Here is a 915,268-nt window from a genome sequence, read left to right on the forward strand (position 1 = left end):
ACTAATGGCTGCATTTGTTGCTATAGGTACACTTTTCTTCATAAGTTAGAGAGATTCTTCGATGAATTTTGCACAGCATACATACCCTACTCACAGGTGTATGAAACTCTAGAATTTATTTAATTTATGAAAAAACGAATGAACTGTTATATTTTAAACTTCATGTTTGGAAAAACACAAATTTTATAGTTAATTACCTCAATTTTTACCACAGTTTTTAATAGATTTGGAAAATTCTAGAGTTTCATACCCCTCTAAGTATGGTTTGTATGCTGTGCAAAATTTATGAAGAAAAGTGTACCTATAGCAACAAATACTGCCATTAGTAAGTGAAAAAAAAGATGAAATTTCACGTGTAAAAAAATCATTTCGTTACGTTTTCGAACTTCCACTCCTATGAGTGTGAATTCTGAATCCTTTCTGGTCATGCTGACAAAGTTTTATGAATTTATTTGTGAAAGTATAGGCAGTGGAAATTAAAATCTCCTGTGGTGCCTCTCCTGCTCCAAGTCGGCCCGTTTGACGTCCAGCCCCCCTTAAGTCCCATAGTGCGTAAAGCCATTTGAACGAGGCCTCAACCATGAACAATACGAGCTGTATGAAGTTCGGCAATACAGCAATGCAGTGGATAATCCTTTGATAGAAGTGAACGTGGGGCTCAAAATCCGTTGGTACAATGCTTGTCCACGTTCTTAATTATAAGGGTGTAATACCTGACCCACCAGTACCCTCCACACTGCAGCCTTCAAAGTGTGCGTTTCACGGGCAAGTTGAAGAAGGCTGCCTATCGCTGGGTGGTCGGTCACACGATCCAACACCATCTTCTCAAAGTATGGTGTTCGGACATGTTTTTGGCGGGAACCTTGGGCGGCTCTCTGTGGCGTGAACGACCCCGTCTCTCGAAAGTTGTTATCCTGTTATCCACGGAGGCAAACTTCTTCCAATTAGAATGACGCCATTTGGGAAAGCGTTATCTGTACAAAATGGTTCAAATGGCTCTGAGCACTATGGGACTTAACTTCTAACCACTTAAACCTAACTAACCTAAGGACATCACACACATCCATGCCCTAGGCAGGATTCGAACCTGCGACCGCAGCGGTAGCGCGGTTCCAGACTATAGCGCCTAGAACCGCGCGGCCACTACGGCAGGCTGTTCTCTGTACGTACGTGCTGCTTTAGCAGTACTACATCCTGCTGCACCGTACATTACATGCATGTCTGCCAACTCTCGTGACGTCTAACGTTCCATCTTTGACTACGCGTCATGCACTGTACACAATAACACCCTCACGACGGACACATCACAAGCTGTCTGATGCAATGGACAAATGACACAATGGATTGTGGTGCGGGTGCGACACAGGTTAATTCGCCGGTGCAGTGAATACGGTCGTCACATGACACACGTGGTATAAGCTAAGCTGTTTACAGTGGTAAGGGGTGTACGCTGTTTATTAGCTGCTACCCATTCCAGTGTACAACAGACACCCAGGATCTTTGCAAGTGTGGGGCGGGACTGCACGTATCGTTGCAATTCATGCGCTGAGACTGACTGTCGTCGCTTTGAATAGTTACTAAGAGCTACGTTGTTGTTATGCGGTGTACGCTGTGTATCTCCATAACACAGTAAATATGCGTTTCCGATCACTGGTTCCCTACCTCATTATAATCGGTTGTGGAGCCACTATCTCATGTTTCGGTTTGACCCAAAAAGTCTGAAACAATCTGTATATTTCCTTTTACTATCACTAGTAGAGTGTTCCGAAGTAGTATTCGGTTGTTCCGTAGCAGCTGGCAGTTGTTCCTTAGCTAGTGCCAGCTGTTCCTTAGGAGCAGTCAGGCAGTGTATGTGCAAAGCGAATAAGGTTTAAAATAAGCTTGAACATGAGATAGCAATGTAAGGTGGCTTGAATAAGAATATAAGAAAGTAAATATTGGCATAAAGATAGAATTAACGATCGACGGCTCTCAGTATCGGAGTCGGCGAAGCAGTCGATGTGACGCCAGTACTCGATTGCTCTCAGGCTGGCCATAGGCAAGAGTAGCGACGGCACAAGCAGTGTGTCGGCTACGTTGACAAACAGCGAGCGCCGAGTTTGCTATCGGCAAAAAGCACAGTTCTCACAATAAACGTAGAGCCAATTACGATGAGCTATCGTGCGCCTAGAAGACATCCAGAAGTGCTTTGTTACAGAAGATCTCTAACGATGTCGATCGTGTGGCACTGATGGCCGGGAGGCCCCACTTGGGAAAGTTCGGCCGCCGGGTTGCAGGTCTTATTTCAGGTGACGCCACATAGATCGACTTACGCGTCAGGACACAACACCCAATCCACTAGCAGGGAAAATCTCCAACCCGGCCGGGAATCTAACCCGAGCCTGCTGCATGGTAGACAAAAACGTTACCACTCAGCTTTTTTTTTTCTAACCGCAAAAAATTATTTTCGCCTAGGGAGTATAAAAGGGATTCAAAAGTAAGGAAGGAAAATTTCCGCCGCCACTTTTGCCCTAAATAAAAAAAACACTAATTGATTTGATCCATTATAAATGGTTTTTGAAAGCCTGCGACTGTGAAAACAACAGGTTTGTTTATAAATTAATCTTATGCTACCAGTCACGATTTTTCTTTGTTTACTTTTCGCATGACGCGTTTCGAGAAATGATTCCCACTTTCAAGTGCGTTTTTTTGTGTGTATTAAGCCATTTCTATTTATTTTGTCAAAGTGTGAGAGTCTGCTTCACTTAGTTGACTTTTACTGCAATATATAGGAAACACGCTAATTTTTAGTTGGTTATCATTTCTTTTGGTGAAGTTAGTGGCGAAATTTAGAAGAATTTGTACTTACAGTTTTCTAATGGGCCATTTATGCAGAGTCTCACACACACTAAACGTCACACACAACTTGTTGTACACTTTACACATCGAAAATATCTTAAATAAAAAAAACAGTTACAAAGATCTTCTTACAAGTAGTCCACAGAGATAACACTATAAGTCTTCCACAGATTATGACATGCTTTTGTACAGAGGTTATTTATCTTCACAATTTGAGTCATAAATTAATTATAACGATTTTACAATTGTGCTTATTTCCATGAAACTATTTCTATTTAAGTATACTACCGAAACATCTGAGGAAATTCACTGATTCACTTTCAAGTTTTTTCTTCAATATTTTATCTTCATATTTTCTGCAATGTGAATATATCTCCAGTTCTTCTAGCGAATTCATTTTATTTTCTATATTTAGTCGGTGGAATACTTTGACATATTGCTCTATTTTTCCAAATGGGTGCCCTGTATTATCTATGCTGACGTAGTATACTTGTTATGTGTGTGGGCTTTAATGTGGTCTGTGTACCTGGTGTTGAAATTGCAGGAATTGTGGTGTCAGTCATTGTGTTTTTCTTATAAATATCTTATAAAAGACATCACAGGCATTCTAAATTATTTCAGTAATCTACATGAGAAAATCAAATTTACAGTGGAACATGAACAAAATAAAAGCATCAACTTTCTGGACCTAAATATTACAAGACACAACAACTCAAGCACATTAAAAATTTATAGGAAAAATACAATGACTGAAACCACAATCGCCAGCCGTAGTGGCCCAGCGGTTCTGCGTACTTCAGTCTGGAACCGCGCGACCGCTACGGTCGCAGGTTCGAATCCTACCTCGAGCATGGATGTGTGTGATGTCCTTAGGTTAGTTAGGTTTAAGTAGTTCAAAGTTCTAGGGGACTGATGACCACAGATGTTAAGTCCCATAGGGCTCAGAGCCATTTGAAACCACGATCCCTGCAACCACATGTCACCCAAATATCCATAAACAGGCAGCATACAGGTCAATGCTAGATAGGGCAACAAAAATACCATTGAACCAAGAAAACATGCAACAAGAAATAAACACAGTGAAAAAGATTGCAGTTGCCAATGGTTACAATGTTTGCATGGTTGACACAATCCTAGACAAAGTGAAGAAAGACCCAGGTGCAAACTGCACCACGAAAGAAAAAGAGAAAAACAAATGTATATATATTATCTCATGCATAGGCAATATATCACAGAAGATTGCAAATATTTTCAAAAATCACAAAGTAAAAATCGGATTTTCTACATCTAATAAACTACAACAAAAACAAATACATAACATAAAGTGTAATCATGATCCATATTCAGACTCCGGAATATACAAAGTAATATGCCAGGAATGTTCCATGTTCAACCTAGCACAAACAGGACGAAATTTCAACACCAGGTACCCAAAATGGATTCGCTAGAAGAACTGGAGATATATTCACATTACAGATAATATGAAGATAAAATATTAAACGAAAAGCTTGAAAGTGGATCAGTGAATTTCTTCAGATGTTTCGGTAGTATACTTAAACAGAAATAGTAAAACATAGAAATAAGCACAATTGTAAAATCGTTATAATTAATTTATGAGCCAAATTGTGAAGATAAATAACCTCTGTACAAAAGCATATCATAATCTGTGGAAGACTTATAGTGTTATCTCTGTGGACTACTTGTAAGAAGATCTTTGTAACTGTCTTGTTTATTTAAGATATTTGCGATGTGTAAAGTGTACAACAAGTTGTGTGTGACGTTTAGTGTGTGTGAGACTCTGCATAAATGGCCCATTAGAAAACTGTAAGTACAAATTCTTCTAAATTTCGCCACTAACTTCACCAAAAGAAATGATAACCAACTAAAAATTAGCGTGTTTCCTATATATTGCAGTAAAAGTCAACTAAATGAAGCAAACTCTCACACTTTGACAAAATAAATAGAAATGGCGTAATATACACAAAAAACGTACTTGAAAATGGGAATCATTTCATGAAACGTGTCGTGTGAAAAGTAAATAAAGAAAAATCGTGACTGGTAGCAGAAGATTTATTTATAAACAAACCTAAACAAACCACCGCTTCAGGATTTGGCCCCTACCTAATCCTACTCCCAGTACGACTAACCTAGAGCTATGAGGGAGGCGAAAAAGGATAAAGGAAAGGAAACCACGCGGGAGGCATGAAACTTTAACAAATTGTTTTTGTCTTTATTAATTTATTTATTTTTTCCATTATCTATGAGCGTCTTGAGTAGCGGATCCTGCGTCAGCCAGCAAGTCCAAACGTGTCTTCTCGTTGAATCGGTTCTGTTCGGTTCTGGTTGGTTCAGATCAGTTCAGATCAGTTTTCAGCCTCTCATGTATTGGACGTTCCAGCTGCGAGGCACGTGATTAAAGGTGCTTCCTAAGAAATTGGAGGAGTATTGCTGATAGCGTGGGTTGCATGTTAGGACGCAGTATCGTTCGTTGAGGCCGGCCGCTGTGGCCGAGCAGTTCTAAGCACTTCAATCCGGAACCCCGCGACCGCTGCGGTCGCAAGTTCGAATCCTGCCTCGGGCATGGATGTGTGTGATGTCCTTAGGTTAGTTAGGTTTAAGTAGTTCTCAGTTCTAGGGGACTGATGACCTCAGATGTTAAGTCCCATAGTGCTCAGAGCCATTTCAACTATTTTGTAGTTCGTTGAGGTAACTCCAATATCCTAGTACTGACTTCTGGCCAGAATGAAAAAGCTAACTGATTGTGTGGCCACAGATCTAGTTCACAGAGTGAGCTTTGGTGGTGGTGTAAAAAGTCCCCTTCGGGAATAAAAGTGTGTGGATGTCGATCTAAGCGGGTGTTTGGCGTGTAAGAAACGCCAAAATACGCCGCACAAGTGTCCAGGCATCGGACGCTGGACCACAGTGGAACCGGTGGTCGCCTGTGTCGTCCACTCCACAGCGGATGCAGAGGGGCAAGTCGGCTAGATGCATGCGACGCAGTCGATATCGGTTAAACTGTTTGCCATTCACCGTGATATACCACACTGATTGGACGTCGGATGCGACAAAGCGGGCGTGGACCGCTTTCCGTATGCGGCGCCACACATACTGGGGACACTTAATTTCGATGGGGTTGGGCGGGCGGTACAGTTGTAAAACTTGGTAAACTGTTTTCGTCTGAAGCAGCCGTGTAAGTGGTGAAGACCTGCAGACATAACTGAAGTCCAGGAAAAAGTGCTGGATATGATAAAAGGGCGATGGGACGGTCGAGACCAAAACTGTGGCGGACAAAGATACCGGCGCAAGGTCTTGGAATAGGGGTCCAGTGAGTCTCTGTGGGCAATGGTGCCAGAGTTGAGATGAGATCTGATGTACAGCGCCGTGACTCTGGTCGGCACATGTATTAGTTCCACCCCACCACGGTCCCGTGCGAGTACAAGAAAGCATACTGTACTTTGAATAACATCCCTGAGCTAACGAAGGAGCCCAATGCCATCAACAGACGTCGGGCCAGGAGAGTTGGGACCGGTAGTATCTGAGCCACATGTGGCATGCGGGAGGCATGATAGATGTTCACATGTTGGGCGCATTGTATAATGTCGAGGGCTCATACCCAGTGATCCGCAAGGCTAGCTCTGATGGTCTGTAGCAAACGCCTACCGTTAATAGCTGCTGATCGACAGAGATCGGCTGTGAACTCAGTACCAACACATCGAACCATGGCGGCATGCTTCTCTCCGGTAGGCCCTCACCAATGAGCAAGACCATTGATTCAAAATGGTTCAAATGGCTCGGAGCACTATGGGACTCAACTGCTGTGGTCATAAGTCCCCTAGAACTTAGAACTACTTAAACCTAACTAACCTAAGGACATCACACACATCCATGCCCGAGGCAGGATTCGAACCTGCGACCGTAGCGGTCGTGCGGTTCCAGACTGTAGCGCCTTTAACCGCTCGGCCACTCCGGCCGGCAAGACCATGGACACGTTGAGGGAGCTGCCCGATGCTTCGCCGTAAGTCGCCACCCATGTCAGGGCTGCTCGAACTTCATCCTCACTGCGCAGACAAAGAACGAGATCATCTGTATAGCCCATGCAACAGAAACGGTGCCCCATGCAACGTCCGACCTTCTAAACATTGGCGCAGTCCCTGGAGCAGAGGTGCCAAAAGCGAAAGCATATAAAATCGTGGAAAGGGAGCAGCCTTGCCGGACAGATCGTGTTATGACCAGGGGGGCCGTGAGACGGCTGTTGTACATGATTCTGGAATTTGCGCTGCTCAAAAGGCACAAAATTACCGTGATAAAAACGCCAGGGAAACCCACATGTTGAACTGCCCGCAAATAAGAGTGATCTACGTGGTTGAAAGCCTGGCTAAAGTCCAGCGATGCCAAGGCACCAGGGAGACGTTGGTGACGAGCGAATTCTTTCATGTCGCGGTAACGGCAAAGGGCCATACGGATATTGTTGTCACCTGCTAGGGAAGTCTAGTCCCTGGAGAGGACGTAACGTGCGACCTTCTTGAGTCGCGATTCCAGCAGTCGTGTAAATATTTTCATATCGCTGTTTAGCAACGTGATCGATAATCATGGACGCTCGATCGCCCATGCGGTTTGTGAATGGGTATAATGATGCCCTCGAGAAAGGTGTTAAGGACCACTGTCACTGGGAACATCAGCTCTTGCACGATGGTCGGCCATGTAAAAACAAACAAAGAGTTAAAACTTTTGTAAAATTTGATGGGGATACCACTGGGCCCTGGGGATATGTTATCAGATCCCGCCTTGATAGCATCGAGTACCTGATCTGTGGTTCCGTCTTCTTGGAGTTCACGTGCCACCTCCACCGGGAGAGGGCTCGTAGTAAGCCGTGCGACCTCTGTGATCAGTTCCATGGAGTGCGGTACAGTTGCATACAATCTGGCGAAGTGATTGTGGAGTGCATGGCCGATGGTTTGTTGGGTCTCATGCCAGTGGCCTTCTCCATCAGTGAGGACGTGGATCAGAGCCCTGCGTCGTCGTTGTCTTTCCTGGAGGAGGTGGTACATCGGCGGATGTTCTTGAGGTATACGATTAGAGGTCCGAGATCGGACTACATTGCCTTCCAGGTGACGGGGCATGATCAAGAAGATCTGCGCCTTTGTTCGGTGTACCGCCGTCTGCCTGGCTGGCGAAAAAGGCATCGTTGCACAGTCCCAAAGAATTGAATAATAAAAGAGCAAGGTATTAGTACGACACGCCTTGGCTTCCAATGTTTTACGGAGGGTCAGAATTGCACAGGAGAGCCACCAGCATAAGGTAGACCCATTGGCGTCACGACGACGCCAGCATCGTACCCATGCTTCCTCGACAGTCTGGGGAGGTCAGATGGGTGACACTGAATTTCCATTTATCACAACTATGCCAACAACGCTGTCAGACGAGAGTGACGTCGCAGATGTATGCTTCATGGTCTGAGAAGGCCATAGGTCAGACTTCTGCTTGGCAGGTGCCATCAGCAAGCGGTCGAGTGAGGTAGATGCAGTCTGTGCAGCTTGATGAGTGATAGGTGTAAAATGTGTAACCCGGTTGGGTTCCGTGGAGAATTGCCCAGGTGTCAATGAGTCGCAGATGATCGATGACCATAGAGAGGGCCGCACAGGGTGAATGCCGTGGGAATTGTTCAGCGTGATCTTGTGTCGATCTGAAGCCCCCACCGATCACCAAATCGTCTTGTGAGCCTGTGACCTCCTCGGCGCAGAATGTATGTCGGCCATGACGGCGACTAGAGCCAGACGGTGCGTAGATGTTAATGATACGCAGGCCAAATAGAGCGAGGGCCATGCCCTGTGCAGTGGGGAGTTATGCGACAGCCTCTGCAGGGAGAGTGTCGCGTAGGAGGGTAGCGACGGAACTACCAGCGTCGTAAGAGTGAGAAACGTAGGCGGTGTACCTGGTCGGCACTTAAGTCAGCGACGAACACCTCCTGTAGAAGCGCAATATCAGCATCCGCAGAGTAGATGGTGCCTCGGAACATGGCCAGTTTGTGAGGGGCTCGGATGGTGGTAAGATTCATTGTGGCTACACGATATTGCCGTGTACGATCCCTCGCAGTCGATGCAGAATGCGTGATGGAAGCATCCTGCGGTTGTAGACCCACCGGGTCTGCCGCACTGGTCATGAATATTAGCAGGGCGCCGGCTCCGGCGCCTCCCTCGAATGCTCTCACTCCGATACGCTGGTGATCTGATCCACTCCTTCTTCAACATCATCGGTCCAGGACGCTGACGCCGAAGACATGTAACAGTCGTTTGCTGTCGGAGTGGGGGAAGCAGGAACTGCGACAATAGCTGCAGGGGACCTGTCGTCTTCATGTACTAGCAAGACTGAGTTCGTGTTCTGGATTGAGAGAAGATTCGTCACAGAAGTGGCGTCAGATGTGGTGGTATCGTGTGACTGGACGCAGTATGCAAGGTCACTATCAGACAAAAAAGTGGTTCAAATGACTCTGAGCACTATGAGACTTAACAGCTGTGGTCATCAGTTCCCTAGAACTTAGAACTACTTAAATCTAAGGACATCACACACATCCATGCCCGAGGCAGGATTCGAACCTGCGACCGTAGCAGTCGCGCGGTTCCGGACTGCGCGCCTAGAACCGCGAGACCACCGCGGCCGGCCACTATCAGACATCTGATCGTCATCTCGCGAGGCCATTTGAAGGAGATCGTCATCGGAGGGTGTTCGTCGGCGTTTCTTGCGTTTCCTGGGCGACCGCTGTATCCTAATGTGTTGTTCCGAATCAGAATGTGGTCGCACAGTCGTGTTGTGGTGTGGTGGATGGCGTTCACGAGGCTTCAGGCGTATCCTAACTGGCAGGGTTCCGTGCTACCGTCGCGTAGGGGTCAGGTAGGGACGTGAACGTCGATACCGGGGTCACTTCACCCAACGCTGTCTGTATCAAACGTCGGAGTAAACATTGGGACCGGACATGTCCTTCGTGGCCACATCCCGAGCACGTTCGTAGCTGCTCATCGTCCATGACGACGGCCCGCATACCACCAATCATCAGGTACGATGGCACGTGTTTCGTCAGCTCAATTTTGACCTGCCGGGCGCCATTTAACATTGGGTAGGTCGTAAATGTTTGCCACTTCTCCACGACGTAGCCCAAGACGTTTTTAAATGGCTGGAAAACGGCAAAGACCACTTCTCGAGGCACCTCGAAAGGGAGCTCAAACACCCGCAAAGCTCGGTGACCGAATCCCTCATGGTCCACTGTCACTGCACCTCCGTGTCCATCAGAGTGTTTAAATTTGATTCCGGCTGCGCGTCGGTGGGCAACTTCAGCGCATAGCGTCTATGTCGACGTCTTGATGTATACAACACTTTTTGTGATGGGAAAATGTATTCCAATCACGTCCAGAGTGTTCAAACGTAGGTCCTCTCGTATGAACTGTTCAGCTTCAAAAGCTCTTGGTCGTGGATGCTCGGCCTGAAACGTTACTTTGATCGTAGCACGGCGGCAAGTGTGCGCCATGAGGTACGGTAGTAGTGGACTATAAACACGAGTATCGCGACGCGGAAGTAAACAACGAGAGTGGAGCACTGGCCGGCGCGCTGGGCAGTTCCGCATGCCACCACAGCTGAGAGCCGACTCCTACAGCTAAGAAGGTGGACGTCGAACAGAATGCTGTGGCGGAACTCGTATTATTCGTTTCGGAAATTCGCATAGATATTTTTTCAGTTGGTATATATTTCGATTTCTTCTAATATGTTAAGGAGAGCACGTTTTCGTTCTCGATGCAGAACTTTTAAATCGAATTGGATGTCGTTCATAGCGTGGCCAACAAAGAACTAGCACTTCTAAAAATGTCAACGCAGCATGTCTTGCTTTCTAGCCATTGTTGTTCCTAGAGGTGACAGTATTTCGTAGATTTTTCCGCATGATGCCTTTTTTTAACTTTCTTGTATGGTGATTCATCTATATTATCAGGATTATTGTTATTAATCGCGACTTGATTTAGAACTTCTAGTGCTTTACTGGTCACACTACGAACGGTATCCAAGCTGGTTAAAAAGTTCTGCATCAAGAACAAAACACTGGTCTACTCAACGTGTTGTATGAATTGAAATATGTGCCAACTGAAAAAAATAGCCACACGAACTCCCTAAACGAACAATGCGAGTTCGCCACAGCATCCATTTCGCCATCGTTAGATTTGCGGCGACAGAGCATTTCCGGATAACGTCTAGGCGCTTGAGAGCACATTGTACAATGAAGAGCCAAAGAAAATCGTACACCTGCACCTGCCTAATATCATATAGGGCCCCGTGAGCACACAAAAGTGCCGCAACACGACGCGGCATGGATTCGATTAATGTCTGAAGTAGTGCTGGAGGCAATTGACACCATGAATCCTGCAGGGCTGTACGTAAATCCGTAAGAGTACGAGGTGGTGGAGATCTCTTCTGAAAAGCATGTTGCAAGGCATCGCAGATATGCTCAACAATGTTCACGTCTGTTTAGTTTGGTGGCTAGCGGAAGGGTTTAATCTCAGAAAAGTGTTCATGGAGCCACTCCGTAGCGGGTGTCGCATTGTTCTGCTGGAATCGCCCAAGTCCGTCGGAATACAAAATGGACACGAATGGATGCAGGTGAACAGACAAGATGCTTACGTACGTGTCACCTGTCAGAGTCGTACCTAGCCATATCAGGGGTCCCATATTATTCCAACTGCACACGCCCCATACCATTACAGAACGTCCACCAGCTTGAACAATCCCCTGCTGAAATACAGGATCCATGGATTCATGAGGTTGTCTCCATACCCGTACACGTCCATTCGCTCGATACAATTTGAAACGAGACCTGTCCGACCAGGTAACATGTTTCCAGTCATCAGCAATCCAGTGTCGGTGTTGACGGGCCCAGGTGAGGCGTAAAGCTTTGTGTCATGCAGTCATCAATGGTACACGAGTGGGCCTTCGGCTCCTAAAGTCCATATTGATGATGTTACCTTGAATGGGTCACACGCTGACACTTGTTGATGGCCCAGCATTGAAATCTGCAACGATTTCCTGAAGGGTTGCACTCCTGTCACGTTGAACGATTCTCTTCAGTTGTCGTTGGTCCTGTTCTTGCAGGCTCTTTGACCGGTCGCAGCGATGTCGGAGGTCTGATGTTATGCCGGATTCCTTATAACCACGGTACACTCGTGAAATGGTCGTACGGGAAAATTCCCACTTCATCGCTACCTCCGAGATGCTGTGTCCCATCGCTCGTGCGCCGACTATAACACCACGTCCAGACTCACTTAAATCTTGATAACCTGTCATTGTAGCAGCAGACACTTGTTGTTTTATATCGACGTTGCCGATCGCAGCGTTATATTCTGCCTGTTTACATATATCTGTATTTGAATGCGCGTCATGTACTGTGCGGCTGGTCCCGGCGGAGGTTCGAGTCCTCCCTCGGGCATGGGTGTGTGTGTGTTTGTCCTTACGATAATTTAGGTTAAGTAGTGTGTCAGCTTAGGGACTGATGACCTTAGCAGTTAAGTCCCATAAGATTCCACACACATTTGAACATTTTTTGAATGCGCATGCTTATATCAGTTTCTTTGGCACTTCAGTGTTATTGCTGCCACGTTTATTATGAGAACTGTGCATCATGGCCGGCGGCGGTGGCCGAGCGGCTCTAGGAGCTACAGTCTGCAACCGCACGACCGCTACGGTCGCAGGTTCGAATCCTGCCTCGGGCATGGATGTGTATGATGTACTTAGGTTAGTTAGGTTTCAGTAGTTCTAAGTTCTAGGGGACTGATGACCTCAGAAGTTAAGTATCATAGTGCTCAGAGCCATTTGAAGCGTTTTTTGTGCATCACGCCGAAAAACTAGCGGCCCACTGATGTCAACACAGCGGACAGACCGCCCGCTACTTTCACAGATAGCCTCAGCTCATTCACCTAATGATGGCACATAGACTGCTTCGCCTACCCATACATTTAGTGCAGTCGATTTTTAATAATATCTGTGTACCAGTAGTTACTTTCTTGCATTCTTATTCAGGTCACCCTACATTCATATCTCATGCTCAAGCTTATTTTAACCGTCATAACTTCCCGTAAAATGCCCTACACTACGTGGTATCATGTATAAAGTTCTGTGGCATCTGCGGTGCGGTGTACCGCATTTTACGCTATACCTTTGTAATCCAACTGCATCGGTAGAGCCTTTAAAAGCATTTTAAATTATCTTCATATTTATAACTTTTATCTCATATAATTTATTACTGTCTTTCATCACGCATGTAATGACCTGATTGATAGCTATTACACACGGTAAATTTAGTAACTGTTTCTGTACCGATGATGCCACTTTTTACAAAAATCAAAAGGTTGGATAAATGGAGGTAAAAGTACGAGCGGGGCAAGAGTACACCTCAGTTCTGAGGTCCCTCAAGCAGAAATTCACCATTTTCCCACCAAGTGGCGCACACCACATCATCTCCTCTGGTCTACTATGGAACTTTGCGCCAGTCAGACGCTTTCAGCTGGAAAAAATGTGGTAAGTCACTTTTGTACGTTTCCAATGTAAAATTTGTGTAGTATTGACTGAGAATTAGGTGAACCTAAATCTATTTAGAAAATTAGATAGACTCGATACCGGAACTGGCGGCTAAAAGTTTCCAATATCCTCCCCCAACTCCACGACTTTAGTTAGTTATGTGTGTTTCTTGTAGACTGGAAAAAAATAAAAATAGCAAAATGAGTTTCATGCGGTAGAAGTTTGCAGGGCGTATCTTTACCCCATTAGGAAACGATTAGCAAACTTTTGTCCTATAACCTGTGCTTTGAGTTGTATAGTCTCTTCTAGCTTATTCAAGCATCTTTCTTGGTGTTTATTTATCTTATAGCCTCATTATTCACCTTAGAGAAATTGTATTAATTTTTCCCTCCTATAGTTTTCTTTCGTTGAATAGTGGTTTTTTTCATACATACCTACCTCTCAAACACACTTCGAATATAATCACGTCTTTCATGGAATTTTTGTGCATTTTTTTTTTGCCAGAAACTGACCGAAAACATCAACTTAACGGCCATTAATACAGCCGCTCTACCACCAAGCTCTTGGCCTTATTAAACGTAGGAGCTCAGTATGGCAAGCATCCAAAGCTACCGTGCTTTCAGAGGTTGCTTTAAGAAAACGTCTTAAAACCGGCAAAAGTAGTGCGCGCCTCAACCGAGTCACTTTTTCATTAGAGGAAGAGCAAGCAATACTGCAGCGCTGCATTTTCCTCGGTAAAGGTTTTTTCGGCTTTACTCTCAGGTCATTACGACATTTACTTTTACATTTCGCCGAAAAATAAAGATGATAAAAGAAATATCCGCCATTTAGCTGCAGTGGGACATTGAGCTAAATCAACGACGACAGATGAAAATTTGTTCCGGACTGGGAATCGAACCCGAATTTCCTACTTTAGGCGAACGGTCGCCTTAACAACCTTGGCAATCCGAGCACGTCCCCCGTCCGACCAAAAGTTCCATATGGTTGCCCGAAAGAATAGACATCACCAGGCATAGGGATAATAATAATAATCGGATGACCTTCAAAGCTTAACATAATGTTACCAAGATGTCGAAACAGATGTTTCACGCGTAATTGGCTCTGAGCACTATGGGACTTAACATCTGCCGTCATCAGTCCCCTAGAACTTAGAACTACTTAAACCTAACTAACCTAAGGACATCACACACATCCATGCCCGAGGCAGGATTCGAACCTGCGACCGTAGCGGTCGCGCGGTTCCAGACTGAAGCGCCTAGAACCGCTCGGCCAAACCGACCGGCTCACGCGTAATTGATACAGTATTTCTTGCAAGTTTTTTAAAAATATTTAGTAAAACCAAAAATGTGTTCTTTTACTCCCACTTACCCTATTCAATTCTACATTTTATAATATACACTACGTTTGTTTATGTTCTGTATTATATTTATGTACTTTCAATCATCAGTAACTAATATTTTACTAGCTCCATTATCGGCGATGATTGTAAATTTTACTTAATCTATAAACATGCGCTCGATGCTCTTGTTCTTTTATGTGCAGACTACATTCCCAAGTGTCGTTGCTGTAAGTTTTAGGCAACTTGTTCATTTCATTAGCATATTTAACGTACATTTCCTTGTTTTATAAATCTGTTGATAGGTATTTATTTATATTTTCTCATTTTTCAGATCTGATGATAGCTGTAAAGCCGAAATAGGTTATCGATTTTATTAAAATATCTTTTGATAACTACTTACACTATTATGATCTAACCGTAAACCCACGATCCTTGCCGGCCGAAGTGGCTGTGCGGTTAAAGGCGCTGCAGTCTGGAACCGCAAGACCGCTACGGTCGCAGATTCGAATCCTGCCTCGGGCATGGATGTTTGTGATGTCCTTAGGTTAGTTAGGTTTAACTAGTTCTAAGTTCTAGGGGACTAATGACCTCAGCAGTTGAGTCCCATAGTGCTCAGAGCCATTTGAACCATTTTTGAACCCACGATACTTTAAAGAATGGTACTGCCATGTATAAAACAACTTCAAACGTCTGATTGCTTTAAATATGAGCTAATGTGTTATGTACGTGACTTTCAGTGTGTAAGCAAGCAAAAGTTTAGAAATTATGCTTAAAATTTGTTGGAAATCGCTAAGTGTTATCATTATGAAGCACTGGATGTATATATTCTGGGTGATTTGCACTCCATTTTAAACAAAACCTAGTTTTCCACGCATCTCAATGTTTATAACGTCATATCTTTCTGAACTATGACGTATGTCGATACTGTCTCCAAAGTATGTTGCAAATAGAGTTAGAAGTAAAGAAGTAATAAATTAAAACGTCATGCCTGAAAGTGAAGTTGTGCTGTGAGCTAGTTTAAGCAGAAGCTAGTTATTGCGCATATAAATGTCTATGACGTCATATTTCCTGAACTATCTGTCATGTTATGATACAATTTTCCAGGTAAATACAATGGTAGTGTAGGGAAGCAGCCTACTCACGCTGTATAAAATTCACATCAGTCTTTCCATTGTGTGCCAGCCTAGTCCGCTGTAACTGGCTCAAAAAATGGTTCAAATGGCTCTGAGCACTATGGGACTTAACTACTGAGATCATCAGTCCCCTAGAACTTAGAACTACTTAAACCTAACTAACCTAAGGACATAACACACATCCATGCCCGAGGCAGGATTCGAACCTGCGACCGTAGCGGTCACGCGGTTCCAAACTGACGCGCTTAGAACCGGACGGCCACACCGGCCGGCGTAACTAGCTCTGACGTCATAAATGTTGCGCAATACTTTAAAAATCAAGTAAATAACCTGAAACGTTTCTAGCATGTCAGGAGTAATACTAAATTAACATGTGTTGAATGTCAGTTCAATAACTTTAACCATTTTCGAAATTTGGACGTTTTTCTGTAAAAATCATTGGTGCAACAGAAAAGAGCTAGAGACTTAAAATTTATATTTAGATTCCTTTTTCATAATAATTTAATAGAAACAGTACTTTGGATCTCACAAATTAAGATTTTAGTTGAAATTCATGATTTTCTGGTTTTTGTCTTAAAAATTAAGGAAGCAAGATAGATTAAGTAGGCTAATAAATAAGGCTATGATGTTTATATTTAAGTAGAATGGAGATCCGCTATAACCGTAAAGATGTGAGAAGTTTCATTTGAATAACTATAATACTACTGCGATAGCGTATCTCCAAAGGGCAAGTTCAGAGCTCGCCTACTGCGTGCAGTGTAATTAAATTAATTCTCTCGCCCAAAATATTTTACTTAGTCACGTCGGACTTTTATTATGATTACTTGCCTGTGTGTTGAATGCACATTTAAATTGAGAGCTTCATCGGCCATCAGCAAAGGAAGCGATGATTTATTCAATAACTTAATGTGGTGCATTACTAGCCCAGCGGCTAGTCGGGAGAGCCGATTTGATCAGGCGTTCCCTTAGCCGTCCGCACCGCGGCTTTATATACAAGAACGCTGCGCGAGGAAGCAAGGCCCCAGTTCTCTCCAGACGCTGAATAGCACACCATCTGTGTCGGGAATCGCGTAGCGTCGGTATCATTGCTATAAACAGCCTCGGATGCCGTATTAAGTTACTCGGGTTACGCGTAACCATGAAATCATTTTCGAGTGAAGTTTGCGTATGTCGTGTTTTCACGTGCCGTCGCGGGACAAACATTCTACCATTATTTAGCGTGGCTTTTGATGAACATTATCATCAAATTATGGCGAGCATTCACTTAAACATTTAATTTGGACAGTTATAGTTGCATCAGCGCATTAGACTCTGAACTGCTCTGTTAGTCAGATTGTGTGGATTCTTTTTTTTCATCTGTGACTTTCAAAATATAGCGAACGTTTTTTCACGATCGTTTTTGATTATGAATCCCAGACAATCTCCTAATTCCTCAGAGCTATAAGCTGTAGCTATAAGTGTATTTCTCAGATGAAGTGGGCACTAGGAATTCTAATTAAGGGCTTCACGTTTTGCTAATCACTTTCTGGTTGCCAAAATTGTAGTTAGAGAGCCAGTGTTGAGAACGGCAAAAGACAGCATAATTAATAGGAACATTTATATAACAATTAATTCCAACCAGCCGCCCCACATATGGTTAAACGGCAGGGAAATGCATTCTTTTCTACATTACATTACAAACCAAACATTATATAACAGCAACCTAAATTTCCACCAGCCTACCCACAGTAGGTGCGGATACTGCCTGCAAGCTGTGTGGCAAATAGAGGCTGTGCTAAAGAAGTAATAAATTAAAATGCAATATCTGATGCTGAAGTCTTACTTGATGAACAGCGAAATTTTAGTACGCGATATACTATTTTACTTTCATCGTTTGGTGCTGGGTGTCAGTGACAGAAAAGTTCACAAATATTGAAATTATGTATAATGTTTGATGAGAAGTCGCTAAGCGCTCTCATTCTCAAATACTGGATCCATATAATCCGGGTATTTGCGCGCCGTCACTTACATTGCCTCAAGGCAAACACACAGTTTATAAGCGAAATACTTGTGTTATTGTGTTAAACTTTTACCATATTGTTATACTTCTTAATAAATAGATTATGAAAGCGTTTTAATTTTTTTAATTCGGTCAATAATATATGAAGATAGTAACTGTTCTCGAAAGAAGAAATACCATTGATGACCGTGCAGCTTCTCTAGAATAAATGAATTACTTGAAACCCTCAGCTGCCGACAGGTGTTGTTGATATACCTCGATGGGGACAGTTGAAAATGTGTGCCCCGACCGGGACTCGAACCCGGGATCACCTGTTTACATGGCAGACGCTCTATCCATCTTTTTTTTTTTCATTTTGTTCGATATAGTTTGTTGCGTTTGGTCTGGGTGGACGTCACAAGACATCCGTTCAAGTTGCTCTTTGATTCCTTGACTCAGTTTTTTCACAAAGAGCACGCAGCCGTCTGACCGAACACGCTGAGCTACCGTGCCGGCGCCACTCAGGTATCGAGGTGGACGTCCATCTGAGCCACCGAGGACGCAGATGAATAGCGCGATTGCAGGAACCTATCCCTTGCACGCTCCCTCTGAGACCCACCTTCCCAACTAAAAATGTTCAAATGTGTGTGAAATGTTATGAGACTTAACTGCTAAGGTCATCAGTCCCTAAGCTTACACACTACTTAACCTAAATTATCCTAAGGACTACCACATACAACCATGCCCGAGGGAGGACTCGAAACTCCGCCGGGAACAGCCGCACAGTCCATGGCTGCAGCGCCTGAGACCGCTCGGCTAATCCCGCGCGGCACTTCCCAACTGTCCATAATCTATCTATTAGGTACATTACGCATGTAGATTGTGAACAGCTGGGAATGTGGGTCTCACGGGGAGCGTGAAGGGGTAAGTCCCTGCAGTCGCACTATTCATCTGTGTCCTCGTTGGCTCAGATGGATGCCAGCATAGTAGCTCAGCGTGTTCGGTCAGAGGGTTTAGCTAGCCTTTGTAATAAAAAAAACTGAGTAATCGGATCAACGAAAAACCTGAACGAGTGTCATCGGACGTCCACCACGAACAAATTCAACGAACAATATAGAACAAAATGAGATAAAAAAAGGATGGATAGAGCGTCTGCCATGTAAGCAGGAGAGCCCGGGTTCGAGTCTCTGTCGGGGCACACATTTTCAACTGTTCTCATCGAGGTATACCAACAACACCTGTCGGCAGCGGAGGGTTTCAATTAATTATCATCGGTCAATAATTACGTGAAATATTGAAAATTAAGTTTTTGCCACCCCTGGAGGCCGTTAGATAGGTAACTCGCAACTGGAACCGTGTACTGGGATAGTGGTTTAGTAATACAGATTATTACGTCACTTTGGCTTTAAAATCTGACGGTGACCCGACAAGAAGACCGTGAATCATTAGGCAGCGACAATCTCTGAAATCACTGTATGAACAAGAATCTTACATCGTCAAGCAATTGTGTATTTTGAACCTGGAAAGAGTTCCGAAATTGTTTCAGCGCATATATTCAAGAGTTGTATACATCAGAAAAGTCTTCTTGTTCTTGTTTCATTTATTTCTCTATTTTGAGATTGGCTTGGCACACATTTAGGAAAGTGCTGAATGTTCACACCGTCGAGTCTTCTTCAGAGTACTCCGAGAACTCTTGCCTTGCTGAGAAAATCTGACCGACCGATGTAGCAGCCAGTCAGCTTCCTGTAACCGGAGAAGGCCTCTCTTCCGTGAAGAACCCTCCAGTTGTCTATGAACAGTACCAGTCCAGGAGACAGCTTGATCCACATTTCGCCTTCAGGCTTGCTTATTTCCGATGCCAGTATACGAATATCTTCGTAGAACTGTTTCACTTCTGCTGTCGGAACACTGCTGAAAGGTGCACGATCCAAAAGATTGAATCTGAAATGAAAAAAGTGCAGTGATTTTAAAAATAAAATTTACATTTAGCCCAAATCACAGGTAAAAAAAGTCTTTTGCGTACAGAAATGTTTCATTGAACTGTTGTCAATCTATCAAAACATTATAAGCGTCCGCGATGGGAGATTCAGCAACAACACTTTTAAAACCACTTCAATCCCAACTACAGGGGCTATGTTTTTTGAGAAAGGAAGAGATCTTCACAACATATGTTTACAAATTTTCAGCTATCACATTTTTATAGGTCTAGGGTGTGGTACAACCATCTGAAATTAAACTGTTCATGGATACTCCGTAATATCGAATAAAAAACTTATGTATACACGAGATGGATTCGCAGGTGTGAATATGGACAACCATCAGTTGTACACTACTGGCCATTAAAATTGCTACACAACGAAGATGACGTGCTACAGACGCGACAGGAAGAAGATGCTGTGATATGCAAATGATTAGCTTTTCAGAGCATTCACAAAAGGTTGGCGCCGGTTGCGACACCTACAACGTGCTGACATGAGGAAAGTTTCCAACCGATTTCTCGTACACAAACAGCAGTTGACCGGCGTTGCCTGGTGAAACGTTGTGATGCTTCGCGTAAGGAGGAGAAATGCGTACCATCACGTTTCCGACTTTGGTAAAGGTCGGACTGTAGCCTATCGCGATTGCTGTTTATCGTATCGCGACATTGCTGCTCGCATTGGTCGAGATCCAATGACTGTTAGCTGAATATGGAATCGGTGGGTTCAGGAGGGTAATACGGAACGCCGTGCTGGATCCCAACGGCCTCGTATCACTAGTAGTCGAGATGATAGCCATCTTATCCGCATGGCTGTAACGGATCGTGCAGCCACGTCCCGATCCCTGAGTCAACAGATGGGGACGTTTGCAAGACAACAACCATCTGCACGAACAGTTCGACGACGTCTGCAGCAGCATGGACTATCAGCTCGGAGACCATGACTGCGGTTACCCTTGACGCTGCATCGCAGACAGGAGCGCCTGCGATGGTGTACCAACGACGAACCTGGGTGCACGAATGGCAAAACGTCATTTTTTCGGGTGAATCCAGGTTCTGTTTGCAGCATCATGATGGTTGCATCCGTGTTTGGCGACATCGCGATGAACGCAAATTGGAAGCGTGTATTCGTCATCGCCATACTGGCGTATAACCCAGCGTGATGGTATGGGGTGGCATTGGTTACACGTCTCGGTCACCTCTTGTTCGCATTGACGGCGGCGGCCGGGTTGGCGGAGTGGTTCTAGGCGCTACAGTCTGGAACCGCGTGACCGCTACGGTCGCAGGTTCGAATGCTGCCTCGGGCATGGATGTGTGTGATGTCCTTAGGTTAGTTAGGTTTAAGTAGTTCTAAGTTCTAGGGGACTGATGACCTTAGAAGTTTAGTCCCACAGTGCTCAGAGCCATTTGAACAATTTTTCGCATTGACGGCACTTCGAACAGTGGACGTTACGTTTCAGATGTGTTACGAGCCGTGGCTCTACCCTTCATTCGATCCCTGCGAAACCCTACCTCTCATCAGGATAATGCACGACCGCAAGTTGCAAGTCCTGTACGGGCCTTCCTGGATACAGAAAATGTTCGACTGCTGCCCTGGCCAGCACATTCTCCAGATCTCTCACCAACTGCAAACGTCTGGTCAATGGTGGCCGAGCAACTGGCTCATCATAATACGCCAGTCACTACTCTTGATGACCTGTGGTATCGTGTTGAAGCTGCATGGGCAGCTGTACCTGTACATGCCATCCAAGCTCTGTTTGACTCAATGTCCAGGCGTATCAAGGCCGTTATTACGGCCAGAGATGGTTGTTCTGGGTATTGATTTCTCAGGATCTATGCACCCAAATTGCGTGAAAATGTAATCACATGTCAGTTGTAGTATAATATATTTGTCCAATGAATACCCGTTGATCATCTGCATTTCTTCTTGGCGTAGCAATTTTAATGGCCAGTAGTGTATAATGGATTGACGGCAATGGAAATTTGTGCCGGACCACAGTCGAACCCGGATTTCCCGCTTATCGCGAGCGGTCGCCTTACAATTAAGCTATCCGAGCACTACTCGCAGCCAGACCCATTAACTTTGCATCGTACTTCTGAATAACACAGCCACTGCAAAATCGTATTTACCCGCCGACACCGGGCAAGTAACTTCCAATTTAAATGTCTGCCCCGTACGGAAATATATGTAATGAATGTATGAGTACAGGTTGTATGTAGACACATGGTTGATGACATATATAAGTTTGCGTCCAGCCGTAGGTTGTGCTCGGATAGCCATTTGTGCTCGGATAGCCAGTCGTGGTCGGGCACTCGGCCAGTGCACATCGCGCGGTGACGGGCCGTTGCGCGGGCCATTGTTTACATCGCGAGCGGTGCCGAGGTGGGGAGCCGAGCAGCGTGTGGGAACGCTGCTTACGTCTGTTTTCAAATCAAATGTGTGTGAAACCTTATGGGACTTAACTGCTAAGGTCATCAGTCCCTAAACTTACACACTACTTAACCTAAATTATCCTAAGGACAAACACACGCACCCATGCCCGAAGGAGGACTCGAACCTCCACCGGGACGTCTGTTTTGCTTATAACTGTTGTAAGTACGTTTCAACAATTACCAGAGGCAACAGTATTCAGTGTGTTTTCGACAGCGATGCACTGCGGTCGATGGCGTTTGAAATTCACGAGTGGATTTTTGTAGATTTGAAATTGCCTGAAGATATAGTCGACACGTGTCAGTTGGACTTTGTGCAATGCTCGTTATTTGTCAAATTTATTTCGAGTGACGCTTACGAGAAATTCGTTGAGGAGCATACTGGCATGAGACAATTTCGTTAAACTTAACTTTGTGCTCTGCTTTACGGCAGGTCTTGTCGTGGGGGAAACCTCGTCACAGTGGTCCACCGCATAAGCGTCTAGGGAAATGATTCCAGTGGTGGTTTCCCGTTGCCTTCCACTGATGATGGTGAAATGATAATGAGGACAACACAACTCCCAGTCCCTGAGCGGAGAAAATCTCCGACCCAGCCGGGAATCGAACCCGGGTCTCTTGGCGTTTCGTCAAACAGACTGTAGTATTAGTAATGTCCAGATCGTGCCTTCGGGATACGGAGTGAGAACCGACGGGGTGTTTAGTGTGCCACCTGAGTGTTCTAATGAGCTCACTGCACGTTCTCTGTCTCTGTACGGCGCTGTTTTGTCTGTTACCAATGAAAAATGGTCAAGTGCATATCGTTACCAAGTTAACACAGGTGTGAGAAGTATACGTAAAGACTTAAAAAAGCATATACCTTCGTATGTTGTCATTCGTGGCTGTCGCGTGCAGATAACTTACATGGGTCAACCTCCTACCTGTTCGATCTGCCATTCAACAGAACATCTGCAGATGAACTGCACACGTCGACGTCCGGTTCACCTTCCGCGGGAACGTCTTGCAGACGGTAGTGAAAGTCTTGTTCCATTATTGAGTGAGGTAATCGCGGGGACTGTACCACAACCCTGGCAGCCGGAACATGTTAACGAAGCGGCAATGCCAGTACAGGTGGAAAGCAGTGACAAAGGCATTCCCGATGGGATGGACAGCACTTCGGCCCCTCCATCCACGCCAGGACACTTACCGCTGGATACCGACACACAACAACTTATGTCGGCAGAAACTCTTCTACAAGCATTCACGTCTCTTTCAGGAGCAATATTAAATAGAAATAAAACCTCAGTTTTGCCCATCAGAGGCGGTATCGGAGATATATCCCGTATTACCTGGTGCAATGTGAAAGATTGTCACAAAACTTCCGGTGTAACCTTTGAGGCCATCCCAGGCAAACTCCTGACGAAGAACTGGCCACAAATGCTTAATAAATTACCTACTGCTTTGATACTCCACTCCGACCGTGATTTTAACATACTACAGAAAGTTAAGACCATAGGGTTCGCCATTACAAGAAAGATGAATTATTTGGCGCAAATTATCCCTATATCCGACCATCTAGCAAAGATTATACAAAAAGCGCTATGCTTGTTTCTTTTTAGAGGCACATTTTCAAAGTTCAATTTGACACATTAACTTTAACTACGTTCAAAGTTGGCCGTAAACACTTTAAGGTACACCAAAAATGTGTCACCCTGCCCGTAAATCCTATCAGGAAGAAAGTTCGTACCCGGAGGATCAGTATCATCACAAACCTCATCCAGCGGTGGAAGCCTCATAGCCTTCACCCACCCGTTGATATCACCGGCATTCCGTTTTATTACTTACATGTGCGACTTTACTACTTGGAACTGAGTCACATCCGACACAACATCGTCGATACCGGCAGTCTGACCAAAAGAAAACTTTATAACCTTCCCATGACAACAAACCACAGGAATCGTCTCGAAGACAAATATCAACATAAAAAAATGGTTCAAATGGCTCTGAGCACTATGGGACTTAACATCTGTGGTCATCAGTCCCCTAGAACTTAGAACTAATTAAACCTATCTAACCTAAGGACAGCACACACATCCATGCCCAAGGCAGGATTCGAACCTGCGACCGTAGCGGTCTAGACTGAAGCGTCTAGAACTGCACGGCCACACCGGCCGGCTATCAACATATAACATGGAGTATACGAGTATGGTAGTATGGTGGAATTTGCATAGCGACATGTTACCGTCACGCATCATAGCCGACTGGTATTTCACAGTCAACGATAAAGTAGCAACGAATGACAAGCTACATAAGATAGGCCTTCATCCGACGCCCAACTGTGACGCATGCGGGAGAGTCGATACACTAATTCATAGGCTCACGTGCAGACATGCAGAAGAAATTACAACGTTTCTTCTTCAAAGAATGTCGGTGATAGACCGCACGATTCCCAATAGTGTAGGCCTTTTAGAGATTATTCAGCCACACAAACTGAGGTATCCACGAGCAAAAAACAACGCTGCAACGTGGATCATGGGGCACACGGCATCATTTGTTACGCAGAATAGGCAAGCTACTTTCCTAGGTTATTACTCTTACATCGAAATTGAACACCTTAAAATAAACCAACATCGTGACTATAGGAGATTATTTGGAAATTTGTTGCACATCATAATCAACGGTTAAATACTTCAAATTCAGTATTTCGGATAGTAGAGGTTGACACTGTTCTATATATAAGAATCCTAGTTGCTTCCTGAGACTTTAGTTATTGTTGAAATTTTAGAATATTATACTAGGCGCTTGCCATTGCAGAAGGCAGTTTTATTTCCCATCTAATGTTCTTACATTTCCTGTCTCTCGCAGAACAGGAGAGCAAATTGGTTCAAATGGCTCTGAGCACTATGGGACTCAACTGCTGAGGTCATTAGTCCCCTAGAACTCAGAACTAGTTAAACCTAACTAACCTAAGGACATCACAAACATCCATGCCCGAGGCAGGATTCGAACCTGCGACCGTAGCGGTCTTGCGGTTCCAGACTGCAGCGCCTTTAACCGCACGGCCACTTCGGCCGGCTAGAGAATGAAGGAGAAAAGCTGCAGGTGAAGGACACCAGATATAACAGAAGATTAATGATGAAAAGTATTCCACAAATGACGAGGTAGAACGTACAGACACCAGATATAACAGAAGATTAATGATGAAAAGTATTCCACAAATGACGAGGTAGAACGTACAGACGAAAATGACATAAGAACATGGTAAAGGAAGAAAAAAATGGAGAACAAGAAGAAGGGAGAGGAAGACTGGATGATTCTGGTTTGCCAACTTCAGAAATAAGAGAAAATAAATTATGATTAGTGACAGAGCAACTTAAGACAGGAGAGAAAGTAAATTATTCGTTGATGTAAAGAGTGAAAAAGAATGAACGGAAATGATAAGCAAACATTTAAAATCAATGGTGAAGTAAAATCGCAAAATAGATCTGCTGGGGGGTAGATGCGAAAATAAATGCAGAAAATATACAAAAGAGGAAAGTGAAAGATATGATTGTCGAACAACAGTTTTCAGACATGTGTATGCAAAAGTAAGTATTATGAAGCCACTTCGAACATCTAACGATACTTTCGTAGATCTGGAGGTAAAACAAGTAAACAATAATATCAGTTTCAGGCCAGAATTTTTTTCTGGATGAAGGAAAATTTTTCTTTATGTGGTTAATGCTCTTAGGTGATTTTTTAATGATTTTAGGTGCAAGATTTATACAAAAATATGTACCCATTTTCAAAACTTGCTTTGTACACTTGGCTTCATTTTATGGATTAAAATAACTAATGACGAAATAATATCTAATATAATAAACGGTGAAATGATCATTCGATAACTATCTTGCTAAACAACAACAATATTCAATTATACAGTGGAATACAGCGAACGAATCACATCCGTATAGTCAGGTGGTTACGAGCTGCTGCGCATTGCAACACTGACTTGCTGATATTTTCACAGTGACGCCCAACAGTTGGCAAGACTTGCGCATTGTGAGTTAACCAGCACTGCGCTCTCATTTAAATATATGGTCGAAAGAGTCAGCCTACACGAAATGTGAAACGAACCCTATCGTCCAGGACTGCGTACCACAGAGGACGCAGATTCGCCACTAGATGGGGAAACTCACAGGCGTCTATTGAGGCCTAAGCGCTGTGGTGTGTGAGTGAGACAGACGAGAACTTACGTCATAGGGAAACCCAGTAGAAGCCGTTTGTGGGCGAGGAGACATAGCAGTGTTAAATATGGCTGACCTAAGATCGGCCATAAGGAGAAACATTTATAGAAACTATTTAATTCCGTAGTAATGCAGAGAATGAAGCCACAGTAATTTCAATCTACCATCCTTCATAAATTCTCATAGTGATTCCAACAAAACTTGAATATTGATCGTATCTGTCATAGTTTAGGATTTACTATTAAAGTGAAATGCACAAGTTTTGTAACAAAGACCTGAATACTAAAATCTGAACGCTTTGGTAGATCTTAACGATCGATATTTCATGTAGAAGCGCATCATTAAATTGACAGACCTTGTAAATATCAACTCTGTAACTTTATTTGTTTAAAAGATATAGTAAATTTAAATTATCAGTCATTACAGTCAAGCATCAGATCATCATTTACCCTACTCAAAACATATGAATGATGACAGCATGACACCTTCTTGAATCATTAGGTAACAGACTATTTGTTGTAAAGCTAAGTGCATAATAGTTACTTTCGTTCTTTGTTTATCAGAAAGCACATTGATGGAAGGCTACTGGCCATGGCATTCAAAGCTAAGAAGGAAACTGTATTGGTTTTATGTAAAAGAATTTAACGTTTATTATGTAATGGATATTATTGTTACTTTATTTAGAACGTGAAAGTGGTCAACCTTTGATTGTTTAAACATGTTAAAATGAAAAATAATGTAGAATAAGCTATAGCCAATCAGATGGACGGCTTCAGGAAAGGGAACTGCCCTAGTCAGTTGAGCGAAGATATTCGGCGCGCGGGAAACGCGGCCGGGGACGGACAGTGCTGGTACAGACGCGGAAGCGGACAGTTTGGCTGGAGACGCCAAAGCGGACGTTCGGTCTTTAGGCAGCTAGCAAGTGAAACCACTTAGAAAATTTCGCATTATGTGGTATCGCGGGACTTGGTCTCTGAGCGGTGAGCAGCCGGGCGCCTGGTGTGAACTTTAACTTTTCGCATAGTCAACAAGGTGGAGTATCGGAATTGTAATTCGCGACGAGATTGTGAATGGTCGAACTGTGTCAAATGGATATGCGCTCGAGTGTACAACAACTCTAAATACGACCACTTTCGCTATTAGTTTTCTTTCTGAATAAACATTACTCTAACCAAATCGCAACTGTGTGGCCTACATCATTTATGGGTCGTTAATTTAGTTCCTTTAGTTCCCGATATTATTATTACTGTTATTATATGTTACGTTAATTTTGTATTCCATAAACTTGCCATAAGCCAGACAATTTAGCCAAAGGCTCACAAGTGTCTAATTTAGGGCGTGTAATGCGACATGGGCGGTTCAATCCCTAGACGAGTTTGAGCCAAGACATTTGGACGAAGAGAAACCGCATATGAGACCGAACAATTTGGGATGTTAGTTCGCAGCATGATGAAAAAGTTAAATATTCACAAATGTGTACTTCAGGTTTCCAGTGGGAAAAAATCCTCCTATTTCAGCTAAGACACAGTAAAAGTTAATGTACACAATTGTAGCCAGAGGATCTGAAAGGGATGTAATTATCACATGAGAGAAAAGAAAGCATATAAATTGCATATGTGCATGGGCTTGATTTTCAGAGAATATCATATCGAAATTATTTATCGCGCAGACATAGAAATTGTTGAGGATGACTCGTTAACTCGTCCATACTGTGGCGGTCGACTGAGGAAACTTTGATTACCAGGAATGCGAGTTCCCCTTGGTTACCATGAAGAAGGCAACGCATAACAAAAGGAAATTAAGGGCGACCAATGAGCAAACACAAAGCTAATAACGATAAAGAAAAAGTAGAAAAGAGAATGAGAAGGTGGTCTATAAAGGGGAGAGATAATGCCGAGCTAAGTCGTTCAAAGGAGTTATCGATGGTAGAAATAATCTTTGTGAGGGGCATAGTCATTATGGACTCATTCCTTCTATGTGATCGGACGGCCTCAGAATTACTTGAGGAACAGCTAAGGTTTCTCTGTTAGCTGCAGTCTTTCACAGCCTCCGGCAGCCCGTCCAATTACTGAGAAGCCGCTCCCTCAGGTAGCAGCAGGAAAACACCGGCATTATCTGGCGCCAAGTGAGCCAGCAAAACCTACCACTCTCTGATAAAGTATTAGCAGCTAGTGTCTCCCTACGTCTTGTGTGTTTTTGGTGAAGGAGCTGGGATATTATGACAGTTGCAACTGTCTGTATGCCACTAACAATATACAGTGGTTTAAGCTGCTTCCGTCTACCGACAGAGCTTGGAGCAGGACATCCTCCTCTAGCATTACTTCTCCTCATCAGTAGTTGTCCATACCAGCATTATTTTTCGAATTTCTGGCAGGTCGGTATTATCTCAATTGTTTTTCTGAAAACTTTTATGTAATTTTATAAACAGTACGTTATACTTCAAGCTGAAATTTATGAAAATGAATTACTTTACAAAATGTTTTACTCTCAATGTTATAATCGATAAATACTAGTTCTGAATGTACAGTTAATCTTTTTTAGAAACATTTGAAATTACAAACTACTGGCATACTTAAATTTTCTATTATTAATTACGCAATACTGTACTGGTTACTATGTTTATTTCTGGATTCATTTATGAAATAATAATCGAAAGGAAAAATGTAATAGAAACTAGTAGAGATTCATTTGTTAAGAAAAAGTGTAAACCCTTTGGAACATGGTTATTTCTGCAGAGTGGGAGAGTCGTAAGCATGCCTCTGATGTGATAGGACGTATTTTTGTATTTTGTGCGAACAATGTAATTTCTGCTTTGTTAATGTGAAAAATCAAAAGCTTGCATGATACACTAAAATGTGAAAAAATTATATTTATGTAAAAACAGAAATTCTGGAACAACAATCTTCAAATTTATTTAGATCAATTCAACCGTGAGGACCTAAAATGTGACATTTTCAGCTTCAATAGTCAGACCCTAGACATGACAACAACGTTTCACCAGGCAACGCCGGTCAACTGCTATTTGTGTATGAGAAATCGGTTGGAAACTTTCCTCGTGTCAGCACGTTGTAGGTGTTGCCACCGGCGCCAATCTTGTGTGAATGCTCTGAAAATCTAAATTTGCATATCACAGCACGTTCTTCCTGTCGGTTAAATTTCGCGTCTGTAGCACGTCATCTTCGTGGTGTAGCAATTTTAATGGCCAGTGGTCTAATTTACATTGCCGGACGCTGTGGCCGAGCGTTTCTAGGCACTTCATTCCGGAGCCGCGCTGCTGCTACGGTCGCAGGTTCGAATCCTGGCTCGGACATGGATGTGTCGGATGTCCTTAGGTTGGTTAGGTTTAAGTAGTTCTAAGTCTACGGGACTGATGACCTCAGATGTTAAGTCCCATAGTTCTTAGAGCCATTTGAACCATTTTGTAACTTACATTAATTAGCTGTAGTCCAAAACAGGACATCCTGTGAAAATAAAATTTATTTTTCTGTACACTACGTACCTATTCCTTTTACTTAGAATAATGAGCGATCAAAAAGTTTTCGTTCTAAGACCGTAAAGTCCAGAATGAATCCATCAAGAAAAACCGTCGTGAGCATTGAGGCAGTTATCTCACCTACGCAACGGGTTGAAGATACACGTTTGATAAAACACCCTATCGTGCTGCGTGAAGAAGTCCGTAACTGCCTACTGCACATCCTCGTCCGACAGGAATCGTCTACCCTTCAATGACTTTTTTAAGGAACCGAACGAGCGATAATCGCATGGGGAGAGATCAGAACTATAGGGCGGGCGCTCGAGCGTCTCCCTTTTGAGTTGGCGTAACTTCTGCTATAGGGGGACGTGCGTTGTCATGAAGCAGCCGCACCTCTTGCAGTTTTCGACAGCAGTGATTTTCGACAGACATGCTGTCATATACACATTCCTCATTCTCCGATGGATGTATACCGGTGTTTGTCCTTCGGCATCCAAAAAAAGAATAAAAACACGTTGGTCATGTTGGACGCATTTGGAAATAATGTCGCCATAGTTCACGTTCCCGCATTTGCCTCACGCATGTCGGAAAGACAAAAAAGCCGTACTAATTCATTGGCTACATGTCGGTGCTTACTGCATCATGGTCGCACTACTTTGCATATACGCTGGAGCAACGCCTTCAAACGGAAACTTTTTCATCTTCCCTTGAATTTATTGGAATTTACTCACTGAAGTGCAGTTCAAAATCCATCACTACAGATATAATAACCAGTATGAGGCTTAACAAAAGAAAGAAGAAAGATTAAGAGCTAAACGTCCTGTCGACAACGAGGTCATTGAAGTCGGACCACAAGCTCGGATTAGAAAAGGATGAGAAAGATCAGCCGCGAAATTCCCAGTATTTGCCGCGAGTGGTTTAGGAAAATCACAAAAATCTAAATTTCGATGGGAGATTTGAATCGCGGTCCTCCTAGTTACAGTTCCATTATGCTGACCACTGCGCCACCTAGCTCGGTTTTAATAAAATTATTCGTCACAAAGTTTCGTTTCATTGTTTCTGTACTACGTGATCATTAAGAATTTTTTTTTTTTCGCTGTCATGGTTTGCTTGACTCCTTCCATTGTTTATTTAATTTTTTTTTATTTTGCCGCGCGGGGTAGTCGCGCTGTCTGGGACGTCTTGTCACTGTCCGAGTGGCTTCCCCCATCCGAGGTTCGAGTCCTCCCTCGGCCATGGATGTGTATGTTATCCTTACCGTAAGTTAATTTAAGGTAGATGAAGTTGTGGGTAAACTTAGGGACCGATGACCTCAGCAGTTTGGTCCCATAAGACCTTGCCACAAATTTTCAATTTTTTTATTTTATTTTGCCTCTCTCTCGTGTTTGGAGCTTTTAGTCCATTTAACAAAGGAAAATTAGGGACAAAAATTGTGTAGTCACAAATTTTCGCACATGCTGTCCTGAACAACGTAATAGAAATCCTGACAGGTGGGATGTGGCTGGGTCTGAAAGTCACTTTTTTCTCTTTTTCTTGAATAACTCGAAAACCGCAGATTTTACATTAAATTTCCCACGAAAGAGGTAATATTCATTTTTTCTCTTCTAGGACTAATAGCTTCCTCATTCAGAATATGGAAAAATCGCAGATCATTAAAAACATTGTTCTAAAGGTATAAAACTTGTGCTTATCTTTAAATCAGATGCGTTAAAAACAAATTGTAAATATGTATACCACTTCTAAGTGGTTGGTTGGTTGATTTGGGCATTTGCCTGAAGCGACTTAGGGAAATCACGTAATACCTAAATCAGGATGGCCGGACGCGTGTTTGAACAGTCGTCATCTCGAATGCGAGTCCAGTGTCCTAACCACTGCGCCAACTCGCTCGGTGATGTAAGAGGAGTATAGCCCTATTGCGCTGATCGTACCAGAGCTTATTGGATTTCATGTTTTTTTTTAGAAACTGACAGAGACCAGACATTAGCCTGTAGCTGAATACGGAATTTTCTCACTTACTGATTGGCAGGAAAACGTTTGAATTCTGTTTTGCACAAACTGGTAGCCTTCTAGCAGTTTCACGTCTATGAGACGATGGCTATAAGAATACAGTTTGGCTTCTTTTGCAAGCGTGTCTGGCGGTAACCACCTACCGCTATCAGCCAACGAATACGGAAGTGAATGTTGACCTCATCTCGCTGTTGACTCTGAGAGCACATGTCAAACCAACGTTGGGGGTGGACAGGGAGAAAAGGGCGATAACTGAGCGTCTCGTTAGCAGTCAAACTTTAGAGCGTGGTAGCTGTAGAAGGCAGTGTCAGAGCGAAGATAATCGTGAAGCGGTGCCAAAGGGAGGCGCACGCAGAAAGAATTTGGAGAAAGAACTTATGTAAGTCTGGTGTCCGTTGAGAAGAAATAGAAGAGCTGTAAGTGTGAGTAAAATGATTAGACAAGTGCAATGTTAGTGATCATCAAAGGGTAAAACTAGCATACTACCATAAATCTAATTCAAAACTGAAGGTACTATGTGTGGTTGCGTTATCTGAGAGCGATCTAGAGCAAAGAAACTTTTTTCCTTCAAAGGATTGTATTAAGGCCACCTTTGTTTCGAACCCATATAAATAATCAGCTGCTACCGGAAGGAACCAGAAGTTGCAATCACTTTTATAAATATTTTGTCCTGAGTAAGCTATCTCGCACTATGTAGATGAGGGTGCAAAGAGTAGCGCTAGCTTTTTAACCCTCTCCTGTTCCATTCACGAATATCGCTTAGGAAGAAGGACTGTCGGCAAGCGGTTAGATACACTACTGGCCATTAAAATTACTACACCACGAAGATGACGTGCTACAGTCGCGAAATTTAACCGACAGGAAGAAGATGCTGTGATATGCAAATGATTAGCATTTAAGAGGATTCACCCAAGGTTGGCGCCGATGGCGACACCTACAACGTGCTGACATGAGGAAAGTTTCCAACCGATTTCTCATACACAAACAGCAGTTGACCGGCGTCACCTGGTGAAACGTTGTTGTGATGCCTCGTGTAAGGAGGAGAAATGCGTACCATCACGTTTCCGACTTTGATAAAGGCCGGATTGTAGCCTATCGCGATTGTGGTTTATCGTATCGCAACATTGCTGCTCGCGTTGATCGAGACCCAATGACTGTTAGCGGAATATGGAATCGGTGGATTCAGAAGGGTAATACGAAACGCCGTGTTGGATCCCAACAGCCTCGTATCACTAGAAGTCGAGATGACAGGCATCTTATCAGCATGGCTGTAACGGATCGAGCAGCCACGTCTGGATCCCTGAGTCAACAGATGGGGACGTTTGCAAGACAACAACCATCTGCACGAACACTTCGACGACGTTTGCAGCAGCATGGACTACCAGCTCGGAGACCATGGCTGCGGTTACCCTTGACGCTGCATCACATACAGGAGCGCCTGCGATAGTGTACACAACGACGAACCTGGTTGCACGAATGGCAAAACGTCATTTTTTCGGATATTTCCAGGTTTTGTTTACAGAATCATGATGGTCGCATCCGTGATTGGCGACATCACGGTGAACGCACATTGGAAGCGTGTATTCGTCATCGCCATACTGTCGTATCACCCGGGGTGATGGTATGGGGTGCCATTGGTTACACGTCTCGGTCACCTCTTGTTCGCATTGACGGCACTTTGAACAGTGGGCGTGATGTGTTACGACCCGTGGCTCTACCCTTCTTTCGATCCCTGCGAAACCCTACACTTCAGCAGGATAATGCACGACCGCAAGTTGCAGGCCCTGTACGGGCTTTTCTGGATACAGAAAATGTTCTACTGCTGCCCTGGCCAGCACATTCTCCAGATCTCTCACCAATGGAAAACGTCTTGTCAGTGGTGGCCGAGCAACTGGCTCGTCACAATACGCCAGTCACTACTCTTGATGAACTGTGGTATCGTGTTGAAGCTGCATGGGCAGCGGTACCTGTACACGCCATCCAAGCTCCGTTTGACTCAATGCCCAGGCGTATCAAGGCCGTTATTACGGCCAGAGGTGGTTGTTCTGGGTACTGATTTTTCAGGATCTATGCACCCAAATTGCAGCAATTTTAATGGACAGTAGTGTACGAAGGGTCTTCAAAAAGTAAGTTACACGTTATTATGGCAAGCGAAGTAGCTTTTATTGAATGATGCATTAAACTTCATTGTGTCACAGATACGTGCCACTGTTTTTTAACATACTCGCCAAGTCTTTGGAAACAACGATCGGAATGTTCAAACAGTCGTTCAGTTACTGGACGGTAGAAATCCACTCATTGTTCACGGTGCCATTCGAGAACCTCTGTGTGAATGTTCTTATCGTTGGAAAACCTCTTTGCCCACACATGATCTCTCTGCTTTCCGAAAAGAATAAATTCGCATGATGCAAGATCTGGACATGTCGAACAGCATGACGCGCGTCTGCCCGTCCATGGTTGGCAGCTTTTCACTACGGCTAGATTCCACATTGGACTTGGTCCACATACCGCCATAATTTGACGAAGACACTGTGTGAAACGCAGACGGTTTACTACCACGTACTCCATCTTTGGAGTACGTTTCCAGCTGACACCCCATTTCAACTGCACAACTGTGGCGTATCATTTATCAGCCTCACTGCAGAGCTGTGTCCGAAGGAAGCCCGGAACACGTACTCACTTCTGACAATGCTCCACTCTTGTTGCGTAGTGATCTTAGCGTGGGACGAGAGGTGTAGCTTATTTTCTGAATTCCTTAAATGAGCCCAAATTTCTCTGACGTAACTGTCATAGTCATCTTTTAAGATGCACAGGGAAGAAACTTACACTACTGGCTATTAAAATTGCTACACCAGGAAGAAATGCAGATGATAAACGGGTGTTCATTGGACAAATATATTATACTAGAACTGACATATGATTACATTTTCACGCAATTTGGGTGCATAGGTCCGGGGAATTGAGTACCCAGAAGAATCACCTCTGGCCGTAATAATGGCCTTGATACGCCTGGGCATTGAGACTAGAAGAACTTGGATGGCGTGTACAGGTACAGCTGCCTATGCAGCTTCAACACGATACCACAGTTCATCAAGAGTAGTGACTGGCGTATTGTGACTAGCCAGTTGCTCGGCCACCATTGACCAGACGTTTTCAATTGGTGAGAGATCTGGAGAATGTACTGGCCAGGGCAGCAGTCGAACATTTTCTGTATCCAGAAAAGCCCGTACAGGACCTGCAACATGCGGTCGTGCATTATCCTGCTGAAATGTAGGGTTGCGCAGGGATCGAATCAAGCGTAGAGCTAAGGGTCGTAACACATCTGAAATGTAACGTCCACTGTTCAAAGTGCCGTCAATGCGAACAAGAGGTGACCGAGACGTGTAACCAATGGCACCCCATACCATCACCCCGGGTGATACGACAGTATGGCGATGACGAATACACGCTTCCAATGTGCGTTCACCGCGATGTCGCCAATCACGGATGCGACCATCATGATTCTGTAAACAGGACCTGGATTCATCCGAAAAAATGACGTTTTGCCATTCGTGCACACAGGTTCGTCGTTGAGTACACCATCGCAGGCGCTCCTGTCTGTGATGCAGCGTCAATGGTAACCAAAGCCATGGTTTCCGAGCTGATAGTCCATGCTGCTGCAAACGTCGTCGAACTGTCCGTGCAGATGGTTGTTGTCTTGCAAACGTCCCCATCTGTTGACTCAGGAATCGGGACGTGGCTGCACGATCCGTTACAGCCATGCGGATAAGATGCCTGTCATCTCGACTGCTGGTGATACGAGGCCGTTGGGATCCAGCACGGCGTTCCGTGTTACCCTCCTGAACCCACCGATTCCATGTACTGCTAACAATCATTGGATCTCGACCAACGCGAGTAGCAATGTCGCGATACGATAAACCGCAATCGCGATAGGCTACAAAGTCGGAAACGTGATAGCACGCATTCTCCCCCTTACACGAGGCATCACAACAACGTTTCACCAGGCAACGCCGGTCAACTGCTGTTTGTGTATGATAAATCGGTTGGAAACTTTCCTCATGTCAGCACGTTGTAAGGGTCGCCACCGGTGCCAACCTTGTGTGAATGCTCTGAAAAGCTAATCATTTGCATATCACAGCATCTTCTTCCTGTCGGTTAAATTTCGCGTCTATAGCACGTCATCTTCGTGGTGTAGCAATTTTAATGGCCAGTAGTGTACATATTATTTGATTCATCTTAAAACGTGCGCTCTCATAATTTTAACACTGGGGCTCTGAGTGAGTCACATTCCTGCATACTGACGGCGATATGAACAAGGATTGTTTTCGTCGCCCGCTAATGGCTGTGACAAGGGCAATCCACCGCCATTACTAGAAGCGCAACAGTAAACACACCGCTAGTCCCAGCAAACTTCGACACCAGATACGAAGGCGCCCTGGAGCTGCTGAACAGCAAGGCACACTTAGTTCCATACATAAAATGTATTAGCAGTTGCAAATATCTACATCTACATCTTCATAATAGTTTGAAAATCACACTTAAGTGCCTGGTTGAGGTTTCATCGAACTACCTTCACAATACTTGTCTATCATTCCACTCCCGAACAGCGAGCGGAAAAAACGAACACCTATATCTTACCGTGCGAGCTCTGATTTCCCTTATTCTATTATGGTTATCGTTTCTCCCTGTAGATCGGCATTAACGAAATATTTCCGCATTAGGAGGGGAAAGTTAGTGATTGACATTTCGTAAGAAGATCGCACTGAACGAGGAACGCCTTTGTCTTATTGATGTGCACCCCAAATCCTGTATCATGTCCGTGACACTTTATCCCCTATTTCTCGATAATACAAAACGTGCTGCTCTTCTTTGAACTTTCTCGATGGTCCCTGTTAATCCTATCTGGTAAAGATCCCACACCACACAGTGTTACTCCAAAAGAGGATGGACAAGCGTAGTGTAAACAGTTTCTTTAGTTGATCTGTTGTATCTTCTAAGTGTTCTGGCAATATGTTGCAGTTCTTGGTTCGCCTTTCCCACAACATTTTTTTTTCCAATTAAAGTTGTTTGTAATTGTAATTCCAACAGATATAGTTGAATTTGCGGCCTTAAGATTTGATTGATTTATCGTGTAACAGAAGTTTAACGGTTTCCTTTTAGCACTCATGTGGATGTCCCCACACTTTTCATTATTTAGGGTCAATTGCCTATTTCCGCACCATACAGATATCTTTTCTAAATCGTTTTGCAATTTGTTTTGATCTTATAATGACTACAAGACTATAAACGACAGTATCATCTGCAAACAACCTAGGATGGCTGCTCAGATTGTCTGCTAAATCGTTTATATAGATACGAAACAGCAGATGGCCTATAACACTACCTTGGGGGGGGCGTAATAAATCACTTCTGTTTTACGCAATGACTTGCTTTCAGTTATTACGAACTGTGACCTCTCTGATCACGAATGCAGCATAACTGAGACAATATTCCGTAAGTATGCACTTTCATTACTAGCTGATTGTGAGGTATAGTGTCAAAAGATTTATGGAAACCTAGAAACACGGAATAAATTTGAAATCCCTTGTCGATAGCACTCTGCACTTCGTGTGAGTACAGGGTATCAACTGTTTAATGGAATGGCGACAGTGAAAACTTGCGCCGGACCGGAACTCGAACCCGTATTCCCCGCTATAAGCGAGTGGTCGCCTTAACGTCTTTGGCTATTCGTGCATGGGTCACGGAGAGACGCAAACTTCTACACTACTGGCCATTAAAATTGCTACACCACGAAGATGACGTGCTACAGACGCGAAATTTAACCGCCAGGAAGAAGATGCTGTGATATGCAAATGATTAGCTTTTCAGAGCATTCACACAAGGTTGGCGCCGGTGGCGACACCTACAACGTGCTGACATGAGGAAAGTTTCCAACCGATTTCTCGTACACAAACAGCGGTTGACAGGCGTTGCCTGGTGAAACGTTGTTGTGATGTCTCGTGTAAGGAGGAGAAATGCGTACCAACACGTTACCGACTTTGATAAAGGTCGGATTGTAGCCTATCGCGATTGCGGTTTATCGTATCGCGACATTGCTGCTCGCGTTGGTCGAGAACCAATGACTGTTAGCAGAACATGGAGTCGGTGGATTCAGGAGGGTAATACGGAACGCCGTGCTGGATCCCAACGGCCGCGTACCACTGGCAGTAGAGATGACAGGCATCTTATCCGCATGGCTGTAACGGATCGTGCAGCCACGTCTCGATTCCTGAGTCAACAGATGGGGACGTTTGCAAGACAACAGCCATCTGCACGAACAGTTCCACGACGTTTGCAGCAGCATGGACGATCCGCTCGGAGACCATGGCTGCGGTTACCCTTGACGCTGCATCAGAGACAGGAGCGCCGGAGATGTTGTACTCAACGACGAACCTGGGTGCATGAATGGAAAAATGTCATTTGTTCACATGAATCCAGGTCCTGTTTACAGCATCATGATGGTCGCATCCGTGTTTGGCGACATCACGGTGAACGCACATTGGAAGCGTGTATTCGTCATCGCCATACTGGTGTATCACCCGGCGTGATGGTATGGGGTGCCATTGGTTACACGTCTCGGTCACCTCTTGTTCGCATTGACGGCACTTTGAACAGTGGGCGTGATGTGTTACGACCCGTGGCTCTACCCTTCTTTCGATCCCTGCGAAACCCTACACTTCAGCAGGATAATGCACGACCGCAAGTTGCAGGTCCTGTACGGGCTTTTCTGGATACAGAAAATGTTCTACTGGTGCTCTGGCCAGCACATTCTCCAGATCTCTCACCAATTGAAAACGTCTGGTCAATGGTGGTCGAGCAACTGGCTCATCACAATACGCCAGTCACTACTCTTGATGAACTGTGGTATCGTGTTGAAGCTGCATGGGCAGCTGTACCTGTACAAGCCATCCAAGCTCTGTTTGACTCAATGCCCAGGCGTATCAAGGCCGTTACTACGGCCAGAGATGGTTGTTCTGGATACTGATTTCTCAGGATCCATGCACCAAAATTGCGTGAAAATGTAATCACATGTCAGTTCTAGTATAATATATTTGTCCAATGAATACCCGTTTATCATCTGCATTTCTTCTTGGTGTAGCAATTTTAGTGGCCAGTAATGTATATGTCGTCGTTTCTGTGTCTAAAGCTATACTCATTCACAGTTCCTATAATTCACTGCCTAGTATCGGCAGATTAATACAACATTACCGTGGCTGTGATGAGTCGCGTGTGGGAGCTCCTATCATCGAGCGAGATTTAAGGTATTGACCGCTCTCGTCCTAACTACTCCATCGACGACCACTTCCTCTGTATTACCCATCTTATCTTCTATCAACTAAATAGACTAAAATCCGTCATATTTGTCTCCTCTTTAAGCAAGTAATTTCTGACTGGGTATGATATTCTGGATTGCTCTTCAATAGGTATCACACCATGATAACAATGTCCACCGTAAAGCATCTTTCCTTAATCACCATTCTACATACGTCACAATAAACCACACCTGCTCCCACATCATTCATCCAACTGTAGGTGTGCGTCAAAGTTCTGTTCTGTTCCATCTCCTTTACATCCTGTACTCTGCAGACAAAACCTCCAGCCCCCCCACACTTACCTCCCTCAACAAGCTGACGTCATCGTCTTATGAGTTCTCCACCAAACCCTCCAACTTTTCCGTGCCTCCCTCCAACGTCACTTTTATCCCATGGTCGAGTGCTGAATTACATGGAAACCTGAAGTAAAACCACAGAAAAGCCAAGTCACCATCTTTGGCTGCACAACTCGATGATCCCCTCGTCCTGATATCCATCTTTCCATCCACAAGCAACCCATTCCTCTCACTTACACAGTGAAGTATTTAGGATCAATTCTTTACAGAAAACTAACATGTAATATACCCGTAATTACCCTTCAACATTAAGCCAAAAACTGACCACAACTAGTAACAGTTCGCACATGGTGTCTGCATCATTCTACCACTATTCTTATCTACAAATCTCTTATTTTCCCTAGCTTGACTTATATCAATGTTGACTGGATTTACGCCTCTGCTAAATTCTAAAAATCCCTTTAAATCCTAGAAAGACATGCACCCTGCCTCATTCACCTACCTTGCAAACTCGCATTCTACACCAACTCATCCATTTCCCACACTTTTTACCTTCTTTGAGCACGTTTAGACGCGGGAAGTCAGTCGGAAGACGTAGTCCCAGAACTCAGTAACCTATCCACTGATCGTCAATCCAGGAACCCTACTGTGTCACTACACCCATACACCAACTTTCATACACATTTATGTCTTATCCATCCTGTCCCTCTTCTCAACAGTGAAACCTGTCCAAAGATATAATACTCTTCCTTCAAGCACTAGTCAACAACTCTCGACCTCGTCCTACTCATTCGTTTCATTCCTCTTCCATTCTCCCCCTCAGTAACCATTAGTTGCTTCTCGCACTTCCACGAGGTTTCCTCGTAGTACTCATCATTTCATCTGTATCATGAACATAATTATTTTCATGCATCACCAGCACTACCTTTATATCATAGCAGTATCAGTAGTTTCTTACATTTTAACTGTTCTGCAAAAAAATAAAAAATAAAAATCAAACTTTTTCAGCAATGTATACCTTAAAATCAATGTTTGTTTCATCTGTTCTAATAATTAAAACTCTTCGTTTAAAACGTAAAACGTGTGACTGGGAACTGAAATAACATTGTAGAGAAAAAGCTTGTCTCAACTACGCTCGCTACAGTTCAGCAGCTCGTTTCGATCGCTACAAAGACCGGAACAGACTAAGAATCTGCAACTCTTGTGGATTCTACGGACGTGGCATTTCGAGGTATTCCTGGAGTCTTGTTGGCTGCGTCCCTTGGACTCGCAAATAATGTGCTACTCTCTGTACCGGTATTGCGATCACATTTGTACCTTGTGTCCAGAATGTCAATAACTTTCATTGTTGCTTTAAAAAACAGAAATTCTGTCTTGCGGCGTCTGGTGCTGGGGTATTGTGGACATCTTCATGACTCTCTCACGCTAAGTGAACGCGCGACGTAGAAGCGTTCTTGAAATTTTCTCTGTGTTAATCTTGCCTAGAAATGGTTCCAGAATGATGATAAATTCTGAAAAATTGGTTATCACTGTTAGCATTCAACCGCGATTCTTATACATATATTTTAACAACGCGTTTCAAGAGACAATGCTCTCATCATCAGGTTGTAAAGTCTATGTCATGAAATTAAACTGACTGAAAAGACAAAATACCATCACAAACAGTTGGGAAGTCCATATAGTAAAACAGAATTAAAAGTATATTGGACTGTGGGTCCTCGTCTTACATTGTTGACACAAGTCGATGGCCGTCCCATTGCTACCAAGTATGCTGTCGCACTGTGTCGGCTCGGGAGCTGTTGTGGACTGACGTGCCTAGGTGTTGTGGCGTGGTTACAGCCGTGTGCTTGACAGTAACGCTATGCTATTGGGCGCCTTATTTCCTTATTGCATTGGTCTGCCATCGTTAGCCTCTAGCAACTCCGTCAGTGACATGCTACCAACTTAAAGTCGCATACCTACCCTAAAATAATTCTAAAAACCCGCTAAAAAATCTCATTTCTTTAAAATTATCTTGTGCATTTAGAATATTGCTTTGTTTCTTTTCATGGATAGCTATCTCGAATTCCTCTAGTAAATCAAGTTTCCTCCCTTTCTTTTCTACATGCAATATTTCCACGTTATCTTCTATGTCATTAAGGGGATGGCTTGTTTCATATACATGGTTCGCAACAGCTGATTTGTCATAATTTCCTAACCTGAACGCATCTTTATGTTCTTTATACCGGATCGTGAATGATCTTCCTGTCTGCCCTATATATTTTGCATCACAAGTTCTGCACTGAATCTTATAAACTCCCGATCTTTCAAACTTATTTCTCTTCTCGCCAATATCGTGCTTAAGGCTATACCTCACTAGGTTATTAGTCTGAAAAGCTATTTTAACATCGTATGGCTTAAAAATATTTGCTATCTTTTGTGAGACTGTTCCGTAGTATGTCATCGTGATAATTTTCTCTTTCTCTCAATCAGATTTTTTCTTTTTGCGCTTATTACTTTTCCGTAACAGTTTTTTAACCATATCTATACTGTAAACGTTGTTCATCGCTATTCTCTTAACGGTATTAATTTCAGTCTCCCTATCTTTTTCGCTCATAGGTATATTGACTGCCCTATGCACGAGGCTACGGAAAGCATTCTTTATAAGCCTGCGGATGGCATGAATCATTCGGGATCACGGCATCAGTCGTAGTTTGTTTTCTATAAACGGAGAACGCATGTTTGTTGCCCTGCTTTTTTATATTCAGGTCCAGGAACTGTAAACAATTGTCAGTTTCATACTCCACGGTAAATTCTATTTTATTTTGTGCGTCGTTGAACTTTTTTACTATTTCCTCAATGTGCTCACGGGAACCATCGACAAGTAACAGAGTGTCGTCAACATAACGTTTGTAATAAACAATTTTATCCATAATGTTATCGTCAGAATTTAGAACTTTATCTTCAAGGTCGTTGATAAAAATGTCCGCCATTGTTCCTGAAATACTGGACCCCATGGCTAACCCATCGTCCTGAATATAAAATTTGTTATTAAACGTAAAATAATTAAAACTTGTAATGAGCTATAGGAGTTCAATAAATTCAGTTATCTCTTGAGTTGAAATTTTACCGTATTTAAGGAAATTTCTCTTAATGATTTCTATAGTTTCGTTAACCGTAACACTGGAGTATAAGTTCTTAACATCCAACGAAACCAAACGGGAAGTGTCAGTGACTGGCGTATCTTTAATTTCACCTATCATGGTCATACTACCACGCACCGAATAGTTATTTTTATACACGTAAGTCTTTTTCAGAATTTGGTTCAACAATTTCGTTATTTTATATGCTGGACTATTTCGACCGTTAACAATCGGACGAACCGGATGCAGATATTTATGTATCTTCACCTGTGATCTTAATTTGGGGGCCGTTGGATTCATGACAACACATCTTCCTTTTTCGGCTTCTGTCAGCAGGAAGTGTGTGCGTTTAAGAACATTTTTTAGTTTAATTTGGTAATTGGCTGTTATGTCTTTCGGAATTTCCGTAATGCCATTTGCGACAAAAAACGCTAAGGTTGTCCGATTGTTAACGGTCGAAATAGTCCAGCATATAAAATAACGAAATTGTTGAACCAAATTCTGAAAAAGACTTACGTGTATAAAAATAACTATTCGGTGCGTGGTAGTTTGGTTTCGTTGCATGTTCTCCCGTTCTCCGATTATAGAAAACAAACTACGACTGATGCCGTGATCCCGAATGATTCATGCCATCCGCAGGCTTATAAAGAACCTGCTTTCCGTAGCCTCGTGCATAGGGCAGTCAATATACCTATGAGCGAAAAAGATAGGGAGACTGAAATTAATACCGTTAAGAGAATAGCGATGAATAACGGTTACAGTATAGATATGGTTAAAAAACTGTTACGGAAAAGTAATAAGCGCAAAAAGAAAAAATCTGATTGAGAGAAAGAGAAAATTATCACGATGACATACTACGGAACAGTCTCACAAAAGATAGCAAATATTTTTAAGCCATACGATGTTAAAATAGCTTTTCAGACTAATAACCTAGTGAGGTATAGCCTTAAGCACGATATTGGCGAGAAGAGAAATAAGTTTGAAAGATCGGGAGTTTATAAGATTCAGTGCAGAACTTGTGATGCAAAATATATAGGACAGACAGGAAGATCATTCGCGATCCGGTATGAAGAACATAAAGATGCGTTCAGGTTAGGAAATTATGACAAATCAGCTGTTGCGAACCATATATATGAAACAGGCCATCCCCTTAATGACATAGAAGATAACGTGGAAATATTGCATGTAGAAAAGAAAGGGAGGAAACTTGATTTACTAGAGGAATTCGAGATAGCTATCCATGAAAAGAAACAAAGCAATATTCTAAATGCACAAGATAATTTTAAAGAAATGAGATTTTTTAGCGGGTTTTTAGAATTATTTTAGGGTAGGTATGCGACTTTAAGTTGGTAGCATGTCACTGACGGAGTTGCTAGAGGCTAACGATGGCAGACCAATGCAATAAGGAAATAAGGCGCCCAATAGCATAGCGTTACTGTCAAGCACACGGCTGTAACCACGCCACAACACCTAGGCACGTCAGTCCACAACAGCTCCCGAGCCGACACAGTGCGACAGCATACTTGGTAGCAATGGGACGGCCATCGACTTATGTCAACAATGTAAGACGAGGACCCACAGTCCAATATACTTTTAATTCTGTTTTACTATATGGACTTCCCAACTGTTCGTGATGGTATTTTGTCTTTTCAGTCCGTTTAATTTCATGACATAGACTTTACAACCTGATGATGACAGCATTGTCTCTTGAAACGCGTTGTTAAAATATATGTATAAGAATCGCGGTTGAATGCTAACAGTGATAATCAGTATAACGACAACTGCTACCTCGATTCAATAATGGATTATATTAAATCTGAAAAATTGCTTTAACTAGTACCTATACTACATCCTTTCGGCACGAATTAGATTTCTCTAGAACTCTTCCAATGTATCTCAATCTGTCATCTGGCCTTTACTAGGTTTATGTGATCGGTCTGGACGCATACTCGTGTCTATTTCGCAGTAGTGACTTTTCTATAACTGATCCCGAATAGTGTAAACAGACAATGTCTCTTTTCGCGCTTATGCAAGATTTGTTGCAGTTGTTTTATGGTGCGGGTAAGTCGCCAGTCCTTGTATCAAGCATCAATCTTATGCAGGTCTTACTGTGTTTTGCTGTTTTCTTGCGTTACGACTTCACTACACACGGCAGCATCTCCTGTGAACAGTCTCGTGGAGTTTCCGACGTTACCCACCTATATATCTTCCTTTAACAGCCTTGTAGTATTCCCCAGGATACTTTCACATCTCATGAATCCTCCTCTCGATAAAAAGGATATACTGAGTTTTATTGGTTAGTAATACGCCGCTCACTAAGTAACAGTACACAACCGAATATAATACCTTCCAGATGTCTTGGAACGCCGGCCATTGTGGCCGAGCGGTTCTAGGCGCTTCAGGCTGGAACCGCGCGCCCCCTACGGTCGCAGGTTCGAATCCTGCCTCGGGCATGGCTGTGTGTGATGTCCTTAGGTTAGTTAGGTTTAAGTAGTTCTAACTTCTATTCTATTCTATTCTATTCTATTCTATTCTAGGCGTTTCAGTCTGGAACCGCGCGACCCCTACGGTCGCAGGTTCAAATCCTGCCTCAGGCATGGCTGTGTGTGATTTCCTTAGGTTAGTTAGGTTTAAGTAGTTTTAACTTCTAGGGGACTTATGGCTGTCTCTTAGCACTATGGGACTTAACAGCTGTGGTCATCAGTCCCCTAGAACTTAGAACTACTTAAACCTAACTAACCTAAGGACATCACACACATCCATGCCTGAGGCAGGATTCGAACCTGCGACCGTAGCAGTCGCGCGGTTCCGGACTGCGCGCCTAGAACCGCGAGACCAGCGCGTCCGGAAGGGGACTGATGACCCCAGATGTTAAGTCCCATAGGGCTTAGAGCCATTTTTTTGTCTTGGAACATGCATCAGACTGGGCGCCACTGTCTAATGCCTTCTGAAACTTTGTGATTAAATTAGCAAGCTAGCTTTCATAAATCGACATTTGAGTATCCGTTGAATTTCACAAAGATAATTTTCGATCTACACAAACCAGTAATAATCTATACCGAAACGTATTCCATTATTCCAGAAGGAATTTACGTCAGTGATGGACCTATTGTTACTCACATCTGTGTAACTAGTTTTATTGAAAACAGAAGTGACCTGCGCCTTTTTGCAATCGCTTGAATGTGTCGGCACTTCAGCTACCTACTCTAAACATCTGCTAGACGTGATGCAAGTTCTTTTGTATAATCTGTATACAGTCGAACATACATTCCACATGATCCAGTTATGTTCCCTCTCTTGAGAGATTTGAACTAATTCACCACTAAGCTTCACATTTGTAATTTTATCTTCGTGAGACTATTGGAGGGAGGAAAGACAGTAACCAATATTTCAGCGTTCTCTCTATCATTTTCCATTCAGTTGCCAATACAATTAACGAGAGAATGGATGAGTGACTGATCTATTGATTGATCTTAGATAAAACTATAACCTCATGGTTTTTCGCCAACATTACTGAAGATTTCCCTTTCCAGCTCACTTCTCTCTTATCTACTGTTTGTAAAAAAACGCTTTGGCTTCGTTTAAATCTCAGATGATCTCAGATGATCTCTACTTGATTTCGCAGTTACTTTGTAGTACAGTCGTTGAACTGTCGTGATTCATTTCCATACCACACTCCTGTACTCGTCATTTACGTTTTAGGAGCTTTTTGCTGGCATTGGTACACCACATTTTCAGCCCCATAGATCAATTTTTGATGTTGGGTGCTCAGGTAATCAGCAATCTTTTCCTTAATGCACATACAAAGCAGAAATATTTCACCATATTTAATGAGACACCTTTCAACATCTGTAATCGTTGAAACTAAAACAGCTTTCTCGTCACTGATACTGTCCTATAGAGTAAGTGAGTCGAAATCTTCGTGGTTGTTGATCACCATGAGATCTAAGCTGTTACCCTTACCAAAAGTTTATCTAACTGCTTGAGGTAATTTTCGGATAAAGCGTACAGTACAACGTCACACGATTAGCTATGTGGTATTCCTTCCTCTCTCTGTTTTTATTTTGCTACCTTACGCCTTTCTTATGAACAGTTCGTATATTTTTAGGGTTCAGTACCTCAGTCGGCAAAAAAATTAAAAAAACGGATCCCTTACAGGAGCACTTCGTTGTCCTTGTCTGTCTCTCTGTTAAGATCCCTTTTTCCTCAGAAACGGGCAGGGATGTCAGATTCAAATTTATATCAAATGCTAAGGTCTACGGTCCCTTGCGGTGTACAAAATCTGAGCATCTAAGTCAATGCAGTCAAAAGGTACGGACATGTATCCCACACACTTTGATACTCGCATAGTTACACATCAGAAACTATAGATGAACTATCTATATACACTATTTTATCACAAGTACCCGGACACACTCAATAACATATGTTTTTCATGTTAGGTGCATTGTGCCGCCACCTACTACCAGGTACTCCATATCAGCGACCTCAGTAGTCATTAGACATCGTGAGAGAGTAGAATGGGACGCTCAGCGGAACTCACGGACTTCGAACGTGGTCAGGTGATTGGGCGTCCCTTGTGTCATACGTCTGTACGCAAGATTTCCACACTCCTAAACATCCCTAGGTCCACTGTTTCCAATGTTATAGTGGAGTGAAAACGTGAAGGGACACGTACAATACAAAAGCGTACAGGCGGACCTCCTCTGTTCACTGACAGACCGCCGACAGTTAAAGAGGGTTGTAATGCCTAATAGGCAGACATCTGTCGAGACTATCACACAGGAATTCCAAACTGCATCAGGATGCACTGCAAGTACTATGACAGTTAAGTGGGAGATGAGAAAACTTGGATTTCATGCTCGAGCGGCTGTTCATAAGCCACACATCACGCCCGTAAATGCCAAACGACGGCTTGCTTGATGTAAGGAGCGTAAATATTGCATGACTGAACAGTGGAAAAACCTTGTGCGACGAATCACGGCACACAATGTGGCGATCCGATGGCAGGGTGTGGGTATGGTGAACGCCCTGTGAACGTAATCGGCCAGCGTGTGTAGAGCCAACAGTAAAATTCGGAGGCGGTGGTGTCATGGTGTGGTCGTGTTTTTCATGGAGGGGGCTTGCACCCCTTGTTGCTTTGCATGGCACTATCACAGAACAGGCCTACATTGATGTTTTAAGCTCCTTCTTGCTTCCCACTGTTGAGCAATTCGGGGATAGCGATTACATCTTTCAACACGATCGAACACCTGTTCATAATGCACGGCCTCTGACGGAGTGCTCACAAGACAATAACACCCCTATAATGGACTGGCCTGCACAGAGTCCTGACCTGAATCCTATAGAACACCTTTGGGATGTTTTGGAAAGCCGACTTCGTGCCAAGCCTCACCGACCGACATCGATACCTCTCCTCAGTGCAGCACGCCGTGAAGAATATGCTGCCATTCCCCAAGAATCCTTCCAGCACCTGATTGAACGTATGCCTGCGAGAGTGGAAGCTGTCATCAAGGCTAAGGGTGGGCCAACACCATATTGAATTCCAGCATTACCTATGTCATTTTCAGCCAGAAGTCCGGATACTTTTTATCACAGAGTGAATATAATTAAGTTTTACGGTACTCTTGAGGTAACATATAAATTAAATAGTTTTTTACTGTGTCGCCTCTGACTTGGGACTTGGCTAACTGTAACAATAATATAATTTCTTTCGTCTTTTGTGAACATAGTTCTGGGAACATGTAATTCTTTTTTGACAATAACACAGAAGAGACACAGAATAACTTTCCAAATTACCTTAATGTTTTAATTACTTTGGTTCATAACGTTATTCCGAGTATGCACTTCGAATTAAATGAGTTTGAAGAGTGGAAATGGGAAAGTTTATAAGTGTTATTTGTTTCTTCGTCAACAGTAGTCGGAGTTCTGAAGGAAACTTTGCAGCATCGAGTCCCAAGAATTGAGTTGCGTAAGAAACAGGAGTCAATACTGAGAGATATTTTTCAATTTTGTTATTCTCTTGCAAGGAAAGTTTTAAAGAAAAGAGAAATAGCCTTTGTTGATTACTGTTCAACAAGTTTAAATATTTTTGCTGTGTTCCTGTACTTGTATTATCATAAATAAAACGTAGCGCCTCAGTGTTAATAGGTCTGAGAGCAAAAACTTTATTAGCTCTTAGAACCAGTCGGTTTCCTGGAATGACAGTTAGAACGTTCCTAAGGGTGTAGACCAGGGCAGAAATTGTTTTAGCCCAACTTTTTATGGGCTTAAACTGTTTCTTACAGAGTCCGTTTTCTAAGATTCGTTGGTATAATGTGTGCTATCAATGTTAAAATATGTAATACAATAATAATTACCGACGGAATAGGAGTCCTATTAGTTTCAGATAGTATCACATAAGGCATTAGTAGCAACTAAAATACTATTCTTAACAGGTTTCTGTTCGAAACACAATTCGTTAGGGTAAACAATCAGAAAGCACGTGCTTGTCTCACGTCGACTTAACTTGTCACTTCGCTTGTTTCTTACACGAAGTAAAACGTGGGTGCTTAAAAATGAAAAACAAATATAATTATACCGATAGGAAATGTTCTAAAAGTAACCTCAGTCGTGTAAAAAATGTTTCGATTGGTAAACGCAAGCCAGTTGATCGATATAATTTCGTCAAAATGAATCTGTTTCGACCTCGGCGAAAATTACCAATAGCACGGTGCTGGCATTCCTAAGTAAACATTTGTACAGTTTCAGTATTGAAAAATTTAACTTTAAAGCAGAAAACGTTTGTAAAAAAACAGATGTATAAGATTGGCAGGAGCTATAACTCGTGAAATGTACATGCCATTACATTACACCTTTTTGTAAGTTGCGGGTGGGCCTTTTTTCCAACTGTAGTACTTACGATTTTTGCGATATATTTTAATTTAGATCTTTGGTATACCTTTTTGTAACGACTTTTTTTGACGAAAAACTTTACTTTCATTTCAGACTGCCACCATTTTGTTAAGAACGACTTTTAAAACAGTTGCATCAACGAATGGCTTTTGTCGATGTCGTGTAGTGTCCTCCGAGTACACGCTCTTTCACTAAAAAAAATATGCAGTACAATCTTAAGGGTGTTCAATAAAGGACTCAAGTCACTTTTGTAATTTTTTATTGTATTGGAAAAAATAATGAATATCAGCTCAAAAATCGAGGTCATACTGGTCAACCGCTTTTATAAATTCGGTATCAGAATAACTTCTGAATTTTTTCAATATAAATACGTTAAATACGTTATGTACAAAAAGAGAGACAGTGTTCTTCTATTGTCCTGGCCACTGCGAAATTCGGCACTTAGAACGTTTTGCACTTTCACTCTTCATTCCTTCTCTTATAGTAATGTTCAAAAATGGTTCAAATGGCTCTGACCGCTATGGGACTTAACATCTGAGGTCATCAGTCCCCTAGAACTTAGAACTACTTAAACCTAACTAACCTAAGGACAACACACATCGATGCCCGAGGCAGGATTCGAATCTGCGATCGTAGCAGTCACGCGGTTCCAGACCGAAGCGCCTAGAACCGCTCGGCCACAACGGCCGGCTATAGTAATGTTAAGTACCCCGCTGCTTTAATATGCATTCTTGTGATTGCGGATATCTGATAACAGCTGACCAGATAGCAAAAAGGGTCTTATTGCTTTCAATTGCAAAGTAGAACTAACTTCTGTGGCAACGTCTCCGTCGTCGAAAAGCGGCAGACAAAAGAATGCATAGATAATAATATGAACCTTTTCTCTCCTTTACTGTAGCTAGTAAAATCTATTTAATATTTAAGTATCAATATAAATTCTACCTTCTTTGGGGGCAACGTAGTATCTCTAGTTTATTGCCTCTGACGTAGCAATAAATCATATTGATACTAAATATTAAATAGATTTTATCACCTACGATGAAACAGGGCAGCGGTTCACATTATTTTCTGTATATTCTATTGTCCCTCTCTTTTCGAAGACTGAGACAATGCCAGAAAAGTTTAATCTAGTTCGTCACTGAAAGCAGTAAGTCATTTTTAGTTAATTGGTCCTCCATTATCAGATATCCGCAGTTACAAGAATGGATATGAAAGCGGCGACTTACTGAACCCTACTGTAAAAGAAGGAGTGTATTTAAATGCTGCATAATATTGCGAATCAAACAAAAACAAACTCTAAGATAATCTCAAAAGTTATCCTGTGTCTTATGTATGTTATTGATACAAAAAATTTAATGTTCACAGAACTATATTGACAGATGGTGAATGGTATTCCAAGTCCTAAATAAGAGGCGACACAGTGCATCATGTAGTTTATGTAGGGCAAACAAAGTAAAAAACATTACTAACTGCTCCTACGAAATTCATAAAGCAGCAAAAGAAAAATTCCTGTACGCGCATTTCAAGTTCGCGCCGCAGATCTTTTGTAAAAACGTCGGGATAAAATAATATCAAGTTTTTCCTATTAGTAAATAATTTGATTATCAATCTCTTTAATACAGCGGTTTCACGGAGTAGTATATTGGTTACAGAATAGATACATCAAAAATATGGGCTGTCGCTGGCCTCTGTATGCCCGACGGGCCCGCTTTGTTGATGCTTTGTGGCGTTTTTCATTTCCTTTTCGACGCTGCCGTAGTTCTCGCATTTGCTGGGCACTGGATTTTTTAGACTCTTTTGAACTCCCTTCCAGTCGAGTTTTCGTCTGAATTGCGTTTTCTGTAATTCCGAGTATATTTACGAGTCATACGAAATGATAATTTAAGGGGAGTCGGAGGTGTCTATGCTGCCCATGTTAAAATCACTAAGTTTGAGGAACATTTATGAATAAACTACCAAATAGAAAAATTTGAATTTTTTTTACATATAGAGTAGTTTGGTATTGCAGTTATGACAGAGGGATTTCGGAGTATCTTTTCTAGTTTCCTTCCAACTATTTTTTTTATTAATGACCCAAATTTTTTTACAAATAATTGCTTTATAATTAAACTGAAATGAAACTACTGAACATATTGCCAAATGGCTGTGTTACAATGTAAGTTTGACCACTAGGAGTGCTGTATAAAAATTTCATCTCTCTAGCTTGAGTGGATTTTGAGAAAATGTTCCTTGTATTCGAAAAATTCTAATATACGGGAAATGGCTATCAAAGTTTCTCAATACATTCCTGCACTATAGGATGGATTATCAGGGTCTTCTTCTTCATCCTCCAAAATCTTCCTCTTCTGTCTTCTTTTCTGGCCTGTTGTTCCATCATACTTCATATGCCTTTCTCTTCTTTCTGCTCCTCTTATCCTTTATCTGTCAATATTTCTTAGTGCTCATACAATGTTCACCCCAGCTGTAAATCCTAATGCCTTCAGAACTTCACACTTCACACTGTTCCCTTGGTTGTAGGTTGCTATTGCATCATAAATGCCAAAGTGCAGTGTTTTTATGCTTACAAACACCCTTTTAGGAATCACTTTCCAAATCAAATTCTTTACGCTCTCATTAGGATTCTGCGTCTTTCCGTGTAGACATTTGTGTAACAATTCTGGCTGTGCTAAGTCATGAGAAATTGGTTTTATTGCATGTATCACAGCTGGTGGCAAACGATGTTTGTGATCATAGTCCTTTTTTGCATTATTTTTGCACCAGGAATCTTTTGGGCACAGGCTGTGTTGAGGGTATTCATTGGAAGAGGCAGTATGAAGGAACAATGCCCACACTGCTTTTCGCATGTCACTAGCATTACTAGTATTTTGCCTTATAGCATATCCATAGTATCTCTGTAGACGTTCAATCACCTCATCAGTAAGCCTGCCTCTCCCTCCTATTGTCTTTCCATCACTGAGCTTACTCGAACCCAAAGTTTGTTTGAGCCTCTGAAGCCGTGCACCCATACGCTTTTGCACATGTCCAATGCATCCCAACTTTTCAACTACAAATTCATTTCCATGTGGTTTCAGTTCCTCTATAGTCTTGAAACCTTTGGAGTCACCATCCCCAAGGTAGTATTTGTACCTAACGTTGTATCTGGGAACTGAACGTTCAAAAATTTGTTTCACTCCATCCATTTCCATTGCTCCACTTGATCCACTAAAATTTGCCTCACAGGTTCCACTGTGTTCTCCTTTGATTTTATTTTTGCACCTACAATGTTTTGATAATATTGCAACATCTGTCACTTTTGCACTATCACCACAAGTAGCAGTTACAACCCCATTCTGGGATTTATGACCGCTCTTTTGCCAGGAACCATCTAATGCCATTACCAAATCCATAGAACCACCGTTCATTTCTACAGATTCCTCCACTGCTTCCTTCATGGTTTTCAAAGCCACATCTTCAACAGAGGATCCTACCAGTTCACAGTAGTACCCAAATTTGCTTGGAGGCGATGGCAAGTTCATAATACCACAAAACTGTTTACCAGCAGCAGACCCTTTTCCAATGGATCGAAGACCATACACAAGTCGAACATTCACATCAAACACTCTAGATCGTCCATTTTCAACAAAGAGACTGGCATGTGAATTGTAGAAAGTCACTTGATACTTGCAACATGCACAGATTATCTTCATCTCACAAGCTAAACCAAAGTGCTTTGTTATCTCTAGTCCCACTCCTACATTTGAACACATTTTGCACAGAACACTTTCTTTCAGCACAGAAGATAATAATCCAATATTCAGTACTTCGTTAATATCATCACTGTCACTAACATATTCACGAAATCTGTCACTTCCACCAGTCAGCTTCTTGCTAGAAGATGTCACAGGGCTATGGCCGGCCATGTGTTGCTTAGCAGAAGAACGCACTGTTTCAGTAATTGTAGTATCGCAACTTGGTATTAGTGTTAATTTTCATTTCCCTACGTTCTTCCTCTTCTTATATACACAGTTAATAAAACGTGGCATCGTAACCAGAACAACGCTTTACACAAGAAGTATAATACTACCAACAACAGGCGCAACACTGAACTAATTCGAAACGGTAAACAGCAAAGAGACGATGTTCCGCGCTCTTAGCGCCTCATTTGTCACAGAAAACAATGTAGCCAACCCTTGCACACTCGCTGTATGCGTAACATAAGGTGCTGTATACGTAACAGGCCGAGAAAATCCCAAGCAGTTCGCCAGGAAGTCAGGAGAGGGTGTTAGATGCATTCAGCGGCCGCCCATTTCCTCTGCAGGCGTGGGGGAAAATGGTAATAACTCCACTTCTAGGGCGAGTAGAACAATAATTCAAAGTTTACATTAAAGAGGAATGTTCCAATTAATTTTCGGTAGCAAAAAAAAAAATCGTAATTTTTTGGATTTGACCACCTCCGGCTCCCCTTAAAAAGTACGCAAAAGAAGAGGAATTTGATTTACAACTATACAAGCGATTCGCAGTCACACATGCACGTTTGGCGTTTGATCAAACAAAATTATGGCCGCATTGTTGCTTTTATACATGTCACCCATCATTCAGTAGTTACGCATAGCACAGCTGAATACAGTGCATAGTGTGACGGTGCTACTTGAATTACAGAGGCTCTCGGAAGAACAGAAATTCTATGTAATCTGTGTGCAAGAACCGTACTCAGTATAAGAAGGAATCTGTTAACACGCTTAAAACACCATAAGTCGCATCGGAAGGGACATGCCAAATGGCGGAAGTAACAGTACACTAAAGGAGATTAAAAGAATCTGTATGACAGAATTTTATCTGATGCAACTACACTGCGCATCAGAATTAAACGATTTTTCGAAACCCCGTAACTGCCTCCCACTACGATTTATAAATTTGAAATTTGGCTCAAAGGTGCCTATAACCTTCTTCTGCAATGGCGCAAAAGCGTGGCGCCCTGCCAAGTCACCTTCTGGCTCGACGACGCTTCAGACAGCGATGTATCGATACATGCGAGAAAATGGTCCCAGCTCGGAAGTTCACGTTGTCACATTGGCACCAAATTTCACCACAATTCTGCCAACGCCACCGTGGACGTGTCACAGGATGAGAAGGTCGTTACAGCCCCTCTTACCCACATTTCACCCTTTCCTTTGACGTCTCTGCGATGGAGGTCAGTACAACTTGACACCTAGCGTTGAAATCACGTGGTCTCCTTACTGGTGGCCGAGGAAAAGATATCAGTCACACCGCAGCTCAGAAGTGACAGGAAAAGGCCTCACGAGTGGCAATAAGAGCGTCAGTGAAACCACCCCTTCCCTTGGGGCGTTGATTCCCACACATTTCAGCCCTTCCCTTGGATCGTTGATTCCCACACATTTCACGGTCGAAAAAGAGAGTTCGCAGTGTGACGAGTAACAGGAACCGGCCGCTGTGGCAGAGCGGCTCTAGGCGCTTAACTCCCGAACCGCACTGCTGCTACGGTCGCAAGTTCGAATCCTGCCTCGGACATGGATGTGTGTGATGTCCTTAGGTTAGTAAGGTTTAAGTAGTTCTAAGTTCTAGGGGACTGATGACCTCAAATGTTAAGTCCAATAGTGCTTAGAGCCATTTGAACCATTTTTTGAGTAACAAGATGTTCTCGACAACTTTGGACACGGTTGACATCCTCGGACGTGTCAGCCCTTCTCTTAGAGCACGGTGGGGCTGCATCCCCATTGAAAGTGATTCCACCACTCTTGAGTGTAACGCGACTGCCATATTTGCACTCGTGTACAGTTTGGAACCACTAGGGACCGTTCAAAACCATTCGACGAAATTTGAACGTGATCCAAAGCATCAAATGACACTTCTGCTTATTCAGATTTCCCGTTTTCCACCCTCCTACTGCGTGATCACGCTGCAGCGCAACATTAACATGTGCGCGAATGAGACGGCGAAGGTTCCCACTAAGAAACTCGAGTTCGGCAACACCCTCGGTGCCATCCACGCAACTTTGCTGAGAACCTCGAGAAAGTTCGACACAAAATCAGCCTGGTGTCTGCTCTATCGTCGGAGGCAACGCGTTCGAGGCACCTTTGGTGCAATTTGCTTACTTTCAGGCATACGGTAGACGCCTAGCTCACTTGGCGTCGAATTTCCTGACAGGTACATATGCAATGAGCTCAGCCAAGTTGCGTGGGTGGCACCGAAGGTTTTGCTGAAATCGACCGTCTTAGTGGAACTTTGCAGTTTCATTCACGCACATGTGAATGTTGCAATCCCGCGTGATCACGCTACAGGACGGCGGAGAACAGGACGGTTGAAAAATCAGAAGAAACTTTTAATGCTTTGGATCACGTTCAAATTTCGTCGAATGGTTTTGAACGGTCAGTAGTGGTTCCAACGTGTACACAAGACAAAAACTGCAGTCGCTCTGCAATCCCAAGTGGTGCGACAGTTTCAATGGCGATAGAGCCCAACAGTGTCCGGGGGTATCAGCAGTATCAAAGGTTGTCAAGAACATATTTCTGTTACTCATCGCACTGTGAATAGTCATTTTCGACCGCGAGACGAGTGGGAATCAACGCCCCAAAGGACGGGGTGGTTTCACTGACGCCACCCCCTGGGGCCTTTTCCTGTCGATTCAGAGCGGCGGTGTGTCTGAAATGTTTTCCTCGGCCATAGATAAAGAAACCGTGTGATTTCAACGCTGGGTGTCGCGGTACTGACTTCCATCGCAGAGACGGCGAAGGTTCCTACTAAGAAACTCGAGTTCGGCAACACCCTCGGTGCCATCCACGCAACTTTGCTGAGCACCTTGAGAAAGTTCGACATAAAATCAGCCCCCCTTTTAACAGCCGTGTACCGCAAGTCTCTAGAGGAACGGAAGGTTCCAAATGATTGGAAAAGAGCACAGGTAGTCCCAGTCTTCAAGAAGGGTTGTCGAGTAGATGCGCAAAACTATAGACCTATATCTCTGACGTCGATCTGTTGCAGAATTTCAGAACATGTTTTTTGCTCGCGTATCATGTCGTTTCTGGAAACCCAGAATCTACTCTGTAGGAATCAACATGGATTTCGGAAACAGCGATCGTGTGAGACCCAACTCGCTTTATTTGTTCATGAGACTCAGAAAATATTAGATACAGGCTCCCAGGTTGATGCCATTTTCCTTGACTTCCGGAAGGCGTTCGATACAGTTCCGCACTGTCGCCTGATAAACAAAGTAAGAGCCTACGGAATATCAGACCAGCTGTGTGGCTGGATTGAAGAGTTTTTAGCAAACAGAACACAGCATGTTGTTCTCAATGGAGAGACGTTAACAGACGTTAAAGTAACCTCTGGCGTGCCACAGGGGAGTGTTATGGGACCATTGCTTTTCACAATATATATAAATGACCTAGTAGATAGTGTCGGAAGTTCCATGTGGCTTTTCGCGGATGATACTGTAGTAAACAGTGAAGTTGCAGCATTGGAAAACTGCAGCGAAATGCAGGAATATCTGCAGCGGATAGGCACTTGATGCAGGGAGTGGCAACTGACCCTTAACATAGACAAATGTAATGTATTGCGAATACATAGAAAGAAGGATCCTTTATTCTATGATTATATGATAGCAAACAAACACTGGTAGCAGTTACCCCTGTAAAATATCTGGGAGTATGCGTACGGAACGATTTGAAGTGGAATGATCATATAAAATTAATTGTTGGTAAGGCGGGTGACAGGTTGAGATTCATTGGGAGAGTCCTTAGAAAATGTAGTCCATCAACAAAGGAGGTGGCTTACAAAACACTCGTTCGACCTATGCTTGAGTATTGCTCATCAGTGTGGGATCCGTACCAGGTCGGGTTGACAGAGGAGATAGAGAAGAGCCGAAGAATAGCGGCACGTTTCGTCACAGGGTTATTTGGTAAGCGTGATAGCGTTACGGAGATGTTTAGCAAACTCAAGTGGCAGACTCTTCAAGAGAGGTGCTCAGCATCGCGGTGTAGCTTGCTGTCCAGGTTCCGAGAGGGTGCGTTTCTGGATGAGGTATCGAATATATTGCTTCCCCCTACTTATACCTCCCGAGGAGATCACGAATGTAAAATTAGAGAGATTCGAGCGCGCACGGAGGCTTTCCGGCAGTCGTTCTTCCCGCGAACCATACGCGACTGGAACAGGAAAAGGAGGTAATGACAGTGGCACGTAAAGTGACCTCCGCCACACCGTTGGGTGGCTTGCGGAGTATAAATGTAGATGTAAACGTCAAAATAACAGGTGACATGTGAATAGGAGGGTTGGTGACGACTTTCTCAGCGTGTGGCACGTCCATGGTGACATTAGGCAGAATTATGGTGACATTTGGTGCTAACGTGACGTCATTAGCCCACCTTACAGTTCACATTAACTTCTGAGTTGTGGCTTCTTTTTTTTTTTTTTGTCAACACCTTGCTGTCTGAAGCTTCGCCGAGCCCGAGGTGACGTCGCAGTGCGCCACGATTTTGCACCTTTACGGAGGAAGGTTGTAGACACCTTTGTGCCAAATTTGAAACTCTTGCGTCGCAATGGGAGGCATTTACCGGGTTTCGAAAGAGTGATGCTGTAATTCTGTTCCGCAGTGTAAAAAAGAGGTATAAACCCGAGATAAGGTCTGTCAGGCGAGCTAGCTGGGAGAGGTTCGTTCTTGAAAACCTGTCAGTAGATCCGTGGGGCACGCCCTATAAAATTATAACTGAGAAAATAATATTTCCATCCCTCCTGTTCTATGCACAGTCCAGACTGAAGTACGGGTGACAACAAACTGGAGGGAGTCCGTGGAATTTCTTGAAGCTCTTTTTCCAGATGACGACGAAAAAGTGGACACCGAATATCACAAAAGACTCAGAGAGAATTTCAATGAGCCTTATGACAATACAGCTGCTGTATATCCGTATACTGATACAGACGTTGCTGAAATCATGTGCGATATGAAAGTAAAAGCAACACCTGGTCCCGATGGCAAACCAGGTGAGGTAATACAATCAAGTCCCTTATATGATCAGATTAATTGTGTCTGAAACCCTAAGGGACCAAACTGCTGAGGTTATCGATCCCTAGACTTACACACTACTTAAAACTAACTTACACTAACTTATGCTAAGAACTACACACACACACACACCCATGCCCAAGGGATAAATCGAACCTCCGGCGGGAGGGGTCGCGCAATCCATGGTATGGCGCCTCTAACCGCGCGGTCACCCCGTGCGGCTCAGATTACTTAATGAACGTATTGTCTAGGAGCGCTTTCCAGAATGTTTGAAAATGGCACAAGGGAGAAGATTAAGGCCTCAACTTCCCAAATCGCACTAATCCATTTGCCAAATAAATATACTGGGTAAGATTGTGGAGAAAGTGCTATCAACAGATTAAAATACCACAGGATTCTAACTGGGTTAAATAACGCTCTGCATGGTTTTAAGAAGGGTAAATGTACTGAGGATGCAATTAATGAGGCGAAAAAGTTGGTATACGAGGCAGACAAAAAATATGTAACAGGTATATTGATGGAAATATCTAGGGCCTATGATAACTTATGATATCGCTCATTCTTTAAATGAATGAGGGAAGCAAGCTGCCCAAACATCTTATACTACTGCCTACTGGATTACCGCAAAGATCGATATGTGATGCTATCAAGTCCCATTTCAACAGTCACCAAACACATTACGAAATTATGCTTCTAGGCTCTGTTTGCAGTCCCAAATTCTGGGACGTTAACTTAGAATCACTTCTCGACAGATTACAAAAGTCAGGAATTGTTAGGAGTTGTTGCATATAACGATGATTCGATAGTTTTAGAGCACGCCAACAGTCGAGATTCGCGAGAAAATAAATGTGGCAGACTCCTTGGAATCTTGCATGACTGGTGCCCGCAGGTGCTACTCAAGGTAACTTCACAAAAATCGACAAACATGTTACTTAAATCAAGTGTTATTAGCGATCCATCGATTAAAATAAATCAAGAGATAAATCGAAGGTATACCGTCAACCGGTATTTAGGCGTACAACTGAACGAACGGTGAACATTCAATGCCCACATTCGTAGACGTTGTAGCAGGGCGAGGGAACAGGATATTGAAAAAAAATATTAATGTAGGACAAAGAAAGTTTCCATTCCAACTGAATATAATTATACTGAATGATAAATCTACACTCCTGGAAATGGAAAAAAGAACACATTGACACCGGTGTGTCAGACCCACCATACTTGCTCCGGACACTGCGAGAGGGCTGTACAAGCAATGATCACACGCATGGCACAGCGGACACACCAGGAACCGCGGTGTTGGCCGTCGAATGGCGCTAGCTGCGCAGCATTTGTGCACCGATGCCGTCAGTGTCAGCCAGTTTGCCGTGGCATACGGAGCTCCATCGCAGTCTTTAACACTGGTAGCATGCCGCGACAGCGTGGACGTGAACCGTATGTGCAGTTGACGGACTTTGAGCGAGGGCGTATAGTGGGCATGCGGGAGGCCGGGTGGACGTACCGCCGAATTGCTCAACACGTGGGGTGTGAGGTCTCCACAGTACATCGATGTTGTCGCCAGTGGTCGGCGGAAGGTGCCCGTCGACCTGGGACCGGACCGCAGCGACGCACGGATGCACACCAAGACCGTAGGATCCTACGCAGTGCCGTAGGGGACCGCACCGCCACTTCCCAGCAAATTAGGGACACTGTTGCTCCTGGGGTATCGGCGAGGACCATTCGCAACCGTCTCCATGAAGCTGGGCTACGGTCCCGCACACCGTTAGGCCGTCTTCCGCTCACGCCCCAACATCGTGCAGCCCGCCTCCAGTGGTGTCGCGACAGGCGTGAATGGAGGGACGAATGGAGACGTGTCGTCTTCAGCGATGAGAGTCGCTTCTGCCTTGGTGCCAATGATGGTCGTATGCGTGTTTGGCGCCGTGCAGGTGAGCGCCACGATCAGGACTGCATACGACCGAGGCACACAGGGCCAACACCCGGCATCATGGTGTGGGGAGCGATCTCCTACATTGGCCGTACACCACTGGTGATCGTCGAGGGGACACTGAATAGTGCACGGTACATCCAAACCGTCATCGAACCCATCGTTCTACCATTCCTAGACCGGCAAGGGAACTTGCTGTTCCAACAGGACAATGCACGTCCGCATGTATCCCGTGCCACCCAACGTGCTCTAGAAGGTGTAAGTCAACTACCCTGGCCAGCAAGATCTCCGGATCTGTCCCCCATTGAGCATGTTTGGGACTGGATGAAGCGTCGTCTCACGCGGTCTGCACGTCCAGCACGAACGCTGGTCCAACTGAGGCGCCAGGTGGAAATGGCATGGCAAGCCGTTCCACAGGACTACATCCAGCATCTCTACGATCGTCTCCATGGGAGAATAGCAGCCTGCATTGCTGCGAAAGGTGGATATACACTGTAGTAGTGCCGACATTGTGCATGCTCTGTTGCCTGTGTCTATGTGCCTGTGGTTCTGTCAGTGTGATCATGTGATGTATCTGACTCCAGGAATGTGTCAATAAAGTTTCCCCTTCCTGGGACAATGAATTCACGGTGTTCTTATTTCAATTTCCAGGAGTGTATATTAGCTGCGATTGTGGGCTATGGTCCCAGTGTTTGGGCGCACAGATTACGACTAGTCAAACCTGTCGCTATAGTAAGAATACTACAGCAAGGAATTCCGTTTCGATGCCGCGGAGCATTCAGAACCGCATTTACAGACGTCCTAGCTACGGTGAAGAGCGAAAGAAACTGGTTCACCTGCCTAATATCGTGTAGGGCCCCCCGAGAACGCAGAAGTGCCACAACACGACGTGACATGGACTCGACCAATGTCTGAAGTAGAGCTGGAGGACATTGACACCATGAATCCTGCAGGGCTGTCCATAAATCTGTAAGAGTACGAGGCGCTGGAGGTCTCTTCTGAACAGCACGTTGCAAGGCATCTCAGACATGTCTGGGGAGTTTGCTGGCCAGCGGAAGTGTTTAAACTCAGAAGAGTGTTCCTGGAGCCACTCTGTAGCAATTCTGGACGTGTGGGGTGTCGTATTGTCCTGCTGGAATTGCCCAAGACTGTTGGGATGCACAATGGACACGTATGGATGCAAGTGATCATACAGGACGTGTTCACTTACGTGTCACCTGTCAGTCGTATGTAGACGTATCAGGGGTCCCATATCACTAAAAATGCACACGCCCCACATCATTACATAGCCTCCACGAGCTTAAACAGAACCCTGCTGACTCGCAGGGTCCATGGATTCATGAGGTTGTGTCCATACCCGTACACGCCCATCAGCTCGATACAATTTGAAAGAAGTCTCGTCCGACCAGGCAAAGTTTCCGGTCATCAACAGTCCAATGTCGGCGTTGACGGGTACAGACGAGGCGTAAAGCTTTGTGTCATGCAGTCATCAAGGGTACACGAGTGAGCCTTCGACTCCGGAAGCTCATATCGATGATGTTTCGTTGAATGGTTACCATGCTGACACTTTCTGATGGCCCAGCATTAAAATCTACAGCAATTTGTTGAAGGGTTGCACTTCTGTCACTTTGAACGATTCTCTTCAGTCGTCGTTGGTCCCGTTCTTTCAGGATTTTTTTCCGGCCGCCGCGATGTCGGAGATATGATGTTTTACTGGATTCCTGATATTCACAGTACGCTCGTGAAATGGTCGCACGGGAAAATCCCCACTTCATTGCTACCTCGAAGATGCTGTGTCCCATCGCTCATGCGCCGACTATAACACCACGTTCAAACTCACCTGAATCTTGATAACCTGCCATTGTAGCAGCAGTAACCGATCTAACAACTGCGCCAGATACGTCTTTTCATATAGGCGTTGCCGACCGCAGCGCCGTATTCTGCCTGATCCCGTATCTCTGTACTTAAGTGCGCATGCCTATACCAGTTTCTTTGACGCTTCAGTGTATATTAATGCGCGTATGTCCGTTGGACCTACAAATAATAGAAAAGGTGGCCATCTATTGGTAGAAGAAGAAAGAATATGCAAAATACACGTAATTCTCGGAGGACCGGCAAACATTTCCAATAGCAATGAAGGAGTTAATGTTTGCAACATGGCTGCAGAGATGGATGTCGTCAGTCACAGGTAGCTGAACATTTCAGTTTCTTACTGTCGTAATTGAAAGTCTTCGTAGACCCATTTTGAGCCAAGTAGGGGACTGGTCCACTACCTTTCCGGACATGGGCCATATCTTACACATCTGAATAGAATTAGCATAAGGGCAATGATCAACTGTGACCGTGGTGAAATCGGCATACGAGAGCAGTAATCCCCTAATTAAAGACAAAGCAAGGACGGCTGGGTAGGCTTTAAGAGGTACAGCTGTTTATGACGTAATTAGAGTAAAAGAGGATTTTGATATCCAACATATTGTACCTGATGCTGTCTCAGAAAAATAAAGGCGTAACTACAGCCAATAGACATCATAGCAGCGTTCAGCAAGGCCTGTGTACGATTCTACGGAACGTGAACGAAGCCCGACAGCTCTACGATCACATGGACCTGTAACGGAATGAGTGAAGGGAGTTGGTCACAAGCGTACGCAAGAAGACTGAGAAGAATCAGCGAAGTATAAGCGATATGTTCTGATCCGTCGCCATGCAGTCTGGCGGTCTGGGGACAGCGAAATACTGATGAAACCTCAGGGTTTCATTGATTGAAACTAGATATGACTTGATAGTACTAAATTTGGTGTGTGTATCTGTGTCCATCTCAGACAAATAATGATCACATGTAATCATAACAGAAATATTGAAATATTAGTATTAGGTTTAGCAATGAGTGAGCAGACAGTAAATGAAATAAAAGAAATAAAAACTCAGAGATTGCCGATGACGTTGTAATTCTGTCAGAGACAGCAAAGGACTTGGAAGAGTAGCTGAACGGAATTGAAAGTGTCTTGAAAGGAGGGTATAAGATGAACATCAACAAAAGCAAAACGAGGATAATTGAATGTAGCCGAATTAAATCAGGTGATGCTGTGGGGATTAGATTTGGAAATGAGACACTTCAAGTATTGGATGAGTTTTGCTATTTGGGGAGCAAAATAACTAATGATGGTCGAAGTAGAGAGGGTATTAGATGTAGAATGGCAATGGTAAAAAAACCTTTTATGAAAAAGAGAAATTTGTTAACATCGAGTATAGATTTAAGTGTCAGGAAGTCGTTTCTGAAAGTATTTATATGGAGTGTATGGAAGTGAAACATGGACGATAAATAGTTTGGACAAGAAGAGAATAGAAGCTTTGGAAATGTGGTGCTAGAGAAAAATGGTGAAGATTAGATGAGTAGATCACGTAACTAATGAGGAGGTACTGAATAGAATTGGGGAGAAGAGAAATTTGTGACACAATCTGACTAGAAGAAGTGATCGGTTGGTAGGCCACATTCTGAAACATCAAGGGATCACCAATCAATTTAGTACTGGAGGGAAGCGTGGGGGTTGGGAGGGTGGGGGGGGAGGGGTAAAAATCTTAGAGTGAGACCAATAGATGAATACATTAAGCGGACTAAGAAGGATGTGGATTGCAGCAGTTAACTCGGAGGTGAAGAGGTAGCACAGGTTAGAGTAGCATGGAGCCAGGAAGCATCAAACCAGTCTTTGGACTGAAGACCACAACAACGACGACAGTAGTAACATAATTTTCAATAGCAGCATTTTCTGAAATAAATAATTCAAACTAAATTTTTAAAAAAATTTGATGATGGTAGTGGTGTTATTGACTTATTTCATGTGTAAATTGTTTCAGTTATGGTGTTCGTTATTATAGCAGCAGTATATGGCATTGTAACAGTAGTAATAGCAGTACGTACAATGATAATTGGAAATTAATCAGGACAGTTTGACACAACCCGAACTTAAGGCTTTCTTTCTGTCATAGGAAGACCCGACTAGAGGTGGACAGAGACGCCACATGAAAACGACAGGTAGGCATCTAAATGTTAGAGTGATAGTAGTGGAAAAAATGAAAGATAATAAAAATAGTATTATACATAATGTAAATGTATCTCTTGCTGTGAACAGAAAAAAGTGTAGGATAATAAGTAGATTATCATAACAATTCACGCACACGTAATTGTGTGTGTAACGGTCCATTGATGTAATGAAGAAACTGGACTGTAATAAATATGCTATACGAGGCGACATTTTTTATTGTTGAATTTCTTAATTTTCAAATTAATAATGATTTTCGCTAATATTCCGGCCAATATTTTTATTGTCTCACTCTGGGTATTGTAGTGCTCCTCAAGCTCTTCACAAGGACAGCCGAATCAGTGTCCTAGCTAAATGCCTTTCCACACTGCACTAGTTTATAACTTCACACAAAGCTAAGTCTTAACGTTCACGATAACGTCACAATTAAAATAAATACTGAGCGACATATACGTACAGTCATGGTCTATCCGTTGCGGACTCAACTACTTTTTACTGTTATTAGCGGTTCAAATCCAACGGTGTTCTTTCACACAAAAGTTCAAGTAAAAAGCGAATAGACCTTTTCATGTCAAACAGAAAGAAAGTATGGAATACCATAACCAACTGTATCTGCCGGATACTCTAATTTTATGTCTCTCGGAGCCGGCTGATGTGGCCGGGTGGTTCTAGGTGCTTCAGTCTGGAACCGCGCGACCGCTACGGCACAGGTTCGAATACTGCCTCGGGCATGGATGTGTGTGATGTCCTTAGGTTAGGTAGGTTTAAGTAGTTCTAAGTTCTAAGGGACTGATGATCTCAGATGTTATATCCCATTGTGCTCAGAGCCATTTGAACCATTTATGTCTCTCGGAATAAAAAGTGGGTAAGTTGAAATCTCGCTCTATTACGTAGAATTATAGATATATTTAAGCACGATACTTTACATATTTTCCCTAAAACGATCCGTCATTGCAGTAGTTGATGCAAGAGACTATAGAAGCAACCAATTATAACGTTACAACCAACTTTCACTTTTATCTCCTCCGAAAGTATCACCTATTTGCAGTCGGTAATAAATTCACTAGATACTACCGAGTCATTTATGGCAATAAATTGGTCTGAAACGAATGCCGAGACCTTACCGTTGATGCTCTGGCCATTACCTAACACCATATTAACAATTCTTCGTTCCTCTCTCCAGGTGACATAGTTTACGTCCCGGATTCAGTAAATAGCTGAGCATCAGCCTATGGAGTAGTCTCCGATCTAAATAGCTCACGTGTGTACTCCACACATACTGCGCTGCCCATGTGTTTGCCTCCTGCAAATGACCTGTAACTGCTGTGTTGCGTCACGGCTCTGCGTGACGTAGTGGGCGACTTGGCAGAAAATATCACAGCAGGGCGAGGCAGAGAACGTCGGTGGCGGTGGCCAATTAGGTGTTCTTGTGCAAGAAGCCATATTAAGACTATTATGACATCTCGGAAGTCGTTACCCAGGTCTCCTGAAAGGTAAAGCTGCTTCTCCGTCACGGTTCAACAAGGGCTGTGATATCGCTGGGTCACAGAGGCGGTGATGTAATGATTACCCAACGACCACGCCTCAAGCCTCGATTTCTTTGTGACTTAGAGGAGAGAGAGCACTGCCGTTTCAGAAAGAGTGGCGAACTGAGCTCGCATAAATGCTGCCCATATTAGACGGACAGCATTATTCATCGCTCGGAGCCAGCAACAGTAGGAAGTCATCAGCCTGAAATACACTCCTGGAAATTGAAATAAGAACACCGTGAATTCATTGTCCCAGGAAGGGGAAACTTTATTGACACATTCCTGGGGTCAGATACATCACATGATCACACTGACAGAACCACAGGCACATAGACACAGACAACAGATCATGCACAATGTCGGCACTAGTACAGTGTATATCCACCTTTCGCAGCAATGCAGGCTGCTATTCTCCCATGGAGACGATCGTAGAGATGCTGGATGTAGTCCTGTGGAACGGCTTGCCATGCCATTTCCACCTGGCGCCTCAGTTGGACCAGCGTTCGTGCTGGACGTGCAGACCGCGTGAGACGACGCTTCATCCAGTCCCAAACATGCTCAATGGGGGACAGATCCGGAGATCTTGCTGGCCAGGGTAGTTGACTTACACCTTCTAGAGCACGTTGGGTGGCACGGGATACATGCGGACGTGCATTGTCCTGTTGGAACAGCAAGTTCCCTTGCCGGTCTAGGAATGGTAGAACGATGGGTTCGATGACGGTTTGGATGTACCGTGCACTATTCAGTGTCCCCTCGACGATCACCAGTGGTGTACGGCCAGTGTAGGAGATCGCTCCCCACACCATGATGCCGGGTGTTGGCCCTGTGTGCCTCGGTCGTATGCAGTCCTGATTGTGGCGCTCACCTGCACGGCGCCAAACACGCATACGACCATCATTGGCACCAAGGCAGAAGCGACTCTCATCGCTGAAGACGACACGTCTCCATTCGTCCCTCCATTCACGCCTGTCGCGACACCACTGGAGGCGGGCTGCACGATGTTGGGGCGTGAGCGGAAGACGGCCTAACGGTGTGCGGGACCGTAGCCCAGCTTCATGGAGACGGTTGCGAATGGTCCTCGCCGATACCCCAGGAGCAACAGTGTCCCTAATTTGCTGTGAAGTGGCGGTGCGGTCCCCTACGGCACTGCGTAGGATCCTACGGTCTTGGCGTGCATCCGTGCGTCGCTGCGGTCCGGTCCCTGGTCGACGGGCACGTGCACCTTCCGCCGACCACTGGCGACAACATCGATGTACTGTGGAGACCTCACGCCCCACGTGTTGAGCAATTCGGGGGTACGTTCACCCGGCCTCCCGCATGCCCACTATACGCCCTCGCTCAAAGTCCGTCAACTGCACATACGGTTCACGTCCACGCTGTCGCGGCATGCTACCAGTGTTAAAGACTGCGATGGAGCTCCGTATGCCACGGCAAACTGGCTGACACTGACGGCGGCGGTGCACAAATGCTGCGCAGCTAGCGCCATTCGACGGCCAACACCGCGGTTCCTGGTGTGTCCGCTGTGCCGTGCGTGTGATCATTGCTTGTACAGCCCTCTCGCAGTGTCCGGAGCAAGTATGGTGGGTCTGACACACTGGTGTCAATGTGTTCTTTTTTCCATTTCCAGGAGTGTAGGTCCTGTCGCCACTAGACGCGGTCTTTGCTTGCTACGAGTCGAGCAGCCGCGCCTAATTCCAAATGCCGCTGACTTGGTCCTTTCCAGCTGGAGGGCCAACTGTCAACAGCCTTGCATCCACTGTAGGTCCGCGGTTCGGACCTGGGCCACCTATCTGTCGAGCATCATCGCACTGTGCGGGCAAACTCTGCTGCTGCTCATTGCCCTATGCAGGCACATCTCTCGGCTGCCAGTACTGATGTTGCTGCCCGCACTGGGGTCCACGGTTCGACTCTGCACACCTTGGCGCTCCCCGCACTGACATGTGAGCTTACGCCAGCAAGCGTGGCCGCCACAGCTGTAGGCCAGCGACGCCTGAGCCCTGGCATGGCAGTTCTTCACTCCACACTGCTACATACACCAGGCACCGTCCGTGCCTTCGAATCTGCTCGCTAAGATCAGCATTCTCGACGCTCACCAGGGCTGATGCCCGATAGTGCTCGCAGGCTACGACTTCATTATTGCAGGGAACTTGCTAATAAATTTATGCCAACCTTACGCTCTTTATTTATCGGAAGGCACCCACTTGGTGCTTATCCACCGCATTGCTGCAGCCAGACCCAGGGTAGAGAGTTGAACACCTTCCTGACCTCTAGAACGCAGGTCAGCAAACGTTTTTCACAGCGGGCGCTATAACTGACAAAGTGATGACCGCAGTCTGGATCATCATAAAGTGCAGTACCTAGATACAATATCTAGATACCATAATTTAAAATTGAACGTAGTAAATTCCAGGCACATAGCAGCTAAGTGGTCTCCACAAGTGTGAAGATCTCCTTGCATTCTAAACACAATATTTAAATTGTATCACAACGTCTCGTGTTCCATACTTTGTGTGAGGCAAATGCAAGTCCCGTCGGCTGGCCGGATATACTGACATCGCGGGCTGGATCTGTCCCGCAGGCCGTAGTTTGGCGACCTCTGCTCTAGAAGGACGGCTGCACCACCCACCGTAGTGGTCATTCAGCCCCGACCCCTCCATTTGGCGTCAGAAGTGTTCCGGCCATGGACAGCTGCATCGAGGATGAGTTTAGCAGCTGCAACTTGCAGCATCGAGAACGCAGTGTGGTGAATGCAGTAACTGGTCTTCTCGTGTTGCATGTGCGAGTGTAATGACGCTGTGGCGAAAGTGCCATAAAAACGTGAGGGTGGAATTTGTTACGAATGAGGAAGCCGTACACCTTTCACAGATTCTGGGTAGTTCTAGCGAAGTCTACGCTGGCATCGGTCTGGTGAGGTGCACAGAGAGCAGACCTTTAAGGCACCTTGTGCCATGTATACGGTCAGCAGGAGTTACACTTGCCGAAGGTCTGGCCGTTACGCGAAGCACTGTGGTTAGTCTAGATGGCTCAATTATTCGACTTAAAGATTAAAAGTAGTGTGTAATGTCAGTATTGCCATGTTCCTATCGTTTTTGTTTTATTTTCCCTATCTGAGTCAAGGACACAGGGGGTCAACACGCAAAGAAAGAGCAATCTTTGTTAGAACAGATAACTCAGGCCAGAACTGATAATAGGGAACTACATAGACAACTGAATGCTGTGACGGAGGACGGGGACTTGTCCAGTTTGACCGCTGACTCAATAGATTCAGCTGCCGCTTGGTTAGTCCTTGGGGCAGACCAACGGACGGTGTGTTAGCATTTGTAGATGACCTATTGTCAGCTGCAAAGCTGGATTCCTGGAAAAATGAGCGGTTGTTTCAGATTACCAAGTTTCGCTCGATGGGGGAAGAAAAGGTATATGTTGTTTATCTAGAAGATTTAAGAAATACTCTGTCATTCGAGCAACTTAATGAGGGTTTGGTGCAGCATTATAAGATGCAGAATAGCTCCAAATTCTTTCGCAAACAGATAAATAGGATATCGCGAAGGCACAATGAGTAATAGAAAGTTTTGTGGATGGAATACGAAAAATTAATGCCATTACCTATGAACTGATAAGGAATGGCGAAGCGAACGAAGTTATTTTGCAGGAAGCAGAACATTGGGCGCTAGATGCGTTTCTAAGAGGACTTCCTCCTGCATGTCCAAAGAAATTTCGCACCGTAATTCAGAGTAACACACGCTTTACCAGCCTATTGCAAAAAAGTTCAAATGTGTGTGAAATCTTATGGGACTTAACTGATAAGGTCATCAGTCCCTAAACTTACACACTGCTTAACCTAAATTATCCTAAGGACAAACACACACACCCATGCCCGAGGAGGAGTCGAACCTCCGCCGGGACCAGCAGCACAGCCTATTGCTTGAGGCCCTTTCACCATACTCGCTCTCACCACCTATCCAGCTTTCGGACGTCCCATCGCCATTCTTTTACTTCCGCCACTTTTTCCTCGAACTGAGCTACGTCCACACTGCGATACTGCCAACGCTCTTGACATGCAAGAAGGCGATCTATGGCTTTCTGCAGCAGCACAGGTCACCGAATATGGTTGTGGCGAAGCATCCACATGTCGAGTGGGTTGCCGTTTAGCAGTCAGTGTGCACTCATTACCTTGACACTGATGTCCAATCTGCATGGTACTTTACCGTCAATGGGAAGCAAGTACGCCGGCCACGCCTTCACGGGATTCGCAGACACCTCGTTGTGTGTCGCCTGTTACGTTTATGGATACGGAGGAGCATCGCCTGGTGTGCGGATGTGTCTGGTTCTTGGTGTGACACATGCTGACCCAAATTACTCTTACGGCTACTCATCAGATACCTACTCACCTGCTCCTCTTTCCGGACGCATGATACTCCCCCCAAGCGAAGGCGAACTCCATGAAGTGGATTTGTGGACACGCAGTCATTACTTGTATGCTGATGCTTTTGGCACTTCCTTAAAGAAGGCCATTGTGCAGTTGTCCGCAATCCCAAATACAGATATTTCTTCTCCAATTTCCTTTGTATTGTCTTTCTTAACACACATCAAGAGTTGGGCTCTTGCTGCAGTGAGTTGATCTACGCCATTACCACTCTTAGAACCGGTTATTCTCTGTTCACCGAAATGTTCTTCTCCACAAAACTATGCTTCTATAGATTTAAAAGAGAAAACGGTAAGGCGACCACTCGTGATAAGCGGGAAATTCGGGTTCGAGTCGCGATCCGGCACGAATTTTCATTGCCATCATTCCAGTCTACAGCTGATGGTTGTCCATAATCGCAGTTGCGAATGCATTTAATATACTCCTCCATATAGGTTACTTTTTCTTTCCCAGTATCCGAGAGTGGATGAATTTCAGATACATAAACCCAACACCCCCCCTCCCCCCCCCCCTCCAATGGACATTGCCGTTGGTGGGAAGGCTTGCGTGCCTCAGCGATACAGGTAACCGTACTGTAGGTGCAACCACAACGGAAGGGTATCTGTTGAGAGACCAGACAAACGTGTGGTTCCTGATGAGGGCAGCAGCCTTTTCAGTAGTTGGAGGGGCAACAGTCTGGATGATTGACTGATCTGGCCTTGTAACACTAACCAAAACGGCCTTGCTGTGCTAGTACTGCTAACGGCTGAAAGCAAGGCGAAACTACAGCCGCAATTTTTCCTGAGCTTTACTTTATGGTTAAATAATGATGGCGTCCTCTTGGGTAAAATATTCGAGGTAAAATAGTCCCCCATTCAGATCTCCCGGTGGGGACTACTCAAGAGGACGTCGTTATCGCCGGCCGCTGTGACCGAGCGATTCTAGGCGCTTCAGACTGCAACCGCGCGACCTCTACGGTCGCAGGTTCGAATCCTGCCTCGGGCATGGATGTGTGTGATGTCTTTAGGTTAGTTAGGTTTAAGTAGTTCTGAGTTCTAGGGGACTGATGACCTCAGATGTTAAGTCCCATAGTGCTCGGAGCCATTTGACGTCGTTATCAGGAGAAACTGGTGTTCTACGGATTGGAGCGTGAAATGTCAGATCCCTTAATCGGGCAGGTAGGTTAGAAAATTTAAAAGGGAAATGGATAGGTTAAAGTTAGATATAGTGGAAATTACTGAAGTTCGGTGACAGGAGAAACAAGACTTCTGGTCAGGTAAATACAGGGTTGTAAATACAAAATCAAATAGGGATAATGCAGGAGTAGGTTTAATAATAAATAAAAACGATAGGACGGGGAAGCTACTACTAACAGCATAGTGAACGCATTATTATAGCCAAGATAGACAATAAGCCCACGCCTACCATAGTAGTACGAATTTATATGCAAACTAGCTCCGCAGATGACGAAGAGATTGATGTATGATGAGATAAAAGAAATTATTGAGATAGTGAAGGAAACGAAAATTTAATAGTCACGTATGACTGGAATTCGATGGTAGGAAAAGGAAGAGAAGGAAAGCTAGTAGGTGAATATGGAATAGGGGTAAAGAATGAAAGAGGAAGCCGCCTGGTAGAACTTAACACAGAGCATAACTTAATCATAGCAAACACTTGGTTCAAGAATCACGAAAGAAGGTTGTATACCTGGAAGAGGTCTGGCGACACTGAAAGGTTTCAGATAGATTATATAATGGTAAGACAGAGATTTAGGAACCAGGTTTTAATTGTAAGATATTTCCAGGGGCATATGTGGACTCTGACCACGATTTATTGGTTATGAACTGCAGACTAAAACTGAAGAAACTGCAAAAAGGTTGGGATTTAAGAAGATGGGGCCTGGATAAACTGAAAGAACCTGAAGCTTTAGAGAGTTTTAGAGAGAGAGCAATAGGGAACGATTGACAAGAATGGGGGAAAGAAATACAGTAGTAGAAGAATTGGTAGCTTTGAGGGATGAAATAGTGAAGGCAGCAGAGGATCAAGTAGTAAACTGACGAGGCTAGTAGAAATCCTTGGGAAACACAAGAGATATTGATTTTAATTGATGAGAGGAGAAAATATAAAAACGCAGTAAATGAAGCAGGTAAAAAGGAATACTAACGTCTAAAAAAGAAAAGGTAAAATGGCTAAGCAGGGATGGCTAGAGGACAAATGTAAGGATGTAGAGGTATATATCACTTTTGATAAGATAGATACTGCCTACAGGAAAATTAAAGAGACCTTTGGAGAAAAGAGAACCACTTGTATGAATATCAAGAGCTCAGATGGAAAAACAGTTCTAAACGAAGAAGGGAAAGCAGAAGAGTGGAACGAGTACATAGAGGGTCTATACAAGGGCGATGTACTTCAGGGCAATATTATGGAAATGAAAGAGGACGTAGATGGTCATGACATGGGAGACATGATAGTGCGTGAAGAGTTTGACAGATCACTGAAGGACTTAAGTCGAAACGAAGCCCCGGGAGTGGACAACATTGCACTGGAATACTGATACCCTTGGGAGAGTCAGCTATGACAAAACTCTACCATCTGGTGAGCAAGGTGTATGAGACAGGCTAAATACCCAAAGACTTCAAGAAAAATATAATAATTACAATCCCAAAGGAAGCGGGTGCTGACAGATGTAAAAATTACCAAACTATCAGTTTAATAAGTCACGGCTACAAAGTAATAACACGAATTCTTTACAGACGAATGGAAAAACTGGTTGAAGAGACTAAGTGCTGATTTCGAGACTGTCGCCAGTCACTGGCAAACCGGATGTGTGATGAATAGCTTCTTTCCCACCCTCTCCCTTTCGTTATGACTATTGTATTACATCCTAGAGCCAATAAAGTTTCACAAATACGACATATTGATACCGGTCATGTGCAATATGTAGAGGCACCTTCCATTCGCTAAAATCAGTCTTGCCCTCAGGAACGCCATTGCAACATGGTCAATACGTTGGTATTACAGCTTACAATTAAAGTATTTTATACAATGATGCAGTATAACATCCAGAAGAATTTTAAAAGGACACACACACTGCCACAAAATAATTAGTACACCTGTGAAGACAAGAGCGATTTTGATTTATTGACGGCACGTGCCACCTGGGGGTAGCAGATGTAGATAATTGTCTCAACATCGTCCGCCAACAGGTAGTGAAGTGGCACAGCTTCCACAGCGCCATCTCTGTCTACCCTTTAATAGGCAAAGCTCACAGCCAGAAGGCTCAGTGTGTTGCAAATGTGCGAGGCAAGCAGGCAACCATGCTACGGAGACGCATTTGTGCTTCCTGCAGTCACCTGAGCAAGTTTGAAAGGGGATAGATTGTGCCCTTCCGAGTGGTAGGAGAATTACCACCCAAGTTGAACGTGCTGCGTTAGTTGTGCAACGATGCTGCTATCAGCGGTCACGTGAACATCCTCACATCCGAAGACGAGCTACTAGACGTCCACCAGCACTTATGTCTACCAGGATCGTCTATAGTAAGGGCAGCAGTGGTTCATAATGGTTCAAATGGCTCTGAGCACCATGGGACTTAACTTCTGAGGTCATCAGTCCCCTAGAACGTAGAACTACTTAAACCTAACTAACCTAAGGTTATCACACACATCCATGCCCGAGGCAGGATTCGAACCTGCGACCGTAGTGGTCGCGCGGTTCCAGACTGTAGCGCCTAGAACCGCTCGGCCACTCCGGCAGGCCCATACACTACTGCAACAATAAATCTTGAGTGAACTGGAAACCTCTAAAAGGGTGTACTAATTGTTTTTCCAGCAATGTATATACCCACCCAATACAATCACCTACTATCTGCAAGTACGCATACTACAGAACTCTCGCGTACGTGCAAGGAAAGGTGTCAGTGTGCGCGGGGGAAGAACACACTTTCCAACAGGCTACTGAATCTACCCCGCCAACAGTGTCATGCGACAAATTTGTGATTTTATAAGGAACACATGCTTATTTTTGTGAATTAATATACACTCCTGGAAATTGAAATACACTCCTGGAAATGGAAATAAGAACATCGTGAATTCATTGTCCCAGGAAGGGGAAACTTTATTGACACATTCCTGGGGTCAGATACATCACATGATCACACTGACAGAACCACAGGCACATAGACACAGGCAACAGAGCATGCACAATGTCGGCACTACTACAGTGTATATCCACCTTTCGCAGCAATGCAGGCTGCTATTCTCCCATGGAGACGATCGTAGAGATGCTGGATGTAGTCCTGTGGAACGGCTTGCCATGCCATTTCCACCTGGCGCCTCAGTTGGACCAGCGTTCGTGCTGGACGTGCAGACCGCGTGAGACGACGCTTCATCCAGTCCCAAACATGCTCAATGGAGGACAGATCCGGAGATCTTGCTGGCCAGGGTAGTTGACTTACCCCTTCTAGAGCACGTTGGGTGGCACGGGATACATGCGGACGTGCATTGTCCTGTTGGAACAGCAAGTTCCCTTGCCGGTCTAGGAATGGTAGAACGATGGGTTCGATGACGGTTTGGATGTACCGTGCACTATTCAGTGTCCCCTCGACGATCACCAGTGGTGTACGGCCAGTGTAGGAGATCGCTCCCCACACCATGATGCCGGGTGTTGACCCTGTGTGCCTCGGTCGTATGCAGTCCTGATTGTGGCGCTCACCTGCACGGCGCCAAACACGCATACGACCATCATTGGCACCAAGGCAGAAGCGACTCTCATCGCTGAAGACGACACGTCTCCATTCGTCCCTCCATTCACGCCTGTCGCGACACCACTGGAGGCGGGCTGCACGATGTTGGGGCGTGAGCGGAAGACGGCCTAACGGTGTGCGGGACCGTAGCCCAGCTTCATGGAGACGGTTGCGAATGGTCCTCGCCGATACCCCAGGAGCAACAGTGTCCCTAATTTGCTGGGAAGTGGCGGTGCGGTCCCCTACGGCACTGCGTGGGATCCTACGGTCTTGGCGTGCATCCGTGAGTCGCTGCGGTCCGGTCCCAGGTCGACGGGCACGTGCACCTTCCGCCGACCACTGGCGACAACATCGATGTACTGTGGAGACCTCACGCCCCACGTGTTGAGCAATTCGGCGGTACGTCCACCCGGCCTCCCGCATGCCCACTATACGCCCTCGCTCAAAGTCCGTCAACTGCACATACGGTTCACGTCCACGCTGTCGCGGCATGCTACCAGTGTTAAAGACTGCGATGGAGCTCCGTATGCCACGGCAAACTGGCTGACACTGACGGCGGCGGTGCACAAATGCTGTGCAGCTAGCGCCATTCGACGGCCAACACCGCGGTTCCTGGTGTGTCCGCTGTGCCGTGCGTGTGATCATTGCTTGTACAGCCCTCTCGCAGTGTCCGGAGCAAGTATGGTGGGTCTGACACACCGGTGTCAATGTGTTCTTTTTTCCATTTCCAGGAGTGTATGTAACTGATATGTGACATGCTTCCAGTTTCCTGAAGATGAGTAATAATCGAAATAAATAAAATGAAAATTAATGTTTGGCAATTGTAAGCGGAAACTCACGTCTTACAATTACATGAAGGCTATGAGCCATTTCACATCAATCTACTTTGCATTTGTTGTTACGACAATGGTGTTTGTAACTGAGGATACTGCAAAGATATTTCCATATGTATTCTTTAGTTTAGCAGTGTATCAGAGCTATTTCGCAAGAGAGGTTTAATGTTTTCTCAGCCTTTCTATTTCTCAGATGTAAAAATCAGGTTTAAGTTTTTATTAAGTTCTGTTGATTTCGTTCGTAGTATGTAGAGATGGTTTCTAAAGCGAAAATTGTCCTCAGCGATACAGTCTCACATTTGTTGTCTTGGTCAATAACAAAGTCGTAAGTGTAGATAAGCAACATGTCAAGAGCACAAACTCTGAGTTCTTCTGTTTTCGTATTTCGCTGTTTCTATTTCAGCAACGTAACTTTGCGCTACGCATATGCCTGCAGTAACGTATTTTGGACATAAAAGGAAACCCCGAGATCAAGCCCTACAGACCACGTGACAGTCGGTCGACGGCCGTGTCGTCCTGTCACCCTCAGTCACTCATCATCGAATGCAGGATGGAGTGGCATGCTATCAGCACACTGCGCTCCTGGCTGTCGGCGGCGTTTCGACCTTGGAGCCGCAACCTCTGTCTGGTAGCCCCTGAAGTGGCGTCACGTGGCTTAGTGGACTCCGGTCCAGTCTTTCCACCAAGGAAAAATCCCTGGCAGGAATCGAATCCAGATCCGTCGCTTGAGGGTCTGTCGCACTGACCATTCGGCTTCGGAGGCAGACGTATTTTGAAAGTAGTAGGGTTAACTTTTAGAGTTACTGTTGTAGTTTACTGACTGTATTTCTTCACCAGATCTCCGTTTGCTTCGTTTAGGGATTCCTTTCATGTACTTCCAGAAGCGCATGTAGTGAAAGGAGGACAGGGACTGTGTTTGTTGTAGGTGGAAATGGCCACTGTCCGGAGTTAACTAGAAATCTCACAGGCTAATATTGAGTGCCTTTTGTGTAACGTGTTCTCTTCGTGCTCTTTCGCATGCTTAAACTGGTAAGTTAATTCTCGCCCGAGCGTTAATGGCGGATAGTCCAGAGATCATCCTTCTCTGGGCGGATGGTTAACATAGGTACTGGCTATACGACTGTCCACATACGCTTTCACAACATTCATCATGACATATTGCCCCTTGCCGAATGTGCTACAGAACCAGGTAGATATGCCTCGTCTGTTGGATCCAGCATTCTGAACGGTCCACATACGTGCATGTATGCTAGTCACTTCGAGCTCCAAGTGAAGGCGGGAAATATAGTCCCTCAGGTTTATAGGCAATCAGGCCATGTGTACTCGATGCATTTGACAGGCCTCTCGTCTAACGAGGAAGCTGTTCAATCGGACGTATCGAAACCTGCCCTGAATTGTTTTATACAGGAAGAATACACCGAAAGAAACACGATGTCAATATTTTAGGAGCTAAGAGACACCGCAAGCATTTTTTAAAACAGTTGAAACTTGCCGAATTCGTAGCTTGCCAGTCAACTGTAGAAATGTGTACCCCTGCAGTAGCTGTAGCATACAGTGACTGCGCCATACGGCTGGCCCGTCGGTTGATGGCACATCGGTAAACAGATAACGCGGCACAAAGCGATCGTAATTTGCAAAGTGAACTCCAGTTTTCATTGATAGTTTCTCTGACACAACTGTTCACAGTTACTATTCGCTCGAATTTGCTACTCATTTAATATCTCCAAAAATTAGCAGTAGATATTGCGGTATCGCTAAGTGTTAACGATGGAGATGAAACAGAACTGATTTTCTGTTTAATGTCTTTGTATAAACTCGCTAGTAGTATCTGCATTCGTGCAGGTTCCAGAGACTCGCAGTAATGTGGAATCCAGTTAATATTTTCAATCTTGCAAAGATGAAATATGAAGAATGTGGTATGCGATCGAAATCCCCTACTTCTCCTGAAGACCTGCCTACTCGTATATGTTATTTATTAGTTAATGTGATTGATATTCATTCCGTGATGTCGACATTTCGTTGAAAATTGTGGCTACATCAGAAGAAACAGGAAATAACTCTAATATTTCCACGATGAATATTGTGCTAAACAAAGACCACAACAGGAATAGAGTTCCTTCCACGCCCAAAGAAAACACGTACAGCAATATCTTTCAGTGAGAAAGAAAAGCCTGTAAATCTATTGCTTAAACGAAGGCGGGAGAAAACGGTTAAAATTAAGTAGTGTGCAACGGCGGTTTCGTTTCGTAAAATCTAAACACGAATTGTATAACTGGTCGGAAGATTTACATGAAGTACCAAATATGCACACAAATGAAAATTAAAGATGTGTGAAAGAGAAACTATTCTAAAGATTTAGGACTGCTCGTGAAAGTCAGTGCACCGTTATCGAGGGAGATCTCAGAGATTTGGCCCTCTCAATTGGAATTGAGATGAATATTACTGTTATCCAGGCTGTTTCTACCTGGTTAAATAGATTCAGGACAATATACGGAGACAGAAGTCGCAAAATGTCGAAGCTTATCTCAAGTAAACCTGTAGAGGAGATTCTCTCAATAGGCGAAGACGAAGCTTCTTGTTATCCCCTAAAAGCTGCATATAAAGCCAACCAGTCAGGTTTCGTGGAAATCGCGCTTTATCATTTAGAGCGAAAAGAAGACAGATTCGCTAATGCAGGCGATGAAAGCTATGACAATTCGTTTACAACAATGCTAATGATAAGTATCAATGGACTACAGTTTCCGCAGCTTTGTGTTTGTCTTCAAGAACTTCAAGGCAAATTAAGATCAAAAAGTAAAATAAAAAGACTGTTTGCTTGTAAAAGTTCTGTAATCACATAGCAAAATCTGGATAAATGGAGGAAGATGATTTTCAGTGTTTCATCTGAAAAGTCGTCTTACCAGTTGCAGAAAATATTCATTGCTTTTGATGGCCTCTTGGCCTGGACATAACGACACCTCTGTCTTTAAAAGGACGAGGAGAAGACTGTTAATAGGAGTATTATTTGGATTGCACCCAGAACTAATATTGTGATTGAGTCTGTCGATAAAAATGCATTTTTCAGAAAATTGTCAGACAATATAATTACCGATAGCTCTTTGTTATTTCAGTGTCAGCGGACCAGTATTGTTAAAATTCAGTCATTTCTGCACTGTCAGTTTTCATCACCATATTTTACGCATTTGATCAAGTACGCCTAGTACGCAGCACAATATGCAGAAGAATGGCCCCGACTATTTCTTACTTCGTTGCAGTTCTATCTAAATAAAACTAGTAACTACTGTAAAGTGCCTGAATGAATTGATTTTTCTTTTATCAGGTGTGCCTGGTGTAAGAAAAATGCTTGTTTTCATTGTCCGATAGACGCTTCGTATTGTTATGACGACCATAGGGAATAAATAAGAAACTGTTTCATTGTTAGCAAAGTACACATTATCCAAAAATTGTCATAAGAACTGTGCTATATCAACAAATTAATGTCCCCTTGATGGAAGCCGTCTGTAATGCAACATCATACACTACCTTGGTTTTCTTTCCTCTGCTAGTTAATTATGTAACTACATCTGCAACAGTTTAGCTGTTGATATGAACTGGAAGTCATTCAAAATAATTATGGTTGGAGACCTTTTTGGTTTAGTTCAAGTGTTTAAAACTCAAGTGTGTGTCGGGTTATGTCCTCTTGTCACGACAGTGTCTGCTTATTCGTCGACTCGCGCGTTGGGCAGGAAGGGCTGCGCAAACCTCTGTTATAAGTAGTTCTTTGCGAGGCAAAAATGAGTAACTTTAACGTTTCTTACAAAAATATTTGTAGTGCGCCGTAGAAGCTAAAATTTTGACAATACATTTCTTTCGTTGTATTCTTCCTGTGTTAGAACACTGTTGCAGAAACAACGAAACAAACATGCCAAATTGAAACAGACGCACAATCCCCAAGATTGGCGATCCTTTACAGAAGCTCGAAATTTAGCGCGGAGTTCAATGTGCGACGCCTAGATTGGTTTCCACAACGAAACTTTGTCTCGAAACCTGGCGGAAAATCCAAAGAGATTCTGGTCGTATGTGAAGTATGTTAGCGGCAAGAAACAATCAATGCCTTCTCTGCGCGATAACAATCAAGATACTATCGAAGACAGTGCTGCCACAGCCTTCCGAAATGCCTTCACAAAAGAAGACGAAGTAAATATTCCAGAATTCGATACGTAACATGAGTAACGTAGAAGTAAATATCCTCGGAGAAGTGAAGCAACTCAAATCTCTTAATAAAAGCAAGTCTTCTGGTCCAGGTTGTTTACCAATTAGGTTCCTTTCCGAGTATGCTGATGCATTAGCTCCATACTTAACAATCATATACAACCGTTCGCTCGACGGAAGATCCGTACCTAAAGACGGTAAAGTTGCACAGGTCACACCAATATTCAAGAAAGGTAGTAGGAGTAATCCACTAAATTACAGGCCCATATCGTTAACGTCGATATGCAGCAGGATTTTAGAAAATATATTGTGTTCGAACATTATGAATTACCTTGAAGGAAACGGTCTATTGACACTAAGTCAACATGGGTTTAGAAACCATCGTTCCTGTGAAACACAACTAGATCTTTATTCACATGAAGTGTTGAGTGCTATTGACAAGGGATTTCACATCGATTCCGTATTCCTGGATTTCCGGAAGGCTTTTGACACTGTACCATACAAGCGGCTCGTAGTGAAATTGCGTGCTTATGGAATAACGTCTCATTTATGTGACTGGATTTGCGATTACCTGTCAGAGGTCAGAGCTCGTCGTAATTGACGGAAAGTCATCGAGTAAAACAGAAGTGATTTCAGGCGTTCTACAAGGTAGTGTTATAGGCCCTTTGCTGTTCCTTATCTATATAAACGATTTGGGAGACAATCTGAGCAGCCGTCTTCGGTTGTTTGCAGTTGACGCTGTCGTTTATCGACTAATAAAGTCATCAGAAGATCAAAACTAACTGCAAAACGATTTAGAAAAATATCTGAATTGTGCGAAAATTGGCAGTTGACTCTAAATAACGAAAAGTGTGTGGTCATCCACATGAGCGCTAAAAGGAACTCGTTAAACTTCGGTTACACGATAAATCAGTCTAATCTAAAACCCGTAAATTCAACTAAATACCTAGGTATTACAATTACGAACAACTTAAATTGGAAAGATCACATAGAAAATGTTGTAGAGAATGCCACCAAAAGGCTGCGTTTTATTGGCAGGACACTTGGAAAATGTAACAGACCCACTAAGGAGACTGCCTACACTACGCTTGTCCGTGTCCGTCCTCTTTTAGAATACTGCTGCGCGGTGTCGGATTCTTACCAGATAGGACTGACGGAGTACATCGAAAAAGTTCAAAGAAAGGCAGCACGTTTTGTATTATCGCGAAATATGGGAGAGTGTGTCACAAAAATGATACAGGATTTGGGCTGGTAATCATTAAAAGATAGGCGTTTTTCGTTGCGACGGATTCTTCTCACGAAATTCCAGTCACCAACTTTCTCCTCCGAATGCGAAAACATTTTGTTGACACCGACCTACATAGGGAGGAACGATCACCATGATAAAATAAGGAAAATCAGAGTTCGTACGGAAAGATATAGGTGTTCATTCTTCCTCGGCGCTGTACGAGATTGGAATAATAGATAATTGTGAAGGTGGTTCGATGAACCCTCTGCCAGGCACTTAAATGTGATTTGCAGAGTATCCATGTAAATGTAGATGTAGATGACACGTCGGATTGGACAATTCCCTTGTAAGAAGTGAAGACGATTCCTCAGCGCCTAATGAGCATACAGGGTGTAACCAACTCAACTCATGGGTTATATGACAACAATGACGATTGCGAGATACTTTATTTCTGACATGTGGCAATAAACCTCAATATCAATGAAAATGGCGCAAATGTCAAATTTGGAATAATGAATAAAGGGAGTAGTCCACCCAAAGGTAGATTTCTAAAATGTTTGTTTCGTATTTATTTCATTAAACAAAGATTCGGTAAGACTGAGAATCGAAAACAATAAAAGTTATTAAAAAGAGTCTTCGACAAATTTTAATGTGCAACTTATAACACTTCTGACAAACGTATGTCATTGGTACCGAAATTATCAACACTGATGGGTACAAATCGCTCGCCATCTACGTTCTGTACAACACTCCTGAGTGCAATACAGCTAAGCATGGAAGATAACCACTATGTGTGCAGGTGCGCCATTCTCACCACAGGAACGAATGTGAGCTGTTCTAGGCCAAACCTGTGGAGATCCACAGGATACGGGCCGTGGTCCGTGATAATGGACGCCATGCCGCGTGTTGGGTTTGTTGTTGTTGTGGTCTTCAGTCTAGAGAGTGGTCTGATGCAGCTCTCCATGCTACTCTACCCTGTGCAAGTTTCTTCATCTCCAAGTACCTACTGCAGCCTACATCATTCTGAATCTGCTTAGTGTAAACATCTCTTGGTCTCCCTCTACGAGTTTTACCCTCCACGCTGCCCTTCTATACTAAACTGGTGATCCCCTCAGAACATATCCTACCAACCGATCCCTTCTTATAGTCAAGTTGTGGCACAAATTCCTCTTCGCCTCAATCCTATTCAGTACCTCCTCATTAGTTACGTGATCTACCCATCTAATCTTCAGCATACTTCTGTAGCACCACATTTCGAAAGCTTCTATTCTCTTCTTGTCTAAACTATTTATTGTCCACGTTTTACTTCCATACATGGCCACACTCCATACAAATACTTTCAGAAACGACTTCCTAACGCTTAAATCTATACTCGAGGTTAACAAATTTCTCTTCTTCAGAAACGCTTTCCTTGCCATTGCCTCTCTACATTTTATAGCCGGCCGCTGTCGCAGAGCGGTTCTAGGCGCTTCAGTCCGGAACCGCACTGCTGCTACGGTCGCAGGTTCGACTCCTGCCTCGGACATGGATGTTTATGTCCTTAGGTTAGTTAGGTTTAAGTAGTTCTAAGTTCTAGGGGACTGATGACCTCAGATGTTAAGTCCCATAGTGCTTAGAGCCATTTGAACCATTTTCTCTACATTTTGTGGGGCGGCAGGTGGAATAATAGAATAAATGTTTTGTATTTATGCTGTTTGCCGTTCTCAACACTGACTCTCTAACTACAATATTGGCAACCAGGAAGTGATTAGCAAAATGTGAAGCCTGTAATTAGAATTCCTAGTGCCTACTTCATCCGAGAAATATATTTATAGCTACAGCCTACAGCTCTGAGGAATTAGGAGATTGTCTGGGATTCATAATCAAAAACCATTCTCTCTAAAATGTTCACTATATTCTGAAAGTCACAGACCAAAAAGAATTCACACAATCCAACTACCAGAGCAGTTCAGAGTCTAATGCGCTGATGCCATTATAACTGTTCAAATTAAATGTTTAAGTGAATGCTCGCCATAATTTGATGATAATGTTCATCAAACGCCACGCTAATAATGGTAGAATTTCTGTCCTGCGGCGGCACGTGAAAATACGACATACGCAAACTAAAGATAGATCATTAACGTCATCACAAAATTAACACTTCACTCGAAAACGATTTCATGGTTACGCGTATTCCGAGTAACTTATTACTACATCCGAGGCTGTTTATATCAACGATACCGACGCGACGCGACTCCGGGCACAGGTGGTGCGCTAATCAGCATCTGGAGAGAACTGGGGCCTTCTTCCTTCTCGCGCAGTGTTCTTACATATAAAGCCGCGGTGCGGACGGCTAAGGGAACGCCTGATCAAATCTGCTCTCCCGACTAGCCGCTGGGCTAGTAATGCACCACTTTAAGTTATCGAATAAATCATTGCTTCCTTTGCTGATGGCCGACGAAGCTTTCAATTTAATTGTGCAATCAGCACACAAGTAAGTAATCATAATAAAAGTCTGACGTGGCTAAGTCAAATATTTTGGGCGAGAGAGTTAATTTAATTACACTACATGCAGTAGACCAGCTCTGAACTTGCTCTTTTGAGATACGCTATAGCTATAGTTTTATAGTTATTCTGTTGAAACTTCTCACATTTTTATGATTATAGCGGATCTCCCTTCTACTTAAATTTAAACATCCTAGCTTTATTTATTCGCCTGCTTAATCTATCTTGCTTCCTTAATTTCTGAGACAAAAACCAGAAAATCATGAATTTCAACTAAAATTTTAATTTGTGAGATCCAGAATACTGTTTCTACTAAATTATTATGCAAAAGGAATCTAAATATAATTTTTTAAGTTTCTAGCTCTTTTCTGTTGCGCCATTGGTTTTTGCAGAAAAATATCCAAATTTCGAAAATGGTTAAAGTTATTGAACTGATATCCAACACATATTGATTTTGTATTACTCCTGACATGCTAGAAACGTTTCAGGTTATTTCCTTCATTTTAAAGTATTGCGCAATATTTATGACATCAGAGCTAGCTACAGCGGACTAGGCTGGCACACAATGAAAAGACTCATGTGAATTTTATAAGGCGTGAGTATGCTGCTTCCCTACAATTTCATATCCTATCTACTTCGAACATCATCAGTTATTTTTCTTGAAAAATAGCAAAACTCATTTACTACTTTAAGTGTCTCATTTCCTAATCTAATTCCATCAGCATCACCTGATTTAATTCGACTACATTCCATTATCCTCGTTTTGCTTTATTTGATGTTCATCTTATATCCTCCTTTCAAGACACTGTCCGTTCCGTTCAACTGCTTTTCCAGGTCCTTTGCTGTCTCTGAGAGTGTTACAATATCATCGGCAATCTTCAAAGTTTTTTTTTCTTCTCCACGGATTTTAATTCCTACTCCAAATTTTTCTTTTGTTTCCTTTACTGCTTGCTCAGTATACAGATTGAATAACATCGGAGATAGGCTACAACCCTGTCTCACTCCCTTCCCAACCACTGTTCCCCTTTCATGCCCCTCGACTCTAATAACTGCAATCTGGTTTCTGTACAAATTGCAAGCAGCCTTTCTCTCCCTGTATTTTACCCCTGCCACCTTCAGAATTTGAAAGAGAGTATTCCAGTCAACATTGTCAAAAGCTTACTCTACGTCTACAAATGCTAGAACGTAGGATTGCCTTTCCTTAACCTATCTTCTAAGATACGTCGTAGGGTCAGTATTGCGATGTGCGCGGAAGTACACTAACAATCAATCTAGAGCTGTTTTTTAGGCTGTCGCGTCCGTGCTCTGTGGGGCTTCTGCCCCGCGAGCGCTCGGGGCCCTGTAGGAAAGGGATAGCTGGCAGTCAATACGGCGGAAATTGTAGCCATCGTCTCTATTGATGATGTCAGGCTGCTTTATGATTTCAATCGCTTCTTGAATTTTACGGTGGTGTGTCCACGACTCGTTTGCCAGCACACGGGTTTCCTGGGACAAGGTAGGCCGTGAACAGCCTCGGCGGAGTTCCGCTATGGCCGATTTATTATGCTGTCTTAAACGTACATATCGTCCATGTTCTGCTGCTCATGCGCTGACTGCTGGTCTCACTCTCTCAGCTATATAGGCAGCTCCACCAAGAATGCAGTCCAAAAACTAAATCCTATGGCTTCTGTGGAAAATTTGTTTGGAAACTCCTCGTTGGTGGAGTACTTTACCTACCCGTACATAGACGCATTTCTCATACAATAAATGCACTAGCGGAAGCTTATTTCCTTGCCTTCTTCACTTGTTTTGTTTCGGTTAGCCTTGGCTACCTTTGTTATAATATTGTTGTCACAACTATTGGCGCGAAACGTGTGGTGTAGTTCCTTCAATTCTTCTTTGATGTTGTTAGCGTCACTTACCCACTGGGCACGGGAAGTCAGCGTGTGCAGAACTGAATATTTCTGAGCTGAGTGACGTTGACTCTCCGCGTGCAGGCACCAATTTGTGTCGTTTAGCTTCCGGTACACTTCGTATCCCAGTGTCCCATCGGCAGTTCTACATACCTGCATGTTCAAAACTGGTAATGCTACATAGTTTTCGGTTTCATGAGTCAGCAGTATATTTTTACTCAGGCTGTTTAAATGCTGAAGGAAGCGTCCCAATCTCGCCTCCACGTGTGGGCAGATACATACCGTAGCCAGCAACGGGAGCGTAATTGTACAGAAGCTACAACCGTTTGCTCGAAAGCTTCCATGAAGACGTCCGCAGCTGCCACTCCATCTAATTGCTCGTAAAATTTTCTCTGCCAGGCGAAGTAAATTGATGACCTGCATTAGCGCATCAATTCACAAATATCAGGTGGGATCTGCTCCTGTAGGATGCGAATGGTCTCCTCTATAGGTACATTGGTCAAGAGAGATTTGATACCAAAACTAACCATGATGTCAGTTGACTATCTGCTGCTCCCTAATCAGTTGTACAAAGTGGAAAGAATCCTTCATGTACGATTGTATTTGTCCCACAAGAAGACGTATTTTAGACCCCTGTAACACATGGTGTGGGGTGCCATGGGATGATTTTCCGGATGTCCTGCTTCCTCAGGTGTTACCTATCCTGTGACAGTAACGTGATGTCACAATGCTTGTACAAACATAGCACCTGTCTCTATGATCCGTCTGACTGGTGATAAGGTACTCCCATGGCTATAAAGGTCACCAGGCGCATCCCCGATAGCACATAAATGAAGCGCCAAAGAAACTGGTACAGACATGCATATTCAAATACAGAGATATGTAAACAGGCATAACGCGGCACTGCGGTTGACAACGTCTATATAAGACAAGTGTCTGGCGCAACTGTTAGCTCAGTTACTGCTGTTACAATGGCAGGTTATCAAGATTTAAGTGAGTTTGAATGTGGTGTTAAAGGCGGCAACGAGAGATGGGACACAGCATCTCCGAGGTAGCGATGAAGTGGGGATTTTCCCGTACGATCATTTCATGAGTGTACCGTGAATATCAGGAGTCCAGTAAAACATCAAATCTCTGAAATCGCTGAAGCTGGGAAAAGATCCTGCAAGAACGGGACCAACGACGACTGAAGAGAACCGTTCAAAGTGACAGAAGTGCAACCCTTCAACAAATTGCCGTAGATTTTAATGCTGGGCCATCAATAAGTGTCAGCATGCGAACCATTCAACGAAATTTCATCGATATGGGCTTTCGGAGCCGAATTCCCATTCGTGTACTCTTGATGATTGCACGCCACAAAGCTTTACGCCTCGCCTTGGCCCGTCAACACCGAAATTTGACTGTTGATGATTGGAAACATGATGTCTGGTCGGACGAGTCTCGTTTCAAATTGTAACAACCGAATGGACGTATACGGGTATGGACACAACCTCATGAATCCATGTACCCTGCATGTCAGCAGGAGAGTGTTCAAGCTGGTGGAGGCTCTGTAATGTTATGGGGTGTGTGCAACTGGAGTGATATGGGACCCCTGACAGGTTTAGATACGACTCTGAAAGTTGACACGTACGTAAGCATCCCGTCTGATCACTTGCACCCATTCATGTCCGTTGTGCATTCTGGCGAACATAGGAAATTCCAGTAGTACAATGTGACACCCCACACGTCCAGAATTGTTACAGAGTGGCTCCAGGAACACTCTTCCGAGTTTAAACAACACTATGGAGCATATCTGGGATGCCTTGTAACGTAATGTTCAGAAGAGATCTCCACACCCCCTCTTACTCTTAGGGTTTATGGACATCCCTGCAGGATTCATGATGTTAGTTCACCCCAGCACTACTTTAGATATTAGTAGAGCCCCTGCCACGTCTTCTTGTGGCACTTCCGCGTGGTCGCAGGTGCCCTGCGCGATGTAAGGCAGGTTTACCAGTTTCTTTGGCTCTTCAGTGTACGTCGGACCAGCTCGGAAGTCAACTCTGTCCCAGTGCCAGTACCCAGTATGTCAAGGACCTGTTACAACAGTTGTGGGCCAACTTGTCTCGGGATATGGTAGAACGAGTTTATAACACCCTTTCCAACCGCATCAGTACATGCATCCAGTTCACAGAGGCAGCGACGTGATACTGATAGTGGGCTCATACTGCCAAGTTCCACGTAAATTTGACAGGATTTTGTAATCACATACCCTCTCAACCCGTGAAGTTTCTGTAGGTTTCCTCCTCCACTTCTTGGTGCTTCACTCTGTTGTCATGCAGTGTGTATAGAACAAATGCTTATTTTTGGGAAGAACTTTACATTACTGATAGTGTGATACGCTTCCAATTGCCTGAATACGTGTAACTGAAATAGCAAGAAATAAAAAGTGAAATTGAAACTTCTTGGCAGATTAAAACTGTGTAGTGGACCGAGACTCTAACTAGGGACCTTTGTCTTCCGAGGGCAAGTGTTGTACCTACTTTTTATCTCATTTTATTCGTTATTGTTCGTTGTATTTTTCGGGGCGGACGTCCCATGACACCTATTCAAGTCAGCGTTGATCAAATCACTTTCTTTTTTTTTTTTTTTTTTTATTATTACTGAGAGTAGCTAACCCTGTGACCGAACACGCTGAGCAACCGTGCCGGTTACCGATTGAGCTGCCGAAGCACAACTCACGACTTGTCCTCACAGCTTTAATTCTGCCAGTACCTCGTCTCCTGTCTTCCAAACTCCTGGAGGAGTGCTAGTTCAAAAATGTTCAAATGTGTGTGAAATCTTATGGGACTTAACTGCTGAGGTCATCAGTCCCTAAGCTTACACACTACTTAACCTAAATTATCCTAAGGACAAACACACACACCCATCCCCGAGGGAGGACTTGAGCCTCCGCCGGGACCAGCCGCACAGTCCATGACTGCAGCGCCTCAGACCGCTCGGCTAATCCTGCGCGGCAGTGCTGGTTCTGCAAGATTCACAGGAGAGCTTCTATGAAGTTTGGAAGATAGGAGGCGAGGTACTGGCAGAATTAAGGCTGTGAGGACGGATCTTCAGTTGTGCTTCGGTAGCTTAGACGTAGAGCACTTGCCCGAGAAAGGCAAAGGTTCGAGTTTCGGTCCGGCACACAGTTTCAATCTGCCACGAAGTTTCATGTCAGCGCACACTCCGCTGCAGAGTAAAAATTTCATTCTAAAAATTAAAATTATTTTTGTGAGACGTAAGCGGAAATGTCCATTTTTAAGAAACAGTAGCTATTACGACCAATATTTTGCGTAAATTAATGGGAGCATCGAAAAGAGTTTAACAAGAGGCTATGAAGCACCTAGCAGACACGCTGCATCATTGCAGATTGTCCATGAGTCACCCTTCTTTAGAAGTTATATTAACTCGCTGTTGTATCTATCTGAAGCTTTAACGCCGAGAAGCAGCCAGAATATAATTGATTAAAGGAATAGCGTTGAAGCTCATGCTCTGTTTGGACTCTATCAAATGTACACACGACTGCAGTTGAGAAATATAGTGATGTTAAAATAACTGAGGCATTAACATGACCATCATAACAAGAGCAAATACGATACTAGAGTACAACCTCTTAAAATGTGGATGACAACAAGCGAAGGTTTCCCTTGCTGCATTGAAGAAATAGTCCACCTGTAAATCACTCAAACGCTCTATTCAGGCGTCACCAGAAGTAAGAATTATCTTCAGACACAAGACTTCAGCAAGGGATCTGTGGAGAGATTGGGGGGATGAGCAGACCTTAATGTTGATTACACGCAACCTCGTGTTCCATTAAGACCTTGACAAAAATGGTCTTGCGCTTTTTGTTCTTCGTTACGTTTCGTATATTTGTGTTTTATACTATGTGCGTCTGGCATGGCAGATATATAAGTACATTTGTCAATTATAATAATGATGCATCCAAATAGCAGCCATGCGGTTTGAGACGCCATGTCACGGATTGCGCTGCCCCTCCCGCCGGAGGTTCGAGGCCTCCCTCGGGCATGGCCGTGTGTGTGTGTGTGTGTGTGTGTGTGTGTGTGTGTGTTGCTCTTAGCATAAGTTAGTTTAAGTAGTGTGTAAGTCTAGGGACCGATGACCTCGGTAGTTTGGTCCCTTAGGAGTTCGCACACATATGGGCATTTGAACATGCATCCAAATGTAAATATGAAGGTTTTCCGCTCCCTGCTTAATGCACCAGAAGCACAGTTTTAAAAGTTCGCTGGAAATAGTTGCTCTGAAAGAATCTCTGAAGTTACTTATTGTAGGTACGCGTTGACATACTTGGAAGTTGAAATGCGTTAGGCTGTACCCAGCCTCGTATTTCGCTTTTATTGTGCACAGTTGCTTAATTCATAGTACTATAGGGCGCTCACACTTATAAAAGCAGGAGTATATGCAAAATTGAGAATAGAAGTGAGTGATGATTGCTGAGTTTAACCTTTCTTCACGTCAGTTTTAAAGTATATGGCAATTTTAATTCCTGAACAGCTAGCTGGGATTGCAGTGTCGTTGTGGCCCAGAAGTTCCTCTTAGCCACCGAGACAGTTGAGGTGAGCTCCGAGGGTGCCGTGGGGCGTGGGGAGGGGGGGGGGCAAGAGAGGCGCTTGGGGCGAGGGGGGGGGGGGGGGGGGTCAGCCGGTCTTTAGCCCCGTACGCATGGAGACACCGTGGACATTCAGCCGATTGGAGCACGGCGTTTGAACGGCTTAGTAGCTATGTGGGAGGACGTTTGCCGACGTCTGATCTCGCGGTAGTCGCGAATGTGAATATAGTGTTTTCCATAAGAACGCCTGGCACCCGCGTGGTGTGTGGATACGTTCGGTGGACGTCATGAGAGCGTTTATCGTTCCCAGCGCCTAGGACAAATAAGATCTCATCGTAGCGTGGGATGAATATCATGCGTTAGACTCTGTTTTGTGGCGTGCCAGTCCCTCGCCGGCGACGTCATGAAAACATTACTTACGGAAAATTTAGGAAGAAAATGTAGGAGTGCATTTGGCTTGTCTTCATTCGCAAACATGGAGAAAGATGACTCGATACAGCTAGGCACTAGCAATCTCTCTAACTTGAAATTGCACAGAACATTCTGGAATATGAGAGCGGTAATCTTGTAACAACATTTCCTATTGAGAGGATTAGTGAGGCAGCCGCAGGGTGGCTCAAAATGCAGTTTTTGGCACGCCTGAGCCACGAAGGAGTGGAGAGCACGTGCTCTCTAACATTCGGGCCAAGACCTTCATACGAGTCAGATGTATATTCTGGTTAGAGACTCCTTGTGAGCCGATTGACGCAGCAGAGCAGATGCAACGCAGCACACCAGAGTCCAACAGCACCTGCAATTTAGTCTCAACTAGGCTCACCAGTTACATTTAAGTGTCTCAGTGATGTGGCGAATGAAACTCGTTCAAGATGATAGACGCGTTTTTACAGAACAGCTAATTATTCTCTTTCGAGGTGACGTCTTAGCCATGACGTTGCTATTTTCTACTAACTTACCGATGCAATCTTCACAATTAACTTTACACTGCGTTTAAATTCTATTAGACAGATCGGCACATTCATTACCAACTCAATGATTATACTTCTAGATAAACTGCGCTCGTTCATTTTCTCATGAGCTTCTACAATTTTATTTAGGGTTTTAGTATCCGCACTCATTTCCTCTAATTAAGATATTTATTTAATTCTTCATTCTTGGATATTATTCACGATCCCGATCAATTCAGAATGCTTGTCTCATTCCAGTAGTCAAAAACCCCTTTACTACTCGCTGACTGATTAATGTTTATCAGGGCATATAGGGACGGTTCGCATGTCAGGGACATTCTTCCTTCCGTTTCCTTGCGCATACAACATTTTCATATATCTAGACCATAGCGCTCGGAAAGTGACATACGGCCGGGAGAGGGGTGTGCTAACCACATGCCCCTCCATATCCGCACCGAGAGACGCCTTTGGGCTGAGGATGACACGGCGGCCGGTCGGTACCGTTGGGCCTTCATGCCCTGTTCGGGAGGAGTTGAGACCTTAGCGGGTTGGCAACGGCCATGCCGCAGTGGATACACCGGTTCCAAAAAAAATGGTTCAAATGGTGAAACGTCCCCTTAGAAAAATTACATATGACTGTCCTTAAACTGACACACAATATTTTTAGCGCAACGCAATCTGACTTTCAGAAATCCCTACAAAAGAATGGCCCTGACTAACATTAACCTATACCTTTCACAAATCACTTACCTCACCAAAAATCTTCGTTACTCGAACTACTGTAAAACAGCGAACGCCACTACTGCCAGCTAAATAAAAGATTCAAACTACGGAAGGCACTAACTACTGATAGGGATAGTTAGCAAATGAAAGATATTAATAGAGAACAAACAATGTATTTACCTTAATAGTCATAATATATGTAGCAGTTCATGACAAATTACAAAACTCCGCCATCTCTCTCCCCACATCCACCACTGCTGGCGGCTCACCTCCAACTGCGCAACGCTACGCGCTGTTCACATCCAGCTGCCTAACACTACAATGGCGAGTGTTACAACAATGCAAAGCAGCCACAGACTGCACACAGCACAGCCAGTGATTTTCATACAGAGGTGGCGTTACCAATAAAAAAACCTAAACAGCCTACTTACATAGCCCCCATGCTCCCCACAAAAAAATTTTACAAATTGTTTTGGGCAGTGGCCAATAATGATTTGATAAAATTTTTCATAATTACAATAACAAAGATATCAAATGCACACGCTTATTGATACATCGTTGGTCAAAAGCTAAAATTTTCTCACAGTCCATAAAGACAGTCCTAATCGTTCGTCACAGTAAAATAGCAGTGTTTTTCTCAAAGTCTGAGCAGTAAAAGAAAATGCACACGGAAGTTGTGGATTTCCATGCAGTCTTGAAGAAGTAGTGTTGTCCTTCCAACGGAAAGACAGTGCTGACTCTCGACATGCAGACAGGTAATGGGCCACAACAGAGCAAACCCACAGCAGAGTCATTCGAAGTTTTGAAGAATATTGGTAGGTAGGTCATCACAGAGCAGACCCACTGTAGTCCTGGTAGAGATTATGGTATTGGTGGGCCACCAGAGGTGCAGACCCACTGCAGTCCTTGTAGAAATTGGTGGGCCATCAAACATGCAGACCCACTGTAGTCCTGGTAGAGATAATGGTACTGGTGGATCATCAAAGATGCAGACCCACTGTAGTCCTTGTAGAGATGGTCAGCAGCCATCTGTTGTGACTGTGCAGGTGCACAATCACCATTGAAGAGTCTTGCGGATAATATAGCAAGTCCATAACCACCACTTGTGCACTCACAAAGTTTTTGGAATTGTCCTTAGAACCAGCAATGCTGTTATCCAGTCCCTTGCTGAATTATTAACACACGTGCAAACACTAACAGTCCCTACCTCTCACATATTGTCCATATACTATGACCAACAGAAACGTGTGCAGTGAAATGTAACTTACAAGCTAATAATATGATGACCTGGTGTCAATTACAATTTTATAACATAAGAATACAATAACAAAGGTGCAAAATACATCATTAAAGAACATAACAATACAGATAACATTTGTAGTACAGGCTTTACAAAAAAATCGAAATAACATATACATCAGTGTTACAGAAATTATGACATGAGTACATACATAAAGATCAGAATAACTTTTGAAAAATCACCTTCACATATGAACAACAAAACAGAATAAATAATGTCTCAACATCTTTACAAAGTAAATAACATAGTATTAGAAAAATTTTACAACATAGCTCTCATCAGCTAAACACATAAAGACAGGAAAAACACAAATACACAAGGGTACACAAACATATAGAGGGATGACACAAAAGGAAAGGACAGGGTTTGTTTTACTGCAGTATTTTGCAAACATAACTTCCTTTAATTCTTGGAGATCTCCCTTCATTCATCATTATTCCCAAAAAGTCCTATCTATACCTGCTTTCTGTATTCTATTCATATTTCTTTCAATATAATTATTTCTCAGTGTACAATACTCATTTAGGCCCAAATCTTTTTCATATAACTTCGCAACGCAATCTGACTTTCAGAAATCCCTACAAAAGAATGGCCCTGACTAACATTAACCTATACCTTTCACAAATCACTTACCTCACCAAAAATCTTCGTTACTCGAACTACTATAAAACAGCGAGCGCCACTACTGCCAGCTAAATAAAAGATTCAAACTACGGAAGGCACTAACTACTGATAGGGATAGTTAGCAAATGAAAGATATTAATAGAGAACAAACAATGTATTTACCTTAATAGTCATAATATATATAGCAGTTCATGACAAATTACAAAACTCCGCCATCTCTCTCCCCACATCCACCACTGCTGGCGGCTCACCTCCAACTGCGCAACGCTACGCGCTGTTCACATCCAGCTGCCTAACACTACAATGGCGAGTATTACAACAATGCAAAGCAGCCACAGACTGCACACAGCACAGCCAGTGATTTTCATACAGAGATGGCGTTACCAATAAAAAACCTAAACAGCCTACTTACAATGGCTCTGAAAAGGGAACCTCCCCATCGCACCCCCCTCAGATTTAGTTATAAGTTGGCACAGTGGATAAGCCATGAAAAACTGAACACAGATCAATCGAGAAAACAGCAAGAAGTTGTGTGGAACTATGAAAAAATAAGCAAAATATACAAACTGAGCAGTCCATGCACAAGATAGGCAACATCAAGGATAGAGTGAGCTCAGGATCGCCGTGGTCCCGTGGTTAGCGTGAGCAGCTGCGGAGTGAGAGGTCCTTGGTTGAAGTATTCCCTCGAGTGAAAAGTTTAATTTTTTATTTTCAGTTTATGTGACAAATTCTTACGTTTTCATCACTTTTTTGGGAGTGATCATCATATCCACAAGAAAACCTAAATCGGGCAAGGTAGAAGAATCTTTTTACCCATTCGCCAAGTGTACAAGTTAGGTGGGTCGACAACATATTCCAGTCATGTGACGCACATGCCGTCACCAGTGTCGTATAGAACATATCAGACGTGTTTTCCTGTGGAGGAATCGGTTGACCTATGACCTTGCGATCAAGTGTTTTCGGTTCCCATCGGAGAGGCACGTCCTTTCGTCTACTAATCGCACGGTTTTGGGGTGCGGTCGCAGAACACAGACACTAAACTTATTACAGTGAACAGAGAGGTCAATGAACGAATGGACAGATCATAACTACGCGAAAATAAAGGAAATAAACTTTTCACTCGACGGAAGACTTGAACCAAGGACCTCTCGTTCCGCAACTGCTCGCGCTAACGACGGGACCACGGCGCTCCTGAGCTCACTCGATCCTTGATGTTGCCTATCTTGCGCATGGACTACTCAGTTTGCATGTTTTGCTTATTTTTTTCATAGTTCCACACAACTTCTTCCTGCTTTCTCGATTGATCCGTGTTCAGTTTTTCAAGGCCTACCCACTGTGCCAACTTATAACCAAATCTGAGGGGGGTGGGATGGGGAGGTTCCCTTGTGAGCACTATGGGACTTAACATCTACGGTCATCAGTCCCCTAGAACTTAGAACTACTTAAACCTAACTAACCTAAGGACATCACACAACAACCAGTCATCACGAGGCAGAGGAAATCCCTGACCCAGCCGGGAATCGAACCCGGGAACCCGGGCGCGGGATGCGAGATGGCTACCGCACGACCACGAGCTGCGGACTACACCGGTTCCCGTCAGATCACCGAAGTTAAGCGCTGTCGGGCGTGGCCGGCACTTGGATGGGTGACCATCAGGGCCGCCTTGCACTGTTGCGATTTTTCGGGGTGCACTCAACCTCGTGATGCCAAATGAGGAGCTACTCGACCGAACAGTAGTGGCTCCGGTCAAAGAACACCATCGTAACGACCGGGAGAGCGGTGTGCTGACCACACGCCCCTCCTATCCGCATCCTTAGCTGAGGATGACACGGCGGTCGATGGTCCCGATGGGCCACTTGTGGCCTGAAGACGGAGTACTTTGCTTATAGCGGGGTGATTTGCATTTCGAGAGGAGATACTCGGTGCATATCAGAGGAATATGTGTTAGAATATAGCCAATCCCAGTGGCGCCTTGCAACGTATAAAAAAAAAAAATTTAAAAAATCGGCGTTCAAGCTGCGCTATTGCTGAGTTACATTTCATGCTTTAAAAGCTATTTCTTGTATCTTTGCCGACGGTAGACGTAGACTTTTCTTTTTTTAGTTTAATCGTATGGCTAGGGCCCCCCGTCAGGCAGACTGTTTGCCGGGTGCCGGTCTTTCAATTTGACGCCATTTCGGCGACCTGCAGTCGATGAAGATGATAGGATGATGATGAGGACAGCACAACACACAGCCCCTGGGCGGAGAAAATTCCCCGACCTATCCGGGAATCGAACCCGGGCCCAGAGGATTGAAAATCCGTCACGCTGACCATTCAGCTATCGGGGGCGGACAAGGTAGACGTAGATGTATCGATGACAGACACCATGGACGTTCCAAATTTCGCGGCTCCGCCCAAAGCGCCGATAAGAAAGCCACGTTACCGCTGGCTACATGGTGAACTACGTTTATCTTAATACAACCGACCACAGTGAAGGCGGAAGTCAGTTATCCTCGGGTAACCACCTCAAGCAGATCGTCGCCAGCTACGCTACGTCACTGGCGCTGGATGCTGTTGACGACAGCAATTTGACCTTTGGGCTCTACCGAATTCGTCGTCCCGCCCCGCTGTACTAAAGCGGAATTCTGACACCGTCAGCAATGCTCGACAACGGATGATGGACTCAGAAATATTTCCTCGGGATATCTGTACTAGCGAGGCCTACGTCACGTGGAAAGTTCTGAACATCGTCTCGTACCAAATATCGCCGACTGCGTCTTTCAGTATAAGCTGAAATACTGGGACTTAAAGTGTCAGGTCCTCCTAATTCACTTTTCCTCCTACGTTACTTATTTTCTTCTGAATGTTAATTTTTGTTAGATACCAGGAACCGGCGATTCAGGTTGTATAGATTTTTGATGCGCCGGCCGGAGTGGCCGAGCGGTTAAAGGCGCTACAGGCTGGAACCGCACGACCGCTACGGTCACAGGTTCGTATCCTGCCTCGGGCATGGATGTGTGTGATGTCCTTAGGTTAGTTAGGTTTAAGTAGTTCTAAGTTCTAGGGGACTTATGACCACAGCAGTTGAGTCCCATAGTGCTCAGAGCCAGCCATTTTTGATGTCCAGTAAATACTGTAATCGTGAAGGTGTTTATTCGTTTGGTGTACAGTAATATTCACCATTTTCATCATCTGGAGCCCAGAGACTATTGAGGCCGATACGTTTCTGTTACATACGCTGTCAATTCACTTTGTTGGGGTTGGGTTGGGTTGTTGGGGGGGGAGGAGACCAGACAGTGACGTCATTGGTCTTAACGGATTAGGGAAGGACAGGGAAGGAAGTCGGCCGTGCCGTTTCAAAGGAACCATCCCGGCATTTGCCTGGAGCGATTTAGGGAAATCACGGAAAACCTAAATCAGGATGGCCAGACGCGGGATTGAACCGTCGTCCTCCCGAATACGAGTCCAGTGTGCTATCCACTGCGCCACCTCGCTCGGTGGTCACAAAGTGCGCCTGAACAGCAACCTTTTGCAGCGCAGACAGCTGCGAGACGTGCAGGAAGAATGTCCGTGAGGTTCTGAAGGGTACCAACAGGGAAGTGGAGTCATGCAGACCCCAGTTCCGAGGTCAGCTGCGCTATGTCTCTCGGTTGAGGATCCATGGCGCGAGCAGCCCGATAGAGGTGGCCCCACAGACTCTCGGTTGGGTTTAAATCTGGAGAGTCTGGTGGTCAGAAGATTGTGGCGAATTCATCCTGGTGCTCTTCGAACCATGCACATACACTGTGAGCTGTGTGACATGTTGCTTTCTACTGCTTGTAGATGCCATTCTGCTAAGGAGATACAAACTGCATGTAGGGGTGAACATGGTCCCCTAGGATAGATACAAACTTGTGTTTATCCGTTGTGCCTTTCGGAATGACGAGACCATCCACTGAATACCCAGACCATAGCGCTCCGCCTTCGGCCTGACCCTTCCGACGACTGTTGCAGGCTGTTTGCTTTCAGACGTTTCATGCCGCATACGCCAAAGATCATCTGTCCGATGGAGCGTATGATGTGGTTCCTCTCAAAAGGCAACCTGTCGCCATTGGGTGGACATCCAGTTGCGGTTCTGGCTTCCAAATTCCAGCCATCGTCACCGGTGAACAGCAGTCAGCAAGGGTGCATGAATCAGTCTCCTGTTGCAGAGGCGCATAGGCAGCAACATTCGCTAAACGGTCGTTGAGTGAACGTTGTTAGTAGCCCATTGGTTTATCTGGACGGTCAGTTTCTCAAAAGTTGCACGTCTGCTCATATTCGCCCGTACATATCTCCGCAACCGTCGTTCAACTCTGTCAACTATGGCCGATGGTGCAGCACAGTTGCCTCGACGCCGGTTTTGGATAGCACCATTTTGCCATGCACGGTATACTGTAACCATGACGGCACGTCAACAGTTTACAAACCTAAAATGATTCCACCCTTAGCTCGAAAGCCAAGGATCATGCCATCTTCGACGTCAGATTAATCGCTACGTTTCCGCATTACGACGACTGAACTTTTTTTCGCGCTCCCCGACACGTTTTATATACCCTACACTGCTAGAGCTGCGGCTTGCTGTCTGTGAGTGGTTATTGCACGTTGACGTCGAATGTAGGTGGTAGTCACATTAATGTGACAGGACAGTGTAGTAGTGGCCTGACTTGGTATTGCTGGAATGACGTCTTGGTTGCTGCTGCGAAAAGTCCGAGGCCATATACACGATAACGAGGTCGTAAGTAACTTCTGTGAATATCAATTGACGAAAGCTATGAATTCAGTACTGTCCTTAAATGAGTAAACCTTATAAAGCAGTATTAAAAGGACTCAGACGTCTCCTAGACATAGATTCGCGATGAAACACTTGCAGATAACTGCGTAAGCATTGAAATATCGGTAGCAGGATAACAGTCCACTCATTTAAAAGCTTCACATGAGATTTATGACTTTATACGAAATACGTTACATACTGCACTGAAATCCTTACTGTATTACTTGAATAATTTTAACCCATCATTATATTACTTCACTAAATAATGACGCACGTATCATGTCATCGAAGTGAACTATCAATCCAGGTGGCGTAGCGGCACGACACTGGATAAGTATTCAGAATTATGTATGAATGGGATGAAAGAAAGGAAGAGAAGGAAAAGTAGTAGGCGAATTGGGACTGGGGGAAAGGAAAGAAAGAGAAAGCCGCCTGGTAGAATTTTGCACACAGCATAATTTAATCATAGCTAACACGTGGTCTAAGAATCGTGAGAGAAGGAGCTAGAAACACCGCAAGGTTTCAGATTGATTATATAAAATGACTGATATATAAAATGAGACACTTGAAGCAGTAAATGAGTTTTGCTACTTGGGTAGCAAAATAACTGATGATGGTCGAAGTAGGGAGAATATAAAATGTAGACTGGCAATGGCATGAAAAGCGTTTCTGAAGAAGAAAAAATTGTCAACATCGAGTATACATGTAAGTGTCACGAAGTCCTTTCTGAAAGTATGTGTATGGAGTATAGCGATTTATGGAAGTGAAACATGGACGATAAACATTTTAGACAAGAAGAGATAAGCTTTTGAAATGTGGTGCTACAGAGGAATGCTGAAGATTAGATGGGTAGATCACGTAACTAATGAGGAAGTACTGAACGGAACTGGGGAGACGAGAAATTAGTGGTACAACCTGTTTAAAAGAAGGGATCGGTTGGTAGAACACATTCTGAGCCATCAAGGATCACCAGTTTAGTATTGGAGGGAAGCTTGGGGGTAAAAATCTTAGAGGGAGACCAAGAGATGAATACAGTATGCAGATTCAGAAGGATGTAGGTTGCAGCAGTCACTCGTAGATGAAGAGGCTTGCACAGGGAAGTGTAGCATGGAGAGCTGCATGAAATCAGTCTTTGGACTGAAAACCACAACAACAAAAATAATACTTCGTCGCTCGTCACCACTGATTCCGCTTAAAATCCCGATGCAGCTGATATCAGTAATACCTTTCCTTTCCTTTCCTTTCTCCCCAACTCCACCTTTAATTTGCATGTAAGTATTCAAGACTTCGGCGATATTTAGATTTTCGCAGATTTCCCTAAATCGCTTAAGGCAAATGGCAAGATGATTCATTTGGAAGGGCACGGCCGGTTTTCTTCCCGAATCTGTCCCCGTCCGAAGTTGTGCTTCGTCTCTGATGATTTCGTTGTCGAAGGGAAGCTAAACTCTACTCCTATTTCTCCCATTCCTTTGTGAATGTAGTTGTCCTTATCACAAAAGCAGCAGTTGTTAAGAGACGAACCACCACTGTAATCACTTCAGGAAAACGAGGGATCTTTTGTGACTAGGTTAAATCGCCATTAAACTTATTTTAATTGGTTTTGTGACCTCTAAAAACTGCATGGATTTTTTTGTGTTGAGAAAAAAATTTGTAGGCGGCAGGAAAAGCGTCAACATGCAATATACATATCGTAACGACAGACAACGATCGTTTTTCTGTACAACGGGTAACAGTGTGACCCGAAATATCAAAAATTGTTGTCGCTTAGGTAGAAGTATTTTGCTAAATACAACACTGCAAGTATATTGCAGCTCTTGCGTCTTTCTAGAAGCTCTCGGATATTAATAACTGCAAGTACCTTTGTGATATGTGACAATAAGACCTATAGTTGAATACGTTTAGTTTTTGTAGTAATAAAAATGGAATATGGCCAGTATGTTTTTGGAGAAATTACATATTCAAAAACTATTCCATAGTGAAGGCTGGTGTAGTGATATTCTAAGCTGTGATACAGATTTTTGTCATGTAACTTAGCACTTTATCCGACGAGGTTTTCCACACAATCAGAAAAAAGTTTATGACATTTAGTTTCATTGAAAGACATAGAAACTAGCATCCTCACCCCGTCGCGGGTCTAAGAAACATGAGTTGGTGCCACCGAAGCTAGATTCGGCAATAAATTTTAGATGTGAAGCGTAATGTAGAACATACCAGAGAATGATCGGTCCTTGGAGACCTCTAGCGTTGTCCAAGTTTCCAGAAGCTCGTAGTAAATGCGTCTTCAGAGACCGGCAAAGCGGCGCAGAAGTTTTGCTTCCCGTACCGATGCATCTAGGATGTCGGCTCGCGAAAGAAAGTGTTGGAGAACGACAGAGCCGTCGATATCTCATGTAGCGTCTAACAAGTGACGTGTCGGATCGAAGAGAAGCCTACTGGATTGGTTCAAACAGATTTAGGTACTTATATCGATAAGACGCGAAGTTTTTCATACACTACTGGCCATTAAAATTGCTACACCACGAAGATGACGTGATACAGACGCGAAATTTAACCGACAGGAAAAAGATGCTGTGATATGCAAATGATTAGCTTTTCAGAGCATTCACACTAGGTTGCGCCGGTGGCGACACCTACAACGTGGTGACATGAGGAAAGTTTCCAACCGAGTTCTCATACACAAACAGCAGTTGACCTGCGTTGATTGGTGAAACGTTGTTGTGATGCCTCGTGTAAGGAGGAGAAATGCGTACCATCACGTTTCCGACTTTGATAAAGGTCGGATTGTAGCCTATCGCGATTGCGATTTATCGCATTGCGACATTGCTGCTCGCGTTGGTCGAGATCCAATGACTGTTAGCAAAATATGGAATCGGTGAGTTCAGAAGGGTAATACGGAACGCCGTGCTGGATCCCAACGGCCTCGTATCACTAGCAGTCGAGATGGCGGATCGTGCAGCCACGTGTCGATCCCTGAGTCAACAGATTGGGACGTTTGCAAGACAACAACCATCTGCACGAACAGTTAGACGACGTTTGCAGCAGCATGGACTATCAGCTCGGAGACCATGGCTGCGGTTACCATTGACGCTGCATCACAGACAGGAGCGTCTGCGATGGTGTACTCAACGACGAGCCTGGATGCACCAATGGCAAAACGTCATTTTTTCGGATGATTCCAGGTTCTGTTTACAGCATCATGATGGTCGCATCCATGTTTGGCGACATCGCGGTGAACGCACAATGGAAGCGTCATCGCCATACTGGTGTATCACCGGGCGTGATGGTATGGGGTGCCATTGGTTACACGCCTCGGTCACCTCTTCTTCACACTGACGGCACTTTGAACGGTGGACGTTACAATTCAGATGTGTTACGACCCGTGGCTCTACCCTTCATTCGATCCCTGCGAAACCCTAATTTTCAGCAGGATCATGCACGACCGCATGTTGCAGTTCCTGTACGGGCCTTTCTGGATACAGAAAATGTTCGACTGCTGCCCTGGCCAGCACATTCTCCAGATCTCTCAACAACTGAAAATTTCTGGTCAAAGGTGACCGAGGAGCTGGCTCGTCACAATACGCCAGCCACTACTCTTGATGAACTGTGGTATCGTGTTGAAGATGTATGGGTAACTGTACCTGTACACGCCATTAAGGCTCTGTTCGACTCAATGCCAAGGCGTATCGAGGCCGTTATTACGGCCAGAGGTGGTTGTTCTGGATACTGGTTTCTTATGATCTATGCACCCAAACTGCGGGAAAATGTAATCACATGTCAGTTCTAGTATAACATATTTTTCCAATGAATACCCATTTATCATCTGCATTTCTTCTTGGTGCAGCAATTTTAATGGCCAGTAGTGTACAAGTCCGCACTGTCGACTAGCAAAAGTATACAAGGCTACGGAATATTGCCCTAAGGGTGTGGCTATCCTAACAAAGACAATGTGAAACTAGCTCTGAGTGTACTCTATTATACGTTATACGGCCGACTCTTTAGTGATAATATAAATTAGGCAGCCGATAACGTCGGAAGATCCATTGGGCTGTTCGTTGACGACGCTGTTCAGACGCGGAAGCGCCGGAAAATTGGAGCTTAATGCGAGGGAACCTGCAAAAGTTCGATACTTGTCCAAAAGTTAGACAGCTAGCTACCAATGTACATAAATTTGACTACTAAGCATAAATCGGTGGAGAGCCTCGTTATTCTTTGAGTGCACGATTGGTGATCAACCACTGGAACAAAGTCAAAAGTGTTAGATATCCAGAAGTAAATACAGAGGACAGATTCACTGGAAGAATCCTACGGCAGTGTGACCCACCCACGTAGGAGGTAGTTTACAGTACTCTCGTCCGATCGATTCATGGAAGTGCTCGGCAGTCTGGGACTCCTACCATGTGGAATTAATAGAGAAAATAGAGGACATCCCATGAAGAGCAGCAGATTTCGTCATAGGTTCGTATAGAAAATGCGAAAGTGTCGCTGATTTGCTCTTCCACAACCGGTGGCAGGCGCTACACGAAGTGCATGGTGCATCACTGAGTGGTTTCAAAAATGTGTTCAAATGTGTGTGAAATCTTATGGGACTTAACTGCTGAGGTCATCAGTCACTAAGCTTACACACTAATTAACCTAAATTATCCTAAGGACAAACACACACACCCATGCCCGAGGGAGGACTCGAACCTCCGCCGGGATCAGCCGCAGAGTCCATGACTGCAGCGCCTCAGACCGCTCGGCTAATCCCGAGCGGCCACCGATTGGTTTACTGTTGAAATTACGAATATGTATGTTGTGAGAATAGTCTCCCAAATACACTACCTGACAAAAAATGAGAAGTACCCAGAAGACAAGGCCAGATGTCAATGTAGCTTCGTAGCTGTACACACCATTGGCGGGCATGTAAATGTTTAGAGTTGTGAATCTCTGTGAATAATAAAACGACCACCCGATCACACTAATATTGCTCGTATTTAGTGTTTTTACCAGGCCTAGTAGAGCATATAAGGAGCGTGAACAGCGTCAGATGTTGAGTGATCACTGTGAACGACACGGAGATGTCGCATACTCGTGTGAGACAGAATCATCGGTACATTACCGAGTTTGAAAGTGCCCTCATTGTGGGTCTTCATCTGACCGGCTCGTCGAATCGTGCAATATCCGGGTTTGTGTCCCGTTGCTATACTGCATGGGAACGTGAGAATAGGGAAACACATCGTCAAAGTTCCGGACGACAGCATCTGACAACACGAAGGGACGATCGCTATATTGTGAACCAAGCATACCGTAACCCCCTCACATCTGCGTCTGTAGAATTACCTTCATATCTACATCTACATCTACATTTATACTCCGCAAGCCACCCAACGGTGTATGGCGGAGGGCACTTTACGTGCCACTGTCATTACCTCCCTTTCCTGCTCCAGTCGCGTATGGTTCGCGGGAAGAACGACTGCCGGAAAGCCTCCGTGCGCTCTCGTATCTCTCTAATTTTACATTCGTGATCTCCTCGGGAGGTATAAGTAGTGGAAAGCAATATATTCGATACCTCATCCAGAAACGCACCCTCTCGAAACCTGGACAGCAAGCTACACCGCGATGCATAGTGCCTCTCTTGCAGAGTCTGCCACTTGAGTTTGCTAAACATCTCCGTAACGCTATCACGCTTACCAAATAACCCTGTGACGAAACGCGCCGCTTTTCTTTGGATCTTCCCTATCTCCTCTGTCAACCCGACCTGGTACGGATCCCACACTGATGAGCAATACTCAAGCATAGGTCGAACGAGTGTTTTTTAAGCCACCTCCTTTGTTGATGGACTACATTTTCTAAGGACTCTCCCAATGAATCTCAACCTGGTACCCGCCTTACCAACAATTAATTTTATATGATCATTCCACTTCAAATCGTTCCGTACGCATACTCCCAGATATTTTACAGAAGTAACTGCTATCAGTGTTTGTTCCGCTGTCATATAATCATACAATAAAGGATCCTTCTTTCTATGTATTCGCAATACATTACATTTGTCTATGTTAAGGGTCAGTTGCCACTCCCTGCACCAAGTGCCTATCCGCTGCAGATCTTCCTGCATTTCGCTACAATTTTCTAATGCTGCAACTTCTCTGTATACTACACTATCATTCGCGAAAATCCGCATGGAACTTCCGACACTATGTACTAGGTCATTTATATATATATTGTGAAAGGCAATGGTCCCATAACACTCCCCTGTGGCACGCCAGAGGTTACTTTCACGTCTGTAGACGTCTCTCCATTGAGAACAAAATGCTGTGTTCTGTTTGCTAAAAACTCTTCAATCCAGCCACACAGCTGGTCTGATATTCCGTAGGCTCTTACTCTATCAGGCGAAAGTGCGGAACTGTATGAAACGCCTTCCGGAAATCAAGGAAAATGGCATCTACCTGGGAGCCTGTATCTAATATTTTCTGAGTCTCATGAACAAATAAAGCGAGTTGGGTCTCACACGATCGGTTCATATCCGTAGGCTGCCGTTAACACCACAACAAATACGACTGTGTCTGGAGTGGTGCCGTGATTGGGAAGTATGAACTGCTGATGTGTGGCGTCGCTGTGTGTTCAGCGATGAATCGCGGTTTTCCGCTATCCCGGATGATCATCGTTGACGAGTATGGTGGCTACCTATTCTTCCTATGTTTTGAAGAAGCATAGTGATCTTCCTTCTGACATCATGGTGTGAGGAGCGGGTATGAATTCAGATAACGGCTGGTAGTGATTTAAGGATCTCTGAACAACGGTGCATCGCGAAAATCCTGCCTCCTCGCGTGTTACTCTTCATGCGACAGTAAAGTGATGCCATTTTCCAACAGGACAATGCTCATTCACACATGGCACGTGTTTCTATGAACTGTCTGCGTGATGTTTAGGTACTCCAATCGCCAGGAAGATCCCCAGATCTGTCCTAGATAGAATATGTGTGGCACAAGCTTTGAAGTCGGCTGTGTCCCAGTCTCGGTATTCAGGATATCAAGGAACAGTTACAACAACTGTGGGCCAGCTTCCCTCAGGAGAGGATGCAACGGCTTTATAACAACATCCCAACCGAATAAATGCACGTATGTATCCTGACCACAGAGAAACGTAATATTGATAGTGGGTCACTCTGCCATGTTCTTTGTAAATTTGACTCGATTTTATAATCACTGAAATAACATCACATATCCTCTCAACTTGTGAAGTTTCATTTCCTTTCCTCCTCCCCTCTAGGCACTTCACTTTCGTTCTCAGGCAGTGTACATTATTTCCTCCTAAATATTTCTCACGAAATGATCGTAATGGAAAAAATTTAGGGACGTTCCAGCTCACCTGCAGGCTGTTCTACTCGCGCACCATTCGTAGTTGGAACAGTATGGGCAGAATGAGGAAGGGAGTAAGGGATATGGTACCGTGTGAATTATTGTGGAGCGGTTATGTTCCCCCCCGCCACACAAAGTAATGTGTCTATCGGAATATAGATGTAACTGTATACAAAAGCTGAGTAAAATTGTTGTTGTTGAATGAAACAATGTGCTGCACCGCAACTGCAGACCCTTGTCTTTCATGGGGCTGTGTTATTACCGACTGTCTTCCCGAGATATTTCTCTCAGCATGGCTTAAAATCACCAATCCTCTAGCGCTAGCGTCCAGCTGTCAAATTCCACGTGGGTTCTCCTGCGCGACTTACTGAACAGGAGAAATTATGTGGCAGTGTAGTTTAGCCGCGGGCCTTGTACATTTTCACAATAAATCTTTCTCTCTGCCATGTAGTTTATATTTAGTGGTCCCGCAAGGTATGCACGATAGCCTCCCACGCGTCTGAGAATAGAAGAGAGGTATTGACAGACTGATGGCTATGACACGTTCCTGGTAAGCACATAGCCCATGTAAGTGAAGAACTCGTTCGAATCCCTACCGGGTCAGTGGCTTTACTCTGTTAGGAAGTTTTAATGAAGTGTATAGAACACTTTAAAGTGAAAGATGAAGTTGAGTACTATCGAATTGGACTTTAAGACGTCAGTGCAGATTTTAAGCAGACTCGGCCATTTTGTGAAGAAAAATAAAGCCCCATTTTATTATATGATTCGACGTAAGAATAAAGTCCACTGTATAGGAGTTAACCCCGATTCCACTACGGGAGTTGTTCAGTAACTTAGAGCACTGACCATTAGAACCAATTTCCCAACAGTAAGACCCAGGCAAGAAGAAATTTCTAATGATGTGTTCTACATCTACATCCATACTCCGCAAGCCACCTGGTGGTGTGTGGCGGAGGGTACTTTGAGTACCTCTGTAGTGATTACGGGTTCCGAAAACCAACAAAATAGAACCGAGGTCCTATTCCATTATGGCAGCAGATGACCGACGCGAGTGCCTTTGCTAAAAGCACGACATCGCCTGCAATGCCTCTGCTGGATTCGTGACCATATCGGTTGGACCCTAGACGACTGGATATCTATGGCCTCGTCAGCTGAGTCCCGATTTCAGTTGGTAAAAGCTGATGGTAGGGTCCGAGGGTGGCGCATACCCCACGAAGCCGTGGGCCCAAGTTATCGACAAGGCACTGTGCAACCTGATCGAGGCTTCATAATGGTGAAGATTGTGTTTACATGCAATATACCGGGTCCTCTGGTCCAAATGAACCGATCATTGTCTGTAAATGGTTATGTTCGGATCCCTGGAGACCATTTGCAGGCCGGCCAGTGTGGCCGAGCTGTTCTAGGTGCTTCAGTCTGGAACCGTGCGACCGCTACGGTCGCAGGTTCGAATCCTGCCTCGGGCATAGATGTGTGTGATGTCCTTACGTTAGTTAGGTGTAAGTAGTGCTAAGTTCTAGGGGACTGATGACCTCAGATGTTAGGTCCCATAGTGCTCAGAGCCATTTGAACCATTTGCAGCCAGTCGTGGATGTCATGTTCCCAAATAACGATTGAGCCATTATGGATGACAAAGCGCCATGAAACCGGGCCACAATTTTTTGCAATTGGTTTGAAGAATATTCTCGACAGTTCGAATGAATGATTTGGCCACCCAGATCGCCCGACATGAATCCAATCGAACACTTATGGGACATTTTCGGGAGGTCACTTCGTACACAAAATCCTGCACCAGCAACACTAGCGCTATTATTGATGGCTAGAGAGGCAACAGGGACTTCCAACGACTTGTTGAGTCTATGCCATGTAGAGTTACTGCACTACGCCGGACAGAAAGAGGTCCGACAAGGCATGAGAAGATATTCCATTAAATTTGTCACCTCAGTTTATACACCGATCAATCAGAACATTATGACCCCCTATCTAATAAACGGTATGTGCATCTTTGGCACGGATAACAGCGGCGCTTCGACGTGGCGTGGTAGCAATGATGCCTCGGTAGGTCCTCGAGGGAGTTGTCACAACGTTTGCACATACAAGTCACCTAACTACGGTAAATTCCGGGAGTGGGTGAATATCTTGCAAGATAGGGTGACAGCATAACTATAACTCGCCACTGTGTGCCTCTAACCACTGCATCACACTTCTGGCCTTGTGACATGGCGCATTATCTTCTTGAAAAATACCACTGCCATCGGAAAACATGATCGTCATGAAGAGGTGTATGTAGTCTGCAGCCAGTGTACGATACTCCTAGAACGAACTCCACTGGACCTATGGATGCCCACGTGAACATTCCCCAGAGGATAATGGATCCGCTGCGAGCAACTCTCCACCGCACACTAGAGGCGCCAAGAAGCTGTTCCCCTAGAATACGACGAATTCGCGCCCTCCCAACGGCATAATAAAGAAGGTATCGGGATTCACCAGACCATGCAACGCACTGCAACTGCGCCAACGTCTAGAGTCAATGTTCAATTGCCCACTTCAGTCGTAGTTGCCGATGTCGTGGTGTTGACAGGCCGAGCGGTTCTAGGCGCTACGGTCTTGAACCGCGCGACCGCTACGGTCGCAGGTTCGAATCCTGCCTCGGGCATGGATGTGTGTGTTGTCCTTAGATTAGTTAGGTTTAAGTAGTTCTAAGTTCTAAGGGACTGATGACCTCAGAAGTTAAGTCCCATAGTGCTCAGAGCCATTTGAACGACTTTTCGTGGTGTTGACATTGGCACATGCATCGGTCATCGGCTGCGGAGGCCCATCGTTAGGAGCGTTCGGTGCACTGTGCGTTCACACACACATGTACTCTGCCCAGCATTAAAGTTTGTTGTTAGTTCCACCAAAGTTCGTCACCTGTCCTGCCTTAGCAGTCTGCCCAGCCAACGATGTCTGGCATATATTACGAGGGGTGGCCGCCCAAGCACACGACGTCTGAACGTGGTTTCACCTTCGTTTCGCCACGTGCTGAAGACACTCACCACAGCACTCCTCGAACATCCGACAAGTTCTGCATTTTCCGAAATGCTCGTGCCGATCCTCCGTGCCATGAGAATCTGCCCTAGGGCAGACTCAGATAGGTCGCGCGTCTTCCCCATTCTACACGCGGACAGCACGCTCATTGTCACTACACTACTGGCCATTAAAATTGCTACACCAAGAAGAAATGCAGATGATAAACGGGTATTCATTGGACAAATATATTATACTAGAACTGACATTTGACTAAATTTTCACGCAATTTGGGTGCATAGATCCTGAGAAATCAGTACCCAGAACAACCACCTCTGGCCGTAACAACGGCCTTGATGCGCCTGGATACTGAGTCAAACAGAGATTGGATGGCGTGTACAGGTGCAGCTGCCCATGCAGGTTCAACACGATACCACAGTTCATCAAGAGTAGTGACTGGCGTATTGTGACGAGCCAGTTGCTCGGCCACCATTGACCAGACGTTTTCAATTGGTGATAGATCTGGAGAATGTGCTGGCCAGGGCAGCAGTCGAACATTTTCTGTATTCAGGAAAGCCCGTACAGAACCTGCAACATGCGGTCGTGCATTATCCTGCTGAAATGTAGAGTTTCGCAGGGATCGAATGAGGGGTAGAGCCAAGGGTCGTAATACATCTGAAATGTAACGTCCACTGTACAAAGTGCCGTCAATGCGAACAAGAGGTGACCGAGACGTGTAACCAATGGCACCCCATACCATCACGCCGGGTGATACGCCAGTATGGCGATGACGAATACACGCTTCCAATGTGCGTTCACCGCGATGTCGCCAAACACGGATGCAACCATCATGATGTTGTAAAGAGAACCTGGATTCATCAGAAAAAATGACGTTTTGCCATTCGTGCACCCAGCTTCGTCGTTGAGTACACCATCGCAGGCGCTCCTGTCTGTGATGCAGCGTCAATGGTAACCAAAGCCATGGTCCCCGAGCTGATAGTCCATGCTGCTGCAAAGGTCGTCAAACTGTTCGTACAGATGGTTGTCGTCTTACAAACGTTCCCGTATGCTGACTCATGGTGCGATGATTGGTAGTTGACCCTAAGTAATGGAAAGTGTGATGTCATCCCCATGAGTGCTAAAAGGAATCCGTAAAACTTCGGCTACACGATAAATCAATCAAATCTAAAGGTCATCAAATCAGCTAAATGCCTAGGAATTACAATTGCAGACAACCTAAATTAGAAAGAACACATAGAAAATTTTTTGGGAAAGGTAAACCAAAGACTGCGGTTTATTGGCAGATCTACTAAAGAGACTGCCTGCACTACGCATGTCCGTTCTCTCTTGGAGTACAGCTACGCGGTCTGCGATCCATACCAGATAGCATTAGCGGAGTACATCCAGAAAGTTCAAAGAAGAGCAGTACGTTTTGTATTAAGTCGAAATAGGGGAGTGAGTGTCACTGATATGATACAAGATTTGAAGTGGATATCATTAAAACAAAGGCGTTTTTCGTTGCGGCGGAATCTTCTAAAGAAATTTCAATCTGCAACTTTCTCCTCCGAATGCGAAAATATTTACTGACGCCGACCTACATCGGGAGAAACGATCATCATAATAAAATAAGGGAAATCAGAGCTCGCATGGAAAGATATAGGTGTCCGTTTTTTCCGTTCGCTGTTCGAGATTGGAATAATACGGAATTATTGTGACGGTAGTTCGATGAACACACTGCCAGGCACTTTAGAGTGATTTGTAGAGTATCCATGTAGATGTTGAAATGATGCTGTATGACGTAGAATGTTACAAGGAGTCCACTACTTGTTCTCGGGTGGCAGGCGCAAGTTTGAAGGGGTTACCATTCGCGTGGTGTACAATACAGCGATCCAACCTTGTGGTCGTCAGACGAGCTGGCGGATTCTTGACGAAGAGTACGCCCGCCCTCGCGTTCTCATGCGCTCCAACTCAGGTTACTACCACACACGAATGTCCCACAAACATGGATATTGCACGATTCGATCAGCCGTCAAAATGGAGACCCACAGCGAGGCATTCTTCCTACTTCAACCAGCTGCTCCTTGCGCTGTTTCACAGGAGAACGTGGCATCTCCTTGTCCTTCACAGTGATCACACTGTTGATGCCTCATATACCCTACCAGACCTGGTAACAACAGTAAACACAAACAACACTAACAGACTCTTGAGGCAGTTGTACCTGTCACAGAGATTCACAACTCTAGTCAAATACATACACGCCGATATGTTCCAACATGCTACTCCAGGCGGGTGTAAAATGAATGTGCGCAACGGAAAATAATAAACGCTAAAATGATGATTTGGCCCTGTCTGACTACCCCCTGAAGCAGATCTTAGGATCTCTTAATGCTCTTTTTAACATATAAATTACAATCTAAACATAAATGAATTATGAAGGCAACTAATACTACTAAATGATAAACGTTGTTGTTCAATATATATTTATTACAGATTAAAATCAACCATTTAAGTACAATTGTCTAATTTTCCTAACTAAAATTACTAATCAACTGCCCAACTCTGCCCCTTATTATGACTGTGCGGTCTAATATCACAACGCGAAATGACTGACATCATCTACGTACCAAACACTAGAAGATCAAAGATGATCTACGGTGGTGTGGAACCTCAGTGGAAATAAACTAACGTGATCGCAGCTCTTTAGCTTCATAGCCCTAATAAGCTGAAGCAATTTGCGATATCACCATATTTACTGCATCCGGTATGTCGAATTGATGGTTCTCGTACTCGTCTGCGACATTGGAAGAACTCCAGCCACTCTTTCAAACACTAGGACGGCAGAAAACGGTCTTCTGACTAATATACTCTAATACTGTATTCTCCTCTCTGTGTTCTACAGACGAGAAATGCGAAATCCCAGCCACAAGGATGGAGTTAAGATAATGTCTCAACGTAAGTATAGGCAGAAGAAGTGCTCTCAATTACTGAATGCTACGTAATCAACGACGACTTCCAGCACGGAGGTGAAGTCCAGAATCGTATAGGTACACAACAGTACAGTGCGTAACTGTTCTAACTATAAACTCTCGTGAGAGAAAAGACAGCACGTCCATCTGTACCAACAAAGCCGATACCGAGCGACCGTCACACACGGGCGTTCACAACGGAAGACCTCGTCTCTCCACCGCTGGCTTCCCAGCAAGGCTCGGCTCCCCACCCTCGTAATTCTGAAAACGAATCATATTCCCGAAACCACGGAATATTCTCCCTCTCTACTGTTTCTACCGAACGCCGACCAACCATATTTTAGTCTTTTGTTGTCCAGTGCGGAAAGTTTGCGAGGAAAAACCTATACTCGAACAATGGTACGCTTCTGAGTAAAAATCTTTGGAAATAACCCAGTCTACGTGGTTTCCGAGGTGCCGCTTCTTCGTTCCTCTCACCTGCGTCCAATATTTGCAGATATCCCGATTATCCTTCCTGTCCTGCTACAATAGCGGCCGGCCGTCACCCTATTGTGCTCCAGAGCTCAGGTGCCACGACGTCCATCTAGCTACTTCCTCTTTTTAAGCAGGACCAACACCTGTGCGGGCCTTCCACCCAGAGCTTGAGTTCTGCTTGCCGTTTCATCTCCACTGGCGTTCCAATCTCTACTAGCATAGGCAATCATTCATTACGTCGTTCTGTTAATAAAGACACTCTGTCACCTTTCATGCAATAAGCGTTATTAATTATTTACAAGGCCCACGTGACAACGTCAGTCTCCTTTAAATATTCATATATACGATGTACAACCTATCAAATGATACCTAATTGTGGTTGTAGTTCACGGCAAAGTATGTGGATGAGTGCTTGTAAGGTGCGAAATTATAGCCACCTTACAATGTGTACGAAGTTACATTGACACCCAACCATGTCTTCCAGATCCTTCAATTTTTTTCCTCAGGCAGTAGATTCTTACATGTAGCTCACAATATCCAACAGACAGTGTTAGTGGCGATACTCATTTATATAATATTAGAATTATTATCATGAAAAACACATAAATACGTAGACCACATAATTTATTTTAGTTACGACCTAGCACAGTGGTTCAGCAGTTACAATACGGGACTAGCGTCCTACTGGCTCACACTTGTCCATTCCGAGCTAGTGCGCCGCGTCTACAGTACAGCGTGTCTCTGTTATGATGATGCGAAGTTTCGGGGTGAATGATGCATGGAAAATCCATTAATTTGAGAATGAAACGCTGTTCTGGAAGCGACCGAGTCGAAAGGTAAAATCTAAAATTACAAAATTTCTTGTGTAATATTTATCTGCTGGAGATGACAAAAATCCATCTACACAGCTTGATACTGCTAAAGAACAGACACTGTTGGACAGGACTAATCAAAGGTAATGATGGACGACATGAAACAGTACATACATAACAGAGGTAGAGTGGTATATTTAAAACGAAAAATGGAACAGATTTCACCACATGGAAAATTACAATGACAGACATAAGTAACATTCATGTTTGAAAAAGGTTAGATTCCCAATAAAAAGGTCAGTAAGCAATACGCCCGCCTCGGGTTGTAGTAAGAAAGGAGGAAAGAAGATTAGGGTTTAATTTCCGTCGAGGACGATGTAATTATAAATGGTTCAAATGGCTCTGAGCACTATGGGACTTAACATCTGAGATCATCAGTCCCGTAAACCTAACTAACCTAAGAACATCACACACATCCATGCCGGAAGCAGGATTGGAACCTGCGACCGTAGCTGTCGCGCGGTTCCAGACTGAAGCGCCTAGAACCGCTCGGCCACACCCGCCAACTATAAATGGACCACAAGCTACCATTGGTGAATAATGGGAAAGAAAGTGGCCGTGTCATTTAGAAAGAAACCATGCCGGCATTTGCCTTTAGTGATTTAGGGAACTTATGTAAAATGTAAATCTGGATGGCCGGATGGGGTTTGTACCGTCGTCCTCCCGAATACGAGTCCAGTCTCTAACCACTGCACCACCTCAAAGCTACTCTCTCTTATTTTACGATTATGATTACACTATGGCAACCAACGTGTGTTCTGCTACTCCCACCTGAACTGTGTATAATAATACATGATCTTCTTATTGGGATGGATGTGCAAGGGCCGGGTGCGGTTTGTGTGGCCAGCATAAGTAAGTTGATATCCACTATCAGTTTAGCATCCTCGCCGAAATCTAACGTCGAGATACAGATGGTTGCACCAGCGTTGACCATCAAGAACTGTTTTGTTTCGTGTCCGTACTCGTGGGTGGAGTGGAGTTCGTGGCAGTTGACGGGATCCTCTGACGATGTAAGTTATGAGGACAGTGTGCCCGCTTTCGTCGTCCAGTTGCGTTAACATTTCCGAAGCTTTCCGATCGCCAACGCTGGTTTCACACACGGTTACTTGATTGGTCGTGTTTTTTCGCTCGGTTTGGTATTGTGGCCTTGTTTTTATGCTGCTGACAAATCAAGTTTTGGATTACTCCCGATTTGAGCTTCCGGATTTGTGTAGGACATTCGCCGTCGAGCACTCTGTCCCTTTAGCCACTCGCCGTTTTCTCAGAAACCAACTCGTGGCACTCTGACACCTGGGTACCTTATTACTAAAAGCAGCCTGCTGGAAGCGGCAGATAAAAAGTTCAGTGGTTCCATTCCGGCAACACGATTAGCTACGTACGAATGATACACCTTTACAGAGTCTCATTTGAGAGTTTTTATGTAGAATTTTGTATTATCCTAACGATTCGTGTTGTTACAGCAATATCATCGCATCTACATCTACATCCATACTCCGCAAGCCACCTGACGGTGTGTGGCGGAGGGTTGATCGACGTTAGAGATATAGGTCTATAGTTCTGCACATCTGCTCGACGTCCCTTCTTGAAAACGGGGATGACCTGTGCCCTTTTCCAATCCTTTGGAACGCTACGCTCTTCTAGAGACCTACGGTACACCGCTGCAAGAAGGGGGGCAAGTTCCTTCGCGTACTCTGTGTAAAATTGAACTGGTATCCCATTAGGTCCAGAGGCCTTTCCTCTTTTGAGCGATTTTAATTGTTTCTCTATCCCTCTGTCGTCTATTTCGATATCTACCATTTTGTCATCTGTGCGACAATCTAGAGAAGGAACTACAGTGCAATCTTCCTCTGTGAAACAACTTTGGAAAAAGACATTTAGTATTTCGGCCTTTAGTCTGTCATCCTCTGTTTCAGTACCATTTTGGTCACAGAGTGTCTGGACATTTTGTTTTGATCCACCTACCGCTTTGACATAAGACCAAAATTTCTTAGGATTTTCTGCCAAGTCAGTACATAGAACTTTACTTTCGAATTCATTGAACGCTTCTCGCATAGCCCTCCTCACACTACATTTCGCTTCGCGTAATTTTTGTTTGTCTGCAAGGCTTTGGCTATGTTTATGTTTGCTGTGAAGTTCCCTTTGCTTCCGCAGCAGTTTTCTAACTCGGTTGTTGTACCACGGTGGCTCTTTTCCATCTCTTACGATCTTGCTTGGCACATACTCATCTAACGCATTATGTACGACGGTTTTGAACTTTGTCCACTGTGTCACAAAATGTCCCACAGCAGCGCTTCACAAGGATCGCTGAAACGGGCACAGAGAACTGACGGGGCTCACGAATTCCCAAGACCAGAAACCTTAAGCTGGTTAAGCCTAGCCCCAACAAGCGAAGGCTAAGCTCCTCGAGCTGCTCGCTATTTGACAAGACCGATGGGGCACGTGTGCCTTACATTAGACCATAGAGAACTAAAGTTCTTACACAGATGAAAGCCCAGTCAGAGAAACAGTAAGCGCGGAGCTGAATGGAATGCCACGAAAATTAATACCATCAACTAGCTCGCGCAGCGTAGCTCCATTGAGGAAACCCGAAGTATGAATACGCAGACAGACTTGTCTCATTTGTACAGTGAACTCACTAAGCAGACACAGAGGCGTAAATTAATGCCGACATGTAACAATTACATATGCTTGCAATAGTCGTTGTTAACAAAATATCGGCCTCTACCAAAGTGCTTAACTTCCAGTGTTAATTATGTCCGCGCTGGCGACCTCGATGCAGCTGTGTTACAGGGCATCTCGGCCCCTAAGGTAGCCAATATATCTGAATACGTAGCCATTATCAGCGACGTCCTGTAATGCGCTACAGCGCTACTTTCTTCTGGGCGTGGAAATGCCCTCAAGTTTATACGAATACAAATTATGAGACTATATGAGCCGTCTGGAAGTAAGATGAAGAAAGCGAGAAGGGAGTGTTATGCGAAAGCAATGTAAGTGTTACTCATGGATCTATAGATATCAGCTCTGCTAGCCAGTGATTTTAGCGGTCTGTCTCAGGATCAAACACCGAATATGAGTTACTACAACGAGTCGCACAGCTTCATCTGTGAGCTTCGCTTAAGGAACACTTGGTTGCCCAAACTGCTAGCTACCGTGGCTTACTCATACGCGATTGCTACAACAGTAATCCGTTCAACCGATTACATGACCAGCAATCACTTATTGACAATATTTTGACGGCGTAATTCTAGGTATTTGTCTTCTCAGACTAGAACTTACTCTTTGTCCATACACCGCAGAATGTGTTCGGGGGTCCGAGCAAGAACCCTGTTACAGCAGCAGTTCTTGGAAGACAACATGGAACAAGCACAGAACTGATTGAAAGTGATGCAAACACAATTTGCTATGTGTTTTTTTTTGTTTTTTTTTTTTGTTTTTGGACAAGACGTACAAACTCTAAGATCATAGCGTGGCTCTAATCATATGTTAAAGAAAGAGCGAGCTGGTAATGACACTCTTTAGGATCTATTTTTGAGCGTTGCCTCAATGGACAGTGCTCAGTGGACATTTTATCCACGAGGCATGAAGACAAAAATCTCAAGCCTTTCTAGAAGACGCACAGCAGGACATAGCGTACGTACGCTGTATTTTGCAAGCATGAGGCATCAGATCACAACACCATCTTCATACTCTCAGTTCTGGAGTTACTCACAGAGCGTATGCACTTTACAAAGCTTCTACAGACAAATGACGGTACGCGCCCCAAGCCGAAATAAAGAAAACTGTAAAAGAATATTTGAATAATAATACACTGGTAAACATAAAGACAAAACCGTAAAAAATACGGACGGTATGAGATTATCTCAGGACAACAAAATCGAGATTAATTGCCTATTTACTAACGAAGAATTGTGCGGTACACTCAAATCCGCACAGCGAAATAGGCATCCACTCCTGACAGACTGCTCAAAAACGTCTTACAAACGTTCCCGTATGCTGACTCATGGTGCGATGATTGGTAGTTGACCCTAAGTAATGGAAAGTGTGATGTCATCCCCATGAGTGCTAAAAGGAATCCGTAAAACTTCGGCTACACGATAAATCAATCAAATCTAAAGGTCATCAAATCAGCTAAATGCCTAGGAATTACAATTGCAGACAACCTAAATTAGAAAGAACACATAGAAAATTTTTTGGGAAAGGTAAACCAAAGACTGCGGTTTATTGGCAGATCTACTAAAGAGACTGCCTGCACTACGCATGTCCGTTCTCTCTTGGAGTACAGCTACGCGGTCTGCGATCCATACCAGATAGCATTAGCGGAGTACATCCAGAAAGTTCAAAGAAGAGCAGTACGTTTTGTATTAAGTCGAAATAGGGGAGTGAGTGTCACTGATATGATACAAGATTTGAAGTGGATATCATTAAAACAAAGGCGTTTTTCGTTGCGGCGGAATCTTCTAAAGAAATTTCAATCTGCAACTTTCTCCTCCGAATGCGAAAATATTTACTGACGCCGACCTACATCGGGAGAAACGATCATCATAATAAAATAAGGGAAATCAGAGCTCGCATGGAAAGATATAGGTGTCCGTTTTTTCCGTTCGCTGTTCGAGATTGGAATAATACGGAATTATTGTGACGGTAGTTCGATGAACACACTGCCAGGCACTTTAGAGTGATTTGTAGAGTATCCATGTAGATGTTGAAATGATGCTGTATGACGTAGAATGTTACAAGGAGTCCACTACTTGTTCTCGGGTGGCAGGCGCAAGTTTGAAGGGGTTACCATTCGCGTGGTGTACAATACAGCGATCCAACCTTGTGGTCGTCAGACGAGCTGGCGGATTCTTGACGAAGAGTACGCCCGCCCTCGCGTTCTCATGCGCTCCAACTCAGGTTACTACCACACACGAATGTCCCACAAACATGGATATTGCACGATTCGATCAGCCGTCAAAATGGAGACCCACAGCGAGGCATTCTTCCTACTTCAACCAGCTGCTCCTTGCGCTGTTTCACAGGAGAACGTGGCATCTCCTTGTCCTTCACAGTGATCACACTGTTGATGCCTCATATACCCTACCAGACCTGGTAACAACAGTAAACACAAACAACACTAACAGACTCTTGAGGCAGTTGTACCTGTCACAGAGATTCACAACTCTAGTCAAATACATACACGCCGATATGTTCCAACATGCTACTCCAGGCGGGTGTAAAATGAATGTGCGCAACGGAAAATAATAAACGCTAAAATGATGATTTGGCCCTGTCTGACTACCCCCTGAAGCAGATCTTAGGATCTCTTAATGCTCTTTTTAACATATAAATTACAATCTAAACATAAATGAATTATGAAGGCAACTAATACTACTAAATGATAAACGTTGTTGTTCAATATATATTTATTACAGATTAAAATCAACCATTTAAGTACAATTGTCTAATTTTCCTAACTAAAATTACTAATCAACTGCCCAACTCTGCCCCTTATTATGACTGTGCGGTCTAATATCACAACGCGAAATGACTGACATCATCTACGTACCAAACACTAGAAGATCAAAGATGATCTACGGTGGTGTGGAACCTCAGTGGAAATAAACTAACGTGATCGCAGCTCTTTAGCTTCATAGCCCTAATAAGCTGAAGCAATTTGCGATATCACCATATTTACTGCATCCGGTATGTCGAATTGATGGTTCTCGTACTCGTCTGCGACATTGGAAGAACTCCAGCCACTCTTTCAAACACTAGGACGGCAGAAAACGGTCTTCTGACTAATATACTCTAATACTGTATTCTCCTCTCTGTGTTCTACAGACGAGAAATGCGAAATCCCAGCCACAAGGATGGAGTTAAGATAATGTCTCAACGTAAGTATAGGCAGAAGAAGTGCTCTCAATTACTGAATGCTACGTAATCAACGACGACTTCCAGCACGGAGGTGAAGTCCAGAATCGTATAGGTACACAACAGTACAGTGCGTAACTGTTCTAACTATAAACTCTCGTGAGAGAAAAGACAGCACGTCCATCTGTACCAACAAAGCCGATACCGAGCGACCGTCACACACGGGCGTTCACAACGGAAGACCTCGTCTCTCCACCGCTGGCTTCCCAGCAAGGCTCGGCTCCCCACCCTCGTAATTCTGAAAACGAATCATATTCCCGAAACCACGGAATATTCTCCCTCTCTACTGTTTCTACCGAACGCCGACCAACCATATTTTAGTCTTTTGTTGTCCAGTGCGGAAAGTTTGCGAGGAAAAACCTATACTCGAACAATGGTACGCTTCTGAGTAAAAATCTTTGGAAATAACCCAGTCTACGTGGTTTCCGAGGTGCCGCTTCTTCGTTCCTCTCACCTGCGTCCAATATTTGCAGATATCCCGATTATCCTTCCTGTCCTGCTACAATAGCGGCCGGCCGTCACCCTATTGTGCTCCAGAGCTCAGGTGCCACGACGTCCATCTAGCTACTTCCTCTTTTTAAGCAGGACCAACACCTGTGCGGGCCTTCCACCCAGAGCTTGAGTTCTGCTTGCCGTTTCATCTCCACTGGCGTTCCAATCTCTACTAGCATAGGCAATCATTCATTACGTCGTTCTGTTAATAAAGACACTCTGTCACCTTTCATGCAATAAGCGTTATTAATTATTTACAAGGCCCACGTGACAACGTCAGTCTCCTTTAAATATTCATATATACGATGTACAACCTATCAAATGATACCTAATTGTGGTTGTAGTTCACGGCAAAGTATGTGGATGAGTGCTTGTAAGGTGCGAAATTATAGCCACCTTACAATGTGTACGAAGTTACATTGACACCCAACCATGTCTTCCAGATCCTTCAATTTTTTTCCTCAGGCAGTAGATTCTTACATGTAGCTCACAATATCCAACAGACAGTGTTAGTGGCGATACTCATTTATATAATATTAGAATTATTATCATGAAAAACACATAAATACGTAGACCACACAATTTATTTTAGTTACGACCTAGCACAGTGGTTCAGCAGTTACAATACGGGACTAGCGTCCTACTGGCTCACACTTGTCCATTCCGAGCTAGTGCGCCGCGTCTACAGTACAGCGTGTCTCTGTTATGATGATGCGAAGTTTCGGGGTGAATGATGCATGGAAAATCCATTAATTTGAGAATGAAACGCTGTTCTGGAAGCGACCGAGTCGAAAGGTAAAATCTAAAATTACAAAATTTCTTGTGTAATATTTATCTGCTGGAGATGACAAAAATCCATCTACACAGCTTGATACTGCTAAAGAACAGACACTGTTGGACAGGACTAATCAAAGGTAATGATGGACGACATGAAACAGTACATACATAACAGAGGTAGAGTGGTATATTTAAAACGAAAAATGGAACAGATTTCACCACATGGAAAATTACAATGACAGACATAAGTAACATTCATGTTTGAAAAAGGTTAGATTCCCAATAAAAAGGTCAGTAAGCAATACGCCCGCCTCGGGTTGTAGTAAGAAAGGAGGAAAGAAGATTAGGGTTTAATTTCCGTCGAGGACGATGTAATTATAAATGGTTCAAATGGCTCTGAGCACTATGGGACTTAACATCTGAGATCATCAGTCCCGTAAACCTAACTAACCTAAGAACATCACACACATCCATGCCGGAAGCAGGATTGGAACCTGCGACCGTAGCTGTCGCGCGGTTCCAGACTGAAGCGCCTAGAACCGCTCGGCCACACCCGCCAACTATAAATGGACCACAAGCTACCATTGGTGAATAATGGGAAAGAAAGTGGCCGTGTCATTTAGAAAGAAACCATGCCGGCATTTGCCTTTAGTGATTTAGGGAACTTATGTAAAATGTAAATCTGGATGGCCGGATGGGGTTTGTACCGTCGTCCTCCCGAATACGAGTCCAGTCTCTAACCACTGCACCACCTCAAAGCTACTCTCTCTTATTTTACGATTATGATTACACTATGGCAACCAACGTGTGTTCTGCTACTCCCACCTGAACTGTGTATAATAATACATGATCTTCTTATTGGGATGGATGTGCAAGGGCCGGGTGCGGTTTGTGTGGCCAGCATAAGTAAGTTGATATCCACTATCAGTTTAGCATCCTCGCCGAAATCTAACGTCGAGATACAGATGGTTGCACCAGCGTTGACCATCAAGAACTGTTTTGTTTCGTGTCCGTACTCGTGGGTGGAGTGGAGTTCGTGGCAGTTGACGGGATCCTCTGACGATGTAAGTTATGAGGACAGTGTGCCCGCTTTCGTCGTCCAGTTGCGTTAACATTTCCGAAGCTTTCCGATCGCCAACGCTGGTTTCACACACGGTTACTTGATTGGTCGTGTTTTTTCGCTCGGTTTGGTATTGTGGCCTTGTTTTTATGCTGCTGACAAATCAAGTTTTGGATTACTCCCGATTTGAGCTTCCGGATTTGTGTAGGACATTCGCCGTCGAGCACTCTGTCCCTTTAGCCACTCGCCGTTTTCTCAGAAACCAACTCGTGGCACTCTGACACCTGGGTACCTTATTACTAAAAGCAGCCTGCTGGAAGCGGCAGATAAAAAGTTCAGTGGTTCCATTCCGGCAACACGATTAGCTACGTACGAATGATACACCTTTACAGAGTCTCATTTGAGAGTTTTTATGTAGAATTTTGTATTATCCTAACGATTCGTGTTGTTACAGCAATATCATCGCATCTACATCTACATCCATACTCCGCAAGCCACCTGACGGTGTGTGGCGGAGGGTTGATCGACGTTAGAGATATAGGTCTATAGTTCTGCACATCTGCTCGACGTCCCTTCTTGAAAACGGGGATGACCTGTGCCCTTTTCCAATCCTTTGGAACGCTACGCTCTTCTAGAGACCTACGGTACACCGCTGCAAGAAGGGGGGCAAGTTCCTTCGCGTACTCTGTGTAAAATTGAACTGGTATCCCATTAGGTCCAGAGGCCTTTCCTCTTTTGAGCGATTTTAATTGTTTCTCTATCCCTCTGTCGTCTATTTCGATATCTACCATTTTGTCATCTGTGCGACAATCTAGAGAAGGAACTACAGTGCAATCTTCCTCTGTGAAACAACTTTGGAAAAAGACATTTAGTATTTCGGCCTTTAGTCTGTCATCCTCTGTTTCAGTACCATTTTGGTCACAGAGTGTCTGGACATTTTGTTTTGATCCACCTACCGCTTTGACATAAGACCAAAATTTCTTAGGATTTTCTGCCAAGTCAGTACATAGAACTTTACTTTCGAATTCATTGAACGCTTCTCGCATAGCCCTCCTCACACTACATTTCGCTTCGCGTAATTTTTGTTTGTCTGCAAGGCTTTGGCTATGTTTATGTTTGCTGTGAAGTTCCCTTTGCTTCCGCAGCAGTTTTCTAACTCGGTTGTTGTACCACGGTGGCTCTTTTCCATCTCTTACGATCTTGCTTGGCACATACTCATCTAACGCATTATGTACGACGGTTTTGAACTTTGTCCACTGTGTCACAAAATGTCCCACAGCAGCGCTTCACAAGGATCGCTGAAACGGGCACAGAGAACTGACGGGGCTCACGAATTCCCAAGACCAGAAACCTTAAGCTGGTTAAGCCTAGCCCCAACAAGCGAAGGCTAAGCTCCTCGAGCTGCTCGCTATTTGACAAGACCGATGGGGCACGTGTGCCTTACATTAGACCATAGAGAACTAAAGTTCTTACACAGATGAAAGCCCAGTCAGAGAAACAGTAAGCGCGGAGCTGAATGGAATGCCACGAAAATTAATACCATCAACTAGCTCGCGCAGCGTAGCTCCATTGAGGAAACCCGAAGTATGAATACGCAGACAGACTTGTCTCATTTGTACAGTGAACTCACTAAGCAGACACAGAGGCGTAAATTAATGCCGACATGTAACAATTACATATGCTTGCAATAGTCGTTGTTAACAAAATATCGGCCTCTACCAAAGTGCTTAACTTCCAGTGTTAATTATGTCCGCGCTGGCGACCTCGATGCAGCTGTGTTACAGGGCATCTCGGCCCCTAAGGTAGCCAATATATCTGAATACGTAGCCATTATCAGCGACGTCCTGTAATGCGCTACAGCGCTACTTTCTTCTGGGCGTGGAAATGCCCTCAAGTTTATACGAATACAAATTATGAGACTATATGAGCCGTCTGGAAGTAAGATGAAGAAAGCGAGAAGGGAGTGTTATGCGAAAGCAATGTAAGTGTTACTCATGGATCTATAGATATCAGCTCTGCTAGCCAGTGATTTTAGCGGTCTGTCTCAGGATCAAACACCGAATATGAGTTACTACAACGAGTCGCACAGCTTCATCTGTGAGCTTCGCTTAAGGAACACTTGGTTGCCCAAACTGCTAGCTACCGTGGCTTACTCATACGCGATTGCTACAACAGTAATCCGTTCAACCGATTACATGACCAGCAATCACTTATTGACAATATTTTGACGGCGTAATTCTAGGTATTTGTCTTCTCAGACTAGAACTTACTCTTTGTCCATACACCGCAGAATGTGTTCGGGGGTCCGAGCAAGAACCCTGTTACAGCAGCAGTTCTTGGAAGACAACATGGAACAAGCACAGAACTGATTGAAAGTGATGCAAACACAATTTGCTATGTGTTTTTTTTTGTTTTTTTTTTTTGTTTTTGGACAAGACGTACAAACTCTAAGATCATAGCGTGGCTCTAATCATATGTTAAAGAAAGAGCGAGCTGGTAATGACACTCTTTAGGATCTATTTTTGAGCGTTGCCTCAATGGACAGTGCTCAGTGGACATTTTATCCACGAGGCATGAAGACAAAAATCTCAAGCCTTTCTAGAAGACGCACAGCAGGACATAGCGTACGTACGCTGTATTTTGCAAGCATGAGGCATCAGATCACAACACCATCTTCATACTCTCAGTTCTGGAGTTACTCACAGAGCGTATGCACTTTACAAAGCTTCTACAGACAAATGACGGTACGCGCCCCAAGCCGAAATAAAGAAAACTGTAAAAGAATATTTGAATAATAATACACTGGTAAACATAAAGACAAAACCGTAAAAAATACGGACGGTATGAGATTATCTCAGGACAACAAAATCGAGATTAATTGCCTATTTACTAACGAAGAATTGTGCGGTACACTCAAATCCGCACAGCGAAATAGGCATCCACTCCTGACAGACTGCTCAAAAACGTCTTACAAACGTTCCCGTATGCTGACTCATGGTGCGATGATTGGTAGTTGACCCTAAGTAATGGAAAGTGTGATGTCATCCCCATGAGTGCTAAAAGGAATCCGTAAAACTTCGGCTACACGATAAATCAATCAAATCTAAAGGTCATCAAATCAGCTAAATGCCTAGGAATTACAATTGCAGACAACCTAAATTAGAAAGAACACATAGAAAATTTTTTGGGAAAGGTAAACCAAAGACTGCGGTTTATTGGCAGATCTACTAAAGAGACTGCCTGCACTACGCATGTCCGTTCTCTCTTGGAGTACAGCTACGCGGTCTGCGATCCATACCAGATAGCATTAGCGGAGTACATCCAGAAAGTTCAAAGAAGAGCAGTACGTTTTGTATTAAGTCGAAATAGGGGAGTGAGTGTCACTGATATGATACAAGATTTGAAGTGGATATCATTAAAACAAAGGCGTTTTTCGTTGCGGCGGAATCTTCTAAAGAAATTTCAATCTGCAACTTTCTCCTCCGAATGCGAAAATATTTACTGACGCCGACCTACATCGGGAGAAACGATCATCATAATAAAATAAGGGAAATCAGAGCTCGCATGGAAAGATATAGGTGTCCGTTTTTTCCGTTCGCTGTTCGAGATTGGAATAATACGGAATTATTGTGACGGTAGTTCGATGAACACACTGCCAGGCACTTTAGAGTGATTTGTAGAGTATCCATGTAGATGTTGAAATGATGCTGTATGACGTAGAATGTTACAAGGAGTCCACTACTTGTTCTCGGGTGGCAGGCGCAAGTTTGAAGGGGTTACCATTCGCGTGGTGTACAATACAGCGATCCAACCTTGTGGTCGTCAGACGAGCTGGCGGATTCTTGACGAAGAGTACGCCCGCCCTCGCGTTCTCATGCGCTCCAACTCAGGTTACTACCACACACGAATGTCCCACAAACATGGATATTGCACGATTCGATCAGCCGTCAAAATGGAGACCCACAGCGAGGCATTCTTCCTACTTCAACCAGCTGCTCCTTGCGCTGTTTCACAGGAGAACGTGGCATCTCCTTGTCCTTCACAGTGATCACACTGTTGATGCCTCATATACCCTACCAGACCTGGTAACAACAGTAAACACAAACAACACTAACAGACTCTTGAGGCAGTTGTACCTGTCACAGAGATTCACAACTCTAGTCAAATACATACACGCCGATATGTTCCAACATGCTACTCCAGGCGGGTGTAAAATGAATGTGCGCAACGGAAAATAATAAACGCTAAAATGATGATTTGGCCCTGTCTGACTACCCCCTGAAGCAGATCTTAGGATCTCTTAATGCTCTTTTTAACATATAAATTACAATCTAAACATAAATGAATTATGAAGGCAACTAATACTACTAAATGATAAACGTTGTTGTTCAATATATATTTATTACAGATTAAAATCAACCATTTAAGTACAATTGTCTAATTTTCCTAACTAAAATTACTAATCAACTGCCCAACTCTGCCCCTTATTATGACTGTGCGGTCTAATATCACAACGCGAAATGACTGACATCATCTACGTACCAAACACTAGAAGATCAAAGATGATCTACGGTGGTGTGGAACCTCAGTGGAAATAAACTAACGTGATCGCAGCTCTTTAGCTTCATAGCCCTAATAAGCTGAAGCAATTTGCGATATCACCATATTTACTGCATCCGGTATGTCGAATTGATGGTTCTCGTACTCGTCTGCGACATTGGAAGAACTCCAGCCACTCTTTCAAACACTAGGACGGCAGAAAACGGTCTTCTGACTAATATACTCTAATACTGTATTCTCCTCTCTGTGTTCTACAGACGAGAAATGCGAAATCCCAGCCACAAGGATGGAGTTAAGATAATGTCTCAACGTAAGTATAGGCAGAAGAAGTGCTCTCAATTACTGAATGCTACGTAATCAACGACGACTTCCAGCACGGAGGTGAAGTCCAGAATCGTATAGGTACACAACAGTACAGTGCGTAACTGTTCTAACTATAAACTCTCGTGAGAGAAAAGACAGCACGTCCATCTGTACCAACAAAGCCGATACCGAGCGACCGTCACACACGGGCGTTCACAACGGAAGACCTCGTCTCTCCACCGCTGGCTTCCCAGCAAGGCTCGGCTCCCCACCCTCGTAATTCTGAAAACGAATCATATTCCCGAAACCACGGAATATTCTCCCTCTCTACTGTTTCTACCGAACGCCGACCAACCATATTTTAGTCTTTTGTTGTCCAGTGCGGAAAGTTTGCGAGGAAAAACCTATACTCGAACAATGGTACGCTTCTGAGTAAAAATCTTTGGAAATAACCCAGTCTACGTGGTTTCCGAGGTGCCGCTTCTTCGTTCCTCTCACCTGCGTCCAATATTTGCAGATATCCCGATTATCCTTCCTGTCCTGCTACAATAGCGGCCGGCCGTCACCCTATTGTGCTCCAGAGCTCAGGTGCCACGACGTCCATCTAGCTACTTCCTCTTTTTAAGCAGGACCAACACCTGTGCGGGCCTTCCACCCAGAGCTTGAGTTCTGCTTGCCGTTTCATCTCCACTGGCGTTCCAATCTCTACTAGCATAGGCAATCATTCATTACGTCGTTCTGTTAATAAAGACACTCTGTCACCTTTCATGCAATAAGCGTTATTAATTATTTACAAGGCCCACGTGACAACGTCAGTCTCCTTTAAATATTCATATATACGATGTACAACCTATCAAATGATACCTAATTGTGGTTGTAGTTCACGGCAAAGTATGTGGATGAGTGCTTGTAAGGTGCGAAATTATAGCCACCTTACAATGTGTACGAAGTTACATTGACACCCAACCATGTCTTCCAGATCCTTCAATTTTTTTCCTCAGGCAGTAGATTCTTACATGTAGCTCACAATATCCAACAGACAGTGTTAGTGGCGATACTCATTTATATAATATTAGAATTATTATCATGAAAAACACATAAATACGTAGACCACACAATTTATTTTAGTTACGACCTAGCACAGTGGTTCAGCAGTTACAATACGGGACTAGCGTCCTACTGGCTCACACTTGTCCATTCCGAGCTAGTGCGCCGCGTCTACAGTACAGCGTGTCTCTGTTATGATGATGCGAAGTTTCGGGGTGAATGATGCATGGAAAATCCATTAATTTGAGAATGAAACGCTGTTCTGGAAGCGACCGAGTCGAAAGGTAAAATCTAAAATTACAAAATTTCTTGTGTAATATTTATCTGCTGGAGATGACAAAAATCCATCTACACAGCTTGATACTGCTAAAGAACAGACACTGTTGGACAGGACTAATCAAAGGTAATGATGGACGACATGAAACAGTACATACATAACAGAGGTAGAGTGGTATATTTAAAACGAAAAATGGAACAGATTTCACCACATGGAAAATTACAATGACAGACATAAGTAACATTCATGTTTGAAAAAGGTTAGATTCCCAATAAAAAGGTCAGTAAGCAATACGCCCGCCTCGGGTTGTAGTAAGAAAGGAGGAAAGAAGATTAGGGTTTAATTTCCGTCGAGGACGATGTAATTATAAATGGTTCAAATGGCTCTGAGCACTATGGGACTTAACATCTGAGATCATCAGTCCCGTAAACCTAACTAACCTAAGAACATCACACACATCCATGCCGGAAGCAGGATTGGAACCTGCGACCGTAGCTGTCGCGCGGTTCCAGACTGAAGCGCCTAGAACCGCTCGGCCACACCCGCCAACTATAAATGGACCACAAGCTACCATTGGTGAATAATGGGAAAGAAAGTGGCCGTGTCATTTAGAAAGAAACCATGCCGGCATTTGCCTTTAGTGATTTAGGGAACTTATGTAAAATGTAAATCTGGATGGCCGGATGGGGTTTGTACCGTCGTCCTCCCGAATACGAGTCCAGTCTCTAACCACTGCACCACCTCAAAGCTACTCTCTCTTATTTTACGATTATGATTACACTATGGCAACCAACGTGTGTTCTGCTACTCCCACCTGAACTGTGTATAATAATACATGATCTTCTTATTGGGATGGATGTGCAAGGGCCGGGTGCGGTTTGTGTGGCCAGCATAAGTAAGTTGATATCCACTATCAGTTTAGCATCCTCGCCGAAATCTAACGTCGAGATACAGATGGTTGCACCAGCGTTGACCATCAAGAACTGTTTTGTTTCGTGTCCGTACTCGTGGGTGGAGTGGAGTTCGTGGCAGTTGACGGGATCCTCTGACGATGTAAGTTATGAGGACAGTGTGCCCGCTTTCGTCGTCCAGTTGCGTTAACATTTCCGAAGCTTTCCGATCGCCAACGCTGGTTTCACACACGGTTACTTGATTGGTCGTGTTTTTTCGCTCGGTTTGGTATTGTGGCCTTGTTTTTATGCTGCTGACAAATCAAGTTTTGGATTACTCCCGATTTGAGCTTCCGGATTTGTGTAGGACATTCGCCGTCGAGCACTCTGTCCCTTTAGCCACTCGCCGTTTTCTCAGAAACCAACTCGTGGCACTCTGACACCTGGGTACCTTATTACTAAAAGCAGCCTGCTGGAAGCGGCAGATAAAAAGTTCAGTGGTTCCATTCCGGCAACACGATTAGCTACGTACGAATGATACACCTTTACAGAGTCTCATTTGAGAGTTTTTATGTAGAATTTTGTATTATCCTAACGATTCGTGTTGTTACAGCAATATCATCGCATCTACATCTACATCCATACTCCGCAAGCCACCTGACGGTGTGTGGCGGAGGGTTGATCGACGTTAGAGATATAGGTCTATAGTTCTGCACATCTGCTCGACGTCCCTTCTTGAAAACGGGGATGACCTGTGCCCTTTTCCAATCCTTTGGAACGCTACGCTCTTCTAGAGACCTACGGTACACCGCTGCAAGAAGGGGGGCAAGTTCCTTCGCGTACTCTGTGTAAAATTGAACTGGTATCCCATTAGGTCCAGAGGCCTTTCCTCTTTTGAGCGATTTTAATTGTTTCTCTATCCCTCTGTCGTCTATTTCGATATCTACCATTTTGTCATCTGTGCGACAATCTAGAGAAGGAACTACAGTGCAATCTTCCTCTGTGAAACAACTTTGGAAAAAGACATTTAGTATTTCGGCCTTTAGTCTGTCATCCTCTGTTTCAGTACCATTTTGGTCACAGAGTGTCTGGACATTTTGTTTTGATCCACCTACCGCTTTGACATAAGACCAAAATTTCTTAGGATTTTCTGCCAAGTCAGTACATAGAACTTTACTTTCGAATTCATTGAACGCTTCTCGCATAGCCCTCCTCACACTACATTTCGCTTCGCGTAATTTTTGTTTGTCTGCAAGGCTTTGGCTATGTTTATGTTTGCTGTGAAGTTCCCTTTGCTTCCGCAGCAGTTTTCTAACTCGGTTGTTGTACCACGGTGGCTCTTTTCCATCTCTTACGATCTTGCTTGGCACATACTCATCTAACGCATTATGTACGACGGTTTTGAACTTTGTCCACTGTGTCACAAAATGTCCCACAGCAGCGCTTCACAAGGATCGCTGAAACGGGCACAGAGAACTGACGGGGCTCACGAATTCCCAAGACCAGAAACCTTAAGCTGGTTAAGCCTAGCCCCAACAAGCGAAGGCTAAGCTCCTCGAGCTGCTCGCTATTTGACAAGACCGATGGGGCACGTGTGCCTTACATTAGACCATAGAGAACTAAAGTTCTTACACAGATGAAAGCCCAGTCAGAGAAACAGTAAGCGCGGAGCTGAATGGAATGCCACGAAAATTAATACCATCAACTAGCTCGCGCAGCGTAGCTCCATTGAGGAAACCCGAAGTATGAATACGCAGACAGACTTGTCTCATTTGTACAGTGAACTCACTAAGCAGACACAGAGGCGTAAATTAATGCCGACATGTAACAATTACATATGCTTGCAATAGTCGTTGTTAACAAAATATCGGCCTCTACCAAAGTGCTTAACTTCCAGTGTTAATTATGTCCGCGCTGGCGACCTCGATGCAGCTGTGTTACAGGGCATCTCGGCCCCTAAGGTAGCCAATATATCTGAATACGTAGCCATTATCAGCGACGTCCTGTAATGCGCTACAGCGCTACTTTCTTCTGGGCGTGGAAATGCCCTCAAGTTTATACGAATACAAATTATGAGACTATATGAGCCGTCTGGAAGTAAGATGAAGAAAGCGAGAAGGGAGTGTTATGCGAAAGCAATGTAAGTGTTACTCATGGATCTATAGATATCAGCTCTGCTAGCCAGTGATTTTAGCGGTCTGTCTCAGGATCAAACACCGAATATGAGTTACTACAACGAGTCGCACAGCTTCATCTGTGAGCTTCGCTTAAGGAACACTTGGTTGCCCAAACTGCTAGCTACCGTGGCTTACTCATACGCGATTGCTACAACAGTAATCCGTTCAACCGATTACATGACCAGCAATCACTTATTGACAATATTTTGACGGCGTAATTCTAGGTATTTGTCTTCTCAGACTAGAACTTACTCTTTGTCCATACACCGCAGAATGTGTTCGGGGGTCCGAGCAAGAACCCTGTTACAGCAGCAGTTCTTGGAAGACAACATGGAACAAGCACAGAACTGATTGAAAGTGATGCAAACACAATTTGCTATGTGTTTTTTTTTGTTTTTTTTTTTTTTGTTTTTGGACAAGACGTACAAACTCTAAGATCATAGCGTGGCTCTAATCATATGTTAAAGAAAGAGCGAGCTGGTAATGACACTCTTTAGGATCTATTTTTGAGCGTTGCCTCAATGGACAGTGCTCAGTGGACATTTTATCCACGAGGCATGAAGACAAAAATCTCAAGCCTTTCTAGAAGACGCACAGCAGGACATAGCGTACGTACGCTGTATTTTGCAAGCATGAGGCATCAGATCACAACACCATCTTCATACTCTCAGTTCTGGAGTTACTCACAGAGCGTATGCACTTTACAAAGCTTCTACAGACAAATGACGGTACGCGCCCCAAGCCGAAATAAAGAAAACTGTAAAAGAATATTTGAATAATAATACACTGGTAAACATAAAGACAAAACCGTAAAAAATACGGACGGTATGAGATTATCTCAGGACAACAAAATCGAGATTAATTGCCTATTTACTAACGAAGAATTGTGCGGTACACTCAAATCCGCACAGCGAAATAGGCATCCACTCCTGACAGACTGCTCAAAAATGGTTCAAATGGCTCTGAGCACTATGGGACGTAACATCTGTGGTCATCAGTCCCCTAGAACTTAGAACTACTTAAACCTAACTAACCTAAGGACATCACACACATCCATGCCCGAGGCAGGATTCGAACCTGCGACCGTAGCAGTCGCGCGGTTCCGGACTGAGCGCCTAGAACCGCTAGACCACCGCGGCCTGACGGACTGCCAACCGAATTCGGAACACTTAATAGATGAGCACCTTATCACGACTTGCAGAATGGGCGAAGTAAAACTAGCTCGGAAAATATCTGCGATAAGACTGACACGGGATTAACCCTTGTTAATGAACATAATAGAGGATTCTGGAAATGACCAACGTTGACGTCGAAATGGTTCAAATGGCACTGAGCACTATGGGACTTATCATCTATGGTCATCAGTGCCCCTAGAACTTAGAATTACTTAAACCTAACTAACCTAAGGACAGCACACAACACCCAGTCATCACGAGGCAGCGAAAAGAAAGCGATGACGTCGATGTAGTGCTGTGCTCGATTTAGGAACTGTGATACACGTGTAGCAGCTGTGCCTGAAGAACAACAGAAATTACGTTTTCAATGTTCTGCTATAGCTCGTTCAGTGCGTGTGGACTATTTGAGTACACATGACCCTTCGATTTGCCCCACAGATAATGACAACAGGGAGAGAGATCATGTGATGGACGTGGCCAGGAGATTGCATGGCCTCGGCTTATTGTCTGCGCCTCACCGACAATCTCACGCAGCAGTGTCAAGGTGGTGGGTGCTATTGCTGAGTCAAGCAGAAAATATCCATACAGTCGTTTATATTATGTAAGTTGATGCATATATGGATTAAACAGTTTCTGGACCTACCGGTAAGCATTGACAATTTCGTGAAAGTACCGTGTTACTATGCAGACAAAAGACACTGTGCACAAAACGTGTGTAATGGCGCATGGTATGAGTTAATATATCCTGACAGGTTGAACTAGGCCTCATCTGAAGAAATGAAAAACTGAGGGTCCTAAAGTCCCGATTCCACGTCACTCGGAAACCACCGGCAGAACCAAACGCGTGGAAGCTCGTCTGAATGCTTAAACTCATGCACAAGAGTAAATTTGTGAAGATATTGATGCAGCTCCATTTTGATAATGTTTCGACGCGATGGTCTCTTAAGTTCCACTTGCACAGATAAATAGTGCTGAGGTTTCGCCGGACTTTGTCCCCGGCATTCCTTCACTCGAGCAACGTTTTCTGGTGTTCACACTCTTTTCAGATAGTTACATTTTCTATTCACTGCAAAGAACTTTTCGCGACACATTGTCACTAATTTTTGCATTGAAAAGTTTTCTGGGGGTTTTGCCAAAATATTTCCAGTCTTAGCCGCTTCCGCAAACATTTCTGCATACGTTTTGCTGTCGAAATGAATGCACGCTGTTTATTGTGAGCACCATTTTGGATTGCATTCAAATGATCAGTAAACACGTCTATTCCTCTGTCACTTAGACTTAACCATACAGCAAAGTATTCGGTACAGAGCATGCGTGAGATGTGCATGGACAATCGTGTGACAGCGACCCACTGGTCCATCAAATGACGGATTCCAGCATTTTCTGCGATGGGCAGTTCTCCTGTTCATTAAAAAGAGTTATGTCTGCATCAGCCTTAAAAATATTTCCTTGGCCTGTTTTGTTTTGGGCAGGCTGTACAATTAAATCCTTCAGGGTGTACCACTGCCGCCAGAATTCCTTGAGACGATAACTGCACTTATTCCTTAGAGCACTAAAATCATTTACGTCGGCAACATGAGATTAGTATCTCAGGTCAGCAGGGATTTATGATCTTAACAAGCACTACGAGTACTCGTACTGAGATAGTCTTGCCATACATAATAGGTTGGTACCCATATATCTCATCAGGATTATGAGAACACTTTCACGAATGTTTTAAGGAACTGCCTCCAAGGTCGGTGAACTAAAATAAAAGTAAACAACAACACCGCAGGGTAAATCAAAATGCACCGACCTCTAAAACAAGATTATTCACTCTATGAAAATGCAGTGTAATAGTTCCTGAAATAAATTCATGAGCAACTACAAAGTATCAGCCAGTTCAGTATTAAAAACGTAATAGGCTGATGACATGAGCAAATTTTTAAATCTGGAGGGAGTCGTGGCCTGCACGCAGAAGACCGTCAACATAAATCACAATCATTGCGGTACGAATTTAAATTTAAATAAATCAGCTATATTTGCCTTTGGGTGGTAGACCAAAGTTGACCAAAGCATACGTAAATATCGGTTAGCAGTAGAAGATTCAGGTCACCAACAAGGGATTACCATTACGGTGGAGCCTCAGGGAATGGCACCCCACAATTCGAACGCAGAGGCGCAATTCATAAAGCCACATCATAGGTGGAATTTTGACGGATTCCAGAGAATCCATCGTATCAACACATACATCCTGCGCAAGATAATCGTCTTGCTGTGGTCCATACAAATCGCTGAACAGAATCTGGCAACTGTAGCATGGTTCATGCGAATTCTTAATATCGTCAATACGCCCTTTAACGTAACAACTACTGTTATTAGATGGAGATACTAGCTCTGGGGAAACCTCCCAAACGTATTGTCGCAATATACCTGAAAATAGACTACCAGGGTCTTCGGAGCAGGCGTGGACATTAATAGTAAGAAGTTTTTCCACTTCACTCAGCGTTAGATACCTTAGTGCCACTAATGTCAGTCCGTAGAGGGCAGTACCCAATTACATCGAGCTACTCTATTTAGAATCTACTTACACTATGTGATCAAAAGTATCCGGATACCTGGCTGAAAATGACTTAAAAATTCGTGGAACCCGCCGTCGGTAATACTGGAAATCAGTTTGGTGCTGGCCCGCCCTCAGCCTTGATGACAGCTTCCATTCTCGCAGACATACGTTCAGTGCTGCACTGAGGAGAGGTATCGATGTCGGTGTGTGAGGCATGGCACGAAGTCGGTGCTCCAAAACATCCCAAAGGCGTTCTATAACGACCCTCTTCAACTGTCGGCGATCTCTGTCAGTCAACAGACGAGGTCGGCCTGTACGCTTTTGTGCTGTACGTGTCACTTCACGTTTCCACTTCACTATCACATCGGAAACAGTGGATCTAGGGACCTTTAGTAGTGTGGAAATCTCGCGTACAGACGTATGACACAAGTGGCACCCAATCACTTGACCACGTTCGAAGTCCGTGAGTTCTGTGGAGCGCCCCATTCTGCTCTCTCACTATGTTTGATGACTACTGTGGTTGCTGATATGGAGTACCTATCAGTAGGTGGCAGCACATTGCACCTAATATGAAAAACGTATGTTTTTGGGGGCATCCGGATACTTTTCATCACATAGTGTATATTGGAGATGTTTTTAATGACATCAGTGAGCAGAGAAACCTCATATAAAACTAGCCAAAAAAGTAAATCCAAGCTTTTCAGACATATAGCTAGTTATAATATGTTTTTGACAAAAAAACAAGAAGGAAAAATTTTCGAAACGAGAAGCAAGGGGGGCCACGAAAGAAAATACTAGATCAGTTGGAGGAAACAAAGGGTCAAAATTATCAAAAAATAAATAAATTAAGAGGAGATTCGTTGCAGATACAAGGCTCAGCATTAGGTAATGATGATGGTTATGATGAGTATTACCTCAGAGGAAATCTTTCAAAGCTAACATCGCCGCAGATTTACTAAATCCTAATTCAGAGTACGCCGCGACACCCAGTGCATATTAAGTACCCACGAAAAGATTGGCTTCACGTTTGGCAATTCAATGTTCAATCTCCGTCCCTCCCCACTAATGTCAGAGCGCCGGCCGGTGTGGCCGTGCGGTTAAAGGCGCTTCAGTCTGGAACCACGTGACCGCTACGGTCGCAGGTTCGAATTCTGCCTCGGGCATGGATGTGTGTGATGTCCTTAGGTTAGTTAGGTTTAAGTAGTTCTAAGTTCTAGGGGACTGATGACCACATGTGTTAAGTCCCATAGTGCTCAGAGCCATCTGAACCATTTGAAATGTCAGAGCCATGGGGTAGGAGGCGATAAAAGAGACGTTTCTCACCATGGTCCATGAGTACAGCGCTCATTTGATTCCCACCTCAGTCTGTAGTGCATATAATTAGAAGCTACTTTAGGCCACGTCTCTCTATACCAAGAACCTATACTTTCTTGGAATCCAAGCAATCCTTGATAACCAAGACGATGTCTCAAGTAACTGGAAACACGGATATCCTGCGGCCCGGCTGGTAGCTTTTTCCTAACTCAACATATAATAGCTACAATAAGATCTCTGGGCACTTTGCACACGACGCAAATCGGACAGAGTCCAAACCAGCAAGAGTCTCTAGGTTACATTCATCCGTTGCGTTGTATTTTAAAGAATCAGATGGTAGATAATCCAGAAACAAATTCAAGAAATATGTACGCGTAGTTTACACACCAGAAAAAGGATAATAACCGATTAGATTTCAAGAAGGCTGTTAGGTTTCAAGAATAATTTCGGTTTACAAGATGGCTTTTATCTTTGATAAGATTGTTATATCAACAAAAGATTTTTTGTTTTCTAGAGTAATTCAATGCGTTTTTGTTTGCAAGTGGAGTTTTAGCTTTCAAGGAGACTCCCTGAGCTTTTCGAAGCAGCATTTTTCCTAAATGGATTTAATTTTACTGAGGAAAATATTTTAAAAAGAAAATTACAGCCATGGAAGTTCATCAAAAATGGTATTAATGACAAGCGCAAGGCTGGGTTCTAAGAAGTGAACAGAGGCCAAAAAAATAAAAAGTCATCTCAGCCGACATGAGGCATCGCCGTAAAAGGCAAGGCCCCTAGTTCGAGACCCAGCCTGGAAAACAGTTCTAATTTGCCAGGCAGTTTCAAATCGGGCTCACGAGTGTTTGATAGTCTTATTAACTTATTATTGCGTAATGTTTGATTAAACATAAAATAACTGATCTATCGATCACTAGACTTTTTGCAAACCACACTACCATTCCACACACTTTCTTCGAATTTCATCACTGTGAGGAATATCATTAACTATTTCCAACGTCAAATAAATGTGATGGTGACTTTTTACGGCGAAAATCAGTTACTAAAGTTAGTAAATATGGTCCAATATCCACTTTTTGTGATTTCATTAAAAATAGTATTATATATGTAATATCATCAAGCCGTTTTTGTAAACATAATCTGCATCTACATCTACATGGATACTCTGCAAATCACATTTAAGTGCTTAGCAAAGGGTTCATCGAACCACCTTCACAATTCTCTATTATTCCAATCTCGTATAGCGCGCGTAAAGAACGAATACCTATATCTTTCCGTGAGAGCCCGATTTCCCTTATTTTATCGCAGTGATCGTTTCTTCCTATGTATGTCGGTGTCAACATAATATTTTCGCATTCGGAGGAGAAAGGTGGTGATTGGAATTTCGTGAGAAGACTCCGTCGCAACGAAAAACGCCTTTCTTTTAATGATGTCCAGCCTAAATTCTGTATCATTCCTGTGACATTCTCTCCCATATTTCGCGATACTACAAAACGTACTGCCCTTCTTTGAACTTTTTAGATGCACTCGTTCAGTCTAATCTGGTAAGTATCCCACACCGCGCGGCAGTATTCTAAAGAGGCAGTCACCTTAGTAGATCTGTTACATTTTCTGTGCCCTGCCAATAAAACGCAGTCTATGGTTAGCCTTCCCCACAACATTTTCTGTGTGTTCCTTCCAATTTAAGTTGTTCGTAATTGTAATACCTAGGTATTTAGTTGAATTTACGGCTTTTAGATTAGACTGATTTATCGTGTAACCGAGTTTAACGAATTCCTTTTAGCACTCATGTGGATGACCTCACACTTTTCGTTATTTAGGATCAACTGCCAATTTTCGCACCATTCAGATATCTTTCCTAAATCGTTTTGCAATTTTTTTTATCTTCTGACGACTTTATTAGTCGGTAAACGACAGTGTCATCTGCAGACAACCTAAGACGGCTACTCAGATTGTCTCCCAAATCGTTTATATAGATAAGGAACAGCAAAGGGCCTATAACACTACCTTGGGGAACGCCAGAAATCACTTCTGTTTTACTCAGTTACTACGAACTGTGACCACTCCGCCAGGAAATCGCAAACCCAGTTACATAACTGAAACGATATCCCACAAGCACGCAATTTCACTACAAGCCGCTTATGTGGTACAGTGTAAAAAGCCTTCCGGAAATACGGAATCGATGTGAAGTCCCTTCTCAGTAGCACTCAACACTTCATGCGAATAAAGAGCTAGTTGTGTTTCACAAGAATAGTGTTTTCTAAACCCATGTTGATTGTGTGTCAATAGACCGTTTTCTTCGACGTAATTCATAATGTTCGAACACAATATATGTTCCAAAACCTTGCTTCATATCGATGTTAACGATATGGGCCTATAATTAAGCGGATTACTCCTAGTACCTCTCTTGAATAATGGTGTGACCTGTGGAACTTTCCAGTCCACGGATCTTTCGTCGAGCGAACGGTTGTATATGGTTGTTAAGTATGGAGCTAATGCATCAACGTACACCGAAAGGAACCTAACTGGTAAACAGTCTGGACCAGAAGACTTGCTTTTATTAAGTGATTTAAGTTGCTTCACTACTCCGAGGATATTTACTTCACGTTACACATGTTGGCAGCTGTTCTCGATTCGAATTCTGGAATATTTACTTCGTCCTCTTTTGTGAAGGCATTTCGGAAGGCTCTGTTTAGTAACTCTGATTTGGCAGCACTGTCTTCGATAGTATCTCCATTGCTATCGGGCAGAGAAGGCATTGATTGTTTCACATACGACCAGAATCTCTTTGGATTTTCTGCCAGGTTACGAGACAAAGTTTCGTTGTGGAAGCTGTTATAGGAATCTCGCATTGAACTCCGCGCTATATTTCTAGCTTCTGTAATAAGATCGCCAATCTTCGGGATTTTGCGTCTGTTTGAATTTGGCATGTTTTCTTTTGTTATTTCTGCAACAGTGTTATAACCCGTTTTGTGTACCAAGGAGGTTCAGCTACGTCGTTTGTTAATTTATTTGGTATAAATCGCTCAATTCCTGCCGATAGCCGGCCGTGGTGGCCATGCGGTTCTAGGCGCTGTAGTCCGGAACCGCGCGACTGCTACGGTCGCAGGGTCGAATCCTGCCTCGGGCATGGATGTGTGTGATGTCCTTAGGTTAGTTACGTTTAAGTAGTTCTAAGTTCTAGGGGACTGATGACCTCAGATGTTAAGTCCCATAGTGCTCAGAGCCATTTAAAAGCCTACCGATACTATTACTTTGAATTCGAGCCACATCTGGTCTACACTTATATTATTAATTTGGAATGAGTGGATATTGTCTCGCAGGAAAGCGTCAAGTGAATTTTTATCTACTTCTTTGAACAGATATATTTTTCGCTTATTTTTGGAGGGTTTGGGGATTACAATATTCAGTCGCGCTACGACAACCCTATGTTCACTAATTCCTGCATCGGTTTTGATGCTCGTTATTAACTCAGGATTATTTGTTGCTAAGAAGTCAAGTGTGTTTTCACAACCGTTTACTATTCGTGCGGGCTCAGGGACTAACTGCTCGAAATAATTTTCATAGAAGGCCTTTAGCACTGTTTCGGATGATATTTTTGCGCACTTCCGGAATTAAACACGTATTTTCACCAACATATCGAGGGTAAATTAAAGTCACCACCAACTATTATCGTACGAGTCGGGTACGTGTTTGAAATCAAACTCAAGTTTTCTTTGAACCTTTCAGCAACTGTATCATCTGAATTGGGAGGTCGATAAAACGATCCAATCATTATTTTATTCCGGTTGCCAACAATGACCTCTGCCCATACTAACTCACAGGAAGTATCTACTTCAATTTCGCGACAAGTTAAATTATTTCTAACAGCAACAAAGACGCCACTGCCAACCGTGTTTAGCCTATCCTTTCGGAACACCGTTAGGTTCTTCGAAAAAATTTCGGCTGAGCTTATATCCGGCTTTAGCCAGCTTTCAGTGCCTATAACGATTTGATCATCAGTGCTTTCTATTAGCTCTTGGAGATCTGGTACTTTCCCAACACAGCTACGACAATTTACAACTGTTATACCGATGGTTCCTGTATATACGTTTTTGCTGTGTTCGGCCTGCACCCTTTGTGACTGAAGCCCTTCTTGTGTTTTCCCGAGACCTTGTAACCTAAAAAACCACCCAGTCCACGCCACACAGCCCCTGCTACCCGTGTAGCCGCCTGTTGCGTATAGTGGACACCTGGCCTATTCAGCGGAACCCGAAACCCAACCACCCTTTGGCGCAAGTCGAGGAGTCTGCAGCCTACACGGTCGCAGAATCGTCTGGGCCTCTGATTCGGACCCTCCACTCGGCTCTCTACCAGAGGTCTGCAATCGGTCCTGTCGACTATGCTGCAAATGGTCAACTCTACTTTCATCTTGCAAGCAAGACGGGCAGCCTTTACCACTTCTGCTAGCCGCTCGAAAGCAGAGAGAATCTCTTCTGATCTAAAGTGACACACATCATTGGCACCGACGTGAGCAACCACCTACAGTTGGCTGCACCTTGTGCTCTTAATGGCATCCGGGAGGACCCTTTCCACATCTGGAATGACTCTACACTGACTGCACATTGGTTTTCTTTCCCTTCTTGTCAGCCAAGTCCCTAAGGGGCCCCATAACGCACCTGATGATGTTGGAGCTCCCCACTGCCAATAATCCCACCCTCTGTGATTGCCCGGATCTTGCAGGGTGAGAGGTTTCCTGTGAAACATGACAGGCGACAGTATCTGGCTCAGCGAGAGTGTCAGCCACAGACAGCTTCTGGAACCTGTTTGTCAGACAAATCGGGGAGGCCTTACGTGCGTCCGCCTGGGGAGTCTTTCGCCAGCTACTTCGCTCCGGGGTAATCTCCCACTCGACCACAAGTGAGGGGGTCAACCTCAGTGCGAGCAGTAACTGGGTTGGCCACTGGTGAGGGCCGATCGGAGGATTCGGACGTGATGGACGTTCGTTGGGTCTCCACGGCCGGCCCTCAACAAAAAAATGGTTCAAATGGCTCTGAGCACCATGGGACTTAACATCTACGGTCATCAGTCCCCTAGAACTTAGAACTACTTAAACCTAACGAACCTAAGGACATCACACAACACCCAGTCATCACGAGGCAGAGAAAATACCTGACTCCGCCGGGAATCGAACCCAGGAACCCGGTCGTGGGAAGCGAGAACGCTACTGCACGACCACGAGCTGCGGACGGGCCCACAACAGTGGTGCCCATCCACTGCAGCTTCAATCTGTGTAACCGAAGCCATCACAGCCTGGAGCTGAGAGCGAAGTGTCACCAACTCGGCTCACATCCACACACAACAGCCGCAGTCCCTGTCCATACTAAAGACAGTGGAAAACTAAGCTATGCAGATAAACGGACTATCGACACGTGCTGCGCAATTCTACTGTAGACCCTGAAGAAAACGCAAGAACTGTGTATAATAATACGCAGATATTCAAAAACCTAACTATCGAAGCACTCAGGTGAAATTAAATAATTCGCCCCTGATTAGGAACTTGTAATATGTCACAAAATCGGTTTACTTTCCGACGTAAACGAAAACGCAAGAACTGTGGCTATTAGATATTACATTTACACGCAGAAAATCAAGAAACTAAACTATTAAAGCACACAGATGATATAATAAAATTCGCTCCTGGTTAGGAACTCGTAAATGTCACAAAAGGGGTTACTTCCCTGTTGCTGCGTCTGTTTCGGTCGGCTACCACTGCCTGCCTGCCTGACTGACTGTACGATAAAAGCATCATTGACATTGATATGGAATAACATAGGCGCATTACAGTCCGACTGGCTTTATCTAATGAAGGTAGAAACATTAACCGTGACGATCAGAACAATGACGATCGTTCTCCTGGTTGCCCTACATCACTTGACTGTTCTGCCAGTTGTTCATTACATTTTGTGCCATTACGACAGAGACAATAAAGTCGTTTGCTCCGAACAATGTGCCATCACCCAAGTGATATGGCATTACTGCTCTGCAGCGTTCCTCTTGTGGCGAAACCGCCGGTTTAATAAGACTCACAGCGTGAGAAATGGCGGCTTCCCCTTTAATCGCATTACTCGCGCTGCGGTAAAGTGCTCGCCATATCGCGGCAAACAGATGCAATTATGCAGTGGTAAATAGCATCTGTAAGGGAGATTACTAACGCCAAGCAAACAAAACACTAAGCGCAGGAAAATCTGTCAAATTCTTTGACAGATATTATTAACACTATACGTCATGGAGGGATAGGAGTTGCTAGTGCAATAGACTGACTGACTCTGGACTGCACGGTTCCCGCTTCAGCTCCAAAACGGGCCGTTTATTTTTTCCTTTTTCCTCTCTTATCTCGTTCTCGTCAGGCGCTTCCCAGATCGACGATGCCTGCGTTTCGCACGAGTGTCAGACCACGTCTGCTCACCACTTTCGCAAAATACTACCTTCTTCTTTTACCTGGCCTTAGCTCGTGTCTGCATGAGGTGGACATGTTCACACAAATTTGGCAATGTTATATAGTAGTAAACCGTGATCGGATGCCTTTCCTGTCGCCACCCCTTTCCCTGGGAAAATGTTCAAATGTGTGTGAATTCCTAAGGGACAAAACTGTTGAGGACATCGGTCCCTAGAATTACACACTAATTACACTAACTTAAACTAAATTATCCTAAGAACAACACACACAGCCATGACAGAGAAGGATCGAATCTCTGCAGGGAGGGGCCGCGCAATCCGTTACATGGCGCCTCAAACCGCGCGGCCACCCCGCGCGGTCTTCCCCCGAGACAGAATGTGAGTACCCCATCTGTCTGTGACTAGCGCTATCCCATGTGAAAGTGTGAGAACGTTTTCGAAATATTTGTGAGTGTTCTAAATGAGGTGGGACGTGGAGACAAGGCCGGTATGCTTATAATCGAATGTGAGAAACCGTCTAAAGACCACATCTAGGCTGACCGACATACCGGCTCTGTCGCGGTTAATCCTCCGGGCGGTTTCGATCCGTGGCTGGCGCGTCTCCCCGATTTCGGGAAACGGCGTGTTAACGTGCACAAGACTATCCACGGGACTTAGTGTACACAACTATCAACACCCAGCAATCCGCTACAAGTACACTACTGGCCATTAAAATTGCTTCACCAAGAAGAAATGTAGAAGATAAACAGGTATTAACTGGACAAATATATTATACTAGAACTGACATGTGATTACTTTTTCATGCAGTTTGGGTGCATAGATTCTGAGAAATCAGTACCCGGAACAACCACCTCTGGCTGTAATAACGGCCTTGATACGCCTGGGCATTGAGTCAAACAGGGCTTGGAGGGAGTGTACAGGTACAGCTGCCCATGCAGCTTCAACACGATACCACAGTTCAACAAGAGTAGTGACTGGCGTATTGTGACGAGCCACTTTCTCGGCCACCATTGACCAGACGTTTTCAATTGGTGAGAGATCTGGAGAATGTTCTGGCCAGGGCAGCAGTCGAACATTTTCTGCATCCAGAAAGGCCCGTACAGGACCTGCAACATGCGGTCGTGCATTATCCTGCTGTAATGTAGGGTTTCGCAGGGATCGAATGAAGGGTAGAGCCACGGGTCGTAATACATCTGAAATGTAACGTTCACTGTTCAAAGTGCCGTCAATGCGAACAAGAGGTGACAGAGACGTGTAACCAATGGCACACCATACCATCACGCCGGGTGATACGCCAGTATGGCGATGACGAATACACGCTTCCAATGTGCATTCACCACGATGTCGCCAAACACGGATGCGACCATAATGGTGCTGTAAACAGAACCTGGATTCATTCCAAAAAATGACATTTTGCCATTCGTGCACCCAGCTTCGTCGTTGAGTACACCATCGCAGGCGCTCCTGTCTGTGAAGCAGCGTCAAGGGTAACCGTAGCCATGGTCTCCGAGCTGATTGTCCATGCTGCTGCAAACGTCGTCGAACTGTTCGTGCAGATGGTTGTTGTCTTGCAAACGTTCCCATCTGTTGACTCAGAGATCGAGACGCGGCTGCACGATCCGTTACAGCTATTCGGATAAAATGCTTGTCATCTCGACTCCCAGTGACACGAGGCCGTTGGGATCCAGCACGGCGTTTCGTATTACCCTCCTGAACCCACCGATTCCATATTCTGCTAACAGTCATTGTATCTCGACCAACGCGAGCAGCAATGTTGCGATACGGTAAACCGCAATCGCGATAGGCTACAATCCGACCTTTATCAAAGTCGGAAAGTGATGGTACGCATTTCTCCTCCTTACACGAGGCATCACAACAACGTTTCAGCATGCAACGCCGGTCAACTGCTGCTTGTGTATGAGAAATCGGTTGGGAACTTTCCTCATGTCAACACGTTATAGGTGTCGCCACCGGCGCAAACCTTGTGTGAATGCTTTGAAAAGCTAATCATTTGCATATCACATCATCATCTTCCTCTCGGCTAAATTTCGCGTCTGTATCACGTCATCTTCGTGGTGTAGCAATTTTAATGGCCAGTAGTGTAAGTGGCAGCGGTTTTCCACTTTCGTTTGCCACGTTAATTCTTTTTTACATACTCATATTAACAATAGCTGGGCACTAAAGTTCCACAGAACTAATTATTAACTTCATAGTGCAATAAAATAATTATTGTAGAAACCCCGTGATCGAGACTCCTCACAGTTCCAAACTGCAGCTGTAAATGTGTCTATAAGTTCTTCAGCCTCTCGGCAGTGAACAATGCTATCAGAAACTTGTGCTGAAACTGAAGAAAATGCTGGGAACTAATACTGAAATATATGATCCAGTCACAATGTGACCTTCACCTTGAGCCGTACATGGCTTGTGTTCGCGCCATCTCGTATTTTACATCTTGTTTCTTTTTTATTATTATTATTACCATATTGCCACCTCGTTATGTTGTTCTGTTGACACTGAGTTGCTGCTTTGCCTCCATGTGAGCGACAGCAGCGGCGCTTATCGTTATAAGCCCTGGCGTATTATCTTTGCTGACTACTATTACTTTCCGGTTGTCGTGTATTCGGAGCAGAGTTCGGATCTGCCATTAAGTGGGAACGCGCCCGTTGTGCAGTTTGGTACCTGGCAGTCGTAGAGTTGCGACGCGGAGGAAGTCGGGCGGGTTGGAGCAGTAGTGAGGCTAAGATAGCCATGACTCGCCCGACCGTTGCCGGCACACATGACTTGAACTGTGGACAGTCTTTGTTGATCGGCGGTTGGTCGTCTTACTGGACGACGTGTATTTGCTCGCCGGTTCACCGATTTTAGCATTGGTTGCGTTCTTCGTCCTAGTGTTTGTGAAATTCTGTGTAGCTTGTGATGTCGACTGCTCAGTTATTTTAGAGCTGGTTCCATGCTGGTGTGCGAGCAGTCGGTCGGTTGGCGTGGAGCAGCTAGGAAATCTCCGCGGGGCGTAGTTTGGCCCGGCCCGCTGGTGGTCTGGTTCAAATGGCCTTGAGCACTGAGACTTAACATCTGAGGTCATCAGTCCCATAGATTTAGAACTACTTAAACCCAATTAACCTAAGGACATCACACACATCCATGCCCGAGGCAAGATACGAACCTGCGACCGTAGCGGTCACGCGGGTCCAGACTGAAGCGCCTAGAACCGCTCGGCCACCGCGGCCGACACTGGCGGTCTCTACGCAGTATTGGAGTGTGTGCGGCTGTTCCCATTGCTACGAGGTCTGTGGCTCACCGACCCTGGACATGAAAGATGAGTTTGGATTTAATTTATCAGCAAGTCAAGACTGTTCACATTGTGCCGTCTGGTTCTCGTTGTTGGCTGTTAGGACATTCCCGCGAGCAACAAAGTGTGTGTTCGAGTTGGTGAAGGTTTCGCCAGCGTCCGGTGGAGTCTAACTGTATTTGGTTATTTGCAATTGAAGTGCACCAGCGGAAATTTCTGCCTTGTGGCCGTTAACGTTCCGGTTACCTGTCCTGGCCGTTGACATAAATTTAGGCAGTGTCCTTTCCTCACCGTGTTGTCGCTGTCCAGCACGGTGCGTAGTTAGACACCTGAACGTATGCTTGGTTGTGGGCGTCCATGCCTTTTACGTTTGCATTGAATTCCCGCTTATGTGCTGGTAGAGTGGAGCGCAAGTTACCTTGTCGGTGGGTCCGTTGACTGTCTGTTGATTGGGTTGTCATCGGATCGAGAATGGTTGGGCCGACTGCCTGTCTCACCTAAGTGATCGTTAGTATTTCAAGTTCTGGCCGACCCCCGAAACTTCTGAGCTCCGTTAGCTGCACTGCCTTTTCTTATTTTCTGTTGCGTGTATTTGTATGGCTCATAGCCGATGATTTTGAAGTAAAGTTGAATTGTTTTTAGTGGTCATTTAAGTCATGGGCTTTCAGCTGCTTTAAAATTAAAATTCCTTGCTTGTCAAGTATTAGATTGTTTGGGGCCTTCAGCCTAATTTAAAATTAGTCTTTGTTGTTTAAATTTATTTTACCTTGAGTTTTAAGTCATGGGGCCGTCAGCCGTTTTTAAATTAAGGATCTTTGTCTTTAGAGCATCAGACTGTTTGGGGCCGTCAGCCTAATTGAAGATAAGGCCTTCTGCCCTGTGTTTTTTTTCTTTATTTAATTTTACCTTGAGTCTTAGATCATTTGCCTTCAGCCGTCTTTAAATTAAGGTTGTTGCTTTTCAAGTGTTAGATTTTGGGTCTTCAGCCAAATTATAGAACTTACTTAACGTGAGGCCTTATGCCCTCTAAATATTCTCTTTAGCGTCTGAATTTTGAGTTAATGGCTTTTAGCCTTTTTTAAAATTAAAGTGGTTGTGCCCTTAAGGCATAAGATAGTGTGGCGTATTCAGCCGATAACTAAGTTCAAGAATTTGTACTGTAATGTTTGGTCAAATAAAAAAAGTTATATGTGTTCGAGTGTAACTGACAGCGGTTCATTTTGGCCCCTTTCCACAATTCCAACTACCCGTCCTGTCCTACGGGTTTAGCAAGGCGTCTCACGCGTATGCTCGGTGTCAATCTGCAATAGCTTCTTGCAGAGGACAGGTGGCAGCACTAGCAATGCAATGCAGGGTGTGTAAAACGTTTCGCGGGGACGCGGAAATCAATGCAGTCATTGTAATGCGGAAACGGAACGAATTTCCAGTCATCCAAGAGGACGCGATCATTGGCTTTCGGACCAAGGGTGGAAGCATTTCCGAAACGGTTAAGTCTGTAAACTATTCGCGAACTGCCGCAGTTAAAGTATACCATACATGGCAAAACTGCGCTATCCAAAACCGCCGCCGAGGTAACTGTGATGCGCCACGAGCCATAAGTGACAGGGTGAACGACGGCTACGGCGACATGAGCAGGCGGATAGACGTGAAACTGTTAAGCACTTTCCTGTTTATATATGTACGCCTCCAAGCACCCTGTATTTCTTCTATCAGGATCACATAACTTTGTACGAGATGGGCCTTGGTTGTTTTATGTTTTTAATGACGTGTTAATTTTGCCTTATGAGGACTGTTGGCACAACTCGCGCTTCAGCTTCACTGGTAATGCATTTTGTTTTTCCTATATTTTTCAAATCTTAAGGTTACAATTAAACATTTTCTATCTCTTAACTCTCAACATGAGTTTACCAAGCCTTTTTTATTTTTACTGTTCTGTCAGTTTTGAAACACTCGGTCATATTATAGCTACACTTGTTTAAATTGTTACCTCGTCTGGTTGCATTGATAACAAATCATGTACCGATTTTGTTCACTGAGCGGTAGGGTCGCACTAGGTTTGAAATTGTTATCACCTGTGAAACGGGACTTTATGAACATAATAAATATAAAACTGTCGTGGTTTCTAGCCGGTTGTTCGATTAGTCATGCACCTTAGGACTTTTGATTCCGTTTTTACCATCTGCTACGTAGACCACAGAAAATGCCTAAAACAATTAGTGAAAGAATTAGTTAGCCGGCCGAAGTGGCCGTGCGGTTAAAGACGCTGCAGTCTGGAACCGCAAGACCGCTACGGTCGCAGGTTCGAATCCTGCCTCGGGCATGGATGTTTGTGATGTCCTTAGGTTAGTTAGGTTTAACTAGTTCTAAGTTCTAGGGGACTAATGACCTCAGCAGTTGAGTCCCGCAGTGCTCAGAGCCAGAGCCAAAGAATTAGTTAAGATACGAAACAAAATTCAGTTTCAAAAACCCGGTACTTTTTATTCTTATCTACAAAATAAATAGTAACATACTATGATTATAAATTGCTATGTGAACAATTATTGCTGCGCTGAAGTGACAAAAGTAAATTCAGTGTAACATACTATGTTAGGCCATATGTGCAAGCAAGTGGTGAAGTTTCCATCCTCTGTGACAGTTCCAATGTAAAGTTAAACCTCTCTCTACATTCTGGAAAATGGGAGATAAAGTCTATCATAGCAGTTCTTCCAGAAATATCTACGATACTTTATATAGGAAAATTATATTGTACGAAAGTTTATCTTATTTCCTCAATATATACTTTTCCCTTTGCACATGAAGTGGTTCGTTGCACTGCAAGATTATATTAGAACTATCCCTTGATGACTTCGATCCTAAACATTTGATGTCCACTGCAAGTGTGTATCCTCTCCTTTATCCGCTGTTCTCCTGTGGCAGGTACTCTGATCATTTTGCATATATTCCCCTCATTTTAAAATGACTAATATTTTTCCTCATTTTTGAGCTTTAATTGTATGTATCAATGAGTGGAAGAGAAGAAGACAATCGGATTCTCTTTCTACAACTTCACAGATTTTTCCAGCATTATTTTAGTGTTTTACAACGTGTCACCAGGTTCACACACATTACTTCTTAATTTTGTGTAAGTATATATACGAAGCTGAAATTGCGCGTGTATCATCCATTATAGGTATTATAACAGGGTATTTAAAATTATAAAGATATTAAGCAGCAAAATTTCTAAACTGATATAGTCTTACAGCAAAACAAGGAAATCCATAAAAATCAGTATTCTGCATTGTTCTATATTTTACACTCCTGAAAACGAGTCTTATATTCTTACGTATTGTAAGATAGCTCTGCCAATAAACAACAAAATATAGTAAAACAACTAAATAGAATAAAATACGAAACTTGTATAAAAGGTAATGCAGTTTTGAGTACTTTGATGGCTTTAAGAACACACTGTTCATTATAATTACTTAATATATATGACACTGCCAGAATAGCAAAAAGAGACTGTAAGCAGATAACCAAAATAAAATTTTAAACATTTTAAAAACTTTCTATAAAACTTTTACTTTCACAAATTTTGTACTCATTGTCTCAATTGCAATAAACATTATTTTTTTGTTTTTTTCTTTTTTTTACAAGGTAGTGACATGTTTCGACAGCTTACCTACCATCTTCAGATGACCTGAAGATGGTAGTTAACCTACCGAAGCTACTACCATCACTCAGTAAAAAATAAATAAATTAATGTGAATTCCGATTGAGGCAATATATAGAAATTTCTGAAAATTTTTATAAGTTTTTTTTGGGAGTTTTTAAAATGTTTATACTTTTATATTTGGTTATTTCACTATAATTATGTTGTAACAGTTGGACAGATAAGCGAAGAAAAACAGCACCAACTCCCACGCGGAAAGCAATAATAAAGGGAAGAACAAAATAACCTGAAAGGTAATACGTACACCGACAGCAGCAAACATTCTGCAAACGTTCTTGTCGTCTTCAAACCAAAATTCTAGGAATTACTTGTGCTCTCACCCCCCCCCCCCTCTCTCTCTCTCTCTCTCTCTCTCTCTCTCTCTCTCTCTCTCTCTCTGTTATCTGATTTTTTTCCTCATATCTGCTCTGCAATATATTTTTTAGTATCCACGCCAAAGGACATCGAGATAGATGCAGAAGAGCTGGCATAGGTATCGCAGCTGACAGTACAGAACGCTGCCACGGAGGACGCGTGCGAAGCGTGGCATGAGCAGAGCCACTGACCAGGTCTTTACCTGCCAACGGCAATATGCTTGGCTCGGAAATTGTAACACTAATTTCATTGCTCCCAGACCAAGCCTTAACTCGCGCAGTGCTCCGTTCCGTGGGCTCCGTTGTCAGTTTCTCGCACTGGTTGCGTGTTTTCTCCCCTGTGAGCGTTCTCTCTGCGACGTCCGCACTCTCCGCTCTACCGCAGATTAACTCGCATGTCGAGGTTCGTTCCCTCTTGCTTGTGGTCGAGGCACCGTAGTGTCGCTAACCTAGTTAACAGTCCTACAGACAGTGACGATTCCTCTGCGTTCTCACGCCCGTGCCGACACCAGATTTGATCTTGGTGGATGCCTGCTACAGTGAGGGAAGTGAGACATGCTCTTCGTACGTTCTCGTATCTTCATCTTTCTTCATAAATATGTACTGTGCTTAGTACGTCATAATCTATGTTCGTGCTGATGAATTTCAAATAGTTGTTATATCTCCGTGGTTTAATATATCAGCCAACATCTGGAAACCTAAAATTTTTGAGAACATTATCAGCGATCTTATATTAATATGATAATTAAGAACAGTCTTGGCCGCAAATTTCTTTCAATCGGAGTGACCGGTTTCAATCCTTAAGGATCATCTTCAGACTCTGAAATAACATACGTACAGATAGAGGTTCAAAAATGGCTCTGAGCACTGTGGGACTTAACAGCGGATGTCATCAGTCCCCTAGAACATAGAACTACTTAAACCTAACTAACCTAAGGACATCACACACATCCATGCCCGAGGCAGGATTCGAACCTGCGACCGTAGCGGTCTCTCGGTTCCAGACTGTGACGCCCAGAACCGCACGACCACTCCAGCCGGCCGCTAATAGCAAAGATAATTTATATAGACGTTGAAGGTTGCCGTAGAAACGGCGTCCTCTATCGATGCGACATTCTGAAAAGTTGGCACAGAGTGCTGTAACGACAGCTAAGACGATCTATGTAGACGTTAAGGATTGTCGTAAAGACGGCGTCCTCTATCAATGTGACGCGTCAAAAATAAATAGAAAATATAGTAGTGAATATAATAATCATTAAAGATTATTCATAGTAATATGAATGGCAAAAAAGCGAAACATGGGCCATTAGTTAACAAGCAATCTTGCGTAATGTGTAGGAAGGAAACACAGATACAAAGGGCAGCATAAGGTTTTAGATACACAGCTCCGTTACATCTCGTGTTAAACACGAAATGGTTATAAATTCATATAATAGATAATATTATGTAAAGTAATGGTGATGAGAAGTAACCCATGCAATATTAAAGGATACAATATCCGTTAAAAGGAGACTGTTAGTGAAAAAACAGTTTGTGAAGAACAAAAGGGGGCGTGGGGGTCGGGAACAAAACATTAAGATTACTAACATAACAGTAGTGTTAAATATGAAGACACTATAACGTCATTAATCATATAAAAATGCTAATGATAAAATCACGAGTCAGCATTATTTGTATAAAAAGAAGGTAAACTAAAACATAGACATCTTGCTCCATCTGCCTTTCTGGGTATATGTAGTTTGTAATTGAATTTCACTGTGTGTACGATACTGTAAGGATCCCTCTATCTGTACGTATGTTATTTCACAGTCTGAAGATGATCCTTAAGGATTGAAATCGGTCACTCTGATTAAAAGGAATTTGCGATCAAGACTGTTTTTAATTGCCATCTGGAAACCTACTTGAAACACGTGAATTGACTAAGTTATTATGTTGCGAGCAGTGCGCCCACTATGCAGTTGTATTCAAATGCCAGAATGTTCTGTTGTGCGACATCACGTGGCTGGCAAGTTGCCGTGTAGTGGCCGGGGCAGATAGGTGAGCGGGCACTGAGCAGAATTCCGAGGCATTGCAGAGAGCTGTGGAAGGACGTGAGGTAGGTGTTTGGCTGGCCAAAGTGCGCTCGCCACTTCGAAATTACGCGCGGCGGTTGCGGTAAACTTTGCCGCCACACGCTTATGGACGCAAAGTAAAATCGCCATGTTCAGACTGCGCTAAAACTGAAGCTTAGAATATTCACTAAAAACCCAAGAAGCAGCTCCAAACATGCTACAGAAAATCTGAAGACAGTATTCAAATCGCAATAATGAGACGAACACTCTAAAATTATTGGCATGTGCACAAAGTAATAATTAACAAAGTTATTAACATTTATACTGAAAATTGTTTATAAAATTAATAACAGAGTATAGACCACACAAAAAGGATATGGTTTGATGGCAGCTAAAAGAGGATCATGGTTTTATTATTGTTGAACAAATACACGAATTGTTAAAAATAATTTACTTATTAATTTTTGAAATAGCGCCAAAGCCAAGATTTCTCCGCGTTACACTGAAGATTAGTAACAACATGCGTCATCTGTCACTAATGGTTCCGTTTATTTAATGAGAATTTAGTACTTCACTATCTTTAAATGACCATATGAACAACGTAGTACTGGAGCAGCAAGCTGAATAAAGATATGAACGCTATCAAATGGTTCAAATGGCTCTGAGCACTATGCGACTTAACTTCTGAGGTCATCAGTCGCCTAGAACTTAGAACTAATTAAACTTAACTAACCTAAGGACATCACACACATCCATGCCCGAGGCAGGATTCGAACCTGCGACCGTAGCGGTCGTTCGGTTCCAGACTGTAGCGCCTAGAACCGCACGGCCACTCCGGCCGGCTGAACGCTATCAGCTTCTCGCCGTTGCATTTGACGTATAAAGTTTAAATAAAAGTTGATCATTCAGCAATGTTTAGCATTCAATAATGTAGTACCAGACTGAAAATTAACTAAAAGAATGTGCAGTATATATCTGAAACATGTAAAAGTTGTAATACGTATAATCGTAAGAATTGTGGGCTAGTTGTAAATTGCTAAACGGAATCTAGTAGGTTACATGACCAAATTTTTAAAAGGCTGAATGATGGGCTACCACCATACTTTTTAATTTTTATATTGGCAATAAGCCCAACGCTAATGTTAAAATGATACAACTTGCTGTTGACCTAGCACTAGCTTATCAAGCAGAAAATCTGAAAGAGTTTGCAAGATCTTTGACCACAGATTTAGACGCAGTGGATGATTATTTCAATAACTGGAGACGGAGGTAAGTGCTTACTATCTTAATAAACGTGAGGCGAACCGCAAATTAAATTTGGTCTTTGGCAATTTTCCTCTTAAACGTAACCCGTGTCCTAAACACTTGGCAGTCATTTTGGACTAGGCCCTTACCTTTAATAAGACCCACTTTGAAAACATGTAAAAAATGTGAATATCAAAATTCATATTACTAGGAAATCAGATGGGACAGAATGGGATTCAATTTCAGACACTTTTCGTATGCACCACCATCAATTAGACGAGAAGCGTGAGGTGTAAGAGTTCCGAAAGTGTACCACTCATCAGAACTAACTTCTATATAACCAGTTACAGAATATACCTGTCAGCAGGCTTACATTTAGAATACAACCGTGGCCAACACAAGATGCGCTTCTTGTATATGATGTGTGCCAAGAATGGCTAGAGGTTTGCCGGAAGTTTCCTCCAGCAGATTCTCACCTTATTACTGATCCTACCGAACGTGTGAACTGATTTGGTCTGCACAACTAGGAACAACTATGAATCGATTTCTTAGAGGGCACGAAAAGTATGAAGCCTGTTTGTATTAGCGGGATTCAAGAATGCCGCGACATGCGGCTGTAGGGTCGCAGTGGAAACTGCACAGCCTCTAATTGAAGAATGTCTATTACGAAAATTCCTTGGTGGATTCAAAGAATTGAATTTGACGACACTAAGATCTGTGGTCTGGTTGAGACAGGTAGATGTTATAATGGTCGCCTAGTCGTAGATATTGCTATAATCGCACTATTTCACCCCCATTTAGGGAGCTTGTTAGCACTTTGTTAGGTTGGCGCCATTGAAATGCATTGTGGTAATCGCTGCTGCTTCCTGGATCGCTGCTGTCTCGATGCTAATGCTGGCTCTAAATCTGGTTGTCTAGGTGTAAAAAGATGAGGTCCCGTGTTTTTGATGATAAATAATGAGCGAAACCAACAAATATTTAAACTTCAAATATTTATTACTCTGGTGGCCATCTTAATTCCACTGTCCACCGAAGACAATGTCAACACAAAGTAGCACTTCTTTTACATTTTCTTTGCAATGTTTATCCACCTCGAACAATAACACACATACACTTTACCAAAGTGACATTCAGACTCCGCTCCGACACTTCTTGCTGCTTGTATTTATAACCTTATCAAAGAACTACCAAAAAGAGATATAGCTTATAAGTCACATGTACATCTGTTATCGTAATTTGTGCAGAAAAGTTATTAATTTATATCGAGTGACATAATTAAACAGGTTATTAAAATGACAGACAGATTTGTTGACTTGACAGAATAATTATTTGTTAGAAAAAGGCCGTTTTTTAGAAGTTTGTCAATTGGCTTCTCTAATTTGCATAAATAAGTAAACAACATGAATTATTAAGAATTACATTGGTTTTCGTCTAAAATAGGAGTATTTACGTGAATACTGAGTGAAAACGGTCCTAGTGAACAAATAGGTTTCACTGGGTGATTTTTATTTAAGGAGATCCAAAATACGTAAGTTGGCCACTATTGTTCGTATTTCATATTAATTATTTAAGATGACCTTAGTGTTTTTACATGATGACATTTGCTGTATCAGTGATCAAGTGATATTAACTTTTGTGTGGGTCAATTATTCAGCATAATTTAATGGGTTGACTGTTCTATGGAGACATGTTATGCAATCATTGTTAACATACACAAGAACTTTTCTATAATCATAAATACTCGTTAAACTGGTTGAATTTGGAAGGTATCGCATACTTCGGTAAAGTTAAGCCTTTAATAGGTTCCGTTACAATGTTCAGTTATAAAATTTTTGGTTGTTTGTTTTTATATTATTTATTTTATGTACATTTAACCATTTGCAGAAGAATGAAAAATGACAACGTAAACTATACGAATAATAATAATAATCCAGTCTTGTTTTCCCACGTACAGGTCACTCTCTTGTGTAGTCTCCGGCAAGAAGACATTTTACCACAGACTCCGTCTTTTCCTAGCCGTTAACTATCATAAAATGCACCATGCGTACAGTCTTCTCCAAATGCATTATAAGCACAATGTACGTCGGGTCACAGTGGTAGGAGGGATGAAGAACATCCGCTGCTGCTGCTGCTGCTGCTGCAAACACTTACTGAGAGAGGCTAATGGATTCGGCTGCAGACCGGGAAATGGATTTGCATAAAGTGCTCCCTGACGTAAACGGGCGAGGACAACCCACACAGAATCTGCATGCGACACAGATACCCCTGGAAAGAGCACTACTCAGGCAAAAACCAATCTTTGAAAAAGGTCACATCTCTATTCCGCAAACCACCTTAGGTTATATGGTAGTTAGCACTTTAGATGTACCATTATCAAAAAAATCCCTTCTCCCCTCTGTCCCCGAATGGCGCAGGACGAGCTTCTGTTGGCAAGTCTTCAAATTTCGCTGATTTAAACGTCATAAAATGGAAGATATTAGAATTTTTGTCCGTCGACGTTGATATCATTGGAGGGGGGAGGGGGTAATAGCTTGAATTGTGGAAGTATATGGAACGAAACAGCTGTTCCGGCGATAGAGTTAACTCTATCTTGGCAGTACTGTGAGGAGAGTTAATACAAAACTTGCGAGGGCACTGGTGACTTCTGAGAAGACATACGTATCGGTGATACGAATTGAGAGTACACACAAATTGAATTTTAGTAGGGGCGTCACTAATCTGAATAGGATTGGGAAGGAATAGTTGTATAAGCTTATAAGTGCCAGTATATAGCGGCCGAACCCCACTCATTAGAGGCTAAATTCCTGTGATGACGCACAATAGGATGAAGTCTTTACACCTCGTTCGAAGTTCGTTTGGAAAGAGCACTGAGCTGCCCACTCGGAAAACATCTTACCCTTTCACGAGAATATTCATCATAACACGGCCAATTATTTACAGTATGTTGCATTCACCTCTAAAATTTGAACGTTTCTAGCTCCATAACTGAAACCGGTAGAATTCTGATTTGAACACAGTTGGTTTAAGTACATAAGCTCCATTTTAGAATAAAACTGTTCTATAAAAAAATATAACTCGTCACTTTAACTCTCTCGAAAGTAACTGAATGAACTATGTTCATAACTATGCACAAAGAGTAACGTTTATCTAAATGAATATTCCTTTCACTTATTGTTTTGTAAGTTACAGAGTACAACACCTTGTCTTAAACACACATCCAAAGAAGAGCGGAGCGTTTCGTCACAGGGTTATTTGGTAAGCATGATAGCGTTACGGAGACGTTTAGCAAACTCAAGTGGCATACTCTGCAAGAGAGGCGCTCTGCATCGCGGTGTAGCTTGCTGTCCAGGTTTCGAGAGGGTGCGTTTCTGGATGAGGTATCGAATATATTGCTTTCCACTACTTATACCTCCCGAGGAGATCACGAATGTAAAATCAGAGAGATACGAGAGCGCACGGAGGCTTTCCGGCAGTCGTTCTTCCCGCGAACCATACGCGACTGGAACAGGAAAGGGAGGTAATGACAGAGGCACGTAAAGTGCCCTCCGCTACACACCGTTGAGTGGCTTGCGGAGTATAAATGTAGATGTAGATGTAGTAGATGTATATGCAGGGTGATTCAGGCTAAGCTGTTAACCTCAAATATTTCTGGAACAGTTTAAGACACCACAGTGCTGTTCCCACTCAGATGAATTGTGAGAAAGTCTTTACTAAACGACGTATAGTCTCGTTTCACAGCTGTATTAGCTACAAAGATATCTGTTTCAGCTTCAGTTTTTCAAATGGCACTGTAGTAATTTCTGCTGAAAGTATCGTAGTTTTAAAAAGAGATGAACTGAACGGCGTTTCACTCTTAAAAATACGGTTACTAGTTTCGAAGCTTAGAACTTAGGATTTATCTGTTATGGATACGAAAACAATAGCTTTGGGCTGGCTCTGAGCACTATGGGACTCAACTTCTGAGGTCATTAGTCCCCTAGAACTTAGAACTAGTTAAACCTAACTAACCTAAGGACATCACAAACACCCATGCCCGAGGCAGGATTCGAACCTGCGACCGTAGCAGTCTTGCGGTTCCAGACTGCAGCGCCTTTAACCGCACGGCCACTTCGGCCGGCACAGTAGCTTTCTTATGCAGAAGTTTATGATTTCGTACTTAAGTAAGGAAATACGTCACGTCAGACAAGAATGAAAGTGTGTGTTGCACCACTGCGAGACCAGTATAAAATGGGCACAGAGGAAACGCAGCATTCACGCTGCCTGTGCAGTTGAAGGTTGTCGAGTTCTGGCTAGTCTAAAAAACAAATTTTCAAAAAACAAGAAAAAGTACAGGACGGGGAGGAGGGGTTGGGGTCAATGATATGAAAAGAGCAAAAACACATTACCGTGCCTATTACTGTGCAGGAAAACCGTTGGCATTCAATACAGTTTCCACTGATCACGGAATGAATAAATACAGTTCCTGTATGGTTTTCTTCGAGGGGCATGAAAGGGAAGCAGTGGTTGGGAAAGGAGTGAGACAGGGTTGTAGCCTCTCCCCGATGTTATTCAATCTGTATATTGAGCAAGCAGTAAAGGAAACAAAAGAAAAATTCGGAGTAGGTATTAAAATTCATGGAGAAGAAGTAAAAACTTTGAGGTTCGCCGATGACATTGTAATTCTGTCAGAGACAGCAAAGGACTTGGAAGAGCAGTTGAACGGAATGGACAGTGTCTTGAAAGGAGGATATAAGATGAACATCAACAAAAGCAAAACGAGGATAATGGAATGTAGTCAAATTAAATCGGGTGATGCTGAGGGAATTAGATTAGGAAATGAGACACTTAAAGTAGTAAAGGAGTTTTGCTATTTAGGGAGTAAAATAACTGATGATGGTCGAAGTAGAGAGGATATAAAATGTAGACTGGCAATGGCAAGGAAATCGTTTCTGAAGAAGAGAAATTTGTTAACATCGAATATAGATTTAAGTGTCAGGAAGTCGTTTCTGAAAGTATTTGTATGGAGTGTAGCCATGTATGGAAGTGAAACATGGACGATAAGTAGTTTGGACAAGAAGAGAATAGAAGCTTTCGAAATGTGGTGCTACAGAAGAATGCTGAAGATAAGGTGGGTAGATCACCTAACTAATGAGGAGGTATTGAATAGGATTGGGGAGAAGAGAAGTTTGTGGCACAGCTTGACTAGAAGAAGGGATCGGTTGGTAGAACATGTTTTGAGGTATCAAGGGATCACAAATTTAGCATTGGAGGGCAGCATGGAGGATAAAAATCGTAGAGGGAGACCAAGAGATGAATACACTAAGCAGATTCAGAAGGATGCAGGTTGCAGTGGGTACTGGGAGATGAAGAAGCTTGCACAGGATAGAGTAGCATGGAGAGCTGCATCAAACCAGTCTCAGGACTGAAGACCACAACAACAAATGGTTTTCATCTTATACCATTCTTCCTGCAAAATAATGGCAAGTTCAAGTAACAGCGATGACGCAGCCTTCTCTCTAAAGTAGATCACAAAGTATAGGTGGCAAAACCGACGGGCTAAAACCGATACCAGTATTTTAATTCGTACAGCCGGTATTTTTCGATATTTGTTTGGTCTCAGTTATAACAGGTTTTTTTTCATTTTTTACTAACAACCGGGTAAAATCCGGCATATTTGTTTGCCATAGCAGCAGTGCTAAAATTTTTTGTTTTTAAATAAACATTTTTTAAGTTAGTAATGTTTATTTGCAAAATTTCCGTTGCTCTGAAATATTGGATTAATATAGAAACTGGGAAAAGCGATCCGCTCTATTTGAATAACAACGCCTAATGTTTAAATTAGCAACAAACACTTGACATAAAAACTGATACAGTATTACAGAGGCAATGCTTTATCACCGTGTGCCGTAGCCACTTAGATGGTGTGCATGTTCGTGCAGTGAGCAAGACTTGCCCTTGCCTGGTCTACATTGTACTTTCTCGCTGTTGTCCTGGGACATCCATTGTGTTGCAGAATGGAATTATTTTACGGATTGCGGTAGCAATGGAGTACAATGCTCAATTTACTTTAAGTGATTAAAAACGGGAGCAGGTACAACAGTCTTGCGATATCACACACAGAGAAAACATCAACAATGTTCTTTGGAAGAGAAGGTAATTTTGGCTGATACACATATAATTGTATTAAAGTGCTATGAACTTGGGATAATAACTGAACCCTTAATTTCTTGGTTGCTTCAGGGTAAGAAAGTGATATACTATCCAGAAGTGACGAACGAGGAAACTCATCAGCTTCTCACCTTTCGCTTTCGCTGTCGTCACGCCCATTTCCTTAATCTTCGAAAACTATGCTGGAGGCAATGAGACAAGATTTCTGCAGCAGCGTCAACCCCATAACGGTCGCCATCTGCTATTCCTTCGCCTTCATTAGAGCTTTTCAATCTTTATGCGAAGTCTATGTTTATTACTAGAAACAACAGCAATAAAAAAACCGAATATCGGTCATTCCAGAAAACGGTTCTTTGAGCGGTTTTAACTGACAGGTAAAATTGGAGATGAAAAGAACCGGCGTAACCCAAATACGGTTGTTTCAGTGATAACGGCCATCTCTACCACAAATGCTCATAATACTGAGATCTACTGACTGTGATGACCAGGTGAGATCTGGAAATTCATCCTTGCGCTCAGGAAACCAGTCCTGAACGACGTAAACTGTGTGAACAGAGGCATCAGACTACTGCGCTCCATCAGTCAGACGCGACGGTTCCATTCAACAACACCAACTTCTGCAAAACACATCAATCGGTTTCATGTTTAAAACAGATAAATCACAAGTTCTAAATCTCGTAGTTTATCCGAAATTTCTATTACGATTTTTAAGAGAGAAAAGCCGTTGAACTCGTCTCTTTTACAACTGCGGTACTTTGTGTTCTGCCTTACGGCAGGTCTTGTCATGGGGGAAGCCTCGTCAGAGAGGTCCACCGCATGAGCATCTACTAGGGAAGTGATTCCAGTCGTGGTTTCCCATCGCCTTCCACTGGTGATGATGAAATGATCATGAGGAAAACACAACATCCAGTCCCTGAGCGGATAAAGTCTCCGACCCAACCATGAATCGAAACCGGACCTCTTGGCGTGACAGATCGCCACGCTGATCACTTTTTTTTGTTTTTAATCTCATTTTGTCCGTTTTCGTTCGTTGTATCTGCTCTGGGCGGACGTCGGAAGACACCCGTTTCAGTTCGTTGTTGACCCATTAACTCAGGTTTTTTTTTTTTTTTATTTTTTTTATTTTTTTTATTACAGAGGGCAGTTAGCCCTCTGACCGAACACGCTGAGCTACCGTGCCGGCACCACTCGGCTATCGGGGCGGACACTGCTGTGCTAGTAGCAGAAATTACTACCGTTCCATACGAAAAAGCGAAATTGCTCTCGAAATCTCTAAATAATATAGTGACGAAAAGAAACTATACGACATTTAGTGAGGACGTTTCACAATTAATTTCGATGAAAGCAGAATTACGTTATCTTAAAGGGCTCACGAAAGATCTGGAGTGGACAATGTAGCTGAGACATATCAATGATCTGCCGCGAAACATGACAGATGATTCAATATTTTTTCCTCTTTGTAGATGAAAAGACGTGGAATGTAATTTACACTGAGGTGACAAAAGTTGTGGAACAGCGGTACGCACATATACCTAAGACGGTCGTATCTCGTACATAAGGTATAACACTGGAATGGCGGAACTGTCGTTTGTACTCATGTTATTCACGTGAAGAGATTTCCGACTTTACTGTGTCCGTACGACGGGAACTATCAGACTTTGAGGGCAGAAACGTAGCTGGAGCTAGACGCATGCGACATTTCATTTCCGAAATCGTTAGGGAATTCAATATTTCGAGATCTGCAGTGTCAAGAATGTGCCGAGCATACCAAATTTCAGGTATTACCTCTTACCACGGACAACGCAGTGGTCGACGGCCTTCACTTAACGACCGACAACGGTGGCGTTTGCGTTGAGTTATCAGTGCTAACAGACAAGCCAGATAAACAACACTGCGTGAAATAACCGCAGGAGTCAATGTGGGGCGTACGACGAACATATCCGTTAGGACAGTGCGGTGAAATTTTGCGTTAATGGGCTATGGCAGCAGACGACCAACTCGAGTGCCTTTGCTAACAGCTTGTGGCGCCTCTCCATGGCTTATGACCATATCGGACTATAGACGACTGAAAAACCGTGGTTTAGTCAGGTGAATCCAGATTCATTTGGTAAGAGCTGATGGTAGGGTTTGAGTGTGGCGCAGACCCCACGAAGCCACGGACATATGGTGTCAACAAGACACTGTGCAAGCTACGAGGTGCATTCAAGTTCTAAGGCCTCCGATTTTTTTTTCTAATTAACTACTCACCCGAAATCGATGAAACTGGCGTTACTTCTCGACGTTATCGCTCTGCAGACGTACACATTTTCAATAACGCTGACGCCATGATTCCATGGCAGCGGCGAAGGCTTCTTTAGGAGTCTGTTTTGACCACTGGAAAATCGCTGAGGCAATAGCAGCACGGCTGGTGAATGTGCGGCCACGGAGAGTGTCTTTCATTGTTGGAAAAAGCCAAAAGTCACTAGGAGCCAGGTCAGGTGAGTAGGGAGCATGAGGAATCACTTCAAAGTTGTTATCACGAAGAAACTGTTGCGTAACGTTAGCTCGATGTGCGGGTGCGTTGTCTTGGTGAAACAGCACACGCGCAGCCCTTCCCGGACGTTTTTGTTGCAGTACAGGAAGGAATTTGTTCTTCAAAACATTTTCGTAGGATGCACCTGTTACCGTAGTGCCCTTTGTAACGCAGTTGGTAAGGATTACGCCCTCGCTGTCCCAGAACATGGACACCATTATTTCTTCAGCACTGGCGGTTACCCGAAATTTTTTTGGTGGCGGTGAATCTGTGTGCTTCCATTGAGCTGACTGGCGCTTTGTTTCTGGATTTAAAAATGGCATCCACGTCTCATCCATTGTCGCAACCGACGAAAAGAAAGTCCCATTCATGCTGCCGTTGCGCGTCAACATTGCTTGGCAACATGCCACACGGGCAGCCATGTGGTCGTCCGTCAGCATTCGTGGCACCCACCTGGATGACACTTGTCGCATTTTCAGGTCATCATGCAGGATTGTGTGCACAGAACCCACAGAAATGCCATCTCTAGAGGCGGTCTGTTCAACAGTAATTCGGCGATCCCCCAAAACAATTCTCTCCACTTTCTCGATCATGTCGTCAGACCGGCTTGTGCGAGCCCGAGGTTGTTTCGGTTTGTTGTCACACGATGTTCTGCCTTCATTAAACTGTCGCACCCACGAACGTACTTTCGACACTTCCATAACTCCATCACCACATGTCTCCTTCAACTGTCGATGAATTTCAATTGATTTCACACCACGCAAATTCAGAAAACGAATGATTGCACACTGTTCAAGTAAGGAAAACGTCGCCATTTTAAGTATTTAAAACAGTTCTCATTCTCAACGCTGGCGGTAAAATTGCATCTGCCGTACGGTGCTGGCACCTCTGGGACGTATTGACAATGAATGCGGCCTCATTTTGAATTAATGCGTATGTTTCTATCTCTTTCCAGTCCGGAGAAAAAAAATCGGAGGCCTTAGAACTTGAATGCACCTCGTAGCAGTGGCTCCCCAATGATATGGGCTGTGTTTACATGGAATGGACTGGATCATCTGGTCCACATGAACCAATCATTGGCTGAAAATGCTTATGTTCGGTTACCTAGAGACCATTTGCAGTCATTCATGGATTTCAAGCTCCCAAACAACGTTGGAATTGTCACTGGGCCACAACTGTTCGCGATTGGTTTGAATAACATTCTGAAAAATTCGAGCGAATGATTTGCCACCCTGATCGTTCGACGTGAATGACATCGAACAGTTATGGGACGTAATCCAGAGGTCAGATCGTGCGCAAAACGCTCCACCGCCAACACTTTCGCAGCTGAGAACGGCTATAGGGGCAACATGGCTCAATATTTCCGCAGAGGATTTCAAACAACTTGTTGAGTCCATATCATGTCGAGTTGCTACACTACACCAGGCAAAAGGAGTTTCATCACGATATTAGGAGGTATCCCATGACTTTTGCCACATCAGTTTAAGTGATCTATCTTTCTGGGTAGTAGATACTATCAGAACTTGGAAGTACCATGTTCAGGATCTTGTGCAGAAACTGAATGCTTCTGTCTGCACTGCAAGAGTTATCTCCACCCTCTGATGATGAAACATGAAGGCTTGTTTACTTTGCTTACATACGCTCTATTATCTCCAATGGTGTCATACTTCGAGGTAGCTCTGTGCTTTCGACAAAAGCATTATTAACCCAGAAAAGGGGGCCAGATAAATCTGCATTGTAAGTTCGCGAACTATGTGTCGTTTGTTGTTCAGATATCTCAGAATTGTAACTTTGTCATCGCTGCACATATACTCTAATAGGAATTGTTGACAGCCGACCGGGGTGGCCGAGCGGCTCTAGGCGCTACAGTCTGGAACCACGCGACCGCTACGATCGCAGGTTCGAATCCTGCCTCGGGCATGGATGTATGTGATGTCCTTAGGTTAGTTAGGTTTAAGTAGTTCTAAGTTCTAGGGGACTGATGACCTCAGATGTTAAGTCCCATAGTGCTCAGTGCTGTTGTTGACAACAGTGTCTCATTCAGAAGAAACTGCAACAGAAAATCAGCGTACACTAGTCGGAAAAACAATTTTCACTTGGATAACATGGTCCTTAAGGGGATAGTTCTCTTTGAAAACTTCAGGAAATCAACTTATTTTTGGGGCGCAAACAGACTTAAAATGTCTACTTACTGTAGTGTTCATGCCAAGTTCTCTAGGAACTCCTTATCGAGTTACAAGGCGATTTGTATAAAAGCGTCCCTAGACGCTGAGCAGGCGTCGAACTCGACGGATAAGTCAGTTACGGATGAACTGACAATCCTTTTAAGATAAGACCGCACTGAGCGGAACTGCACCGCAGCACAGCAACCCGGCACGAGGCAGCTCTATTCAATACACTGGATTTGACCTGCAGTGGCGCGACAATACGTAGCAAATTTTCTGTGCAAGTCATTTGGCAATCTTCGAGCAAAATGGTCGAAAGCGTCATGGATGTGATAATAGTTTCTTTGTTACGTGATGAAGAAGAATATATACACTATGTGATCAAAAGTATCCGGACACCCTCAAAAACATACGTTTTTCATATTAGGTGCATTGTGCTGCCACCTATTGCCAGGTACTCCGTATCAGCGACCTCAGAAGTCATTAGACATCGTAAGAGAGCAGAATGGGACGCTCTGCGAAACTCGTGGACTTTGAACATGGTAAGGCGATTCGGTGTCACATGTGTCATACGTCCATACAAGATTTCCACTCTCCTAAACATCCCTAGGTCCACTGTTTCCGATGTGATAGTGAAGCGGAAACATGAAGCACAAAAGTGTACAGGCCGACCTTGTCTGTTGACTGACCGAGACTGCTGATCCGTTGAAGAGGGAGAGAGAAGACAAGTTATTCTCTCACCTATTTTTCGCATACAGAAAATTAATAAAGGTTTCATTACAACATGACGCACCTTGAGCAAGACTCAAGAAAGTTAACAGCCTGAGCAGATGTCGATGGACCCTGGTAGGGAGCTAAAAGCATGAGGTATTTTTATGATTCTTATCTCGTAGAAACGGCATGTTGGGAGTTGAAAGCAATTGGCAGAGAGCCCATCCCTTAGTAAATCTTGCTGGGCAGGTCCACAGTCATACAGGGCAGACAGGGCAGCCCCTCATCGAGACAGGTCTCCAACAGAACAATGTCGCGATACCTGCCGTGGCGCCAGCGGAAGCCTAGGCTGGGGCAATAGTCTGAAGGAACACATCTACACAGTGGAGTCATAAACTGTCCATTGTGGGCAGAGCCACACATAGTAAAAGTTCACCTGTTTTGAAGTTCGCTGAAAGTGCAAGTAGGCCAGTGGACCACTTCCCCCGGCCGCCTCGGTTGTATAAGAAAAATCCGGCGTCTGAGAAACGTTTAGAGATAGACATCATAGCTACGACTAACAAGCTCCAAGGCACAGGCGATTCAGATAAAGATCGTTAAGATTGTATCCGTTCGCCAGTTTCCGTGGGAAGCGACACAACTTTGGAGAAAATCCTCTTTTCACCCTCTGCGAAAACTTAAAAATGCCAGTAACTGGCGTTTTCCTTTTTTTCTGAGATGCAGGTTTCTTAACTCTTGCCCTGGTTCGACATGAGTTTGTGCTGTCATGTGGGATGGGAGTCTTAGCGTCTCTAGAGCCCTGTGATAGGCTCAAGATGGGGTGAGGGCAGTGTCGTTCGTGCACTTTGCAGAAAAGTGGATTTTTTTCTTGAGAGGTGCGAAGCACTCGGGTGAGGAACTTTGGTCTGGTAAGGACTTCTGGTCGTAGCTACGGCATGTGTGGTTGGTACTTGGGACCTGTCCTGAGATTGACTTCACTTGCGAGTAGTTTAGACTGGGGAGCCTGTGGTGAAGGTCTTCCAGTACCGACAGTATAACTCCAAAAGACTCTGACTACTTGTTTGCCGAGGGCACATTTATTCATTTTTGGTCTGCGTCTTGGCGTTTGGTATCCTTGTGCGCTCTATTATAAAGTGAGCCAAACTGGTCCTTGGTACGACCAGCGAAGGGGTGGGTCACACACTGAAATCTACCGCGATTTCAGGGCTCTAGCAAAGAGTAAATTGCGATACGCCTGCCAGATCGCTAGACTGTGAGATTTTTACATTTCTTTCGTGGCCGCGATCGATTCACAGGTGCCGCCTCCATTTCTCACCTCCGCCGCAAACATCTCGCCAGCTGCAAGTTACACAGCCGCGCGAAGCAAACAGGGTAACGTACTGCCACTCCGGCATTATCAGGTCATCCAGATCTCAGTCCCCACTTGCTCTCAGCTGCACCTATGTAGAGAAACTTTAGAATATTTGATCAATCAAAGGCTGCTCAGCGTCATATCAATTCACATTGCGTTATCCACATTTTTAGGGCCAGAGTACTTGACCGACTCCACTAGTAAAACTGTCTCTGCCACCGAGTATCCTTGTCAAGTGTAGTCTTAAATCACCCTTTAGTTGTTTACAATATTCAATCAATAACTTGTTTAGCATAATTTATGTCTTTTTTTAAAAAAATAAATGTTATTAGGACACTAAAATTATGTCAACTTTCTCAATCATTTAAACAGTCCCCACTAGGGTTACCCTTTCAAGGGTCATTACGTGTAATAGGCAGACATCTGCCCAGACCACCACACAAGAATTCCAAACTGCATCGGGGTCCACTGAAAGTCCTATGACAGTTAGGCGGGAGGTGAGAAAACTTGGATTTCATGGTCGAGCGGCTGCTCATAAGTCACACACATCACTCCTCTAAATGCCAAATAACGCCTCGCTTGGTGTAAGGAGCGTAAACACTGGACGACTGAACAGTGGGGGTGTGGGTATGGCAAATGCCCGGTGAACGTCATCTGCCAGCGTGAGTAGTGCCAGCAGTAAAATTCGGAGGCGGTGTTGTTAGGGTGTGGTCGTGCTTCTCATAGAGGGGGGTTTGCACCTCTTGTTGTTTTGCGTGAGGGTTCGAGTCCTCCCTCGGGCATGGGCGTGTGTGTTTGTCCGTAGGATAATTTGGGTTAAGTAGTATGTAAGCTTAGGGGCTGATGACCTTAGCAGTTAAGTCCCATAAGATTTCACAGACATTTGAACATTTTTTGTTTTGCGTAGCATTGGCTAAAAAAAAAAATGGCTCTGAGCACTATGGGACTTACCTGCTGAGGTCATTAGTCCCCGAGAACTTACAACTACTTAAACCTAACTAACCTAAGGACATCACATACATCCATGCCCGAGGCAGGATTCGAACCTGCGACCGTAGCGGTTGTGCGGTTCCAGACTGTAGCGCCTAAAACCGCTCGGCCACTCCGGCCGGCTGCGTGGCATTATCACAGCACATGCTTACATTGATGATTTAAGTACTTTCTTGCTTCCCACTGTTGAAGAGCAATTCGGGGATGGCGATTGCATCTTTCAACACGATCGAGCAACTGTTCATAATGCACGGCCTGTGGCAGAGTGGTTACAAGACAATAATACCCGTTTAATGGGCTGGCCTGAACAGAGTCCTGACCTGAATCCTATAGAATACCTTTGGGATGTTTTGGAACGCTGACTTCGTGCCAGGCCTCACCGACTGACATCGATACCTCTCCTCAGTGCAGCACTCCGTGCAGAATGGGTTGCCATTCCCCAAGGAACCTTCCACCACCTGACTGAACATATGCCTGCGAGAGTTGAAGCTGTCATCAAGGCTAAGGGTGAGCCAATACCAAATTGAATTCCAGCATTACCGATGGAGGGTGCCACGAACTTGTAAGTCATTTTCAGTCCGGATACTTTTGATCACATACGCTACTGGCCATTAAAATTACTACACCAAGAAGAAATGCAGATGATAAACGGGTGTTCATTGGACAAATATATTATACTAGACCTGACATGTAATTTGCAATTTGGATACATAGATCCTGAGAAATCAATACCCAGAACAACCACCTCTCGCCGTAATAACGGCCTTGATACGCCTGGGCATTGAGTCAAACAGAGCTTGAATGTCGTCTACAGGTACAGCTGCCCATGCAGCTTCAGCTCGATACCACAGTTCATCAAGAGTAGTGACTGGCGTATTGTGACGTGCCGGTTGCTCGGCCACCATTGACCAGACGTTTTCAGTTGGTGAGAGATCTGGAGAACGTGCTGACCAGGGCAGCAGTCGAACATTTTCTGTATCCAGAAAGGCCCGTACAGGACCTGCAACATGCGGTCGTGCATTATCGTGCTGAAATGTAGGGTTTCGCTGGGATCGAATGAAGGGTAGAGCCACGGATCGTAACACATCTGAAATGTAACGTCCACTGTTCAAAGTGCCGTCAGTACGAACAAGAGGTGACCGAGACGTGTAACCAGTGGCACACCATACCATCACGCTGGGTGATACACCAGTATGGCGATGACGAATACACGCTTCCAATGTGCGTTCACCGCGATGTCGCCAAACACGGATGAGACCATCATGATGCTGTAAACAGAACCTGGATTCATTCCAAAAAATGACGTTTTGCCATTCGTGCACCCAGATTCGTCGTTGAGTACACCATCGCTGGCGTTCCTGCCTGTGATGGAGCGTCAGGGGAACCGCAGTCATGGTATCAGAGCTGATAGTCCATGCTGCTGCAAACGTCGTCGAAGTGTTCGTGGAGATGGTTGTTGTCTTGCAAACGTCCCCATCTGTTGGATCAGGGAACGAGACGTGGCTGCACGATCCGTTACAGTCATGCAGATAAGATGCCTGTCATCTCGACTGCTAGTGATACGAGACCGTTAGGATCCAGCACGGCGTTTCGTATTACCCTCCTGAACCCACCGATTCCATATTCTGCTACCAGTCACTGGATCTCGACCAACGCGAGCAGCAATGTCGCGATACGATAAACCGCAATCGCGATAGGCTTATCAAAGTCGGAAACATGATGGCACGCATTTCTCCTCCTTACACGAGGCCTCACAACAACGTTTCACCAGGCAACGCCGGTCAACTGCTGTTTGTGTATGAGAAATCGGTTGGAAACTTTCCTCGTGTCAGCACGTTGTAGGTGTCGCCAGCGGCGCCAACCTTGTGTGAATGCTCTGAAAAGCTAATCATTTGCGTATCACAGCATCTTCTTCCTGTCGGGTAAATTTCGCGTCTGTAGCACGTCATCTCCGTGGTGTAGTATGTGTGAACGTTAGTGAACTTTGAAAGAATAGTGATGAAGGAAAATTTTCACGGCCAGATTTAGCATCAGAACTGGAAACAAATAAGATGAATATACCAGGTCCAAAAGAATTACTAGACACTATTGTTTGCCTGCCTCACCTAATTGTTGGAGACGAAGCGTTTCCATTAACTAACTATTTGACCTGGTACACAACTATATGACCAATCGAAAATAGTATACGGTTAAGACATAACAGAGCCTGAAGAGTTTAAGAAAACGCTTTTGGAATATAGTGCCAAAATTTAGAATTTACTTTTGCAATATCTGTCTCAGTCCAGAACATGTAAAGAACGGGATTCTTGATACTTCCATCTTGCATAATTTTCTCAGACACGAAACAGTGTTGTTTGACAATGAAGAGACTGAAGAGGTACAATTACCAGACCTCCTTCATATACGAGGCAATTTCGTAAATAATACTACCCAGAGACGGGATAGACTCAAAAATTAATCCAGTTCCTCGTAAGGCAGTTTGGTTTCGCAAAACGAAAAGGTAAAAGCGGATGTCGTCAAACTGAAATTATGTAGTAAAAATTTAATAATAAGGCTGTGGTCATAAAAATAAAAACCTAATCATCCGTCACACTAAATAAAAAATATTTAAGTTCAGGTGTTATGTTTACTCATATGTCCTAGGCAAGTACTTCCCAAACGTTGCTTTGTCGGTTACTATTCATATAATCTTCATATTGAAGGTCATATAACTCTTGATATTCAGTTGCTTACTTACAGTTGACGTACGTACAGCATTTTGGTGAACAAACTTTCGTTTGGCACGTCAGAACCGCTATGATTTGAATGACGTAGCGTCGCGACACTCGCTATACCGCACTACCGACAACGGAAGTACGCGACGACGCACGGTGCTTCATAATTGGCTAATTAGTCAACTTTGCCTTTCAGTGCTGAACCGCGCAGTTGCGCTGCGTTCTGTCTGATACGATTTCATACAAACAGTATTTAGTCACGTTGTGTCGCGTCCCTCTGCTGCAGTCCAGTTCGTTTAGTTCGACATTTTATCGCATGACGTCCTGGTATGATGTCAAAGAAAGTTTTAACTCTTTCATCTGGTCGATGTTTTCGAGAACCGTTCACAACGGGCAAAAATAGTCGACATCGTGACCAGTGTGCCAGCAAGTAAATTCAACAATGACGACCTAACAGCCGCGCGGAATTGGCCGAGCGGTCTCAGGCGCTGCAGTCATGGACTGTGCGGCTGGTCCCGGCGGAGGTTCGAGTCCTCCCTCGGGCATGGGTGTGTGTGTTTGCCCTTAGGATAATTTAGGTTAAGTAGTGTGTAAGCTTAGGGACTGATGACCTTAGCAGTTTAGTCCCATAAGATTTCACACACATTTTTTGAACGACTTAACAGTAATGATAAAAATTATGCTAAGTGCTCGAACTTGAATGGGACCAGCCTGTTACAACTTCTGCACCGAAGCGAACTTCAAGGGTATCGAACGAAAAAATTAGCGCCTGACAGAAGCTGCCATAGAGGCCTGCAGGACCACCATGATCATCTACATCTACATACATACTCCGCAACCCACCATACGGTGCGTGGCGGAGGGTACCTCGTACCACAACTAGCATCTTCTCTCCCTGTTCCACTCCCAAACAGAACGAGGGCAAAATGACCGCCTATATGCCTCTGTACGAGCGCTAATCTATCTTATCTTATCTTGGTGGTCTTTCCGCGAAATGTAAGTTGGCGGCAGTAAAACTGTACTGCAGTCAGCCTCAAATGCCGGTTCTCAAAATTTCCTCAGTAGCGATCCACGAAAAGAACGCCTCCTTTCCTCTAGAGGCTCCCACCCGAGTTCCTGAAGCATTTCCGTAACACTCCCGTGATGATCAAACCTACCAGTAACAAATCGAGCAGCCCGCCTCTGAATTGCTTCTATGTCCTCCCTCAATCTGACCTGATAGGGATCCCAAACGCTGGAGCAGTACTCAAGAATAGGTCGTATTAGTGTTTTATAAGCGGTCTCCTTTACAGAGGAATATAGAGGACTTCCTTTTGGATCTAGAAATATTGCTGTATGGTCCAGGGATAGCTGACTAGAGGTATGTTTAACGTAACAACAACGAATGAAACCCAACACTTTGAACGCGGTTTTCCTCAAAATCGATTTTTTTTTTTCAAATCGATGGAAAACATAATTTGAGAAAGATACATAAAAATTTGGTCGGAATTTTAATGCCAGCATACTAAATTCAACTCTCTATCAGCGTATCTAGCCGTTCTACGATATCTTCAAAAGTTTACTTTCAGTGTACACTTTTGCCTCGATTTTGTGAGCAAAGAAAATGACATTTGTTTCAATACGTCATCGTTCTGTTAGGACTTAATATATGTCAATTATTCTTTGTATGCTGATAGAAAATGTATTGAAAATAACTTGAATAATATTATTTCGTTACAGGTTCAATAGGACGGCTAGGGTAGTCCCGCTGATGACTAACGTTCCAACTGCAAGGGGTCCTTCCACCTGGTTCTGCGGTCATAGGGAGCGTCTGATGTGGGCACAAGAAATAATTTCTTAAAGACAAAAGTGTAAAGAATAAAACTATATGATAATATTTAGCAGTATTTTTTTTTTACTTGAAAAATCACCTATTTTTCATACGTTCAAAGAGACCTATCCCCTTCACCATTGTACAGAAAGGTGTGCACTGTTCAGGTTTTATTTTCCATAGGTTTCCAGCAGAAATAAAAAAACTGAGTGATAAATCCCAATTCCTCTACATTAAGTTGGAAGGTTTTCTTGTCTCACATTCCTCATCTGATTTCTCGCGGTGGTTGAGAACTTTTCTCTGTAACGTGTTACTTATCCGTATAATCACTAACAATTTGTTGAGTTTCATTAATTCTTTGGTTCTGTTTGTTTATAAATTTTCTAATCAGTATGTAGTAAAGAATACACAGACTCGTTCCATAACCAAGAAGCTTTGGCTTGCTGGGTCAAACTGAATCTGATCCAAAATCAACAAACAAGCTTGCGCTACGAGCGTATGGAGAAGAATATCAGCCTCACCCTTTCAAAGGAACCGTCCCTACATTCGCCTTAAACTATCTAGGGAAAATATAGTAAACCTAAATATCGATGTCTGGACGGGGACTTGAACTGCCGTCATCCCGAATGTGAGTCTATTGTCTTACCAGCGCGGCACTTCGCTCGGTAAATTTAACGTCATGATCATTTCCGGAGGTATATGTAAGAGTAAGTACAATTTGCACATACAGGGTGGCGCACGAAATGTGTTACCAATTGTTTATTTCACAATTTACGACGCACATTAGATATCCTGCTGGGATCTCTACAGCACATACCAGCAGACCTTAGCCGGCCGCGGTGGTCTAGCGGTTCTAGGCGCTCAGACCGGAACCGCGCGACTGCTACGGTCGCAGGTTCGCATCCTGCCTCGGGCATGGATGTGTGTGCTGTCCTTAGGTTAGTTAGGTTTAAGTAGTTCTAAATTCTAGGGGACTGATGACCACAGATGTTAAGTCCCATAGTGCTCAGAGCCATTTGAACCATTTTTTTGAACCAGCAGACCTTAGAAAAACAAATGCGTTACGAAATGACGTATAATTCACGATACTGCCGCTAGGAGACTAGTAAGCAGCAATGACTGACAATGGAAGACTGACGACACATCAACGATCGGCAATTGTGTTACTTTTTCATGAAACGAAAAGCCTTGTTGTGACTCAGGGGAGTTTTCGACAACAGTTTAACACACGATGGGTCCCTTGCAAGAATACCATCCTCAGGTTGTAAGATAAATTTGTACAGGAAGGAACAGTATTGGAAGCGAAGCGACCTCGGCCTAAGCCTGTTTGTTCGCTGGAGAATATTGAAGCTGTACGAGCTGCTGTACAGAGAAGTTCCGGGAAATCGTGTAGAAAGGCAGCAGTGCAACTGGGAATATCCGGACGCTTCGTTCAACGCATTCTTAAAAGTGACCTCCATATGTACCCATACAAGATGACCTGTGCACAGAAGCTCACTGAAGAACACAAGCAGCAGACACTACTGTTTGCTCAGTGGGCGGAGGATAGGGAAGAAACTCTCAACAACGTTTGTTTTTCAGACGAGACTCATTTTCATCTAGACGGTGTGGTTAACAAACAAAATGTACGCTATTGGGCCACTGAAAACCCACTTCATGAACGACAACATTATGCGCCGAGGATTACAGCGTGGGCAGAAATTTCCAGTCACGGACTTATTAGACCCTTTTTCTTTGAAGAAACTGTGAACAGCGAGCGTTATTTGAGCATGCTTCGCAATAGCTTCATTCCACATCATCTTGCTACTGCCTTGCCTTTCAACACGCAGTGGTTCATGCAAGATGGAGCAAGGCCACATATTGCAAACACTGTGTTAGAGTTTTTACACGAGCATTTCGACATGCGGATCATTTCACTCAGGTTTCCAGGTCGCTTCAATGACAGACAAAATTGGCCCGCCAATAGTCCAGACCTCAATCCATGTGACTTTTTTCTTTAGGGGTACCTAAAGGAAAAAAATTTTCCCGAAACGTCTACGTGATTTAATGGAGATCAGAAGAATTATTCTTCAAGCTTGCAGTGAAATTACGGAAGACATGTGCCTAACTTCAGTGTTCGTTTCGAGCAAGTTAGGAAACGAAATGGTGGACATATTGAGCATGTGCTGAGTTAGAACAAATCTCCATGGACGCCTCTTCATTGTAGTATATGTTCCTTTCAGATCGTATTGACAATAAAGTTGATATTCAAAAACAAAATGGTAACACATTTCGTGCGCCACCCTGTACAATATGGGGGGGGGGGGGGGGGGGGTTAGGTTGTTTGGGGGAGGAGACCAGACAGCGAGATCATCGGTCTCATCGCATTAGGGAAGGATGGGGAAGGAAGTCGCCCGTGCCCTTTCAAAGGAACCATTCCGGAGCGATTTACGGAAATCATGGAAAACCTAAATCAGGATGGCTGGACGCGGGATTGAACCGTCGTCCTCCCGAATGCGAGTCCAGTGTGCTGGCCACTGCGCCACCTCGCTCGGTGCAATATGGGAACGTACAATTTGGAAACATTAATAGTAAACCTGTTCGAAATGCAGCACATATCTCTCGTATCATCTACCACTGGGGTTTGATAAGCGTCCCCGTGAAATATGATGGTTACAAAAAAAAAGAACCTGTGACAAACCTCTTCCTTGGAGCCTCTATGTCTTCTCCATCAATCCTCTACATCTAAAGCTACATAAATAACCTGCAAGCCACCATACGGTGCATGGTGGTGGGTCCCATATACACTACTGGCCATTAAAATTGCAACACCACGAAGATGACGCGGAATTTAAAGGACAGGAAGAAAATGCTGTGATATGCAAATGATTAGCTTTTCAGTGCATTCACACAAGGTTGGCGCCGGTGGCGACACCTACAACGTGCTGACATGAGGAAAGTTTCCAACCGATTTCATATGCACAAACAGCAAATGACCAGCTTTGCCTGGTGAAACGTTGTAGTGATGCCTCTTGTAAGGAGGAGAAATGCGTACCATCACGTTTCCGACTTTGGTAAAGGTCGGATTGTAGCCTACCGCGATTGCGGTTTATCGTATCGCAACATTGCTGCTCGCGTAGGTCGAGATCCAATGACTGTTAGCAGAATATGGAATCGGTGGGTTCAGGAGGGTAATACGGAACGCCGTGCTGGATCCCAATGCCCTCGTATCACTAGCAGTCGAGATGACAGGCATCTTATCCGCAAGGACTGTAACGGATCGTGCAGCCACGTCTCGATCACTGAGTCAACAGGTGGGGACGTTTGCAAGACAACAATCATCTGCACGAACAGTTCGACGACGTTTGCAGCAGCATGGACTATCAGCTCGGAGACCATAGCTGCGGTTACCCTTGACGCTGTATCACAGACAGGAGCGCCTGCGATGGTGTACTCAACGACGAACCTGAGTGCACGAATGGCAAAACATCATTTTTTAAGATGAATCCAGGTTCTGTTTACAGCATCATGATGGTCGCATCCGTGTTTGGCAACATCGCGGCGTGATGGTATGGGGTGCCATTGGTTACACGTCTCGGTCACCTCTTGTTCGCATTGACGGCACTTTGAACAGTGGACGTTGCACTTCAGATATGTTACGACCTGTGGCTCTACCCTTCATTCGATCCCAGCTAAACCTTATATTTCAGCAGGATAATGCACGACCGCATGTTGCAGGTCCTGTACGGGCCTTTCTGGATGCAGAAAATGTTCGACTGCACAATACGCCAGTCACTACTCTTGATGAACTGTGGTATCGAGCTGAAGCTGCATGGGCAGCTGTTCCTGTAGTCGACATCCAAGCTCTGTTTGACTCGATGCCCAGACCTATCAACGCCGTTATTACGGCCAGAGGTGGTTGTTCTGGGTACTGATTTCTCAGGATCTGTGCACCCAAACTGCGTGAAAATGTAATCACATGTCAGTTCTAGTATAATATATTTGTCCATTGAATACCCGTGTATCATCTGCATTTCTTCTTGGTGCAGCAGTTTTAATGGCCAGTAGTGTGCTACGATTAGTCATTTCCTTTCATGTTTCACTCGCAGATGGACCGTCGGGAAAACAATTTTCTATATGCTTCCGTACGAGCCTTGATTTTCTTGTTTTGCCTTCGCGCTCCCTACGTAAGATGTAGATTGGTGGCAGGATAATCATCCTGCAGCCTGTCGAAACTGCAGGTTCTCTAAACTTCCTCAGCAGTGTTTCCTGTAAAGAACGTCTTCTTCCCTCTAGGGATACCTATATGAGTTCACGGAGTACTTCAGTGATACTCGTGTGTTGACCGACCCTAACGATAACAAGTACATGGTGGGGCAAATCAGTGTATCGCACGAGGTGTACGACCACCACGAGATCCACTCTGGTCCATAGCGTATTGCGGGCTCTGTCAGTGTGAGTTGGAGCATTGCAAAGGGGACGATGGTACTCACAGTGGAGCAGCTGGTGTTCGTAGTGGTAAGTTGGAAAGTTACGTAACAACCAAGTCGTGGAATCAGCGTGGTCAGTTGTCTGCTGAGAAGGTTAATGGTCTATGGTGTATGGCAACAACCCTCATAGTCTTCAAGAACTGCGGTAGAACATTTCGGATGAGACTGCGGCAATTCCAGCAGTCCAGCTTCGATCCGCCTTCACCAAAAGTGCCAAGAGATGAATGGTGGTCTGATCACTTTCAACATCTGCTGTAGTCAGGTTAGTACTGTTATTCCTTTCCTCTAAATGGTTCAAATGGCTCTGAGCACTATGGGACTTAACTTCTGAGGTCATCAGTCCCCTAGAACTTAGAACTACTTAAACCTAACTAACCTATGGACATCACACACATCCATGCCCGAGGCAGTATGCGAACCTGCGACCGTAGCGGTCGCGTGGTTCCAGGCTGAAGCGCCTAGAACCGCTCGGCCACACCGGCCGGCATTTCTTTCCTCTCCTGTGTTTATTTTTACCCCGTAATTCTGTTTTCCGGGCAGCTTTTATTTGCCTCACCTTGTATAGCAACACGAGTATGAATTGCTTTGATTTCTCGCTTTAATTCGGCCTGGCAGAGGTCCAAACAACTTGAGCAGAACTCAAAAATAAGTCGCGTTAGCGTTCTATTAATGGTGTCCTCTATAGATGAGCTACACTTTCCAAGAATTCTTCTAAGAAACCGTAGACGACCATTCGTTTCCCTATTAGAGACCTTATGTACTCGTTCCATTTCAAATTGCTTTACAATGTCACGCCCAGATATTTAATCGTCGTGTCCGTGTCAGGCAGCACACTACTAATAGTATATTCCAATATCACAGGACTGTTTTTCGTACTCATCTACATTAACTTACACTTTTCTACATTTAGAGCAAGCTGCCATTCGTCACATCAAACAAAAATTCTGTCTGTCATCCTGTATCAGATGTGACTTTTCAGGCTTTTCCGTCGGAACTGTTGCAAATACATTTCTAGGGTTTGCCACCGGATTGTACTGTGTAAATCGCACAATAATTCATCGATGCAACTGCTCGACATTTTTAGGTGGTGGTAATTGCAGCTTTCACTGCTGCACGGCGCGACTGATGATAATCGCGCGGCGGCGTCGAAATTTGTCAAGCCAGGAGCAGGCAATACGCGTGCGCGGGAAGACGCTCGCAGATGGAGGAAGCGGCGCTTCTAGTGCCCCCTGCTGGGAGCTGCAAAACGCCTTCTGCGCTTGCACTGTGAGCAATAACTGTGCTGCTAGACGCTCATGTGGTTAAAAGCTAAATTAAATCTCAGCACTGCTTTGCGTCGCGCCATGAATCGGAAAGTCTTATTTTCCCTGTTTTGATTTAATGGCAGCCAGTGCTGGACTCCAGGCGGCGCTTAGTTGGAAACCTGCATCCTTGTTGAAACGATTGTCCGCCGAATGGATATGTATGGCCACCTTAACAACACAGTCCCAGAAAGATGACACTGGGGATAAAATTTCAGTCTTTTCGTAAAACATACGATGCCTCGTGTTTAAGCAATGCTCCGCTACTGCTGATTTATCAGGTTGCCCCAGGCCTGAATGACGATGGTGTTCGAAGCAACGTTCTTGCACGATTCAGCGTGTCTGCCCAATATAAGATTTCCCACATTGACATGGGATCTTATATACGCCACGGTTCCTAAGGTCAAGGTCGTCTTAGACAGAACACAACAGATTCCTCAATTTTGCTGGTGGCCGAAAAACACGCTTGATGTCGAACCTTTTGAGGACTCTTTCTGTTCTCGAAGACATACCGCAAAAATAGAGCAAAAACGCCGTTCTAGTGGGTGCCTCTGCATCTACATTTACATCCCTGTTTTGAATTTCCACAGAACATAATGCAAGGCGTATCTGTCTATCGAAATAGCCACTCTGTTAGAATACCGCTCACCAGGTAGACTGTCGACATCTCCCCTATGCACCAAAGAGCGTAAGACACTGCCGCGTTGCGCGGGGTGATAACAACCTATGGCCTACAAATACAGCTCTGTATGAGTTGATGTGTGATAGTATGTCACAGTGTAAAATCGGCTTTTCTTCTGACTATGACATCCAGGAATGTTAAAATTCCATACTATTCCACTTCCATTGTGAATTGTATATTGAGATGGAGCGAGTTCAGATGCCGGAGAAACACAGGTGGTCTATTCCGTGGTGCCACACCACAAATGTATCGTCTACGTACCGCCAGAAGCAGGAAGGCTTGAAACTTGACGACTGCAATGCTTTTCCCTCAAAGTCTTCCATAAAATAATTGGTCATCATAGGAGACAGAGGACTTCCCGTGCCGACACCGTCCACTTGTTCAAAATCCTGGTCGTTGAATAAGAAGTAAGCACATGTTTAAACAACGCCACAATATCCTTCTAAAACTGGCTGCTGGTAAGCAGTAGTTCTGCGGAGGTACTTTCGTAAATAAAGATACAACGTTAAAGCGAACAAAAACATTCGACAGCTGTAGCTTAAATGTCTTCAGGCGTCCTATGAAGTCCTCTGAATTCCGGATATGATGGTCACACTTACCTATGAGAGGTCCCAACAGTGTAGTAAGATGTTTGGCCAGAAAATAGGTTTAAAATGGTTTAAATGGCTCTGAGCACTATGGGACTTAACATCTATGGTCATCAGTCCCCTAGAACTTAGAACTACTTAAACCTAACTAACCTAAGGACAGCACACAACACCCAGCCATCACGAGGCAGAGAAAATCCCTGACCCCGCCGGGAATCGAACCCGGGAACCCGGGCGTGGGAAGCGAGAACGCTACCGCACGACCACGAGATGCGGGCAGAAAATAGGTAAGAGCTCCAATGTTGCTCACTATTGGGAGAAAAGGAGTCCCATCCTTACGTTTCTTGGGTAGGCCGTACAGTCTTGGGGTAACTGCAGCCTGTCGTCGTAGGCTCTTAATCACTTCACACGGAATAGAACTCTGCTCGAGAAGATCTAATGTTTTTCTCTGGATCTAGCCAGTCGGGTCCTCTCTTAGACTGCGATAGGCAGGATTGTCGAGCAGCGCCTCCATCTTGCTTTTGTATTCAACTCGTTAGAGAAAGACTGTGGCGTTCCCCTTGTCGGCACGTAATAACAAAGTCTTCGTCTGCTCTCAAGTCTCGCAGAGGCTTTCTTTCTGCTGAGCTGATGATAAACTTTCTTGATGAGGATCATGTTAAAATTCTGTAGATGTACCTCCCAATCCCTTCTGTAATGTCACTGGGAAACTTCAACATTGCCTGTTCTATGCCAGCTATGGTATCTCGGATTGGAGATGTCTATGGTGTTGGTGCATAGAGCAAACCTTTCTCCAGCACTGCAACAGCTGTGTCGTCCAGGATTCTGTCTGTTAGATTAAACACATTGTGTCGACGTGGTGCATTCCCTTCTTGCGGTTGGGTCTCGAGACGAGTAGATTTTGACATTTGGCGAACCTTGGGTTGTTTTCACCAGTCAGCTAGCGCGCAGGTGGCACTCTCTATCCAATTCCAGGATACAGCTGAGAGTTTCGAAGAGATCTTCAGATGCAGTGACAGTAATTTTGTGGAGCCATGTGCACCTCCCATCATCCTGTATTCTTCTACAGTCACTCAACGGCGACACTTTCCCATACACTGCAGCGTTATCAGCAGAGTCACCGATTGCTGCTGCCCCATTCACCAGATCGTGTACGTACATGAAGAACAAGAATAATGCTGTCACACTTCCCTAGGCGCTCCTGATGATATCTTTGTCTCTGATTAACACTCGCCGTCCAGGACACAGTACTAGATTCTATTACTTAAGAAGAAGGTATCAGATAGATTATATAATGGTAAGACACAGATTTAGGAACCAGGTTTTAAACTGTAAGACATTTACAGGTGCAGATGTGGACTCTGACCACCATCTATTGGTTATGAGCTGTAGATTAAAACTGAAGAAACTGCAAAAAGGTGGGAATTTAAGGAGATGGGACCTGGATAAACTAACTAAACCACAGGTTATACAGGGTTTTAGGGAGAACATAAGGGAACAATTGAAAGGAATGGGGGAAATAAATACAGTAGAAGAACAATGGGTAGCTTTGAGGAATGAAGTTGTGAAGGCAGAAGAGAAGCAAGAAGGTAAAAAGACGATGGCTGATAGAAATCCTTGGGTAACAGAAGAAATATTGAATTTAATTGATGAAAGGAGCAAATATAAAAATGCAGTAAATGAAGCAGGCAAAAAGGAATACAAACGTCTCAAAAATGAGATCGACAGGAAGTGCAAAATGGCTAAGCAGGGATGGCTAGAGGACAAATGTAAGGATGTAGAGGCTTATCACACTAGGGGTAAGATAGATACTGCCTGCAGGTAAATTAAAGAGACCTTTGGAGAAAAGAGAACCACTTGTATGAATATCAAGAGCTCAGATGGAAACCCAATTCTAAGCAAAGAAGGGAAAGCAGAAAGGTAGAAGGAGTATATGGAGGGTCTATACAAGGGCGATGTAGTTGAGGACAATATTACGGAAATGGAAGAGGATGTAGATGAAGATGAAATGGGAGAGACGATACTGCGTGAAGAGTTTGACAGAGCACTGAAAGACCTGAGTCGAAACAAGGCCCCGAGAGTAGACAACATTCCATTAGAACTACTGACAGCCTTGGGAGAGCCAGTCCTGACAAAAGTCTACCATCTGGTGAGCAAGATGTATGAGACAGGCGAAATACCCTCAGACTTCAAGAAGAATATAATAATTCCAATCCCAAAGAAAGCAGGTGTTGACAGATGTAAAAATTACCGAACTGTCAGTTTAATAAGTCACGGCTGCAAAATACTAACAAGAATTCTTTACAGACTAATTGAAAATCTGGTAGAAGCCGAGTTCGGGGAAGATCAGTTTGGTTGGATACCGCAGAAATATTGGAACACGTGAGGCAATACTGATCCTACGACTTATCTTAGAAAATAGATTAAGGAAAGGCAAACCGACGTTTCTAGCATTTGTAGACTTAGAGAAAGCTGTTGACAATGTTGACTGGAATACTCTCTTTCAAATTCTGAAAGTGGCAGGGGTAAAATGCAGGTAGCGAAAGGCTATTTACAATTTGTACAGAAACCAGATGGCAGTTATAAGAGTCGAGGGACATGAAAGGGAAGCAGGAGGCAGTGGTTGGGAAGGGAGTGAGACAGGGTTGCAGCCTCTCCCCGATGTTATTCAATCTGTATATTGAGCAAGCAGTGAAGGAAACAAAAGAAAAATTCGGAGTAGGAATTAAAATCAATGGAGAAGAAATAAAAACTAAGAGGTTCGCCGATGACATTCTAATTCTGTCAGAGACAGCAAAGGACTTGGAAGAGCAGTTAAACGGAATGGATAGTGTCTTGAAGGGAGGATATAAGATGAACATCAACAAAAGCAAAACGAGGATAATGGATTGTAGTCGAATTAAGTCGGGTGATGCTGAGGGAATTAGATTAGGAAATGAGACACTTAAAGTAGTAAAGGAGTTTTGCTATTTGGGGAGCAAAATAACTGATTATGGTCGAAGTAGAGGGGATATAAAATGTAGACTGGCAATGTGAAGGAAAGCGTTTCTGAAGAAGAGAAATTTGTTAACATCGAGTATAGATTTAAGCGTCAGGAAGTCGTTTCTTTCAGTATTTGTATGGAGTGTAGCCATGTGTGGAAGTGAAATATGGACAATAAATAGCTTGCACAAGAAGAAAATAGAAGCTTTCGAAATGTGGTGCTACAGAAGAATTCTGAAGATTAGATGGGTAGATCACATAACTAATGAGGAGGTATTGAACAGAATTGGGGAGAAGAGTAGTTTGTGGCACAACTTGACTAGAAGAAGGGATCGGTTGGTAGGACATGTTCTAAGACATCAAGGGATCACCAATTCAGTACTGGAGGGCAGCGTGGAGGGTAAAAATCGTAGAGACCAAAAGATCAATACACTAAGCAGATTCAGAAGGATGTATGTTGCACTAGGTACTGGGAGATGAAGCTTGCACAGGATAGAGTAGCATGGAGAGCTGCATCAAACCAGTCTCACAAGGGAACCTCCCCATCGCACCCCCCTCAGATTTAGTTATAAGTTGGCACAGTGGATAGGCCTTGATAAACTGAACACAGATCAATTGAGAAAACAGGAAGAAGTTGTGTGGAACTGTGAAAAAATAAGCAAAATATACAAACTGAGTAGTCCATGGGCCGCATAGGCAACATCATGCAGAATGTGAGCTCCGGAACGCCGTGGTCCCGTGGTAGCGTGAGCAGCTGCAGAGCGAGAGGTCCTTGGTTCAAGTCTTCCCTGGAGTGAAAATTTTACTTTATTTATTTTTGCATAGTTATTATCTGTCCGTTCGTTCATTGACGTCTCTGTTCACTGTAATAAGTTTAGTGTCTGTGTTTTGCGACCGCATCGCAAAACCGTGCGATTAGTAGACGAAAGGACGTGCCTCTCCAATGGGAACCGAAAACATTTGATCGCAAGGTCATAGGTCAACCGATTCCTCCACAGGAAAACACATCTGATATATTCTATACGACACTGGTGACGGCATGTGCACCACATGACAGGAATATGTTGTCGACCCACCTAACTTGTACACTTGGCGATTCTTCTACCTTGCCCGATTTAGGTTTTCTTGTGGATGTGATAATCACTCCCAAAAAAGTGATGAAAACATAAGAGTTTGTCACATAAACTGAAAATAAAAATTTTCACTCAATGGAAGATTTGAACCAAGGACCTTTCGTTCCGCAGCTGCTCACGTTACCACGAGACCATGGCGCTCCTGCGATCCTATTCTCCTTGATGTTGCATATGTTCCCATGAACTACTCAGTTTGTATATTTTGCTTATTTTTTCACAGTTCCACACAACTTCTTCCTGTTTTCTCAATTGATCTGTGTTCAGTTTTTCAAGGCCTATCCACTGTGCCAACTTATAACTAAATCTGAGGGGGGTGCGATGGGGAGGCTCCCTTGTCAGGACTGAAGACCACACAACATGACGTTTCCGAGCCAACCACATAACTGACAATTAATTCCATATACTCGGAGCTTACTTCAGTCTGTATTGGGGCACGGTGTCAAATGCTTTCCTGAAATCTAGGAATATGGAATCTACCCGTTGACCTTCATCCGTGGTCCCGTGGTTCATCCATGGTGTCAGAAAAGGACAAGTTGTGGTTCCGCACGAGCGATGCTTTGTAAATCTATTAGAATTTGCGGATGTAACTTTTCTTCTTCAAGGAGACTGAGGAATGAAACCCAAGAATCGGTCGAACCAGAATTTTACACGCTAGCTCCTTCGTGGATAATTCACATTTCCTGAAAAATCGTCCAGCCTGCTAGCCACCCTTCGTACTATGTTTTATGTGTTCAGTCCACTTTAAAAAGCTCCAAGTACGTACTCGTAAAAGTTTAACAATTGTAACTGTTTCTAGTGATTGGATGACAATCTTAGACTACAACAAAAATTGACTCTGTTGTCGGTTTAGGCGCAATATTTTATTCTTCTTTTTTTTTTTTTAATGGGTCAAGTGGCAGTGCTTACTGCAAGCGCATATCCTCTGCACGTTGTCCAGTATTTCATTACAGTTTTCTGGTACTTATACTCCTCATCTGTGAACTACCTCATCTGTCTTCTAACGCTACCGTTCAGGACCTTCATATATGCCGTCACACGTTCAGACATCCTTCGCACGCTGTACACAAAACAAGGAATGGCCTGACAAAGTGCCACTTCTGTGTCCAGTGTTGGTGGTGAGCGTATCTTGTTGCTCCTCCACATCAAAGCAAGCCTCAATAATGGTCACCATCCTGACAGTCAGTAGTATTCCAAATGTTGTCGCCTTGTCCGCAGCTCGTGGTTGTGCGGTAGCGTTCTCGCTTCCCACGCCCGGGTTCCCGGGTTCGATTCCCGGCGGGGTCAGGGATTTTCTCTGCCTCGTGATGACTGGGTGTTGTGTGCTGTCCTTAGGTTAGTTAGGTTTAAGTAGTTCTAAGTTCTAGGGGACTGATGACCATAGATGTTAAGTCCCATGGTGCTCAGAGTCATTTGAACCAATTTTTGTTGTCGCCTTGTCCACCTGGACACTTTCCTTGCTGCTTAAAGCCCCATTTCCTGACACTAGCTACGTTCTGTGGCTGTATGATCCTTCAAAGGACGAGCGGAAATTATGTCCTCTCGGACGCTAGTCGCACGAGAGCGCTGAGTATTGTTCTCCTGAACGCAAGCTAGGCGTTTGATTCCGGGCAACGCGAACAGCGATATCGTGGAACGACAAGCTGCAGTTGTAATCAGCCACGAATCCCGACATGGGCTGGTGGATGTTTATCCTTCTTACATGAGAATTAACACAATATTTATACATGCATCTAGCTTTCACATACGATTTTTGAATGAAAAATCTGGTATACAGAATGTAGGTAAGTTATTCCTACCTGCTGTGCGTGGTTGCACTGAAATGTTAATAATGTAAATACACTAGACGCCATTTCGCCATTTGTCACATGCCGCCTTCATGGTGATGCACCTTTAATGGCCACCAGCATAGAATCGTAAAGTCGCTCTTAGTCTGTTGATCGATTTTAATTGATTGCCTATTCCGTGATGTAATCTGTAATTCGATCGTTCATGCGGCAATTGAAAGAAAGAATATTAGTAGAGATTCGTAGGTAAAGTGATTTAGAAAGACAATATTCGGCTTTTTCTGTGGCACCCTCCGGTTAGGTGCGTGTATGATCGAGTCCCTAAGGCGCCTGATGGAGAGCTGCATCAAACAGTCTTCAGACGAGGCTCAACAACAATAACAACAACAACAACAAGATCTTTGAGATGGATGACAGGTAAATGGCTTTCATCCGTTTACCGACTTCACGTGAGATCAAAAGTCTTAGGATTTTTCAGTAGATCTGTATACAGAATTTTATCTCACGAATTCATTGTACGACCTTCTCACTACCTTGCCAAAGCCCATTTAGTCTTCTCCCAGCTCTTGTTTGTCAACAAAATTCTGGCTTGGTTCAAACTTTTGATGTAGCTTTCTTTGCTTTCACAGTAACCTTTTAACACAGCTATAGTACTACGGCGAATCGTTCCAACAGCCTTCAACATTGCTCGGTACCTACTAGGTCTAAAACTTTGCTTCCGCTGTTTTTTTCTGGAAGTTCGGGGCTTTATTGTGAAAAAATTATGATTCATAGTATTGCCAATTACATTGTCCCATCTTTCGGATAGATAACGAATCCCGTTGTGGAAGCACTGGGTGTCTTTTGTGGGTATCCATGAATCGACTCAATTTTGCACTGGTTCATAGGATCGGGAGTGCTGGTCAGCCAGACTGTATGCCACTGATCGAAAAAGGAGGTAGTCAGAGAGAACAACGTATGGTTAATACGGCGGGAGGGATAGGAATCCTCAATTCAACGTTTCCATGCATATTTTGACGGGTTTTGCGACATGGGGTCGAGCACTGACCTGCTACAGAATTACCTTTACGTGTCTATCGCTGTATTGTGGCCGTTTGTGTTTCAGTGCTGGGCTCGAACGCATCGATTGCTTTCGATAATGGTGTCCTGTGACTGTCTTCATCTGTTTCAGTAGCTACGAAAACGTTCTGTCTTCCCCCGCCATGCCGGTCTTCGACATCAAAATCACAGTTCTTAAGGCGTTGAAAACATTCCCTGCAGGTTCTACCATTAATAGTTCCCTCACCATTGGTCTTACCCAGCATTATAAGAGCCACAGCCGCAAATTTTTTTCATGTTAAAGCAGAAAATTAAAACTTCGCGTAAATGGCGAGAAATGGGTACGTACGTTGACGTACTTCGTCGAGAATAACCTTATGATGCAATCACAAATTGACTAATATTTTTATGGCATTATGTTTACAGATGCCTAAGCTTATTGTATTACACTTATGACGAACCACCTGAAACCCACTTTCCGCTACTGTCGTCTATTGTAAAACGGCGGAAGCAAAGTTGTAGACCTAATACATGTCTAAAATATCTTTTACAATGTAATGATGTTTTAACCAATTATTCTCTACATTTTCGACCCTTGAAATGCATGTATGATGTTGACTTCTCACGCAATCTGCATTCTGTTACTTGTTGCACTTGCTACACAGAAAGCAGTTTTCCGCCTTTCTCAGTGTCATGGTGCTAAAACAGGTTTACGATCACCGATCAGCTCCCTCTACACTAACTGAATGGAGAAGTTCCTGTCTGTTTGTCACCAGAGTATCTAAGAAGGAATCATACCTGACTGCCCAGGGTCATTTTCGTATCAGACGCTTAGTGCAATATCAGAAGGGATCAAACGAAGGGTAGAGCCACGGGTCGTAACACATCTGAAATGTAACGTCCACTGTTCAAAGTGGCCTCAATGCGAACAAGAGGTGACAGAGACGTGTAACCAATGGCACCCCCATACCATCACGCCGGGTGATACGCCAGTATGGCGATGACGAATACACTCTTCCAATGTGCGTTCACCGCGATGTCGCCAAACACGGATTCGACCATCATGATGCTGTAGACAGAACCTGGATTCATCTAAAAAGTGACTTTTGCCATTCGTGCACTCAGGTTCGTCGTTGAGTACACCATCGCAGGTGCTCCTGTCTGGTTGTTGTCTTGCAGACGTCCCCATCTGTTGACTCAGGGATCGAGACGTGGCTACACGATCCGTTACAGCCATGCGGATAAGATGCCTGTCATCTCGACTGCTAGTGATACGAGGCCGTTGGGATCCAGCACAGTCATTCGATCTCGACCAACGCGAGTAGCAATGTCGCGATACAAAATCTGCAATCGTGATAGGCTACAATCCGACCTTTATCAAAGTCGGAAACGTGATGGTACGCATTTCTCCTCCTTACACGAGGCATCACAACAACGTTTCACCAGGCAACGCCGGTCAACTGCTGTTTGTGTATAAGATATTGGTTGAAACTTTCCTCATGTCAGCTCGTTGTAGGTGTCGCCACCGGCGCCAACCTTGTGTGAATGCTCTGAAAAGCTAATCATTTGCATATCATAGCATCTTCTTCCTGTCGGTTAAATTTCGCGTCTGTAGCACGTCATCTTCGTGGTGTAGCAATTTTAATGGCTAGCAGTGTGTATATTCCTTTCTGGCCTGAAGTTGCAAAATATGCCACGTAGTGACATGATTGCGATGAAGATATACTGGTTACAGTGCTCTCTATATAATATTCATTGGATGAATCAAAATGTGCTCATTTCAGTATACTGTCATCGTCAGGTGTTCTGTAAGTACAGTAATAGGTTGTAGTCTTGATTGAACCTACAACAACCCAAAATGAACTTCTTCTTAGACCACGAAATTAATAAAACAATTAACTTTCACTACTTAACTATCAAAAACACGAACAACAAACATTGTTTCGAAATTTATGAACAGCCTACCACAACGGACTGTATTATCAGTGCTCACTTATGTCATCCCAAAGCCCGCAGATTCGCATTCTTTCAAACAATACTTAACAGATTCATAAATATACCACTTGAAGACAAAGCAATTCAGAAAGAAATAAAAATCTTAGAGTACGTACCCAGTAGAATTGTTATTACTCCAAAATTATACGACTATACTACGGTAAAACGCAACCAAAAAAAGATGAATATACATAAAGGAATAACACTAAATACACATACAACGAAAAACAAGTAAGCAACATACGCAACCACAACTTATCCAGGAAACATCTCAAACAAAATTTAAAAAAATATTCAACAAAACCAACACCGCCTTTGTATATCAAAAGAAACCCGGCCTCAAACACAAAATCTAATAAAGGTAACTCGACAGTTGCTACACGTAACAACCATAGCTTTTACAAAATTTCATGTAACGCATGCCACAAATTCTACATAGCACAAACCGTCACAAATTTCAATATCAAACACAAAGAGCACACTAAGGACACTGAAAACAACCCACCCACGTTTTCTTAACATCTACAAACAGAAAAACACGACGTAAAATCCATAAACGAAGTACTGGAAATCCTCCAAACTACGCAAATGGGCGCAATCATGAACACCCTTGAAGAAATTGAGATATCTTTACACCCAAACAAATAACTTTCTAAATCTAATGAATGAACAAACCGACCTCTAGTACAAAAAGTGTATTGAAAACTTTCATGATATTATAAAACAGGAAAATGAGTAAAAATCAGAGATACTAAGGAACACAAATCCATAGTAACAGCGTACAACAAAGACATAAAACCGAGAAAACATGAGAAATCATAGAACATGACGAAATTATTACGCAAAAAATAAAAAATAAAAATAAAGCATAAAAATCTCACAGAAAACCAAACGAAATTTTATGTAGAAAACGTAATTAGAACTAAACCTGAGAAAATAATCAAAACAACCGAATGTAAACATGCAATATCGCTGATCCACTCTTAACAAAATTGTTAAGCGGAGAAAAACTGGCTAATCTATATCTAAAAGGCAGATATAACATTACATCAACAACGAACATCCAAGTAACGTCTAAAGACAAATTCCAACATAGACACCGTATTGCAGTATCGATGTTACTAGTAAGGTAAAAATACCAATCGAATGCATAATATATTTCCAATCATAGTTATAGTTTATCATATCAAGACTATAACATATTGATGGATTTACAGACCACCTGGAGATGGCAGTATATATTTATACTAGTTATTCAAATATTAATACTTATTTAACTTTACATAGAGATTACGTTGGTGTGGGTAATAGATAACAGATGTTGTTAGCTGAATCGATCATTGCCTCAAGACATTCTTCTAGTTGAGTGAGCATTATTTTTTTTCTCATACTGCACCAATACCACAACAGTCAGCACCGCACTTTACACGTGACAGCTGCAGCCCTTCTGATTGTTGCTGGTAATAGTGCTTCGACGTCGGGGTGCATGCGTTATTAGCACGTTCCAAGCTGACATTGGGCGCAGTAACTGAGGTGAGCGACCGTGATGGAATTCCCCATTTACAGTCGCTCCCATCAGTCACAGCACCGAGCGCGCGCGAATAGTAATTTGAGCTTCAACTGGTGGCTTTATCTAAGCGCGGTATAAGCTGGTTTCCTGCACCGAGAATAGCTGCTTTTTCACAACACGTTCAAAAACAATGTCACACTTTGTCTTTAACTCATCGCTATACCTTACACATAATTTTAACCTGTCTCAGACCATGAACCTACGGCCAGTGTTAATATTTAAGTTTACTACACATTAATGTGAATACCTGTGAACAGCATGAGTAACCATCTTTCGCTGCGCAGACCTCTGCGAGACGTGCAGGGAGAGATTCAGTGAGGTTCTCAAACGTACCGACGGGGATGTGGAGCTATTCCGACTCTAGCGCCGTGGCCAGGTGCGCTAGGTTTCACGGTTGAGGATACATAACGCTTACAGTCCAACAGAGGGGGTCCCACAGATTCTCGACTGGGTTTTAATCCGGGGAGTTTGGTGGCCAGGAGAGTACTCTAAACTCATCCTGGTGCACTTAGAACTACGCTCGTTCAGTGCGAGGTGTGTGACATGTTGCGTTGTCCTGCTGGTAGATGCCATCGTGTCGAGAAAAAACAAACTGCATGTAGCGGTAGGCTTGGTTCCCAAAGATAGATGCGCATCTGTGTTGATCCACTTTGCCTTCCAGAATGACATCATCAACCAGGGAATGCCACAAAAACATTCACGCAATCAATACCTCCACTGCGCGATAACAACGGTGAAGTCACTGATGACAGTGCCACTAAAGCAGAGTTATTGAACACGGTTTTCCGAAACTCCTTCACCAAAGAAGACGAAGTAAATATTCCTGAATTCCTATCAAGAACAACTGCCAAGATCAGAAACATAGTGGTAGATATCCTCGGTGTAACAAAGCAGCTTAAATCACTTAATAAAGGCAAGGCCTCCGGTCCAGATTGTATACCAGTCAGGATCCTCTTAGAGTATCCTGATAAAATAGCTCCATATTTAGCAGTTATATACAATCACTCGCTCACAGAAAGATCCGTACCTAAAGACTGGAAAGTTGCTCAAGTCACACCAATACCCAAAAAGGGAAGTAGGAGTAATCCGCTGAATTATAGGCCTATATCACTAACGTCGATTTTCGGTAGGGTTTTAGAACATATACTGTATTCGAACATTATGAAGTACCTCGAAGAACACGATTTATTGACATATGGTCAGCACGGATTCAGAAAATATCGTTCTTCTGAAACACAACTAGCTCTTTATACTCATGAAGTAATAAGTGCTATCGACAGGGGATGTCAAATTGATTCCATATTTTTAGATTTCCAGAAGGCTTTCAACACCGTTCCTCAAAGGCGTCTTCTAACAGAACTGCTTGCCTACGGAGTATCGCCTCAGTCGCGCGACTGGATTCGCGATTTCCTGTCAGAAAGATCACATTTCGTAGTAATAGACGGAAAGTCATCGAGTAAAACAGAAGTAATATCCGGCGTTCCCCAAGGAAGTGTTACAGGCCCTCTATTGTTCCTGATCTCTATTAACGACATAGGAGACAATCTCAGTAGCCGTCTTAGATTGTTTGCAGATGATGCTGTCATTTACCGTCTTGTAAAGTCATCAGATGATCAAAGCGACTTGCAAAATGATTTAGATAAGATATCTGTATGGTTCGAAAAGTGGCAATTGACCCTGAATAAAGAAAGGTGCGAAGTTATTCACATGAGTACTAAAAGAAATCAGCTAAACTTCGATTACGCGATAAGTCACACATATCTGAAGGCAGTAAATTCAACTAAATACTTAGGGATTACAATTACAAATAACCTAAATTGGAACGATCACATAGATAGTATTGTGAGTAGAGCATACCAAAGACTGCGATTCATTGGCAGAACACTTAGAGGGTGCAACAGGTCTACCAAAGAGACTGCTTACACTACGCTCGTCCGCCCTATTCTGGAGTATTGCTGTGCGGTGTGGGATCCACATCGGGTGGAACTGACGGATGACATCGAAAAAGTACAAAGAAGGGCAGCTCGTTTTGTATTATCGCGAAATACGGGAGATAGTGCCACAGACATGATACGTGAATTGGAGTGGCAATCATTAAAACAAAGACGTTTTTCGTTGCGACGGGATCTTCTCATGAAATTTCAATCACCAGTTTTCTCCTCCGATTGCGAAAACATTCTGTTGGCACCCACCTACATAGGGTGAAATGATCATCACGATAAAATAAGAGAAATCAGGGCTCGCACAGAAAAATTTAAGTGTTCGTTTTTCCCGCGTGCTGTTCGAGAGTGGAACGGTAGACAGACAGCTTGAAGGTGGTTCATTGAAACCTCTGCCAGGCACTTTATTGTGAATAACAGAGTAATCATGCAGATAATGCTCCCTCCTGGTAGCAGGGTGTTTGCTTTCAGACGTTTCACGCCATACAGGCCAACGGTCATCTTTCCGATGGAGCACAAGGCATGATTCATGTGGAAAGGCCACCTGTCGCCACCCAGCGGCGTCCAGTTTCAGTATTTTTGTGCAAAGTCCAGCCTTCGTTGCCGAAGAAACAGCAGTCAGCATCGGTGCATGAACCAGGCGCCTAATGCGGAGGCCCATACGCAGCAACGTTCGCTGAACGGTCGTTGAGGAGACAGTATTGGTGGCCCCTTGGTTCATCTGAGCGGTCAATTGCTCATCATTGCAATTCTGCTCGCCCGTACACAACTCTGCAGTTGTCGTTCACCCCTGTCATATATGGCTCATAGTGTACCACAGTTGCCTCGGCGCCGGGACAGCACCATAATGTCATGCACGGTATACATTAGCCACGGCGGCAGAGGAACAGTTTACAAACTTACCCGTTCCGGAAATGCTTCCACCCATGGCCCAAAAGCCAATGTTCATGCCCTTTTGGACGTCAGATAAATCACTCCGTTTCCACATTATGACGACAACTACACTATTTTCCGCTAGCCCCCCCCCCCCCCCCCCCCCCTACCCTCAACTGCTAGTGCTCCCACCTGCCGCCTGTGTGTGTTAACTGCACGTTAACGTGGAACATAGGCGGTGGTCACATTAATGTGACTGAACCGTGTATTTACAAATGAATTAAAGTAACTGATGCTATTCAAAATATTCAGGTTCTAATGTCTGTCTGTCCTTAAGTAAGGTAGAGTGGTAAATAGCAAAATTTTAATCAGGTACTAGCATTATGTTAAATTACACTACTGGCCATTAAAATTACTACACCAAGAAGAAATCCAGATGATAAACGGGTATTCATTGGAAAAATATATTATACTAGAACTGACATATGATTACATTTTCACGCAATTTGGGTGCATAGATCCTGAGAAATCAGTACCCAGAACAACCACCACTGACCGTAATAACGGCCTTGATACGCCTGGGAATTGAGTCAAATACAGCTTGGATGGCGTGTACAGGTACAGCTGCCCATGCAGCTTCAACACGATACCACAGTTCATCAGGAGGAGTGACTGGCGTATTATGACGAGCCAATTACTCTCTCACCATTGATCAGACATTCTCAATTGGTGAGAGATCTGGAGAATGTGCTGGCCAGGGCAGCAGTCGAACATTTTGTGTATCCAGAAAGGCCAGTACAGGAACTGCAACATGCGGTCGTGCATTATCCCTCTGAAATGTAGGGTTTCGCAGGGATCGAATGAAGGGTAGAGCTACGGGTCGTAACACATCTGAAATGTAACGTCCACTGTTCAGAGTGCCGTCAATGCGAACAAGAGGTGACCGAGACGTGTAACCAATGGCACCCCATACCATCATGACGGGTGATACACTAGTATGGCGATGACGAATACACGCTTCCAATGTGCGTTTCCGCGATGTCACCAAATACGGATTCGACCAACATAATCCGTAAACAGAACCTGGATTCATCCGAAAAAATGCCGTTTTGCCATTCGTGCACCCAGGTTCGTCGTTGAGTACACCATCGCAGGCGCCCCTGTCTGTGATGCAGCGTCGAGGATAACCGCAGCCATGGCCTCCGAGCTGATAGTCCATGCTGCTGCAAACGTCGTCGAACTGTTCGTGCAGATGGTTGTTGTCTTGCAAACGTCCCCATCTGTTGATTCAGGGATCGAGACGTGGCTTCACGATCCGTTACAGCCATGCGGATAAGATGCCTGTCATCTCGACTGCTAGTGATACGAGGCCGTTGGGATCCAGCACGTACGATAAACCGCAATCGCGTTAGGCTACAATCCGATCTTTATCATGGTCGTAAACGTGATGGTACGCATTTCTCCTCGTTCCACGAGGCATCACAACAACGTTTCATCAGGCAACGCCGGTCAACTGCTGTTTGTGTATGAGAAATCGGTTGGAAACTCCCCTCATGTCAGCATGTTGTATGTGTCGCCACCGGCGCAAACCTTGTGTGAATGCTCTGAAAAGCTAATCATCTGCATATCACAGCATCTTCTTCCTGTCGGTTAAATTTCGCGTCTGTAGCACGTCATCTTCGTGGCGTAGCAATTCAATGGCCAGTAGTGTATTATACACTAAATTACTGAAAATGAACACTGCAGCATGTGAAAAACTATTTGATACCCGGAAAGTTAACTTGCTGCTGCTCATCAGCAGTCTCGCGGTCGGCAGTGTATTTATAAAAACAACCTAACGGCCTAATGACCTTCTGGCAATCTCCCAACAGCAGTGCGAGTCGCCACACGTGGCACATAACCACGCTTTGGCTATCCCTGTGAACGTTTGACTGGTCTTTCTACCTCCATTCACTTAAGTTTGTGTTCATTGTTTTGCCCTGGTTCGTTGCCTTCGTCAATAACGTACTTCGTTCGCATACGCGTACACACCATCAGAATGAAATTGAAATATACTGTACACAACAGGACATTTCTGCCAACGTTCGCAGAAACTGCCCTCTCACTTTTTTAGCATGGCTTCCTTATCTCCCCACTGTTTTTGACGTAAGTAAAAACATTATACACAACATATTACACAAGCGTTGTGCGTTTTTCATTCACGTTCAACCACGAACCAACGGAACAGTCAGTTAACGCGAAAATATTACTCTTACTAATACGAATAAACACTAAGCGGGCGATGAAATTAACTGCAGCGGAAATTATTCGGTATTTCCTCTTAAATGCTATGCTAACGTAAATACGACGAGAAAATTCGTGAAATTAGAGCTAATGCAGAGGCTTATCGACGTTATTCTTCCCACGCGCTATTCACGTGTGGAACAGGGAAGAGGGATCAGTTAGTGGTACCAGAAGTACCCTCCACCACACACCGTCAGGTTGCTCCTGAATTTTCTCTATAGACGTAGATTCTCGTTTTTGAAATATTTGAGCAATTTAAACTTCCTGGCAGATTAAAACTGTGTCCCGGACCGAGACTCGAACTCGGGACCTTCGCCTTTCGCGGGCAAGTGCTCTGCGACGAAGTTTCGTATCAGCGCACACTCCGCTGCAGAGTGAAAATCTCATTCTGGAAACATCCCCCAGGCTGTGGCTAAGCCATGTCTCCTTTCTTTCAGGAGTGCTACTTCTGCAAGGTTCGCAGGAGAGCTTGTTTAAAGTTTGGAAGGTAGGAGACGAGGTACTGGCAGAAGTAAAGCTGTGAGGACGGGTCGTGAATCGCCGGCACGGTAGCTCATTGAGGCGGTGTTTCGCGTCCATACACTACCAAAATTTTTTTCCCTAACAAAAAAAAACAAAAAAACAAAAACAAGAAAAAAGCGTGTTCGGTCAGAGGGTTACGTGCCCTCTGTAATAAAAAAACTGAGTTAATCGATCGTCAACGAACTTAAACGGATGTCTTACGACGTCCGCCCATAACAGACGCAACGAACAAAAGCGAACAAAATGAGATTTTTTTAAAAAAAAAAAAAAAAGAAAGTTGGTGGAGCACTGCCCGCGAAATGCAAAGGTCCCGAATTCGAATCTCGGTCCGGCACACAGTTTTAATCTGCCAGGAAGTTTCATATCAGCGCACACTCCGCTGCAGAGTGAAAATCTCATTCTGCATTTGAGCAATTGTTCACAAAATATTATTACACGCTAAATACCCTTACAAATTATGCTTGTAAAGTAGATCATTCAATCCATTATCTTTGCACCAGCGTGACTCTCCGATTTAATAGCTATACTCTATATAAATATTGTCTCTCGGCTTCTTTCTCCGCTTTAATAACAATGTACTTTGCTTCAATCCTGCTACGTGTTTCATTCATGCTAATAAAATAGTTGCCGTCATTCGCAGTACACAATGACGATGTTTCCTACTGCACAGCACTTCACACAAACTTGACAGATTCAGACAATCACGGTCGTCTGTCTACATTATTTAATTACATCGAACACTTACTTCTTTCATTTAAGTTTACCTTGCTCAGTACTACTTGTATGTGATTGTTGCGAACATATACCTAGTACTTTGCGTTAATACTTAAATATAACAACATATTTGCGATTTGACAATGAAATAGTGTTTGTTGCCTCTCATTTATCATTATCCCTTAGTACATTCTTATGCATATCATCGTCACAATTAATTACATCCATCGCAACACCTATATAAGAATTTCTCTGATAACATTCATCTACTTTATCATTTGTTTCACATTTCCACATAAACAATTCATTGTTGAAACATTTCCTTCCACGCAACATTTCGAGATACATTTTAGCATTACTCTCGGTACTATCAATATTGAAATTGAACAATTCGTGTTGCCTTCAGTATTTACTTCCTTAGTTTCGTGAAAAATTGGAACTTTCAATGCGATATGAATTTTTTGCAAGGCTCGCTCCCCAATCTAATCTGTAGCAGATATTGTTACAGATAATCTGATTTCTTCCTCTTCAACTTGCGATTGTACCCTATCAAACTTTTCTGAAGTATCGACTTTTGCACTTGAGCTTTCTTCGATTTTTCGGTTAGGTCTTTCGACGTTTTCACTCGCACCCTTTCAGTCTTTGCCGTCAATCTTTATTAGTTCCACATATATTCCTTCGTCAGTCCTTGTAAGGCTGTTTATAAGGGGCGATCAAAAAGTTTCAGTTTGAGAGCTTCGCTGCAGCGTATATACATCGTATCGCGAGTTCGATGCGGATATACATGCACCAACATGTGGCCAAGGGATTAATTTGGCATTCGTCTATTACCGACGTGGGTGCGGCAAATGCACAAACGTGAATTATGGCAGCGTTATTATCAAAAGCGTCCAAACAGAACCAACGTGCTGTTATTCTTTTGTTGGCTACCGAAGGACAAACACCGGTAGACATCCATCGGAGAATAAAGAATAGATATGGGAAAGCATGTCTGTCGAAAACCGCCTTTGTGGAATGGTGCACCAAGTTCATGATACCGCACGTCCCTGTATTGCAAATGCTGTAACGCAGTAGGTACGGCAGGGCCGAAGATTCCTTTCGGGCGAGGATGTGCAGAAGGCAGGCTACGATTTTCGGGCTGAAACGACGGTTTCAGTTTTTCGCTGATGTTGCTGAGGGATGTCGCCACTGTGTTGACTGTCTTTTCCTTTCAGGGGCGGCGTGGGCCACTCACGTTTCGCCGCCAGTCACAAAAGAGTCAATTAACTGTTCACCTTCCAGTTCGAAGTGCTCGAGAAATTCCCATGTAGATGCGATTCTGTTGACTTTTTGTTGATCTATGAGCTGTCCTATTATCTATTTCATACACAATTTTCGGTAACGAAGTTTTCAGTAATGATTTCTTGCAGAAGATACCTGCAGATGATTGTGGTCAGCTCGTCGAAAGACAGTCGACGATCGCCACGAATAATTTCTTCCATTTGGTTCACTACTTCACCAATCACGATTGAGGGACGCCCATTCTTTTGTTCAACATGAACATTCATTCTGGCAACTTTAAGCTCTCGACACAATTTGTACACATTAGTTCGTAACAGAGACACTCATTTCAACACGGCTATACAAAAGAGCTTTCGGCCAACTGAGACAAGGCAAAATATCGGCGAACCAGCTTGTTACGCAGTGCTAAGTACCATCCAAGAACACCTGCAAGAGGCGCGTAGGGTCACTCTGGAAGCACAACTCACGATCGATGACACTGAGGAAGCAACATTCTGCACAGCTAAGGTTCAAGTGGCTCCGAGCACTATGGGACTAAACATCTGTGGTCATCAGTCCCCTAGAACCTAGAACTAATTAAACCTAACTAACCTAAGGACATCACACACATCCATGCCCGAGGCAGGATGCGAACCTGCGACCGTAGCAGTCGCGCGGTTCCGGACTGAGCGCCTAGAACCGCTAGACCACCGCGGCCGGCGCACGGCTAAGGGAAAGTCGCCAGGGCTTAATGTCTTCGGAGCAGAATTCGCAGAATTCTACCAATGCTATTGGGACATCCTCGAAGACACTCTTCAAGTTGTTGCTAATGACGTGTGGTGTGGTGCAACAGTGTACCTAACACTCTGAAAGAGGGCATATTACCACTTCTCCCGAAAACTGGTCGGACCACGCATGTATGCAACCAGCGTCTTTTCACACTGCTTAATGCAGATTTCAGAATCATTACGCACATGATCAAGATTCGTATGGAATCATTCTTGGGAAAGACTTTAGGCAGGTACCAACATTGTACCGTCCCTCGTAGAAGTATGCGTACTGCACCATGTGGGCTAAGGGACGTGATATGCTGAAAGAGAAAAGCAGTTGTATTTTTAGGCTTTTTTTTAAGCTTTTGACCGTGAGAACTACGAGTCTGTAATAGAAGCGTTGAAGAGGATGGCATATGGCGATCGTATTACGACAATCCTCCATGGAATGTTATCAAATGTTTCTTCTTGAATTTCATTCAGTGATCACCTCACAAAATCTCTCCGTAATGGTCGGTCTGTCTACTAAGGATCCCCGCTGTCCATAGCTCTGTACGCTATTGCCATTGAACCACTACAACGTCTCATTTAAAACAGAATTAGAGGATTGGTAGTGCACAACACGGGGATCCGCTGCACAGTACATGCAGACGATGTATCCGTTGTTGTGTCTTCCCAACAAGACGTGGCCTCCCTGGAAGACATACGTAAAATCTATATGAAGGCATCTGGCGCTCAGATCAACAGCACAAAGGCGACCTTACTTCCCCTAAGTAGGAGCTTTGTTGAAACTTCTGAAGTGACACGGGCTGAGCAACAGACCTCGCACCCTTCTCTGGGCGTCTGCTAGGTGGTTGCTCGAGGTCACGTGATAACTAAGAACTGGTCTGACCACCTGAACCGCATCAGTCCAAATCTCAGTCCGACGGTTACCTGAACCTCCTGTGAAAAGTGCAAACAACTCGTGTATCCGTCGCAAGAAAAATGTACTTCATGTCCCAAGTATTTCCGCTCCCTGAAGCTTTGGTGGCGAATATGCAGCGAGTATTCAACTGGTTTCCCCTCCTTGGTAATATTTTTAAAATTTCACGGCAGTCATTCTGGCTCCCTCACGGGACGGCCTTGAGCTCATCAGCGTCCGACAAATGCGCAACGCTCCTTGTCAATCGAAATGAGAAAAGAAACACAGCGATAGGGCGCATACCTTCTTCACAGTCTCTTAACCAACATGAGGCAAAGGAGCCGATCGCCACTGGTACACCTCACGCCAATTCCTCCCGAATATCAGGACACCCAGAAATATTTTCTTGAATTTAGTCATGTTCGCTCCAGTATATCAATCACGTCATTGCTGCTTAACAAGGCTTTAAACACAGTCATGACAAAGGCCGCACGGGGAAACTCCATTGAAGAAAGGGAATCACATGTGAAGTAGACAGTACTGTGGTGAAATATTCACCAGACTTTCCTGCCTTCACGTATTCGCTCACGACGGTATCTAATTGTCAATGACAAAATCCCTACAGACTACAAGCTGCACAGAAAACACCTCAGCGCAACAGCCACCTGCCATAAATGCGGAAACTGACTCGCTCGCGCATAGATTTGTTTGTGGACCAGAGCAGGACATGTGGAATTTTCTTAGCCACCGAGTAGCCTTCGCGCTATCTGAACGTTCGAGAACTGATGCGACCTGACAGTACGCGATACCGTTACGAAACAAAATGCAGCACTATGAATGATCACCTACATTATTGCGAAACGAGATGCTACATTATAGGAATATTTGCCCAATGATGAAGGGAAATATTTTCGTATTGCACGGGATGGGGATGATAATCACAAGAAAACATTTGGCAACATGCTGCATATCGTCATCAAAGTATCCACCGAAGTATGGTCTATAATGACAGTTCGTAGATAATCGACACAAAGAGAAAGCAGGAACCACAGAAGAATCTCTTAAATTCCTATAGCTATTTCGTGTAAGTGAGAGAGGTGTGTGAAAAGCATTAGAAGTCACCAAACAAAGAATAAATATAAAAATAATTATAAAGCTTATAAATTTCCTCAAAAATACAATTGACACACTCATTTGGAAAATGAACTTTGTATTATTTCATGATAATCAACTACAGAAGATTGCTTTTATTTAATTAGAAAAAATAATTTTATTTTATTTTATTGAAATGAAAAGCATTTCGCTGGCGAGCAGAGAACTTGTGTTCGATTCCTAAGCACATTCATTTTTTTTATTTTTTTCCGTTTTGCAATTGATATGAATAGTAGGGTTAATATGGAAAGTAAATCGATGTGAAATAATAAAGTAAATAAATAAATTTTTCAAACGACTTGGATTAGCAAAAAAATTAAAAATTTAATCCTGGCTCTTTCACTCGCACTGTTACATGTCCTCCATTTTTTCGAACGACTAGATGGATGGTACTTGTTATATGAATATTGGAAGCAAATATACTGGTGAGACCAACAACATCCATTGAGTATAGTCTTCGCGCAATTACATCGTTCCTTTCGAAGATTCAACAGAAAACAGACGTGGTTTACATTTTAAAATATTTATTTTTAGGGAATTATTTTTGATGCATACCAGAAATACGATAATATAACTTGAAAATTTGGTGCTAAAAGTTGAGCATGAAATATGCTGTGAATCGTTATTGTACCCGCGCGATTGTGCAATTCCCGCTGCGTTTCCAGAAGCAGGCTACAATTGTCAACTAATTATAAGATCCGGTCTAAGTGCCAAAGACAAAAAATTCGTTTTATTGTCAAAATATGGGCTATGGGCCTAACCTTCATCAGTAAAAACCGGGCTTTCTATTAATCAGTATGGAAGTGGTTTAAAACATTGCCACCAGAATGCGCCATGTGCTAAGTGCCACCTGTTCTGAAACAAAACCCAGGCTATGTGCCTGTGTTGATGTTTTTAGTTTGAGATTCGATTGTGTTCAAGCTGCAGTGATTAGTCCTGTCTTTGTGTTTACTATTGTGGTTTATGTGATGGATGAAACAAGAAAATGTCGGAAAAGGGGTGAAGATAGTGTTTCCCAAATAAATAAGAAGCTAAAAACCGAGAGAAAACTATATGAGAACAATAAGAAAGTTACTGTACCTCAAAAGCGACCTACACCTGATGAGGTAAGTGTATATGATAAATTTAACGCCTTAGGACTAAGGCTTTTTTGAAGAACTTCGCTTGATTATGATTTTTCTGTGGCGTTTTAAGCTAACCTACGTTTAGATTATGCAGGCCACGTTAGGTTATGTTGGACTTTGTTCCTGGACTACAGTAGACCTACTAACTGTGCAGAGTGGCAAACAAACAAGTTATTCGTGGCAGTCACAAATTACTTAATGCCTCTAATTCCCATAGTTGTTTATTGTAAATTTCATGCCAGCGCCACTATCAATGTAGAGACATTGCATTGGAATACAAATCAAACATATTCAATCAGTTTTACAAACTAGGCGAACTAGGTGATAATGTTAAACAAAACTCTTATTTGATGGGAAACTTAAGTGTATGCAATGTTAGAAGAAGGTGTCATGGTTCTTACAAAGAACCCGAGGAGAGTCGTGGACAGGATAGTGTTTTTTATACAGTTCCTGATGACAAAGGCGGACATTTTGAAGTCTGCAAAAAAACCTTTCTGGAAATACACAAAATTACGAGGTGAAGAGTGGAAACCTTGGTAAAAGCAAAAAAGAGTGACGATGTTACATACATTGAACATAAGGGAAATAAAAACAAAAAAAAAACAAATATACAGCTGCTGATGTGAAACGCATTGTTCAACACATCAAAAGCTTCCCAAGGATGAAAGCCATTGCACAAGGGCTAAAAGCTCCCTTCTGTTTTTAAACTAAGATTTAAATTACAGCAGAATGTATGAGGCTTTTGTTATGCATTATCCAAACACAAAAATTAGATATTTGTACTACAAAAAACTGAGATTTCACCGCCCAGGGAAAAATACGTGTAACACATGTGATCTGCTTAAAAGTAAAATGCTGAATGACTCAACCAATAGAGCTGTGCATTGTACTTAACCAGAATTTCATCATAGACGTGCCGAAAAAGCTAGAGTAGAGATGAAACGTGATCATGTATATAGAATGAGATTTTCACTCTGCAGCGGAGTGTGCGCTGATATGAAACCTCCTGGCAGATTAAAACTGTGTGCCGGACCGAGACTCGAACTCGAGACCTTTGCCTTTCGCGGGCAAGTGCTCTACCAACTGAGGTACCCAAGCACGACTCATGCCCCGTCCTCACAGCTTTACTTCTGCCCGCGAAAGGCAAAGGTCCCGAGTTCCAGTCTCGGTCCGGCACACAGTTTTAATCTGCCAGGAAGTTTCGTGATCATGTATATTCTACCACTCCTACAAGTGATACATGCACAGTATCCATAGATTTACAATAGGTTTTCTGTTTGCCAACACTGTCACACTGCCAAATGTATTATTTTCTCAACTTCCTTGTTAAAATTTGGGATTGCATATAGCAGATAATAATAAAGGTTGTATATTTCTTTGGCATGACGGCATGAGTGGCAGGGGAGGCAAAGAAATTGCGAGCTGTGTGTTAAGGAAGATTAAAAGTAAAATTACCCAGGAAAAAAGTTAATAGTGTGGTCTGACAACAGCTGCGGCCAAAACAAAAACCAAATGGTATTTTCCTATGGATATACTTGGTCTGTAATGATTTCTTTGACGAAGTTCACCCCAAGTATGTCGTCTCTGGACACTCATACTTAACATGTGACTGAGACTTTGCTCTAATTGAAAAAAGAAAAAGAGTAGAAAAATGTGAATTTTCTTTGGATCTTGTGAGAGTTTTGTGTAATGCCAATAGCAAAACTCCTTTTCTAACCACTATGATGAACGATGATGATTTTTATGATTTCTCCAAAGCAGCTAAAGAACACATCACAAAAACGTTAGAAATTTCCAAGGCCGTTTGGCTCAAAGTTTCCAAAACCTACCCAGGAAAGTGTTTACAACAAAAAAATTCAATGAAGTTGAAACGTGGATGCAAACGAATATGTTCAAAAAGGTGTGAAGATGGAAACCATAAAAGACTTAGATCTACCCCAGCTTGAACTAACAGCCAGGTTGGAAACTGAGAAGCAGGAGGACTTAAAAAAGATGATACCTAATCTCAAACAAGAAAACAAACTGTTTTACCAAAATCTGACTGAGTAAACACAGCAGCTGTTTATAGACTGTAACACTGCAATATTTTGTTTATAAAATAGTGTCAAATTAATACAAAATGTAACTTTTTAAACTTTTTTAAAAGGCATTTATTTTGAAATAAAACTTGTAAGAACACAGCAACGTGCTTGATTTTGTCTTTGTTCTTTAACTAGTTTGTTTGCTAACACAGCAGTCCTGCAGGCCTAACTGAACTGACTTTTCATAACAATATAATTATATAAAAACTGTAAAGAGTAGTTTCCAGGTTTTTGTAATAATAAAGTTATTTTATTATCCTTCCCACACCCCTTTAATACAGATATAAGTGTTAAACTTAGCCCAGTTTTTATGTTAGAGAGGTTGGCACATAGCCTTGTTCTTGTTTTGTTCCATCAACAATTTTGTTGTTGTTGTTAAGTGTTTTACGGTAACTTTACTCTAAAAATGTTTGTAGATTAACTGTCTTCATTTCTTTAGGCTATAAAAAAAACAAGTATATCAAAAAGGAATGCTTTCTGAAAGTTTTTTGCGATTTCCTCAAAATACCAGTTGTGGCACTTACAACGGATTTTATTGTTAGTCGACAATTTTGAAGCCTCGAAATAAAGTTTTTAAATAGGCGATAAAAATAAATTCACGATGTTGGCAATCAGGTGGGCAGTTTAGCGGTATTACTTCTACCGCGCAAGTCGGTTGACATTCGCTATCTATAAACTGCTATCATACATGAATGTAATTTAAAAGATTCTCAAGATACGTTTTGTAAATTTAACTTGTCGGTTTACTGCATTTGGTCTGAGTAATGGAAAAAAGATTTTTAGCGAGTCGGATAAACGATTGTCTTCATCTATACCCCGAGGACTAAATTAATCATTTATTCGTTATAAACGCAGAAGAACTTTAGGCAACAGACGCTGTTATGGAATATTGCGCCATGTAGAATGCGCTATTTTATATATACTACCAACTGCAACAATGATTTTCCTCCCTTATGCGATAAATAAAGTCCAATACCCGTCTCCAAAGCACTCTTACTAGGAGTTATTTTCTTGTAACAAATCTGAAAATTTTAATTCTTTACTAATCCAAATGGCTTGAGAAATTTATTTGCTTACTTCGCTATTATTTCTTATTTATTTACTTAGCTTATTAACCCTCCCATTCCTGCCACTTTTGAAACGGATAAAATACAAATGAAAAAAATTAATATACTTGGGAATCGGAGGCAGGTTCTCTGCCCCTAAGCCAAATGCTTTTGGTTGCTGCGTCAGCGACGGTTTCATAAAACAGCTTCTAGCTAATGTATACATAAGCGGTAGTCGTAAAGGTTATTTCCTTGACTTTTAGGAAAATGTGTTTGCATATCCCATATATTATGATGAAAAGTACTCAGTTTTCAATTATCTACTGGTTTTGTCAATTTTGGGCCGTTTGCGCGTCATGAACATAGGGGTGATTTTTTCATAAACGGGGATGGAATGGAGCGACAGGGCCGTTGAGCCAAAATATCTTAAAGTTTTCATTTCAGGTTGTCCTGCCAAATATGGGCCGTGTGTCTAAGCCCCCCCCCCCCCCCTTGTAAGATCTATACAGGGTGAACACGAGCATCATTCTTTCTTCTTTCACAGTATTCAAAAGAAGTCATTCTAACGTAGGCCTGTTTCAGACTGCAAGGCGAGAGCTACCGGAGTTTGAACTCGAAATGATAATTTCGACAAGACAAACTGGAAATTCTATTTCGATAGCTGTTCAAGTTCGAAAATTTCTCTACCCACATTGTAAGTAGTAAACTGGAAGTAGGTTTCTGGAGGCATCAGACACTCGTAGAAAACGCATTTAGTGTCATTTGAGCAGAATCATCCTGGCAGGTTTACAATCATCACTGAATGAAATAATTTCCCCTTCTTTTAGTGAGATATGTGTCGACTAGGTGGGGATAGCAACAGCTGCCATTTATATAAGACATCAAAAGATGTAAGAACTAGAGATACTACGCGCGTGCAGACACGTTAATTGGACTTCAGATCATGAGAAAAATGCATTTTGGTATGGTGAATGAAGTTATCTAGTAACTGAAGCTGGTTCTCGTGTGGCATCACCAACAGGAAAGCATTAACTTCAGTTTCAACAAGGTACTGAAGAACAGGTCGGGTACGTAATGGCGTATCGGATATTGACATTGATTTCTCTTGTGAAGTTGACTCAGTCAGGACTTCAGAATCACCATTTCCAGTTACTAGGTGATTAATTCATCACTTACTATACTTCATGTTCCCTATAAACATTTTCTATGTCACCAATGTAGCGTCTACCAGGTCACAGGACGATTATCGTTTGAACTGGGTTTGAAGAGCATTCTGAACCATTTCATTCCTTGCTTTGGCCAACGTACTACTTCACCCGGCACAAAGTGAGCCTAAAATTTTGCTGGCATTGTCAACGTTCTCAGTTGTAATCAAACTCTTACATCCGCAGTTACGAGCAACCATCGAATGAGCATGGTCAAAAACATCTGTTGGGAACTATCAGCTTTGCTTTGAAAGACATCAGCGGGCTAAAGGATATCCTGCACAACATTAGGTAACTATCCAATGACTTTTGACATTCATTACAAATAAATACCAGTATTCAGTTTGTTGAAACAAGTAAATTTAGTGTATGTAACCGGTAATAACTGCGACCATAGGAACGTCACGTCAGCTACAGAGAGTATTTATAATAGATCTATCATTAACTATCGATTTCGCGGAGAGGAGACTCTAGGATATGGAAGAAAGTGAATGGTGTACGTTTGAGATCAGTACAGTATAATTTATGCTTTAACTGTTGACAGCCTTACCTTAAGTAATAATAGATAACAGTGTTTTTATGCAACAAACCTGTTACCTATGAGCAAGTCTATGAGTATTTCTTCTGAAAGAATGATCCTTTGTTCAACGAAAGGATTATACAGATCACCACAAAAATATACTTAGTAACTATATGCTGCACATATTTACAGGATATCAGCTGATGTCTTATTGTCTTACACTTACATATTGTGATTGCGAATGTTATTTGCCAACTTAACGAGGAAGATGGGCGAATCATCCGCATTTTATCAAGAACAGGTTTTGACGTACGGTGTTCTCTATGATGAAAGTATTTAAATATTTTGACGAAACTCACCTGATGTGCTCGATATCCTTAGTGACTGCATTTAGGCTCAGTATTGGTCCGGTAAATGAATAGTGCCTTCCTTTCTCCAGATAACGGAATTCCACAGGTGTCGTGCATAATCTCCTGTAAGACTCTGGATGCGTCTTTTTCACATCTTCTGCAGCTCTAAACCCATCCACTAACAGCGTTCTGCCTCCTTCACCGTCGTGGTGTAGACAGTGGAATACCTGTAAACTGAAAGTCACGTCTGTCAGATCACAGAAAATGGTTGAAGATCCATCACGACAGTTCGCTGGGTACCTGTAACTTCCACAAGAAATGAGTGAAATAAAAACCGACTCCGAGACATGCCGCATGAGACCAGTCATGATGAAAATGTTGCTGATTTACGGTGTCCATCAGTATAGCTATTATTGCTCTTACTTAAAAAATTCGAAGACAAATGTGATGAAAATTTTTAAATACAGAAATTAGTATCCTATCAAAAAACCTTCGTTAAGAGCATACTCATTACGTACTTGCAATTCAGTCTCACATTTACGCCTACATTCACCGTCTTCTAAACAAATCACAAAACTGTGAATATGTAATTGTCTTAAAACATATTTTTAAAATACAAATTCTTAAACAGAAGAGGCTGCAACAGTAATACAGGATATTTAGCTGGATGATCACTTACATAAAAAAAATTATGTTGATTATCCTGCCACACTGGGAATGAACTAAAATCTCCCTTCTGGCCTTCTAAGTAGAAGGCTTGACACAATACAAATCCTTAAAATCCATAACACATTTGCTTTATCGTTAGATGATGAAACGAATGTGCTACAGGAGACTGTCCTGTTCAAAGCTTGTCAGAGCTACTTCGTCTCTTCTTAGTGACTGGAGAGAAGGAAAATATAGCTGTATTTTGGTTTATGGCAACATCTTGTCATCTCTCAACCCAGTCTTCTCTTCTTCCATTGACGCATCCTGACGTTCAGCAGAAACGAGAAAGGAATCATGAGGAGTCTATACTTTTTTGTCAAGTACAAATGCCGTATAGGTTCAAGAGCATCTATGCAGTCAAAACAGACGAGGAATTTCATAGTTCGATAACGTCTCATCACCTCTAGTATCCTGAAAATAATATGAACATCAACACTACACACTTTAAATTCAATTGGTAAACGAACCTTGAGGACATATTCAGGAAATATAATAGAGCAACCGATACTCTCCCTTTTTAGACGCATCCATGTGTACAACGTTACAGCGGTGCTTGGCTAAAGTGTCATTTAAAAATGTTGTTTTTTCCAGAGCTTTTCTTCTACGTCAATAGTTTTAAACTTACCCTAGTGCTCTTCCGAAATCAAACCGTTACTGCCCCTGCCCTCAGTTTAGGACAGTGATTTCAGTCACACCGAATGTCACTACTTATTGCATAGTACGATTCCCGAATGGTCTATCTGCTCACTGCAGGACGAGAAATGGTGTAGGAGGTTGGTGACAGATGGTCTGTGGGTTGTAGACTAGGTGCATGATGTGCAGCTATCACCAGACGGCAAGATGCGTCTCGCCAGCCTCAGCATAGAAGCTGGATACTATAGGAGTAGTCTTAAAGGCGCCTGTCGCAAGCCTAAATCCGTCATGGTTAACAGTGTCATTCGCTGTACATATACCTTCGTGACCCATAAATTTTGCACTCACAATCAAGTTGGCATCAAATAAAAGTTTTGCTGCTCTTAAGTAACTGGACTCTTTCTGAAGTACTTTAAAACATGTAATTTTTTTATGCTTTTGTAACTGTGTATCGATCTTCTAACGTGCAACTGAACTGCAGCTGCTGTATTTATGTGCAATAATGATAATACCTTCACTTGTATGTGTTAGTTTTATTTATGTGCGACCGGTTTCGCTGATGATGATGACCATCATCATCATCATCATCGGTTTGTGGGGCGCCCAACTGCGCGGTCCAAACTCGCCACTTTCATGAATGATGATGAAAAATGATGAGGACAACACAAACACCAAGTCATCTTGAGGCAGGTGAAAATGCCTGATCCCGCCGGCGCCGGGTTCGGTGATACAATTCACCATCTTCAGGCCCCTCTACAGTTCATGGTGATTACGTTTTCAACAGGAAAAACTATTATAATTCCTATAAAGATCCAGAAACATCGGTGTCCGCGAAGCTTTCGTCTGTGGTGTATATGGCTGTTTCGCATCAACTTAAATGTTAGTAGAAAGTAAGGCTTTTTGATATCGGAATGAGAGATTCATGTATTACATTGCTTGTATCTCTGATAACATAGTCGTAAGCCCATGTTTTATCATCTGTTGCGAAACGTTTCAGCAGTTCTCCACCGTCGTCAACTTTATCTATCGACTGCTGAGTAGCTTGCATACGTCGCTGTGTTTTTACGCAATTCGCCAATTTTTGCACATATTTTGTCACACGTTTCATAAAAATTCGCCTGACACCTTCCTAAGAGACTGTCTCCACTCCCTCAAATTTAACTATGTAAGTATAGACCAGATGTGGGTTAAATTCAAAGAAATCGTATCAGCGCTAATTGAGAGATTTAAACGGAATAAATTTCAGCGAAGCGCCAAAGAAACTGGTATAGGCATGCGTATTCAAATACAGAGATATGTAAACAGGCAGAATACAGCGCTGCGGTAGGCAACGCCTATACAGGGTGTTACAAAAAGGTACGGCCAAACTTTCAGGAAACATTCCTTACACACAAAGAAAGAAAATATGTTATGTGGACATGTGTCCGGAAACGCTTACTTTCTATGTTACAGCTCATTTTATTACTTCTCTTCAAATCACATTAATCATGGAGTGGAAACACACAGCAACAGAACGTACCAGCGTGACTTCAAACACTTTGTTACAGGAAATGTTCAAAATGTCCTCCGTTAGCGAGGATACATGCATCCACCCTCCGTTGCATGGAATCCCTGATGCGCTGATGCAGCCCTGGAGAATGGCGTATTGTATTACAGCCGTCCGCAATACGAACACAAAGAGTCTCTACATTTGGTACCGGGGTTGCGTAGACAAGAGCTTTCAAATGCCCCCATACATGAAAGTCAAGAGGGTTGAGGTCAGGAGAGCGTGGAGGCCATGGAATTGGTCCGCCTCTACCAGTCCATCGGTCACCGAATCTGTTGTTGAGAAGCGTACGAACACTTCGACTGAAATGTGCAGGAGCTCCATCGTGCATGAACCACATGTTGTGTCGTACTTGTAAAGGCACATGTTCTAGCAGCACAGGTAGAGTATCCCCTATGAAATCATGATAACGTGCTCCATTGAGCGTAGGTGGAAGAACATGGGGCCCAATCAAGACATCACCAACAATGCCTTCCCAAACGTTCACAGAAAATCTGTGTTGATGACGTGATTGCACAATTGCGTGCGGATTCTCGTCAGCCCACACATGTTGATTGTGAAAATTTACAATTTGATCACGTTCTAATGAAGCCTCATCCGTAAAGAGAACATTTGCACTGAAATGAGGATTGACACATTGTTGGATGAACCATTCGCAGAAGTGTACCCGTGGAGGCCAATCAGCTGCTGATAGTGCCTGCACACGCTATAAATGGTACGGAAACAACCGGTTCTCCCGTAGCACTCTCCATACAGTGACGTGGTCAAGGTTACCTGGTACAGCAGCAACTTCTCTGACGCTGACATTAGGGTTATCGTCAACTGCACGAAGAATTGCCTCGTCCATTACAGGTGTCCTCGTCGTTCTAGGTCTTCCTCAGTCGCGAGTCATAGGCTGGAATGTTCCGTCCTTCCTAAGACGCCGATCAATTGCTTCGAACGTCTTCCCGTCGGGACACCTTCGTTCTGGAAATCTGTCTCCATACAAACGTACCGCGCCACGGCTATTGCCCCGTGCTAATCCATACATCAAATGGGCATCAGCCAACTCCGCATTTGTAAACATTGCACTGACTGCAAAACCACGTTCGTGATGAACACTAACCTGTTGAGCCGGCCGAAGTGGCCGTGCGGTTAAAGGCGCTGCAGTCTGGAACCGCAAGACCGCTACGGTCGCAGGTTCGAATCCTGCCTCGGGCATGGATGTTTGTGATGTCCTTAGGTTAGTTAGGTTTAACTAGTTCTAAGTTCTAGGGGACTAATGACCTCAGCAGTTGAGTCCCATAGTGCTCAGAGCCATTTTTGAACTAACCTGTTGATGCTACGTACTGATGTGCTTGATGCTAGTACTGTAGAGCAATTAGTCGCATGTCAACACAAGCACCGAAGTCAACATTACCTTCCTTCAATTGGGCCAAATGGCGGTGAATCGAGGAAGTACAGTACATACTGACGAAACTAAAATGAGCTCTAACATGAAATTAAGCGTTTCCGGACACATGTCCACATAACACCTTTTCTTTATTTGTGTGTGAGGAATGTTTCCTGAAAATTTGACAGTACCCTTTTGTAACACCTTGTATAAGACAACAAGTGTCTGGCGAAGGTGTTAGACCGGTTGCTGCTGTTACAACGGCAGTTTGTCAAGATTCAAGTGAGTTTGAATGTGGTGTTATAGTCGGCGCACGAGCGGTGGGAAACAGCATCTCCGAGGTAGCGGTGAAGTGGGGATTTTCCCGTATGACCATTTCACGAGTATACCGTGAATATCAGGAATCCGCTAAAACACCAAATCTGCGACATCGCTGGGGCCGGAAAAAGATCCTGCAAGAACGGGACCAACGACAACTGTAGAGAATCGTTCAACGTGACAGAAGTGCAACCCCTCCGTAAATTGCTGCAGATTTCAATGCTGAGCCATCAATAAGTGTCAGCGTGCGAACCATTCAACTAAACATCATCGATATGGGCTTTCAGAGCCGAAGTCCCACTCGCGTACCCTTGATGACTGGTCCGTCAGCATTAGACTGTTGACGACTGGAAACATGTTGCCTGTTCGGACGACTCTCGTTTCAAATTGTGTAGAGCGGATGGACGTGTGAGGGTGTGGAGACAACCTCATTATTCCATGGACCTTGCATGTTAGCAGGAGACTGGTGCAGGCTCTGTAATAGTGTGGAGCGTGTGCAGTTGGAGTGATATGGGAACCCTCATACCTCTAGATATGACTCTGGCAGGTGACACATATGTAAGCATCCTATCTGATCAGCTGCATCCATTCGTGTCCATTGTGCATTCCGACGGACTTGGGCAATTCCACCCGGACACGACCAGAATACTCTTCTGTGTTTAAACACTTCCGCTGGCCACCAAACTCCCTAGACGTGAACATTACTGAGCATATATGGGCTGCCTTGCAAAGTGCTGTGAGAAGAGATCTCCATCCCGTCGTACTCGTACGGATTTATGGACAGCTGTGCAGGATTCATGGTGTCAGTTCCCTCCAGCACTACTTCAGACATTAGTCGAGTCCTTGCCACGTAATGTTGCGGCACTTCTGCGTGCTCGCGGGGGCTCTACACTACATTATGCGTGTGTACCAGTTTATCTAGCTTGTCAGTGTAATTAAAGATAGTACTAATCCCCCGGGGAACACGAAACAGGCAAAATCACTGATGCATGAGGCAACGAATAAGACATGCCAAATTAAAAAGAATTCAATATCGCCAAGATTGGCGATGTTGTTTGTAGTGATGTTTACTGAGGTTCGAAACGTAGCGCTGACTTCAGTACGAGATGCTTTTAAGAGCTTCCACAACGAATCTCTGTGCTGTGGCGCGCCTATCACGGAACGCCAGCGGCTGAATGTCTGCTGGCCGCAATATTGAAACGCCCACGGCTCCGCTCGTACAGCGGAGGGGAGAGGAAGTCAGTAGGGAAGGCAGCAGAGGGCGATTCCGGCGGTCGCGCCGATACCGCAATCGTCACACACAGCTAGAATCTACATGCGCAGATCGGCACTACGTTTTGCTACAGCGACCCAGCTCTGCAGCCAGACAAAGCGAAGTAATCCTCCGTGAAGCGAAGATATAAGCTCTCGCTGAAGCAGCAAGAAGGAGTGACATCGCCTGCCCGGAACTGACGATCATCACCAGAGCCGCCGCCACTCCAGCTGTCGTCTCCAGTCCACCGTTCACCGCCGCTCTTCTGATCAAGACGTCAGATTGTCGGGGACCGGACACTGCAAGCCAGGGGGGTATGGATTAGGACATCCTTTCGGGCATTGAAGTAAGGTGGTAAAAGAACTTAGCATTCAAGACGAGTGGACTTGTAGCGTTTCGGAACTTAACTTCTATATCCACTATCTAGCCTAGCAAATGACTTTATTCTTGAAACTTCCTGGCAGATTAAAACTGTGTGCCGGACCGAGACTCGAACTCGGGACCTTTGCCTTTCGCGGGCAAGTGCTCTACCAACTGAGCTACCCAAGCACGACTCACGCCCCGTCTTCACAGCCTTACTTCTGTCAGTATCTCGTCTCCTACCTTCCAAATTTTACAGTAGCTCTCCTGAGAACCCAGAAGAACTAGTACTCCTGAAAGAAAGGATATTGCGGAGGCATGGCTTAGCCACAGCGTGGGGGATGTTTCCAGAATGAGATTTTTCACTCTGCAGCGGAGTGTGCGCTGATATGAAACTTCCTGGCAGATTGCCGCGAAAGACAAAGGTCCCGAGTTCGAGTCTCGGTCCGGCACACAGTTTTAATCTGCCAGGAAGTTTCATATCAGCGCACACTCCGTTGCAGAGTGAAAATCTCATTCCGGAGACTTTATTCTTGGCAGTAGCAAGAATAGCCTTTTATGCCGTCTAAGAATTACGGAAGAAGTGTTCGTTTATTTGGTGCTTAATCTGGAAGACCCTTCTAGTATACCTACATTTAAGTTGTTTGTCCAAGTATCACAATCGTGTGAATAAACAATTAGACGTCTCAGTCGAGCGGGTGTGTCTTGTGTTGGACATAAAACTCTGTTATCTAGCTGAAGATCCAAAGAGATTCTGGTAATATGTAAACCACAACATCGGCAAGACACAATCAATATCTTCACTGCGCGATACCGATGGTAATACACTGAAGAGCCAAAGAAAGTGGTAAACCTGCTTAACGTCGTGTAGGGCCCCCGGAAGCACGCAGAGGTGCCGCAAAGCGACGTGCCATGGATTCGAAGTAATGCTGGAGGGAACTGACACCATGAATCCTGCAGGGCTGTCCATAAATCCATAAGAGTACGAGAGGGTGGAGATCTCGAAACAATTTGAAACGATACTTGTCCAACCAGACAACATGTTTCCAGTCATCCACAGCCCAATGTCGGTGTTGACGGGCCCAGGCGAGGCGTAAAGATTTGTGTCGCGCAGCCGTCAAGTGTACACGAGGGGGCCTTCGGCTCCGAAAGCCCATATCGGTGTTGTTTCGTTGAATGATTCCCACGCTGACACTTGTTGATGGCCCAGCATTGAAATCTGCAGCAATTTGCGGAACGTTTGCACTTCTGTCACGTTGAACGATTCTCTTCAATCGTCGTTGGTCCCGTTCTTGCAGGTTCTTTTTCCGGCCGCAACGCTGTATTCTGCCTGTTTACATATCTCTGTATTTGAATACGATGCCTATACCAGTATCTTTGGCGTTTCAGTGTATTACCAATAACAGTGCCACTAAAGCGGAGTTACTAAACATGGTTTTCCAAAATTCCTTCACGGAAAAGACGAAGTAAATATTCGAGAATTCGAACCAGTTACAGCTGTCAACGTGAGTAACTTAGAAGTGGATATCCTCGGTGTAGTAAAGAACCTCAAATCGTCTAATAAAGGCGAGTATTCCGGTAAAGACAGTGCACCTGTTAGGTCCCTTTCAGAGAATGCTGATACAATAGCTCCATACTTAGCAACTATATACAACAGTTCGCTCGACGTAAGATCGATACGTGAACACTGGGAAGTTGCACAGATCACACCAATACTCAAAAATGGTAATGGGAGTATTCCCGTGAATTACAGGCCCGTAACACTGACGTCGATTTTCAGTATTATTTTGGAACGTATACTGTGTTCGAACATTATTAATTACATCTAAGGAAACAGTCTACGTACTATAGACAGAGGATCTCAAATTGACTCCATGTTTCTAGATTTCTATAAGGCTTTAGACACCGTTCCTAACAAGAGACCTCTAATCACACTGGGTACCTATAAAGTTTCGTTTCAGTTGTACAAATGGATTCGTGATTTCCTCTCAAAAATGTAACAGTACGTTGCAATCGACGGAAATTCATCGATTAAACCGGAAATGATATTTGGTGTTCCCCAAGGAATCTATATAAATGGTTTAGGAGACAATCTGAGCAGACCTCTGAGATTGTTTGCAGATGATGCAATCATTTACCGTCTAGTAAAGTCATTATTAGGTTATAATCAACTGAAAAATGAGTTAGACAAGATGTTTTTATGGTGCTGAATTGGGAAGTTGACTCTAAATAATAAAAAAGTGTGAGGTCATCGACATATGATTGAAAAGAAGTCCGTTAAATTTCGGTTACACGGTAAATCACACAAATCTAAAGGCTGTCGGTTAAACTGATAACCTAAGAATAACATTTACGAACAACTTAAATTGGAACTATCAGACAGATGACGTTGTGGAGAAGGGAAACCAAAGATTGCGTTTCGTTGGCAGAACACTCACAAGATGAAACAAATCCACCAGACAGAATGCCCCTTGTCCGTCCTCTGCTAGAGTATTGCCATGCGGTATGGAATCATTACCAGACAAGGAGAAAAAGAGAACCACTTGTATGAATATTAAGAGCTCAGATGGAAACCCAGTTCTAAGCAAAGAAGGGAAAGCAGAAAGGTGGAAGGAGTATATAGAGGGTCTATACAAGGGCGATGTACTTGAGGGCAAAGTTGTAGAAATGGAAGAGGATGTAGATGAAGATGAAATGGGAAATATGATACTGCGCGAAGAGTTTGATAGAGCACTGAAAGACCTAAGTCGAAACAAGGCCCCGGGAGTAGACAACATTCCATTAGAACTACTGACACCCTTGGGAGAGCCAGTCCTGACAAAACTCTACCATCTCGTGAACAAAATGTATGAGACAGGCGAAATACCCTCAGACTTCAAGAAGAATATAATTATTCCAATCCCAAAGAAAGCAGTCGTTGACAGATGTGAAAATTACCGACCTATTAGTTCAATAAGTCACAGCTGAAAAATACTAACTCGAATTCTTTACAGACGAATGGAAAAATTGGTAGAAGCGGACCTCGGGGAAGATCAGTTTGGATTCCGTCGAAATACGGGAACACGTGAGGCAATACTGACCCTACGACTTATTTTAGAAGCTAGATTAAGAAAAGGCAAACCTACGTTTCTAGCATTTGTAGACTTAGAGAAAGCTTTTGACAATGTTGACTGGAATACTCTCTTTTCAAATTCTGAAGGTGGCAGGGGTAAAATGCAGGGAGCGAAAGGCTATTTACAATCTGTACAGAAACCAGATGGCAGTTATAAGAGTTGAAGGGCATGAAAGGGAAGCAGTGGCTGGGAAGGGAGTGAGACAGGGTTGTAACCTCTCCCCGATGTTATTCAATCTGTATATTGAGCAAGCAGTAAAGGAAACAAAAGAAAAATTCGGAGTAGGTATTAAAATTCATGGAGAAGAAGTAAACACTTTGAGGTTCGCCGATGACATTGTAATTCTGTCAGAGATAGCAAAGGACTTGAAAGAGCAGTTGAACGGAATGGACAGTGTCTTGAAAGGATGATATAAGATGAACATCAACAAAAGCAAAACGAGGATAATGGAATGTAGTCGAATTAAGTTGGGTGATGCTGAGGGAATTAGATTAGGAAATGAGACACTTAAAATAGTAAAGGAGTTTTGCTATTTGGGGAGCAAAATAACTGATGGTCGAAGTAAAGAGGATATAAAATGTAGACTGGCAATGGGAAGGAAAGCGTTTCTGAAGAAGAGAAATTTGTTAACATCAGGTATAGATTTAAGTGTCAGGAAGTCGTTTCTGAAAGTATTTGTATGGAGTGTGGCCATGTATGGAAGTGAAACATGGACGATAAATAGTTTGGACAAGAAGAGAATAGAAGGTTTCGAAATGTGATGCTACAGAAGAATGTTGAAGATTAGATGGGTAGATCACATAACTAATGAGGAGGTACTGAATAGGATTGGGGAGAAGAGGAGTTTGTGGCACAACTTGACTAGAAGAAGGGATCGGTTGGTAAGACATGTTCTGAGGCATCAAGGGACCACTAATTTAGTATTGGAGGGTGGCGTGGAGGGTAAAAATCGTAGAGGGAGACCAAGAGATGAATACACTAAGCAGGTTCAGAAGGATGTAGGCTGCAGTACGTTCTGGGAGATGAAGAAGCTTGCACAGGATAGAGTAGCATGGAGAGCTGCATCAAACCAGTCTCAGGACTGAAGACCACAACAACAACAACAACAACAACCAGACAAGATTGATGGAAGACATCGAAAAAGTCCAGAGAAGGGCAGCTTGTTTCGCATTACAGTAGAACCCTCCTAATCCGACCTTGGATGGTCCGTCACTGAGGTTAGTCCGATCATGCTCAGGCTCGCGAGTCTGTGCCGACTTGTCACTGACTGGACGTCTGTCGGGCCATTGTTGAGGTGTCTATCGCTGTGCATATTGTTATACTGTACGTTATTGTGCAGCTTTATCTTTTGTTGGGATTAAAAAACGCCGTTGTTTGCTTTATTCCGTGTTCTCTACAGTACTTATTACGGTAGATTCATTGTGTGTACATTTGTCTGTTTTTCAACATGTCTGGATTCAAACGTAAACACGTAACTCTTTCACTAAATGAAAATTAGCAGTCCTACAAAGACTGGACGAAGGAGAATCGCTCCAAAAAATTGAAAAGGAACTGAATGTAGGTGTTACGACAATTAAGGATTAGAGGAAGACCCGAAAAGACATTGAATCCTGTACAGTTACGATTGATGGTGAAAGCGCTCTGAAGAATCGCAAAACATTAAAAGAGCCTAAACTTGAACTGCTCGATAACGCATTGTGGATGCGGTTTTGTCAAGAAATAAGAAAAAAGAACTCCAATATTCGGGCCAATTCTCAAAGAAAAAGCGATAGTATTGCACAAAAAACTGGAAGCCGAAAGTAAATTTGCTGCCAGTGAAGGCTGGATTGATCGTCGTGAGGCGTAGCGCCATATAACGATCCTGCCTTGGAGGCGGTTAAGTGGGAGATGTGTCTCAGAGCTGGAGAGTGACAGATGGTGACGCGAGACTGGATGCGCACGTAGTTGATTATCAGCCGATAGAGGACAGTATTGGATAGGGGACTGATTTAGTTTCGATTGTGCCCAGTAGAGTGCACTAACGTAATAGAATGTTTTTCATAAACTGTTCTAGTATTTTCATGAAGTATTATTATGTCTTTTTGTCTATGTAAAATGTTATACATGTGTTTTAGCAGTATGAATGATGCGTGAGTATGGATTAATGTTAATATGAAGATAATTGTTTAACAAGTTATGTAGTAGGATTTAGTGTGGGAACATTTCGAAGAAGTATGGATATGAACAAAGGGGATTTTTGTAGAATAGATTTGTAAAGTAAGTTTATGGTAAAGGGAAAGTTAATTCATGTATAAATAACATAAGTAAATAACTTTATGTATAAGCAAAACTTCAGCATATTAGATAATTACGTCGGTAAAAAGTGCAATAGTTAGGTTTACTATTTTGCGATTGGTTATTGAGGAAAAGTGCGGACTGACGCGGGAGAATGTTGTTTTGCTATTGGCTGGTGAGTAAACTGACCAATGGTAAAGCAATATTCTTCGCGCGCCTTTCTCTGCTGGTAGAGAAGACAGAGTATAAAATAGAAAAGTCGAAGCCTAGCCATGAAAAAGATCGGACGTGTGCAGTAGTAGTTCCGATGGAAATGATAAGTTGCCGGATCTAACAGTGTTTCATACATCAAAAGTGTTTGAAAGTGACGACATAATTATTCCGATGTGTGTGTAGAAATTTCGGAATTTTTAAGCGAATTTTGTGACGAGATACGACATATATTCCGCGTGGCGTATTGAGCAGGTCGGTGGGTAAAAACTGTGACTGAATTTGGTACCGACAGACTTAATATTTGGCGAGCATTATCGATCTAAAACAATCAGTATATTGTAGCTATTACGTTTACGGGAAATGCAACACCATAAACTTGCTAACGTGAGTGAAAGGGATTGTGAGTGACTGTGTTAAGACTAGCACGGGCTTGGCAGTGATACTTGTTCACCTAAGTTTCAGAATATATTAATTGAGGACAAAATTTCCTTTCATTTCATATGAAAACTTTCTCCCGAAACGTAGATTAGTGGCTTTAATTGCAGCCTGGTTCACGTCGAAGTACAGTAGGTTTCACTCGGCTTTCCTACTGACGATCTGCTGAGACAATGTTCACAGGTTCGTCGTAAAGCGACGGAAAGAACCGCGCCGCCGCAGTTGGAAAACTCGTCATGGTGTCCGATTTGTTTCTATTTCCGCTGCCGCAGCTGCTAAGGATTTTTCTGTTAAGTTTCAAGAAATTGTAGAAGAAAATTAACTGTTACCCTGCCAAGTGTATAACACCGACGAGACGGGGCTGAACTTTAAAATGTTGCCAACAAAAACGCTCGCAGCTTCAAATGAATCCGTGGTAGGAACGAAACTTATAAAAGATAGAATAACAATCATTCCTTGTAGCATCGCAGATGATACCCACAAGCTCCCCTTGTTCGTCATTGGCAAATCTAAGAAGCCAAGGGCATTCAAAAATATAAACTAATCTTCCTTGCCGGTTTATTACCGCAATCAAAAATCTGCTTGGATGGACTGCTACCTTTTTAAATCCTGCATTGTCGACGAGTTTGTGCCATCGGTCAAAAAAGACTTGAAGCAAAAACATCTGCCTGTTCGTGCTCTACTGCTGTTGGATAACGCACCATCACATCCATCTGAGGAAGATTTGGTGAAAGGGGACATAAAAGCTCTCTCTTTCTGCCTTCTAATGTGACCTCACTCATCCAACCAATGGATCAGGGCGTTATCGAATGGTTAAAAAGGCGATATCGCAGAAAGTATATCAGCTCAATCTTGGAAAAATTTGAAGGAGGTCATAACTTATTTGAGTCAATGAAATCCCTGAGCATCAAAGATCCTATCTACACAATCACTGCAGCATGGGATGAACTGAAATCTGACACACTGCGGAAATCGTGGCGTAAACTTTGGCCGCAAGCTATGACTGAAAATGAGCATACCGAAGATGAGCAAAACAACGACGCACTGGGAATCGTTAAAGATCTACAAACTCTGGAGCCGAATGTCCCTGCCAATGAAGTAGAAGAGTGGATCAACGAATGTGACAAAGACTGTGACCCTTTTGAAGAGCTCAATGAGACCAGATTGTTGCCGCTGTTAGCCAGGAAACTGTGAATGAGGACTCTAACGGCAAAGACGAACCCCCCTCCCGGATTTCACACAACGATGCAAAAAAAGCTTTTGACATCGCCCTTTAATACATAGAGCAGAATCCAACTTTAGCTCCAATGAACGTTTTGTAGATAAAAAAATGCAGGGACACTGCAGCTAAATCTAGAATAACATCTGCTAAACAAAAATTTTTCTCTGACTTTTTTTCCAAGTAATTTGTTTTCGTTTTTATTGTAAAAACAATGCATACAGTATAATCATTTCTTAGTTTATACATACAGTAGTTTATTTCTTTGTAAAAAAATTCTTTTTTATATACAGTGCTATAAACATTTTTTAGTTTACAGTATATGTCGTTTATACGTTATTAATTACAGTACAGTTCTGTAATTTGTTTGTCGTTTTTCCTTTTAAAACCAATGCATATTATAGTGTGTGTAGACGTTTTTTAGTTAATATATTGTTTAACACTGTGTAAAAAACATCTTTTTAGATTACTGTAGACGTCTTTTAGTTCTTAAATCGTTTAATTTTTTTGTACTAAATGTCTTTTTCATTTTTTGCAATAAATATTACATTTTTCGGATAATCCGACCTTTTTTTCGTTCCGACCATGGTCCTGGTCCCGAAGGTGTCGGATTAGAGGGGTATTGCGAAACAGAGGAGAGAGCGTCACCGATACGATATGCGAGTTTAGGTGGCAATCATTAAAACAAAGACTTTTTCGTTCCGACGAAATCCTTTAATGAAATTTCAATCACCAACTTTCTCCTCTGAATGCGAAAATATTTTATTGATGCCAACCTACATAGGGAGAAAGGACCACAATAATAAAATAAGACAAAGCAGACCTCGCACGGAAAGATTTAATTGTTCATATTTCCCACATGCTGTTCGAGAGTGGAACGGTAGAGTAGTAAGCTGAAGTTGGTTCGTTGAACCCTCTGCCAGGCACTTAAGTGCGAGTCGCAGAGTAGTCATGTAGCTGTAGATACCCAAAATACCCGAAAAAATTCAGGACATGACACAAGAGACATACCAAAACTATTTGCAACTTCTCTTATTGTGATTCGGTGAGCCGGACTGTGGCGGAGCGGTTCTAGGCGCTTCAGTCTGGAACCGCGCGACCTCTACGGTCGCAGGTTCGAATCCTGCCTCGGGCATGGATGTGTGTGATGTCCTTAGGTTAGTTCGGTTTAAGTAGTTCTAAGTTCTAGGGGACTGATGACCCCAGATGTTAAGTCCCATAGTGCTCAGAGCCATTTGAACCATTTTTTGTGATTCGGTGATCTTTGATAACCATTTCTTTCACTTTCAGCACAATTTCATCGGCTGAAAATGTGCTGGGGCAGCCAGGGCGCTCGTCATTTTCAACGTCTCCACGATCAGCTTCGAAACGCTAATACCATTCGTAAACCCTTGTTTTACTCGTAGCGGATTCACATTTCTAGATCCCCGATACACTTTATTCAGCTCTTGTAGGGGAGTTTAATACAAAATCTCTTGTGCACTTGTATATAAAAAAAAAAATCACTGATTTTACTAAGATACCTGCAACCTTTATAACGTTTGACAACAGACTCTATGTGTGATATGGATATCACGGGACAGAAACTTTTCAGACGGGTCTACCAACACAACAACGAAAAAATCGCGCGAATCGGACTAATACAACACGCTAAATTACGAAATCTCTGTTACTCTTCGAATTTTTTGAATATACGTCGCTAGACAAAGCCAAATGTAGACTCGGCCATTCCAAGAACTATATTTGATCACCACTATGTCATCAAATGAAGAAAAGCGATCAGTGTATATGTCGTTCTGAAGTATTCAGAATTGTTCAATCTTAACAGCAATTGTTTCATATACTCATCACAACGTTATCCGTTTCGGTACAAGACTCAGACATTGGCGTACTCAGAGCAGTGAGAGAGGTGGATGGAGGAAGGGTGGGGTGGGGGGGGGGGGAGTGGGGAAGGTTAGCAGCTGCCTCCTTCCTCTCTCCTCCCCTCCCACTGGCAAAAGAATGGTCTACACAAATCGAACTCCACTCTTGCCTCACAGCGCAGACGGATGTATCGGTTTAGTATCATTGTGAAGCAAGTCGTGTAAATGATACTGTCCAGTAGCAAATGTAGCCAGAATTATTTGAAATGAAATCTCAAAACAAAACGATTTCACGACTGACCGTGAAACTAATGAGCTGCCTACCCCTCCCCCCTGTCCCACCGTCCCAACGCTCAGATCGTGGATACGCATTTGTAATCAGAATGTGTTAAAACAAAATGAAAAAAAAAAACCAATAACGAATGAAATCCGTGGGACGTGATATAATAATACACAAAAGACTCATATCACATTAACATGGCATAATCGACAGATACAAATTATTATCTCAGTGTTATCGTGGACAAGTACTGACGGTAGACACAGTGTCGCATCATTTGACATGGTAATACGTACAAGGGCACACTGAAAAGTAATGGTTCCGATTCTCTTATGTGAAAACTCTTGAAACTTTTGAAATAAAACAAACGTTATTAACAGTCTGCTTCTTTATTCTTCACGTCTAAATACTTATTTCTCAACATAGTCACCCTGGCGACGAACATATGCAGGGTGTTACAAAAGGGTACGGCCAAACTTTCAGGAAACATTCCTCACACACAAACAAAGACAATATGTTATGTGGACATGTGTCCGGAAACGCTTACTTTCCATGTTAGAGCTCATTTTATTACTTCTGTTCAAATCACATTGATCGTGGAATGGAAACACACAGCAACAGAACGTACCAGCGTGACTTCAAACACTTTGTTACAGGAAATGTTCAAAATGTCCTCCGTTAGCGAGGATACATGCATCCACCCTCCGTCGCATGAAATCCCTGATGCGCTGATGCACCCCTGAAGAATGGCGTATTCTATCACAACCGTCCACAATACGAGCACGAAGTGTCTCTACATTTGGTACCGGGGTGCATAGACAAGAGCTTTCAAATGCCCCCATAAATGAAAGTCAAGAGGGTTATGGTCAGAAGAGCGTAGAGGCCATAGAATTGGTCCGCCTCTACCAATCCATCGGTCACCGAATCTGTTGTTGAGAAGCGTACGAACACTTCGACTGAAATGTGCAGGAGCTCCATGAACCACATGTTGTGTCGTACTTGTAAAGGCACATGTTCTAGCAGCACAGGTAGAGTATCCTGTATGAAATCATGATAATATGCTCCATTGAGCGTAGGTGGAAGAACATGGGGCCCAATCAAGACATCATCAACAATGCCTGCCCAAACGTTCACAGAAAATCTGTGTTGATGACGTGATTGCACAATTGCGTGCGGATTCTCGTCAGCCCACACATGTTGATTGTGAAAATTTACAATTTGATCACGTTGGAATGAAACCTCATCAGTAAAGAGAACATTTACACTGAAATGAGGATTGACACATTGTTGGATGAACCATTCGCAGAAGTGTACCCGTGGAGGCCAATCAGCTGCTGATAGTGCCTGCACACGCTGTACACGGTAGGGAAACAACTGGTTCTCCCGTAGCACACTCCATACATTGACGTGGTCAACGTTACCTAGTATACCATGTACAGCAGCAACTTCTCTGACGCTGTCATTAGGGTTATCGTCAACTGCACGAAGAATTGGCTCGTCCATTGCAGGTGTCCTCGTCGTTCTAGGTCTTCCCCAGTCGCGAGTCATAGGCTGGAATGTTCCGTGCTCCCTAAGACGCCAATCAATTGCTTCGAACGTCTTCCTGTCGGGACACCTTCGTTCAGGAAATCTGTCTTGATACAAACGTACCGCGCCACGGCTATTGCCCCGTGCTAATCCATACATCAAATGGGCATCTGCCAACTCCGCATTTGTAAACATTGCACTGACTGAAAAACCACGTTCGTGATGAACACTAACCTGTTGATACTACGTACTGATGTGCTTGATGCTAGTACTGTAGAGCAATGAGTCGCATGTCAACACAAGCACCGAAGTCAACATTACCTTCCTTCAATTGGGCCAACTGGCGGTGAATCGAGGAAGTACAGTACATACTGACGAAACTAAAATGAGCTCTAACATGGAAAGTAAGCGTTTCCGGACACATGTCCACATAACATATTGTCTTTCTTTGTGTGTGAGGAATGTTTCCTGAAAGTTTGGCCGTACCTTTTTGTAACACCCTGTATATCTCAACGAGAGACCAGTTTGTTGATACCGTAATTTCCGAATGTCCGACGTCATTGGTGGAGCCACAATCTCACTCCTATTTGCACTGCTTCATCACTATCAAAGTGAAGTCCTCCAATGGGTTCTTTAAGTCTTGGCCAAAGATGACAATCGAGTCGGGACTGTATGGAGGGTGATCGATGACAGTGACGCAAGGTGTCGGATTGTTGCAGATGTCGCTCGTGTGTGGTCTGACATTGTGATGCTGAAGGAGAGGATGCTCCATGTGTGTATGAACTCCTTGAATTCAAAACTCGATTACAGCATGCTGTTTCTCATGGATTTAAATTGTTATGTTACACACCTGCATGTTACGCGCTACAATTCGGAGCCCCCTAGCGGCTCAGAGCTGCAAATATGTAGACATGAAAAATAAGGATTTAATTTTAATAAAGGTTGTTTTATTTAAAAGGCAATGAGAGTTTTCACAAAAACAGTTCGGAAGCATTACTTTTTAGCTTGGCCTCGTAATTATAAGAAGTAATCCCAAATAACTATTTTATCTGACCAGTACCTAAACTAACAGTAGGTATTATTGATGTTACTGTTACACGGTTTAAGAAAGAGGCTTAGCCCTCTCAAGAGGAAATACATCATGATATCACAAATTCCTTCTTAAGGCCCAATTCTAATTACACTATGGTGTATACCTAACACTGAGTCGTAACCAAGACCGTATAAGCCGAAACAGTAATAACATAAATAATGTGGTAATACAGCTGAATGTCTGAAACAATAAAAGAAATATATTACATTTTCAGGGGATACAAGACATCTCATGTTACTTACATGAAAATTTTGTGTAACAAAACCTTTAATCGTTTAACCAAAATCTCAGCTGTTAACAATGTTAAGATGCTCAAGCGGAAGACATCTTAAGGCCATCCTTAGAACTCTTCCTTTTGGCGCTCTCTGTGGCATAAGATCCACTTGAGATGTCGCAGGCAGTCATTGCATACAACCATATGCTTAAACCTGTTCAATACATTACAGCAGATCGCAGTCCCACGTGCAATAAATCAGGTTTGGAAGTGAATATTTATCAAAAAGTGATCACGGGGCAGTGAATTATATTTTGAGGTCGGCTTCAGGTGGGTACACAATGTCATTTTTGGGCGAGCTTAGAGTTCAGTCTTTGTGCCATGTCTTTAGCTTTGTTTATACACATTAGTATCTTAGTTCACCCCGTGGACACAGTGAAGTCAATAGCAAGCGGAAGAGGGCATCATCAAATACCCAGCGACACTTGGAGCTGGGGGGCCCAGACTGGGAAACTGTCTGTCACGTGTCCTGCCAACAGCTGAGCCTCAGACAAAGATTTCAGATTTTCTCCCAAACAGTGAAGATATTATTCACACAATAACTGAAGGCTTCCTACAAGAAAAGAACGTTCCCTCTTCCTGGAAGTGCGTCACAACAGCTGAGAGGGAGGTATCGAATGCTTGATGACGATTCTTACATTCATGATCAGCTCAGAACAATACAGCCTAGCTTTGTTACTAAGCTTAGAGGCTGTTGTTGACATTTCTCCGTATTTGCAAACAAAATTCGCCATTTTTTGAAAACTCGTTCTACAATCAAAAACGTTTTGCGTTTCCTAATTATTAATGTTTCGAAAACTACGTATCATTTTCTGTGGGTCTCGAATTTATTTCTGTATTATATCACACACCTTTAGTTGGTTTTTCTATCATAAGCCTAAAACTCTAACACGTGCGCCCATTCTGTTGTGATTGCTCATCTGAAGCTGCATTAATTTAGAGGTTGAGTTTTACTGTTTGACTCTGTGTTATGCAATTCATGGCTTCACAGCATGTCTCCTACAAAGTAGTGGGAAAATGTATGTTTCTTTGAACAAAAAAGTTATTGTTTTGTACAATTTTTTTATAGAGTAACAGTTGTAGATGTTCTGTACTTACGTATTTTGTCATACTGTGCATACTTCTCATTTTTCTGCAGAATATAGCCATACATAGTGTGTTCTACGACTTTTGCCACTTAGTGGTATCACAAGTTTTCATTAATAAACGAATTTAGAAAGCTTTATGGTGCCAGATTTGTCAAGAAATACAAAATGAATTAGTTTTTGAGAAAATAAACAAGTTTTTCAACTTCTTTACGCATAAAACGTATTGATAAAATCACGAAAATGGGGTTTTTCTAAAATTTTCGCATTTTAAACCACAGTAACTGGTATTTGTATGTTCCATACGAAACAGAAATCACAACTCTGAATATTTTAGCATCGTGTCCTACCGTACTCAGAAGTATCCAAACGACCTGAATTGCGTTTCACGTTATTTCTATGAAGCCCACACAACGGAAGTGTCTTGCAGGTCCTCTAACCTCTTTGCAGTACAGTCATTTGACTATTCAAAGTGGGTATCCCAAGAGATCGCTAGAGAATACTGTCCTTAACGTAATCAGTCAAGATGTAAATCAAAATCACAATGTTGCAAATACTATGAAATGCATCATCGCAGATAAGACAGTCCTTAACACTATTTAACGCAATTACATTACAGTAAATGACATTCAAGGATCACTACCACACTCATCAGAATTTAACTACCTCTATCACGTAAGTCATTCCAGCAATCTTTAGGCGTAATTAAATACCTTTGTGAATAAGGTATTTTGAGACAATTTCTGGACTCCTAAGGTTCTATGAAATTTCGAAGTATTTTTGTTCTTTAAAAGGTTTTCCCCACACATGTGAAATGTCATTTCTATAACAGGTGGTTTGCCATAAACTGGATGTTGACTTAACCAGTTAAAAGCAACGTGATTAAAAGTGGCAAGTGCTCTATGGAAACCTCAAAACTAACATTGTATCACCAGTAATTTCTCTATACTCATGATTGAGCAATTATTTGTCCACATTCTGGACTTTAAACAACAGGATGAGTAGTGGGACAGAGAAAGAATCAGGGTAATTTGTTAGTCCAGGTAGCCTACATTCAGGGGCTAGTGTACATTCAGAGGTAAACCTCTTTTGATTGACAACTCCTTAACCTATTGTTCTGCTAAGAGGATGACAACCCCCTGGGGGTAGTCCTTCCTTTTTCTTGACAGGTTCTTAACTTATTGTTCCCCAACCTATCCCCCTCCTCCTCCTCCTCCTCCTCCTCCTCCTCCTCCTACATCCCTCTGTGAACTCCCATCATGGATACAGGCTCACTTTTGACATCAATTTGATTGACTAATTAATTAAATCGATCAATTAATTTACCCCTCCCCATCTGGGAAACCGCCAGCCCTCCCCCTACCCTCCCCCGCCTGGATGTTAGTGAAAAAGATTCAATCGATTGGTGATTTGGTGGGAACCCGATTACAGTGTATGATATATTGTTTATTAGAACAGTTAATGGGATAAAAGGTGTGTTTGGGATATAGTTTATTCATTTAGTTTAAGAAATTGTCAGGAAATCGATTGCAGTATGGTATATCTAAACAACTGCAGCGCTCTTTCATTCTGATGGGTCATGGAAACGCTTAGTTGGCTTAGTTTATATTTGCTGCCAGAGTCAGGAATATTAAAGCTCTTCCTATTTATTTTCCTCACTCTTAGAAGCATACTGGTGTCTAAGCACAGATGGGAAAATAAACACAACTACATACCTAAAACCTTATCACGTATTTCGAAACCGAATGGCACTTTCTGCAGACAGACAAATTATTAGAATCTCAGCTACAAATTATTTTGTAGAGATCGAGAAACATACAGCAGTCATATTTCACGGACAGTTAAACGTAAAACCCCGCAAAAGGGGTCGACAAATCACAAATGGAATTCAATGCGGTAGAGTGGCCACTATTTGTTGTCTCCCGTGTGTGGGTATATCAGAACACCGCCAAAAAGCTCAAAACCTAATTAAGGATCATGTTATTAAATACCACTAACTACGGACCACATATCCGCCTCCATTGATCTCGTGGCCGCCAAACAAAACATCAACTGGTGACATTCTGTTCATAGGGAAATTCCAGAGTAGCTTCCAGTATCTGTCCTTCTCAAGAGTCTGTCTGTGTGAACCAACGCCCTGAAACATGCAGCCAGAGGCTTTCATCTCTCCTCAGAATACATGGTTCCTATTGGCTAATGCTGGAGACAGAGTGAGAGCTGATGCAATTTTGATATCAAAAATAGAGTGAAATAAGCTATTTGCACTACCTTATCAAATTAATTGTTTTACATTTTACAGGAGCCAAATAGATCACTTAAAACACTAACCTCCACCTTATGATGATCCTTCTTCATAATAAAACATATTTTCAACGTTTGAGTATCACACGCAAACATTATGCACATCAGGTAATGAAATTCCCACCACAAATAAATCGTAGCACGAAATATATCTGAGGCCTTGTACGTACCAATGTTTGAGAGCACAAACACATTCCTCCACCACAACGTTTCCACTAAACTTATCTGGTGAAAAAAATTCTCCCGTTACACAACCAATCAATTGTGTGATGATTTGGAACACTACCCACCTTCGACCATTAACAGTAAACCTCTCCATACCACAGTCATCAGAGGACTTCCAACTCATGTATTATGAAACCTGTCCATCGAAGGAAAACCTGTTTTGGTACCATCCTCTAGACGAATGAAGATTATTTGAAGTAGCCCATTTCTCTGCCACATCTTGGGAGCAAATCGAGTCTTCAGTTTAATATACATACTTATCATGTTCGTGCTGTCCTAAATGCATGCATGGAAGTGGATTATTGGGGTGGGTGTAAGTCTTAGAATTTTTTTAGTAGACTGGTGTACAAGATGCGCATATTTCCTCTTAGAAAATCAAACAGCACAAGGGTATGTCAGGAATGTGACCATATACATATGGAGAACTATGGGAAAAATTTGGAAGATGACATAAAATCGGTAAAATTTGAGGATAACAAATTATCATCAAGGACAACTGATTAGAGATACGTAAAAATTGACGTATATACTATAAAATATGTAAATTAGTGAAAACATTTTAAAATTACGCAAATTCACTGAGAATACATAAAATTAGAGACAAATACCATGAAAAGAGTCCTGTGGAAAATCAATAAAAATGCGTGTTCTGGATAAGGAGAGTAGACATGCTACTGATACGCACCTTAATAGTGGAGAGAGGAGGCATTCTAGAGACATGATGACAAGGCAAAACAGCACATGAACAATACTGCCTAACATCGGGCCATGACTTCTATGTGCGGAAAGAAGATTACCAAGGGTGGTGGTAAACTGGTAAGGCTGTTACATCACCTCTGGCTACTGATCGTGGAGTGCATTTCCTTGTAAGGTGTCACTGTTCCTTTATATGCATTTTCGACTGTCGACGATCATTTTATAGGGCTGTTGTGAACACATCGTAATTTCTGAACTGTAATCGGTCTTGCGCTTAATAACAGCAGGTGTCAGACACGTCTGGAAACTTATGTAGAGTTTGTGTTACAAAGAATCGATGTTTTCTATGGTGTACAAGCGAGTAGTTTTATTACTTTACAGTTCGTCATGATTGTTCATCCTAGAGAAACTTCCATGGAGAATGTGTGTCATACACAGGGAACATATTTCTTACACTGGAATATTAAAAGCGTTGCATTCTGCATGACTAATAGGTCGGAAACCGCACTGCTCTAGCAATAGCGTGTTTTACGTGCAGAACCGTGTAGCCTTAGGAATGCATGTGTTTATGTTTCATGATCATATCTCTCTTACAATACTTTCTTCGTACTGACCCCAGATACTTAGAACTGTACTTCTCAACTGATGGTGAAGCTGATTTACAAAAAATGTTTCAAACTACGTCCATCTGGAGCACCCCACAAGCTGCTTCTTCATAACTGTCTCTTATATCATCACAACATTTTCATATCTACACTACTGGCCATTAAAATTGCTACACCAAGAAGAAATGCAGATGATAAACGGGTATTCACTGGACAAATATATTATACTAGAACTGACATGTCATTACATTTTCACGCAATTTGGGTGAACAGATCCTGAGAAATCAGTACCCAGAACAACCACCTCTGGCCGTAATAACGGCCTTGATACGCCTGGGTATTGAGTCAAACAGAGCTTGGATTGCGTGTACAGGTACAGATGCCCATGCAGCTTCAACACGATACCACAGTTCATCAAGAGTAGTGACTGGCGTATTGTGACGAGCCAGTTGCACGGCCACCATTGACCAGACGTTTTCAATTGGTGAGAGATCTGAAGAATGTGCTGGCCAGGGCAGCAGTTGAACATTTTGTGTATCCGGAAAGGCCCGTACAGGACCTGCAACATGCGGTCGTGCATTATCCAGCTGAAATGTAGGGTTTCGCAGGGATCGAATGAAGGGTAGAGCCACGGGTCGTAACACATCTGAAATGTAACGTCCTCTGTTCAAAGTGCCGTCAATGCGAACAAGAGGTGACCGAGACGTGTAACCAATGGCACCCCATACCATCACGCCGGGTGATACGCCAGTCTGACGATGACGAATACACGCTTCCAATGTGCGTTCACGACGATGTCGCCAAACACGGATACGACCATCATGATGCTGTAAACAGAACCTGGATTCATCCGAAAAAATTACGTTTTGCCATGCGTGCACCCAGGTTCGTCGTTGAGTACACCATCGCAGGCGCTCCTGTCTGTGATGCAGCGTCAAGGGTAACTGCAGCCATGGTCTCCGAGCTGATAGTCCATGCTGCTGCAAACGTCGTCGAACTGTTCGTGCAGATGATTGTTGTCTTGCAAACGTCCCCATCTGCTGACTCGGAGATCGAGACGTAGCTACACGATCCGTTACAGCCATGCGGATAAGATGCCTGTCATCTCGACTGCTAGTGATGCGAGGCCGTTGGGATCCAGCACGGCGTTCCGTATTACCCTCCTGATTCCATATTCTGCTAACAGTCATTGGATCTCGACCAACGCGAGCAGTAATGTCGCGAGTCGATAAACCGCAATCGCGATAGGCTACAATCCGACCTTTATCAAGCTCGGAGACCTGATGGTACGCATTTCTCCTCCTTTCACGAGGCATCACAACAACGTTTAACCAGGAAACGCCGTTTAACTGCTGTTTGTATAAGAGAAATCGGTTGGAAACTTTCCTCGTGTCAGCACGTTTTAGGTGTCGCCACCGGCGCCAACTTTGTGTGAATGCTCTGAAAAGCTAATCATTTGCATATCACAGCATCTTCTTCCTGTCGGTTAAATTTCGCGTCTGTAGCACGTCATCTTCGTGGTGCAGCAATTTTAATGGCCAGTAGTGTACTATACACCGATAAGGGGCGCTAACCTCATCGACGTAAGGACATCTGGAGAGATGAACAGCAGTTACAGACTCAGTTTGCTCTGCTCCTTCATAAGACGTGGAATGTAGTGGTCTACTTCTGGCCAGCTGCGAATTAAATCTGTGACAGTGTTGCAGGGAAGGTTGGCGAAGCACAATGTGAGGAGGTCTTGCAATTTCTAACTGTATCCTAAGAATGCGAGAAAGCTCTGTGACTCCCATCCACGTAGGGAAAGATTGGCAATCGTAATAGTAAATTACGTGCTATGATCAAAGTGCTAGAAATACGTAGATTGGTATAGGATGCTGCCTGGTATACTTTGGTCTGTGTGTGTGTGTGTGTGTGTGTGTGTGTGTGTGTGTGTGTGTGTGTGTGTGTTTGAGATGGACTATTGCACAGTTATCTTTCTACATTTGCAATTTAGTATATGGTACTCACAAAGTAGTGGAGGGATAATTTAGTGATGATACAGAAATTGGCAAGCATGCTGCCACATCATTGGTCAGTGTTGAAATTACGGAAAAACTGGTAAAATGGCTAACATTGATTGCACTGTCAACTTTGAAGCTTATTACAGGACATCAATGGTGTCTTTTCCATGCCATCCATCCACTGGTATGCTGTTGTTACTACATAATGATTGACTGACATCATTCGTTTGAGGTGAAGAGAGAGTCTTTGTGGGAGCAACATCCTCTGGGGATGGCCTGCGCAGAAACAGTGATCGTGTATATGACTGCAGTATGAGGGATCAATTAAAACGGGACACCTAACATCTGCTACCACATCACTGTGAAAGATGAAGGTAGAGGTCATCAATCCCCCTCAGACAGCTGTTTGGAAACGCTCCACAATGCCACAAAACTCTTCCAGTTTCCTTATGTCGTGGTGTCTTCTGCATTTTTATTGTCAATAAGAAACACTGCCTGTGTCATTTATTTCAGTCGTCCTGTATGTGTTGTGGAAGCAGCAGCAGCATATTTACAATGTGCAATGTCCGGTTTTCTGCAAGAGCCAATGAATCAAGACGTGTTAGTATTACGTTAGAACCTGGCGCAGACCTTGAAGTCATCATGGAAAGAATAAAATGAATGGCGGTGTATGTAGCTGTAGTCATACACTGTTTGAATGTACTACAGCAGAAAAAAACAATGTATCAAACAACAACGCATGGACCCTCTCTTGCGACTAATAGTCTGTGGGACATAGGCATCCTACAGCACAGGTCACAAAACTTTGCATTGGCCTATGGAAGCCACTTCGATGATGAGCCACGTGCTCCAGTGAACCAATACCTGTATATTTAATAGAATCGCCACATATGCTCGATGCCGACATGTAGACGGAATTTGTTTTTGATATATCGGAAGATGGGGCATGGTAATATCTTACTGAATTCTCTACTGGGTGACATAAGAGGAGTTTTTATACTAGCTCATAGGTCTTCTATATTGTATGGTACAAAACAACAATAAGGGAGAGAATGTTTGGGCGACAGACAAGAATGCACCATGAGAGACGCAGATCTCGTTCGGACTGCATTACCTATATGTAGTTTGGGGCCACACCGCAATGCAGTAGCAAAATCCTCATCCCTCTTCCACTTCCCGTGACTGCTCGTACTGTCTTTCCTACAACTTCATGTTTCAGGAGAGAGAAAGCTTCGTTTAGTACTGGCCTTACACATTGTAAACAGCTGTTGGAGCTACGACAACATGTTCCCATTTCCACCAAGCGGTCAAAACACTGTCCTGTCGCATTAACTCAGCTCACCCTGTCTCTCCACGGGATGCAGAAGATCTTAGATATAGCGCTCTCCGACTTCCGTTCAGTTCTGACTTAAATTGGGATGATCACATGGATGAAGGTGCAGGGAGGGCGGGGCAGATGCTGAGAAACAGTTACAAAATGCAGAGGGACTGTCTAAAAAACCGCGCTAGAGTTTTTGCTGTAGCAGATAGGTTCGAAAAAGGTGTCTCATTTGAGATATGAAAGTGGCACAAATACGATTCACCAGTGGCTGTAATCATTAAATGATGTTTCCATAGGATCCAAAACAAGCATGTGGTTGAATGGATAGACATGATTCCAAATTTCAGACAGCATTTCTACCAGAAAGCATAATGTTATTAAGACTCTTGTGCGTGCCTGTGCGACCAAGGCCACTATTTTGCTGGGTGATGGTAACATACTCATTGTGATCGTGCTTTTAATATTGCGGTCCTTGTGCGAAATTCTGTGGTCAGCTTCTAATGTAGGTTTTCAATTGTGTTCCTCGAAAAGAACATCGTCTTCCCTCTTCAGATTCCCATTAGAACTACCTGGTGAGTGTAATCTGACCGCTGAAAAAGAAACACTATTGGCCATGCAAAGTGACTCTCATGATCAAATTAATTAATTAGCCTATCAATCTGACATCAATGACATGTCGCTTAGTGAGTGGAAGCATTGGCTGGGGCAACATGGAAATGATTCTTGACTTGGAATGGTAGTCGGGCGTTTCTATCGATGCAGCGATATCTTTTACCGATATTTCTCTCTGCACAGGGAGAAACGACCGTCGTAATGAACTCAGACGTATTACCAAATTTATAAAGTGTACATAGTGCAAACATTATATTTACTACTACTCTATGCTTTTACCTTGAGAGACTTTGCACGTCATGAGAAATCTAGTTACCTTAAGAGAGAGTGCGAAAGTGAGGAGGCGCCCTATGACAGTGGTCGATCGTAGCACTCTGTCACGAGCCAAAATGAGTTTAATATTCTAGTCCTGTGATGCCTGACGTAACAGATAAGAAAAGGTTTTTCCTACCTGATGAGAAAATACTTAGAGGAAATATAGCCTATGCCATACGGTTACGGGATTTTCACAACAAGTAACCTTACTTCAGCGATGTGAAAAAGCGAGTATGCTTCGATTTCTTCTGTCTTCGAAAATTACTTGAATAAAAGGGGGAAAATCTACGTTTCACATCAGAAATTCGAGGTGTATGATCAACAAAATCGCTCCTCAGATTGGGTAAAGTGGATTTTTTAAACTGGTGGGTCTATGTCAGGGTGGAATTGTTTAGAGCTACCTGTATACGTCCAAGCTGCAGCTGCTCGTTTCACAGTGCACCGCAGCTTGCTGCAATTGCAATCATAAGGCTTCGGCGACCAGAAGTTGCGGAGTAGCTCAGCCTGTGAGGGGTACAAAGAATGCGCCGACGTGTCTGATCTTCGCCACGACAACGAGGGCTGGCGAAGTGACCCGTATGCTGTGTGAGTGCGACAGAAGCGGATGTGTGCGTGTTGCATGAGAGAAGATAAAAAATCATGGGTGTTTGCACTGAACGTATTAATAACATCCGAATGCCTACCACTCCAATCATCCCCGGACGACCTTTATGGCCGAGGGTGGTGGACTCTGGCGTACATGCATGTCCACAACTGCAGCTGCAGTCACAATGGTAGATTTCACCGACCTCTGACCGTTGGCGCCGGCAGTGTACAAGGGGACAGGCATGCTGCACGTGGACATCTGGTAGGTGAATGCACGGAATGTGCGAGTGTTCAGTCGCCGGCATATAGCCATGACAACTACTACTACGGACTGGATCATGTTTTAAGGGGCTCCGGAAAGGTTCAAAATCATGAAAAGTTCAATTTTTACTTTTTTGCGTTTTCTGAATCTGCAGACTATTACCTTTTAATAGATATATAATTTATTCAATTCCGAAGACTACAACTATTTTTAAATTTTTTTTGAAATGTGTTCTACATGGGCGTGACCCACTGTGGCGCTGTTAAACTGCTGTCAAATGGTGTTTGGGCGCTGATGACCCCGCTGTTTAGCGCCCGTAAATCTCAAACACACACACACACACCTCAAATGGTGTTATTATTAACGTCCGTGTTCATCAGGTACATTTTAGTGATGTGAGATAAAGTATGTGTTGTGGCTAACCTGTGATGGTTCAATATATATCGCTGGTGTGATTGTCGATTGTTTCATGTTTATTTACTCTGTCGTTATCTCGAAAATATTCGTAATTACTTCTGTTTCTTGAGTCTCTGTTTTGTTGAAGTATAATAATGAGTAAAAGTAAAGTTATTAGAAATCCTCTGAAGGCTTTTAAGAAAAGGAGAAATGTTGGAAAGCCAAAGGTATGTGTTATTACTGTAAACAATAAAGACGATAACCAAGTGAGTGAACCTAACCTCTCAAGTACACCTGCCCATAGCAGTCAAAGTGGGAAAGAAAATACTTCACAGAAGAAGCTTGGTTCAATGAGTGAAAACTATGAATGTTTTATGGGCGAATCGGATGTGAATGAAATATTTGATATGTCGGTTCTCAAAGGAATTTTTTCAAACTGTGTAAGATGTATTCATTGTAGTGAAGTTGATCTGGAACTCTCCATAATAAAGCACGTAGGACTTGCTAGTGAAATACAACTGAAATGTGATAAGTGTTCATACATGACCACCTTTTGGAACAGTGTTGCAGTAACTGCAACTGAAGAAAATGGTAGCAAAATCTACGAACACAACAACGAGCGATGCTTGCTTTAGACAAGGAACGCCTTCGGGCTGCAGACAGGGCTGTAAAGAGTCTTAGAAATACAAGCAAGAGTAAACAGGAGGAGGAACAAGAGGAAGCTGGAGGAGGAGTTTGCAGAGGATGAAGATAATCCATCCTATGGACCTGGAATGCACTAAAAAGTTAATCCAATCTTTGTCGCTCGATTCCCAAAACTTTTATTTTCTCATACTAATTACATGTTTTCTAAGGATCTTCCAAACATATTCCTTTCAAACCTTCAGTAAATGTTACACAGTACCTTCTGCATAATTTAACACAGCCTTTTTCCAAGAAACTGTATATTTTTGAATATATAAATAAAAAATTGCAAAAAAATGTTGTGAATTTTCATTACAATTGAAAAAAAATCATCTTTAATAACTGAACTAAAATTTTGTAAAATCCCTGTGTTAAGTTGTAGCCCATATTCCAATAAATAATCTGTAAAAAGTTCAACTTCCTACCTCAAATACTTTGTGAGGAAAGATGTAATTTATAAGCGTTATTTTAACATTGCAAGTATAGGGCGTTCCGGAGCCCCTTAAGCGTGTCGTGTTTAGTGCTTTTCAATTCATCACAGTGGACTCTGTCTTGTAGTGGTATTTGCTGTCATCTCTATCCTGCCATACCGTATGCCTTCCAAATGTAGCGGAGAGAACCAATTTAGAAATCTTATAGTGCTTGAAAAACCCATTTGCGACATCAGATTCCTGATTGATAGCAATCTCTGTATGTAGCCATGGCAACGACTACTACTACAGATTGAGTTGTGGTTGATGTGTGTTGTGTTTAGTGCTCTTGAATACTTCACAGCATTCATGCATTTGGCACAGGCAGGCATGGCCTGTGTGGGTGCTGGTCCCTCCCCAGCCGGTGCACACGGAGCTGCCCTGTAGTCGGTGGCTGGCATGCATATCGGGATTGCTAGTTTGTGTGATCAGTACGATTTTTTTTTTCACCAGATGTGTTTAGTGGAAACGTTGTGCTGGAGGAAGGTGTTTATGCTTTCAAATATCGGTGCATACAAGATATCTTGTATATTTAGCACTACGATGTGTTTGTGGGGAAAATTTCATTACTTGATTTGCATAATGTCTGCGTGTGATAATCAAACGTTGAAAATATGTTTTATTACGAGGAAGAATCATCATAAGGTGGAGGTGAGTGTTTTAAGTGATCTATTTGACCCCTGTAAATTGTGAAACAATTAATTTGATAGGATAGTGCAAATAGTTTATTTCACTCTATTTTTGATATCGAAATTGCAGCAGCTCTCACTTTGTCTCCAGCATTATCCAATAGTAACACTGTATTCTGAGGAGAGATGAAAACCTCTGTCTGCATGTTTCAGGACGTTGGTTCACACAGACAAACAAGGAGTGGCCTCTTGAGAAGGACAGAGACAGGAAGCTAGTCTGGAATTTCCCTATCAACAGAATGCCACCACTTGATGCTTTGTTTGGCGGCAGCGAGAGCAAAGTCCGTGGCCGGTGGGTTTTTAGTAATGTGATCTGTAATTAGGACATTTGGCGGTTTTCAGCTTTTGGGCGGTGCCATGACGATAGATTCACGCATGAAAGATCCAAAATAGTGGCTCTACACCGCATTCGTTCCACTTGTGTTTTGTAGACGCCTTTGGCAGGGTTTAACTGTCAGTACAAAATGACTGCTATTTGTTTCTCGATCTCTACAAAATAGTTTGCCACTGAGAATCTAGTAATTTGCCCAACTGCAGAAAGTGGTAGAGGGTTCCGAAATATGTCATGAACTGATTTTCCCATCTGTGCTTAGACACTACTATCCTTCGAAAAGTGAGGAAAATAAAAAATAAGAGCCTTAACACACCTGACTCTGGTAGCAAATATAAACCAAGCCTACCCAGCATTTCCATTTGTGATCAGAACAAAAAAGCGCCGCTATTGTTTAAATATTCCATACTGCAATCGATTTTCTGACAAATTCTTGAAATAAACTATATTCCATACTCCACCTTGTATCCCATAAATTGTTTCAATAAACAGTACTCCATACACTACAGCCAATTTCATAACAAATTCCTTAACTAAATGAATAAACTATATTCCAAATCCGCCTCATATCCCATTAACTATTTAAATAAACAATGTTTCATGCACTGCAAACGCTTTCCCGCCAAATCATCAATCAACTGAATCTTTTTCCCACCAATTCCCAGGTGGGAGAGGGTAGGAGAGGGGCTGGGGGGTTTCCCAGAGGTGGTTAATTAATTGATCGAGTTAATTAATTAGTCGATTAAATTGATATCAAAAGCGTGCTTGTATCCATGAGGAGAGTTCCCAGAGGGATGGGGGAGGAGGAAGGGGAGGGAGATGGGTGGGAGAACAGTACATTAAGGACCTGTCAATCAAACGGGAGGATTATCCGTAAGAGGTCATAATCCTCTTAGCAGAATCTTAGGTCAAGGAGTTGTCAATCAAAAGAGAATAATACGTTTGCCAGTGAATGCATACTTGTCCCCAAATGAGGGCAACCCACATTAACAAATTGTTCTGATTCTCTGTTTGTCCTACTATATCATGAGCTTTTTTGTTCTAGATCCACATTGCAACCAAGCACTTTTAGCGATTGTAACTAAGCAAAGTGTTCATGCCTGACTAATACTCGATCACAGCAACATTCGTCACTGGCGATTAGGCATAAAGAGTCGTGAAATATCGAAGTTTTCACCAGTATCAGGTAGCAAATCTTAACTTGCAAATTTTTGTGCTCTGCCTGGAATCCTGTCAAGACACTTATCTCCCTGTTAACTAACCACAAAAAACGTTTAATGTAATTTCAAGTAACAAAGTTTGTACTTCTTTAATACGAAGTACCATGTTGTGAAGTGTTGTGACTGGAAATCGAAACCAGCACATATTGAGACTGTAAATTAAGTAAAATCATATGTTAGATATCGAATTTTGTCACCAGCAGCGAGATATTCGAATCTGAAGTGGGTATATCAGTTTTTTGCCTGACCGAGAATCGAACTTGGCGCCTACCGCCATTGTTTTTTATCCATGAATTGTTTGCCCACCAATAGTGAGCTGCGTGCGTGTTTAAACAGAAATAATGGCACCTGTCGTTGACAACAGAGGAAGAGACATTAATAAAGAAAGTCATTTATCACTAGTTGTTCGGTGTGAATATCCTGGGGCTTGAAGTGAAACCATGAATGCTTTTGTGCTGAACCAAGATTCGAACCCACATACGTGCCTTTCGTGCAGACCTATAAGAGTTAGCAGTCTTGAGGAACTCGACGAAATGATCGAACTATATCGTTCCGTGTGGGTCAGATACAACGAAAGAGGAGATCCGAATTCGAATGAGAGTCCTCGTCCAGCATCAAATTTTTCAACTTTTCAAACTCAAATAAAATATCAGCCCTGTTATCTAAAGCAGGGCTTCCTAACCTTTTCACACCGAGCGAGGTGGCGCAGTGGTTAGACACTGGAGTCGCATTCGGGAGGACGACGGTTCAATCCCGCGTCCGGCCATCCTGATTCCGGTTTCCGTGATTTCCCTAAATCGCTCCAGGCAAACGGCGGGATGGTTCCTTTCAAAGGGCACGGCCGACTTCTTTCCCCGTCCTTCCCTAATCCGATGAGACCGATGACCTCGCTGTCTGGTCTCCTTCCCCAAAACAACAACGCAACCTTTTCAGCTGGTGGACCCCTTCTTTAGTCGAAAATCCATGTATTTAATGCTTCTTGGTCATTTTTAGAAGTAATTGCCGAAAAATAGGTAAATATTTTGTCCACAGTAAATGGTTGCGGTATTCTATGGCAAGTGGGCCGTAATATTTCTGGGGAATACTTTTCAAAGTAATATCAGACATCTCCAGCCATTCGTAGATTACATTAAAGCTAAATTAACTAATGAAGACATTAATTCGAAACGGAAATTGCGTTGCACTATTTCATTTACTTTCACTTAGCAACGACGCTTGTAAAATGCTAAAACTGGCAGTAAACACCTTCTGGCCGGCCGGAGTGGCCCAGCGGTTCTAGGCGCTACAGTCTGGAACCGCGCGACCGCTACGGTCGCAGGTTCGAATCCTGCCTCGGGCATGGATGTGTGTGATGTCCTTAGGTTAGTTAGGTTTAAGTAGTTCTAAGTTCTAGGGGACTGATGACCTCAGAAGTTAAGTCCCATAGTGCTCAGAGCCATTTGAGCCAAACACCTTCTCAAGGCTCTGTTAAATGTTATGATCATTCTCTCCAGATGATATGATCAACGTTACCTTTTAAATAGGAAAAATACTTCGAATTTTTAGAGAACTTTAGGAGTCCAGATTTGTCTTAAAATATTTAATTTTCCCTAAATGTTGCTGGAATAACTTACGTGACACAGTTATTTAAAATCTGATGAGTGCGGCCGTGATTTTGAAATGTCACTTACTGTAACAAAATTGAGTTTCCAAGCGTTAAGGACTGTCTCATCTCTAATGGCACGTGTCCTTGTATTTGAAACACTGTGATTTTGGTTCAAAAATGGCTCTGAGCACTATGGGACTTAACTTCTGAGGTCATCAGTCCCCTAGAACTTAGAACTACTTAAACCTAACTAACCTAAGGACATCACACACATCCATGCCCGAGGCAGGATTCGAACCTGCGACCGTAGCGGTCGCGCGGTTCCAGACTGTAGCGCCTAGAACCGCTCGGCCACCCAAGCCGGCGTGATTTTGGTTACATTTGGACCGATTACCTAAATAACAGTGTAATCTAGTGATCTCTTGTGGTATCCACTTGGTATAGTCATACGACTATACTGTAAAGAATTAGAGGAGCAAGACAGCTACATTGTGTGGGCTGCATGCAAATCAGGCGAAACACTATTCAGATCGCTCGGATACTTTTGGGTATCACAGTGCATTACAACTTTGAACAGTTAAATAAAAAATGGTTCAAATGGCTCTGAGCACTATGGGACTTAACATCTGAGGTCATCAGTCCACTAGACTTAGAACTACTTAAACCTAACCAACCTAAGGACATCACACACATCCATGCCCGAGGCAGGATTCGAACCTGCGACCATAGCAGTCGCGCGGTTCCGGACTGAAGCGCTTAGAACCGCTCGTCCACCGCGGCCGGCCAACAGTTAAATAATTTTTGTTATTCACCAATTCACAAAGGTTGTAACCTGCGGCCCCCACGCTAGTTAATTTAAAGACAAAGCTAGTGGAAAGACAGAATGAGTGCCAAAAGTGACTACATAACGTTTGTGGCGAAACAAGTGCTCTGTCATTGAGAGAGATCCAGAGGCGGGCGAGTGTACCGGGACATACCCCAGTTCACTACTACTAGCGCCACATCATCATATATTCCTCCTGCACAGGCAATGAAAGCCGAAAGGTACCGACCGACCGCCGTGTCATCCTCAGCCCACAGGCGTCACTGGATGCGGATATGGATGGGCAAGTGGTCAGCACACTGCTCTGCCGGCCGTATGTCAGTTTCCGACTCCGGAGCCGCCACTTGTCAATCAATTAGCTCCTCAGTTTGCCTCACAAGGGCTGAGTGCACCCCGCTTGACAACAGTGCTCGGCAGACCGGATGGTCACCCATCCAAGTGCTAGCCCAGCCGACAGCACTTAACTTCGGTGATCCGACGGGAACCGGTGTTATCACAGCGTCAAGGGCGTTGGCTCCACATCATCATAAAGCTCTATAACTTAAGAATGAACTTAAAAATTAAAATAACTTTTCTAAACTTTGTCAATGTATGCTTTAGCACATTAACGTTAACATTGTTATATCTCAGAATGATCAAGTAAGTATTGCTAAACACATTATTTTAAGAAAAAACTAAGTGGCGCTAAGTAATGAAGTTATAAAACCAAAACATGTTCAGAATGTGCAAATGTATGTCGCAACCGAAAGTTACAAGTCTCAACTTAATCGGAACAATATTTTGGACAAAATCGGCGTTTTTACGAAACCTTGAAGGCACTAAATATTAGACTCAGAAAGATGAAAATTCGTATGGAGCCTCTGTTTGATATAACATCTACTATTTCACCCTATTAAGATACCTCAATAGTTTTCAAGTAATTTACTAAAAACTGAATATGGAACACAAACGTCTTTATTCATAATAGATTAACTACCGTTTGTATTTATGATAGAACGTTCTAATTTTAGCACTTTATTACCTTCATAAATAATATAGCTGTACCAAGTTTCAAGACATAATCTAAAAACAATCAATACAAGGACTCTTGAAGAGGTAGTCCGTTTTAAAAATTCTAACATGCAAAGTTTAAATGCAGTCGAGCTAACACTTTTTCACTAACTGAAACTAACTTATCTCCATTCATATAAAAATTATGAAGACTGTAAATTGTTCCACGGCAGAGTTATTAAATAATGTGTGTCCGAGAAATGCGGCCGTTTAGATGCTGCTACTTGTGCCTAGGACTCTTGATAGCAGATGTTCCGTTCCTTGGTCTGCTACGCCCATATATAAATAAGGCCAGACGGGCAATAAGAGAGACGCTTTGCACCCAGCTATCAATCCGTCCACGTCAGGTAATCGCCGGAACACGCTGTGCTTCGGATGACGTCACAGCTAGGCAACTACCAAAAGTGTTTTGGTAAAAGCAGAGAGTGAACTCGCGAGGTCTGTACACCGCCCTGGATCGCTTGCATTTCACGAAAGTAACTGTGTGTGCCGCTCGTAATGTTAACAAAACTGCGTGACAAATGATGAGATTATTTCTCACTTCTGTGGTGAGCCATTAACTTTGATGATTAAAAGTCAGGGCGATAGACCATTTACTTGGAACTTACCGCAGAGGTCGCCTCTGATATGCTAATAGTGCTCTTTCTGATAAGAACATTATTATTACCAGGAATATTATTAAGCTGGTACGTGCGAACCTTTACTGAATATGTTAATCAGTTACAACTCGATTCTTTTATTTATTATCTTAGTTCCTGATCCCGCTGTGTAAATAGCAAGTAGGAGTGAGCACAAGAATAATGTGGACATGCAGGGTGGATATTATGGGCACTACGTTCGCCATCGTTTTCTGGATGACCGCGAAAGTAGTTTTCAAGCTCTTACAAAAACGGCGACGATTAATCCACCCGCCGCCCACATATGGTGCAGCGGCCGGGAAACTGAACAGTTAAAGTGATCGGTACAAAAAAGTGAACTTGGTGAGCACTAGCAGGATACTGAAGTGAAATACGCAGAAACCAGTGCGAGAACGGTGCTAAAATCTGCTCGTGAGTGTGGAAATTAAATTCTGAATGTTAGCCACAATAACCCTGATTGTGACAGGAGTTCAAAAATGGTACAAATGGCTCTGAGCACTATGGGACTTAACTTCTGAGGTCATTAGTTCCCTAGAACTTAGAACTACTTAAACCTAACTAACCTAAGGCCATCACACACATCAATGCCCGAGGCAGGATTCGAACCTGCGACCGTAGCGGTAGCGCGGTTCCAGAGTGTAGCGCCTAGAACCGCTCGGCCACACTGGCCGGCGTGAACGGAGTGAAATGTGGAAGAAGACAACAGTAGATCGCGCCGACCAACGGCGCTGAGGCTACCATTACACTATCATATTTCTTTGACAAAGAACTATGATCAAATATTCGTCAAATTTCTTTGACAAAGGTCTCTGACGTGGCGCTAAAAAGGGGTATTACACTGTCGTGATATTTTACGCCAAATTTCAAGATGGTGGATAACAACTTGTTATGCGCCAAAGTTTCTAGTACCACAATTTCATTGTGTATGTATTGTACAAAAGCGGTGGAAAAAAAGGAAACATAATTGGATGAAGCCATAAGTATTACGTCGATATCATAAAAGCATTCAGCAAAATTTGATACGCGAGCTGCAAATGGAGGACGTCAACTTTTATACAGGGTGGTCCATTGATCGTGGCCGGGCCAAATATCTCATGAAATAAGCGTCAAACGAAAAGACTACGAAGAACTAAACTTGTCTAGCTTGAAGGGGGAAAGCAGATGGCGCTATGGTTGGCCCGCTAGTTGGCGCTGCCATAGATCAAACGGATATCAACTGCGTTTTTTTAAATAGGAACCCCCATTTTTTATTACACATTCGTGTAGTATGTAAAGAAATATGAATGTTTTAGTTGGACCACTTTTTTCGCTTTGTGATAGATGGCGCTGTAATAGTCACAAACATATGGCTCACAATTTTAGACGAACTGTTGGTAACAGGTAGGTTTTTTAAATTAAAATACAGAACGTACGTTCCAATGTGATACATGTACCTTTGTGAACTTATCATTTCTGAGAACGCATGCTGTTACAGCGTGATTACCTGTAAATACCACATTAATGCAATAAATGCTCAAAATTATGTCCGTCAACCTCAATGCATTTGGCAATACGTGTAACGACATTCCTCTCAACAGCGAGTACTTCGCCTTCCGTAATGTTCGTGCATGCAATGACAATGCGCTGACGCATGTTGTCAGGCGTTGTCGGTGGATCACGATAGCAAATATCCTTCAACTTTCCCCACAGAAAGAAATCCGGGGACGTCAGATCCGGTGAACGTGCTTCGATGACCAATCCACCTGTCATGAAATATGCTATTCAGTACCGCTTCAACCGCACGCGAGCTATGTGCCGGACATCCATCATGTTGGAAGTACATCGCCATTCTGTCATGCAGCGAAATATCTTGTAGTAACATGGGTAGAACATTACGTACGAAATCAGCATACATTGGACCATATAGATTGCCATCGATAAAATGGGAGCCAATTATCCTTCCTCCCATACTGCCGCACCACACATTAACCCGCCAAGGTCTATGATGTTCCACTTGTCGCAGCCATCGTGGATTTTTCGTTGCCCAATAATGCATATTATGCCGGTTTACGTTACCGCTGTTGGTGAATGACGCTTCGTCGCTAAATAGAACGCGTGCAAAAAATCTGTCATCGTCCCGTAATTTCTCTTGTGCCCAGTGGCAGAACTGTACACGACGTTCAAAGTCGTCACCATGCAATTCCTGGTGCATAGAAATATGATACGGGTGCAATCGATGTTGATGTAACACTCTCAACACCGACGTTTTTCAGATTCCCGATTCTCACGCAGTTTATGCGCGGATTAGCCGCGACAGCAGCCAAAACACCTACTTGGGCATCATCATTTGTTGCAGGTCGTGGTTGGCGTTTCACATGTGGCTGAACACTTGCTGCTTCCTTAAATAACGTAACTATCCGGCGAACGGTCCGGACACTTGGATTATGTCGTCCAGGATACCTAGCAGCATACGTAGCACACTCCCGTTGGGCATTTTGATCACAATAGCCATACATCAATACGATATCGACCTTTTCCGCAATTGGTAAACGGTCCATTTTAACACGGGTAATGTATCACGACGCAAATACCGTCCGCACTGGTAAAATGTTACGTAATACCATATACTAATACGTTTGTGACTATTACAGCGCCATCTATCACAAAGCGAAAAAAGTGGTCCAACTAAAACATTCATATTTCTTTACGTACTACACGAATATGTAATAAAAAATTCGGGTTCCTATTAAAAAAAACGCAGTTGATATCCATTTGACCTATGGCAGCGCCATCTAGCGGGCCAACCATAGCGCCGTCTGGTTTCCCCCTTCAAGCTAGACGAGTTCCGTTCTTCGTAGTTTTTTCGTTTGATGCGTATTTCGTGAGATATTTGGCCCAGTCACTATCAATGGACCACCCTGTATATAAATTGCTTACGAATGGATGAGAAAGTATTTCAGTATTTGCTCAGTAAACTGGCTTCTCATATTACAGAACAGAATATTCTCTTCAGAAACGTTGTACCTGCAGAAGACAGGCAACTGTGACACTGGAATTTCTTGATACAGGAGAGAGCTACTCTAGTTTACAACACCGTACTCGAGTATCACATTGCACATTAACCAAAATAATTCCAGAAACGTGTGAAGCAATTTATAAAGCACTGAAGGGGGAATGTGTAAAGGTAAATAAATGTTTAGTACACTGTATCGGCAATAAGAACTATTTTTATTTTGGAATAATTTAATTAATAGGATTAGTGTTGCAACAACTACAAAATTAATAAAAAGTACGAAATAGGTGAAGCGCTTTTTAACTTGTAGCTTCCAGAGTTCAAAAGAATTTTTTTTATTAGTATGACCACAACCTCCGGCTTGCTGAAAAGCTGACTGCATGTTTCCAGATGTAGAGGTGGATGGCTGTAGCTGTGATTGTGGACATACGTCGCCTGTAGCACATTCCACATGCCCATCAATACACAGTTAGTAGCATGCACTGTGCCCCTTGCTCACCCCCTTCACCCTAGTAGAAGCACGTTTGAGTCGAAGAAACACATCAACTTCGAAGCCATGTTTACAAACACACTACGGAGATGTCAAATAGCTGAAGCAACGCCAACGCTCCAAGCGGTTACATTTCACATTGCAGTGAACAGAAGACGAACGACTTTTATGATCAAATCTACGGCGAGGCCCTGGATTGGATAATATTTATTTGATGACAGGCGACATTTGACAAAGTTCCCTATTACACCATCAAATTTCTTTGACATATACAGGGTGGTCGGATATTACAGTTACAAACTTCTAGGACATGTAGAGGGTAGTGAGTACATAAAATTTTGAATAGGAACTCATGTCCGGAATCTTATCGCTTCCGTTCTACGACAGTTTCAGTTCAGATGTGTACCTCGTCAACGTCTGCGTAGGCAAGAGAAACGTCTCAGAGTTCCCTGCTATGGTATGCAACAGGGTAGAAACGTGTGCTACGTCAAACGATCTCCAGACGTCACTTATTGTCTGCTTTGCTGTGAGACCGAGTCAATACCTATGCATCGCCGATAGAGGAAACATGGTGCAGTACACGTTTGCGAAATACACGGACATGCTCCTTGTGTATGGCGAAGCTGGAGGTAACGGAAGAGCTGCTAGTCGGCTGTATCACGAACGTTTTCCACACCGTCACACTCCATCGCACAAACTGTTTGCTACGAGAAACGGGAACCTTTACCATGAGGAGGCAGTACTGTGGTTCTCCACGGCGACGTCGCACTCCCAAATTTGAAGGTGTACTGAGTCGCATTGAAGATAGCCCGTCAACGAGTCCTCGAACAATTGCGCGTGCAATGGCTGTTAGTCACAGTACCATCTTGGACGTCCTGCATGAGCAACAATTACATCCGTACCACTTGCAAAGGGTACACACTAAGGGTCCAGCAGACTTTCCACAACGCGTCGCCTTCTGCACATGGTTCCTGCACCGTTGCATAAACGCGCTCCTGTTTCCACGTCGAGTTCTCTTCTACATCTACATCTACATCCACTCCGCAAGCCACCTGACGGTGTGTGGCGGAGGGTACCTTGAGTACCTCTATAGGTTCTCCCCTCTATTCCAGTCTTGTATCGTTCGTGGAAAGAAGGATTGCCGGTAGGCTTCTGTGTGGGTTCTAATCTCTTTGATTTTATCGTCATGGTCTCTTCGCGAGATATACGTAGGAGGGAGCAATATACTGCTTGACTCTTCGGTGAAGGTATGTTCTCGAAACTTCAACAAAAGCCCGTACCGAGCTACTGAGCGTCTCTCCTGCAGAGTCTCCACTGGAGTTTATCATCTCCGTAACGCTTTCGCGATTACTAAATGATCCTGTAACGAAGCGCGCTGCTCTCCGTTGGATATTCTCTATCTCTTCTATCAACCCTATCTGGTACGGATCCCACACTGCTGAGCAGTATTCAAGCAGTAGGCTAACAAGCGTACTGTAACCTACTTCCTTTGTTTTCGGAATGCATTTCCTTAGGATTCTTCCAATGAATCTCAGTCTGGCATCTGCTTTACCGACGATCAACTTTGTATGATCATTCCATTTTAAATCAGTCCTAATGCGTTCTCCCAGGTAATTTATGGAATAACTGCTTCCAGTTGCTGACCTGCTATATTGTAGCTAAATGATATGGGATCTTTCTTTCTATGTATTCGCAGCACATTACACTTGTCTACATTGAGATTCAATTCCATTTTCTGCACCATCCGTCAATTCGCTGCAGATCCTCCTGCATTTCAGTACAATTTTCCATTGTTACAACCTCTCGATACACCACAGCATCATCCGCAAAAAGCCTCAGTGAACCTCCGATGTTATCCACAAGGTCATTTATGTATATTGTGAAAAGCAACTGTCCTACGACACTTCCCTGCGGCACACCTGAAATCACTCTTACTTCGGAAGACTTCTCTCCATTGAGAATGACATGCTGCGTTCTGTTATCTAGGAACTCTTCAATCCAATCACACAATTGGTCTGATAGTCCAAATGCTCTTACTTTGTTCATTAAACAACTGTGGGGAACTGTATCGAACGCCTTGCGGAAGTCAAGAAGCACGGCATCTACCTGTGAACCCGTGTCTATGGCCCTCTGAGTCTCGTGGACGAATAGCGCGAGCTGGGTTTCACACGACCGTCTTTTTCAAAACCCGTGCTGATTCCTACAGAGTAGATTTCTAGACTCCAGAAAAGTCATTATACTCGAACATAATACGTGTTCCAAAATTCTACAACTGATCGACGTCAGAGATATAGGTCTATAGTTCTGCACATCTGTTCGACGTCCCTTCTTGAAAACGGGGATGACCTGTGCCGTTTTCCAATCCTTTGGAACGCTTCGCTCTTCTAGAGACCTACGGTATACCGCTGCACAGATGAATGTAGGTTCACAAGGGATTGTGTTCTGAATCCTCGAAATAGCCATGTCTGGACGGACGAAAACCCTCGTGCCGCGCATGTTCAGGGATTTCAAGACAAGTTTGGAATTAACGTGTGGGCAGGTATTCTGGACTGTAATGTGATTGGACAGCACCTCCTTCCATCCAAGCTCACGCGTATCGCATACTTAGTCTTCCTATGACACGTAATGGACCCGTTCTTAGAAGCTGTGCCACTGAATGTCCGTCAGGAAATGTGGTTTCAGCATGATGGAGCACCACCTCACTTTTCACTGGCTGTCCAGAGACATCTCAACAGACGGTACGGTGAAAGATGGATAGGCCGTGGTGGTCCAACCGCGTGGACACCACGATCGCCCGATTTGACCCCTATGGACTACTTCTTGTGGGGTTGTATGAAGAGCCTAATTTATGGGACACCTGTAGAGACAGAGGAAGACTTGCTGGCACCAGTTCTGGTCACTGCACAAGACATTGAAGAGACACCAGGTGGGATGGAGAGAGTGTACCAGAACATGCTTCGGAGGTACAATGTGTGTAACAACTTTGGTGGTCGCCACATCGAGCCGCTGCTGTAATGCATCGCTACGTTGCGGCTGGTGCCTTAGATGCTGGTTTCTTGTTGTTGTCGACTGATGTAAACCATAAGGTGTACGTTGTAATGCAAATGCGTAAGTAATAACGGAACGAGTCAGTATTCTTTTCAAATCGACTGCAACAATTGTACATTCCTCACGTGGGTGTGGATGACATAATCACCTGCATTGAAACTGTCGTAGAACGGAAACGATACGTTTCCGGACATGGGTTCCTATTCAAAATTTTATCTACTCACTACCCTCTATATATCCTAGAAGTTTGTAACTGGAATTTCCGACCACTTTGTATATTTGACATATCAACTTTGACAAAGAAGTATGACAGCTTAATATCGGCCTCAGGTTAGAAGAAGACGGTACCCTTCGCCCTGGAGGCACTCCAGTAGGCGATAACCGCCACCATCTTCACAGCCACAGCTGCTGCTGCTGCTGCCAGCATTACGCCGCCACACGTCGCATCACGTTTGCTAGTACACCATGTTCGTCGAGGTCAAGCAATTACGTTAAATCAAGAATATTTAAAGTATTTGTTAACTGCTTCTACAGGCTGCTGAGAATGGCATCTAACGATAAGGATAATGTGAAATTTAAGATGGAACTAGTCTCTGGCGATGAATCCTCAGAATTTGAAATTGAAATTAACAAGGATGGCTCCGTCAACCAAATAAATCCAGAATCTGAAGGTAATTTGTCAAAAGTAGAATCGAAGGTAAATTTCAATGTTAGGCTACAGCGAAGTTAGTACCAGTGTCTGATGACGATGTAATTGAATTATCAGATAATTAAACTGGTTTCAATACTTCTGAAATTCAGCTAAGTCCAGGATTGCTAGAAAGTCCTTTAAAAACTGTGGAAATGCCAAGTTGCAAATTAGAGGCATCAAATTGGATACAATTATTGTTTTCTAAACTTGAATCGTATCATAAAGAGCAAGAGGATAGTAATAAAGAACTGAACAGTAAGACTGAGTCTAGTAATAAAGAACTAAAGGATACTAACAAAGAATTAAACAATAAGATTAAATCTATTAATAAAAAACTAAAGAACAGTAGCAAAATACTAAGGGATGAAATGACCTCAGAGTAAATAGTTTAAATTATAAGATTGATTTTAACTACCATGATCTGCAAATCAAAGTAGGGCAACAGCTCAATAAATTGAATATTATTTTTAAACCGAAATTAGCGAAATTCGCAAAGATTTCAAAGACGCAGATGAACTTATGGAATGCAGGCTGTCACAAAGAATAGGTAATGAATCCAAACTTTAATCGAGTTGAAGAAGTAACTACTACACTACATGCTTGTCAAAAATATATTAAGAAAATAAAATCTGACTGTGTTATATGAGGATGCTGATAAAAACTTTTCTGACCGAGTGACAGGAGTAGAACGACTAGTAGAGGAACAAATACTAGTACGTATTACTAACATAGAAAATAGAGTACTCTCTGGTAGCTCTTGTAATACTACTGTATAGCATGTTGCTTCAGTTGACGCCGCTTTCATCGTATGTTGTCATTTTTTACGTTTTGATACAAACAAATTCACCCATAAATGTTCTAGAATAATTTTGAGGATATTTTGCCAAACTCATGGTCAGAACGAGAGAAGATTTCTTTCATAAGAAGTCATTTGTCAGGAGATGCTTTGCGATGGTCAGCTGACGTAATGAATAGATACAAAACTCTTTCTGATTTTAAAACTGCATTTCTTAATGATAACTGGTCACAAAACAAACAAAACGATGTTTCGAAAGTGTTCTCAAGTCGTAAAAAGTTTAGTCCAGGTCGTGAATCAGTGAAAGAGTTCTACAGAAAATGGGTTTCATGGCTGTCATGTCTGACAGAAAAGATGAAACCGGAAATGATTATCATGGGACTCGATGGTAAGCTGCCTAGGTATTGGCAAAAAAGAATCATTTCCCCACGTAGAGATAACGTGGATAGGTTGACTGAGTATCTGGAGCGAGTAGAAAGAGTAGCTGCCGTTGAGGTACTGGTACAACATAATAGTAGGCCTTCTAACAACCATGTAATCAACCGAAGTAATGACAATGGGAACGTGAATGTTAGAAATACGGAGGTTCAGAATACAAGATCTACTTATCGTGGTCGAGGAAGACGAGGTAGGCAATAACCATGCTTTCGCAGTAATTATTATGACGAAGGCAGAAATGTAAATAATGTACCGTTGAGACAAGACAAAGATCATACTGCTACCCTATCTCATTCTGTGTCGAATGAACACAACAGGCCGTGTGTGGGGAAACTTAAGTCCCGTCTATGACAAAAGTGGCTCTCAGCAGGCGGAAAGAATAACACAGCCAGTAACAAAAACACAAACCATAGTCAATCAACACGGGTAGACCGATAACATGGATGATGAAATAGGAACAGAGAGAACCACAGATGTGCAGCGCTACTCGCATTATATAGTTGGCAACATTTTGGACACACAACAAAAATAGGTCAAGAAGGAAAAGGAAAAGGAAAAGGAAAATGCTACTGATAATAAGGAGGAACAAATTAATGGGTCTGAATCAGAAAGATAAAGTCTTGCATCTTCAACAATAATGGCAATCTGAAGGCTGAAGTTTCGATAGAGGAAGGAGAGTCAGTTCTGCAAGGTTTTGAAGAAGAAGAGTAGATGGATGGATGAAAGGGCAGGCAATAATAATGAGGTCAAGGAACGTATTACCTGTATTGATTTGCCGCAAACTGTAAAAGCCGACTACAGTATTATAGATAGCAATGTTGCGGAGGGACGCAGTTACTCGGGGATTGAGAGCAGTTTACCTGATGTGCAGCAAACGAAAGTAGAGCAAGTCGTCAAGTGCTGTGATTTAAAACTGGTGGACAGGTTGGAAAATGCAGATGAGAATGTAGAGATTGATGACCCCGTGAAGCTGAGTGTAAATGTACTTGCAACTGATCAAAATTACTGCATCTGGAAACAGATGGAAAAGGATTTATTAGAAGACTTTTATGAGGAACCTGTTCAAACTAGAATAACTCACCCTATTACAAAAACTAATATCTCGGGAGTAACAGTGAGCTGTCTTCTTGATAGTGGCACTGAACCAAGTACTTTGTCCCAAGCATTCTTTGATTCTATTCGTAATAAGTAAGTGTTAACGGTCATGAACGTAAGTGGTTTGAGAATAATAGGTGCTACTGAAAAAGTTTCTAGCCAGTAGAGCACGAAGCTTAGATACCAACGATACCACCTTTTTTTATGCATCCTGGTGGTTTTCGGACGATTTAGTGCTTCCTGGAGACTTTTGTGTGTGTTTTGGACGCATTATTCAGTTCAATTTGTCAAAATACAGTTCTTTATTCTGGAACGGCATATATTATCGTAATTGTCCATGGATTGTTGTCATTAACAAAATTTTGTACAGGTTCCAAATCAGAAACCTAGTTGAGAAGTTGAAGTAAGAGATATTTAGTAACAAATGTTACGAGTGGCTGGCGCCTCTAATTGCCTTAATTGCTGTTGATTGGTGGGTTGACACAGAGAACCTCATTATCTTGGGAAACCACGTAAAAGTTATTACCAAGTGATATATTTTCATTTGTTATCTATTTTTATGTCCTCCTCTGTAATTAATATCCTTTGTAATTACATTTCTAATTAACTCTCCAATTGTTTACATCACAAAACCTTACAATTTTCAGAATTTGAGGCCTTATTTGTAACTTTCTCGTATGCAGTCGGATAAAACACAAGATTTGTACTGTCATTGAATGTTAGTAGCCAAATACAAACTGTAGTTAATTATGTAACTAAAGTAATAGAAGAGACATTTTTGTAATTACAGTTCAGATCGATTTCCATATTGAAAACTAGTGACGATTCTATAAAAATTTATGTAATATGATATTGTATTTTATACCATATTTGGCTGTAACATTAGTTTCTTTACGTTTCATAAATTTTAATTGTAGCATCAGAATTGTAGAAAATTAATAATGGGTTATTTTGAAATTTATTGCTACAATTCTATATAAAGCGATGCAGCGAGGCTGCAAGTTAATTGTTGAGTTGTTGTTTTATCAGTCAGTCAAAGAGATCTGTGAAGTATGTCAGTCAGTGTTTTATTAACGTGACGAGAATGCAGTTCAGTTGTCAATAAATTTTGAGAAGTTGGAAACTCTTATATTCTTTCATCAAATGAGCTCCAGGCCAAGTTAAGTTAATTTAAGTAACGTTCAAGAATATAGCATCGTCACAAGGTGACATAATAATAGATCAACCTTGTTTAATCGTGTTGTGTTGAGCACTGAGATCTTAATTGGCACAGATATTTTAACGAAATATTAAGGAAAGACTGGCTTTTATCAGAGCCACTTATTAACTTTACCAGATTCTCGAGTGATTACAGAGCTTTTCATAGGAAATTATATGGGCAGTAATAATGAAGCATGGGAACTGCCTATTAGAGTAGGAACAGGTGATACTTGCAGGAAGATGCTGAATTCAGTAATATAATAATCCTCTTATTGTTGCGCTTAAGCGTGACGGAAGTGTTAGGTTAGTACTGGACGCACGCTAACTAAATGAAATTGTAATAAGAGAGGGAGGGGGGGGGGGGGGGGGGGAATATATCTTACATCATTGGACAGAGCTTGTGGATACTGGATTTTGCCCCTGACGAAAGTATCACGTAAAGGATTCAGCTCTTTGTAAAAAGGAGTGTGCTACCAATGTAAACTAGTACCATTTGGATTAAATATTTCTCTGTGTGCCTTTTTAAGAGTGATGGCTCATGTGTTTGGGCAGGAATTATTAGATCAGGTAACTATTTGTGTAGATGATATACTGTTGGCAACTTCCACATGGGAAGAACACACCAGTCTAGTAGATGGGGTGCTAGATAATATAGAAAAGGAAGTACGAAATAAAAGTTAGGAAACACAGTGTGTAAGAGACAAAATAAAATTTTTGGGCCATGAAATTAGCAGGGAAGGTATATTGCCTGATCCTTTCAAAATATCAGTCATTGTAAAATTTGAAGCGCCCAGAAATAAAAAGCAGCTCAGATCAATGTTCAGTTTGTTCGGATTCTACCGCCGTTTTGCTGAAGGTCGCTTGTTTAATGTACCTTGTCTACTCCACTTGTTGAAGAAAAATACTTCCTGGGTTTGGCCTGAAGAGTTCCAGTAAGCTTTTGAAGAATTAAAAAACTGTCTGATGAGTAGTCCGCGTTTACATCACCCAAATTTTTCGAATCCCTTTTGCATGTTATTTTACGCAAGTGGTTATGGGATTGCAGTACAGGTTTTTCAGATGGAAACAGAAGGCGACCAAGAGATACACAAACCAATCGCGTTTGCGAGTCGTTCACTACAACATGCTGAGCGAAATTATGGACTTCCGTAATTAGAGGCACTGGCTATCGTGTTTGGTATGCAAAAATTTGACCATTATTTGTTAGGGTAGAATGTGATAATCTGTGTTGATCACAAGGCAATTTACGTTTTTAAAAACTTGCAGACTGAGACATCCAAGACTAATCAGATGAGCCATGTACCTCCAGCAGTTCGACCTTGAGGTTAAACACATACAAGGGAAGAACAATCTGGTAGCAGACGGGCTATCAAGAGGTGCTGCGTTATGCAGATAAACAGAAATTCCGTTAGTACATAGGAATGAAGTGAGCATGCTGGCCATACATGAACTAGAGGAGGAAAGTACCTTGAAGAAAGTATGTAAAAATTTAATAAGGGAGGAAAATAATAATGATTAATTAGGCTTGGTCAAAAGCCATTTAGGGGTCTATAATTATCCAAAAGTAGCGCAGTATTGTTACATACATAACGGAATTTTATTCCGAAGAATGAAGTTAGATTCAGCAGAATGGAAAAAAAGTTTTCCATCACAACATGTGTATCTGCTATAGATTACGTGTATATTACGTGAATCTACGATATGGCCATTATGAGGCCAAGTGTTCTGAATTAAATCAGAAAGTCGTTATCGACAATGAGCATCGTATCGTAGCTAGAAGACTAGCATCCTGTGCTGTTTGTCAGAAAGTATGTCCATTAAATAGTATTGTGCAGGGAGATATGCACAATGTAAACCAAGTGAACACCTGGAATTACGTGCAGCCGATCTTTTTGGCACCCTCCCGACATCTAAAGAAGGATGGACCCATGTTTTTGTGCCCATTTGACGGTTTTAACAAGTATGTCAAACTATATCCAATAAAGAGAGCTAACGCCAAAACGCTGGTAGACAGGCTAGAAAAGGACAATTTTGTAAGGACTGGTAAGCCTAAGAGTCCTCAATTTGTGTCTGGGATAAGCTTGTCTAAAAAGGCCGGAATTCGCCATATGAGAATCTCGACGTATTTTCCACTGGTAAATATGAGCGATATGGCCATGTGTGAGCTAACCAGATTGTGTAATACTTACTGTCCCAGAAAGCATTCGACTTGGGCCGATCATATCAAAAACTTCGAAGATATCATCAACAATCTTAAACATGATGCAACAGGGTTTGCTCCTTGTCAACTAACGTTTAATCAGAAACTCTTTAACATCCTTTCAAACAGGGTTGATTTTTCAGTCATATTTTAGAAGTCTACGGATGAGAAGAAGGCACAGGCTAGGGCAAACATATGTAAAAGAGCGTTAGACAGAAAAAGAAAGCATGACGAAAAAGCTTCCCCCACTAGTTTTAACATTGGTGAACTAGTTTTAGTCAAAATTGAAGAGAAATCTGAGCAAACTGCAGCGAAAACAAAGAAGTTTAAGCATGTTTATCAAGGACCATTCAGGGTAATAAGTAAGCCTCATGCAAACGCAAAGCACTAGGTCTACGAAGTGTTGTAGACTTGAAGTCTTTCAGTAATTAAATTCTTTAGGGAGTCTGGCACCCAATGGGGATACACAGTTTGGCTTACTGTGCAGTCCCAGCTGGATGAAGCTTTATTTTCCTTTCACGTTTCATTCTCTTCTTCTTTACTGTCTGTAGTAAGCAAGGAATATATGTCTTCATGTTGTAGATATGCTATTAATTTATAAAAGCTTCCTAGTGAATAACAATAATTCCCGAAAATGACTACACCTGAATGACTACTTACAAGACAATATGAGAGATAGTTTGCAGTAGTAAATTCTAAATATTAAAATTACACTGGGTAACTTTTGAGCACCAATGAGGGAAAAATAATGGCTAAAGTAAACAAACAATAAATAAGATCCACAAAAAGTATTAGTAACAGAAAAAGACAGATACTTTGCGGCAACAGAAGTAATTGAAGCTGAAAATTTCTAAAAATCTAAAACAATAGACTCTGCGTGAATTAACAATTTTCAGTTGGAAGTAAGTTTGTCTGTAGGTAAAAAAGGGAAATAAAATGATACCACTAGAACTAAGCCAAAGCGTTTTGGTACTAACTAAATGAGATGTGTGGAGGTGGAGTGAGGATCACACGAAAAATATGTGAATATTGAGGTCAGTAGGCTGACAAGCATAAAAGGGAGAAACAAGCTTCGAAATATGTAGAAAAGTGGAAGATATGGATAAATGAAAATAGGGAGAAAGAGGAGAAATGAAGTTGGTAGGCTGGCACATATGGTAAAATGGTAGAAAATTGATGAGTAATTCCCTCAGATCTCGTAAAAAGGTTGAGAAACGTGTAATCTTGCTTAAGACAGATGATGAGTTAACAGATAAATATTGACACATACAGACAACAACACAGGTAAACGAATGTGTTAAAAAATGCAAACTGTAGAGTATTGGTATATAGTTAAAAAAACTTTTTGATTATGTGTGTGACAAAGCAAAGTAACTGCTGTCGAACAAATGACTTCTTTAGTATACTAATCCGTACGATAATTGAACTATACAAAGATAGAACATACAAAGGTTACTCAATTTTCTAAGTAAAGCAACATCTAAGGTAATGAAGAAACTTGCAAACTGGGCCAAGACGTAATTATTTTAAAAGTCTATGATGACTTTCAGATCATAATAGCTATGGTTAGAAAGGAATTGCAAAGTTTGTGATTCAAGCTTAATAATGAAGTAAAATGTCACGACTTTCTGAAGTAACGTATTGCCAGTAATCATTTTGAAAAAGTTAATGACAGTTTTCCAACTAATAAATTTTAAGAAAAAAATCCTTTCTGGTAATTTCTCAATTGTTTATTTAAATTGTAGAAGGAAAACAGAATATAGAACGTGTTTTGTCCTCCCTCAGACGAGAGGCTGAGAACAAAAGCTTAGACTATGCTATCTGTTTCTCAGGGACATAGAAGCTTCATGAAAGGTAGCCACAACCTGTATTGGAGAAGTAAGCGAGAAGGACGCACACTACAGCAACTTTTCCCCTTTGCTTTTTGGAATAGAATATCGTGAAGAACGCCACACTTAGGGACTTCCCTCTCTCTATCTTAAATGTTTTAGTGGAAGTGGTTCATACAGACACAAACATCGTTGCCTACAATTGTGATTAACTGAGTGAATACTGCAAAGCGAAATATTTTTGTGTGCTTCTCTTTCAGGTAAAGACTGAAAAATCTAAACCACAAAGGTAATCACCTTCAAGTGGAGTCATGTATCCAAGTAGTGAAGGAATTAGCATATTTTACCAAAATGTAAGAGCTATGAGAGATAAAGTTAATGAACTGCTTACAGATGTTGACTCTGACATTATTCGTATATCAGAGCACCACTTAAATCATTTGACATTTCAGAGGCTTCCTTTACTAGGATACAGATTAGCTGGCTGTTTTTCAAGGAGTTATTTGCCGAGTGGCGGAGTGACCATGAACCTAAAAAAATGGTATCCCATTTGAGTCCGTAGACATATCACAGCACTGCACTGAACAGGTATCTGAATGTTGTGCAGGGGCAGTTGAATTTCGTGAAACTAAATTTCTCATTGTTGTTGTTTATAGATCTCATAACTCTGACTTCAGACCATTCCTGCTCAAGCTAGAGAGGGTTCTTGGTTCACCTTATAGGAAGTACCAAAAATTAGTTACATGTGGTGACTTCAGTATTAATTTTGTATGTGAATATGCAAGAAAAATGATGTCCTAAATTCATATGAACTGATGCAGACTGTATTTTTTCCAACCAGGGTGCATGGGAACAGTAGCACAGCCATAGATAGTATTTTTATTCATTCTCCATTACTAGATGTGTATTCTGTTAGTAAAAGGACGAATGGCCTTTCAGACCATGATTCACAAATGGTAACACAAAAAGGTTTTTGTGCTAAAAAAAATGTTATATACTCCAACAAACTATGTAGAAAAGCTATTCCAATGGCAATACAGTTTTTTTAATATCTTTAAGGAACAAGAATGGCAGGATGTTCATAGTGGTGATAACATAGATCACAAATATAATACTTTCCTTAACACATTTCTCACGCTCTTTGAAAGTTACTTTCCAGCAAAAAATTCTAAACAGGCTACTAGCAGTAAAAGGCAGCGTGGGTGGCTGACTAATGAGATAAGGATATCACGTAGAACAAAGTCGGAATTAGATAGTAGTGCCAAAGAAACTCGTACAGGTATGCGTATTCAAACACAGAGATACGTAAACAGGCAGAATACGGTGCTGCAGTCAGCAACGCCAATATAAGACAACAAGGGTCTGGCGCAGTTGTTCGATCGGTTACTTCTGCTACAATGGCAGGTTATCAAGATTTAAGTGAGTTTGAACTTGATGTTATAGTTGGCACACGAGCGATGGGACACAGCATCGCCGAGCTAGCGATGAAGTGAGGATTTTCCCTTACGACCATTTCACGAGTGTACCGTCAATATTCCGAATCCGGTAAAACATAAAATCTCTGACATTGCTGTGGCTGAAAAAAAATCTTACAAGAACAGGACCAATGATGACTGAAGAGAATCATTCAATGTTACAGAAGTGCAACCCCTCCACAAATTGCTGCAGATTTCAATGCTGGGCCATCAGCAACTGTCAGTGTGCGAACCATTCAACGAAACATAATCAATATGGGCTTTCAGAGCTGAAGGCCCACTCTTGTACCCTTGATCACTGCATGACACAAAGCCTTAAGCCTCACTTGGGCCTGTCAACACCGACATTCGGCTGTTGATGACTGGAAACATTTTTCCTGAGGCCCTGTTCTGTAAGCCGGCCGGAGTGGCCGTGCGGTTCTAGGCGCTACAGTCTGGAGCCGCGTGACCGCTACGGTCGCAGGTTCGAATCCTGCCTCGGGCATGGATGTGTGTGGTGTCCATAGGTTAGTTAGGTTTAAGTAGTTCTAAGTTCTAGGGGACTGATGACCACAGCAGTTAAGTCCCATAGTGCTCAGAGCCATTTTTGAACCCTATTCTGTATATTTCCGCCGTTCGGTATGCGACCGCACTGAACGGTCTTGTTTTCGAAGGAGGGCCCCAACATTATTCTGTAAGCATTTCGGAAGCGATACCGAACAGTCCTACAGAACCGAAACGCTGTTGTCAGTTCTCCTCGCGCCAACAAATCAAAAGCAATCTGCCTCATACCGGCGCATGCACACTGCAGCGCCACAGCGGAAGAACCCAAAGCGGCTAGCAGCCAACACCGGCATGCTATTCTTCACAGTACCGAACAGCGTGGTTTGAGTACATAGTAATGTTCAAATTTCGCTGACCACGTGCTTCCATGAATGCATCATAACGATAGAATATTGACTATGTTCTGGAAACTGTCATAAAATTCACATTATGTCATTTTATTCTCGTTCACATCGACGTCTTGTTTCGGATTTTTCGTTTCAGAATATGAGTGAGGAACGGAGTGTAGTAGCACATTGTACAATTACGCGTATAGACACACGCGAAAAATTCGTCTTTTTTCTGTTTTTCGTCGTTACTTAGTTGCTTCAAAATTCATGGTGGTATGTTCCGTCTATGCAACTAATTGAAAGCAGTTTGTTTATTGCCGTACACGTTTCGCTTTTTTTATTCGTGTAGACGCTTCACAAATAAAAGAAGTGAAACGCGAACAGCAATAAACAAACTGGTTTCAATTAGTTGCATTCCATCTATAGACAGAACACATCTCCACGGACTCGAAAAATTGTTTAAGAGAGTGTCAAAGAATAAGAAAATACATAGAATGTGGTTGTACTTGCTCCTAGAGATCCAAATGATGAAGCAGCCTACATCCTTAAATGATAAATTAACGATTTGGTTCATAAAAGCAAAATTTAGAAAAAGAAATACACCTGTTCGAGAGTGTGTGGCGTGTGCAGCAATAGAAGTTCCTTGTAGTTCGTAACATGCATCTGATGAATCAAAATGTTTCATATGTGATGGTATAGTTTAAAAATATTGGGGTGGGAATCTTTCATCTCTGTCTACTGTTGTAAAGGATTCGATCGCAGATAAATAATTGTGACAAGGTAAAATATAATGACAATTGCTGCTAGTTTCATTTGCAAATAATTTAAGTTGTGCTCTTAGGTTCCTGTCTGACCACACACTCGGAAATCGCTACGTATTCAGAAAAAATGGTGAATTATTAGTGACAAGAAAAAATATAAATGTCGCTGTGAGTTGTTTCACACAGCAATTTCATCTTTCATTTCTTACACATATGGAAGTCACGAAATCGAAGATACTCATTACTGAGAAAGCAGGCTCTTACGCGTAAATAACAACGGACATATTAGAAAAATGCTTAACTTTGACGATTAACGAAGTCTCAGAATGTGTTACAACAACGAAGAGGAAAAAATGTGTTTTAGTATGCAGCAGTAGGCGATCCTAGTGCCTTTGACACTGTGGTTCGTTGCCTTACCCACTGCACTACCACAACTCGCTTGCCTGCAGTGCTTTATTCCACATAATTCAAATCGAGAGAGACGCAGGCTGACTTCTCAATTGGTTCACCTTTTACTTTAACAACAGACAGCAAGACGTCATTACCCACAGTGCTGAGAATGGGTATGATGTGTGGTCTGAGCGGACAAGGTCAAATGGGCCGGAAATGGGGGGGGGGGGAGGGGGGGGGGGGAGGCCCCAGGGATCAGTGTTGGGGCCACTCCTGTTCCTTATTTATATAAATGATGTGCCCTCTAGTATTAAAGGTGATTCTAAAATATTTCTGTTTGCTGATAACAATAACTTGGAGTAAAGGATATTGTGCATAACATTAGCACTGTTTCAAATAGTGCAGTTCATTGCTTGTAGAAAATAGACTAATGCTAAATCACAGTAAGACTCTTACAGTTCCTAATACACAATTCAACAAAACCCGAAGTTTTAATTTCACAGAATGAGCATATGATCAGTGAAACTGAATAGTTCAAATTTCTAGGTGTTCAGATAGATAGTAAATTGTCATGGAAAGCCCATGTTCAGTATCTTGTTTAAAGACTTATTGCTGCCATTTTTACTATTCGAACGGTATCTGAAGTAAGTACAAAGATATGAATAGCGGTATGACTTTTTTAAATGGCACCCTGTATTTTTATTCGGTAATTCATTTCCTCTCCCAAACGCCTATTCAAAAATGTATCACAGTGTACCATTCACTGAAACACAACGTTATTAATTACCTAACACAACACTGACGTTGACGCTCACAGCGCTTAGTGCAGGTACTGATAATGGAACACTTCCAGTGCCGACGTTGACAGAGGACAAATGTAAACATAAGTAGGATGCACACCCATCATTCCGTCAACCATAGTCAGTTGAAGAAACTCATCTATAGGGAATGTAAGTTAGCAGAACAGTAATTGCAATAGTGTTTTCTTATGTACGGGTACATTTAGTACAGTAGTTTAGTCTCTTAAATACTGTTGTGTAGAGTAGGCATACAGTAAAGGCTGTCCTTCCAACAAACTGCATCGACATAACGTTTCTTTTATTGTTGATGATGATGATGATGATGATGGTAGGCGAAATGCTACGCAGGCAGCGGAACTGTATAGAGAGCGATATCCTGACAAGAATCCACATTCCCGACTGATGTTCTCTCGTCTTGTTGCGACGCTTCAGGAAACGGGAAGTTTCAACGCACGACAATGCAATCGTCGTAGCATTCGCACAGACAAAGCTGCCGAAGTTACTGTTCTCGCTTCCGTTGCTATGAATCCACACGTGAGCACATGACAACTTGAACACGATACTGGCATTCCTAAAACCAGTGTACATCGTATTCTTACACGTCACCGGTTCTTACCATGTACATCTACATCAAGAATTGTATGAGGATGATTTCCAGTATCGTGTACAGTTATGTCAGTGGATACAGCAACAAATCCTCGCCAACCCGAACTACTTCTCCAATGTTCTATTTACCGACGGATGATCCTTCTCAAACGAAGGACAGGTAAATACAAGGAACATGCATTATTGGTCCAGTGACAACCCACGATGGCTTAAACAGGTGGAACATCAGCGTCAGTGGAGAGTTAACGTCTAGTGTGGGATGCTTGGTACTACAATTATCGGCCCTTATTTCATCAATGGTAGTCTAAACGACACAGCGTATGCCAACTTCCTCAGACGAATTCTTCCTCCTCTCCTGGATGAAGTGCCGCTAAGAACCAGAATGCTAAAGTTGTATCAAGACGATGGATGTCCAGCACATAATGCCTTGCGTGCACGTCGTGTTCTGAACCGAAGGTATCCTGCCAGATGGATTGGTCGAGGAGGAACGGTTGGTTGGCCTGCTAGGTCTCCTGATTTAAATCCTATGAACTTTTTTCTTTGGGGATGCATTAAACACATTGTCTATAGCGATATTCCAACAACTCCAGAGGGCATGCAGGAACGATCGTGCTTGCTTGTAATTCCCTTGAGCAGGCAACACTGAAAGCAGTAAATAGTTCTTTCATTCAACGAGTGCACCAGTGTATCGGTGTCCAGGGTCACCCCTTCGAGCACCTCTGAATGTTCTACTCCTGGGCAATGGTACAGGAGAGTCAAAGCCAATTTTGTGTTATATTTTTACTTGGTTTCCATTTGTTTTCCGACAACTCCAGCAAATGGACGAGTTTGTGATCCCGAACTCAAAGTCAACGTTGTGTCATGTAATTAATAACGTTGTGTTTCAGTCAAAAGTACACTATGATACATTTTTGAGTAGGTCTTTAGGTGAGGAAATGAATTACCGAATAAAATATACAGGGTGCCATTTAAAAAAAGTCATACCGCTGTTCATATCCTTGTAAAAAACAAAGCTACAACGAAGGCAATCATGATGATTGATGTGCCTTGACGGCTAAAGAACATTTGCTTGAAACATTTTGTAATTTGCATCTGGACAAACAGTTATTTTGCGCCTGGTCCCAGCGGAGGTTCAAGTTTGGTGTGAATGACGCTGCGAGTGTGTGGGCCATTAGTTCTACTTTCTCTTCCTCTGAGTATGCAGGTCCATCAGGTCCTTGAAGCATTGGGGTGTACATTTTCTCCCTGGTGAAGTGACGGGCTAGTTGCCACATGCCAGGTCGCGCGGTGTCCAGCCCTTCCAGTTTTTGGTTCCACTGTTGTGTTCTATGTGTTTTGTATTTTGTCATGTATGATGCCCTGTAGCATGTTAATGTGCCGTTTGAAGTACTGACGCCTGATGCCCTGCCATTGTCGCCTGAGGCGATTCCTCATTGAGATTAGGCCCAGGATTTACTAGGGCAGGGTCGCACTGTGTTGTTGTGAGGTACGATCAGATATGGTGCCCGCCATTGCGTCCTGGACGGCGTTAGTGAGAGTTTCTACTGCCTCGTCAATTTGTGCTGTTTCGTTAATTTCGTGTATGGGTGGGATGTGGCTATCGAGCGTTTCCTTGAACAATGTCCAATTCCACGCCCGTAGTCCAACATCCTGCGTTGTTCCATATGCTGCAGTGTTTCCTCAATGTATAGTATTACAGTTTGGTGGTTTGAGGGTAGATAGTTTTCAACGGCAACGTTGAGTGTCGATGGTATGTCCTTGATGAGGGCCATGTCTAACACGTCTGGCCTGTGTCCCCTCTAATAGGGAATGTGCGTCGGTTCAGCCGGCGCTAGTATAATGTAGTTTCTGCCTAGTGAATGTTCATACAGTTTTTTGCCGTTGGGATTTCGTATGTGTGAATTCCATTCTGGGTATTTTGTGTTCAGATCTCCAGCGACTATTACTCGCGGTGAGATGTTGAGTAGTGTGCTGATATCGCGTGTTGAGATGCCTGCAGGACTGTTGTATACCGATATCAGTGTGGTGTAAGCTCCGTTGAACTTGACTCTGACGGCCATAGCCTCCATTTTTTCCAGTTCAGGGAGCTCTATGTTTGTGTGCTCAATGTCTTTGTGCACAACGATTGCAGTTCCACCTGCCACGGCGCCGCCCGGTCGGTCGGTACGATAGACGCAGTACCCAGGAAAGTTTAAAGGCCGGTTCCCACTAGGGCTGCCGCGCGTCAAAACCGCGCGTCAGCGGCGTGGTTGCCATGGAAATGGCGTCAGCGGCAAGGCGCGGCGGGCTCTGCGTCGCGGTTTGACCATGTCGAACCGCTTCCGCTGCCGCGTGACGCGCTCCAGGTGCGCGCCGCCAATCACAGAACGCGCTGAGCGTGACGTCAGGTACGGAACCCCGGGGCAACACGAACTTTCGCCGAACCGCTGGCGCGGCCGCGGCGGCAGCTATGAAATACTTATCATCCGATTCCGAGGAAACTATTGGGTAGAAAAATTTGATTCTTGGTCATGTTACAGCCTGATATCTTCTCTCGATAAAGGACCGAATTTCTTTTCGTTATTCGTCGTGGTTACTTGCTGTATCGCATTTACGCAAACCTTTACACGAAATTTGAATGAGTGTGCAGAGGTAAAAACGCATTGCGTGGACTTTGCGTACAGTTCATTTTAGGTAATACATTATTGCGTATGAAATTTAGTCAACATATCGAAATTGTTTTTAAAGGTGAGATCAGATCGATAGCTATCACCGTTCTCGAGATATTGAATGATATGTCGGCGGATGGACTGTGCCGTGTCCGCGCGCAGGTTGCTCGCGGCGCGACCGGTACTTCGTCCTGCTCATCGTAAACCGTGTGGTTGTATCAACCGCAAATTTCGTAAACGGTTCAAGAAATCGAAACGTGTTTTTTTTGCAAACGATAACTTGTGAAAAGTCATGTATTTCATCGCATGATAAATATCCTAAATCTGTTTATCTACCGAGATATGAAAGTAACTACAGTTTTTCAGAAGGGATAGATGAATTGTTTTAAACAGCATTTAATAGCATGTGGAATGAGAAGTTAAACCGAAACTAATTTGCTGGTATGTCATAAAATGTAATTTACTAAATATCTACAGCTATTGATTATTTCCTTTGGTAAGTAACAAACCTTTTTTTCTTTATCCAGTGAACTTTACTGATTCAACGCGCGTTTCGCCTTTTACTTTAAGGCATCTTCGGTGGAATCTAGAATGATTCAGTTTTGTTTTGATATGTGATACTTGCAGATTATAAAACAGTTCACATCTTTTTTTACGTGAATGACTGATTACTTACAGTGAATCGAGTTTTTGGCGGACATATACGTTTCGCCTCACCTGGTCACATGCTGGAGGTTGAACTAAAACTTAGATTATGGAACATAAGCACATTTTCATGTTCGCTCTTTTTTCTTCTGTCACTAGCTGTAGACGTTTTACCGAAAACTCTGATTTGAAGTCGTAACTACAGTGTGTTCACCTCATGTCCCTTCCTGTCTGGTTTGTTTATGTACATGTTGCCAATCTGCAGAATTATATGCTGAAAACTAATGTTTGTTTATTTTTGTTCTCTTTATATCTGTATGTATGTGTGGCTAGCCAGTGATAATTATAGAAAGTTGAAAGTAAATCCAGTAGTTGTCAGACAGTGGTTGAAAGATTTGGTGTTCAGTTGATTTCAGTTTTGGTTTAAATGTTTTGTGGAGGAGTGCATGGAAGAGTAAATTCACTGCTTACAGTAATAGATAAAATAGTACAATAGCATTTCAACAGATGATTATTATCAGAATACTATCACCCAATCCCTTTGTCCTCACTCTTTGACGCCCCATAATACATCCTGTCAACTAAACCCTATTGTTGTCAAGGTTGTGCCGTAATTTCCTCTTCTTCCTCTATTTAATTCCGTACTTCTTCTTTAGTCACACGATCCTCGTATCTAATCATCAGCATTCTTATTGATCACCACGTTTTGAAAGCGTCCATTGTCTTCTTGACAGAACTGTTTATCGTCCACATTTCACTTGCATACAAGGCTGCACTCCACACAAATACCTTTGTAAAATAGTATCCAACCATTAGAATTTATATTCGATGTGAAAAAATTTTCTTTTTCAGAACGCTTTTTTTGCTATTGACAGTCTTCAGTCAGGTTTGCGTCTGCACCAGGAAATACCTTACAATTTAAAATCTGGTTTCGAAAACTCTGTTCCAAATTTATATTATTCTTTCGTGATTCTTACGCAAGGTGCTGGCGATGATTACATTATGCTCTGTGGAAAATTCTATCAGGTGGCTTCCACTTTCATCCCTTCCACCTAGCCTTTGTGTTCTTACTGTTTTCGTGTACCTGCTACCGTATCACATTTTAAATTTTTGTCTTGCTTAACTATCTGAATAATCTCTTTTATCGTACATTGTTTCAATATGTTAGGGGATAGTGAACAATCATGAACGGTAGTCATGACATCTGTTTATGTTGAAATGAGAAAACATGAATAATGAAATATGTGAAAGAGTACATTGTACAGAAAATGAAAAATTGGTATGTCTTCATCCAACTTCGTCTTTCCTTCATGTAGGTGTAAGATATCGTTGTTCAAACACACCGGTCGTTTCGGTGGGTCCCAGCCCGTACCTCAGTGGCTGTCCGTCATTGGCTACCGCTAGCGTCTGCCGCTTCCAGGTGGGAACGCCAATTCCGCGAGCCGCTGCGTCAACGCGGAAAACGCTTGCCGCTGCCGTTGCCACATGCCGCGCTGCCGCGCTCTAGTGGGAACCGGCCTTAAAGGCCAGTTCCCACTAGGGCTGCCGCGCATCAAAACCGCGCATCAGCGGCGTGGTTGCCATGGAAATGGCGTCAGCGGCAAGGTGCGGCGGGCTCTGCGTCGCGGTTTGACCATGTCGAACCGCTTCCGCTGCCGCATGCCGCGCTCCAGGTGCGCGCCGCCAATCACAGAACGCGCTGAGCGTGACGTCAGGTACGGACCCCCGGGCCACACGAACTTTCGCCGAACCGCTGGCGCGGACGCGGCGGCAGCTATGAAATACTTATCATCCGATTCCAAGGAAACTATTGGGTAGAAAAATTTGATTCTTGGGCATGTTACAGCCTGATATCTTCTCTCGATAAAGGACCGAATTTCTTTTCGTTATTCGTCGTGGTTACTTGCTGTATCGCATTTACGTAAACCGTTACACGAAATTTGAATGAGTGTGCAGAGGTAAAAACGCATTGCGTGGACTTTGCGTACAGTTCATTTTAGGTAATACATTATTGCGTATGAAATTTAGTCAACATATCGAAATTGTTTTTAAAGCTGAGAGCAGAACGATAGCTATCACCGTTCTCGAGATATTGAATGATATGTCGGCGGACGGGCTGTGCGGTGACCACGCGCGGGTCGCTCGCGACGCGACCGATACTTTCGTCCTGCTCGTCATAAACCATGTGGTTGTATCAACTGCAAATTTCGTAAACGGTTCAAGAAATCGAAACGTGTTTTTTTGCAAACAATAACTTGTAAAAACTCGTGTATTTCGTCGCATGATAAATATCCAAAATCTGTTTAACTACCAAGATATGAAAGAAACTACAGTTTTTTCGGAAGGGATAGATGAATTTTTTTAAACAGCATTTAATAGCATGTGGAATGAGAAGTTAAACCGAAACTAATTTGCTGGTATGTCATAAAATGTAATTTACTAAATATCTACAGCTATTGATTATTTCCTTTGGTAAGTAACAAACTTTTTTTTCTTTATCCAGTGTACTTTATTGGTTCAAGATGCGTTTCGCCTTTTACTTTAAGGCATCTTCGGTGGAATCTAGAATGATTCAGTTTTGTTTTGATATGTGATACATGCAGATTATAAAACAGTTCACATCTTTTTTTACGTGAATAACTGATTACTCTGAATGGAATGGACAGTGTCTTGAAAGGAGGATATAAGATGAACATCAACAAAAGCAAATCGAGGATAATGGAATGTAGTCGAATTAAGTCGGGTGATGCTGATGGAATTAGATTAGGAAATGAGACACTTAAGGTAGTAAAGGAGTTTTGCTATTTGGGGAGCAAAATAACTGACGATGGTCGAAGTAGAGAGGATATAAAAGTAGACTGGCAATGGCAAGGAAAGCGTTTCTGAAGAAGAAAAATTTGTTAACATCGAATATAGATTTAAATGTCAGGAAGTCGTTTCTGAAAGTACTTGCATGGAGTGTAGCCATGTATGGAAGTGAAACGTGGACGATACATAGTTTAGACAAGAAGAGAATAGAAGCTTTCGAAATGTGGTGCTACAGAAGAATGCTGAAGATTAGATGGGTAGATCACATAACTAATGAGGAGATATTGAATAGAATTGGGGAGAAGAGAAGTTTGTGAGACAACTTGACTAGAAGAAGGGATCGGTTGGTAGGACATGTTCTGAGACATCGAGGGATCACCAATTTAGTATTGGAGGGCAGCGTGGAGGGTAAAACTCGTAGAGGGAGACCAAGAGATAAATACACTAAGCAGATTCAGAAGGATGTAGGCTGCAGTAGGTACTGGGAGATGAAGAAGCTTGCACAGGATAGAGTAGCATGGAGAGCTGCATCAAACCAGTCTCAGGACTGAAGACCACAACAACAACAACTGATTACTTACAGTGAATCGAGTTTTTGACGGACATCTGCGTTTCCCCTCACCTGGTCACATGCTGGAGGTTGAACTAAAACTTAGATTATGGAACATAAGCACATTTTCATGTTCGCTCTTTTTTCTTCTGTCACTAGCTGTAGACATTTTACCGAAAACACTGATTTGAAGTCATAACTACAGTGTGTTCACCTCATGTCCCTTCCTGTTTGGTTTGTTTATGTGCATGTTGCCAATCTAAAGAATTATATGCTGAAAACTAATGTTTTTTTATTTCTGTCCTCCTTATATCTTTATGTGTGTGTGGCTAGCCAGTGATAGTTATAGAAAGTTGAAAGAGAATGCAGTAGTTGTCAGACAGTGGTTGAAAGATTTGGTGTTCAGCTGATTTCAGTTCTGGTTTAAATGTTTCGTGGAGAAGTGCATGGAATAGTAAATTCACTGCTTACATTAATCGATAAAATAGCAGAATAGCATTTCAACAGATGATTATTATCAGAATACTATCACCCAACCCCTTTGTCCTCACTCTTTGACGCCTCATAATATGTCCTATCAACTTACCCCTCTTGTAGTCAAAGTTGTGCCGTAATTTCCTCTTCCTCTTCCTGCTCTAATTCCGTTCCTCTTCTTGAGTTAACGATCCTCATATCTAATCTTCAGCATTCTTATTGATCACCACGTTTTGAAAGCGCCCATTGTCTTCTTGACAGAACTGTTCATAGCCCACGTTTCACTTACGTACAAGGCTGCACTCCACACAAATACCTTTGTAAATTTGTACCCAATCATTAGAATTTATATTCGATGTGAACAAAGTTTCTTTTTCAGAACGCTTTTGTTGCTATTCACAGTCTTCATTTTATATCCTCTCTACTTCTGCCTTCTCAATTACTGCTTCCCTTGCAAGTCATTAAAGTCTTGGAAATGCAGTTTGGTTTCTGTACAAGTTGTAGATAATCTTGTGGCCCTATGTTTTAGAGCTTCAAAGAATGTTTTAATTAAGATTGCCAATATCTTTCTATAAACATGCAAATGCTATAAACACAGTTTCGCAGTTCTTCAGTGTGTCTACTTAACTAAGTGGTAGGATCAGTATTGCCTTGCGTGTTCAGACATTTCACAGGAATCTAACATTGTGCTTATGTTAGTTTGTACAACCCCTCCCCCTCTCCTCTCTACATATTCCTTCCACTTTCTAGCCTTCTCTTGTTTGCTTAGTTCTGGCTTGCCAGATGAGTCCTTGGCAGTTGCTTCTCCTTTGAGCAAAGTTTTCTTTGTTCTTTCTCATTTTCATTCCCCTGTTTTCCAAGTGCAAAATCGCGTTGCAATTTTGGACTTTCTGTCAACGTCATGTTTAGACATTTCTATTTCCCATGGCCTACTTTATTTGCTGCATTTTTATATATTTCCCTTGTGTCAAATTTAATATATAACGTTTTATCTAACGATTTCTACTGTACCTTCTTCCCGTTCACATACTCTGCTGCACTCACCACTATTTCTCTCAAAGATATCCATTCGTATTCTAGCGGATTCCTTTCTCTGTTTCAGTCAGTTGTTGCATTACGGTAACTTTAAGATTATCGAAAAACTGTGGGTCTTGACTTATTCAAGTTCAATTTCCTTAATTTGCTACCGTTTACTGTCTCTTTAGTTGTAAACCGCAGCTCGTAGCCAATAAATTATTGTAGGTTTGCGTCTGCACCAGGAAATATCTTATAATTTAAAATCTGGTTTCGAAAACTTTGTTCCAAGTATGTATTATTCTTTCATGATTCTTAAGCAAGGTGCTGGCAATGATTAAATTGTGCTCTGTGCTAAATTCTATCAGGTGGCTTCCACTTTCATCCCTTCCCCCAAGCCTTTGTGTTTTTAGTGTTTTCCTGTACCTGCTACCGTATCACACTTTAAATTTTTGTCTCGCTTAACTATCTGAATAATCTCTTTTATCGTACATTGTTTCAATGTGTAAGGAGATAGTGAACAATCATGAACGGTAGTCATGAAATCTGTTTATGTTGAAATGAGAAAACATGAATAATGAAATATGTAAAAGAGTACATTGTACAGAAAATGAAAAATTTGTATCTCTTCACCCAACTTTGTCTTTCCTTCATGTAGGTATAAGATATAGTTATTCAAACACACCGGTCGTTTCGGTGGGTCCCACCCCGTACCTCAGTGGCTGTTCGTCATTGGCTACCGCTAGCGTCTGCCGCTTCCAGATGGGAACGCCAATTCCGCGTCAAAGCGGAAAACGCTTGCCGCTGCCGTTGCCGCATGACGCGCTGCCGCGCTCTAGTGGGAACCGCCCTTAATGGTTTGTGCGGTTTAAGCTTCGTCTCGCTCAGTAGCTCGACAAGGATTCCCTTGCGTTCCATGAACGCGGCAAATTCTGCCCTTTTGTTGTGGATCGAGTCTGCATTCCAGAACAGGATCTGTGATAGTGTGTGTGGGTTTGCGTTACGGGCCTGGTGTGGTATGTTATTAATGTAAGAGTGTGAAAGAGTGTTTTGGTGGCAGTGTGTATGACATCCCAGTATTGCCCAGGTTCGGCGCTCATGAGCTGGGTGACGAGTGTAGTGACGGCCGTTAGCACCTTGGTAAGGATTTGAACGGTCGTATGGCGTGGAGCCGAGCTCGCGGCCGCAGACTATATGTAACTGGCGCGCCAACGTGCGAGGGCTTCGCCGCGGTCATTTCCGGTGCGGTTCTCCTCTTGCTACCTGCGACGGTCGTTCGCTGCAGTACGGGAAGCCAGAATCCGTTTGCCGTAAGTCTGCGGCCGCGTTCTCGGCTCCAATTCACCACCGGCAATGAAGGGTGAAGCTTCGACAATGCCAGCCACTTGTGCTGGCGAAACGTCAGTAAAAACATCAGATGAACGTCGGCCGAAGAACCTGAGACAGAGGCCAATAGACAGTCTGTCAACAAGTGGCCACGAAAGCCTTAACAATTTCGCATTTAGCTGCTGCTACTTGTGCCTAGGGCTGTTGATAGCATATGTTCAGTTCGTCTGTCCGCTGCGCCAGAGAGGTAGTCAGAGAGACACTTCGCACGCAGCTATCAATCTGTCCACGTCAGTCAAACGCCGGCATACGCTGTGCCTCGAATGACGTCACAGCCAGGCAGCTACCAAAAGTGTTTCGGTAAAAGTACGAAGTAATCTCGCGAGGGCAGCACACCTCCCTGGATCGCTTAGGATTCACGGCACTAACTCATCGTGTGGCGCCCGGAATATTGATAAAACTGCGTAGCAAGTGGTGATATTATTTTCCACTTTTGTGGCGAGCAATTAACTTTGATGCTTAGAAGTCATGGCAATAGACCATTTTACTTGGAACATACCACAGGGGTCGCCCCTGAACTGATAATGGTGCTGTTTCTGATAGGAACATTATTATTATTATCATCTTCTTTTCTTTCTCAGACCTTAGGTCTGGTTAAATATGGAAAGTGACGCGGACCTTCATCAAGCGTGACTTGCTTTTAACTGTACAGTATATGTTACATTGCATTTAGGAACTTTCGGGTCATTGAACATGTATCAATAATTACAGATTTTTGTAGTTGTATATATATGTTTGGATGTAGCTGTATTGCGTTGATGTACTGGTGGATATTGTGTGGTATGACTCCTAAAGTTGATAGTATAATTGGTATAATGTCAACTTTAACCTGATGCCACATGTCCTTGGCTTCCTCAGCCAGTTGGATGTATTTTTCAATTTTTTCTCCTGTTTTCTTCTGTATATTTGTTGTATTGGGTATGGATATTTCGATTAGTTGTGTTAATTTCTTCTTTTTATTGGTTAGTATGATGTCAGGTTTGTTATGTGATGTTGTTTTATCTGTTATAATGGTTCTGTTCCAGTATAATTTGTATTCATCATTCTCCAGTATATTTTGTGGTACATACTTGTATGTGGTAACGTGTTGTTTTATTAGTTTATATTGTATGGCAAACTGTTGATGTATTATTTTTGCTACATTGTCATGTCTAATGGGGTATTCGGTATTTGCTAGTATTATATATCCACTTGTGATGTGATCTACTGTTTCTACTTGTTGTTTGCAAAGTCTGCATTTATCTGTTGCGGTATTGGGATATTTAATAATGTGCTTGCTGTAATATCTGGTGTTTATTGTTTGATCCTGTACTGCAATCATGAATCCTTCCGTCTCACTGTATATATTGCCTTTTCTTAGCCATGTGTTGGATGCGTCTTGATCTATGTGTGGCTATGTTAGATGATACGGGTGCTTGCCATGTAGTGTTTTCTTTTTCCAATTTACTTTCTTCATATCTGTTGATGTTATGTGATCTAAAGGGTTGTAGAAGTGGTTATGAAATTGCAGTGGTGTAGCCGACGTATTTATATGAGTGATTGCTTTGTGTATTTTGCTAGTTTCTGCTCATTCTATAAAGAATTTTCTTAAATTGTCTACCTGTCCATAATGTAGGTTTTTTATGTCGATGAATCCCCTTCCTCCTTCCTTTCTGCTTAATGTGAATCTTTGTGTTGCTGAATGTATGTGATGTATTCTATATTTGTGGCATTGTGATCGTGTAAGTGTATTGAGTGCTTCCTATTTTTTGTCTGTATCCTAGATATTTATAGGCATCTGTTTTTCCATCGCTTCTATGCAGTCGCTGTGGTTATCCAATACGTAATCATCTTGTTTAGTGTGTTTTCCCTTGACTATGCTAGTTTTCTTACATTTGTCTGTTCCAAAAGCCATATTTATATCATTGCTGAATACTTCTGTTATCTTTAGTAATTGGTTGAGTTGTTGATGCCAGTAGTTTTAGATCATCCATGTATAGCAGATGTGTGATTTTGTGTGGGTATGTTCCAGTAATATTGTATCCATAATTTGTATTATTTAGCATGTTGGATAGTGGGTTCAGAGCAAGGCAGAACCAGAAAGGACTTAATGAGTCTCCTTGGTATATTCCACGCTTAATCTGTATTGGCTGTGATGTGATATTATTTGAATTTGTTTGGATATTAAGTGTGGTTTTCCAATTTTTCATTACTATGTTTAGGAACTGTATCAATTTAGGATCTACTTTGTATATTTCCAATATTTGTAGTAACCATGAGTGGGGTACACTATCAAAAGCTTTTTGGTAATCAACGTATGCATAGTGTAGTGACCTTTGTTTAGTTTTAGCTTGATATGTCACCTCTGCATCTATTATCAGTTGCTCTTTACATCCTTGTGCTCCTTTGCAACAGCCTTTTTGTTCTTCATTTATAATTTTGTTCTGTGTTGTATGTGTCATTAATTTCTGTGTAATGACTGAAGTTAATATTTTGTATATTGTTGGTAGGCATGTTATGGGGCAATATTTAGCTGGGTTTGCTGTGTCTGCTTGATCTTTAGGTTTCAGATAAGTTATTCCATGTGTAAGTGTATCAGGGAATGTGTATGGGTCTGCAATGTAACTGTTAAATAATTTAGTTAGATGTGAATGTGTTGAGGTGAATTTCTTTAGCCAGAAATTTGCTATTTTATCTTTTCCAGGTGCTTTCAAATGGTTCAAATGGCTCTGAGCACTATGGGACTCAACTGCTGAGGTCATTAGTCCCCTAGAACTTAGAACTAGTTAAACCTAACTAACCTAAGGACATCACACACATCCATGCCCGAGGCAGGATTCGAACCTGCGACCGTAGCGGTCTTGCGGTTCCAGACTGCAGCGCCTTTAACTGCACGGCCACTTCGGCCGGCCCAGGTGCTTTCCAATTGTGAGTAGAATTAATTGCTTGGGTGACTTCATGTTGCAAAATTATCACTTCAGGCATTTGTGGTATCATCTTGTACGTATCTGTTTCTGCTTTTATCCACCGTGCATGCCTGTTATGTTGTACCAGGTTTGATCATATGTTGCTCCAAAAGTGTTCCATGTCTGTTACGTTTGGTGGATTGTCTATTTTAATGTATGGGTTATCTATTGTCTGGTAAAATTTCTTTTGGTTTGTGTTGAATGTTTGGTTTTGTTTCCTTCTATTTTCACTTTTTTTGTATCTTCTAAGTCGTTCGGCCAATGCTTGTAATTTCTGCTTCTTTTCATCTAATTGCTCTATCACTTCTTGTTGTGAGATTTTACCTAACCTTTTTCATTTTTTTTCTGAAATTTCATTTCTTATAAATTGTGTTAGCTGTCCGATGTCTTTTCTCAGTTTTTCTATTCTGATCTGTAGCCTGTGTTGCCATGCTGGTTTTGTGGGTTTCTTCTGTGTGTTGGTTGGTTCTGATCTCTGCCTAGTGTGTATATTTAGTGTAGTGAGTGCTCCTATATAAACCAGTAGTTTTAACTCTTCCATAGTTGTGTTTTCATTTATTTTGTTGTGTATGACTGTGTTGATAGTTTTTATTGTTGTTTCAACTTGTGGGTTATTTGGCGGTCTATGCAAGAATGGTCTAATGCCTGTATTTGCGTCTTTGTATTCTATATATGTCAACTGAAATTTTTCTTCTATATCTAACATGTGTGTCACTTCGTGTTCTATTTGTGCTTGTTCTGGTGGCTGTCTTAAGATTTCGTTTTCCTCTGATTGCTTAATTGATGTGTGTTGTTCTTTGTTTGTTTGCTCTGGGATGTTTGAGTCCATTACTGTACTTTCTTCTTCTTCTGATTGCACATTATTTTGTTCCAGTATTTGTTGTACTTGTTGTTTGATGTTTTCTAATTCTGACTGGGGTATCCTGTTATTTTTGATTATTACACGGATCTGATCAGCTAGTCGTTGTTCTGTTAAAAATTTTAATTCTGGGTATCTGGTAATAAATGTTGTGTATACTTGTGATCTGTATCCAGTTGTGTTGGTTCCTAGGTTTGTTGCTTGGTAATAACAGAACATGAGGTGTCGATTAACTTCATATGACCATCTCATCCTCTGTCTGTTTTCCTTCTAGGGTGGTTGCAGGAAGCATATCCTGCAAAACACCTCTATTTGGATTTGAATCATTTTCCAGTTGGCTAGCAGTGTCGTTACCATTGTGGGCAGGCATAGGGTTCAAGCGTCGTCCCCGACCATGACGGCGCTTGTCCGAGGCTTCTTTAGTTCTGTCCTGAACCAACTAATCACACTAAAAGGGGGGTTAGCCCTATTAGTGGTTTGTTCTTTTCGTCGCCTTTTACGACTGGCAGAACATACCGGAGGCCGATTCTTTTCCCGGGCCTCCACGGGAATTATTATTATTATTATTATTATTATTATTATCAGGAATATTATTAAGTTTGTGAATCTTAACTTTTAATGAACATATCACTCAGCTAGAACTCAATACTTTTTAATTTATAACCATACTTCCTGATCCCGCTGGATAAACAGCAAGCGGGAACATTTTCTTTCAGAGAGCACAAAAATAACGTCGACTTGCAGACTGGAAATTATGTTCAGTATGATCGCCATCGCTTTCTGGCTGACCACAAAAATAGTTTTCAGGCTCTTGTAAGTACTGCGACGATTTATCCACCCGTCGCCCCACACAATCACATTATTTCCTTACTTGTGTACTGGCTCTGAGCACTATGGGACGTAACTTCTGAGGTCATCAGTCCACTAGAACATAGAGCTACTTAAACCTAACTAACCTAAGGACATCACACACATCCATACCCGAGGCTGGATTCGAACCTGCGACCGTAGCGGTCGCTCGGCTCCAGACTGTAGCGCCTAGAACCGCACGGCCACTCCGGCCGGCACTTGTGTATTAATGGGTAACATGTATAAATATTAATCACGCACGTAGAACTTTTTAATGACAATTTTGATGTCCAAAGATCATTATTAATCTTATTACCAAGTATTGTGCTACTTTAGTCTACATGAAAACGTTTCACATGCTAAACAAACTAACGGAAATGACCTTCAAATTCTTAAGGTGTGAATGCTTGTTACACAACCGACTGAGTAAGGTTATGCTACTTACCCAGCTGGTTCTGTAAAATAGGTATTATCGGTATGAGCACACAGTGACTGCTTTGTGTAGGCTGTATCACTGTGGACCATCCGGTCATCAAGCACCCACATATCTCCAAACATAGTTCGCTGAACATGCGAAATTCGCGTCACGACTTTCTCTGTTGCATCCACCGTTGCCGGTACCTGTCAAACGTTTGCTAGTTAATATTGATTATACAAAAAAGACACAATTTCCCAAAATTCAAAAAACCAAGAATTTTTTACACATATTTTATGGCATTGTGCTTAGTTTGTGATTAACTGAGAACAACGATATTACTCAAATGTTGGCACACTCAACTCTATTGGTACATTCTCACTCCTCCAGTAAAATTTTAAACAACTACACTACTACTTTAGCAATTACATCTTGAAACTTTACTTTAATCTCAGGAATTTATTGTGGTTTATTGGTACGTACATCATCTGATAATAACTTGCTAAGAAGTCGAAACTATTATTAATATTTCTGTGACTGGAATTTCAATTATATATAATTCGATTAAAAAACTGTCAGTGTGTCAATTAAGACAGTATGCGTAGCCTGTGTCAAGTTCAGAAATCCTTTAAGAAAGAAGTCATTCAGTATCAAATTATCATATATGATCCATGTGACTAATTCACAACTTCAGTAGCTATGAAACCTCTCTTTCCAGACTGGCAACTGACCGAATCCTATCGAAACTCTGCTGGAGGCGACTAGATTAAAGACTTTCCTTTCCTGTGTAGAGCCACCAAATACATATCTTTTTTGACTTTGAGAAGGGCTACGACACCACTTATCTGCAGAAATTCACAACAACATCATGTGAAATTAGTAGCTATGAAATCTCTCTTTCGAGAATGGTAATTGGTGCAGTCCTATTGAAGTAAGTAACTTCTCATTGTGCAGCAAAAGTATAAAATATATTCACTATCGCAGTCATCTGTACTCCCTACCATAGCCCGTCCACACAAGGAGCAACGTTTTAAAAACCGTCTAAGAGCAAATAAGCCGTTTGGGATTCGTGCTAAGGGCTACTTCCTAGAGATAGGTGTGGAAAATATCAATATTTTACGCCAAAGCTGGAACAAATCGTGCGTCACTGCATCTTATGATACACAATACCCTACCAGTCTGTCTTAAATCGAGGATGAGTGGTGGGCAGTTCCGGGTTCGCTCCTATCTGGTTGGAATGCAATAGTGGGAACTGGCCACACAACTGCCCCCTTACGTCTTATAGCCCAGTCAACGAAGTAAAATGAGGAAAATAGCTCGTGTAGTCGCAAATTTCGGCGCAGTGATAGGAGAGAGTGCCATGAACAACATACTAAAAATCCTGACCGGTGACGTGTAAGTGTGGGTGTAGGGAAAAGTTCAAACGGTATTTTTTGTGTATTTTTCTTGAATGACTCAAAAACCGCGGCCTCTACCAAAACTGAGTCCCAGTACCAAATTAATGCTGTTTTAATGGCATAAAATTATGTTTATTGTTAAATGAAGTGGGTTAACACCAAATATTAGATGTCTGAACCACATCTAGGGGCAGTAGAGGCACAATAAATAATAAACTGTGTCCTAGGGCTGTGTCAGGTGGTAAGGGGATGCTGGAGGGTGGGTCTTGAGGCAAGGTAGGTAGTTCGAAAGTGGTCGAGCACTTCTCTCCTTTGAACGTCAGCTTACTGAAGAGCTACAGATGGAGTCATACTCTCTCTATCCTGCTACGTCACAGGAAACAACTGAACGCCGTTTTACTGTTCTGCTGGTCCTTTCTCACTGCGCCTTGTAAATCAGTGGTGTCGCACTGTGCTGGCATGCCGGGGAGTGCATTCTTCACAAAATGTGTTAACATTACATGGAACACTGATATAAATTATTAATAATAAGATATGAACAGAACCTACATAAATCTCCGCACACTGTTCTGGACTAGTAGATAGGAAAATAATTGTCAATTATCCTGTACAACAGATTAACAAGAAACACGTGTCCCAGAACATCTCTACTAAAAATATATCCAGTGGCACCTTGTAAACTGAATTTGCAGCATAACTTAGGCTTAACGTTTCTATCAGCCCAGACCTTCCCATCGTATGACCAATGCACCCCATGAAGCACATGAGTGCATTAAATGCTTCCAATTTCACGGTAATTATCCCAAACTGGACTTCACGAGCCTTTAAGAACAACGGTTGTTGGAAGTAATAGAAGAAATCGTTACATCTTCCTGCTGGCTATCCTTGGCAGCTTATTGTAAACACACGTACAATGTATTGTAATCACTTGGGGGCGAATTCATGAACTGCAGGGAAGTTATTTCCTTCCTTTCACCATTAATTGTATTACTGGCAGCCTGCATAAATCCCTCCGGTTAAGGAATTTGCCGGAATTCCTAGCATCGACTGAATGGAGCCACTTAACACACACGACAGTGGCGAAGATTTCCCGGGGTATCAACCCAGTCAAGCTGTCGTTCTGTGACAACGTTTCGACAGGTTTCCTTCTCGTCACCTTCTGGCAAAGTGTCGAATTCAAGTATGGATGGTATATTTATAGACGCTGGACCATAGGCTCCTCTGCCTCGTCTACAAATGGTTCAAATGGCTGAGCACTATGGGACTTAACTTCTGAGGTCATCAGTCCCCTAGAACTTAGAACTACTTAAACCCAACTAACCTAAGGACATCACACACATCCATGCCCGAGGCAGGATTCGAACCTGTGACCGCAGTGGTCGCGCGGTTCCAGACTGTAGCGCCTAGAACCTCTCGGCCACTACGGCCGGCGCCTCGTCTACAACGGCTGGGCCAACCACACGCCTCCGGAAGGGGTGTCATGGACGATGGTTGGTGCGGGGGAAGGCAGGGGGGCGGAGGGGGGGGGGGGGGGGACGTTGAGCAGTTGAGAGCGGTGGTGATGGGTAATTCCCAGCGCGTTGGAAGGACCTGGTGCTGCCTGTCTATTCCATCCGCTGCCTTCACCACTTTCACATCAGACCACTCTTGACCTATTCTTGCTAGCGCTGCATCCTATACAGAGCTCAGCTTGAAACCATCCCTGTTGACAAAAATCAGTAGTACCTCTTAGATGAGTGAGTCCCAGAACCTGCTCGTCGGGCACAACACCTCTGTCTGTTCAACATCAAACATATGACCTTTGTTGAGGCTGTACTCTGCCACTGCAGATTTGTCCGTTTGGCCGGGGTGCACGCTTCTCTCGTGTTCTGAGCGGCGCTACGAAAGACACCGTTGCGTCTGGCCAAGTCGCAGCATCTGAGGGAAACCTTTCTCAAGAACGGCTACTCAGAGACACAGATAAGACGCGCTCTCCATCCGAGCAAAAACAAGAAAGAAGGTGATCCGGAAGAAAACAGGATGTCTGGTGTTCCTTCCGTATTCGAAGCCACCCACGGCCATGACTGCCAGGATACTGGAGAACAACAACATCAAAAATACTTTCCGCTGATCAGCTAAAATAAAAAACACGCTTGGCTCAATGAAAAACAAACTAGGACTACAAACACTTTGCCGGACGCTGTGGACGAGCGGTTCTACTCGCTTCAGTCCGGAATCGCACTGCTGCTACGGTCGCAGGTTCGAACCCTGCCTCGGGCATGGATGTGTGTGGTATGCTTAGGTTAGTTAGGTTTAAGTCTAGGGGACTGATGATCTCTGGTGCTGTCCCATAGTGCTGAGAGCCATTTGAACCATTTTGAACAAGGAACACTTTGAATCTACAGCATCACCTGCGAATGTTGCAAGTAATATATTGGTCAGACGCAACAGTGTGTTCAGCAGCGCCGCTCAGAGCATGTGAGAAACGTTCACTTCGGCCAAACGGACAAATCTGCAGGGGCAGGGCACAGCCTCAACCGTCATACACTGACTGAAAAAATCGCAATACCAAGAAGGAGTGGAGCGACATAAACGAAACTTGGTAAGCGTGTTACTACACTACTGGCCATTAAAATTGCTACACCAAGAAGAAATACAGATGATAAACGGGTATTCATTGGACAACTATATTATACTAGAACTGACATTTGATTACATTTTCACGCCATTTGGGTGCATAGATCCTGAGAAATCAGTACCCAGAACAACCACCTCTCGCCGTAATGACGGCCTCGATACGTCTGGGCATTGAGTCAGACAGAGCCTGGATGGCGTGTACAGGTACAGTTGCCCATGCAGCTTCAACACGATACCACAGTTCATCAAGAGTAGTGACTGGCGTATTGTGACGAGCCAGTTACTCGGCCACCATTGACCAGACGTTTTCAAATGGTGAGAGATCTGGAAAATGTGCTGGCCAGGGCAGCAGTCGAACATTTTCTGTATCCAGAAAGGCCCCTACAGGACATGCAACATGCGGTCGTGCATTATCCTGCTGAAATGTAGGGTTTCGCAGAGATCGAATGAAGGGTAGAGCTGCGGGTCGTAACACATCTGAAATGTAACGTCCACTGTTCAAAGTGCCGTCAATGCGAACAAGAGGTGACCGAGACGTGTAACCAATGGCACCCCATACCATCACGCCGGGTGATACGCCAGTATGGCGATGACGAATACACGCTTCCAATGTGCGTTCACCGCGATGTCGCCAAACACGGATGAGACCATCATGATGCCGTAAACAGAACCTGGATTCAACCGAAAAAATGACGTTTTGCCCTTCGTGCACCCAGCTTCGTCGTCGAGTGCACCATCGCAGGCGCTCCTGTCTGTGATGTAGCGTCAAGGGTAACCGCAGCCATGGTCTCTGAGCTGATAGTCCATGTTTCTGCGAAGGTCGTCGAACTGTTCGTGCAGATGGCTGTTGTCTTGCAAACGTCCCCATATGTTGACTCAGGGATCGAGACGTGGCTGCACTATCCGTTACAGCCATGCAGATAAGATGCCTGTCATCTCGACTGCTAGTGATACGAGGCCGTTGGGATCCAGCACGGCGTTCCGTATTACCCTCCCGAACCCACCGATTCCATATTCTGCTAACAGTCATTGGATCTCGACCAACGCGAGCAGCAATGTCGCGATACGATAAACCGCAATCGCGATAGGCTACAATCCGACCTTTATCAAGCTCGGAGACGTGATGGTACGCATTTCTCCTCCTTTCACAAGGCATCACAACAACGTTTCACAAGGCAAAGACGGTCAACTGCTGTTTGTGTATGAGAAATCGGTTGAAAACTTTCCTCATGTCAGCACGTTATAGGTGTCGCCACCGGCGCCAATCTTGTGTGAATGCTCTGAAAAGCTAATCATTTGCATATCACAACATCTTCTTCCTGTCTGTTAAATTTCGCGTCTGTAGCACGTCATCTTCGTGGTGCAGCAATTTTAATGGCCAGTAGTGTACATATGAGAGATGATGCCTATTCAAATTTAGCGCCAGTCGCATAAGAGTGGCGCTAGTAGCGCCACTATGAGGATGGAAATCAGCTTTGCTTTAACGCAAACACTGTAACGGTCGAGCGCGCTTGTTACCTTTGAGATTCGACGTGGTGGGTTGATATTAGTCAAGAATGCCGCTGAGACGGCAAAGAAGCCGTTATCAACACCTCACTGAATTTGAGCGAGGTCGTGTAATAGGGTTACGAGAAGCTGGATATTCCTTCCGCGATACTGCAGAAAGACTTGGCAGGAATGTAGCCACTGTACGTGATTTCTGGTAGCGGTGGTCAGGAGAAGGTACGGTCGCAAGAAGACCAGGCTCCGGATGGCCACGTGGCACTATCGAGAGGGACAGCCTTCGTGTTTCGCGTATGGTTCTGACGCATCGTACTTCATCTGCAGCAGCAAGCCGAGTAGCAGTTGACACCACAGTGACACAACGAACTGTAACAAATCGGATACTTCAAGGGCAACTCCAAGCCAGACGCGCTGTAGCGTCTTTCCACGGACTCCAAATCACCGCCATCTGCGGATTCAGTGGTGTCTAGCAAGAGCAAACAAATGGTTCAAATGGCTCTGAGCACTATGGGACTTAACTTCTGAGGACATCAGTCCCCTAGAACTTAGAACTACTTAAACCTAACTAACCTAAGGACACAACACACATCCATGCCCGAGGCAGGATTCGAACCTGCGACCGTAGTGGTCGCGCGGCTCCAGATTGTAGCGCCTAGAACCGCTCGGCCAGTCCGACCGGCCTGAGCAAACAGGAGGGCATGGTGGAGAGCTGTTGTGTTTACTGATGGAAGCCGTTTCTGCCAATTATGGCCGTGTGTTGGTTAGGAGGTGGCCTGTACAGGTTCTGTAACCAATCTGTCTGTGTGCTAGACACACTTGAGCCACGACTGCAGTCCTGATCTGGGGAGCGATTTCTTATGACAACGGACGCAGCCCCTAATCCTCCCGAATCCAGGTAAGTAAGCAGGTAATAGGACCGAATCCTCCCAAACTGACACATTGTATGTTGTATTATAGACAATAATATAATTATCTCTGCCATGTTCCTTATCTCCTTCCCCTACCCCTCCCATGTTTTAAACAAAAAATATTGATTCACTCACGCACGCTTTGAGCGTGTTCTTGAGCGGGACTCAGTCGCTGGCGCTATGCCGGCTGGACTTTATCTCAATAACATAAAAGATAAAACTTTTAAACATACAATACACGCGAAAATTTGTTACATCTTCTACTGTAACTTCATACGCTTTCATTGGCCTTCTTGGAGTATTAGTAACGTTTAGAACTGCTACCTGCTTCAAACGGGAGGTTTCGGTCCCATCGTTTTTCAGACCCTTGCGGGCTTGGGAGGATTCGATACCATTTTTCTGACCGCGGGAGGGTTCGGGGCTGCGCTCATCTACATCTACATCCACACTTCGCAAGCCACCTGACGGTGAGTGGCGGAGGGTACTTTGAGTGACTCTGTCGGTTCTGCCTTCTGTTCCAGTCTCGTATTGTTCGTGGAAAGAAAGTTTGTCGGTATGCCTCTGTGTGGGCTCTAATGTCGGCGATTTTATCCTCATGGTCTCTTCGCGAGATATACGTAGGAGGGGACAATATACTGCTTGTCTCCTCGCCGAAGGTATGTTCTCGAAACTTCAACAAAAGTCCGTAGCGAGCTACTGAGCGTCTGTCCTGCAAAGTCTTCCACTGGAGTTTATCATCTCCGTAACGCTTTCGCGATTACTAAATGATCCTGTAACGAAGCGCGCTGCTCTCCGTTGGATCCTCTCTATCTCTTCTATCAACCCTATCTGGTACGGATCCCACACTGGTGAGCAATATTCAAGCAGTGGGCGAACAAGTGTACTGTAACCTACTTCCTTTGTTTTCGGATTGCATTTCCTTAGGAATCTTCCAATGAATCTCAGTCTGGCATCTGCTTTACCGACGATCAACTTTATATGATCATTCCATTTTAAATCACTCCTAATGCCTACTCCTAGATAATTTATGGAATTAACTGCTTCCAGTTGCTGACCTGATATATTGTAGCTAAATGATAAAGGATCTTTCTTTCTATGTAATCGCAGCACATTACACTTGTCTACATTTAGATTCAGTTGCCATTCTCTGCACCATGAGTCAATTCGTTGCAGATCCTCCTGCATTTCAGTACAATTTTCCATTGTTACAACCTCTCGATATACCACAGCATCATCCGCAAAAAGCCTCAGTGAACTTCCGATGTTATCCACAAGGTCGTTTATGTATATTGTGAATAGCAACGGTCCTACGACACTCCCCTGCGGCACACCTGAATCACTCTATGACAGCAGGAGCACTCTGGTTGTTATCCCACGCATCCTGACTGCAAATGTGTACGTCAGTCTGATGATTCGACCTGCTCTGCTGCCGTTCATGAATAAGAGTCTAGGGAGGTTTTGAAACAGGATAACACTGGCCCACATACCGCTGTTGAAACCCACGATGTTCTACAAAGTGTCGACATAAGGGACGTCATCGGATGAAAACTCCAGCGTTATACATAAACAGCATTAACCGTCCCTGTATTGATCTACCAGGTGCAACAGGCAAAGAACTGCATCCGACAAACTGACATCTGTCACATATGCAACACAACTCATGCACGTATGCATGCTTACATTCAACATTTTGCGGTTACGTTGGTTACTAACGTAGCACATTTCAGATTTGCAATGGCTTATCTCGCACTTACATTAACCTGTGATCTTTCAGTGTTAAATATGTCACCTAGATAAACGTATTACCGAAACTTCATTACTCCACACTAATTTTTTGGTGCTGCGATTTTTTGCCGTCAGTGTATGTTTGATTTTTTAATAGAAGGGGTTACGGTACTCGATCATCAAAGAAGCAGTGGTGATATGAGTCCATGATGATCTTGTCAACCGGGATAGCAATTTCCAACTGAGTTGTGTATGTGGGGACAGAAATAACATGTCAAAGGCGTTCTGATGTGAAATCGGCGAGCACAGTGGATCAAATAAACAGGCAGCACAAGGACGCGACGCCAGGACCCTCCAATACGTAGGAAGGCCCTCACACCACCGTTCACGATTCCTCCACCACCACCACCACCACCACCCCCACCACCACCACCACCACCGTCCGTGAAACCCCTTCTGGAGATGCAAGATTGGTCCAGGCGTTGCAGAGGTGCAGAGGAGCCTGCAGTCGAGTGTCTGTAAAGCGCAAACTGAACTTGAACCCGACACTTCGTCTGAAGATGAAGAGTAGGAAACTTGACGAAACGTTGCCACAGAACGACGTCTAGACTCTGCTTATATCCCGAGAAGACTTCATCATTGAAATTCTCCGAGAAAGCCTGCATTCCCATATAACACACCACAATGTATATTGAAAGGGAGTTTCAATATGACAGATGGAATTCAACTTGTCCCATGTTAAATATCTTAAGTTCCCTGTCACCAAGGTGGCCTACTTCTGTTGCGGAGGGACCAACTTAAGTCACTGGACCTCTTGAGATGGAGGGAGAGCTGAGACTTGGGTGGTGCTTTGTATACCCCCATATGCTGTGAAAAGTATTCCAGCCATCGGTAGCGAAAACACTGAATTCAATATTGTTAAATACACATTGACAGAGCGTTTCACTTGGAGCAGGCTCTTCAGTGTCGCACACAGTTGATAGCTCTAGCTGTTGAGCCACGTAATATGTTCCGCTGAATCCCGAGCCAGCAAGTAGATTGATCGAATTATTTGATCTAAACTTCCTGTGGATGAAAAGAACAGCAGCATGTAGTATTAGGTGATATGAATGATTGAGGGAGAATGGCAGCAACGAGGGCATCAGATAAAGACATTAATCTCTTTTCAATTTTCTATGTTGCCTCTTTCAGCAAAATCCTCAGCCCCAGTGCAGAATTTCTCATAAGGTGGAAAAAGAGAATTGTCATACACAATTGGCTCATTATTTTATAAGCTCATTGTCGTAGCTGCTTTTACGACTATTTCCCATTCTGCTTGTTCGTATCTGCACTTTGAAGAATATCAAACACCTTTCACACATTTTTCACCTGAACTACCAAAGTACACAAAGGTTTTTCTGGTGCGGATTGTGCTGAAAGCAATGTTGTCCACATACTTTTCTTTCGTCTGGCCTTGACTGGCTATATGTGAAGGAAACTCGCTGCAACAACTCATCTGAGGTGAACTGGCAGTCGTCGTGTCCCTCTATGTAACCGAACATCTCCTCCATTGATACAGAAATTCCTTCACCTTCAGGGCGCCCTCTTTTTCTATATGTAGGTGCTGAGTCTATAAAGATCTTTTTTAAATCAATCCACTTGATACCTTGCCTCTACAACGTAAAGATCCGCAACAGAGGAGGTACGTCCTCGGATGGTGTCTGCCCATTCATCCTTCCTTTCCTATACACGAACTGTAATTGTATTCCAGAATTCATTTTCCCTCTGCAGCGTAGTGTGCGCCGATTTAAAAATTCAGATTAAAACTGTGTGTCGGACCGGGCCTCGGGCCTGTGACCTTTGCCATTCCTAGGCAATTGTTCTGCGGACTGAGCTACGCAGGCACGACTCACGACCCGCCCTCAAAGCTTTACTTCCGCCAGCGCCTCATCTCCTATCTAAACTTTATATTATCGCAACTGAAGAAGCGTAAATTGTAAACCTTTCACCGAATTTGTTGAGTTTTTTGCTTCTGTTATCAAGAAATTCATTGTGAACAACATTCACATAAAACACGCTGTTTTAGAATTAAATTTCGCTTCACTTGAACACAAGTTTTGGACCCCATGTTATGTTGAAGGCTGTATCTCTGAAAGACCAATACATTTTCTAAAGCATCTTTTAACTAAGTCGCCTCTGGTGAATTACTTTCTGCAAGATGCATGGACAGTACTGTGTTGTTCGTTCCTGAAACATAGAACTTTCCCTTCTTTTCTGCCGGCCGGCGTGACCGAGCTGTTCTAGGCGTTACAGTCTGGAACCGCGCGACCGCTACGGTCGCAGTTTCGAACCCTGCCTCGGACATGGGTGTGTGTGATGTCCTTAGGTTAGTTACGTTTAAGTAGTTCTAAGTTCTACGGCACTGATGACCTCAGAAGTTAAGTATCATAGTGCTCAGAGCCATTTGAACCAACCCTTCTTTTCTCAAATAATTTACCTATACCAATTCACGTATCACTTCCCCCACCAGTACTACACAGATTATTGAAAACATCACACTCACAAATTAAACACCTCTAAACCATTGTTTATAGGAGCTTATTTCACATACGCACTCTCTTACTAACTGGAATTAAGCACTCAATGAAGTGACAGTAACTCCCCTATGTTACCATGAACATGATGAAGATACTTTGTGTACTAACAAAAGAGAGCAAGACAGTAAATGCTACATAGTGTATAGTCTGTGTACAAACCGAAGAACGATCAGTGCTCGAGGTGATGGAAGTGGCCTTCCCCAGAAGAGCGGGATAACTGTTGCACAGGTTGATTAAGAATCAATTTCCCATTTAGCATTGCAGAGCTGTGTGCAGAGATTACGCATAATCTGTTCATCAGATTTCTGACTTGATTCAAGGCTTCCTTGCAGACAGAATTCAGTACGTCGCCCTTAACGGAACAAAATCGACACACGTAAAGGCAATTTCTGGCGTGACCCCGGAAAGCGTGACAGAACCGTTACTGTTACCAATGTACAGGATGTTACTCCTAAGAGGTGTTAGGCGCATTTTCTCTTGTGTTTCAGCAGATATTCGCAATTTCTTTTTTTTTTTTTTTTTTTTCAGTGTGTAGCTGGAGCGAGCCCAAACAAATACTTCTCATCAAGCCTTTCATGCGACGCCCAGCGCCGACCAAGAGTGCCGGTTTGTTGCCCATTACAGGCAAAACGATTTTTAAAACAGAATTTTACGTTCCCATTCGTTTGAGCGGTCACGAATTAGTCTAGTCCCATATTTGTTTTATCGGTATGCATTAACAGGGCCAGTAAAACAGGAAGCAAAACCGGTACTGCAGCAGCAGTTACTGGGCAGCGCTGCTGCGTGGTGAGAGCAGTCAGTGGGGCCGGGGCAGTTCTGTCGCTGCTGAACTACTGGCTATTCTTCGTGATTTGCTGTCGCGGATAGCACTAATCGATAAAATCAGTATCGCACTCAATCGAATGAGCACGTAAACTTCCGCTTTAAAGTTAGTTTTGCTCGTAACGGGAAATAAACTGACGCTTCCTGTCGATAGTGGGCGTCACATGAAAGACTACATGTTTTTATTTGGACTGATTCCAGCTACACACTGTAAAAATGAAATTGCAAATATCTGTCGAAACAGGAGAGAAAATGCTCCTGACGACCCATACAATAGACACCTTGTTTACAAATAATATGGTGGATAACGTCGGAAGCTCCCTGAGGTTGTTTGCAGATGATGTCGTAGCAACTCCAAAAGACTGAAGCGAACTCTAGGCAGAAAAAAATGTTCAAATGTGTGTGAAATCTTATAGGACTTAACTGCTTAGGTCATCAGTCCCTAAGCTTACACACTACTTAACCTAAATTATCCTAAGGACAAACACACACACACACACACACACACACACACACACACACACCCATGCCCGAGGGAGGACTCAAACCTCCGCCGGAACCAGCCTCACAGTCCATGACTGCAGCGCCTAAGACCGTTCGGCTAATCCCGCACGGCTCTAGGCAGACCGGCAAAGGAATGATGAATGGGGACTCGCAGTTGACACTAAATGCAAGTGTTTCTTTTTCTTTCTTTTTTAGCGGGAAGTCAAGAGCGCAAACGTCGTGAAACTTAGAGATTGTTTGGAAGATCGGAAACGGCGAAAAGACGTAAATCAGGGCAATAGTGAGTTATTAACGACCTGGGTAGGATTGAGCTCAACACATGGAAAATAATTAGCGTCAATGTCACGTGAAGAGACAGGCATAGTTATACGACAATTGCACCTGGTTGCAGATGACGAACATGGGGAAGGGGTTTTGAGTGAGGTAGATATGGATTCAGATGGTGTTTAGTTAGAGAATATAGAATCGAACATAGTCGTACTGAACCAACCGGCACAATTTAGGCCCGAAAGAACGAGTATTAGTGCACCAGCACTCTGTTCCGAGCTCAATGAATAGCCACCGGAAAGACAGAATTGAGAAAGGCTGTATCAAACGGCTACAGGGAAAAGCACGAGCGTACCATATAATACCTTTCCAACGTTTTAATACTTGACTCAGACTGTGCAAATTCAAAAGGAGCTGCAGGAAACCCTGAAACAAACGAATATGGGGATACGAAACCTTGAGAAGGAGCAGAAAAAATGCGCAAGGATATCGGTCACGAAATCCAGCACACGCGAATAGATCTAAATAAGTAATTAGACCAAATTCGAAAGGACTCGAAAGAATCACGACACATGATTGAAACGCTCATTGCTGGTCACAAACAAATGCGAATGACTGTAGATAAGGTACTAAGTGACATGAACACGTTCGGTGACGATACTCAACAGACTGTCAAAAAAGTTAACCAACAGGTCGAAGTACTTGCAACGAGGGCATTTTGTAAAGCGCAATATGTAATCGAGGAGACAACAGTACAGAGAAGGGTTACGATGGCAGTTTCAAAGTGATTTGATAGCCTAATTCTAAAAATGGAATCGGAAAACAATTCCAACGGCTCAGATTGGAACTGTTGCAGAGTATTAAAGCTCGGAGGGATAGTGGTAGCGTGTGTTCAGAGTCTATTGTAACGTTAGAGTCAACAGTAGGTCCGAACAATAGCGCTGATAAGAACGCAGTAAAATCACCCGCATGTGGTAATGATCGAGAAGCAATTAACAGGCGCGAATGTGGGAGTACGTCTGGATGCACGAATCTACAAAGGGAAAATGAATACTAACAATCAGTACGTGTAACCACCACTTGCGCAGGGACAAACGATTCCTCAGATAGGAACGGAACTACTTGCAGCGCACCATAGTCCGACATGTCAGGCGCCAAAAGGAACTTAATGCTCACAGGTGTCAAACAAATCAATACACAGCTTCACAAGTGTCGAATCACGTAGCACCAGGTCACTATACACGACAGTACATAAGGTGCAATAGTCCAGTACCACTGGCGAGTCAGGATACAGACGGTGCAACGAACAGTATGTACCATGGTCGCGAAGCATTACCCGTGACAGACAGTCCAGTACGTATGGCGCAATTTGAGGCGCGTAACTGCGTACAGTTGCTGCGATGTAACACACGTCTCGATGGCAGTGGGAGTCTGCAATACCCTATGGCGGTACAACGTACAGACGAGAGTAATGTAGATATGACAGGCAGGAGGAGTGGTGCATTAGATAAAACACCCTTTGGTGCCACGACGGAGTTTAACAGTCCCTCACTCTAAGAAAATTTCAACATTACAAACAGGATGGAAACACTTCCATCACCGAACATTTATATATCTGTGTCAAATGGGTTTACCAGAACATTCGACCTTAGCTCATAAATTAGACTTTATGTGTGCTCATATGGAGTATGCAATTGCCGAAACAATGCAAAGAGTAGCATTAACCTCCAAGTCATATGATGAGTTTAGATCTTTCTTTCTCTCACGTTGCTGTTCAACTGAAGCACAGAATATGAACTGCTTCACAAGACATTATACTAAAATTCGGGAGAGAAAAGCCTAATAAAATTCTTAGAGAACATGGCGAAGATCAGTGTCTGGATAATTTGTAAAGTGATGGAGAATTGATCCGTCTCTGTAACAAGATGCTCCCATTACGGTACCGACAATCATTGGTAGGAAGAGGAGATAACGTACAAGCCTTTAAAGGAATCCTTCGTGAATTAGATTTCATACTCAGTGAAGATGATCCACGTAAACGTAGAAATCAACGCGAAAGTAAGTGACAGTTCGAGAAATGGAAACGGGTACAACAGGAACAATGATAGTATTGAAAGACAGAGTAAAGGGTTGAATTATGATCGAAATGGAGTAAATTGTAACCCAGTGGGTATAATAATGGTTCGTACAGAAGTAATAATAATAGCAAAAACGATAACTGGAAGGAAATGGCAATAGACCAAGGAGTTCCCAGCAATATAATCAGAATAATCTGAACACTAGTAACGCTACGAGCGTTGCAAGAGAGCAACCGAATCCGAACTCATGAGGTGAAACGAACCACAACCTGAAATCGAGATTAGACAACCCAACCCAGGAAAACGGCAAGGCTGACAAGTGGTGGAAGTGGGAAACCAGGAGGATAGTGCACGATCCACTAAAAATTGCGAAGTTGCCAGTAAACAGATTAATAGACTCATTAATGATATAGGAAACGAGGAAACAGTACCAAAGGTGGAACAGATAGGTCGAAAGTCACAATTAGCATGTTGGGATACTATTGATTGGGATTCAACCGATGATGAGGGAGAATTCCCACCACTAAATGTAACACAACTTGAAGATAGTTATGGGTTCAATTGTTTGCAAATGTTTGACACAGAGGCTAATGAGAGCAAAATTCAGGACGATAACGCGTGACCAGCTGACACACAAGCCTGTGTGCATTTGGAAACAGAAACAAAATGTTTATAATTCAGGGCATTACGACGACATAGTAGTAGCATACGATAATCAAAGTTAAAACCGGGAAAATTGTCGTTAACGTAGTGCTTGATAGTTGCAGTGAAATTATGGCCATTTCCAAACAATAGTTCTATTGGCGTAATACTGAAAGTAAACTGCTAGTGTTAAAAACCAGAAAAATGAAAGTGAAGAGACCCATTGTTGGTCATTCCACTGACGTCACCAAGCAGATGAGAATTGCATTTACATGTCAGGGGAAGACAATAAAAACAACTTTTTTAATCATACCAAAATTATCAGTTGATAGATTATTGGAGCTGACTTTCTAAACCAACGACAGGCCATACTAGACATGGGCAAAGGAGGGGTGACTTTGTGCAGTATTACCCTTCTCTTTGAGGACAAACTAAAACATGAAGAGATTCTGGAGGTGTATACACAATTACATATGCAAATCGACGATGAAGGGCCACAGAAAAACATCTGCGGTATGTTTGGACAGACAAACCAGTTCCCATAGATGATGAACTTATACATGAGAGTCATGAGGAGATAAAAAAGTAAAGCAGTTAAGTGACATCTCTGATCATGGGAGAGCCGGCCGGTGTGGCCGCGCGGTTCTAGGCGCTTCAGTCTGGAATCGCGAGACCGCTACGGTCGCAGGTTCGAATCCTGCCTCGGGCATGGATGTATGTGATGTCCTTAGATTAGTTAGGTTTAAGTAGTTCTAAGTTCTAGGGGACTGACGACCTCAGATGTTAAGTCCCATAGTGCTCAGAGCCATTTGAACCTTTTCTTTTATCATGGGAAAGGGGAATGAGAAAGGATACTACATGGTAATGTGGAAGTATTTCTGCCAAAACCGGGGGCCATTAAGTATTTCCAGTATAAATTTCAGGTGGAATACAATTCGTTCAGAGTCCCGCCACACACTATACGGCTTTGCTTTACGTGAAAGGTATTTCTTGAGTTACACAAATTGATGAAAGGTGGGACTGTAGAGCCAACGTCATCAACATAGAAATAGTTCCTTGCAAGTTGTAGACAAAAAAGACGGTACCATTCAACCTGTGTTAGATGCTAGGCAAATCAACACAATAATAGTCACAGACACGGATCAGCCAAAGAAGTTGGAAGAATTGATTCAAAAAATTGATGGTGTAAAGATTTTTTTCATCTCTAGATCGGATGTCCAGCTTTTGATAAATATAGTAAGCGCCAGAATGCAGCAATTGCACAGCCTTTAGAGCATTTGGCTGATGGTATCAGTTTACCATTCAGACTCATCAGCAGCAGCATTTATAACGAGTTTAAGGATTATATTAAATAAAGAGCTACAACAGAAGCTAACATACTATGTGGATGACACATTAATAGCTGAATCATCACGAAAATAGCATAACGAGGTTTTAGATAAACTCCTCCAAACTCTAAAAGATTATGACGTCACAGTGAATATTGCAAAATCCACATTGGGAACAAAGGAAGTACAATTTTTGGACCACATTATTTCGGGAAAGGGGATAGAGCCAAATCCAGACAAAATTGAAGCTATTAGGAATTTTGAAATGCCATACAATAGGAAAACACTTAATGGGTTTTGAGGAATTATAAATTTTTACATAAAATTTATTTGTATTGACATCTTGGCAACACCACACTTATTTGTTCTTACCAGCAAAAACATGCCATGGGTGGGAGACCAGCAAGTAGTAGAAGAATTCTGCTAATTAAAAAAAACTTGTTAGAAGCACCCATATTAGCACACCTAGATCTGACACAGGAGTTCTGTATGGGAGCCGATAGTGCCAAAACTGGACTGGGAGTGGTGTTGTTTCAACAGTATGAACACGCAGGCCAAATGACTCAAAAAATCATTGCGTTTGCAAGTTGGGTCCTAACTAAGAGTGGAAAAAAATACTCCATCACATAGTTGGAGGCTTTAGCTGTTGTATGGCGCTTTCAGAGATTACAGTATTTTGATTTTGGGAGAAAGACCAAAATATTTACAGATAATAAGGCCTTGGAGTTCCAATTAACTGCTAAATTTGCCCACGATAGACTTGCTTGGTGGATATTACTCCTGCAGGAATACGATTCCACAATAACTTATGTACCAGGACCACCACACATATTGGCTGATGCTCTCTTGAAATCTCCGCAAGGTGCTGCTAACAACAGTAGAATAAATAATGAGGACGAGCAGTTCGTAATTTATACGGTAATACGAAAAAGGTTCCGTTTGAGAATTATATCACCTCAGCATTTAAACAAACAGCGAAGGAGCAAAATAAGGATCCTGAAATTTTGAGGATCAAACGTAAGTGGAAGGATAAAGATTCCACTGAAGTTCGGCAGCATTATCTGCTGAGGGATGACATCTTATTTAATAGATGCAATGTAAATACCACTTCATGCGTGGTGTGCATTCCAGATGAACTGATAAATAAATACATTTGGTATACACACCTCAGTAATGGTAATTTTGGGACAAGAATTTACTTTTTAATGTTGAAGCGGTCAGGTCACTTTCCAAACACGGAAAGCCGAATTAGAAAAGTTTTACCCAAACGTAAAGATTGTCAGCGGGCTCAACATATGACAATTCAGACTAGACCACCCATGTTCCGGATAGTTCCAGAGAAACTAAGACTCATCACAGCAACTGATTTGATGGGTTCTTTGCCACATACAAGGAAAGGTCATGTATTGATTTTTGTGGTGACAGAACTAACTTAAGTACATCACCCTCACACCTCTGAAAAAGGCAACATGGTTCAGTGTCAGTAATACCCTCAAACAAGATTTCTTGGTTCAAACTGGACAGGTCGAAAATATACTCTCGGATAACGGGACTCAGTTCAGATCAAAACAATGGCACGCCACACTTAAAAGACACAAGATGAAGCCTATATACATTTCCAAATATAAATCAGGTGCACATCCAGCAGCACGTACAATGAAAAATCTAACGACATTATGTCGTTTATACTGTAGCAAGAGACATAACATGTGGGATGTATATTTACAAAAATTTCAAGCTGTAATAAACGAGATATCCCACAGTATTACTTTACTACCACCAATTACAGTGTTAAAGAAGAAACCAGCTCCAAATAAGATTAAGGAACTCATAAAATTTCCTACAGTTCTAAGATAACACCGGCATATAGTCTCAGTAGCACTAAATAGCATTCGTTGCGCAGTCAGTAAGAGCGGAGCTGACGAAAATACCACCAATCGAGTGTTCACCGTAGGACAGAAGCTCCTCTCGGACAAACTATCAGTCTAACAAACAAAGGCAACAATGCCACAAATTCTTTGCGGCACCTAGGGAACCAATGGAAATCAGCAGAATTTTCCATGCAAATGCAGTGGAATTGATAAACTCAAAGACATGGAAATGACTAGGTATGCACCACTCAAGCCACTTGAAGGCTTACGAAGGATAAAGTCGAAGGGTAAGATAAAATCCATGGAATAAGTTAATGAATAAATAAGAGGTCAAAAATCAATGTAGGCTGGTTATTTACTTACAGAAGGTCAAAACAAAAGAGGTGGTTTGATTTAAAACTGAATGGAACAAAATAAAAGAAATATAGTAGTTCTTACTAGGATGGATCTCTGAGCTGCATAGAAAGAGAACAAGGATATATTAATTTGCTTAAACATAGCATTAAACATGATTGTACTGAACAACTGTTTTATCCTTTGTATATGAAACAAAGGACGAAGTAGGTAATGCAAAAAATGGTGAAGAAAGTGAGTACAGGCATGTATGTTTAAATCAAGGCTTAGAGTGAACTGTAGAAATAAGATGTTGCTATATGATGGCATTGTGAATTGATTAAAAGTTGAGTAAACATAACATCAAAGATAGACTATGAAGCTGAAGCTGATATCTCTCCTATCGAAGGACGGGACGTGTTGTTGTGATGGTTGGTTGACTTAAGATCTGCAAAGTTTAAATTGAGGAAGGTGTAAGATGAGGTTCCATACGCAGAATGCGATCGAATCATTAAAGATATTTGGGCTCATAGCAAAGGAGCGTGAGATCCTGTCATTTTTTGTAGGATTCGGCAAAGATATGAGGACCTTTCATTACGATTAATAGGTTTGACAGGAAGGGCCATAAGCAGTATTTTTGGATTGGTGTCTAGGAACGCACATCGTACAATTCGCGACAGATAACTTGTTATATGATGGAGAGAGGTTAACTAAGGAGGAGTAAGCCAGTGACGTTGTAACTATCATGTGGCATTAATAAGTATTTGTTCCGCAGGTGAAAAAAAATGGGTATTGCAGTTTTACACATAATGAAGGAGAAGTGGAGTAACTACCTGGACACTGGTACATATATCGCCCAGAAAAAATTACTACACAAAAGATAAAAAGGCAAGGAAGAGTTAACAAAGGTTCAGTTAATCAACCACAGGTATTCGAATTATAATAACATAATAATTCTGAGATACTTATAGAGTGAAAGAAAAAATCAAATTGATAGGATGAAACACCTACGCTTCGAAGATCTATGTTTCAGGGACCAACAGGAAAGATAGAATACTGACCGGAAATTACAATGCTGTTACAGAGGGAAAGTTCAACCAGTAAAAAAGTGATATTACTAGGCATGACCGTAGTAACCTTTTCGTAGATTTAGATTATAAGATGAAGAAAATAAATTATGGGGAACTAACCGTATGATATGACTAATCTTCCACATCGTGCATCACCATTATTTCGTGCTTGTACTTTGTCTATGCAGCCGAGGAAACTAATTAGATCCTCCCCAGTTTTTCAGAATTGTAAGAGGTAAGGAAAGTTTTCGATTTTATAATTTATTGTAATATAATCTACATACAAGTATCAACACTGAAATTATTTCAAGGTAGCACCAAAAAAGATATTTTGGATGAGAGTTAAAATTTCATTATGATATTACCGTAAGTCTAAGTTTGAAGTGGCTGATAATACAGGGTAGAGTTCAATTACCAAACTGAGTTTTGTAGTTTTCCGCTGAGTTAATCAATACCTCAACCATCAATTATACGCAGTCCCAAAAAAATGGTTCAAATGGCTCTGAGCACTATGGGACTCAACTTCTGAGGTCATTAGTCCCCTAGAACTTAGAACTAGTTAAACCTAACTAACCTAAGGACATCACAAACATCCATGCCCGAGGCAGGATTCGAACCTGCGACCGTAGCGGTCTTGCGGTTCCAGACTGCAGCGCCTTTAACCGCACGGCCACTTCGGCCGGCTTACGCAGTCCCAAATTAACTCAGAAGGGGGAAGACACGTAAGGTGGCTGGGTATTTTACCACCTCACATGTGATTCTCCAGGACACGCGGATTCGATTGATAAGGCACATGCCATACTTTGGACGTAGCTTGCTTTTCATAACGAGGAGTGCAATGAACAGTGGGCATATGCGTGGCTTTCGTGTGCATGGTATTATTAGTCCCTTCCTAATTTGCATGCAGATAAATGCGTATTTATTGTAGCAAAGTAGAACTGAAGTGAAAGGGGCCAGTTGCTCACGTTAGGACACAGAAGTGCGGGATGGAAATAGACTTTAGGAAACATAAGCGAGGCACAACAAACCGATCCTCACCAAAGGGAGCCAGTCTAAGACGACTATGGTCGGGGCCCTTGCCTCTTGCATTTCTAATGCAGATGAAAAAAATCCCCTGCGTCGCAGTTTTAGTAAACAGTTGGATCACATGATCCTGTCATGAAGAGCACATGGTCTTCACATGTAACATGGCGAAACTTAAATATAATAACCAAAAATTGGACACTGACTGAAAAAAAGGAAGACAAGGTGGGAGAAGGCGAGGCTATTGTGATGCAGAAGTTTACTAGGAAAATTCTGATTGTCTTGAAAAAGCAAGTACGGAGAATACGGAGGCTCCCATTGACCGATTCGGATCTCCGGGCGGGGACTACTCAGGAGGACGTTGTTATCAGGAGGAAGAAAACTGGCGTCCTACGGATCGGAGTGTGGAATGTCAAAGCCCTTAATCGGGCAGATAGGTTAGAAAATTTAAAAAGGGAAGTGGATAGGTTAAAGTTAGATATAGTGGGAATTAGGGAAGTTTGGTGACAGGAGGAACAAGACTTCTGGTCAGGGTTATAAATACAAAATCAAATAGGGGTAATGCAGGAGTAGGTTTAATAATGAATAAAAAAGTAGGAATGCAGGTCAGCTACTTCAAACAGCATAGTGAACGCGTTATTGTAGCCAGATACGAAGTCCACGCCTATCACAGTAGTACAAGTTAATATGCCAAGTAGCTCCACAGATGACGAAGAGATTGATGAAATGTATGATGAGATAAAAGAAATTATTCAGACAGTGAAGGGAGACGAAAATTTAATATCATGGGTGACTGGAATTCGGTGGTAGGAAAAGGAAGAGAAGGAAACGTAGTAGGTGAATATGGAATGGTGGTAAGGAATGAAAGAGGAAGCCACCTGGTAGAATTTTGCACAGAGCATAACTTAATCACAGCTAACACTTGGTTCAAGAATAATGAAAGAAGATTGTATACATGGAAGAAGCCTGGAGATACTGGAAGGTATCAGATAGATTGTATAATGGTAGGACAGAGATTTAGGAACCAGCTTATAAATTGTAAGACATTTCCAGGGGCACATGTGGGCTCTGACCACAATCTATTGGTTATGAACTGTAGATTAAAACTGGAGAGACTGCAAAAAGGTGGGAATTTGAGGAGGTCGGACCTGGATAAACTAAAAGAACCAGAGGTTGTAGAGAGCTTCAGGGAGAGCATTAGGGAACGATTGACAAGAATGGGGGAAAGAAATACAGTAGAAAAAGAAGGGTAGCTTTGAGAGATGAAGTAGTGAAGGTAGCAGAGGATCAAGTAGGTAAAGAGACGAGGGCTAATAGAAAACCTTGGGTAACAGAAGAGATATTGAATTTAATTTATGAAAAGAGAAAATATAAAAATTCAGTAAATGAAGCAGGCAAAAAGGAATGCAAAAGTTTCAAAAATGAGATCGACAGGAAGTGCAAAATGGCTAATAGATACTGCCTATAGGAAAATTAAAGAGACCTTTGAAGAAAAGAGAACCACTTGCATGAATATCAAGAGCTCAGATGGGAACCCAGTTCTAAACAAAGAAGGGAAAGCAGAAAGGTGGAAGGAGTATATAGAGGGTCTATACAAGGGTGATGTTCTTGAGGACAATATTATAGAAATGGAAGAGGATGTAGATGAAGATGAAATGGGAGATATGGTACTGCGTGAAGAGTTTGACAGAGCACTGAAAGACCTAAGTCGAAACAAGGCTCCGCGAGTAGACAACATGCCATTAGAAGTACTGATAGCCTTGGGAGAGCCTGCCCTGACAAAAGTCTACCATCTGGTGAGCAAGATGTATGAGACAGGAGAAATACCTTAAGACTTCAAGAATAATATGATAATTCCAATCCCAAAGAAATCAGGTGTTGGCAGATGTGAAAATAACCGAACCATCAGTTTAATAAGCCACGTCTACAAAACACTGACTCGAATTCTTTACAGAAAAATGGAAAAGCTCGTAGAAGTTGACCTCGGGGAAGATCAGTTTGCTTTCCTTAGAAATGTTGGAACACGTGAGACGATACTGACCCTACGACTTATCTTAGAAAATAGATTAAGGAAAGGCAAACCTACGTTTCTAGCATTTGTAGACTTAGAGAAAGCTTTTGACAATGTTGACTGGACTACTATCTTTCAAATTCTGAAGGTGGCAGGGTTAAAATATAGGGAGCGAAAGGCTATTTCAAATTTGTACAGAACCCAGACAGCAGTTATAAGAGTTGAGGGGCATGAAAGCGAAGCAGTGGTTGGGAAGGGAGTGACACAGGGTTGTAGCCTCTCCCCGATGTTTTTCAATCTGTATATTGAGCAAGTAGTAATGGAAACAAAAGAAAAATTCGGAGTAGGAATTAAAATCCATGGAGAAAAAATAAATCTCTGAGGTTCACCGATGACATTGCAATTCTGTCAGAGACAGCACGGGACCTGGAAGAGCTGCTGAACAGAAGGACAGTGTCTTGAAACAGGGGTGTAAGATGAACATCAACAAAAGCAAAACGAGGATAATGGAATGTAGTCGAATTAAATCAGGCGATGCTGAGGGAATTAGATTAGGAAACGAGATGCCTAAAGTAGTAAACAAGTTTTGCTATTTAGGGAGCAAAATAACTAATGATGGCCAAAGTAGAGAGGATATAATATGTAGACTGACAATGGCAAGGAAAGCGTTCTGAAGAAGAGAAATTTGTTAACATCGAGTATAGATTTAAGTGTCAGGAAGTCATTTCTGAAAGTATTTGTATGGAGTGTAGCCATGTATGGAAGTAAAATGTGGAAAACTTGGAACCCACTAGCAACAGACAGCGGCAGACTGTTGAACATGTTTCTAAAATTTTAAACTAGCTGTATCTTTGCCTAATAGAAGTTAATTAAAGAATAAAACAGCATATTTATTTAGTTGTCTCTTGTTCTGTCCCCTAATCACCAGACATACACTATGTGAGTATTTCATGAAAGTAAAAATATTAAGTTGAATTACTTCTTTAACAGAAAACAAATAGCCTGACGTTATTCACATTATTATTACTTACATTTTTTACAAATCCAACACCAAATCTTGCAAGAGACTGAAGAACCTTTTTCACATAATTTTCGTCTTCTAAGTAAGCTGTTGCATCAACTGCATCATCTAAAAGGTTCACCGTATTATTCCACAAAACTGGCTTCTGATCTTTTAGTTTCTGATAGTGGGTGTTGTAATTATTTTTGTAGAGCCATTCAAGGGAGAATTTAGAAAGATGTTTATCTGCCCCTAAAATGAGAAGGAAATATGAAATAAAATATTGTAATTGTAAATATGTCATATTATTAATTAATTATTCAACAAAAGCTGCTTTGTGGCAGTATTTTATTTCACTGGACTAGTTTCAGGAATTGCCCATCATCAGTGGTGCATCTATTAGACAAAATACACATATTTGTTATAATAGGTTAATACTATAACACTACTTCTAATTTGTAACACCTCTGTTAGCAGAACTGAGACATGTGCTTTTATCAAAGTATACTAGTGAAATTTTTGATTTTTTTTTTTTTAGCTAAGTCTGTTTCTTTAATATAATGTCAGGATGTTCTGTTATACATTTCAAAAATTTTATTTCTCCCAAACTGTTTAGTAACAATATTATGGAAAGGATATTAAGCTGCACTTTTCGGGCATTGTCGCGTCTCTGTCTGTGAGGTTTTGTTCAAGTTTACAAATATACTAAATGAAGACAGGCTCATGCAAGTTATGTTCAGATGTTCTTTAAATACTGTGCTGAAATTTCCTTCAGTTTGTCCTATGTAAGTTTTCCTCACAGTTATCACATTTTAACTTATGAACACCTGAACATGCAGATTTACAGGATTGTTCTATGTTACGACAAATTTGTGATCACTGTGTGTCCTGTGTTGCCAAACCTAGGTTTATGTTGCTTCTCTTGAGTGCAAATCTGATGTTATCTGAAATTTTTCGCTAATATGGTATGAAAATGAACCGTGTGTGTTTGCTGTAATTTATCCCTGTTAAGATAATTCTGTCTTTTATTTTATTTTCGTTTGTGTGTAGTTTCTGGTATAAATTTTGTTGACTATGGTGGGGTTGTATTTCTTTGTGTCTTTAATTCAGATGTTATTTTTTGTTTAGTCAGTGGATAACTTATTAGTATCCCTAGACAAGTTCCAAAATATGCTTCTTTGTGTGCTTTTGGATGATGAGCTATTATGTATTATACATCCTGTGGTTGTCATTTTCAGTAGATTTTGAATTTGTTCAATGTTCCATTTCTTGTGATTTCAAGATCAAGGAAATTTATTTTATGATATTGTTCACAGTTGATTGTTAACATGATATTTTTATGTAGAGTATTCCATTGTGTGTGGAAGATATGTATTTCATTTTGTGTTCCTCTAAATAACATTAATGTATCAGCTGCAGTAGTATTGAATTTTATTAGTCCATTCTGGAATTTTCTTAACTTCTTAGTATGGAGAAGAAAACTATTAGCATGTCCACCAGCAAGGCAATGACCCATTGCTAAATTGTGTTCTTGTATATACAGCTGGTCATTGAACTTAAAATAGTTATGCGACAGTGTCAATTTCAATAAAATAATAAATTCTTCTATTTCAACTGCACACATTTTACCACATGTGTGTAAAGCACATTCAATAATTTCAATAGTTTCACTAACAGGTATGTTAGCACACATGTTGGATATATCTAAGGAAATAAGTTTTGCATTCTCTACAATGTGAACATCTTTAATTTGTTGTATGCAGCTGCTTGAATTCTTTACCGCATATTGATTAACGTACACATACACCGCTTGTCAGTTGCTAAGGAACAGTGAAATTATTGGACAGGAATAATCACAGGCAATGTTTGATAACAGGAAACATAATACTTACATAGTAGAGGTGGAGTGGTATATTTATAATGAAAAATGGTACCAATTTCACTACATGGGAAAGCAGGATGACAGACATAGATAACGTTCATGTTTGACACAGGTCGGACTATCAATAAAAAGGTCAATCGAACTGTCAGTAAGGAATATGGCCTCCTTGGGAACTAATGTACATTTTGCGCTTGTGATTCATACTGTCTACCAAACTGTTGAGGCGTCCTTGGGTGATATTCAAAAATGGCTCTGAGCACTATGGGACTTAACATCTGTGGTCATCAGTCCCCTAGAACTTGGAACTACTTAAACCTAACTAACCTAAGGACAGCACACACATCCATGCCCGAGGCAGGATTCGAACCTGCAACCGGAGCGGTCACGCAGTTCCAGACTGAAGTGCCTAGAACCGCACGGCCACACAGGCTGGCTCTTGGGTGATATTGTCTCACGCCTCTCTCAAGGGAGTTTTCAGTTATTGTGCAATTTGGGGAGGGGCGTTCATTGGGAAACATATCTGCCAAGAGCATCCCAGGCATGCTTGAGAGGGTTTAGGTGCAGGGAGTATGCAGGCCATTCCATATGTTCAATATTTTCACTTTTCAGCATGTCAGATACCTCAGCAGTACTGTCTGGGTGGGCACTGTCAACCATAAATGGAAAGTCGGAACCTACCTCACCCCAAAACAGATGAGTATGATCCAGAATAATCTCCCTGCAATACTGCTGTGTTGTTATGGTACCTCACACAAAGATATGCAGTAGTGTTTGGCCATTGTGCATAATGTCTGACCACCCCATAGTGCTCAGCCCATACTGATGTTGTTCATGACCATCCTATAGTGTATAACATGTTCCACTCTCTCTCCCCACTAACTGGTGGCCAGAATAACTTGCCACAGTGAAACAGGATTTGTCAAAGGACATCACTCTGTACCACTGTTGCTGACCCCAATCAACATGCTCCCTACACCAACAAACTCCTTTGAGTGATAGTGTGGTTGAGGTAGGATGTATTTAACATGTTTCCAAGTATACAAGGCAGCCTGATTTAATTGTCAGGAAATGGTACTGGCATAGACACATGTAGTGATAGCAGTTGCAAGGTCAGCAGTGATCTGGCTAGTGAGAGATGTCTGTTCCTTTTCACCACTAGGGCTATGTATCAATCCTCTTGCAGGATGGCAGTCCATCTATGACCACCGGCAGGCTTTCAGATAAAATTTCCACATTCAGCAGCCTTTTTTAATCATGAGAGGACACTTGTGGACACAACCATTACTGTAGGCACAATAGTGACTCTTGGACCAACTTCAAGCCATCCAGCTGCTCGTCCATGATTGTAAGCACTCAAATGATGTCTTTTAGAGATGTTGCCATACCACAAGCAATGTTGCACTAATCAGTTTCATATCAACCTTCATCAAATACAGTACTGCACGAACTGTCAAATGCACATAGAGCATTCATGAACAGGCTTTGCTGGAGTAAACACATCCTGCCCTCTGTATTTTCTTTTACTGTCATTGGGTGGGTGTTCCATAGCAAATGTAAGTTGGCCTGTAGGAACTGGCAGTTGTAGCTTTCCAACTGTTAGTTGTTCTTTAGCAATTGTCAAGCAATCTAGTCTTAAGTCAGAATAAAATTTTAACTTTTTCTAAGTTGGTATGCTGGACTGCTTATACAAATAACTGTTGGTTGGCATCATAATTTGGGTGTAGATGGGTTTTTCAAGGAGCAGTATGCTTTTTCTCTTTTATCAACCAAAAATTGAGCTTTATTTGCTTTTTTTTAAATTAGGGCTTAGAATCGTTTGTTTGGGTTTTTTCTACACCACTGATATTGTTTTTGCTGAAAAATTCTAAGCTTTTATTTATATAGTCTGACCAAAACATGATCTCTACTGCATTTCTCTTGCCTGCTTTGAAAACTACAGCATTGTATGTTTCTATTTATTTACAAACTGCACATATATTTTTGTTTTCTTTTTTGTAGAATTTATTATTTTTACTTTTATAATTGTGTTTGCTAATCACTTTGGATATCTTTTCAGTAATGTAGTTTTGATCTGTAACTCAAAGCTTAGCAGTATCAATTGCTATTTTAATATATGGAATAATGTTTGCTGTATTAGACTGAGCTGATCTATGTGATAAATTATATGCTAGGCTTTTTTGTAATAAATATGCTTCATTATTATTAAATTCTGTTTCTGTCAAATTTTTTGTTCTATTGAAAACTTTAAATTTTTTGTCACATTCTACTTCTGCTATATTTTAATTACAATTATGGATTAATGCCTAATGTTTTTTTCTAATGCATAAGTTTAATTTTTTATTTTCGTTTTTTTCATATTTGTTAATCAATTTCTTAATTATGTCAAATACAGAAATCTGTAGTAGCTTCACTATTGCCTGATGTACTTATTGTAGTTCTGTTTATAATAAGCTGCTGTTTTGATATTTGTCTCGGATCTCTTCTTTTATCCACACCACTTCACTTTTTTTGTTTTATGCACATGGCTACCTTTGTCTTTTTTTATATTCACATGTGCATATTTCAGTAACTTGATTGGACAGACATTTTCCATTGAAACATACACCTTCAATGTTTCTTGTTAACTTTGATTGTGTCTTCTGGTATGAGAAAACAGCACCACTCATCCTGTCTGGGAGTAATAAGAATGGCTCACAAGTTTTGTGCTCTGTGGTTTGTTGTTATTGTAAATATGTGAGGTTATTTATTAATTGTTTGACAGTTAAACAAAGAGCCGAGTGGATTGTTTCTGACTGAAACAAAGTCTCATATCTGTGCCATTCCTGTTACTGCAGTTGGGAGATGGGATGAACAAATGATAGCCTTCACCTGTGTGGGAGAGGGAAGGACAAATTAGCTGAGCATCTTGCAGAAAGTGAACGGGGGCACACAGGATAAAGTCCATGTGATTACTAGAGTCAGAGGGGCCCATTTTTTGATGGTTACAAACAGACAGCATTGGGAAAAAATTAGAGCAGAAGAAGACCACAATATATGTAATAGTTTCCAGAAAAATAAAATTAATTTGTTTTACCAGAATAATAGGGAGTTGAAAAACAAGACAGATAAGCTTCTGGTACGCTTAAAGATAAGGAAAATTCTGAAGTGGTAAGTGTCCTGTGCTTCTCTGAACACCATGTAATGGGGCAGTTATATACAAAAGATTATAGAATAGCATCATTTTTGTGGAGAGTTAACAAGGAAAAAATGAGGAGCTGCAACAAATGTAAAAGCTGGACACAAAGTCAAAAATATTGAAACAAATAGTTTTTGTATAGATCGGATCATACAAGCATGAACTTATAAGCTGTTACTGCAGAATACTTCTCTGGTTTTTGCAACAGTCTACAGATCCCCTCTATGAAACTTTCAGATATTCATGAGAAATCTAGATTCACTGTTGATCTACTTGCCAGGCAAGAAGAAACGGTTAGTGGTTTGTGGAGATTTCAATACAGTTTCTTATGAGAGACAGATAGGGAGAAAGAGCATCATTATTTTAATGTTTCAATCTAATTTCAGTTGTCAGTTATCCATGTCACGTGCAGCAAGATAGTAGGAAACTGATTGATAACATCTCTATTGACAGTGCTCAGGCCAAAAGAACTAATGTGTACCCAGTTGTTAATGGACTGTCTGATCATGATAAACAAGTACTGGAAGTAAATGATATAGTACTTACAGCCCTGAGGCAGGTTCCTGCAAAGCAGTGAGGCTTGTTAATGAGAACAGGAGTCCTTGGTTTAAGAGTAAGTTAAAGGAGGTGGTATGGGATGAGGTGTGTATAGAAAGAGATGCTAATATCAAATTCAATTTATTCCTTAGCAAATTTGTATCAACATTTGAAAGTTGCTTTCCTAAAAAGTTATCCAGAGAATCCATTAGAAAATAGATAATCCACAGATAACTAAGGAAAGGAATTAATGGATAGTAGCACTGCTGATAGAGAAACTTTAGATATGTTTATGCAGGTGGGACTGTTAACCCACCAAGGGCAGTGCTTCACATTGTTGATGTGTGGTCATGTCCATATGGGCCACATTCAGTTACATGGGCATCTCGAGTAACAGCACACTGCAAATAAAAGTGTCTACAGCTGAGCTCATGGCCACTTGTGGTCAACACCTTCTAACAAGATGTTCACTTCCAGTACTCAATGGATGGATTCTTCTACCACAACTGTTGTGCTGCATGGGCTTGCAATTCTTAGTGACTGTGTTGCTGAAAAACTGTGGCTTCAGTTTACTTTCTGAGTGAGGAGTGAACATTACAAACTAGTATCTAGCCGCTGATGTATGTACTGTGCCTTGCGAAACAATAATTTCATATTGTATGGGATCTCAAACTGTTTACCTTGGTTGGTATTAGCACAGACCACATATCAGATCATGTACCTCACTGTGTGTTTCTAGTGCATGACTGATATCAGTATTTTGCAATCTACAGAATATAAATGTACTAACTTACTAAACTATGTGCCCAGCTCCACTCCTCAGCCAGATGAGTACACTGGAGATTCATTCAGGGTGAGAGGTATTTCCATCACAGTCTGTTCATCCAGACTTAGGTTTTCTACTGTTCCCCTAAATCAATTAGATGAATGCCAGAAGAGTGGTTTTATCTACTGTTTCCCTAAATCAATTAGATGAATGTCAGAAGAGTGGTTCCTTTGAAAAGTAAATGTCTGATATCCTCCCCAAACTTTATAAAATTCAAGTTGGTGCTTCATTCTTAATGACCTTGTTCTTCATGCAATATTAAGTCCTGATCTAAATTTTCTTTTATTTTTCAACTTTAATCAAATGTTCAAATGTGTGTGAAATCTTATGGGACTTAACTGCTAAGGTCATCAATCCCTAAGCTTACACACTAATTAACGTAAATTAGCCTAAGGACAAACACACATGCCCGGGGGAGGACTCGAACCTCCACCGGGACCAGCCACGCAGTCCACAAATGCAGCTCCTTAAACCGCAACTTTAATCATTTTTAACAAACTCATATCTGATTTTTGTGATTTTCAGGTGCATTCTTGAAATGATAAACAATATGATTCTTTTGATTGTTCTCCTTTTACTCTTTGCCAGTCTATGTGGACAGTACAAAAGTATTTAACGAATCAATATCTTGACAACCATGGGCCCATCCATTTTCTGACTACTTTACTTTCAGCCTTATGAAGGCTTCAGATGGAGATACTCTTTTGCTCTTACCACATATGTAGGTACCACTGGCCTTTATATCACCTTTTATGCTGTTCTTCATCTGGTTAAGTCTCATGTCATTCAGTGAGTTATGTGAAATGTTACACAACTCTAATCACATCTGAGAAAAGTTATCAATTCTATGAAAAATATTCCATGCTTCCTACATGAACCACCATAGAAACTGGTATAGGCATGGTTATTCTATTACAGAGATATGTAAACAAACAGAATAAGACGCTATGAACAGCAATGCCTGTATAAGATGACAAGTGTCTGGCACAGTTGTTAGATCGGTTAATGCTGCTACAACGGCATGTTATCAAGATTTAAGAGAGTGTGAACATGGTGTTATAGTCAGCACATGAGCGATAAGGTAGTGATTAAGTGGGGAGATTCCCTATGACCATTTCACAAGTGTACCGTGATTATCAGGAATCGGGTAAAACATCAGATCTCCGCACTGCTGCAGCCAGAAAAAGACCCTGTAAGAACAGTACCAATGATGACTGAAGAGAATCATTCAATGTGACAGAAGTGCAACCCTTCCACAAATTGCTGCAGATTTCAATGCTGGGCCATCAACAAGTGTCAGCATGCAAATCATTCAATGAAACATCATCGATATGCACTTTTGGAGCTGAAGGCCCACTTGTGTACCATTTATGACTGCACAACACAATGCCTTACACCTTGCCTTGACCTGTCAACACCAACATTGGACTGTTGATGACTGGAAACATGTTGCCTGGTCGGATGAGTCTTGTTTGAAATTGTATCAAGTAGATGGACATGTATGGGTATGGAGAGTCCATGGACCTTGCATGTCAGCAGTGGATTCTTCAAACTGGTGGAGGCTCTGTAATGGTGCGGGGCGGGTGCAGTTGGAGTGATATGGGACCCCTGATATGTTTCGATACAACTCTGACAGGTGACATGTACGTAAGCATCCTGTCTCATCACCTGCATCCATGTGCATTGTGCATTCCGACGGACTTGGGCAATGCCAGCAGGACAATGCGACACCCCGCATGTCCAGGATTGCTACAGAGTGGCTCCAGGAACACTCGTCTGAGTTTAAACACTTCCACTGGCCACGAAACTCCACAAACATGAACATTATTGAGCATATCTGGGATGCCTTGCAACATGCTGTTCAGAAGAGCTCTCCACCCCCCCCCCCCCTTTCCTGTACTCTTATGGATTTGTGGACAGCCCTGAAGGATTCTTGGTGTCAATTCCCTCCAGCACTACTTCAGAGATTAGTCTGAGTCCATGCCATGTCATGTTGCGGCACTTCTGAGTGCTCCTGGGGGCCCTACACAATATTAGGCAGGTGTACCAGTCTCTTTGGCTCTTCAGTGTATTTTCAATTTTAATATTGATTGCTTTACTATTATGCCTTACAGTACCATGTATGTTCTGGCAAGTGAAAACAAAGTTCTGTATTGGCATTCAAACAATTCACACAAAAAATATAATGACTCGCTATATAACTGTGCCACTGAGTGGCAGAAATCTATTTAAAGGCGACTGAATTTGTAGTTAATGTTTCTGACAATGCCTTCTTCAGAGCTAATAACACCTACACATTCAGCTACATTGTCTTGAAACTGAAACCTGTCATCTTTTGAATATGTGTGAGTCATTTGTATGAACTACTGACTAAGGTCTCATATTTTCTTTAAAATCCAGTGGCACATGCTATTAAATCACTGATCATGTGAAAGTTCTGCAATAAATATTACTAAAAGAAAACAAATAATCCTTTCAAATGTATCTCAATTATGTGATGATGGCACAAACATAAATGTTAAATGCAAAACTAAAATATCCTACAGGAAATATATGACTATAGACATACTCTAATAATAAGCCTAAAAGTGAAAATTCTGAAAGATAAAACTATTATCACCTTAATGCACATTGTAGTCCAATAATTTTCAGTTGCATTAAGTAATTAAAATATCTATCTAACATTCAATTTAGAATAAGAAATTGAAAATAATGGTAGTTGAGGTGTGAATGGTCAATAAGATATGCATACAAGACACAAAATATTGCTAAGCTTTCTGAACAATGTTCTACTACTGAGGTAATCACATAACACTCATCCACACACATACTTACAGACACATACACTTGCACTGTTATGTTATCCAAGTCAACTGCACTGCACCAGCACTGCAGCTCAACTATGGTGAGGGGTTGTATCCGATGGTGTAGGCCACAGGAGAAGGGGGGTGGGGAAGGACAGAAAGGGCTGAGGAGTAGGGTGGTTGATAGGTGCAAAGGAGAGGTAGCAAGCACATTGATGGATAAGAATGTTACACCAGTGGCCTTTATGTGACACAGGCAGGAGGAGCTGTGTGTGCACAGTGGTGTGGAGTAGAATGAGAAGGAGAGATAGAACAGAGGTAGAGAGAGATTGCAGAGTGGATGATATGAGTACAGACTGAGTGACGTAGTGGCCACAGTGACAGCGATTGAGGTGGGTGTGGGACAGAGGCAAGTGGAGATTGAGGTCAGGACAATTTATGGATCAAAGGACAACACCCAATTATGTAATTCAAAGATGTTGTTATTTAGAAGAGGACGGGTGTTTCAAGATTGTGTGGGCTCTGTAGCAATCACTGAAAACAAGCATGCTGCACTCAGGAGAATTCTCTGCCACAAGGTAGTCAACTTTGCTCTCACTGACCACTTAGTGTTGGCTGTTGATATTAGTAAACAGATAACTGGCATGCATGCCCACATAAAAGGATGTGCAAAATTTACAGCAGAATTGCTTTACGATATGGCTGCTATTACAGGTGCCTGTGCTTCTGACAGGATAGGATATGGCTATGACTCGAGTGAAACAGAATGTGCTAGGCTGGTGTTTAGAACAACTCCTGCTCTTTAGTCTTCCACAGAGATATAGCCCATGTGACAAGGAGTTTCGAATAGGAGCGGTGTGAGGCTGGATCAGGGTATGTTATAGATTGATTTAATGGTGGAACACCATTTTGGAATGGGTGGGAAGGAATGTGGGTAGGATATTCCTCATTTCTGGGCATGGCAAGTAGTCAAAACCGTGTTGAAGCACATGAAATATGATTAAGTGGTTACGATATGGAGTTATTTGGATAATGGCAGGGTTGACCCTATGCAGCTAGTTCATAGTGCTGATTGGAGAATTTAGGGTCATGTGTCCATATGGCATGTGCACAACATGCTTGATTACAATAGCTGCTTCACAACCCCTGTCATCTGAATCCTCCCAATCCATACCAGCATCACTTAACTATGTAGATGTGAATCATTTGTACAACACATCCTATTAGCCTACAATCTATCTAACTTCAATTTTCACTAGCCCCTGTCTCACATCAGACTCCACCCCTGTGCCCTATTTCCCCCTCCCAATCCTCTCTACTACGTCAAGATCTTCTACACGCAACCCCTCATCTGCACCAGAGAGAGCTCACCAGTGCCACATTACTATCCTATGTGTTTGCTACCTCTCCCTCCCTGTTATCAACTCCCCATCCCTCCTGCCCTCCCTCCCCTTCCTGCTTCCTGTCCCCCTCACATATTTCACCTAATAAAATCCCTCACCCCAGTAATGACTTAACATAGTTGACTAAAACAATGTCACATAAATATGTATGTTCATATGTATGTGTTTTTATGTCTGTTCTGTAGCTAGCTATGAAGGAGTAAATCATCTGAAAGCTTAGCATTGATTTTAATCTTGTTTATGTACCTATTGATCACTTAATGCCTCACTTAAATAATCAGTTGTTACCTTCATTCCTTCCATTATTTATTTTACACCAAGGACTTTCAGTTGCCATATTTAAAGAAGAAATTGTGTAGTAAGATAAACCATTTACTTTTGCCTTAGATTATTAAGGCAGTATTACAGCACATATTCAACTCCAGCAAAATCCCTTCTTGTTCTGAGTATCAGTCTCCAAACTGCATGATACTGATATTTCAGTAAACAAATGACTTAGAGAACTTTCACCAGTACACATCTGAAAATCGTCAGAAGACTCTGGACCTAAATACTGAGTCAATAGGTTATGGAAATACAGAAATTTTCATAAAATTCTGTTTATGTACATTATATTTTATGCGCTCAGCAACCATGTAAGCAATTATATAAAATTTAAGTCAGCCGACCAGTTGCACACCATTTTTTTAAAAAATACATAAAACAGGTTCTGATAGCTGTAAGACTATCTTCATCAGAATGGTAAAACTTTTACTATTCTGATGAAGGCAGTCTTAGAGCTATCGAAACCTGGTTATTGTGTTTTTTAAAAGATTGTGTGTAACCAGTTGGCTGACTGTTAAATTTTGTACATGCTATTATCTGTAAGAAATTTCAGATGCTCTTGTATTTCATTCATAAATAACATTAGTTTCCCTTTGACTTTTTATTCAGAACAAGACTGTTGCAAAATTATTGTTGAGATACTTTTATATTCTTAATCATCATCTCATGGTCAGTCACAGTGTTGATTTTGTTCACAGATACACACAGAGTAACAGAATCAACAGTACTTATTTACTGCAGTTATAATTCATATGCAGCAGAAGATGACTGATTACTTATTCACTTATCTTCATTTAAAATTTCTTATTCAAAAGTTGTTACAGCAAGCATTTTTCACTGTATGTTATTAACCTGCTGCTATACAGTCTATGAAATTAACTCCTATGTGGGCTATACATTCTATGAAATTAACTCATATGTAGGTTCTTTTGAAAATGCAGTATTCCCTTTCTTTGTACCATTTTAGTTATTGATCTCAATAAGCATTTTAGATTACCTTTTAGACACATTAACACTTTTCTGTTATTGTCATGCAGTTAGTATAACACAGATAAATCCTTTTCTTTACATTTCAGTAAAGTGTGCATATAAGGACAGATCACTTTTGCCAGTAAATTGTGTCTGGTAACTTATTTGGTAATTCGTAAGATATTTCTGCAATATGGAACTAATTACTTTTAAAGAAAAAATTACAGAAAATACTTTAGTATGTGTCAGTGCAAGTGCATAAGCTCCCATGGGTGTAATGTCTTCCTCCTGCCAACATATTTACTTGATTATTTGGCCAACTGTTTATCTACATGGCTTTCTCACAGACCTTTCTGGTATTTTCTCATCTATGAAAAATTTTGTTTTTATGAGAAACAGTAACTTTAATTTAAGAAGAGAGATTCTATCCAATTAAGAGAAATATCCTCAACGATTTTTAAATGTGGTTAATTAATTTTCACAATTTGCTCTAAGTGCAAAATAAAACACAATATAATAAACATTACTGAATATATGTTGTTGTTGTTGTCTTCAGTCCAAAGACTGGTTTGATGCAGCTCTTCATACTGCTCTATCCTGTGCAAGCCTCTTCATCTCAGAGCAACTACTCTAACTTAAACCCTTGTGAATCTACTTACTGTATTCATCTCTTGGTCTCCCTCTACAATTTTAACTACCCACACTTCCCTCTAACACTAAATTGGTGATCACTTGGTGTCTCAGAATTTTTCCTATCAACTGATTTCTTCTTTTAGTCAAGTTGTGCCATAAATTTCTTGTCTCCACAAGTCAATTCTGTACTTACCCATTAGTTACATGATCTACACATCTAACCTTCAGCATTCTTGTGTAACACCACATTTCAAAAGTCTCTATCCTCTTCTTGCCTAAACTGTTTGTCGTTCACATTTCACTTCCATGGTTACCCTCCAGACAAATGCCCTCAGAAAACGCTTCCTAATGCTTAAATGTAAATTCAGTGTTAACAAAATTCTCTTCTTCAGAAACTATTTTCTTATCATTGCCAGTCTACATTTTATGTTCTCTCTACTTCAGCCATCATCAGTTGGTATGCTGTCTAAATAAAAAACCTCTATTACTTTAATTGTTTCATTCCATAATCCAATTTCCTCAGCATCATCTGATTTAATTGGACTACATTCTATTATCCTTGTTTTGCTTTTGTTGACGACCATCTTATATCCTCCTTTCAACATGCTGCCCATCCGTTCAGCTGCTCTTCCAAGTCCTTTGCTGTCTCCCTGACAGAGTCTGCCTGCCTACCTGGGTGGTAATGTGCTCGCCTCCCATGCAAGCGGGCCTGGGTTCAATTCTCAGTTGGGTTGGAGATTTTCTCCTCTTGGGGACTGGGTGTTGTGTTGTCCTCATCATCATTATATCCCCATCACCGGCATGCAAGTTGCCCAATGTGGCACCGACTGAAATCAGATTTGCATTTGGTGGCTGAACCTCCCCAGATGGGGCCTCCCGGGCAACAATGCCATACGCTTATTTCCATTTTTCACTGACAGAATTACAATGTCACTGGCAAACCTCAAAGTTTTTATTTCTTCTCTTTGAACTTTAATTCCAACTCCAAATTTTTCTTTGGTTTCCTTTACTGCTTGCTCAATGTACTGATTGAATAACAAGGGGATAGGGTACAAACCTGTCTCCCTCCCTTCTAAACCACTGCTTCCCTTTCTTGCTCCTTGATTCTTACAACTGCCATCTAGTTTCTTTAGAAGTTGTAAATAGCCTATAGATTCCTATATTTTACACCTGCTACATTCAGAACTTCAAAGAGAGTATTCAAGTCAACATTGTCGAAAACTTTCTGTAAATCTACAAATGCTATAAGTGTAGGTTTGCCTTTCCTTGACCTCAGTCAGTACTGCCTTGTGTGTTCCTGCATTTCTCTGGAATCCGGAGTCATCTTTCCCAAGGTTGGAATTCATGTTAATATTTTGCAACTGACAGTTAAGTAACACTCATACATGTCAGCACCTGCTTTCTTTGGAATTTCAATTATAATATTTTTCTTGAATCTTGTCTCAAACATCTTGCACACCAGATGCACTAGTTTTGACATGGCTGGCTCTTTCAAGGCTATCAGAAATTCTGACACAATGTCTTCTACTGCAGTTGACTTGTTTTGACTTAGGTCTTTCTGTGCTCTGTTGAATTCTTCTCGCAGTAGGATATTTCCCATCTCATCTTCATCTACATCCTCTCCCCTTTCTATAATACTGCCTTCAACTTCATCTTCCTTGTATAAACCCTCTATATACTCCTTCCACCTTTCATCTTTCCTTCTGGTTTTCCATCTGAGCTGTTGATATTCATACAGCTGCTTCTCTTTTCTGCAAAGGCCTCCTTAATTTTCATTCAATATAAGGAGAAACAAAATACAAGAATTACTTAAGAGTGCTTGTTTGAAAGATACAATACAGATTTTTCATACAATAATGCCATCATGAGATACTGTGGGCATTATAGGTAAACAAACTAACTGAATACTTACATTCCACAAGAAGTTGGTCATTTGATATCCAGCAGTTCTGAGGTTTAATGTCACTGGGAACTGTAAGTATATTTAAGTTTCTTTGGTGAGTAGTATGGTTATAGCACAGGTCACATCTGAAATTCAATTTTTTTATGTAATTTCCAAAAGCATGTAAAACAACATACATGTTTTATATAGCATTTTAAAGCATTTGCAAAAGATGATGTCTCTCATCTGGACAAAATAATTATTTATTAGTTTACTTCAACTGGTTAATAATATCATACCATGACAAAATCAAATGAGTCATCAAAAATTATTACATAAAAGCAATTTGCTTGACTGTCATTGGCCCACTATGAGACAAGATATCCAGTCTGCTTTCAATAGGAGTATTATGTGATATATATTCTTGCATATACCTGGATATACATATGCTTATCCATACAACAGTACCACATCCAAGAATATCAGTTGTTTTATACCAAAAATCTAAGTAATAGGCTATAAGTTCTCTGCTTCAGGGCATATACTGAAGTTGAAACATCTTTAGATACTGATGAAGCCATTGTCTCTCCTAATAATAAAATCCACCTACATATTTCATATTTATGTCATTATACCATCTAAAAGAAACAATAACATGTACAGCTGGCTCAAATTCTAATTCTATTAGTGTCCTGAAAATATCTGTGGAACACAGTTTGACTACATAGCCTCCTGGTAAGATAAAAGTGTTGAGTTACCTAGTTAATTAGTTTTCATGGATAATTTTGCATGATAAATCATAATGCATGATAAATCATAATTAACCAGTTGAAGTAAACTAATAAATAATTATTTTGTCCAGATGAGAAACTTCATCTTTTGCAAATGCTTTAAAATGCTATATAAAACATGTATGCTGTGCCATTATATATTAACATTAAAAATTAATAATTAATTTGTAAATACGGCTACATACTGAACATTTTATTTAATATGCAGATGTACATCTACATCTACATACATACTCTGCAATCCACCATACGGTGCGTGGCGGAGGGTACCTCATACCACAACTAGCATCTTCTCTCCCTGTTCTACTCCCAAACAGAACGAGGGAAAAATGACTGCCTATATGCCTTTACGAGCACTAATCTCTCTTATCTTATCTTTGTGGTCTTTCCATGAAATGTAAGTTGGCGGCAGTAAAATTGTACTGCAGTCAGCCTCAAATGCTGGTTCTCTAAATTTCCTCAGTAGCGATTCATGAAAGAACGCCTCCTTTCCTCTAGGGACTCCCACCTGAGTTCCTGAAGCATTTCTGTAATACTCGCGTGATGATCAAACCTACCAGTAACAAATCTAGCAGCCCGCCTCTGAATTTGCTTCTATTTCCTCCCTCAATCCAAACTGATAGGGATCCCAAACGCTCGAGCAGTACTCAAGAATAGGTCATATTAGTGTTTTATAAGCAGTCTCCTTTACAGATGAACCACATCTTCCCAAAATTCTACCAATGAACCGAAGACGACTATCCGCCTTCCCCACAACTGCCATTACATGCTTGTCCCACTTCATATCGCTTTGCCATGTTACGCCCAAATATTTAATCTATGTGATTGTGTCAAGTGCTGCACTACTAATGGAGTATTCAGACATTACAGGATTCTTTTTCCTATTCAACTGCATTAATTTACATTTATCTATATTTAGAGTTAGCTGCCATTCTTTACACCAATCACAAATCCTGTCCAAGTCATCTTGTATCCTCCTACAGTCACTCAACGACGACACCTTCCCGTACACCACAGCATCATCAGCAAACAGCCGCACATTGCTATCCACCCTATTCAAAACACCATTTATGTAGATAGAAAACAACAGCGGACCTACCACACTTCCCTGGGGCACTCCAGATGATACCCTCACCTCCGATGAACACTCACCACCGAGGACAACGTACTGGGTTCTATTACTTAAGAAGTCTTCGAGCGACTCACATATACTTGGGAACCAATCCCTTATCCTCGTACCTTAGTTAGGAGTCTGCAGTGGGGCACCAAGTCAAACGCTTTCCGGAAGTCAAGGAATATGGCATCCGTCTGATACCCTTCATCCATGGTTCGCAAGATATCACGTAAAAAAAGGGTGAGTTGCATTTCGCAGGAGCGATGCTTTCTAAAGCCGTGCTGATGCATGGACAGCAACTTCCCTGTCTCAGGGAAATTCATTATATTCAAACAGTGAATATGTTCGAGAATCCTGCAACAAACCAATGTTTAGGATATTGGTCTGTAATTTTGAGGATCCATCCTTCTAACCTTCTTATATACAGGCATCACCTGCACTTTTTTCCAGTCACTCGGGACTTTATGTTGGGCAAGAGATTCACGATAAATGCAAGCTAAGTACAGAGCCAATGCAGTAGAGTATTCTCTGTAAAACCTAATTGGAATCCCATCAGGACCTGGCGATTTATTTATTTTCAACCCATTCAGCTGCTTCACAGCCCCAGGGATGTCTATCACTACATCCTCCATACGGGAATCTGTACAAGACTCAAAAAGTGGTATGTTTGTACGATCCTCCTGCGTGAAAGATTTCTCAAATGCTAAATTTAAAATTTCAGCTTTTGTTTTGCTGTCTTCCGTTGCCAGGCCAGACTGATCAGTGAGTGACTGGATGGAAGCCTTCGACCCGCTTACCAATTTTACGTAAGACCAGAATTTCCTTGGGTTTTCAGCAATATCCTACCCACCACCTTTCATAGATTACAATAACAAAATTTCTTTTATGGCATAGAATGTGTTGTCAAGCAGTAACATTATCAGTTTGTTTTCAAATTTTACTTAGTTGTCTGTCAGACATTTTATATGACAGGATAAGTAAATTTTTGTTGCTGCATTGTGCACCCCTTTTGTGCTAAGTACAACATTAATGTGGACTAATTAATATCATTTTTCCTCCTGATATTGTAATTATGTACTGTGAACTATTTGTATATGTTTTTGTTGCCTGTACTGTGTCCACTGAAGATAACTACTGGGCAGGGTTCTAGTCCCTCTGAGTTTAACAATTTCCTCATTTGAATTTTCTCTTTCTATCCTACCTCCCTTTAGTAAACTACAGTTTCTTTCATGGAGGTGGAATCGCTTGTTCTGGAAGTAAGGAGTGTGTTAATCTACTTTTATGTGTTTCTGTCATCAGTGTACTTAATATTTGTACATAAATAAAAACTACATTCCATTTTGTGAATATTCCAGTTTTAATTACAGCTATTATAATTAACAGCTAATCAATATTACATTAATGAAGGATTACCATATTTACTAATACAATGCCACTTACAAAGGAATGAATATTTACGCATAGACTCATTGAAGCTGGTTTCTGGCAGCTAGTCTCCAATTTACTCAATGGGATGTGTAGGACTGCCTAGTGCTCATCGTAACATAGACCTTGTGAGTGTAGGAAAGAAATACTATAGGTTTTTAGATTGCGAGGGAGTCACTTAGTAGTCCACTTAAAAGAATGAGATGTACAACAACATATTATGTTGCACATCATTGTCACATTTTTTCAACTATAATGAAATATGCAACAATGACATGCAATATAATATGTTGTTGTACATCTCATTCTTTTAAGTTGACTACTGAGTGACTCCCACTCATTCTAAAAGCCTATCGTGTGTCTTTCCTACACGTGTCCTTCTTATGATTAGCACTAGGCAGTCCTACTACACACACCATTGAGTAAATTATATACTTGTTGCCAGAAGTTAGCTGCACTGAGTCTATGCAACAATATTCATTGCGTTTTTAAATGGCATTGTATTAGTGAACACAATAATCCTTCATTAATAAAGATTGATTATTGCCTTGCAAATTATTTACGTTAATGTTAATTGTAATAATTGCAAATAAAAGAGAAATATTCATAGAAGAGAAGGCTGTTGTTATTTATCTACAAATATTAAGTTTATTACAGACAGAAATACATAGAAGTACATTATACTACCACACTTATTACTTTCAGGACAAGAGATTCCACCTTGTGGGAAGAAACTGCAATTTATTAGGGGAGCTTAGACAGAAAGAGAAAATTCAAAATTCAACTAAGAGAGACTGAAAGCCTAGTCAGTACTTATCTTCAACAGACACAATACAACTGATAAAAACACATACAAATAGCTCACAATAACGTTCAGATTAATACTCTATGGGATTCGTGAGTTATGAAGGTAAATACAGATCAGTCTTTATGTTCCATTTGATTTGAATATTCTGCTGAATTGAATTTTATTTTTATACAAAAGGTAAGTGTGCACAACACTTGAATCTAAGCACATAGAAGTGAGATATGGCAAAAGTTCAATTTAGATGGAACATTGTAAATGTATTGTCACAGCCAAAGCTGAGTAGCATGGTGGTATGGTGGATATAATACTAAACTGTTGCATGGAGGGTTCTGAGTTCAAAACTCACAAGAAGTGAAAAATTTTAATTTCTATATGCGGTTAGAGTACATTCTAAACGTATCCACAAATGTCAGGAATCATTGTACTGGAATGTTCCCTGTATACAGGGTGTTACAAAAAGGTGCGGCCAAACTTTCAGGAAACATTCCTCACACACAAATAAAGAAAAGATATTATGTGGACATGTGTCCGGAAACGCTTAATTTCCATGTTAGAGCTCAGTTTAGTTTCATCAGTATGTACTGTACTTCCTCGATTCACCGCCATTTGGCCCAATTGAAGGAAGGTAATGTTGACTTCGGTGCTTGTGTTGACATGCGACTCATTGCTCTACAGTACTAGCATCAAGCACATCAGTTCGTAGCATCAACAGGCTAGTGTTCATCACGAACGTGGTTTTGCAGTCAGTGCAATGTTTACAAATGCGGAGTTGGCAGATGCCCATTTGATGTATGGATTAGCACGGGGCAATAGCCGTGGCGCGGTACGTTTGTATCGAGACAGATCTCCAGAACGAAGGTGTCCAGACAGGAAGACGTTCGAAGCAATTGATCGGCGTCTTAGGGAGCACGGAACATTCCAGCCTATGACTCGCGACTGGGGAAGACCTAGAACGACGAGGACACCTGCAATGGACGAGGCAATTCTTCGTGCAGCTGACGATAACCCTAGTGACAGCGTCAGAGAAGTTGCTGCTGTGCAAGGTAACGTTGACCACGTCACTGTATGGAGAGTGCTACGAGAGAACCAGTTCTTTCCGTACCATGTATAGCGTGTGCAGGCACTATCAGCAGGTGATTGGCCTCCACGGGTACACTTCTGTGAATGGTTCATCCAACAATGTGTCAATCCTCATTTCAGTGCAAATGTTCTCTTTACGGATAAGGCTTCATTCCAACGTGATCAAATTGTAAATTTTCACAATCAACATGTGTGGGCTGACGAGAATCCGCACGCAATTGTGCAATCACGTCATCAACACAGATTTTCTGTGAACGTTTGGGAAGGCATTGTTGGTGATGTCTTGATTTGGCCCAATGTTCTTCCACCTACGCTCAATGGAGCACGTTATCATGATTTCATACAGGATACTCTACCTGTGCTGCTAGAACATGTGCCTTTACAAGTACGACACAACATGTGGTTCATGCACGATGGAGCTCCTGCACATTTCAGTCGAAGTGTTCGTACGCTTCTCAACAACAGATTCGGTGACCGATGGATTGGTAGAGGCGGACCAATTCCATGGCCTGCACGCTCTCCTGACCTCAACCCTCTTGACTTTCATTTATGGGGCCATTTGAAAGCTCTTGTCTACGCAACCCTGGTAACAAACGTTGAGATTCTTCGTGTTCGTATTGTGGACGGCTGTGATACAACACGCCATTCTCCAGGGCTGCATCAGTGCATCAGGGATTCCATGCGACGGAGGGTGGATGCGTGTATCCTCGCTAACGGAGGACATTTTGAACATTTCCTGTAACAAAGTGTTTGAAGTCACGCTGGTACGTTCTGTTGCTGTGTGTTTCCATTCCATGATTAATGTTATTTGAAGAGAAGTCTTAAAATGAGCTCTAACATGGAAAGTAAGCGTTTCTGGACACATGTCCACATAACGTATTTTCTTTCTTTGTGTGTGAGGAATGTTTCCTGAAAGTTTGGCCGTACCTTTTTGTAGCACCCTGTACATACAGTATGTCTTCTGGCTGGAAGCACTCTTGTATGTGCAAGTGCTGAATAAACCTTTGGTAAGTGAAGTTATTGTTCGTCATTCATCTAATTACACCTTCTTCTACGTGACACTATTCTGTTGGAGTGGCCGGGTATTGGAACTTGTGATAGTGCACATTATCGACGACACAGTGGCTCCCATTAGGCCACGATACAGTCGCTGTTTACGTGGCAAGAAACCCGAGTTGGAGCCATATTCAACAGATCGCAATCTATCAGGGACAGAAGAAGAAGAGGATATTACGATGACAGCAACTGTGTGCCATCACATCAGACATCCTTCCGGGTTCTCTGGTGACGATAGCCAAGATCCAAACAAGTGGCTAAGGTATATGAGCGCATAGCCAAATTTAATAAATGGGATGACACCGTCCGTTTGGCTAACGTATTTTTCTACTTGGAGGGCACTGCCAAGCAATGGTATGAGAACAATGAGGAGAAGTTCAAAAGCTGGGAAGTATTTTCGGTGGAACTGCACAAGTATTTCGGAGACACACAATGACACAAGTACAAGGCTGAATATTAAGTGCAGGGCACAGCGTCCAAAAGAAACTACAGCATCTAACATTCAAGACGCCTTGGAGCTGTGGAAAATAGTGGATTCTAGAATGAAGGAGGAAGATAAGGTTGCACATCTCATGAAGGGTGTTGCTGAGGATATGTATCGAGCCTAACTCCTGAAGGAGGTTTCAACAGCAGACGACTTCATAAAATGGTGCCAGTATATCGAGACAATGCATCAAAAAAGAATTACACGCAACAAGTTCGAACGGCTTCCAAACGTCGTATTAATGTCTGTGATGGAGGAAGCAACTGATTTCACAAGTGTTCTTAGTCAGATAGTGAGAGAGGAAGTTCAGAAGGCACTTGGATTGCATGGCGAGCAAAATAACCGAAACGCTTCAAGAGGTCATAAGGGAGGGAGTGGAACACACATTGAACCCAATCTCTCGTCCTTCATTTACTTATATTTTGACTAAAGTTCAGTCTTGATCACATCATGTATGTTTTAATTAAAACAAATTTATATTTTGACTAAAGTTCAGTCTTGATCACATCATGTATGTTTTTAATTAAAACATACATGATGTGATCAAGACTGAACTTTAGTCAAAATATAACAATTAATTGATCACTGCTTTCCAAAAATGTTTACCAAAATTGTGCTTCATTTATTTAATTATTTATTTATTCCTTTAAAATGGTGAAAAATTCGAGACCCAGGTGGAGTTATGTTCCTACAATGCCGCATGAGGAACCTGTTTGGGCACCAAGGAAGACTGACGTCTGGAGGACCCAGGATAACCAACCAGTACGTTTCTACTGTGGGCGACTGGGACAAGTGGTGCGCTATTGTCAAGAAAGGCGGCGGATATTTGCTGACGTCCGCGCCAGAAGACGGCAGACCGATCTTAGCTGACGCCAACTTCGGGACGACGAAGATGAACAAGAAGATGTGGGTGCAGCACGACGTAGGTCACCATCGTCGCAAGCTAGCCGCTGGAGACGATGCCCCCCAACACGCCGATCAAGGTCTCTATCGCCGTTTAGAAGCTCCAGCCGATTACCTAGCCGCCGCAACTTAGGAAAACTAAAGAGTGCGACCTTCCTTGGAGGTGAGGTCGCCGAAGAGAAAAATCCTCCGCCATCGATCACTACAAAAATGATAGGAAACTATGTCGTAATTATCACGGATGACCGACCAGCCCAAGCTCTTGTGGACTCTGGAGCATCATATTCAGTCATTTCGGAGAAGTACCGTCGCCAGTTGCAGAAAAACGTATTCGTCGACAACAAAACATCTCTGCTGAAGGTGGCTAATGGGAAAGATGTAAAAGCTACTGTAAGACGTGTCATTCGTGTGGGTATAAGTGGCCATACACAGCCCTTAGAATTAATCGTCTTATAAGAATGTAGTCATGACGTCATTCTCGAATGGGGCTTTTTGAAAGCGTCTCAGGCAATTATAGATTGTGGTCGCTCGAAGATTGTGCTACACGAGATGAGATACTGTGGACAGAAAGATGCGCATCCGAGTGTGTGGAGACTATGTGTGCTGGATGAAGTGATCATTCCTGCAGTCAGCGCTAGAGAGGTAACTGTCATGTGTCAAGCCCTGCAGTTGCCTAGAGAGGTAACTGTCATGTGTCAAGCCATGCATCAACCCCTTGGATCTTGTAGTGGAACGTAAGAGAAGCATATCACTGAAGACTAACTTGGTCATCCCAGCCTCTGTCGTCTTGTTTGAAAACGGATTCGGTGACTTGTGGATAGTTAACTGTCGCCAAGAACCGCAGATCCTTCCAAGATGCATGTGCGTAGCAACCGCTGAGCCGTTAATTGAAGAACAGCTGAGCGTCACAGAAACATCCCGGGAACAACAGAAGCAGCTACTTGCCCTTCTTCAAGAGTTCTCTGAATGCTTCAATCCACAGGTGAAGAGCAAATTAGACAAACCAACGGTGAAGCACCGGATTAGCACTGGAGACCATCAACCAATAAGTCAGAGAGCATACCGTGTGTCAGCAACGGAACGTCGAATAATTAGCGACGAGGTAAAGAAAATTATGAAGAATGACATCATTCAGCCTTCGCAGAGCCCATGATCGTCACCAGTGGTCCTCGTCAGGAAGAAGGATGGCAGTTGGCGCTATTGTGTTGCTTACAGGAAGCTTAATAAGATAACTAAAAAGGACGTTTACCCTCTTCCACGAATTGACGATACACTAGATTGTCTGAAGGGGGATAAGTTTTTCTCAACCATGGACATGTACTCAGGATACTGGCAAATCGAAGCAGATGAGGCTGATCGTGAGAAAACTGCACACGATACCCCAGAGGGCCTGTATGAGTTTAAGGTAATGCCGTTTGGTTTGTGTAAAGCACCAGCAACCTTTGAACGGATGATGGATAATCTTCTTAGTCACCTGAAGCGGACGATGTGTCCTTGTTATTTAGATGACGTTATAGTGTTCTCCGAAACAATTTATGAACACGTAAAACGACTGAGGGCTGTTCTTAAGTGTCTCCAACAAGGCAGACTGAAACTTAATCCAAGAAAGTGTCTCTTTGGAGCAAAAGAAATCAAAATACTTGGACACCTTGTGTCAAACGAGGTATGCGGCCAGACCCAGAAAAGGTGAGATCTATAACGGAATTTCCTATTCCTGAAAGTATTAGAGATGTGAGAAGCTTCCTCGGATTGTGTTCTTATTACCCTCGTTTTATCAAAGACTTTTGTATCGAAGCCAGGCCACTCCAAGAGTTGTTGAAAGCTGATGCTAAATTTATCTGGGGTGGTGCTGAACAAGATTCTTTCGATGTGCTGCAAAAAGCTCTGACGACTGACCCTGTACTTGGTCTGTATGATGAGAGAGCACCTGCAGAACTAACGCAGATGCCAGTGGGTATGGGATCGGTGCTGTTCTGGTGCAGATTTCGGATGGAGAAAATAAGGTTATAGTCTATGCTTCTAGGACACTTACAAAAGCCGAAAGAAACTACTCAACTACAGAAAGAGAATGTCTTGCCGTGATCTGCGCCATGTGGAAATTTCGACAGTATCTCTGTGGAAGGCCATTCACAGTTGTTACAGACCATCATTCACTTTGTTGGTTGACAGGTCTTAAGGATCCAACATAACAACTCGCCAGGTGGGCACTACGTTTTCAAGACTACGACATTACCATAGTGTACAAAAGTGGAAGAAAACACCAAGATTCCGACTGTCTCTCAAGAAACCCTGTGCAAGACCATCAAGACTGATGAAGGAAGCCGGCCGGTGTGACCGAGCGGTTCTAGGCGCTACAGTCTGGAACCGCGCGACCGCTACGGTCGCAGGTTCGAATCCTGCCTCGGGCATGGATGTGTGTGATGTCCTTAGGTTAGTCAGGTTTAAGTAGTTCTAAGTTCTAGGGGACTGATGACCTCAGAAGTTAAGTCCCATAGTGCTCAGAGCCATTTGAACCATTTTTTGATGAAGGTAGTGACCGTCTCGCTGCACTTCACGTTCTCTCTGCTGAGCAGAAGAAGGACGCCACGATATCTCAAATTATGCTTGCCTTTAATCGGTCAGAGGATGTGAAAGGACAATTAAGGTAGTTAATGGATTACTTTGAAAGAAAAACTTTGATCCGTTTGAAAAGAGATGGCTACCAGTGATTCCTAAACACATGCGATTAAATGTTCTACAGAAATTCCTTGACACACCTGAGGCCGGACATTTAGGATTTATTAAGACAAACGATAGAATCCACAAGAGATTATTCTGGCCAGGTTTATTTAGGAGTGTCCATCATTATGTGTCGCACTGTCGAGAGTGCCAGAGGAGAAAGGCAGATCCTCAGAAACGACCTGGCCAACTCATACCAATTCCACCAGCTGAAACGCCTATCCAGAGTGTTGGGATTGACCTCCTCGGACGATTTCCAACGTCTGCTAGTGGCAATGGATGGATTATTGTTTGCACTGATAATCTAACACGCTATGCCATTACAAAAGCCGTGACAACAGCCGAACCATCCAAGGTAGCCAAATTCATCGTGGTAGACATTGAATTAAAACATGGTGTCCCAAGGTCGTTAATTACGGATCGAGGGGAAGTTTTTCAATCGAATCTTGTGAAAGAGATAAACCGTTAGTGCAGCATACTCATCACATGACGATTGCCTACCATCCGCAAACTAACGGGCTTACTGAACGCCTTAATAAGACCTTGGCCGACATGCTATCCATGTTCGTCAATGTTGAGCAGAGCAACTGGGATGAGGAGCTACCTTTCGTGACGTTTGCCTACAACACCGCCAAACAAGAAACCACAGGATTTACGAAGTTTTTCCTGGTGCATGGGCGTGAGGTGACTACGGCGATGGACACTGTGTTTCCGTTACATCCTGATGACGTGGACGACGGCTGAATCGGCCAGGTACTAACCAGAGCTGAGGAAGCTCGACAGTTGCTCGACTCTGCACGCTGCAGGCTCAAGAAAACGATCGCCGAAGGTATGACGGGAGCCACCGCCCTTTTGTCTACCAGCCTGGTGACCTCGTCTGGACCTTCACTCCTGTACAGAAGGTTGGTCTCTCTGAGAAGCTCCTCTGGCGCTACTTTGGACCTTATAAGGTTGTAAGACAGTTGTCTGATATTACTTATGAAGTTGAAGATTTCGACCCCGACACAAGACGACGAAAGATCAGAGATACGGTCCACGTCCATCGAATAAAGCCCTATCTGGATCCTGCAGCTGCAACCCAGGGTAAATTCGAAGCTCCAGCGACAGGCAACAAGCGGAAAGGTGACGAAGAGGGCAGCGACAAAACAAGTTCTAGGGAGATCACCGCCAGGGTGAGCATCAGTTATCAGGAGCCGGAGTACGCAGGACCGATTACTCGGCCCCGGACTAGGACGACGTAACACCGAGACGCTGTTCGCTTAAGGAAGGATGTCCCAGCAGAAGTTGAGTAGCATCGTGGATATGATACTAGACTGTGGAATGGAGGCTCGTGTGTTCAAAACTTTTAATTTCTATATTCGGTTAGAGTACATGCTAGAGGTATCCACAAATGTAACAAATCATTGTACTAGAATATTCTGTATATATATATATATATATATATATATATATATATATATATACTGTTTGTGTTCTGGCCGGAGGCAGTTCGCTCCACGCTCTTGTATGTGCAAGTGCTGAATAAACCTTCGTTAATTGAAGTTAGTGTTCGTCATTCATCTAATTACACCTTCTTCTACGTGACAGCGTTTGTTGAATTAATATTGCATTACTATCAACTGCTGCATTCTTACATTACGAGGCAAGTAGTAAAAAGAAGTGATTTACTTACTGACAGTGATCCCTCAACCATATATGCCAAAACTGAACTGGCTCTGGGAAATAATCATTAAGTTCCAGATGACTCTCTTGTAATTTCAGCTGCCCTGTAATTAATACATAACTGTCATATTTTGTAGTTAATGATTGACACTGTTGTGCCTGTTCATCAGTATTACGTTAAAAAACTTAAGATCAGAAAGCAAGCCCACGAGTGCTTTCCTTACAGCAGTCAAGCTCAAAACAATATTTCCTAAACTGTGTTCACAGATATTTCCTTTGTTCTCTTGTGTTTTACAATGAGAACTTAGTAATCCTAATATGGTAAATTAAATACTATTGGCTTCTGATGTACGTTTCACAGCTACTGTAAACTTATCATTGGTGCTTGATATATATTAAAATAAGCAAAAAACGTGGGGAGTAGGAAGAAAAAAATAAATACAAACACCAAACACGTTCTGTGAATGTGTTATCCTTGATATTTATGTAAGTTTTCCCACCATATCTTTATGTCTCTTACGATCAGGAACATGTTAACTGTAATTCCGTGAAGAGCATGATAGGATCAAGATTCCTGTGAAGCCATTTTATTACCTCAAGAGTCCGCCCCCGGTAGCTGAGTGGTCAACGCGATAGAATGTCAATCCTAAGGGCCCGGGTTCGATTCCCGGCTGGGTCGGAGATTTTCTCGGCTCAGGGAGTGGGTGATGTGTTGTCCTAATCATCATCATTTCATCCCCATCCACGCGCTAGTCGCCGAAGTGGCTTCAAATCGAAAGACTTGCACACGGCGAATGGTCTACCCGACGGGAGGCCCTAGTCACACGACATTACCATTAATTACTTCTACGATTTTTAACTTTTCATTTATTTCACCTCTGGCAGTGTTTATGTGCAAAATGCTGAGTTACGCCATGGTTCAGAATCCGTGTACGTCCCCTTAAAAAAAGTAAGTCACTTCAAAGGTCGGAGGAAGGAGACATCATCACCAATTCTAACAGAACATTGCCTAGTAAAGTACTTTGGTGTTCAAACCATCCTTAGATTGGTGACAGCATTACCTTTTATTGTTCAGTAAAATCAATAAGTGGTTGACACACCTCAAATTACTTGTGGGAATAAATTTGGGTATAAGTAAGTTATAGCAAAGAGTGTACCACCTTAAAACTAAGTACATTGTAAGTAACTTAAAAACAAAATACATAACATATGTTACAGAGCAGAAACCATTTCATGAGTTCAGGTTAATGAAAATAAATGTTCAGTTGGGTATGTGCTGGACTGGACAAAGAAATGACTCTGATGGTAGAAATGTTGTGTACCGTACAAAGGAGGCAGCAGGAAATTAACAGTAGAGACTGCTCCTTGCTGGTTTGTTTCTCTGTTGGTTGCAAATGAGTTGCTTCAGGATAATTTCTTATGAAACCATAATCTGGTATCTGACTGCAGTTATTCAAATGAAGTGCAGATAATTAAATGTAGCGTAGTATTATCAGCTGTTGCACACTGCTAATAATGTAAAGTTAAATCAATAGTTGGAAATATCATCATGAAACCATCATGGCATGAAGGACTATGCATCACCTTCTCTTGCTCACTAAGGTATTACGAGTGTAACACTAGAAAACAGAAAATACTGATTTACAGGCATGCTGAAATGCGCTTTCAAATTAAGCAGTTCATTTATAAAGTATATTATATCAAATCAAAACTTTACTCAAGGTTGCATCAATGTGAAGGTTGCATCAGTATTTTGACACTCAAATAAAAATAAAGGTGTTAAAATTTACTGGGCAGAGAAATAATGCTCATGGAAGCTGATATTATATCAACAGGCACATGCATTCTATTTTTAAGAAAATTACCATTAGGATGCAATGGATGTCTATGAGCCCCTTGCCCCATACAAATTGAAACACAAAACTGTTTCACTAAGATTAAAAATTAAAACCATTAAATACAGTTTCTGTGAGGAAAACAAGGTCACTGGAATTTGAAATAGAGGTAAAAATACATATTAAATGAGCAGCTGCCTGTCACATAGAATTAGCATGGATCATACCCTGAGGAAAGCAAGGGACAAAAACGTACTTACGGATATGAATGACTTCACCGATCAGTGCATGATTTGTCAAATGTCTGACGATTGTTTCAGAAGATTGTGAGGTGATCAGGTACCAATGAATGTCTCATACACGCAATCCTGCAGGTTCAGTATGGAGTGTCAAGTCATGGTTTCAGCCAGTATCATATGGAAATTGGACAGCTCTCAGCATTATCGAGGACAGTTTGAGCACTGTGCAGCATTGGGACATGACTGTCAAACCTACCGTGCAACCCTGAAACTGATCGTGCGTCGCAGTAACCATCCATACATAATGAATAATCTCTGGAGAACTTCTTCTGAAAAGTGGCCCAGCTGTAATAACATCACAAACATTTTGAGGACAAGCAAGCTTAAGAGAAGTAGAGCATGTTACAACACATATGGTAGAATGTTATCCAGTAGCAGATTTTGATTTCTCATAGTTAGTTTCATGTTCCATGGATCATTTGTGAGATTAATGGTAATACTGTGGAATGAGTCATTTTACATTCAAATTACACATTCACATGTAAATATGGTTACACGCTGATGATCTACATTTTTTAATTATTGTTCCGAGTCAATAATTCCTACACATCACATTCTACACATTACAAAATTATAAATTATTCTGTGGAATAGAAGGAGCTGTTAAGGACAAATTTTTTCACTTTGTTTTCAAACTTAACTTTACTGTCTGTCAGACATTTTGTATCATTGATCATGTGAACAAAAATTCTATCCTTGTGTGTATACTTGGATCAATTAGAATACTGGAGTCATCTGCAGAAAGAACTAATTCTGCTTGTTGTATATAACACTGCAGGCCTTTTACATTTATGTGAAACAATAGTGCATCTAAGATTGAGCTTTTTCATACCCCATAAGTGACTTCTCACCAGTCAGAAGAATCTCCCCTGCTTACATTGGTTGAATTATTAAGTATAACTTTTTGCATTCTTTTAGTTAGATATGACATTATCCATTAATTTTCTATACTGATACCATAAGTTCCATAAAATCTCAGTTTCTCCAAGAGAATACTGTGACGCAGACAGTCAAAGTCCTTAGATATGTCACAGAAAATAACAAATGGCACATTTTTATTAGTTAGTGCTCGTAAAATTCGCTGAGTGAATGTCTAAATGGAATTCTCAGTTGATCAATTCTCTTGAGATCCAATAGTGATTTACTGAAGATATTATTGTTGCTCATGCGGCATAATATGTAGGATATGACCACATTGAAAATTTTGTAAAATGGTGTCAGTAATGAAGCAGGTCAATAGTTATTGATATTCTTCTGTCATATTTCTTATAGAGGGGTTTGAAAATGGCATATTTCAATCTCTTTGGAAAAACGCCCTAAGTTAGTGGTGCATTTCATATTTCAGTAAACATATTTCATGTAACAAAGATGTTTTGTTTAGGTTATCGTTTTGTTTTCATTTCACAGTAAACTTATATTTTATTAGTTTTATGAGTCTAATTTTATTATTCAGCGCTCTACTAGAATTTAAGCCTACACAAATTTGTAAGTATTTACGGGGCGCAAAATGTGTTTTGATCAGTTGAGTATGACACCAGGGACGACTCATTCCTGGTGTGCATCCGTTCACACAATGATTACTGTTATGTTCAAAATGGTTCAAATGGCTCTGAGCACTATGGGACTCAACTTCTGAGGTCATTAGTCCCCTAGAACTTAGAACTAGTTAAACCTAACTAACCTAAGGACATTACACACATCCATGCCCGAGGCAGGATTCGAACCTGCGACTGTAGTGGTCTCGCAGTTCCAGACTGCAGCGCCTAGAACCGCACGGCCACTCCGGCCGGCGATTACTGTTATGTATCGTATGTATGACACACAGGTTCTATTCATGCAATGTAACTATTTGATAGTCCCTTCAACAAATTTATTCTGTAAATTTAAACGACATCAATTCATGAAAAGACAATCTTCTTTTTCTCAAGATTCCTATTCAAGTGTGTATGCTTGTACAGAATGGATCAGAAAATTATTGACAGTCTCTTAGCATGAGACATATTCGTAATTGAAGATATGGACAACCATCAGCTGTATATTGGAATGACAACAGAGAAAATTTGTGCCGGACCAGAACTTCAACCCGGGTTTCCCAATCATCGAGAGATGTTGCCTTTGCATTAGGCAACCCGACCACAATATACGCCCTGACTCAAATTTCCACATGTTGTCAAACATGAGTCTACAACCTGTACTTATACATCCATTATGTACACTACGTGATCAAAAGTAGCTAGATACCCCCAGAAACATATGTTTTTCATATTAGGTGCATTGTGCTGCCATCTACTGTCAGATACTCCGTATCATCGACCTCAGCAGTATTTACACATCGTGAGAGTGCACAATAGGGTGCTCTGCGGAACTCATGGACTTCGAATGTGGTCAGGTGATTGGGTGTCACTTGCGTCATACGTTTCTATGCGAGATTTCCACACTCCTAAACATCTCTAGGTCCACTATTTCCGATGTGATAGTGAAGTGGAAACGTGAAGGGACACGTACAGCACAAAAGTGTACAGGCCGACCTCGTCTGTTGACTGACAGAGACCACCGACAGTTTAAGAGGGTCGTAATGTGTAATCGGCAGACATCGATCCAGACCGTCGCGCAGGAATTCCAGACTGCATCAGGATCCACTGCAAGTTCTATGACAGTTAGGCAGGAGGTGAGAAAACTTGGATTTCATGGTTGGGCTGCTGCTCATAAGCCACAAAATGGTTCAAATGGCTCTGAGCACTATGGGACTTAACATCTATGGTCATCAGTCCCCTAGAACTTAGAACTACTTAAAGCTAACTAACCTAAGGACAGCACACAACACCCAGCCATCACGAGGCAGAGAAAATCCCTGACCCCGCCGGGAACATAAGCCACACATCACGCCAGTAAATGCCAAATGACGCCTCGCTTGATGTAAGGAGCGTAAACATTGCACGATTGAACAGTGGAAAAACGTTGTGTGGAGTGACGAATCACGGTATACAATGTGGCGGTCCGATTGTAGGGTGTGGGTATGGCGAATGCCTGGTGAACGTCATCTGCTAGCGTGTGTAGTGCCAACAGTAAAATTCGGAGGCGGTGGTGTTATGGTGTGGTCGTGTTTTTCATGGAGGGGGCTTGCGCCCCTTGTTGTTTTGCGTGGCACTATCACAGCAAAGGCCTACATTGATACTTTAAACACCTTCTTGCTTCCCACTGTTGGAGAGCAATTCGGGAATGGCGATTGCATCTTTCAACACGATCGAGCATAATTCACGCCATGTGGCGGAGTGTTTACATGACAATAACATACCTGCAATGGACTGGCCTGCACAGAGTCCTGACCTAAATCCTATAGAACACCTTTGCGATGTTTTGGACCGCGACTTCGTGCCAGGCCTCACCGGCCGACATCGATACCCCTCCTCAGTGCAGTACTCCATGCAGAATGGGCTGCCATTCCCCAAAAAACCTTCCAGCACCTGATTGAACGTATGCCTGCGAGAGTGGAAGATGTCAACACGTCTAAGGGTGGGCCAACAACATACTGAATTCTAGCATTAGCGATGGAGGGCGCCACGAACTTGTAAGTAATTTTCAGCCAGGTGTCTGGACACTTTTGATCACATAGTGTATATTACCGTATAGGCGAGACATTTTATTTTGAATGTCGCTTGCCGTGCGTCGTCAATAAATACGATATTGAAACCTAATTCGGAATAACACAGGCACTGTAATATTGTATCTCTTAGCAATACGTCTCTGAATTGCTTTGGTCTTTTTTCTTCAGGCAAAATTAATTAGGATCTCAAATAATCGAGTAGGACTCCCGAATGAATTTCACGCGGGACTTAATATGATCTCCTTCACAAATAAATTTGTACTTTTCTCTAGAACAGTTGCAACATTTTCAGTCCTTCCTTTGTCCTACCAATAAATGATATCGCAATTTATTTCCCATACATAATGGTTCATAGCGTTACTCCCTGACGTTACACTGAACTATCAAAGTCAGTTTACTCCGTTACCGAATATTAAGGCTTTTTATACCTGACGTCGTACAATTAGTGGTAAAGTGCGGGCCTGGAAACTGAAAATTTACGGAATCAAATTCCGATCTGACCATGGAATAATTCAGTCTGCCTTTGTCCTGGCCTTCACCTATCAATGATGTGAAGTATCGACAGGAACGGCACGTGCTTGTGAATACACGTTAAATTATAGCCTAGGTGCCCCTTCCCCTGCAGTATTACTGGGATATGGTAAATTAGCGACACTCAAGCCGCAGAAGTGGTTTCCTATTGAAATTTCTGCACCAGGGGGTTGAGCCACACGGAATTATTAAGGTTTCAGTCCCATGTGTTATTGCTTCTCGTCTCTTATTCATACAAGCCATCGTCTATTGCGCCAAGTGGAATTCCTGCATAAGAAAGACTGTCTTCTTACTGTTGTCCGTATTATGATGCTTTCCTACAGACAATGGCATTGTCAGTGCACTATCTCAACATCTGTTACCAACAACCTTTTCTTCACAAAGTGTGAGGAAGGCGGCTGAAACTACCTCTCGGATTCTCCCAGCCAACCACGCTATACGACTTTTTTTATCAATCGATAGCATAATATTTGTTGAATGCCTTTCGGAAATGTGGGAAACACAATCAGTCTTTTCACCTGTGTGCGTTATTAGCAATGCAACATGTGAATGGGAGCTTATTGTATATGACAAGATGGTTACTTTTGGAGGATAGAAACAGTACCAATTGTAGAGAGAAGATGGTTGAATATCCTTACAAGGGAACCTCCCCATGCCCCCCCCCCCCCCCCAGATTTAGTTATAAGTTGGCACAGTGGATAGGCCTTGAAAAACTGAACACAGATCAAATAGATCAATCGAGAAAACAGGAAGAAGTTGTGTGGAACTACGAAAAAAATAAGCAAAATATACAAACTGAGTAGTTCAATGCGCAAGATAGGCAACATCATGGATAATCTGAACTCAGGAGCGATGTGGTCCCGCGCTTAGCACGAGCAGCTGCTGAACAAAAGGTCCTTGGTTCAAGTCTTCCCTCGAGTGAAAAGTTTAATTTTTTTTTTAATTTCAGACAATTATTATCTGTCCTTCCGTCCGTCCGATGCGAGGTAACTGCGCCGTAGTGTGGGGACGCTACACCTAAACAAACATCGAAACACACGACGTCAGTCGACTACAGCGCACGGAAGAGAGAGTATTTCTGGCTGGCAGTTGACTGATCGCTACTTTGGACGAGAGTGCATCAAATACGTGAGATGTATTTCGTGGGCAATACGAATCCAGCAAATATAGCTCGCGACTTCAATAAACACAGACAATAAACTTATTACAGTGAACAGAGACGTCAATGAATGAACGGACGGATCATAACTTTGCGAAAATAAAGAAAGCAAACCTGTCACTCGAGGAAAGTCTTGAACCAAGGACCTCTCATTCCGCAGCTGCTCACGCTAACCACGGGACCACGGCGCTCCTTTTTTTCTTTTATTTTTCATTTCGTTCCCTTTTGATCGTTGTATCTGCTCGGGGCGGACGTCGTAAGACATCCGTTTAAGTTCGTTGTTGATCCATTAACTCAGTTTTTTTATTACAGAGGGCAGCTAACCCTCTGACGGAACACGGTGAGCTACCGTGCCGGCGAGCTCACATTATCCTTGAGTTGCGTATCTTTCGCATGGACTACTCAGTTTGTATATTTTGCTTATTTTTTTCATAGTTCAACCCTAATTCTTCCTGTTTTCTCGATTGGTCTGTGTTTAGTTTTTCTAGGCCTATCCACTGTGCCAACTTATAACTAAATCAGAGGGGGGTGCGATAGGGAGGTTCCCTTGTTAGTATTGCTTTTCACTCAAGTTTGGTACTGGGCAATATTAATTTCCCGAAGGTCTGTACAAGAGTAGAGGGGTAACATCTTTCTTCCGACTGTAGTAGGCAGTGGTTTGCTGGACACAAGAACTGTGATTACATTGTTTCACAAAAAAATCTCACCAAGGGCTGGTTATAACACTCATAATATTATGGCACAATGCTGAAACTGCCTGATACGTGAACTGAAGAGCCTGAAGAAACATCCAAAGCCCAGCAGCAGTACAAACGCAACCCCAGCAATCTCCTAGTATACGGATGGTCTGCATGAGAGAAACCAACAAGAAATACCTCGACAACGACAAATGTCAGTACTGTGAATGGAGTGAAGCTGCTTCTACGGGCTTATGTTTCCCGTATTGAGGTGGAATTCAAGCCTTACAGATGAGTTTCCAGGTCTAGGTAAGGTGATGGTGTTGGCCTTATTTTGGAGTGGCATTTCGTTTTCCTCATTTCCTCTTTATTCCTCTTTGTTGACAGGCGGAGCAACTGCCAACAGGTCAGACCAGCCTGTGGTCTGCAGCCGATGCACCTTCTGTCCCAGGATTCAGATGCAATGTGGCGGCAGCATGGCATCTTGTATGCTAATGGCGTGGTCCATATTCTCGCTGGATCTGCAAGACGGGCAGTTGTGGCGTATAGCCTGTCGTACTACCCACCGTACTCGAACTGCTTCGAATTTTCATAGAGTATAATATTGAATTGTTATATACTGTAACGGAGAATGAGCACACAAATCTGGAAAATAATGAACCGTAATTTTGTGGGTTTGGGGGTCTCCAATCTGTGTGGGTTATTTAGATTACTCTTTCTTTGGTAAAATACTAATAAACTGCATTGAGCTTAGAACAGGATCGGTCATCATCTCTGGTAGAGCGTCACTGAGGCCACAGAACGTGCTATGCATTGTATTCAATTTTATTTTCACTTTATTAATTCAAAATCACATCCTGACCGCCTCAAATAGGACATTAGCTTATCGTACTAGTTGAGAACACTCGTTCCCTTGGAGTACTAACTTACGTCATCAGCAAGCGGCAGAATGCTGAAAAGTAGGCATTCAAAACAGAGTATCTATTCAGTCTTTGTGCAAAATCGGTGGACGAAGCACCGATACTGATGACTTCATTGCTTGCATTAATATTGATGAAAAGGAAAGCGAAGGGCCATCCGCTATAGTCTTAAGGGGTTATTCAAACTAACTAAACTCACGTCAAGATCAGATCCTGACGATGGCATGACACTAACGGCCGCCTAAACATCCTTTGCCGATGGATTCAGTAGAATGCACCTGGTGGGAAACGTGGTCAGCCCTTTGAACGCTGAGGCCGATACTTCTTATTCAAACAGCGCCTCATTTAGCCTCACGAGGCTGGCTGCTCGCCGTTCCTCCTATGAACGAAAAATTCCTGGTTGTACCGGGAATCTAAACTAGTTTCTCCACATGGGCGTCAGACACAGTGACCACTCAGCTAAGTACGTATACAAAAACAAGATTCAAAGAATTTAATTCTTATAATTTGTCCATGAATGATATGAGCTGGAAAAAGTATAAATGGATGTGAACTCTGTTCAGCGTTAGCAACTATTGTAATAGAAGTACGACAACTTACCGCTCCCCACGAGAGACTGACCTCAACCTTAATATATTCAACCACAGAGACAAGCGACAAGGAACATGAGTTCACAGTTACAACCTGTAGACAATCAACTGGTAGCTTCTTACGAGAAACATGTGGAATGATATAAACTGTTAAAAAAATGTTACACCACCGTTATGACTTGCATAGTTCGTGTGCGTATTTTTCTTTTTTTCCCTTTTTTTCGGAACCTCTTTCTCAACACCCTTTTGACGACAGGGAATAGCTATGTACAACCACCTATGTAATCGAGTCACAAGGTAACCTGATTCTCAGTGCACCCCAGTGGAGTACACTCTTTCCCTCCAATAGAGAAAGCGTGAATCGGGTTTATGTAGAACTTCAGTCTTGTCACCTTGTGCGGCTGAAGTGGGCGAGCGGTTCTAGGTGCAAGAGTCTGGAACTGCCCGACCGCTACGGTCGCAGGCTCGAATCCTGCCTCGGGCATGGATGTGTGTGGTGTCCTTAGGTTAGTTAGGTTTAAGTATTTCTAAGTCTAGGGGACTGATGACCTCAGAAATTAAGTCCCATAGTGCTTAGAGCCATTTGAACAATTTTTGTCACCGTGTCTCTTAAGAGCCATTTCAAGATTAAAATGTATGCACTTTATCGCCCTACAACAAGAAGAGTTGTCAGAAGGAGAAGTTGCTCATCGAATTGGCGAACGTCACAGCGACGTCATGCATCCATAGATAACCTCGATAGGCGAGATGGTTTAGCACGCCTTTGTGCTGGCGCTGACTCGGAGGTAAGGTCGGTCGAATCGCGGGATGGATGAAATTTTCACTACCAGTATTTTGCCGGCAAGGGGAGGGGAAGTGGTACCATAAATTTTCTGATCCCCAGTCTTTGCACTAATGTCCTCGGTTTAATTGCCAAACTCTCCGCAGTGTCTTACGACCGTCAGATGGGGATGTTAAACACGGCAGGGCCCTTGATGCAATTCGAGAGGATTAGGCTATGTGCCGGAATCAAGGTTCGCCGTCTCCCTTCTCTCCATATCATCATCATCATCATCATCATCATCATCATTCATCATCATCATCATCATCATCATATAACTTAAACAGAACACAAGCCGGCCGAAGTGGCCGTGCGGTTAAAGGCACTGCAGTCTGGAACCGCAAGACCGCTACGGTCGCAGGTTCGAATCCTGCCTTGGGCATGGATGTTTGTGATGTCCTTAGGTTAGTTAGGTTTAACTAGTTCTAAGTTCTAGGGGACTAATGACCTCAGCAGTTGAGTCCCATAGTGCTCAGAGCCATTTGAACCAAACAGAACACAATAACTACTCTACAAAGATAACTATGACGCAACTCTCCTATACGAACAAGGAGAGGGGCCTGAGTGGGCGAGGGAAGAACACCCCTGTGGGACATCCCAACCAACAATGCCATACGACATATACGAGGGTTGCCCAGAAAGTAATGCACCGCATTTTTTTTCAACAATTCTTTATTGAACATAATGAGAATCGCAAACATGAAAGAATGGTGTTTCATCCACACACCCTATTTTTCCACGTAATCTCCATCCCGTTCTATGGCCTCCCTAAAGCGCGAAACAAGGGCGTGTATGCCCTGTCGGTTCCAATATTTGTCCTGGGGGCGGAGCCAGTACTTCACTGTGTGAATCACCTCCTCACCGTCCTCCAAATATGCTCCACGATTGTCTGTCCTCGCGAATGATATCAGCACGTTGCAACATGTCAGATGTGACAGCCGTGGATGGTCTCCCCGATCATTGCAAATCGTAGAGCTCCGCCAAACCGCCTTCTGATGACCTCAGCCTCCGTGCCCAGCGACTAACTGTACTCCTATCGACAGCAGATGCTCCATAGACTTTGCACAAGCGTTTGTGAATATTCCCCACAGTTTTTTTCTCTGCAGCGAGAAATTCACTGACGGTACGTTGCTTGTAACATACGTCACCTACAGACGCTATTTGAAACTGTCCTGCAGCTACGCTATCTGTTGGAACTAACAGAAACTTGGTGTGTTCCCTCAGGAAACTTCAATTAATACATACGTAACGTTTCACTTTCGTAGCATTGTTTTGTAACACAAGTGTGCACTGTCGTTTTGGATGCAATTGCGAGGGGTGTGCCAAACAACTGGGCCACTATAGACAAAATGACAGAAATTTAGACAATTTCGCAATAGCAGCAGAAAATCTGGTACAGGACGTGACGTCAGATAGAAAAGTCAGTCACCGTTACAGCAAACGTGAGATATCCAAAGTTCACTCTGTAATTGCCTGTGCCCCGTGTGTAAGGATTGCTTACTGCTCTATCTAGAAGACGACGACCCAGAACGCTTGGTGGCAGATTATGGATCTGAGCAAATGTTCGAATAGCGCGGACAGAAACCGAATACCAATAATTATGAGGAACGAACGCTATAATACTTTTAAGAATCTTTTTATAATGAATCAGTATCTACTACTCAGGCTCTATTGATTAACTGGAAATAACTAAAAATAACAGTCTCAGTATACCTACATGTTCTTTGCTAAAAGCGCTAATCTTCGTCTTTTGCAAACTGAAATAATTACAATTTTTCACGTTTCGTAATGTGGATTAATGCCAAAAAATTACTTGCTACGAGTGTATGGACTCTTGTGGTAATGAGAAAACTCTCTCGTGCCTGTTTTCCCCCGGAGTAATGGTTTGAGCAGTGGGGTAATGTAAAAATGCATAGTATCATTCAAACGAACGAATTCACTAGAAAGAAAGCGACTGTGAAATCAAGGAGAATGTATACCCAAACTGTGAAACTCACTGTGGGAGTAACAAAGAGTAAATCCATATCGGCCGGCCGGCGTGGTCGAATGGTTCTAGGCGCTACAGTCTGGAACCACGCGACCGCTACGGTCGCAGATTCGAATCCTGCCTCGGGCATGGATTTGTGTGATGTCCTTAGGTTAGTTAGGTTTAACTAGTTCTAAGTTCTAGGAGACTGATGACCTCAGCAGTTAAGTCTCACAGTGCACAGAGCCATTTTAACCAGCCATATCCATATCAGCAGCACTACAATTCAAATATTGTTCTTTAGAGAGTAACATATGGTGTCTTATGACAAAGTATCCAGCCACTATAAGATTTTTTCAGTGTGTGATTCTAACAATAAAAAAAAGCTTGTGCTATCTCCATCTCTCTCTCTCTCTCTCTTTCTCTCTCTCTCATTCTCTCTTTCGTATACTGTCTCCTCTTTTTCTCTTTTTATTTCACCCTTCCAAAAATAATGAAAAAGTCATTTTATTTCCTTTAAATTTACTTTTAATTTCCCTCTCTCTCTCAAACATAGAAACTCTTTTACTTTCCTCCTCTGTCATTCCTCCTAAACCTATCAAATAGCTCTATTTTAAATTACCTCTTTCATTACCTATTGTTTGTTCTCCTAACATGCTTTCGTTGTAGTCTTTTTTCTCTTCCCTAACTTACTTACTTACTCCTCTTTTAGATCTACTTTTCTTGATTTTTAATCTTTTATTTTGAACTGACATCCTCTTCCCCATTCCTTGCTCTCTGATGTGTAACCCCCCCCCCCCCCCAAATGCATGCCAATATTACCCATACAACTCTCTTGTCACGTGTGGCAGCCTATATGTTAGGGGTTGAAACACTTTTTCACCTGATCTTTGCTCCTATGCGAGCTGACCCTATGATACTGAGTCCCAGGAGGCAAGTGGTATGTGTACCACGTTTGGTTGAATCGATTAAGTGATTTAATAGAATTCTGGACATAAATGCATACACATTCAGCTTCATATGCATTCAACACATACACTGCACGTATCTCCTGATCCTCTGTCTCTTTGTCCAGCTCATTCTCCCTCCTCTGTCTATCTATTTCCTCTTTTCCACTCTCTGTGCCTCTTCATCCCATCCTCCCTACACTCATTGTCCATCCCCTCTGCCCCCTTTTTCTGAACATATCTTCCTGTCCTGTCATTCTGTCCATCTCCTTTCCCCATTTCTCTGATGATGATGATGATGATGATGATGATGATGATGATGATTGGTTTGTGAGGCGTTCAACTGCATGGTCCTCAGCATCTGTACAAAGCCCCAATTTTTACACAGCCCAGTCTTGCCACTGTCACGAATGATGATGATGAAATGATGAGGACAACACAAACGCCCAGTTCCCAACAGAGTAAATCTCCAACCCAGCCAAGAATCGAACGCAGGACAGCATGATCCACAGGCAGCAACGCTAGCCACTAGACCACGAGCTGCGGACCCCTTTCTCTGACCATCTGATCCTCCCCCTTTCACACTCCATTTCCTCCTCCCCCTCTCTCTGCTCAGCTGTACACATCCACACACGTAGTCCCTCCAACATATGCCAATTCTACCTGTGCCACTCTTGTTGTGCAAAGCAGTCTACATGTCAGGGGTTGAGAACACTATTTTTTGGTCTATACCCTCGCTTCTATGTTAACTATAAGATTCTAGCCTCACAGTACTTATTCTCATGTAGCAAGAAATATGTGTACCAAATTTGTTTCAAATTGTTCCATTGGTTTAGAAGGAGATGCTTGACATACACATATAAATGCACACATATATACAAGGCCTGTTCAAAAAATTCCAGAACTTTGTCCACAAAACTTTTCTACGCTTACCTTTTACTTATTGTGCATGATGATCTCTGAAATTCTGTCCTCCACAATTTATACACCGCTCCCAATGCAGTTTCCACTCCCAGAAGCAGTCTTTGTATTCCTCTTGCTGGATTTGCGTGAAATGCTGTCTGCAAATTTTTTTACCTCGTCTATCGGTGCTAATCTTCGTCCTTTCTATGGTTTTCAACTTTGGAAATAAAAAGGCAAGATCTGGAGAGTACGGAGGATGAGGCAGCACAGTGATTTCGTTTTTAGTGCAATAGTCACGCACCAATCGCGCTGAAAATTCAGGTGCATTATCGTGATGCAAGAGCCAGGAATTACTTCGCCATTTTCAGGCCATTTTATTCTCACATGTTCTCACAGGCGTCGCAAAATGTACCGATAGTACCATCGTTTAACAGTCTGTCCCTGTAGCAAGAATTCATGATGAACTAATCCTTCAAAGTCAAATAAAACTATCAGCATGGCTTTGACATTTGATCTGACCTGACGAGATTTTTTTGGTCGTGGAGAATCTTTGAATCTTTCTTGACCCTTTGTGAAGATTGAACCTTGATATCAACATCATAATCATAGACTCACGTCTTATCACCAGTTATGATTCTCTGAAGGAACATCTCGTTCTCATTTACACAATCCAAAAGCTCTCCACAGATTGCGGGGCGAAGGTCTTTCTGGTTTTGACTCATGAGCCATGGGGTGAAGTCTACGGCAACACGATGCATTCTAAGATGCTGTATCAGGATTTCATGACACGAGCAAATTCAAATGTTACATTCTTCTGCAATCTGACAATCTGCAATCTGACAATCTGCAATCTGACAATCAGTCTTCGATTGCCAGCACAATTTCGTTGATGTTCCTGACATGGGCATTGTCGGTAGAGGTCGTAGGTCGTCCTGAACGATGGTCGTCTTTAACTTCCGTTTGGCCATTTTTAAACTGTTTGAACCATTCTTAACACAACATATGGCTCATGCACTCATCATCATAGGATTATTGCATCATTTGGCGTTTCTCTGTAAAATAATTTTATACAGACGCATTGCTCCTCTAATTCTGCCACCTCGAAATTCGCAAAGCGACACAACGTTCTTCTCAATACAGCACTGAACAATAACTGACAGACATACAAAAATGAAACTTCCGGCAGTTACAAATTAAACACAGGCGTGTGCAGGGGTACCAGCTGCATTTCGCTCCAACAGACCTATTAGCGCAAAATTACGATTGTTCCGGAAATTTTTGAACAGACCTCATTCATCTTATATAAGGACACTATATATACTATCCTTTTATCCACAGTTTTACCCACAAATGTGTGAGGCACATATATTGCACTCATCTCCTTCTTCCTCTGTCTCTGTCCATCTCTTCCTACCCCTCTCACAGTCCATTCTGTCCTGCCCCCTCTCTCTTTCCATCTCCCCATTTCCCCTCTTTGATCATCTTCTCCTCCTCCGCCTCTTTCTGTTCTTCTCCTTCCAACCTCCCCCTCCCCCTTTCTGTCACGGATCATTACGGGCGATGAAAGATGGGTGCACCACTTTTCGCTGGAAACAAAAAGGTAGCATTATCCTCATTTACCACAAAAGAAGAAATTCAAGACAACTCCCTCTGCTGGAAAAGTTGTGGTGACAGTCTTCTGGGATTGTGATGGCGTCATTATCGTGGATTTGATGCCAAGAGGGTCAACCATCAATTCAGGGTCTGAGTACCCGGGAACAGATCGCCAAATTGGGTTGGACATCATTGCCTCATCCACCCTACAGTCCAGACCTGGCACACTCGAACTGGCTCTGAGCACTATGGGACTTAACATCTGAGGTCATCAGTCCCCTAGAACTTAGAACTATTTAAACCTAACAAACCTAAGGACATCACACACATCCATGCCCGAGGCAGGATTCGAACCTGCGACCGTAGCAGTCGCGCGGTTCCGGACTGAAGCGCCTAAAACCGCTTGGACACCGGGCACACTCGGACTTCCATCCCTTTGGGCCGCTTAAAGATTCTCCGCGGGGAACACACTTTGAAGATGACGAGAGTGTCAGTCATGCAGTGAAAACATGGCCACGCCTACAGGACAAGAGCTTTTACCATTCTCCCTCTGTCTCTCCACGTCCTCCAACCTTTCTCCATCTTCAGATCCCCTCTCCAAACTGTCATTCCATCTCTTCATCCCCATTTCTCTTTCAGTCTTGTCATCCTCCTCCCACAATCGATCACCTCCTCTCCGTTCTCTCTGCTCAGTCATGCCCATTCACAAGTGTAGCCACTACAATGCATGCCAATACTAACTGCTCAGCTCTCCTGTCATGTAGGGCAACCTAGATGTTAGGGTTGAAAACCCTTTTCACCTGTATCTCCACTTACATGAGAGGTAGGAGGTTCTAACTATACAGTGCTGATTCCCCAGTAGCAAGTAGTAGGTGCACCAGATTTGACTGAAATAGATCCAGGTGTTTAGTAAGAGATGCTGGACATTAACAAAGATAAATACACATACATCCTCATACATGTTCAACACATATGCTGCACACATGTCCTCCTCTGTCTCTGTCCACCTCATCCTCTCACCTCTATCTGTCGATCTCCCCTCCCCATACACTCTGTCTCTCTATCTCCTCCTCCCCACTCTCTTTGTCCATCCTCTCCATGGCTTCTACCAATCAAATCTACCTGCTCCATCCCTCTGTCAATCTCCTAGTCCCCATTTCTCTGTCCATCTCCTCCTCTGCCTTCCTCTGTCCATCTCATTTTCCCCCTCTATCACCCCCACACGCATTTGACATGTATGTTGAACACACCTTTTCCTCCCCTTCTCTGTTGCCACCTTTTCCTCCCCTTCTCTGTTGCTATCTCATTCTCCCACCTCTATCTGACTCTCTCAGTCTCCCCATCTTTCTATCTCTTCATCTCCTATAATGAGCAAGGGCTTTACATTGCTAGTGTGTCGACAAGTTGAGAATTTGTGTCAGACAAGAGGAATGGTAGCGCAGTCTGTGCATTTCTGATCACCGATGGGTCCAGGCTGGCACGGTAGCTGAGCGTGTTCGGTCAGAGGGTTAGCCGCCCTCTGTAATAAAAAAAAAAACCTGAGTGAATGGATCAATTACGAACTTCAACAGGTGTCAGGGGACGTCCGCCATGAACAATTACAACGAACTATAATTAACAAAATGAGGTTAATAATTTTTAAAAAAAAGATGGCTCAGTGGTCAGCACATTTGCCTAGTAAGCAGGAGACTCGGGTTCGAACCCCTGTCCAGCAAAAATTTTCACCTTTCCCCATTTGTTTAAGTCAATGCCCACTGGAGCCTAATGTCTTTAATTCTCTTATGTCCTGATTCATAGTGGTTGCAGGATCATATATATTTATTCTTTTATGAATAATGTCATTCGCCTTCGTGGGGCATCTAAATATGGTGATCTGAAGACGTCCCAGGAAGGCGAAACTCGTTAATAGAAGACTAAACTGCAAGCAAGACTCTTTTTATCTTATAGATGCGATTCACTTGTTTGGAGCATGTGCAGTGATAACAGAGTGAACATTCGTCGTAGTTGACTTTTTCTATCATTCTAGACTAAAAAAGGGTTTTTCTTAAGAATGCTGTCTGAATACTATCTTCAAAACAGAGGAAGCTTACGGAATTGTTCACTTACCGGGCTTTGGCTCCTGGGTTCATACGCAAACGTTCTGAGTGTATAGTTTGAGAATTCATTACCCTGCCAATATCTCCACTCAAATAAGTTACAGGTACACAAATTAACTGATATAAAAAGTCATTATTGTGTTTATTCTCGTAAGTGGGTTACAAGTTGAACAAGCCTGCTCACTGCACCGCCAAGCTGGCTGAGAGACACCTCCCCTACCGCCCGCCTCTCCAACCTATGTTCTTCGCCTGGAGAAAGGGCCAGATGGTTCTGGTACATGCATCCAATGCAATTACAACAAAAATATGGTTCAAATGGCTCTGAGTACTATGGGACTTAACTTCTGAGGTCACCAGTCCCCTAGAACTTAGAACTACTTAAACCTAACTAACCTAAGGATATCACAAACATTCATGCCCAAGGTAGGATTCGAACCTGCGACAGTAGCGGTCGCGCTGTTCCAGACTGTAGCGCCTAGAACCACTCGGGCAATTCGGCCGGCCCAATTACAACAGTTCTGGGCAGGGAACAGATCACACTGAACAGATTGGACTGCCCAGTTTTACAAAAAGCAGCAATAAATGCCACCAGGAATGGCAAAAGTGAGTGGTAGAACCCAACTCTAAAATGAGTCTTCCCATTTTACGAACTTAGCATAAACTTAACAAAGGAAAAAAACTAAAAATGTAAATTCCAAATCATCTAAAACAATAAAAATAGATATTATTACGCACAATATAAAGACGTATAAAATGTGAAGGTCATTAACATTTAAAACACACAAGACAATTAAGAAATTCATAACAACAACAGTTAGTCCACTAGAAAACAGCTAACAGCTTCTGAAACTAAGGTAGTTTGTCATAAACAGTAGTTTGACGATGGGCTTTCATTGTGTACCATAACACAAATGGGAGAGAATACATAACTGTTTCACTGCTTGGGAGAGGACAGAATTTTACTACAGACTTCTTAATCCGCTCACTGGCGGTGTTCTCAATTACCACACCAACTTGTTCATAACGACCAGGAGAAAGCTACTCATTAAGACCCATCCTTCACACAATAACAGGCCGACTGAGGCTAACACGCTCCTTCCGATATCCATTTACTGCATTGCTGTAGTTATTGCAGGTGCTCAGTGGATCGCCTCTTACAATAGGACTGACTCGGTTTTTGTACAGGTTGCCACCTATGCAGTCTGTTGGCGTGAATCGCATGGACAGAGGGTTTAGGATAAGCACAAATAGGGTTTCCCATTAAATCTCCTATGTTTCTGTCACCAAAAGGCTTGCCGTTATCTCCAAATCGACCTACAAATCTCCAGTTTCCATCGTGACCTGTATGTCGCTGAATGTGTGACAGACGATTTATCTAGTTTCCACACAGCCTTGCGTGGTATTCAAGGAATCCTATCCGACGAAACCCAACCAAACTTTGTGTCAATTATTGTGGAGCTAGTTGACTTTCCCCGTCTTTCTTAGCCTAATATTTCTAAGAAAATGTCTGCCACCATAACCACATCCGTTCTAGTAGGCTTGTAGAAGTGGGGATCAGCAACTGGCAGACAAGACGGAATGTTCCAACCTCTTGGACCTGTATGCCTAAATGGTAACTCACTGATCACATTAACAACAATAGCACAAGCGGTTTTATTTTGAGAATCATGAAGCTTGAAAGACTCATCAACGTTACAAGTTTTTGACACCGGGGTTGCAAAGCTATTATTTAGTTTATTTGTTGGGACTGACGGTTTGCTGGGCTTCAGATTCAGTTTCTTGGCCATACCATTAGATATAAAAGATAACTGGCTTGCGCTAGTAACAATATGCAAGATTCCTGACTTAAATGTCAACAACAGCTGTCATCCGATTTTCCTATGGTATGGAGAGGACAAGAAGTAGCTTCTACAGTTATCTGACTGACTATACCTTGTGTCAGCCGATTTGTGAACTAATGTATTGTGCTTTTTGCTACATGCCTTGCAATTAGAAGCCTTGAATTTGCCAGCAAAATTACCTGCGCAGATGCACAAAAAGCACAGCATATTTTTTTGTGACAAATGGCCATCGATAGTCAATAGCTAGTGTTACATGTCGTGACAGCATGAGGTCCTTTACAAAATTTTCATGTCTCCTCAGATCAGCATTAGCCTGATGAGCTCTTCTCGCATGTCTCGTGTGATTTAACTTACTGGCATCTCCTTGTGGATCCTTTGAGGTGATGCCCCTGATTCCGATCAATTCAAAGGCCTGACATTTTCTCTCCAAAACGTTAATCAACTGATGCTGCGGGTTGCAAGATAATCAAAATGGCTTCTGAAAGAAATACTTCGTGAAATGGTACTTTAGGATAAATTACTGCAGACATTGATTAAGTGAGTATAATCGCTAACCATGCCATGAACGACTATACGGAAGTCCAATGCCTGGCTACGATTACTTTAGGATTATCATTCGTGATTAGATTCAGAAAGGCATTCCCGTACAACGATCACGTAAGGTAGCCCCTTCAAAATTTGACAAAATAATAGAGGATACTTGCACTGTAATGACATTTCCTGACAAATTCCATGCTTCCACAGGCTGTGACATATGAACATGTCTCTTCATTAAACGGTTCATAGTGGAATCATTGATGTCCCAGGAATCCTCGAATTCCGCCTTGTCCTTACTATGATACGCGGTTCCTTCTTGAATTTGTAGCCATCCTGAAGATGACTCAAAATTATTCTGAATCCATCTCAATGTATTTAAATCTTGCTTCCAGTTTTTCAGTGCTAGTACTACATGCAGCTTGCACAAAATTATGCATACGTGTGAAAGTAGCCCTTGCAACACATCTCTGTTTAACCGATCTTGTCCTCTCACAAGAATCCTTTCTGCAAATGGGCAGATGGTAACAGGAGGCCAAAATCTGCATTTATCAGCACTATGGCGGGAGCACGTTACATCACAGATGATGCTTTGCACTTTCTTTGTTCCTATTCTTTGTGTTTGGGGTTCAGTAAAACACGTTAACCATAGGCGAACAAATATCTTCGAAAACTGGTGTTAAGACTGTTGTTTCCGAAGTTCTTGACAGGCCTTAGAACACACAGAAACACTTAAAAATGGAGCCGAGAACATGTTCCACTCACAAATGCTTAGTTTCTTGAGGTTTTGTACATGCCTCCCCCCCCCCCCCCCCCCACACACACACACAAACACACACATGCTGGAACGAATAAACACAAACAAACAAACAAACAAACAAACAAACACACACACACACACACACACACACACACACAATATCGAGACTGGAAGACCAGTCAATGTTTGCAGTGGTCGCAGATGGATATGTTTCGATGATTGTGACGATAGCATACCACCCCAATGATGGAGCTGGCTACTGATTCATCTTTAATTAATCAAATCACCGCTCCTAAAGCATGGGGGTGTCTGGGTAAGTATCAGTCCCTTGTGTGTGTGTGTGTGTGTGTGTGTGTGTGTGTGTGTGTGTGTGTGTGTGTGTGTGTTTGTGTGTATGTGGTGTGTGTGTATTTTTCAAATGATGATTATAGACTGTTGTGCTTTTTTTTTTTTTCAGAAGTGTCATCTGATTTCGACCTGCCATCCTTACCACACCACTGCAGTCATCACCACATGCACATCCAATCTGTAGCACTGCCACTGGCGTTGTCACCGACACCTGAATTTGTCGCAGGCAGCTGCACCTCCACCAACATTTTTGTTTACAACAGGACCACTCCAAGCATTGCCTCACCAACATCTGGATCCTCAACCTAAAGATACGCACCAGCACCATCGGCATCTGGATAGGGACTTCGTTAGATTCTGTGATAATCATCTGTCCGCCAGCAGCAGACTCTCAGCCCATTCTGATAGTGATAGCGAAGATTAATGTTTTCCGGTATGCCATGCAGAATTACCACGCTCAGTGATTAGAGGTGCACCTGGGGATATAATATTGCTTGCTCACATCTATAATATGGTAGCGTTTCGAGAGCTGATACTCTTCCTAAATACATGTCTACCAATTCTGAAAAGGAAATTTTCCTAGATCTTAAACGATCCATGATATACCATCATTAAGTGTAGCACAACAGTAGGCACCTAATTCGCTATTCTGTCTGAGGAAGACGTCTCCAAAAACGTAGTTATACATAAGAAAGGTGATAATGGCATGGTATCAGGGGCACATTAATCTCTGAGTGATTTGAGACCTACACCCTGGAGCCATTACAGGATCGGATCTCTCAATTCCAAGCAAGAGATTCGGGGAAGGTTCTTACTAGAATCTAGTATCAGGATTTTCACAGCCGGACGTGGTCGCCGAGCGGTTCTAGGCGCTTTAGTCCGGAATCGCACGACTGCTACGTTCTCAGGTTCGAATCCTGCCTCGGGCATGGATGTGTGTGATGTCCTTAGGTTAGTTAGGTTTAAGTAGTTCTAAGTTCTAGGGGACTGATGACCTCAGATGTTAAGTCCCATAGTGCTCAGAGCCATTTGAACCATTTTTTGGGCATTCACATGCTTTTGTTCGATTTAATATCTGGAGTGTCTTCCTATTTCCCTTTTCCAGATGATATAGCTAGAAATCAGAGTGTTATTAATGTCTAAGACTGCGATGATGACTACTGCTTTGAGTGGTCACTCCTGGCTTGCGACAGAAGTTAGAAGGAACATGCAAGACATACAAGTAAATACCGAGTGGGTGATAACATTCGTGGGCATTATAACTTTGATGGGATTTCATGAAACAGCAGGACATACAAAAATTTAAGGTGCAGAATTCCGATACGTCGGTTCATATACACAGCCTGAGGGAATGCAAGTCAAACGATGGTGTTGTTACACACAAAGTCGTTGTACCTCTCCAGTTTTCCAGACTCGCTGGTCAGCTTGCAACATATGTAGATTCGTTGTAAATCTCCCAAGGTGAGGAACATCACCACTACTGAATCAAAAAAAGTCCCGCCTTCTTTCCTTACAATTGTCAATACATAAACGTGCGCACCCTTAGTGTTTGAATCCGTTTACTAAAAGTGAGTGATTCAAACACCATCTGCTGCATTGTTCTGCCCACGACCCAATTTGTGCAGAAATGCCCTCTAAGACAAACAAGTTCTCAGAATTTCAGAATTTTCACCACCAAGAGTGTGTCCCCTTTACTGTCCATGGCAATTTTGAATGTCTTCTCGTTCCCGTGTTGGGTTGTGAGGGTGATCTTATTGCCTCACATACTGCTCTCACAGAACGTCACATGCCTTTTGTGACAGCATATCAAGTTGTATGCGCATATAATTCCCATCTTAATCATTTTGATCCATACATTGGCGGTTACACTGTGAGATGGTTACCCTTTGAGTTGAAGTACAGGCAATTGATGTGATTTATAGCACCAACCCGCCTATAGCCAAAATCTGGGAAGATAAATGACTGTACAAGAACGGAGTTGAATGTTATCTTTGAGGGTAGCCATTAGATAAAAAAAAGCTGAAAAACAGCGTGGCGATCATTGTCACATAACCGGTAAATTCCGCAGTCCTGAACATACTTCATGCAACTTGAATTATTGACTCCCACAACACATACCCATAGTCATTCGCAAGTTAAGAAGGTATGATGTCGCTTTGTGGTTGAGCCATTGGCTTATTTCAGTCTGCGCAAAGATCAGATTAGTGTCCTGCCTGGTAGCACAGAAAAATATCTCATTTTCCAAGCAAATCATCCCAATATTATGCTGCACTTCCCTGACTCGGAGCGATTTATACATGTATCACTACAGAAACTTGCTGAAACCATGCAGCAGGATGATTTATATCTCATTTGAGCTGCATGTCCTGATTGTGCTAAGTTTCATCTCATAACAAAATGGTTCAAATGGCTCTGAGCCCTATGGGACTTAACATCTGAGGTCATCAGTCCCCTAGAACTTAGAACTACTTAAACCTAACTAACCTAAGGACATCACACACATCCACGCCAGAGGCAGGATTCGAACCTTCGACCATAGCGGTCGCGCGGTTCCAGACTGTAGCGCCTAGAAGCGCTCGGCCACTCCGGCCGGCCCTCATAACAAAGAAAGGGGTTTTCCTCATACGAATGTCTGGATTCAGGGGAGAAACTCAATGAAACTATATTGTCCGACATAACCACATTCTCGAGCAAACTCACTGGCACTGCAATGTTGGATGTGGAATGTGGACGCATAGTGACTGTACGTCAGGAGTTCAACATCTCTAATTTAGGGGAGTATGGAAAGCTTTATATGGACACAGATGTACGCTTTCTTGCAGAAATTTTCGAATGGTTCTTGAGTATATGCCTGGAAACATACTCTCTGGATCCTGCCTTCTACTAAACCATTCCACGGCTTTCGCGGAATGCCATCCTCTAACTTACCCACGTCTACATCGAAGTCTTGGCTGAGATCCGGCCGGAGTGGCCGTGTGGTTCTAGGCGCTCCAGTCTGGAGCCGAGCGACCGATACGGTTGCAGGTTCGAATACTGCCTCAGGCATGGATGTGTGTGATGTCCTTAGGTTACTTAGGTTTAATTAGTTCTCAGTTCTAGGCGACTGATGACCTCAGAAGTTAAGTCGCATAGTGCTCAGAGCCATTTGAACCATTTTTTGAACTGATAATGGCATGTTATTTTTCGAGTGCGGGATTTGCGGGGTGATTTGCTAATGTGTTCATAGGCACAACCGAAGAAAATAAGCCATGCACGGATGAAAAGTTCAACAAAGCATCAGCAAATTTTAAGTGACACCGTGCACTTATATGTAAACAACTTCACAACTTCTAGGGGCATGCCATGAATAATCTCGAAGTATTGGATGGTTTGATGACTGCCTGATAAGGAAATCGCCAGATTGTGTAAATTCTGTGGCGGCAGATTCTGGATATGTTTTAGAGGTAGATGAACGTATCCTGATAACTGATTTGCCAATATGTTCAGAGCACCTAGTTCTGCGCAGCAGTTTCCACCTCAAGCTGTCAACAATGCTGGAGGGAAAAAGAATATACATAATACGTTATTGTAAGCTCCTGCAATTTTTCAAGTTTGGGGCTGAAACTGGATAGTCACCTGCACTAATTCCCTCAACCAGCATACCTGGTTGAAGGAACAGATTAATTTAAATACCGAAAAGAGGGCTTCAGTGTTCGTTTATGAATGATTTTTTAGGAACCTATGAATAATGTAATTTTCAGCAAAATTATGGAAAATGTTATAGACTACCGTGAAATTCACTTATTTACCCTTTTGGAGGGGTTTTATATGGCAAGGGATTGCATCAGCAGGCTGAATTTTAAACTGTCCATAATCTTCAATAAAGAATCCGTCACTCTAGAGATGGCTAAGGTTTTAATAGAGATTACGAAACCTGTCTATGTCAGTATGTGTATATTTGACCCTTCCAAGCCCCACATGTACCATTCTCATTACGAGATTGCCAAAACTCATTTTACAGATCCAAAGTTACTTTATATGAATCTGGACAACAGTTGTGGAGGCTAAAGTAATGAGTAACCAACAGCGTGAGTGGGGGTGGGGGGGGGGCGGTCATTTAAAGTACTTTTTTGTGTTCTTCTTGATTATATCGAAAACCGCGGCTTCTACCGAAATACTTCCCAAACCAAAATTAAACTACACTCCTGGAAATGGAAAAAAGAACACATTGACACCGCTGTGTCAGACCCACCATACTTGCTCCGGACACTGCGAGAGGGCTGTACAAGCAATGATCACACGCACGGCACAGCGGACGCACCAGGAACCGCGGTGTTGGCCGTCGAATGGCGCTAGCTGCGCAGCATTTGTGCACCGCCGCCGTCAGTGTCAGCCAGTTTGCCGTGGCATACGGAGCTCCATCGCAGTCTTTAACACTGGTAGCATGCCGCGACAGCGTGGACGTGAACCGTATGTGCAGTTGACGGACTTTGAGCGAGGGCGTATAGTGGGCATGCGGGAGGCCGGGTGGACGTACCGCCGAATTGCTCAACACGTGGGGCGTGAGGTCTACACAGTACATCGATGTTGTCGCCAGTGGTCGGCGGAAGGTGCACGTGCCCGTCGACCTGGGACCGGACCGCAGCGACGCACGGATGCACGCCAAGACCGTAGGATCCTACGCAGTGCCGTAGGGGACCGCACCGCCACTTCCCAGCAAATTTGGGACACTGTTGCTCCTGGGGTATCGGCGAGGACCATTCGCAACCGTCTCCATGAAGCTGGGCTACGGTCCCGCACACCGTTCGGCCGTCTTCCGCTCACGCCCCAACATCGTGCAGCCCGCCTCCAGTGGTGTCGCGACAGGCGTGAATGGAGGGACGAATGGAGACGTGTCGTCTTCAGCGATGAGAGTCGCTTCTGCCTTGGTGCCAATGATGGTCGTATGCGTGTTTGGCGCCGTGCAGGTGAGCGCCACAATCAGGACTGTATACGACCGAGGCACACAGGGCCAACACCCGGCATAATGGTGTGGGGAGCGATCTCCTACACTGGCCGTACACCACTGGTGATCGTCGAGGGGACACTGAATAGTGCACGGTACATCCAAACCGTCATCGAACCCATCGTTCTACCATTCCTAGACCGGCAAGGGAACTTGCTGTTCCAACAGGACAATGCACGTCCGCATGTATCCCGTGCCACCCAGCGTGCTCTAGAAGGTGTAAGTCAACTACCCTGGCCAGCAAGATCTCCGGATCTGTCCCCCATTGAGCATGTTTGGGACTGGATGAAGCGTCGTCTCACGCGGTCTGCACGTCCAGCACGAACGCTGGTCCAACTGAGGCGCCAGGTGGAAATGGCATGACAAGCTGTTCCACAGGACTACATCCAGCATCTCTACGATCGTCTCCATGGGAGAATAGCAGCCTGCATTGCTGCGAAAGGTGGATATACACTGTACTAGTGCCGACATTGTGCATGCTCTGTTGCCTGTGTCTATGTGCCTGTGGTTCTGTCAGTGTGATCATGTGATGTATCTGACCCCAGGAATGTGTCAATAAAGTTTCCCCTTCCTGGGACAATGAATTCACGGTGTTCTTATTTCAATTTCCAGGAGTGTATATTAAATTTCCTGCAAAACGTGTCCTATTCATTATTCTTTAGGGCTATTATAGTTCGCACGTTGCAGAGGATGGAAAAATTGTACATTATTAAAAATAGTGTTTTAGTGATCTAAAACTGATGTATATTGTTAAATTACAAGGGTTGCCAACAAGTACACTACTGGCCGTTAAAAGTGCTACACCAAGAAGAAATGCAGATGATAAACGGTTATTCATTGGACAAATATATTATACTAGAACTGACATGTGATTACATTTTCACGCAGTCTAGGTGCATAGATCCTGAGAAATCAGTACCCAGAACAACCACCTCTAGCCGTAATAACGGCCTTGATACACCTAGGGATTGAGTCAAACAGAGCTTGGATGGCGTGTACGGGTACAGCTGTCCATGCAGCTTCAACACAATACCACAGTTCATCAGGAGTAGTGACTGGCGTATTGTGACGAGCCAGTTGCTCGGCCACCATTGACCAGACGTTTTCAAGTGGTGAGAAATCTGGAGAATGTGCTGGTGAGGGCAGCAGTCGAACATTTTCTGCGTCCAGAAAGGCCCATACAGGACCTGCAACATGCGGTCGTGCATTATCCTGCTGAAATGTAGGGTTTCGCAGGGATCGAATGAAGGGTAGCGCCACGGGTCGTAACACATCTGAAATGTAACGTCCACTGTTCAAAGTGCTGTCAGTGCGAACAAGAGTTGACCGAGACGTGTAACTAATGGCACCCCATACGATCACGCCGGGTGATACGCCAGTATGGCGATGACGAACACACGCTTCCAATGTGCGTTCACCGCGATGTCGCCAAACACGGATGCGACCATCATGATGCTGTAAACAGAACCTGGATTCATCCGAACAAAATGACGTTTTGCCATTCGTGCACCCAGGTTCGTCGTTGAGTACACCATCGCAGGCGCTCCTGTCTGTGATGCAGCATCAAGGGTAACCGCAGTCATGGTCTCCGAGCTGATAGTCCATGCTGCTGCAAACGTCGTCGAACTGTTCGTGCAGATAGTTGTTTTCTTGCAAACGTCCCCATCTGTTGACTCAGGGATCGAGACGTGGCTGCACGATCCGTTACAGATATGCGGATAAGATGCCTGTCATCTCGACTGTTAATGATACGAGGCCGCTGAGATCCAGCACGGCGTTCCGTATTACCCTTCTGAACCCACCGATTCCATATTCTGCTAACAGTCATTGGATCTCGACCAATGCGAGCAGCAATGACGCGATACGATAAACCGCAACTGCGATAGGCTACAATCCGACCTTTATCAAAGTCAGAAACGTGATGGTACGCATTTCTCCTCGTTGCACGAGACATCACAACGTTTCACAAGGCAACGCCGGTCAACTGCTGTTGGTGTATGAAAAATCGGTTGGAAACTTTCCTCATGTCAGCACGTTGTAGGTGTCGCCACCGGCGCCAACCTTGTGTGAATGCTCTGAAAAGCTTATCATTTGCATATCACAGCATTTTCTTCCTGTCGGTTAATTTTCGCGTCTGTAGCACGTCATCTTCGTGGTGTAGCAATTTTAATGGCTAGTAGTGTATTAAATGTTTATACTATATCTAAGTGCAGTAGAACTGTATTATGGTAAGAATTTTGTTCTGGGGATGTAAGTGGGTGGAAAGGCGTGGGTGAAGGTTAGAAGCGTGAGGGAAGACAGGTCGCCGGATTTTAGCCACGCACTTGCCTCCTTCATATGTCTGCAAAATAAAGGGAACATAGATGTGAATTAGTACTAATGCAAACGCAAGAAACGCATATGGACAGAATCTACATAAATCTCCGCACATAGTTCTACAATGCAAGAGCGAAATTTATTCTTGGCCATCCTTTACGACACTGTAGCGTTCTTCCACGAAACGCAACTCCCCCCCCCCCCCCCCCCACCCGCCCCCCACGAATGCTGCTAGTTTTTCAATTTATAGACAGACTATACCTCCCCAGAGTTTCGTGTGCAAATCTCTCATGTGAGCAGACAAAATAACTTCGCTGAGCTCATGCTTATATAGTGGAGATGTCATCAGTTTATTAAGTGAGTATTTATTTGCAGTTGTTAAATAATCTATTGCGTAAAACGCTTAACTGCTGGAACTGTCAACTGTCTTCCACACTGAAGAGCCTGTCTTAAGTGTAACATGCTGTCAATATGTATTCGACAGTGTCGATTTCATTGTCTCCACTATCAATGGCAGTAATACCTTTCGTAGTTTGAGGGTATCAAATACATCAGGCCATTCTCAGTTCTCGAAATATCAGAAGAGGCCCAGAGGCTTACATTTGTTCCCACTGTAACAGAAGTAGGTCACTTAGGTATCATGGAACTTCAGATATTTCAAGATACGTCAAGCAATGCATTACAACAAATTACTCTTCTAGATTTAAACAAAATCAGTATTCCATTTCATACACTGACACCCCTCTTGCACGATATATTGTGGATGTGTGGTAAGTGTCCCCACTTGATATTTATGCAGTCTTTCAGTAGCACAGTTAATGATGAGAGAAGTTTAGTACCTTTCTGGTCATATATTAATTCATCACCAAGTGACTACAACATGGTTACATGTCTATCTACATCTACATGTACATCTACATGGATACTCTGATAATCACATTTAAGTGACTGGCAGAGGGTTTATCGAACTACCTTCACAATACTCTATTATTCCAAACTCGTACAGCGCGCGGAAAGAACGAATACCTATATATTTCCGTGCGAGCTCTGATTTCCCTTATTTTATCGTGGTGATCGTTTCTCCCTATGTAGGTCGGTGTCAACAAAATATGTTCGCATTCGGAGGGGAAAGTTGTGACTGGAATTTCGTGAGAAGATTCCGTCGCAACGAAAAACGCCTTTCTTTTAATGATGCCTTCCTCACAACATTTTCTATGTGATCCTTCCAATTTAAGTTGTTCGCAATTGTAATTCCTAGGTATTTAGTTGAATTTGCGGTCTCTGGATTAGACTGATTTATCGTGCAACCGAAGTTTAACGAATACCTTTTAGCGCTCATGTGGATGACCTCACACCTTTCGTTATTTAGGGTCAAATGCCAATATTCGCACCATTCAGATGTCTTCTCTAAATCGCTTTGCAGTTTGTTTTGATCTTCTGATGTCTTTATTAGTCGTTAAACGACAGCGTCATCTGCAAACAACCAAAGACGTCTGCTCAGATTGCCTCCCAAATCGTTTATATAGATAAGTAACAGCAAAGGGCCTACAACACTACCTTGGGGAACGCCAGAAATCACTTCTGTTTGCCGCGCGGGGTAGCCGTGCCGTTTGAGGCGCCTTGTCACGGCCCGCGCGGCTCCCCCCCTCGGAGGTTCGAGTCCTCCCTCGGGCATGGGTGTGTGTGTTGTTAGTTTAAGTTGGGTTAAGTAGTGCGTAAGCTTAGGGACCGATGACCTCAGCAGTTCGGTCCCATGAGACCTCACCACAAATTTCTAATTTTTTCCACTTTTGTTTTACTCGATGACTTTCCGTCAATTACTACGAACTGTGACCTCTCTGACAGGAAATCACAAATCTAGTCACATAACTGAAACGATATCCCACAAGCACCCAATTTACTACAAGCCGCTTGTGTGGTACAGTGTCAAAAGTCTTCCGGAAGTCCGGAAATACGTAATCGATCTGAAATCCCTTGTTAACATCACTCAACACTTCACGCGAATAAAGAGCTAGTTGTGTTTCATAAGAACGATGTTTTCTAAACTCATATTGACTGTGTGTCAATAGACCGATCTCTTCGAGGTAATTCATAATCTTTTAACACAATATATGCTCCAAAATCCTGCTACATATCAACGTTAATGATATGGGGCTGTAATTTAGTGGATTACTCCTAATACCTTTCTTGAATATTGGTGTGACCTGTGCAACTTTCCAGTCTTTGGATACGGATCTTTCGTCGAGCGAACGGTTGTATATGATTGAGTATGGAGCTAATGCATCAGCATACTCTGATAGGAACCTAATTGGTATACAGTTTGGACCAGAATACTTGCTTTTATTAAGTGATTTAAGTTGCTTCACTACTTCGAGGATATTTACTTCTATATTACTCATGTTGGCAGCTGTTCTTGATTCGAATTTTGTAATATTTACCTCGCCTTCTTTTGTGAAGGCATTTCGGTAGGTTGTGTTCAGTAACTCTGCTTTGTCAGCACTGTCTTCGATAGTATCTTCACTGCTGTCGCGCAGAGAAGGCATTGATTGTTTCTTGCCGCTAACATACTTCACATACGACCAGAATCTCTTTGGATTTTCTGCCAGGTTTCGAGATAACGTTTCGTTGTGGAAACTGTTATAATCATGTCGCATTGAAGTCCGCCTTAAATTTCGAGCTTCTGTAAAACACCGCCAATCTTGGGGATTTCCGTCTGTTTAAATTTGGCATGTTTGTGTCGTTATTTCTGCAACAGTGTTCTAACCCATTTTGTGTACCAAAGAGGATCAGCTCCGTCCATTGTTAATTTATTTGGCAAAAATTGATGCCGATACTATTTCTTTGAATTCAAGCCACATCTAGTCTATACTTATATTATTAATTTGGAAGGGGTGGAGATTGTCTCTCTGGAAGGCGTCAAGTGAATCTTTATCTGCTTTTTTTAATATGTGTATTTTTCGTTTATTTTTAGAGGATTTGGGGGTTACAATATTCAATCTCTACGACAACCCTTTGTTCACTAATGCCTGTATCAGTTTTGGTTCAAATGGTTCAGATGGCTCTGAGCACTATGGGACTTAACAATTGAGATCATCAGTCCCCTAGAACTTAGAACTACTTAAACCTAACTAACCTAAGGACACCACACACATCCATACCCGAGGCAGGATTCGAACCTGCGACCGTAGCGGTCGCGCGGTTCCAGACTGAAACGCCTAGAACCGCTAGGCCACACCGGCCGGCGCATCGGATTTGATGTTCGTTATTAACTAAGGATTGTTTATTGCTCAGAGGTCAAGTGTCTTTTCACAACAGTTTATTATTAGCATGGGCTCGTGAACTAACTGCTCGAAATAATTTCCAGAGCATGCGTTTAGCACAATTTCGGATGATGTTTTATGTGTACCTCCGGAATTAAACATGTATTTTCGCCAACATATCGAGGGTAAATTAAAGGCAATACCAACTATAATCGTATTAGTCGGGGTACGTGTTTGAAATCAAACTCAAGTTTTCTTTGAACCTTTCAGCAACTGTATCATCTGAATTGGGAGGTCGGTAAAAGGTTCCAATTATTATTTTATTCCGGTTGCCAACAATGACCTCTGCCCATCCTAACTCACAGGTCGTATCTACTTCAATTTCGCGACAAAATAAACCACTTCTAACAGCAACAAACACGCCACCGTCAACCGTGTTTAGCTTATCCTTTCGGAAAACCTATAGGTTCTTCGCAAAAATTTCGGCTGAGCTTATACCCCGCTTTAGCCAGCTTTCAGTGCCTGCAACGATTTAAGCATCAGTGCTTTCTATAAGGGTTTGGAGCACTGGTACTTTCCCAACACAGCTACAACAGTTTACAACTCTTATACCAACGGTTCCTGTATCCTTGTTCTTTCTGTGTTCAGCCTGCACCCTTTGTGACTGAAGCCCATCTTGTGTTTTCCCGAGACCCTCTAACCTAAAAAAACCGCCCAGTCCACACCACACAGCCCCTGCTACCCGTGTAGCCGCCTCCTGCGTATAGTGGACACCTGACCTGTTCAGCGGAACCCGAAACCCAAACACCCTCTGGCGCAAGTCGAGGAATCTGCAGCCTACACGGTCGCAGAACCGTCTGAGCCTCTGATTCAGACACTCAACTCGGCTCTTTACCAGAGGTCTGCAATCGGTCCTGTCGAGTATGCTGCAAATGGCCAGCTCTGGTTTGATCTTGCAAGCAAGGCTGGCAGCCTTTACCACTTCAGTTAGCCGCTCGAAACCAGAGAGAATCTCTTCTGATCCAAAGTGACACACATCATTGGTACCGACGTGAGCAACCATCTGCAGTTGGCTGCACCCTGTGATCTTCATAACATCTGGGAGGACCCGTTCCACATCTGGAATGACTCCACCCGGTATGCACACAGAGTGCACATTGGTTTTCTTTCCCTTCTTGGCAGCCATGACCCTAAGGGGCCCCATAAAGCGCCTAACGTTGGAGCTTCCAACTATCAACAATCCCACCCTCTGTGATTGTCCATATCTTGCAGGGTGAGAGGTTTCCTCTGAAACAGGTCAGGCGACAGCATCAGCCACAGACAGCACCTGAAACCTGTTTGTCGGACAAACTGGAGAGGCCTTACGTGAGGCCGCCTGGGAAGTCTTTCGCCACCTCCTACGCCCTGGGGCGACCTCACTCGACCACAGGTGAGGGGTCAACCTCAGTGTGAGCAGTAACTGGGCTGGCCACCAGTGAGGACCGATTGGAGGACTCGGACGTGCTGAACGTCCGTTGGATCCCCACGGCCGGCCCACAACAGTGATGCCCATCCACTGCAGCCTCAAGCTGTGTTACCGAAGCCATCACAGCCTGAAGCTGAGAGCGAAGTGTCACCAACCATCGTTAACAACAGTAGACAGAGATGAAAGATTCATCTCACAATATTTTCAGACTACACCACCATATACGTAACATTCTGATTCATCAGATGCATATTATAAACTGCAACGAACTTCTTTAGCTGCACACGCGACCTGCTCTTGGAAAAGAATTTTTAAATTTATTTTTATGAGCCAAATCATTGATGTATCAATAGGGAAGTAGGCTACTTCATCATCTGAATCTCTGGAAGCGAGCTACAACCACATTCCATGCATCTTCTTAGTCTTTGACACTCTCTTAAACAATTTCTTGGTCTCTTATAGATGTGTTCCGGGTATGCAATTAATAGAAGGCAGTTTAATCCCATACGGGTTTCGCTTCTTTTATTTGCGAAGCACCATCACGAATAAAGGAAGCGAAACGCCAATGGCAATAAACAAACTGCCTTCAATTAGTTGCATAGACAGGATGTATCTCCACGAATTTTAAAGCAACTAAAGAACGACGGAAAACAGAAAAAATGACGATTTTTTCGGGTGTTTCTATAGATGTATTTGTACACTGTGGTACTACACTCCATTCCTAACTCATATTCCGAAATGTCAAATCCAATACAAGATGTCAATGTGAATGAGAATAAAATGACATAATGTAACATTTACGACAGTTTCCAAAACACAATCAATACTCTATCGTTATCATGCATTCATGGAAGCCCATGGTCAGCGAAATTCGAACAGAATTACATACTCTAATCATACTTTTCGGTACTGTGTCGGCTGCTAGCCTCTTCGAGTTCGTGCCGCTGTGGCGCTGCAGTGCGCATGGGCGGATCTGAGGCTGATTGCTTTTCATTGGCTGGCGCGCGGAGAACTGACAACAGCGTTACGGTTCGCTAGGACCGTTCGGCATCACTTTCGAAATACGTAATGAATAATGTTCGGGTTCTGTTTCGAAAACAAGACCGTTCGGTGCGCTAGCGTACCGAATCGATCGGCAATATGGCGGAAAGATACAGCATAGGGCCGCAGGCAACATGTTTCCAGTCATCAACAATCTAATGTTGGTGTTGACAGTTCCAGGTGATGCGTAAAGCTTTGTGTCCTGCAGTCCTCAAGGGTACACGAATGGGCGTTCGGCTCCAAAAGCCCATATCAAATGGTTCAAATGGCTCTGAGCACTATGGGACTCAACTGCTGTGGTTATCAGTCCCCTAGAACTTAGAACTACTTAAACCTAACTAACCTAAGGACATCACACACATCCATGCCCGAGGCAGGATTCGAACCTGCGACCGTAGCAGTCGCACGGTTCCGGACTGCGCGCCTAGAACCGCGAGACCACCGCGGCCGGCCAAAAAGCCCATATCGATAATGTTCTGTTGAATGATTCACATGCTGACACTTGCTGATGACACAGCACTGAAATCTGCAGCAATTCGCTGAAGGGTTGCACTTGAACGATTCTCTTCAGTCGTTGTTGGTCCTGTTCTTGCAGGATCTTTTTCCGGGCGGAGCGAGGTTGGAGATTTGATGTTTTACCGGATTCCTGATACTCAAGGTACACTCTTGAAATGGTCGTTCAAACTGACTTAAATCTTTATAACCTGCCATTTTAGCAGCAGGAACCGATCTAAAAACTGTTCCCGACGCTTGTTGTCTTATATAGGCCTTCCCGACTGCCTGTTTACATATCTCTGTATTTGAATATGCATGCCTATATCAGTTTCTTTGGCGCTTCGGTGTGTACAAGTTGGCTCCTTTAGATATGGTTTAATTGAATGCTGATTGGTGTACTATTCTTCCTCAGTACCAGTGAGCTGTGAGTTATACGTATTTATAATTGTAAAATACTGGAAGTAATCATCCTGAGGGAGCTAATGTGGAATGACTACATATAGTTATAGAAACATATGCCTGACTCAAATTCATTGAAGGAATCCTGAAGGTATGTCATTCATCCACGAAAGGAGGAGCCTACAAAACACTTGCCCAACAGATTTTTTGAATATTGCTAGACAGCCTGGAACCCTTATCAGGTCATATTAACAGAAGGGAGAGACAAGGTCCAACGAAAAGCTACATGCAGACGATGATTTAGTTAGCGTGACTCTTGTGCTAGATGCTGTAAGAGGGATGCATTGTGCACCATGGACAGGACTTCTGTTGAAAGATCGAGAGAGTAGTTTCTGGGCAGTTTATTTCTTCCTGCCACATGCGTCTCACGAAACGGCCGCCATGAGAAGTTAGATCTAGTGCGAAGGTTTACCAACAATCATTCTTCCCACGGAAACGGTAGGGGCATGGGCTAGTGTACTCTCAGTCACACATCATAGGGTGTTACGCATCTCATTTTTCAGTATAGACAATAGCTCCACCTTAAAAAAAAGCTTACAATGTTGTCTGTTGTAATACAGTAAAGAGGGAGGTAACTCGGTCGTGTCCTTCACTAAGGAATTATCAATCCTATCTGCTAGGTATTCCATACCACACAGCAATACCACAAAAAGATTGACAGGTGTAGTGTCGCCAATCTCTTTTAGTACAGATTTACCATATCTTCTTCCATGTGGTTAGCAGTCTTTGGTTCACTCTTCCACCCAATCTAAGTACCGTTGTACGTAAAGATAACCGTATTTCGTTGTATCTGTGGCTACATATGGGGTTGATTCAGCTGCCCCAACCTAGGGGTTTTCTGCAACCCACACCGCCGTCAAATACCGTGCACATGATTTTCATATTATCTCGCTCGCTACACGCAAACTATTAGTCATACAGAAAAAATGAGAACGATATTTTGTAGGAAATTTAATGTGGTTAAATTTTGTACTGAGATACGTTTTCGCTCGAGGCTTTAGTTTAGGAATTATGCAAGAAAAATGTACAAAAGTGACCTTCAAACGCGTTTTTCATGAATAACCGGAAACCATGGCCTCCAGCGAAAACGTATCCCAGTGCAAAATTTAACTAAAATTTCTTACAAAAACGTCCTGTTCATTTTTTGTATGGGACTAATAATTTACGTGTTAGAGAATATTAAAATCTCATGCACGGTTTTTGAAGGTGTTGTGGTGTGCATAGAATCCATTGGTAGGGTCAGCTAAATCACCCTGTATATACTATTTAGAAATGTATGATAGTTCCCCCCCCCCATGAACCATGGACCTTGCCGTTGGTGGGGAGGCTTGCGTGCCTCAGCGATACAGATAGCCGTACCATAGGTGCAACCACAACGGAGGGGTATCTGTTGAGAGGCCAGACAAACGTGTGGTTCCTGAAGAGGGGCAGCAGCCTTTTCAGTAGTTGCAAGGGCAACAGTCTGGATGATTGACTGATCTGGCCTTGTAACAATAACCAAAACGGCCTTGCTGTGCTGGTACTGCAAACGGCTGAAACCAAGGGGAAACTACAGCCGTAATTTTTCCCGAGGGCATGCAGCTTTACTGTATGATTACATGATGATGGCGTCCTCTTGGGTAAAATATTCCGGAGGTAAAATAGTCCCCCATTCGGATCTCCGGGCGGGGACTACTCAAGAGGATGTCGTTATCAGGAGAAAGAAAACTGGCGTTCTACGGATCGGAACGTGGAATGTCAGATCCCTTAATCGGGCAGGTAGGTTAGAAAATTTAAAAAGGGAAATGGATAGGTTGAAGTTAGATATAGAGGGAATTAGTGAAGTTCGGTGGCAGGAGGAACAAGACTTCTGGTCAGGTGACTACAGGGTTATAAACACAAAATCAAATAGGGGTAATGCAGGAGTAGGTTTAATAATGAATAGGAAAATAGGAATGCGGGTAAGCTACTACAAACAGCATAGTGAACGCATTATTGTGGCCAAGATAGATACGAAGCCCACACCTACTACAGTAGTACAAGTTTATATGCCAACTAGCTCTGCAGATGACGAAGAAATTGAAGAAATGTATGATGAAATAAAAGAAATTATTCAGATTGTGAAGGGAGACGAAAATTTAATAGTCATGGGTGACTGGAATTCGAGTGTAGGAAAAGGGAGAGAAGGAAACACAGTAGGTGAATATGGATTGGGGGACAGAAATGAAAGAGGAAGCCGCCTGGTAGAATTTTGCACAGAGCACAACATAATCATAACTAACACTTGGTTTAAGAATCATGAAAGAAGGTTGTATACATGGAAGAACCCTGGAGATACTAAAAGGTATCAGATAGATTATATAATGGTAAGACAGAGATTTAGGAACCAGGTTTTAAATTGTAAGACATTTCCAGGGGCAGATGTGGACTCTGACCACAATCTATTGGTTATGACCTGCAGATTAAAACTGAAGAAACTGCAAAAAGGTGGGAATTTAAGGAGATGGGACCTGGATAAACTAAAAGAACCAGAGGTTGTACAGAGATTCAGGGAGAGCATAAGGGAGCAATTGACAGGAATGGGGGAAATAAATACAGTAGAAGAAGAATGGGTAGCATTGAGGGATGAAGTAGTGAAGGCAGCAGAGGATCAAGTAGGTAAAAAGACGAGGGCTAGTAGAAATCCTTGGGTAACAGAAGAAATATTGAATTTAATTGATGAAAGGAGAAAATATAAAAATGCAGTAAGAGAAACAGGCAAAAATGAATACAAATGTCTCAAAAATGAGATCGACAGGAAGTGCAAAATGGCTAAGCAGGGATGGCTAGAGGACAAATGTAAGGATGTAGAGGCCTATCTCACTAGGGGTAAGATAGATACCGCCTACAGGAAAATTAAAGAGACCTTTGGAGATAAGAGAACGACTTGTATGAATATCAAGAGCTCAGATGGAAACCCAGTTCTAAGCAAAGAAGGGAAAGCAGAAAGGTGGAAGGAGTATATAGAGGGTCTATACAAGGGCGATGTACTTGAGAACAATATTATGGAAATAGAAGAGGATGTAGATGAAGATTAAATGGGAGATACGATACTGCGTGAAGAATTTGACAGAGCACTGAAAGACCTGAGTCGAAACAAGGCCCCCGGAGTAGGCAATATTCCATTGGAACTACTGACGGCCGTGGGAGAGCCAGTCCTGACAAAACTCTACCATCTGGTGAGCAAGATGTATGAAACTGGCGAAATAGCCTCAGACTTCAAGAAGAATATAATAATTCCAATCCCAAAGAAAGCAGGTGTTGACAGATGTGAAAATTACCGAACTATCAGCTTCATAAGTCACAGCTGCAAAATACTAACACGAATTCTTTACAGACGAATGGAAAAACTAGTAGAAGCCAACCTCGCGGAAGATCAGTTTGGATTCCGTAGAAACACTGGAACACGTGAGGCAATACTGACCTTACGACTTATCTTAGAAGAAAGATTAAGGAAAGGCAAACCTACGTTTCTAGCATTTGTAGACTTAGAGAAAGCTTTTGACAATGTTGACTGGAATACTCTCTTTCAAATTCTGAAGGTGGCAGGGGTAAAATACAGGGAGCGAAAGGCTATTTACAATTTGTACAGAAACCAGATGGCAGTTATAAGAGTCGAGGGACATGAAAGGGAAGCAGTGGTTGGGAAGGGAGTAAGACAGGGTTGTAGCCTCTCCCCGATGTTGTTCAATCTGTATATTGAGCAAGCAATAAAGGAAACAAAAGAAAAATTCGGGGTAGGTATTAAAATTCATGGAGAAGAAATAAAAACTTTGAGGTTCGCCGATGACATTGTAATTCTGTCAGAGACAGCAAAGGACTTGAAAGAGCAGTTGAATGGAATGGACAGTGTCTTGAAAGGAGGATATAAGATGAACATCAACAAAAGCAAAACGAGGATAATGGAATGTAGTCTAATTAAGTCGGGTGATGCTGAGGGAATTAGATTAGGAAATGAGACACTTAAAGTAGTAAAAGAGTTTTGCTATTTGGGGAGCAAAATAACTGATGATGGTCGAAGTAGAGAGGATATAAAATGTAGGCTGGCAATGGCAAGGAAAGCGTTTCTGAAGAGAGAAATTTGTTAAAATCCAGTATTGATTTAAGTGTCAGGAAGTCATTTCTGAAAGTATTCGTATGGAGTGTAGCCATGTATGGAAGTGAAACATGGACGATAAATAGTTTAGACAAGAAGAGAATAGAAGCTTTCGAAATGTGGTGCTACAGAAAAATGCTGAAGATTAGATGGGTAGATCACATAACTAATGAGGAAGTATTGAATAGGATTGGGGAGAAGGGACGTTTGTGGCACAACTTGACCAGAAGAAGGGATCGGTTGGTAGGACATGTTCTGAGGCATCAAGGGATCACCAATTTAGTATTGGAGGGCAGCGTAGAGGGTAAAAATCGTAGAGGGAGACCAAGAGATGAATACACTAAGCAGATTCAGAAGGATGTAGGTTGCAGTAGGTACTGGGAGATGAAAAAGCTTGCACAGGATAGAGTAGCATGGAGAGCTGCATCAAACCAGTCTCAGGACTGAAGACCACAACAACAACAACAACATGATAGTTTCCATACGGACCACAAATGAGTAGAGGATATACTCTTATTGGACAGGATGGCGGCTGTATTACACATCCGATTTTATTTGGTAATTAGTTGACAGGGATCCATCAGTGGGTGTAGGGTGTTAATATCTATGGAAAAATTTGTGGAAAGGTCTTATGGGACCAAACTGCTGAGGCCATCGGTCCCTAAACTTACACACTACTTAATGTAACTTAAACTAACTTACGCTAAGGACAATACACACACCCATGCCCGAAGGAGGACTCGAACCTCCGACGGGGTGTTAATATCTACGCTTGCGTGGCGATCGTAATGGAGTGTGCTGTGCTTTGCTCTGATGGAGTACTGAGTTTCTTCCTGTTTTAATGTCCATGTTAACACATTTCGATTAAAAGAATATCACATTTCACTAAGCAGAGACAGCTCTATCAAATGGGTACGTAAAATCCATTTATTATGGACGACTCCAGATACGAACTTCAAAAACGTAACTGCAGATATCTAGCAAAACGAAGAGAAAATGCACCTGACGACTCTCTCTGATCGCTGCAGTAGTGATAGCATTATGGAACTTAAACGAGGAAAGCCATCTGCTGTAATTGGAGCGTCAGTTCTTGAAGTCCAGTGCAGTAGGTTGACTAGGGCAGCTGAGTTGGATATCTAAAATGGTCTCTACAAAACATGGCGTCAGGGTAAAAATACCATTTCTTACGCATGACGAGGACAATGTGATGGCAAGCAGAATGCTTGAAAACACAAGAAAGCAGTTCGATTAGATAGAAAAGTCCTGTCAAAGTGTATGAGCAGCCATTATTTGACGGTGACATCATTTTTGGGTCACAACTCATAGTAATTAAGATAAAAACAATGTATATGTAGACACAGCCATGTTGTGATCGTGGGTAATTAATTGTAACCATTAAGATGGGGCTAAATATACATTTGACAGTTGGTGGCTATTTTGAGTCATAAATTATTGCAGTTAAGATAAGGTACCTGTGTTATGATAGTGGGTCATAAATTATGATAATCAAGAAATCTGGCACCCATGAGGGCTGTGGCAGTTCCCTCTGCTAATAACATAACAGCCTTTTGAACTTCTTGTCGTTTATACCTCACTTGCCCTAGAGAAGTGAGGGGAGGAGAGGCTGGAGTAACATTTATTTATTTATTTATTTATTTATTCATTCATTCATTTACTGGCTATTTTGTTTTAGTCTATTATCCACGCCCGCATCTCGTGGTCGTGCGGTAGCGTTCTCGCTTCCCACGCCCGGGTTCCCGGGTTCGATTCCCGGCGGGGTCAGGGATTTTCTCTGCCTCGTGATGGCTGGGTGTTGTGTGCTGTCCTTAGGTTAGTTAGGTTTAAGTAGTTCTAAGTTCTAGGGGACTTATGACCACAGCAGTTGAGTCCCATAGTGCTCAGAGCCATTTGAACCATCTATTATCCACATAAAAACAGACCGAATGTTGCACATGAATGGGCATGAATAAAGCACATAATATTTTAACATATGTATTAGTAATAACCAAGCATTGTGATGTTTAAGGGGGAGAAATCTACATAGAATAACTACATTAAAACAAAAAACAATAATAATAACAAAAAAGAAGTTTTCATATTACCATTTGACCATCTGGCCATTTGGCGCACAGATATCTGTTCATTCGGAATCCAGAAGGAACACACTACTTATCTATTACACTACTGGTAGATCACAAATTTTGTAATTTATGATTCTGGACTACACTACTACTACTACTACTACACTATACTACACAGCACTACACTACACAACTCTACATTACACTGCTGTACTTGGTACTAGAATCAAGCTGGATCTCTCACTTGTCTGGATGGTTAGGCCTTGCCCCGCTGAGGCGCAATTCAGGATTCACAGTGGCTATGCTGCTGTGCCATCCAAAGTGTAGAGATTGGGAGAGGGGTTTCAGGGTCTCATTAAGTCCTTACTCCCTGACGCCCATTGCCTCACTGCTTGCAGAAGATTGTTGAAGGTGGGTGTTCTGCCGTGGTGCCCCTTCCTGGTTGTCTCTCAGCCATGTAGGCCTGCAGTTCATAATTAACTGTGAGTGAGTTCAGCGTATGCCACAGTTCCTCATTCCTTGTTGTAGTACAGACTGTTGCATTTCCAAAAAAGATACTGTCCTGCACTGTAATATCTTGTCCCAGACGATGTGATCCGGGCTACAAATTGCTCCACACTGACAAGTGCCTGTGGTGAGTTGTATTTTTGGTAAGTAGTTGGGATACGGACCATGTCCCGGCAGGTAGCGTATAGCTCCCTTGGTCGGAAGGAAGTACACTCCTGGAAATTGAAATAAGAACACCATGAATTCATTGTCCCAGGAAGGGGAAACTTTATTGACACATTCCTGGGGTCAGATACATCACATGATCACACTGACAGAACCACAGGCACATAGACACAGGCAACAGAGCATGCACAATGTCGGCACTAGTACAGTGTATATCCACCTTTCGCAGCAATGCAGGCTGCTATTCTCCCATGGAGACGATCATAGAGATGCTGGATGTAGTCCTGTGGAACGGCTTGCCATGCCATTTCCACCTGGCGCCTCAGTTGGACCAGCGTTCGTGCTGGACGTGCAGACCGCGTGAGACGACGCTTCATCCAGTCCCAAACATGCTCAATGGGGGACAGATCCGGAGATCTTGCTGGCCAGGGTAGTTGACTTACACCTTCTAGAGCACGTTGGGTGGCACGGGATACATGCGGACGTGCATTGTCCTGTTGGAACAGCAAGTTCCCTTGCCGGTCTAGGAATGGTAGAACGATGGGTTCGATAACGGTTTGGATGTACCGTGCACTATTCAGTGTCCCCTCGACGATCACCAGTGGTGTACGCCCAGTGTAGGAGATCGCTCCCCACACCATGATGCCGGGTGTTGGCCCTGTGTGCCTCGGTCGTATGCAGTCCTGATTGTGGCGCTCACCTGCACGGCGCCAAACACGCGTACGACCATCATTGGCACCAAGGCAGAAGCGACTCTCATCGCTGAAGACGACACGTCTCCATTCGCCCCTCCATTCACGCCTGTCGCGACACCACTGGAGGCGGGCTGCACGATGTTGGGGCGTGAGCGGAAGACGGCCTAACGGTGTGCGGGACCGTAGCCCAGCTTCATGGAGACGGTTGCGAATGGTCCTCGCCGATACCCCAGGAGCAACAGTGTCCCTAATTTGCTGGGAAGTGGCGGTGCGGTCCCCTACGGCACTGCGTAGGATCCTACGGTCTTGGCGTGCATCCGTGCGTCGCTGCGGTCCGGTCCCAGGTCGACGGGCACGTGCACCTTCCGCCGACCACTGGCGACAACATAGATGTACTGTGGAGACCTCACGCCCCACGTGTTGAGCAATTCGGCGGTATGTCCACCCGGCCTCCCGCATGCCCACTATACGCCCTCGCTCAAAGTCTGTCAACTGCACACACGGTTCACGTCCACGCTGTCGCGGCATGCTACCAGTGTTAAAGACTGCGATGGAGCTCCGTATGCCACGGCAAACTGGCTGACACTGACGGCGGCGGTGCACAAATGCTGCGCAGCTAGCGCCATTCGACGGCCAACACCGCGGTTCCTGGTGTGTCCGCTGTGCCGTGCGTGTGATCATTGCTTGTACAGCCCTCTCGCAGTGTCCGGAGCAAGTATGGTGGATCTGACACACCGGTGTCAATGTGTTCTTTTTTCCATTTCCAGGAGTGTATGTCATTCTTGTTCTTTCTTTTATGTCAGGAAGGAACTGATAGGTTATCCCCCCCCCCCCCACCCCCCTGTTTCTGCCCTTCCTCAAATTTCTTGTCATTCCCTATCAATGCATGCATTTATTTCCTTATTCGATACGGCTCTTGTGCCCAGTATCTCCTTTAGCTTATAATATTTGCGCTTTTTTTCTTACCTCTCTGGCTCTATGAGCCCAAACGCTCGACTCGTAGCCCACAATAGCGAGTAAGATAGCGTTGTGGTACGTTCTTATTGCACTTAGTGGCATCTGAAATCTTCTTTGGACAATTCTTGCTATTTCATTTAGTATTTTAAAGGCTCTCTGGCAGATGATTTCTACATGTGCATGAAGGTTTCGTCGATGTTAATTCCAAGTTACCTGTATAATCCTTTTATTTTCACAAGTTGGTAATTCATTCTGCTTGTGGAACATCTTGTTCTTGATAATATCCCTTTTAGTAACATATAGATTGTTTTGTGCACTGCTATCTTTAGTGTCTTCCCTGCACGCCACCTGCTTAGTCTTTCAAAAACTACGCTACTGTTTTCCTCTAATCTAGCCCTTGTGTTAGCAGATACTATAATAAGCCGATCCTCTGCGTAGGCGATGCAGCCTCTACTGTTTGTTATACTCTAAAGCTGGTTCAATAATGGCTCTACGCCTACATCCCAGCGCTCCGGACCACAAACAGCGCCTTTGGTGATGTCTTTCACAGTTTTCTTTCTAGGACATTGTAATTACACCTTCCTGCCTGTGCAATAATCTCATATAGAGACGCGTTGGACAGTCCACCTGTTTCAGTCCTTTGAACAGGACAGGCCACCACAAATTACCAAACGCCCCAGCAATATCAATCACTATGCCTAAACATACCGGGTGATCAAAAAGTCAGTATAAATTTGAAAACTTAATGAACCACGGAATAATGTAGATAGAGAGGTAAGAGTTGACACACATGCTTGGAATAACATGGGGTTTTATTAGAACAAAAAAAAAGCAAAGTTCACAAAATGTCCGACAGATGACGCTGGACATCAAAACGTCAGTGACTGCGCATGACAATCATGTATAAAAGGAGCTGTAATGAGAGAGAGTATCAGATGCACCAGCAGTCGCAGCATGTTGACGTTACCTGAAAAGGCGCTTATAGTGAAGCTGTATTATCAGAATGGGGAATGTGCTAGTTCAGCGTTACGGTCTTATCGCCATAGGAAGGGGATTCGAACGGGTAAAGGCCCGTTGACAAATACAGCTGTGGCGAGAATGATTTCGAAGTTCGAAGCCACGGGTTGTTTAGACGATAGACCCCGTAGTGGCCGACCGAGCACAAGTCGTAATGCTGCTAATTATTGCTATTCTGATCAGATGAAGCGCCATCTGTTGGAAATTTTTTGAACTTTTGTATTTTTTTGGTTCTAAAAAACCCTATGTCATTCCAAGCATGTGTGTCAATTTGTACTTCTCTATCTACATTATTCCGTGATTTATTCAGTTTTCAAATTTATACTGACTTTCTGATCATCCAGTACTTGTCGTCTGAGGTGTTCACAATATTCATGGCGTGATTTATCGCATCCTCGGTGGATTTCCCTTTCCTGAAATCGTACTGCATGGGGCTCATGCCTACTAGCTGTCTTTGGTCCCTCAGTCCGCGGCACAGAAGTATTTCCTGTACCAAGAATGTTGTTCTGGAAGATTTCGGTTCTCTTGAGTCTTTGTCTTCCCCTTTTTTTCAGTATAACGATATTCAAGATTTTCCATATTCTGGGCACCCGACCCTGCAAAAGACATGAATTGAATAACACTATTATATATGGCACAATTTGGTCCACTAGCTGATGAAACATTGCTGCCCGTATTCTATAAGGTCCTGGTGATTTCTTCTCCCTGAACTTCGTTATTGCCAATCTCACTTTCACCCTGGCACATGTAATTACAACAGTTATTCACATGCTGCTCTAGTAATTCAGAGTGAAGATGATGGAATTCTGTCTTCCATCGTTGTATCATCCGACAACAAAGTTCTGAGTAGGTACTGCATTGATGTTTCCCAGTCTGTCGTCATCGGGGTTGATAATACAGTGGATGATCTAACCGTATTTGTTGGAAGTTAGCATGGAAAACCCCAAACATCTTTACCATTTGGTTCTTAATGTACGGGTCCCGTTTTTCTACTCCCGTTTGGTGTAGAAGTTCTTTATATTGTTGTTTGACTGTTCGGTTTTGGATAGTAGGTGTACTGAGTGACGTGTTGATGACATGAAGGTCAAGTTCTTGTATAATGTCCTGAAGGCAGAGTCCTCTTTCTTCGCCGCCCCTGTGGCCGAATGGTTCTAGGCGCTTCAGTCGGGAGCAGCGATGCTGCTACTGTCGCAGGTTCGAATCCTGCCTCGGGTATGGATGTGTGTAATGGGTTGTTACGTTGTTTTTTGGGGAGGAGACCAGACAGCGAGGCCACCGGTCTCATCGGATTAGGGAAGGAAGAGGAAGGAAGTCGGCCGTGCCCTTGCAAAGGAACCATCCCGGCATTTGCCTGGAGCGATTTAGGTAAATCACGGAAAACCTAAATCAGGATGGCCGGACGTGGGATTGGACCGTCGTCCTCCCGAACTCGGGTCCAGTGTGCCAGCCAGATGTGTGTGATGTCCTTAGGTTAGTTAGGTTTCAGTAGTTCTAAGTCTAGGGGACTGATGACCGCAGATGTTAAGTCCCATAACGCTTAGAGCAATTTGAACTATTTTTCCTCTTTCTTCTGTTACTCTACTATGCCACAATGTTGATTTCGCGTTTTCATCCATTACGAAAATGTGTCTGTCGTGTCGGTTCAATATTGCTGCTGTTTTTAAGATTTCTATGTGTGGCTGTATCAACTGACCGTACTGAAAATATTGGTTAATTATGTAAAATTTTACTAAGACAGTCATTATTTCTATTGTCACCCCCTGTTTGTCTCAGAGTTGATGCACCTTTGTCACTGTTATGTCTTTATCTGGCACCATAATCGCGGCCATTGGATGCTGACTTGATGTTATGATCTGTATTGTAATTGCCATGTGGGGTAGTGCCCCGTTTCTGGCATATGGCTCGTGTATACATAGTATGTGTAGGTCCAACTCCTCCAATACGTTTCCGAGTTCCTGCACCACAATGGCACTGCGCATCGCATTTATCTATCTGGCTGATTTCAATCATTTGTATCTCTTCCATTGCCATTGTTGGGCTATTTGATTGTAAGTGAACGCAACGGGCACATCGCTATGGGGCCTGTGTAATTTGGAATCACATCCAATTCAGCTGTGTCATCACTAATTGCCTGTACAGATGCTCAGTATCAATTGTCTTCCGTCTCATGTTAAAGACGACATCAAGTAGAGTCTGCAGTTCCTTCGTATTTGTAAGCAAGCTGTTGACACTGAACTGAATAAGATCAACTTTCTCCATGACAGGAAAATTTATGGTACAGTCTTTTGGATGACTGGGCCTAACCAGGTGCTCTATTGCTATGGTTAACACATTCATATCTTCTGATTTAGCCAGTCTCATTGCATTTTCACACATTTCGTGAACAGGCCGCCGGTCTGGCCATAAACTACTCCCATTTTTCATGTCATGTCCATCACTATTTGTATCCTTTTCATAGTTCCCATCGCCATCTGTAGGTTCTATGATCTTCTCTTGGCTGTTACGTGCTATCACGCTCCGCTAATACGAGTTGCGTGCTATCACACCTTGCATTTACTGCACTTTCAACTTTTTCTGAATTTGATATTACGCCGTTATTTACGTCATCCTTGTCTAGAGGTAGGCATGCTACTCGTTTTCCTCTCTTCTGAACCACTTCCAAAAACTCCACACTTTCTCTCCCATTATGCTTACTATTGGCGTTTTTACTGTCCATCTTGCTTTCGTGCTTGTCTATATTATCAGCTACGTTTTCGATTTGTGTCGTTATATCTGTTCTCATTCTGCCCTTCACATTGGACCAGAATATTTTGGCTTTCTGCATCTCGATTGCTTTTCTGTAGAGGTTTCCGTTTCTTACAAAGAAGACAAGTAATTTTGTAATCCATTTGAACAGCGTGTAACATAGCAAATTAGTACGAGTTGTCTCCTTGCATTGAAAGCGTAGCTTGCTGTGGAGCCGGGAGGTTAGCGGGTGTTCGTTCTCACGCCCAGTGGGCGGTGTATTTGCTTAACGCTGCATGCAATACGTTACACATACCCTCTATGAATCTGAACAAATACTATTAAATATTAATCGATCTTTTTCATACTTGGCGTACAAAATTCTATTGATAACAGGACCATACTGCTAAAATTTCAAATCAATAACTTCAGTACTTTCGGAGATATAAATTTTTACCTAAAACACATGACAACTAGGCTGGCATTGTGAAACAGTGTTAGGGACTGTAACGTATTCATCTAAAGTATCAATTGAAACTACAACCAAGAGTATAGGTTCATATAATCTAATTTTCTGGAATTTTCTTTAGTTCCGTTGCCACAGATTTCTGACGTAATTAACAGTACATTGGAAAATTATTATTTCATTTTGTTTGTGAGAGACAGAGCGTGAATGGAGGATATACGCAAAGTGAGAATGTAATAGTTTATTAAAACTATGTAAATGTAAGTGTGAGAAAGTAGTTGTGTAATAGGAGAACTTGTGCCCAAGTAAGCTTGATTTTGTAAAAGGCAGCCAGAAGGGGCATGGAATATTAAATTTATTAGTAATTTATTTTGTAGAAAGGAGTCGTATTTTGTTTTCATTAAATTTTGTTCAGTTTCGGAATTACGAAATTTCTAGCCGAAATTACGTGTGGTAATCTGATTGGCTGATGTTAAAAATACCGCGAGTATAGAAGTGCTCGAGTTATCTGAATTGCTGCTTAACGTACTAGCCAATAGGAATTCAGCATTTCCCGCGCGTTTGGGTACGGCTTTGTGCCTCAGCTCTATAAATCGATATAGTCGCTCGGGAGCCGTCTTCTGGTAAATACCAACGGTAATTCGCGCTGATGAAATTTGTACCAAAACGAATAAATCTGCTCGTTTGATCTTTTCTCATGTAGATGATGAATAGTAAGTACAGTGTTGAGTATTTTGAGAAAGTTTGAGCAATGTGAGTGATTTATTTTAGGAGATTTCGCGTGTGAACATTTTAAGTCGCACATAAACTCCACGTCGCGTGCTTCGTGCAAATTACAAGACATTATGGGGAGCACTTCTTCATGGGAAGACTACTGAACGACTGAATGTGTTAACTCGGAAGTAGTCGTGGGTCAGTGAACGTTCAGGACGTTTGCAATATCGGGTCGAACTAAATATCTTCTGGCTGCTTTTGGGTGTGAACTAGGTACAGAGACAGTCAGTAACATTGCATAATTAGTGTCGGGATATTAAATACGAACTTGATAGCTATTTTCCTTGTTTTAGAGACAATAAACCAACTTTAAAGAAATTTTAGACTTTTTTTTTTTTTTTTTCAAACAAGTCATGCAAGATTCCCGAACGGTCGGTAGTTTAACTTACTTTTAGCTACTGCCCTTGGTCGGCCGTGGTGGCCGAGCGGTTCTAGGCGCTTCAGTCCGGAACCATGCGGCTGCTACGGTCGCAGGTTCGAATCCTGCCCCGGACATGGATGTGTGTGATGTTATTTAGCATTTAAATGTCGTTTGGTGAATAGGAGCTTAATGTTACAAAATCTTCTTCACGTATCACCCAAGTTATAACGATTATGTTTCTTCCAGCCCCTGTATTTGAAGCTGCCACTCCCAAGTAAAGAGAAATCGAACAAGCGTGCGTTAATATCATGAGGAACAGCGGTCTATAGCTCAGTATCATCTAGTGATAAGCCTGTGGCATGTCGAAACATGCAAATAAGAAATAATGAAACATAACTGAGCGTTTTAGAACAACACACTGCATATCATTTATGAAATCAGTGGGAAGAAGTGACCGACTATTTTCGAAGTTGTTTAAACACTTGTTGATAGTCTTGTTCGAAAACAGTATTCCCGATAGCCGATATTCTTAAAGGTCGTCAGATTCCGTTCAGTTCAAACAACATATCGAACTCGTCGTCCCCAAGCATATTATTGTCCGATCACGTTGCTTGGATCACACAGCAGTGTCAATAAATCGTTGCCAGGCCGCCAGCAAGGGCAGCGTTGTCGCATTGGACACAACAGCAGGCCTGCGGTTGCTTTGATCGCGGCTGTGGTTATGCTGTGCGGCGGCGGCGGCGGCGGCGGCGGCGGCGGCTGCTCGCAGTATTTTCTCGCCCGGCGATGTGGTTGCTATCAGATTAATTTCAAAAAATTATTTGACACCCACCAATAAATAGTAATTGCCTTCGAGGACAATATATCAGTATAAAGGGGGCAAAACAAGCAATGCCTATTGTTTTGTTTATGGCCTATTTCTCTTTTACAGGGCAAAACACACCCCAAAAGGTAATTTGGCATTGTAGATTTAGAGGGAATATCTTCGAAATAATGGTATATAAAAGATGTCTTTCAAATAAAAACTGATAGGTAATTAATGTTATTGAAAACTGTATAATGAACTCTTGTAATAATTTGAAATTTTGCAATACATACAATTGTTAATTAATTTTGAAAAATGAAAACTTTTGTTACAACGTAAGTTAAAGAAGCCTTCAAGCTACGTACATCTCTGTGTAATAAAGTTGGTTTCTGTAATACAATTTTTGGAAAATATGCTGTACACATTGTGCTGTCTGGGTATTTTCAACATACCTAATTAAAATATCTAAATATTCGTTACTATTCTAATTATTTATTTTTTTATATTTGATTCATGTTCCAAATTGTTCATTTACCTTTTATATTCATGTTTTTTTTTGTTTTTTTAGTTTACAGTTTCACATATGTGTATTTTGTTAATCGAAAATAATAAGTAACTCATTAATATGATAGAAAATAGTTTCAATAATTATAATCTGTGAGGGAGTGCTTAAATATGTCTTTTACACTACGCACATAAAATGAACGAAATTTCTTCATATAATATACAGCACAGAGAAGACATATAAAACAAAACTCAGCAGGATTTCAAATTGTCACTAGATATGGAAGTCTTATGACAAAGCTCTTCCAACATCGAAAGCTGTGTGCAGGCGAATTTTTAAATTTATTTAAAAACTGTTTTATTATACATCTGATTTCCAAATTTTTTTGTCTTGTTGGTACACATGTTCCTGGTGTATGTTTGCATTTTAGGCTGATTTGAAAATTTAGTTTACTGTTGACAGTCGGAAAGGTTTAATAGGTTTTCAAGTGGTCGGCGAATTTTCCTTTCGAAAAAGGGAGTCAAAGAATTTGCATTAAAGCTTTCTTGAAAAAAGAAATAAAGTGCAGCAGCGGATTCGAAATGTTGACTGTGGCTTTTGGCGCAACTACTATGTGTAAGATAAGAGTTTATGAGTGGTATAAACGTTTCAAAGAGGGTCGAGGAGATCTTGAAGACGATGACTGCCCTGGACGTCTGTCACATGTTGGTCCTTACTATGAAATCACCTGTTTTCTGGAGGTCCTCGTTCGTGAACCTAAGATCATATGCATGTTTATGAAATTCTGTTTCGTCTTCGATAATGGAATACTGAAATAACTTATTTCTACAATCATAAACAATACATAAGATATTAACTGATAAACAATCAGAATCTCTTTTTAATGACAGCAGTGCGAAATTATCTGATTGGGAAGATGGCGAATTCTCGTTTTTGACTGAAAATTCTCCTACTGAGTTTGATGAAACTAACTGGTAAACAATAAGAACGTTAAGATGTCGTGCCAGTAGCTAGGAGAAGAGGATGTCCTTGTACAGTGAATTCCTCTGACAGTGAAGATTTAGCTGCTGCAGAAAATGTGAATACAAAGCCAAGAAGATCTGTGTTGTACTCAGTTTCAGAAGTTACGTTTTATAATGTTGGACAACTGCCAAAATTTGTTGAGGCAAGGAATGCCTCAAAATGCAGGAAACTTGGCTGTAGTTTCAAGATAAGAGACATCTGCGTCGATTATGGACTGTACATTGATCAGCGAGGACATTATAACCACCGACCTGCTATCGTTATAAGCCCGTCCATGTGATAGCAGCGTCACCTGGTGAGGAATGTCTGCTATTAAGATACATGTACAGTGCATGTAGTATCAGTGACTTTGCTGTCCATGGATAGAATGGTGAAGGTGTGTGATCTATCTGAGTTTGACCGAGGACAGATTGTGATGGCCTTGAGGCTCGGCACGAGCATTTCTAAAACTGCACGACTTGTCGGGTGTTCGAGGAGTGCTGTGGTGAGTGTCTTCAACACATGGCGAAACAAAGGTGAAAACACATCCTGACGTCGTGGGGTTCGGTGACCACCCCTCATTACAGATGACGGACGTTGCAGGATGGGCAGACTGGTAAAACAGGACAGGCGGCGGATTGTGGCGGAACTATCATCAGACTTAAATGCTGGGCAGATACAAGTGTTTGTGAACACACAGTGCACCGAACACTCGTAACGATGGGCCTCCGCAGCTGACGACCTACGCATGTACCAATGTTAAAACCACGACATCGACAACTGCGACTGAAATGGACATGTGTCCATCAGCACTGGACGTTGGCGCAATGGCATAGCGTTGCATTGTCTGATGAATCCCTACACCTTCTTCATCATGGCGGTGGGAGCGCGCGAATCCTCGTCTCCCAGGGGAACAGCTCCTTAATACCTGTACTGCAGGACAGAGACAAGCTGGTGGCGGCTCCATTATGCTCTGAGGAACATTCACGTGGGCATCCATGGGTCCAATGAAGCTCGTTCAAGGCACCATGACAGCCAAGGAGTGTCGTACACTGACTGCAGACCACGCACACACCTTCAATGATGATTACGTACCCCGACGGCAGTGGCATATTTCAGCAAGATAACGCGCCATGTCACAAGGCCAGGATTGTGGTGGAGTGGTTCGAGGAACACAGTGGCTAGTTCCAATTCATGTGCTGGACCCACAATTCACCAGATTTGAACCCGATCGAACATATCTGGGATGTGATTGAACGTATCGTCAGGGCTCATCGGCCCCCTCCGCAGAATTTACGGGAATTAGATGGCGTGTGTGCAGATGTGGCGCCAACTCCCTCCAGTGACCTACCAAAGCCTCATTGGTTCCATTCCACGACGCGCCGCCACTGTTATACGTTCCAGATGAGGACATACTAGCTACTAGGTAGGTGGTCATAATGTTTTGGCTGATTAATGTATCATCACCTGCGAACAGTCTTAAAGAGCTTCCGACGTTGTGCATTGTGTTATAAGGGATCCGTGGCCACCGGTGGCTCGTTACAGGGTAATAATGTACACTCCTGGAAATTGAAATAAGAACACCGTGAATTCATTGTCCCAGGAAGGGGAAACTTTATTGACACATTCCTGGGGTCAGATACATCACATGATCACACTGACAGAACCACAGGCACATAGACACAGGCAACAGAGCATGCACAATGTCGGCACTAGTACAGTGTATATCCACCTTTCGCAGCAATGCAGGCTGCTATTCTCCCATGGAGACGATCGTAGAGATGCTGGATGTAGTCCTGTGGAACGGCTTGCCATGCCATTTCCACCTGGCGCCTCAGTTGGACCAGCGTTCGTGCTGGACGTGCAGACCGCGTGAGACGACGCTTCATCCAGTCCCAAACATGCTCAATGGGGGACAGATCCGGAGATCTTGCTGGCCAGGGTAGTTGACTTACACCTTCTAGAGCACGTTGGGTGGCACGGGATACATGCGGACGTGCATTGTCCTGTTGGAACAGCAAGTTCCCTTGCCGGTCTAGGAATGGTAGAACGATGGGTTCGATGACGGTTTGGATGTACCGTGCACTATTCAGTGTCCCCTCGACGATCACCAGTGGTGTACGGCCAGTGTAGGAGATCGCTCCCACACCATGATGCCGGGTGGTGGCCCTGTGTGCCTCGGTAGTATGCAGTCCTGATTGTGGCGCTCACCTGCACGGCGCCAAACACGCATACGACCATCATTGGCACCAAGGCAGAAGCGACTCTCATCGCTGAAAACGACACGTCTCCATTCGTCCCTCCATTCACGCCTGTCGCGACACCACTGGAGGCGGGCTGCACGATGTTGGGGCGTGAGCGGAAGACGGCCTAACGGTGTGCGGGACCGTTGCCCAGCTGCATGGAGACGGTTGCGAATGGTCCTCGCCGATACCCCAGGAGCAACAGTGTCCCTAATTTGCTGGGAAGTGGCGGTGCGGTCCCCTACGGCACTGCGTAGGATCCTACGGTCTTGGCGTGCATCCGTGCGTCGCTGCGGTCCGGTCCCAGGTCGACGGGCACGTGCACCTTCCGCCGACCACTGGCGACAACATCGATGTACTGTGGAGACCTCACGCCCCACGTGTTGAGCAATTCGGCGGTACGTCCACCCGGCCTCCCGCATGCCCACTATACGCCCTCGCTCAAAGTCCGTCAACTGCACATACGGTTCACGTCCACGCTGTCGCGGCATGCTACCAGTGTTAAAGACTGCGATGGAGCTCCGTATGCCACGGCAAACTGGCTGACACTGACGGCGGCGGTGCACAAATGCTGCGCAGCTAGCGCCATTCGACGGCCAACACCGCGGTTCCTGGTGTGTCCGCTGTGCCGTGCGTGTGATCATTGCTTGTACAGCCCTCTCGCAGTGTCCGGAGCAAGTATGGTGGGTCTGACACACCGGTGTCAATGTGTTCTTTTTTCCATTTCCAGGAGTGTATATACGACTTATTTGATTTCCTACTCAATTACCTTTTTATATGGGATAATACTATCTCAACATTGTAACGGCCTGGAATATGCCATAACCAAGCTGTACAACACAAACACAAAGCAACGCAACAGTCTTCAGATGCAGAGGCGGCTAGTGCAAAATTTTATTAGTGTGCTACAATATTACAAAAATGAAAAGAAAATATATTAGCATAAAAAGTGGCACACTAGATTCTTGTTAATCAGGCCATTCCTTCCACATATCTGTGCCGGATTAGCGGAAGTGCTGCATTTCTGAGAGCGTCTGAAATTTAGATTTAACACATAGGGACTATACTTTATTAAATCCAAAGAAACATTCATTTTCATGGAAAACTTAATCCTTGAGTGTGTACATATACAGTAATATAACTCACAATGAAACATGACCAGAATTTTTAGTTGCCGTAATAATGATACCGGGACGGCGGCACGCTTTATCACGCAACCTCTTTACAATCATTAACATCGGTGCTGCGTGTACATGGTTCTTGCACAATGTACTCTACGAAAATGTCTGCTGCTTAATCACCAGCAGTGTGAGAAATCTTTGTGCTCCTCTTGTGTCCTCTTCATCACCATTTTGATCATTACTTTCCGCCCGCAGCTCGTGGTCGTGCGATAGCGTTCTCGGTTCCCACGCCCGGGTTCCCGGGTTCGATTTCCGGCGGGGTCAGGGATTTTCTCTGGCTCGAGATGACTGGGTGTTGTGTGATGTCCTTAGGTTAGTTAGGTTTAAATTGTTCTAAGTTCTAGGGGACTGATGACCATAGATGTTAAGTCCCATAGTGCTCAGAGCCATTTGAACCATTACTTTCCTGCAAGCTTTTCATTATTTCTTCATTTGTTAAAGTTTGGTCTAGCTCCAAGTTCTCCTCATTCAGCCGCTTAGCAACATGGTCTTCAGAATTTCTTCTCATCCTGGAAGCGTATGGAAAATGTCAATTTGCAAAGCGTCATCAACTGATGATTCCGAATTGACCGACTCATTGCTGTGCTCAGCGTTGCCTCCGACTTTGCTTCAACGGATGGAAAAGTGTTGACTTTTCTCCAGCTCTTCATTAAAGTAGTTCCTTCACTTTATCCCATGCGTCTGCTATTTGGAAATCAACATCATGTAAGTTGATTTCTTTCCACACCCTCAACATGGCCTTGGCAGACTCGTTATTACAGTCGTTCATTAAGAAACAAGAAATGCTTCTGAATGTAAGTATTCAAAGAACTGTGACTGACGCCCGAACAACAGGCACTTACATTCACTGAGAATAGAAAGCAGTGCATTGAAAATGGGTAGCTACTAGCCGAAATCTGGATTTGTGTAATAATATCTAAGAAAGGACGACTGGTTGCTGCACTCTATAAGTCACATGACAATCACTGAGTTCACACACTTCCCAAATGGAAGGTAACATGAAAAAGAAATGCATGCCAAAAGTGACATTTAATGGAGTCCAAAAATCCTGGTCCGTGGACTGAATCAGGGCTGTCACATTGGGTGGAAGAAAGAGTGCTTGCATACCACCGGATTTTAGAGTCACATTAGGATGACTGTGAGCATTGTCAGTGATAAGCATAGTTTTCAGTGGAAGCTGTTTTTCTTCTTCAGCTCTTTCGTTGCAGCTGGTACAAATGTTTCGGGGAATCGCCGAGACAATATTTCTCCCTGCATTTCACAAGCTGCGACATCGTCGCGAAAAAACACAGTGACCCGTATATGTAATAAGTTTCTTTAATTTACGTCTATGGTCACAGTCTATTTTGTTTAACAGATTACCGGTTTCGGTTTTTATGAAACAGATCTGATAATGGTCATTAAAGACCAAAACTTGTAATCTGTTAAACAAAAAATAATTGTGACCATAGACGTAGATTAAAGAAACATTTCTCTCTGCATCCACGCTTTCTTCAGAACACAATATTGCGCTGTTGGCGTAGTTCTGTTCCTCTGTGGGGGTCAACGTAGATGTTGGGATTTTCTGTCACCATGACAGGCAATTTATGAGTCCTATTTGCGTCACAACACGCCATTAATGGTACGCGCTTCTTCTGTTTTTTGTTTACAGGAACTTCCTTCTCGTTCTTGGCATCTAACATTTTAGAGCAAAGCATCTTACAAAACAGGCCCATTTCATCAGCATTGTGCAAAGCATGAACAGTTACGTCTTCTTCCTCTATTATCTTCCGTACCTTGTTTGCAAACTCGTCTGTGTCTTTTGTCGTTAGCTGAGCGACTTTCTCCGGTGACTGGTACACTATGTGATCAAAAGTATCCGGACACCTGGCTGAAAATGACTTACAAGTTCGTGGCGCCCTCCATCGGTAATGCTGGAATTCAATATGGTGTTGGCCCACCCTTAGCCTTGATGACAGCTTCCAATCTCGCAGGCATACGTTCAGTCAGGTGCTGGTAGGTTTCTTGGGGAATGGAAGTCCATTCTTCACGGAGTGCTGCACTGAGGAGAGATATCGATGTGAGAAGCAAGAAGGTGCTTAAAACATCAATGTAGGCCTGTGCTGTGATAGTGCCACGCAAAACAACAAGGGGGCGCAAGCTCCCTCCATGAAAAACACTATCACACCCTAACACCACGGCCTCCGAATTTTACTGTTGCCACTACACACGCTGGCAGATGACGTTCACCGGACATTCGCCTTACCCACACCCTGCCATCGGATCGCCACATTGTGTACCGTGATTCGTCACTCCACATAACGGTTTTCCACTGTTCAATCGTCCAATGTTTACGCTCCTTACGCTAAGCGAGGCGTCGTGTGGGATTTGCCGGCGTGATGTGTGGCTTATGAGCAGGCGCTCGACCATGAAATCCAAGTTTTCTCACCTGCCACCTAACTGTCATAGTACTTGCAGTGGATCCTGGTGCAGTTTGGAATTCGTTTGTGATGGGCTGGATAGGTGTCTGCCTTTTCCACATTACGACCCTCTCCAACTGTCGACGGTCTCTGTCAGTCAACAGACGAGGTCGGCCTTTACTCTTCTGTGCTGTACGTGTTCCTTCACGTTTCCACTTCACTATCACATCGGAAACAGTGGACCTAGGGATGTTTAGGAGTGTGGAAATCCCACGTATATACGTATGACGCAAGTGACACCTAGTCACCTGACCACGTTCGAAGCCCGTGAGTTCCGCAGAGCGCCCCATTCTGCTCTCTCACGATGTCTAATGACTACTGAGGTCACTGATATGGAGTACCTGGCAGTAGGTGGCAGCACAGTGCACCTAATATGAAAAACGTATGTTTCTGGGAGTGTCCGGATACATTTGATCACGATGCCGAACGCTATGTCGATTTTTCCAGATTGATAATCAACTTTCGCTTGCTGCGAACAAGTTACTACCGCCGAGTTGTCTGTTAACTGCAACTGCTGTTTCCTTTCTTATCGGGCCACTGACGGGAATTCCTTTACTGTGCTGTTGTATGAGCCATCTACAAACAGCTACGTCCAGTTCTTCATTCGCACTCATTCATAGAACCTTCCGTTTTTCCACCTAGCTCTCCATTTGAGTAGAGTACTGTCGAATAACAACATTTTTTCTAGATCTCATAAGCACTTGTTCGTCCAACGTTGTATTCAGCAGGAATGGCTTTCTGCAAAGAACCTCGGCTCAACTTATTTACAATGTCGAGTTTCTCATTGTAGTCTATCATATCGCGTTTCCTCTTAGAAGCCCTGCTACTAAGCTGCAAAGAAAGACACAGTTTCAGATATATGTATATATAACATTGTTTAAAATTGTTGCGCTCGATAATTAATTGTTGTGCACGTCATTTCTGCTTGACCGACTAGAGGCCAGGTTACTGGCAGTGAGAGGCCGGACTACTGACGGCCGGATTACTGATAGTTTAATGTACTTAATCAGCAACGAAAAATTAAGTCCATTCGTCGCTGTTTTCTGCTGCAGAATTTATCTGTAACTCTAAAGATGAAACCCTCGACGTTGGTTACCATATTCTTCTCAGTTGAGAGCCTTGTGAGAGCATTAAGTCGTTCCTCTGACATGGTATTCTGAAGAAAGGTCTTGGTCCCCGTCACAGATGAAAAACATCTTTTAGGTTCAGCAGTTGTCATCTGTGTTGTCACTAATGTTTTCCGAAGTTTTGTTACCTGAGAGAAGCTATCTTGCAGAATTGGAGATACTGCTCCAACAATATTCCCGAAGGCTGGTCATTGGTACAATACCGAGAGCTCTGTCTTGGTTTCTTTAACGTGGTGGAAGCCTGGACAACAACATTAAGTTCTGTCTCTGGGAAACGTCTTGAGTATTCGTCCAACTTTGAGGAATCCAGCAGCATTGCTGCGTCTACATGATATAGGACTTAGAAACGTCACGGGCTTCTCTGTTAATCCTACTGCAGACTCTTTTTCATCAGAACATCGACAAAAACTTGTCTTCTGGCGCTTGCTCTGAGAAGTGGCTGTTGCTGTGACTGTGGTATCAGTGTAGTCGATGGAGGCTCTTATATTATTTGAGCCGTACCGTGTCGACAGGTCTTCTGCATGCCATCTTTGCCTCTAGCGGAGGGTGTGCCGTTCTGACGTAAACAAGTGGCAGTGTGAGGAGTGAGTCGAGCGGTGGCAGGCGGCGGAGCAGGAAGTGCTCGTCACGCACGGCGTGTTGTGACCTGAGCCGTGCGAGTTCTCATTCGGACGACTGGACTTCAATATTCCGCTTGGGGTCGCGTATCCGAAAATAAATTTTCATCCTGGCGGCTACGGATGACACGAGCCGGCCGAAGCTAGTCCTGCTGCGGAAGGTTGTGGCTGCGTCGCCTTGATTAAGAGGGAAGCTTGACGTCTTAGAACTATTAGAATTATATCAATACCTTAAGCTGCTGACGGGCGTTCATATGTATCAACGGGGACAGGTGAAAATGTGTGCCCTGACCGGGACTCGAACCCGGGCTCTCCTGCTTACATGGCAGACGCTCTATCCATCTGAGCCAGCGAGGGCAAAGAGGATAGCGCGATTGCAGGGACTATCTCGCGCACGCCTCCCGCGACACCCACATTCTCACGTTGTATGTCCACATACTACATTCGTAGTGTTCCACCCCAACACACTCATACTCGTGGAAGACATGCTTACCAAGGCCCGTAAGAGTTCGGGGAATATGTGTGCATCTGCACAGAAGAAGGAGGTCATGGCCGGTGTTGCCAGAACTATATACTTATATGGATATGGTGTCTGTTCTTTCGGACATGTCCGAAAGAACAGATACCATATCCATATAAGTATATCTTAGAACTATGGTGAGGTATCTTCCTTCTGTTGAGTGAATTTGGGGGCAGTGTGAGGTTTGCAAAATGTTCCTTTCTATTGTCGCCGTCTGCTTATGAGCCTTACTCGCCTTCACGACTATCAGAACTCTGAATATACCGACCTGTTAGTGGTTACGTTGAGTGCGAGTTCAAGAGGCCTGTACATGTTTGTACAATTTTACCTGGTATAATAAAAATTGTTTGTACCAATTTCATTATAAATAAATAAGTAAATAAATAAAATATAATAAAAATTGGTAGAAATAATTTTTATCATACCAGCGTAAAATTTTGACTTTCTGTAATTAAGACACGTTGTGTTTTTACCTTTTTATAAATGATAGCTTTGTGGACTTTGATTTAAGTTACCTCATTTATTGCTGTGAGTGGCTTTGATGCTTTCTAGTTAACATGTTAATTCTGGGTGCAAGGATTCGTGCCAACACAGGAGCGTTTTTTCAAAACTCGATAAATGCAACAGATACAGTCTCTCATAAAATGAATTTTTGTGTTTTCACCTAGATAGATATGTTAGAGCCTTTGAATTTTTACATGACTTCTACATCTCAGTGACGTTAATCCAGCGTTGTAATGAAATATATTAATATTTAATTTTGATAACAGTATATTAAGGTGTGATTTTCCAGTTTTTTTTTAAGTCGGTAAATGCTTACAATTATTGCTGGTATCAGTTATGCTGCCTTCTTTAATTCCGTGTAGTTTTTCACACAACAGAATTATTTATGCGCTGTAGTGTTCATTAAATGCCTGCCTTGTTGTAAAATGCATATTTTTGCTTATCTTATATGTCTTTTTTTTAATTTATGGTTTTTGACTTTATAGAGAATACAAACAATAATAAAAATGCAGTGGCATAACACAATAATAGCAGTGATAATTATTATAGCATAATTGTGTAGCTTACATCATTAACATCACTACTACATCAAGTAAGAAATGAATAATACTAGAAGTGTTGTGTGTCAGTCACATTTTTGTTAAGTTTTCCCTCTTACATCCATGCATTATTCGCCTACGACATCTTTGTAAAACTCCTTTACATCACCTGGAATTTCAAAATACTTTAGGAAGGCAGACACATCTTTCTTCTTTTCTTTACGTATCACACTTTGTTTTGATAAAAGTGTACATGTTAGTACTGTTGGATAGCACAGTTGCTTTCGTCTCAGGATGTCAGCTTGTACTGGAACTCCAGAGTTTGTATCACTTACTGACACATGGTGGCTCTCAGTGCATTTATATTTTATATTTCATTGTTAATGGCAATGGTTACTTCCTTATGAACCCTTCCTGTTGTGTCGCCTCGTCTCCTTTCCTTTGGCAACTTGCTTCCTTGATGGAACCTGCTTGCTAGGTAGGATACTATCCTTTGACATGCCAGATACTCAAAGGAAAGTGGCAGCACAAAAAAAAATGGTTCAAATGGCTCTGAGCACTATGGGACTTAACTGCTGTGGTCATCAGTCCCCTAGAACTTAGAACTACTTAAACCTAACTAACCTAACTGCGACCGTAGCGGTTCCAGACTGAAGCGCCTTTAACCGCACGGCCACACCGGCCGGCTGGCAGCACAAACAGGCACTATTTCATCATCCCTTTTTCTAATGATATACTTAACTGTCACTGTTTTCTTCCTTTTTGCATTCTGGGTGTGCATTACTCTCCGCTGAGGTGAAGAAATATTAAGAAATTTGAACAGAATCTTATCTTGATCCATTTTATTTAATAATGTCACGTGATGATGAAAGTAGAAGAGATCATTTTTTCATTCCTTTAGCTTTTGAAGGCGAAACCTGAAGGCCATGGTTGCATTTAATGATATTTCTTGCTTTGCGTTTCAGGTCGATGTAAGCTCTTCTTGAATCGGGATTTTCTCCCATCGGAACAATCTTTGATCTGTATGCTGTTTTCAGGATCACAAGAGTGATCATCCATTCCGCTTGCACTTGCAAAACTTCTTTGTAGACGTACACGTGACTGTCAAGTGAATATTTGTCTAAAAGTAAACTGCAGGTGTTACGACGACAAAGAAGTCTGGTTGCAACCCTCTTCCCACCAGTAAACATCGTTACAACAATGTGTAACAGCGCTTAAAGCAACCAGTATACTCTATTATCGTTAACTGCTTGCTGCAGAAAGAGAGCGGAGACACTAGAGAGTAATTATATTACATTTGTCAACTTTTGCAATAACTGTAAGAATGCATATATCGCGTTTGGTTAAAACCTTGTGATTTGGAGTGTTCATACACGCAGCAGTAGCCGACGTTTGGTAAATCTTGGTTGAGGGGTTGATGTAAAAGGCCAACATTATGCCATTACCATGCATAACTCAATTTTGATTTTTTTTTGCATTTTAATGTACTGTCTGCTAATGTAACCCATGTTCGTCTGCCAACGGTGTGCATCCATCCAAATCTTGTTGACTCTCCGTCCCACGTGGTGGCCCACTGCTACCATTACGCCATTGGGCGTTGTTTTGAAAATGAATTGCTGTTGGCGGGCAAATCATCTTGTCTCTTCATTGAGATTTTGGTGTGTGTGTTCAATAATAAAGCCCCGATTCTCTTCCTTATTAATGCTGGAGGGCTTGGTTTCTGCCACTTTATTGGTATGCGGGTGTGTAACTACACTGTAGCCATATTGTGTTCAGTTCCATGACTGAGGTGTTAAAGATAATTTACGATCTGATTATTTCTTGAACATAAAGATCCTTTTTCATGTCAGGTGATACTGGCAGTTACTAGCGCCATACGTAGAATTGTCGATTATCCGGGAGGTATCTACGTCTGATTTACGATGGATAACTACGTGGGTGCAGCCGGTTGGATTCGGAGGTCGCGGGTTGAGCTGCCTCTTGATCAACAGTACTCGCGTGGGTAAAAAAAAATACTTGACGCACCATTTTACCTGTCTTGTATTTTTCGAAATTATGTATTTTTTAAATTTTGTGTTTTTGGGGAACTGAATGTAAATTTTAAGGTCATTGTTTTTGTATGTTTTCAATCCTTTGGTCAGTAGTGCAGTGGAACATTCTGTGATACCATGCAACAGTAAATCAGTGAACAGCCTGTCGGAAAATACGATAAGGTGAATTGCTAAGTTGTTTGTGGCACACAAATATTTCTTTTCGTTGCTGTCGTTTCGAAGCATAGATACTGTATTAAATTATTGCGGCCTTCTACTGTCACATAAGCTTGTCCAAAAAGAGTTTTCTGTCTTAATAATTCTATGGTATCTCATTATAGGAATTGAAACTAAGAGATAGTGATTAATTTTCATGGAAATGTGACAAATTTCTTTGCCTCTGTGATGTGAATTGTTGAAAGTATTTGCTTCCATAACTGTGATAGTTAAGAGCAGAGCTCATTTGTTGTCTTTGAACACACATTTTCATAACCATGCAAAACATTTTGGGTTTCCTATATTTTTAACAGTACAATGTCGGCCAGTGTGACTGTGTATTAAAGTCATACTTGAATCCAAAGCAAACACTGTAGCATATGTTCGTGGGTGTGCACATTTACGAAACTTAATAACTTTTGAGACTTCTTATTCTCCTTAACTTGTTTTTTAATTAATTGTTGAAAGCTTACAAGTAAATTTTTCTTAATTGGTTTAATTGACCTTTTAAGCATACATTGTTCACTAAATCTTTTGGTCACGGATGACGTTCAACCCTTACTTAGGGCCAGTCCTCTCCCTCCTAGACGACCCAATGCAGTAGCTGTGTACCATTATTAATAACCTGTATGAGACGAGATACCGAACTTTTTACTTTTACAACATCGACCAATCTTGCTTGAAACTGACTGTACATGGTATACACGTGAGGCATTACTTTTTGAAAGAATACTAGCCAAAATAAAAATTCATCTTGTACAATGCAACGGAGTTAAACTGCTTGACAGCCCGTTTGGTCGGATGGCGATTTTTCTAGCGACGATGAACATTCCATTAGTAAGGATTTATTCCCGTAATCACATTTGTGGTGCGTTATTTGAAATTCTATCTAATCCACTAGGAATCCTTCGGTATATGCCTCTACTGCGGAAAGTCGCTCCGACGATCTTGAAAAGAACGCTGAAAAACATGACATATTTTAAAAGAACACCGTTGTCGACAGCTTTTGGGAAGCAGCTTGTTCCATTGTTAAATTTAACTGCGCACATTACAATGCACACAATTAGCATTAGGATTCACCATTTCAATTTTTGTCTGCACGTCACCTATGCAACCCTCATTACAGCTGCACCATTGTTTGTTTATGCGATAATTTTGTGTGGCATATCTTTGAACAAAAGATCTATAGCATTCAAAATACATGTCAGAGTATCAGCATTACGCCCTTGAAAAATCCCCAGAACCTTTCATCTAGCGCACTGTTCTTTTCATAGTGCAACACTAATGTTGTAACTGTGTCTTTTCGGAAACATCTATTGTTTCATTTGTCGTTGTTTCAGCACACTCAATCTGTTTTATTTCTTTCCAGATAACTTCAAGGCATTTTTCCAACATACAGTCCAGCAGCTGATTTTGGATGGATTTTGAAAGCCCCTTAGAAACTTTATCACCATCTACGTGTTCTCTCGCTGCACTGTCTCTCATAAATTAAGTCTTCAAATCCAAAAAGACACCTGGATTTTCCAGTGTTTGTCTCGTCGTGCCTCTCAAAGCTAGTTAGAAAATATCACAGAATTTTATACACTCAATGATTCTAGAGAGCACATATCTGCTCTTTTCTACCTGCTGATTGTGTTTCACTATGTCATCATATAGGTGCGACTTAATATCGTCATTTTATTATCTTTAGCTAATGTACTACCATCAAGTATGTTGCTTACGTGTTTATGATTTCAGCTATGTTTTTAATGCATTAATACGTCATAGATTTTTCACTCCCACTCTACCTCACACATTACTGTCCCCAAATAACAAAGAAAGCAAAAAAGTGCATCGTGAACGTCACACATGCAGATACAACTGTTTCCAGACACTTTCACACTAAATTTCCTCATACACACTCTTGTTCACCACCATCTATATCCTTTTGATATTGATTTAAATTTGGAGTTGGTCCACCTTACTGTTTAACTCTCACTTTCTCCTCCAAAGGTTTACTGGAAAAGCATATCATCTACGAAACTCGCCATGTTGCTTGCACAATACTTTACGCGTACTTTCAAAGACAAAATACACTGTAACACACTTCGTCGACGAACCAACAGCACTCCACAATAGTGGTCTACTCAGGCGGTGCAATGAGGTGTGTAGCACTGTTAGTGCTAGCAGGGACGACGTCACACCAGAGCATGCACGGTCTAACACAAACAGCTGCGTCCCTTCTCTGAGCGGACTGTAGCATGACTCAAATCAAAAATGTGTGTGAAATCTTATGGGACTTAACTGCTAAGGTCATTAGTCCCTAAGTTTACACACTACTTAACCTAAATTATCCTAAGGAAGAACACACACACCCATGCCCGAGGGAGGACTCGAACATCCGCCGGGACCAGCCGCACAGTCCATGACTGCAGCGCCTTAGACCGCTCGGCCATGACTCAAATCATTACAGCACTCGACACTGTGGTTTCTAGATATCTCGGAGAGAACACTGCAAGACATGGTTTCGTCCGTTTTGTTTGCATACAAGCACGTATACCAAGGAAAATTGCGTAATTTTAGTGCAAATTCTGGTTTGCACTCTAAGAAATTCGAAATTTGCGGTAAGGTCTTATGGGACCAAACTGCTGAGGTCATCGGTCCCTAAGCTTACGCACTGCTTAATCTAACTTATAGTAACTTACTCTAAGAACACCACACACACCCATGCTTGAGGGCATGCCGGCGGCCAGTGCTCAAATGCAAAAGTACTTTGATGTGGTTACTGTAGTGTAGGAACAGCACAGTGCCGCCCTTCCATTGCATTCGCTGAACCCGTACACGACGTGCATTAATTCCTATCTGTACGGCTGTAAATCACTGTTAACGTACAACTAACGTTACCAGAAAAATAAACCTGAGGAAGAACTGAGCAGTACTGAACGAAGCTTGAGAGTTAAGAGTTAATTGGGCATTACTGTTATCAACAGCAAGTACCGTTAGTTAAAGTAATAAGACTGTTTCCAAACTAGACAGCGCATACCACGGACATGTGCTCATTTGCGGAAGTATTTTCACTGCAATACACATAGGAAGTTATTGCGGCATAATAAATCAAACGAAATCTAATTTCTCTGTAACCAGTCACCAGCGACCATGAGTGGATTACACCAAAATACTTGTAAAATATCCCTGAGCTACCTTCGAAATTTTATCGGTTAAGTTACGGTTCACATCATTTTTTTTTTTCAGCAACTGAGAGTTTGCTGTTATTGCACCTCAACTGTACTACACTACTACCACCATTGGCAACAACAACCACCGACACGTCATCCGTAATAGGTATGACAACCCATTCGGTTGTCTCATAATACATACTTTACACATCGAGGAGGATTCAATACCAAATAGTTTAATGTCGTTCTCCAGAGTTTGGTAAGAAACAATGCTGTCAAAATGTGGTGCTTTTTTTCAGCAAGTTGTGTGTGTGTGTGTGTGTGTGTGTGTGTGTGTGTGTGTGTGTGTGTGTGTGTGAGGCGGGAGAGGGGGGGGGGGGAGGGTGCCATTAATTCACTACAGCAACTTGAAGTGTAGCCAGTTCTTACGGTTACTCTGTCTTACCCAGTTATATATAAATTTTGTTTGCATTTGCTAAGCAACATGAATGATTATTTTTGGCGATGTTAGCTAGGTAATGAACAATGGAATTAGATATTTGCTGTGTATGGATAGAGAATGCAGCTTACACATAAAACATATTCATTTTTGGAAAATTATTTGCATACGATTTGTGATGGCTAATATTGATCTTTTTCCATCTCCAAGAGCTCAACATCTCATTCCCTTAGGATTTATATTGAACTATACTACAAACAAATGGGAAAGCGCAAATGACGTAACAGACAGGCAGCAGTATCGTTGTAACTTTGCTGAGACATGAATAAATACTGTAACGTTAACTCTGATAATTTAGCCAGATGTACACTCCTGGAAATTGAAATAAGAACACCGTGAATTCATTGTCCCAGGAAGGGGAAACTTTATTGACACATTCCTGGGGTCAGATACATCAGATGACCACACTGACAGAACCACAGGCACATAGACACAGGCACATAGACACAGGCAACAGAGCATGCACAATGTCGGCACTAGTACAGTGTATATCCACCTTTCGCAGCAATGCAGGCTGCTATTCTCCCATTGAGACGATCGTAGAGATGCTGGATGTAGTCCTGTGGAACAGCTTGTCATGCCATTTCCATCTGGCGCCTCAGTTGGACCAGCGTTCGTGCTGGACGTGCAGACCGCGTGAGACGACGCTTCATCCAGTCCCAAACATGCTCAATGGGGGACAGATCCGGAGATCTTGCTGGCCAGGGTAGTTGACTTACGCCTTCTAGAGCACGTTGGGTGGCACGGGATACATGCGGACGTGCATTGTCCTGTTGGAACAGCAAGTTCCCTTGCCGGTCTAGGAATGGTAGAACGATGGGTTCGATGACGGTTTGGATGTACCGTGCACTATTCAGTGTCCCCTCGACGATCACCAGTGGTGTACGGCCAGTGTACGAGATCGCTCCCCACACCATGATGCTGGGTGTTGGCCCTGTGTGCCTCGGTCGTATGCAGTCCTGATTGTGGCGCTCACCTGCACGGCGCCAAACACGCATACGACCATCATTGGCACCAAGGCAGAAGCGACTCTCATCGCTGAAGACGACACGTCTCCATTCGTCCCTCCATTCACGCCTGTCGCGACGCCACTGGAGGCGGGCTGCACGATGTTGGGGCGTGAGCGGAAGACGGCCTAACGGTGTGCGGGACCATAGCCCAGCTTCATGGAGACGGTTGCGAATGGTCCTCGCCGATACCCCAGGAGCAACAGTGTCCCTAATTTGCTGGGAAGTGGCGGTGCGGTCCCCTACGCCACTGCGTAGGATCCTACGGTCTTGGCGTGCATCCGTGCGTCGCTGCGGTCCGGTCTCAGGTCGACGGGCACGTGTACCTTCCGCCGACCACTGGCGACAACATCGATGTACTGTGGAGACCTCACGCCCCACGTGTTGAGCAATTCGGCGGTACGTCCACCCGGCCTCCCGCATGCCCACTATACGCCCTCGCTCAAAGTCCGTCAACTGCACATACGGTTCACGTCCACGCTGTCGCGGCATGCTACCAGTGTTAAAGACTGCGATGGAGCTCCGTATGCCACGGCAAACTGGCTGACACTGACGGCGGCGGTGCACAAATGCTGCGCAGCTAGCGCCATTCGACGGCCAACACCGCGGTTCCTGGTGTGTCCGCTGTGCCGTGCGTGTGATCATTGCTTGTACAGCCCTCTCGCAGTGTCCGGAGCAAGTATGGTGGGTCTGACACACCGGTGTCAATGTGTTCTTTTTTCCATTTCCAGGAGTGTATATACAAAAGAGAATTATACAAAACGCGCAAATTCTTCTCAAACTAAATCTGTATCTAACTACATGGCTGGATGTATGTATAATAAACTTTTATTTCTCTGTCTTTGCTTTTAGCTAGTACGTTTACTATAATTGTTAATAAGATTTTTTGGTGAATACGCAACAAATCCACTCACCTTTTTTGATATGCGTGCCACTCTGCTGGCGTAATGCAGATCCACTATGGAAATGAAGCCTTGGGACAAACGCTAAGCGACTTGTCTTTGAGAGATTATTTGATGGTTTCTGCAGGTGCTGGAGGAAGACTGCTGCCAAGCGCATCTTCAAAACTTTCTGAAAAGAAAGAGAAGTGAAAATACATATAAATTCGTGGTAGAGATGACGTGACATCCAATTCAAGGTTCTCGAATCTCCATGCTTTTCGCAACGCTTTGCCACAATTTATTCCAAATTCACGGAATTACACACACCAAAAAAAGTTTTGCATCACCCCGGTTCCCAGAACTCCTGAAGATAGACGTTGACTGTAGATACTGTATCACAGATACAGTCGCTTTGACTGTTCAGTGATGTCACTGAAACCACCCAAAGATGTAAACAACCATGCATGGGGTTGGGCTGTTTGGGGAAGGAGACCAGACAGCGAGGTCATCGGTCTCATCGGATTAGGGAAGGAAGTCGGCTGCGCCCTTTCAAAGGAACCATCCCGGCATTTGCCTGGAGCGATTTAGGGAAATCACGGAAAACCTAAATCGGGATGGCCGGACGCGGGAACCATGCATGAGCAGCGCCTATTAGACGGAGGGGCTCCGACAGCTGATCACTTCCAGTCATTCCACCAGGAAGGAGGTACATGGCTCGTGTTGTCTGTAGTTCAACTAGACGGTCAATATCGCGGTTCGATCGCTTCCGCATTGTTACTTTGTTCCAGGAAGGGCTCTCAATAAGGGAAGTGTCCAGGCATTTCGGAGTGAACCAAAGCGATGTTGTTCAGAAATGGAGGGGATACAGAGAGGCAGGAACTGTCGATGACATGCCTCGCTCAGGCCGCCCTAGGGCTACTATTGCAGTGGATGACAGCTACCTACGGATTATGGCTCTGAGAAACACTGACAGCAACGCCATAATGTTAAATAATGCTTTTCGCGCAGCCACGGGACGTCGTGTTGCGACTCAAAATGTGTGCAATAGGCTGCATGATGCGCAACTTCACTCCCCATGTCCATGGCGAGGTCCGTCTTTGCAGCCACGACACCAAGCAGCGCGGTACAGATGGGCGCAATAACATGCCGAATGGACCGCTCAGGATTGGCATCATGTTCTCTTCCCCGATGAGTGTCGCATATCCCTTCAAGCAGCCAATCGTCGGAGACGTGTTAGGAGGCAGCTCGGTCAGGCTGAACGCCTTAGACACACTGTCCAGTGAGTGCAGCAAGGTGGAGGTTCCCTGATGTGTTGGGGTGGCATTTCGTGGTGCCGACGTACGCAGCCGTAACGGCTGTAAGATACGCGAATGCCATCCACCGACCGATAGTGCAGCCATGTGTCAGATACACGAATGCAATCCACCGACCAATAGTGCAGCCATAAAAAGGCAGCATATTGGCGTGGCATTCGTCTTCATGGATGACAATTCGCTTCCCAGGGTGCACATCTTGTGAATGACTTCCTTCAGGATAACGACACCGCTCGACTAGAGTGGCCAGCATGTTCTTCAGAAATGAACCCTATCGAACATGCCTGGGATAGATTGAAAAGGGCTGTTTATGGACGACGTGACCCACCAACCACTCTGAGGGATTTACGCCGAATCGCCGTTGAGGAGTGGGCAATCTGGACCATCAGTGCCTTGATGAACTTGTGGATAGTACGACACGACGAATACAGGCATGCGTCAATGCAAGAGGACATGCTACTGGAAATTAGAGGTACCAGTGTGTACAGCAATCTGGACACTACCTCTGAAGGTCTCACTTTATGGTGGTACAACATGCAAAGTGTTGTTTTCATGGGCAACAAAAATGGCGGAAATAATATTTCTTGATCTCTATTGCAAAATTCTGTATAGGTTCAGAGACTCTTGGAACCGAGGTAATGCAAAACTTTTTTGATGTGTGTATTTTTAGATGGTATAATAATCCAGGCGTGGCTGTGGTTGTCCAGTGGACAGAGCACCAGATTCTGACAATGGAGGAGCTCCTGGGCTCAATCCCGGTTAGGGTTCAGAATGGTTCAAATGTATCAAAGCACTATGGGACTTAACATCTGAGGTCATCAGTCCCCTACACTTAGAACTACTTAATCCTAACTAACCTAAGGACAACACACTCATCCATGCCCGAGGCAGGATTCGAACCTGCGACCGTAGCAGTCGCGCGGTGCCGGACTGAGCGCCTAGAACCGCTAGACCACCGCGGCCGGCTCTACTTATTTTACATTCATATGTTTTAGTAGACATGTTAAATTACATCTAGTACAAAAAGTGAAATAAACAATTACAAAGGCACACCTGGAAAAATACATACATATAGAGTTCATATTCGTAGATCATAAGTACTGTTATAATTAGACATTATTGAAGAGACAGATTTTAGTCAGGAGTGCTAGCAGCAGGGAGTATGGGGGAGACTGATGGTGAATGGAGGTGAAGAATAGAGACGTGATGAAACATAATTAAGGAAATATAAAGGAAAAGAAGATTGCGTGGCTAATAAAGATAGATGAAGAGGAAGGCATCTCAGGAGCAAGATAGGAGACGCTAGCTTTTCTATTTGACAGATGAGAGGATTGGCCTTGTACATTAATTTTGTGGAGAACGTTATGAGGATGATAGTAGGAAATGCTTCAACTTCTTCTTAAAAGCAGCAGGGGATTGAATTTTGCGCAAGGTAATGGGCAGTTTGTTCCAGAGGCGGACAGCGGCAACTGAGAAGGAGTTTGCAAAAGTTTTTGTTTTGTGAGTGGGCACTGTTAGGATACCAAATAAGAGTGACCTCGTGTTTCGATTATGATGGCATGACATGTTTTTAATCTCTGAAGCAAGGTACTGGGGTGCTTGCGCGACGAGGAGTCGGTGAAGTAGACAGAGTGTGGTAGTCACGCAATTTGTCCGGCCGCAGCCACCCTAGCTCGGAGTATGAAGCACTAACATGATCATATCGGCGAATGTTGCAGGTGTAACGCACACAGGCATTCATGGTTAGTTCTAGCCGTCTTTTGTTTTCACTACTCATGCCTTGTTGAATTACATCACAATAGTGGAGGTTCGGTAGAACGAGTGCTTGCACGAGCTGGCGTTTCAAGTCCTGTGGAAATATGTTCCGAAACTTTTTGAGAGCATAGAGACAAGCAGACGTCTTCCGGCACACTGCGACTGTATTCTCCGCCCAGTTGAGATGCTCATCCAAAGTTACACCCAAGTTCTTAACTGTTTTCTGATATGGTATTGGAGTACCGTCGAGCAGAATAGGAGGTAGCCGTTCGTGGAAATCTGAACTTATTAATTTCTGATGGGCTATTAAGATTACTTGCGTCTTTTTTGCATTTAGTTTAAGCCCCAGGTTTTTCGCCCATGTCACTACTGAAGACAGATCATCATTCATCTGAGCGATTGCAGTGTTTACATCTTCAGGTCTGACGCTTAGGTAGAGCTGGAGGTCGTCGGCATAGAAATGATATTTACAGGAGGACACAACCGACGAAATATCATTGACATATAAAGAAAACAAGTGGTCCTAAGACTGATCCTTGTGGCACTCCCGAGGAAACATGTTTCCAGGAAGATTTTTCATTTACGCAGACAACACATTGCTGTCTGTCTTTTAAGTAGCTTTCAAACCATCTCATTGCACTATCTGAGAAATTGAGCTGTTGCATTTTTATGAGCAATATGTCAAAGTTAACATTGTCAAAAGCTTTGCTGAAGTCCAGTAGCGTCAATATTGTTGCCTTTCGGTTGTCGATGGCATATTTCAGGTCACAGTTACTTTAATTAGAGCAGTGTTTGTGCTGTGATGTTTAGGGAAACCGGATTGAAATTCGTCATATAGGCTGAATTCATGCAGGTGTTCAGTGATTTGATCACGAACAATATATTCAAGTGCTTTGGAAACAGCAGGCAGTATGCTAATTGGTCGGTAATCACTAGGCAGTTGCGGGTTTTCGATCTTAGGGATGGGTCGAATTATGCTTCTTTTCCATGCAGTGGGGTATATTCTGTTCACGAGGGAAAAATTAAATATGTCAGTTAAGACAGGTACTAAGATATCGGCAACATTCTTAATCATGGTTATACCGATACTGTCATCGCCTATTGCATAAGAAGAGATTCTCATTATTGCTTTTCTTGCCGTATTTATTGTTACATGTTTTAGATGGAGGGTATCGTTGTTAGTTATCCTGTTTGGGGATTCTTGTGGACAGTAATTATCAGCCGATTGGGTATTCAGAAGTGCAGAGAAGAATTCATTTAATTCTTTAGCTGACACATGGAAAGTAGTTTCCGATTTTGCCTTTCCGACCCCCAAGCTACGGAGATTCTTCCATAGAGTCGTGGGCGTCAGATCGCTACATACAAGGGAGCGAGCGTGCCTGATCTTAGCATTGCGAGTGCATTGTTTCACTGTGTTCCGTAGCTTTCTATTCTTCGAAACGCTCGGGTTTAGGATCTGCCTTGAAATGCCTATGGGCAGCATCCCTATCAGTCATCATTTGACGTAATTCAGCTGTCAGCCATGGAGCAGATTTTCTTACACGGATTGTGCGTATAGGTGCATGTTTGTCATAGAGGGCAGTGAGTTTATCACCAATTTCATTAATTTTGCAATCGATTGTAGGTTCTCTGATATTTGATCCCATGAGATTTCTGAGCAATCGGCTGTTAGAGAGTCAAGGTCAATACGTTTCATGTTTCTACAAGATATGTAACGCGATTTGATGCTTGGGGGCTGCACAGAGTAGGCCAGGAATATTACATCATGTGCTGAGAGGCTAGGGGCCGATGTTTGACCAATATCTCTTACTTTGTCAGTCTGTTTCGTTGCGATTACGTCTATAAGAGTATGACTGTGCGCCGTATGGTGTGTAGGTTGTAATGGAAGAATGTTCATGCTATTGCAACTAAACAATCTTCTTAGGTTTATTGGAACGATCACATAGATACACTACTGTTATAGACCCTGTATTGTTCCTGATCTATATTAACGACATAGGAGACAATCTGAGTAGCCGTCTTAGATTGTTTGCAGATGATGCCGTCATTTACTGTCTTGTAAAGTCATCAGATGATCAAAACGAATTGCAAAATGATTTAGATAAGCTATCTGTATGGTGCGAAAAATGGCAACTGACCCTGAATAAAGAAAAGTGTGAAGTCATTCACATGAGTACTAAAAGAAACCAGCTAAATTTCGATTACGCGACAAGTCACACAAATCTGAGGGCTGTAAATTCAGCTAAATACTTAAGGATTACAATTACAAATAATCTAAATTGGAACGATCACGTAGATACACTACTGGCCATTAAAATTGCTACACCAAGAAGGAATGCAGATGATAAACGGGTATTCATTGCACAAATATATTATACTAGAACTGACATGTGATTACATTTTCACGCAATTTGGGTGCATAGGTCCTGAGAAATCAGTACCCAGAACAACCACCTCTGGCCGTAATAACGGCCTTGATACGCCTGGGCATTGAGTCAAATAGAGCTTGGATGGCGTGTACAGGTACAGCTTCCCATGCAGCTTAAACACGATACCACAGTTCATCAAGAGTAGTGACTGGCGTATTGTGACGAGCCAGTTGCTCGGCCACCATTGACCAGACGTTTTCAGTTGGTGAGAGATCTGGAGAATGTGCTGGCCAGGGCAGCAGTCGAACATTTTCTGTATCCACGAAGGCCCGTACAGGACCTGCAACATGCGGTCGCACATTGTCCTGCTGAAATGAAGGATTTCGAAGGAATCGAATGAAGGGTAGAGCTACGGGTCGTAACACTTCTGAAATGTAACGTCCACTGTTAAGTGCCATCAATGCAAACAAGATGTGACCGAGACGTGTAACCAATGGCACACCATACCATCACACCGGGTGATACGCCAGTATGGCGATGACAAATACACGCATCGAATGGGCGTTCACCGCGATGTCGCCAAACACGGATGCGACCATCATGATGCTGTAAACAGAACCTGGATTCATCTGAAAAAATGACGTTTTGCCATTCGTGCAGCCAGGTTCGTCGTTGAGTACACTATCGCAGGCGCTACTGTCTGTGATGCAGCGTCAAGGGTAACCGCAGCCATGGTCTCAGAGCTGATAGTCCATGCTGCTGCAAACGTCGTCGAACTGTTCGTGCAGATGGTGGTTGTCTTGCAAACGTCCCCATCTGTTGACTCAGTGAACGATACGTGGCTGCACGATCCGTTACAGCCATGTGGATAAGATGCCTGTCATCTCGACTGCTAGTGATACGAGGCCGTTGGGATCCACCACGGCGTTCCGTATTACCCTCCTGAACCTACCAATTCCATATTCTGCTAACAGTCGTTGGATCTCGACCAATGCGAGCAGCAATGTCGCGATACGATAAACCGCAATCGAGATACGCTACAATCCGACCTTTATCAAAGTCGGAAACGTGATGGTACGCATCTCTCCTCCTTACACGAGGCATCACAACAACGTTTCACCAGGCAACGCCGGTCAAGTGCTGTTTGTGTATGAGAAATTGGTTGGAAACTTTCCTCATGTCAGCACGTCGTAGCTGTCGCCACCGGCGCCAACCTTGTGTGAATGCTCTGAAAAGCTAATCATTTGCATACCACAGCATCTTCTTCCTGTCGGTTAAATTTCGCGTCTGTAGCACGTCATCTTCGTGGTGTAGTAATTTTAATGACCAGTGGTGTAATATTGTGTGTAGAGCAAACCAAAGACTGCGATACATTGGCAGAACACTTAGAAGGTGCAACTGGTCTACTAAAGAGACTGCTTGCACCACACTTGTCCGCCGACCGCTACGGTCGCAGGTTCGAATCCTACCTCGGGCATGGATGTGTGTGTTGTCCTTAGGTTAGTTAGGTTTAAGTAGTTCTAAGTTCTAGGGGACTGATGACCTCAGATGTTAAGTCCCATAGTGCTCAGAGCCATTGGAACCATTTTTGAACTTGTCCGCCCTATTCTGGAGTATTGCTGTGCGGTGTGGAATCCGCATCAGGTGGGACTGACGGTTGACATCGAAAAAGTTCAAAGAAGGGCCGCTCGTTTTGCATTATCGCGAAATAGGGGAGATAGTGCCACAGACGTCTTACGTGAATTGGAGGGGCAATCATTAAAACAAAGGCGTTTTTCGTTGCGACGGGGTCTACTCATGTAATTGTAATCACCAGTTTTCTCCTCCGATTGCGAAAACATTCTGTTGCCACCCACCTACATAGGGAGAAATTATCATCAAGATAAGATAAGAGAAATCAGGGCTCGCACAGAAAAATTTAAGTGCTCGTTTTTCCCGCGTGCCGTTAGAGATTGGAACAGTAAGAGACAGCTTGAAGGTGGTTCACTGAACCCTCTGCCAGGCACTTCATTGTGAATAGCAGAGTAATCACGTAGATGTAGAACAACGTTGCTAAATATTGCTGAAAGATATCTAGGTGTGTTACTGTGATGAATAGAAAATAGGAGATCAGAGACGTCCAGAATAGTGGCTATTCCAATTACAAGACGTTTCAGTAACAGTATAAAGAGGCCTAAAATCGAACCAGCACGTAGGTCTGAGGCAGATGGGGATCCCTCAAAAAAATGGCTCTGAGCACTATGGGACTCAACTGCTGTGGTCATAAGTCCCCTAGAACTCAGAACTACTTAAACCTAACTAACCTAAGGACAGCACACAACACCCAGCCATCACGAGGTAGAGAAAATCCCTGACCCCGCCGGGAATCGAACCCGGGAACCCGGGCGTGGGAAGGGGGATCCCTCAGGACTCATCTGCAGCGAGAGGCACTCATTCCCACTCCTGACACCCAGAAACCGTGAGGTGTGCATAAATCAACGAACTAACAAATAACACCTTTCTAAAACGATGAAGGCGTAATGGGAGAAGACATGGGAACACTGAAAATGCGGAGAGTTCAATGTAATTACAGAAAAGACAAAAAGGCTAGATATACAGCTGGCGAGTAGATCTGAGGCACATGGAGACCACTTGCAGCTCATTGTAGTAAGAGGCAATCCCTGATTAACCTGCCACAATCCAGTCGAAGCGAAACGTGAATAAAACAATGACCTGATCAGAATAAGACGTGGTCAATGTACGAGACCTCTCCAGCTTGTGTAAATATCGACGTTGCCAACAGCATTCGGAGTACCCAGACGGTGACTTGTCAAAGTAATAGCCAAACCTGACAGTGCTTAGCTTCGGTGATCTGATGGGAACAGGTGCTACCACTGCAGCAAAGCTATTGACGTTAGGATGTCAAAAGGGTTTAAAATTTCCCAGAGTCCCACCCTACAAAGCAAGGCAGGCGAGGAGATACTACCAAAGATCTTTAGGGGAAACAGTATGACAAAGAGGGCTGATTTTCTGTCGGCCAGTCAAAAAACAGTATAAAGAACTACTATACCAAATGAGAGTAGAAAAATGGGAGACGTACATTAAGGACCACATAGTAACAAATCTTTTATTTATGAGGATCACTGCGACTGTGATGAATAAAGGTTGTTGAAATTACTGCAACTAGTCGCCTTTCGTTTTGTTCTTCAATTTGTATTATCCCATTACTGGTTTCAGACCGCTTAGATATCCATCAGATAGTATACCACGGTAACCCCAAAAGTAAGGTCTCCTATTTTTTTTTAATAACTGCATAGACCTGTTTATTTCTACAATGGTTTACATCAGTTTACAGCTTTAACATTTAGCTATTTTTCGACATAATCACCATTTCTGTCGATGCAGTTTTGTAGACGCTGGGGCAGTTTTTGTATGCCCTTGTCATACCAGCCCGCCGCCATGCTGTTCAGAAAGTTATGAACCACTTCTTTCACCTCGTCGTCGGAGCTGAATCGCTGGGACCACAATTAACGTTGACAGGTACTGTGAGACTCTGAAAAAACTCAAACGGGCAATTCAGAACCGGAGAAGAGGAATGTTGAGCAAGGGCGTATACATTCTCCATGACAACGCTCGCCCACACATCGCTCGGCAAACCGTTTTTCTCCTGCAACAGTTTCAGTAGAACATAATCGCCCACCCACCCTATAGTCCTGACTTGGCGCCATGGACTATCACCTATTCCCTAGGTTAAAAGAACATTTGACCGGAAAGCGATTCAGCTCCGACTACGAGGTGAAAGAAGAGGTTCATAACTTTCTGAACAGCATGGCGGCGAGCTGGTATGACATGGGCATACAAAAACTGCCCCAGCGTCTACAAAAATGCATCGACAGAAATGGTGATTTATGTCGAAAAATAGCTAAATGTTCAAGCTGTAAACTGATGTAAACCATTGTAGAAATAAACAGGTCTATGTACTTATAAAAAAATAGGAAACCTTACTTTTGGGATTACCCTCGTATATTTATTGATGGTCTGCAGCAGTGTGGGGGTCGTGTAGGTTATTAGTATCCGTTGATTGGTTGTTGGTGCACACAGTATTGTGGAAAATATAATGAATGTTTTCCAGTGATGTTAACTTTATTGATTTTCACACACTTTGCCACAGGTAACATGTTCGACATGCTTTACAAAAGGAGGCTAAGTGTGTGAAGCGCAGTAAAATTAACGTCACTGGGAAACATCCATTACGTTTTCCGGAATACTGTTTGCACCAACAACCAACTAACAGATACTAATAACTCTACATGACTCCCACACTGCTGCAAACAATCAATAAATATATACCATCTGATGATGAATCGCTAGGGGGTCCGAAACCGGTAATGGGATAATAAAAATTGAAGAACAAAACAAAAGGCGACTGGTTCCAGTGATTTCAAGAAACGAAATGGTAACCGGGCAATGGCCTTGCCGCAGTGGTAACACTGGTTCCCGTCAAATCACCGAAGTTAAGCGCTGTCGGGCTGGGCGAGCACTTGGATGGGTGAGCATCCAGTCTGTCGAGCAATGTTGGCTTACGGGGTGCACTCAGCCCTTGTGAGAAGTAGCGGCTCTGGCCTCGTAAACTGACATAGGGCTAGGAGAGCGGTTGCTGACCACATGCCCCTTCACATCCGCATCCAGTGACGTCTGTGGGCTGAGGATGACACGGCGGCCGATCGATACCGTTGGGTCTTCCAAGGCCTGTTCAGACGGATTTTAGTGTAGCTTAAATTGTAACTGACGTTTCGGGTTTTTCACGCAAACTTGCAACAAATAAGGCTCGATCACACACGGTATTACAGCCCTGAAAGATCCGACAGTGCGATGACGACAGACTGGGAAATATCAATTCAGTACCTACTAACAACTTTGTTGCTGGTCAATACAACGATGGAAGACAGAGATCCAACAGCATCTTTGCTCTGAATTACTAGAGCAACATGTGAATAAGTGTTATGATTCCATTTGCTCAGGAGGAAGTGAGATTGGCAATAATGAAATTTAAAGTAGAAGACAACACCAGAACACGAAAGAATACTTGCAGAGGTGTTGCACCAGCTAGTGGACCAAATTGTGCGATATATAACAATGTTATTAAACAAATGTCTTTTTGTAGGGCCGGTTGTCCATAATTCGGAAAATCTCGAATATCATTATACTCAAAAAAGGAAAGGCCAAAAACCCGAGAACCAAAATTCCTTGGTAAATGCTGTAGCCAAAGTACAGGGAAAGCTTCTGTGCCGCAGCCTGAGGGACCACAGACAGTTAGTAGGCATGAGCCGCCTACAGTACAGTTTCAGGAAAGGGGAATCCACCGAGGATGCGATAAATCAGGCAATGAACATTTGTAAACATCTCAGACAAGTAGGTTTTAGGCATAATGATCGATATCGCTGTGGCGTTTGATAATTTTTGGTGGCCTGCCCTGTTCAGATTGAAACAGGTGGACTGTCTAAGGTGTCTCTTTAACAGACTACAAGATAGTTGTCGCACAGGTATGTCCTGGAAAGAGAATTGTGAAAGATATCTCCAAAGGCTGTCCACAGGGCTCTGTTTGTGGTGCAGAGTCCTGGGATGTTTGCATAGAGCCATTACCGAACCAGCCCCAGACTATAACAAACAGTAGAGGCTGAATCGCCTACACAGACGATCTGTTCATTATATTATCTGCTAACACAAAGGCTAAATTAGAGGAAAACAGCGGAGTAGTTATTGAAAGACTAATTAACTTGTGTGTAGAAAACAAACTAATGGAAGCAGCGCACAAAACAGTCTATATGCTACTGAAAGGAACATTATCAAGAACGAGAAATTCCATAATAATAAATGACCAACCAGGTTTCTGGCTACATATCACGTAACACCAGTCAACAGGCACAGTCTGGGGAAATGTTTGCGTGGGCACCAGCCGCGGAGTGTCCAGGATTTGTTGCACCCTGGATCGCATGCCACGGACCACTGTAGCCAGCCGTATTTCCTCCGGAGGCCGCTGTTTGGACCTGGTCCTTCGACCACCGTCTGGTGTGGCTACCTAGTGTCGTGACGGGCCACAAAAGTTTGCAGCTGTTTATGGGGGATGTTGGTGGTATGAGGTGACTCGTCATGTCCATCAGTTGCACCCACGACCCGTTGGGGCGTCGCCACTGCCGCCTTCCAGTCAGCTGAGCGTCAGGGTTGATAGCGGCGTTGTTCCTGGAGTGCGCTCCCACTGGCAGCAGCATGCCTCACTGTTGCTATTCCCTCCATGACCTCCACCATCCTCCTGTCGCCAGCAGCCTTAGATCCCCGTATGGCTCGCCCTCTGCCTGCCATGGTGGAGCACATGGTTTTCGACCTACCTCCTTCCATTCTGCCACCTCTCCTCCATTGTCGATTTAAGTGGCCTCGCACCCACTGCCACCAGTCGATTCATTGTTGCCTCTGCGTCCCACCCTTCCGATGGAGCCAGTGGCATTGGCGTTGCCTCTTTCGGTGGTCAGTTTCACCAGCGCTCTCTTCAGTATTGCGCCGGAGGTTGCGGCCCAAGCCTACCCATTTTCAGCCCTACATGGGCTTTTTAGTGTGTGGGGGGGGATTAAATCCCACCAGAGGGTGCCCCAATGGAGGCAGATGAGCTCATGTGGGTAGAAGGGTAGAACAGTGGGCATGTCACAGATTGCGCGGCCTCTCCCGCCGGAGGTTCGAGTCCTCAAAAATGGTTCAAATGGCTCTGAGCACTATGGGACTTAACATCTATGGTCATCAGTCCCCTAGAACTTAGAACTACGTAAACCTAACTAACCTAAGGACATCACACAACACCCAGTCATCACGAGGCAGAGAAAATCCCTGACCCCGCCGGGAATCGAACCCGGGAACCCGGGCGTGGGAAGCGAGAACGCTACCGCACGACCACGAGCTGCGAACTTCGAGTCCTCCCTTGGACCTATGTGTGTGTATGTTGTCTTTAGCATAAATTAGTTTAAGTTGTGTGTAAGTCTAGCGACCGATGACCTCAGCAGTTTGGTCCCTTACGTATTCACACACATTTGAACATTTTGGTAGAACAGTGGGGTAGTTCAGAAACCTGGCATGGGGGCACATGCATCATGTCATTTCAGCCCAAATGCAGATGGAGGTGTTTACTTGCGGCCGACAGTGAGTGGAGCAGACCAGTGCTCCTGCGATGTTTAAACACCATGGACGTAGCTTCGCACATTTATTGAGAGATGTCATCTGCTCATTCGATAGCTGCCTGTGCTGAGTATATTATTGTGTATGTATCTATGTGTGTTCAGATGCTCCACTTCCTGCCATAGTTGAATTAGCATGATGAGTTCTTTTCACTCATGGGGTTCTGTTCCCAAGTTGTTCCTGAATCACTGTCTGCCAGGTAGACCTGTGCCGACTGTGTCGAGTAGTGGCGTTGTCACGCCTACTGCTGATCTTTCACGGCCTTTAGAATGTGCAGAAGTAATATCCGTCTTTTCTGGATCATTAGAGCCATTAGTATAAATTATTTTAGCGCCTTGAAATCCTACATACCTAAGAATAAGTTTTGGTGAAAAAGGATGGGAGTGACAGAGAATTTTGGCCTTTGGAATAAACTTCCCCTGGGAGGTTCGCATACGGACACCCAGTCAATACTTTCAGAAGAATGAAGCTGTTTTCATTTGCTTGACAGCCATTGTAATCCCGCGTGAGTAACTTGGTGTCAATGATGTTCAGGTATGTTGGTAGGTTAACCATTCAGACATTGTCAGGGAAAGCGATGGAACAGGCAGTTGAGTCTCTTTGCTTTGAACAGCTTGTGTGAATCACCGCTTCATTACAGTGCTAGTTTAAAATACAAAAGTTTGGTATCATCCAAAGATCGTGGCACTACATCAATGTCAGCAACACATATCGCTACCACAGACATTAGCAATGTCTCGCTGCAGTCCGCAATGGGGAATGGGAGGTGCTCCAGAAGACACACCCTCTCTCTTAACATTGCAGTGCCCTCGCACAGAGGTTAGTAAAGAGACAAGCATGGAAGAGCTCTTCTTAGTTTGTGACCTCAGCTGGAGCACATAACTTCGCAGAGTAAGACTAAAGAGTTATTCAAGTCTCAGAAGGAAATGCGCTTTTGTAAATTTTGAACCTTATACTTCAAGAGAACAGTTTGTTAATTAGTGCATCAAGTGATGCTTTAATAGTCAATGGCAGTTTTAAATTATCAAGCACTTCGCCAAACGATTGTATCAAGTTAAGTAAGTCTTTTTATTTAGGCAAGTAATAAAGTGAACTAAGCTTTCATATGTTGTACTTCTAGTGAATCATCTCACAGAGCAATCATAGGATCCACAGCTATGGCCAGACGATTGTAGTTTCGTCTAGTCACAACAAAAGGAATGTACGCTAACAGATAAAATTTGCGGTATTGACTTTATGTGCAGGTGATTATCCACAATTTATCCAGGGTCTCTTTACCACTTGGGTAGCTACTTTCTCGAACACTCTTCCAGAACCTTGATATCTGGTGTGTTTGAACGACATGTGCTTTCGCCCAGTTCCCTAATGGTTTTATGGTTCGTGAGCAGTTTAGGAATAGTCACTCTGCTGGAAGGTGAGTAATTATAATGATGGATGCCGCAGATTGCTAGGTGTACTTAGCTTTAAAGGTATATTTCATAGTCATCATCTTGAGACATTTTTTATTTTCATAATGTTCTATACCAATGGTGCACACCTTATCCGCTGTACGTTATGGGAAGACTGCGATGGCCTCATTCTTTTAAGTTAAATCCTAATTAAAAATGACTGCTCCAATGACGATGTTTGGCTATCGGACTAAGAAACAGGAAACAGTTGAGAGCAGTAGCTGCTCAGCATTAAAGCTACTGATCGCTCTCCATCTTAGACAGAGACTGCGCACTACCATACCATCAGTTATACGTAAATAAATAGTTATTCCTAACTCAAAGTAAGGGAAACCTGACTAACTTTATATGAAATGGCTTTAAGCTGACGAGGGAGGGAAATGGTTATCTAACATGAACAATATGTGTGCATCAGTGCCTAACAGGCATTTCTATACACACACACACACACACACACACACACACACACACACACACACACACACACACAAATAACTACTCTGAATGGAAGACACTTTACGAACACTGATTATAGAAATATTACATTAACTAACCCGCAAAGCATGGAAGAGGCTTAGCTGACTGTGGTGGAAGATTTTGTAACTGTATAGTTATGAACATTTGTTTCATACCAAAGCTGAAATTATTTACCTCATTTCTCATCATCTGAAAAGAAATTACACTTTGTTTCAGCTATCACCCTAGCTTAACTTCGAATAGGCAGAGTATTTTTTCGTCACACAAGCGCTAATTGGGAATTTCCGTAACATACAGTCACCACAGCATTTTTAATCCTTTCGCCGGGGCATGTTTTTGTAGCAACTTTTGCTGGCTATTAGAATTGCAGTCAACTGAATATATTTTCTGATTATTTTTTGTGATTTTGGATCAAAACTGTGGTGGTACAGTCTTAGACATAAAAACTGACCGCCGGCCGGCCGCCACAGAGACTAAGTCCGAGTCGTTCACTTAAGGTGGCCAATAAAACTGACCGCCCCTGACAACTGTAAGTCCGGTCATCTGCACAATCTAGCAACACTGTAAGATGCGGAAGTGTTAGGAGGAAGTGTTGTCTACTTCCGAGCTGATATGGATGGAGTGAGCCCGTGGTCTTGCGGTAATCATCGTACATTCTAAACTTGTTCGCGTGCAACTGCATTTTTTTACCACATTTCGGTCTAAAGTTATGAGTCTGATTGAACATCGAAGAATTTTCGCTTAACACTCTACCCACCCGCAATAACAAGTATTCCAGAAACAATTCCGCAGTACAGCTCGTGGCTGCATCGGGATCATAACGGCTTACGCTCGAGCGTTTCCTCGCGCTGCAGCGGTTACCGGCCACCGGCCAGACGCCACCCACCGCCTGAAATCCGGCGCCGCCCGTGTGAAGTTCTAGTTATCATCTTGCAGTTAAGCATTGGATTTTACATACTTGAAAATCATGAACTACAGTTAAGCATTGTAAATTTGAGTCGCAAGTGGAAAAAGGTGTAACATCTGCAACACAACATTCAATTTTGGTATAACAGAGCAGTGAATGTAGAGGAGGCAGCTAGAAAGATTTGAACTGTGTGTGGAGCGAGTGCTTTTGGGAAAAATACGCCAGAAAAAGATATTCTTGTTACAACAAAGATCGTTCTGGCATGAATGATTTTCCACATTAATGAAGTCTCGACTACTGATATATGTGACTACCATTTTACCATCGTGCGTCATTTGCATTCAACAGGCAATGTTCAGAAGTCTGGTGTAGGAGTACTGCATGCTCTAATTCGAAACAACAAAAATCAACGGAGTGACTATTATTGAATGTCATCAGGTCGCTCATTGAGCATTCCTATGAAGTACTGTTACTGGTGACGTGTTATGATGCCTTTATCGTTAACTTCCTAAGAAGAAATGAAAGGCTGAGCCCCACCAAAAGACGTAGACTAGAGCAAAGAGTAGTGTGAACATAATGTTTTACATCTGATAGCTCCAAAAGTGTGTTTTGGACTACGAATTCTGCCTAAGGGGTGTGTGCAACACAGCTGGAATTTGTTGTCAACAACTGAGACACCTTTCGGTCGCAGTGTAAGAAAATCTAGCAACAAAACTTCATCACCTATGCTACTGCATGATAAATCACTCTGTTGATTTGAGAAACAAAACTATCCAGGAGATTGATAGGAAAGTCTTCTCTCAGGCACTTGTATTGATAGGGAAGTCCTCTCTCAAGCACTTGTCCCTCTCGTCATATATTCGTAAAATTTTACCTTTCCCGTTCTTGATCGATCAACCGTCAAGGCAATTCATTTCTAGACGAAAATACTCTTAAAACTACACTGGTTTAATGAAATCGTTAGAACCAGTGGGTTTCTACAGGGGTAGAATTTGTAAACAACTTTAGGATTGTCAGATTGTTTCAGATACCGTGAAAGAAAATTCAGCTGCTGATTATTTTCTCTTTGATGATTACTGTTGCGATTAGTAAAGCAATGGAAAATGCAATTAAAATATTCACTGTACTAATACAAATTAAATTCAGGTTACTACAGAAACATCATGACGGCAGTCTATCTTAATAAAGCATTAAGTGTCTGTAAGGCGGTTGACCCTATTTTAACACGAACTAGTACGATATTACCGACTTTTGACTTCGAAAAGATCTGTATTTACGTCCTTTCCTGTATCATTCGCAAGTATTATGAAAATGTAGCATTTCAACGATGAAATTATGTATTCACAACAACAAAAAATATCTCGGCAGAAAACAAAAGTGGCATTATGAAATTGGCAGTACCGTAAGGTTTTCGCTCTGACACTAAGGGTTACTGTAAGCAGCAAGACGAATTTTGCTCGAGGGTTATCTTAAGATTCCCTTATTGAGTTTGTATCTGCCTGCTTGTAGCTCTACTACGAAAGAAGTAAAAATCTGGCTTTCAGCGAGTCTCGAAGGGCGAACGAAAGCAGCTGGCATCTGGTAGTCAAGCATGTTACCTAGGAACTGGATTTTTCCTAAAGTGGGAAGACATCCTTTTGTGGTTGAATTGTTGGCAAATGTCAGTCAGACGTGTGCCGTTGGTCTAAGCGTTTCGGTATGTTGAATTTGTACCAATGATTTTTCTACAGGTTTTTTCTGCTCCAAATAGAGAGTTGAAGTCTCCCATTAGTATTTTCACGTCATCTTGGTGAATTTTGCTCGTAGTATTTTCGAGTGTGTTCCATAATTTTTCGACATTTTTGGTGTTTTTCTTATTTTCGATGTTGGTGGGGGCATGTGCATTGATGAGTGTATATTTTTTACTGGGGCTCCGAATGAGCATTGTCATAAGTCGATTGTTGATGGGGGTGATTTCTTTGACAGAGATAATGATAGATCTGTGTTCGAGAAAAGCAATGCCAAAGATTGGTACGCCTTTCGATACCTTTTGTTGTATTTTGCTCCTGAAGATGCAATGGTTTCCGTAATGCAAGGTTTCACTGTCACTTAGTCGTGGTTCGTGAAGAGCAAGGATGAGAATGTTTTGTTGGTCGATTTCTTTTGTGAGATTACTTAGTATTCGTGCTTGGATCAATGTATCGATGTTTAGTTTTCAAATGCATGTTTTCTGCTTGTAGGGAAATTTACCAGAGATCTTCGATATTCTCTGCCGTGCTAACCTGGACTCACCAGATTTCGAAAATCCAACTGCCGCCTGTCGACAGCCGGGTTGTGTACCACCTGGGGTAAAGCTGACTTTGCTTGCACAGTTCATGTTTGATTGTGTTTCGTTGGTTTGGCTTGGGTGATACCAGGACCGGACAGGACCAGAGGGTGTTGAAGCCTTTGGAAGCAAATATTTTCAGCCGAGCTCATTGATCTAACAGACGGTGACCAGAGTAGCGGTGATTTTCATTCAGACGTGTCTGGATTTTGGGTTCAGCGGATTGAGTAGCCGTTCAGGATTGTGTTAGTATTTGGTTCACCCCAAGTATTTGACTTCCTCGGTACCACCCATATGGGAGAGGGTTTCCCCTATCGGCCCCACGGGATTTTATTATTATTATTATTATTATTATTTTTATTATTTTTATTATTATTATTATTATTATTATTATTGTCATTATGTCATCAGCAAATCCGATATGGTGCATCTTCCCACCACTGAAATAGAAGTGCATTGCTCGATTCAGTATTTCCATCACATAAATATGGGTTATAATTACGTTACATTGCTGCTAGTAGACATATTTCTCACTTTTTCTTAGGCAGTTGATACCTGTTATTCCATCATAGGAATTTATGTGCGCAGCATTGTTGCAATACAGACGTTCAAATTATCCGATTTCTGTAATTTCATTTCGATATCAGATCGTTCTAATTGGATTCAGCCAGTCAGGCTTAATGTGGATGTCCGAATACGACTCTCATCATTTGATAGACTGGGTAAACCACATTCTTAATCGGACGGTTGAATCTAAATCACTTATTTATGACAGGGCCTGAATTCTTCATCTCTGTGGAAAATAATAATACAATGTGCTTATTACTAATATGTTATTTAAATATAAATTTATGAACGATGAGATAACAGTTTATTTACAGGAGCAGAGCCCCATCCATCATAGCAGAGCAGTGCGAGATTGGTTTCAGGGCCAAGAGAGGATAAAGCTGTTGCCGTTTGTTCCACGATCACCGAACATCAACCAGACAGAGAATATGTGGGCAGAGGTAACAAGGTCATTGCCATGTGGACCTGCAAATGCAAGCGATCTTTGGACGAATATAGAAAACGTATGGTGGAAAGTAAACCATCACGCTACACTGTCGACGACTTAATGAAATCAATGCCCCTACGCCTTCGAGAAATCTTACATAATGATCGTGGGTGGGTTGGTTACTAAAAGTATACTCGTCCACAAAACCCATGTGGACAATTATCTGATAGTCGGTCAAGCTTCGCTTTGTCGCAGCTCTTTAGAGACAAGTCCATTTACTTTCAGTCTCCTTCTTACCATTCTTGCAATGCAAGGTAATTGAAAAATCTCATCCACTCGACGCCAACTGAGGAATTGACTGGTGGATGTGTTGTTCAACACACAGTAGTTGTCACCCTCACTGGAATCAATGACTGTGTGTGTGTGTGTGTGTGTGTGTGTGTGTGTGTGTGTGTGTGTGCGTGTGTGTTTCGTGTTCACGCACAATCTGAATCAATACTATTAACATTAGAGAGACAACCAACAATATATATTGCTTCAAATATGACTGTAAAGTATTTTAATGCGATGGGAAGCTACAAACTGAATTTTTACCCAACCCACGACCTGCCTATTACGTTAAGTAAGATGTATTAACTCCATAGTGTCAATAGCAGAGACAGTGCGCTCTTGTTGTCGAGGCTCGCGACAAGTGCAGCGATTAGCAGTGGCCAATGCTGCATCGATTTGTTTATGTTAGCTGAGCGTGGACACTGCAGCAGACGCTTCGCCATAAACAGAAATAAATCACCTTGGCTCTGACTGCAGTGAGCGGATATCACCGCCTGCGTGTTCTTATAGTAACCAAAGTGAGACTCTACTCACAGGTGCCATGGAGTAATTGCAACGGGTATCATGTCAATAGTCATCAGAATATTAACCAGTGATGAAATGTTCACTCTGTTTGAATCCCAAGAAAATAGGAACCTTCTCACATAGGAATGTGAGGTGATATCAAAACTTATCCAACATACAAAAATTAACTGCAGGGCTTTCATGTATGCCGTAGTAGCACACAAGGAAATATTATGTTTTGGAAGCATATATTTCATTTCCTCTTCTCATATTAACGCCCTTGTTTTAGTATGAAGTGAGAAAATAAACACGAAAGATCTAAAGTTCCTGAGAAGCATATCAGTCATCTCTCCTCTTCTCGTATCATAACTTGTTTTAGTATGAAGTAAAAAAAAATAAACAGGTTAAGGCTGTGAAGCATAATATGACACCAGATTCTTATCGTAGGCGCTATTGGAAACGCAAAAAGCAGGGAGCTGTCCGTTCTTTTGTCCAACAGTCTGTCTCCTTCCATGCATAACTCCCGCTAGGAGATTCTTATTTAAGGACTTGTGGCATCAAGTTCTTCAGCAGAACAAGCCTTATGTTATAGTGCTAATTACGGTATGGAAAAAAATGCAACAAAGACGATTTCCCCTACAGCAGTGGGGATATTTGCAAATGTCTGTATGCAGCAATGACTGCCAGCTGCCAGAACACTGCGGCAGGCTACACAACTGTGCGTGCACTTCAGACTTCATTCAGTAAGAGTTCAGGAGATGGATGGAAACGTCGAATTATTGTCGCTTTCCGAGTCGTATTCAATCCAGAATGAGGTGTTATTAAGGTAGTTGAGCGTTCTAGCAATTACACTTTTATAATTCCCGTATGAGTATTCCGATAGCCAAAAGAACCCGTTAGTGTGAAACTATCGGGAACTGCATTAATATCAAACTGCAAGAACTTGAGACAATACGTGGACTCTCCTCTTCGCTGGGTGACCTAGCCGGCCGAAGTGGCCGTGCGGTTAAAGGCGCTGCAGTCTGGAACCGCAAGACCGCTACGGTCGCAGGTTCGAATCCTGCCTCGGGAATGGATGTGTGTGATGTCCTTAGGTTAGTTAAGTTTAAGTAGTTCTAAGTTCTAGGGGACTAATGACCACAGAAGTTGAGGCCCATAGTGTTCAGAGCCATTTGAACCATTTGGGTGACCTATTACTGTTGTTTAGGATTCTTTCCGTCCTAGGCGTAATGCAAATGGAACTTCAGCGGCGCTTTCAGTTATACTTGACAAACATCAGCAACTTGTAATCACTGCGAGTTACAACTGAGTGATGATATGGCTCAGGTTGTCAGTAGTTGTGGTAGTGTTATGCTCTCAAACTGCTTATAGTAACGTTAATGGTGGCACACATAATTTACTGCTGACTACCTATTTAAGTAAAGACAGTGTTGTGGCGTCGTCGCTTCTCTTTATTTGGCCTCAGCTTGAGTAATCCGATTTAATGAACATAGTACTCCATTCGTGGGCTACTAATGATACAGTATGACTACAGAGATCATCTTGCGGGTATTACATTAATTGTGCAATGAACTGCTTAACAAATATCACCCTCAGCTATGTAGCTGGAATGACTCATTACACAGGAACTCTATGTTGCACTTGGTTAAGGGATCAGTTCGCTGCAATCTTGCTTCTACTGTTCCTAAATACTTATATACTTCATAAATGGTTCAAATGGCTCTGAGCACTATGTGACTTAACTTCTGAGGTCATCAGTCCACTAGAACTTAGAACTACTTAAACCTGACCAACCTAATGACATCAGACACATCCATGCCCGAGACAGGATTCGAACCTGCGACCGTAGCGGTCGCGCGGTTCCAGACTATAGCGCCTAGAACCGCTCGGCCACCCCGGCCGGCATACTTGTATACTGACCATTCGTTATTTGACTAAATATGAACTACAATCTGATTCGCATGTATATGACATGGGTTAGCGCCGGCACAAAGCATAACTAACGGTTGGATGCCGTTGAAGTCCCGTTACACTGATGGCAAGAAAAATGTTCGCAAATCACCTCTATTGCCTCAAAAAACAATTGCATCTTAAATATCGAAGGACCGACGTCCACACTGTCACAGCGCGTTGAAATACAGCTAAGACGGCAGATGAATATTTGTGACCGACTGGGCTTCGAAACTGGACCTCCTGCTTACTAGACAGACATGCTGATCACTGCGCTATTTTTTTTTTTTTAACAAGTTTGAGACGACTTTCAGCACCAGGTAGGCGGAGGCAAAGAGGGCAGGGGTCGAAGATCCGAGGCCTGGCCTCAATGCCTCCCCTATACCTGTCACTGAGCAGCTGCATTATTCCCATGTATTCCATGTTTGCCTTTAAATTGTGGAACAAAACTGAAGTAGTAATTAAGGTGAAATAAATTACAGATTTCCGCCTCCAATGGCGTGCGTTCCTTGTAGAACATAACTTATAACAGCGAAAAGGGTGACGGAAAAATACATAACAAACATTCATTCAGAAATATAATCACAATTTAAGTTATTATGCCCTTAACCACAATCCGAGTTTGAGTCTCTCTTCAGTTACAGCTAACCAGTGCGCACCTATTGCACTATTGTAAGAACCGAGATGCAGTATTTTGGATTTAAAATTTTGTAAATTCGTTGTAAGAACTTATGAGACCAAGCTGCTTAGGTCATCCTTCCCTAAGCTTACACATTGCTTACTCTAACTTAAACTAACTTACGCTATGGATAACACACACACCCAGGCCGGAGGGAGGACTCGAACCTCCGACGGTTGGCACTGTCGGGACACAGCAGCCAACCTCTCTGCAGCACCTATCTACACACGCTCCTCGTCAGACAAGAATTCCCATCTTTGCCGCATACCACATGCTCGGTACCCCCCCCCCCCCCCAACCACCCGCGGCCATTAGTCCACTCGCTCGCGGCCACACTGTATTCCCGTTAGGGTTCGGACGATGATGTGCGTCTAGCACTGAAAACTTTCGATGACCCGTCGATACCCAAATAATTAAACAGGATGTTTGAGGAGGAATAGTAAATATTGTAGGGGGTGGTGGTACAGAAAATTGCAGAAAAAATGCCGTATAACACCCTGTATATGAGTGGTGTCTGTTCTTTCGTGAATGTCCGAAAGAAAAAAACACTACGAAAAGTGAGAAATATGTCTACTAGCAGCAATGTAACGTAATTATAACCCATATTTATGTGATGGAAATACTGAATCGAGCAATGCACTTCTGTTTCAGTGGCGGGAAGATGCACCATATCGGATTTGCTGATGACATAATGACAATAATAATAATAATAACATATTGCAGGATACCAGCCACCCAATCTTTGCTTCAAGAAACCGGATGGTTCACTAGAAACTAACACGAAGAATAACTGCCAAATCCTCGCAAACTACTTCAACAAACTTCTCAACTGCGAAAGACCTACAGAGGACATTCACTACGAGACGTCTACACCAAATCCTGACGCTAAACCACCAACCATCAACGAAATAGTAGAAATTATCAAGACACTGAAAAACAATAGAGCCCCAGGAGAAGATGGAATTATTGCAGAACTATGGAAACTAAATGATGAAAGATTAACTGGAAAAATTCACAAAATCATATTAAACATTTGGGAAACAGAACAGATCCCATCTGAATGGAAATGCGCACTCATCCATCCACTCCACAAATAAGGTGACAAAACAGAACCAAATAATTACAGGGGTATCTCACTCGTACTGGTCACATATACAATCCTATCAAAAGTTCTCATGAATAGATTAGAAGAACAAGCTGACCCACAAATAGAAGAATACCAGGCTGGTTTTCGCAAGGGACGATCATGCATAGAGCAGATCTGGAATCTGAAAATGATTCTCCAGATGAGAAACACCCGAAACACAGTGGTTACTTTTGTAGATTTTAAAAAGGCCTACGACTCAATAGACAGAGTAGTGCTCTGCAAGACGCTGGAAGAATTCAGCATTGACAGAAAGACAAGAGCAATCATTCAGGAAACATTAACTGACACAGTCTCCAAGTTTAAATTTATGGGGGATATCTCGGAACCATTTGTAATCCAAACTGGAGTGCGACAGGGTGACTGACTTTCACCATTACTCTTTAATATCATTCTTGAAAAAATCATCAGGACATGGGAAAAAGAAGACAAAGGAATCCAAATTGGCATTAGAAAAGATAATAGATTCAATGTGAAGTGTTTAGCTTTTGCAGATGACCTTGCAATCCTCACAAATAATAGAAAAGAAGCCACTAACGCCATAGAGAAGTTACACGAAATTGCACAAAGAACTGGCCTGCAAATCTCATATGAGAAAACCCAGTACATAGAAAGAGTGCCACAAGACAAATTGCTTATTGTGACAACCCATGGGAAAATCGTACAAGTACCACATTTTAAGTACCTGGGAGAAATCATCCAGCCATCAGGGATCAACCTAAAGGCCAATGAGGAAAGAATAAAAAAACTACAGAAAGCATATAAACTCACGTGGAACTATTATAACAAAAAGTCCAAATCCATTAACGCAAAATTGAGGCACTACAACACTGTCGTACTTCCGGAGGCACTGTATGCATCTGAAACAACACAAATAGGTGGGCAAACTAAAATCAAAGAAATAGAGAAACAAGAAAGGAAAATTCTCAGGAAAATTTTCGGCCCGATACAAGAGCAAGGAATCTGGAAGAAGAGACCAACATCAGAATTATATAAATATACAGACAAGATTACGGATACAATAAGGAAAAGAAGAATGCAGTTCTACGGACATATCCACAGGATGAATGAAAACAGAATTTCAAAGCGAATTCTTAAAGTCATCAACTCAGGCAGGGGAAAAACAAAATGGATAAAAGAAGTTGAAGAGGACCTCAGACAAGCACACATAACAGTAAACGATGCAGAAAATAGAACTGAATTCAGGAACATCATCAAAAAACATAACTTTGACACCACAACACAGAAGAGACCAGGATGCAAATGGACAGCGGAGCGAAAGAAACAACACAGTGAACACATGAAGAAAATTTGGGCTCAGAAAAAACATAAACAATCATCATAAAGGAATTCAAGTTCAAACGCTCTCTTAAATGGGAATTATCGAAAATAATAATAATAATAATAATAATAATAATAATAATAAAAATCCCGTGGGGCCGATAGGGGAAACCCTCTCCCGTATGGGTGGTACCGAGGAAATCAAATACTTGGGGTGAACCAAATACTAACACATCCTGAACGACTACTCAATCCGTTGAACCCAAAATCCACGCACGTCTGAGTGAAAACCACCGCTACTCTGGTCACCGTCTGTTAGATCAATGAGCTCGGCTGAAAATATTTGCTTCCAAAGGCTTCAACACCCTCTGGTCCTGTCCGGTCCTGGTATCACCCAAGCCAAACCAACGAAACACAATCAAACATGAACTGTGCAAGGAAAGTCAGCTTTACCCCAGGTGGTACACAACCCGGCTGTCGACAGGCGGCAGTTGGATTTTCGGAATCTGGTGAGTCCAGGTTAGCACGGCAGAGAGTATCGAAGATCTCTGGTAAATTTCCCTACAAGCAGAAAACATGCATTTGAAAACTAAACATCGATACATTGATCCAAGCACGAATACTAAATAATCTCACAAACGAAATCGACCAACAAAAAATTCTCCTCCTTGCTAATCACGAACCACGACGAAGTGACAGTGAAACCTTGCATTACGGAAACCATTGCATCTTCAGGAGCAAAATACAACAAAAGGTAGCGAAAGCGTACCAATCTTTGGCATTGCTTTTCTCGAACACAGATCTATCATCATCTCTGTCAAAGAAACCACACCCATCAACAATCGCCTTATGACTATGCTCATTCAGAGCCCCAGTAAAAAATATACACTCATCAAAGCACATGCCCCCACCAACATCGAAAATAAGAAAAACACCAAAAATGTCGAAAAATTCTGGAACACACTCGAAAATACTATGAGCAAAATTCACCAAGATGACGTGAAAATACTAATGGGAGACTTCAACTCTCTATTTGGAACAGAAAAAACCTGTAGAAAAATCATTGGTACAAATTCAACATACCGAAACGCTTAGACAACGGCACACGTCTGACTGACATTTGCCAACAATTCAACCACAAACGGATGTCTTCCCACTTCAGGAAAAATCCAGTTCCTAGGTAACATGCTTGACTACCAGGTGCCAGCTGCTTTCGTTCGCCTTTCGAGACTCTCTGAAAGCCAGATTTTTAATTCTTTCGTAGTAGAGCTACAAGCAGGCAGATACAAACTCAATAAGGGAATCGTAAGATAACGCTCGAGCAAAATTCGTCTTGCTACTTACAGTAACCCTTAGTGTCAGAGCGAAAACCTTACGGTACTGCCAATTTCATAATGCCACTTTTGTTTTCTGCCGAGATATTTTTTGTTGTTGTGAATACATAATTTCATCGTTGAAATGCTACATTTTCATAATACTTGCGAATGATACGGGAAAGGAAGTAAATACAGATCTTTTCGAAGTCAAAAGTCGGTAATATCCTACTAATTCGTGTTAAAATAGGGTCAATCGCCTTACAGACACTTAATGCTTTATTAAGATAGACTGCCGTCATGATGTTTCTGTAGTAACCTGAATTTAATTTGTATTAGTACAGTGAATATTTTAATTGCATTTTCCATTACTTTACCAATCGCAACAGTAATCATTAAAGAGAAAATAATCAGCAGCTGAATTTTCTTTCACGGTATCTAAAACAATCTGACAATCCTAAAGTTGTTTACAAATTCTACCCCTGTAGAAACCCACTGCTTCTAACAATTTCATTAAACCAGTGTAGTTTTAAGAGTATTTTCGTCTAGAAATGAATTGCGTTGACGGTTGATCGATCAAAAACGGGAAAGGTAAAATTTTACGAATATATGACGAGAGGGACAAGTGCTTGAGAGAGGACTTCCCTATCGATGCAAGTGCCTGAGAGAAGACTTTCCTATCAATCTCCTGGATAGTTTTGTTTCTCAAATCAACAGAGTGATTTATCATGCAGTAGCATAGGTGATGAAGTTTTGTTGCTAGATTTTCTTACACTGCGACCGAAAGGTGTCTCAGTTGTTGACAACAAATTCCAGCTGTGTTGCACACACCTCTTTGTGCAGAATTCGTAGTCCAAAACACACTTTTGGAGCTATCAGATGTAAAACATTACGAGCCGTACTGCGGAATTGTTTCTGGAATAGTTGTTATTGCGGGTGGGTAGAATGTTAAGAGAATTGTCTTCGATGTTCAATCAGACTCATAACTTTAGACCGAAATGTGGTAAAAAAATACAGTTGCACGCGAACATGGGACTCTAAGTTTAGAATGTACGACGATTACCGCAAGACCACGGGCTCACTCCATCCATATCAGCTCGGAAGTAGACAACACTTCCTCCTAACACTTCCGCATCTTACAGTGTTGCCAGATTGTGCAGATGGCCGGACTTACAGTTGTCAGGGGCTGTCAGTTTTATTGGCCACCTTAAGTGAACGACTCGGACTTAGTCTCTGTGGCGGCCGGCCGGCGGTCAGTTTTTATGTCTAAGACTGTACATATATCACCATGGCACCTTTATGAGGTATTAAAACTGTGGTGGTAAATGGATTTCCCATATCCCTTTTGCGAGCTGTGGTGTGTTGCCTTTACACGTAAAAAATAATGAATAGTGTTTTCTGTTTTTATTTTATGGTTTCTTTTACTTTATTTAAAAAATATTTGTTACCACAATGTGAAAAAATCCTTGAAACCTTACCACACAGTAAATGTATGAGCTGATTCAGGTCACAACAATGTACATTGCAGAAACGATGATGATGATGATGATGGTGATGATTGGTTTGTGGGGCGCTCAACTGCGAGGTTATTAGCGCCCTTGCAAATTCCGAACCTTTGTTTAGCCCAATCTCGCCACTTTCATGATGATGATGAAATGATGAGGACAACACACACACCCAGTCATCTCGAGGCAGGTGAAAATACCTGACCCCGCCGGGAATCTAACCCGGGCCACATTCTCGGGAAGCGAGAACGCGACCGCGAGACCACGAGCTGCAGACTTGCAGAAGCGAAGCAACGTGCTCCGACAACAGTAGTACTCCCACGTCAAACGGAAACTGATTGTTGTAGCAATTTTCAGACACCTGCCACGCATAGACAGAGGTGGTAAAACGTATTCCCGAAAGCTTTAGGATACCCTAAGTTGGTGGGTAAGTATGCTTCCTAAAGACCACAAATGACAAATTAATTTTGTGGTAAGTATACTACCCGAAACTACTTTCGTGGTAACCATACTTCCCTATACCACTAAAACACCACTGGTTGGTGGGATATATACTTCCCACAGTCCTGAAGGCTGTAATTTACAACAAACAGAAAATACAGCTATTGCAGACGACTGCCACTGTGGTAACACACATTACTTTTAACCGCTGTTCAGATATACATGAGTGGGAATTATATCTCCTATGGCCCGCGATAGGGTTAACAAGAACAATAAAAGTTTTGCAGTGCAGTCTTCTGAAGTTCAGCATCAGCAACACATATCACTGACACGAGGATTTAGCTGGCTCATAATTTATATATTAGCTTAATTTAAGTATTTGGTAAATATTTATTCTCAGATTCTGCCAGCTTTTATCACTGCAAAAGGCAATCAATTTGACACTCACTCTCAAAGGAGAAAAGGATCATTTCCTATCTACATAAATAGTAACATTGTAAAAGTGTTTGCTTTTAGGCTCACTAAAATAATAATTACGTGACCTGAAAATCAGAATAGTGCTTGGCTTTCACAACTGAAATATAGCTTTCCTGTATGAAGTCGAAATTACACAAAAGCACACACGAAAATAAACTGAAGTCTTCCATCTGTGGGGTGAGCTACGTCTAAGCCTCTTTAAAATGCTACTATAAAATGGACTTCACAGCTTACACTTTTGTACCTCTGAATAACATTTCTTCGTGCTTTGTGCTAATAGCCAGTACCATGTATCTTCAAGTTTCGCAGAAGCCACGACTCCACAACCTACCTGGCATAGATTTTGTAATAAATCAGAGCCCGTTATATGTTTGTTTTCCTGCTCTTCTTGTAGAAATGCAGCATTCTACCATTGTCTTAGAAGGCTTTCACTGATAATTACACTACTGGCCATTAAAATTACTACATCACGAAGATGACGTGCTACAGACGCGAAATTTAACCGACAGGAAGAAGATGCCGTGATATGCAAATGATAAGCTTTTCAGAACATTCAGACAAGGTTGGCGCCGGTGGCGACACCTACAATGTGCTGACATGAGGAAACTTTCCAACCCGGTTCTAGGCGGTTCTGGGCGCTACAGTCTGGAACCGCGCGACGCTACGGTCGCAGGTTCGAATCCTGCCTCGGGCATGGATGTCTGTGATGTCCTTAGGTTAGTTAGGTTTAAGTAGTTCTAAGTTCTAGGGGATTGATGACCTCAGATGTAAAGTCCCTTAGTGCTCAGAGCCATTTGAACCAAAGTTTCCAACCGATTTCTCAAACACAACAGTTGACCGGCGTTGGCTGGTGAAACGTTGTTGTGATGCCTCGTGTAAGGAGGAGAAATGCGTACCATCACGTTTCAGACTTTGATAAAGGTCGGATTGTAGCCTATTGCGATTGCCGTTTATCGTATCGCGACATTGCTGCTCGCGTTGGTCGAGATCCAATGACTGTTAGCAGAATATGGCATCGGTGGGTTCAGTAGGGTAATAGGGGACGCCGTGCTGGATCCCAACGGCCTCGTATCACTAGCAATCGAGATGACAGGCATCTTATCCGCATGGCTGTAACGGATCGTGCAGCCACGTCTCGATCCCTGAGTCAACAGATGGGGACGTTTGCAAGACAACAACCATCTGCACGAACAGTTCGACGACATTTTCAGCGGCATGGACTATCAGCTCGGAGACCATTGCTGCGGTTACCCATGACGCTGCATCACAGACAGGAGCACCTGCGATGGTGTACTCGACGACGAGCCTGGGTGCACAAATGGCAAAACGTCATTTTTTCGGATGAATCCAGGTTCTGTTTACGGCATCATGATGGTCGCATACGTGTTTGGCGACATGGCGGTGAACGCACATTCGAAGCGCGTATTCGTCATTGCCATACTGGCGCATCACCCGGCGTGATCGTATTGGGTGCCATTAGTTACACGTCTCGGCCACTCTTGTTCGCACTGACAGCACTTGGAACAGTGGACGTTACATTTCAGATGTGTTACGACCCGTGGCTCTACCCTTCATTCGATCCCTGCGAAACCCTACATTTCAGCAGGAAATGCACGACCGTATGTTGCAGGTCCTGTATAGGTCTTTCTGGATACAGAAAATGTTCGACTGCTGCCCTGGCCAGCACATTCTCCAGATCTCTCACCAATTGAAAACGTCTGGTCAATGGTGGCCGAGCAACTGGCTCGTCACAATTCGCCAGTCACTACTCTTGATGAACTGTGGTATCGTGTTGAAGCTGCATGGGCACTTGTACCTGTACACGTCATCCAAGCTCTGTTTGACTCAATGCCCATGCGTGTCAAGGCCGTTATTACGACCAGAGGTGGTTGTTCTGGGTACTGATTTCTCAGGATCTATGCACCCAAATTGCGTGAAAATGTAATCACATGTCAGTTCTAGTATAATATATTTGTGCGATGAATACCCGTTTATCATCTGCATTTCTTCTTGGTGTAGCAATTTTACTGGCCAGTAGTGTACTAGTACCACACACACCTTACGTCTCCATGTAACTAGGTCTGAACTAAGAGTCTTTTATTGCATTGTTCTGGAACTGCAGTTACTGAAAATGGCGGGAAGTAGCTGGGCCAATACATCTCTGGGGATATCCCTACAGAATATTCTTTACTACTAAAGCTACGTCTCCGTACAATGAGAAATACATAACTTTACAATTCACTTTAAGAGGCAGCACAAGTTAACACTCCTCCCCCACCCCCCACCCCTTTTTGCCTTCTGTCAACTTCTTGAACTTCAAAAACCTAATTTGCTAATTTGTGAAAATATTTCGTGCTCACAGTTGGCTGCCCTGTTCGTGCGCTACATTCACTTGTTCCTTGTCATTCCAGAACTCTAATCATTTAAGAGTGCCATATGATCTAATATTCCTAAAATAGTATTTGTAGGTAAAGATATATTTATTTTAGGTGTTTATGATGCAGTTCTTTTATTTAATGATGCCAATGTGGGGAGAGTTAGGCTGCTTCAAAATTAGTCATATAACCTGGGGAAAATATGGTGATGGCATGTTCTGAACTGGATGTTGTCTGTGTGAAGAAAGCAGATTATGAAGTGACTGTGATAGCTAGGAAGGCAAGAATGCACTCAAGGAATGCTAAGAGAGCCAGGGAGGATGAAGAAAATGCAGATGATCAAGGATATGGTGCAGGGATGTTCTAAGGTCAGTAACAAACTATGTTCAGCTTTAAAGCCAGATTCCTGAGATTTTATTTTTTAATGATTAGGTACATTTTTTCAGAATCTTACCATCATGAAACTTACACAACTTACAGAAACTGGGCTGAAAATCAATGACGCATTTTTAAGAGAAGTTCAGTTTAATATTTTAGAAATTATGAATTAATAAATCTTAAATATGTGGGACAAATTTTACAACTTGTAAAAAATTCCCTCAAAAATAAATTATGCAGGCGACTTAGCTACAAAAATAGGTCAATGGAGGAAGACATTTCCACCACCAGCCATTAAAATTATATAACATTATCATGAACCATTCGAGAGATAAATGTACCTAAAGTTGACAAATTTAACATTGTTAGTATATAAGGTACAATCTTCCTTTAAACGCTGCCTGCTGTTACAATGCAATATTATTATCAAAACAGTTTATATGGGGGGGAAGTTTACTGTTTACGGTCGTAAAGATACTTATATCGTTGTAAGGCCTATCACATACCAACTGTGCACTACTTGCAGCGGTAATTACGACTACGACACAAACCATCCAAATAAGACGAGAAAATATTCTAAACGGCTAATAATTTAAATAATTAAATTCTGTGTAACAAATGTAATTGCTTATAGCATTTTCAGTACAGCCCGTATTTCAGTATAGTTGCTGAATTCTACCCATCCACTATGGACAAACTGTAATTACAACAGTGTGATTCCACCAGGCGAAATTTAAAAGCATTTCCTTTACTCGTTTATACTTTGTCTAAAATTACTGTATAACCACACACTGGCCTTTCAAAAGAAACCACTGATATTTTTAAACGGGCGGTTCGATTGTCATTACGTCAGCGGTTAATTTCACTGTAGGCGAAGTTTTTATGAGAGGTTTCATTATTTCATATCATGTTTTTTTTCTTTTACTTCAAAAATATTTGTTCAGTTCTGGACTTCGCAGAAGCATGGATCTGTCAACTCCACTTCATGCAGCGCAATACTCTGACTACAAATCACCGATATCACAGAGTTTTACAGAGAAATCTCTCAACTCCTTCGAGTTCTAATTGCATCATCGTAAACAGATGTACAGTGTTGAGCAATTAGGTATCTTACAGGCAGGTTGCTTCTGGTGCGCAAGGGCAACTCGAGTACAAATAAATAGCTTCGAATGTCAAGAGGTCTGGCTCTGAGCCATGGAAACAGAATCTCCGCGCAGCCACCCAGCCACCTTTAAATGAACCAAGCAGTCACTAATTGTGTTCAGAGTACAGTATGCAGATCAGTCATTTTTTGCGCTGCCTACTAAAAATTCTATAATCTGACCACTTGCTGATCCTCCATGCCACCATGACAAATATTCCCAGTGTTCAGTGTGATTCAATCCAAACTTAATCCATAACCTTCGCAGATATATATCGCTTCAAAAATTAAAGTAAACAAACATAAAAGCTGCATAAACTTTTCTTACACAAATCTGAAGATGAATTTAGTAACCATTTTAAAGAATATTCAAAAAACGCTAAAGTAGCATTACTAATAATAGTCTACAATCGATTTTAAATTTTTATCTACGCACAGGGGACGTACCATTTAAAAAAATACCAGTTAGCCATCGAAATTTCGGTTTTACGTGAATACCCTAAATCGTTTGAAATTACTCCTAGGATACTTCCCTCAAGAGCCCTGACGGATTCGCCGTATTATCTTTACAAAACCACAGCTCGTACTCCATCTCTAAAGGCTCGACACAGATGGGACGTGAAATCCTAATCTTCTTCCAATCAAAGTGGTGCAATGATTAAGATCTTAGACTCGCATTCGGTAGGGCAGCACTTCAAACCCACGATCGACCATGCAGATCGCAGCCTCAGTTTGTCCAGGTGTGAAGAGCAAAAGCTCAGCAGAGGGATGTTTGGGACAGGCACAGTAAAAAGATGAGAAACTTTTACTCCTATACTCCGAAAACCAAGTTGCGGTGTGTGACGGAGGGTACTTTGTGCAGCGCTGTCACTTCTCTCATCTCCTCTCCCCTCCCCTTCCTCCCGCCCTTCCTTTTGCTGTTCCAGACGCGAATAGTTGCCGGCAAACATCCGTGATGGTTCGAATCTCCCTAACCTTATCCTCATGGTCTTTTAGCGATATTTGTGTGTGACGAAGAAGTTAATTTGCTGACTCTTCTAGCAACGTACACTCTTGGAACTTTAGCAACAGATGACACAGTGATTCATAACGGCTTTCTTCAGCGTCTGCCACTGGAATTGGTTGATCATCTCTGTGATGCTTTCTTGTTCCTAACATGTAAGGCATGCCTTAGTTGCTCATTTTTGACAGTTATATACTTAGCTGATAACGATCTCTCTGAAGAACAAAGAAACATTTTGAGTAAATGATTGCACTGTAATCGACAGCTAAACTTGATCTAGAAAGATGAAATACACTGACGGCAAAAATCGCAGCACCAAGGAGGAGTTGTGCGGCGTCAACGAAAGTTCGTAGGCGTGTTTTTACATCAAAAAGATGTCTCCTCGAATTTCATGTCACTCGCGTGAGAGTGACGCTAGTAGAAAAGGATGCAAATCAGGTTTGCTTTTTAATTACACACTGTAACTGTCGTGAACGTTAGTTACCTTTGAGATTGGACGTAGTGAGCTGATATTAGTCAAGACTGCCTTTAAGGCGACAAAGACGCCATAATCACCACCTCACAGAGTTTGAACGAGGTCGTGTAATATAGCTAGAGATTCTGGATGTTCCATCTGTGATACTGCAGAAAGACTTGGCAGCAATGTTGCCACTATACGTGACTGCTGACAGTGTTGGTCACGGGAATGTGGTTTGCAAGCATAAGTTAAATCATATTTTCAAAATATATTATCAAAAGTGAAATCACCTATTGAAGACCTTAAAGAAAGTGGTAGAGATAAGTTAGAAATACAGGAAACTAGCTCGCTCTAGTTGCACTTCTTGTTCCCAGTCTGATGTGGTCGTTTCAGAACATAGGCAGAACTGTGTTAAAGCTTCTCCATTTCAAACAGCATCTGTAAAAAATGACATTTCTTCGTTTATTGACGAAAGTAACTTAAGCAGTATTGTCAGATTTGAAATACTATGACTGATTATATACATATATATATATATATATATATATAGGGTGGACCATCTGACCATCTGAAGTTTCTGATGAGATCCTCTCGAAAGCTATACATCGGGTAAAAATAGTGGGTAAGAAAGTACGTAAGCTCAAAGGGAGACATCAAATGATACTACACATGACCTCCAGCCCCCACCCTCCTTGGGTGGGGCAGGGTGCAACTTGTAAATCTTAAATGGAAACACCTATTTTTATTGCAGATTCTGATTCTCAATAAAAAAAGTAATGAAGTTTTGTCTGAAACATTTTTTAAACCATTGACAGATGGCACTGAAATCGAGAAAAATTAAAATTGCGGAAGGACTCCGATTTATCTAGAAAGATCCGAAAACGTCCCATCAAATCCAAACAAAATGTGCACCAATTCTTTCATTACGCCAAATCAAGCTAATTTTTTTACAAAATGTATCCTACCCGTCACAGTTTTTGATGGATGGAGGCGGAATGGTATTAAAATCTCTTAGGGAACTCTTCACAATTGCATTACTCACCCACCTGTGGCGCTTCCGTGGCCAAACTGCGAACTATGGCTCAGTATAAAGGTCGGTGCAATGCGATCAGACGTTACTTCACTTTCAGATTGTGAACCGTAAACATCACCCGACGAAGGTAAATTATTCTTCAGCGAAACATGGTTCACTATCCTCTTACAGAGATTGTTGATATGATGTTGATTTTAGGTGAATGCCATAGCAATTACGCTGCAGTTGCGCAATTGTATGCAGATCGTTTCCCAAACAGACGACATCCAAGCGAAAACATTATTCGAAATTGCACTCAAAAAGCTCGAAATGGATACATGCACCGTTCACCTCGTCATCGCGAATACAATGGAAATGACGCTCATACCCTTACCCTTCTCGCCTGTGTTAAACTGGATCCCTAAATAATTAGTCGTGCGATTCAGAGACAAACGGGAATACCGAAATAAACTGTTTTGAGGATTTTGAAGGCACATAAAAATGGTTCAAATGGCCCTGAGCACTGTGGCACTTAACATCTGAGGTCATCAGTCCCCTAGAACTAAGAACTAATTAAACCTAACTAACCTAAGGACATCACGCATTCGAAGAGCGAGCACAGCCATACCATGGGATGTGTTGCTCAAAACTGTGGTCAACTTTCGCAGACGATTGACTTTATGCATTGAAGTAAATGGGGATAATTTTAAACAATTTCTTCGTGGCTAATTTCATGAATTAAGCACCCCAAATTGTGAGAGGCAAGGAGACTCAAACTAATGAAGCACCCCATGGGAACATTATCCTATTACGCCCATATCGTTGTTCCTGGGTAACGCTAAATGTAGGATATAATACATTTTGTACAACAATAGCTTAATTTGGCGTAAAGAAAGAATTGGTACACGTTTTTTTATCGATCAGATGCGTCTGTATCTTTCTCGCATCATTCTAAATAAATCGGAGTTCTTCCCCAATTTCACTTTTTTCTCGATTTCAGCGTCATCTCTCAATGGTTTAAAAATGTTTCAGACAAAACTTCATCACTTTTTTGTTGAGAATCGGAATCTGCAATAAAAATAGGTGTTTCCATTTAAGATTTACAAGTTGCACCGTGCCCTACCCAAGGGGGGTTGGGGGCTGGAGGTCACGTGTTGTATCATTTGATGTCTCCATGTCTCCCTTTGAGCTTACGTACTTTCTTACCCACTATATATATATGGCTCAAATGGCTCTGAGCACCATGGGACTTAACATCTATGGTCACCAGTCCCCTAAAACTTAGAACTACTTAAACCTAACTAACCTAAGGACATCACACAACACCCAGCCATCACGAGGCAGAGAAAATCCCTGACCCCGCCGGGAATCGAACCCGGGAACCCGGGCGTGGGAAGCGAGAACGCTACCTCACGACCACGAGATGCGGGCACTATATATATATATATATATATATAGTATTTCAAATCTAGTCTGACAATACTGCTTAAGTTACTTTCGTCAATAAACGAAGAAATGTCATTTTTTACAGATGCTGTTTGAAATGGAGAAGCTTTAACACAGTTCTGCCTATCTTCTGAAACGACTACATTAGACTGGGAACAAGAAGTGCAACTAGAGCTAGCTAGTTTCCTGTATTTCTAACTTATCTCTACCACTTTCTTCATTAGATGATTTCACGTTTGATAATTTATTTTGAAAATATGATTTAACTGATGCTCGCAAAGCACATTCCCGTGACCAACATTGTCAGCAGTCACGTATAGTGGCAACATTGCTGCCAAGTCTTTCTGCAGTATCACAGAAGGAACATCCAGAATCTCTAGCTATATTACACGACCTCGTTCAAACTCTGTGAGGTGGTGATAATGATGTAGATGGACCACCTTATATATATATATATATATATATATATATATATTGCGGGGCTTATCGATTATGAGGTAAATCGCTCGTTAAATCGTGATTATTTGGCGCCTGTAAACTGCATGTTTTGCGACGGTCCACTTCAAATAAATTCTTTTTTGGGTAACTATGCCGAGAAGAAAGAATTTGAAGTGGACCGTCGCAAAACATGCAGTTTACAGGCGCCAAATACTCTCGATTTAAGGAGCGATTTACTTCATAATCGATAAGCCCAGCAATTTTTCCGCTTAAGTGTTTCCTAGTGAATCAGTCGATCTATTAGTGAAAAACGTATCAAAATCCCTACAGTATACCTGAAATTAGCCATACATACAGATAGAAAAACGTCGTGGGGGACTAAAATTTAGTAATATGCGTAGATGAGAAAGCATAAGTACTAATAGTACTCGTACGTTAAAAATATGGCAGACACCATTTGGAAAAAGGTGGATTGCTTTCCCTGGACGCGCAACACGAATGATCTCGAATACACTGATCGAGCTGGTTTTTATCTGTTCTCTGGGCGAGAAAACCAAGACGAACTGATTCACTGAGGTCAAGCTGGATCTTCAAGAAATGAAGATCATAATTAAGACGTCCAGTTCCGTAACCTACTCACAAAGGAACTTTGAACACCCCAGGGTTTCCAAGAAAACCCAAAGTTGAAAACTGTTGAGACATGAACTGAAGAAAGAAATAAGGCTCACTGAAAATGAAAGAGAGTAGTGGCTGCAAATTAGAGCCAGAAAAGAAACGCCACTGAAATAATGAGGTCGACAGCTGTGCAAAATGAAACAAGTTAAATAATGAAAAAAATTAATTGCGGTTAGCGTGTCGCGGAAAAAAGTTATATTATCGTATGTCGAACCTGTTTCCCAAAAAGTTACGACGTGCTTACCAACAACTAAAGCAATTGCATTTAGGGCGGAAGGCCGTATTAAGCAACGGCTAAGACATAGAGTAAGCAATACAAGAAGAAAATGCGCAATTTCTGGTGCTTGGAAGATTCATTGTGGAGTCTGTGGCCAGTTTTATACAGGACAAATATAAATGCAAATTAGAGTAGTAAAACAGCGTAAAATGTGCATTACAACTTCTAAGGGCACGAATTACAGGAAATTAGCGGAAACAAGGAGGTAGTGCCTAGTTCACCGAAATCTCTCTGTCAGAATGTTTTGGAGCAGCTCGAAATACAAACTCCCCATCGAAAGTAACCGGACAGGTTATTAAATAAGGTGAGTTTCAGCAAAATAGATACTCCGATATATTTAGGGCTGTTCTGTGTTGGTGGTTGCATTTACCTGATATGAACATCGCCACACATGGAGACGCGGGCGGTACGCGACGTGTTTACGACGAAACAAAGTGGAAGTTGGGTGCATACCGACAGCTCTTGCCGTGTTAACTGCAGAAAGAATACTGGACACAGCGCAAGTAGGCACAGCGACCTCTATGCGGGCAACATAAGGATGCTGACTCTCAGTTTCAGAGGTTAATTCAATGCACTAAGATGAAATGAATGGGGATGAAATTCACCAAGATGCAATGACGTAGCGGAGCAAATCGTTTAGATATGCTGAATCTGCTCATGTCATTTCATTCATTTTGTATCTACCCCTTGGGGCAGGATAATTCATGGCCCGTTCCTCCAATGGCGCCATTCTCACACACACTGCGGAGGAATCTCTGGTAAGGGTTTTCAGGAAACTTCAGGTGGAAACGTCAATGGCAATGAAAGTTTAAGTGATGTCTGAAGGCTCAGATAGCCTAATGGTTAAACCGACTGATAGTGATAAACAGCCGGCCGGTGTGGCCGAGCGGTTCTAAGCGCTTCAATCTGGAACCGTGCGACCGCTACGGTCGCAGCTTCGAATCCTGCCTCGGGCATGGATGTGTGTTATGTCCTTAGGTAAGTTAGGTTTAAGTAGTTCTAAGTTCTAGAGCAGGGGTTCCCAACAAAATTTTCTCGAGGACCCCCTCATCGAGTATGATTGAGACCTTGTCATATCTCAGTATCAAGTACCTAAAAAAACCAAATGAAGATTCTTTTTATACCTTTTCTCTTTTTGGTACTTAGAAAAAACATTGACATATTGATTATTGAAAAAATATTGAGCTTAAAAGTTTTTCAATTTAGCCATCATTGTTATTAACTATTTGCCTCTATCTAATTCTAGTTTTGCGCCAGAGTGTGCTAGTGTCATTTGGCTCTAGGTAGACGCTAGCAGCTGAAGTTAGCGTTCGTTAAAGCTCTGCTCATGCAGGAAGCGGCCAAAACAAAAAAATATGTTATCATACGAAATATATTTAATGTATTTTTTATTCTAATAGCATCTTGCGGACCTCTCTGGCATAGCTCGCGGATCCCTGGGGTTCCGCGGACCACCTGTTGAGAACCACTGTTCTAGAGGACTGATGACCTCAGATTTTGAGTCCCATAGTGCTCAGAGCCATTTGAACCATTTTTCGGTTGTCAATACATGTTATTTGCTCTCAGTTTAGTAGCTAAGACCTACTAATGATTTTTATGTAATTTTATAACTAGCACCTGCGTAAAATTTTTAAAAAGTATTATTTTATGCGTAACTGGATGTAAACATAGGATGTAATGCTCTGTGTAGAGGAGAAATCGTTCTCGACCATCCCACAGCTTTCTTGCTATTTTTAAACGATTTTAGGTAGATTTTCCTCACTCAATTATAGTAAACCACTATATAACTCGTTGAGTTAGGTGCTACCATCATTACCTTGGATATATGTAGGCTGTTTAGCTTCTAAATTGACAAGTTTTTGTGTGACATGAAGAGGTTTGTATTACTTTGTAAGTAGTATATCAAGTCAACTTAATTGCCTTTTTATATACAGACCTGAAGATGGCAGAATGGATGTTCACTGTGCAACGGCGTGTGAGCTGATTTGAAACTTCCTAATAGATTAAAACTATGTACCTGATGGGAACTCGAAGCCGGGTCCTATTTTTTGCGTTGTTGTTCCATATCTGTGTCTGAATGGTAAATCCGTCATCTCAACGGATAGCTTTCTACCAGTGTTGACGGGAGCCTTTGTCAAGATGATTTAAGATTATACGATATTGCAGTGCCTATGGTATTCTGATTACACTGGAAAGTTGCTTTGGACACGCACTGCAGCTATCCGTACATGCATCCCGGATCAAACAAAACATCCACATGTCACGTTATTTTCATCCCTGTACCATAGTCCCCAACATTCATCACTTAATACTCGCAGCGTTACTCCGTATTCCCGCAGTAGTGATAACGAAACTATGAAGAATTGAGGCCCATGATATTACTATTTTATGCCCCCCTCAAAAAGTAATACTTACTTGCAAGTCTGGATGAACGGTGTTAGGTACAGATGCACTACCTATTAGCCACTTATAAAAAATTGTGCTATTTCCAAGATACTCGCATTTACCGAATTTGTTTCGAATTAATTTAGGACAGCTGTCAATCTTTCATTCAGACATGGCAATAAATATTACATGCCGAGGCAAGTACAAGACGATAATGTCATGGACCTGGATTCATCATAATCTCGTTCTCACTGGTGCAGGAGTACAGAGTAAAGCTGCGAGCATTAAGTGATTACTATAGGGACGATGGTGTAGGGATGCAGACAGTGTGACATATGAAAGTTTGCGTCAGTCCAACAGGCGTGTGTGGAAATCGGGGTTCGAGTCCCGGTCCGGCAAAAAATGTTCGTATGTCACTAATAGATAGTACATTTGAACGTAACACAGCTGATTCCAAGATATTCGTATTTAGAAAATTTAATTCGTATCTATTTTGTTCCTTGGTGATATTTGTGAACTGATGAGGTATATCTGGACAGGACTCGATGTGAGTGGGTTCTCTGATTTCCTTATAATATAAAGCAATGTAGTGCTCTGCAATGAAAGCTTTTATATCAGCCTGCCTACTGTGTTGGATGCCCATGTTATCGTCTGTAGTGGCGATTAAATGAGTGCGGGCCCGCCGCGACTCTTGAACCACATGGTGAATGGATGATGTGGTGTACAAGCGTCCAGCATTGTCCCAGGCGCTAACCTTGAAACCGGCGGAAGACTGACGTACTGTAGTCTGGATCTTTGCCTTAATCCGTTTGATTGAGGCTATATTTTGGATAGAATGTACGGGTTCCAAACACCCTTGCCGCAGCACCAGAAAATAATACTCTTTAGTTGTCTTATTCCATCTGCCTCGATTAAGTGCGTAGGTTTGTAAGCAGTTTCTCAGTTTCACCTTAGTGTGTTTGGTCCACCAAAGTATGCCTGACTGAAATTTTGGTCGTGCAGCCATGGCTGATCGCCAAGTTTCCTCAACTTAGGCTTCCATGTCTGTGTGCTCTAGAAGACTGCAATTGAGATGCCAGAGCCCTCGGTCCCTATACACTTCCTGAGCCAGGTGGTGTACCGATATGTGGAAAGCAGTATGAGCTGAAAAACTGACAGGAGCCGAGAGGCTATGCCTCTCCCAGAAATGAATGGGGTCTGCTGGATACATATGGGATCCCTTGAGTGAACATGATCATAGTACCTGCATCGGATCCAATATTGATAAAAATTTGGTCGTGGCCTGTCGTGACTGCTAGTTTGTTATTGGCGGTTCTTGAAGAAAGGTGAAATATACTTCAGCAGCATACAAATATTTATGGTACAAGGGTCGTTCAGTAAGTAATGCCCCATATTTTTTTTAAAAAAGCCATTAATATACGTAACCAAACGTTCTTGTTGCTGCTTCACATTTGATGTTTGTTCTATGCACCGTTCTGGCAGATGGCAGAGCCGTAGTACAGCGTCAAAGTGGCGTCTACATACGACTCACGTTACAAGCAGCGTGTTGTTATTGAATTCTTGTGTGCAGAAAAAGAAGCCGTGGTGAACATCCATAAACATTTGTGTGCAGTGAATGTATGGTGACGCTGCAGTTGATAGGAGTACAGCTAGGCGGTGGGTAAAGAAAGTTACAGCCTCAGGAAATGCAGAAGCAGAGCTCCATGATCAGCCAATCTCGGGACTTCCTGTGACAGCCACTGCTCCAGACATGCTGAATTGTACTGATGCCATTATTCGTGCCGACCGGCGCATCACAACTCGACAATTGTCTCTACAGTCGTCGGTCAGCATTGGAAGGGCGTCTGCAATGATCTAGACTCTCGGATATTCAAAGAGGTGCTCACGATGGGTTCCACTAATACTCACAACGGACCACAAGATTCAAAGAAAGGCCATTTCATCTGAATTGTTAGAGCATTTTGAGACCGACAGAGAGGCCTTTCTCTCACGGATCATTACGGGCGACGAAAGATGGGTCCACCACTTTTCGCCGGAAACAAAAAGGCAGTCCATGGAGTATCATCATCCTCATTTATCACAAAAGAAGAAATTCAAGACAACCCCCTCTGCTGGAAAAGTCATGATGATAGTCTTCTGGGATTGTGATGGTGTCATTCTCGTGGATTTGATGCCAAGAGGGTCAACCATCACTTCAGAGTCTGAGTACCCAGGAATAGATCGCCAAATTGGGTTGGACATCATTGTCTCATCTACTCTACAGTCCACACCTGGCACACTCGGACTTCCATCCCTTTGGAACACACTTTGAAGGTGACGAGAGTGTCAGTCATGCAGTGAAAACATGGCCACATCTACAGGACAAGAAAATGGCTCTGAGCACTATGGGACTTAACATCTGTGGTCATCAGTCCCCTAGAACTTAGAACTACTTAAACTTAACTAACCTAAGGACATCACACACATCCATGCCCGAGGCAGGATTCGAACCTGCGACCGTAGCAGTCGCGCGGTTCCGGACTGAGCGCCTAGAACCGCTAGACCACCGCGGCCGGCTACAGGACAAGAGCTTTTACCAGCAGCGAGTACATTCTCTTCCGCAACGTTCGCGTACGGCCATAGAACGTGATGGAGACTACGTAGAAAAATAGGACATGAACAAGACATTTTGATGTATATTGTCACCAAATTCAGACTCTTAACAATAAATATGTTCTGAGAAAAAATGTAGGGCATTACTTATTGAACGAAACCTCGTAATTCAAAATGTTGATATCAGACGCTATCCGATTGAGATTTAAGGTGGCAAATTTGTAGGCACGCATGTGGATATTCAGTTAGCCCTCGGTGTCTTCAGCCAAAGAAATGTTGTGGCCTAACCGTCGAGTCTGATCTTGATCGATTCCGTGCTCTGCTTCTGACGGACGTTATCGTGTGTCACTTGCATCGGACCTGGGGACACTGCAATGCGCGCCGGCCGGAGTGGCCGTGCGGTTCTAGGCGCTACAGTCTGGAACCGAACGACCGCTACGGTCATAGGTTCGAATCCTGCCTGGGGCATGGATGTGTGATGTCCTACGGTCAGTTAGGTTTAATTACTTCTGAGTTCTAGGTGACTGATGACCTCAGAAGTTAAGTCGCATAGTGCTCAGAGACATTTGAACCATTGGAACCACTGCAATGCGTTCCTAATCATCTGTGACCATTTTGTTAGAATTTTTCCTAGTTTTGCATGCACGTCTGTTGCGTTGGCCAAAAGTGGAATCCAAGAACTCCTGCGGGCGCTCAGGCCGATTTGCTCGGGTATTTCCACATCAGCTGCCTCGTTTGGGAGATACAAGGAATGAGGACGAGCCCTTCTTGGTGCTGAGGGTCACGTTTGTGAGAGAGACTAATTTGGCTTCTCGGTTGGCGCTGAGTCACGTGCCGCCTCTAAAGAGGTCGATGTTTCGGATGAATGTCTATTTTGGCCCTCTCTCTCTCTCTCTCTGTCTCTCTCTCTCTCTTCTCCTGCAAGGTGCATGTATCTAGAGGCTTCGCGATTGACTTCGAACTACTGGAGGACGAACCGGTTCTTGTAGCTCGTGTAAGCTCACCTCTTGACTCGGCAGTGGGTTCGAGTCCTCATGTCGTAGGTGCATTCTGCCTCTGCGAGTCAACCGCCTCCGATGACAGGGCACCCCTTAATTTAGCGACCTTTGCAGGATTCTGCCTGTGAAGTTTAATTTCGTTGGTTCTCGCGAGAGTTGACAACATGTCTGGCAGCAGTGGTAGTTGGGCACTGGACGCATAGATGGTCTAAACTACTGCATGCCACACCGATTCAAGGCTATGCCTCGTACATCATCAGAGCTTTTCATCAAGTAAGAGGGTATATGCTTCTTCAAATCTATTTGTACCGCCCGCACACCATTATACACATTAAAATGTTTGTTCGGGGACCTTTTCTCCTGCTGAATTTGTAGAGCAGTTCCGAAAAGATCTTTCTTTCTCTCTCTCCCTTTCTTTGGGTCATCAGTCTTCTGACTGGTTCGGTGTGGCCCGCCAAGAATTCCTCTCCAGTACTAAAGCCCTCAGTTATTTGCTGGATGCATCCCAGTTTCTCTCTTCCTCTACAGTTTTACCTATTGCAGCTCCCTCTAGCACCATGGAAGGTATTCCCTGATGTCTTAACAGATGTCGCTTCTTTTTATCAGTATTTTCCATGTATTCCTTTCCTCTCCTGTTCTGCACAGCACTTCCTCATTCCTTACCTTATCAGTCCACCTACGTTTCAACATTCGTCTGTAGCATCATATCTAAAATGCTTCTATTCCGGATTTGTCACACTCCATGTTTCACTAGCATACAATGCTGTGCTCCAAACGTATGTTCTCAGAAATTTCTTCCTTAAATTAAGGAAATCATCTAGCGTTCGTTTGACAGCCTCACTGGATGTCTCAAAGCGCAAGTTGTGCACCTGTATGTGCGCAGACCTATATTGGTATAAGTCACAGGTACTTTCTAACATCTCTCCTGTGAAAGTAGGCAAATAGTGGTGTTATCGAAGCGGCTTATCACTCGAGCACATACGTCACCGTTAATTGCTTTGACGTAAATCGAGCTGGCAAGAAACTCGAACTGACAGCTGTACATTTTGTGTTCAGGAAGACCGATTGTTTCCACTAACCACCTGTCAACAGTATCGATGCGGTACTAACAAGGGAAGCTCTTGCCCATGTGGGAATCCGAATCTAACCATGAATTTTCTGGTGTATGTCTGCACATTGTCGTTGGCGTTATTCTAAGTCTGTATACTCCTTATTGTCGGTTCTTGTTACCAATATTAGTTTATTTCCAAGAATAAGCAGCTTTCACTCGGTTACTATTCGGCAGAAATCAAACCTCCATTTGGATCGTACTTCCTTAACTCTTGTGCAAAGAGGTGTGCAGTATACTGCTGCATCCATTTTCAATAAGCTGCCACTCGAATTCAAAAATCTTAGCAGTAATCCACGAGCGTTCAAATCGACACTGAAGAGTTTCCTCATGGGTCACTCCTTCTATTCTGTCGAGGAGTTCCTTGAAAAATTAAGCTGATTCTTATTGTATTGCTGATAGCGTTTACTTAAACTTATGGACAGACTTTTTTTCAGGTTCATGAACATTTATTTTTATGTGTTATTACTTTTATGTTGTAAGTTCATGTACTGACACGTTCCATGACCTTGGAGATTTGCTCCTCAATTTGGTCCTACGGAACGTGTGAGATTTTATTGAAATAAATTTAAACTTCAGAGCGTGAGTGTCAAGCACCCTAACTAATCGCGTTGGAGATGTTAGTGGAACAAATCCAAACAGGGTGCGAAGACACCCTAACTAATCGCGTTGGAGATTTTAGTGGAATAAATCCAAGCAGGGTGCTGCGCTGACTCAGTTTTGGCGTTATTTACTCCGACACGACGTCATTTGGTCACACGTCCTTTCCTGGAAGTGGCCAGTATTAGACTACGCTATCCGAGCACGACTCACATTCCGCCCTCACAATTTGACTTCCATCAATGCCTCATCTCCTATCTTTCATACTTCACAGGAGGTCTCTGGCATACCTTGCAGGACTAGCACTCATGGAAGAGAGGAAGGTAGGAGATGATGAGGTACTGGCGGAAGTAAATTTGTGAGGGGAGGGGGGGGGGGTCATTAGTCGTGCTTGGCTAACTCGGTCGGTAGAGCACTCGCCCGCGTAAAACAGAGGTCCCAGTATCGAGTCCCGAGCCGGCACGCAGTTTTAATCCGCCAGGAAGTTTCAGATCTGAAGATGGGTTGTTTGTAATATTTTAATAGACTTTGCCACACCAGACTGAAAAATAAAACCCTGTTATTGACACAGATGTCTTGGTTCTCTATACGACGTAAAAATATCCAACTCTCGAATAATTTTAGGACTTCGATAAGGATAGCAGTTGAAGTAATGAATTAAAATTTGTGTCACGGCCGGGACTCGAACACAGGTCTCCTGCTTGCCATGACACAAATTTTAATGCATTGCTTCTCCTTCTATCCTTATGGAAGGTAAAGTTGACACTCATACGTCTCCAGGAAAATGTAATACCATCAGGTCAATTTTTAGGGCTGTCCAGTATTCCAGTTTATCCATTTGAACTGAACACGCATGCACAACCACTTTAAAGTACCATACAAGCAAAACCTTTCCGCAGATCAAGTTGACTCTTGATTTCCATACAAGCAAAACATTTCTGAAGATCAAGTTGACTCTTGACAGAAGTTATTGCGTATTACGTATCATCATAAAACAATTATTTCAATAAAAATAAATTTTTAATATAACTCATTTTAAAATCAGGCAACAAAGTATACAGTAATTTCTTCTAGGCCCATACAGATTCCTGGCTCCATATGAATATTACTCAAAATTTGTGATTGTAGGATTTCAACAGTTGTGAAAATACTTATAATATTTACAACGAAAAACGTGGAATGCATGCAGTACATAATCGATGAAAAGACAGATTATATCAAAACTACTGTACTGCTTGTGCCCCACGTTTTTCGCTATAAATCTTACAAGTATTTTCGTAGGCTATTAAAAATTTACAATCACATATTTTCAGAACTATCTACATGGGATTATGAATCTGTATGGTGCTTGGAGAAATTATTTTACACTTTTTATCTTGATTTTAAAATGTGTTGTATTAAAAATTCATTTTATTTTATTAATTTGTTTTCTCCTTTTAAGTTTCGTGTCATTGTTTGCAAACTGTTTTTACCGGAATGTGACAAGGCGAATAATAAAGTTCAAAATGAGTAATCCAAGAGCGAAAAACTAAGGCACAACGAAATCCGAGACTAAACCAATGGTGGTAATGAGTATGGTACAAGAACTCAGCGAATTCACAACCGAAGGCCGAGCCGCAGCGCAACTAGATTTATAGTGTGGCTGGGACAGCTAATTGGCTGGTAAGGTTAGGTTACTCTGCGGCCTCGTAACGCCAGGGCTATAAAGGCGATACTAGCGCTTGTAGATGTAGAAGTGCCATCTAGCGCCCATCATGGCATTCCATGCATACCGTCTAGAATGCATTGCAATACCACCCACGCAAGAAGCCAGTCCTGCAGGCAGCCAAGATGTCAGACATTACCAACCCTTTTCACCACCCCCCTCCCCCATGGGACATAGATCAGACACTGAGTTAATATTTTATTGTCATTCAGTTCTGGGCTATGTTTAAAATTTCAGGTCTTTAGCTCACTGGGATGTTAGTTTAAAATCAACTGTAAAATTTCTACTCAGCAGAGAGGCAGACGAGAAAGAAACCTCATAAACATGTGTAAAAAAACTCTCACTGTAATCACTGTACCTATTGCTGGAACATCTACTTCATGTACCGGATTTCCCAGCGTCTCACCGACACTTGTTCTTGACAATGTTAATCACAGGTGCACTCTGCGTGAGTATTATTACGTCAAAAATGTAAAGATATTATCCCACACAGCCAAAGCTCACCATAACGCCTACAATTGGAAAATTAAAAAATTAGGACGCACACTTAACTTACAAACTACCTTATAATATATATTAGAAGCAATCTTTGATTGTCATACAGTTTGATTTACAAAGAAACATCGAACTTTCAATCTGCATCGGAAAATGCTATTATCTAGAAGTTTTTATACTTTTCCCAAAACGTCTGATTTCATACATGTATTTTTTCTCAACATTACAACGCCTTTTTTCGGTGTCATCCACGAGAATCCGTTTACTGTTCGTGTAACGGCCACCAATTGATGAAACAATGGTGTAAATTCACACTGTTCCTGTTCGAACTGCTGAACTTCTGTCACTGGGAACTGGTACGGAATCTGCGCCCCGTAACAGTAGACAAGAATGATACATATGTGGGCTTTCTGTGTGAGCTGTATTATACGAATAAAACTGCCACAACGAATCTCAATCACAATCTGCTTGCCGAGTATTTCCTTCAACTTCCATATCATACACTGCATCTAAAAGCCAGTCAGCGCTGTCTGTCATATAGGCTATCAAAAATGCCTGCAGTTCCTCATAATTGGCTTTCGCTGAGCCATTTTCCGCAATCTCATACCTTCCACGATACAAGGCCGCTAAGGATTGCGGCAGAGCGGCTATGGATCTTGTACGAGAGAGTACTGGCAGATTGAAACTCGAGCCGTGTTGTGACTCGTGCATTAATAGCTGTTTGTTAAGAGCACTGCACACAGGAAACGCTGCAGTTCCGGTCTCTGTCCGCTGCTGAGATTTAATCCGTCAGGATGATTATCTATGGACGCCGCAATAATTATCAGATCACAGGTCGTGATGGTAAGCAACTGCTACGTGTTACGTTCAAATGGTTCAGATGGCTCTGAGCACTATGGGACTTAACATCTATGGTCATCAGTCCCCTAGAACTTAGAACTACTTAAACCTAACTAACCTAAGGACAGCACACAACACCCAGTCATCACGAGGCAGAGAAAATCCCTGACCCCGCCGGGAATCGAGTCCGTGAACCCGGGCGTGGGAAGCGAGAACGCTACCGCACGACCACGAGCTGCGGACTACGTGTTACGTACATAGGCTTACACAGCCAGTGTCAGTTTCATTAAACAAGCTAAATGCCACAGTGGTAAAATACCGGACTCTCCCAGGATGAAATTTTCACTCTGCAGCGGAGTGTGTGCTGATATGAAACTTCCTGGCAAGTTAAAACTGTGTGCCGGACCGAGACTCGAATTCTGCCTTTCACTGGGCTCTTATTTGGGAAGATGGCATTTCTAACACCCGCCTCTCACTCTAGATTCAGGTTTTCAGTGATTTTCTAAAGTTACTCAGAGGAATGCCAGGATAGTTCTTCTGAAAGGGCACGGCGATTTTCTTCTCAGTATTTCCCAAATACAAACTTGGGCTCGGTCTCTAATGACCTCGTCGTCGACGGGATATTAAACCCTAACATCTCTTTCTTTTTTAATTTCATTCAGATCCTTCTAAATGTACCTTCGCATCATCATAAAAGACTACCAGAATAATTCTTATGAAATTGTGTCGTAGTCGAATGGACATTGTGCTACAAATTAAGTCGATCCCATAACATACTTGCCAAAAAAAACCCTCGATGTCACGTGCATTTTTTACGTTCTTCTCTCGTCTTCAAGTAACTTCTTGCCGTATTCCATGTAGTGTCGTATTCTGAAGGTTGTTCCTTATCAACACTGTTTGCCAGCAACTGATAGTGTGACTTTGTAACTGATATCTGCATAACCGTTTTTTAATCCTTTTACAATTATCAAATGTAAATACAGAAAATGAAAAACACTACCTCTGTGCAGTAAAGCGCTCGTTCACTGACACTGAGCTGATTGAACTAGACGAAATACGTTACGTCTTAGCCGGCCGCTGTGACCGAGCGGTTCTAGCCACTTCCGTCCGGAACCGCGCTGCTGCTACGGTCGCAGTTCTTATCCTGCCTCGGGAATGGATGTGTGTGATGTCCTTAATCTAGTTAGGTTTAAGTAGTTCTAAGTCTAGGGGACTGATGACCTCAGATGTTAAGTGCCATAGTGGTAAGAGCCATTTGAACCATTTGTTACTTCTTAAGGCCCATTTACAGTTCAGAGAAAATTTGAGTCTCGTAATAAATAAATACCCTACTCATACGATTATAGTTGGTGGGGACTTCAACCTTCCCTCGATATGTTGGCAAAAATACTTGTTCAAAACCGGTGGTAGGCAGAAAACATCTTCCGAGATTGTCCTAAATGCTTTCTCCGAAAATTATTTCGAGCAGTTAGTCCACGAACCCACGCGAATTGTAAATGGTTGCGAAAACACACTTGACCTCTTAGACACAAACAATCCAGAGCTAATAGAGAGCATCATGACTGATACAGGGATTAGTGATCACAAGGTCGTTGTAGCTAGGCTCAATACCGTTTCTTCGAAATCCACCAGAAACAAACGCAAAATAATTTTATTTAAAAAAGCGGATAAAGTGTCACTAGAAGCCTTCCTAAGAGACAATCTCCATTCCTTCCGAACTGACTATGCAAATGTAAGACGAGATGTGGCTCAAATTCAAAGATATAGTATCAACAGCAATTGAGAGATTCATACCTCATAAATTGTTAAGAGATGGAACTGATCCCCCATGGTACACAAAACAGGTCCGAACGCTGTTGCAGAGGCAACGGAAAAAGCATGCGAAGTTCAGAAGAACGCGAACTCCCGAAGATTGGCTAAAATTTACAGACGCGCGAAATTTGGCACGGACTTCAATGCAAGATGTCTTTAATAGGTTCCACAACGAAACATTGTCTCGAAATTTGGTAGAAAATCCGAAGAAATTCTGGTCGTATGTAAAGTACACAAGCGGCAAGACGCAGTCAATACCTTCGCTCCGCACAGCCGATGGTACAGTTACCGACAACTGTGCCGCTAAAGCGGAGTTATTGAACGCAGTTTTCCGAAATTCCTTCACCAGGGAAGACGAATGGAATATTCCAGAATTTTAAACACGAACAGCTGCTAGCATGAGTTTCTTAGAAGTAGATAACTTAGGGGTTGCGAAGCAACTCAAATCGCTTGATAGGGGCAAGTCTTCACGTCCAGATTGTATACCGATTAGGATCCTTTCAGATTACGCTGATTCAATAGCTCCCTACTTAGCAATCATATACAACCACTCGCTCACCGATAGATCTGTACCTACAGATTGGAAAATTGGGCAGGTCGCACCAGTGTTTAAGAAGGGTAGTAGGAGTAATCCATCGAACTACAGACCTATATCATTGACGTCAGTTTGCAGTGGAGTTTTGGAGCATATACTGTATTCAAACATTATGAATCACATCGAAGGGAACGATCTATTGATACGTAATCAACATGGTTTCAGAAAACATCGTTCTTGTGCAACGCAGCTAGCTCTTTATTCGCACGAAGTAGTGGCTGCTACCGACAGGGGATCTCAAGTTGATTCCGTATTTCTAGATTTCCGGAAAGCTTTTGACACCGTTCCTCACAAGCGACTTCTAATCAAGCTGCGGGCCTATGGGGTATCGTCTAAGTTGTGCGACTGGATTCGTGATTTCCTGTCAGGAAGGTCGCAGTTCGTAGTAATAGACGGAAAATCATCGAGTAAAACTGAAATGATATCAGGTGTTCCCCAGGGAAGCGTCCTGGGACCTCTGCTGTTCCTGATCTATATAAATGACCTGGGTGACAATCTGACCAGTTCTCTTAGGTTGTTCGCAGATGATGCTGTAATTTACCGTCTAGTAAGGTCATCCGAAGACCAGTATCAGTTGCAAAGCGATTTAGAAAAGATTGCTGTATGGTGTGGCAGGTGGCAGTTGACGTTAAATAACGAAAAGTGTGAGGTGATCCACATGAGTTCCAAAAGAAATCCGTTGGAATTCGATTACTCGATAAATAGTACAATTCTCAAGGCTGTCAATTCAACTAAGTACCTGGGTGTTAAAATTACGAACAAATTCAGTTGGAAAGACCACATAGATAATAATGTGGGGAAGGCGAGCCAAAGGTTGCGTTTCATTGGCAGGACACTTAGAAGATTCAACAAGTCCACTAAAAAGACAGCTTACACTACACTCGTTCGTCCTCTGTTAGAATATTGCTGCGCGGTGTGGGATCCTTACCAGGTGGGATTGACGGAGGACATCGAAAGGGTGTAAAAAAGGGCAGCTCGTTTTGTATTATCACGTAATAGGGGGGTGAGTGTGGCAGATATGATGCGCGAGTTGGGATGGAAGTCATTAAAGCAAAGACGTTTTTCGTCGCGGCGGGATCTATTTACGAAATTTCAGTCACCAGCTTTCTCTTCCGAATGCGAAAATATTTTGTTGAGCCCAACCTACATAGGTAGGAATGATCATCAAAATAAAATAAGATAAATCAGAGCTCGAACAGAAAGGTTTAGGTGTTCGTTTTTCCCGCGCGCTGTTCGGGAGTGGAATGGTAGAGAGACAGTATGATTGTGGTTCGATGAACCCTGTGCCAAGCACTTCAATGTGAATTGCGGAGTAATTATGTAGATGTAGATGTAACAGAATAGGAATAATGCACCACCACAAACACTTCCTTATTAATGCGAGCTGTCAGTTATTTATATAATCATTATTATTTCGAGGAATTTTTTTTTTATTTTTTTTTTATTTTTTTTACGTAACATCAATGGTAATGGAGGCGAGATCAGCTCCCGAGTCAGTGAAACTCATGAACCCCTTCAGCCCTATTGCCGCTGCCGTTATTTGCTAATCGTACTAATGTTAATAACTTATTGATATCGCTTCCGTCTATATGTACCTCTTTCGCTCGTGGCATTCGGTAGGACCAGGGCTCAAATCCCAGAGCATATACTCAGATTTTGGCTATCTGTGTTTTCCGTAAATCGATTAAGGCGAACTTGTGATGTGATGATGTGCCGTGACTCGCGTTTGGAAGGACGACGGTTCAAGTACCCGTCCGGCAATCCAGATTTAGGCTTTACGTAACTTCCCAAAATCACTTAAGATAAATGCCAGAATGGTTTCTTTGAAAAGAATACGGCCGATTTCCTTTCCGAACCGTAGCTTATTACCCGCCTCTAGAGTCGTCACCAACGGGACGTTAAATTCTGATCTACCTTCCTTCTCCCGACATTGTACTTCCTCTCCAATGATCTTGTCATCGACGGGACGTTAAATCTTAACTATCCTTTGCCTTAACAACAAGTAAGTTATAACAGCGCGGAATGTAAATTACAGTGGGCGATACTCGTATGTTTTTGGAAAGCTGGTCAACTCATTCGTTACTCCTTATTCCAGTGTGATTTGGTACTCACTGAAAACAGTTTCGTTGTAAGCAGCGCAATATGAAAAACATGTCTCTGACTATTAAGCCTTCTGGAAATCCGTTACAGCTGTACTCCATTGGAGCTACATCCTTACATGCTTAAGACTAGCTGTTACCTGTTTGAAACACATCACTCGATATCAATAGTTGTATAAACGTTGACTGTTGTTGTTTAAATGTGTTGAAATTATTCAAAATGCTTCCTGTCACGCTTTTCGAATGCTATGCCGAACTTATATTGTTAACGTACTGTTTATTATCACAAAGTGGAAACGCCAAGGTACAAACGGTTGCAGCTTGCAAAGTTATAACACTGATCATTCGTGAGCTATGCCTGTCTTTGTTATTGCAAGGAAAGTAAGATCTTAACGTTTCGTCGATGCAGAAGGAAATACAGATGGAGTACTAGCTCAGTTGAACAAAGATATTGGAGGAAACCCACCAATAGACTCGTTAAAGGAATAATCTGAGCATCCGCCACAGGTACTTCCGGAACCCAAGGTAAATCTACGGGGGTTATTCGGAAACAAAGGAAAGATCCGTCGCGAAATGGAGACCACAGTGAAAATCCGACGAAGTTATGCACAGGTGTGTTGGGCAATGTCTCTTGTATGCCCGTCGATCGCGTTACGTCGTTCTTTTTAGTTCACAACATTTTGGCACAGACAACGAGCTGTAGGCCAGCGTAGAGAATTGGCAGAAAGCACTGGCGGCTGCCTTCTATAACGAGTGTACTGGAAAGCTGGTACAACGCTACGACAAACATCTAAGTCGGATCGGCGACTATGGAGATAAGTAGCTGGAAGTTTGTAGCGAACTGTTGCAAATAAAACAGTTTTGATTTTCACTGTGGTTTCCATTTCGCGACCTATAGTTCCTTACTTTCCGAATAGCCCTCTTAAATATGGATAGCCAGACGGGGTATGAACCTCTCCTCTGCCGACTGCACTTCCAGTTACTGGACTGCAATTCCTCAGCAATGAGCGAGGCGGTGTACTACGATTTCATTCGAGCAGTTGGCTAGACTTGAGGGAGATAAAACGGGAGAGCACTCTGTTCCCCCAAGAAAGCATATTACTGGAGCGAAGTTACCTGGAGCAAATGTATCGAAGACTGCCAGTGTCTTAAGTTGAAAGAGTTCCTTCACTGGTCCTCTGTTATGCAGTGCCGTCGCGATAAGTTTCACGCCCGTTCCTAGCAGTAACGCACGCGCTTGTAGTGATGTGCCAAATTACACGACGCTTTACACAAGTAGTTATAAAAAGAAATGTTTATCGGCCGGAACGAATTAATCCGCGACACTGTTACACTTGTAAAACAGTGTTAATGTGGGTTGCCAGCCTCGCTTTGAATTGCGAGGAAAGTTTTAGGAAAGTTACTATTCCAACATTAATGATAAATAGTAGTATCGGTATGTATGTTCTGGCACACTTTGTTTATATCACGTAGCCCATGTTACTGACATCCCCGTGACGTCATGAGCCACACCATCAAGCCCTGCCCTCTTTCCTCTAAAAATGGTTCAAATGGCTCCGAGCCCTATGGGACTTAACATCTGAAGTCATTAGTCCCGTAGAACTTAGAACTACTTAAACCTAACTAACCTAAGGACAGCACACACATCCATGCCCGAGGCAGGATTCGACCTGAGACCGAAGCGGTCGGCCGGTTCCGGTCTGAAGGGCCCTTTCCTCTCCCCTCCCCCTTCCCCTTCCCATCCCCATATCCTCCCCCTTCTGCTAATCTTAGCATATTATTAAAATGAGGCAGCCATTCGGAACGTAATTTCAATAATTAAATAAATAAAATAATTTTCAAAAAAACAGCGGAATTAATCGAGTAAGCCACAGGTTATCACAAGCATTAAAATGAAGCAGCCCAGTCAGAACGTAAGACTAACTTTCATCCAACAGCAGTGAGAGACATTTGACAACCAACTATGGAAGTTGTAATACCGCCTTACGAAGCGCTACTGTTGGACGAAACATTACTCTTAAAAGTCAGGTGTTGGAATCTCGGCGAAGAATCCGCAGGACACTAAAGTTGTTGCAAAAATGGCAAGCTGAAGTCCACTCTGTACTGAAAAAATTGTTTAAATCCATTTCTCTACCGCTACACAGTTTGAGACAATTATTCTGAAAGGAGGGAAAGGAGAAGACAGACAAAGAAGATGAAGACAAATAAAACAACATCTTCAAGAAAGCAGAATGAAGAGGAGAAGAAGAAGATGAACATGGAAATAACAATGATGATGATGATGATGATGATGATGATGAAACACGAAAGAAAGTGACAAAAGAGACAGGGGGTAAATTAGCAGCATCATTTTTTAGTAAATCACCAGAGAGAATTTGGGATAATGTGTACAACATCGGATTTGAACTGACTGCAAGAGTGCTTATGATTGCTGGTTCACACGTAACTGTCAAAGGAGATGATTTAATAATTCGTGGTGCGAGATACCAAGGAACACAAGGATTACTTAAGCTATTGTTTAAAATTAGACCCCCCCTAGTTAGAGGTACACAATATGAGATCCTCAAAACTTTCATGTAATTCTCAGGACTATAAATCCTTATAAAGAGAACTATCTCTCCTACAGACCAGCAAATCCCAACAGGATCTATAAATATAAGCTTACCCTTAAGCCTACATCAGAAAAAAACTGGTGGATCGTTATTGAGAGATGATGGTATACACCAGCAAAAATTCTGTCAGTATAAGAAGCCAGACAAGACCAGCCGGTGAACATCCTGGCTTATATTTTCTACTGGAGAGCTTGGACAATCTTGTTACTGATATTGGTAACATATCGAAAATGATATGCACCTTAGCAAGAAGAATTTAAATCTGCTTACGCCTATTACAGAACCGTCTTGTGACAATATTATTGTGGTTAAAATCTGTGATCTAGTGGACTTCCAAGAAAAGTCAGAGCAAGGACGGTCTGTAATGCTAAAAAAAGAAATGCTTCCTGCATTTAATAGTTATCCACGTAGTGAATTCTCAAAGTTGATCTCTGCAAGACACAACGTCAAGGCGAAACTACCATTGCTCCTACACAGGTACAAAAATGTAAAAGCGAGGAGAATATTGAAAAAAATCCGCATGGGAGCACAGGAAACCATGTCCAGGAAATATACACATATCAAAAAAGTTTTGCATCACCTCCGTTCCAAGAGTTCCAGAACCTGTACAGAAAATTGGAATAGAGATCAACATAAACATCATTTCCGCCCTTTTTATTGCTCATGAAAACCACCCAGTGCATATTGTATCATACAGCGAGACCTTCACAGGTGGTGGTCCAGACTGCTGTACACACCAGTACCTCTAATACCCAGTAACACGTCCCCTTCCATTGATGCATGCCTGTATTCCTCGAGGCATACCATCCACAAGTTCATCAAGGCACTGTTGGTACAGGTTGGCCCACTCCTCAACGGCGATTCGACGTAGATTCCTCACAGTGGTTGGTAGGTCACGTCGTCCATAAACAGCCCTTTTCACTCTATCCCAGGCATTGTCGATAGGGTTTATGTCTGGAGAACATGCTGGCCACTCTAGTCGAGCGATATCGTTATCCTAAAGGAAGTCATTCAGAAGATGTGCACGATGGAGGCGCGAATTATCGTCAGGGAAGACGAATGCCTCGCCAATATGCCTCCGTTATGGCTGCACTGTCGGTCGGAGGATGGCATTCGCGTATCGTACAGCCGTTACGGCGCCTTCCGTGACCACCAGCGGCGTACGTCGGACCCAGGAAATGCCACCCCAAAACAGCAGGACACCTCCACCTCGCTGCACTCGCTGGACAGTGTGTCTAAGGCGTTCAGCCTGACCGAGTTGCCTCCAAACACGTCTCCGACGATTGTCTGGTTGAAGGCATATGCGACACTCATCGGTGAAGAGAGCGTAATGCCAACCCTGAGCGGTCCATTCGGCATGTTGTAGGGCCTATCTGTACCGTGCTGCATGGTGACGTGGTTGCAAAGATGGACCTCGCCATGGACGTCGGGAGTAAAGTTGCGCATTATGCAGCCTATTGCGCACAGTTTGAGTCGTAACACGTCGTCCTGTGGCTGCACGAAAAGCATTATTCAACACAGTGGCGTTGCTGTCATGGTTCCTCCGAGCCATAATCCGTAGGTAGCGGACATCCACTGCGGTAGTAGCCCTTGGGTGGCCTGAGCGAGGCATGTCATCGACAGTTCCTGTCTCTCTGTATCTCCTCTATGTCCGAACAACATCGCTTTGGTTCACCCCGAGACGCCTGGACACTTCCATTGTTGCGAGCCCATCCTGGCCAAAGTAACAATGCCGACGCGATCGAACCACGGTATTGACCGTCTAGCCATGGTTGAACTACAGACAACACTTGCCGTGTACCTCCTTCCTGGTGGAATGACTGGAACTGATCGGCTGTCGAACTCCCTCCATCTAATAGGCGCTGCTCACGCAGGGTTGTTTACATCTTTGGGTAGGTTTATTGACATCTCTGAACAGTCAAAGGGACTGTGTCTGTGATACAATATCCACATTCAACGTCTGTCTTCAGGAGTTCTGGGAACTCGGGTGATGCAAAATTTTTTTTATGTGTGTAAAAATCCTGAGGCTACACCACATAAAGTGGAACTATCTGGAGTTAAAATGGTTGTTCTGCGGGGCACCTGCTCTATAGAGGCGACTATTAGCTTATGGACCTGGATATAATGCAAGAGTTTGTTGGAATTTTTAGCAAAATGGAGGTATACAACTTCATAAAATCAAACCACGACTTTTGTGTGGAAGGAGACTATCAGGAAAATAGCAACGTAATTGTAAACAACGGCAAGACAGCCAAATTGACTGTTTGAAATGGATTTCCTCCAATTGTAAAGCAAAGGTATATAGCAAACTTGTGTGTCAAATCACAAGCCCAGGGTGAACAAAGCTATCGATAACAGTCTTGTGGATTTTATAAAATACCCTGATATATGTGTAGAATAAACTTTTACATCTTCCCTGGATAAAGTACATAGTATTACCAGACTGGATACTACAACATACAGATACAGAATGGATGGTTTGTTTGAACCTGTGGAAGGTGTATTAAATGCCAACAAACTGTATTTACAATATGTTCCTCTTTAGTCTGCTCCAATTTCTTCTGTATGGTGTAAATTATTGGATGGCTTGTAGAACACCTGTGTTGCGTTTAGCAGTGTTCTGTAATTTGTCTACTGGAGCAGTAAGAATACACAAAAGTTGACTGTTATACAAGTAAACCTTCCAGACAATCAAGACTGAGGAAGATTATGAAATATGTTCTGTCTACCTGTAGTTTTAATCATTGCTCTGTAAAGTATATGGAGTTTTTAACAGACTCCAACAAAGGTGACATTAGTAGTATACATAAGTGTTATATGAAATCTGGAGAAACGTCTTTCTCTCAATCCTGGAAAGCTTTCTCCCCACTACTGCCAAATATAGATATTACCGGTTAGGACTGGTTTCAACCAATAATGTTATTCCACAGATCTCAAGAAGAAGAGTAAATATACTGCACAAACTTCAACTATTCCCTACTAAAGACATGATTTCTTTATGCACAATTTATGCGTTATGCATTGTAAAAGAAAACTAGAAACAGAAGAGGTTGAATTAAAAAAAACTGAAATAGGAAAAAACGTCAAAAACAATTGCCATAACATGCGAATATAAACTGCAGTGGGAAAAAGAAGAAGCCATTGCAGACATGCAAGCAAGACTTACATATTGCTTTAGACACAGTGTAAGGAACAAAATCTGGTTATTGCTTGTGAATACAAGATATCAGCACTTACTGTCTATACCAAGGGAAAGTGGTCAAGTGTCGAAGTACTCACGGAAAACAATGCATTCAAGGAGCTTACTGCAATAAAGGAAAGACGAAAAATCTGTTTATAAACATCAAGTTCAATTTGAATCTACTTAGAAGGATGGTTACGTTGTATCTAAATGTGGTGGAATAAACCTAGCAATAGAAAAGCTGTTTGCGGGGTTTAAAACTGATGGGATAACGACATTTAATGAGCATTCCACTACAAAGATTGTAACTTTCGAGTTTTATATGAAAATTCTGCAGAATGTGGTAGAGCAGAGTTGATAACGTATACCCAAGAAGATGTGGAGAGCTATAACAATAATATAATGTATGAAATAAAAGGCAAAATTAAAATCCATGATTGCTCTGGGCTAGAAAGAATTGCAAGAAGGGACAGAGCTAATTTTTAAAACCGTAAAAAGATAACTTGTGGAGATCTGTTACATATCTTTAGGAATTAGAGAATTTACCTTCTTAGTATTTGTCAAATTACTGGTTGGAAAAATACGAGGGTTGTCCAGAAAGTAAGTTCCGATCGGTCGCGAAATGGACACCACAGTGAAACCCCAATGAAGCTTCACACAGATATGTTGGGTAGTGTCTCTAGTATGACCGTCGATCGCATCAAGACGCTCTTTTCAACTGTGAGCGAGTAAAGGTGCCTAGAACAACGATATCTCCTGCCAAGTAGGTGGACCCACTGAGAGGCTTCGCCTTAATGAATGCAGCCCACCTAACACAACTGCCACGCACTTTCTTCTTCACGGCAATTATCAGCCGCTCTCTGCAGGGGCAGTGAAGACGCTCCTGCAGCCTTTTCGATGGGAAGTGTTCGATCACCCACAACACAGCCGTAATTGGCTCGTCCTGATTATCATCCCTGTTCACATGAAACGCTGGATACGAAGACAACACTTGGGCACAGGCTACGCACTATAGACCAGCGTAGAGAATTATCGGAAAGCATAGGCGGCTGCCTTCTATGCCGATGGTGTTGGAAATTTGGTATAACACCCCGACAAATGTCTAAGCCGGAGCGGCGACTATTTAGAGCAGTATCTGGAAAGTGTAGCTAACTCTTGCAAATAAAATGTTTCCGATTTTCACAGTGGTTTCCATTTAGCTACTGATCGGAACTTACTTTCTGGACAACCCTCGTAATTAGATGATTCAGGTGTAGATTTAAATTATAAGTTAAAGTTAAGCTGGATGCCATGACAAACATTAAGAAAGAGTGTAAATGTTAAAATTAATAAATATTTTGTACAGAAATATTTTAACCTTTGGATGGTGATCTTCCAAAGTAGCCAGAAGTGGGTAGTTGGGTGGCCTTGAAAAGTAGTCTACACTAGGTAGGCAAAAGCGTGGCAACCCTCGTTTCATACGTATATGAATTCTACCACCTAGAGCTTAAAGTACCAGTTGATTCTAGTTCGCATTTTCGGAGTTTTGTTGAATAGTATTTAAAGTGAATCTCATCCTTGACAACTACATATTACTAATTCTTTAATTATATTGCATAATAAAATGCTGGCTTTTTATCTATTTATGTAGAGAACGTTTTATACTCATTCTCATATTCCATAAGAAGATTACCTGTCTCTTTAGCTGGCCACATGTGAATAGGTATGGCAATAGGATTGGGTTACTAACTTTAGAGGTCGCCATCATGTAATTTGACGTAAACGTTACACTGTTTTGCGTTGTTGACGTATTTTTGCAGATTTTTAGATATGGAAATAACATTGTGATACATGCCAAGCATCTTAGATGTGGAAATTAATTTATTTGAGAGGGTCACTACACACGATTACTTTGTAAGAGAGATATCATGTGTAAGGATTACTTTTCTAATTTATTTTATTTAGTTACTGAAACTACATTCTGAATGGGTTGCCTCATTTTAATCTTCACTGTGACAGGCTGGAGAGGTGAAAATGGGGAGGGGGCCTTGGGATACAAAGCATGATGGGACTCGTTCCACTGATTTTGAAACTTTATTTTATTTATCTAGTTATTGAAACTACATTCTGATTGGCTGTCCCATTTTAGTACTATGCTGAGATTGGCTGGAGATGTTGAGGGGAAGGAGAGTGCGATATGAGGGAGGGTAAAGGAGGTGGGGCTTGATGATATCATAGATAAGGGGATTTTGCTAGTGGAATCATGGAGAGGTCAATGATCTGGGTCATGTGTTGTAAAGAGAGTGGGTCAGATTGTGTATCAGGACATATATTCCTATATTACTATGAATGCCCTGTATTTATCTAACCGCACTTTTAAAAAATGGTTCAAATGGCTCTGAGCACTATGGGACTTAACACGGAGGTCATCAGCCCCTAGAACTTAGAACTACTTAAACCTAGCTAACCTAAGGACATCATACACATCCATGCCCGAGGCAGGATTCGAACCTGCTACCGTAGCGGTCGCGCAGTTCCAGAGTGAAGCACCTAGAACCGCTCGACCACACCGGCCGGCGCACTTAAAATAATTCAAAGATCCGACAACTGGAGTGTAAAAAGTACACTGTTAACAGTCAAACTCGCCACCTCCAAATGATTTATAACAATTTAAGCAAAAATCTCAAAGACAAAATATGGAAACAGCATAACCGCCAGGAAAGCCAGTTTAAGGCCCAAATGATGCAAGCGGTCGCTTGGGGCTGACACTAGTGAAAGTTTACGATAATAGAAGCAAGAACGCTCAGGTGAACATAGCTCAACAAATGAGCCGTTTGCGAAATATTTGCGAATGTGTGGTTACGAACTGTCACCGACTTCAGTACGAAGGACTGCCCTGGTTAATATAGATGTATTCGAAATGTAAACATTTGTATCAAGTCCCCATCTAATTGGTTTCAAATTTCACGATGTCAGCACGTTACACATTGCAAATTACGGTATACTAGCCACTGTTAAAGGAGTTGTTCCACGTGTCGTCCTCGCATTTAGATGAATTACTGCAACAATCTCTGCAGCGAGGTGCGAATTTTGTCAAACGTCCTCCTATCATCTCGTAAATAATAACAAGACTGTACAATTCGCTGCTACATTTCTTCGGCCTATCAACGGGAGTCCCCTAGACTTCCATTATTAGACGACCCCATGCAGAAAAATCCGGAGCATTGAGTGGTCATATACTTAAAAGAAAATAATAAACCTTGTGTGGCTCAGTACTTGATGCAAATATTTGCATCTGACGCCACTTCATTGAGAGGTGTGTCAGTTTAAACTGGTGCTGTCACCAGTAATCGTACCTAGCTCCATAGCACGAAAAGCGTGAACGCTACCTTTCTTAGACGGAAAATAATAATTGTGGAGAAAGTTCGCTAGCTGGCACTGCTCAGCACGGAAACTAATACTACTTATATACTTTAATTATTCCTTACGAAATCCGTCTCTCCTGTCAGCACCACTTCCAGTCAGCTAATACCTCCTCTATCTAATACGAGGCCTCCGACTAGCAATCCTGTGCGCACGCAATAAGCCTCAACACACTCCTAGAAAACGCGGAAAACAGATCAAAATTCCGTTTTTATCGTCTTTCAGTACCGAAAGAATAAATTTGTCGGTCACTGAGGATGACTAACTTCAGATTTCAGAAATACCAGGTGATCAAAAAGTCAGTATAAATGTTGAAAACTGAATAAATCACGGAATAATGTAGATACAGAGGTACAAATTGACACACATGCTTGGGATGACATGGGGTTTTATTAGAACCAAAAAAAGACAAAAGTTCAAAAAATGTCCGACAGAGGGTGCTTCATCTGATCAGAATAGCAATAATTAGCATAACAAAGTAAGACAAAGCAAAGATGATGTTCTTTACATGAAATGCTCAATATCATCATTCCTCAACAATAGCTGTAGTCGAGGAATAATGTTGTAAACAGCACTGTAAAGCATGTCCGGAGTTATGGTGAGGCATTGGCGTCGGATGTTGTCTTTCAGCATCCCTAAGATGTCGGTCGATCACGATACACTTGCGACTTCAGGTAACCCCAAAGTCATTAATCGCACGGACTGAGGTCTGGGGACCTGGGAGGCCAAGCATGACAAAAGCGGCGGCTGAGCACACGATCATCACCAAACGACGCGCGCAAGAGATCTTTCACGCGTCTAGCAATATGGGTTTTTTTTCGTTCTAATAAAACCCCATGTCATTCCAAACATGTGTGTCAATTTTTACCTCTCTATCTACATTATTCCGTAGTTTATTAAGTTTTCAAATTTATACTGACCTTTTGATCACCCGGTATATGTGAACAGCATGGAACATCACTTCCACCCCTGAGGGTCCATGCTTTGCCCCCTGCTCTGCCGGCGGATTCCCAGATTTCGCGAGCCCCGAACAACCCCACCGAAGTTGTTTTTAACTCTACAGCATTCCAGCCAGTTAGGTCTGAGGTGCGCAATTACTGGAGTTTGACTCTAATGCGGGCATTCATATTTGTCATCTTATTTCTCCTGCTAAGGGCCCGTCGCTGTTTAATGCTGTCTCCTGACAGAAATCCTCATAATATCATTATTACGCACTTAATGATGATGAGCAATATCTAAAGTTTCTATCACTTAAAAAGGCCGAGTAGGCCTTAAGTAATTCGGAACGGAACAATATGTTTTCCATTCTTAGGCACTGAGGTATCAGTTACATGGATAGAAGTGTAATCCAGTCTCTTTAACTAAAAGGCTGAAGTAGTTACCATTGACGAAATGAGCGACTGAGTCGCGTGCTTAATGAAGTGGAACGGTGCTGGATGACAGCTATAATATGAACATAAACTAAAATAAAACTCGGATAATGGTATGCGCAGCAGTTGGAGATCCTGGGTGGTTACATGTTAAACTAGGACAAGGGATTTTTGAACCGATGGGCCGGTAAAAAAGGAAGTTGCAAGAAAGACAGAGTAGCAAAGATCGCACAAGGCAGCAACATTTCCTATAAAACAAAAAAGTCACTAACATCCGAAAATATCAACCTTCAGACTAGAAAAAGGCTCATGAAGAGCTCTGTTTGGGCTAGCTCTGTACGGGTGCGAAACGTGGACACTAGAAAAGTCAGAAATGAAACTATTAGAAGCCTTTGAAATGATACACTACGAGAGATTACTGAAGATCATTTGGATTGATCAAGCGAAGAAAGAAGATTCTCTGCAACGAGCCAACGAGAAAAAGTACCTAACAAAGAATATAATTTTTGTATCCCGCCTGGAAGGCGGCGCGTGGGTCTGCTGCTGTAAACTGAAGGGTAGGCCGAATGTAGGAAGTGAATAGGAGCAGCAAAAGGTGAAATGCTTCGGTACTGCGTATGGATTATAACTCTTTTACTTAACTTTGCGTACAGATGAGCACTTAGGTGCGAAGCCGTTCATCAATCAAACATCGGCTAGAAGATACAAAGGCAAAATCTGTAGTGGCTCGCCCACTGTGAAATAGAAACAATGTTGGTCGGCTGCTTGACATCAAATGGGTAGAATCCGGAGCTGTACAGCGCCGGCTAGAGGGCGCTGTCGTCGGTGTCAGTGTCGTAGTGCCAACCTACGAACTTGCTCCTATGCCGTGGAGTCGTAGTTATCGACATCACAAAAATGAAACGAAGAAATGTAATGGTTGGACAGATGTTGCGACATGAGTCGTTCCTGAAAACTGCAGCTGAAGCGAAAGTAGAAGGAAACAATCCCAGAGACAGGCCTAAATATTAGTACGCAAGGCGCATCGTCAGTGATGTGAGATACAGAATGAAGAGAATAGCTGCAAGCGATAGGAATGGAGAGCTGCATCATAGCAACCTTAGAGTTGCTGATAGAATGATATGCTACAAAGGGTATGGAATACAACGGTGCAGCTGATGACAGCAGCTGAAAGTGATGAACAGGCGACGACGCAATTAGTATCCCAAAGCACGTCGCCACCGCAAATACAGTTCGAGCAAATATCTAAAAGATGAGCATCTTCGGACGGGTGGAAATCCTCAAACTTATTATCGTCACCAAGAACAAACCTGTATGGTAAAAATGTGCCGAGATCCTGCAACATGTACTGACGTTGTTAGGAACAGAGCAACATTTTTCTATGAGTCATTCTCCACCTAGTTCTCAACAATATGTCGCACTGATAGAGGACAGAAACGTACACGGACTGTTTTCTTCCTAATGTTACCTCTGGAGTGGTTCTCTAGTGATGTGGGTGGAACTTCCGTGGCATTATTTTGGAGCTGCTGTTGCTCTCAAAGGAATAATTACAACAAAGATTTATGTGGTGTTTTAGCTGACTGTCCTATTAGTCCAAAAATTTTCGAGACTGAATTAATAAAAAAATAGAATTCAGTTAGGATAGTGGTTTTAATGCTTCACATATTCCATATACTACATGAATGCAATGCACAGAACGTTCATACAACCATGTGAAACTAACAGAGAAGTCCTTTTTTGAGATGTTGTTCCACCTGCATGTCACATTGGCTTCAATGTCGGTTACGTCGTCAGAGCGTTGACCCTTCATGTGAATTTCAGCAATTTGTCTCTTAGTGGCAGGTTCGCATTGATGACATCAGTTCTCGTCACCCATGATAATTTTTTCCAGGAATGCGTTGTCTGCACTTTGCATTTCAGTCAAGTTGCGGCAGGGGTGCACACGCCATTGTTTTTGTTCCGGACTCTAGGTGTGCGGGGTAAACCTTACACATACTTTTCTGTGCTAAAAATATTCTGGAGAATGTGTTGAACACATTAGAAATGTTGCTCCATTGCGATTTGTTACAAATTGACGTTGACACACTACGGCCGCACGTACATCAATTAACACCTCCTGCTCACAACTGATTAGTTGCATTAGTGTTTCCGCTTACGACTTTGGTTTTTCTTAGTTTCTCTCGGAATTATCCTTTAAATATCCTAAGAAATATTAAAAATCCATAAATTTAGGTCTATAATTATAATAAATTATGTGTGTTTCACGTATTTAATAACATAAAATAGCTATAGTACACTGCATAAAACACTCATAGACTTACAGGATCAAAAGCTGAAGCGTTACGTCTACGGTTTTTCGCTGCATTTAGCATGGAACTCTTGTGTTCTGAAATACAGCAATTGTTTGCTAGCATTCCCAGTTCTGTATGAAGTCGTTGTTAAATCTATTTATTTTCTGTGTTTTTACATTTTTGAGAGCACTGAATAATCTTTCTACCTCAGTATTTGTCGACAGAACTGCTATTAAAAGTTAAATGAGCAATTCTATTGTGGCTTTTGTCTTTAAATCTTCCGATACTGCATGTGCTTCCAGTCCATCGTAAATATGGTCGTTATTTGAGTGAATTTCTGTTTCGGTGACGTCCAGTTTCATGATGCTGTTTAAATGCTCTTCTTTTGACAAAGCTACACAGAAAAGTTTCCAATATCTTCCAAACCACCTAAGGCAGTGTGTACAACTCTAGTGATTTTCGCTGAAAGAAGGTACTAAAAATCATTGGTTACAGAGAGGCAGTAACCCTTGAAGTGTAATAATGCATTATTTAACAGCTTATTAAGACTGTTCAAGAGAGAATCATTAATATTAGAGGGCTCCTCAGAAACTTTCGTGAAAAATAATTTCAAGGCATCGTACTGCTCTAGTATCCCGTCGATACAAGCTTGAACTGATAGCCATCCCGTACTGGCTGCACGAAGTAATTTACGTTGATCGGTCTTCAGAAAATCTTGAAACTGCTATAATGATTCTGTTTACTTCGGGGTCATAGGAAAGTATGCAGGTATATTACGACATGAAATTCTAAAATTCTAGAAGTTTGAGAGAGGGGTGTGATGTCACCAGGTGAATCAAATGGCAGGAGCACTCTATAACGACCACATGTGGAATTTCCTTTTTTAGCAAGGCCTTTAGAAAGCCCTGAACCCATGAAATGCAATGAAACGTCGTGTGGCTAGGGCCTCCCGTCGGGTAGACCGATCGCCTGGTGCAAGTCTTTTTTCAGTTGACCCCACTTCGGCGACTTGCGTGTCGATGGGGATGAGATTATGATGATGAAGACAACACCCAGTCCCTGAGCGGAGAAAATCTCCGACCCAGCTGCGAATCGAGCCCGAATCCCTTAGCATTGCATTCTGTCGCGCTGACCACTCAGCTATCGAAGCGGACTGCTTTCCCCTCATAACGTACGTTGAATCCCATGTATATCTTGAGACATGAAGGAGTAGTATTTCTTGTTTTGCAAATTCATCCTTTATCGTTTGGAAGATGCCTTTTACCGTCCCATCAATGATATCGAACATACGATCCTAGTATTCCACGACCAGTGTCATTTGTAATAAAATAGTTTCGAGTATTAGATCGCGTTATTATAAAAACGGTAATCTGACTGCTTGAGTGTTTTATAATGACGCGGTCTCATACCCAAAATTTTTTAGTTGAAAATATCGATTATATCGAAAAATCTGAATTCCATTGTTAAAGCAAAAACAGATCTGCTGTTTCATATATTATAGTATTAAAATACGTAGTTGTTCTCCATGATATCAGTAACTTCTTGTCTGTAGGTCGATCCTGTGAGAGGACATAAAATATTTGTTGCTTTTTGCTTTCCTAGATGCACTTCTTCTAAACATGTCAACTCTGGAATTAAGTTTCGTGTTAGTGCTACAAATTCATCTACTAATGAAATAGGTAAGTCACGTTTTACAAGAAATAAGCACATTTTAATTCAGTTTTTAACTCCTTAGAGCTATAAGTCTGATGTTCCTTACAGTATAATGTTAATGTGTTTCCACATGTTGATATAACAGCCATATGTTAGAGAGTGTTTGGTACTTTTTCGTGTTTCAATAGTTCAGACATTCCACACACAGAAACACAGATGTTACAGTAATCTTTTGTCTCACCTTTGCCAGATCTCTTCAGCCAAGCTTTAAAAGCGGTATGCCCCAACCAATAAGTTTTAATTTTTTTTTCCCCTTTTTTATCTCCTTTTGAATCAAAGAAGGTGCCTGGTCATCATTTACTTCCAGTTGTAATTATAATACCAAACAAACGAATAATAATAAAATATTTTGCCGCTATTTTTCCCCGAAACAGAATGAAAAACAAACAATTTCTACAATACCCACACGAGAGGTTGGTCGTGATCGCCAAGAAATTGAGTGTTACCTGTGGAAAAACTTCGAGTCGACTACTCTCTTGTCCCATGCCAGCCAACTCAGCAACCTAACAGTTGAGGCACTAATAATTGCGTGGTATTACAACAGCTTTATTTGAATTTGATATTTCTTCCTTCAAATAAGTACCACATTTGAAGATGAGAGTCTGCATAATCCACAGTCACGAATACGTCTCACTTACGAGCGTTATTTTTCCCATACCAGCTGATGGGTACGAGCACGCACAGCCGCAAGTTGTCAGTCAGGAAGACAATAACGAAAACGTTTCCTTTCTCGCATCCCGACACCAAACAGCGGAATATCTGCTTTTTCTATATACTTCACAAGCCCAGGTGCAATCAGACAACTTTTCGTCTGATTACTGTGGTATAATACGACTATGCTCCGATTGTCGCCCTGAACAACGGTAATAGCACAATTAATGTACTAAGCTAAAATTAGACGGATTACATTCAATAAGCGTTTAAGGAAATCCCCTTAAATAAGTCATGAGGCCATAGAGTAAAGTAATAAACTGAGTGCTACCTACTATTTATAATAAGGTTACCACCTGAAATTCAATTTTACCCCAATTTTCCTAAATCCCTGTTAAAATAAAATAACCCTAAACCACACTAATATGTTTCGCCCTAAAACAGGGCGAAATCCCTTAAAGTGAAAACACTGGGTCGAATCCACATCTGTTGTTTACAGTTGTTAGCTCAAGCTGCCACTGTAGTTACACCACTGACGTTGCTTATGCGCCAGGAATAAAATTAGTCTCGGAACTTTTTGGACAGATGGTTTATGTGCGGCCTATGACGTAGATGGTGTTCCGTAGCTCGTGTGCCCTCTTCTAACATGACAGTTCCTGATTTGATACGAATAGCTGTGTTAAAAGTTTGACAGACAGTCACATACACTTCACCACCTCCTCTTTTATACCTACTAACATGAAAACAGCAGTATAGAAAATAAATGGTACAACTTCCTTCCCCTTCATTGGTGCATGAAGGAAGGCACAGAATATCTCTGTAAATAACTGTCAAACTGTTCGCACAGAACGTCAAGTTTGTACAAGAAACTGTTGTGACCAGGCGAACTACTTTCGTCCAGCCACAACTCTGGGTTCTTGGACTGGTTGGTGAGATGGCACATCAAACTAGAACACATGAAATAATAGTTCATTGTATTACATAAATGAATAAAAGATGTTCTTAACTGTGACACATTTGTTTGCCATAGGAGTACTGGATAATTAACGACTGTCATCGACTAGCAAATAATCACTTGATGCACTAGTTAACCATCTGTTCTCTTCAGATACAATGTTCAACATTAAAATCACTACAAGTTCAACTGAACTGTCACTGTCCTACACTATGATGTTAACTGCTGTAGCTGAGGCCTGAATCTGGGGAGAACTCTGGCTATCTCGACACTATATTGACCTCAGTGTGAGGACGCTGCTATGCTGAGTGGAGAGGCGTGGTTTTCATGAGCGCCTCCCATACGTCGTTACAGATTGCAGCGAGCCCTTGCTAATGTATATGTTATTGATTAGCGTTTCAAAATTTGGTGTGGCAACACGACCTCTGTAGAATACAGTAGAAACTACGGGTGGTTAAAGCTGTAATCGCCTTCTTTCTAGTGTTGGTATTATTCTGAGAGCTATTTGTTGATGACAATTAGATGCACCCACCGGCAAGTTTAAGATAAATTGGCAAACTCTTTATGGGCTGATTACTTCGTAACCAAAATCGGTGTCCATCATTGGAACCATTATAACCCAGGACGGGCAAAGTAAAACTGCCCCGGAAACTATTTATAAGACTAGTGCCGAATGGACCCTTGTCGATGAATAGAACTGTCCATCACAGAAAATGTTGGATACCATGATTTCAATACAGCAATCGGTTGCTGTCACATGTCTGCCTATGCTCCTCTCCCACATGCTCTGTCCCGAGTACTTCGCTGCTTCGTTGTGTCTTAGAGAGTCAGAGGAGCAAACATGTTTAGTGGCCAGTTGAATGTAACAGAAAACGGTGCTCACGATAGAACAACGGTTGTTCATTTTCGAGTGTAATGCAAAGCACAATTCGTGAAACGTGTGCGGAACTATTTACTCAAGAGTTTGACTTGAAGTGTTTTGGCAAAACCTCCAGTGAAGGCTGCAACACAAAACTTTGTGGCAAAATGATGCGAAACGGATTCTGTAGCGAATAAAAACCGTAAAGATGTTCGAACATCACAAAACATTGCTCAAGAGAAGGGAAGCCTGGAACAAAGTCCGACGAAATCTCAAAGCCATTCAAAAATGGTTCAAGCACTATGGGACTTAGCTTCTAAGGTCATCAGTCCCCTAGAACTTAGAACTAAACCTAACTAACCTAAGGACATAACACACATCCATGACCGAAGCAGGATTCGAACCTGCGACCGGAGCGGTCGCGCCGTTCCAGACTGTAGCGCCTAGAACCGCTCGGCCACCCTGGCCGGCTCTCAAAGCCATTATCCGTGCAAATGGGAATTACGTGGTCGTCGTGTCGAAACTTTATCAAAAAGGGCCTGCATCTGCATCCTTACAAATTTCCTGCTGCATATGAGTTAAAACTTCCGGACGAACTTTCGCCTGCTGAGTTCGGCTGCTCATTTACAAGCGAAGTGGAATCTGGGCATTCGGATCCTCAGTTTTTCATTTCTTCAGCTGAGGCCTTATTCAGCCTATCACAGTATTTCAGCACATAGAACATGCGCCATTATGCAAAAGAAAATCCCCATCTTATTGTAAATAAGAGCCAGTGTTATTTTACCTACCATTTATTTGCAGCAGATGAAATCAGACGTGCACTATTGGTCTGTTTCTCCGTTTTTGCTAGTTGTCACTGAAGGGGAAATGTTCAGAGGTAATTTTGGCTAAATATCGTAATGACCTCTACAGTGTAAACTTTGTCACCTGTGTTTTAACTTTTTTAAATATTTTCTGTCCATTTTGTAAAGGAATACGACACGCTTCTTAAGAACTATTTTGAGCGAGAGGGGAACTTCAAAGACTACAAAGCAGAATTCGAATTCTGGAGTACCTAGCTAGTATTAATTGTAATTTCCGTTCTTGCTGACGGCAAAGTTGTTAGAATCATTACTGAGACAGACAAAGAGTGTGTAGAAATTAGTCGTGATATGAGTAAGGAAAACTGACTGTAATTTAACCGGAATCACTCAGAGCAACCGCGGAGAACAAAAGTAAGGCAACAGAATTAAAATTCAAACCACAGCCTTCACCAGAATTTTCTGTAGAGACTCGTCATCCTACTTTAGCGAATCTAAAACTTCTAAAATAACAAGGGATGATAAACACCGCCGTGTATCCTCAGGATGTCCTAGATGACTATTTACCTTCTCTAAATGGCGAAAACACTAACAATAGAAACGGCAATCTGATAAGAATAATAATGTACGACATTATGACCTCAGCGATGGTGGTATGCAAGTAGGTGTATTTCTCTCGTTTTTAGTTCAGTTTCAACTCACTGGGTTCAACACTAAAATATTATCAGTTTGGCTACGGAGAATAACTTTCTATATCTACATCTACATAAGTACATCGCATACCACCTGAACGTGCGTCGCTTCCCTGTTCCACTTGCAAATGGTGCGTGGGAAGAATGATTGTCGGTAAGCCTCTGTAATAGCTCTCATTTCTCGAATTTTCTCGTCGTGGTCATTTCACGAGATTTATATGGGATAAGGTAATATGTTGTCCAACTCTTTCCGGAGAGTGCTGTCTCGAAATTTCGCTAGTAAACCCCTCCTTGATGCACAATGCCTCTCTTATAACGCCTGCCACTGAGTTTGTTGAGCATCTCTGTAACGGTTTCGCGCCGACTAAACGATCCCGCGACGAAACGTGACGCTCTTCGTCGGATCTTCTCTCTCTCTCCTGTCAGTCCTACTGTAAGCCCCTTCCTTCTAGGATGTAGTACATTTCCTTAAGATTCTTCCTACGAACCTCAGTCTGGCATCTACTTTTCTATAACTGGTACTTACTTTATGTGCTCATTCCACTTAAGGTCGCTCTGGATAGTTGCTACTACATATTTCAAGGCAAATACTGTTGCCAGTAATTTTTCATCATTCGTGTAGTTGTAGCGTAGTGGATTCCTTTTCCTATTTATGCGCAGTATGTTACAGCTATTTACGTTCACAGTCAACTGCCACAGCCAGCAACATTCATCAAACCTCTGCAGGTTATTTTGCAAATCAGTATTACGCTAATGGCCATTAAAACTGCTACACTAAGAAGAAATGCAGATGATAAACGGGTATTCATTGGACAATTATATTATACTAAAACTGACTTGTGATTACATTTTCACGCAATTTGGGTCATACATCCTGAGTAATCAGTATTCATAACAACCACCTCTGGCCGTAATAACGGCCTTAATACGCCTGGGCATTGAGCCAAACAGAGCTTTGATGGCGTGTACAGGTACAGCTGCCCATGCACCATCAACACGATACCACAGTTCATCAAGAATAGTGAGTGGCGAATTGTGACGAGCCAGTTGCTCGGTGCTCGGCCACCATTGACCAGACGTTTTCAATTGGTGAGAGATCTGGAGAATGTGCTGGCCAGGGCAGCAGTCGAACATTTTCTGTATCCAGAAAGGCCCGTACAGGACATGCAACATGCGGTCGTGCGTTATCCTGTTGAAATGTAGGGTTTCGCCGGGATCGAATGAAGGGTAGAGCCACGGGTCGTAACACATCTGAAATGTAACGTCCACTGTTCAAAGTGGCGTCAATGCGAACAAGAGATGACCGAGACGTGTAACCAATGGCACCCCATACCATCAAGCCGGCTGATACGCCAGTGTGGCAATGACGAATACACGCTTCCAATGTGCGTTCACCGCGATGTCGCCAAACACGGATGCGACCATCATGATGCTGTAAACAGAACCTGGATTCATCCGAAAAAATGGCGTTTTGCCATTCGTGCGGGGTCGGGGATTTTCTCTGCCTCGTGATGACTGGGTGTTGTGTGGTGTCCTTAGGTTAGTTAGGTTTAGGTAGTTCTAAGTTCTAGGGGACTGATGACCATAGATGTTAAGTCCCATAGTGCTCAGAGCCATTTGAACCATTTTTTTGCCATTCGTGCACCTATTTTCGTCGCTGAGTACACCATCGCAGGCGCTCCTCTCTGTGATGCAGCGTCAAGGGTAACAGCAGCAATGGTCTCCGAGCTTATAGTCCATGCTGCTGCAAACGTTGTCGAACTGTTCGTGCAGATGGTTGTTGCCTTGCAAACGTCCCCATCTGTTGACTCAGGAATCGAGACGTGGCTGCACGATCCGCTACAACCATGCGGATAAGATACCTGTCATCTCTACTGTTAGTAATACGAGGCCGTTGGGATCCAGCACGGCGTCCCCTATTACCCTACTGAACCCACCGACTTCGCCGGCCGAAGTGGCCGTGCGGTTCTAGGCGCTGCAGTCTGGAACCGCGAGACCGCTACGGTCGCAGGTTCGAATCCTGCCTCGGGCATGGATGTGTGTGATGTCCTTAGGTTAGTTAGGTTTAACTAGTTCTAAGTTCTAGGGGACTAATGACCTCAGCAGTTGAGTCCCATAGTGCTCAGAGCCATTTGAACCATTTTGAACCCACCGATTCCATATTCTGCTAACAGTCATTGAATCTCGACCAACGCGAGCAGCAATGTCGCGATACGATAAACCGCAATCGTGATAGGCTACAATCCGACCTTTATCAAAGTCGGAAACGTGATGGTACGCATTTCTCTTCCTTACACGAGGCATCACAACAACGTTTCACTAGGCAACGCCGGTCAGCTGCTGTTTGTGTATGAGAAATCGGTTGGAAACTTTCCTCATGTCAGCACGTTGTGGGTGTCGCCACCGGCGCCAATCTTGTGTGAATGCTCTGAAAAGCTAATCATTGACATATCACAGCATCTTCTTCCTGTCGGTTAAATTTCGCGTCTGTAACACGTTATCTTCGTGGTGTAGCAATTTGAATGGCCATTAGTGTATTCTCTGGTATTGCTACTTTCTTACAGACAACCGCATCATCTGCGGACAGTCTTAAAAAGCTTCCGACCCTATGTACCAGATAATTTACATACATTGTAAGCAGTAACAGTCCTATGAGTTCCATCTGCAATGAAATCTTAAATCCAATCACAAATCTGGTCCGGTACTCGGTAAGCTTCCATTTTTTTTCACTTAACGATAGAGCGGGACGGTGTCAAATGCCTCCCTGAAGTCAAGGAACACGGTACAATCTGAGCCACGTTGTCTACGGTGCTATGGATCTCATGGAGGAACAGAGCGGACTTGACGTTCAAATAAAGAATATTTTGCGAATGTAATTGGAAATGCTACAATATGACTGAAATGCAGTGACAATGGAAGTAGATATCTGATAATGGGCAACTTTAATGGGAAACATTAACAACAAAATGGTTCAAATGGCTCTGAGCACTATTGGACTTAACATCTTAGGTCATCAGTTCCCTAGACTTAGAACTACTTAAACCTAAGGACATCACACACATCCATGCCGGTGGCAGGATTCGAACCTGCGACCGTAGCAGCAGCGCGGTTCCGGACTGAAGCGCCTAGAACCGCTAGTACACACCGGCCGGCCATTAAAAACGTAACATGGTAAGTGTGAAAGGATTCGTTAAGTAAGACAGGCTATGTTGCAGTCTTTCACATATTTCTCTGCATGATTTAAATCCCTATGGCAAGCTCCAGATAAATCAGACGTGCATAAAAGAAATGATCGAAGCATTTAAAGATGAAGAGGAGCTATTACTTCCGAATGTTCCTCCGTGATCTAAATAAAGAATACCATGATAATTGTGTAAGAATTTTTAGTTTTGGTAATGAACAAGTGTAACGGCGACGGACGTTTTACTGATTTGACTGTTATTTGAATATTTGCCCCTGGGAAGCGACTTTGATGTTAAAATGAACACTCTTGAATGGCACAGATGCTGGATCCTACTGAATATCGGCCAACCCTTCCCCATGGATTCGTAGCTATCACATGTCACAATGGTTTATGACGTGACAGACGGTGTACTCCTGCTAATGAAGGTCAATATAAACATTTGTAGCTGTAATATTTTCTGGAACGGTTATTGGCTGTGGCATTTTGGATTGTAATTGAGAATGGTCAGAGAGTGTAAATATTGATTTTGAGCATTTGGTATTAGTACAAAGACTCGGAAATGCGAGAACAGTTGCGCTGCTGCGTAAATTAATGAAATGAGATCATTATACCGTGAATATAATCAGCTATGGTAACGCAGCGGGCACAGAAATTCCAGTAACAATTTTCGGCATTCCACTATAGAGTTCCGGTCTAATGATGGATAACTTTTATGTCAAACACCTATTTAAAGTGACGCTTGCGGACCATAAAATAATACGTGGAGTTGGAGCATAATTCTGCAATTTTTACATTTTTTCCCTACGAAGTACATCGCTAATTACTGTGCTTTTTTATATACTATAGTATTAAAATTCGTAAGTAGACAGTCGGCGCTTGGAGTAGGTGCGGCTAACTAAATGGTTGGTACTAGCATTCCTGCTATATACATGGAGATATGTGGGAATCTGAATCTAACACTCTTCGTCTCGTGGTCTTCTGTGTTCCCTTTTGGTGACGTGAACATATAAGACCACAGACATGAATGTCATATTTAAAGTAATATCTCTGACCTATTAACCGTGTAATTCCAGGAATAGCGGTATGGCATGGCCTCGCTTGGTTAGAAATCATTCACGAAAGAGAGCAAAGCTGTACACGAATAAAATTTATTTATTTACTTTTACTAACACATTTGATGTTATGTTAAAACATTACGAGCTATGTTCACGACAATTCATTTCCAACAATGTTCTGTTCTTATATCTCGATAACAGATTAGAGGGCGACCGCTACGGCCGCAGGTTCGAATCCTGCCTCGGGCATGGATGTGTGTGATGTCCTTAGGTTAGTTAGGTTTAAGTTGTTCTAAGTTCTAGGGGACTGATGACCTCAGCAGTTAAGTCCCATAGTGCTCAAAGCCATTTGAACCATTTTGAACAGATTAAATGAAAATAGCAAATAAATAAATAGCGAGAAAATAATGTCAGTGAAGAACGCGCGACAACACACTAGTCCAAAAGAATTGAAGTACACAGTTACTAACCTTCTTATCGATCAGGACTTCGAGCTGGAACTGGCTAATTTAGAAGAACGTATTTCTGTTCATTTTTATGTTTTAACTTATATATTATTGTATATTATCTCTTTTCACATGAAATATGTTATTAATTTTACGTGACATACGAGTTTACATGTTACTACATACAGATTCTGAGAAGAAAAATCCAAATAAGTTCCACAATAAAAAATATGTATTCATATTATGTGGTGGGTAGTTAAGTCATTATTTTTCTGCGTTATTTTTAGTATTGTGTTTCATCTTACACGTGTCGCACCCCGGCAAGAAAATGAGGTAAGTCAAAAAACGGTAATTTTTCGTTTATGTCACTGAAAATACGTGTGAAGTGTCCCATGGAGCACGAAAAACTCCACTTCTCTGTTTCGTAATTTGTCCACTTCAGGGCAGTTATGAAAGTTTTGTTCTAGGCTAATTCATGATTCGCCACAGCATGAATAGTGTCGCTTCGGCTTTGCTATTGGCAACACTCAAGAAGAGCGGCACATTCTGAGTTGTGACACTTTTCATTTACGAGGTAATTCGAACGCTATTTTTAAGATCATTGATTATTACAACGTCAGTGTTTTTAAACAGTATCTGTATCTTACATTACAACGTCCTTCATTCATGCATAGATGTCTGAGGGAACAGACACTGATTTTACGATTACAGCGAAAGAAATGACAATTTCTACTATAAAGAAAGTTCATACAGTATCTCTTTTCTACTAGAAAAGTAATCCTACGTTAGAGAAATCCATTTAAGTTTCTATATTTTCGTGCATTTGTTCCTTAAATTGTACCTAATTGATGTTTCTTATTAAACTGTATTAATTTTTATACATTATAATTTTGCGTTTTGTATTTTTCTAATAAAACAATTTCAACTTGTTTTTCATTTTTTGGTCTAACTTAAGTACTAATTTTCCATGACTGAGGTTCTAATTACATTACAATAAGTAAAAAAACATAAATTATTTGGGCGAAAAAGTGGCAAAAGTATTACGTGAAAGGTCACATCAAAAACAAGATTTTTAGGAAAGCAATAAAAGTGACACAAATCAAAGAATTAATTAAGAATCACCTGATAAGACTTCACATTCAACGATAACAGAACTACTGCTCCGTATTACTATTTCATAGAATATAATGGAATTTATTGCCAACAATATTTAACTTTAAAGAAACTTATACAATTCCAACATAAGCTTTATAGAATTCTTTAAGTCGATTTTCCTCAAGTATTGCTTTTTTGAGTTGTGTCACTATTCTTGCCGTGGTGTGACATGTCAGTACACCATTGCGCTATCAATTGTAACAATAATTTTTATTATTTCACTCCGTTATAAATCGACAGCTTACAATGAGAATAAAATTAATTGATCATCTCAGTGAAGGTATTCTTACACACTGGTAACCAAAACATTGTGACCACTGCCCACAGTGACATTCAATGCTGCCTGGTGTCGTTTTAGGCGTGTGGCGGGGTAGGACAAGTACAGGGGTTGAAAAAAAATACGTAAACACTAAGAGAAATGCTCACCACCAGAAACTTACGTTTTTTTTCATATTAGGTGCACTGTGCTACCACCTACTGCCAGATACTCCATATCAGCGACCTCAGTAGTCATTAGACTTCGTGAGAGAGCAGACAGAATGAGGAGCTTTGCGGGAACTAACGGACTTCGAATGTGGTCAGGTGATTGGGTTTCACTTGTATCATACGTCTGTACGCGAGATTTCCACACTCATAAACATCCCTAGATCCACTGTTTCCGATGTGATAGTGAAGTGGAAACGTGAAGGACGCGTACAGCACAAAAGCGTACAGGCCGACCTCGCCTGTCGACTGACAAGAGACCGCCAACAGTTGAAGAGGGTTGTAATGCGTAATCGCCAGACATGTATCCAAACCATCACACTGGAATTCCAAACTGCAACAGGATCCACTGCAAGTACTATGACAGTTAGGCTAGAGGTGAGAAAGCTTGGATTTCATGGTCGAGCGGCTGCTCGTAAGCCACATATCACGCCGGTAAATGTCAAACGACGCCTCTCTTGGTGTAAGGAGCGTAAACAGTGGACGATTAAACAGTGGAAAAACGTTGTGTGGAGTGACGAATCACGGTACACAAAGTGGTGATCCGATTGCAGGCCGTGGGTATGGCGAATGCCCGGTGAACGTCGTCTGCCAGCGTGTGTAGTGCCAACAGCAAAATTCGGAGGCGGTTGTCTTATGGTGTGGTCGTGTTTTTCACGGAGGTGGCTTGCACCCCTTGTTGTTTTGCATGGTATTATCACAGCACAGGCCTACATTGATGTTTTAAGCACCTTCTTGTTTCCCACTGTTGAAGAGCAATTCGGGGACGGCGATTGCATCTTTCAACACGATCGAGCACCTGTTCATAATGCACGGCCTGTGGCGGAGTGGTCACACGACAATAACATCGCTGTAATGGACTGGCCTGCACAGACTCCTGACCTGAATCCTATATAATACCTTTGGGATGTTTTGGAACGCCGACTCCGTGCCAGGTCTCTCCGACCGACATTGATACGTCTCTTCGGTGCAGCACTCCGTGAAGAATGGGCTGTCATTCCCCAAGAAACTTTCCAGCACCTGACTGAACGTATGCCTGTGAGAGTGGAAGCTGTCATCAAGGCTAAGGGTGGGCCAACACCATATTGAATTCCAGCATTACCAATGGAGGGTGCCACGAACTTGTACGTCATTTTCAAGCAGGTGTCGGGATACTTTTGATCACTTAGTGTAAATTTAGATGCTTGCCAAGCCACCAGGTTACGCTGTCGTATCTGACCACGAACGTCAACTGTGCGATGTCCTCAATACGTTCCAAGTGTCATTCGTGCTCAGAACAGCGTTCTGTGTAGTCGTGGGTGGATTAGGTCACAGCTAATGGAAGTGGCAAGTGGGAAAATGTTGGTGTTGGCATAGCGCATGCTTCCGTAACCAAGGTAGCCGAAGTGTTTCGTATTTCAAAAGGCACCGTATCGAAAATTTATACTGCAGAGAAGGAAATCAGAAAAACATTATCCCCTAAGTCACAACGAGGAAAGGGTGTGTTGAGTGATCGTGGCAGAGGAGAGTATTGTGACACAAAATAAAAGGACGACAGCTACAAAAGCCATTACAAAACTGTATGTCACATTCGCGAACCCTGTCAGCACCAAAACAACACAAAGGGAGTTCCATAAGCAGTGAATTGCAGGGCGAATTGGAATTCCAAAACCACTCATCAGCAATGCAAACGCTCGTAAACTAGACTATGGAGCATTGGAAGAATGTTATTTGATCGGATGAGTCTCGGTTCGCACTGTTTTCAACTCCTAGCCGAATTTACGTCCCAAGAGTGAAATATGGTGGGGGTGCGGAGATGATTTGGCCAACCATAACGTGGTATTCCATGAGCCCCATGGGTACTCTGTAAGCTCGCATTACTACCAAGGATTGTGTAACCATTTTTGCTGATCAGTTCCATCTCATGGTACGATGTTAGTTCCTCAATGTTGACGCTGTGTTCCAAGACGAGAAGTCCCCTGTTCACAAAACTCGCATCGTCCAGCACTGGTTTTGCGAGCACGAGAATGAACTGTCGCATCTCCCCTTGGCCACCTTGCTCACTAGATGTCAATATCATTGAGTCTTTGTAGTCTACTTTGGAGATAAGGGTGCGTTATCGCTATCCATCTTCATCATCGTTACCTGAATTTGCCACTGTTTTTCAGAAATAATGGTATAAGATTCGCTTCAAAACTATACAGGATCTGTATTTACCCGCCCGCATCTCGTGGTCGTGCGGTAGCGTTCCCATAGTGCTCAGAGCCATTTGAACCAATTGTGTTACCACTCGTTTGGCAACAACAAACATTAGGGTGCATACATTCATATATACAGCCCTCAAGGAATGAGGAGTATCCATAAAATCAGCCAAGTCTAAACCTAGATCCTACGAGTACGGCAGCGAGGAGACCGGCAACACGAGACCATAGGAGAGGGCGGCCAATCCGAGGGGGCAGAGCAGAAACGAAGAACTGCATTGCCTGGAGGACATAAATTGAAGTATGTTTTTACACAGTTAATTAGTGAAAATAATACACTACTGGCCATTAAAATTGCTACACCACGAAGACGACGTGCTACAGACGCGAAATTTAACCGACAGGAAGAAGATGCTGTGATACGCAAATGATTAGCTTTTCAGGGCACACACACAAGGTTGAAGCCGGTGGCGACACCTACAACGTGCTGACATGAGGAACGTTTCCAACCGATTTCTCATACACAAACAGCAGTTGACCGGCGTTGCCTGGTGAAACGTTGTTGTGATGCCCCGTGTAAGGAGAAGAAATGCGTACCATCACGTTTCCGACTTTGATAAAGGTCGGATTGTAGCCTATCGCGATTGCGGTTTATCGTATAGCGACATTGCTGCTGGTGTTGGTCGAGATCCAATGACTGTTAGGAGAGTATGGAATCGGTGGATTCAGGAGGGTAATACGGAACGCCGTGCTGGATCCCAACGGCCTCATATCACTAGCAGTCGAGATGACAGGCATATTATTCGCAAGGGCTGTAACGGATCGTGCATCCACGTCTCGATCCCTGAGTCAACAGATGGGGGCGTTTGCAAGACAACAACCATCTCCACGAACAGTTCGACGACATTTGCAGCAGCATGGACTATCAGCTCGGAGACCATGGCTGCGGTTACCCTTGGCCCTGCATCACAGACAGGAGCGCCTGAGATAGTGTACTCAACGACGAACCTGGGTGCACGAATGGCAAAACGTCATTTTTTCGGATGAATCCAGGTTCTGTTTACGGCATCATGATGGTCGCATCCGTGTTTGGCGACATCGCGGTGAACGCACATTGGAAGCGTGTATTCGTCATCGCCATACTGGCGTATCACCCGGCGTGATCGTATGGGGTGCCATTACTTACACGTCTCGGTCAACTCTTGTTCGCACTGACAGCACTTTGAACAGTGGACGTTACATTTCAGATGTGTTACGACCCGTGGCTCTACCCTTCATTCGATCCCTGCGAAACCCTACATTTCAGTAAGATAATGCACGACTGCATGTTGCAGGTCCTGTACTTGCCTTTCTGGATACAGAAAATGTTCGACTGCTCCCCTGGCCAGCACATTCTCCAGATCTCTCACCAATTGAAAACGTCTGGTCACTGGTGACCGAGCAACTGGCTCGTCACAATACGCCAGTCACTACTCCTGATGAACTGTGGTATCGTGTTGAAGCTGCATGGGGAGCTCTACCTGTACATGCCATCCAAGCTCTGATTGACTCAATGCCGAGGCGTATCAAGGCCGTTAATACGGCCAGAGATGATTGTTCTGGGTAGTGATTTCTCAGGATCTATGTACCTAAACTGCGTGAAAATGTAATCACATGTCAGTTCTAGTATAACATATTTGTCCAATGAATACCCGTTTATCATTTGCATTTCTTCTTGGTGTAGCAACTTTAATGACCAGTAGTGTACATATTTGTTATAACTGACATTAAATTAAATTTTGCATATAGGTAAGTGTCGTGTATGCATACCAATTTTATAAAATTTATACTTATTTTGCTACACTGCACTGAAATTTTTACGTAGATAATAATCAAAACCGACGGTTTTTACTGATCTGTTCAAACAATGATTGGTTGTATGGTCATGAAAACCAAAAACCAGAGTAAATAATTTTAGAAAATATATCGGCCTCCTTTATACTTTTGTCGCTTCCCATCCCTTTCAGCCGGCCGAAGTGGCCGTGCGGTTAAAGGCTCTGCAGTCTGGAACCGCAAGACCACTACGGTCGCAGGTTCGAATCCTGCCTCGGGCATGGATGTTTGTGATGTCCTTAGGTTAGTTAGGTTTAACTAGTTCTAAGTTCTAGGGGACTAATGACCTCAGCAGTTGAGTCCCATAGTGCTCAGAGCCATTTGAACCATTTGAACCATCCCTTTCCTCACTCACGGGTCGTACGTCGCTTCGGGCGGACTGGTAGGGGAACGCGATCGCCGAATGCTGGGCTCCAACTGTTGTCCCTCGGTGCTTCAGCCGCTCTTGATGGGCTTTCTTCGTCCGATATGGATCAATGGACGTAGCACGCCTTTACGCCTACCAAAGGGAGCTCAGCCACCTTAACACGTATTCAAGAGGAACGTGTACGACAAGAGAAAAATCCGACATCCTTTGAGGCGGAAGGTACCGGCCAAACAAACAGAACGCGACTAGGAGGATAAGACAATGACAAATCAACCGTACGCCGGGAAAGTATTGAACAAAGTCGGCAGAATCGTGGCTTGACATACCATTAAATGAGTTTTCCGCCCACCTACGAAAACGCGTTTACTCTGAGGTACTGTGAAAGATGACTTGGAGCTCCGGACACCGGGTGTCTACCGTATTCCACGCAAATGCTATAAGCCATCCATTGGGCAGACTCTGAGGAAAGTAGAAGAAAGGTGGAAGAAGCACAGGAGACACAAATTGAGCATCCAACAAAATCTGCGGTTGCAGAAGAGTGCACGACTACAAGGGACTCAATGAAACAAGAACAGACAAAAGATTTGCGACCTTGTTCTAAAGGAGACTACTGAAATACGAGTGGCCGAAGGCCTGACCAACAGAGACAGTGGCTTCACTCTCAGTAAAGCGTGAGACCGAGCGCTCAGCCAACTGAGGTCACAACGGCGGCCGGGATCGACTTTGGCGACCGATGGGAAAAAGTGTAAAGGAGGCGCGATGTAGTAAAGACGCTCATTGTGCAGGTATCACCTTAATATGACGACAAGGCACGCTGTCCAAATATCATGTTGCGTAAATGAATGCACCCGGCTCGCCATCCCAGATCTATACAAACAGTTGATTCGTCGGGAAAGCTTAAGATCACACAGTCATTAATATGTCTGTCTGTCTCCAAGTACCGACGTAACATTCCATTAAATTTTATTTACATGATTACATAGTAAACATTCAGACAATAAATAATTTTAATGTAACCACTTCTGGGACCTACTAGGCACATTTTGATGATACCACATATCTGTCTGTGCATAAAGGGAAAGGCAGTTCTGTAGGCGTTAGTAAGCTCGAAAACCGCTTAACCATTGCTTACTTTGTTCCTCAGTCAAGATATTAAACAAAATTAGATACAAACAAAAAATTAGCATTTTTATGAATAACTTAACAAGTGAAGTTATGTTAACAGGTTGCAGTTAAGAATTTTCGGGAAGGAGGGAGGCTATAAAGTCAGTAATATTACCTAGCACATTTTCTTTTTTTTCTATTTATTGTTTGTTTGAGTGCTGTGCATAAATATGTACATAATGTGCCACACTATGTAAAATGTAATTAGCTCACCTGATTGATTTTATGCTCTAAATGGTCAGGAAGATTGAATAAACTCAGTTCACTGTCACTTTCCAGCAGCTTTGTTTCAGCTCCTAGTCGTAGCGCATATCTGTCACTTGCAAAATGATCGCTACGAATGACACTGTTTCGATGGTGGCCAGTATTCCTAGCGTGCAGACGTTTTCTTAGAAATTCTGAGGCGAGTGAGGAAACCTGAAAATATTTTACTTTTCTTTCCGACATCATTGCTGTTTGTGGAACATCATTGTCATTCAGTCAGATTGCATAAGACGTAAGTAACTTAACTGTAGTGCGCATCGATTACTGCATCGCATGCAACACAACTACTAAGCATTTTGGTTTCAACAATAAGAGAAAGTCTTCTTTGTAGTGGGAATCACAACCATAAATTTACTATACGAAGCTGGCGTTTCTCCATTAATGCTGTATTTATTTAGAGCTCTTGTTCGTTTCACAAGTACAAGTAGGTTCGGCTTCTTAAGCCATTATCGCGTATTTAACTGTATACAAAGCTAATAACCGGGAACACATTTACCTAGAATAAGGTGCCATACGTATGAGAACACTTAAGAGAATGCGCATCATGTACTTCTTTGTCTGACTGTTCCACATAAAGGCGGGAAAAAGTACAAGAACCATACGTCCCGAATCATTAACGATAAGCTCCAAATCATTTATTATGGAAAGAAAGGGAAGAAATGAATATTGTGTTGTTTTAAAAAAATTAATTTATATTTTGATTAAATTATTATTCTCTTGTGAAGATTCAGAAATCTGTTGTGAGTTTTGCACCACTTCTTGGTGGGAACAGCAAAAACTTTTCAAAAGCTTAGGTACTGTATGTGATAGTTTATGTGTCACCTGAAATCGTTTGCAGAAGGCGTAGCGTTCTCAAGATTAAGAACATTGTGTCGTGATCATGTTCGATCACGATCGGATATGAAACATAGCAACTTTGAACAGAGAAACCTAAGGGATCAGACAGAGCTGGAAATTTTCTTTGCTATACTACACCACACGTTAAAAGAAATTGGATATAAATCACAAACAAGGTAAATGGCAATGCGCCTTCTACCTTAAACGACGTTTGCCGACATGCAGTCGCTCCCTGGTAGCTGTATGAAAACTATAAAAACACCGTTATTTCTGTTGCCATTAATAGGAGATGGATAGCATGGAAATGCTTTAAGTAATAAGCAGGCACTACAACATTTGAGAGCACAATAACCAATTTAATTACCTGTGTCAGTATTGCTAACAATAGGCTCCGTACAATTTCAATTTTCTATCTTGCTGGCTGTTCCTTTAAATAAAGTCCCTTAACATCTTCGATATTTCATCTTAGATGCACACATAAATTCTTACATAGCACTGAACAATAGTAATATTTTATAATAACTAATTAGTGACTGCGGGCCACGCCACATACGCGTCCGTCGTCTTTAAAAAATATATCAGGACTACGGTAACAGAAGAGGACTACAATTCTTCAGCTGTCAAAAAATAAGAAACACAAAATATCGTTATCGATACAATTTATGAACAATGCTTATTCTGCGCCGTGGCGCGTAAGATATTGTTTGAAATATCAGGTGGTCGCTGCTCAGCGACGATCTAACAAGGGAATCTCCCCATCGCACCCCCGCAGATTTAGTTATAAGTTGGCACAGTGGATAGGCCTTGAAAAACTGAACACAGATCAATCGAGAAAACAGGAAGAAGTTGTGTGGAACTACGAAAAAAATAAGCAAAATGTACAAACTGAGTAGTCCATGCCCATGATAGGCAGCATCAAGGGTACTGTGAGCGTAGGAGCGCCGTGGTCCCGTGGTTAGCGTGAGCAGCTGCGGAACGAGAGATCATTGGTTCAAGTCTTCCCTCGAGTGAAGAGTTTCATTTCTTTATTTTCGCAAAGTTATGATCTGTCTGTTCGTTCATTGACGTCTCTGTTCACTGTAATAAGTTTAATGTCTGTGTTTTGCGACCACACCGCAAAACCGTGCGATTAGTAGACGAAAGGACGTGCTTCTCCAATGGGAACCGAAAACATTTGATCGCAAGGTTATAGGTCAACCGATTCCTCCACAGGAAAACACGTCTAATATATTCTATACGACACTGGTGACGGGATGTGCGTCACATGACAGGGATATGTTGTCGACCCACCTAACTTGTACACTTGGCGAATGGGTAAAAAGATTCTTCTACGTTGCCCGATTTAGGTTTTCTTGTGGATGTGATAATCACTCCCAAAAAAGTGATGAAAACACAAGAGTTTGTCACATAAACTGCAACAAATGAACGCAACAGTTTCACAATCGCACAGTTTTCCCTGTGCTCTGTCAAAACATATGTTTTTAACGTTTTCAAATTTTTCCGTGTGTAGACCGTCAAATGCTGCATATGTCCAAGCAAATCTGAACATGTCCTGGAATTTTGGAGAGCGAAGTTGATTATGTGTGAGTGCCTGAACTTTGATAATTGACACACGATCACGTAAACAATACTGCTCTGTGTACCTGTGCAGCTTCGCAAAATCATAGAATCTTTTCACAAAGTATTTCATTTGCCGAAAACCAAACACATCTAACGGTTGCACAGTAGGTGTACAAACTGGAGGAATGGTAATCGCGTCTAGTCCCATACTAAAATTGTCTGCAAATAAAAAATAGTAGTTACACCCCAAGGAAGACTTGAACCAACGTCCTCTGGTTCCGCAGCTGTTCACTCTAACCACGGGACTACTGCGCTCCTGAGTTCATGATCTCCTTGATGTTGCATATCTTGCGCATGGACTACTCAGTTTGTATATTTTGCTTATTTTTTCATAGTTCGACACAACTTCTTCCCGTTTTCTCGATTGATCTGTGTTCAGTTTTTCAAGGCCTATCCACTGTGCCAACTTATAACTAAATCTGAGGGGGTTGCGATGGGGAGGTTCCCTTGTAAGAAGTTTTTACACAAATTGTATGGCTTTTATGAGCCTGCATAGTTAGATTACCGAATGTAAGTTTATTTAAGCTATCGAAACAGATACTAATATTACAATATTCTAGAAGAGACCAAAATTCTTCGTCATTTTAATAATCAGTTTAATGAACAAACCGATCTACAAAACTAAATTCTTCCCAATAATTTTAGTTACATTAGTCTTACGGATAATCAGAATTCAAATTAGTAATTCCATTCGTAATCTGCACGCCGACAATTAAGATTATTTATATTGTCTGTACACTAAGTGAATTTTTTTAATTTTCTAATATTTTCATTTTGTCACGCAACTCGATCTTGCATGGATTCAACAAGTCTAGCACGTCGCCTGCAGAAATATTGAGCCATAGTGCCTCTATAGCCGCCCATAATTGCGACAGTGTTACCGGTGCAGGACCTCTCGCATGTCCCATGTCGGGCGGTCTGAGTGGCCAAATCATTCGCTCTAATTGTCCAGAAGGTTCTTCCAACCAAACGGGAACAATTATGGCCCCGCGAGATGGCGCATTGTCATCCACAAAAATTCCATCGTTGTTTGGGAACATGCTGTTCATGAATTGCTGCAAATGGCCTCCAAGTATCCGAACATAACCATTTCCAGTCACTAATGAGTTCAGCTATACCAGAGAACCCAGTCCATTCCATGTAAACACAGCCCACACAATTATGGAGCCTCTATCAGCTTACACAGTGCCTTGTTGACATCTTGGATCCATGGCATCGTGGGTTCTGCGCTACACTCGGACCGTACCTCCAACTCTTACCAATTGAAATTGGGACTTATCTGACCAGGTCACGGTTTCCTAGTCATCTAGGGCCCATGTATGGTCATGAGCCCAGGAGATGCGCTGCAGGCAATGTCATGCCTTTAGCAAAGGCACTCGCATCAGTCGTCTGCTGCCATAGCCCATTAATTGTTGGTAAGGCGGGTGCCAGGTTGAGATTCCTTGGGAGAGTCCTTAGAAAATGTAGTCCATCAACAAAGGAGGTGGCTTACAAAACAGTCGTTCGACCTATACTTGAGTATTGCTCATCAGTGTGGGATCCGTACCAGATCGGGATGACGGAGGAGATAGAGAAGATCCAAAGAAGAGCGGCGCGTTTCGTCACAGGGTTATTTGGTAACCGTGATAGCGTTACGGAGTTGTTTAGCAAACTCAAGTGGCAGACTCTGCAAGAGAGGCGCTCTGCATCGCGGTGTAGCTTGCTCGCCAGGTTTCGAGAGGGTGCGTTTCTGGATGAGGTATCGAATATATTGCTTCCCCCTACTTATACCTCCCGAGGAGATCACGAATGTAAAATTAGAGAGATTCGAGCGCGTACGGAGGCTTTCAGACAGTCGTTCTTCCCGCGAACCATACGCGACTGGAACAGGAAAGGGAGGTAATGACAGTGGCACGTAAAGTGCCCTCCGCCACACACCGTTGGGTGGCTTGCGGAGTATAAATGTAGATGTAGATGTAGATGAACGCCAAATTTCGCCGTACAGTCGTAACAGATACGTTCATCATACGCCCTCTCCGCCCCCGGTAGCTGAGTGGTCAGCGCGACAGAATGTCAATCCTAAGAGCACAGGTTCGATTCCCGGCTGGGTCCCAGATTTTCTCCGCTGAGGGACTGGGTGTTGTGTTGTCCTAATCATCATTTCATCCCCATCGACGCGCAAGTCGCCGAAGTGGCGTCAAATCGAAAGACTTGCACCTGGCGAACAGTCTACCCGACGGGAGGCCCTAGTCACACGACATTTATTTTTATCGTACGCCCAGCATTGATCTCTGGGATTGTTTTAAGCAGTGTTGCTTGTCTGTTAACACTGGCAACTCTACTCAAACACCGCTGCTCTCGTTCATTAAGTGAAGACCGATTGTTGCACGTAGCGTTGCTTGTCTGTTAGCACTGACAGATCTACTGAAACGCCGCTGCTCTCGATCATTAAGTGAAGACCGTCGGCCACTACGTTGTCCGTGGTGAGAGGTAATGGCTGAAATTTGGTATTATCGGCACACTCTTGACACTGGGATCTCGGAGTATCGGAACTCACTAATGATTTCGAAATGGAATGTCCTATGCGTCAAGCTCCAACTACAATTAGGCGTTCTGAAGTCTGTTAATTCCTGTCGTGCGGTCATAACCATGCGCGTCGAAAACCGTCTCACATGAATCACCTGAATACAAATGACAGTTCCGCCAATGAACTACTCTTTTATACCTTGTGTACGCGATACTACCGCCCCTGTATACGTGCACATCGTTGTCCCACGAGTTTTCGTCACTTTGGTGTACGTGCATAGGTCTCAGGAAGTCTTAGTCTATCCTCAGCATTACTCTCTGGTCAGCGATATATCTTGTACATTTCCCGTCCCCTAAATGCACAGACTGCCTGTCAGATCATCAAGAATATTAAAAGTTACAAATAAAAACGAATGGAAGCACATCCTATGAATACGCTGTCATTTTCATAAGATTGGAACCTTAATCTAGGTAACTGTTTGCCCATTAAGTTTGGATCCCACCACTGTGCTTCAGTTACGTGACGGTAATGTGGTGTGCTTTTTATACAGCTAAACACTCGATAATGGTTTAAAAAAACGGAAACTAATTGTAGAACGAAGAAGAAATATAAATAAATTCCGCCTAATTGAGAAAATGTCGCCGGCCGTGGTGGCAGAGCGGTTCTAGGCGCTACAGTCTGGAACCGCGCGACCGCTACGGTCGCAGGTTCGAATCCTGCCTCGGGCATGGATGTGTGTGATGTCCTCAGGTTACTTAGGTTTAAGTAGCTCTAACTTCTAGGGAACTGATGACCTCAGAAGTTAAGTCCCATAGTGCTCAGAGCCATTTGAACCATTTTTTGAGAAAATGTCGCCTTGATTTAGTAAGAGAAAGTGTCGCTCGAATGTTACAAGCACAAATCAAACTGCCCCTCGTTAATATAACAGATCTACTTAAGATCGCCATGGGTTTCCATCCAAAGACGCCTTTACGTAGTCGCTCTAGTTTCATATTGAGTTCGCTGGGTCCATCCGTTGAGACACTGTGATGATCCTTGAGTCTTATAATATTACTTCCGGCTGCAGCTCGCTCTGCAAACGGAAAGCAATTACCTCTGCCAAACAACGTGCATGTGGGCGGTAACGCACCAAGAATGTGCCTGATTCTGTGAGGGGCCGGAGGCTGACTCGGTGAGTCTTGGTCGGAGAGGGATTGATCTACTAGAATTGGCGCCGTAGAAATCCCAACCTCAACGTCGCCGTGTAATGCCGTTGGTGGTGCTGGACGGTGTCGGTGAGGAGGGGGAGGGGGGGGGGGAGGAGGAGGGAAAATGGGGGAGGATGGTCGGCGTCCGCGGCAGTGAGAAACGACGGTTGCGAGTCCACTTCCAAGAGCATCGGTGTTGGCCGAGATTGCGTCTGCCGACACATGTTGGCAAGGTGCCAGAGAGCTTATGAAGGCTGGGGCGACGGCGATGTCAGCTCCGGATATTCCGTGACGAATCTCGGTAAAAGCTACTGCTTCGGCTAGCGGGTCTGGATAAGACTGCTGGCGCCCAACTCGCGTACGCAGCTGTTTTGGGGCTGCGGTGGCAGCTGCTGGCTATAGCGAACGCCCGTCCGGAGTTGAGAACACAGATCGGTGCATCGGAGGTATCGTGCGTGTGCCTGATATCCCAAAGATCTCAAAGTAAAATGTAACAGGTGCAAGAGAAGGCTATGGCCGCCCGAGAAGAATTTTTCTGGGTGTCGTCTTTCCTTTTGGCAGTGGCTGATAAGTGTTTTATTAAAAAATCCGTGTATTTCGGATTTTAACTGAAGAGAGGAAGAAAATAGTCATATGGCAATTTGGCTGCGATACTGTGAGGTGTAGGTTTCTGTTCCTCTGAGCACAATGGCTACATTCCAGGGGACGTGCGGAGGCGAGTTTTTAACCCAGTACTACACAGCCTTCCACAAAATTGAGAAAGGTGTTACTTGTGTTCCAAAGTCTCAATTGTTATAGTCACTTTGCTAGGTGCTCTGGTGCCCCAAGGCGCAGCTAATTTGCGAATCCTGCTTCAACTCTATATCCTTTTGTTTTCTTTTGCAGATTTTTTTCTCGAAGTAATCAGAATTTTATTGTTAAAAACAGCTTTATTCGTTCGACAGTCAGCTAGATACTACGGGTAAATACTGAAACAGAAGATGAGTCACAATGAGCCATAGGCCTATATAAACAGACTCGGTCACTACAGAAAGGAGATATGTCGAGGAATGTAACTTTTGAGATAGTGAAAGAAAACGTGATTTCTCTTCCAATAATTAAGAGATATTTATTGTCTTTTTCCGAGACTTAGTTTAGCGCTGAAGATGCTTAACTGTTCATGTTTGAAGCCTAACATGCTTCCAAAATATTCTTTAATCGAACCTTGACTTAGCCCCTTTCTGCAATGAAGTGTCGGATATACAATAAGAGTACACTGAAACACATGTGCTGTCAGTAATTAGTATTGAAAAACCCTAAATTACAATAATAGAAAGTATGAAAACGATATACCCTAAATTTCACACTGTTTACGATTTATAAATCTTATTTCTCCTTAAAAAAAAGTGTAAGGCACCGCATTTCAATCGGTTATTTCAGATCGATTATTTCAGAAAGAACACATGAACCATTTTTCTCATTTTGAGAAAACTAAAAAGATTGTTTGAGTGCTTGACATTGTTTTTAGCTGATATGTACATAACATATGCATGCCATATTTTACCATCGTACTGACTTGCTGCTTTTTCCCTTATTCCATTCTTGATTTTGTGTTTTTAAAACTTTTTTACATGTGTTGTTTCTGTAATAAATGACCTTTACGAACTTTAACTACTACTTTTCTTTCCGAAACCAGTGTCTTGAGCACACTAAATTAAAGTACCAAAAGACCTACGATCATACCATATAAATTGGCGTTGGCTGGCAAAATTGATTTTCTGATGGAACAGCTTTCTGGAATATCACAGTAGCTCTCGGTTCTTTGTCGACGTACATGATTAACTGTAGGTTAGTAGGACCGTAGCTTTGTCTTGCCCCTTGAGAATCCAACCAACTCACTCTTGAACTTAAAAAAATGGCTCTGAGAACTATGGGACTTAACTGTTGTGGTTATCAGTCCCCTAGAACTTAGATCTACTTAAACCTAACTAACCTAAGGACATCACACACATCCATTCCCGAGGCAGGATTCGAACCTGCGACCGCAGCGGCAACGCGGTTCCAGACTGTAGCGCCTAGAACCGCTCGGCCACCCTGGCCGGCACTCTTGAACTTACATTCTAATTGGTTCTTCTACATGTTGTTCATTACAGTACTTCCCCCATAGCCTATGCTTATTTTTTCTTAGAATTTCAATCTCATTTTCGCTGCCTTATCGAAAATCAACCTTCTTGACAGTCGAATGTGTCATAGATTCTTCCTGCCACAGCAACGATGTGGTCATAAGTTGGAAGAAACTGCGAGTAGCTGTACCAGAACATCTAACTCTTAGACCTTTCACTTCATGGCAATACATATACCGTGGGGATTTCGGGCTTTATTTATCAAAATATTTTACTACTTGTCCTATAACATTATCAAGCGCACATGGGGTTACTACTGAGCTAATTTACAGGATAAAGTGCACTTGTCGGTGACTGACTTATGCTCTCATTACAGTGGAAAGTGTAAGACAAATCGACGAAACAAGTCTGCGCAGTTTAGTACCTGAAGCGTAACGTCATATAAATACCGTCATCCTACTAGGTGTTACATTCCAGGTGAGTGAATAATGTTTTTGTAGACGTGAAATAATATTGCGGTGGAAGTAGGACAGCTATAAACAGCTGGTGGAATGTGCTTCTGGTTTAGACATGCGCATGTTGCATAGCACCTGTAGGGTACGATATAGGGGAAAGCAGACTAGAAATAGCATGCTTCGTCTAAGTAGTTTACTCTGTTGGAATGTCACATGTGAATAATACGGTAGAAATTCATAGCAAAAACTTCTTTTAAAGGGTGAGCTGCGTGGTATTCTACTCGCCGATGCATATTTCACTGTTCTTAGGTAGTTCTCACACATTTCAGTTACTTCTGCCAAATTCTGCCGTCATTGATATCAACCATTTAATCTGACAGGACTATATTCATGCTAGAAAATCGGGGATTTTCAAAAACTAACACTGCATTGAACTCTTAATCTGACGACAGTCCTATAACAACACATTTAACGTTGAAGAGAGTAACACCACATTCATCTGTCCACCATGCAATGCTAGAGGCATACATGATGGAGGTAGTGCAAACTCTGTTTGTGTCCTGCTCCAATGTATCATCGAGCATGTCTGAAACCAGTTCTGTGTGCCGCTCTAATGTATCATATGCTGCAACTGCTATGTTGATTTCTGATTTTTATTTATTCTTCCCATATTATGAGCCCCAGGAACTACGTATGGCCGGCCGTTGTGACCGAGCGGTTCTAGGCGCTTCAGTCTGGAACCGCGCGACCGCTACAGTCACAGGTTCGAATCCTGCCTCGGGCATGAATGTGTGTGATGTCCTTAGGTTAGTTGGGTTTAAGTAGTTTTAAGTTCTAGGGGATTGATGACCTCAGATGTTAAGTCCCATAGTGCTCAGAGGCATTTGGACCATTTTGAACTACGTACGTTGCAGTAACACTAGACACAGCATCTCTATACACTGAGGTGACAAAAGTCATGGGATATCTCCTAATATCCTGTCGGACCTCCTTTTGCCCGACGTAGTGCAGCAGCTCGACATGGCATGGACTCAACGAGTTGTTGGAAGTCCCCTGCACAAATATTGAGCCATGCTGCCTCTATAGCCGTCAATAACTGCGAAAGTGTTGCTGGTGCAGGATTTTGTGCACGAACTGACTTCTCGATTATGTCTAACATTATAAATGTTGGATGGTATTCGTGTCAGGCGGTTTGGGTGGCTAAATCATTCGCTCCAACTGTCCAGAATGTTCTTCAGACCAATCAGAAAAATTGTGGAGCGGTGGCATGGCTCGTTGTCAATGGATGTATACGGTAGTAGCCGAACATAACCATTTCCAGTCAATGATCTGTTCAATTAGACGAGGGGACCCAGTCCATTCCACGTAAACACAGTTCACATCATTATGGAGCGATCATCAGCTCGTACAGTGCCTTGTTGACAGCTTGGGTCCATGGGTCCCTGGGGTCTGCGCCACACTCGAACCATACTATCAGCTCTTATCAACTGAAATCGGGATTCATCTGACCAGGCTACAGTTTTACAGTCGTCTATGGTCCAATTGCTATGGTACGAGCTCAGGAAAGGCGCTGCAGGCGATATCGTGCTGTTAGCAAAGGCACTTGCGTCGGTCGTCTGCTGCCATAGCCCATTAGCGCCAAATTTGGCCGCAATGTCCTAACGGATCCGTTCATCGTGCGTCCTAAATTGATTTCTGCTGTTATTTCATGCAGTGATGCTTGTCTTTTATCACTCATGGTTCTGCGTAAACGCCACTGCTCTCGGTCGTTAATTGAAGGCCGTGGTTAGATGCAATGCTTTAAACTTGATATTCTCGGCACACTCTTGACACTGTGGATCTCAAAACATTGAATTCCCAAATGATTTCCAAAACGGATTGCCCCATCTGTCTAGCTCAAACTACCATTCTGCGTTCAAATCCTGCTAATTCCCACCGTGGGTTCATGATCGCGTCGGAAACCTTTTCATATGAATCACCTGAATACAAATGACGCCTCTGCTAATGCACTTCCATTTTTTACCTTGTGTACGCTATACTACCGCCATCTGTATATGTACATATCGCTAGCCCATGACTTTTGTCACCTTAATGTATGCTACTAGCAGATTTGTGACGATTGGCACGTATTTTAGCCTAGTTCTAGTCTGTCCGTTCTGCTATTACGGATTGTTAACTGCAACAGACGTACCGACAGTTTCAGGTCAAGTGTGCACCTAATGATAAGAAATTACACTCCAGAGAAGAGGTCAATTAAAATCAACTGTTGTAACACACTGTTTTCTATTAGTTAAATGCTCCTCAACTAAAGACTCAGTATGTTGTGAAAATGGTGGTCTATAAGGTCTCAAACTCTATCAGATGTACGATTTACCCACTCAATATTCAGCTCTACTGACCTGTATAACAACTGTTCGCATGTCTGTAAAGTGAATATGAGAGAGGACAAGTTACTCTCTCACCTATTTTTCATATACGGAAAACTATTAAAGATTTCGTTACAACTTGATGCACCTTGAGCGTGACTCTAGAAAGTTAACAGCCTGAGCAGACATTGATGTAGCCTCATAGGTCGCTAAAAGCATAAGGTATTTTTATGGTTCATAGCTCATAGAAACGGCATGTTGGGAGTTGAAAGCAATTGGCGGCGAGCCTATCCCTCAGTAAATCTTGCCAGGCAGGTCCACAGCTGTATAGGGCAGACAGGGCAGCCCCTTATCGAGACAGGTCTCTAGCAGAACAATGCTGCGCTACCTGCTGCGGCGCCAGCAGAAGCCTGGGCTGGGGGTGACGGTCTGAAGGAACACGTCTACACAGTGGAGTCGTAAACAGGGCGTTGTGTGCAGAACCATGCGTAATAAAGATTCACCTGTTTTCGTGTTTGCCGATACTGCAAATTGACCAGTGAACCACTTCCATTGGCCGCCTCGGTTGTATAAGAAAACTCCGGCATCTGAGAAACGTTTAGAGATAGAATCTTTATTACACCTCATAGCTAGGACTAACAAGCTCCAAGGCACAGGCGATTTAGATAAAGGTCCTTAAGATTGAATCTGTTCGCTTGTTGCAATGGGAAGCAACACAACTTCGGAGAAAATCGTCCCTTCCCCCTCTGCGAAAACTTAAAAAAGCCAGTAATTGGCGGTTTCCTTTTTTTTCCAGGGACGCAGGTTTCTTAATTCTTGCCCTGGTTCGACATGAGTTTGTGCTGTCATGTGGGGGGGAGGGGGAGATTTGGCGCCTCTAGAGCCCTGTGATTGGCTCAAGATGGGGTGAAGGCGGCGTCGTTCGTGCGCTTTGCGGGAAAACGAAATTTTTTCTGGTTAGGTGGAAAGCACTCAGGTGCAGGACTTTGGTCTGGTAAGCACTTCTGGTCGTAGCTCTGGCATGTGTGGTTGGTACTTGGGACCTGTCCTGAGATTGACTTCACTTGCGAGTAGTTTAGACTGGGCAGCCTGTGGTGAAGTTCTTACTGTACTGACAGTGTGACTTCAAAAGACTCGGACTACTTGTTTGCCGAGGGCACACTTATTCGTGTTTCGTTTACCAGTCTTGACGTTTGGTATCCTTGTGCGCTCTGTCATATAAGTGAGGCAAATTGGTCCTTGGTACGACCAGCGAACGGTTGTATCACACACTGAAATCTACCGTGATTTCAGGGCTCTGGTAGAGAGTAAATTGCGATCCTTCTGCCTGATCGCTAGACCGTGAGATTTTTGTATTTATTTCGTGGCCGCGATGGATTCATAGGTGCCGCCTCCGCGTCTCATCTCCGCTGCAAACATCTCGTCAGCTGCAAGTTACATCGCCGCACGAAGCAAACAGGGTAACGTACTGCAGCTCCGGCATTGTCATGGCGTACAGATCTCAATCGCCACTTTCTCTCAGCTGCACCTATGCAGGGAAACTACAGTTGATTTGATCAAAGTCTGCTCAGCGTCAGATCAATTCAGATTGTGTTATCGACATTTTTAGGGGCAGAGTACTTGACTCACTCCACTAGTTATACTGCCTCTGCCACCTACGATCCTTGTCCAGTGTAGTCCTGAGTCACCTGTTAGTTGTTTACGGTATTCAATCAATCACTTATTTAGCATAATTTATATTCGTTTTAAAGAAAAATAAATGTTGTTAGAACACTAAAATTATACCAAAACAATCAATCATTTAAACAGTCCCCACTAGGGTTACCTTCCTAATACGTCCACTCAAGAGACACATACATCTCGATGGATGTATGCCTCCGATCTGCATGTTTTCTTCGATTGCAAAACTATGACACTTCTTTATTCATCTAGTATGCAGCTAGGCACGAATGTCACCATTAGTAAAGGCTGCTCTGTCACGTCCAGAACTATTTACTACACCTACGGATGAGGCCTTCACGCTTCTTCTAAGCTATACGGACTTTGTTTGCTTTAGGTGGGATACAAACAGCTGTAAAACCGTTTTCAGCGTTAAATTTCGTTATTTTCAACACAAAATTGAAAAATCAAGTTGCATTCTCTATTACAATCAGAATATGCCAAATGAAGAAAAGAATTGGGGGGTGTGTGGTGTGGAGGGGGGGGGGGGGGGGGAGAGGTGTGAACCATACCGTTTCTCTACCGCATCTGGCATACTTCCTTCCACAACATTGAAAGAATTTCTCCAAGTCACACGCGATCGTTTCACAGACATCTCCTGACACTCGCTATCGTGGCCATCAAAAAAACATCCCGCAAAAGCGTCTTGTTGAAGGAGTCATACCAGCATTCCTCAGAAAATGATTCAGAAATCCTGTAGATGAGTGGAAGCTTGCAGATACACTGACGGAAAAAAATCACAGCACCAAAAAATAATTGACGTAGAGGAATGAAATTTTGGGAATCCAGTTGCCTAGGTAACATGTTTAAGTGTTCAACATTACAAGATCGCAGTTTAATAGAAGCGTGAGATAAATCATTGCAAAAGTGTAATACTGGTACATTAATAACCGGTGTATAGAATGTTGAATGTAAGAACGAAAACGTGCATGCATTGTGTTGTACAGGTGCCGGATGTCAGTTTGTGAGATAGAGTTCCATGCCTGTTGCACTTGGTGGGTCGGTACAAATATGGTTATTGCTGTTTGTGGATGACGCTGGACTTGTCGTCCGATGATGTCTAATATGTGCTCAATTTTAGACAGATATGATGATCTAACAGGCCAAAGCAACATGTCGGTACTCTGCAGAGCATGTTGGGTTACAACAGCGATATGTGGGGAGCGGTATCTGGTTGGAAAACACCCTCTGGAATGCTTTTCATGAGTGGCAGCTCAGCAGGTCGAATCACCAAACTGACGTACAAACTTTGCAGTCAGAGTACGTAGTATAACCACTAGAATGCTCCTGCTGTCATACGAAATCGCACCCCAGATCATAACTCCAGGTGTAGGTCCAATGTGTCTAGCACACAGACAGGTTCATCTACATCTACATGCATACTCCGCAAGCCACCGTAAAGGTGCGTGGCAGGCCCTAAACTGGCCTCCTTCTAACCAACTTATGGGCATCACTGGCACCGAGGCAGCACCAGCTTTCACCAGAAAATGCAACAGACCTCCACCCTGCCCTCCAATGACCTCTCCCTCGACACCACTGAAGTCGAAAGTGGCGGTGGTTTGGGGTCAGTGGAATGCACGCTACAGGGCGTCTGGCTCGGAGCTGTCCTTGAAGTAACATGTTTGAAACAGTTCACTATGTAACTGTAGTGCCAACTACTGCTGAAATTGCTGCTCCAGATGCAATATGATGAGCCAGAGCCATACGCCAAACATGATGGTCTTTCCCTCGGTAGTGACACGTGCTGTCCGGAGATGGTCTTCTTGCGACCGTACTTTCTCGTGACCGCCACTGCCAGCAATCATGTACAGTGGCTACATTCCTGCCAAGTCTTCCTACAGTACCACAGAAGGGACGTTCAGCTTCTCTTAGCCTTATAACACAACCTAGTTCATACTTACCTGGGGACTGACAATGGCCTATTTGTCCCCTTAAAGGCATTCGTAATTAACATCAACTCACCACGTCCGGCCTCAAAGGTAACTCACGCTCGCGGCGTTACAGCGTGTGTTTAAAGTAAACTTGATCTGCAGCGTCATAGTCACGCTACTGGTGCCATTCTTATTCGACTGGCACGAAACTGGAATAGACATCATCTTTCAGATGCAGAAACACTCCTACCAGCTTTCGTTCATGTCGCACAACTTCTTCTTGGTGCTGCGATTTTTTTTCTGTCAGTGTAGATGCACCTCTACCCCGCCAGTCGATTACAAACATATTTCACATATCACTCAGATCTTCAGCTTCCTCAACTATCATTCGTTAGAAATCCCCTGGAAATGCTGGGTGTGAATATTTACAATTTTATGTGTGGAATCACTTAAAAATTGCCGGCCGCGGTGGTCTCGCGGTTCTAGGCGCTCAGTCCGGAACCGCGCGATTGCTACGATCGCAGCTCGGGCATGGATGTGTGTGATGTCCTTCGGTTAGTTAGGTTGAAGCAGTTCGAAGTTCTGGGGGACTGATGACCACAGATGTTAAGTGCCATAGTGCTCAGAGCCAACTTAAAAATTACCTTAAAATGCAGTGCTTACCATGTAATCGGAAATTACGCTCTGGAGCCTGGCTATAACTATCTGTTCTATGAAACTGTGGGAATCTGTATAAGAAAGTCTGTTTCCTTACACCATTCATTTGATGACTATGCATATACATACTGATAACAGTGTTGAGAGGTCCCTGCGTAATACTATAATACGCTGACATTGAGCTCAGAGGCTCAACTGGTGCAACTGATGTTAAATCCCAGAACACTGTACCGTAAGAAATTCGCGGGAGAAAATTTTCTGTAGAAACACATTTGTAACTGACTACGGTATAAGACTCAGTCGTGTTACTGTGGACCAATCCAACTAACACCGGTGTTCACCACAAATGATTTAGAAATCTCTTGAAACAATTGTCTGTCGTTTATGTATATTGAGATGTGGGATATTCGCAGTTCAGTATAACGAACTGTATTCTGTGTTCCAGTAGGATGAGATTCTGTGATAGGAAGTTTGAATTATGCTACTTTCGTTTGAGTGCATTACAACAGTCAGATTATACATAGTCATTCTACTTCTCCTAAATTAACTAAGTGCAGTTGTCTGCAGGGTGGCGCAGTTATGTATAAACTAATTGCAGGCAATGCCGTAATGTGAAAGGCTGTATCAGACTTTTAAAAGTCACATCTGATACACTTCGCGACCTTGACCAGCAAAAAAAGTCCAATGCAAGCGTGTTGTTGAAGGGATTACACAAGCATTCATCAGAAAATATTTAGAAACTCTGTGGAAATATGCGACATTATGTTCGACAATTAACTCACTGCACATCTTCTGCGACACTTCCGAACGGATGCACTGTGCTACCATCTGTCTTCGATCGCAAACCTGTGGCACTTCAAACTTTGATCTTAGAAATATTGAGTGGCCGAAATCACAAACAATACATCTCCGTCTCAATGCTTTCACTGTCATAAGCAAGATAATACCACAGACCTACTCTCAAGAGATCTATTCATAAAATATCTGTGTTCATCTTCCATACGATGACATTGAGCTCAATGACTCACACGTCCACATGATGTTAAACCCCAGAAGAAAGTACCATGAGAAATGCACTAGAGATGTCGGATGTCTTATGTACAACATAAAACAATTATAATTTATTTGAGGAACCGTTTAAATCGCCTGAATACTAGATCGCTTTCTGTTTGTAGGAGGGATGACTGAAATTTTATGTGCCCTACAGACCAATGCAGTACTGTTGTACTGATTTTACTGTAACATACAGACCTACAGGCTGTTGGACGGTGTTAAATCATCATCGACACGTTCCCATTGTCTGCTCTGCACTCTCACCTTGAGTACGTACGTCGGATTAAGCAGGGAACGTTATCATCTGAATATCAAACATATTAACAAGGGGTTATATCACTACACCGCTTTCAGATTTTACCTTTGACTTTGTAAAATATAAGAAAAGTAGAGGGAAGACTTCGATTTGCTGAGATGGTTCTCGGGAAATGATATGTACTGTAGAGGAGAAATGGTATAGATGACACTGGTATGGTCAGTTATAGGGTGCATGACTACAGATATCGAACGAAATTAGAGGCTAATACGTTTGTTTGCCATGGACTGTGCGGCTGGTCCCGGCGGAGGTTCGAGTTCTCCCTCGGGCATGGGTGTGTGTGTTTGTCCTTAGGATAATTTAGGTTAAGTAGTGTGTAAGCTTCGGGACTGATGACCTTAGCAGTTGAGTCCCATAAGATTTCACACACATTTTTGAACTTTGTTTGCGTGGCTATCTTTCGCAGCAGCTGTTAACATCTGTTACTATAAGTTCTCTGTTTTGAGCTGCCTTCAATCTGATTAAAAAGAATTACACCAGATGCGTTTTGCTTGTATTTACAAAGCATCTTGGTGCAATTCTTTTTAATCAGATTGCAGTCAGCCTAAGACAGATAACCTATAGTAACAGACATTAGAGACACTTTACTAGGATGTTAACAATTACCTACCTTATATGTACGAATGCATGCTTTCACGGCGATATCAGTTAATGAAATATTCTCGGGTTTCAAGCCGCGTCAAGTGGATACTGCCCACGAGCTTTACGCAGAGATCTCCTCTGCCATTGTCAAGTGGATGACTGTCGTGTGGTTGTCACTGCCGTGCTTGTATAGCCGCGCCGTCGCTCGTGACGTCGCTGGTGCTCGGTCCCGCACCATATATGGTAATGTTTTGGCCGCGCGACTGCCGGGCCCGCTTCAACTCCCTCAACACCGGATGCCCCGCTATACTCAGCTGCAGTCCACCGTCTCTACTGAAGGTGTTGCAGAAATTCTAATCTCTATGGCCTCGTTTATCACGCTATCCCAGAAGCCATTAGTCCGTTTAATAATAGATGTCTCATCGCATGCAATTCGGTCTCCGTTTTCCAGAGCATGTTCTGCTACAGCTGACTTTTCGGGATAGCGCAGACCGTAACTCTTTTCATGTTCTATGCGGCGCTGTTCAATAGTGCGAACAGTCTGGCCGACATAAAACTGCCCACATCCACACGGTATCTTGTAAATTCCTGGCGTTCTGAGGCCTACATCGTCTTTCATAGATTTCATTAGTTGCCGGATCTTTGCCGGAGGCCTGAAGATTGTGTCTATTTTATGCCTCTTTAGGAGCCGACTAATCTTCCCTGTTGTCGAAGCACAAAACGGTAAGAATGCAACCTGCTTGGTGTCTTCTTCACAGGTCTTCTTACGCTGAGGCTTGGATGACACTGCTTGTGAGATCTGTTTGTTGTTGTAACCGTTTTCCTTAAGAACTTTGCGTAAGTGGCTCAATTCTCTCGGCAAGTTTTCAGCGTCTGAGACGCTTTCAGCTCGATGTACTAAGGTCTTCAGAACTGACTGTTTCTGTGCTGGGTGATGGAAGCTGGTGGCGTGAAGATACCGACCCGTGTGGTCGGGCTTGCGGTAAACGCTATGACCTAGAGACCCATTGGGTTTAAGACGGACAAGCACGTCCAAGAACGTGCCTGAAGAGGCATAAAATATACACAATCTTCAGGCCTCCGGCAAAGATCCGGCAACTAATGAAATCTGTGAAAGACGATGTAGGCCTCAGAACGCCAGGAATTTACAAGATACCGTGTGGATGTGGGCAGTTTTATGTCGGCCAGACTGTTCGCACTATTGAACAGCGCCGCATAGAACATGAAGGGTGTTACCGTCTGCGCTATACCGAAAAGTCAGCTGTAGCAGAACATGCTCTGGAAAACGGACACCAAATTGCATTCGATGAGACGTCTATTATCAAATGGACTAATGGATCCTGGGATAGCGTGATAAACGAGGCCATAGAGATCAGAATTTCTAACAACACCTTCAATAGAGACGGTGGATTGCAGCTGAGTAGAGCGTGAGATCCGGTGTTGAGGGAGATGAAGCGGTCCCGGCAGTCGCGCGCCCAAAACATTACCATACAGGGTGTTACAAAAAGGTACGGCCAAACTTTCAGAAAACATTCCTCATGCACAAGAAAGATAATATGTTATGTGGACATGTGTCCGGAAACGCTTACTTTCCATGTTAGAGCTCATTTTATTACTTCTCTTCAAATCACATTAATCATGGAATGGAAACACACAGCAACAGAACGTACCAGCGTGACTTCAAACACTTTGTTACAGGAAATGTTCAAAATGTCCTCCGTTAGCGAGGATACATGCATCCACCCTCCGTCGCATGGAATCCCTGACGCGCTGATGCAGCCCTGGAGAATGGCCTATTGTATCACAGCCGCCCACAATACGAGCACGAAGAGTCTCTACATTTGGTACCGGGGTTGCGTAGACAAGAGCTTTCAAATGCCCCCAAAAATGAAAGTCAAGACGGTTGAGGTCAGGAGAGCGTGGAGGCCATGGAATTTGTCCGCCTCTACCAATCCATCGGTCACCGAATCTGTTGTTGAGAAGCGTACGAACACTTCGACTGAAATGTGCAGGAGCTCCATCGTGCATGAACCACATGTTCTGTCGTACTTGTAAAGGCACATGTTCTAGCAGCACAGGCAGAGTATCCCGTATGAAATCATGATAACGTGCTCCATTGAGCGTAGGTGGACGACACTAAAATGAGCTCTAACATGGAAATTAAGCGTTTCCGGACACATGTCCACATAACATCTTTTCTTCATTTGTGTGTGAGGAATGTTTCCTGAAAGTTTGGCCGTACCTTTTTGTAACACCCTGTATATGGTGCGGGACCGAGCACCAGTGACGTCACGAGCGACGGCGCGGCTATATAAGCACGGCAGTGACAACCACACGACAGTTATCTACTTGACAATGGCAGAGGAGATCTCTGCCGAAAGCTCGTGGGCAGTAAACCACTTGACGCGACTTGAAACCCGAGAATGTTTTATTAACCTTCCTTATAGCTTTCGCAGAACGATAGTCACAGCATTGGAATATAAATACGGTGCGCGTTGGATAGATAGAAGTACCTGATGCATTGAATGAGGCCTGCTGGTATCGCGTGCACTAGCGGAGGGGGTATAGACTGCGGCGTCCATCCTCCAAAGTCTGCTCTGCTACAACATGCGCTTGGTACACAACCGTGGAGGCCGCGTGTCAGCACATCGACGGATGTTGGGATCTGCTGACGTCTCCTACAGTTATTCAAATAAATTGAAAAAACATTTCTACCTTACTACACACATGACGCAGCAGTTGTGGCTGTGATGCGAGACTTTGCGGCGGTCAGCGTGGACTGTGCAGCCATCTTCGTACACAGCTCGCCATGCGGTGCTTGCATTGATAAATAAACGTTCCTGTCATAATCTATCCTACAACATACTGACCGATGGTCTTAGCTCTCATACCTCCTCCTAGTACATTCGCTAACATCGTTGTGTCGTTACACTTGTGTGAAAACATATCAAACCATCAATTAACGGTACTTTGGCGACGGGAAAACGAGTGTGTGCTTCTGCAAAAATCCTGATTTCTTCTGTCTTCGAGCTTTTTACGTGAGATGTAACTCATTATGCTTCCCGTCACAGCTGAATGTTGTTTAAGCCCTCGCATTAATGTTTCACAATGGAAACGTGGTACATCTCACTGGAGTGACGTACCACTTACCGCTGTTTGCCTGCATGGTTGTGGAGGGCGCTGGCCGCCAATACTTTGGGCCAAACTGTGTGATTCATTGCTTCACTATTCTGACAGTTTTAGAAAACATCGTTCTTGTGAAACACAACTAGCTCTTTTCACACACGAAGTGTTGACTGCTATTGGCAAGGTATTTCAAATTGATTCTTTATTTCTCGATCCTCAAAAGGCTTTTGACACTGTACCATACAAACGGCTTGTAGTGAAATTACGTGCTTATGGAAAACAGTCTCAGTTATGTGATTGGATTCTGTGATGCCCTGTCAGAGAGATCGCAGTTCATAGTAATTGACGGAAAGTCATCGAGTAAAAGAGAAGAGATTTCTGGCGTTCCCCCAAGATCGTGTTGTAGACCCTTTACTGTTCCTTATCTATATAAACGATTTGGGAGGCAATCTGAGTAGCCGTCTGAAGTTGTTTGGAGATGACGCTGTCGTTTATCGACTAGTAGTCATAGAAGATTGAAACAAATTGCAAAACGATTTAGAAAAGATATCTGTATGATGCTAAAATTGACAGTTGACCCTAAGTAACGAAAAGTGTAAGGTTATCCACATGAGTGCTAATAGGAATCCGTTAAACTTCGGTTACATGATAAATAAGTGAAATCTAAAGGCCGTAAATTGAACTAAATACCTAGGAATTACAATTACGAACAGCTTAAATTGGAAAGAACACATAGGAAAGGTTGTGGGGAAGGCAAACCAAAGACTGCGTTTTATTGGCAGGACACTTAGAAAACGTAACGGATCTACTAAAGAGACTGCCTACACTACGTATGTCCGTCCTCTGTAAAAGTACTGCTGCGCGGTGTGGGATCCTTACCAGATGGGATTAAATAAGTATACCGAGAAAGTTCAAAGAATAACGGCACGTTTTGTACTATCGCGAAATAGGGGAGAGAGTGCCACTGACATGATACACGGGCTTGAGGTGGACAAAGGCGTTTTTTGATGCGGCGGAATCTTTTCACGAAATTTCAATCACCAACATTCTCCTCCAAATGTGAAAATATTTTGTTGACATCGATCTACATAGGGAGAAACGATCACCATAAAAAAATAAGGGAAATCAAAGCTCAGACTTAAAGATCTAGGTGTTCATTTTCTCCATGCGCTGTTCGAGATTGGGATAATGGAGAATTATTGTGAGCATGGTTTGATGAACCCTCTGCCAGGCACTTAAATGTGATTTGCAGACTACCTATGTAGATGTAAATGTAGATGTAGATGACAGAGTCATACCCCATTAGACGGATGCTATGGAACCCTATTCGCCTGCAGTCGCCAGATCATGGTGACAGGATACGCTGTGGTCTATCATCTGACACTGGTGACGGTTTCTTCATGTTGAAATGCCGTGGGTAAGAAGGGAACGGGCCATATTCTTGTAAGATGTTGGTGTTTCGTCACATACCTTTACAGTCGCTAAGGGAATGACGTAAAATACCACAATTTCTGTACCGTAATTGGATGTGAATTTCGTAAGCAGCTGACGATCTGTGCCTGAGGAAAACGATAAATGATTTGTGTCATACGGAAACGATGTTCCATTTGGCGTAAAAGGTAGCAGTCTCACCTTCTCAAAATTAGCAACCACTGTGTATGGGACTTCCTAGCTGAATGTATTTCAGGCGCTGGAAATAGATTTCCAACAATGAAATGTTAACAGCGTCGTATTCTAGACGACTAAGAGGTTAGAAATCGAGCAGTTCTAAATTTAGAGTGTGTTTAAGTGCAAAATCGTGTAGCCTTAGGAATGTGTCTGTCAACTGTGTCGCCTTATAAAGTGCGTCAGTTATGGTGGGGCACACAGCCTGTATGGGACAAAAGGCGAGGGATGTCCACTTGCATTCAAACTGTATGACACGACACAGGATGCTTCAGACCTTGCTCGTGCCAGAGAGAGCTGGAGATGCATCGCACATCATGTCAGGTGCTTGCAGCTTGCAGTTCAACACTACCCAGCCTTTGGAGTCATAGTGTGATGTGATTAACACGTGTGTTGCCTACCGTACAGACATCCCTCTCCACGCAGTGTGGTGTGGCAGCTGTTCGTTACCATACCCAGCCTTCCTGATGCAGCCAGAGCACGCAGACAGCTCTCAGCGGCAGTAGAATGGGGGAGGGGGAGCGATGGAAGGTTCTTCCCCCTTTCCTTTCCTATTCCTATTAAACATGTTAGTGATAACCGTATAGTATCCATCCACGTCCATTCAGCTTTAAAGTTAGGCCAAGTGCTCTATTTGTGACAACCAGCAGACTTCCTATCATTGTGAACTTGGGATAAGTGACTTTTCTCAAAATATTAAACTTATGGTTAGGGGTGTGGAAGGAAACTGTGTAAACTGTAACGTCATAGGGGTGGGGAAATTGTTTAAGCATAGCACATGTGGACTTAGGGAAAAGTGGGCTTGCAGTTTTTGAATTTAAATAACACTATGCTGTATGGTACATGTGTTGATCATTTTGAATTTCCCACCAGACTAATACTCAGGGTTGCAAATGTTTACATGGTGACAACAGAGCTCAACTGTTTAGCTTAGAACAGGCAGTATGGAATTCCACACCTACAACCACTGACCTGACTGACAGAAATAGCAAAACATGTCTCTACAGGACTGTCCAGCAGGCAATTTACTTCATTTTGTCCTAGCATCTTGGATTCTGACGTCATAGAGCTGCGCCAGTGTTACAGGTCAGCCAACTTGGATTCTGACGTCTTAGTAAGGCTGCACCAGTATCCCTGGTCCATCATCTCGGTTTCTGAGGTCATAGGGCTGTGGCAGTATGCCCTGCCGCCATGCTGGATCGCCATCTTGGATTCTGACGTTATAGAAGGGCTGCATCAGAATTCCAGGTCAGCCATATTGGATTACCATTTTGATTTCTATATTTAGCACAAGTGCCCTATTTCCACCAGCATGACAGTGTTCGATCTTGGATTTTTTGATTTCCCGACAGTTTATACTTAGGACAACAGCCCACATCCACAGTAACATCAAAGGTGTGGGACAAAGCACAGACTATTTTTGAATTTATCACCAAAATTTTCATTTTCCGCTGTTTTATATATAGGGCAATTGACCTATATCGGAGTCGTGCAGGACGGAGGGTTGGGGAGATAAGATGACTCATCCGTGCACAGTCCATCCCTACATCCAGTGTAAAATCGATGTGCCCATGGATGTTGTTGATCTGGTACAACAAGTCTTCCAAATTTTCACGTCCCTGAGGCCATACGACGCTGTGTCGTTGATGTAACGTCAAAAGCAACTAGGCTTTGCAGGAGTCATGTCCAGGGAGACGTCCTCAAAGTGCCCTATAACTGTAGCTAATAGGTTGCCCGTCACGACGCCGACAGTCTGATTAAAAAATTATCCACTACACAAAAAGTGTGATGAGTCAGAGTGTGCTTGAATAAATCCACAACCGTCTCTTCAAAGATCTGAGAGGGCAGATCAGTAGTCCTTGATGAGAATGCCCATGTATAATGAGATCACAAAAAAACCGACCATCATATCTCCTTCTGCACGGCGCAGACGTTTAATTCGGGTGATGAAGACGGTTTATTGTTGTTATTGTGTACACAGTGACTAACGTGCCGAGTAAGGAGGCTGGCCAGATGTTTTGCGAGTCTGTAAGTCTGTCAACCAATGGTGCATACGAAGCGAAGGGGATACGCCGTAGCGTAAGTACAAAGTTATGTCTCCTTTTAAGAGCTAAAACAGTACCTGCGTCGCTGTATCTCGCCGACATGTTGATAGAGATGCGTCCTGTTGTTTTCTGTTTTGCCTCATGTTGCTGTTCTTGTGAAAACTGACTGAATTTCCCTTCCTGCCTTTCCGTGGTTTGCCTCGGCGATGTCATCTTTTGAGCTACTGTCACTGCATCAGTTTAGTCCCCCTCTAAAGCTGAATGTGACTGTTAGCTGCATGTGCGTGGCCATAGGATCGCGGCCGTTTGTATTCAACTAATTTCCAGTGTAATGTACCCTCTCTCGCAGCAGGGTGAAGCTGACAGGACGAACTATTCATCTGGCCACAGCAGTGTCGATACGATGGCTCACGGCTTTGCAGGAAGGACGCTAAGCTTAACAAATTAGCCTTCTTAACGCGCAGCTTTCGCAGGAGTTTAATGCTGCGCAACGCTCCCTCCCTGTAAAGAGACGTTATGCATTCAGCGGAAAGCTCGTAGCTTTTTAATCACTTGACGCGGCTGGAAGTTCGAGAGAATTTTATCAGTATACGCCGTGAAGCCATGCTTTCGAATTTATGATGCGTCACTAAATGAAATTTTTAACCAATAAGAAGATATAACATGCTCGCGCCACTTATTCGCTTGCCAACCTTTTCTTTTTATTTGTGCATAATTTCTCAGCGTCGGTGTGTCTTTCATGATCGGATCCCTCACATTCTCTTAGCGATGAGGCAACCATGCTGAAATTCGTCGACAGCTAAGATTAATGTTTCGTCCTGCAAGTATATGGCCAGGCACTGTGAGAATTTTACGTGTTTTTTTATTTATTTCATTCATAAGCAGGGCTCCAATTCTATGTACTTCAAATGGTTCAAATGGCTCTGAGCACCATGGGACTTAACTTCTGAGGTCATCAGTCCCCTAGGACTTAGAACTACTTAAACCTAACTAACCTAGGGACATCACACACATCCATGCCCGAGGCAGGATTCGAACCTGCGACCGCAGCGGTCGCGCGGTTCCAGACTGTAGCGCCTAGAACCGCTCGGCTACTCCGGCCGGCATCTATGTGCTCCCCTTGTTTCGTAATACTATAATGTGGTGTGATATTTTCGTCAATAGTTGCAAAAAAAAAAAAAAAAAAGAAAAAAAAAAAAAAGAAGAGGTATGGTAACTGTCGACGAGGGTATAAGCATACGGAATAGGTTCCCAGGTACGTGAGTGCTCAAAGACTTCTCAAGTAACAGAACCCAGTAAGTTGCCTCAATGGCGAATGTTCATCAGAGACAAGAGTATCATCCGGAGTATTCCATGGAAATGTGACAAGACCACTGTTATTTTCTATATATCTAAATGATCTGTCAGACAGAGTAAGCAGTTGTCTACGGCTTTTTGCTGATGATGCTGTGGTGTATGGGAAGGTGACGTCGTTCAGTAACTGTAGGAGAGTACATGACTACTTAGACAAAATGTCTAGTTGCTGTGCTAAATGGCAGCTAGCTCTAAATGTAGGCGAATGTAAGCTACTGTATATGAATAGGAAAAGTAAACCCATAATGTTCGAATACAGTATTGGTTATGCGCTGCTATCTATCTAGGCGTAATGTTGCAAAACCATACGAAACGGAATGTGGATGTAAGGACTTTAGTAGGAAAGGCGAATGGTCGACTTCGGTTTATTGGAGGACTTTTAGAAAGGTGTGGTTCATCTGTAAAGGAGACGGGGTATAGCAAACTAGTGCGACCCATTGTTAAGTAACGTTTGAGATCATCACCAGGTCGGATTAAAGGAATGCATCAAAGCAGTTCAGAGACGGGCTGCTAGATTTGTTGCCAGTAGGTTCGAGCAACACGCAAGTATTACGGAGATGATAATTAAATCGACACCCTAGCTGCAAACAGGCTTTGATATACACCATTGGGGACACGCTGAAAATGTGTGCCCCAACCGGGACTCGAACCGGGGATCTCCTGCTTACATGGCAGACGCTATATCCATCTGAGCCACCGAGGGCACAGAGGACAGTGCGCATGCGGGAACTTATTCCTTGCACGCTCCCCGTGTTTGTCCATCGCACTCACTATTCGTGGCAGATTAATCTACCAAGTTCCGTTCGAGTTGTGGCATGGCCTGTGCGTTCGCACAAGGTCAATGGCCGGGTAGCCATATTTTAACTATATATGGAGGTAGTATCTGTTCCCGAAAGAACAGATACCATTGATGACCGTGCAGCTTCTCTAGAATGAAATGATAATTAAATCGACACCCTAGCTGCAAACAAGCGTTGATATCCATCATTGGGGAAATGTGTGCTCCGACCGGGACTCGAACCCGGGATCTCCCTCCTACATCACTGAATGGTCATCATTGAAGGAAAGGCAACGTTCTTTTCGAGAAGCACTATTGTGAAAATTTAGAGAACCGGTATTTGAGGCTGACTGCCGCCAATGTACATTTCACCTAAGGACCATGAAGATAAATGAGAGATTAGAGAGATTAGGGTTTGTACTGCGGTCGTTTTTACATCGCTGTATTTGCGAGTGGAACAGAAAAGGAAATGACCAGTAGTGGTACAGGCTGCGCTCCGCGACGCATCATGGGGTGGCTTGCGGTGTATGTATGTAGATGCAGACCATTCCTAGGAACGATTGAAATTCCTGACAAGCTTTCAGTCATGGTAAGTGAACTCATATGGCTCTAATTAATAAGTTCGCATAGGGCCGTTGACATACTTGATTTACAGACTTGAATTTAGATCATCAGCTCAATCCCTGTAGATCAGTTACCCAGGAAATATAAAAATGAGCAGGTACTTTCAGATACTGATTAATCTCGAAATGCACAGACACCACATGAGCTCTTGTAGTATGAAGGAAGGAAGATTAGGGTCTAATGTATCGTCCACGACGAGGTCTCTAGAGACGGAGCGCGACCTCGGATTGTGAGGGCATCAACGTTCATCGAACGTACACAATAAAAGCTGAGCGTCTGGCAGTTGTGTGTCCGCAGTTCGTGGTCGTGCGGTAGCGTTCTCGCTTCCCGCGCCCGAGTTCGATTCCCTGCGGGGGTCAGGGATTTTCTCTGCCTCGTGATGACTGGGTGTTGTGTGATGTCCTTGGGTTAGCTAGGTTTAAGTAGTTCTAAGATCTAGGGGACTGATGACCATAGATGTTAAGTCCCATAGTGCTCAGAGCCATTTTTTTTTCGGGCAGTTGTGCCTTTATCTCTCGTTCGAGAGGTGTGGCCACAACATCAGCCGCTGCGGTAGTCCAAAGTCTTGCGATAATCATTCTGGCGGCGACTCCAGTGTAGGAATATCTATAGAGGTCCGTTCCACGCCTCGCTGTCTGAGGAAAGCCACAAGGAAAATTAAATAGGGTAACGATGCGAAAGGAAATCGGCAGCACCCTTTTCAAAGAACCCATTTCGATATTCAATTTGATCGAATTAGCAAACCACAGAGAACCTAAATCGGAATGGTTCATCATAAACTGGAACCACCCTTTCCCCAAAAGCGAATTGGTTCATCAGGAATTGGAACCGCACAGCGCCATTTCGCTCAGTGAGTCTGACGTTATTAATCCGAAATTTCCTTCCTATCAAAAATAACCTTCGCTCTTCCTTAGATATTTGAAATCGGGAACAGCGAGAAGACTCAGAATCGATTCGTTATCATATAAAAATGTTTAATTGGTCATTAGTTACAACCAATACGTTGCGTCCCATATTCGTCGGTGTTCGTAGATTACAGAAATACTAAGGTAGTGTGTCCAACGCGTGTCGCGCAGGTAACTGTCAAAATTTTTCACATCATTTGTTGTTTGTTGTTACATATTGTTTTCTAAAGGAAAGCAGTGGACGAAAAGAAAGAAGATTGTGATTTGTGATCCCTTGTCGATATGGGTCATTAGAAACGGGGCAGAGACAGAGGTTGATACTAACGGGGAATGAAATATACAGTGAACTCTTTTTTTTAAAAAAAAAACCATCTCGATATTTGCCATAAGAGAAAGCACAGAAAAACTAAATCACTATGTCTGAGCGGGATTTGAACCGCATATCTCCAGAATGCGACTCCACTGTGCTAATGGTTCAGGACCAAGTCCAGTGTCAGGACACAGACTAATTGTCTATAAGTGCATTAGGGCAACGGAGCTCCAAGTCCCCATCCGACTGACAGATCACCGTCAAAACTATCACCCTACGATATGCCGCAGATATTTTTAACTTAAATCAGTACGTTGTTCTAGAATCTGGTATTCATAAAATGTAATGTGACTCCCAGTCAGAAAAGTAATAAATGACGGAGAGTCATCGAGTGAAACAGAAGTAATATTTGGTGTTCACCAAGGAAGCGTTATACGCCCTTTGCTGTTCTTGATCTACATAAACGATCTAGGAAATAACCTGAACAGCCCTCTTAGTTGTTTTTTGCAGATGATACTGTCATTTACCGTCTTTTAAAGTCATCAAGTTATCAAAACAAAGTGCAATATGATTTAGACAAGATATGTGTACGGTGGAAAAAGTGGAAATTGACTCTGAGTAACGAAAATTGTGAGGGCATCCACATGAGTACTAAAATGAATTACGATTACACGATAAATTACACAAATTTAAAGTCTGTAAACTCAATTAAATGCTTAGGGATTACAATTACGATTAACTTAAATTGGAACGATCACATATATAATGTTGTGAGAAAGCAAACCAAAACCTTCAATTTATTGGCGGAACACTTAGAAACCGCAATAGGTCTACTACAGGGACTGCTTACATTACGCTTGTCCGCTCTCTTCTGGAGTATTTCTGTGCGGTGTGGGATCCGCATCAGAGAGGACTGGCAGATGACATCGAAAAAGTTCAGAGAAGAGAAGCTCGTTTTGTATTATCGCGAAATACGGGAGAGAATGCCATGGATATGATACGCAAATCGAAGTTGCTGTCTTAAAAACAAAGGCGTTTCTCGTTGCCGCAGGACTTTCTTCTGAAATTTCAGTCACCAACTTTCTTCTCGTAATGTTTTTTTTTTTCACCTACATAAGGAGAAATGATCATCATATTAAAATAAGGAAAATCAGATCTCGCATGGAATGATTTAAGTGATCATTTTCCCCGCGCTGTTCGAGAATGGGACGGTAAGGAAGTAGTCTGAAGGTGGTTCGAAGAACCCTCTGCCAGGCTCTTAATTGCAAATTACAGAGTAATCATGTAGATGTAGCTGTAATACACCGTCATCACTCTCCCACATCCACACCTGATAGTGGCGATTAAATACTTTTTGCTGATACTGGGATTCGCACTGAGTACCTATGATACTAACGCAAGTTACTATTAGCGTTTACGTAGGTGCGTCATGTTACAAGACTGCAAGATTTTAATTAAAATTTCTCATAGTGCAACTAACCATACTTCAAATAATTTCAAAAATCAGTTTCATTAGCAAGCTACTAAAACGACAACTTTTAATAGGTTCGTTTCCACATTTGCACGCAATTTAGTTTCTGTTTTTCACTGTCTCACGCAATGTAAATGGCTCACATGAATAGAGCGTTCCCGAAATTCAGTGAAAGAAGGGAATGGTAAATGTTAAATGATAGCGAAGAAATAGAACGTGATAGTATTGATTACAAGGTTAGTTGTAAATATCTTGAGCACGTCACGTCTTATAAGTATTTATGGGTAACATAAGAAGAGAGATAAAAGGGATGACCACGTAAAGCCGGTGTTAGGGAAGGCGAGTGGAAGACTGGTTAGATCAACGGATTCTGGGAAATCCAAGGGATCTATAAAGGAAATCACATACAATACGCTAGTATAACGAATTTTAGAGAACTGTTCCAATGTTTGTAGCCCATATCAAGTAATGAAAACATACATCAGACGAATTCAGAGACGCGCTAGCAGGATCGTAACGGTTTCATAAAGCCAACACGAAAGTGTAAGAGAAATTCTCGAGGAGATGAAATGGGAATCCTAGAAATAAAGACGGAGTAGTTTTCGTGAAAGTCTGACGGGTAAATTTAGAGAACTTGTATTCGAGGAAGACGGAGCGACCACTATGTTGACACCGCCATATATTTTGTGCAGGGATCGTGAGGAAAAAGTAAGAGAGATGCTGTGCTGTGCTGAGTAAGTTTTCAAAGAAACCGAACAGCTAATACATATACATAATTTCCACAATTTTTCTGTTCTTCTTAAGATCTATTTTTAACGATATATTTTAACGATCTTACAAATGACACCTATACATAATTTCCACAATTTTACTGTTCTTCTTAAGATATATTTTTATTCTAATCTCCAGATGTTTCTAAATTATTTGCAACGAATCGTTTCCTCTTGTGAACAGTGATGTATTTCAGATTATCTACAACAACATAACCGCGCGAGATTAGCTGAGCGGTCTGAGGCGCTGCAGTCATGGACTGTGCGGCTGGTCCCGGCGGAGGTTCGAGTCCTCCCTCGGGCATGGGGGTCTGTGTTTGTCGTTAGGATAATTTAGGTTAAGTAGTGTGTAAGCTTAGGGACTGATGACCTTAGCAGTTAAGTCCCATAAGATTTCACAGACATTTTTTTTTTACGACAACATAATGTGGCTAAACTGGCGCGACTTCTGTAAACAACACCTCTTTTATCTTTGGTGAGTGATACCGGCCTCCAGTGTTATACAAGTGTCAAGTACATTTTTGATAACTGACAGACACATAAACCTGGACGTCTCCATGGAAACGGCGTCCTCATACATTATTACGGGCAGCAAGAGATGGCACACATATACAACGATGTATTTAGTTCTTTCTAGTGACTTTTCGAAGACTTTAAGTAACTGACTACTCATACAAATAAGTCAATATGTATCATTTTCATATTAATACGTCATGCATTTGGTCTCATTACCAATAAATAGCAGTAGCTAACAATCTTATAGTGCTAATTATTTCATCCAGACGACGCTCTGGACCTCACTTAACGAATTACACTACATTGTCATGCAGTTTATGAGGCTAGTTGTAACACACATAAATGAATATAAACTCGTTTCTTGATTAATTAAATTTAAAAGATAAATATTTAATAATGAAGACTCAAATGATATGTAAGTCGTTCCCCCTTGGCTGACAGCGATGCCTTAAGCTCTGGATCGCCCTCTCTCTACCCTATATAACTCATGGCTGCTTAGCTATCAGCACCAGTTACAGTGACTGAGGCATCCACAGCGGGTCAGGCGCCATTGCCGTCATCCACATGGGTAATGATACAACGGTTTAGAGTAAACTTTTATAACATTGGCTTCTCTATGTAATATAGCACTGTTACTTTTGTTAATATAATGCAAACTCTGAGGAAGGCCCGTAATTAAGAAGTTAACATCGACTGCGATCAAGACTGCTTTTAAATAATTCCAAACAGCTAAGGTCATCTGTCTCCTTTCAACTCCCCCCTCCCTCCACCCCCCCCCCCCCCCCCCACCTCCCCAGGGCAGAAGCTGTGTACCAAATCTGTCGGCATATAGATGAAATTGTGTGTGCAAATTGAGAAAGTGTTCTAAATGTTCGCGTAGCTTGTATCTGAGGTGGAACGTGGCTACCAGCCCGGTATTCACCTAGTGGTATGTGGGAAACAACCTGAATATTACATCCAGGCTGACCGGCACACGGACCACTATCCGCTGATCCGCCACGCAGATTCGATTCGGGGCCAGTGTCCCTTAAGTCCCGAAAGCTGTGGTGTAACAGGTGTGCAACTGGGATGAGTTTTAGGGCGCATACAGAGGCATATAGACTGTCATTTCCCTCACTCAATACGCGAATGAGATAGGAAAAAATCGATAATACTAGTGCTATATACCCTACGTCACGCACTGTACAGTGTTTCGTTTGATACACAGGGTGCTCGGAAATTCCCGTTACAAGCTTCTAGGACTTGTAGAGGCGAGTGAGTAGATAATACAGGGTGTGTCTGTAATAATAATCCGATTTGGCACGTCTATATTTCTGAAACAAATAAACATATACAATGAATTTTGTTTTTTTTGATGAACTCGAAAATGTTTTTCATGCCTTTTCGTAGGTGTTCAACATGCTCCCTTGAAATGCATGACATATGTCAATGCGGTATTCAAATTGCTCTCACACTGCAGCGAGCATGTCTTGAGTTACAGCCTCCACAGCTAGTGTTATGCGATGTCTCAGTTCATTCATTGTTGTTGGTAACGGAGGCACATAAACAGTCATTTATAAACCCCTACAAGAAATAATCACATACCGTCAGGTCCGGTGACTTTGGAGGTGAGTAAGGCTGAATCTTTTGGTCCAGTGCGACCGATACATCGTTCAGTAATCCTTTGATTTAAAAATTTCCCACTTCCAGATGCCAGTGTGGCCGTGCCTCACCCACTTGGTAAATGAAGTCTCCAAGTGTGTGAAAAAGTTCTCAAGCATATCCAGATACGTGCTTCCTGTAACAGTGTTCTCGGCAAAGAAAAATGGACCGTACACCTTTTGCCGTGAAACTGCACAAAACACGTAAGACTTTGGAGAGTCCTTCTCACGTTTTACGACTTCATGTGGTTGTTCCGTACACCATATTCTCACATTATGACGATTCACCTTTCCATTTGAATGGAATGTTGCCTCGTCACTAAACACTAAGTGTGGAAGAAAACTGTAATCCTCCATCTTGCCAAGAACGAAATTACAGAACTCCACACGTTGTTTGTCACCTTCAGGAAGACCTTGCAGTAGCTGAATTTTGGATAGCTTCATGTGTAAACGTCGACGCAACACACGCCATACGGCCATCAGGGGCATGTTGGGCTGTCGAGCTGCACAACGAACGGATTTCTGCGGACACTTTTTTGAAACTATGACGGATGCGTTCGACGTCTGTGTCAGACACTTGGGGACGGCCCGGCGATTTGCCTTTATACAGACAACCTGTTTCTCCAAATTGTTCATCCCATCGTTTAATGCTAGGTGCTGCAGCAGGATCCACACCATACCTAGTACGCCGCGCGGGGTAGCAGCGCAGTCTAGGGGGCGTCTTGCCACGGCACGCGGGGCTCCCCTCGTCTAAGGTTCTAGTCCTCCAAAAATGGTTCAAATGGCTCTGAGCACTATGGGACTTAACATCTGTGGTCATCAGTCCTCTAGACTTAGAACTACTTAAGCCTAACTAATCTAAGGACATCACACACATCCATGCCCGAGGCAGGATTCGAACCTGCGACCGTAGCGGTCACGCGGTTCCAGACTGAAGCGCCTAGAACCTCACGGCCACACCGGGCGGCTCGAGTCCTCCCTCGGGCATATGTGTGTGTGTGCGTGTGTGTGTGTGTGTGTGTGTGTGTGTTGTCCTTAGCGCAAGTTAGTTTAAGTTTGCTGAACAGTTATTACTGATCCGCGCTGCGCAAAACGTATAACAGTACGTTGTTCACGCACTTATCTCAAATAACATTATAGTTTTTTTTTAATCGGATGATTTTTTTTTATACACCCTGTATTTCAGTGCTACAACCATTTGAAAACATGTTGGTAACGCGAGCCCTTTTACAAGTAATTTATTAGGCGTGTGATGTCCTTAGGTTAGTTAGGTTTAATTAGTTCTAAGTTCTAGGGGACTGATGACCTCAGAAGTTAAGTCCCATAGTGCTCAGAGCCATTTATTAGGCGTGACCCAGTACATGACTTGTTTTACGGCTTCACTTATTAATAGGCAAAAAGTAGCTCGTATACTCGTTGACGGGTTATCTTCAATGTGACGAAGTAGACCCTATTCCAATTGGGGTGTGCGTTGTCTCCTTGGAGCAACGCAGTCACGCCTGCTGACGGTGAAGGTACCCTTTCTCGAAGCCGTTGCAAAAAGGGTATGCGATGGAGTCGGACGTTGTGGAGAACGATCTTGGTAAAGGCGACGAGCAGCTCTTCGATTACCGCGAGCTTCGCCATTCAGAAGGATCATGTCGGTGTATTTTGCAAACATATGCTCAACCATGTGGCTCCAACACTCACAGACACCTGAATGAGGCTCGAACCAGATGAGAGAGGTAGGACAGACGTCAAATGACATCACCTGGTCCGACGTAACCACCAGCCCCCCTTTCCCCCCTACCATGATTACCCTGTTGCATACCTACCTATCAAACATGTTTTCAAATATCTGCCGACATGGGTTCCTATTAAAAAAAATATTATCTACTCACTTCCCTCTACAAGATACAAGACCTAAAAGTCCGTAACGGGCGTTTCCGAACACCTTGTGTGTGTAGACGTCATGTATATACCTTTTGAGATACCATAGAATTCAAAATGTCTCATGGTGGTCCACATACATTCTTGAAACGGTAGTATTCAAAATTGGTTCAAATGGCTCTGAGCACTATGGGACTTAACTTCTAAGGTCATCAGTCCCCTAGAACTTAGAACTACTTAAACCTAACTAACCTAACGACATCACACACATCCATGCCCGAGGCAGGATTCGAACCTGCGACCGTAGCGGTCGCGCGGTTCCAGACTGTAGCGCCTAGAACCGCTCGGCCACCCCGGCCGGCAAACGGTAGTATTACTTGACAGTTGATTGTGTTTAACAACAGCATAGTATTTCATTAAATGTGTCCACTACTCACCATTGCCCTGATTTGTGTATGATGAAACCTCACTCACGTGTGCGATGTCGACTGCCCAGCAGACGCGCAGCATAGAGCAGGCGGGACGAATGTTTACATAAGCTGATAACGGCCACTGAGAATAATCTACGTCTGCTGCTGTCAGAAGTCCGCTGCACAGCGTCAGGAACATTCTCACATACGTGATAACGCTTCTGTTCCCACTGCCTACTTTTATTGCTTAACGCCAAACAGAAAATATTCCCGGCGTATAATGAACTGCAGCACAAAAATCGTACCCCTCTTAAAGAAAGTTAAAAATCAATAATTACTGTAGCAAATCGTTTCTGTGAATGAACAGGACTCTTAACAGAATAGATAACAAAGTCGCAAACAGTTGGCCGTATAGCCGTGAGTTTTGCAGCAGTCCAAAAAAATCTTCTAATGTGTGTGAAGTCTTATGGGTCTTAACTGCTAAGGTCATCAGTCCCTAAGCTTACACACTACTTAACCTAAATTATCCTAATGACAAACACACACACACACACACACACACACACACACACACACACACACACATGCCCGAGGGAGGACTCGAACCTCCGCCGGGACCAGCCGCACAGTCCATGACTGCAGCGCCTTAAACCGCACGGCTAATCCCTTGAAGCAGTCATTGCTTCCTAGAAGACTAAAAGATGACTCGCCACGAAGGAATTATCCGAATGGGGCGGAAATCGGTAGATGTGATGACCATGTACTAACAAAACAGCCGATTACAATTTTAGAAAAACTGTCTGGTTTATTCAAGAGAGGGAGTTTCACAAATTGAGGAAGTCAACAACTCACTGGTCTGCCTCTGGCCCTTATGCAGGCAGTTATTCAGTTTGGCATTCATTGATAAAGTTGTTGGATGTCCTCCTGAGGGATATCGTGCCAAATTCTGTCCAATTGGCGCTTTAGATCGTCAAAATCTCGAGATGATTGGAGGGCTCTGCCTATAACGCTCCAAACGTTCTCAACCGAAGAGAGATCTTGCGACTTTACTGGCAAAGGTAGGGTTTGGCACGCACGAAAAAAAGCAGTAGAAAATCTCGCCGTATGCAGGCGGGCATGATCTTGCTGATATGTAAGCCTGGGATAGTTTACCATGAAATCCAACAAAATGGGAGCAGTGGGGCTAGGGGGCCTCTAGTACAGATAATTTATTCAAAATGGACGTCACGCCCCCTTCACCCCCTGGAGATGGTGAGAAATTTTGGCAGGACATAGAGCAATTGGGCTATCACCACTAACCTAACTCCACCACCCTTCCTATGACATCCTCTGGAAATGTTGGGGAAACAGTCAGTCCTAGTCCAGCTGCCAGAGAGGAAGGTTAGCTTAGGTTAGGTTAGGTTAGTGTGCTTTATTTATTTTTTGGTAGTTCTGTGCTGGAGGGGAAAGTAGGGTATTTAATTAATTTATTTATTTATAGTTCAACTGGGCTACCTCCAGTAATCTAACTCAAAGATTTGTGTGTGTTCACTTCGACGAGCATGGATCGATTGAGCTACTTTGCATTAAATCCACCAGAGGGCGCTGTTCGTCTCCACCATCCCTCCCCTGCCCCATTTCCCCCTCCCTTGTGTTCCCTCTCCTCCTCCACTAGTGAGTCTGCACTGAGCTGCCGGATACGGCAGATGTAAGTCTTTACTTTGCGTGACATGTTCAGTGGAAGAGATGTTGATGTCAGACAGGGAAGAGTTCAACAGCTATATTAGTTGTAATCATGTAGTTGAAGACTGCATCCATAGTTCACTGCACAATGCTTCAAAATTGCAGATATTGGATGAGTGTACTAATAAGAATATGTTTCATCAAATAATGAGGATGCACCAGGATGGATTGAAGCTACATTTCGCAACTCATGCTGATAGATGCTTGTGCCGGAACTGTAAACGTTTCATGAAAATTCCATTCAGTCTTCCAAAGCACAAGAGGCAGGGTGGTCATTTCCTCTGGTTTAGTCATCTTGTTCAGAATGTGTACAACTGAGGAGATGCTGGTGACGACCAGGGAGGATTTTAATAGGTGTACTACATGAAAGCACACAGCTGTGGACTTCATCCATTGTTCCCTACATGAGGATTGGAAAGGAGAGATAATGGATGAGTGCAAGAACAGTACTTTTCAGCAAGTAATGGTGATCCATCATGATGGGTTGAAGATGCATTTTGCAACCTGGGCAGATGGCTGTATGTGCTGGAACTGTCTACTTTTTTTGAAATGTCCTGTCAATACGTCTACGAGACAAATGTGTGTTCTTAACCAAAAATCCCAGACTGACTGAGCTAGTTCACAAAACTGCCACAGAGGGTGCTTGAAGTGGGATTTGCTCCTACTCGGGAACCAATAGGAAAGTAGCACTGCCTCGCCATCTCAGCTGAAAATTGTAGTGGGCCAACAGGGATGCAGGAATGCTACATCTGATCACATTATTGTGACAGCAGGGGTGATGTAAGGCAAATGGGGCAGTCCACCAGTCTCTCAGTGGAGTAGTACTAGCCAAGATCCTTATCTGCCTCCATCTCACAGAGAAGCGGAAGAGTAAGCACTCATTGCATGTCTTTGCTACCATTATTGCAAGTAGCGGTTCTCTGTTCAACTCCATGTCTTTGGCTGTAGATGCTTATTGTTTCTTCTACTTCTTTGTTCAGTGGACTCTGGCATGTCGGACCAGCAGCAGCACCCACCAGGTTCTCAGAACCTGCAGCGGCCTCCGCTGTGTCCAGACCAGCAGCAGTGGTATCTAGCAACTTGTTGGGACCTGCAGTGACATCAGGCCTATAAAGATCTGCACCTGGTTAGCATGTTGGAGCAGGACAATGAGTTGCTGTTACCGATACCTCTCATCGATTTGTGCAACGAAGACACCCAGCCAGTCCCTAAAACTCTAAAGAAGTGTGCTGATGGTCCTCCTCCACATAGCACAGGCCAGTTCTGGTCTCTAACATATACGCCATCCCAGAACATTACGGTGCTACTGCAAGTACAGGGTGTAGATGTGATGAATGTGAAACTGTCACTTCCTTTCGGTGCTCTAACGCTATTCAGTTCAAGTTATAATGTAACAGCCAGCGCCTCAGAACGTTTAAATATTGGTATAAAAGAATCAGTGGACAATGGCTGGCGTGCCGGCCGTAGTGGCCGAGCGTTCCTAGGCGCTTCAGTCTGGAACCGCGCGACCGCTACGGTCGCAGGATCGAATCCTGCCTCGGGCATGGGTGTGCGTGATGTCCTTGGGTTACTTAGGTTTAAGTAGTTCTAGGGGACTGATGACCTCAGATGTTAAGTCCCATAGTGGTCAGAACCACCACCAATGACTGGCGTGTTGTGCTAGAGATTGAAAATGTACCGAGAGGTGTTAAAGTGAGGTTTATAGGGTCAGAATGAGATGAACTGTGTAATGCAGAGAACACAGAGTATGATCCGTCCCGCCCTCCCCTGGAGATTTGCTGTGGTGGCCTGACATTGTCAGTAACATCGCAGTTCGATGGCACTGCAGTCATGCTGAGATCAGGTGGTCGGTCCATTTGTTTACAGTACTCTACCGTTAGAAATTTGTTTGGTCTATGGATGATGCTATCCATTTTGCTGGCAAGACTGAGTGGATGGCTGCCTTACGTTCAAAGTGCATGTAAAGACATTGTAGACTAACTCTGAAGGGATGTGTGCATGCTGACAATTTACAACAGTATATCAATAGTGCCGAAAAAAACTAAGGGAAAATCAGTAAGCTTGAGAGAAATTCGAGCTGAATTCCACGCCTACAAGAAAACTTCATTTGGTAATTTCTGTACAATAGTGAAGGTGAAGAAAGAACCTGTTGATTTTTTTTTCAGGTGTATTGCATCCAGTGTATGATCACTGTATAATAAAGAGTATGTACAGCCGGCCGGAGTGACCGAGCGGTTCTAGGCACTACAGTCTATAACTGTGCGACCGTTACGGCCGCAGGTTCGAATCCTGCCTCGGACATGGATGTGTGTGATGTCCTTAGGTTAGTTAGGTTTAAGTAGTTCTAAGTTCTAGGGGACTGATGACCTCAGAAGTTAAGTCCCATAGTGCTCAGAGCCATTTGAACCATTTGAGTATGTATACTACCACAAACTGTATATTATTTTTGCTGTACCCCTCATAATAATTATAATAATGTAACTGTCCTCTGCAATTTCGATGCTATTGCACTAGCAGCAAGCTCTGGAATCATATCAACATCTGATGTCATTGTTAAACTATATGATAGACAACACTTTCAGGTGTATAGCTTAGTTGACGACATAATGTTTCTTTTCTATAAAAGCCCACTGCACGCCAATACCTGATATAGTCGGTATCATGGAAGGGTGCGTCAAGCATCAGACCTTTCCAAAATGACATTTTCACTCTGCAGCGGAGTGTGCGCTGATATGAAACTTCCTGGAAGGTAGGAGAAACTTTGGAAGGTAGGAGACAAGATACTGGTGCAATTAAGACTGTGAGGACAGGACATGAGTCGTGCTTGGGTAGCTCAGATGGTAAAGCACTTGCTTGTAAAAGGCAAAGGTCTCAACTTCGAGACTCGGACCGGCACACAGGTTTAATCTGCCAGGAAGTTTCACATCAGAACGTTCTTGTAAGCGATTGGTCCTGTGTGGAAGAAGACCAGAAGAAACAGAAGAAGAAGAAGAAGAACAGGATACTCTTCCCTGATAATATACAAGTGATAACTGTAGGTCCATCCAGTTGCGGCAAGACAAATCTGTTCATGTCACTGTTAACGCACCCTGACGGAGTCTGATTTGAACATGTATGTGTGTTCTCAAAAACTCCAATTCAGCGCGAGTATCAGTTGCTGCAAAAGATACCACAAGGTGCTGATGGTGTAACATACACGACATTCAGTCAAAAAAAGCAAAATCCCTCCAGCAGAAAAAGTAAATCCAAACATGTGTTCATATTTGATTATGTTGCTGTGGCGAAAGCACGATCAAATTCTACGTTATTTCTGTTTTGGTCTTCATATGGGAGTTGATGTACTTTATTTGAGTCAGACATATTCCAGAATCCCAAAACAGTTGGTGAGGGATAATGAAAACCTCATTATAGCCTTCAAACAAGACAATTTGCATTTAAAGCACATTTTCCAAGCTCATGTATGGACCGATATGTCATTCAATAAATTTGTAAACAAATATGTGGAGATCGTTGGAATCATACTCAGTACAGGTTCCTTGTTATCCATAAACCAAGAAAACTGAGTGAGGGTAGGTATAGACACAACTTCCAGGAGTTTCTCTGTATAAGACGCTATGGTCATCCCACTTAAAAGAACGTAAAAGACTAACTGTAGAGGTTGATGCAACTGAACAAAAAGTACAGAACCTACATGTAAAAGTTGATCGAATTAGACGAGGTGTATATAAGGCGCAGCCTGTGAAAGAGTTCGCTTAGTATGTAACAAGATATTGACTATATATAAGGTCATCGAGACACGGAAAGCTGTTCGAGAAAAGCTACGGCTGTTAAAGTTGAAGCATCTGGATCAAGGGCAAACACTAAGAGAAACCTTTAAACCAGTTACTGAATCTTTCAATGAACTCACAGCGAAATTACACAATGATTTCATTATTCACCACAGCGACAATAAGATAGACAAAATATTCAGTGACAGTGGAGAAAAGTCATAGATGTTGGGCACACAGCCTATAAGTTTAAAATAGAGACAATACAGATAGGTGATAGGGAATCTCAAAGAACAGGCGGTCTAATGAATCTTATGTTGCTAAATCCTGCTAAATTTGTAAATTATTCACCCAAAGATCTGGAGATGTATGGCGAAATACCGCAAACGTCTGACATAATTAAGATAGTGAGAAACCGACGCAATGCGAAATACAGAACCATTATAAAACGTATATTAGATGCTCGATACAGCACCAGTGATAGTACTGGCATCCAGCATAAAAGAGTCAGCTGTAGGTCCCCGCAGTATATATACTACGACGATACGAGTTAGCTAATGGATCGATTACGATTGGTCATGGCATCAGCTGCTACTGGTAATACCGCTCATTCGAGCAAGGTTGTCTGAGTGATTCCAGAGCTTAGAGAGAAAGGTATTATCGAATAAGGATGGAGACAGTAGCTCGAGAACATTACAAACCAACACGCAAAACATACCTTCGTAGACACATTACAATTAAAGATTTAGACGACTTATGGCAGGGTGATCTTGTAGATATGAGGGAGTATCCACATGCAGATAATGGGTTCAAATATATTTTAATGGTCATTGATACATACTCTAAATTCGCCTGGCCATTATCTCTCAAAACAAAAACAGGGAGGGATGTTTCCCAGGTGTTTGAGTGTTTGTTGCAGACAGAGAGCAATAGGCGTCCTGACAACCTTCAAACTGATCACAGTGGAGAGTTTTGCAATAGGTATTTCAAGACAGTGATGCAGAGGTATGGACTACATCACTACTCAACATACACTCACTTGAAGGCGAGTATCATGGAACGTCTGAACAGAACAATAAAAGGTCAAATGTGGTTCATACAAATGGACAGACCTTCTCCCAGAAATAACTGCATAGTATAATCGAACCAAACATAGCACAATAAAAATGATCCCAATCAATGCTCATAATAATGGACTCATGGATGCGATGTACTATTGAATTAAAATGCCAGATCCATGTACACATAAATTTAATGTAGGTTATTTGGTATGTATCTCAAAACACAAAACATCATTTGAGAAGTAATATCTACCCAAATGGTCGAGTGAGCTATTCACAGTTTCCAAAATGCAGAGAACAAATCCCAGAATTTACATCTTAAAAGATAGCAGTGGCACTGAAATTTCAGGTGGCACTGAAATTTCAGGATGTTTTTACATGGAGAAATTGCAGAAGAGCTCAGAACCACATATGTTTCGCATAGAAAAGGTCTGCTGGACTGACGCTGACGATTTGCTGTATAATGGGCTGCAAATACACTCCTGGAAATGGAAAAAAGAACACATTGACACCGGTGTGTCAGACCCACCATACTTGCTCCGGACACTGCGAGAGGGCTGTACAAGCAATGATCACACGCACGGCACAGCGGACACACCAGGAACCGCGGTGTTGGCCGTCGAATGGCGCTAGCTGCGCAGCATTTGTGCACCGCCGCCGTCAGTGTCAGCCAGTTTGCCGTGGCATACGGAGCTCCATCGCAGTCTTTAACACTGGTAGCATGCCGCGACAGCGTGGACGTGAACCGTATGTGCAGTTGACGGACTTTGAGCGAGGGCGTATAGTGGGCATGCGGGAGGCCGGGTGGACGTACCGCCGAATTGCTCAACACGTGGGGCGTGAGGTCTCCACAGTACATCGATGTTGTCGCCAGTGGTCGGCGGAAGGTGCACGTGCCCGTCGACCTGGGACCGGACCGCAGCGACGCACGGATGCACGCCAAGACCGTAGGATCCTACGCAGTGCCGTAGGGGACCGCACCGCCACTTCCCAGCAAATTAGGGACACTGTTGCTCCTGGGGTATCGGCGAGGACCATTCGCAACCGTCTCCATGAAGCTGGGCTACGGTCCCGCACACCGTTAGGCAGTCTTCCGCTCACGCCCCAACATCGTGCAGCCCGCCTCCAGTGGTGTCGCGACAGGCGTGAATGGAGGGACGAATGGAGACGTGTCGTCTTCAGCGATGAGAGTCGCTTCTGCCTTGGTGCCAATGATGGTCGTATGCGTGTTTGGCGCCGTGCAGGTGAGCGCCACAATCAGGACTGCATACGACCGAGGCACACAGGGCCAACACCCGGCATCATGGTGTGGGGAGCGATCTCCTACACTGGCCGTACACCACTGGTGATCGTCGAGGGGACACTGAATAGTGCACGGTACATCCAAACCGTCATCGAACCCATCGTTCTACCATTCCTAGACCGGCAAGGGAACTTGCTGTTCCAACAGGACAATGCACGTCCGCATGTATCCCGTGCCACCCAACGTGCTCTAGAAGGTGTACGTCAACTACCCTGGCCAGCAAGATCTCCGGATCTGTCCCCCATTGAGCATGTTTGGGACTGGATGAAGCGTCGTCTCACGCGGTCTGCACGTCCAGCACGAACGCTGGTCCAACTGAGGCGCCAGGTGGAAATGGCATGGCAAGCCGTTCCACAGGACTACATCCAGCATCTCTACGATCGTCTCCATGGGAGAATAGCAGCCTGCATTGCTGCGAAAGGTGGATATACACTGTACTAGCGCCGACATTGTGCATGCTCTGTTGCCTGTGTCTATGTGCCTGTGGTTCTGTCAGTGTGATCATGTGATGTATCTGACCCCAGGAATGTGTCAATAAAGTTTGCCCTTCCTGGGACAATAAATTCACGGTGTTCTTATTTCGATTTCCAGGAGTGTAGCACAGCCGGCTCAGTAGTATGGCACGCATGATAGGAGGCACGTTATAGGAGGTACTGGTATTCTCGATAAATTTCCAGCTGAACTGCACATTTCAGGGTGTAACTACTGTGGGCTTGGTAAAAATCTTCAAAAACGATGGGCTTGTGGTGATAAGAGGATTAACCTGCTTGACAAGGTGTGTTTGGAACACTATATTGCATACACAAAACATAAAGATCTCCCACGACTCCACGCAGCAAATCGAATTTTGGGTGATAAAGCGAAGTCAATATGCGCGAGAAACGATATCTGTTGTTGATAAAACCAAGCATGGCAAAATTAAGTTGGGCTTGGGTGTGAATTTCAAGCAAGTTATGAACGCCGCACATTGTGCACTGAAGAAGGCAACGATGAAGAAGAAGAAGAAGCCAGGGCAGGGATCTTTAAAAAACTGTATCCTGACAGCAATGTATGTGGCCAAAAGCTCTCTCAAACATAAAGGACTGATTAAAGCATCCCGGGTTCCACCGATACCCAAGACATCAGATGCAATTATCCCCCTCCTCATTCCTGCTCTCACAGGTCTCTCAGCGATGGGTTCTCTGGACGGTGGTATAGCAGCTGTTGCAAGAACAGTCAATAACACCCAGAGCTCTCAGTAGTAGCTAGGGGAAGCAAGAAGACATAACCGCATGATGCAATCAGCAATGATCGGAAAAGGACTATACAACAGAGGACTAGGTCTCTTCATAAATTAAAAAAGCCCTTTATCCATCCTACTGGATAGACCACTTACAAATACAGATTTACTCTAGCTTCTTAGGGGTGAATTCAGTATTCCAAGATTCCGAAGCGTATTTACGCGGGATACATTACCGAAGACTATGTGGAAATTCAGAGAATGTGGAATTGTGAATTTAAATGTTTCTGGGGGACCCGGAATCCCCTGGGTAGCGTATGTTAAGAAAAAACAAGTAATGTCTACTGTTTCGATTCATTCGGAGACTTGCAACCACCAAAAGAGCTGCAGCGATACTTCACAGGCAGAAGACATGTGTTCTACAATTTTCATCGCTACCAAGACTTCAATACTTACCTGTGTGGACATCTGTACATCATGTTCCTCCTGATACTTACGAAGAAACATGTATACAACGACGGGCATTAAGCATCCACTCTACAGTTGAGGGTCAGATGCAGTGTCGTATACTCTGACTTAAAAAGAACGTTCGTCAATATTACGCGCGAATTACGTCGCGCCGATTGATTTAAGCAATGGGGAGTGGAGTATTGCGTTGATTGCACAGGAGACTTACAACAGCATTCCGAATATCACAGAGACTAACGATAAACTTCATCCGGAAATTTATCGTGGAAATGAAATGGCTCTGAGCACTATGCGACTTAACTTCTGAGGTCATCAGTCGCCTAGAACTTAGAACTAATTAAACCTAAGTAACCTAAGGACCTCACACACATCCATGCCCGAGGCAGGATTCGAACCTGCGACCGTAGCGGTCGCTCGGCTCTAGACTGTAGCGCCCAGAACCGCACGGCCACTCCGGCCGGCCGTGGAAATGAAATTGAGAAAGTGCATATGATACTGACGATTTAAATAATGTTTCAAAACAATCCGGTAAAGTGGTGGTACTACGTGCAAACATCAATACATTAAATCTGAAATAAAGACATCAAATAGAACGATTGACTTTAACCAGAAAGGTTCATTAGGACAGCTACTGGGTTTCACAAAAGTCAGATTTTGAAGAACGGTCCTAATATATTTTACAGATCAGATCAGGCAGTGGATATACTTCCTGTCAGCACAATCCGTGTCGAGTGAAACATTGCAACAAACTCCTATCTCAACAACAGATTGGTCCACACAATTTCCGGACTCTTCCCATCAGTTGGAACTGGATATAAGATCGTTGCTACCCCTATCAACGCTATTTGGAACTGCGTGTTGCTGATGAGGATAATCAACTAAAGAGGGATCGGCAGTGGCCTCAAGGGGGCACCGACCTGTCGCCGGCAACCACCTTCAACTTGTTGGAATCTGTTGAAGACGGGAAGCGGCGGTGACGTTCAATCAGTCGGCACTCGCAGCGGCCAGCAGATTCCCTGGATCCAAGTATTTCCAGTGAAAATGTGATGGGTGTAAGGTATAAAACCATCGCACGCAAATCACAGTATGGCACTTCGCTACAGAACACCAAGGTGATGATAACACGTGCTAACTACAAGTTTCTTAAATCAATAGGTCTGAAACCTCGCAATGACGTCGTTCGACATAACTAAACTTCTCGCATAAACCGTATACTTCAACGATATTTGACAAGAAAGATGAAATTAGTATAATCATCCAGCACCAGGACGCTTTAACTCTCCCCTGCAAGAGTTTCATACACTGCTGGCCGTTAAAATTGCTACACCACGAAGATGACGAGCGACAGATGCGGCGAAATTTAACCGACAGGAAGAAGATGCTGTGATATGCAAATGATTAGCTCTTCAGAGCATTCACACAAGGTTGGCGCCGGTGGCGACACCTCCAACGTACTGACATGAGGAAAGTTTCCAACCGATTTCTCATACACAAACAGCACTTGACCGGCGTTGCCTGGTGAAACGTTGTTGTGATGCCTCGTGTAAGGAGGAGAGATGCATACCATCACGTTTCCGACTTTGGTAAAGGTCGGATTGTAGCCTATCTCGATTGCGGTTTGTCGTATCGCGACATTGCTGCTCTCATTGGTCAAGATCCAACGACTGTTAGCAGAATATGGAATCGGTGGGTTCAGGAAGGTAATACAGAACGCCGTGCTGGATCCCAACGGCCTCGTATCACTAGCAGTCGAGATGACAGGCATCTTACCCGCATGGCTGTAACGGATCGTGCCGCCACGTCTCGATTCCTGAGTCAACAGATGGGGACGTTTGCAAGACAATAACCATCTGCACGAACAGTTCGATGATGTTTGCAGCAGCATGGACTATCAGATCGGAGACCATGGCTACGGTTACCCTTGACGCTGCATCACAGACAGGAGCACCTGCCATGGTGTACTCAACGACGAACCTGGGTGCACGAATGGCAGAACGTAATTTTTTCGGATGAATCCAGGTTCTGTTTACAGCATCACGATGGTCGCATCCGTGTTTGGCGACATCGCACTGAGCGCACAATGGAAGCGTGTATTCGTCAATGCCATACTGGCGTATCACCCGGCGTGATGGTATGGGGTGCCATTGGTTACACGTCTCGCTCACCTCTTGTTCGCATTGACGGCGCTTTGAATAGTGGACGTTACATTTCAGATGTGTCACGACCCGTGGCTCTACCCTTCATTCGATCCCTGCGAAACCCTACATTTCAGCAGGATAATGCACGACCGCATGTTGCAGGTCCTGTACGGGCCTTTCTGGATACAGAAAATGTTCGACTGCTGCCCTGGCCAGCACATTCTCCAGATCTCTCACCAATTGAAAACGTCTGGTCAATGGTGGGCGAGCAACTGGCTCGTCACAATATGCCAATCACTGCTCTTTATGAACAGTGGTATCGTGTTGAAGCTGCAAGGGCAGCTGATCTGAGCACTATGGGACTCAACATCTTAGGTCATAAGTCCCCTAGAACCTAGAACTACTTAAACCTAACTAACCTAAGGACATCACACACACCCATGCCCGAGGCAGGATTCGAACTTGCGACTGTAGCGGTCCCGCGGTTCCGGACTGCAGCGCCAGAACCGCACGGCCACCGCGGCCATCGGTACGGAGTGCACCGGATAACAACTCATACATTCAAAGAGCTAATGAAGAGAACGAGATCACCGTCAGTAAAATAACAGGAAAATGCCGCACATCACTGTATCCGATGACCAGCGTTTGAAGCTTCTAAAAGTTCCGAATGCAGGTGTATTTCTACCATAAACTTTCCGTTCATGGGAGCTTTTGTGTACCTAGTACTACCAACGGCAAGCAGACAACATGTGCTATTAAAACTTCTGTTCAGCTGGAGACGTCCAGATTCATGATATGTGCGTTTCAGACAAGAAGAGGGAACTTAGCAAATGATTCCACCGAATTTGACAATTGCAGGTTAACTATTGCCAAGGTCTATCTGAACTCAGAATCCGACCCATATGATAATTTACACCTAAATTGGGATGAAACTGTGTACAGTCTAGCATTTGACATGCATGCAAGATCTCGTGCTTCATACTGTAAACAGGAAGGATGTCTACTCTGTCCACTGGAATTCAAGCAACTGGCACCGATCATCACAACAGACTGCTCCAAACAGAAAGAGAGTTAAGTCTGGACCTATAGATATGCGAACTGCATTTGAATCTTCTGCAAATTTCCCTGAACAGACAGCAGTGTACGCTCTAGTTCTACATCACTGTGCGATTAACTGTTGTGCACACTCTGGTGTCATGCAGCGAGCTGTATAAATGAACAATGTGGTGCCATACCCAAAGCAATCCACAATGGCATCACAAGGTGTGAACATCATTGCAGACGTTCAGGGGTTCCATGTTAATGAGCATGGACAGTTCATATTTAAAGATGTTGCATTCATAGCATACACAGGTGGTGTTGATATAATGGAGATGCTCGTAGCACATATTGTAAAGCTGAGGTCGTTCGAGGATGTGAAGTGTGCTAAAACACGGAGGAGTGCAAAGTGATTACCACATTTCTACCATAGAATTCACTGGGATGATCTTGGTAAAACCTATAAAGATATGATGACGTCACTTCGATTTTTCAACCACACTGAAAAATCATCTATATCAAAGGCGAGGAGAAGATCAAATGAATGCGTCGAATCATCAAGTTTTCTGCCATTCAAGACCTGGAACTGCGAAAAAGTTGCACTTTGGTACACAATTCGGTTCTTTTAAACAAAGATGCATGTCAGTGTTCAATGATACAATTTGGGTCTTTCTACTCATTGGTTCCTGAGATAGAATTCAAAGACACATTTTTTTCCATGTGATACAATATGGTTACCCAGCTCTCCATCAACTGAAGAAGAAGAAGAAGAAGAAGAAGTTGTGTGAATTGGTGTTGCTGTGTCTGCTTATGAAAATGTAAAATTACTTTTAAGTTGGATGGAAAATAAATGCTGAAGCCTCCCATGGGTCACTGAACACATCTTGTCAAAAACTCAACTGAGTTTGTGGAAGTGCTTCAAAACTGTAGAACTGTTCTGCCACGCACTCCCTAGCACCTACTTCCACTGCAGTGGAAGTTCTACCAGCAGTTAGACGGAGTTACTATGGGACCACCCTGGATCTCAATCAACCTATACATGCAACACTTTGAGGAAACGGCTATCAGAACCCGCCATCTTTCAGGCGTTTTACCGATACGTGGACGATTCATTCGTGGTGTGGACACATGGCAAACGAAATCGGCAGGCATTTCTTAACCATCTTAGCAGCTTACACGACAGTATACCATAATGTTCACCATAGAGACAAAGAAACGGGATATCTGCCTTTCTTCGATATCGTAATAAGGAAGAAAACTGATGACACGCTAGGTCATTCTGCCTATGTAAAAAGGACACACACTGACTTGTACGTAAAGGCCAATAGCTGCCACCGCCCAGCACAACGCAAATCTGTGATCATCCTCATGGTACACAGATCACGAGACATAAGCGACGAAAACAGTCTACTTACCAAGCTGCAGCATCTGAATGAAATCTTTCGCAAGAACGTCTACTCGGAGACACAGGTAATTCGTGCCCTCCAGTCGAGCTAGAAAAAAAAAGAAGACCATCCGTGGAGGAAGTCGAAAAGCGTTCGGTGTTCTTTCTGTACACTTGGCAACCGACGGCCAAGATTCCCAGTATATTGGAGAAAAACATCATTAAAACCATATTCCGCTCATTGCCGACACTCAAAAATGTATTTGGGTCAATAAAAGACAAACTAGGATTACAGACAACTGAAGTCTACAGAATCATTATCGAATGTGGAAAGCAATATACACTCCTAGAAATTGAAATAAGAACACCGTGAATTCATTGTCCCAGGAAGGGGAAACTTTATTGACACATTCCTGGGGTCAGATACATCACATGATCACACTGACAGAACCACAGGCACATAGACACAGGCAACAGAGCATGCACAATGTCGGCACTAGTACAGTGTATATCCACCTTTCGCAGCAATGCAGGCTGCTATTCTCCCATGGAGACGATCGTAGAGATGCTGGATGTAGTCCTGTGGAACGGCTTGCCATGCCATTTCCACCTGGCGCCTCAGTTGGACCAGCGTTCGTGCTGGACGTGCAGACCGCGTGAGACGACGCTTCATCCAGTCCCAAACATGCTCAATGGGGGACAGATCCGGAGATCTTGCTGGCCAGGGTAGTTGACGTACACCTTCTAGAGCACGTTGGGTGGCACGGGATACATGCGGACGTGCATTGTCCTGTTGGAACAGCAAGTTCCCTTGCCGGTCTAGGAATGGTAGAACGATGGGTTCGATGACGGTTTGGATGTACCGTGCACTATTCAGTGTCCCCTCGACGATCACCAGTGGTGTACGGCCAGTGTAGGAGATCGCTCCCCACACCATGATGCCGGGTGTTGGCCCTGTGTGCCTCGGTCGTATGCAGTCCTGATTGTGGCGCTCACCGGCACGGCGCCAAACACGCATACGACCATCATTGGCACCAAGGCAGAAGCGACTCTCATCGCTGAAGACGACACGTCTCCATTCGTCCCTCCATTCACGCCTGTCGCGACACCACTGGAGGCGGGCTGCACGATGTTGGGGCGTGAGCGTAAGACGGCGTAACGGTGTGCGGGACCGTAGCCAAGCTTCATGGAGACGGTTGCGAATGGTCCTCGCCGATACCCCAGGAGCAACAGTGTCCCTAATTTGCTGGGAAGTGGCGGTGCGGTCCCCTACGGCACTGCGTAGGATCCTACGGTCTTGGCGTGCATCCGTGCGTCGCTGCGGTCCGGTCCCAGGTCGACGGGCACGTGCACCTTCCGCCGACCACTGGCGACAACATCGATGTACTGTGGAGACCTCACGCCCCACGTGTTGAGCAATTCGGCGGTACGTCCACCCGGCCTCCCGCATGCCCACTATACGCCCTCGCTCAAAGTCCGTCAACTGCACATACGGTTCACGTCCACGCTGTCGCGGCATGCTACCAGTGTTAAAGACTGCGATGGAGCTCCGTATGCCACGGCAAACTGGCTGACACTGACGGCGGCGGTGCACAAATGCTGCGCAGCTAGCGCCATTCGACGGCCAACACCGCGGTTCCTGGTGTGTCCGCTGTGCCGTGCGTGTGATCATTGCTTGTACAGCCCTCTCGCAGTGTCCGGAGCAAGTATGGTGGGTCTGACACACCGGTGTCAATGTGTTCTTTTTTCCATTTCCAGGAGTGTATTAGCCAGACGCAGCAGTGTATTTCGCAGCGCCGCTCAGAACACATGAGAAGCATACGCCTCGGCCAAACGGGCAAATTTGCAATGGCAGAGCACAGCCTCAACAAAGGTCATGCAATTGATATTGGACAGACGGAGGTATTGTGCCGGACGAACAGATTCTGGGATTCGATCGACAAAGAGGCAGTGGAGATAGATGTTCACGATGACCTTGTCAACTGGGACAGCGGTTTCTAACTGAGCTCTACACAATATAAGGGTCCATTGATCGTGGCCGGGCCAAATATCTCACGAAATAAGCGCCAAACGAAAAAACTACAACAAACGAAACTTGTCTAGCTTGAAGGGGGAAACCAGATGGCGCTATGGTTGGCCCGCTATATGGTGCTGCCGTAGGTCTAATGCATAAACTGCGTTTATTAAATAGAAACCCCCATTTTTATTAAATATTCGTGTAGCACGTAAAGAAATATGAATGTTTTAGTTGGACCTCTTTTTTCGCTTTGTGATAGATGGCGCCGTAATAGTCACAAACATATGGCTCGCAATTTTAGACGAACAGTTGGTAACAGGAAAGTTTTTTAAATTAAAATACAGAACGTAGGTACGTTTGAACATTTTATTTCGGTTGTTCCAATGTGATACATGTACCTTTGTGAACTTATCATTTCTGAGAACACATGCTGTTACAGCGTGATTACCTGTAAATACCACATTAATGCAATAAATGCTCAAAATGATGTCCGTCAACCTCAGTGCATTTGGCAATACGTGTAACGACATTCCTCTCAACAGCGAGTAGTTCCCATTCCGTAATGTTACGCACATGCATTGACAATGCGCTGACGCATGTTGTAAGGCGTTGTCGGTGAATCACGATAGCAAATATCCTTCAACATTCCCCACAGAAAGAAATCCGGGGACGTCAGATCCGGTGAACGTGCTTCGACGACCAATCCATCTGTCATGAAATATGCTACTCAATAACGCTTCAACCGCACGCGAGCTATGTGCCGGACATCCATCATGTTGGAAGTACATCGCCATTCTGTCATGCAGTGAAACATCCTGTAGTAACATCGGTAGAACATTACGTAGGAAACCAGCATACAGTGGTCGAACTAAAACATTCATATTTCTTTACGTACTTCGAATATGTAATAAAAAATGGGGGTTCCTATTTTTAAAAAAAACGCAGTTGATATCCGTTTGACTTATGGCAGCGTCATCTAGTGGGCCAACCATAGCGCCATCTGTTTTCCCCCTTCAAGCTAGACTAGTTTCGTTCTTTGTAGTTTTTTCGTTTGACGCTTATTTCGTAAGATAGTTGGTCCGGCCACGATCAATGGACCACCCTGTATAGTGTTAGCAAGAATGCGTTAGGAGTGTTCTGATATAAAAAGCGGTGAAGGCACATGGAATAGACAGACAGCACCAATACGTGACGCCAGAACCCTCAAACACGCTGGCAGTCCCCCCACCACCGTCCGTTATTCCTCCACCACTGTCCGCGATCCCCTTCCAGAGGAGCACGATTGGTCCGAGCATTTGCAGCCGAGGTAGAGGAGCGTGCGGTTATAAGCATGTTGTCACTGTCAGTGTCACCGTTGTCTAATGCCGGCACGGTAGCTCAGCGTGTTCGGTCAGATGGTTTAGCCACCCTACGTAATAAAAAAACTCAGTGAACCGAACAACCTCAACGTGTGTCAACGGACGTCCGCCACGAACAAATTCAACAAACCATATAGGACAAAATGCAATTAAAAAAAGAAGAAGTGGATATGCTACTAGGCTCTTGCATCGAGGGTTGTGAGTTTCAAACTCACCGGAACTGTAAAATTTTAATTTCTAGATTCGGTTCGAGTACACTCTAGAAGTATCCAAAAATGTCAAGAATCATCGTACTGGAATGTTCCGCAACTGTATATATACCGTATGTGTTCTGGCCGGAGGCAGTTCGCTCCGCGCTCTTGTATGTGCAAGTGCTGAATAAACCTTTGTTAAGTGAAGTTAGTGTTCGTCATTCATCTAATTACACATTCTTCTACGTAACATTGTTCTGGTGGAGGCGCCGGGTATTGGAACATGTGATAGCGCACATTACCGACGACATAGTTGCTCCCATCAGGCCACGACAGTGCCGCCGTTTACGTGACGAGAAACACGAGTTCGAGCCATATTCAACAGATCGAAATCTATCGAAGACAGGATAAGAAGCTGACGTTACGATGATAGCAACTGTGTGCCACCACATGAGACATCCTTCTGGGTTCTCTGGTGACGATGGTCAATATCCTAACAAGTAGCTGAAGGTATATGAGCGTATCGCCAAATTTAACAGATGGGATGACACAATGCTTTTGGCTAACGTATTTTTCTACTTGGAGGGCACTGCCAAGCAATGGTGCGAGAACAACGAGGAGAAGTTCACAAACTGGGAAGTATTCCAGACAGAACTGCGCAAGTATTTCGGCAACACACAACGACAGAAGTGCAAGGCTGAAGATAAATTAAAGTGCAGGACACAGCGTCCAGGAGAAACTACAGCATCCTACATTCAAGAAGTTTTGGAGCTAAGTAAAATAGTGGGTCCTAGAATGAAGGGTGTTGCTGAGGACATGTATCAAGCCCTACTCCTGAAGGAGGTTTCGACAGCAGACGACTTCATAAAATGGTGCCAGTATATCGAGGCAAGGGATCAAAAAAGAATTACACGCAAGAAGTTTGAACGGCTTCCAAATGTCGCATCGATGTCTGTGATGGAGTAAGGAACTAATTTCACAAGTGTTCCTCCTCAGATAGTGAGAGAGGAAGTTCAGAAGGCACTTGGATTGCACGGCGAGCAAAAAACCGAGGCACTTCAAGAGGTCATAAGGGAGGAAGTGGAACAGACATTGAACCCAATCTTTCGTTTTTCATTTCCCTTTAAAACGGCGAAGAAGTCGAGACCCAGGTGAAGTTACGTTCCTACAATGCCGCATGAGGGACCTTTTTGAGCACCAAGGAAGACTGATGTCTGGAGGACCCAGGATAACCAACCAGTATGTTTCCACTGCGGAAGACCGGGACATGTGGTGCGCTATTGTCGAGAAAGGCGGAGGATATTTTATGACGCCCGCGCCATTAGACAGCAGACCGATCTTAGCCGACGCCAACTTCGGGACGACGAAGATGAACAAAAAGATGTGGGTGCAGGACGACGTAGGTCACTATCGCCGCAAGCTAGCCGCTGGAGAGGACGCTCCCCTACACACCGATCAAGATCTCCACCGCCGTTTAGAAGCTCCAGCCGATCACCTAGCCGCCGCAACCTGGAAACCTAAAAGGTGCGACCTTCCTTGGAGGTGATGCCACCGAAGAGAAAAATCCTCCGCCGTCGATCACTACAAAAATGGTAGGAAACTGCGTCGATATCCTCATGGATGGCCGACCAGCCCAAGCTCTTGTGGACCCTGGAGCATCATATTCAGTCATTTCGGAGAAGTACCGTCACCAGTCGCAGAAAACCATATTCGTCGACAGCAAAAAAGGTGGCTAATGGGAAACACGTAAAAGCTGCAGGAAGATGTGTCCATACACAGCCCTTAGAATTCATCGTATAACAAGTCTGTAGTCATGACATCTACCTCGTATGGGACTTTTTGAAAGCTTCTCAGGCAATTATACAGGGTGTTAAAAAAAGGTACGGCCAAACTTTCAGGAAACATTCCTAACACACAAAGAAAGAAAATATATTATGTGGACGTGTGTCCGGAAACGCTTACTTTCCATGTTAGAGCTCATTTTATTACTTCTCTTCAAATCACTTTAATCATGGAATGGAAACACACAGCAACAGAACGTACCAGCGTGACTTCAAACACTTTGTTACAGGAAATGTTCAAAATGTCCTCCGTTAGCGAGGATAGATGCATCCACCCTCCGTCGCATGGAATCTCTGATGCGCTGATGCAGCCCTGGAGAATGGCGTATTGTATCACAGTCGTGCACAATACGAGCACGAAGAGTTTCTACGTTTGGTACCGGGGTTGCGTAGACAAAAGCTTTCAAATGCCCCCATAAATGAAAGTCAAGAGGGTTGAGGTCAGGAGAGCGTAGAGGCCATGGAATTGGTCCGCCTCTACCAATCCATCGGTCACCGATCTGTTGTTGAGAAGCGTACGAACACTTCGACTGAAATGTGCAAGAGATCCATAGTGCATGAACAAAATGTTGTGTCGTAATTGTAAAGGCACATGTTCTAGCAGCACAGATAGAGTATCCCGTATGAAATCATGATAACGTGCTCCATTGAGCGTATGTGGAAGAACGAAACTAAAATGAGCTCTAACATGGAAATTAAGTTTCCGGACACATGTCCACAAAACATCTTTTCTTGATTTGTGTGTGAGGAATGTTTCCTGAAAGTTTGGCCGTATCTTTTTGTAACACCCTGTAGATTGTGGTCGCTCGAATATTATGCTAGACGAGATGAGATACTGTGTAAAGGAAGATGCGCATCCGAGTGTGTGGAGACTATGTGTGCTGGATGAAGTGATCATTCCTGCAGTCAGCGCTAGATAGGTAACTGTCATGTGTCATACCATGCATCAGCCCATGTATCTTGTAGTGGAATGTAAGAGAAGCATACCACTGAAGAATAACTTGGTCATCCCAGCCTCTGTCGTCTCGTTTAAGAACAGATTCGGTGAATTGTGGATAGTTAACTGTCGCCGAGAACCGCAGATCCTTCCAACTCGCATGTGCCTAGCAAATGCTGAGCCGTTAATTGCAGAACAGCTGAGCGTCACAGAAACCTCCCATGCCGAGTTTGTGGGTGAAATTGGAGACAAGATCTTCTAACTCGACTATCACTAGATCTCACTAAGGAACAACAGAAGAAGCTACCTGACGTTCTTCAAGAGTTCTCTGAATGCTTCAATCCACAGGTGAAAAGCAAATTAGACAAATCGACGGTGAAACACCGGATTAGCAATGGAGACCATCAACCTATAAGCCAGAGAGCGTACCATATGTCAGCAACGGAACGTCGAATAATTCGCGACGAGGTAGAGAAAATGATGAAAAATGACATCATTCAGCCTTCGCAGAGCCCATGGTCGTCACCAGTGGTTCTTGTCAGGAAGAAGGATGGCAGTTGGCGCTTTTGTGTTGATTACAGAAAGCTTAGTAAGATAACTAAAAAGGACGTTTACCCCCTTCCACACATTGAAGATACACTAGATTGTCTGAAGGGGGCTAAGTTTTTCTCAACCGTGGCCATGTACTCGGGATACTAGCAAATCGAAGGAGGTGAGGCTGAGAAAACTGCATTCATCACCCCTGAGGACATGTTTGAGTTTAAGGTAATGCCGTTTGGTTTATGTAATGCACCAGCAACTTTTGAACGAATGATGGATAATCTTCTAAGGCACGTGAAGTGGACGATGTGTCTTTGTTATTTAGATGACATTATAGTGTTCTCAGAGACATTTGATGAACACGTAAAAAGACTGAGGGCCGTTCTTAAGTGTCTCCAACAAGGCGGACTGAAACTTAATCCAAGAAAGTGTCTTTTTGGACCAAAAGAAACCAAAATACTTGGACACCTCGTGTCAAACGAGGTGTGCGGCCAGACCCAGAAAAGGTGAGATCTATAACGGAATTTCCTATTCCTAAAAGTATTATAGACGTGAGAAGCTTCCTGGAATTATGTTCTTGTTACCGTCGTTTTATCAAAGACTTTTGTATCAAAGCCACTGATTATCTGACACACTATGTCATTACAAAAGCCGCGAAAACAATCGAAGCATTCGAGATAGCCAAATTTATCGTAGAAGACATTGTATTAAAACACGGTGCCCCAAGGTCGTTAATTACGGATCGAGATAAAGTTTTACAATCGAATCTTGTGACAGAGAGAAACCGTCGGTGCAACATTACTCATCACATGACGACTGCTTCCATCCGCAAACTAACGGGCTTACTGAACGCCTTAATAAGACCTAGGCCGACATGCTATCAGTGTTCGTCAATGTTGAGCAGAGCAACTGGGGATGAGGTGCTACCTTTCGTGACGTTTGCCTACAACATCGCCAAACAAGACACCACAGGATTTACGACATTTTTCCTTGTGCATGGGCGTGAGGCGACGCCGACGATGGACACTGTGTTTCCGTTATGGTGACCTCGTCTGTATCTTCACTCCTGTTCAGAAGGTTGGTCTCTCTGAGAAGCTCCTCAGGCGCAACATTGGACCTTATAAGGTTGTAAAACAGTTGTCTGATGTTACTTATGAAGTTGAAGATTTCGATCTCGACGCAAGACGACGAAAGATCAGAGATACGATCCACGTCCTTCGAATGAAGCCCTATAAGGATCTTGCAACCCAGGTAAATTCGAAGCTCCAGCGACAGACAACAAGCGGAAAGGTGATGATGAGCCTAGCGGCAAAGGAAGTTCTAAGATCACCGCCAGGGCGAACATCAGTCATCGGGAGTCGGAGTGTGCAAGACCGATGACAAGTTCCCGGACTAGGAGGACGTAACACAGAGACGCTGTTCTCTTAAGGAGGGATCAATGTCGCAGAATAAGCTGAGTTGCCCACTCACTGTGGTGTAGGAGTTGTCATACTAGACTGTTGCATGGAGGGTCGTGAGTTCAAAACTCCCCGGAAGAGTAAAATTTTAATTTCTATATCCGGTTCGAGTACATTCTAGAAGTATCCACAAATGTCAAGAATCACTGTGCGAGAATGTCCTATAACTGTATATATACCGTATGTGTTCTGGCCGGAGGCAATGCGCTCCGCGCTCTTGTATGTGCAAGTGCTTAAATAAACCTTCGTTAAGTGAAGTTAGTGTTCGTCATTCATCTAATTACACCTCCTTCTGGACGTGAACCCGACACTTCGACTGGAGATAACGTCTTGTAGAAACGCTGCCACAGAACGACGCCTTGACTCAGCTGGTAACCCGAGAAGACTTCATCATTGATGTTAAGGATATTGGTGTTTAATTATGCAGATTCATTCTTTTACCTTTCTTATACATAGGAGTCATCTGCGCTTTTTCCACACCCTTGGGACTTGGCCCATGACGAGACATTCGCGATAAATGCAGGCTAAGTAAGGGGCCAATGCCGCAAAGTACTCTCTGTAGAACCGAATTGTGATTCCATTTGGACATAGTTACTTATTTGTTTTCAGCTCTTTCAGCTGCTTCTCTACTCCAAGCATGCCTATTTCTATGCCTTCCACGTGGGAGTCTGTGCGACAGTCAAACAATGGTGTGTTGAAAAGTTCTTCCTGCGTGAAAGATTTCTTAAATGCGAAATTTAAAACTTCAGCTTTCCTTTTGCTGCCTCCTGTTGCCACGCCATACTGGTCGATGCGTGACTATAAGTCTTCCATCAGTGACTTTACGTGTAACTAGAATTTTCTCGGTTTCTTGGCAAGGTGTTTCGTTCAGGTATGATGTCGGAAGTTGTTACATGCTTCGCGCATTGGTCTTCTTATGGAAGCACGAATTTCTAGTAACTTTTGCCTGCAGGCATCTGTGCGTTCTTGATTTTAACCGAGAGTGCAACAATCTCCGTTTCCTCAGCATTTTCCGAATTCGTTTACTAAAGCTCGGATGCTCTTTTCCATCCTTAATCTACTTACTTGGCAGCACGCTTTATAATAAGATTAAACTTTTCCCACAATTCCTGTGTTTCTGTCGTAACGGAACTAAATGTTGTCCATTCATTGCCTAAGTGCTATGCTAACAACCGCTAATCTGCTTTTTCTAGCATAAATAGTCTCAAGGCCTTCTTTAGTTACCATCATCACTATAATAACTAATCCCTGTCTCTATACTGAGACTATTCGATCTAAAATATTTCCACTGTGTGCAGGCTGATGAACTACACTCCTGGAAACTGAAATACACTCCTGGAAATGGAAAAAAGAACACATTGACACCGGTGTGTCAGACCCACCATACTTGCTCCGGACATTGCGAGAGGGCTGTACAAGCAATGATCACACGCACGGCACAGCGGACACACCAGGAACCGCGGTGTTGGCCGTCGAATGGCGCTAGCTGCGCAGCATTTGTGCACCGCCGCCGTCAGTGTCAGCCAGTTTGCCGTGGCATACGGAGCTCCATCGCAGTCTTTAACACTGGTAGCATGCCGCGACAGCGTGGACGTGAACCGTATGTGCAGTTGACGGACTTTGAGCGAGGGCGTATAGTGGGCAACCGGGAGGCCGGGTGGACGTATCGCCGAATTGCTCAACACGTGGGGCGTGAGGTCTCCACAGTACATCGATGTTGTCGCCAGTGGTCGGCGGAAGGTGCACGTGCCCATCGACCTGGGACCGGACCGCAGCGACGCACGGATGCACGCCAAGACCGTAGGATCCTACGCAGTGCCGTAGGGGACCGCACCGCCACTTCCCAGCAAATTAGGGACACTGTTGCTCCTGGAGTATCGGCGAGGACCATTCGCAACCGTCTCCATGAAGCTGGGCTACGGTCCCGCACACCGTTAGGCCGTCTTCCGCTCACGCCCCAACATCGTGCAGCCCGCCTCCAGTGGTGTCGTGACAGGCGTGAATGGAGGGACGAATGGAGACGTGTCGTCTTCAGCGATGAGAGTCGCTTCTGCCTTCGTGCCAATGATGGTCGTATGCGTGTTTGGCGCCGTGCAGGTGAGCGCCACAATCAGGACTGCATACGACCGAGGCACACAAGGCCAACACCCGGCATCATGGTGTGGGGAGCGATCTCCTACACTGGCCGTACACCACTGGTGATTGTCGAGGGGACACTGAATAGTGCACGGTACATCCAAACCGTCATCGAACCCATCGTTCTACCATTCCTAGACCGGCAAGGGAACTTGCTGTTCCAACAGGACAATGCACGTCCGCATGTATCCCGTGCCACCCAACGTGCTCTAGAAGGTGTAAGTCAACTACCCTGGCCAGCAAGATCTCCGGATCTGTCCCCCATTGAGCATGTTTGGGACTGGATGAAGAGTCGTCTCACGCGGTCTGCACGTCCAGCACGAACGCTGGTCCAACTGAGGCGCCAGGTGGAAATGGCATGGCAAGCCGTTCCACAGGACTACATCCAGCATCTCTACGATCGTCTCCATGGGAGAATAGCAGCCTGCATTGCTGCGAAAGGTGGATATACACTGTACTAGTGCCGACATTGTGCATGCTCTGTTGCCTGTGTCTATGTGCCTGTGGTTCTGTCAGTGTGATCATGTGATGTATCTGACCCCAGGAATGTGTCAATAAAGTTTCCCCTTCCTGGGACAATGAATTCACGGTGTTCTTATTTCAATTTCCAGGAGTGTAAGAACACCGTGAATTCATTGTCCCAGGAAGGGGAAACTTTATTGACACATTCCTGGGGTCAGATACATCACATGATCACACTGACAGAACCACAGGCACATAGACACAGGCAACAGAGCATGCACAATGTCGGCACTAGTACAGTGTATATCCACCTTTCGCAGCAATGCAGGCTGCTATTCTCCCATGGAGACGATCGTAGAGATGCTGGATGTAGTCCTGTGGAACGGCTTGCCATGCCATTTCCACCTGGCGCCTCAGTTGGACCAGCGTTCGTGCTGGACGTGCAGACCGCGTGAGACGACGCTTCATCCAGTCCCAAACATGCTCAATGGGGGACAGATCCGGAGATCTTGCTGGCCAGGGTAGTTGACTTACACCTTCTAGAGCACGTTGGGTGGCACGGGATACATGCGGATGTGCATTGTCCTGTTGGAACAGCAAGTTCCCTTGCCGGTCTAGGAATGGTAGAACGATGGGTTCGATGACGGTTTGGATGTACCGTGCACTATTCAGTGTCCCCTCGACGATCACCAGTGGTGTACGGCCAGTGTAGGAGATCGCTCCCCACACCATGATGCCGGGTGTTGGCCCTGTGTGCCTCGGTCGTATGCAGTCCTGATTGTGGCGCTCACCTGCACGGCGCCAAACACGCATACGACCATCATTGGCACCAAGGCAGAAGCGACTCTCATCGCTGAAGACAACACGTCTCCATTCGTCCCTCCATTCACGCCTGTCGCGACACCACTGGAGGCGGGCTGCACGATGTTGGGGCGTGAGCGGAAGACGGCCTAACGGTGTGCGGGACCGTAGCCCAGCTTCATGGAGACGGTTGCGAATGGTCCTCGCCGATACCCCAGTAGCAACAGTGTCCCTAATTTGCTGGGAAGTGGCGGTGCGGTCCCCTACGGCACTGCGTAGGATCCTACGGTCTTGGCGTGCATCCGTGCGTCGCTGCGGTCCGGTCCCAGGTCGACGGGCACGTGCACCTTCCGCCGACCACTGGCGACAACATCGATGTACTGTGGAGACCTCACGCCCCACGTGTTGAGCAATTCGGCGGTACGTCCACCCGGCCTCCCGCATGCCCACTATACGCCCTCGCTCAAAGTCCGTCAACTGCACATACGGTTCACGTCCACGCTGTCGCGGCATGCTACCAGTGTTAAAGACTGCGATGGAGCTCCGTATGCCACGGCAAACTGGCTGACACTGACGGCGGCGGTGCACAAATGCTGCGCAGCTAGCGCCATTCGACGGCCAACACCGCGGTTCCTGGTGTGTCCGCTGTGCCGTGCGTGTGATCATTGCTTGTACAGCCCTCTCGCAGTGTCCGGAGCAAGTATGGTGGGTCTGACACACCGGTGTCAATGTGTTCTTTTTTCCATTTCCAGGAGTGTAGTTGTTCAAGGCAGTTTTCGGAAACATGTACAAAAGTACTTCACAAGAGTGTCTGTCCGTGCCATCTGCAGTGAATCCATAGACGTCCAGTCTATACTCGATACGTAAAAGTCGCTTCTAATGATACTGCATGATTTCGGTATTTCTGCGCTACTGAGCGTAGACGTTTTTTGAATGATTCGATAACTGTTACAGCGGATTCAGGCGGCAAGAAAAACATGAGTTCTCCTTTGGCTGCTACTCATGTCCTGATAACTTCACAGTCAGACTCAGTTTCGACCTCGAGAGATACAATATGTTATTTAACTGCAATAAACACCCCTCTCCTCTGGCGCCTAATCTATCTTTTCGATATACGTACCATGCCTCGTTAAATATTTTGGAGCTTTCTACTTTGGGCTACAGACAGCTCTCGCTTCTGAGAATAATTTGAGCGGCACAACTTCCCTGGAGGCAGTAAGCTCAGGAACTTTATTACGAATACTTTGATAATTAACTGTTTAAATTTTGACAGTCGAGGTGTGTCTACAACTTGATCTGATTTCACTCTATGTGTACCGACTGACGAGGGCTCATCAGAGTCCCTCAAACCATCGCCTAGCCTAAAAAAAAATGTACATACCACACGTACTCTGCTACCCAAATATCTACCTCCTTTGTGTAGTGCACCCCTGACTAATCAAGGACAGTCCTATAATTCTTTACTCCGTAATACAAATCTAGAAATCTGCAACAAAGACTGCTGCAGAATCGACAGAGCCTTTGGATGAGACCCTCCACTTGGCTCCAAACCAAAAGACTCCAACCAATTCTAGGAACGATGATGCAAATTCTGAGTTCTGCTTGCACTCCACGTCCGATGCCAGTAGTCTTCACCAATTGTACCCGCTGCTTGTAGGAACCGAGGATAACCTCAGAGCCCAAACAACAGACGTCATTAGTGCCAACACGAGCCACAATTTGCAGATTACTGCACCCCACATGCTCGATAGCGGCAGGTAGAGAGAACCTCCTAAGCATTTCGGATGAGAAACCCCATCATATATACTGAGTACACATTGGCTCTCTTTCCAGTCCTTGATGCTATTTCCCTATGGGGCTCCATAACGCATGCCTACCGTTCAAGCTTCTGATAACTAGTAAACCACTCCCCCGTGTGCCTGCTTGGATGCTGCTGAACTAGTAGCCACCTGTCCACTCACAGAGTGGATGGGCAGGGCCAGATGGCCAGCCTCGACATTGACTTTCTGCCTCAAGAGACACGAAAGCGTGACAACCTACAACTCACCCTGGTTGATCGAGGATCCCCTGTGATGGATACACTGCACGGTGCCCTCGCAGCAGAGCCTGTGGGCGAAACAAATGACGTCAGAGGTGTCCCTTGCAGCACGCCTTATGAGTAGTAGTCCAAACTTCGTATCAGTGCAATTTGTTAGTGCGGTTTGCCTACATCCGGGGCAGGTATGCACCAGTGACAAACATATTGTTCTCCTTTGATTGACAGTAATAGTCGGGCAACCCTGGCGTAACCCCACTCTGCATTGTTGCCAAATTTATTCAAGAAGGCGGGTCCAAGAAGGCAGCAATAGATATGGGAACGTCGCAATGACGTCATGGTGGGAAGTTAAATTTTGGCGAGAAAATAAGTCAATTGGGCTACCTCCACTACCTTCAAACATAACCCCCCCCTCCTCTCCCCTCACCCATCCCCTCCCCCAGAAAATGGCGGGAAGTTCGAATTTTGGCAGAGAAAAGGTCACTGGGGCTACCTCCACTAAACTAAGAAAATGGCAGGAAAATAGATCATTTGGGCTGCCTCCTCTAATCTAAGTCTTCCAACCGCCACATCATACTAGGAATTGGCGGGGAGAGAACTCAGTCTGTGCTAGGCTGCCTGATAGGATGGACATGAGTCTTTATTTTGCAAGCACTCTTCATTTTAACTATTTGAGGCAGTAGCCCCATCCATTGTGTTCACCATGAGGTCTGGTGTTCTGGGCTGCTGGAGAGAGGAAGGATTGTACTTTATTTATTTTGGAACAATTTATTTAATGACGGATTTCATGTAGTTCATTTATTACATTGATACAAAACACTCGCTCTGATGTGGTTGGGGCCACAATACATGGCCTGCAGACCTGAAAACTACTCGTAAATCACCGAAATAATGCAGTAGATTGATGTGCAGACACGAAAACAACTCGTAAATTGTCAAAATACCGCATGTAAAACGCACTCCAGACACGCTCATAATGCTTAAACAGCCAAAAATAATGCACTGCACAAACACTCAGTGCATGTAAAAAACGCTTTCAAACTATTGTCAACCACAACGTATCAGCAAACTGCCCCCTACAAAGGTTGCAAGGCCACTGACTCCAGACATGAGCCGCCGCCAGAGAGACGAATGCAGGGACGACAGCTATTGCTCTCAGGCCGTTGCTGCCTACAGCCAGTAGGTGAAAGTCTCGTCTATTTTCGAGTATACAGTTAGAATTCTTCGATTGTTATACTGACCTCACATGTCTATGTAAATAAGAGCCAAGTCACCCTCTGGACGCGCATATGTTCACTTAATCACCGTGGCTGAGGCATACCTGCCAGTCCAGAGCCAAGAGCGATGTGCATACCTGCCATTTCAGAGCCGAGAGAGATGTTTGCATAGCAGCTCACCTTCACAGTCGCAGCTAAAAGGTTCTCAGTGTTATACTGACGTCATAGGTCGCGCTATAGAAATCTGTTCCAATGCTTCCCAGAACAGCACAGCATGCACTGTCCCAAACAATCCTAATGGGACATATGTTCATGTGTTTACTTGCCCAGCATGGCTGATGCATAACTGTGAAATGTTCGTGTAGTGACCCACCATCGCACACGCAACTAAAAGGTTCTCAGTGTTATACTGATGTCGCATGGCTATGTAAATAAGAGCCAAGTCGACCTCTCAGAAATAGTAAAGTGTTGCAGAAATAGTTAACGATCGCTTTTGTAGGAGCTTTCGTGATGTCTCAGCTTGTCCACATGGAAATTCTTGTCCTAAGACAACCTGTTTATGAAAAAAGCCCAGAATAACGCTGAATGAGTTCCTCCTGATAGTCCTAACATGGCAGCCTGTCCGTTGCGTGTTACCCTTCCTGGAAATCGTTAAGTTCTGCTTTCAACAAGCATCTCTGAAACGCAAACGTTCTCACCGCTATGTAGAGGCTCCTACATCCCGGCACAAAGGATGTCTTGTTAATGAATGGAGCATTATGATTGGCTCTTACTGAATTTACCTGCCAAATTACTGATGCTGCTGTTGTGGAAGCATTGTCCGCCTTTTTCTTTCTGCAGACGAGACGTTCAGCTGCAAAACTATTTTGTAGAGATCGCCATATTGCACTGACAGTTAAACCATGCAAAAGTGGCCTACAAATCGTCAAATACGGAAATACTCTTACTCAATTACGCTGCTCTGCCACTGAGGATGGAAGCTTGAATATTTCAGTGTGAAACCGTTCTCCACATACCATATCGATGTAGTAAACGCACAATTAGTATCCTGTGCCATACAAAATCGCCCCTTTTGCATCATTCATATTCTATCGACCACAAGACACTCGTACATATACCGTGAAGACAGACAGCATAAGCACATGCACCGTAGGTATACTCCTCGCAGCACTAGATATTTCCTGCAAGGTCGGGCAGTCATCCACTGCAGCTGATGGTCAAAAGTCATCTGCTCCCGACGCATGACCAGAGCGCCCTCGGCGGACCAAAGTCACTCTCAGAACTGATGTACAAAGTCTGGATCATTTTCCCTCAGCACAAAGCCGCTACTGTTTCTGGCCCCGACCTGCTTGCTTGCTTGCTTGCTACATCCCTTTCCAGACTCTGGGATGACAATAGCACATGTATATTCACATGGTTTGCCAGGATATTATATCATTTACGCGATACTTCTCGATATCAAGCACACAGCAATATCGCTTGCATAGCAGTAATGCTCGAACAGTATAATTCCGAAGGTATATACTCGAAATTATTTCTCTAGAAACTCGAAACTTTAGCGAAGTGGAGCGTGCTGTAAACCACTGAGTAACTACTGTAGAAACTTATCCCGCCTGCAAAGACCTTTACCTCAAAACTCGAAAAAAATAGAGAAAACTGATATTTCCATTCGCAAATGCCGATGTCGGTGATGTAACAGATTCCAAATCATTCTTATAATTTACAAAATCAACTAAGGTGTTTCTCCTCTCTAGAGAACCAGCAAACGTGTCTTACACTCGTCTTTCACCTGTTAGATGCACACACCACAATCGATGCCCCTCAACTAAATAAAGGAGCGAAATGTGTAGAAGTAGTCAACCGGACAATTTACATGGGAGGGAATAATGGTCCAGTGCAAACACACGTCCATATTGAATCTTCTCAAATTTCCACACAATCACAAAAGCTATCCAACACATACTAAGTATTAGTTCGCTATTCGGCCGTCTTGAGCCCGACGCGGTTGAGTCAGCTACATTCCTGCATCCCAACAGGCCTTTCCATTCAGACAGCTCCTACCGTTAGTCAGAAACGTGAATCATTCCCGCCACAGCCCACCGGCGCAAACACAATCATCCTAGGAAACTGGCCACATACATATTTGATCGCTATACTTACAATTAAATATTACGATCGCGGTCTCAGTTGGACTACATTCGACAATGAGCGAAGTATCGGAAATACACACTGCTGACGGCTGTGGCACTGGAAATAGAAATATCTGTACCATTCTTATGACTTGACATACTTTCCCCTTTGCTATCACAGTATTCCACATCAAATCCATACCTTCCTTATGACTAGACATAGTCATTTCCTTTGCACATGTCGGAATACACACACACACACACGCACACACACACACACGCACACACACACACACACACACACACACACACACACACACACACACTACTGACCGAAAATCGGCGGTGGATGGGCATATCTCATAAGTTTTTCCTGCAAGTGGTACCACTGCATCTTAGAAAGAGAGGCGTGATCGTCTTACAAACCGCCATATGTTAAAAAACACGATCGCACCAACTACTGTTTGTTACTGTCATAAGCAGTCTTGGTTCTTCAGGCACACACAAGCATCCACGTTAAAAGCTATACCGGCTTTATAAATCGAAGTAGGGCATTACCTCCGAATGAATCCACTGGGTTATAGGTGGAGGTTGATTGAGAACGATCACAAACAGTAGATGGTGTGCTGATTGAGATCGTAAGAAATGTACACTAGCTTTTCAGATCTCTAGTGTTACGTTCTCTGGTAGAAATGATGTCCATGATTTTGAATCAAATCTTTCCATTCAGTGACATACCTGTGTTGGATCCTATGGAGAAGTCCTTTAATGGTTACAGCCTCAAGTGAACCATATTTCTGTCACTCTCATATCTCCAAACGAGTCACCTTTTACGGACCTATCAGCTACAGTAAAATTTTAGGTAGCCCCTACGCCTCTTGCAACTGCTGCCATTTCTGCAGCTTTGTGCATCTGATCGTTCGAATTTAAGTCGGAACTGAGTAGACGTCGGAGAGAGCTGTATTTAGCAGCTTCTGCAACCTGTGTAGAAAAAAAATGGTTCAAATGGCTCTAAGCACTATGGGACTTAACATCTATGGTCATCAGTCCCCTAGAACTTAGAACTATTTAAACCTAACTAATCTAAGGACCTCACACAACACCCAGTCATCACGAGGCAGAGAAAATCCCTGACCCCGCCGGGAATCGAACCCGTGAACCTGGGCGCGGGAAGCAAGAATGCTACCGCACGACCACGAGCTCTGGACCCTGTGTAGAAACAGGCTAAGAGTGTGACAGGACTGTGTTTTGACCATTTGATGGAAATGGGAACAAGTTGTTCAAATGGTTCAAATGGCTCTGAGCACCATGGGACTTAACATCGGAGGTCGTCAGTCCCCTAGAACTTAGAACTACTTAAACCTAACTAACCTAAGGACACCACAAACATCCATGCCCGAGGCAGTATTCGAACCTGCGACCGCAGCGGTCGCGCGGTTCCAGACTGTAGCGCCCAGAACCGCTCGGCCACTCCGGGCGGCAACAAGTTGTCGTAGCTCCACCAACAGTGAACGATGTATAAGGTCAGCGCCAAATGAAGCCTGCTCCTGCAAAACGAGGTAGTGTAAAATACAAAGGGACACATATCTGCTTCAGACTATAGTACTTGTATATAGCTTGGGGATGCACCACAATGCAGTAGCAAAGTTCTCGTCCTCCTAGTTCCCACGCTGTCTTTTCTACAATCTCATGTTGCAGCAGCAGGCTTCATTTGGCGCTGACCTTATACATTGTCGGAGCTATGTACATTGGTGGAGCTACGACACCTTGTTCCCATTTCCATCGAATGATCAAAACACAATCCTGTCGCACTAACTCAGCTTAGCCTGTTTCTACACAGGTTGCAGAAGGTGGTAGATACAGCTCTTTCCGACTTCTATTCAGTTCCGACTTAAACGATCGTCTAGCACCTCGAGCACAGTGCATAACTTACGATCTATCTCTATGCCGATGGGAGTCACAGAGCATTCCCGCAGTCTTAGGATAAAATTAGAGACTGAAAGACCCCCCTGCACTGTCTTTGACCAACACACCTTGCGGCACCATTACCGATTTAATCTGCAGCTGACCAGAAGTAGACCGCTACATTCCGCATCTCGTGAATGAATGGCGCTAGCCAAGTCCTCACCCATCCAAGTACACAAGATTTCTCCAGATGCGCGCCTGTCGAAGAGGTTAACACCCCTTATCGGTGTATAGTGACAGATTTGAAAGTTTTGTGACGTAATAGCAGACGGTTAAGAAGAACAAGAAACGGCTGGTTTTTGTGCATGTTGGAGCTCCAGACGGATGGAGTTCAAAGCATTTTTACATAAATCAACCCCACCAGCACCTCGAACGTATTGTTCTAGAGTCTGGGATCAGTGCCTGGAAGGTATCGGTAAAAGAGAACATAAACACATGCACTCCTAAGGCTACAAGGTTCCGCACTTAAAACAGGCTATAATATTAGATCGCTCCAGTTTCCAACCTGTTAGTCGTATGGAATGTAACGCTGTTAGTATTTCAATGTAAGAAATATATTACCAGTGCATGACATACATCCTCCTTACAGGTTTCTCTACGATAACTATGGTAACAAACCGTAAAATGAAAAAACTACTTCCTTAAAATATTGATTCTGTAAGATATGTGCATAATATAGCTTTCCAGATATGTATAGCATCCATTGTTCACACGTGCTCATGGTTCAGAAATTACACTATGCCCATATCAGTCCTATATAAAATTATCATTAGTAACAGAGAATACCTCTTACAAGGAAATAGATAAACACATAGCAGCGGCGTTTGACATGTGAAATCACACACCGTGCCGCCACTAACTCTGTAAACTGGACATCTGTCAAGCAAACTTATACACAGGGATTGCAGTGCTTCACAAACACCTATCGCTAACTTAGAATCATCTTAGTTATGAAACTGAAGTCTTGATTTTATACCCAAGATGCGACAGGGGAATGGAGTACATCGCATATATCTTCGTTTGTTTAGAGGAATGTGTCACGTTTCATCACACACGAGATGGAAGTCCTCTGATGAGCGAGAGGTTTACTGATAACGATCGAAGTAGACACCGCTCTAAGACCCACACAGAACGCGCGGCTGTATATGAGTTGAACGCAGGCTATGTCACACAACTGATGCATCCTGACAGAACATCACAAAAAATGATCAAATGACCGGCAGCAAGATCTCCCTCTCTCTCTAGAATGCATCGTCAGTCTACCATTAAATCGTACCTCGTTACAACTCCATCTCAATCGACCACTCCATACACGCTCTGTCATTCCTTAACGCAGATGCCAGTAAGTTTAGAGGCAGATGGTTCTCTGTTTCTCCTGGAAAACATCAAAGACAGCAGTCAACTCACGTGTATCACTATTACCTCAATAGACTTACAGTAGAATGCTGCCTCAACAAAAAAATAATGGTTTCCCTGGTTGCCAATGCTTCCATGTCAACGTTTTCTCGTATTGCTTTTGCTGTCGCATACGCTTTCTCAAGTACAAGAATTCTTCTGCACCAACCAGAAGACACTCAAGTACATCCTCAATTTCCCCGCATTTCGGTGTATTTTCTCTCAACTTACACATATTTCCCATCATTTTTCGTAACTTTATCGATTTTACGTCACTTCTGTTCATATGATCATGATATGACCTCTCGTTCTGTTCTAAAATCGCTTGTAAATGTAGTGCAGCCGCCAACACCCAGCGGAAATGCAATATTTTTTTCTGATTGGGAAGCATAGTATAGCACTGTACTCGATTGCATCCAGTCACCTTCACCCCACATTTTCCACATTTGCAGCGCGTTTGTTCTGTTTTCTGTATGTCTGTGTATATGCATGTGTCACAGATGGCTCCCAGGACACGCAGTAGACCCAAGTTAGCATCAAGTGTGGATCCGCCAAGCGTTATATCCAGAGCGATGTTGGCACGGGGATCTGCAATATGCCACATCTGGGATAGGGTTTGAACATAGTGGCAATCAAAGGAGAACAATAGGTTTGCCCCTGAGTGCATACCTGCCCCTGATGTAGGCAACCTGCACTAACAAAATGCGCTGAAATTAAGTTTGCCTTACTACTCGTCTCTGGCCACCCTGATTTACGTTTTCCGTGATTTCCCTAAATCGCTTCAGGCAAATGCCGGGATGGTTCCTTTGAAAGGGCACGGTCGATTTCCTTCTCCATCCTTCCCTCAGCCGAGCTTGCGCTCCGTCTCTAATGACCTCGTTGTCGACGGGACGTTGAACACTACTCTCCTCCTCCTCCTTACTACTCATATGCACAGACACTGCTACACTCTGATGCAGCAGCCTGCAGACAGCTGACAGAACCCATAAGGATCTTCAACTGCTGCCGAACTGAGGTCAGCTCCTCATGGATCCGCACACAACATGCACAAACACTATCCATTCTACTAATTTAGTAATTAAATTATGAAACAAACAGTAAAAGCTAAAAGTGTGACTTTGCTAGTCTCCTGGAGCTTGAGCAATGGAGGCTGGCAGCAGAATGAGCTATGGCCAACAGTTACTGGCTGTCCAAAAGAAATAAGCAAATTAACCATCCAACTGTCACCAATTTTTCTTTATCCAGCGGTTCTTTTTTTATCAAGACCTCATTAATTACCTTCAATTTGCATTACACATTTGGTCTTTCTTGTTCTGTTTCAGTATCTGATTCTTTAATGTTGATATCGGTTCAGATACACATGGTTCAGTAGCACTCATTTTATAACTTACTTCTTAGTTTTTAACTGGTTTATTACTCCTTCAATTTCTACATCAAATGGAACGCCCTTACACTCATCTGATATGTGAGACTGACATTTTACAATCGGATCAGTCGCTTCAATTATCACTCTTACTTTGCGCCCAAAGGACTCTGCATGGCTTTCCATTAATTCCATCTACTATTCATGCTCACTATCACTTAACTCATTCTCCTCAACTTGTGGATCAGTGCAGAATTCTATTTTGTGACTGGAATCATATTCTTGAATTTCGTCCAGACATGTCATTGCATTGTGGCCTCTTTCTGCTTTCTACTCCTTTTGGATTTGGTAGTGTCTTCCTCAACCTCAGTGATTCCAATGTGCTGTTTGCTACCGCTGCCACCAATAGCGAATTATTGCCCCTCCCTGGGCACTTTCACTAACGAATCACACGAATCGGCCTTACTTTCCCTCATGCTACCACATTCAATACCTTCCCTAATATTGTGTGCTCTTTCCTGAACTGCAAATTCTTTTCACTGACAGTTTTCCTTAGCTAATGCAGCAAAACTATAATAAAGTAGAACATAACTTGTGGTTACTTCCCACATATCTTTTATATCACCAGGTAATTTTTTCCATAGCTCTCATATTGTTTCTGATTCTGATTTTCACTGTTCAGATATCCAAATTTGCGAAACCAATTCTCACAGTGATCTTGCACTGAATTTCTCCCATGAAACTCCAGAATACAAGCTATCACAAATTCTCTTCATAAACTGTCTTGCTTTTGTTTGGAGCAGAATTTGGCAAAAATTTGTTTTTAAACTATACAGAGGTTGAGTCCGAAATGTCTTTATTCCGTCCTCATCTTTCTTCATCCCCTGCCATAAAATTAACTGCCATATTGATTTTTTCCTCTATCACTCATTTTGACAGGTATAATTCTTTCGCAACTTTTAATAAAATCCAGAGGATGAAATCTTCCTTGTCGCTTCTGTGGTCGAACGTCTCATCTTTTAAAAGAAGCTCAGTATCTCCTACCACTAGTGGTATTATACTAATCCAGTTTTGCACATGCTGTCGCAAAGATTCTACTTCTTTGTGCACATTCCTTCAATTTCGCTTTGTTTCCTTTCGCATTTCTCAACATGCGTCTGTACAGTGTTGTTAACATTCAGTACAACGTTTTCTAATGCCTAGATTTTTCTCTCTTCTTGCCCATTCATATCGTCTTTAATTATCAAAACACATTCTTGCACTTTTGTCTCTTTCCTTGGTTCAACACTATTTTCGACCCTACTTATTTCGGAATCAAATCTTTGTTAATTTCGTCTACTTGGTTATGCATCTTAGTTAATTACCATTTGATTCATATTACTTAATTGTTAAGTGCCTTAATTTCCTCAATTTGTTTTCTTATTTGTTCAGTCTTCTCTTAGTTCGGTCATGATCTTATTTTGCAAATCTATTTTGCTATAGAGGTCATATTCCTGCAACTCTGTTTGATTTTTCTGCAAATCCATCGTGTGCAAAAGTTCACTTTTCCGCAAATCCATTTTACTAGGAAGGTCACTTCTCTGCGAGTCTCTTTTACCACAAAGATCATTTCTCATTTGTTTTACAGCGTTAAGTAACGCGCTCAACACATCAGCATTAGTTACTTCTAAAGGACAAGTATTTAATTACAGTCAGAGTCTCGACTAATTCTTTCTTTTCATCATGTTCTGGTTCGTTTTTGATATTACCTGGTTTATACCGGGCACACTACCTCCTCTGCTCTAACACACAATCCCCAGTATTCCGTTCCCACTCTCTCTGATCATGTCAGCTGATGCATCTTGCCTAACACGTCACACTGTGTGTCAGATTCTGCCTACTCTGGTTCCTGCTTTACTTTCACATGTCAGTACTCTGTGATGTTACTGTTTTGCTACTCGTATAACAGCCAGCATTATGACTGTACCAAGTATCCTATGTCTTTTACTCAGCCAGCCCGTACTTCACAATTTTTTAATTCTGGTTCTTAATTGTGCTCTGCTGTACTCAAAATAACTATGAATTAGTAAGTCCTGTTACTAGGACCAAGGCTAACAGCTCTGTCTCTGTCTCTTTATAGGTTCTTTGAGTCATCTAAGTGAGTATGAACCTAATATTGCCATTAAGTATGGAGTGCAATGACATCTCTCTCTCTCTCTCTCTCTCTCTCTCTCTCTCTCTCTCTCTCTGACTAACAGTTCCTTAATGACAGTTTTCGCTTACATTAACAATAATACAGGTTACCTACACAGTTATAACTGTGTAATTAGTAGAGTTGATTAACTTAAAACAGACTAGTGGTGTCCTTCTACATTTATTTTTATGGTGTCACCTTACTTACAAAAGTAAGAAATAGTAATCACTTCAAGTGTTAAACTGTATCTTCCCTTAATAAAATTTTCTCGGGCTTCCAGCCGCGTCAGATGGTTAAAATCCCACGAGCTTTCGACCGAGCTCTCCCCAGCCATTGTCAAATGGTAAGACTGACTGCTGTGTCGCCGTGGCCGCGTCTTTATATAGCCGCACTGCTGGCTGTGACGTCACTGGTGCTCTCTTCCTCGCCATATATGGTAATGTTTTCATCGCGCGTCCGTCGCGCTCGTTTTAACATCGCGATAGCCGGGTCCCAGTCTGTGCTGAGCTGCAAACCGCTGTCCTTGTTGATGGTGTTTTCAGAGGTTTTTATTTCAATAGCTTCTTTTTCTTGACGCTATCCCAAAATCCCTACGTCTTCATAACGACAGATGTTTCGTCGAATAGAATTCGGTGTCCATTTTCTAAGGCGTGTTCTGCCACGGCAGATTTATCTGGATAGCGTAGGCGTAAGCACCTCTCATGTTCCGTCTGGCGTTGCTCCACAGTGCGTATTGTTTGGCCGACGTAGTAACAGCCACACTAACATGGTATCTTGTACACTCCAGGCGTTCTAAGCCCTAGATCGTCCTTCACAGGCCTCATGAGCTGACGAAGTTTTGCTAGGGGCCTGAACACCGATGAAACGTTAAACCTCTTCAGGAGCAGGCTAATCTTTCCAGACACTGTACCACAGAAAGGCAAAAACACAAGTTTCTTGCTTTCTTCTTCGGTGATGTTCTCCTCTCTGTTTTCACACAGTTCCAAATTACTGGTACATCCCATCCAAAGATAAATTTTAACCCTATTCACCATGAGATTTTATGCATAGTTTACAACAGTGATTTCTCTTACACATTTTTACATTACTGCTGTTTCAAATTTAAATGAAGTAAAACAAATAAAATTACTGGCATTCCAATCATTGTATGACTTGAATATAATTTTAAATAGCTTTAATAAAAAAAATTAATTTTTTTCCCGATATAGGCATGTCAAAAGAGATAAGACCTTATCTTGTTTATGTGTACAATTAGTGTAGACTTCTTGTGTGCTGTAGTACCACTGGTGGTGAATGACAGAGTAGATGTAATGTGATGTTTTGTATGCATGAGTGTTATACACATACAGAAAGTGAACTGTAAACAAGTGGTTCCCATCAGTGTGGATAATTTCGGAGCCGATAATGCAAGTTTGTCGAAATGATTGCTAGTTGCCAATTTAGATTTTCTAGACATGGATGACCTAAACAGGTCGAGTTCAGTACTTAGCCATAAGCAAACCACTAGTACAACTGCGTTTAGTAAAAAAAGTGAAGCACTTGGAAGGAACAGAGACAGTAATCATGGAACGGTATTGTTAAAATTTGAGGATCTGTTTAATCCTCAAGGCCCATTGCCAGCAACCCCAGTGACACAGCACAGGATTTCAGCTGGAGACAAATCACCTGTTTCCCATAAGCCATATAGATTACTCCATTATATGCCGCCAACAATGGAAGAATTCATTACTGAGAAGTTGTAAGATGGCATAGTCTGTGGGCTGTCTTGGTCACTATAATAACGAAAAAAATCATTGGATGGTATAGAGAGATACAGATTCTGTTGCACCTAGCATTACCTGAATAGCAGAACAAATACAGATGCATATCAAATATCGAAAATTGTGGAAATCTTGGATAACTTGGGACAATGTAGGTACTTTTCCACAATAGACCTGAACACCACCAGTTGGAAATAATGCCAAAGACTGCCTTTATATTTCCTTAGGGGCATGACCAATATCAGTGAACGCCATTCGGTTTGAAAAAGGCACCAGCCAGTTTTCTATATCTGTTGGACTTCTTATTCATGGGTCTGAAGTAGAGACAATGCATGGTGTACAGTCTTAGACATAAAAACTGACCGCCGGCCGGCCGCCACAGAGACTAAGTCCGAGTCGTTCACTTAAGGTGGCCAATAAAACTGACCACCCCTGACAACTGTAAGTCCGGCCATCTGCACAATCTGGCAACACGGTAAGATGCGGAAGTGTTAGGAGGAAGTGTTGTCTACTTCCGAGATACTGTCGGGTTGTGTGAGCCCGTGGTCTAGTGGTAATCGTCGTGAATTCCAAACGCATAGTCGCGTGTTCGCGTCCAACTGTAAGTTGTTGTTTTTTTTTATTTTTTTACCACATTACGGTCTAAAGTTATGAGTCTGATTGAACATCGAAGATAATTCGCTTAACACTATACCCACCAGCAATAACAAGTATTCCAGAAAACATTCCGTTGGACAGCTCGTGGCTGCGTCGCGATCATACCAGCTCACGCTCGAGCGTTTCCTCGCGCTGCAGCAGCTACCGGCCACCGACCAGACGCCACCCGCCGCTTAAAATCCGGCGCCGCCCATGTGAATGCGGCGCCACGTTGTCAGTGTATGTATCAACTGTCATTTTCGAATTTGAAGTTCTAGTTATCATCTTGCATACTTGAAAATCATTAACTACAGTAAAGAATTGTAAAATTGAGTCGCGAGTGGAAAAAGGTGTAACATCTGCAACAAAACGTTTACTTTTCGTATAACAGAGGGGTGAATGCAGAGGAGGCAGCTAGAAAGATTTGAACTGTGTGTGGAGCGAGTGCTTTTGGGAAAAATACGCCAGAAAAAGATATTCTTGTTTCAGCAAAGATCGTTCTGGCATGAATGATTTTCCACATTAATGAAGTCTCGACTACTGATATATGTGATAGATTACCATTTTACCATCATGCGACATTTGCGTTCAACAGGCAAAGTTCAGAAGTCTGGTGTAGAAGTACTGCATGCTCTAATTCGAAACAACAAAAATCAACGGAGTGACTATTATTGAACGTCATCAGGTCGTTCATTGAGCATTCCTATGCAGTACTGTTACTGGTGACGTGTTGTGATGCCTTTATCGTTAACTTCTTAAGAAGAAATGAATGGCTGAGCCCCACCAAAAGACGTAAACTCGAGCAAAGAGTAGTGTGAACATAATATTTTACGTCTGATTGCTCCAAAAGTGTGTTTTCGGCTACGAATTCTGCCCCAAGGGGTGTGTGCAACACAGCTGGAATTTGTTGCCAACAACTGGGACACCTTTCGGTCGCAGTGTAAGAAAATCGAGCAACAAAACTACATCACCTGTGCTACTGCATGATAACGCACTCTGTTGATTTGAGAAACAAAACTATCCAGGAGATTGATAGGAAAGTCGTCTCTCAGGCGCTTCTATTGATAGGGAAGTCCTCTCTCAAGCACTTGTCCCTCTCGTCATATATTCGTAAAATTTTATCTTTCCCGCTCTTGATCGATCAACCGCCAAGGCAATTCATTTCTAGACGAAACACTCTTAAAACTATTCTGGATTAATGACATCGTTAGAACCAGTAGGTTTCTACTGGCGTAGAATTTGTAAACAACTTTAGCATTGTCAGATCGCTTTAGATATGGTGAAAGAAAATTCTGCTGCTGATTAATTTCTCTTTGATGATTACTGTTGCGTTTAGTAAACTAATGGAAAATGCAACTAAAATATTCACTTTACTAATACAAATTAAATTCAGTTTACTACAGAAACATCACGACGGCAGTCTATCTTAATGAAGCATTAAGTGTCTGTAAGACGATTGAGCCTATTTTGACACGAATTAGTAGGATATTACCGACTTTTGACTTCGAAAAGATCTGTTTTTACTTCATTTCCTGTATCATACGCAAGTATTACGAAAATGTGGCATTTCATGGATAAAATTATGTATTCACAACAACAAAAAATATCTCGGCAGGAAACAAAAGTGGCATTATGAATTTGGCAGTACCGTAAGGTTTTCGCTCTGACACTAAGGGTTTCTGAAAGTAGCAAGAAGAATTTTGCTCGAGCGTTGTCTTACGGTTCCCTTATTGAGTTTGTATCTGCCTGCTTGTAGCTCTGCTACAAAAGAATTAAAAATCTGGCTTTGAGCGAGTCTCGTAAGGCGAACGAAAGCAGCTTGCACCTGGTAGCCAAGCATGTTTGTTACCTGGGAACTGGTTTTTTCCTAAAGTGGGAAGACATCCTTTGGTGGTTGAATTGTTGGCAAATGTCAGTCAGACGTATGCCGTTGGTCTAAGGGTTTCGGTGTGTTGAATTTGTACCAATGATTTTTCTACAGGTTTTTTCTGTCAAAAATAGAGAGCTGAAGTCTCCCATTAGTATTTTCACGTCATCTTGGTGAATTTTGCTCATAGTATTTTCGAGTGTGTTCCAGAATTTTTGGACATTTTCGGTGTTTTTCTTATTTTCGATGTTGGTGGGGGCACGTGCATTGATGAGTGTATATTTTTTACTGGGGCTCTGGATGAGCATATTCATAAGTCGATTGTTGATGGGCGTGATTTCTTTGACAGAGTTGATGATAGATCTGTGTTCGAGAAATGCAATGCCGAAGATTGGTACGCCTTTCGCTACCTTTTGTTGTATTTTGCTCTTGAAGATGCAATGGTTTCCGTAATGCAAGGTTTCATTGCCAAGTAGTCATGGTTCTTGAAGAGCAAGGATGAGAAATTTTTGTCGGTCGCTTTCTTTTGTGAGATTATTTAGTTCTCGTTTTTGTATCAATGTATCGATGTTTACTTTTCAAATGCATGGTTTCTGCTTGTAGGGAAATTTACCAGAGATCTTCGATATTCTCTGCCGTGCTAACCTGGACTCCCCAGAATCCGAAAATCCAACTGCCGCCTGTCGACAGGCGGGTTGTGTACCACCTGGGGTAAAGCTGACTTTGCTTGCTCAGTTCATGTTTGCTTGTGTTTCATTGGTTTGGCCGGGGTTATTCCAGGACCGGGCAGGACCAGAGGGTGTTGAAGCCTTTGGAAGCAAATATTTTCAGCCGAGCTCATTGAGCTAACAGACGGTGACCAGAGTAGCGGTGATTTTCATTCAGACGTGTCTGGATTTTGGGTTCAGCGGATTGAGTAGCCGTTCAGGATTGTGTTAGTATTTGGTTCACCCCAAGTATTTGATTTCCTCGGTACCATCCATATGGGGGAGGGTTTCCCCTATCGGCCACACGGGATTATTATTATTATTGTCATTATGTCATCAGCAAATCCGATATGGTGTATCTTCCCACCACTGAAATAGATGTGTATTGTTCGATTCAGTATTTCCATCACATAAATATGGGTTATAATTACGTTACATTGCTGCTACTAGATATATTTCTCACTTTTTCTTAGACAGTTGCTACCTGTTACTCCATCATAGGAATTTATGTGCGCAGCATTGTTGCAATACAGACGTTCAAATTATCCGATTTCTGTAATTTCATTTCGATACCAGATCGTTATAATCGGATTCAGTCAGTCAGTCTTGATGTGGATATCCGACTACGACTCTCATCATATGATAGACTGGGTAAACCACATTCTTAATTGGACTGTTGAATCTAGGCCACTTATCTATGACAGGGCCTGAATTCTTGAACACTGTGGAAAATAATAATCCAATGTGCTTGTTACAAATACGTTATTTAAATATAAATATATGAACTAACGATATAACAGTTTATTTACAAGAGCAGAGCCCCATTCATCATAGCAGAGCAGTGCGAGATTGGTTTCAGGGCCACGAGAGGATAAAGCTGTTGCCGTTTGTTCCACGATCACCGAAGATCATCCTTTGAGCGAGTCTCGTAAGGCGAACGAAAGCAGCTTGCACCTGGTAGCCAAGCATGTTTGTTACCTGGGAACTGGTTTTTTCCTAAAGTGGGAAGACATCCTTTGGTGGTTGAATTGTTGGCAAATGTCAGTTAGACGTATGCCGTTCGTCTAAGGGTTTCGGTGTGTTGAATTTGTACCAATGATTTTTCTACAGGTTTTTTCTGTCCAGAATAGGGAGCTGAAGTCTCCCATTAGTATGTTCACGTCATCTTGGTGAATTTTGCTCATAGTATTTTCGAGTGTGTTCCAGAATTTTTGGACATTTTCGGTGTTTTTCTTATTTTCGATGTTGGTGGGGGCATGTGCATTGATGAGTGTATATTTTTTTACTGGGGCTCTGGATGAGCATATTCACAAGTCGATTGTTGATGGGCGTGATTTCTTTGACAGAGTTGATGATAGATCTGTGTTCGAGAAATGTAATGCAATGTCAAGAATAGCGGAACGTGCCTCTGAAGTTCCATTGCATTACGACTAGGACGGAGAGAATCCTAAATAACAGTAATAGGTCACCCAGCGAAGAGAAGAGTCCACGTATTGTCTCAAGTTCTTGCAGTCTGATATTAATGCAGTTCCCGATGGTTTCACACTAACGGGTTCTTTTGGCTACCGGAATACTCATATGGGAATTATAAAAGTGTAATTGCTAGAACGCTCAACTACCTCAATAACAGCACATTCTGGATTGAATACGACTCGGAAAGCGACGTTAATTTGACGTTTCCATCCATCTCCTGATGTCTTACTGAATGAAGTCTGAAGTGCACCCACAGTTGTGTTGCCTGCCGCAAGGATTCTGTGAAGTGTTGTGGCAGCTGGCAGTCATTGCTGAATACAGACATGTGCAAATATCCTCACTGCTCTAGGGGAACTCGTCTTTGTTGCATTTTTTCCGTATCGTAATTAGCACAATAACATAAGGCTTATTCTGCTGAAGAAATATACGCTTCCAAGACATAATATTTCCTCGTGTGCTACTACTTCATACATGAAAGCCCTGCCGTTAATTTTTGAATGTTGGATAACTTTTGATATCACCTCACATTCCTTTGTGAGAAGGTTCCTATTTTCTTGGGATTCACATAGAGTGGACATTTCATCACTGGCTAATATTCTGACGACTATTGACATGATCCCCGTTGCAATTGCTCCATGGCACCTGTGAGTAGAGTCACACTTTGGTCACTATAAGAACACTCAGGCGGTGATATCCGCTCACTGCAGTCAGAGCCAAGGTGATTTCTTTCGGTTTATGGCGAAGCGTCTGCTGCAGTGTCCACGCTCAGCCAACATAAACAAATCGCGGCGAGCCTCGACAACAAGAGCGCACTGTCTCTGCTAACGATACTATGGAGTTAATACATCTTACTTAACGTAATATGCAAGACGTGGGTTGGGTTAAAATTCAGTTTGTAACTTCCCATCGCATTAAAGTACTTTACAGTCATATTTGATGCAATATTTATTGTAGTTCTCTCTCTAATGTTAATAGTATTGATTCAGATTGTGCGTGAACACGAAAACACACACACACACACACACACACACACACACACACACACACACACACACACAGTCATTGATTCCAGTGGGAGTGACAATTACTGTGTGTTGAACAACACATGCAACAGTCAGTTCCTCAGTTGGCGTCGAGTGGATGAGATTTTTCAATTACCTTGCATTGCAAGAATTGTAAGGAGGAGACTGAAAGTAAATGGACTTGTATGCTAATGATCTGCGACAAAGCAAAGCTTGACCGATATCAGATAATTGTCCACATGGGTTTTGTGGACGAGTATACTTTTAATAACCAACCCACCCACGATCATTATGTAAGATTTCTCGAAGGCGTAGGAGCATTGATTTCATTAAGTCGTCGACAGTGTAGCGTGATGGTTTACTTTCCACCATACGTTTTCTATATTCGTCCAAATGTCGCTTGCATTTGTAGGTCCACATGGCAATTACCTTGTTACCTCTGCCCACATATTCTCTATCTGGTTGATCTTCGGTGATCGTGGAACAAACGGCAACAGCTTTATCCTCTCGTGGCCCTGAAACCAATCTCGCACTGCTCTGCTATGATGAATGGGGCTCTGCTCTTGTAAATAAACTGTTATATCGTTAGTTCATATATTTATATTTAAATAACGTATTTGTAACAAGCACATTGGATTATTATTTTCCACAGTGTTCAAGAATTCAGGCCCTGTCATAGATAAGTGGCCTAGATTCAACAGTCCAATTAAGAATGTGGTTTACCCAGTCTATCATATGATGAGAGTCGTAGTCGGATATCCACATCAAGACTGACTGACTGAATCCGATTATAACGATCTGGTATCGAAATGAAATTACAGAAATCGGATAATTTGAACGTCTGTATTGCAACAATGCTGCGCACATAAATTCCTATGATGGAGTAACAGGTAGCAACTGTCTAAGAAAAAGTGAGAAATATATCTAGTAGCAGCAATGTAACGTAATTATAACCCATATTTATGTGATGGAAATACTGAATCGAACAATACACATCTATTTCAGTGGTGGGAAGATACACCATATCGGATTTGCTGATGACATAATGACAATAATAATAATAATCCCGTGTGGCCGATAGGGGAAACCCTCCCCCATATGGATGGTACCGAGGAAATCAAATACTTGGGGTGAACCAAATACTAACACAATCCTGAACGGCTACTCAATCCGCTGAACCCAAAATCCAGACACGTCTGAATGAAAATCACCGCTACTCTGGTCACCGTCTGTTAGCTCAATGAGCTCGGCTGAAAATATTTGCTTCCAAAGGCTTCAACACCCTCTGGTCCTGCCCGGTCCTGGAATAACCCTGGCCAAACCAATGAAACACAAGCAAACATGAACTGAGCAAGCAAAGTCAGCTTTACCCCAGGTGGTACACAACCCGCCTGTCGACAGGCGGCAGTTGGATTTTCGGATTCTGGGGAGTCCAGGTTAGCACGGCAGAGAATATCGAAGATCTCTGGTAAATTTCCCTACAAGCAGAAAACATGCATTTGAAAACTAAACATCGATACATTGATACAAAAACGAGAACTAAATAATCTCACAAAAGAAAGCGACCGACAAAAATTTCTCATCCTTGCTCTTCAAGAACCATGACTACTTGGCAATGAAACCTTGCATTACGGAAACCATTGCATCTTCAAGAGCAAAATACAACAAAAGGTAGCGAAAGGCGTACCAATCTTCGGCATTGCATTTCTCGAACACAGATCTATCATCAACTCTGTCAAAGAAATCACGCCCATCAACAATCGACTTATGAATATGCTCATCCAGAGCCCCAGTAAAAAATATACACTCATCAATGCACGTGCCCCCACCAACATCGAAAATAAGAAAAACACCGAAAATGTCCAAAAATTCTGGAACACACTCGAAAATACTATGAGCAAAATTCACCAAGATGACGTGAAAATACTAATGGGAGACTTCAGCTCTCTATTTTGGACAGAAAAAACCTGTAGAAAAATCATTGGTACAAATTCAACACACCGAAACCCTTAGACCAACGGCATACGTCTGACTGACATTTGCCAACAATTCAACCACCAAAGGATGTCTTCCCACTTTAGGAAAAAACCAGTTCCCAGGTAACAAACATGCTTGGCTACCAGGTGCAAGCTGCTTTCGTTCGCCTTACGAGACTCGCTCAAAGCCAGATTTTTAATTCTTTTGTAGCAGAGCTACAAGCAGGCAGATACAAACTCAATAAGGGAACCGTAAGACAACGCTCGAGCAAAATTCTTCTTGCTACTTTCAGAAACCCTTAGTGTCAGAGCGAAAACCTTACGGTACTGCCAAATTCATAATGCCACTTTTGTTTCCTGCCGAGATATTTTTTGTTGTTGTGAATACATAATTTTATCCATGAAATGCCACATTTTCGTAATACTTGCGTATGATACAGGAAATGAAGTAAAAACAGATCTTTTCGAAGTCAAAAGTCGGTAATATCCTACTAATTCGTGTCAAAATAGGCTCAATCGTCTTACAGACACTTAATGCTTCATTAAGATAGACTGCCGTCGTGATGTTTCTGTAGTAAACTGAATTTAATTTGTATTAGTAAAGTGAATATTTTAGTTGCATTTTCCATTAGTTTACTAAACGCAACAGTAATCATCAAAGAGAAATTAATCAGCAGCAGAATTTTCTTTCACCATATCTAAAGCGATCTAACAATGCTAAAGTTGTTTACAAATTCTACGCCAGTAGAAACCTACTGGTTCTAACGATGTCATTAATCCAGAATAGTTTTAAGAGTGTTTCGTCTAGAAATGAATTGCCTTGGCGGTTGATCGATCAAGAGCGGGAAAGGTAAAATTTTACGAATATATGACGAGAGGGACAAGTGCTTGAGAGAGGACTTCCCTATCAATAGAAGCGCCTGAGAGACGACTTTCCTATCAATCTCCTGGATAGTTTTGTTTCTCAAATCAACAGAGTGCGTTATCATGCAGTAGCACAGGTGATGTAGTTTTGTTGCTCGATTTTCTTACACTGCGACCGAAAGGTGTCCCAGTTGTTGGCAACAAATTCCAGCTGTGTTGCACACACCCCTTGGGGCAGAATTCGTAGCCGAAAACACACTTTTGGAGCAATCAGACGTAAAATATTATGTTCACACTACTCTTTGCTCGAGTTTACGTCTTTTGGTGGGGCTCAGCCATTCATTTCTTCTTAAGAAGTTAACGATAAAGGCATCACAACTCGTCACCAGTAACAGTACTGCATAGGAATGCTCAATGAACGACCTGATGACGTTCAATAATAGTCACTCCGTTGATTTTTGTTGTTTCGAATTAGAGCATGCAGTACTTCTACACCAGACTTCTGAACTTTGCCTGTTGAACGCAAATGTCGCATGATGGTAAAATGGTAATCTATCACATATATCAGTAGTCGAGACTTCATTAATGTGGAAAATCATTCATGCCAGAACGATCTTTGCTGAAACAAGAATATCTTTTTCTGGCGTATTTTTCCCAAAAGCACTCGCTCCACACACAGTTCAAATCTTTCTAGCTGCCTCCTCTGCATTCACCCCTCTGTTATACGAAAAGTAAACGTTTTGTTGCAGATGTTACACCTTTTTCCACTCGCGACTCAATTTTACAATTCTTTACTGTAGTTAATGATTTTCAAGTATGCAAGATGATAACTAGAACTTCAAATTCGAAAATGACAGTTGATACATACACTGACAACGTGGCGCCGCATTCCCATGGGCGGCGCCGGATTTTAAGCGGCGGGTGGCGTCTGGTCGGTGGCCGGTAGCTGCTGCAGCACGAGGAAACGCTCGAGCGTGAGCTGGTATGATCGCGACGCAGCCACGAGCTGTCCAACGGAATGTTTTCTGGAATACTTGTTATTGCTGGTGGGTATAGTGTTAAGCGAATTATCTTCGATGTTCAATCAGACTCATAACTTTAGACCGTAATGTGGTAAAAAAATAAAAAAAACAACAACTTACAGTCGGACGCGAACACGCGACTATGCGTTTGGAATTCACGACGATTACCACTAGACCACGGGCTCACACAACCCGACAGTATCTCGGAAGTAGACAACACTTCCTCCTAACACTTCCGCATCTTACCGTGTTGCCAGATTGTGCAGATGGCCGGACTTACAGTTGTCAGGGGTGGTCAGTTTTATTGGCCACCTTAAGTGAACGACTCGGACTTAGTCTCTGTGGCGGCCGGCCGGCGGTCAGTTTTTATGTCTAAGACTGTATATACATGATGCTATTGCATTTGCAAAAGATGTGGAGGGTATGTGTGACAGTTGAAAGAGGTTTGTAAGAGATTATGTTCTGTTGCACCTGATCCTAACCATTCAAGAGTGCCAGCACTAAGGGAAGTGAATTACTTCTTGACATATGGTGTAACATATCTTTAATATTATCTGTATGGGAAGAAATTTAAGGTATTTGTAGATCACATGGCATTGAAGTGTTTATTAGATTTTAAAGATTCATCAAGTAGACTTAACATAGTGTGCATTAAAACTAAACAAATTTGGCTCTAACGTGGTTCACAAACCCAGTAGGAAGCATGGTAATGCAGATGGGTTTAGCAGAAATATTGGCATAATGCAGATGCTGTGTCATAGCCTTATGTAGTGGCAGAAAGCACAAGCTGCTGAAACAGATAGCAAGTTATTTGCAACTCAACCACAATTCACTACTTGCAATGGTCTGTTATGTGGGACAATGAGCCTTCAACCATATGGGGTAGTGCCTGCCCTACTGAAGGAAGAATTATTAAAGGAAGCACATGATCATGTGTTATTTGGGCACAGAGGTCATAGGGCCATATATTGGAGGATAGCGAACTGATAGATAATGTGAGAAAAAAATAGATCAGTATGTGCAAAACTATGTGCCATGTGCACAACATGCAGGTTTAAGTCATGAACAAGTGTCACTAAAGATGTTGTCAGAGACAAGTAAACCATTTGAAATGACTGAAATGGGTATTTTAGGATGCTTAGCCAGACACTAACAGGAAACTGCTATGTTCTGACTATTATAGATCATTTTTCTCGATAAGTGGGAATGATCACTATTCCAAACCAACGGGTGGACACAGAAGCACATGCAATGGTATTAACTGGTTGCTAAAGTTTGCTGCCCCAAAGGCAGTGATAATATATTAGGGCACCAACTTCCTGTCAAAGGTGATGAAGCAGTTATGTCATTTGTTACACATTTGCAAACACAGAACTTGCCCATTACATCTACAGCCTAACAGATGAATAGAATGCACACAGCGGACGATCAGTATGATGCTGAGCTTTTATATCAATAACCATCTTAACGACTGAGTTGCTTTCCTACCATATGTGGTAGGAGTGTACAGTTCTAAAATCCATGATAGCATGGATCTGTCGCCATACAAGGCTGTGACTGGCAGGAAAATGGTTTTACCACTTGAAGTGGTCGAACCGTATGTGGGGAAGAATGGGGAACCTGTATTGGATTTCGCAAGGATGTTGAAGGAGGTGTGGAATCAGGCGCAAATGGGTAACACCAAGGCCACTGAATGTCATGAAAGAATGTGGCAGCTTCATGTTAAACCACCAGAACATTGTGTAAGTCAGTGTGCAATGCTGATGAACCTAACCACACCAAAGGATACAAGACAGAAATTCGTCATTCAATACTGGAGTCCATACAAGGTTGTTGAAATGACATCACTGGTAAATTTTTAATTACAGTTGTCTAATCATCTGACTGTTGTGAATGTGAGGGCCTCTGTTCTTTTAAAGGTGCACCATATTTGTTTCCACCAGTGATAGCACCACTCCCTAAGAAGAAAAATATGAAAGCAGAGGCACTTGTCTGAACCACTAGCTAAATCCCATATGAATTAAAACCACAAGAATGTGTGTGTGTATGGGGGGGGGGGCACAAAAAGGTCTTTTATTTTTAAGCGTATTGGTGGTATTGCAGTAGCAATTGGAGTCAGGCGGCGTAACTTGTGTGTTGTATTTAACAGACAATATACACTCCTGGAAATGGAAAAAAGAACACATTGACACCGGTGTGTCAGACCCACCATACTTGCTCCGGACACTGCGAGAGGGCTGTACAAGCAATGATCACACGCATGGCACAGCGGACACACCAGGAACCGCGGTGTTGGCCGTCGAATGGCGCTAGCTGCGCAGCATTTGTGCACCGCCGCCGTCAGTGTCAGCCAGTTTGCCGTGGCATACGGAGCTCCATCACAGTCTTTAACACTGGTAGCATGCCGCGACAGCGTGGACGCGAACCGTATGTGCAGTTGACGGACTTTGAGCGAGGGCGTATAGTGGGCATGCGGGAGGCCGGGTGGACGTACCGCCGAATTGCTCAACACGTGGGGCGTGAGGTCTCCACAGTACATCGATGTTGTCGCCAGTGGTCGGCGGAAGGTGCACGTGCCCGTCGACCTGGGACCGGACCGCAGCGACGCACGGATGCACGCCAAGACCGTAGGATCCTACGCAGTGCCGTAGGGGACCGCACCGCCACTTCCCAGCAAATTAGGGACACTGTTGCTCCTGGGGTATCGGCGAGGACCATTCGCAACCGTCTCCATGAAGCTGGGCTACGGTCCCGCACACCGTTAGGCCGTCTTCCGCTCACGCCCCAACATCGTGCAGCCCGCCTCCAGTGGTGTCGTGACAGGCGTGAATGGAGGGACGAATGGAGACGTGTCGTCTTCAGCGATGAGAGTCGCTTCTGCCTTGGTGCCAATGATGGTCGTATGCGTGTTTGGCGCCGTGCCGGTGAGCGCCACAATCAGGACTGCATACGACCGAGGCACACAAGGCCAACACCCGGCATCATGGTGTGGGGGGTGATCTTCTACACTCGCCGTACACCACTGGTGATCGTCGAGGGGACACTGAATAGTGCACGGTACATCCAAACCGTCATCGAACCCATCGTTCTACCATTCCTAGACCGGCAAGGGAACTTGCTGTTCCAACAGGACAATGCACGTCCGCATGTATCCCGTGCCACCCAACGTGCTCTAGAAGGTGTAAGTCAACTACCCTGGCCAGCAAGATCTCCGGATCTGTCCCCCATTGAGCATGTTTGGGACTGGATGAAGCGTCGTCTCACGCGGTCTGCACGTCCAGCACGAACGCTGGTCCAACTGAGGCGCCAGGTGGAAATGGCATGGCAAGCCGTTCCACAGGACTACATCCAGCATCTCTACGATCGTCTCCATGGGAGAATAGCAGCCTGCATTGCTGCGAAAGGTGGATATACACTGTACTAGTGCCGACATTGTGCATGCTCTGTTGCCTGTGTCTATGTGCCTGTGGTTCTGTCAGTGTGATCATGTGATGATCTGACCCCAGGAATGTGTCAATAAAGTTTCCCCTTCCTGGGACAATGAATTCACGGTGTTCTTATTTCAATTTCCAGGAGTGTATTTATGAGCATAGACCACTGACAATGAATCTTTGGATAAGGAGAATATTTGGAAATTTGTGATAAGTTTCTATGGGACCAAACTGCTGAGGTTATATGTACCTAGGCTTACACACTAAATAAACTAACTTACTCTAAGGTCAACACACATACCTATGCCCGATGGAGGACTCGAACCTCCAACTGGGAGAGCTGTGCGAACTGTGGCAAGGTGCCTCAGATTGCACGGCTACCCTGCATGGCTCAGATAAGCAGAAGGAGAGTAACTTCAGCTTCCTCTCCTCAGGTAGCTTCACCAGCAAGGATGGCCATGAGGTGTATCATAGTTCTGGCAGTGCTGCGCCTTTTCAGCGAGTGAGGTATAGGCACACTGCAAGATCAAAGACTGGATGGGAGGTGCATTATTCTCCTGAAAGAAAGATGTATTCTGAAACAGTCACCATTGGACATAAAAACATACAACGAATGGGAAGTGAGAAACGAAGTATAGAGACTGGAGAAGACATTCTTAGCACTGCACCATGAGGCTGAGAATATGGGGGTGTTGGAAAAAGTGTAGAGAGACCACTATGGGTAACATCTGCCTACAAACGTTTATGAGAACAATTTCGCTAAACAGTGGATTTGATACCATGTACGTTGCAGCGACATAAGGGAGGGTGGTTGGATGTGAGGGGCAGATTGTTGAAAACAGTGTTTGAGGCTGTAGATACTGAAAATGTATGGGAGATGAATGATACTCTGATACAGGCAAGAGACGATCAGTCATTCTTGGCCACCAGAATAAAATAATAATTGGATCCTTTTACCAACCTCCCAACTCAGTTTATACAATTGCTGAAAGATTCGAAGAAAACTTGAGCATAATTTCAAACATGTGCCCAACTCACACAGTTATAGACAATTATAGTTGGTTGTGACTTCAATTAACCCTCAATATGTTGGCGAAAATACATGTTTTAATTTGGAAGTACAGATAAAACATCATCCAAAATTGTGCTAAACTCATTCTCTGAAAAATATTTCCAGCAATTAGTTTATGAGTCCACTTGAATAGTAAAGAGTTGTGAAAACAAACTTGACCTCTTAGCAACAAATAGTCCTGAGCTAATAATGAGCATCAAAAGGGGTACAGAAATTAGTGAACACAGGGTTGTCGTAGAGAGAGTGAATACCCAAACTCCCAAATCTACCAAAAATAAACGAAAAATATATCCATTCAAAAAGCAGATAAAAATTCACTTGATGCCTTCCTAAGAGACAATCTTCACTCCTTCCAAATTAACAATGTAAGTGTAGACCAGATGTGACTTGAATTCAAAGAAATAGTATCCACAAACAAACTAAAAAGACGTTCTGATACCCCATGTCACACAAAACACGTCAGAACACTGTTGCAGAAACCACAAAAACAGCTTTCTCAATTTAAATGAATGCCAAACACCAATTTCTTTTACAGCAAATCGAAATTTAGTGTGGACTTCAATGCGAGATGCTTCCGCAACGAAACTTTGTCTCGAAACTTGGCAGAAAATCCAATGAGATTCAGATCATATGTAGAGCATGCTAGTGACAAGACACAATCAAATATGCTGAAGTTAAGCCACTGTTTAAGAAGGGAGATAAAGAAATAGCATCAAATTTCCGTCCAATTTCACTGTTGCCAGCATTCTCAAAAATTTTCGAAAAACTAATGTACAGTCATCTTTTTGTAACCATCTTATCTCAAATAACAAACTGTCAAAGTCACAGTTTGGATTTCTAAAAGGTTCTGATATTGAGAAGGCTATCTACACTTACAGTGAAAATGTGCTTAATTCATTAGACAAAAAATTGCAGGCAACTGGTATATTTTGTGATCTGTCAAAGGCATTTGACTGTGTAAATCACAATATCCTTTTAAGTAAACTAGAATATTATAGTGTAACGGGAAATGCTGCAAAATGGTTCAAATGTTATATCTCTGGCGGGAAACAAAGGGTGTTATTAGGAAAGAGACATGTATCAAGCTATCAGGCATCATCCAACTGGGAACTAATTACATGTGGGGTCCAACAAGGTTCCATTTTGGGGCCCTTACTTTTCCTTGTGTATATCAATGACCTTTCATCAGTAACATTACCAGATGCCAAGTTTGTTTTGTTTGCCGATGATACAAACACTGCAATAAATAGCAAATCAAGTGTAGTCTGAGAAAGATCAGCCAATAAAATATTTGTGGACATTAATCACTGGTTCCTAGCCAATTCTTTGTCACTAAACTTTGAAAAAACACACTACATGCAGTTCAGAACTTGTAAGGGGTGTCCCAAGAGTATATGTCTAACATATGATGACAAGAAGATAGAAGAAGTGGACAGTGTTAAATTCTTGGGATTACAGCTTGATAATAAATTCCCCTGGGAGGAGCACACCACAGAACTGCTGAAGTGTCTTAACAAATCTCTGTTTGCAATGCGAATTTTGTCAGACATAGGGGATATAAAAATGAAAAAGCTGGCATACTATGCTTACTTTCATTCCATAATGTCATATGGGATTATTTTTTGGAGTAATTCATCAAGCCAAGCTAAAGTTTTCCGGGCACAAAAACGTGCAGCAAGAATTATATGTGGTGTGAATTCAAGAACATCCTGCAGAAGCCTGTTTAGGGAACTAGGTATACTAACTACTGCTTCCAAATGTATTTATTCCTTAATGAAATTTGCCATTAAAAATATATCACTTTTTCAAACCAACAGCTCAGTTCATGGAATCAATACTAGAAATAAGAATACTCTTCACAAGGATTTAAAGTCACTTAGTCTTGTACAAAAATGTGTGCATTATTCAGGAACACACATTTTCAATAACTTGCCAGCAGCCATAAAAAGCTTAACAACCAATTAAATTCAGTTTAAGAGAAGCCTAAAGGATTTATTGGTGGACAACTCCTTCTACTCCATTGATGAATTTCTGAGGAAAACCAACTGATTTGTATATAAGTACAACATAACTTCTGCACAATTTCAGTGCAGTAATGTGTTCATTGAAAATTTGTGTGTGTGTTTGTGTGTGTGTGTGTGTGTGTGTGTGTATATGTGTGTGTGTGTGTGTGTGTGTGTGTGTGTGTGTGTGTGTGTGTATATATGTGTGTGTGTGTGTGTGTGTGTGTGTAAGTATAATCTAACTTCTGCACCATTTCACTGCAGTAATGTGTTCATTGTAAATAAGTATTACAGTAGTTGTATTACATGTTTATTACCTTATAAATAAATAAAAAACTTTTTTATTTTAAATTCAGTGCATTAGTATTTGTAAAATGACTCTTAGTGTTCATTAAAAAATGACGATCATTCCACTTGGGACCTGTGGAATGGTACATTAGCTTACTTGTTTTAGTTGTAAATATTTGTCGTGTATTGTTGTTTTTTTGACATGTTCCACATCCTGGAGGACCTCCTCACTACAGATCAATTGGAATGAAAGTAAATCTATTCTAATCCAATCTTCTCTCTACAGTAGGTATGGAAACACCATCGATGACATTGATACTAAAGCAGAGTTACTAAATACAGCCCTCTGAAATTCCTCCACCAAAGGAGATCAAGTAAACATTTCAGTATTCGAATCAAGAACAGCTGCCAACATCAGTAACTTAGAAGCAGACATCCTCAGAGTAGTGAAGTAACTCAGATCACTTAGTAAAAACAAATCTTCTGATCCAGACTGTATATGAATTAGGTTCCTTTCAGAGTATGCTGATGCAATACCTCCATGCTTAACAATCACATACAACTGCTCACTTGATGAAAGATCTGTACCCCAAGACTTGAAAGGTGCACAAATCACACCAATGTTCAAGGAATGCAGTAGGAGTAATCTATTAAATTACATAGAAAATGTTGTAGGGAGGCCGAACCAAATACTGCGTTTTATTGACAGTGCACTAGGAAGATGCAACAGGTCTACTAACGAGACTGGCTACAATACACTTGTCTGGCCTCTTTTGGAGTACTGCTGTGTAGTGTCGGATCCTTATCAGATAGGAATAATGGAGTACGTCGAGAATGTTCAAAGAAGGGCGGCACGTTTTGTATTATCAAGAAATAGGGGAGAAAGTTTCACGGACCTGATACTGAATTTGGGGTGTAAATCTTTAAAACAAAGACGTTTTCGTTGTGGTGGGATGTTCTCAAGAAATTTCAGTCACCAACATTCTTCGCTATATGAGAAACGATCGTCATAATAAAATAAGGTTAATCAGACCACACCCGGAATGACAGAGGTGATCGTCTTCTCCTCACACTGTTTGAGAATAGAATAATAGAGAGTTCGTGTGAAGGTGATTCAATTAACCCTCTGCAGGCACTTAAGGGTAACCATGGGAATTTTTCTGTAGATGTAGATGAAAGCCATAGCAGAGTGGTACCCTATGCAGCTGACAAACTGAACAACACTTGGATGCTGTGAAAGCTAACAGCAAAACTTATGGGTTATGTGAAGATAGCTATTAGCATGGTGAATCGGAATTTGAATGTTATACAGATCTTGTTAGATCTGCTGAACACCAGAGTAGCTGCAGAAAAAATTTTGTCAACACTACCTGACAATATAGAAGATGCTTGACTACACTTTTTGGCACCTGAAAATAATTTTACATCCACTCTGTTTCTAGTATCTGTCATCGTTTTTCCAACTACTGAGTTATACATTAACTAGTAATTTTTTTTTTCAAAATCATGATCTGCTTTAGTCATTTCTGCATTTAAATCTATGTATTTCTACAACCAATCACTGTTTTTAATTTCAAAATTTTATGAATTTTTCTTATCTTCATTCCAACAGGCAAGATTTCTGTAGTGAACTACATTATTTTTTGACATTCAGTGCTGTTAATAACTTTTATATTTTGTCCCAAACACAGTTTTATTTTCAGGAACTAATGCTAAATCTTTATGTTCATAACGTAAATTTTTTGGATATTCTGAATCTGCTTCTACTAAATATCCATACTGAGAATTCTTTTCTTAGAATCAAAATTATTTGTATTACCCCTTTCAAATCCATCATATGGAAAATACTTACTCATAGTCCAGGCATATAAATTAGTTGCATGTAAATACGTTAAATAATTTGATTTCTTATTGGAGTCATAACTTTTAAATATTTATTATCTGTTTTGACATATCTCTTACGAAACTAAAAATTTATCGCCCCTAACTCCTTTTTCAATCATTAGAATCATGCCATAATCATCTAATAGTTATAATTGAACTTCAGTCATTTTTAACATTAAGTGAGAAACTAAACCAGGTATTTTACAGCACTGTAAAATACCATGATTGATCTAACTCCAAAGATTTGTACAGGTTTCTCTACAATTTACAAAAATATCAGCTAACAACAAAACATTTTTGATATATAAATAATGATGTACACTAAGATTCTTATATTAGCATTTTCATATATTTATTTTACATGATTCAAATCTTGATTACTAAAAACAAACTTGTTTCATTTATCATAGGAGCTATGTTTTCGTTGAAGATTTGTTTCCTCCGGTTTTTTTCAAATATCCATGTAATTGTAATGATAAACTCCTTTCTTAAATAATCTAGAAAGCATTCTCCTACTTTTGTTCCTGGAACACAGTAATTATAGCCAGGTAGATGCATTTCAAGCAGCAACTTAATGAGTTAACTAACCCTTTAACATCTTCTTCACACTGAAGCATTAAATTGTTCAAAAGTCTGATTAGATAAGGTTTACCTTATGGGCCATTGATAATAAAATCATTAAACTTGATAGTTAACATTTTTGATATACCAACAATTTATAATGATATCTCTTATTTCCAGCTAATTGTCCACCATGAATTATCAAGTCGATTAAATCAGTAACATCAATCACACAAACATATTCGATTAGTTTTTCTCTATTTCTTTTATTACTTTTTCACCTGTTTTCTCATCATCTGAAGAATCTTCTGCTAATTTTGGAGAATAAACTTCAACAATTGCTTCTATCAAATTATTGTATTTGGTATCTTTACTTGATTTTATTTTATTTGGATTTGTAAGAAATTGTGCACCTGAATCATATGATATGGTTACATAATTTGATAAATTGACAGAATCAAATTAAGAATTTATACCATCTACAGTAATATATATTTAGCAAAAACTCAATCTTTGAGTTTGAAAGCAATAATTATTTAAAATTTTTATTCTCAATACATACTCTTAAAAATTCAAAATTAAATTATATTAACAGATTTTTGATGTCTTATTAAGTCTGTTTAATTAAAATTTTTATTCTTAGAAATTTTTTACCTTATTTCGATTTTTCCATTTTAATTTTTCTTGTTATGTCTATTGCACACAATCTAAACTGTTTTCTCATTCCAACATGTGCTACATTATCCTTTAAGATCATTAACGTTTATATCTCCATGAACAAATTCATTGTAAATATGATTTAAATTTGTATCATCTTGTCAAAATATATTTAAAGAATTTATATCGTATCTGACTAAGTCTTTAGGTATCTTTGAATAAATCTGAGCTAAATAAAAACAGTCTATTTCTTTATGTCTACCTCTAGTGAAGCATTCTGTAACTATATTGTGAAATCATGAAATAAAACAACTCAATTACCTTCACATTCATCCAAAGGCGTAATTTCATCATTATTTCCAATATAGTACCAATAATCTCTGTAACTTTTTTCCACATTTTTACGAAGTCTAAAAATTTGGATGATGTAAACTTTTACAATAAACATATAAATGATTGATTTTCCCCAGTTTAACCATCCTGGACCTAAAATATAATTAGCAATCATTAATCTTGTTCATCCACATCCACCTGCACCAGTAATTGACATGAAATTGGATAAGGTAAAAATTTTCCATGTTTGTTTATATTTTTTTAATTCTTATTTTTAGAAACCAATCTGTTTTAATTTAATTAATAATAATCTTTAGTAATACATGAATTGATTATTTCAATTATGTGGTACTTCATCAGTTCTCTAGAAAATATTATCTGTACCTGTAAGAGATAGTTATAAAAACATTGCATAGGTGTTCTTATACAACATTTTTTGTTTGAAATATCACCTCAAAAAATAATAAACTATACTGCAATAGAGAAGAAATAAAAATTACTGTTGGTCAAAATAGTTTGAAATGTTTAGAAAAATTTATTCTTACAAAAAACATAATGTATACATTAAAGCAGTTAAAATTTAAATAGAGTTACTATTCAGAGCGATATTAAATTATATATGTACATAAAAGATAGTATCAGAAGTGTGTTCAGATTTTATATTCGAAATATTATGGCTAGTGAAAAAATTATTCCAAAAAATATAACAATTGAATTACTTCATGTTAATTTTAATTTAGGTGACAATGTTTGTGAAGAATAATGATTTAGTTCTCCAATAAATTAGAACCACAATACCCTTTATTTATTCAAATACATGATAAAATTCAGGATTTAGAAATAATCATTACTGGTGAAACTGATAATTTCAATTATGTCAACAGTGATACTGTAACAGTTATTTTAGAAATGAATTAATAAATTTTACTATTGGTAAAAGAACAAAATTGAGAGCTATCAGTAGTATTCTTGTCCTGCGAATGAAAAAATCCGAAATAATGTATATATTCCAAATTAAGATGTATAATTTAAAGTTCATACCGGTTAAAGGCTGACTACATCCAAATCATGCTAAGTTGTATACGAACATAAAAATTATTACAGCTGAAACAAAGCAACAGTATTAAGTAGTAAGGAAAATATCACAAATTATTATAACTCAATGGAGTTTGATATGCCTTATTTTAATTTTGTTGTTTTTTAAATTAACATTACAAATTATAAGTTCACTTATTCATCATACATGACTATGTTTTGATACATACACTGTTAGAGGCACCAGACAGTAATTTGTAAGCTTATGATTCATTTCATGATTTTAAATGAGCTACACAGTTAAATGAAGATGTTGATATAAATCCACGTAAGTTTCTAATGAATTATCATATTTATGTGTTAAACATGACATATAGAAAAAATATTATGGTAACACAAAAAATGACAGTGAAATTATGTGCTAGTTTTAATGCTAATGTATCATTTGATGCACTAGTGGAATTAATTATGTATGGAAAAAAATTTAAGATATGGTACTCAACATAGAATAGTTTCTGAGCATTTTCTATTTTTTCTTCATTTTTTTCCTTTCTTAAAATATCATACTTTCTTAATTTTTTGTTATATTCTTCAGCTTCTTCATAAAAAATGCAATTTTTATGTTCATCAGTTTTTATTATAAACTGAGCAATATCAAAATTATTAAAAAGTTCTACTGTCTCTTCAACTGTACAAAGTTTCTAGTTTTGATTTTTCATTTCTGCTTTTTGAGTTCATTCATAACAAAAAAATTTTAAGGGAAAAAATATTTTTCTGTAATGAAAAAATTTGCATTTTCATATTAAACATTTTAATCTATATTTCTGTAATGAATAAATTTGATTTTTTCCAATTAATATTTTTTCTGTATAAATGGAGTCTTTACTTAAAAAGCTAAATAGTTTTAACAATGTAGAATTGTTGAAGAAATTTAATGAGATAAAAGTAGCTCTATTGTATAATATTACTGGATATTGGTACTTAAATACAAAACATGGAGAAAAAAATTGCATGAATCTCAATAATAATTTAAAACAATTTTGCCAAACAAATATTTGAAACCAATAAGTTGATGAGATTTTCAGTTTTTTGAAGATTGAAATATTAAACTGAGATACAAAGCAAGACATAACATGGTGGTGATAATGAATGTCATGATATAGAATTCAGTATGTAAATTCACGATATTGAGTTTTTTAGTTTCTAGATTACAAGTCTTTTTACAATTTTTGTTTTATGCCTGAAATTTTTTTTGCTTGAAATCTTTGGAACATATTTGAAAAATGTTTGGGCATATGAAGCAAATGTTCAAAATTAATGGTAACAATGCTCAAAAAGTACAGTACTTAAAAATGATGAAAAGTTCGAAAAACAGTTATAATGCGTACAGAAGATGATTACTGTTTTTTGTTCATATCGTTTCGACATTTTTATTACTTTCTGGCTTTTTGATAAAAACATATTTATTGTGATATTTTGCAGATTTTTTACTACTTTTTCAAAATTTATCGAAATTTTATGGATTTGTTAATTTTGTGAAAAGTGGGGTTGTAACCCCATTGTATACTTATTATCAATTTGACTGTTTCCCAACACCTCTGACACTAATTTCTGCATCTTTGTGGTGGTGTGAGAAATAATGTGGGGTAAACAATGGACATACAGGAGTAATTTTGTGACAATTTTTGTAACTTGACAATGTATGGGTAATTTGTAACAATTTTGTTATAATATGGTGAAGTATGGAGCAATTCGTTGTAATTTTGCTGTAACATGACGCTGTTTGGACTAATTTGTTACAATTTTCCTTTAATTGTGCAATTTTTACCAATTTGCTGTGACATGATGTCAGACAGGCTACAATTTCACTGTAGCATCAGACATTTCATTACAATTTCACTATAACAATGGCAGGTTGTTACAGTTTTAGTGTAATATAGATGGTAATTTGTTATAATTTTGCTGTAGTGACTGTACATCATGCAGGATCCCTTCCATTGTGTACTGTTCTGTTGGATACATATGTATCCAGTGCATGCCAGTTATTCGATTAACGTAAGTCATGCTTCTTCTACATTTAGACTTTCGACAGAGAGAAAGATGAGGGTCAGATATTAAGAGAAAATTCGTTGATTTTGAGATAAAATACTATGATTTTGACGCAAAATTCGTTGATTAAGGCCCGTTTCACACTGGGACACTGGTGACGGTCGCCAGTGACGGTCACAAGTAATTGCAGTGAACACTCCTGGGTCACCACTGTCCAACACTGCAGGTATTGCCAACTGATTAGCTGGTGAAACGGATTCGAGCAAGGAGATACTTATGTTAGTACTTCTAAGCAGGAGGAGGAGACTGAAGACAAAACGTTCATTACATGTACATCCACTGCTACATGATCAGCAGGAGAAGGGATTGTTTTATACTCTTTACCTCGATCTGAGACAAGATTTCCCTGCACCTGAACCTCTGTCATTAACTTTTGAAAGACCTTTTCCATTCATGTTAGTATTTGATGTAGGTTCCAGGATGTCAAAATTTATTCTATGCCCTTTTGGAGGAAAGTATTTAGACGTTAAAAAACATGTGTTCAACTATAGACTGTCCAGAACAAGGAGTTACATCGAGTCTAGTTTTGGAATTCTTGCAAACAATTGGAGCATTCTCCAGAGACAACATGATGTTAAATTAGATTTAGCAGTGCCTATTGTAAAGACATGTTGTCTCCTCCATAACTTTGTGCATGATCGCAATGGAATAGAGTTTGAGGATACATTAATTATTCAGGGATTGCAGGACATGTCACCTTGCTTAGTCTGTGGAGGAAATATTGCGAACAGTATCAGAGATAACTTTGCAAACTACTTCGTTAGCTCTGAAGGTGAAGTGCCTTAGCAACTACAAAAATCTAATTTCTGGAAATGTCATGTGAACATTAATGCGACTATGCCTCATTGTTCACCTGGCATTGTATTTGTGATGTGCATTGCGCAGTTATTACTGTGTTAACTGTAACAAGTCATATTGTTGCATTAAGTGAACTGATTGTAACTTACAATTAAAATTATCGAGCGTCACGAACTTGTACATCAATAATGCTATAATTGATAAATAAAATTCATTATTGTAGTAGCCACATATGCATGAATAATTGTAATTAAGTATAATATTTTAAGTGAATTTTTAGGATCATTAAGATGACGATAAGACACACCCATAATTTTGTTATGAAAATTTTGATATATAAGTATTTTTTTAGATTTTCTCTTCATTCACCCTGCAGGGGTGAGTTCATGGTTTCCACACTCATCCAATACTGGTAAACACAAAAGAAAAGGAGTGAGGGATGCAAATGTGCTTGAAGGTTACTACCCTCCTAGCCTCATACAGAGGTCCGAAAAATGAGGTATTAAATTTGAAAAAAGAACATACAACTTAACAACATTGTTTTTTTCATCCATGCTCTTCTCATTGTAATCAAGCACATACTTCGTTGCAATTTCTTGCCAGGCATTCGTTTTCACCACTTTGTCGCTATAGTCATCGCTTTTGACATCTCAAATAGCAGAACAACTTTCTACTTCACTTATAAAATCTTCCGTGTTAATCAAATATAAACTCATGGCCACAATGTGTACAGTAAAAAAATGTAAAATGAATGTTTCACGTCACAGTCTCAGAAATGACCTCCTATCTGTTGGCAGGTCTGCTGCGCTGTGTCTGTGATCTGTGCCCCAGTGCGAACACTCCAATTCAAACTAATGCTGTCCAGTGGGGACTGCTGTAAACACAGTGACCTTGTCCGTCACGTGTGGCGAGGGTGAAACACTGTTGCGTCACAGTGGTTTGGTGTGAATGCTCCAGTTCAAACGAATTAAGAGTAAATGATGCATTGGTGACAGATGTGTATAGTGTTGCAGAACTTTTTAACAAACATTTTATGACTGTTACTGAAAAGATGGGGTTGTCAGGTTCGGTAGATGCTGCTATGGATTACCTTAGACCAGACATTTCAAGTAACTTCCATAATATGAATTTGACCCTCACTACCCCAACAGAAATAATGTCCATCATAAAATCTTTAAAATCAAAAACATCTAGTGGGTATGATGAAATATCAACAAAGTTAATTAAAGAATGTGATTCTGAGCTAAGTAACATATTAAGCTATCTGTGTAACCAGTAGTTTATCAGTGGAATATTTCCCGAATGGCTGAAATATGCTGAAGTTAAGCCACTGTTTAAGAAGGGAGATAAAGAAATAGCATCAAATTTCCGTCCAATTTCACTGTTGCCAGCATTCTCAAAAATTTTCGAAAAAGTAATGTACAGTCGTCTTTATAACCATCTTATCTCAAATAACATACTGTCAAAGTCACAGTTTGGATTTCTAAAAGGTTCTGATATTGAGAAGGCTATCTACACTTACAGTGAAAATGTACTTAATTCATTAGACAAAAAATTGCAGGCAACTGGTATATTTTGTGATCTGTCAAAGGCATTTGACTGTGTAAATCACAATATCCTTTTAAGTAAACTAGAATATTATAGTGTAACAGGAAATGCTGCAAAATGGTTCAAATCTTATATCTCTGGCAGGAAACAAAGGGTGTTATTAGGAAAGAGACATGTATCAAGCTATCAGGCATCATCCAACTGGGAACTAATTACATGTGGGGTCCCACAAGGTTCCATTTTGGGGCCCTTACTTTTTCTTGTGTATATCAATGACCTTTCATCAGTAACATTACCAGATGCCAAGTTTGTTTTGTTTGCTGATGATACAAACATTGCAATAAATAGCAAATCAAGTGTAGTCTTAGAAAGATCAGCCAATAAAATATTTGTAGACATTAATCACTGGTTCCTAGCCAATTCTTTGTCACTAAACTTTGAAAAAACACACTACATGCAGTTCAGAACTTGTAAGGGGTGTCCCAAGAGTATATGTCTAACATATGATGACAAGAAGATAGAAGAAGTGGACGGTGTTAAATTCTTGGGATTACAGCTTGATAATAAATTCAACTGGGAGGAGCACACCACAGAACTGCTGAAGTGTCTTAACAAATCTCTGTTTGCAATGCGAATTTTGTCAGACATAGGGGATATAAAAATGAAAAAGCTGGCATACTATGCTTACTTTCATTCCATAATGTCATATGGGATTATTTTCTGGGGTAATTCATCAAGCCAAGCTAAAGTTTTCCGGGCACAAAAACGTGCAGTAAGAATTATATGTGGTGTGAACTCAAGAACATCCTGCAGAAGCCTGTTTAGGGAACTAGGGATACTAACTACAGCTTCCCAATATATTTATTCCTTAATGAAATTTGTCATTAAAAATATATCACTTTTTCAAACCAATAGCTCAATTCATGGAATCAATACTAGAAATAAGAATAATCTTCACAAGGATTTAAAGTCACTTAGTCTTGTACAAAAAGGTGTGCATTATTCAGGAACACACATTTTCAATAACTTGCCAGCAGCCATAAAAAGCTTAACAACCAATGAAATTCAGTTTAAGAGAAGCCTAAAGGATTTATTGGTGGCCAACTCCTTCTACTCCATTGATGAATTTCTGAGGAAAACCAACTGATTTGTATATAAGTACAACATATCTTCTGCACAATTTCAGTGCAGTAATGTGTTCACTGAAAATTTGTGTGTGTGTGTGTGTGTGTGTGTGTGTGTGTGTGTGTGTGTGTGTGTGTGTGTGTAAGTATAAGTATAATCTAACTTCTGCACCATTTCAGTGCAGTAATGTGTTCATTGTAAATAAGTATTACAGTAGTTGTATTACATGTTTCTTACCTTATAAATAAATAAAAAACTTCTTTATTTTAAATTCAGTGCAATAGTATTTGTAAAATGACTCTTAGTGTTCATTAAAAAATGACGATCATTCCACTTGGGACCTGTGGAATGGTACATTAGCTTATTTGTTTTAGTTTAAATATTTGTCATGTATTGTTGTTTTTCTGACATGTTCCACATCCTGGAGGACCTCCTCACTACGGATCAATTGGAATGAAAGTAAATCTAATCTAATCTAATCTAATGTATCTCTGTCAGTGACCGTCGCTAGTGATCTAGTGTGAAACGGCCATAGATGCATAATTTATGGGATTGAAATTGCACACAAGTCAGCTGGGATGTCAGAGCCATGTGGGCATTTCAAACTTATTGCAAGTTGGCTTGGTGTGAAAGCTCTTGACACACCATATGAAAGTATGCCATGCAAAAATCAGGTATTGATGAAAACCGCACCGGCTTTATCATGAGCGAGCTGTGACATTAGGGAGCATGTGGATTATTTAGAATTGCCCATTATTTTAAACTTAGCGGAAGCAGGTTATTTTGGGCTAAAACATCAGAGAGGGATGAAGATAGCTCATGAAAATAGGTCTTGGGGACAGTAGGGTGAGGCGATGACTATCGACTGCTTGTGTGTAATCAAATATTACACCTCGAACTGTTTCTGATTGATACCTGTAGTCTGTAACGAACAGAAATAGGTCTTAATTCATCTTCTGAATCAACAATGTTGTGCAGTTCAGTGCGCAACAGTGTGAGACACCTACACATACAATGGAAATACATCTGCATTCATCTCTGGGCCAACACTGTTGTACAGTTCAGTGTGTGGGTTACAAGATCTCCACACTTACATAGGGTTGGCTCAGCTTAAATACAACACTTATTGATGATCGGTCATTCCCTATTAAACAGCATCTGGACAAACTCAGTGAAACTCGATTCTTTTATACTGTGTTGAAGGTCAAACTGTGTGTTTCCATTGTGTTGGAGGCTTGATAGGTAGGAATGGAATGCACATTCCATGAGCTGAACATGCTCTGTGACTTTCCTAGTGTTTGTTTGCGGTTCTTGTGAAGAGTAAATATGTTATAGGTATCATATGTCCAAATGCAGACATGTTAGTTACAGCAAGGGATAAAACTAATATTAAACTTCCTAGAAATCCTCATGGAGCTGTAACTGCTGTTAGCCAGAAAGTGGCAAGTGCTTCATCATCTGAATTGCAGGTGACTGTGAGTGTTATCAGCAACACTTGCATGTCTACGATTTCTTTCCATGAAGAGGTGGGTGTGCTGCTCTTCTCATGCAGACACGTTGCCGCTTGTGTTAATTGAGTCCCTTTTGTCATGTGCTGTGTTTCATAGTAATATTTAACTATAGTAAGAGGACTTTTGTCATAATAAATTCAGTATCAGTACCCAGTTTTGACATATACAAATGTCTAACAGCATTATTTTAATTTTTTAACAAGGAATATTTTTATAGATAAATAACATATGAGCTATACAGTTCATAATATAACACCAAGTTCTGAATTATTTAGGTTGTTCTTATAGGATGGAGGACACCATATATACTTTGATACAATTTTATAAATTGTTAGTATACATATTTGTACTTTGTTCACTGTGAAAAGTAAATCATTCTTGTCAAAACAATCTCATTCTCTTTTTTTCTACATCAACACAGTCATCACTCCACAGTATTTTTCAAATAACTGTTTTCCATATGCTTGACAATTTGCATGTACTGCATTCAAACGAACTGGAACACATATTCCCTGGTATACCAGTCGGTTAACTCCACTTGCATGGAATTTCTGTTAATAGAAATAATATTAGCAGACTTAGGTCTCATCCACATAATCAAACTTAAGCACTTTCTACATCCTTCTCCTCCTTATCCTACTCTTCCTCCTCCTCCTCCTTATCCTACTCTTCCTCCTCCTCCTCCTCATCCTCCTCGTCCTGCTGGTGTTCTAGCATGGCTGCTGCAGTCTTCTGTAACTAAATTCATTTATCCTTCCTGTACTGTTGCATGTAGCAGACTAAGTTTCCTCATGAACCATATGTGTTGTTGTAACACTTGATGTAGCATCATTATATGCCGCTAGTATATGTATCTGTGATGATTTCTCCTATTTGTCCTCATTCAAACTCTGTTAGATCTGAAATTATGACTTACTAGAACTACCAGTGTGTCTCAGCTGTTAAAAGCTGTTTTGGCTCCCATGCATCTCTGTGACCCACACAACTGTAGACACCAAGTCCCACAACAGACTGGTACTGCTATGTTTATTTATTAATTTAAAACAAGGGGATGTCTGCAGACCACAGTAGTGTCACAATGGGTCACAGAGATGCATGGGAGCCAAAACAGCTTTTAACAGCTGAGACCCACTGGTAGTGTTAGTAAGTCATAATTTCAGATCTAACAGAGTTTGAATGAGGACAAATAGGAGAAATCATCACAGATACATATACTAGCGGCATATAATGATGCTACATCAAGTGTTACAACAACACATATGGTTCATGAGGAAACTTAGTCTGCTACATGCAACAGTACAGGAAGGATAAATGAATTTAGTTACAGAAGACTGCAGCAGCCATGCTAGAACACCAGCAGGACGAGGAGGATGAGGAGGAGGAGGAGGAAGAGTAGGATAAGGAGGAGGAGGAGGAAGAGTAGGATAAGGAGGAGAAGGATGTAGAAAGTGCTTAAGTTTGATTATGTGGATGAGACCTAAGTCTGCTAATATTATTTCTATTAACAGAAATTCCACGCAAGTGGAGTTAACCGACTGGTATACCAGGGAATATGTGTTCCAGTTCGTTTGAATGCAGTACATGCAAAATGTCAAGCATATGGAAAACAGTTATTTGAAAAATACTGTGGAGTGATGACTGTGTTGATGTAGAAAAAAAGAGAATGAGATTGTTTTGACAAGAATGATTTACTTTTCACAGTGAACAAAGTACAAATATGTATACTAACAATTTATAAAATTGTATCAAAGTATATATGGTGTCCTCCATCCTATAAGAACAACCTAAATAATTCAGAACTTGGTGTTATATTATGAACTGGCTGAGGTGGTGCAGGGTGTGGCATGTGAGAGAAGGACAATTGCACTAGTTCTGCTATCTTGGTTACGGAATTTCCCGCAATTTTTAGCTTAGAACAAGTGGGCTCTTTGACTTAGGACTCTGTACCAGCAGTCTACAGTGGCATGGAGACAAGCGGGGTGGCATGGAGAGGTAGGGGCGTATGTTGAAATTGGCAACAATAACAACTAGTCAGCTTGGATTTTTTAATTTCCCACGATTTTAAACTTTGCACAAGTGAGCTTTTGGGCCTTTAATTTGAGACTCAGTGCCCATGCCTGCAGCATAGGCAGAGGCAGTGGAGTATTCAGGATACTCCCATAATTGGTGCCATCTCACTATTGTAAACTGGAATTTCCCATCATTTTCAACTTAGGGCAGCATTCTAAACTTACCACAAATAGCCTGGCAACCATGTAGACTGTATCAATGAGCTGTGATGTCAGAGGGTTGGGGAAAACCCAGTGGGACACTGAAAATCTGACAACCATTCTGGCTGTTTCAGTGTACTGTGAGGATACAGTTTTAAACTTAGGACAAGCTTGAATTTGACAAGTGACCATCTTGGATTCTATACTTAGCATATGTGGCCATCTTGGATGCTAATCTTCCACCATCTTGGATTATGACATCATAGGTCCGGGAAAAACCCAGTAGGGCAAATGGTCTATATCCATCATCCTTTATTCTATATATCCGCCATCTTCGACTTTCTACCAATAAGATAACTGCCTATCTTTTGAATTTCCCACAAATTTGTATTTAGGACAATTGAACGATTATCATGCTAAAGGGGATAAGTAACAAAATATAATTGCAAGGTTATTCATTATAAATTTCATTCAAATAATGTGAACATAAATATACATAACTCCACAATGACAATTTCTCACTGACTTAAGGAAAGCAAATTATCACATGGCATGACCCAAAAATTATAAATAAACACTGACTTTTCTAAATAAATTTGCACTGAAATGCTAAATATGCTAAGTTTACCTAATAAATGTTTAATATTTCTGCCTCTAGTAATCATTTTACTATATAGTCTTGGCACAATTCACCATAAAACTGTTTGTGCACCACAGGTAGTGACTTCATAATATTTCTAAGATCTCTTTTCTTCTCTGAAGACAATCCTTCTGCACCAGTGACGTGCCTGAATGTGTTCATTTTGAAATCTTCTCTTTGCCATCCATTTTTCAACACTCTTTTAACTTCTCTTTCCTCTAATTCACCAAATGTATTTTTTATATTACTTACTCCAGGTGTGGTGATTTTAATCCATGGGGCAGAATTTATATTAACCATAGCTGTCTTAAATAATTATGACAATTTCCAGATGTAAACGGTAGCAGAAACATGGAACCAGTACACAAAATAAGATAACCTCAAATCCTACCTCACCGTTCAATTTAACATTCCATAAATACACTTTCCACTTCATGTGTATTTACTTTCCACACTTAGTGTGATATGATTTTCCACTCACTCTTAGATCATGCTCCCTCTTTCTTTTAGAGGCCACATACTGGCCTTCGTAGCCCGCATATCAGTCATCAGTGCAGGTAGCCCTCTTCGCATAGCACCTGATGAAGTAGAAAACACAACTTACACAAAACTGGCGCTTAGCCCCTTCAGCATGATAACCCTTAAATTCTACTAGGTCTGTCATCTTCGAGTTTTTAATTTTTCGCCATTTTACAAACAGGATGATTGGCCTATGCCCACCAACTTGCACTGTGACATCAGAGGGATGGGGGATGTGTACAGGAATCTGGCAATATTGTATTACACAATGAGAGATGTCATTGATGACATCATAAGAAATCTGGCAACAATTCCTAGCTATTAAGTAGGTAGTCATGAAGTTTTGACTCATCTGTGTATGTAAAAGGTACAAAACTACACTGCTGGACAGTGGAGAAAGAACACCTTAGCGTAAGTGACTAAGACATGTCACACTTGCTTGAGAGGGCAGTTAATGTGATGATAAAATGCGCAGCACTATGGACAAACAAGAAATTGCATTACCAGTCATGGAATGTTGCAAGCTTTGCAGCCGATGTTCACCCCCAGAGGCGGTAGTAACCAGTTTGCCGTAGCATACAGAGCTCTGTGTTTGTTTGTAGCATTGTTGGCATGCTGTGATATATGTACCTTTAGTGCAATTGACAGAATTTAAATGACGTCATATAGTGGTTGTGTGGCAAGCTGTTTGGTCATACCATAGAATAGCTCTACACATGGGGCGAGTGCCCATCAGCCTGGATCTGGACAGCGGAAATGTACAAATGTAGACCAAGACAATTGTATCTTACGAACTGCCACATCTGACTGCAATGTGATTTCGCAAAAAATTAGGTACACTGTTACTCAGGGATATTAGTGAGAATCAGTCGCAACTGTCTATACATCAGGGCTACAATCTTGCGTGCCATTAGGGCATCTTCTGCTCACACTCTAATGTGGTGCAGTATTCCTCCAGTGATGTCACTATAGCCGCTTATGGAAAGGTGAATGGAGACTTGTTGTCTTCATAGATGAGAGTCGCTTCTGCCATGGTGTAAATGTTGGTCGTATGCCAATACGACATCTGGAATCTGGAATCTGGTTGTCTCAAATGTGTAGAATTTTAAACGAGAAACAACAGTGTTTTAGATAGGAAGTAGCCAGGACTACCATTTCCATTGACAATCGGACGAATCGGCCATTGTTCTTTATGCATCTTAACTTGTGGTCTTAGGGTTGGAGTCCTCAGTTTCATACATAACAATCTCATACAGTCCTTAGACGAAAAAAAAAAGAATCACAAATGTCAAACACATCTTTGAATTCTTTCTGGAAATTAATTGTGAGTTCATGCTAAAGAAATTAATATTATTCTCAGAGAAGAAAGCTAACGTTTTCTTAACATAATTGTCTCTAACAAGATGACAGAGGAGTTCCCTTTGCCTACATTGATAATGAGTGCATTGTCAACACTGAACTTTTCAGCAATATGCTTAACTCTAGCAAGGCAATTATTCTTAACCTGGCTGCTGTTCTTCATCACTTTAGTGACGATATCGTCAAATTTAGACCTTATCTTGGCTTGTCCATACCTATGTTACTTAACACTGTCCATAACAAGTTTTTGTAGGACTCTATCATCCAGAGTTCGCTTGACGATTGCTTTCTGATGTAAGCTTAATTGTATGATCTTCTGAGAATGGCTAATTAATTTGCCAAAACTTGTCAAGAAGTTAATTTAATAAAAATTTGTGCACCTGACAACCGATTATTTGTATTTTTAGAATGTGTTTCATAGCTGCTGGTTGACAACCATGAATAAAATTATTTTTTCATTGTCCAGTAGTATATATTTTGAAGATGGTAAAAGCTGCTAAAGAAACAGCACACAAAAAGTCCATTCTGACCTATACAAATTAATCAGTCATTTGTAAAATGTGAACTTGGTGTCATAGCTGGCTGTTCAGAAGTCTCCAAAATTGTGTTAGTTGAAAAATTCTTTGTAAATCTTTCAGCGATATCAGATTATTCCCATGAATTATTTATATTTGTATCAAAAATAGATCTAAGGTCCGTCCTTTAATCTTAAATCAGAATAATAGCAAAGTTCTATCCAAGTTTAAAGAATTACAGCTGAAGATGTAGAATAAGTGGATGGATGACATGAAACACAGTACATACACAATGGAGGAGGAGCGATATATTAATAATGAAAAATGGTACAGATTTCACATCATGGCAAAGCAGAAAAACGGACATTAATAAATTTCGTGTTTGACAGAGGTCAGACTCCCAACATAAAAGTTGGTATTGGACTCTCAGTAAGGAATATGCCCTCCTCAGACACTAATGCACAATTTGCAACTGTTATTCATGCTGACTACCGAACTGTTGAGGAGTTTTCAGGCAATATTGTTCCACTCCTGTCTCAAGGCGGTTTTCAGTTTTCAGTTGTCGCATGAGTTGGGTGTGGTCATTGAGAAACACATCTGTCAAGAGCATTCTAGAAATGGTCTGTAGGGTTTAGCTCCAAGGAGTACATGGAGCTGTGGGTATTATGTGGCATAGAACCGTAATAACACACTTTTAGAGTCAAAATGAACATTTATTTCAGCACTGAATAGAAAGAATACAGAAGTGGACGTCGAACATGGCGTGAGAGAACAAAGACAGAATACAAAGCCAAAGAGAATAATCAAAGAAGTGTCACTTCGTGTCAGAGACACCACAGAGCCCTCCCCCCCCCCCCCCTAGCAGTGTGGAGCATGGCTGGGTGAAGCTAGTACATGTCCACAAAAAAAAAATCTTCATACCAGAGCAGAGGCGGCGTCCAGCGAGCGAAGTGTGTGGCTCGGGCATGTCATTGTCATGGTCTCGCGCGGCGGACAGCTATGCAGGCAGTGGCGAGTCGACAGGGGCCACAGAGGCGGCGGCGGTAGGCGACACGTTGGCGGAGGCAGGTTGGCAGGGAGTGGCGAGGAGTGGCTCCAGAAGGGACCACACAGGCTTTGAACGTTGTACTGAAACTGTACTCGGGCGGCCGTTGAGCAGAATCACGAGTTATTGACCCCATGGTGTAATACGCGGTGTGGTCCAGAGTACGGAGGTTGCAGAACCACACTAACAGAGTCATCCTGTAACATGACGAAATCGCAAGAATTCAAGTCCTTATGAACAAACACCTGTTCAAAATGCTCAAATGTGTGTGAAATCTTATGGGACTTAACTGCTAAGATCATCAGTCCCTAACAAACACCTGTGGCGTGATGTGTGCGCGAGGTAGAGGCGGTCGAAGGTGGCCCACGTGAGCATGCACTCATTCAACGAGGGCCAGCAGGTCGGTAGCGTTCGTTGGAGATGTGTCCTCGACGAATTCGGCAGGCAGGATGGGCGGTTCACCATACAGGACCTCCACCAACGAAGCACTGAGGTAATCCTTGTGCGCAGAGCCGAATCCCAGCAATACCCATGGCAGAGCCTCAGACCAAAGCCTGCCGTGGCACATGAGTGCAGCTTTTAACATCCTGTGCTATCGCTCGACTTGTCCATTGGCCTGGGGATGGTATGCAGTTGTGTGAAATTTCGCCACCACGTACAACTCACACAGGCGAGCGAAATGCGACAACTCGAACTGGCGGCCCCAGTCCATGGTAAGTGACAGGGGGCAACCGAATCTAGCCACCCACCCCGAAATGAAAGCGCGAGTGATTGTCTCAGCTGTAATGTCGACCATAGGTACCGCCTCAGCCCAATGGGTGAGGTGGTCGATCATGGAACGATGTATTTGTATCCCTCGGAATGGGGGAGAGGGCCAACCGCGTCAATGTACACGTGGCGCAGGCGGCCCCTGGGGACGTTGAACTGTCCTAAAGGAGGTTGCGCATGTCTGCTTACTTTGCTCCGTTCACAAGGAACGCAAGCGCGTGACCACGAACGGCAGTCGCGCCGCACGCCTGGCCAGATGAAACGTTCGGCTATGAGGCGTGTCGTTGGCCGTGTTCTGGGATGAGCAAGATTATGTAACGCGATTATGCAGCACCACAGGCGGGAAGGCACCAAGGGGTGAGGCGAACCAGTAGTAACGTCACAGATGATAGGAATTGATGATCCGTGCAAGGCAATAGGTTTGATGATGAGCGAAGCAGTGTCGTCCAAGAGCAGACGTTGTGTGTCCGTGTCTTCGGCCTGAAGCCCGCGCCAGTTCCTCTAAGTTCAACAGGGCAGAGATTATCGAAATGCAAGAGAGGTAGTCGGCATCTACGTTTTCCACACCGTGGATGTAACAAGCATCTGAAGAATGTTGGCAAATAAAGTCCATGTGCCGAAAGCAGCACGGTGGGAGATCTTTCACCAGGTTGCGGATAGCATCAACAAGAGGTTTATGATCAGAATAGATGGTGAAAGTGCGTCAATCGACGTCACTCTTGAATTGTTTGACTGCCTCATTAACCGCGAGGGGCTCGTGGTCGAAGGCCGACCATTTACACTGACTCCTCATAAGCTTTTTTGAGAAGAAACGCAGCGGCTGCGTTGAGTCGGCAGTGTGCTGTTGGAGAACAGCACCTAGTGCTGATTCGCTAGCGTCGGTAGTGATAGAAATCCGTGCCTCAGGGTCGGCGTGAGGGAGAGTGATAGCCTGCGCAATAGCCGATTTCAAACTGTCAAAAACGTCCAGCATGGGCCTAGTCCAGTCCAGTTTACACTTTCCGGTTGTATTTTTACTGGAGAGGACGTCGGTTAGAGACGACTGGACGGAGGCAGCCCAAGGTATATGTCGTCGATATAAGTTCACCTTCCCTAGGAAACGGCATAGTTGTGCATAGTCCTCAGGGAGAGGCAGAGCTAGGATGTTTGCGATTCGTGAGTCAGTAGGGCGGAGGCCGTCGGCTGAGGCCGTATGGCCAAGGAAAGTAACAGATGTGGAACAGAGCTGCGATTTTTCGTTGTTAATAACCACGCTGTTGGCTGCAAGAGCCGCATGAACTGCATCTAGGTGAAATTTGTGTTCCTCCACAGACGAGGAAGAGATAAGTATGTCATCCAAATAGGCAAAAGCGAAAGGAAGTGGTAGCAAAATCGAATCAATGAAACGTTGCCAAGTCTGTGCAGTGTTTTTTAAACCATATGTCATGAAGCAGTATTCGCAAAGGCCGAAAGGCGTAATGATTGCCGTTTTCGGAATGTCCGGCTCGTGCATCAGAATTTGGTGATATGCTTTCACACAGTCCAATACAGAAAAGAACTTCAAGCCATGCAGTAACTGCGTGAAATCCTCTATATGAGGTATCAGATAGTTGTCTATAGTAGTTCCAGCATTAAGGGACCTGCCGGAGCACACACGAAGCCAGTAAATCCCGAACTATCTCTTTCACTCACAACAATTTCTTAGTGTTAAGACATCGAGCTTTGTGACGCACGGGCGGGCCGTTCGTGGTGCAGATTCGGTGGCAGGTGCCATTGCTGATTGCTGAGACCTGCAGTAACTGCTACATCTTCTGTGACTGCTAGACTAATAAATAACCACATCCACCATCAGTATACAATGAACAGCCAATACTACTCGGATTTGCTTTTAAACAAGGTGCAGCCAGCCATGAGAGAGAGAGAGACGTTGTCGATCTCAGACGAGAGGTGTGATTCTCCAGCAAGACAACGCACGTCCTCATATTGTTCAACTAATCCATGAAACCATCGACAAAATGGGCTGGGAAGTACTGCCTCATCACTCTTACAGTCCCGATTTAGCACCTAGTGATTTCCATTTGTTTGGTGCACTGAAGGAGGCATTATGTGGGAAGAGGATCCAGGACAACGAAGACATGAAAAAGTTTGTGGGAAATTGGTTCAAACATCAAGATAAAGAATTCTTTGCAGCTGGAATAAAAACGCTTGAAGCCCGTTGAAACAAGTACATGATGTTCACGGGGATTGTGCTGAAATGTAGAAAAAGTACTGGTTTGTAAAAATAAGTGCTTTTCCTCTAGACCAGTTTGTCTAATTATTGAATGACCCTCACAGATCCCACTGATGATGCCTTAAAGTGAAAAAAGGTGAGATGCGTCTGGGAAAATAAAGTATAGTGCAACAAGAGAAGGCACTTTTATTTGAAAAACAAACATTCAGAGAATGTTGCAAAAACAGTGACTGTTATCTTTTCACTACATAAAAGAATGTAGGGAAACTTGGAGGAAGGTTAATGCTAACCCATGCATCAGTAAGAAGAGCTATTACGAAGATTACAACAACTTCTATAGTCAGATACTGTAAACAGTTCTGTCAGAAAATCCTTTGGGAGTGCTGATCCCACGTAAAAACTATGAATGAATCAAAATTTGTTATGTTGTCTCTCTCATGGATCAGTCGGGTGCTGAAAGTTAAGACAACAGACAGAAAGCTGAATTATTACATTCTTTATTTAAATGGAAAGACAATGGGAATTGATGAGATTCCTGCGGAACTGTTAAAGTCATTGGAGAAAGAAGGAAAAAGGGAATTGACTGAATTGTGTAATCAAATATACATGACAGGAAAATGGCCAAAGGACTTTACAGAAAGTATCTTAATACCTATAGAAAAGAAAAAGAACAGCAATAAGTGTGAGGAACATAGAACAGTGAGTCTGATATCGCATGCAGCCAAAGTCTAGCTAACGACGCTCAACAGAAGGCTGTATGGAACGCTGAATTGCGTAACAGGAGATGAGCAATTTGGTTTCAGGCGAGGAGTAGGAACTAGAGATGCCATTGGGCTACTGCGAGTGATAGGGGAGAGGTGCATGGAGAGGAAAAGGAAGGTGTATGTTGTATTCATTAACCTTGAGAAGGCTTTTGACTGTGTCAGATGGGACAAACTGATGGAAATCCTAAGAAAACATGGAGTTGACTGGAGGGATAGATGGCTAATTAGAAATTTACATTTGAACCAGACAGCAAGAGTAAGAATAAGAGGTCTGATGAGTGAAGAAATGAAACTGGAAAGAGGTGTAAGACAAGGTTGTTATTTATCGGTCACACTGTTCAATATCTGTCTGGAGGAAATCATTAATGGAAGTTTTGATGAAAGGAGAGAAGTTTGTATAGGGCGTCAGAGAGTGGAGTGTACAAGGTATGCAGACGACATGGTTGTGCTGGCAGAGTGTGCAAGAGAGATGGAACAAATGTTAGATGATCTAAACACAAAATTAGAAGAATATGGAATGGAGATTAACAAAAAGAAAACGAAAAGCATGGTAATTGGAGGAAAGGGGAGAAATTCTGTATGAAAATAGGGGGAGAGGAAATAGAGCAAGTGAATAACTTCAATTACTTGGGAAGTGTAATAATTGATGATATGTATTGCTCAACAGAAATTAGGAAAATAACTGCAATGGCAAAAGAAGCATTCAAGAGGAAACAGAAATTACTTTGTGGACCACTAAACAAAGATCTGAGGAAAGGACTTTCCACATGTTACATCTGGAGCATTGCACTGTATGGTGCGGAGACCTGGATATTGAGGAAGGAAGATGAAAGAAGATTGGAGGCACTAGAGATGTGCATATGGAGAAGAACGGAAAAGGTGAAATGGGAAGACTGAGTAAGGAATGAAGAAGTATCAAGAAGAGTTGGAGAAGAAAGAAACATGCTGAAAGTCATCAGAAAGAGAAAACGGAACTGGATTGGACATTGTTTGAGGAGGGACTGTTTATTAAAGAAGGAATAGAAGGAATGGTGAAGGGAAAAAATGGAAGAGGAAAAAGAAGATATCAAATGCTGGGCAGTATCAAAGGAGACTTATATTCAGAAATGAAAATACTGGCTATGGACAGACAAAAGTGGAAGAGGCAGAATACCATACTACTACTACCTGGGAGAAGCCGACGGCCGACGGCCAATTGCGCCACAAATTGTGGAAGAAGTTACTGTTGCCATACCTGAGAGTGTTGGGTGAAATGTGCTATCTGCAAGTAATGCACAAGCTGTGTCATGACTGCTAAACATTCCATACTCCACCGTTCGAAATGTGCTGCTAGTGCGGTTCCAGGCTGTCGTGGATGTTGATGGTCGTCACGTTGAGCAACGTTTATAACCTGGAACGTAAACATGGTACGTAATTAAGAATGTTACCCTCCCATGTGGAAATTAAAACGTATTTCTTTCGATGATTTATTCGTTATTTCTCTCCCATATTTTCCTGCAAATGTTTCAACACAGTTCCGTTCTCCTTCGATCACATCTTTTTTCATGGGGTCCTCTCGAGCAGCGAAAGTTTAATTATAACCACATTTTATATCCATTTCTCAACTCTCAGTACATGGGCTAGAAATTTATAATATATTAAAAACGAACCACAAGGAATTATGCTTGCTGAAAAGAAAATTATATGTAAGTCTTGTGTAAAAATTATATTATTCAACCGCGGAAATTTTAAAGGGTGATAACGCTATCTTTGTAAAGTAATGCATCATACTTGTATCGATGGTTCTAAATTAAGATTAATTTAGGTTTTTTAGGTAGTTTCTGTGTGTTTGGTTATTTTACTAATATTGATTAGGCTTCTGAGTATTAAATCAATGATTTATGTGTGTGTGTATTGAGATGATAAAATTCTGATTGTGACATTTAGGATAAAATCAGTTAAGGAATAACAATAATATTCATGGAGAAATTATTGCTGAAACTTGTCTGACCATACCAAACCTATTGTACACATCAAATCGGACCCTCAAATCCCAAACTATACCATCGATAATGTATAATAACGTACCCAATTTGTGAAATGGGTGGACTTTGATTCGTGAGTAACATATCTTCACGTATGACACTGAACTTTGTTTATGCTTGCGATTTAAATCATGCTTTGTAGAGGAAATTTGAGTGCAAGAAGTTTTCGTATATATTTCGTAAGTGGAATATGCTATTCTTTTTGTTATTGTGTTCTGATGAAACAATTCTATGATCTAAAATAAATTCGTATGCTATACAGAACCCCTTTTCCTGCAGAACCATGTTAATGTGTATGGTCTGTTAGTAATATGACAAGGATAAACTTAAAATAAATAGATAAGTAGTATTTCAGATGTGATTTTTTTTTTTGTGTAAATGCTGTAAATATGTGCTGAGAATTTTCAGATTTTGTTGACAACTGTAGGTTCAAATGGCTCTGAACACTATGGGACTTAACTGTAGGTATATGTTAGTTTGCCAAGGAACTTTATATTGCAGTTGTAGTTGAAGGTTCCTTTTGTGGTATATGAATATTGTACGTTGAAATATTGATGCTGCCACCCAGTCTTCTCACTTAGAATCTGTATCCACAGTTTTCTGATCGATGAAACTTGTCTTTTGGTAGTTACCTGCTTCTTCCGGTACCTAACATTAAGAATATACCACTCGGAACATCGATTGTTTTTTATGAAGTCATTTTGTGCTATATAGTTATGTTATTGACTTTTTCCGTTAGTGTTATGTTTAAAAAAATAGTTCCATTGGGTGGTAATTTGTGGATACCCCACCAAATGAGCACAAGTTTTCTGGCAGATGGATAACAACAGACATAGCTGGTTAAAGGGAAGACTGGTTTCAGAATCTCTGCCTTATTATGTAATCAATTCAGAAATCCTCCAGTGCCCCTGGTCTTTCTTACATATGCAGTCTTTCATGATTCTTTAACTGTGTGTTTGTTGTGACTAAATTATGCTCTCTGTATGTCCATATTTTCAGAGATGGTTGCAGGACCTTAGCAGTTCTCTTGGGCTACCAGTTTCAGCATTATATTACGCCATTTTTGGAAGTTCAAGTTAACTGGCGGTTTGGGAGTTGTTCCTGGGAGAGGCCTATGGCCAATAGCTCCACAAATTGTATAAGTTACTGTTGCCGTTGCTGAGAATGCTGGATGCAATGTGCAACCTGCAAGCAATTCCCAAGCTGTATCATGACAGCTGAACATTCTGGAATATTTTACCCAATGTATGCCATTATCATTTAACCTTACAGTGGAGCTTGCATGCCCTTGAGGAAAAATGTAGTTTCCGTCTTGCTTAAAGCTGTTCACAGTACCAGCACAGTAAGGCCATTTTGGCTAATGTTACAAGGCCAGCTCAGTCACTCATCCAGACTGCTGCCCATGCAACTACTGAAAAGGTAGTTGCTGCATTTCAAGAATCACATGTTTATATGGCCCCTCCAGTGTTACATCTGCTGCAGTCGTACTTGCAATACGGCTATCTGTATTATTGAGGCCCGTGAGAGCTTCCCTGCATCAGCAAAGTCCATGGCTCATTGTGGCTAATAATTTCCCCCTTAGACTGTTTTACCAAAACTATCCTCTTGGCCCAGTGGGAGTATAAGCCAGATGTGGAAGTCTCTTGGTTAAATGATTTGGCTTGGCTCTTCATTGCATTTTTTCCTCATTGATGTATGATACGCAGTATGCACCAAACGCCTACTGGACATTTGCATAGTATGTAAAATAGTGATCCTGTATTTAACTTGCACTTCCATTTGTTTTTAACAAAGTGTGTTAAATGTGGAGTGAATAAGACCTTCGGCCGTGCTACAGATTATTTACTTATTACCTACCTATATTGTATATTTGTAAGCTTAGCCAACTCAAAAGCAGATTGACACCTTACAGTCTTTCCCATGCCTTGGATTATGGCTCAATTGAGTTAGTCATAACCACGAAGACTTCAGGGTGAGGGAACTCTTATCACCCGGCCACTTGTTCTATCCTCCCAAAAAAATCTGCATAAAGTGTGTGTGTGTGTGTGTGTGTGTGTGTGTGTGTGTGTGTACATTTCAGCTACTTATTTTTACTGTGTCCTATTTGCAAATGCTATATCATTGCATGCTCTCGATGATTAAAGAAACAAATAAATTACACTCAAAGTGCTTCTTGATGGAGATCAATCTGTTGGCAATACAGTGAATCCCAAGCAGCTCAGGTAAAAATAGTTCAGAATGCAGATAAAAAATTGTTTTGTAAGTAAGCTCGAACCCAGTTTCCAAAATACTCCATCAAAATTTGACATTATATGTGTCTTCCAATTAAACTGAGTTCTGATAGAATTTTAGGTAACTTAAATGGGTCTGCTGATGAACACAAGCTGCCAGTATAGTTTCAGAAGTGTCATGTGTTCTGTATACAATGTCTGGGAATTTCTGTTTGTTTTTGGGTGATGGCTTAGAGTGTGTTATTTACTAAACTTACATAGGCCTAGTGGGGTTGGTGATCCAAGTGTTGTACAGACAGAGAGAGAGAGAGAGAGAGAGAGAGAGAGAGAGAGAGAGAGAGAGTGGGGGGGGGGTGGCTGGGGGGGTAGTAGTGATAGACTGAACTGCCCAAGGACTAGATAAGTTTGCAAGTTGACAGTTTCGCTGGGATTAGGAAAGCCAGTGAATGTGTGTTTTTAATACAGCGTGCACTCTGTAATTTAATTTACATCCCTGTTTCAAGCTCTTGTTTTCCCTCAGTCTGATATTTCCTGCATAACAGGAGCACTCCTAGCCTTGAACCCTTATTTTCATGGAGGAGCCATTAGTTTTCCAGGTTTTATTTTTCTAATATAACTGTGTTGTTAGTGACGTCAATCATTAGTCGTTTCATATGGCTCATATTTCTACCATAAAAATGTTATCAGTCTGTTGGCATGGTATCACATTGTTAACTAAACCCCCCTAAACCACAAGGTAAGTAATGTTTTCGTATTATAAGGAAGTCCAAGAGCTAAAATGCAGTCTATGTGAATGGGATGCTCTTACTTTCAAGTTTACTTATTTGGAAGATGAATTTGGTGAAATACTCGCTAATTGGTACCACTTCTACTGTGTTCTCACTTATAGACAAGACATGAAGTAAAGTGTACACACACAGGTTTTTTGTGACTCATCAATGCCATAAATGTCTCCTGCAGTATTATTTTCATCTATCTTCAGTGTGAAACTTCCTGGCAGATTAAAACTGTGTGCTGGACCGGTGCTCCAACCCAAGACCTTTGCTTGTCATGGGCAAGTTCACTACCAAAGAAGCTGAATACAACTCATGAGCTGTCCTAACAGTGTTACTTCCACCAGTACATCGTCTTCTACTTTCTGAACTTCACAGAATTCTGCAAAGAATCCCTCATGCTGTGGCTAAGCCATGTCTCCTCAACATCCTTTCTTGCAGCAGTGCTAGTCCTACAAGTTATGTAGGAGAACTTGTGTGAAGTTTTGAAGGCAGCATATGAGGTACTGGTGGAAGTAAAGCTGTTTGGTGGGCCATGAGTTGTGCTTGTGTAGCTCAGTCCATGGAGCACTTGCCTGCAAATGACAAATGTCTCAGGTTTGAGTCCACGTCAGGCACACAGTTTTAATCTTCTGGGAAGTTTCAGATTAGCACACACTCTGCTGCAGAGTGAAAATTTCATTGTGGAATCTCCAGGATGTTTGTGACTTCATCAGAAGGCTAAAGAGTATTCATCTGATACGTTTACAGACACCCTAATGATTCATGTCACTAGTCCACAGTAGCCTTTTTCTTTTATCAGGGCTTCAGTGGTTCTTTTTTTTTTTATGAGAAATTAAATTGGAAAGGATTTAAAGTTTAACATCCGGTTCATGACATCATTAAAGATTTAGCTCAAGCATAGAATAGAGATGTAGAAGGAAAGTGACCCTATCTATTTCAAAGACATTATACCAATACTCATCTTCATTGATTCAGGCAAAACTTGAAATGTGGATGTGGGTGCAGAGATTTGTCCTTCACTGCTCATGAAGGCACCTGCAGTGCCTTGACAGTAGTGCCACCACACTTTGCAATAAAATTAGAATAAGTCACTGCATATTTGAAAAGGACCAGTCTCGTAGGAAGAGAGTTTGAGTATCCTTTATGACAGATTTTATGTTGCATAAAATAAGTGGGACTAAGGTAATGACATTATTTGGAATTTTGGGGCCATCTCATTTTTATAAAATTCTTTTCTTCTCTCTGTTAGTTTGTGACTATATATTGCCAACACACTGGTGTAAGAGAATTGATTTTGTCAAGGCTCTGTTTTATGTGTGATTATGTTTGCTGTTACCAGTTGCAGAACCTTTGTGGTAAAGAGTCCTTTGTTAATTGATTATCTTGCAAACTTTTGTACCTTGTCCAGCTCTTTCACAATGATTCAGCAGTTGCGGCCAGTGCTAGGGGGTGGACACCAAGCACTTGGGTAAAATGTCTTTAGACGTACTTGTTTTGTAAATAAAACTGCCTTTTCTTGCTGCAACTTAATTTATTTTTCCCAGGCTCGTTTCACCTTTCTGTTACTCTAAGGCAGTAGAAGAAGAAGAAGAAGAAGAAGAAGAAAGAAAAAAAGGCGAACTGTTTGATAATCTAAAAATAATAAAACTGTATCATTCTAGATCCCACTGAAGATGCCTTAAGAGTAAGAAAAAGGCGAAACATGTCTGGAAAAAATAAATTAAGTTGCAACAAGAAAAGGCAGTTTTATTTACAAAACAAGTATTTCTTTGCTTGCTGTGGAGGATGGCCACACAAACAAACTTATCAGAAGTTTTTTTGTGTTTGACTGTTCATTATGTTTCTAATCTACCTGAACTTGAGAAGTAGATATATTTTTCCTAGTTTTGAAACATCAGTCAAGTTTGTTTTTAGTGATAAATTAACTTTGTTACCACGCCAGAGATAACTGGAGACGAGTGCTCAGGGTTTAAAACATCTTAAATACTGCAACCACAGCTTTTTGACAATGAAAGTAAGTCTTAGTCCATTCCAAAAGCCTTTTGTGCAATCTTTGCTTGAATATGGATATAAAGTGTATGAAACAAGGCCATGATACATGGAATTCTTAGATGCTGTTCATTGTGAGTGGATGAAAGTAGTAACATGCTTTCCAGATCAGCCCAATGGTTAGCCTTTGTACAGAGGCCACTGAATTGCCACAAGCCATCCGGCAGTGAAGTGTCATGTACATCATGTGTAGTGTTTCCTCTTTACTGGAACTGACACATTATATAAAGTTCTGTTCTTGACCACTAGTGGAATGAAATTTCATAACTTAAATGGAAACAGTGGGGTCACTTTGCAGTTCACGAAAGGCAGCAGCTAGGTAATAGCTGCATTCTACATTAACATCATTATTGAGTGCTGGAGTCACTGAATTTTCAGAAGCTTGGAGTAACTAAAGAAGCCGTTGCAAGAACATATAGCTGCAAAATGTAAAAATTTTCGGGAGACACTAATAATGAATAAAAATTAAATATCAACACCATTAATGCTGTTTGTCTAAAATTGTTTGAAGTGGCTGTAGAATACATATTAAATTGAAAATATGCTTTTGTAAAGACTCATCTCACTTCAGTTTGGCAACCACTGGGTCTGTGTTGTTCCTTTCTCCAGTAAACTATGTTTGCAGTTGAGTATGCAATAATCCATACTAATTACCTGGATCATCGATCTACCGTACTTCATTACATGTTAGACTTCCTTTGATACTAAATTTTATTACGAGAAAACATTTTGACCAAGGAAACTAGATTCAGAGAAACTTAATCGTTATTCAGTAGCAAGATCATTACTGGTTGCACTTTCACTTCGTGTTGTAACTGTCTTGTGAAACCACACGCAGTCCAGCAGAACATACTTTGAAGCCGTGTCTTTAACAGCCTTCACCTTATTTGCATGGGGTTTTAAGACATTGTGAGTAGTTGATGTTTCTAGTAGGAAAAGAATAGTGGCTGCATTTTCCACAGCAAAGGTATAGCCTGCTATAGTACTTGCAATTTGAAATGAAACTTCCTGGCAGATTAAAACTATGTGCTGGACCAAGATTCGAAATCGAGACCTTTGCCTTTAGCAGACAAGTGCTCAACCAACTGAGCAACCCAAACATGACTCACGATCCATCCTCACAGCTTTACTTCTGCCAGTACCACATCTCCTACCTTCCAAACTTCACAGAATCTCTTCTGCACAGGAGGGGTCCCAAGTTAGAGTCTTGGTTCGGCACACAGTTTTAATCTGCCAGGAAGTTTCATATCAGTGCACACACTGTTGCAGTGTGAAAATTCATTCTGAGTATTTCCAATAGATTTGTATTTTTATACTGGTGAACCCATTTGTTTTGAAGATTGTTATGAAATGAGTTGTGTAGTCCAAAATGGAGCTGATTCTTAAGAGACATGTGGAGCATTTTCTGCCATGAGAGCTTACAGCAAGAAGAGAAACAAAATATCACAGAAATGGGTGCTATATTGTTCTCACACTGCATGCCTTCCATTGTAGACTGCTAAAGGGAAGTAATGAAGAATGATACAACACGCATCAGGTTTGATCCATGACAACAACAAGAAGTCAGCTAATTGTTAGCACTACATAACTGCTTTGATGACTGTGATATGATGCCCATTCGTCCCATTTTTCCTTAAACAGCCATGATTTTTTTTTTGTCTGAAAAGCTGTACTAAAAAGTGAATTTTGAAGATGCTCAAATGTCTCACTTGTTTGTGATTCTGCCATGCCAAAGTATTTTACGCTGTCAGATTTTTTATATGCAGTTTGCTAAGCATTGTGCAAGTATATATGCTAGAAAGCAGCACTTGTACAACTTGCCCTGCAATCTTTATCAATTTACTGTTAATGTTTTGCACTTTTTTATAGCACCGATTCATGTTCACTGTTTCATAATGCCAAAGTAATACAGTATAAATATCTATATACCGAGGCCAAAACGGAAGTGTAATTTTAAATGTAATATGAAAAGTGAGTTCACTTTTACCACTGGTGGTGGAGAAACTATAGAATTTATGTTGTGCAAATCAAACTTCATTGTTGGACAAGATGTAAGGTCTGGCATTGTGAATCATATTAAGATAAAGAAACATCACATGAGCATTCAAACGCAAATGTACTTCCTGATAACATACATAAAAGTGAAAAGTGCAGTGACAGTGTAGCAAAATAATTTTTAAAAAATAATTTGGGTTCATCTGAGTGCATGAATGCAAAGGAAAAGTCTATGTCAATTAAATTTTGTCAGTACAGTTTGTGTCCTGTTTTTTAATTGTCTCAGGTTTTTGTAAAATTTTTAAAGTGCTCCTTTTTTAATAAAAATTAAATGGGCACTGTAGATTGTGGCCTTATGCAATCATGCACATTTGAACTATTAATGTATCAAATTTAAACAGTCATTTTTACATTGGGTAAGTAAAGCTATAAGTGATGTTTGCCTTGGTACACTCACTAGCAAGCCCACTGTTGAGTGCGTAGATCATAAAATTACCACCTTCATGGTAATGGGTCTGAAGATGATACTGTGAATTTGAATTTGCAGCTCAATTATGCTGAACAGAACCACATTCCTGTAAATTGAAAGGTCACAGTATAAGTGTACATGTAGGTGCCTGTCAGGTGTTAATTTGACTCATGGTACTGACAGGTACAGTTACTAACACTGGAGTCCTAAATGTATACTGCATTGAAGTACATAACATATTGTTTCAGGGAACATAAATTTATGCCAATTGTTATTGGTAAGAAATAAACTTCCATAGTGGTGCTATTCATAAAATTTTTAAGTTATTGGATGATAAATGTATGTGACATCCTTAAGCGCCAAGCACTGTTATATCTCTGAGTAGTTCTTTAGCATCTTTTTTAGTGCCACAAATAGGTTAACTAATACAGGCAAGGGAAAATTTCTAGTTTACTTTAATACTCTGTGATTGGTAAATTAAACTGCAGTTCATTTGCCAAGGCTGAGAAGTACAGATAATTAAAGGCATTTTTCAGCCTTCTTGATTCCTATATTCATTTGTAAGTAAGTCTGTCACTTGTTATGGCAGTCAAAGAATTAGTGGCAGAAAATTCTGACTATATCTCTGTTTCATGAAGTGACAAAATTTTTGAGTAGGCCTAAATTGTGACAGTTATGTGCAGAAAGTTTATTGGTTCAGCTGAACTAGTTCTACGCTTTTTAATGTAGCAGTAACTGGTTACAAGTAAAACTGAGACTTTCATTTTTATGAAGAAACGTTGGCAGTAAATATTTCTTTGTAATTAGGTGTAAATGATTGAATCAGTACATAAATAGTTAATGCTGGCCACTTTTAAAATCTGTGAAACGTTAATTCATGGATTTAGAAGTACAAATTGTCAGCTGTTATATGGTCACCTTATTATGGGCTGTTTGTTTTTATGACATTTTATTTCATGTTACATAACAGTAAAACATTAAAATGCACATATTTAGGTGTGGGGTAGGGGAATAGACTGTGAAGTTGTCATATGACAATTTTTTGGGACAACGTCCATGAAATCTTTGACCCAGTTGATTCCAGCTACTTTATTTACGTCCTAACTACTATACATATCTGAGACCAGCCTTTTTGCATACTGGTATGCATGTCATATTTGTTTAGTATCCCCACCAGTGAACGTAGACTAATACGAGTGAGCTGGTGTGGTTATCAAAGCAGAATAGTACAGAAAACTCATGGAGGATGCACACAATGAATAGTTTGGTCCACCGAGCGAGGTGGCGCAGTGGTTAGCACACTGGACTCGCATTCGGGAGGACGACGGTTCAATCCCGCGTCCGGCCATCCAGATTTAGGTTTTCCGTGATTTCCCTAAATCACTCCAGGCAAATGCCGGGATGGTTCCTTTGAAAGGGCACGGCCGTCTTCCTTCCCTGTCCTTCCCTAATCCGATGAGACCGATGACCTCGCTGTCTGGTCTCCTCCCCCAAAAACAACCCAACCCAATAGTTTGGTCCCTTTGATTATCCAGCCAACCAACACATATGATGTTTAGTGTGGGCAGAGTCACTCAGGTGTTTACCTGTCAGTGGCAATAGACCTGGACCAGCAGTTCTTACATTGATTTCAGCTATTACAGGCCAGTCCCTCTGTGTTTATTTCTGTACTTTGTCTCTTCAAAGTATTTGGACTGTCTGCTCCCTGTAGGTTGACTTTGACTTCAAGTCTCATTTCTTTCTTCTGGGTTCAGCTCTCAGCTTGTTGTCTAGCCACATTTGGCTACTATAGTTTACAACCATTTTGACAATGATGGTTTTGGCCAATGGATTGCCTTGTGTGGGTATTAAAGTTTGTAACTCATTTTGTAGTTAAATTTTTAAGTTTTAATAATGTTATCGTAAAGCTTACATTCTTCATATGTGGTGAAAACTTCTTGGTTTGTATACATTGAGTTAGTGATGTTGGCATCTGATTGCTATCGCTCAGCGTAATATCCACCACATTCATGTTCATCTGTCAAATAAAGTGCAGTTACGTCCATTGGACAACTTACAGAGATGCCGCATTATTATAGAAATTAGTGATAGGATATATTCTACAACTGGCAGCAAATTCAATACAGTGTCTCTGGGTATTGTAGTGTGACACTTAGCAGCATCCAAGCCACAGCAATAAGCAACAGAAGACCCAACTCAGTAAATGAACCATGAAGGACATCTGTAATACCAGTGTGTCTCCCAAACTGGAAGAAAGCTTCCACATCTATTCAAGTGGTGGTGGTGGTGGTGGTGGTGGTGGTGGTGGTGGTGGTTTACATGGACAAACTTGGTTTACTTATATCAGTGAACCCTAGTCATGTGTTCTTGCAACACAGAAAAAATTACCATAGTGAGTGCTATCATAATTGAGCTTTAAAATACCCCTATTTTCTGCCTGTGGCTTGCAAAGATTGTCAAGTATACTGGCAACTGAAGAGATCATAAAAGCTATGGATCCGAAGAATAAGTTAATAGTGATCTTTCAAAGACTGCTGACTTCAAAGCTAATTTTAATACATTAGTGCTGCGTGGGCTTGTTATGTCGGGATGCACCTTGCTCCTACATCTCCAAGTCTCAAACCACTAAGCTACAGTTATACATTAAGACACAGCCATACAAGTAAGTGGTTTGTAACCTGGTGGTACATGAAATTCCTATCATCAGTTTTCAGCACAACTGGAAGGAGGTGTGACAGTGTACAGTTTCTTATTACCAAAGTGTTCGTTTGTGTAGTTGAAATTTTATTCTTCTCAACAGTTTGTTTTTTTACAAAGAGTGAGATAGACTGTTGACAATAGTTTGTCAATTTGGTTGGGATATGAAACTTTGTGGCCTTCTTACTACTTTTTGAGTAGAGTAGTTTATATACTGACTCATTTCACCAACTCCAGTCCTTTGTTTATATGCTTACCTATATCATAATAAGATCCAATATTTCGCAAGCACCCATTACAACCAATCACATGATGAAGATTTGTATTTGACTTATCATTTGCATGTTAGAGAAAAGCTAAAATATGTGTTATATAGAAAGAAATGTAGTCCCGTATTGATCCCAAAGCTTGTTAGAGGGAATGAGACTTATTATTTTTAACTGTATATTTCAGAAACCACTTTCAATGCAGTAAGGGCAGTCACCTCATTTCATTCAGGGGCAAACAGATTTCGCAGCACATGAGGGTAGTTAGCCTGTGACCTAGGAACAGCATGTACATTGCCGCAAACCTACACAAAACACTCAGGCGACTGTCTAGTTTGATGTAACAACTTTCATTTTTACGCCAACAAGAAAAAGTCAAAAATCAGATGTTATAAAGTTAATATACTGGACTGAGGCATAACATATCTGCCGATTCATACTGTTTTGTATTTTCAGAGACTTCCTACCAGTCTTCCTTTGCCCATTCTACCTCAAACTGAGTTCATTACTATAATTACATATCTTACGTTTATTACAGTAGTTAAAAATGCTTATGGAAGCATCTCTGACACATCAGAATGGTTGCATGAAAAGAGGGCTAGCAGGGGTAGTGACCTAAAAAGGAAAAAATGGAGGGAGCCAACAGCACCCAGTGTTCGCAGGTGGTCACCCATCCAAGTACTAACCAGGTCCGATGTTGTTTAACTTTGGTGATTGGACGAGAACTGGTGTATGGTATGACCGTTAGCACAATTTTACTGTAGCCGCACCCCAGAAGGCACATTCGGCTCGTCTCTCAGTAAATACAGTAGCAGTTTTCGGCCGAAATCAGTGCACGTTTGATGCAAAGCACGTCCTGCCGCAGCAGTGAGTTTCTCAAGGGCAACACAAAGTGGCGCCTTGCGCGGCGTCCCAGAAGCGTCTGCCAAATTAGTGGGTGTGCCGCCAGGTGCATGTGATGCACACACAGCTGCCCAATGCCACGCCTGTCATTCACTTCATACGTGCGGCCTTCAGCACTCGCGGACAACACATATTGTCCCTGTTGTCCAGCGGAGAGCTCTCACATGGCTGAGCAACGTATGACCTATGCAGAGTGTGGCAATGTTGTGCCAGAAGGTGCCACTACTAGCAATGTCGACTTCCTCGCCTCACACAAGATATTTGCATAATTTGCAGTATCTGCACAGTGCATTCACACCTGTCCCTTTCCATCCCGATGTATAGACCTTTCACCGCCATTGTTTGCCTCTTCAAGCTTTATTCTTTCCAGGGCATCAACGTATCATAGTTATCATTTAGATATGCATTGCCTCTACTTGACTTCAGCACTGATTCTGTAACTTAACAACAATTCTAATCGTATGTCAGTCGTATAGGAAGACTGAAGGACCCATAGCACCTACTCCAGAGACCTCCAGTAAATATTTCTTGTGAAAAGTCATCACAAATAAATAGTAACAGTACACTGGCCATACATAGTAATGGGTTCATTATCAATAAGAGAGAAGGGGACACATTTAAGAGAATGCCTCTGTTTTATGTACAAAAGAGGATAGAAGGAATTGCTGGTGTCCCAGTTACAAGGCTGCACATAGATACTTGGTTAAAAGAGATGATGAAATCCAGTCAAGTACCTAAACAGCTCCATTGCAATTCTCTTGCAAATATCCATTTGTAATTGAAATGAAACACACAGTCAGTTATTATAAAGATGACATGTCATGTTGTGATCTTATGAACACAGATGTGTGTGCGACATTTTTTGAACAGGATTCCCCTTTTGGGGAGTTCAGCAGGCTGGGAATCAAACCCGGGGCCTCATGATAGTCAGCAATGCTAACCATGAGCTGTTGACAAAGTACTTTACAAGAAGTGTATGGCACAACAAAGAAATAACCAAGGAGAAGACTATAATGAAGTGGAGTGAATAATTGTTTGGAGAAAACAACTGCTTTGATACTAGACATGATTCACCCACACTGACTAAATAAATAAAAAGCTGAGTTCATGCATTGTTTTCAGTGTCAAAACTTTGAGCGCACAGATTTTGTCACCAAGGTGAAACCAACATGTGGGATCCATGCTCATCATCCACATCACAGCTATCCTGCATCACCTGTCAAGACATACATCCATTGTGATCTTAGCAACATGCAGGGCACTTATAACAACAAAATATTGATGAACTGAAAGTAACAAGACAGTTACTTCACAAAGAGAAAGAATTGAAACACAATTCAGTGACATTTACAGAGTGAGCTGGCTCAGGATTTAAAGGAATTGGAGTCACATTTCAGAGGATCGTGATGTAAATCCCCATGCAGCCATCCAGATTTAAGTTTCCATGGGTACTGAAAATTAATTAATGTGAGTACAGGAGACACCTTTTTTTAAAGAAGGGGGAGTACAGATTTTCTCTCCATGTTTCTCCTAACCAAGCTTGTGTTTAATCCCTAAATGGTCTTGTCATGAATGGAATGTTAAACTCCAATCTTCTTTTCTTCCTTACTCAGTTTCATTTTTCACTGCTCTAAAGAAATGGTCACAGCCAGGCATCTTTGTGCAAACATTCCATGTATGATGTGTGTCTGGAAAGTAAGTTCCATTGTGGAAAAAAACTCATAAAAACATTTTTTCAAACAAAAATTTATTTTTACAAGAAAGATCATTTCTTAAAGTATTTTTCTACATGGTTGCCACTATTCTTCCAACATTTGTTATAGTGGGGAGCCAACTTTTCTATGCCCTCTACAGAGAGAGATGCTGCCAGTGACAGCCACTGCTGAACACTTCTTTTGCATTGTTTTCACTCTCAAACTGCATTCCTCCAAAATCATGTTTCAAGTTCAAGAAGAAGTGGTGGTCAGAAGGTGAGATATTAGGGCAGCTGAAAACAAAAGGCATTGGACCGTCAGTCAAGGCATCATATTGCTTCATGACAGTGCCCAATTCTGTTGGTATCACTCGAAACCTTATTCAGAAATTTGATTGAGAGCAGTTTGATCACCCACCATACAACCTCGATCTTGCACCTGTGGACTGTCAATTGCTGTGAATGTGAAGTGTGATTTTGGAGCAAAGCGGAAGAGGGGAGGAGATTAAGTGAAGGCGAATGGTCGACTTCAGTTTATCGGGAGAATTCTAGGAAAGTGTGGTTCATGTGCAAAGGAGATCACGTAAGGGACACTAGTGCGACCTACTCCTGAGTATTGCTCAAGCGTCAAATTAAAGGAAGACATCAAAGCAGTTCAGAGGCTGATATGCTAGACTTGTTACCAGTACGTTCGAACAACACACAAGTGTTACGGACATGCTTCAGGAACCCAACTGGGAATCCCTGAAGGGAAGGCGACATTCTTTTCAAGGATCACTGTTGAGAAAATTTAGAGAAATGGCATTTGAATCTGGCTGCAGAACAATTCTATTGCCTCCAACGTACATTGCACATAAGGACCATGAAGATAAGATAGGAGAAATTAGAGCTCATACAGAGACAAATAGACAAGTAGTTTTTTCCTCACTCTATTTGCAGGTGGAGCAGGAAAGGAAATGACAAATAGTGGTATGATTACTCTTTGCCATCCGCCATTCGATGGATTATGGAGTATCGATGTAGATGTAGTGTCTTAATGTCCCATCAACAACGAGGTCATTAGAGACGGAGCCCTTTCAAAGGAACCATCACATCATTTGCCTGAAGCAATTAGGCAAATAACCAAAAATGTGGTGGCTAGACACAGGTTTCAACCATTGTCCTTCCAAATGCGAGTCCAGTGTGCTAACCAGTGCACTACCCCACTCAGTGGAGGAAGGTGCTTTGACAGCGATAATGATGTAGAAATCAGTGCTCAACAATGGCTGTCTTCACCATCTGCATCTTTCGATGATGAGGGCATAAAAAAGTTGGTTTGCCGCTATGACGAATGTCTGAAAAATGGTGGCAACTATGTAGTAAAATAGTTAAGAAATTTTCTTTGCTGCAAAAATAAATTTTGGTTGTAAAAAATGTTTTTATAAGTTTTTTTCCGAAACTGTACTTACTTTCCAGACATGCCTCATAGATGGCTGCACATCTTCATCTGTACTTACAGTGTATAACAGAGTGTACTTTGTGTGCCTATCAATCTCCCCACCCCTACCTGCTCTATTTGCAAATCTTGTGCATTTAAAGGTCATAATATGGTATCGTAAAACTAATTTCATAATTCTGCAACATATTGACATCGGTAATTCTACATCACATTGACATTAGCAAAATTGTCCTGTGGTTATTGACATCTGTTTCACAACTCATCTTGAAAATGAGCATGACCAGCAGTTTTCCACTTATTTGTACTACTTTCAGGATAAGATTTGATGTTTGCTGTTAACTGCTCATGTAATGTGTTTCCTTCCTGTTTTTTTAACATTCTATGTAACACGTCATTAATGCTACAACAGTCATACAGTCACTGACCCCTCCTCCCCTTACCACAGTCCTCCCTTTGTTAACTGCATTGAAAATTTCACATCTGTTAGATGCCAGAAGATCTAAGGCATTGCCCTCGACAGTCAAGTTTCCAAGCAGTTCAAAGTAATTTTTAGAGAAGAATATCTCATAAATTCATGTTTATGGCACCTTCTCTTTTCATGAGGCTCCCGTTTTATAATTGGTCAAGCTTAAGCCTCTCCTTATCACACTATGATCAGGAAATTTATGTACAAAATTCTCAAAAGTTTTCCTCTAAGCACTGACACTTGGAAGTTCCATTCTTGGTACCAAACCTCTGTAAATGTTTCTCATTGTAGCCATGAGTCTGTAGAAAGTGTTGTAGGTGACTTACAGTACAGCTGGTCATCCTTCCCACTCAAGACTGCAAAAGTTAAGTAAACCAAACAATGGAAAATCCAGGATGGAATGTAATAGTATTATGAGAAGGAAAGTTGCTACTTACCTTACAGCAGAGATGCTGAGTCGCAAATAGGCACAATAAAAAGACTCTCACAATTGTAGCTTTTGGCCGTTAAGGCCTTCGTCAGCAATAGACAGACATACACGCATGCACGTGCACACGCACACTGCAGTCTCAATGAAACCACGCTTTGTGTGGTGTTGGTGTTGTTGATGTTGACGAAGCCCTTAATGGCTGAAAGCCGTAATTGTGAGAGTCTTTTTGTTGTGCCTGTCTGGGGCTCAACATCTCCACTATATGCTGAGTAGCAACTTTCCTGCTCATAATAAAGTTAAGTTAACCCTTTCCTGGATCACCTTAATGGATCGGTGTGCAGGACTTCCTGGTACCAGTTCTCCGTAAATTCTCGTTGATGTAGTTCCTTAAAGCAGTTCTTTTAGCATACTGGATTTGTTTGGAGATGCAAGTAGGCTCTGTATGGCTATAATTTGGGACTGTGGGTTGTTAACCTATTTGAAATAAATCCCGGGATGCCATTATGGTGCTTTTATTACTGAACACTTTAAAACCATGTGCAATTAAATAATTGAAACATTTCCTCACAAAAGTTACTAAAGACAGAATGTGGTCAAGATGATGAATACAGAGAACATACTCAGCTTATAACCTATTGCCAACTGATGAGAGTGGAGTGCAACAGAAATGTTGTGCATACTTTGTATAGCTTCATAGCTATTCATATCTGATTAGTTGTTGGATAATTTTCACATGTCTCCAGATTTAATGGGTTTACTGCATAGTGGTGTTGTAGTACTAAAGCTTTAATGACAATTAGGCTGCTCCCAGTATTTACTCTGCCCAAAGGGAACTGTAATTATTAACTATTTATTAAATAAGTCTTAGATTTCATGCCTGAGTATTAGTGAGTCCCTGATGTATAGATTGCCAGGCAAGATTCTTTCTCATGGCTCACTTATGTCTCCTCACTTCACTGACACACTATTGTGGCCTGTGGTACATCCACTACCAATGCCTGCTTGGGAAATAGTTTTTCACTCGGTGCTGATGTATTCTGCAGTGCTGCTTAAGGGAGTGAATTACTACTGCTAACTGTAGCATCCTAATGAAATGTAAAATTTAGAAAATAAAATGCTGCAAAAAAAGAGGAACTTGTTCATTCTTCTTTTTTTTTATGCAGGAAACAAGCATCTATCCTAAGCTTCAAAAACAAATATAGAATTTCATTGTGAACTGTCCTAAACACATGTTTTACATTAAATGATCTCGTGGGAGATTTGCCGTAAATAAACAAATATTACAGATGTATAGAAATACATCAAAGACATATTATTAGTCAACCACAATATTATTGCACTTGGGAGTGAGGGTGCTTCTGTCGGCTCATGTGTTTATCTGTGCACTTGAAGCCGATCAGAATGTGCTCTGTTGTTTTAATGACTGAACAACTTGCTCTTGAAGCTATTCAGATTTCCACGTGTGTGTGTGTGGGGGGGGGGGGGGGGTATAACAGTGGGAAAAACTGATTTAGTTTTTTTTTGTGTACCGTAATGTCGTCACATGTTTCTGATAATGGGCACGAGAGACCAAGTGCAATAATATCATGGTAGGGTAGCAATTTCATTTCGTGTTCTCCCCCCCCCCCCCCCCCCCCTCCGGATTACTACGATATTCAGATCATATTTACCATGCTCTTAGTATTAATATTCATTACTATTTTTTTATTTTATAAGGCAACAAACACCAAAAGGTTAACATAGAAGACTCCATATTTCAGAACCCTCTTTTAAAACAATAAACACTTACCAAATAAACTGCTTCTCTCCTGCAGTATGAAACTATGTAATTATTTGTAAGAAAGACCTTCTCAAATTGTACATTAAACAAATATTTAAAATATTCTTGGAAAGTAAAGTTTTGATAGTAATCATCACTTTTTACATTACTCTCAATATACAAAATAAACATGTCATTCACTTTTCTGTGTGGCTTGGTTACTGTCTTATAGAAATCCATTTGAGCTCTCTCTGTTGTTTTATTATTTCATTAACAGAAGATATTATTTGTTATACTTTTGCATGCAACTCATTGCCATTTAAACCATACACATGAGATATTTGCTTTTCTCTTAACTTTGTTGTGGTTCATGGCCTCCACTATCTTTTTCATGGGTCACACACTATTTGATAGTTGTTATTTTAGAGCACATATTACTGTTCATTCAAACCACTTATCACTCATTTTTTGAATATAGTAATCCTTGGTGTTGTGGATCTGTTATGCTACAGGTTTGGCAGTCATCATCATGCAGTTTGCAATCACTTTTTTTAAGACCTTCAGGACAGGGATAGGGAACTGAAGGCAACCTTTGGAGCAGGCCAGACTCCAACACAATAATTTGGAAGTGGATGGCGTCTGAGCACTGCAATACATTGTTTATTTAACAACTATATGAATGCAACACATTTCAATGAGATACTCGTGAACTCTGTGCCGAAGCCCCTTTGTAATGTTACAGATATAATAAAGGAAAAGTCAGGAAAATTTGGACTTACTGTATTAACACAATGTTTAACAAACTCTAATAATTAAATACTTAGACCAAAGTCTTTGACTAAACTTGAGTTAATCAAAAAACATTTCACATCATCATTACAAATGAAAAGCGAGCATCATTAAAATTTGAAACTGGAGCAAATACTATTAACCTTGAAATTAGTCCGCAGAGCAAGTGTAGCTCCCATTTCAACTTAATCCAGACCTCAGACTCTGTCCCTTCTTTTGAATTTGTTTTACAGTAAAAATATGAAGAAACACACAGAATTAATAAACCTTAGCCTGTTTTTTTTTTTAATCATACAATCAACTAACCATTAAAACTTCTAAATCGGCAATCTAATAAACAACTAAGGGGATGTCGCTCTTTTTTTTAATGCAGAGTCCACATCAAGCTAGGCATTGGACACTGTCCTATTTTACAATGGATAACCACAGCAAGTAGAAAGCACCGAATAGATTAAGCTGCTATCGGTTAGGTTAAACAAGTAATGAATTTTAATGAGTGTCACCTAGTGGGAACTTGCCAGCTTCCAAACAGATTTAACAAACGGTGGATTAAGCACAATGGTTGGCAACTGGAGGGAATCAAAACATGGTACAGAATGGTCTTTACCAACCCATCACTGAGTACATACATACATTGATAGCTGTCTTGGAGCTGGGCAAGGACTTGAAGCATCCCGAAGGTAAATTTCTGTAGCACCAACAGACTACAAGGACCTCACCGCTATGTAAGCCCGCAGGACTTAAACCATGCTTGTTCTCTCACACAAACTAAATTTGCACAGTATTCTACAACATGAAAGACAGATTGAAAGATCATGCAATCTTATTATTCTCTGAGTGCACCTCAAGACAGCTGCCTCAAATAATTGCCACTAATAGTTCCATCATGCATTCATGGCACTCGTGTCCCTTTTAAAAACCACACACTTGAGTGCATGCAGTCTTGGAGAATCACAAGGAACCTCCACGTAAATACAGTTGGGCAGCAGCCACCGGCAAAGACAGAGCAGCAACAAGGAAGTAAGTGCTTTTGTGACATTTTAAGAGGTCCTAACCAGGAGCAAATTATACAGTGTCATCTGTGTGCTTTGGTAGTTCAGTTTTGGAATTTCTGTGTGTTAATTTAATATCTAATAGACACAGTTGTCGCGTTTTCATTTGTGTCAGAAAGTAAACCGATTTTCCGACATATTACAAGTGCCTAATCGGAAGCGAATTATTTAGACGCACTTCTTGTGTTTTCGGCAGTGTCTGCAGTAGAGTTCCTTAGTGAGTGTCAGTAGTCCTTTGTTTGTCTGTGTAGTCTACTTTACCACAGTCTTTAATATGGATAGGAACTGTGACCATTGGGTGCAGATGCGAACAGAGTTTCCAATACTTCATGCTCAGCTCCAGGCTGTGTTGGCTTTGGTTATACAGACTGATGCTGCAGTGGATGGGTGTCACTGTTGTGTGCTGGCTGAGGGGATCCAACGGGCATCCAGCATGACCCAGGAGTCTGCCAATTGGTCCGTACCAGTGACCAGCCCAGTCACTGCTCACCTATGGTCAAGTGGTAGTTTGCCTGCAAAAGACTTCCCAGTGCAGTGTGCCGGATTACGGGGTCCCTTAGGGGCATGGCTGCCAAGAAGGGGAAGAAAGCCAGTGTGCACTCAGTGTTCATACCTTGTGGAATCATTCCAGATGCCATGAAGAGTACAGGGTGGAGCCAACTGCAGGTGGTGGCTCACGTCAGTACCAATGATGTGTGTCGGTTTGGATCAGTAGTAGTCCTCTCTGGTTTCGAGCTGCTATCAGAAGTCGTAAAGGCTGCCAGTCTCGCTTACGAGATGAAAGCAGAGCTCACCATTTGCAGCATAGTACACAGAACTGACTGGGAACTCTGGTACAAAACTGAGTGGAGGGTCTGAATCAGAGGCTCAGATGGTTCTGTGACTGTGTAGGCTGCAGATTCGTCGACTTGCGCCATAAGGTGGTGGGGTTTCTGTTTCTGTTAGATAGGTCAGGAGTCCATTACATGCAGGAAGGCGGTACACAGGTAGATGGGGCTGTGTCGCGTGGACTGGGTGGTTTTTTTAGGTTAGAGGGTCTCTGGGAACACACAAAGAAGCATTCCAAAATTCCTGCACCAAAGAAGATGAAATAAATATTCCAGAATACAAATCAAGAACATCTATCAACAAGAGTAACTTGGAAGTAGATATCCTCAAAGTAGTGAAGAAACTTGAATCTCTTAATAGCAGCAAGTCTTACAGTCCAGAATGTACACCAGTTAGGTTCCTTTTAGAGTATGCTGAAGCAATAGCGCCGTACTTAACAATCATATCCAACCACTCATTCAATGAAAGATCCGTACCCAAAGACTGGAAAGTTGCACCGGTCACACCAATATTCAAGAAAGGTTAGGAGTAATCCACAAAATTACAGCCCCATATCATTAACATTGATATGCAGCAGGATTTTGGAGCCTATATTATGTTCAAAGACAATGAATTACCTCGAAGAGAATGGTCTATTGACACACAGTCACCACAATTTAGAAACCATTGTTCTTGTGAAACACAACTACCTCTTTACACACACAAAGTGTTGAGTGATATGGACAAAGGATTCCATATTGATTCTGTATTTGTAGATTTCAAGAATGCTTTTGACACCATATCTCACAAGCAGCATGTAATCAAAATTGTGTGCTTAAGGAATACCGTCTCAGTTATGCGACTGGATTCTTGACTTCCTGTCAGAGCAGTCACAGTTCATAGTAATTGATGGAAAGTCAATGAGTAAAACAGAAGTAATTTATGGCATTCCCCAAGGTAGTGTTAAAGGCCCTCTGCTGTTTCTTATTTATATAAACAATTTAGGAGACAATCTGAGCAGCCATCTTAGGTTGTTTGCAGATGATGCTGTCTTTTATCATCTAGTAAAGCCATCAGAAGATCAAAACAAATCGCAAAAAGATTTAGACATATCTGCATTGTGCGTAAATTGGCAGTTGACCCAAAATAAGGAAAAGTGTAAGATCATGCATGAGTGTGCTAAAAGGAATCCATTAAATTTCATTTACACGATAAATCAGTCAAATCTACTGGCCGTAAATTCAACTAAATACCTAGGCATTACAATTATGAACAACTTAAATTGGAAAGAACGCATAGAAAATGTAATGAGAAAGGCATTCCAAAGACTGTGCTTTAGCAGGAGAACACGTGGAAAATGTAACAGATTTAGTAGAGAGACTGCCTACACTAGGCAGTGCGGTATGGGATCCTTACCAGATAGGATTAACAGAGTACATCGAGAAAGTTCAAAGAAAGGCAGCATGTTTTGTATTATGAAGAAATAGGGGTGAGTGTATCATCGATACAGAACTTGGGATGGACATCATTAAAACAAAGGCATTTATCGTTGGTGGTGGGATCTTCTGATGAAATTTAAATCACCAAGTTCCTCCTCCAAATGCAAAAATATTTTGCCAATGCCAACCTACATCAGGATAAATGATCATCATCATAAAATAAGTGAGATCAGAGCTCTGTGCTGTTCAGAGTGGAAAAACAGAGAATTATTGTGGTTTGATGAAGTTTCTGATGGGCACTTAAGTGTAATTTACAAAGTATCGATGTAGGTGTAGCCCAACTGTCAGTAACCCAAAGAGCCTCAGCAGACACATTGAACAAATAGGCTCACTGAAATCAGAAAGATTTGCAGTGCACAAGTCCACAGATGCAGCTTGTCACTTCACTCCCAAACAATTCGGCACACTGTCAGCCCATTCCAGAACTGCTGCCTACTTGACAACACGGGCCCAGCAATCCACCACGCAACCTCAGTGACACCAAAATGCTTGCTGCAGAGCTTAGTATCAACACTCAATTTATGCTGTGACCGACTTTGCTTGCTCAATCTGCAAATGCGTACATCTACACCTATGTAGATACTCTGCAAGCCACTGTGCCAATGTATGGCACATGGCAGAGGGTACCCTGTACCACTACTGGTCATTTCCTTTCCTGTTCCACTCACAAATAGAGTGAGGGAAAAACAACTGTCTGTGTGTCCATATGGGCCATAATTTCTTATATCTTATCTTCGTAGTCCTTACATCTTATCTTCGTAGTCCTTACTTGCTATGTATGTTGGCTTAAGAACTTTCCGCATCAGTGCACTTGCATACCCAGTGGCAGGAGACTAAAATTTCTGTGTGAGCAATGTGCTGCTGACAAGTATTCATATGGCCATGTCATCTTCCTTTATTGGCTTTATTGCCCAAGTGGGACACAGGTGTTTTTCAAATTCCCAAATAATCAGTTAAGAAGCTTACTTCTTTAGATACAAAACAATTTTCATTAGTTAATCAGTTGCATAATAATAACAACAGTCCATCCCGTGACAACATTATTAGTGATAAGTTATGTTTGCAAAACACCTCATGTATATACATCGCTATAACATTCCTTTGTATATTGGTCTTAACAGCTGGCTGGCAGCACCTGGAAGGTCATTAACACTGAACTGCACATGTCTTTGGCTCTTTAAATGCCTTGCTGACTTCGCATTCCTCCTGACTCATCATCCACAACGAGCTTATGCAACTTGTGCTGCATCATATATGTAAACATTATTTGTCTCCTGCTAATCACATCTCATTACTCTACTATGTGCATATAATTCTATAAATATCCTGTCGTTTCAGTAATTCATTAATTTTTCGCAAAAGAGGCACTTTCTCCAGTGTCTGGCATTCATACTTGTCATAACCAAAGGTTACCATCGTACTTTGTTGCACCTACTATATTATACACACCTTTCACTGATTGGATTGCAGGACATGACACTTGACCTCTTTTCGATGGGACACTTTACTCACCACCTGTGGGCCCTTAAAAATTTCTTAAAATTTCTTTACCTCAGTGTTAATTTGAGATGATTTTCTGTGATCATAAAGTGGTTACGGCATCGATGATTTCAGCCGTAAATAGAAATATTAAAAAAGGTAGGAAGATTTTTCTGTTTAGCAAAAGTGACAAAAAGCAGATTACAGAGTACCTGAGGGCTCAACACAAAAGTTTTGTCTCAGGTACAGATAGTGTTGAGGATCAGTGGACAAAGTTCAAAACCATCGTACAATATGCGTTAGATGAGTATGTGCCAAGCAAGATCGTAAGAGATGGAAAAGAGCCACCGTGGTACAACAACCGAGTTAGAAAACTGCTGCGGAAGCAAAGGGAACTTCACAGCAAACACAAACATAGCCAAAGCCTTGCAGACAAACAAAAATTACGCGAAGCAAAATGTAATGTGAGGAGGGCTATGCGAGAGGCGTTCAATGAATTCGAAAGTAATGTTCTATGTACTGACTTGGCAGAAAATCCTAAGAAATTCTGGTCTTATGTCAAAGCCGTAGGTGGATCAAAACAAAATGTCCAGACACTCTGTGACCAAAATGGTACAGAAACAGAGGATGACAGACTAAAGGCCGAAATACTAAATGTCTTTTTCCAAAGCTGTTTCACAGAGGAAGACTGCACTGTAGTTCCTTCTCTAGATTGTCGCACAGATGACAAAATGGTAGATATCGAAATAGACAACAGAGGCATAGAGAAACAATTACAATCGCTCAAAAGAGGGAAGGCCGCTGGACCTGATGGGATACCAGTTCGATTTTACACAGAGTACGCGAAGGAACTTGCCCCCCTTCTTGCAGCGGTGTACCGTAGGTCTCTAGAAGAGCGTAGCGTTCCAAAGCACTGGAAAATGGCACAGGTCATCCCCGTTTTCAAGCAGGGGCGTCGAACAGATGTGCAGAACTATAGACCTATATCTCTAACGTCTATCAGTTGTAGGATTTTGGAACACGTATTATGTTCGAGTATAATGACTTTTCTGGAGACTAGAAATCTACTCTGTAGGAATCAGCATGGGTTTCGAGAAAGACGGTCGTGTGAAACCCAGCTCACGCTATTCGTCCACAAGACTTAGAGGGCCATAGGCACGGGTTCCCAGGTAGATGCCGTGTTTCTTGACTTCCGCAAGGCGTTTGATACAGTTCTCCACAGTCGCTTAATGAACAAAGTAAGAGCATACGGACTATCAGACCAATTGTGTGATTGGATTGAGGAGTTCCTAGATAACAGAACGCAGCATGTCATTCCCAATGGAGAGAAGTCTTCTGAAGTAAGAGTGATTTCAGGTGTGCCACAGGGGAGTGTCATGGGACCGTTGCTGTTCACAATATACATAAATGACCTGGTGGATGACATCGGAAGTTCACTGAGGCTTTTTGCAGATGATGCTGTGGTGTATTGAGAGGTTGTAACAATGGAAAATTGTACTGAAATGCAGGAGGATCTGCAGCAAATTGACGCGTGGTGCAGGGAATGGCAATTGAATCTCAATGTAGACAAGTGTAATGTGCTGCGAATACATAGAAAGATAGATCCCTTATCATTTAGCTACAAAATAGCAGGTCAGCAACTGGAAGCAGTTAATTCCATAAATTATCTGGGAGTAGGCATTAGGAGTGATTTAAAATGGAATGACGATATAAAGTTGATCGTCGGTAAAGCAAATGCCAGACTGAGATTCATTGGAAGAATCCTAAGGAAATGCAATCCGAAAACAAAGGAAGTAGGTTACAGTACACTCGTTCGCCCACTGCTTGAATGCTGCTCAGCGGTGTGGGATCCGTACCAGATTAGGGTTGATAGAAGAGATAGAGAATATCCAACGGAGAGCAGCGCGCTTCGTTACAGGATCATTTAGTAATTGCGAAAGCGTTACGGAGATGATTGATAAACTCCAGTGGAAGACTCTACAGGAGAGACGCTCAGTAGCTCGGTACGGGCTTTTGTTAAAGTTTCGAGAACATACCTTCACCGAAGAGTCCAGCAGTATATTGTTCCCTCCTACGTATATCTCGCGAAGAGACCATGAGGATAAAATCAGAGAGATTAGAGCCAACACAGAAGCATACCGACAATCCTTCTTTCCACGAACAATACGAGACTGGAATAGAAGGGAGAACTGATAGAGGTACTCAGGGTACCCTCTGCCACACACCGTCAGGTGGCTTGCGGAGTATGGATGTAGATGTAGATGTAGATCAGCCCAGTATTTCCTACCACATAATCTTTTGGAATGATTTTCTTATCATACTTTCCTATTCAAGATTGTCCTTTTTCTACCAACTTTTCTAAGGCTAATTTCTGTTTCTCTTCCAAACTTGAATCCCTTCTCTTTGGGGATTTTAGTGAGTGCTCAATCAGTTTGATTTTTTACCTGTAAGCACTTCATATGGTGATACTTTTGTTGAGTATGGTAGTTCATAATTTCCTCAAAATCTTTTGTATTAAGTCCCCTATACACCTAACCTGTAGTCTGTCCTTACAAAGCTTGTACATGAACTGAGTACCATCATCACTGAGGACTTTTTTAGGCTTACCTGCCATGTATACATACTCTTTTCTCAGCGTACTGGCTACTGCCCTTCCAGTACATTTCCTTAATAAGGAATTTTGAAAAAAAAAAACACCATTATGACTAAAACACATTTAAAGTCTCCTCTGGTTGTTGGGAGTAGCCAGAATGTCGGCTGCTGCTAATTCGCCCGCTTCTTTGGGTATAATACACTCATGTTCAGAAGAAAATAGAACACCCTGAATGACTTGAGATAGTACATTCGTATTCACAGGATATGTAGATTAGTATGTTCTGCAGAAATGATTAGCAATTGAAACATGTCAGCCTGTGGGTTCAAAATAAACATCGATATTGCAGCACAACACCACATACCGGTAAAATGTACCTGCAGCTCTTATTGGAAACCAAATGTAAATGATCAGTGTGACCTAAGCAGATGTGCTGGATCCCTCTGAGACATACGCCTGAACCGTACCGTCAAATCAGTGAGTTTGAAAGAGGGCATATTATTGGCATGAGGGAATGTAATGCATCCATCCAGGAAATTACTGCTAGTGTGAGACAAAATGCTTCAGCAGTGCAGAATGCTTCATGGAAGGCCATAGAATCTGATAAGATGGGTCAGATCACACCACCACCACAACCCACCTCCCTCTCCCCCAATGCTCACCCTGACCTCCCTCTCCCCTGGCGCCCCCCCCCACCTCCCTCTACCCCAGCGCCCCCCCCCCCCCACCTCCCTCTACCCCAGCGCCCCCCCCACCTCCCTCTACCCCAGCACCCCCCCCACCTCCCTCTCCCCGGCGCCCCCCCCCCCACCTCCCTCTCCCCGGCGCCCCCCCCCACGTCCCTCTCCCCGGCGCCCCCCCCACCTCCCTCCCCCCGGCGCCGCGCCCACCTCCCTCCCCCCAGCGCCCCCCCCACCTCCCTCTCCCCCGGCGCCCCCCACCTCCCTCTCCCCCGGCGCCCCCCCCACCTCCCTCTCCCCCGGCGCCCCCCCCCACCTCCCTCTCCCCCGGCGCCCCCCCCACCTCCCTCTCCCCCGGCGCCCCCCCCACCTCCCTCTCTCCCGGCGCCCCCCCCCCACCTCCCTCTCTCCCGGCGCCCCCCCCCCCCACCTCCCTCTCTCCTGGCACCCCCCACCTCCCTCTCCTGGCACCCCCCACCACCTCCCTCTCTCCTGGCACCCCCCACCACCTCCCTCTCTCCTGGCACCCCCCACCACCTCCCTCTCTCCTGGCACCCCCCACCACCTCCCTCTCTCCTGGCACCCCCCACCACCTCCCTCTCTCCTGGCACCTCCCACCACCTCCCCCTCTGCTGGCACCTCCCACCACCTCCCCCTCTCCTGGCACCTCCCACCACCTCCCCCTCTCCTGGCACCTCCCACCACCTCCCCCTCTCCTGGCACACACCCCCACCTGCTCCTCTCCTGGCACCCCCCCCCACCTCCCTCTCTCCCCCGGCAGCCCCCCCCCCCACCTCCCTCTCTCCCCCGGCAGCCCCCCCCCACCTCCCTCTCTCCCCCGGCAGCCCCCCCCCACCTCCCTCTCTCCCCCGGCAGCCCCCCCCCCACCTCCCTCTCTCCCCCGGCAGCCCCCCCCCCACCTCCCTCTCTCCCCCGGCAGCCCCCCCCCCCACCTCCCTCTCTCCCCCGGCAGCCCCCTCCCACCTCCCTCTCTCCCCCGGCAGCCCCCTCCCACCTCCCTCTCTCCCCCGGCAGCCCCCTCCCACCTCCCTCTCTCCCCCGGCAGCCCCCTCCCACCTCCCTCTCTCCCCCGGCAGCCCCCTCCCACCTCCCTCTCTCCCCCGGCAGCCCCCTCCCACCTCCCTCTCTCCCCCGGCAGCCCCCTCCCACCTCCCTCTCTCCCCCGGCAGCCCCCTCCCACCTCCCTCTCTCCCCCGGCAGCCCCCTCCCACCTCCCTCTCTCCCCCGGCAGCCCCCTCCCACCTCCCTCTCTCCCCCGGCAGCCCCCTCCCACCTCCCTCTCTCCCCCGGCAGCCCCCTCCCACCTCCCTCTCTCCCCCGGCAGCCCCCTCCCACCTCCCTCTCTCCCCCGGCAGCCCCCTCCCACCTCCCTCTCTCCCCCGGCAGCCCCCTCCCACCTCCCTCTCTCCCCCGGCAGCCCCCTCCCACCTCCCTCTCTCCCCCGGCAGCCCCCTCCCACCTCCCTCTCTCCCCCGGCAGCCCCCTCCCACCTCCCTCTCTCCCCCGGCAGCCCCCTCCCACCTCCCTCTCTCCCCCGGCAGCCCCCTCCCACCTCCCTCTCTCCCCCGGCAGCCCCCTCCCACCTCCCTCTCTCCCCCGGCAGCCCCCTCCCACCTCCCTCTCTCCCCCGGCAGCCCCCTCCCACCTCCCTCTCTCCCCCGGCAGCCCCCTCCCACCTCCCTCTCTCCCCCGGCAGCCCCCTCCCACCTCCCTCTCTCCCCCGGCAGCCCACTCCCACCTCCCTCTCTCCCCCGGCAGCCCACTCCCACCTTCCTCTCTCCCCCAGTGCTACAAACTCCGACTTCTCTTTTTTAGTAAGTTTCAGTATAGACATTCTGTTTACACAACTATTTTTTGTTGTGTTCATTGTAACTCTAGGAGAGGATATCATACAGGTCTTCAAACATGTGCTCACCTTGATCTGTTTTTTATTCAACAACCAACATTTTGAAAAACACTGATAGTGTTGCTGTGGATAGCCCTCTGTCCCCCAGAGTACCTAACATTTTTGTAGAAGACTTCAAGGATGAAGCACTCAGCACTTCTAAAACCAACTTTTTTGGAGGTATGTACATGGCAACTTCCTCCAATTTTCACTTCGGGAATGGAAAAAATTTTTGATGTCCCTTTCCTGGATGTCATGGGTCACAATATGCATCAGAAACCAACAAACACTGACCTTGGTTTATGTGTATCATCCCAACGCAGTGATATATTACAATCAATCATCATCACATCTTAGAACTCGACAGCAGAGCTTAGCCATCTCCGCTCCGTATTTGTCTAGAATTGGTACTCCGAGAAGCAGATACACCACTCATTTCTACCAGCAAGCATGAAACATAATGAGCAACTAGAATCTTTGGGAAACTTTTCTCAGTTGGTTTTTCTGCCCTATGTTGGTAGTGTCATTCAAGAATAGAAGACTCTTCATGAAACACCGTATAAACAATGTCCCTAAACTTCCAGTATGAATGCAATTGATGACATGTTTCATAAAAGACAGCCTTGGTCTGAGGAGGCTAGGAATATATAAGATCCTGTATCGATGTTGGAAACTGTACAGTGCCCAGACTTCTAGCTCTATTAAAGACATGCATTGAACACAGAAATCACACTGGACTAGACTAGGTCAGTCATAAAAATATGCTTTCGCTGATCATTGTGTAGATGTGGTATAAAGCATGAACTGTATAGAGACAAAGATTCTTTTATCTACATCCACCTACAGGGATTCTGCCATGAAAGAAGTGGAAAAAATACGTATAGTAAATGATTTAATTAACAGAAAGCCATAATTTCAGTTTTCATTAGCAAGATGTGTCAGTCACAGAGAAACAAATTCAGCAAGGTCACACCAAAGTGTGCTGAAAACCAGGACATCTAGGCCAGACACCAACACCTTACCCACCCACATATCCAAAGGATTCACAGCTTGTTTCTCAGGAAGAAGGGAGGGGGGGGGCGGCGGCAGGCTGTGGCAGTTGATGTGTCCTACAATTGCATTATAAACCTTGCCATCCTCCTGGCATCTGCAGTTTTCTAGCAAACCAACATATAAATTGGTGAGCCCACTACAGCCTATCAAGGTCATACCTGAAGTGACAAGCAACTGCCCCTTAAAATATTGTACAGGTTCCACAACAGCTTCCAGTGCAAAATCTGAACTTTTCAAGCTGTTATCATGTCATTTGTTCTGAGAAGGCATCAAGATGTATAAGAATAACAACCACTACAACAATAAAGAGGAAACTCTAAGGCTAAGTTGATGTTGGGATCCTGTTCTACAGAGAAAGCAGCACATAGGTAGCAAGTAGGAAGGCACTCTGGTAACAACCATGGAAAGGCTCTGGACAATATCACCATGAGAACATCACCTAACCATCTGACTCACTCTGTATTAAGCCACTAAACATGAGGAGTATCACTGTTAGTCTTCTGGGGAAAAAAACTGCTGCTCTCTCTCTCTCTCTCTCTCTCTCTCTCTCTCTCTCTCTGTGTCTGGCTGTGTGTGTGTTTTTACAAATTATCACCATGATTGTATTTTTGTTTTAGGCTTTGTAGGTATTCATCCTCTTTTTACATTTGGTATATCACCGGCTTAAAATGAAACTTCGTGTGTCAGAAAAGTTATGCGCGTTTTTCTGCCTTAATATGGTCGTCTATCAGTATACAGGATGTATATATGTTAATGTTCCCCTCTATTATATTAGTATACAGGATTTCTTTTATTTCCTCACTAGCTCATTACCTCTCATTGGTTTACAAATAATTGAGATATTATGTTTTCTAGCTAATAAAGCTATATAAATATTAAGGTTTTATTTTTTGTATACATAGTTTTCATACTAAGCCAATGATATATTTTTAGTTGTTAGGAAGTATTCTGTTACTAGAATTTATTATTTCTGACATTTAATCTGAATCAATTTATTTTTTCTTGATTTTTCAGAACACATCAAAATTTTATTCAAGTGGTCCAGACAAACCCTCAGTAGTTCCACAAAACCCACTAGCTGAAATACACGGTGCCTCATTGCAAAAACAGAATGGTGAGATATATGACAAGAAACCATTCAAAATGAAATGTGAAAAAGGAAAAACCTACATGTGGTGTCTGTGTGGGAGGAGTAAAAGTCAGGTGTGTTTGCAATAATATGCATGCACTTCATGCAGTTAATGTGTTGACATGAATAAAAGTTTATATAGCAGTCCTATACTCATAGTAATGATGTTATCCACTGCCTAAAAATTACTGAAAAAGTTTTTATATGGGAGGAGAGTAGTTCAACTCGTTACTCACCATCCTCATTTTATTATTATTATTTTATTATTAATTATTTTTACTTCACACAAGTCAAAGGATGGCTGGCTATTTTACCATTCATCTTCTTCAACTGAGATAGTGCACCAGCACCAAATATGCCAATTTCTGTGTTATGTTAAGTGGATGTCCATTATTTATGTGAAGGAATTTCTTAACGATTTGCCCCCCTCCCGGTTATGTGCGATTTACCGTATAGTTGGATAAAAATATGTAAAAATGATTTTTTTGTTTTAGACGGTGATTAAAACACTGTAATACTTTAATAAAACCTTGTTTATTTATTTAACATAATTATAAACGATTTATTTTAAACAAGCAACCCTGACTAGTATTGTAGTAGACAGAGGGACAAAAAGGCTTCACGAAAGCAGTACTGACCTTTTATTGGTATATACATTAAATGTCACTGAACCTTTACTTACTTTGCTGTTGAAAGGCAACATTGTTTGTACCTTCCTTTGAATGATATGATTATGTAGCTTTTCAGTCTCTTTATTTATGTGATCACTAAGAGTATTCTTGTTAGTGAACTTCAGCTTAGCTCACTTTCATAAACGATTAACCTTGTGCTAACACACATTTTTAGACTTGTCGGCATGCTGCTTAACATATGCATTGTAAAAGTTTTGGTACAAATTCACATTGAACACAGTAACATCGGCTTTATATACATTGCAGAATATCACGATTGACTCACCAACTGACTTGCAGAGATGTCGACTGGCACAGCAGAGAACTCCCTGAATCAAATCTTACACTTGTGCTACACTTCTTTTATACTGGGGAATCTCAGGCATACACACATGTAAAGAGTTCAGTTCAGAGAGGCAATAAAGGCTGGTGGGCATTTTAATATTGACTATGCTTGAGATTAATTTTTATATATAAATATATAATCTCTGAATTTATAAAATAACATGAGATTTTCGTTGTCTCCCATCCTTTTAAATGAGGTTTTGATGGACTCTCCCCCGCCCACCTTCATTTTGAGCTCTTGTAATTAATGGACATCCCCTAAAGCTAAACATGCTGTTCAATATGGTACAGTCATGGGCTACATACTTGTAGTTTGATCATGGGGTAAGGCATATTTTTGTTAACACCGCTACAGTTAAATTCCAATGTTTGACTTAAACATACACAGCTGCCTTAGTCATAGCAGTTGGTTCATTTGAGGTGGACAATATTATTCTGCATCTTCGGTATTCAGACTGTCAGTAATTGTATAACTGGGTATTGTATGGAGTACAAGAATTAAATTTAATTTTTACTCAGACCCATTAGCTACACTGTGTGTCAATATAAAATGTACCCCCCAAGGTCTTGGGAAGCATTTAAAAGTCTGGGCTATAGAATATATTAAGTACATTGTTTGGTAGTACTCACCACTGGTTCACTCAGAAGTCAGGTTATGCAAAGTATGTAGTTCGTTCTGTTGTAATTTTGTTAGCATACTGCACATAGATATTCCCCACCTACTATGTAGAGGTCAGTGTTTTACTGATTGATAGATCAGTTGCTATGGTATTCAGCTTTGTTTGTGCAAGACTGTATTTCTGTCCTAACTCACACAGTTTTCTGTATATGAAAGCAACTTTTTTCACAGTTTGGAGTCCACCCAGCCACGTTACTTTAAAGTGCATTCATCCTGGATTTAGTTGGTTGAATGAGGTAGAGGAAAAATTTGCATCTTGGCTACCAAAAGGAGAATAGTTAGTAATGTACAGTTTTTCAGACTGCTCGCCAGTGTCGTGGGTTAAATTCCAAAACTGGCCATAATGTTTCATGAAAGGAGAATAGATGTCACTCTTTATGAAGATTTTCTGACAAAGCAACAAGCTTGCTAGCACCGTTGGTAATATTTTAGACGACTGCCAGCACTGTTTTTGTCATATCCTTCTTCCAATAATTGGTATTCAGCTTCACTTGAGTATGCTGGTAGTTGTCAAAAGTTATATGTTTTACTCAAATTTTACATGAACAAAAATACCAATCATATTTTGTTCAAGGATGTTGTAAATACTGGGAAAACTTACAGCTTTTGGGAGTTATTGGTGCTGGAAGGAAAAATAGAATTATTTCTATGGTGTATTTTGATATCTATGTAGTTAGCGTGTGCAGTTTGAGGTGTAACAACTTGCAAAACTCCAGAAGCAGGATGAATGCTGTAAATAACATCTTTGATGTCTTTTTCGATGCCTCTATTAATTATTTTTGTAGCAGTAAACAAATAACAGTTCACTAGCTCTAGTTACTTTTGTGTACATTTTGTATGTGGAGATGACTTCCATTTCAGTATAAGAAAGCAGAGTTAGTCATATCTTGAACATTTCTTTGCAGCCTCTATGTGATGGGACTCATAAAAGTGCATACCTGAATACTAAGCTACGACCAGTTAAATTCCAAGTAACAGAGGATAAAGAATACTGGTTGTGTAATTGCAAGCAGACATCAAAGAGACCTTTCTGTGATGGAACTCACAAAAGACCAGAGATCCAGGCAGCTGTTAAATCATGATAGCGTGAAGGATGCTGTAGATAAAAATGTTTGTAGTTGTTTTTGTTATTTGTTTAAAATTTAATAATAAATTTTGTCTTGAGAAATAGCATACAATAATTATGCTGAAGGTCTTTACTTTTCTTGATTACCAAATTCTGGCGCACTGTACCTGTATGTCAGCCATAATGGTTCTGATTTTTAAAAAAATAGTTTATTTGCGTATGCTGTTTTTCATTAACTATTATTTACATTGTTTTGTAGTTAACTCTAGTAGTTAAAAAATTTATTTGTGGAAATTACATTGTGTCTGTCTTCTTTATTTTTAATCATCTGTCCTTCATTTAAATACAGAACAGATAGAACAGGGGAAAATAATATAAGATTATATATCAGAAGTATTCCTTGTTCCATCCTCTTTGTTCTCCCTTGCTTGAACAGGTTTTTCTCTTTACTTTTCCTGCATGAGATTCAGTGGAAAAGGATAATAGCTCTTTGATAACCTTAGTATTCCTTTTAACATTCCATTATTTTGTAACATACCTTTCACACTTTTGGGCAATCCACAGCTGTAATACATGGTACGAATTTGGATATGTATCTGATATCATGAAGGGACACAATAATTAGGATAGTGCAGTAATTTCTGTAAGACAAGTGTATCACTTCACTCCCACTGAGTTTGAGGCAACAACAAGAAAGTAAACTCCAATTGAGACTTTGGTATAATAAATGCATTTAATGTTCTTTCGCTTATTGTGTGTTATCAGGCTGTAACTGCTGCTTTAGTTTTCATAGTTTGTGACCATGTGTGACCTTGGGTCAAATTATGTAATATAATGAAGTACTTTGTTAAGTCAGAAATATAATCCTCTGAAGCATCCTATCACCCCGGGCTGTTCAGACTAAGTGAGCTTTCAGCTGATTACTTCCTTGCAATTATTGATGGTCAAGTGGCTGATGGAACTATTCTTGTGTAGCTGCACTGCTAAGTCACAATGTCACTTCTGTACCTACTCTGATGAAGATGTAAAGTTTTACGACATAAGAACATTGACCACACACAGATAATTCAGTACTTCACAATGGGTGCTGATGACTGCACAGTTGAGTGCCCCACTAACTACAGTCTCATACACAGGTGTAAAAAAAAAAATCTTTCTTCTTGCACACCATACTGATATTAATTTTCTAAAAGATCCACGTAAAAGGAACAGTTTTGAAATGTTGTTTAACACTTGAAACATGAGTTTTGTTAGTTACTTTCCCCATCAGAATTACACAGGAAAGCAGTACACTAGTATAGAACATTATTGTAGGTAAACACTTAATTGGTAACATACATTTAATCCAGTAGTGAATGGCCCCTCTAACCATTATGCACAACTATTTATAGTAAACAACTTATCAGAGAACAATTAAGTGATAACATGGAAAACACAATAATAAATGTAGAAGCAACAGGATTATCAGTATACCCCTACAGAAAACTGATTTGAAGAATTTGTATAATGTGACACATCTCAATTCCAAGTTGGAATTAGTATCTTGAGTAAAGTACTACAATCCTGCTCTTCATGTATGTGCAACATTTTCAGTCATGCAACACATCACGATCACTACTGTGGGGGACATTTCGAGACAGACTGAAATATGCAATTATCAGACCCCTTTACAAGATTGTAGTAAAACAGTCTCATTTCTCAAAGGTACTTAACCAATTGAGGAAGTGCAGTGGTTAGCACATTTTACTCTCATTCTGGAGGACAATGGTTCAAACTCACATCCGGCCATCCAGTCTTAGGTTTTCCTTGATTTTCCTAAATCACTCCAGTCAAATACCAGGATGACCCCTTTGAAATGAGATGGCCAATTTCCTTCCCCATTGTTGACACCATCCAAGCATGTGCTCAATTTCTAAAGACCTCAATGTTAGCGGGATGTTAAACCCAGTTTTCCTTCCTACCTTCAAAGGTACTAGATAAAACTGTGTATGCAAGAACCAGAAATGCCCTTTTCAAAAAAAGACACTTAGGCTCAGTTTGAATTTCGGAAGGCTCTGCATAGAGCATTCTGGTTTCCAGTTCACAAATCCAGTTATTCAAAATTTTAATAAAGTATTGTGAACTGGTATCTTCCTGTAACTTCTCAAGAGATTTTATCCTGCAGTTCACAGTATTCCAGGGCCTGTGGTTGAGACCCTTACTGTTAACAGTTTGTATGACTGAGCAGTATGTGGTGAGGACCAGACGGTGCTGTGTGCGCTAATGGAAGAGCATTAGCAAGACATTGATCTATTGGCATTGAGTATTATAAGGGGCGTTCAAAAAGAAATGAGCCAGAGGCATAATTACAGAAATCAGTACCTGTAGCTTAGAAGTATTGACACTGGTTGTTGAGACACCTGTCCCACTGTGACACAATAAGGTGAATGGCTGTCTCGTAAAATTCCTGGGGCTGCAATATTAACCAGTTCCGCAGGTACAGCTGGACATCTTCGTCCAAGGTGAATCGTTCGCCCCTCAGAGCCTTTTTAAGGGGACCAAAAATGGCGTAATCACAGGGAGAGAGGTCGGGACTGTACAGAGGGAGGCCAAGAACCTCCCATTTGAATTTCTGCAGGAGTGCCGCGACTATGTTAACTGTATGAGGCTTTGCATTGTCGTGTAGCAGAATGACCTCACGGGTGAGATTGTCTGGTCGTTTTGATTTGATCACTTGGTAAAGGGTGGTCAAGGTTTACGAGTAACGCTGGGCATTCACTGTTGTCCCGTGCTGCAGGAAGTGAATCAGAAGGAAACCATCTTGGTCATAGAAGAATGTCACTGTTTGCAATGCGACTGGCAGTGTTGAATGACTGATGCATGCTGCTGCTAGCTCTGTATAGTCATGTGACGTGCATTCATGCCCTCTAGCGAAGAGCTGTGAACATCCACACTCTGGTCGGAACCACACCTTGTTACACGTGCCACAATAATACCCTCCTGTCACCGGTTTGCACATTCCAGACTCTGGATCGTTTCTTTTTGAACGCCCGTTATACAATCCAAACGTCATCACCTTAGCAGCCGTAGGTGAGTGCGAGGGCGGCACACTCAGCTCTCAGTGTGTGCTCGCAAGTGCAGCCTCAGTAACACTTGAGATAGCTGCTTTCGTTGCACAGCTTACATAATCTGCGATGCTGTGCAGACAAGGTGATTTGGCAGATAACAAGCACGGTTTATACTGGAAAGCAGGCTGTTGTACTAAAACATTCTCATTTAGCTAAAGGTTGTGCGTAGGTTTACTCCAATAACACTGCATTGGCCGGAGTTGGAGATGCAGGGCCTTAGTGTGGCCCCAACTCCAGAGGTGATGACACTTGTCTTGGAGGTAAGCTGGTTTGGATACTGGTGGTGGTTGAAAGTTTTGCTACCAGTATTTGGTAAGTGCAAGTGCAACATTCAGCTCTGTAGTGACTTTTGCAGCTGTATTCTTATTTTTCATCATAAGCCTCTTCAGTGACTTTCTGCCACGGTCAAACACCACACAATTTCTTTTATGTTGTGACTTAGCAGATTGTGTTTTTCTGCTTCCTCTGTATAAGGTCTAAATCTTTGATATGGTGCCTCTTTGAACGCCAAACATTTCAGCTACCTTGATTATGGAAGCACCCACCATACGAGCACCAACAATTTGCCTACATTCAAATTCATTCATTCAATCGTTCATTCGTCATGTTCCTTAGCTCCCACCAAGGAGAAGAACCCTCAAAGATGAGTCAAGATATGCGTTAACGTGAGACAAAGACATCATAGAGACTTCACCTCTATTGTGTATAATGTGCTTAATGCAATTGAAGCTTATGCCGTCTAGAATTAACCGAGTGAACCATAAAGAAATCTGCTGCTTTGAAAAAAATCTGATATCCCTTTAGTTTTTTTACATAGCTACCATTTATTTGCTATTACCACAGTAACTTAATATCTACTTTGTTACCATTACATTTTTCAAAGGAAATATTTTTAAACAGCAATAAATACGGAGTCCTATTTGTAGTACATTATTGGTTGTTATACAGCTTTATGATATAGACTGCTATTTGCCATGTAGCTAACAGAAATGTACGTCCCTTAATCTAGATACTCAGATGATTTATAGGAACAGTTGCTAATGAGACATTGTTGCTTCACTGTAGTAAGATTAAACAGTATTAATGACTTATGTCTGCAATTCTGCAAGTGGCTTCATAATTTTCTTAGCAGATTTGGGTTCGCCCAGCTGTCACCTAAAAAAGGATATTTTGTAGATAATTGATGGAGAGTTTTGCACCTCTACTGGAAATTGAGCAGGGTAGGAAGATATTCCAGAGGTACTGATAAAGTGATAATCTCAAAGTTGGCTTTATAGTTCAATACAACCATCCTTAGAAGTTACATGGGAGTTCATTTACTATTTACTCTACCTGAGACTAATTGATCACCAACAAGGTGTTGTTTATTTATTTTTAATTTTAAGACTTTCGCTGACGTGACAGGAATGTCCCCAAAGTAGTATGCCATAGGATCTTTGATTGAAATCGAACAAAATGTGCCACGTTCAGTTACTTACCAGTGACTGCATCTGTCAGTTCATACATGAGATAGCATACTCCTATTCTCTTGCAGACACAGCTAATATGTACCACCCAGTTTAATTTGGAATCAAAATGAAAGCCTAACAGTTTCACTGGTGTAATTTCCACAGCTGTATTTAAACCCAGAATTAGTTCCTGTGTTCTATCAGGATTACATAGGAGCTCATTGAAAGAAAAAAAAACCAATTCACTGCTAGCTTTAATTTTTCCTGTGTTGCCTGATGCGCTTCTGTCATGTCATGGTGTCTACTGACAAGTGTCTTTGTATCTGGATAACACACTATTAAATGTGCTCCTACAATGCAAGGCAGAGGGTTAATTGCAATGATGAACAGAAAAGGGGCCTAGGATTGAGCCCTGTGGCACTACAGTCCAAACTTCCTTAGATGAGGAGCATCTACTTTTAACTGATACACACTGTGTCCTGTTGCTTAAATATGACTTGATTGCAGCTAAATATGAGTTGAGAATCCCAGTTTTGCAAGTAGGGTGTTAAACAGTATACAGTCAATGGCTTCACTGAGATCGCAAAGTATAACTGATACTAGATCATTACTTTGAACTGTAGTTAACGCCTGGTTAACATCTTCAGCAACAACAGCAGTGATATTTTTGCATCTGCATATCAGTACCCTGCAGAAAATGCCACTTTCTAAGTAACAGGTACTTCTATTTTGTTAAGACATCTCCACTACTTCAGTATAGTAACCAGTGAGTTAGTTTTACTACACTTCTTGTAAAGGGGTATGACAATTGCATGTTTGTCTCAAAATATTCCCGGTAGTAGTGATAGTGATGTGCCGCATGTGTGACAGAAAATTTTGCACATATATGAAGAGCAGAATTTCAGTATGTTACGCAAGATATTAATTGAAAGAAAAAAAACCAATTCACTGCTAGTTTTAATTTTTCCTGTGTTGCCGGATGCGGTTCTGTCATGTCATGCGAGTTTTTTGTTTTTTCCTGTTTCCCTGCAATAAATCCTACATTCCTGTAATCTTCCTGGCCTCAACCTTCATTAGTCACTGTCCTCACCCATACAGTCCCCTTCCTGTTCCCATTCCAGCACTACACAGCCGTCATTTCACCGCCACACCCAGTCTTTTAATTTCTTTTTATTTCTCTCCTTTCTGCTACTTAACCATTCCCCCCTCCGCACCTTCTCTCCTGCCCTCTGTCAAAAGTGCAACACTTCACTGTCCGCCACTCCCACCATACAATCCCTCCCCCTCCCCGCCCCAGCCTCCTCCGTACCCCCCACCCGGTCGCCACTCCCATCATGCACTGGTGCTGCTGCTCGCAGTGTAGTTTCAGCTCTCTGAGACTGCAGACGTGTGTGTGTGTGTGTGTGTGTGTGTGTGTGTGTGTGTGTGTGTACTGCTGATGGTGAGTAGCAACTTTCCTTCTCTGGTATTGTTACATTCCATCCTGGATTTTCCATTGTTCGAGTTTTTTGTTTTGATGGAGTTAATTCCACTCTGGAGTAATTGTAATTTGCCTATATGTATAAGGCAAATTTTGTATTGCTTTATCCCTTGAACTGCCCATGCAAATCTTCCGAGCTAGTTTAACGAAGTGATTATTAAGTACATTTGCTACCTGGTTATCATTTAATATTTGGCTCCTTTTTTTTAATAACAAAATCCTCACACTGTTCACTGGTTTAACTATTGACCATATAGATTTAATTTTTTATTTTTCAATCACTTCTCTGAATACAGTACAGTATTTCTTGTAATATGAAATCAATCCTACTTCTGTTTTTTTCTGATCATTTCAAACCATTTCCTTCTCCTCACACACATTTTGATTTGTTTTGTAGTCCAGGGCTTTTTGATATCTTATTTGTACCATACTTTGTTGTTTTATTGGAAAAGCAGCTGTTAGAGATTGGTAGAAACCAGTCTACTAGTACAGTTAACATTGAACTGAGATGTGTCATATTACACAAATTCATCAAATCAGTTTTCTGTAAGGGTACACTGATATTTCTATTGCTTGTTCATTTATTACTGTGCTTTCCATGTCGTCACTTAATTGTAATCAGAGAAGTTGATAGTATGACTACTTGCGCATAATGGTCAGAGGGGCCATTCACTACCAGATAAAATATATTTCACTAATTAATTGTTTACTTACAAAAATGTTGAGTAACAGTGTACTGCTCTCCTGTGTAATGCCCTTTTACGTGTCACACCTAAGGTTTACAACTCAGGTGTAGTCAGCCTGCCACCTAGAAGCAGAATGGGTGAAACTACAATTTGAGCAGACAGTTTGTGTCCAGATAGAAATAGAAGTGGTTCTATTCTGCCATGTATTCCCGCATGCGCAGCGGACGAAGGATTTCCATGCACGCATAGAACACAGCATTTCCAGGAGGCTTTCTGCTTGTTATTGCATTCACACATGGTCAGCAGACAAGAAATACATGGGCTCTTGAGGACTCTTTTTGGCTATTGCGCAAAATATTCTGCATATTTTTCATCAATCATTTTTTTTATTGACAAAGCAATGAAACAAATGAGAACTCTTTTTTAAATTTCAATTGACAAAAGCTGTACCTACAACGATAGCTTCTTATCGTAGAAATGGAATGAAACAAAGAAATTATACATGTGCTTTATAGAGGCATATGGCAAGGAAAAGTGTCTTTGTGATCCTCTAGATATGCTGTAACGCAATAAACTACAGGGTTATTATAATTAAAGTTAAACTTTCAATACGCTGTAGAAATAACGCCACTTGTCAGAATGACATCAAATTGCAACGGAATGTTATCAGAGAAAGGGGAAAATGTATGGCAGAAGAAAAAAATAGTGTGAAAATTGATCAGTAGATCATGCTGTATGTGTCAGAATACATAAATGAAAACACCTTTCATGTGCACGACCCATTGAAGTTGGTATAAGCACACCGTGTACACGGCTTTTCCTCCTTTTGTATCTGCAATGTTCGCCCTGACTGTCTCGATGCAGGATTGCACTCTGCTTGTATAGCTGGATTACAAAAATGATGACTCCGAACACGTCACTTTGCAGAAGTTTCGGACACTGAAGGGTTTGAAAAAAGGCATTGGTCCAATGACTGCTGTGGGTCTGGAGAATATGATTTGGAAATTTGAAAAGACGGGTTCTTTGGGGGTGCAACCTGGTAGGCGGAAGAAACGAATTGATTCGACGTCAGTGGAAGCAGTGGCCACAGCAATGCAGGATGAGACGAGTGGTGGTGTGCAAACATGTGGTACACAGAGAATTGCCCAAACATTGGACGTACCTGTGAGCATGGTGCGTAAAATCCTGTGAAACCTTCTTTGCTGTCCATTCAAAATTACTTATGTGCATGAGTTGCTTCCTGTTGACCTGCCAGCAAGAGAGACCTTTGCTTTAGAATTTCTTGCTCGAATTGAAGTGGAGAGTGATTGGTTGTGGAAGATTTTGTGGACAGACGAACCCTACTTCCATCTGACAGGGTGTGTCAAATACACAGAATTGTCAGATATGGGCAACGGAAAATCCACACTCAAATCAACCAGTACCACTTCATCCTGAAAAGGTCACTGTGTGGCGCAAGTTTACAGCATCATTTATCATAGGGCCATATTTTTTCGAAGAGAGAGGTGCTTCCGGTCCTGTTACCTGTACCGTCAGTGGTAAGCGCAATGAGAGTCTTTTGCACAACCACATCATTCCAGCTCTCCAATAGCATGGATGTGTGCATGGGAGCACCTCCACATATTGCAAATCCAGTTATGCAGCTGCTGAAGCGCCATTTCGGAAATGCTAGCATTATCAGCCACCATTTCCCTACAGCCTGGCCATTCCGATCACCTGATCTTAATCTGTGTGACTTGTGGGTGTGGGGTTATCGGAAAAATGTTGTGTTCAGTGTTCTGACTGTAAACTTAGCTGCATTGAAGGCACACATTGCGCAACACATTCAGAAAGTGACCTCAGAAACACTTTGATCAGTTGTGGAACATACCGTTTCGCGATTTCAACTTGTTGCAGAAAACAGTGGCCAGCATATTGAACATGTTTTGTGCCAGTCATGCAGAAATTAATAATCCAATTTGATTTTGATTGATGCTTTTCATGCAGTTTTTGGCGTCAGGACAATTAAGAACCGATTTTTCCAATCCGATGTGATATGACCTTGCCATGGTGGATGGGCTTACATAACTAACAGTATCACACCTATACACCCGTAAATACTGAGTAGTACAATTTGTTCAATGTCAAACGTACACCTTAGGAATTGTTCTATGATTCATTTGTAGTCGACCACTATTAAATTATGATGATTACAGTGGCATCTATTCCTACAATTTATTTTTTTTTCTTCCCCCTTCTTGTGCCATAAGTTTTCCCCCTTCTCCAATAATAATCCTTTGCATTTTGATGTCCTTCTGTCCAGTGGTGTTATTTCTACAGTAGTTTGAAAGTTTAACTTTAATTATAATCACCCTGTACGTCTACACATGTTAAATCTGAGGTTACATGTTTTACCTAAACATGCTTCTAATTTTACTACAGGTGTGTATGCATCGCTTTAATAGGTGAAAGTACAGCATTTATTTTATTTTATTGCCTCTTTTGTGATATTTCAGTGTGCCAGGAGGGGTAGTGTTGTGAGAATACCCACAAGAGTCAGAGCAGTTATGCTGCGCGCGACCAGTGATGATTGTAAACATCATTTTGCATATTTCCAGTCACACTGTTATGAAATAGCGTCCCTTTTGTGGGAGGACAATGGTTCAAACCCATGTCTGGCCATCCTGATTTAGGTTTTCAATGATTTCCCTAAATCGCTTCAGGCAAATACCTATATAGTTGCTTTGAAAGGGCATGGTCAACTTCCTTCGCCAACCTTCCCTAATCCGATTCTACCAATGACCTCGCTGTTTGGTTCCCTTCCCCAAACCAACCAACTATCTGTCCCTAATTGCTCTTTTCATTTTCACGGTTTCTATCATGTACCATCAAAGGGAACACCCATTCTGGTGATGTTCCTAAATTCCTCTGGGTCTTCGGGCCTTAACTCCTAGGTTAACAGGGGGTATATGCCCTGCCTTCACACATTTTTCCCAACCAGATTTAAACCCATTTCCTGCACCTGGTATTACATCGTTGTTCTGCCCATCTCCTAACGGCTAAGGTGGACACTGTCATGGCAAATGCTGTATAGATAACCGCATTGTCCATGTCTAAAATGTTGTAACATGTAAACACAGGTAATAATTAACTTGTACCAGCATGACATAAAATGAACACATTGTCCATAATTCTCTATAATCATAGCGTAATTTCATTATAGCTTCACAAGTTAACAAGAGTTTCAGTATTAACAAATAGTAGCTGTATATATCTTGTCTGCTCCATTTATCTCAGGAATACATTTAGCTCTACATAGAATACATCAACATAAGTTTCTGTTACTTTAATTCAAGATTGTACAAAAATTTGTTCAGATATGGCAATATAGTTGCCCATTTCATCTTAAATATAACTGCCTTAATCCATGGCTTTCAGGATCTCATGTGAGTAAAGCACGATTTTTGAACGCCATAGTGATCAGCATGGAGAAAATCATTGTACTTCATTACGTTTGAGCACAGAATATTTTCCAAGATTCTACAATAGAGTGCCATCAGAGATTTTTTGCAGTAGTTTTGTGGAAGTATTGCAGAATTCTTCCTGTAGACATATGTGAGTTGTGCTTTATTCCAACTACTCAGCACAGCTTCTTGTTTGGGGGAGTTACAGAGTACAGGGTGTACATAAAGTCCAAGAACACTTTCAATTATTTATTGCACAAAAACTAAACATTGTAAAAATGACATATTGCATTTTGAAGAGAAACCCTGAAAGTTTTTTTACAAACATTCATTATGCGAACCATGAGTGACCCAGCAGATGTCAATATGGTAATCGAATTCTTGCCGTACCCTTCCCAGCATGGCATTGTCGACTGTGGCAGTCGCTTCCCGTGTTCTCTCCCGGAGCTCTGCTACATCACTTGGTAGAGGCAGTACATACACCAGATCTTTAATGTGTCCCCACAGAAAAAAGTCACACGGAGTGAGATCTAGTGACTGGGGAGGCCATTTCATGAAACAGCTGTCCCCTTCCATAGCACGGTCGATCCATCGATGCGGCAGTTCCATGTTCAGGTACCAACGAAATTACCAAACTGTGCTGTGGTGGTATACTGTGCAATAAATAATTGAAAGTGTTCCCGGACTTTATGTACACCCTGTATTATGGTTTGAAGAGGAGCTATATCAGTCATAATTCCTATATATAATCTGATAGGATTCTCAGATCCCATTGGGCACTGGAGGTTTCCTCAATTTTCCCAATTTCTCACTGGTACTGACACAGCATCTAGCTCATCATCAGCACACCCCGGTGGCTCCATTTCATCATAGACTCTGAGTGACCTGCCCTTATCCAACCTATCCTCTCGCCTTCTCGAGGGAGGAACTAATAATTCCAAAAGTTGTAATTGTTTTGCATACTTTCGTGTGTGTCTGTAGGCAATACTACGCATTTTGCCTCATGGAGGTAATCACCAGACAGCAACTCTGCCTCATAATTTATTAACTGTCTGGACTGAATTCTCCTTTTGGTAAACTATATCCATATCACTCAGCATTGCAGTGATAGAGGTATTGAAACTGGACCATAATCTTGGAGTTTTCTTTGTAAAGGATAATTTCAAAACAAGAGTTCAGCATTGACAATATTATGAAAAGAACAGTTGCTACTCACCATGTAGTGAATTGCTAAGTCACAGATGGACACAACAAAAGAATGTCGGAAAGTAAGCTTTCAGTCAACAAGGCCTTCATCGGAAATAGGGAAAAAACACACACACACACACACACACACACACACACACACACAGTCTCTGGCTGCTGAGACCAGACAGTGAGCAGCGCCATATGGTGAGTAGCAAATATTATTTTCATAACTCGGCATCTCCGCTATATGGCAAGTAGTAACTATGCTTTTCATAACAGCTCAGTATCTCCACTATACGGTGAGTAGCAGCTATTCTTTTCATAATATTGTCATATTCCATCCTGGATTTTGTAGGGTTCAGCATTGCTGTTTTCACTTCCTGTCTTCCATGAGTGCGTGCACAATAACTTTGGTGCTACTTGCAGCCTTTCCACACCACAAAAATTTCTTTGATTTTTGTGCAAGGTCTTCAGATGACCTTTGCTGTGGTGGTTGAAAGTGTCATATTTTTCTCCTTTGGCAGCCAAACATGTATCATTCAGTGTTTATATATCTACAGCCCTATGCTTTGTTTTACATCTGTTGTGCAGCAGTGGGTCTCATAAAGTGACTGAGTGTATGACAGAACAAGCACGTGATTGTGTACTGAATTGATTTATGGAATGTACAAAAAATCAATTAATATATTTTACCTTTAAATAACATCAGTTACTTATACATAATTTCCTTTGAAGTAATTATCTGTGTTAAATGAGTTAGTATGTTCTACATGCGCTGCTTCAAAATTAACGTACGAATGAAATCAATACCAGCAGAATGCAAGTATTAAGTCATCTAATTGCTTTCACAACTTTATCTCCAAAAGCAACACTAATAAACTTTGTCTTGGATATGATGCAATTTATACTTGGTCCGCTTGAGTCTCCATTACAGAAAGCTATGTCATGATATATTTTGTAATGTCACTAATGTAATCATTAAATATTATTGTACGAATGTACAATGTACTGTGTCCCACACACAACAGTGCCTTGTGGACTACACAAGAAGATGACGATGAATGAAAATCTATGATTTTAACAAAGGCAGTACTGTATGCCATTTTAAGTTTTACATATATCAAGCAGTTCACCTTAAACTGTTTTAGCAAGGATTTTAATAACCTCTGTTGAATGCCACACACATTTTTTCTTGTTAAGCTCTGCCAGACTTAATCTCTACAAAATTGAAACTATGGAGTATTTTGCAGTTTATACTTAGCAAAGTATGATTTAGTGCTCTGTTGTAGACAACTAACTCAGAAAGATAAATATCTTCTTTCCATTTATGTTGCTAGCTGTTACTACTGCATATTTGTGTGTGTCAGGAAACATCTGCTTTGTTACTGCTGTGATGTCAGCACAGGGTTCCAATACTCTTAATATCACCAACATAGCCAGAGCAAATGCCAATTCATAAGGCCAAGTATTTTATATATATATATAACTTGGGTGTGTTGGTGCCAACAGTGTCTGAGTAAAATCATCTACATTTATATCTTTAACTTTCTCAATATTGAACTGTGGAGCATTTTACAGTAGTGTTGGTAATGAAATTTTATTTATTAACCACAGTTTGGAAAAAAAAATTGTATATATAGCCTGAACTGCCATAGTGTAAATGGTGCAAATGATGTAAAGGAATGTGGAATTAGTTGACTGAAGCTCACCTAAGAAGTGTAAAGCACACTTTCATCAGTTTAGTCGCACTATTCAGTGAGATGCTACAAAAAGAATAATTTCTTTAATATATAAATGCATATGATTACTCACAGAAACCATTAACACAGTACGAGAAGCATATAAATGAAAGCAGCGGAGCTGAATCAGGGGAACCTTTTATGGACTATTCAAAAGTTAGATGAACAGACTAAAATAGTAACAAAACATGTATCTATGAAACAAACTGCATTTAAAGCACACATTTTAAATTTCCTGTGGATTTTGTATGCGTTCAGAGGTGATTTCTTATCTGAAGCACATTAGAAGCCATGTCCAAATGAAAGTTTGTGGGAACTGTTATCCCCACAGTCGCTTGGTCTACTTCTGTGATGCCGAATAAGACTGTTTGTGTATTAGCATCACAAGTTAATTTTTGAAACATGTAGACAAAAAGGGTCTAATATGCAAACATATTAAGCACTTATTGTAAAATGTTGTTTGACATGTTATTAAAAAGACTGCTGAAACAAAAAGTACACAAAAATACAAAAGTTACATCATGTGCACTTCATCAACATCACTTAATGAACATTTTCAGCAAAAGAGTAATATCTTCCAGATGCTACTGCGAAAAGTGTGCCATCAAAGGAGTATTGTTCTATAACTGCAAAATGGTGTATTATTTTAAGTGTGCCATTGTCAGTCCTTGTCAACACCAGAAAAACATCCAGATTTAACATATTGTGATGCCCGGTGCAGGGATTCAACCAAATGCTCACCAGTACTGCAAACTGCAGAGATCTATTGACCATGACTTTGCAGTTCTCATAGGTGTCTCCAAGGATGTTGCTGCAGCAAAATCAGCACTGAAGACAACATCGGGCAAGTTAACAAATACTAATGTCATAATACTAAAAATACCTCCACACCATGATTTCGAACAATGGAAACTCCAGGTTGGAATATCGACAGTATTAGGAAAAAGGATAGCTTGCTACTCACCATATAGGTGACCCATTGGATTGCAGACAGGTTTAATGAAATGATTGTTACACATTCTGGCTTTCAGCTAAAGTCTTCAGCAAACACTGCCAGGCACAGTGTCGGGAGGTGGAGGTGATGGGAAGCAGAAAAGGATGGGAGCAAGGGGGTGGGGGGGTGAAGGATGAGTGGTTGTATTGGCAGAAGGTGGCACACAGTGAGGGTGAGGATGAGGGGATGTGAAAAGGTGGTAGGACAGAGGGGATGGAAACTGTTGGATGCAGTGTGTGGTGACAGTATGGTACTGTAGGTTGAGACCGGGATGATTTTGGGAGCAGGGAATGTTATAAGGATAACTCGCATCTTCGCAGTTCAGTTGGCTGTGGAGGGGAGGAGCCAAATGGCATGGATTGTGAAGCAGCCATTGAAATCAAGAATGTTGTGTTCAGCTGCATTTTGTGCCACAGGGTGGTCTAGTTTCCTCTTGGCCACAGTTCAGCTGTTGACATTCATCCGGTGCACAGCTGGTTGGTAATCATACCAATATAAAAGCTGTGCAATGGTTGCAGCAGAACTGGTATACGACAGGTATTGCACCTGCGTCTTTCATATGGATATGATCCTTGTGGCAAGCAGTCGGGATTGGGAGTGATGTAGGGATGGACTAGAATATTGTGGAGTTTGGCTGGGCAATGGAACACAACTTTGGGATAGTTGTCAAGGATCTTGGGTATGATGCCCCTCATTTCAGGGCATGATGGTAGATAATCAAAGCCCTGATGAAGAATGTGGGGGAGTGGTACTGGATGACGAAGTGGGGGTGTGTAGGGAAATGACACAGGAAATCTGTTTGCAGACTAGGTCCAGGGGACCAGTCTACGAAGGCATTGGTGAGGCTTTCAGTATATTGGGAAAGGAAGTTCTTGTCACTGCAGATATCTCTCATGGCAAGGCTGTATGGGAGAAATTTTTTGCTGTGGAAGGGATAGCAGCTGTCAGAATGCAAGTACTGTTGATAGTAGGTGTGTTTAATGTGGACAGTAGTGTGGATGGAGCTATCAGAGAGGAGGAGGTCGGTGTCGTGGAAGGTGGCACACTGGATTGAGGAGTGCCAGGTGGAACAGATGGGAGAGAAGGTATTAAAACTATGCATGAATTGAGGATAGGGTGTCTTAGCCGTGAATCCAAATCATGAAGATATCATCAGTGATCCTGAACCAGACCAGGGGATTCAATTTATGTGAAGCTAGGAAAGTTTCCTCTAGATGGTCCATAAACAGGTTGGCATAGGAGGGTGCCGTGCTGGTGCCCATGCCTGAGCCACAAAGGAGTAGTAGTTATCTGTTAAGATAAAATTAAGTAAGGTGTATGAGGAATGAGGTGGTGAGTTTGGAGTCTGAAAGATGTTGGCAAAGGTAGTGTTCAAGCTTAACAAGACCATGGGCATGAGGGATGTTGGTGTATAGGGAAGTAGTGTCAATAGAGGCAAGTAGGGAATCAGGAGGTAAAGGGGTGGGGATGGTGGAGAGCCAGTGAAGGAAGCAGTTGTTATCTTTGACATTGGAGGCAAGATTATGGACAATTGGTTGGAGGTGTTGGTCAGTGAGGGCAGAAATCCTTTCAGTAGGGGGCACAATAACCAGCCACAGTGTCCAGGATTGCCAAGCTTGTGAATTTTGGGGTGCATGTAGAAGGTGGGGGTGTGGAGTGTCATATAGGTGAGAGAAATGGATTGAGTGGAGAGGTTCTGGGAAGCGCCTAATGCTTTAAGCAAGGATTAAAGGTTATTTTGAACTTCTGGGATGAGAGCACTCTGGCAGAGATCATAGGTGCAGAGCTCATAGGTGGAACAGTCAGACAGTTGACAGAGACCTTCCATCAGGTAGTCACTGCAGCCCATCGCAACATTGGTGGAGCCTTTGTCCACGGGGAAGATGATTAGATCAGGATCTGTTTTGAGACACTGTATGGCTGTCCTTTCCTCTGCTGAAAGGTTAGTGTTCTTAGGAAGGGACCAGGGGAAGAATGGTGAGGCCAAGTTGGAGGTTAGGAATACGTGGAAGGTGACCAGGGGTGGTTAGGTGGAAAAGGGGGGGGGGGGGGGGGAGGATCATGGTTGAATGGCGATGTAAACTGAGAGAGGCAGGGTTCAATGTCGGAATTAGGTTGGCTTTTGGAGGGATTTGTGGCAAAGGGGTGTTTCAATTGCAGAGATCAGGAGAAAGAGAATAGGTCTTCGACAAGTCATGGTTAAATTTGGGTGTGGAGCTAAATCCAAGACATTTGGATAGGACTGAAGCTTCTGTGGGACTGAGGGTTTTGGTGGAAAGGTCAACAACTGTGTTCCATGATTGTTTAGAACCTGGATTTGGAGCATTGGTAGGGGGTTTGGGGGATGTGGTAAGTTGAAAAGGTCCAGTAGACAGGGTCTGGGTGCTATGAGGGGTTGATGAGAAGGAACACTATGGGTAGGATAGGGGTTGGACAGCAGTACCCCCAAGGCAACAGTAGGATGTCATCAGGTTGGATAACTTATGGAAAAGCTGTCTGGAATGCCTTTCTAAGTGCTGGAGAGCAAGGGATTCGTCACAACCTGGGCCATCTGGATCCTTGTCTCCACCACCAGCTTTTCTGATTTCCACATATGGGTATTAACCCTTACAGCACATTCTTCGCTGCTGAAATCATGTTGGTAACCTACTGTCCCCACATCCTCCACCCAACAATTTCTGTCCCCTCTGTCCCATCACCTCGTCCCTCACTCTCACTTTGTGAGGCCTGACAATGTACCCACATGTCCTTTCCCCTTCCCTGCTCCTCTCCTTTTCTGCTCTGTCCTCTCCCCTTCCTACCACTACCACAACTCTCAATACTTTGTATGGCAGTCTCATCAGGCAGTCCCTGCATGCCCCACCAGCCCATGTTCTTCTCTGTCCTCCCTTCACTCATATCCTGCTATCCCTCCTCCTTCCCCATTTCACTTCAAATCGCTATTCATGTGACAGTCACATTCCAGTGAGAGCTGTTGGTGGTAGCGGTCATGTGTGTATGACATGTGCTTTTGTGTGTGTGTGTGTGTGTGTGTGTAAGAAGACTTTGGCTGAAAGGTGTAATGCCTAGCAGTCTCATTGTTGTGTCCCTCTGCAACTCAATGCATCACCTTTACGGTGAGTAGCAATCTATCCTTTTGCTGATACTGTCATTTAATAAAATTATCATGTGTAAACAGTGAAATAACAAAATCTAATAAATATTTTGACTCAATGTGCAAGCAGTTTAAGAATATAACACTTATAAATATTAAGGATCATACTAATTGTTGTCGTCCGTCCCTGAATAAATTGTAACTACAAAAGTTCATGCAGTACGAGATGTGGTCATAGCCTAAGTGGGTTAATGCAGTAAATAATAACTTAGCCTGCTGTAGCTAGCCCGCCGGCTACAGTAGCCAAGCAGTTCTGGGCGCTTCAGTCTGGAACCGCATGACTGCTACGATCGCAGGTTCAAATCCTGCCTGGGGCATGGATGTGTGTGATGTCCTTAGGTTAGTTAGGTTTATGTAGTTCTAAGTTCTAGGGGACTGATGACCTCAGATGTTAAGTCCCATAGTGCTCAGAGCCATTTGAACCTTTTTTTTTTTTTAGCAAGCCATAATACATGTTTCAACCCTCAGAACCAGATCAGGGAAGCGTATAAGGCTGACCAAGCTGGAGATATACTGGTACTGGCAAAAAAGAGCACCAGAACATAGTATTAAAACCTCACTAAAATAAAGAAACGAACTAGGTCCAGTGTAAACGCTGTATCTCCTTGCAGCAAAAATGATGAGCCACTAAAATGAGTATGATGCAATTGGCACTTGGCTGCAATCGGTCAATTTGGTTGTGGTGGCAGACTGATCTGTAGTGTAGCTCAAGGTTTGTGTTAGATTGAGAGTTGGCAAAGCCATCTCTGTGAATGCCAAATGAAGGTTGTGGCAACAGATTGATCTGTAGTGTAGCCCAATGTTTGGTCAATTCTGATTGATGGCATTCTCAGTTTTTTGCCTGAACTCCTACTCACTTGATTTCCCAAACAGTGGAAGATGTAATACAAACATGACTTCTCATTGTCAGCCACTTTTTCACCAGCCTTCTCCAGGAATAGACCTTTACCCAGACTAAACGTATTCCCTCTTACTGACACAAATAGAATGTGGATATTCCTGTAATATATTAATAAGATCCTATTAATATTTCAAATGAAAATATGGCACATTACTCTGCACAGTGTCACATTTTACTCACTTTTTGAGGAGGTGTGTGTGAGTTTACTTGTAAAGATCGAGGGCAGCTACACTCGAAGATTTTGTCACATATGTTCCTTTACTCCCATTTAAATTTACATTCACATCATGGAATGCTCTCAAATGTTAAACTGATACTACATATTTCACACAATGTCTTACACAAATCTATATTTCTTCAAAAGTCTGTAACAAAACACAAAAGTACAATATTGTTGATAGTCTTGTACCAGAAAAAGTACACGTTGAATGAACAAACCTGGTCACTCAATCTTGTAAATTCTTGCTAGGGAAGGTACACTATGCACTTGCAGTGCAGATTTTGTGTATTCTGCAGGTTTGATAGTCAACTATAAGATTTCCACCTAGCCGGGTGAGGGATCTCATGTGACCCATATCCGAGTTCAGCCAAAAGGAGGGCTATCATGTGACTGATTTCAGGTGAAAGTCACACTGCACACCTTTACAGCTCCTGTTTGTCGCTCATTTCGGAACCAGTTTAACAGCTCTTCATTAGCCAAGACTTGTGGTGCAATACTGTATATGATTTTGCGGCCTGAATGTTTACTTGGACTTGTACTCTGAACAAATGAAATTGCCAGACCTCCCTGTGTCTACCCCATGAACATTCTTCATATGCTGCATCAAAAACTGTTTATCCATGTTGCTTCTGCTTGGCTTCCTGTGCAAGGTGCAGGAAAATAAAGGGCCCTACACACTCACCAACCATTTGACTAACTGACAAATTGAAGTTGTGTAAGCAATTTGATCGACTGAACAACGAAGATTCGTTGTCCGCATTCGGGCGATTTTGCCAACATTTCTACATGGCTGTCTACACACATTAATTAAATATGTTGATTCATGCTAATTCCAATTCCTTACAGTATCTGTTGATTATATACAAGTAGCAGGCCTCCTGTCTTACTGTGTGCCATTACATGAGAGTATTTATGCTGTTGTTTTTCTGTTTCGTTTGTTTCAGATATATCACAAATGCAGCATCTTCCTGAAGTAAGCTGAAAAAGTGATGGTTGTGAACGAGGTATAGTGCAAGTGGTGTTTGTAGTTATTGAAAGTGAAACAAGTGTTTCAGTGTAGTTGTGAATACAATTTATTCAATGTGCACTACTGTGTATGAGGTCTGTCTAAGAAGTACCTGGCCTTTGATTTTCCTGCACAAAATAGAGACGATAGGGCAGCACCACTGTACACAGTAAAGGAAGAGACCTTTATGAGGATGTTTGAATTTTGTACCCGCCTTCCAGCGCATCGGTCACTGCCTGTCGGTCGCTGAGTGTGGTGCTACACAACGTGTTTGTCGGATTACCGATTCTCTCAACGTGACTGAAAGTGTTGAGCAAAAATACTGCATCAAATTTTGTCAAAAGCTTGGCGATTCCCAAAGCAAAACAATTCGTAAGATTCAGCAGGTGTTTGGAGATGCTGCGTTGGGTGTAACACAAATTAAGGAGTGGTTCAACCGATTCAAAAATGGCCGCACATCAGCGGAGAGTGACCAGCACTCTGGCAAGCCCCAAACTGCTTAAAGTGCAGCTGTTGTTGAGAGGGTGCAAAATTTAGTGAAGGCAGATCCTCGTTTGACCGTGCAGGAGATTGATCAAGAGGTTGGAGTGAGTAAAGATATTGCGCATGCAATTTTGTGTGACGATTTGAACATTCACCAAGTGGCTGCGAAATTTGTGCCCTAGTTGTTGTCACTGGAACAAAAAGACCTCGATTTTGACGTTGCACATGACCTGGATACCAACAACACTGATCCTGGGTTTCTGAACACCGTGATAACTGGAGATGAGTCATGGGTGTATGAGTATGACCCAGAAACAGAGAGACAATCATCACAGTGGAAGCATCGCAAGTCTCCAAGGCTGAAGAAAGTGGGGCTGGTGTGAAGCAAAATCAAGGTGGTGCTGACTGTCTTCTTTGATGTCCGTGTAATTGTGCATCACGAATACGCACCGGAAGGACAAACAGTGACAAAGGAGTACTATCATGATGTTCTCAGGTGACTCCGTGATGCAGTTTGGCTCAAAAGACCAGACATGTGGGTGGCAGAAACTGGCAACCGCATATTCATTCCACAGGGCGTATATGACCCAGGAGATCCGGGAAAGACCCAGGAATTTTTTCATCCGGGAGAAAACCGCGAAAACCTCAGGAATTTTTTTAGAATTCCAGGAATTTTTCATTGTTTTAGTTTTCAGTTAATTTTTTGTAATTTTGACTGGTAAGAACTGATATTCTAACGATGTCTATTTCTGTATCCTGCTACTGCAGAATAATACTGCAGCAACAAAACATGAATGAGAGAATAAAACTTAAATTGCAAAGGAAGTGGGCCACATAAATACACACAGAGCTCATACAAGTGTCTGCCAACAGCAAAATGTGTGAAAGGCTTTAGGAAGACTATGCAATGCACCTTAACAACAAATTACCTCTGATGAGTGTGACGTCACAACTGTTTACACTACATTCATTTAAGCAGTTACGAGCAGGCTCATGCACATGCGCAGTTGAGTTGGATATGAGTAGCACCATCTCCCACTTCTGGCTACAGAAATGTCACTGTTGGCTGTGTGAGCAGCAAACCGGAATATCTGAACCGGGTGGCAATTTCTGGGGAGGGTGGGAACCTTGTTTCACAAAGTGCCTAGCATCTAGTGCACATTGGTCTATCGATTATTTAGATGATTTCGAAATGCATCCCTGTTGGTTTTTAAACACGTTCCAAGTTGATTTCTGACTGAATTATAAGTTGATATTTGAATGCGTGCATAGTGTACGTGATGACTCTGCCAGAGGAATCCATCTAGAAATAAACTTTCCTGCAAACAAAAGGGGGGGCTATACAAGCTGAGCGGAATAAAGCTGAACGGGTGAACGCCAACTGCTGTTTGTTTATGTGATTGATTGGGTATGCAAATGATCAGCATTATTATAATTACTAGCAAAGCCCATAGATTCAGACTACCAGAGTGGAAATAAATGACTAACAGGAATAACAGGTAAGAAAGATTACATATTATCTTCTCGGTGTATGCAAGAAAATGAAATTTTGACAGAAAATTTTTGGCCAGATCACTACCTAGAAAGGGCAAGTTGTACAGTCCCCAGTTAGCAGCCACTTAAGTTCTATTCTGGGAATAGTGTGGTAAACGCATTGTACAAACACGTAATAACGCGTAACTGGAGAATAATCACTGGATAACTAAATCGGTGATTCTGTCAGGGTTAATAGAGTTAACCGGAGAATTCGACTTTTGTCAGTGGTAGGAATAGTTACAGAATTAGTGATGAGAACCTTGTTTATTAGAACGAGGAAGGAGAAGAAACTGACACATCACACAAATTATGGAAGAATATAATGATTCCAAATTTATACAATAATTTTGTACTACTGCTTTTTGATCTCATGCTTGAGAAACTGGAGCATATGAATGAAATGGGTCCCGGGTTCGATTCCCGGCGGGGTCAGGGATTTTCACCTGCCTCGAGATGACTGGGTGTTTGTGTTGTCCTCATCATTTCATCATCATCCAGGAAAGTGGCGAAATTGGACTGAGCAACGATTGGATAATCGTACGGGCGCTGATAACCACGCCGTTGAGCGCCCCACAACCCCAACATCATCATCATCATCATCATCATCATCATGAATGAAATGTGAAACTATTTCCTAACATAAACCTTTTTGCTTGTAGTAGGCTAAATAGGCATTTCATATTGGTACTTCGCGAATTATATTCTGTTGTATGCCGCTGTTATCGGCTGGCAAGATCACTTGACGTGAGGTATGACTGGCTTACAAAAGTGCATTGCAATCTTGATTTCAGTGTTTCGGAAAGTAACATGCAATGTTCGGTGGAATGTGAATTTATACTTTCGTAATACAAAAATATGAAGCGTACATGTTGCTGCACATCAAAGAACATTCCAAAACGTTTTGTTCCCCCTGTGTTTCGTTTTCTAAAGTGCCGGGAAATTATAAGCCGCTGTATAAAACCATAACCATTCAAATGATTGACAAATTTTACAGTTCTGAGGTTAGGTATACTGTCACTTAACATGGAAAAAGTGTATTTTCACCCGTGAGAAAGTGTGTTTTTAATGGAAGATCCGGGAAAAATCTGGTAATTTTTTTCCTTGTCAACGTATACACCCTGATCCCACTTGATCCAAAATTTCTTATCCAAACATGGAATCACAGCCATTCGCCAACCTCCCTACTCTCAAGACATGGCTTCTGGCGACTCCTGGTTGTTTCCAAAATTGAAGACGCTACTGAAAGGATCCCGGTTTGAGAGTAGAGAAGAGATAATGCGGAACATGACGACAGAGCTGAACACCATTCCAAAAGAAGACTTCCAGAGGTGTTTGCGTCAGTGGAAGGATCAGTGGGCTAAGTGTGTGCAAGCACAAGGAGTCTACTTTGAAGGGGATTAGGGTCCCAACCCCGTCAGGTATTCGAAATATTTTTTCTGGCCAGAGGTCGGATACTTTTTAGATAGGCCTCGTATTTTAAACATGTTCAGGGCACTTTATTAGAATTTGGGAGGATCAGGTTTCTAATCCCTCTCCAGTCATCCTGATCTACATTTTCCTAAATTGCTTAAGGTGAATCTCAGTTGGTAACATTGAAGCCATTGTCAAATTGTTCAGCCCAGATGTTAATTCATAATCATTTTTTAAGCAGATAGTTCTATATTTTGATATGAACTTTCTGTTGTGCGAAGTCAATTTAATTTTCTCTGGTGTAATTTATTTAATTACAACAACTTTTTTGTCGTACATAAGGAGCTATGAAATGCTTTTTACAGTGTTCATCCATTTATAAACTGCCAAGGATAGTTTGTGAATCTTAAAAATAAAATGATGACAATTTTTTGTGTAAATTAAATTGCACAGTTTCTGTGCTTGTTAAATAAACTATAGGAAAAGCTTCTTATTGTTTTGCAATTTTGAAGTACTTCACATATAAATAACATTAATTCTATGTCTACCTCTACATATTTACTCTAGAAGCCTCCATGTGGTGCATGGTGAAGGGTACCCTGTACCACTACTAGTCATTTCCTTCTCAGTTCCACTTGTAAATAGTGCCCCCAATCTTTCTTATCTTACCTTCATGGTCCTTAAGCAAAATGTATGTTGGTGGAAGTAGAATCATTTTGCAGTTACCCTCAAATGCCAGTTCTGTAAATATCCGCAATAGTGCCTTTCGAAAATAGTGTCATCTTCATCTTCCCTCCAGGGATTCCCATTTCAGTTCACAAAGCATATCCGTAATACTTGGGTGCTGATCAAATGTACCAGTAAGACATCTAGTGACATGCCTTTGGATTGCTTCAGTGCTTTCCTTTAATCTAACCTGGTGGGGATACCAAACACTTAAAACAGTACTCAAGACAGGGTTGCATTAATATTCTATATGGCACCTCCTTTATGGATGAACTACACTTTTGCAAAATTGTCCTAAATTTTATCCAGGTCACTCTGTATCCTCCCACAGTCACTCAATAATGACTCCTTTCCACACAACGGAGTGAGGTGGCGCAGTGTTTAGCACCCAGGGCTCGCATTTGGGAGGATGACTGTTCAAACCCACGTCTGGCCATCCTGATTTAGGTTTTCTGTGATTTCCCTAAAACACTTAAGGCAAATGCCAAGATGGTTCCTTTGAAAGAGCACAACCAGTTTCCTTCTCCATCCTTCCCTAATCTGAGCCTGTGCTCTGTCTCTAATGACCTCATTGTCGACAGGATGTTAAACACTAATCTCCTCCTCCTCCTCCTCCTCCTCCTCCTCCTCCTCCTCCTCCTCTTCTTCCTCCACCTTCCTGCTTACCCTGTCGACCAGATCATTTATGTATGTGCTCTGGGGCACTCTTGATGATACCCTTGTCTCTGATGAATACTCACCACTGAGGACAACATACTGGATTTTGTTCCTTAAGAAGTCTTCGAGTCACTCACATACCTGAAAAACTATTCTGTATGCTTGTATCTTGTTAACAGTGGGCAGTGTGGCACCATGTCAAAAGCCTTACAGAAATATAGGAATATGGAATCCACCTGATCCCTTCATCCATGTTTTGCAGGATCTTGTGTGAGAAAAGGGCAAGCTGAGTTTCAAACGAGTGATGTTTTTTAAAACTGTGCTTATTTGTGGACAGGAGCCTTTCCCTCTCAAGGAAGTTAATTATATTCAAACTGAGAATATATTCAAGGATTCTGCAACAGTCCGATGTTAAATATATTGGTCTGTAATTTTGTGGATCCTTTCTTTTACCCTTTGTATATACTGGAGTCACCTCTGCTTTTTTCCACTTGCTTGGAACTTTGTGCTGGGTGAGATTTTTGCGATACATGCAAACTAAGTAAGAGGGCAATGCTGTAGAGAACTCTTTGTAAAACCAAATTGGAATTCAATCATGATCTGGCGACTTGTTTCCTTTCAACTCCTTCAGTTGTTGCTTTACACATGGATGGTTATTACTGTGTCCTCTATGTGGAAGTGTGTGTGATTGTCAGGCAGTGGTATATTTGTACCATTGTCTTGCATGAATGATTTCTTAAATTCCAGATTTAAAACTTTGAAACCTTCTACTGCCACATCAGGCTTGTCACAGAGTGACTAGATAGAAGTCTTAGGCCCAGTTAGCAATTTTATGAAGGATCAGAGATCAGAATTTTCTCGGGTTCTGGTGAGATTTATTGCTAAGGTACGACTGTGGTAGTTGTTATAAGCCTCGTGCATCAGTCGTTACAGATGCACGAATTTCTATCAACTTTTGCCTATCATCATTAGCATGTTCACTTGGGAACCAACAATGCAACAACCTTTGCTTCCCTAGCATTTTTCAAATTTCGTTGCTAAACCACAGTGGGTCTTTTCCATCCTTGATCCACTTACTCAGCATACGAGGACTGTTCAAAAAATTTGGGAACATTCGTAATTTCGCCCCAATGGTGTGATGCGGTTGGCATCCCTGCACATGCATGTATTTAATGTGTAACGGCTGGAAGTTTCATTGTTGCATATCATTTATTGTTCAGTACATGTTGAGTAGAAGGTTGTGTTGCACAGTTTGTGAATTTTGAGATGGCAGAGTTAGAGGAGCAATGTGTCTGCATTAAATTTTGCATGAAACTCAAGAAAACCTTTACAGAGACACACCAAATGATGCAGGAAGCCTATGGTGATGAGTACTTAAGCTGTACTCAATGTTACAAATGGTTCACACAATTTAATAATGGCTGGACGGAAGTTAAAGATGACCCCTGTTCAGGATGCCCTTTGACATCTTTGGGTGATGCTCATGTCAGGAACATCAATGAAATTGTGCATACCAATCGAAGACCAACTGTCTGAGAGGTTGCAGAATAATGTAACATTTCAGTTGGATCATGTCATGAAATCCTGGCATAGCATCTTGGAATGCATCGTATTGCCACCAAGTTCATCCCACGGCTCATGAGTCAAGACCAGAAAGACCTTCGCCTTGCGATCTGTGAAGAGATTTTGGATCACTCAAATGAGAGCGAGATGTTTCTTAATCATAACTGGTGATGAGATGTGGGTGTACCGTTATGATGTTAAGACCGAGGTTAAGTCTTCACAATGGGCCAGGGAAGATTCTCCAAGACCAAAAAAGCTTGTCAGATCAGGTCAGGTCAGGTCAATGTCAAAGCTATGCTGATAGTTTTCTTTGACTTTGAAGGATAAGTTTATCATGAATTCGTGCCACAGGGACAGACTGTTAATCGATGGTACTATTAGGATGTGTTGTGACACCTGTGAGAAAATGTGAGAAGGAAATGGCCTGCAATGAGGCAAGATAATACATGGCTCTTGCATCATGATAATGCACTTGTACATATATTCCTGTTGGTATGTGACTATTGCACAAAAAATGAATTCACTGTGCTGCCTCATCCCCTGTACTCTCCAGACCTGGCCCCTGCAGACTTTTTTTTTTTATTTCCGAAGTTGAAAAAGCCCCATTGAAAGGATGAAGGTTTGCAGTGATAGACAAGGTGAAAGAAAATTTGCAGATGGTGCTTCACATGATCCAGCAAGAGGGGTATCAATCCTGTTCCCAGAGGACATTGGGAGTGGTGTATCAGTTGTGGAGGAGAGTATTTCGAAGGAGACCATGCACAAAAAATAAAAGGTAAGTGCAGAAAATTTTTTGGACAAAATTCCAGAATTTTTTGAACTGACCTCGTATACTTCTCCCGAGTATGATTTAAAATCTGTTTAAATTTCACCCATAATTCCTCTGTGATAATCGTCCTGGAACTAAATGATGTCAGGTCATTGTCTAAGTGGGATGCTAACAACTGTCTATCTGTTCTTTCTAGCAGAAACACTCTCCTACTCTTCTTGATTGATTTATTAACTTTAGTAACCAAAATCCCTATGATGACCTCATGGTCACTAATCCCTGTCTCTCTACTCATGCTGTTGATTAGGTCAGGCCTGTTTGTAGCTACAAGGTCAAAAATATTTCCATTGCATGTGGGATATTGAAATAGCTGCTCAAGACAGTTTTCAGAAAACATTTGCCAAAGAACTTTGCAAGATTGTCTGTCTGTAACTCCCAGCAATGAATCCATAGATATCCCAATCTGTACTCGGTAGGTTAAGGTCACCTCCAACTAATATTACATGTCATAACGTGTAGGCTTTCACGGTCAGCATCTTCCTTGGTTAAAACTTCCGGGCTGAGGGGCCGTGGTCGATCTATAAAACTTGTTCTTCCTGACGTTTCATTGCCAACTGCGGGCAACATCTTCCGAGGTGAGTCAACTACACACGCGTGGAAGTGGTGATGCTACGACAGTGGAGTCATCAAACAGTTCGAGGACTGGCAGTAACTAGCAGTCAACTGTTAAATCTCCATTTATTTATTAGCAATGCAATGCAGTTTTGTGATTGGAATAAGGTGGACAGGCTAACATTTAAATATATGGAACTAAGTGCAGAAGTGTCTTCTAATAGGCAGAAGTAGTAGTTCAAGAATTTACAGAAGGGCAGTCAGGAAACACCAGTTACAGATGATTCCCATGTGGTTATTACTCTGTCGGGAAGGGAATTATCTAAGGAAAAAATTTCTGTCCCTTCAAAATGAGAAAATTTTGCAATTACTCCATCAAAGGTTCCTACGGAGGATATTATAGCTAATATAGAGGTGGGGATTTGGCAGCTATCACCACATTCTGCTGAAGAAATCAGGATGGAAACAGCCAGGATACCACATAAAGCTAAGCCTCCTAGCAGTAATTTGTCTCAAGAAGAAAGGAAGGCATTATGGGAGAGTAATGAGGACAGGAATATTATTGTACTTACTGCTGGTAAGGGTAATACTACCATTGTGATGAAGAGTGAGGACTACCACAGAAAGGTCAATGACCTTTTGGATTTTAACACTTATAAAAAGCTTCAAAAGGATCCTACAATGAAAGTGTTAGGAGCTACCAATCGATTAATAAAAAAGTCTTCCATTCCTACAGAGGATAAAAAATATCTATGTAAAATGGAAGCTTACCCTCCTAGATTGTATGGGCTACCGAAGATACATAAGCCTAATGTCCCATTGAGACCAATAGCGAGTGCTATTGGATCGCCTACTCGAGAGTTGGCTAGACATCTCACCTCCTTGCTACAACTGTATATTGGTAAAACAGATTATCACATTAAAAATTCTGTGTACTGTATTGAAAAATTGAAGGAGATTATTGTCAGCCCAGGTGATATCCTTGTTAGTTTTGATGTGTTATCCCTGTTATGATTATCTTTTCAAATCTGTACATGTCCTTTGAGCTCTACTATTCAGTATGTCATGTGGCCACCATGTACTGCAATTAGAGCTGCTATACGCCATGGCATTGAATCAGTAAGATTCTGAATATGTTCCCGAGGGATTTCCCTCCATGCAGTTTGTATCCGAACCCACATATCCATGACACCAGTTGCTGGAGCACTGTGACGCATCAGGAGCTGACCAACCATATCCTAGACATGTTTGATGGGTGCCTTGTCTGTCGAACATGCAGGCCAGGGAAGCAATGGTACCTGTCGCTCTTCGAAGAAGATCTGTGCATTCTGCGCAATATGTGGCCGGGTAGTGTCCTGTTGAAATGTGGCCTGTGAAGATGCCTGAAGCAGGGGAGTACCTCAGGCTCCACAACCTCCGTTAGGTACCGGTTGCTGTTCAAAGTGCCCGAAATATGTACGAGGCAAGATCGGCTATTGTAACCAATGGCACCCCATACCATCACACCTGGTGTTTGTGTGCTATGCCACTCCACAATGCAGCCCTCCAGGTTGCACTCACCACGGTACCGCTGGACACGTATGCGGCCATCACTGTAGGACATGTTGAAGTGGGACCATCCGAAAAGATTGTGTGTTGCCACTCAGCACCCCAGTGACAGTGTTCACATGCCCATTGCAGTTGGAGGAGCTTGTGGTTTCTGGACAATGGAAGCCAACATAATGGCATGTGTGCAAACAGTCCAACCTGCAGCAGACAGTGACAAACTGTTGATGCAGACAAGTTCGAACCTATTGCAGAGCTCCAGCGACGAGCCAACACTGTACATGACACAGTACGATTCGTAATGGCCATGCAGACCAGATGATGGTCATCCCATGCTGTGGTCATGTTCCATAGTCCAGTTCCTGCTCATCAGTGCGTATGACCTTCCTGTATCCACTGCTTCCACACATGCATCACTGTCGTAGCAGCATGCCCTGTGAGAGCCGAAATGTCACAGTATGACAACCCTGTTTCCTGGAGACCAAGCATTCCGCCCCATTCGAACTCGCTCACATGCTAATATAGCTTCCTGTGATGTCAATGAGGCATACTGGCACTCACTGTATTGTTTCCACCTTGTGTGACAGTTCTGTACCGACACCACTAGGCACAACACCGACCCTGACGGACCGACAAAGGGGGCTCTGCTCGGCGTACATGTACCCCATCTTGCAGCAAAACGTATCACCTATTGCTTGGATACCCGTAGCCACTTCCACCAAGTGTGGTGCTATTCAGGTAATTCCTTCTCAATGTTGCACTTGCGCAAACGGCAGTGTAAATTTTTTGAATGTATCAGTAATTAAAAGGGCAAATGGGAGCCTAGGGCATAAAATGTATAAAAAAGATACACACACCGACAGTTACCTCCATAAGGATTCAAACCATCGTCCCAGGCAGAACATTGGTGGACAGAGCTAACAAGATCTGTGAGCCAGTTTATTTGCAAGATGAATTAAATCATTTGTGAACAGCTTTTAAGAAAAATGGTTACACTGACAATGAGATAGATTGAGCACTTCATCCCAGAAGAAAAATGTCTGACAACATTCAGCAGCAACAACTGTCAGCTGGAAGAGTTTTTCTTCCATTTATTCGCAATATTACGGACCGTATTGAAAAAGTTCTGGCCAAGTTTCAAGTTGAAACTATCTTTAGACCCACCAAGAAGGTTAGTGAGTGTTTACAATTGGTGAAAGATGAACAACACCCCTTATCAACTCCTGTGGTGTATAAAATTCTGTGTAGCTGTGGGAAAGTTTATATTGGAACAACGACAAGAAATGTCAGTACCCGCTTAACCGAACACAAAAGGAACTGTCGACTAGGACAAACCGACAAATCAGCTGTAGTGGGACATGTTTTTAAAGACTGTGATCGTGAAATAAAATTTAGTGAGACGAGTGTGCTTGCCAGGACATCACATTATTATGCACGTATGTTTAGGGAAGCTATAGAGATTCAGAAACACCACAATAATTTTAATAGAAAAGAGGAAGGCATAAAATTAGACAAGGTATGGTACTCAACTTTGCACTAACAATGTGACAATTGATTACCTTCAATCGAGAACAATGACATTCTACATCTACATCTACATGGTTACACTGCAATTCACACTTAAGTGCCTGGCAGAGGGTTCATCGAACCATTTTCATATTACTTTTCTACCATTCCACTCTCAAATGGTGCGTGGGAAAAAGGAACACCTAAATCTTTCCGTTTGAGCTCTGATTTATTTTATTATGATGATCATTTCTCCTTATGTAGGTGGATGTCAGCAAAATATTTTCACATTCGGAAGAGAAAGTTGGTGATTGAAATTTTGTAAATAGATCTCACCACAAAGAAAACCGCCTTTGTTTCAGATTGCCACCCCAACTGGCGTATCGTATCAGTGACACTCGCACCCCTATTGTGCGATAACATGAGGAACACCTAAATCTTTTCGTTCGAGCTCTGATTTCTCTTATTTTATTATGATGATCATTTCTCCTTACGTAGGTGGGTGTCAACAAACTATTTTCGCCTTTGTTTCAGTGATTGCCACCCCAACTCGCATATCATATCAGTCACACTCTCACCCCTATTGCGTGATAACACGAAACAAGCTGCCCTTCTTTGCACTTTTTCGATGTCCTCCTTCAATCCTACCTGGTAAGGATCCCATACCACGCAGCAATATTTCAGCAGAGGACGGACAAGTGTAATGTAGCATGTCTCTTTAGTGGGTTTGTCGCATCTTCTAAGTGTTCTCCCAACAAAGCGCAGTCTTTGTTTTGCCTTCCCCACAATATTATCTATGTGGTCTTTCCAGTTTAAGTTGCTCGTAATTGTTATTCCTAGGTATTTAGTTGAATTGACAGCCCTTAGATTTGTTTGATTTACCATATACCCAAAATTCATCGGATTTCTTTTAGTACCAATGTGGATGACCTCACATTTTTCTTTGTTTAGTGCCAATTGCCACTTTTTGCACCATACAGAAATTATCTCTAGATCATTTTGTAATTGGAATTGATTGTCTGATGATTTTACTAGACAGTAAATTACAGTGTCATCTGCAAACAATCAAAGGGGGCTGCTCAGATTATCACCTAGATCATTTATGTAAATCAGAAACAGCAGAGGACCTATGACACTATCTTACAGAACGCCAGATATCACTTATGTTCTAATCGATGATTTACCATCCATCACTACGAACTATGACCTCTCTGAGAGGAAATCACGTTAGTCAGAAATAGACTTACAGTTGGCCCCATGTGAGGCATAGTGGTGCCCTTTATGCGCTTTATATAAACGAGACCTCTGCGGCCTGGCAGCCAGTCGTTGACTCACCTTGGAAGATGTTGCCCGCAGTCGGCAATGAAATGTCAGGAAGTAGTACTTTTGCAGATCAACCATGGCCCCTCAGCCCGGAATTTTTAACTAATAATATTACATGATCTGGATATTTCTACACTGCTGACTGTAGACTTCCTGTCAATGACTCTAAAACTGTCACAGTAGAATCAAGTGGCTGGTAAAAACATCCAACCACTAACTTGATTGTCACACTCCAATTTGACCTCAGTAGAGGCAATATTTTTGTCAACTGCAATAAACACACACCCTCCTATGGTGCCCTGCCTGTCTTTTTGATATACATTCTATGAATTGCTAAATATTTTGAAACTTTCTATTTTGGGTTTTAGCCAGCTGTCAGTCCCAAGAATAATTTGAACGTGAGAAGTTTCTTGAAGGGCAGCAAATTTGGGAACTTCGCTGTCAATATTTCGACAATTTACTGATAAATTTTGATGGTCAAAGTGTCTTTACTCTGAATGCAGTCTGATTTTGCTATCTGCAAGTTGTCTGGTGAGTGTTCATCAGAGAACATCAACCTGTTGCCTAGTAAATGGTTTTTGTTAGTATAAATACAGCATATTAATACTCAAGCAATCCTTTTCTTAACCAGGTTACCTTGTTATGGAATGAAGTGAAGCCAACACACGTGAAGAATATTTTATGAAAGTAGTGAACCTATAAATTTCGCACATTTTTGGTATTTGTAGGGCACTACTTTGCTTCTCTTGTACTCCTCCAAGTCCACACTTCATGACAAAATACTGTACCTTCAATCATTTTAGTGACACGACTACATAGCAGTTGATCACTCCTTGAACAGCTGTCTACAACCATTCTTGGTGATCTTTTCACTTGATGGATACATTAATATATCCATTTTAAACCAACACCAAAATTAACAGTAAGTTCTTTGCTCTGACAATGTACAATTGGCAGCCTTGTGTGTAATGTATTGAAATAAGTTTTCACAGCTGTAATATTTAGTTCTACTCTGGTCTTTCCAGATGTTTGTTTCAGTTGATGACAGAAGCAAAATTTTGAGTACTATGATAGTTGCACAATTGTTTATGGGAGTTTTAACTACACAAGCTGTAATCTGTCTATCCAGTGGATAGGATGTTGCATAATTTTGGTCTGTTAACTGTGTTACATATATCATGGAACTGTGCAGAACCATGTGAACAGAACATATCAACTTTTACTGCACTTAACACTCTTGACTGTATACAAATTCACTGATATGTACCTGCTCTCAAGTAGAATTGTGACTGAGTGCTGTAGCAGCCTAAAGTTTTCATATTTAATCTCCAGATAATTAGTGAGATTCTCAACATGTTCAGAAAAAATAGTAATATCAGATTGTGCATTAAAATAGACAGAGACAAGTATTAGCTTAATACTTGGAAAAGATACAGCTGCATTTTCGAAAACAACTTTTTGAGAAAACATTTTAACATTTTGTGTGTCATAGCTAATGATAAGCAACTACTCCTCCATGGCTAATTTTAGTCCTTATGAAAATACTGACTAGATCATATCCTTCAGGAATGTACAAGGTAGATTAAGCTTGTGTGAGCCAGTGATCATTTATACAGATGATATGACAGAGGTTTGTATTTAAGATGTGTATTACATTCAATTTGTTTCTAACTGGTGGCACAGTTTGAAGACTAGAAACCTATGTCAATAACTACTGGTAGGGAAGGCCTATAACTGTTAGGTTCTTCACATTTCGTATTGTCAGTGAGCCGCCCTCCAGAAGCTGTAGACTGAGCAAGGTGCCACAGTGGACTTGCATTTGGGAGGACAATGGTTCAAATCCACATCCAATGACCCATATTTAGGTTTTCCATAATTTGCCTAAATTGCTCCTGGCAAATATCAGGATAGTTTCTTTGAAAAGACACAGGCAACTTCCTTCCCCATCCCTGAAATCATGCGAGCTTGTCCTCCATTTGTAATGATCTCATTGTTAATGGGACATCAAACTCAAATCTTCGTTCAGTAGTTTTAGATATCAGCTTTAACAGAATTTTCTGGTTTTCCCAGAATCTAGTCACTGTAAGTCTACCATCGACCTTCTGATTAGTTGTATTTTACTCTCGTGTGCATTGGTTTTCCTGCTGTACATCAGCTTTACATACATTGGAACTGCCTAGTTGGGAACTGTGGGTGAATTTAATTGTTGGTAAAAACATTGTTTTTCATGAGAAGGGTGATGTCTTAAACATCATTAACTGTGACTCATACAAGTCTTCACATTTATGTGCAAGTGTGTAATTTTCCAAATAATAAATTCTTATATGACTTACATTTTCATTGAAGTAGAAAGCAGTCTCACATAATTTGTTAAAACTGAGTTATGTTATGTCTTTGAATGGGTATTAGTCAATTTTTATTCAACCTGCATTTCATATGAGCATGATCTTCTGAAGGTTGCACTGAAACTAGTCTAGTCATCATTTTTAATCTTTATATATTAGCCTAACATAGGCAATTAAAATTTTAAAAATTTTAACATTGTTCTATGCTTTGTACACCTGGTCCCAACCATGTTCTGGACAACATCTTGACATACAATTTTCTCCTGATAATCAGTCAAGAGCTCCAAAGATTTATCTTCACTAGGACATGGTGTTTCTCAACAGATTTTTAAGGTAAATTAATCCTGTATGAGTGTAAAACAGAGTAAGCACTGTTTTGTGAGATGTCACAGGAACAGAAAGGGATATGTCAACAGCTGATTCTAAGCACACAGTGAGAGAGCAGTACTGAGTTTAAGCAACTGTGTTAAATATAACCACAAGTTGTCCAAAGTATTCGGAAAAAACTGTGGCTGTAATCTCAAAAGTTGGCAAAATATTCACCATAGCCATGTGTCACGTGACAGGCAGGCAAAATCTATAATGAAACTGTTCATTGCCTGAAGAAGAGATTTCTCTCAGGACCTCCAATTTGTTGGCTTTTCTCACGTTGGCGAAAATATCCCTACAGCCTTGATTCCAAAGAAAATGTTGGAAAAAATTGGAAGCTCTGGTGGTGGCCCTTTTACCAACTTTTCATGAACCAATGGAACCACAAGTAATCTGTGAAGAATATGGAATGGTTTCAATTTTGACACACAAAATACCTTGCTATGCATTGCTAACCTTAGTGTCATTTTGGAAAATAGCCCTAGGTAGTACAGCCCCTGTTCTAGATTTTACCCAGTTAACCTACAAAAACTGCCCCCCCCCCCCTCTCTCTCTCTCTCTCTCTCTCTCTCTCTCTCTCTCTCTCTCTCTCTATACTGTCACATTACTGAACACTTACAGTAACATTCTTCTTGAACTATGGCACCTTGGCACTGTAACATTGGATTGCTGATTCAATTGGGCCTACATCTGATGCTAGATAACTATTGTTCTGCATGATTTTTAAGAACTTTGTATGTAAGTATGTGTTTGCAAGAGTCATTCTCCCATGCCAATTTTAAATAATGTGTTCCCTTCAATGACAGTTTGAAATATTAAATCAGATGTTGCTTTAAACCACTTCCATACTGATTAAATAAATGACACTGTTTATCCTGTTGGCTGTGAATTCTTCAGCACTGAAATGATTTATGTTTGTTGTACTCTGTATATTAATAAAACAAAAGCTAGGTAACATTGTACATACATCATTACACTTTAATCATTCTTAGATATTTCTATTTTACTTGCATATTCACAGCTGTCCTCTAAATGACTAATGGACTTACGTTCATCATGAATGTATAGAACTACACAGCAGGTCTTTTACACAGAATTGCTCAAATAATATGGGTCTCATCTTCAACACACTCATGAGTTTGTTTCATTTCAGAGTCTGAGACATATGAAACTAACATGATTATATGCACCACACAGTTGCCTATAACAACCAGACCTACTTTCTAATGAATCTGCTTGAAACTTTTCAACCAGCAAGAAATAAATGACAGTGTTGGATCCTTTGAACGCCAAGTATATTTCTGTAGCAGTGATGGTATGGTTTTCCTCCATGTCAGTATATGATCTCTTCAAAGTAACTTCATACTATGATCTTCAAAGTAAACTTCAAGGATTATAATAATGTGTTCTCCTTGGCTCCACACCAGCTACTGCAGGATAACCATCACTCTTGTTAGGGCATCAACATACATAAAAAAGCAACCTACAAGGGCTGCGTAACAAGTAACACGACACATCTTTGTTTGAAAGCAGGTTGGTTTTATTCAGAATTCCAATATACCATATTATTGCCCACACTTTTGGATACAAAACCATATTTTCTACATAATCTCCATTCAGTCCAACAGGTTTATGCCACCTTACTGGGAGAGTCTGTATGCCCACATGGTATCACTCTACTGGTCAATGTCGGAACTAATGTCTTGCTGCATCAATAAGATCCCCATCATCCACATACTGCTTCCCACGGAGTGCATCCTTCATTGGGCGAAACAGATGGAAGTCAGAACTGGGCTGTAGGGTGGATGAGGAAGAAAAATCCAGTGAAGTTTTGTTAGCTTTCTCAGCTTTGCAGACTTGTGTGAGGCCTTGCATTGCCATGGAGAAAGAGAAGTTCATTTGCATTTTTGTGGCAATAAACACACTGAAGTCATTTCTTCAATTTCCTGAGGAAGGAAATCAAGTGGTATAACCAGAGTCACAGAAGACCATCGCCATGACTTTACCGGCTGAGGGTGCGGCTTTGAACTTTTTTGAGAAGAGATGGTATGGCATTACTCCATAGATTACCATTTCGTTACTGATTTGAAGTGATGAACCCATGTTTCATTCCCTGTGACAATGTTTGACAAAAAATTGTCACAATCGGCCTCATAATGTGCAAGCAGTTCCACACAGATGATCCTGCATTGTTCTTTAAGGTCTTCTGTTAGGCAACAAGGAATCAAGCGGGCAGACACCTTTGAGTACCCCAGTTGGTAGAAGAGAGTGTCAGCACTACCGACTGGTAGAAGAGAATGTCAGCACTACCAACAGAGACATCCATTTGAGCTGTGAGGTTTTCGATTGTGATCTGTCAATCACCTTGAATGAAGGTGTCCGCATGTGCCAACATTGCGGGAGTCTCAACTGTGTGCGGCTGGCCAGGATGCAGGAGATGGGACAGGTTTACACAATCTTGTTCCAATGATGACAGACACTTCATCCGACATCCACCTTGTTTTGTTCACTGCCAGGTCTCCACAGAATATCTATTATGCTCTGGGTTTCCACCAAGAGAAACTCAATGAGAGCTCTCTGCTTGGAGTGCACCTCTGTTACAAACACCATTTTGAAGGTTACACATAGTTTTGCCACCTGTCGGAACTTCATCAAAATATGCGGGCTGATTTGGGAATATTCCACAATGTCCCATGACAAATTCCACATTTTCTCAACTGAAATTAACCAGGAAAAAAATGTCACATTAATTTTGAATACCCCTCATACAGTTACAGTATTGTCATAGATTTAAACAAAATATAGCTTGAAGGTGCAACAAAAACCAGTGTGTGATAAACTGAAACAATAACAAATTACGAGTTAAGTTTTTATTGAAATAATTTCGTTACTATAGTTGTTGTCTAACTATAAACAGCATAAATATTGTATCATTGGTTTTCTACTGTTCCAAAATATACAGGTTGGTGCAAATAAAAGTGGCCCGGACAAGTGGGTATGATTGGCAGCATTAGTAGAGGAAGGAAAGACCTACAGTTACTTCCAACAGGATGGGGAAATTGCCCATACAGCCGGTCAAACCCTGGAGCACATTTACACAGTCGTCACGCCTGACAGAGTTGTTAGCAGAGATCAGTCTGTTCCCTGCCGCAGCTGCCCACTCAGGGCACCTGATCTGCAGTGTCGATTACTGTGCACGGGAAGCCCTCAGGTCTAAGGTGTATCGCAACCCTGATAGTCTTCAAGAACAGCAGCAGCACATTTTGTATGAGACTGCAGTAATTCCAGCAGTCCAGCTTCGATCTACTGCAGCAACTTGCTGACCAAGGCCCCCTTTCCCCTGCTGTGTTTCTTTGTACCTTGGAACTCTGTTCTCTGGGCCACTTTTATTTGCCCCACCCTGTATATGTAAATGTCGTGTGGCTAGCAGCCTTTTAATTTGATGCCACTTTGGTAGCTTGTGTGTCAATTTTGTTAATATTTTAAGCAAGTAGTTACTCAGCTGGCCTCATGAGGCTAAATGCAACCTTTTCCAGTCCTCCCACCAAGAAAAAATTCTAGCAATGCCATGAATTGAATGAATATCTCCATCAGACATGCTGACCACTCAGCTGTGGAAACAGATGACTGTATTAACAAAAAGGCCATTAGGCCAGATTCAGATCTTAATAATGTAATTAGTAATGTACACATAAACCTCACTGAAAAACTTTAGAAGTATCAGAGAATGTAATATTATGGTTTAAAATGGGAGACTCAGTTTCAAGTTCCACGGAAAGATGAGACACGGGTAGAATTATATCTGAGACAAACATAAAAAGTATGAGAAACCAGTTAAAAGTTATTTGTTTTGTAAACTGCATACTGATAAAAATAATTTTCTCTATTTTCCTAGCTGATAGTATATACAAACTGCAAGATAAGATGTGTCCAGCTGACATTTTAAAAAGTCTGACTGATGTTACTCATAAAGGGCATTTTACCAACAAATGGTACACGCGACAACTAAACAAATGACTGGTGGGCCTTCTGCTAATTATTCTGGGATGACTCAAAAGAAACGAGTACACGGACAGCAATGTAAATATGAGGAAACTATATAGATCTGCAATTAAAAACTGATAAGTAAATGAGCAAATTTTTAAACTCTGAAAGTAACTGGAAAGCAGCCTGGAAACTCACTAACAGAGACTAATTGCTGACAAGAAAATAACAGTACTTGTTGACTTACAATCTCAATGAATATTTGATCACTTGTGCCAATGCTGCTGATGATGACTACGAGATGACTGTAATTGACCCAATGATCTCTGACCACAGTGCTTATTTATTTATTTAATTGATTTACATTTTCTTTGCGTGGAGCCATTGTAATGATGGCTTTTGCAAATGTCAGACTTAATACTATGGTTATATTTACACTTATAAAATACACTATATTCTGTAGCTATTGCTTCTTACGTCTATTTTTTACATTTATCACATTACAACTGATACGCTAATGCCTCATGTTACAATCACTATCTTAAAATTCGTTGAAAGAATATAAACATTTTTCTATTAGAAAAGATTTTAATATTGTTTTAAAAACATTTCCCATGTATGTTCTTAGAGAGTTTGGTAGCTTGTTATACCAAATCAAACCACTGATATATGGACTTCTATCAGTCATATTTAATGTTGTTCTGTTATGGAAATAGTTACACTTTGTTCTAGTGTTGTGATCATGTACATCACTGCCCTTGATAGCTTCTTGACTAATAAAAAATATAACTATTTTGAAGATGTACAGATAATATATTGTCAGATATTTATGCTGCACAAACACTTCACGACATGAATCTCTATGTCCCATCCGATGTAAATGTTGTATTGCTCTTTTGTGTAATTGTAGTATTCTTTTAAAATATGCATGAGCTGCACAGCCCCATAGTTCAATTCTGTAATTGAGAAAGACGTAAAGTGTTCCATAATATACTAATTTCAGTGCTTGGTGAGGAACTATCTTTGCGAGCCGGCTGAGGAGATATATGGCACTACTGACTTTTCTGCATACAAAATTAATGTGGTATGTCCACCACAAATTTTCATCAACATACACACCCAGGAATTTACAGTTACCATTTTCTGTTGCAGAGATATTACACACACCCTGTTCATATTGTTGTGGTGAGAACTGCCTGTTTTAAATGTCAATAGTTGAGATTTGGTGACATTCACCTTGAGTTATGGAACAGATAAAAATCAAGAAACTGTTACCTGGTATTCTAATTATGTGTTCACAGAAAGGCTCACAAATAGGGAAACATTAAATGTATTTCAGGCATCAGTATCTGCAGTAAAGTAGCAGCCTAAATTGCAAGAAATGGCAGCGACTGAGGCATCTAATGAGGTTTCCAGATCATCAAAGGCAAATTTGACTACATCTATAGACAGAAGACTAAAAAAGTCCTGCAAGCATGTCAGAACACAGACGCAGTGTCAAAGAAAAAAAAATGATTTACTGATCAATTGAAAAAAATTAAAATGCATTCATACTGCTATTACACGATCACTACAAAACAGCAACCGATCCCAGAGAAAAGGAAGTGTTCTACAGCAGATATTTACAGAAAAAGACATTACACAAAGGCTGTAGAAGAAGCCAAAAATAAAGCAATGATAGATTCATTTAAGGAGCTCATATCTCATGCTAGGCAGCCTGGGGCCTGATCAATGAACACAGGAAGAAAACCATCTCTTGCTTAAACTTGTGTAGTCCAGATGACTTTGATAGTCATTTTATTAACATTGTGGAAAACATTGTAAGTACAATCCCAGACCTCAATATAGAACCGGCAGTTGCTGTAATACATGACAAAAGGTGCACTAAGATGAACTGGAGGGAATTATAAAAAAAAATATTATAAAGACTGTAAAATTTTATGCACCTTCTGATAAACAGGATATATACAGGATGTGTACTAATGTCCTGAAGAATATTATCTATGAAATTACTGAATCATGAACTATGACAATTAGTAAGTGGTTTACTGCTGGTGTATTTGCAGACTTCGTGAAACTGGCATGGACTGTACCAGTTTATAAAAAGAGTGATCCAGCTGTGGTAGCAAGCTTCAGAGCAATCTCAATTATTCCAATCTTTGCTAAATTTATTGAGACTGCAATGAAGGACCAAATTACTTTAAAATTAATGAACTCTTCAAAGATCCACAGCATGGTTTCCAGAAATGTCATTAAGTGATATGCAATACTTTGCAAATTTGTTCTGTATTATTATGCAGACTTACACTAATTCGTTTTTGTATTATAATGCTTGTGTAATCTCTGCTGGCAACAATCAGACCAAAATGCCCCGGCCCTTGGAGGTGACGGAGTCCCACCTCTAATTGACAAACCAGGGACTGGCCGGTGTGGCCAAGCGGCTCTAGGCGCTTCAGTCTGGAACTGCGCGACCGCTACAGTCGCAGGTTCGAATCCTGCCTCGGGCATGGATGTGTGTGATGTCTTTAGGTTAGTTAGGTTTAAGTAGATCTAAGTCTAGGGGACTGATGACCTCAGATGTTAAGTCCCATAGTGCTCAGAGCCATTTTTGAACAAACCAGGGACTCCTAAGACAAAAGATGCAAATGAATGGTAACGAGATGGGGAGCTATTAATATCAATGGGGGCTATGCTGGAAAGAAGGTAGAGATGGGGTTGGACGTTTTAGCTGTTAGTGACATTAGGCTAAGGGGTGAGAAAGAAGAGGAAATGGGAGAATACAAGGTCTACCTGTCAGGAGTCAAAACAGGAATAGCACAATGGGGTGTAGGGCTTTACACAGGAAAGAAATGGAACCCAGCGTAGTTACAATAAAGTTTGTAAACGAACGACTGATGTGGATAGATTTGACAGTGTCTAGCAAGAAAATTAGGATTGTGTCAGTATATTCGCATTGTGAAGGGACAGATCAAGATAAGATGGATAGTTTTTATGACGCACTCAGTGATGTAGTTGTTAGAGTAAAGGACAAGGGCAGTGTTCTGCTCATGGGTGATTTTAATGCCAGGATTGGAAATCGAACAGAAGGGTATGAAAAGGTTATGGGTAAATTTGAAGAGGATATGGAGGCCAACAGGAATGGGAAACAACTCTTGGATTTCTGTGCCAGTATGGGCTTAGTAATAACAAACTCCTTTTTTAAACATAAGAACATTCACCGATATACTTGGGAAGGCAGGGGAACCAGATCTGTCATTGACTATATAATAACAGATCAGGAATTCAGGAAGGCTGTGAGGGACACACGTGGGTTCAGGGGATTCTTTGATGACACTGATCACTATTTAATCTGCAGTGAAATTGGTATTGTGAGGTCGAAAGTGCAGGAGATCGGGTCCATATGTAGGAGGATAAGAGTGGAGAAACTTCAGGATAAGGAAATCAGGCACAAGTACATAACAGTGATCTCAGAAAGGTACCAGTTAGTAGAATGTAGTCCATTCCTTTTTCAATGACTGTAATTGACAAGGTACAGGGACACAGTACTAGAAGTGGCTAAAGAATATCTTGAAACAGTAGTGTGTAGAGGTAGGATGAAGCAAACAGCTTGGTGGAATGACACAGTCAAGGCAGCCTGTAATAGGAAAAAGAAGGCGTATCAAAAATGGCTACATACTAGAACTCAGGTAGACACAGAATGTTATGTTGAAGAAAGACACAAAGCCAAACAGATAATTGCAGCATCCAAGAATAAATCTTGGGAAGACTTTGGAAACAGGTTGGAGACTATGGGTCAAGCTGCTGGAAAACCATTCTGGAGTGTAATTAGCAGTCTTAGAAAGGGAGGTAAGAAGGAAACGACAAGTATTTTGGACAGGTCAGGAAAACTGCTGGTGAATCCTGTTGATGCCTTGGGCAGATGGAGGGAATATTTTGAAGAGTTGCTCAATATAGGTGAAAATATGATCAGCAATGTTTCAGATTTCGAGGTAGAATGGGATAGGAATGATGATGGAAATAGGATCACATTTGAGGAAGTGGAGAAAATGGTCAATAGATTGCAGTGCAGTAAAGCGGCTGGGGTGGATGAAATTAAGTCGGAACTCATCAAATACAGTGGAATGTCAGGTCTTAAATGGCTACAGACGATAATTGAAATGGCGTGGGAGTTGGGACAGGTTCCATCAGACTGGACGAAAGCAGTAATCACATCAATCTTTAAACATGGAAACAGGAAATATTGTAACAACTACAGAGGTATCTCTTTAATCAGCGTTGTGGTTCAGATCAAGATGGCGGCGATTGAGAAGTTTAGTGAATTTGTGCCTCTAGTTATTTCGAATTTCCAAATGTTACCCGGCATCAATAGCAAGAAGATGATCAACAGAAGTGCTTCGCAAAGTTTCAAGTCTAGTGCCACGCAAAAAACCAGCAGTGAAAAATCATCCAGATCAAAATGTAAGTTGTAACATGTGAAGTCCATCCTGACAAAGCAAAACTATTTTAGTTGAAACTATCAATTCGTTGCAAGAAATTGTGCGCAGATCCTTGGCACAAACCAAAGTGTTAGCAGATAGACTCAAATGTCTTGAAAATGATCATAGAAAACTAAAAACCGCGAGCAGGGCGTAAAAGAATTCGACAGAAATAAAGTGTACACAGTGACCGATGATTCCGTCGCCATTTCAAGTTTTCCAACACATTCTGCGTGTACCGGTAACGCTAACCATAGCGCAATCATTTTGTCGTCTTTAGTAATAAATTCTACTGCCGTGCTCCAAAAAACGGTAGGCCTATCTACAATGGAATGACAATTTCATAAGAAACTCTTCAAACAAAATGAAAGCTATGTGGAAAGTTATTAAAAAAGAAACTTGTGGTTCAACACCTAAAAAGGAAAACATTTCTGTAACACTTAATGACTCTAAGGTCACAGATCCATACACAGTTGTAAACAAGTTCAATGAATATTTCACCTCACTAGCAGAAGATCTCATTCAGGCAAACTGCAAGGTATCGTTCTTCAATTCCACCAATACGTCAAACAGCACTAATGCTACAATGTTTGTTTATGAAACAAACCCTGATGAAATTAGGAACATAATAAAATTGTTACCCAATAAAATCTCTAGTGGCTATGATGAAGTACCTGACCTCATATTAAAGGTGTGTGCTCCCCATATAGTAAAGCCATTATCAACCATCTACAACCAATCATTAAAAACTGGCATTTTTCCAGATGCTCTCAAACTAGCTAAAGTCTCACCATTACTAAAGAAAGGTTCCCCTGATTTAGTATCCAATTATAGACCATTATCCATATTAAGCATCTTTTCAAAAATCCTGGAAAAACTTTTTTATGACAGGCTTATAAATTTCATAAAAAATCACGCACCAATCAGCATTCAACAACATGGTTTTAGTAAATCTTTATCCACCCAGACAGCAATTTTTGAACTGTTGGACCACATACTGAAATCAATTGACCAGCATAATATAGCTGCAGGTATCTTCTTAGATCTCTCTAAAGCATTTGACGTACTAGATCATAAAATACTGCTTGCTAAATTGGAAAGAAGAGGAATAAGAGGTGTGGCTCACAACTGGCTATGCTCTTACCTGCAAAACCGCAGACAGAAGGTATCACTTCAATATTAATGTACAGAATAAAATAAATAATACAGTTTTCCTCTCGGAGGAAAGAACAATAACATATGGTGTTCCCCAGGGTTCTGTTCTAGGGCCATTGTTTTTCCTCATTTACATAGATGATCTTGTTAAACATATGAGCCCACAAAAAACTATCCTGTTTGCTGATGATACAGGCATAGTGTTGACTGGATCTAGCCCTGAATCCCTTCAGACAATATCTGATAACTCCATGAAAAAACTTTCTGAGTGGTTTAACAAAAATGGCCTAATTGTTAATAGTGGGAAAACTGTATGTATCAACTTCCATCTAATTCCCACATCCAATCAAAAAACTATCCAAGTAAAGTTAAATAATGATAAAATTGAAAATGTAAATGCAACAAAATTTTTGGGTCTATGGGTCCAACAAAATTTAAAATGGGACACACATATAAACAACTTATCAAAGAAACTCTCATCATTGTGCTATGGACTAAGAATACTAAAATCTACTACAAGTAAATCCACACTAATGCATGCATACCATGCGCAGTTCCACTCATTGCTCCGCTATGGAATCATCTTTTGGAGAAATTCAACTCACGGCACAAATATATTTAAACTACAAAAAAAGCACTGAGGATAATCTGTGGCCTCAAAAAGCTGGAATCCTGTAAATGTCAATTTATAAAACTTAATGTTCTAAGCATCCCATCCCTATTCATTCAAGAAACAATCCTATTCACCAGGGAATACCTCTCAAGAACAGGCAAATTAATCCAAAACAATGATATACACGCTCTTTATACCAGAGGGCAATCTAATATCCATCAAATTTTTTCAAGGACATCATCATACCAAAAATATATAACTCATCTGGGCGTCGTATTACACAATAAAATTTCAGAACAAATAAAAACTGCTCCAGATCCAATATTTAAAAATAAACTAAAGGCATTTCTGACAAAGCACTGTTTCTATTCAGTACAAGAATTCCTGGAAATGAAAAATTATAAAGTTCCTTTGTAAATACTGTGATTAGAGTAAAACATTCTGTAGGCAAAATAATAACCTAATTTCTACTATACACAACTATGTTTCAGTTTCACTTCCCCAAATTTTTTAACTCGCTTTTTGAATGTACAAGTACACATTCTATTAGTATTAAAACTTAATTGTCTGTGAAATCTCAATGTTAATTCATGTTTAATGTAGTTTTTTAAATGACATTGTCCTTCTGTTGTGTTTCCAGTTGACATTTTCACTATTCTGTAATCTCAGTGATTATTTGTGTAAATTTAAAGTAGCACTACATTGCCTACATGTTTCTTAGTTCCCCATGTAAATTGTTTGTATTCTCTGTATGTGAAGTTACTATATTCATCAATGAACAATTTTGTGTACATTTTTTTAAATGGCAGTCCATTGCCTATTTTTTTCTCCAAACTACATATTTGTTAAGAAAAATGACTTGTCCTATATCATGTGTACTTTGTACAATATGTGATCCACAGGATAAATAAATAAATACAAATACAAAAGATCAAATAAAAGCCTGTTATTAAGCAAAATGTGGAACCTCGCCAGCCAAAACCATCACTCGTAAACAGAAGCAAGGTAAATTCAACATTCAAGACGACAGTTAATTTATCAAACACCCCAAATGCAGCAAGAAGAATAAATGTATGTTTAATGGGTGATAGTAATCTTAGAGGCCTTGCACACGAAATAAAATGCGTAAGCAGTGAAGTAAATGCTTCAGGTTTTATTAAACCTGGCGCTCGTCTTGACCAAGTGCTTTTAACTGTAAACAATATCTCTCGAAAGACAACGAAGGAAGACTTCATTGTAATATGTGGTGGTGCAAATGACGTCGCACACAACGATGGTTTGCATGCTGTTAATGCCCCAAAATCTACTCTAAACCATCTAAATGACTCAAACGTCATTGTTCTCGATATTCCACACAGGTATGACTTGCCTCAATTCTCGTGTGTTAACAGGGCAGTAGCATATACAAACAGTCAATATGCAGAAATTTGCAACCGTTAAAAAAAGATGTACAAATGGTTAACGTGCAACATTTTTAGTAGAGATCTTTACACCACTCACGGCCTTCACCTCAATCGGCGCGGAAAAAGTCACTTAGCGTCCATTATTTGTGAAATCGTCGTAAATGCTAGGAACAACGTATACTCAAAACACACACATTCGAAGAATGAGTGCTCCACAATACAAGAAGACTGCAGGAATGGGTATAGACAGACGACATTGGACAAATGGCTGCTGAAAACACCAGGTAAAGCTGATTCTTCCCAGGCTCCCAGTACATGGAAACAGACCAACTTGAATAAATGGATAGTGAAAAATACCAAACCCACTCTGTCAACTGATATTTCTTTTTTAGGAATAAGTGTATAAGTGGTTCTAGTAGGGTGACACGTCCATCAAGCGTTCAACAATCCAAACTCACTTTCAAATTAATTCAGCAGAACTTTCAAAGTCTTGGCAATACGCACAACGAGTTGGATACCATTGCAGCAATTGATAATCCTGATGTTTTAGTTATAAGTGAACACTGGTACACAGATGAGCTAATTAGTGTATGTAAGCCACTTTCCATGATCTTTTGCTCTGCCTTCAGTAGAAAAGAGAAACGTGGTGGTAGGGTAGCTATCTTTGCAGCCAGTGGTAGTAATTATAGTGTAATAGATGGAAGTGCTTTCAGCATTGAGGGTGTAATAGAACTAGCAGCAATTAATTATAAGTGGGGGAAAGAGAACTTAATTATTATAGGCCTATACAGACCTCCTTCTGGTAGCCTAGATAGTTTCTTTGATGTTCTTAATGGCCTGCTTGTTGACATTGACAGTAAACACTGCAATAAAAATGGCTGGGTTAACATAATACTAACTGGAGATATAAACATTGACTTGCTGTCCAATGACTCTGTATCTAAAAAACTAATCCTAATACTAGCTCAATTTAACTTAACATTTCTGATAAACGAGTCCACTAGAGAGGTCAGTAGTGTAAAATCATGCATTGACAACATTATAACTAACATCTCCCACTTTGCATACAGTGCATCAGTTTTGAAGCTTGCCATTTCTGACCACTACACAGTACAGGTATTGATAGAAGCTGAAAATCTTCATGTCAATAGAAAAGAGAAATAATATGTGACAAAAAGAATCACCAATGACGACAATGTTATAGATTTCTACAGTTTGCTGGAAAGCTTGCAATGGGGTGAAAAAAACAGCATTACTGTCAGTGATTTTTCATCAGATTTTTATTATTGCTTCAATGTCTCATGTCTAGAAATGACCTTTACAGTAAATGACTGCAAAAAGATACAAAAAAATAACTGGATAAATCATGAAGTAAAAACAGCAAGAGAGAAACTTAGACTTTTCCAATATGCAATGACAAATAATAACAATAATAATAGACTAAAGGCAGAATTTAAGAACTATCAGGATTACTATAAAGATCTTCTGCTGGAAAATAAATGTAAATATGTAGCCACAATGTTAAGAAATTCTACTAACACGGGTTTAGCTGTTTGGAAAGTAATAAATAGCTTTAGGGATTGTAAGGACAGATCAACAAGTGATTTTACTATAAACCATAAAGGGCATATCATGAAATGTCAATGTCAGATTGCAAATGTTTTTAATGAGTACTTTTATTCTGTTGGAAAATCTGTCAATGATCATTTTAAGAATCTTCACAATAGATATAGGGGCATTCCAATCAAACAAAGCATATACTTGGACCCAACCAATAACAAGGAAGTCAAAAACATAGTAATGTCATTAAAAAAATACAAAATCAGCAGGCTATGATGGATTGTCTATCAGTACACTGAAAAGATGCATATACAACATATCTGATGCATTGGCCACAGCAGTTAATGATGTGATTGCATCAGGTTGTTTCCCAGATAGTCTAAAGATAGCACAGGTAACCCCGATTTACAAGAAAGGTGATAAATCTAAAATTGAAAACTACCGCCCCATCTCAATCTTGCCTGCATTTTCTAAGGTAGTTGAGAAAGTTATTTATACTAGACTAATGACATTCCCGAGTCAACACAATTTAATATTTGAAAATCAGAATGGCTTTATGAAAAACAAGTCAACATCAGTAGCAGCAGCACAATTAATAGACAAAATAATAACGGCCATAGAGAACAAGGAGTATGTAACTGGAGTGTTCCTTGATCTAGAAAAAGCTTTTGATTGTGTCAACATCACCATATTACTTGACAAGCTGTGGAACCTGGGTATCAGAGGAACTGGCTATGAGCTATTAAAATCGTATATGAGCAATAGAAAGCAATTTGACTTGCTTAAAACAAACAGTGGGTCTTACAAATCTAAAATTACTGATATCAAATATGGAGTGCCTCAAGGTTCTGTCTTGGGACCTCTTCTTTTCTTGATTTATGTTAATGATATACAGTATTGTTCTCCTAACTGTACAAAAGTTTTGTAAGCAGATGACACATCAATAGTGTGTAAACACAAAGAGTATGAGAGTCTCGAGGTACTGTGCAACAGTGTAACTAATGAAATAGTCAAGTATTTTAATGAAAGCCATCTAAACGTAAGTGCTTCAAAGACTGCAATGATGGAATTTAACACAAGGAAACAAATATAATTTGACATGAAATTATCCATAGGAAAGAAAAATAGACAAAATTCTTGGGAATTACAATCCAGGACAGCCTCAAATGGGAGATGCATATTGATTCCTTAGCATGTAAGCTGTCGAAGAACGTGTTTGCTATAAATATGATTAGCAAATATTGTAAGGACATGTGTGTACTAAAAACTGCTTATCATGTCCCATTCTCATCAAACTTAAACTATGCTGTAGAAATATGGGGTGTAACAACTCAAGCCAACCTAAGTACACTATTAGTACTACAGAAAAAAGTTATCCAAATTATTTGTGGTGACAAACCTCGAGAATCGTGTCGGAATCTGTTCCCAAAATTAGGTGTGCTTACCATTATAGGTGTATACATATTGAAAGTTATATTGCTTGTGAAAACAATAAATCCAAATTTCAACTGTGACCTGCACCAGTACGATACAAGGCAAAAGTTCAGATACCATGTAAATAGCCACAGAACAGCATTATATGAAAAAAATGCACTTCATGCTGGGCTGAAGCTAGCCAATGCCCTACCAAAAAGTCTCACAACCCTTCCTACTAACAAATTAAAAGATCAGCTAAAAAGAATTCTAATTGAAAACCCTTTTTATTCCCTAGACGAGTACTATATCCGTATGAAAAGTGCTTCATAAATATGTCAAGCTCATAGTTTTAAGTAACCTACAACTAATATAAAGCTGATAAAAACAATATTTGTAATATTGTGATTCTATACTACCACATGTAAAATCCATCAAATTGTAAAATTTATTAATACAAACAAATCTTTAGTCTGTAGTTTATAAACTGACGTATTCAGAAGAATAATCTGTATGATGTCCTGAAGCTGTATTATTTCTAGGGATTGTATTTGACTATTCGATGTTGAATAAATATTATTATTATTATTATCTTCTCAGGTATTGTTGAAAGGAAAGTGCGAGTATTAGTTGAGGACAAATTGAATGAAAATCAGTGTGGGTTTAGGGCTCTTAGAGGTTGTCAGGACCAGATCTTTAGCTTACGGCAAATAATGGAGAAGTGTTACGAGTGGAACAGGGAATTGTATCTATGCTTTATGGATCTAGAAAAAGCATATGGCCGGGTTCCTAGGAGGAAGTTATTGTCTGTTCTACGAGATTATGGAATAGGAGGCAAACTTTTGCAAGCAATTAAAGGTCTTTACATGGATAGTCAGGCAGCAGTTAGAGTTGACGGTAAATTGAGTTCATGGTTCAGAGTAGTTTCAGGGGTAAGACAAGGCTGCAACCTGTCTCCACTGTTGTTCATATTATTTATGGATCATATGTTGAAAACAATAGACTGGCTGGGTGAGATCAAGATATGTGAACACAAAATAAGCAGTCTTGCATATGCCGATGACTTAGTTGTGATGGCAGATTCGATTGAAAGTTTGCAAAGTAATATTTCAGACCTAGATCAGAAATGTAAGGACTATGGTATGAAGATTAGCATCTCCAAAACGAAAGTAATGTCAGTGGGAAAGAGATAAAAACAGACTGAGTGCCAAATAGGAGGAACAAAGTTAGAACAGGTGGATGGTTTCAAGTACTTAGGATGCATATTCTCACAGGATGGCAACATAGTGAAAGAACTGGAAGCGAGGTGTAGCAAAGCTAATGCAGTGAGCGCTCAGCTACGATTTACTCTCTTCTGCAAGAAGGAAGTCAGTACCAAGACCATGTTATCTGTGCACCGTTCAATCTTTCGACCAACTTTGTTGTATAGGAGTGAAAGCTGGGTGGATTCAGGTTACCTTATCAATAAGGTTGAGGTTACAGATATGAAAGTAGCTAGGATGATTGCAGGTACTAGTTGATGGGAACAATGGCAGGAGGGTGTCCACAATGAGGAAATCAAAGAAAAACTGGGAATGAACTCTATAGATGTAGCAGTCAGGGCGAACAGGCTTAGAGGTGGGGTCATGTTACATGCATTGGAGAAGCAAGGTTACCCAAGAGACTCATGGGTTCAGCAGTAGAGGGTAGGAGGAGTCAGCGTAGACCAAGGAGAAAGTACCTGGATTCGGTTAAGAATTATTTTGAAGCTATAGGCTTGACATCAGAAGAGGCACCAATGTTAGCACTGAATAGGGGATCATGGAGCAATTTTATAAGGGGGACTATGCTCCAGACTGAACGCTGAAAGGCATAATCAGTCTTAAATGATGATGATGATGATGATGATGGTGTAATCTTTACCTTGTAACAATGACGCCCTGTATCCACCCCTGACCAGCGAACATAGCTATGGTAATAAAAGGCTGTGAATCATATGGAACATTCCGCCTGACCATCACAGAAAACAACAAGAAAAAATGAAACACACTCATCATTGGTTAACAGTCCTGTTGTATTGTAGAAATGAGATGGAGGAGGAGGAGATGGAGATTAGTGTTTAACCTCCAATTGACAACGAGGTTATTGTAGAAACAACTCTGCTCATGTAGTATAATGAGAGCACCTAGTTTGGAAATATAATTGTTTAATGCATGCTAGAGGACATACGTAGATATTTAACATGAGTTGTGATGTGTGCACACACTGTACTAGAAACAGCTGCTGACTGGATTTTCCTTCATCAAGACTATCCCTGTGCTATAAGAGCTGCAAGTAAATTTATCTGGGTATATAATTTTTGAACATGTCGCCACACCCTGCTTGTTCAGTGTCATTAAATAAACATAGAAGAGAACTAGAAATTCTAATTAAATCAAGAACTCTTTTAAACCAATAATATTAACAAATGTTTGGGATGTGTGATAAATGCAAAAGCGACTTCATAATAATCGAAAAGGAGTTAATGTGATTGTTGCAAATATATGTTGTTATTGTATAAAACAACTCCATTCCATACTTTGATGAGGACGATTTATGGAAAATACTGATAGAGCAAAAAATATTCTTTTTATTTTTGCCTGTAAATTAACAAAATCTTAGAAACTTCCTCTACTGCAGATTGTGCAACTATGAATATCATATTTTATTCACAGAAATTATTCTTAGCGGTAGTTTCCTTGCCAAGCAATCTATCACCACGGCCAGAACACTTGAAATAAGGGTAAGAAAATCTCACAAGGGCACCAGCACAAAATAACTTCCGTAAAGAAAAAATCCGCGATTGGTTATGTTAACTTTTCAGTCTGTGGAAATTTCGAAAAATGATCCTTTCTAATTAACGTTAGCAAATTAAAGCACACTCCTAAAGCAATTTTTTTTTTTCATAGGGATTGTACTTTGAGCACTAATAACCTTAAAGAAGAAACCCCAGTTCACAACGTTCACTGGCTCAGTAGAGAAACATTGTTACCGGTAGGTTCGATCAGCATGCTAGTGTTACGGGTATGCCTCGGAAGCTCAAGTGCGAATCTCTGGAGGGAAGAAGACATTCATTTTTAAGAACACTACTGAGAAAGTGTAGAGAAGCGGGATTTGAAGCTGACTGCACAACGATTCTACTGCCGCCAACATAACATTTCGCGTAGGGACCACGAAGATAAGATACAAGAAATTAGGGTTCATACGGAGGCATATAGATAGTCGTTTTTCCCTCGCTCTGTTTACGAGCGGAACAGCAAAGGAAACGACTAGTTGTGGTACAGGGTACCCTCCGCCACACGCCGTACGGTGGATTGCTGAGTATGCAGATGCACATTATTTAAAAAAATAAACACAAAGAGAGTGCAAACTTATTGTCAGTCACTTAATCGAATGCAAACATACTAGAAAACGGTTCCCTTCTTTTTATCTCTTGCAATTCATTGGGGATTTGCCATTTGTTCTTTCTGAGTGTCCCCACATACGACAATCTGTATTCCGTGGCCAAGTCGTGAAGGAGACTGGTGTGTCTCAACCAGGTGTCAGCAGTGATATTTCGGCCGGAGTTATGGAGAATAGTAACCAGACGTTCAACCACATCTGCAGGTTTGTTACTGACCTGGAAAGGACAGTCGATTTGCCTTCGTGTGTAAATTTCCGTTTTCGTTGTTTAGTATACACCTGAGTCTACTGCAGATGGTATCTTTATCCCATATCTTGCGGGCTTGGACAGTAAATACTGGATGAAATTACACCTGCCTCTGAAGGCGTCTTAAGTTTTCGTCTCCTAGACAAGAACACTGTTGGTGATTCAGTGCCAACTCCTGAAAAATTCTCCGAATAGTGGCAAGACGATCTAGAGCTTTCTGATCTTGCCTTGTTTCTCTGTTGGCAAACGTCAGAACCTGTAGTAGGAAACGGAACCGCACCAGAGTCATGATGAGTCACAAAATTTCAATCTCGAATCCGCGTTAGCCCATAAATCCTAGAGCTTTACGCCCTTGCTACACGGGACTTGCAAGATTACCCATGATGCACCATTTCCGCCGTCGCCTACCGTGTACTTGCAAGAGATTCACGCGTACGATCGTTAGAAGGCGGAATAAGATTGATCCTATTCTCATGCGTATCTAGGTGCTGCGCGCATGCACAAACGTCCGAGCGAAGTCCTTTGCAAATTGTCTCTCCTGTTCAACGAAACGTTGTAGTTTGTTCATCGTAATGGGTCGAACATCGGCTATAAGCATTCAGTGGAATTTAAACGATAAGATGCTTGTATGAAGAAGTGAATATAAACCAGTGATCCGGATCTATCTGGAATTGCTCTTAAGAAATATGTTCTTGTTCACTCGCATATGCACTCGCACACAAGCCATAAAGTATCTTTTCATGAAAGGAAAAACGTGAGTTTATCTAGTAAATTAATACTGGCAACAGAAAAGCAACATTTCTATTGGTTTATCCATGATTTCCATCTCCTATAGCGAGGTCGTTTACACATGTAAGTGACTTACTTTTACATGAACTGCACGAAAACAGCTATATACAGCGTCACAGTGTCCGTCTGAAATACAGTTAAATATAATAATCACTACCAAAGGACATAGAATACTTGATAGTCCCGAAAAGTAAATTTAAGCCGTCGATTCACTTGCTGGCAGTTGACACCAAAAACAGTACACACGTAGGGCAGACGACTAGACAGGCATGTACCTTGTAAACGCTATTTTGTAGTTGAACCGTCTGTCCCGTGGAGCACTGCGATAGACGGCGACTTTTTTTGTTCGTGTCGCACGTCCTGTGTAAAACGGGCTTTAGTTTCCAGCTTCGTAGAGTCCACTAATATATAGAAGCCCGATAAATGCTTTCAATGCTGTTTGATCAGTGGGTTTGACGGCTCTTTGCCATGAATAATAAACTTTTACGGAATCAATATATTGATTTGTGAAATGTGCAATGATGTCAAACATAGTTCCATCAAGTAAACAGGCTCACGTGTCTAAAATTTTGTGCATACTACGAACTCTACTGATCGGGCTGATGGCGTAGAGTATAGACACGTTGATGAATAGCTCAGTGAAAATTAGTTTTGTAGCGTCGGTAAAGTGTGTATTATGTAGCTAAATAGTTGAAAATGGAATAAGGATATGTTCCACTTTTCAAAAATTGTATCACACAGAGTGTTTACGTGTTTCATATTTTCGTAACTCGTTTTGTGAATGTGGAGTACGTACGTGTAACGGCCGTCAGTCTGCAGTAGAAATGTACGCCGCTGAAATGAATGAAAGCGTGTTGACGTCTCATTGACGTGATATGGAGACATGTGAGCAGTATTTCCATGTACTTAAAAAGCCATGAAAAGTTCCACAGGTATTTCACACACGTTTATTGACGAAATCAGTCTTGAGTTTGAGAAGCCAAAGAAGGTTGTGCATCATAAACAATGTGAATAAACATTAGTGCCTACAGAGACACATAATCGATTCAGTGTTCTTGACGACGGAATACATACAAAAATAAGTGTAAACAATATAAACAAACATGAACTACAAGCCTACAAGCGCAAAGTACCAAACATAATGTGAATATACATTCAGACAATCATGGACGTGGCCTAGCGGAAATTTTACGTATCGAACATGGAATAACTGCTACATCTTCTGTAAGCCAGGTGCACCAATGGATGAGGTAACAAGAATCATAGCAGGATGCAAAAGCATATAATTCTAATAGATGTGCTGTAATGATTGGGGGTGCCAATAACATATATAAAAGTGAATTAATCAAAGCCACAAATAACCTTAAAGAAACTCTGAGAATGTGTCAGTAGTTGTCATTGGAATTCCACACAGACATGACTTGAGAGAAAGTTATGGTGTGAATGTAGAAATTGCTAAGGCAAACAGACAGTTCAAAAAAATATGTAAAGCATTCCTCAACACACATTTCGTATCTGTTGATTTCTTTACTAAACATGGTTTGCATTTGCATACAAGTGGAAAGTCACTCCTTGGACATAAAACTGTACAACTGCTAGACAAAATAAGAATAAAGAGACCATTGCCATAGTGGGTAATCCAACATCAGCAGAAGTACCCAGTCCAGAAACAGCAGAAGCCCAACCAACACTACAAGCAGCTTCATCGACAGCACCACCAACAGTGTCAGCAATGGGTAGCTTTGAGGGATGAAGTAGTGAAGGCAGCAGAGGATCAAGTAGGTAAAAAGACGAGAGCTAGTAGAAATCCTTGGGTAACAGAAGAAATATTGAATTTAATTGATGAAAGGAGAAAATATAAAAATGCAGTAAGTGAAACAGGCAAAAAGGAATACAAACGTCTCAAAAATGAGATCGACAGGAAGTGCAAAATGGCTAAGCAGGGATGGCTAGAGGACAAATGTAAGGATGTAGAGGCCTATCTCACTAGGGGTAAGATAGATACCGCCTACAGGAAAATTAAAGAGACCTTTGGAGATAAGAGAACGACTTGTATGAATATCAAGACCTCAGATGGAAACCCAGTTCTAAGCAAAGAAGGGAAAGCAGAAAGGTGGAAGGAGTATATAGAGGGTCTATACAAGGGCGATGTACTTGAGGACAATATTATGGAAATGGAAGAGGATGTAGATGAAGATGAAATGGGAGATATGATACTGCGTGAAGAGTTTGACAGAGCACTGAAAGACCTGAGTCGAAACAAGGCCCCCGGAGTAGACAATATTCCATTGGAACTACTGACGGCCGTGGGAGAGCCAGTCCTGACAAAACTCTACCATCTGGTGAGCAAGATGTATGAAACAGGCGAAATACCCTCAGACTTCAAGAAGAATATAATAATTCCAATCCCAAAGAAAGCAGGTGTTGACAGATGTGAAAATTACCGAACTATCAGCTTAATAAGTCACAGCTGCAAAATACTAACACGAATTCTTTACAGACGAATGGAAAAACTAGTAGAAGCCAACCTCGGGGAAGATCAGTTTGGATTCCGTAGAAACACTGGAACACGTGAGGCAATACTGACCTTACGACTTATCTTAGAAGAAAGATTAAGGAAAGGCAAACCTACGTTTCTAGCATTTGTAGACTTAGAGAAAGCTTTTGACAATGTTGACTGGAATACTCTCTTTCAAATTCTAAAGGTGTCAGGGGTAAAATACAGGGAGCGAAAGGCTATTTACAATTTGTACAGAAACCAGATGGCAGTTATAAGAGTCGAGGGACATGAAAGGGAAGCAGTGGTTGGGAAGGGAGTAAGACAGGGTTGTAGCCTCTCCCCGATGTTGTTCAATCTGTATATTGAGCAAGCAGTAAAGGAAACAAAAGAAAAATTCGGAGTAGGTATTAAAATTCATGGAGAAGAAATAAAAACTTTGAGGTTCGCCGATGACATTGTAATTCTGTCAGAGACAGCAAAGGACTTGGAAGAGCAGTTGAATGGAATGGACAGTGTCTTGAAAGGAGGATATAAGATGAACATCAACAAAAGCAAAACAAGGATAATGGAATGTAGTCTAATTAAGTCGGGTGATGCTGAGGGAATTAGATTAGGAAATGAGGCACTTAAAGTAGTAAAGGAGTTTTGCTATCTGGGGAGCAAAGTAAATGATGATGGTCGAAGTAGAGAGGATATAAAATGTAGGCTGGCAATGGCAAGGAAAGCGTTTCTGAAGAAGAGAAATTTGTTAACATCCAGTATAGATTTAAGTGTCAGGAAGTCATTTCTGAAAGTATTCGTATGGAGTGTAGCCATGTATGGAAGTGAAACATGGACGATAAATAGTTTGGACAAGAAGAGAATAGAAGCTTTCGAAATGTGGTGCTACAGAAGAATGCTGAAGATTAGATGGGTAGATCACATAACTAATGAGGAAGTATTGAATAGGATTGGGGAGAAGAGAAGTTTGTGGCACAACTTGACCAGAAGAAGGGATCGGTTGGTAGGACATGTTCTGAGGCATCAAGGGATCACCAATTTAGTATTGGAGGGCAGCGTGGAGGGTAAAAATCGTCGAGGGAGACCAAGAGATGAATACACTAAGCAGATTCAGAAGGATGTAGGTTGCAGTAGGTACTGGGAGATGAAAAAGCTTGCACAGGATAGAGTAGCATGGAGAGCTGCATCAAACCAGTCTCAGGACTGAAGACCACAACAACAACAACAACAACAACAACATGAGCCTTTTTATCAAGGGAGTTAGAAAAGCTGACCTACAAGAAAAAATAGCTTCAACAATGAATGAGGCAGCTGAATGGTTCGAGGACAATTACTTAATTATAAATGACAAAAAAACACTTGGATGAATTTTAGGCACATAAGGAACAAAGTAAAAAATAACATAAGAGTAGAGATTGGGAAATGTCTGATAGAACAAACTTCTTTTACAAAATGTTTAGGTGTATGGCTGGACAATAACTTGAGATGCGAAAAACATGTTTAACTATTAAATAAAAAACTTACTAAATACTGTTATATATTAAGAAAACCTAAAGAAAACTGCAATTTTGAAACAGTACTATGTGCCTGCTACTCTTACATACATAGTAATCTAAGATATGGTATTATATTTTGGAGAATACAGGTTTCACAAAAAGTTGTTTTAAGCTCCAAAAGAGAGCTATACGTATTCTGAAGGGCGTTTCCTACAGAGATCCATGTAGAGGGCTCTTTAAGGAGTTGAAAATTTTGACCCCCCTCATTTATTCATCTATGAATCAATATGTTTCCTGAAGTCAAATCAAGAATTCTCTTCTCTAAACAGTGAAGTACACGACTGTTAAACCAGAAACAGGCACAATTTCCATAGAAACATACATTCAAAATCCCTGTACCAAAATAGTGTGATGTTTATACCCAAAATAATGTTCAATGCCTTACCAAAAGAAATAAAAAGCATACAAGACTTACCTATGTTTAGAAAAGAATTAAAGAGGCAACTATTACAAAACTTACATATATTTCAAAAAGAATTAAAGAGGATACTATTAGGTCAAAGTTTCTATAATGTTGATGAATTTCTTTGCTATCTAAACAGATAGTGCTCATCTTTTGATTTTTCTGCATAAACCTTTGTTTTTTCCAACTTGCATGTAAAAAGAAGACAAAATATGTAATGTGTAATTAAGAAAATATTAAAGTGTAACTAAGAAAATGTTATTTCCCTTCATGGATTTTTCGTATAAACCTTGTAATTTTTTTCGTCTTGGGTGTAAAAAGAAGACAAAATATGAAATGTGTAACTAATAAAACGTTATTTCCCTTAATTGTTAAAAATATAAATCACTCTCTCTCTCTCTCTCTCTCTCTCTCTCTCTCTCTCTCTCTCTCACTCATTCTCTCTCATTCTATATGACAATTCCTATATCATGCATATTATAAAATGGATGATAATAAATTGAATTGAATTGATTTTCCTAATTAGGTTATGTTTCCCCTTTTCGACGTATGATAAAGAGTTTTTTTTCTGAAAACAGAATCGATCACTTTTTACCACTCTTTTTATGGCAAACATGGGATTCATCGTCCTCTTCGCCATCAAATGAGACACCTGTGCTGCTTTGCTCTGTCTCTGAACAATACAGACTTCTTCGATTATTTTCTCCACATACATGTCACAGTCTTCTTCTGGTGCAGTGTAAACTGTATGTGGTAGGATTGTCACCAGGCCTGAAGGACCTGTGAATCCTGACAGACTAGAAATGTCATTAGGTCTCATGTCACATCCATCAAATAAGAGTTGATGTATTTTTTTCAATGTTACCAGGCTTATTAAAATTATATTTCTTTCTTGTGTAACAAGATGATGATAGTAAGTTATTATCCAAAACATTCATAGATAGCCAAAAACACAGTACACATATCTGGTGTGACATATGTAGTCATGTTCTATCTGTTGGATACGCATACGTATTTGCCAATGGTATTTTATCGGCGAGTAAATAGCAACAAGTGAGAAACATCACTATGTAAATGAGCTACATCAAGCATCAAATCGCAAAGCTGACACATTAGACCTACATGATAATATGGTCGTGTGGTGTCTCTGAGATACAAAACTGCCTCACATTGATCAACCTGAAGCGGGCAAGGTCACAGCATGACTGGCACTACTCCCACAACTATGTAAAGGAATAGAGAATACATAGCTTTGTATCTGAGAGATCCCACACGACCATTAGTCTGAAATGCCAGTTAATAACACGGCAACAGGCTGGAAGAAATATTATGATAACCAAGACTTAAGACAAAAATCGTAAGATTAAGCTTTATCATAATGGATATTTCTGAGGCTTATGGAGTGGAAGGATGTAGGTTTGTATCCCATGACTTGCTATTTTGATTTTTTTATGAATGTAATACATGAACATTTTGATATAACATTTAAATCTGATTAGACAACGTAGGATAAAATAAATATTTGGGTGTTTATTTCCGAATATGTAGTGATTTCCACTGCGAGTGTAACGATGAGCAATAACATTCATTTTCTTCTTTGTCACAAATATTCACACTTTGTACAACCACAAACACATCCTGTAAGGAGTTCTCACTACAACTGCCAGATTCTCCTGTCAGTAACACATCTATAAACACCAGTTCAGCGATTTAGCGATCTACACATCGATAGCCTCATTTCTGTTCACCATCACAGCTCCACTACGTCACAATTGCGTCAGTTCCTGCTAAAAGTAGCGTGAAACTTACTCGACCCTCAATCATAACACCTGCAAATATGCAACTACCACGTGAACCAATACATTGACTAAACCCAAATAAACATACGGGGCAACCGTGGGCAAAAAAGACAGGGACAGTCTAAAAACTTAAATAATAAGAACTACAACAACGTTCAAAACGCAACACTGAAGAAAAGAAAACACTCGAAACTGTCAAAAATTAAACTCTACAAAACCATACAAAACGCACCATCCCAATCTCCATGCACTACACTAGTACACCTGCCTAATATCGTGTAGGGCACCCATGAGCACACAGAAGCGCCGTAACATGACATGGCATGGATTCGACCAATGTCTGAAGTAGTGCTGGAGGGAACTGACACCATGAATCCTGCAGGGCTGTCCATAAATCCGTAAGAGTACAAGGGGGTGCAGACCTCTGCTGAACAGCATATTTCAGATACGCTCAATAATGTTCGTGTCCGGGTGGTTTGGTGCCCAGCGGAAGTGTTTAAATTCAGAAGAGTGTTCCTGGAGCCACTCTGTAGCAATTCTGGATGTGTGGGGTGTTGCATTGTCCTGCTGAAATTGCGTAAGTCCCATCGGAATGTACAATGGACATAAAAGAATGCAAGTGATCAGACAGGATGTATCACCTGTCAGAGTCGTATCTAGACATATCAGGGGACCCAAATTACTTCAATTGCATGCACCCCTCGCAATTACAGAGCCTCCACCAGCTTGAACAGTCCCCTGCTGACATGCAAGGTCCTTGGATTCATGAGGCTGTCTCCATACCTGTACACATCCATCCACTCGATTCAATTTGAAATGAGATTCGTCCAACTAGGCAACATGTTTCCATTCATCAACAGTCCAATATCAGAGTTGAAATGCCTTGGCGATGTGTAAAGTTTTGTGTCGTGCAGTTATCAAGGGTACACGAGTGGGCCCTCAGCTCCGAAAGACCATATCGATGGTGTTTCATTGAATGGTTCACACACTGACACTTGTTGATGGCCCAGCATTGAAATCTGCAGGAATTTGCAGAAGGGTAGCACTTCTGTCATGCTGAACAAGTCTCTTCAGTTGTCGTTTGTCCCATTCTTGCAGGATACTTCCCCGGCCACAGCGATGTTGGAGATTTGAAGATTTACCACATTCCTGATATTCACAGTACACTCGTGAAATGATCATATGGGAAAATCCCCACTTCATCGCTACATCGGATATGTTGTGTCCCATCACTCGTGTGCCGACTATAACACCAGATTCTAACTCACTTAAATCTTGATAACCTGCGATTGTATAAATAGTAACTGGTCTAACAACTGTGACAGACACTTGTTGTCTTGTATAGGCGTTGCCGACCGCAGTGCTGTATACTGCCTGTTTACATACTATCTCTGTATTTGAATACGAATGCCTATACCAGTCTCTTTGGCACTTCAGAATGTATAGCTCAACCCTAGACCATGATGCCAATAACTCTCCCACCCCCACAACTACAAAAGCCGGTATAACAATCTCCAGTTCACATGTATAGCTCAACTATAGGCCAGGATAGCAATAAACCCTCACCACAACTACACAAGCCGGTATCCCAATCTTCAGTTGACCTATATACCTCAACCCTAGAGTAAAAGTACTCTTACGATATCAGTGGCTTCTCCATCACAAGTTGCAGTTGGTTACTGTATTCGTGGAGAATCATGGGAAGTGAACATGATGAATGATGAGTCAGATAGGACAAGACAGTGGAATCCACAAGAAAATAGAAAGCTTCTCAAGTGTATCAATGTTTTTTAATGAAATCATAGGAGAAGGTAGATCAATCAATGTTTATTAATGAAACATAGGAGATGGTACGTGGATCAATGTTTGTTAATAATACAGTCGCTCATTTGATATATTAATAAAAATTGATCCATCTAACTTCTCCCATGATTTAATTAAAAACATTGATCCACTTACTCACGCTGGTTATGCAAACACCTATGAGTACAGTTTAAACTTTACTACATATTCTGTTTTATATGACAAAATTCTGCACAATATATTTCATTGTGCCGCCGCATAAGTTCGTGCACTCCACATCATGACGACTGTAGCATACTTAATAACGCAATGGCATACCTTCCAAACACATAACCACCACATAATTAATCCACTGGATCACGCCACCTCTTCAAACAGCACGCCCTCTACAACAACATTTATTTCACTTTCACTCCAAAATAAACACTCCGCGGCTCGATGACGTCACACAACGCATCGAGGCACAGTGCAACGTCACAGGTCGAAGCGGACGGCTAGTATCCTGCAACCAAGTATATAATAAGAAGGGCGTCGTGTGTCACTAGCTGTAAAGAACATCGTGAAATGTTGTTGTACTTCTTTTTCCCAAAAATTAAGCTTGTTATTCATTACCGCTGACTTCCTCAGAAGCTACGTGTGCGACAGAAAAACCTAAAATAATTTCACACTTCCTTGTATCACTGTTCCCATTTTTTATGCTTCCTCTCGTTGGATTTCATATAATACGATACTATAATTTCTTTTGGGGACAGGAATGCCGTTATTAAATGAGTCAACGAAGGAAAGACGTGACAACTTCAACCAAACGATGATGTCGTATTGATCAGCCATGGGGCCAACGAGATTTACGGACCATGCAACGAACTGTGGACGTCTCACTAGAAGTCTTGTCTGACACACTTTGCGAACGCTCAGCTCCGTGCAGGGCCCGCGGGAAATCAATATTTGATTGAGATGGTAGTCAACAAAGGTCTTAATTTTGTTGTGTGCTATCGAGAACTTGCATGCATTTAAACACACAGTCAAGAATTATTAAAAGCGTCTGAAATAGTCACTCGCTCCCGACCTGAGACAGCTGCTGGCCCTTGTAAAACCTGCAGTTTCAAGTGATGTGACGTACACACAATGAGCATGACGTCAGATCTCTCAGTCAATCATGGAACACGGACTTCACTGAACATAGAAGCTTCTTATCTTCACTTGGTTGTCAACTTTGGGATTAGTTGTACTGAGTGGTTATAATTAAAGGGCCGCTACTCACAGAGGTCCAGAGTGGGCTGTAATCATTGCATGATAGTGAAACTTGATAGACATGCTAATGCATTAATGTGAAATCGATTTACATGGGAACAAGCCATAACAGTCAATTATAAAATAAACATTAGGCTTTCATAACCTTTTTGACCTTTTCTGCCCACATCTCGCTCCTAATCTGTTACATATGGACACATTTCTAAGCCTCTTTCTTGTATTCACAGCACCAGACTTGCACCTGCTGGGGACTGACCATGGAACAAGAGATAACCTCAACTTACATTTACCAAGAAAAAATAAACATAAAACTCAAAACAGCATTTTCTACCAAGGAATAAAACTGTACAACAAATTACCAAAAGAGATTAAAGAAATTGAAAAAATACACTTATTTAAAAAGGCAGCAGAAAAGTACCTCTTGTAAATACATTTTATGCGTTGAAGGATTACTTAGATAAAACAGAGAAGGAGTTTGGTAAAAAAAGTTATACAAATAAATAACAATAATGATTATAAAATGTCCAACATTCCACATAACTCCTTCACACTATGTTTTTTTTTCATTTTTTCCCCTTTTCTAGAAATACTTACCCTGAAGCTATGAATAGCACAGTAGTAACTCCGCTTCCTCTTTCTGAGCTCAACATTTCACTAATTATAGAGGGATGCTGACTCAGTTTTTCAGAATAGCAAATAGGAAGCTGCACTACAGAAAATGGCCCAGAAATCACCAGTGTGTGTGTGATTGTGTTTGTAGTGAGTGAAGTGTTATGTAACAATATGTGTATAATGTGTGCAGTGACTGATAGTAAGATATGAGTGAATAGTGAGGCATTAGATTATTTAATAAGGTTTTTTTAAAAAAAGTATTGTATACCAGGAGTAAATCTAATGATTGTCTCTAACTAGAAGTCTGTAAATGTATGTGCATATATTTATTTTAAATTGGTCTTAACTTGTAAATACTTTGACATGACCTATATCCTTGTAAAAAGAGATCTATGGATGAATGAAGCTACTACTACTACTAATTTCTTTTCCAGTGTAAATTGGTTCCACATTAATGCTTTAGCATATTTACCAAATTTTGCTGCCATATAGTAATTATGGCCAACACTGGAACTCTGTGAGTAACTGTACTTTAGTTATAACCACCCCATATATAAGAAAATGAGCTTATACTCGCAAACCTATGTCATACGGAAATAATAAAGTTTGTAAAGTTTGTGAAACAAGGCTAAATTTGTGGTTTATTTAGTTAATACAGTACACAGTGTTTCACCAATGCCCATAGTTGAATCAATTAAAACAGATACTTTATTCATGATAGACACTGCATTACCACTAATTCATTTTGTGTATCTTATTTGTAGTATCACTATTGTTCCCAATGTAGTGGTTCCAATGAAGATGCCTCATGTAAAAAAAGTTTAATGTTTATCTTGTACATAAAAATATTGTTACTTATTTACCTGTGAGATAAATAGAGTAGATGTAGGAACTATGGGACAGGGCTTCAGATATTTGTACACGTTTACCCAGTTCCTCACTTTGATGCTACTCCTAGAAGCAATTTCATCAAACAGACATGGCACCAGCATATCAATATGTTAAGAAAAATTCTCAGATCTGATTACTTTGCACTTAAAAATCTCTCGTTATGTTGAAATGCGTAAGGAATTTGTATATATTTTCACTAAACAGTGTTTTAAGCCATGTGGCAGTGTAGCAAAAACAAAAATAAAGTATGTATTCTACGGAATATTGCAGTCAGAATATTGTGCTGAGTTGATAACGGAATATCTTGCAGCAATGCCTTCAGGGACAAGAGAATCTTACAACTCTTTGTCAGTACACTCACTTCCTAGTGAAATATGCAGTTCATTACAAGAGTGAACCAAGAGTAAACTGTAGAATTCACTACCACAATAGTAGAAGTAAAACTTTCCATAAAGACTGTGAATCCCAATCTAAGAGTTCAGAATGGGGTTTAATGTTCTGGTAGAAAAATCCACAATAGGTTACTGGTAGACACCTGATATGTGACTCTGAATCTACAGACACTCAGAAAAAAAGTAAAACATAACTCCTACAATTTATTAGAATATACAGAGTTCCAAATGCATCTAAAAATGTCCAGGTATTTTCTATACATTCTCACAACTGGCATGTTATATAATCGAGTTACATTACTTGCCTTTATGAAATATTGGTTAAGAGGAATCTTTGATACTAGTTTTCAGCTTTGACCAGTGATGCAGGAAACATGCAACTAATGTCAGAAACATATGAACTATAATGTGACATCAGTGATGATTTTTGTCAAGTGGGCTACGTTAGATATTTGTCTGTCATCACAGCCAGGCTTTTCGCTTTCACATTTGTTGGTTACTTCAACTATCAACCAAAGTGTGAAAATATGCACCAAAAGGTGATGTAACAGCATTTATTAACATTATGTCACTGGTCAAAGCTAATGACTAGTATCTAATATTTGTCTTGTGTGATGTCCTTAGGTTGGTTAGGATTAAGTAGTTCTAAGTTCTTGGGGACTGGTGACCTCAGATGTTACGACCCATAGTGCTCAGAGCCATTTGAACCATCTTAATACAAAATCTTTCTTCAGAGCAGCATATACAGGGCATTTAAAAAAGTGTCACATATTTCTACGAGAGGTCCTATTGGTAAAACTAGAAGAAAGATCCTATAACGATATCTCCAGAAACCAATATTACATTATTGCACAATCTGTTGTCCTCCCATTCTTACCTGTGTGTGACATAAAGAATAGGCATAAAGTCTTTACCACCCATTTGACACATCGTTTAGCCCTTCTTCACAGTGAATCACACACTTTTTCAGATATATCTGGATCCATTGAAATTGCATCACATGCATTGTTCACATGCACCAGTACTGTCTGCACATTGTTCTTGGGTTGTGCATAACTAATACCTGTAAGTGTCGCTATAGTCAGAAATCCAATTGACTTAGGTCTGGTGGATGGGGAGCCCATGCTACTGGACCACTTCGACCAATCCGTCACCCATAAAACATTACAGTGAGATGTTGTCATATGATCCATTGCAAATGGTGTGGTTTCCCATCGTGCATATACCACAGTCAGTGTCTTCTTACCAAAGGGACGTTCTCCAATAGCACTGGTAATTCATTACACAGAAATATGTGATACTCAGCACATGTAAATTTGTTTGGTCAAGTATATGTCCCACTAAGTCTGGCAGTGATAATTCCTGTCCATACACTAATAATAAAGCAATCCTGATGCCTCACCTTCATGATTACTCCAGGATTTGTATCTGCCCACACATACATGTTGTAGTAATTTACTATGCCATCTCTTATGGATCCTGACTTATCTGCAAGAACTACACATTACTCATCACACATAAAATGGTCCATATCACAACAAGTATTGGTTTCTGGACATATAATTATCGGGTTTTTTTCTAGTTTTAATCAATATTTCGTCTACAAATATGACGTTTTTAAACACCATGTGTTATTTCACTCAATGCTTGTTTGAACTTTGCAGTCGAAAATTCTAAATCCTTATAACTTCTTCCTTTTGTGAGCAATCATTGTTAGCCGCTCATGAGTTGAAATTGCTCGTCTAATTCAAATATTTTTACCATTTTATATAAGGAGTTACTATAGGCAATAGATATTTATGTCTCCATGTCCATCCTTGAACTATTTCGCCAGTAGTCTGTTCACCGTGGGACTATTGAAGACTGTGTTCACTTAATGAAGCACTGTCTTGACTATTTATATCATTCTTCATATTTAGTACTCTTTGTTTTAAATTTCTTTTCTGCAACACAAGTTTGAACACAGACGTAACAGTGTTTTCTCCAATGAGAGTACCTGAAGTGAAAAAATATGAGAGACCGTAGTCGCCTACTGCTGAAACTTGTTTGTAGACAGTCAAATGGTGGCCACCAGTAGACTGAAAATGTGTTAGTTTCGTGTTCCATCAGTCATTTTGCATGATAGATGCTATTGATGTGGAATGAGTCATTTTACATTCACACACAAATTAATTTGTACATATGGTTACATTCTGAACATTTCTAACTTTTTTCCCTAACAGGAAAAAGATATACAGATGTTGAGAGTTAGTAAGTCCTACCGACCATCTTTTACACATTGTAGTAATAGAAATTCTTCTACAGAATGGAAGGAGTTGTCAAGGAGAAATTTTCTCAGTTTGTTTTCAAATTTTACTTTGCTGTCTGCCAGACATTCTATATCAGTGGCTAAGAGATCAAAAATTTTTGTTGCAGTATTGTGCACCCCTTTTTGTGCTAGAGAGAACCTTAATGTAGAGTAATGAATGGCACTTTTCCTTCTGGTATTGTAATTGTGTACATCATTGTTGAGCTGTAGTTGATTATTACAACAACCTTCATGAGGGAGTAAATATACTGTGAAATGGCAGTCAGATTGCCCAGCTCATTTAACAGATGTGTACAAGATGATTGTGGTGAGCATCACATATTATTCTTACGGCACGTTTTTGGGCAATTCATCTATTTATATATTTATTTATCCCATGTGATCAGATGGTACACAGTGTGTTGCAGATGTCGGAAAATATCATTTAACGTTGTTAACATATATTAACATAGGCCTATGGTATCCTAATGTATTATATTGCTCAATGTTTTCAATTTAACACAAACAGCAAGATTACTGTGCTAAGGATTCATTTACAGAGTAAAAACAGTGACACAACAAATATGACTTCACGGCTTAGCAAAATGTTATGTTGTCTTCGATGGACTTAATACTAGTGGGAAGATTGTTGAACAGTTGGAGGCCCATGTGGAAAGCTCCCTTTTTACACAGTTGAGTGTTTGTACGTATAACATGCAGGTTTGCGTTTTTCCTGGTGTTGTGTTCATGTATTTCATTATTTTTACGGCCCTGGGGTCAGTTGCCACTAAGTGGTTTCTGAAAAATTTTAGAGTCTCAAGAATGTAGAGGCAAGGCAGTGTAAGGATTTCCAACTTTCTGAAGATGGGTTTGCAGGAGTCTCTGGGTTTGGTCCCTGTAATAATCCTCATTGCTCTCTTCTGGATTCTGAATGTGCTCAGAGCAGTTGGAGAATTTCCCCAGAATATTACACCATATTTTAGGTGGGCTTGTATGTAAGTGCAGTATGCACTGGTTAATGTTTTCAGGCTAGCACATGTTTTCAGTAGACTCAATGCATAACAGCCAGTACAGATCCTAGCATTTACCTTTCCTGTATGTGTATTCCGTTTCAGGTTATCTTGAACCCACAGACCCAGGAATTTGGAAGCAGTGTCGGTATCTATTGACTGGTTATTTACAGTGACAAATGGCTGAGAGGAATTTGTATTTTGTGTTGTGTGAAAGTTCATGGAAGCTGTCTTTTTGGTGTTGATAGTTAATCTGTTGATTTTAGCCCAGTTGCTGAGTTGTTCAGTGGCCAAGTTCACAGCTTTTTGCACAGCCTCTGTATTCTCCCCTTTGAGGAGTACAGTTGTGTCGTCAACAAATATTATTGTTTTGTGTGCATCAACATTCAGGCTCAAGTCATTAATACACAGGAGGAAAAGTAGGGGTCCCAATACTGAGCCCTGTGGAACACGTTGCTTTACAGTTTTATTACTTGATAGTATTTCGGTTATTGAGTTGCTTTGTCTATTAGAATATTTCATGCTGACTCTCTGCATCCGATTGGTTAGGAATGTAGCAATCTAGTTGTTTGCAATTCCTCTGATAGCATAGTGTTCTAATTTTTCCGGTAATATTTTGTGGTCAACATTGTCAAAAGCCTTTGACAGATCCAGAAATATGCCTGTTATGGGTTGTTTTGTGTCTAACAGTTCTAATAGCGTATTTATGCAATCATATACTGCAGTTTCAGTAGATTTGTTGCTTCTGAACCCATGTTGGGCTAAACTTAGTCAATCTTTTTTTTTTGTACATTCGTTTTTCAAAAACTTTAGAAAAGCAGGATGAGACATTCTTTCCCAAAACATTATTGCCTATGAAATCATTGAAAGAAAATATGCAAAATATGTCAGTTTACTGATTTGCGTCTCCCCAAGGTTTGCAAATAATTCTAAGATTAGATTAGATTAGTACTTATTCCATATATCATTAATACAACACTTCATAATGATAAGGAACGTGACAGGTTAATAAAAGGTGTCTATACAAGATATTATATTACACAAAATATTACATGACACTTAATATTTTTAATTTTTTGTGGGGATGTGGCTGAACTAAGTTGCTTTAGGAGCTTCAAAAATGTACTTTTTGCAATTTTGATTCTCATCAATATGGACACCTAAGAACTTTGAAGTGTCCATCCTATTTATTATTTCCTCGCCATGTGTTACACTTCTCACTGTTGTAGTATCCTAGATCGGCAGAACTAGGTATGCTATGTCTTTTTAAAATTGAGGGTGAAATCATTCGCAGAAAACCAGTCATTGAGACTTTTAAAACTATTTTTAACATTTATTCTGTTACTATATTTATGCTTGAATTGATTACAATACTAGCGTCATCTGTAAAAAGGACTAACTGTGCTTGTTATAAATTAGACAGAAGATCGTTTACATATAAGAGAAGCAATAGTGAACCTGATATTGAGCCTTGCAAAATCCCATATGCGATTCCTCACCAGTCAGAATTATGCCCCTTAATATTCTGAATGAGGTGGTGCACTGGACCCACATTTAAAGGGATGGCAGTCCAATTCCGTGTCTGGACATCCTGATTTAGGTTTTACGTGATTTCCCTAAATCACTTCATGCAAATGCAAGGATGGTTCCTTTGAAAGGGCAAGACCAATTTCCTTCCCCATCCTTCTCTAATGTGTTTGGTCTCCTCGCCCAAACCAACCATTATTAGTAGAATTACTAAGTAGAGTTTTCTGCATTCTTTTGGTTAGGTATGACGTTATCCACTGGTTGACTATACCATCAATTTATCTTGTAGAATGTTATGATTTACGCACTTAAATGTATTAAATAGGTCGCAGAAAATACCAATTGTCGCTATTTAATTTTTTAATACTTGCAAAATCTGGTGAGTGAACATATAAATCGCATTCTCAGTAGAGCAACCCTTCTGAAAGCTAAATTGTGATTTGCTGAGGATATTATTGTTGCTTGGGTGAGATACTATTCTAGAACATATCACCTCCTCAAAAATTTTGGAAAATAATGTCAGTAGTGAAACAGGTCAGTAGTTGTTGACATCTGTCCTATCACCTTCACTTAAGGGTTTAACAACACTATATTTCAGTTTCTCTGGAAAAATGCCTTAAGTTAGTGATACATTATATATTTCAGATAAGACTGGTGTTATTACATGGAAACAAACGTTTAGCATTCTATTGGAATCACCATCAAAATCAGATGAGCTTTTATTTTTGAGAGAATGTATAATTTTTCTTAGTTTCAGAAGGAGAAGTTGATGATACATTTATATAATTGAATTTTATGAGAGTTACATTTTCGACATACTGCTGTGATTTTTCTCTGCAACTGTTTGCTTATGTGCTTTCTGCCATATTGTCGGAGAAGAAGCTGAGTAGCACTCTGGTGTACTGTTTTGATACTAAACAGTTGCATGGAGGGTTGTGAGTTCAAAACTCATCAGGACTGTACAATTTTAATTTCTATATTCGTCTTTGAGTGCATCCTAGAAGTATCCACAAATGTCAAGAATCATTGTACTGGAATGTTCTGTAACTGTGTTCTGGCCGGAGTCAGTTTGCTGCGTGCTCTTATATGTGTAAGTGCTGAATAAACCTTCCTTAAGTGAAGTTAGTGATGGTCATTCATCTAATTATACCTTCTTCTACGTGACATTATTCATGAGATGATTATGAAATATATTTGCTACCCATCAGTCATCATTTATAACCCTTTCATTCAGTTCAATAATGAAGTTAGCCTTTTCCATGTCTGATTGTCCTGTCTCTTGTTTCACTATATTCCAGATAGCCCTAAGTCTGTTATCAGAATTACTGATTTCTGACATTATGTGCATGTTCCTTGATTTTTTTAAAATAATTGTTCTTAGTAATTTTGTGCTGTTTTTGGTAGTGTGCACCTACTACATGATCCCTACTTGTTCTTGCAAAAGTTACATTTCCCTTTTCCTTTCACAAGGTACTTTAATACCTCTAGTGATCAATAATTTTTTACATGACTGTTTAGTGTTCTTTCTAATGAGCTTAAGTGGAAAGCTATTTTCAAATAATGATATGAATTTATCATGGAATAGATTAAATTTTACTTTGCCATTTGATTCATTATAAATATCATTCCAGGTCATTTCCTGTAAACTATTCTTACACGCATTTGTCCCAGAATCAATAATTATTATAAGTGATTTTTACTGATGCACTATGTTATTTCTCCTACTAGCTATTTATCATGATCAGAGAGAGTATTTGTTATTGGGTGAAAAGCTATTTTCTTACTTTGAGCTACACCAATGATAGCACTATGAATTAGGGTGTAGTGTCTTCATCCACCCACATTAACTGAGACCAAATTGTAGGAACCAAATAAGGATATTTGTGGGAAGTCCCTATGGGACCAAACAGCTGAGGTCATCGGTCGCTAGGCTTACACACTACTTGATATATCTTAAATTAACCTATGCTAAGGACAACACACACACCCAAGCCCGAGGGATGACGCAAACTTCTGATGGGGAGAAGCCGTGCAAACTGTGGGAAGACGCATGAGATCTTGAGGCTACCCCATGCGGCAACCAAATAAGGTTTCCAGATCGCCTTTCCTACTGCAATCCTTCAGAAAATCGACATTGAAGTCACCACAGACAATTAACTGCTTGCTGCTATCTGACAGTACAGTAAAGAATCCAGATTCAAACGGTTCAAAATATTCCCCGTGGGGATCTATATACAGTTATAATTTAAAAAGAACTATTTTTCAATATTAATTCGGAAGTAGTCACTTATATGTGCTGATCAATACAAAAAAATACTTGTCTCGTTATTTCTTAACTTGTGTCCTGTCTTAATATATGTAATAACTCCTATTTTCCCATATTAATTCTGCATGAGTACGCTGCTATAGTGTAATCTTTTATTTATATCTTATCTAACCCTGTGGTGCTCTGAGAGGCAAAGTATGTCCATCTTTTCAGAGCTCGCTAAATTCTCTGAACAGACAAGAAGCACTTCTACCTTATTAATCAGTACTCTAATATTTTAATGAAATAAGCTAACCTTACTGTTCTTTGCATTCTTAAGCATCTTCTTGGGCTCTCCTATTATTCTCACTTCTTTTAAAACGGTGTCTGAATCCTGATTCAAACCTACAAAATGTGCCTCTCTGATACCAGTAATCACAGGGTTGTTGGTGTGTGTGATGGTGCTTATCTCTCCTATCCAGCATGTCATGTCGATGCACGAAATTTTATTTATTACATCTGTGTGCATTTGCGCAGATAGGTCGTTTCATATGGACCGGCCTCTTAAGGTTTCTGGGTCATCTTTAGCTAAAATCTACAATACTGCATTAACTGCCAGCACGAATTTGTTTAGTTCACACCATCTCGAAAACTGTATCAATACAAATTCCGACCCTTTCTGTCCTCCGAAGGATACGCGTGCAGGAAATCGTATCTTTTTTTTTTTCTTTATTGTATTTCGATTCCCCTTGAAGGGGGCGGGCTGGCAGCAGCTTATTACGCTGCTCTGCAGCCTACAGAGTCCGGCCAGAGAGGAGTTTGAGGAGTCGGAGGCGATTGTGGGCTTTTGATTGGATGGAGCGGAGATGAGGGATCCAAGTGAGGTACCAGTCAAAGGTGAGGCCAAGGTAGGTGAGGGTGGGGATGAGGCGGACAGGACGGGCGCAGACGGTAAGGGAGAAATCCAGGAGCTGGAAGGAGCAAGTGGTACGACCTACGATGATTGCCTGGGTCTTGGAAGGATTGATTTTCAGGAGCCACTGGTTACACCATGCAGCAAAAAGGTCATGGTGATTCTGGAGAAGGCGTTGGGACCGTTGGAGGGTAGGAGCGAGGGCGAGGAATGCGGTGTCATCTGCATATTGCAAGAGGTGTACTGGAGGGGGGGATATCGTATTGTGTGAAAGCGCGACTTAAATGGTTGTGCGATCGATGTGTAACGCTTTTTGACAGATGTTAACAATTTTTTGAATGCCTTCGTCATGCTTTCAGTTGTCATCCTCTTTATTTCATGTACGAATGCACAGTTTCGGCCTTAGGCCATTTTCAATTGTTTTGTGGATGATTATTTTGTACTATATTATGCCATGTATGTCCTTGCTCCTATAAGTGCGTGGAATGGTCAAAAAACAAATTAGAAAGGTTTTTTGCTATTTTAGGAGCACGTTACTTTCGAGTATTTCGAAAGTCACGTGCTCCTAAAATAGCAAAAAAAAAACTTTATAATTTATTTTATGACCATTACATGCAGTCACGCCAAAACTGTACAATCGTATATGAAATCAAGAGAATGGCAGCTGAAGACATCACGAAATCATTCAAAAAATTCATCACAACTGCAGACACTATCGCATTGAGAACTTAGTTAACATAACAATTTTGGTTTGTCTGTTGTAGAGTCTTTGGTAACAGCTTTCCCCCGTGTATGTTTGAATATGTGCGGAACTTTTGAAAGTTGTTTTAATACATTTTACCTCTCTGGATTACAGTTTGAATGGTAAGATTGTATGACATGCAGTAAAGTTCATTTTTGATGTAGAGTCCCTGTTACCGTATGTTACTTTGGTTTGCTAATGTTGGCTTGTATTTTTTTGGTCGAGTATGCAAATAATGACAGCTGTTCTACAAATGCGGTGTTTTGAAATCTATTCTTCTCCCTCACTAATTATGCACATCTGATTCATTTAAACAGACTGTGACCATATTGTAATCATGGACTTAATCAATCTTGGCCTGGTGTGCGAACTTTTCAGGAATTTGGAGATGCGAAAATACTGTGTGAAATGAAAATACTTCAGATCTGTTGCAGTAAAACAAAAATTATGTTGAAATAACTGTACGCTCTGCAATTGTGCCTTCTCTTACTCGGAAACCCGCAATCAATAAAAATTAAATTCAAATAACTATTGTTTTGTCTTTGTTTAAGTTTCACCGGAATTACAGATGAAATTTTGTACGTGGACGCTTGCAGCTGATTTTCACCATATTCTGGTCGCGAATCCAGTGTTATACAGAAATGTATAGTAGAACCGTATTTGTGTTATGTGCCAGATATTATATTTCTCCACACAAACTATTAGAATTTCAGTATAGTATCATCGTGCACCGCCCCCAAACCCATCTTGGACGTTTCTGGGAGGTGACACACAGAACGTTTTAAAAAGTTTTGATATGGCGCTGTACCAGTATTTCACATTAGAAGAAAAACTGGGCTTGTGTCTGCTGTGTGAATGAAGCTGATAAAGTCACACATACAGCTATGGCTCCAAATCAGGATTTTCGAATTATTGTCAATGATGGTACCTCAGAAACTGTGTAGACACGTTTCAGTTTTCAGAAACCTGTGAATTCTTCTATCAGGTGTTGAATTGCAGTGGCCCGAGAATTAAGAATTGTAATTGAAATCAAATGTCACAATATGACATTATGTAGCGTAAATCTCAGCTGTTTTACTAATTACTTTACAAAGTAATTTGTAGCCAAGAAGATTTTATTCCCTGAACTGTGACCATGACAAGCTTCTTTTATGGCTGAATTTGGTACACATAATGCAAACCTTGGCAAAGTCCATCAGCCAGAGCATAAAGGAAACTTCAGACTGTCATCAGATGATGTACTGAAATTATCATAATCATCCTCTGGGTCAAGCTCAGTTCCAGATAGCTCACTACTTAAGGTGGTAGTTTGTTCTATCAATTACAGATTGATGGAGCTGTATAATTGATCCGATAGCCTAATAGGTGTTACTAACCATTTATTCCATAGTGACGGGTGTGACATTTGGAAGATTTTAATGACTCGTATATTTTCCTCTAGTAATTTTTTAAAGTTTGGTTAATGTATTACCTATTACCTGATAATGCTTACACTCTTCATTTAGTCAGTTATTTTCTCTTTAGAATTTACGAATAAAGACAAGAAAAGAGTTAATTTTTGTGATGGGTATGACCTTGTTCCTGTTTTTTTTTTCCAGAAAATTGTGAAACTATTAACCAAACTGCAGGAATTTATATTTTTTAAAGTTGGATAAGAAATCAGTACAACAGAAAATACACACAGTTTTTAAAAATGTAGATATTTTTAATTTATGAAACATATTGTATTGCTGTGACAGGTATGACTTTTAACTGTGATGGGTGTGACTCCATCCAACTATGTGAACTTATTGTTGAGAAACAAGCTTTTAACAATGAGACTTGTAACTGATACTACCTTAGTTCTTCCATCAGAAACATGTCATCAAAAATGGTGTGCATCAGGCATTATGTTTATTGCTTACGGAAGTGATAATACATTTTTTATACCATTGTTTTGGAATAACTATTTGAATTGAGTCTGGCCCTTGTTGTTCACTGGAACTGGAGGAGAAACTTATGTATGGATAACAACAGATATATTTTCTGTTGAAATGTCTGTTTTTTCTTTCTCTGGCCAAATCCAGAAACTACCACTGCAATGAATGTAATTCAGTTGTACTTTACGTCTTTCTGCATTGCAATAATACCAGTTATCTTGGCATAATAGATAATTTTCCTGTTTGTTTGAACTTTGCTGCATTTTGGGTTTTCCATTTCCAGAGCGACTTGTATGAAATCATGCAGCGTAATGTTCTGGATGGAGATATTTCCCTTGGGATATGCTAGTAACATATCTTGAGTTTCAGGTACAGATTTATCAAGCACTCTAATAGATTCCAATGCAGACTTAACCATTCTTCCCACTAAAAGGTGATTTCCATCCGGCACTTCAAAAATGATACTTTTACTGAACAGTGGGTTTTGGTCAACTGTCCTCCCACCTGTCTTCCAACACTGATATGTGTATTGCTGTTTTCTCTATTGAGACATACAGTAATTGAATCTCACATTCACATTATGAAACAATTGTGGAAGTCAAGTAAAGAATTGATTATGGATTTCCTTGCCTGTACTTGGAAAAATGCCTTACACTTTTATATTGCCACCTATACTATCCACTGTCCCTTTGTGTTGGGATGTGGCAGAAAAATTCCACTCTCCTGCCACACCAAGATCCGCCGCACTCATGAAACGCAGATTCAGTAGTGTATATCTGTTTTTGAACTGTGCAGGTCGTCCATAAGAAAAAACAAGTACTTTTTCCAACTGAGGAAACTCTGTTTTCAGTTTAGAAATAACAGCTTTCAGAAAAACCCAAAAATACGCCTTATCCTGGGAGAATTTATCACTTATAACTAAAATTGGCCGCTTTGTACTTTAAGCCAACCATAGCTAGTGAGGACTGTTGATTGTAAATGACTCCAATGTGTGCTAGATATCTGGTCCTCATAAAGAGCTTCTTAATTCTCAACAAAGTCAATTTGCAGCAAACATTAATTTTCCTCTGACACATTTTTTATTCTCAAAATATTCAGACTGGACACTTTTAACATAGCAGTGTATTTTCATATATGCAAGGTTACTTTCTGTTTCGTTTATGGTATATAATACAGAGCCATCAGGCTCTACAAGCCTAGGAAATCCTTCCACCTCATCCCATTGGTTCAGAGTCAAAATGCGGTCCGTCATGTAATAAATTCTCAACAGAAGTCCCTTCCCCTCGAGGAACAACTCCACCTCCTCAGCCAGAGAAGAAATCCTCCTCTCTGGTTCCTGATAAGGACAGGGCTCCCTCTTGGAATACATCTCCTCGGAGTTCCCAAGATAGGAAGCCTGCTACCTTGGGTTGGACTTGGGAGCCATGCTCCAAGGTCCCCAAAGTCAATCGCACTCTGTCCAATCCAAACATCTCTGCCACCTATTCCCTTACTGATAACACCTCCCCACTCCCTCTGAGGAAGAAGAAGGAGAAAAAGAAGCACCACCACCAGTCCCAGGACAGGACTTCCATGGAATCCCGGAGCACTTCGCCCCTTCTTCTCACTCCACATCAGCCCCAGTTATTAAGGATGTCACCCCGTCCTCGTGGGTGAGACCACTGACCTGGTGACATGACATCCCTTCGGTTTCTTTATGTCTACCTGAATTGCAATGGATATTACTATCACCTCCCAGAAACACAACTTAATTCCTCTTATTCTGCATTCTGTCTTGTTCTTTCAGAAACAGTTATGTGATGACTACTCTCAAATGTTTCATGGTTATTGGACAATCTGTCAGAACTGTGCCGGCCCTGAGATAGCATCTGGAGGGATCTGCACTTTGGTTCGCACCAACGTCATTAGTCGTTGGATCCCCCTTCGTACGAACTGGAAGCAGTAGTGGTACGAGTGCGAACGACCCCAGCAATCACTATTTGCAGTGTCTACCTTCCTCCAGGTAGGCCACTTCCTTATGTTGAATGACCTACCTTAATACAGAAACTCCTGCCCCCATATCTCCTCCTTGGGGACTTCAATGCAAACCACCCCCTGTGGGTGAGTGCCACGTTGACGGGTAGGGGTCTTCTAATTGACCAACTTATTACAGCCTTTGATTTGTGTCTCCTCAATGATGGTTCCCTTACCCACTTCAGTGTTACACATGGCACCTTTTCTGCTATCAGTCTCATTCCATGCTCTCATGGCTTCACTACATTGCTCATCCCGTGATGATCTTTGTGACAGTGATCACTTTCTGGTGATTCTGTTGTTCCCCTGCTGCCGACAGGCAGCCAGGCCCCCACGTTGGGCATTACGCAGAGCCAGTTGGCCATTATGTAAAGGGTGTACATAACTTCTGGGAGCACTTTCAATTATTTATTGCACAAGAACCAAACATTGTACAGATATCATACATACACTCCTGGAAATTGAAATAAGAACACCGTGAATTCATTGTCCCAGGAAGGGGAAATTTTATTGACACATTCCTGGGGTCAGATACATCACATGATCACACTGACAGAACCACAGGCACATAGACACAGGCAACAGAGCATGCACAATGTCGGCACTAGTACAGTGTATATCCACCTTTCGCAGCAATGCAGGCTGCTATTCTCCCATGGAGACGATCGTAGAGATGCTGGATGTAGTCCTGTGGAACGGCTTGCCATGCCATTTCCACCTGGCGCCTCAGTTGGACCAGCATTCGTGCTGGACGTGCAGACCGCGTGAGACGACGCTTCATCCAGTCCCAAACATGCTCAATGGGGGACAGATCCGGAGATCTTGCTGGCCAGGGTAGTTGACTTACACCTTCTAGAGCACGTTGGGTGGCACGGGATACATGCGGACGTGCATTGTCCTGTTGGAACAGCAAGTTCCCTTGCCGGTCTAGGAATGGTAGAACGATGGGTTCGATGACGGTTTGGATGTACCGTGCACTATTCAGTGTCCCCTCGACGATCACCAGTGGTGTACGGCCAGTGTAGGAGATCACTTCCCACACCATGATGCCGGGTGTTGCCCCTGTGTGCCTCGGTCGTATGCAGTCCTGATTGTGGCGCTCACCTGCACAGCGCCAAACACGCATATGACCATCATTGGCACCAAGGCAGAAGCGACTCTCATCGCTGAAGACGACACGTCTCCATTCGTCCCTCCATTCACGCCTGTCGCGACACCACTGGAGGCGGGCTGCACGATGTTGGGGCGTGAGCGGAAGACGGCCTAACGGTGTGCGGGACCGTAGCCCAGCTTCATGGAGACGGTTGCGAATGGTCCTCGCCGATACCCCAGGAGCAACAGTGTCCCTAATTTGCTGGGAAGTGGCGGTGCGGTCCCCTACGGCACTGCGTAGGATCCTATGGTCTTGGCGTGCATCCGTGCGTCGCTGCGGTCCGGTCCCAGGTCGACGGGCACGTGCACCTTCCGCCGACCACTGGCGACAACATCGATGTACTGTGGAGACCTCACGCCCCACGTGTTGAGCAATTCGGCGGTACGTCCACCCGGCCTCCCGCATGCCCACTATACGCCCTCGCTCAAAGTCCGTCAACTGCACATACGGTTCACGTCCACGCTGTCGCGGCATGCTACCAGTGTTAAAGACTGCGATGGAGCTCCGTATGCCACGGCAAACCGGCTGACACTGACGGCGGCGGTGCACAAATGCTGCGCAGCTAGCGCCATTCGACGGCCAACACCGCGGTTCCTGGTGTGTCCGCTGTGCCGTGCGTGTGATCATTGCTTGTACAGCCCTCTCGCAGTTTCCGGAGCAAGTATGGTGGGTCTGACACACCGGTGTCAATGTGTTCTTTTTTCCATTTCCAGGAGTGTATGTCATTTTGGAGAGAAATCCTGGAAGGGTTTTTTTTTTTTCCCATGTATACCGCCACAGCTTAGTTTCATAATTTGTCTATAGTCAGCACTGCTAGCAAACGTGGCGAGTTCAGGAGCAGAGCAAGCTGTCTGTGTGTTGGAGTTCAACAAACACAAGTATGCTACAGCTGTTCAATAGATGTTTAGAACCAAGTACAGTAAGAAGCCACCAACAAGGAAGGCCATTTACAACTGTCACAACAAATTTGTTACGACGGGTTGCTATGGTTGTAGGTTCGAATCCTGCCTCGGGCATGGATGTGTGTGGTGTCCTTAGGTTAGTTAGGTTTAAGTAGTTCTAAGGTCTAGGGGACTGATGACCTCAGGTGTTAAGTCCCATAGTGCTCAGAGCCATTTGAACGATGGGTCGCTTGTGCCCGGCAAAGAGAAGGGGACATCCCAGTGTGAGTGAAGTTAATGTGGAGTGCTTACAAGAGACATTCATAAGGAGTCCAAAGAACACGGTGCACCGTGCATCCTGTGAACTCGAAATGGCTCCAATGACAGTGTGGAAAGTCCTGTGGCAGAAGCTGTCTATGAAACCATTCAAATTGGAGCTAGTTCAGAAGCTCAATGACAACGACATAGACAAGCGTTTTGAGTTTTGTTCACAGTTGCAACAATTGAATGAGAATGGGGATGGCATTGTTGATCACTTAATTTTTAGTGATGAAACTACTTTTCACACTAATAGGAAAGTGAACAGGCATAATTGTAGAGTCCACACTAATGCATTGAATTTGAGCATGAGTCCCATAAGGTAAATGTTTTTTGTGCCTTGCCATGTTGAAAACTGTATGGGCCATTCTTCTTTGCCTAGAGCACTGTTATTGTATATTCCTACTTGAACATGTTGCAGCAATGGCTGATGCCTCAAATGCAATCACTCTCTCCGTTCATCTTTCAGCAGGACGGGGCTCCACCCCATTTTCATCGTGAAGTTCGTGGGTATCTGAACACGGAGCTGCTGCATCGATGGATCAGCCGTGCTACAGAAGGGGACAGCTGTTTCATTGAATGGCCTCCCCCATCACCAGATCTCACACTGTGTGACTTTTTTCTGTGGGGACATATTAAAGATCTGGTGTATGTACCGCCTCTACCACATGATGTAGCAGAGCTCCAGGAGATAATATAGGAAGAGACTGCCACAGTCAACGATGCCATGTTGGGACGGGTATGGCAAGAATTCGATTACCGTATTGACGTCTGCCTGGTCACTCATGGTTCGCATATTGAATGTTTGTAAAAAAAAAAAAAAAAAAAAAAAAAAAAAAAAAAAAAAAAAAATATTCAGAGTTTCTCTTCAAAATGCAAAATGTATGACATCTGTACAATGTGTAGTTCTTGTGCAATAAATAATTGAAATTGTTCCCAGACTTTATCTACACCCTGTATGTCTGCTGTGCACTTCAACACGTCTCTCTCAGGTTGCATTGCTGCGGTCGTGCGAGACACCTCTGACACTATTCTTTATGCCGCTGGCTATCCCCTGGTTGCCCTTGTCGACTGGTGACGTGGTTGGTGAAGGACATAGCACTCTCTATCCATGACCACTGACAGGTGCTGCAGCGATTTAAATGATGCCCTTCACAGACCAGCCTTATCACTTTTCTGTGCCTCCGTGCTAAAGCTCACTACCTTATTAAGTAGAGTAAAAAGGAATGCTGGGAGCACTGTGTTTCCTCCCTGGGAATGTATGCATCTTCATTGCATGTTTGATCCAAGTTCCATAGCCATCTGGGCCGCCAGCAAAAATCAACTGTCCTATAGGGTGCTCTGTGTACTGATCCATTGGCCCTTGCAGAATATCTTGCGACACACTTTGTGACATCATCAGCATCCTCATGCTATCCTGCTACCTTACACTGGCAGAAACAGTGAGTTGAATAAACTCCTCTCTGTTTCAATCCCCAACAAGCTGAAGCCTGTAGTGAACTCTTCACTCTATGAGAATTCTTGCAGGCTCTTAACTCTTCACATGACACAGACCCAGGACCAGACTCCATCCACAACCAGATCATCCAACACTTGGAAGTTATCCAGGGCCAACATCTACTCGGGGTCTTCAACAGTATTTGGCTCATGGGTGACTTCTCCTCACAATGGTGAGGTAGCACCATCCTTAAGCCCGGGAAGAACACAACACCTCTCTACAGCTCCCGCCCGAAGAAGAAGAGGAAGAAAACTGGAAATCATGGGAAAGGGCCCATGCAGAGGCCTGTCAGACGGTGCCTTGGAGCTGGCATTCCATGGATGCTTCTGAGATGGGCTGTACCAGATGCAAAAATCCTTGACATACATGCTCATGGTTCTAAAATGATAGAAGGCTGGATGGATTTTTATGTTACCTACTGGCATGGTACACCATTTACTGTGTGGATAATGTTCACAATAGAGCTGCTAACCATTAACAGGACCCTCCATTTTGTTACTCAGGCCTCACACCACAGTGTTTTAATATGTACTGACTCAATGAGCAGCCTTCAGGCTATAGACTGATGCCACCCTCTGGTCTCTGCTATCCCTAACCTCCTCTCTACCCTTGGCTGTGCCACCTGCTTAGTTGTCTTTCTCTGGGTCCCAAATCATGTAGGTATCCTAGGGAATGAACTGGCTAACTGCTTGGCTAGAGAGGCAGATATTTACCCCCATTCCCCTTCATGATTCCAGGTGCAGATATGCGGATACATATCAGATCTCACTTTTGCTCAAAAGTGGAATGACATCTGGTGTGCTGCTACTGCTATCAGTAGTAAACTCCACACAATCAAGGAGACTACTGCAGTTTGGCACTCTTCTGTCCACTCCTCTCTGAAGGAGTCTGCTGTCTTATGCTGTCTATGTATTCATCCTACTGAGCTCACCCATAATTTTCTTGTGCATAACGAGTGCCCCCCCCCCAATAATGTGGTTGAGGAGCCAGGCTGATGGTATCCCATATATTGGGGGAATGTCCCTTCTTTTTTGGCCTTTTGTACTAAGTATAGCCTTCCAGATTCCTTAAGTTTAATATTAACAGATGATTCACAGGTAGTTGAACTGGTCCTCAGTTTCCTTCGTGAAATTGGTTTTTATTTTCAGATATGTGGTTTTGCTTTACTCTTGGAACAGGGACAGGGTGGTTATGGTTAGGGCCTCTCTTCATGTTTTCTGCGGCTTGGATGTATAAGCAACTCCCGTACAAAGACTGTTCTTTTATCCCTCTGTTTTTCCAGCTTGTAGATTTGGCCTACCCATTTATGCCTTCTACTGCGTGTTTTTATCTTCCTCACTTTATAGTTTGACCCCTCTCACTGGATCCACCCATTTTTAGCAGACACCTCTATGTTACGCATGTAATTTTTGAATCACGAGATTGATGACCTCGCTGTTTAGTCCCATAAATCCCCTCAATCAATCAGTCAACCTATCTGCAGTGACTATGATCATCCTCTCCATGTGGAGAGTCCTTGCACCCCACCACCCATGTGCGTGAACTGTTCCAGCCAACATTCTGCTCACTTGCTGGATTCCCCGCAGGGGGCCCATCACTCTTCGGCAGTTCGTGCTTGGCTACCACAGTGCCCCAGCCTTTGCAGCACTGTTTCCCTTCCATGCTGCATGTCTATTCCTTTTCCCCTCCCTTGGGGAACATGTCTGGGGTATTATTGGGAATGTTCTGCATTCTGTTGCTGACCTGTGAAGAGCCTCAACTTTCTTTTTGCCTCCTTTTTCTTTTCTTTGTTTCCATTCTCCTCTTTCCTCCTCTTCGGCGTTTGAGGATCCTCTTTTTTTCTTCTTCTTCTTCTTCTTCTTCTTCTTCTTCTTCTTCCTCCCTGTGTGCTCCTGAAGGCCGGCCCGTGCATTTGAGGCATAAAAGGTAACTGGTTAACGCATAATTCCCAGCCCCGGGTCGACAGGTGGGGTTCGTACATACCCCCTGGTACAGGCCAGACCAAGGGAGGGGTGATTGCCTGAGCTGTAACCTTCCCAGATTGCCCATTGGTCCCTCCGTCAGGTGTTCGGGAGGTGTGACCTGAGGTGTGAACAATCACATAAGGCAGGTGCACCCCCTTGTGTAGGGGTCCCCAGTTGGAAGGAGCACACCATCAGAGATGCTGGTAATCATGGGGGATTTCCTCACGATGAGTCACTCATCCTCTGCATCAATGTCGACTTGAACGTAATGAGGCTACTGATTCGAAGACTCTTCCCGATGCACCGCGGTTCCTTATGGTATCACGTACTGCAGTCAGTCAGTCCTTTGCCACGGTCAGTCTGTTTATTATTCAGAAAGGTGTTGATGCAATTGCTGACCCTGTGAAATCCTGCTCTCGTTTATGGAATGGCACCTTGCTTTTGGAGACGGATTCTGATGCTCAAGCTCAACAACTACTTGCTGCCTCGCTTCTCTACGCCTACCCTGTTCATGTCGAGGCACACGGAACTTTGCATTATTCCCGTGGCGTAATTTACACCAGGCTGCTTGATGATCTAACCGAGGCTGAAATATAGTCTTACCTCTCTGATTAGGGTGTCATAGCCTTCATCATGTAATGAAAAATATAGTTGCCCACTCGCACTCTTTCCCTCACCTTTGATAGGGTGGTGCTGTCATCCAAGATTAAAGCAGGCTACGAAATCATCACAGTCCGGCCATACATTCCGAATCTGATCTCCCTTTTACCAGCGTCATCTGTTTAATCACACTAGAATGTCTTGTCGACACCCAGCCAAATGCGTAATCTGTGGCAGGGACGCACACGAGGGCGAATGTCGACCTCCTCCTTCCCGTTGTATCAACTCCAATAGTTGCCACCCTGCCTCCTCTCACGATTGTCCCGTGTATCTAGATGAGCGGGCTGTTCAAGAGATTCGAGTAAAGGAAAAAGTGCTTTACCCAGTAGCTCGCAAGTTACTGGCTAGTCACAAACCCTGTGTTCTCCCGTGTGCCACTTATAGTTCAGTTCTTGTTACCCCTTGCTCCATGAAGGACACGGCTACACAGACATGCGACCTCAGATTTGGCTCTGTTATATAGATAAAGGAAAAGAATATTCAAGAATTAAAAAGTCTTGACCGTCTGTCGTACTCTGAGGCCCGACAGAAATTTGACAGTCTCCACCCGGTGATTTTAATGATTACTTTTGCTTATTTTGCATACTTCCCCCCCCCCCCCCCTCCTCCTTTCTCCTTACGTCCATCCTGTCCCACTGTGCAAGGTGGCACAGTGATTAGCACACTGGACTTGCATTCGGGAGGACGACAGTTCAATCGCTTCAGGCAAATGGCAGGATGGTTCCTTTAATAGGGCATGGTCGACTTGCTTCCCTAATCTGATGAGATTGATGACCTATCAGTTTGGTCTCCTCCCCCAAATCAACCCCAACCCCTCCATCATGTCTCCCTTCCCTTTCCTCTTCCCTGGCAATTCCCATTCCCTCCATTTATGGACCCACTCCTACTCGGCAGGAGAAGGAACCCTCTTCTCTAGCACTCACCAGAGATGCAGCACACTCTACTAGTCCCCTCCCTGATGTCTCCAGGACAAGAAGCCTGTTACTTGAATTCAAATGTGGGAGCCACACGCTGTGGCCTCAAGGCCACTCATTCTCCTTTGGATCCTGATATTGCTGCGATTTGCTTTCTTCCTGATCACACCTCCTCTCATCCTCCATAGGGGAAGAAGTAGATGATGTGTAAGTCTTGAGACAAGTCTCCCCCTTCCGTGCCCCCCTCTCAACATCCCAGGGGTTTTCACCCCCTCCCTCTCAATCAGGGTCCAATCTTACATTCATGGATGTCACTCCAACCTTACTGGTGATGGATACTAACTTGGTACAATGATCGATTCTCCCCCATTTGATGTCCATCCAGCCTCTTGTACTATTCTCCTCCAATGGAACTATAGTGGTTAGTATCGTCGCACTCCAGAATTGCAGTCTGTTCTTACTCTCTACTCTGTAGCTTGTGTTGTATTTGCAGGGATCTCATTTTGAGGATACTCATTCACTGACTCTTCCTGGTTTCCCAGGCTCTACCAGGACTGGGTTGTCCCTTTGTGGGCCTCTGGTGGTGTTCGTACATTTACCTGCAAGTGCATTGTTAGTTTGTGGTTTCCTCTTCGTACTGCAGTGGAAGCGGTGGCCATTGAGATTCGTTTAGATTCCGTGGTAACAATATGCAATCTTCATCTGCCTCCAGACCTGCTTCCTAGGCTCCTTGCTCATCTTGCCTTTCTTCGACAGCTCCCTCCCCTCTTCCTTCTCCTAGGGGATCTTAATTCCCATAACCCTCTGTAGCATGGTTCTGTGACCACTGATTGGGACAGGATTGTTGAAGATCTGCTGGCAGGGCTAGCTCTCTGCCTACCAATGTTGGAGCCCCATACACTTTAGTGTGGCACACAGTGCTTTGTTGGCCATTGAGCTTTACATCTGTAGCCCTGGATTGCTCCCCTCCAATGGGATGTTGATGATGATTTGTGTGACAGTGATAATTTTCTGATTGTCTTATCTTTTCTGCAGCATCACGTACTTGGTCACCCTCCCAGGGGCCCTGTTCTGTATCTTTTGGCCACTCTGCTGATCGGATCAGTAGGAGAGCACACCAAGTGGCCTTGTTTTCGAAGGAGAGTCCCCACATTATTCTGTAAGCATTTCAAAGGTGATGCCTCATGGTTCTAGTGAACCGAGATGCTGTTGTCAGTTCACAAAGTACCAACCAGTCAAAAGCAAGTGGCCATAGATCAGTGCATGCACACTGCAGCACACACAGGGCCATGAACCTGAAGCGGCTAGCAGCCAACACAGGCACGCTATTCTTCACAGTGCTAAAAAATGTGTTTAAGAGTATGTAGTACTTCTCAAATTTCACTGACCATGTGTTTCCATGCATGCATAATAACTATGGGGTATTTGACTGTGTCCTGGAAATTGTCATAAATGCCATATCATGTCATTTTATTCTCATTCACATTGACATCTTGTTTTGAATTTTATATTTCAGAATATGGGTTAGGAATGGCGTATTACCCCGTTGTAGAAATACATCTATAAAAACACCCAATAAATTGTTTAAGAGAGTCTCAAAGAGTAGAAAGATGCATAGAATGTGGTTGGAACTCGCTCCTACAGATTTAAACGATGGCACAGCCTACTTCCCTATATGATATATCGATGATATGGGTCTTAAAAACAAAATTTAGAAACATAGCTTTTTGACAGCATGCGGTGAGTGCAGCTATTGAAGTTCATCTTAGTTTATAACATGCATTTGGTGAATCAAAATGTTTCATATATGGTGGTATAGTACATGAACCATGGACCTTGCCGTTGGTGGGGAGGCTTGCGTGCCTCAGCGATACAGATAGCCGTACCGTAGGTGCAACCACAACGGAGGGGTATCTGTTGAGAGGCCAGACAAACGTGTGGTTCCTGAAGAGGGGCAGCAGCCTTTTCAGTAGTTGCAAGGGCAACAGTCTGGATGATTGACTGATTTGGCCTTGTAACAATAACCAAAACGGCCTTGCTGTGCTGGTACTGCGAACGGCTGAGAGCAAGGGGAAACTACGGCCATAATTTTTCCTGAGGGCATGCAGCTTTACTGTATGATTAAATGATGATGGCGTCCTCTTGGGTAAAATATTCCGGAGGTAAAATAGTCCCCCATTTGGATCTCCGGGCGGGGACTACTCAAGAGGATGTCGTTATCAGGAGAAAGAAAACTGGCGTTCTACGGATCGGAGCGTGGAATGTCAGATCCCTTAATCGGGCAGGTAGGTTAGAAAATTTAAAAAGGGAAATGGATAGGTTAAAGTTAGATATAGTGGGAATTAGTGAAGTTCGGTGGCAGGAGGAACAAGACTTCTGGTCAGGTGACTACAGGGTTATAAACGCAAAGTCAAATAGGGGTAATGCAGGAGTAGGTTTAATAATGAATAGGAAAATAGGAATGCGGGTAAGCTACTACAAACAGCATAGTGAACGCATTATTGTGGCCAAGATAGATACGAAGCCCACGCCTACTACAGTAGTATAAGTTTATATGCCAACTAGCTCTGCAGATGACGAAGAAATTGAAGAAATGTATGATGAAATAAAAGAAATTATTCAGATAGTGAAGGGAGACAAAAATTTAATAGTCATGGGTGACTGGAATTCGAGTGTAGGAAAAGGGAGAGAAGGAAACATAGTAGGTGAATATGAATATGGATTGGGGCTAAGAAATGAAAGAGGAAGCCGCCTGGTAGAATTTCGCACAGAGAACAACTTAATCATAGCTAACACTTGGTTTAAGAATCATGATAGAAGGTTGTATACATGGAAGAACCCTGGAGATACTAAAAGGTATCAGATAGATTATATAATGGTAAGACAGAGATTTAAGAACCAGGTTTTAAATTGTAGGACATTTCCAGGGGCAGATGTTGACTCTGACCACAATCTGTTGGTTATGAACTGTAGATTAAAACTGAAGAAACTGCAAAAAGGTGGGAATTTAAGGAGATGGGACCTGGATAAACTGAAAGAACCAGAGGTTGTACAGAGTTTCAGGGAGAGCATAAGGGAACAATTGACAGGAACGGGGGAAAGAAATACAATAGAAGAAGAATGGGTAGCTTTGAGGGATGAAATAGTGAAGGCAGCAGAGGATCAAGTAGGTAAAAAGACGAGGGCTAGTAGAAATTCTTGGGTAACAGAAGAAATATTGAATTTAATTGATGAAAGGAGAAAATATAAAAATGCAGTAAATGAAGCAGGCAAAAAGGAATACAAACGTCTCAAAAACGAGATCGATAGGAAGTGCAAAATGGCTAAGCAGGGATGGCTAGAGGACAAATGTAAGGATGTAGAGGCTTATTTCACTAGGGGTAAGATAGATACTGCCTACAGGAAAATTAAAGAGACCTTTGGAGATAAGAGAACCACTTGTATGAACATCAAGAGTTCAGATGGAAACCCAGTTCTAAGCAAAGAAGGGAAAGCAGAAAGGTGGAAGGAGTATATAGAGCGTCTATACAAGGGCGATGTACTTGAGGACAATATTATGGAAATGAAAGAGGATGTAGATGAAGGTGAAATGGGAGATACGATACTGCGTGAAGAGTTTGACAGAGCACTGAAAGACCTGAGTCAAAACAAGGCCCCGGGAGTAGACAACATTCCATTAGAACTACTGACAGTCTTGGGAGAGCCAGTCCTGACAAAACTCTACCATCTGATGAACGAGATGTATGAGACAGGCGAAATTCTCTCAGACTTCAAGAAGAATATAATAATTCCAATCCCAAAGAAAGCAGGTATTGACAGGTGTGAAAATTACCGAACAATCAGTTTAATAAGCCACAGCTGCAAAATACTAACACGAATTCTTTACAGACGAATGGAAAAACTAGTAGAAGCCGACCTTGCGGAAGATCAGTTTGGATTCCGTAGAAATACTGGAACACGTGAGGCAATACTGACCTTACAACTTATCTTAGAAGAAAGATTAAGGAAAGGCAAACCTACGTTTCTAGCATTTGTAGACTTAGAGAAAGCTTTTGACAATGTTGATTGGAATACTCTCTTTCAAATTCTAAAGGTGGCAGGGGTAAAATACAGGGAGCGAAAAGCTATTTACAATTTGTACAGAAACCAGATGGCAGTTATAAGAGTCGAGGGACATGAAAGGGAAGCAGTGGTTGGGAAGGGAGTAAGACAGGGTTGTAGCCTCTCCCCGATGTTATTCAATCTGTATATTGAGCAAGCAGTAAAGGAAACAAAAGAAAAATTCGGAGTAGGTATTAAAATCCATGGAGAAGAAATAAAAAGTTTGAGGTTCGCCGATGACATTGTAATTCTGTCAGAGACAGCAAAGGACTTGGAAGAGCAGTTGAACGGAATGGACAGTGTCTTGAAGGGAGGATATAAGATGAACATCAACAAAAGCAAAACGAGGATAATGGAATGTAGTCGAATTAAGTCGGGTGATGTTGAGGGTATTAGATTAGGAAATGAGACACTTAAAATAGTAAAGGAGTTTTGCTGTTTGGGGAGCAAAATAACTGATGATGGTCGAAGTAGAGAGGATATAAAATGTAGACTGGCAATGGCAAGGAAAGCGTTTCTGAAGAAGAGAAATTTGTTAACTTCGAGTATAGATTTAAGTGTCAGGAAGTCATTTCTGAAAGTATTTGTATGGAGTGTAGCCATGTATGGAAGTGAAACATGGACGGTAAATAGTTTGGACAAGAAGAGAATAGAAGCTTTCGAAATGTGGTGCTACAGAAGAATGCTGAAGATTAGATGGGTAGATCACATAACTAATGAGGAAGTATTGAATAGGATTGGGGAGAAGAGAAGCTTGTGGCACAACTTGACCAGTAGAAGGGATTGGTTGGTAGTACATGTTCTGAGGCATCAAGGGATCACCAATTTAGTATTGGAGGGCAGTGTGGAGGGTAAAAATCGTAGGGGGAGACCAAGAGATGAATACACTAAGCAGATTCAGAAGGATGTAGGTTGCAGTAGGTACTGGGAGATGAAGAAGCTTGCACAGGATAGAGTAGCATGGAGAGCTGCATCAAACCAGTCTCGGGACTGAAGACCACAGCAACAACAGTAGTCTAAAAATATTATGACGGAGATCTTTTATGTCTGTCAACAGTTAAGGATCGATCGCAGATAAATACTTTGTGACAAGCAAGAGTATAAAGACGATTGCTGCTAGTTTCATTTGCAGTAATTTAAGTTGGGTTCTTAGATTCCTGTCTAAGCACATACTCTGAAATGGCTGCGTATTTGGGAAAAAATGGTGAATTATTTGTGATAAGAAAAAAATTGAAATCTCTCTGTCAATTGTTCCACACGCAGCTATGTCATCTGTAGCAATTTCATCGTTCATTTTTTAAACATACGGAAGCCATGAAATCAAAGATACCCATTACTGAGAAAGCATGTTCTTATGTGTAAATAGTAACAAATATGGTAGAAAAGACTTGGCTTTCACTAATAACAAAGTGTCAGAATGTGTTACAAACATGAATAGGGGAAAAAAAATGTATACCCAGCAGGGTGTTAACCTACAACATTTAGCAGTACAATTTCTTGCCTTAACCACTTGTTCATGACAAGTTGCATGCAGCAAGCACTTTATTTCAGGTAATTCTAATGAAAAGGGACGCAGGTTGAGTTTGTTGCCAAACAGTGTATGCGTAAGCTGTAAATGCATGAAATTTTGGAAGGTTTGCACTAACATGCTTCACAAAATTCCTTCCCATTGATACTTAAAAGTTGTAAATGCATTTCGATAGTTAATAACTAAACCATTTGCAGGAAAAAGTACACAAAATCACTAGTAATTTCAGCTAACACTCATGTATATATGTAAGCAGAATTGACATCTAAAAATTTAAAGATTTTTAAACTCTTAATTACAAAAAAATAACAGGCATTACGTGAGAATATTGACTGAAAATGCTGTTTTTTATGTTTTAATCATTCATAGTAACAACAATACAAATCATATTTCTGACAAAGGAAAACGGTCTACTATGAACTCACTTTCAACTAAGATGCGTCCTGGTGGCTCTTCAGTAGAAAGTAATCACTAAATCTGAAATTAAAACCACTCAATGTTTCTAAAATAACAAATTATAGCTGTAAACAAATCACACCAAACCGAATAGGTGGCCACATCAAAACCTAACCACCTCTTGGTACAGTTGTCGGAAAATCGGTAGGCAGACTGATCAATAACAAGTCTCAGAAGCTTACAGAATAGCAACTTTGGCTAACAAACTGAAAATGATATCACTACTGAGGCTAACCTACCGCACCGATCAGTATGAACAATACAGAATAGGACCCCAGGTGGGTCTTTACTGATGTGGATTGGTATGCCTTTTCCTCGGCTGCCATTCCAACCACCCCATTGCGAAGGCATTGATAAGTATGTATGGAGTTTGACCAATGCCATTCTTTTGGCAGCTGCTCCAGTGATTACTTCCTCCTCAGGTTCTCCCTGATGGAAGACTGTCCCTTGGTGGACCCTTGAAATTTCTGCAGCTCTTAGCAGGTATGGGCAAAGATCGGGTGCATTTTTGGCTGCAATCCTGCTACAGGTGTCCCAGGAATTTCCTTGACTGGTGTTATCCTCACCAGCCTGGACTTGGTCGCTGAGCATTTTGCTCGAAATTTCGCAAAGGCCTCAGTGTCGATACATTGTCCGCCTGTGTTCCATCTTCTCAAGCACCATGTAGATCAATTCCTTTTGTCTTTCATTCCCCATTGCCAGGAGCCTTATAACACCCCATTTAGCGAGTGGAAATTCCCCAGCACCCTTACTTTCTGCCCTGACACAGCTCTTGCACTGGGCTGGATGCACACCCAAATGCTTCAACCGTTATTAGCAGCTAGCCAACGTCATATGCTTGTCCATTTTAACCTTATACCATATGGTGCCACACATCCATGCCACCTTACATGAGTGGGCCCTCTGTGGCCAACTCCCAATGTTTATCTGGAAATTTCTTTCCTGTTGCACTTTTCAGGTACAGGTTGGTGCCTCCCATAGCACCTCCCACCTGTAGGATACTGGGGTTCCACAGGTTTCTGCTTTGAGTGCCTCTAATTTTACAGTGGCTACCAATAGTCTGGTGGCATGGCCTGTGTTGTCCCCCTCTTTGTATGCCAATAATTTCTACATTTATTTATTTTTTGTTCATGATGGGCATTGCTGAATGCAGACTGCAGGGAGCAATACACAGAGCACAATCTTGGGCTCTCTCTCATGGCTTCCATTCTTTGGCTGCCAAGACCTGCATTATGCATTTCTGTCATTGCTGTACAATCCATTCCCATCTGCATCTCTATCTTGATGGTCAGTCCCTAAATGCAGTTTACTCTCATAATTTTTTTGGGACTGATGTTTGATGCCCAGTTGATATGACTTCCACATCTTCTTCAACTAATGCGGACATGTTGATGGCACCTCAATGCTGTTCGATGCCTCAGCAACACCAGCTGGAGCGCGGTCTGCTCTACTCTGATACAGCTCTACACAGCATTTGTCCAGTCCTGTATAGATTATAGGAGTCTCACATATGGGTCAGCATCACTTCGACATTATGAATGTTGAACATGATACACCATTGTGAGGTATGAGTGGCAGTTGGTGCCTTTCAGACTAGCCCTGTGATCAGCAGTCTCCTAACAGAGACAGGGGTTCCACCATTGTGCATCAACAGTAATTGATTGCTTATGCATTATGTATCTGTTGCTCTCAGGGGTGTCCAAACTACCGTCTCCTCTTTCCAGACACAGAGATCCATCTCCCACAACAATGGCCCAGGTCTGGGGTTACAATCACGAGACACATCTGGTTCCTTTTCTCAGAACTCCAGCTTCCCCCTCTACCGCCTCTTCTCTGAGCCTGCTCAAGTACATCTTCATGGTGCATCCCTCGTCCAAGGCCCTGTCTTGACCTATCACAACGTCTGAAAGACTCGGCTAATCCTGAGGCCCTCCATTGCCGATTCTTCTTCACACTTGATGCATTTTAAGGGTCAGAAGTATTCTACATTGGTGGCTCTGTGGTTGCCAGTCATGCTCACTTTGCTTATGTTCGTGTGGCTCCTTGCTGGATGGCTGTGGTGTTTCCATGGCAGAGTTGGTAGCCATCTCTCATGCTCTTGAGCACATCCTTTCTGCACTTTTGAGACCTTCCACCCTTGCCATCACTTTGTCCTGACTATCGATGATTCTCTTTTCCTCTTGAACAATGTAGATACTCGGTGGTCTTTGTCTGGACTCAAGGTTGCACTGGGATCCTGAGAAATGAACTTGCTGAGAGGTTGACCAAATTAGCTACCAGCAAGCTGCCTCTGGAGATCAGTATTCTGGAATCGAACCTTTGATCAGCATTATGCCGTCAAGTTCTAAGGATATGGAATACAGAATGGCGTACTCTGACTTTGCCGAACAAACTGTGGGTGAAGGAGGAGACAACGTATTTGAGGTGGTCCTCCATCCGGGCCTCTAACAAAGACTCATTCATCCTTCACCGGCTCCCCACTGGCCATACTTGGCTGACTCATGGTCATCTCCTCCGTTGTAAGGATCTACATCTCTGTTATTGTGGTGCCCATTTGATGATGATCCACATTTTGCTGGATGGTACTTACCTAGCTGCCCTGCGGTGGACTCTTTATCTTTCAGACTCGCTACACCTGGTGTTAGTAAATGATGCATCAGTAGCTGACTTGGTTTTATGGTTTATCCATGAAAGGGGTTTTTACCACTCTCTGTAATTGAGGGTGCCTCAGTCTTGTTGGCCCATTGAGGGGTTGGCAGGACACCCTTTTGCCTCCTTGGCCCCAAACAGCCAGCAGCTGTCTGATCTCAGTAGTCTGCTGCAGCCCTCACTCTACCTGCTCTTTTGCTCATTTTCTCCTTCCTGTGTGTTCCATTTTATTTGGTGTTCTTCCTCTGTTTTCCTCTACTTCTCTCACCCTGTCCTTGTCACTAGTGTTTTATGGGTGGGGTGCCTCTGGTAAGTGGTGGTGGTGGTGGTGGTGGTGGTGGTGGTGGTGGTGGTGGTGGTGGTGGGGGGGGGGGGGGGAAGGGGAGGGGGTAATATCCCCCATCGCACTTTCTGCCTTTGGGGGCCTCTGGCTGCTCCCTGTGCAGGAAACCTCACCCGCCTTTCTTTCTTTCTCCCCTTTTCTTCTTCCTTGTTCCTTTCTCTAGGCTTTGTTGACCTTTGGTAGATCTCGAGGTTTTCTTTCCTTGGGTTTCATGCAGTAGACCCTTTAATCATTAAAGCAACCAACTAGCTCTTCATCAGTTTTATCTGATGGAAATCCCACGCCATGCAGCAGTAGTCCAGAAGAGCATAGTATATGCAGTCTCGGTAGTTAACCTGTTGCATTGTTCTGCCAATAAACCACAATCTTTGGTTAGCTATCCCCACAATATTATCATTGTCATCATTCCAATTTAAGTTATTCATGATTTAATCCTTAAGAATTTAGTTGCATTCACAGCCTTTAGAGTTTTATGATTTATTGTGTAACTGAAATTTTGCGGATTCGTTTTAGTATTCGTGTCAGTATTCGTGTCGGTTACGCCAGTTTTCATTATTTAATCAATTGCCACTTTTCTCACCATACAGGTATCTTTTCTAAATAATTTTGCAATTGGTTTTGATCATCTTATGATTTTATGAGACAGTAAATGTCAGCATCATCTGCAAGAAATCTAATAGGGCTGCTCAGATTGTCTCCTAAATCATTTATGTAAATTAGGAACAGCAGAGGGCCTATAAAACCTACTTGGATACTGCCAGATATCACTTCTGTTTCACTTGATGATTTTCTATCAGTTACTACTAACTGTGACCTTTCTGGCAGGAAATCGTGAATCCAGTTGCACAACTGAGATGGTACTCTGTAAGCATACAACTTGATTAGAAGTCACTTGTCAGGAACGGTGCCAAAATCTTTCTGGAAATCTAGAAATGAGAAATTGCACACTGACAAAAGGAGGCCACAACATAGGGATCGTGGATTTACTTCAAACTTCGTAAACCTTTAGTTAAAACAACATAATGTGCAAGTAGTAAGGTGGACTACTCTGGCAATTTCGAGAAAATTGCAAGAGAAGTATTACAGGTCTATTATGTAACTGATTTACGTATGCTATGGTGCTGGCAGAAAGATGTCATTGTGGTGAAGCGGATAGTGTTGATGCCCTGCAAGAGGGTAGTGAACAAGGCTATGGTTTGAATCCCATAAACACTTTTTTATCTATATTTTTCTCACCACTCATCACATTATGTAATTTATAAGACATTTAAGAAGTAATATAATGAAGAAGAAAAAAAAACAAGCATTTTGACTAAGTTATAGTGAATTTCATGTTATTTGACTCTTTGCTATTGGTAATTAAATTTTCAAGGACGGGCTTGGAAAGCCCAATTAAAATCTTGGTAGATAATGATGCGAATGGCATTATTCACAATCAGTAATACAGTAAGTCACAATGTGCCAGACCACAAGAGTAATGTACAATTATCCATCGGATGTGCTCTCGACATCACATGTTGCAGGATGGTATTTGTCCTGCAGACATGCAAAACATAAATTGAAACTTCATGCAAATACACGTGTTTTTCATTATATTACCTCTCAAATGTCATATAAATTAAATAATATGATCAGTGATAAAAAAAAATTGATTAATAATTAAGTGTTAGCAGAAATCAAACCATTGTCTAATACACGTTCATCTTAAAAAGCTCAAACACTAACCACCTACCTACCATGATCTCTATCATCTACCCCCTATGCACAGATACATAAGCCACATAATAGATGCATAAAACTTCTCTTGCGACTTTCTCAGAATTGCCAGAGTAGTGCACCTTACTACTTGCCCATTATGTCGTTTCAATGGCCTACTAAAAGTATACAAAGTTTGAAGTAAATACGTGATCCTAACATCGTGATCTCCCCTTGTAAGTTAAGACGGAGCTGACCAAGCAGCAAAGCTCGTAGATTCAAAGCAGCTTGTGGAGTAAACTATAAACACATAATTACACACTTCACTCATATACAATAAAGGAATGATAAGTTGCGGACACAACAGGACATAGGAGGGTTGCCCAGAAAGTAATGCACCACATTTCTTTCTTCAACAATTCTTTATTTATGTATTGTGTATAAATTACACAAATGAAAGAATGGCGTTTTATCCACACACTATTTTTCTACGTAATCTCCATCCCATTCTATGGCCTTCCTCCAGTCCGAAACAAGGACATGTATGCCCTGTTGGTACCAATCCTTGTCCTCATGGTGAAGCCAATGCTTCACTGAATGAATCACCTCCTCATCATCCTCAGAATGTTTTCCATGAATGGCATCCTTTAATGGCCCAAACTTGTGGAAGTCAGAGGGGGCTGGGACAGGGCTGTAGGGTCTTGGGGGTAACACTGTCCAACCCTGTTTTGCGATGTGTTCAGTAGTACTCAGAGTTGTGTGCGACCGAGCGTTATCGTGTTGCAGCAAAACAGCTCCTGGGTTGCTGTGGCTCCAAAGAAACCAGAATCAGGTCTTGAGTTTTGTTAATGTGTTTACATATGCTTCTGAATTAATGGTACCGTCTCTTGGCATCACATCAGTGAGAATCACAGATTTTTTTCTTTTGTGGGGAGTGGGAATGGTGCCATTCCATCAACTGTCATTTTGTTTGGGCTCAAAATGGTGAACACAGGTTTTGTAAACCTGTCACAATCCAGGACAAGAAGGCCTCCCCCTCAGCTTCAAAATGTTGCAGCAAATAAAGACAAATGTTTTTTCTGTGCAATTTGTGATCCACCATTTGACACCACGGGACCTATCTTGCACACACTTTTGAATATCTAAGAGTGTGGATAATTGCATCCACATTTCCTTTGTTGATTGACAGATGCAGAACCAACTGCTGAGTCATAATGCTTCTGTCCTCGCAAATGACAACATCAGTTTGTTGCAACATGTCTGGTGTGACAGCAGTGGAGGGTCTCCCTGACTGCTGCAGATCGTGGAGCTCCACCGAACTGCCTTCTGATGACCTCACCACCTGTGCCAAGTGACTAACTGTACTTCTGTCGACAGCAGATGCTCCATAGACTTCACACAAGTGTTTGTGAATATTCCCCACAGTTTCTTTCTATGAAGTGAGAAATTCAATAACACATTTCTTGTAACTTACATCACCTAACTGTAACTGTCCTGAAGGTACGCTATCTGTTGGAAGTGACAGAAACTTGGCACGCTCACTCAGGAGACTTCAAATAATACATATGTAACATTTCACATTCGTAGTACTGTTTTCAGGTGAGGAAAAAAATGTGGTGCATTACTTTCTGGGCAACCCTTGTAGATACCAATGAACAACTTCAGGAATGGGAAGCTTATGGGCTGACTGCAGTACTGCATATGGTGGAAAGTGTAAATGCTAAGCTTGAGATCACCACATTTGTATTTAATTTGAATCAGTCCAAGCTAGTAGCTTCAATACCTGACCTCATATCTGGAACACGTTATGCTACATTGACGGCCAACAGTTCAGGCATGATACTAAGTTCTGCAAGGGCCATCAAACATGTTGGAGATGGGAGTCAACTGCACTTATACCAAACACCACCTGCACTGCCTAAAAGCTGTATGTCAACTGTCCATAAGATAAACCATGGCAGGCCATTGTGTGTCCAGTTTCTCCCGAACAGAACAACTCCAGGAGAAGAAGTTACTCAGTGTATATCATATGTTGAGAATCGCAAGATTTGTGAGGCATTGTCTCCAACATACATAAAATTACTTATGGTAATAGCAAACAAACAGATTAATGTTGGCGTACGTACAAATGGGAACTAAAATTGACCAAACCAGTACCTGAAAGTACAAGAAAATGAGTGTTCACAATGCACAGCCGAATCAGGCGGTGCAGGAAAAATGGTAGATAATATTGACCTATCAGAAACTACAATACATAGTACAATAATAACACAAAAATCACTTCTCGGTCTTTTGGCTATGCTGTCACAGTCACAGTTGTTGGCAGCTTAGTGGCATGGGACCACCGAAACGATGCAGTGCTTCGGCACTTGGGCATCGCCAGCGGCTACTGCCAGCTAATGCGGCGACTGATGGTGTCTAACACCATCAAATGGTCCCGCGACATCTACATCGAGCACATCACTGTCCATTGCCAGTATGTGCTCCCCTAGGCTGTGGCATGTTCTGGCATCGGTCTGCGAGAACATCGAGACTGCAGTCAATGGCCTTGAACTCCAGACCATCTGAGGGAAATACGACGACGATGCTGAGTCGGTACAGTGCGTGCTGTGCTGCTCTGCGCCCCTCCGCCCTCGGTGTCCACCGGTTATGGCCCCCACCTCGGACAGCGTGGGGCGGTGCAAACCGTGTGTCTACCATCCGGCCACATTGACTGCAGACTCCGCCTCCAGACAATGGGAAGTGACGCCCCATCAGCCGTGACGCCACGCTGACAGCTGCCGCATGGTGGCCTGAGGGGCGGAGCCTGGCTTTGCGGCCTGCCTGGTGCGGTGTCTGCAGGTCACTGGCCACCATGGTGCCTTGCGCGTAATGGCGATCAGGGCGATATGGGAGACAAAACAAAAACTAGAACCCAAGGCCCTGTAACTGGAATACTTACGGCAATGAACTTAATGCGTCCCACCTGAGTTACTTAAAATGACCACACCTAACGCGAAACCGTAACATAGCTTGAAATACTTAGGTTCCTGCACTTAACGCGGGCACTAACAATAAGTTGTGAATTGCATAAGCTTCATGCCTAACACGAATATGAGTGAGCTAACTAGGTTACTCTTGGAACAATTAAGGAGTGGGGTTAACCCACTTTAGTAATAATACAGTGAAGTACTTAAGTTTTGGGTAGACCTGAATTTGTATATAGAGATAAGCTTCAATTAAAATGTGTAAAGTTTGGTTTGTATAACTTGGAAAATATTTCTATTAAAATTTATACTACGTAAATATGTAACTAAGAATTATCCATGGAAATAAAATCTGTTCTTATCACCTTAATCGCTTGTAAAATACATTAAATGCGATATAGGATTCTTAGGACTATCTCTTTTCAGAGGGTGATGGCTGCAGTAGCCCAGCATACGTGAAACCAGTTCATTGCGAGTCTGCCGCCTCTCCATAAACCTGTATGGCTTTGCGTAGCATTGACTGTGACCATTGTTAACATGGAAATCCCCTTCAAGAATAGGCAGATTGCGCTAGACAATGCTCGGCAACTCAGACAAATTAAATATGCCAACATTGCCCATGGGCTGGCCGCTCACGGCTATGCGATCACTATTGATGCCCTGGTTGTTGGCAGCGTGGGGCGTGGGACCGCCGGAACGACGCAGTGCATCAGTACCTGGGCATCGTTAGCCGCTACTGCCAACTAATGGCTCAGCTTATCTTATCCAACACCATTAAGTGGTCCTGTGTATAGACATTAAACACATCACTGGCCACCGCCAGTATATGCTCCCCTAGGCTGTGGCATGTTCTGGCGTTGGGCTGCGAGCGCTGAGACTGCAGTCATCGGTGTTGAACTCCTGAACATCTCTGCGATGCACCAAAATAGCACCAAGTTGGTAGAGTGTGTACTGCACCGCCCTGTGCCCATCCGCCCTTAGTGTCTGCCGGTTATGGACCCCACCTTGGACGGCGCAGTGCAGGGTGGCGTGAAAAGTGTGTATACCACCTGGCTACTTCGACTGCGGACTCTGCCTCCAGCCGCCTGGGAAACCGCACTCCACTAGCCATGACGCCCCATTGATGGCTGCTGCACGGCAGCTCGAGGAGCTGAGCCTGATTGTGCAGCCTGCCTGTGTGTGGAGTCCGCCGGTCACTGGCTGCCATGCTGCCTTGTGCCGAATGTTGGTCAGGGCGATGTGGATAAGAAAGAAAAACCTAAAGAGCCCTGTGAAATGAAATAATTAAGACACACAAGCCTAATGCAGTTAAGCTTGAAATATTTAAGTGTTCTACATCTACATCTACATACTCCGCAAGCCACCCAAAGGTGTGTGGCGGAGGGCACCTAATGCGAAAATTAATAATAAGTTATCTGAAATACTTAAGTTTCGCACCTAATGCGAAAATCAGATTACTAAAATAGTATACACATGAAATACTTAAGTGGTGGCCTTCACCCATTGCTAGCAATAACACATTGGATTATTTAAGAAATGGGTAGTCCTGATGATGTAAAATTAGATACGGTATACTTAAAATTGTAAAGTTTGCTTTCCATAACTTGGACTTTTTTCAGTTTAAAGTTATATTATTTATAACTGTAACTAAGAATTATCTCTGGAAATAAAATCTGTTCTTATCGTCTTAATTGCTCATAAGATACAGTGCTGTCCAGCATTAAATGTGATGTAGGAGTTTTAGACCCATCTCTTCTCAGAGGGTGATGGCTGCAGTAGCCCGGCCTACGTGAAACCAGTTCATTGCGAGCCCGTTGCCTCTGCATAAACCTTTCGGCTTTGCGTGGCACCCGGACTGGCTAGCAAGAAAGTCGCATGCGCCCACCTCCACTCTCCTCTTAGCCAAGGTGTCCAGTAAGCAAATTGCTACTCATGATGCCAGTGTCGCCTGTCATAATGAGAAGCTGGCCCCTGTAACAGTGCGTGCCCCTGCCATGATGGACACACTCATTCCTCTCCCTGGACAGCCCTTGTGCTGGATCTCCACCAGGTTTAACATAAGCAGTACAGCTCTTTTACCTTCGTCAGGCTGTGCCACCGCACTCTGAATCAAACCAAGGTGTCCCATTTTCTTGCCGAAATAATTCTTACACTGGCACTAGCATTAGCCCGATGCAAGTTGGTGAGCTGCAGCCGCCCCTGGTTGAATTGGTGCTGCATCTATGGCTCCCGGACAATCCTGGCCACCAAACTGGTGTTCTGGCATGGTCTATACCTAAAGTGTAACCCATCATATTTTCCTACCCACTTCTAAGTATTACTTCAAGTCTACAGAATCTGTTCTTGTCAACTTAATATATGATACATCCTGCATCCCATCCTCGCTACATTACACGAGTGGGATCTCTGGGGCCCACTCCCGATTGCTATATATAACTTTTTGTCGCTCTGCACTTTCAGAGTTAGAATTGCTGCTTCTAACAGTTCTCCCCATATCCAAGAAATTTGGGTCCCACAGGGCTCTGTACTGAGCATCCCTCTCTCTTTTTAGTGGCCATTAGGGGTCTCTCAACAGCTATGGGGTCTTCACTGTCACCCTTCTTATATGCTGATGACTTGCACTGCCATATGCTCATCCACTATTGGTGTGGCTAAACATCGACTGCAGGGAGCCATGCAAAATGTGCAGTTGTGGGCCCTCACCCACGGCTTTCGTTTTCAGCTGCCGAGACTTGGGTCTTGCACTTCTGTCACCACTGTGCTGTTCACTTACACCCACAGCTTTATCTTCCTGACCATCTCCTTGATGTAGTGGACTCTTATCACTTCTTAGGACTCGTCTTTGACACCCACTTAACTTGGCTTCCCTATCTTCGTCAACTTAAGCAAAAGTGTTGCAGCACCTTAATGTTCTTCATTGCGTTAGTCACACAAACTGGGCTGCAGATCGCCTACACTGTTGCAGCTGTACACAGCCCTTGTACACTCCTGTCTTGACTACGGGAGCCTGGCGTATGGTTCAGTATCATCCTCAGCATAGTGGATGCTGGTCCCTATACACCACTGTGGACCTTAACTTGTGACGTAAGTTTTCCCGAATGAGCCCTGTGGACAGCCTGCTTGTTGAAGTCAGGGTTCCTCCATTGCAGTTCAGGTGACACAACTGCTTGCCAATTATACCGCACACATTCGTAGCTTGCCTAAATGTCTAAATCACCGTCTCCTTTTCCCTAACAAGGCAATCCCCACAACGACGTCTCAGATCGGGGATTCCAATTGCAGCCCATGTTGTCTGCTCCCTTCTCACTAAACTCGAGTCTTTCCCACTACCACCTCTCCTCCGGGGCCACTCATGTACACTTCCATGGTGTATACCTTGACCACAGCTTCGTTTGGACCTGTCAAGTCCCAAAAGACTCAGTTCATCTTGTGGCCCTCTGCTACCTATTTCTCTCTATGGCTTGATAGTTGATGGTCACATTGTTTTCACTTACGCTCATGCAAGACATACTGCCTTGCCTCAGGAAGTCCTTCCTCATTTGTAGCGACCCCTTGAGCACCTTACAAGCTCTCGACCAGTGCTATCCCCATCATCCTTTGGTAATGGCCATCGAAGAGTTCGTTTATATCTTTGAACTATGTGGAAGTCAGTGGTGTTCTTATGGACACTGGGAAACGTCAGAATCCCAGGAATTGAACTTGCGAACAGGCTATCCAAAGAGGAATTCACAAACCAAGTCTGGAGATAGGCATACCAGAATCTGATCTTCGATCGGCATTACGCTGTAAAATATTTGGGATTTGGCATACCGAATGGCACAACCTAACTGCACCCAATAAATTACATGCTATATGGGAGACAAAAAATGTGTGGAGGTCATCCATGCGAGCCAGTCGCACGGACTCCATTGTCCTTTGCCGACTCTGCATTGGCCATACTTGGTTGACTCATGGTCATCTCCTCTGTCACAAGGACACACCCCAGTTTTGCTGCAGTTCTCAATTGACAGTAGTCCACATCTTGTTGGACTGTCCTAATCTAGCAGCCCTGAGGCAGACTATCAATTCGGTGTTAGGTGACAGTGCCTCAGTGGCTGATATAGTTTTAAGTTTTCTCTGTGAATGGGGCTTTCATCATTCTATGTAATGGTGGACGCCTTAGCCTCATTTTTCAAGCCCTCACATTACCTGCATTTTGCTCTTCCTCATTCCTTCTGGTGATGTCTGTTCGACTTGGTGTTCATCTTTTCACCGTCTGTGTTTCTCTTGCCTTGTGTTTTTAGGCTGGAGATTTTAGTGTGTTGCAGAGTGACTGGCTCATCCCTTTTTATTCTTACGATCAGCCACCTAATGCTTTTTTTGCTTTCAGTTAATGTTTTCGATTTTGGCTTGATACTTTTGTTTCCTACTTCAGTGTGGTTACCCACATAGTGTTATGCATTTTGTTCCTTCAGTATGTATACCAAGACCCACTGTTGTAACTATTCCCAACATCTATTTCCCACCAAACCAGGAGTTTCTATAAGATTTGGGTAATCTACACGATTAGCAACAGCCTCCTCCCCCTCTCTGGCCCATCCTCCCCCCCCTCTGGCCCATCCTCCCCCCCTCTGGCCCATCCTCCGCCTCCCATTCCTCACCTTCAGCTACTCCAGTCCCCCCTCCCCCTCAGTTGTAGAAAGCATAATTCATATGGAACTCAGCATGCCCTTTTCTCAGGAGATCCAGCTATTCATGGGTTAATATATTCCTACACTTCTGTAAATGTCCTCCCCCTCCCCTCCCCCGTCCTCCCTCTCATACCTTATCCATCTTCGTCCCCCCTTGCCCCCTTCCCCATCTTCGTCCCCCCTTGCCCTCTTCCCCATCTTCGTCCCCCCTTGCCCTCTTCCCCATCTTCGTCCCCCCTCGCCCTCTTCCCCATCTTCTGCTCCAGTCTCCCTGCCAACCCTCACCCCTCGTCCCTCCACCCTCCCCCTCGTCCCTCCACCCTCCCCCTCGTCCCTCCACCCTCCCCCTCGTCCCTCCCCCCTCCCCCTCGTCCCTCCCCCTCCCCCTCCCCCCTCGCCACTCCCCCCTCGCCCCTCCCCCCTCGCCTGCCCCCCTCGCCCCTCCCCCCCTCGCCTCCCGCCCCTCGCCCCACCCCCGCCCCTCGCCCCCCCCCGCCCCTCGCCCCTCGCCACCGCCCCTCACCCTCCCGCCTCCCCCTTCCCCTCCCACCTCCCTCTCCCCCTCCCACCTCCCTCTCCCCCTCTCCAATCTCCCTCTCCTCTCCCATCTCCCCACCCTTCCCCTCCCCTCTCCCCACCTCCCCTCACACTCCCCCCTCCCCCCACCCCTCCCACACCCCTCCCCCCACCCCTCCCCCACACACATCCCCCCACCCCTCCCCCTCACACATCCCTCCACCCCTCCCCCTCACACCTCCCCCCACCCCTCCCCCTCACACCTCCCCCCACCCCTCCCCCTCACACCTCCCCCCACCCCTCCCCCTCACACCTCCCCCCACCCCTCCCCCTCACCCCCCCCCCCCCACCCCTCCCCCACCCCTCCCCCTCACACCTCCCCCACCCCTCCCCCTCACACCTCCCCCCACCCCTCCCCCACCCCTCCCCCTCACACCTCCCCCACCCCTCCCCCTCACACCTCCCCCACCCCTCCCCCTCACACCTCCCCCCACCCCTCCCCCTCACACCTCCCCCCACCCTCCCCCCACCCTCCCCCTCATCCCTCCCCCCACCCTCCCCCCACCCTCCCCCTCATCCCTCCCCCCACCCTCCCCCCACCCTCCCCCTCATCCCCTCATCCCTCCCCCCACCCTCCCCCCACCCTCCCCCTCATCCCCTCACCCCTCCCCCTCACCCCTCCCCCTCAGCACTCCCGCCTCACCACTCCCGCCTCACCCCTCCCGCCTCACCACTCCCGCCTCACCCCTCCCGCCTCACCCCTCCCCCTCTCGTCACCCCCCTCTCGTCACCCCCCTCTCGTCACCCCCCTCTCGTCACCCCCCTCTCGTCACCCCCCTCTCGTCACCCCCCTCTCGTCACCCCCCTCTCGTCACCCCCTCTCGTCACCCCCTCTCGTCACCCCCTCTCGTCACCCCCTCTCGTCAACCCCTCTCGTCAACCCCTCTCGTCACCCCCTCTCGTCTACCACTCCACCATGACCCTCCCACGCGACCTCACCTCTCCCCCTCCCACTCCACATCTCCCCTCATCTCACCCTCCCCACTACTACCCCCCCCCCCCCTCCCCTCCTCTCTTGCTCTCCTACTCTCCTATCCCCTCCTACCCTACCTTCACCCCTCCAACCCTACTGACACATATACTGATGTAAGGTCAGTGCTCAGCTTGGCTGGAGATACGCCCACTATCCCCACTGTCACTGACACCAGTGTACTATAGATTTTGAAATTTTGTGAACTGCCATGCCGTAACCATAAAGTGCTTGGGAAGGGAAGTCAGCATGCTCTGAATGTATAGCTAGCACAGGCAGTTTACCATTTTTGTTTATAGATTTTCAGTGTCTTAGTTTAATTAATGTATCATAATGGCGGTTTTTTATAATTGATAGGTTGAGCTTACGAGTATTATAAGCAACTTGGCTTGTGGGAACAGCCTTTGTTCCCACCGCCCCTCCCCACACTCATTCAAGTGAATGGCATGTTGATGCTTAACATGGATGTTGATGACCATATTGTTGAGTGCTCCACATCCAACATTGTCATCTCTACTCCATGTACGCGGTTCTGATAATAGAAGATGCCTATAGACATTTACCACAATCACATACCACCTGTCTCGAGGATGAAGTTGTTGAAAGCTTCATCTCTTCAGAAACATTAACATAGGTCATAGGTAATAGGAGAAATGAAGGATACCTAGTGTTAGAAAAAATGTGCAGATCATTCCTATTTTCAAAAAGGACCTTTAGATAAGATACTCATCATTATGGGTTTATGTTGCTGGCATCATCCTGCTGTAGAATTATGGAACATGTTTTATGCTTGCATATCCTGACCAGTGGAGACAAAAAAATCTCTGCTGTAAGCAGAAACATTGATTCTGCAAACAAGGATCAATTGAAATCCAACTCGCTCTGCTTGTTCATTAAACCCAGAAGGAAGTAGATACCGGTGGCTAGGTTGAAGCCATCTTCTGTGTGTGTGTGTGTGTGTGTGTGTGTGTGTGTGTGTGTGTGTGTGTGTAAGTTTAACATGTTGCACATAAAAAGGTGGAAAGATTTGTTACTGTCATATTACATAATTGTTGAACAGTCACTGGAAGTAGTTACATCCATTAAACATTGCGTACTCTGCATAAAGAGTGATTTAAAGTGGAATGTTAAGTAACCCCATCAGACATGCAGGCAGATGATGCAAATATACTGACATGCAATGTTGCATACATCTGGTGAGGGCACCTACAGTAGGAACAGTCAGTATCGCATACCGGTCACGAGCTCCTGCAGTGGGCAAGTATAAAGCTGCCCTAACCCCATCAGACATGCAGGCAGATGATGCAAATATACTGACATGCAATGTTGCATACATCTGGTGAGGGCACCTACAGCAGGAACAGTCAGTATCGCATACCGGTCACGAGCTCCTGCAGTGGGCAAGTATAAAGCTGCCCTGCATCGGTCTCTTCCTAGCTGATGTTATGACTCACCTCCACCTGTGGACTCTGAATGCCACAACTGTTGACTAAGTGTATACTACTACAAATTATAAACTTGTGGTTTCCACCACTGCTAGTCTATATAGAACTTTCATGATGAAACATGCTTATTGGCTAATTAGTGCTTGGACTCATTTATAAACATTTCTCCATGACAGCTCTGCAATTCACAATTCATTGCATGTCAGTGACATCTTTTTCTTTTTGCAAATGCTTGTCAGGACAACATATCCTCCACAATAACACAGTAGCAGATGCAGTGTGACTACATCATATCTAATCACACTTTTCACTATTTAAGGAATATCTTATTATTTTTCCCAATAACTTTATTTAAATATGCACATCAAGAAGTTTTGCATCGCCCCAGTTCCCAGAACTCCTGAAAGTAGACGTTCACTGTGGATATTGTATCACAGACACAGTCCCTTTGCCTGTTCAGAGATGGCACTAAACTCACCCAAATGTGTAAACAACCATGCATGAGCAGTGTCTGTTAGATGGAGGGGGTCTGACAGCCAATCTGGTCCAGTCATTCCACCAGGAAGAAGGTACACGGCTCGTGTTTGTAGTTCAACTATGCCTAGACGGTCAATACCGTGGTTTGATCACATCCGCATTGTTACTTTGTGCCAGGAAGGGCTCTCAACAAGGGAAGTGTCCAGGCGTCTCGGAGTAAACCAAAGCAATGTTGTTCGGCCTTGGGGGAGATACAGACAGACAGGAGTTGTTGATGACATGCCTCGCTCAGGCCGCCCAAGGGCTACTACTGCAGTGGATGACTGCTACCTGTCCCTACAGTGATCCCCATTGGAGTCCCTAAGCACCTTCAGAATACTTGCATGTAGTTCAAACCTACCAATAACAAATCTAGTAGCCCACCTCTGAATTGCTCCATTGTCTTCCTTTAATCTGACCAAACTCTCGAGCAGTTAGTCAAGAATTGGTCACACTAGTGTCCTGTATGCAGTGTCCTTTACTGATGAACCACACTATCCTAAAATTCTCCAAATAAACTGAAGTCGACCATTTGCCTTCCCTACTGCAATCCTTACATGCTCATTCCATTTCATATTGCTTTAAATGTTATGCCTATGTATGTAATCACTGTGACAGTGTCAAGCAGCACACAATTAATGCTGTACTTGATCATTGTGGGTTTGATTTTCCTACTAATCTGCACTAACTTACATACTTATACATTTAGAGCTAGCTGCCATTCACCACTTGAATAGAAATTTTGTCTGAGTCATCTTGTATCCTTGTACAGTCATTCATCAATGAGATTTTCCCATGCACCACAGCATCAGCAATGAACAGCCGCATACTGTTACATGTATATAGGAAATAACGGTGGTCCTATCACACTTCCCTGGGGCACTCCTGATGATATGCTTTTCTCTGATGAGCACTTGTCATCATGGACAACATACTGGATTATGTTACTTAAGAAGTCTTTGAGCAACTCACATACCTGGGAACCTTATCCATATGCTTATACCTTTGTTAACAATAGATTGACTCCGTGTCAAATGCTTTACAGAAATGTAGGAATATATTAACCCATGAATAGCAGGATCTCCTGAGAAAAGGGCATGCTGAGTTCCATATGAATGATGCTTTCTACAACTGTGTTGATTTGTGGATAGAAGCTTTTCCCTCTCAGGAAGTATGTTATATTTGAACTGAGAATATGTTCAAAGATTCTGCAGCAAACCAATGTTAAAGATATTGGACTTTAATTTTGTGAGTCCATTGTATTACCCTTCCTACATACAGGAGTCACCTGCACTTTTTTCCAGTCACCCGGGAATTTGCGCTGGACAAGAGATTCACGATAAATGCAAGCTGAGTAAGGGGCCAAAGCTGTGGAGTACTCTTTGTAAAACTGAAATGGGATTCCATCAGGAGCTGATGATGACTTATTTGTTTTCAGTTCTTTCAGTTGTTTCTCTACACCAGCAATGCTTATTATTATGTCTTCTATATGGAAGTCTGTGCAATGATCAAACAATGTTATGTTTGTACAATTCTCTTGCATGAAAGATTTCTCTAATGCAAGATTTAAAACTTAACTTTTACTTTTGCTGTCTTCTACTACAACATCAGAGTGGTAAACAAGTAACTGTATAGAAGCCTTTGACCCACTTAGTGATTTTATGTAGGACCAGAATTTTTTTGGAGTGTCAGCAAGATCTTTTATTAAGGTATCATGGTGGTAGTTGTAAGCTTTGCTCATTGATCTTTTTTTTATTAACTTTTACCTGTTGTCATTTGTGCCTTCTCTTTTGAACCGAGAGTGCAACAGCCTTTGCTTGCCCAGCATTTTTCAAATTTCATTGTTAAACCATGGTGGGTCTTTTCTGTCCTTAATCCACTTACTTGGCACACATTTCTCCAGTGTATGATTTACAGTCCATTTAAACTTTGTCCATAATTCTATGTTGGAGCTGGGTTTGGGATTGTCTTAAACATGTGTCATGCCACCAGGCCATGACAAAATTCATTGCAACATATTGTGGCACCTGAGATGCTCAGGGAAGCCTCCTTGAACATTTTTACTTAATATGGAGGGAGATGACAGTTTCCTGACATACAGAAGTAAGATATCATGTTTCTCCTTAGACCTGGGAAGTCCTGTGCGTGTCCAAGTAGCTATTATAGTGTTACACTCACTGTCTGTATGGACAAAAGTATAGTGCCTATAGTGAACTGCCAGATTGTCTGTTCTCCAACCCAGACAGCACTGTAGTTGCTTTCAGTGAAAGCTCAGGAAATGATATTCCATTGGTGATAACCTGACCTTGCTGGAGCCAGTTATACACCACTTTCGTGCGTAGTTATAAGCTTCACTTTTCTTACACTTTTCTCTTCCGATCCCACCCCTTTCCCTCCCCTCAAGGAAGGCTGTGGTACTGATTGGGGGGAGACAATATTCTTAGTCAGCTCCACAGACAAGCTTCAAGAAATGTTTCCCTGTTCTTTTAAAATCATTCCTCTCAACATGTAATTTTAGGTTAGTCCGTGACATCCTGTCCTATATTTTCAGAGATGAGAACTGTGTCCTTCGTTGTAGTGTTTTGTTATCCTGTTCACAATAGCTAAGGGCAGTATTGCATCATCAGTAAATAGCCCCATTCTGTGCTCCTTATTCATGTATCTTGTTCAGTTTTTAGAGAACCTTGTAGCAAGCACACAGCTGTGGATGACACTTGGGAGTCTGGTGGAATTGGCACTAAAAATTGGTTTTAATTTTTCAGCGATTTAAATCTGTTTCTATTTTTTAACCATTATCATCATACAATGTCCTGTCACATCGATTACTTTTCAAAAGTTTGAATAACCACTTTTTGCAGTGTGGGCTGCAGCGAGATGTGCAGAAGGAGTGTCATTGAAGTTCTGGAAGGTATCCTGGAGCCAGACCAACTCCAGTGCCATAACCAGTTGCCCCAGGTTTTCAGTTGAGGATCCATGGTGCAAACAGCCTGCTCGAGGTGGTCCCACAGATTCTCGATTGGTTTTAAATCCAAAGAGTTTGGTGACTAGGGGAGTACAGTAAACTTGTCCCGGTGCTCTTCAAACACAAACGTTCAGTGCAAGCAGTGTGACATGTTGCATAGTCCTGCTGGTAGATGCCATCATGACAAGGAACAACAAACTGCATATGTAGGTGGAAATGGCCCCCAAGGATAGATGCATTCTTGTGTTGATCCATTGTGTCTTGCAGAATGACGAGATTGCACAGGGGATGCCACAAAACATTCCCCAACCATAATTCTCCCTCCTCCAGCCTGGACCCTTAAGATTGTTGCAGGGCTATTTATGCCAATAGCCACCTATCCAATGAAGCATAAAATGTGATTCATCTGAAAAGGCCATCTGTTGCCACTCAGTGGATGTCTGATTGTGGTATTGGCGTGAAAATTCTAGCCTTAAGTCATTGATGAACAGCAGTCAGCGTGGGTGCATCAAACAGGCTGCTGCTGTGGAGGTCCATACACTGCAACATTCACTGAATGGTTTTCGAGGAGATACTGTTGGAGCCACTTGGTTCATCTTGGTGGTCAGGTGCTCAACAGTTGCATGTGTCTGCACATACACATCTCTGCAGCTGTCGTTCACCTGCCATTTATGGACTGTGGTACACCACAGTTGCTCAGGGCCAGTTTTGGATAGTGTCATTTTGCCTTTCATGGTGTTATTTACCCACTGTGGCCATGAACGGTTTACAGACTTATCTGTTTCAGAATGCTTCCACTTTTGGCCTGAAAGTCAATGATAATGCCCCCTTGTTAAGTCAGATAAAACACACCGTTTCCACGTAATGACAATGACTGCACTGTTTTCTGCATTCCTCGATATGCTTTATATACTTCCCACTGTTAGTGCTGCCACCTGTCTTTGAGTGGTCATTGCACACTGACATCGAACATAGGTGGTGATCACTTTAGTGTGACTGGACCATGTATTTTTTAATTTTATGAACTTTGAATGAGGCAACAGCCTTGACGCAGTGGATACACCGGTTCCCGTGAGATCACCGAAGTTAAGCGCTGTCGGGTGTGGTTGGATTTTTCGGGGTGCACTCAGCTTCGTGTTGCCAATTGAGGAGCTACTTGACCGAATAGTAGCGGCTTCGGTCAAGAATACCGTCATAACGACCGGGAGAGCGGTGTGCTGACCCTACGTGCCTCCTATCCGCATCCTACTCTGAGGATGACACGGCGGTCGGAGGGTCCCGGTAGGCCACTCATGGCCTGAAGATGGAGTGCTTTTTTTTTTTTTTTTTAATGAGAGATACTACACTACTGGCCATTAAAATTGCTACACCACAACGATGACGTGCTACAGATGCAAAATTTAACTGACAGGTAGAAGATGCTGTGATGTGCAAATGATTAGCTTTTCAGAGCATTGACACAAGGTTGGCACTGGTGGCGACACCTACAACATGCTGACATGAGGAAAGTTTCCAACCGATTTCTCATACACAAACAGCAGTTGACCAGCGTTGCTTGGTGAAACGTTGTTGTGATGCCTCGTATAAGGAGGAGTAATGCGTACCATCACGTTTCTGACTTTGATAAAGGTTGGATTGTAGCCTATCGTGATTGCGGTTTATCATATCGTGACATTGCTGCTTGTGTTGGTCAAGATCCAATGACTGTTAGCAGAATATGGAATCGGTGGGTCCAGGAGGGTAATATGGAATGCCGTGCTGGATCCCAACGGCCTCGTATCACTAGCAGTCGAGATGACAGGCATCTTATCCGCATGGCTGTAATGGATTGTGCAGCCACATCTCAATCCCTGAGTCAACAGATGGGGACGTTTGCAAGACAACAACCATCTGCACGAACAGTTTGATGACGTTTGCAGCAGCATGGACTATCAGCTCGGAGACCATGGGTGCGGTTACCCTTGACGCTGCATCACAGACAGGAGCGCCTGCGATGGTGTACTCGGCTACGAACCTGGGTGCACGAATGGCAAAACGTCATTTTTTGGGATGAATCCAGGTTCTGTTTACAGCATCATGATGGTTGCTTCCGTGTTCGGCGACATTGCGGTGAACGAACATTGGAAGCATGTATTCGTCATTGCCATACTGGCGTATCACCTGGCGTGATGGTATGGGGTGCCATTGGTTACACGTCTCGGTCTCCTCTTGTTCGCATTGACGGCACTTTGAACAATGGACGTTACATTTCAGATGTGTTACGACCCATGGCTCTACCCTTCGTTCGATCCCTGCAAAACCCTACATTTCAGCAGGATAATGCATTACTGCATGCTGCAGGTCCTGTATCGGCCTTTTTGGATACAGAAAATGTTCGACTGCTGCCCTGGCCAGCACATTCTCCAGATCTCTCACCAATTGAAAACGTCTGGTCAGTGCATAAATTCCTTTAGAAAAAAATTCTTTTCGTAGTCCGTGCAACCACTCATGCACTGCGTGGCGTACCTCTTCATCAGAACGGAACTTCTTTCCTCCCATTGCGTCTTTGAGTGGTCCAAACGTATGGAAATCACTTGGGGCAAGGTCTGGTGAGTACGGTAGATGAGGAAGACAATCAAAATGCAGGTCTGATTGTTGCAACTGTTGTATGGGCAGTGTGCGACCTTGCATTGTCATGTTGCAAAAGGACACCTGCTGACAGCAATCCACGTCACTTTGATTTGATTGCAGGCCGCAGATGATTTTATAGGAGATCTGTGTGTGATGCACTGGTGACAGTGGTCCCTCTAGGCATGTAATGCTCCAAAATGACGCCTTTTTCGTCCCAAAAGAGAGTCAGCATAAACTTCCCTGCTGATTCTGGAGGTAAAATAGTCATCCCCTATTCGGGTCTCTGGGCAGGGACTACTCAGGAGGACGTCGTTATCAGGAGAAACAAAACTGGTGTTCTACAGATCGGAGCATGGAATGTCAGATCCCTTAACTTCTTTGGTTTTGGAGATGAGGAATGGCGCCATTCCTTGCTTGCTCTCTTCGTTTCCGGTTGGTGGAAGTGAACCCAGGTTTACTCCCCAGTAATGATTCTTGCAAGGAAGCCATCACCTTCTCGTTCAAAGTGCCGAAGAAGTTCTTTACAAGCATCAAAACGTGGTTGTCTCATTTCAGGTGCCTGCTGCCGTGGCACGCATCTTGGAGACACTTTGTGAAACTGGAGCACATCATGCACAGTGTGGTGTGCTGACCCATGAGTAATCTGTAAACATGCTGCAATGTCATTCAGTGTCACTTGGTGGTTTTCCTTTACTATGGCTTCAACTGCTGCAATGTTCTGTGGAGTCACAACTCGTTGTGCCTGACCTGGATGAGGAGCATCTTCCACTGAAGTCACACCATTTGCAAACTTCCTACTCCATTCGTAGACTTGCTGCTGTGACAAACATGCATCATCATACTGAACTTTCATTCATCGATGAATTTCAATAGGTTTCACACCTTCACTATGCAAAAACCGAATAACAGAACGCTGTTCTTCCCTGGTGCGAGTTGCAAGTGGGGCAGCCATCTTTATAATGATATTGCGATAGTATGTGTGCACCTGCACTATGCTGCCACCTACAGGCCATTCTGCAAGCTGTTTGCAGCACGATTACCAACTTTCAGGATAACGGCGCGAAATTTCGATTTGTTGTTACAAATTTAAGGTTTTCATTTGACTCACCCTCGTATAATGGTACGACAGAGATTTAGGAACAAGTCTTTAAATTGTAAGACATTTCCAGGGGCAAATGTGGACTCTCACCACAATTCATTGGTTATGAACTGTAGATTAAAACTGAAGAGACTGCGGAATAGTTGGAATTTAAGGAGATGGTACCAGTGGCTGTAGAGTGTTTCAGAGGGAGCATTAGGGAACGACTGACAAGAGCAGGGGAAAGGAATACAGTAGAAGAAGAATGTGTAGCCGTGAAAGGTGAAATAGTGAAGGCAGCAGAGAATCAAGTAAGTGAAAAGATGAAGGCTAGTAGAAATCCTTGGGTAACACAAGAGATATTGAATTTAATTGATGAAAGGAGAAAATATAAAAGTGCGGTAAATGAAGGGGGCTAAAAGGAATAGAAACGTCTCAAAAATGAGATTGACAGGAAGTGCAAAATGGCTAAACAGGAATGGCAAGAGAACAAAAGTAAAGATGTAGAAGCAAGAAGCATATATCAATAGCGGTAAGATAGATGCCGCATACAGAAAAATTAAAGACACCTTTGGAGAAAAGAGAACTACCTGTGTGAATATCGAGAGCTCAGATGGTAAACCAGTCCTAAGAAAGAAGAGAAAGGTGGGAGGAGTATATAGAGGATCTATACAGGGACGATGTACTGAGGGCAATATTATGGAAATTGGAGAGGACGTAGGTGAAGATGATATGGGAGATATGATAGTGCGTGAAGAATTTGACAGAACACTGAAAGACCTAAGTAGAAACAAGGCCCCGGGAGTAGACAACATACCATTAGAACTACTGATAGTCTTGGGAGAGCCAGCCATGACCAGTCTCTTCTATCTGGTGGGCAAGATATATGAGACAGTCGAAATTCCCTCAGACTTCAAGAAGAATATAGTAATTCCAATTCAAAAGAAAGCAGGTGCTGACAGGTGTGAAAATTACTGAAATACCAGTTTAATCAGTCATGGTTGCAAAATACTAACATGAATTCTTTACAAACAAATGGAAAAACTGCTAGAAGCTGACCTCGGGAAAGATCAGTTTGGATTCCGTAGAAACGTTGGAACACGCGATGCAGTACTGACTTTACGACTTATCTGAGAACCTAGGTTAAGGAAAGGCAAACCTATGTTTGTAGCATGTGTAGACTTGGAGAAAGCTTTTGAAAGTGTTGATTGGAATATTTTCTTTCAAATTCTGAAGGTGGCAGGGGTAAAATGCAGGGAGTGAAAGGCTGTTTACAATTTGCAGAGAAACCATGAGACAGTTATAAGAGTCGAGGGGCACGAAAGGGAAGCAATGGTTGGGAAGGGAGTGAGACAGGGTTGCAGCCTATCCCCGATGTTATTCAGTGTATACATTGAACAAGCAGTAAAGGAAACCATGGAAAAATTAGGAGTAGGAATTAAAATCCAGGGAGAATAAATAAAAACCTTAAGGTTTTTCCGATGATATTGTAATTCTGTCAGAGACAGCAAAGGACTTGGAAGAACTGTTGAACAGAATGGGTATCATCTTGAAAGGAGGGTATAAGGTGAACATCAACATAAGCAAAATAAAGATAATGAAATGTAGTTGAATTAAATCAGGTGATGCTGTGGAAATTGGATTAGAAAATGAGACACACAAAGTAATAGATGAGTTTTGCTATTTGGGTGGCAAAACATCTGAGGACACTCGAAGTAGAGATGATATAAAATGTAGACTAGCGATGGCAAGGAAAGCGTTTCAGAAGAAGGGAAATTTGTTAACATTGTTAAGAAAAATGACTTGTCCTATATCATGTGTACTTTGTACAATATGTGATCCACAGGATAAATAAATAAATACAAATACAAATTGAGTATAGATTTGTGTCAAGAAGTCTTTCCTGAAAGTATTTGTATGGAGTGTGCAGTGGCATGGTTCCTTTTGTCCTTTTGTTACCAGCACCTACCTGTGAACTGGTTGCAGCAGTTCGCCAGTAGGACAGGCGAGCAGAAACCTACTGTACTGCAACTCGCACCAGGCTGCATACAGTGTAACAATTCTAAGAATCGGGAAAAGGTCTGAATTTTGAATGAAAGGTGAAAATACTGGCAAAACTTAAGTATATTCTGAAATCGAGAATTACACATTCACTGCCCAGCCCATGCTAATCCTAACACAGGCATGCACAAACACTTTCATTCATGTTAGCAAGTTTGTGGTAACGTATTTCCCGAAGTCTGAACAGCTACCAAGTGTGGATTGTTCTTAGATGATAATGCTCGCCATAATATTACGTTTATCAGTGTCTATTGCACTCAAGTTTTTAGTCACTGATCTGCTCAATATGCCAAGCAAAATTACTGTCTTTTCTCATACACAAAATTACTTAAAAAATCTCTAGTTTCTAAAAAAAAGTCAGTGGAATAAATATGCCTTCACTTTAAAGCACTTTTGAGGCATGAAGCACAACCAAAGCCAGCAAATTATAACTTCCTTCAGAGCTCATACTACACATGACCGTACCATTGAAAGGCTGGCCTCTGACTCCTTAGGCTGCTGTAAGCATTCTCTGTCTCCAAGAGAAAAGACATGGGAAGAGTACTCCGTTCTGATTGATCATTTTTCTTTAAGGCCAATAGAAAAGCATTATTCTCCCACATTAGTCCGCACTTTTCATTACGAACCAATCAACAAATAACTCACTTTTGAACTGACTTTTTCCCGAAATAAATATTTAGCATTTTGATATCTTGTTTATACTTTACACTATTAACTATTTTCATTTGCACTCGAATTAGTTTCCCTTTTATCATAAACTTACTTAACATATTATGATACAAAATTTCCCGTCGTGCAACGTTCATCAGTAGAACAATGATCTACATATTTACTTACACCACATTCACACTACTAAAAGTATGTACAAAACTGGACAAACATAAATAAACAAAAAAGCCTTCAAGAAATAAACAGAATAATTTACAAAAACATTCTCTTGATCTGTTTCTTGAATTTCTCAGTGCACTACTGTACTGTGGTGGATGAAAATTAGAATTACGTACTCGACTGGACCTGCTTCAGACCACCTGTCACTGTGCACGCATGAGTCATTCTCCCGATACACAGGCTCTAGACAGGACCAATATAAGGCACCACCCCTCACGTGTAGACATGAATGGAAGTGAAACATGGATGATAAACAGTTTAGACAAGAAGAGAATAGAAGCTTTTGAAATGATGTGCTACTAAGAATGCTAAAGATTAGATGGGTAGATCATGTAACTAATGAGGAGGCACTGAATAGAATTGGGGAGAAGAGGATTTTGTAGGACAGCTTGACTAAAAGAAGGGGTCGGTTGATAGAACACATTCTGAGGCACCGAGGGATCACCAGTTTAGTGCTGGAGGGAAGTGTCGAGGGTAAAAATTATAGAGGGAGACAAAGAGATGAATATACGAAGCAGATTCAGAAGGATGTAGGTTGCAGTGGTTACTCAGAGATGAAGAGGCTTACATAAGATAGAGTAGCATGGAGAGCTGCATCAGGTCAGTCTTTGGACTGAAATCAACAACAACAACAACAAGAAAGTTCTATGCATTGTCTTGACTCCAATGTAATATTTCAGGTGAGAGCTATTAGTTTGTTGTGGAGTGGCTAGGTAATAAGTGATCTGCCAGCCATGTTTGTGCTGTGGTTTTGTATCCTTTTTCTCTGTTGGCAAATGCTGTTATTTATTATAATCTTTAACATGATGTGAAAAGTGTGCTGTTATCAGTGTAAGTGTGTGTACATGTGCACTGTCTGATCAAAAGTATCTGAACACCCCTATATAAGGAAGAACTGAGCACTAGATATCATGAGAGGTGAAACTGCCAATATAAAAGGAGACAGGGGTATAAATGTCAACAATTGATGATCTTACGCATGAGCAGTTAGGGCCCCACTCCAGAAGACCACCCCGCAGAAGACCAAACTATGCATGTTTGAGATCATGTAGCCCATGACCCCTCATATTGACCCATGAAGACTGCACCACAAATAAAGCTGTCACAATGAGAGCAGTATACAACAACTCTAACCTAGAAAATAACATGGTGGAATGTACAGTGCTAAACCCTACCAAAATAATGTTTGCAAACATGCAAGGAGTGGAAAGCAAAAAGACGATCTTACACCACACACTATGCAAATACGACATTGACATAGCAGGCTTTGTGGAAATCTGGATGAAATCCCACAGCAATACAAACATTAACCAATATTAATCCTACTACAGACACAGACAAGGGGGCATATCAGTCTACACCAAATCAACACTTGTATCCATGGAAGCGTTTCTCCTGCCACAGTTTAAAGAAATAGAAGCATTTATGATCTGCATCTGCTGACCAAGATGACGACTACGATGGTGACTACTCATTGCCTGCATGTATGTCCCCCCTGGAACAGATATACCAGCAAACTTCCTCCATTACATCAACACCTTCCTCGACTCTATACTCATGGGGGACTTGACTGCAAAACATCAGCTGCTAGGATGCCAAGATACCAACAGGAATGGAAAGATAGTATATGGTCTCCTAACGTCTGAAAATATGATAAGAATTCCTTTCTCTAAGCCTACCTTTGTAGGCCACCAAAGCAAATCCCTACCTGATTGTATGCTCCACAATCCAGACCTTACAGAACTCATAGTAAAAGCAGATGTAAGTGACATGATAGCCATCCTATTCAAGAACACAGCCATCAACCCACCTTCTCTCAAACCCATCAACAGGACAATCAAAAACTACTCTGCAGCAGACAGGAAAAAATTTGTGACTAAAATAAATGACAAACTCGTAGCCCACTACCCATCACAGACGACACAGACATAGAGATAAACAATAAAAAAATAGAAGCAGCACAACTCACAGCCATTGACAAAGCAATTCCCACAAAAACATACCAAACTGGAAACAAACCTTACAAACTGATGTACTATTACTCATAAAAGAAAAGAAACGAATATACAATGCAGTAAGACAACACAACAGTCAAGAACTGAAACCAATATGGAAAAGACTCAATTCTGTAATAAACCTGATGTACCTGATAAAATTAGACTATAAGTATGGACATAAATTTTGGACAAAATTCAAGACCCTGACTGGACAAAACACCAAAACCAAAGTAACACTAAACCAATCCCTGATCACAAACTACAATGAGATAGCAGAGACCTTCCAAAACGTCCTCATAGAAACCCATAGTTTCCCCCAAAGCTTCAGATTCAACAACCAATTCAGACAAAAAGTAGAAAACAAACTTCCATTCCTCCTTCACATGCACTCAGCCCCCACAGCAGCAGAGCATAAATTGACCAAGGAAATCACTGAAGAAGTAGTTAAGAAAGCAATATCAGCAGTCAAAAACACAGCCCAAAGACAAAAATGCAATAAAAGACTTCACCTATGAAAAGCTCCACTGACAACAATAACCCCAATACTGACACTTCTGTTCAACTACTACCCGACAAACGACACCATCCCATCAGTATGGAACCAAACAAAAACAAACATGATCCCCTAAGCAAACAAGCCAAAGGTGGATCCAAAATCCTACTGAACCCATATACCTAATAGACATAACAAGAAAGACCGTTGAAAGGATACTGGCAGACAAACAAAATTCGTAAATCAGAGACATCTACGACTAGACAATCAGTTCGGGTTTAGGAAACATCACTCAACCAACGATCCGCAATTATGATTAACAACCGATATCACTAAAGCAATCAGCGTAGGACAACTCATGCTTGCTGTCTTTCTAGACATTGATTGTGCATTTGACAAAATATGGCGCAATGTACAAATTAATAGACATAGAAATACCCCCTAGACAGTTCGACTAATCAAAAAACTTTTAGTCAACAGACTATGTGCAGTCCATGTTGATGGGCAACATTACCTCCCTCTTCCAGTCAAGTAGGTGTGGTGCATGGAGGAATAATCTCTCCACTTCTCTATTCACTACACACCACAGACATTCTCAAGACAACCAAATACACTCCTGGAAATTGAAATAAGAACACCGTGAATTCATTGTCCCAGGAAGGGGAAACTTTATTGACACATTCCTGGGATCAGATACATCACATGATCACACTGACAGAACCACAGGCACATAGACACAGGCAACAGAGCATGCACAATGTCGGCACTAGTACAGTGTATATCCACCTTTCGCAGCAATGCAGACTGCTATTCTCCCATGGAGACGATCGTAGAGATGCTGGATGTAGTCCTGTGGAACGGCTTGCCATGCCATTTCCACCTGGCGCCTCAGTTGGACCGGCGTTCATGCTGGACGTGCAGACCGCGTGAGACGACGCTTCATCCAGTCCCAAACATGCTCAATGGGGGACAGATCCGGAGATCTTGCTGGCCAGGGTAGTTGACTTACACCTTCTAGAGCACGTTGGGTGGCACGGGATACATGCGGACGTGCATTGTCCTGTTGGAACAGCAAGTTCCCTTGCCGGTCTAGGAATGGTAGAACGATGGGTTCGATGACGGTTTGGATGTACCGTGCACTATTCAGTGTCCCCTCGACGATCACCAGTGGTGTACGGCCAGTGTAGGAGATCGCTCCCCACACCATGATGCTGGGTGTTGGCCCTGTGTGCCTCGGTCGTATGCAGTCCTGATTGTGGCACTCACCTGCACGGCGCCAAACACGCATACGACCATCATTGGCACCAAGGCAGAAGCGACTCTCATCGCTGAAGACGACACGTCTCCATTCGTCCCTCCATTCACGCCTGCCGCGACACCACTGGAGGCGGGCTGCACGATGTTGGGGCGTGAGCGGAAGACGGCCTAACGGTGTGCGGGACCGTAGCCCAGCTTCATGGAGATGGTTGCGAATGGTCCTCGCCGATACCCCAGGAGCAACAGTGTCCCTAATTTGCTGGGAAATGGCGGTGCGGTCCCCTACGGCACTGCGTAGGATCCTACCGTCTTGGCGTGCATCCGTGCATCGCTGCGGTCCGGTCCCAGGTCGACGGGCACATGCACCTTCCGCCGACCACTGGCGACAACATCGATGTACTGTGGAGACCTCACGCCCCACGTGTTGAGCAATTCGGCGGTACGTCCACCCGGCCTCCCGCATGCCCACTATACGCCCTCGCTCAAAGTCCGTCAACTGCACATACGGTTCACGTCCACGCTGTCGCGGCATGCTACCAGTGTTAAAGACTGCGATGGAGCTCCGTATGCCACAGCAAACTGGCTGACACTGACGGCGGCGGTGCACAAATGCTGCGCAGCTAGCGCCATTCGACGGCCAACACTGCGGTTCCTGGTGTGTCCGCTGTGCCGTGCGTGTGATCATTGCTTGTACAGCCCTCTCGCAGTGTCCGGAGCAAGTATGGTGGGTCTGACACACCGGTGTCAATGTGTTCTATTTTCCATTTCCAGGAGTGTATAATGAAAATGTACAACTGTTCGCAGACACTTTCTACTGGTGCCTGGGAGCAATCGCTACTATCACATCAAGACAGAGAGAAAAATACCTGACACGACTACAAACATGGATGGAGAAGTGGAAAATCAAATCAAACCCTGACAATACACAGGTCATCCTCTTCTGATATAGACACAAAATGCAAAAACAAAAACAAAACCCGACTGACAGACTCTCACTATGGGATAAACAACTCGCTCTATCAGACAAAATTAAATACCTTGGCATTCATCTTGATAAGTACGTAATTTACAACTCCCACTAACCCACACAATAGAAAAAAGAAGAAAGACAAAACCTTATCAGAAGAGTACAGGGAAAATTCCATGGATGCAACAATAACACAGTAGTGCACACATACAAAACATTCATCTGCCCAATAATGGAATATGCCTCTGCCCTCCTCACAGGAATGCACAAGCCAAGCTTAGAAAGACTATACAGAACTGAATGATACTTCATCAGAAGTATGCTAAAAGTACATGACAGAAAACATGACGATGAAGTGTATGAAGCAGCCGATCTAATATCAAACATCACTACTGACAAGGCTTGCCAAACTAAGAGTGAAATATGGCAGACAAATACTAACACACAAACCAGACATGAAATCACACATCTATTATCAACACTACACTGATACACTGCAAAGCCCAAATTCAAATTCACCCACCCCCACACCCTCCCACCCCCAAGAATCATCGGACACAACACTGCAACAAAATATGAAGGGCTTACTAACTATAAGCCCTAGATACTGATGACAAACAGCTTAACCCATCTACCTGGAAAGAACACAATCAACAATGAAGCCTAAACAGACAAAAAGAGAAAAAAGAAGGGGGAAAAAAGTTCCGCCAAGTCACCATACTACATGAGAATGTAGTGTATTGTATATCATACACATAACAACACAACAATTAAAAAATCAGAGACATGTAAAATAGACATAAGATTAGACATAACTTAATTTTATAAACAAAAGAATAAAGAAACAAAAGAAACTGTAATTAGCTGTATTTAACAAAAGTAAAAGAAACTGTAAACAAAAGAAAAGGCCAGGTAAATTGTAATTAATCATAATTAGAAATAAGCCAGATGTAAGTTACAATAAGAACCTGATCAAATAAAGGTCTCTCAGTGGTCCGCCCAATCTCTTCAAGACTGGGAATCGAAATGCTAAAAAAATTTTAAAAAATGTGTTGTCTGTAAAAACAATGCAGGAAATGAGGAGAAGGAATAACTCATGAGTTCCAAAATGCTTCTAGCATTTGGCTAACATAATGACTGTGTGTATGGAGTTAAAAAGGATGGGGTAAAATGACTAAGCAGCTTTTCGTAGGCCTCACATTTATGCAGTCAGTTTTAACCAGCCCTGTGGTGGTGTGAAGAGCAACTTCACTAGACAGTGGATAATTGGAAATGACTGACTTGTAGTGATGAATCACACTACATCCTGTATGAGTGTGATGGAAGGATTTGAGTTTGATGAATGCATGGAGAACATTACCTTCCATCATGTATAGTACAAACAGTGAAGTATGGAGGAGGTGATGTTACAATATGGGTGTGTTTTACGTAGTTTAAAATATTTTCCTCGTATTGTGCTTAAGAAAATACTAAATGCGGGAAGGATATGAACACATTTTACAGCATTATGTACTGTGTACTGTAGAGGAATAGTTCAGAGACAATGATTGCATGTTGTAAAGGGACATTCTCCTCCAGCATTAGTAGTTGATGGAAATGGAAATGAAGTCGCAGGCTTCTTGACAGAGCATAGGGGAACGATGCAGGAGACCCGCACTGCTGTACCAGGCCATGTCCTAATGGAGGTATTTTTGGTCGTTGCCTTCCTCCGACCATGATGGGGATGGATGGATGATGATGATGATGATGATGATGATGATGATGATGATGATGATGATATGATAACACAACAACACCCAGTCGTCTCTGGGCAGGTGAAAATCTCTGACCCTGCCAGGAATTGAACTCGGGACCCCGCGCTCGGGAATTGAGAACGCTACTTCAAGATCACGAGCTGCAGACGTAGTAGTTTATACAAAATTTTTTCGAATTTTGGAAAGGTCAATATTATAGCCGCTTTTCTGAAAAGTTTCATATAATTTTATACACAGTATGTTGCATTTCAAGCTAAAATATATGAAAAGGCGTTACTTTATTTTCATTGTTACAATCAACATGTGCTAGCTCTGAATATACAGTTAAATGTACATTTTACAAATGAATCTGGATTCATTTGTAAAATAATAATCTAAACTAATAGAAATTCATTTGTAAAGAAAAAATGTAAGCCCTTTGGAATATTGTTATTACTGCAGACTGAAGCAGTAGTAAGCGTGCCTTTCATGTAATTAGACATATTTTTGTGTTTTGGATGAACTATGTAATTTCGGCTTTGTTAACATGAAAATTGAAATACAGTGTGATATAGTAAAATGTGAGACAATAAATTATCATGAAAACAAAAATTCAGCAAATACAATCTTCAAAATTATCTAGATCAATTGAACCATGGCAACCTAAAATGTGAGAATTTCAGCTCCACGAATCAGATCGCTAGACATGAAGAACTGGAGCCAACTGTACGAGAAAAGATAAGTAAAAAGTTTATTGTAAATCTTACTCTTCTCGAATATTCTGAAAAGACTTCTCCATCAAGGACAGTAGCAACAACAAGAAAGGGAGGGATAGATTGCAATGTATCAGCATAACAATGCACCTCGTCATAAAGCAGCATGTGTGAGGCAATACTTCGTTGACAATAACAGTCCTGAGATGGACTTATCTGCCAAGGGTCATGACCTAAACCTAACGGAACACCTTTGGAATGAGCTAGAACAAAGACTTCATTCCAGGCCACAGCATCCAACATCACTATCTTCTTTTGTTTCGACTCTTGAGCAAGAATGGGCTGTCGTTCCTCCACAGATATTCATACACCTCACCTCATTGACAGCGTTCCCAGCAGAGTTCAAGCTGCCATAAAGGTAAAGGGTGGACGTACGGCATATTAATGTCCACTAATAGATGTCCAGATACTTTTGATCAGAGAGAGAGAGAGAGAGAGAGAGAGAGAGAGAGAGAGAGAGAGAGAGAGAGAGAGAGAGAGAGAGAGAGAGAGACTGACTGACTCTGTCTCTGTGACTGTTTTACAGATTTTTGGGAGTAATATAAAATGATTATTCTTTCTAATCATATTCACCTATATGTATTGTAATGAGGACAGCCCTAGTGTCAAATGCCCGCAACCTTATGATGACAATAACGACCTACACAGTCAGTGAAAACTGCGAACAGAAGAATGCCACAAGTAAAAGTGATATCTGCGGGCAAGATATGGTCGCAATTGAGGTCTCAGCTGAAGATCAGTTAACAGACAATGTGGTCATTGAAGTTTGCCTGATGGAAACATCCAGCCCTCTGGACCAATTCTTCTCTCCAAACTTCGATCACTGCATATGGGTTGAAAGCTAATGGACACAAAAAAACAAATTCTCCCATACTCCAATGAAAGGTGTGTTAGCAATTTATGTGGAGGAACTATGGCACTGATGTCAGGTAAAACCCATGCATCTTTAAGAGAAAACCTCAATTGTTAATAAGAGCTGCTATTGCCGTTCTGAAATCGAGAGGTATGGTGTATGAAAGGACATTTATATATTGGGCCAAAAATGTGTATTTGCTGATTCTGAATGTCCACAGTTGCAGGACAGTAAGGTTGTCAACCATTAACAGAAGATTCCATATTTTCTGGCATTGTGAAAACAGTGCAGAGGAGATGTAATATGTTGCTTCCATAATCAATGGACAGCCATAAAGCAACATTTAAATGTGCATGTCTCAGTATTCAAGTACCAGGCCACAAATCCAAAGGACCATGTTTCGATCCCAGTTGGTTGTATGATTTTTATATGACTAATAGAATCTTTCAACTCTGGCAACGATTTGACAGTGTGAAAAATTCCAAGTTTCACCATGATCTGGAGTCCACGTTAAACTGTAGGTCCCCTTATAAGTGGCTGGGTGAGTCAGTTCAAAGCTCAGAGGAAAGCAATGGCATATCACCCCTAACAGAATATACCATGTAAAGCTCTTAAACTAACTTTCAGATTGAGGACAATTTTACTTCAGAAGACAGACTACATGGCTTTTTTCAGGAAATTATATATGCTGTGACTGGACTGCACCTTCTTTTGTTAATCATTGCTAACCAATCCACCTATGTTTTGTAGGGTTGCTTGACAATATAATGGATTATGCTAGATGCCACAATGACATAGGCTAAGAATTTCTTTTCCTCTGTGGATTTTGTTGATTTGCCCAAGTATTCTCAATATTGGTAGTTCTAGATGGTAATGAAACAGTAACATCCACTGTCACATTATCTATTAAGTTGATGTGCGGTGATCTTGGTATGAAAAGTATAAAGTTCTTTGTTGGCCTTCAAAATTACTCTGCGCATCTGTTCTGATAAATGGGACAGTGATCTTGCAAATAAATGAGCTATTATTGATTAATAGTATAATTCACATTTCATGAACAGCTTCATATTAAGTATGTCACTCCAGCACATCCTTCCTCCTAATAATGTCACTGACCAGAAGCTCTGCTTCACCCTTCCTCAACTAACTATGTTTTTCTAATGTCTTTGACCACATTTGCAATTTTTGTGTAGTTTTTTGTATCTTTGGTAATACTGTTGAGCTACTAACTTTGTTGATATGCATCCTATTTGATTTAAAGACGCTGCCGCTGCCATATGTGTTTCCACTTAAGTAGTTGTCTTAACATATTCTAATTGTATGACGGTATGGTGGAAAAACCAATGTTAGGGCTGCTCTTTTATTTTACGTATGGGCTTCACGTCTGTAGTAGCAAACTATTAACACCTTTTGGCAGTAATATTGTGGTTATAACTTGCTGTATGTGTAACATTTTTTATGATGTAACTGAGACATGTATTTTCATATTTTTTCTAGTGTGTTGTATACATATGAAACTTCTGTAACAATGAATGAGGAATATGTGTACCACCATTAATGATATGTGTGATAATTAATATTTTTTATTACAGCAATTCCACTCTCTTCACATAGTCATTTTATTTTGCATTTCATGGTCATGTAATTAGGATTACATGAAGGTTTATTTTCTGTTTACTTTTATTGTTTCAATTTTTGTTTCTGTAATAATAGAAATGGTCCTCTAGATGTAATTTCACTTCCTAGATTCTTTGCACTTTCATTTCTTTGAATACTACTCAATTATCTCATCTTTCTGCTACAAAATTTCGAATTACTCCATCTGGGCCAATTTGTAGCAAATCTTTAATTTGTTGAGAGAGGGGACTTAGAAAGACAGCTTGCTTTTTATTATTGCTAAATCTTTGGACACTTAGAATAATTTAAAATGTTAAGTAAGGCATTATTTTGTTTTTCCATTTACAATGCATATTCTTTGCTTCAGTGTTCTCAATATGTTGAGTATTTCATTACAATTTTTTTTTTCAGAAGAAATGGGGAGCAAAGTGAAAAGTAATGGGTACTCAGTGGTACCCAGAATGTTGTCACACTGTGCTGAAAAGGTAAGACTTAAGGAATAATCTCGCTATTTAAATAACGAAATTCTGATTTTTTGTATAATACATACTGCTGAATACAGACGTTCAATATGGGGAATGTGTCCAATAAATAAGAGATACGTACTGCAATGCTATTAGACATAGATATGTTCTTTAAATGTGTCTACTATATAACAGATATAATTATAACTTCCTGACAGAAACAAGTGGAATTGAAATGGTGTGTGAAGCTGTACAAGCCAAGGATTTCCGTTCAAGGAATAGATGAGAGAGAATAGTTCCTTGCCCCGTGGTTAGTCTGCATTGTAGCAAGCCTGTATATTGAATCCTGATATATTGTGGCCTAGAGAATTATGTGCCAGACTATGAGAGCAGCACTGGTGTATTGTGGTCCACAATGAAATAGATGGAACAATTAATTACCAAGGCAAATAAGACGTTGCACTGTTTTTCAGAGAAATAATGCAAAAGAATTAGGAACAAAGATGCACTGGGTGCATTACACCCTCACTTGGTTGGGCTTTGCTGTTAAAGAAAGTGATATGGAAGTGTTAGGTGTCAGTGTTAGGTGTCATCTGCTTTGGTTCTATTCCTAATTCCTGGACCTTTCATCTGTGTCCATTCAGTATTACATTAGTTATTTGACCACTTTTCTCACTCCTTGTGAGACTTAATCAACTGCACATATGTTTCCCATTTTTTTCTTTGTCCACATAGAAAATTTTAATTTCTAGGACATGGTGAAGTTAGTTTAAGATTTACACCTGATTATGATGGGCACTAGTATGCTCTTCCCTTAGCTTGTTACTCACTTATATTTCTCTGTATTTCTCTAGGTTGCTCTTGAATTTTCAATTTTGGTTTTCATTTAATCTTTTCAATTCAGACTTTCTTCCTCTGGTGGCTGCATGGCTCCAGCAATCTCTCCTGAAGCTAAGACATATTACAACGTGGAGAGGCAGGACCTCATAATGTTCCCCTCCCTGGCTACGCCGTGGGAGGAACATAGGACTCAGAGACAACGTGAGAAATACTCCCTCCATTAATTGGGTTGTTCTATGACAGGCGGGGATTCCCTTTTGACTACAAAGCCATTGTTCATTGTTGAACACCTCAAGGATAAATTTGAGGAAGTGGCAGCAGTTTAAAAAATGAAAAGCAGCTCTTTTCAGCTTAAAATGGCCTACCCTGCTCAGTCACTGGCACTACTTGCCTGCAACAAGGTGGGTGATATTCATGTCACTATAACCCCACTTAAAAGTCTGAATATGGTACAGGGTACAATTTTTCACAGAGATTTTCATTTACAGACTGATGACAATTTGCATGCTAATTTGGAGCAACGAAGTGTGCATTTTGTCCATCATGTCCAGTGGAGACTGAAAGACAACAAAGTGGATACTGGAGCATTCATCTTGGCCTTTGAAGGTGGCTCATTGCCTGAGAAGGTCAAGGTATGGTGTATCACTGTGATGTCAAGCCATCTATTCCTCCTCCCCATGTGGTGCTACAAATCCATGTGATTTGAAGACATGTCTTTGCTGTGTCATCTGAACAAGACACAGCCAGGGCAAAAGCACCACAGGCACAAAGATGCGAGCTGGTGCCAGTACCATAGACTCGCCACTTGTGTGAGTTCCACCAGCACCACGAGCGATGCTGAGGATGAAGATATCAACTTCGCTTCGGCCAGTTGCTGGTCGAGTACAATCCGCCAACGACCGGATGACAATGAACAGAAGAAGTTGTCTTAGCAGTGTACTGCACTAGAAGCCATTTCACAAACTCACCAACTCGGCCTCCACAGCAGTGGTGATGTGGCCATTACAAAACTGGTGACAAGGGTTTACAAAAGTCTTAGTGTTGCAATGCCAAGCCCGTCTGTAGGAATTGTGATTGTCAGTTGCACACAAACGCTCCTTGTGCCCCTCCCTCCATCTGTGTCATTTGTGGGGAGCACAATCCCCCCACTTCACCAGACTGCACCATTTTCAAACTCTTAAAAAAATCCCTTGACCATTTCACTTATCAAAAGGCCAAGAAGAAACACAATAGTCTTCATCCTAGATATATGAAAGTGACACATGCTGCTGTTACAATGACATTATTCTCTTTAATGACTGTGATATTGATCTCTGTGTCTTCTACGTCTGGCTCTTGGGGCCGCCCGACTACATCCGCTCCCCTGGTGATTGGGGGTCCTTCTTGTACTGCTCACCCCACACACCTTTAGGAGTGTCAACTCCCTGTCTGCTGAGCCACAGGTTGCAGGTTGTAGGACTTCATGTTCCTCATCGGTCCCAGAACCTGGGACAGACAAACCCTCACAGAAGTCTAAATCATCTATGGACAAGTAGTAGTCCTCCTAAAGAGGGAAATTCTGATGGTCTCTGTGCTGCCAGACCCTGCTGGTTCCGCCTCTGTATCCGAGGCAGCGTTCCTGGAGGCCCATATGGTCCTAGATCCCTCTCCCCTCCCACACAACCTGACGATTTGTAACAGATGTTTATTGATGGTGTATCTTCACAACCAGTGGCACTCAGGCATGACCTGTCTCCTTTGTCTCTTTGTACCCCCACACAGTACTGATAGCATGATCCTCCAGTGGAACTGTAGCTCTTTTTTCTGCCACTTGGCTGAGTTATGACATCTGTTGTGTGCTTTCCCTGTTTTTTGCATCGCCCTCCAGAAAACTTGTTTCCCCCCTACCCTTCACAGCTATTGAGGCTATTTTGAGAATCACATTGACTATGAAAGAGCGCCACCCTCCATGAACCATGGACCTAGCTATTGGTGGGATGGCTTACATACCTCACAAGGGAGTTAGCACAAGTTGCGTTCGCAATTGCGGTTGAGATGTGATTTGTGTGAATATGTTTGAGGTGCTAATAACAAAAATGTATTAAACAAATGCCACTGTCATTTACACTGTAAGCTACAAATATGCCATTCCACTCACAGTGAACCATACCTTACATGATATTGTGAATTCAGTTACTGCAGTTATCATAAACAATGTTCCTGTAGTTATTTGCAGTGTATGCTGTGGTCAATACATGCTGCGCCATGCCGAAGGTCACTTGACGAAGTGTCTGATGTGACATCTAGTGGAACCTGACAGACACACAAGAGCGAGGAAACCAGTATAATAGTGATCCCTGCATGTGTTGCAACTTTGGCAGTTAATCCATCCATTTGTGGTGTTAACAATTTCATTGTGTGTCATGTAGTTCTCACTGTCAATGTAATCATTTGATAATGAATCTTGCAAATATAATAAGCATGACTGTTAGCCATTAAAAACACAAAAGAAGAGCTACATAAATCAGTAAAAGAGAGAAATGTAGCTGCATTCATAATCAGTGTGATAGATGAAACAGTGGCAACCAGTGGTAATAATACACATTATGAAAATACAGTAAACTATATTGAGGAATATGAATACACAGAAGAAGAGTTGTCTGATTTGAATAACGTATAAATGATTCAGAACCTGATAGTGACGAAGACTTATTACGAAGTGCTAGTAGCCAGTCGTCTGTTCATACTCCAAGTGTACCAAACAGAAAGAAGTAGGGTGATACATCTTTTGAAAAGGCAAAGGAGACAATTGCATTCCAGGAATCTGGGGAAAACCAAAAGGCTTGAATACAGCACAGAAACAATATTGTATGCTGCAAGACATACATCATCTATGATATTTACATCATGTGTTAGAGAAAGGGGAGGAAGGCAAACGCTCAAAACTTCACGTGTTTGACGATTATGTAGCTGAAAAATTAAGGTTGCAAGAATTGTTCTAGCCTCTAATGTTCACAATAGAGATATTCATGCTTGGGAGTTTGGAAAAGGCCTGAGAAATAGAACTGACTTGATTCACTTGTTCTGCCCATGAATGGGTTGAAAGGTTTGAATGGAGACATCATCTTACCTCATGGGTGATAGCAAAATGTGTAACCGCTAAAGTCTGGGACACAGATGGTGACGTGATTCAAAGGTGTGACAAGTTTTGCAAAGGTGTAATGTCCTTAATGAACACAATGGAATGTATACAGATTTATGATACTGATCTAGGTGGTGTATGAAATGAACTTCACTCATCACGAACTCTGCATTTCAAGGAAGTCAGTAAAAGGTTCAGTCCCGAATGAGAATGCAGCAACATATTCTTACACAATCCAACCCGTTACATCAGCAAGTGGATACATGTTTCCAAAGATGCAGGTAATTTACCAGGAACATAGTGGTCATTTTGGTGTGCAAGTAGTGAAACACATACTGAAACTGCAAAATCTGATTCAAGTTGCCTTGAAGTCTAGGTGATCACAAAACAAATCCTGATGCAATTCTTTCAAGATGTCTACATCCCATATGCAGTGAAGGAGTCTCTGGTTGATTTGCTTGGGATGTATCGTGACAGGACTCATATTGATGCTATCTGACTTCAAAACATGGTTTGTACAGTCAAGACCATCCCTTACATTCCACCAATTGATGTGCTATTCTTCTGACAGTTCAAGAAGGTGCTGAAGTGGATGAAAGAGCCCAGCATCCTTAACAACTACCAGTTCACACCATCGTCGAGGCATTCATTTTTGTTGCTGATGTGTATTCTACACAATCATTTCTGTTCTCCAATCTTCGTGGGCTTTGTTTAATACTCCTGGACTGTAGCTGGATCAGTGGTGGATACAGATAAACCTCAAGGAGAGGGCATTAAAGATATCTTGAGCTACCTTTACTTTTACTGTAATAAAAAATAATCAAGTCACATGCAACGTATAAGAAAGTTTTATTTTAGCTGATTATACATATATACAAGGCAATGCCATGTTATGATATAAAAAAGTTACAGTTGTGATTCTCTTCCTTAAATGATGAATTCGCTCCACATATTTCTAATATCACTACGCACAACATTGACTGAAGTCCTTGGTAATAGCCAATAATCACAGTTATTCACTTTTTATTACTTCCAAGTTATCGCTGCAATTGTAGCTTTCAAACAAACTACCTGGCAGCGACTCTGCTTCCCTTATATATGTGGCTCTGTTGTTTTGAGAGCATTCGCTACCATAATTTGCGCTTCCAGACTTTTATGGGGTGTGAACAAATACCTACTGTGAAAGCGACAAGCCAATATTTACCTTACAACATATTATATCAGGGCAAATTTCCAATGATGATGTCATCTTGCAATTTATGTGTGTGTGTAACTTTTATTGTCAATTCCATTCCTTTCTAGTGCATTCGAAAGAGGGCCTATATAGTAACAATGCGTTTTTAGGAATCACTAGGAGTCACTATTACCAGACATATACACATCAATAGTTTCCCATACCTAACTCGTATTATTACATATACTTGTGTATTTACAAGTAATACTCTTACATGCAAACCAAAACTTCGTTGCAATTCCGACTGCAACTCGTGCTGCTCCCTACTCAGTGATACAGATAGCTGTACCACCGGTGCAACCACAATGGAGGGGTATCTGTTGAGATGATGGACAAACATGTGGTTCCTGAAGAGGGGCAACAGCCTTTTTATTAGTTGCAAGATGATGGACTGATCTGACCTTGTAAAGTCAACCAAAATGGCCTTGCTGTGCTGGTACTGTGAGTGGCTGAAAGCAAGCGGAAACTACAGCCCTATTTTTTTCCGAGGGCATGTAGCAGTACTGTGTGGTTAAATAATGATGTTGTCCTCTTGGGTAAAATATTCTGGAGGTAAAACAGTCCCCCTTTTGGATCTTGAGATGGGGACTAGTCAGGAGAGTGTTGTCATCGGGTGAAACAAAACTGGTGTTCTACAGGTCAGAGTGTGCAGAGTCCTTAATCGCCCAGGTACGTTAGAAAATTGAAAAAGAAAAATAGACAGGCTGAAGTTAGCTTTAGTGGGAATTAGTGAAGTTCAGTGGTAGGAAGAACAAGACTAATGGTCAAGTGCATACAGGATTATAAATACAAAATCAGATAAGGGTAATGAATAATGAATAAGAAAATAGGAATGCACCTAAGCTATTATGAACAGCATAGTGAATACATTATCACAGTCAAGATAGACACAAAGCCAACAATCACCACAGTAGTACAAGTTTATAAGCCAATCAGCTGTGCAGATGATGAACAGATTGAAGAAATGTATGATGAGATAAAAGAAATCATCCATATTGTTCAGGGAGACAAAAATTTTATTGAGATGAGGACTGTAACCCGATAGTAGGGAAAGGTAGGGAAGGAAAAATTGTAGATGAACATGGACTGGGAGGAAGGAATGAAAGAGCAAGCCACCTGATGGAGTTGTCCACTGACCATAATTTAATTGTCGCTAAGACTTGGTTTAAGAATCATGGAAGAAGGTTTTATGCGTGCAAGAGACCTAGAGACACCAGAAGGTTTCAGATTGATTATATAACAGCAAGGCAGAGATTTTGGAACCAGATTTTAAACTGGTAGTCATTTCCAGGGCAGATGTGGACTCTGGCTACAATTTATTGGTTATGAACTGTAGATTAAAACTGAAGAAACTGAAAAAGGGTAGGAAATTAAGGAGATGGGACTTGTATAGGTTGAAAGAACCAGAGGTTGTTGAGAGTTTCATAGGGAGTATTAGGCAACAATTGACTGAAATGGGACAACAGAATACAGTAGAAGACAAATGGGTACCTTTGACAGATGAAATAGTGAAGGGAGCAGAGGATCAAATAGGTAGAAAGACAAGGCCTCGGATAACAAGGGTGATATTGAATTTAACTGATGAGAGGAGAAAATATAAAAATGTAGCAAATGAAATAGGCGAAGGAAATACAAACATCTAAGAAATGAAATTGACAGGCAGTACAAAACTGCCAAACAGTAATGACTAGAGGTCAAATGTAAGTCTATAGAAGCATGTATAACTAGGTGAAATATAGATGTCACCTATAGGAAAATTAAAAAGGCATTTGAAAAAAGAAAAGCGGGCAGTTATATGAATATCAAGAACTCTGATGGAATACCAGTACTAAGCAAAGAAGGGAAGCAGAAAGGTGTAACGTATATAAAAAGGGCTACACGAGGGAAAGAACTTGCAGGCAATATTATAGAAATGGAGGAGGTACTAGATGAAGATGAGATGGAACATAGGATACTCTGTGAAGAATTTGACAGCTTACTGTAAGATCTAAGCTGAAGCATGGGCCCTGGAGTAGACAAGCCAGCTATGACAAAACTATTCCTTATCATGTGCAAGATTTATCAGACAGTCAAAATACCCTCAGACTTCAAGAAGAATTCCAAAGAAAGCAGGTGCTGACAGGTGTGAATATTACCAAACTATCAGTTTAATAAGTCAAAGTTGCAAAATACTAACACAAATTTTTACAGAAGAATGGAAAAGATGGTAGAGCCAACCTTGGGGAAGATCAGTTTGGATTCCAGAGAGGCAATACTGAACCTATGTCTTGTCTTAGAAGATAGGTTATGGAAAGGAAAACCTACATTTATAGCATTTGTAGACAGAGAGAAAGCTTCTGACATTGTTGACTGGAATACTCTCTTTGAAATTCTGAAGGTAGCAGGGGTAAAATATAGGGAGTAAAAGGGTGTGTACAAGTTGTACAAAACAAGATGGCAGCTGTAAGTCAAGGGGCATGAAAGGGAACCAGTGGTTGAGAAGGGAGTTGTAGCCTATTGTTGATGTAATTCAGTTTGTACATTGGGCAAGCAATATAGCAAACAAAACAACAAATTGGAGTAGGAAATGAAGTTCAGGGGGAGAAATAAAACTTTTGAGGTTTGCTGATGATGTAATTCTGTCAAAGACAGCAAAGGACTTGAAAAAGCATGTCAACAGAAGGGAAAGTGTCTTGAAAGGAGGATGCAAGCTGAATATCAACAGAAGCAAAACAAAGACAATCAAATGTATTCAAATTAAATCAGGTGATGCTGAGGGAATTTAATTAGGAAATGAGACACTAAAACCAGATGATGAGTTTTGTTATTTGGGCAGCAAAATAACTGATAATGCCCAAAGTAGAGAGGATATAAAATGTAGAGTGGTAGTGCGAAAAAAAAAGTTTAACACTGAATATAGATTTAAGTGTTAGGAAGTCTTTTCAGAAAGTATTTATATGGAGTGTAGCCATGTATAGAAGTAAAACATGGATGATAAACAATTCAGACAAGAAGAGAAAAAGGCTAGGTGCGTAGATCATGTAACTAATGTGGAGGTACTGAATAGTATAGGGGAGAAAAGAAATTTGTGGCACAGTCTGACTAGAAGAAGGAGTTGGTTGATAGGACTCATTCTGAGATATCACGTGACCACAAATTTAGTATTGGAGGGAGATGTGGGGGGTAAAAATCTTTGAGGGAGACCAAGAGATAAGTACAGTAAGTAGATTCAGTAGGATGTAAGATGCAGTAGTTATTCGGAGTTGAAAAGGTGTGCGCACTCATATAGTAGCATGGAAAGCTGCATCAAACCAGTCTTGGGACTGAAGGCCACTACAACAACATGACAACATGCATGTGGTGTTTGCACATATCTCCTGAACTCTGCCTACATCAACCACATATGACTTTGGAGGCTGTGGCTGTTCATGTGAAGACATCTCTGGAATTTACCATCTGTAATGTGTATGGCCCTCTCGGCCATGAAGTGTCCCAGAACACGTCTGCATTATTTCCTTAACTCCCCCCACATTTCTAAATACTGAATAACTTCAACCCTTTGTGGGATGGAACTACAGCCACTGGCTGCAGTAAAGCTGTCACAAACTTGCTCGCAGAGCTTGATCTTTGTCTCTTGAATACTGGTTTTCCACACATTTCAGTGTGACATATGAGTCACGTTCGACCCTTGACCTGCCCATGATGACCTGCATGACAGTGATTATTTTCCAATTGTTTTGACCCTGTCTCAGCATCACTCACCTGGAAATCCACCTGGATGGTCTCTTTCCATAGCTGATCAGGATGCATTCACTACTTCCATTGCCCTCCGGACCTTGCCACACGGAAGGACTGGTGTGGTTGTCCAGAGCACAACTACAGCCATTCTGTCAGTAGCTGACTCTGCAATCCCCTCTTCATTGGGATCCCTCCATTGGAAGACAGTACCTTGGTGGATGCCCGATGTCACTGTGGACATTAGATGTTGCAGATGGGCTCTGCAATGCCATAAATGACATCTGTTGATGGATTGGATTAGATTAGATTAATTATTCATTCTATAGACCCATAAAAGAGGTAGTCCTCCTGGGTGTGGAACATGTAAGATAAACAAATTACAAAAATGTAATTAGAAAAACTTGAGTTTCATTAATTTTAGTGATCCTCAGTCAATAAACAGTAAAATTATGTACATGAATTAAAAACTTCTAATATTTACAGGTTTAGTACTTACATCTGCTTTCATTAAATCCATCATTCAGACATTTGCTAGTTTCTTGACTATTACAACCAAGTATTGTCAAAAAATAAAGTAAATTATTCATTTCAGTGATCCTCAGTTAAGAACAGTCAGATTATGTACAAGATTTAAAATTAAACTTCCATTGTTTACAGACTTAAGACTTACATCTGCTTTCCATACATTCATCATTCACACAGTAGGTAGTTACTTGGCTGTTACAACCAAGTATTGTCAAAAATTAAAGTATAATAAATTTTCATTAAAATGGTCTACTGCACTTGTTGAGAAACTCATGGATGGAATAGAAGGAGTTGGCTACCAAAAATTCTTTTAAATTATGTTTAAATTGTGCCCTGTCTGAAACTAAACTCTTAATGGTTGCTGGTAACTTATTGAAAATATGCGTTGCTGAATACTGGACTCCTTTCTGGGCAATAATAAGTAATTTTAAATCCTTATGTATATTGTTCTTATGTATTATTTACAACAAACTTCATTAAGGAATAAATATACTGAGAAGCTGTAGTTAATATGCCCAATTCTTTGAATAGGTTTCGACAAGACGTTCTTGGATTTACACTACTCATTACTCTTATTATACGCTTCTGTACTCTAAAATTTTTTTCTCTGTTTTTGGAGTTACCCCAAAATATGATACCATATGGCGTAATGGAGTGAAAATAAGAAATATGCTAGTTTTTTTATATTTATTTCTCCTATGTCTGACATCATTCGCATTGCAAACACAGACATGTTTAGGTGCTTTAGTAGTTCGTTAGTATGTTGCTCCCAACTGAATTTATTATCAAGTTGTAATCCCGAGAATTTTACACTCTCAACTTCTCCCTTTTCCATGTCATCATATTTTATACACAAACCAGAAGGAAATCTGTTGGAAGTTCTGAACTGCATATAGTGGGTCTTTTCAAAGTTTAATGACAGTGAATTGGCTATGAACCACTTATTAATGTCAGTAAAAATTTGATTAGCTGGCCTTTCTAAATTTATATTTGATTTCCTATTTATTGCAATGTTTGTATCATCTGCAAATAAGACAAAATTGGCATCTGGTAATGTAACAGATGACAGGTCATTAATATACACAAGAAACAGTGGTGGACCTAGTATGGAACCTTGGGGAACACCACATTTAATTTCCTCCAGTCGGATGATGTCTGATTTCCTACTGCTGAAGTGTTACGTAGTGACACCCTTTGTTTTCTATTAGTAATATATGACTGAAACCACTTTGCAGCACTACCAGTGACACCATAATATTTTAATTTACTTAAAAGAATGCTGTGATTCACACAGTCAAACGCCTTTGGCAGGTCACAGAATATACCAGTTGCCTCTAATTTGTTGTCCAATGAGTTAAGGACATTTTTGCTGTAAGTGTAAATAACTTTCTCAATATCAGAACCCTTAAGGAACCCAAACTGTGACTTTGACAGTATGTTATTTTCACTAAGGTGCTGAAGTAGACGCTTGAACATAACGTTTTCAAACATCTTTGAAAAAGCAGGCAAAAGTGAGATTGGTCGGTAATTTGATGGGATTTCTTTATCCCCTTTCTTGTGGAGAGGTATAACTTCAGCATATTTAAGCCAGTCCGGGAATGTTCCTGTGACAAGTGATTGATTACACAAATAACTTAAGATATGACTAAGCTCACATGAACACTCTTTTATTAACTTTGTTGGTATGTTATCATAAACACTAGAATGCTTTGATTTCAAAGACTTTATGATGGATTCTATTTCTTTGGGTGAAGTAAGTGTCAATTCCATTTTACTGAGATTGCTTGTGTGCACTGGTCTCAGATATTCCATTGCATTATTTACTGAACCTGACAACCCCATGCTATCAGTAACAGAGACAAAATACTTGTTTAAATAGTTTGCAACACAACATGCATTTGTTACCAGGGTTTCATTTATTTTTAGAGCTATTTGTTCTTCATTTCTGCTCCTACCTGTCTCTGACTTAACTATATCCCATATTGTTTTTATTTTATTGCTGGATGTATTTATCTTCTTCTCATAATGCAGGTGTTTAGATTTCTGGATAACCTTCTTCAGTATTTTGCAGTAATTTTTGTAATGAACTATAATGCTAGTATCAGAGGTGTCCCTATGTATCAGATAGAGTTTCCTTTTTGTCTCACATAGTATCTTTATCCCTTGTGTGATCCATGGTTTCTTATTAGACTTCTGCTTAATCTGAGTTACCTTCAGGGGAAAACAATTTTCAAATAAGGTGCTAACTTTATTAATGAATGTTTTGTATTTTCCATTTGTGTCTTGGATGCTGTAAACATCCATCCAATTACTTTCTTTGAGCAATCTCCTTCTCCGTTCTTGGCTGTTTTATTAGTCTTCTGTGTTCAGTTCTGATAGATGTTTTACCCTGACAATTTTCAAAATTTAATGTTAGGTGTTGCATGTCATGGTCAGATAGACCATTTACTACTGGTTTTGTAATGTGGCTTAGTTGCCTAGAATTGTCTATAAATATATTATCAATGGCAGTCTTAGAACATTTGTATACCCTAGTTGGAAAATTTACAGTAGAAATTAAATTGAATGACAATGTAACTGACTTCCGTAACTGTTCACTGACAGTGTTTTTGAGGACATCTATATTAAAATCACCAGCAACCACTAGTTCTTTGTTTTTTAAATTTTAAATGAGATAATAAATCTTCAAGACAATTTATAAACAGGTTGAAATTTCCTGAAGGTGCTCTGTATATGGCTACCATTATAAAGGACCTATTATGAAATTCTATCTCTATTGCACATGCTTCCTAAGTGCCGCTCTAAGCAAAATTTATTAATGTCAATATTCTTAAATTTAAAACTGTTTTTAACAAATGTGACAACTACTCCTTTCTCCATCTTTTCTCTACAGAAGTAGGAAACAACTCTTGGATTTCTGTGCCAGTATGGGCTTAGTAATCACAAACTCCTTTTTTAAACATAAGAACATTCACCGGTATACTTGGGAAGGCAGGGGAACCAGATCTGTCATTGACTATATAATAACAGATCAGGAATTCAGGAAGGCTGTGAGGTACACACGTGTATTCAGGGGATTCTTTGATGACACTGATCATTATTTAATCTGCAGTGAAATTGGGATTGTGAGGCCGAAAGTGCAGGAGGTCAGGTCCATATGTAGGAGGATAAGAGTGGAGAAACTTCAGGATAAGGAAATCTGGCACAAGTACATAACAGCGATCTCAGAAAGGTACCAGTTAGTTGAATGTAGCCAATTACAGTCATTGGAAAAGGAATGGACAAGGTACGGGGACACAGTACTAGAAGTGGCTAAAGAATGTCTTGGAACAGTAGTGTGTAAAAGTAGGATGAAGGAAACAGCTTGGTGGAATGACACAGTCAAGGCAGCCTGTAAAAGGAAAAAGAAGGCGTATCAAAAATGGCTGCATACTAGAACTCAGGTAGACAGAGAAAGTTATGTTGAAGAAAGACACAAAGCCAAACAGATAATTGCAGCATCCAAGAATAAATCTTGGGAAGACTTTGGAAACAGGCTGGAGACTATGGGTCAAGCTGCTGGAAAACCATTCTGGAGTGTAATTAGCAGTCTTCGGAAGGGAGGTAAGAAGGAAATGACAAGTATTTTGGACAGGTCAAGAAAACTGCTGGTGAATCCTGTTGATGCCTTGGGCAGATGGAGGGAATATTTTGAAGAGTTGCTCAATATAGGTGAAAATATGATCAGCAATGTTTCAGATTTCGAGGTAGAATGGGATAGGAATGATGATGGAAATAGGATCACATTTGAGGAAGTGGAGAAAATGGTCAATAGATTGCAGTGCAATAAAGCAGCTGGGGTGGATGAAATTAAGTTGGAACTCATCAAATACAGTGGAATGTCAGGTCTTAAATGGCTACACAGGATAATTGAAATGGCGTGGGAGTTGGGACAGGTTCTATCAGACTGGACAAAAGCAGTAATCACACCAATCTTTAAACATGGAAACAGAAAAGATTGTAACAACTACAGAGGTATCTCTTTAATCAGCATTGTGGGTAAAATCTTCTCAGGTATTGTTGAAAGGAAAGTGCGAGTATTAGTTGAGGACCAATTGGATGAAAATCAGTGTGGGTTTAGGCCTCTTAGAGGTTGTCAGGACCAGATCTTTAGCTTACGGCAAATAATGGAGAAGTGTTACGAGTGGAACAGGGAATTGTATCTATGCTTTATAGATCTAGAAAAGGCATATGACCGGGTTCCTAGGAGGAAGTTATTGTCTGTTCTACGAGATTATGGAATAGGAGGCAAACTTTTGCAAGCAATTAAAGGTCTTTCCATGGATAGTCAGGCAGCAGTTAGAGTTGACGGTAAATTGAGTTCATGGTTCAGAGTAGTTTCAGGGGTAAGACAAGGCTGCAACCTGTCTCCACTGTTGTTCGTATTATTTATGGATCATATGTTGAAAACAATAGACTGGCTGGGTGAGATCAAGATATGTGAACACAAAATAAGCAGTCTTGCATATGCCGATGACTTAGTTGTGATGGCAGATTCGATTGAAAGTTTGCAAAGTAATATTTCAGAGCTAGATCAGAAATGTAAGGACTATGGTATGAAGATTAACATCTCCAAAATGAAAGTAATGTCAGTGGGAAAGAGATATAAACAGACTGAGTGCCAAATAGGAGGAACAAAGTTAGAACAGGTGGACGGTTTCAAGTACTTAGGATGCATATTCTCTCAGGATGGCAACATAGTGAAAGAACTGGAAGCGAGGTGTAGCAAAGCTAATGCAGTGAGCGCTCAGCTACGATCTACTCTCTTCTGCAAGAAGGAAGTCAGTACCAAGACTAAGTTATCTGTGCACCGTTCAATCTTTCGACCAACTTTGTTGTATGGGAGCGAAAGCTGGGTGGATTCAGGTTACCTTATCAACAAGGTTGAGGTTACGGATATGGAAGTAGCTAGGATAATTGCAGGTACTAGTAGATGGGAACAATGGCAGGAGGGTGTCCACAATGAGGAAATCAAAGAAAAACTGTGAATGAACTCTATAGATGTAGCAGTCAGGGCGAACAGGCTTAGATGGTGGGGTCATGTTACACGCGTGGGAGAAGCAAGGTTACCCAAGAGACTCATGGGTTCAGCAGTAGAGGGTAGGAGGAATCGGGGCAGACCAAGGAGAAGGTACCTGGATTTGGTCAAGAATGATTTTGAAGTAATAGGTTTAACACCCCCCATGAACCATGGACCTTGCCGTTGGTGGGGAGGCTTGCGTGCCTCAACGATACAGATAGCCGTACCGTAGGTGCAACCACAACGGAGGGGTATCTGTTGAGAGGCCAGACAAACGTGTGGTTCCTGAAGAGGGGCAGCAGTCTTTTCGGTAGTTGCAGGGGCAACAGTCTGGATGATTGACTGATCTGGCCTTGTAACATTAACCAAAACGGCCTTGCTGTTGTGGTACTGTGAACGGCTGAAAGCAAGGGGAAACTACAGCCGTAATTTTTCCCGAGGGCATGCAGCTTTACTGTATGGTTAAATGATGATGGCGTCCTCTTGGGTAAAATTTCCGGAGGTAAAATAGTCCCCCATTCGGATCTCCGGGCGGGGACTACTCAAGAGGACGTCGTTATCAGGAGAAAGAAAACTGGCATTCTGCGGATCGGAGTGTGGAATGTCAGATCCCTTAATCGGGCAGGTAGGTTAGAAAATTTAAAAAGGGAAATGGATAGGTTAAAGTTAGATATAGTGGGAATTAGTGAAGTTCGGTGGCAGGAGGAACAAGACTTTTGGTCAGGTGAATACAGGGTTATAAATACAAAATCAAATAGGGGTAATGCAGGAGTAGGTTTAATAATGAATAAAAAAATAGGAGTGCGGGTAAGCTACTACAAACAGCATAGTGAACGTATTATAGTGGCCAAGATAGACACGAAGCCCATGCCTACTACAGTAGTACAAGTTTATATGCCAACTAGCTCTGCAGATGACGAAGAAATTGAAGAAATGTATGATGAGATAAAAGAAATTATTCAGATAGTGAAGGGAGATGAAAATTTAATAGTCATGGGTGACTGGAATTCGACAATAGGAAAAGGGAGAGAAGGAAACATAGTAGGTGAATATTGATTGGGGCTAAGAAATGAAAGAGGAAGCCGTCTGTTAGAATTTTGCACAGAGCATAACTTAATCATAGCTAACACCTGGTTCAAGAATCGTAAAAGAAGGTTGTATACATGGAACAACCCTGGAGATACTAAAAGGTATCAGATAGATTATATAATGGTAAGACAGAGATTTAAGAACCAGGTTTTAAATTGTAGGACATTTCCAGGGGCAGATGTCGACTCTGACCACAATCTGTTGGTTATGAACTGTAGATTAAAATAGAAGAAATTGCAAAAAGGTGGGAATTTAAGGAGATGAGACCTGGATAAACTGACTAAACCAGAGGTTGTACAGAGTTTCAGAGACAGCATACGGGAACAATTGACAGGAATGGGGGAAAGAAATACAGTAGAAGAAGAATGGGTAGCTCTGAGGGATGAAGTAGTGAAGGCAGCAGAGGATCAAGTAGGTAAAAAGACGAGGGCTAGTAGAAATCCTTGGGTAACAGAAGAAATATTGAATTTAATTGATGAAAGGAGAAAATATAAAAATGCAGTAAATGGAGCAGGCAAAAAGGAATACAAACGTCTCAAAAATAAGATCGACAGGAAGTGCAAAATGGCTAAACAGGCATGTCTAGAGGAGAAACGTAAGGATGTAGAGGCTTATCTCACTAGGGGTAAGATAAATACAGCCTACAGTAAAATTAAAGAGACCTTTGGAGAAAACAGAGCCACTTGTATGAATATCAAGAGCTCAGATGGAAACCCAGTTCTAAGCAAAGAGGGGATAGCAGAAAAATGGAAGGAGTATATAGAGGGTCTATACAAGGGCGATGTAGTTGAGGACAATATTATGGAAATGGGAGAGGATGTAGATGAAGATGAAATCGGAGATACGATACTGCGTGAAGAGTTTGACAGAGCACTGAAAGACCTGAGTCGAAACAAGGCCCCGGGAGTAGACAACATTCCATTAGAACTACTAACGGCCTTGGGAGAGCCAGTCCTGACAAAACTCTACCATCTGGTGAGCAAGATGTACAAGACAGGCGAAATACTCTCAGACTTCAAGAAGAATATAATAATTCCAATCCCAAAGAAAGCAGGTATTGACAGATGTGAAAATTACCGAACTATCAGTTTAATAAGTCACAGCTGCAAAATACTAACACGAATTATTTACAGACGATTGGAAAAACTGGTAGAAGCCGACCTCGGGGAAGGTCGGTTTGGATTCCGTAGAAATGTTGGAACACGTGACGCAATACTGACCTTACGACTTATCTTAGAAGAAAGATTAAGGAAAGGCAAACCTACGTTTCTAGCATTTGTAGACTTAGAGAAAGCTTTTGACAGTGTTGACTGGAATACTCTCTTTCAAATTCTATAGGTGGCAGGGGTAAAATACAGGGAGCGAAACGCTATTTACAATTTGTACAGAAACCAGATGGCAGTTATAAGAGTCGAGGGGCATGAAAGGGAAGCAGTGGTTGGGAAGGGAGTGAGACAGGGTTGTAGCCTCTCCCCGATGTTATTCAATCTGTATATTGAGCAAGCAGTAAAGGAAACAAAAGAAAAATTTGGAGTAGGTATTAAAATCCATGGAGAAGAAATAAAAACTTTGAGGTTCGCCGATGACATTGTAATTCTGTCAGAGACAGCAAAGGACTTGGAAGAGCTGTTGAATGGAATGGACAGTGTCTTGAAAGGAGGATATAAGATGAACATCAACAAAAGCAAAACGAGAATAATGGAATGTAGTCGAATTAAGTCGGGTGATGCTGAGGGAATTAGATTAGGAAATGAGACACTTAATGTAGTAAAGGAGTTTTGCTATTTGGGGAGCAAAATAACTGATGATGCTCAAAGTAGAGAGGATATAAAATGTAGATTGGCAATGGCAAGGAAAGCGTTTCTGAAGAAGAGAAATTTGTTAACATCGAGTATAGATTTAAGTGTCAGGAAGTCGTTTCTGAAAGTATTTGTATGGAGTGTAGCCATGTATGGAAGTGAAACGTGGACAATAAATAGTTTGGACAAGAAGAGAATAGAAGCTTTCGAAATGTGGTGCTACAGAAGAATGTTGAAGATTAGGTGGGTTGATCACGTGACTAATGAGGAGGTATTGAATAGGATTGGGGAGAAGAGAAGTTTGTGGCACAACTTGACTAGAACAAGGGATTGGTTGGTAGGACATGTCCTGAGGCATCAAGGGATCACAAATTTAGCATTGGAGGGCAGCGTGGAGGGTAAAAATCGTAGAGGGAGACCAAGACATGAATACACTAAGCAGATTGAGAAGGATGTAGGTTGCAGTAGGTACTGGGTGATGAAGGAGCTTGCACAGGATAGATTAGCATGGAGAGCTGCATGAAACCAGTCTCAGGACTGAGGACTACAATAACAACAACAACAGGTTTAACATCAGAAGAGGCACCAATGTTAGCACTGAATAGGGGATCATGGAGGAATTTTATAAGGGGGCTATGCTCCAGTCTGAACGCTGAAAGGTATAATCAGTCTTAAATGATGATGATGATGAGTAGGAAGCTAACTTAAATTCTGCAAGGTTCAACATATCTATACCAGTGGTCACATGATGTTCAGAAAGGCAGATTATAACAACTGGGTTCGATGACTCTAATTCATCAATACACATAAGTAGTTCATTAATTTTACTTCTAAGCCCTCGAATATTTTGATGCACTAAAGATAGTTGGCATTTCACATTTACCGAGATGAAATCAGGTGGAAATAAAATTTCTGCTGATTGCTGTAAATTTTTAACCAACAGCTGTGTTCGCTGATCCAATGTGCCAGGATTATGCTGTTTGATTTCTTTATCAAACTGAAGGTTTGTTTCAATCTTTACTTCTCTCAGAACTTGACTTCGTTCTGTCCTACCTATCCTAAAAAAGGTGCTGCTTCAAAACCTATGACCACTGGTATATTACCACTCACGGAAGTGCCTCCCCCCCCCCCCTCTTACATTTCCTGCTATTAGCCTAGCCAGTTTACCCTTCCCTTTCCTGTTGAGGTGTAGGCCATGTCTAGTATAATCCCACCTACTGAGAGAATCAAGCGGAACCAAACAAATATGTGACCCCTCACCCGACCCAAGCAGCCGTTCCAACTCCAAATTAACTCTCCCGACAGAAGAGTTTAAATGAGGTCGGTCATGGCGTCTCAGAACAGACACAAACTCAACACTCGTATGTCTCGTTGCTGATGCAATCTTTGCCAGGTCACACACTATATTGTACCCAAGATCTCTGTCAATACTACTACCCGGCCCACCCTGAATAACCACGGTGTCTTCCTTGGTAAAATCTTTACAGAGTGAACCTAAATCCTCTGTCACCTGACCCAAACCAGCACTTGGTTTAAAAAAAAATTGTGGCCTGGTATTCTGATCCTAACTGGTCCTGCAAAAGTTGGCCTACTCCTCTGGCATGTGAACTACCTAACAACAAAATTTTCTTTCTCTTTGCTGACTTACCTACATTCTTATTCAATTTTCTACTGAAAGTTTGTTGGGCCCTCTCTCTGAGGCACATCATCTTCTAAATGAAGCAACAGGTCACACTTATTCTTCACATTCACCACAAAGCTGTCTGACAAAGTTCTAGGTCTGTTACTCCTGTTACCTGTTGCCACTTCCCACCTCTCTTTACCATTCTCCCTCCTCAACCTGTTCAGATCTTCCCTAGCCTGCTCTAACTGTGCCTGAAGGGCAGCAATGTTCCCCTCCTATTCCACTATTTTCCTATCTCTACAGCATATCCTACAGAACCACTGATGAGTCGGATCCACTTCCCTATTTCCCAGGCCGCTACAGTCACCCCAATGGAAAAAATTGCTGCACCCATCACACCAAACCCGGAGCTAACAATTCTACGGCACGTCAGGCACTTTTCACTCATGGTAAAAATCTTACTTTAGCGAGAATAAGTCATTAAATTACAGAAAAACAAGAAAACACATTTACGAAAGGTTAGGTCTAGTCTCAATCGTATGTAAACAAACTTACTTTAGTGACAATAAGTTAGATTACCGAAAAGCAGAAGGAAAACACGCTTGCCTTTAAACAGATCTGTGCCCATATCCACCACCTCATGAAATGACAGAAACAAGAATACTGAGAGCAGTATGTTGCTACCAGTGGACCATATACCCCCCCTTTCACAGGTTAGGGTGAAGATTCAATGCCTCTATGGATACCAGTACCCTGTATAATACTCTGTCCAGTGAGTGGGAGTTCATCAGTGCCATAGCCTTTAGCCCTGATATGGCTTCAGAGCCCAACCGCATCCACAGCTAAATAATCATCCACCTACTAGTAGATTGCCGACATCACATTGTTGCCATTTTCAACTGTATCTGGAGTGATGATGTTCACCGTCTCAGTGGCGTGAAAACATGATCGTCCCAGTACTGAAACAGGGTGAACAACCCCTGGAAATGTGGACAATAATCACTCAATTAGCCTCACTAATTTCTGTGTGTAGAGAGCCAACGGCTGTATTGGCGCCTTTAGTCTCGGGGCCTTTTGGCTCCGTCCCAGGGTGGTTTACGCCAAGGCTGTTCTACTACTGAAATTTTGATCTGCCTAGAAGAGTCTGCGATTCAGTCAGCTTTTTCCTGGCATCAGCATCTTATTGCTCTCTTCTTTGACTTCCATAGGGCATACAACACCACATGGCATTACTGTATCCTTGTTACCCTCCACGAGCAGTCTCAAGGGCCAACTTGTGAAAGCAGTCTCAAGGGCCAACTTGTGATTTTTGTTTGGAACTTCTTGTCTCACAGTACTTTCTGGGTTCAGGTTGATGCTTTGCACAGTCCTTCCCATGTAGAAGAAAATGGGGTCCCACAGGGTTCTGTATTGACCGTGCCCCTTTTTCTAGTGGCTATCAATGACCTGACTGCAGCTTGGGGTCTACAGTCTCACCGTCCCTGTATGCTGACATCTTTTGTGTCTACTACTGCTCCTCAACTGTGGGTGTTGCTGAACACCGACTGCAGAGTGCCATACAAAAGGTGCAGTCTCAGCCACGGCTTCCAGTTTTCTGCTACCAAGACATACGTCATGCACTTCGTCGCTGATGTACTGTTCATCCCCAACAAGAACTCTACTTTGATGAGCGAATGTTCTGTGTGGTAGAATCTTATCATTTTTTTAGTATTGGTTTTTGATACCTGGTTGATGTGGCTTCCCCATCTTTGCTAACTTAACTGAATGTGGTGGCCACAGTGTAATACTCTTCCTTGTCTCAGTAACACCACCTGGGGTGCAGATTGCTCTACACTCTTGTGGCTCTACAAAGCTCTGATCCTGTCACTTCTTAATCTTGGGAGCCTGGCATACGGCTTAGTATTGCCTTCAGCACTGCAGATGCTGGACCTGATATACCATTGTGAGGTCCAACTTGCGACTGGCGCCTTTCGGACCAGTCCTGTGAACAGCCTACTCACAGAGTCTCTCTCGTAAAGATCAGATGCTAACAACTGCTGCTCAACAATGGAATACATATTCGCTGCTCACCTGAACATCTGAACTACTGAGTACATTTTCCTTGTAGAGAAATCTACCTCCCACAACAGAGGCCAAAATCTGCAGTCACTATTGCAGTGCACATACAGTCTCTGCTTTGAAATCCAGCTTTGCTGACTGTCATCTCTTGTCAGGGAGAAATCGCGTGCACTCCCATGGTGGTATCCCGTCCGCTGATATGCCTTGACCCATGCTTTGAACCAAAGGACTTAATAGACCCTCTGGTTATTTGCCATCTGTTTTTGCACATCCTTGACACATTTCCAGGTGGTATACACTGTTGGCATATGGTCAATGTGTGAACCAGTTTTGCCTACACATGAGCAAGGTGCAGTGAACTATGCTCCCTGCTGAGTGGATGCAGTGTATTCACTGAAGAATTGGTGGCCATTGCTCAAGCCCTCAGCCACCTTTGTTGTTGCACTAGTGAGTGGGTTTTAAGCTGCAGTGACTCCTTGAGTAGTCTTCAGGCTGTCGACCAGTGCTACCCTTGGCACCAACTGGTTGTGTCTATCCAGGATATCCTGTATGAGATCCACCATGTTGGATGGTCATTCATCTTTGTATAGGCCGCTGATCATGTTGTGATCCCAGGGAATTAACATGTGGACAGGTTGGCTACCAGGATGCCGGCTTTGGAGAGGGAGGGCTACTGAAACCGGATCTTCAGTCGACTCTACGCCAACAGTTGTTGGAGGTTTGGAATATGGATTGGTATGTCCTGGTTGCTCTGAATAAGCTGTGAACCATAAAGCAGACCACAACCATGTGGCAGTCTTTACTTCATGCTGAGCACAGGGAATCTACTATCCTCTTTTAACTTCGCATTGGCCACACTTGGCTGATCCATGGCCACACCCTCCAATGTGAGGATCCACCCCAATGTCAGTGTGGTGGCCCACACACTACTGGACTACCCTTATTTGGACACCTTACTGTGAAATCTTAAACTTGCCATGCTACCTCTGGCACTAGCAGATGATGCAGCTGATTTAGTTTTACATTTTACCTATGAAAGTGGGTTTTACTCTTCTCTGTGACATAGTGCACACTAGCTTCATTGTCCACTTGAGTGATTGGAGGAGTGCCCTGTCACTTGCTCCCATTTGAAGAACCCATCGCTGCCCTTACTCAGTGGTCCGGCCTGGCTCCTGCCCTTCTCACATTTTACTTCTTCTTATTCTTTTACATCTGTTGTTGGTTGACAGACTCATCATCATTGTTCACTTTCTTGAGATTTTATATTGTCCATGTAGCTAGTTTTCTTGTGATAATGGAGGGTGTGGAAGCACCAGTAGGATGCAGAGGATGTGTCCCTTGCCACACAACATGTGCACAACAGCTGCTTTGTTGGCATGCCATCTCTCCCACCTTCACCCTTTTACCCCTCTCTCACTCCTACTTGCTTCTATATCTTAGATGTTTTATTCTCAGATGCAGTGGAGTCCATTGGGAATTGTCTTTTGTGTTCTTCCTCTGTGGGGGCTATTCCTGGCTGGACATACAAAGGATTAAGGGTCTGATGACCTCATAGTTTGGTCCCTGTAACCCCATCAGTCCATTCATCCATCAGACAAAATAGGAATCATAATACACCAGTTGCTAATCTGCAAGTCTAAATAGTAGTTGGCTATCACATGTGGACTGCTCCATTCGCTTTTGCATATGTAATAAATATACAAAGTGTATTTAAAATATACCTCGCAAAAAATACAGAGGAGCCAGTGGAAAGGATGAACAAGCATAGAGAATCACAATACACAACATTTGCTCAATTTTTTGCTTCTGAAGCAAATGTGCTCCTCCTGCATGTGGATGCCAAAGCACCTGAAGAACCGTAATGTGAAATAAAAGATTTTCAAAGTCAAACCAGTGCCTGGTCACTGGTCACTGAAATAACTCTTATGCTGCTTGACAGTTTTTAAGGTCTACTTTTTATTCTGTGTGCAATATACTGTTAAACTATATTTAAAGGTTGTAGTCCAATCACTAAAAGCACTGTAATTTCCAATAACAGTATGATCAGTCATTAGAGTACATAGATAGTGTCAACTCACAAATTAAAACTTCCCTCTTTTGAAGTTAAAGAATGTTTACATTTAAGGCATTCCATTAGAAGAGTTTAGAAAATATTAGTTGGTTCTACATCCACAAGGTGTCATAATTATGTGGAAAGAAATGATTTTCAGGCTATTTTATTTTATTTGTTTTGATATGTGGTTACATACCGACTGTTTACAGGTGAGTATAAACAATAGTGAAAAATACTCGAGTTTCATAACAGAAGTGACAGTTAAAAAATGTAGTAAATATTTTCATTCTATTAGTAAGTTTCATATTCCATGGACCGTTTACACGATAAATCGTAATGATGTGGAATGAGTCTTTTACATTCACATTGCAATTAATTTGTAAATCTGACAACATGCCAAACAATTTTATATATGAGTTAGGATGTCCTATCCATCACATTTTACACGTTATAATCATAGAAATTCTTCTATGGAATTGGGCTTGTCAAGGAGAAACAATAACAGCTGAGGATGTTACCTCTAAAACTGTTAGCACCTGTATAAAAATGCATAAATGTTTCTCTTGTGTGTCCTAACTGCTACCTTCTATGGTCCCTGCCATTATACTAATCTATTAACTTATTTTGTTGCATAAAGTGTTCATGTTGTTGAATTAGATTAATCCATTTTCAAGTCAAAGTAATTAATCAAAGTAATTAATAAAAATAATTGATTTCTTACTAAATGTTCAGTTAGTTGATTAGTTTCATCCTTGTTTTATATTGAAAAGTAACTTCCCGGAATGATTTAATGCTTTTATTAATGTTCCAACTATATTTTTTCAGATCATTATTTCATGGGCATTTAATATTGAGTGCCCCTTAAAGTAAATCATCTCCTTGCTCCTTCCTCCTCTTCCTTCAGGTTTTTACTCTGTTCTGTCCCCTCTCAACTCTCCCACTTTCTTCCATTTTGACCATGCACCTCCACTCCCAAACTACCTCATCCCTTTCTTCATTCCACACATCTCAAGATGCATGGAATGAAGTAGGTTTTAGCACTGATACTAACCAAGTTTAAATTTTATAAGTAACTAAGCATGTGGTTGGAAGTAAAACTAAGAAAAAAATTTTAACATTTTAAGTTTTTGATTAATTTGCTGCAGAGCTGTTGGTTTATTCTCTCAAATAGGGAAGAGAAGCTGAAGAAATTCGAAAGAGGATGATTGATGATCTTACCAATGAATTACGTCCCACACAAGAAAATTTATCTTATTATAAAACAAAGATCAGTGAGTCTGTCAAAAAATTTGAAAGGATACACAATAAAATAGAGAGGTATGTTTAATGATATGATAGGCATATGCTGTTATAGTGAAATTGGTAAATAAAATAAACTAATTAGTGTCAGCAGTTTGGTTTTGGTTCGTGCAAGTGATGTGCAGTCTGACGTATGAGAATAAATACAATTAGCAACCATAATAGACTTCTTTCACTTTTTAATTTTTTTCACCATAAGTCTGATCTGTGTGTAATATTGTTCATTTAGACTTTAACCAGTTGGTCATGAAAGTGTCAGTGAGTAAGATATATGATATCTATTACTGCCATAGTTGGCATTGAGTGAAGAAAGTGAATATTTCAATATAAAACTCTATAATGTGCTATATTTTGCAAGAAAATATGAAAAGTTATTGGAATATGTGATTAATAAGCTACATCTAATGTCTGATTATGCCAAATGCAAGCACACTAGGGCCTCAGCCAGTGTTGGCTGAGTGGTTAATGTGAAAAAAAGCCAGTTTGTATTGTGATTTGGAGTTGGCATTAAAATGGCAGTTTCCTTATAACTGGTTGGGTCAGTCAGTTCAAAGCTCAGAGGAAAGCCAGGACATGCTAAATCCAATAAAATGATGCTTAGTAAAGTATTTTGACATCCGAACCAACTTTTGCATTGTAGGCTGCCCCCAACTGTAATAAGTGTATCCAGCTAAGTGGGTCTGTCATTAAGTTTCTTTATTATTGCTTATATTTACATGTGAGAAATCTATAGATTTAAAAAAAAATCATCTAATGCTCCCAGTGGCTTGGGTGAAGCACCAGCAATATAAATATGCAACGAAAAAGATGTTTATGGTAGCTGGATGTCCAGAGAAACTAAAAATTAGATGAACTAATAATAAAAATATGGCATGTAAAGCTCTAGCAGAAAAACATAAGTTTTCAGTCTTGTTTTTGTGCATGTTGACAATAATAATAATAATAAAGGACAACAAGCATCAATTAAACAATCAGAGGAAAACGAAATCTTAAGACAGCCACCAGAGCAAGCACAAATAGAACACGAAGTGACACACATGTTAGATGTAGAAGAAAAATTTCAGCTGACATACATAGAATACAAAGACACAACTACAGACATTAGACCATTCTTGCATACACCGCCAAATAACCCACAAGTCGAAACAACAATAAAAACTATCAACACAATCATACACAACAAAATAAATGAAAACACAACTATGGAAGAGTTACAACTACTGGTTTATATAGGAGCACTCACGACACTAAATATACACACTAGGCAGAGATCAGAACCAACCAACAAACAGAAGAAACCTACAAAACCAGCATGGCAACACAGGCTACAGATCAGAATACAAAAACTGAGAAAAGACGTCGGACAGCTAACACAATTTATAAGAAATGAAATGTCAGAAAAAAAACGAAAAAAGGTTAGGTAAAATCTCACAACAAGAAGCAGTAGAGCAATTAGATGAAAAGAAGCAGAAATTACAAGCATTGGCCAAACGACTTAGAAGATACAAAAAAAATGAAAATAGAAGGAAACAAAACCAAACATTCAACACAAACCAAAAGAAATTTTACCAGACAATAGATAACACACACATTAAAATAGACAATCCACCAAACATAACTGACATGGAACACTTCTGGAGCAACATATGGTCAAACTCGGTACAACATAACAGGCATGCACGGTGGATACAAGCAGAAACAGACACATACAAGATGATACCACAAATGCCTGAAGTGATAATTTTGCAACATGAAGTCACCCAAGCAATTAATTCTACTCACAATTGGAAAGCCCCTGGAAAAGATAAAATAGCAAATTTCTGGCTAAAGAAGTTCACCTCAACACATTCACATCTAACTAAATTATTTAACAGTTACATTGCAGACCCATACACATTCCCTGATACACTTACACATGGAATAACTTATCTGAAACCTAAAGATCAAGCAGACACAGCAAACCCAGCAAAATATCGCCCCATAACATGCCTACCAACAATATACAAAATATTACCTTCAGTCATTACACAGAAATTAATGACACATACAACACAGAACAAAATTATAAATGAAGAACAAAAAGGCTGTTGCAAAGGAGCTCGAGGATGTAAAGAGCAACTGATAATAGATGCAGAGGTGACATATCAAGCTAAAACTAAACAAAGGTCGCTACACTACGCATACATTGATTACCAAAAAGCTTTTGATAGTGTACCCCACTCATCGTTACTACAGATATTGGAAATATACAAAGTAGATCCTAAATTGATACAGTTCCTAAACATAGTAATGAAAAACTGGAAAACCACACTTAATATCCAAACAAATTCAAATAATATCACATCACAGCCAATACAGATTAAGCATGGAATATACCAAGGAGACTCATTAAGTCCTTTCTGGTTCTGTCTTGCTCTGAACCCACTATCCAACATGCTAAATAATACAAATTATGGATATAATATTACTGGAACATACCCACACAAAATCACACATTTGCTATACATGGATGATATAAAACTACTGGTAGCAACCAATCAACGACTCAACCAATTACTAAAGATAACAGAAGTATTCAGCAATGATATTAATATGGCTTTTGGAACAGACAAATGTAAGAAAATTAGCATAGTCAAGGGAAAACACACTAAACAAGAAGATTACATATTGAATAACCACAGTAACTCCATAGAAGCGATGGAAAAAACAGATGCCTATAAATACCTAGGATACAGACAAAAAATAGGAATAGATAATACAAATATTAAAGAAGAACTAAAAGAAAAATATAGACAAAGACTAACAAAAATACTGAAAACAGAATTGACAGCAAGAAACAAGACAAAAGCTATAAATATTTATGCTATACCAATATTGACCTACTCATTTGGAGTAGTGAAATGGAGTAACACAGACCTAGAAGCACTCAATACACTTACACGATCACAATGCCACAAATATAGAATACATCACATACATTCAGCAACACAAAGATTCACATTAAGCAGAAAGGAAGGAGGAAGGGGATTCATCGACATAAAAAACCTACATTATGGACAGGTAGACAATTTAAGAAAATTCTTTATAGAACGAGCAGAAACTAGCAAAATACACAAAGCAATCACTCATATAAATACATTGGCTACACCACTGCAATTTCATAACCACTTCTACAACCCTTTAGATCACATAACATCAACAGATACGAAGAAAGTAAATTGGAAAAAGAAAACACTACATGGCAAGCACCCGTATCATCTAACACAGCCACACATCGATCAAGACACATCCAACGCATGGCTAAGAAAAGGCAATATATACAGTGAGACGAAAGGATTCATGAGTGCAATACAGGATCAAACAATAAACACCAGATATTACAGCAAGTATATTATTAAAGATCCCAATACCACAACAGATAAATGCAGACTTTGCAAACAACAAATAGAAACAGTAGATTACATCACAAGCGGATGTGCAATACTAGCAAATACAGAATACCCCAGAAGACATGACAATATAGCAAAAATAATACATCAACAACTTGCCGTACAACATAAACTAATAAAACATCACGTTCCCACATACAAGCATGCACCACAAAATGTACTGGAGAATGATGAATACAAATTATACTGGAACAGAACCATTATAACAGATAAAACAACACCACATAACAAACCTGACATCATACTCACCAGTAAAAAGAAGAAGTTAACACAACTAATCGAAATATCCATACCCAATACAACAAATATACAAAAGAAAACAGGAGAAAAAATTGAAAAATACATCCAACTGGCTGAGGAAGTCAAGGACATGTGGCATCAGGATAAAGTTGACATTATACCAATTACACTATCAACTACAGGAGTCATACCACACAATATCCACCAGTACATCAATGCAATACAGCTACATCCAAACTTATATATAGAACTACAGAAATCCGTAATTATTGATACATGTTCAATTACCCGAAAGTTCCTAAATGCAATATAACATATACCGTACAGTTAAAAGGAAGTGACGCTTGATCAAGGTCCGTGTCACTTTCCATTTTTAACCAGACTTAATGTCTGAGAAAGTAAAGAAATAATTATAATAGTAATAATAATGCATTTGCATGTTGCATATGCATTTACATATTTGGGTCCTTTTCACCAGTTTTTGCATATTTTAACTAAAAACTAGTCACGATGCACATTTTCTCTCTATATTTACAATATTTTAAAAATTTTGACGGGCATTCTCTAGCTTGATGTAGTTTTGAAGTCTTACAGATTGATCGCCACCTAGAACTGTGTGCTATTGCTAACCAACAGGCCACTGCATAACGAAATCATTACAGAAGAGGAACAGGAACAGGCAGACAAAGTCAATGCTTCTGCACCTGCACCCCCCCAGTTAATCCCCTCCACTGTTATATTGTATGTGTCGGCAACAATTAAATTAAACTACGCAAGCTTTTAGTCGCATGTTCATTATTTCAGTTTAGCTTTCTGTTTACTTGTACACAGTTGAACGTGTTTATGACGTCAGTGTGTAATGTGTTGTGTGCCATGCCACCCAAAAAAAGAAACATCATTTTGAGGATAGCTGACCATCCTGGAACACTTACATATGTCTTAAATTGTTGAATTTGTGAGAAAAATATTTTATGCAAAAAAAAGTTTCAAATATCATGTCAAGACAAGTCTTCGTAGCAGGAATGCAGAAGAAAGGACCACAACAACTTCTGACAACAAAAAGTTGCAGTAGCAGGGATTTGTCCAAAGGTCACCAGAAATCGGTTTAACATGGATCTACGTGAAGCATTCATTGCAAGCAATATCCCTCTTCACAAACTTACAAACCCTATCGTCAAAGGCTTCCTGCGCAAATATTGCTTAAATAAAAATATACCATGAATCAACTTTGCGTAAAAACTACATACCGACAATTTATATAAATGTTCTGGAAGAAATACACAATGAACTCAAGGACAGCATTGTCTGGATTTCAGTTGATGCAACCACAGACAGACACTTGTGGCCATTACATTGCAAATTTAATTTTTGGTGCTCTAAAAGAAGACCCTTCTTCCTATTTAGTGGCCTGCAAAGAACTTGAAAAAGTAAATCATTCTATGAATGCCAGATTTGTGAATGAGCGTATTAGAAAAATATCTCCAGAATCTTCTGCAGATGTTTGTGTTTATTTTAGATGCTGCTCCCTATATGATCAAAGCAGGAAAAGCCCTTCAAGTGTTTTATCCCAATTTGGTTCACGTGACGTGCTGTGCTTTTGAAGTACATCGCCTTGCTGAAGAAGTACGTTCCACATTTGTGAATGTAAATAAACTGATTTCATCCACAAAGAAAGTGTTTCTAAACGCTTCTGCTCACATCAAGACCTACAATGAAAAACTACCAAATGTGTCTTTACCTCCTGAACCAGTGGTAACTCGTTGGTGTACGTGAGTCAAAGATGTGTTGTTTTACAATGAACATTTCGAGGCCATTAGAGGGGTAGTAAACGACTTTGATAGTGCAGAGGCTTTGGCAGTTTGCTAGTGCAAGGAAGCTTTTAATGATTCCCGTATTAAAAAAGACATTGCTGTGGTTAGCACTCATTTTTCCCATATAACTGCAAGTATTAAAAAGCTTGAAACTCAAGATTTGGTGTTGAATGAATCTATTCAGTTAATGAATAGAATTATTGTAGTGACCTCCTCATTGCTGGAGGTATTCCCAAGAAAACTTAAAGAAAAGTTCGAAAACATTTTAAACAATAACCCAGGCTTTGAACCCTTGTGCCAAATTGCTAGTTTTATTAATGGGATGGGTGAACTTTTACCAGAAACAGTAAGTGCCAACATAGCACCCAAATTCAAATACTGCCCAGTTACCTCAGTTAATGTAGAATGGTCCTCTTCTGCTTATAAAAATGTCTTGAGTGATTGAAGACACAATCAAACTACCGAACATTTGGAACAGTACTTTCTCATTTATGTTTGCAATAGTAGAAAAATATAAAATAAATTGTAAATGATGCATAGGTCCAATAGTATTAATTAAAAGTTAATGCTGTTCAAAAAAATTGATGCTTGTAAATTTTTTTTTTAATATAAATATTACGGAGTTTTTGAGTGTGCCCCTCTGTGTGCAATATTGCAATATATCCCAAAGTTGGTCTTGTACCTATTGATTGTTGCAGTGCGACTCAGTTGCATTGCATCCGCTTGTTACCGACAACAATAGCAAAGCAGGAACAATTCTTGAAACATGGTATGAATACCCATTTTGCAAATTTTTAGAAAATAATCCCAGGAAGGTCCTCTTCCTAATCTCTACCAGAAAGTATTCAGATAATGATATCAGCATTCTAAATGTACTGATTTTTTGCATGGCCAGTGCTCTTCCTCATAATTGATATGCACAGGTTGGCCTTTGAGATATAATGCATGCAGTGACTACCATGGTTTTTTTTATTATTTGATCTTGCGTATTTCTACACTTTTCACGCATTTTTAAACATTTTTCATGCATATTTGCTGGTTTTTATGATGGGTATAATCCGGTCTTTAATAATGATGATAATAATGATAATAAATAGTGAATGTAAAAATAAATAGTGTCTGAATATTCACTGCGTGCCAGACTGTTCCTTATAATAAAAAGAGAAGGTGGCAGTTTCTACAGTACGTCACTATTCTGCATGCAGAACGGTCAGAAAGGAATTGTTGGTAAATTAAAATCAGTCAAGTTAAGCATGTACCTCTGAGAAAGCCACATTATTACAAATTTTAACAACACATTCATCCTTAGTGGTGGTGTCATGGTGCATAAAGATGGGACAATTTTTGTGTAAAAATATTTTAAGTGTAACTACTGTTGAACATGGGAAGAATGATATGACAAACTTCAGAAATATATTGAAGAATGTACTCAAGGAACTAGTTAAAATAGTAGCTTTTATTCAGACTTTCAAAATAGTGATATTTCCAGAACACACAACAGCAGGATTCATTCATCTTTTTGCGAGGCCCTACACATCAAACCAGATATGCTGTTTAAAATGCTTGTTGTTTGGCCATACGATACACACATGTAACAAAGAAACAATTTGCAGGAGAAACAGAAATACGCGAACAGATGGAGCTGCCTTGTAGTTTACTGTGATTTTCGTAAGTTGCCCTCAGTACATTGCGAAATAGTTTCTTCAGCAAGACCATGGCCATCTCCTTGCCCTAATGTGCCAAAAGAGAGTTGCTTTGTCATCTCTAGTGCGATCACTGTAGACCATTTGAAGAAAAGAAATAAGTTATTTAATCGCTCATAAAATTTTCATCTTTTTTTGTTGTTTTGTTTTACTAGTTAATAGTAGGTAAAAAGTTAACTCATCAAATGACAAATATGTGTAAAAAGTGATGAATTAATCTAAGAGCCTGAGGAACAATGTTATACTTCACATAACCTTCACCTAATTTCATACTCGTAATGGGAATTAGTGTGAGTTTTGTGTAGCATCGCAACACTTATGACAGCTGTCCTGGTATGGGTTTTCCATGGATTCCCTGTATCATATGAAGTGTATACTGGGATGGATCTTTACGCAAGGTTGTGGCTTATTTTCGATGCCGTACTTGTCCAGTCCTAGCTTGTGCTCCATTTCTGTTTCTGATGATCTTGATGTTAACAGGACATTAAACTGTAACCTATGTATCTTCTTTTCTTCCACACTTCATGGCTTCACAAACTGTAAAACATGGTGTTCAGACATATAACGTTCACAAATCACCACGAGGGTGCAGTAAAACTTGATGCAGTTATCATCTTGTCTTAAGCTGGAGTGGGTCTTACCAGAGAAAATATCCTGTTGGTTTTCTTTGCTGCTAGTGACACGATTAAACAATGTTGCCCTGACTGTTGTTACAGCACTGTTTATGAAATGAACCTTGATTCTGTCAAGATTTTACATGTATTCTGTCAAAAACTAATCTATTCTAATTATCAGTGTCAGTATAGTTTTATCAATACTTGGTGGATACTTCCATGTTTGATTAAGAGTGCAGACGCCACTACAACCAATATTAAAAAAAATTAAGATGTGCTCTCCTTAAACTGAAGGGCATTTTTCTGTGTTGAAATAGCCATTTAGTAAATGTGATTTTTCTTTGAAAGAGGATCATGAAAAAAATTGTGACTATATCATAAGAGTCTTGTTACAAGATCTGTAGTTTGCTCTCTTATACTTGATAGATGAGGAAATTTCTCATGACAAATGATGCACAGCTCCTTTCATGATGCTTATATCCTGGTTTTTTACGTGAAAACTTGTATTCGTTCACCGGTTGAACTACCTTGTGTGACAAAAAAAAATGCCAGATTTGATTCGCTAATAACTGTAATACGAATGTTGCATAAACAATAGAAAATATTCTCTGGAGTATAAGTGAGAGTCGGTATGAAACTGAAAATTACAAAATAATGAAAGATGTATAATTATAATTTTTAATTCAAACTACACTGCTAAGTTTGATTGCCTTTATTTTACTGTAGGTCTGTTTCGACTGAGTTGCCATCATCAGGTTATCTATATGTAAATGGTGCATAATTTTGGTATTTTTTTCTGATTTTATAGGTAATTATTAAACGGATTTCATTATTATACATTTTTATGTACCTCTGATGGTTTTGACGTCCATGTGATACCAGTGGTTCTGTCACTGTCTATTTGCTTGTTAGTTACGTTCTGCTGTTGTTCTTGGAGTACTATTGGTTGGTTATCATGTTATCTGAGTTACTGCTTTATTTAGTTGTCTGATTATATACTGTAAATTGGTATTTTCATGACAGCCTGATTGACAGGTAATCCAGTGATATTGTACAGTCACAGGAGGTATTGTTTGTCATTGCTGTATTGATCTTTGCATGTCCATACGGAATCTATGGATGCTGTCATTCTAATATATTTTCGTACACGGATTTCAGAACAGGCTGTTTTTAGACCTATGTATTCAATTATAAATGCAGTTAAACATTTCTTTCTCATTATTTATGTGCTATTTGTTATTTTTAATTTTCATAGATGCATATTTCTATCTGCTTGTTGATATGTTTTCCAGTGATTCTGTATGGTTATGGTATTGTTTGTCCAAATCTGTGACTTGTTGTGAATTTCGCAATAATATAACCTCTGGTTTTCCCATATTGCTTGTTTTTATGCATCTGTCCATTGCCCTGGTGGACAATTTAAATAAATTTCTCTATGTGGTGCTTGTGTTTAATATCAATTTTCTAATTTAGCATTATTTTCCAGGTGTCTGTGTGTATGTACATAGATTTCCATCATTCCCAGACCGATCATTAGTGGTCCTTTAACTGTTAGGTGTTAAATTTGGACAGCTTGTTCTATATTATCTACTGTGTACTGTTCGGTATTTATGTGGTGGAAAAGGTAGATATTAAAGCAAAACAACAACATACAAAAAATAAAGAATTACAGGCAGATAACATCATGCAAATAAATCCCACAAACAGATATGCAGCGCAAATGAAGAAAATTGTCAAAAACAAACTGTAAAAAAGTTGATGATGTAGAGTAAGCTGTTCAAATTTTACACCTAACAGAAAAAGGACCACTAACAAACATTCTGGAAGAGATTAAAATCTATGTACATACACGCAAATACATATGAAAAATACTAAATGAGTAAATTGACCTGAGGCACAAGCAGTACCTAAGGACCTTCATTGAATTTATCCACCAGGACTATGGATAGTTGTGTAAAAACAAATAAGAGACAACCAGAAATTACATTACAGCTAAATTCACAACAAGATATGAATTCGAACAAACGATACCATAACTATACAATATCGCAGGAAAACGTATCAACCAGCAGATAGAAAGATGCACCTATGAAAATTAAAAGGAACAAGTAGCACATAAATAACAAGAAATGTTTAGTTCCATTTATAATTGAATACAAATGAATACATAGGACGAAACAGCCTATAACAAAATCCATCTAAGGAAAAAGATTTCCAGTGTTCTCTCCACAAATCCAAAGAGAATAAGTTGCATACACACACACACACACACACACACACACACACACACACACACACACACACACACACACACACACACTCTCTCTCTCTCACTCTCACTCTCACTCTCTCTCTCTCTCTCTCTCTCTCTCTCTCTCTCTCTCTCTCTCTACTGTTAAGTTGCACACCTAAACTATTTGGCAAAGGCTGCACCTCTAAAACCTGTTCCAGTATCAAAGTAGTTAGTGATGTTGTGGACTTCAGTTGGAAGATTGGAAGACTGGTTTGATCAGGTCTTCACACTAGCCCCTTTATCTCTAAATAACAACTCCACCTACATCCTTTTGAACTTTGCTTACTGTTTTATTTTTGGTGCAGTTTGAACATGAAACTTGGCTTGTTGTAATCTGACAACTCAGAGTCCTCAAATATAAAGTTTCATTTATGTATCATTTCCCAGTACTGTGTACTGTAACACTTTCCAAACTCAACACATCAAAAAGACCAAGGTTTCAGCCATGAAAAAATTGTATTTGACTATCCAATTCAGGCCAACAATGCTAGATACTTTTAATCAAAGTTAGGCTCAAAACTTGGGGCATCAAAAAAATATATAAACTTCGGTTCTTATATCTCGTAGAGTAAACACATGCTGAACAGGATACTTAATATGCTATAGCTAGATAGCACAGGGATGTGGAATACAAAATTTAATTCACCTACTATTTTCCAATAGTCTACAAATTTGTCGATAAGCTGATGATTTTTATGAAAAACTGAAAATGGGGTATATGAGACACTTCATTTACAAAAACAATTTTCTATAAAAGCCTCAAAACCAGTCTCATTCGAAACGTGTTTTAAGCCACCCAGCTTGCACCAGAACAGTGGATTTAATTTCCAATATGGGCTAATGATTCTACATAAATTGAAACACAATAGCAAGGAAAATTGTACTATGAATACAGTTCTAATTTTGGCTTTTTATATCCTGTTGATTAAAGGCATGATAAACATGACCCTTTGGACATGATAACTTAGCAATATAAGGTTTTCCAGTAGTATCATACATGTACTACTTTTTAAATTTCTGCAAAATCAGGCCAAACTTGATTTTCGTGAAAATTGCAAAAGTAGTTCATTCTTCCTATTTTTGGAAAATATGGCTTCCATACTTAATTTCACACCAAGAACAGTTGGAAAGAGCATTTTTTCATTCATAAAATCACATTCGATTTTCTAGTGTGCGCTAACAATACCTGAAAGTGAAGGACAAATTTGAGGGAATTGACCATGGCAACAGGCTACATTGTACAACCTGTTTTCTGTGCCTATTTTTAAACTGACAAGTAATATCTCACTATATTGCATTGGTCCATGGTGACATCATCAGCAACAATTCAAGAACATGAAGCGGCAACTCCATCGCTGTAGGGGTCATGCTCAATAGTGTGCAGTACCAGCCAAGAGTGGGATCTTCATCCTGGTCCCCAAGCCTCTAATTTGGTTTCTTAATTTGGGTTACAAAGCCTTGTGGCAGTACCTTTCTGCTTACAAAGCCATTTACTAAGTACCTTATCTCCACTTCTCAATTTGGTAGGAGTGTCTCACAAAAAGTATATCTATTTTTATTTTAAACTTCTCAACATTGCAGTTTACAATTTTTGAAATTTTTGAGCCACTCTCAGCATTTCATTTTGTGGAAATCAATACTGTTGGCTAGATGATAATACTGAAAGAACAGAGTTCATGGATGAACTCAACTCAGTAAGACATTACTTCTCAATATATATATAAAAAATACATGCAAGAAAGTGCAGTCAGCAGATTAATGAAATCTAGCCCTTAGGCATGGTACATTACCTCAGATACATCCATCATTTTCAGGTAATGTTAGCACACATTGCAAAATAGAATGTGACTTTTTGTATGCTTGAAAAAATGCCCTTTCCAACTGTGGTTAGTTTGAAATCAATTATGGAAAACAGATTTTCTAAAAATAGTCTGAATATGAACTTTTTTTACAATTTTTACAAAAATCAAGTTGGATTGCAGTATGCCACGCAACCGCCATTTGCCTAAAGGGATCAGCAACCCCTCAGACACTTATGCATCATGGGTTTGCATATGTACAAGGTGTTGCCTCCACAGACCATTTCGATCAGAACAAGGACGACAGACTGTAGGACAAGCACCACCAGATGTGTTCCATGCGAGAGACCTATTTCCTTAGCCGTGTCAGTTGTATGGAACTGGATCGGCATGAATTCTTCCACGCCCTGGCTGTATAGGGTGGCGAAAGCCAACATGCTGGCGGTTCGCTCCAGCAGAGCTCCAGGCCAGGTCATGCACAGACACTTAGCAGACCATAATTCAGAGCCAGGTTGGAACCCATTGCAATTGAACTACAACTTTCTAGCAGTATCTTGAGATCTACCTGTCAGCCAGCTACGTCGAATGCTCAACCTCTGTCATTAGGGACTATCAGTGGCATAGTCTTCACCTCCACTACGTTTATTCACTGTGTATTCCAGACGTATGCCTGTTAGTGTCTGAGAAGTTGTATTAGTTTTTATTGAGAAGAGTTTTCCTTTGTTATTAAATCTCTGTACTGTGCTCATAATAAACCCTTGTCCATGTTTACCTGTGTGTTGTTATTTCTTATCAAGCATCTCCCTGTGGGAGATATAACACAGTATATGAATGATATTTTGTATTGGAAAACCTGAGATTGCTAAATTGTTGTCCAAAGTTTCATGTTAATCATTCCTGTAATCAACAAAATATAAAAATCCAAATTTGAAACTGTATTCATTGTGCGATTTTTCCTGCTAGTTTGTTTCAATTTATATAGAATTGTTATCCCATGTGTTAAATCCACTGTTCTTAGGGTCTTAAAATGTATTGTTTCAAATGAGACTTGTTTTGAAGCTTTAATAGAAAATAGTACACTACTGGCCATTAAAATTGCTACACCATGAAGATGACGTGCTACAGACGCGAAATTTAACCGAAAGGAAGAAGATGCTGTGATATGTAAATGATTAGCTTTTCAGAGCATTCACACAAGGTTGGCGCCGGTGCCGACGTCTACAACAGGCTGACATGAGGAAAGTTTCCAACCGATTTCTCATACACAAACAGCAGTTGACCGGCTTTGCCTGGTGAAACGTTGTTGTGATGCCTCGTGTAAGGAGGAGAAATGCGTACCATCACGTTTCCGACTCTGATAAAGGTCGGATTGTAGCCTATTGCGATTGCAGTTTATCGTATCGCGACATTGCTGCTCGTGATAAAGGTCGGATTGTAGGTCGGATTGTAGCCTATTGCGATTGCGGTTTATCCTATCGCGACATTGCTGCTCGCGTTGGTCGAGATCCAATGACTGTTAGCAGAATATGGAATCGGTGTGTTCAGGGGAGTAATACGGAACGCCGTGCTGGATCCCAATGGCCTCATATCACTAGCAGTCGAGATGACAGGCATCTTATCTGCATGGCTGTAACGGATCGTGCAGCTATGTCTCGATCCTTGAGTCAACAGATGGGGACGTTTCCAAGACAACAACCATCTGCACGAACAGTTTGACGATGTTTGCAGCAGCATGGACTATCAGCTCGGAGACCATGGGTGCAATTACCCTTGACGCTGCATCACAGACAGGAGCGCCTGCAATGGTGTACTCAACGACGAACCTAGGTGCACGAATGGCAAAACGTCATTTTTTCAGATGAATCCAGGTTCTGTTTACAGTATCATGATGGTCGCATCCGTGTTTGGTGACATCGTGGTGAACGCACATTGGAAGCGTGTATTCGTCATCGCCATACTGGCGCTTCACCTGGCAGGATGGTATGGGGTGCCATTGGTTACACGTCTCGGTCACCTCTTGTTCGCATTGACGGCACTTTGAACAGTGGAAGTTACTTTTCAGATGTGTTACGACCCGTGGCTCTACCCTTCATTCGATCCCTGCGAAATCCTACATTTCAGCAGGATGATGCATGACTGCATGTTGCAGGTCCTGTACAGGCCTTTTTGGATACAGAAAATGTTCGATTGCTGCCCTGGTCAGCACATTCTGCAGGTCTCTCACCAACTGAAAACGTCTGGTCAATGGTGGCCGAGCAACTGGCTCATCACAATACGCCAGTCACTACTCATGATGAACTGTGGTATCGCGTTGAAGCTGCATGGGCGGCAGCTGTACCTGTACACGCCATCCAAGCTCTGTTTGACTCAATGCCCAGGCGTATCAAGGCCGTTATTACTTCCAGAGGTGGTTGTTGTGGGTACTGGTTTCTCAGGATCTATGCACCCATCCCAATGAATACCCATTTATCATCTGCATTTCTTCTTGGTGTAGCAATTTTAATGGCCAGTAGTGTATTTGTAAATGAAGTGTCAAATATACCCCATTTTCACCTTTCGATAGAAACTGTCAGCTTATCAGAAAATTTGTAGACTATTGGAAAACAGTAGGTGAATGAAATTTTGTATTCCACGTCCTTATGCTACCAAGCTATTGCATATTAAGTTTCATGTTCAACATGGGTTCACTCTACAAGATATTAGTTTGATTCAAAGTATCTAGCATTGTTAGCTGACATTGGATAACCAAATACACTTTTGTTCACGGATAAAACCATTGTCTTTCTGATGAGCCCAGTTTAAATAGTTTTATAGAACATAGTTTCCTGCAGAGTCAAGTTGAAAATGCCACATTTTTTACATTGGACAAAATTTTCAACTTTGCACTTAATTTAGTCAGTATTGAAAAGTGGTACATAAATGAAACTTTGTATTTGAGAATCTTCTGTTGTTATGTTACAATATGCTAAGTTTCTTGTTTATCGTACCTGTAGTCCCTGAGATATAAGAAACAAACTTTAAAATCTTTTTGGATGTCGATTTCATCTGCCCCACCTCCCCCTTCCCACCAGGTGATTTGGCCTATACTTTTATGGCCACATACGGCTTGTAAAATTCTTTTCATTATTTTTCTTAATGAGAATACATAAAGTTGTACAAGGTGACCAAATTTCATGTCCTTCAACAAAATATAGCCTGCGATGAAACAACTCAAATTCACACTCACTCTGTGCAAAGTCATGTATGCAGTCAAACAAGTGACTATATCTCAGCCAGTATTGCTTCATCGAACATTAAACTGTACTAATGTTCACTGGTGACATGCAAATATTCCCTGATCGTTGAGCAGGAAAATGTTTAGAAATTAGGCGGTTTGTAGAATGACCCAAAAGTTTCTATTCTCTTCAAGACTAAATTGCTTATTGTCCATATGCCACTTCCATACAAGGCCGCCCTCCAGACAAATACCTTCAGAAAAGATTTCCTAACACTTAAATCAATGTCCAATGTTAACAAATTTCTCTTCATCAGAAAGGCTTTCCTTGCCATTGCCAGTCCATATTTTATATCGTCTCTACTTCAAGCATCATCAGTTATTTCACTGCCAAAACAGGAAAACTTCTCTACTACTTATAGTCTCTTGGCATCACCCGATTTAATTCAACTACATTCCATTATCCTTGTTTTGCTGTTGTTAGTGTTCATCTTATGCCCTCCTTTCTAGACACTGTCCATTCTGTTCAGCTGCTCTTCCTCGTCTTTTGCTGTCTCTTACAGAATTAATATGTCATTGGAGGACATCAAAAGTTTTTATTTCTCCTCCCTGAACCTCATTACCTTCTCCAAATTTTTCTTTGGTTTCCTTAACTGCTTGCTCAGTGTTCAGTTTGAATAACATTGGGGATAGGCTGTAACCCTCTCTCATTCCCTTCTCAAAGCATTGCTGTCCTTTCACACCCTTATACTATTAAAATGGCCGACTGGTTCGTGTATAAGTTGTATATAATCTTTTGCTCCCTATATTTTGCACTGGCTATCTTCAGAATTTGAGAGAGTGTATTTCAGTTGACATTGTCAAAGCTTTCCCCAACTCAACAAAAGCTATAAACATAGATTTGCCTTTCGTTAACCTATCTCTTAAGATAAGTCACAGGGTGAGTATTGCCTCGCGTGTTCCGACATTTCACCAGAATCCAAACTGATCTTCCCTGAGCTCAGCTTCTGTAAGTTTCTGTAAGTAATTCCTGTTAGTATTTTGCAACCATGACTTATTACACTGATAGTTCAGTAATATTTACATGTGTCACCACCTACTTTCTTTAGAACTGGAATTCTTCTTCAAGTCTGAGGGTGTTTTGCCTGTCTTGTGCATGTTGCACAGCAGGTGGAATAGTTTTGTTATGTGTTGCTCTCTCAAGGATATCAGCAGTTCTGAGGGAATGGGGTCTACCCTGTGAGGACCTTTTTCAACTTAGGTCTTTCAGTGCTTTGTCCAATTTTTCTTGTAGTATCGTATCTTCTATCTCGTCTTAATTTATGTTCTGTTCCCTTTCTGTTCTATTGCTCTCAAGTTAGTTTCCCATGTATAGTCCCTCTATATCCTACTTCCAACTTCCCCTTCTTTGCTTAGTACAGGTTTTCTATCTGAGCTCTTTATGTTCCCACAGCTGCTTCTCCATCCTCCAAATGTCCCTTTAATTTTCCCCTAGTTATATATGATTCTATATTCTTACATTTGTCCATTAGCCATTCACGCTTAACCATTTTGTACTTACTGTCAGTCTCATTTTTTAGACATTTTTATTGCTGCAGTTTTATATTTTTTCCTTTCATCAATTAACTTCAGTATCACCTGTGTTATCCAAGGACTTATCTTTTTTCAACCATTGTAGTCCTGTCTTCCTCAGTTGCGTGTAATATTACAGTATACTGATAATTTTTGCTTTATGGACCATCTGACTACAACTCAATGAAACACAATTTTCGTGCCATATGCATTTTGCCTTTATTTTCTGCAAAGCATCTTCAGTTGCAGGATGCATGGATGATTTTTTACATATTATGCTCCTGTTGCATTTTTGGTTTTGTTCCTCCTCTTCTAAATGCCTTGCAGAAAATAAAGGCGATACACATTTGGCATGAAAGTTGTGTTTCATTCAGTTGTAGTCAGATGGTCGATAAAGTAAAAATTATCACTATACCTTATCTTTTTACCTATTTGAACCTCTGCTGCCTTCACTATTTCATCTGTCAAAGGTACCCTTTCGTCTTCTATTGTGTTCCTATCACCTGTTTCAGTTAATTATTGCTTAACGCTCTGTCTGAAACTCTCAACAACCTTATCATGTCCCATCACTTCAATGTCCTACCTTTCTTCAATTTCTTCAGTTTCAATCTACAATAAATTGTGGTCAGATTCCACATCTGCCTCTGGAAATGTGTTGCTTAGAATCTAGTTGTGAATAATCTAGTAAGTATATTAATTTCATATTATATTCATCATTTGCATGATTTGTATCAAAATGTGAACAATTCATTTTAGCAGCTGCTTAGATTAGATTCATTGGTGTGTGTGTGTGTGTGTGTGTGTGTGTGTGTGTGTGTGTGTGTGTGAATACTTATATTTTATTATGAAAATAAATGTGTGACTCTTCTTTTATTAGAAAAGACACTTACCATAGAAAAGAAGTTTTGTGCAATAAGTAAGAACATAAAGAAAAACTGTGTATCTTTTATTGTCCACCTTTTGAATTTCCTGGATCTTATTCTCACACTGTGTTTGGTTTATCCATACTTTTTTTCTAAACAGTCAACTGCACTAACTTTGGTTTACACTGTCGATTGTTAATACAATTGTTTTCAAATTTATGATTATTGTTTTTATTGTAAGACAGCTGAAAGTTTTGCAGATGGCGAGAAGACTGTAAACAGTATTCAGTTTTGGAGGAGCTTTTTCACTCACAAGCTGACGAATTAGCTAATCTGAAAGAATTGCAAAGGACAACCAATATTTTGCTGCTTAGAGTACAAGCTGAATCTGCCGAAATCATAACTAAAAATTATGCTTTAGTGGTAAGTATATCTGTGCAGTATCATTCAGATTTTAGTTTTACATTATAAAAGGATCTAATTCTCTTCTTTGGTTGTACATGTAGTATTTTAAGGCCTTCTTTACACTTTCGTTCTTTTGGCTACCTCCCTGGAATTTGAAAACATTGGTCATGAAAGGCTCAGCTTGTACTCTGTGCACAATATATATTGCCTGACAAGAAGTTGAAGAGTGGAAACAAGAGACCCCACTCTCCTCGCCCAGCTAAGCCACAAGGAATACTTGCATAAAAGTTTATACTAGCGTTTCTACAGCATACCTGCCCATTCCAGTATTCTGGTTACCTGTTCTGAGTCACATTCAACCACCTAATTGGATATGAAAGACTATCCTCAGGAGGGAATATAAAAAAATCTGCAACAACCAGCTGCTACCAATTCATGAGGACATACCTACTATCTTAACCAACAGATACCACTCCAGACATCAGCCACTCACAACAGCTAGGAACATGGTGGACCACAGCTTCAATCTCTGTGAAGCTTGGACTGAAGAGTGGAATAACAACACTGCTTCACAGCTTCATAGTTTTCTTCAAGTTAACAGCAAACCAAGGAGGTTGTCCCTCAGTCTGCAAGATCTGGGCGGTCGCAGAGGGTGGGCTTACTGGTAGTTGGGAGCTCCAACGTCAGGCGCGTAATGGGGCCCCTTAGGGAAATGGCAGCAAGAGAGGGGAAGAAAACCAATGTGCACTCCGTGTGCATACCGGGGGGAGTCATTCCCGATGTGGAAAGGGTCCTTCCGGATGCCATGAAGGGTACAGGGTGCACCCATCTGCAGGTAGTCGCTCATGTCGGCACCAATGATGTGTGTTGCTATGGATCGGAGGAAATCCTCTCTGGCTTCCGGCGGCTATGTGATTTGGTGAAGACTGCCAGTCTCGCTAGCGGGATGAAAGCAGAGCTCACCATCTGCAGCATCGTCGACAGGACTGACTGCCGACCTTTGGTACAGAGCCGAGTGGAGGGTCTGAATCAGAGGCTGAGACAGTTCTGCGACCGTGTGGGCTGCAGATTCCTCGAGTTGCGCCATAGGGTGGTGGGGTTTCGGGTTCCGCTGGATAGGTCAGGAGTCCACTACATGCAACAAGCGGCTACACGGGTAGCAGGGGTTGTGTGGCGTGGGCTGGGCGGTTTTTTAGGTTAGATGGCCTTGGGCAAGTACAGAAAGGGCAACAGCCTCAACGGGTGCGGGGCAAAGTCAGGACATGCGGGGACCAAGCAGCAATCGGTATTGTAATTGTCAACTGTCGAAGCTGCGTTGGTAAAGTACCAGAACTTCAAGCGCTGATAGAAAGCACCGAAGCTGAAATCGTTATAGGTACAGAAAGCTGGCTTAAGCCAGAGATAAATTCTGCCGAAATTTTTACAAAGGTACAGACGGTGTTTAGAAAGGATAGATTGCATGCAACCGGTGGTGGAGTGTTCGTCGCTGTTAGTAGTAGTTTATCCTGTAGTGAAGTAGAAGTGGATAGTTCCTGTGAATTATTATGGGTGGAGGTTACACTCAACAACCGAGCTAGGTTAATAATTGGCTCCTTTTACCGACCTCCCGACTCAGCAGCATTAGTGGCAGAACAACTGAGAGAAAATTTGGAATACATTTCACATAAATTTTCTCAGCATGTTATAGTCTTAGGTGGAGATTTCAATTTACCAGATATAGACTGGGACACTCAGATGTTTAGGACGGGTGGTAGGGACAGAGCATCGAGTGACATTATACTGAGTGCACTATCTGAAAATTACCTCGAGCAATTAAACAGAGAACCGACTTGTGGAGATAACATCTTGGACCTACTGATAACAAACAGACCCGAACTTTTCGACTCTGTATGTACAGAACAGGGAATCAGTGATCATAAGGCCGTGGCAGCATCCCTGAATATGGAAGTTAGTAGGAATATAAAAAAAGGGAGGAAGGTTTATCTGTTTAGCAAGAGTAATAGAAGGCAGATTTCAGATTACCTAACAGATCAAAACGAAAATTTCTGTTCCGACACTGACAATGTTGAGTGTTTATGGAAAAAGTTCAAGGCAATCGTAAAATGCGTTTTAGACAGGTACGTGCCGAGTAAAACTGTGAGGGACGGGAAAAACCCACCATCGTACAACAACAAAGTTAGGAAACTACTGCGAAAGCAAAGAGAGCTTCGCTCTAAGTTTAAACGCAGCCAAAACCTCTTAGACAAACAGAAGCTAAACGATGTCAAAGTTAGCATAAGGAGGGCTATGCGTGAAGCATTCAGTGAATTCGAAAGTAAAATTCTATGTACCGACTTGACAGAAAATCCTAGGAAGTTCTGGTCTTACGTTAAATCAGTAAGTGGCTCGAAACAGCATATCCAGACACTCCGGGATGATGATGGCTTTGAAACAGAGGATGACACGCGTAAAGCTGAAATACTAAACACCTTTTTCCAAAGCTGTTTCACAGAGGAAGACCGCACTGCAGTTCCTTCTCTAAATCCTCGCACGAACGAAAAAATGGCTGACATCGAAATAAGTGTCCAAGAAATAGAAAAGCAACTGGAATCACTCAATAGAGGAAAGTCCACTGGACCTGACGGGATACCATTTCGATTCTACACAGAGTACGCGAAAGAACTTGCCCACCTTCTAACAGCCGTGTACCGCAAGTCTCTAGAGGAACGGAGGGTTCCAAATGATTGGAAAAGAGCACAGGTAGTCCCGGTCTTCAAGAAGGGTCGTTGAGCAGATGCGCAAAACTATAGACCTATATCTCTGACGTCGATCTGTTGTAGAATTTTAGAACATGTTTTTTGCTTGAGTATCATGTCGTTTTTGGAAACCCAGAATCTACTATGTAGTAATCAACATGGATTCTGGAAACAGCGATCGTGTGAGACCCAACTCGCTTTATTTGTTCATGAGACCCAGAAAATATTAGATACAGGCTCCCAAGTAGATGCTATTTTTCTTGACTTCCGGAAGGCGTTCGATACAGTTCCGCACTGTCGCCTGATAAACAAAGTAAGAGCCTACGGAATATCAGACCGCTTTGTGGCTGGATTGAAGAGTTTTTAGCAAACAGAACACAGCATGTTGTTATCAATGGAGAGACGTCTACAGACATTAAAGTAACCTCTGGGGTGCCACAGGGGAGTGTTATGGGACCATTGCTTTTCACAATATATATAAATGACCTAGTAGATAGTGTCGGAAGTTCCATGCAGCTTTTCGCGGATGATGCTGTAGTATACAGAGAAGTTGCAGAATTAGAAAATTGTAGCGAAATGCAGGAAGATCTGCAGCGGATAGGCACTTGGTGCAGGGAGTGGCAACTGTCCCTTAACATAGACAAATGTAATGTGTTGCGAATACATAGAAAGAAGGATCCTTTATTGTATGATTATATGATAGCGGAACAAACTCTAGTAGCAGTTACTTGTGTAAAATATCTGGGAATATACATACAGAACGATTAGAAGTGGAACGATCACATAAAATTAATTGTTGGTAAGGCGGGTACCAGGTTGAGATTCATTGGGAGAGTGCTTAGAAAATGTAGTCCATCAACAAAGGAGGTGGCATACAAAACAATCGTTCGACCTATACTTGAGTATTGCTCATCAGTGTGGGATCCGTAACAGATCGGTTTGACGGAGGAGATAGAGAAGATCCAAAGAAGAGCGGCGCGTTTCGTCACAGGGTTATTTGGTAACCGTGATAGCGTTATGGAGATGTTTAATAAACTCAAGTGGCAGACTCTGCAAGAGAGGCACTCTGCATCGTGGTGTAGATTGCTCGCCAGGTTTCGAGAGGGTGCGTTTCTGGATGAGGTATCGAATATATTGCTTCCCCCTACTTATACCTCCCGAGGAGATCACGAATGTAAAATTAGAGAGATTAGAGCGTGCACGGAGGCTTTCAGACAGTTGTTCTTCCCGCGAACCATACGCCACTGGAACAGGAAAGGGAGGTAATGACAGTGGCACGTAAAGTGCCCTCCGCCACACACCGTTGGGTGGCTTGCGGAGTATAAATGTAGATGTAGATGAACTTGATCTGTCCCGTAGGACATGGAGTACACTTTATCAGGATCCATACTAATCATGGGAAATGTGGGGACTTATTATACAAATGGGGACAGATTACCACTGTGGAGTGCACCTGTGGCTTTCCGTGATGGACTGTCAGACAGTTGTTGAAGAGTGCTTTCAAAATTCATACCCTGGAAACCTCTCGGACTTTCGTACTTCTTGGACACTACAGCAGATGTGATCAGTTATGTAAATAATATGTGTGTAAATTGTACATTATATGATGATGACGATGACATCTATGACAATGATGACTGGCACCATTTTAATCAGGGGTGATGTAGTGTGCATGTGCCCCCCCCCCCCCCCCCCCCCCCCCGCGCGCACACACACACACACACACAATTTCAAATCCACCTCTGTAGAGTAAATTGCATTAACATAATAATGAAGATCGTAAGATTGACAGAATTTAAAGTAGGCTTTGGGTATCTGTTACAAAAATAGATGAAATGTCTTTAAATGTGAATGCATCAATGTCCACTATCTTTAATTGAAGACATAAAGTCTGAAAATGAGTCCGTGATCATATTTTGGCACTTTATTTTACAGGTCCATCTTGATCACATGCACTTTTACGCTTCAGTATTGCCAGTTTTGGTTACTGCCATCTTCAGATCATAAAATATTCTGATGTAGTATCAGTGTTAAACTAAACATGCAGGTACATAGTAAGTGTTTACTAAATATGAAGGAACCACACTGCTGCAGGTTCGAATCCTGCCTCGGGCATGGATGTGTGTGATGTCCTTAGGTTACTTAGGTTTAAGTAGTTCTAAGTCTAGGGGACTGATGACCTCAGATGTTAAGTCCCATAGCGCGTAGAGCCATTTGAACCATTTTTAAACATGCAAATACATAGTAAGTGTTTACTATGTACCTACATGTTTAGTTTGACGTTGATACTACGTCAGAATATACATCATAGGAAGTGTTTACTATGTATCTACATGTTTAGTTTGATGTTGATACTACATCAGTCCACTATCTTCTCCTAAATGGAAGACTATATTTTGATGGGATTATCAGTGCTAAATGGTGCAATTATTCAAAAAAATGTAAGGCTTTTTCTTATCAAAAAATTGCTGATTGACTTGTCACTGAGGTGTGGAGATGAGTTGCAAAACAACAGTTCTTGTATCTCAGACTTTTTGTCATTAAACTTGAGAATCACTGTCATTGAATTTGAGAATCACTGTACATATTTTGATGAGTTTTTCAGAAGTGTATGTGACATTGCTCATGAGAAAGGGTTTTAAGTTTGTCTCAAAATTGAATGAATTATAACAGAGATATAGATTAATGACAGAATGGGTCCAAAAAGATTCCCTTTCACAGATCCTACAGCCTTTTCCTTGAACTTCAAAACTATGTCCTGTATTTTGTAAACAGCAATGGTTTTATATGATTGAAACACATTCTATTGGCAAAAACTGATGAAATTAATTATGAAGATTTTAATTTATTTCTGATTTTGTAGAAACTAAAAATATTCATTTGTTTGGGCCCTTATTTTCTTTCATTTATCTTGGAACGAGTTGTCATTGTCTCTCTTGTTTTTGGTACTTTTCTCCCAAAAGAAAATATAGTAAATGGAAGTAATATGGGGCTTTAAAACTTTACTGAAATCAAAATTATGTGATTGCTTTATATTCTGTGTATATAAAGAAGAGAAATCAGATAATTGTTACTTCCTGTGTTTTACTAACTGTAGTAAGTTCATCATACAGCTTTCTCCGTGAAATTGCCACACCCTGTACATCATTTGTGGTGTAGCAGTAACAACTTCCACATGGTGATGTGTGGGTCACTGATTCAATTTCTGCCTCTTACCAGTATATATCACTTGACATGTGTGGTATAGGGAAGGTTGTGAGACTAACTTATTAGTGAAATTTGAGATTTATTACAATATGTGAACAGAATGAGATTTATTACAATATGTGAACAGAAGTATGCACTGCTGAGGCAGGCAGCTCAGTTCTGTCTGCACTTTCATGTGCCCTTAATAAAGATGCTTTCAGTGTGAAGTGTTAGTTCTTATTGATGACCCTACTCTTGTAACAGGTACTACATTCTGGTTTATACATGACATAGTTTGGCACGTACAGACAATATTTTGCACACTGACATTATTATGGCACCAACAAAGCTACACAAAAGCAGTTGTTTTCACTCAGGAACACAGACAGAGAGTACAGTCCCTTACTTTCCAAAGTGTCAACAAACCATAGGATTTGAAAGCACTGATATGTTAGATGCACATCAGGCAACCAACAGCGTTTTTTGGAGACATGGTTTAGGATCTGACTAAATGGCTAAAGAGATTTCTACTTTGGCTTGGATGGTGCAGCGCAGCATTGGTTTGAGTACGAGAAAGAGCTTATACTGGGACAAATTTCAGACTGCAATCAAGACATTTGGTGACAACCAGTTGCAAATTTTCATAGTCAAAGGGAAATTGAAGAACAGGGCCCAACGTCATTGGGATATAGCATGATTATACATATAGTGTATTGTCAGGCAGTGTCACACAGTGAACCTGTATATAATGGAAGAGGATGTAGTTATACACCTAATGAAAGGTTTAGCAGAGAATGTCTATCAGGCATTTCTTTTGAAGGATTGCCACCACAACAGGAGACTTCAACAAATAGTACTAGCACATCACGGCAAGGTGCCAGACGACTGTGCTGAGAGACAGTCAACAGACTTCAGATTGTTGTACCAGTGGCAGTTGTGGAAGACCATCAGGACCAAGCATTGCTAATGCAGCGAGTAGGAAGTTAAAAGATACAAGGATCTGTGGTGTATATTAATGTCAAACACAAGTAGCTGAAAGTAGCAGCAGTGATCGTCAAACAAAGTCCTTGGAAAATAGCATTATTAATTCAAGAAGAGGATAGGCCAACTATAGATGAAAATACCCCATGGACAGCAGTTACCAAGAACTGCACTGATGGCTTCATCAACAATCACTCTCTCCTGATACTAGTTGATTATAGGATGTCATGTTCTATGATATCAGATATCATTGCCAGCTGAAATAGATTATGTTAAAAGTTCAGAGGCCATTGTGCTAAAGACTGCAAATGGAGAATACAGCCAGCCAACACAAATCTGTGTTTTGAGAATAACTATCAATGACAGAGCACATCCAATCAAATTTTTAGTATTACCAGAATGCACCCATAGTGGTATCTTTGGATGGGACATCTTGTAGGCATCATAACCAGTCAGACTGTTGGAGACTGCAGCTCCAGATGGATGAAGCTATTCCAACAAGTTCATGCAATAATGATTCCTCTGGGTGATTGTCTTCCATTGAAAACATACTTATCCTTCGATTATCAACAAGACAAATTGTAGTCAATAATTCTAGTCAACAGACCCTCAGTTAAGTTGTGAAGCTCAAGTTGAGAACGAAAAAGTGCTTAGCCTCACAAAAGAAATCTTTTTACCAGTGAAGATCATAACTATTGCAAGTGGACAAAGATCTGTGGGTTATAAATCCCATGAAAAGTAGAAACTCGCTCCTAAGGGTATGTGTATATGATCAGCAAAATCAGTCAGCTTAGTCTCTTCGATGATGAGCCGTACTGTGTTTGCTGTACCACCATGCTAAATGGATGATGACAGTTGGAGCATAGGTGGGTCACAGTGCAACAAAGAGTGTAATTCTTGTAATTGACATTTGTTTCTCATTGCATCGACTTTGGACTACCAAATGCATAGTGTAGCATTGTTTTAGCACAGCCTGATGTGGTTTCTCATGTTCTAGACTTGCTTTTTGTGGTGTCACCGCCAGACACCACACTTGCTAGGTGGTAGCCTTTAAATTGGCAGCGGTCCGTTAGTATACGTTGGACCCACGTGTCGCCACTATCAGTGATTGCAGACCGAGTGCCGCCGCACGGCAGGTCTAGAGAGACTTCCTAGCACTCGCCCCAGTTGTACAGCCGACTTTGCTAGCGATGGTTCACTGACAAATTACGCTCTCATTTGCCGAGACAATAGTTAGCATAGCCTTCAGCTACGTCATTTGCTACGACCTAGCAAGGTGCCATTACCAGTTACTATTGATGCTGTAAAACATGTACCGTCAAGAGCGATGTTCACCAATTATGGATTAAAGTTAAGTATTCCAGCAGCTACGTACGTTTTTTGTTAGTCTCATTTCATTGTCCTGTTCCAGACCTCACGCCAGCCTGCGTGAGCTAAAACGCGTGCCTTTCATCTTCCTCTCATAGTGGGTTGGCTCTCTTGCCAATCCACAACACTTTTGCTTTCATTTATAGTCTCATATGGACAAAATGAGGAGTCTTTGGCCGTTAAACTATGTATGTGTGAACAAGAGTGCTAAACTGTGCCTTTTAAGTGTAAGAGTATAACAGTGTTTTTGCAATCTAAAAGCAGTTGTACCTTGTCAGAGAAACTGCAAACATAGATTGGTAGACATAGTGAAATGTAAAATCTATGAACATAATACGTATAGATGGTTGATGTGTCCCAAGTGGTGAAAGTGCGCTGAACATCAATCGAGTAGATTAAGATATGCAAAAATGCTGATTTCATAAGAACACATAGACACACAAGAACATTTAGAGATTTGTGTAGGAATGTTTACAGAGTGAGCAGCATGACCCAGTTCACAGAAATGCTGAAGAGTCGTGCTGCTGGCTGCAAGCTAGAGTGCTCACTGAGTGGCCCGCAAGAAAATGACATATTTGTACAGAAAGTACTGTCGCTGAGCGACTATAGCAGTATACGAGATGACTTAGACAAAATTTGTAGTTGCTGTGATGAATGGCAGCTTGCTATAAATGTAGAAAAATGTAAATTGATGGAGATGTCTAGGAAAAAGAATCCCGTAATATTCAAATATAGCATTAGTATTGTGCTGCTTGACAGAAACATGTCTGTTAAATTTCTTCATGTAATGTTGCAAAGCAATATAAAGTTTATTGAGAGAATTTTAGGAAAGTTTGATTCATCTGTAAAGGAGACCATGTGTGATAAATGCGACTCATTTTTGAGTACTACTAGAATGTTTGGGATCCCCACCAGGTCGGATTAAAGGAAGACGTTGAAACAATTCTGAGATTGGCTGCATGATTTGTTAATAGAAGGTTCAATCCATACACGTTATGGAGGTGCTCAGTAAACTCAAACGGGAATCCCTGGAGAGAAGATATTCTTTTCATGAAACGCCATTGAGACAATTTAGAGAACCAGCATTCGAAGTGGACTGTAGAAAGATTCTACTGCAACAGATGTACATTTTGCATAAAGACCATGAAGAGAAGAGACATCAGAGGCATATAAGCAGTTGTTTCTCTCTCGTTCTATTTGTGAGTGGACCATAAAAGATACTGATTAGTGGTGATACAAGGTACCCTCCATCATGCACCATATAGTGGCTTGCAGAGTATATACTGCATCTGCACGAATACAGGCCACACTTTTCCCTAAATTTTTAGCTTTAAAAATCATGGTTCAGCCTATAATACAGATTTTCCCCTCTGTCCATATATCGTCAGTTTCTGTATGCCATGTACACATATCTTGTGGGATGAAATTAATTCCGTTACACGTTACTGCAGACTTAGGGAGAAAATAGCGGAAAACTTGCACCTTCTTTGCAAATACAGTAACAATTTTTGAAAAAAATAAAGCAACTTTTTTTTAACTTTTCATGGCAATTTCTTCAGATTAGATTAGATTAGACTAGATTTAATTTAGTTTTCATTCTATAACCCAAAAAATGAGATGATTTTTGTAGGTGCAGAAAATTTCAGAAAGTATAACATAAAAAACATAACACATTTGAGTATAATACTCACTACCCTGATCATTTGTGAGGAGATTGTCAAAATAGGTAAATACAATATTGTAAACAAAAACAGCTAATATTTACAGAATTGATATGCTGTCAGAATGAAACATTGTTATGCACTATTAATAAATTTATCATACCCAAAATACCTAATCGTGAGTGTTGTGACCAAGTGGAGTCGAAACTGAAATCTAACAGACATTTTTGCTTAAGCTGCCCTAACAGTCTCTGTTAAGATATTCATCTATAGAGTAGAAGGAGTTGCCTATCAAAAAGTCTTTCAAGCTCTGTTTAAACCATGCTTTATCTGAAACCAAGTTTTTAATGGTTGCTGGCAATTTATTGATAATGTATGTTCCTGAATGTTGGACCCCTTTTGGACCCAGGTAAGTGATTTCAGGTCTTTATGTAGATTGTTCTTATTTCTAGTATTGACACTATGCATTGAACTATTGGTTGGAAATAGAGATGTATTATTTGCAACGAAGTTCAGTAACGAATAAATATGGCCCGCCCGGTTGTCTGTGTGGTCTAACGCACGGCTTTCCGGGCAGGAAGGAGCGCCTGGTCCCCGGCACGAATCTGCCTGGTGGATTTGTGTCGAGGTCTGGTGAACCGGCCAGTCTGTGGATGGTTTTTAGGTGGTTTTCCATCTGCGTCGGCGAATGCGGACTGGTTCCCCTTATTCCGCCTCAGTTACACTATGTCGGCGATTGCTGCGCAAACAAGTTCTCCAAGTACACGTACACCACTATTACACTACCACGCAAACATAGGGGTTACACTCGTCTGATGTGAGACGTTCCCTGGGGGGGTCCACTGGGGGCCGAACCGCACAATAGCCCTGGGTTTGGTGTGGGGCGGTGGAGGGGTGAAGTGGACTGCGGTAGTCGTCATGGGGTTGTGGACCACTGCGGTGGGGACGGAGCCTCTCCGTTGTTTCTAGGTCCCCGGTTAACATACAATACAAGGAATAAATATAATGAGAAGCAGTAGTTAGAATACAAAGTTCCTTGAACAGGTCTCTACATGATGTTCTTGAATTTACACCACAAGCGATTCTTATTACACACTTTTGCACACTAAAAACTTTTGCTGGGTCTGATGAATTTATATCTCCTACATGTGATGTAATTCAAACTGCAGTTTGTTTAGGTGCTTAAACAATTCTGTGGTATGATATTGACCACCAAACAGCCAAAATAGCTATTTCTTTCATGATTTAATTTCTGTAGAATTGTCTTACACTAACTTTGAATGGATGATTGATACACACTTCTCATGCTGCCAGGATTAATCGATAGACCACAGTTTCCTTCTTTCAATTTTTGTTTCACTTGATCACCAATGTGTCCATGAAAACTATCCAACAGAAGCATTGATTTTGAGGGAAGAAGCACTCCTAGCCACTTATTCCACACTGCTGAAATCCAGTCTAGGACTAGTTCCTCTGTCATCCACCCACTGCCACAAGCTCTGACAATAATACTAGCTGAGAAGCTTTCTCCATTGGGGAGGATTTTCCAATTGAAAGCCCCATACAATGGCAATTTTCATCCATCAGGGTTGGCCAACCTAATTTAGTGTCTGCATCATGCATGTTGTAGTAGTAGTAGTAGTAGTAGTAGTAGTACTTTGTAATCAGAGGTATATTTACTGTTTTACCAGAACCTCAAGCCACAGAATTCGCTTCATGAACATAATGATAACAAGGACCATGAAGTGTTGGAATAGGTCATATGGGTGTGTGTGTGGGGGGGACGTGCGCATGCATGTTTTCATTAATGTATGAATGCCTTCCATTACATAACAAGTCCTCCGGATGGGAAATATAATATTGAGCTTCAACATTCTAAATTTCCTCGTGCATTTGTGGGGTGGCAGGAGGTTGCTTCTCATATTAATAATTACCATTAGTCATAGGGAGAAATTGGAATTGTTGTAAATATTGTTCGCCATCGATAACCTGGCAACTATTTCTGTGGTCAGCCAGAAATCGATGGAGAACATACTGACCATAGTTCCCAGTCTGCAAGTCCACATTCTTGTCCGGCCCACTGAAAGAAAAGTTTCTATTCTCTATTTGCTCAGGAGGATCAGGACTATGATTATACATGAAGATTTTGAGTTCTCATTGATACATATATTTGGTAAAGTTTCACACACACAACGTTGTAATATTCATTATGTTCATACTGACAATAAATCTCTCTATCCCTAACAGCACTATGAGCAGTTTAGAGGCGACCTGTGTGGTAAATTCCTACTAAAGTGTCTTTTGCCCAGACTACTAATAACCAAAATAAATGCTTGCCACAGAAGTGGAAAATAATTATCACCACCTGCCACGCGGTTTTGTTAACATTATTGGCGGCACACTAACAATTACTTTTGTGAAATTTAAGTGATCCAGGATGGTGTACAGTCCGCGCGAGTTCACTTTCTATTATTACTGAAAATAAGCATTTTGTAACAGCCCATCATTGATGTCATCCGAGGCAGTGCGCACTCCAGCATTTGACTGTCGTGGACCTTATGGTGGCTGGGTGCGAAGTGAAGCCTAGTCTTGCCTCTAGGGCTGTATTTATATATGTGGCGCAGCGGACGGCCAAGGTGGCACCTGCTGTCATCCGCCTTATGCACACGGTAGCAGTCTCTAAACGGCCGCTTTCTCGGACACACAATATTTGATAACAATATCAATCAATATCAATTTAGGATCTTTGTAATTTTTGCATGCATGTAGGTAAATTGGTTAAAATCACAGAAAAAGTTTTAGCTCGCCTGCATTAAAACTTTGCCTTCTAGAATTTTTAGAACAGAACTGAAAGTAGAACATGACCTCTGAACTACAACTTTAAGAGACCTTGTATTGGCTGTTATTAACATCAAGGTCCTATAACTTGTTATAGCTGTATTATTTAATAGGTTTCATCATGTGCTGTAACCAAAACTTTCTACAATTAATACAACAGATACTTAATCTACTACAATTAAAGACGTTATTGTTCCAAATTTAGTTTTCAGTAAGTTACTCGAAAATTATTAGAGGTAGCTTAATGGGGGTCATGTAGTTATTATTTTAATGTTAAACTGAAGTGTCATACAAATTTTCACATTTCTAAGTCTAATATTTAGTGCCTTCAATTTTTCTTAAAAATGCGAATTTTGACCAAAATATTGCTTTAATCATGTTGAGACTTGTACCAGTTAATTTTGGCATACATCTGCACATTACAATCAATTTCTGGCTTCCTAACTTTATTATTTAGTGCCTTTTATTTTTTTTCTTAAAATGATGTATTTAGGTAAAATATTGACCTAATCAATCTGATATTTGACAGTTTAAACATTATTTTACTAAAGCATATGTTGACAGAGTTTGAAAAATTATGGTGAATTATGGTGAATTACGTGTGTGCTATGCACAGATGTGTAATGGTGACATGGTGCTACTAGCAGTGAACTGGGGTAAGTCCCGGCCTACTCGCTCGCCTCTGTGTCTCTCAAACAATACATCGCTCAATTCGCCACACATTCTATTCGCATTTTGTCTCTGGGGTGGCTGTCAGTATAATTTTCCACAGATATTCTTCACTTCTTTTATGTGCAGTCACGAGAAGTGCGGGCACTCGGGGTCTGCGCATACTCGGGCTCAACTGACTCACTCCTTTCCACCAGAAGATCTCTAGGCACCAATATCTTCCTTTTAGAGCGATGGGGAATCCCCATCACTGATGCCGCTGTGCAGTAGCAAAAGAGTGTAAGGGTAGATTTGATCCTTTAAATATAGGATTGATATTCGTACCCTCTCCAATCCCAAAGAAAGCAGGTGTTGACAAATGTGAAAATTACCGAACTATCAGTTTAATAAGTCACAGCTGCAAAATACTAACGTGAATTCCTTGCAGATGAATGGAAAAACTGGTAGAAGCCGACCTCGGGGAAGATCAGTTTGGATTCCGTAGAAATGTTGGAACACGTGAGGCAATACTGACCCTATGACTTGTCTTAGAAGCTATATCAAGAAAAGGCAAACCTACATTGCTAGCATTTGTAGACTTAGAGACAGCTTTTGACAATGTTGACTGGAATACTGTCTTTCAAATTCTGAATGTGGCAGGGGTAAATACAGGGAGCGAAAGGCTATTTACAATTTGTACAGAAACCAGATGGCGGTTATGAGTCGAGGGACATGAAAGGGAAGCAGTGGTTGGGAAGGGAGTGAGACAGGGTTGTAGCCTCTCCCCGATGTTATTCAATCCGTATACTGAGCAAAAGAAAAATTTGGAGAGGGAATTAAAATCCATGGAGAAGAAATAAAAACTTTGAGGTTCGCCGATGATATTTTAATTCTGTCAGAGACAGCAAAGGACCTGGAAGAGCAGCTGAACGGAATGGAGAGTGTCTTGAAAGGAGGGTATGAGATGAACATCAACAAAAGCAAAACAATGATAATCGAATGTAGTCAAATTAAGTCGGGTGATGCTGAGGGAATTAGATTAGGAAATGAGACACTTAAAGTAGTAAAGGAGTTTTGCTATTTGGGGAGCAAAATAACTGATGATGGTCGAAGTAGAGAGGATATAAAATGTAGACTGGCAATGGCAAGGAAAGCGTTTCTGAAGAAGAGGAATTTGTTAACATCGAGTATAGATTTAAATGTCAGGAAGTAGTTTCTGAAAGTATTTGTATGGAGTGTGGCCATGTATGGAAGTGAAACGTGGACAATAAATAGTTTAGACAAGAAGAGAATAGAAGCTTTTGAAATGTGGTGCTACAGGAGAATGGTGAAGATTAGGTGGGTATATCACATAACTAATGAGGGTGTATTGAATAGATTTGGGGAGACAAGAAATTTGTGGCGCAGCTTGACTAGAACAAGGGATTGGTTGGTAGGACTATTGGAGGGCAGTGTGGAGGGTAAAAATCGTAGAGGGAGACCAAGAGATGAATACACTAAGCAGATTCAGAAGGATGTATGGTGCAATACGTACTGGGAGATGAAGCAGCTTGCACAGGATAGAGTAGCATGGAGAGCTGCATCAAATCAGTCTCAGGACTGAAGACCACAATGACAACAACATCTGTACCTTTACATCCCTCCATCTAATTGTTTTCAAAATCCACGTGAAAGGGTTTCTAAAAAGGAATTCCCTGTTAACTCAATAAAGATAAATACATAGCAACACAGTTTTCAAAAATTTTCATACCATAAGATCAAATTGAAGAATACAGTTGTGAAATGGAGATTTTTATGTTTTTAATACCTGCTAGAGGATGGTAATCAACTGGCAGAGTAGTATTTGAAGAAACCAGGAGATGCAGCACACACTCTATTTTGTATTGCCCCAAGAAAGCATGCCTTTTTTTTTTTTTTTGCTTTAATGTGGTAAGCCACGGCCAACATGTTGACTTGCAGGGGAAACAGTGTGACATGTTTGGATGAGAAAATGCATTGTGGATCCGAAAGGGAAGCAGATGGTTTTGAGAGTGACTGTTCGTGCTCTGACAGTGTTACAGATGTGGATTATCACCCAGATACATGTGATATCTCATCATCAACAGAGGTAAACATCATAAATTGTCAAGGGTATATGAGTGGTGCAGTTAAAAGAAAAGTAGCTGCCAGAGAAATGGGACCTCCATGTGACTGCCATCGGAAATGCATGACGAAGGTAGGAGCAGCAGCTTCCACAATATTCCATTGCTTCCGGGACTTAAGGAATTTTGATGCATAAAACAGCTACAGCTTTTCATGTATCTCAGTGGCACCTCCAAAACACACGTACCCCCCAAAAAAGGAAAAAGAAGCAGTCTTCTTGAAAAATCATTACTATGTACTGTGTTAAGATTTAAGGCAAAGTCGTCAATGTCTGTAAGAAGGCATTTCTATTTGTTCGTGGACTACAAAAATCAAGAGGAAGAGTGGAAAACATCATACAGCGAGTTGGGAGTATTAAAGAGTTTGTAAAGAAAGATCAAAGGTGGTACCATAAAAATAACTGGAAATATCCACCTGAAGTGATAGAAGGTGTTCACAAGTATATATGAAACATACCAACTTACCAAAGTCACTACAACAGGCACAAGAATCCAAGAAAGGTTTGTTTTGGCTGCAAGATGACAATCAGTTCTTTATACCATGATCATTATCTACCCTACTGTGAGAAAAAAGAAAATTTCCATTGTTACAGAAGGTAAGTACAGATGGATTTTCTGCACAGAATATAGCATAGGCTTCAAGATGCCACTTTCTGACACTTGTAAAGTATGCGACAAGCTTGATACTGAGGTTAAATCATGCAGCCTACCCAATGAGCAACAAAAAGTCAGTGACCTGCGGAAGAAAAGAAAACTACATCACCGGAAAGCAGAGGCATTGCAAGCAGCTATGACAGCAGATATCACCAGAGCCAAGACTGATTGAGGTTATCTCAGTTGACTTGCAGCAAGCCCTCGCTGTTCCAAAATTCACTGCTGGTCCAGCTTTTTACAAGCAAAAACTATCGATGTACAGTGATGATGGAACAGGCATCAGACACATGTACATATGGACTGAGGATGTCGCAAAACACAGCAGTGATGAAATGTGTAACTGTATGTTTAAATTTCTCCAGAGAAACAGAAGTGCTTCCAAAATAATATGCTATTCAGATAACTGTGCCGGATAAAATAAGAACTGAACAGTTATGTGCATGTGGTTGTCACTAGTACATGGTGACAAATTCAAAGAAATTGATCACAGATTTTTGATACCTGGTCACACATGACTTCCATCAGATAGAAATTTTGCATCAAAAGCGCCACACGAGCCATGTTTTCTCACCCACTGAGTGGGTTGATATTGTCAATAAAAGTAGAGTAGGAAATAAATTTGCTCTGACACTTATGAAACGAGATGATTCCTAGAGTTCAGCAAGGTGCCTTCTCAGCACAAAACAAAAGGAAATACAGCAACAGATGGACATCCTATAAACTTTTCAGAAGCTACAGTGTTCAAATTTTTGGCCCCAGATCCTGATTCAGTTGTCATGAAGCACACTGTTCATGGAGACGTCCATGAAATTATGTGTGGCCATCCAATGCAGACACCTTGCATTGTGATGTTAACATCAAAATATCGTAGACCTATTCCCATACAGCATAAGAAAATGTCAGAAGTCTTGAACCTGCTTTCCTATATGCCTGCCATGCATCATTGATATTATTTATTCCTGACTCACTACCAAGCCACAGAGCAGGTTAATGAACCAGAATTAACTGATGGCAGTGCAGCAGATTATGCTGAAAGCAACGAGAATTGTGATCAATGAAGCCAAATGTTGACACTGAAACTTTGGTGCGGCAGGACTTACTAAGCAGTTTCTGTCGATTACTGCTGGGGCTGTGGTAGGGGTAGGCAGTTGCACATGGTCTACCTTTGTTCACTCGTTGACCCCATTTCAGTAGCCAACATGGTCTGGACCAGTGCACGTCATGGTTTTGCCGTTTGCACTTATTATGAAAACAACAGATCTGCGATCGTTACTCAACGAGCATGTCAGTGACAGTTCAACATTCCACACAACAATGCTTTTCTTATGCAAACACAATTTGGTCCTGGGTTTGGCAGTTGGAGGAAATTGGTAGCACACTAAGAATACATACACGTGGCTGACGCAGATCCATCAGAATATCAGAAAATGTGCACCAGGTGAGAACAGCAGTTCAACAATCGCCACAATGTTCTGCTCGATGACATGCTGTTGCATTGGGGATTTTAGACTGCTGTTTGAGAAGGATTCTGCAATGCTATTTGAAGTTCCATCCTTTCAAAATATTGATTGCTCAAGAATTACGCCCAGCAGACTACGCCAACGATCAAAATCTATGTGTTCAAATACTTGCTCAGATCCCTCCGAATGCAGCTTTCTTCAGTAGTGATAAGGCACATTTTCATCTTAGTTGATGTGTGCATAAGCAAAACTTCGCTACTGGGCTGAAAATAAACCCCCGAATTATTCATGAAAGACCGCAACATTCTCCTAAAGTGACAGTGTGGTGTGCCATATCAAAATCTGGCATGTTAGGGCCTTACTTTTTTGAGGAGGAAGGAGTGACCGTGACAGTGAATTTCACACGTTATGTTTCATTGTTGCAAAATTTTCTGCAGCCCAGAATGGATGAGATTGTTAAAGAACATGGGGATTTGTGGTTCCAACAGGATGGAGATACTGCACACACAGCTCGAATTTCACTTGATGTTTTGAGAGAAATGTTTCCAGAACGCCTCATCTCTTTGAGGGGTGATATCGGGTGGCCAGCGCGGTCACCAGATTTGAGCATTTGTGACTACTTTCTTTGGGGATATCTGAAGGAAAAGGTGTTTGAAAGCTACCCTCACACTCTACCAGAGTTAAAAGAGCAGATTATTGACAAAGTGAATGCCATACCCCGCAATATGTATGCGAGAGCTGCTCAAAATCTTCAGGGATCATCTACAACAATGTATTGATGCTAACAGCTGCATCTTGAGGACATTATTTTCAAAACTAAATGAATGTAAAATAGTATATTGTACTAATTTAGAAAATAAATACATTTTTTCTCTATACATCCAGATTTACTTTTTATTGTTCCTTAAAACTGCTTTTTCGGTTCTGCTGCACCCTTTAGAACACATCAGCTCAAAAATTTTGAAAAATGATGCTATTAGTGGAACAGGTCAGAAGTTACTGACTCCTCTCTTATCACTTTTCTTAAGGAGGGGTTTAACGGCAACATATTTCAGTGTCTCTGGAAAATAACTTGCATTAATTATGCATTATGTATTTCAGATAAGACAGGGCTCATTATGTGAGAACAAATCTTCAGTACTCTATTGGAAATACCATCAAATCTACATGAGCTCCCATTTTGGAGGGAATAAGTAGTTTTCTTAATCTCGCAAGAAGTTGGTGATACATTTATTTTTTCAACATACTTGTGTCATTTTTCTTCTGAAATGTTTGTTCCTACACTTTCTGCTATGTACATGGTGAATCACCTAAAACTGCACCACAAATATTGACGAAATGGAAAGTAATATTGATGAGTGGTTTTCACGGAATGGATTGGTAGTCAGAGGCTCATACAGATCGTAATAATACTTAGAAAGTGTATTTTTTGTGCAAACAAACACTTTTTAAATGGAACAATGCCTATTGATAATAACAAACTAAAAGTAGTTTAAATTAGAATGTCAGTAGTGTTTGTTGCAGTACTCTAGTGCAAAATTATGTGCATTGCCTGTACTTAATATTGGGTTTCACTAAGTGCAGAAGTTAAAAGTGTTCTGTTGCATATGAGAAGAAGACCCTAATGTATGTAGTATCTTATAACATAGTAAACATATCTCTTATGTCCATCACCTGATTTATGTAATTTTGTGAACTTTCAAATGTCTCTGCTGTAAAATTTACTTAATGTGGCTTACCATTATCTAGCTCCAAGCACCTAAATTTTATTTCAGTCCATTTCAAAATTTACAAAATATTACAATCCATGCTGGAAGACTTTCTCAAAATTCTTCAGATTGCATTTTGTTATTTACTTAAGCAAGTAGCCCAAATCAGCTAAGTATTTAATTAGAAAAAGGTGTTTTGCATGACATTAAGTCTATAAATTAAAAAATTTTACCAGATTCCACATATTATAGAAAAGCTTTTGAAATTAAGTTAACATGAACAAAATGTAAACTAAATAGTTAAGTTCACTGCAAAGAAAAAAATACCACAAATAAAAAAATATAATATAGTACACTCATGTGCAAGTATTCACACTGCACAGATAAACACACAAGAAGGCACTACTGGGATGTAAAAAAGAAGGATCTCCACACCGTCCTCACCTGATCGCTATGATGTTACTTAGCAATGACTCACAGGGTTGCCAATTGCTGGTCTGCACCTGCTGTTGTCAGCTAACAAGGCTGATGTCCATGCTTACTGAAGGCATCCAGCCAGCATCTAAATTATCCTCCTGTTGGTTCCTTTAGGTGCTGTCCAAAGTCTCCCCAATGGCCAGGCTGCTCTCTGCTGTGCTTCTCTGCCGTCTCTCGACATGCAACAACACATAACACTGTACCAGCCACAGATTCCTCTCGTAAATTCTCTATGGCATCTGCCACACCACCTAACAAGCATTGCAAGTGCTGGGTCCACTCTGGCTTTCTTTTTAAATCACTGCAATTTTACACAATGGTCCAAGAGGCTGTCTAACTATGTTCCGAGCATCCTTATTAACACAAAACATATGTATATAACATTTGTTTAACACTGTTCATTAACACAGCAAAGATAATCACGTAGCACCGTTCTTAAAAGAAGTATATTGTAGCATATCGACCATATTCGGTCAAGAATTATGACAGAGCAGAAGTGAGCTGCAACAGGGCCAGCCACAGGCAGGCAAGAGTGATATGCATTGCAAAGCGAAATACGCTGACTGGCATTGCAAAACAGAACCGACTGGGCATGGTATAGCAACAGCCAGTGCTGGAGTACACTAGCATGAGGATGGAAGTCTTTCTTCACTTGCCACCATGGAAGTGTTTAGAGTACGTGCTGTAAGTCCAATAATTACATAGTCTGAAGTTTATAAGTACTGAGCCATTTGTGTATTAAAATATTCTTGTCTCAGTATCACAGCCTGCACCACGAGCTTTTAACACATGGAGCAACATCCTGGAATCCAGTATGGGGTCCACTGCTCGACCAGGGGATGGGGTAGCCTCCCCTGAGTTACGAAAGCAGCTGCTGCTGGAGCAGAAGGCCATCTGCTCGCTAGAGGGAGGTCACAGCCCCATCTGCGGTACTGTCAGCTGCACCACCATGTTGTCATCACACTCGCAGTCAGAGACATCACTGACAGTGGCATTTGAGTGATGCCACACTTGGCCCTGCTCTTTGCTCTGTCAGCACTGCCACATGTCAATTGTTTCACATGAGATGCAACTGGACACCTTCACCAAGCTGTTCCTGATGTACTACAGCCAAGGGCCAGAATAAAGAAGTTAATAAATCAAATCTACTGTCATCCTGACGTCTCATTTCACTCTCCATGGGTGCCAATCCATGGGTCATCTAACACTGGTGCTAAATCATTGACAACGCATTCTTAGATCAATGTCTGAATCTATGGCCTGTGGTATGGCGAATCCAAAAAATTTGATTGTATTTTGGTCATGAAAGAAAGGTTTGACAATCATGCATTTTGTAAAGTAAATTTTATTGTGAGTAGAGAACTGGTGGATTTGTCTAGTTTTAGAAGTAATGGAAGTCGTGATTGGTTAGTGCCTGTTAGATGTACACAGCATAACCTTGAGGGCCACTCAGCACCATGCACAGAATCAGTTCCAGTAAAATGTTATACTTGTAATCGTTAGGAGTATGTGGCTAGGCAATGTCGGGAGTCAGGATGGCTCTTGATTAGATGAAAGAATTAACGTAATGTATTTTGTTTTCCTGTCTTGTGAATGTTAGTTCTCAAAGTGAACGTTGTCACGGACAAAGCTTTGACACAACCAAAGACATGAGATGTGTCAGAGCCAGAAGTAGAATGCATATTGTTAGAAAAGATGGCACAATTAACAGTGGATAATGCATAACATATGAAGAATTTAAGGAATTGTTAATTCAGAGGTATACGAAACAAAGACACGATAGGGAACAATTAGGGGCAATAACTGAGAGAGCAGTTTGTGAATAGGATAAGGAAAATTGATGGATGTACCTATGAATTAGAACAGGGTATCAGGATACTGCAGTCAGTGAAATTATTTTGCAAGAAGCTGAGCAGAGGGTGTTTAATGCTGTTTTAAGAGGGTTGCATGCGGAAATGTCAAGATATGGATGGACAGGGGGTCCGACGGATTTGCAGTTAGCAGTGCGGTTAGCTATAGAGTGTAAAGAGATTGATTTGTTGACTGGACTGCAGGGTAAACAGATAGTGTCTACAGCTAATATAAAATGCTTCAGGTGTGAATGAATGGGCCCTGTAAGGAGGCAGTGCTGCCAGCCTCAGGGTGATATGATTAAGTAAGAGGAAGTAATAGTTTAGAAGTGGAGGACCAGGGAAGGATAAGGTGTTAAACAACAACTGGAACCTCAGATCTACCTACAGTCATTCCCTGTAAGATTGGATACTACAAAATCGTATGCAGAGGTCGAATGTGTGATAAGAGGAATAGGAAAAAAAAGGGTTGCAGGATATTATTAGACACAGGCACATTTGTTGGTCGCCAATACTGATCTGGTGAAACGTAAACAATGGAACCCTCCATGGTACAGATTGTGTGAAGTGGGGGATAAGGATGTCACACCATTAGGATATGATACAGTTTAAACAATGTGTAGAGATTGTGCCACACATGAGTGAGGGCTACGACATGATTCTAGGATTAGATTTCTTATATTGGCACTGTGCAAAAATCAGTCTTTGGCAACATAGGGTGAAACTTGCTGGAAAAATATTTCAGTTAGGTCAAGCCATTGCCAGTGTCGTGATGTCACGAGTGGAGTCTGTCCTGAAAGACGAACTGATTAAACTGTGAACGATCACACTAGAACTTGATCCACATGATTGTGTACCTAAAGGTGTTGGGAAATCACTTCGGGTCAGTACTGCTGTAGCTTGCCCGTAGGAATTCTGTGTGTGGTGGAACTGTGAGAAGAAAATGAAGTATTATATCGGGCGGTTTGCTTAGCTAAAAGAGGTACCATACACATACAAGAAAAAGCATCAAACGTCACAGAAACATTGAACCATTAAAAAGTGCACCAGCAACATTTCAGAAATTGAAACTTCCTGGCAGATTAAAACTGTGTGCCTGACCGAGACTCGAACTCGGGCCTTTGCCTTTCACAAGCAAGTGCTCTACCATCTGAGCTACCGAAGCACGACTCACGCCCGGTCCTCACAGCTTTACTTCTGCCAGTATCTCGTCTCCTATCTTCCTGCCTCAATCGAGCACACAGTTTTAGTCTGCCAGGAAGTTTCATATCAGCGCACACTCCGCTGCAGAGTGAAAATCTCATTCTGGATTTCAGAAATTGTTTGATGGAGTACACAGAATTTTAAAACCACAGCAGTGCTTAGTGTATCTCGATGACAATCATCTATGGGAGTGGTGGAACAGCATATGCAGCAATTAAGGAAAATATTCCTAAGGTTAAAAGCAGTGAAATTAACATTAAGTACAGAAAAGTGTAATTTTGTGATGGAAGAGGTAGCATACCTAGGTCATAGCATAAGTAAAGATAGGATTAAGACAGACCCAAGATTAATTAGAGCCGTATATGAATTTCCTGTACCAGAATCTGGAAAGTAGTTGCAATTGTTCTTAGGAGTCGCGAACTATTACCGTTAGCTCGTAAAAGGATTTGTGGATATTGACAGACTGGTGACACAACTGTTAAAAAGGGGCACTAAATTTGTGTGGTCAGAAGAGTGCCAGCATGCTTTTGAGGACTGAAAGAAGCTTTAACATTGAGTCCAATATTGGTATTTCCAGATTTTAATAAAGAATTTGTTTTATCGTGTGATGCATCAAACCATGGCTGTGTGTTGTCACAAGAGGTAGAAGGCATAGAACATCTGTTAGCTTAAGCATCAAGACAACTAAATTCTGCAGAAAGAAATTATTCAACGATGGAGAAAGAGATGTTAAACCTTATTTATGGAATCACATATTTCAAATGTTATCTGTACTGCAAAAACTTTAGAGTAGTAACCGATCATGCGGCACAAAAACGATTTTTGGTGTTAAAGGATCCTTCTGGTAGATTGATGCAATGGGCAGTAAGACTAAGTGAATTTGATTTTGAAGTTGTGCATAAACCTGGGAAGAAGCACAGAAATGTAGACTGCTTAAGTAGAAAAGCAACAGTTTTACATATTGGGGATCATGAACATAAGGAATGGCAAAATGCACCAAGGGCAGATGATGAATGTAAGAATTTTTAAGCAGTCACAGTTTTGTATGCAGAGAAACAAAGTTGGGACCACGGATATTGGTACCAGCAAAGCCAAGGAATACAGTGCTACAAGAAGCTCATGGTTACATATTAACAGGTCATGGAGGTTGCAGATCTACCAACAGAAGAGTAACAGAAAGGTATTAGTTGAGGAATAGGCAGACGGACGTAAACCAGTATGTGCACAATTTCATACAGTGCACACAGAAGGCAGATTTGTGTCGAACAAAAGTATCACTGCAGAGGTTACCTGAAGCATTAGCACCATTCGAATTTGTGGGGATTGAGGTTTTAGCTCCATTCAATAAAACACATGCATGGAATAAGCATGTACTCACCATCATAGATCATTTTTCAAGATGCATAGTAATGGTCATGATGCCAAACCAGGAGGCAGCAACAGTAGCACAAGCACTTCTGAATAATTGGATACTGAAGTTTGGAGTGCCTGAAACAATAGTAACAGACCAGGGAATGAAATTCATGTCAGATCTATTCAAGGAATTGAGTAAGTTATTGAATGTTAAGAAGTTAAGAACGAGTCCTCTCCATCCCCAAGCCAATGGAAGAACTGAAAGAGTGCGTAGGACAATTGGGAAGATGGATGGATACTACGTTGACTCACACCACAACTGGGATGTCTATTTGAAGTAAGTTGTCTCCGCCTGCAACTCAAAACAGCCCATGAATACAGGATTATCACTGTATGAAGTAGTATATGTTCGTAAAATGCCACCATCATTCAATATGTTGAAAATGAGGAAAGGGAAGCCTGGAGAGTCTGTTAACGAGTTTGTCAGAGTGATCAGGAAAGTTTGGAATGGGGTACGGAGTGCAAATACATGAGCTCTGGAGAAACAGTAGGAAGCAGTGTGCTGTATGGCAAGAATGCCAAAGTATAATGTTGGTCAGTAGGTGATGCTATCAACTTTGTATACACCACAGGGAAAGACAAAGAAGTATTTTGCAATGAATCAGGAGCCATACCAAGTGGTAGAGACTATGTCACCAGTAAATTTCAAGATTCGGTTGCTGATAAAAATGCCATTTGTGCTTTTAGGGTGGTTAGAAACCTTTTCAAGGAAGTCCGGAAGTCATTCCAAGGATAGGAGATGTGGAACAGAAAGGAAGAATGAGAAAAAAGGTATTGAAAAGTACACAAGAGTTTGATGAAACGTTAATGAGGAACTTTAATGGATTAAGGCCTAGGAGATAGTCTTTTTTTTAGGTTTGGTATAGATTTAGTGTAATTAGTATAAGCAGCTGCAAAGCAACAATGAATTGAAGGGGGCAGAAAGTAACAGGTATTCTGGCCTGTAGGTGAGATGCAGAGAAGGCAAGATGATGTGATTCATAGTTGGACTACTGATCTTCATCAGGGTGGAAGTGTTGTGGAACCAGCTCATGGAAGGGGGAGTGCTGTTCACCAAGCAGGAATACGTAGTGATCACCAGTCATTGCTGTGTGATACAGGTGGTATCCAACACATGAGACTTGCTTAATGAGGTGAGAAAATTGGAAGAAGCATTCAACATATTCTGTCAGAGAACAGAAAGGCATGGGATACTCAAGGGAAGTGGCAGGTTTTGTGAGAGAGTACATAGAGCATACAAGAAATTAAGGAATGAGGTCACCCAGGTACTGGGGGTTATTCCACATACACAAAGGAAGAGGAGATGGATTGACGCTGGAGGTTAGCTTATGAAAACAATATTTGCCACTGCTGACGAGAAAGACATTCGAAGGGTGAACAACACCATAGGAGAGATTTAGCAGTGGGGAAAAGGGAATAAAGCCATGAGTGATTGGCATATAATGCAGATTGCATGCTTAGAGAAGGACGTATTGAATAACACACAACTACTACAACAAATGACTGGAGAAGTAATGCTGTATGCCAGAGATGCAGAAGCTGCAGTTAATCAGAATATTGGGGAACTACAAACAGAAGTAGAAGTCTTTGATAGGGAGGCAGTAATGACAAAATGGCAGCAGTCCATAGAAGGTAGTGTTTGGAAAGCACGAGAGAAAGTAATAGAACTACAGGCTGTAAGAGATCAGCTAGGGTTAAACTTTTTGTCACCAGAGCAGCACTTAAGAGAGTCTAAGGAAAGAACAGAAGGAACTACCACTGAAGTTGGGGTTGGTTTTAGAATCCAAGCACAAAAACTTAGCTTTTTATTTCAAGGTAGCTGCAAATTTGGTGAGAACTGATGGAGCAAAAGTTTACATTTCCTTTTGTATATCATTATCAGGGAAACACTTATATTACAAGTGCTGTATAGTTAATGCATATCCTGCTATATGGGGGATCTTAAAGAAAATTGTAAGAGTAAAAATGCAGTGATTATTATTAATTGCAAAGTACATGGGAAGATATGTAGAAATGGAAGAAATATTACAAAAATGCTACTGAGGGGAAATCACAGTCTGTCCAAATATGGTAATAAGAGAGGGGCAGGATTCCTACAGAGTGAAATTGCTGATGGGACCAAAGGAGCTAAGAGAATGCAATAAGGAAGTGATCGAGCCGGAATTGTACTTTCAGAAAGTCGAGGCTCATTGGTTGTACACAAGATGGTGGTAGTGGCTAGTTATTTCGAGCAGGGTAAGCTTTTGTCAGCAAAGAGGCAAGAACTAAACAGGAGAGGTTTGTTATTAAATGGGACAGTGTATGAGATAATGGGGCCTACTTTCCATCTGCCCTCCACAATTTCATGGATAACTCACCTGAGTATTTTGCAACCCTGTTTATATTGGCCAGAGGACCCCTTAGATGTGCTACATGCTGCAAATCTAATGAGCTTAAAACAAACTCTGTGTCCAAAATTAATGCAGTCTATAAACACACTTCTGAACCAGCTGGAGGGATGTCTCTCTCTGGAAACAGCATGTAAATTTATATCGGGAAAATCAGTAGTGGAAAGAGCAACATTAACTATTGCCATACTGACCACCACAGCCACTGCTGAGTGTAGTCCTTGTTTTGGTACGTAGAAGACGAAGCACAAGACTAAGTTTGGACCCAGCCATTGTTCACATTCCAGTGGATTGGATACAATGAGCATAAAAACAGCAGAAAGGAGATGATTGGACGAGGGGGTAGTATTAAGGATAATTGGTTCATTTTATCTTGTAAGTTTGGAATAAAGAGTCAGAACTTACTGTGCAAGAAGCCTAGTAATGAAATAAGTTCCGTGGTATTTGAGTTAAAGAGCAAGGCAAGGGGCCATGAAGAAATGTGTAAGATGAAGTGATGGGGTGAAGGAAAGAAATTGTTAGAATAATTCTTAACAGGTGAAACAGAGCCAGAGGAATCAGTCGCCAGGAGTTCTAGTGTAAAGGATAATCTAGTTTGGTCGACCTGAGGGACCAGATCTTGATAAAAAGGGGGGTAATGTAGTCTATCGACCATATTCGGTCAAAAAGTGTGCCAGTGCAGAAGTGAGTTGCAAGAGAGCCAGCCACAGACAGGCAAGAGTGTTCTGCATTGTGAAGAAGATCCAGCTGGGTGCGGTATAGCAACAGCAGACACTGCAATATTCTAGCGGAAGGACGGAAGTGTTTCCTCACTTGCTACTGTGGAAGTGTTTAGAGTTCATGCCTTAAGCCCTAAACGAACATAGCCTGGAAATTTTAAACACAGGCTTATGCAGGTATACCAACCACATTTCACTGCAACACACCACTGGTGTGAAATTACAAATGTTCCGCAGTTTTTTGAACAGACCTCGTACTTGTGCTGCATTGATGACAGGTCAGTAGTACTTCGTAGTACTTCTACCGTTCCTGTCTTTTCTGTTTTCTCTTTTTAAATCACCATTGTTAATTTAGTACCTTCCTACTTGTTGTTTAGTATACTTTTCGGTTTTTGTAAAAAGCTGCAAACAAAATAACAACTGTATCATTTTATTGTAAGATTGTAAAATTAACTGTGAATCAATATGTTCTTTGCAACATGATATATGTTAACTGTATGGCCAGTTCTACAGTCTGTGTAACAGATCAAAACAGTTACGGCAATAAATGAAAATAAGTTTTAAAAAAATGCTACAACTACTGACTACCCAACAGAAGGATCTACAATCCAGCAGCTTTCTGTATCCTGACATTGACACTGACACCTTAACCAGTCCTGGCACTTTTTGACAAGAATACTGAGACAGACCTACACACTGAAGCTAGTGGTTATGGGACAGAGGCAGTTCTAGTGCAAATCCAGGAAGGTTCTGGAAGAGTTATTGCTTATGTCTCCAGAATACTCTCAAAGGTTGAGAGGGATTACTCTACAGCTAAAACAGTCAGTTGTTTGGGCTGCTGGTTTGGTTCAATCTGTTTGTAGGGTAGATCATTCACTGATGTGACTGACCACTATTCCTTATGCTGACTAACAAGCCTTGAAGGAACCATCAGGAAAATTGACAAGATGGCCACTGAAGCTTTCAGAATATTATGTAACAGTAGTATACAAAAACTGGCTACAAGAAGGAAGATGTTGACTACATTTCTTGTTATCCAGTGCTGCTGATATCAGTCATCATCGTCGCTCTAACAGGCATTGCAGCTATACAAGGGAAGATCATAGAGACCTTAGAGAAGGAAGAAACTGCCAAAGGACATCGTAGATTGCTGGACAGAATACTGAATGAATGGGACTATGACCCAGTGGGAGAGAAATGGTTGCTTGTTATCCCAACTCATTTATGGCAAGACATACTTTGATATTTTCATGACACCCCTGCATCAGGTCATCTGGGATTTGTGAAGACCTTCAATAGAATTAGAAGTAGGCCATATTATCCTGGTATCTACTGCTCCATCAGACACTATCTACAGTACTGTAGGTATTGCCAACCATGGAGGCATACTCTCAGCTATTCCCAGGATGCCTGGTTCCAGTTCCTTTTGCAGATGCTCCATTTTATGAAATTGGAGTTAATCTCTAGAGGTGGTTTCCCAAATCTGCAAGTTGAGATAGATGGATAATAGTGTGCACTGACTACCTTAGGCGCTTTACTGTCACCAAGGCTGTACCAACTGCCAGATTCTGGAAATCACCAGGTTTCTTGCGGAAGACCAGTTTGAAGCTTGCAGTGCCACATGTAATGACCTCTGATCTTAGAAAAGTAATTTCACAATACAACATTGTCAGTATGATAATTCCCTATCATTCACAGATGAATGACTTCATGGAACATGTTAATGAGATATTGACTGTTACGTTTACAGTGTATGTTGAAGTTGAAGAGAGAGACTTGAATTGAAGAGAGGGTCTTGCATATGATACTGCCTGCCATGACATTTACATACAAAGCACCAAAGCAATAGATTACAGGGTTCAAGCAATTTTTCCTGATCCATGGTGGACAGGCTGAAACAATAATGGGCACTTTGTTTTGTTTCAACCCACCTATGCTCTGGATGATTAAGCAGCTCACCAGCAGAACCAAGCAAGCAAGACAACTGGTAAATATATGCTTCATCAATGCCAAGGAGTAGCACTGTGAACATTGTGTCAGCAAACACTAAGCTGTAAGCTACAACCCAGATGACCTCCTATGGATTTTTAAATCTGTGCAACACGTTGGGCTTATGGATATCTGCTTAAAAGGTACCAGGTACCACTTTTCAATGTCAAAACTGTATATTCTTCAACCCCTAGGTATCAGTGCTGTGGAGATCACAAATATAAAATTAGATTAACAGCAGATCACACCTTGTAGTACAAGCAATCATTGTACCCATACTCCATCAATAAATTAGCCAGGAAAATGCTAATACACTATATAATACAATCAAAAGTACTTCCATCACAAACTTCACAGTGATTTCCAGATTATATACGTAGTTACAGGTTTGTGTAGTTCATATAATACAGTGTCATACTGTGAATGTTTGCCGTCTTAAGAAGACATGTTCTAGCAGTCTTTTCATTTTTGTTTGACTTGTGGAAAACCATAAGTTATTAGCTTTTTATGTGTGACCTGATGGTTTCAACTTACCAATATTATAACTATACTAGACAGCAGCAAAAATGGCGGCTGGGGTGGCAAGTGTAGAAGACACCCCTTCCACCTTTTGTGCACACTTCCCTTACACATGTTCTTGCCTCATACCTCAGTCGCCTCAAGTCAGAAGCCATTGGTCTGTGCCTGTCGAGCAAAACCCGGCAAAATGCGCCATCAGATAAGGCTATCTGGCGCATTTATGTACAATGTAGTATACGGTGCTCACTCGAAAATGATATAGTATCCAGATACAACAGACAGCACATTGCAATAACGATTTCACAATCAGCAATAGACAACAGCTTATTTTAAAAATTTATTATGGGTGTAAAACCATCTATCAAAAAAATGTTCAGAAAATACTCTAGTGAAAGGGCAGCTGCTACATATTAACTTATTCTTGTGTGTTCAAGTAGACTTATTGCTGTTAAATACATTATTACTCCTCACCTGTGAAATTATTATGGTATTTCAGATTTTATGTGAACATTTAAGCATTCATTAGCTTTGCGTGTTAGTTTTTAACCTCGGTAAAGAGTGGAAAGCAGGGGTCTTCTGTTTTCCTCGAGTAACGTGCCAGCACATGCAGCGAATGCACAACAGCTTTGGTCCCACATATTGGAAACTTTTCATTGGGGGAAGGGGGGGGGGGGGGGGGAGGAAAGGGAAGACGACAGGAAAGTGAGTGAAGAGAGGAAATAGTGTTCAAAGCTTTGTGGAGGGGAAGGAACAAGAAATATAACATTTAATACAATTTATTATTGTTTGAGTGGCCTGTTCTGAAGACCCACTATTCAAGCGGTCATCTGAGGCAATGACAATGCTTTTGAAGAACTTTTCATGGATGCCTTCCTTCAGAAAGCCAGTTTCCAGCTTGGCGTACACACTTTAATTCAGTCTTACATGAAGACATGATCATTTGTTTCCTCAATTAAATTGTGCACAGCTTTCATCTGAATGTACAGTTTCTGGATGCAACCTATGATTTCACTAGGACCCATATATTTTCTATCAGGTTATACTGGCAGTGGTAAGGGGGCAGTTTCACAAGCTTGTGGCCCATTTCTGCTTTTAACCTGTCAAGTACAAACTGATTTTAATGGTTCATGTGGTGCCTGATGTCCTCCAACACCTCCACTTTCATATGGCAGTCTGAAATTGAAATAATTTTCTCTTGTAGACACTGTGAAATTTCATCCTTCTTTGTACTTTTCCTTTCTTTTTTAGTGATAACTGGCATTATCCATGATGATCACGCAACTGTCTTCCAAACCATGTAAGAAATATAAAAAACAGTGTTTGAATTATATTATTATCCATTTCTTCTCGATAACCACTGGATTTGCAGGATATAAATATTAGTTTTTTTAAATTAAGCCATATTTAAATATCCAGCATGACAGACAATAAATGTCTTTCCTTTGCCAGTCGCTACTTTAAACCTTATTACCTTTTGAATACTTTCAGACATGCTGTCTGGTGTGATCCTGATTAAGTCAGGTCTCATCAAGATAGAGTGGTGGTGTTTTTCATTTTCTGATGTGCTTTTTTCTCAGTAAATTAGCCCTATCTCCTGCAATACAAAATCTCTCCATCAGAATGCAACTTCCATTGTCACATTTTTTGTACCTGAAGCCCAAACATTCCTGAATTCTTCCACTCAAATAGTTGCGCTCCCCTACCCCATAAATGCAGTCTTGTCGTGTTAGACATCTGCTACAGTTGCCACTCTGATAAAATTTCAGTACTATATGATGAACAACATCTTTCTGGAAATTGTCCACATCGGTTAGAGTTCTTCCACTAATATCTTCCCAAGGGGATTGAAACATCATTTCTTGACTACTGGTTTCCATTATCCATGTTTCTGCAAATATCCTACACGCAGTTCAGTGTGAAACGCCACATGCCTTTGCTGTTGCAGTCTCTTGTGCTGATAAGATTTCATCTCTCCTGGCTTTGTCTATAGGTCATGAAGAAATTAGTGTGCCGTGTATATGATGATTCTCTTTGTTTTGCTCTGTCATCTTAACTCGCAAACAAAAATAACAATATTATCTGATGAAAATCACTACCTTGTCTTCAAACATACATTTCCATGCAGTGAATTCTGGATAATGGGTTACAAAGTTGCAAAACCATGGCAGCAGCAGCATGAATGAAGCACAGTATTGCCACGTAGATGTTGTTAATGATAAGTGTGTGTTTGGTAGTCATTGCTTCTGATAATGCCATCCCAACTACACCTGTAGTAGACGTGGCACTGGTAACAGTGTGAGCTTAGTCATGGATCAAGGTGGACTAGGCCAAAGGTTTCTCATCAGCACTTAGAAACAGGAGGAAGATGAGGGCTGGGAGAACTGACCTACTCCTCCTAGGTGCCACTTTCATTGCTTCCTTTATAGTGCAGTGTGGACACGTCATCCAATGAATACTGTATGTCCTGTGTTGTTTACGGGACAGAAGGAGTAAGAGATGAAACACCACATACAGTCAAGATCATGGTCCAACAATCTTGATTTCTGCAATTTCTCTAAAGGTATTTGGTTCGCGCTGCTGCTTCTGGATCACGAGGTCCCGAGTTCGATTCCTGGCCGGGATGGGGATTTTTCTCTGTCTGGGGACTGGGTGTTTGTGTTATCATTTCACCATCATTCGTTAATGTGGTGAGATTGGACTGTGTAAAGATTGAGACTTTGTATGGATGCTGATAACCACGCAGTTGAGTGCCCCGCAAACCAAACATCATCTAAAGGTATTTCATGTGAATAAGAAATTATCTCATTTCTATCGGGATGGTGATGCCCACTGCAGTCATAAAAAAAACTCAAGCTGCACGTGATGTCTTTGTTCATATTTATTAAATACAATGTTCTTGATGTTCTTGAGCAGTGGGCTGCTCAGTGTTACCAGATTTATGTCACTGTAGCCGCTACACATCCTTCGGTGATTGCTGGTAGGTTTGTTGGAAGAATGTAAGGTGTTACAAAGTGTGAGATTGTGCTTTACTACTTCTATAGTTGAATATGTCTCCAGATGAACAAGATGTAATGAATGCTGAGGGGAAAGTCATAATGCCCATCATTTGAGATGGTCACTTTACCAAATTTGTATCAGATTTGGTTGGTTGAGGTAATTAGTAGTCATAATCAAAGTAAATAAAAAAGAAAAATAACAAAAATGCTAGTTCAGTACACACTAAGGTATTTATAATGAAAACTAGACCAGTTCATAGTAATTGAATACATGCCAATAACCAAAATGTATTTTTAATTTTGAAAATAAAATATGGGTTCTTGTAAATGGTACTTATTACTATTACACTTAGCATCAATATTTCATTTACCTTTCAAAAATGTCCAATGTGTCTTCCACTCGACGCACAAAACTGTCCAGAAGCCAGTCAAACTTGTTCCATACTTTTGTGAGCATGCCTGGAGTTGCTGCATTAACTGTTCTTGCTGTGTACTGTTGCATTTCACCCAGAGTTGCTGGAATTGAGGACACACGGATGATGACTTTCAGAAAACCCTCAACTAAAACATTCACATACTGTGAAATCAGGAGACCTGGGAGGCCAGGGGTGCAATGCGAGATCTGTATGTTCCTGATTGCTGATCCATTATTTAATGCTTTTTTCCCCGCCAGTAATCATGGGTACATTCTCTCAGATGTAATGTTCCTCCAGGGGAAAAAAAAAAAAACATTCACATCCTATGCAGTCCTTACACTTTAAATTAATTTATATTCTTTCATACCACAAGCCAAGTCCTATGCTGCAAAGATGCAGTTAGTGAACAGTCTGCCTCTTTCCATAATACATATTTCCTGTTTCAAACATATCTGATTGTGTCTTGTTATAAATTAATGGTAGTCTTTACTTACAGTTGAGACCATCTGCATAACCAACAGCAAGATCTCATAATTTGTTTTCCAAATTCTTATATTTTCCACCTCTAAAACTATGTTGTAATCCTGTCTGATTACTACATGTAAGGGCAAGACTGATCTCTGGTACTCCCAAGGAATTTTCCTAGATTTGAGGAATAAAATCAGATCCACTAATACATGTGAGGCCACCTAAATAATTACTTGAAGATGTAGTATTTGAAAGGTGATATTAACCACAGGGCGAGCAATCTACAGGTCCCATATCTTTCTGTGGATTCCATATCCTTCTTTATGAGAAGAGGATGAATTAGCAGGTGGTCGGCCACTTGTGCTCTCCTAGGCCTTATATTTTTTTTCTTTTTTACCACTTGGGTGTATTTTACCTCTTTCTCTTTGATTCCTTCTTTCCTTTCCTCTGTCTTTCTTTCTTTCTTTCCTTTTTGTTATAATTCATGTTTTTGTATTAAGTTGTCATTGTTAACAATATTAGGAAAAGGAAAGATTGCTACTCATCGTAAAGATAATCCATTGAGTTGCAGACAGGCACAATGAAAAAGACTGTTACACATTATAGATTTCAACCAAAGTCTTTTTCAGCAAAGAAAACACCCACACATTCACACAAGCAAGCACACCTCATGCACACAACTGCCACAACTGGCAGCTCCAGTCGAAATGACTGTGTGTGTTTTCTTTGCTGAAGAAGGTTTTGGGTGAAAGCTATAATGTGTAACAGTCTTTTCGTTGTGCCTGTCTGCAGCTCGATGGGTCATCTTTATGGTGTGTAGCAGTTTATCCTTTCCTAGTATTGTTGATATTACAACCTAGAGTTTCCATTGCTTAATTATTACTAATTGTTATTATTATTATTATTATGTAAACTGATAGTACTCTTTCATGTAAAGACATTCACTGTTAAGTACAAGGAGTTCATTTATTTCATATAAAATGAAAGATGGCTTTGAAGACCATCCTTTCATTAGGGCAAATAACAATAAATAACCAGAAACAATTAATCAGAAAATATGCAAGAAAATGCTTTCCTCTTTTTGTTGCATCAGTTCTTTAATATGCCTTATTGCAATGATTTACAGGAAAAATTAAAATATGCGAAGAAGCTTAATGAAACTGCTAATGAAGAAGGTGCAGTTAGTAGTGATCAAATAGTATTTGTCTCTTCCCAGTTGATGCCAGTAACAGTAAAACCTCATGATGGAGCAAAATTACCAGGTTGTAATTTTTTTTAGTTACTAGCTACATACCTAATTTTATGCTGCTGTTCATTTGTTTTTCTTATTTATCTGAAGATCTTCATTAGTTTTTTACATGTTCCATAAATCATTTGAACATTTTTTGTTAAATGATGTGCAACAAGTCAGTTTCAGGATGTGTGTACGTGATTAATGTTAACAGTAATAAACATATTTTTTAGTCCTGCTTGTGCTACTACAATCAAAGACTAGTTTTTTTAAACAAGCTACCAGTATTTAAAGGAAAATTCGTGCATGGAATAGAAAGAGTTGTCCAGGAGAAAGTATTTTAGGTTAGATTTAAAATTTGCTTTGCTGCCTATCGGGTGTTTTATGTTATTGAGTAAATGATAAATTTTTTTCTGTATATTGAAATCCTTTCTGAGCCACTGACATCTTCAATTAATGAGTAATAAAGGTACTTTTTTCTTCTAGAGCTGTAGGTTTGGAAATCACTATTCTTCTAAAATTGCGATGGGTTATTCTTGATGAATTTCGGTAGCAAATGTATGTATTATAAAAGTGCCAACCTCCTTGGAGAGGTACCTACATGACTGTCGCAGGTGAACATTGTATATTATACTGTATATTGTATATATGGTTTCTTTTGTGCAATCAATGCTTTCTTTCCGAGTTATGACTGACCCCAGAAAATTATTCCATAAATCATTATTGAGTGGAAATATGCAAAATATGCCAGGAAGTTGTTTTGTTTGTTTCTAAGACTAGTAACTATATGGAGAGCAAAAGTAGCTCGAACTTAATTGTTTGAGCAGCTCAGTGATATGCCTCTACCAGTTCAAGGTGTGTACACCCAAATATTCGAAGCATTGTACCCTGTTTATTGACTCCTCTCATGCACTACATCAATTGTTGGTAGGTATGACACTCTTTGTTGTACATACTAGATATAGTGTGTTTCTCAAAATTAAGGGAGAGTCCATTTTCAGAGAACCACTTAGTAATTCTTTGAAAAATATTATTAACAGTCTCTTCTATTGCTTTCTCACTTATGGAATGTATTATAACAATAGTATCCTCTGCAAAAATTACTAGTTGTCTTGATAAATGTTAAGTGGAAAGTCACTCACATACATAATGAACAGGAATGGACTCAAAATTGAACCTTGTGGTACCGGTACTTCTTAATTTCTCCCCCATCTCAAAATTTCCTATCCTTTCAGAACTGTTTGAATTATTCAGCACAACTTTTTACATTCTGTTAAGTATCATTCAGATTAGTTGTATGTAAAGCCACCAGTTACATAAAATTTGAATTTTTCTAGAAGAGTAACACAATCTACAGAATAAAATACCTTGGAAAGGCCACAAAAAGTACCAACTGGCAATATGTTAGCATTTAATGCTTGTAATAATGGTAAGAAAATGTATAAATAGCATTCTGAATTGAGCAACCCTTCTGGAATCCAAACTGTGATGTGCTAAGTAAATTGTTTTTACTTACACGTGAGACTACATTTGAGTACATTGGGCCATATGAATAAAACTGAAGCACAAGCTTGCAGCAAAAGGTAGAAGTAAGAGCATTCACTTGGAAGCAAAAGGTAAAAGCAGAAGCCTTAGCTTCTGATTGTAATAATGACCTTTTGCTTTTCCTCTTTACCTTTTACTTCTAACACAGTAGCAAAAGCTCCTAGCCACCTGCTTGGTATGCATTGTCAGCGAACCATTGTTGAGCAAGAATGGGCTTCATCACTGTTTCCTTTGCCGTCCGACTGAGTTTCGCTTCATTTATTTTCAGTGAGTATTGTCACTTATTGACTGAAGATGTCCTCGTCCGATTCAGATGAAAGCTGGGTATGTGCAGAAAGTATGATGTTGTTTTTAGTCGGCTTTAGAAAATCATCCTGAGTATCAGAGAAGTCACAACTTCCAGAAGCAAAAAGAAAGAGAGGAGATGCAATCTTAAATGTTATACATTCATTTGAAACTAATATCAGCATTAAAACTGACAGGAAACAATTGCTAAAGAAAATGAGACTAAAAAGGAAAATGGATAAGAACAGAACGGGAAATAAACCGATTGTTTTAAATGTTTGGGAGAAAACGTTTTACAGCTTGCTACTAGGAGATGGGAATCCTACAATGAACCAGGTACCAGGTAAGACAAATTATAAACTCGTGTGATGTTAATATATATTTATTTTCCTTCAGTTAAAAAAATTACACATAGTCTGTAAATGTTAAAATGAGTTTTTTGTTTTTGCAAATCGTTAATTGATGGGCACTAAAATTAGTATATCCATCGAGAAAGCAGTTAGTAGCGTCCCTCTTAGACAACGAATGGAGTGTGCTCCCTGCCGCCGTTGGATAAGCAGCTGCAGCAGCAAGTCGTATACTCCTAGCTCACTCATTTGTTACATAGTTTAATTCTTAATTTCTTTGCGTGTTTTTGGTACTTGCATTGTTTAATTCATAAATTTCGGGCGTATTATACTATTTGAGAGTTGTAGCATCGCGTTTTAGTACCTGAATAGTGTAAATTCGCGTAGTCTCCTTCCGCCACCGAGCAGTGTCAGCAGTGCGCAAGTAGCAGCATTACTGCATTTACTAGGCAATCTTGTATTTTAATAACCGTTTAAATTTTGTCGATTTGTTTGCGCTCTCTGTAGATTAGTTCAGACGTTCTTTGCAAAACAGTTTTTAGCATGGATAGGGACTGCAACTGCTGTGTTCGGATGCAGGCTGAGTTGGCATCCCTTCGCTCCCAGCTTCAGGCAGTGTTGGCTTCGGTCACACAGCTTGAGGCTGTTGCCAATGGGCATCACTGTGGGGGTCCGGATGGGGGTTTGTCGGGGACGGCCAGCTCGTCCCACGCATCCCCCGATCGGACTACGACTGTGGTTGCCCGGGATACTGCCCGCATTGAGGCTGATCCCTCACCTGTGGTAGAGTGGGAGGTCGTCTCAAGGTGTGGCAGGAGGCGAAAGACATTCCGGAGGGCTGAACGGAAGGCCTCTCCAGTTTGTCTGACGAACCGGTTTCAGGCTCTGTCTCAGGCTGATACTGATCTTCGGCCTGACATGGCTGCTTGTCCTGTTCCAGAGGTTGCCCCTCAGTCTGCAAGATCCGGGCGGTCGCAGAGGGTGAGCTTACTGGTAGTTGGGAGTTCCAACGTCAGGTGCGTAATGGGGCCCGTTAGGGATATGGCAGCAAGAGAGGGGAAGAAAACCAATGTGCACTCCGTGTGCATACCGGGGGGAGTCATTCTAGATGTGGAAAGGGTCCTTCCGGATGCCATGAAGGGTACAGGGTGCACCCATCTGCAGGTGGTCGCTCATGTCGGCACCAATGATGTGTGTCGCTATGGATCGGAGGAAATCCTCTCTGGCTTCCGGCGGCTATGTGATTTGGTGAAGACTGCCAGTCTCGCTAGCGGGATGAAAGCAGAGCTCACCATCTGCAGCATCGTCGACAGGACTGACTGCGGACCTTTGGTACAGAGTCGAGTGAAGGGTCTGAATCAGAGGCTGAGACGGTTCTGCGACCGTGTGGGCTGCAGATTCCTCGAGTTGCGCCATAGGGTGGTGGGGTTTCGGGTTCCGCTGGATAGGTCAGGAGTCCACTACACGCAACAAGCAGCTACACGGGTAGCAGGGGTTGTGTGGCGTGGGCTGGGCGGTTTTTTAGGTTAGATGGCCTTGGGCAAGTACAGAAAGGGCAACAGCCTCAACGGGTGCGGGGCAAAGTCAGGACATGCGGGGACCAAGCAGCAATCGGTATTGTAATTGTCAACTGTCGAAGCTGTGTTGGTAAAGTACCAGAACTTCAAGCGCTGATAGAAAGCACCGAAGCTGAAATCGTTATAGGTACAGAAAGCTGGCTTAAGCCAGAGATAAATTCTGCCGAAATTTTTACAAAGGTACAGACGGTGTTTAGAAAGGATAGATTGCATGCAACCGGTGGTGGAGTGTTTGTCGCTGTTAGTAGTAGTTTATCCTGTAGTGAAATAGAAGTGGATAGTTCCTTTGAATTATTATGGGTGGAGGTTACACTCAACAACCGAGCTAGGTTAATAATTGGCACCTTTTACCGACCTCCCGACTCAGCAGCATTAGTGGCAGAACAACTGAGAGAAAATTTGGAATACATTTCACATAAATTTTCTCAGCATGTTATAGTCTTAGGTGGAGATTTCAATTTACCAGATATAGACTGGGACACTCAGATGTTTAGGACGGGTGGTAGGGACAGAGCATCGAGTGACATTATACTGAGTGCACTATCTGAAAATTACCTCGAGCAATTAAACAGAGAACCGACTTGTGGAGATAACATCTTGGACCTACTGATAACAAACAGACCCGAACTTTTCGACTCTGTATGTACAGAACGGGGAATCAGTGATCATAAGGCCGTGGCAGCATCCCTGAATATGGAAGTTAGTAGGAATATAAAAAAAGGGAGGAAGGTTTATCTGTTTAGCAAGAGTAATAGAAGGCAGATTTCAGATTACCTAACAGATCAAAACGAAAATTTCTGTTCTGACACTGACAATGTTGAGTGTTTATGGAAAAAGTTCAAGGCAATCGTAAAATGCGTTTTAGACAGGTACGTGCCGAGTAAAACTGTGAGGGACGGGAAAAACCCACCGTCGTACAACAACAAAGTTAGGAAACTACTGCGAAAGCAAAGAGAGCTTCGCTCTAAGTTTAAACGCAGCCAAAACCTCTTAGACAAACAGAAGCTAAACGATGTCAAAGTTAGCATAAGGAGGGCTATGCGTGAAGCATTCAGTGAATTCGAAAGTAAAATTCTATGTACCGACTTGACAGAAAATCCTAGGAAGTTCTGGTCTTACGTTAAATCAGTAAGTGGCTCGAAACAGCATATCCAGACACTCCGGGATGATGATGGCATTGAAACAGAGGATGACATGCGTAAAGCTGAAATACTAAACACCTTTTTCCAAAGCTGTTTCACAGAGGAAGACCGCACTGCAGTTCCTTCTCTAAATCCTCGCACAAACGAAAAAATGGCTGACATCGAAATAAGTGTCTAAGGAATAGAAAAGCAACTGGAATCACTCAACAGAGGAAAGTCCACTGGACCTGACGGGATACCAATTTGATTCTACGCAGAGTACGCGAAAGAACTTGCCCCCCTTCTAACAGCTGTGTACCGCAAGTCTCTAGAGGAACGGAAGGTTCCAAATGATTGGAAAAGAGCACAGGTAGTCCCAGTCTTCAAGAAGGGTCGTCGAGCAGATGTGCAAAACTATAGACCTATATCTCTGACATCGATCTGTTGTAGAATTTTAGAACATGTTTTTTGCTCGAATATCATGTCGTTTTTGGAAACCCAGAATCTACTATGTAGGAATCAACATGGATTCCGGAAACAGCGATCGTGTGAGACCCAACTCGCTTTATTTGTTCATGAGACCCAGAAAATATTAGATACAGGCTCCCATGTAGATGCTATTTTTCTTGACTTCCGGAAGGCGTTCGATACAGTTCCGCACTGTCGCCTGATAAACAAAGTAAGAGCCTACGGAATATCAGACCGCTTTGTGGCTGGATTGAAGAGTTTTTAGCAAACAGAACACAGCATGTTGTTATCAATGGAGAGACGTCTACAGACGTTAAAATAACCCCTGGCGTGCCAAAGGGGAGTGTTATGGGACCATTGCTTTTCACAATATATATAAATGACCTAGTAGATAGTGTCGGAAGTCCCGTGTGGCTTTTCGCGGATGATGCTGTAGTATACAGAGAAGTTGCAGCATTAGAAAATTGTAGCGAAATGCAGGAAGATCTGCAGCGGATTGGCACTTGGTGCAGGGAGTGGCAACTGACCCTTAACATAGACGAATGTAATGTATTGCGAATACATAGAAAGGAGGATCCTTTATTGTATGATTATATGATAGCGGAACAAACACTGGTAGCAGTTACTTCTGTAAAATATCTGGGAGTATGCGTGCAGAACGATTTGAAGTGGAATGATCGTATAAAATTAATTGTTGGTAAGGCGGGTGCCAGGTTGAGATTCATTGGGAGAGTCCTTAGAAAATGTAGTCCATCAACAAAGGAGGTGGCTTACAAAACACTCGTTCGACCTATACTTGCGTACTGCTCATCAGTGTGGGATCCGTACCAGATCGGGTTGACGGAGGAGATAGAGAAGATCCAAAGAAGAGTCGTGCGTTTCGTCACAGGGTTATTTGGTAACCGTGATAGCGTTACGGAGATGTTTAACAAACTCAAGTGGCAGGCTCTGCAAGAGAGGCGCTCTGCATCGCGGTGTAGCTTGCTGTCCAGGTTTCGAGAGGGTGCGTTTCTGGATGAGGTATCGAATATATTGCTTCCCCCTACTTATACCTCCCGAGGAGATCACAAATGTAAAATTAGAGAGATTAGAGCGCGCACGGAGGCTTTCAGACAGTCGTTCTTCCCGCGAACCATACGCGACTGGAACAGGAAAGGGAGGTAATGACAGTGGCACGTAAAGTGCCCTCCGCCACACACGGTTGGGTGGCTTGCGGAGTATAAATGTAGATGTAGATTTATTTCCAATATGATGGGTGTAGAGGATTTATGGGCAAAGATTAAACTGATTGTAAATCATGCTCTAGAGAAATATGTGCGGAGTAAGTGGATTAAGAACAAAAAAGACCAACCACCATTGAATAGCAGATATGAAAAATACTGAGGAAACAGTTTGTTTCACTCAAGGTTCAAAAACGGTCGTGTAAATTTCAACAGGCAAAAGTTATTAGAAGTTTGTGCATGTATAAAATGATCAATGGGTGAAGCATACAACTACTTTCACTTTCGTACCTTGGCAAGAGAACCCAAGAAAATTCTAGTCTTACATAAAATCGTTAAGCGGGTCGAAGGGGTCTATCCAGTCACTCAGTGACCAGTTTGGTTAGTACATAAATGAGTTGTCGGCTGGGGTGAGCAGCAATTTTACTGTTGTCTGAAGACACTGTGGTGTATGGAAAGATGTTATTTTCGAGGGAATGTAGGAGGATACAAGATGACATAGACAAAATTTGTAGTTTGTGTGATGAATTGCAGCTTGCTCTAAATGTAGAAAAATGTAAGTTAATGTAGGTGAGTAGGAAAAACAATACTGTAATGTTCAGATCCAACATTGATAGCGTGCTGCTAGACACAGTCAACTTCAGGTTATTGGGAGATTTCAGGAAAGTGTAGCTCATATATAAAGGAGACCATGTATAGAACACTAATGTGACACATTCTTGAGTACTACTTTAGTGTTTGGGATCTCCACCAGATAAGATTAAAGGAAGCTGTTGAAGCAATTAGAGGCGAGCCACTGGATTTGTTACTAGTATGTTTGATCAACATGTGATCATTACAGAGATGCTTCGTGAACTCAAATGGGAATTCGTGGAGGGAAGACAATGTTCTTTTAGTGAAAAGCTGTTGAGAAAATTTAGAGAGCCAACACGTGAAGCTAGCTGCAAAATGATTCCACTGCTGCCAACATACATATTGCATAAGGACTACAAAAATAAGATAAATTGGGGCTCGTGTGGATCATATGGATAGTCATTTTTCCCTTGCTTTATTTGCGAATCAGACAGGAAAGGAAATGACTAATAGTGGTTAAAGGCACCTTTTGCCACGCACCATACAGTAACCTGTGGAGTGTGTACATAGTTGTAGATAATGAAAACGTTAATGGGCAACAGACAATATTTTCGGTTTTGGCTTGATACGAACTTTATCAGAAAAATGTTACTGGTCAGCGTAGTCACCAACTGAATAAAAGAATTGTTCAAGCAATATTATTATTATTATTCTTATTATTATTATTATTATTTTAATTCTGCTTAAAATTTGTATTCCTTTTGCAACTTTCTGATGTAAACTGGCAATACCTTCTAAAGCTTAACACACATGTAACTCACATGCCTTTATGTGTTAGTTCTTTTTGTTTGCTGTGTCCTGAGTGCTTTGCTATTCCGGATATTCTAACTATGAAAGCCATCATTTGTCTGAATCTCTTCGAGTTGGACCCTGATGTTGTTATTCAGATAGCCTTCTTCTGTAATAGAAAAATTTGTTTTAAGTGACATGTGATGTAACCCCGAATATTATTCTGTATGTTGCAAGAGACTGAAAATGACCAAAGTACAGGGTGTCCATAATTAAAGTCATGGTTTCAAAATGCTGTAGAAAGAGAACCACTGCTCAGAATGACGTCAAATTTGAACAGCATGTTATTGACACAGGGGGAAACATCATGGAACAAAAAGAATGTAATAAAAATTTTAGCACTAGATGGCCCCGTAAGCATCAATGGGGTCAGCTACAAATGACATGAATTGCAGTACGATGGCTAAGGTGTGAGTTGAACATTACTCCATCTGTATTCATCAATGTGTATGACTGTGTAAGTATGACAGTTAACAGTTGTGGTATTGTCAGTGGAGTAAGCCCATCCATCACAGCAACGTCATACCACATGGGATGTGAAAAAAATCAGTTTTTAATTGTCCTGGGGCGAAAAATCACATAAAAAGGAAAATGACATCTGTTTCTAATTGTCGTGACACTGGTGCTAGACATGTTGAATATATTGTCCACCATTTTCTGCCACAAGTTGAAATCGAGAAATATCAAATTCCACAACAGATTGAAGTGTCTTGGGGATCGTGTTCAGAATTAGTTGTGCATTGCAAGCCTTCAATTCAGCTACATTCATAATTGGAGCACTGAACACAACATCTTTCAGATAACCCCGCAATCAGCAGTCTCACAAGATCAGGTGATGCGGACAGCCAGGCTGCAGGAAAATGACAACTGATAATTCTAACATTTCCGAAATACCTCTGCAGCAGCCACTTCACTTGCTGTGCAATGTACTAAGGAACACCATCTTTCATAAAAATGATCCTACCCACACATCCACACTGTTGAAGGATTGAAATGATGTCGGTGCTCGGAAGACTGTCATAGCATTTACCAGTGACAGAACAGGTAACAAAACCTACAGGATACATCTCCTTGAAAATATATGGCCCTGCAATAAACAAAACCATCAACTCGCACCAGTCACCTTTGCTGAATGAAGTGGTACTAGTTGATGTGCGTGCAGGTTTCCATTGCCGATATTCCGCAAACCTGCAGATTGACATGTCCTTGGAGGTGGAAATGTGCTTTGTCTGTCCAAACAATGGTCCATGGCCATTCATTGTCCAGATTCATACGAACAAGAGATTCCAGAGTGAACTTTTGTCTTACTGGCAGGTCAGCAGGAAACAATTCCTGAACACAGGTGATTTTGTACGGATAGCCACGCAGGATGTTTTGTAGGATTTTATGCACCATGCTCACATGCATGTCCAATGTTCAGGCAGCTCCCTGTGCACTGCATGCATGTTCGCACACCATCACTCAGTCCTTCCTGCAGTGCTGTGTCCACATTTTTGATAGATGTCGGTTCAACTTCTTTCCTCTGTCTGCCATATTGCACTTCAAAAGAACTGGTCTTTTCGAATTTTTAAATCATATTCTCCAAACCCTTAGCGGTCATCAGACCAAGGCCTTTTTCCATACCCTTGAGTGTCCGGAACTTCTGCAGGGCTACTGGCACACCGTCACCATTCTTGTAAAAGAGGTTTACTAGCAGTGTGCGATCCTTCATGGAGTCATATTATGTAAATTGAAGGTGGAAGGGAAGAAAGGAAAGGAAAGCGAAGAAACTTGATGTCAGCTCCATCAGGACTTCATGCACAGAATCAGTGGTGATTCGTGAAAATGCATGCTGGACCAGGATTTGAACTGAGAATCTCTTGCTTACTAGACAGTTGCATTAACCACTGTGCCATATGGAACAGTGTTTATCGCAACTGTGTGGACTCTCTCAGTACGCCTCTTTACTGACTTATAGGACCACCAAGCACCACTTATCCGCAGTCCCCATACATGTATTCCATGTGTGCCACTTTGAGATTCCTGCAGTAGATCGAACATAATTGTACATCCATACTGAATGTGGTGGATTTATTGCCCATCGAGGCACCCAGTTATATAACTGATTCACCTCGATGGGCAATGAATCCACCACCTTAAGTTCAGATGCATAATTAAGTTCAATGTCATATGGGAATCTCAAAGTAGGGAGCATGAAGTACATGTATGGGGACTGCGGCTAGATGATGATTGGTGGAAATATGTGTTGGCTCAGAGGTGTACCGGGCTCAAATCTCAAGCTAGCACACATTTTCACTTGTTGTTGCCAATTCTGCATCAAGTCTTCATGCAGGTGACATCAATAGTTCCTTCCCTTTCCTTTCCTCTCTCGCCCTCCACCTTCAATTTACATAATATGTACTGTAGCTGCAGATTTATTGTTGTGTCTGTTCATTCAGACATGTCCAAAAGTGCAGACAGCACACATTCCTGTAATTCATGTAGACAGTCATAATGGGCATCGGGCATCTCAGGTGCAAACTGAGGAACGGCCATGTTGCACATCTGTTGGTGAGCATATTCTGATACTTAATTGTGGTCTGTTGGTAAAATTTTTGTTAGTGTGTGTGTGTGTGTGTGTGTGTGTGTGTGTGTGTGTGTGTGTGTGTGTGTGTTTTTGTGTTTGTTTTCTGTGACATTTTCCCCTGCGGAACTAGTATGCTGGTCAAATTTGACAGCATTCTGAGCAGTGGTTCTCTTTCTACACTGAAACTGACACTTGAATTACGGATGTATTATGTGTGTTGCGATGTTGTTTGAAAATACAGGCACAGCATGTAATTACTGGACAACTGGGTGACTTCAGGTTGCCTAATAGAGCATGCCAGATTTGTGTATTACCTCTGGTAACTTTCACCTCAGCAGTGATGCACATCTTTGAACGATTTTCTTGTAAGTAAAACAAGTTAGCAACTCTATTTGCAATCACTTTGACTTCACTGTTAGTATCTTGTATAACTGTGCAAGTGTTCTCCAATATTACTGTGTCATTGTTGTCCATGACCTAACCCACTTAAATGAGACAAAATGTTGTTGCCACGTGTACATCACCTTTAGCTGTTACTTGTATAGTGCTGCGGCCTGTAAGCATTAAATTCTCTTTCATTTTTGTCACATGTGTGAACACTTTTGGATTGGTGTACATATGCGATGTGGATTGCACCAAAAAAGTTTTGGTGTTGCAAAACTTCTGAGCAGGCTCATTTATAAAGAAACAGTAGTGAGCCTCATTGACATTGTCCGCAGCTTGCACACTTAGTTTCTTCTTGAAAAAACACTCATCTTCTTTGCATCCCTTCTTGGTGCATTTGTACACTGATTTTTCCCTTTTTTAGTTTTTTTTAATTTTGTTCCAATTTGTCACTGTCATAGCAATTTTTGACTTGTCCTCGAAACATTTACCTGATTTAACGAACATCGCAGCACTTGCAGTTTTGCTGCCTTTCTGAATGCTTGCATTGTGTTCTTCCAAGAGTTTTACTTTCAGTGTCTTGACATCTGATAGATTGTCATGGGATTCAATAGCACATCTAAAATTTTCATAGTTGTGAATGCACAGATCGCATCTAGTTGAAGCAGTACCTGAAGTGATGTAGTGCGATTCCTTGGTGGCTTCAGCTCAGCATGATTGATGGATAAAATCAAGTTTGCTTTTGCTTTTCTGTCTGCCACTAGCCATGCTTTATATGTAGCATCTGCAGCAGCAAGCATTTCACCTTTGCCAGTCAGTGCAGATAATGGTGTTTCCAAATATTTGTCACCATATGTTGTTTTTGATGACTAATGCCTTGACTTGTATTCTCTAAGTCGCACGACTGCATATCCAGTCAAAATCCATGTACAGCAGTCGTGTGTGCCATATTTTTCATGTTAATAGATTTATTTATTTATGCACTTTTCAGCTTATGAATTTGTTTTCATCTAATCAAAAACTGTAACTCTTGCTGATGATGTAACTTGTCCCCATAACCTGTTGGGATGTGGTTTGAAAGTACAAGTACAACAAATAATTACTGAACAACTTTATTTTTAACTCACTGTGTGGAGAATAACACAGAACTAAGAACATTAGACTTGAGGAAGTATGCATATAGTGACATATATTACATGGTGGTAATATTTGAATCTCAACAGTGCTATACTTGCACCTTCCGAGGTAGAAATGTTAAATGTTGGCGATAATTCTAAAAGAAAAACAGACTTAATTGAGTTTCTGTGCGTGTTTTATTACATGGTCATAAAAATTTAGGTTTTAATCAACATGAATGCAATGAATGAATGAATGAATCAACATCAATGCAGTGAATAATGTTGAGGCAAATCAATTGTTAATTGGCAATGGGTGGGTTACTGGCCACACTTGAGTTCTCTAAGGCTTGTTCTGGTAAGTGAAATTATGCCTGAATTAACCATCGTCTCCCCCCCCCCCCCACCTCCCACCCCCCCCCCCCCCCCCCAGCTGATCTCCATTCTACATAAATGACTGCAGAATTCATATACACACATAAATTTAATGTACCCAACAAAGCTACCCACTCTTAAGACCTCTGTAGATACGCATACCATGTTAAGTACTTTTGGCACAAACACCTGCATTTGCAGTTGTTGCGATGGAGAAACATTCAGAAACAATGTGATACAAATACAACTGAAATAGAGAGAACAGTAAATGAAATGCAAAACAAATCCTCTACTGGTTGGGATGAAATTTCCTCCAGTATCTTAAAAAAATGCAAACATCCCCCCCCCCCCCCCCCCCTCATCTTCCTTGTACAGAGGCTAGAATAGGCCCGAGATATTCCTGCCTGTCGTAAGAGGTGACTAAAGGAGTCTCATACGTTTCAGCCTTTATGTGATGGTCCCCTGTTGGGTTTGACCTCCATCTTTCTAAATTTTCCCGAAGAGCGAGCCAACTGGGGAAGGGCACCTTACATGGTGCATAATATCCATCATGCATTGAGATCTTTAGCCCATTTTCTTGTCATCGCATTGTAGTCCCACTCATTCTCCATCTCTTGGCAGAGGACACCTTCCTGGGTGCATTTTACACCATGCACTATGCAGGGTCGCTTTCTGCACTGACGATGACCACGGACTTCTTAGCACCTTATATCCAGCACGGTAGCCAGTCTGTTGTGGTGGGGCTGCCATGTACCCTGTTGGTTGTAGCCCTCTGACAACACAGGGATCACTCTGCTGATGCCTGCACCGTTAACTCCCCATGTATGCCATGAAGTATATGTCCACCTCCCTGGGGCATCGGGACTCCCGGCAATGGCCATCCTGCCAGGTGGCCCTTGCTGAGACTGGGTGGCACCTGTGGGAGGGACCCTGGTTGGAGTGGGTGGCATCAGGGCGGATGACATGCCATGAAGCGTAGTATGTCATCTCTTGATGGTGGTCCGCCAACAGCAGTCTCTAAGCAGGCAAAGTCAACTTCTGTGATAAGAAATATGACCCCAAATCATTCCCCTCCCTGGCCACACCATGGGAGGAATGCCCGGGTAAGGATGGCAGTGAAGCATATTCGCCCCGGTGCCTCGTATGTATGAGAGTTAATGGGGAATCTTTCATGTCCATGAAGCCTCAGTTTTTTGTAGAGCATTTGGAGGACAACTTTGGGGAGGTGGAGGGCTTATTCAAAATGCACTCTGGGTCAGTCTTGATAAAAACAGCATCCTCTGCCCAGTCACGGGCATTACTCGCTTGTGGCAAGTTGGGGGATGTTTCTGTTACCATCACGCCCCATAAGAGCTTAAATATGGTGCAGGGTATTATATTCCACAAGGACCTTCTTTTGCAGTCTGATGACAAGCTGTGCGCCAGTTTAGAGTGGCGAAGTGTTCATTTCGTCCTGCGTGTACATCAGGGTCCGAGGGATAATCAGGTTCCCACCAGTGCCTTCATCTTGGCCTTCGAGGGTGACAAATTGCCCGAGAAGGTCAAGGCGATGGTCTACCGCTGTGACGTCAAGCCATATATCCCTCCCCCAGTGCGGTGCTTTAAGTGCTGGAAGTTTGGCCATATGTCTTCCCGCTGTACTTCCAGCATCACATGTTGAGATTGTGGACGTCCATCACATCCTAATACTCCATGTGCCCTGCCTCCCATCTGTGTCATCTGCAGAGAACGTGATTCACCTTGCTTGCCAAACTGCAGGATTTTACAGAAAGAGAGGAAAATCATGGAATATAAGACCCCGGCCCGACTGACCTACACTGAGGCTAAGAGGAAATTTGAGTGCCTACGTCCTGTGGCTATGACCTCATCTTACACTGCCGCTACAAGAACAGTTGTCACCCCATCAGTTCTTAACATTCCCGTCGCCTCTCAGAACCAGTTGCTCCCACACCACCTACTTCGGGAGCAACACCTCCCAATTATCAGAGATATCAGTCCTCACTTGAGCTGGAGAAGTGTAAGTCTTCCTCGGCTACTCTCACTACGAAGGGGTCCTTTGGGTCACTCCCTTCCTAGGTTTCTGCTAGTGGGAAAGATTACAGAACCCAAAAGCAGCTGGTTGTAGGGCTTCATGTTCATCCTCAGTCACAGAGACTGAATCAGTGAAGTCCTCCCAGCCAGGGAATCCCAAGAAGCAGTGAGAGAAATTGAAAAAGAAGGTCCCCAAGACTAAAGGAATTGCGAAGGTACTCACACCACCGCTACCTACAAGCTCTGTGTCCGCAGATGAGGTAGAGGTTCTGGCGTCCGCTGAGGACCTGGATAAGGGCAACACAGGAAAAAACTGTCTGCGATGTATATCTTCCTCCAGATGGTGCGGTATCCCTGAATGTATTAACTGCACTGATTGATCAACTCCCTAAACCTTTCCTACTTTTGGGAGATTTTAATGCCCATTCCCCCTTTTGGGGTAGCACCATGCTTACTGGCTGAAGCAGAGATGTCAAAACTTTACTGTCTCAGTTTGACCTCTGCCTCTTAAATAGTGGGGCCGCCACACGTTTCAGTATGGCTCATGGTAGTTACTCGGTCATTGATTTATCCCTCTGCAGCCCAGGACTTCTCCCATCTATCCACTAGAGAGCACACGTTGGCCCGTATGGTAGTGACCACTTCCCCATCTTCCTGTCACTGCCGTGGCTTCAGGCCCATGGATGCCTGCCCAGATGGGATTTAAACAAGGCAGACTGGGAAACTTTCACCTCTGCTGTCGAATGTCCCCCACATGGTAACTTTGATGTGATGGTTGAGCAGATGACTACAACAATTGTTTCTGTGGCAGAAAACACGATTCCTCACTATTTAGGGTGCCCCGGTGAAAGGCAGTCCCTTGGTGGTCGCCAGAAGTCGCTGAAGCAATTAAGGAGCTTCAGTAAGCTCTACACTGGTATAAATGGCACCCTCCCCTAGACCACCTCATAGCCTTTAAACAGCTCTATGCCCATGTTCACCATCTTATCAGACGACAGAAGCAGGAGTGTTGGGAGATATACGTCTCGACCATTGGATGTCATATGTCACCTTCCCAAGTCTGGGAAAAGATCAAACATGTTTTCGGGTACCAGATACCAACAGGTGTTCTCGGTATTAACATAAATGGCGTGTTATCTACTGATGCAAATGCAATTGCTGAGCACTTTGCTGAGCACTATGCTTGAGCCTCTGCATCGGAGAATTACCCCCTGCCTGTCACACTCTCAAACGGCGGCTGGAAGGGAAAATCCACTCGTTCACTACACGCCACAGTGAATCCTATAACGCCCCATTTACAGAGTGGGAGCTCCTCAGTGGCCTTGCACATTGCCCTGACACAGCTCCTGGGCCAGATCGGATTCACAGTCATATGATTAAACATCTCTCATCTGACTACAAGCAACATCTCCTCATCATCTTCAAGCGGATCTGCTGCTATGGCACCTTTCCATTGCAATGGCGGGAGAGCACCATCATTCCGGTGATCAAACCCGGTAAGAACCTGCTTTTGATGGATAGCTATTGGCCCATAAGCCTCACCAACATTCTTTGTAAGCTGCTGGAACGTATGGTGTTTTGGCGGTTGTGTTGGGTCCTGGAGTCACGTGGCCTACTGACTCCATGTCAGGGCGGCTTCCGACAGGGTCGCTCTACCACCGATAATCTTGTGTCCCTAGAGTCTGCCATCTGAACAGCCTTTTCCATACTCCAACACCTGGTTGCCGTCTCTTTTGTTTTACGAAAAGCGTATGACATCATATCCTTGCCACATTATACGAGTGGTGTCTCTAAGGCCCGCTTCCAATTTTTATCCAAAATTTCCTATTGCTTCATACTTTCCATGTTCAAGTTGGTGCCTCCCATAGTTCCCCCCGTATCCAGGAGAATGGGGTCCCACAGGGCTCTGTATTGAGTGTCTCTCTATTTTTAGTGGCAGCAGCTGTAGGGCCGTCTGTCTCACCTTCTCTGTATGCAGACGACTTCTGCATTTCGTACTGCTCCAACAGTACTGGTGTTGCTGAGCGGCACTGACAAGGAGCCATCCACATGACACAGTCATTGGCGCTAGCCCACGGTTTCCAGTTTTCGGCCTCAAAGTCGTGTGTTACGCACTTGTTGGCGTCGTACCGTTCATCCAGAACCAGAACTTTACCTTAATGACGATCCACCCACTGTAGTGGAGACATATCAGTTCTTAGGACTAATTTTTGACACCCGATTGACTTGGCTTCCTCACCTTCGTCAACTTAAGTGGAAGTGCTGGCAGTACCTCAATACTCTCCGCTGCCTGAGCAACACCAACTGGGGTGCAGATTGCTCTACACTGCTGCAGCTCTACAGAGCCCTTGTTCAATTCTGCCTTGACTACGGGAGTCTGGTTTGTGGTTCAGCAGCACCCTCAGTGTTGAGTTTACTCGACCCAGTGCACCACTGTGGGATTTGACTAGCGATGGGAGCTTTTAGGACGAGTCTGGTGACCAGCATCCTGGCGGAGGCTGGAGTGCCCCTTTTCCCACCCACAGCAGTTCATCTCTTGCATCAGCGGCCCAGGTCAGGGCTTACAATTGCCGTGCATGTCAGATCCCTTCTATCCGAACTGGAGTCCTTGCCTTTTCACCTATACTCAAGGTTCATTCGCGTACACCTCCATGGTGCACACTTAGGCCACGGCTTCACCTGGACCTTTCACATGGCCCAAAGGCCTCAGCTCACCCCACGGCTCTCTGCTGTCACTTCCTCTCGATTCTTGACATGTACCGAGGCCACGAAATGGTTTACACCAATGGCTCGATGGCTGATGGTCACGTCGGCTTCGTGTATGTTTATGGAGTACATATTGAACAGCATTCTTTGTCCCATTGCTGCAGTGTTTTTACTGCCAAGCTGGTGGCTATACCTTGTGCTCTTGAGTGCATCCGTTCATGCTCTGGGGAGTCATTTCTTCTGTGTTCTGACTCCTTGAGCAGTCTACAAGCTGTCAACGAGTGCTACCCTTGTCATCCTTTCGTAGCGACCATCCAGGAGCCCATCTATGCCCTGGAACAGTCCAGTTGTGCATTGGTGTTTGTGTGGACCCCAGGACACATCGGAATCCCAGGCAATGAACTTGCTGACACGCTGGCCAACCAGGCTACATGGAAACTGGGTATGGAGGTCAGCATTCCAATAACTGACCTGTGTTTGTTTTTACGCCAGGTTTTTCGGATTTGGGAGATGGAATGGCATATTTTCAGTATGCACAACAAACTGCGTGCCATTAAGGAGACTATGAATGTGTGGCAGTCCTCCATGCAGACCTTTTGCAGGGACTCTGTGGTTCTCTGCTGGCTTTGCATTGGCCATGCTTGGGTGACACACAGCTACCTTCTGCGCCGTGATGACCCACCTCAGTGTCGGTGCGGTGTCTGGCTGACAGTGGCCCATATCTTGGTGAGCTGCCCTTCTTTGGCTGCCCTGTGACGGACTCTGCAGGTACCGGACTCGTTGCCATTAATTTTAGCTGACAACGCTTCATTGGCTAATTTAGTTTTACGTTTTATATGTGACAGTGGATTTTATCATTCTATATAAGTTTTGGCACATGTTCTTTGTCCCTTTGTGTTCTCCACTCTAATGCTTTTAGGGCGGATGTTTTAATGTGTCGCAGAGTGGCTGGCTTTTCCTTTTTATTCTCATTGTCGGCCAGCCACGGTCATCTGCTCTCTTGTTTTTACCCCGTCTACCTGTTTCTTGCTTCTGTGGTGTTCTTTTCCTGTTTTGTCCATGGTGGTGTTGTTTGCCCTTCTGTCGTTCTTCTGGTTCTTCCTTTCTCCTGTTGTTGTGCTGTATGTCTCCTTTCTTTTCTCCTTTCCTTTGTGTAATTATTTTACCGGGAACACGGGACTGATGACCTTGCAGTTTGGTCCCTTCCCCTCCCCCTTTTAAACCAACCAACCAAATATTCACTCATCCCTGTTCTTCTTCAATTCTTCAATGAAAGTTTGAATAAAGGAGTGTTTCCATCTGAATTAAAATATACAGCAGTAAAGCCATTGGACAAAAAAAGGTAGTACTTGCTACATCGAAAACTGTTGACCCATCAGCTTAATTCTGGTCATAAGCAAAGTATTAGAAAAGCTTACTGCAATAAGATTAGAAAACTTTCTCGTCACAGATAGCATTACGAGAAACTCAGTATGGTTTTAGGAAAGGCTACTCAATAACATCTGCCATATTGATTTAGTAAATACAATATTTATGAAGTTACATGAATAAAAAAGGGTGGCATGTTTGTTCCTAGATCTATCATGTGCATCTACAATAGTATTTCACAAACTGCTACTTGATAAACTGAAAACATATCGTGTCAGCGGAACAGTTAAAAATATTTTACAGTCACACCTTCAAGACAGATGTCACACAGGTCACACACAAAGTGGTCAACATTATTAAGGTACAGCTCCTGTCCAGCCATACTAAAGTGTGGTTTGCCCCAAGGGTCAGTTCTGGGGCATTTGTCATTCACATTATATATCAATGATACGCCCACAGAACACAACAGCAAGGTACTTTTAACTATGTGGACAGGAGTTGTTAACTGGGGAACCAATGCGAATGATCTGGTCCAAAATTGCTCATTGCTCTGGTGTCTAACTCGAATTGAAAAATTACTTTCAAAACAATCACTTAATCTTAAAACATCAGTAAAACAAGTCTAATGAAGTTCCAAATACACCTCAAACCAGATGGAGTGCAATGGAGTGTTATGTCTGATGATGATACAAAAATAAAATTGGATGATAAAACTACTTTCCTTGGTGTAATGCTAGACTGTCTTCTCTCCTGGGAGCATCACATTGACTTATTATGCCAAAAATTAAGAAAATCAATTTATACAATGAGGGCAATGCCACAAGTTCCCATATATGAGCGAATGAGCATTATATACTATGTTTTAGTGTGTACATGCCTCACATGTGGGCTTGAAGTAGGGGAGTGTGCTGATGCCAAGCATGTAAATAGCATATCCATCCTTCAAAAAAAGGCAGTGAAGATCATTTGTAAGCTTAGTTATAATGAGTCTTGCAAAGGAATATTCAAAAGTAAGAATCAACTAACACTGCCATCAATATATGTTTATAAAAAAGTTCAACTAATTTTAAAATACAAGCACTATAATAGTCTAAATAGTGATGTGCACATTTACAATACTTGGAGAGACTATGATTATAATGTGGAAAGACGTAACACAGAAAGTGCAGACGACAGCCCGTATTGCATGGAGATCAAATTTTATAACCAACTTACAAAAATTTATGAAGCTCAAGTGGAAAGTGATTTGAAATGGTCTGGAAGGAGTTTCTTATCAATAAATGTTTTTACTGTATTGAGGAATTCCTTTCAGAGGGGGACAATACTTTCATTTGTACAAATAATATTTATATATACCAGTAATCAAGCAATATAACTTTTTTATCTTTATTGTCTGTAATTATTTGCACAAAGTTATGAGAGGAAGTGTAAAATATGTACACAATCCAAAACAAATCCTTGTGTTTGTCTATGGAGAATGGATGAATGAATGAATGAATGAATGAATGAATGAATGAATGAATGGAGTATGCTCAGAGAACTGCAGGCCATAAAGATTGTGGTTCATGCTTGGTCAGAAGACAATGAAAAGAAAGGCATCCACTCTTCTGTAAGTAATACATGTTGTTATTTGGTAACCATTGCTTATAAACTGATGGTGCCATAATATCCACATCTGTCAACACCTGTCTTGGAGTCTGAGGGTATTTTGCACATCTCATATCTCTTGTGTACCAGGTGGAATGGTTTTGTCATGGCTGGCTCTCTCAAGGATCTCAAAAATGCTGATGGAATGTCATCTGCTCCAGGTGCCTTGTTTAGAATTAGTTGTTTCAGCTTCACCAAAATTGCAAATAAATAAACATGTAATTAAAAAACATTTAGTGCTGCTCACAGCCATTTAAATCACAATTTGGTCTCCAAACCTTATTATCCCATACAATTTACACTGACGCCTGTGACATCACCTGACTTAGTTTCAATATGTTACATTACCTTTGTTTTACTTTTCTTATCCATCTTTGCAACCACATTTCAAGAGACTTTCCATTCTATTCCACTGATCCTTCATGTCCTTTGCCATTTCTGACAGAATTAAAAGGTCATCAGCAAACGTCAAAGTTTTTATTTCTTCTCTGTTAACTTCAATTCCCTTTCCAAATTTCTGTACAAGTTTCAGATATCCCATTTATTCCTGTATTTTATCCCTACTGTCAGATTTTCAAAAATTGTAGTCCAGCCAACAATGTCAAAAGGTTTCTCTAAATCTACAAATGCTATAAACTTATGTTAGCCTTTCTTTGGAACCCAAACATCTTCACTGACATTGGGTTCTACGTCTTTGCACTCTTCTGTAAGTAATACATGTTGTTATTTGGTAACCATTGCTTATTAAACTGATGGTGCCATAATATCCACATCTGTCAACACCTGTCTTGGAGTCTGAGGGTATTTTGCACATCTCATATCTCTTGTGTACCAGGTGGAATGGTTTTGTCATGGCTGGCTCTCTCAAGGATCTCAAAAATGCTGATGGAATGTCATCTGCTCCAGGTGCCTTGTTTAGAATTAGTTGTTTCAGCTCACTTTCAAATTCTTGTGGCATTGTAATATTTCCCCTCTAAACTTCATCTAATGTTTCTTCTCTTTCCTTAACATTGTCTTAAAGTTTGTTTCCTTTGTACAGCCCTATATATTCCTGCTACTTTTCCTTTCCTTCTTTGCTTGATACTGACTTCCTATATGAACTCTTGCTATTAATACAGGTGCTTCTTTTTTTTCCAAAGTTCTTTTAATTTCTCTGTAGCTGGCATCTACAGCTTTGCATTTCTCCTCTAGCCAGTCCTGCTTTGATATTTTGCACTTTCTTTCAATCTCATTTTTTAGATGTTTGTATTTTCTTTGCCAGCTTCATTTTCTGAATTTTTATGTTTTCTCCTTTCATTAATTACATTCAATATCTTGTGTGTTATCCAAGGATTTATAATTGACCTTTGCCTGTTCACCTATTTATTCTCGACTGCCTTCAGCATTTCATCACTGAAGCTACCTATTAACCTTTTATTGTATTCCTTTCACCTGATTCAGTCAGTTCTTGCCTAATGCTCCCTTTGAAACTATCAACAAGCTCTGTTTCATTGAACTTATCTAGGTTCCATCTCCTTTAATTGGTGTTTCTGCAATTTCTTCAGTTTTAATGTGCAGTTCATAACCAATAAATTGTGATTAGTGTTAACATCTGTAATTTAAAACCTGGTTTTTAAAAATCTCCTTCTTACCTTTATATAATCTATCTGAGACCTTTTCGTGTCTCCAGATCTCTTCACGTATACAACCTTATTTCGTAATTTTTAAATCAAGGGTTTCTTCAGTTTTAATGTGCAGTTCATAACCAATAAATTGTGATTAGTGTTAACATCTGTAATTTAAAACCTGGTTTTTAAAAATCTCCTTCTTACCTTTATATAATCTATCTGAGACCTTTTCGTGTCTCCAGATCTCTTCACGTATACAACCTTATTTTGTAATTTTTAAATCAAGGGTTGGTAGTTAATAAATCAAGTTCTGTGCAGCAATCTACAATACAGCAGCTTCCACTTTTGTTCCTTCTAGTCCATGTTCTAATATTAGTCCTATTTGTCTTTCTCTTCTTTTCTCTACTATTGAATTCCAGTACTCGATGCCGTCATCATCAAACCATACAGTAGAGCTGCATGTCCTCTGGAAATATAAATGTTTCCCCTTGATTTCAGCCATTGGCAGTGCCAACATAGTAAGGCCATACAAATTAACATAACAAGGCCAAATCGGTTAATTATCCAGACTGCTACCTTTCTTTTGGAGCCATATCTCAATCAGGCTTCTCTACAGATAGCCCTCTAATGTGCTGCATTGTAAGTGACATACGCGAGAATGATACAGTGCTGAAACTTTGTGGAACTTGCCAAGAATTGTGTAGAAAGTGACTGTGAGTGAAATGCCAGCACTTTATTGCAGTACTGATTCTGACTGGAAAAATACTTCATACGTTTTACACAAATAAAAAAATCAATGTTTCTTATTTGATTTGATATTTCTTTTTCTTCTCCTCTCTTCTCCTCTCCTCTCCTCTCCTCTCCTCTCCTCTCCTCTCCTCTCCTCTCCTCTCCTCTCCTCTCCTCTCCTCTCCTGCCTCCTGTCCCCTTTGGAATGTGGGTGTATTCCTCCAAATACTGGTGTTTGTGCTGCATCCTATATTACAATTCAAACATTAAATGTGAAATTAGGTTAGAAAAAGAATGGTGATTTAAAGATACATGTTGCTGTATTATAGTTCTGGTTGCTAATGGTCTCACCCTTCTCACTAAATCTATCCTCATCACACTAATGTTTATAATAAAAGGTAGAAGAAAGATAATCCTTCATTTATATAAAAATTCATTTGCTCAAATTATCAACTGTAACATATCTGTAAATGTGACATATTCCTCAAAATTACTGAAACATTTATTAAAATATCAAGGAAACTGTCTAAATATGATAACTTTTGAAAGTTATATTCACACACTTAAATTCCCCAGTTCCAAACTAATTGTGTGAGCCTTATTGACAAACCTGCACTTACTATTTCCTGTTTTCTTTATAACTTTTTTGTTGCAGGTAAAGTAGGAAAGAAAGCTACAAAAATAATGAATGCAAAAGAAAGATGTGCAGTCAAAGGAGGAGAAAGCATGAGCACAGTTTCAAAGGAAAGTCTGAAACATCTCACAGAATTATACAAAGAAACATGCAAGCGATATGAAGATTATATACGTAACTTGATGGAGTTCTGTGAAGAGGCTGAAATTGAAGAAATAAATCGACAAAAAACCATTGAAAACTTGAAAACATTATTGGAAGCACGGTAATTCACTTTTTTATGGTATGTTGTTGGTAGAGACCTGGAAATGTAGTATCTATTTTTGGCAAAATTTGGATATAATATTTTCTTTTTAAATGATTACACATAAAAATGAAACTGGCTATTTTATAAAGGAGGAGGAAAAAAGATGGTGGCTGGGGAGGTTTTTTGATTGGACTGTTTGCTTCTGCAAAAATTTCAACATTTATGTTCTTCTTTTGGCTGTATTTAATTTTCAGCAAATGATTGTTTCTGTTGAGAAGCAGCAGCATTTTTCTACCTGTGAACTCAGTGCATCTCCAATGTGAGGTGTTTCTAGACATTATTTTTCTGTATACTGCCCAATTTGTTAGTTACAACATCAGCAGAATATTAATTTTGGCTCTTTGTGGGCATTCATAGCAGTGCTACAATTAGAATGGACAAAGTACTTAGTGTAGAAGTAGAACCAAAAATAACTCTATTTGCATGTTAGGGGAAGAATTTCAGTGCAGTGAAAATACATTGACAGATTTTGTTTTCTGGTTACTGTAGTGCAGAGTGTAGGCACTACAGACTAGCAGTCTGCCATGTGCACAAAAAATTAGAATTTTGACTGCCAGAGGGGAGAGCAGCGGTGTGGGGAAAGAAGCCCTGCCTCACTCTCGAGCCCATGTTCTGTGTTCCTGTGAAAGCAGAACTGACTCATTAAGGCTTTCGTGGCCACTTGTTGACAAACTGCCTATTGGCTTCTGTCTCGGGTTCTTCGGCTGACGTTCATGTAATGATTTTACTGATGTTTCACCAGCACGAGTGGATGGCATTGTCAAAGCTTCAGCCTCCATTGCTGGTGGTGAACTGGTGCCAAGCTCGCAGCTGCAGACTATATGTACCTGGCACGCCAACGTCCGAAATAAAATTTGCCAATGTGGGAGTTCTGGCTGTAGAGAACCACTATCACACGCGCTTGTTCAGAGAAGCTGTAGAAATACAAAAACACATGAACAGTTTCAATAAGAAAGAGGAAAGCCTTAAGTTAAATTCATCCTGGCTTCCCGTACTGCAGTGAATGACCGTCACAGGTAGCAAGAGGAGAACTGCACCTGAAATGACCGAGGAGAAGCCCTCAGACATTGGCACGCCAGGTAAATTTAGTCTGCGGCCGTGAGCTCAGCTCGAGTTCACCACCGGCGGTGGAGGGTGAAGTTTTGACAATGCCAGCCACTCGTGCTGGCGAAATGTCAGTCAAATCATTACATAAACGTCGGCCGAAGAACCCAAGACAGAAGCCAATAGGCAGTTTGTCAGAACTGACTCATAGTCACAGTATTAGCCAATCCCTTCTGGTGTTCTGAGGGTCATAATCAAAATTCATGGTGGACCAAGATTAGTCTTCTCACTCATTTCAAAATAAGAAAAGAAAATGACGAACAACACCCAACTCAAAGCATTTGGTAAGGGCTACGGGGCAATAGTCAAATAACCCACCCTAAAGAAATAGCAAACTTTGTTAATGTTTGCTTCAACAACATTGTTAAGAAATTACAACACAAATTTCCAGGCACATATGTCTTACCCACCCAGGATGAACCACCAAATTCTTTGGTACTCTGGAGCCCCAGCCTTTACAGCACCTCATGCCTTTCCATGTTACATGTCTGTCTTCCTGCTATTCTTTTTCCTCTCCTTTGGGAGACATGTTTTGTGTATTTTCGGGAATGCATTCTGAAGGTTTGGTTGCCTGGCATCGCAACAGTCCTTGCCTGTTTTTTCCTTCTTTCTTCATGCTCCATCTCTTTTCCTTCTTCTGCTTCAGCAGTTGAGGTCTTTGTTTCTTCTTCCTCCCTGTGAACTCCTGAAGGCTAGCTCATGCATTTGACACATAACAGGTGACTGGGTAATGTATACTTTCTTCTCCAGGTTGACAGATAGGGTTGGGTTCACCCTTACCCCCAGCACAGACTGGAGCCAGGGAGGGGTGATTGCCTGAGCTTTTATCTTCCCAATTGCCATGTGGTCCCTCTGTCTGGAGCTCAAGGTGTAACATGAGGTGTGAACAACCAGCTAAGGTGGGTTAGCCCCCAATCTGAGGGGGGTCCCAATCGGAAGGAATGTGCCATCGGAGAGAGTGTCAAACATGTTTTTTTTTTTTTTTTTTTTAAACAATGATGCAATTGTCTAATAAACGTAAATGGATTGAGACTAATGATTAAATGATTCTCCCAGCTGCATCTCAGTTCCTCATGGTGTCACACATTGGAGAAGGCCAGTCTTTTGCTACAGTGAATCTGTTTATTATTCAGAAATGTGTTGATGCAATTACAGGCCCTGTGAAGTCCTGCTCTCACTTACGTAATGGGACTTTGCTTCTGGAGACCAATTCTGGTACCACGCACTGTGGATTTTGAACCCGTGCCAGATGGCATGGACGTCGAAGACCCCTAGAGGTCTCTGCATCATCGCGCAGTAAGGCGTGACGGCGCATGCCTCCTGGACCATGTTTAATGTGAAGGCACCACAGTGGAACATGTAGTCCCAGTGGCCAATAGCAGCATCCCCGATCATGTGTTTAAGCGCCTGCCTCTCGCTCAGCCAGTCAGTCTGATCTTTGCTTGCGACTATTGACATCTCGCCTCAGACAGCGTATTTACGTTACTTTGTTCTGTGTACGAGTGGATGTGGTTGATTCATGAGGTCTTCTTGTGACTCCGTTGTTTCTTGCTTGTTGTGGTTCATAAGGTCTCGCTCGGTTGTCCTTTGTTGTTTGTGTCCGTCCTCTCCTGTTTGTGTTGTTGTTCGCGGCAACCCCGCAGCTGTTCCGGTCGCAGTTACAACACCAATTGTGATTTTCAAGCCCAGCAACTACTTCCAGCTTCACTCCTCCATGGATATCCTGTTCATGTTGAGACCCATTGTATGCTGAATTCTTCATGTGTTGTTAATTACCTGATGGTCTGACCAAAAGGGAAATCCAACATTATCTCTCTGATAATGACATCACTGTGGTCTATCGGGTAATGAAAAAGGTTGATGAAAACTTGGTACCTACACCCTATCTTTTTCCCATCTTTGATCGAGTTGTGCTTCCATCGAAGATTAAGGCAGGCTATGATGCCATCATGGTCCGACTATACGTTCCAAACCCGATGCATTGCTGCCAGTGTCAACATTATAACCCCACTCACGAGTCCTGTCAAAACACGGCCAATTGTATTACTTGTGGTAGAGATACTCATGAGAGTGATTGCCCACCTACGTCTCTACAATGTATCATTTGTAATGGCGACCATGCTGCCTTATTTCGTGAGTATTCTTTGTATCTCGATGAGCAGGTTGTTCAGGAGATCTGAGTGAAGGAAAAAGTACCGTACCCTGTCGTCTGCAAGTTGTTACCTAGTTGAAACCCCTGCATTATATCATCTGGCACTTATAGTACTATTCTGCCTACGCCTTGCTCCACAGAGTACATGGCCGTGCAGAGTTGTGATCTCCAATTCTGTATTGCAGCTGTGAAATCACCCTGTATCATAGTAGCATCCCCATCTCCTTCTCCTATTGCTGCACATCAAGGCACGAAATCTTTGCCCTCTGCGGTGGCGAAATCACCTGCTACACAACTGGGAGGCCAGAAAGGACAAAGGGAACACTCCCGTGATGAATTCTTACATCTCTTTAGCCAACAAATGTCTGGGGCTTTGTCAGCCAACCATAAAAGCTCTAAGAAATTGAACAAAGGCAAACAGTCTTCTCCTTCCCTGAGTTGGAGATCCCCTTCAAGAATGCTGCCATGTGATACCCTCATCTGGCCAACCTCCATTTCACTGGTGCACTGCCTAGCATTTTTCTACCCTGGAGTCTCCAGGCTGATCCAGGGAGAATGCTGACACCTCTGTAGATTTCATGGAACAGGATCCTCTGCAACCTGTAGCAGGGAGTCTTCGAAGGCTGGCACTTGGCAGCTGCCTAGGTGACTGCCTTGTTTGTTCCCTCCTCCCCATTCCCCATTATGACTCTTCTCCAATGGAGCATTTGTGGCATTACATCCAACAAGGTGAAATCATGGCTGCTCTGGAATTGCAGCGTCTGATTGTTTTCCGCTTCCAAGAAATGAAATATCATCCTTGTGATCTCTTTGACGTCTTGTGTTTCCTTCTAGTCTGCTTTGATCTTCTCCCTGAGGATGGTGTTCCATCTCACAGGGGAGTCATGGTGCTGATCAGGGATGATGTCTATAGCCAAATCATCTCATTGAACACCCAGCTGCAAGCTGCTGCAGTCCACATTTTCCTTTCTCGTTACACCTTTATTTATTTATTTATTTACATGTCAAGTTCCATAGGACCAAATTGAAGAGCAAATCTCCAAGGTCATGGAATGTGTCAGTACATGAAATTACAATGTAAAAGTAATAACAGATAAAAATAAAATGTTCATGAACCCAAAATAAGTCAAGCCACAAGTTTAAGTAAAAGCAATCAACAATACATCATAAGAATCGTTTTAATTTTTCAAAGAACTCCTCGACAGAAGAGAAGGATTGACCCATGAGGAAAATCTTCAGTTTCTTTAAGATTTTTGAATTATTGTGGTAGCTTATTGAAAATGGATGTGGCAGTATACTGCACACCTTTCTTCACGAGAGTTACGGAAGTCCGATCCAAATGCAGGTTTGATTTCTGCCGGGTATTAACTGAGTGAAAGCTGCTTATCCTTGGGAATAAGCTGATATTGTTAACGAGAAATGACAGTAGTACCCATTTCTGATCCAAAAATATCCTTTTAGAATGGGAAGAGTTACCCAAAAATATAATACCATATGACATAAGCGAATGAAAATAAGCAAATTAGACTAATTTTCGTGTCAAACGATCACTTACTTCAGATACTGTTCGAATAGTAGAAATGGCAGCATTATGTCTTTGAATGAACGTGGGATTTCTATGACAGTTTACTATCCATATGAACACCTAGAAATCTGAACTGTTCAGTTTCACTAATCATATGCTCATTCTGTGAAATTAAAATGTCAGGCTTTGTTGTATTTTGTGATCAACACAATCAAACACCTTAGTTAAATAAAAAAATATGCCTAGTGTTCGAAACCTTTTCTTTAACCCATCCATTACGTAGCAGAGAAAAGAGAATATAGCATTTTCAGTTGTTAAACAACTTCTAAAGCCAAACTGTACATTTGATAGCAAATTGTGTTATATAAAATCATCAATTATCCTTACATGCACAGCCTTTTCAATAACTTTAGCAAACACTGATGGCATAGGAATAGGTCTAAAATTGTCTACATTATCCATTTCTCTCTTTTTATAAAGGCTTTACTACTGAGTGCTTTAATCATTCAGAAGACTGACTATTCCTAAATGAAAAATTACAAATATGGCTAAGTACAGGGCTAACATGTGCAGCACAGTACTTTAATATTCTGCTAGGCACTACATCATATCCATGAAAGTCTTTAGTCTTCAATGATTTAATTATTGATTCAATCTCTTCCTTGTCTGTATCACAGAGGAGTCTTTCAGACACCAATCTGGGAAAATGCATTTGCCGAGAGAGTTATAACATTTCCCGTAGAAACTAAATTTTTATTTAATTCGCCAGCAATTCTCAGAAAATGATGGTTAAATACTGTACATATATCTGATTTATCAGTAACAGAAATATTTTTACTACAAACTGACTTTATATTGCTGGCTTTGTGCTGCTGACCAAACACTTCCTTCACAACTGACCATATGGTTTTAATTTTATCCTGTGTATTAGCTATTATATTTGGATACCACATACTCTTTGCCTTCCTAATAACTTTTTTTAGCACCTTACAGTACTGTCTGTAATGGGCTACTGTAGCTGATTGTAACTACTTGTAACATTTTGATATAATTCCCGCTTTGTTCTACATAATATCCTTAACGCATTAGTCAGCCACCCAGGCTGCCTTTTACTGCTAATACCCTGTTTAGAACATTCTAATCGAAAGCAACTCTCAGAAAGCATGAGAAATGTGTTAAGGAAAGCATTATATTTGTCATCTATGTCGTAGGCTCTATAAACATCCTGTCAATCTTGTTCCTTGACAAGGTTTAAAAAACTCTCTATTACCATTGGATTAGCTTTCGTACATACTTTGTAATTATATGTGACATTTGCTTGAGTAGAAAAGCCTTTTAGTGTTAAAATTTGTGCATCATAATCTGGGAGGCCGTCACCCTTTTACTAACAGAATGCCCATCTAGTAATGAAGAATGAGTAAAAATATTGTCTATGGCTGTGCTACTGTTCCTCTGCACCCTACTTTGAAAAAGCACAGTCTGCGTCAGCTCAAATGAATTTAGGAGATCTAACAACACCCTTTTTCTTGCACAATCATATAGAAAATTAATATTGAAGTCACCATGTATAACTAATTTCTGGTACCTCCTATAAAGTGAACCAAGAACACTCTCTGGCTTGACCAGAAATGCTCTGAAGTCAGAGCTAGGGAATCTACTAACAACAATTAGAAGTTTAGTTTCACTAAATTCAACTGCCCCTGCACAACATTCAAATATATGTTCAGTGCAGCATCATGATACATCTATGGAGCCAAATGGAATATTGTTTTTTAGGTACATGTCCACTCCCTCACTCTGCAAGGAACTCCTTGAAAAACAGCCAGCAAAGGAAGCCTCTGAATTGTCAAATTGTTAAAGTGGAGCTCCGATATATCAATGTTTTCACAGTCAACATCTATAAGCAGTTAACTAACATTCTCTGTATTGTGACTCGCCGATCTTTCAAAGTGCCGCCTCACAGTTACGTGCATCCTCTACATGCGGCGCTGTCTGCCAGCCATGCAGCAGCCGCGCCACCTAAGTGACCAGCCAGCCAGCGGCCGCTAGACTTGGACTCAGTGCTGATTTGACTGTTACCGTGTACACATGTCTTACTTTGTCTACTTGCTCTGTGACTTACATGTATTGTGTCATCTTTGAAATATATGTGTTCAACTTGACGTTATAACAATTCGCGATGAGGTAGTGGATTTTTTCTTTTCGTCATTGACCCGCAGGTTTCCATGGCTACTTTAGAGCAACTTTTGCAAGGTCTCATAGAACAGCAAACGCTTCTCACGAATGTGATTCGTGGTTTCGTCATGGCATCAAATGCGGGGCGTCTCTCGTCGTTGTCTCCACCTCGTTTTCCTCCTTACGACGAGACGGCGGAAGACTGGTCCGATTACGAAAAACATCTTCGACAGCACTTCTTGGCATTTCATGTCGCGGACGAACAAACATGTAAATCTCTGTTCCTTTCGTGGATTTCACCTCAAATGTATCGGTTGTTGTCGCAATTGGCTCCTTTGAAAGATCCTGCATCTTTGTCCTTTGCTGAAATGTGCTCACTTCTGTCCATCTATTTTCAAAAGCAAACACATGTGGTAGCCTCTTGTGTTACCTTTTATCATTGTCAAAAACAACCGAATCAATCATATCGTGCTTGGGCTCCTGAACTTTACGGCCTCAGTAGAAAGTGTCAATTTGTTACTGAAGTTCATAAAGAATCCTACGCTGATTCCATGGTACGGGATGCTATTATCCGGCAATGTGCCCTTCAGTTGGCAAATCTGACTCTAGATGAAGTCCTATCCATGGCACAGTCTTTTGAAATTTCTCGCGCCGCTGGAGCGCAAATAGAGGTGTGGGGTGATGTCGGGGAAATACAACCTCTGTGCGCTGTTAACTACACGTGCGGCATGTCCCCGCCGGCCGACATGGCCGCAGTACACTCCCAAGCACAGCCTCAGCCTAACCGTAAACAAACCTCTAAGAAACTGCAGCAAAACCCCCAGCAACTTCCTTCATGTCCGTGGTGTTTTACGAAACATTCACGGGAGGATTGTTGCCAACGTTGGGCCGTGTGTCACAACTGCAAAAAGAAGGGTCATGTGTCATCCGTTTGCAAATTCGACTGCATACATGATGTTCATGAACATGATGCTGATTCTGATTCTGTGTTGTCTGTCAATTGTACCTCTTCCCTTTCATGGAAGTAATTCCTCAATGTCCAAATACTTGGTCGAGATGTTTGCATGCAGGTGGATACTGGTTCTGCTGCCACTATCATCAATTCTCAGACATATCTTCAGTTGGGTTCTCCAATCCTGTCACCTGTCACTAGGCAATTACGGACTTACAATAAACAGAAGATTTCTCACTTGGGATAATTTGATGCTGAGGTATCTTACAAATCTGTCGTTCGCACTGTTCCCATATTTGTGGTTGACCATAGTAACGCGGAGAATCTTTTTGGTTTTGATGCCTTTTGCGTTTTTGGGTTCTCCATAGATGACTCTGTCAATATCGTCTCTGATGCTAATCCTTATGCTCACTTGGACTCCTTGTCGACGACATTTTAATCCCTTTTTTCTCCTAGGTTAAGCCATGCAAACGACTTTGAAGCTCATATCATGCTCAAACCCACTGCTCGACCTAGGTTTTTTCGGGCTCGGCCCACTCCTGTGGCCCTTCGTGATCGGGTCAAACAGGAGCTGGATCATCTCACTGCTTCAGGGGTCTTGTTTCCTGTCACTTCCAGTGAGTGGTCCTCTCTTGTCATTGTCGTTGCTTAGCCCAATGGCGATATTCGTCTCTGTGGCGATTTTAAAGCCACTGTAAATGCTCAATGCCTCATCGACACTTACCCTATGCCCCGACCTGAAGAATTGTTCACTAAACTTGTTGGAGGCCAGTATGTTTCTAAAACTGACCTGTCAGAAGCTTATCATCAACTTCCTCTCGACTCTGCTTCCCAGCAGTTTCTGGTCCTTAACACCGCCTTTTGGCCTCTATCAATACCAATGATTGCCATTCGTGGTTGCCAGCACCCCTGCTCTCTTTCAGCGATTCTTGGAACAATTATCGCTCCCTGTCCCTGGGTGTATCAATTACATGGACGACATTGTTGTCACTGACTCCACCACTGAAGAACATCTTCAGAATCTCCACTCACTTTTTCATGTCTTACAGAATGCCGGTCTTAAGTGTAATCTCCAGAAATCACAATTTTTTCAGGCATCTATCACATACTTGGGGTTCCAACTCTCTCGGGATGCTATTCGTCCGCTTCAGCAAACTGTCGCTGCGATCGATGCCTTCCCTCGCCCTACATCTGTTAAGGAACTGCAAGCCTTCTTGGGGAAAATAGCATACTATCACAGGTTTTTACCATCTGCGGCTTCGGTGGCTCAGCCGTTGCATCGCCTGTTGCATAAAAATGTGCCCTTTCATTGGTCCGCATTGTGCGATGCGGCTTTCCAGAAATTGAAGACTATGCTGAAACAGGCCCCGTGCCTGGCTACTTATCAACCTGGCCAACATCTCGTTCTTGCCACGGATGCCTCTCAATACGGTGTTGGTGCAGTCCTTGCGCACCGTTTTCCTGACAGTTCTGAACAACCTATTACATGTGCCTCCAAAACACTCACGGATGCCCAACAAAAATATTCTCAAATTGAAAAAGAAGCCTTGGCCATTATTTATGCTCTTCATAAGTTTGGTGTTTTTCCCTATGGATCCAAATTTGATCTTGTTACGGACCACAAACCACTTGTTTCCTTGTTTCATCCATCAATGTCACTTCCCGACAAGGCTGCACACCGCCTCCAGCGTTGGGCTCTTTACTTGTCTTGTTTCAATTATGAGATTCATTTCCAGCCGACGGCTCAACATACAAATGCTGATGCACTGTCTCACCTTCCCATGGGTCCTGATCTGGCATTTAATAGGGACGAACTTTTGTGTTTCCACCTGGATGTTGCCGAGCAGCAGGTTGTGGATGGGTTCCCCATCACTGGGTACCGGCTGGCGGCTGCTACGGGTTCTGACCCTACCTGCTCCTGGGTTTTAAGCTGTATTCAGAAGGGTTGGCCAGATCGTCCGTCCGCTAAGACTTCTGATCCGTTGCTGAACTACCACGCTTTGTGTTACTGCCTCACGGCTAGGGATGGTGTTATCCTCCTTTCCACCGAAAATGCTTCGCTACGTGTTGTGGTACCTGTGTCTTTGTGTGCTTCGGTCTTGCGCCTCCTTCACCAAGGGCACTGGGGTGTCTCTCGCACAAAATCTCTTGCGCACCATCATGTGTACTGGCCCGGCATCGACTCTGAAATTGCACACATGGCCGCTGCCTGCGGCCCTTGTGCATCACAGGCCGCCGCCCCGAACTCATCTTCATCACCATGGCCTTCCCCTGAGAAGCCCTGTGAGTGTATTCATGCTGACTTCGTGGGACCTCTTTTAGTTACTTATTGGCTACTCGTAATTGACACCTACTCTAACTTTCCTTTCATTGTCCGTTGCACGTCGCGTACCACTGCGGCAACCACAAATGCTCTAGCTCGCATTTTCTCTTTGGAAGGCCTTCCCTCTACTCTTGTTAATGATAATGGTCCACAATTTACCTCTTCCGAATTCGGATTTTTGTACCCGTTACGGAGTTATGCATGTCACGGCCCCTCAGTTGCATCCACAGTCAAACGTGAGGCAGAACGACTGGTCCGCACATTTAAGGCTCAGATGAGGAAACTCCCGACTTCTTCTGCTGCTGATGATGCGCTTCTCCAATTTCTGGCTTCTTACCGTTTCAGCCCCATGGCCGACCACAGCCCGGCTGAGCTCTTACATGTCCGACAGCCCCGCACACTACTTCACCTTCTGCGGCCTTCCACCTCACGGCCGTGGGTGCCTTTGCTTGGCTGGTTCACCGCCGGCGACCTTGTATGGGTACGGGGATATGGCAGGCGGCCAAAATGGAGTCCTGGCCGCATCTTACGACACCGTGGCCAATGCCTGTATGAAATCCAGACGGACACGGGTGTTGCAGTGCGTCATTCGGACCAGCTTCAGCCTCGTGTGCCAGCAATGCCTGTTCCGGATGCCGCTACACCATCTTCGGCTCTACCTGACGCTCGGGATCTTGGCATCTCTCATTACTCACAAAGTAGCCCTCTCACCATTATCTCGGTGCCAGCACAAGAACGGACGCCACCAGGAGACGTGTCCATGCAGGAACCGGATGACCATCATCTGTCAGAGCAACTCTACTCTCCTCCTTCTCCTACGGATGCCGATGCATCGCCCATGTCTCCTGTTATAACAACCGCACTTGCCGCAACGGGCAGATTGGTGCACGGGGCCCCAGCAGATTCGTCTCCTACGTCTCCTGTCATCTCGACCCGTTATCATTGGGGACACTTCCATCCGTATGGGAAGCCTCCTCCTCGAGACTTTACGGCCAGTCAAACAACACCTATGGACGTTAGCAATCTACAGGCCACCTCCATCAAGACCAGTGCAAAAATTCAAAGGAGGGAAAAGTGTTGTGATTCGCTGATCTTTCAAAGTGCCGTCGCGCAGTTATGCACGTCCTCTACATGCGGCGCTGTCTGCCAGCCATGCAGGAGCCGCGCCACCTAAGCGGCCAGCCAGCCAGCGGCCGCTAGACTTGGACTCAGTGCTGATTTGACTGTTACCGTGTACACATGTCTTACTTTGTCTACTTGATCTGTGATTTACATGTATTGTGTCGTCTCTGAAATATATGTGTTCAACTTGATGTTATAACAATACTGTTCACCAAATATTTGAGTTCTCTGACCTCCTCGCACCCAAATGTGCGTCTAAACTATCTCTCTATAGTTGCACAGACCTTGTGCCAAAAAAATCCTCATGCAATGAAACGACAAACAAGCTACAATAAATCCTGAAATAAAACACTGCAAATTACCCCTCCAAATAATCTCATAATCGAAACGCAGATACAGTTATTTCTTAACCTAGTTTCCCCTTTTCATCCATCTCTATAGTACACATATCCTGTTTGATCCACCCGTCAATTTTGTACTCGTCCCAAAATAATTCATTAAATGCTTCTTTTGCCCCACCTTCATTTTTTCTCCCTTCTAGACCTCTCACTATCTTAAACTCCTCTAGAGTCCACAAATGAGGCAATAACGATCGTAACGTTCTACCATACCATCACCAATCAGTTACAGTAAAATCACATTTCTCCTTGAGATACCATTCTGTCCAAATATCACTTTCTATATTAGAATCAAACTCACTGTATTCTCACTTAAAATTATTGACATTAGTAGCTACAACATCATTATCATGAAATAAAGCATTACTTTTTACTTCTACATCATTACAAACACCCTTACAAATAGGATTTTCAACAGCCGCTGATACATCATACAACTCACTACATAAAACCTCATTTCCCCTCCATCAACAATTCACCAATATAAAAACCGTTCATAGTTTCACCATTCTCTGCCGTTAATCACATAAATTGTAGCTACAGCGTCGTGCAATTTCAGAATCAACAGTACCATTAAATTCCGCTGTGTTTTAATTTAAACCTGGCCATAATACCTTTTCATCTCCTACATGCTCCTGCGCCACATTAATTTCAGATCACACATCAAATTCAGATCTGCACTCATTCTCAAACAAACATTCAAGATCCACAGATCCATTCAGAATTTGGGATTCACCTCCATTAGTAGAAAGATATGCACAGATGTCTTCCTCTGAAATATCAATACCGGCAGCTTCAACTTTCATAACTTCAGCACATAAACCATCACTACTACCTTCCTTCAAAAATAATTCACCAATATCGTCTGATACACACACAAATTCATCAACAGCTGGCGAGACTAATTCTACGCTGCCCTTATTAATCTCCTTAACAACTTCCCCGTCACATTATCACCTGAGACATCATCACATTCATCACTATAATCGTCACAGATGGTTAGTACCTCTTTAGAATTTTCTTTACCATCTAACTCCACCAAATTCAGCTCCACCTCAGCCCCTTTTGGCACATAGAATCTTTCATTGTATTAACATTCACACACTCTTTCGTCTCACATTCATAAAACAAATCATTTAGCCCTAAATCGTCATCATCGCCTTTATCATTATCTTTCATTATCTTAGGATTATGCCTTTGACGTACGATCTGATTTGCAAATTTACGTATTTGATTCTCATCTCTTACTAATTGCATTTCAATATTCTGATGCCTTTCTGCTGATTTGTTAACACCTACCACATTTCCTTCACTCATGTCCTATTCGTCGCCACTTTATTTTGCCATCTCCGGACCTGAGATGCAGCAAAACTTAGTTTCCTGATCTCCCATTATGCTGGTTCATTTTGCCAGGTGCTGGTCCCTCAAATCTATGTTATTGGTGACAGTCCCTGTCATGAAAGTATCTGTTCCCATTACTCTTTTGAAATTTATCATTGGATGTGTTCCTGTTACCATTTCCCTTATCAAAACTGCCATTTGCATTTTGTTGATAACTTCCTGGATGTCTTTAATATTGATTACTCGGACTGTAGTTATGATTTCCACTCTGAAAACTATTTGTCTACTTACTTTACAGTTTAAATTTCTATGCCCATTCTAATTTTTCTACAAAGTCCAAAAATTCATCTATTGAGTTGCTAGGACTGTGCACTAGATCCCACTGCAAATTTTTTGGTAACCGCCTTTTCAACATCGTAATTTCAGTAAGCACTCCCTATGGACGTTTTACGTGCGTTAATCTCACAAGTTCAAGTTTACAAAATTCTCGCATTGACCCGTTCCCATATTTAAATGTTGGCTCATTCAGAAACTCATTTTGGAGTCGCGTTTGCTTTGCTTTACTCCAGAACTTGTTCAGGAAACTGCTTTCAGGTATTTCATAGGTAGTGTGTATATTTGCCCACAATTGCTGCTCACCTTCCAAATGTCTTTTCACGAATTTTATCTTCACCTCATCAGACATTCCCCTTATAAAACCATCCCTGCATGCTGCTAGAAAATTTACTGGGTGATATTTCCTGTCGTCTGCAAAACATTTGACCAATCCCAAGTTCTCCATGGAACACTGATCACTGTAGAGGTTTGATGTGCAGCTAAAGAATTCGGTTCACTTTTTATTTCATTGATTTTCTTTTTAACTTCACTATTTTCAAGTTTAATTCCAGATTCCACTTGTTTCTGTATTTTATCTACTTCTTTCTCCCCTTTCCCTAGTTGAACGGACAAGTGGTTTATAGCCTCTGTCGTCTCAGCCATTAGAGCATCTTGCCTACTCATACAATTTCTTACGTTGCCTCCCAGATCTGCATGCAGCTTCTCCAGCTTATCACTGAAATTTTTCTCCGCTTGATCTGCCTTAGAGTCAAGTATCTTAACTTCATCAGAAATTTTGCCCATTTCATCCCGAATGGTTTTTAATTTTCCGTCAATCGATTCCTCGATTCCACTAGCCAGTTTACCTGCTTCATCTTTCACAACCAAAGACATTTTGGATTGAATCGAATTTATTTTTAAATTTACATCAACCATATCGGTTTTAACAGAGTCAATTTTTAAATTTACGTGACCCATATTGGTTGACCAATTTTGAATCGCAATCCTCTTACAATTTGCATTAATTGCGAAATCGTGTCTCCCCCAAATTCATCTCCCTTGCCTGATTTTGGACTAAATTCACCGCCGATCACGCGCTACCGCTCTGACTTCAGGCTAAGCGGCTCACTAGTATTTTTGGACCCACACAAACTGGCCGACTGCTTAATTTTAGCGATGTCTGTTATTGGCGATAGAACTACAGAGCCATACATAATCTCACTATCAGTGCAGGTACTTAGCTTTGTCATGCTGGATCAAGCTATGGTATTGCTGCTGATGTTGCAGTTGAAGGCAATGCTGAAGATCTTGTAGCCTCTGCTGCAGTACTGCAACCGCCGCTGCGCGATGAATCGCCATTGAAGATGCCGCTGCTGGCTGCTTTTGATGTCGCCTCTTCTTTCGCATTACTTTTTTTTTTCACTCCTAACCACTGCTAAAGCTCGGTGCACACAACTGTTGCAAAATTCATAGCTCAGAGCCCCCACGCAAACTGCCTAAACTGCCACAGACTTGGGACCTAGGTCACAGAATGTCATCAACTGTGAGAATTACAATTGTAATTTCCCATCTGTTAAAGAAACCTAATATACAGTCCTGAACTGATCTCTCATTTAACTTTTGCGAGAGGTCCTGCCTATTGAAGTTCAGATAACACTTTTGGAAACACTTTGCAGAATTCAAGTCCGATTTTAAAACTTTCCACAGTTCATATTCCACAACTAACACTTTCCAAAATCCAATCCTGCTCCAACACTTTGCAAGCTTCTTACCCCTCACCTAATACTTTCCAAATTCCTATCCCAGACGAGCCCCCAATTTCGAGCTAACAACCCAAAGATGTTTGGGCTCACATGCTGTTCCTCTTCATCAAATGTCTTGGCTCAAACTCATCTAGGGGTTGAACCACATGTGTCACATTACACCCCCTAAATTAGACACTTGTGACCCTTTGTTTAAATTGTCTGGCTGATTGCAAGTTTGAGAAATACAAAGTTAACATAACATATAATAACAATAATAATAATAATAATATTGGGAACTAAATTAATGATTCATAAATGATGTAGGCCACACAGTTGCAATTTGGTTAGAATGATGTTTGTTTAGAAAGGAAACTAATAGCAAAAGTGGTCATATTTAGAGTTACTGTTACACTCGTGTGAATATCCATTTGACACAGTTCGATCATTCACAATCTCATCGTGAATTACAAGTTCAATTCTCCACCTTGTTGACTATGCGAAAAGTTAGAGTTCACACCAGGCACACAGCTGCTCACTGCCCAGAGACTAGGTCCAGCAATACCACACAACGCAAAATTTTCTGAGTCATTTCAGTTCCTAGCTGCCTAAAGACCAACTGTCTACTTTCATGTCTCAATCCAAACTGTACCCTCTGGTGTCTCCAACCGAACTGTACTCTTTGGAGTCTCGATCAGAACTTTCCCCTTCGCATCTGCACCAGTACTCCCTCTGCCCATCCCCGGCCGCATTTTCTGTGTGCTGAGAATCGTCGCTCAATTGACTAGTGCAGTTCCCTTCCCTGAAGCCGTCCATCTGATTGGCTACATCTTATTTTACATTTTAACATATTTAAATAATCAAAGCTGGACCACTTTCATGTTCTAAATAAAGTAACAATAATATCCATTACATAATAAATGTTAAATTATTTTACCATAAAACTAAACAATTTCCTTCTTAGCTTTGAATGCAACAGTCAGTAGCCTTGCACCAATGTGCTTTCTGGTAAATAAATAAAGAGGAAAAGTAACTACTATGCATGAAAAATTACAACAAATATTCTATTACCTAATGATTCAATAAGGTGTCATGCTGTCATCATTCAATGTGTTTTGTGTGGTGGAAATGATGATCTGATGCTTAACTGTAAATACTGCTAATTTAAATTTACTATATCTTTTAAAGAAATAAAGTTACAGTGTTGATATTTACAACATCTGTCATTTTAATGATGCGCTTGTATATGAAATGTCAATCATTAAGATCGGGCAAAGCGTTCAGGTTTTAGGATTCAAGTCTTTGTTAATTTCACTTTAACAGTAAATCCTAAACTATTATAGATATGATCAATATTCAAGTTTTATTGGGATCACCATGAAAATTTACGGAGGATGGCAGATTAAAATTACTGTGGCTTGATTCCGTGCATTACTACAGAATTAAATAGTTTTCATAAATGTTTTCCTTTATGGTCGATCTTAGGTCTGCCATATTTAACACTGCTACATTTCCTTGGCCACAAAGGCTTCTACTGGGTTTCCTTTTGATGTAGGTTCTCGTCTGTCTCACTTACACACTACAGCACTTAGGCCTAAATAGACAATAGACGCCTGTGAATTTCCCCATCTTGTGGTGAATATGCGCCCTTTGTGACACACCGTCCTCGATGACAGAGTTCGTTTCACAATTTCTGTAAGCTGATTCTTTCGGCCATATATTTAAATGAGAGCACAATGCTCATTAACTCACAGAGTGCAGTGGGTTTCTCCTAGCGTCTTTACATCTTGGGCTTGTTGCTCTCCAGTTCCATGAAACTACAAAATTTCTGTGGCTCATACTAGATAGAAAACTTTCATGGTCCTCCCACATGTCGTACCTGACTGCACCATGTACCCGGTTCCTCAATGTTCCACATGCCCTAAGCGATAAGTCCTGGGGAGCAGATCAGGCCACCCTCTTCCATTTATACCAATCCCTTGTCCAATCAAAACTAGGGTATGGGTGTTTCATTTATTCATATGCGCGTCCATCTGTCTTATGCTGTCTTAACACAACCCACCATCAAGGGAATACGTTTGGCCACTGGCACATTTTACACAAGCCTGGTTGAGAGTCGCTGTGCAGAGGCTGCCGATCTACCACTGTCATATCAGCATGATGTCCTCCTCAGCAGATACGCATGCCATTTATCTTCCATGCCCAGCCATCCATCCTATGCCTCCTTTTTCAATGACTCCCTTGACCGCCAGTATGGAAAGTGCCCTTCTTCTCAGTTACCTCCAGGGGTTCACTTTCGGCTGCTGCTCTGGCATCTTAACTTCGCACTACCTGCCACATTACTGATGGGTGTGGACCCTTCACCACCTAGGATACATGTGGTGGCCTGTGTTCATCTTGGATTTCATTCACTTCCCAAGGACACCACTCCAAATTCGATCTATCACTGTAAGTTTCTAGACCTTCACTCACAATATAGCAATAGCACCTTCAGTACACTGATGGCTCTAATACCGACTGTGGTGTCGAGTGTGCTTTTGTCAATGGTACCGACCATTTCTGATATTGGCTTCCAGAACACTGCTAAATTTTTGCAGCAGAGCTCTTCCCCCTCTATCAGGCTACCCAGCACATCCAGCAACACAGGCTTTTAAATTGTGTCATATGCTCTGATTCTCCAATGCCCTACAGAGGGTCTGTGTGCTGTACACAGCCCATCCTTTAGTGCATTGGGTCCAAGAAAGCTTCCACTTGCTTGCTGTTGAGGGAGCCACCATGCTGCTCATGTGGGTTTCTGGTCATGTTGGTCTGATGGGAAATGAGATTGCTGAAGCTGCCGCCATGTAGTCCTCCTACCTTGGCCTGGTAGCTCTTCCATTCCTTCTGATAATCTCCTCCATGTTGTCGTCTGTCAGCAGATTGTGTCACTTTGGAATCACCAATAGCCTTCTCTTCACGGAAACAAGCTCTGAGGAATTAATTAAACCTCTCCAAATCACTTGGCCAACCTCCTCTCGGCTCTCTCCTCACGAGGAGATCATTTTAGTTAGTTTGCGCATTGGGCACTGACCTTTTAGGCATCTCCATTAGTTAAGTGGTGATTCCCCACCACTTTGTGCTCATTGTCATCAACCCTTGATTTTTCACCATTTCCCAACCCAACGGACTTTTTTTAACTGCTTATGTTCAAGTGTATGTTTGCCGTCTGAGTTATCGAGCAGTTTAGTGAATGACTTTTTATCTGTCATAGCAGTATGGCAAAGGACATTATTCTTTGGGTAGGGAACTCCACTGTCTCTACAGCATATTTTGTGGACCTTTCTCCAAGGGGATTTGTAGCTTTCTTTCCTTCTGTCGATTGGGCTTAACGTATAGTCGCTTCTAACTTCTTCAACTTATTGGTATTCTAAGGTTATGACACAAGTGCTTATGACCTTAGTTGTTTTGGCACCCTAAAATTATTACATAAATTAGAGGTGTGGCTAATAAATTAGAGGTGTGGCTAAGAAATGGTTTAAGTCGTACCTAGAACAAGATGAGGTATCACATATTTCAAAAGGATTTCTAGTAAAACACCTGTCAGATACAAAATATATTAATAGAGGCAATCCCACAGGAGAGTGCATTAGGTCCATTCCATTTTCTTATTTGCTTTAACAATTTCTCACAGTGTGTTGGACATGGAGAAAAAAACATGTTTGCCTATGACAGCAACGTAGTGATGACAGCTAAAATTCCAAAACAGTTGACAGAACATGCTGATGCAGTCCTTAAAGATGTTCGCAATTGGTCACTGAGAAATAAAGTAACTCTAAACATAAAGAAAACTAATTGTATGTGCTTCTGGTTGAATAAAAAACACAGTGATGCTAGATTCAGAATTGATGATTATTTATTAGAATGTGTAACAGACACCAAATTCTTGGGGTTCAAGGTAGAGTGTCAGTTGAAATGGATAGTACAACCACAGCATGTTATGCTTTGTAAATACTTGCATCAGTTTGCAATATTTCATCCCTCCAAGTAACCTATTTTGGATTTATCAAGTGGTGTTCAGTAAGTAATGCAGTACTTTTTTTTCTGAAAGCAGATTTGTTTTATTCAGGATTCCAATACACCATATTATTCCCTATTCTTTTGGTTACAGAACCCTGTTTTTCAATATTAATCTCTGTTCAGTGTGACAAGCTTATGCAACCTTACTGGGAGGGCCTGTATGTGAACATGGTACCACTCTACTGATCAACATCAGAGCCAACATCTTGCTGCTTCAATAACCTCCCTGTTGGCCACGCACTTCATTGGGCAAAATGGATGGCAGCTGGAAGGTGTGAGACACAGGCTTTAGGGTGGATTAGGAAGAACAGTTCAAAAATGACTTTCTTCCATCTTACAATGCTGCGATGTATTCTTTTGTTACTCTTCTCTATAGCATTACCCTTCTCAGTGTCTGTTCTTTCTCTTTTTTCCTATGTTTATTCATCGCCTTCCAACCCGCATCTACTTCTGAGCCATGCTGTATCAACGGTCATCCTTGCACAAAACAGACTCCGTGATCGCACGGATTGTCGATGCACCATCTGATGTTCCAGATTATTTCCTTCGATAGTTATAACTCTATTTATTCTATTGATCCCACCTTATCCCTCATCCTGACATACTTTAGCATTTTGTTTCCCACACCTGCTTGTGCCACATGAACTTTTGATCCTCAGCCTAACCCATCTCCCATGACTCTCACTTCACTTATAGCAACACATACAATCCCACACTTCATCATTTCTTTTTTCCCAAATTTCTGAATGTTTTCAACATATTTATGTGTATGTTTACTTGGTTTGTCAAGGTTTCACATGGTTTTATGTATTTTTACATATCTGTGCATACTTTAGCATATCTTTGTGTGTTTCTGCATGTCTTTATATATTTTTCAAGCATCTTTACATGTATTTTCTTTCATCCAGCTCCTCTCATAACCATCAACACATATTTTGCCCATTTATCCATCATTACCATTTTCTTTAAACCATTCCTGCCTCAGTGGACCTTTGCTCCATCTTTCTGCACCAGTTCAGAAAAGCATTACTTTCCCTGGCTGAAACCCAGTCCCACATCCTGTTTCTCAAATGCTGCCTAAACCATGGAATCCCTCCAAATGGCCTACCTGTAAAGATTCTTTTCTCTGGATCCCACCCCTACTTTCACTATGACCTACACCTTTTCGGTCTGTGCAAGGACCTGGCCCTCACAAACCTGATACTCCAAAAACACTACTCCATGGCACAGGCATCCCAGAATCACCTCTGCTCTCTTCACAGGATACTACTACTCTGCAATCCCTATTTCATACACGCATCTCTCACATCTCTGAAACTGAATCCCTCCCTCTCCAGCACCTGAAGGAGCATTCCAGACACCGCCTCCATAAGTTATCCAACCTGCTGACATTCTTCTGCCACCTGGGGGCACCACTATTGAACTCCTATTGTACCCACAGTGTTCCTACTCATCCATACCTCATAGCAGACAAACCCTGCCTAGCCAACCTTTTCAATTTGCCACATCCCCTAAAACTCACTACCAACTCTCCACCAAATACAGTGCCAAAACATTCCCATAACACTGTTGTTAACATTCCCACCAGAACCCTCAGCTCCCCAGAAGTTTCATAGCTATCCATTCAGTGCTATCCAAAGTTCACACATTTAGCCTTACACCCAACTTTAACCATGCTGGACTTGTCAAAGACCTACTCTCCTGCTCCCAATTCCTACAATGGAAGGACTTCTTTGCAGCCAATCTCTCCAACCAAAAGTACCCTAATTCCATCATTGGACCCTGCCTCCTCCAGTTCACGCCACCATCCAACTGTGATCCTTCCTCCCCTCCCACCTAACCACCTGCTAGTCACTTTCCAGGAATTCCTTACCTTCAGGTTAGCCTCACCATCCTTCCCCAGGTCCCTTCTTCAGAACATCAATCTTTCAGTTGAAGAAAGAACAGCCATACACAACCTCAAAACAAATCTTGGCCTAATCATCCTAACTGCAGACAAAGGGTCCACCACTGTTTGTATGAATTGCAGTGACTACCTGGTAGAAGGTCTCTGCCAGTTATCTGACTTCTCCACCTATAAACTCTGCCAGAGTAATTCCATCCCAGGAGTCCAACACAAACTCCAATCCCGGCTTAAAACCTTAGTCCCTTCCCAGAGAATTTCACTTGAATCCATTTCCCTCCCACCCCTATCACATCTCGCACACCCACCTTCTAAATGATCCCCAAAATCCACAAACCCAGCAATTCTAGATGCCCAATTGCAGCTGGTTATTATGCCCCCACTGAAAGAATTTCAGCCTTCATTGACCAACAACTCCAACCAACTGCCTGTAATCCAGCCTCCCAGGTCAAAGACACCAACCACTTCCTTCGCTGACTCTCCACCGTCTTCACCCCATTACCTACTGGATCCCTACTCATCACTGTTGATGCCACCTCCCTATACACCAACATCCCTCATGCCCCTGGTCTTACTGCTATTGAACACTACCTTTCCCAATGTCCTTCAAACTCCAAACCCACTACCTCATTCTTCATAGACCTTACTAACTTTATTCTAACCCACAGCTACTTCTCATTTGAAGGGAAGGTATATAAGCAGATCTGTGGAACAGTCATGGGCACCTCATCTAGAGGCGACCTTCCTAGCCTCCCAGAACACCAAATCCCTAGTGTGATTCAGATTCATTGAGGATATCTTCATGATCTGGACTGAGGGCCAAGACACCCTATCTTCATTCCTTCACACCCTCAACACCTTCTCTCCCATCCACTTCACGTAGTCCTCCTCAATCGGCATGCTACCTTCCTAGATGTTGACCTCTTCCTCTCTGATGGCTCCATCCACACCTCTGTCCACATTAAATCCATCAACTACCAACAGTACCTGGATTTTGATAGCTGTCATCCCTTTCACACCAAACAATCCCTCCCATACAGCCTGGCCACCTGGGGGCGGCGTACCTGCAGTCACAAAAACTGTCTTGCTCCTCAGTATGCTGAGGGTCTCACCAAGGCCTTCTCAGACAGGCACTACCCGTTGACCTAGTCCGCAAACAGATCTCCTATGCAATTTCCCCTCACACCCCCAATCCTCACACCTCCAAGAACCAGCCACAAATGAGTGTGCCTTTGACCCCCAGGGCTGGAAATTAGTTATCATCATGCCCTGATGACGGACATCCTACCAGAGATACTTCCCACCCCTCCTAAAGTAGTGTTGTGTCACCCACCTAACCACAACATCCTTGTACATCCGTATGCTATGCCCAATCCCAACCCCTTTCCACAAGGATCATATCCCTGAGGAAGACCCAGGTGCAAAACCTGCCCAATCCACCCACCCATCACTTCCTGTTCCACTCCCGTCACAGGTTTATCCTACCCCATCAGGGGCTGGGCCACCTGTGAAACCAGCCATGTCATTTACCAGATCTGCTGCAATCGTTGCACAGCTACCAGCCAGCTGTCGATCACGATGAATAGCCACCACCAAACTGTGGTCAAGAGCAAATTAGACCACCCTGTGGTACAACATGCAGCTGAACATACACTTGATCTCAATGACTGCTTCACTATCCAAGCCATGTGGATCCTTCCTTCCACCACCTGCTTTTCTGAACTGCGCAGATGGGAGTTATCCTTATAGCACCTTGTCTGCTCCCGTAATTATCCCAGCCTCAACCTATGGTAACGTAACATACTGTACTCACACCCTCCATCAAACAGTTTCCACCCTCTCTGCCCTATCATCTCCTCCCCATTCCCATCTCCCTCCCTGTTTGTGTGCAGCCTTCTGCCAATGCATCTTCCCATCTTTCCTTTTTTGCTTCTTTTTCCCCATCTCCCTGCCCCACAGCCTCCTGATTCTGTGCCTTGTTGCCAGTGTAGTCTCTGACACTCCACCAGACAGTGTATGTCTCTCTCCTCACCCGTACACTATTACACTTCCTCCTCCCCCCCCCCCCCTCTCCCCCTCCAGATTGCTGCTTGCTCCCGTCTGTTAGTTACATTCCAAACCGAGATGCTGGAGATGGTGATCATGTGTGCGCAAGGTGTGCTTGCTGTGTGTGTGAATGGTGTGTATCTCTCTTTTACTGGTGAATGCTCTGGCTGAAAGCTTTGTGTAAGTGTGTTTTAATTGCACCTGTCTGCAACTTGACATGTCGTCTTTACAATAAGTAGCAGTCTGTCCTTTCCTACATTGTTGATATTCCAACCAGCAGTTGCCATTGTTTAACATTTCACACTTTACTTCACAGACCTCGGAGATGATCTCCAGACCTCTGTTTGTATCTTCAAAAGTGTGTATTGCCACCTCTTGCTGCAGTGATGGCATTCAACCTTTTAGGCATGCTCCTGATGAATGTGGCAATGTCCTGTTGATGAATCATATCCCATTCTTCCAGGAGGGCATTCTGTAGGTCCTGTAGGGTCACTAGATAGTGCTATGGCCTCTTCTCCCCAGCCTGTTACAAACGTGCTCTATAGGATTCAAATCAGGGCTTTTAGAAGGCCAGCTGTTAGCAAGAATCTCTGTTTCATCCAAGAACTCTCACACAGTTCTCGCAACATGTGGGCATGCATTGTCATGCATTAATGTGAAATCATCACCAATAAATGGAGCAAAAGGCACAACATGCTCCAGAAAGATTTCCTCCTCATACCGATGTGAGATAAGGTTCCCATGCTCCATGAAGGCCAAATCCATCCTTACAGCTGTATTGATTCCTGCCTACACCATCACAGAACAACCCAGAAAAGGCATCCTGGATGAGAATGTGCAAGGGGAATACTTTTCCCCTGGCTTCTCCAGATTCCCTCTCTTCTATCAGGTGATTAGAGGCCAATGACTCATATGTGAACATTTGATCCTATTGTTGTACTGTCCAGCCAAGATGTTCTCTTGTGAAACATAGTCGAGCTGTGCAATGCTCTCTGGTGAGTTCCAAACCTGTTGCAGGTCATCTGGACTGAAGATTGGCTTCTTCCAATATTCTTCGAACAGTTCTTTCACTAACATTGACCCCTTGAACTTGGTGGAGTTGATTCCGTGCTTCAGTAGCGGTGGTGTGACGGTTATGAAGAACTTGAAGTTGTAAGAAGTGGTAATCTCTCTTTGATGTTGCTCTTCTCAGCCTGTTTCTGGTCTCCATGCAAAGCCTCCAGTTTCCCTGTACCTTCATATGGTTCTAGAAATTTTGGAAGGTGTAGTCCTTAACACTTCTGCAGTGTAATCCGTATTGTGGTCATCTCACAAAAGCAACTGCTTTCAGAGTTTGTTTGGGGCTGAATGGCATGTTTACTCTGGAAATCTGATTACAACAATCACAGAAAGATCCTACAAACACATATGATTGAAAGGGGAACAATTCAGGGTACAATAATTAGTGCTACAAGAGTGGGAAAATATTATTTGCTCACATTCAGTGAAGAATTTTCAAGTTTGCACGGGGAATAGCAATTGAGGCTAATGCAATAAACAACAACACTTCATTGTTTGCTTGAAAAGCAAAGCCAATAACATACCCCATATCAAAAAACTGGGTGAAGTGCTTCACTTTGATTACATGGTGCTTGACTTATTTTGTTGTGTAAGGGGTTTCTTGCTGCCTATTTTTGCTGGATATATTTTTTTTAAATTTTTGTGACTCTTTCAAGGTGAATGTTGTATTGCTTTGTGAGTGTAAGGCTGTGTCTATTGTTAAACCATGATGTGAAAAAATTATTTCCTCTTCCCACCAATTGGACATACTTAATGGCATGCCAGTTCTTCCAATTTTAATCAGTTTAACTTACTGTATAACTTATCCATCTGCTTCATTCAAATTTTTTAATTTTATCAGTGTGTAGTTCAGATCTTGCACATATTACATTCTTTGTAAGCCTAAAGTTCCAGGTAATTAACCATAATTAAAATAGTGCATGAATTCATGAATATTATTACTCTGTGGCACTATAAAACATGTCTGTGACACTTATAGTAAATACCAAGTGCTGTTAAGATTGTCTGTGGCGAGATTGTCATTCTGTGTTTGAGTTGACAGAGATATTTGAAATTGGTGGGACAAGTATGACAAAAGCAGTGGGTACAAGTCAACCATTAACTACTATTACAGACAAGAAGATTCATCATATACTATAGATGGTACGATATTACAAACCAGTGAGTGCCCATTGATGAGGCTGCATATGCTCTGTGGTTTAGTTATGATACTGTCTTCCATGAGACACTCAGTTTCTGTCATGAAGTCAGGCAAGATTTGTGTCACAGGAGTAGCACAAGACAGAACTTGTTGAGATTAGTCAGGGGCACTACAATAGAGAAGTTGACTGCTTTTTGAAGAAAATTAATCACTGTTCGAACGCCACAACTCCAATTCAAATGACAGAGTGTGGAGCAGAAACACCCATCCATAATCAGTGGTCTATAAAATATTCAAGTCACAATATTCTTCAGGAAAAATGGAACTAACTGTATTTTAGAATGGAGAAGGCATTGTACTCAAAGATTACCCAGAGCAGCTGTCTACTATTGATAGTGCACAATAGTGTGTTACAGGGCCCTAGAAGTTAAAAGTTAGCAGTTTGCTTACGAAGGCCTCTTGTTACAGGAAGTGCTGCTGTTGAATGATTAATGCATGTCCAGGCCTACCAAACTAGAGATGGACAAAACCATTCTCTTCAGAGACAGGAGCAGAACTGCTCATTCACTGGGATGAACTATCTCTTTTTCATGGCTCACCACACACCATACACTTCAAAAATAAATAAAAGGAAGGCATCTTCCATTTTTAATTCAGGTCCCTATATCTGCATTTTTATCTGATGTGGTCCTATTGTGAAATAACATAGAAAGGAAAGTAAAAAAGTTTAACTATGACATTTGGGAGTGAGTTGTAGACTGAAACAAAAGGATATGAACAAGGAACACAAGCAGTGGAGATGCAGTTCCTGAGAAGACTATAAGGGTACATCCTGTCTGATAGGACGATGAATACTGATATCAGAGAAAAGATCGGAGTGAAAGCTTAAATAAATAGGTTAAGGAATACAAGAACAACAAAGGTCTATGTCACAAGAATGGAAGACAACAGAATGCCAGAATTAATGATGAATTGCTGCTTAGTGGGCGGAAGACCTTTAGAAAGAGCAAGGAAAATGTGACAATATCAATAATTTCAACCAAGAGGGCTTAACAGGCAAATTCCCAACAAATGAAAAAGAAGAAGAAGATGACATCTCATATTAAAAACATGACTTTAGAAAAGTAACTATGATGTACTAAGTTTGGAAATTACATATAAATCTCTGGTTTGATGTAAGAGGGGTCCAGAAGGCATTAATCTATCTCATTAAATAAATAAAAACTAAAAAAAATAGTATAGACACTCACTATCGTATATGTAAAAGTAAGTGTGCAAATACAGACTGTTATTATGATAAATAACAATATCCAGAAGAACTGAACTTGGATGAAGAGGTGCTGAGTCAAGAAAGTGAGCTGCAAGCTGAATCAGTGAGTTAGCCAAGAGTCCAGAGAGGAGAATGACTTGTGGGCACTTTGCGATCTGCTTTGCTGTGAGCCATGGAAAGCAGTGATCATGTGAGCCTTTGGAAGGGGAATAATCCCTGAGTTGCTTTGTGATCTGCTCCATGTGAGTGGTGACTGAAGACTGCTGCTCATGCAACTCACATGTTCACCAGGAACATATTCAAAGTCTGATGCTACATCAAAGGATAAGAAGTAACAACTCACTCAAAACATTTTTTGGGTGTCTGAAATTTGAGATTTTCTTTTCAAATCAAGGTGTAAATGATAACTGTTTGCAATTTACCACAACAATGTAGAGGAAGTCAAGATGTAGGACATCTGTGATCTGTCGAGTTGGAAAACTACCTTCAATTAATCTACAAAAACTATTTGAGGTAGAGCACATGGGTGTCATGTGAGGTTTTCAGAATTCTCTTGCTCCCTTCAGGCAAATTATTAGTGCCAGAGAAAAAAATGAATAGGATCTTTTTTTTTTGTAGGAAATGTAATTTAGTTTAATTTTTTACTGAGATAGTTTTTGCTAGAGAGATCTCATTTTTTGACTTATTCAAGAAAAATGTACAAAGTGACCTTAAAAAGCACCCCCACCCCACACTCATTCCCCACCAGCCAAGATTTCTGGCATGTTGTTCGTGACACTCCCTCCTACTACTGTATACAAATGTGGGACTCCATGAATCATTTCCCATTTTCGACCTTTTTTTGTCTTCATTGACTTGGCTGTTACGCCATATGCTTATTCAGCTAGTTTGTTAAGATTATTAATTTAAGCTTTCCCATGACAGTAGCAAAAGAAGAAAAGGGTTTTGTACATGTAATACAGTAACTAATTAAATTTACAGTTCTATCTAAACTTAACCCTTACAAGCACAATAGGTTTGTAGTAAGAAGGGCAGACAAGCAAAATAATTTAATTGTTGATTTATGTTGTTGAAATTCACAAAACTGTGAGGTAAAATTTACACATGTCAGCTTTAAAATTTGGAAGTGCACCAGTAAGCAGGTGGCAAAAATAGCTCAGTCAATGAAGACAAAACAAGGTTGAATATTGGAAATAATTCATGTAGTCAAACATTTTTGTAGAGTGATAGGAGGGATTGCCATGATCAGTATACTAGAAATCCTGAATTTGGGGATGGGGGTGCATTTGAAGGTCACTTTTGGACATTTTTCTTGAATAACTCAAAAAACATGGCTTCTATCAATAACGTATCCCAGTACAAAATTAAATGACATTAAATTTCTTACAAAAAAGGTCCTATTCATCTTTTTCTCTTGGACTAATAGTTTGCACAAAGAGAGCATGAGATATTGAAAATCTCATGCTACAGGTATGTGCAAGTAGTTTAACTTAGGTAGTTTTTGTAGGCCAATTTGAGGTAGTTTTCTGAATACATACTACAACTGTCCTACATCAAATTGTTCGTCTTGACTTCTTCTAGACCACTGTAGTACATTGCAAAGCGTTATCCTTTACACTCTGTATAATGCGGCAAAATGACTTCTACATGAATGCAGTGTTCTGAAGACCTGATCTTTGTACATTTTCTATTCTTTTCATGGCTGAGAAAAGCTGCACACATTACTGTGATATGCAAATTTATTCATACACATGGACACTAATGTCACTGAAGAGACTATTCGAGGCACCAATCTGAGTCTTTGAATCAATTCAGGAGCAAATTGCCCATCTCTACACCAAATAAATGTAACCTTGCTCCATTTGCACTTCAGGGTGTTGCCTATAGCAATTATCTTGCTCTTTCTGATGATCATCTCTTTGCACCTCTGAAAGATGCTTTATGAGGTCATCAATTTTCATCCAACAACAAGCTGCAGGTCTTACATGAATGATTTTGTAATTAACCAAGAACTTTTGTCCTGGAGGAAGTATGCAAGCTTGTGGCACCTTGGAACAAATGCATTGCAAAGGAGATCATATGTAGAAAATTATGTACCTACATTCTCTAAATGTGTGCATAATAAAATGTAATGACAAAAGTAAGGATGATTTTTTTACTTGTCCTTGTAAAAAGAATCTTCGTATTCAAGAATTTTGTACATTTTGTTGTTCCAGAGCTCATGCTGTTGAACATCGGATCTTTTGTATCACTAAAGAATTTTGGAAAGTGAATGAAGAATTTTATTGCAACGAAGAAATTTGGCAGACAGAGAGAGAGAGATTAATTGATTCAGTCAACAAATTGTGTACTTATGTCACAAATGGAAAAGCATTTTCAGAGGACTGGACCATCTATGGAGGGGGATCCTCAACACAAAGAACACTCAGTGAAGAGATAGCTGAGGTACTGTCTAACAAGAACATATTTTCCTTTCGCATCACAATTTATGGTTTGATCTTATTTACAAGTTTTTTTTATCAGAACACTCATACAACAGAAATTTATATTTAATGTGACCTATTGCTACTCTATATTTGCCTTACTGAAGCATGCATGTTTCGTTTTCAAACTGTATTTGTAAACTGATACTACAGGCTCATCGTAATCATTTATTTGTATACATGTTTGCTGGCACACGCATGTGTGTTCCCCCCTCTGCCTCCTCCCATACACACATACATGGGATCAAGGGGTCAGTAAGCTGGGAGAGGATGAACGATCAAGAGTCTCAGAAATATAGTGTGAAGTGGGCTCAGAGAATGGAGGTTGGAATTGTATAGGAGGGGAACAAGATTGAATGAAGAAAGTAGAGTCATGTGTAGGGAGGTAGTAGTGGAGATTGCAGCAGGAAAAGGGATGAGGTGGCAAAGAACATTTAGAAGTAGCATTCCTAAGCTGCGTATTTTAGAAAAGTTAGCATTATGGGATAGATTAAAATGGCACAAGACATGAAACCACTATTAAGTCATACATATTAGGGTTAGTGGCATATTCCGATCTTGAGTGGACTTGGTTAATCTTAGGAAGTGTTTGACACTGGCCCCTCAGACAAGTTGATATTGGTTAGTGCTTGCACTGACACAGGATCCTGTGCCATAGTTTTAGTGAGGTTGGGACTGAGATGGCTGCTTTTACTGATGATTTTAACTCTGACAGGATAGGATGCCAGTAACAGAACTGAAGGAGGAAATGTTGGGTGGACAAATGGGTTCAGTCTTATACCTGGTACCTCCATAGTAATATGATCTACTGTGCAATGAGCTAAGACCAGTGGCATATAGACAAACATGGATAGTACATAAGTTGTGGAGGTGGTGGATGGGAGGGCAGAGTGGGTTGACAGTGGGGAGGATATTCCTCATTTCAGAGCTACCAGTTCTTGAAGCCCTGGTGGAAAAAAATGATTCAGTTGTTCCAGTGCTTGATGCTATTGTACTATGAATGGGGAGTTCCATTATGACTGGTGAGCAGGTATATAAAGAGTATTTGCATGTATGTTGTGAAAGGGCACAGGAGATTTGTGAATTTGTTTCTGGGCGAGGTGGAGAGAGTATTGTTGATCTGTAAAGATCTCAGCAAGGTCTTCTGTGTACTTCAGTAGAGACTGTTTTTCACTACATATGCAGGATCTGTGAGTGGCCACACACTATGAATAGAATTGTTGGTTTGAAAATGATGGCAGCTGTCTAAGTGAAGCTGTTGTTAGTGACCTGTGTGTTTAATGTGAACAGAGGTTTATTTGGGGCCATCAGTGAATTCAATGTCAACATTTAGGAAGATGGATTACTGAGTTGAAGAGGATAACCTGAAGCAAATGGAAGAGAAGGTGTTAAGAGAGAGGGTAGACAAGGATGCTTGCCCTGAACCAGGTAAGGCCATAGGCATTGGGGATGTTGGCTAGAGAGAGGTAGCATTAACAATGACAAACATGGCACTAGGTGATGAAAAAGAATCAACTGTGGATAGCCGGTGGAGGAAGCAGTTAATACTTTTGATGTAGGATGATGGATTGAAAGTATTGGTTCATAAGGGCAGAAGCAAATCTGCAGCAGTCAGTCAAAGTGGGCTTGTTGTTTAAAAAATTCTTAAAAAGAATACACAGGATATTCAATACATGTGGAATTACAGTGCTGGAAGAATATGCAAGTAATCAAGTAATGAAGATTACACCAAATTGAATGGGATAGGTAGCTGGATAAATCAGAATTAAAATGAAGTAGTAAAGCAGAATGAAAATGAAGTAGTAAAACCATTGGTTAGGCAACTGTGATGGTGAAGGTTTACTTCATATCAAGAGAAGATAGAATACAAGAAGGAGAAGAGTGTAGCATAGTTACTTAATTTTTAAAAAAATGTGTTGATAGGAGAGGAAGATAGGCAGAATGTGAATGTGAGAGTGAGAATAATAGGTTAAGAATATGAAGATTACTAAGAATAATTGAAGATATGGCATAAAGTTGATGATTATTTTGAAAAAAAAAAAAAAAAAAAAAAAAGAAAGATGTTGTGGAGTGTAAGAGACAGGCATAAAATATGTAATAGAAGCTCATTCTGATGCTGTAGGGTCAACAATGATACTTCCGTGTTATGCAAGAGAACAATCTGCCAAGTGATTGCTGGATTGAGGCTAAGAGTGATAAATAAGTTTACGTGAGAAAATTCTAGTTTGGTTTCACAGAATTTGTTTAAAGAAGAATAGAAATAAATTCCTAGAGACTGCAATCAGTCTATAATTCAAGTTAAAGCATGAGAAATAGAAACTGATTTCCTCATAAATTCAGATGATGAACCAAGTCCAATATTGGAGAAACATTTTGAGTATATTTCAGTCAAAGAAGAAATTCCACTGTTACTGGTGTGTAGCATTAAGTTTTTGCTTCCACAGAGAACACAAACCAGAGAGTGTAAAAATATGTGTGTTACCACTGTCAGTTAATAATGATAACCATTTTGAGTGTTAATTATTAAACTTTGAATAGGCTGCTGAAGTGAATAAAGGCAGTAATTTACTTAAAAAAGTTTGTAGAAGTAAAAAATAATAGCCTATGCCAAAATTATCATTTAGAGGGCAATGCAATAAGTAAAACTGAGATATAGCAATGTCATAACATGAGAACCATTGTAGTTGGAGGTAGAGGAGAAGATCCACTGATGGTAAATTGTCAGAGAACTGAAGAAATGCGAAATGAAAATACAAATACAGGCAATGAGATTGAAGTTGTGTGTGAAGTACATGGATTGGATGAATACAGAAAAGCCAAGTAAAAAGCTATTGAAAAAAAAAGTGCTCATCTTGACAAAAATGGTTTAGTGGTTATGTGTCATACTTAAGATCCAGAGGTGTATGTTTTGATCCATAGTCATTCCGAGCACTTTTATCTGTCACTTATCACTTTCTTCACCTCTGAAATTGTTTCTTAATCTAAAACATGCCAAGTTGCCGTGTGATTTGGAGTACAATTGAAACAATAGGTCCCCTATAACTGTTTGGAAAAGTCAGTTTGAAGATTGAACAAAGGTAAGGTCATACTACCTCCAATAAAACAATCTATTGTAAAGCACTGTGATGTTCAGACCAACTTTCAGGTTGATAACTGGTTTACTTTTTTATCCTGGCAATTAGGGAACACACAAATTTTAATGTTGAGTCTGACCTAATGTACAACTAGTCATTTCATTTATTTCTGAAGCACTTCCTACATGAAAGTTGTGGTAAACATCAGAAAGAATTCAGGGATCAGCTAGTGATTAAACTGTATTATTTTGTCTTTGTTGTGTGATATTTATCATCCAAGGTGACAATCACACTAAAGGAGGGGAAACAAAAATGGTGAAAGTTGAACGCAAAAACATTTTAAAAATGAAAAAAGAAATAAAAATACTGTACAAACGATAAATGAAATAAGGGAAAAAAGAAAGAAAGAAAGTAAGTAAGGCTGCTATTTACAAGGAGACAGGGGGCATTTTCAGAATATAATGGAACAAGGTAGGTAGAAAGTAGTGTAAGTTAAAAGTAGTTGGATGCTGGAAATGTAGTTCTCATCACAGGAGTTTGGTAGCATTATAGTTTGAAAAGGTTTCCAGTGGCAATGGGACAAGTAACTGGGCACTGCTACTATGCTCCACAGCTTGTTCAGCTACAGGATATTGCTGCCATTTGCCCATCACAATACATTCCAACAGAGGTTGATGGTGATCATGTCACAATGAAATGCTGGTTAAAACATATAGATCAGGTGATGATCTAAATTCATACTCTGACATACTCCCCTCACTTTGATTATACTGATATACAAAATGTTCTGAAAATGAAAGTAGATTAACTTCGTTAATCTGGTGCTGCTGGAGTTGAAACAGACATAATAATTTACATGATAGCTCTAGTTTTTGAACTGCATTCATAACCGTGAAGATATGCATTTCTCACTATCAGGTCATCCCATAAAAGCAACTGGCAGCATTACCTGAGAGTATCACAGTTCTACACTGTACCAGCTGGTGGTCAGGTCCATGCCTTACTTACTTGTTCATCACATGATCAGTAGAGTTGTGCCTCGATAAGGGTTAAGGTTCATAGGACTATAATAAGAAAGTGGTCATGTTTTGATGTTTCTTGAATGCTAATGCGAGAGTTACATTGCGATGTTATGCTACCTGGCAGTTTGTTACGAGGGCAGTTCAATAAGTAATGCAACACATTTTTTTTCTGAAACAGGGGTTGTTTTATTCAGCATTGAAATACACCAGGTTATTCCCCAATCTTTTAGCTACACAACACTATTTTTCAACGTAATCTCCATTCAATGCTACGGCCTTACGCCACCTTGAAATGAGGGCCTGTATGCCTGCACGGTACCATTCCACTGGTCGATGTCGGAGCCAACGTCGTACTGCATCAATAACTTCTTCATCATCTGCGTAGTGCCTCCCACGGATTGCATCCTTCATTGGGCCAAACATATGGAAATCCGACGGTGCGAGATCGGGGCTGTAGGGTGCATGAGGAAGAACAGTCCACTGAAGTTTTGTGATCTCCTCTCGGGTATGAAGACTTGTGTGAGGTCTTGCGTTGTCATGAAGAAGGAGAAGTTCGTTCAGATTTTTGTGCCTACGAACACGCTGAAGTCGTTTATTCAATTTCTGAAGAGTAGCACAATGCACTTCAGAGTTGATCGTTTGACCATGGGGAAGGACATCGAACAGAATAACCCCTTCAGTGTCCCAGAAGACTGTAACCATGACTTTACCGGCTGAGGGTATGGCTTTAAACTTTTTCTTGGTAGGGGAGTGGGTGTGGCGCCACTCCATTGATTGCCGCTTTGTTTCAGGTTCGAAGTGATGAACCCATGTTTCATCGCCTGTAACAATATTTGACAAGAAATTGTCACCCTCAGCCAAATGACGAGCAAGCAATTCCGCACAGATGGTTCTCCTTTGCTCTTTATGGTGTTCGGTTAGACAACGAGGGACCCAGCGGGAACAAACCTTTGAATATCCCAACTGGTGAACAATTGTGACAGCACTACCAACAGAGATGTCAAGTTGAGCACTGAGTTGTTTGATGGTGATCCGTCAATCATCTCGAACGAGTGTGTTCGCACGCTCCGCCATTGCAGGAGTCACAGCTGTGCACGGCCGGCCCACACACGGGAGCTCAGACAGTCTTGCTTGACCTTGGGGCGATGATGACACACGCTTTGCCCAACGACTCACAGTGTTTTTGTCCACTGCCAGATCACCGTAGACATTCTGCAAGCGCCTATGAATATCTGAGATGCCCTGGTTTTCCGCCAAAAGAAACTCGATTACTGCCCGTTGTTTGCAACGCACATCTGTTACAGACGCCATTTTAACAGCTCCGTACAGCGCTGCCACATGTCGGAAGTCAATGAAACTATACGAGACGAAGCGGGAATGTTTGAAAATATTCCACAAGAAATTTCCGGTTTTTTCAACCAAAATTGGCCGAGAAAAAAAACGTGTTGCATTACTTATTGAACTGCCCTCGTATTTACACTGCCCTCCTGGCCGTATGTCAGTTTCCGAGACCAGAGCCGCTACTTCTCAATCAAATAGCTCCTCAGTTTGCCTCACAAGGGCTGAGTACACCCCGCTTGCCAACAGCACTCGGCAGACCGGATGGTCACCCATCCAAGTGCTAGCCCAGCCCGACAGCACTTAACTTCGGTGATCTGACGGGAATCAGCGTTACCACTGCAGCAAGGCCATTGGCTAATTAATAAAATATGTCAAAGAAAATATACACTTCCCTTTAGTGAATGTAATTACATCGCAGAAAGGGATTAAATACACAGTTATAAAACTCTGAAAATTCTTCGGCAGTTTTCTTAAGGAAGAAAGTGCCTTACAGAAACATAAGTGTTCTCAAGTGTAGATTCTTTTTATCAACTCATTCTATACAACAGAGAAATTCCTGAACAGAAATAAGTAGTCAGTTAAAAACCCGGAGATGGCCAGTATGCATCCATATCCAGAGTGGGATAATTCCATACTTAATTCTTTGTGATAAGTCCCAAAATAAAGGTGGGGTTAATGAAATAAAATGTTGGAGCATCATTTGTGGAGATCTAATCTGTGCTTACAGGAGAATGTCATGCACTGGAATTTATAATTGGATAGTAAAGATGACATCTGTTCCAAATATATCACTTTGTGATGCACACCACTTCAAAATTACTGTTTTGAAACATGACTGTAGATATGTGTTACCACAAATGGGACCATTTCTAAGTCTTACCAAACTGAAAATATGGTTTCCTCCTAGTTCTATTGTGCCAGACATAACACAAAAATAAATGATTATCAGTGGTTACGTACATATTCGTTGTAATGAAATTCATGTGGGTGATAATGTGTGTTTAATATTTTTGCCTTAATTTCTTTGTTACTTTGCATTTTTTACTTACATATTTATTGTAATGAAACTCATATGGGTGATGATGTTGTTTAATATTTTCTATCAAATTTATTGTCTTAAGTTTCTTGGTATTCTTTAGAACTGCACCAATTAATTTTCAGGGTTGTTTCTAAATCCTGCTTTACTTTTTTATATACACTTTTATCTAAAATGTGGCTTGACTGCATTCCATCCCATCCTTACAATAACAACTTGTGCAAACAAAACAAAGGAAGTAAGGAGGTAAGATTGGGTTTAATGATTGACCAAAACAAGTCCCTGTTGGAAGAAAAGAAAGATATTCTTTTCACAGCCTTATAGTATGCTTTTGTTCCCCACAAATCTCTTATAATAAAGATACTTTACATTTATACTGTGTTACATAGTATGTCAATTTAAGCTCATACAATGTCTGCTGTACAAAACTGTTCATAAGTCCTTAATGCAGTGGTTGCTATTTCAGGTATCCATATTCACATAATGACAATGACTATACAGAGTTTAATATATATTTCTTACATTTAGTATTTGATAATTTTGTTTCTGCCCAACAGACATTAATGAATGGTGTTAGCAGCCTCCCTTCTTATTTTGATTCTGAAATCTGGTAGTCAGTAGTGTTTCACAAAACTATTAAATGTGAACCAATGGTGTGGACATGCTCATACATCACCTCTGCATTACTGACATCATATGAGATTTTCTTCCTTACAGCAGTGGCATTCAGTATTTTCTCAGGTGGCTTTTCCTAACTACACTGGTTGTATGAACTGAGGAAAAATCAGACACAGCAATAATTCTTGAAAAACATAAAGCAGGTGACTGTAATATTCACTGCACTGTCTCAAAATGACTGCTTGCAAACCAATTGCATTACAATCTCCTTGTGCTTTTTGTTCATAAAAGACGACATCATGGTTGTAATTATGCTGTGGGTGAGAGAAAACAACTAGAATTAACAGAATTGATGGAATTGCTTCTAGGCATTTTACAGCCAAACTACAATGGAGGACAAATGACAAATTGGAGCCATATCAACTTTGCATGGTAGTGGTTACATGGTTAAATGCTTATCAGTGTGTTTTGTATAGTAAGTGGCTTCAATTTCTGACAGGAACAAGAAATTTAGCAAAGGATGGGAAAGAGTTGTGACTCAAGCCAGTGATTATTGTTAACTGTTTATGTCTTTTTAATTAACTTTACTGTGGGCATTTGATGATAAATTGCAAAGAAAGTGCAGAATTAAATACACAATTTTGTTTCATGTGTTTAACATTATTTTACAAGACCTCTGCTTCTGGTTATATGTGCTGGACCAAGACTCAAACACAGGACCTTTGCCTTTTGTGGGCAGATGCTCTACCAACAGAGCTACCCAGCATGATTCATGACCTGTTCTCACAGCTTTACTTCTGCCAATATCTCTTCCTACCTTCTTAACTTCATATGAGTACACACTGGACTGCAGAATAAAAATTTACTCTGGATGCATCCCCCACACTTTGTCTGAGCCATGTCTCCACATTATCCTTTCTTTCGGGAGTGCTAGTCCCACAAGTTTTGCATGAGAACTTCTGTGAAGTTTGGAAGGTAGGAGACGAGGTACTGGTGGAAGTAAAACTGTGAGGACAGGTCGTGGGGTATGCTTGAGTAGCAAAATTGGTAAAGCACTTATCCAGGAAAGGCAACAGTAATGAGTTTGAGTCTCCATTTGACACACAGTTTTAATCTGCCAGGAAGTTTCAAATCTTAGTTAACTTACTGAAGAATCCTGATGACGAGAGGGACTGGACCAAACTGTTAAAGCATCCTGCAGAATCTCAGTGCAAAAACTGCTGTACATTCACGTCATTCAAGAATTTATATTTTTAATCCCATTATTTTGCCTTTCACAGGAGCATAGGGAGCTAGAAAAGAAGCTTAAAGCTTACAAGGACAAGTATAAAACTCTAGTGGAAGAAAACGATTGGAGTAAAAGCAATGCAGAAAGATGCCAAATTTTATTAGAGGTAAACATTAATTACTTATTATTTTTTGCAGCTGTATGAGCTTTTATTTTTGAGCTTCAAATCATTGAAGTTAACAGGATGCTTGTATGACTTACCTTTGAGTTTCCAATAGGAAACTAATCACAGCATATACCTTCCACAGTTTTACTCAACTGATTAATGAACATGAAAGGTATGGGACTCATTTTGGAAAGGAGCAGTATTCAAAGCCCTATCTAGCCGTCTTGGGTCATGTTTCCTGCAATCTCCTTAAACTACTTCAGTCGAGTGCTGTGATCGTTTCTTCATAAAGACTATAGCTCCCCCCCCCCCCCCCTCTTCCCCCACCCATTTTCCCAAAGTTCTTATCCAACTACATTAGAGCTCCATCTTTCCATCCTTGATCTCAATGAATTGAACTCTAGCAGTCCTTTGAATGTGTCAGCTAATTTAGATATAGCTTTTAGGCAGCTGCCCACATTTTGTTAGATAATCTCTTTGTCAGTACTGCAGTGACATTTGTTGTATATTCTAGAAATAATAGCATTGTAATGTGCTTTTTTATACAATAACTTCAATATAAACTAAAGATTCTTCAACACAAATCATATTAAAAAGAAGAAATATACTGAATTGCTTGCAGATTTTCTGCAACACCCACCTCTCTCCACTCGACAGCCTCCGATAAGTTTCTGTCTTGTCAGTTTATAGAGTCATATTTATGTTGCATGCCAGTCGCTCGCAGAATTCATATTGCAGGGGAGTCACACCAAGGATCGAACTCTATGCAAGATTCCCAGGAATCAGTCCTAAGCCACAGTGTAGCACTCTTCTGAGCAACTTGTCTGTTAAAATTTTCTTCCAGAGGGTAATATGAGGGTGTGCTGAAAAGTAATGCCAACATTTTTATGTGAAAACTCTTAAAGCTTTTTAAATAAAACAAACATTATTAACATTCTATACCCTTATTCTTCATGTCTACATATCTGTTTCTCAACATAGTCACCCTGGTGACAAACACATTTCTTCCAGCTAGAGACCAGCTTGTTGATACCATCATTACAGAATGTTTGACTGTGTTGACAGAATCAAGACCTCACCTCTGTGTGCACTGGTTCATCACTATCAAAGTTAAGGCCTCAAAGGTGTTCTTTCAGTTTTGGAAACAGATGAAAATCAAATGGGGCCAGATCAGGACTGTGTGGAGGATGATAGGTGACAGCAGACCTAGGGCATCAGATTGTTTAAGATGTCACAGTGCTCATGTGCATCTGACATTGTCACACTGAAGGAGAGGGTGCTGCGTGTGTGGATGGTTAGAAACTCGATTACAGCACGCTATTTCTCGTGCACTGACATAGTTATGTTTCACACCGCCATTTTACAGGATACCGTTCAGAGCCATCTAATGGCAGTGTTGCAACTTGCATCAGCAAGTCACAAAAGTCAACAGAGTAATATGCATGCTTTGTTGTACCTCAACTGATATTGAGAATAGAATAAGAAATTTGGAGGCTTTACTTTTCAGCATGGCCCTGTACATATATCCTCATTTGTCAGTGAGAGTGGCTGTGTGACATGGATGCGGCTTGTGGCAGGTTTCACACAGAAATAAACTGAAGGGTATATTTAAGTTCATTTATTGTGACAAGCTCTGCTGTCAAAATATTCTTGATATACTTTCCTATTTCTTTACTACACGTTTCAAGAAAAACTTTTTGCATATCGCACTTCTTGACTTCTTGTTTGACATCATATATAAACTTGACAAACACCATACAGCTTCACCAGTATGCTATTTGTCAGTACCTGGACATGCGTGCTATGAACACAAAAGATGTGGTTTCTCTAAGACCTAGGTGCTAACTGACACCAGTTTGAGAAATTGTTATTAGTAGACATCATATTACCTCAGCCAGTGTGTGCCTCCTTCATGTTTCTTAATTAAAACCTGAAACATTTTGCAAAATTTATTAATTGGATGATGATTCATTAAGGGGCTTTCCCTTGTGCCCTTGTTGCATTCTCTTTGTATAAATTATTAATAACCACATTAATCTGTCGGCCAGTTTGTATACTTTCTCACATAGCCTTGTCAAATATTCTTGCTGCCTGTAAACAATCTTTCCTTGAGATAATGCCCCTACACTTCCAGCCCTCAGTTGGTTCATTGAATGTTACAACTGCCTGCTTACTGTCTATGAGAACAGACTTCTCTGTGGTGACTAAATGCAGCGCCGTGTGCAATATCTAACTACAGAAACATAAACTGAACATTGAACTAAAAAAATAAAAGAATTCCTAAATGTCTTAACAACTATTTCAGTATATACACTTACACTGTCATGTTCTGTGGGTCGCATATTGTCATGAAACTGAGATTCGTAATATATATTGCTTAAATAAAAGTGTACAAACCACACAGGTGAATGCTAGTGGTAGTCTGATTGTGATAAAGTTATTATTGATGCCTATAAAGTAATTAAGGAAAGGTAACATAAGATAAAATTCTTGCTTTTTATTTGGTCATAGTGACTAATCTTAATCCATGTGGGTAGAAGTGATGGAGCGATTCACTGAAGCACAAGAACTCTAGAAATAACAGCAACAAAGCAATACAGAACATTTTGGGAACAATTATTTGACACTGAAATATTGGGAGAGGAATCTGTTATGTACAATGAAAGTATGGAGTCACATGAAATCTTTCAGTATATATATTTGAAAATATGGGTTTTGTGGCATACATTTTCAGTTCGACTGGATTTTGGAAAATTGGCCTTCTGATGTATTACACACGTTCTTGTGTCAAACAGTGGAAAGTCCAGGATGGAATAACAATAATATGGAAAGGACACACACACACACACACGCACACACACACACACACACACACACACACACACAAGGTGTATCCAGCAGGGTAGTGGGGGAAGAAGCTAATTCTTCATGTGGGAGTGCACAGGGACATGGTGGGTACAGGGTAGGACTGCCGTAGATGCAGCATTGGGATGCTGTACTGTGATGGTGAGGAGAGAAGTAGAGAAGGGTAAAGTAATGTGTACATGTGTTGGCGGGATAGAAGGCATCCTTAATACTGGAGTGAGAGCAGGAAAGAAGAAAGGCAGGTGGAGGACGTCTCTTGGAACAGTTTGGCAGTGGCCATTTGTGCAGATGACAGCTTATTAGTAGTCATACACATGCAGGATGTGGCACAGTGATTCCAGCTAAGTCTGTACATCACATGGGTGCTTTCATAGGTGACCCTGTCTTTGATGGGTTAGGAGATGCCTGTGATAGGACTGGAGTAGGTGGTAGTGGGGGGATGTATGGCACAGGTGTATTGTAGGGGTGTGAGCCATGAGGCAAGGGGCTTGGAGCAGGGGTAGAGTAGAGATGGGCAAGGATATTGCGTAGGTGGGGCTAGTGGCAGAGTACCACTATGGGATGGGTTGGTAGGATAGTGGGGAGGATATTTATCATTCCAGTGCACAATGAGAGGTAGTCAAAACTGTGTCAGAGAATGTGATTCACTTACTTCTGTGCTGGGCGGTACTGAGTCATAAGAGTGGTGCTGCTTTGTGGCCAAACAGTGGGTATGTGGGAAATGGCAGGTGTGTGGGGAGACAAGGCATGGGAGATCTGTGTTTCTGGACAAGGTTGTGAGGGTAATTTTGGTCTGTAAAGGCCTCAGTGAGACCTTTAACATATTTGGAGAGAACTGCCCATCACCACAGATGCAATTTGGTGTGAATTGGATAAATAAAAGCTATCAAAGTGTTGGTATTATTGGTGGTTTAATGTAGATGGTGTTACTGATGTGGCCACTAATGTAGCTATCCTATAGGTGGAGGTTGACATCAAGGAAGGTGGCTTGTTGGGCTGTAGAAGACCATGTGAAGTGAATGGGGAAGATGATGTTGAATTTGCGGAGGACTTTGGGTCAAGTGTCCTCACTCTGTCCAAATCATAGAGAAGTCATCAGTGAATATGAACCAGGTGAGAGGTTTGGGATTCTGCCTGGCTCTGTAGGATTCCTCTAGATGGCCCATTTGCAGACGGGCCTTAGTGGCCGGAGACAACAGTGGCCATTATGTGTCAGTTGTGCTTGTGTGTGTGTGTGTGTGTGTGTGTGTGTGTGTGTGTGTGTGTGTGTTTGTTTTCTACTTCTGAAGAAGGATGTAGTCCAAAACCTGAAAATTTCTAATTTCTTTTTCATTGTGTATGTCTGTGGCTCAACACCTATTTGTGTTGCTGGTAAGGAAATATCCCACTCAAAATTGCTGTACTCCTTAATGTCCACAGACTTAATACTACACTTTCTTTTGAATGACTCAACATTTAATGGAAGTCTCTTGCATCTTTTCATTCATTGTGTGGGAGTTAGAATATGCATTATCTCTTGTTCACAGCACTGATTCAAAGTCCATCAGGGTTCATTATGATGTAGTTCTATATCCAGATGTTATGTACAGGAATTGTTTAACTTTATTAGTGAAATTTGTGACTGGATTGAGGACTTTTTGGTAGGGAGGATGCAGCATGTTATCTTGGATGGAGAGTCATCGTCAGATTTAGAAGTAACTTCAGGTGTGTGCCAGGGAATGTGTTGAGAACCTTGCTGTTTATGTTGTATATTAATAGTAACCTCAGACTTTTACAGCTGATGCAGTTATCTATAATGTACTACCTGAAAAATCTGCATAAATATTCAGTCAGATCTCGATAAAATTTCAAAGTAGAGCAAAGATTGGTAACTTGCTTTAAATGTTCAGAAATTTAAAATTTTGGACTTCACAAAAAAAAAAAAAAAAAAAAATGTATCCTCTGACTATAATATCAGTGAGTCACTGTTCTACATCTACGTGGATACTCAGCAAATCATGCGCAAGTGCCTGGTAGAGGGTTCATCGAACCACCTTCACAATAATTCTCTATTTTTTCACTTTGAAACAGCATGTGAAAAAATTAACACCTATATCTTTCCGTGCGAGCTCTGATTTCCCTTATTTTTATTATGAGGATTGTTTCTCCCTATGTAGATCACCATCAACAAAACATTTTTGCATTCAGAGGAGAAAGTTGATGATTGAAATTTCATGAGAAGATCCTGCAGCAACAAGAAATGCCTTTTTTTAAATTATGTCCACCACAAATCCTGTCTCATTTCCATGACACTCTCTTCACTATTTCTTGATAGTATAAAACATGCTGCTCTTCTTTCATCAATCATATCTGGTAAGGATCCCACACCATGCACCTGTACTCTAAAAGAGGATGGAAAAGTGTAGTGTAGGCAATTGCTGTATTAGATCTGTTGCATCTTCTAAGTGCTCTGCCAATAAATCACAGTCTTTGGTTTGCCTTCTCCACAACATTTTTTATGTGTTTGTTCCAGTTTAGATACTTGGTAATTGTAATGCCTAGGTATTTAGTTGAAAATTACAGACTTTAGATTTGATTGATTTATTATGTAAATGAAGTTTAACACATTCCTTTTACCACTCATGTGGCTAACCTCACACTTCTCACTCCTTAAGGTCAATTGCCAATTTTAACAGCAAACAGATATCTTTCCTAAATTATTTTGCAATTTGTTTGGAATTAGCTAACTCATATAAACACCTGGATGTAACACTTTGTAGGGATATGAAATGGAATGATCACATGGGCTCAGTTGTGGGTCATGCCAGTGGTAGACTTCAGTTTATTGGCAGAATCGGGGGAGTGCAATCAATCTATAAAGGAGATTGCTTACAAATAACTCGTATGACCAGTTGTAGAATATTGCTCAACTGTGTAGGACCCATACCAAATTGGACCAACAGGAGATATTTGCTATATATAGAGAAGGGCAGCTGGGTGGTCACAGTGCTACTGAAGGAACTGAACTGGAAGACTCTTGAAGATAGACATAAACTATCGTGAGAAAGACTACTAACAAAGTTTAAACACCTGGCTTTAAATAATGATTCTAGGAATATACTACAATCCCCTAAGTATCACTCATGTAAGGACCATGAGGATAAGATTAGAATAATTACTGCATGCAGAGAGGCATTCAGACAATCATTCTTCCCATGCTCCATACGTGAATGGAACAGAAAGAAACCCTAATAACTCACCCAGTAGGACGTACTCTCTGCCATGCACCTCAAAGTGGTTTGCAGAGTATAGATGTAGATGTTTAATGAAAAGCTAAAAAAGCTTACTGATACAGTTTACAATTTTAAAATATAATCAAAAAGTTAACAAACAAGTTTTATATTTTACAATGTATTTTTTACTTGTGACAAAGAAACAAGTTATTTTTTGATAAAATATCAATACCTTCCCATTTTCTTATTTATACTGTTATTAAAATAACATAGTTCAAATTTACTAATTGTTGAAGTATTTTTTCTTTCAGAAAAAACTTGGGAAACTTAGGTCAGAAATTACGATGCAGATGAAGAATTACAAAGAACTTGACCGTAGACAAAAACTAGAAGTTGAGGGCTTTTTAAATGAAATAAAGATATTGCAAAATCACCTGAAAAATGTTGAGCGTAAAATTACAAGAGGATGTGGTAAAGATTGTTTTGTAACTCCAAGTGAGGGTTCAAAAGCAACAGAGACAACAGTGCATAATGTTAAAAAGATTAGAAAGGTCATAAATGATTTACTTTATAATTTATCTGTCATGCAATCAGATCTTTGTTGATTGTATTATTGTTGTTAAGTTTCATACACTCAAACTGTTAATTTTATATATGATTTAATGGCCATACAGTTAAGTCTTCAGATTAACTTTTAATGCAAACTAATGATAAAAATAGAAATAAGATACTATCAACATTTACTGAAATGAAAACAATTTACTTCTCACCTGTAATGAACAACATTAAAGAGAGAGTTATATGATAGAAGATTACTAAACTATTACAGGACGGGGTGGGGGAGACAAGAAGAAAGATAGTAGGAAGTAGGCATTGCCAGTCAAAGGATAAGAACTAGCTGTGGCTGAATCCAAGAGGGCTGTGGGAATGATGAAAATATGAGGACAATTCCCTTGTGCACAGTTCAGTTAGCCTAGTGTTGAGCAGTGGGAAAAGGCAAGACAAGTCACTCATTCACAATGTTGATATTTACCTATTATACCAAGCAGTATGCTCAACAATTGGCTGGTCAAACTTGCACTTAGCAACAATTTCGCAATGATCATTCATGTTATTCAAAATTCACAAACCTAATGCTACAGGAATCCCCATTGTTACTGGTTGCTGTTCTCTCATCAGTTGAGTTTCTATCATCATTTCTGTTGTTTATTTGGTAAAGCAAAGGGTAGTGTATGACCCCTGAAACAATAAACAGTAACACACAAAGTGAACATGCATAAATGCACAGCAGTCGCTGATAGAAACATCCATAGAGCAGCCTGTAAGCCATAACCGGTAAACATAAGCAGGTTCAGCATAAATTAGTAGCCATAGACAAGAATAGTCATCAAAATTGACTGGTATACCAGTGAGGCTGTGTGTTTTGGTGTCTACACATATCTCACTTGTTCAGGAGTTCTGTTCCAGCTAATTATCACAGTGATAGTCTGGTGAATGAAGTATTAAAAGATAGTATTGACATGATATTTCTGAATTAACCACATAAAGTGCACTTTTATGTATTTATTTATTACAGGACAGAAGTGTACCATTGTCGATGATAGAGGAGACAGCGTTGTGCAAAGAAGCTGCTGAACAGTAGTAAGCAGCATGTTATCCACCTGCGAATCAGAAGGCTGGTGATTACAAGTGACATTCAAGTCTATTGCAAAAGATGCTGAGAGCATATCAGAGGCAACAACTCAGGGGAGTAAGCCTTCTGTATTGTTAGCACTGTATACAGGGTGTTACAAAAAGGTACGGCCATACTCTCAGGAAACATTCCTCACACACAAATAAAGAAAAGATGTTATGTGGACATGTGTCCGGAAACGTTTAATTTCCATGTTAGAGCTCATTTTAGTTTCGTCAGTATGTACTGTACTTCCTCGATTCACCACCAGTTGGTCCAATTGAAGGAAGACAGTACTAGCATCAAGCACATCAGTACGTAGCATCAACAGGTTAGTGTTCATCACGAACGTAGTTTTGCAGCCAGTGCAATGTTTGCAAATGCGGAGATGGCAGATGCCCATTTGATGTATGGATTAGCACGGGGCAATAGCCGTGGCGTGGTACGTTTGTATCGAGACAGATTTCCAGAACGAAGGTGTCCCGACAGGAAGACATTCGAAGCAATTGATTGGCGTCTTAGGGAGCACAGAACATTCCAGCCTATGACTCGCGACTGGGGAAGACCTAGAACGATGAGGACACCTGCAATGGACGAGGCAATTCTTCCAACATGTGGTTCATGCACAATGGAGCTCTTGCACATTTCAGTCGAAGTGTTCATATGCTTCTCAACAACAGATTCGGTGATCGATGGATTGGTAGAGGTGGACCAATTCCATGGCCTCCACGCTCTCCTTACCTCAATCCTCTTGACTTTCATTTATGGGGGCATTTGAAAGCTCTTGTCTACGCAACCCCGGTACCAAATGTAGAGACTCTTCGTGCTCGTATTGTGGACGGCTGTGATACAATACGCCATTCTCCAGGGCTGCATCAGCGCATCAAGGATTCCATGCGACAGAGGGTGGATGCATGTATCCTCGCTAACGGAGGACATTTTGAACATTTCCTGTAACAAAGTGTTTGAAGTCACGCTGGTACGTTCTGTTGCTGTGTGTTTCCATTCCGTGATTAATGTGATTTGAAGAGAAGTAATAAAATGAGCCCTAACATGGAAAGTAAGCATTTCCGGACACATGTCCACATAACATATTTTCTTTCTTTGTGTGTGCGATGAATGTTTCCTGAAAGTTTGGACGTACCTTTTTGTGACACCCTGTATAGAGCACAACAGGGTACAGAAACAGAGATGTATGATGATATTACAAAAAGTGTGCAAGCAATTGTAGTTGCCTGAGCAAGGAATGCAGTAACAGAAACAAGGTTAAAGGGCTGGGACCAGCCCTGCTCACTTGTGAGATTGTGCATCTATGCTACCCATTGTGGCTGGGTTGTCAAGCCTTTTCGCTTCTCCAGCCTGTCAGGTTGAGCTTTGAGGTTACTCGCTGAGTCAGCCTGTCACCTCTGCTGTTTTACACTCTGTGTCTATCAGCAAATTCCTGTATCAATCCACTTATATTATTATTCTAATTAAATATGTTGGTGTAGATGGGCGGAAGGTTCCATGAGTGCTTGAGCTTGTGTACTTCACTATAGTGACAGTTTACACATTTTTCTTCCAACCATTTACAGTACCTACACAGGTATTCTTTTATGATCAAAAGGGTACATGTAACAGCAATAACAGCTACAGAATATCTTTATGTAGGTGGATATATTCTTAATTCCCAAATAGTAAAAATTGTGCATCTGTCGGTCGAATTAAATGTATTACATTCTTGCGAATCACTGATACTCATAATGTAATAATCCATTGACATGTAATAGGAATCAAGTAGTACACAACATCAAAGTCATTTTTTCTCCCCACGAATTGTAGGATACAGACAGACTTGGAGTGCACCAAAGCACAGGCAGTGAGGGTGGAGTGCTGAATCTGTAAACAGAGAACATAGAACTGTGGTGTGGTGAGCCAGCAGGCTGGCAGACTGTTCTGCTGTCTGTAGTGTGACGGACTGCACACAGCTCAGCAGCCTCGGTGAGCCAGAGCAGCTAGCCTGTGGCCTGTACGGTCCAGCACACGGAAGACAGGCTGAAACAAACACCATGCTCCACTGTAGCTGCAGTGTGTTCTTGGTATAGATGTGGCCACAGATAGGCACCTACAGTTGATGGTAATTCCCAGCACTCCATCAGTAGGAGCATTTCTGCGAGGGGACCACTAGCGGTTCTCAAGCAGTATGATGTACCTCCTAGGACAAGGACTTTGTTGAGTATTGCCATTGGTGGCTGCAGTAAAGGTGCATTAGTGTATGAGAACTACTTACAAAAAGATAATAGTGTAGTGGTATAATTTTATGTGATAGATCACTACAGCAGACAGTAGTGCAGGTACTCTACATAATAATGTCCTACAAGACACTTTCCCAATCACAACTACTGTTAAGGTTAGTTTCATGAACAATGTTCTGACCTTACTGAGATGGCAAAATATGTAATCTGCTGTGAAGTTTAGTGTTGTAAATAAAAAAAAAAAACTGATTTCGTGGGAATGCTGCCAAAAAATTGCAAACACAAAATGAAGATCTCGGAGATGGAAATGTTGATCAACAAGCAAAATACCTGAGCCCTGCATGAAACTCTGGCCAGAGAGATTACCCTATGCAATGATCAACTAAAAATACCTCTGACAGGACAACAGCTTATGTGTTATTAGTAGAGAATGAATCGCCAGATTATTGAAGAAAACTGTTTGAAATTTCAAGTAGGATTGTAAATATTAATGCCTAGAGCATAAGTAAAGAAAATCTTTATTGATAATTTACGGTGTTCCAGACTGATGGGTAACCACCTTACTGGGGATAAATGTTATCAACAGAAAATAATTGAAAGTAAACATCTTTACGAAATATTAATTTTGCCAGTGGTAGCTGAAATAAATGTTCTTGAAGTTTAATGGGTGTAACTCTGCTCAAAATAATACACTTTGACTGGAACAAATCTTCATTTTGTTGCTTCACAGCAGTTGATGTTTCCTGTAAGTTTCTTCAGTGAAAATGAGCCAGAGAATACCATGGTTCTCAAAAGACATGAAAAGTCAGTTATTGTTTAAGGTGTACAGTCTATTACATCACAGAGTGCTGCTCAAGATCTTACATCATACTGGGTCTCCCACACAATTTTTTGCAGGTCTTATAAACTCTTGCTAACAATTTGTATATTGTTGTGTATAGTAAATTTGCTGATCACATTTACAGGTGTTGTTGATAATTTAAAAAAAATATATATTATCACCTGGTGGCTACAAGTGAAATGTGTGGAATGTGGTACAAAGACAATTACATATCTCTTGTTTTCATGGAAAAATAAGTGAAAGGATATGGATAAACTATGGTGATTACATTTTTGTTAATTACACTGAAATTACATTATTGCAAGTATTCCTACCATGTTTTCTCAAATATGAATACATTATTTTTAGTGTAAACAGAATTTCAGTATACAGAGTGAGTCATGTAAGATGTAACACCCCTTTTATTTCGTGAACGCTTACACATATCGAAACTTGGTTTTTGGCTCATGTTAGAGCATTGAGGGGCACATTTTTTTAGCACTGGTATCAACAGAGATATTGAAGGAAGCACTTTTTTTTAAATGTAACCGTATATTTTTTATAGCTGCATTTGATAGATTTTGAGGAAACAATTACAGCGATACAGTGTTTGTTAATGTTGATGTTGAAACCTCTCATAAAAATCCAAGAAATATCCTAGAATGTGAGAGCATGGTGGCCGGAAATGGCATTTGCAGTGCTGACACTGCCAAGCAGGCATATCGAACCAGGCTACATAGTTCTGTACCGTAAGGTAGACCTGTGCTACAGGTATAAAGCTTTATTTCCCCTTGAACCAACTTACATCCTACAAACATTGTATATGAAAATACAACATAGGCTAGAATTTAGCATATTGCAAAGTGATTATGAAAAGCTGAAACAGAGAAATCAACTGTTCATTCTTCAAAAATAAACAGGTCTTTTATGCTGCAAAGAACAACTACTGTATTAAATATCTACATATTATAAGGAAGATTTGACTTACCTTTTCCTGTACATGACTGTGTGCTTCTTAGAGGTAAAATGCATGTTGTCAGACAACTGTCTCTATCTACACTGCTCTAAATTATGTCATATGGGATACAGTTGTTGAATGAAAGATTTCATTAAATATACTTTGGTGACCATCTGTACACCACAAAATAAATATTCTTCTTCACAACACATTGTTTCATGGTGAAAATAAGTTTGTAATGACAGTGTTACCAGCTATGTTCAATACATGCTGTCTACTTATTTGACACTGCAGTGCAATTTCATACACACGTAAATGAAATCAACATTTTACTAACAATCATTTGCTAACTACCTAAATCACATAAAATAAATTTTGTCTTCCAAAAAAATATCTTTATCCTCTATTTAAGCATGTGTTCAAACTGTTGACCATGGACTGAAAGGCACATTTGCAATTGCCATTCGAAAGTATGATGTTTAGATGTAATCACCGTGGATGATATGATAGTCCATGCACTGGTGATTTGACGATATATATCATCTGTCACAGTTGGTTTTCGTCATAGTGTGCATTTTTGACTGCTCCCCAAGGAAAGAAATCAACAGAGGTCAAACTGGGGGATCTCGCAAGCCATTTGACAACAGAATTTTGTCTATGCAACATTCAGGAAAGTTGTCATTGAGTATTTGCATTGCAACATGTGATGAGTAAGCTGGACAACCACCATGTTGCAGCCACATACACTGTCAAACATCCAGTGGTACCTCTTTTAGAAGAACTGGCAGAATGTTCATCTCAAAGTATGTTTAATAATGTCCATTTAGAATGCCTGAGATGAAGTAAGGCCCCACAACGTAACTTCCTATGACACCACACCATAGGTTTACGCTCCACGACTGTTGATGTTGCACCAGTCGAAGCTAGTGTGGATTCCTGGCTGCCCGGTAGTGCATGTTATGCAAAGTTACATTAGTGCAATTAGCAAATGTTCCTTCGTTGGTAAAGAGCACATGCTGGAAAAATGTAGGATCATCTCTCAGTTGCTGAAGGGCAGACCAACAAAATTCTGTATAATGATGGTCGGGGAGTGCCTGATGTAATGACGGATGATAGAGATGGAAATTCGTCAATGCAGGATGCAAATGGCACTCATCTGGCTGATTTCACATTCCTAGGCAATATGTCGTGTACCACTGTGTGGATTCATTAGTGTGATATCCTGAACAGCTTCTTCATGTTCTCCATCAGTTGCAGTCTTCTTTCTTGTCCTCTTTTTGATGTTCAAGCAGCCTGCCTCCACTAGCGTCTTAATAATTCATGCAAGTACCTGGTGTGTAGGACATCAGCAATCCAGATAGATAGCCCTATACCACTGTAATGTTTTTACAGCATTTCTTTTACATTCACCATATAAAAGTAGTATATCCAACTTCTCCTCATTGGTATACATCTGCATGCAATGAATGCTAAGCAGAAATGAGCAACCTGCAGTGCAGACAAGTAAACAGGCAAATATGTTGACTTTCTGACACAGCGTACCACAAGGGCTCTGCTTGGCGATGTTTGCACCGCTAATGCCGATTCCAGCCTCCGTACTGGCAAATTCTAGGACATTTCTTGAGCTTTTTTATCACCGGTTTCAATGTCAACTTTAACAAACACTATATCACCTGTAATTGTCTTCTCAAGAGTTATCAGATGCAGTTATAATAAGTATATCAGGATGTATACGACCCGGGAGATCCGGGAAAAACCCGCGAATTTTTTCATCCGGGAGAAAACCGGTAGAAACCCGGGAATTTTTTAGAATTCCGGGAATTTTCCGTTGTTTTAGTTTTGAGTTAAATTTTTGCAAGTTTGATTGGTAAGAACCGGTACTGTAACAAAGGATGTTACTGTATCCCACTACTGCAGAATTATACTGCAGCATTAAAACATGAACGAGAGAAAAAAACGAAAATAAAACTTAAATTGCAAAGGAAATGCGCCGTATATAATAACACAGTACTCGTACAAGCGTCTGTGAACAGCAAAATGTGTTAAAGGCTTTTGGAAGACTATGCAATGCTTCATAACAACAAATTGCCTCCGATGAGCGTGACGACGTAACTGTTCACATTAAACTCATTTAATCAGTTACGATTGGGCTCATGCACACGCGCAGTTGAGTCGCGTATGAGTAGTACCTTCTCCCTCTTCTGGCTACAGAAATGTGGCCGTTGGCTGAGTAAGTAGCAGTAGCAGCAACCAATGACAACTTTCCTGAATGTTGCATAGACAAAATTCTGTTGTCAAATGGCTTGCGAGATCCCCCCAGTTTGACCTCTGTTAAGCAACCAGCCACATGGTACGCGGAAAAATTTTATTGGCGCGCCCAAGCCGCCTGATTCACGCGTGTGCAGCAGGTCCGGATCTAGTGGGGGATGACGGTAAACCGGGGTATCTGAACCGGACGGAAATTTCGGGGTAAGGGGGCAAATTCATATTCGTGAGGAAAAACACCTTGTTTCACAATGCACCTAGCATCCAGCGCACGTCGGCCTATCGATTATTCATATGATTTTGAAACGCTCCCCTGCTGGTTTTTGAACACATTCTAAGTTGATTTCTGAATGAATTATAAGTTGATTTTTGAATGCGTGCATAGTGTACGTAATGTCTCTGCCAGGGGAATCCTCGTCACATCTAGAAATAAACTTTCCTGCAGACAAAACGGGACGGGGCTATACGAGCTGAGCGAATAAAGCCAAACCGGTGAATGCCAATTTCTGCTTGTTTATGTGGTTGATTCGGTTTGCGAATGTCCAGCGTCGTTAAAATTACTAGCAAAATCCATAGATTCAGATTACCAGAGTGGAGATAAACGACTAACAGGAATAACAGGTAAGAAAGATTACGTATTATCTTCTCGGTGTATCCAAGAAAGTGAAATTTTGACAGAAAATTTTTGGCCAGATCGCTACACTAGACAGGGCCAGTTGTAGTCCCTGGCTAGCAGCCGCCTAATTTCCATTCTGGGAGTAGCGCGGGAAACGCATTGTACGAACACGTAATAACTAGACCGCGGATTTTAGGTAAAAACCTATTTTGTTCCTGAGTTCCTATTTGCATAAAAATTTGTACTTGTGCGTTTCATGACTATTTACACATAATAGCGTTAATTCTATAGGACGTAAAAAAGCCTATTTCGACGTTAGTGCCTATTTTTATCTATTTCAGCTTTAATATCCTAAAAAGTGCCTATTTCATCATATAAGACAGTGGCTCCAAGTTTTTCCACACTATACGACAGATGGAAAAAAAATATTTTCTGACCAGCGTGCAGCAAGGTGGCTAGTTGATAAGCGCTCATGCTTCGTATTTGTCTAACACTTAGGTCTTTTTTTATATCGCTATTCCTGTTAATACCAAATACTCTTTATAGGTGTGTTATTATTCATATGTGAAAAATAGATCAGGGATCTTTAGGTTAAAACCTATTTTTTTCCTAAGCTCCAATTTGCATATAAGTTGGTACTTATGCTTTTCATGACTAACTAAACTGAATACCGTTAGTTCTATAGGACCTAAAACTGCGTATTTCGACGTTGAGGCCTAATTTTGCCTATTTCGGCATCAAAATCCTAAAAAGTACCTATTTTTTTAATCTGACATAGAGTTCTTGTGTTTTCAAAGATTAGAAAAAGGAAGTAAACTTAGGGCTTTACGTCTCGTCGAAGGTCGTTAGAGACTGTTTACAATACCTTTGCTTGCCTTACTACTAGTGGTGGGCAGGAAATCGCGTATCTGTTAGAAATCACAGTGACTGAGAAGTCACAGATATCACAGTAGCAACTTTACAGAATCTAACTGCGATTTCAGTCACAGTTAGCTGTCGCAAGTAGTATTTCACATTCAAAGACGTGAGCCATCTATTGGTCGAATTTAGCACTGCTTTCTGCGATTTCAGTGACAAGTCGCAAGTAGCAACTAGAAAGTGCGGTTAACAGTGCCATCTGTGGGTCAAAGTTCGTACTACGCCCATCTCTGCGATACACTATTGAGTCCAACTGTGATTTCCGTGACAAATCGCAACTAAGAGTCGCAAGTAGCAACTAAAAAGCGCAGTTAGCACTGCCATCTGTTGAGCAAAGTTCATACTACGCTATTCGCTACCGAGTCAAACTGCGATTTCTGTGACAAATCGCAACTAAGAGTCGCAAGTAGCAACTAAAAAGCGCAGTTAACATACTTTTCCTAGTGTCATCTGTTGACCGACGTACGTACTTCGTTATGAGAGCCTTGTGCCTCACGAGATCGATGTGCTGTGTGTGCATATGAAGGGCTTATTTCAATAGTGGTACAAGTCCATTTTTGTTCATTTTGAGATACAGAGTCGTAAAGTTAAATGAGCGCTGAAAAATCTGCAGTTGAGATACCAGAAATATTCAAGCATATGGCTTCTTGCTAGAGATGAACCTTTATTTATGTTTGTTTGGATCACTAATTTCAGAAGCATTATAGACAGAAAAGTGGAGGTAATGGACTTGTACCACTATTGAAATAAGCCCTTCATATTATATGACGACTTGCACATTCAGCATCAGTTATGGTTGGTCAAATACTGCTGTGACTCTGAATGTATTATATTAATAAGAAGCAACATTGCCTTTTTCTCCTGAAAATATCAAGTAACGTAACAAATGTGTTTGATTCTGCTTCCAATATGACAGTTTTGGTTAATACTCCACATGCCTACAGGACTTGTCAATGTTAACACAGCAGAACTCAGACATCTGTATAAGTGTAGAGAAATGAAACCAGTCATATGAATGCCTCACTTTTGTTCCGACACAGTTCAAGACTCGGGAGAAAAGTTTTACACCTGGTGTTCTACATGGCAACTTCACACACAAGAACTTTTTGCCGACACTACTACCACCTACATAGGTAAGCTTTTCCTGTGTTACTTTCAAGTAATGCACTTAAGCTATTCCTGATTTAACTGGAAGATCTGTACTTCCCACTTTCACATCAACAGCCTCAAAATGCATATTGTAGACTTCAGGATATGTTACAGGTCAGTGTCACACCAAGATTGCGGTGAAAGGGGGGGGGGGGGGCGGCATGTCACTCACCAACAAGTGTTTACCAATAAGTAAGTGGCGGAAAATTATGGGTATAGGACGGCTTAAACATGTGGAAAATAAGATTTTTATTATTCACTCACTGTATTTGACATTTATTATTCCTTTAAAATCGCACAACAATTTCAATAAAACACAGTTTAATCATTCACACACTTGTTTCACAATTATTTCACTTTTAAACTGCAAATCCTCTAAGAGCTGTCTTGAATCTTCACGAGTCTCTCTCAACAGCCTTGATGTGGATAGATACGTACAGCAACCAGTAATCAGAGTCAGAACTGTGTCTGCAAAAACACAAGGATTATTAGACAATTTTTGCTGTCATTAATTACTAGCAATATAATTGACAGAGTAGATTGCTAATATTTGCTATAATGAATATAAATTTGTAAAATGACTCTTAGTGTTCATTAAAAAATGACGATCATTCCACTTGGGACCTGTGGAATGGTACATTAGCTTATTTGTTTTAGTTTAAATATTTGTCATGTATTGTTGTTTTTCTGACATGTTCCACATCCTGGAGGACCTCCTCACTACGGATCAATTGGAATGAAAGTAAATCTAATCTAATCTAATCTAATATCACATTTGTAAGAACGATCTCACTGAAGTAATTAAGTCCATCGAAACGCTTAGAAACTAACCTCTCGTCTGACGAAAACGGTCTAAAGATGCAGTGGCAATTTCTTCAGATCTGTTGACAATGATATTTTGAGTTATCACATTACTGAGTGACTGAAATGTAGTTCAGGTACCTGTGAACATAACAATATGTTAGAATTCATTTTCTAAATACGAACTATTACGGTACTGTACGGCCACTTACATATTAATTACACTATTAATATTCTCACAGTTGTTTCTTTAATACAAAATTAAAGCCAATGGAAGAAAAAACGTAAAACATACTTGCCAATGACAGGTTTGTTGAGATGCAATTTTCTGTGTTGACAGATGTAACTTTTTCATACGGTGGTAAGTCGCAGGAATCACAGAAGTAGCAGTGGCGGAGGGATACACGACCTATGTTCCTTAACTGCGACTCTTAACTGCAACAAATCACAGTTAAGAATAACAGATACTGAAAAGTAGCATTCACAGAAATCACTGATATCGGAAAATCGCAGTTTAGCCCATTACTACTTACTACCAACAGCAGTCGGCACGGTTGAATGGTCATCCATCCAAGTACGCGCCGAGCGCGACAGTGCTTAACTTCGGTGAGCGAATGGGAACCGGTCAAAGATTTGAGTTACACATTAGAGTCGAACGTGGGAGTACTAAATGTTATATTTGAAAATATTACGTTCGTAGGATTCTGGCCAGCTGTGTATTTTCGCAAAGAAACGGTTTCATAGGCCTTAAGCTGAGCACGGATTAAAAAATCACAATGGGAGTACTAAATGTTATATTTGAAAATATTACGTTCGTAGGATTCTGGCCAGCTGTGTATTTTCGCAAAGAAACGGTTTCATAGGCCTTAAGCTGAGCACAGATTAAAAAATCACAATGTTAATCGTAGACGCCCTCTATAGCTAAATTACTGCCCTTCACGCATTTTCTCGCTGCTGTCTACAGATAGTCCTATCAAACTACTCTGTTTCGTGAATGGTATTATACGTGAATTTTCGGGTTCGAAAAATAATTTGCCAGTAGTGAGATGTTTTCATCTGAAGCACCGGCAGATTCCATTCGCTTGTTCAGAAGGGGCGGTCATCTGTCAGGTGCCATATGTCCAGCAACGAGTACGGTGCTTCCCCTACCGCTCCTATGCACTGCAGTAAAAGGAAGAAAAAAACAGGTCATCGTTCACTTTTTCCCAGCGAAAACAAATCGGTAAATTGTGTAGCGACCGACGTGTTAAGAGTTACTGAGGTTCTAAGTGCAAAATAAATTCTAGTTTCTGTGTGAGAATACTACGCGATGCCGAAAAAAGCTAGTTCAAAGTCTACTCATATAAGGCAGTGGCTGCAAGATTTTCCGCATTATACAACAGAAGGGAAAATTATTTTCTGACAAGCATGCAACAAGGAGGTTAGTTGATGTTTTTCTTAGACTTCTTATTTTCCTGTCACTTAGGATTCTTTTTTATCGCTATCCTTTAGTAATACGGAAAACTCTTTATATGCGAGTCTAAACTGAATTTCCCTTTTCTCTCGTATTAGGTTTCGAATGTTAAGAAATCTCACTTAACTCAGCATGCAGATCGAATCGCACTTACAGCTTATGTTGAACGAAAGTCAAAATTGAAGCAAAGTCTTTTAACCAATAAATCTGGTGAATCTTCCGAAAAAAACAAGTTCTGCAGTGATTTGTGTCATGCACTTGTGGCAGCAAACATCCCCTTTCGGAAACTAGAAAACCCAATTTTCAGAGGTTTTCTTGAGAAGTACTGTCATCAGTCTATTCCTGCAGAGTCAAATTCACGTAAGAATTGCGTGGATTGAGCTTACAATGCTGCATTGCACAGAATCCGAGAAGATGTTGGAGAATCACTCGCGAGATATGGGCAGTGGCGTTACAGAATCGATAAGTGATTTTTATCTATGAAGGACTATTATCGATAGTTACATTTTATCTTTGACTAGTTTTCTCTCTGCTACTATGTGCAAGCTAGACCACGCCCACTTTCCTCAGTATTTAGGCCGCTCTCCGACGCCCGACTAGTCCCGACTCCGTCTCCTCAAGCTCCTTTCCGGCCGAACGTGGGGTTTGGACCCCTCCACCATCCTCCACACCTATAAGTCCCTCATCCGCCCTATCCTCTGTTACGCCCATCCAGCCTGGATCTCCGCCCCCCCTTCCTTTTATAAATCCCTCCAAATCCTTGAACGCCATGCTCTCCGCCTTGCCTATCGCATCCGTCTCCCTTCCCCCACGCGGATCCTGTATGACCTCATCCCCTTCCCCCACCTCCTCCTCTTCCTCGAAAGGATACGAATCCTATACACCTCCCGTAAACTCGATCCTCCTCACCCGCTCGTCTCCCCGATCCTCTCCCACCCCCGCCCGCTGCCGCGCCTGTACTCCCATGTCCCACCCGGTCTCCATCTCTCCACCCTCCTTACCCTCTCCCAAGGTGGTTTCCGCCAGCTCCCTCTCCCTGATGATGTCCTCGTCCCCTCCATCTACCCCTCCTATCAACTTTGACCCTGCCCCCCCTCCCTCCTGGTGTCCTTTCCCTGTGGCACCCTCCCTCCTTTCTCTTCCCTTCCCTTCTCTCTCATTTCCCCCATCCCCTCCCTCCACCCCTCTTCTTCCGGGCTTCCCCTCCCCCTTCCTCTCTCCCCCCTCTTTCCCCTGCCCGTGGCGTCCCTGCTCTCCCCTCTCGCTTTCCCTCTCCCCCTCCTCCTCCTCCTCCTCCTCCTCCTCCTCCTCCTCCTCCTCTCTTGGCAGGTCCCCGGACTCGCACACGCATCGTGAACTTTCGCGCGCCGGAGATCATCGCCCTCGGTTTAGTGTCTGTGCCGTCGTGTCTGTGCCTCAGTGTTTTTCGCCGTCCACGCTCCTTCGTTCACGTGTGTCATCTACCTCGTCAGTGTTTGTGCCCAGTGCCGACGGTTTTTCTTGTTTGTTTCGTCAAGTGTGAACGGCTTCATGTCTTTTTTAACTATTGTATCTCCTGTTTTTTTAACCGCCATTCTGTTACTTGTCTGTCTCCCTTTCTTTTTTCTTGTACTGCTTATGGCTGAAGAGCGGAGTACACTGTTCCGCTGCCAGCCCACCTTGTATGGGGTGTCCAAATTACAATAAAGAAAAAAAAAAAAAAAAAAAAAAGCCCGACTAGTCAGTCGGCAGGACTCAACAGGACCAGCCATTTCTCTGAGGATGTCCAACGTAGTATTGGACAAAACGTTAGGAATAGAAGTATTCCATGGACCACGGCCATATAACCCGGAAGATTCATCAACAATAGTACTATCCGGTCGTGAAAGCGTTCATTGTATGAATGGAGTTACTCAAAGATTCTTTTTTAACACGTTCGCTGCGGCTGACGCTTATAAGCGTTTCCGCGATCAACACGCCAGAGCGGCTGACGCTCATAAGCGTTTCCGCGATCAACACGCCAGAGCGGCTGACGCTCATAAGCGTTGCCGCGATCAGCAAGCCAGTGCGGGTAACACTTATAAGCGGTGCGCTCGCTAGCTGAGTTCTCACTAGGGGAGGTCGCCAACTGGGACACGCCGATTTCGTCCGAATTGTTTCTAGAAAGAGGTGGGACTCCACATAACGTGCCCGAAATATTTCGCCTGAGTTGGCCATAGGAAAGGAGAACATGCTCTCGAAAGTTGTTCCGATAGCACTATAGGAGGCTATACCCTATTTAGCGCTCTGTTCGTCGTTATTGGCGTAGAGTAATGGTCAAGCGCATTGCTCACGAAACAGGCGACTTGGGATCAATCCCAGGTCCGTCCTGATTTTTTTTTCTCATTTTTATTTTACTTCGTATCTTCAGAGTGTTCGGTTATTTACGGTAGATGTATATTTCTATCGTCAAGTCAAAAATCTAATTAAAAGATTACAAAGTGCCCCTGAATAACTCCAACAACAGCGAGAGGTATCATCAAGAGAAGATGCAATTAAAATACATTCGACCGTGCTGCATCAATTCAGTGCTCTTGTGGACACCCCTATGATCTAGTACGCTTGGTTTGCATCCAAACTATTAGAGGAAACACCTTAGTTTTAAAACTTGAATTAAGTGTGCTTTCCAATGAAGCATGTTGCAGAGAAATGTAACTGCTCAAACAATGCCTTCATAAAATGTGCCTAGAGTGAAACGTATATGTTTCACATGTTTCTATGATATGTCACCATAAAAATGGCAAAACTTCTACTGTCGTAATGAATAAAAAGTAGCGCACGTAATCACAAGAATCTTTAAAATCTTTATTTTCATTAAAACTTTCGCCTAGTTATATAAATATACTACTTGAATGTATTTAAATTCTACGGTAAATAGTTGCAAAATCTGACGAAACCAAGGAAAATAAGAATGAAAACAATTAGGAAGCACCTGGGATTGATTCCAGGTCGACTGTTTCGTGAGCAATGCGCTTGACCATTACGCTACGCCGTCAACATGTTCGCTGCGGCTGACGCATATAAGCGGCGCGTTCACTAGCAGAGTTCTCAGTTTAGTTCGTTCGGCTGTGCACTCGTGTTAGTTCAAGTAACCAACGACATATCACGTAACGTGTTCCTGTCTGCAGTTGTGTGTTTTCGTTTTTTGTCGTCTGTGTTGTGCATTGTTTGCAATGGCGGCGAATGAACCGACACCGGGGCCTTCGAACGCGAAAAAGTGTAGGAAGAGTGACCAATATACTGACCATGAGTTACTACGTGTGTTAGAAGATAGTGATGTAGAGTTCAGAGAGGACGAACCAGATGAGGGTGACTGGCATTTGGAGACTGCAGAAACAGACCACAGTGATGACAGTGTGGAAGCAGAACTGTCCAGTATGTTTCGTGACAGTTCGGAATCGGACGATACGGGCGACGATGATGAGGAAATCGCCGACGATAAAGAACCAGCGCTCGCAGAGGTAAGCAAACCAGGTGTTACGTGGCATGAAGAACCACATGGGATGCAGTATCACCCGTTTACGAAAGCAGAATGTTTGCTGATGAAGCCTGCTGGCAATACGCCAATGGATTTCTTTAGGCTACTGGTTACAGATGACATACTGCAGCTCATAGTTGACGAAACAAATGATAACGCACGGAATATATTTGCGAGCACAAATACACAAGAGGGCTCTAGAATTAGTAATTGGAAACCCGTAAGTATAGAAGAAATACTTGTCTTCCTGGGGATTTCATTACATATGGGTAATGTCAAATGTGCCCGACTACAAGACTACTGGAAGAGGGATCCGCTGTTCGAAAATAAAGGAACAACGATGAGTATGAGCAGAGACAGATATTTGCTTATCTTACGCGCATTGCATTTTGCAAAAAATCCAGAGTCAGGCGAACCGAAACCAAATGATCGACTGTATAAGATACGCCCTATATTGAATTATTTCAACAACAAAATGTGTAATGTGTATTATCCAGGTAGGGATCTCTCTTTAGATGAATCAATGATTCTTTGGAGGGGACGATTGTCATTTAGACAATACATAAAAAACAAAAGAAATAAGTATGGCATCAAATTGTACATGCTAAATAACCCAGACGGCTTCATCAATAAATGCGCTGTGTACACGGGGATGCGTGGTGATATGGGGGGAAAAGGGCATGCTGAAAAGATAGTATTGCATTTGTTAGAAGAGAAGGTGAATGTTGGCCATCACATTTACATGGACAATTTTTACAACAGCTTTGCCTTAGCTAAAACCCTGTTGAATGCAAAAACACATTGCACCGGGACACTAAGGGTAAATAGGAAAAATACCCCTAAAGACGTGGTATGCGCCAAGCTGGGGAAAGGGGACACCATAGCACGATATTCGGACGGGGTAATGATCGGCAAATGGAAGGATAGACGAGAGGTCTCCTATATTTCCACAGAATACCCCAATACAATGGAACATGTGCAGAATGCACGCCAGCAAATAGTCGCGAAACCACTGCCAATTATCAGATATAATAGTTGTATGTCTGGGACCGATAGGCAGGACCAGATGTTGTCTTATTATTTATGTGAACGAAAGACAATCCGCTGGCCAAAGAAACTATTCTTCCATGTAGTTGACATGCTAATGTTCAATGCACATTACCTATATAATAAATACTCAGGGCATAATATGACTTTGTATGATTATAGAATACAAATAATAAAGGGACTACTTCCACCAATGGACGTTACAAAAGGTGTGCGTAACAAATGTAAAGACACACATGTTGTGCAAAAGCGGGACGCAACGGAAGGGACGAAGCAAGTTATGCGGAAGCGATGTAAAACGTGCGCGGCACGGGGCAAGCGTACGGATACACCATACGTGTGTATAACGTGTCCAAACCAACCTGGATTCTGTTTGAACTGCTGCACAATTACACATCCATAATGTAATGGGACGTCGTATCTACAGAGGAAGATCTGTTTGTGTTTGATTTGTAAAGTGTTTGTTTTATTTGATAGCCATGTAAATATAGTTACATTGGTTGCTCAGAATATGATGTTTCTGTACAGTACCGTATGTGGACTTATTTGTGGTTTGCTATAAAAACATCACCTCTACACCTTGAAAACTTATTTGTTACTAGCTGCAGTGCCCGGCGTTGCCCGGGTGTGTATTCATTCCTGTCTTATTTTAGTCCATCTGCTTCTTCTCTCTCTGTCCATCGCCTCCTGTTCTATCGCTATCTATTTTCCATTCATCTCAGTTCCGTTTTCACACAGGTCAATCTTCATGACATAATATTTCCTGTACTATGTGTCCCACAAGAATATAATTTTCCATGTTCCCCGGGAAGAATATTAGGAAACTGCAAAATGAGGTGCGAATGGAGTTGGTATTACAGACGTAATACATTACAACCACATGCATAGTGGGACGGATTTTCGTGCGTTTCATAGTTTTGACGTCATATC

At 42.0% G+C, this 915,268-nt stretch overlaps 3 protein-coding genes and 1 non-coding gene across 4 annotated transcripts; 2 read left to right on the top strand and 2 right to left on the bottom strand.

Moving 5' to 3' along the window:
- Nucleotides 1–19,312: 19,312 nt before the first annotated feature.
- LOC124555629 (trimethyllysine dioxygenase, mitochondrial) lies at nt 19,313–513,553 on the bottom strand. Its single transcript, XM_047129605.1, has 8 exons — nt 513,424–513,553; nt 395,158–395,314; nt 326,541–326,634; nt 314,520–314,635; nt 300,086–300,306; nt 276,411–276,586; nt 205,742–205,966; nt 19,313–19,777 (listed from the first exon to the last, which is right to left on the bottom strand). The coding sequence occupies exons 1-8, from the start codon at nt 513,424–513,426 to the stop codon at nt 19,510–19,512; spliced, it is 1,260 nt and encodes a 419-aa protein (XP_046985561.1). The 5' UTR covers nt 513,427–513,553; the 3' UTR covers nt 19,313–19,509.
- Nucleotides 386,057–386,131, bottom strand: Trnat-ugu. Its single transcript has one exon. It is a non-coding gene; the product is annotated as a tRNA-Thr (tRNA).
- A 79,727-nt stretch (nt 513,554–593,280) lies between the features above and the next one.
- On the top strand, nt 593,281–626,465 carry LOC124555248 (CDGSH iron-sulfur domain-containing protein 3, mitochondrial). Its single transcript, XM_047129111.1, has 3 exons — nt 593,281–593,427; nt 623,293–623,481; nt 626,008–626,465. The coding sequence occupies exons 1-3, from the start codon at nt 593,380–593,382 to the stop codon at nt 626,182–626,184; spliced, it is 414 nt and encodes a 137-aa protein (XP_046985067.1). The 5' UTR covers nt 593,281–593,379; the 3' UTR covers nt 626,185–626,465.
- A 72,984-nt stretch (nt 626,466–699,449) lies between these two features.
- LOC124555451 (coiled-coil domain-containing protein 77-like) lies at nt 699,450–897,354 on the top strand. Its single transcript, XM_047129370.1, has 10 exons — nt 699,450–699,490; nt 752,304–752,377; nt 776,647–776,792; nt 794,593–794,755; nt 829,682–829,817; nt 852,955–853,198; nt 882,081–882,309; nt 890,719–890,832; nt 894,659–894,810; nt 897,221–897,354. The coding sequence occupies exons 2-9, from the start codon at nt 752,309–752,311 to the stop codon at nt 894,782–894,784; spliced, it is 1,227 nt and encodes a 408-aa protein (XP_046985326.1). The 5' UTR covers nt 699,450–699,490; nt 752,304–752,308; the 3' UTR covers nt 894,785–894,810; nt 897,221–897,354.
- The last annotated feature ends 17,914 nt before the right edge of the window (nt 897,355–915,268 follow it).

Source organism: Schistocerca americana, chromosome X (genome assembly GCF_021461395.2).
Source record: "Schistocerca americana isolate TAMUIC-IGC-003095 chromosome X, iqSchAmer2.1, whole genome shotgun sequence".
Taxonomy (NCBI): domain Eukaryota; kingdom Metazoa; phylum Arthropoda; class Insecta; order Orthoptera; family Acrididae; genus Schistocerca; species Schistocerca americana.

What these genes read in the sequence shown, in the direction of transcription:
- LOC124555629 (XM_047129605.1), bottom strand. An exon ending in TGGTTGAGGGATCACTGTCA is followed by an intron (nt 314,636 to 326,540) that starts GTAAGTAAATCA and finishes ATTGAATTTCAG; the next exon opens with ATGTGACCTGTGCTATAACC. An exon ending in TGACCAACTTCTTGTGGAAT is followed by an intron (nt 300,307 to 314,519) that starts GTAAGTATTCAG and finishes TTCTCATTTTAG; the next exon opens with GGGCAGATAAACATCTTTCT.
- LOC124555248 (XM_047129111.1), top strand. Translation starts at nt 593,380, where the DNA reads ATGCTTTGTAGAGGAAATTTGAGTGCAAGAAGTTTTCGTATATATTTC. An exon ending in GAAGTTTTCGTATATATTTC is followed by an intron (nt 593,428 to 623,292) that starts GTAAGTGGAATA and finishes TTGATTTTTCAG; the next exon opens with AACACATCAAAATTTTATTC. An exon ending in GTGGGAGGAGTAAAAGTCAG is followed by an intron (nt 623,482 to 626,007) that starts GTGTGTTTGCAA and finishes ATTTCTTTGCAG; the next exon opens with CCTCTATGTGATGGGACTCA.
- LOC124555451 (XM_047129370.1), top strand. Translation starts at nt 752,309, where the DNA reads ATGGGGAGCAAAGTGAAAAGTAATGGGTACTCAGTGGTACCCAGAATG. An exon ending in TGATGGAGCAAAATTACCAG is followed by an intron (nt 829,818 to 852,954) that starts GTTGTAATTTTT and finishes TTTTTGTTGCAG; the next exon opens with GTAAAGTAGGAAAGAAAGCT. An exon ending in AAAACATTATTGGAAGCACG is followed by an intron (nt 853,199 to 882,080) that starts GTAATTCACTTT and finishes TTGTTGTTCCAG; the next exon opens with AGCTCATGCTGTTGAACATC.